This window comes from Pan paniscus, chromosome 23 (genome assembly GCF_029289425.2).
Source record: "Pan paniscus chromosome 23, NHGRI_mPanPan1-v2.0_pri, whole genome shotgun sequence".
Classification (NCBI taxonomy): domain Eukaryota; kingdom Metazoa; phylum Chordata; class Mammalia; order Primates; family Hominidae; genus Pan; species Pan paniscus.
The window spans coordinates 42118171-43004651 of NC_085927.1; the positions used below are offsets into that span (position 1 = coordinate 42118171).

Consider the following 886481-nt stretch of genomic DNA (forward strand, 5'->3'; position numbering starts at 1 on the left):
AAAAGTGAAAAGTGAGAATCAGGGCACCTGAGTGTTCATCAGCAATGGCTGATCTGGTGGGTCTCATCGGAATGGAGGTGGTGTCTGCTTCTCATTTCTGTAATGGCCTCACCTAGCACAGGGCCTGGTCAGTAGGTACTTTATACCTAATACCCCAATCAACAGAGCCATATTTTGCCAAGAAGGCAGAAAAGCCACAAATGCCATTGCCTGTGGCAACTCAGTGATTGGGGATGTGTGTGAGTAAGCTGAGCGTCAGCAGTGGGGGAAGAGTGAACTAGAGGTGAGAAAGTAAAGACATCAACTGAGGGCTTCTCCTCCTAAAAGTTTGGCTGAAAAGAGAGATGTGGGAATAGTTAAAGGGAGACATATGGTTAAGAAAGCTTTCATTCCCCCCCCATAAAGATGAGTATACTTTTATGTTAAATGGTAAGAACCAATAAAGGAAACACGTTTACAATTGGAAGAGAGGGAGAATGAATAACACATGATGCCCAAGAAGGCACAAGTTCATGCAATCCAGAGTGAGGACAGATTAGCTTCAGACTGATACAAAATCGAGAAGGGAGAAAGCACTGTGTGACTAGAGACATTTCTTCTAAAGGAGAGGTTTACTAAAAGCTCTTTTCATGACCAGCTCTCTGTTTGAATAGACTTGTCAGATAACTACTCTAGGAAAGAGGCCATTATGTATAGAGAAGTCTACACTTTAGAAAAGCTTGATACACCTTACAATCCCCAAATAATGGCTTTCCTCAACAGTGAGTAAATTGAAAAGCAATTTGAGCAAAAACCCAGAGGCTCAAATATGAATAGGTGCATCACAAAAGTTGAAGAGGGGGCTAATTAACTCCCTCAAAGAGTTAAAAGAAAAAGCAACAACTGCGAGAAGAGTGAAAAATAAGAATAAAAGTATATGTAGTTGCAAAAAGTCTGAATGTTTACAAACCCTGTGACCACAAAAGGGGCCACAAAAGGGGCCACAGGGAGTGTTATCACAGGAAGAAAAGGGTCGCTTCAAAAAGCAGAGGAGTGGGGGTAATAAAGATTCCATTTAGTTGAAAAGATTTAAGTAAAGTTTGAGGACAGTTAGGTGACATGTTGAAATGTGGAAAACCACAGTGGAAGGGGAAAAGACCCGATAAAGTTCAGTTTCAGAAACCAACATCCGATGAAATCCTCAGGACCCAGTGACTGCATTCTATGTCAATAATAATATTGGCTGAGGTCCCAGGAATGTCATTAGATACCATTTTGGATGATTCTTATGGACTTGAGGTGAGGTCCATTTTGTTACAAATCAGTGCGTGCATTTAACAACAGACATACACAAAAATACGTATCCATGACCATGAAAATCTTACTACTTTCCCTAGCTCACACTTTATCACATAATAATGAATTTCTTCTTTAAAAAAAAATAGAGACCTAATTTTGGTCAGCTTTAATATGATTCCTTGGTTGGGTGTGGTGGATCCTGCCTGTATTCCCAGCATTTTGGGAGGCTGAGACGGGCAGATCGCTTGAACCCAGGAGTTTGAGACTAGCCTGGGCAACATGGTGAAACCCTGCCTTTAAAAAAATACAAAAATTATGCTGGTGTGGTGGTGTAAACCTGTAGTCTCAGGTCTCAGCTCCTGTGGAGACCTGAGAGAGACCCTCTCTCAAAGTAAATAAATAAATATGGGTCCTTATGACATTAGATGACTCAGACGTGGGTCTTGTTTTTGGTTCATTTATTCTCTTTTCCTCATTACTGTAAGTTGACATGTAGTAACTATACATAGTTATGGCATACAAAGTGATATTTTGATATGTGTGTACAATGTAATAAATCAAGGAAATTAACATAACATCACCTCAAACATTTATTATTTCTTTGTGTTGGGAACATTCAGAATCCTCTCTTAGGTATTTGAAAATACACAATAGAGTTAACCCAATTTATTTTACAGTGCCATGGAACACCAGAAGGCATTTCTCCCATCTAGATATAATTGCTTATTAAGTAACCAACCTCTCTGCATGCTCTTCCAAGCCTCTGTACCCATAATTTTAGTCTCTGCTTCTCTGAGCTCAAAATGGTTGTTTTTTAGCTCCCACATATAAGTGAGAACATGTGGTATTTATCTTTCTGTACCTAATTTATTTTGCTAGACAGAGACTCAGGTCTTGGCCAAGAGAAATGAATAAATCTGCAGATACCAAAGGCTAAGTGATTGGTTTGTACTTAATTTATAGAATAATAGCTTTGTTTCAAATTTTAAATAACTTGAATATAATCTTACTATTTCCCCTTCCTACACATGTATCACATATTAAATATATATCTTATGTATATAGAAAGAAGAAATGTTATATTTTTAATTCATATATCTATACACACAGATATATATTTTTTAAGATCTAAATTTGGTCCTATTAAAATACGACGCATGCTGGGGTAGAATGACTCCTTGGGATTCAATGTCTGAGCAAGGAAACAAGGCTTGGGAGACAGAATATTGTATGCGATTGGAATAAGTTGCATTCTGATTATAAAGGAATCGTTTAGGGCTTACTTTTTGCTAGATTCAAGATGTAAAGACAGAGTCCAGTCCTGATGTATTCTCTAAGTGAGAAAATCTCTTCCATAAACAGAAACCATATCCTGATGCAAAGACAGAGTCCGTCATGGTGACTCTGAGACAAGTGAGAAAATCTCTGCCTTAAACAGAAACGTGTTTTACACTGGACACAATGTGAAACAGCAAGGATGGCTTATGAAAAGCCAGTTTCACAAGATGATTCTATGAGCTGTTCCAGGCAAGAGGGAGAGAGCAGACAGCAAGATAAATGTGTAGAAGAGGATGTGAGATCAATAAGACAGTGATGCAGGTCAGGATGAGGCACCCTGAGCACAGAGATGCAGGCAGAGCCACTCAGACAGACCTGGGAGGGACTTGGGGCAACAGCCCAGAGAGGGCCTGGCTTCTGTGCAGCCCTTACCGTGAGAGGGGGCGGATGGGGAGGGGCAGCCCTTACGGTGAGACGGGGTGGATGGGGAGGGGCAGGTTCTTGGGTTTCTGCTCTCAAGGTGCCCCCTATCAGATAGGGGGTGAGGAGCCATGATTAAGGGGTATCACATGGCAGTTATTTTGTGGTGATGAAACAGTTTTGTATCTTGATTGTGTTGATTGTTGCACAAATGTATACACGGAAGAAAGCTGCATAGCACCACAGATGCACACACACAGCGAACAAATGTGTGCCTGTAAAAACTGGTGAGAACCCAACAGGGTGTTTAGTGAACAGATTGCACCAATGTCAATTTCCTGACTCTGCTAATGCGCTATAGTTATACAAAGTGTCATATTGGGGAAGCCGGGGAGGGTTCTGGGGATTCTACTTACTATTGTTGCAACTTCCTCTGAGTCTATAATTGTTTCAAAATAAAAAGGTTTTTAAAAGGAGAAAAAAAAAGAAAACCTCTCCTGAGCTCTGCTTCTTCAGTGGGTAGCCTGTGTCTGGATGGAGGGGAGGGATGCGTGTGTGTGTGTGTGTGTGTGTGTGTTTCTGAACTGGACATCTTTTTTTTTTTTTTTTTTAAGACAAGGTCTCATTCTATTGCCCAGGCTGGAGTGCAGTGGTGCGATCACAGCTCACTGCAGCCTCAACTTCCGAGGCTCCAGTATCCTCCCACCTCAGCCTCCTGAGTAGCCAGGACCACAGGTGTGCCACCACACCTGGCTAAATTTTGTATTTTCTGTCGAGACAGGGTTTCACCATGTTTCCCAGGTTGGTCTTGGATTTCTGAGCTCAAGCAATCCACCCGACTTGGCCTCCCAAAGTGCCAGGATTACAGGCATGAGCCAGTGCCCCCGGCCAGAACTGGGCATCTTCCTCCGGAGGAGCTGAAGTCAGAAAAATGCCCCTAATCCAGTGCGATTCCAGCCCTGGCTCTGAGATGAAGGTCCCCACAGAGCTCTTTTACTGGGATGAGGGCGAGGCAGTCAGGTCTTCTCATTTTTTACGTGGTATCAAAGGTCTCTGACAGGGCGTCCAATCCAAATTCTGAGATGATGGAAATGTTCTCCGTGCTGTTCAAAAGGAGTGGAATCAGCTCCATGTCACTGTTGAGTACCTGAAATATGGGTAGTGCAGATGAAGAACTGAATTTGTCATCTTAAGTATATGAATAAGTTGTTTAAATTCAAGTAGCTGCATGCAGCTAGTTTTTACTAAACGGGGCAGCGCAGGTCTGGGGAACTAGGGATTGAAGGAAGCTGGAAAGACCTTTCCCTGGCTTTGGGGTCTGTGGTACAGCCAGAGATGGGAACAGGCCCTAAGAGGGCCTGGTGGGGCTGGAGTTTGGAAACAGGAAAGGTGTAGGTCAGGTTTGATGGGAAACAGCTGGGATCTCTTGTCATTCGTGAGCTCTTGGTGACACATGCAACTACAGTAATAAATAATGGAATTCACTTTCTCAAAAATGCATTTCCTCTGTATGTAACCTTTACTCTTTTACAGAGACACACCCTTTCTCCAACACAGGCACATACACACACCTTCTGTCACACACGCTCTGATGTACACTCTCCCACTCTCTGTTCCAGTCTTTCTGTCACACTCACACCTTGTCTCCATCTCTCATCCATAGTCTGTCCCACAGCTGAAACGCACATGCACACCTAACACACATGCGCCCACAGACACGCTTTCCCTGGCCCTTGTCCTCACCCACTGACAGACAAATGTCTGCAGGTCTCTCTGCTTGTGCTGTCTGTGTCTGGCTTTGGAATCAGGGTAAAGCTAATCTCATGGGGTGGACTACGAGATGTCCTCTACTCTTGGATTTTCCGGGCTCTTGCTGCTGCATGGCTGTCATTTGGATCTGTTGATGTGCTGAAGTCCTCCAGCCACTTCCTCCTCAGTGGCATATCTTCCCATTGCATGACCTGCACAAGAGCCCCTCTGAGTCACTGTCTCCTCTTCTTCAAAGTGCAGGTAATAAGGCTGGGCATGGTGGCTCACACCTGTAATCCCAGCATTTTGGGAGGCTGAGGTGGGAGGATCCCTTGAGCCCAGGAGTTCAAGACCACCCAGGGCAACATAGTGAGTCCTCTCCTTTACAAAAAGTCAAAATATTAGCTGGTCATGGTGGCACACACCTGTGGTCCCAGCTAACACCAGGGATCAAGAGGCTGATGTGACAGGATCCTTTGAGAGCCCAGGTGGTCAAGGCTGCAATGAACTGTGATTGCACCACTGCACTCCAGCCTGGGTGGCAGAACAATACCCTGCCTTTAAAAAAAAAAAAATGCAGATAATAGCAGAGTCTACCTCCAATGTTGTTCCGAGTAGTAAATGAGTTAACATTTATAAACATTTTAGAACAAAGTCAGGTGCATAAGATGCTGTACATAAATGTATATTAAATATTACTGGAGCAGCCACTTCACTGTTATCCCCATTGCCATTGTTTATAATACAGTCACGTGCCCCATAAGGATCTTTCAGTAGAGGATGGACCTCATATACAATGGTAGTTCATCCCATTATACATTATAATCTCATAAAGTTATAATGGATCTGTCCTATACAAGTGTACCTTTTTATATATTTTATACTGTATTTTTACTGTGCCTTTTTTGTCTAGATGTTTAGCTACACAAATACTGTTGTGTCACAGTTGCCTGCAGTATTCAGCACAGTCACATACTGCACAGGTCTGTAGCCCAGGAGCAATAAATAGGCTGCACCGTGTGGCCCAGGTGTGTAGTAGGCCGTCCCATCTAGGTTTGTGTAAGTGCACTCTGAGATGTTCCCACAATGATGCAGCTAGCAATGCATTTCTCATAATGCATCCCCATTGTTAAGTGACACACCACTGTACTTAGAACAATGTTCACTGACACAGCAAGGACCAGCATGTGTCGTGTCCGTTTAAAAACAGCTATTGGCTTCCTATTACTTTCATGGTGAGGTCTGTTCACAAACAAAATTTCAACCAATGTAAAGATTAAATTGGCTTTTATTAGTGATTCATAAATCAGGTAGCATTTCATCTAGAGATTTGGAAAAGGCACTCCACTGGGCATGGCGGCAGAGTCAATTTTTATAAGGTAGGTTGAACAGGAACAAGGGAACGACATAATAGAAAAAGCGGGGCTGGTTGGCTGGGTGCGGTGGCTCACGCCTGTAATCCCAGCACTTTGGGAGGCTGAGGCAGGTGGATCATGAAGTCAGGAGATTGAGACCATCCTGGCCAACACGGTGAAACCCCGTCTCTACTAAAAATACAAAAAATTAGCTGGGCATGGTGGCGGGCGCCTGTAGTCCCAGCTACTTGGGGGGCTGAGGCAGGAGAATGGCGTGAACCCGGGAGGCGGAGCTTGCAGTGAGCCGAGATGGCGCCACTGCACTCCAGCCTGGGTGACAGAGCGAGACTCCGTCTCAAAAAAAAAAAAAAAAGGTAAATTATGAATGATGGCTGTAAAAAAGACTAACTGAATGAATCTTAAGTTGGATATCCCTTTTCACAAGGCATGTTTTTAAACCATAAAATTAGGTTTCAGGCATCAAATGTGGTCCGATGGCACACCTTGAGTAATAACAATAGCTACCATTTATTAAACACCTACCTACTCTGTGCCAGACACCTTGGTATGCATCATCTTAATCTTCACATCTGCCTGAAAAATTGGTGTTAGGATCCCAGTTTTGCAATTAAGAGACTAAGGTCCAGCTTGATGAAACGGTGTGCCTGATGATACCTGGCAGAGGCAGTGAGGGGGCCCAATCCCAGTTCTGTCTGACCCCAAACTCCTGCATTTGTCTCTGCTCGACTTGCCTCTTCTTGATGATGCCTTTACAGAACTGAATAGGACAGCCTTAATGAGGCAAAGAACATTGCTGAAGGTCCACACCAGCAAGAAGTGAAATGAGCTGGCCAGGGTACTCCACTGAATTAAAGAGAATCTGGATCTTTTGGGTTATCAGCGGGGAGATTGTCTGGCCTGGAGAGTCTGTGACTAAATCCTTCAAGAGTCAACAGCAAGCCTAGGGCAGGCCAGCAGAGCCCGGAGCCTCCTCTACCCATACTCCTCATGTGGTTTGAGAACTGTGGAAGATTGATTCAGGTCAGTGGGACAGGTCCTGAATGAACACAGAGGGGACATTTAGCTTGTAATTGTGTGGTCTCCAGAAAAACACGGACTGGCAACAGAGATAAAATCCCCTCTCATTCAGAGGCTTCAAAAACAATCAGATTGGCTGGGCACGGTGGCTCACGCCTGTAATCCCAGCACTTTGGGAGGCTGAGGTGGGCAGATCACAAGATCAGGAGATCGAGACCATCCTGGCTAACATGGTGAAACGCCGTCTCTACTAAAAATACAAAAATTAGCCATGCGTGGTGGCGGGTGCCTGTAGTCCCAGCTACTCAGGAGGCTGAGGCAGGAGAATGGCATGAACCCGGGAGGCGGAGGTTGCAGTGAGCCGAGATTGCGCCACTGCACTCTAGCCTGGGTGACAGAGCGAGACTCCATCTCAAAAAAAAAAAAAATCTGATTATTAACAAAGGGGTCCCAGGATGGACAAGAGGCACAGTTTTAGAACAGAGGCTTAGGTGAAGAACAGGCTTAGGAAGCCTCTGTTCCTACCCCGCTCCAAACATATGAGTCCCTCTTTACCCTTTAGGGACAGTAGTGAGTTTTGGAGTCAGGCAGCCCTGGCCTCAAGTTCTGGCTTACTAAGTATTAGTGGTGCAACTTTGAATAAGTCACTTAACTTCCTGAGCTTCACTTTTTCCATCTGTAAAATGGGGACAATGATGGTTCCTCTTTCATAGCATTATTGTGAGGATTCGATGGTGACAACAGCTAACGATAGTGCGCATTCACCTGTGCCAGACACTGTTTTAAGCACTTTACATGTAATTATCTCCCTCATTGAGTAAGACAATGCATATAAAGTTCCTAACACAGTACTAGGTACTTATTAGGCATGTAATAAATAATTATATTACTGCTAAAGATGGCAAGATCAGTGCCTGCTGAGGTTCCCACTTCATTACTTGATTCATGAGGTTTTCACATTTTTTTTCCTTAGGCTCCACCAGTCAGCCTTCCTATAGCTTTTACCCGGTTTTAACCTGTGGCAGGAGTCCACAGTGCACCCTCTCACCCATGGCAGTTATTTCCCAGACACAGTTCCTAGGCACCCTCCTCACTCTCCACCTCTAGCCAAGTCTTCTTCTGCGGGACAAATGCCCCCATACCTCCCCTGGCCATGAGTCTAGAGTCTGCTCATGGCTCTCCTCAAAAACATTACCCAGAACCAACTACAAAACTCTCCACCTGGGCCAAGAAGGATGTAGAAGAGCAGGGCCGCCCCTCTGTGCTTAGATCTCTGGACTGCTGTCCCCACTGTCCTTGCAGTCCAGATTTACCCACATTTTGCTAGCAGCCGCATCACCCCTTTGGCTTATAGGAAGCTTGTGGTTCTCCAAGAGCCCTAGATTTGTTTTCTATGGGGATATTTTTGCTGATGCTTTAGGTGAACAGCAAGTCACATCTCTCTAATGTTACTTATAAGCTGTTTAATTTGGAGGCCTCTGAATAGGATTGAAACATTTCACCTTTGACCATGTCCTGATGTTGCAGCCTGTTGAAGGCATCCTGCATGGTGAGTCTGTTGTCACTCATATTCACCGTCTCTCTCAGTTAATGCCATTGTCCTTGCACAATCAGATTTTCTTTCTCGTCCTAAAGCATTAGTCAAAATGTTAAATAGGAGAAAGCCAAAGGCACAGCCCTGTGACTGGCCACACTGGGAGTCATCTGCCCCCTCTGGTCCTACAATTAAACCTACTGAAAATTGCTCCCAACTTCCACATTCTGTAGTCCTCATTTCTGTGTCTTGTACTCCCGAAAATCATGAAAAGTCTTCCTAAAGCCTGTGCTGAAACCTTGATATGTGCTATGTCCTAATTTCTCTGAGCTGTCAACGAATAATTCCATGAATAATGGTGGTTGTAACTGGGTCGGTTCTTGGTGAACACACCCACTTCTAGGGAGCTCTGCTCTCCTCTGTGTGATCACACATTGTTTGTACAATCAGCTCTTCTCAAACGCTGCTGACGATAAATACCCGAATCCCCTATTGCTGAAGTCACCGTTTTGGGCTCTCAGGAAACCTGAACCCTGCTGCGTCCCCTGCCACCTAACCCTTCCCTTCACTCATCTCCCAAAGATCCTTCAGGTGCTCTTTCTGGATCCCAGCTACAATGTCCTGCTGTCTTGACAGGTACTTACTCTGGCCCTGGAGACATAGGCTCATTGAAAGCATCTAGGTGCCCTCTAACAGTCTCCTCGTCTTTCATTTTATGCTTGCTCCACTATCTCCTGTTTCCTGGTCATTCTCTACCGGTACATCCTGTGTGTCTCTGTGACAGGCCTGGAGATGAGAAAGTTTTGCATTCTTTTCAACATCCATCCATGCTTTCTCCTAATGCACCGTACGAAGTCCCTTTTGTGGTCCATGGCATTATCCCAATGCTTCAGCTCATTCTACGATTGAGCACCTGCAGGGTCCAACAGCTTCCTGCTACCTCCGTTCCAGATCCTGACTTCCAGTTCTTTCCATGGCCCTAAGTATGTGTCATAAATTTTATTGAAATATAACAAACAGTTCAGTGAATTTTCCCAAAGTGAACACACTCATGTAACCAGCATCAAGAACCAGAACGTTACCAGCACCTGAAAGTCATGTTGTTGGCCAGTCACTAACCTTCCCCGGGATGACCACCATGCTGACCGCTAACACTGTAGATTGGGTTCTGCCTCTTCTCGGGCTTGATATAAATGGAATCCCTGTCTGTCCTCTTTGTGTCTGGCTTCTTTCACTCAACATTGTGAAATTCACCCATATTGTTGTATATGACTGTGGATATTTTATTCTCATTGCCATATGGTTGCCTTAACCTTTAAAAAATCTGACGTCATCACGAAGATCTGAATGTATGGTTTTCTTTCCACCTACCCCCAACCTGGCTGGTTGTGGTCTCACTTGTATCTATTCCTGCCTCTATTCTTAAACTTCTCCATGCTATTCTTCATTTACCCTGCCAAACTGACCTTTCCAAATCATGTCACCCCCCACCCCCCGCCAGCTCAATGCATTCAATGGCTCCCTGTTACCTCTGGGGTACAAACTCCCATGCCTGGTATTATAAGCCATTTACAATGTGGCTCCAATGTTTCCAGCTTTAGGACCAGCTCTCTCTCCTTGCACCCTTTATATTCTAACTACTTAGAATATATTAGCTGGCCCATAAACATGGACCACTGTTCTGCCTCTATACCTTTGCTCATGCTATTCCTTCAACTTGGAACACTCTTCCCACTCTTTCTCCCACTGACAAAATCCTTTGAAACTCAGGTCAAATGTCACCTCCTTTGTGATACCTCCTCCAGTCACTCCAGCAGAAATAATTGCTGCCTTTTCTCAGCATCCATAGTAAGGCTTGGTTCATGCTGAAAGATAGTACTAATCACTTCTTTAAAAGTTAGTTACCACATTTCACCATTCTAACACAGACATTCTTATTCATCTCTGGAATCAGGATGCACTTTGCCATTGATGGCATCTTGTAGTTGGAAGTATTTTTTTTTCTTTCTTGTTGATACATAAAATAATGGTGTTTAAGATTCAGTGAAATATGTTTAATGTTTATCTCAGCATATTCTAGGAAAGCTTGCCGCACTGCATTGTATAGTTAGTTGTCTACAATTCTGTGTTCCTTTTCATGTGTGAGACCATAGACACACACAAAGCCAGCAATCTGTTGAATGAAGAGATGTGCACCATGCACTAGTACCTGAACATTTACTAGGTCATGGGAGGCAGCGTGGCAGGGAAGACCTCTGAGTGTGGTTCTTCATGAGGTTCCTCACAAGGTTGAAAGAGTTACCCTTTTCTCCTGAGGTGCTGAGGCCCAGGAGACAGTGGTGGAGGGCTGGAGAGAGCCACAGAAATCTCTCTTCCTTGTGGCTGGCTGTCATGTCAGCTTGCATCGGGGCAGGGGAGGAGAAGTTACATAGGATTAGTTTGATGCCCAATCCTTGATCAGCAAAGCAAGCTTGATTCAATTATAACATCATTCCTATTGGGTAAATAGGATTTGCTTCTCAAGGATCTGATGTATGGCCTGGTTTTTAGGAGCACGCTATGATAGAACGCAGTAGCATCCTGTTGTGCCAATCTTATTCCAAGCCTCTCTTTTTGAATAACAACAGTGGGTCTTTTAATTTGCTTTTTCCTAATGAAATCAGTTATTTCTCCTGCCCCCACCACCACTCTATGTTATATTAAATAACAAAGGACACAGATAGGCTGGCATCTGACTTTAGTGGTATTTCAGTTACCTTTTGCTCGTTTCTTAATATTTCAGCCTTTCGAATTTCATAGGTGGTTTAGGTAAAGGCCAGTATGTTTGTCTTAGTCCATTTGGGCCGCTATAGCACAATACCTTAGACTGGTAATTTACAAACAGAAATTTATTGCTCACAGTTTTCTGGAGGCTAGGAAGTCCAAGAGCAAGGCACCAGCAGATTTAGTGTCTGGTGAGGACCTGCTCCTCATAGATGGCGCCTTCTGTGTCCTCACCTGGAGGGCAAGACTCCCTCAAGCCTCCTTCATAAGGGCACTAATCCCATTCAAGAGGGTGGAGCCCCCATGACCCAATCACTTCCTAAAGGGCCCACCTCTTAATACCACTGCAGTGAGGATTCGGTTTTAACACAATTTTTTACTTTTTTTATTTTTATTTATTTATTTTTTCTGAGACAGAGCCTTGCTCTGTCACCCAGGCTGCAGTATAGTGGCATGATCTCAGCTCGCTGCAACCTCTGCCTCCTGGGATCAAGTGATTCTCCTGCCTCAGCCTCCTGGATAGCTGGGATTATAGGCACGCACCACCACACCTGGCTAATTTTTCATATTTTTGGTAGAGACAGGGTTTCACCATGTTGGCCAGGCTGGTCTCAAACTCCTGACCTCAAGGGATCCGCCAGCCTTGGCCTCCCAAAGTGCTGGGATTACAGGCATGAACCACCACACCCAGCTGGTTTTAACACAAATTTTAGAGGGACACAAACATTGGGACCGTAGGAGTGTCCTATTGATTTTTCACATGCTTCTGAAATTTGGAATTATGACATAGTCAAATGGTTTGGGATGATCCACTTTGTATGATGAATGATACTCTCATATGTTGTGTGAGACACTGCACTATCCTGCCTGCAAAAGACCCCCTGAATTCAGATGGATCTGTGGCTGTGTTTAAAGGATTGGTTGAGGAGAAAGTTTGCTCCTGGGTTCATTAGGATTACTGAACGAGGTAACAGTTATACAAGATTTCCTCCAGTTTCGGGTTGGCTTTATAAAGAATCACTATATTTATCAGGTATTGCTTTCTGTTGGATGGTTTTCCTGGGTATTTCAAGGGCATTGGGGATTGCCAGACCTATGAGCATGATAAAGTTCAATGGCATGGCCATCTGGACTTCCTTTGGGGAGTTTCTTTGATCGATATCTTTATTTTGTCAGGATCCAGGAAAGCACTTAATTCTTTCATATGATGTTCATTATCTTTTAGCAAATTAGATGCTGCTGGGAATTTTCTAAATTCCATCTTCTCCTTCAGAAAATGGATACCATCGCTTGCAATGTGAAAAACACAATAAAAAGTTTCCTTCTGCCAAGAGTAGCAAACTCTGGCTAATAGGTCTAAGGATAAGGAATAACTGGCGGGGGGCAGGGCAGCGAGTAAAAACAGATTTATTTTTCACTTCGTACCCTTCTATATTTTGAATTATCTTTTACCGTAAGCATATATTCCTTTTTTTTTTTAAAAAAAAGGTTCTTGTATTACTTTGCCATTTTTTTATTGCTTTTGTTTCTATTTTTCTCCTTTTCTTCTTTTCCTTTTGTGAAGTTTGTGCAGAGGATGACAAATTCAGTTCATTTTAAAAAAAACTCCAACAACAAAACAGCAACCAACCCACCATATTTGGTTTCTGTATTTACTATTGTTTTTTCCTGTTTCAGTTTTCTTTTTATCTCTGCTCTGGTCTTTCTCAATATTAGATTTACTCTTATAATAGAAATAAAATAAAAAAAAAACAATGTCAGCATCTCTAAACTGTGGGAGGGGGAGCTGTTAGGAACCTTTTAGACAATCTGAGTGGAGGGGTGGGGGTGGTGGCTCACGCCTGTAATCCCAGCACTTTGGGAGGCTGAGGTGGGCAGATCACCTGAGGTTAGGAATTTGAGACCAGCTTGGCCAACATGGCGAAACCCCATCACTACTAAAAATACAAAAATTAGCTGGACATGGTGGCATGCACGTGTAGTCCCAGCTACTCGGGGGGCTGAGGCAGGAGAAACACTTGAACCCGGGAGGTGGAGGCTGCAGTGAGCCAAGATCACGCCACTGCACTCCAGCCTGGGTGACAGAGCAAGACTCCATCTCCAAAAAAATGAAAAGAAAAGAAAAAAAAAAAAGTATTTCCTTCAATGGATTCTGGGATTAAATGAGATTATAGTGTATGTGGATCACTTCACGCAGTGCCCTAACCCCCCTCTTTTTTTTTTTCTTTTTTCTTTCTTTCTTTCTTTCTTTTTTTTTTTTTTGAGACAGAGTCTTGCTCTGTCACCCAGGCTGGAGTGCAGTGGTGCGATCTCGGCTCACTGCAACCTCCGCTTCCCGGGTTCAAGTAATTCTCCTGCCTCAGCCTCCCAAGTAGCTGGGTTTACAGGTGCCCACCACCATGCCTGGCCAGTTTTTTGTATTTTTAGCAGAGACAGGATTTTGTCATGTTGGCCAGGCTGGTCTCGAACTCCTGGCCTCAGGTGATCCGCCCACCTCGGCCTCCCACAGTGCTAGGATTACAGGCGTGAGCCACCGCGCCCTGCCCCTTCTGGAGACTTGCTGCTTACTTCCTGCAAACCTGGCCTGAGGTGATTTGGAAATGGGGCCTCTTCTTTGGAGAAGAGAAGGGAGGCTCGTTGTGGGGTTTGGGCAGCTCTCTCGGCTCTCCAGCCGCCACGTGCTTGTCTGCATAGTGAGGCTGTTAAGTGGCATCTGATGCTTTCTCCTACGGCTGGTGCTCTCTTCGTCCATGAACCCTGGGATTGAATTAGGGGTGGGGATTGCCATTTTGCATTTTCTGTGGAGTCCTTTTTTGTTTTTTGAGACAGAGTTCCACTCTGTCACCCAGGCTGGAGTACAGTCATAGGATCACGGCTCACTGCAGCCTTGACCTCCTAGGCTCAAGTGATCCTCCCACCTTAGCCTCCTGCATAGCTGGGACTACAGGCACGCACCTGGCTAATTTTTAATTTTTTTTATAGAGATGGAGTTTCACCATGTTGCACAGGCTGGTCTCGAACTCCTGGGCTCAAGCAGTCCTCCTACCTTGGCCTCCCAAAGTGCTGGGATTACAGGCATGAGCCACCTCACCCGGCCATGTGGGGAGTGGGGAGTTTTGAATCATCAAAGGTCTAGAGTTGGTGCCCCAAATCTCTGAAATCCTCTTAAAGCATGTGCTGGGATGGGTTGTGACCCCAAGGTCAGCCCTGCCAGGTGCGAACAGGTGAGCAACACCTGCTCCTTCTCAAGCCACCCATTCACTCCACCTGTTGGAGTCTTTGTTCCTGAATCCAGTGCCCTCTTCCCTCCCCAACACTCTGCCAGGTCTGCTGGGCTCATGCCCTTTCTCCCTTCCACACTGGCCCCAGCACAGGCATGAGGGTCATCAGTGCCCTCATCTCCATGTCTGTCCCCTTGGGGCTTGGAATTGAGCCATGTGCATACACTCAGGGCCTGGTGGTTCCCACACTGTGGCGGGGCCTGCATGTCTCTGCCTCCCAGCTTAGCATCCACAGTATGAGGGGCAGCAAGTGCCCAGATCTGAACATGTCCCTGCCCCTGTCCACCTCTGCCTTCTGATCAGTTTTCTGCCTTGGCCCCTCCTCCTCCTTGTCCATTCTTCCAGTTGATTTGAGCCTTGGCAGCAACCATCACCCCCACAAGGTGACCAGCTATTGTGTTTTTGCCATGTACCGGGCACTGTGCTAAGTGCTTTCTGGGCGTTATTCTTAACAGCCCATGAGGTAGGTAGTAGTCACACCGTCTTACAGATGAGGAAGCTGACAGAGAAGTGAGATAACCTGACCACATAGCGAATCAGGAGTGGTGCTGGAGTATTGATTAGCAGGAGCATTGATTAGCAATTACATCTCATTCCCCTCTCCCTGCAGCCCCTCCCTGGCAACCACTAATTACCATTCTGTCTGTGGATTTGCCTGTTCTGTGCATTTCATGGAAATGGAATCACACAACACATGGCCTTTTGTGCCTGGCTCCTTTCTCTTGGCGTCGTGCTTTCTAGGTGCATCCGTGTTGTAGCACAAAAATTACATCAGTACTTCATTCCTTTTCTTTCTGTTGCCTTTATAGTCATATGCTATCATTGTTTATTCTGTTTATTTTTATTTTTGAAAACTAATTATTTTTATTTCTTTTTATGGGTGAACAATATTCCACAGTACGGAACAACAGAATTTTATTTATCTGTTTGTTGGCGGATGGACACTTAGATAGTTTGCCCCTTTTGGCCATTATGAATCATGTCATGTTTCTTGTTCCTTTTGGTTTGGTGTTCCCAAGAAACTCTTTGCAGTGCCCAGTTGTCTGTATTCCTCTAGCTTGGCTATTTGGAAAGCAAGAGAAAGCATAGCTGAGCGTGGGTGAGTGGCTGGGAGGGGTGTGGGGAGGGATGAAGAAAAGGGGAGTTGCAGGCTTTGGGAGAACCCTGCGTGGAGGGGGCCTTACATCTGGCCCCAGAGCCATCTGCTGCTAGGTGGGTGTTTTTCCTGTGGTTGATTATTAATTAGGGACCTGTCTTCATCTCAGGCAACTCTTCCTGAGCACGAACTCTGTCTTTCCACACAACTTGGAATAAAAGGATTGGAGAAAGAGAGTGAAGGGGTCCCTTTGATCAGTGGTCCAGGGCACTCTGTCTCTAGGGAACCAAATTCATTTCTCCCCCCAGATCCTTCACTCATTAGAATGGGATTCTGCAAATCACTCACCATCTCTAAGTGATACTCAGCCCCTCCTCTGCCCACCCTGCCGGGCTGATGTGGGGATTACCGGAGATAACAGGAGATGTCCTCCAGAAGTTGTAAGGCATCACACCCACGTAAAAGATGAACAGGGAACCGCCCTCCACTGGCCTGGAGCCACCCAAGCAGCCTCTCTGTGTTCAGCCACTACTAAGTCTCCGGCTTATTCCTTCTGGCATTTAGTAAACCCTTACATATCACTACTGAAGTTCTGATCCTCTTTCTTAATATTCTCCTGCATTTAGTGATTTTTCTAGCCCCATACTGTGATATTAATAAGTAGGCCCTATGAAAAGTTTAACATGACAGTGCAGAGATCTGAGGACCGAGGGATTACATGACCTTCCCAGGTCCATGTGGCTCTAGTGGGATTGGGGTCCAGGCCCCTACTACACCAGCCCTCTGCCTTTCTGTATCGTCTCATCTATGTGAAGCCATCGCCCATGCAGTCTTTCTTTTTCTTTTCTTTTCTTTTCTTTTTTTTTGAGACAGAGTCTCAGTCTGTCACCCAGACTGGAGTGCAGTGGCGCGATGTCCGCTCACTGCAAGCTCCGCCTCCCGGGTTCATGCCATTCTCCCGCTTCAGTCTCCCGAGTAGCTGGGACTACAGGCGCCCACCACTACACCTGGCTGCTTTTTTTTGTATTTTTAGTAGAGACGGGGTTTCACCGTGTTAGCCAGGATGGTCTCGATCTGACCTCATGATCCGCCCGCCTCGGCCTCCCAAAGTGCTGGGATTACAGGCGTGAGCCACCGCACCCGGCCTCGCCCACTTAGTCTTTCTAATCCACTTTATAAAGTGCTCACTGAACTCCATGATCTTCCTGAGACCCAACTTTGATTCAGATGGCTCTACTTGGAAGCCAGTAAACAATGGGATCAGAAGTTAGAACCAATTATCACAATTCTCCCTCTGGTCTTTCTGTCAGTAACGTATCAATGGCTGTCTGCATTGCAAAAAGATTAACCAGGATCTTCTCTGATAGAGACTTTCAGAAGATACAGTGTCTACACCAAGAGGCACATGACACAACCTGGACTCTGGGAAAACCACCAGGTGCACCCACATGAAGGTACCATGGAAATTTATTACGTTGATTTAAGAATAACAATTATGGATTATAGTCAGTGTCCCATGTGTAAGAGGAAGCTATGAATCAGTTAAGCCATATGTTCAAATGTGCCAGTTTTTATTCGCCTAGTCAAGAAGTATTGCTGAAATCACAAAATTAAATACACATTTAAAAGTCAATTCTGGTTCACATTTAATAGACAATCTTTCAAGCTAATGTCTAAACATGACTCAATTGTTGAACATTATTGTGAAGAGATCTCCCTGAAACAGTCGTGCTATATTACAATTTAAAAAATGAATATGTTTCTTTAAACAAGAGTTTTAGATTGACATAAAGATTGAGCATGTAATACACAAAGTTCCGACATCATTCTCTTCTCTCATCCTACCTTATAATTCCACCTAATATTCACATCTTACATTACTGTGTTATATTTGCTAAAATTAATGGGCAAATATTGATACATTAGTATCTAAAGTCTGTCATTCACATAGTGTTCTTTCTTCCTGTTACACATTTCTATGAATTTTGAAATATTTACTATGTTATGTTTACCATTTCGAACTCATAAGGAATATTCTCACTGCTCCAAAAATTCCCTCTTCTTTACTTATGAATCTCTGTCCTCTTCTCCAGAAATCATGCCAACTATGGATATTTTTACTGTTCCCTTGGTTTTGCCTTTTCCAGAATGTCGTATAGTTGGAGTCATATATTAGGTTGGTGCAAAAGTAATTGCGGTTTTCCCATTCTTTAAATGCCAAAAACCGCAATTACTTTTGCACCAACCAAATATTATGTAGCTTTTTCAGCTGAACTTACTTCACTCATCAATATACTTAAAGTCACCCTGCTTTGCTGCCTTTCTGTGTGTCTCATCCACATGAAGGCATGCCCTCACAGTCTTTCTGATACATGCCATTGTCTTTTCTATGCTTTGATGGAGAACTCCTTTAAATCACAGAATAATATTGTGTTTTATGGATGATGATTTTTTTCATTCACCTCTTGAACATCTTGCTTCTAGTTTGGGTGGTTATGGATAAAGCTGCTGTAAACATTCCTGTGCAGGCTTTGTGTGGACATAACTTTTCATCTCAACTGAGTATATACCTAAGAGTGCAATTTTTGGATTATATTGTGAAAATATGTTGGGATTCATAAGAATTTGGTAGATTTCATAAGAGAAATCACCTGGTTCTGGTGTTGTCTTTTTTGGAATGTTCTTAATGTTAATTCACTTAATAGGCTGTTTCTAGTGTGACCTTGGGAAGATTATGTCTCTCAAGGAATTGAAACATTTCACCTAGTAATCAAACTGTGGGAATAGAGTCATCCATAACAGTCCTTGATTATCCTTTTAATGACCAGCAGTTTGGTAGACATGGCCCCTCTTTTATTTCTGATATTAGTAATGTGTGTTATCTTTTTTTGCTTTGTTAGCCTGCATATTTATTAATTGTAACAATTACAATTAATAATTACAATAATTAATTGGGGGGAGTTATCATTGTTAATGTAGATGAACACACATCCAGGAAAATGTTACCTATACTGAGCAATGACGGCAACAACTTGTCTTTTCAGTTCTGGATAGGACATAGGCATTTATCCAGCTCTCTGTTCAAATACACACACACACACACACGCACACACGTATACACACACACTCACACTTTTACTATGAATAAAATATATTGCACTCCTATCATTTAGAAAATCATATAATCCAGCTGGGTGCAGTGGTTCATGCCTGTAATCCCAGCACTTTGGGAGGCCGACGCGGGTGAATCATGAGGTAAAGAGTTCGAGACCAGCCTGGCCAACATGGTGAAACCCTGTCTCTACTAAAAATACAAAAAATTAGCTGAGGTTGGTGGTGGGTGCCTGTAATCCCAGCTACTCAGGAGGCTGAGGAAAGAAAGTCACATAATCCATTAGGTGATATTCCAATGTTTATTTAACTCATAACTTCTATAATACATTAATTTGAACTTGCAGAAATAAAAAATAAAGCATTTGGAAATTGATCCCAGAATACAGGACATTTCTATAGGAAACAAGATGTGAACCATAGGACTCAATGAGTTTGATGGTGGCAATAATTAATACTTAGGACTCTATAATCTAATCAAATTAGATTAAGTACAATCAAGAAATGTCCCATATTTTTCTCCTATGACTTTGTATAATGCTTTTACCAAGTAGAGCGTTCCTAAGTCTACCCACCCAAGTAATTTTCTTACCCTGTTTTTTGTTTTTTTGCAGTGGGGGTTTGTTTGGCCTCCCCAGGATGGACTGGAGCATCAGTAGTGCCTGAGTTCATCAAAGGACAGATGCTCAAGACACCCTGATCACCGTTAGGTGGAATTGAAGGAGCCAAAAATGGGCGCAGTGGCTCCTCAGCAGAGACGCTCCTGAATGTATAGACATGGGAACCACCTTCAGCGTCAAAAAAGGAAACGTTCTGCATGCCCATATCCAGAAAAATCCCCACTCGCTGTAACTTGCGGTCTACGAAGAGGAAAGTCAGCGGCACCGTGCTGGCAGAGAGGCGGCTTCCATCCCTCAAACTCACAGTCCAGAATCCACGCTCTGTGGTCAGCTGGATCCTCCCTTTGCGGTGAACAGATTCTCTGCAGACTCCCAGGTCCCATTCTGTGCTTGTTCCCACGTCCACCTCCCAGTAGTGGCGGCCACAGGTAAAGTGAGGGGAGCCCAGGATGCAAACGGACACGTCAAATCTCCCGGCAAGGTCTTGCCGATTCTGTCTGATGCGCCCACTTCGGACGCTCCTGAGGTCGTCAGAAATGAGGAGGAAGTTGTTGGCTGTGTCGGTATCCAAGGTCATATCCACTGTGAAAAGGAAAAATAGTTGCTCAGCAAATGGACAGAGGCCAACCCTATGCCTCTCTTCTACTTCAAAGGCCCAAATATCTCTTGACTTTAGTTTCTTTAATTCTCTTCTTCCCCCAAAATCCAAACTTCATGAGGTAACTTCCCTGACTAGTTCAAATTCTCATAGGTATGCTTTGTGGCAATACCTGACCCTTATTCACAGTAGCAATTCTTATTTTACTTTATGTCATGTGTTTGCTTCATTGGCCTTTTCTTCATTTAGAGTGGAGGGTCTTTGAAGGCACACACCATGCCCCCCTTTCTACCACCTTGATGCATGAACAAATAAATGGTAAGACAATGCAAGTGGTCGATATTAAATGATGTTTGTTTCCACATTTTTTTTGCTTCAATTTAAATAGTATCTAGAGCATGATTCCAGGCCTTTGTTTTCCATGTTTGTAAACAAATTAATCGTGTACAGTTCTGACAGCAGATGGAATATCTCTGCAGCTGACAATGTGATGACAGAGGAAGGAGGCAGTGTGATCTGGCCTAGAGAAAATTAATTGTCCAGAACATTCTGAAAAAAAAAAAATCTACAGAACATATGATCCTTCAAGTCAAAAAACTGATATGATCACCAATATAGGTTTTATAGATCACAGTAAGACTTGAGGAGACTGATTGCTGTTTGATGGTGAATTAGGGAATGAAATGAATGGACATGGATAAGGAAGGAGGAAGAGGGTTCCAAACATGACTTGGGCAGGGTGAATCTGTCCTCCATATTTCGGCAGAGAGACAGTCAGGTATGGGTAGATGGAAGAGTAGAGATCGTGGGTGTCAGGGCAGAAGCTACCAGTGTCAGGGACATCATAGGGGCCCACCACCATTTATAGGTGTAATTCTGTGCCCAGGCTGACCATAATCTCTTCATGTAAATGTCCCTTTTCCCCAGAGTTATAGAGACGGATAGTATTTTCTGTAGCCAGGACCACTATTGAAGCCCATGGTGCATGGATGAGGAGACCACTGTCTGAAACTCTCCCCACACTCACAGAAACAAACACCATAGGTGCTCCATTCCCAACTCTTCCCAACCCTGGGGTAAGGTTGTTTGTACAATGGGTGCTAATATTCACCGTGCATTAGAATTACCAGGCCCATTTTAATGTTAGAGTCCTGGGAACCTTTGCTAGAGAGAAATTCAAATTCAGTTGCTCTATGTTTTTGCTACTCATCAAAGTCCCCAAGCCAGTGGGATCAATCCTGAGACTTCCCAGTTCAGCATCTGCATTTTAACAAGATCCCCAGGTAATCTGAGCACACTAAGTTTAGAGAATCCCTTGTCTAACCCATGACACAGACGTCGGGCTTTTGTTTGTTTTTGTTTTTGACATCACCAGGTGATTCTGTATGTTATCAGGGCTGAGAATCTGATGAAGAAGCATCTCAATTTTAGGTGCCAGACAGCAGCTAATCCCCATGTGGAATGAGGGGCCAACTGCACAAATGATTTTTCCTGGTCTGGTCTTGGGAAGGGGGCAGGGTATACAGATGCCTTACCTTGGAACTTCCGCATCCTTGGGTTCATCTGCAGAATCTTCTTCAGCTTGGGCTCCAGTTCCTTGATGTGGGAAGCCAGCCTCTCTAGCTGCCGATTGCGCCTGATTTTGTTCTTCCGAGAGACCATGGAACAGCAACAGCAAAGTAGATCCTCCCCATGGGGCTCCTTCTGCAGTGAATTGATGCACTTGAAGCAGACGGCGCATCCACACTCCAGGGACATTGGTTTTTCCAGATAGTCTGAGCAGACGGGACAGCTGCTTGCTTCTTGGAAGAGTGCAGCCATGTCCACTGCCAGGGGAAAAGTACACAAGGGAAGAAAATTTCCATGAGGTGAAAGCCTGTTAGTTGTGACAAGTGACAACCTTTTCATGCATAGAGGTATTGTGTTCCAGCTTTGTCACTCCGAGAATAAGACCATGAGTACAAACACTCAAGCACATCTCCCCACCCCCCGTCTTCAGAGATTTGAAGTTCTATTGGGAAAGTCACGAATCATCACTGTGCTCTGAGCTGAGGTGGAGGAAGGGTCCATTCTCCTGGTGACCCAGCAACTGAGCCTGAGCCAGTCACATGGCAGCACCCATGTGAGGAACAGCGAGCTGGGGTCATTTCACCTCCTCCTAGGGGAACCCCAGCAAGAGACTGATTGATGAACATAAGAATTAGGGGCTGGGAGGCCGGGCACGATGGCTCATGCCTGTCCAGCACTTTGGGAGGCCAAGGTGGGTGGATCATCTGAGGTCGTCAAAAGTTCGAGACCAGCCTGACCAACATGGGGAAACCCCATCTCTGCTGAAAATACAAAAGAATTAGCCAGGCGTGGTGGCACACTCCTGTAATCCCAGATACTTGGGAGGCTGAAGCAGGAGAATCACTTGAACCTGGGAGGCAGAGGTTGCAGTGAGCCGAGATCCTGCCATTGCACTCCGGCCTAGGCAACAGAGTGAGACACCATCTCAAAAAAAAAAAAAAAAAAAAAAAAAAAAAGAGGGGCTGGATGCAGTAGCTCACATCTGCAATCCCAGCATTTTGCGAGGCCAAGGCAGGAAGATCCCTTGAACCGAGGAGTTTGAGACCAGTCTGGGCAACACAGGAAGACCCCGTCTCTACAAATAATACAAAAATTAGCAGAGAACAGAGATCACGCCAGGTCACTCCAACCTGGACAACAGAGTTAAGACCCTGTCTCACCAAAAAAAAAAAAAAAAAAAAAAAAAAATCACATCCTTCTCCAGCCTTGGAAATGAATACCAAATTCACTGCCACCACTCTTACACTCCTAGACTGGGGATCCAGGGTGACTGGTTTCCAACTCTGAGGCAGCACTCAGACAGCCTTTGTTGAATTCATTAATTACGAATTTCTCTCATTCATCCCCCAAGGCATAACCCCCATTTCTAGGCATCTAAGGAGGAAAAGCACACACACAGGCATGGGCTCACCTCTTCTGCTGGAAGCTCCTCTGTCCTCCAGCTGCTTCCACTGGGCCCTCAGGTCTTGTGGGGAAGGGGCACACGAGGGCCTTTTATTGGTGAGATTCCCACCTCCCACTGGGTCACGCCCTTCCACACCCTCTAACCTGATGAGGCTTTGATTTAATTATAACAGGGAATTAGGTTTTTACTGGTGATATATCTCCAGTTAATTATAACTTCAGTAAATCCTTCATCCTGACAGTGTATTTTTCTTTCATATGAAAATAAGATTAAATTGCCTTTATATTAAATTAGGCTTAATGTACTAACTTCAAAAGCTTATTTTAGAGATGTTTCCATCAGTTGTCAGTAAAAATAATTCCTGTAATATGTTGTAGGCTTCAAGCTTTCCTTGGAATCCTAAAGTATTAAGTATGATTGGATTTGCAATTTTACAAAATGATTTAAATTCATATACATCAGACTCAAAGGTAATAAGGGCAGGCATTCCATTGAGGAAATTCTAGGTACTTTTTATTTGTCTCCATTGGTTTATTTCCGGTTTTGAAAAAATTTTGTAATTCATAGGAAAAAATTAGATAATTACTATTTTGACAAATGACCATTAAGCTTCTTGGACCTTGAGTACTTCACAGAGTGTTAAGATAAAAGTCACAATTTAAAAAAAAAAGATGATTTTCTTGTGAAACCTGTGTTTTCAAATAAAAATTGTTACCTGTGAAGTGAGTTGTGCTTTCTTCCATTTGAATCAACCCCGAATCTTTTCGTCTTCATGCCTTTCTGTGTAGTGGGATCTTTACTGCTTTGTTTTCAAATTTCAAATAATTTGAATATAATCTTATCATTTTCCCTATCCCTTTGGCACATATTAAAGGAATTTTCTCTTTTTGCGTAATTAAAAATAAAGACCTAATTTTGGTCAGCTTTAAATATGATTCCTCATGGGATTAGAGGACTCTGAGACACTCAGGTCTTGTTTTGGTTTACTTTTTTTTCCTCTTTACTTTCAGTTGACATGTAATAATTGTACATATTTCTGGCACACAGTAATATTTTGATACATGCATGTGTAATAATCAAGTCAGGATAATTAGCACACTCTAAACATTTCTTTCTTTTCTTTTTTTTGAGACAGTGTCTTGCTCTGTCAGCCAGGCTGGAGTGCAGTGGCACAAACTTGGCCTACTGCAACATCCGGCTCCTGGGCTCAAGCAATTCTCCTGCCTCAGCCTCCTGAGTAGCTGGGATTACAGGCATGTGCCACCATGCCTGGCTAATTTTTTTTTTTTTTTTTTTAGTAGAGACGGGGTTTCACCATTCTGGCCAGGCTGGACTTGAACTCCTGACTTTAGGTAACCCGCCCGCCTCGGCCTCCCAAAGTGCTGGGATTACAGGTGTGAGCCACTGTGCCTGACCAGTGTTCCCTTATTTCTATGAGAATATGTAAAGCATTTGGTCAAGGAGAGTTGGTTTTCTCAATGTTGAAGCCAGGCATGGTTTCACAACTAAAAGCGAGGACCTGTCTTAACCAAGGCCTCAATATTGATGGGATTTGGTCTCTGACACATGCACAGGTGACCTGTGTCTGTGAGTGCACCTACAGCTGCCTGGCAGCTCTAGGACATGGCGATTCTCTCAGGTACTTGGCACAGAAAGTCACTGGCCTTCTTTGGAGGACGCATCATTTATAGAAACACTTCTTTATTGGATCCTGGGTCTCGGGTGGAAAACCAGGTCCCACATCAGGACTTTCTCTGTGAGGCTCCCACGTTCTGGGGCTCCAGCTGCTCTCTGAGAGGAGGGTGTGGAGACAGAGAACAGAGCCCAGCCCCACCCAGCCCCTCTTGCATTGTCCCTGCTCTGTAGGGAGTTAGAAAACTGGGGGCACCAGCAGCAGCAGGCCTGTGTCACTGTGGGTGGGGCCAGGGAGGGGCCGAGGGGCATCCTGGGTGAGTCTCTCCCACGGCTCCTGTTTGACTTGCCTATGGCCACTGTCACAAATGACCCCTAATTTAGTGGCTTAAAATAACACACATTTATTCTCTCCCAGGTATGGAAGTCAGAAGTCCAAAATGAGGTCTGAGCTGCTAAGATCAGGGTGCCAGCAGGGCCGGGCTCCTTCCGGGGGCTCTGAGACAAATCCATTTCCAGAACTTTTCCAGCTTCTAGAGGACGCCCCCAGCTCCTGGCCCTTTCTTCTAACTACAAAGCCAGAGCTCAGCATCTTCAGATCTCTCTCCTGATCTTCTCTCCCCCCACTTTCTGTCTTCCTCTCCCTGGACTCCTCTCTCCTTCTCTCTCCCTCCATCCCCACATCTCCTCCTCTCACTGTGACCCTCCTCCTGCCTTCCTCTTTCCCTTATAAAGACCCCACCCTGGAGCCATGTGGAAAACCCAGAATTGTCTCTCACCTCAGGCTCCTTATCACCATCATGTCTGCAAAGTCCCAGTGGCCACACAATACAGCACATAGACAGATCCTGGATTGGGACACTGCAGTCTCTGGGAAGCCTAATTCAGCCACCTCCATCGGAGGCAAATCATGGTGCCACAGGCTCTAGCCTCCAGCATGTGGCATGTAGCTCCTTCTCAGGGCACTGGGCATCCGGGCAGACAAAGCCAGAAAAGCCTAGAACAGGATGCAGAGTGGTAACATTAGAGCGCACCTTGTCATGCTGGCCACTGGGTGGCAGGGGCCGGTTTCAGCGAAGGTACTCACACCCACACTTCAAAGTCCAGCCTCTCCTTTTAGCGCAAGCTGGCCAGGAACTGCGGCCTGGAGTGGGGACTGCAGACACCACAGTGCCCGGGCTTCCCACTCCACAGGAACCGCTGCACCCACCCTGGCTGCACTCCTCGGGAAGCAGGAGCAGCAGAAACTCAACCCCAGCCAGCCCTCCCCACCCAAGTGCCGGTTCCGGTTCCTGATGCCTCCTCCACCCACAGGGCCCTGTAGCCTCCTCGTGTCCACTACTGCGTGCCCGGGGGTCCCAGGCGGTCTCTGCAACACAGAGCAAGAGGAGGCGGGTCCAGGAAGCACCACGGGGCTGGGGCCCCTGCCGCGCTCAGGAAATGCTGTGCGCCCGCCGCACTTGAGCAAGAACAGGAGGAGGTGGCCGGGAAGAGGAGGACCGCTGCTCTCTTGGAGACCACCGCTGTCACTGACACCTCCACCGCCCGCCACCGGAAGTGCAGTCCCAGATGGCGCCCCTAACTCGTCCGTGCCTAGTACATGCAGCACCCAATGGCGCTGGCAGCCTGCCCCCTGCCACGGGCAGCGCAGCCCGGGATAACTCCCCAAACCCGCTCTGTGCTGTGGGCAGTGCAGCCACGGATACCACCCTCAACCAGCTCCTCGCCACAGGAAATGACTCCCGGGATAGCGCCCCAAATCAGCCCCCAGCCTCGGGCAGTGACGCCTGGAGTAGGTCACCCAACCCAACTCCTGCGCGGGCAGTGCAGCACCAGATAGCGCCCCTAAAACGCCTCCCGCCACCGGCGGTGTAGCCCAGGATAGCGCCGCCAACCCGGTACTCGCCGCGGCAGTGTAGCGATAGGGCACCCAATCTGCCACCCACCGCCGGCAGTGCAACCCCAGATAGCGCACCGAACTCACTCCCTGCCGGGCAGTGCAACCCCACATAGCATCCAACCCGCCTCCCCACCCAGCCACTGGCAGTCCGCCCCCGATAATGCCCCATACACGCTCCTGGCTGTGGGCAGTGCAGCCCATGGGTAGCGCCCCCAACCAGCCCCCAGCCATGGGGAGTGATGCCTCGGATAACACACCCAACAAGTTCCCCACCATGGGCACTGATGTCCCAGGTAGCGCCCCCAACCCTTGCCCCTCAGCGACCAGTGCAGCCATGGATAGCGCCCTCAACAAGCCCCTCCACTGCCCCCGCCGCTGCGGGAAATGACGCCCGGGATAACGCACCCAACCCTCCCCCGCCATGAGCAATGCAACACCCACTACTGCTCCTTACACGCCCCCCACTACAGGCGGTGTAGCCAACGATGGCGCCCCCATCTCCCCCTCGCCTCGGGCAGTGTAGCTCCCGATAGTGCATCCAACCCATTCCCTCTGCCCCTCACCTCCCACCGAGTCAACCACCGCCGGCAGTCTAACCCCAAATAGCGCACCCAACCCACTCCCTGCCAGGCAGTGAAGCCCCCCGATAGCACCCAACCCGCACCCCCACCCCCGCCACTGGCAGTCCGCCCCGATAACGCCCCAACACGCTCCTGGCTGTGGGCAGTGTAGCCCATAGATAGAGCCCCCAACCAGCCCCCAGCCAAGGGCAGTGACGCCTCGGATATCACAGCCAACAAGTTCCCTGCCATGCGCACTGATGTCCCAGATAGCGCCCCCAACCCGTACCCCAGCGCGACCAGTGCAGCCACGGATAGCGCCCCCAGCAAGCCACCCCGCGGCTGCGGGAAATGACGCCCGGTAAAGCACCCAACCTTCCCGTGCTGTGGGCAGTGCAACACCCAATACTGCCCCTAATACGCCTCCCACCACCGGGTGGTAGCCCACGATGGCGCCCTCAATCCGCCCCTCCTCCCACCTCGGGCAGTGCAGCTCCCGATCGTGCATCCAACCTGTCCCCCTCCCCGCCCCCTGCCGCAGGCAGTGAGCCCTGGATAGCTCATCCACCCCGCCACCTTTCTACACTCTGGCTGCGGTCTAGTCTCCCTCGCCGCCACCAACGGCAGCGAGCCGAGCCATGCTGCTGCAGGCTTTCAAGCCTCCAGCGTGGGACAGGTGACTCCTCCTCTAACCTGGGCATGGAGCAGATGGGCTGGCAGACGCAGAAGTGCCTGGAATGGCAAGAACCCCTCCCCCCACAGACCGAGGTTATGCAAGTAAGGTTTCTGGACTACATGTTCAGATTGGATGAGAGAAAAACCTCTAGGTCTACTCTGATTGTGCTTTATTTTCATGTTCTGACTGGATGAGAGCAAGTCTTAGGATAACCAATCAGAACAAGATAACAAAGCCCAATCAGAGTAGGCCTAGAGGTTTCTCTCATCCGATCAGACTATGTAGTCGAGAAACTTCATTTGCATTAAACTCAGTATATAAAGGATGCCAAGAGGGGTGGCTCGCCCTTCCAGGCTCATCTGCGTCGGCCTGCGGAGCTGCTCTGTGCCCGGCTTAGAGGAGAAGGAGGAGGAGCCACTTGCCGCGCATGCCAGAGGCTAGAGTCATCTACCGCGCATGCTGGAGGCTGGAGCCTACAGTGGCTCACCTCGCTGCTGCGGTTGGTGGCCGCGAGAGTGACTACAGCGCAGTCAGAATGGTGAAAAGGTGGCAGAATAGGTTCGTTATCCCAGGCCGTACTGCCTGTGGCGTGGGGGGCGGGTTGGGGGCCCTATCCAGGGCGTCACTGCCCGTGTTGGGGGGCTGGTTGATTGTGGTACCTCGGGCGTCACTGCCCGCTGAGGGGAGTGGGGTGGGGGCGCTATCCGGGGGCGCTATCCAGCCTATGGCTGGAGATGGGTTGGGGCGCTATCCCAAGCTGTAATTCCTGAGGCAGTGGGGAGTTTTGGGGGCACTATCTGGGGATGCACTGCCCGCGGCCGGGGGGCGGGGGTGAGTTAGTAGAACTATCAGGTGCTGCAATGCCCTAATGCCCTTGTTGGGGACAGGTTGTGGGGGGCTAGTGGGTGCAACACTGCTGGTGGCGAGGGTGGGTGCTGCTATCCGGTGCTACTCTGCCTGTGGTGGACGGGGGCGGGTGTGATATCCAGGGCATCATTGCCTGCATCTGGGAGCTGGCTGGGGACACTATCCATGGCTGCACTGCCCACAGTGGGGAGCGGGTTGGGGGCACTATTTGGGGCTGCAATGCTGGTGGTGGGGGACGGGTTAGGGTCACTATAGGGTGCTACACTGCTGGCAGTGGGGAGGGGGGTGTTGAGGGCGCCCTCTGGGGGCTACACTGAGACAGGTAGTGGGGGGTTGTTGGGATTGGTACCGGGGCTGGACTGCCCATGGAGAGGGGGTGGGGGGGTGGTTGGGGGCGCTACTGAGGGCCGGGTACACTGCCTGTGGTGGAGGGGTGGGTTGGGTGCTATCGGGGGTCTGTACTGCCTAGCAGGGAGCGGGTGGGTGTGCTATCTGGGGCTGCACTGGCTGCAGCAGGGGCAGGTTGGGTGCGCTATAGGGGGCTACACTGCCCTTGGCAGGGGGTGGTTTAGGTGAGCTGTCTGTGGCTGCACTGCCCGAGGTGGGGAGGAAGTTTGGGTGCTGTCTGTGGCTGCACTGCCCGAGGTGGGGAGGAAGTTTGGGTGCTGTCTGTGGCTGCACTGCCCGAGGTGGGGAGGAAGTTTGGGTGCTGTCTGTGGCTGCACTGCCCAAGGTGGGGAGGAAGTTTGGGTGCTGTCTGTGGCTGCACTGCCTGGAGGCAGGAAGTGGGTTGAGGGTGCTATCCTGGGCTGCTTCTCCTGGTGGGGAGCAGGTAGGGGCACTATCCAGGGTTGCACTGCCCGGGGTAGGGGGCGATTTGGGTGCCATATTGGGGCATCACTGCCCACGGCAGGGGTCTGGTTGGGGTCGCCACCCATGGCTACACTGTCTACAGCCACTGCCTACGGCAGGGAGCGGGTTGGGGGCGCTATCCCGGGCTGCGCTGCCCAAGGCAGGGGGTGGGTTGCGGGTGCCATTGGTGCTGCAGTGTCCGAGGCAGGGGCGGGTTGGGGTTGCCATCCGGTGCTACACTGCCAGCTGTGGGGGAGGGTCGGGGGCGCTATCGGGGGCTGCACCGTCCCCCTGGTAGTGGGCAGCCGAGGTGTCAGTGACAGCGGTGGTCAGAGGAGGTAAGAGGGACTCCAGTCTCTAGAGGGCCATCTCCTTCTGCTCCTGGCCAGCACACAGCATTTCTGCGGGGATCCTGAGCACGGCCCGGCCCCTAGACCCGCTGTGGTTCCCAGGCGCGCGCCCTCTCACCATGTGTTGCTGAGACCGTCTGGGACCCCTGGGCACACAGTAGCGGACATCACAGAGTGACAGGGCCCTGTGGGTGGAGGTGTCAGGAAGAGGTACCGGCACTTGGGTGGGGAGGGCTGGCTGGGGTTGAGTTTCTGCTGCTTCTGCTTCCTGAGGAGCGCAGCCAGGGGTGGGCCCAGCGGTTCGTGCCGAGTGGGAAGCCCGGACGCTGTACTGTGGTGTCTCCAGTCCCCACCCCAGGCCCCAGTTCCTGGTGAACTTGGGCCAAAAAGGGAGGCTGGACTTTGGAGGGTAGGTGTGAGTGCCTTTGCTGAAACTGGCCCCTGCCACCTAGTGGCCAGCATGACAAGGTGAGACTCTAATGCTACCACTCTCTGCATCCTGTTCTAGGCTTATCTGACTTTGCCTGCCCAGTTGCTCCGTGCCAGGAGGAGGAGCCACTTATTCCATGCTGGAGGCTGGAGCTGGGGGCACCACAGCTCACCTTGCTGTAGTTGGTGATGGCGATGGAGACTACAGAGCACCAGAGCGGTAGGAGAGCAGCAATGGAGACTGCAGAGTGCCAGAGCAGTAGGAGGGCGGCTGGCTGCTGCCTGGGCAAGGGCAGGGCTGCTGCGGTATCCAGGTGGTAGGAGCCTTGTAGGGTGGAGCAGTGGACCGAGGGCAACAGGAACAGTGGTTGTATTGGCATCAGCGCTAGTGGTGGCAGCAGCAGCAAGTCTGGAGGTTGGGAAGGCGGGTAGGAGCGCTGCAGGGCTGACCCGCCTGGCTGGGCCTGGCCTGGGGTGGGTTGGAAGCTGTGGGCCTCTGGGGCAGCGGTGGAGGCGCAGCCTGGGGAAGGAGGAGTCTCCTCCGCTTCTCCTGCAGAATCTGGAGGGCGCCCTCCTCCTGGTAGGTCCTGAGCCAGGCGTGAGTGGCAGCATTGTGTCATTATTAACAAAGTTTGGGTAGCGACTATTTGTGTATCTTTTTGCTTGTTTTTTGTTGGGATAGTCTTGGGCTTTTTTAAATTTCATGAATCAGGGAGGGGAGAAAAGCTGTAATAGGCCTCCTGATTCCCTTGCCTGTTCTTTTTCTTTTCTTCTCCTTATCATCATTTTCTTCTTCCTCTTCATTTTCTTATGTGGCTGCTTCTATTTCTTGTAGCATGTGGAGGAGGGAGTGGGAGATAGAGACCGGGCCCTCTCTAGAAACAGTCACATCCTGGAGGAATGGTGATGTATTTTCTGATGAGGATTTTCATTCATGAGATGTGTGCAGAGTGACCCTGCCTAGGTGCCCAAAAGCCTCCTTGTCTATGGTGTGACTCCAGGCCCAGGAGGCAACCCCGTTTTTGTAGAAGAGCCTGTCCTGGAAGCATCTGTCCTGAGAGCACCTGATAGCACAGTAGGGAGCTGAGAGCAACTGAGTCAGGAGGGACAATGGCCAGCCCCTCCCAGGATTCCTGCCTTGGGCAGATGCTGGCCCACTGACTTACAGCCCAGGGGCTGACAGGGGCATCTTGTCCAAGCCACTGTGGGCAGGTGTTGCCTAGGCAGTGTGGTGTTGGATGACACCGAAGCTGCTGCACAGCCTGGGGTATTCATCTCTGGCAGACTGAGGGCCAGGTACTGCACATCCTGAGGTGTTCATCCCTGCCAGACCGAAGGCCAGGCCCAGGCAGCTCCCCATCCCCTGCCACAACAAGGCCTCATTTTTCCCACAAACCAACTCCATGCACCCATCCTCCAGGCCCCTGAGTATGCCAAGCACCAGGCCCGGTGAGCACTGGTCTCTCTGTGCTGCAGCCACGCACCTGCCTAGGGACCTCCTCCTCACCTTCCTGCCCCTCATGCCAGTTATACCCCACATGCTGTGAGGCTGAAGTCAAGCAGGGAAGCAGCAGAGAAGGCATGGAGAGCGACAAGCCCCACAGCAGGGTGTGAAGGAAGGCCTTTCCAGGTCAGTGTCCTTGTCTAGCCCCCAGGCATGTGCTGCAGGCATTCGGGCCCTTTACTACTTCTTCCAAGGGAACCACAAACAGCCCTGGGGTCCAGGGGGTTATTGGCCAGATCTCCAGAGAGTGACTCCAGGGTCCTGGTCTCCAAGGGAGAAGAGGGTTTGGGGAGAGGCCTTTGGTCAGGCATGTGGCGCATGCTATTCCTGAGCAGGTCGGGCAGCTGGTGCGTGCCTGGCTAATGCAGTTTCTGCTGGGCCCCTCTTCCTGGAGGAGAGTGTGGCCTCTTTCCCAGCTGTCTTTTAGCCAAGATGCACAGAGAGCAGACCAGAGATGCAGGTCACAGCCAAAGCAAGTGGCAAGTGGTGCTGCTTCCCAAGGGACATTGCTGTGGCTGTTCTGTGGCTCTGAGATGCTTGGGGTGCCCACCTGGAGCTGTGAGCTGGCCTGGCAGGCCTGGGAGGGCCCTATGGGCTCTTTTGAAAGTTCACTTTTGTTGAATTTTACATAGAATCTTCCCATGTCCACTCCCCAGTACTCTTTTCTGCTGTCCCCAGACAGTGCCAACAGAGGCCATGTGCTGTCTAAATATGTCCGCAGGCACTCAGTGCAGGGTCCTGGCCTGAGGGGGCATGAGGCCAGCATCCCTCACTTTAGGGCCGGGAAATCAGTTCTCAGGCTTCCAAAACAGCTGAGACAGCTGCCACTTCCTGTCACTTAAGCCTGGTCTCCGTACCTCACTTTCCTTCTGGGACCACAGTGCCTTCTTCCTGTAAGATACTGGTGTTCATGTCACTAGCTCTGGGACTCGGGAGGAGACTGAGGCACACAGATGATCAGTTGTAATCACATGGGCTCAGGGTGAGGTCCAAAGTTAACCGGCACGTGGCTGAGATCTCAACCATAAAGTTTCTAATTCTGAAGTCAGGCTCTGGGGTGGAGTGAGTGTGTGCTTGGTACGTGGCTGAGTCTGTGATGGTCAGCCCGTGTGAGGGGAGGATCCGGTCAAATGAGCAAAGGCACCATTCCAGGCACAGAATGTGCATCCTGTGGTTGTCGGGGGGAGTCTGTCAGAGTCTTATTCTGGACTAGAGTCAGGACTGGGTCCCATAAGGACAGGGCAGGGTGAGTGTGACCTTGGGGCTACAGGCAAGGCCAGGCATCCAAGGGGTCTCAACTGCCCCAAACAACCCCATCCTGCCAGGCCCCACTCACCCTGTCCCTCCCTCCCATTGTTCAGTCCCCTCACCCCCTCACCATGGGCACCTGCAGTCTCATTCAGAGACACCCTCATCTTAGAGTCCCTGATAGTGGGGAGTTTAGCCCCTCAGAAGCCTTGGTTGCTTTGGTCAATCCATAATGCCTGAGCCTGGGACCCTCACCGTTTCTTGTTCATCAGGGACACAGCAGCTGTGAAGGCAGCTGCCTTCACCAGAGCAGCGATGTAGCCCAGCAAGGGCAGGGACAGAGACGCAAGGTCTGGGGGATTTTTCCACAATGCTGCAGAAAGAAAGTCCCTGTGGAGCTCAGTCTCAGCCATCCCTGCCCCAGCTGTGAGCTGAACTGAATTTCAGGCATCTCAGAGTCCCTTCACCTTTGCATGACCCATTTCCAGGACATGACAGCTCAAGCCCATGGGAGAGGGGATCACCCAGGTCTCCCTCATCTCCATGGGCCTCCTGGGCACATTGCCAGGGTCCACTCCACCCCTGGACGCTGTCCCCAAGCTTCACCCTCTTTTTATAAGTTGTACATGTTTATTATGAAGATCTTTGAACACAAAAATAGGGAGATGAAAGAATAATAATGTCCCCAAGGTTCCCATCACCGAGTCCCCATAATTTTTGATTTTCAAATGATGTTGACTCACCCACAACAGAGTAAACGATTCCCTCAGACAATAGTCTGAAGCAAATGCGAAAGCCATCACAAACTTAAATGGAGAGAATCAATGATTTCTTGACACGAAAAAACAGTTAACGAGGGTCTCACCAAATGTCTTGTGAATTTCATTGTGTATATTTTTAGTTGACTTCGTGGTGCGTTATGTATTTGTGGATTTAACTTTAGTTTCTATGTGGAGTAAATACTTGATGTTATCAGTGGTGAATGTGTTTTTAGGCCCATTCTATCTGCAGCTGTCTCCCAAATGGCTGTCAGGCTTTTCCTGGCAAGGCAGGAGTGGCAGGAGCGGAGAGCTGGTCCTGAGACCCTCCCACGGTCAGGATGCAGCCACTGCCTCCCTGAGCAGGAACCCAGTGCTTCCTTTAGCTTCTCTTTTCCTGAAAAATTGTTCTAGCATCAAGAGGCTCAGTGGGGTTCAGGCTGGACACTGGCATAACTGCTTCCTAGGACATGTGGTTACTTCCAGCAAAGCCACCCATGTTCATCATTCTTTTAGTGACGTTAGCTGTGTTTGATGATCGATAACTTTGTGCTTCAGATAAGAAGGAAGACAGAGGGTTGAGGCTTCCGTTCACCTCCTCGTGAGTGCTACAGTGTGTCGGTGAAGGGAGGGCCCAGCAGCTGTGCTATGAACCTAGGAGTGTGCTTCCTGCTTTGGAAAAAAGGAAGAAAAGTAGTTTCTTCCCTTTTATTCACCACTTTGATAATGGACGATCTGGTGCTCGGCCATACTCGAGGGTGAACAGAACAACATAGAGCCAGAGCGAGCTCCAGCATGTGAGGACATCTGACATGTGGGATCCACTGCAGTTATATTGAATTGGTGATCATGATGTGGCTACAAAACATAAACATTTGCCCACTGAGCACCTCCTCAGGGGGCACCTCATTTTCTTTCATTGCTCCGGAAGCTTCAGTGGCTCCTGATTTCTCAGAGGATGAGAGGTCCTGTCTTGTCATGTCCCTTTCCTGCCCCAGGCCTGGGATCCCCCACTGATCCCACTTCCCTTAGTAGGAGGAGGTATTTAAGGACCACACTCTGGAGACTCTCTCATGTCCCCCATTTGAATAAGGAAATGGTAGCCATCACCCCACCTGACCTACCCAATGTAAAACCAGATTGAGAGGTCCAGGGATCAAGGATGGAGCTTCCATTTTGTTGAGGGGGACCAGCCGGGCCTCACTGGCCAGGGCCGTCCCAACTGGGTCAAGACCTGGGAAGATGGGGCTGAAACTCCTGGAGTCAGGGCTAGGTTAATGGGAAGGTTCCCAGGACACTGCACTCTAGGGTAACCAGCTTCTCCCTGGAGGGAGAGGGTACTCTCTGCATCACCCCATGGTATCAACAAGCAATCAGTGTTGAGTCAACTCCCTTAGGGAGACCAGGTATCCCTGTCCATGAAAATTCCTCCTAGTGGCATAAATGCCCTCTGATAAACTCATCCCCATGACTGCATGATGGTTGGTGGGAAAACCAAACCCAAGACGCCGATGTCCTCCAGGGATCCTGCTGCTGGTCACAGGATGTCACTTGTCCCCTTATCTGTGGGGGTGAGGGTGAGGGGTGTGTGGACTCAATGAGCAGATGCCACCAGGGGGAGTGGCCAGAGCTTCCTTCCTCACAGCTGCAGTGGGGGCTGGGGGTAGGGGCATCCCAGGGAGGGGTTTTTGTATGAGCCTGTGTCACAAAGTGGCGCTGGGTCTGCTGGCGGGCCTCCTGATGGTTCATGCCTGTGCCCACGGCAGCAGGTGGGGCAGAACAATCCTCAGGCTCCCAGGTGCTTGCCTGGAAGTGCAGCAGCGGCGAGTGGGGCACGTCTTCCCTCAAGCCCTGGGACAGTATCTGGGTGGGCTGGTTCCCAGACACAATGAAGGTACGTGCAATTGTGTGTCAGCCCTGCTGCTGGGGGTGGGATGTGGGGTTGCTGTCAGTGGCAGCAGCCACAGGCAGATGGCTCTCAGGCTCATGCACTTGGGTTTCCTTTGTCATGGAGCTGGCCTCCTTGGTGCACTGCATCGCCCATTCCCTGGGGTGTAGGACTCTTGTGTGGGCTAGAGTGCTGGAGACCCGGTCACACCGCTGGTCTAGCCGGCATCATGCTGCTGTAGCCCTCTAAGTGGATAAGGGGAGATGTCAGGGGGGCTCTAGGGATGTGGAGATGCAGGGCTGTTGGGCCCCAGGGCAAGAGGCAATCCTCATGGGGGCTGGGCTCTCAAAATGGCATGTGCTGGAGCTGCTTGGATCTAAAGTGAGTGTGTGGTACCCAGCACGACTCCCTCTCTGGAACAATGCCATTGCGTGGACAAGTACAGGCAGCATCCTATGCTGTCTCAGGGCCCACAAGAGCTGAGGGGCTCTCCCATGGCCAGGGTTGCAGGAATCTGTGGTGGGAATGTGGACCCCTGGGAATCTCTCACTTACCTTTTCCCCTGCACTGGGGAGCTCATCTGGTCTTGCTTTTCTCTCCTTCTATATCTCGGATGGTTCTGTCACTTCCCCGCTGAATTCCAGCATTCTCTGTTAGATGCTCTATTTGACATGTGATTATCTGTTTTGCTCCTTCTTTGTGGAGGAGACAAATGTTGGGCACCTCTAGTCAGTCACCTTGAAGTTGGCCTGTTGGTCTTTTTATTCCAGATACAACTCCTTTGTCAGACGTGTGCGTACTCTAAGTATTTTCAGTTATTTTGTGGGTTGTTTGGTCATTTCCTTTAAGGTGACTTTTGTTGGCTAGAAGTTTTCAGTTTTGATGTAGTCCAATATATTGCTTTTTTCTCCTATGATTGGTAATTTTTGTGTCCTCTGTATGAAGACATTGTCTATTCCAAGGAGGTTTTATATATATATATATACACACACACACACACTATATATATATACACACACTATATATATACACACACTATATATACACACACACTATATATATACACACTATATGTATGTGTGTGTATATATATGTATACATATATATCTATATATATAGCAGGGAAGCCCAAGTCTGTTTCTTCCTATCCAAATGCAGTTCAACAGTTAGGCTTACTTGTCTCTTTCTCATTTATTTATGGGAGCTTTTTTTTCCTGTTTTGTAATATCTTTTGGACTCCGCATTTTCAATTTCATTTGCACTGTCTTTTGATATACAAAATGTGTTTATTATTTTTAGGTTTCCTGTTTTAAGAATGTTCCTCACCTTAAACCACTTGATAGAAAAATAGGAAAAGGTTATAAATAGGCAACTAATTGAAGTTAAAATAACTGATTAGTTAGCACTCCCGTGAGATTTTTCACCAAGGGAATTAGCAAGATATGTATATTTTTTGAAAAAGCAACAACTTTTGTTGCTACTGAGCCTGCAGGGGAAACAGTCCTCCTGCTTGTTCCCTGTTGATGGGAATATGAATTGCTTCAACTTTTTGGAAAGTAACTAATCAGTATCTATTAAAAGTGTAAGTAAACATAACTATGGCTAAGTTATACCACTACAAAGATTCTGTCCTGTAGAAATGAAACCATCCAGTGTAAAAGATGATTGCTACAACACTATTCGTGGTGGCAAAGAGTACTTAACTTGAATGTCCATCTGAAGGGGAATTGTTGGCTGGATGCAGTGGCTCATGCCTGTAATCCCAGCGCTTTGGGAGGCTGAGGTGAGTAACTTGAAGTCAGGAGTTCAAGACCAGCCTGGGCAACATGGCAAGATCCCATCTCTGAAAAAAAATAGGGTGTGGTGGCATGTGCCTGTAGTCCCAGATACTTGGAAGGCAGAGGCAGGAGGATTTCTTTGGCCCAGAAGTTGTTCTTTTAATTTCTGGCCTTACTGAATCATTGGGCCCAGGAATTGCAGGCTGCAGCAAACCATGATAGTGCCACTGCATTTCAGCTTGGGTGACAGAGCAAGAACTTGTCTTAAAAAAAAAAAAAAGAAATAAAAGAAAAAGCGGGAATTGCTAAGGAAATAACATACATTCAATATTATAAATTAGGCAGAAATTAAAATAAATACATTTGATCTAATTAGTTAGGCTTAGTAATGTCCACAATGCAGTATAAAGAGAAAAAAGTAAATTGCAATATAACGTAGGATTTCAGTATGTCATTTCAAACAAAACAGACAACAAAACCCTGAAAAGACAATTGAAAGTAAGTCACAAAACCCAGAAGTCATAAGAGAAAAAGAAACAATTTGACTAAATATAAATTAAAGCTTCTGTACAATGAAAGACAACATAAAGTTACAAGGCAAGACATAGACTTTAAGACAAAATACTTGCTATTCATATGCAAATAATAAATATATAGACTACGTAAAGAATATCTGTAAATGAATTAGAGAATTGGTAAAGGATATCAAGTAATTCACAGAAAAAATATGAATAGCTAATAAATACATGCAAATATATACAATCTCACTAGTAAGTGAAGAAATACCAATTTAAAAAATGAAATTATTTTTCAATCATCAAATTGACAAAAATTCACTATGATTGGTAATATACCCTGTAGTCAAGCATGTGAGTAAATAAAAACTCTCATATACTGATGAGAATATAAATTGGCAAATCCTTTTTGAAACATAATTTTTAATCAAAATATTAATGCTTGTACACTTTGCTCCAGTATTCCATTTCTAGGAAAATAAAGAAAATAAAACTAGCAAATATGTCAAAAGATGAATATACAGGTATGTCTATTTGAGTATTGTAGATAATAGCAAATAATTGAAACCAACATGAATGCTCCTTAGTAGAAAAGTGGCCAAATTATAGTGAACTATCCTATGGAACAATAGTGCAGCTGTAAGAAGAATGAGAGAGATCTATTTGTACAGATAGGCAAAGATCTCCAAGATATATTTTACATGTAAAAGCCAGTCACAAAATAACACATAAAGGAAGATTGCATTTTGTAAATGTATGTGTATGTTTACATATGTATATAAATTAATAGAAAAATTACTTACTAGAACATATGCTTTAACTTGTCAACACTTCTTTGGGAAGTTAGTGACAGTAGATGAGAGGATTAGGTTGTCAGTGAAGAGTATTATATTTAATTCTACAGACCCAAGGGCATTGTTCGAATTTTTATAACAATATGATGGATATGTTTCTTTAATTTTCATTATTTTTACCCAGGAAGAGACAGTCTCCAGCATGTGCTGAAAGTGCTCTCTCTTCCATGTTTCTTTTTTGAGATGGAGTCTCACTCTGTCACCCAGGCTGGAGTGCAGTGATGAGGTCTCGGCTCACTGCAACCTCCGCCTCCCAGGTTCAAACGATTCTCCTGCCTCAGCCTCCTGAGTAGCTGCGACTACAGGCGTGTGCCACCACACCCAGCTAATTTTTTGTATTTTTAGTAGAGACAGAGTTTCACTATGTTGGCCAGGCTGGTCTCGAACTCCTGACCTCGTCATCTGCCCGCCTCATCCTCCCAAAGTGCTGGGATTACAGGTGTGAGCCACCGCGCCCGGCCCTCTTCCATGTTTCTTACGTAATTTATTAAAACATATTTTAGTTTGTTGACTTGCTTACAAAAAGGTGTGTTTTAAACCTCTCTACAATTCTACATAGAGATAATTGTCATTCACTGTGTTAAAACAGAAATAAAGACAGAGAAATATGTATATTCAAGGATGCTAATAAATGTTAATATCTAAAATTGGATTGTGATAATTGTTGCAAAACTCTGTGAATATATTAAAATACACTGAATTATATGCTTTAAATAGATACATTTTATAGTATGTGAATTATATTTTAATGAAGCAGTTAAAAATCAATGGTTTGATGTTTTAGTATTCAGTGACAAATGGCTTTAAGATGTAAGCAATAATTTCCAGTATATTTAAAAGATATTTACAATGGATATTTCTAGTTCACCCCCCTGTCAACTATTAGAAAACATTTTTATATTTTAAATCCTTGAAATAACTGAGTGAAGGTCGCTTCATAGGAGAAGTCACTGTGGTGTAGATGAGAAGGTTACTAGGTGAGGCAGAGTTGGAAGAGGCATTCTTTTCAAATGGAAATCTCTGGAAACTTCAGAAAGCAAGTATGAGGTAGGGAAATTTGCCTGGTGTATTAGTCTGTTCTCACACTGCTAATAAAGACATACCCAAGACTGGGTGATTTATAAAGGAAAGAGGTTTAATGGATCCACAGTTCAGCATGACTGAGGAGGCCTCAGGAAACTTACAAGCATGGTGGAAGGGGAAGTAAACACGTCCTTCTTCGCAAGACGGCGAGAGAAAGAAGTGCAAAGCGAAGTAGGGGGAAGCCCCTTATAAAACCATCAGAAACCATCAGATCTCATGAGAACTCACGATCACAACAGCAGCAGCATGGGGATGACCGCCCTCACAATTCAATTACCTCCCACCAGGTCCTTCCCACAACGCGTGGAGATTATGGGAACTACAATCCATGATGAGAGTTGGGTGGGGATACAGCCAAACCATATCACCTGGTCATTTTCTTTTTAAGGCTTCACATATAAGTGAGATCCTATAGCATTTGTCTTTCTGTGTCTGGCTTATTTCACTTAGCATAATGTTCTGCAGGTTCATCCACATTGTTGCAAGTGGCAGGATTTCCTTCATTTTTATGTCTGAATCGTATTCCATTATGTATACATACAACATTCTCATCATTCATCCATCACAGCACACTTAAATTGTTTCTGTATCTTAGCTCTTGTGAACAGTGCTGCACTGAAAAGTTGAACTCATAGAAGCAGAGAGTAGATGATGGTTGCCTGGGGCGAAGGGGTAGGTAACTGGGGAGGTATTAGTCAGAGTACAAACATTCATAAGATGCATATATTCTGAGGGTGCAAAGGATAGCATGGTGACTGTAGCTAATAATACTGTATTGTGTGCTTGAAATTTACTAAGAGTCTATCAGTTGTTCTCACCACACACACAGAAAAGGTAAACATGTGAGGTGATAGATGTGTTAGTTAACTTGATTGTGGTTACTGTTTCAGAATGTATACATATATCAAATCATCACGTTGTACATCCTAAATATAAACCATTTTCATTTGTTTACTATACCTCAATACAGCTGGAACAATAGAATTTAGACCTGTGTGTCTTGTTTACACACGTAGAGGTCACTTCACAGTTTTATAAATTATCAACTCTTAGTGACACAAAGGAACAACAAAAGCAAAATATCAAGTCTGTAGTCATCTCATTAGATAAAATTACCAACTGCTCTTTTTTTTTTTTTTTTTTTGCCACACAACATACTATAAAATGAAAATGGCCGGGCACCGTGGCTCACGCTTGTAATCCCAGCACTTTGGGAGGCCGAGGCAGGTGGATCACGAGGTCAGGAGATCGAGACAATCCTGCCTAACACGGTGAAACCTCATCTCTATTAAAAATACAAAAAATTAGCCGGGCGTGGTGGCGGGCGCCTGTAGTCCCAGCTACTCGGGAGGCTGAGGCAGGAGAAAGGCGTGAACCCGGGAGGCGGAGCTTGCAGTGAGCCGAGATAGCGCCACGGCACTCCAGCCTGGGAGACAGAGCGAGACTCCCTCTCAAAAAAAAAAAAAAAAAAAAAAAAATTAAAATCACTAAAATTATCCTTTGGTTCATTATTAAGAATTATTCATTATTCTAATGGCTCAGATAGAGTTCAGGCATAGTAGCCGTGAATAAAGACCGTCACAGCCAGGAGGAGGATGGCGTTGATGTTCACTATTGTCCTCCACAAGGGCCTCTCAGACGTGTCTGTGAGCTTCTTGCTCAAGGCTTCCTCCTCCTCCTTGGTTAGCTTGGGTCCCTTCTGCAAACCGCAGAACAAGTCATAAGCTTTCTTGAGGCATCCACGTGATTTCTCAGGATAATCTGGAACAAAGATAAGCAAATGATTGCAGAAGATCTAGATCACAAAGGAACTAGAAATCCTTGTCAGTGTAGTACCTATGACTGTAAAAAATGATTACAATCAGCTGGGAGTGTTAAGAGGAATCCCTGAGAAAATGCAGATAAATTTAATCATATAAAAACAGGCAACTTTTGCATGGCACGAAGTTCAGTAAACAAAGTAAAAACAAATGACAAAATGGGGGAAACGTTCGCATATTCTATTACAAAGGGTTTAATATCTTTAATATATAATGGGTTTCTAAAAATAGGTAAGAAAAGGCTATCAACAGCCCCATGTCAGCATGTTAGAGAGATGAATAAACAGTTGAAAGAAAAAAGACACATGGTTCTCAAGCCCACTCAAAAAAGAGAAATGTAAACTAAACCTATACCACTTTCTCATCTATCAGTGGGAAAAATACAGGAGTTTCACAACATACTGTGTTAGTGAGTTTGCATGGAAACAGGCACTCTTCTATATTGTTGCTAGGGAAGCAAGTCCCCTCTGGAGAGGAATTAGTAGCGTATTGCAAAATCATATAGGCATGAACCCTTTGACCCAACAACGGAACTCCACAGAATCTATCCCCAGCTTACACTGGCAAAAATACAGAAAGACTCATGTATATGGCTATCTGTTGCAGCACTGGAAAATTTAATACTTCTAAACTCAAATGTTTATAAAAATCACAATTAAGGTAAGATTATATTTAAAAAGAAATGATAGTGAAAATTATACAAATTAAAAGCTGTGAGATTTAAAACAGTATTACTTTGAGGGAAATGTATATGGTCTTATTTATATAGAAAAGAAAAATCAAAAGAAAAGTCAAATTTCCAAATTTACCAGAAATGAATGAGTTAATATCCGACTTAGAAAAAAAAAAAAAAGAAGAATAAACCTAAATAATGTAAATGGAAGAGAATACAAATAAAAACAGAAAGGATGAAATAGAAAAGAAGGAAAATAATAGAAATGACAAAGCCAGAAGTTAGTTCTTTGAGAAAAGTAAACTAGACAAATCTTTAGTAAGATTAAGAAAAAAGATAAATCACAAAATATACTAGAGATTGAAAGGATAACACAACTATAGAGGCAGCACAGATGGATAAGTAGACACTATGAATAACTTTATGCCAATATATTTAAAATGTGCACTAAATGGGCACAATCCTAGAAATGTATAATTTTCCAAAAACAATTAATGAAAAAATAGAAACTCTAAATAGTTCTATAGCCATTATATAAATTTGATCAGTAATTAAGATGTGCAACACACACACACACACACACACACACAGCCCTTATGGTATTATTGGCAAAATACCAAAATTCAATGGCAACATTATTTCAATCTTATTGAAATATTTTCATAAAATGGAAAAATGGGCTAATTTCTGATTCATGCTATGATAACTCTATGATCTGAATACCAAAACCAAAGATTTAGTACAAAACCAGAAAATGATAGGCCAGTCATACTCAGGAATGCTGATATAAAAAATCAAAAGGAACAGAAAGCACTGACTCTTCACTTTGAAGAAACCAAACCAAAACAGACAATTATTGTCCAGTTTAAGACAACATATTGTGAAGTGCTAAACCTTATCTGAGGTTTAAAAAACATTAGGTAAACAAAGAGCCAGGGGGATGACTGATGGAGAAGTTTTCATGAAGGAAGTGAGATTAGAACTTAGTTTTAAAGAACAAGCATTTTTTTTCCCCTTGGACAGAAGGTAGAAATATTCTAGGGAGCTTGGCGCATGTGGAAAAGTGAGAAAACCTGTCTGCCTGGAATAGAGGGTATGTTAGAGAAAATACTGAGAAATAAAGTTGGAGAGAAGGTGGGGCTAGATGCTTATTTGCAGACAATCAAGATTGAACACTTACTATGTAACTAGGAACAGGCGAGTCTGTAACTGATTGTCATCTCAGTAACTATGGATGGATGATGGGAGGACAAACCAACCAATGGACAGGCAGATGAATAGATGGATTTAATATGTTGTCTTGGTTTTTGGAAAGGTAAAAATTTAAAGTTTCAGTTTGTCATAAATCTAACAGGCTTTTCGGAAGCTGGATTTAATGACATTAAAAGAAAACCATAAACAAGCCTGTGCACAGAGTTCCTACATGAAAACCAAATGTAAACCAAATATTACCTTCTTCAACGCCATCATCTGTTTCTTCCTGACTTTTCTCTTCTGCATCTATATCGATTCGCTCCTCTGTACTGTTCCGAAGAACCCAGCACAGGCGGTACAGCTGAACAGGGACCATACAAAAGTGCATTAGTAATAGGCAAATGTTTGCAATAATATAATGGAATGGTACCTTTGTTTATTGTCTGGTTTTTTAAAAAAATCAAACCGTACAGGAGAATATAGATCACAAAGAAAAGGCCTCCTACCACACTCACTCACCAAAACACACTAATCATTTTAAATTTTTTTCTGTTTTTAATTCTTTCTGGTTGCTATTTAGAACTTCAAATGATATACTTAAAAATACCTACTCCTGGATTTGTAATTTCAGCAAAGTTGAAGATTTAGCTAACCTACACTATACCCCAGCTTCACTCATTGTCCTTAACATCCAACAGTTATTAGCCACATCATGATTTCCTTCAGTTTATCTAGTGGTTGCTTTTATAACTTTCAAACTATCTTCTTAAATTCTATTTCTGGATCCATCACATTTGGCTGGTATCTATGTACTATTCTTGAATTCCAGTTGCAATTAGTACCCTTACACACTCCTTTTCCTAAACCATCTCCAAACTTCTGTCAGCTATACCATTATTTTAAACTATTATGCTTTATATAATTATTATTTTCTGTAAATATATTAAGATTTCCATGGTTAGTCTGTATGTTGATTTAAGCATTTGAAAATAAATAGAATTGATGCTGTATGTACTGATTGGACACAAGCAAATATCAGCCCTGGGTCATTCTAAGGAAATTGCTCCAAGTATCAATGTTTTTTTTGTTTGTTTGTTTTGTTTTCAATAAGAAGGAGTTTCTATCTTGTTGCCCAGCTGGAGTGCAATGGTGCGATCTCGGCTCACTGCAACCTCCGCCTCCTGGGCTCAAGCAATTCTCCTGCCTCAGCCTCACGAGTAGCTGGGATTACTAAAGGTGACTGCCACCACGCCCGGCTAATCTTTGTATTTTTAGTAGAGACAGGGTTTCACTATGTTTTTGGCCAGGCTGGTTTCAAACTCCTGACCTCAGATGATCCACCCACCTTGGCCTCCCAAAGTGCTGGGATGACAGGTGTGAGCCACTGCACCCAGCCTATCAATGGTTTTTAAACCTTTATAATCTATCATATTCTAAGTTATACCTCATTTTAATTTGGCTCATGACTTTCTTGTACAAATTTACTAGAATTTGTAATTGGTTTTATTTGTTCTTGATGTAACATATGCCTTTACCTTCTCACTAAGATTCCTAATCATGTCTTCATAAGCTCTTATTCACAGGATTTCTTGTATTAGATCCACTTTCTTTGTTAAAAACTCTCTTCTTGGGAGTCCTTCAATTTCTGTTTAATTACACATAGAGTAATTTCTAGTTTTGCTGAAAGACTATCATCCTGGGACATCTCATTTCTGCACTGTTAGGCTAGATTCACAACAGTTTTCATGACTTTCTCTGAAATAACCATGATATTTATCAGTCTATTTTGAAAGTTAAACCTTGCAGCATATTAATGAAACATTAACATAAATCAGAAAAATGGTCTCACTGGTCCTTCAGACAATATTTTTTTCCTAAAAATTAGTAATAAAATTGGTTACTTCTACTGGCAAATAAGAATTTAACATATATATATTTAAAAACTATGATATGTTTTCTAGTGTTCTTTCATCTAACTCAATATTCAGCGTAAATATTTAGTTAGGAATTTCAGTGACATGTCCTTCGTAAAACATTTTGAGCTGTGCTGTATTTCAGGTTTCCCATCCACACATAATCTACTGGCCACTTCTCAGGAAAATATATAGAGAAGCATTGCTTCAAAAATTGTGAGTGATAAATTCAAAATACATAAAAGCTATACAGGTTTAGTCATAAATTCAAACAATTCAAACAGTATTAGTATATAAGCAGTATTTATATTTTAAAAATAATTAATTAATATTTGCTGGGCCCCTAGAGTGTCTCCCCACTCCCTGAGATGCCTCTTGTTGAAAATCTTAGGTGGGTATGCTCTAAGATTTTTTTTGTATGCTTAGACAAACATCTATATGCCTACATTTGTTTTATTTCAGAAAGCGCTATTATACATTATTATATTATTCTGCACATATTTTTCCACTTAACCATATTATGAACATTTTTTTCCAAAGTGAATAATAGAGCTCCCTCATGTTTCTAAACAGCTGCATAATGTTCAGTGCCCTGTGTTTGTGTGCTCGTTCCTTTCATGATGAAATCTGGATTTTCTCCCAGCTATTTCCTATTTGAAAACTTTTGCAGAGAAAATCCTTATACACATATTTTTCCTACTTGAACAAGTATTTATACACAGTAAGCTCCTAAAACTGGGATTGTTGCTTCATAAGTATTCATAAGTATTTATCCATAAATACTACCCAATTGCTTTACTATAAATTATAAAATCTACGCACTCTCCAACGGTTTTGGACTGTGGGAATTTTCCCACAACACTAATATCAACCACTAACATTAAATATTATTCATATTAAACATTTTTGCCAAATTGAAAGGCAAAAATGCATCTCATTATTCTATTCTTTCTTTTCCTGCCCCCTGGTACCATGTACTTTCCCCCCATCTCTGTGCCAGTCAGTGTTCATGCTGTATATGAAATCCTATTGACCCAAACAGGCACAGCCCAGATGACAGCTTTGCTGTGAAGTCTTTCCCAGTGTCTTTGGAAACACCAATTATTCTCTTCCTGGTGTCCTATGACAATGCTGTAGATTGACTTCCCAACTACACTGTGAAGTTTACAAAATATAATGTCCATTTTCTAATCCCTTACTTTTTAATTCACTGGTGCTTTGCACATCCTAGGTGCAAATTGTTCTTTATTTCAGTGACTGAATGATAATCTCTTAGGGTTCTTCTAGCTCTAGAGGTACAATGAATACATTTCCTGGAACTCATACATTCATACAATAAAAGGCAAATAACTTTTTTTTTTTTTTGAGACAGTGTCTCGCTCTGTCACCCAGGTTGGAGTGCAGTGGCCCGATCTTGGCTCACTGCAACCTCCGCCTCCCAGGTTCACGCCATTCTCCTGCCTCAGCCTCCCGAGCAGCTGGGATTACAGGTGCCCACCACCACACCCAGCTAATTTTTTGTATTTTTAGTAGAGACAAGGTTTCACCGTGTTAACCAGGATGGTCTCGATCTCCTGACCTCGTGATCCGCCCGCCTTGGCCGCCCAAAGTGCTGGGATTACAGGCGTGAGCCACTGCGCCCGGCCAAGAACTCTTATTTAAAATTAGCATGTATTCATTACTCATCACTCACATGTACATCAGGAATGGGTTTTGTTAAGAGGGAAATTCCCAGGGTGACCAGCATGGAGCCAAAAAAGAGAACGATGGAAAAGTACAGATAGTGCACTCCACAGATAATCTTGGGACAGTTACTAGGAGCCAAGCAACTCCCTGTTCCATAAGCAAACTCTGTTATCATACGAATGAGGCCCATCGCAAGTCCAACCATTAGACCCCAGAATGCTCCCTGCAAAAGAAGCAAGAAGAAAATCAGAATGTTTAGAAAATATGAGAAGCTTATTCAAGTAAGTCATCATTATAATCCTGCCTGCTTTCTCAGTTAAGGACCAACAAATGGCTAACCTTGGGCACAAGGTTACCGACATAGAGAAAATTGCAAATACATGTGCTTCTTAGTTGGATGCTGCTTTCCATGATCCTGAACTGTACATACCACTGCACCATCGTTGATTCTCCAATACCAGGACACTACTGTCTACACTGACCCAAGCTGAAGTTTTCCTTGACTTTTGTTTCATAGTTAGATCAAAACACTTGTGATTTATTTGATAAAATAGCAGAAGTATCAATTATGTTACACAATTTCCAGAGCCGATATTAGGTAGTTTTGAGAGTTCTATGAAGCTCTTGATAATTTATTTCTGTGAGGAGTTGATGGGGGTGGAAACCTGTGTCTGTTCCTCTGCTCAAGATGTTATGTTTTAGAAAAACTGTATTGCATGGAGATTAATGGTATGAGCTTTGGATGGAAGAAGATCTAAGCCTGAATACCAAGATCCCACTTACTAATATTAAGTAACATGTGGAAAGCACATAGATACTAACCCCTCTGCACCTGTCCCTCATCTGAAAATCATAATAGTAAGGCTAGTACTAAGGAACGATTGAAAGATTAAGGGTACATGATCCACAATAATCAATTAATTACATATATCACAATAGTAATGAACACAATTTGAATTCTTACCAGTGTGGTAGGTTTTCTTCTAAGAATTTCACATATTTTATCTCACTTAATCCTCACAACAATCCCATAGAATAGGTGCTATCATTATCTTCATTTTACAGAGACTCAAGCAATTTGCTTAGGATCACAATATGAGTAGGTGGTATAGCCATGATTGGGCCCTGGCAGTCTGCCTCCCAAACATGTTCCTCAACTCTGCACCATGTATGTACGTAATATTTTGTAAGAAACATATAAAGACTGTACTATGAATGTGCGCTATGGATCAGGAATTGTGGCTGACCTCAACTAAAATTAAGATGGGCCATGATTTGCATAAATAGGGGAGAAAGAATGTATTTTGATACCCCAGTGAAATAAACGATTTTTTTTCTCACTCCAGCAGGGAAATTTTTTTTTCCAGTTTTCACTCACCTGTTCATTGACTCTTTTACAGAAGATGGCAAGCACAAAGACAGCTGCAATTGGAGGCCCAAGGTAGCTAGAAATTGATTCTGTGTAATGGATTAGTTGTCCATTTTGAGACACTTGTACCAATGGGACCCACACAATGCTCACAACAGTTAATAGAAGAACAAATATCCTGAGAAGAAAACAACATAATTTAAACATTAAACAAAAGCACTATAGTTACTTCCATTGTGCTTTAGTTCTAGCGTTCATTCTTGTTGTCACTCATTGATTTTCCAAACAAAATCAAGCTCCTTGATCATACATAAACCCATGCTGTGCTTAATGGTGATCTTTTAGTAAAATGCCAATAAAGCAATTGCTTGTCTATAATTAATCATAATAGCTTCATCTATGAGATTAAATATCTATTCATAAAAATAGTTAAAATATCAGTGATTAATAACTCCAATACACTACACGTAGTATATCAATTGGAAATAAATACCACACTACTTCTATTAACCAGCAATTATTTGTATGATAAAGAAAGCAGACTTCCATTTTTTGTTCTTTTGCTAGCTTGCAGGGAACAAAGTTGGTTTGCATAGGTTAGAATGGAAACAGCCTCTATCTCAGAATGCTGGGTAAATCAGCAAGAAATGCTAACTTGTGCATTTTACTACTTGAGTACTTCAGCAGGTAAAAAGCGTGTTAAAGGCTCCTGTTGTCCAGGGAGCATGACTTCTTCACCTTTCTAAACTGCAGCATTGTCTGTGCTTGTTCTGTGAGTAAGTGAACCAACGCAATTTACTGGAGTGTGCATAAAAGGCCATTCATCTCTCTCTGCTCACATGAAACAGAGAAGCAGTTGTGGGGTGGAGGAAGGAACAAGCATTTGGGCAGGAGACTGAAGCACAAATGTGTCATTTAAATGTTACAAAATCACTGCATCCTTGCAACAACTAAATGTGATAAACTATGGGAAGTCTTAGCATAATGCCTAAACCACAGTAAGGATTCAATAAATTACACTTACTGTTGGTATTTTTTTTTTAATCACCATTGGAAGGCAAATCATGTGCTTTCCAACTCATTCAGTTCCAGTTTCCTATCACATGTAGAATAAAATCCCGTCTTGTTATGACTTCAGTGGCCCTGGATGACCTCGCCTCCAGGCACCTTTCTGACCTTGCTCTTCACTCTCCCACTGGCTTCTCATGGATGAACCTCACTCCTGCTTGTTCTCAAACATACCACATATGTGACTGTGGGAGGAAAGCAACCCTCATTTTTCCTTCCCCCAGAGCACCATGGGGCTCACTCCCACACTTCCTGCATTGCAGGCTCTGCTCAGATGCCACCTCCTCAGAGAGGACTCCCTGAGCACCTGGATGAGGTTACTTCCATCCTTTCTTCCTGCTTTGTCTTTCTAGCACCTCTGGTCACCTGAGGTAGCATATCTTTATTAATTGTCTATCTTCCTGACAAAGGCATACATTCCACAAGGCAAGAATTTTAAAAACATACATGTTTTTTTCCTATTTGTGTTTTGTGAGATAGTAGACATTTGATAACAGAGAGAGGGGAAAAGAAAAAGTTATTACTTTATCATTGAGACTTAAGGAGGCTGTGTGTCCAAGATCATATACCTATCAGTGGGACGACTGCATCTTGGGCCTCCTGAACACCAACCAGTACCTTCTCTACTAAAGGTACACTCCTGCCCTCCTGTACTCCCTCTCCTGCAGCATTTGTCCAGAGTCAAGCTCTGGGCCAAGTGAGGCCTTTGGGTTTTGCCCCAACTGTTTAATTTACTAAAGCTATTGTTACTGTCACCAACAAAGTACAGTCTTTTAAATAGTTGGTCGGTTTCTCTTGATACCAATTTCTTTGAAAAGAGTAGACAAATTCTGATATCTTACTACAGTGGAACATCACAGAGAAAGAAATTACACTACAGCTACACATAGCAACACGGTTGAATGTTGCAAACATAACATGAGCAAAAGAAGCCATATTTCGGCAGGTGGGGATGGCTCACGCCTGTAATCCCAAGACTTTAGGAGGCTGAGGTGGGCGGATCACGAGGTCAAGAGATCGAGACCATCTGGCCAACATGGTGAAACCCCGTCTGTACTAAAAATACAAAAATTAGCTGGGCATGGTGGTGCACGCCTCTAGTCCCAGCTACTCGGGAGGCTGAGGCAGGAGAATCGCTTGAACTCGGGAGGCAGAGGTTGCAGTGAGCCAAGATCGAGCCACTGCACTCCAGCCTGGGTGACAGCAAGACTCTGTCTTGAAAAAAAAAAATGTATTTCAAGGGATACAAATTCAATTATTCTACTTATAATAGCCTGAAGTTGGAAAAGACTAAGCTATAGCATCACAAGTCACAGTGGTTAGCTTTGGAACGAGGTGGCCCAAGAGGAACGAACTTCTGGGTGCTGGTAATTTCCATGTCTTGACTTGATCGATGGTTACATGGGCCCTCACTTCGTGGAGCTGTGCATCCATGTTTTAACTGTTTTCTTTATGTGTGCTGTACTTTGATTTTTAAAACATTTTACAAAATGCTATGACAGGCCAGGCTGGCGGTGGCTCACACCTGTAGTCCCAGCACTTTGGGAGGCCGAGGAGAATGGATCACCCAAGGTCAGGAGTTTGAGACCAGCCCGGCCAGCGATGTGAATCCCTATCTCTACTAAAAATACAAAAAATTATCTGGGCATGGTGGCGGGCACCTGTAATCCCAGTTACTCAGGAGGCTGAGGCAGGAGAATCGCTTGAACCCGGGAGGCGGCGGTTGCAGTGAACTGGGAGCGTGCCATTGCACTCCAGCCTGGGCAAAAAGAGTGAAACTCCGTCTCAAAAAAAAAAAAAATGCTATGACAATATAGGGTCTTCTCGAAAATTGTGAAGGTGAAAAAGGACATTCTGGTATCGATTTTTTTCCTCTTGTTTCCCTCCATCTCACTTCCACTATCTTCAAGGCCCCCAGGCTGCTCAGGGTCCCCTGGGTTGACTTAACTCTCCAAGCATCCTCTTGGAATTAGTCCCTTCCCTGCTCCTTTGTAACACAGCCCAATCATTAATGAATATGACTGATAAACTCCTCTGTGTTCATGTGTGGAAGACTTAATCTGTTACCTCCATGTGATATACACGGAAACTGCTAGAGACAATGCATTCACCTATCAGAGTAGGTGGGAATTTTACACCCCATTAAAATACTGGTGGAGTTTTATGACGATGTGGATAGGGGGATGATGTGAGGAGGGGAAGAAATAAGAGCCATTCAGAAGCATTTGAAAGACTGAAAAAGTGATTATTTCATTTAAAGGTATGGTTCAAATTTTTGTATCTGGAAAGTGATCACTTGAATTTGATGACTCCAATGTCTCTTCCCCCTACTCAGATGCTATGATTACTTTCACCAAAGCCAAAGACAAGGGAACTCTAGTTCACTTCTACATCTGTACTTCTCCAGAGGATTCTAGGTGGGAACCAGGGGTCACTCACCGTCCAGCTATCAGGAGCTCTTTCTCCGACGCTTGCTTCCGCATCTTGGTGTAGAGGTCAATGGTGAAGAGGGTGCTGGTGCTGTTGAAGATGGAGGTCAGGGAGCTCATGAGAGAGGCCAGCATGACCGAAAGCATCAGGCCTCGCAGTCCTGGAGCCGGGAGAGGGTACAAGCACTGGTTAGTGGCTGGACACTGCCTTACTAAACCAGAGAGGGTTGAAAGGTAAAAGTATCATCTGGAACATAGGTTAACTGATGTCTTTATCAATACACATCAGCATGTGGAGTTTCCTGCATATTTTCCTGCTCACCTGAGAATAATCCAGTATAAATAAGTCAGGCACAGAAAGACAAAACATCACATGTTCTCACTTACTTGTGCCATCTAAAAATCAAAAACAATTGAACTCATGGCTATAGAGAGCAGAAGGATGGTTACCAGAGGCTGGGAAGGGTAGCGGGGGACTAGGGGTGGCAGCGGGGATGGTTAATGGGTACAAAAAAGAGAAAGAATGAATAAGACCTACTGTTTGATAGCACAGCAGGGTAACCATAATCAGTAATAACTTAATTGTACATTTTAAAATGACTTAAAGAGTGTAATTGAATTGTTTGTAACTCAAAAAATAAATGCTTGAGGGGACAGATTAAAGCAAAAAGAATTTTAGTCCTAAACATGAACTTAGAGATCATCTACTGGAACCTAGTTTTAGAAGAGAGGAAACAACATCACACCATCTTTCTTTGGGTAGGGACTGTTGGCTTCCTGAAGACTTAAGAGAACTGGAGGGGAAGAAGTCCAGCAGGCAGTCCTGCTAAGTAAGTCTTTGGAGGGGCAAAGCCAAGAGTTTTGAGCCATGATGGGAGCTTCATCCTCCAGTTCCCTCTGCCCATTAGTAACGGCCCTAAGCCTCCTAGGACAGTGTGTGTGGATGGGAAGCGTGTGGTGTCATGGTTGTGGGCCATGACATGGTTGTGGGCCAAAAGTTGAAAGATCATAAGGAAGGAAAGAGGGTCCGTTCCTCCCTCCTGTGTGTCAGGGTGGAGGAAGGTGGAAGAAATGTAGCCAACCCTTGATGGAGTAGGAGATCACCTGGTCAAGTCCTGAGCTCTGTACCCTACTCCATTTCTGTTCACCACAGCAATGATCACCTTCTGGCATCCTAATAATTTACGTATTTCCTACGTGGTTTATTTTCTATCTCATACTACTAGATTTTGAGTTCCAAGAGGTAGGGGACTTTATGCCTATTTCACTGATGTTTTGTTAGCACCAAAGCAGTGCCTGGCACTTAGTAGGCACTCAATAAATAGTTGCAGATTAAATAGATTGAGATCTATTATTTGGTTATCACTAGCCCCAAAAATGCCCCCCAAAAAGCATAATCAATAGTTTATTCTATTTGGTTTATTTGGTTATCACTAGCCCCCAAAAAGCAGAAAAAATAGTTTACCTCTAGGTCTTGTGTTTACAAGTCTATGACTATGCAACTCTTTTATTGACAAATGGATCATTTAATTTGTTTTTGGCTGCCTCAGAAAACAGTCTTGAATCTGAAGGAGTAAGAATTCTTCTAACAGTAATTGGGACCTGGTTCATCTCTGAAATTTTCAGGCCTAGCACAGAGCTGGTAACCTGTGGAAGGTGCTCAAGAAATGTCTGATGAGTTGGATTGAATTAATGGAAGGTGCAAGAATTGCACCATAACCCTTCCTTGAGGCCCATCTGTAGACAGGCCTCTGGGGCTGTCCCAGCAGGGACATTTTCCTACCTTGGGGCATCAGTTCCAGCACCATTGTTGGGTATGCGTAGTTAGTGCAGCCAACATCAACGCCACAGTGTTTCACGCATTCAGAAGGTACCACACATGCTACCATATCTGGGGAAGAATTTAGAAGTGAGTCCAATGAGGCCCAAATAGGCAAAACCAACAACCATTAAACAAGGAGAAAAGTTGAAAGATCATAAGGAAGGAAAGACATTTGCCTGGAAACTGGAGATTCAATTTTGAACTCCATACCATAGATCTGGCCCCTCTATGCCCAAAACACAACCCCAAGTATCTTATCCCCATAGCCCCTTGCACTGACCCATGGGACAGGGGCTCCCTTGGGACGTGGCTTAGCAAGAGCATTTGAGCAAAGAGAGGGAGTGGACCCCATCCTCTGGGAAAACAGCAAAAGAAGAAATTCTTCCAGGAACACAGAACTCCGGAGACTGACAACAGCAACAGGAAGTTAGGTCCTGTGTGCAGTCACATTTAGCCTAGTATCTTTCACCTGCATCTAAGAAGAGGTGTCGCTTGTGATGGTCAGTTGGGTGACTGTCCCATGTGTGATGACGCCTCACCTCTGTGGCAGCTGCACAATACCTTGTTGGTTTTTTGTTTTTGCTTAAACAACATTATGACAACAGACAGGGAGAATTGATAAAGAATCACGCAGAAAAATAACACTTCAGCACATTAGCTTCTTTTCATTCCTTCCTAATCCTTTTCTATAGAGAAATGTCTTTTTTGTAAAACTACGGTAGTTGTTGAGACATTATGTTGCAAGTTTCTTTTTACATTTAATATCATAACCTCAGTATTTTCCCAAGTTTTGAGATAGTCTTCAGTCTCCTGTTTTCATTTTTCCATAAAGGAGGTGCACAATAATTTCTCTGGCCATTCCCCACTAGTTAGATACCTATACTTTTTTTTTTTTTAAGAGACGGGGTCTCTGTCACCCAAGCTGTAGTGCAATGGTGCAATCATAGTTCACTGTAGCCTTGAACTCCTGGGTTCAAGCAATCCTCCCACCTCAGCCTCCCAAGCAGCTGGGACTACAGAACACATCACCATGCCTAGCTACTTTATCTTATTGTTTTAGAGATGGGATCTTGCTGTATTGCTCAGGCTGGTCTCAAAGTCCTGGGCCTCAAGCGATTCTCCTGCCTCAGCCTCCCAAGTGGGTGAGATTACAGGCGTGAGCATTCTTTACCCTTATAAACAACATTACAAAGCTGCAATAAGAAGTGATGTTGGTCCCTTGATGTTCACTTAACAAGATTTCAGTGAAATCAACTGATGCCCAGTTGAGAAAACATGAAGTGGATTCAGTGTTGTCTGAGGGATTACCCCAATAAAAATGAGTCCTCGATTAGCCAAGAAAGATTTGGTTATATTTCTTTCACTTTTCGTAATAAAGAAAGGAAGTTGAATTTTTTTAAGGAAGATTTTTAACACTAGCAGTTACTCTTAGCTGACTCAGAAATTTACATATCCTCAAACAACCTGATTCCAAAGCACTGAAAATTGATTCAGTTCTCCAGTTTTCTCAGAGGGACCGAGACCTTCTCAGTCAGAGATGTCACCAAACTCAGACAGTACGGCTCACTCAACTCAAATTAACCCAATTCTACCTCATCCTGCAGTGTCCTTTTGCCATATTCTCTGGACTTCCTTAAATCTAAGCAACTCATGAAGACAGAACTCACAGACTCAAATGTCTACGAGATAGGCAGATGGTATGAAGAAGATAAAGGAACAGAGCGTCCAATATGCCAAATTTTCCTGCCTTTGACCGCTGTGCAGGCTGCTCCCTCCACCTGGAAGTCTGCTTTTACTTCCTTCCATAATGGATTTTCTCAAGGTTTTATGACATTTTAAAAACACTTATCAGAATACAAGCATAAAAAAAGAGAGAACATATGGATTCAGGGCTTACCTGTGTACAGGATGCGGCTGATCATCCCCGGCATCACCATGAGGAACATGGGCAGCAGCTTCAGGTAAGCACACATAATGCAAGCGGCCTTCACATGAGACATGTCCTTGCCACACAGGCAGCGCTGCACAATGACCTGCCGGGAGAACGTGACACACTCATGAAACAAGCCAGGGGATGATTTCAAAGGCAGTCAGCGTCCCTTTCCAGAGTTTAATGTTGCAATAAGAAATAATGTGGACCAGTATACCAAAGAGCTATCTGCACTACTGTGTTCATTGCAGCACTATTCACAATTGCCAACATGTGGAATCAGCCTGAGTGTCCACCAGCAGATGAATGGATAAAGAAAATATGCATAATACACAATGCAAAACCATTCAGCCATACACAACAACGAAGCCCTGTCATTTGCAGCAACATGGATGGAACCGGAGGTCATTAAGTTAAGTGAAATAAGCCAGGCACAGAAAGACAAATGTCACACATTCACACTCATTCTCACTTCCTGAGGCCTAGCTTAGGAAGATACTGAAGGCTTTGATTTGCCCTGAAAGATGGAATAAACTAAGAAAGAAGACAATAGGCGATACTGGAAAAAGGAGAAATAACCGGAGTAGGGCAAAAATGAATTCCCAAAGATGATAGCGAAGGGGTCATTGGATAAGGTTGGGCACCAGAGGGAGTGCTGCCAGACTGTGAGAGGGCAAAGACTCCAGGAGAACCTTTCATTCAATGAGTAATAATTAGCAAGAAAATTCAAAATGAAAAATTAAGAATTGGCCAGGTGCGGTGGCTCACACCTGTAATTGCAGCACTTTGGGAGGCCGAGACAGAAGGATTGCTGGAGTCCAGGAGTTTGAGACCAGCCTAGGCAACATAGTGAGACCCTGTCTCTATTTAAAAAATAATGTTTTTAAAAAAGAAAGAAAACAAGAATTAAAATTATTAATTCCAGGAACAAAAAAAAAAAAGCTAAGGAAAAGTCAGGCAGTATACATCACATGGTTCAGCTGTGAATTACATTCAGGCAGTCACAAAAATGGTGGCACTGAATGCTGATCTCTCCAAAATTGTGATTGACAGCTATTGGGAGGATGGGGGAACAGGTGTGTTTGCATGGGGCTGAGAAGGGAAAGTTGAAAGACAGCTAAACTCTCATCCTTCATCATAGGGAAGCCAACAATAAAATCCTAAAACCAAGAGAGAGCAACACAAGCATTTATCTGAATCACTTGGGGATCAAGTTAATGAGCAGATTCCAATTCAAAGGGTCTAGAATAGGGTTATAGGGTCTGAGAGCATTTATTCCTAGTGAGCTCCAAGGTGATGTCCATGTTGATGGCTCACAGACTGCACACTGAGCACAAGGATTTAGGGAACAGAAATAAATGCCAAAACACTTACTTAAAAGAGCTGAAAGCATTTGCCTCTGAAGGACAAGAAATAGGGTGGAAAGCAGGGCACCATGCAGCTATTTTTAAATAGCAAGGTTTGTAGAAGTGTTTGACTCTTTAAGCTGGGTGCGGTGGCTCACCCCTGTAATCTCAGCACTTTGAGAGGCCGAGGCGGGCAGATCACCTAAGGTCAGGTGTTCGAGACCAGCCTGGCCAACATGGTGAAACCCCGTCTCTACTGAAAATACAAAAATTAGCTGGGCGTGGTGGTGCACATCTGTAATCCCAGCTACATGGGAGGCTGAGGCAGGAGAATCACCTGAACGCGGGAGGTGGAGGTTGCAGTGAGCTGAGATCATGCCACTGCACTCCAGCCTGAGTGACACAGTGAGCAAGACTCCATCTCAAAAAAACACAAAAAAACAAAAACAAAGAAGGGTTTGACTCTTTAAACGATGTGTGTGCAAAATAGAAACTAAATATTTTTCTATGAGACAAGAAAGAACAACAAACACATGCACACATACAGACACACAGACAGACAGACAGACACACACACATATACATATACTTCACCTGATTTGTGCACCAGTACCACAAAGCTGTAATGGGCATTCCAAATATAATTCCTGGCCATGGAATGTCCCCAGTGACAGCATCTCGGAAGATGTGGAAGGAGTCCGCCCGAGGTGTGTAGCAACTGGCACTGATTGTCAAGTTGTCCCCCTCGACTACGGATGGGGTGGCATTCATGTACTTCTCGGTAAAGCTCTCATAACCTCCAACTTCGTTAAATGCTAAAAAGGCATCAGAGTAAAATGAGATGTCTTACTGAAATCTAAGACGTCCAATGTTTATGATGACTACTTTTTGGTGGAGGTAAACAAGCACCTCCCATCAGCCCAGTCCAATCCTCAGTGACCCTCTCCCGGGTCCATGTCTTTCTGGTACCTCCACTGGCATTGGCCATACTACCAGATTTACTTTCACGAAGTACACAAAGCAAATAACTGACTTGTCTTCCTATATTGCTCTTTGAAATTTTAAGTTAGTGTTTCTTTTAAGGTAAAAATGAAGCTGTTATCCAACAGGCTGACACTGATGTCTCACAACCATTTAGAGCATAAGCAAACTGGAAGGTGAGCTAACAAAGTGAGCCTCATGAAACTATCCATCAGAAAGCCCCAGCTCCTCTGAAAAAGATCAGGAGGCAAAGGCCTCTCTTCTTGACCCAGAGCTTGGCTCTTTTGATCTTACTTGCAATCTGGTTTTCTGGTGCAACACTATATTTTGCCTGTTACAATAAAAAATTGGAAAGATAAGAAGCAGAAATTGGGAGTGGCAGGTTAGACGTGACAAGAGAAAATACTGAGACTCAGCCTGTTCGGGTCTGGAAAAGCTAGTCAGGTGCAGAAGAGAATTGTGATTGCCCTTAGAAAGCTGAGTCCAGGCATCTGGGGTCCCTTAGTATAGCTTTAAATGATGAAAAATTCATCAGGGTATTATACAATTGTAGGGCTGAGTTAACATTAATTTACTTCATTATTTAGCTGAAGGACTACTATGCGCCAAACACTGCTAGGATCATGTGCAAAATAAATGTGCAAGGCAGGAACTTAGCCGAGTGGAGGATACAGACAATACAAGGAAGTTGCTTTGATTAGATAAATATGGTTTGCAACAAAAATACATAGGAGACCCTAAGAGATGAGAGTCCCCCTCTTCATCCTAAAGATGGCAGAATTGAGGCTTAGAGACCCTAATGCCAGAGAGTGCATCACTGAGGCCAGAAACCAAGGCACCATGAACAAGAACAGCACAGAAGTTCTGGATAACTGAATAGAAAGTACACAAAGAATTGGTGCTAACAATAGCACTGTGCAATAGAAACATTCTGCAATGATAGAAATGTTCTGTATCCATGCCATCCAGTATGGCTAGTTTTCCTATGCAAAGATAAATACCATAATAAGAGAAAACAAATATTGGCAAGCAGTAAATCAGATCAATATTGCTTGACGGCAATGAACTGAATGATACTAATAAGTGAGCATTATTAAGAAAACTCCAACCTATATTTGTGTATTATTACAACGTATTGTTAATAGATTTCCATCCAAAATAGTCATAATGAGGTTATGGATGTTTTGGATGAAAATCCACTACAATACATTGTTAGAATACACAAACACAGGTTGTGTATTCTATGTGTATGATTCAGTTGAACTGACGAATATTCAGTTCTCAAATTTTTTCCTACTATTTAATCCTTCATTTCATAAAAATTCTATGTAAATGAAAGGTTTCTAGACAATACTTCTGTAAAATTATCAGCCCAATGCTACTGATTTTGTCTGTCCTTAACACAAAGAAATTAAGGTTAAATGAGATAACTTATCTAAGTAGTAATTTTTTTTTTTTTTTTGAGATGGAGTCTCGCTCTGTTGCCCAGGCTGGAGTGCAGTGGCGCCATCTCGGCTCGCTGCAACCTCTGATTTCCGGGTTCACACCATTCTCCTGCCTCAGCCTCTCGAGTAGCTGGGACTGCAAGCGCGCGCCACCACGCTGGGCTTATTTTTTATATTTTTAGTAGAGACGGGGTTTCACCATGTTAGCCAGGATGGCCTCGATCTCCTGACCTCGTGATCCACCCGCCTCGGCCTCCCAAAGTGCTGGGATTACAGGCATGAGCCACCGCGCCCGGCCTCTAAGCAGTAATTTTTAAAAGAAAGTGATGTTCTCTTCCCCACCATCCATTTCCTCATGCTGAGATAATAAAGCAAGAAAGAAGTCAGGCAGATATTTCAGTGATGGGGATTATGTAAATGACTGGAAAGTGTGACCAGATGGAACTGGAAGGCATCCCAATAAAGAGCAGACAGACCGAAGAGAAACAAGTCCCGTGATTTCCAGGCCCTGGGCACTGCACGCAGGATCATCACTTACCAAACCCCATGAGAATAAAAGAGCCAATCAGCATGATGATGGTCTGGAGGGTGTCTGTGTAAATCACCGAGGCCAAGCCCCCTAGTGAGAGAAAGAAAAGAACCAGGGCATTTTATCCATGTGTCCTCATGTATTTACCTTCATCACTGGGTTCTCCTCCACCCACAACCCTGGAAATGACCCAGTAGAAGACATCAAAAGCTCCTGGGTGAGCCACAAGCTTGTCCTGGCATCATGATCTCCTCAGCACTGGTTTTCCTACTTCCCTTGCCTTGCCCTGATTCAAAGTTTCTGTGAATTACAGTGAAGTTTCATCTTTGTGTGAGTTTTTGAATATTAAATAGGGGAAAAGGCAGCACTTTAATACCATGAAAGTTTCTCTTAACAATCCCTCAATTTACGCCCATTCAGCACAGTGCACCTGCTCTAAAATATCTAGTGAAACCACTTTTGCTCTAGTGCTGGAACGTATTATTGTTTCATTAATTCAGTACCAGATATAGTTACTGTGTTTTGTGTTTTGCTGTAGTGTTGAACAACAACAACAACAAAAACCCAAACCCAACTTCTTTTTCAGTTCTAGACTAACTAGGCTCTCAGTCTAGTTAGTCACCAGCACCTGCAACAAGATATTCCCTTTATGAGAGTGTCATGAGAAAATAAGATGAATCCTGAACACAGAAGACTCATGCCCTTATTGCTCCCTTATTCTGAAACACATGCTCTGTGAAAGTTGTCTGTACCAAAATAGAGACACTTATGCCAAACCGTAACAAAATGGGGCTGGGAGACCATGCAGGTAGGGCCCTCATACACCTATGCCGGTAACAGGAACTGTTGGAAGACATTATCATGAAGACTGTCTCCTAGCAACAGCCAGTACCACCAATGAACAAACACCAGCACCTGCAACAAGCAGGTGAAGCAATCATCTTTGTTTCAAAACAGCTTATGTGGACTCTCCCTCTCTGTCTTTAAAAGCCTCTCCTTGCCCCAACCCCCTTGGAAGTCCTGTGGTCTGCCATAGCACATGTATCCTGGTTTGCAATCCCTCACTATTCCCGAAGAAACTCCTCATTTTGGAGAGTTGGTCTCTCTGTCGCTTATTTTAGGTTGACAGCTCAAATGCACGAAAATGGCCCCAAAACTGTTTTGACTGTTCTAGCTGGTATTTTTCCTTACGTCTTCCAACTCAGCTGGTATACTTTAATTTTTATGTTAGTATGCATGAGAAGCATATCAACACACCTGGTTCATGAGAGCCTGCTTGGACTATTGTCACACATCGTCTCCCGCCAGCAACCCACTGCTCCAGTTCTCCTCTCCCAACTGCACCATTCATGGCCATGGCCATGCCCTGGCATCCTGTGTTCATTTGAACCTTGCCTTTCATTTGCTAGTCTCCTATCTGAGCTGCTACTTCCTCCCAACCGTCTGTGTGGATGATATGCTGAATTCGAAGTGCCAATCTGGGTACCAAACATAGCTGAACCAAATGACCTGTTTCCTACCCCATCCCCCACATAATTCCCTTCCATCAAGATGTTCACATCTAATATGGAGGATTCTGTGTTGTATGCTCCAGTTGTGTTTCTGGTGCTGTGCTTGACTCTCATAGTGGAAATGAAATGGTGCCTTTACCTCGGCAGTGACAAGGTTAACACTGAGAATGCTAATTGCAGGTTGGGGTGGGATCAGCAAAAGATAGCCTGAGTGAGCAAAATATGCAACATACTCACCAGTGATGGTGTAAACAGCAGTCATAGCCAAGAGGATGAAGATTGCCAGGTAAAGGTCCAATCCCAAGGCCAGCTTGATGAATATGGCTCCAGCAAATATGTCTGCCTAAAAAGGGAACAGTCAGGATGAGAAAGAAACATGCATTTGAGGCCACTGGCTTCTCTGCCCCAATGTCCACTCTTCTCAACCCTTCTTTTTCTGATAGACTCCTACTTACCCTTCAAGAATCCACTGAGATGGCCCCAGAGTAATACCTTCCATAAAGCCTCAAAAAACGATTTTCACTCTCTTCACTCTCTTCTGTAGTCGCATAGAAGTTAGTTCATTGCTCAGTTGAGGTGCTTATTAAATGAAGTGACATGTCCTGAGAACTTTTTCTGTATCATGAGGCTTAGACAGCCTGAGTAATTGCTTATAGGAAGCCCCTTGACTGTGATGGAGTATTTAGAAATATATCTTCTCCTTGAGCCCAGGAGTTTGAGGCTGCAGTGAGCGGTAATTGAGTCACTGCACTCCAGCCTGGAAGTGCATATTATATATATATATATAATATATAAAATATATGTATAATATATAAAATATATATAATATATTATATATATTATATTGTGTGTTTTATGTACTATAAAATTTATTAAGGGCAAAACCACAATTACTTTTGCACCAACCTAATATATTGGATAGAAAGTATGTACCAAACGGCCGGGTGTGGTGGCTCACACCTGTAATCCCAGCACTTTGGGAGGCTGAGGCGGGCAGATCACGAGGTCAGGAGATCAAGACCATCCTGGCTAACACAGTGAAACCCCGTCTCTACTAACAATACAAAAAATTAGCCAGGTGTGGTGGTGGGCGCCTGTAGTCCCAGGTACTCGGGAGGCTGAGGAAGGAAAATGGTGTGAACCTGGGAGGCGGAGCTTGCAGTGAGCAGAGATGGCGCCACTGCACTCCAGCCTGGGCAAGAGTGTGAGACTCCGTCTCAAAAAAAAAAAAAAAAAAAAAAGAAAGTATGTACCAAAGTAGAATGCAACCAAAGAACATTGTTTCATTTATATTCCAAATAGATATGTGCTACAGTGATGGAAAATTGGTTTGAATTGGGGGGTTAGTTATGATTATTTTTGAAATTGAGGGGAAAATGTACAATTAATTTAGATTATGCAGACTGTGCTGTAAAAGCATGATGTTGGCTGGAATTCAATCAATTACATGTGTCTCTGACCCTCCTAGGGCCCTTAGGTCTAACCATAAAAAAAGGAGACTATGATCAACTTAAAAATCTCTCTAAGGCAAACATATTTCAGTGGGAAGTACATTTTCTTATCTACACTGTTTGGCTCAGCATAATTAACATGAATAATTCAGGACAATTTCCTGCTAGTTATTATATATGTGTGTATATATATATGTGTGTGTGTATATATATATAAAACTAATAATGTATATGTTCTTAGAATTAGTATTCTTGTTTGCCAATGAGGATTTTTATAATCATCTGTTTGTTTTAATTTTCCTAAAATTATTAACAGAACTGAGTCCGTTTTAAGAGACAAATTGCGTAACATTTTTTTCTCTGTTCTGGAAAAACTTAAGCTGCCAACAGATCATCTCTTACTTGAAACCTTGAAAGAATTCACCCCTACCCTTCTCCATGTCCCCAAACTACCTGTCAGGTAGGTTATTATTATCATCATTTTGCATCTGAGAAAACTGAGGCTTAGGGAATTTGTCCTAGATCACCCAGATAGAAAGTGGTAAGCTCAGGATTTAAACCTGTGTGGTGTGACTCAGAAGCTTCCATGGTTAAACACTTTGTTATACTGCTATCATGGAATTTTACTTAGTGAAATATGTGGGGAACACTTAGAGAAGTATAGATAAATTATTCTAGGAAGATGGTGAATATGGCAGCATAGTTTGTGAACTTCCATGAATCTCTACATTAGACAGAGCAAGTTTATGGCAAAACCAACAAAATTAGATGACAGGGTATTTCCGTGGGGCCCAAAAGGCAAGACGGCAGGTGCAAATCAACCTCAGCCACAAGACCTGCATGGCAGCAAGATCTGGGAGGAGGCAGAGAGAAACAGCAGCTTATCTGAAGAAACTTAGAGTTAGATATCCCCACATAGCCACCAGGTGATACTGAGGAGCACAGTGGGACAATTTCAGAACTACAGCAGAGCATAGAAGAGGTTTTGCTTTAATAACCAGTGGGCAACTGTAAGGGCTCCTTGGTAAATTCCAAAAGGGTTCAGAGTAGTCTGGGTCAAACAAGCTCTCAAAACTAACAGCCAAAGCTGCCTTTCAGAACAGGGACCTACACCGAGGAGAAGCTTCTAGAAGCGGCAACAAAGTTTCGCAAAATGAGGAACACCATGTTTGATGATACACTAGTCTTATGGTGGGGATGGAGGAGAACTGCAAATAAGTTCTGAATTCATACTTAGTTTGTTTTTTTTGTAGCAGTATGGGCGAGGCAATTCGGAAATAATTTTCTTTTTAAAAATATTTACTTATTTTTGTTTCAGCCGGGCACAGTGGCTCATGCCTGTAATCCCAGCACTTTGGGAGGCCAAAGCGGGTGGATCACTTGAGGTCATTTGTCAATTTATGCTTTTGTTATCTGTGGTTTTGAGGTCTTATCTAAAAAAATCTTTGCCCAGACCAATGTCCTGAAGCATTTCTGAAACCATTTTTGATGCATTATAGGATTGAGCAAACAAATTTTACATATATATATATGTGTGTGTGTGTGCATATATATATATCTGTATGTGTGTGTGTATATATATATCTCTGTGTGTGTGTGTGTGTATATATATATATGTGTATATATATATGTATGTATGTTGATGACTTGGAGGGCCAGGATTCTCAGTTGTGGAAGAGGGAACATATAAATATAGAATTGCAGAAGGCAATAAAATACTCTATAGAGCTGGACTGGAATTGGAGATATTAGTGTGAACTCATGATTTCTAAACTGTATATGTACGTGTATAGCTGCCTAGAAAGTACATGTATGTGTGTGTGTGAATATATCTATGTGTGTGCATTTACATGTGTGTATGTGTGCATTTATTTCCTAATTATGTCAGCTAAAATAGTCAAGAAAAAAAGTCCACCCAATAAGCACACTTAGCACGCAGATTTTTGTTTCTAATACCCCTCCCCACTAAAGGAGCCAGGGCTCTCCTAGAAAAATAGGTGACTCCAGGACTGGAGCAGGGCTGGTACAAGATGAGTCTGAAACATTTTGTTAGGCCAGAATTTAAGAAATTGCCCAACAAAATGATGGCATCATGCCTCATCCTTTATACAGAATCCAGTTTGAGGAACTCTCACTGGCCAAATGTGGTGTAAGTATCAAAATAACTGGCTGGGCGCGGTGGCTCATGCCTGTAATCCCAGCACTTTGGGAGACCAAGGCGGGCAGATCACGAGATCAGGAGTTCGAGACCAGCCTGACAAGCATGGCGAAACCCTATCTCTACTAAAAATACAAAAAATTAGCCAGGTATGGTGGCGCGTGCCTGTAGTCCCAGCTACTTAGGAGGCTGAGGCAGGAGAATTGCTTGAACCTGGCAGGCAGAGGTTGCAGTGAACTGAGGTCAGGCCACTGCACTCCAGCCTGGGCGACAGAGTGAGACTCCGTCTCAAAAAAAAAAAGTATCAAAATAACTGCATATAATAATATTGGTAAACCAATGATAAATAGGAATGTATCAGTCCATATCAGTAATAGATAAATAGAGAAGGGAAGACTCCTGCCCTCAGTAGCCTGCTGAATGCTGGCTGGGAACTGTGGAAGGAGTGCTAGGAGTTTTGGAAAATTATTATTTGGCAACCATCATAGTAAAGATTGGATCTGATAAGAACCATTTATGAATGCTAAATCTAGTGGAAAAATTTGAAGAGGAACTGGATATTTCAGTGGTTTAAAGGATCTGTCACAGACTACTTATTGGTTACAGGGGAAAATAAAACAGTAATTCTATAGTGGAGAAACTGGGCAATACTTTGACCAGGTGATTAAAATTAACATCACCATTGAGGAACAGACGGGCATTGAATGCTTCTAGATAGGATACTTTTAGTAGGATACATCACTTATGCAGTATTCCAGCCAAGAAGAATGCATAACGTGAATCCAACCATGAAGAAATATCAGGCAAATCCAAAATAAAAATTGTCATATTAAGAAGGGTGGAGTAGGGACTCTATCCTTCAAATTGTCAGTATCATCAAAGACAGAAAAGGGGTATGAAAATGTTCCAGATGAAAGGAGGCTAAAGACATTTGGCAACTGAATGTAGTACCTGACCCTAGACCGCATCCTGTACTGGAGAAGAAAAGATGATTAAAAAAGGTATTACTGGGTCAATTTACAAAGTTGGAATTTAAATGGTAGATTAGTGTATCCATGTTATGTTTACTTGAGTTGATAATTCCAATTGGTTTTGCAAGAAATTATCCCTGCTCCTAGGAATAACAATATACAGGAAAGGCTCAGTTTAAAAAACCATCATTTTACACTGCCACAGTAAAGACTGGATCAGGTAAAAATCACTGGATCAGGTAGAATCATCAATGAGTGTTAAATCTGGGGGAAATTTTACATTGAAATTATTGGGGTTAAAGGGCAATGACATATGCAACAATTTCAAATAGTTAAAAACATATGAGAGACACTTTGGGAGGCCAGGCAGGGTGGATCATTTGAGGTCAGGAGTTTGAGCCCAGCCTAGCCAACATGGTGAAACCCCATCTCTACTAAAAATACAAAAAAATTAGCCGAGCGTGTTGGTGCATGCCTGTAATCCTGGCTACTGGGGAGGCTGAGGCAGGAGAATCACTTGAACCTGGGAGGCAGAGGTTGCAGTGAGCTGAGATTGTGCCACTGCACTCCAGCCTGGAAGACAGAGTGAGACTCTGTCTCTGTTTCTGTGTTGAAGTTGGGGCTAGAAACAGGTGTATCAGGAGATGGTTGTATTTTTCTCTAAGATTTGAAATAAAATCTGACATTTTATCATCCCACGCGATACTGATGTTGGCCAAAAACCTGTTCTTGATTTTCTGAGCCTAGATCCCAACTCGGTTGTACAAATACAAAGTACTTTCTGTAACTCTATTGCACATTGGGGTTTCCCAGGAATACCAACTAATATTGAGGGAAGATTTCACTTTTAAAAAAATGTTCACCATTTCAGAAAAAGAGTGTTACCTGTGGAGGTGCCACGTGTGATATCTGCCTCTGCCTGCATTTATAGCTGTCTTCACTCATACTGCTTTATCCTCATCCACAGAGGGGCGAGTATTACACCACAGCATTTTGACTTCATGTGTAGTTCTACTTAATCATTTTCATATTAAAACACACTATCTTATTATGGATTCTTTGACCTTTGTTTCTATTATATAGTACTATTAAGGAATTAAATCCATGGTTTTAAAATTGTATGTAAGTAGTTGACATATTATCAATGAATTTTTTCCTAAAGAAATAGGGACTACTCCAGGTCACTCACGCTGTGGTGCAATGGCATGATCTTAGCTCATTATAACTTAGCTCCTGGGTTCAAGTGATCCTTCTGCCTCAGCCAAAGTAGCTGGGACAATAAATGTGTGCCCCCATACCTGGCTAAATAATTTTTTTTTTTTGTAGAGATAAGGGTCTCACTATTTAGCCCAGGCAGGTCTGGAACTCCTGGCCTCCAGTGATCCTCCTGCCTCAGCCTCCCAAAGTGCTGGGATTACAGGCAGACGTCACTGGGCTCAGCCATCAATGACATTTTTCTTTTATTGTGATGAAACATATATGACATAAAATTTACCATTTTAACCATTTAAGTATATAATTCAGTGGCCTTAATTACACTAACAATGACTGTAAAATATTTCTCATAATAAAGAGGAATTGCAAGGATCAGAATTTTCTTGTGCTATAAAGGACTGTATTAAAACAATAGTCAATATCTGAATAAAGACTGTAGATTAGATAATAGTTTATATCAAATCTCAATACATATGTTATTGCAGGTTGAGAACCAGTGAACAAGATGATCTTTTTCCAACCTGGGCAGAGGAGAGTTATGAAAACTGTCCTGTCCTAACGTCTCATAACGATCTGTTTAATAAGTAACTAGGAGACAATCTGTGTATCAGAGTGTAAGAGTACACAAAAGGTCATGTCTAAGGTTAATCATTATTAATGTCACTTAAGACATAAACCTGCAGGCAAGAATGGACTCCTGCTAAGGTGTCTTTCCAGCCAGCCACGGACTCTGCACAGCCACAGACCTGCACATGGCTTCCCTGCACCCACACCTAGCTCACCAACATTCTGTCCCTCCCCATCCACCAGTGACCCTCCAGCCTGGGAGGTTGCATCCTTTGGGGGCCCCTTTTCACTGTGCATTGTCCTCTGTTCTCTGCCTTCATGCCTGCTCATGCTCTTTTTTAAATAAAAATTTTATTTATCTACTTTTTTGAGACGGAGTCTCGCTCTTGTCACTAGGCCGGAGTGCAGTCGCGCGATCTCGATTCACTGCAACCTCTGCCTCCCGGGTTCAAGCAATTCTCCTGCCTCAGCCTCCTGAGTAGCTGGGACTACAGGTGCATGCCACAATGCCCAGCTAACTTTTGTATGTTTAGTAGAGATGAGGTTTCACCATGTTGGTCAGGATGGTCTCCATCTCTTGACCTCATGATCTGCCTGCCTCGGCCTCCCAGAGTGTTGGGATTACAGGTGTGAGCCACTGCGCCCGGCCTGCTCATGCTCTTCAGAACTGTAAAGCTGTAGATGTCAGCACCAGAGGACAATTGGGAGATTAGCAAGTCCAACGATTTAAGAAACGTGTGAACTCTAAGCCCCTGACGCCTGTGAGCTTCTCTGCTTCCCTCTGCCTCGCCTAACCTTCCCATCCTGGGGAATACTTAAGTGCCCTCTCCAAGAGTATGACCCCCAATGCCATCCATCAGGGAGCATCCTCTTCTCTGGGTGTGCACAGCACATTTTCTGTACTTGTCCATGCACTCTAGTTCAGCATGTATTTTAGTACATTTACATGTATTGTCATATGAGACTAATTGTTTCATGTGCAGAATTCTTATTTCCTTAGCCAGATGGTGAACTCCCGTGGCTCAAGAATCTTTGCTACGCTCACCCAAAGCTCAATAATATGCAGTCAGTGCTGGGCAATGCTCACGTTGCATTGGGAAGGCTCATGCCATCTAACCTAAGCAGCTAGTTCACTTCCAACAACAACTCGGTTCAACAGAGGAGCAATAGGAAAGGTCAGCCTTTTCTCTCACGAACTCTGAGACACCTGCCTAGACTGTAAACTTGAGATTATTTCATTAGTCACCGATACATGAGGAGCAAATAAGTTACTCTTTGTTTTTCACATGTGCTGCTGAATCTTCAAATTCCTTCCTTCTTTCCTCACTGATTATCTCCCCAAAATGTAATGTTTGTTTGTTTATTTATTTATTTTTGAGATGGAGTCTCACTCTGTCTCCCAGACTGGAGTGCAGTGGTGTGATCTTGGCTCACTGCAACCTCTGCCTCCTGGGTTCAAGCTATTCTCCTGCCTCAGCCTCCCGAGTAGCTGGGATTACTGGTGTGCATCACCATGCCTGGCTAATTTTTGTATTTTTAATAGAGATGGGGTTTTACCATGTTGGCCAGGCTGGTCTCAAACTCCTGACCTCAAGTGATCCACCTGCCTCAGCCTCCCAAAGTGCTGGGATTACAAGTGTGCGCCACTGCACCAGGCCCAAAAAAATGTAACTTTATAAAAAAGTACTTAAAATGTACTTTAAAATTTTTTAACACTTATTTGTGACATATGTCTTACCATGGTGGTCTTAGATAGAGTGAACTTAAGAAAAATCAGTATAATAATACAAAGTACTTTCCTTGTGGTTCACGTGTCAGATAATCAAACTGAAAATGAAAATATAAATCTGGACATGGTCTGAGAAAGAATATAAAGGTTATCTTGCAATGGAAAAGGCAGGCGACCAAGTCCTTCTCTTTACTACTAAAGAGCTGTGTTACTTGAATGAGACGTTTTGTTCTTTCTTTACATCCATTTTTTCATATCCTTGATGAGAGGGGAGATTTATACCCAGAGTCTCTCATGACTTAAAAGTCTACCACTCTATGAACACAGGGTCTTTGAAGCTCCCTTTTTCCTCATGAAGACTTTGAAGAGACACCCCTGAGAATTTAAGACATCCATATCCTTGACCCCTTAAAGGCTGTTGACAGTCTACACATCCAGCTCTCTGATATTAGCACTCTGGCCCCATCTGACCAACCTCTTGAAGCTAAAATGCCAGGAGGCTCTGAACTCACAGAAATTAACAAAACCACACAGATGAAGAGGGAGAGGATGGAGAGGTAGACCTGGAGTCGCTCCCCACCAAACCGCTTCTTGAGATATTCCGGCATGGTCATCACCTGCAGAGACAGACATTGACAGGGACTTAACTTACCCTTAGGGCCCTGTGCGTTCAGATTATTCAGCATTTCCTAAGCACCTGTGAGTGAAAGTCCTGTGTGTGGCCCCTTCCTGGTGATGGAACCATGGCTTCTTACTCATAGAGGCATCCCTGATGCCATGCACAGTGACTGGCAGAGGGTGGGTGCTTAAACCATGCTTCTGAAGAGAAGGACCCCCCCATGGATAACTCCAGCCAAGGTCTCTCTCCTGACCAATCTGCAGATCTCACTTTCCCACTGCCGGTTGGGTGTCTCCACCTTAGTGCCTTGAATGCACCAAACATAAGTGAAATCATCATTCTCCTTGTCATCCATCATCTGCCTCTGATCTGGAATCCCTGGCTCCATTAATGGTGGCCTCGGGCACTCCGACCCTCGAGCTTCAAGTCTTAGAGCTGATCATAATGCTTCCCCCTCCATTGCCTTCACTTTTACTCTGCCATCAAACCTGTCATCTCTGCTCCAGGGTCATTATGCAGGGGCACCATTGATTTCCCCACTGGCTGCAGCCACATTCTATACTGGAAACCTCTCTAGGCAAGAAATTTGATTTTTTTTTGTCTTCTGTATATTTCTAGCAATAGGCCAGGTGAAGGGCAGGGACCCAGGTTTCATGATTGAAGAGAAAAAATAAGTGAATAAATGAATGCCTGACAGATTTACCCGAACACTGTGGATACGGAACTGGCCCAGTTGTCCCATAGAACTGATGTCTGTGGTTTATTTGAATAAGCATAGAAACTGATCCTCCCAGTGTTACAACTTGAGAAAGTTACCTTTGTCTTATCTGAGTTCCTCTCTCAGGAAATCAACCATCAGTTCTCCCAGATAGGGTCAAAGAGCTGAAACTCACTAGATCAACACACCTGGACAATGAGAAGCCAGACCCCTCGCCCATTATAATTGTCTAACCCACCACCTGCTTCCTGTTGACCGACTTCTCTTCCTTATCCCCACCCCTAATTCCTGTTTTCCCACACATGGTTACATATCTTCCCTGTTATATAAACCCCTAATTTTAGTCCATCAGGAAGATGGATTTGAGACTGAGCTCCCATCTCCTCTGCTGTAGCACCTAAATAAAGCCTTTTTTCCTGGCAATACTCATTGTCTCAGTGATTGATCTTCTGTGCAGTGAGCAGCAGTGCCTAGAACTGAACTCTGGCATTTTGGTAACAGATACTCACCCCCGACTTGATGTAGATAGGGACAAAGATCCACCCAAGAATCGGCAACATTACTGAGGACTACAAGGAACCAAAATAAGAGACAGTGAGACGTTAAAGAGGCTTGGCTTGTGGACCTTCTCCTTCTATGACCTCTGAGTCTGGAAATTGAAAAAAAAGTTGGCTCAATCCTGTCCCATTCAAACAACTATAATCCCGACACAATTGTGAGTTCCTTTTTTTCTGTTTCTATGACTCAGGGGCCACCATTTTCTGAGGATTAAATTGTGGTGAAAAAGGGAAAGAAGATAAGGGATCTGATCCCAGTGGAACCCCTGGAAGGTCATACAATCTTTGCCAAAGGGAATTTTTCTTGAATTGCATAAATGATACATGGAGTGACAAAGCAATGAGAAAGGAACCTGGAGATAGAAGAATATCACCAGTGCTCCCCAAGTCTTCCCACATACAATGACGATAATAATATAATCTAGCATTAACGTGCAGTTTTTACAGAGAGTCTTCACAGAGATCACTTACGCTGCTCTCAGCCTAAGTGAGGCAGATATGAGAAGCACAGTTATTCTTATCTTAGAGAGGGGGAACTTGAGCCTTACAGAGATTAAGGGGGCCCAAGGTCACAGTGACAGGGGGAGCAGCTCAGTTCTCTGCAGCCTGCTCATCACACCCACTTGGTCCATAGGTCATTCTGGCCATGCCTCTGGAGACTGGCTTCATTCTGGTGTCCATGGCACTATTAAAACAAAGCTCTAGCCATAGGGCATATCTGGAGGCTGGGTCCATCCTGGACTCCTGGATACTACTGAAGTAAATGTAGGGGCAAAATCTTCAACAGGGGAGGGGCACAGGCATGTGTGATCTCTCAAGGTCACTTTCTGAGTTCAACCAGGGAATGGTCTGTTTAAACTTTCACTATGATCCAACTTTCCTTTACACAGGCATCGTCTTCTGCCTAATATGCACATGCATGTACATGAAAACACCAGAAAGAGTAAGATAAAAGAACAGAAAAACTCAGGCAACTCAAAAGCTATTGGTGGCATATCCATCACATGTCCAGCCTTGTGCTAGAGCAAACTTGTCCAACCTGTGGCCCAAGCTGGCTTTGAATGCGGCCCAATACAAATTTGTAAACTTTCTTAAAAAATAGTAAGGTTTTTTGGTGATTTTTTTTTAGGTCATCAGCTATTCTTAGTGTATGTATTTTATGTGTGGTCCAAGATAATTCTTCTTCTTCTAGTGTGGTCCAGGGCAGTCAAAAGATTGGACACCCCTGTGCTAAAGGATGGGCTGGACACATAGTGGGGACTCAGGGAGGAGAGATGAAAGGGAGAGCTAAAATGCTCAAGTGAACATAGGGATTGAGGCATATAGAAATGACATTCCTGGTGGGAATAACTGCTTGAGAAAAATCTTAGAGGTGAGCAGTGATGTACATGGAATGGGTCAGGCAGAATGGGACCACAGAAGTGCTGAAGGTCAAACAAGAGGTGGAGGCTGGGTGCAGTGGCTCACACCTGTGATCCCAGCATTTTGGGAGGCTGAGGTGAGAGGCTCACAGACCTCAGGAGTTAAGAGACCAGCCTGGGCAACATAGGGAGAACCCCATATCTACAAAAAACTAAAAACCTAGCTGGGCATGGTGGTGCACACCTGTGGTCCCAGCTACATGGGAGGCTGTGGTGGGAGGATTGCTTGAGCCCAGGAGGTCAGTGAGCCATGATCCTGCTACTGCACTCCAGCCTGGGGAACAGAGCAAGGCTGTGGGAGTGCAAATTAGTTCAAACATTGTGGAAGGCAGTGTGGTGATTCCTCAAGGATCTAGAACCAGAAATACCATTTGACCCATCAATCCCATTACTGGGTATATACCCAAAGGATTATAAATCATTCTACTATAAACACACGTGCACATGTATGTTTTTGCAGCACTATTTACAATAGCAAATACTTGGAATCAACCCAAATGCTCAACAATGATAGACTGGATAAAGAAAATGTGGCACATATATACCATGGAATACTACGCAGCCATAAAAAAGGATGAGTTCATGTCCTTTGCAGGGACGTGGATGAAGCTGGAAAGCCCTCATTCTCAGCAAACTAACCCAGGAACAGGAAATCAAACACCACATGTTCTCATTCATAAGTAGGAGTTGAACAATGAGAACACATGGACACAGGGAGGGGAACATCACACACTGGGGCCTGTCAGGGGGTGAGGGGCAAGGAGAGGGAGAACATTAGAACAAATACCTGATGCATGCGTGGCTTAAAACCTAGATGATGGGTTCACAGGTGCAGCAAACCACCATGGCACATGTATACCTATGTAACAAACCTGCAGGTTCTGCACATGTATCCCAGAACTTAAAATTGACAAAGAAGACAACAACAACAAATAAGCAAAAAAAAAAAACAAAAAACAAAAAACAAACCAAAGAGGAGAACATTCTATACAGACACCCAGAAAAACCTGGGATATGACTTCCATTAATACACCTGGATGCTATGGTTTCAACGTGTACCACCAAGTTCATGTGTTGGAAACTTAATCCCCAGTGCAACAGTATTGAGAGGTTGGACCATTAAGGGGTGATTAGGTCATGAGGGCTCTTCCCTCATAAACAGATGGATCCCATTATTGAGATAGTGGGTTAGTTATAGTAGGAGTGGGTTCCTGATTTTAAAAAATGAGTTTCACCCTCTCCTCCCCTTTTCTCTTCTGTCTCTGTCTCTGTCTCTTTCTCTCTCTCTCTCATCCTCCATCCCTCTCTCTCTCTCTCTCGTGCCCTATTGCCCTTCCACCTTCCACCTTCCACCATGGGACGATGAAGCAAGAAGCCCTTGCCAGATGTGGGTCCCTCAGCCCTTGCACTTCCCAGCCTTCAGAGCTGTCAGAGATACATTTCTGTTCTTTGTAAATTACCCAGCCTGTGATATTCTGTCATAGCAGCATAAAACATATTAAGACACTGGATATGGTTTTGATTTGAAGGAAAAAGCCTATGATGTCACTTACAGTCCATTCAAATGTTACGGTGGCAACTCCTGAAGCTGCTCCTGTCCCAGCCAGCCCCACATAGTGGTTGCTGCCGATGTTACTGGCAAAGAGAGAGGCGCCCATCTGGAATGCAAGAGAACAGACTAGGGTTGGAGTTAAAAGATCCAAATCAGACTTCTTGAAAATAGACAGATGCAGCTGGGTGTGGTGGCTCACGCCTGTAATCCCAGCACTTTGGGAGGCTGAGGCGGGCAGATCACAAGGTCAGGAGATCGAGACCATCCTGGCTAACACGGTGAGACCCCGTCTTTACTCAAAATACAAAAAAATAAGCCGGGCGTGGTGGCGGGTGCCTATAGTCCCAGCTGCTCTGGAGGCTGAGGCAGGAGAATGGCTTGAACCCGGAAGGCAGAGCTTGCAGTGAGCGGAGATCGCGCCACTGCACTCCAGCCTGGGCGACAGAGCAAGACTCTGTCTCAAAAAAAGAAAAAAAAAGAAAATAGACAGATGCTGAGATGTTTCCGTCACTACTCCTCAGAGCAGGAGTCAAGCAAACAATGGCCCCTGGGCTAATCCAGCCCACAGTCAGTTTCTGAATGGCCCACGAGCCAAGAATGTTTTTTTACATTTTTGCATTGTTAAATAATGGTTAACAATGTAAATAAGCATAATATTTTGTGAAATGTGAAATTGTAAACATGTGAAATTGTATGACTCAAATTTCATTGTCTGGAACACAGCCATGCTCATTGGTTTTCCATAGGACTTGGGCTGCTTTTTGTCCTACAACAGCAGGGTTCTGTGGCTGCAATAGACTATATGTCTAGAAAACTCTAAAGTATTTACAATCTGGCCTTTTACAGAAAAGCTCGTTGGCCCCTGTCTTGGGGGAGCATTGGTCAATCTACTAAAATACTCTGAGTTGAGCCTGTCCTTGGCCAAGCACTGCCAGATCTCCCATCAGCTCTTGTCCCTTTAATTATACGCAAAGACCCCAAGCTGGCTAGGAGGGAGTTTCTCTCCATCCTCCCAGCCACAGGACACTCTTTTCATTCATCCCCTCGCCATTACAGTGTCTGCTGTTCTAAAGACCCAGAGATCAAGAGAGGTCTCTTGAGTGGACGTAGATGAGCACCAGTCCTAGCAGAAGAGAATTGGGGTGTGGCTCTTCCCACTTTTTAAGGCCTCTGTAAAATCACTTTTTCTGCTCAGCTACATGGGGCCAGAGGATGGGATTGAGCTGGTTTTTGGCTTCAAGATCACTTGAGCCTCCTTGCATGTTTCACTAAACAATCCTAGAAATGCAATGTCTGATTGGATGTCCCAAATAAAATTCATTTCAAACTTCCAGTTGTTCTGCTTCAGTCACCCCAGCCAGGACAGTTTCCCATTTCCACTTCCCCTCATACCATTTAGAAAATGAGTCAGATCTGTGAAGGAAGCATTTGCTAAGCACCCACTGTATAATGTGATGCTGGGCTGACACTCTCCAGGTGCAGAGGGGAAGACGCAGCCTCTGCTGCAGTGGGACCCTGGCTGAGGGCGCCACACATCAAAACCCCACGAGAACACCCACTGGGCAAGAATCAAGAGGCATCAGCATTAGCACCATCACAGGGAACACAACCAATAACTGCATGGGACATAGGGACCCATGGAGAGAGCCGGGAGGCTCCTCAGATGAGGAAGGGCTGAGGTGAGGCATTGAAAGAGGACAGCAGACAAGGGGAGGCCAATCCTAACAAGAGGGCCAGCATCAGCTCAGGACTGGCAACAAAGCAGGAATGCACAGAGCTTGTAAGAAGCCAGGAGAAGACTCTTGATAAGGAGCAGAAGAAAAGAATATGAGGTGGGGCTGAACTGGGGTCCTTCAGTGCCAGACTGAACTGGCTGTCATAATAGGTGACATATTGTAATGTCCTGGAATTACAGAGAGGAGCCATGAAGGGATTTAGGAAAGGAGCCCCAGCGAGTAGGCAACCAATGTACATCACAAATGATCAACATTCCCAATGTTGTCTACATTCACTTTTTTTTTTTGAGATGGAGTTTCATTCTTGTTGCCCAGGCTGGAGTGCAGTGGTGTGATCTAGGCTCACTGCAACCTCTGCCTCCCAGGTTCAAGTGATTCTCCTGCCTCAGCCTCCTGAGTAGCTGGGATTACAGGCATACACCACCACGTCCGGCTAATTTTTGTATTTTTAGTAGAGATGGTTTCACCATGTTAGTCAGGCTGGTCTCGAACTCCTGACCTCAGATGATCTGCCAGCCTTGGCCTCCCAAAGTGCTGGGATTACAGGCGTGAGCCACCGCACCCGGCCTACATTCAGTTTTAAGCACACACTCAGGAAATTTATCTCCAGAAAACTTCGGTCCACTTACCGGCCACCAGGCCATATCACGACCAGCGAGGAAGAAGCCTCCTATAGTACCTCGGTTGGTCTTCAGCATCGCCTGAGCAGAAGGGAAGACAGGTGAGGGTCAAGCCCCAGCAAGTGCACCCAGACACCCCAGAGGCTCTGGCCAGGGTGCTGAGAGGGGTGACTTCAGCACTCCTACAGAGAGAAACGTTTCACTGGAAAGTGTTCTATAGCATCAAATTTTAAAGGACTTCAAAAACAGTCGCTTTGTAAAAACCCAGGGCTGGAAGAACTTAAAAAAATCATAATCCTTAACTTCTGTCTTAACTGCTCTGATTATTCTCACTTATGAAAACCATGTGAGGTATCATTGAGCCATGCTTGCAATAAAATTTGCAGTCTCGGCCGGGCACCGTGGCTCACGCCTGTAATTCCAGCACTTTGGAGGGCCGAGGCGGGTGGATCACGAGGTCAAGAGATCGAGACCATCCTGGCCAACATGGTGAAACCCCGTCTCTACTAAAAATACAAAAAATTAGCCGGGCGTGGTAGCGCATGCCTGTAGTCCCAGCTACTTGGGAGGCTGAGGCAGGAGAGTGGCGTGAACCCGGGAGGCGGAGCTTGCAGTGAGCCGAGATTGTGCCAATGCACTCCAGCCTGGACGACAGAGCAAGACTCCGTCTCAAAAAAAAAAAAAAAATTGCAGTCTCAAATTTATTAAAAGAAAAAAATTCAACATAAATGAAGAGTCCAACTCACTAAATCAGAAAGTGAGCAAACAACAAAAGAAAGTGAAAGAAATGCGATAATAAAAATACCCTCTTTGTCCATTATGCCAGGTGTTGGGGATGCATAGTAAATCTGAAGGTCCCGGTGCTGGCTGTGTGCACACGATGGGGTTATTACGAGAATACATTAGTTCATTGTAAGCGTTATTTATGCAACACACAAGAAAATGATTCTGATAACACAATGACATTTGTGAAAAGCTTTGTCACAACCACACCCCTTCCCCCCTTAAGATACCCCCTCCTAAACCTTGTGCCCACCCTAAAAGCCACTGGGATTCCACCTACCCACAGCCCAACAGCCATCACCACCAGAAAATAGATGACAATGACTGAGATGTCAGCAGCATTTCGGATGCGGTCAGACAATGGAGGTGGCTCTGGGGTCTCAGCTATGGTGCTGGGGCTAACCGTACTGGCCATGGCTGCAGGCAGTGCTATACCCATTCCACGCATGAGCCATCTTTATATAAGTTCTGGGTTAATGATCAGCCTCAGGCAGGTGGGGTGAGATATCAGAGCCAGCTCCTGGATATGGAGACCTTTAAACCTCTTCTCCAAAGCTGTGGCACCCCAGCCCTCCACCAGTGAGGAGGTAGAGTGTGAGAATGAGGGATGCAGGGCCAGAAATGAGGAGAGAATTTGAGGTGGAGCATGGGGTGTCCTCTGAGTGCAAAGACAGGGTCTTTAAAGAGATTTGACCAGGTGGAGGGGGGATTTGAGAGAAATGAAGACAGACAAGGAGGGGAGAAGGACAGACTAGAAGGTACCAGAAACCAGCCAGGAGGGACCGAATGCAATGGTCCTTCAGAGAACAGACACAGTTTCTGACCAATGAGCTATATCCCTTGACAGTGAAGTGAATTATGCCTTTCGTGGATTCCAAAGTCCCACATTTCTCTGAAGTGGGTTTCATGTGCCACAAAAAGACATTGGTGGCCTGTATAAGAAAGGAAGTGGCTCTTCAAGCACCATATGCGGAGAGTTGAGGGCAGAGCTGTGGAGAGCGCTGGGTCAGAGGGTTGTACAAGGAGTGAATCAACCTGGAAGCATGTGATGGGGATCATGAGGACTCAGGAAACAAGACTCCTGGACCACAGCCAAGAAGTTAGAAGTAAAGCCTACGCGGTGGCTGACACCTGTAATCCCAGCACTTTGGGAGGCCAAGGAGAGAGCATCACTTGAGGCCAGGAGTTCAAGACCAGCTTGGGCAACATAGGGAGTCTTTGTCTCTATAAAAATTAGCTGAGTGTGGTGATGCACACGTGTGGTCCCAGCTACTTGGGAGGCTGAAGAGGGAGGATCACCTGTGACTGGGAGGTCAAAGCTATAGTGAGCTATGATCACGCCACTGCACTCTAGCCTGGGCAACTGAGCAAGATCCTGTCTCAAAAACAAACAAACAAACAAAAACAACAACAACAAAAAAACAAAACCAAGAACACACATGAAAAAATGGAAAGCCCAGAAATTCTTCTTTTATACTTAATTTTTTATTGTGGCAAAGTATACATAGCATAAAATTTACCATTTTAATCCCTTTTAAGTATACAATTCATTGGCATTAAGTACATTTACAGTGTTATGCAGCCATTACCACTATCCATTTCCAGAACTTTTTCATCATCTCCAAACAGAAGCATGTACCCACTAAAAACTAACTCCCCATCCCTCCCTCTCTCCAGGCCCTGGTAACCTCTGTTATTCTTTCTTACTATATAAATTTGCCTATTCTAGGTACCTCATACAAATGAAATCATACAATATTTTCCTCTTTGGTTTATTTCACTTAGTATGGCATTTTCAAGGTTCATCCATATTGTAGCATGTATCGGAATTTCCTTCCTTTTTAAGGCTGAATAATATTCCAGTACTCATATATACCACATTTTGTTTATCCATTCAACTGTTGATGGGCATTCAGGTTCTTTCTATACTTGGCTATTATAAATAATGCTGCTGAGAACACTGGTGTGCAAGGATCTGTTTGAATCCCTACTTTCAATTCTTTTGAGTCTATATGTAGAAGTGGAATTGCATGTGATAATTCTGTGTTTAACTTTTTGTAGAACTGCCAAACTGTTGTTCACAGCAGCTGCACTATTTTACATTCTTTCCACAGTGCATAGGAGAGTTAATTTCTCCATATCCTCTTCAATACTTGTCATTTATGTTTTAATTATAGACAGGCTAGTAGGTATCAAGTGGGTATCACAATATAGTTTTGATTTACACTTCTAACACAATCACTAGTAGTGTTGATTTTTTCATGTGCTTATAGCCATTTGTGCATCTTCTTGGAGAGAGATATATTCAACTTCTTCATCCATTTAAAAATTATGTTGTATTCTTTTTTATACTGCTCCTTGTGGAGCAGGACTACCTCATTGGCAGTGTACCCAGAATAGCCTTATGTTGTATTTTTGTTGCTGTTGAATTGTAGAATTTCCTTTTTATTTCTCAGAGACAGGGTCTCATTCTGTCACCCAGGCTGGAGTGCAGTGAGGTAAGCATGGCTCACTGCAGCCTCAACCTCCTGGGCTCAAGTGATCCTCCCATCTCAGCCTCCACCATAGCTGGGACCACAGGCACATGCCACCCATGCCTGGCTAACTTCATTTTTTTAGAGGCGGGGGTCTTACCATGTTGTCCAGGCTGGTCTTGAACACCTGGGCTCAAGTAATTCCCTGTCTCAGCCTCTCAAGGTGCTGAGATTACAGGCATGAGCCACTGAACCCAGCAAGATTTTCTTTTTTTTTTTTTTTTTTTTTTTGAGACAGAGTTTCACTCTTGTTGCCCAGGCTGGAGTGCAATGGCACAATCTTGGCTCACTGCAACCTCCATTTCCTGGGTTCAAGCGATTCTCCTGCCTCAGCCTCCCGATTAGCTGGGATTACAGAAACACACCACCATGCCCGGCTATTTTTTGTATTTTTAGCAGAGATGGGGTTTCACCATATTGACCAGGCTGGTCTCGAACTCCTGACCTCAGGTAATTCTCCCGCCTTGGCCTCCCAAAGTGCTGGGATTACAGGTGTGAGCCACCTCGCCCAGCTAAGTTTTTCTTTATGTATTCTTTATTTTATTTGTGAGACAGAGTCTTGCTCTGTTGCCCAGGCTGGAGGGTGGTGGTACAATCTCCACTCACTGCAGCCCCCACCTCGCAGGTTCAAGTGATTCTTCTCCTGCCTCAGCCTCCCGAGTTGCTGGGATTACAGGCATGCACCACCATTTCCGGCTAATTTTTGTATTTTTAGTGGAGATGGGGTTGTGTCATGCTGGCCAGGCTGGTCCTGAACTCCTGATCTCATGTCATCTGTGAATAGAGATGATCTTACTTCTTTTCCAATTAGAATGCCTTTTAATTATTTCTATTTCTTACCCACTTATTCTGGCTGGGACTTCCAATGCTATGTTGAATAGAGGAAGTATGGTTGATTCCAAAATATAAAATAACCCCCCACAACTCAATGGCTAAAACAAAAAAACTAATAAGCCAATTAAAATGGGCTAAAGACTTAGACATTTCTCAAAAAAACACATATCAATAGCCAGGAGGTATATGAAAAATTGTTCGACATCGCTAATCGTCGGGAAAATGCAAATCAAAACCAGTATGAAATATCACCTCACACCTGTCACGATAGCTATTATAAAAAAAAAGAAAAAGAAAAAAAAGACAAGTATCAAGGATGTGGAGAAATTGGAACCCTTGTACACTGTTGTTGAGGGTGCAAAATGGTGCAGCTCCTACGGAAAACGGTATGAAGCTTCTTCAAAAAGTTAAAAATTGCAAGTGATCTAGCAATTCCATTTCTGGGCATGTATCCAAAAAAATTGAAATTGGCATCGCAAAAAGATATATCTGCACACCCATGTTCATAAGTACTATTCACAAAAGATGCAGAAACAACCTAATGTCCATCAGTGGATGCATGGATAAAGACTATGTGGTATATGCATCCATGGAATATTATTCAGCCTTTGAAAGGCAGAATATTCTACAATATGCAACAATGTGCATGAACCTTGAGGACATTATGCTCAGTGAAATAACCTGTCACAGGAGGTCAAATATTGCATAATTCCACTTATATGAGGTACCCCAAATGGTCAAATACATAGAATTCGTGAGTGGAATGGTAGTTGCCACTGAGCATGCGGGGAGGTAAATGGAGAGTTGCTAATTAACAGGCAGAAAGTTCCAGTTAAACAAGATGAATCAGTGGCAGAGATCTGCTGTACAACATTGTACCTACAATTAAGTACTGTTTTGTACACTGAAAAATTTGTTAAGGGGTAAAGTTCATGTTAAGTGTTCTAATCACATAATTTTTTATTAAAGTCATGAAAGTAGACCACATGGTCTAGATCATAATCTCAGGGGAAAAGCTTTTAGTCTTTCAGCATTATTAGCTATTAATGACAAAATTAACCTATTAGCTATAGGGTTTTCATATGTGGCTTTATTATATTGAAGGATTTTTCTTATATTCCATGTTGATTGTTTTTTATCCAAAAAGGGCTGAATTTTGTCAATGCTTTTTCTGCACCAGGTGTTTTTTTTCCTTTGTTCTATTAACGTGGCATACTACATTGACTGATTTTCATATGTTGAACTATCCCTGCATTCTGAGAAAAAATTCCCCATGTTCTTGGTGTATAATTTAATATGCTGCTATATTAGGTTACCTATTTTGTAGATTATTTTTGCATTAGTATTGATAAAGGACACTGCTGTGTATTTTTTGTTCTTGCAGTGTCTTTGTCTCTTTTTGGTATCAGGGTCATGCAAGCCTCATGTAATGAGTTAAGAAGTGTTCCCTCCTCTTCAGTTTTTTTGGAAGAGATTAAGGTGGATTGGTGTTAATTCTTCCTTAATTGTTGGGTACGATTCACCAGTGAGTCATTTGGTGAAGGGCTTTTCAATTTTTTTGAGAATACACACCAAGTTTTATTGGGAGAAGGGAGTATTCACAGGAGTAGGTAAAAGAAAGGGAAGTCACACAGGGTGGAGCGGTGGGATGATTGTGGGTACAAGGCAGACAGGGGAACACAGGGCGATGCCTGCCCCCACCCCAACCCCAGGAAGGGCAGGGGAGCAGCGAAGGCCCAGGAAGATTGAGGCTGGTGAAAGAAAGCAACAGGGTCCCTGGGCTGGGGGACTCAGGGGCTTGTAAACATTGACCACTCTCAGAAGGGGATGAGGGTGGGAGAGGGGTCCCCCTATACTTCCTCACAGGGTTAAGGCCTCTCCAGGTCCCTGGGCCCCCTAATTCCAAAGTTTCTTAGCTGCAGGTAAAGAGCAGAAAGAGACAGTAAGAGTGCCCCACTTCCTCTACATTGGCTGCAGCAGAGGTGGGGGTGCTTACATTCAGTCACAACAGGAGTCTCCCCCACACCTGCCTAGGGGAAAGGGGGAGCTGGGGGCAGCAGCAGCAGTCACTCCCCCCAGCTGTCGCTTCTTACTACTTTAGAGAAAATATTGTATTTTCATGGACAAATGCTAACACTGTTGAAACCAGGGAGAAACGGTGGAGGAGCACTTCCACCCAAGGCCAGCTGTATTCCCCCAACACCAACCCAGTTGCCACTTTGGTGCCAAAAAAACCCCAAAAAAACAAAAAACAAAAAAACCCCACAAATCATCTTTCTAGGATAGATAGGGAAAGAAACAAGCCATTCTCCATATCCCCAGGGCAGGAGGGAGAAATCTATTCATGGAGGGTGGCAGTGGCAGAACCTTGCCCTAATAGTGCACTCTGAGCAATGAGGTCTACGAGAGGAGTTAGATGAAAAACCCAAAAGATAAAACAAACTATTAAAAATCGGAAAACGGATGGAGACAAATCCAGGTAGGGACCAGGAATAGGAAGTCATGAGGCTGGGCACGGTGGCTCATGCCTGTAATCCCAACACTTTGGGAGGCCAAGGTGGGTGGATAATCTGAAGTCAGGAGTTCGACACCAGCCTGGCCAACATGGTGAAACCCCGTCTCTGCTAAAAATACAAAAATTAGCTGGGTGTGATGGCGGGCTCCTGTAATCCCAGCTAGTCAGGAGGCTTAGGCAGGAGAATCGTTTGAACCCAGGAGGCGAAGGTTGCAGTGAGCTGAGATCGTGCCATTGCACTCCAGCTTGGGCGACAGGGCGAGACTCTATCTCAAAAAAAAAAAAAAAAAAAAGTCACGAGCACTAGAAAAGGCAGCCTCCCCTGACCCAGGAGACCCACACTTCTCTTCACCCCACCCTCAGTGAAGGCTAAACAATGCATCAATATGCACAGGGGAGAACGCTCACTCCTCTCCCGTTTGGTCAGTGGAGGGGTCAGCTGCAGAGCTGGGTGGTCCACACCCCAAGAGCTGGCTGCAGTTCAGGTCCTGGGTCAGAGCTCCCTCTGCCATTGCAACCTTAAGCTGCCCACTCCTTACCCTTTGAAAGTCTATCCTCCTGCCCCCTTCACAGGCCCCTACTCAGTCCACTTAGCTTTCTCTCTGCAGCCCCTAGAGCAATTGTCCACCTTCGTTGTTCCCAGGAGTGAGGCAGGAGCGAGGTGGGGGCTTGTGGCCCAAAGAACACATTCACATGGCAAGACAGAGAGCTGGAGCTTTCAGGCTCACACCCAGGGCGCCCCCTTCAATGGCACTGGTTGGGGAAGCCCCTTACCAGGGGCAGGGTCAGAGTCCTGCCACCCCGAACTTCCAGCCAGATAAGGTTGGCATACCCTGGCCAGCACAGGATGATCGCCCAGGGAGCTGGGCCACTAGTCCAATTTGTGCAACTCTCCCCCAAAGCAGCAAAGCCAAGGGGCAACTTTGTGTTTGTTTGTTTGTTTTTTAATGTACAATTAATATTGACTATAGTCACCCTGTTGTGCTATCAAATAGTATGTTTTATTCATTCTGTTTTTTTGTACCCATTAACCATCCTCACCTCCCTCCCAGCTCCACAATACCCTCCCCAGCCTCTCATAACCATCCTTCTGTTTCCTATGTCCATGAGTTCAACTGTTTTGATTTTCAGATCCCACAAATAAGTGAGAACATGTGATGTTTGTCTTTCTGTGACTAGCTTATTTCACTTGACATAATAATCTTCATTTCCATCCATGTTGTTGCAAATGACATGATCTCCTTTTTTATGCCTGAATAGTATTCCATTGTGCATATACATCACATTTGCTTTATCCATTCATTCGTTGATGGACACTTAGGTTGCTTCCACATCTTGGCTATTGTGAATAGTGCTGCAATAAATTCGAGAGTGCAAATATCTCTTCAATATAGTGATTTTCTTTCTTTTGGGTATATGCTCAACAGTGGGATTGCTGGATCACATGGTGGCCCCAACTGTAGTTTTTTGAGGAGTCTTCACACTGTTCTCCATAGTGGTTGTACTAATTTACATTCCCATCAATAGCGTGTGAGGGCTCCAAGGGACTACTTTGGCCCCACCCCAGACACCTCTGCCAGTCACAGCCACAGCCACAGCCACAGGTTGCTGCTCACAGCAGGTCTGATGGGAGGGGCTCGGAGGGGCCTCACTGTGCAAACTGATGGCTAGCAGCTTCTAGTTACCCTGATGGCCCACCTTCTAGGGGCAGGTGGGTAAATGCAGCCTCAGGGGCCAGGCAGGACAGGTCCATGTGGCCTGTGTCCCTGCTGAAGGGCTCTTCTTTATCGACAAGTTTTTGATTATTGATTCAGTCTTCTTACCAGTTCCAGGTCTGTTGTTTCCTTCCTCTTGACTCACAGTTGGTGGACTGCATGTTTCTTTTTTTTGTTTAGACTCTAAGTTCTGGGATACATGTACAGAACGTCCAAGTGCAAAAAAGAAAAGAAAGTTCAAATTCCTACAGTCAGAAATAAAAGTGCGTACATCACTACATTTTTATTTTTATTTTTTTTGAGACAGAGTCTCACTCTGTTGCCCAGGCTGGAGTGCAGTGGCGTGATCTTGGCTCACTGCAAGCTCTGACTCCCAGGTTCATGCCATTCTCCTGCCTCAGCCTCGCGAGTAGCTGGGACTACAGGTGGCCACCACCTCTCCCAGCTAATTTTTTGTATTTTTAGTAGAGATGGGGTTTCACTGTGTTAGCCAGGATGGTCTCGATCTCCTGACCTTGTGATCCACCCGCCTCGGCCTCCCAAAGTGCTGGGATTACAGGCATGAGCCACCATGCCCGGACCTACATTTTTTTTTTTGACAAGATATCACTGTCAACCAGGCTGGAGTGCATTCACTGCCTGCTGAGTAGCTACAAGCATACACCACCATGCCTGGCTAGTTTTTGTGTGTTTGTTGTTTTTTGTTAGAGACAGGGTTTTACCATGTTGCGCAGGCTGGTCTCAAACACTGGGTTCAAGTGATTCAGCCTCCCAAAGTGCTGCGATTACAGGCATGAGCCACTGAGCCTTGCCTCAATACTGGTTTTATAAAAATTAAAAAGATTTTAAGAGAATACTATAAACATTTGTATGCCAACAAGTTGGTTAGCCCAGATAAAATGAACCAATTCCTTAGAAACATGCAGTCTACCCATTTATGCGGCCAAGAAACATATGAAAAAAAGCTCATCATCACTGGTCATTAGAGAAATGCAAACCAAAACCACAATGAGATACCATTTCACGCCAGTTAGAATGGCGATCATTAAAAAGTCAGGAAACAACAGATGCTGGGGAGGATGTGGAGAAATAGGAACACTTTTATACTGTTGGTGGGAGTGTAAATAAGTTCAGTCATTGTGGAAGACAGTGTGGCGATTCCTCAAGGATCTAGAACCAGAAATACTATTTGACCCAGCCATCCCATTACTGGGTATATACCTGAAGGATTATAAATCATTCTACTATAAAGACACACGCACACGTATTTTTATTGCGGTACTATTCACAATAGCAAAGACTTGGAACCAACCCAAATGCCCATCAGTGGTAGACTGGATAAAGAAAATGTGGCACATACACACCATGGAATACTATGCAGTCATAAAAAAGGATGAGTTCATGTCCTTTGCAGGGACATGGATTAAGCTGGGAACCATCATTCTCAGTAAACTAACACAAGAACAGAAAACCAAACACTGCATGTTCTCGCTCATAAGGGGAGTTGAACAATAACACATGAACGTAGAACATCATACACCGGGGCCTGTCATGGGGTTGGGGGCTGGGAGAGGGGGAGCATTAGGAGAAATACCTAATGTAGATGATGGATTGATGGGTGCAGCAAACCACCATGGCACGCGTATACGTATGTAACAAACCTGCATGTTCTACATATGTACCCCAGAACTTAAAGTATAATAAAAAAAAAATTAAAAAAAAAGAAATTGTCCTGAGACCACTTAAAACTGGACGATGACCTTTCTTTTTTTATATTAGAGAATATAATAGAACTAAGAAATCTCAATCAGGTGTGGCAGCTCACACCTGTAATCTCAGCACTTTGGGAGGCCAAGGCAGGAGGATCACTTGAGCCAGGGGTTCTAGACCAGCCAGGGCAACATGGTGAGACCCCCATCTCTACAAAAAATAGAAAAAATTCGCTGGGCATGGTGGCATGTGCCTGTGGTCCCAGCTTCTTGGGAGGCTGAGGTGGATCACCTGAGCCCATGTAGTTAACGTTACAGTAAGCCATGATTATGCCACTGCATTCTAGCAGCAGTGGGCGACAGAGACCCAGTCTCAAAACAAAACAAAACAAAACAAGAAACCAGAAAAAAGAAGACATCTATTAATCAGACCAAAGTCCTAAAAAAGAAATAACATTTAATCAGACCGAAGTCCTAAAAGAGAAATAACATTTAAAAAGAAGACATCTAAAGTTGTAATCATACCCTGCATGTTTTATCCAAGCCTAGAATTCATATTAACACAAAATATATTACTGATAGCTGTTCCACACTTTTTTTGTAGCCCTTGTTAAGACTAAGAATGTATGTATTTTGAATCTGTTTTTGGCTGATAAATGTGTGAACCCCACACTTTTATAGTCTGTTGAAAGAATATACCTCAAATATAGTCACTGTCTCATATTTTCTTTCTTTTTTTCATCTCAAGTTTGGAAATGTTTGAAAATGCCCATGTATAATGATAATTGTAGTCTCTTTCTTAGAAAGGAAATCACAAATAATTTATATAGAATCTTAATATTTCCACTTATTGATGTACTACAACTCAGATATACTTCCTTTGTGTTACTCTTTGGATGATGTAAAATCAAATTTGCTTCCTTGCCAGGCATGGTGGCTCACACCTGTTATCCCAGCACTTTGGAAGGCCAAGGTGGGAAGATTGCTTAAGACCAGTTCTGGCAATATAGTGAGATCCTCATCTCTACAAAATAGTTAAAAAATTAGCCAGTCTTGGTAGCACACACTGGTAGTCCCAGCTACTGGGGAGGCTGAGGCAGGAGGATGGCTTCAGCCCAGGAGTTCGAGGCTACAGTGAGCCATAATTGTACCATTGCACTCCAGCCTGGGCAACAGAGCAAGACCCTGTCTCAAGAAGAAAAAATTTGCTTCCTTAAATTATATTATTGTTTTAGATGACCTCCGGAGAATCATGAAACTGCAAGGAGGATGAAAAGCAAGAGGAAATATGGAGGAAACCAGATTGATTAAATTATATGTGGATCCAACAGTGATTATTTGTTGTCTACTTTTTGGTAAATATTTTTCATATTTCATATCCAAAATGTAGGCCACACACTTTCGGAGGCTGAGGTGGGTGGATCACTTGAGGCCAGGTGTTTGAGACCAGCCCAGCCAACATGGTGAAACCCCCTCTCTACTAAAAATACAAAAATTAGCTGGGTGTGGTGGTGCATGCCTGTAATTCCAGCTTTGCGGGAGGGAGAGGAACGAGAAACGCTTGAACCGGGGAGGTGGAGGTTGCAGTGAGCCGAGATCATGCCACTGCACTCCAGCCTGGGTGATGGAGTGGGACTCTGTCTCAAAAAAAGGAAAAACAAAACAAAACAAACAGAACAAAATGTAGGCCACAGATACAGCTCTCAACTAAGTTTGACTCTTTTGAGACCACATCAATACAAATAAGAATAGTAACAGATTCTGTTACAAGTGTTTATAAATTGCCAGGGGAGGACAACAGAGAAAGGATTTGCCTTGGGGCAAAAGGAAAGGCCCCTACAGGAAGAAACACTTGATCAGGGCATTGGGTGCAGGGGAGCTTAGCCATTTAGCCATGTCATTCAGGGATAAAGGTTTCCAGGGAGCAGGAAGGGGGAAACTTTGCCTTTGAATTTAAACTAGTATAATTTATAATAATCTTGTGAAGAGCAGGTAGTCAGGATATGCTCAGCTATTAAAAAACAGAAATGATGACTAACTGAGTGGTTATGAGATGCCAGGGGTCCGTGTCTTTTGGTGGGCGTTTCAGAAAGTAGAATGGGGACAGAAAGCTTGGATCCGGACCAGGTCTCTTCATAAACTTCCACACAGCGCCACCTGGAGACAGGGAAGAGGGAGGCAGCTGAGAGAAAACCCTAGGTAGTTTCACTATTACTTCATTTATCAAACGTGGTTCAATATGTCTGCAAGAGTCATGCAAAAACTAAAACCTGTTCACACTTCACAGATTAAGCACAAACTATTTACAAATACAGAGAGTAATATTAATGAAATTAAATGTACAGGAATGATTTTGTCTAAAAGCAAAGAAAAAATTATAAATACTGGCCACGGGCAATGTTCTTGAGATTTTTAGATACAGCTGACCCTTAAAAAATGTGGGGTTTAGGGGCACTGAGTCCCCGGCAGTCCAATATCTGTGCATAACTTTTGACTTCCCAATAACTTAAGGATGAATGGCCCATTGTTGACTGGAAGCTTTACCCATAATATCAAGTCCGTTAACGCATATTTTGCATATGTGTTATGTACTGTGTTCTTACAGTAAAGTAAGCTAGACCAAAGAAAATGTTCTTAAGAAAATCATAATGCAGAAAAAATATATTTACAATTTATTATGTGGAAGTGAATTCAACCTCTTCTAAACGTGGATCTTCACAAGAATAAGTCCTTTTAAATAAATGACTGGTCTAATGAGTGTGGTTTTAGGAAAGACCTGTGAGTAAGTTTGACTAATTTTCTTCATCAAACTGTGAGTTTTTATTTTCATGATCAAAAACAATTTGAAATTAGCTCCATTCATAACAATTAATTTTGATGCCAAATGTTTTGTTTGAACAGTTTCTATCCTGATCCCAAATCTTACCAACGCCCACAATATACAAGACCTAATTTAGAATGATGTGGCAATATTTGTCCATATTAACTGTGAAAACCCTTTAGTGAGGACGATCTCCTTTGTGGCAATCTGCTTATGACGTCAGTAAAAATCTAATATATAGCATAATTAAATCAAAATCTGATTGGATTAAGAATGATAAGCAGGATGTGAATAAGGTGGGAGGAGGGACACTCTACACAAAAACCCTTGTAAGTGGAGCTCACTCCAACTGAGTTGTCAGTGGAAGCAATTGGAGGCCAGGGGAGAACCTAGTGGAGCAGAGGTGAGAATAAATTAAGAAAAAAATTAAAATTTTAATACAGAAAATGTTATCATTTCAGCATGAAATTAACTTTAAGATTGTTTTTAAGAGACAGGGTCTCCCTCCATCACCCAGGCTGGAGTGCAGTGGCACGATCATAGCTCACTGTAGCTTCAATTTCTTGGGCTCAGGCGATCCTCCCGACTCAGCCTCCCAGGGTGCTAGGACTACAGGCACATGCCACTGCACCCAGCCAACCTTTAAAAGTTCTTAACAACATCATTTACATTCTCTATTTCTCATTACATTTTCCAAATCCATTGTGCATTTTACACTGAAAGCACATCTCAATTCTGATATGCCCCATTTCAGGTGCTCAAGAGCCACATGTGGCAGGACAGCCCAGTATAGACACTTTTATGACATCAACTTCCCAAAGAAACAATCAAGTCCTGGCTGGGCGTGGTGGCTCACGCCTGTAATCCCAGCACTTTGGGAGGCTGAGGCAGGAGGATCACGAGATCAGGAGATTGAGACTATCCTGGCTAACACAGTGAAACCCCATCTCTACTAAAAATACAAAAAATTAGCCAGGCGTGGTGGTGGGTGCCTGTAGTCCCAGCTACTCGGGAAGCTGAGGCAGGAGAATGGCGTAAACCCAGGAGGTGGAGCTTGCAGTGAGCCGAGATGGCGCCACTGCATTCCAGCTAGCATTTAAAATATCAGAAGCTCAAGGCCCTGAGTCTTTTATATATGTATTTATATTGTGTTTCATTATGTTTCACTAGTAATTGTGCATAGTAGGCCCTGATATCTCTATGTATATAAGGAGGAAAGATTTCCAAGGCGTGTTGTCCTTCAACTCATGACACTCTAATAGCATGTACATTTTTCCATAGAGAGTGGTCACGGCTGAACAATTTCAAGAAGCGAGTCGATGTCTCATCTCCCTATCTTATCTTGAAAAACCTGTGTACCTAAGTCGTGGATGTGTCTGCTGCATCCGCTGCATCAGTTCACTTCTGAAGGAACCCAATGAGGAAGGTGTAATGTGCTCCTTTCGCTCTGTGGCTACTCAGAAGAATGACATCAGGCCCAATTTCCAGCTGGGAAAGATGGATTCTAAAATCAAGGAACTGGAGCCCCAGCTGACAATTCTATATCAGAACCCAAAGACGCTGAAGTTCCAAGGTAAGAAATCTGTAAAATTTGCTCTCAGCCCATCAATGGCCCTGAAAAAGTAGCCGTTCAAAATGTTCTCCATTAAATATGGGCATAGGCTGAATTCTGGCACCTGAAATATTTATGCCCCCCAAACCATAGTTGAATATAGACTAGAGATGACTGGAGATTTTGAAGGTAATGTAATAGTTAGGTCGTGCTCTAGGCCTGTGCTGTCTAATGTGGTAGTCGCCATTGGCTGCAGAGCCCTTAAATGTGGTTAGTGTCCTCTGTGAAAATGATAATAATTTGGGATATACAGGCTTATAATATACTATTTAAAGTATTTTTTGCATTTTTTCTCTTGAGACAGAGTTTCGCTCTTTCGCCCAGGCTGAGTGCAGTGGTGCGATCTCGGCTTACTGCATGCTCTGCCTTCTGGGTTCAAGCGATTCTGCCTCAGCCTCCTGAGTAGCTGGGACTGCAGGAGCATGCCACCACACTGGGCTAATTTTTATATTTTTAGTAAACACAGGGTTTTGCCATGTTGGCCATGGTGGTCTCGAACTCCTGACCTTGTGATCTGCCCACCCTGGCCTCCCAAAGTGCTGGGATTACAGGCGTGAGCTACCACACGCGGCTGCATGTTTTTTATTACTTTTTAGCATGTCTACAGGAAAATTTAAAATTATACATGTGGCTGTCATATTTCTTTGGGTGTAGCACTGATCTAAAACATAACTTCTCAAGCTTGTTTATATTAAATTACCTGGAGATCTTTTAAAAATCCGTATTTTGATTCCATAGGACTGGGCTGGCCTGTCCTGTAGAAGCTACCTCATCGATGTGCAGGCCCTGGATGAGAAGCTGCTCATCATCATCGACCTGCAGTTCCTGCACGGCTACTACGAGCCCATCCTGTTCGAGCCCAACCAGACCTGGCCCAGGCACGTGGCTGTGTGGCAGGACACGTGCTCCATCGTGGCCATCTTGCTAACATCACGCAGAAGGTGCACCCCGTCATCTGATCTCTCACCAGCTACCCTTTGACTGCACCCAGGCTCTGGCCGTGCCCAAGCCCATAGGTGGGGTGGTGGTCTTTGTCGTCAGCTCGCTGTTATACCTGAACCAGAGCATTCCCCCGTACGGTGTGGCTCTCAGCAGCCTCACCACAGGCACCACAGCTTTCCCGCTGTGCACCCAGGTGGGTGTGTGAATCACCCTGGACTGCGCCCAGGCCACCTTCATCTCCTATGACAAGACGGTCATCTCCCTCAAGGGCAGTGAGATCTACGTGCTGACCCTCATCACCGATGGCATGCATAGCATCCAAGTGTTCCACTTTTGACAAGGCGGCCACCAGCGTCCTCACCACCAGCATGGTCACCATGGAGCCTGGGTACCTGTTCCTGAGTTCTTGCCTGGGCAACTCTCTCCTCCTCAAGTACACGGAGAAGCTTCAGCAGCCCCCGGCCAGTGCTGTCTGTGAGGCTGCTGACAAGGAAGAGCCTCCCTCACAGAAGAAGCGAGTGGACACATGGCCAGCTGGTCAGCCAGGGACAAGTCCGTGTCACAGGACGACATGGAGGAGATTGAAGTGTACGGCAGCGACGCCCAGTCGGGCACACAGCTGGCCACCTACCTTTGAGGTGTGTGACAGCATCCTTAACATTGGGCCCTGCACCAATGCTGCCATGGGCGAGCCTGCCGTCCTCTCTGAAGAGTTTCAGAACAACCCTGAGCCGGACCTGGAGATTGTGGTTTGCTCCAGCCACAGGAAGAATGGGACTCTGTCGGTGCTGCAGAAGAGCATCCAGCCCCAGGTGGTGACAACCTTTGAGCTTCCCGGCTGCTACGACATGTGGACAGTCATCGCCCTGGTGCCTAAGGAGGAGAAAGAGAATCCCAAGGGGGAGGGCACGGAGCAGGAACCCAGCACCCCCGAAGCGGACAATGACCACCGCAGACAGTGATTCCTGATTCTGAGCCAGGAAGACTCAACCATATTCCTGCAGATGGGGCAGGAGATCATGGAGCTGGACACCAGTGGCTTTGCCACGCAGGGCCCCATGGTCTTTGCCGAAAACATCGGGGACAACCACTACATTGCCCAAGTGTCGCTGCTGGGCATCCACCTGCTGGAAGGAATGAATCAGCTGTACTTCATCCCTGTGGACCTGGTCACCCGCAACATGCCGTGCACTGTAGGCAACCCCTGCGTGGTCATCATGAGTGCCGACGGCCACATCACCATGTTCCTGCTGAAAAGCACACTCCTATAGTGGCTGCCACGACCACCTGGTGCTGCACAAGCCCCCACTGCACCATCAGCCCAACGTGATCACGCTGTGCCTGTACCGAGACCTCAGTGGCATGTTCACCACTGAGAGCTGCCTGAGCGGGGCTCACGATGAGCTAGGGGGCCACAGTGGCTTGGAGGCCGAGAGCCTGGGCTCGGAGACTAGCCCCACAGTCGGTGATGAGGAAATGCTGTGTGGGGATTTGGGATCCCTCTTCAGTCCCAGCAAGGAGGTGGCCCGAAGAAGCAGCCAGCCCCTGCCGACTGGGACTCTGTACCCTTCCAGACAGAGCCCATCCACTGGTGCCTGCTGTTGCAGGAGAATGGCACCATGGCGACCTGCCAGCTCCCCGACTGGCGGCTGGTGTTCTTGGTGAAGAACTTCCCTGTGGGGCAGCGGGTCCTCATGGACAGCTCCTTTGGAGAGCCCACCACACAGGGCGAGGCCCGCAGGGAGGAGGCCATGTGCCAGGAGGAGCTGCCTCTCTCGTCAAGGAGGTGCTGCTGGTTGTGCTGGGCAGCCGCCAGAGCACGCCTTACCTGCTGGTGCATGTGGACCAAAAGCTGCTTATCTACAAGGCCTTCCCCCACGACTCTCGGCTCGGCCAGGGCAATCTCAAAGTCCACTTTAAGAAGGTCCTTCACAACATCAGCTTCCGTGAGAAGAAGCCGAAGCCATCCAAGAAGAAAGCAGGTGGCCGCACAGAGGAGAGGGCCGGGCCCGGGGCCGCGTGGCACGTTTCCACTACTTCGAGGACATTTATGGCTACTCGGGAGTGTTCATCTGCGGCCCCTCACCTCACTGGCTCCTGGCGACAGACTGAGGGGTGCTGCGGCTGCACACCGTGGGCATCAATGGCCCTGTCGACTCTTTCTCTCTGTTCCACAATGTCAACTGTCCCCGCGGCTTCCTGTACTTCAACAGACAAGGCAAACTGAGGATCAGCGTCCTTCCTGCCTACCTGTCCTATGATTCCCCGTGGCCTGTCAGGAAGATCCCACTGTGCTGCACGGTCCACTGTGTGGCTTACCACGTGGAGTCCAAGATGTACGCTGTGGCCACCAGCACCAACACACTGTGCACCTGCATCCCACACATGACTGGCGAGGAGAAGGCATTTGAGACCATTGAGAGAGATGAACAGTGCATCCACCCCCAGGAGGCGGCCTTATCCATCCCGTTCATCTCCCTAGTCTGCTGGGAGGCTATTCCCAATGCCAGGATTGAGCTGCAGAAGTGGGAGCATGTGACCAGCACAAAGACAGTGTCGCTGCAGCGAGGAGACCAGGTCAGGCTTCAAAGGCTACGTGGCCGCCGGGACCTGCCTCATGCAGGAGGAGGAGGAGGTCATGTCCTGAGGGCGGATCTTGATCATGGATGTGATTGAGGTGGTGCCCGAGCCCAGCCAGCCCTTGACCAAGAACAAGTTCAAAGTCCTTTACGAGAAGGAGCAGAAGGGGCCTGTGACTGCCCTGTGCACTGCAAGGCCACCTGGTGTCGGCCATCAGCCAGAAGATTTTCCTGTGAAGCCTGCGGGCCAGCGAGCTGACGGGCATGGCCTTCATGGTCGACAGGCAGCTCTACATCCACCAGATGATCAGCGTCAAGAACTTCATCCTGGCAGCCGACCTCATGAAGAGCATCTGGCTGCTGTTACCAGGAGGAGAGCAAGACGCTGAGCCTCCTGTCATGGGATGCCAAGACCCTGGAGGTGTACAGCGTGGACTTCATGGTGGACAACACCCAGCTGGGTTTTCTGGTGTCTGACCATGACCGCAGCCTCATGGTGTACATGTACCTGCCTGAAGCCAAGGAGAGTTTTGGGGGCATGTGCCTGCTGCGCTGGGCAGACTTCCATGTGGGTGCCCACATGAACGCATTCTAAAGGACCCTGTGCCGGGGAGCCACCAAGGGGCTCAGCAAAAAGTCGGTCGTGGGAGAATAAGCATATCCCGTGGTTCGCCATCCTGGATGGTGGCATCGGGCTGCTGCTGCCCATGCAGGAGAAAACCTACTGGAGGCTGCTGATGCTGCTGAACGTACTGCCGCACCACGCAGGCCTCAACCTCCGCACCTTCCGGATGCTGCGTGTGGACCTCCGCACCCTCCAGAATGCTGTGCTGCAAGCTGCACGGGGAGCTGCTCAACCGCTACCTGTACCTGAGCACCATGGAGCAGCAAGCTGGCCAAGAAGATCAGCACCATGTCCGACATCATCCTGGATGACTTGCTAGAGACAGATGGCGTCACCGCCCACTTCTAGCTCCATGGATGTCGCTGCCACCACCACACCGCACTACCTCCCACCACCTTTTTTGTACAAAACACAAGGAATATATACTTTCTGGAAGACCATCTGATACTATGTATCAAGAATCTCAAAAATATTCATATACTATAATGCAATAAGGCCATTTCTAAAAATTTACCCTGAGAAGATAATCCAGACCTGTGCTACAATTTCCATTACAGAGACATCTGTTGTAATATTGTTTATGGAAGGGGGAAACAGAAAACAGCCTCCATGTCCACAGAGGAATGATTAAATATGTGGTACACCTACAGGCTGGAGTGTAAAATGGACACAAAAACAAGAAGAAATGCTCATGAGAAAACGCAGTGATAGACGCCTTTTCTAAACAGTTTCTGCTTTGTTTGGGGTAAGTGTTCCACCTTTACCATCCCTAAATGCTCTAGTATAGTATAGTCTTAATCACATGTTTATTTGTATGCATCTTATAAAATCTTTGAAAACCAAGTCTGTATCTGTCTCATCACCACTGCTGGCACAGCTCACAAGTATTTGCTGAGTGAGTTATTTAATCAGAAGTTACAAAACCAAACCAAACCTTATTTCCTTTTTGATTCTTTCAACTACCTAACTCTACAGCATACGGCACTATTTCCTAAACAAGAGAAAGCAAAACAAACAAACAAGCAAACAAAAACAAACAAACAAACTCCAAATACTTTAAATGCTATTACAGATTATAAAATTACAACACTGCAGACTTGGCAGAAGGAAAGATTTAGATTTCAGAAAACATACACAAGTCATTTGGTAGAAGGCCCAGGGATATGAACAGATACTACACACAAGAGAAAATATCATGAGTAAAACAAGTACAGAAAACTGTACAAAGCAGTGCCACTTTTGGCATGTTAACATTTGATATTCTTTTTTTTTTTTTTTTTTTTGAGACAGAGTCTCGCTCTGTCACCCAGGCTGGAGTGCAGTGGCATGATCTTGGCTCGCTGCAAGCTCCACCTCCCGGGTTCCCACCATTCTCCCGCTTCAGCCTCCCCAGTAGCTGGGACTACAGGCGCCCGCCAACAAGCCCGGCTAATTTTTTTTGTATTTTAGTGGAGACGGGGTTTCACTGTATTAGCCAGGATGGTCTCGATCTCCTGACCTCGTGCTCCTCCCACCTCAGCCTCCTAAAGTGCTGGGATTATAGGCGTGAGCCACTGCGCCCGGCCCAACATTTGATATTCTTATTTAAAAATGGAAATGCCAAATACTGTTACAGATATGATGAAATAGTACCCCTCATAGTTTGTTGTAGATATTATAAATTGGCACTGTTCTTAAGATAATTATAAGTTAAAAAAAGAAAGTTCATGGCCCACTTACACTCTACTGAGAAGTGAACAAAAGAAACAATCTCGAGTATGAAAAAGCTTATGCATAAAAACAGCTCAAAATATTATTTGTGATAATAAAAAGTTGAAAAAAAATCCATATCATGAAATATTAAATATTTTTTAAAACAGTAGCCAGGAAGCCTATGAGCCACCTAGGAAATGCTTCTGAAATAATTTTAATTAGAAAAAAAGCTCCAAAATAGAACATGTGCTGCGATTAAGTTTATGTTAAAAAGACAAATTCAGAGGTGACACCGGAAAGAAATATACCAGAACATTAACAAGAGTAGAGTTAATACATGATTTTATACCTTATCCCTACTTTCCATAATGTGGTGACACTATTTTTCCAATGATTTTCTTAAAACTGAAAAACAAAGATTTAGAATGCTTGTATCCTGGCCTTTCTTTAAAGTTCAGTTCAACTTCCACATGAGTCCCTGATAGCTCAGCTTCCCTATTCAAGCTCTTTCTCTAGTCAGTCTTCATGTCATACAATTCACATCTTCATTAACTCACTTGTTTGATTTTGTAATTGTCTAACACTGTAAAATACAGTTCTTATTTTATAGCAGCTTGTAACTCTATTGTACACCAGTAGTACACTAATGGCTCTCTCTGTGTCTGAAAAGTTCTGTGGACGCTGGAGATACAAAAGAAAAATCGACTCTTGATTAATTGAATCAAGGTGCATACTCTGAACAAAAGGGGACCACAATTTTTTTTAACTGTATTTTTTTATTATACTGTAAGTTTTAGGGTACATGTGCACAACGTGCAGGTTTGTTACATATGTATACATGTGCCATGTTGGTGTGCTGCACCCATGAACTCGTCATTTAGCATTAGGTATATCTCCTAATGCTATCCCTCCCCCCACCCCATGACAGGCCCCAGTGTGTGATGTTCCCCTTCCTGTGTCCATGTGTTCTCATTGTTTAATTCCCACCTATGAGTGAGAACATGCGGTGTTTGGTTTTTTGTCCTTGCGATAGTTTGCTGAGAATGATGGTTTCCAACTTCATCCATGTCCCTACAAAGGACATGAACTCATCATTTTTTATGGCTGCATAGTATTCCATGGTGTATATGTGCCACATTTTCTTAATCCAGTCTATCATTGATGGACATTTGGGTTGGTTCCAAGTCTTTGCTATTGTGAATAGTGCCACAATAAACATACGTGTGCATGTGTCTTTATAGCAGCATGATTTATAATCCTTTGGGCATATACCCAGTAATGGGATGGCTGGGTCAAATGGTTTTCCTAGTTCTAGATCCCTGAGGAATCGCCACACTGATTTCCACAATGGTTGAACTAGTTTACAGTCCCACCAACAGTGTGAAAGTGTTCCTATTTCTCCACATCCTCTCCAGCACCTGTTGTTTCTGGACTTTTTAATGATTGCCATTCTAACTGGTGTGAGATGGTATCTCATTGTGGTTTCGATTTGCATTTCTCTGATGGCCAGTGATGATGAGCATTTTTTCATGTGTCTTTTGGCTGCATAAATGTCTTCTTTTGAGAAGTGTCTGTTCATATCCTTCGCCACAATTTTTTTAAAGATTTGCAGTTATATATCAAGTTACTGTTTCCTAATATATAAAAGCATAAATGTTTTAGTTCTACAAATAGTGTTACAGATTTATTTCCTTTCAAAAGCCATACCTTATGATCACTTTCTTTTGTAAAATGTAGATGAATAAATCAGATAAAGATAATCTTCCTATGGGACTTTATCTCTTAAGACAATCAATATTTTGTATAAAGTCTGTATAGCTGCATTAAGAAACTGAACTATCAATGAATGTCATCACGGGCTCAGGGAGAACATAATGAAAACTTACTAAATTAGTATCTGCTGGTTTGGCCTCTGTGCAAATTGAATACGGCTGACAAGGCATTTAGCTTTGTATTATAGTTTGCTAAGCAAAGGGACAATGGACAGAAAATTTCAAAGGGAAATGTTTAACCAACTTTAACCAAGATAACAAACTATTTTCAAGTATTGCAATAGCTCCATTTGCATAAAAATAATTAGGTGCTGATTAAAAATGAATCTTCTTTATTCATTAAATCGAGGGTGCATTGTAAGAGTTTAGGATTACTATTGCTATATTTCTATATTATAATATAACTACATTTCTTTTAAATATTCCATAATTCTGAATATTCACTAATTTACACAGACAACCCTCCAGGTCATCCAAAATGGAAGCTGAATCATAACAGGTGGACTATGTTTTGCAAAACTGATTTGACACTGAGAAAACTTACTGATTGAAATGACTGAACTCTGCTCTTTCAAGATATTCCTTTTAATTTTTTTGGCAAAGCTAGATATACTTTTTGATGTGGAATAATATATCTCTTAATGAATTCATTAATAAGGTCATATAGTTCATTTGTATTCTGATTCTAGATATAAGTTTTCACTTTTTAGATTTTCTTAGGTTATAATTATGCTTATTATAATTTGTTTTGGCATCTCTTATGACTATCAAACTGATGATTTAAAATACTTATTCCCAATGTAAGTGACATGATTTACTCACACTACATTATGAAATAATTTTTTCATTCAAAATTAAACTTCAGTTGTCCTTCTCTTTCTCTCCTTTTCTAATCCAACAAATCAGATCTATTTTTATATTTGTTTATATTTTTTAATCAACTACACATCCCTTTAAATCTGTTTATTGCTTTAGAATTTGAAGGTTCAAAAAAGAGAAGGGCCTATTAAGAAACTGTACAGAAGTTAGTACATATTTCTGGACACTTTCAAACATGTATTTTCTTAAGTCAACCTCTGGGTGTGATCTTTTAATAAAACTCATGAGTCTCCCGGAAATAATAGGTTAGAATAGAAATTATTTTAACTTCTGCTTTCATATGTAGATTAAAAACTTGTGCATAATCGAATTCATAGATTCTAATATAACAAAATTATTTATCCTGAAATTTCACTAATAAAGGGGGAAAACTGTGAAGGATTTTAAGCTCTCATGATGTTCATCACTCTTGAATAACAGATGCTCATAGATTGCCAGTTTTATGTGTTTACTTATTTATTTATTTTTAGATGGAGTCTCTCTCTGTTGCCCAGGCTGCAGTGCAGTGGCGCCATCTCGGCCCACTACAATCTCCGCTTCCCGGGTTCATGCCATTCTCCTGCCTCAGCCTCCCGAGTAGCTGGGACTACAGGTGCCCGCCACCATGCCTGGCTAATTTTTTGTATTTTTTAGTAGAGATGGCGTTTCACCGTGTTAGCCAAGATCGAGGAGGTCTCGATCTCCTGACCTCATCATCTGCCCGCCTCGGCCTCCCAAAGTGCTGAGATTACAGGCGTGAGCCACCGCGCCCAGCCTGATTTCTGGTTTTATTTTAAAGTTCTATTTCAAAGGTCTAAATCTCAAAGAAAGTCTATCTTAAAATTGAATTAGGCAACTCATAAAAACTTCCATGACATTCATATCACATCTTCAGAGCTGTGGCCCACAGCTGGTTAGGCAGGGGGAAGGGAAATGAAAGCAGACAGACAGCTTTGGTGAAAAAAAGAGGTTTAGGGCCCCACTGGATCATCTCTTATATGGGACTACAAGAACTCCCTGGGTCTAGGTCACTTAGCGTGTTAGGGTCTACTGTGAAAAGACTTTGAGAACATCTCTCTAATTTTGAACTATGACAACTAAGTTTCCAAAAGGGAGAACCTGAACCTTAGACCCCAAATGGCTTTACAAAATCATTTGAACTGTGAATAATCTCATAGTATAATGGTGAATCCCTAGGTTTAGTCTAACTTCGATCAAGATTCTGTATTTGGGCCAAAATTCAAACTGTTTATGAGTGGTGTTTATTCACTTTGTTTTTCTAGTCATTGTTTGTTATAATATGCAGATTTCTTACCCTCATAAAGATGTAAGCAAGGACAAAATTCAAAAGCAAGAAAAGAATTCTTCAAAGTTAATAGAATATATCCCTGTCTACTGAGTTCCAGAAAATGCTTCAGGATTCACCCCAAGTCAAGCTGCTGATTTTTTTGTTTTGTTTTGGTGAGAAAATTTCAATCTTAAATAAAAATGGATCTTTAAGTTTTGGGAACATATTCTGAAGTTTCTCTAAATCAAACAAATATTTGAACTGTGACGTGTGTAAGATTTTAAAAAATACTATATTCAAAGGAGAATGGACCAAAGCATAATTTAAAATGAACTCAAGGAACCCAACAAAAAATAAAAGTCCTCGAGACTTAAAATTCCTCCATAATCAGTCAGAATTTTCTACATTGTAGTTAAATGATATTTTAGCAACTTCAGAAAAGAGAAAGACAGTAAGCAATACTATGAAATGGATAAAAAAAGAAGAAAACAAGATTACAGATCAAGTCAGATACAGTTCTTACAGAGAAGAAAATATTTATAATTTATCCCTCAAGATTTAGAAAACATTTTTCATTTCTAGAAGTTAAATACTAATAGAGAAAATATCAACATATCATTTAAAACTTGCTGCTATAGGCCGGGCGCGGTGGCTCACGCCTGTAATCCCAGCACTTTGGGAGGCCGAGGCGGACGGATCACGAGGTCAGGAGATGGAGACCATCCTGGCTAACACGGTGAAACCCCGTCTCCACTAAAAATACAAAAAATTCTCCGGGCGTGGTGGCGGGCGCCTGTAGTCCCAGCTACTCAGGAGGCTGAGGCAGGAGAATGGCGTGAACCCGGGAGGCGGAGCTTGCAGTGAGCGGAGATTGCGCCGCTGCACTCCAGCCTGGGCGACAGAGCCAGACTCCGTCTCAAAAAACAAAAACAAAAACAAACAACCAAAAGAACTTGCTGCTATAAAATTAAATTGTTAAAAAGTTTATGCCCTATGCTTAGCAGTAGGTAGGTTGACATCAATGAAAGAAGTATGCTGAATAATCGCTGAGAGCTGGAGAACTCGGTAGTGGCACAACCAAGGAAGAGGCTGCAATGAAACAAAGCAGGTCATCTGCCAGTACAAGAGACACAAAAAAAATGTTAGTGTAGGGCCGGATGTGGTGGCTCACGCCTGTAATCCCAGCACTTTGGGAGGCCGAGGTGGGCGGATCACCTGAGGTCAGGAGTACAAGACCAGCCTGGCCAACACGGTGAAACACTGTCTCTACTAAAAATACAAAAATTAGCCAGGTGTGAGGGCAGAACCCTCATGATCCAATCACCTCTAAAGGCTCCACCTCTCAACACTGCCAAATTGGCAATTAAGTTTTACATGAGTTTTGAAGGGGGTAAATATTCAAACCATAGCAGTGGGCCACTGTGACCTCAAGAGCCTCCTCAACATGTCTGCCCTCTGTGATCCCAAGCCCACCCAGACCCTCCTCCCAGCACCACTCAGAGCAGACAGGAAGGCCAGAAGACCTAGAGTCGGTGGGGGTGGGGAAGGTGGGGAGGTGACCTGGGGGAGGGGCTGCTCAAGGGTGATGCACACCTGGACAGGTGGCCCATGCCCTGCGACCAAGTGCCCAATTGCCTTACTCCAGTTTTTTTTTGTTGTTGTTTGTTTGTTTTGAGACATAGTCTCACTGTGTTGCCCAGGCTGGAGTGCAGTGGCACGATCTCTGCTCACTGCAACCTTCACCTCCCAGGTTCAAGTAATTCTCGTGCCTCAGCCTCCGGAGTAGCTGGGATTACAGGCATGCATCACCATGCCTGGCTAATTTTTGTGTTTTTAGTAGAGACAGGGTTTCCCCATATTGGCCAGGCTGGTCTTGAACTCCTGACCCCAAGTGATCCACCCCCCTCAACCTCCCAAAGTGCTGGGATTACAGGCGTGAGCCACCGTGCCCAGCCCTCCAGTTTTTGATCCTGGGACTGACTCTTCCCCAGTGAGAATGTCAAGCGTGCCTGCCCACCTCTGGGAATTCCCGTCCCTCTGTTCAGAATGCTGCCCTCACTTGGACCCACACATAGAGCTCCTTCCTGTCACCCAGCTCTCAACTTAGTCGACACTGCTCAATGTCAACTAATGCAAAAAGCCCCCTCACCCTCTCCTGTGGCCTTGTGTCCTCTGCACTGCTAAGCACGAGCTGGACTCTCCTCCCTCCCTCTCTTCCCTATGCTGCTGTGTATAGGTTCCTCTTTGTCTCTCCATTGAGGGCAGGGACTCTGAAGGACCAGTTCACGGCATCCCATGTCTAGAAAACTGCTCAACACATTACAGGAATTCAAGAAAGAAGTTTGTCAAATGAAGGAACTTTCTAACATTCTGAACCAACTAACGACGGGCATGGACCACTTGGTGGTAGTGAGCTCCCTGCCATTGGTGGTATTTAAGCAGTAGTTGGATGACACTCGGAGGGTGCATTAGAGAGACAAACTCAGGAGGTAGGGTTCAAGCTTAGGGCAAACACAGATCCTTCCCAGGGTCTCTGACCATTCGGGGTCCCCTTCCCTGCTACCATCTTGCCCTGAGACCCTGGGGGACGCCTTTCTTCTGAGCCCCAGTCTCTCAACAGTTCTAGAAAACAAAAGGTGGCAGCATCTATTTGGCTGAGCCACCCAGAAAGAAAAGGCTGTGGAAGGAAAGACCAATATTTATTCATTATCATATTCAGAAATTAGACTGGGGAGCCACAAATAGACATTTCTAACAAGAGCCCGTCTGTCCCTGCCTCTCGGGCTCATCCTGCACACTCCTCATTCATGTCACGTCTTGCTGCCTCCCGCACTGGGGGTTTGGCTTAAATATTTGCCAGCCACTCGGTTATTTTCTGGGGTGATTCATGGGAAGGTGGGACGTCCAGCTGCGGTTGGAATATTCTTTTAAAACAGCATGTGCTGCTCCCAACGGGGCCGCATCTGAGCAAGGCACAGGGCTGCTCTCCTCTGGGGATGGGCGTGCAGGGTGGGGAAGAGCCAAAGCATGTGCCACTGACTGGAAGGGGCCCCATCAAAGCCTGGGCTTCACCACGGAGCAGTCTGTCTGTTTTGTGCACTGCCACAGGTGCTCCACTCCTAGCACCAGCATTCATGCACCCATTGTTTCTCCATCTTTATTTTATTTTATTTTATTATTTTTTGAGATGGGGTCTCACTTTGTTGCCCAGGCTGGAGTGCAGTGGTCCAATCACAGCTCACTGCTGCCTGGAATTCCTGGGACTACAGGCATGTAACACCACACCAGGCTAATTTTTACAATTTTTGTAGAAACAGGGGTCTCATTATGTTGCCCAGACTTGTCTTAAACTCCTGGTCTCAAGCAATCCTTCCCGCCTCAGCCTCCCGAAGTTCTAGTATTACAGGTGAGAGCCACTGTACCCTGATTGTTCCTCCATCTTCAAAAGCAGTCTTGATCTCTACTCCTGCCCTCCGCTTTCATGTTTGTTTGTTTTTTTTTAATGGAGTCTCGCTCTGTAGCCCAGGCTGGAGCACAGTGGCACGATCTCGGCTCACTGCAACCTCAGCCTCCTGGGTTCAAGCGATTCTCCTGCCTCAGCCTCCCGAGTAGCTGGAATTACAGGCATGTGCCACCACGCCCGGCTATTTTTGTATTTTTAGTAGAGACGGGGTTTCACCATGTTGTCCAGGCTGGTCTCAAACTCCTGACCTCCGGTGATCTGCCCGCCTCAGCCTCCCAAAGTGCTGGGATTACAGGCGTGAGCCATGGCGCTCGGCCACTTCCGTGTTTCTTTCCCCCTCTGGATAGCAAAGCTCTTTGAAGGAACGAAACTCCTCTCCGTCTTTCTTGAACACCCCCCTCCAGCATACTCTTGACCTCATGGATTCCCTGAGGCTTAATGAAGTCAGCAGTGACCCCAAACCCAAAACCCAGGGTCGGCTGGCAGACATCGGCTGTCTGAGCCACCCGCTGAGTCTGACTCTGCTGGCTGCTCTCTCTCTCCTTGCTGGCCTCTCCTCACCTGGCTGCCAGGACTCTGCTGCTCTCAGCCTCGCTCCCACCTTCTGGTAGTTCCTCCTCACTCCCTTGCTGGCTCTTTTTTGTGAACTTGACTTTGAACGTGTTGGCGCGTTCTGGAGCTCAGTCCTTACTGTACCTTGTTTTATTACCTTCTCATTCCCTTACTGATCTCATCCTGCCTTGGGCTTTTAAATGCCCTCCAGATTCCAATGACTCCCATGTACGCCTCCAGCCTGGACCTCTGTCCTGACTCCTGACCTCCAACCAGGTCTTCAACGTGGATGTCAAAGATACCTCTGCTCACATCCAACACGTTTAACACTGAACTCCTCATCTCCTCCCACCTCCCTGTCTGGGTTGGTGGCTGCCCTGTCTTCCCCATGGCTTGGGCCAGGAGCCTGTGTTTGTTCATGGTTCCTTTTTCTCCTGCACCCTACAGCCAATCTGTCAGGAAATTGTCGTTCCGTTGCCCCAGCGCATCTGGGATCTGATGGCTTCTCTCCACCCGGCCCCGTTTCCATCCTAGTGCAAGCCACCTTCATCCTCGCCTCTGCAGTCTGCTCTCAGCACTGCAGTCAGAAGAAGCCTTTACACGGTTAGCCAGATTATGCTGCTCCTCTGCTCAAACCTTGCCGAGCCTCCTCCTTTTCACCTGAAATGCAAGCCAGTGTCCTTCCTGGATTCTGCAAAGCCCCAGATAATTTGACTGGCTCCCTGCACCTTCTCTAACATCCCCTCCTATTGCTCCTTCTGCTTTCTGCACCCCCTTCACTTTCTCCTGTTCACTGGGCTCTCAGCCACATTGCCCTCTTTCCCATTCCTCCAACCTGCCAGGCACACACCTGCCCCAGGGCCTTTGCACTTGCAGTTCCTTCTGCTCAGATGCTCTTGTCTCAGATATTCGCTGGGCTCACACCCTCACCTCCTTTACCTCTGTGCTTACCTTCTCCATGCAACCCCTCTCAACCAACTTATTTAATAATTCAAACTCCTCACCTGTCCCTGCTCCACAATGCAATAGCTACAGACGTGACACACTTTAAAGTTGAATTTGCACCATTAACATTTTCTCCATCACTTGCTTAAGTCTAGACAATCAACAAAACAATCAGTCAGGCCCTGATGTGCATTGTTTGCCAATTCCCATGGTATATATAGTTCCACCAAGGCCAATGTTAAACTACCTATTTGACACCCCTGAACACAGTCTTGGAGAGAGATGCACAGAAGTTCACCATTACATAGTATTTTGTAATAAATGTAAGTCACCCTAGGAGCATCAATAATAGTAAAATGAGGTAAGATAATTAGGACGTGATTACCCTGAGTATGCATTACCTTTGTTTTTAATAAAATGTACTTAATTGGAAGTTTGTGTAATTTAATTTTTTTTAGTGGCTGCATTTAACAGCTGACTCACAAAATTCCTAAAAATTAACAGTAGACTTTCACCAGCCAGTATATGCTGGCTCCAGCACACCCCTGAGAATGGTTGATTAATATGGAATGGCTATGCTGTGGAATTTTATGCAACTATTTAAAAGAATGAATTGGAGCTCTATAGGGGATTTGGAGGGATTTTTACAAAGAATTGTCAAATAAGAAAGCAAAATATAGAACCACAGAATCATTTTTATAACACAGTGATCCCCCCCTCAGTAAAACCCTCTCTATATGTGTCTGTACACATTAATAAATAATTGCATAAGTATCCAGAATCAACTTGATTTGGGGGCATAGGATGTGATGTGTGGGAGGGAGAAAAGGAAGCCAAGCAAAATAGGAAAACAGAACCAAAAAGACTGCCAGGAAAGCAAACTATACAGATGGTAACACGTTTTGGCATTTAAGCATAATATGTGTATGTATTTGTTCATATCATTAAAATAGATTTTTAAACCAAGTCCTCATTTGGACAGTTGTTCAGGTTATCTATTGCCATATAACAAACCACCCTAAAACGTAGTAGTTCCAATTGCCAATAACCATTTATTATGACCAGCCTGTGGGTTGCACATGTGGTGTATCTGCTTCACATGGTGTTGGGATACTGGGATGGCTGCAGGGTTCAACATTACCTCCCTCACATGGCTGGGGGTTGATGCTGGCTGCAAGCTGGGAGCTCAGCTGGGCCTATCAGGAGGGGACCTGAACTCTCCTTTATGTTGACCTCTCCACGTGGCTACTTGGCCTTCCTCACAGTATGGTGACTGAGTTCTAGGAAGAAGCACTCCAAGAAGCAAAGGCTGGAGCTGCGTCATTTCCACCATATTCTATTGATCACAATGATGACAGGGTCAGCTCAGATTCACGGGGAGGAGATACAACATTCACCTTTCGATGGAAGTGGCAAGATAATATCACAACAGTGCATGTGGTAAGGGAAATATTGTGGTAATTGTCTTTGGAAACACAAAAGACCACAATGATCCAAGCCCTTGATCATGTGGCCATGAAATCTTCACTTCCCTGGGGTGAGGATCCAGCGAAATCCTCAGTGACAACCCCCAGGAGGGTTTTCTTCCAGGTTGACTAAGTTGTCTGTGGGTAACATTTTGTTATATTTGTGTATTGGTTGCAACTATCAATTGGCTGCAGATACAAGACTTTGGCAAAAATCAAAAAAGCATTTTGTGAGAATCAGTTGAATATATACATTTTATAAAACAGTATCATATATTTATGATTATTTGTAAACTTTGTGCCACAAATCTTTTAGTGTTAATAAATTTTATAATAAAAGTAGATGTGTGTGTATATATGATATATATATGCGTATATACGATATATGTGTGTATATGCATTTTTCCCCTGTAGCACACCTCTAAGTCTCCCTCTACTGATAAGCATCATTTTGTTTCTATTCTACCATGGAATTCCATTTTACTCATGCTGAGTTCAAAGTGTATGTGCATTTTTAATTTTAATAGATATTTTCAGATTGCTTTCAACAGAAGGTATAGTTCTCATTTCTAGCAGCAGTGCATAAGAGTACCCTTTTCTCACACAGCTGCCAACAATAGATTTATAGATTTATTTTTTGCTGTCAATTTGTGCATGTTCTCTGTATCTTAAATTTCAGCCTTACAAGTGGCTATGCATTCCAAATCTCAATTATATATTGACTTTACATCATCTTTTGTCATACAAAAATTAATTTTTGCATTACCAAATGTTTATCATTTCTATAGTTTCCGGGTATCTGGTCTTGGTTAGGAACCTGTCCCTTTGTTGAGAGTGTTGATATAACCCTTCAGAATTTCTTGCTGAATTTTTATTGTTCTATTTAAGCCTTTAATATAAATCTTATTTTCTTTTTTTATTTTTATTTTATTTTATTTTATTTTTTATTTTTCTTTTTATTTTTTTTGAGATGGAGTCTCACTCTGTCGCCCAGGCGGGAGTGCAGCGGCGCGATCTCGGCTCACTGCAAGCTCCGCCTCCCGGGTTCACGCCATTCTCCTGCCTCAGCCTCCTGAGTAGCTGGGACTACAGGCGCCCGCTACCACGCCCAGCTTATTTTTTGTATTTTTAGTAGAGACGGGGTTTCACCGTGTTAGCCAGGATGGTCTCGATATCCTGACCTCATGATCTGCCTGCCTCGGCCACCCAAAGTGCTGTGATTACAGGCGTGAGCCACCACTCCCGGCCCTTATTTTCATATATGGCTAAAACAGGAGTCCAATTTTATTTTTTTTACTGGCTAGGTAGCCTGTTATGCCAGTTAAATATTTGTGGTTTAGTGAAAACCAAAATAATTATGTATTAAATAATAATTCCCCACTGTATTGAAATGCTACTTTTGTTATATTACATTATTATATATACTCACATATATTTTATATTCTAATCTGTCACTCTTATGCCAATGACATATTGATTTGGTCATAGTGTTTTTGTAGTATGTTTTAATTTGTGGGGTTTTAGGAAGGCAGTGTACAACACTATTTCTGGAATGAGGTCATGAGGAGTGCCTCCTTTATTCTGTTTCCCTTTCCATGACATTCACTGCAGGGAGGCTCTGTGTTGAAATTGTGGAGACACAAGATGAAAGTAGTTGGATCCCTGCATCACTTTATGGAGGAAAGTTTCTTGCCTGGAGCTTTGCCTGATTGCATCATCTTTGTATGAGCGATAAACAACCCTTTGTTTTTTACCTCAGCATAGCCTATCCTGTCCCGACTAATCATTGGTGCTGCTGTATCAAAAAGCCAAAATATACAGCATTAGCTTAGTGGCTGGTGGTGTATGCCAAGGATGCTGATACTGGAGGCTGGGGCATGGCAGTCTGTACTATTAATGGTAACACACTTGTTAAATGGCATACTTGCATTAAGAAGGCTAAGAAAGAAGGCTATTGTAAGCATATCTTGGCTGTTGTCTTCATTCAACAAAGCCTTACAAGAAATAAGTGGCTAGTTTGTGAGCAGCAATAAAGGAAATAGAGAAATTCCAGAAAGTTAGGGCTTAGCAAAATTAAAAAGCCGACTGCTTCCAGATGCCAACTAACTTGATACAGGATTGACAACACCATTGAGCAGCAAAGGCCCAAACTACCTCAGGGCAAAAGGCAGATTAAAAAGATCCAGATAGACTCAAGGTAAGTGCCATGATATTGTGTGTGAGAGAGATGGGGGAGCAAAGAAGGTAAATAAGTTGAGATCTACATCTGAAAAATAACTTTTGGGGGAGTTACGGTACAGGGAACTCTTTGGAAACAAATCAAAAGCAGACTAAGTTTTTAAGGACATTGTATTACAAAAGAAACCCACAGTTTGAACTAAAAAAGGCTCAGACTATTCATGACTTAAAACAAGCTATGGCTCGCTAATTTTCCATGGGCGAAAAGCAGCTGAGTTTCACAGTCCAAACACAGCATATTCTTCCACGTCCATTTCAGATGTGGCCAAGGAGAGTGATGGAATGACAAAAGGGCCAGGGAGAACAAGGAACAAGGGACTGCTTCCTAGAGAAGCTTAATGAAGAAACCTTCTCTAACGAGCGTAGGAGCTTTCCCAATGTCTACTCAGAAGGATTTCAGAATTGTTACCCCTACCTGTCTTCATTCTCTCCGTTTAAAAGTAAAAGTGTTTATTGCAGTTGCCCTAACCCTACTTCATCATTGAATATTGGGTCTATATAGGAGGCAAGTAATATGTCTCTTCTAGTTTATAACTCTCCAGACCAAGAAGAAGCAGGTATAGACCTGATGGAGAGCACTAGGCAGTTCACTTGAAGACCCTCAATTTCTTTCTTTCTTTCTTTCTTTCTTTCTTTTTTTTTTAGAGATGAGGTTTCACCATATTGGTCAGGCTGGTCTCAAATTCCTGACCTCAGGTGATCCACCTGCCTTGGTCTCCCAAAGTGTTGGGATTACAGACATGAGCCACTGTGCCTAGCCTAAGAAGACCCTCAATTTCAAGCTGGATTTGCTGACGATTTCAAGTGAGGTTTTCTCTCTTGAGAAAGTGAGAGTATGTTCTACATATGGGAAAAACAATGACCAGAGGGGCGCACAGGAAGATTGCACTTCCTACTACCTGGTAGTTAGGTGGGGCCATGTGACTAGTTCTAGCGAATGAAATGTGAGTGGAAATGCCATGTATCACTTCTGGGCCAAAGTTTAAAAGTTGATATGTTTCCCTAACACTCTGTCTTTCATCATGGTGACCTTGGAGGCCACCAGTGAGGTGATGGTGGACAGGATGAAGGATGCCTAGAACTAAAGGGGTTTTCACCAACCCACATTAGATTTTGCATGAATGAGATAACATATTGCTTTCTCTGTCTCTTTTGTTTTTTTCTTTTTTTTTTTTTTGTTTTTGAGTTGGAGCTTTGCTATTGTTCCCTAGGCTGAAGTGCAATGTGCCTCACCGCAACTTCTGCCTCCCGGGTTCAAGCGATTCCCCTGCCTCAGCCTCCCGAGTAGCTGGGATTACAGGCATGCACCACCACGCCTGGATAATTTTTTATTTTTAGTAGACACAGGGTTTCTCCGTGTTGGTCAGGTTGGTCTCGAACTCATGACCTCAGGTGATCCGACGGCCTCAGCCTCCCAAACTGCTGGGATTACATACTTCTTAATGTTTAGCTACTGGGAATAATTTATGTTAGATTATTTTAGGTTTTCTACCTATATGATCATATCATCTGTGAAAGGTGATGTTTGAAAATTTCTTCCTTTTTGATCCTTATACCTTTTATTTCTTGTCTGTGTCTTGCTGTACTGCCTGGGACTTCATAGTCAATGCTGGGTAGCAGTGATGATAGCTGGGACCATGGGCTTGCTTCTTACAGGAAAGGAAAGCTTTCCATATTTCAAGTATTGAGACAAATAAGATTTTTCTGTAATTTTTTGTGGCTATCTAGTGTCTCTTAAAAGAAAGTTCCCTTGGACTCCTAGCTTGCCTAGCTGTTTTTATCTTGAATGGCTGTTGAACTTTACATTTTTTTTGTATCTCTTGAAATGATCATATATTTTTCTATTAAAGAAAAAATGTTAATTCTCCTAATTATATTTATTGTTTTCTGATGTCAAAGCAACCTGATTGATATGGTTTGGCTCTGTGTCCTCACCGAAATCTCACCTTGAATTGTAATAATTCTCAGGTGTCAAGGGTGGGACCAGGTGGAGATAATTGAATCATGGGGGTGGTTTCTCCATGCTGTTCTCGTGAGAGTGAGTGAGTTCTCAGGAGATCTGATGGTTTTATAAGGGGCTGCCGCCATCACGCTTCTCTCCTTTCTGGTTTCATTTGCGACGGAGTTTCGCTCTTGTTGCTGGAGTGCAGTGCAGCTCACTGCAACCTCTGCCTCCCGGTTCAAGCGATTCTGCCTCGGCTTCCTGAGTAGCTGGGATTACAGGCGTGTGCCACCATGTGCCACCTTGTGAAGAGGTGCCTTCTGCCATGATTGTAAGTTTCCTGAGGCCTCCCCAGCCATGCGGAACTGTGAGTCATTAAACCTCTTTTCTTTATAAGTTACCCAGTCTTAAGTATGTCTTATAGTAGTGTGAGAATGGACTAATGCACTGACATTCCTGTTCATATACCTGATTAGGTCATGCTGATTCTGTCTTATTGTCTTTTAATTGGTATTTTTGCATCTAGGCTGATGAGTGAGACTTACTTTGTCAGGTTTTAGTATCAGGGTAATTCTAGTCTCAAAAATGAATTGAGGCCATTTTATGCTCTTTAATATTCATTTTCTATTGCTTTTCTATTCTCTGGAAGAGCTTGTGTATGATTGGCGTGGTTTCTAGAAGAGCTTATGATTGGCATGATCTCTTCCTTAAATGTTTGGTTGAATTTGTAGGGCCTGGGTTTTTCTTTTTTTTTTTTTTTAATTTTATTTTAACTTTAAGTTCTGGGATGCATGTACAGAATGTGCAGGTTTGTGACATAGGTACACATGTGCCGTGGTGGTTTGCTGCACCTATCAACCCGTCATCTAGGTTTTAAGCCCTGCATGCATTAGGTGTTTGTCCTGATGCTCTCCCTCCCCTTGCCCCCATCCCCTGACAGGCCCCGGTGTGTGATGTTCCTCTCCCTGTGTCCATGTGTTCTCATTGTTCAACTCCCATTTATGAGTGAGGACATGTGGTGTTTTCTCTTCCTGTGTTAGTTTGTTTGCTGAGAACGATGGTTTCCAGCTTCATCCTTGTCCCTGGGGTTTTCTTAGTGGGAAAGATTTGGTTATGGATTCAATTTATTTAATTACTATAGGACTCTTTAAATTTCTATTTTTCTAATATCAGCTTTGAAAATTTGTACTTTTTAAAGTATTTTATATTTTCAAATGCTTTGGATATGATTTTTTCATAACAATTTCCTTTTTAGTCCTTTTGGGTTGCTGTGACAAAATACCTCAGACTGGGTAACTTACAAACAATAGAAATTTATTTCTCACAGTTCTGAATACTGGGAAGTCCAAGATCAGGGAACTGGCAGATGTGGGGTGTGGGGAAGACTCACTCTCTGCCTCCAAGATGGCAGCTTGTTGCTGTGTCCTCTGGGGATGAATGCTGTGTCTTCACATGGTAGAAGAGATGGAAAGGCAAAAAGGCCCAGAAAGTCCCCTCCAGCCCTTTTATAATGTCACTAATCCCATTCATGAGGGTTCCATCCTCAGGACTTAATCACTTCCTAAGGGCCCCAACTCAATACTATCACATTGGGTCTTAGGTTTCAAAATATTAATTTTGGGGGAAAACATACATTTGAACCATTTCAGCCTCTTTTTTTTGCTTGCTGGATGTGTAGTGGTGTCTTATTTTTAATTTCTGATATTGGAATTTGTCTTCTTTCATTTTTATCATATGAATTTTGCCAGGGATTTATCAATTTTATTTTTTTAAAGCGCTAGCATTTGGCTTTGCTGATCCTCTCTGTGTTATGTTTATTTTCTTTTTCTTTAGTTGTGTATTTATCTTCATTGTTCTCTTCCTTTTTATATACTTTGTGTTTATTTGACTGTTCTTTTTTTTTTTTTTTTGAGATGGAGTCTTTCTCTGTTACCCAGGCTGCCACCCTCCGCCTCCTGGGTTCAAGTGATTCTCTTGCCTCAGCCTCCCGAGTAGCTGGGATTACAGGTGTGCGCCACCATGCCTGGCCAATTTTTTGTATTTTTATAGTAGAGACGGGGTTTCACCGTATTGGTCAGGCTGGTCTTGAACTCCTGACCTCGTGATCCGCCCACCTTGGCCTCCCAAAGTGCTGGGATTACAGGTGTGAGGCACTGCGCCGGGGTCAACTGTTCTATTTTTAATTTGTGAGAAGTATGGCTGACATTAGTTTTCAGTCAAACTTGTGTATCAACTTGGGGAAAACTGACACATTTACTGTGTTGTCTTCCAACTCATGAACATGCTAGGTCTCTTCATTAATTTAGATGTTCTTTGATTTCTTTACCACGATAGGCTCTTAAGCTTGAATTTTCTTTTAAGCACTTATCTGAATCACATAAGTTTTAATATGTAACAATTCCCTTATACTCAAATGTATTCTACTTTTCATTATGATTTATTCCTTGACCTTAGCATATTTATATTTCTTGTTTTCCAAATGTATGGAAATTTTTATATTTTATATATATGTGTGTGTGTATATATATGTATGTATATATATTTTTTTCTTTTCTTTTTTTTTTTTTGGAGACGGAGTCTCATTCTGTCACTCAGGCTGGAGTGCAATGGCACAATCTTGGCTCACTGCAACCTTTGCCTCCCAGGTTCAAGTGATTCTCGTGCCTCAGTCTCCTGAGAAGCTGAGATTACAGTTGTGCACCACTACGCCTGGCTATTTTTTTATATTTTTAGTAGAGACGGGGTTTTAGTATATATATATAACAAATATACTAGATATTATATATAATATATATAATACATATGCTAGATATTATATATAATATATATACTAGATATATTATATTCTAGATATTATATATAATATATACTAGATATTATATATAATAAATACTAGATATATGATATATATTTTTCTAATATATATGGAATATATATGGAACTATAGGAATTTTCTAATATGTACACACATATTTTCTAATATGTACATACTAGATATGTATTTTTTTCTAGTGTATATGTGTGTGTGTATATGCTAGAAAATCCCCATATGTTTGGAAAACAGCATTCATCCCCAGAGAACACAGCAACAGGGTGCTATCTTGGAGGCAGAGAGTGAGTCTTCCCCAGACCCCACATCTGCCAGTGCCTTGATCTTGGACTTCCCAGACTTCAGGACTGTGAGAAATATAGTAGAAAATTCCTATATATATATATTTTATAGAATTCTATCTTAATGGCATTGTGGTCAAATAAAGTCCTCTGAAGTTCACTGATACTTGCTTAATTATACAGTATAACATAACTTTTTGTAAAAGTTCTGTGTCTGTATGAGGAAAATGTGTATTGGTATGTGTTGAATGCATTGTTCTAGATATCTCCACTAGGTAGATTTCTTAATCACATTCAGTTCTTCATATTCTTACTTATTTTTCATCTGATTGACCTGTTGTAGAGAGAGGTAGGTTAAAATTTCCCAGTATAATTGTGATTTTTGTCTACTTCTTATAGTTCTATCAGTTTTGCTATATATATTTTGAGGTTATGTGTCAGTAGGTGCCTACCAATTTAAGATAGTGACATTTTCTTGTAGAATTGGCTTTTATCATTATGAAATGTTATTCTATATCTTTGCTAATACTTCTCATCTTTAAGTATACTTTAATATTATTACAGATACACGAGTTTTTCTGTTTATTGAGTTAGTGCTTGCACAGCATGTCTTTTCCCATCCTTTTACTTGCACTTATTTTCTGTGACCTAATGTTGTAAATGTCTTTTATAAGTAACATATAGTTGGTGTTTTTGGTTTTTTAAAAATCCTATCTGATAGTCTTTGTGTGTTTTTTTTTTTTTTTTTTTTTTTTTTTTTTGAGACGGAGTCTCGCTCTGTCGCCCAGGCTGGAGTGCAGTGGCGCGATCTCGGCTCACTGCAAGCTCCGCCTCCCGGGTTCACGCCATTCTCCTGCCTCAGCCTCCCGAGTAGCTGGGACTACAGGCGCCCGCTACCACGCCCGGCTAATTTTTTTTTTGTATTTTTAGTAGAGACGGGGTTTCACCGTGTTAGCCAGGATGGTCTCGATCTCCTGACCTCGTGATCCACCCGCCTCGGCCTCCCAAAGTGCTGGGATTACAGGCGTGAGCCACCGCGCCCGGCCAGTCTTTGTGTTTTAAACGGTGCATTTCATTCACCTATATTTGATGTAATTACTAAAATATTTGGTTTTAAATGTTTTAATGATGTGGGTTTTTTGGTCCCACCTGTTTTATATTCTTCTTTCTTCTCAATTTTTGTTTTCTTCTTTTGGATAAGTGCATTTTGTCATTCCATGTTTTCCTTAATATTAGCTTGGAAGTTATATTTTCTTTTACTGTTATTGCAACGGTTACCCTAGAGATTACAAAATGCATCCGTGACATAATATTGTAAATATTGTTTGGTATTCCTGGACAATCCAAGGACCTAACGATAGTTTAATTTATACCCCTCCTGTGTTCTCTGCAGTTGTTGTGTATTTTATTTTTGTATATTTTAAAACCCATGAGACATTACAGCCATCAAATCAGCCATTCTTTATTTAGATTTGCCCCAGATATAACCTTCCTGTTGCTCTTTATTCCTTTCTGTATCATCAACCTCTGCCTAGGATCATTTGTTTTACTGTCTAAAGAAGACACTTTGGTATATTTTTTAAAGTTGGGGCCTATTAGTTATTAGCTATATATTCTAAAAATTTTAATCTTTTCTAAGAAGTCTTAATTTACCTTCACTCTTGAAAGATATTTTTGCTAGGTTTAGAATTCAAACATATATACTGTTTGATATAGTAGTATAAAATAATATTATATTGTCTTCTAGTTTCCAGTACTTTTATTGTAGTTTGTAAGTCTAATTGTGCTTCTTTGAAGTTAATCTCCACCCCCACCCCACCACTTTTCTGACTGCTTTCAAGGTTTTCTCTTTGTCTTCTACTTCAGTTTAGTAGAGCTTCTTGATTTGTGGCTTGATGTCTTTCAGTAGTTGCAGAAAATTCTTAGCCTTTTATCTCTTCAAATAGTATTTCTCCTCCAATCCCTTTCACCTTGCCTACCGGAACAATTGTATTTGTTACATATCTCCTATGACTGCTAAGTACTTTTCTGTGTTTTTCATCCTTTTATCCCCTGCTCTTCATTCTGGATGTTTTCTTGTGACATATCTTCAGGTTGATTAATTATCTCTCCAGTTGTATCTAATCTGATTTTGTAAATTAAACCTTTTTATTCTGTGATAATTGCATATGCACATGCAATTGTGAGAAGTAGTACAGAGACATTCTTTTACTTGGTTTCCTTCAGCTGCAGCATCTTGCAAAACTACATTACAATATCACAACTAGGATACTGACATCAAAACACTTGAAGATACAGGGCATTTCCATCACAAGGATCCCTCCTGTGGCTCTTTGATAGCCACACCCACTTTCCTCCTGCCCCACCCCCTCCTTAATCCTTGACAATCATTAATATGGTATCCATTTTTATAATTGCATCATTTTAAGAGTGTTATATAAATACAATGGTGGTTGGCTTTTTCATTAAGCGTAATATCTGGAGCTTCATCCAGATTTTTGCATGTATCAATAGTTACTTTTTATTGTTGCATAGTATTCCATGTTATGAATGTACTACAATTTGTTTAACCATTCTCCAGTTGAAGTACATGTGGATTTTTCCCACGTGTTTTTCATCATTTTATCTCTGTCATAAACAAAGTTGCTATAAATGTTATTTACAGGTTTTTGTATGAACATTAGTTTTAATTTAAATGGAATAAATGTGCAGGAGTACTGTTGTTGGGTTAGATGGTAGTTGCATGTTCAGGTTTCTTTTTTTTGAGACGGAATCTTGCTCTGTCGCCCAGGCTGGAGTGCAGTGGCACGATCTCGGCTCACTGCGGCCTCCACCTCCCAGGTTCAAGCAGTTCTCCTGCCTCAGCCTCCCAAGTAGCTGGGCTTACAGGCGCCCACCACTGCGCCCAGCTAATTTTTGTATTTTTAGTAAAGACGGGGTTTCACCATCTTGACCAGTCTGGTCTCGAACTCCCGACCTCATGATCCAGCCACCTCGGCCTCCCAAAGTGCTGGGATTAAAGGAGTAAGCCGCCACGCCCAGCCACATATTCAGTTTCTAAAGAAACTATCAAACTGTTTTCCAGAGTAGCTGTAACATTTTACAGCCCCACCAGCAAGGTGTTTTATTTTTGCTATGCTGATAGGTGTGTAGTGATACTACATTGTGGTTTTAATATGCATCTGCCTAATGATTAATGATGTTAAATATTGTTTCATGTACTTATTTGCTGTCTGTGTTTAACAAAACAGTATAAAACTTATATCCTGAAAACTGCAAAACATTCTTGAAAGAAATTTTAAAAGGTCTAAATAAATAAAGAGACATCCTATGTTCATGGATTGGAATACTTAATATTGTTAATGTGACAATACTCACCAAATTGATCTATAAATTCAACAAAGTCCCTCTCAAAATCCTAGCTACCTTATTTGCAAAAATTGACAAGCTGATCCTGACATTCATATGGAAATGCAAGAGACCCATATTAGCCAAAATAGTCTTGAAAAAGAACAAAGTTTGAGGACTCAAACTTCCCAGTTTTAAAACTTACAACAAAGCTATGCTAATAAAGAGAATGGTACTGGCATAAGAATAGGTATACTAATCAAAGGAACATAATCTAAAGTACAAAAAAAAAAAGCCCTCACATTTATGGTCAGTTGGTTTTTGATAGTGGTGCCAGAACAATTACAAATTGTACTGACAATTGGATATCCACATGAAAAAGAATGAAGTTGGACCTCTACCTTCCCATATACAAAATTAACTCAAAGTGGATCAAAGACCTAAATGTAAGAGCTAAAACTATAAAGTTCTTAGAAGAGAACATATGGGTAATTCTTCATGACTTTGGATTAGGCAATGGTTTCTTAGATATGAAACCAAAGTCACAAGCAACAATATAAAAAATAGATAAATTGGACTTCCTCAAAATTATTTGCCCTTTGTATATCCTCTTTAAATGGATATCCTCAGTAAAATGTCTCTTCATGTCTACTTTGATGGTTTTTGTCTTTTACTGTTTACTTTTGAGTGTTTTTGTGTGTGTGTGTCTAGCTACTAGTCCTTTGTTGGGTATGTGGTTTGAAATTTTTTTTTACAGTCTGTAGCTTGTCTGTTCCTCTCTTTAACAGGGTCTCTCACAGAGCAAAACATTTTAATTGTGATTAAGTCCAATTAATCAATTTTTATTTTAAGGAATATTTTCCCAAAGTTTTATAGTTTTACATTTAACATTTAAATTTATATTCTACTTTAATATTATTTTTACTTAGTATGTAAGACTTAGGTAGTTATCTCAAGGGTCTATTTTATCTTTTCCTATGAATGTCCAATTGCTCCAGCACCATTTGTTGGAAAGCCTATCTTTCCCTTATCAAACTGCTTTTGCCCCTTAGCCAAAAACCAATTTGGCAAATATGTGTGGGTCTATTTAAGTTCTCTGTTCTGTTCCATTCATCTGTGTGTCTGTCCTTCTAACAAAACTATGTAGACTTGATTGTTATAGCTATGTAAGTAGTAAAATTGGGTTGAGTGATTACCCCCATTTCTCCCACTTTACTCTGTTTCAAAATTATCTTAAGCTATTCTTGTCCTTTGCTTTTCTGTATAAATTTTAGAATAATTTTGTCTGTCTTCAAAAAAATCTTCCTGGGATTTTGGCAGGAATTGGAGATAACTGACATCAATCTGATTTGGGGAGAATTGACATCTTTGTTGAGTATTTCAATCTGTGAATATGTCACATCTCTTCATTTATTTAGATTTCCTTCAGCAGTGTTTTCTTTTTTAAAAAAATAATTTGTTTACTTATTTATTGTTTTTTCTTTTTTTAAGCAGTGTTTTGTAGTTTTCAGGATATGGGTGTGAACCCAAAAGTCTCTGAGACAGATCTCAATCAATTTAGAAAGATTATTTTCCCAAGATTAAGGACACACCCATGACACAGCTTCAGAAGATCCTCACGACACGTGTCCAAGGTGGTTGGGGCACAGCTTGGTTTTATACATTTTAGGGAGACATGAAACATCATCAATATGTGTAAGGTATACATTGGTTCAGTCCAGAAAGGTGGGACAACTCAAAGTGGGGTAAAGGACTTCTGGGTCATAGGTAAGTAAGAGACAAATGTTTGCATTGAGTCTCTGATCAGCCAGCCTTTCACCAAAAACACAATCTACATGTGGGGTGGCGTAGAGGAGTAGCCACTTCTACCTTAGTTTGGCTTTAGTGAAACAATAGGTCAGAGGAAGCAAATCAGACATGCATTTGTCTCACGTGAGCAGAAGGAGGACTTTGAGTTCTGTCTGTCCTTTGTCCACATGGAATTTCCTTGTGGGAAAATCACAATTTCAGATTGGCTTCTTTCACTCAGTAATATGCATCTGTGTTTCCTCCATGTCTTTTCATGGCTTGATACCTCATTTCTTTTTAGCATTGAATAATCTTGTATTGTCTGGATGTACCACAGTTTATATCTGTCCACCTACAGATGGACATCTTGGTTTCTTCCAAGTTTCGGCAATTATGAATAAAGCTATAAACACCCATGTGCAGGTTTTGTGTGGACATAAGTTGTCAACTCCTTTGGGTAAATACCAAGAAGTGTGAATGCTGAGTCGGATGGTAAAAATATGTTTTGTTTTGTAAGAAAGTGCCAAACTGTCTTCCAAAGTGGGTACCATTTTGCATTCCCACAGCAGTGAATGAGAGCTCCTGTTTCTCCACATTCTCACCAGCATTTGGTGTTGCTGGTGTTCTGGATTTTGGCCATTCTAATAGGTGTGTCATGGTATCTCATTGTTTTAATTTGCATTTCTGATGACATATGAGATGGAGCATCTTTTCAGATGCTTATTTGCTGCCTGTGTATCTTCTTTGGTCTTTGGCTCATTTTTTAATCACATTGTTTCCTTTTCCTTTCTTTTTTTTGAGAGTCTTGCTCTGTCATCCGGGGTGGAGTGCAATGGTGCAATCTCAGCCTACTGCAACCTCTGTCTCCTGGGTTCAAGTGATTCTCCTGCCTCAGCCTCCCAAATAGCTGGGATTGCAGGCATGCACCACCATGCATGGCTATTTTTGTGGGTTTTTTTTCGTATTTTTAGCAGAGATGGGGGTTTCACCATGTTTGTCAGACTGGTCTCGAACTCCTGACCTCAGGTGATCCACCCGCCTCAGCCTCTCAAAAGTACTGGGATTACAGGCGTGAGCTACCATGCCCAGCTTGTTTTCTTTTTCTTTTTTGAGACAGGGTCTCACTGTAGCTACCAGGCTGATCTCGAACTTCTGGGCTGAAGTGACCTTCCCGCCTCAGCCTCCCAAATAGCTGGAATGACAGGTGCAAGCCACTGTGCCTGGCTCTGTTTTCTTATGGTTGAGTTTTAAGAATTCTTTGTATATTTTGGCTAATGATCCTTTATCAGATGTGTCTTTTTGCAAATATTTTCTCCCGTTCTTTGGCTTGTCTTTTCATTCTCGATAGTATTTCACAGAGCAGAAATGTTTAATTTTAATGAAGTCCAACTTATCAATTGTTTCTTTCATAGATCGTGTCTTTGGTGTTGTATTTAACAAGTCATTGCCAAACCAAGGTCATCTAGATTTTCTCCTGTATTATATTCTAGGAGTTCTACAGTTGTTTTTTTTCTTTGTTTTTTTCTTTTTCACTTAGGTCTATGATCCATTTTGAGTTAATTTTGTGGAGTGTAAAGTCTGTGTTCAGATTCGTATTTTTCCACGTGAATGTCCACTTGTTCCAGCACCATTTCTTGAAAAGACTATTTTTTCCTCCATTCTGTTGCTTTTGCTCCTCTGTCAAAGATCAGCTATTTTATGTAGGTCTATTTCTGGGCTATATATTCTGTTCATTGTCTGTTCTTTTGCCAATACCACACTGTCTTATGTAATCTGCTTTTCAACTCACGTACTGAGACCTTAATTTGGGTTATTATGTACTTTTAAAAAAATTTCTCCAGTTTCTAATCAGCTCTTTAAAAATTTTCCTGTATTTTTTTTTATGGGTTTCAGATGTGATTTTATGTATTTGGAGCACAGTAAGTAAGTGTGGCTGTGTGAAGACACGTGTCTGACTGCTCCCGGGCTTGTAGTCTCTCTGCCTGTCTCCTAATCCTTGTGCCTCTGTTGCTTCTTCACATTGCTGCCTTGTGTACCTGCTGATCTCTGATTGTGTGCCACGAAAGATATACTTAACAAATTGTTGGCAGAAATATTTTGAAGCATCAGATGACGAGACCTCTCTGGAGAAAAATAGCATTTGCCACTATCCATTGCCTGGGGGATGCCAGCGGTCTGGTATCCCCATCATCAGATTTCAGGTGGTGAGGGCCTCTGGGCCCCAGGTGAGGTGGGACTGGGCTGCAAGATCTGGTGCCGCTTTTCTCCACTGTGCAGCCTGTCCCTTCTCCTGCATCCTAACTCCTCCTGCTGGCAGGTGGGGCCAGAATCAACTGTGTTCAGCGTGAGGGACACACGGTCCCAGTGTGAGGGACAGTGGCTTTTCAGGAGCATGGTGCTCATTAAAGGAGGTTACTCTGTCCCCTTGCCTATGAGATGAGAAACAAGAGGCACATGGCATGTCACACCAGGGGCCACTGAAGGCATGCCATCTGCAGTGATTGGCCCTGTCCCCCCACCCCCCCATGTGCTTTCAGCTCTGTCTTGTCCGGTGCCAGTGCCAGATTCAGGGCACTGTCACTCCTCTCTGACCTTGCCCCTTTAGAGGTGGCGTCCACCTGCCATTGGCATTGAGTGTTCAGGATGGACTCACGTGCCCAGTTCCCCCTAACACCACCTTGGCTGGGACCCCAGTCCCAGATCCTCCACCCTCCCCTACAGAATGACAAATTATGTGGGCACAGGTTCCCTTGAGCTCATTTTGAAACATTGAAGCAAACGTCAATCTAGGGAACAGTTGACATGACACTCCTTTATTAAAACCTAAGGACATTGTTATAAAAACTACTGTATATAGGCCGGGCGCAGTGGCTCACGCCTGTAATCCCAGCACTTTGGGAGGCCGAGGCAGGTGGATCACGAGGTTAGGAGATCGAGACCATTCTGGCTAACATGGTGAAACCCCGTCTCTACTAAAAATACAAAAAATTCTCCGGGCGTGGTGGTGGGCGCCTGTAGTCCCAGCTACGCAGGAGGCTGAGGCAGAATGGCGTGAACCCGGGAGGTGGAGCTTGCAGTGACCCGAGATTGCGCCACTGCACTCCAGCCTGGGCAACAGAGCGAGACTCGGTCTCAAAAACAAAAACTACTGTATATAAAGACAAAAGAGCAACAGCGGTCAGTGAAAAAAACATTATTGTTACACTCCAGTATTATTAGGAATATTATTGGTTTTTGGTTTTCCTGGTTATCAGCTCTGAGAGAGACCCCATGCCTGCCCACAGGAAGTCAGAGTTTACAGGAGAGAAAATATTTCCATCCCCCAATCCCTGCCGCTGCGTGCCCTTGTCTGGCTGGCCCTGGGAAGGACACATCACCCTTTTGTGGGAGGTTTTCTGCCTTGTTAAGGTGACTGAGCCTCTCACCCTTGCAGCCCCCACCTCGTTACTGCACATTGTCCAGACACTGACTGCTTGGTTATTTGACTATGATGTATGCCACTAGCTTTAAAACGGGAAATGGGGAACAATAGGAAGAAACTGGGTATGAGAAACTGACGTGCAATTCCAAGAAAAGGCGCTCTCTCTCGGGCAACCAGCTTGGTTCCAGCTGTGGCCAGGGTGGCCATGTCATCTATAGTTTTTGATCCTGTGCTCAAGGATGGTGCTGACCAATGTGGGATCCTGCACATTTTGGAGACTGGTTTAGGGTCATTCAACAGGGTACCTCATTGTACAAACCCAAGGGTGACCATTCTCAGTGCAGTCTATGTACACGGTATCCCTGGGAGCCCATTACCATTTATGGGACAGTGTCGTGAATGGTGCCTCCTGGAGGTGAACCCTGTAGCAGCCCTGGATTTCAGTCTGTTAAGGGCAAATCTATCAGGGCTTTGATGTGAAGATAGGAGTTTTAGGTACAGAGTAACTAATAGTCTAATCTGCTCTTCATCAAGCATCTATCTAGCACCAGCTGTTGGCCAGGGGTTTGGACTAGAAACTGGGGTGGTGGGGGCAATGACATCTCCAAGGTCACTTTCCTGGGTGGGACTTCTGAATTCATTTTGTGAATCTGAGTGTGTCTGTTAGGCACAACTAGTCATTTCACCGGTGGTCCCAGCTATAGCAGGAATGGTTCCCAGAAGGGCCCTGGGTACAGGGCCAGGCAAGCGGCAGGCGTTCGGCAAGTGTCTGTTGAATAGGTGAGGGAAGTCCGTGTCACTGAATGGGTTTTCTAGGAGGATCCTGACCTCTTCTAGCTCGCCTGACTGCTTAACATTTGAGCTTTTCGGGCCACAACCCCCAAAGTTGTTTGCATGCACTTAAGCACCAGTGTGGGACGTGTTCGTGCTACAGCAAGGAACTAGGGCACTGTGCATAGCATCTGGCACATAGTAAGTGCACAGGCTTGTCTTCCGGAGGGCATAGGGCATGGTCCCAGCCCGGTGATGTAGTCCTGGACTGCAAAGGGCAGTGATTAGGGTGTCATCCAGTCATGGCCTCTCTGACTGTCCCGATGCTGTGGGGGCCGGGCAGCCACCCTCTGATGCCCACCATGTGAGCAGGATGATTAAGAATCCCTGCAGTTTGCTTCCATGTTTCCAACCCTAGATTTTCACAGCAGACAAAAACAACCCACGTGGATGTCTCCCTGCAGTGATGGGTGGCCCTTCAACATTGATAAGACATGTTCCCAATAACTCCATCCAGGTCTGTTATTCCTTCCTTCCTTCTTACCTACCTACCTAGACAGAGTCACTCTGTCACCCAGGCTGGAGTGCACTGGTACGATCTCAGCTCACTGCAAGCTCTGCCTCCTGGGTTCATGTTATGTTAATTTCAAACATGGGGGAAATCTGTAAATTCACTTCCGAAGGCTCTTCCTGTTGATGGGGGCCAGTACACCCAAGTTGAAAAATTAAAATAAGCCAATTAAAAAATTTTACAAGTCTGCACCTCCAGGAACCCCATGTCCTTGAATGGCACAGTCTCTGATAGACACGGTGATTGCGAAGGCAGCCAAGCCAGTGGAGGGGCCTGGGTGTGGACAGCAGCTAGAGGGATGTAAAGGGCCTGGCCCCACCAGGCTGGAATCCTGACCTGACCTGGACAGCAGCCTGTGGGGGAGTCAGTGTCAGGCTCAGCCACACCCACAGCCCTGGTCTGTTTGACATGACCTGAAGAGAGCTTTTGGGATGACGGTGAACTGGAAACCATCTCCTGGCCAAAGAAGCCTGTTAACCCCCCATTCCTGGCTGTGTTTCCCCTGACATTCCCAAGTCCTTCTCTTCAGCTCTGGGCCACATTTGAATCTTTCTGATGATGAGGGGAGATGCCACCCACCCTGGGAACACTGTCAGCTGCCTACTTGCTGCTTTCTAGAGCATTGGAGACAGCAAGAGGGATCAGATCTACCTATGAAATCACATGTATGTGTGTGAGGGCATGTGCTTGTGTGTCCATGCATGTGTGTGCATGCACAGCTGGTTGTGTGTGCACCCATGTATGCATATGTATGCATGTGTGCATGTATGTACTTGTGTTGTCAATTAAGGCCTGTTGCACATGTTCCCAATAACTTCATCCAGGTCTGTTATTCCTTCCTTCTTACCTACCTACCTAGACAGTCTCACTCTGTCGCCCAGGCTAGAGTGCAGTGGTACGATTTCAGCTCACTGCAAGCTCTGCCTCCTGGGTTCATGTTATGTTATGGTCAGCTGCTGGCCTGGTGGCTGGAGGGTCCAGGTGAGGTGGGTGAGCAGGCTGCTTCTCTAGGTGCAGGGCATGTTCAGAGGCTAACATGAGGGCAGCGAGCCAGCGGGTACTACCAGCTATTGGTTCTGAAAAGAGATTCCAAAACACACAATAATCACACCATACACAGATGAGAGGGAAAGCATAAAACTGCTCGTGAATCACACAGTTCCCAGTGAGAAACAGTCCTTACAAACGCGGTAGTTCTGCAAAGCAGCCTCGAATGCAGATTCCTCTGTGGACATCTTGTCCTCTTCTTTCTCTCGTGTTTTTCTTTTTGTATTATTATTACAAATTACATGGTGATGGACAGAAGCTCACAGCAAAAAGTAAGAGTAGGCAGCTTAAAAAATCAGGTTGAGTTGCTAAAAAATGATGACTCTAGAAATCTACGCTTAAACTTGTCACTACCCTGCATCCATCTTGTTCTCAGGGACACTCTACTCATTGAAGGACCTGCCAGCCACAACCACAGCAGGATGGGGACAGTGTTTATCACAATGACCTGGGGACCCACGGGGTTTTCAGGAGCCCTTGACACCACTGGGGGATTGAATACACACACACACCTGCTTTCCACACCAAGTGTTCACACCCACGTGCACACGGTTCTCACCCCTCGGCTCCTCCGTGAGACAGCAAGGGCCGTGACCCCCTGGCACCCCACCTCACACACTTGACAGATAAGAAGCAGAGGCTCTGAGAGGTTAAGTGGCTCGTGGGGGTGACCTGCGGGAAGGAGGGTGCTGTGGCTGGCTGCACTCTGCACCTGCCTTTGCTGCAAGCTATCTATACCATGTGTGCTGGGTCTTGATGATCTCTGCTGAGGCCTCTTGCTTGCCACAGAATGTTCCAGTCCTCAGCCCAGCTGCCCAAGAGGGACTTGGTAGAGCAGCAGGACCACAAACCCCATGAGTTTTTCAGTTATTCCTGAAAAGACCTCTGGGTGGTGGCAGGGTGGTGGGGTGGGTGGGGAGGGGGGACGGGGCAGTGGCAGAAGGAATGTCCTCCTAGAAGGTTGTAAATCTCAAGGGATGCTTACGTGGACTCCAGCTCTGTCTGGCAGTGACCTCTGACCTTAGGTGTCCAGGAGAGGGAGGCAAGGCCACCAGTTCCTTTTTGGCAGAGGAAGCACCTATAGAGCATCATCCAGGACAGCAGGACATGAGGGTTGCAAACTCCTTAAATATCCATCTGACTCCTTCCTCTTACTGATGGGGAAACTGAAGGAACAGACCTTGCCTGAGGTCCTGCTGCTCTCAGTGGCAGAGCTGATGTCAGAATCTGGGTCTTGGGCCCCCACCCCAAGGCTTCCTCTGCCTTCCAAGGCACTGCACGTGGGACACAGCTGTGGCTGCCCCAGCTGGGCTAGCAGACAGGCTGTGCACCCCCTTATGGCAACATGGGCCTGGGGGGTGCCCTGGGATTGCTCATGTCAGGGGAGAGGAAGCCATGCCTTTCTCTAATTGAGACCCCCCCCCCCAGCACAGGTTCTCCCACTTTGCCTCTGCCAAGCCGTATGCCTGGACACTGGCAACACTGCCTGGAGGAGACAGCTGGACCCAAAGACTGAGGCCAGGGGCCTGGGTCTTCCACAGCTGACCTGTGTGACCCTGGGCAAGCCACTTGACCCGGCTGAGTCTGTCTTCTCATCCATAAAATGGGGAGAGCCCCTTCTTCATGGGGCTGTTGAGAGGATGAAGAGCCAGGGAGAATGGAGGATGCTTTATGCCCTAGCAAGTTTGTTCTGCTTTTCCAAAGGCAGGGCATTGTGTTTGCACAGTGTGACTCACCGTGGAGCCCAGGGCTGGACACTCTTGCCCTCATCCCCTGCCTTCCCTCTGGGTCCCAGCCACCTGGCTTTCTTATGCTTCCTTGAAACCAACAAGCCTGTGGCTGCCACAGGGCCTTTGCACTAGCTGTTCCTTCTTCCTGGAATGCTCTTTTCCTATCTTTAACGCCTATTACTGGCTCCTGTGTGTCATTCAAATCTGGCCTTCAATCATCTGCTCAATAAGGCCTTCCCAGACCACCCCAGGTCCACGAGGGTCTCACTCACTTGTCCCTCGAACTGAGTTCCCGGCAGAACACTCGCTGCCCTTGCCACCTTCACTGTATTCCCACCCCAGCTAGAAAGCCAGCACAGTGAGCAGGGACCTGCCTTGCTCACTGTTGTGTCTGGTGAATGGATGGGCAGTCAGTGTGAGAACACTAGATCTGATGAATGAGGAAACTGGGTCAGAGGACACATATATTTATTAAGCAGGGCCTCCTGAGCACTGGGGGAGATTTGGTATCACTAACACCCATGGAATGAGTGTGTCTACACTGGCAGTGTGGCCTTTGGAGATGTTTGTGATCATTTAGGTGATGCCATCTCATAGGTGCCCCGGGGCAGGAGTGGAGGTGATTAGCTCTGTGGGTGGATGTTACGGGCATCTAGGCTTATGTGGAAGTCCCACTTGAAAGTGGGTGGATTTCTAGAACCCTCCTCTCTGGGTTTCCATAGCCTCGTTACCCTGCCCAGCAAAGATCCATGTGTCTGTCGCCCCTACCAGATGGGAGGCTCCCCAGGGGCAGAGATGAGGTCTGACTCATCTTTTGTCCCCATCACTGCCCAGCATGGGGCCTGGCACACAGCAGGTGCTTAGCCAGAATGTGCTGAGTGGATCAGCGCTCTGGGCGGTGATGGTGGAGAACTCAGGGCGACAGCCTGTGGAGGCATCAAGGAGATGCTCCTGGCATTGTGCAGGGTGTGTCCTGGCTGGGGAGCACGTCATGTCCAGGGAGTTGGAGCCTGGACTTTGGGTTCCTGCACCCCTGAGGTCAAACGAGGGGTTGGTCTCCTCCTGGCCATGTGGCCCTGGGCACCCCTTCCCCACTGTGAGCTTTTTCTGCAGCTTTTTCTGCAGGGGGTTAATCATACCTGCCTCCCATGTGGTGAGAGAGAGTGCATGAAAACACTTAACTTGGTACCTGCCCTGTGGTCAGCCTGAGATGCGTCCCTGAGTATTTTTGTTACAGGAACGAATTCTGTAAGAACCAACCCTGACTGGCATTTTCAAATCCCCAGTGCTCCCTGAGACACAGAGGGGCTGTACCCTGTGCTTAGCAAGAAGCTTGCAGCCTGGACATTGACACAGATGAGAACCCCCAGCCAGAAGGTAACCCGCGCCCATCAGAGAACTTGAGGGGTGAAGCCCCAGTAAAAACCAACCAACCAACCAAACAAGAAGAACACCCCAAATCACACGCGCGCACACACACACGCACATTCAATATTCTGACACAAATAGCCCCAAGGGGCCGCTATTGGAGGGAGCAGGGGCAAGGGAAGCTTTGGTTTTCAACCACGGGTATAACTCACAGGCCTCAATTCTCCTGGCTGGAATCAGCCAGAGTTGCTTTGTCTTGGTCATCCTGAGGCCACAATAAGTCACCTCTCAGAAGCCACCAGCCCAAAACAGGACTATCACTTGTGGACAGGTGGCTCAGAATCTCCTCCCCTGCACCCCCAGCCCCTACCCCTGAATTTGCTCGTAATCTTAGAAGTCCGCAGAAGGGGGCTTTGGGCACAGGCAGCATTTCCTTCTCTACCACCTCGGCTGTCCCTGGCATCTCTGTAGAAGTTGTTCTTCTCGGAGGCTGCACTGGGTATTTCAGATCTCATCTCCCCCATCCTGAGGCACAGCAAAAGGGTTTTCTGGAGGAAATACAAGGAAAAAAATAACACATGGTGTCTCCTCAATGGGGACATTTCTCTCTGGCCTCAGTGCCAGAAGAAGCCAGGTTTCCTCTGAACACATGGGTTTTGTCTTCTGAACATCGTGAACCATGTGACTTTAAGACTGGAAGCAAGACAAAAATGTCTGCTATCATTATAGCTCCATATAGTACTAGAGCTCTCGCTCATGCAATAAGGCAAGAAAAAAAAAGCATAGACTAGGACTGGAATAGAAGAACCAAAATTACAGTTAATAGAATCAACAGGTTAATTAGTAGAATGGAGAGTGCATACATAGAGGTATAATAGTCAACCTTTAAGACATCAGATCAATTTATAAAATGCAACAGTGTGCATTGACCTCAGCAGTTACTAGGGTAATTATATGTCATGGCTTGGGACAGTCTCAGTTGACACTTGTTGTTCTGACATAATTTTTAATGTTGTTCCCCTTTTACCCTCAAAAGTATTCTGATTTGGATGATAAATTATACTGTCACCCTTGCTATAACAAACTAAATATTAAACACAGATACAGATACCATTCATACTGACAAAAACGATCAAAAACGATCCTGTATTTTGGAATGACACTAAGATATGACCATGACCATGTCATACAAAGCTATAGAGAAGATACCAAGATGCTCCTGGAATAGGGAAGAGCCAGGAGAGCAGTGGAACAAGATCTACAGTGTGGAAACAGGTCTGCTGGGCACTTATAGCTTTGAATGGCAGAGTCAAGTTGCAAACAAGACAACGAGGAAAAGAAATACAAACTCCATCTGTGGCAGGCAGCATGAACCCCACTGCCCTGTGTCTATGACAAGAGCAATTGCCCAGCCACAAATACTTACCTTCCCAGACTCCCTTGCAAGCAGGGGTGGTCACATGACCCAGTCTGGCCAATGTCATGTAAGTGGGAGTCTATTGGGAAGGGGGCATGAATCCAGGGGAAGATGAACTATCTTGCATGCATGAGAATGAAGGATGCTCACTAACACAGGTGGAGTAGAAGGCAGGGAGAAACTGGGTCTGGTGGCAGCCCTGGACTACCCCCTCCACACCACTGCAGTCAAATTTCCTTTACTTGCATAAATTGCATCCGGTGACAGTTCTTAACTGATAAACCATCTTCAACCAAACTACATGTTTTTTGGGCAAACGGAGAAGTCAAGGGAGTGGCTCCGACAAAGCCAGCAAAGCCCACCTCCCCAGAGTGAGAGATACGCCAAGAAGTAGAACCTACTCTCCACTCTTTGCATCAGTGGGAGTGTGTACAGGGGCTAAGGGTGAGAGATTCCGTGGGGCCATCTCCTCTGCTTCACAGAACAAAGCCAGGTACTCTCCATCACCGACTTTTTTTTCTCCATAGCACACACCTCTATCCAGCATACCACCTATTGTACTTACTTGAACAGTTTATTGTTTGTCTTCCCCACATAGAAAGTTACCTACAAGAGGGTTAAGGTGATTGTGTGTTTTACATATTGCTGCATTGCCAGGGCCTAGGACAGTAACTGGCATACTGTAGGGGCTTAATAATATTTATCAAATAAATGAATGAACCAAGAATTTAAAGCCCAATGAACCATCTTTCAAATATAAAGTCAATGGAAAAACATGTTGAACATATTTTTTAATTGTATTTCCCATGACCCCTTCTTAAAAAAATTAAGGACACCCTTAGGCAAATCAAGAATGACTCAGAAACGTTTAATATAAAAGGATGGGCAGATGATTTTTTTAAAAGTTCTGTGGATGGATGGCAGTGATGGCTGCTGTATTAATCCATTTTCATGCTGCTGATAAAGACATACCCAAGACTGGGCAATTTACAAAAGAAAGAGGCTTAATTGGACTTACAGTTCCACATGGCAGGGGAGGCCTCACAATCATGGTGAAAGGCAAGGAGGAGCAAGTCACGTTTTATCTGGATGGTGGCAGGCAAAGGGACAGAGAGAGTGAGTGAGCTTGTGCAGGAAAATTCCCATCAGATCTCATGAGATTTATTCACTATCATGAAAACAGCATGGGAAAGACCTGCCCCCATGATTCAATTACCTCCCACTGGGTTCCTCCCATGACACATGGGAATTGTGGGAGTTACAATTCAAGATGAGATTTGGGTATGGCCACAGCCAAACCATATCAGTTGCCCTACAGTGAGAAGGTACTTAATGCCCCTGAACTGTATACTTAAAAATGGTTAAAATGGTAAATGTTATGTGCATTCTACCACAATTCATAAAAAGGATGAGCAGAAGCATAACAAATGCAAACGAAGAGAAATCAGGGGTCAAGTTGTAAACGGAGCACTGCCAAGAGTGCCATCAATGAGCATAGAATTTGTGTAACTGCAGGACTATTGCAGCCAATCTAAAGATTATGACCATCACAGAGAAGAATGAAACAAAACAGAGAACTGGCATAAATAAAAAGTAGGAGGAGTGGAGGTGAGAAGGAGGGAGGTAATACAAGTAAACTATGTCATATTCATATATAGTTGGGGGTCTAAGTAAAATTAGAGGCATCAAGGTAAACAAAAAATGTAATCAACTAAAATAACTTGATGGAAGGGAGACAAGAAGAGGGAAAGTGGAAATATTCTAATTTTGATATTGTTCACAGTAGGGAGAAAATAAACGCTGTCTAGAGAAATAAAAGGATTAAAGATATCATGTCATAATTATGAAGATAACCATGGGATCAAAAACGCAGCTTTCCAAATTATCAGAAGACATACACACAGAAAACAAAACAAAGACAACAGAGACCATATGGTGAAAATTGACAACCCCCACAAAACTATAAAAGCAGAAAGCCTATCAAACAATGATGACAGAACTAAGACCAAATGCATCTGCCATATCAGTAAATGTTAATGAGCCATACACACTTGCTTAAAAAAATAAAAAAAAAGTCTGGATCACAAACAAGGGCACTAAAGGTAGAATGATTCAGCAAGGTTTCATAGAAAAGGATGGGCAGGGCCGGGCATGGTGGCTCACACCTGTAATCTCAGCACTTTGGGAGGCCAAGGCAGGTAGATCACGAGGTCAGGAGTTCAAGACCAGCCTGGCCAACATGATGAAATCCCGTCTCTACTAAAAATACAAATAAATTAGCCAGGCGTGGTGGTGGGTACCTGCAGTTCCAGCTACTCGGGAGTCTGAAGCAGGAGAGTCACTTGAACCCAGGAGACTGTCTGGGAAAAAAAAAAAAAAGGGCAGATGATTTTTATAAAGTTCTGCAGGTAGATGATGGTGATGGTTGCACTATAGTGAGAAGTACTTAATACCCCTGAACTGTATACTTTAAAAATAGTTAAAATGGTAAATGTTATGTGCATTTTACCATAATTTTTAAAAAAGGATGAGCAGAAGCATAACAAATGCAAATGAAGCTAAATCAGGGGTCATAATCTTAATATCAGACAAAGCTGAAGTCAGGGCAAAACATATTGAATGAGAAAAAAGAAGGGCACTGTGTGAGGGTGAAGGATGAGAGTCACCATGAAGATCTAACAGTAATGAATGTTCATGTACCAAATAGCATAGCCTCAATATTCATAGAGCAAGACTGGAAATTTAGGGAGAAAAAGCAGAGTATGCTAGCATTAGTGCCTTTTTTTTTTTTTTTTTAAAGACAGAGTCTCACTCTGTTGCCAAGGCTGGAGTGCAATGGTATGATCTCAGCTCACTATAACCTCTGCCTCTTGGGTTCAAGCGATTCTCCTGCCTCAGCCTCCTGAGTAGCTGGGATAACAGGTGCTCGCCACCATGCTCGGCTATTTTTTTTTTTTTTTTTGACTTTTTAGTAGAAATGAGATTTCACCATGTTGGCCATTCTGGTCTCGAACTCCTGACCACAGGTGATCCGCCCACCTCGGCCTCCCAAAGTGCTGGGATTACAGGCATGAGCCACCACGCCCTGCCTAGTGCATTTTAATTCACCTTTCTCAACCCATTCCATATGCAGTTGGCAAAAACAAAAGTAAGGAGATAGGGAGCCAAATAATCTAACAACTCTGTGTGTGTGTGTGTGTGTGTGTGTGTGTGTAAAACACAGTCTACCTTCATTCTATTCAAATGCTCTTGAAAGTGCATCCACAAAAAGTGACTATCAGGCCACAAAGTAAATTCCAAAAAACAGAAAAAAGACAACATTCTCTGATCACAATATACTAGAATTTGAAAATACTAATAATGAAACCACAGACCAAACCAAACTTTGCCACCAAGAAGTCTATAAACACTTAAATAAACTTCAGTTAAAGACAGCAAAAAATAAAGACTGCAGAGTATCTAGACAATAACAAAATATATATTTAAGGACCTGTAGGATGCAGCCGAGCCAATGCTAAGAGGAACATACTTAGCCTTAAACACTGATCTTATTAATAAATGAGAAAGCATGAATTGCCCAACTCAAAAACAAAAGACAGACAAACCTAAGAAAGACATACACTAGCAATAAATAAAACAGAAATGGAGTTAACAGCAGGAGAAAGGAACTCATAAATAACTCCATGTTCTTTTTTTAATTTTTAAATTATTTTATTTTTTTAGAGACAGGCTCTTGCTCTGTCACCCTAGCTGGAGTGCAATGGTGCAATCATAGTTCTCTGCAACCTCAAATTCCTGGGCTCAAGTGATTCCCCTGCCCCCGCCTCCTGTGTAGCTAAGACTATAGGTGTGCACCACTACACCCAGCTAATTAAATAAAATTTTTTTGTAGGGATGGGCTCTTGCTGTTTTGCCCGGGCTGATCTTGATCTCCTGGCCTCAAGCAATCCCCCTGCCGTGGCCTCCCAAAATGCTGGAATTACAGGCATGAGCCACCATCCCTGGCCCCAACTATTTGTTGTTTGAAAAACAGTGAGACAAGTTCCTGCTGGGGAATCTAATGAAGCAGGAGATATAATACATAGAAGGTGGAGGTGACTGCTTGGAAGGATTCTCTGCACTTTTGCTCTCCAGTTTCACTTCTGACCATCCCTTAGCCCCTCCCAACAGGCTTTTCTTCCAACTTCTCTGCAGAATTTGCCCTTGTCAAGGTCACCAAAGACCTCCATGTTAATAAACCCAGTGGTCAATTCTCAGTCCCCCTTTCACTCATCCTCCCAGCAGCATTGACTCAAGTGATCACTCCACCTGCTTCCAGGACACTGCAGTCCCCTCTCCTGGTCCTCCTCCTCCTCCCACTGCTCCTGCTCCAGCCCCTTGCTGGTCCGTCCACATCTTCCCGACCTCCTCTTCACTCTTTCTACTCACTCATGGACCTCATCTCTTCCCAAGGATTTAAACACTATATGTTGATTTTTTTTTTTTTTTGAGATGGAGCTGGAATTTCACTCTGTCACCCAGGCTGGAGATACATTGATGACTTTTGAGCCTCAAACTCTCATCTAAACTCCATTCTGATGGCCAACGTGTCTACTCGATGTCACTAAATTGATATTTAATAGACACCTCAAACTTAATATATCCCAAACTAAAATCCCAACCTTCCTCCCCCATCTAGCTTTTCCCACAATTTTTCTGACCTCAGGAAATACAACTCCATCCTGCCAGTTGCTCTCCTCAGAGGCCTGAAGTCATCTTTGACCCCTCTTTTCCTCTCACACTCCATATCCAACCCAGGAGCAAATCCCATTGGCCCTTCCTTTGGAATCTCAACAAGCCTGACACTTCCTGATGCCTCCACCACTCCTACTGTGGTCCACGCTGGCAGGATTCTTGCAGTGGGTGTCTGCGCTGGTCAGCCCCTTCCGTCTGCTCTCAACACAGCAGCCAGAGGAGCCCTGTGAAAACCTAAGTCCAATTATGCCACCCCTTTCCTCAAAACCCTCAGTGGCTCCCAGATTCACTAAGAGTAGAAGCTAAAGCCCTTCCCACCCCATCACCTCCCTGTCCTATTTCTCACTCTTTTCCTTTTCATTCTCTCCACTCCAATGGTAATGGTTTGTTTAGTGTCAATTTGACTGGGCCACAGGGTGCCCTGATATTTGGTGAGACATTTTTCTGGGTGTGTTGTGAAGGTGTTTCATGATGAGAGGAACATGTGACCTGGCAGATGGAGGAAAACAGTGTCCTCCCCTGTGCAGGTGGCCTCATCCAACCCACTGGAGACCTAAACAGAACCAACAAGTAAGGGGGAATTCACACTCTCTGCCTTTCTTTAAGTGGGGACATCGTTCTTCTCCTCCCTTTAGACTCAGGGTGGGACTGAAATTCACACCATTGGCTCTCCTGGGTCTCAGGCCCTTGACTCATAGTGGAACTCACGCCATCAGCTCTCCTGGGTCTCAGGTCCTCGACTCACACTGGAACTCACACCATGGGTTCTCCTGGGTCTCAGGCCCTCGACCACACTGGAACTCACACCATCAGCTCTCTTGGGTCTCAGGCCATCGACTCACACTGGAACTCACACCATCGGCTCTTCTGGGTCTCAGGAACTCACAAACAGGAACTCACACCCTTGACTCAAACTGGAACTCACACCATCAGGTCTCCTGGGTCTCAGACCTTCAAATCAAACTGGAACTCTCACCATCGGCTCTCCTGGGTCTCAGGCCCTCGACTGACACTGGAACTCACATCATCGGCTCTTCTGGGTCCCCAGCTTGCTAACTGCAGACCTTTGGATTCCTCAACCTGCATAGCTGCAGGAGCCAATTCCCTACAGTGTGTGTCTTCATGTGTGTCTATATGCGATTGGTTCTGTTCCTCTGGAGCACACTGACTAATACACCATCTGTACCAGCATGCTCCTGTCTCTTCTCCCAGATAAACCCAAGGCTGAATCCCTGATCTCCTTTAAGTCACCTTTTTAGTGAGCCCTTGGCCACATGTTTAAAATTATCCTTTACCTCAAATGCATTATCGCTGTCTAAAAGTCCATATATTTCACATATACATTTTAAAAATTGTCTGCAGTCTCCATAAAAGCAGGCTTTTTGCTGCTTTTGGCCCATGACTATATCCCCAGGGCCAATAACGATGCCCAGCACAGGGTCAGCACTCAATTAAAATGAACTGAACAAACAGAAGAACAAAAGCGACTGCCTGCTCAACTCTACAGAAACCAGGAAGCCTCCAAGAAACGGATCAATTTCCAAGAAAAGAGAAATTACCCAAAGGATCCAGGAAGGGAGAATCTAAACAGACCAATTGCCAAGAAGAAAGAGAGAAACTGTCTAACAGCAAATCCAAACTCTAAAGTAAGAGAAATGCAAATTAAAGCCATAATGAGAGAGGATTTCAGAGCGCAGACAAAAGGGAGCATCCGCATTCCTTCACTTGCCACCCTGACACTGATCAAAAGGGCTGAGCACCCAATGCGTTTGCTGGTTTGGGTTTCTGCTTCACTGCTGGTGGGGGGGACGCTGGGGTCATTTCTTTGGAAGGCAATTTGACACATGCCTACGGTACAGAGGCCCATATCCTCTGACCCAGCAGTCTCACGTAACGATTATCCTATAGACATGCTCACAAGGGCAACATAGGTACAAGCACATTCATCACAGAAAGGTGGGTCACAGCAGAAGATTAGGATCAGTGAAGTCTCCATCAGCAGGATGCCAGGTCAAAAACAACAGCTCCCGCACAATGGAGAGCCATGCAGAGACCAGGCAGGCTTGGGCAGCTGTCCTCAGCCACCTCCCATGCTCTGCTTTCCTTTCCTGGGTGTTAGTCATTGAGATTCATGATTTGTGGCATTAATGCCACTTACACGCTGAGCCCTCTGCCCTGAACTTTAGTCTTGAATTCCCACCTTCCTCCCCTGGGCAATTTCTGTACTTTCCGCTCAATTTTTCTGTAAACCTAAAACTGCTTTAAAAAAACAAAATCTATTCATTACCTAGATAACAAAATTCGTAAGACAGTGAGATGTCACTTTAAATCCATCAAATCAGCCAAACTTAGGAGATCAGATGATTTGAAAGGTAAGTGAACACCCGCGAAGGGGACTCACCACCATGCTGTGTGGACGATCCGGCAACCTCTTTCTGTGTACTTCCCAAAGAAGCCCGGGAGCTGGTCTTCAGGGGCAACCCGTCACCTTCCTAGGGAACTGCATTAGCATGAGCTGCTTCTTTTTAAGAAACGTTTAAAGCCAGGCACGGTGGCTCACGCCTATAATCCCAGCATTTTGGGAGGCCGAGGCAGGCGGATCACCAGGTCAGGAGTTCGAAACCAGCCTGACCAACATGTTGAAACCCCATCTCTACTAAAAACACAAAAATAAGCTGGGCATGGTGGCGTGCACCTGTAATCGCAGCTACTCAGGAGGCTGAGGCAGAAGAACTGCTTGAACCCAGGAGGCGGAGGTTGCGGTGAGCTGAGATCGCGCCATTGCACTCCAGCCTGGGCAGTAAGAATGAAACTCCGTCTCTAAATAAATAAATACAAAACTTAGCCAGGCATGGTGATAGGCACCTGCAGTCCCAGCTACTTGGGAGGCTGAGGCAGGAAAATCACTCGAATCCAGGGGGTGGAGGTTGCAGTGAGCTGAGATCGCGCCACTGCACTCCAGCCTGGGTGGCAGAGCAAGACTCTGTCTCAAAAACGAACACAAATCTTTTAAGTTCAGGGGTACACGTGCAGGATGTGCAGGTTTGTGACACAGCTAGATGTGTGTCATGGGGTTTTGTTGTATAGATTATTTCATCACCCAGACATGAAACCTAGTACCCATTAGTTATTTTTTTCCTGGTCCTCCCCCTCCTCCCACCTTCCGCCCTTCAGTGGGCCCCAGTGTGCGTCCTTCCCCTCTATGTATCCATGTGTTCTCATCATTTAGCTCCCACTTATAAGTGAGAGCATGTGGTATTGGGTTTTCTGTTCCTGTGTTAGTTTGCTAAGAATAATGGCTTCCAGCTCCATGCATGTCCCTGCAAAGGACATGATCTTGTTCTTTTTTATGGCTGCATAGTATTCCATGGTGCCTACAGTCTTCCATACAGTTCTCAGAAGTGAGGGTGCAAGAGCCCCTCTGGCAGAATGCATAGGTCTTGCACATAAAACGTTGGGTCAAAGGTGAGAAATACTATACATGACAAATGAAAACACTTCCATGTTCCCAGCATTGTGCATAATTTGGGCATCACACTCAATTAAGATGAAAGAGTGGGGTGGACGGAGTAGGAGTGGAGGATGGGGGAATGGGCAGGTACAGTAAGGGACCCATCACGGCCACTGATGTTGGAGCTAGGGACCAGGAGGTGTGACCAGCTCAACATTCTAGACCTAAGGGTTGGAAACCAGAATGAAGCCTGGCTGACTCGACCATGAGGCTGAAAAGCTGAGAACATCACACAAGGCAAGTGAAAAAGGGAAGCGCGTCCTCACCTGCCCTGCTATGTTCTTAGGTGGAAACTTACAACAGGGTGGCCACACGGTAGAAACGGCCAGAAGCAGGCCAGGGGCAGTGGCTCACGCCTGTAATCCCAGCACTTTGGGAGGCTGAGGTGGGTGGATCAGGAGGTCAGGAGTTCGAGACCAGCTCAAACATGGTGAAACCCCATCTCTACTAAAAATACAAAAATTAGCCAGAGGCAGTGGTGCACACCTGTAATCCCAGCTACTCAGGAGGCTGAGGCAGGAGAATCACTTGAACCCGGGAGGCGGAGGTTGCAGTGGGCCAATATTGTGCCACTGCACTCCAGTCTGGGCAACAGAGCAAGACTCCGTCTCAAAAAAAAAATTATTGAAAAAAAAAAAAAAGAAACAGCCAGAGGCCCAGGGGAGCTGGGAAAGAGCAGGATGGGGGCTGCTTCCTGGGTGGAGCCCTCGGTTGCACAAATGGGTTCTGAGAATTGCTTCCTGCCCCTGGGCTTGTGCATGGCATGGCTGTGTGTGGGGACAGGCAGACATTCTCACATGCCAAGGGAAGCTGAGAAGGAAAAGGACTTTGGGTTGCATTAATAGAAATATATGTACCAAAATAGAGCAGATGACCCAAGGTTCTGCTGATCTTTGTGGTGGCTGGACCACAATGTCAGAATTTCAGCTTAAGGGGGCTTGCAACCAAGTGTCCAATTTTCCTAGAATTTATCTTTACCTTTCTTCTTTTTCCCTGTATGTTCACCTCTTAGCTCTTCAGGAATGCAATTGTAACGTTTACCTCCTCTCCACCAGGCGCTCCCTGCACTGCAAGCGTATCTAACTATAGTTCCATTTGCTTAGAAATTCTCAGGACAAAATGTTGAACCAAACCAGGCACCCTCCGGGATTCTCCCCCACCAGGAGATTGGCTCGAGACAACAGCTTACAGCTTAGCTCTGTCCACCATGGCGTCCTCCAGACTACCCAACTGAGAAGACACAGAAGCAAGTCAGGTGGACCCCGCACCTCCTCACCCCCTCCCCTGCATGCTTTTCACACCAAGTTCCCTTTTAAAGACTCCACTTTCCTCCCCAAAAGCTGAAGCAATTCCCTTAAGTCAGGAGCCTGTATGTTTCCCCTTAACCAAGCTCTGGAATAAAGTCCCTTTCTTTCTACCAGACCTCTCTCTGTTCACTGGATTCTGCAAGAGGCTGGACATGGGTTCAGTTATGGCCTGACCCAAGAGCCCATCTCCAACCTCCATGCTGCACAGGAAGGGAAGAATGTGACATGGACTCATTCTCAACCCAGGACCTGGTGACTATTCAGTCTATGGCCTTGGAGACCCTGTCTGCAGGCACGGACGGTGCCATTAGGCTGGAAAAGGTTGGAACAGAGGGAGCCCAAGGGCTGAGGGAAGAAGGACAAAGTCAGGAGGCTTGGAGAGGAGGTCCAGGTGATGGTCGAGGCCTCTGCTTGGTTTCCCCCAGGAATGGTAAGCTCACTCCTCTACAGGCCGTTTCCTTTTAAGCTGCTCAGTTCCCTGGAAAACTTTTACAACACAGAGCCAAACCCTTGCCTGTGGGCCACAGTCTGGCCTTCCTGGCCCATGGTGGCCCTTCTGGGATAAGGGTGGCAGCAGCCATGCCCCTCCGCACTCCTTTTTGCTGCTGCAGGCTGATATGTTAAAGAGGTTGTCCATTCTGGGGTGGGGGCAGCCTCACCCGACTTTGGCAGAGGCCTCCCGATGGTTGCCCCTGTGTGGCAGTCTTTGCATTCCCCAGAGCGGTGTCCCTGGAGGGCAAAGCAGCTTTGGTCACTCCCTGGGGATACACCTCCGTTTGGGGATGACAAGCACCAAATTCAGGCTGATGGACCCAGGAGGGGAGGTGTGCCACTGAGGCATACTGAGGGTCACTATGGCATTGACGTGGCTCTATTTCTCATGCCAGTGGTGAAAACGTGGTGTTTGCTTCATTACTTTTTATACCTCATATATATACATATATGTGTATACATATGTATGTGTGTATATATATATACATACGTATATATATACACACACACATATACGTATATATACTAGATTCTCTTGCAGAAAATGAAATATTTCAAAATCAATGACTTTTTTTTAAAAAACATTCTACTTACAGTTCCTTAGAGGGTAAAATTTTGATGTCTTAGCTGGGCCTCAGGGCCTCTTACCAACAGAACTCTTACCGCTTTCAGTTTTGTGGTCTCCACTCCAAAGTACTCTTTCCAGAAAGCCCCAGTGTGTTCTTCACATTACTGGGAACACCCTCCCCTATCTCCACCTAGAAAACTCCTACACATCCTTCAAGACCTCACTCACTGGGCGCCCCTTCAGCGCAGCTTGTCTGACTCCCACAGGCCTTTGTAACACCCTGTACCACACAGCACCGTAGAGTCCTATGGCAGAGATGTCCATGGCCTCAATGTCAGACAAGCCCAGGTTCAGGTCCCAGCTCTGCCCCTCACAAGCTGTGTGACCCTGGGCAAGTCATTAACCTCTCTGGGCCTTAGGCACCCACCTAATACCACTGTAGGCCATCCTCACCGCTGCCCAGCAGGGCTATCACTCCTGTGGACACAGCCCAGCCCACAGTAGCCCCGGGAACACTTCCACATTGCACAGCCTTCTGGAAGGAATCTTTGGCAAATGTCAACTCTTGTTCTGCTTTCATGGCAAGCACGCCTTGGTCACATGCGGGGCTGTAGCCTGTGAGTGCAGGAAGCTGTTCCTGTGTGGCCATCGACTCCTGCCACGGAGAGCACTCGCCTGCCCTGATGCGGGAGTCACATGTCCTCCTAGGCACTCTGCAGGTCGCCTTGCCCCTCATTGCCAGTCCCGTAGACCCCGAGGCCCAGGCCCACCAGTGCTCCCCTCACTCAGTGTCAACTCTTGTCCCCTCGCACTAGGCCTTCCAATAAGCCAAAACTGTGGCACCTTCGCCAGGCCTGGGCTGGGTGCTGGGGGCTCAGAACTGGGTCAGGTGTGGGCCCTGCCCTCGAGGGTTCCAAGCTGGTCGGGGAGCCACACCAGGACCCCAAAACAAGAGCAGCAGACCCATGCTGTGTCAGTGGTGAGTGTCTAGCAGTCTTGGGGCCCTGGCCGGGGTGGAGATTGGGGAAAAAGTTATTGGGAGCAGCCACAGAGCTGGGCCCTGGACAAGGTTTGTTGGGACGACAGGTCACTCTGGGCAGATGGAACAGCCTCAGCCAAGGCCATTCAGAGGATCACAAGGAGCATGGCTGTCGCGGCACAAGATGCTCCCGGGCAGGGGTGAGTATGGAGAGGCAGCAGCCACAAGGCCTTCATCTGCCAGAAGGTGTCTGGACCTGATCCCGAGGCTGTGGGGAGTCGACATAGATCATTCCTAATTCTCATAGCGGCAAGATTAGGGCTGCAGGATACTGATTATCTCTTCTGCGCCGGGCACTGTGCCAAGCACTTCCCATGCGTGTGTAGCCTCAGTTCTCTCAGCAGCCTCAGGGGTGGGGACCACTAGTCCCTGCAACTTGCTGATGAGGAAACTGAAGCTCAGAGAGACAATGTCACTAGCCCAAAACTGCGTATCTAGCTAGCAGTGGAGCTTGGCCTGTGCTGCTGACCACAGGGCCACACAGCCAGCCCTTCTCGTCCAGGGCAGTGGCCTGGGCAGGCTGGGGAGCAGCAGGCTGCCCTGCTGGCTCTAGTGGCCCTGGTGAGAGAGGAGCTGAGCCTGGAACCGGAAGCAGGGCCCACGGGGTGAGGAGGGTCTGCAGCTGGCAGGCCTGGTGGGCTGGTACCTGCAACCTAAGTGGGAAGGTAACAGAGCACCTGGCAATTTGAGTAACAATGAAAGCTTCCAGAATGCAGACCCTCTGTGACAATAACCCTTCCTGCAGACAAAAGCAGAGGAGTCATGAGGCACAACACGCCTCATCCCAGGTGAACTGGAGACAATATGTTCCCCAGCAGCGGCAGCGGCTTCTGTTAGTTGGCGCTGACTGTATGCACGTGGGGTATGGGGCTGGGAGCCTTCACGTATTTTTTTTTTTTTTTTTTTTTGAGATGGAGTCTCTGTCGCCCAGGCAATGGCACGATCTTGGCTCACTGCAATCTCTGCCACCCGAGTTCAAGCGATTCTCCTGCCTCAGCCTCCCAAGTAGTAGGGATTACAGGCACCCAACACCATGCCCAGCTAGTTTTTTTATTTTTAGTAGAGACAGGGTTTCACCATGTTGGTCAGGCTGGTCTCAAACTCCTGACCTCAGGTGACCCACCCGCCTCGGCCTCCCAAAGTGCTGGGATTACAGACATGAGCCACCGTGCCCGGCCGCCTTCATAAATTTTTCTAAGGGATTGTCACAGGGACCTGAAAGGAGGAGATGCTATTAATCCTACTTTATAAATGTGTCCCTGCAAACAATACAGGGACATCAAGGAACCTATTCGGGGCAAGATGGCCATCCCAAGGAACGCTACCTCAATATGGAGAAAGAGACTCTGCTGACATGATAGAGTTGAGGGTTTTGGGAGAAGGAGATGAGGCTGGATTAACTGGCTAGGCCTGATGCCATCACAGGGTCCTAAGTGAGAAAGGCAGGAGGCTCAGAGTCAGCAGAGGGGATGTGGCCACGGGAGCAGAGGTCGGAGAGATGTCCTTGCATCTGGAAGGGGCCAAAAGCCGAGGAATGTGGGTGCCTCTAGGAACTGGAGCAGGCAAGGAAATGCACTCACCCCCGCAGCCTCCAGCAGGGCCCCGTGCTGCTGATGCCTTGACGTGAGGTGTTCATGAGTCTCCTTTCCAACTGCTGATAACTATCACTGGGCACAGATCCAGGCTGGGGCCAAGATGGGAACCTTCATCTTTTGCTTCCTGGCCAGAGTGCTCTGCCCCAGCACCTGCCTTGTCAAAGCCCTGGTGGACCCGTGGAATCGCCCAGTTCTTGCACCTTCACTGGGAGGAAAGCAGAGACGATGACTCCATTTTACAGTTAGGTAAAGTGAGGCTCAGGGCCATGCTGCCCAGGGAGGAGCTGAAGAGAGACCCGAAGCCTGCTGGGGACCAGATCTTCTCAATGGTGGTTCCTTTTGGCATCCTCTCTCCAAGCCCAGTGCAGAGCCTGGCACGTGGGAGAGCTTTATGGGAGTTTGCTGAATAAATGACAGAGAGCAGGTGTGGTGTGAGCTCTGCTGGCTGGACTCACCTTCCCATCCCCTGCAGACCTGTCCTCCTGACAGGGTCCAATGTGCACGGGTTTGGGGCACAGTTGGAGTGTCCTGACGGATGTAGTCACTCTCAGGGGATGTCAGTCCATGGACACAGATGCAACAAGGTCCCTAGAGCCCTGCCGGCCTCCCTGCATACCCTCTGCGCTCTGAGGAATGCTCTCTGCCGGGATGGGGCACCTCGGGCATGGCATGGGAGGCCTCTAATGTGGCCCAAGATGTTTAACCAGAGTCCTACAGTCCCCAGCCTGAATTGGGCCCAGCAATTCACAAGCTGTGTGACCTTGGACGAGGTCCCCAACACACACACCAGAGCCCCAGCAATTCACAAGCCGTGTGACCTTGGACGACATCCCCACACACATACCCAACACACACACACCAGAGACCCCAACACACACACACACACCAGAGTGTTGACTTTTCCCTTCTGCCCTCAGTCCCCTCATCTGTAAAATGTGGCTGCTCACAGCCCCCTACTCTGATTCTACATTGAGGCCTGTGGTATGCAGCCCTAAGACGGCCTCCAAAGAATCCACCTGCAGCTACTCACACCCTCCTTTGGTACCCAAAGGAGAACAAAGGATGGGGACAGAGCCAAGTGGCTCGCTTGTAACAAATGGATAGAATAGAAGTGACAGGCATGGGATGTCCCTTCCAAGGTTAGGCTCCAAAAAAGTGGGTTCCACTGGGCTCTGCACCTTGAACTCTCTCTCCCAGAGCCCTCTTTTTGGGTGGTCAGCTGTCATGCCATGAGCTACCCTGCGGAGAGGCCCACCCAGTGAGCAACTGACACCGCCAGCCAACACGTGAACCTACTACCAGCCACCTGAGTGAGCTGGGAAGTGTATCGTCTCCAGCAGCGCCTTGAGAATGACCACAGTCTCAGCCAATGCTTTGACTGCAGCCTCCTGAGAGACCCCAAGCCAGGAGACCCAGCAAAGCCACACCCTGACTTACACCTTTCTGACTCACAGAAAGGGTTAAACGCTTGTTGTTTTAAGCTGCTGACTTGTGGGGTACCTTGTTACACAGCACCAGCTAGCTAATACAAAGCCTCAGGGCAGTGCTAGAGATTCTGGGAGAGGGAGGATCTTGGAGATTGTGCATCTGGACATCCCTCTACTCTACCCTCAGGGAACGAGCCTCTGACCTTGGCCTGCATACCCCAGTGATGGGGAGCTCCCTGCTTACTGAGGCCAGCAAATCTGCTGTGGAGCCAGGCTGCCTGGGAAGGTCTTCCCTCTGCCTCCTGCTTCCTCTTCCTACTGGTGCCAGCATGGCTCTGGGGGTTCCCTGGCACCAGCCCCATCCTTCAGGGATGTGTGGGTTCCCCCAGAGTGAGCTGGCGTCTGGATCAGGCTTCTCTGCATCACAGTTTCATCCCCTTTTCTGCTTTTTTCTGCTTCAGGGGAGAGTTGTTGGGAGGCAAGTGAGGGCTCGGGCCCAGCCCTGCCATTCAGTGTGCACCTGGCAGAGAGGACCCCAGGATGCACCAATCTTCACTCAGCCTTAGCTCAAAGTCACCATCTCCACCCGCCTCAGTTTACTCATCTGCTACATGGAGATTTCTGTGAGGACATGAAACACTGCATGTAACAACACTTGGCACACAGAAAGCACTCAAGAAATGTATGTCTATTGAGTCGGGAGAAAACATATTCAAAGCGGGGCCGCGGAGATGCTTGAGGGAATTTTTACTTTGTCTTTAGCAAAATATCTTGCTGGGCCATCTAGATGGATGCAGATGGGGAGGGGACGAGGCAGTGGGTGTGTGTGTGTGTTTCTTGGGGGGGCTCTGTCTGTTGGGGGGCTCTGGTGTGTGTGTTGGGGGCTCTGGTGTGTGTGTTGGAGGCTCTGGTTTGCGTGTTGGGGGCTCTGTGTTGGAGGCTCTGGTGTGTGTGTGTGTGTGTTGGGGGCTCTGGTTGTGTGTGTGTTGGGGGCTCTGGTGTGTGTCTTGGGAGGCTCTGGTGTGTGTGTGTGTGTGTGTTGGCGGCTCTGGTGTGTGTGAGTGCTGAGGGCTCTGATGTGTGTGTGTGTTGGGGGCCCTGGTATGTGTTGGGGGCTCTGGTGTGTATGTTGGGGACTCTGGTGTGTGTGTGTTGGGGGCCCTGGTGTGTGTTGGGGGCTCTGGTGTGTGTGTGGTGGGGGCTCTGTGTGTGTTGGAGGCTCTGGTGTGTGGGTTGGGGGCTCTGGTGTGTGTTGGGGGCTCTGGTGTGTGTGATGTGGGCTCTCATGTATATGTGTTGGAGGCTGTGGTGTGTGTGTTGGGGGCTCTGGTGTGTGTGTTGGGGGCTCTGGTGTGTGTGTGTGTTGGGGGCTCTGGTGTCTGTGTTGGAGGCTCTCGTATGTGTGTTCGGGGCTCTGGTGTGTGTATTGGGGGGCTCTGGTGTGTGTGTTGGGGGCTCTGGTGTGTATGTCTTGGAGGCTCTGGTTTGTGTGTTGGGGGGCCCTGGTGTGTGTGTGTGTGTTGGGCGCTCTGGTGTGTGTGTTGGGGGCTCTGGTGTGTGTGTATGTTGGGGACTCGTGTGTGTGTTGTTGGGAGGCTCTGGTGTGTATGTGTTGGGGGCTCTGGTGTGTGTGTGTGTTGGGGGCTCTGGTGTGTGTGTGTGTTGGGGGCTCTGGTGTGTGTGTTGGGAGGCTGTCGTGTGTGTGTGGGGGCTCTGGTGTGTGTGTGTATGTTGTGGGGCTCCGGTGTGTGTGTTGGGAGGCTCTGGTGTGTGTGTTGGAGGCTCTGGTGTATATCTTGGGGTCTCTGGTGTGTGTGTTGGGGGCTCTGGTGCATGTGTGTGTTGGGGGCTCTGGTGCGTGTGTGTGGGGGGGCTGTGTATTGGGGGCTCTGGTGTGTGTGTGGGGGGCTGTGGTATATGTGTTGGAGGCTCTGGTGTATGTGTCGGGGGGCTCTGTGCGTGTGTACTGGGGACTCTGTTGTGTGTGTGTTGGAGGGCTTTGGTATGTGTGTTGGGCCCTGTGTGTGTGTGTATTGCGGGCTCTGGTGTGTTGGGCTCTGGTGTATATGTTGGAGTCTCTGTGTTGGGGGGCTCTGGTGTATATGTTGGGGTCTCTGGAGGCTCTGGGGGGTGTGTGTTGGCTCTGGTGTGTATGTGTTGGGGGCTGTGTGTGTGTGTGTTGGGGGCTCTGGTGTGTATGTGTTTTGGGCTCTGTGTTGGCTCTGTTGTATGTGTTGGGGGCTCTGTGTGTGTTGGGGGCTGTGGTGTGTATGTGTGTTGGAAACTGTTGTGTCAGGGAGCTCTGGTGTGTGTGTATTGGGGGCTCTGGTGTGTTGGGGGCTCGTGTGTGTGTTGGAGGCTCTGGTGTGTGTGTGTTGGAGGCTCTGGTGTGTATGAGTGTTGGGGGCTCTAGTGTGTGTGTCAGGGGCTCTGTGTGTATTAGGGGCTCTGGTGTGTGTGTTAGGGGGCTCTGGTGTGGGAGGCTCTGGTGTGTGTGTTGGGGGCTCTGTTGTGTGTATTGGGGGCTCTGGTGTGTTGGGGGGCTCTGGTGTGTATGTTGGGGGCTCGTGTGTGTGTTGGAGGCTCTGGTGTATGTGTTGGCTCTGTGTGTGTTGAAGGGCTCTGGTGTATGTGTGTTGGCTCTGGTGTGTGTGTTGGGGGCTCTGGTGTGTGTGTGTGTGTGTGTGTTGGGGGCTCTGGTGTGTGTGTGTGTTGGGGGCTCTGGTGTGTATGTGTTGGAGGCTCTGGTGTGTATGAGTGTTGGGGGCTCTCGTGTGTGTATATGTGTTGGAGGCTCTGGTGTGTGTGTGTTGGCTGTGGTGTGTGTGTTGGGGGCTCTGGTGTGTGTGTTGGGGGCTCTGGTGTGTGTGTTGGGGGCTCTGGTGTGTATGTGTTGGAGGCTCTGGTGTGTGTGTTGGAGGCTCTGGTGTGTGTGTTGGAGGCTCTGGTGTGTGTGTTGGGGGCTCTGGTGTATGTGTTGGGGGCTCAGTGTGTGTGTATTGGGGGCTCTGGTGTGTGCGTGGAGGGCTGTGGTATGTGTTGGAGGCTCTGGTGTATGTGTTGGGGGGCTCTGTGCGTGTGTACTGGGGACTCTGGTGTGTGTGTGTTGGAGGAGTTTGGTATGTGTGTTGGGGGCTGTGTGTATTGCGGGCTCTGGTGTGTTGGGGGGCTCTGGTGTATATGTTGGGGTCTCTGGTGTATATGTTGGGGGCTCTGGTGTGTGTGTGTTGGAGACTCTGGTGTATGTGTTGGGGGCTCTGTGTGTGTTGGGAGCTCTGGTGTATTAGGGGCTCTGGTGTGTGTGTTGGGGGCTCTGGTGTGTGTATTAGGGGCTCTGGTGTGTGTGTTGGGGGCTCTGGTGTGTGTGTTGGGGGCTCTGGTGTGTGTGTTGGCTCTGGTGTGTTGGGGGCTCTGGTGTGTGTGTGTTGGCTCTGGTGTGTGTGTGTTGGCTCTGGTGTGTGTGTGTTGGCTCTGGTGTGTGTGTTGGGGGCTCTGGTGTGTGTGTTGGGGGCTCTGGGTGTGTTGGGGGCTCTGGTGTGTGTGTTGGGGGCTCTGGTGTGTGTGTTGGGGGCTCTGGGTGTGTTGGCTCTGGTGTGTGTGTTGGGGCTCTGGTGTGTGTGTTGGGGGGCTCTGGTGTATGTGTTGGGGGGCTCTGGTGTATTGGGGGCTCTGGTGTGTGTATTGGGGGCTCTGGTGTATTGGGGGCTGTGTGTGTGTTGGGGCACCAAGGCACATTGTAGGTGCTCTGGGAGAGCCTCTCCCTGGCTGTTTGACTTTGGACACGTGCTTTGGCCTCTCTGAGCCTGAGTTTCCGGCAAAATGGCAAGAAAAACGCCGCTGGCGAGATGGCGGCACGGGGGAAATGGCCGTGCTCTGCAAACTCCCTCGCACCCCAGTCAGCTCCGCGCCCCAGTCAGCTCCCCTGGTCTCCAGGAAATACCAAAATAAAGATCCTGCTTGAGGACAATGAGAATTATTTTGTGCTTTATAGGGCGCCGCATACTCTAAATAATGACACACGGAAACTTTGTTTCCTTCACGAAGAAGCTGGCGGGCAACCCAGCTATAGTAAAAGGCAAGCGGTGGGGTGGGGATGACAAAGCTATTTGGTGCCAGCTATGCCCAGCGGCTTCTGGCAGACAGGACAGTGCCTGCTGTGTTGTTGGAGCCCACGGATTGTATATGGGATGGGGACGTGGGCATGGGAAGCAAGGGACATCGCAGGAGCGACAGGCGAAGGGCAGGGCACGCAGCCCACATCCGAGGCCAGATCCCATGCCCCTCGGCTGCCCTGATCCTCTCGCGGCTTCCAGACCCCATTCGCCCTGGGGTTCCTCCTGCCACGGGTGGGGGCTGCTCCTCCCCAGGCCCATTGCAGTGGTCTCTCGGGGCATCTCAAACTGAAGACATTACATGCTGCTGAGCCCAAAGCCACATCTGCCCCAAGGTCCCCATCTTGGAAAATCTCCCAGGCTGCTCAGCCCAGGGTCCCAGACATCCTCCTTGGACCCCCACCTCCTTCTGAGCCCCCACCCCAGGCCCTGGCCAATCCCATGGACTCCACTCCCTGGTGCCGGCCCCTCCCCACCACCACCCTCGGCCAAGCCGCAGACATGGCTGCAGCTCGTGAGACAGTGGCAGCCTCTCTGGTGGACTCCCAGCTCCCTTCCCAAAGGCAAGTGCCTCCTGTCACTCTCCTCGAGGGCACCCTTGTCCCTGGACTAAGAAGCCCACATCTCACCATGGCCCTGCACAGTCAGACCTACTTGCATCTCCCACCCGTCCCCTCTTGCACTTCCTTCCTCCCCCACACTCATGCCACCTGACTGCCCTTCTGATGGATGGATGTGTGGCTGTCTCTGCCTCAGTGCCTCTGCACATGCTATTTCCAGTGCTTGAACCACTTACTTCCCACTTCCTCCCCTGGTCTCTTCCAACTCCGACAGGCTCATTCCTTTCCATCCTACAGATCCCAGCTGCCCAGAGAGGCAAGGCCAGGCCATGGAAAGCTGTGGATGCCCAGCTGAGGGCCTGTCCTTATCCTGCAGGCCTTCTGGGAGTCTCTGAGGGGCTGGGAGCCTCTGCAGAGACAGGGCCGGAGGCTGCCCTGGCTTTGGGAGTGGGGTCAACAGGGAGCTATGTCAGTTTTAGAGGCTTCCATTATTCACACCCCACTTGTAGCCTGCCTTCCTGTCGCTTTACCCTCTTGACGTTCGGACACTTCTCGGGGAACTTAGGGCCTTTATACATCCCCATGGTAAAGGTTAATTTTTAATACTGCTTTGGTAAATATTTGATGCCACTGCTTTAACGGGAGGATGCATTAGACATTAAATACCACAAAGTGCTCTGAGATGCTATCCTTTTCATCGGCAGCCTCTGTCGGTAACTCCTGCCTCCCACTCTGCGAAAATAAAGACTCTTTCTCCTTTGCCTCCTGCTATGAATTTTTCAAAGCGTTTTTCAAATCCATTCTTGCCCCTGATCAGCATCTCCGTTAGCCAGATAGAAAGTCAAAGAGGTTTTAAGCTGAGAGATGGCTTAGAAGCCTCAGTCCCTTCCCTCATCTTACACAAGGGGAAAGTGAGGCCGAGGAGGGACGTGGCCTGCCCGAAGTTAAACAGTGAGTCTGTGGGTGCAGGAGTGGAATGAGGTGCCGGGACTCCCAGCCCAGGACTCTGCTCTAGCACTGGCACCCCCCCAGAAGACTCAGACCAGTCCTGCCCTCACCCAGTCCAGTGGAAACAGGCCACGGGGCTCTCTGACTGTGCTGGAAGTGGGCAGCAGGGAGAGGGGTCTTTTAGAGGATGGGGAGAGGCCTCCGGAAGGAGCATGACCTCAGTGAGGTTTTGAGGAATGAGTAGGAGCTCGCCAAGGGGCCAGAGTGGGGAAACCTGTAAGGTGAATGGGTGTAGGTAAGCACCTCAGGGCAGGGATGGGGACTGATCCACTCTGTATCCCCAGTCCTGGCCTGGGGCCCAGACTTGGCCCATGCTTTTTAATCCTTATGAAATGAATGTGTCCTCTGCCTCCAAGGCTGTGTGCACTGTGGCCTTGATCATCGGCTCCTGGTCCCACAGGCCCTGGTGCCCTTGCATCTCCGTGCTTCCTTCAGCCCGGGCTCTGACCTGACCAGCTTCCATGCATTCTGCACTCCTGGCCCGTCCCTGATGCTGGGGCTGCTTCGCCGATGTCCTTCCTACTGTCCAGGACAGTAAACATCCACAATACACACACGCACACCATGCCACAGACACCCACAATACACATAAACACACACCATGCCACACAGATCCACACAATATCACACACCATGCCACACAGACCCTCACAATACACACACACACCACGCCACAGACACCCACAATACACACACGCACCCCATGCCACACACCATGCTGTACACCCACAACATACACATACACATCACACGCCATGCTGCAGACCCACACAATATACACACACCATGCCACAGAGACCCACACAATATACACACACTACGCCACAGACACAACACACACACGTCACACAGACCCACACAATATACATATACACACCATGCCACACAGACACAACACACACACCCCATGCCACACAGACATCACACAATGCACACACCATGCCACACAGACTCCTGCTCACCTGTGACCTGTCCTAGCCCCTCACCCACCTCTGCCCTCTCCGCCTCTCCCCTGGTGCTGGCGTCCCATGGTGGTAACAATGCACGACCCTGTGCCCAGCCCCGCCCCTCCAGCGCTGTCCTTCCTGGTCAGCAGCAACACCACGTGTCTCTTGGTTCAGACCCTCGAGGTGTCCTCGTCCTCAGTGTGCCCCTCCAACATCCAATTCCTCTGTGGCTCCTGCCTGCACTACCTCCAAAATACTGCCTTGTGTCCCCCCACTGCCTGGGGCACAGTGATGGCCTCCCCCCGGGCCTCCCTGCCTCCATTCCTGCTGGTTGGCTGCTGTCAGCTGTGTGGTAGTGGCCTCTCACCAAAACCCCCACCTGACCAAGTCCCCGTGCTTCGCTGGCTCCATGTTTCCCTTAAACGAACGGAACCACTCTCTCCCATCTCGACAACCCTGCAGAAGCTCCCTCCCTCTTGGATGCTGTCAACGGTGAGATATCCCAGGGATTGAATCATGGCTTTGGGGAGGAGGTAAGTGGCACTCCAGTAAGCGTACACATTGATCGGGGGACACATCTGGGCTTGAGGCCCTGAAGGGTGACAAGGACGTGTCCCTTACAAACAAGTGACAACAGTATTGGTCAGAGTCCAGGCAGGGAGACAGCAGCCATGGCTTCATGGAATAGGGCATTTATGATAGGGACTTGAGTTTCCACACTTGTGGGAGGAGCTGGGCAGTGAAGGTCCAGAAGGGACCGTGGAGGCTCAGAGAAGGGACGCTCAGCAGTGCTGGGCAGGGAGAAAGTGGGGCCAGCTCGCATGGAGGCTGAAGCCAGGCCCATCCTGCCTCCGAGAGATCACAGGGAGGGTCACAGGGTCTGCCAGCCTAGGGTCGGTGGTCGGGAAGGAGAGCCAGACACAGATGGAAAACCCAAGGACGCTGGGAGCCCTGGGGCACCCCTGCAGCTGCGCTTCTCTGGCTCTGCCCAGTGAGACCACCCGCACCAGTGACAGCCGCTTCCGCCTCCCACGTCTCAGACAGCTCAAGCCAGCTCACCGGGAAGCAGATCCCGGGATACAACGAGCCCAGGGCAGCCAGGCTGGCAACAGAACCACCCAGCACACTATCTCCTCCTTCTTGTCTGGCTAGAGAAGCTGTGAGCAAGCCCTGAGCAACCTCAAATGAGGGGTAAGTGAAGGAGGCACGCTTGGCAGGGACCTCTTTCCCCACACAGAGTGGACAGAGACAAGAAAAGAGGATAGACTTTGGGGGTTCTTCCTATGAGCGGGGTACGGAGCTAGGCCCTCCCCACATCCCCTCTGATTCATCCCCATGATCCCCTTGCCAGGTGGAGCTCATTTGCTCTCTGTGCCTACATCCACATGGCAGCCCAGAGAGGTGATGCAACTTGCCCAAGGACACACAGCTGGGCAGCACAGAGTCCGGTCCAAGCCCAGCCCAGGCGGCCCCAGAGCCCATTGTTCCTGCCTGCCCCCAGCTGCAGCACCCAGCGATTCCTGAAGCCGTAGGTCCCAGCACACAGGGTGTGACAGACTCAATCCCAGAGCTCACGGCTGAAGGGGTCAGGTGACAAGTCCCCCTCTCCCCCAGCACCCTCTGGGACCCCTTAGAAGCTACAGGAAGTCCGAGCTGGAGGGTGCTTAGGAGGAGCAGGGAGCGAGCATCCTCCAGCCCACGGGCAAGCCTCGGTTTCCATCATTGTGACGGGAGCCGAAATGCCCGTGTTGGGAGACGTCTGCAGTTCCAACAAGCATCTATTCTTGGAAGCAGGTATTTTAGCAGTTAAGACCAGGGTCTTAATAGTGGGTGAAATAAAGTAGAATCCATGGTCCTCCCTGACCCAGGACAAAGGAAATAAATTCCTTATCCACTTGCCCCACCCTGCAGTGCCTGATCTGGGAGCTGGGTCCATTAAGGGCCACTGAACTAAATTGGTTTTTTGGGAACATTACTGCCACCAGCCCAACCACACTCCTCTCTGTAGGATCTCGCGTCTTCCACATTACTCTTGCTGCAGCTCAGAGGGTGATTAAGTGGAATTCCTGTCAAATCAACATAAAGGAGCAGCCTCTGAGCTGGAGGCGTATTCACGAGCCCCCAGATTCACCTGGGCCTTTGTGGAAGCGTCTTTTTGTTAATTACTCATGCAAGCTGGCATCTTTGTTTGCACAGTAGTTGCTGCGTTAGGGCATTTTAATTAAGATTCCAAACTAAAGATTCCAAACTGGCTGGGTGGAGCCATGCGGGTCTCTTCCGGGGCAGGATTATAGGAGCCACCTCCGAGGAGGGGGCTTGTAAGATGCCCGCTGCAGGCAGCACGTCCCCAGAAACAGGTGTGCCATGTTGCCTGTTAGGAGCTTGGGCTCCTAAAGGGAGCTGTTTCCTTTCTCCTGACAGCTGCACCCTGGGCCCAGAGACACAAAATCTCCATCTGAACTCCAAATAGCTATGTTAGGTCTAGTTCATTCTAGAAGTGCCTCTTCAAAATGACTTTTCCAAAACCTTCCCTAAGGAATATTCACCCTTTGGCTGAAGACACTGATTTTTCCAAGCAAAGCCAGGGCAGGGTCAGAATGGATTTTCTACACATCACTGGACAGAGTTCCTTAAGGGCAGGGGCCTGGCCTTTTTTGTCTTTCTGTTCCCAGAACTTAACACGCGGCATGGCCTACGGCCAGCCTTCAATAAATGCTTGCTGAATAAATGAGTAAATTAATCTTGTCTGGGCTGCATCCATACAATGAACATGGATTGTTCCAGAGAAAGAAAAGCAGGACAGGGCTGGAGGCTTTGCAAAGAGGATGCCTAAGACGTTTCCTTGGGGGGACTAAAGACCCAGATGTGTGGCAGGGAGGTCAGATCAGTCTTTCGGCCTCCTCATCTGCTTTCTTTGCCTGGGGAAGGGCCAGGAGCTGCAAAGGGCTGATGAATTGGCCTCCCAGGACCACCTTGCCTCTTGTCCTGGCTATCATCGCCCTGGGTGCCTGTCTGTGGGTGTCCCTGGAAACATTAGGTTGCTGTTTTCCTGTGCACATAAGAAACACATTGGCTGTAATCCCAGAACTTTGGGAGGCCAAGGCAGGCGGATTGCCTGGGCTTAGGAGTTCAGGACCAGCCTGGGCAACGTGGCAAAACTCTGTCTCTACTAAAAATACAGAAAGTTAGCTGGGCGTGGTGACACAGGTCTGTAGTTCCAGCTCCTCAGGAGGCTAATTCAAGAGAATTGCTTGAACCCCGGAGGTGGAGGTTGCAGTGAGCTGAGATCGCACCACGGCACTCCAGCCTGAGCAACAGAACAAGACTCTGTCTCCAAAAAGAAAAAAAAGAAAAAAGAAACACATTGGCTTCCCACAGTAGTGTTCACAGACCACTGGAGCAAGTGAGATTATGTAAGGAGATAAATATACTAGCATTTGAAGGCAAGCTGGTAAACATTTAACAACCTGTTCTCCAGAGGGAGAAAACTCTGGTTTGTAGCACATGCTGTCAATTTCCCGAGTGTAAATACTGGTGCTGTCACTGAATCAAAGACAGGAAGAGATACAAGTAGTCACCACTTAAAAAATTTCCACCATACAGACACAACAGATGCAAATAACCTTGCCAGCACAGATGATAGGTAAATGTAGCAAAAGAACTAAGAAGTGATACATTTTGAGTATGTATTACCTCTGTGTTTAATACAATGTATTTAATTGCATGTTTATATAATTTGCAATAGTGGCTGTGTTTAACAACAGGCTCCCAAAATTCCTACAGCTTGAACTCTTTTGAGTCAGTGTGATGCAGCCCCATCTCATACTGGATATGTTTACTTGTTTTAATGCAAATTAGGAAAAATACAACTCTTAAATCAGCGATGATATTGCTTAGAGCAAATCTGAGTTTTCTACAAATTTGACTTGATTTCAAGTCAGTTAAAAATGTATTAAGTAAACAGAATGAGGGATGTACACAAACAAGAACACCAAGGAACTGAAACGTGGGGGATAAATGTTGCTTCATGAAAATGGCTTCAAACCTCAACTGTCCTGGGGGTGGAGTAAAATAAATGGGCAACTCGCGAGAGGAAATACAGTTAACAAATGAAAGTGCTTTATCTCAAAAACCATCAAAGAAATGCAAACAGGCTGGACGCGGTGCCTCACGCCTGAAGTTCTAGCACTTTGGGAGGCCGAGGCAGGTGGATTGCTTGAGGTCAGGAGTTCGGAGACCAGCCTGGCTGACACAGTGAACCTCCCCCTCCACCACCCACCCTGTCTCCACTAAAAATACAAAAATTAGCCAGGCGTGGTGGTGGGCGCCTGTAATGCCAGCTACTCGGGAAGCCAAGAAAGGAGAATCACTTGAACCTGGGAGGCAGAGGGAGGCTATAGTGAGCCAAGATCACACCACTGCACTCCAGCCTGGGCGACAGAATGAGACTCCATCTCAAGAAATGCAAACTGTATAGAAATGGGGGCACCCCATACTGGAGAGGGTGCCCCGAATCCAGTGCCCTCAAAAGCTGCCTCACTCCACCAGCCCTTTGGGAATGAGGCTGGTGCTGAAATCGAGACCCATAAAACTGTCACCCCCTTGGACTCAGGAATCTCCCTGCCTAGCATCTATCCGGAGGAAATCATTCCAGAAAGGGAAAGGCCACAAACTCACAAAGGTGTCTGCTGTTTTCTGGAGTATGTCTCCTCCTCCTGCCCCCAGGAGAGCTAGGATTGGTGTTGTCATCGTATTAATAAAAAGATTACATGCTGTATAAATGCCCCGCTGTAGGGAAATGACTGCATGAATCCCACACATGGAATCCGGACAACTCGGTGGCCGCTGAAATGGTATTTAGAAAGGTCAGGTAAAATCGCAGGGTCATCGCTGATTCAATAGGAGAATAAAATCAAGGCACATCATTAGAGACGCGCAAAAGCAGGTGTGCATTAGAAGGGAGAAAAACGCAAAGCAGTCGTAGCTGCGTGTGAGTGGGATCCGTAGCGGCTTTTCTTTTCCTATTTTTTACTCTTCAAATAATAGTCGCAACAATCATCACAGTTAGCATTTCCTGAGGCATCTGCCACAGGCCGGGCTCTGTTCCAGTCCTTACAGTCATCTCACAACCTAAAGGCCACTTGTGTCCATTGTACTGATGGGAACACTGAGGCTCAGGAGAGCTACTGGCTTACCTGCAGTTGCCCACTGGCCCGTAGACAGGATCCGAACTCAGCTCTGATTCGAAGACTACGCAGCTCACCCCTCTGCGGGTTTGCTAGAGTAGAGTACAGCTAGGAGGTGTTCGACGTAAACTCATGAAAACTAAGCGTGGGTGTTGTGTTTTTACCTTCTGTTCCGCCAGGCCCTCCTCTTGTGGGGAGTGGTTTGCAGAGGGAGGTGGGGAGCTGCCAGGTGGAAGAGATGAGTACACCTGCCGCCTCTGGAAAGATTCAAGGCTGCGAAAGACCTTCACAAATGGTGCAGGGGAAAAGACAAACCCCGAGAGCAAAACCAACCATGCACCCCAACAAAGGCTGGCACCCTCACCTCGTTTAAACCCCTGCCTGGTAGCCCACGAAGGGGCCAATAGCAGATCAGAAGCCAGGCTGAGTTTCAGGAGGCTCCTGGACCCAGACCAGGACTTGTTTCACTGACACCTGCAGGCCAGATCTCAGGTGCTTTGGGGGACCCCTGAGGTTCTGCCCTGGGGATGGGTGAGACCTGCCTTGCACAGAGAACCCACAACCATAGGGCAGCTATGCACCCAGCATAGAGTGGCATCATCTCAGGTTTAGCTCTCACAGGGAGAGAAGTAAAGGCAGAGAAGTTGCTCTTCCCAGTAGAAGGATGTCGGCTTTGGAGTTCACCAGACCTTAGTTCCAATTCCAGCTCAGCTGCTGTGCATTTCCCAGGAATCTCTCTCCGAGCCTCGGTGTCTCCTTCATAAAATGAGGCTCGGGATGGCCAAGCTGCAGTGCAGCTGGGGAGGCTAAATGGCACAATTTGTTACAGCTGCTTAGCTCAGTGAGCCCTCAACAAATGGGAGCTACTGTTACTAACAGTATTAATGCAGTTCATTGATCGGACACTGTCTAGGTGCCTTCTGTGCACAAGGCACTGGGCAGGAAGATTCATTCATGCAACATGGATGTACTGAGCATCTACTGTGTGCCAGGCACTGTTCTATATGCTGGGGTCACAGCTGAGCACAAGAAACACCAATCCCAACTCTCTTGGGGTTTCCATCCAGCAGAGGAGACAGGCACAAAGCCACAAAGCAAACGTTATGTCAGGCGGCGACGCACGTGACAAGGCAGCTGAAGGAGGACAAAGGGAGAGTGACGGGAGGAGGTGGCTGCTTCTATTTTGTAAACCTTGGCCAGAGAAGGCCCCTTTGATCGGGTGACCCTGAGCAGGGGCTGTGGAAGGGAGGCATGAGCCCTGCTGGTATCCCGGAGGGGAGAGGTCTGGCTGGAGGAACAGCAGCGGGGCTGGTGTGGCTGCAGCCAAGTGCCAGTGTCGGGAGATGAGGACAGAGGGACAGTGGGGTGGGGTGGGGTCAGATCATGTTGTTGGCCAAGGAAAGCATTTTGATTCCTAAGTGCAAAGGAGGCCATCGTCACACACGTCTTGACTTAATGTTTTTAAAAGATCACCCTGCCACTGTCGGGGACAAAGGCTGGCATCAGGGAGACATGCGGAGGCGGCTGCCTCCATCCTGGCCAAAGACGACGGACAAGGAGGGCTGGTCTCAGTGGAGGGGTGGATGCGGATGGATTCTGGCTTCATTTTCAAGGTATTGCTGATGGAACACGTGAAACAGGAAAGAAAGAGAGGAGCCAATGAGATGGCAGGAGGCAGCGGGGACGTGGATGTGCCAGTCTCCCACGTCTATGGGGTATCCAAGAGCTGCTCTTGAGGACTCAGGCTCTGCAATGAACAGCTAGTCTGGATTCAAGGGAGAGAGACCAGGGGAGAAAGACCGGGAGGTGGACAGGATTGGAGCTGTGGGTCTGGGTGGGGGTCCCCAGGGGTGGGTGGAGATGAGAGAGAAGTTAAAGGGAAGAGCCCTGGTCTCTAAGATCAGGGAGATGAGGATGGAGCCGCAAAGAGGAGCAAGAAGGGCGGCCATGAGGGGCCAGGAGCCAGGACCCTGCGGTGCAGAGGACCCAGGGCTCCCCAGTTCCCCCCAGCCCCTCCCTCCTCGAGGCTCTGCCTATGCTGCCCTCTCTGCCGGGATGACCTCTCCCCACTTTGGTGAACTCCTAGCTACTCATCCACTGGAACTCTTTGTGTTGGCTCCTCCTCCCCTGGCTGACCAGTGCTTAGTCCAGTGGACCGTGAATCCTGGGACAGCAGAGCACTGTCTTCAACAGAGCCGTGAACAGCGGGGAAGGCTCACAGACGTGACGCCGGGAGAGCATCCTTCAAAACCTACCAAATGCTTCTTGCCACAACTGAGTAATTCTGAAGTCCTATCCGTGGCCTAAATGGCCCCTTATGTTCTGCCCCTGCCAACCTCTTCATTTCCTACACTTCTTCTGCTGATGCACTCTGCCTGACGCTGCCTTTCTTGCTGTTCTCCAAATACACCCAGTGTGTTTTCAACTCATGCCCTTTTTACATTTCACTCCCTCCACCTGAGTGAACCATGAAACTATGTGAGTAAAGAGCATATTCAGGTCTCTGCTTACATTGCCTCTCGTTAGAGAGATCTCCCTGGATCACTTAATTTTTTCCCCGACATTTAACACTACTTGAAATTTTATTGTTATTACAAAAGCATTTTATTTTCTTTGTCTCCCCAGGCAGACAGTAAGCTCTGTTCACCAATGTATCACCATTGGCTAGTACAGTCCCTGGTATATGATACAAACTCAAACCCTATGTGCTAAATAAATGGTAGCAGGAATTAGCATAAAATAAAACTGAAAATGGCTAATGCTACACATTATATCTAAAACATGAAATTTGCTTTAGATATAAGAACTGACTTAAGAACCTTTTCCTTTTGATTTCAAAGAACACAAAAAAATTTGACCCAGGAAAAATTAGACCTGGTAGAAACAACACCAAGTAACATTGTACAAGCCTAAAACCACACAGAATAAAATCTGTAACTAATAATGATGGAAGAAGCAAATCTTGACAATAATCAAGATTTGTAATAACTAATCTACGTGAATGAGACCTGGTAAATATAACTATAGAGAGAAGAAAACCACTAGCAGGAGCTGAAATCCACAGACTTTAAGATAAACAAAAACAACCCAAAATTTCTTTGTGAAAGTTAATAAAAATAATCTTAATAAATTAAAAATCAAAATAGAAGTACTTAGAAGTAATTTACTTCTACTTCATATAAAAGTAATTTAAAAATTCAGCTTATTTAAGCAATACTTAGAAGTAATTTACTTCTACTTCATATGAAATTAATTTAAAATTAAGCTTATTTAATAGTGTCCACTGGAAAATATTTTCCCAATAAAAGTTATTCAATATTATAATAATTCTGATTCAAATCTGGATTCCCAAACATGCCAGCTAACATTCTGGAGAGGAAAACACCCATCAGAACAAAATGGCATATTCAAAATTAGAGTCAAAATATATTTACTTCAATTAATACAGAGCACGACAAAACTAGCTTTTTGGCTGCTAGATCACATTGTTGACAACTGCTATTTCCAAGTTTTGTTTGTCTTTTTTCCCCCAATCCCTGCCATGTAGCCATGGCTCTTGTACAGTTGAGTATTTAATCAAACACAGAACTGAAAAAATCATCCCTTTCAGATCTTACATGGTTGGTTGTTGAATACTTCTGTAATCCTAAAACTTGTTTGTCTTTCTCAGCGGCCTTCTACTATTCTCTCATGCTTTGCTGCATTCTGAAGGTGACAAAGGTCTTTATGACCATGTCATCTCAAACTGTGAAATAAACTGGTCACAACTGTGACACTTTTGGCAGGTGGTTTCACACCCCCACACCTTCCTTTTTCCTAACCATCTTCCAGTTTAGAATGAATGTGTGCCAGAGTGAGTTCTGGCCATAGAGACATAGTCAGAAATCTGCTAGATGGGGCCTTTGGGGAAGACACTGCCAACCTGACAGAAAAGGACAATCAGCTGACATATCTCCTTGCCTTTTTCCTCCTTAGTCCTTTTCCCTTGTTCCTATCTGGATGGCAGATGAGATATGATGGCAGATGGAGGCATGATGAGAAAAACAACACGGTAAAAGCAACACTCTAAGAATCTTCCATTTTAAGAAATGGAGAAAAGTAGGGTTGCTGATGGCATCACAGAGTTGTCGGCTGCCAACCTCCAGACTCTATGCTACATGAAAACATAAATCTCTATTTCTCTTAGCTACTGTTAGTTAGATTTTCATTGCTTACATCCATAAGCAGTCTTAACGGATAAACTAACAGCTAATCTTCATGCATAGCTACTACATTTTTGTGGTCTCTACCCAAACTTTTCAAGGCTCTGTTGATGAACCCAATTATCAAGTCTGAGGCAGCACTAGATAAATTATTAATAATTAGAAAAGCACGTTTTAAGTCATGCAAAATAAAACAATGCTAATACAACTTTTCTACTTCACCTTTGTTCAATACACATTTTAAGGAGTGAGTCAGAAGAGAAGCAGAATCATTCCACTGGTTTGTTATATTGAACTCATCCCTGGCATTATAGATCTAATAAGTAAAAGTCATTAGTATATATCTCCACCCACATCTTAACCTGTAGGCTTCGAACAGTTGTAAGAAAACGCTTAGCAACATAAATAATGAGACTGTAAAAATGTGAACAGAAAGGAGAGATGATATCAGTGATATTTGTAAGTGCTATGGCAGTGAGGGTGGACAGAATTCAGCTTGTGTGATAGATTAAAGAAAACAGGATGAGAAGGCTAGTTTTCAATAGGAAGAAAAGACATCGCTGGGTTCAATGTGTGACATTAGATGAGTCAGTGTGATATCCACAAAGAAATGTCAGGTTTAAAGGTCAAAAGAGACCTTTCTGAGCCACATTTGCCTCAGTTCACTCCTGCTGTGTTTTGTTTTTCATTGCACTAGTTTCCAGATAGCATTACTGTAGACACACACAAATATAAGAATACATACACACGTACACTTTGATGAGCCTTCTATTTCTCATTCCACATGTCCCCAGCTCTTATTTAAACCTTAATTAAAATCCCTTCAAAAATCTTATTCACTAACAAAGATGCAGGAAAGTACATGTTTTTATGTACATGTACATTAAGTTTTCATTGCATCTAAGTAACTGTCCTCTTATGCGATATTGACAAGACATAAATGCTTTCAATATTAAATCCATGTAAATATCCTGCAAAAATATATTAAAACTATAAATGAGATTTTCAGTATTCTTTTTATAGCGATTGGCAGATTTTAATATTCAAGAAAAATTAATTTCATCATACACATTAAAAATATAGGAAATTTCATGCAGACATGAAGCTTCCAATTCAGCTTTTATGGCAACTTTTAGAATGAGAGTTACATATAAATACAGTATATTTTACAGTTAACAAACTTCATAATTTTATACTGAGATTCATACAGCTTCTCCTTATATTGTACATATTCCCCACCTTGCTCACTGATTAGCGTACCCTATATCTGCACTGCTTCAGAATACGGAAATTAAAGAAAAAAACCCACAAGAACAATGGACTATCTCCTCCCATTTCACAAAGTATATGAAAATGTTTGTGTATACAGCTAATTTAAGAAAAACATTTTAAACTTTAAGGCTTACATACTTTGGTAGCTAGGACTAAAATTAATACAAAATTAAAGAAATCCTCCAGGGATACTTCTATTACTGACTGATAACCACATTTTCAAGTTTAGAATGTATTAACTGCAAAAGCTGTAAGAAAAAAAGTGAGGCAAATTTGTATAGAACATTTAAAAAACAATATTCATGATATGAGGGATAAATTAACAAATGAAGTAACCGATTTCAGAATTAACTAAAACGTGCTATAATTTAGAAATGTAACATTATTAAAGAAAACCTAATAGAAAAAAATTAATTAATAAAGCCAACCCACCAGTCTCAACGTGTTTTTGCCTGTGAGAAAAACAAAGATCATTTCTTTTGATACAAATTGTAAAAAAGTGAATGTTAGTCAGTGAATAAAAAGCACATCTAAGCCATTCAAAAAACATCATGCATTCCTGTTCAATTGATTTCTTAAAAATATGTAGTTTGCAAGTTTTTTTCTTTAAAAACAATAATTTGAGTCTTTCATTCCTTGCCACTAAATTCAAGCATTCATGTAAATAAGAATTCCCACCAAATGAACATCTGCTAAGTAATGAGGGACACGAAAAAGAGAAATCTTAAAAAAATAAAAACAAAAACAGGTTACAGACTTCCCAGTTTTGACATGTCAAATTAACTGCATCAAACTCTATTGCATAATGAGAGTAAAGGTCACAAAAGTCCCATCACTGTACACAGAAAAGGTCCCCCCAACTAGTAAGATGCCAAATAGGGTAGTGAGTCCCCAGCCTAAGTGACAACGAAGGTCTAAAGATTTACAAGTAAGTTTTCCTGTTAAAACATGACATTTATGCGACCAGCATGTTACTGAGATTAAATCCGTCTAATTTAAATTGCCACAGAGGTTATTTAAAGCAATCACAATCATCTGTGAAAATATTCAACAAGCGTTCTTCCTTTTCTCCAAGAAAAGGCTAAAACATTAGTCATCTCTACTTTCCAAGCTACTGGAAACAGAATAACATACATTAAAAAATACAAAGGAAAACTCCCTCCAATACAGATCTGCTAGAGGTAGAAATTTAAAGCAGGATATACTGTTTAAGCTCCATCTATCAGGGAACAAAATTGGTATTAATCTGAAATTACATGATGGCTGCAGCTTACAATACTGAAGACACAGACCATAGGCAGCAATTTATCCCTGAATTTCATAATCAATATTGCCAACATTAATACCATTATGACAGTTTTTCCTAGTACATAATTGTTTTAATGAAAAAAGTGCTTGCTTTCATAATCCAGATAATCTAAAGAAAAGACATTTTTGTCACTACCAATGACTTTCTTCACAGAATTGGAAAAAACTACTTTAAGTTCATATGCAACCAAAAAAGAGCCCACATCGCCAAGTCAATCCTAAGCCAAAAGAACAAAGCTGGAGGCATCACGCTACCTGACTTCAAACTATACTGCAAGGCTACAGTAACCAAAACAGCATGGTACTGGTACCAAAACAGAGATATAGACCAATGGAACAGAACAGAGCCCTCAGAAATAACGCCACATATCTACAACTATCTGATCTTTGACAAACCTGAGAAAAACAAGCAATGGGGAAAGGACTCCCTATTTAATAAATGGTGCTGGGAAAACTGGCTAGCCATATGTAGAAAGCTGAAATTGGATCCCTTCCTTACACCTTATACAAAAATTAATACAAGATGGATTAAAGACTTACACCTAAAACCATAAAAACCCTAGAAGAAAACCTAGGCATTACCATTCAGGACATAGGCATGGGCAAGGACTTCATGTCTAAAACACCAAAAGCAATGGCAACAAAAGACAAAATTGACAAATGGGATCTAATTAAACTAAAGAGTTTCTGCACAGCAAAATAAACTACCATCAGAGTGAACAGGCAACCTACAAAATGGGAGAAAATTTTCGCAACCTACTCATCTGACAAAGGGCTAATATCCAGAATCTACAATGAACTCAACCACATTAACAAGAAAAAAACAAACAAGCCCATCAAAAAGTGGGCAAAGGATATGAACAGACACTTCTCAAAAGAAGACGTTTATGCAGCCAAAAGACACATGAAAAAATGCTCATCATCACTGGCCATCAGATAAATGCAAATCAAAATCACAATGAGATACCATCTCACACCAGTTAGAATAGCAATCATTAAAAAGTCAGGAAACAACAGGTGCTGGAGAGGATGTGGAGAAATAGGAACACTTTCACACTGTTGGTGGGACTGTAAACTAGTTCAACCATTGTGGAAGTCAGTGTGGAGATTCCTCACGGATCTAGAACTAGAAATACCATTTGACCCAGCCATCCCATTACTGGGTATATACCCAAAGGATTATAAATCATGCTGCTATAAAGACACATGCACACGTATGTTTATTGTGGCACTATTAACAATAGCAAAGACTTGGAACCAACCCAAATGTCCAACAGTGATAGACTGGATTAAGAAAATGTGGCACATATACACCATGGAATACTATGCAGCCATAAAAAATGGTGAGTTCATGTCCTTTGTAGGGACATGGATGAAGCCGGAAACCATCATTCTCAGCAAACTATCACAAGGACAGAAAACCAAACACCACATGTTCTCACTCATAGATGGGAATTGAACAATGAGAACACATGGACACAGGAAGGGGAACATCACACACTGGGGACTGTTGTGGGGTGGGGGGGGTAGGGATAGTATTAGAAGATATGCCTAATGCTAAATGACGAGTTAATGGGTGCAGCACACCAACATGGTACATGTATACACATGTAACAAACCTGCATGTTGTGCACATGTACCCTAAAACTTAAAGTATAATAATAATAAAATTAAAAAAAGAAAATGAACTCATAACTATAAAATTACCCACAAAAAAAATCAATGCCTATTAAAAAACGGTTCAATTTAAAGAACAGAATTCCAGTTCTCAGCTCCAACACTGATCAGCTTGGACAAATCTGTTCCCCTCTCTGGACCTTGTTTTTTGGATACTTCACATGGGGATAATAACAGCATTGATGGCTGGGTTGTGGTGAGAATTAAGGGAGAGAGTCTGCATAGTAAATCCTCCATAAACATGGGCTTCTGTGACTTAATGGTGAGCTCCTGGAGGACAGGGAGATGTCCCGTTTTTTCCAGGACACCTCCAGGGCCCCACCCCAGGACTTCGCTCTGTGCCAGACACGCAGTAGAAACACAGATTGCTGAAGTAACTGAGTCTCCATTTCTGTGGCTACTGGCCAAAGACCCAGAGAGCCAAGGCAGGCTTCCAGAACGCCCTCCCCACCCAGGCCAACTCTCCTGTGTGTATCCATCTCATTTCCTGGGTAGGTGGGGGCAGAGCAGCAGCCCAGGCCTGGCCTTCTGTGCTGAGTCTGGTAGGGGCCAGCAGCAGCTGCTCCTCCAGGGGAGTGCCTCCCAGTGGAGGCCAGGAAGGAGGGGAGAGCTGGGGGTGGTGGTGTTACCAGAAAAGGGTCCCGATCCAGACCCCAGAGAGACTTCTTGAATTTCTCAAAAGAAAGAACTCGATATGAAACCAAATTTTATTTTTACGTTAGTACATCTTTAATGCTAAAGCTACTTTTTAATAATAAAATTTTACAAATCTATCCAGTTTTAATTAATGACTATAAGGTAAGATTTTCATAACTATTTATAACTCTTTATAATATTTTTTCTTGTTAAAGAACTGATCAATGTTCCAAAAAACCCTATTATTTTGACATATGGGCCCAGATTCTGGCTCTGTTTCAGTGCCTTCTGTTTTGATATTTAATTTATGGAAGAACTAAATAATACCCTTTTCATTTTGGTCAACACGCTCAGACACACAATTCTTTACAAAGTTGTTTCATAAATGTCCTATAACTTGCTTAAATTTTATTTTCTTTCAGCTAAAAATAATACTTAAAATTTCTAAGTTTAGACTAAACTCTTTTTTTTGTTTTGTTTTGTTTCTAAGACAGAGTCTTGCTCTGTTGCCAGGCTGGACTGCAGTGGTGCGATTCGGCTCACTGCAACCTCTGCCTCCCAGGTTCAAGCGATTTCCCTGCCTCAGCCTCCCGAGTAGCTGGGATTACAGGCGTGTGCTACCAGCCTGGCTAATTTTTTGTGTTTTTAGTAGAGACAGGGTTTCACCATTTTAGCCAGGATAGTCTCGATCTCCTGACCTCATGATCCACCCACCTCGGCCTCCCAAGGTGCTGGGATTACAGGCGTGAGCCACTGCGCCCGGCCTTCCCACGCCTTTTTAAAAAATCAAAAACAGGTAATTTTTCTTTTTAGTATAAGCAGTTTTAATTACGTACCAGGTGCAGAGTCTAGGATACAAGACAGAACTGCAGATAAAGTCAACTCTTTCTAGCATAGCTAGGAGGCATGGCTAACTCCACCTGTCCCAGGGCCTTACACAGAAATCTAACAGCTCCAAACCACATAATCTGAACAATTTTCTAAAGTCAAAGAAGTGGTTTATGACATTAAAGCACTTAGCAAATTTAACCTCTGACTTAATTTACACCAAATGTCTAAATTTTGAAGACATTTTCATTTTACCAATAACTTTTAAAAGCCTTTATTCCCCAAAGATTACTGAAATCACATGAACTAAAAGGCATTAGAGCTTCTATTTTTCTTAAGAAGTATTTGAGAGCTTTCATTCTCTTTAAAGCCAGTTAATTAGAACTCCTTTATACAAACATCACACATACAGCACTTCTAGACAAGATCGAGCAGTTCTAAGTTTTTCTTTCCCATATTATGACTTTCTGACTTGTCCTATATTTCCCTCTTTTTTTAAATAGTCATTCTACTTTAGGACAAGAATTTGTAATACAAGATCCTCCCTCCCATAAAATCTCTTTCCTTCATAACTTTCTTTACCATAAATACATCTTCTATCTGCAACTTTCTTTAGCTCTCTTTCCCCGACTAATTGCTGATGCCCACCCTCAACAAAAAGGTCAGCTAAAGCAAGGCAAAACAAAGCAGAGCCTTCCCCAGGTTTTGAGAGGGACCTGTCTGCTTACATTTCTTGGGGGTCCATGAGGAAAACAGAGGCTCCTCCTAAAATGGGGTCTCTGGCACCTTCTGGTTTTTCCCAAGGAGTCCCAGGCTGCCAGAAATTACCTTAGCTCCTCTCATGTGGCCATCAAGAGTGACAGCAAGACAAAGACTACCGAAATAATTCAGTCAACTGAGAAGAAAAACTTAATACTGCCCCCATTGTAAAGATGGATACACGGAGGTGCCACGCAGTTTAAAAATTCATGTACACATACAGTTAGGCTCCAAAGCTCACTCAACCATCCTGTAATTCTGCTAACACTACGCCCAGTCACTGATGCACTTGGTATGGTAGCTCAGGGCCCCCTTAGAGCTTAGAAACTGGGTTTCATGTCCTCATCTACAGCTATATAATTTAACAATTTTCCTCTGAATTTGTTGGATTCTACCCCTATATATCTCAAATTGTATTAATATTACTCAATCTTAAAGGAGACTGTGATGCCTTTAGTCTGTAGAAACATTAATCTGTAAACAAATGACTACATGAGGTTAACGGTATTCAAATTTTTTCTATATGCTTTAAAACACTAAGGCTATGTATTGAGAAACACACCTAAGAAACTGCAACCGATCTACTCTGGACAAAAATTTAGACACGTCTTCAAAATAAGCTATATAGTGGTACTTAGGTGTATTTTTACATATATCAACAGTATTTTACATATTCATGACCTTAAAAATAATTTTTTTTTTTTTTTTTTTTTGAGACGGAGTCTCGCTCTGTCACCCAGGCTAGAGTGCAGTGGCGCCATCTCGGCTCACTGCAAGCTCCGCCTCCCGGGTTCACGCCATTCTCCTGCCTCAGCCTCCCGAGTAGCTGGGACTACAGGCGCCCACCACCACGCCCGGCTAACTTTTTGTATTTTTAGTAGAGACGGGGTTTCACCTTGGTCTCGATCTCCTGACCTCGTGATCCGCCCGCCTCGGCCTCCCAAAGTGCTGGGATTACAGGCGTGAGCCACCGCGCTCGGCCAAAAATAATTTTAAAAGTGTAAAAATTATAGACCTTATATATTTGTTGGCTTGAAAAAAAGATACAATATAGATTGTTTCCTTAAAGCAGTCAATACAATGCATAAATTTCTAGAGTAATCAGTAAAAAAAAAAAAAGTTCTTAACAAAGGTATTAACATTAGGAATAAAAGAGGGCTCAACACTGCAGGTTCTTAAAGGCAAAAGTTAGTGAAGCATTGTTTTTGGTTGTGAATCTTGCCCTAAAAACATTATAATTCCACATGATCCTCCCCTTCCTTTTCCTGTTGCAAAGATGTGGTGATGAACCAAATTTGCTCATGCAGATGACAATACTCTTGAAAATGGTGGCAGAGAAATAAAATGAAGGGGATATGGTTCTCTTAATGATCTCATACACTGGAACTTATTACCTCCATGCCTCCTGCCTATCTCAGACTAATATGGGAGAGAGAGAAAATGGCTGTTTGCGACCAATATTTTATTCGACGCTTCATTTTTTGATTCCCCAAATAACTACTTACAACGAATTAACAGGATATGAAAGCACAGCTACTCAAGAATCTAAATAATTATCCAACTGATTTTTGCCTCATCTCTAAAACAATAACGGACTGATCATTTTTAAAATACAACACACTGGGCCGGCGAGGTGGCTCACGCCTGTAATCCAAGCACTCTGAGAGGCTGAGATGGGTAGATCACAAGGTCAGGAGTTCGATACCAGCCTGGCCAACATGGCAAAATCCCATCTCTACTAAAAATACAAAAATTAGCCGGGCACAGCAGTATTCGCTTGTAATCCCAGCTACTCAAGAGGCTGAGGCAAGAGAATTGCTTGAACCTGGGAGACAGAGGTTGCAATGAGCAGAGATCACCACTGCACTCCAGCCTGGGCAACAGAGCAAGATTCCGTCGGGGCGAGGGGTGGGGGGGGGGCGAATACAATGAGAAGTCGTCTATTTTTAACTCAGTTTTGGACTGTTGTTTGTTAAGGCCATCGCTTGGGATAAAGCAAACAAAGGGAGGAGGAGGAGAAACAAGAAAGGACACAAGGAATAGAAACAGCAGCATAAGAAAATGAACAGGAACAAGAAAATGATGATAAGCAGAAGAAAAACCAGGCTGGAAAAAAAGAAAAAGAACAGGTAAGAGAATCAAGGAGACCTATTATACATTTTGTCCCCTTCCTGATTCATGAAATTTAAAAAAGTCCAAGAAAATGTGGCACATATGCACCATGGAATACTACGCAGCCATAAAAAATGATGAGTTCATGTCCTTTGTAAGGACATGGATGAAGCTGGAAACCATCATTCTCAGCAAACTATCACAAGGACAGAAAACCAAACATCGTTATGTTCTCACTCATAGGTGGGAATTGAACAATGAGAACACTTGGACACAGGAAGGGGGACATCACACACCAGGGCCTGTTGTGGGATGGGGGGAGGGGGGAGGGATAGCATTAGGAGATATACCTAATGTAAATGACGAGTTAATGGGTGCAGCACACCAACATGGCACATGTATACATATGGAACAAACCTGCACGTTGTGCTCATGTACCCCAGAACTTAAATAAAAAAAAAAAAGTCCAAGACTACCCTGACAAAAAAACAAGCAAAACGATACACAAATAGTCACCCCCCAAACTTCTGTTAATAACACAATGGCGCCACTCACACCTGACTCAGGTGCCAGCAGGAGGAGGGCGCCCTCCAGATTCAGCAGGAGATGCGGGGAAGACTCCTCCTTCCCCTGGCTGCGCCTCCACCGCTGTCACAGAGGCCCACAACTTCCTACCCACCCCAGGCCAGGCAGGGCTGCCCCCCAATGCTCCTACCTGCCTTCCAGGCCCCCAAACTTGCTGCTGCTGCTGCCACCACTAGCACCGATGCTAATACAACTACTACTGCTGTCACCCTCAACGCACAGGCCCACCCTACAAGGCTCCTAACACCTGACCACTGCACTGCCTGTGCCCTGGCGGCAGCCAGCCGCCATCCTACCGCTCAGGTGCTCTTCAGTCTTCATTGCCGCCCTCCTACCACTCCAGCGCTGAGTCTTTAGTCTCCATGGCCGCCACCAACCACAGCGAGGCGAGCGGTGGTGCCACAAGCTCCAGCCTCCAGCAGGCAGCTCCTGCTCCTGGCATGAAACGACTGGGCAGGCAAAGCCAAGAAAGCCTAGAACAGGATGCAGAGAGTGGTAGCGTTAGAGCCTCACCTTGTCATGCTGGCCACTGGATGGCAGAGGCCGGTTTCAGCGAAGGCACTCACACCCACCCTCCAAAGTCCAGCCTCTCCTTTTGGCCCAAGTTGGCCAGGAACTAGGGCCTGGAGTGGGGACTGGAGACACCACAGTGCCTGGGCTTCTTACTCCACTAGAACCGCTGGGCCCACCCTGGCTGCGTTCCTCGGGAAGCAGGAGCAGCAAAAACTGAACCCCAGCCAGCCCTCCCAACCCTAGTGCTGGTTCCTGTTCCTGACGCCTCCACCCACGGGGCCCTATCACCCCGTAGTGGCAGCTACTGCGTGCCCGGGGGTCCCAGGCAGTCTCCGCAACACATAGAGGGCGCGGGCCTGGGAACCACGGCTGGTCTAGGTGACGGATTGTGCTCAGGATCCCCGCGGAAACGTTGTGCATCCGCCGCGCTCCAGCAGGAGGAGATGGCCCTCTAGAGTCTGGAGTCCGGGGAGACGAGGACCGCTCCTCTGACCACCCGTCACTAACACCTCCAGCACCAGGGGGGCAGCGCAGCCCCCAACAGCACCCCAACCCACCGCCGGCAGTGTAGCCCCCAGATAGCGCCCCCAACACCTCACCCCCAACCACCGGCAGTGTAGCATCCAATGGCGACCCCAACCTGCCCTTGCTTCGGACACTGCAGCACCCAATGGCGCCCACAACCCGCCCCCTGCCGCGGGCAGTGCAGCCCGGGATAGCGCCCCCAATCCGCTCCCTGCCGTACACAGTGTAGCCATGAATAGTGCCCCCAACCAGACCCCTGCTGGGGGCAGTAATGCCCTGATATGGCACCCAAACTGCCCCCCAACTGCGGGAAGTGCAACCCCGGATAGTGCCCCAACCTGCTCCCCACTGGAAGCAGCAACCCAGGGAGGCCCCCAACTCACTCCCTGCCTCCGGTAGTACAGCCACAGATAGCGCACCCAACCCACCCCCTGTGCGGGCAAGGTAGCCCCCGATAGCACACCCAACCCGCCCCGCCGGAACCAATGTGGCCCCAGGTAGCACACCCACCAGCTCCTTGGCACGCAGTACAGACCTCTGATAGCACCCAACCCGCCCCCTCCCAAAACGGGCAGTGGATCCGTCCCTCAATAGAGTCCCCAACCAGCCTCCCACCTCCTCTACACGGGCAGTCTGGCCCCCAGTAGCACTCCCAATAAACCCTGCTATCTCTGTCTCAGTGTAGGCCCCAGAAAGCGCCCTCAACACCCCCCTCCCTGCTGCCAACAGTGTAGCACCCTGTAATGAGCCTAACCCGTCCCCCACCACAGCACTGCAGCCCCAGATAGTGCTGCCAACCTGCTCCCTGCTGTGGGCAGTGCAGCTATGGATAATGCCCCCAGCCAGCTTCTAGACGCAGGCAATGATGCCCTGGATATAACACGTCCCACCCACCGCAGGCAGAGTAGCACCCGATAGCGCCCCCAACCCGTGCCTGACAAGGGCAATGCAACACCCGATAGTTCTTCCAACTCGCCCCCTGGCCACAGTCACTGCATCCCCAGATAGTGCCCCCAAAACTCCCCACTGCCGCTAGCAGTACAGCTTGGGATAGTGCTCCAACCCACCCCCAGCCAGGGGCAGCGCACACCCCATAGCGCCCCCAACCCACTCCCCTCCGTGGGCAGTGAGGCCCCAGATACCACATCCAACCAGCCTCCTAACACGGGCAGTAACACCCTGGATAGGGCCTCCAACCCGCCCCACCACGCCACAGGCAGTACGGCATGGGATGGCGAACTTTTCCCACCACCATTTTACCATTCTGGCTACGCTCTAGTCTCCCTGGCCCACACCAACCGCAGCAGCGAGGTGAGCCACGGCAGGCTCCAGCCTCCACTGTGCTAACGAAATTGCTCCTCCTCCTTTTCCTCTAAGCTTCCAGACTCCAGTGTGCTCAGGAAGTGACTCGTTTTCTTTTTCCTCTAAGCCGGTACTAACCAGCTACACAAGCTGACGCAAGAGAGCTTGGAATGACAAAACTCCCCGCTTGGCATCATTTATATATGAGAGTTTATGCAAATGAAGTTCCTGGGCTACATGTTCTGATTGGATGAGGAAAACCTCTAGGCCTACTCTGATTGGACTTTGTTATCATGTTCTGATTGGTTGTCCTAAGACTTGCTCTCATCCAATCAGAACATGCAAATAAAGCCCAATCAGAGTAGACTTAGAGGTTTTTCTTCTCATCCAATCAGAATATGTAGTCCAAGAACCTCATTTGCATAACCTCAGTAAGGGGATGTCTCAGTTCCAGGCTCTTCTAGGCTATGTTCTCTGTCTCCACACCTTCCTCTCAGAGAGCAGCTGGAGCCCCAGAACCTGGGAGCCTCACAGAGAAACTCCTGATGTGGGACCTGGTTTTCCACCTGAGACCCAGGATCCAATAAAGAAGTGTTTCCATAAATGATGCATCCTCCAAAGAAGGCCAGTGACTTTCTGTGCCAAGTACCTGACAGAATTGCCATTTCCTAGAGCTGCCAGGCAGCTGTAGGTGCACAGGTCACCTGTGCATGTGTCAGAGACCAAATCCCATCAATATTGAGGCCTTGGTTAAGACAGGTACTTGCTTTTAGTCGTGAAAAGATGCCTGGCTTTGGCAGGAGAATCGCTTGAACCTGGGAGGCAGAGGTTGCAGTGAGCCGAGATTGTGCCACTACACTCCAGCCTGGTGACACAGCGAGACTTTGTCTCAAAAAAAAAAAAAAAAAGAAAAGAAAAGATGGCTGGCTTCAACACCGAGAAAACCAACTCTCCTTGAGCAAATGCTTTGCATATTCTCATAGAAATAAGGGAACACCTATTACCCTCCTTGCACTGCTTCCTGCACAGCTCAGATACTACCTTTCACAAGCATCCTGAGCCACCTGCTGGCCTTTTGTGTGTGTTTCCTTCCTGGCTTCCTCCCATTTTTTTTTCATCTCTGAACCTGCTGTAAGGTGATGAATTGAGGCGGGCCCCAAATGTAAGACCTCATGAATTTGACGATGCAACAGTGTCCTGGACAGCCTGGCTCTCAGGGCTGGGGAGCTGGGCAGAGAGAAAAGAGGGCATTCCAGGGGCCAGGGAGCTCCAGGCCCAGAGTAGGATTTCAAGGCTAAAGAAACAGAGGCTGTGGGTGGGTAGAGGGTCTTGACTAGGGTAGGGACAGAGGGTGCGTCTTAAGGCTCAGCTAGGGACAGCTTCATCCAGGAAGTAGTCAGAAATTGGGGGCCAAGCTGCAAGGAGGAAGAGGTGGGGAGAGAGAATGGAGAGAGAGGTGTTCAGTGATCAAATGCCTGGCCTGGCCTGTTTCCTCAGGAGACACCCCTGGGATTCTGGGAGCCTCTCCCCCTGGGCTGCTATCCAACAGGGGGCAAGTAATCCCCCCTTACACACACTAAGAACCCAGGGTGAGTGTCAAATTATATGTTAGCTAAGAAATGAAGAGAGGGAGCAGGATTTCTGGTTGACAGTGAGGATATTTATTAAGGGTTTACTGGTACAGGGAGAGGGGCTGGATGATTTGGGGTGGGAGGGGATCCCTGTTCTGGGATCCTGCAGCTCCAGGCCCCCATGGGTGGGGTGAGGTTCAGGGGCCTAAGAACATTCTTCAGGGGCCTCTGAACATTCTTCAGAGGCCTCTGTCTTCTCCACAGTGCTCTCTTGTGTGTGACCTTACAGCTGTAACTGCTGCAGGACCTCCACTGGTCGGGTGTCAGGCTCAGGTTGCTTCTGGCTGTGTGCTTGTTGCTCTGTTTGGAGGTCTTGGTGACTTCCGTACCCTGGGTGACAGGGGTGCTGTTTGCCTTCCAGGCCACCGTCACAGCTCCCGGGTAGAAGCCACTCATGAGACACAGCAGTGTGGCCTTTTGGCTTGGAGCTCCTCAGAGGAGGACGGGAACGGTGACCAAGGGGGTGGCCTTGGGCTGGCCTGTGGGTGGGCAAGCAGCAGGAGGTCAGCATCCTGTTGTGTACCTGGGAGACCCCTGACCTCAGTGTATGAAGAGGGGTCAGGCCCCCTCAGTGCCAGTGTAGGACCCCTCAGATGTGGTCCACAGTGTCTCAGAAGGGTGTGACATGAGGTTCCTAAAACAACTCTCTTTCAGGGAACCTCCGAGCCTGTCCCCTGCCCACCAGTGGTGGCAGTTAATTTGGTATTCATTTCCAAGGCTGGAGAAGGATGTAATTTTTTTTCTTTTCTTTTCTTTTGGTGAGACAGGGTCTTACTGTGTTGTCCAGGTTGGAGTGACCTGGCGTGGTCTCTGCTCACTGCTAATTTTTGTATTGTTTGTAGAGATGAGGTCTTCCTGTGTTGTCCAGACTCGTCTCAAATTCCTGGGCTCAAGGGATCTTCCTGCCTTGGCCTCGCAAAGTGCTGGGATTACAGATGTGAGCTACTGCATCCAGCCCCCCCCCTTTTTTTTTTGAGATGGTGTCTCACTCTGTTGCCCAGGCCGGAGTGCAATGGCACAATCTTGGCTCAGTGCAACTTCTGCCTCCCAGGTTCAAGCGATTCTCCTGCCAAAGCCTCCCAAGTATCTGGGATTACAGGCATCTGCCACCACACCTGGCTAATTCTTTTGTATTTTCCGTAGAGATGGGGTTTCCCCATGTTGGTCAGGCTAGTCTCGAACTTTTGATGACCTCAGATGATCCACCCACCTTGGCCTCCCAAAGTGCTGGGATTACAGGCATGAGCCACCATGCCCAGCCTCTCAGCTCCTAAGTCTTATGTTCATCAATCAATCTCTTGCTGGGGTTCCCCTAGGAGGAGGTGAAATGACCCCAGCTCGCTGTTCCTCACATGGGTGCTGCCACGTCACTGGCTCAGGCTCAGCTGCTGGGTCACCAGGAGAATGGACCCTTCCTCCACCTCAGCTCAGAGCACAGTGATGATTCGTGACTTTCCCAATAGAACTTCAAATCTCTGAAGACGGGGGGTGGGGGGATGTGCTTGAGTGTTTGTACTCATGGTCTTGTTCTCGGAGTGACAAAGCTGGAACACAATACCTCTATGCATAAAAAGGTTGTCACTTGTCACAACTAACAGGCTTTCACCTCACGGAAATTTTCTTCCCTTGTGTACTTTTCCCCTGGCAGTGGACATGGCTGCACTCTTCCAAGAAGCAAGCAGCTGTCCCGTCTGCTCAGACTATCTGGAAAAACCAATGTCCCTGGAGTGTGGATGCACCGTCTGCTTCAAGTGCATCAATTCGCTGCAGAAGGAGCCCCATGGGGAGGATCTACTTTGCTGTTGCTGTTCCATGGTCTCTCAGAGGAACAAAATCAGGCCCAATCGGCAGCTAGAGAGGCTGGCTTCCCACATCAAGGAACTGGAGCCCAAGCTGAAGAAGATTCTACAGATGAACCCAAGGATGCGGAAGTTCCAAGGTAAGGAATCTGTATACCCTGCCCCCTTCCCAAGACCAGACCAGGAAAAATCATTTGTGCAGTTGGCCCCTCATTCCACATGGGGATTAGCTGCTGTCTGGCACCTAAAATTGAGATGCTTCATCGTCAGATTCTCAGCCCTGACAACACATAGAATCACCTGGTGATGTCAAAAACAAAAACCCGACGTCTATGTCATGGGTTAGACAAGGGATTCTCTAAACTTAGTGTGCTCAGATTACCTGGGGATCTTGTTAAAATGCAGATGCTGAACTGGGAAGTCTCAGGATTGATCCCACTGGCTTGGGGACTTGGCTGAGTAGCAAAAACATAGAGCAACTGAATTTGAATTTCTCTAGCAAAGGTTCCCATGAATCTGACATTAAGATGGGCCTGGTAATTCTAATGCACAGTGAATATTGGCACCCATTGTACAAACAACCTCACCCCAGGGTTGGGAAGAGTTGGGAATGGAGCACCTATGGTGTTTGTTTCTGTGAGTGGGGAGAGTTGCAGATATTGGTCTCCTCATCCATGCGCCATGGGCTTCAACAGTGGTCCTGCCTACAGAAAATACTATCACTCTCCATAACTCTGGAGAAAAGGGACATTTACATGAAGAGATTATGGTCAGCCTGGGCACAGAATTACACCTATAAATGGTGGTGGGCCCCTATGATGTCCCTGACACTGGTAGCTTCTGCCCTGACACCCACGATCTCTACTCTTCCATCTACCCATACCTGACTGTCTCTCTGCTGAACTATGGAGGACAGAGATTCACCCTGTCCAAGTCATGTTTGGAACCCTCTTCCTCCTTCCTTGTCCATGTCCATTCCCTAATTCACCATTAAATAGCAATCAATCCCTAGTCTTGACTAGGGTAGTCTTACTGTGATCTATAAAATCTATATTAGTGATCATATCAGTTTTTTGACTTGAAGGATAATATGTTTTGTAGATTTTTTTTTTCAGAATGTTCTGGAAAATTAATTTTCTCTAGGCCAGATCACACTGCCTCCTCCATGAGAACTGGCGGCTTCACCTGTCAACCACATACCCAATGCCTTAAATTATTGACCTTTGTATTTTCTGCCCTTATTCTCTACAATCAGTCAGTCATGACAAACGACTTTCAAATACCTTTCTCTTGGCTCCAAAATTTACCATTGTTTTGCTTAAGGTCTCACCTTCCAAGTAGGATAGAAAACATTCTTTCATCTAAAAGGTCCCCCTCCTCCACCTGGCCTTGGAGCCTCCTAATGTCCAGGACCGGCATCTCTGTCATCACATTGTCAGCTGCAGAGATACCCTATCTGCTGTCAGAACTGTGCACAATTAATTTGTTTACAAACATGGAAAACAAAAGCCTGGAATCATGCTCTATATACTGAATTGGAGCAATAAAATGTGGAAGCAGAAACATATTTAATATTGACCACTTGCATTGTCTTAATTATCATTTACTTGTTCACATATCAAGGTGGTAGAAAGGGGGGCATGGTGTCTGCCTTCAGAGACCCTCCACTCTAAATGAAGAAAAGTTCAATGAAGCAAACACGTGACGTAAAGTAAAATAAGAATTGCTACTGTGAATAAGAGTCACGTATTGCCACAAAGCATACCTATGAGAATTTGAAATAGGCAAGTTTCCTCATGAAAAGTTTTGGTTTTGGAGGAAGAAACAGAATTAAAGAAACTAAAGTCAGGAGATATTTGGGCCTTTGAAGTAGAAGAGAGGCATGGGGTTGGCTTCTGTCCACTTGCTGAGCAACTTGTTTTCCTTTTCACAGTGGATATGACCTTGGATGCCGACACAGCCAACAACTTCCTCCTCATTTCTGACGACCTCAGGAGCGTCCGAAGTGGGCTCATCACACAGAATCGGCAAGACCTTGCCGAGAGATTTGACATGTCCATTTGCGTCCTGGGCTCCCCTCACTTTACCTGTGGCCACCACTACTGGGAGGTGGACGTGGGAACAAGCACAGAATGGGACATGGGAGTCTGCAGAGAATCTGTTCACCGCAAAGGGAGGATCCAGCTGACCACAGAGCGTGGATTCTGGACTGTGAGTTTGAGGGATGGAAGCCGCCTCTCTGCCAGCACGGTGCCGCTGACTTTCCTCTTCGTAGACCGCAAGTTACAGCGAGTGGGGATTTTTCTGGATATGGGCATGCAGAACGTTTCCTTTTTTGATGCTAAAAGTGGTTCCCATGTCTATACATTCAGGAGCGTCTCTGCTGAGGAGCCACTGCGCCCATTTTTGGCTCCTTCAATTCCACCTAATGGTGATCAGGGTGTCTTGAGCATCTGTCCTTTGATGAACTCAGGCACTACTGATGCTCCAGTCCGTCCTGGGGAGGCCAAATACGCCCTCACTCCAAAAAAAAAACAGGGTCAGAAAATTACTTGGGTGGGTAGACTTAGGAATTTTCTACTTGGTAAAAGCATTATACAGTCATAGGAGAAAGATATGGGACATTTCTGTAATCTATATTCTAATTTGATTCGATTATTGAGTCGTAAGTATTAATTATTGCCACCATCCAACTCATTGAGTCTTACGGTTCACATCTTGTTTCCTATAGAAATGTTCTGTATTCTCGGATCAATTTCCAAATGCTTTACTTTTTCATTTCTGTAAGTTCAAATCAATGTTTAAATTATAGAAGTTATGAGGTAAATAAACATTTGGATATCACCTAATGCATCATGTGATTTTCTAAATGATAAGAGTGCAATAGATTTTATTCATAGTAAAAACATGAGTGTGTGTGTATGTGTGTGCGTGTGTGGGTGTGTGTGTATTTGAACAGAGAGCTGGATAAATGCCTATGTCCTATCCAGAACTGAAAAGTTATCGCCATCATTGCTCAGTGTGGGTAACATTTTCCTGGATGTGTGTTCATCTGCATTAATGAAAATTCCCCCCAATTAGTTATTGTAATTAATTGTAATTGCAATAAAATTAATTAATTAATTTTATTTATAAAATTAATAAATTAATAAATTAATTTTATTTATAAAAATAAATTAATTAATAATTAAATCTCTATGCAGAGATTAATAAATCTCTATGCAGGCTAACAAAGCAAAAATAATTAATCTCTATGCAGGCTAACAAAGCAAAAAAAGATAACACACATTACTAATATCAGAAATAAAAGAGGGGCCATATCTACCAAACTGTTGGTCATTAAAAGGATAATCAAGGACTATTATGAATGACTCTATTCCCACAGTTTGATAACTAGGTGAAATGTATCAATTCCTTGAGAGACATAATCTTCCCAAGGTCACACTAGGAACATAGACAATCTGAACAAGCCTCTGCCTATTAAGTGAATTAACATTAAGAACATTCCAAAAAAGACAACACCAGAACCAAATGATTTCTCTTACAAAATCCACCAAATTCTTACAAATCCCAACATATTTTCACAATATAATCCGAAAATTGCGCTCTTAGGTATGTACTCAGTTGAGATGAAAAGTTACGTCCACACAAAGCCTGCACAGGAATGTTTACAGCAGCTTTATCTATAACCACCCAAACTAGAAGCGAGCAAGATGTTTAAGAGGCGAATGAAAAAACAACCATCTATAAAACACAATATTATTCTGTGATTTAAAGGAGTTCTCCATCAAAGCATAGAAAAGACAATGGCATGTATCAGAAAGACTGTGAGGGCATGCCTTCATGTGGATGAGACACACAGAAAGGCAGCAGAGCAGCGTGACTTTAAGTATATTGATGAGTGAAGTAAGTTCAGCTGAAAAAGCTACATAATATTGGGTTGGTGCAAAAGTAATTGTGGTTTTTGCCAGTTGAAGAATGGAAAAACCGCAATTACTTTGCACCAATCTAATATATGACTCCAACTGTATGACATTCTGGAAAAGGCAAAACAAAGGGGATGGTAAAAATATCAATAGTTGGCAAGGTTTCTGGAGAAAGAGGACAGAGATTCATAAGTAAAGAAGAGGGAATTTTTGGAGCGGTGAGAGTATTCCTTACGAGATCGAAATGGTAAACATAACAGTAAATATTTCAAAATTCATAGAAATGTGTAACAGGAAAAAGAACACTATGAGAATGACAGACTTTAGGTACTAATGTATCAATATTTGCCCATTACTTTTAGCAAATATAACACAGTAATGTAAGATGTGAATATTAGGTGGAATTATAAGGTAGGGTGAGAGAATAGAATGATGTGGGAACTTTGTGTATTACATGCTAGATTTTTATGTCAATCTAAAACTCCCTTGGTTAAACATTCAGTTTTAAAATTATAGCTCCACTGTTTCAGGGAGATCACAATAATGTTCAACAATTGAGTAACGTCTAGAGATTAGCTTGAAAGATTGTCTTACTATTAAATGTGAATCAAAATTGACTTTTAAATGTGTATTTAATTTTGTGATTTCAGCAATACTTCTTGATTAGGCAAATAAAAATTTTGGCACATTTAAACATATGGCTTAACCTCCTCTATAGCTTCTTCTAACATATGGGACACTGAATACAATCCACAATTGTTATTCTTAAATCAACTTAATAAATTTCCACGGTACCTTCATGTGAGTGCGCCCGGTGGTTTGCCCAGAGTCCAGATTGTGTCATGTGCCTCTTGGTGTAGACGCTATATCTTCTTAAATTTTCTATCAGAGAAGAGCCTGGTTAATCTTTTTGCAATGCAGAGAACTAATGACATGTTACTGACAGAAGATCAGAGGGAGAATTGTGATAATTGGTTCTAACTTCTGATCCCATTGTTTACTGGCTTCCAAGCAGAGCCATCTGAATCAAAGTTAGGTCTCAGGAAGATCGTGGAGTTCAGTGAGCACTTTATACGTGGATTAGAAAGACTGTGTGGGCGATGCCTTCACATAGATGAGACGATACAGAAAGGCAGAGGGCTGGTGTAGTGGGGACCTGGACCCCAATCCCACTAGAGCCACATAGACCTGGGAAGGTCATGTAATCCCTCGGCCCTCAGATCTCTGCACTGTCATGTTAAACTTTTCATAGGGCCTACTTATTAATATCACAGTATGGGGCTAGAAAAATCACTAAACGCAGGAGAATATTAAGAAAGAGAATCAGAACTTCAGTAGTGATGTGTAAGGGTTTACTAAATGCCAGAAGGAATAAGCCGGAGACTTAGTAGTGGCTGAACACAGAGAGGCTGCTTGGGTGGCTCCAGGCCAGTGGAGGGCGGTTCCCTGTTCATCTTTTACGTGGGTGTGATGCCTTACAACTTCTGGAGGACATCTCCTATTATCTCCGGTAATCCCCACATCAGCCCGGCAGGGTGGGCAGAGGAGGGGCTGAGTAACACTTAGAGAGGGTGAGTGATTTGCAGAATCCCATTCTAATGAGTGAAGGATCTGGGGGGGTGGAATAAATTTGGTTCCCTAGAGACAGAGATTCCTGAACAACTGAGACCTCTATATCATGCCCTGGACCACTGATCAAAGGGACCCCCCCTTCACTCTCTTTCTCCAATACTTTTATTCCAAGGTGTGTGGAAAGACAGAGTTCGTGCTCGGGAAGAGTCGCCTGAGATGAAGACAGGTCCCTAATTATAAAGCATTCTTTTCCTCTGCCTTTCAAATCTTCCACCCCAAGTATGACACAGTTTCCTTTAAAGGATGTCACCTGTGGGACCTTGGGAGGCACAAATGCGTGGCCTTCCTCCCCCACTCCCTTCACCCTGTCAGCTGCCTCTCAGTAACTGTTTCCTCCAGTGACCACAGTGAGCGACCAGTGTCTGCCTGTCTCCAAGACTGCTCAGGCCTTAGAACAATGCAAAACATCTATCACAAGATGCTTCTGCAAGTAACAACTTCTCTCCCACTTATCAAACCTGAATAAGTAGCTGATGCGAATTAACTGAAAAAGAGGCCATCTGGGCTGGTGCTTTGGTGGTTTAATGAATTTAGTCTGCCACCCCCACTTTCTCCTTGACTGCTGATCTGAGCCACCTGGAACAAGGTGTGGCTAAGAATGGGCAGCAGGTGCACCAGCAGGGAGTGTACACCTTATCAGCTCATTCTTTCCCCATCAAAGATCACTTTCTATTTTACAAACTCCACATTCATTTCTTGACCTTGCCATGGCAGGGGACAGTCCTATCTCCTCTCAGAAAGACCCCTCCGGCCAGGCGCAGTGGCTCACGCCTGTAATTCCAGTACTTTGGGAGGCCGAGGTGGGCGGATCATGAGGTCAGGAGATCGAGACCATCCTGGCTAACATGGTGAAACCCCGTCTCTTCTAAAAATACAAAAATTTAGCCAGGCATGGTGGCGGGCGCCTGTAGTCCCAGCTACTCGGGAGGCTGAGGCAGGAGAATGGCGTGAACCCAGGGGGTGGAGCTTGCAGTGAGCCGAGATCGCGCCACTGCACTCCAGTCTGGGAGACAGAGCAAGACTCCGTCTCAAAAAAACAAAAACAAAAACAAAAACAAAAAACCCTCCATAGCCACAGCCTGGAAACCTCTGCCCCAGGACTCTCATTCAAGGTTCACTCTGATCCCCCTTTCCCTCTGACTCCAGATGTCCCTTCCATTAACCCAATGGCTCTGCCTCTTCTCCCAATCCTTCACTAGTGAAAATGCCACTGATTCTCTCTCGTGAGCCCTCTGAAAGTCCTCTCATAAAATTCCACTGTTCATCCTATTTTTTTTTAAGTCCACCTCTAGATCACTAACATTTGTTTTCAGATTTTGGGTTCTACATTCAGAGGAATGTTTCTGTCCTTCCACTTTCCAGTCAAGTCTATTATTGCAGGAGTGGAATCAAGATTCTCCTAAAATGATAAAGCACTATGGCTGTGTTTGCTGTGTATCCTCTGGAAGTGTGTGCCCAGGATTGCCAGTCTTTATTATTTGGTAGAAATAAAAGTAAGTCACATGGTCCTGATATTTACATTTTGAGTTTTAAAAATTTTTATATTGTTTTCATCAAAACTCACTTTAGATATTAATATGTTCATCTTGGCATTTTCTTCTAAATGCTATAAACCTGTGTTTCCCATTATTTGTTTCTCTTAGTGAGCTATATCCTTCTGTGAACCCCTGCTTGCTCTCAGAGGGATCCTAAATACAGAAATGGAGATTTGCATTCCTGTTTGGAAAGATCTCATTTTCCGTTCTCAGAGCCTCCTATGAGCCTTAGAGACCACTGTGTCCCTGCTTTAACCCTATGTAATAGAAACAAATAAGATCTTTATTCTCAGAAAATTCAACAGTCTTCAGAGGAACCCACATTCTTACACAACTCTGTCATCCAGGTCTCAGGCAAAGCCCTCATAACTTGGCAAAATTTAAGGTATCACAACTTTACAAGCTTCTATTTGTTATCACAAAGATGTGCCCACTTTTAGTAGAGATCTTAGCAACAGTTGCCTAGTTAATAAAAAATAGAAAGTACTAGAAGAAAGCACATAAAGAACATACTATGTAAAATTTGACCTAAAAATGACCAGTCTCACAGGGACACACAGAGCTGAACAACACACACGGGGCTATCGGATGGGGGACGGTGGGAGGAGGGAGATCAGGAAAAATAACTAATGGGCACTAGGCTTAAAACCCAGGTGACAAGATAATCTGCACAAGAAATCCCCATGACACAAGTTGACCTATGTAACAAACCTGCACATGCACCCCTGAACTTAACAGTTAAAAAAACTGGTGGGACAAAATGAGATACCATTTCACACCAGTCAGAACGGCTATTACTAAAAAGTCAAAAAACAGCAGATACAGGCAAAGTTGCAGATAAAAGGGAGCACTTATATACTCTTAGAGACTGTGTAAATTAGTTCAACCATTGTGGAAAGTAGTGTGGTGATTCCTCAAAGAGCTAAAAACAGAAATGTCATTCAACCCAGCCATCCCATTACTGGTTATACGCCCAAAGAAATATAAATCATTGTACCCTAAAGACATCCACACATATGTTCACAGCAGCACTATTCATAATAGCAAAGACCCAAATGCCCATCAATGACATATTGGATAAAGAAAATGTGGTACATATACACCATGGAATACTATGCAGCCATAAAAGAGAATGAGATGATGTCCTTTGCAGGAACATGGATGGAGCTGGGCGACAGAGTGAGCCTCCATCTCAAAAAAAAAAAAAAAAATTGGGCCGGGCGCAGTGGCTCATGCTTGTAATCCCAGCACTTTGGGAAGCCAAGGCAGGCGGATCATGAGGTCAGGAGATCGAGACCATCCTGGCTAACACGGTGAAACCCCATCTCTACTAAAAATACAAAAAATTAGCCGGGCATGGTGGTGGGCGCCTGTAGTCCCAGCTACTTGGGAAGCTGAGGCAGGAGAATGGTGTGAACCCAGGAGGCGGAGCTTGCAGTGAGCCGAGATCGTGCCAGTGCACCTCAGCTTGGGCAACAGAGCCAGACTCTGTCTCAAAAAATAAATAAATAAAAAATAAAATAAAAGTTAAAAAATAAATGACCCGTCTTATTGACTAACCTCACCACAGTCTTATGGATTCAGTTAACCTGTTCAATTCTTTGTTGTGTTTACTCCATCAACTTCCTGTGTAACTGCACTCCACAAGGCACATAACTGCACTCCACAAGGCACATAAAACCACTGAACAGAGGAGGCAAATGAGGTCTTTTATCCTCCCCTTCAATTGTCTTACAAAGCTCATGCCTGAGTTTAGAGCATAAGTCATCAGTTTAGTCATAAGTCTTATGACTTCCCAAATGAATGCTTTAACTGCAGCTACAGTATGTATCATGCATTGAGTAGCACTTCTCATGTGCTTTTAAGCAACTCTTTCAATATTGAGAGACAAGATTCAATACTAGGGAAATATTCTATGGTATTACATCATTAATTTTATGTTACAGAGACCATAGATTATTGAAAATGTATAAATAATGAAGTCCAGTCTTACTTTCAATACTGTGTGTAAGTTCATTGAGTGTGCAGACCCCTTAAGCTTGCACTCACCTGTGTGTTAGACACACATTCACAAACACATCACACAGACCTACACATAGACACCTTCTGCCTTAGTGCACACAAATCCACCCCACCTAAAGTGAATATGCCTGTTGCCAGGGATTGCACATAGGTGACAAGAGTTTGTCACCTGAAAAACCAGTTTTAGTTCACCCCAAATTCTCGTTCTTTCCAGGTGTCTTGGATCATGGAGATGGTCTAGACGAAAGTCAGCAATTAAGTTCCACATTTCTTATACATACACTTTTTTTTTTTACACCTGGTGAATGATTCCAGAATACATACCATTTATTGTGTTCCTTGGGGTCACCTGCAATTAGAAGAAAGAAAACACTCTGAGGATGAGATCATACTGTGGGCTGTTTGCACAGGTCTTTCGTTCTTTTAGGGGCTCTCGGTAACCAAGATGGGAAAGAATGTTTAAGTCTAAAGCCCCAACATCTAGAGTAGAGTTCATCTGTAGAAAGCACAATAGCTTTTGTTGAAAAGTATCTTTGTTGGCCGGGCTCAGTGGCTCACGCCTGTAATCCCAGCACTTTGGCAAGCCGAGGCAGGTAGATCACGAGGTCAGGAGATCGAGACCATCCTGGCTAACATGGTGAAACCCTGTCTCTACTAAAAATACACACACAAAAAAAATTAGCCAGATGTGGTGGCGGGCACCTGTAGTCCCAGCTACTCGGGAGGCTGAGACAGGAGAATGGCGTGAACCCGGGAGGCAGAGCTTGCAGTTAGCTGAGATCGTACCACTGCACTCCAGCCTGGGCTACTCAGCAAGACTCCGTCTCAAAAAAAAAAAAAAAATCTTTGTCAAGACAATTTTGAAGTAGCAGTTACAAAATATTTCATCTAAAGTAGAAAGCTTGTTGCAGAAGAAAGTGTCCCCTAACATGCTGTGTGTGACCCAGCCCTGCTAATTCCAGATGTCCTCTTGAATCAGGTGTCAGTGGGTGAGGTGCACCCCCTCCATCCCCAAGGAAACATTATCTAACACCTACAATGCACCTGATCATTTTTCTCTATCTGATATCAATTGAAAAATGAAATAACCAAGAAAATTACACACATTTTAGGCAAAGACAGGCTACTTTACCTTGGTAACAGAGAAGGGGTCCTCACTTGCCCACTCTTTGGAATCCACCTTCCATTGATCTTCTGGGGGAACTGAAAGGACACAACATGACTGTCAGTTCATTGGTGGTGACATGAACAAAGGGCTAGAACTCATGGATGTGGTTGGTTAACAAGCATGAATTGAACTTCTCCTGGGCCATCCTCTTCCATGGACCAAGGAAGGCAGAGAGACGGGCAGAAAGGAAATGAGAAATAGAGCCTTTGTCTTTCCAGGTAATAGCAGATGAAAGCAACATGAAATACTCAAACTTCAAATGAGCAACTACTAAAATGCATGCTAGAATTCAACCACAGAGTCCTGTCACTCCCTCAGCCCATTTTAAAGTCCCGCAGAACTGCCACTGACTCCTTGATATTGACCAACTCCCTTTCAACCTCCACAGACCTCCATCTGCTGCTATAACATTTAACATCTGGGGTATAGGATTCAGCCCCTGTTTATGTGTAAATTTTTATTGAGGAACTAAATTCAATATCAGGTACCAGGGCTAATTATATTTACTCAATTCTTTGTTATAAATCAATTATTAAAAACTGGAAAATACTGAAATACATGTTAAAATATCCACCGTAAATCAAAGATCTTCCTTTTAGTCTTCCCTTCCTATCCCTTGTGTTTGCAATCATTGCATGAGGGGGCCTAGTTTCAGCCAGGTCTAGTTCACCTAGCCAGATGAGGTCTAGTTTCAGCCCAAGCTACCCACAGCGAAGGAAGGCAGAGTGAGGAGATGACCCCATGTGAGCACCGAGGCTCTTTAACCCAGCTGTACAAGAGAGTTGCCACAAGGGTGACACCTGAGGCTAATTGTGAAGTGGTATCCTGTGTTCTGTGATTCTTGTGCCTTAGCCACCTGAGTAGCTGGAATTACAGGTGTGCACCACCACGCCCAGCTAATTTTGCATTTTTAGTAGAGACGGGGTTTCTCCATGTTGGTCAGGCTGGTCTTGAACTCCTGACCTCAGGTGATCTGCCTGCCTCGGCCTCCCAAAGTGCTGGGATTACAGGCATGAGCCACCGCGCCCAGCTGCCTTATTTATTCTTAACAAATGTAAGTGCCTCTAACTTTCGATCGTTTCCAAGTCATGGAACCAACAACCTCCTTGGAAAGAACTCTGAATGATAGGTCAGGAGAACTAAGTCACACAATCCATCAGAAACAGTATTAACAGTTTTTCAAAGTTACACTTTATATGCAAACTTGTACAATTATCATCTTATTATTTTTAAATGTATCTTTACATATATGTATGTGACCTACGTGTTTCCCGGTGTGAGTAAATCTGTATGTTCTTGGTTAATAGTGTTTACCGATTCATTTCACTTCTCTATCTTTGTATGTTGAAATATGAACTACTCTCTGGATGAGAAAAAATGATTATACTTGATTATATTTACCTTTGGAAAGGTAAGTGGTTTGGGTGATTGACTGTAATTGTTATCTCTATCATTTTGGATAAACCCCAATCATAAAAATAAGTGTGTTTTGTTTCACACACTGACACATAGACAATACACATTCTTACTTCTTTTCAAAAAGTTAATATGTGAATATAAATGACATATTCCAAATTTACTAAACTGAATACACATTTCATGAAAAAGGAGAGAGGAAAGACATACTAAAAACAGGCCAGGGCCTGGTGTGGTGGCTCACGCCTGTAACACCACCACTTTGGGAGGCCGAGGCAGGTGGATCACCTGAGGTCAGGAGTTCAAGACCAGCCTGGCCAACATGGTAAAACCTTGTCTCTACAAAAATACAAAAATTAGCCGGGCATGATGGTGGGTGCCTGAAATCCCAGCTATTCGGGAGGCTGAGGCGAGAGAATCATTTGAACCCGGGAGGCGGAGGTTGTAGTGAGCCGAGATTGCACCGTTGCACTCCAGCCTGGGCGACAGATTGAGACTCCATCTCAAAAACAAACAAACAAAAAAACAACAACAAAAGACAAAGATGGACACACTTCGTTGTGTTAAAAGCCTCAAAGACATCTGCATCATTCTAGCTTTGCTCCTAATTTTTAAAATTAATGATATTAATAGGTTCTTAATTAGGTAAAAACTGCATTAAAACATACTTTGCCATATTTTTCCCAGAAGGATACCTAATTGGGTGGTTTGAGGGGTGCCAGATATAACAGGAAATAAGACATGTCTTTGAAATAAAGGAAAAGCTCAAAGGCATCCTGCTTGATACTAGAACCAAATATATAAATTGAGGAATAAAACATAACCGGGAAACACATTTATAACTGCATATGAAAAATACAGAGGAGAATTTTTTAATAAAATATATTTTTAAATATTAACTAGTACATTTGAGAGGACAGCATTCAACAGGCCGATGTGAACATACCTTTAATGCAGGAACTCAGGTTCCCCATAAGAAAGACCAGAATCTGTGAAAATGACAGCAAGCATGTTCAACCTGCTATGAACTTTGAAAAACTCAGCACAGACAGTGGCAGTTAGGACCGAGGGCAAGATATACCCAATCACATAACCATGGTGATAGGAGCATCATCAACGTCTCAAGGTAAAGTCACAATGTGTATTGTGAGGTGCACTTTCCGCTGCACCAACAAGAGTGCTTTCACACGCACAGGAGGGTCATTAAAGATTTGGCCTTTTACGGCAGGGAGTGGTGGCTTACGCCTGTAATCCCAGCACTTTGGGAGGCCGAGGTGGGCGGATCACGAGGTCAGGAGATAGAGACCATCCTGGCTAACATGGTGAAACCCCGTCTGTACTAAAAACACAAAAAATTAGCCGGGCGTGGTGGCGGGCGCCCCCAGCTACTCGGGAGGCTGACGCAGGAGAATGGCGTGAACCCGGGAGGTGGAGCTTGCAGTGAGCCGAGATAGCGCCACTGCACTCCAGCCTGGGCGACAGAGCGAGACTCCTTCAAAATAAAATAAAATAAAATAAAATAAAAGATTAGGCGTTTTACTTCAAAAAAAAAAAAAAAAAACAAACCCAAGCTCATTAATTACTATTCTGTGCTTATTAAAATAAGTTTTAGGAGGAGAAATTGTGTACCCCAAAATATACTCAATGGCAAGAATTTCAAACTGAGCAGGGGCAAAACCGATATGTTAGTAACAACCAGAAGTTCCATTCTCGATTCGAAATTCCATTGCCAGATATTTCTACCATTCCTGAGTCATCTAATATTTCTAGAACCAATAAGCAAACTGTTCAGAATTAAATTAAAGACAGCATAAATGGATATTCAGTTATAAAAGTCTTGTTTCTTAAAAAGTGACATTTTTTAAAGTCACATTTTAAAAGTCATATTTCCCTAAAAAGTCATATTTCTACCATTCCTGAGTGATCTAATGTTTCTAGAAGCAATAAACTGTTCAGAATTAGAAAAAAGTGTTACTTGATATTATAAAAATCATATCTCACAATATAATTATCAAACTTATTTTTCCACTTATCTCTATATATTACTATGCACTTATTTATCTCCCAAACTTTGTGAATTCACACAGGAATTTGTCTACCATCGTGTATGTAAATGGCTGGCCATTCACTGAGTATTTAAAGGAAAAAAAATCACTATATTTTCACCAGTGCATCTTCTCGGTGGGGTGAACACTTTGGGTGAATACATATAATTTTTTATTTGAGACAGGGTCTCACTCTGTCACTCAGGCTGGAGTGCAGTGGCTTGATCACGGCTCACTGCAGCCTTGACCTCCCAGGCTCAGGTGATCCTCCCAACTCAGCCTCCCATGTAGCTGGGACTACAGGTTCTTGCCGCCACGCTCAGCTAATATTTTGTAGAGATGGGGTTTTTCCATGGTGCTCAGGCTGGTCTTCAACTCTTGGATTCAAGCAATCCACCCACCTCGACCTCCCAAAGTATTGGGATTAGAGGTGTGAACCACCATGCCCAGCCTAATACATATAATTAAAGTGTTTCTGAATGCAGAATTTTAGATAACTTTCAAAATGTATAACTACGTGTGTATTCTGGCTGATACATAACACCCAATTGCAAATATTTTTATGATATGCTCAAGAAAACAAGCTGTTGAAAGGAAAGTGACCTGCCCTAAAATAAATAGAACAAATGAAAATTTTAGGGTTAAGATGAGAGAGTTGCTATGTTTCAAAGAGAATAGGTACCCTTCATGATATAAATATTACAGTACAAATGTCTATCATTGCTAAGTACAAATTTCTAGAACAAATAAATAGGTCACAAATGATGTATACAATCTGCATTAATATAGATGATGCTATATTTTGTCCAGTGATTATAAAACAGAGGGTGTAATGGGGTAGGTGCTGAAAGAATAGGTCATTCTGTGTTGTTATAAACAGAAAATTTCAATGGCTTCCAGATTGAACAAATATATGTATATACACAAATTATATACACACACACACACACGATACTATAGTTGTATGTGTATGTGTTTGTATACTCAGAAATGCAGCAAACTAAAAAAAAAACTTTAAAAATCCCCAGAGATTCACGCTTCTGAATGCTCAAATGGAGGAGAAAATTTAAAAAGAAGTGGAAAATATAGTGAGAAAATCTACTTATCTTATTGGAGGAGCTGATATCTTTTTTAAGTTTAGAGAGGCAGGCTTAAATAAGTAAATGTTTAGGATTTGAAATTTAATTGTACAAGTATTTTTTTCCTTGAATTTCCTCCCAACTTTGTAAAATCATCAGATCAAAAACACATCATTTGATTAGGGTGCAGTTTTATAGTACCTAACAATCAAGATTTTGAAAAAAAAAAAAGTTGATGATGGTGAATTTTGATAAATTCTAACATTGTCCTAGTTGAAAGAGGTAAATATGTTTTTATATGTGCTAAGAATTGTCTAATTTAAGAGTACAATGATGTTGTTATGACTGTTGATAAATTTCAATCGTTTTTGAAATTATAACTAAAAGAATGTTTTTATTTGGCTATTATTCCAGTTGATTTCAACAATGCTGAGTGAAATACATATATCAGAACAAAATCATGATGATGTCACAAATGTTAACTATCTAATAGCTACTGTAGGTCAGACTTTTTTTTAATTTGAGTCTAATTTGTTTCTTCCATCTTAAAACTCTCTAACATGAATTAAAGGGCTAAAAAGATGTACTGATTAGACATTTTTGATTAAAGGCTTGGTAAACTAAACAGTACTTTCATCTAGCATTAGGAATATTGAAAGCAAGAAAATGGATTATTTAGTAACTATGTAAAATGCATTAGTATTAGAGTTGCATTACTTAGTATTGTGGTTGTCATCTAGCTTTTTTTTTTTTTTTTTTTTTTGAAACGGAGTCTTGCTCTGTCGCCCAGACTGGAGCGCAGTGACGCGATCTCAGCTCACTGCAACCTCTGCCTCCCGGGTTCACGCCATTCTTCTGCCTCAGCCTCCCGAGTAGCTGGGATTACAGGTGCCCGCCACCACGCCCGGCTAATTTTTTGTATTTTTAGTAGAGACGGGTTTTCACCGTGTTAGCCAGGAAGAAATGTTAGTGTAGAAAGGTAATATATTCCAAAAGAATCTGTTTTTCTTAATGAAGAGTATCCACATAGACACTCATAGCAAAAAAAATTATAAGATGCATCAGAGATAAATAAAATAAAGTGTAGTCTTCCTAGAGCTGGATTTAGTTTCTGGTTTGATTTATTTTAACGACAGACATAAGAGATCACTTCGTAATGAAGTACAATTTCACACTATAGAAACAGAGTAAAAATATCTTTTTGAAGAAAATGCCAAATCTACCTTTAATCTCAAGGAAATAGGATCGCTCAAATAGATCTGTTAGCATGTTACATATTAATAGGCAACCTGCTATGTAAATTACTTAAAAGCCATCTTTTGCAAAAATTTTCTCCCATTCTGAAGGTTGCCTGTTCACTCTGATTATCGTTTCCTTTGCTGTGCAGAAGCTCTTTAGTTTAATTAGATCCCATTTGTCAATTTTGGCTTTTGTTGCCATTGCTTTTGGTGTTTTAGTCATGAAGTCTTTGGCCATGCCTACGTCCTGAATGGTATTGAGTTCATGTCCTTTGCAGGGACATGGATGAAGCTGGAAACCATCATTCTTAGAAAACTAACACAGAAACAGAAAACCAAACACCACATGTTCTCACTCATAAGTGGGAGTTGAACAATGAGAACACATGGACACAGGGAGGGGAACATCACACACCGGGGCCTGACGGGGGTTGGGGGCTAGGGGAGGGATAACATTAAGAGAAATACCTAATGTAGATGATGGGTTGATGGGTGCAGCAAACCACCATGGCACGTGTATACCTATGTAACAAACCTGCACGTTCTGCACATGTATCCCAGAACTTAAAGTATAATAAAAAAATAAATAAAAATTTAAAAAATGGTTAAAAAGCCATATTTTAAAAGGTTTTTAAAATTCACAACATACTCCATTTTTGATATAACTTCTAATATTTCTTCTCTGTGGTAGAAATTTGTTCCTGAGAAATAAGAGGCCAAGGATATTACAATAGCACAAAAAGTTTACATAAATGTGTTAACATCTTAAAGGCAACTATATATGAATAACATTAAAACATTGTTAAAAATTTATTAGAATGAATAATAAAATCATCAAGTTTATACTTAATAAGATCAAATATATTGCTTATATAATTTTAAAAGTAGTGCAGAATGTTTATTATTCTAGTCTCACTAAAAATGATAAACTTCAAACATATCTATAGGAAAATAATTACAAAACTCAGCAAGTAATATGGGAGATAATTTGAAGAAATGTTGAAATAGTTTCTTACCTAAAGACACTAGGTATTTCTTTCATAAAGGACACTAGGTAAAAGTTCCAGCAATGAGTAGGGAGGTGATCTAGGTACATTTTATTATTGATTATTGATACAGGTTTTCTCTTGAGAAAGTGCACAGTTGGGTATCAGCAGAGGAGACAGCACAGGCTCCTCAGATGTCAAAGCAGGGATATGTCAATGCCCATCACTCATCAGCATAAAAGAGTGGCTGTGCCTTCCTGTGTCAGGCTCTGTGCCAGCAGCTGCGTGCCCCATCTTCCCTTCCAGGGTCCGGCCTGAAGTCTGTGCTCACTCAGCCAGCCCCACCATCTGGGAGTAATGGTCACCTCCTTCTGTACTGGAATCAGCAGCAGAGGTGGGTGGACAGTGTGGCCTGGTCCCACCAGCGCCCGGGAGAATCTCGTGTGGCCTGGCCCCACCAGCTCCTGGGAGAATCTCGTGTGGCCTGGCCCCACCAGCTCCCGGGAGAATCTCTCGTGCTCTCTCTCTCTTCTCTCTCTCTCTCTCTCTCCTCTCTGTCTCTCTCTGTGTCTCTCTCTCTCTCCTCTCTCTCTCTCTGTGTGTGTCTCTCTCTCTCCTCTCTCTCTCCTCTCTCTCTCTCTGCAAGACAGTTAACAACAATAAAACCCACCTGGTCAACCCATCTACAACACTCAGCTTTATCCCTATCCCTCTCTCACCGTTCCTCTAGGGACACAGTTACCCTGTGGTTTCTCCTGGGTTCTTTCTCCTCCCTCCTCCAGATCCCTGGGATCAGCCATCAACCCTCCTGATACCCCCTCTCCTGTTTGGCTGCCTTCAGGCTCTTTGTTGAACCTGACACCAAAGGATGTCTTTTTAAACTGTCAGTTTCATCTATTCTGCCTCCAGTTCACAACCCGAAACAATCCCAGATAATGAATCAAACCAAACCCCTCACTGACACACAAGGACCTCTACAGTCTGGATTCAAATGTCCTTACCTGACTTGACACTTACACTTCACTTGTTCAATCTTCTCATCAATGATGTATTCTGTCATCCCCTCAGCATGTCATTGCATTGAAAATGTCTCTTTTTTTTTCCAAAGCCCTATCTTTCCAAAGCTAGTGATGTTGTGTGAGTATCTGTTCCAGAGCAGGACCCCACAGCCCAGTGAGACCCAAGTCACAATCACCTCTTTCCCTGGCCTCTGTGGAAGGAGCTGCCCAGGACTTTGCTCCCAGAGCCCTCTGCAGCCTCCCCGCAGCCCCCTTTCATTGGGTGGGGGTGATATTTTGCCCATGTCCTTCTAGTAATGCAAGAAAAACGTATTGAAAAATGCTGTCTTTCTTTTAGTATCGCAACTTGGGGCATGACCCAGGGCGTGGCCATAGATACTTCTAGACTGACACTCACTAGGCTCTCAGGCCGACACCACTCACATGATTTCTACTGAGGGAATGCAGTCTGGCGAGAGAGCAGCAGGAGACACTGTGGATCTCAGGGTCTGTGCAGTGGGCAGCCACAACTGTGCCAACCCCCTCCTACCCTACAAATTCCGCAGGGCTGGGTGATGGAGTCTGCACTCACTGAGGCTGACCTGGAAGCTGTGCCCTCCCTGGGTGTGGTTCCAGCACCCACTTCTTCCCAGGTCTGGCCTGTCAGACTTCCCCTGTCCAGCAGCCCCTAGGACTTGAATAAATACATGGGGTAAAGTAGAGGCAGGCAATGTGGGGACACATTGGCATCTGTAACTCCTCCTCTGTGAGGTCAGTGGAAGGGATAAAAGAGGCCTGGAGCAGCCCACTCCAGCTCTGGACCTCAGAAGGGCTGTGTCCACCATGGCTCCTGTCCTCCTGCTGCTCCTCTCTCACTTCCCAGGTAGGGACAGGCCTCCCACGTCCAGGGCAGGTCCCCCAGGCTTCAGCAGTCCCCTCTGGCTCAGATCTTCCAGCAACTTCATGCTGGTAAGTGAGCCAGCAGCCATATCCACCTGTGTCTGCAGGTTCCCTCTCCCAGCCTGTGCTGACTCAGCCGCCCTCCCTCTCTGCATCTCTGGAAGCACCAGCCGCACTTCCCTGCACCCTGAGCACTGGCGTCCATGCTGATTTCTATTGGATATACTGGTACCAGCATAAGCCAGGGAGCCCTCCCTGGTATCTCCTGAGCCACTACCAAAATGTTCTTCATGACCAGGGCTCCAGGGTCCCGAGCTGCTCCTCTGGATTGATGGAAGGCTGGTCCAATAAAGGGCTTTTGCTCATATCTAAGCTCCAGTCTGAGGACGAGGCTGACTAATTACTGTGTGATTGAGCACAGCAGTCCTTCGCACACTGACACACAGGTGGGGAGGCGGGATAAAACCTCAGCCTGCTCAGAGTCTTGTTCTCTGACAATGTTTAGATATTAAAATAACTCACATATACAAACTTCACAGAGAAGCACTTTCTGGCTCAAAAAATACTCTCTTCTCAATTCTCCATAGAATGTTTCTGAAGTCTCAGGAATGCTGAAAACAAAAACAAAAACCTCGTGATACCACTGCGGTGTTGCCCGGTTATCTAGATGAGCAAAACTCAGAGCCTGTGGAGCTGACTTTTTTATTATTATTATTTTTTGGAAGAAGAGAAATGAGCCTTTCCTAGTTTTCTTTTCGGCCAGAGGCCGGACACCATTCAAGCAGGTAGACAGTCGCTACAGCATGGACTACTGTCTTTGAGGGATCAGAGCAGAAACCTCCTTTTCCCTCTCCAATCACCTCCCTCCAACCCCGATCATCTGTGCTTGGGGCTGCCTGAGGCTCCCCGTGACCCAGGGATGAGGCACTAAGGTGTGAAATGAGTGAGGACACAGGTCCCAGAGGAGTTCCAGCGAAGATGTGGCCAGAGTCACTCACAGGTAGGTACCTGCACCTTCAGTGTTCATGTCAGGAGGTTGGGGGTACGGATGGGGGGAAATGAGGGCCTGAGGCCAGCAAACCTCTCCGTGGAGCGTGAGAGGGTGAAGGCGAGGCTCCACCATTGCTGGAAAAACACCATGCCTGCTCTGGGGAAGTTGGGGGATGTTGATTTCATGGATGTGACTTTCCTATAGCTGATCCCACTCAGGACCACGGGGACCCCCATGGGTGATTTTCTCAGAGACCACAGAAACTATCTTGTGTTTTCTCCTCTCATACCTTACCATTGGAGCTTTTCAACAGTCCAGGTGGCGGGGAGGGTTGTGGGACATCAAAGAGTAGGAACTCTGCAACCTGTGCATGCAGAATTCCCCCTGTAAAGCTCTTGTTGTGCCCCAGACCCCGAGGTCACCTTCTCCTGCACAAGGGGCAGTAGAGACATTGGGAGTTACCATGGCAATTGGTGCCATGGACTCTGAGGCAGAGCCACTGTGTTTGTCACCTAGGACAGGGAGGATGGACCTTCAGAGATTTGAGCCTCATTATCCAGATGCAGGTTTGTCAATAGAAACCCTCTGTTCACCTCTGGACTCCAGGATTATGGGTAAGGCTGATTGTCTCTGTCACATAGCTGAACATAGCCTCATAAACAGAAAGAGCTCCTGATCCATGGAAAAATGGATAAAAATGTTGTCCCTCTCATCTTACCAGAATGTACGTTGGGCCAAATAGTGGCCATGGCACTAGATGTGTAGGTGGCAGCTGCAGAGCCAGGGGCAGTGGATGGGCCAGGGGGATACGGCAGGGTGGGTGCTTGTGGGGTCAAGGTAGAAGTGGTGAGTCATGGCCCCCCAAGGTTGAATGTGTTTTGGTGCCTGGGGCTGGCTGGCCTCCAGGAGGCTGGGGCTGGACTGGAGCTGGAGGTAGCAGGCCTCCAAACTGGAATCAGTGGTCAAAGGTGGGGATCTGTGCTGCTGCCCCACAGGGGCCCCAGATATGGGCTAAGCAGTGGCTCCAGGGTTAGTGGAAAGTTTCAAATTTGGGGTGGGGCCACAGAACCCCAGTGCAGGAAGGTGGTAGTGTCCTTGGCTGAGGCTGTGCTGCCACCTAGGGATGTGGGAAGGGTCTGGAAAGATGGAAAGTAGTTCCCACTGGAGCCAGCAGGAGGCCCTAGAATGAGAGGCTAGGAAAGGGGAGTGGTGTCCGTGGGGGTGACAATGGTGTCCACTGGGGAGCCAGTCCTGCAGATGTGCTGGCTGAGGGCCTGGAACTGGCTGCACATGCAGCGAATGGCTGACCAGGGAGAGAGGGGCATTAGGATCCATGAGGAGAGAGAGGCCCTGAGTGAAGAAGACAGGAGAATGCATACACATTTTTGTTGGGGTTGACTACTTCATTATGGGGGTGCTGGGAGACATGAGGAAGGCTGAACTGGCACCTGCTGCAGCTGTGGCTAAGGTCGTGGGGCAGGCCTCAGATGTCTTGAGCAGCCCCCAGCCTGGGTCAGTGCCCTCTGTTCCTCTCTTTGAAGAGCTAGACTTGTATCCTTGCTGCCTCACCCATGAGCATCTCTGTTCCTGGTTTCCTCTCCGAGTCTGCACTAACTCACTCACCTCCCTATCTTTATCTCTAAGAACTTCGAGACTTGCCTGTGCCCTGAGCAGTGGCTTTAATGTTGATGACTTTGTGACCATGTGGTATCAGCAGAAGCCAGGGAATCTTCTCTGGGTTCAACTGTACTCCTCAAGTCCACCGTGGGGATTAGAAATCCAGGGGCTGGGCTGGGCACCGTGGCTCACGCCTGTAATCCCAGCACTTTGGGAAGCCGAGGTGGGTGGATCACAAGCTCAGGAGATTGAGACCATCCTGGCTAACACGGTGAAACCCCATCTCTACTAAAAATACAAAAAATTAGCCGGGTGTGGTGGTGGGAGCCTATAGTCCCAGCTACTCGGGAAGCTGAGGCAGGAGAATGGTGTGAACCCGGGAGGCAGAGCTTGCAGTGAGCTGAGATCGCGCTACTGCACTCCAGCCTGGGCAACAGAGCGAGACTCCGTCTCAAAAAAAAAAAAAAAAAAAAAAAAATTACTGTGAAAAAGATTCCATTACATATTCCCAAGCAAATGAGCTGCATCTTCTTTACTGTATTTTACAATTTAGTACCACAATTTTAGGCCTCAATCTTCTCTTCACATCACTGGTATTTTAAATTTGGCAATAAATATGAAATTCCTTTTGACTTACAGACTCATTATATTATTACTTTGAAAACGCATTAATTTCTTAGGAAGGTTTTGAGCCTCTATCTTTTTTTGAGTTAATATTTAAATTCTCTGCTTATTTTAATAGCCTGTACTAAGTGAAAATAGTATTTATGCAAGTAAACAAATCACTATAGGTGTTCAAGACTTTAATTTTAAATTTTGTCATCATTGAGGTTTAAATTTTTTACCTGCTGTCCACTTAAAATGTATATTAACAGCTTGTGACGTAAAATAGTTTTAAGTATGATATACGATGCACCTGCGTATAAATGAAGATGGCGTGCACAAAGACACTTTGCTATGGGAACTGTACTGGAAGATTTATGAAAGCATGTGAAATTGCACCTAAAATTGTGCTATTAGTGACTATAAGCAGCAATGCTAAATTTATTGTACTTGATGAATGAATGTATTTAGTCTAGTGACAATTACTTTGGTTTAAATGTATAAATGTCTTGAGTTTTTTTTTTAAAGTGTAATTTGTACTATTGTGGGGGTGTACTTGGACTGCAGGGGTTATTGTCAATGTGTGATTTGTGTTTTTATTTTATGTATAATATATATTTATTTTATATAGTAGATGATTTTATAGAATCATCTAATGTGATATACCAATTTTTTTTTCTTTTGAGACAGAGTCTTGCACTGTCACCCAGGGTGGAGTGCAGTGGCGCGATCTCAGCTCACTGCAAGCTCCGCCTCCCGGGCTCATGCCATTCTCCTGCCTCAGCCTCCTGAGTAGCTGGGATTACAGGTGCCTGCCACCACACCCGGCTCTTTTTTTTATTTTTATTTTTAGTAGAGATGGGGTTTCACCATGTTGGTCAGGCTGGTCTTGAACTCCTGACCTCAGGTGATCCACCCGCCTGGTCCTCCCAAAGTGCTGGGATCACAGGCGTGAGCCACAGCTACTGGCCAGTGTGGATTTCTAGAGAGGGGGAATTCTTCTCCACACTTGTTGGGGAAGTAAACTAATACATACACTACGGAAACAATGTGAGGCTTCCTCAAAACATTAAAACTACAATGACCATTTCCGCTAGCAATTGTACTGCTAGGTATACATTCAACCCACATGAAATTGGTACATGGAAGGGAGAGGTGGTGGACTGCAGCACTATTCACAGGAGTCAGGGAAATGAATCAACCTACCGTCCTATGCAGATGAAAAAATAAACTCCCATGTGTGTACACAATGGACGACTCTTCAGCCAGGAAAATTCGATGACATCACCTCATGGGGAGCCCTGTGGTTGTACCTGGAGGATGTGATGGTAAATGAAATGAGCCAGGCAGAGAAAGACAAACCTTGTATTATCTCACTCATACGGAATCTAAAAAAAAACAACTTGATCTCAAAGACCTAGAGAGTGTAACAGCGGTTACTAGAGCTTGGGGGAAGAAGGGAGGATGATAAGGGATTGGAAATAGGTGCATAAAAAATTACCAGTAAAGTATGCAAATATAAATATGTGGGACTAGGTAAAACTTCAGGATTTCTACAGAGCAAAGGAAACAATGAACCAAGAGTCAAGGCACCCTAAAAACTGAGAGAGAATTTTGGCGAAAATTCTATCTCTGAAACGGATTCTCATCTAACACGTACAACAAACTGACACGACTAAGGTGAAATAAACAGTATCAACAACAAAATGAAAAACCCCTGCAACCTCAAATACCCAATCCTAAAGGACCTGAATAGACCCTGTCTGAAAAGGAGACATGAAATTGACACAAATGAAAAGTTTCTCACAATCACTAATTCTCACAAAAACATAAATCAAAATCACACTCAGTTACTATTTTATTTCACTAAAAATGCATATTACCAGGCCAGGTGTGGTGGCTTATGCCTGTAACCCCAGCATTTTGGGAGGCCAAGGCGGGTGGATCATGAGGTCAGGAGTTCAAGACCAGCCTGGCCAACGTGGTGAAACCTCATCTCTACTAAAGATACAAAAAATTAGCCAGATGTGGTGCCACGTGCCTGTAATCCCAGCTACTCAGGAGGCTGAGGCAGGAGAATCGCTTGAACCCGGGAGGTGGAGGTTGTGGTGAGCCGAGATCATGCCATTGCACTCCAGCCTGGGTGACAGTGTAAGACTCCATCTCAAAAAAAAAAAAAAAAAGCATATTACAAAAACAAAAACAATAATTTTTGAAGGGGATGGCCAGTGCAGACGTGCAGAAAGGAAAACTCTCATACACTATAGGTAGGAATTAAATCACTCTACACACTGTGAAAAACAGTTGGAAGTTCCTCAAAACACTAAATACAACTACCGTTTCAGCTAGCAGTCCTACCACTGGGTATACCTTTAAAGCAAGTGAAATCCTCATGTTCAAAAGAGGTATCTGCCTTCCCATGGTGACTGAAACACTAGTCACGACAGCCAAGGTACAGAATAAACCTATCTGTCCATCCTCAGGTGAAGGGATAAAGAAAATGCCGTGTGTGTGTGTGTGTGTGTGTGTGTGTGTAGATATATAGATATATATATATATAATGAAATACTCTTCAGCCATAACACTCCAGGAAATCCTATCATCTCTGCAGCCAGGTGGAGAAAGCTGGAGGATATTAGGTAAACTATGAAATGACCCTGGTTGAAGAGAGATCTACACTGCATGATCTCAGGCATGCAGGATCCAAAAAATTTATCTCCTAGCAGCAGAAAGTTCAATAGCGGTTATCAGAGGCTGGGAAGATGAGGAGGCCTAGGCAAGGAATGGTGAGCCGAACACTCCCCACTCCAAATGTATTTACTTGTTTAGAGACAGAGTCTTGCTTTGACATCCAGACTGGAATGCAGCGGTGCCATCATGGCTCACTGCAGCACCCACCTCCCAGGCTCAAGTGGTTCTTCTGTCCTAGCCTCCCAACTGGGACCACAGAAATATGCGAACATTTTCAGCTAATATATATTTTTTTAATTTGTAGGGACAGGGGCTCCCTATTTTGCCCATGTTGCTCTCAAACTCCTGGGCTCAGGCAATCCTCTCACCTTGACCTCCCAAAGTGCTGAGATTCTAGGCTTTAGCCACCATGCCTGATCGTATGTTTACATGTTTAAATTCTAACCCTCAATCTCATGGTATCAGGAGGTGGGAGGTAATGAGGTCCTGAGGGTGGAGCCCGCATGAATGGGATTGCTGGCTTATTAAAAGGAACCCCAGAGAGCTCTCTTCCCCCTCTCTCTGCCAGGCGAAGACACAACCTGAAGTCTGCAGTCTGCCACACAGAAGACAGTCCTCACCAGGGCCCAACCAGGCTGGCACCCTGATATCCGACTTCCAGCCTCCAGAACTGGGAGAAATACAATTCTGTCTGCCTGGGGATGAGCTCCCCAGGCTATGGCTCTTTGCTCTAACAGCCTGAACTAGCATAGAAGTGCTATCCCATCATCTGGGTTGTATTCTATTCAGAAAGGCGTCACTAACCCCTCAGTGCTGTGATCCTTGCGGACGCTGCCCACCATAGGCTGAGATGAGGCACAGGGTCTGGTTCTAAATAGAATCAGAAGGCACTGGAAAGTGCAATCTCAGAGGACGATGAGGGCTGAATTTCATTTAATCTCAACCTCTACTGGTGCAGCGTGGAAAACGAGGCCCAGAGAAAAAATGCCTTTCTCGATATCACACTGTGGACCCCAAGCCCATTGGAGTTGTATTCCATGCTACCTCTCACCCCTCACTTCTTCTTGAAATTCTTCCATCTCTAAGCGTGTGCAATATCTACAGGGGACACCAAACAATAAGTTTTATAAGATTTATCTCAAAGACACCTGATGAGTTCACCAGGAAGGAGATGCTAGCAAAACCCCATTGTGCATGTTGCAGGGCTGGGGAGGCCCCAAAACACCAGAAAACTTCTCTAGGGTCACAGAACTGGTAAGATCAAGGAGGTTTGGCCCAGCACTGTCTCCTCAAACCTGGGGCCTTAGTTGCCTCCAGGTCTTCCCAGGGTGATGAGGGGGCACTTTTTTTGCATAATTTGGAACCGGTAAGAAGTTGGTAGGAACAGGTAAGAATAGGGGGTTGGTGAGTGGTCAGAAGCCCAGTGGGGCCTTTGAGGTCTTATGGACGGAAGGAGCATAGGGGTTTGGACCTGGAAGAAGTGAGTCTCCTCTCAGATCCTGGGCCTTGTGATGGGCTTTCTCCCACCCTGGAGTCTTCCGGCATTTTCCCCCTGCCAAGGGCTGAAATGGCCTTAGCTGTTTCTCCAGACTCCCTTTGATGTTAAAGGATGAAATCCAATTATATTCCTTTAAGTTAAAGCATTCTTCTAAAGCATCTTGTCCTGTGCACTGTCTCTAAAATGAGGAGGGGACGAGGCCTCCCCAGGCCCTTTCCCTCCATATCAGAAGTGGAGCTTCAGGTGGCCTAGAGGGGATTTCATGTAGCCCTCCCTCTGGAAGGTGCTGAGTTCTTTTTTTTTTTTTTTGAGACAGAGTCTCGCTCTGTCATCCAGGCTGGAGTGCAGTGGCGTGACCTCGGCTCACTGCAAGCTCTGCCTCCTGGGTCCACACCATTCTCCTGCCTCAGCCTCCCAAGTAGCTGGGACTACAAGCGCCCGCCACCACGCCTGGCTAACTTTCTGTATTTTTAGTAGAGACACGGTTTCACCGTGTTAGCCAGGATGGTCTCGATCTCCTGACCTCGTGATCCGCCCACCTCAGCCTCCCAAAGTGCTGGGATTATAGGCATGAGCCACCACGCCCGGCCTGGAAGGTGCTCAGCTCTGACCCAGGTGCTGCTGCACGGCCATTTGACATCCAAAAGCCCGCGTCTCCTCATCTCTACCATGAGGATGATTTTTGAGGACTCACTGGGATGATGCTCTTGTAGGCTACTACTACAGCAGGTGCCACTGCTTCACAGCTGACAAACACCGTGAGGATGCCTTGAAGGCACTAATGTTTTCATTATTCTCCACTTTTTTTTTTTTTTGAGTCTTGTTTTTTCACCCAGGCTGGAGTCCAGTGGTGCAATCTTGGCTCACTGCAACCTCCAACTCCCGGGTTCATGTGATTCTTCTGCTTCAGCCTCTCGAGTAGCTGGGACTACAGGCGCATGCCACCAAGCCCAGCTAATTTTTTTTTTTAGTAGAGACAGGGTTTCACCATATTGGCCAGGCTGGTCTCAAACTCCTGATCTAGTGATCCACCCGCCTCAGCCTCTCAAAGTGCTTGGATTACAGGCGTGAGCCACCGCACCCAGCCCTATTCTCCACTCTTATGTCAAATTTTACTTTGAAAGTCTAGAACCTTTTCCACCATGGGAACCCATGTCCTCCACATCCACAAGTCTCTGAAGGGTTGGGGATTCCTTGTGTGAGCTCCAGATCCCAATCCTCTGGTGGTTCATGGTGTTGTCAATGACATGTCTCTCCTTGTCACCCCAGTATGAAAATGAGGAGACTTACAGGGTGCGAACATTCCAGATAGGTACAGGGGAGAAATTGGTGAAGGCCCTGGTTTCAGCCTTTCTGGGTAGAACCATCTCCTCCTATGCCACCTGTTTGGGCCCCTCCTGGGACTTTATCACTATGCCAGACTTCATGGAGGAACTGTTTACCAGGTGAATGTCCATCCCCTCCAACTCACAGTGGTGACTGTCTCCGACTAGCTGTGTCTCGAGGATGTCACCGAAGCCCTCTGAGCCTGTTTGCTCCTTTGTAAAGTAGTGAGATGAACCTCATAGGGTTCTTATGGGAACTAAATGGCCTAAGGCATGGCAAGCAGGTCCCAAGTGCCTGGCTCTGTGAAAAAGGCTGCTGGGCATGCTATAGTTCACATTTATTATCTTTCCCTTCAGTGGAGCTCTGGGCATCCTGTCTCAATGGCCCATATCCCTGTTTGGAAAAGCACACAGAAAGCAAATCTGTTTTTGCATTTGTAAAGGATGTTTGTGATTTCTTCTAACTGGTCTTTGTCCTTGACAGAGACAGAACAGGGGTCCCTTGAGTCCTGAAGGAGGGGCCCCAGGCTCACTCAGGTATCTGTAGAGGTTGAGGTTCATTCATTCAACAGATATATATGAAAAATGTAATTTATGCAGTCACTTTTCCAGTGGCTTGGCATAATTTAGTAAAGAAAGCAGATGACAATGCCTGGGCCTCAATTCTACTTGAAGTGTCAGATACTTCCAGTAGAGCGCATAAGCAGGTCATATCCACAGAATGTTAGATGTGACAGCCTCATGGCCTCCTCTAGGTACGGTGGCATCTTCTCAGGTTCTGGGACTAGGATGACATAGCCCAGGAACAAGTATAAACTGGGTGGATTTAGGGTTCTGAAGGGTCTTTTGACTTCCAAACATACGTGGAGGAAATATGTGGACTGTAGCTGGGAAGAGACTGAAAAAACCCTGGGTCTCATCTCTCTTATGATTCCCATGAGAAAGTTGAGATCTAGGGACTTTCCCTGCAAAAGGAAAGGAGAGTTGTAGATGGCACCTTAGGTCCCCAGTAAAATATAGGGGAGGCTATGGCCAGGGCCGACCCCCAAGAGAACCATTCCCAGCACAGGGGTTTCCTATCTCTGCCTGTCCTCCACGCCACATCTGCCTCTCCCAACCCAAGCACCAAGTGGCCCAGAGCTGGAGTTTTGATGGGCAACCTGCTCACACATCTGCCTGGAGCTGCAGTTTTGAGTGCCCAGGTGCTCAGCACTGTGTGCCAGGGCCTTTGGGAAGAGAATGTCAGTGGGAAGCCAGGGCCCACAAGGGTCGGTATAGCCCTGCTGCAAGGCCAGGTCTGCCCCTGTCAAGACAGCACAGATGGCTGGGGCTGGAGTGGGGCTGTCCTCTACACAGGCAGCAACAAGCCAGGGGCCCAGAACCACAATAAAAAGCCCTGCAAGGGCCAGGCGCGGTGGCTCACGCCTGTAATCCCAGCACTTTGGGAGGCTGAGGCGGGCGAATCACGAGGTCAGGAGATCAAGACCATCCTGGCTAACATGGTGAAACCCCATCTCTACTGAAAATACAAAAAATTAGCTGGGCATGGTAGCGGGTGCCTGTAGTCCCAGCTACTCGGGAGGCTGAGGCAGGAGAATAGCGTGAACCTGGGAGGTGGAGCTTGCAGTGAGCCGAGATTGCGCCACTGCACGTCAGCCTGGGTGACAGAGCGAGACTCAGTCTCAAAAAAAAAAAAAAAAAAAAAAAAAGCCCTGCAAGGCATGTGTAGGAGGGAGGCCAGGCCTCTGGTTCTGCTGTGCCCTCCATCACCAGCACCATCACCTACCTCCATTTTGTTCACCCGGCCCCATGGATACAAAAACTCTGCCGTGTATTTAGAATAAGAAAGGTAGCAAGGCTATGAAGACTTTGTCTTTTGGGCCGCTATTCCTTAAACCTCCCCATACTCCCTCTTCAATGTGTTCCACTATCCATTCACCTAACAGCCTTATTACAACTCCCTGGGTGCTCTCCAAGTAAGAGGGGTATTTAGGGTTTTGCTGAGTGCAGGGGTGATGCCTAAATGGGTGGATGAATGGACAAACTGACAAAGCAACAGACGAAAGGAAACATTCCAAAACCTTATTGAACAGAACTTTCTTCATGACACCTCTCAGAATGTAAACAGAGCTTGGTGTAAAGAAGATCAATCTGATGGCTAAAGATCTGTATGACTGCGTAAGGCAGTTTGACATCTACCCATCCCTAACAGATTTTCCTAAAACTCTGTGGAACAACCAAGGAGAAGGCATATTCCTCCCTTTCCAAAGGTGGGCAATGTGCCTCTTCCTGGAAGGTTATTTTACAAGCACGGGCCCCTGAAAGCAGCAGCCTCCCCATCAGCCATTTTGGCGTGAGCAGTTACAGCTGCACACTTTGCAACTTGTCCCGCCTTGAGTCTGATGTCAGAAGAGCATGTCAGTCCACTTCCACTTCAGAGAGGGTTGGTGGTGTCAGGCAGCCCTGCTGTCCAAGGTTCTATCCTTTGATCACAGCAATTGGTCTTAGTTTAATGGCTTTCTTGCTGATTCCAGCATCATGGCAGGTATTTACCACATCTGTCACATTCTTATAGGACTCAGGAGCCTGCAGGAGAGGAATTTAAACATCGTACAAGTTCACTGAAAACACAGTCTTTACAAGCACCAAACTTCACTTGTGATGAAATAAATGCACACTAAAATAATACAGAGAGTTTTTTTGCCTATGAAATTAGGAAAAATTTTAAAAAGGAGTAAGCCTGATGTTGGTCAGTGCTGATTTCCAAAACACTTTCATCTTGTTTTTTTTTTTTTTTTCTGTATTTTTTCAAAATGTCTTTAAAGAACATGTATTACTTGTATAACTAGGAAATGTAGTAAATGTAAGTAAATAAAACACACACCAGAACCTGATTGGAAGAAACGGCACCCAACCATCATATGTTAGTGATAATTATCTCTTGATGGTAGAAATTACTGGCAACTTTAATTTTCTTTCTTTATATATTTCTGCAGTTATCAAAATTTCTGGAATGAACATGTAGTACCTTCACAGTAAGTCATAAAATTCATATATGTATAAAACAAAGTAAAACTGTGTGCACATGTATATGTGGGTATCTATGTGTACCTACACTCACACACAATTTATTTCTGTGACTTTCCAGCAACATTCCCACCCTTCCATCCTACCCACACAGCCTTGCCACCATTAGCACTAATCTCATCACACACTCACTTTATCTTCATTCCTGTCAATACAAGCTTAGGCCATCCATGCTGATTCCCATACGGTTCTGTACATAATATCCTTTTCTATCCCATCTCCCATTCCCTTCCAGTTTCTGAAACTTTCCCACTGTGGCCTCTGGAACTCCTTCCAGAAGGAGCAAAATCCCCTCCCTCCCTTCTTCTTTGAATGTTCCCTTCACCTTCTTGTTTTACAGAAACACGGATCTTTCCCGAGAATATCACTTTCATCTCCGACTTTCTGAATGGTGACTGCTGTTTTCCCCAAATCAGGTCATGCCATTGGTCCCAGAAGTGGGACAGGTGTGCTCCTGGCTTTCATGGTTGTTTCTATTCTCCTGTTCTCCCTAGGCACTCCTAGTTTTGAATCTTGCAGTCATTACATCGTACCACAAACTACCTTTGGCTGTAGTTATCTGTGGGAGCCTAAATCACTCCCCAGTACTACTTGGCGATTTCTAGCTCCTGGCAATCAGATGAAATTCCACTGGGCCAATGACTATCTCTCCCCTAGATGAATATTTCATACCTTTTCTCAGATCCCACTCTCACTTGCTTACCTTACTATGTAATACACTGAAAAAAATAGAAGCAGCCAGAATATTCATAAACATGCTAACTTTATTTTCCCCACATAACTGTATCTATACCTTCTCTCCTTTTATTTTTTTACTCTGTCACCCAAGGTTGAGTCCAGTGGCACAATCATAGCTCACTGAGACTACAGGCATGTGCCACTGTGCCTAATTTTTTTTATTTTTGTAGAGATGGGGTCTTGCTTTGTAGCCCAGGCTGGTCTCAAACTCCTGGCTTTAAGCGATACCCTCACCTCAGCCTCCCAAAAGTGCTGCGATTACAGGTGTGAGCCACTGTGCTCAGCTTCTTCTCTCCTTTTATAAAGGATGAATTATCTATGCTCCTAGCAAAGACCAACCCCATCCACTTGTACATCAGACTCTATCTCCTCTCATCTATTCAAGGACACTTCTCCAGCAATTTCCTCCCTCTTTTCTGCACCATTAATTTCTCTTGTAGATTCTTCTCATCAACATGCAAACACATTTGTCAGATCACGTCACTATTCTGCTCAAAATCCTCCAAGGTTTTTTCATTTTAATCAGAGTAAAAGCAAAAGTCCAAATGCTCTGGCGCCCCCTACCTCTCTGACCTCATCTCCCTCTGGCTTGCTCTTGTCATGCCTGGCCTCCTTGCTGTTTCTTGAACACTCCTTCATAACCTCAGCTCACAGATTTTGCGCTTGCTGTTCTCTCTGCCTCGAAAGCTCACCTCCAGATGCCCAGGTAGCCTGTTTCCTCTCTCTCTTCAGGTCTTTGCTCTATTGTCACCTCACTGAAGTCTTCTCCGACCACCTGCTTAAAACTGTACCCCTTCCCACCTTTCCTTACCCCCTTTCCCTGCTTTTTATTTCATAGAACTTGCATGGTCATTAACACACTGTATGTTTTATTATTTGGAAAGCTCCACAACGAAGGGACTCATGTTTCTTTTGTTCACTGCAGTATCTCTAGCATATAGAACAGTACCTAACTATAGCGGATGGTTAGTAAGTGTTAGCTGAATAAGTGAATCAAATAATCACGTGTTGCAGGTGAAAAAACAAAACAAAACCAAAAAACCAAAAATCCAAATTTTAACTGTAATTATTTCTGGCTGATTGAATTCTAAATGTTTTGTTTTCTCCTTTGTATTTTCCAAATCCTTTTTTTTTTTTTTGAGATGGAGTGTTGCTCTGTCGCCCAGGCTGGAGTGCAGTGGCGCGATCTCGGCTCACTGCAAGCTCCGCCTCCCGCGTTCATGCCATTCTCCTGCCTCAGCCTCCCGAGTAGCTGGAGCTACAGGCGCCCGCCACCATGCCCGGCTAATTTTTTGTATTTTTAGTAGAGATGGGGTTTCACCGTGTTAGCCAGGATGGTCTTGATCTCCTGACCTCGTGATCCACCCGCCTCAGCCTCCCAAAATGCTGGGATTACAGGCCTGAGCCACTGCGCCTGGCCAGTATATTCCAAATCTTTTAAATTAAACATGTATTCTTAAGATCAGGGGAAAAATGAATTGTTATTAAAAAAAATAAGTCTTTGTCATACTCTGACTCAGTAATTCCACTTTTTTTCCTTATTTTTTTTTAGAGATAGGGTCTTGCTTTGCACCAAGTCTGGACAATCACATAGCTTACTGTAACCTCAAGGTCCTGGGCTCAAGCAATCCTCCAGCTTCAGTCTCCTGAGTTGCTAGGACTACACCTGGCTAATCTTTGCCCAAACTAATCTTGAACTCCTGGCCTCAAGAGATCTTCCTGCATTGGCCTCCCAAAGTACTGGGATTATAGGCATGAGCCACCATGTAACTCCACTTTTGAGACTTTGTTCTAATTACTATAACAACTGGAAAAAACCTTCATGCATGAAGACACTCATTACAATTTAATTTATAGTAGCAAAAATTTGGAAGCTACTTAAATGTCCACTACAGGCAGAAAGTAAGGTACTCAGCTGGTGGAATATTCAGCAATGATTTTAAAAAGTGACACAAACAATTTTATAATAATGTGCAAAATTTTAAAAATAACTACAAAATGTTTCTTAACTATAATTAAGACTAGCTTTAAAAAAAGCATTTAGGAAAAAACTAAGACAATAAGTAAATTTTTTTTTTTTTTTTGAGACAGAGTCTTACTTTGTCATCCAGGCTGGAGTGCAGTGGCGTGATCTTGGCTCACTGCAACCTCTGCCTCCCGGATTCAAGTGATTTTCCTGTCTTGGCCTCCTGAGTAGCTGCGATTATGGGTGTCCACCACCATGCCCAGCTAATTTTTGTATTTTTAGTAGGGGTTTCACCATGTTGATCAGGCTGGTCTCAAACTCCTGACCTCATGTGATCTGCCCACCTCGGCCTCCCAAAATGCTGTGATTACAGGCGTGAGCCACCACGCCCGGCCGACAATAATAAGTATTCTAAAAGATAAGGTAATAACTGTGTCAGGGAATTGAGTTTTTGGATGACTGTTTTTCTTTTCTCTTAAATCATTAAGGAATTATATTGCCTTTAATTTAAATATGTACATATATGTAAACATATATACAGAATTTAAACAAAATCTGTTCTCCTGTCAATCAAATAAAACTTTCTCCAAACATTTATGCCTTCCTTTTTCAAATTTGCTTTCAAATTGAAACCTAAGTATACAATTGTGCAAAAGCAAGAGTCAGCTCAAACTACTCTTGAAAAGCTTAATATGTAGATGGAGACTATAAATGAACAGTAAAAATCATTCTTAAGGACTTGGCTCGTAATTTTAACCAAAAGAAATGAAAACATAAAACTGAAATAAGGTAAACCAAGGAAGATAAGCCAAAATTGAGGTCATAAAAAAAAATAACCCAAACAATTTCTGTTAGTAACACCCTAAATTGCTGTCTCTGTAGACTGGAACAAATTACAAATGGGGAACAATAAATATTCATGTATTTATCAAAATTTCACTTACCTCTTCCATAACCAGTTTGGGTGAGGCAACACGGATCGCAATTCCCATATCTGCCAATTTGTCTAAGACATCCTGGAAATCTAAATTACGTCGAGATTTTGCTCGGGACAATGCACGGCCCTAGAATGGGAAAGGAATGAACTTTACTTTAAACCCTAAGATGATAAGCCCTTTCCCTGATTTTCTCTCACACTAAAAAGGAGCTTAAAAAAACATCTTTTTTACTTTATCAAATTGGTAACAGGCCTTTTAAACCTCATCATATCCTTTTAGATTTTGGACCGGAGAATTCTTTGTTGGGAGGCTGTTCTATGCAGGGTATTCAGCAGCATCCCTCGCCTCTAAGACCCACTAAATGCCAATAGCAACTCCCACTAAACCATGACAATCAAAAAAGCCTCCAGAAATTGTCAATGTCCCCATGGCGGTAGGGGGATCTCCTTTGTTGAAAACTACTGGGTTAAAATTAGGAGTTGGGAGGCAGCTAGAAATGAGAAACAATCAGAAAAAAAAGTAGGATTAAATACATTTGTGAAGGTCTGTCCTAGGAGAAGGTACTCTAGACAGTTTCTCTTTCCCATTTCAACACTGGCTCAACACTCTGGATGGCTTAGAAAAGGGGCCGGCAAACTACGGTGTATGGGCCAAATCTGGCCCACCACCTGCTTTTTAAAATAAACTATTTTGTTTTTTGAGAAAGGGTCTCCCTCTGTCACCCAGACTGGAGTGAAGTGACATAATCATAGCTCACTGCAGCCTTAATCTCCTGGGCTCAAGCAATCCTCCTGCCTTAGCCTCCTGAGTAGCTATGACTACAGGTGTGCCACCACACCCGGCTAATTAAAAAAGTTTTTGTGGAGACGGTGTCTTGCTAATGTTGCCCAGTCTAGTCTTGAATTCACGGCTTCAAGTGCTCCTCCTGCCCTGGCCTCCCAAAGTGCTGTAATTACAAGTGTGAGCAACCATGCCTGGCCTAAAATAGTTCTATTAGAACACAGCATTGCCCATTTACACAGTACTTAAGGTTGCTTCTGCACTGAAATGGCATAGCTGAAGAGCTGGTACACAGACCATCTGGTCCCAAAAGCCTAAAATATTTACGGTCTGGCCCTTTATGGGAAGAGTTTCCTGACCCCTGGGCTTAGAAGATGAGAGGCAGTGTTTTGAAATGGGTGTGTGTGTAGACTGTACATGGGCTCTAATTTGCAAACAGGGCCTATCCTTCCAATCCTGCGTGGACCTACACAATAGGAAGGGGCAAATTAAACAAATGAGCAGGTCCAGTCAATCCCTGAGATCAACTGTGATATTTGCATCAGTTAAAGTTCTATCACTTATAAACCAGACAGTAAGCTCAGCTAGTGTGACAATTTCCCAGTCTGGATTTTCTGGACTTGCAGAGATAAGAAATGGTCCCTAACCCTACCAGATCTCACTGAGGCAGAGATACTAGGTGACCCCAGTCAGTTCACTAAATAGTATACATTATGGGGAACAATTTGAAGTACAAGACATGATAGGCCCAAGTCTCAACTCTGTTAATGTTCAATCAGCTACATTTGCCAGTCAAAATGGAAAACCATAGCTAAACTGAAGAGAGCATTTCTAAGGAAGTTTCTGTTTTCCTTACCGCTCCATGACAGGTTGTTCCAAAGGTCTCAGTCATGCCCTGTTCAGTGCCAGTAAGAACATAACTACAGGTTCCCATGGTGCCACCAATGAGCACTGGCTGTCCAGTGAGCTGAGGATGCACATAAATCAAACATGTTAAAATTCAGAAAAACATAGGCTTTTTATGCATAAAATTTAAATTTTCTCTTGCACTGTAGGATTGTAGGAGAAACCCAGACTTCTTTTTTTTTTTTTTGAGATGGAGTCTTGCTCTGTCGCCCACGCTGGAGTGCAGTGGCGGGATCTCGGCTCACTGCAAGCTCCGCCTCCTGGGTTCACGCCATTCTCTTGCCTCAGCCTCCCGAGTTGCTGGGACTACAGGCGCCTGCTGCCATGCCCAGCTAATTTTTTGTATTTTTAGTAGAGGCGGAGTTTCACCATGTTAGCCAGGATGGTCTTGATCTCTCGAACTCGTGATTCGCCCGCCTTGGCCTCCGAAAGTGCTGGGATTACAGGCGTAAGCCACCACACCCGGCCGGAGAAACCCAGACTTCTAAACGCGCGGCTAGTAAACTATATTAAGATAGTACTTTGATCTTTGATAAATCGGAGGGGAAGGAAGAGGACGAGAGTGAAAATCTGAGGACCAGTAAAAATGCAGAAGAGTCAAAATAAGAGCAAAGCAAAATCCAAAAGTGTAGAGAAGTGTTGCTAGAACCACCATCCTGAGCAAGGTGCTTGTCTTCTCTGTTTTGGGTTTCTCATCTGTAAAAGGAGCAAGCAGACTATGGGGTCTTTCGAACTCCACCACAGCCAGACACCAAGAGGACAGGAGGAATGAAACAGACTGAGTTTACTCTGTCTTCTGTAACTGAGTTACTCCTGTCTTCCACTAATTCAAAGGCCTCAATTCACGGTAGTGGAGTAAAATACACTTCCTGCAGCACTTGCTAGTTAGCACACAGCACCACTGCAAGCACAAATGATGGGGAAAGGAGTTACTGCTTCAGAGAAGATTGGGAATCACTGTTCTCATGAGTGACAGAGTATTTTCTTTTCACAATTGCTGCTTTTCGTTTTAAATGTAATTCACATTTACAACAATCTAAATCGTGCCCCCACTGCTTAAAACTACAAACGTAGCGCTACGTACTTGGTAATCAACAGCAATGAGGGGATGGTGAGGAGGGAAAGCGCGGGTGGATCCCTTCCTGTGTACTAACAGTGTCCGTTCCTTTCCGTCCACCACATGCTGCTCCACTTTGGCAATGTTGTGAGAAACATCATAGATCACATGTAGGTCCAAGTCATCAGGGGTTGTGTTGAAGACCTTGGCGAAAGCCTAGGAGAAAACACAGAAGATAAAAGCAGCCAGAACTTCAGGACTTATGTTCAGCTCTTCGTGACTCATCTCACTGGTTTCAGGTAGTCTGTTCTGAAGGGAGTGAAAGATTTAAAAGTTCAAACGTAGCCGTAAGATTATCTTCACGTAAAGGACAAAAGCTGTCCTTTAGACCACACAGGAAATGCCACCACATCATTTTCATCTTTAGTTGAAAAGCTGCTGGGCAACTTTTGATCCCACCTTTCAAAATTGCTTCTTCTCAGCCTTCTGAATCTTAGTCAATGGCAATTCTATTCTCTATGCTGTTCAAGACAAATTCTAGGAATAATTTTGATTCTCTGCTCTCATTTCTCATGCCTGATACTCTGATGATTTAGTTTAAGACAACACCAAAACCTTGGACACTTCTCTGGTATTTTGAAAGTTAACTATGTGAATTTCCAAAACCAAACACCATAGGCTTTGACTGGACTGCACGATGTTTTTTTCTTTTGGAGACAGGAGTCTCACTCTGTCACCCAGGCTGGAGTGCAGTGGCACGATCTCGGCTCACTGCAAGCTCCACTTTCCAGGTTCACACCATTCTGCTGCCTCAGCCTCCCGAGTAGCTGGGACTACATGCACCCGCCACGACGACCAGCTAAGCTAATTTTTTGTATTTTTAGTAGAGACGGGGTTTCACCATGTTAGCCAGGATGGTCTGGATCTCCTAACCTCGTGATCCGCCCCCCTCGGCCTCCCAAAGTGTTGGGATTACAGGCATGAGCCACCACGTCCAGCCTGGACTGCACTATGTTTTAAAGCACTTAACATCATCATGAATGACTCGGAACAGAAGAGCAACTTCTACCGTACCTGACGGGTTAAGAAGGTCATGGAAGAGCGGTTGACCCAGGCATAGTTCCCAGCAGCTGCCATTCCCTTCAGATAGTCTTGACCCTCTGGGGAAGCGATTCGAGCACAAGCCAACTGCCGATCATTGACTATAATCTTGTCTCTCTTCATGGCCTTCTCCATAGCTACCAGCGCATCTGGAACAAGAGCCACAAAGTCCAAACCAGTTAGCTTTCCCTTAAATGAACAGTTCAGATTTACTGCAGAAAAGTAGGCTACATTCAAATTCATTCCACAAAAAAACCCAATGAAAGCCAACTTTCCCTTTAATGTGTTTCTGAGTTCATCTATTTGCTCAGTCAAGACGTACTGGAGAATCTTTCAGAGTGCAGTGACAGTTTGTGGGACACAAAGTCAACATTTGCCCTCTAGGAACTTGAAAGAGAATGGGATGTGTAAACAAATAGCCACAAGATGGTCTTCATTACTCCTTTCTCAATATGTGAATGCATGGGAATAGTAGTAGCAAAATACATTTTGTTGCCTTCATGATTAATCAAATCCATGACAAAATGCAGAGAAGTACTCAGGGGAATGTTCTGAAACACTAGTCGACACTTCGTACATCTGCTAGGTTAAATAGTCTAGAGGGTCAGGCTGGCACAAATTATTAAATTCTCACACAATAAAATGGACTAGAGGCTGATCTGTAACATGGAATTTTAAGCTTATAACAATTTCCAGGCATCTATATACCTTTTCATTGATTCGCTGTTGGAGGCCGAAAGAATGAGGGTCGTGAACAACTCAGTATACCACTGGAGGCTATGAGTAAACAGCAAACTGTTCTTATGAATGCAGGATGCTGGCAAGCTGACAACTGCGTCTGCTGCCCAGAAGGAATGCTGAGGGCAGCCACGCCCCAGGCACAAGTGTTTCTTGTGACAGGCACATGTGAAGCCTGTTAGCAATAATATGAACCTGTGATCAATCAAGCAGCTGACCAATCGTTACCACCTCTTCCCTGCTCTTTCTACCCAATAAATACAAAAGGCTGTGGAAGCTCAAGGCCCTTGCTCACTAGAAGCAAGAAGCCCCTGACTCCTTCTTTAAAAGTTTCTTTTGTTTTTTGTTTTCATTTCTGCGTTCATCCCGCTTCATTCAGTCCTGTAGTAACCGTCACAATTCATATATTATTTCACACACCCTCCAAGCTATCCAAAAGGACCTATCCAATATTTCGCTGCTTCCTGCTTTTGTTCATGCTGCCTTTGTCACCAATGTCTTTGTGTGTAATTGTCTAAACTGTGAGATCCAGCTCAACACTGGGTCCATGAAGCCATCTCCAAAATCTTTTTCCTAAATGTGTTTTGTTTGACTCTCCTATATAATTAATTGCTACCTTTTAATATTTATTTTTTCTTTTAAATGGACATGACCTTTACTTCATGAGACAATCTGAGTGCAAAGTATCTGCCTCTTTCATCAGCAAATCCACCATCACATCTAATGTTGCAGAGCAGGTATATGATACATAATCTGCCAAATGAATGCCTATTTCATAAATTCCACTCTTTACACATTTCTTGCTCTTTCTTGGCCAGATAGTAACTCATAAGAGTAAACATAACAATAACTGCAACTAACATTTATTGAGTGTTTATTAATGTCAAACATTAAGTGCTTTACATATATTATTAACTTTCCATGATAATTCTATATGAAATAACTATTATACTCATTTTTTTAGACAAGAAAGTTATGGCCCAGTGAATTTGTCCAAGTTATTTGATTGTTGAGGACTCAGGATAAAACCCATGCAGTGTATTTCAGAGTTTTCGCTCTTAAATTTCTATCTGGTTGCCCATAAAACATACATTTTAGCACAAAGTCTAGAATATACCTGTGGCTACTTGGTGGCCCAAGCCTCTGCTTCCACTGTGGATCATCACACACACCTGTCCCTTATGGTCGATGCCCATTTTTTTAGCAGCATACTCATTGAAAATCTCATCCACAACCTGGATTTCTGCATAATGGTTGCCTGCTCCCAGGGTCCCCAACTGCAAATGTAAAAATGTCTGGTAAGATAGTTTTTATTCCAGTTTTTTTAAAAAATCTATTTAAAAACCAAAAAGATAAAAACAAACTAACAACAAAATAAACATACAAATAGTGTTTCAGTAACAAAAAAATTCCTAAGCTATAGAAGTGTTTCATTTACAATAGTCTACACAACAAAATAACGTAGACTAGCTCCTGAATTTTGTTATATCATTATATGCTTGGTATACACATATAAAAAACTAACACAGGAACAGAAAACCAAACACCACGTGTTCTCACTCATAAGTGGGAGCTGAACAATGAGAACACATGGACACAGGGAGGGGAACATCACACACCAGAGCCTGTCGAGGAGTGGGAGGAAAGGGGAGGGAGAGCATTAGGACAAATACCTAATGCACAAGGGGCTTAAAACCTAGATGACGGGTTGACAGGTGCAGCAAACCACCATGGCAAATGTATACCTATGTCACAAACCAGCACATGTATCCCAAAACTTAAAGTAAATAAATTAATTTTTTAAAAAAAGCTTCATAAACAAAAAAAAATCAAGCTTTTAAATGGTTCATGGGATATTTTAAACATCACAAAGAGTCAAATTTTGGGATAAATGTTGGTAAATGTTGACTCTTAGACAAGGTCCAAGTTCAAATGATTTTGAAACATCTATGAGTTCATGGACATCCACCATTATTTATAACTGAAAGAACATATACCACAACTACAGCTAATATTAATAGATGATTTAGAGAACTAGAAAATGACGGCCGGGCGCGGTGGCTCACGCCTGTAATCCCAGCACTTTGGGAGGCCGAGGCGGGCGGATCACGAGGTCAGGAGATCGAGACCTTCCTGGCTAACATGGTGAAACCCCGTCTCTACTAAAAATACAAAAAAATAGCCGGGCGTGGTAGCGGGCGCCTGTAGTCCCAGCTACTCGGGAGGCTGAGGCAGGAGAATGGTGGGAATCCGGGAGGCGGAGCTTGCAGTGAGCCGAGATCGCGCCACTGCACTCCAGCCTGGGCGACAGAGCGAGACTCCGTCTCAAAAAAAAAAAAAAAAAAAAAAAAAAGAAAATGTCAGTGCTGGAAGAGTCTTTAGAGGTTGCCTAGTTTTAACCATCCCAGTTTTCCATAAGAAAATGAGATCCAGAGAAGACAGTCTTGCCCACGTGTCACACTGAATTAGTGGCAAAGCCTTCACAACTAGCTGTAATTTCAAACATCTAGTATATTCTTATCTCATGGATACCATCTGTAGACTGTCAAAATATGTATATATGTAATTTTGACGTATGAACCTGATAAACATATTCTATTTTTCTCCCATTCACTTCTAATTCATTATTTCTTATTTTATGAACATTTGCAAGCTCCTGATTGCTCTGTCACCCAGGCTGGAGTGCACTGGCGTGATCACAGCTCACTGCAGCCTCAAACTCCTAGGCTCAAGCAGTCCTCCTGTCTTAGCCTTCTGAGTAGCTGGGATTACTTGCATGTGCCACCATGCCTGGCTAATTTTTTTTTTTTTAATTTTTGTAGAGACTAAGTCTTCTTATGTTGCCCAGGCTGGTCTCGAACTCCTGGCCTCAAGCGAACCTTCCTCCTTGGCCTCTCAAAGCTGGTGTGAGCCACCGCATCCAGCCCTGATAGTTTTTTTAGAATAAAAATGAAGCATAAACAAATTTGGATTTTTTGATATACCATAAAAAAAAACCTGGGAATATGTTTGCTAAATGTAAGATATACATTTTCTTCCCCCAATAAAAACAAAATATGAAAAAAAATTTAACATGTTGCCCCTCCAAAGTGAGTTACCTGAGGAAGGCCTCTTTTCTTAGCCCTTGCAGAAACCTTATTGGGGTCAGCTTGCAGCATCCTTCCGTACTCCTCGCAGTGCTCCTTGTCTTCAGCCCAGGCATACCCTTCTCTTAAGGACCAGTCCACCCCCATCTCCAAGGCCTCCTCCAAGTCTCTGGATAAGTATAAAAGGTGCTAGTCATCTCACAGCAAAGGCAGATCAAAACCTAAGGATGACCACATCCTTAAAGGGCAGAGAAAAACTCGACATTTACTATCTCCTGTGTTCCAAGCCTTGAGTCAGATACACAGTTTAAGCTCTCAGTAACTGGTTTTTTGAGGAATGCAGTCATATAAATAATTGCAATATAAAATGATAAATGCCCTATTAGACATCATTATAGTTCTACTTGACATTTATACTGCTCCTTGTTAATTTTCAAATCTTTTTTATATTCAGTTTTGCCTCTCTGATCCTGAATTCCATGAGGTAGTGATTAAACAGACAAAAGCAAAACAAAACAAAAAACAACAACAACAACTCTGTAACCTTAATCAGCTATCACTCTCTAACGACTAATTCGACCAGGTACACACCTTAATCATTTATGAATTACGGTCAAATAAATGAAGGTATCTGGAATTCCTCAGGCAACACAGGTTAAATTTTAAGCTCTTTTCCCATCTTCACAGAAGTTCTGAGTGGCTTACTGCACCTCCATTTTGAAGCTGAGGTACACGTACATTAAACCCTTAGAGGGTACAAGCTTTAATCTTCATCCAAGGTCCAGCTCTCTTCTAAAACACTGCCAGGAAAAACTACACTTTTCAATGTTCTCTCCCCACTACCCCAGATGACAGCCCATTTCACTATAATTATTTCATTTTGTTATTATTTTTTACTGCTCCTTGCAGAGCAGGGTCACCCCATAGGCAGTGTGCCGAGTAGCCCCATTTCAGTATTAGTAGACAAAATTCCTATCTAAAATGTTTATAAAGATGTTTGGAATTTGTGTGTTCCACATATGCTTTTCAAATTGGGGCTGCATGTCAGGGATCATGTGAAATCACAGACCACACATCATCCAAGTATATTGATTTTACTTAGGTTTTTTTTTTGGTTAGGGGGAATTAAATAACATTACAAGTAACAGCTAAAAACCTTTTTTTCTATTAATTATAATGCAAAGTTCACATAAATTTGAAGGATAAAGCAAAATATTAAAGAAACATAGCTAGCACACTATTCTGCTACTGAAGTACTCTGCAAAGTTTAGGGTGCACTGCTTTGCATAAGCTATGACACGGTAAAATCTATGGCCATCTGAGAGATACACTGTAGCATTATATTTAATCCTCTACTTACCAAAGAACACATCCAGTGCTATCATTCAAAGAGGAAGGCTGGGGTTAAATAGGCTTAATGACAAAAGGCAGTAGGATTCAGAATACAGCTTCTGAAGTCAAAGGATCTTTGGTTTGAATCCTGATATCACCTACTAAGCTTTTTTTTTTTTTTTTTTTAAATTGAGACAGGGTCACTCTGTTGCCCACGCTGGGGTGCAGTACTGAGATCTCAGCACACTGCCGCCTTGAACTCCTGGTCTCTCAAGGGATCCTTCTGCTTCAGCCTCCTGAGTAGGTGGGACTACAGTCACAAGCCATCATGCCTAGTTAATTTTTTTTTTTTTAGAGACGAGATCTATGTTGCCTAGGTTCATCTTTTACTCCTGGACTCAAGTGATCCTCCTGCCTTGGCCTCCCAAAGTGTTGGGATTCTGTAAACCCAACCACACCTGGCACTAAGCTTATTACCTCTCTAAACCTCAGTTTTCTTTCTTGTAAGTTAGGGAAGATAATAGGGTTATTGTCTGGATGAAATGATATGATGCTCAGCGCCTTACACATAGAAAGTGCTCAATAAACGCTGGTGGATATGATGTTATTATAAATACTACTCTATGTCAAAGGCTGTTATAACACCGGTTGACTAATGTCTCCAATAAATGGGCTGTACCTCATGCTTAAAAAAACAATTCTTACTACTTCCTGAAAAGTAACTGAACAATCCTCATCTCTCAAGTGTACTGCACTGGAAAGGAAGCTGAAGGTCATGTGGTTATTATCCCTCCCATACCACGTACTGGAAACGTGTGCTCTTACTTGGCATTCATTGGGATGACACCTTTTGACCCCACCCCAACAGGAATGTGGTCAAACATAGCTTGGGCAAGTTGCTCCTTCACAGGCTGGACATCACTTTCATCTAAATTGGTTCTTAGCAAGCGGACACCACAGTTGATGTCAAACCCGACACCACCTACAAAATAGAGAAAAGTTAGCAAAACCAGCTGGGTAAGGCACTGTTACCTGCAGTTTCTCGCCATTAATATGGGACTATAAAGATACCCATTCTTTTAAAGATAACTATGTTTTAAAGTAGACAACAAAGTGGTTCTTTGCTGGGTAAAGCTTGATGACACCAAGATAATCTAAAGTAACATACACACTAAAGGCACTTTATGGACAAGGGAGGCAGCAATGAACATTGAGTAACATGTAAAACAGAGATCAAAATATGCCTCTCTTTTCTTCTTGACCACTGTTTTCACAGGTTCATGAATTTTTTCAGTCTTTTCAAATAACCAACTTTTGCGTTTCTTGGTCCTTTCTATAATATATCTTTCCATTTCACTAATTTTACTCCTAATTATTTCCATCTTTCTACCTTTTTAGGGTATAATTTGTTGTTCTTTCTTTAGCTTTCTAGGGTCACTGATATTCCAGCCTTTCTTCTTTCCCAATTTGTGCATTTAAGGCTGCATGTTTCCATTCAAAAAGGACATTAACAGTAACCTCAAAATTTTAGACATAAGTACTTTTATTTTTCATTTTTGAGACGGAGTCTCACTCTGTCGCCCAGGCTGGAGTACAGTGGGGTGATCTCGGCTCACTGCAACCTCCGCCTCCTGCATTCAAGTGATTCTCCTGCCTCAGCCTCCCGAGTAGCTGAGATTACAGGCGTGTGCCACCACACCCAGCTAATTTCTTTTATTTTTAGTAGAGACGGGGTTTCACCATGTTGGCCAGGATGGTCTTGAACTCCTGACCTCATGATCCACCCACCTCAGCCTCCTAAAGTGCTGGGATTACAGGCGTGAGCCACCACACCTGGCTGACTTTTGTTTTTTTGAGACAGGGTCTTGTTCTCTCACCCAGGCTGAAGTGCAGTGGAGTAATCATAGCTCACAGCAGCCTCGACTTCCCGGCTCGAGCAATCCTCTCACCTCAGTCTCCTGAGTAGCTGGGACTACAGGTGTGTGCCACCAGGCCTGACTAACTTTTGTATTATGCGTAGGGATGGGGTTTCACCATGTTTCCTAGGCCAGTCTCAAACTCCTGGGCTCAAGTGATCCTCCTGCCTCGGCCTCCCAAGATGCTGGAATTATAGGTATGAGCCACCGCATCCAGCCTATAAGTATTTTTAAAATCATTTTCCCCCCAGCTTGAGAGATGACCGGCAAATAAATGGCAAATAAAAACTGTATATATTGGCAGGGTGCAGGGGCTCATGCCTGTAATCCCAGCACTTTGGGAGGCCGAGGCGGGCGGATCATGAGGTCAGGAGATCGAGAACATCCTGGCTAACGCAGTGAAACCCCGTCTCTACTAAAAATACAAAAAAATTAGCCGGGTATGGTGGCGGGTGCCTGTAGTCCCAGCCACTCAGGAGGCTGAGGCAGGAGAATGGCGTGAACCCAGAAGGCGGAGCTTGCAGTGAGCCAAGATTGCACCAGTGCACTCCAGCCCGGGCAACAGAGCGAGACTCCGTCTCAAAAAAAAATGAAAAAAAAAAAACCTGTATATATTTAGGTGTACACAATGTACATTTACATTGTGAAATAATTATCACAATCAAGCTAATTAACCTATTTATGATCTCACAGTTACTTCCCCTTCTGTTTTTCTGGTGAGAACATTTAAGATTTATTTTCTTAGAAAATGTCAAGTACACAATATTTTATTTTAGAGACAGGGTCTTGCTCTGTTGCCCAGGCTAGGTCATAGCTCACTGAAGCCTCCAACTCCTGGGCTCAAGCTATCCTCCCACCTCAGCCTCTCAATTGCCTGGGACTATAGGTATTAGGCTGGCGCAAAAGTAATTGTGCTTTTTGCCATTAAAAGTAATACAATACAATACATTATTATTAACTACAGTCACTACGTTATACATTAGATTTCCAGAACTCATTCATCTTAAAACTGAAATTCTGTATACTCTAACATCCACCCCGTTAGCACCATTCTACTCTCTCTGTGAGTTTAACATTTTTAGATTGCACATATGGGCAAAATCATGTAGTATTTTCGTTTCTGTGTCTGGCCTATTTCTCAGCATATCCTCTAGTTTCATCCATGCTGTAGTAAATGGCAGGATTCCCTGTCTTTTCCCTTCAATTTTAAAAGATTGATTTCTTTCTTTATTAAGGTTGAATAATGCATTCAGGCTGTTTCCATATCTTGGCTACTGTGAACAATGCTACAATGAACATGGGAGGGCAGGTATCTCTTTGGATACTGATTTCATTTCCTTTGGATATACACCCAGTGATGCAATTGCTGGATCATATGGTAGTTCTATTTTCGATTTTTTGAGGAATCTCCATACTGTTTACCATAATGGCTGTGCCAATTTACACTCCCTCCAATAGCATAGAAGGGTGTCCTTTACTTAACTCAATGTCAATTTTTAGACACAAGTATTTTCTACTTACATTAGTTATTTTCTCATTTCCATAGTTTTGTTTTTGACTCATGGGTTACTTAAAAGCATACTACTTAATTTCCAAATATATGGATTTTCTTTTTTGAGATCATGCCAGACTAGAGTGCAGCGGTGTGATCATAGCTCACTGTAGCCTCAACTTTCTGGGCTCAGCTGGTTCTCTGGATTCAGCCTTCCCAGTAGCTAGAACTACAGATGTGCGCCACCATACCCAGCTATTCTAAAACTTTTTGTAGAGATGGGGGTCTCCCTATGTTGTGCAGGCTGGTTTCAAACTTTCTGGTCTCATGTGATCCTCCTGCTTTGGCCTCCCAAAGTTTTTCTAGTTTGTTTGTTTTTGAGACAGGGTCTCACTCTGTCGCCCATGCTGGACTGCAGTGGCGCAATCTCAGCTCACGGCAACCTCTGCCTCCTGGACCCAAGTGATCCTCCTACCTTGGCCCTCCCAAGTAACTGGCACTACAGGCGCATGCCCCCATGCCCGGCTAATTTTTTGTATTTTTTTTTTTTAGAGACGGGGTTTTGTCATGTTGTCCCTGGCTGTTCTCAAACTCCTGAGCTCAAGCCATCCGCCCGCCTTGGCCTCCCAAAGTGCTAGGTCTAGTTTTTATTTAAACCATTTCTAATTTAATTCCACTGTGGTCAGAAAATATCCTCTTATATGAGTGGGTTCTTTAGTATGGTCCAGAGACCCTGGGGTGGGGGTGAGGGGGAAGACCATTTCAGGTGTGTAAGATTCATTTTATAATACTCAGACATTATTTGTCTATTTTATTCATATTCTCCCATGACTGTACAGTGAGATTTCTCAAAAGCTATATGACATAACATCTTTGTTCTAATGGATGAGACATGTACTTATATATTCTTGTCTTTAAAAAATGTGTTTTAATTTCTAATAAGGTAAACATTGATAAGAGTCTGAGATTAATCCTCAATAATTATTACTAAAGTGGTCCCGAGTGCAAAAAGTTTGAGAACTGCTGGTCTATATGATTTCAATGCTTTGAAATTTGATGCCTGCTTTACCGCTCAGCATGTGGTCAGTTTTGGTAAACTGTGTGCATTTGAAAAAAAATGTATACTCTGCACTGCTTGGCTGTACTACAATGCAAGTGCACATACACACACACAACCACACATGTATATTAGAGGTCACGTGTCAAGTTTGTTATTGGATCATTCAAATCATGTATATTCTTACTGACTGAAATTTGCAGTCACCTCCAAACAGCCCTACATGTAGGGCTCACATATCTGGAACTTTTTTTTCTTTTCCTCTAGATCTTGACTTCGCAAATTCTTACTGCCTTAGCAGATTTTCTGTGCCTTCAAACAGATTTAAGAAAAAATTTTTTACCCAGCCTTTCTAATTATTTTCAGCAAGGGATTGGTCTGAAACAACCTAGTCCACCACTGCTAGAAACAGAACTCTCAAGATGTCATTTGAACTTCATTTCTAAATTCACACTCTTTAACAGCAAAGATATTACTTCTGATATAGAATGTTCATTGAAAGCACCCCATAACCACAGAAGGCATATGCAACCTTCTGTATATTCAATGTTATCATTGAATAACAATGATAATATTACTGAATATGTTCTACCTGCTTAGCACTGTTCTAAATATTTTACACAGCTGAACTCATCTAAGCTACTAATACTGTGTGGTCATTAACATTATTAGACGTGATCTGTCCACGAGGTAACTGAGTTACAAAGATAAAAAAAAATTGCCAGTTTGTTTTGTAGCCAAAGCCTGAATACCATGATGTTTGGTAGGAGCCTCCCAAAATTTTCAATAAAAATATGCTTTGCTTGAAGTTGTAATAGCCTCTCAGTATCCACAAGCAATACTTCCAGTAAATATCAAAGAAAAATGACAGAACATGATGAGACTGAGTCTTGCACATGGAGAGAAGTGCTCTGTTTCACAAAGGCTATGGTCCATAGAGAGAAGCTACACACATTTTTTTTTTGAGATGGGGTCTTGCTCTGTCACCAGGCTGGAGTACAGTGGCACGAACTCGGCTCACTGCAACCTCCGCCTCCCAGGTTCAAGTGATTCTCCTGCCTCAGCCTCCCAAGTAGCTGGGAGTACAGGTGCGAGTCACCACCCCCAGCTAATTTTTCTATTTTTAATAGAGACACGGTTTCACCATGTTGGCCAAGATGGTTTTGATCTCTTGACCTCATGATCCACCCGCCTCGGCCTCCCAAAGTGCTGGGATTACAGACGTGAGCCACCGTGCCCGGCCAATGCTACACACTTAACAGCAGATTTCCACAGTGATCTTACCTGGGGATACTACTGCTTCAGGGTCATTCATATCAAAGGCTGCCATGTTCCCAATAGCAAACCCATATCCTGAATGGACATCAGGAAGCCCAATAGATCGCTGAAAAAGAATTAGAAAATGAAATACAAGTGTCTTGACCTGCTACCCTGGATGCCCTGATGGACCTGACACTGATTCTCAAACAGGTTGCAGGCTGAAGCTTTCCCTAAATCAAGACTGTGTTTTCACAAAATCTTCTATATGCATGGAAATAGTAAGAACTCCTAATCACAAAGCTAAATACAGTGAGAAAAAAACTTTTTTATAAGATCTGAATGTTAATTAAGGAAATACAAAACAGAAAAGCCTCAAAATAACATGATATAGGAGTAACACATACTAAGTTTAATGTACTATTACATTTTAAAAATAATCTTAAGACACTGACAAACTTTGGTTTGTCAGGTTAAGAAGAGAAAAATAACTGATTTATATAGGTCATTAGTTTAAGTAATCACAGCCAAATGTAATCCATTTGATGGTATAAATACTGTAGACTTCCTACATGTGGAGCCTAGAAAAGGACCCTGACCCAGGAAGAATGCAGGTCAAACACAGGATATATGGAGACACCCAGACACTAACAACTTCCTTATATACACAAGCCATACCATTTCATTCCCTCTACCAAGTGCCCAACATCGTAACTGGCATAAAGAAGACCTCAAAAATGTCTGCCGAATAGATCCATTTTCAACATCTACCTCTAATGATAGAATATGAATGTTAGACTGTGGTGGGGGCTATGCTGTCCTCTCTTCCTCCCCCTCAGTGCTAACCCTTAAACTTCTTGCCATTTCTTCTTCAAAGATCCTCTGCATAGGAAGTGAAACTTACAACCAAGCGAAACTTACAATGAAACTTACATTGAAACAGCGAAGTGAAACTTACAATGAAACTTACAATGGTGGTGCACTGATCCAGGAATAATGTTACCATGATAAGAAACAAAACACAAAAGCTACTTCCAAGGTTCTTAACACTTACAGATTCTAGCCAAATGCATTCAGAAACTGAAATACCATCCAGATTCAATTATTTCTTTAGGTCCATGGTTATTTCCTTTTATTTTTTATTTTTAGGGACAGGGTCTCACTCTGTCATCCATGCTAAAAGTGCAGTGGCCTGATCATGGCTCAGTGCAGTGTGGAACTCTGGGCTCAAGCAATCCTCCCACTTAGCATTCTAAGTAGCTGGGACTACAAGCATGTGACATCACACCTGACTAATTTTTTTGGTATAGACAGGGTCTTGCCATGTTGCCCAGACTAGTCTTGAATTCCTGGGCTCATGCAATGCTTCCATCTTGGTCTCTCAAAGTGTTGCGGGTGGCATGAGCCACTGAGCCTGGCTTCATGGTTATGTCTGGCTGTCCAAAGGTCATTGTCTAAATGACACCACTATCAGGCATGGCCATTCATCCATTCAATGGACTTTAAGAAATATAAATGATTAAAGTTCTGAACTCTGACTCACATGAACAATTCCAGGCAGGGCTGCCACATTGCCAATCTGTTTCATGGCTGGCAGGAAGCCACCAACACCTGAAGACAAAAATTGGGTATTAGAAAAGACAACACACTTGATTTTTAGCATGAATTATATTCATGTTTTTAGACTGTATAACATGAAGAGGTAGTCATTAGGGCTACTAAGACAACAAAGCCTAGAAGGATGTTTGAGATGCAAGATGGAAGGGAGCTCCTTTTAGAGTCACTGTAAGTATTGCATGAGATAATCTCTGCAAAGCACCTAGTAACACGCCTGGAATATAGTAAGTGCAAAACAAATGGTAGGTCACTTGCTATTATTGTTCAAGGTTAGCTGAGAAACAAGTTCTACCCAGCTTCAAATTCCAGATGGAGCTTCAAATCCGTTCTATAACGCCAACTGGCTGACAATGTGATCACAAATAAGTAAGTGCTTTTGGTCTTACTTTTAAGTTGTAATCACTCCTTGACAATATTTCAAAATTATAATTATTTGAGTTGCCACTTTTTCAGGCCACAGGGAAGGCACTACCGTACTAACACAAGTGAAACTCTAATGTACTTACCACCACCTCGACAGGCATTCCTTAATTCCTCAAACATCAATTTCTCCAGAGCATCATTCACATAGAAAACACCTTCAACCTAGTACCAAGGAAAGTGAAAAGCAATGTCTGAGTACATGCGCGGCAAGTGTAGGCACTGGACAGAATGCACTGTATGCAATATTTACTGTGCTTTACTCTTTACCAAACACTTTCACGTTACCTTAAGCACACAGAAAACTTCCTATCAAAGACTACGAGCTGCTCCCATCGGAAAATATACCTTAAGAAAAATTTTGCAATGTTCACAAATTGTTTTGTATATTCTCATACCCTCAAAACCACATTTAAGAATTCAACAGATTCAGCATCTTTTTGTGATAAAGAAAATCTTCCAACTATACTCTCACAAAGCCCAAAGGTCTTAATCCTCAAGCTTCAAAAATATCAATGGTTTTTTGAAAATTAAAAAAAAAAAAAAACCAGATGAATCAAAAACTCCAATTCTAAACATAAAACGTAGTCATCTAACCTAGTATGTTTATTCTGTGTTTAAGCCAATAGCAAATTACATTTTATTGTGCTCTAGTGGTGAATCTCTAGTTAGGTAAATAGTGAGAAGAAAAATTTAACATGCAGCTACGTAGTTGTGTGCTCAGTTCTGAAAGCTATATAATTTTTTTAAAAATCTGTAATTTTAAAGCTTGACAATAGAGGCGGCACACAGAAGGCAATGGACGACATACTTATGTAACACTAAAGAGCAGAACATTTTTATCACAGGTCAAATATTGTGAAAGAGCTGTCCAGTAATGGAGAACCAAATATTTAACACTTAATCAACTGAATGTAGTTTTTATCAGAAAGATGACTTCATCACCATTGCATAAATAACAATTTAATACCCATTGATGGAAAATATTTCCAGTATAATTTCTTAAGGGTCACATTTATTAATTCATCAAACATTAACTGAGGATTTACTATGCATGAAGCACTGTCCTGGGCACTAGGGGAGATAGAAAGAATATAAGATCTTCCTTTCAAGGAGCTCCCAGTACACAATACAGCTCTTACATTCTTTTTTTTTTTTTTTTTTTGAGACTGAGTCTTGCTCTGTCACCCAGGCTGGAGTGCAGTGGCATGATCTCGGCTCACTGCAAGCTCTGCCTCCTGGGTTCACGCCATTCTCCTGCCTCAGCCTCCCGAGTAGCTGGGACTACAGGCGCCTGCCACCACGCCCAGCTAATTTTTTGTATTTTTAGTAGAGACGAAGTTTCACGTGTTAGCCAGGATGGTCTCGATCTCCTGACCTCATGATCGGCCCATCTCAGCCTCCCAAAGTGCTGGGATTGCAGGCGTGAGCCACCGCACCCAGCCAATACAGCCCTTATATTCTGATAAGAATATCAGAGTGCAATGAAGCAAGTGCCATAACATTAAGTACACAGTGCTATGGAAGAATCTGATGAGGAAGTGCCTCAACAGTCTAGGGAGCTGGGAGAGGTTTCACAGAGATCCTGTAGAGCTGGTTCTTTGAAGACAAGAGACATCACTGGCGCAGCAGAACATCTAGGAACTAAACGCAAAAATGACGTAAAGATGGGAGGGGAGTGTTTTAAGGGAATAAAGAGAAATTTTTAGTCCAACATGTGGGTCTTGGGGGAGAAATGGAGATTTAGTAACAGATGATTATCTGTGTGAAATTCACTGATCTCATAAGGATGGAAGCACAATTCATGCTTAGAAGTCAATAGCGTTTTAAGAGCAATGCATTAACATTCCAAGTCTCTATTCCCAAAGGAAAGGTGGTAGTAAAGTGCTGTATACAAACTTAAACCAGAACTGCCTAGCAAAATTAGACTTGCCCCTAGATAGAATGAGCAGCAGTGTGTGCATCAAAGGCTGAGTCAGAACACCTGCCAGACAATGACAGTCTGTGTTATTAGATCCTACAGATAATCATGTCATGTTGTTTTCTTTTTCTTTTCTTCTTCTTTTTTTTTTTTGAGACTCACTCTGTCACCCAGGCTGGAGTGCAGTTTAGAATGATCACGGGTCACTGCAGCCAAGATCTCCCAGGCTCAAGCGATCCCCCTGCCTCAGCCTCCTGAGTAGCTGTGGTGCACACCACCCCGCCTGGCTAATTAAATTTTTTTTGTAGAGACAGGGTCCCACTATATTGCCCAGGCAGGTCTCCAAAGTCCTAGGCACAAAGGATCTTCCCGCCTTGGCCTCCCAAAGCGTTGGGATTACAGGCCATGAACCACTGCGCTCCCCCTATGTTAGATTTTCTATTCCTTCCTTCAGGGTAACGGTTTCCACACAAAGAAAGTGGCCAAACAGCAAACAGAACACAGATTTATCCCCGTGCGCTTTTTCTTCCCTCAGTGTAAGTGACTTGCCAACAAGGGAAACTCAATAAGCTTTGATTCTGAATAAAAGAATGGAGTGACTATTGGGAGCTGTTTACCAAGACGTGAGACGAGATGGTAAACCTTTGAAGCATTTACTTGGCACCTTCAGGGATTTCAAAAACTATTTAAAAATACGTTGCAAAACTTCACAAACGTTTTCTTTTTTCACATTAATAAAAATATGAGCACAGATGGTGATGAAGGCCGAGAGATACAGAGCCCAGGCTTTCAAACTATCTGATGATCCTGAGCCCTCAAGTCTCCATCTGGGACGTCAAAGCAGTAAACCGGACATCAAGTCCTGGCTGAGCTTCTTCCTAGGTGGGTAGAGGAAGCTATGTCACCGACAGATCCTCGAGGTCCTTCTGTGAAGTGAATATTAAAATCAAACAGGCCCTGCCCTGCGCTACTGCAAGAAATGACATCGCTTTATTAAAAACCAACATGGGATACTGAATGCTGAAAACCTGGTTTAGTGAACAAAGGTTTGTAAACGTTATTTAAATAACCAGCATGACTCAGAGGAGGTGAATTCCAGTCCCAGCAAATGAACCTGGGGCTGGCTGTTCCACCCTGGAAAAGATCACTGAAGTTTCTGCGAACGTAAAACAGCTCACGATACGTTTATGAGACTGATCTGTGAAAACGCTTTGGAAACCCCAATTTCGTATTTATTTAGATTCCCATATCCACCGCACTTAGCTTGTCCTCGTGGTTCGGGGACCTCTCCTGGCGGGAGGTGGTGCCGGAACAGGTTGGGCAGCCCCAGAACCGTGAGGGGAGAAGGACGGGATGAGGGAAACTCTGCAAGGGGCCGGGGCGGACCCAGTGGTCAGGGGAGGTCCAGAGGGCGCAGTGGACGCCGGCCGGGCCGGGGACGGAGCACGGAAGGCCCCGCCATTTGCTCTCCTGCCTTACCTGCATGTTGGGCACGAAGCCCTTCTTGATCCTCCAGCAGTTTTTATTGATCTTCTCCAAGAACTGCAGCTCATCATTATAGCTGCGACTCATGGTGGCGACAACTGTAGCAAAAACTCCCGGCTCCGCTTTGAAGAGCGGCTGCCGCGTTGTCCGGCTTCTCAGAGCACCGCCTTCCAAGAACCAAAGCGCAGGCGCGACCAGCGCCGCAGCAGGATGAGCAACGGCAAGCGTCGAGGCTCGAAATTCTTCAGGCCAATGTCTTTCTTCCGGTTAAGTTGTACTGTCCTGTAGTGTATAACTTTGGGATCTTTATTAGTCGATTTCCTCTAAGCTACAGGTAAGCGAAATCCAGAAGTTTAAAGTATAATCTAGTTATCTTTTGTTTTGGAAATGCTTTTCAGCAGCTTATGAAAACACCTTGAGTCTGGGTCAGGTTCGGTGCATTGGCTTGGAGTTTACACCCTCAGCTGGGAGGGGAAAAAGATACGCCAGCAGCTGAGAAAGAAAAACCTGTTTGAGTAAATACCATAGCTGAACATTTATGTTTCAGAATGAATCTGGATATACACCAAATAACTTTTTTGGTCAGAAAGGAGCATCCCAAAGAATGAAGCATGGCAGCTTATCATTTATTCTAACAAACACTTGTGGGTGCATCTATTATGGCCAGACGTATACTACAAAATGATCGAATCACAGCCCTTATGGATCGCCAAAACTCCCCAGTCTAGCCGCCTTTGATGATCAAGACCTCTTTAATCATGCTTTTATACGCCGTGTCTCTTGTTCATAGTGGTAAGTGAGCTTTAAGTGATTTCAGTTTCGAGTTCGGCCTCATGTCAACAACTGCAACTTTGGGATTAGAAAGACGCAAGATTCAATTTCTATCTGTGCCATTTACTGACTTGGTGTGATTAACCCCTCTTATCTCTGTTTCGTCATCTCTAAAATGGGATCATAATTCTTTCTTGAGTAGAAGGCTAAATGAAGTGACACTGGAGGGGTAATCAGCACGGGGCTTGGCACACGGCAAGCACTCTATAAACAGCTCTCCTCTTTCCATTCCCCCACTAGACTGTAAGTGCTGCAAAAAACAGTATGTAGTTTCCATTCATTTGTTGCATTATCTACACTGGTTCCGCTTTTCTTCTCTTCTGCCCCAATTTCTCCCCATTGATTAGGTGCTCTGACACATTAATATCATTCTCAGTTATGAATTGTCTGAGTTTAGTACTCTGCACTGCCATTTCATTGAATCTGTGGTGGGTGAAAAATCCCAGAGCTTGAAGTGATGCAACTTTTAGAGTTTCCTGTGGTTACCCTGTTCCTTCTTGGAAAGATTTCAGAGGTAAAGAATTCTCTTTTAAAATCAAGCCTTGATGTCTGTGCAACCTTAGGTCTCTTCCCTTTTCTATGTCTTATTTTATTTTTTTGAGTTGGAGTCTTGCTCTGTCGCCAGGCTGGAGTGCAGTGGTGCCATCTCGGCTCACTGCAACCTCCGCCTCCCAGGTTCAAGTGATTCTCCTGCCTCAGCCTCCCAAGCAGCTGGGACTACAGGTGCGTGCCACCACTCCCAGTTAATTTTTGTATTTTTAGTAGAGACTGCGTTTCACCATGTTGGCCAGGATAGTCTCGACCTCTTGACCTCATGATCCGCCCACCTTGGCCTCCTAAAGTGCTGGGATTACAGGCATGGCCTACTGTGGCTGGCCTCCTATTTTATTTTTTAAAAATTCAGGGCAGGCCATTTCTCAAATAAAAAAACCAAGGTTGAAGTTGATAGAAAACAATTTTAATTAAACACAGAAGATAGTAACAGTGAATATAAAACATGAAAACCAATATGCAGGTAGGGGAAAACCACTAGAGGGCCTAAGGGATTTCCACTGAGAATGACCAATACAAATACAGACTTAGAGTTTCTTACCCACCTGGTCAGAAGTACATGCCGAGCTCTTGTCCTAGAATCTTTCTTGCCCCAAACAGACAAACAAACAAACATAAACACAGACACACGCAGCATGCATACACTCACATTCAGACACCTCTATTTAGCCCTTTAACACAGTCTGCCTTATTCTGGGTTCCTGAAGGCTTAAGAAAGAAAACTTTCTGCCTAAGCAATTCACAAGGGCTTTACAATTCCAGTGTGTACTGTCTTTCCCTTCTGGGTTTACAGTAGTTGTAGGATTAAGGACCATTTACTTCCTGGGGTGAATTGCAAACCGGCAATCAAGGGGCTGACTTCCCCCTCCACTGTCCACTTATCAGGTTCAGACCTTCCCATCCGTGGAAACTTGGCTGCTGCTTTGAGGATGTTTCATACTTCAGGTCGGTGGAAATCAAAAGGAAACCCTGGAAAGGATGTGACAATGAAGATAACGTCAAAACTTGGGCATGTCTGGGTTTGTCTGAGGGGTGAGGAAGAGATGGCTTCTTTTTTTTATTATTTTAATTTTGAGATGGAGTCTCAAAGGCTGTCGCCCAGGCTGGAGTGTGGTGGTGCGATCTTGGCTCACTGCAAGCTCCGTCCCTCGGGTTCAAGTGATTCTCGTGCCTCAGTCTCCCAAGCAGCTGGGACTACAGGTGTGTGCCACCACACCCGGCTAATTTTTGTATTTTTAGTAGAGACAGGGTTTCACCATTTTGGCCAGGCTGGTCTCAACTCCTAACCTTAAGTGATCCGCCCACCTCAGCCTCCCAAAGTGCTAGGATTACAAGCATGAGCCACCATGCCCAGCTGAGAGATGGTTTCTTTACCAGGTCCTACAGAGAGTCAGGCCCTCCTCTACCCTGGCCCTACTTTGTGAATGCCCCAGAGAAAGGAAAGGCCATTTTGGAGTACTGTCACCCGATGTGACTTAGCTATTGTAGAAGCAGTGGGGGAGAAGCAGGGAGGTGGGAGAGCATGCACGGTAGTGTAGGGCAGCAGTCCCCAGCCTTTTTGGCATTAGCGACTGGTTTCATGGAAGACAATTTTTCCACTGACTGGGACTGGGGGATGGTTTCGGGATGAAACTGTTCCACCTCAGATCATCAGGCATTAGTTAGATTCTCATAAGGAGCGTGCAACCTAAATCCCTTGCACAGGCAGTTCACAATAGAGTTTGTGCTCCTATGAGAATCTAATGTTGCTGCTGATCTGATAGGAGGTGGAGCTCAGGCAGTAATGTTCACTCCTCGGCCGCTCACCTCCAGCTGTGCAACCAGGTTCCTAACAGGCCACAGACCGGGACAGGTCCTGGGCCTGGGTGTTGGGGACCCCTGGACTGTACAGGATTGGAGAATTTCTTTAGAAACATATTTCCACCTCCCCAAACAAACAACAATGCCAAAAAGAAAGAAAAAAAGGTATTCTGAAGTGAATGCATAATGATGAGCCAGAAAACGATTCGATCCCTGAACTCAGAGGTGTGTGCCTTTGGTTCAGGGGAAAGTCTTCTGACTGGGAGAATCAGAAGAGCCAGTCCTGTCCCAGCCATGCTCCTTTCCAGCTGCCTGAGCCACTTCTCTCTGAGTCCTCCTTTCCTCATCTGTAAAATGGGACTAATAATTCCAGCCTTACAGATTGTCTTGTGGAATAAGTAAAATAAAGCGTGCTAAGGGGCATCTTCTTATACTGTGGATTTGGCTGCTAAGTGAAATTGATCTTGGTCTGATTTTTAGACTCAACTCTAAATATTTTCTGTTAATTGTGATTTAAGAACTAAACATGTTTATAAGATTCCCTGGTCTGGGAAAAAGCAAAGCAGGACAAAAACAAACAACAACAACAAAAACAAGCAAAACAGGAGGAAGCTTAGTCTACTATAAAAAGAAATGGGTCAGTTAAGAGGTGAGATTTGCATTCTTACCTCAAGAACTTCAATATCTGAATTGATGAATGAGATTTTGTGTGGATTGGGCAGAGGAAATCCTTGCTGCAATTTTGCTGAAATATAGAACAAGACGTAAAATAATTGGGCACAAGCACAGAGGTTTTAGCAAGCTTTTTAGTAAGAGACTGACTGACAGCTTGCTTTTTTTTTTTTTTTTTTTTTGAGATGGAGTTTTGCTCTTGTTGCCCAGGCTGGAATGTAATGGCGTGATCTTGGCTCACTGCAACCTCCGCCTCCCAGGTACAGGTGATTCTCCTGCCTCAGCCTCCCGAGTAGCTGAGATTACAGATGCCCACCACCATGCCTGGCTAAGTTTTTTTGTATTTTTAGTAGAGACAGGGTTTCACCATGTTGGCCAGGCGTGTCTCGAACTCCTGACCTCAGGTGATTCGCCTGCCTTGGCCTCCCAAAGTGCTGGGATTACAGGCGTGAGCCACTGCGCCCGGCATGGACAGCTTTTTAATAGTTGATCTTTTCATTCTCCCCGGTTCCATGTTTGCATTCTCTCTGATATGTCCCTAGAATTTTCCTGGAAGAATTGCTCATTAATCTGTGATTAATAAAAAATGCACCTACAATTATGTTCATTTGGACAGTAGAGAAATGCTGTCCATTTTTAGCCTACCCCATGTATATTTTGAAAATACATAATTAGTGGGTCTTGAGAACATTTTGGTGTCTAATATACTGGGCCAGACTCCAGATGCTGCAGTTTATGAACAACTGCTGTGCAAGGAGAAGTCCCAGGATTGTCATTCATGAAAACTTTGTCTATCCAGTTAGTGGTCCTGGCATAAGAACCACGGAGATATCCCGTAGGGAAAATAATCTCGTTTCCGGTTGACTGGAAGGAGATTCTTTACTGCCTAAGGAGCATGGTTTCAATCTCCTTAACTCAACCAGAGTTGGCTGATCTTGCTGAGTTTGCAAATAGAATTGCTAACAGGGCTTGGACCTAGAATAACTAAATATGCCACCACAGCATTGATGGTACAAACTTTGCAAATTCTGACGCTGGCCTGGATTCATGATAACATGATAGAAGTACAAGCTTCAGGGTGGAAAGTCCCAAACAATCCCCAGTGCAGCCGATGCAGATGTTAAATGTTAGCCGATGTTACAGTCACATTGTTTTCCAATAATCCCTTACCATTGGCCAGTGGGAGGACTCCAAAGTGAAGAATGGAGGATAGAATATTTTCGAACCTCAAGACCTAAAATAAAAGAGGAAATAGAATCAATTGGCAGATCGGGATTTTTTTTTTTTTTTTTTTTTGCTTTGTTACCCAGGCTGGAGTGCAGTAGTGTGATCATGGCTCTCTCCAGCCTCGAACTCCTGGGCTCAAGCAATCTTCCTGCCTCAGCCTCTCAAGCAGCTGGGACTACAAGTGTGCACCACTACACCTGGCTAAGTTAAAAAAATTTTTTTTAGGGACAGAGTCTCACTATGTTGCCCAGTCTCAAAGTCCTGGGCTCAAGCAAACTTCCAATCTTGACCTTCCAAAGTGCTAGGATTACAGGTGGGAGCCACCACACCTGGCCAATCATGGGTGCTTCGAAAGTACCATGCCTGGTTTGGATGTGTACTTTCCCAGAACTTCTTAGGCTAGAAAGCAATAACTAGGATCTTTTCAGAGGGATAATAGCTTTGTAGAAAATCATATTACAGGGTTTTCTAACTTTTTCCCTCTTGAGGACAGACACTTCTGCTTCCCTCTGCACTGGATTTTGGTGATAGCAAATTCAGAGGGACTACATGGTGCCAGCAAATGTGGCAGCTCAGGTATCTACCAAGACAGTCAAGAACAACTATTAGATTTCCTAATTAGCAATCTTCCCTTTACTTACTGGGAATCTCAGCCACAGGAATTCCCTTGTGTTACATCACGCTCCAAAGCTATTGCCATCCCCAGAACACCCAATTTATCTTTTTTATTTAAAAAAATTTTTTGAGATGGAGGCTCAATCTGTCGCCCAGGCTGGAGTGCAGTGGGTATGTCTTTATCACCAGTGTGAAAATGGACAATGGGAATTCACTTTTGCAGTTGGGACCTCAGAGTTTATGTATGAAACTATTATGCTACACTGCCTCTTGACGTAAAAGTGACAATAACTGAAATAATTATCGTAAATATGAAAACACAGAAGTGACAATAACTGAAACAGTTACTGCGAATATGAAAATAGTGGCCACTGTTCCTTTAATGCCTACTATGTGGTCAGTGTGCTAAGTGCATTTCATATATAATCTCAGCTAATCCTTTCAACAACCCCAAGGTTGTAATTTCAGCTCCACACCTACTTGCACTGCCTATCCTGATTTCTTTTTCTCTATAGTATTTCTTTTAGTAAACACTATATTTGTTTGTTTGTTGTATGCTACTCTCAGCCTGTCACACACACATAAGCACAATCGCACACACTCTGGAACAGGGTTTCCCAGGAGTGGCACTCTTGACGTTTTGGGATGGATCATTCTTTGGTGTTGGGAGCTGTCTTGTGCACTGTGAATGTTTAGCAGCATCCCTGGCCTCTACCCACCAAATGTCATTAGTATGTCTCCTTCCATCCCAGGCTGTGACAACCAAAAATGTCTTCAGACATTGCCAAATGTTCCTAGCTGAGAATCACTAGTTGAGAACCACTGCTTTACAGTGTAAGTGCCTTGAGGGTAGAGATTTTATCTGTTTTGTCTAGAACAGTTCCGGGCTCAATAAGTATTTATCAGTAAATGAATACCGTTAATACTAATAATTAACATTATGTAGTGCTGCCCATGAACTAGGCACTATTCTACCCGGGCATTCTGACACCAAAACCCACTTAACTTCTCTATGATAGTGCCATCCATGAATGTATGAGGTAGTGATTTAGCTGATCTTCCTGAAGCTTGAGGGAAGGGGGATTCCAAGTCACATGTTGGGGTATCATCTTCCAATCAGAAAGTCACAAGGCTGGGAACCCCCCTCCCACAAAGGTATCCATACAAGCAGCATTGACCTAATTTTAGGAGATGGGCAGAAAGTGTTCAAAGAGTAAACCTAATCATGGCTTAATAATTTACATATTCCTTTGGGATATGTAACTCTACATGTCTCGTCTATAACTCTAGAGGATTATTTTATTGAGAAAACAGGCATTCCCTGAGAATGCCTGTTTTTCTAGCATTATACAATGTCTCAACAGTCTATTGAGTTTTTAAAAAAGTATTTCTGCATAAATAAAAGTAAACTGTAGAGTTCCTCTCGTGAATGGTTAATGGGCTCAATTGATGAGTAGCTACATATAGAATTTCAAAGTTAAGTCCTACAATTATGGAGGAATCAAGGACTCCAAGTCACAGAAAACAATTAATTCGCTATTATATATAGTAGGAGAATCCTCGTTCTTCCAGTGCTTGGTAACCCCAAGAGCTCAGATTCCTACCTCAATGTTGCTGCGATTGGACTCTGGCAGAGCAAGGCGGAATCTAAAAGAAAACAAGAAAAGTTTAAAGGATTTGAAAACAACAGCCTTAGTAGAAAGAAACCAAAAACTAAAAGGATATTTTCAGTTCAAAAGTCACTATTTAAAAAAAAACACACAAGGCTGGGCATGGTGGCCCACGCCTGTAATCCCAGTATTTTGGGAGGCCAAGGCAGGCAGATAACTTGAGGTCAGGAATTTGAGACCAGCCTGGCCAACATGGTGAAACCCTGACTCTACTAAAAAAAATGCAAAAATTAGCCGGGCATGGTGGGATGTGCCTGTAGTCCCAGCTACTTGGAAGGCTGAAGCAGGAGAATTGCTTGAACCCGGGAGGTGGAGGTTACAGTGAGCCAAGGTCATGCCACTGCACTCCAGCCTGGGTATCAGAGTGAGACCCTGTCAAAAAAAAAAAAAAAAACAGATAAAAATAAAACACACACACACAAATAAAATTGGGAAGACATCGAGTTCTATTACATCTTCTACCCCTATATTTTGCTGCTTAAGAAGCAGAGCAGGAATAGTTTAGGGCTTGGATTTGTAACCAGGGTGGGTTCCCCAAGGGCGTTTGCTACACGGAACTTAATGTTGGCAACTTGGAATGTAGAACAATCTTAAGAAACAGTTTTGGCCGGGCACGGTGGCTCAAGCCTGTAATCCCAGCACTTTGGGAGGCCGAGGCGGGCGGATCATGAGGTCAGGAGATCGAGACCATCCCGGCTAACACGGTGAAACCCCATCTCTACTAAAAAATACAAAAAATTAGCGGGACATGGTGATGGGCACCTCTAGTCCCAGCTACTCAGGAGGCTGAGGCAGGAGAATGGTGTGAACCCGGGAGGCAGAGCTTGCAGTGAGCAGAGATCGCGCCACTGCACTCCAGCCTGGGTGACAGAGCAAGACTCCGTCTCAAAAAAAAAAAAAAAAAAAAGTTTTCAGGTTTCTGGCTCCGAACTCAGCCTTGTAACTTCCCTGAGCCCTTATAATCCCAGTCTACTTGACACTAAATTCTATGACCAGTCTAGGCCACACCCATCAGAAAGCCACATCACTCACACCATTTTTTTAGCTGTTCAATCGTTGCAGATAAGGGAAGCATTAGCTAAGAAAGCTATCTGATGTGAAAGGTACAGTATAATTGTTAGTAACCCCATTTCTGCCTCTTCTTAACTCTGTAGATTTACTTAATCTCTCTGGATCTTAATTTTCTCAACTATGAAATATGAATAAGAATATGTGAAATGACTATAGTTAACAATAATATATTGTATAGTTTCAAATAGCTAGAGGGAAGATAGAACAGCCTCAACACAAATAAATGACAAATGTTTGCGATAATAGACACGCTAATTGCCTTGATCTGATCACTATACATTGATACATATTGAAACATCACTAGGTACTCCATGAATATGTAAAATTACGATATGTCCATTAAACAATACAATTAAAAAAGAACAATACCTGCCTCGCAGGGCTGTAGTGAAAATTGAATGAAATGATGCACATAAAATGCTTAGAACTGTGCCTAGCATATCCTTATCACTCTGAATATGAGCCATTTTTATTAGGAAGAGAAATGCTAACAGTTATAACAGCACATAATGTCCTTGATGTTCTTTTTCAAATATCAACAGAGCACTTGCTGTAGGTCCAAGTAGAAGGGAGTCCTCCTCCCTGAACCCTCTCCCAGCTTGGTAAGGCTGAGTGACAGCGTGTCCTGTTGCTTGATATTTTATGGGAATTTTCATAAGAAAACTCAAGGTCAACGTTGTCTGTTTCCCAATTTTGCCAAGAGCTGATCCATAAGTAGTCCTCCCAATATACACAGTTGATTTTTCTATGCAATAATAATAATACTATGAAGAAATAGTAATGAATAGAGAAGACTCCTTCATTTTGCAGAGGGAGAAACTGAAGGTCAAAGATGAGAAATATTAACGGCAGATTTGTTACTGGGACTCAGATCTCCTGATGCCCATCCCACAGCTCTCTTTTTCGTATCTTGCTTTTCCTCTTAGCTTTCTATGGCTCACTTTTGCCCAGGTCTAGAGCCCTACTTCTGCATCAGCCTTCTAACAAATCTTCCTGTTTCCACTATTGACCCTTTCCAATCCATCTTCTACACCATCCCCAGGGGAAGCTACGTTACAGGCATGTCTGATGGAGACACTCTCCTGATCAAAATTCTTGTATTCCTAGGATTGAGTACAGAGGTACTTAATGTTCACTTATTCATTGATTGGGTCATCCAGGAAATATTTATTATGTGTCAGTACTGGGACAGGTGCTAGAGATAGCAGCCTTGTGAGCAAAACTAGACACAACCACTGTTCTCATGTAGCTTACCACCTAGTGGGGTGGCAGTCATTAATCAAATCATCCCACTAATTAAGGTTTAATTACAATTGAGATAAATGCTCTTAAGGAAAGAAACAATTTCGTGGAGTCAAAATACAAAGAGGAACTTGATTTCATTTGGTAGATGTAGGAAGGTTTCCAGGGGAGGGCTGCTTGAGCTGAAATATGAAGGATGAGTAAGATTCAAAAGGCAAAATGGGGAAGGGAGTGGGGAGGGTTCCAGGCAGGGGTTGCAAAAGCCCCACGGAGGGAACTGAGAGCTGGGAGAGCACAGCAGGGCGATGCGAGAGGCAGACAGGATTGACCAGGCTTAGTGCCTCTGGCTGTGTTACGATTTTCATTTTTTATCCTCAGAGCAAGAAATCCAATGAAGGTTTTTTAAGAAAGGAGATGATGTCTGTGTTTTATAAAGATCACTCTGGCTGCAGCATGGAGAAAAGATCAGCAGGCCAACAGGTTACCTAGGTGCTCATTCTGTGCTCAGGAATGTGCGAGGCAATGTGAAGAATTTAACCTCTATCTATAATTATGAGGGATGGCGAGAAGTCGTTTGTAGGAGGTAGAGAACAACACAAAGCAATGTATACTCAGGTGCTTCTTCATGGGTTTACACACCATACAGACTTGCTGCAGAGACTCTAAAAAGGGTGTGAAGCTGGGCGCGGTGGCTCACGCCTGTAATCCCAGCACTTTGGGAGGCTGAGACGGGTGGATCACCTGAAGTCAGGAGTTCGAGACCAGCCTGGCCAACATGGCAAAACCCCGTCCCTACTAAAATTACAAAAATTAGCCAGGCATGGTGGCATGTGCCAGTAAACCCCAGCTACTCGGGAGGCAGAGGCAGGAGAATTGCTTAAAACTGGAAGGCAGGGGTTGCAATGAGCCAAGATCATACCGCTGCATTTCAGTCTGGGCGACAGAGCAAGACTACGTTTCGAAAAAAAAAGAGAGTGCGAAAAGATGAAACCAGCGTAGGCTAGAGTTGTGTGTGTGTGTGTGTGAGCATGCATGTGTGTGTGATATGGAGCATATCATGGGGGGAAAACAAGTTTCCCTTTGAGAGAAGACTCTGTACACCTCTCTAGCATGTCCTTGGCACCCAGTACTGTTTCTCCCACCAGGCTGTGGACCTGGAAAATAGAAACCATTGTCCTTCTGTGTTAAAAACAGTGCAAAGCACATAATAGGTTCTCAGTAAATTCTTACTTAATGGATGTGTGGATAAATGAGCAGATGAAGGACATGGGTTGGGGAGTGTTTGTTGGAATTGGGGTCACTTTGAAGGTGAGCCAGTCTAAAGCAGAATGTTCATTTTAGTGAGCTGAGGAAGATAAGGTTGGCTGGCTTGAGAAGTAGGACCAGTGGATGAAGAGCTTGAAAACCTCAGACTGTGGATTTAATCCAATGATGAAAAGTTTTAAAGGGAAGAATGTGTTGAACCCATTCCACTATTAAAGGACCCTTTTGATGAGTAAGAGTTATCCAATGTTTGAATTTCATTGTTTCCTGCAGCCTGGAAATTCTGGAAGAAGCTTCCATTTGGGGTTTCCTCCTCTGGCAGGGGCTACCCCACTGTGGCATTCTTCTGCCATGGCTTCAAGAGTAGTTCAGAGGAAGGGTGGAGTTGGGGGGGTCAGCCCAGGTGCCAAGTCTGAGCTCCACTGATTTGTCCATCATTGGGAATTGTTTATATGCCCAAGCTTGAGGAGTAGAGTTAGGTAGTGATTCCATCTGCTTGTAGTCAGCTATATTTGCATTCTCTCGCTATGTTGCTTGGGAGGAGTTGTAGGGTGTGTGTGTGTGTGTGTGTGTGTGTGTGTGTGTTGTGGATGTGTGTTGATGGTGGAGTTCAATTTGGAGTGTCCAAAGTCTCAATCAATGCAATGTCAAAAAAAAAAAAAAAAAACCTCCTAAGTTATAGATGGCTCAACAGTAACATACATCTGATTGCCTTGAGCTTTGCATGGGATTAAGAAAAGAGGGTTAGAATTAAGTGATCTGGATGAAGACCAAAAAAGGGAAAGTGTCATTTAACTTGGCCTCTGAAGTAATCTAAAATATGTCTACTATGTGGGTCAAACTGTACTGAGGTTGCCTCCAAAGAGAAGTATGTTTGGAACAACTCTCAATTGTAAATAGAGCAGTGAGTCTGGTTTAAAACTCCACAGCTTTAAAAACCATCCTGACTTGTCATGTCTCTTGGGATCAGTTTCTCCCTGTTATTTGGTCAAAATTTGATCTCAGAATGGGGAAAAAGAATGAAATACTAGTACTACCAGGAACAAATATTTCTGGATCAATGACTATATGCTGACTGTTGTGCTAAGTGACTTACATACATTATCTCATCCACCCATACAACAACCCTATGGAGGGGTGTTCTGTTTTGCTAATGAGGAAACTGATACTTAACGAGGTTAAGTAACTTGCTTAAGGTCACGTAGGTAGCAAGTGGCAGAGGTAGAATTCAAATCCAGATATGCCTGACTCCAGAGACTGTGCTCTTAACTAGACATGCTCAAAGAGTTCAAGTGTATTATTAGAATTGCTAGTTTTTTACTTTCTTCACCATTTTCTCCCCTTGATTCCTTGATGCAGTGAGAAAAGTGCTGTGTGTTTTTTTCTATTTCAGCACAACCAGTTCCAGTGTTTTCTCTTTCTTTTATCAATGCTGAATATTGAAAAAGGGCATGCTGCCTGTTTCAACTTAGCGTGACTCCATGCTTATGGGTTTCCTCTTCCAGGCAAGGGTATAAAGGTATTTATTTCCTAAATCTTAAGTGTTATTTTCTTTCTTCTTCTTCTTCTTCTTTTTTTTTTTTTTGAGACGGAGTTTTGCTCTTGTCGCCCAGGCTAGAGTGCAGTGGTGTGATCTCGGCTCACTGCAACCTCCGCTTCCTGCATTCAAGCGATTCTCCTGCCTCAGCCTCCGGAGTAGCTGGGATTACAGGCATGCACCACCATGCCCAGCTAATTTTTGTATTATTAGTAGAGACGGAGTTTCACCATGTTGGCCAGGATGGTCTCGAACTCCTGACCTCAGATGATCCACCTGCCTCGGCCTCCCAAAGTGCTGAGATTATAGGCGTGAGCCACCACACCTGGCCTTGTCTTATTTTCTAAGTCAAAGCTCTTCACTACATCAAAGGCAGTATACTGTGGTAAGTAAATACTCATGGCTTTGAAAGCAGACTCACCCAGGTTCAAGTTCTGGCTCAGCCATTCAATAGCTCTGTGACCTTCAGTCAGTTATTTAATCTCTACAAACTGTAAAATGGGGATAATAGTACCTACCTCTAGGACCGTTCATTTAATCTACTGACATTTATTGAGCACTGTGCCAGGCCCTGGAGACGCAGAGTTGTAAGATTTAAAATGAAATAATAGAGGTGTTGGGCTTGGCACAGGACCTAGTAGATGACAAAGATCCAATAATAAAGAATAGCCATGAATTATACAAAAAAGGACTATTTCTTAGCTATCCATGGGCAGGATACAGGGGAGCGAAGTGTATTCTGAATCAGGGGACTCTGGAAATGATCTTGTACGATTGAGCACCTCCTTGTCCTGGCTGAGGCTATCTCTAAATTTGAAATCATAGTCAAAGCCAACAGCTAAGAAATAGTCTTTTTTTGGTACAGTTCATGACTATTCTTTATTATTGGGCCTTTACCGTCTACTAGGTCCTGTGCCAAGCCCGGTGCCTCTGTCTTTTCATTTAAACCTTACAACTCTGTGTCTCCAGGGCCTGGAACAGTGCTCAATAATGGTCAATAGATTAAATGAATGGTCCTGGAGGTAGGTACTATTATTCCCGTTTTATGCTTTATGGAGATTAAATAACTTACACCCAAGATCACAGAGCTATTGAATGGCAACCACACACTTTACCTGTATTAACTCTCATACTTCTCACAACCTTCTCCTGAAGTAGGCTTTATTACACCATTTTACAGAGGAGGAAATGGAGTCCAAGAGAGGTTAAGAAACTTGCCTGAGATGCCAGAGCTAATTAGTGGCAGCACTGGGATCAGAACCAGACCAGCTAGTCTGACTCCAAAGCCTGTGATCCTACAGTCTGTCTAGACTACCAACACGGGGTTTGTCTCTGATTTCTGTATTTGCTGTCTATGCAGCCAGCCCCGAGCAGCTCCAGGAAGAGGCACATTCAGGCAGGGGATAGTTAGAGAGGCCATGTTGTTCTAGGGAGAGTAATTTGGAGCCCCCGTGTTCCCTGGTTCTTCTCAGGGATGTTCCACTGATCCCCACCCACTTGATCCTTTTCCTGCTGCGTCTCTCTGATATCACCCAAGACCAAACCAGCTCATCCTGAAAAGCTTGGGGAGCCCAGGAGTGGAGGAGCCAGCTGGGGCAGCCTGCATGGGAGGCAGGGCTAGGGATCCTACTGCCAGAGCCCAGGGCTGTCATTTCAACACAGCCTTGGCTCCTCTGCAAAGTCTTGCCTCCTGGTTTGGCTGCTTTAAACCTGAGTGAGGCCCAGCCCACCTGCCTTGCCCCCAGCCTGCTCACTGCCTGAGGTTTGCTATAACACCCCATGAAGGAGACACCCTCACTTGTGCTTAGAAGGCCCCTGTGCTTGGCTTAATGCCCTGCCATCTCTATCTTAAAATTCTTGACCAGGCACGGTGGCTCACGCCTGTAATCCCAGCACTTTGGGAGGCCGAGGCAGGTGGATCACCTGAGGTCAGGAGTTCGAGACCAGCCTGGCCAACATGGCGAAACCCCGTCTCTACTAAAAATACAAAAATCAGCCGCGTGTGGTGGCACACGCCTGTAATCCCAGCTACCCAGGAGGCTGAGGCAGGAGAATCACTGGAACCCGGGGTGCAGAAGCTCCAGTGAACCAAGATCGTGCCACTGCACTCCAGCCCCGGCAACAGAGCAAGATGCCGTCTGAAAAAAAAAAAAAAAAAAAAAGAAAGAAAAAAGAAATTCTTAATCCTTTTGAAAAGAGGTTCTGCATTTTCATTTTGCAGTGGGCCCTGCAAATTATGTAGCCAGCCCTGCTCAGACCCAGCTAAGGCATCAGAGCACCAGAAACCTGCCCAGCGGAGAATTTCCAGGAGACTGCTGGGCAACAGACAACAAGCCAGGGGTCCTAATTTCAGGGTTCATGTTCATGAGGTCAAAGAACTCTGTGGACTGTAGGAAGCCAAGAGAATGAATTCACACATTTCCGGGATGATGTAAATTTATCAGCTTAAAACAGTTTTTTCTATTACTCCCATAAATAAACATAACAGCCATTGAACGTGCTGTTGCTTACTAGTATTATAGAAACATTAGAGATAAGGCTCAGTTTGATTTAAGCAGAAAAGTGAACCTGGTCTCCATGCTTCTTAAAGTCTTTTGCACCTTCTTGCCACAACCCTGAAGTTGAATCATGATTAAATTATTCCTTGAGATCCTGCCAGTAAACCAGACACCTGCTCAGATGCAAGTGTTGTTTCTACCTTCTCTAGGAACCTTCTGCCTCAGTTAGCAGCCCTGCCCCTGTGCCCCGCTCCACATCACTCCCCATTTCCAGCCTTTCCTTTCCTCCTGGTTCTTTCCTCTTTGTTTCCCAACAGACTGAGCATCACAGTCCCGATGCTCAGGCAATGCTATCCAGATTCTCTCCTTCCTTCCTCTCGTGGCCGATCTCAGATGCTGCCAATTTCTCACCTTTGGTTCCTTCCCCCCTCACCCTCATGCTCTCTGGCTTTCATCCTCTGTATTAGAACTGCCAAATATCACACCTGTAATCCCAGCACTTTGGGAGGCCAAGGTGGGTTGATCACGAGGTCAAAAGATCAAGACCATCCTGGCCAACATGGTGAAACCCCATCTCTACTAAAAATACAAAAATTAGCTGGGCGTGGTGGCATGCGCCTGTAGTCCCACCTGCTCAGGAGGCTGAGGCAGGAGAATCACTTGAACCTGGGAGGCAGAGGTTGCAGTAAGCCCAGATCGTGCCACTGCACTCCAGCCTGGGTGACAGAGCGAGATTCTGGCTCAAAACAAAACAGAACAAAACAAAACAAAAAAGAACTGCCAAATAAAGATACTCTTCATGGTTCAGAGTTTCATCAGCCTGATTCCCTGGAAATAGGGTCACCTCATGACTTCTGGAGGCCTGAGGCACTTTTGTCTTTGGGGACCTTTCTTCTGTTAAAAAAAATGAAAATTATATTTTATAACTATTTGATATAAAGATAAGTATGATCAAGTCTAAATTGTATTCATTTTAAAATATTATTTTAAAATACATTAAAACGTGTGTGTGTGTGTGCATGTGTGTGTGTGCGCGCATGCGCGTGTGTGTGTGTGTGCGTGTGTGTGTGTGTGCGTGTGTGTGTGTGTGTGTGTGTGCTTTTGGACAGGGTCTTGCTCTGTCGCCCAGATTGAGATCATAGCTCACTGCAGCCTCGACCTCTTGGGCTCAGGCAATCCATTCACCTTGGCCTCCCAAAGTGCTGGGATTACAGGCGTGTGCCACCCTGCCCGGCCTCTCATGGGCTTTTAAAGTATTGTGGCTCTAGGCACTGTGCCTATTGTGCCTAAAGGAAGCTAATGAAGAAGTCAGGACTGCTTTGAAGGGCTTGGTAAATGCGAGTAAACCTTCGTAAAACCTTTTCTCTCTGGGAAACCATACTACTTTAAACAAACAAACAAACAAACAAACAAAACATTGTATTTCTGGGCGTGGTGGCTCACGCCTGTAATCCCAGCACTTTGGGAGGCCGAGGCCAGCAGATCGCCCGAGGTCAGGAGTTTGAGACCAGCCTGGCCAACATGGTGAAACCCCGTCTCTACTAAAAAATACAAAAATTAGCCAGGTGTGGTGGCAGGCGCCTGTAATCCCAGCTACTTGGGGGGCTGAGGCAGGAGAATCACTTGAACCCGGGAGGCGGAGGTTGTAGTGAGCCGAGATCACACCCCTGCACTCCAGCCTGGGTGACAGAGTAACACTCCATCTCAAAAAAAAAAAAAAAAAATTATATTCCCTTTGTTGGAAAAACAATATACTTACAAAGAAAATTTTAATGAAAAAAGAACCCTCTCATAATCCCATATCCTAACACAACTCTTCATTTTCAGTTTTGTGATTCACTTCCTTGTCCAGATGCAAAGCTATTTTCCTCTTCCAGATGCAAAGCTATTTTCCTCTTCCAGATGCAAAGCTATTTTACACAATTAACGGCTGTTGTGTTTGTGAAGTTTTGTATTCTGTTTTTTCCATTTAACATAATTTTCTTGAAAACATTTTCCATGTTTCTTTTCTTTTTTTCTTTTTCTTTTTTTTTTTCTGAGATGGAGTCTCGATCTGTCCCCCAGGCTGGAGTGCAGTGGTGCGATCTCAGCTCACTGCAGGCTCCGCCTCCCGAGTTCATGCCATTCTCCTGCCTCAGCCTCTCGAGTAGCTGGGACTACAGGCGCCCGCCACCACGCCTGGCTAATTTTTTGTATTTTCAGTAGAGATGGGGTTTCACCATGTTAGCCAGGATGGTCTCGATTTCCTGACCTCATGATCCACCCGCCTCAGCCTCCCAAAGTGCTGGGATTACCGGCGTGAGCCATGGCACCCGGCCTTTTTTTTTTTTTTTTTTTTTTCATGAAGTCCCGCTCTGTTGCCCAGGCTGGAGTGCAGTGGCGCAATCTCCGCTCACCACAACCTCCACCTCCCGGGTTCAAGCAATTCTTCTGTCTCAGGCTCCCGAGTAGCTGGGATTACAGGCACATGCTACCATGCCCGGCTAATTTTTGTATTTTTAGTAGAGATGGGGTTTCACTATGTTGGCCAGGCTGGTCTCGAACTCCTGACCTCATCATCTACTTGCCTCGTCCTCCCAAAGTGCTAGGATTACAGGCGTGAGCGACCGCGCCTGGCCATTTTCCATATTTCCACAATAGACTTCATAACTACCACGTTGACTTGTGATTGATTTACTCCCCCTCTGCTGGTTTCTCAGATCTTTTCTGACTCTGCTTACGTCTGTTTCATTGCTTCCTTTTCTTCCTTCCATACATTTGGTCTGTGCCATCTAATCTTTCTGTAAATTCTCCCCCCAGGTAGTCTGATGGATGACTTCAACTACCAGCTTTATAGGGCTGAGGAAAATGGGCTTTGTAGACGGTTCTGCCGAATGGCACTTAGTGTTCAATGATCTGCGTCTGTGGCCTGCACATGGCCTTTCACAGTGCGTCACATGCATTTGACAGTCAGGCAGGCCATGGGGAAGATCTTGTTAACTTCCCTGTTCTAGTAATGGGATCAGATGGTCAGAGTCTGAAGGTACCTTAGGCATGATCCAGTTCAACTTCCTTATTTACAGATAAGGAAACTGAGGCTCAAGGAGGTTAACAGACTTGATCACAGTCATAGAGCCTGTGAGTAAGGACTGGAAACTTGGTTCCTTAACTCCCAAAGCTTTATGCTCTTTCCCCACTAGCATGCTCTATGAATTTGATAAAGAAGAACTGAAGTTTATATTGCTGTACCATTAGAATGTACACTTCTATTACAGAATTATATACATATTCTTTGTATGTTTATATAAAATAAATAAAAATAAAATATAGGAAATATATATTATATATAAAACTTATTTTATAAAATGTTTTATATAAATATAAAAATATATTTATTACATATATAATATTTTATGTATTTAATTTGAATATGTATATAAAATATATAATATAAAATATATGAGAGAGATATATAATTTTTTTGAGAGACAAGGTCTCATTCTATTGCTCAGGTTGGAGTGCAGTGGCACAATCATAGCTCACTGTAATCTCAAACTCCTGGGCTCAAGCAATTCTTCCCTCTCAGCTTCCTGAGTAGTTGGGATTACAGGGGTGCACACCATGCCTAGCTAATTTTTAAAAAAGCTTTTGTAGAGATGAGGTCTCACTTTGTTGCCCAGGCTGGGCTCAAACTCCTGGCCTCAAGCAATCCTCCCACTCCCAAATTGCTGGGATTACAGGTGAGAGCCTGTAAGATGGCACCTGACCATATTACAAAATTATATTTATAATTATTTTGTTCCCTATTTTATTTTTATGTTACTATAATGGAAAAAAGAAAAGCTTGACAGTACAATTTTTAGTAAAGTACATACTTTAAAGTTATCTGGCCCATTACAGGAGAGGTGCTTAACTGACTCATGTTCACACAATGGTTAACGTCCCTTTTTTTTTTTTTTTTTTTTTTTGAGACAGAGTCTCACTGTCACCCAGGCTGGAGTGCAGTGGTGTGATCTTGGCTTACTGTAACCTCTGTCTCCCGGGTTCAAGCGATTCTCCTGCCTCAGCCTCCTGAGTAGCTGAGATTACAGATCACTTGTTTTCTTAATGGTTACTTTGTCTCTGATCAGTTGACTCACTTATTACTAAGGTGTCCCAACAGTCAAATTGATTGATCTTACCTGTTCAGAGACAAGGAGCAGACCAGTCTTTGTCCCAAAATAACCAGGCCAACACTGGTACTAGCAACCTATAGACAATAAAAGCATTTATTTTTAAGACGAGTGAGTGTCAATTTTCGCCATCAGTATAATTTCCAATAGTTGAAACATTATAAGCCCAACTTTCCCCCTTAGTCTCAAGACATTGGAAGTCTAAAAGACATTGGAAATACAGACCTCTGAAAGTCCTGTCTTGTAGTTAGGGAAGCTACCTGCAAAGACTTTTTGTTTGATGATCTCCTTTGAATTTTTTTTTTCTCCTAATCGCTCTTCTTTATGTACGTGTGTGTATGTGCCTATGTGCGTATGACATTTTTGTTAGGTTTATTATGTCCTTCTATCAGATTGCATTTGGCCTTCATTTGCTCAAGTAAAAATGAATTCTACCTTGATTGACTTATTTAGATTTAAAAAAAAAGAGAATTCCAGCTCTCCATGTAACTGAGGTAGGTGGTGGGAAGAGCGTGCATGAAGTAGAGACTGGAGAGATTTTACAATGTATGAGAGTGTGAGTGCTTACCTCCCATCCTGCCACACATACCCTTCCCTCAACTCTGACCTCACTGAGACAGGGTCTTACCCTGTTGCCCAGACTGGAGTGCAGTGGTGCAATCATAGCTCACTGTAGCCTCAAACTCCTGGGTTCAGAGCAACACTTCCACCTCAGCCTCCTGAGTAGCTAGGATGACAGGTGCACAACACCACCACACCTGGCTAATTCAAACAATTTTTTTTTGTAGAGATGAGGTCTTGCTATGTTACCCAGGCTGGTCTCTAACTCCTGGCCTCAAGCAATCTTCCTGCTTCAGCCTCCCAAGACACTGGGATTATAGGCATGAGCCATCGCGTCCAGCCTCCATCCTCACTCTTAATCAATGTAGCATCCCCACCCTCTTCAAACGTTTAAAAGCTGCTGGCCAACAGTCCACAGCAGGAGCAGGATTGGCATCTACAGGCTGCTCCACTGTCTCCCCAGACTTACGAAGTCCATGGAAACGATGGTTTCAACTGTGGAGTTCTTGGGTTGGGTGAGCATCATGATGGAGGCAGGGATGTCCAGCGTGAAATTGCCTGGTTGTAGATTGATCATGGGAGGCTCTGTGGCCATGATCCTCACCATGAAGGGCTGGGACAAGATGTAGATCTCTGCAATCTGCCCACATTCCAAGAAAGAAATAAAGATTGTGAGGCGTGAGTTGGTGAAGGGAGATCACAAGGTTAGGATGGCCTGTGGTGACTAAATCTTACATTGTGCAGTTAGAATAGAAAAAAAGCTCTTTAATAATCATAATTACACACAAAAATCAAACGATGATAACAGTTGGCAGTTACTGAACATAATACTTGATACTACCCACTATGCCAGGGGCTTTATATATTATCACATTTAATCTTCAGAAAATCCCTGTGAGGCAGATTCTATCAGCATCCCTGTTTCGTAGTGGAGAATGTGAGTCTTACAGAGGTTAAATGATGTTCTCAAGGTTCTAGGGGAATAAGTGGTATAATTGGGATTCAAATCTAGGTCTGGGCTGGGCACAGTGGCTCATGCCTGTAATCCTAGCACGTTGGGAGGCTGAGATCGGTGGATCACTTGAAGCCAGGAGTTTGAAACCAGCCAGGGCAACATGGAGAAATCCTGCCTCTACAAAAAATAGAAAAATTAGCTGGGCATAGTGGCTTGTGCCTGTAGTCCCAGCTACTCGGGAGGCTGAGGTGGGAGGATCACTTGAGCAGGGGAGGCGGATATTGCAGTGAGCCAAGATCGTGCCACTGCACTCCAGCCTGGATGACAGAGCGAGACCCTGTCTCAAAAAACAAACAAACAAAAACAAATCTAGGTCTATCTGACTCAAGATCCTTGCTCTAAAACCAGGATGCTACATGAACATCTCTTTGTCCTCAAGGGCAATCCCTAGCCCGTAGGTTCATTATGTTCAATACTTAGTGTGCTATGAAGGCACAATATTAACAGTTGCTTTTTACTATAGTTACAAATGTGGGCACGAATCCTTCATTTAAGAATTGAATCCTTCATTTCCACTAATAAATCCTTTATTTAAACTAATTATTTCAAGTATGATGGAATATTGTGGAAGGCATGGTGATTTATTTTGTGAACTTACAATTATACTCTCACTTGTATGTTGATTGCACTTTAAACTGTACTGTTCAGTAAATATTTGTGGATATTCGATTACGGGAAAAAACTCCCAATAATAGACAGAGGGACTTATCCAAAAAGGAATACGTAGAACCCACAAGTCTTCCAGAAGTAATTGCAATGGAGCCAAATACACTATCAAGACTCAAACCCTGAGCACTTACCCGGGAGAGCACGTTGCCAAGGCCTTGAGAGTTTTGAACAAAATGGTTGGAAATCTGGAAAATAAAGCCCATTATGTCACTGTTAGGATTTTATGTGGATTGTCTTTTCAGGGAAAATATAGTGTTCCCTACAATTTGACGAATTGTGAAGCTGTTACACCATAAAATATTCAGTGTTTAAAGGTGACCTATAATTTTATAGCCCAATCATAGGGAATCTGAGGCTCAGAGAAGTAAAGTGACTTGCCCAAGGTCACACAGGAAGTTATATTTCTTCTAACTCTGGGAACAATACAGTCTATTGTTAATAACTGTAGAATGTTTACACATGAATTATACGTATATAGTACAACAGTTTTAGTTATATATATATAACAATCTATCTATATGTACATATTCTTTATTTTTATATATTACAACCTATCAATGTGTACATATTCTTTATATATATATTACAATCTATGTGTTCATATTCTTTATTTATGTATATTACAATCTATGTGTACGTATTCTTTATTTATATATATATTACAATCTATGTGTACATATTCTTCATTTATATATTACACTCTATATGTACATAGTCTTCATATATATATTACAATCTATGTGTACATATTCTTCATTTATATATATTACAATCTATGTGTACATATTATTTATTTATATATATTACAATCTATCTATGTGTACATATTCTTTATATATATTACAATCTATCTATGTATACATATTCTTTATGTATATTACATCTATGTGTACATATTCTTCATTTATATATATATTACAATCTATATGTACATAGTCTTTATATATATTACAATCTATGTGTACATATTCTTCACTTATATATATTACAATCTATGTATACATATTCTACAGTCATTAACGATAAGCCTTGTGTTACTGTCCTCACTTTTAGGGATTACTGAGATACTGGATGCTTAAGGAATTTACCTTCAGAGATGAATGATTTTCAAGTCTGCAGCTAGAAGTGTCTAATTCTCAGCATCGTAAGGTAGCCACTGCTGCCATACTTACCATTCTGAACATAAGCTTTATACCTACTTATATAATTAAAACATATAGAATGAGGAGATTCAAAAAGAGATGCTCAGTAAAAGTTTTTGGTTGACTGGCTAGAGACAGTGCTGTCATTATAAAAGGGAGGTGCATGACAGAGGATCAATGAATATCTGTATTATTACTGATCATTGTAGATAAACCAGCTGTAATTACAACCAGGATAACTTTACATCAGCATAATACAGGGAATAATGATGATGACAATGATGATAAGCAACAGTTATATCGCACTTATTCTGTGTTGGGGATTGGTCTGAATGCTTGATATGTATTTAAATCTTTTAATGCCCATATAAACTCTATGAGTATGGAACTATTATTATCTGCCTTTTCCAGATGAAGAAATTCTGGCCCATAGAAGTTATATAAATTGAAATTACCTCTAAGGTCACAGGCAATACATGATGGAAAGGGATCTTGCTATTATTGGAGATTAATCTAGAACAGCGGTGAGTGGTGAGGTATCATGAAAAAACAAATTTAGCAGAACTGGAAACTTGACAACTCCCCAACTAATACAGGTTGAACATTCCTAATCTGAATATCCAAAATTCAAAGTGCCCCAAAATCCAACTATTAAATGCTGACATGATACACAACGGAAATGCTTATTGGAGCATTTTAGATTTTGGATTTTCAGATTAGGGCTGCTCAACTGGTAAGTATATATAATGCAAATATCCCAAAATCTGACAAAATCCGAAATCCAGAACACTTCTGGTCCCAAGCATTTTGGATAAGGGATGCTCAACCCGTAACAATGTTCACTCCACAATTCCCTCATTCCTTCACTGTCTTGCTGGGAGTGATAGCCTAAAAAGGTCCCAGAATCGAAATTGTGGCATAAAAGTTCTACAATAGGATACTTATAAAAAGGCTGAATGATGGTGACCATTGACATCCTCAGTTAACTCTCCTCACCTCTTCGGTGGAGAGAGTGACATTGAAAGCCCCAGCTGTGAAATGAGCAAAGGACGCAGATTTAAAGAAATACTCGGCGATTCCAATGTAGAGCATGGAGTTGCTGCGTTCTGGGAGCACAAAAGGAACTGGTGAGAAGGGGGGGTCGGTGAGGTTTTCCAGTGGGTAGAATACACCCTGTGGGAAAAGAGAGAGAAAGACCAGTGTATCAGGTGAAAACTCAAATTCTAAGAAGACTACGAAGATGGACCCTCTGAAGTCAGAATAAGAATTCCAGAAGCTTGGGCCAGGTGTGGTGGCTCACGCCTATAATCCCAACACTTTGGGAGGCTGAGGCGGGTGAATCACTGGAGCACTGGAGTTTGAATTGATTGAATGATTGTTTTTCCATGATCAACCTGGTCAACATGGCAGGCCCCGTCTCTATAAAAAATACAAAAATTAGCCAGGTGTGGTGGCATGTACCTGCAGTTCCAGCTACTTGGGAGGCTGAGTGAGGTGAATCCCTTGAACCAGGGAGGTTGAAGCTGCAGTGAATTGTGACTGTGCCACTGCACTTCAGCCTCCAGCCTGGGTGACAGAGGGGGACCTTGTCCAAAAGAAGAAGAGGAAGAGGAAGAGGAAGAAGAAGAAGAAGAAAGAAGAGGAAGAGGAGGAGGAGGAGGAAGAGGAGGAGGAGGAGGAGGGAAAAGAAGGAGAAGGAGAAGGAGAAGGAGGAGGAGGAGAAGAAGAAGAAGAAGAAGAAGAAGAAGCAGAAGAAGAAGAAGAAGAAGAAGAAGAAGAAGAAGAAGAAGAAGAAGAAGAAGAAGAAGAATCCTAGAAACTCAGTAATGATGAAAAACTGTTAAGGCTTTCTGACTCCTTGACCAGTGACTATTTTTCAAAGCTCTTAGGATTCTTGAGCATATTTAGGTGTGTCTGTTTCACCCCAGGGTGTAACCCAATGAGAACCCTTGTTTGAACTTTTCTAAGACAAAGAAGGAGGTGTATTTAGCTGGAAGGACAACTCTGAGTAAAAGCACTTCCTGAGGTGCCATGTAGTGGTGTCAAACACTTGACCTTCAAAATCTGTGTCTGCTGAGTACCTGGGGAATCATAGAAAGAAGACCCAAGACTCCAAATGGTTTAAGGCATTTTTGTAGCATTTCTAGCACTGCTCTCATTAGCTATAGGGCGTTATTACAAAATATTGTCTTGTCCAACATTGAACTGAGTTGAAAGACTCTGGTGAGTGAAATATGAGCCTATACGCATTTTAAAAGACAATGATATTAGCTTTGGGGCAAAATGAAACATAAGCACAATGACTGTTTTTCCATGATCAGTGAACACTAATGCCACGTGCTTATGGCCCTGACAGAGGTCAGCAGCCCTCAGTTAAATCCACTAACCTGAACACTTAGGAATGGAAGTGCCAACGTGTACCAGCTACTGATGTGTTTAGTTCCAATAAATGCAGACTGCTCTACTTGCTGCCTGCTAGCCTCAAACCTACTCCTAGAGGCAAAGACATATGATCCTTCTCCTGAAGAGGGCAGACATATGTTGTACAATACAATCATTTGCTTATCAATAAAACGTTCAAGAGTCTTTTGAAAAGGTGTAAACATGAGGCAGTTGCTTGAAAGAAAATTAAATTATTCCAAGAGCATGTATATAGATTTCCTTCTGTACAGAATCATTGTTTTTTGTTTTTGTTTTCGTTTTGTTTTGTTTTTTTGAGACAGAGTCTTGCTCTGTCGCCCAGGCTGGAATGCAGTGGTACGATCTCGGCTCACTGCAACCTCTGCCTTCCAGGTTCAAGCAATTCTCCAGCCTCAGCTTCCCAAACAGCTGGGAATGCAGCCGTGTGCCACCACACTGGCTAATTTTTTGTGTTTTTAGTAGAGACGGGGTTTCACCATGTTGGCCAGCCTGGTCTCAAACTCCTGGCCTCAAGCGATCCACCTGCCTGGGCCTCCCAAAGTGCTGGGATTACAGGTGTGAGGCACCGTGCCCAGTCCATAATCATTGTTTTCTAAATATTGGCTGTTGACAGCCAGGCTGAGGATTCTGATGATGATAAAGTTACCTTCAAGTTCAGGTCAAGGTAGTTCTCAGTAATTTCTGGAGAACTGATTAGGGAGTAATCCAGCAGAGTGTAGTTGTCAATCTTGGTTAAAACTAAATAACCAACAAAGAAAAAAGAAAATCCATATTCATTAAAGGCATAGTATAATATATGAATGATGTCTATCTAGAACAATATAATTTTAAATTCTCTGTTTAAAAGATCAACCTTCCTGCTTTTCAGAAGTAATACATGTTATCTTTTGAAAACCCAGGAAAAGTAGATAAATCAAAAGAAGAAAGTGAACATTTTTTCCAAGCGTATTACTCTGAGAGAAGCATCACTAAAATTTTGGTGTGCAGTGGTCCCCCTTATCTGCAGGGCATATGTTCCAAGACCCCAGTGGATGCCTGAAAGTGTGGACAGTACCAACCTCTACATACACTGTAATAAAAGGAATGTGAATGTGAATGTGAATGTGGTCTCTCTCTCTCTCTCTCTCAAATTCACATTGAGATATTAAATATTTTTAAACCACGGTTGACCACGGATAACTGAAACTGCAGAAGGCAAAACTGCAGATAAGGGAGGACTACTGTATATCTTTTTAGGTATACACACATACAAACACACAAAATGCATGTATAGTTTTTTTTTGTTTTTTGTTTTTTTTGAGACAAAGTCTCACTCTATCACCCTGGCTGGAGTGCAGTGGTGCAATCTCGGCTCACTGCAACCTCTGCCTCCTGGGTTCAAGCAATTTTCATGCCTCAGCCTTCCTAGTAGCTGAGATTACAGGCATCCACCACCACACATGGCTAATTTTTGTATTTTCAGTAGAGACAGGGTTTCACCATGTTGGCCAGGCTGGCTTCGAACTCCTGACCTCAAGTGATCCACCCACCTTGGCCTCCCAAAGTACGGGGATTACAGGCGTGAGCCACCACACCCAGCCCTATATAGTTATTTTTTAAAAAGGAAATTAGTACAAACACAAAACTCATATCAATATTTAGAGATATGTATTGGGTTGGTATAATGAAAGACTCTTCAGTTTGATGTTATAAATTGCAGTTAGAACTTTTTTTTTTTTACAAGGAGTATGCTTTACTGTTGTCATTAGAAATATTTTTAGAAACAGATTGTGTGAGAGAAAATAAAGTCCACTAAATTGGAGAGGCCAAGGAGATTCTTAGGCACAGTGCTGCTAATCCAAATAATTTTATGTATTATCATTTTCAGAATAAAGCAGAAGTCAAGGGGACCAGGGTGCAGTGGTGGGTGAAGTTCCAGAAAGCACAGATTGGGCTGGGTGTGGTGGCTCACGCCTGTAATCCCAGCACTTTGGGAGGCCGAGGCGGGCGGATCACGAGGTCAGGAGATCGAGACCATCCTGGCTAACACGGTGAAACCCCGTCTCTACTAAAAATACAAAAAAATTAGCCGGGCGTGGTAGCGGGCGCCTGTAGTCCCAGCTACTCGGGAGGCTGAGGCAGGAGAATGGCGTGAACCCGGGAGGCGGAGCTTGCAGTGAGCCGAGATCGCGCCACTGCACTCCAGCCTGGGCGACAGAGCGAGACTCCGTCTCAAAAAAAAAAAAAAAAAAAAAATACAAAATTAGCAAGGTGTGGTGGCACGCGCCTGTAATCCCAGCTACTTGGGAGGCTGAGGCAGGAGAATCTCTTGAACCCAGGAGGCGCAGGTTGCGGTGAGCCAAGATTGTGCCATTGCACTCCAGCCTGGGCAACAAGAATGAAACTCCGTCTAAAAAAAAATAAATAAATGAAAGCATAGATTTTAGTCTCTGAAGCTAGTTGTATGTGCAGTGACTCAGGGCTCAGGTTTCCCACTCGGCTTTGGAGAGCTGCTTTCCTGACCACCATTATGTGTTCTACAATATGAAGACCTACTCCCTGTTCTAGAGAAAGTTACCTGAGCATCATGTCTTCTCTCTTCTTGCATGTCATAGATGGAGATGAAAAGCAAGAAGAGATGAAGTATCTTGCTAAGATAAAGGAATAATATTATCCTAAGCCACCATAGTTTTTATTTTTTATTTTTCACTTTTTTTTTGAGACAGAGTCTTGCTCTGTCACCCAGGCTGGAGTGCAGTGGCACAGTCTCGGCTCATTGCAACCTCTGTCTCTCGGGTTCAAGTGATTCTCCTGACTCAGCCACCCAAGTAGCTGGGATTACAGGCCTGCACCACCACCTCTGGCTAATTTTTGTATTTTTAGTAGAGACAGCGTTTCACCCTGTTGGCCAGGCTGGTCTTGAACTCCTGACCTCAAGCGAGTTGCTCGCCTCAGCTTCCCAAAGTGCTGGGATTACAGGTGTGGGCCACTGTGCCTGGCCATTGCCACAATTTTTAAAATACTTTCAAGTTGTTACTCTGAGGGACAGCAATCATTTCACAGATGTGGTGAGTGAGGCTCAGAGGTAAAGGAACTTGCTCAAGGAAAGCTAGAACATGGTGATCCTTGGCTACTTCTTTCCTCACTACATCTTGTTTTCCTTCCCTACATCTCCAATCCATTCATTTTCTTTCATCCATCTGTATCCATTTATCAGTCTAATATATATATTTTTTGAGACAAGATCTCACTTTGTCACCTAGACTGGATCTTGGCTCACTGCATGATCTTGGCTCACTGCAGCCTCAACCTCCTGGGCTCAAGTAATCCTCCTACCTCAGCCTCCCCGTAGCTGGGACTACAGGCGCACGCCACCATGCCTGGCTAATTAAAAAAAAATTTTTTTTTATATAGAAACAAGGTCTCACTATGTTGCCTAGGCAGGTCTTGAACTCCTGACCTCAAGCAATCCTCCCACCTTGGCCTCCCAAAGTGCTAGGATTACAGGAGTGAGCCACTGCGCCTGATATTTCTTAATCTAATGGGCTAGGTGCTGCGCCTGATGCTGGGGGCGCAGCAGTGAGTCAAAGTTCCTGCACCCAAGGAACTCATAGTCTTGGGGAGTAGACAGATATATCAATAGGAAATTATAATACAACACAGCAAAGGCTGATCTAAACTGAGCTCCTGATGATCCTGCTACAAACTTGTTCTTAGGTTCTTTCCCATCTCAATAAATGCTAAATCCCTTCTTCCAATTTTCCAATTGCTTAGGGTTTTACCCACCAAAGTCACCCTTCACTCTTCTCCTGACCTACATTTGATCTGTTGCACAAAAACCACTGTCTTGACCTTCAAGGTACATCCAGAATCCCAACATGCCTTACCATCTTCATCACCCCACCCTAGGCCAGCCACCATCGTTACTTGTATGGGTCACTGCACTCATCTCTTAAGTAGTCTCTTTGCTTTTGCCCTTGACCCCCCTCCTTCCTCTCTATTTTTTTTAGCACAGAAGCCAGACCGATCTCCTTAAACTGTAAGTTAGGTCATGCCGGCCTTACTCTTCAAAGGCATCCCATCTTAGATTAAGAGGTGGACTTTGCAGTCCCTACACATCCCTGAAGATCAAACCATCCCCTCTTCCCCATCTCTAGCCTCATTGCCTGCTCTCCCCCAACCGCCTGCTTCTAGTGTGTCCTTCTCACAGCCTCCCCAGCACACTTGAGATATTCAGCCTCAGGGTTTTTGTGCCTGCAGTTTCCTCGATCTGGAATCTTCATCTAGATTGAGCAGCAGCTCACTTTCTACTCCCTTTGGGTTTTTCTAGTAATACCACCTGCTCAGTGGTGGCTTTCCTGGTCACTATCTAGAATGGAAATTCCTCTCCACCTCCTCCACTGCTTTATTTTTCTTCTTACCACTTATCACTGCCATAACTTAGATTTTACTTGTTTATCTTGCTTGCTGTCTGTCTCCTCCCACTAGTCCCATGACGGCAGGTATGTCTGTTGCCTGGGAATACTGCTGCATCCCCAGCACCAAGAACAGTGCTCAGTCTATTTTAGGTGCTCAGCGCGCCATTGGTGAATGAATGGATGGAGTGCAAAGTGAGAGAGAGATGTCCAAAGTGTCATGTGAGCACAGAGGAGGCATAACTTTATGGAGTGGGGGCTGTCAGGTAAGGTTTCCTGGAAAAGGCTATGTCTGAGCTGGGTCTTAAATATAAAGAGGAGGGAACACAACATATAAAGAGAGGTAGAGAATGGAAAGGATTAAATCCTCCAGGGTTTAGCACAGTGCTGGCTAAACTCTGCAGGTTTAGAAATGGGCGCTCAATATGTATCTGTTAAAGCAGCGGTCCTCAACCTTTTTAGCACCAGGGACCAGTTTAATGGAAGATGATTTTTCTATGGCCTGGGGTTGGGGGGGATGGTTTCGGGATGAAACTGTTTCACCTCAGATCATCAGGCATTAGATTCCCATAAGGCACATGCAACCTAGATCCCTCGCATGCACGGTTCACAATAGGGTTCGCACTCCTATGAGAATCTAATGCTGCCACTGATCTGACAGGAGGCAGAGCTCAGGCAGTAATGCTCAGTCGCCTGCCCACTGTTCACCTCCTGCTGTGCAGTCCAGTTTCTAACCGGTCTGTGGCCCAGGGATTGGGGACTCCTGTGTTAAAGGAATGAAAGGATGGAGGAGAGAGGAAGCTCTTCCAGGCAGAGAAAACAGCAAAAGCAAAGGCAAGGGGTGAGGAGGGCAGTGGAAACAGTTTGATTGCTGGGGCAGAGAAAGGTAAAGAGAAAGATGAAGCAGAGAGAGGTAAGTAGGAGATGGGGTGTGGTGAGTCTTGTAGTCCATGCTAAGGTGCGAGGACTTGATGCTCAGGGCAGCCACTGCAGGCTGAGAACCCCAGAATAACCTGGTCAAGATCAGTGTTAATCCCTCTGAAGAGAAGGGATGTAATGCCACTGCTTGGGTTCGTGCTCGTGAGGGTTTAGTTCCTGAACCTACATCTCATCCCCCTGGAGCCACCCCTCTTGCGGCAGTGAAGTTAGTTATTAGCCAAAGAGTACATATACCCTACGCACAAGGCACATCCTCCCAAGCACCTTCCCGGGGCTCTAATTTGCAGAATATGAAGCAGGATGGATAGCTCAAGCTATACCGCTTTGAAAAGCAAACCCAGGCAGTAGCAGCTTTTGAAGGTAGGAAGACAACCATCTGGAAAAGACAGTTCTAAGACTCACCCTCCAGTGTGCTGAGGTTGGCATTTAGCGCTTTGACTTCACTTGCAATAATGGGACAGAGCTGGCCACAAAGGAATAAAAAGAAAAAAGCAAGTTACCATGTTGTACTGGAAAGCCTTATTGATGGGCCTAGACCCTGCAAACAAAGGCCTTCTGGTTAGCAGTCATTATCCCTTTGGTCATCGAGACATTCTCTTAAATTTGTTGATGTCTATGGGCCTCGCTTTACGTAGATACGGGTGGTATGTCACTGAATGCCAGCTGAACTTTGTAGCAACTAGCACTACATCCAATCAGCCCTGTAAAGAGTGAGTGAGCCCTTGTCGTTTCTTTCTGTGACATGATAGGGCATGCATCCCAGTCCATGCTGTTATACCCGAGGAACCTGCTGCTGGAGCTGCTGTATCTTTCCTGACTGCTGGGGGTGCCGCCAGCTTGCCATCTCCTCTAGGAGCGGTTGCATGCCCTACCTGGAATGGTTAGAGCTGGAGCTTTTTTTTTTTTTTTTTTTTTTTGAGACGAAGTCTCGCTCTGTCACCCAGGCTGGAGTGCAGTGGCGCGATCTCGGCTCACTGCAAGCTCCGCCTCCCTGGTTCATGCCATTCTCCTGCCTCAGCCTCCTGCGTAGCTGGGACTACAGGCGCTCGCCACTATGCCCAGCTAATTTTTTGTATTTTTAGTAGAGACGGGGTTTCATCGTGTTAGCCAGGATGGTCTCGATCTCCTGACCTCGTGATTCACCCGCCTCGGCCTCCCAAAGTGCTGGGATTACAGGCATGAGCCACCACGCCCAGCCCCAGAGCTAGAGCTTTTACTTTCCCCCGGGCTAGTTGGAGAGCACATTATATCAGAGATCTACTTAGAGATCTATTTTGTTGCTACCTTTTTGGAATTTGAAAATTAGTCTTGAGTCACATTAATATTTTTAGGAAGGGGCAGAGGTATCAGCATTGATGTGCCTCTTGTGTGCTCATTGATGTGCTTGGCATAGTGGTTACAGCACAGGCTTGGCTGCCTGGGGCCGAGGGTTGAATCCCTTGGCAAGTTACTTGTATTCTTTGATCTCAGTTTCCACATCTGCAACATTTGCATGGGGATGATAATTGTATCCACCTCATCACATTGTGAGTAGAAATGGAAGTAATCCATGTAAACTTGCCCAGCTTATAGTAAGCATTGAGTAAGTGTTAGCCGTTGTTAGTTTAACTCCATTTCACCTTCACTACAGCCTTGAGAGGGAGGCATGACGGTCCCCTAATTACAGATGGGAAAACCAAAGCTTAGAGAGGTTAAGTGAGTTGCCAGGTGTTGCATAGCCGGGATTTGAACTCAGTTTACACAGCTAGATAGCTGTGGTCTCAGCATTCTTTTCTATCTTCCAGTGGCACAGAGAGAATCACAGAAACATCTATTATCTTTAAGCCATAAATCAATTTCAGGCAAACTTAATTATTGGCTTCTGTGACATAACTCATTCTTCACTGGCCTCCTGTCAGAGGCAAAAGGACCGTGCCTCGTTTCAAACAGGGGAATGATCAAGTTTGGGGTCCTTGAGGATGACAGTGCACTTTGCCAGGGACTCTAATATGCACACTCATTGGCACTCAGCATCTGTCAGGTAAGGATGGAGAAGGACTATAAGGCTTCTGAGTCCTGGACAGCTGCGCCACCTCCTGGGATGAGGGGCTTGATGCTTCTGAGTGTTGATTTCCTTACGACTTTCATTAAGCACCTATAATGTCTGTCAAGCACCGAGCTGAGCACTAGAGAGATGGACGTGACCAGACCCTGTCTTTGTCCCTTCTTTTCCAGAAGAGTCTTCCTTCTTTTCTATTCCTCCTCATCCCTGTCCTTATCTCCCCCAAAATACAGGTAAACGGTTCAGGGAAGGTGTGGTCATTATTGGAAAGAGAGTGCATAGACAATTCCATCTTTCCCTTCTTCAGACACTGACTTCTGAGACTGGAAGCCTTATAGCTTTGGAAAGGATCTTAATATATTCTATTTTCTTAACTTATTCCTATTATATGTCCTGGAAATGCCTCTTCTTATCCTTCATTCCTTACATATACAAATCCTACCTATATGTTAAGATCCAGTTCAAGTTCTGCATCCTGTAAAAATTCTCTCCCAGGACACTTCCAGGCCCTATTTCTTCAAAATTTTCCATTTCTCTGAACCTCTCCTGTTCAATCTAATGATCGTGTAACTGTATACTAAATTCAAGTACTCAGTTAGTTATTGTTTCACAAGCCCGAGTTTGAGCTTTTGAATACACAAGTGTATCCCTCTGTCCTATTCCCAACAGATCCTAGTCCATGGCAGCTGAGCATGCAATAGGTACATAATAAGTAAATTCTTGTTGGTTGTTTGCCCACCCTATGGTAAGAAATTTGAGAGATGTGCTGTTGCTTTCTTTATCTCTGCATCCCAAGCACCTACCACAATATTTGGCACATAGTAGGGATTTGAGAAACTGTTATTAAGTTGCAAAGGATATTTAATGTGTGTGAAAGTGCCTTGGATAGTGCCTAGCACACAGTAGATGCTCAATAAAGGTTTCTTGATTAAGAATTAATTAAAGGATTGGCCAGGTGCGGTGGCTCATGCCTGTAATCCCAACACTTTGGGAGGCCAAGGTGCGCGGATCACGAGTTCAGGAGATCAAGACCATCCTGGCCAACACAGTGAAACCCCGTCTCTACTAAAAATACAAAAAATTAGCCGGGCATGGTGGCGGCCACCTGTAGTCCCAGCTACTTGGGAGGCTGAGGCAGGAGAATCCCTTGAACCCAGGAGGCAGAGCTTGCAGTGAGCGGAGATCATGCCACTGCACTCCAGCCTGGGCGACAGAGCGAGACTCTGTCTCAAAAAAACAAACAAACAAACAAAAAAGAATTAATTAAAGGATGATAGAACTTCTACTAATGGCATTTTACTGTGGTTGCCTAACCTCTAAAGACTCACCATTTCATTTAAGTTCTTTAAAATGGGTTTCTCCATGGGCTCAGCAAAGGAGTTATACAGAACACTGAGGAAAAAAATGAAAAAAAAAAAAAGAGGTTACTCAGAGACCATAATCAGCCATTTGTAAACCTTCCCTAGGCGATGCCTGAGTATCCAGCCCCTAACTAGCCACTGCCCAACCCAGGGCTCTCACTCACCTGAGTTCTCCGGAAAATGAGACGTGGGCATGGCTCAGTTGGGCGTAGCAATCTTGGAGCTTCAGGGTAGGATGACCAAAGTCATTTCGGGTTAGGATAATGATACCGGTAAAGTAGACTCCGGAGAGAAACAGATCAGCCCCTCCTGTGTCTTGGCTGTTTAGAGAAGAAGTGCAAGGTTATCCAAGCCTGAGTCAGGCACAGAGATGGATCTTGTTTCTCTGATTACCCAGAGACTCTAAGCTCCTGGACTGCAGTGACTTTGTCATGTTCACCTCTGACTTCCTTGCACCTACAACAGGTAGGAGCAGAGTGGGTGCTGATTGAATATTCCCAGAACAGACGAAGTACTGAATATGTGAAAGCTAACAGCTATTGGGATATTCTAATTATTTCACCCTGAGTGCTCTGGCCCTGGCAGTGAGTGAGCTTGTATTGAGCACCCTTCATATACAATGTTTGTTTGGGGAGAGAAAAGAAAGGGTAAGATTGGCAACACTTTATTCAGGAAGGGCATAGATGAGAAAGTGATGCTTAGATGTAGTCTGTGAACTCCTTGAGGGAGTGGATTGTGTGTTACTCATTTCCATGTCCCCAAGACTTAGCATGTGGCCTGACACAGAGTAAGTACTCAGCATATGGTTGATGAGTCATTGAATAAATGAATGAATACATGAATCTATGTTGCTGTGGGGAACGTGTCATTTCTCTACAATCTACAAGACTGGAGTTCTTTAGATGGGGATAAATGTTACACAGCAGGCACTCAATAAATGGTTGTTGACTGACTTAGTGGAAGAATGAATGTGTTATCCTGTGGCACCAACCAAGGCAGACCTAAACATTACACCCAGAACAGTGGTTTACACATTGCAACTGGCCTGTAAAAGTACCTTGAATCTGATTTCTTCCTTCTACACGAGGGTGCAAAGGCCTTCCAGTTGGGCTCGGGCTTAAGCTGACTACCATTCTTCAACCTCTGTGTGAGGGAGAAAGACTCCATTTCCCATCACTTACTCCTGCAGATGGGGAAGTGTGTTGAATGGCTGGCTCAAGATCATGCAGTGATTTGTGGGTGATCGAAAATGTTGAGCATGCATCTGTTTCTCTGATAGTCAGGGACTTCTAGTTCTTAAGAGAATCTTAAATGACATTTGATCATATGCTCTGCCTTTAAGAGAAGAATGTTTTTCATCAAAACCCCCCAGTAGGATTTCCTAATTTAAGCCTCACCTGGAAAAAAATGCTTTTGAGAAAGATTGTTAATAATGAGGGAAAGAAGCCTACTGCCAAAAACATTGGTGAATTTCTACATTTTCCGTTTTTGCTCACATTCTCCCAGAACAGCTGCAGACATTTCAGTGGAATACTCACAAAAGTGGAGACTCGAACCCCCAGTCTGTGCTGATGTTGGCAGTGCCATGGTTGGTTAGCGCTTTGATTCCCACTCCAGGCACAAAAGCCAATGAGGTATTTGGAAATGAAAAGGCACTGATTTTTATACTGTAAAACCAGAAACAAGAAGTTAGGGCAACTCTTCCAGCACATCTCTTCAGTCAAGCAAACTTGGAAACACAGTTGCAGAGCTCTTACCATTGAGGCCATTGTGAATTCCTACAGAGAAAAGAACCTCCTGTCTGCAGGGCTGTCTCTGGGGAACTGCCTCCTAATTCTCCTCAAACTCTTACCAGGAAGTCCCTTGAATCCAGTTGATGAGGGAAATGAGCAAGTTTAGAAATATATATGTAATTTTTCTTCTCTCTCGCTCTTTTTTTTTTTTTTTTTTTTTTTTTTGAGACAGGGTCTCATTTGTCTCCCAGGTTGGAGTGCAGTGGTGTGATCATAGCTCACTGCAGCTTCAAACTCCTGGGCTCAGGTAATCCTCCTGCCTCAGCCTTCCAAACAGCTGGGTCTACAGGCATGTGCCATCACACTTGGCTAATATATTTTATTTTTTTTTTGTAGAGGCAGGATCTCACTGTGTTGCCCACACTGGTCTTGAACTCCTGGCCTCTAGCAAGCCTCCTGTCTCAGCCTCCCAAAGTGTTGGGATTACAGGCATGAGACACCTCGCCTGGCCTAGAAATATATTTGTAAATAATCAAACAATCTACTTGTTTAGTTTATTTAAAGACAAAAAAAAGGCACAACATTGCCATCATTATTTTTCCTTCAGCAGTTCCAGTGTTTCACGAAAGGGGTGATATTTGTATTTTGCATGGCCCAGCTATTTTTTTTCTTTTTTCTTTTTTCTTTTTTTGAGACAAAGTCTCGCTCTGTCACCCAGGCTGGAGTGCAGTGGCACGATCTCAGCTCACTGCAATCTCCGCCTCCTGGGTTCAAGGGATTCTCCTGCCTCAGCCTACCAAGTAGCTGGGACTACAGGCGCATGCCACCACACCTGGCTAATTTTTTGTATTTTTAGTAGAGACGGGCTTTCACCATGTTAGCCAGGATGGTCTTGATCTCCTGACCTGACCTCGTGATCTGCCCGCCTCGGCCTCCCAAAGTGCTGGGATTATAGGCGTGAGCCACTGTGTCCAGCCCTTGGCACAGCTATTTTTGTAGAGGACTATCATACACATAACAGGACATTTGGTGCATATGCCGGTAGTGTCCCTCCCCACCTGTCATTGGGACAATCAGAAACGTGCCTTCCTCCTATTTCCAAATGTCCTCTATGTGGACAGTATCTTTGCTAGTGGAGAAACTTAGAGAGTTGACTTCCCCTAGGATTCTCTGGGCTGTCAAAAGGGTAACTAGGAGGCAGTGAGTTGCATGTAATCTGTAAAGGTAGATGGCCACATGCATTATAAGAAATTATTATGAACAGCTGGGCGCGGTGGCTCACGCCTGTAATCCCAGCACTTTGGGAGGCCGAGGCAGGCAGATCACAAGGTCAGGAGTTCGAGACCAGCCTGGCCAACATAGTGAAACCCCGTGTCTACTAAAAATATAAAAATTAACCGGGTGTGGTGGCATGTGCCTGTAGTCCCAGCTACTTGGTAGGCTGAGGCAGGAGAATCCCTTGAACCCAGGCGGCGGAGGCTGCAGTGAGCCGAGATCACCCCACTGCACACCAGCCCGGGTGACAGTGTGAGACTTCGTCTCAAAAAAAAAAAAGAAATTATTATGAATATCTATTGAGTGGTTGCTACCTGCCAGGCATTGTGGTAAGTGCATTACACGCATTAGCTCATTTTAACTCTCACAGTAATCCTATGAGGTGGTTGCTGTTTTTGCAATCCCCATTTCAAAGATAAGAAGATAAAAAAGGTGGCTGAAGTCATATATAAGTGGCAGAACCAGACCTGGAACCCTCCTCAGTCTGACTTCAGACTGTACTCTTCACCACGAGGCTATGCCACTTCACATATTGTGCAAAGAGTGCTTGACTTGGAGCCAAGTTTAGTACCAGCTGTAAAAACTTGGGCAAGGCGCTTAACCAGATTCAATCACTCAAAAGAAGTGCTACTCACAGGTAGGGGCGGGGAGACAAAATGACTTCATTTGTGTATAATTACTGCACCCAAGAAAGGGATTGTTGTGAATGAAGATGAAGAAAAATTTAAAACATAAATGTGATAGCTGATAAGAAACAATTATTTGCTAATAATATTTCCTCTTCTATGCATCCTTTCCTACCTAGTCTCTGCCACACATCCTGAGTCCCACTGTGGGAAGAGGATGGCAGAGATTCATTTACTATATCTTGGAAATATTTTCATTTTGATACATGCAGGTCTAACCAATTCTTTATAACTGCTGCAGAGTATTTCAAACTGTGGATGGATGTACCATTTCAAAAAAATCATTCCTATGTTGGTGGACATCTAGGTTCTTTCTAGCACTTCTGTATTATATACAATGTCACAGTGAACATCCTCATACATACTGCTTGTGTACATGTACTTCTCTTTTTTTTTTTTTTTTTTTTGAGATGGAGTTTCACTCTGTCGCCCGGGCTGGAGTGCAGTGGCATGATCTCGGCTCACTACAAGCTCCGCCTCCCGGGTTCACGCCATTCTCTTGCCTCAGCCTCTGGAGTAGCTGGGACTACAGGCGCCCACCACCATGCCTGGCTAATTTTTTGTACTTTTAGTAGAGATGGGGTTTCACCGTGTTAGCCAGGATGGTCTCGATCTCCTGACCTTGTGATCCACCCACCTTGGCCTCCCAAAGTGCTGGGATTACAAGCGTGAGCCATCACGGCCGGCCGTGTACATGTACTTCTCTAAGGAGGATGCTGAGCAGTGGATTGTTGGGTCAAAGAGCATACACACACACACACACACACACACACATATATATACACATATATATAAGATTATATACTGTATTTTTACTGTCCCTTTTCTATGACTAGATATGCTTAGATACAAAAGTACTTACCATTGTATTACAATTGCTTACAGTATTCAGTGCAGTCTCATGTTTTACAGGTTTGTAGCCTAGGAGCAACAGGCTATGTCATATAGCCTAGGTATGTAGTTAGCTATACCACCTAGGTTCGTGTAAATACACCCTATAATGTTTGCACAATAATGAAATCACTTAATAAGGCATTTCTCAGAACATATTCCTGTTGTTAAGCAATGCATGACAGTAATTTAAAATCTTGTAGTAATCACATTTTAAAAAGGGAAAAGAGAGGTGAAATTAATTTTCTTAATATATTTACTTAAGCAATATATGTAAAACATTGTCATATGAATATGTAACCAATATAAAAATTACTAATGAGATATTTTCTTTTTTTAAAAAAATAAGTTTTCAAAATCTCGTATGTATCTTATACTCATGATACATGTCAATTCAAACATTGGATTTTATGAGAGATACTGACCTATATATGTTTAGCATCCCAAATCCAAAATTTTTAAGTGCTGACATGATGCTCAAAGGAAATGCCCCTTGGAGCATTTTGGATTTTTGGATTAGGGATGATAAGTAAGTATAAAGCAAGTATTCCAAAATTCAAAACAATTAAAAATCTGAAATACGTCTTGTTCCAAGCATTTTGGATAAGGGATACTCAACCTGTATTTAGATTTGATAAGATTTTCAGTTGAAAAAGTAAACTTACAAAATTGTTCCAAACATACTTAAAAGCTTTTCAGTAGTCAAACTGAGCATCAGTTTTTATAATTAAAATTAATGAAAATCAAATAAATAAAAATGCATTTCCTCAGTTGTACTAGCTGCATTTAGTGTTTAATAGCCACCTGTGGCTAGTGGCTACTGTTTAGACAGCACAGGCCTAAAACGATTGTATTGGTTTATCCACCCTGTCTAGCAATGCATGAAAATACCTGTTTCCAGCTTCATCCACGTCCCTACAAAGGACATGAACTCATCATTTTTTATGGCTGCATAGTATTCCATGGTGTATATGTGCCACGTTTTCTTAATCCAGTCTATCATAGTTGGACATTTGGGCTGGTTCCAAGTCTTTGCTATTGTGAGTAGTGCCACGATAAACATATGTGTGCATGTGTCTTTACAGCAATATGATTTATACTCCTTTGGGTATATACCCAGTAATGGGATGGCTGGGTCAAATGGTATTTCTAGTTCTAGATCCCTGGCAAGGACAAAAAACCAAACACCACATGTTCTCACTCATAGGTGGGAATTGAACATTGAGAACACTTGGACACAGGAAGGGGAATATCACACACCGGGGCCTGTTGTGGGGCAGGTTGGGGTAGGGTGGAGGGATAGCATTAGGAAATATACCTAATGTAAACGACGAGTTAATGGGTGCAGCACACCAACATGGCACATGTATACATATGTAACAAACCTGCACGTCGTGCACATGTACCCTAGAACTTAAAGTATAATAAATATATATATAAATAAATTTAAAAAAAAAGAAAATACCTGTTTCTCCTCATCTCCACCTACACATGATATTGTACAATTCTTCCTGTACTTTCTGCTGTGGCATTATTACTGTAATTAAATAATTAGTTTTGTAAATATATATTTAATGTCCATCTCTCCCACTGGACTTTAAGGGCAGGTATGTTGTTCACTATAATATCCCCTATTGCTTTCTCTTTTTTTGAGACAGGGTCTCACTTTGTCCAGGCTGGAGTGCAGTGGCACAATCATGGATCACTGCAACCTTGACCTCCAGGGCTCCAGTGATCCTCCCACCTCAGCCTCCCATGTCACTGGGACTACAGGTGTGCGCCATCATGCCCAGCTAATTTTTTGTATTTTTGGTAGAGATGGGTTTTCGTCATGTTGCCCAGGCTGGTCTCAAACTCCTGAGCTCAAGTGATCCTCCCACCTCGGCCTCCCAAAGGGTTGGGATTACACGTGTGAGCCACTGAGCGCAGCCTAATATCCCCTGTTCCTAGGACAAGGCTTGATATGTAGCAGGTGCTCAATAAATACTTGTTGAATGGCTAACTTTATACAGATCAGAGCATTAGCCAGAAACTTTCCCTAAGTCACCATCTCTCTTCCTCCTTGTCAAAACGTCTTGGTTTTGGGTTGGGCGTGGTGGCTCACGCCTGTAATCCCAGCACTTTGGGAGGCCAAAGGCGGCCGATCACTAGGTCAGGAGATCGAGACCATCCTGGCTAACACGGTGAAACCCCGTCTCTACTAAAAATACAAAAAAAAATTAGCCGGGCGTGGTGGCGGGTGCCTGTAGTCCCAGCTACTTGGGAGGCTGAGGCAGGAGAATGGCATGAACCCGGAGGCAGAGCTTGCAGTGAGCCGAGATCGCGCCGCTGCACTCCAGCCTAGGCAACAGAGCAAGACTCTGTCTCAAAAAAAAAAAAACACAAAAAACAAAAAACCTCTTGGTTTTATAGAATATTATCATTGACAGCAGGGGAATGATCACTCCAAAGGGTCGAAGTAGCAGGGAATTATCACTGGATGGGTAAAATCTTTAACAATTGGGGCAAATTGTGAATCACAGTCACAGAGAACCCCTTAGAAAAGCTTGACTCTCCCTTGACCTTTAAGACTGAGCTCCAGATGGACAAAGCTATCCTCTCCTTATACTGCCTTTGGGGCTTTTGCTGGAGACTATGGCAGAGATTGTCAGTTGCTGTCTGAACTTCCAATTCACTTTCTTCCCTGAACATTCCTGATTTTATTGGGAATGACAAAGTTGTTTGGTTGGAAAACTAGTTTTCCAGTCTCCCTTGCTAATAAATGTGACCATATAATTAAGTTCTGTCCATTGTTGGTTAGGCAGGATCTTATTAGGGTATGGCTTCAGAAAAACTCATTAAAAAAGAAGACTGACTCAGCTTTTAAGAACCCCTTTACCCTCGTCTCTTCCTCCTTTTAGCTGCCTGAAACATGATGATTTGATGGCTGGAACCGCAGTGGCCATATTGAGCCATGAGGCAAACTTGAGAATAGAAACCAGAGCTAAGGACAGCAGAACAGAAAAAGATAAGAAGGGTGGATTCTGATGAAATCGTGGGGCTTCCATAGAATTCCTCCACTGTTTCCTTTGAGCTTCTTATAAGAGGCAAAATGCTCTTCTTTTTACTTACTTTGAAAAATTGTAGTTTACATAATCAACTTTTAGAAATTCAAGAGACTCAGAACCGCTTAAATCTGGGAGTTTCTGTTCTTTTAGCATTTGCTCAATCATCTTCATTCCAGCTTGAACACCTGTGAAGGAAATAAGACAGTATCTGTTGATAATGACAAAGATAATAATAGCATAATAACATTAACCACACAAATTCAATTTATTGAGTAAGACATGCGCTTAGATACTTAGAAAACGGCAACCCCACAAAGTGGGTATTATTGTCCCTGGTTTACAGATGAAAACTATGGTTCTCAGAGAGGCTAAGGAACTTGTCCAAGACCACAGAGCTAACATGAGAAATTTTCATTATGTCGGGAGGACTACAGAGTTTTATCACAGAACAGTGTGAGAAGAAAAGTATAACATTTTCTTCAGGCAAGGAGCAGTAGCTCATGCCTGTAATCCCAGCACTTTGGGAGGTTGAGGCGGGAGGATCACTTGAGCCCAGGAGTTTGAAACCAGTCTGGGAAACATTGAGATCCTGTCTCTACAAAAACAAACAACAACAACAACAAAAAAAATTTAAAAAATTAGCTGGGCATAATGGTGCATGTCTATAGTACCAGTGACTCAGGATGCTGAGTTGGAAGGATTGCTTAGGTCCTGGAGGTCGAGGCTGCAGTAAGCCATGATTGCACCATTGTACTCTAACCTGGGCAGTAGAGTAAGACCCTGAGCCTCAGAGAAGTTCACTGTTGCCCAAATCATACAGCTAAGAACTAGGGGAGCCAGTGGTCAAATTCAGACACTTCGGCTCCAGAATCTGTGTGCTATGGACAGTTCCAGGAGGTTATTCCACACTCTTTTTTCCTTTCAGATTCTTTAAGCTCAAGAATTTTTGGCCTGTGGTTCTTGGGCTGTAGGAAACTCCTGAACTACATGAAATTCTAATAAAAAACTGTGGGTGAGTCGTGTGTGCATATGTGTCTCATTTTTGAAGGGAGAGAATCTACATTTTGACCAGATTGTCAAAGGATCCTGATATTTTTAAAAACTTAATAACCACTGCTTTTGTTTCATCCTGGAATAACTCATCAGCTTCTTTATATGGAAGCATCACACAACACACTTCTCTGAGCTCATTGGGGAAAAGAGACCTCTCCCACATGAAAGAGCTTGAGAAAAGTAACCTCCATAGTTAATGAAGAACATTTACTTTCACCCTTTTCAAGGAGGAAATATTGCCTTTATCCCCTTATTTTGCAGTTTAAGTTCCTTTCCAGTTATCCTATCCTTGTTGGGGATGAAGAAGAGCAGGTTTTATCCTCTAAAATGCCAGAAAAAAATATTGCAATATGGTGATGCAAAGACAGATATAAAGGATGTGAAGATAGAGCCAGAGGCACTACCAGAGAGCTTAGGTTTGAATCCCAACTTTGCCACTGAATAGCTTGTGTGACTCTGCAAGTTACATAGCTTCTCTGTCTCTTACTTTCTTCATCTATGACAATAGTAACCTTGGAGGGGTCTGTTCACACATGTGAAAATGACAGTAGCTGATACTTGTTGGGCCATATTTGCTATGGCCAGACAGCATTCTAAGCGCTTTATGTATGTTAATTCATTTATTTTCCACAACAATCCTACGGGTATGTACTATAATTTTCATTTTCATCTCCATTTTTTTTTTTTTGAGACAGAGTCTCGCTCTGTCACCAGGCTGGAGTGTAGTGGTGCGATCTCAGCTCACTGCAACCTCTGCCTCCTGGGTTCAAGTGATTCTCCTGCCTCAGCCTCCCAAGTAGCTGGGACTACAGGCGCATGCCACGATGCCCAGTTAATTTTTGTATTTTTAGTAGAGATGGGGTTTCACCATGTTGACCTGGATGGTCTCGATCTCTTGACCTCGTGATCCTCCTGCCTCGGCCTCCCAAAGCGTTGGGATTACAGGTATGAGCCACCACGCCTGGCCTTCCATTTTAAAAAATATCTTGCAGATATTACTAGTAACAGACACATCAGATCTCTTACTAGAAAATGTGGAGGCATAAATCATTGATAAAATTTTAAAAATACCTAATTTGTATTGACTGCCTGTCTATGCTAGGACTCCACATACGTTCTCTCCTCTCTTCTTGGATCCTCACAGCAACCCAGTGACGAGGTGTTATTATCCTTGTTTCACAAAGGAGGCAGCTGAGGCTCAGGGAGGTTCAGTAACTTGCCCGAGAGCCCACAGCTAGTGAGCAGCATTATCCAGAGCTTGGAGGAACAGGGAGTAAATGATAGAGTGCAGGTTTCAAGCTCCGGCAGCACAGACCTGAATTCATATTTGCCTGAGTCCCTTACTGCTGTGAGACTTGGGAAATGTCATATTCCTCTATAAAATGACAACAGCTTATTTGTAGGGTTGTTGGTGGAATTAGATCAACACACAGCCCAGAAAGCACATTCAAAGAGGCTGGCCATGGTAGATGCTCAAGAAATGATTCTGAATTCAAAGGCTGCCCTTCTCCACTAGCCCATGCTATATTTCCTGTGGGTGGGATTATAGCCCATGGATGATCCCGTTTGATCCTCACCTCACACTAAGTGTAGGTAGGTAGGCACCATTTTTATCATCCCATTTTCCATATGAGAAAATCCACTGGCCCAAGGCCATGTATCAAGGAAAGCAACAGAACTGACATTTACAGCCATGTGGATAGACTTCAGATCTGTTCTTTTAATGACTCTGCTCCAGAAGGTGAAGAAAAGAACTGCACAACTTTAATACTGTTACAAGATATCTGTTTCTGATATGTATTTCTATGCACATCAGCACATCAGTATAGTAACAAGATACACACACATGCATATACACATACATATATTCCTGGTACGTATTTCTACACACACCATTGTCCACATAACATTTGTGCAAGATGGCTCAATTTTAGATCTCCTGCACTAGATGATGTACTAGCAGAAAAACAAGGAGTTGTCTCTAAATCCTTCTTTCTTCCCTCTCTCCCTCCCTCCCTCAATCCTTCTTTCTTTCTTCCTTCCCTCCCTCCCTCCCTCCCTTCCCTCATTTATTTATTTTATTTTTTCTGGTACAGTAGAAGCATTTCTTAGTTAGGCTTAGTTAGGTATTTCTTGGTTAGACTAGCAGTGCTTAGGTTGACTGCTTTAGTTAAAGAGGACTGAGAAAGCTCCATCATCAACCTACCTTTAGCTAATCTCAAGTAAAATTTCACAGGAGAAAACAGGTCCATATACTTTGATTTTTGCAGTCCATTCCCTCTCCACAATCTGCTCCCACCTCATCTTAGCCCAAGGAAAATCACATCCCAACGTTTGTCTCTCCCTAGTGTTTATAAATGTTCTCTAAAGGAGTGGCTTTTAACCTTTCAGTGTTTCAGACTCCTTCGCACATCCAATAAATATGAAGGAGCCTCTCCTCAGAAAAATGCACAGTCACCCATATTACATTTTAACCCAATTTTAGGGGATTCTAAGTCCCTTTTGAAACCAAGCCCTTTCTGAAGCCCCAAGGTGTTACTTTTACTTTCAAATTTCCTTTCCTGTATCCTACCAATGTGTCTTATTTGGAACCCTCAGATGTTCATTATGTGTATATGTGGGAAAGAGAGAGAGAGACAATGAGAATCTGTGCTGTGTTTGGACATGCCTCCCATCAAGTTGACTATTTTTTAGGCAACGCTTTCTTCGCAGCCATCTTAGCAGTTTCTGCATAAGGTACTGGATCACCCCACAGTACAGCGTGTCTCAGTCAGGAGACAGCCCATGTTATGAGCTGTTCAGTTTGGGTCACAGACCCCACCTAGTGGGCCTGAGGTCTGGCTTCTGAAAACATCCAACTCACCATAGTCAAGTGCCCTCTGAGTAATCCTTGCCTTGATTCCAGGGTAAATGGTCTGAGAGGATGAGACATAGAGATTCCACAGGAGGAAACATCCCCAGAGGACTGGGATTGTCTTTGTACACATCTGAAATTAACCAACAGTTAAGGTTCCTGTATTATTCTTGACTTTCTCTTTGGTCAATTAAATCCAACATTTCTAGATTTTCTCATTTTTACTGTTTACTTCCAGAACTCAATACATCCATCCAATCCATCCATTCATCCATCCATCCATCCAACCATCCATCTGTCCATCCATCCATCCATCCATCCATCCATCCATCCATCCATGCGCTCTCCCACCCATCCATCCATTCATTCAGCAATCATTTATTGAACACACCAGCATGTGTTCTAGGTGCTGAGGGTGTAGTGTTGACCTACACATGGCCCCTGACCTATGTTTTTCACAGACTAGTAGTGAATATGCATCCTTCAGGGCCAGCTCCATGTCCCTCTCTGTGAAAACTTCCCTCACCAAGTCATTTTACCCTGGGCTCATCACACTCTACTCTGGGATCCCACCACACTTTACACAGTGCATATGCGTCCATTAGAACATCTGATACACGATGTTGTCTGTTTGCAGGCAGGACTTCTCCTCTTACCCTGGTTCAAGCCAGTACCATTTCACATAGATTTTTGTGATAGCCTCCTTACTGGTCTCTCTGCTTCGGCCATTGCTCCTTTCTGGCCATTCTCCACACCACAGCCAGAGTGAGCCTCTTAAAATGAAAGTTAGATCATGTTACTCCCCACCCCCATTAAAGCCCTTCAGTGGTTCCCCATCTTACTCAGTGTAAACGCCAAAGTCATTTTATCAGCTACAAGGTGTAGAGGGCCTTGTAGCTGATGGAATGACCCTATGCCTCCACTTCCTCATTGACCTCTGTCCTTAACACACACACCTGGCTCTCAATCCCAGCATCACTGGCTAACTTGATCTTTCTTTAATGATCTAAGTAGCCTGTACACCAGGATCTTTGTATTTGCTGTTTCCTCTTCCTGGCATAGTCTTCCTCAAAGAACCCGGTCTTGCACTTCTTCAGATAACTCAAGTGTCGTCTCAGCAAAGTCTTTCCTAGCCACTCAATGCAGAACATGGACATCTTCCCTGTGGCCCTGTTATTATGACTCCACCGTTGCTTTATTTTCTCCAAAGCACTTATTATCATCTAGTGTAGTATCCAGTTACTGATATGTGTACTGTCTATCTCCTCTGCTGGAATTTTTAGGCTTCATGGGGAAGGACTTCATCACTTCAGCACCTTGAATAGTGACTGGCACACAGCAGGCATTAGGGAACTACTGAATGGCAGACGGAATGAATGAATGAATGAATGAATGAAGTCTCTTTCACAAGCTGTGAATTGGGCCATGTGTACCTTATGGGTTCTCCAGCACCTGGGGAAGCCCTTAATCTTAGTATACGCCATCTGGTATTGTGACTGTCTTTTTACTTGTCTATCCCTTTGTCATGGGGATTGTGTCTTACTTCTATAACTCTGGAGTCCAGTACAATACCTGGCACATAGTAGGCACACAACAGATTTTTGATGAAATAAACATTCTCTGCAAAGAGTGGGACCACGTCTTATTCACTGTTATATCACCCATACTTGGCATACATGAATGATTAACGTATGCTTGTTGAATTAATAGACCAAACAAATTAATGGCATCCCATTTTCTTGATAGATGAAGCACAGGTCCCAAAAGCAGCAGTAATTTGGGTTTCTTTTAATGAAAATAAAGTGAGTAATATATTCACAGGCCTTCTTTCTAGTTTGGAAGTTACGATCTGGGTGAGCTATCACTGCTGCACTTACACATGCAAAAGACTCACAGGTGGCAGGTACCACTGCGCTAACACACAAACATGAAACAAATCAAGGAAGGCCCAGGAAGGTGACCTTGTGGATGTGGTCAGAGAGGAAGAAGTAAGCCAGGTGTGGTGGCTCATACCTATAATACCAGCACTTTGGGAGGCCAAGGCAGGAGGACTGCTTGAGCCCAGGAGTTTGAGACCAGCCTGTGGAACATGGCAGGACCCCATCTCTACAAAAAGTAAAAAATAAGGCTGGGCACGGTGGCTCATGCCTGTAATCCCAGCACTTTGGGAGGCCGAGGTGGGTGGATCACGAGGTCAGGAGATCGAGACCATCCTGGCTAACATGGTGAAATCCCATCTCTACTAAAAATACAAAAAATTAGCTGGGTGTGGTGGTGGGTGCTTGTAGTCCCAGCTACTTGGGACGCTGAGGCAGGAAAATGGCATGAATCCGGGAGGCGGAGCTTGCAGTGAGCCGAGATCATGCCACTGCACTCCAGCCTGGGCGACAGAGTGAGAATCCATTTCAAAAAATAAAAAATCAAAATAAAAAAAAAAACTAAAAAATTAGCTGAGGATGGTGGTACACACCTGTAATCCCAGCAACTTGGGAGGCTGAGATGGGAGAATTGCTTGAGCCTGGGAGGTGGAGGCTGCAGTGAGCTGTGATCATGCCACTGCACTCCAGCTTGGGCAACGGAGCAAGATCCTGTCTCAAAATAAAATAAAATAAAATAAAATTAAAAAAAAAAAAAAAGACGAAACTGTGAGAGCCATGTGTTTAGATAGAGGGAGGGGTCAGGCCAGGTGGTCAGGTAAGGATTCAGAGATGAGTAGGATTCAGAAGCAGCCTGGGTGAAGGAAAAGAGGTCATTGTAAGAGGTGGAGCCCTTGGCCAAAGTAGGTGAGAGGTTTGATTAAGGGGGGTGAGTAGGCTTTAAGGCGAGGCCATGGAGGTGGGAATGGGGCAATGTATATAAAGGGACTTCTAGAGAATTTGCTTGAAAAGAACAGAGCAGTCTGATTAGGGATGGAAGTGTCCAGGCAAGGCCACTGCTAGCCTATCTTGGGCTTTTGTGTGAAATGGGAAAAGGCGCCCCTCTGGAGAGATGCCAGCCTCTTGGCACAAAGTGGAGCCAGTGGAAAGCATTTTAGGAAAACCCCACACCAGTGTATGCAGCTGGGTGTGAGGTGGAAGGGCTATCCTATGTATCCATTGGGCTGGAATTCTGTCTAGTGCACAAACTCCCCAACTTACACAGGGGGCCTGTGCTCAGATTAGTGAATGCTTATGTGGGTATTTTGCTGGAGGCCAAAGGTTTAGAAATAAGGTCTTCACCTGTCTGTGGGTAAGTTCATCTTCAGGTCTGAGAAGGCTGGCTGGGTCAACCTGCTTACATCTCTCACCTGATCTCCCAGGAGCCCCCTCTATACCCCATCATCCAGCCAAACTGAAATACTGGTCCCTAAACACACGCCACGTTTTCTGCCTAATGCTATTGCCTATGTTTTTCCCCTCTGCCTATGCCTGCAGAAACTGTGCATATCCCTAAGGCCCATTTAAAGCACCATCTTCTTTCTAAAGCCATTTATGACTTCCCTGAGTTAATTTCATTTCCTTTTAACCCTTGATCAAAATACATATTTATTCATGCGTGTATGTTTCTTTTCTGGCTTATGATTTGCCTTCCCTACCAGAATATAAGTGCCTGAAGGCAGAGACTGCAACTGGTTTGGAGGTCCTAGGTCTGGCTCAGTGCCTGGGATAGAGTGAGTGACTGTTAAGTGTTGGTAGAATGAATCAATGGTAGAATGAATAAATGAAGGAATATCCCTTACCTTACTCTATCATGTATTACACTTCTTTACAGAGATGGTTAACAAAGTATTTATGTACTAGTAAACTGCAGGCATCCATCGAAACAGATGTTGGCCACAGTCCTGGAGCAGGGGCCAGGAAGTTGAGTGCTAGATCATGGGGAGGACAGGGGATGTCTTACAGGAGGGGCCAGAGTAGTTGGGGGCACTGGGAATAGGAGGGGGACACTCAGAGTATTGGCTCCTTACCCTTAGCTATTAAGGCATTTTGGTATTTTACCACTGATATGGCCTTATGAATCCAGCGTGATATTTCAGCCCTAAAGAGCTGGTTTGGGTTCTACAGGACAAGTTACAGAAGGAAACTGGGCAGCAGTGTTGGGAGCAGAGCTAAGAAAGGATGACTTGAGGGTGGTCAGCGTGCAGACAGCACTAAGGGAAGCACAGGGAAATGGGAGGGTTGAGAGCTGAGGGGAAGGGATTTGGGTAGGAGAGGAGGATCTCTGGCCAAGCAATGAGTGATCTGAAGGTTGGAGGAAATGTGGTGAGTGGGATAAGGGGGTGTAAAGCCCTCCATGTCCTGGGAGGCAGAGTGACAGTAACAGCATCTTAACACTCTGAATGGATGCATGTACCTCCTGCAGGAGCTAGATCCAGCTGGTCTTCTGCTGTGCTGGGCCTTTCTTGATCCTTTAGTTGCCCTTGGAGGTTAGTCAAGGTGTCCTGGAAAGGGGGATAAGTAGAGATGAACTATGGGAGTGAGGAGAACACTTCTGGGACTCAGGTTAGTGGCTGCTGACCAACTGGTATAGGAGCATTTCCACATTTTAACATATGGCGAGGCCAAACTGAAAAGCAGTCTTGCTAATATCACTGCCGGCTAAAAATTGTAAATGGATGTGTTATGCCAAGACAGGCATTAGAGAGATTTTTGTTTTAAAAGAGCAAAAATAGGTCGGGCGTGGTGGCTCACGCCTATAATCCTGGCACCTTGGAAGGCCAAGGTGGGTGGATCATGAGGTCAAGAGATCAAGGCCATCCTGGCTAACATGGTGAAACTGTCTCTACTAAAAATACAAAAATTAACCAGGTGTGGTGGCGCACACCTGTAGTCCCAGCTATGCGGGAGGCTGAGGCAGGAGAATCACTTGAACTCGGGAGGCAGAGGTTGCAGTGAGCCGAGATTGTGCCACTGCACTCCAGTCTGGCGACAGAGCGAGACTCCATCTCAAAAAAAAAAAAAAAAAAAAAAAAAAAAAAAAAAGAAAAAAAAGAAAAAAAAAAAGAAAAATATTTTCATAGCAATGGAATGCAATGGGAAAGAATGTTAAGACCAAAATGTCTGTACCTATTAGATTGTGTGCAAATTAAGGCAGACATGATATCTCTCCCTGGCACATGGCAAGACCCAAATTAATATGTGCTAACTGATCAACTGACTGACTTAAAAGATTCCAGTCAACTAAGAAAGGTTCTACAAATGGTTAGAAAAAAAGGAAAAACCAAACCATCATATATAATATAGAGCTCTCCATTTCCATAGTGAAAAAAACATAATAAACCAAAGAAGAAATATTACTTGTGAATGGAATAACAACTAAAACAATACATTTTTATTTCTTTACCCTTTACAAAACTCACAGTTCTTTGAAGTGGATGTTCTTATTATCTTACTCCCATTTTAGACACGTGGACATGTAGGCTTAGAGAATCTGATGACTCGTCCAAGATCCCACAGTAAGTAAGGCACCTGGGAACCCAACCTTGTTCTTCTGGTTCCTAATTCTAGTGTTGATGAATTTATTTTTATTGAATGACTCGATACATGCTAGGGTTTTCATTTTCATCTGGGAATTTTAAATAGGAGTTGCTTGACACCATTTTCCTTTTTGTTGTTGTTGTTTAAAAGTTACTCAATTTTTTTTATTATACTTTAAGTTCTAGGGTACATGTGCACAGAAAACCAAACACCATTTTCAAGGTGGAAAAATTCAATAAGCATCTAGAAACGTTCAAGCATCACAGTGCAAATCCCTTCTTATTTTCTTGGACACAACTGGAGTTTTAAATTCCCTGCCAGCAGTAAAACCTGTTTTCCCTTCTTGGTTAAAAAAATTTTCTGAAGTGGTACACTTTGATGGAGATCCAGGAATCCAAAATTACAGGCAGGAAAACATATTTTTCCTCTAGAAATTTTATGAGTGAAAAAAATTACTGGGGTATGAAGGGGTGAATTGTACATAACTTTTCATTGAATTGTTCAGTTACGATGATAACTTATGGGCAGGGGAGGAAAGGAACCTTGTCAAGCAAGGTGATGACTACTAAAAGGTTAAGTAATTTGGCTGACAAGTGCAGGCAGGGCTAGTTGCCTGTTAAAAGGATCCAAGATCACTTAAAAACCCCACCAGCAAGTTATCTATTTTGTTGCTTCTGGGGAATTGCTTCTTTCCAAGATTCAAAATCTCAGTAGTCATTATTTTTCCATACAAATACACAGACAGAATAATACTCCTAAATTAAATGGTCCTTGTGTGAGTCATCCTGACAGCTAAGAAAATGCCAGTCCAATTTACAAAACACCTGAAACTCACAGATGGTCCTACTACTACTGCTCCTTGGCAAGAGCTTTGACTGACTCTGGAAAAACTGATTAAGGGAGTAATGAATGAGTAAAATGTAGCCTTCAAAGCAGAGGCGCAGGTTGAAAAAATAAGTTCAACAGGTTTAAAGAAGTCTAAACTAGAAGGGTATTCCGACATATTGGTTAAGACAAAATGACTGTACATAAGAAGTCTAAATCGACAGGTATGGAACGTGGGCAGAATATTTCAAGGGATCCACTCCTCACATCTAGTTTTATAGCAACATCTCTAATGACAAGGACCTTGAGAATTCATAGCATGTCTTTTCCCCAAAACTCTATGCCTAACACCAACAAGTTCAACAGTCCAGGCAAGTGGGTGGCTAGTTTTGCTCTGGCAGGATCTAGGTCACTGATGTGCTTTAAGACCTGCCTTGAAAGCACAGAGATTATAACAACTCCTTAGTCCTAACCATGCTGATTTTGAGAGACAAGATAGAATTTTCTGCCACTGTGCTGGGTTCCCGTCTGAAATGGAGGCAAAAATAAGTCCAGATCACTGAGCAACCCTCTTAACATTGTTCCATGATGCAAAACTAAGTACGTGGTTTAAACCAACTCTTTTCTCTTTCTTATGGCTGTTTAGCTGTCACTAAAGCTTTTGCCTAAGAAGCCTCCAGGTGCGCATATGTGACATCACACAAACAAACAAACAAAGATACAGAAAAATCTAGGCAGACAATAATAATAACCCAGGATATATGACAGCTGCCTGTTCGAAGTGTCCTACCAAATCTGGGACATCTCCAGTTTGGAGATCATGGCTGGCAGAGACCCGAAGTTTGTTCATGAGTCTTACCTCAAGCAGAGGAAGTGTCCAAAGCTGGAGAACACCTTCGATTCTCTCTGCCTTTGAAGCTGATGTGTTCTCCACCTTGTGCCTTAAACTCAGCTGCTGAAAAGCCAAGATAATTAAGTCTGACTCATCTCAGTGGTGAATTTTTTTAATGCCTCTTTCAAAATGTGATACATAATTGCTTCACTACAATTACCCAATGGCATGAATGAACACTACAGTATCTACCTAGATAAACAGACAGTGCCACCTATGCAATAATTATCTTCCTGCAAAACACACACACACACACACACACACACCACTTGTGAAACTGTGATGGCTACTTTACCAAAATGATTGAAAACGGTGTTAAACTGCATTGGAAGAGGAAGAATTTTCCTGTCTGGAATCATAAGCTGGTTCCTTCTGGTCAGGGTGCCTGCGGTGGATGGCTCTACTACTGCCCAGAATACCTTTGGGACTTGTGGTGGATCATCAGATTCAGTCTGAAAGCATGAGGCTTGACAATTGGGCTGACCTAGTTACCTTATCACTCAGGGTAGGACCTCAGTTGGCATCTCTCAGTGTCCGTCCGCTCCTTTTCAGAATGTTAATGACTTACTGTTCCAGCATTCCTTAAACCTAAGTTGGGTGGGTGGGTTCATCAACTATTATGCAACTTAACATTTTCAGATTCCAAACTCCGGCCCTACTCTCATCTCTGATAAATGCATTTTAGTTAATGTGTTTTATCTATTTTTATTTTTATTTATTTATTTTTTGAGATGGAGTCTCACTCTGTCACCCAGGCTGGAGTGCAGTGGAGCGATCTTGGCTCACTGCAACCTCCGCCCCCTGGGTTCAAACAATTCTCCTGCCTCAGCCTCCCGAGTAGCTGGGATTACAGGAGTGCACTACCACGCCCAGCTAATTTTTTGTATTTTTAGTACAGACGGGGTTTTGCCGCATTGGCCAGGCTGGTCTCGAACTCCTGACCTCAAGTGATTGATCCACCCATGTTGGCTTCATAAGTGCTGGGATTACAGATGTGAGCCATCATACCCGGCCATTAATGTATTTTAGATGGCCAGGGATTTGATTGTATGAAGTTTTTGTTTTTTTTTTGAGACAGTCTCACTGTCACCCAGGCTGGAGTGCAGTGGCATGATCTTGGCCCACTACAACCTCTGCCTCCAGGGTTTAAGCAATTCTTGTGCCTTAGCCCTCTGAGTAGCTGGAATTACAGGTGTGCACCACCAAACTTGGCTAATTTTTGTATTTTTAGTAGTGATGGGGTTTCACCATGTTGGCCAGGCTGGTCTTGAACTCCTGACCTCAAGTGATCCACCTGCCTTGGCCTCCCAAAGTCCTGGGATTACAGGCATGATCCACCGCACCCAACCTGATTGCATGAAGTTCTTATGGCTTGTCTACACTTTTCTGGGTAAGACCCGGTGACCAACTGTCCTGGTTTCCCAAGAATGCAGGATTTTCAGTACTAAAACCAGAACAGTCCTGGGAAAATCAGGATGATAAGTCAGTCTGAAAGGAACCACAGACGCTTTCACTTGGCATTGTCCATACTTCTCACAGCTTTTCAGGGGAGTTATACCTCGGGTTATACTTACTGATTTGAACTGAGTTTCCTTAGGGTAAAGTGGGGATAGAAATAGTAACTTCCTTGATAGGTTCTGGTGAAGAAAAACATAATAACACATGAGAATGTGCTATTAAAACTGTAAACTGCTGTGAAATTCTACTCATTAGCATGTGGCCGTATCAATAATGATACGGTGCAGAGACGCTCTTCATGGGATCATTTATTGTCGGTCATCATAGATGAATCCATTCATTCAATCAACGGATTTACTGAGCACCTACAATGTGCAAAGTCCTCTTCAGCAAAAAAGATGAAATTTTTGTCCACAAGGAGTTTATGTTCTAGTCGATGGAGACAAAATAAATAAGCAAACAATAAAATAAACAAAAATGTATAAATTGTGACATGTACTATGACGGAACTAAGGGAATGTTGTTGGTAAGGTGGTCTTGTTATTGGTAGAGCAATGCAACTGGGGGAGGTGGGCTTATTTTATCAGGATACCCAGGTGGGCGTCTCTGAGGAGGTGATATTTGGGCTGAGATGTGACCGTTGGAAGCCAGGCAGGCAAAGTGCTGAAAGGAAAAGGTGGAGGGAACTGCAAAGGTGAGCCAGTTTGTCTGAAATGGAGTTGGGGCAGAAGTTATGGTATTCGAGATGTAAATGGTGATGTCAGGTGGGTAGAGTTCAGGGAAGAGGTCAACTGGAAATATGAATGTCTAAGTCATCATCCAAAAGGTGGAGTTAAAGCCACAGAAATGAATGAGATCATCGCAGGCAGCTTCCCACGTGCATGTGCTACTGAAAGTGTGGAAGATGAGTTCAGGCGCTATGCAGAGAAACTCTTGAAATTGTACTGTGCATTAGAGAAAATACAGAGCTAGACATGGAAGACGAAGGACAACATGGAAGACGAAGGACAACATCAAAAGCACTATATGGAAAAAAAAAATCACAAAATACCTCTACATCTTTCTACCTTTTCCTCACTATTTTCCCCGGGTGGCAACATCAATTTCCTCCCCCGCCGCCTCTCTCCCTGCCCTTCTCCAGGGTCCGAGGTCTCCTCTTTCGTTTCTCTCCTCTCCAGAGCAGCTTCTTGGCTCCATCTTCTTCCCCTGCTCCCACCTTCACTGTCTGGCCCCTGCCCGGCCCATCCCCTGCTCATTCTCAATTCCTTTTCTCTGTTAGAAAGAAACCAACAATCGGCCGGGCGCGGTGGCTCACGCCTGTAATCCCAGCACTTTGGGAGGCCAAGGCGGGCAGATCACGAGGTCAAGAGATCAAGACCATCCTGGCTAACACGGTGAAACCCCATCTGTACTAAAAAAAAAAAATTATCCGGGCTTGGTGGTGGGCGCCTGTAGTCCCAGCTACTCAGGAGGCTGAGGCAGGAGAATGGCGTGAACCTGGGAGGCGGAGCTTGCAGTGAGCCAAGATCTCGCCACTGCACTTCAGCCTGGGCAACAGAGCGAGCCTCCCTCTCAAAAAAAAAAAAAAAAAAAAAAAAAAAAACCAACAACCGTAAAATAACAGTATCTTTCCATGTTTCCTGATGCAAATACTTTTTCTTCCTGTTACAAAAGACCTGAAAGTCTAACCACATCTTTGGTGAAAACCCCAGAATCATTGCTGTGTATTCCAGGAGTCTGCCACAAGGTAGAAGAAGGAGGATGGCTTGGATGCGAATGATGAGGAGAGACAGTGCAAGGTGTAGAGATTCGCCTTGCAGTCCTGAGGGCTCTCGCCTCCCCTGGACCTGGACCTGCGCTACCCATTCCAACGCTGGGTCCTTGAACAATTTACTTCACTTCCAGGTCTCAGAGCCATCACCTCTAAAAGTGGAGCTCACATTTACTTTGAAGAGTCATTTTGAGAATGAAATTAGACGAGGCATCACCTACGTTTTTCATACAGTATCAATAAATTAGATGCATTTCATCTATTTTTATTTAAAGTTAATAATTACAAAGATATCTTAAACAAGGTTTGTTTTTAAGAAGTATACAAAGTTCAGTTTTCATGGTATTTACTTTTTACAGTTACCCTCTATTTGGAAATTTAAAAAGTTTCCCCTTTATATAACTTTTCCCTTTTAAATAAGATTATATACATTTTAAGAAGTGGGTTGATTTATGGGAAAAAAAAGTAAATAACAGTACAGCTCACATGGGACATAGAATACTTTTTTTTTTTTTTTTTTTGAGACGGAGTCTCACTCTGTTGCCCAGGCTGGAGGGCAGTGGCACCATCTCGGCTCACTGCAACCTCCCGCTCCTGGGTTAAGCAATTCTCCTGCCTCAGCCTCCTGAGTAGCTGAGATTACAGGCGCCACCACCACGCCTGGCTAATTTTTGAATTTTTGGTACAGATGGGGTTTTGCCATGTTTGCCAGGCTGTTCTCGAATTCCTGACCTTGTGATCCACCCGACTCGGCCTCCCAAAGGGCTGGTATTACAGGCATGAGCCACCGTACCCAGTCTTAGGACATAGAATAATTTCTGAAAAAGGGACTCAAATAATTAGAGTCTAGGAAACAAAGATCTAAGAAGAGAGTGTAGCTAGTCTGTTGTCTTTTATTTGGAAGAGGCCTTAGAAATCAGCTAATTAGCCTTCCTAATTAGCTGTTTAGGGCACATTTGCCAAATTCATCTTCAGAAACATCAACAACAAAAGCCAGCAGCACCCTATCCAGTTTCACTGTTTATTTTAGCTTTCCATATTTAACAGAAGATTTGCTGGGAATGCCTGCTTCTTCAGCCTACTCACGACGGCAATCTAAAATGCAAGATTGATTATTACACTGTCAAATAGCTGACAGTGTGTTTGTCTTCGCAGATCAGGGAACACTCTTAATTAAGACTCCAAAAGAAAAATCATAAATAACTGGCTAGAAATACTTGTTCATTAAAACGAGATGTCAAGAGATAGTGTTAGGGAACTGAGCATCCCTGTTCTTGGTTTCTAGAATGTCTGGGCTATAACCATATAGAAAGAGCTAACTAGGCCGGGCGCAGTGGCTCACACCTGTAATTCTAGCACTTTGGGAGGCTGAGGAGGGCGGCTCACGAGGTCAGGAGATGGAGACCATCCTGGCAAACACGGTGAAACCCTGTCTCTACTAAAAAAAAAAAAAAAATACAAAAAATTAGCCGGGCATGGCGGCGTGTGCCTGTAGTCCCAGCTGCTGGGGAGGCTGAGGTAGGAGGATGGTGTGAACCCAGGAGGCAGAGCTTGCAGTAAGCCGAGATCACACCACTGCACTCTAGCCTGGGCGACAGAGCGAGACTCTGTCTCAAAAAAAAGAAAAAAGAAAAAAAGAAAGAGCTAACTGAAGATCAAACATTTTTGAGATTGGAGGACAAATTATATTATTCTTGCTAGGAGACAAAAGTGGGAGGGAAGAGGGATTATGTGGATATGGAGGGAGGCGCCACATAGGGCAGTCTTGGGGCAAAAGACACTGTGAGTTCCAATCGCTCATTGCCCCCAATGTTTGCGTTGGTGAAATCTGGTTAAAAGGAAACCCTAAAGAAGGATACATAGGGTAGAGAAAAATAAGAGCTAACATTTATTGTTTGTTATGTTCTGGGCACCATCCATATACGAATTCACTAAATACTCATCAAGACTGTATAAGGAACTAATATTATTTCCATTCGCTAGGTGGGACAACTTGCCTAAGCTTAGACATTACAGCTAGTAAGTTGTGGAGCCAGGATTCAGGACCCAGGTGTTCCGTTTTCAAGGATATGCCTTTTTACCACTATACTATGCTGACTTTTTAGGAAGGTCACTAAAGGGCAACACACAACCCAGGGTACGCAGAAGGTGGCAAGAGAGAAGGATGCTGTTGCTAGGCAACCCATCTGGTTTTCTGAGCTGCTAATTGAATCTGTGTAGCACAGATTTATGTGTTTGTTTGAAATAGCTAGTTTATTTCTAGCCAGAAGAAGCTGCCTGGAGTTCATGTGATTCTGAAGGTGATGAGTCATCTTACAGTTCATCCTGGGAGGGCTGGGGAGAAGTCTGGCAGAATCATCCTATCACCCAGCAGTAGCTCCTCCTCTTGTCCCTGCTCTGTCGCAGGCCACACTCCATTGATGTCTGTGTAATGATGTTTCTGGGTGGACATCAATGACTGACTCAGACTGTGACTTCTCACACCAGTCACGCTCTGGAACAGTTTAGAGCAGTGATGCTCTCTTGGTTTTGACAAATGAACCTACTCACGTCGGTTCCTTCCATTGTTACTAGTTATCTAGAAGGGAGTCACATTATCTTACTGCAGTTCAAAATGAACTTAAATTCATGCTAAAATTTAAATTCATATATGACTTTTTGAGATATGCAGGGTATTATGGAACCAAACAAACAAGATAGTGTGATATTGCTCTGAAACATCTGGGAATCAATGGTGTGAGCCCAATCCAAGTAGACCAGGATTTCCTTACTTTGGCCCTGCTGGCATTTTGAGCTACATAATTCTTGGTTGTAGGGGGCTGTCCTGTCTATTCTAGAATGTTTAGCAGGCCAGGTGCGGGGGCTCATGCCTGTAATCCTAGCACTTTGGGAGGCCAAGGCGGGCAGAACACTTGAGGTCAGGAGTTCGAGACCACCCTGGCCAATGAAGTAAAACCTTGTCTCTACCACAAATACAAAAATTAACTGGGCGTGGTGGCACACGCCTGTAATCTCAGCTACTTGGGAGGCTAAGGCAGGAGAATGGCTTGAACCCTGGAAGCGGAGGTTGCAGTGAGCTGAGATTGCGCCACCGCACTCCAGCCTGGCAACAGAGCAAGACTCCTTCTAAAAAATAAATAAATAAATAAATAACGTTTAGTAGCATCCCTACTATTAGATGCCAATAGCACCACAACCTCCTACCCTAGTTGTGACAAAATGTTTCTATACTATATCAAATATCTCCTGTCAGGCAAAGTCGCCACAGTTGAGAGCCACTGAAATACAGTATATTTAAGTATTCTGTTTAGCCCTTGCAGCAGAAAACAGCATTCCTCTCTATGATCAGATGCTAATATTCCTAATAACATTTTTCTTAACTATCCAATAAATATGTGAACACATTCTTGTGATAAAAGATTCAAATAATTACTGAAGTTTACAGATCAAATTGGGAAAATTACCGCACGCCCCGCCTCCAACTTTGTCCCTATCCCTCCCTCTTTTTATTTCTAATTTTTATTTTTTGAGATAGGGTCTCACTCTGTAACCCAAGCTGGAGTGCAGTGGTGTGATCACGGCTCACTGCAGCCTCAACCTCCCAGGCTCCAGCATTCTCCCACCTCAGCCTCCCTAGTTAGCTGGGACTATAAGTGCGCACCACCATGCTTGGCAGATTTAAAAAAAAAATCTTCTATAGAGACAGAGCTGGTCTCTAATCCAGTGGTTCTCAAGGTGGCATTTCCTCGCAGGGAATATTTGGCATCTTTGGTTCTTACAACTGGGGAGGGAGACGGTTCTACTAGCATTTTGTGGATAGAGACCATGGAAGCTGCTAAACATTCTACACACAGAACCGCCTCTTGCAACAACGACTTAAGTGGTCCAAAATGTCAATAGTGCTGAGGCTGAGAAACCCTAATCTATCCCCCACATCCTATCATAATCCCTAGTGATAGATTCACATTACAGATCTGAGCCTGCCCTATTAGTTAGTATACACCTGTCAGATTCAAGGCTTCCCACCATCTTTTGAATAGCCTTCCCTTTTTTGGGAGGAAATTCCAATATTCTACGTCTTGCCTCCCTGAGGAAGGAGTTGAGACCCCAATTCCCAGTGTCCTTTGTAGCCAGGACCCAGGTGTGGGGCCCAGACTTCCTCAATCAGACATCCCTATGAGCTTTTGATGTGGAAGTGAGCAAGGTGAAGAAACAGGTTCTTTTGGAAGTTTGGCATTATGTAGGAGGCTGCAAAAGCATGTGGGATTTGATGTTAACAGTGGCAGTGGCAGCCATTCCCCAGTGAATCCCAGCAGTTGTGATGGCAATTTCCTCCAGCAGCAATCCCAGTCTTAGTATTTTCCTCATCAGGCCAGTTTTCAGCTTGGTTCTGAGCTTCATTCTGGGAAGCTTAGCCTGGGGCCACTTCTCCATCCTCCCTAGAATTCCCTGAGCTGTACAGCATCCTTTTATTACACACCTTTTCTGCTTAGTCAGCCAGAGTCAGCTTCTACTGCTGAAAATTAAGAACCCTGATAGTAAAGACTCCCTGCTAAAAACTGTCTAGCGGCTTCCCATACATTCTAGAATATGTCCCAAACCCTGTGCTTAGCCCAAGGCTCTTCTTTATCTGGGATGTACCTATGCTGTCCATCACTCTGGTCACACAGAGTCATCTTGGTCCTGGCACCATTCCTCATTGCTCACTACTAAAGAATCCTACGGGCATGGCAAACCTCCTCTATGTACCCTCTTAAAACCAAAATGTATTCAAACACCCATGCTAACATTCTTAAATATCTGCTAGCCATAATAAAAAAATCAATGTACTTTACAATCTTAACTCCCACAATTTAGCCTAAATATTTGCCCTAACATACTTATACTAGTTCAAACAAACATTAAGTCATAGCCTGTTCCTCTTCCTTAAAGGGGTGTTGACCTTTCTCAACATTCCACAAGCTACTTCCTCCTTCCTTTGTTCTCCTCTGCCTTTGCCTCTTTTAAAAAGTTCTAAATTACTAGCCAATCAAGACAAATACAAAATATAAAGTCCCATTCCAGCCAATAAAAACCAGACACAGGCCAGGCGCGGTGGCTCACGCCTGTAATCCCAGCACTTTGGGAGGCCGAGGCGGGCGGATCAGGAGGTCAGGAGATCGAGACCATCCTGGCTAACACGGTGAAACCCCATCTCTACTAAAATAATAATAATAATAATAATAATAATAATAATAATAATACAAAAATTAGCCGGGTGTGGTGGTGGGTGCCTGTAGTCCCAGCTACTCGGGAAGCTGAGGCAGGAGAATGGCGTGAACCCGGGAGGCGGAGCTTGCAGTGAGCCGAGATCACGCCACTGCACTCCAGCCTGGGCGACAGAGCGCGACTCCATCTCAAACAACAACAACAACAACAAAAAACAAAAACAAACAAAAAACCAGACACAGCAGTAAAGTGGACACATCAGGTTATATATGACCCTGTCTCCTTTGTTCGGTGTACTCTCGTGACAAAACTGCTGGCGAGTATACCCTTTCTACAAAAAATAAAAATGGCCTTGCTAAAAAAATTAAATTTATATTCAAGTGCTATTTCTTTACAACATCAAAAAACAAACATTTCTAACAATCCCATTCCTCAGGTCTGTATTTATGTCTATCACAAAGCAGAGACTTTTTACACTCTACTGAAAGAGCTGATTCACTCAACTGTAAACTTTGCATGGGCAGAAACATGTCTTTTTGGTCTCTTGAGTCTCCAGCATGTGGGGTATCTGTCACAAAGTAGGCAATCAATACATATTTATTTGCAGAATCAAGGGCAGGATGTGGACAAGTGCTGCCACCTATTGGGAGAAACTTTATTTGACTCTAAGGATTTGGACTATGGTTATCGCATAAGGATGAAACTTGATACTCTCTCTCATCTAAGTTATCATTAGTTAGACCCTCTATGGTAGCCAGCCTCCTGGATGGCCCGCAGCGATCCCTGTCTGTTGGCATTCATACCTTTGGCTGGATCCTCTCATACATAGGGATGGTTTGTAAATATGACAAAAGCCGTATGTGACCTCTGGAGCTAGGTCATAAAAGACATTGTGGCTTATACCTTGGTCTCTCTGGGATCACCTGCTCTGAAGGAAGCCAGCTGCCATGTCATGGGGACACTCAAACAGCCCTATGGGGAGGTTCACGTGGTGAAAACAGGTCTCTGGCCAACAGTCATGACTGTGCCATCCTGGAGGCCGATCCTCTGGCCCTAGTCAATAACTGCTGCCCTGGCCTACACTTTGTAATCTCATGGGAGACCTGGAGACAGAACCACCCAGCCACGCATCCCCAAATCCCTTACCTCTAAAACCTCTGGGACAACAAATGTTTATTGCGTTAAACTTTGGGGTGACTGTTAGGCAGCCGTAGAGTTCTAATAAACTGTCGGACATAGATTACTGGCCACAAATAGTTCTACTTTTTTTTTTGAGACAGGATCTCTTTCTGTGGAACCAGGCTGAGGTGCAGTGGTGCGATCACAGCTCACTGAGGCCTCGACCTCCGGGCTCAATCGACCCTCCCGCCTCAGCCACCCAAGTAGCTGGGACTACAGGCAGGCGCCACCACACCTATTTTTTTGTATTTTTTGTAGAGATTGGGGGGGGGGGTGTCTCACCATGTTGCCCAGGCTGGTCTCGAACTCCTGGGCTCAAACGATCCACCCGCCTCGGCCTCCCAAAGCGCTGGGATTACAGGCGTGAGCCACCGCGCCCGGCCAACCTAAGGATTAACCTAAGGCTTCTCAGAGCAGATGCCGCTGGAACTGAGGGCCACGGAAGAAATGGGGTGACACTTGGTCCTGGGGAGTGGCGACTGTATTGTCTGTCTGCAGCATCCCTATCAGCGCTACCGTTGTTCCACGCACACAGGGAGTAAGTACTGGGAGTCCCAGCCACCGCCGCGGAAAATCTGGGATGCCAGCGAGCGGCCGCATCTCGGCGCCTGCGCAGTGTGCCGGCGCTCTCAGGCAGCGCCGTTGCGCGCGGAGTCATCGATCGGCCGACCCCGAGAGGCCCGGCTCCTTTAGGCCGCCTGCCCGCCTCCAGCTCTCGGGGTTGGCTCCAGGAGGCGCCCTCAGGAGAGGGGCGGGCGCTCTATTCCAGAGACCGAGTGGCAGGGCGGCCACTGTGGCGGGGCTCTTTCCCCGTTTCGCCTCAGCTACCCCTCAGCTCCGGTAGTCGCCGGTCCGGGGTCGTCGCCGTTTGGGGCGGGAGCTGCTCGGCCCCGCCGCCGTCCCCGTCGCCGCTTCCGGGTCCAGGCCCCTCGGGCCGCCTGCCGCCGTCATGAGGCTGCGGGTGCGGCTTCTGAAGCGGACCTGGCCGCTGGAGGTGCCCGAGACGGAGCCGACGCTGGGGCATTTGCGCTCGCGCCTGAGGCAGTCCCTGCTGTGCACCTGGGGGTACAGGTACGCGGGGGCCGGGGCTGGGCGGCCCGCGGGGAGTGGGGAGTGCTTGGGGTGGGTGCAGGGCGGGTTGGCGTCATCTGTGGGCTGCAGGCGCGGGCGTGGCCGGGCGATAGGCCAAGTGCGGGGACGCCGGGGGGGCCTTCACGGGAGGCCCGGGCTCTTCCGGGCGTCGCGGAGCCGGAGGGTGCAGGCGACGGGAAGCGCGGGTGGTCGGCTGGGGTCCGGCTCCTGGAGAACATGGCCCGGCCTCCCGGGGGCTCCGGTCCCCTCCTCGGTGAGTCATGGCTTCTGGTTTTGCAGTAAACGGAACCAGGGAGAGGAGGGAACGCAAAATTTCCACAACTGGTTAGATTTCAAGTTGGAAATGATGAGCTTGGCTTGGGTTAAACCTTTCTGGACTGTCAGGGGTCCGAGTTAATTTCTTCAGCTGTTGGAGTATTTCAATGAAAAAGTTTGGAAATTGCTAGAAGTTAAAAATCGGCCCTCAACCCGAGGCCACCGGTAGCTTGTATCGCTGCTGTGAAGCGGCTAGAATTTTAGATACTGTTGTGTTCCTGCGCCAGGCACCGCGGTGAGCGCTTGGACTTCGCCGCTGAAAAGTTTTAGAAAGGACAGCGTGTAGGCGTGTTTCAGACCATTTGATTTTCTTGGGTGAAATGTTGCTTTTTGGCTAAAACTGAGGCAAACGTTGATCTTGAGAGCTTGCAGTTTGGGGGCAGTAAAGTTGAGAAAGGATCATATTCTGTTAGTTTGTGGGACTGCAGGTGAAGCTGCTTTGTTTCCCTAAAAGATATTTTTTGGGGACAATAATTTGGGAGTAAAGCGGCAAGGTAAGAGTGGTCCTTTTCAAATACTGAGCTAGTGAATTTGAAACTTGAGTGTGCTAAGGAAAAATGAAAAAGATGTTCCCTGGGGATTTTTAGGTGAATTCTTCAAAACAAAAGCAAACCTTCCTACGTTTTCACCTTATTTTTAGGGAATTGGGTAAAATGAGGCCGTTATTCTGAACTTCTCCCCCTTTCATTTTCCTGGTTAAGACATTATTAGATTGAAAGTAAACCTGTTTTCTTCCTGATTAAAAAAAAAACCCTAAATAAGATACTGACATAACTCCTTTTAAACATTATAGTAAGTGACATGCCTACTGTTACTTCTTGTTGTTAAACCTGTGTGTTTTACATACTGGCATCGTTACCAGTAGGTTACGAGTAGAAGATTGAATAAATCTTCAAACTTATTTTTTAAAGGTGTTACCAAGTGTATATATATTTTATTATTTTTAAATTAGGCAGTCTTGAAAGGACGTGAAACTCAATATGACTGCCCAAAAGGGCACGTTGGTTTCTCTTTCAGATTTATTTTTACAGTTGAGGCTGGTTACCTGGACAGAATTTAAGCTTCAGCTTGTGAAAGTAAACTCATTTTTTCTGAAAGTATACTCATTTTCTAATAAAGGTGCAGTTTTAAAATATGTCCATATGATATTATTTTAAAAATATCTTTACTGAGCAAGCGGAGCTAGGATTGTCATGAAATGCTTTTATTTGTTTTGTTTTTGTTTTTTAAGAGAAAAGTGAAAACAAGTTTATTAAGAAAGTAAAGGAATAAAAGAATGGCTACTCCATAGGCAGAGCTGCCATGAAATACTTCTAAGAAGGCTGGAGTTTCTAGAATTTCATTTCCTGGAATTAAATACTCCTCTTAACGCCCCAATTTCAGAGGTAGAATCCTGGAAAACTATATATTACTTTAGAAATAGCTTTTCCCTTTTTCTAAAGTGGGAGGAAGAGCTGGTATATTTATTAAGCGGACCATGACCTTTTCTGCAAACAGATACTTGAACGTACCTTGTACTAGATACTGTTTTAAAAAGCAACCTTTTGCTGTGACAAATGACCCATAAACACATAGTTCATTTGAGGTGTTTTTGCTTTTTCTGCCAAAGTTGGGGTGGTGTTTTTGTGGCAAATGGCAGATTTTCAACATTTTGTTTATCAAAGCATTTTGAAAACAGAAGCAGGGCCACTTGTTTTCTAGCAAACAGGAATAGCTTCTATTTCAGTAATTTTAATTTCTCTACCAAGGACACTTCAATCAGTAAGAAAAAATATATTTACGAGTGAAATAAAAACATGAATTATTTGGAGCACTTTTCAAAATGCAGCATTGTAAGAATAAGTAAACAATATAATTTTTAAAGGACTTCATCTTTTGTTAACCTCAAAAAAGTAATGAAATTAGCATTGCTGAGTGTAAATGTTTTTAAAAATGTTTTATAATGTTTTGTTATTGTTCCTCACCACTGTGTGATGAAAAACATTTTATTCTTCTAATGTCAAATAATCTGTGATGCAGAAAGAATGGGAGTTTGTTGCTTCAGGGCTTATTTGAATTCTGAGCTTGTTTAACGTGGGCTTTTGGGTTTGCGCTATGTTCCACTACAAGGCATCATAACTGATGATCAGTAGAAGGGTGAATTTAGCTTGTCATCATCAGTAAGAGAGATGAATTTATACTCAGTCATATACATAATACTCCTCTAACTTTTTGTGATTATGAATATATGGATCTGGTTTTTCGGAACCATTATAAGTAAACTGTCCTGTAAGGATATTGAATAGACATCCTTGATTTCACGCTCATCTCTTGATCTTCCCAACTAGTGTTTGGTGGTTGCATTTATTTCACAAGTACTTTATTTGCCAGTGTTGAAGATATGGTTTGAACTGTTTAGACAAGATCGCTGATCTTATGAAACTTAAGTTGTAGTGGCAGAGGTAGGGTAGACAGATCATAGACAAGTAAATACGATGTTTTCAAGTAGAACATAACAGAATAGAGAGCGCTGGAGTCTGAATGAAAGGCATCTCTGAAGAGGTGACATTTGGGCTGAGACTGGAATGATGAAGAGGAGTCAGTCATTTGAAGATCTGGAAGAACAAACGGAGAGGCCCGAAGGCTGCAATGAAGTTGATCTGCTTTTTGGAACGGATGGAAAGCTCATGTGAATAGAGAACAGTGAGAGAGGATGGATGGCACAGGATGCAGTAGGAGAAATGGGAAGAGGTCAGACGTTGAGCTTTGGAAGTTATGTTAAGGATTCCAAATAGAAGCTATTGGAAGATTTTAAGTGAAGGAATGATGTGATCTAATTTGTATTTTAAAGGTATTTCACTGAATCTTAGTTGCTGTCACTTGTAAGACACATTGTTTTATGTAACAGCAGGGGAAAATGCTGTCAATTGATATGTCATTGATTTTAGGAAGTATCTTAATTTCAAAGATGTCAAAAAAAATTTGTGCATCTTAGAATTGAGGAAAGCATGGATTAATGATAGAGGATTACTGTATCCCATCCCCCAGGTGGAGAGTTTTAGCCATTAGAAATGTATAGATTAGGCATTCATTGATAAATACTTTTGATAGTTTTCTCGAAACTATAAGCTTGATAGGGTAATGCGTGCCTATAGTCCTAGCTCCTCTGGAGGCTGAGGTGAGAGGATTGCTTGAGCCCAGGAATTTGAGGCTGCCATGAGCTGTGATTGTGCCACTTCACTCCAGCCTGGGCAACAGAGTGAGACTCTGTCTCTAAAAACAAACAAAAACAAAAACAAAAATGTAGCTGGACATGGTGGCTTATGCCTGTAATCCCAGCAACCCAGGAGGCTGAGGCAGGAGGATTGCTTGAGGCCAGGAGCTTGAGACCAGCCTGGACAACATAGTGAGAACTTGTCTCTTCATCACTTAGTTCTTCTAGGGTCATACTGTGTACTTATGTATGCTTCAGATGTGCTATTGAAGGTATTAGAAGTAGGTAGTTCTTACTATGCTTATCTGTCTTTCTTGGCAGTTCTAATACCCGATTTACAATTACATTGAACTACAAGGATCCCCTCACTGGAGATGAAGAGACCTTGGCTTCATATGGGATTGTTTCTGGGGACTTGATATGTTTGATTCTTCAAGATGACATTCCAGCGCCTAATATACCTTCATCCACAGATTCAGAGCATTCTTCACTCCAGAATAATGAGCAACCCTCTTTGGCCACCAGCTCCAATCAGACTAGCATGCAGGATGAACAACCAAGTGATTCATTCCAAGGACAGGCAGCCCAGTCTGGTGTTTGGAATGACGACAGTATGGTGGGTATTAAACACCAATATATCAAATAGAGTAGGTGATAAGTCATATTGAACACCTCAGTTGAATTCTGTGCCAGTCAGGATAATTATCATCGATAGATTGCACATTTTATATATATATATTTTTTCTTTTTTTTTTTTTTGAGACAGAGTCTCGCTCTGTCACCAGGCTGAAGTGCAGTGGCGCAATCTCTGCTAACTGCAACCTCCGCCTCCCAGTTCAAGCGATTCTCCTGCCTCAGCCTCCCGAGTAGCTGGGACTAGAGGTTCACACCACCACGCCCAGCTAATTTTTGTATTTTTAGTGGAGACGGGGTTTCAGCATGTTGGTCAGGATGGTCTCGATCTCTTGACCTCGTGATCTGCCCTCCTTGGCCTCCCAAAGTGCTGGGATTACAGGCATGAGCCACTGCGCCTGGCTGCAGATTATATTTTTATAGAATATATTTTTTTTAACTGCCAAATGCCTGTACCAATATGGGGCTGGCATCCCAAAGTACCTAGTGTCTGTCTGTTTTGTTCACATACTCTCCTTCAGATCAATTATTCCTTGACTTCTATTATTGTTCCTAAGCTCATGATTCCTAGCCTTGCTTCTCTGATCTGGTCCGCTCATTAAGGCTATAGATGTGGTCTAATTATTTCCAGATGACTTGCAGGATATTTATACCTGGATTTTAAATTGTCATTGCAGACTTTATATGTTGAACATAAATTTGGAAATATGTGTGCTCAGTTCCCTTCTTTGTCAGTGGCACTGCTGGTTTTCTGTGATTTTTGACTCCTTAAATCTAGCCCATTAATAAGCTTTGTCAGTTCTTCTTTTCCATTTCGGGTTCCATGGCTTTATTCCTCAGTCTGTTTTCTGGATTTGCCTTCTTCCTACATGGTTCTGATGCTATTGTTCCCTTGCTGTCTTTCATAACTCTATCTCATAAACTTGTGCTCATAATTTTTGAGCTGAAAAAGACCATATATCTCTAGTTCAACCCTGTCATTTTACAGAAGAGGAAAATGGTGTCTGTCCTCCTGTACCTAGTGCTCAAGGCTTTCTGAAAAGTTACTCCACTCAACTTTTTTAGGGCTAGTTTCTGTTCTTCCTTCCTTTAAACTGTCATCTCCAATCAGAACAGACCCATCATTTTCCCCCGCCCCCACCAACCAGCACATTCACCTGCTTGCATGCATGTGCACACACACAACCTGGTGACTACTTTTGTGACTTTGCTCTTGCTGTTCACCCAGACTGGAACCTGTTACCTTTCCTCCCTCTCTAGTCTATATTTCTACCCATCTTCCTAAGCCCTTGCCAACCATAGCCCAATAGTTTTCTTTAATTTCTTTGTATTGATTATCTGATTATCTTTATTGCCTTGTAGATGCCTCATCATTTTTCCCACCTTTTTTTTTTTTTTTTTTGGTGACAGGATCCCACTCCCTCACCCAGGCTGGAGTGCAGTGGCACAATCTCAGCTCACTGCAACCTTACCCTTCCGGGGTCAAGCGATTCTCCCACCTCAGCCTCCCGAGTAGTTGGGACCACAGACACCACCACGCCTGGCTAATTTTTTATTTTTGGTAGAGATGGGGTTTCACCATGTTGCTCAGGCTGGTCTTGAACTCCTGACCTCAAGTGACCCGCCCACCTTGGCCACCCAAAGTAATGGGATTACAGATGTGAGCCACCGTACCTGGCCTTTATCCGACCTTTTAGTTTTTTGAATGGTGCAAATGATCACCTTTATTTTTTTAATGCCAATACACATGCCTTCTTGTTAATTGGTTTTTGCATGTATGCTTATCACCTCAATTTAATTGCTGGCCTTAAACATTTTTGAGTATAAGTATTCATGGTAACTTGTCATGGCATTAAGTATAGACATATTAAAAAATACTTTTTAATAGATTGGTAAATTGTGAAAATTATGTCCAGATATGTGGATTTTAATTTATTTTTAAAATTATTGTTTTATCTGTGTGTTTCTGCCTCATAGAGGTAAACTGGGGAATGAGTAAGAATATTTCGCTGTATATTTAAATTATATTTCTGAGTCTTTTTTGCTGATAGACTTGTTCTGGGATGACTTAGTAGGGGCCATTACTTTTACTTCTGTGTATTTTAAAGTTGTCTAGTAAGATGAAGCTTTTCACAGTATTTGTGATCGTTTGCTAGTTTCCTTTTGGAAAATTTTGAGAAATTAATGTTGCCTGAAGTTACTAATTTCAGTTCTAAGATTTTGCATATTGTTTTGTATTCCAAGACTTGTAAAGGGTGACAGGAAAATCTTTAGAGTATGGAAACTGAGCTCGAGATCTCATAAATAATGCTTTCAAGTACATCACACTCTGTAATGTAGAATGGAGCATTAGAAAAGGAAAATAGATGCGTAAAACTTGAAACCATAGGAGGTAAATTTACTCTTGTAATTAAATATCAGTTTTCTTATTTCATCATATTTGGGAATTCATCGAGTGCCTCTTGAGTCTTTAATGAGAAACGGGTAGCAGGTATCAGAACCTAATATTAGCTCTCATGCATCTTAGTCACTTGTTTTAGTCTTTTGTAAATGACATATGGCAAAATGATCTGTTCAGAGAGGTGTGGTGCTCACCTTTTTTTTTTTTCATTTTTACACATGTGAAGAATTTGATAAATATTCATATCAGAATAGCTCAGAGAATGTCAGTGGTTCTTACGGAGTAGGGGTAAGGCTTGACAAGCCCAGCAGGGGATTTTGATATCTCCCTCTCATGTACTCAGCCTAGGGTACCCTTTTTCATTTTTCCTCATATATTCTGTCCCACACAACTGCCAATAAGTAGTAAATGGCCAAAAGTTAGACATAGTGGTAAAGAAGCAAAACCTATGTTTCATAGTTTAGCTTGATGTTAAGTGGTTTTTAATGTAGTTGTTTCTGTTTTCTCAGGAAATATGGAAATATTTTTGTGCCATACCTCCTTTTTGGGTAATGTGACTTGTCATTGGCCTCTAGGTTTTAACAGGTGACTTTGGATCTTTTCCATAAGCCCTAGGGCTTAGGTCCTCAGAGATTTTGGAAGAACAGCTGTCACCTCCGGCTCCCCTCCATTTCTCCAACCTTTTACATATACTGTATAATTTTAATTTCCTTTGCCCCTTCTTTAAACAAACCCTAAAAAGAAGAAACATATGCTTTGCATTAAGAGTTGGGCATATGCCTAGGAAACAAGCTTTCTGAGCAAACTTAATATAGGTAACTTAGTTTTTTTTGAAGCCATGTATTACATCTCAAAGCCCTGAACTGCAAGTTTAGAGATCTGGGTTCGTTTCAAATTTTTATTAGCTGGTAACCTTGATTATGTTATTTAATCTTTCTGATATATAATTATAGGATCTATAAAAAGGCGATACCTGCCATGCCTATTTTATAGGATTGTTATAAAGTGCAAATAAGAAAACATTTTGAAAATAAAGACATTATGAAGTTGTAAGGTATTATCCTTCAGCATTTGTTCAGCAAACATTGAATACCTGCTATGTGCTAGGTACTTTACTGGGGTTACAAAAATGGGTGACATGTAGTCTGGTTTTTTATAAACTTGCAGTCATGGAAGGATGCAGATATGTAATCAGAAAATTGCAGTACAGTGCAGTGTGATAAGGTGCAGTAATCAAGCCCGTTGCAAGGCAGAGTTGTGGTGTTACCTCTTTTGAAGAAGTGGAAAATACTGGGATGAGTAAGAAGGCACTGGCAGAAAGTGAACTTGATAATGAGTCAGAGATCAGGTAATGAAGGACTTTGTATGCTAAGGGATTTAGAAGTTTGGTCTTCATTTGTAGACCTGCATTTCTCAATGTCCTCTGAAAATCTAGTTTCATGAGATGGTGTCACAGGGATGTTGACTGCTGAGGATGGAGGATAGTGTTTTTTGGTAAAGTGTTAGGCACACACTATTATTGTTATTAGACTCCTCAGTGCTTATATAATGCGAATAGTGTATTTTGTGAATATGGAGGGTGAAGTTAGGTGGCTGCAGCATGCAGTATTTTCCACACTTATTCCGTGTGGACCACCTTTTTTCCTAAGAACATCTAAGGCACAATTGAGGGAAATGCTGTTGTTTATGTTGGGGAGGTACTGGTGAATTTTAAGCTGCGACATAGTACATGATCAGATTTTTAATTGTCAAGAAAATTCTGGCAGCAGGGACTGGGGTGTATTGGAAGACAAGAAAGTTGAAGAAGGGATACTTGCAACGGAAGCTCTTGCTGGGTGTCAGGAAATAAATGATGAGAGTTTGAAGTGCCAATAGAGCAGGAAGGGGCAAATTTTAGACATATTTAGGAGTTAGTTTCAGGGAACTTTGAAGACTGATCAGATTTGGAACAAGGTTTAGTTAGGGAGGGAGGAGTCTAGGATGATTTCCAGGTTCTTGACATACCAGCTAGAATTAACAGAGGTAAGGAATTCAGGATGGAAGAGTAGGTCGCAGGCTTATTTATTTGTAAGGACTCACTTAAAATGTCTCCCATTTCTGAACCCAATGATGTACTTTGACTTTCAGCACTTAGTTCACTTTAGGATACAAAAATGTATAGTGTAAAAATAAGTCTTTTTAATTAATTCATTGTTTTGTTTTCCTTTTTCAGTTAGGGCCTAGTCAAAATTTTGAAGCTGAGTCAATTCAAGATAATGCGCATATGGCAGAGGGCACAGGTTTCTATCCCTCAGAACCCATGCTCTGTAGTGAATCGGTGGAAGGGCAAGTGCCACATTCATTAGAGACCTTGTATCAATCAGCTGACTGTTCTGATGCCAATGATGCCTTGATAGTGTTGATACATCTTCTCATGTTGGAGTCAGGTTACATACCTCAGGTAAGTACTGCAAGCAAAACACAGACATCTTATGATTGCTCATACATGTGGATGGTTCCTGCTCTCAAGTTGCCCGTAGTCTGAGAGTGGCAGAGAGAGACAAAAATATAAAGCACTGTGCTATATTGGTGAAGTTCTGAGAGAGACATACTCATATATAGGATGCCAGGAATTCTTGGAGGAGAACATTTAGAATATTGCTTCTCAAACTTTAATGCGCTTTGGAATACCTGGGGACCTTATTAAAATGCAGATTCTGATTTAGTAACTGTAGAATGGACCGTGAACTTCTTCATACTCCTGCATGATACCAATGTTGCTGGTCTGCGAGCCATGTTATAAGTTACAAAGATACAGAGTAGTTCGGTGATCAGTGCACATCTGCAGCATGCCATGCACTGACCTAGAAATTAGGATATAAAAATATTGGGATATTTCTTGTCTTCAGGGAGTCCATACATAGAGGAGAGAGACGAATAAAAAGATACTCAGAAATAACACAGGTAAACATAGATAATAATACAATTGAAGTGTAATGGAAATTGAATAGAATGCTAGGGGATGAAAGGAAATGGCAAACAATTTTTCTTTGAAAAAGGCTTTACGGAGGAAGTGATATTTGAGCTGGAGTTTTAAATAATCATATGGCTTTGCTAGAAGTGAGTCTTTGAAGAGAGAGATCAATCCCTGTTTCCATGATGCAGTTTTACCTATTTGAACAAAAATTTTGATTAAAAGTGTTCTATTATCTTATACAATATGGTTATCCTACAATATAAAATATATTGGCAATATTAATGATTTGATGCATTTTATTAAGAGGACTGTGTGGAGTGATTATTTCAAACAAGTTAGGAGTCTTTTGGATTTTTAATCTTTTTGAGAGTAACACCTTTCTTCATTATTTGTTTCCCTTTCATTTCGTTCCCCAGGGCACTGAAGCCAAAGCACTGTCCATGCCGGAGAAGTGGAAGTCGAGCGGGGTGTATAAGCTGCAGTACATGCATCCTCTCTGCGAGGGCAGCTCCGCTACTCTCACCTGTGTGCCTTTGGGAAACCTGATTGTTGTAAATGGTAATTGGATAGCATAGTCATGGTTGCTGGTTTATGGATTCTTAGACGTTTCTTTCCAAATGTTTTATAGCCACTTCAGTGATTGGCTATCATGATACAGTTGTGAGTCCTTCTCAACTGTATTTAATTCCTAGGCCACTGATAACATGTGTCTGGAAGATCATGGAATATGAGGTTGTTGGGTTGTTTAGGCCAGCACCCTTCATTCTTAGGGCATCCATTTTTTTGATGTCTTAATCTTTGTAATATTTTGCTCTGGGGGATAATATTTAATATTATCCAATATTATCAGTATTTGATAATAGGAGTGAAATGAGCCTATTACACATGAACTCTTTGGAGAATACTTTTTCTTTATGCCTGTGGATGGCTTTATTTTTTTAACGAAGGTCTTGAACTGAGACATGGGGAGCTAGACCTGGGGTCACCATTTATCCAAGTTGGCATCCCTGTGACCAGCAATGCACAACAACAATGCTAAGTTTACTGGGGCCTTAGTAAGTATGTGTTTTATTTGCTGGGCCTCCCCCAACAAATGTCACTCTGTATAAATAACTTTTCCTGTTTATTTTTCATATTAAGAAATTTCACTGGAATAGCAATGCATTCCATCTCTGTGTTTTAGTTCAGATACCACTTTGTTTCATATCAACTCCTAGTGTTCTGTCATAATCACACATACTGGAGATCCATTTGAATGACTAGGAGCTTTCATTTTTGTTCTGTTTTGTTTTTTGAGATTTATCCTTTTAGTTAGAAAGATAGCGTGGTAAGATTGGGAGGGCTGCGTTTGTTGTTTTTTTATTCAGTATAGCTCATCTTTTTCGTTTAGCAAAGGCAGTTGCTTTGGTAAGCCTTAGGTCAAAGGTTTAGGTCAGAGGTTTTCAGTATGTTCTGCAGCTACTCCTTTCTGCTGAGATGAAAGTTAGGTAGAAGCCCTATCACCACTTAAACCTTGAGCAGCAAAATGTTTATCTGTTTCATTTATTGAAGTTCTGTGTAAGATTCTGTTTGAAAAAATGTTGTTTTTTTTTTTTTTTCTGCTAAAATCTATTTTGAAAGCTACTGACTCATGCCATCTTGATCTTTGACATGTTGGATAGTTCTCATTCCCCTCTTACAAAGTTTCTTTTTTCTTTTTTTTGAGACAGGGTCTTGCTCTGTCGCCCAGGCTGGAGTGCAGTAGGCAGAGCATGGATCATTGCATCCTTGACCTCCTGGGCTCAAGCAGTCTTCCTCCTTGGCCTCCTGAGTAGCTAGGACCACAGGCGTGTACCACCACACCTGGCTATTTTTTATTTTATTTTTTGTAGAGATGAAGTCTCACTGTGTTGCCCAGGCTGGTCTCAAACTCCTGGGTTTGAAGCAATATTCCTGCCTTGACCTCCCAAAGTGCTGGGATTACAGGTGTGAACCATGCCTGGCCTCTTACGAAATTTCTATTTCTTTAGTCATAAGATTCTTTGAAATGTTATTTAAAAGTCTCAAAACTAGGTTTAATAGCTTTGGTGGTACTTCACATTTGTCAGGACATGACTGTCTGATGACACTAGGACCTAGCAATGTCTATTCAGCAGTTCATCATAATTAGCAAATGTAGCTTTTACTTTGGCATTCTTGTACACAGAGTGTCAACAATTTCTGCCTTCATCTAATCATTCTGCTACATCACATCATAACTTGCAAGGTTGGAGTTACCAAATAGTAAATGTGTAGTTGCAAATTTTGCCTTGATTTTTTATAAAAGCACTTAATGACGTGTATAATAACCTCTATTCACTAGATTCAGGATACTTAATATAAAAAGAATAACTGCTGAATGTCTTGATGATTTCTTAATTTCTGATGTTTTGTTTCTTTACTGTTCTTGGCAAATCAGCTCTTGGCAGACTTGCATGGCAGCCAGCCATTCCAGGATTGATTCTTTGAAAAGGAGCAGTGTGTCTTTAAATCTTTCCTTCACCCAAGGCATCCTGCTTGGTGCACATGTGCATAAGCACATCACTGGGCTCTTTCATGGAATGAGATGAAGTGCGCCTTTGTATACATGATTAAAATTGAACCCTCTGGTGATGTCAAGTATATTTGTCCTTTGGGTCTGGAAGAGAGATGATGCTGTGAAAACTAGCAAGATTATTTTAATGAACAAGGGAAGACTCATTGCCAAGGGTTAAATAAAAAATAAATGGAGTTTTTAGTGACTTCATTAGGAATAATGATTTTATTGTGTTTAGTTGCCTCTGATTAACCTTGTTGCATATCTTTCAGTTACTAATAAGCTGCTGCCTAGTGGATTTTATATAAAGATGCTTACTGTAGTTTTTAAAGGTGGTGTTGTAGAGTGATTTTACTTCATGTGATGCCAGGTTTACACTTTTGAACTTGCTATCAGAGAAAGAAATAGGCGAAGAACAGTTTGTTTTGTATAATGTGTCCTTAGTATATTAGGAGCTAGGAAATGCAAGCCCATACTAAAAAAGAAAGGCAGTTGATGAAGTGACAGAATTCTTTATCATCTTTCTTTTGTTTATTTACAGCTACACTAAAAATCAACAATGAGATTAGAAGTGTGAAAAGATTGCAGCTGCTACCAGAATCTTTTATTTGCAAAGAGAAACTAGGTAATACAAACATTATTTAACTTTTGGGGTGAAACTCTGTGAAATTCATATAAGAAAAAAATCTGAAAGATAATGTTCAAAAGACTGAAAATTTCTATATGAGATTAAAGCATATTGAAGACAATGTGGTTTGTTTAAGAATGCAAAGGTTTAAAAAATGTGAAAGTTTTGCTTATAATTTGAGGAGTTTGTTTCTTTCCTGTTTTTCTTAGGGTCATAGAGTGCTGAATTATATTGTTATGAGATAACACTAGTATGTAATTTATTACACTCTGATGATAGTTCATAGTTTCTGTACTAATCTTTGGAGATCTCCCTATTGAGATCTCCATATTGGTATTTAACCAATATGGAGGGGATCTGTGTTTCATGGAAGTAATTCAATGTCAAGTTGATTATTGAAGATTATTGGAGGAAAAACTACAATCAAAATGTTTAAACCTATATAAATTTGATGGCTATTTTATACAGATTGATACTTTACCAAAGGTTTGCATTCTAGGTAAGGTTTTGCTTAAACTCTATAAAATTATTAATAGATGCAAAGAAGACAGGTTTTCCTTTTTATCATTTTTCAGTTAAACCAAACTGTGAGAGGCAGTTATAGGTGGTTGGAGGAGAAGAGATAAGGTGGAGAGGGGAACTGACATTTTTTAAGTGCCTGTTTCATTCTGTACTTGTGCCTGTACATACGTTATTCCATTTAATCTTCTTAGTAAACTTAGGAGGGTTTTAAGAGCCTAGTGGGAATGTTGTGGTACAATGGGAAGATGGCATTTATAGCAGTCCTTTAGGAAAGGCTGGCTAGATTGACATTGTTGCTTTGAAGGCCTAAAGGCTTATTCTTGTTCATTCCTAGGGGAGATCAGCCCTGAGAGATTGACTTATACTAACTAAAACTGACAGGAAAAGGAGATAGCAGAATACATATATATAACGGTCTCTGATTGGATGTAGAGTCAGAAATTGGGAATTAGCTGAGTTGAATTTTTTTTTTTGAGACGGAGTCTTGCTCTTTCGCCAGGCTGGAGTGCCGTGGCGCTATCTCGGCTCACTTCAACTTCCACCTCCCGGGTTCAAGCAATTCTTCTGCCTCAGCCTCCTGAGTAGATGGACTACAGGCGCACACCACCACGCCCAGCCAATTTTTTTGTATTTTTAGTAGAGACAGGGTATCACCATATTGGCCAGGCTGGTCTCGAACTCCTGACCTTGTGATCTGCCTGCCTCAGCCTCCCAAAGTGCTGGGATTACAGGCATGAGCCACTGCGCCCGACCGAATTGAACATTTAATGTCAGACTAAGCCAGAGTTTCTCAATCTTTTTATTCTCACTTCCCAAAGGAGCCTTTGGAGATTTTCCCCTCAATCTCTCTCCTTCATGAAATTTCATACCACAAATATAGTATGTTTTATTTATGTACTGGGACCCTTTGAAGGATCACAAACCAATATAATAGTTTTTCTTTTTAACCCGTCAAGGACCAGTTTTTGCCCCTGTTGAAAATGCATAAACTGGACTGATGAATCGGTATAGATGGCTTTTATCATAAGAATCAGAAAAACTTGAAATTCCTTGGCTACGACACTCCATATTTATCATTGTATAGGGAGGACCTTGTTATGGGGAGTAGAAATACTCTACACTTTACAGCAGTAGAGGTTTTATGCCCATTTTATAGATCAGGAAACAGATCTAGAGGAGGCTCACTTAAGGGTCACAGAGCTAATAAATGGTGAAATACAGGATAGGAATAGATTTGGCTGACTCCCAGCCTTTTAAAACAACTTTTACAGGAATGTAGCTCAGATTGCTATTCTTTATCTGGTTTCTCTTAAATAAAGAAAAATGAAATGGAAGGGAGGAGGAACATTAAATACTGTTAAATTACAAGTTTATGGACTGTTATAATGAAGTATTTTTAATAAAGTCTTTTATGTTGAGTAGGAATATGCTGCTCATTTGGCAAGTCATTTTAATGAATTTTTACTGTGGTTCATAGCACCTAGTAACTACAACTAGACACTGTTATTTATCCTTTTATTTATAAGTTCCTAATTAAATAGTTATATACCAGGTTGCTGAAGGAAAACATTCATTTAAAGAAAATCAATTTTCACATTTGAAAAAAGCCCTTGAGCCAAATTGATTTTAAAGAATGATATCTTGACAGCAAATTTCAACTCAAGATTGCAAGTCACACAACAAAGATTTAGACATTAGCTGCATATCTCTTTCCTCCTTCTTATCGATCCTGTTACACTGAGTGTTTTATTTGTTATAGATAGTGAAATACATAAATATGAAATGGGGAAGGAGCAAGCATAAATTGCCTACTGATACCCTAGGCACTGCTCGTGGAGCTTTCAATTATAACAACGCTTATCTGGTGTAGTGGTGGTGTCTCCTTTAAACAGTTGAGCAAAAAGGTGAGGATCAGAGGGGCAGGTTATTTGTCCAAGGCTATACACTTGGTAAATAGCAAAACAAGTGGGAACCTCGGCTGCAGTTTGCTAGTGCGTCCGTACTTTACTATGAGTCACCTGGGGATCTTATTAAAATATAGGTTCTGATTTGGTAGGTCTGTGGGGGCCTGAGATTCAGTAGTTCTAAACAGTTCCAGGTATTGTCAGTTCTGGTGATCTGTCGCCCACATTTTGAGTAGCAGTGTGGTGACTAAAAATGAGTGCTTTTGAGCCACACGGACTTGGGTTTGTGCACTGTTCTGCCACTAACCATGGGGCCTTGGACAGGCTTTCTGTACCTTGACCTGTTTTTAAAATGGAGATGGTAATTAGGAAAGAACTTCTGATGTGAAAGCTTGAAAAACGCTTGACACAGGTGCTGATACATAGTCATCATGCGATAAATGCTATTAATTTACCAGGTTCTAAGCGTTACAGGAGCAGTTCTCCACTGTATCCTCAGTGCCCAGAACAGATTGATAGCTATCAGGAGATCTTTGTATGTATGAATCTCTCACAAGTGTTTTCTACAACTGCAGCCTATGAGCTAGAGAGGTTGGGCACAGCTCTACTAATTTGATATCATGGAATTTTTAGCTTTTATATCTAAGATTCAGTTTCATCAAGTCTTGCACTGTACTTCTTCCATGAGGGAATTTGGTTCATGCTTATCTTTGTGAATTATTTGTGAATATTTATTCACCATGTTGATTGGGTTTGGCAGAAATAGAGGACAGTTTTTTCACTTGATTTTGGGTTTTGATTTTACTTTAAAAAATATTCTAGGGGAAAATGTAGCCAACATATACAAAGATCTTCAGAAACTCTCTCGCCTCTTTAAAGACCAGCTGGTGTATCCTCTTCTGGCTTTTACCCGACAAGGTAAGAGATGAAATACTGTCACAGTTTAAATGGCTGTAAAGAATAGTAAGTATACTTAGTATTCTTGGTGAGTATGACATCTGACTGCCCTCTTTTCTGCTCCTGGCGAAATGTTCCTCTTTTAAGACTAAGCTTAATATTCCTTAAGTGCTATTTACTTTATCTTTGTATCTCCATGCCATTTTGTACATATTTTTATTGTAGTCTCTTTTCCATGGACTATAATTGTTGATATGATTTCTTTCCACCTAAGGTTGGGAATACCTTGAAGGTAGGGAATATATCTTACTTTTGTATTCTTGTGGTCTAGCATGAGGTCAGGTACATAATAGATGCTCTTTCTCTCTATGTAGATACATATATATATGTCTATATAGACATATATTTAGATATATATGTCTATATAGACATATATAAATAATACATGGTCTGTAATTGGATCTAAGTTTTTTTTTTTAAACCATTTATTGGAGGCTCTTTGCAGGCACTTAGTTGGATATTTCACATGCATTCTTATTTACTGCTAATGACTTTGAAGTAAATTATGTGGTACTTATAGATGATGAAATCATAATTCAGTAAGGTTTATAATTCACTCGAGGTCCTTATATTAGCTTCTCTTATTTTTTTGCAGTTAAAAAAATTAAAATCTCAGTGTCTTACAGTGAAATTTACTTCTCACTCGTGTACATGTTGTGTGTGGGTTTGCTTTGGCTGAAGGAGTTGTCTTTATCCAGGACATGCTCCTCTTGTAGTAGAAGGAAAGGAGTGCCAGTGGCCCAATTATGTGTTGGTTCAACGCTTTTGCCCAGAAATTATATATGTCACTTCCACTCACGTTTTGTCAGAAAAAATAAGACAAAAATGGCCAAGCCTGATGGTAGTGGGATGGGGAAGTATAATTATGTGTAGGAAGTGATTGAGAACCATAATACAATCTACCACAATTCTCCAACTAGTAGGTAGTTTCTGACTTGTATGAATCGATAGTGGCTTTTATTTGCTCTCTATATGTAGAGAAATAAGTAAAACGTTTTTGGTGTCAAGTTGAATGGTGGCATGTCTATTATTACAGTAGTCTTCTCTGTAGTTGGTGATAAGGGAAAGGGAGTAATGCCAATTGAAAAACACATGTAGATATGTCTGTTGGATTTTGATTATTTTTGCTAGTGGAGAATAGTATCACAAATATTTTGAAGGTGCTAATAACCAAAACATAATTTTCATTGAACTTGGGACATATTATTTTTCCTTTCCTTTCTTGGCTTTGTTTCTGAATTTATCTATCTCTTTTTAGCCTGCTAGACTTCAGATAATAGTAATTTGCTAACACTTGAGTGCTTATGCTTGGTGTGCCAAACATTGTTCTAAGCACTTAATATGTATTAATACATTTACTTCTCACAACTCATTGAAGTAGGTGGGATGTAATATTAATCCATTTTACAGATGAAATTAAGATAGAGTTTAAATAACTTGTCCAAAGGCACACAGTTAATAACTGGCAGGGAAACAGATATAAAAGCCAGTGAATTATTCATTTTCTGTAGTTGAAGAAATTTTGTTGTATTGAATAATGTTTGAGACAGAAGAGACCATTGGCTAGTATTTAGCAATTATCATAGTTATTTGATTTATATTAAAAAGCATTTGTCTTTCTACTAAAACATAAAGGGAATAAGGGCCTAGAGTTGTATGAGTTAGTAGTAATTATAGTCAAGCTGGGGTTAAAAATTTGTTGTAGATGATGCATACTTGGGGATAATTAAGAGTACCATCTAATTTTTTGCCACTTTAGAAAGGAACAAGTGGCAACTTTGTTGACTATGTGGAGAAAGCCAGATGTTATTTACTCTGTAATGCCTGTTACTTCTCTTTTTTTCCTTTTAGCACTGAACCTACCAGATGTATTTGGGTTGGTCGTCCTCCCATTGGAACTGAAACTACGGATCTTCCGACTTCTGGATGTTCGTTCCGTCTTGTCTTTGTCTGCGGTTTGTCGTGACCTCTTTACTGCTTCAAATGACCCACTCCTGTGGAGGTTTTTATATCTGCGTGATTTTCGAGGTGATTTCCATAATGACATATTCACAAGAAAGGGCTCTTTCTTATTGTCTTGATTACTCAGCTCACCAAAAGGTTTTAGTTGTAGGATTTTTCTGTTGCAAATGATTATAATAAATAGCCTTAAAGAGACTGACTCTAAGCTTCATATACCTGTGCCTGTGTCCCTAAAACTCTCTCATTTTTGTGTTTTGCACAACACAAATCACTCATTAGACTAAGAAGATTATTTCAGGATAGAGAAATGGAAGTAAGACAGGTTTATTTTCTCACTAGAGACCATAGTCAGTATCTGACGTAGAAACGAGCTGGCATTTCTGAACTGCTTTCATGGTTGAGACCAATGTGTAAGTTAGGAGAGTTTTGTTGACCTGTTCCAAGTTGCTAGGGTAGCTTTATTTCTGTATGGTCACATTATGGTGACCTGGTAATTATTGTGGCAGTGATGATGGTAGAACTTGTGCTTCAGGATTTCCTGCTACAAGGCCAAAAGCCTGATTGTGGAACTTTTTTTTCTGCTACCACCATTTTACTACATATTAGTGTTTTCAGATTGTTTGACCCTGGGGTGGGTCATGAAATCCATTTAATGGGTCATGTTACAAAAAAACAAAACCCACAATGGAAAAATCCATATTTATTTTATAAATAGTATTCCTATTTATAAAATAGGAGTAAACTTCTATTTCAATTATGTATAGGTAGGTGTATACTGTGTTGCAATGTAAAATTTTTATGTGGTTCACATAAATGTTTGAATGATACTGCCATATGTGATGTTAACACATACCACCTTAGTAACTGTAAAAATGTGGTGGGTAGATAGCTCCCTTAAAAAAAAAAAAAAAAAGAATATCATGTAGAGTCATTTGGATTGCTAAAATTTTTTTTTCTTTTAAAATTTCAAAATGTGAGAAGTGTAAATGACCTGGTTTGTTCTTTTTCTTCTTCTTTGATTCCTGAGGTCCTCTTTCTGCTTTATTTATGCCCCTGAATTTGACATTTAAAATGTTATTTTGTCACAATTGGCAGCAAGAAAGCATTATCTCAAAAAATAATTCAATTTTATTTATTTGTGTATTTTTGAGACAGGGTCTAGTTGTGTTGCCCTGGAGTGCAGTGGCGCAGTCATAGCTCACTGCCACCCCCAACTCTTGGGCTCAAGTGATCCTCCCTCCTCAGCCTCATAAGTAGCTGAGAACTGTAGGCATGCGCCCCCACACCTGGCCAATTTTTGTTTGTTTGTTTGTTTGTTTTTAGTGGACACAAAGTCTTGCAGTGTTGCTCAGGCTGGTCTCCAACTCAAAAAAGAATTGAAAATATAGTAAAAAAAGAAAAGACAGAATGACTGATGTATATGGAAGCACTGAGAAAAAGCAGAGTATGATATAAATACTCATAAAAGCAACAAATACCCTTCCACTTGTATATTCAAGTTTAGGATTAAAGCACAATTATTCTTTAATTTTTAGATTGTGGCCCACAAGCTCATTTGTAAGCTGTTCAGATTTTTCTGTAGATAAAATGTTACGGAGCTAGAGCTTTTATAAATCTTACTTCCATGCTAATGTAGTAACTTGTAGAGAAGATATCATCAACTTTTATTCAAACTCTTTTGTGTACTTAAAGTTGAATGGGTTTCTCTTTCCTCATTTCACATATTTCAAATAAATAAGTACATTAAAAAATACTTAGTTATGGTCATGCTTCTGATAGCCGAGTCATTCAGGACATTGTTGGGAGAAAGTAGTGTAACCAGAATATGGATGAAAGCCTAAGTCAGCTTGACCTCCAGTAATGAACGTGGGCTGTAACACAGAAGCTCAGAGGTTGTTGCCCAGTTTGGTGTAACGTGAGATGTTGGATTAGAAGCAGGTGACACACCTAAATGAGATTAGGGGGAGAAGATGTAGTGTAGGACCAGTTAATGCAGGAAGAGAGTAGCCACATGTTCCTCCATAGTCCCTGAGGAATCACACTGCATTGAATTACCATGTAGCACAGAGCAGCGATGATCACCCTTAACCATCAAGAAAGTGTTTGAATTAGATAAGAAAGTACAAATGTGATATAGTGTGTGTTATATAAATGGTTGTTTTTTTTTTTTTTCTTCTTCTTACGCTTAACGGGTAAGTTTCACTTTTCTTAGGAGAAAAACAAAACCCACTGTTTAATGCAGGACGAATGAAATGTTTTTAAATCCTTATTTTTCCCTTTTCCTTTGTAGACAATACTGTCAGAGTTCAAGACACAGATTGGAAAGAAGTAGGTATTTTTAAATATTAAGACTAATGTCCATAACACAGAAATGACTAGTGAATTAATATATTATGGGTATATTTTCACATTTATATGATGTAGTGAAATCTGTTTTAATTTATTGCTAAATTTCAGTAAATGAAAATGTTTTCTTTTCCTAATTATATGGAAAAAAATGTTATTGTGTTATTTTTCATCTTTATTTATTATAAAACATTCTTTTTTGCAACAAAATTTAAATGAGTTGTCTTTGTGCTGGAGTAGTCATCAGCTGTTCAGCTAGTTAAGATAGTACCTTATGAAAAGAATATATTGTATTGTTTCATAAGGTACTATTCTAATGTCTCTATAACAAAAACTGCAAGGTGGAGCCGCAAGTGCTGATGGAGAAGCTGCTGCAGGTTATCCAGAAGATGTAGCTAAAATCACTGATGAAGGTGGCTGCATTACACAACAGATTTTCAGTGTAGGTGAGACAGCTTTCTATTGGAAGAAGATGCCATCTATTTCATAGCTAGAGAGAAGAAGTCAGTGCCCAGCTTCAAAGGACAGGCTGACTCTTCTGTTAGGGGCTAATGCAGTTGGTGATTTTTGAAGCCAGTGCTTGTTGACCATTCTGAAAATCCTAGGGCCCTTAACAATTATGCTAAATCAGGCCGGGTGCGGTGGCTCACGCCTGTAATCCCAGCACTTTGGGAGGCCGAGGTGGGCGGATCACCTGAGGTCAGGAGTTGGAGACCATCTTGGCTAACACGGTGAAACCCTGTCTCTACTAAAAATACAAAAAATTAGCTGGATGTGGTGGTGTGGACCTGTAATCCCAGCTACTCAGGAGGCTGAGGCAGGAGAATCGCTTGAACCCAGGAGGTGGAGGTTGCAGTGAACCGAGATCGCTCCATTGCACTCCAGCCCAGGAGACAGTGTGAGACTCTGTCTCAAAAAACAAACAAAAAAACAACAAAAAAAGGAATTATGCTAAATCTGTGCCTTTGCTCTGTAAATGGAACAACAAAGCCTGGATGACAGTACATCATTTATGGCATGGTTTACTGAATATTTCAAGTCCACTATTGAGGCCTACTGCTTATAAAAAATACTCCTTTTAAAATCAATGCAGCCATTCATCCCAGAGCTCTGATGGAGATGTTCAAGGAGATTAACGTTTTCGTGTCAGCAAACACAACTGCATTCTGAAGCTCATGGATCAAGGAATAATTTTGACTTTGAATCTTATTATTTAAGAAATACATTTTGTCAGGCCATAGTTGCCAGAGATGGTGATTCCTCTGATGGATCTGGACAAAGGAAATTGAAAACCTTTTGGAAAGGATTTAGCCTTCTAGATGCCATTAAGCATACTGAGGATTCATGGGGGAGATAAAATATCAACAGGAGTTTGGAAGTTGATTCCAATCCTCGTGGATGACTTTGAGGGGTTCAAGACTTCAGTGGAGGAAGTGCAGATGTGATGGACCTAGCAAGAGAGCTAGAATTAGAAGTGGAGCCTGAAGATGGGACTGAATTGCTGCAGTCTCACAATCAAACTTGAATGGATGAGAACTTGCTTCTGACAGATAAAGAGAGAAAGTGGTTTCTTTTTTAAAAAAAAGGTCAATAGTTTTTGGGGTACAGGTGGTTTTTGGTTGCATAGATGAGTTCTTTAGTGGTGATTTCTGAGATTTTAGTGCACCTGTCACCCAAGCAGTGTACAACTGTACCCAATATGTAGTCTTTTAGCCGTCACCTCCCTCCCAGCCTTTCCCCAAAGTCCATTATGTCATTCTTATGCCTTTGCATCCTCATAGGTTAGGTCTCAGAAGATTTGGTTTTCCATTCTAGAGTTACTTCACTTAAAATAATGGCCTCCAGCTGCATCCAAGTTGCTGCAAAAGACATGATTTCATTCCTTTTTATGGCTGAGTAGTATTCCATGGTGTATATGTGCCACATTTTCTTTATCAGTGGTTTCTTGGAATGGAGTCTATTCCTGGACAACAAAGGATTTCGAATATTACATAAATTTAGTTGACAAAACAGAAGCAAGGTTTGAGAAGGTTGACTCTGATTTTGAAAGTTTTACTGTGGGTAAAACGCCATCAAACAGCATCGCATGTACAGAGAAATCTTTCATGAAAGGAAGAGTCAGTCAATGTGGCAAACTTCACTGTTGTATTATTTTAAGAAATTGCCACAGCCACTTCAGCCTTTAGCAACCAGCACCCTGATCTGTCAGCAGCAACGAACATGGAGGCAAGACCCTCTATTAGCAAAAAGATTGCAACTTGCTAAAGGCTCAGGTGATTGTTAGCATAATTTTAAATTAAGGTATGTACATTGTCTTTTTAGATATAATGCTATTGCGCACTTAGTATAGTGTAAACATAGCATAGCATTTATATACACTGGGAAACCAAAAAAATTTGTGTGACTTGGTTTATTGCATTGGTTTGGGACTAAATCCACAATATGTCTGAGGTGTGCCTATAGATCTTTACTATGAAAGCAAATTAGAACTAAAGGGAAACATCCAGATCACTTACCTTATCTTGTTCTTTTATTTTTCTTTTTTCTACAGCTGTACAGGAAGAGGCACATACAAAGAAAAGAATCTCCGAAAGGGCGGTTTGTGATGCTCCGGCCATCGTCAACTCACACCATTCCATTCTATCCCAACCCCTTGCACCCTAGGCCATTTCCTAGCTCCCGCCTTCCTCCAGGAATTATCGGGGGTGAATATGACCAAAGACCAACACTTCCCTATGTTGGAGACCCAATCAATTCACTCATTCCTGGTCCTGGGGAGACGCCCAGCCAGTTTGCTCCACTCAGACCACGCTTTGATCCAGTTGGCCCACTTCCAGGACCTAACCCCATCTTGCCAGGGCGAGGCGGCCCCAATGACAGATTTCCCTTTAGACCCAGCAGGGGTCGGCCAACTGATGGCCGGCTGTCATTCATGTGATTGATTTGTAATTTCATTTCTGGAGCTCCATTTGTTTTTGTTTCTAAACTACAGATGTCAACTCCTTGGGGTGCTGATCTCGAGTGTTATTTTCTGATTGTGGTGTTGAGAGTTGCACTCCCAGAAACCTTTTAAGAGATACATTTATAGCCCTAGGGGTGGTATGACCCAAAGGTTCCTCTGTGACGAGGTTGGCCTTGGGAATAGTTGGCTGCCAGTCTCCCTGCTCTTGGTTCTTCTCTAGATTGAAGTTTGTTCTCTGATGCTGTTCTTACCAGATTAAAAAAAAAGTGTAAATTACATGGTGGTCTTGACTTTTATTACAGAAAGATGTGTAATAAACATTCAGAACAGATACACAATGTTACTTGGACATTTCAGAATTATCAGAGAACACAGCATAGGCAGATGATTTTTGTAAGGGTTTTTTTTTTTTTTTTTTTTTTTTTTTTAGCAGTGCTCTGTCTTCTAATAAAGGCCTGATTTATGAAATGAATGAAAACAGAGCTAGTTTGGTTGAACTGGACTTGGGGTGGGTGCTTTGGCTACACACCTACTCAAATCCACCTCTTCTCTCGACTTCTCTCTCTCTGCAGCTCTTTCTTGGGTTCTGTGGTGGAACTCTCTAGGCTGTGAAGCAATGCTGTTGAAAGGCCATTTGGTATTAGGGACTCCTGTTTGTGGCTCCTGGGATGAGGTGGTTATGATTTTGTTTTCCTTGTGTTTTGAACACTTAGCCCCTAATTTGTAACTTAAGTAGAAGATACCTTTTTAAAAAGTTTACTGCTTTGAGTGCTAATCAGGTACTTGTTCTTCAAAGATAGCCTTTTATTTGAAGAACATTTTGCTTTTCAGACTTAAATACACAAAATTCATTTTTTCTACAAGAAAAAGGCCAAACACAAATGACTTACACAAACAACTATAGAAACATGCTATAATGACAAAATCTGATTCACAACATAGGAATAAAACACTACTAGCATCTACAGAAAATAGGAATATTGCCAATGTCTTCCTGCTTTTTTAAAAATTCTGTTTTGCATATAAGGAAATGGCTTGGAATGTTATGTGCTGCAAGAATATTTTGAGTCCTACATACAAGTGAATTTTTATTTTGCTACACATGTATATTGAGTTTTTTTAAATCACAGTGAAGAAAATTCAGTGAATAATATGATTTTCTTGAGGCCTGTTACTTTTAGTAGCTTAATGTGTAGTAAAGAATTGGAGTTGTTGACATTTCTTTCTGTGGTATTTTGTAATATCTGAGCTACAGGATAGCCTTTTAAAAATGTGTTCACTTGATGCCGTATGGCTTTAATTGGGTCTAACAAGGTCCTCCTGAAGCTTTGTTGGGTCCATATACTAGTTCTCTGATACATTTCTTTGTGGCTTTGCAATGTTATGTTGCACTATGCAGGGGATGTGTGTATGTGTGTAGTGGGCGTGGGAGGACATGGTGACGACCAGAAGCACCAAATACTATAAAACAAGTGTTCAGAATGCAGGCTTTTTTGAGTGGCCCTTGAGAACTCCATGGATGGTGCTGGTGTCCTGTGGATACTGGTGCTGCTTTCCATCCTCACCTCTGACTAACTTGCAGACATTACAGATCTCACTTAGTTTAGGACATCAGCAGTGGCCTAAACCTAAATTTGCAGATCCCTCACAATAGTTTTTTTATAATTCTTAATCCTCAAAGCATTTGCTCTTGAAAAGCTGAATTTATGGTTAGAAGCTTGTGAAATCCTACATTCTTGTCATTAAACTGAGACTGTTGAGCTGTATGTATTGCTGGTGTATAATGAGAGGAAAGTCGTAGTTTCACAGTAGCCTATTCACTGCACAATTTTCTGAGATCACCTGGATGTATTGTCATGGAAGCAAGCAAGAGAGTTTAGGGTGCCACAGCAATCAAAGCATCTTAGTAAGATGTGGTTCAACATCATTGATTTGTCCTATGCCTTTTTGTAGCCCCTTATTCCCCCCAACTTTTTTTTTTTTTTTTTTTTTTTTGAGATGGAGTCTTGCTCTGTCGCCAGGCTGGAGTGCCGTGGTGTGATCTCGACTCACTGCGACCTCTGCCTCCTGGGTTCCAGCGATTCTCCTGCTTCAGACTCCTGAGTAGCTGGGACTACAGGTGCCCGCCACCATGCCCAGCTAATTTTTGTATTTTTAGTAGAGATGAGGTTTCACCATGTTGGCCAGGATGGTCTTGATCTCTTGACCTCGTGATCTGCCCACCTCAGCCTCCCAAAGTGCTGAGATTACAGGCATGAGCCGCTGCGTGGCCTCCTCTTTTATTAACAGGAGCTTTCTCTGCCCCATTCCCCCCATTTATAAATGAAAGATACAGGTTTTATGTGGCTGGGAATCAAATCATGGAAGGTGTCCTTCCAACTTAAGATTTTGAGATTCCTTGTGTAAAAACTGTTGAAGTCTGACTCTTCCTTGGTAGCTGCCTGATTACAGAGCTTCAGAGAGGAGCTGGGCAGGTCCCGGTGCTCTGCTGTGCCATATGCATGAGCAGTGCTCCTTTGGGTAGTCTTCAGTTGACTGTAGAAGGTGTGGAGTGGATAAGATTATTGGGAAGTACTGGGTAAGTCACATAGAACAAAGATTTGATTTAAACTGACTAGCTTAAATGTCACTCCTGGCCGGGCGGGGTGGCTCACACCTGTAATCCCAGCACTTTGGGAGGCCGAGATGGGCGGATCATGAGGTCAGGAGATCAAGACCCTCCTGGCTAAGATGGTGAAACCCTGTCTCTACTAAAAATACAAAAAATTAGCCGGGCATGGTGGCAAGTGCCTGTGGTTCCAGCTACTCGGGAGGCTGAGGCAGGAGAATGGCGTGAACCCGGGAGGTGGAGCTTGTAGTGAGCCGAGGTTGCGCCACTGCACTCCAGCCTGGGCGACAGAGCGAGACTCCATCTCAAAAAAAACAAAAAAGTCCCTCCTGAGATTCCCAATAGGTTACAGCACTTAGTTTCTGCTAATCCATAGCAAAACATAGTATGTTAACTGAGTGCCAAAGAATGGTGACCTTGCTTCTGCTCTAGACTCAGTGAAAGACCGTGGAGAACAGACACTTAGAATATGAGAGTATGGAAACAAATTACAGTTGGGAAGACCAATCAGTATAAAAATAATGAAAGGGATTGAGGATTTTCAAGGATTAAAACACGTGTAGCCAGGTGCAGTGGCTCTCACCTGTAATCCCAGCACTTTGGGAGGCCTAGGTGGGAGGATTGCTTGAGGCCAGGGGTTTGAGACCAGCCTGGGCAATATAGCAAGACCGCATCTCTATAAAATAAAGTAAGTGTATTTTATACACACATTGTAGAAAGAATGTTTAGTTTTAGATTGATTTCCCTTGCAGGAATGCCTCACCAGTTCCAAAAAATATTTCCCAACCACTTTCTTCTTTTCCTCTTGGCCTGCCAATTCATCTCAATACAAGGTCTAAGTGTCCACAGCTCATCTCTTTCAGCTGCGTGTCTCGTCCATGGAAACGGGAGCCTCTGTGTCTCTTATGCATTGTGTTTGATAAATGGACGACTTTAACTTACTTGATGCCCAGCCTTCCAATTTGTCTCCTTCCAAACCAAAAGTGCTGCCTTCTATTAGAGTCCAGATATTAGACTGAAACAGTTAATCAGCAGCAACTTAGGAGTGAGTCTAGGACAGCTTTTGACAATATAGTTAGTAACCAGCCAGCTTGCCCTCTAGGATAAAGGAAAAGCTGAGACTCTTTTAAAGTGCTCTCAGGCAATGAGCTCTGCTCCAGGATAATTAAGCCGCCACTTGTATCTGCAAGGCTGACTTAATGAGCTTAACCCGTGACTAACCTGCATCCTTTCACCAATTCAAAACACATAAAATGAGCCACCAGTGTTTTACGAAGTTGAATAAAGCATAAGAGATTAGTCTGCCCTCAGGCGCTGGAAGGGGCAGAACCTGAAAGGACACCGTGTGCTCCTGGGCTGGTTCGAGCCCAGGCTGTGCTGTTTGGAACTCTGCTGTGTTTGTTGTGTGAAGCACAGTCTGTGTACTTCCTTTCCTTGGTCCCAGACCTTTGCTGCTTAAGCTGTGGAGTTGTCCTGGTCTGCTCACTCCAACCTCCCTGACCGATGCTGACAATGGCATCTCCCCTACAGCTCACAGCCCTGTAGTCACCTCACCTTCTTGGGGGCTGTCAGGCCTCTGAGCCCAAGCCAAGCCATCGCATCCCCTGTGACTTGCACGTATCTGCCCAGATGGCCTGAAGTAACTGAAGAATCACAAAAGAAGTGAAAAGACCCTGCCCTGCCTTAACTGATGACATTCCACCATTGTGATTTGTTCCTGCCCCACCTTAACTGAGTGATTAACCCTGTGAATTTCCTTCTTCTGGCTCAGAAGCTCCCCCACTGAGCACCTTGTGACCCCCGCCCCTGCCCACCAGAGAACAACCCCCTTTGACTGTCATTTTCCATTACCTTCCCAAATCCTATAAAACGGCCCCACCCCTATCTCCCTTTGCTGACTCTCTTTTCGGACTCATCCGGCCTGCACCCAGGTGAAATAAACAGCCATGTTGCTCACACAAAGCCTGTTTGGTGGTCTCTTCACACAGACGCGCATGAAATTTGGTGCCATGACTCAGATCGGGGGACCTCCCTTGGGAGATCAATCCCCCGTCCTCCTGCTCTTTGCTCCGTGAGAAAGATCCACCTACGACCTCAGGTCCTCAGACCGACCAGCCCAAGGAACATATCACCAATTTTAAATCAAGTAAGCGGTCTCTTACTCCCTTCTCCAACCTCTCTCACTGTTCCTCAACCACTTTCTCCTTTCCACTCTTCAATCTCTCCCTTCTCTTAATTTCAATTCCTTTCATTTTCTGGGAGAGACAAAGGAGACACGTTTTATCCGTGGACCCAAAACTCCGGCGCCGGTCACGGACTGAGAAGGCAGCCTTCCCTTGGTGTTTAATCATTGCAGGGACGCCTCTGATTATTCACCCACATTTCAAAGGTGTCAGACCACGCACGGACGCCTGCCTTGGTCCTTCACCCTTGGCGGCAAGTCCCGCTTTCCTGGGGCAGGGGCAAGTACCCCAACCCCTTCTCTCCTTGTCTCTACCCCTTCTCTGCTTTCCTGGGGCAGGGGCAAGTACCCCTCAACCTCTTCTTCACCCTTAGCGGCGAGTCCCGCTTTCCTGGGGCAGGGGCAAGTACCCCTCAACCCCTTCTCCTTCACCCTTAGCGGCAAGTCCCGCTTTCCTAGGGGGCAAGAACCCCCCAATCGCTTATTTCCACGCCCCAACCTCTTATCTCTGCTCCACAATCGCTTATTTCCACGCCCCAACCTCTTATCTCTGCGCCCCAACCGCTTATTTCTGCGCCCCAACCGCTTATTTCCGCGCCCCAACCGCTTATTTCCGCGCCCCAACCTCTTATCTCTGCGCCCCAATCCCTTATTTCCGCGCCCCAACCTCTTATCTCTGCGCCCCAATCCCTTATTTCCGCGCCCCAACCTCTTATCTCTGCGCCCCAATCCCTTATTTCCGTGCCCCAACACTTTCTCTGCTTTTCTGGAGGGCAAGAAACCCCCACCCCTTCTGCGTGTCTCTACTCTTTTCTCTGGGCTTGCCTCCTTCACTATGGGCAAGCTTCCACCTTCCATTCCTCCTTCTTCTCCCTTAGCCTGTATTCTTAAAAACTTAAAACCTCTTCAATTCTCACCTGACCTAAAATCTAAGCGTCTTATTTTCTTCTGCAATGCCGCTTGACCCCAATACAAACTCGACAGTAGTTCCAAATAGCCAGAAAACGGCACTTTCAGTTTTTCCATCCTACAAGATCTAAATAATCCTTGTCGTAAAATGGGCAAATGGTCTGAGGTGCCTGACGTCCAGGCATTCTTTTACACATCAGTCCCTTCCTAGTCTCTGTGCCCAGTGCAACTCGTCCCAAATCTTCTTTCCCTCCCCCCTGTCCCCTCAGTCCCAACCCCAAGCGTCGCTGAGTCTTTCTAATCTTCCTTTTCTACAGACCCATCTGACCTCTCCCCTCCTTGTCAGGCCAAGCTAGGTCCCAATTCTTCCTCAGCCTCCGCTCCTCCACCCTATAATCTTTTTATCGCCTCCCCTCCTCACACCTGGTCAGGCTTACAGTTTCGTTCCATGACTAGCCCTCCCCCACCTGCCCAGCAATTTACTCTTAAAAAGGTGGCTGGAGCCAAAGGCATAGTCAAGGTGAATGCTCCTTTTTCTTTATCCCAAATCAGATAGCGTTTAGGCTCTTTTTCATCAAATATAAAAATCCAGCCCAGTTCATGGCTCATTTGGCAGCAACCCTGAGATGCTTTACAGCCCTAGACCCTAAAAGGTCAAAAGGCCGTCTTATTCTCAATATACATTTTATTACCCAATACGCTCCCAACTTTAAATAAAGCTCCAAAAATTAAATTCGGCCCTCAAACCCCACAACAGGACTTAATTAACCTCGCCTTCAAGGTGTGCAATAATAGAAAAAAGTTGCAATTCCTTGCCTCCACTGTGAGACAAACCCCAGCCACATCTCCAGCACACAAGAACTTCCAAACGCCTGAACCGTAGCAACCAGGCGTTCCTCCGGAGCCTCCTCCCCCAGGAGCTTGCTACACGCGCCGGAAATCTGGCCACTGGGCCAAGGAATGCCCACAGCCCGGGATTCCTCCTAAGCCGCGTCCCATCTGTGTGGGACCCCACTGAAAATCGGACTGTCCAACTCACCTGGCAGCCACTCCCAGAGCCCCTGGAACTCTGGCCCAAGGCTCTCTGACTGACTCCTTCTTGACTTACCGGCTGAAGACTGATGCTGCCCGATCGCCTCAGAAGCCCCGTAGACCACCACGGATGCCGAGCTTTAGGTAACTCTCACGGTGGAGGGTAAGTCCGTCCCCTTCTTAATCAATACGGAGGCTACCCACTCCACATTACCTTCTTTTCAAGGGCCTGTTTCCCGTGCCTCCATAACTGTTGTGGGTATTGACGGCCAGGATTCTAAACCTCTTAAAACTCCCCAACTCTGGAGCCAACTTAGACAATACTCTTTTAAGCACTCCTTTTTAGTTATCCCCACCTGCCCAGTTCCCTTATTAGGCTGAGACACTTTAACTAAATTAGCTGCTTCCCTGACTATTCCTGGGCTACAGCTGCATCTCATTGCCGCCCTTCTTCCCAATCCAAAGCCTCCTTTGCGTCCTCCTCTTGTATCCCCCCACCTTAACCCACAAGTATAAGATACCTCTACTCCCTCCTTGGCGACCGATCATGCACCCCTTACCATCTCATTAAAACCTAATCACCCTAACCCCACTCAACGCCAATATCCCATCCCGCAGCACGCTTTAAAAGGATTAAAGCCTGTTATCACTCGCCTGCTACAGCATGGCCTTTTAAAGCCTATAAACTCTCCTTACAATTCCCCCATTTTACCTGTCCTAAAACCAGACAAGCCTTACAAGGATCTGCACCTTATCAACCAAATTGTTTTGCCTATCCCCCCTGTGGGGCCCAACCCGTACTCTCTTTTGTCCTCAATACCTTCCTCCACAACTCACTATTCCGTGCTTGATCTTAAAAATGCTTTTTTCACTATTCCCCTGCACCCCTCGTCCCAGCCTCTCTTTGCTTTCACTTAGACTGACCCTGACACGCATTAGGCTCAGCAAATTACCTAGGCTGTACTGCTGCAAGACTTCATAGACAGCCCCCATTACTTCAGTCAAGCCCAAATTTCATCCTCATCTGTTACCTATCTCGGCATAATTCTCATGAAAACACACGTGCTTTCCCTGCTGATCGTGTCTGATTAATCTCCCAAACCTCAATCCCTTACAAAATAACAACTCCTTTCCTTCCTAGGCATGGTTAGTGCGGTCAGAATTCTTACACAAGAGCCAGGACCACACCCTGTAGCCTTTCTGTCCAAACAACTTGACCTTACTGTTTTAGCCTAGCCCTCATGTCTCCGTGCAGCGGCTGCCGCTGCTTTAATACTTTTAGAGGCCCTAAAAATCACAAACTATGCTCAACTCACTCTCTACATTTCTCATAACTTCCAAAATCTATTTTCTTCCTCATACGTGACGCATATACTTTCTGCTCCCCGGCTCCTTCAGCTGTACTCACTCTTTGTTAAGTCCCACAATTACCATTGTTCCTGGCCGGGACTTCAATCTGGCCTCCCACATTATTCCTGATACCACACCTGACCCCCATGACGGTATCTCTCTGATCCACCTGATATTCACCCCATTTCCCCATATTTCCTTCTTTCCTGTTCCTCACCCTGATCACGCTTGATTTATTGACGGCAGTTCCACCAGGCCTAATCGCCACATACCAGCAAAGGCAGGCTATGCTACAGTACAAGCCACTAGCCCGCCTCTCAGAACCTCTCATTTCCTAGGCCGGGCGCGGTGGCTCACGCCTGTAATCCCAGCACTTTGGGAGGCCGAGGCGGGCGGATCATGAGGTCAGGAGATCGAGACCATCCTGGCTAACACAGTGAAACCCCGTCTCTACTAAAAATACAAAAAACTAGCCGGGCGTGGTGGAGGGCGCCTGTAGTCCCAGCTACTCGGGAGGCTGAGGCAGGAGAATGGCGTGAACCCGGGAGGCGGAGCTTGCAGTGAGCCGAGATCGCGCCACTGCACTCCAGCCTGGGCGACAGAGCGAGACTCCGTCTCAAAAAAAAAAAAAAAAAAAAAAGAACCTCTCATTTCCTTTCCATCGTGGAAATCTATCCTCAAGGAAATAACTTCTCAGTGTTCCATCTGCTATTGTACTACTCCTCAGGGATTATTCAGGCCCCCTCCCTTCCCTACACATCAAGCTCGAGGATTTGCCCCCACCCAGGACTGGCAAATTAGCTTTACTCAACATGCCCGAGTCAGGAAACTAAAATACCTCTTAGTCTAAATAGACACTTTCACCGCATAAGTAAAGGCCTTTCCTACAGGGTCTGAGAAGGCCACCACAGTCATTTCTTCCCTTCTGTCAGACATAATTCCTCAGTTTAGCCTTCCCACCTCTATACAGTCTGATAGCAGACCAGCCTTTATTAGTCAAATCAGCCAAGCAGTTTTTCAGGCTCTTAGTATTCAGTGAAACCTTTATATCCCTTACGGTCCTCCGTCTTCAAGAAAAGTAGAACGGCCTAAAGGTCTTTTAAAAACACACCTCACCAAGCTCAGCCACCAACTTAAAAAGGACTGGACAATACTTTTACCACTTTCGCTTCTCAGAATTCAGGCCTGTCCTCAGAATGCTACAAGGTACAGCCCATTTAAGCTCCTGTATAGATGCTCCTTTTTATTAGGCCCCAGTCTCATTCCAGACACTGGACCAACTTAGACTGTGCCCCCAAAAAAACTTGTCATCCCTACTATTTTCTGTCTAGTCATACTCCTATTCACCGTTCTCAACTACTCATACATGCCCTGCTCTTGTTTACACTGCCAGTTTACACTGTTTCTCCAAGCCATCACAGCTGATATCTCCTCGTGCTATCCCCAAACTGCCACTTTTAACTCTTGAAGTAAATAAATAATCTTTGCTGGCAGGACTATGCTGAATCTCCTTAGGCACTCTCTAATCAGATGTCCTAGGTCCTCCCAATTCTTAGACCTTTTATACCTGTTTTTCTCCTTCTTATTCCATTTAGTTTTTCAATTCATATAAAACCGTATCCAGGCCATCACCAGTCATTCTATACGACAAATGTTTCTTCTAACAACCCCACAATATCACCCCTTACCACAAGATCTCCCTTCAGCTTAATCTCTCCCACTCTAGGTTCTCACGCCGCCCCTAATCCCACTTGAAGCAGCCCTGAGAAACATCGCCCATTCTCTTTCCATACCACCCCCCAAAAATTTTCGCCGCCCCAACACTTCAACACTATTTTGTTTTATTTTTCTTATTAATATAAGAAGGCAGGGATGTCAGGCCTCTGAGCCCAAGCCAAGCCATCGCATCCCCTGTGACTTGCACGTATTCGCCCAGATGGCCTGAAGTAACTGAAGAATCACAAAAGAAGTGAAAAGGCCCTGCCCTGCCTTAACTGATGACATTCCACCATTGTGATTTGTTCCTGCCCCACCTTAACTGAGTGATTAACCCTGTGAATTTCCTTCTCCTGGCTCAGAAGCTCCCCCACTGAGCACCTTGTGACCCCCGCCCCTGCCCACCAGAGAACAACCCCCTTTGACTGTCATTTTCCATTACCTTCCCAAATCCTATAAAACGGCCCCATCCCTCCTCCCTTTGCTGACTCTCTTTTCGGACTCATCCGGCCTGCACCCAGGTGAAATAAACAGCCATGTTGCTCACACAAAGCCTGTTTGGTGGTCTCTTCACACGGACGCGCATGAAAGGGGCCCCAAGGAGCGGTCTCATGTTCTCATTCTGCCTCCTCTCATTCCTCTTCAGATTCAGTTTGGAAGAGGTCTTTTTGAGGTTGAAAACCTGCCATTGATCGTCTTCCGCTTCTTTTCTCTATCTCATTTTACTGGGTTTCGGTTTGATTCTATTCCTGGGCAAGTGACTTCCATATATTGATACTCTTAGAAAAACATCTTTTTACTTCAATCTTAATACTTTTGTTTGGATTTTATTTCATAGTTTTCTAGGAAGGCTGAGCTAAAACATGTCCTGAACACCTGCTGGGTGCCAAGCAATGTGCTCTGAGCTTCACTCTCTTGACCCATGCACAAGATACCTGCACTAGCTTGCCAGATGAGAACTTCCAGAAGGCAGTTGATGTTCAGTTTTATGGGGTTTGCTGCTGTGTTTGTTACCATGTGAGTGAAGACCTATCATCCCCTTAAATTTTGGAAAGATAGAACTGAGTGTTAGTTCTATCTTGAATGTATCTGAATATTAGTTAGTTAATTCAGCAGGGACGGAATGTTAGGCTAGAGAATGTAGTAATGAAGAGAATCTGGGGAACTGATGGAAGAGAAAGGATATGCCACTGTTCCTGGAAAGCTGATTTTACATTTAACCAAAGTACAGTACCATTTTATCGCGCTGACGGGAGGAAGATCTGGAAGAACTTTTCTGTGGCTGGTAGAGCTGTCCGCTAAGGCTGCGTTTTTAAATCCCTGTTCATTGTGAACAAATCAAATAGGTCTTTGTTGTGTTTCAGCTTCCCCGAGTCAGCTTGGAGGGAAAATGCTAGCCTCTCTCTGGCTCAAAGTTGTGAAACAAAGCAAAAAAAAACAACAAACATAACATTTTAGAGTCTATACAGCATGACTCCCCTCTCCCTCCTTTTTGCCCTTTCCCATTTCAAAATGTCACAATTATTAAAGGTTACATTTTTGGAAGGAACACGTACTAGCCTATGTGACAAAACAGACTGTTTTAGGGTCGCCATGAGACCTATGTGTCCTTGGTTCCTATGTTCATACACAGACCAATGGGGAAAGTATTATTATTATTATTATTATTATTATTATTATTATTATTTTGAGACAGAGTCTCGCTCTGTTGCCCAGGCTGGAGTGCAGTGGTGCGATCTCGGCTCACTGCAAGCTCCGCCTCCCCGGTTCACGCCATTCTCCTGCCTCAGCCTCCCTAGTAGCTGGGACTACAGGTGCCCACCATCACGCCCGGCTAATTTTTTATATTTTTAGTAGAGACGGGGTTTCACCGTGTTAGCCAGGATGGTCTCGATCTCCTGACCTAGTCATCCGCCCACCTCAGCCTCCCAAAGTGCTGGGATTACTGATGTGAGCCACTGCGCCTGGCCCCAGTGGGGAAATTATTTAAATGTGTTGGCTATAAACTAGTGTTATGTCATGGATCTGGATATATGAGTATGGTTATAAAAATCAGGATGCCTGGCCTGATTTGGAGCTTGGAAGGAGCTTCTGCTGCTGTTGTACACAGATACTGGAGTATCTGGGAGATATCCTTTGGATGCTGAGGTGTGTCTGAGGCCAAAGGACAGAATATAGGAATATGGGAGAATTTAGGCCCTGTGGTCATTGTTCACGGGGCCACTAGTTTCACTCACTAAAGGAGTGGGTTCCTAGCTACGTTGGAGACTGTAGCACACCCGTAGCAGTACTGTTTCTCATGCGGTGGCTTTCCCACACAGCCCAGCTCAGGGTTGCTGGCCTCACATCAAAGTGCATTCAAAGTGGGGAGATTGACAAAGATGCAGCTTCTGGGTCCTGTGACCAGAAATTTGGACTCCTTTAGTCCGACATGAAGCTTCATCTGCCTTTGTAACTAGCTCTGCCCATGGCCATGGCCCACAGGTTGAGAAACTTTGTCCAGCCTATGACCATTCAGTTGTATGTTTTGAGCTGTCTTTTATTACTAAGTGAAAACTGGGTGAGATTGTTGAAGAGGGACGATTGCCACAGGGGTTTCCTGTGTTCTTGATCTCCTGAAACTTGAGGACCTCATGGTTACACCCTGCCCTACAAGTTTTCTCTTACCCGTTTATTCAGGATGTCACACAGCATTATTTATTAATATTTGAAAGGTCTACCCCTGAGTAAGGAGGGTGGATATATATTTTTTTAAGTGGAAGAAACCAAACTTCAACTCCTATAGCTCTCTGTGCTTGAATCTTGTAACAGGCTGCTCTTATAAGCAGTGCCCCAGATCCTTCTAATGGGGGAACCTCACCTGCCCTTGTCAGGAAAGAAGGGGGAAGGGCCCAGGAACCTTCCAGTCTGAGAGGCTGGTATTCTGGTTCTTTCATCGTGTGACTTATACTAGTGATCCCTATCTTCTTGGGGGCAAGTGGGGAAGCCATTCTCCTCTTGAAGCCGGTTTTCAGAGAACTATGAACTCATAGCGAGGTGACAGGATTTTAGGATGTGCATTTGTCAATTCCAAGTTATTATCCAGGCATTTGTGTGTGTGTGTGTGTGTGTGTGTGTGTGTGTGTGTGTGTGTGTAAGTAATGGGACTCCTAGAATCACTGGCTAATCATCAAACCTTATGTTAATCAATATTTATACTCTCTTCTGTTAGATTTCTTTTAACAGAATAGCTTTAAAAGGTACCCGCATCTGATATTTTGAATTTCACCTCCTGTCTCTTTTCCCTATGCCCCACTTGGCTTTCTTCAGAAATTCCAAGGGAGTGGTGAAAGAATTAAGTGAGCAGCAGCAGGAGGATGAAGCAAAGTTCCACCGGATTATAAATGGTCTGATCTATTCCTTGCCATCACCTGACCTCCCCCAAGCATGACTGTGGGATATTGACCCCAGGACCCCCACCTCCCCCCACCTTGGGGGTCTAGAAGAATGTGTTGACAGTGATGCCTGCAAAGCAGCAGCTTCATGTGTCTGACTGCCCACTGCATCATCTCAGCTGCCTCTGGATAGGATTCTGCCAGCTCCTGGCCAGACTAGTTCTGTTGCATTGCACAGGCTGAGCAAAAAGAAGGGAGATGTGTTACTGGGCAGAGTGAGCTCCAGACATGCCAGACATGCAGGGACTGTCCTATAACATGGAACTCAGCCGAGCATGGAGACAGAGTAAGGGTGGTGGGCTTTTTGGGCACTAGAAAGAGTACCAGGCCTTCACCTCTTCACCTCTCACCTCACACAATGGCTATTTTATTTGTCACTGATCCTAGCCAGTGTTAATCAGGCCTGAGCCTACCAGTCTCCAGCTGCCAAATTATGGCTCCCAATAGTCACTGGCAATTGGACCTATCTGATCTTTCTTATGTCAGGTCTGCTACTTATTATTGAATCCCAGACCAAGAGTCTTGAACAGGAGGAGAGAGAGGACTTCTGAATTATCCTGGGGTCTCTTGCTCTTAAATCCAGACCTGATCATGAGTGAGGGAAGAGGGCAATGTGAAGAGGACCGTCCTAAAGGCCAAGTGGCTTTCTGGCAGCCAGGTGCACAGCTAGCACTTTCGATACTGACCCAGTCTCCAGCCAATAGCCTGTCAAAAGCCAGCTTGAAGGCAGGCTTTTCTGAGGTTGAGAGTTCTAAGTGATCCAATGCCCACAGAAGGAGAGGGTCTCTGGCCCTGACATCACCACTCCAGTTTGGTTTTGAAGGACCAAAAAGGAGATGATTGCTTTTATGCTCCTGGGAACCTGGATGGATCTCGGCTGATTACCAAACAATCTACATTGCTTGGGCATAACTAGAAGCTGCTCCAGGCCAAAGCCACTTCCATTTTTACCTCCCTCTCTCCCTTCCCTGTGGACAGCAAAAGGAAGACATATCTCAGGTTGCGAAGTGGGAGGCAAGGGGCTAACATGGCTATGTTCTAATATCTTGGGCTCTCTTTGGGACCAGGAGGCTGCTTCTGGCACCTACAACGTTTCTAGCACCAGGTGCTTGGTGATTTGGATCACCGCTGAACGCTATCTAAGCATGAGAGGCAGACTGGTATAGGGGAAAGAGCACTGGGAAGGGAGTTAGACTACTTTTTCCAGCTCTGCAACTAACTTATTGAGTCAAATCAGTTTGGATTTAACAAAGCTGATTTCTTTCCTGCAGGAATTCCGAAAGCCTTTGACATATATTATATACAATGCGTCTCCAAAAAAAGAAATACAAACAGCGGTTCCTAAACATATTTGGCCATGGGGCCCTTTTGAAATTGAGTAACCTACCAATTCCTTGCTGTACAGAGTTTGTGAAATGCCAAACTAGAAGTGAATATCATTGCACTTCGGATCCTATGTCATTGATCTGTTGATTCTCTCTGGTTCCCAACAGATCCATAAAAAGGAAACGGCATTCCTGGTGGGAGGCCAGAGAGATCAAACAGTGGTGGAACAGAATGGGTACAGGAGCCCTAACCTGACCCTTTCCTTGGGAAGTCCAGGGCCTCTTTCTCCTTTGTAAACTAGTCTTTATTCCTACAATAATCTGTGATCTGCCCTTGGCTGTCCAAATAAGAATAATGCTCTGAGTATGAGTGGCATTACAAGGGCCCCCCTGTTTCTGTCGTGTTCTGAAAGACCCCACTTGTCATACAGGGTCTGGTTTCTTTCTTGGCCTCAGGACCCCACTAGTGGCCGAGTGTGATGGGGGCCTTTGCCTGCCTGGTCTAAGGGCGGGTCTTGAGCGTGGATGGAACTAGTGTGGGCAGGTGGCGAGTTCCCCTGGCTGGGATTTTTCTCTTTTTGTTTGTTTGCAAAACACTGTTAAAAGATTATTGCCTCCTATATTGCTGAGGTCTGACTACAGTGTCTGCGTTTGATGGAGGTGGGGCAAGGCCTAGAGGGGGCCTTTGCCCAAAGGTGAGCCAAACACTAGTAAGAATGTGAAAACTAGCCACTCGCAGACATCTCACTTGGTTATCTGGCAGGTAAGCAGGCATGTGGGTAGGCAGAGGGTGTGATGCCCATCGCTCAGGCCTGTTTTGAGGAACCTGGAGGCTCTCAAAGGCCCACCTCACAGTCAGATAATGCTGGAATGTCACGGTAAAGGAAAATGGGAACAAATATAGATAATCGGTTCCTGGGTCAAAGGCATTTAGAAAGTATGTTCTCAGGCCCTCCATTCTGTTCCCATCAGGAACCAAGGCTGAGAAGGAAGATGAGGCAGGAGGGGGACGAGTGTAGCAGAGCACTCCTCCCCTCCCAGCCTGGATGGCGTTAGTCAGAGAACAGGCTGGCAAAAGACTTCCTCAGGTTGCGGATGGTTTCAGCCTTGGCCTCGTCTTCACTTGGGGTCCCACGCTGGGAGGTGTCGGATGTGCTGAGGCTGTTAGTCAGGGACTGAGATTTGCTGAAACAGAAAGGCAAGGGGGTTGAGGAAGACAAGGCGAAGACTATCAAAGAAATGAGTCTTGGGGGCTTGCCTGTAAGCCAGATGGGCTACCCCAGTCATCATAAGGTTATGAAGACCAGAAACCAGGCATTCCAATGCTTACATGATGTCAGGTACATTACACACATAATTTGCAAGGTGGTTATTTTCCCCATTTCTTAGGTTCAGAAATAGGGGTTCACAGAGTCAAGTAACTTGCTCCAGTCCTCACAGCAAGTAATGGGGGAGCACCCAGAGGCCACATTCTTTCCATTATACCAGACTGTTGAGGCAGCAGGCATTGCTGGAGAGTAGCTTGGCTGCTCTCCTGCCTATGGGTACAAACCCACTTTGTAAACTGCAATGTGCTGTATCAACATCAGGTTATAGTTATTTCCAGCACTCGTTTAGGTATCAGGAGGCCTGTATTCTAGAACCTTCTCTGCTCTTTGATGTGTGTAGCCTTGGGCAAGGAACTTACCTTCTCAGGGCTTCCTTTGCCTCATCTGTAGAGCGAAGGGTTTGCCCTGCTGACCCTCAGGCCTCTTCCAGCTCTGACATTCTGGACTTCAATTCCCATCTCTTCTCCAATGTCTTTATGGCCAATTCTGTCCCCCACCCGCTTTTGGAATTCTTTTAGTGCCAACTTTTTGAATGGCAGATGCCATTCTGAGTGCTTCCCAAATGCCAGCCTGTAGCAACTGCTTGCTGAGCACTTCCCCTGTGCTAGGGGACAGGGGTGTAAGACGAATATGATTCAGGCCCTGCCTCGGGAGGCTCAGTCATAGGAGGGGAGGCAACAGACATAGGAAGAGATTATGTACATGTGTCAAAAGGTGAAGAGCTCTGCATGTGATGCTGTCATCACATTAAAAACTGCACCACACTGTGCTGGGCGCAGTGGCTCACGCCTGTAATCCCAGCACTTTGGGAGGCCGAGGCAGGCGGACCACGAGGTCAGGAGATCGAGACCATCCTGGCTAACACGGTGAAACCCCGTCTCTACTAAAAATACAAAAAATTAGCCGGGTGAGGTGGCGTGCGCCTGTAGTCCCAGCTACTCGGGAGGCTGAGGCAGGAGAATGGCGTGAACCCGTGAGGCGGAGCTTGCAGTGAGCCGAGATGGCACCACTGCACTCTAGCCTGGGCGACAGCGAGACTCCATCTCAAAAAAAAAAACAAAACAAAAACTGGGGACTTCAACGCAGGGACTGTCTTTTACTCCTTGCTTATTACCCCTCAGAGAGTCTTATCTAGAACAAGGCACAGAGTAGGTAAATTCAGTAAATACCTGCTGACTTGAATTGAACCAAGTTCTTAAAGGAATTAGTCAGGAAATTTATGTGTTTTTAGCTAGAACACTGTAAGGTCAGTGACCAAACCTGGTTTAAGGCCCAGAGCCCCTGTCTGTCCTGTGATTAGTTGGCTGATCTCCTTACGTGGTGACAGGCTGTATGCAGATAAGCCTCTGTAGTGGCAGCAGCATTCTAAGCACCAACTGTGCATAAACTCATTGCAATCCTTATAATAACCCTGTGCGGTTATTGTCCCCATTCCGCCTGTGAGGAAATTGAAGCACAGCGAGGTTAGGCAACTTATCTGAGGTTGTGTAGTTTTTAAGTGGTGGAGCTAGGATTTGAACCCAGGCAGTCTGACTCTAGAGTCTGTGCTGTCAACTGCTATTCCATATTGCCAGGAGGGCCATTTGCTAGTGTCTGTCAAACTAAAAATACATTTATCCTTTGATCCAACAATATCATGTCAGGTTATTTTCTCTAGAGTGAGTCTTGAAACTATGAAAGTATATGCTCAGATTTATTAATTGAAGCATTATTTGTAAGATCAAACCAAGTTTCTATTTGTGGTGGATTAGTTAGATAAATTATAGTACAACGGTACAGCGGAATACTATACAGCCATAAAAAATAAAATTCAAAGAAACTCGGTGCTCCAGGATTTTTTTTTTTTCGAGATGGAGTCTTGCACTGTCACCCAGGCTGGAGTGCAGTGGCACGATCTCAGCTCACTGCAAGCTCCGCCTCCTGGGTTCACGCCATTCTCCTGCCTCAGCCTCCCCAGCAGCTGGGACTACAGGTGAACGCCGCCACGCCTGGCTAATTTTTTGTATTTTTAGGAGAGATGGGGTTTCACCGTGTTAGCCAGGATGGTCTCGATCTCCTGACCTTGTGATCCGCCCGCCTCCACCTCCCAAAGTGCTGGGATTACAGGCATGAGCCACCGCATCCAGCCCAGGATTTATTATTAAACATGAAAAGCAGTGAGCAGAATGGTGTTGATAGTGAATACTCCTGTGTGTGTAAGAAAATGAGGGCGAGGATCTGAACATTTTTATTATTTATTTATGCAAATATTTTTTATTTGCATAAGGAAGCACTGAAAGGACACATAGGAACTAACAAAAGTCATTTCTGGGGATGGGGGCAGCAAAGCGTTGGATGAGAATGGGGGCGGGAACGAGGCTTTTCAACATACATCTTTTATTTATTTATTTATTTATTTATTTATTTATTTATTTATTGAGATGGAGTCTCACTTTGTTGCCCAGGCTGGAGTGCAGTGGCGCGATCTCAGCTCACTGCAACCTCAGCCTCCCAGGTTCAAGTGATTCTCCTGCCTCAGCCTCCTGAGTAGCTGGGACTACAGGCGCGCACCAGCACACCCAGCTAATTTTTGTATTTTTAGTAGAGATGGGGTTTCACCATGTTGGCTAGGCTGGTCTCAAACCCCTGACCTCAGGTGGGATCCACCCACCTTGGCCTCCCAAAGTGTTGGGATTACAGGCATGAACCACCACACCTGGCCTGATACCTTTTAGATCTTTGAACTATGTGAATATATTACCTATTCAAAAAAATAGTTGTTAGCATGATCCCTGGACTGGATGTCGTGGGTCTAATCCCAGCTCTTCTAGTTATTAACTGGAAACTTTGGCAAGTTATTTAATCTTTCTTTGCTTACTCGTCTGTACAATGGGGATAAGAAATAGTTATTAACTCCTAAGCTTGTGAGAACTTAAAAAAAAACCCAAGTAAGTAAAGTGCTTGGCACATAGTAAGTGGACAATAGCTGTTAGCTGTGAACTGTGATGATCAACATTTGGCCTTGAAAGAAGGTAGAGCTTTCCAAAGATCAGTTACTTGGGACCTCTCTTTAGGACAAACAAAGAGATGGGCCTGAGAGGAAACAGGATGTATATGTGTATTGTGATGGATGGCTTACAAAAATGACTGCAATGATTCCTCTTGTCCCTGTAGCCTGCCCTTTTGAGATGTGACTTCATGGCTCCTCCTACCAAAAATTTATTTCCTACCTCTTGAATGTGGGTTTGGCCCTGTGACTTGCTTTGACTAAAAGCATGTGATAAAATAACATTTCATAACTCCCAAGGCTGGGCCTCAAGAGGCCTTGCAGCTTGTACTTTCTCCCTTTTTAAAAGCAGTTCTACCATGTGAGAAAGCTCGGCTTAGCCTTGGGGAGGATGAGACCCCATGGAGAGAAAGAGGCCCAGCTGACAGCTAGCACCAACAACCAGATGTGTGTGTGAGGCCTTCTTGGACCATCCAGCCTCAGTGAAGCTGCCAGATGACTGCAGTCGTATGAGTGATCCCAGGAAAGTAGGGTTGCCAGGTTTAGTGAATAAAAATGTGTAGATAAATGTGCATTTCAGATAAAAAGCTAAGACTTTTTTTTTAGTGTAAGTATATTCCATGCAATGTCTGGGGCATAATTATACTCACAATCATGTTTTTTATCTGAAATGTGAATCTAACTGGGTATCCTATGTTTTATTCTGTAACTCTATAGGAGACACCAGCAGAAGAACCTCCCAGCTGAGCTAAACTCAGAACAAACAGCTGAACCAAAAAATTATGAACAAAGAAAATGATTGTTTTCTTCAGCCACTAAGTTTTGGGGTGGTTTGTTACGCAGCAAACAATAGCTGGTAAATAGCTGGTATGTGTATACACGGAGGGTCACGGTGGTGTCTAATCTATACTCTCACCTTGTTGGGCCTCCCCAGCAAATTCTGTCCTCTAGTCCTGTTTTTACCTATTTGAAGTCTAGGCAAGGCCTCGTTGGGTCTTCCTTTGTCTCCAAGTCCCTAACCCTGAATCAGCCAAGCTCTGCCCACACCCCAGCTCTATCCTATACCTTTTCCAATTCCCAAAGCACTTACTTGAGATGCGGATGGGGTGGTGCTGGCTTCTTGGACTCTTCACCCTGCTGGGAGGTACTACGGCCCTGCACAGGGGGCCGGGGCTGTGAGGTGAGGGTGGCACCTGGCTTGGAGGCCTGGTTTGGGGAGCTGCCACTGGATGCCCGGGATAGCTGCGGAGAGCCTGGTGACCTTTGCTGCTGTGGAGATCCGGACTGGGGGCTCAGGGGCTGCTGGCCTTGTGGGGAGAGCCTCTGTTGGGAGGGGCTTCCAGATCTCTGGGGCTGAGGAGACTGAGCTTGGCGAGGGCCTCCTAAGGGGCCAGAAAAAAAAAGGTTCAGTTCAATTTTTTTTCTTAGGATAGCTATGGCTGTACACAAATAATGTTGCTTCAAGGATGTTCATTACAGTGTTTCTTATAACGGTGAAAAACTGAAAACCGTATAAATACCTAACCATAAGGAAGTAATTAGGAACATTAAGATACATCTGTGTAATGGAATATGCTGTGGTCATCACATAGGATGTGGCTGAGTAATACTAAATGACATAGGATACTGTTGATAACATATGCTAAATATTATACTGCTGAACAAAATAGCTTAGAATACAGTACTTACGGTTTTATTTTGGCACATATGTAAAAACATATATAAAAAAGCAAGACTGGAAGATTGTACACTAAAACCAGTGTGCCTCAGACTTTAATGTGCATATGAATCACTGGGGATCTGGTCAAAATAAAGATTCTGATAGAGTGAGTCTCGGGCTGCGTTACGGACTGAATTGTGTTCACCCTGTCCCAATTCATATGTTGAAACCTTAACCCTAACCCTCAATGCAATTCTATTCGGAGATAGGATCTTTAAAGAGGTAATTAAAGTTAAATGAGGTGATAGGGTGGGGCCCTAATCTGATAGGCCTGGTGTCCTTATAAGAGGAGAAAGAAATATCAGGAGTGTCATGTACCCGGGCACAGAGGAAAGGACACACGAGGATACCCAAAGAAGGCTGCCATCTGCAGGCCAAGGAGAGAAGCTGTACCAGAAACCAACCCTGCTAGCACCTTGATCTTGTACCTGCAGCCTCCAGAACTGTGAAAAAAATGTCTGTTGTTTAAGGCCCCCCCAGTCTATGGCATTTTGTTATCAAGGCAGCCTGAGAAAACTAATATAGGCAGGATCTGCGATTCTGCATTTCTAACGGGTTCCCAGCTTATCCTACGTTGAGTAATGAGACACTAAATAATCATTACAAAAGTGGTGAGATTATGAAGGATTTTAATTCTCTCTCTTTTTTTTTCTCACGGGTATTTTCCACACTGAAGATGTATTTCTTTGGAAACAACGACAAGAATTAACTCTTACTTCTTGAGTTGCTCTCTAAACTTTTCCAAGAACTTTCAAAAGCAACTTATCACTTGACCTAGAGAGGTCAGTAGGGAAGATACCATTCTTCTCACCACATAGAGGTGGAGACCGAGTCTTATTAAGGTTTCCCAGTTGGAAGAGGAGCCACAGAAAGCTCAAAGAGAATCTTGGTTTCTCCCTCTCACCGTACAGGGCACACAGGCTTCCACAAGCAAGCCAAGAGGCATCTTAGCTTGGGGATGTTGAAGCCACCCAGAAATGACTTTGAGTAGAATTCCAAAGCCCCAAACAATCAAGGTGCACTCTCCTAACCCTCAAATTCTGGGTGTCAGGGCTGTTGATGGTGAATTGCATTTTGCCAAAGCCGACTGGCTGCCCGTAGGTCTCTTCTCCCTACGACATGCTGCTGCTGGGAGAGTGGGGTTATTCTTGCCACGTTTTTTTGAGAGCACCGTAGGCACGTTAGGAGACTGAAAACTAAAAGGTGCTGGAACCCATCTCTGTGACTCTGTAACAATGGGGCTTCTACTGAGCACCTATTATGTCACCAGCTTTGGACTGGGCACAACAGCTCTGTGGGTTAGGCATTATTTTCATCCCCGCCCCCCAGCCAAGGGAGTGCTGTCCCTGGAACTCTAGAGACAGCCACATGTATAATTATACATTTTCTAGTAGGCACATTTTAAAAAGTAAAAAGAAATAGGTGAACATAATTTTAATAGTGTGTGTATACGTGTATATAGGTATGTATGTATGTATATAATTTTTAATAAAAGAGATGTGGTCTCTGTCACCCAGGGTAGAGTGCAGTGGCATGGTCACACCACAGCAGTGAACCCCTGGGCTGAAGCCACCCTCCTGCCTCAGTCTCTAGAGTAGCTGGGACTACAGGCCCAACACCACTTTTTCTTTCTGTCTTTTTTTTTTTTTTTGTAGCGATGGGGTGTCGCTGTGTTGCCCAGGCTGGTCTTGAACTCCTGGCCTCAAGCAATTCTCCCACCTTAGCCTCCCAAAGTGCTGGGATTACAGGTGTGAGCCACTGTGCTTGGCCCCATTTTTACAGAGAAACTGAGACCCAGATAGATTGTGACTTGCTTAAGATGTCACTACGAATAAGGGGACACGCTGAGATTCAAACCTAGATCTCTTTGACTCAAAAACCCTGTTTTATTACTTTTTCCTTTATGAAAACTACACCACGCAGGCTCGCCTGAGTCCTCATAACATCTTTATTGCTAATTAAGAAAAGGCGGCTTCCTTCAGCTGAAGCAGCTCTGAGCCAGATGCCAAAGGGGCAAGGACTAGATTTCAGCCAGCCTCCCTTACCAGATGTCACGTCAGCTGAGCATATTTTCAGAGGACATGCCACCTGTATAACCTCCATGACCTGTGGAGTCCGGTGGCCCTGACTCCACACTGGCACCAGGAGCCTCAGGTCCTGACTCAAGCCTTGCCATTAACTCGCTGTGTGACCGTGGGTAAGTCACTCCCCTTCTCTGGGCTTCTGGGCCCTCATTTGTAAAATAAGGTCATTGGACTGTACATCAAACATCCCTCCCGATCTGAACATTTTTGTGAGCTTGTGGAACACTAAATTGGATTAAATTGCAGCATCAGTTTAGCATCTGATTATATTACATGGCTTTGATTCATTACCTCTTTCATGATTGTATATGCGAGTAGATGGGAGGTCACATTTATCTCAAACACCTCTAGGGCCAACCAGGTATGTAAATAAATAAAGCAGGCAAATATAAGAAAAGTAATGAGGCTTTCAAAAATTTGCCCACTTGAGATAAAAACAGTCCAGAGAACTATTTCTCTGAAGAGGTGCAAGCATAAAGAACATAGCAATTGCCCCTCTCTGTCACTATGGAAGTGAGGAGTAGGGCTGGAGGCAAACGCAGGAGCCCCTAGGAGCCCTTGCTCTGATCAAGGAAGCCGCTGTTAGTAACGCCAGGGACAGTTGCTGTATAGAAACACAGGCCCATTGTTTCTAGAGCTTCTGTGCTATCAAGAGATGCTGGAAATCTAGATGTTTAAGCAACACCTCTTGATTTTTTTTTTTTTTTTTTTTTTTGAGACGGAGTCTTGCACTATTATCCGGGCTAGAGTGCAGTGGCGCGATCTCAGCTCACTGCAACCTCCTCTGTCTCCTGGGTTAAGAGATTCTCCTGCCTCAGCCTCTCAAATAGCTGGGATTACAGGCGTCCGCCACCACGCCCAGCTAATTTTTTGTATTTTTAGTAGAGACAGGGTTTCACCATGTTGGCCAGGCTGGTCTCGAACTCCTGACCTTGTGATTCGCCCACCCCAGCCTCCCAAAGTGCTGGGATTACAGGTGTGAGTCACCGCGCCCAGCTCACCTCCTGATTTTTAAATGTTGGTTACTTTTGGGTTTTCTAAACCCACCGCAGTTCAAATAAAACATTTGTTTTCTACTTTTATCTTCAGTTTCCCCTGACTCGCCTCCCTTCCCAGGTTGATATCTTAGAAAATCTGAATACCCATATATTAATTCAGTAACTCTTTGCTGAGTCCCTATCACACACCTGGGATTTATCAAGACAGACACCCTAGTTACTGGATTCAGAGACCAGAGTGCTAACCATTACCACTGCCCTAGTTATTTCTTTCGGCTTCTTGGCAAAGCAAACAATTTAGTATTTTTTATATGAGCACATACACAAAATATTAACATATATAGAAAGTATTTGCCTAAGCACAGACATGAAGCTTATTAAAAGAAAATTTCACTTTTACTGAGTTGAAATGAACAGCAAGTTCAAAATAATAATGTGATTTGTTAATTGGGGAACTCAATGAAAGCGTTGTTTTTCATTAGCCTTGTTATTTTTAATCTGAGCGTTAATTCACTGGGCATTTTCTTTAATTACCTTAATTGGTTTTAAATTGATTGTTTTTCAACTCACTAAAAGTGTGTTTAGCCTCATTTCCCTTAAAATAATATCTCTTTATCAAGCATGTTTTACTCTGGGCCAGAGAGGAAATCAGAATACAGTAGCTCTCTGTTTTAAAATGGCTCTGTTCAAATGTGCTTTTAAAAAGCAGGTCCCAGGGCAGAGGGGAAAGGAGGGTGTGGGGCAGAGGCACAGCCAGGAGCCTGGTAGAGTGAGGAATATGTAGTTTTGGAACACTTATTACTATAGAATTCTTGCTGGGTAACGGGGCACTGCATTAGTTATAAGGATTGTTAATAATAAACATGAAAAGCAATATGTATAAGACACACGTTATTAATAGTAAGCATTATGTCATAGTTATTCGTAGTAAATTATTAGTAGTAAGAACTGACACCTTCTAAGCACTATCTCTGTGTCTGATGCCTTGCTAATTGCTTCACCTGCATTTATTTCATGGACAAGCACCCCATCCTTAAACATGGAAGCTGTTATTTCCTCCTTTACACTGAGGAAACTGAGGCCCCGAGAAGTAATATGACTTGCCTAACACGGCAAAGGCAGTGAGATACGGAACTGGATTCAAACACACTAGATCTGCCTGAAGGAGAATACTAATGTGTATTTATACAGGCGTACCTTGTTTTATTGTGGTCCATTTTATTTCAGTTTGCAGATACCATGTTTTTTCTAAATTGGAGGGTTGTGACAACCTTGCATTGAGCAAGTCTGTCAATGCTGTCCTTCCAACAGCATGTACTCGTGTGGTGTCTGTGCCTCACATTTGACAATTGTCACAAATTCCAAACTTTTAAATTATTATTATATCTGTTATGGTGATCCGTAATCAGTGATCTTTGATACTACTATTGTATTAATAATTGTTTTTGGGTGCCATGAACCACACCCATATAAGACAGTGAACTGGCCGGGCGTGGTGGCTCATGCCTGTAATCCCAGCACTTTGGGAGGCCAAGGCAGGCGGATCACAAGGTCAGCAGATCGAGACCATCATGGCCAACATGGTGAAGTCCCTTCTCTACTGAAAATACAAAAAAATTAGCCGGGTGTGGTGGCATGCACCTGCAGTCCCAGCTACCCGGGAGGCTGAGGCAGGAGAATCGCTTGAGCCCAGGAGGCAGAGGTTGCAGTGAGCTGAGATTGTGCAATTGTACTCCAGCCTGGGCAAAAGAGCTAGACTCTATCTCAAAAAACAAACAAACAAACAAACAAGACAGTGAACTTACTTGATAAATGTGTGTGTTCTGGCTGCCCCATTTACCAGCCATTTCCCTATCTCTCTTCCTGTCCTTGGGCCTCCCTTTCCCCTAGACACAACAATATTGAAATTGGACCAGTTAAGAACCCAATAATGGCCTCTAAATATTCAAGTGAAAGGGAAAGTCACACATCTCTTACTTTTAAATAAAAAACTAGAAATGATTAAGCTTAGTGAGGAGGGCATGTTGAAAGCCAAGACAAGCTGAAAATTAAGCCTCTTGCACCAGAAAGTTAGCTAAGTTGTGAATGTGAAGGAAAAGTTCTTGAAAGAAATTAAATGTGCCACTCCAGTGAACACACAAATGATAAGAAATCAAAACAGCCTCATTGCTGATACGGAAAAATTTGAGTGGTCTGGAAAGAAGATCAAACCAGACGCAACATTGCCTTAAGCCAAAGCCTAATCCAGAGCAAGGCCCTAACTACTTTCAATCCTATGAAGGCTGAGAGAGGTGAGAAAGCTAAAGAAGAAAAGTTGGAAGCTAGCAGAGGTTGGTGGGTGAAGTCTCAGGAAAGAAGCTATCTCCATAACAAAACTGCAAGGTGAAGCTGCAAGTGCTGACGAAGAAGCTGCAGCAAGTTATCCAGAAGAACTAGCTTAGATTATTGATGAAAGTGGCTGTGCTAAACAACAGATTTTCAGTGTAGATGGAACAGCCTTCTATTGGAAGAAGATACTATCTAGGGCTTTCATAGCTAAAGAGGAGAAGTCAATGCCTGGCTTCAAAGCTTCAAAGGATAGGCTGACTCTCTTGTTGGGGCTAGTGCAGCCGGTGACTTAAAGTTGAAGCCAGTGCTCATTAACCATTCTGGAAATCCTAGGGCCCTTAAGAATGATGCTAAATCTACTCTGCCTGTGCTGTGTAAATGGAAAAACAAAGCCTGGATAACAGCATAGTATTTCCAATATGGTTCATTGAATATTTTAAGCCTACTGTTGAGACCTAGTGTTCAGAAAAAAGATTCTTTTCAAAATATTACTGCTCATTGACAATGCATCTATCCACACAATAGTTCTGATGGAGATGTACAAGATAATTTTGTTTTCATGTCTTTTAATACATATCATGTCTTTTAGTTCATGGATCAAGGAGTAATTTAAAATCTGAGGTCATATTATTTTAAAAATACATTTTGGCCAGGTGCAGTGGCTCATGCCTGTAATCCTAGCACTTTGGGAGGCCGAGGTGGGTGGATCACAAGGTAAGGAGTTCAAGACCAGCCTGGACAACATGGTGAACCTCCGTCTCTACTAAAAATACAAAAATTAGCTGGGCATGGTGGCGCGTACCTGTAATCCCAGCTACTTGAGAGGCTGAGGCAGGAGAACTGCTTGAACCAGGACCCGCGAGGTGGAGCTTGCGGTGAGCCGAGATTGCACCACTGAACTCCAGCTTGGGCTATAGAGCGAGACTCTGTCTCAAAAAAAATTTTTTTTCATAAAGCTATAGTTGCCATAGACAGTGATTCCTCTGATGGATCTTGGCAAAGGAAACTGAAAACCTTCTGGAAACGATTTACCTTTCTAGATGCCATTAATAATATTTGGGATTCATAGGAGGAGATCAAAATAGCAACATTAACAGGAGTTTGGAAGTTGATTCCCATCCTTATGGATGACTGTGAGGGGTTCAAAACTTCAGTGGGGGAAGTAAGTGAAGATGTGGTGGAAATAGCAAGAGAACTAAAATAAGAAGTGAAGCCTGAAGATGTGATGGAATTACTGCAGCCTCGTGATAAAACTTGAATTGATGAGGAGCTGCTTCTTATGGATAAGCTAATAAAGTGATTTCTTGAGATGTAATCTACTCCTGATAAAGATGCTATGAAGGGGCCGGGCGCAGTGGCTCATGCCTGTAATCCCAGCACTTTGGGAGGCTGAGGCGGGCGGATCACGAGGTCGGGTGATCGAGACCAGCCTGGCAAACACGGTGAAACCCCGTCTCTACTAAAAAATTAGCCGGGAGTGTTGGTGGGCACCTGTAGTCCCAGCTACTCGGGAGGCTGAGGCAGGAGAATGGCATGAACCCGGGAAAGCGGAGTTTGCAGTGAGCCGAGATCGCGCCATAGCACTCCAGCCTGGGCGACAGAGGAGACTCCGTCTCAAAAAAAAAAAAAAAAAAAAAATGCTATGAAGATTGATGAAAAGACAACAAAAGGATTTAGAATATTACGTAAACTTAGTTGATAAAGCAGCAGCAGGTTTTGCGAGGACTGACTCCAAGTTTGAAAGTTCTACTATGGGTAAAATGCTATCACACAGCATCACGCACTGCAGAGAAATCTTGTGTGAAAGGGTGAGTCAATGCATGCAGCTAACTTCACTGTTGCCTTATTTTTATAAATTGCCTCAGTCACCCCTTGCTTCAACAACCAGTACCCTGATCAGTAAGCAGCCATCAGTATTGAGGCAAGACCCTCCATCAGCAGAAAGGTTACTATTCACCCAGAGCTCAGATGATTGTTAGTAATAAAGTATTTTATCATTAAGGTATGTACTTTGTTTTTTTCAGACATAATGCTATTGTACTTAAGAGACTACAGTATAGTGTCAATATAGCTTTTATATGCACCAAAAAATTTGTGTGACTCCCTTTATTCTGATATTTACTATATACTGGGGTGGTCTTGAACCGAACCAGCAATATCTCTGAGGTATGTCTGTACACAGTTGTGTACAATTATACAATTTCCCTTTTCTTAAAAATATCTCCTGCTTTTCCAGAAAGAGAAACACAAACAAGAAAAATGAATGGGACATTTTATCTAAGACCTGTGGAAGAGGAAGCCATTTGGTGGCCAAGGTTAACTTTTTTTCAGGAAGTAATGAATCTGTTGCTTTTAATAATAGTGACTGGAAGACCACAACATGATAGTAATGCCTTCTTTCTGATATATATATATATATCAGAAAGAAGGCATTACTATTTTCTTAATATTTATTTATTAATAATAATATTAATATTAATAATATTAATAATAAAATATTTAATATTTTATTAATATTAAAATTTATTTATTTTATTTTGTTTTTTTGAGATGGAGTCTCCCTCTAGCGCCCAGGGTGGAGTGCAGTGGCGCAATCTCGGCTCACTGCAACCTCCGCCTCCTGGGTTCAAGCGATTCTCCTGTCTCAGCCTCCCGAGTAGCTGGGATTACAGGTGCACACCACCACCACATCTGGCTAGTTTTTTTGTATTTTTAGTACAGATGGGGTTTCACCATATTGGCTAGGCTGGTCTCGAACTCCTGACCTCGTGATTCGCCCGCCTCGGCCTCCCAAAGTGCTGGGATTACAGGCGTGAGCCACCGCGCCCGGCCTCTGATAGGTTTTTAAGAAGATCCTTAAAAGATTGCAGCGAGACTGCCTGCTTTGGTTTCTTGGTGCACAGGTGCTCTGAAGCTCCATGCTGCTGCCAGAGCAAGTGTGCCCAGGAGGTTTTGATTGCAAGAGAGGATACGGGGCGGATTTCTCTCAAGACCTGCACGCAAGAATATCCGAGCAGCTGATATTCTTTGAGAAAGTTGGTTAGCCATTGCCATGATTGCTTTTCATCTTTTTACAATAGTTTGTCCATTCTCTAGTAAGTGGTGGAAGGTAGTAATGCTGGAAATATTTGAGGAGGAATTTCAATGGCCAAGGTTTTATAGATGATCTTCCCTTTTTCTATCTTTCTTACTCTAGCTGGTTGACTCACAAAGCAATCATCAGGCACCACTCATTGAAATGAATAAACACTTCCTAGGTTTGAAAGGTCTGAAAGGCCTGAAAGGCCAGACTTGTAAATCTACCATTTTCTGCCTCCTTGGGCAAAGCCTCAACTTTTACCTCGCAGTAGAAAGGCTCATGCCTGTAATCCCAGCACTTTGGGAGGCTGAGGTGGGCGGATCACCTGAGGTCAGGAGTTTGAGACCAGCCTGGCCAACATGGTGAAACCCCATCTCTACTAATACTACAAAAATTAGCTGGGCGTGGTGGTGTGCACCTGTAATCCCAGCTACTCAGGAGGCTGAGGCAGGAGAATCACTTGAACCTGGGAGGTGGAGGATGCAGTGAGCCGAGATCGCACCACTGCACTCCAGCCTGGCGACAGAGCAAGACTCTGTCTCAAAAGAAGAAAAAAAAAGGAAATAATGACATTTTCACTGCAGGACGGCTGGGAAAATAAAAGTGAGAAAATAGGTGGGACATTCCCTGGCACAGTGCTTGGTGCATATTAGGTTCTTAATAAATTAACCTTCTATTTCCCTTCTCCTTTCTTGACTTTTTAAAGAGGTTGACCAACCCCATAGTCTCATTCATTCTGTGAATAAAGTATTCAGGTGCATTTTCCCAGAGCCCCTTGTGGGAATCACATGTGGAACCCTCGGTGCATTTCAGCACCCTCACTGCATGCTTTCACGCAGTGGCTCGTCCTGGGTCATACCTTGCGGAGGTGGGCGTGGCTGGGGCTGTCCTAGCTGAGGCCCCAGCTGGGCTTGCCCTGGGGATTTCGCTGATTTAATCTGTGGAGCCTAGAGCAGAAGAGAAAAGAAGCCTGTTGGTATCACCACAGCCCTTTATTTCCTGGGTGAGAGGGCAGCATTTATGAAGATCTTTTTATCATCGAGAAGAGACTCTTACACATAAAGTGTACAGTTCTGGAGTATACAGTGTAGTGAAGTTCTATATGTGTATACGTCGGTGTAACCACTGCCCAGATCAAAACAGAGGGCATTCTCTGCAATAAAGCCTGCCCCGTGCCCCTTCCCAGCCAGCAGCCCCGTCAGTATAATAACTACGATTCTGATGTTTGTTATCATAGATTACCTTCTGTGGGGAAATCTGGGCTGGGAGGTGGAAGTTTGGGGACTTGCTTTTACATAAAGCTGGGGAGCTGGCAAATTCTTTGGAGAGCAGTCTGGTACTCCATGGTGGGAACTGTGGAGGGGAGGAGCGACGTGGGATCTCATTGAGGTTGGGGAAAATGGGAGACACAATAGCGTCCATTGACTGGTTCCCTGGGAGCACACAGAGGGCTTGTGTGTCCATATGCTCTCGCACACGCACACACACACATCCTGCTCAGGCCCAGCACCGAGGGCACAGAAGGGACAGCAGTCAATCATCTCTGCCCACAGTGCCCAAAGGCCATTTGAGACAAGATTGTTCTCCCCAGGATGGTGAAGAAGGGAAGGGGCCTCTGAAAGCCTCCTCAATTCACTTACTGGGGCAGGCTGTGAAAGCTCTCCCCAATGTCTGGCCTTCGTCCACACCCCCATTCCTTCTCCCCAAGGTGGTTTCTTCCTGGGGGTATCCCCTTTGGATCCAGGGGCTCCCCATTTCCATACAGCCTGGCATTTCTCATGGCTATAAAGTCTCCTTTGATCGTGAGGGTCTTACCCAAGGTCTGAGGGGGGAGGGCGCTGTGCCTCCTGGCATCGGGAGCTGGCTCATTTTGGAGACAACAAGGTCGGCCATCAGCTGTCTGTCCTCTTCCACATGCTCTCCAATCAGCGGCATTGAGCTGTCCATTACCTGTGGGGAGGAAGAGAGAGCTGAGGGACCCCCATGCCAGGAGAGATGGCGGTTGGGCATCACATCCCAGAAGTGGGGGCTCAGGGCTCAGGACAGAAGTGACCACCAGATGGCGATGTCCTCCATGCAAATCACCTCCAGCTGGGACTGGCCGGCAGAGACATCAGTTCCCTTCCGTTCAGTCTAAACCACTCCCTGGAGGTAGTTCAATTCGGCCCACGTTTGCTGGATGACAGCAATGCGACAAGGGCCAGGGAGCCTCTGCCGACCTTTTCTGTGCTTTTCTTTGGGGAGCCGCTCTCCGCCCCCTCCTTTCTCACCCTGGCCCCCTCCCAGGGTCGGGGCTGGCCACCTCTCCTTTGGCCCCAGGTCAAGGCTGCTTTCCACAAAGCAGAAACAGTAAAGGTGGGGGCTTGATCATGACAAAAATATGACGCGGGCTGGAGTTGACCCAGGGTTCAGAGGAAAGAGGGAAGAGGAAAGGCCTGTTTTCCGCGGCCCTGGCAAAACACAGGCGGGAGGGAAAAGCATTCCACGGGGAGCTGGGCTGTTCTCAAAGTGCTTCTATCGGGAGGAGCCTGAGGGATCCGAGTTTCCCCTTCTGCTGTTTTTACAAATAGAGCAACTGAGGCCCAGAGATGGGAGGGGACTTGCCCAAGGTCACACAGGCCAATGCTCCACGTGATTCCCTAGGCATGGGAAGCTATGGGAGATCTGGAAGGGGTGTCTGTCAGGCCTTGGCGCATCTGCGAATCAGCTGGCCGCGTCACCCTCTCTGCTCCACTGCAGGAGTCGGCGGCCTGCATTCACCCACGCCACCCCATCAGACTCACCGTCTTGTCTCCCCTCTTCCCACGCTCTGGACATATTAGGTTTTCTCTCTCCTCCAGGTTCTTATGTAATCCCTCTACCCACTCCTTACCTGGCCAACTCCTTTCATCCAACAGGGAACAGCTAACTAGGTCTTCCTCCAGGAAGCCCTCTCTGATAGGGCAAGCTCTGACGAGCCACCTGACATCTGTATCCTGCCGTTCTCACCTGGTTTCACACGGGACAGCTTATCCACAGCACTGTCACCCCTTGCTTACTATGTCTCCACCACCAGACTGGGAGCCCCCAAGGTTAGGAATGGGCCCTGTGTCCTGCTAAGCAGGTGCGCCCTCCACAGACACCTGTTTAGTGGAGGAATAAGATGTCCTTGTGATAAGCCCGGCTCATAAGGATAAGGATACTAAGAAGCGCCGTATTTTATGGGGCATTTCCTACGTGCTACGCACTATTCTAAGCATTGGGTGTGGAGGATCTCTCATAAACCTCAGAATAGCTCTTTGAGGCAGTACTATTATCCTCATTGTAATCATGAGGAAGCAGAGGGTCAAAGAAGTGGCAAGGTCAAGGACACAGCACTGGCAACCCATGGTCCTCCCGCTGCATCAGGCTAATTCCCACCAAGCATTGGAACAGCACACCAGGGTAGGAATTGAGAAGAGGGAACCTGGGTTCCAGGCTTGGCTTCTGCTGTGGATTTGCTCTGTGATCTTGGGCAAGTTTCTTTTCCTCTACGGGCCTATTTTTTTTTTTTTTTTTCTCAACAGTGAACTGAGGGATCTGGGCAGCTGCTAAGACCCTTCCAGCTGGGACTTGTAGGGATCTGTGAGTTTAAGCACCCACTTTGATTAGGAAAATGAAAAGCTAGCTTAAGAATGTGAATACTGGCTGGGCGCGGTGGCTCACGCCTGTAATCCCAGCACTTTGGGAGGCCGGGGCGGGCGGATCACGAGGTCAGGAGATTGAGACCATCCTGGCCAACACGGTGAAACCCCGTCTCTACTAAAAATACAAAAAAAATTAGCTGGGCGTGGTGGCAGGTGCCTGTAATCCCAGCTACTCGGGAGGCTGAGGCAGGAGAATCGCTTGAACCTGGGAGTGTCGGAGGTTGCAGTGAGCCAAGTTGCTCTATTTGTAAGAAGAGCAGAAGGGGAAACTAGGATCCCTCAGGCTCCTCCCCATAGAAGCACTTTGAGAATAGCCCAGCTCCCTGTGGAACGCGTTTCCCTCCCGCCTGGGTTTTGCCAGGGCCCCGGAAAACAGGCCTTTCCTCTTCCCTCTTTCCCCTGGCGACAGAATGAGACCCCGTCTCAAAAAAAAAAAAAAAAAAAAAAAAAAGAATGTGAGTACTGCTTCTAGCAGGGTCCTGAGCTCTGCACAGGTTGTACCTGGGACTGAGGCCTCCTGGATCCCAGCGCCGCAGACAGGGACAGTCTCTCAGTCACCACTGGCTGAGCTCTGACTGTGGAGTCTGCCGCGAAGGTACACAGGCTTGCTGCACCCTGCCTGTCCTCTCTCCCCCTGCCCCTGCCCACCCCATTTTATTCTGGTCTCTGTTTCCTACATTCCCTGCAGTGGAAAACAGCCACCGCAAGGAACCTGAGGTTCATTTTGGAATCCCCACGGTAGACACAGCCAAAGGAAGTGGCCACCCTCATCTCCCCAGGGAAACATTTTTCCAGTGAGCAATGTCATTCCCCGGACAAGGTCAGAGAGGACAAGTTCAAGGGTCTTTTCCCCTGAGTATTTCACTGTGAGCCTCTTCACAAAACATTTCACACACATTTTCAGTTCTCACCACAGAGATGACTGAAGAAACCAGTGTTTTGGGATCTCTTCTGCCTTTTTTTTTCCCTTACTGGGGGAAAATACCTTTTATATTTCTGGTAACAAGCTTCCCATCTCCCCTGACCCCACTCCAAACTCAAAAGCAAAGGAAACAACTCTGCAATATTTCTGCGAGGAAAAAAAAATCTGAAAAGCTATCTTTCATTTTTCCTCTGGAACATTCTTGGGAGACATTGTTTTCTTATTTTTTGAAGTCCGAGCCCACTACTTTTACTTTTTTTTTTTTTTTTAATGTGAAAGGTCTTTCATCCCCAACCCTCTGAATGGCTAAAGGCAGGAAGCCTGGGCCCATGAACACAGATTTTTTTTTTTTTTCCCTAAGACTGAAAGCTGAGACCCGGAGAGGTAGGGGCTCACAGGGGACAGAGAGACTGCTGGTGCAAGGGAGGAGCTGGCCTTTGGGGGTCAGGGCAGTCCAGGAGCTCTAGGAGACAGGGTCCCTGCTCTTGTGTTTGCAGTTGTACTGTGTCCACCTGGCTTGGGGGCTGGCTCCCGGAGCAGCGGCTCAGTGAATAAACAAATGAGTGCGTGTGTGCCAAATCTGGGTTCATGTCTGGTGGTCCCCGTGAGGGGATGCAGAGGCAGGAGGACCTGGTGGGGTCTCAGGAGCTGCCGTGTTGGGGGTTCTTGCCCCACCTCTGGGCTGAAGCTCCCAGAAGGCGAGGGACCAGCTCCTCCAGGGAGCAACTGTACAGGTCAAGGAGTCTGTTCCCAGCCCCTTCCATGGCTCCTCCAAGTAGGGGCTACTTGGGGAATTGCAGGTGTGGTGGCAGCCAGAGGGAAGGCGTTTCCGGGCCTTGAGAGGAGAGCTGTTCTCCAGAGTGGGACTGGGCCTGCTAATACAGATGCAGCTCTTCCTGCAGGAGCTTCCTGGCCTCTCTGGGGAGGAGAGAGGGGCTGTGTTCATCCTGGACTCCCTCCTCCTACCTCCAAGGCCTGGGTGTGAACACCCTCCTGGCATGACTGGGCTCCCACCCACTGAGTCACCTGGTCCTGCTTGGCCGTGGGCCCCTGGGGAGCGAGGCAGACATGAGGGACGGGAGGACCGGCTGGCTCCTGTGGTCACCCCAGCCATGTGCTTCCCATTAGCCGCCCACACCCCGGGGAGGGGACGGCCGCAGGGCTCTCCCTCACGTGTCCTGGCCTTGTGTCAGCACCGCCCATGGAAGGAGGGGGCTGGACGCGGCACTGAAGCTGTGAGTGTGGAGATGGGAAGTTATGGCGGACTCTGAGGCCGGAGGGGCCTTTTCAGGGGAAAGCAGTGGAGAGCCATGGGACATGGAGTGGGCGGGGGGGCAGGGGAGAAGAGTTGGGGAGGGGACGGGAGGGCTGTGGGACCGTGAGAGACACTGGGAAGACATGGAGGAGAGGTGGGGGGTAGTGGGATACGGGGAAACATAGAGAGGAAGCGGCGGGGATGGCTATAGGATTGGGAGTGGCATGGGCTGCTGGAGGGTCTTGAGAGAGATTCCGGGACCCACAGCCCCTCTGTGAGCCCTCTGTTACCATTCTGTTTCCCTACATCTTTCCCTCTATTCATGCCCCTGTACCATTCCATCCCCCTTCCAAATCCTCAATGCTCTGCCACTGTTTCTCACCCTCTCCCCTGCCAGCCTGCACACCCCATGTCTATTATGTCCACGGCTGTATCCCCAGAGCCACACCCATGCTTAGCCCATGGGAGCCCCCTAAGGCCATGTTTCTTGAATGAACAAATGATGGACTGTCTGCATGGTGACCAAGGAAGGTGCCCATTTCACATGCTTGGACACTGGGGAAATGGAAGGGGCCCCATGGGGCAGTATCTTGTTGACCCTTGACCAGATGCCCTTTCCTTCCCTTAGGCCTGTGGGTTGGGGATGTTGTTCAACCTCGGGCCCTGAGGTCTCCCGACTCAGTTCCGAGTCCCCAGGCATGAAGCCTTTCGATGCCTCTGAGGGTGGGAAGGAGCCTCCAGAAGCAACTCACTGAGGCCTGGGTTGCGTGTGCCCTGGAGCCAGGACACAGCTGATGGTGCCAAAGACCATGCAGGGATTCCCTCCCCCTGGCACGCCTGCCAGGCTGGACCAGCCAGGAGGACTCCCTGCTTCATCCCTCACCTCGATGATGTAATCTCTGCCATCCTTGCTGTGGACGGCCTTGACGGCACAGATGTCCAGGCCGCCAAACATTTCCGAGCAGCTGTCCACCCACAGTCTGTACCTGCAGGGACAGATGGACAGACAGTGAAGTGGCCTGGGAAAGTGGGGAAGCGGGTAGAGGGAGAGAAGTGGATTCACATGGAAAAACAGGCAGGGAGGGACAGTGACTCACACATCCAGACGGCGATGGAGAGAGACAGAGAAGCAGCAAGAGAGACAGAAAGACAGAGAGAGTGTTGGAGTCCAACACGCAGAGACAGAGAGGCAGGGAGAGAGGCAGGGACACACATGACAGTGAGAGAGAGACCCAGAGAAAGAACACGACAGAGCCAGGAAGGAGGGGAGAGAGGCAGGGTGAGGGAGAGAAGGAACCTGAGTTGGGAGAGGTCTCCCCCGACCCCAGGACTTGCTGGCTCTGCAGTAATGGGGAGCTTGCCCTGTCCCCATCCGGAGTCATCCTGGACACCCAGCCACCCCTGTGTCCCTTTTCCCTTGGGAAAGCTGCTCCAAGGGCTCCAGAAGTCCCTCCAGGCTGCCCTTCCAGTCCCAGCCCTGGCCGGACGAGAGGCTGTGGAGGACAAAGCGTGCATTTTTCCCGGGGCCCGGGGCGGGTGGGCTGGGGAGACTGGCAGGCTGCTTCTGCCTTGCCCAGGGGGCCTGGCCCTCTAGACCCACTGCTTTTGTTCCCTTTCCAGCCACTTGATGTCTGCAAGGCCAGTTTGCTTTGCTGGGGACAGATCTCAGCACTGGACTTTGACCCTGCAACAAGGGGGTGGTTGTATGTGAAGAAACTGTTCCAGCTTTGCACTTAGCTTCCCCTGTGGGCTGGATTTGGGAGTCACAGGGGACTCTGTGTCAATGTTCTTGCTTCTCACTCTCCAGGGTCACACGGGGCACGCCTACTCTCACATCGCTTTGCGTCTCTGAGCCACAAGTGCTGGGATGAGGAGGGACTGTGACTGGAATGCTCTTAGAATGGAGTCTCATCTCATCCACCAAAGCCTACTGAGGCCCAGAGAGGGAGGGTGGCTGGTCCAGATCACACAGTAAGGCAGTAAGAACACCAAGATTCCCTCGATCTCCTTGACTCCCAGTCCAGTTTTCTCATTCAGCTGTAGCACGGAGCATGTGAGATCATCAAATAAAAAGAAGGATGGAAACTCACACCCATGGAGCTCCTGGTATGTTCCAGGCATTCTGGGCCCGGGGGCTGACTCCTCATTCCCTCGAATCCCAGCACAACTCTATGAGGAAGGTTTTACCCCATCTTACTGATGGAGGAACAGGCTCAGAGCGATGATTAAGTGACTGTACCGCTTCCAAATCCAGATCCTGTCTGATTCCAGATTCCAAGCAAGCCACCCTTCCTCTCATTCTGAAGGTGCCCCAGCCCATCCATTCTCACTCAGCATGGGAGACCAGGGACCTACATTCTTGCTATTAATTCCTTAATAATTTTGGAAAAGCCTCTCCCTCTTATCATAAAATGGGAAAGCCTAGATCTGATTCTGGTTGTACATCAGAATCACCAGGAGAGTTAAACGCACAAACAGCCAGACTTGGGGCTCCACCCTATGTTAGAGTAATTTCTATAATTTTTTAAAGCTTTTCATGTGATTCTGATACGTGGTCACGTTTGGGGACAACCTTGGGTCCTTGGAGCTCGAAGAATCCTCTGGGCTCTCTGATCAGGGTCCTCGTTTTTGGCCCCAGTGGCTGACTTGTGGGTGCCACACACAGGGTGAGCTCTGCCCTGAGACACACTCATAAATCAGGTTTCTTCTCAATGGAACGTGGAAATTTGAGCTGAGGTCCAGAGGCAGCTGTTTCCAGAGGCTATTTTGAAAGGATAAACCTTGGGGTCCCCTGCTGGCTACGCCCCATAGGGCACAGGCATCCCAGGGTCTAGGAAGGGGCTGCAGGTGTACAGCAGCGTGAGAGTGCTTGGAGAATCGGGAGGGGCCCTGCTCCCCTCCTGCCAGGTGGGACTAGCACTGACCAAGCGACATCATTGGTTTTGCCCAGGAGTCAGGCCACCTGGCAAGCAGGCGAGCCAGTGGAGGGCGGGGTCAGGCCCTGTGTATGAGTCCCTGTATGGATTTTGCTCCTGTGGGGATAGGACTGGGGATCTCTCCAGCCCAGACCCTGGAGTTCTGCCTGTGATTGGAAAAGGGAAAGTGGATTCCAGGCCTGGGCAGGCCCACTCCCACGTTAGGTTCCTCCAGGGATGGCCCATGCAGCCTGGGACTTGGCAGAGCCAGGGATAGATGGCCTGCTGGGGACATCTGTGAGTGGCTCAGGAGGCACTGGGGAAGGCTGGGCTCACATTCCGGAAGGGCCATAGAGAAGATGGCCACGACTGTCCTGTGAACACCTGTTGGGGGAAGGAGGTGACTGCCTCAGCCACATGATTCAGTCGTGCCAGGTCATGAGCGCAGCCTCCAGGAGACTCATTAGCACAGGTGGGTTCCCAGGTTGAAGGTGGCAGCTGCCCCCTGGGGTTGATGGGAAGGGCAGGTGTTCCTCCCTGCCAGGGGCTGGTTCTGGATTAGGTGCAGCCCTCTCTCATTCAGTCCTCACACCTGCACTCTGACTTGGGTATTACTGCTTTCGTTTTGCAGTTGAAGAAGCTCAGAAAGCATGAGCATGCCTAAGGTCACACTCAGTCTTTGTTGCTGTAGGGGATGCTCCCACTCCAGTCTCCAGGGGTGCAGACCTGACATAGGCCTCCAATCACAGCGTTGCAGTGTCTTGGGCCATAGTGATTGGTTCAGGGATGGTCATGTGACCTAAGCCAGGCTAACCAGTACATATGGCTCAGTTCTAGGCTTTGGTTGAAATGACTGGGAAACAGAAGTTTTCCTTCTTTTGAACCTGACACTGTGAGGATGAAAGCCTGGAGCCACTGTGTGCCACCATAAAATGAAAGAGCCTGCCTGGATGAAGCCAACACAGAAAGAAGCTGAACTTGGGTGGGCAGAGGAGGAGCCTTAAAGCCTTACCTGACACTGTATATCTGGAGTCGTCAGTGACATGAGCCAGTAAATCCCCCTTTCTGCGCAAACCAATTTGGTTTGTGTGGTAGCCCTTGCAACCGATACAGAGTTCTTAGAGGGAAGGATTGGATTTTTTCATCCTTTAGTGCTCAGCACAACATGGCCTGCAGTAGGTACTCAATAAGTGTTTACTGAACAGAGCTTTTTGAGCTCACAGCCCATGCTCTGTCCATTGCTATTGTGTGGCTGCTGGCAGAGGTCACAGGGCATGCAGGCAAGAAGGTATGTATGTGGCAGGCCCTGAGACCAGCTGACTTGGCCCTTCCACCCTTCCCCCGCCTTTTTTTTTTAAACAGAATTTTGCTCTTTTTGCCCAGGCTGGAGTTCAATGGCACGATCTCAGCTCACTGCAACCTCCGCCTCCTGGGTTCAAGTGATTCTCCTGCCTCAGCCTCCCGAGTAGCTGGGATTACGGGCACCCAACACCATGCTTGGCTAATTTTGTATCTGTAGTAGAGATGGGGTTTCACCATGTTGGCCAGGCTGGTCTTGAACTCCTGGCCTCAGGTGATCTGCCCGCCTCGGCCTCCCAAAATGCTGGGATTACAGGTGTGAGCCACCGCACCCGGCCGGCCCTTCCTTAAGTGGGGCTGGCACACAGTGTCTAAAGGGAGAAAGACCGAAAAACCCTTCAGCCAGAGAGCATCCCTAAAACATGCATGATTCATGGGACGTCAACCTCTCCCTATTCATATTGAGATGGAAGGACGCTTGAGACAGAAGTGGACTCTCCAATATGCCTGGTCTCCTAATAATGCTTCCTTGCAGCTGTCAGAGCACAGGAGGGACTGGCCAGGGCTTCCTGACCTCTTCCTATAGCAGCTGGTCAGGGCTGGAAAGACATCGGACTTGGAGTCATGACATCAGGGTTCTACTCTCAGCTCTGTCATCAATTAGCTCTGTGATCCTAGACAAATCACTTCCCCTCTCTGAGTTTTCTTCTCCCATCTGTAAAATGGGGTTATTTTAATACCTGCCCTGTAGGTTGCTGTGGGCAGTGAAGATGATCATGTCTAAAAAAGTGCTCTGTGGATGGTGAGGCACTGGACGGAGGGCGGAGTGGCCTTCTCTTCAGGGCCTTTTGTTGCATTCCCCCTTCAGCTCCTACTATGGCCAGTGCCTCTCCCTACACCTCCTTTGTCTCTTACCTCTCTGTCATGGCCACCTGCTCCAGCATGGCAGAGCCTGTGTTGGCCTTCCAGTTCCCAGAGATGGAGGTTCTCCTGTACCAGAACAAACAACACATTGAGGGAATTAGGGACCCTCGTCACTGATCTGCTTTCCTTCTTTGCTTTGGCTGTTAGGAGGCTCTGATTCAAATAACTGGCTCACGTAATGGCATGTATTCTTACGTACACACCTTGTCTTCAACTATATTTTCCTATGTTTATTTCCCTTCATGCTGTTTGCCTTTTTTATTTGTTGGATCCTAGGTATTGTTTTCTAAGTCATCTTTGAAATTGAAAGATTAAATTTAAAAATGCCTACATCATCTGATGAAATCCCCCAAACTTTGGCCTGTTTTTGAGGAGAATGAGGGCAGTGTGTATAGCCCCTGGTGATTCTGGAATCTTTTGAGGGCCCCAAAATGTTAGAAAAGTGATCCTTAGAGAGAAGTGACTACTTTTCTCTGGTGAAGATTAGGAAGGCCTTCTGGTCTCTGACTGTCTTGCCATCCTTCTCTGTTTCCTTGCCTTTTCTGCTCCAGTAACAACCGACCTCCCTTCCGGTGCTCCACTGCCCATGGCTCTTTCCCAATGTCATGGCCTCTGCAGGTCTTCTTCCCTTTACTCCGTACAGTCTTTGTCTCCATCTTTGCCTCCCTAAGTCCTGCTCATCCTTCAGGTTTCATCTGACATACGACTTCCTGACAGCCCACCTTTACACAGCAAAAACAGACTGCCCGGTACTACGCCCTACACTAATGCTCAGTAATGCTCATCTCCCTTCTGATGACTGCATTAGTGTCCTCTCTTCTCTGATGGAGGAGAATCCTGATGGTAGGGGACATGTTTAACTTCATCCCCTGTATACCCAGTATCCAGTGGGATCGGGCAGGTAGTAGGTGCCCAGTAGGCACCTACTGGGTGAGGAACTGTGTACACTGGGGGAGAATCCAGACAAGCTATCTATCACTAATGATGCATCTGGCCTCGGCAAAGACTGAACGAGTTTAAGCATAGTGGTGGAGGTAAAGCTATTTGTCTTACGGTCAAGGGAAGCTATGTCATTGAGATCAAAGGGTGAACTGGTGAGAGGAATTGACACAAAAATATATCATTGTAAGAGAAAATTGAAGTAAAAATGCTGAGAATAGATGACACCAGGAGCCATAAGGCACTGCATCGTAGTTGGCAAGGTTGTTTCCCATGGAGCTACAGGTGAACCATTCTGAGACTGGGCACATACACTGAGATGGAACCAAAAAAGTGGACAGATGGTGGATGGGGGAGCCCGATTTTTCTCTGTTGGAGCGGGAAGTTATAGATTAGCAATCAGGAAAGGCTAAAATGAACGAAGTGGTACTGGATGAAAGTCAGGGACATCCATAGGACTCTGTTTAGCTTCATAGGGATGTGGATGGGAACATATAGAAAAAATTATGGATATATGTGTATACACGGGTAAGGATACACACATGTACTTCCTTACTGTGTCTGCTAGGACTTAGAAAGAATGACAGCCCAGTAGCGACAAGCACAAAGGCCCGAGTGCAGGGCAAGGAGTGGGCCAGAGAGGGGGTTGAATGGCCGGGGAAATTCTACACTGAAGTCTGACATGAACCCCCTCCTTTGGAGATGGGCCAGCCCAAGGTCCAGGAAACTCGGTAAGTAATGACAAAGTGGAGCTGTCAGGCCAGGGAGGCTCAGCAGAAAAATGCTGCAATGAGGTAATCCTCAAGAAAAAAAAAAAAACTGGGACAAGGTGTCGTCAATGTCAAGTGGAAGCTCAAACAATGAAGAGAGGAGGGAAATGATATCATGGCTGAAGGCAGGGGCCTCAGGAACGCACTGGAATGGGCCATAACTCAGAGGGGGCAGGGAGGAGGTGATTTTATCACCCCGAGGCCATCTGAGAGCAGTGGCAGGTCTGGCTTGCCTCACAGGAGGAAGAGGTTGATTAGTGGAATAGGGCAGTTACTCCTCAAGAATGAGCTCCATCCCTTTCCTGGGAATACTTCCTTCTAGGGCAACTGCCTGCACCTCCTCCAGTTTCACAAGCAATGACAGGGCTCAGTAGTTGCAACAGAGACGATATAGCCCGTCAAGCCTAAAATTACCACCTGGCCCTCTACAGAAAAAGTTTGCTGAGCCTTGGTCTAGGCAATCCAGGTAGTGCTAAAGCAACCACAGGCAATCCATAAATGGGCGTGCATGGCTGTGATCAACAGAACTGTATTTAGAGACAGGTGGCAGCTGGATTCGGCCTGTGGTTGTGGTTTGCCAACCCTAGCTTAAAGCACAAGCTACCCACACAGAAGCCTGCGGATGGAGGGACTTTCCAGCTGTCCAGGGCTAACCCTTGCAGTCCTCAGATATGGAGCCCTGCACACAGTCAGTGCCCCATAAATGCTTGGCAACCACGCAACGATTGGCCCTCTGGGGTCTCATCATTTCAAGTGGAACTAACAATAACATTCCAGAGTGAAAGATAGAGAGGGCTTGGAGCAAAGACCTCTCCCAAGAACGAGACAGTCTGCCTATTCCAGAAGTCCCCATTCATCCTTATAACCATAGCCCCATGTAATCCGTGCTTTGTTGAACCACCTCTAGGGTGAAGGCGGGCTGCTTTTCTCTGCCTGGCATTCTTTCCTCTTCCTCTAGATTCAGCACCTCTATTTCCACTGGGCAATGGCTCTGCCCACACTGCCTGCCTTCTTATAAAGTTTTCTGCTTTTCTCTAATCAATAAAATGCGATCAAAGTTGGACTAATCAGTACTTTTTCCACGGAATCACCATCTTGAGTTAAGCCTTGAAAATGACTAGGGCAGATTCACTTACCAGTAGGGATGCCATGAAAATTGTTTATTATTATTTCTGGCTGCCCACCTTCCTGGGGCTACTCTGTATCTGAATGTTTCTGAAATTGATAATTGAGTTGGGAGATATTTTTGTTTGCTTTTTTAAAGTTTCTGATAACCCATGGTTTTCTAGTAAATTCCCTTTAAAAACCCATTAAGTTAATGAGATGTGGTTTCTGTTGCTTGCAGGCAGAGAAATCTGGTGTAACCTCCTAATTGGTCTTATTGGCTTCAGAGAAACCGTTCTGCACCTCCCAGCCTCATGGTCACCTTTTTATAAACACAGATCAGACCCTTTGCTCAGAAGAGAAGAGAAAAATACTCCAAAACCCTCAGCAAGGTATTCAAAGCCCTCCTTGATTTGTCCCCAAATTTTTCTCTCAAAGACATATATCCTGTGTGTATGTGCAGTTCCCTAGACATGCCAAGCACCTTTCTTGCTCTGGAGGAAACAGCCCTTGCTTGGGTAGACAGATCTCTGCCCAGGGATAAGCAGTGACTGGACATCAGCCCCTCAGCCACACTGGACAGAGAAGAAGGGCAGTAAGGAGACAGGAAGGAGGATAATGATGCACCCTTGGGTGCAGGAGACAGCAGCTGGACATGTACCTCTGGGCTGCCTTCCTCCCACACTCCCCCAGCCCCTGCCCCAGAGACTCACATGTAAGCCTTGTAGTTGGATCCAATTTTCTGGACGCGGATGTCGTACTTGGAGTCGATGAAGGCCTCGGTGGTGGCGTAGGTTTTGGCCATGGCGACCACGCTGGTGATGTCCTGGAAGTCAAGCTGGTTTTCCACTTTGATCTGTGTGGGAGGACGAGGGGGATGAGTGCCACCCACCCCACGTTCACTGAGCCCACCCTATGCCAGGAACAAGTGCTCTGTCTACAGACACGAATTCCCTTCAGAAGGTCACCTGCTGGCAGGGGAGACAGACACGGGAAGCAAATCATTCCACCACACACTGCGCGAGCTGCAGAGAGGAAGGGAGTGATTCTGCTTGGGTGGTTAAGAAAGCTTTACAGAGGAGGTGAGCTCTGAACTGGGTTTGGAAGGATGAACACGTTTCAGATGGATGAGGTAGGTAGTGGGGCCATCCTCCAGAGATGCACGAGGAACCCACAGCGGGGGAAAGGGCAGGTGGCACAGACTCGCTGATGGGGGATGCGGCACGGGCCATGGGGGAACAGACTGTAGAGGGCCACAGTCTCTGGGAAGGAGCTAGGATTTTTAGCCTGAATTTTCTGGAAAGCCACTGGAAGAGGGAGTGGAGTTTAAACAAGGAAATGGTGTAGTTTGCATTTTAGCAAAATCACTGAAGCAGTTGTGTAGAGGATGGAATGGAGGGGTGTGATATGAGACACAGAGGGGCCATTAGGAAGAAGGGAGCGTGCATGTGTGCATGGTGTGTATGTGTAGGGAGCGTGCATGCTGGTGAGTGTTGTGGAGTTTGTGGGAGATGTCTGTGTGTGGTGTGTTTGCATATTTGCTGTATGATATGTGTGGTATGTTCTTTGTGTGTTCATATGTGTGTGTGTATAGTGTGTGATATATGTGTGTGTGGTGAGTTTGCTGTGTGTGCTGTGAGTTGTACATGTGGTGTGTAGTATGCGGTGCTTCTGTGTGTGTGTGTAGTGTGTGATATGTGTGTGGTGTGTGTTGTACATGTGGTATATAGTATGCGGTGCTTCTGTTTGTGTGTATGTGTGTGTGTGTGCGCACACAGGCACACACTGGAGAGGCCAGCTTTGCTAGGCCAGAGGCTGGGAGAGAAACTCACACTGTTGACTAGACTGAGCCAGGAACACACAGAGGTGTCCTGGGCTTGGGGAGAGGTCCCAGGAGAGCTTCCAAGGCCAAGCACAGAGGACGAGGCCAAGGCTCTATGATAGTGATCTTAAGACAGAACAGAGGCTGACTCCCAGCGGCTGTGGACAGCTGGGCCAGCTGCTCCCTCCCACTGGCCACGGGAGCCCTGCTTGTCCAGAAGCGGCTCCCCACTTCCCTGTCACCCTCACCCCGACAGCAGAGGAGTTCTGATGCTGGGTCAGAGACGGGCAGAGCCCTGTGGAGTGGCCGGGCACTGGGCGGTCCACGTGGGGTTGGTCTCGGCCACACCCCATCTCACGTCCTTCCGATCTTCCTCTCAGCCCTTTTCTGCCTGCCCTTTGTGGCTCAGCTTTGCCTTGGCAACTCTGTCCCTCCCACAAGAATGCCCACTCACATTTCCACCAGCGTTGATGCTTATGCAGAGTCTTTACAGCTCTCCGTGGGGCCCAAACAGGATTGTAAGCAGGTAGGCAGGCTGGGCACTGTTGTGGTCACTTAACAGATAAGGAAACTGAGATTTCTTGACTTGCTCAAGGTTATAAAGCAGCTGAGCCCAGAGCTAGGCTTGAAACTCTGGACTCCGAAGGCACAGCTTTTCCTTGAACCATCTCAGGGGTCTGTAAGTAGGTGCCTGCCTGTTCTACCACAACGGACCTAAACAGCAACAGGAGAGAGGCTGGAAAAGCCATCTCTCTTCTTGGTTCTCTGAGTGATGACTCCAGGTCTCAATTTGCAGAGAAAATAAAGGTGACCAGGCAAGAGCTCCCTATTTTCCAGCCCTTTTCAAACTCAGCTCCCCACTTCTTCCTCCCAGCTGCAGTGGCGGTGGTGGGCCTCCCTCCTTTGTTCTGGGCCTTCTAAGCCCTTGGTTTTAGCTGGGTACCTGGCCTCCTCAGCCAGAGATTACTTTGCTCCAGTCTGTCGTGCGGGTAGATGTGCCTGAGTCTCCAAGCTCTGGCCAGTGAAACCTGGGTAGCCGTGATATTAGCAACCTCTGGGTGGTGCCCTGAAGATGAAAATAATCTTCCCCATCCTTTTTCCTTCTTTGCTCTGGCAGGGAATGTGAACATGATGGTATGAGCAGCAGCCCCCATCTTGGGCCATGAGATGGAAGCTGCATGTTGAGGATGGCTGAGTATAAAGATGGAAGGACCTGGGTCACTAGCACTGTGAAGCTCCCTTTCTGAGACAGGGTCTCAATATGTTACTCAAGCTGAGTGCTGTGGCATGATCATGGCTCACTGCAGCCTTGACTTCCTGAGCTCAAGCAATTCTCCTGCCTCAGCCGGCCGAGTAGCCGGGACTACAGGCGTGCACCACCATGCCCGGCTAATTTTTGATTATTTGTAGAGACAGGGCCTCACTATGTTGACCAGGCTGGTCTCAAACTCCTTGGTTCAAGCGATCTTTCCGCCTCGGCCTTCCAACGTGCTGGGATTACACACTTGAGCCACTGCACCTGGCCCCTATTATATGAGTCTTTGTTAAAGCAGCCAAATGACATTTCTGCTCATTATTTTTACTCTCTTGCTTTTCATTGATTCTTTATTCTTTGGATTAACGTGATCAAGGATCCACCATTCTCCTCAACATGTTCCTGCTTTTCAGAACCTCAGTTACGTACCACTGTCTATCTCTACATCTTCATTCCCCACTTGCCCCTCAACCCACTTTCTTTAGGTTTCACTCCCTACCATTCTCCTGAGACTGATTTGGCCAAGGTCCCTTTTGGTCCCCTCTTTGGCAAATCCCATAGAATGCCTCTGGTCCTTGCCCTGCGTTGACCCTCTGTAGCACCTGAAATTAGTGAACTTTGGGAAATATGATTTCTGTACCACTGTTTTCCCAGTTCTCACCCTTCTTTCTGGCAACTTCTTCACAGTCTATGTTGCCACCTCTTCCTCCAACGCCCCTTTGATGATCCTGGGGTTTCATCTCAGCCAGTATTCAGGGTCAGGTGGAGAGAATCGGAATTGCCAAAATGAAAGAATCGGGTGAGCGTTTGCAGGGACGGCTTGTTTAACTCACATTTCTGTCCTTGGTGGCCTTGGAAAGAACCAGAATTTCTTTGGCACCTTGGTTTCCTAGACAGCCCTGAGCACAGAGTGGGCTACCTCGGAGGTGTCTAGCTGTCCGCAGCATCATTTTCCTGCTTTACAGTCATGATGCACCCTGATATGGGGGGCATGTGTCCATCCAGGGTACACTTTACACTCTCTCCTCTCCCTGGCATCTTCATACCGCTGTGTGGCCACATTTTGGCCAACAAGATGTGAGCAGAAGAGGTGTATGAACTTCCAGGCTGTGCCGTTAAAGGGCAGGGGAGGGCTTTGTACTCCTTGCTTCTCTCCCCTTGCTGGCTGGAGTGTGGACCATCTTTGACAGTGTAGCTGAGGGCAACACACCAGGGATGGATGATCGGTAAGATGGAAGAAGTCCATGGTCATGAAACCATGGTAGTTCCAGGCCAGCCCTGGGCTGCTTTTGTGCAGAGCAGAGAAAGAAAGTCCTAGTTTGTTTATGCCTTTGTAAGTCTTTGTTATGGCAGCTGAAATTTATCCCAATTATTATACAAGCCCTAAGTAAATTTTTGTGGAATACATCATGCATTCTTTCACAGAGTAGACAAAGAGAGCAAAGGGAGAAAGCACAGACATAGTGGTTTAATGCAGGAGTGGGCAGCCGCCCTCTGGGAACCCTTCTCTTCTGTCTTCGTTTGAGTGGTTGTGCACTGGGGTCCCATTCTGTTGTCTCCAACAGTGAGCATGGAACCCAGGTCTCTCTCTCTCTCTTTTTTTTTGAGACAGTCTCACTTACTCTGTTGCCCAGGCTGGAGTGCAATGGTGCAATCTTGGCTCACTACAACCTCTGCCTCCTGGATTCAAGCGATTCTCTTGCTTCAGCCTCTCAAGTAGCTGGGACTACAGGTGTGCGCCACCATGCTTGGCTAATTTTTGTATTTTTAGTAGAGACGGGGTTTCACCATATTGGCCAGGCTGGTCTTGAGCTCCTGACCTCAAGTGATCCACCCACCTCAGCCTCCTAAAGTGTTGGGATTACAGGCGTGAGCCCGGGTCTCTTATACACAGGCATTTCAAAGCTTCAGGAGAGGCCCTGGCCAAATGTTCCTTTTTATTTTATTTTCCATTTCTATTTATTTATTTTTTTAAAGAGACGGGGTCTCACTCTGTCACCCAGGCTGGAGTGCAGTTGTGCAATCATGACTCACTGCAGCCTTGAACTTCTGGGCTCAAGCATTCCTCCCACCTCAGCCACTTGAGTAGTTGGGACTACAGGCATCACTACATCCAGCTGATTTTATGTTCTTTTTCGTTACAGAGGGTCTCCCACATTGTATGACACCTGGGCAATAAAAAACGGATTCTACCCCTGGAACCACCATTTCTGTCTCCCCATTAGACTGTGAGCTTCTTGAGGACAGAGTGTTGTCCCCAGCTGTTGCACTGGTGCCAAGCAGATTGTACATGCTCTACACAAGTTTGCTGGATTGAATTTAAGAAGGTTGGATCAAGACCTGCTTATAATTTGGGAGGGGGGCAAGAAACTAGAAGGAAAAACAAGAGAGTTCCAAAAAAAGGCAAAGAAACTGTTTCAAGGAAACTTGTCTTTTATAAGGTGGATATTTCCATGCATTCTTGGGTAGGTGCTACGCTCTCTGAGGGTTACTGCCTGCCTCACAAGTTCTTGAGAACCGGAAGAATTCCAGGATTCTGGCGAAGGGGGCAGGTGGTCTGGAGCCTCGGTGGGTGGGTGCTGGAGGGGACTCTGGGATGGTCCTCAGGCCAGAGAGGGTAGTTGGGGTGAGAGGGCACTGGGGACACAGCCCTGAGGATGGTGAAATGGCTGCTAGCCTGGGCAGGGAGTCTTGGCACTCCGCTTTATTTACTGGCTGGAAATCCCTCCAAGGGTTCACAAAGACAAGCTGAAAACAGGAAGCCCTCAATGAGCTGTGATTCAAGATTACCCATTTGCTGCCCCAGGGGCTATGATGGGGCCACTGTGAACGCTCCAAAACAGACCCACCCACACCCTTGCCTCCCTCGCCCCTCTTCTCCCTTCTCTTATCTCCTCTCTCCTTCTCTCTCTCCTTTCTCTTGCGTCCTTGCCTTCTCACTCTCTCCTCCCTCCCTTTTCTCCCCTTTCCTCTCTCTAACACTCCTTGCCTTCTCTCTTACTCTGTTTTGTTTTTTTGTTGTTGTTGAGACAGAGTCTCGCTCTGTCACCTAAGCTGGAGCGCAGTGGCACAATCAGGGCTCACTGCAACCTCTGCCTCCCAGGTTCAAGCAATCCTCCACCTTAGCCTCTTGAGTGGCTGGGACTACGGGCGCATGACATCACGCCTGGCTGTTTTTTCTTTGTCGTATTTTTTGTAGAAATGAAATTTCCCCATGTTGCCCAGGCTGGTCTTGAACTCCTAGGTTCAGGTGATCCTCCCACCTTGGCCTCCCAAAGTGCTGGGATTACAGGCATGGGTCACCATGCCCGGCCACTCTTCCTTTTGCTTTTAATGTCATCTGTTTCCCTCTTGCACCTCTTTCCTCCTTGATTTTTCCTTGTTGCTTACTTCTTCTCTTATCTTTCTCCAGCCTCTCCCTTCCACCTCCTTCTCTGTCTCCTTCAGTTTTCCTGACCTCTTTTCAATGTTGGCATTCTTCTTCTCCTTCTCATTTCTTCTTCATTCCTTCCTCTCTGTCTTTCCTGCCTCCTTCCCCTCATGGTCTCCCCATTCAGGTTCTCACACTCTTCTCCTCTCTTGCTTTCTGAATTGCTTTACCCTCTTGTGTGCACACATGTGTGTATGTGAGTGTGCATGCATGCATGTATGCTCTGTCCTGAGGCTGAGCAAGGAGGGAGAGTGGAAAGAGAGGCAGAGAAAGTGGAGAGAGGAGTCAGGATGCAATTCCAAATCTTCTGAATGGGTTTTGGCTCAGAGGTCTCCTGTTCCAAATTTCAAAATCCAACCCGGGATGGGAAAGTCATCTACATACTTAGTAGACTGTCTGCTATTTGCCTGAATATCTCCAATAGCAGGGAGCTTACTATCAGGCAGGGCAGCTCAATCCCTTTTAGGAAACCTCTAACCTGTTCTGGTGTATATCACACCAGGAATGAATGAATGGCCCTCGTTATTCTATGGAGTAAGTCTTAGCCCTCTGCCTTGTGTCTGCACTTCATCCACTTGAAGAGAGCCACCCAGGTGTGCACAAGTCATTCTTTCCTTAACCCATTCCTAATACGAGCTGCTTCCCGGCCCTTCACCATCATGAAATGCCCACATTTGACAACCTCTTAAACTACATAATACCCAGAATTACACAACAGACCCCAGGTGTGGTTTCACTAAACTACATAATACCCAGAATTACACAACAGACCCCAGGTGTGGTTTCACCAGCAGAGATCAGATAAGACTGTCCCCTCCCTCTATCCAGAATCCACCTGGCATATTCCTGCCTCAGGGCCTTTGCACTTGCTGTTCTGAGCCTGCATGGGGTTTCACCATGTTGGCCAGGATGGTCTTGAACTCCTGAGTTCAAGCCATCTGCCCACCTTGACCTGGCAAAGTGCTGGGATTACAGGCTGAGCCGTGATGCCTGACCTCAGGTTATTTTATTTTATTATTTATTATTATTTTTTTGAGACGGAATCTTGCTCTGTCGCCAGGCTGGAGTGCAGTGGCACGATCTCAGCTCACTGCAACCTCTGCCTCCTGGGTTCAAGCGATTCTCCTGCCTCAGCCTCCTGAGTAGCTAGGACTACAGGTGCCCACCACCATGCCCGGCTAATTTTTTGTATTTTTAGTAGAGACATGGTTTCACCATGTTAGCCAGGAGGGTCTCGATCTCCTGATCTTGTGATCCGCCCGCCTCGGCCTCCCAAAGTGCTGGGATTACAGGCGTGAGCCACCGTGCCTGGCCTAAAATATTTATATTTTTATGCCACCTGTTCTAGAAAGAATTTATGGCAAATTTCAAAGATATATAACATACAACATGAGACGTAATTAAAAGCCGGGTGATAGTAATTCCACTATTAAAAATCCATCCTAAAGATATAATGGAAGACGCATGAAATGGTATGCATGCAAGGCTGTTTATTGCAGCACTACGTGTAAAAGAAAGTTTTCTGTCAACAATTGGGCCATGTTCTATGATCTCAGAGGTTTATAGCTCCACCTTAAGCCTTGAGGACAGGATGAAGTTAGATGAGACCCTGAAGACAGGGGTGGGCGGCCTAGAGCTGTGGATGGAGCTGGAGGGATGTTGGGATGGTCCTCTGGCCAGAGGAGGCATTTGGGATAAGAAGGTATGTCGGGCGGACTGCCACCGGGATGGTGCATTGACTGCTGACCCACATGCTCCTCAGCAGGGGACAGCTGCATCCATGGTGCTCCATGCACACAATCAAATGCTTTGCAGTCAGGAGAAGGCAATGAGGAGGATCTACATAATGCTATGGCATGAAAAAAATAGGGTGCAGAATAATGAGGATAACATGCAAGCTTTTTTTTTTGTTTGAGACAGAGTCTCCCTCTGTCACCCAGGCTGGAATGCAGTGGCATGATCATGGCTTACTGTAACTTCAACCTCCTGGGCTCAAGCAATCCTCCTGCCGCAGCCTCCCCAGTAGCTGAGACTACAGGCATGTGCCACCACATCTGGCTAATTTTTAATTTTTTATAGAGACAGGATCTCACCATGTTGCCCAGGCTGGTCTTAAACTGCTGGGCTCAAGCAATTCTCCGGCCTTGGCTTCCCAAAGTGCTGGGATTACAGGCATTAGTCACCATGACCAGCCAACATGCAAACTTTTATCAAGAATTTTTTTGTGGACAATGCACATATTTGATTAAAAAATACAGGCTGGGTGCGCAGGCTCACGCCTGTAATCCCAGCATTTTGAGAGGCCAAAGTAGGTGGATCACTTGAGGGCAGGAGTTTGAGACCAGCCCGGCCAGCATAGTGAAACTCAGTCTCTAGTAAAAATACAAAAATTAGCCAGGCATGGTTGTGTGCACCTGTACTTGGAAGGCTGAGGGAAGAGAATTGCTTGAACCCAGGAGGCGGAGGTTGCAGTGAGCTGAGATTGCACCGTTGTACTCCAGCCTGGGCAACAGAGCGAGACTCTGTCTCAAAAAAAAAAAAAAAAATGCAATGAAGGAATGAACCAAAACCAAATGAGAATGTTATCTATAGAGGGAAGGGAAGCGGGAGGTGACGGGGATGGAGGCTAGTCCTCACTGTATATATCTTGTTTTTACAATTTTGGCTTTGGAATCAAGCAAAAATGGTTATTAATTATAAAACAAAATAAATCAACTGGAGAAAGAATTTCCTAAAAACAGAAAACAAAATAAAGTTAGTCTAACAATATATCAAGCTAGTGGCTTAAACTTACAGAGAAGAATTATTTCAAGTGACTTTGTAACAGAAGGCTGAGCACGTGGATCTCTGTGATATTCCATTTCTTAGATGAATAAATTCTTACTATTACTTATAACCCACAGTATTATAATATACTTATTTGACTGTCCTTCACACTACAATTTATTTCTTAACAGCCTGATCAGTAATTGGCACATGGTAGATGTTCTATAATTTGTTTAACCACATTAAAAAAAAAAAAAGCTCAACACAACAGTAACTATATATCCCTAGCAGAAAATATCCAAAAGATTTTTTAAAACTGCTAAGAAATACAAAATTTTATTCAACTTGTTAGTAATAATAATGGTATTGCTATTTTAAACCATTATAATAGTAATAATGCTATTAGGACCCAAGATTTTTAAATATAAGAGAAAAGAGATATAATTTTAAAATAAAATAAATAAGTGTTGTAATCTAAGATTTGAATTCAAAATATCAGGATGAATTTATGATGTATTTTTCTCTTAAAAACATATATGCATTTTTCCCTGTGTCTGCCAAAAAGGCCTAGAAATGGCAAAAAAAAAAAAAAAAGAATAAACATATTTAGCACCCAGATTGTGGTCTCTAAAACCCATTATGTTATTGAAAGGCTTCCATGGCTTCTTGGGGAAATGACTGATTCCAGGTTTGGGCAGAAAATGTACAAGATGAGTTCAAAACATCTTATCATGCTAGTAAAAGGAAAGCTACCATGTCAAGAAGACACATAAATCAACTCAAAAGGGCTCCCATTAGCCAAAGATGGGATAACTTGAGTATCAGAAAGAATAGTGACTTCAATAGATTGAAATACATCAAATTGTTAATAACCAATGACAAAAAGGTCATTGGTCATGTTTGGAGGGTGCTAAGACACTATCACACTATTCCAAAATAAATGGGTAAATAACAGTGATGAAGAAACGTTCTCTTTGATGATTTCTAGCTACTAAATGCAAAAGAAATAGAATTAGGACATCACCCTTCTGCAGCCCCTAATGCAATAACAGATTGAGGCAATGCTGATCAATGCCAAGGCCACTGGGGAAAGGCTGTTGGGAAACGTGATAATGTGTGGATCAGGCAGACGATACCTGAGCTCAAGGACCACTCTTGACATCTCGACAGAGAGACTTGTCAGTCAGATGTGATGCAAGATAATGGCCCCTACCCCCACCCTGCACCAGTGAAGTATTCTTGCCAGAATCCAGAACCTGATTCAGATAAAAATCTCTGCATTTAATTACTAGTTTACAGGAAATGCAGGTGATAGAGGAACAACATGGAGCTGCCATTGGCCAAATTAGCATGTAGGAAATTCTACAGGAAAAATGGCCTCCCCCCACCAACAAATAGATGACAAGGAATAAAAAAAAACAGAGGAGAGTGAACTGTTATAGATCATAAGAGGCTTATGTCATACTAACCATATGAAAATGAAGGACTTGTCTGCATACAATGGAACACATCAATTAACAGGAGGCTATTGAACACTGATGATATACTAGATGATATTAAAGAATTATTATTATGTTTTTAGGTCTTTGGCTACATTAGAGACAAAAAAAAGAAGCTTTTGTGTGTTAGAAATATTCACTGAAATATTTATGGGTGAAACGACTTGATATCTGACATTTGCTTTAAAATATTCCAGTGATCTACAGAGACAGGAAGCAGAGGAGCAATTGCCAAGGACTTGGGGGAGAGGAATGGGTAGTCACTGCTAATTGATGTGGGATAATGAAAATGTGCTACAATTATACGGCGGTGATGGTTCCACCTTGTAGATATTCCAAAAACACTGAAGGCCAGGTGCGGTGGCTCACGCCTGTAATCCCAGCACTTTGGGAGGCCGAGGTGGGTGGATCACGAGGTTAAGAGTTGAGACCAGCCTGGCCAACACGGTGAAACCCTGCCTCTACTAAAGACAAAAATTAGCTGAGCGTGGTGGCGGGCGCCTGTAATCCCAGCTACTTGGGAGGTTGAGGCGGAAGAATCGCTTGAACCCGGGAGGCGGAGGTTGCAGTGGAGCAAGATCGCGCCACTGCACTCCAGCCCGGGTGACAGAGTGAGACTCCATCTCAAAACAAAAACAAAAACAAAAACAAAAAAAAACTGAAAACACTTTAGAAGGGTGAATTTTATAGCATGAGAATTAGATCTGAAAAAAGTATCCAGAGGTGTTTGAGAGGAAGATTGGAGATGTAGATAAAATAAAATTGAGCATCAGTGGATAATGGTTGAAGTTGAGTCAAAGGTTTTCCTTTTTTTTTCTTTTTCTTTTTTTTTTAGTGTGAGGCTAAAGGTACATGGGGTTCCAGTTTACCATTTTCTCTTCTTTTGTATATATTTGAAACTTTTAGGTTAAAAACAAGCAGGACTAAAGGAGAAAAACAAAGATGAGGACATAAAATTGTACTTAGACTGGGGTTAACAGTGGTTATGTCTGGATATAGATGTGGCCCCTTTTTTGTGTGTCTGTTGAAGAAAAGAAACTTTGATCAGTAACATGACTCAGTCTCCCTAAGAGGAAAAAGCACTAGGTGCCTAAGAGATTTACAACCCATTCTTGCAATAAAATCATATGATTTTTCTCCTGAGCTCCTCCTATAGAGGACACTGTGATATGTAACAAATGTAAGCCTCAACAATGCTCTCTGATGATTGGCTGTTTCCCATAATGTCACTTAGTTAGGCTTCTGTCTTACTCTACTGGAGCTACTATCACAAAATACCAGAGACTAGGCGGCTTAAACAGCAGACATTTATTTCCCACAGTTCTGGAGACTGGGAAGTCCTAGATCAAGGTGCTGGCATGGTCAGGTTCTGGTGAGGGCTCTCTGCCTGGCTTGCAGATTGCTGCCTTCTGGCTGCGTCCTCATGTGCCGCAGAGAGAGAGTGAGCAAGCTCTCTGGTATCTCTTCTTATAAGGACCCTCATCCCATCATGAGGGCCCCACCATCGTGACCTCATCTAAACCTAATTACCTCCCATACATCCCATCTCCAAATCCCATCACTTTGGGGATTAAGCCTCCAACATATGGGCTTTACCGGGGACACAATTCAGTCCAGAGCATCTCATGTCCTCATGTCCTCTCCTTAAAGCATGATTCAAAGAAAGCAGTTTGCAGATGGCCAATAAATGCAATGCAGTGATCATTTTGATCCATTTTAAAATAAAGCTTATTAATTACTTGAAAAAATTATATACAGACATGGCAAAAAAGGTAAAAGATATAAAAAGGAAATCTGGAAAAAAAATAATTCTAAACCTCAAGCCTCCTGGTGATAAGATTTCTTTGTACTTGTCTGGAAATATTCTATAAATATAATAATGTAAGGTGATAGAAATGGGTCTCATTCTGTCTCAGTCTGAAATGAATCAAGAAGACAAAGTTGCTAGTTCCCAAAGTGTGCTATAAGAGACTGCTATAGTCAAGACCTAGCAGACTCACCCATGTTTATATAACAAGGTTAGGTTGCTGGAGATTAGGGAAGTTTTTTGAAGGGAAGTTTTTTGAAATGGTGGTTTCTTTGGAAAATGTTGTGTCAGCCTACTCTGGCCTTTTGGTAGATAGGTCTGGTAAGAGAGTCTATGGGACACCCAGTGAGGTGGGGCCTGGTGAACTGGTGCTGATCCCTAGGGCATCTGTAGGTGAGCATCCCAGCCTTTGGGGTTGGCCCACATCCCAGAGTTTATCCAGGCTCAGAATGCAAATGCTTCCTGTGGACTACAGTTGGGCTGTATGGGAGAAAGGCTGGCTTTGAGCCACTTAAAAATCTTACATGGGGGAGCAGCAGCTGAAGGAGAGACATTGCCACCTCCACTGCCACCACCACGGTCCACACCATCACCATCCCTCACTGGACCATCGCCATCATCTCCTTTGAAAATTCCCCTTGCCCAGGCCAAATGTCAGGCTGATTTCCTCAAAATCTCCAGAGGTACCAGTGTCTGTTGAAGCTCTGCAGGCAGATGTGTGCAGCCCAGGTTGGAGAGATGGTGTCTGGCCATCTCTTTTTTGCATTCAGCCAAACTTGGTCCTGCCTCAGTGACTTTGCACTTGCTGTTCCTGCTGCTTGGAACAATTTTCCTGAATATTGTCCGTGGCTGGTTGCTTCAGGTTTCAGCCCAGATGGTCCCTCAATACGGGCTTTTTCCAAGTACCTGATATAAAGTGGCCACTCTTCCCTGTCTGCTCTGGGAAGTCTCGACTGAAATCCCCTGGTTTATTATCATTTTTGTTACCACCTTCACCTCTCTGAAATTACTTGTCTGTTAATATATTTACTGCCTTTCTCCTCCACTAAAATGTAAGCTCATAAGACTAGGAACCTTCAGTGTCTTGCTAGGGAGGCAATTTACCAGCATGTTTAAAAATGCAAGCTCTCTGTCCTTAGGCATCCTTAGTCACCTGCTCTGTAACCGTCCTTCCCGCCAAACTATTCACCCCGCCACTCCGGCTCGTACCCCTGCTTTCTTTAAAATAGCCAATCGGAATTAGCTTAGACTGTGTGGGCCAACCCTAGCCAATAGGGGAAAGACACAGCAGTAAGAACTAGCTGCATTAGGAATAAGACCCCCTTCCCCTCCCTTGTCCGGTGTGCTCTCGCCATTGCTGCATCTGCGAGACACACCCTTCTATAGAAGTAAAATTGCCTTGCTGACAAAAAAAATGCAAGCTCAAATCCCAACTCCATCACTTATTCACTGCATGCCCTTGGGTAAGTTACTTAACCTCTCTGTGTCTCACTTTCCTCATCAACGAAATGTGGATAACTTGAACACTGGATTGCTGTTGAGCATTCAATGAGATACTACATGTAAGTGCACTAAAAGAGCACCTGGCTCATCACAAATGCTCAATAAATGTTATAACTATCATTATTATTCCTTTTTATACCCCTAGCACCCAGCATAAGGCCTGGCACATAGTAGGTCCTCCATAAATAATTGCTGAAAGAATGAATGAAGAGGCCAGTCATGAGAACTGTGGTGGGAAGAGAGTCTAGGCCGAGGAAAAAAGGAGGTGCAATAGCCCTGAGGTTGATGCTGAAACTCACAAGCTGTAACAGAAAACTGGGTCTTGACATCCTCTTACGAAAGCTGAAGGCTAATAGGGAATAATGCTTGAAGAGGGGGCATCCCATCTCCCCTGAGAGAGGAACACAAGGAGTGAGGCCAAGATCCTTCCCAGAAAGTGATTTGGAATCAATCCTGATACAGAAACACATGAGCAACTGAAGCTTATTGCCCTATTTCAATCACCCAGAAAACATTTAAGGCAACCATGACCAGTTGCTCACCCTGTTGAGTTTCTCTCCAGCAAGCCTCCATAGAAGTCCCAGCTTGGAGCATGCTCCCTCCTGGTGTGATGGCCGGGACATACTGGTTTTTTTAAAGTAAAGATAACTGCATGAGGTAATTTACTGAACCAGGTTATTTACAAATCAGTGAAAAGTCAGGAGGATGCGTACCAAAAATAATCACCATAGGTTCAGAACAGTCACTCTGTGGCCTTTCTTTCTGGCAAAAATTAGCTGGCAGGGCCAACTGGATGTTCAGGCCACTCCTAGTTGGAGATAATAAAACCATAACCCGGGCACACAAATGGATGCTTGTTTTCCTGTTTTTATAACAGGAAGGCATGCATCCAGCTCATTCCAAAGTGGTATCAGCTCATTAAGAAACTAGTCGGATGGGGTCAAGGGGGATAAACTAAATCTCTGTTTTACCTCCCAGGAAATTCTTCACCAGCCTGCATGTCCCAGACTCTCAAGACAGGATTAAGTACAAGTTCTGTGTGACTAATATTAATACCAGGTCATGCTCACAGAGTGTAGCTCAGAATCAATTCCCAAGCTCATCAAAGGCTTAGAAGAAGCAACGGGGACTTGCAAAAACCCTAAAGCAGAGGTTCCCAAGCCTTCTTGGTTTATGGTGCCCATCTCAAGAATTTTTTCATGGCATTCTTAAGGCCAAAGAAGTACTAAGCAGATTCATGTATTAAGTAGTTAGAGCGAAATAGCTTATTAAGTGTTTACATCCTAACAATTTAGTAACCATTTGAAAAAAAGTACGGAATGTTTTTATTTCATTCCTAAATAACTACAATTACTTACTAATGGGATGTATGTGCTTATTGGGCAGTGCACAAATTCCTGAACCTTAGAATCAGAGTGGACACCATTACCCTCATTTCCTCTCCCACGTGATTTTCACATGGTACTTAGTTTTTGGCACAACCACCACCAAAAACTCAGCTTCACAAAGATGCAACATCACTGAAGGAAACATATGATCCAATCTAGAAACGAAACTACTTCGGCCATTAATTTACATGGCGTCTGACAGACGCTGAGAATTGCAATGTTTCCTTTGAAAATTAAAAATATACTGTGCTACCCCCATGAGTCTGTGGCGCTCCAGGACTTCTCAGTGTCGAGTTTGGGAACTGGAGCCCTAATGTGATGACTTTTGGAGTTCTCCTCTAACAGTAAATAACAGAAGTCTCTGGTGTTATATCCCAGGGAAAAAAGCCTCACTGCTCCTCATGTAAAACATAGGTCTGAGAAACCTATGGGGTGGGCTGGGGGGAGGAGGTATATCCATATACCCAATGACCCAATGACCCAATCTATAGTTTTCTTGTTTTTTTTTTTGTTTTTTTGTAGAGATGGGGTCTTGCTGTGTTGCCCAGGCTGGTCTCGAATTCCTGGCCTCGAATGGTCCTCCTGCCTTGACCTCCTAAAGTATTGGGATTACAGGTGTGAGTCACTGCACCCAGCCTAGTCAATCTATACTTTAAAAAAGTCCACACTTTAGGAAAATTAAAAGGATATCACACTTTTTAAGATGGTATAGACTCTGTTCAAGACAGATGCATCAGGACAATGTTCTTAATGCATACAAAGGTGGGTTAGTTAGTGAGAGTAAGCTCGCTATTTAGAATAGTCCTTAAACATATCTGAAAAGAAAATGTTGCTCAAACGGTGTATTAAAAAGATTATTAAGGTACCATTCCTATCATGAAGGCATTCACAGTCCATGGGAGAGGCAGATACATGAACAGATAATTCTATAGAGGGTGACCAACACCACAAAGGGCATGCGGCTGAGGGGCCCTGATTCACAAGGGGAAGGGGGATGGGTGCAGAAGTCTTCCCCAGTGAGGGGATGGAGTCCACCTGAATTCTCTTTGTAATGATTATGGAGATTAACCTGCAAAATAACAATTCACAGTGGGTGTTGGCATGGGGCTTTATCTCATTTTCACACTCATTCTTTCAAGACATCTTTCCTGCTTTTTACTGGGCATTAACTATGTGCCAGCAACCGTACTGCACAGTTTACATGTATTATCTCAGTTAATCTTCAAAACAACTGGATGAGCCTCTGGCCATGACGTATCCAGACAAGCCCTGTCTCTGTAAACAACTATAAAACTGGAAATAATTTATGAGCCAACTGTTTCTAGGCAGCAGAAATAGGCAATGCAAGGCTGTGATCCTAAGAAGAGGGGAATTGGGAGGGGAGCCTCGTGTTCACCATGTGCCTTTCCCAGCCTCGTCACATGCCACTCTGCCCTTGCCCGTGACACTCCAACTTACTGGTCTGGCACTTCCTAAACAACCCAAACTCTTTCCTGCCTTTGGGCTTTTGCATCTGCTGTTCTCTGCCCCCAGAAAGTTCTTCTCCATTGTTCTGTGCCTGGCTGGCTTGTTGTCACTTTTCATATGTTTTGTGTAAGTGTCACCAGGTCAGAAGTTTTTTCTCTGATAGTTCTACTGTGTTTTTCTCTCTTTTAACAATCTCTTCTTCTCACCAAGAAGTACCAAGTTGAGTTTGTAACTGTGTATTTATTTGCTCGCTTTTGCATTGTCTGCCTATTCCACTAGACTATGACTTCTCTACCCAGGGCTTAGCACAGCACCTAGCACATAGTAGGTGCTTAATAAATAGCTGTTGAATGAAAAAAAGAAAGAAGGATTAGATTGGCCCCTCTCCTTCCTGGAGCAAGTGAGGGAATGAGGAGTTAGGAGGAAAATTAGGAGAAAGGTAATTCCTCCTTCCTCTTTACAATGTTACTGAAGCTCAGAAACCCTGTAGGATATAGCTGAGAAGGCTTTGTGAAGGATTAAGGACATGAAGACAGTGTATGTCCACTCAGTACAGCCTCTTGGCAATCTTGGGAGGGAGATGTTGTTCCTCCCATTTCAGGGATGAGGCTCAGAGATGCGAAGAACTTGCCTGAAAGCACCCAGCTAGTAAGTGGAGGAATGAGGATGTGAATCTGGGCCTGGAGAATTCAGAACCCCATGATCTGTCCATGATCTTGCCCTGGTTTGAATGCAGAGGATGGAGGCAACTTTTCCCTTTTCCTATCTTTTCTCTTTCCTATCTTTTCCCTTCCCCACTTCCCCTCATCTGGGTCTTCTGCAAGCTCCAGTGACAGATGGGCTTGAGCTGGCAAAGTGCAGGTTTTGAGAGTGCCATGGGGCAGGTGCCTAGTCTCTTCCTGGAAGGACCCAGGAGGGCAAGCTGTACCAGTCAAACTCTATTGCCAAGGTATCCCCCACTGGAATCATGGCCCCGATGACTCAACCCAAGGGCCCCTTAGCCAAGGCAGACTGTACCAGGGGACCCTAACATGGCCGGGGCTCTGGGCTGACTCACAGGGCAGGCTGCCACCACCTGAGTCACCCGCCCCACCTCTGACTGGAGAGAAGAGGCTGGGGAGGCTGGGGTGGGGCACTGGTCTGGGACCATGTGACTCAGCCTGTGAATAAATAATGATGACAGTGATTGTAATAACAAAAATGATGGACAGTGACAGCTGCCTCTAACGAGTGCTTTCTATGTGCTGGGTGCTATTCTATGCACTATATACAGTATTCATTTAGTCTTCATAACAATCCTATGAGGTAAGTACTACTATTCCCATTTCATACATGAACAACTGCGGCCCAGCAAGGTTATGTCATTGGCTGCAGGACTCACAGCTGGAACAGAAAAGCTGAGATTTCAACTACGTCCGTCTGACTCTAAAGCCCAGACATTCATTCAGTTAATATTTATTGAGCCCCTACTACAAGCCAGACACTGTTGTAGACACCAAGGAGACAATGGCAGGGTTGGGTGGGAAGATAAACAAATAGATATATGACATATTAGGTGGAGATGAGAGATGAGTGCTACTGTTAGAGTAGCTAGTCAGGCAGACATGAGGAGGGCCAAGAGGGCTCTTCCCCATCCACCAGAAATGTCAGGCGACTTTCAGGTGATGGTCAGGCAGTTTTTAATTGTCTCGCTAAAATAATAATTGGTTGCAGCTGGCACCAGAGAAAGGCAGTCTCCTAATGGATAGAAAAAACCTTGGCCGGGCGCGGTGGCTCACGCCTGTAATCCCAGAACTTTGGGAGGCCGAGACGGGTGGATCACGAGGTCAGATCGAGACCATCCTGGCTAACACGGTGAAACCCCATCTCTACTAAAAAAATACAAAAAAATTAGCCAGGCGTGGCGGCGGGTGGTGCCTGTAGTCCCAGCTACTCTGGAGGCTGAGGCAGGAGAATGGTGTGAACCTGGGAGGAGGAGCTTGCAGTGTGCCCAGATCGCGCCACTGCCCTCCAGCCTGGGAGACAGAACGAGATTCCGTCTCAAAAAAAAAAAAAAAAAAAAAGAAAAAAAAGAAAAGACCTTAAACTGGTGATCAGCAGCTTCCTGATTAGATCTCAGGAGTTGGGTGAGTGGGCTCAAGCCTGTGCACTAAGAGGCAAAATGGCGGAGTGTATGTAACTGGTATATGACCTTCTTCTAGGAACACGTGACTGGGAAGGGCAAAACGCCTCCAGTGAGCATGCGCACAACTTCAGTAAACACACTGTGCCTGCAGCCTCTCCCAAGTGCTGGCAGGCCACTGCACATGCAGACAGCCCACCCCAAGGGAAGAATCAGGGGAGAAAGAATGCAAGACCCCGGAAGCAACCCCAAGTCAAAGGTCAAACTGTGCACTTGATCTCTCAAGTTGCCCGACTGGCCCTCTTCCAAGTGTACTTTACTTCGTTTCATTCCTGCTCTAAAGCTTTTAAATACAGTTTCACTCCTGCTCTAAAGCCTGCCTCCTTCTTTCCCTCTGCCTTAGGCCTCTTGGTCGAATTTTAGGCAAGAATGGAGGTTGCTGAAGGTTCCACTGCTAACAGTATGGGGAAAATAAATTACATAAAGTGGGGTAGGGATGATTAGGGGGTCAGACTTGGGACACTATTTCTCATAGAGCAGCTGGAGTTCTCCCTAATAAGACGTCGTCGAGTAAAGACCCAAAGGAAGTGCAGAAACAAGTCACAGGCCTATCCTGTGGATTCCAGGCAGACAATAGCAAGAGCCAAGGCCTGAGGTGCGACATTGACGTGTGTGCTTGGAGAAGAGGCCGATGTGGATGCAGCGGAGTGGAGGGAGGGCTGAGAGGTGGGCTGCAGGTCAGAAAGATGGGGAAGGGTCATGTAGGGTGATTCTCAGAGCCACCGCAACGACTTTCGTTTTTACTGCAAATGGCATGAGGAGCCACGGAGGGTTTCAAGCAAGGGGGATCACATGATCTGACTTATGGCTTGAAAGGTTCGCTTTGTTGTGAGACTAAAGCAAGGACTGAAAAGCAAGGGACCTGTTGGAAGCCCACTTTCATCATAGAATCCCCATGAGAAGGGACAGTGGCTTGAACGAGGGTGGTACATTCTAGAAATATTTTAAAAGTAGAGCTGAAAGGATTTGCTGATGGGTAGGATGTGGGGTGTGAAAGAAATGCAGGAGTGGAGGATGATTCCAAAGGCTTTGGCTGGTGCATTTTGAAGGCAGATCCTGGCTTTCCCCCACTCAGCCCACCCACAAATGGGAAAGCCTGTGGAGGAGCAGTTGTGCTCACGATCAGAGTCCTTGTGGACTGCCCCAATCAGACGACAGAGAAAGTCTCCCTCCAGGTTTTTCCTGCTCCTAGTGGATGGGAACAGAGACCCCTGAAGCCCAGAATGTCACCTGTGGCCAGCGTAGGTCAGGGGAACTCGCTCAAGAAGGAAGTTGCCCCTGAGGCCAGCAGGCAGAGACAGACAGAGCCTAGGGCATCGGTGACTTCACTGAGACACTCATCACCAGGACTTCATGGTGTTTAGGCCAGTTTGAACTGGAATTTTCTAGTATTTACAGCCAAAATAATCGTGATACAGGGTAGGTGCCTTCACTGGCTTCTGGCTGCCCAAACCTGCTTGGCTTGCCTATGGGTGTGTCTGCAGAGAAGGTATTTTTGCTGAGGCTCTAGTCTCCAGAATTTGTCACTCTGGAGGGACTTGGGGGGTCCTGGCTGGTTTTCTTCAGCAGCAGAGGACCTTTCAGTTGGGAGAATGATACTGGGGGCATCTCTTATTTCCAAACTCTGGCAGTTTCCTTCCATGTGGAGGGAACAACATCCCTGGCCTGTCGGCTGCCTGCCACTCACCCGTCCCCGGAGCAGGTGACATTCTGATCAGAGAGTTTGAAGGAGGAACGGGGCAAGTGTGGACCAGTCCATTCTTCTCTTCTTTCCGTTTCCCACGAAGAGCATGGAATCTACTCTGCTTCTGACTGGAGAGTTTGCAGGCCAGGCTCCTACGTGCGGAAGCCTGTAGAGGCCCAACGCTGCCTCCAAGGCTTGGGGGAGGCAAATCTGTCTCATTCTGGGGTTCAGTCCTGAGGAGCCCATTTGCCTGCACAGCAAAGCCACATTCCTCCACATCTTGATTTCTACTAGGTGATATATTTGATTTTGCAAATTCCTTCCTCTTACGACACCCCAGCATAAACCTGCAACGTGGCTGACTAGTTGGAAGAGCATATTGAAGGAGTGAAGCCAAGCATGAGGTGGGTTGAATTCTTCTTCCAATCCGAGATCCAATGATTCTGTCATCTGACAAAAAGAAGCACCCCGGTTCTGTCGAAGAGATAACATCCCCCCCAATACTTAATTCTGAAAGGCACATATTCAATGGTTCGTCATGAGACTTTGCACAGTGGATAACAAATAGCACCATTGCTGGTGGTTTTATAAAAGTTGCCGAAACGTCTCCAGCCGACTGGAACCTTCCTCCCACCCTTTCCCACCTTCATTGCATGACCCCTTGGCTTTGTCAGGCTGAGGACAGGGCAGCGGGCTCCTCCAGAGCTCATTAAGGTTTGCTTTTCCCTTGCTCAAAGTGATCCTTGGTAAATTTCCTCTTCAGGGTCTGAGAACTCGACCTTTAGTCAATGAACCATCTGGGTTGGCTTGGAGGGACATTGCTCACCTGTGAAATGATTGCCCCACAGTGACCGGCCCTGACAGAGAGCTCCTCTCTCCCTGGTCTCTGCCTAATACTCCCCACAATCTGGTCTTTCACGGGGAGTGCCCGACAGTGGACTTGACCGGCTCTGCCCCCTGTCAGCACTTCCTCACTAAGCCGCTCCACCCTACTCCGTTTTCTGCCCAACAGGAGAATAAAGGAAGCATCAGTGCCTCCCAGGCGAGATTCCAGATTGTCTGTAATGAAAACAGACCAAGCCAAGCAAACAAAGCAGATGCTTGGCCTAAGCCCTGCTTATTATTTCAATCTTATATGGACATTTCATTGCTTCGGGCCATGTCTGCAGGTGATTGGCCCAGGGTCCTCCCTTTCTGTTGTTGGGGGGCATCAGCCCAGGCTTTCATGGGAAGGACACAGGACCAACCAGGACAAGGGAAAGAAGAGCCAGGGGGCCTGAACTCCAGTTCCAGCTGGGAAGAGACCTCACTGGGTGACCTTGGGCAAGTAACTTTCCCTCTCTCAACTCTCAGATTCAAATTTCCACCATGCAAGCATAGGGTATAAAAGTAAATCAAGGTTAAGAGAGTGGCCTCTGGAGTCAGAGCATGTGGCTTTCAGTTCTGACTCACCAATTGCCATAACCTCATTGCGTTCCCACTCCTTCAACTGTACACTGGTTATTAGTATCCAGCTTAGAGGCACTATAGGTAAGAGGTTTAAGTAAATTAACTCATGGGAAGTTCTCCAGGCAGGGCCTGGCATGTAGCATGTGCTCAATACATTCATCATGATTATTATGAATAATCCTATGAAGATCACAGCCTGTAAGGGCAATGAGACATGTCAAAGTTAAGTACACCAGCAGATTACAGATGGGGCCCCAGAATTCTGCATAAGCACAGTGTGGATGCAAAGCAGGGAGGGTCATGTCAACTGAAGGTGTTGGGGAGAAGTTCAGGAAACTCTTGAACTTGAGCTGAGTTTGGTCTTGATGAGGCTGACACAGGTGTAGGACACTCGTGGAAGATAAAATGGAGGGAAAAGCCAGAGAACATGGAACAGCCTGGCATGTTCCGGGATTGGAGAGTGGTTGGGTGTGGCTGGAGCAGTGGGTGTGAGAAGGCATGTGCCGAGAGGACCCTGGAAAAGTTGATGGATCAGGGTGGATCCTGTAGGCTTTCCCCTTGGACAACCTGGAGCCCTGCTAGTTTTTTTGTTTTGAGACAGAGTCTCACTCTGTCACCCAGGCTGGAGTACAATGGCTCGATCTCAGCTCACTGCAACCTCTGCCTCCCAGGTTCAAGCGATTCTCCTGCCTCAGCTTCCTGAGTAGCTGGGATTACAGGCATGCACCACCATGCCTGGCTAATTTTGTATTTTTAGTAGAGACGGGGTTTCTCCATGTTGGTCAGGATGGTCTCGAACTCCTGACCTCAGGCGATCTGCCTCCCTCGGCCTCCCAAAGTGCTGGGATTACAGGCATGAGCCACCGCGCCTGGCCGCTGTTGGGTTTCAAGCAGAGGAAGTGAGGTAGTCAGTTCTGGGTTTTAGGACCCTGGCAAATGGATGGGAGGGGCCAGCTAGGGGGCCACGCAATCCTTAGGCAGTGATTGTTGCAGTTTAGAGCAGAAGTGGTGCAGAGCTGACCTGAGACACCAAGAGCAGGGAGGCAGGAAAATGCAACGCATGCCTGAGCTGGGAACACAGGACTCAATCATGGAGTGGCTGTGAGGGCCCAAAGGGAAGCCAAATGATAGAACCATTTGCCGGCCATGACTACACGTCCATACTGGTAGTCCTGCCCTGCTACAGATGAAGAGGCCCTGGGAGGGTTGAGTCACTTCTTCCAGGTCACATAGCTGGTGAGCAAAGGAGAAGGATGCCTACCGGGAATCTGGCTTCGAAGCTCCCAGCCATAAACCAAGGCTGCTTCTCTGTAACCATGGCCAGCCTTTATTGAATGCTTTTCATATGCCAGGCATTGTTCTAAGTAACTTTCCCAAGGTCACACAGCTAGTAAATGACAGAGCTGTGATTCAAACACAAGCAGTACTCCCAGACTGCACCCAAACAATGCTCCCGGACTGTACACAAACAGTGCTCCCAGACTGCACCCAAACAGTGCTCCCGGACTACACCCAAGCAGTACTCCCAGACAGCACCCAAACAGTGCTCCCGGACTGCACCCAAACAGTGCTCCTGGGCTGCACCCAAACAGTGCTCCCGCATTGTACCCAAACAGTGCTCCTGGACTGCACCCAAATAGTGCTCCCGGACTGCACCCAAATAGTCCTCCCGGATTGTACCCAAACAGTGCTCCCGGACTACATCCAAACAGTGCTCCCGGATTACACCCAAACAGTGCTCCCGGACTACACCCAAATAGTGCTCCCGGATTACACCCAAACAGTGCTCCTGGATTGTACCCAAACAGTGATCCTGGACTGCACCCAAACAGTGATCCTGGACTGCACCCAAACAGTGCTCCTGGACTGCACCCAAACAGTGCTCCCGGACTGCACCCAGTGATCTCAGACTGCACCCAAACAGTGCTCCCAGACTGTACACAAACAGTGCTCCCGGACTGCACCCAAACAGTGCTCCCGGACTGCACCCAAACAGTGCTCCTGGGCTGCACCCAAACAGTGCTCTCGGACTGCACCCAAACAGTGCTCCTGGGCTGCACCCAAACAGTGCTCCCGGACTGCACCCAAACAGTGCTCCTGGGCTGCACCCAAACAGTGCTCTCGGACTGCACCCAAACAGTGCTCTCGGACTGCACCTAAACAGTGCTCCTGGACCACACTGCTTATCACTATGCTGAGTTGCTTTGGGTGACACAATGATGCAGGTGAAACCATGGGAGTGGATGGGATTGTCTAAAGCATTGTTGTCTCTGGAACTCTAGTGAGAGTCACATGTATAATTACAAGTTTTCTATCAGCCACATTAAAAAAAGTAAAAAGAAATAGGTGAACATAATTTTAATAGTGTATGTATGTATGTACATATATATACACACACATACATATAAAATAGTTTACATATATACATATATAAAAAATATAAATACATACATAAAAATATATATAAATATATAAGTATATATAGGAGACCGAGTCATGCCCTGTGCCCAGGCTGGAATTCAGTGGTGCGATCCTAGCTCACTGCAGCCTGGAACTCCTGGGCTCAAACAATCCCCCTGCTACAGCCTCCCGAGTAGCTAGGACTACAGGCATGCACCACCGTGCCTGGCTAATTTTTAATTTAATTTAATTTAATTATATATTTATTTATTTATTTAATTTTTTTTTACTTGCTCTGTCCCCCAGGCTGGAGTGCAGTGGCACAATCTCGGCTCACTGCAAGCTCTGCCTCCCAGGTTCACGCCATTCTCTTGCCTCAGCCCCCCCCGAGTAGCTGCGACTACAGGCACCCACCACCACGCCCAGCTAATTTTTTGTATTTCTAGTGGAGACAGGGTTTCATCATGTTAACCAGGATGGTCTCGAACTCCTGACCTGGTGATCTGCCCGCCACGGCCTCCCAAAGTGCTAGGATTACAGGCATAAGCCACCGCGCCCAGCCTATTTTATTTTTTTAGAGATGGGGTCTTGCTATGTTGCTGAGGCTGGTCTCAATCTCCTGACCTAAAGTGATCCTCCTGCTTGGGTCTCCCAAAGCATTGGGATTACAGGTGTAAGCCACTGCACCTGGCCAGGGTATATTGTTTAACCCGATATAAAAAAAGTTCTCATTTCAATGTGTAATCTATATAAAAATTATGATTGAGATATTTTATGTTCTCTTTTTTGTAACTCTAGTCTTGGAATTGGGTGTGTATTTTATACTCAGCCTATCTCAATGGAGGCACGTGTCAAGCACTCAGTAGGTGCACGTGGCTGATGGCTACCGAATTGGACAGTGCAAGATGGAGGGATCTGTGGACAGTGAGAAAGAGAGAGGGGGCAAGGTCAGAACCGTAGGGCACATGGACATTCAAGGGAAGGGTGGAAGAGGAGCTTGCAAAGGAGCCTGGGAAAGCCTGGCTGGAGACAAAGGAGGAAAGGCAGCCAGCATGGTGTCCCTGAAAGTGACGTAAAGTTTGTGTGTTAAGAGATGGGTACAACAGTGACACAACCCGGAGGAGAGCAAGCAAAACAAGGGGCTGAAGACTTTATCAGGATTTTCTATTTGGAGGTCATGAATTATCTTTGCCAGACCAAACTTTGTGGAGTGGTGGGAGCTGATTCAGGGAGCTGGAGAGAATGGAGACAACTACAGGCTCCTTTTTAAGAAACTTGGCTGAGAAGGTAGGTAAAGGGGTACAAGGGCTCAGCAAAGACTTATTTATTCTTTTCAAATCTAAATGAGACTTGAACATTCTTTAGTGTTGAAAGATGCCCTTCAGAAAGCAACACTGAGCGCCAGGAGTGAGAAGAAACGGACAGGTAGCCAAGTCCTAGAGGCTATGATGGAAATGAGAGCCAGAACTCAGAGGTAAAATGAAATCTACAAAGGAGAAAAGACTCCACTGAGATGGGAAAGAAGGTGTGGGGGCAGGCAGAGGTGCAGGAAGATGAACTTTGATACAGGGGAGTGGATTCTCTTCTTCGATGGGAAGGACGTGGGGCTTGAAGAGAGCAGCAAAGTTCTGGAAATGCCACAGTGAGACTGGGAAAGGTAACTGACTAGGGAGATGTAAAAGCTTCACCAGGACCCACTAGGGCCCTGCTGGGTTGGAGATGAGGCATTTGTAGTAGGAGCATGAGATCAGTGATGAGGTTTTCTCCAACTGTGCTCAGCAGTGTCAGTTTAGGAAAGGAGAAGGCCCATCGGTGGATTGATTCAAGGTTGAGTGTTCTAGGGCAGGTGCAATAGAACGATGACGGAGATCCTCCCTCTCTCCCTCCCTCCCTCCCTCCCTTCCTTCCTTCCTTCCTTCCTTCCTTCACCAAAAATGTATTAAGGGACTGCTGCATGCCAGGTACTCTGCTAGGTGGTGGAAATAGAACACAGAGCCAAAAGAGATTAAGATTCCCGCCTCCATGGAGCTTATGGCAATGGTTTTCTGCAAATTCTCAATTGGTCCTTAATATGGAAGGGGAAGAGAAGGGTTATGTATTGGGCCTCAGAACATTAGCTAAAAAATTGGGATGGACTGATACATTTCACATGTGGAGCTGGCATGGTCTACTGTGTGGTTGGGGAGAGGGTGGCTACTTTGGACAGTGGATACTAATCTTGAAGTCATGGAAGTAGGGATTATCATCCACATATCCCCAGATGGGGCTGACGAGCCTCAGAGGCAGCATGTGACCAGCCCGAGGTCACACAGCCAGGAAGTGGGAAGATTGTCTGGGCCCAGAGTCTGCTGTTTTTACTTTTCTATACTCCCAAGCTGATGAAACCCCAGGAAGAGGAGGTTTATTGAACTCCTTGCGGATATAGGTTCCCTGCCTCCCTCCTCCTTCTCTTGCCAACCCTGGTTTGGGCCAGAGCCATGGCCATTTTATGCATCAGTGTTGTTTGGAGGGGGAAGCTTGCTAATGAGGATGATCCCCAGTTCCAGAAGGGACCGGATGGTCACAGCTGCATAAAGTCCTCTGGATGATTAAAGCTCCTCACGGGACAGGCAAGGCTGTTAGAATCTTCCTGGAGTTGACAGGCAAAAGCACAGCCAGACCTTTGCTCCTAGCAAAGGCTGTGGAGAGCTGTGCCTCTGGGAGGTCCTGAATGACACCAGCCTGGGCTCCCTGTACCTTTGCTCTTGTTTCCTTCCTGGAATGCTCTCCTTGCTCCTCTACCTAATTCCTACTCATTCCTCAAAACCCTAAAACTCAGTTCCTCCTCCAGCTCCTAGGAATTTCTCTTTCCTCCTCTGGACTTCCACAGGGCTTTGTATTTAGTCTACAAATATTTATTGAGGGTACTGTGCTAGGCATTGGGAACACAGTCATAAACGAGACAGGTATATTCTAGTCAGGGAAATGGAAAACAAATAAGCAGATAGTGTCTTGGGTCCATTGGGGTTGCTCTAACAAAATACCATAAACTGGGTGGCTTATAAAGGACAGAAACGTATTTCTCACTGTTCTGGAGGCTGGGAAGTCCAAGGTCAAGGTGGGTTCAGTGTCTAGTGAGGCCCTGATTTATTCCTGTAACCTCACAGGATGGAAGGGACAAACAAGCTCCCAGGGCCTATTTTAGAAAGACACTAATCCCATTCCTCAGGGATCCGCCCTCATGACCTCCCGGAGGCTCCACCTCCTAATTCCATCACCTTGGGGGGTAGGATTTTAGCATATAACATATTTTAACATATCTATAGCAGACAGATAGGTGGATACCTAGCTAGCTAGGTTGGTAACAAATTGGTAGAAAATAGCTAGTTTGCAAAGACTGTGAAAGACACAACCAGAGAGTGTCCTAGGGGATGTATTACTTTGTATTGCCTGAATACTGAGGGGCCTCCTGAAGCTAATCAATCAGGCTGGGTTTGTAGAATTCCATTTGATGGGTGTTTAGGCTGCACTATGACACACATTCTTCCCATGCAAGTCACAAAGTTGTTAGAGAAATCAGAAGAAATTTTGCAGGCAGCACAATGCAAGTATATAGATGACGGGGTCAGTATGGTCTAGATTCACATCCTAGCTTAGGGACTTACAAATGCCATGATTTGGAATGAGTTCTTAAGTCTTTCTGGGGTTCAATTTCCTCATGTGTAAAATGGAGATGATAATATTTATACTCACCCTCAGAGAGTTGGGAGGATTAGAAATTCTATCTACCTAATTTCTTTCCTTCTTTCTTTCTTTCTTTCTATCTATCTATCTATCTATCTATCTATCTATCTATCTATCTATCTCTATCCATCCAAAATCTATCAATCTATCTATCTATCTATCTATCTATCATCTATCTATCTATCTACACCTATCTATCTAAAATCTATCCATCTATCTATCTCTATCCATCCAAAATCTATCTATCCATCTATACCTATCAATCTAAAATCAATCAATCAATCAATCAATCTATCTATCTATCATCTATCTATCTCCATCCAAAATCTATCTATCTATCTATCTATCTATCTATCTATCTATCTATCTATCTATCTTCTCTATCTAAAATCTATCAATTGATCTAAAATCTATCTGTATCTAAAATCTATCATCTATCTATATCTATCTAAAATCAATCAATCTCTCTCTCTCTCTATATATATATAATCTATCTATTTCTTCTAGGTGATGGTTATTATTGCATGCATAAGAGTTTTAAAAATACAAAATACTCCACAAATGGAAGGTATGGCTTTGAGCATGGTTTGGGAGTCAGGCTTTACTACTTCCTAACTATGTGACCTTGGCACATTTCTTAACTTCTCTAAACCTTAATTTTCTCATCCGTAAAATGGGGTTTGTAACAGTACCTGCTTCACAGAGTTACTGTGAAGATTTAGAAGTAAACTGGCCCAGTGATTTGAACAGTGCCAGGCACAAAGCAACGAATGTTAGCTGTTTGTTGTTAACCGTAAGCACCTTTATCAAAAAGGTATCTAGAGATTTTGTAAAGTCCAGGATACATTAATAGCATTAAAGCTATTGTCCTCATTTTTCTGGCCCCGATGGCTTACATTTTCTGGGCATGGACACCCCTCTCCCAGTCCTCTGAAAAGTGTTTTTAGTACGGGCCATGCTGAGGGTGTGTTAGGTGCCACAATGGCTGGACTTATCTTGCTCATGCATAGCTTCCGAGGTCGATTAAACATGGTATTTAACCAACCTCCCTCCACACACACTGCCTTTTAGGGAGGACTGGAAAGCCTGCTGACTGTCCTGCAGGACTTGGGAGGGGTTTGTCTATATCCAAAAGACAGACAGTGGAGGAGGATGCTGAGCGTGGGGTCCCGCCAGGGGATGGGTTAGACTCCTTGTCTGTCTGGCTCCCTTGTGAAATACTGGGATATTAAAGGTCATTGTAAACATTTCCCAAAAGCAGTAAAGATTTTTTTATGCAGATGGGGATGTGACTCACTTTACCAAAGTTAAAGGGTCTAGATCGTTGTGCTGAGGTTGGGAAGAATTGGAGGTTTTTGTTTTCTGATTAAAACATTGAATTTTAATTTTGGAGTTGAAGCTGTGCAGGTTTCTCTCCCAGGTAGATCTGGGAGTAGGGAAAGGGGGTGTAGTAGGGTGGGGGGAGGAGTCTCAGGAGGGAGGGAGAGGGTGGGGTGCTGAGAAGTGTGCTCTGAGTATGCCGCATTTAGCAACTCTACCCTTATAGAAAAAACAGCTTAGAATCTCAGTGTGAAGGGACGTGAGTTGGCATCTGGTCAACCCTCTCATTTTGCAGCTGAGGCACATAGGGAGGAGCAGGTGACTTGGATAGGGTTACTTACCCATGAGCCAAAGACCAAGACTGGCTTCAAGCCTGCTCAGCACTGGGATGCTGACTTCTCTCTACCAGTGACCCACAATGCGTGACACTGGTGGCCCACAGGATGATTTAGGGGGGACACAAATGAACATGGATAATTTTAACAGTTAGATATTTATTTCAAGGTGTATTAGGAAAAATTATCTGGCCCATAAAACTCATAATCTATGGTAGTGATACAAAACACCATTTAAAAATATATTTAAGCAGACCAAGAGGGAATTGTGTGTGTGTGTGTGTGTCTAAAATGTTGGCTAAATAACAGAATGGGTGACCTGTAGGGTGTCCTAAATCATGACTACAGTCCACTCCATCTTTAGGGCTTTTGGTGCTATAGGAGGCAGTCTGGGGAAGGCCTTTCAGGCTCTCCTAGAGTTTTAAGTCTGAGAAGGAGCAAACTTCCCCAGAGCATCCCCCCTCCCCTTCTCATCCTCCTTTCTTCTCCATTTCTCTCCTCCTTTGACTTTGTCTTCTTCCTTTCCATCCCCAGTGCCCAGAACAACCAGTGGGCAGCGGGAGTGGCTGGCCCTGGGTTGCTCTGGGAGGTCAGGATCTGCCTCACTCTACCCATTCCAGGAGCTTGGATTTATATGGCACCCTGGCCGCCAGGGAGCAAAGCCTCAGGCCTTTTGCTCATCCTATCTCCAGGCATGTTAAGCTCACTCCATCTATCATTTTGGCCAGGGCTTCCTAACCTGTGAAGCAACCCAGCCTAAGCTATTAATGGGTTATAGTGGATAAATATGTAACAAGCAACCTCCTCCCACAACCCTTGACCTATGGCGATGGTACCTTAATACACCTTCAAGTCCTTCTCCCAAAGTCATAATTAAAAAATAAAACCAACAGACTATGAAAGGTGGCACTGTTTATGTGTGGGTTCTAGCTAGGGTTAAAATAAAATGAATGAAAGTTCTTCTCTGCCAGCCTTCCTAAGAACAGCGACTGCAGGAGACTGACTCCGAGAGTCTTATCTATTGAGTGTCTTCTAGAATCAAACCCTTCATGAAGGCATCAGCTTTGTTTTGTTCACCACTGCATCCTCAGTGCCCAGAACACTGCCTGGCACTGGGTAGGGGTTTAACTGCTATTTGTTGAGTAAACTAATGAGAGTATCAGGCTGTGTGCTCGGTGTTGGCGCTCCAGTTGTGGTTTCTGCCCTTAAGGTCTAGCCCAGAAGAGGAGACTGCAGATGGTGAGATGGTGCAGTAAGATGGGGCTGTGCTAGGCCCAGAGCTCGCTCACAGGAGGGCATGAATTGCATCATGCTTGGGCAAGCAGAGGAGGCTTTAAGCGGGGAAGGTACTTCAGTTGGGTCTTGAAGTATGATTCTCAAGGTGAAGGTAGGCTATGGCGTGATCTGAGGTGTATAAAGTACAGGTAGGTTTGGGAGAGCTTGGCTTAAAGAGGAGTTACCATTTCTGCCCCTGGAGTCAGATTCTGGCTCCTTCCTTCCTTCCTTCCTTCCTTCCTTCCTTTCCTTCCTTCCTTTCCCCCTCCCTCCCTCCCTCCTTCCTTCCCTCCCTTACTCCCTTCCCTTCCTTCCATCCCTCCCTTCCTTCCTTCCTTCCCTTACTTCCCTTCCACCCTCCCTCCCATCTTTCCTTCCTTCCTTCCCTCCCTCCCTCCTGTCTTTCCTTCCTTCCTTCTTCCTTCCTTCCTTCCCTCCCTCCTTTCCTTCCTTCTTCCTTCCTCCCCTCCTTTCCTTCCTTCCTTCTCTCCTCCTTTCCTTCCTTCTCTCCCCCTTCCTTCCCTCCCTTCCTCCCTCCCTCCCTTCCTTCCTGCCTTCCTTCCTTCCTTTCCTTCCTTCCTTTCCCCCTCCCTCCCTCCCTCCTTCCTTCCTTCCCTCCCTTACTCCCTTCCCTTCCTTCCGTCCCTCCCTTCCTTCCTTCCTTCCCTTACTTCCCTTCCACCCTCCCTCCCATCTTTCCTTCCTTCCCTCTCTCCCTCCTGTCTTTTCTTCCTTCCTTCCTTCCCTCCCTCCTTTCCTTCCTTCCTTCCCTCCCTCCTTTCCTTCCTTCCTTCCTTCCCTCCTTTCCTTCCTTCCTTCCCTCCTCCTTTCCTTCCTTCCTTCTCTCCCCCTTCCTTCCCTCCCTTCCTCCCTCCCTCCCTTCCTTCTTTTCCTTCCCTTCCCTTCCTTCCTTCTCCCTTCCTTCCCTTCTTCCTTCCCCCCTTCCTTCCCTTCTTCCTTACCTCCTTCTCATTTCCTTCCTTCCTTCCCCTTTTCCTCCCTTCCTCCCTCCTTCCCTCCCTCCCTTCCTTCCTGCCTTTCCTTCCCTCCTTCCCTTCCTTCCCTCCCTCCTTCCTTTCCTCCCTTCCTTCCTTCTTTCTCCTTCCCTCCCTCCCTTCCTTCCTGCCTTTCCTTCCCTCCTTCCCTTCCCTCCCTCCCTCCTTCCTTTCCTCCCTTCCTTCCTTCTTTCTCCTTCCCTCCCTTCCTCCCTCCCTTTCTCTTTCCTCCCTTCCTTCTTTCTTTTTTCTCTCTCCTTCTCTTTCCTTCCTTCTCTTCTCTTCTCTCTCTTTTTTTCTTTCTGACACAGCATCTCACTTTGTCACCCAGGCTGGAGTACAATGGTGCAATGATAGCTCACTGCAGCCTTGACCCCCTGGGCTCAAGCGATCCTCCTGCCTCAGTCTCCCAAAGTGTCAGAATTATAGATGGGAGCCACTGTATCTGGCTCTCTGGCCATTTCTGACAACACACCAACCCCAGGACTTCAGCAACTCCAGCTCGTGTCTTCCACTCTTCTGTTCCCCATCTCACTCTCACTGGCCCTCCTTGGCTCCAGCCAAAGTTATCAGGGCCTTGCGTTGCCACTGCGGGTGTTTGTTTTCAGATGATAGCATTCGAGGGGGCTCGACTCAAGAACACCAACCATGGATAAGGGTTGGAAGCAATGGTGTCCCGGAGCTGGCTCAGACTTGCTTATAAGAGGTGATTGTTAAATATTTAGACATCTTGTCAGCCAGTTATTAGATCATTGTTAGTTTGAAATCATTTGTGGTGGAAATATTTATACCCCAGAAACTGGCAAACACAACATATTAGGGTTCCCCCCCGTTTTCCCCAGAGAGCCAGTTTGCCAGCACACCACTGGCTGGAAGACAGTTTATGACTGTTTTCAGTATTCCAGGTAAGGATATGACGTGTTGCACAAATGGCTTGATTGTCATTTTGTTAAAATAAAATATTTAAAAGCTTGACTTTAAAGCATCGAAAAAGGACACTCAAATGTTCCACATACATGAGCTGCCTGGGTGACCTTTTCTGGTGCAATCCTCAGAATAAGGCCTCTCCTTCCATCTTGGTTTATTTGGAGATTGCAGAGAAAGCCGGTAAAATACTGGTGATTTTGTCAACACTATGCTATTCAAGGACACAAAATAGAAAGGGAAGTTGGGTGCTGAGGCTAATATAGGACTGAGTTCATCAAAAGGGCCTTATTGTTCTCTTGATGGACTCTATCATACATGTTGTAAATGAAAAGTTATTGAATAAAATTACAGCTAATCTAATGCTACTTTTATCCATAATTTCAAGTTCCCTGTAGGATTTCATGCAAAAAGAGAGTTTTGAGTGGCCCAGTTCACTCATGTTTTGAAAGAGGACACAGAAGCCCCCGAGAGGAAGTCACTCTGTTTTGGTGGTACAACTGGAAAGGAAAAGGAAAGGAAAACTCACAGGGGAAGGAAGGGATTTTTTTTTTTTTTTGGGAGACAGAGTCTCGCTGTGTCGCCCAGGCTGGAGTGCAGTGGTGTGATCTCGGCTCACTGCATCCTCCGCCTCCCAGGTTCAAGCGATTCTCCTGCCTCAGCCTCCCGAGTAGCTGGGATTACGGGCGCCCGCTGCCACACCCGGCTAATTTTTTTAAATTTTATTTTAGTAGAGACGGGGTTTCACTATGTTGCCCAGACTGGTCTCCAACTCCTGAGCTCAGGCAATCCTCCTGCCTCGGCCCCTCAAAATGCTGGGATTACAGGCATGAGCCACTGCACTTGGCTGGGGTTTTTTTATTTTCAAGTTAGGACTCTCATCTCCCTCTCAGGGCCCTTTCCTTGATGAGGAAAGAAGTGAAAGTGTCCAAATTTCATTATTTTGGCAGGAAACAAAACCACCATCGTGAGCCGGGTACAGTGGCTCACGCCCACAATCCCAGCCACTCGGGAGGCTGAGCAGGAGGATCGCTTGAGGCCAGGAGTGTAAGATCACCCTGGACAACATAGTGAGACCCTGTCTCTAACAAAATAAAAAAAGTAGCCATGTTTGGTGGTGCACGCCAGTAGTCCCAGCTACTTGGGTGGCTGAGGTGGGAGGATGGCTTGAGCCTAGGAGTTTGAGGCTACAGTGAGCTATGATCACGTCGCTGTACTCCAGCCTGGGCACCAGAGACAGACTCCAACTCTTTAAAAAAAATCACCATCGCGTTTGATGCCAACAGCACCTGAACACAACCCGCGCTTGCTAGTGTTTCATAACGTGCACCTACAGGGGCTAATGTGGTTTAGCCTTGCTGGTTTCTCTGACCTCATCTCCTACCACTTGCCCCCTCCCTCTCTCTTTTACTTCCTAGAACTCACCAAGCTCAGTGTTGCCTCAGGGCCTTTGCCCTTGGTACTCCCTCTGCCTGCAAAGCTCTCGCTGCAGCCAGTCCCATAGCTAGGCAGCTCCTTCTCATGATCTGAATAGCTGATGGATCATCCCATCTAAAGCAGCCCATCTGTTACTCCCAGTCATATGCTATTGCATTACTCTGTTTTGTGTTTTTCCTCGCACTTAGCACTGTCTGAAATTATTTTGTATTAATAGTTTTCTATACCCTCCAAAATAATAAGCAAAATATAGGCTCTACGAGAGTAGGGACTTGGTCTTTTAAACTTGCAAATGTATTCCCTGCTCCTTGCACACTAGCAGGTGTTTAGGAACAATTTACTGAATGAATAAAGGGATGCTGACCCTGGTACCTGGGCCCTCTTTTGACCTAAGCGGGTGGTTTTCAAACTGAATTCTATGGAGGGAATGGCGCCATGCCGGGAGCCCGGCTAGGTGGGTCTCTAGATCTCTTTTCTTTTTTCATCCAGAACAGCTCCACTAGGATCTGTTTAATATACCAAGTGTTTTCATTGTTCATTGGACAAAGGGCTCAAAGTCAAAAGAGCAAAGCCAGGTCACTGTTGAGGAAGCATTGGGTGGAAGGTTGGACGCCACATCTTTGGAAGTCCTCTTTAACCCCAATACTTGTGATTCCATGAATGGGACACAAGTCGAGTCAGCTTTGATATTGAGATGCGGTGGCAAGAAGAGAAGGACCATGACAGACGTGTTCTGGCGAGGGAGTGGGTGGGGGTTCCCCAGGCATGGGGGTGGGGGTCTTCCGGAGGGCGGCAGCCTGGTTCTAAGTTCTTCCTGCAGCTGCCTCAGCTACCTGCCCCTGAGTCATGACCTGCGATGCACTGGCTGATGCTTTTAGCTGAGGCCACATTTGAGGATCCAGCATTTTCCGACCACAACTTTAAACATAATGTTTGCTCCTCCACTCACCAAGACAGCAACGGTCTTGCTCTCTGCGGTCTCATTAAATAGGATTCTATTTTCACAGCACTCACTTTTAGAACATTCTTATTTGCTGTTCCAGGCTCTCGGAGAGGCAGCCCAAGAGGCGCTGCTGCTAAAATGACTCTGGGCACGGTAGAGATGGGGAGATACGGAAATGAATAGCAGCTTTGTTTATTCGGCATGGGACCAGGCAAGAAGAGCTGTATTAAAAAATAAATAAAGTTCCCCTTCTTTCCTCAAGACAAAAAAACAAAAAACAAACAAACAAAAAAACCTATTCTGGCTGCGTGGCCAACAACACAATTTCCCTCACAGAACAGAACAGATGTGAGTACACTGAGATTAACTTTGTAGGAAGAAATTTAAAAAAATAAAATAATGATGAGCGGTCGTGGGATAGGGCTGGTGAGGGGGTAATATCAAGAGTATTTGAGATACCCTCATTAGGAAGCCGGAAATAAAATGAAGCAACGGCCTGAGTATGGGTCTATCGACATATAGACACTCTGAGGCACCCACATATCCACAGGGCTCCCAAGTATTCCTGATTCCCTCTCTCGCAGACCTGGCTTGAGGTCTTCCCACCGTGGGGAGGAGATAATAACTATTAATAGTATGGCCATTCTCTGGGCATTCACCATGTGCCAAGCTCTGTGCCGAGTATCCCGTGCACACCATAATGGATGTAATTCACCATTCTTCCCACTGGCTTCGCTTGTCTGAGCTTCAGTTTTCCCTTCTGTAAATGGGTTTAATGAGATTACCTACCCCAGAGAGCTGCTGTGACAACTGAGTAGGAAAACGCACATGAACTACGAAGCACAGGGCCTGGCACCTAGTATGCGGTCAATAAATACACGGTTTATGATGGTGACTATTTCAATAAATACACGGTTTATGATGGTGACTATTTTCCATAAGGTATTTCAAATTCAAAATGTTAAAACCTGAACCCATTCTCTTTCCCCTTCAAGCCATTTTTTCTTGATTGTACACTTCAGTAATGGAATCGTGATAATCTTGAGTTCTTTTCCCGCCTGGCACAGTCAGTTCCCAAATTCATTCAAGTCTGCCGTTTTTCATATCACTTGACTGCATCCTTATCTCATTCCTCACGGCCTTGCTTCCTGCCTGGGTACAAACCCTTATCATCTCTTCTCTGAACTGCCGCAGTTTCTTCCTAATGGGGCCCTAATCCCCCGCTTCCAACCCCCACCCCTCTCTTCTCTTCACACCACTGCCAGGACGCCTTTTTTCCCTTATGAATCTGACCGTGCCTATTCTTCGCTTGAAACCCACCAGTGGGTCTCTCTCACCAAGAAGATAAAGCCTGTATTCTAGAGTGTAGCATGAAACACTCTCATGATCTGGCCCCAGTCTCACTTTCTCTTCCTGGCCTCACTCCAGCCCAGGGCTTGTCCACACTGGCTTCACATTAGCATCACCAGGGGATAAAAACAATGCCAGCATCTGGGCTTTACTCCAGTCAATCACATTAGAGTCCCTGGGATTAGGCCCTGGGCAGAAGTGGAATTTACAAGCTTCCCGGGTGCTTCGAATGCACTGCCAGGGTTAAGCATCGCTGCTCCCCCCATTCTGAGCAGCTTGCTTGGGCCTTTATGCTTTTGTGTGTAGGTCCTGCTGTGTTGGACAGTTTGCTCTGCTTTTTCTACCTGCAATGTCTCCTTATCTTTGGAGACACAGCTGAAGTTTCCCACCTTTATGGAAGTCTTCCCTGGGACCCCCTCGAAGGGGCTCCTGTTGCCCATGACATTTCCTGCTATGACAATGTAATCATTTGCTTTCATGGCTAGATTCCTGCTAGAAAGGGACCCCCTTGGGAGGCCCAATGTCCATTCATCTTTGGATCCTCACACTGTTGTGGTTGTCTAAGTACAGCGTCTACACACACTTACATGTTTTTTTGATAAATGAAAGTATCATTGGAGATTTGTCCTCCATCATGACTCTAACTGGATTCTCAGCTCTTGGCTTATATTTCTGCTTTAGAGTTTACTCATTCTGCCTTGATCACAGTACATTGTCTACATGATCTTCCTCCACCACCTGTCCTCACTCTGGGAGCTTATTTCCTACCACTTTTTACCTCAAGCACTCACTCCTGCTCCATTGGCCTCCTCCCTGTTCCTTGACCACATAGAGTGGCTCCTGCCCCAGGGCCTTCGTCTGTGCTGTTCCTTCTGCTGTCATGCCCTTTCTCCACATGTCCACATGACTCACTCTCTCCTTCCTTTACATGGCACCTCACAGAAAGGCTTCTCTGATCACATTCGTCACACTCTGCCTCTTACTTGGTGTCTTTCTTTTTCAGAGCCCTTCTCATCTCCTGACATATGGAAGATTTATTTGTTTATTCTTTTCTTCATCTGCTTCCCTCCATAGCATGTAAGCTGCATGGGGCAGGGACTTGATTGTGTTTGATATTGCATCTCCAGTGCCTAGAATAGTGCCTGGCATGTACAAAGTGCCTGGATGCTATAAATACTTCTTCAATACACGAATGAATGAAGATGATTTGCTTTCTAGTAAGCCAGTATTTTCCTTCTTTCCTTTCTTTCTCTTTCTTTCTTTCTTTCTCTCTTTCTTTCTTTTTCTTTCTTTCTTTCTTTTTCTTTTCTTCTTTCTTTCTCGCTTTCTTTCTTGCTTTCTCTCTCTCTCTCTCTCTCTCTCCCCCCCCCCCTCTCTTTCTGACAGGGTCTCACTCTGGGGCCTAGGCTGGAGTGCAGTGGCATGATCATGGCTCCCTGCGGCCTCAATCTCCCACATTCAGGTGATCCTCCCACCTCAGCCTCCCAGGTATCCAGGACAACAGGTGTGCACCACCACACCTGGCATTTTTTTTATTTTTTTATTTTTAGTAAAGATGGGTTTTGCCATGTAGCCCAGGTTGGTCTTGAACTCCTGGACTCAAGCTATCCACCTGCCTCTGCCTCCCAAAGTGTTGGGATTACAGGCATGAGCCACTGATCCTAGTCCAGCCAATATTTTTCAAACTGTGAGTTTGAAATTGGTCATCAAATCAACTTAATGGATCACAACCAACATTTAAAAAAATAAAATACACTAGAACTGAAGATATCACAATTCCTTGAACATAGTAAGGGCAAGTATTATTCTGTAAAACTTATCTTGGTCAATATACAGTATCTAGCGATCAGGTGGCAAGACAAAATGTATTCCTCATTGGGGTTTGTTGTACACATTTTTGGAAAAGCATTGTGTTAGGCCAGAGATTGGCAAACGTTTTCTGTAAAGAGTCCAGTGGTAAATATTTTAGGCTTTGTAGGACATAAAAACTATTGAACTCTGATTTTGTAGTGTGAAAGTAGCCATAGACATTATGTGCACAAATAAGCAGGGCCATGTTATAATAAAACTTTATTAACAAAATCAGGTTGTGGGGCTAGATTTGGCCTGTGGGTGGTAGTTTGCCAAGCCCTGCGCTAGATTGTTGTCTAGACTGTGACTATGTTTTATATGTGTAAATTCCCTTTATACAGGAGCTATGTCTTTTTCATCTCTGAATCTTAACCATGAGTGTGTCATCCCAGCATCTAACCCATTGATTAAACATAACAAATGTTCATGAAATGTTTGCCAATATATTCAATGAACATTTATTGACTCCTTAACTCCAAACAGCTTGGCACCAAATCCATCAGTATTTGTTGAATGAATGTAAGAGCCATGTCTTAGTCTGTTTGGGCTGCCATAACAAAATATCTTAGACTGGATAATTCAGAAATTTATTACTGACAGCTCTGCAGGCTGGGAAGTCCAAGATCTAGGTGTCAGCAGATCAGTGTCTGATGAAGGCTTTATAGATGGTGACTTTTGCTGCATTCTCACACCGCGGAAGGGGCAAGGGAGCTCCCTCACACCTCCTACGTAAGGGCACTAATCCCATTCACGTGGGCAGAGTCCTCATGACTTAATCACTTCCCAGAGGAACCACCTGTTAATACTATCACATTGGGTATTAGGTTCCAACATATGAACCTAATAATATGTTTAGGAAGACACCAACATTCAGACCATGGCAAGCCATTAGTCTCAAATTCTCAAAAGCCTTTGCCCCTCCTTCAACCCTTCTGAAGACCAGGACTTAGAGCTCAAAGGTGTCCTTGCCCCAGCCGCTTGGGTCACTTGCTGCCAGGGGCCAGAAGGGGTGGTGGGAAGGTGATGGGAACAACAGGGTTTGATGGACTGTTTGGGGAACTGTCTAATTATCCTGCTTATCAGTGCTGATTCCTTTTCTTAGCTCTTTCCCTTAATAAATGAAAACTCCTTCTGTTGTTATTGAACTCCCGGGTCACTGATTCTTTTGAGTCATATAAACCACATGTTTATAGAGTTACAGTGTGACCGTGAAATTGAATGGAGGGGAAGGGAGGCACCAGGGAAGTGTCAGCCTTGAAAGGCAACACTTTCTCTTCCCAGGCTTCTGCTCATTGTGTAGGGCAAAGGACAGGGCTTTCCGCTGTCCAGGGCCCTGGCCTAGGCGGGGAGGGGAGCTGAGGTCACTGGGTACAGCTTGTGCGTCCACAGAGCTTACAGCCTGGTTGGGGAGGGAGACGGCCAGGCTCAGAGTTGAAGATGACCTAGATCATGCGTCAACAAACTATGGCCTGAGGGCCAAAGCCAGCGCACCACCCGTTTTTGTACAGCCCATGGGTTAAGAAGAGTTTTCAAAATTTTAAACAGCAGTCTCCCCTTATCCATGGTTTCACCTTCTGTGGTTTCAGTTACTTGCAGTCAACCATGGCCCCAAAATAGGTGAGTACTATACAACAGGACATATTGAGAGGGAGAGACCACATTCACATGACTTCTGTGACAGTAGATTGCTATAATTGTCTGATTTTATTATTATTTATTATTATTTCTCTCTTACTGTGCCTAAATTTATAAATTAAACTATATCACAGTTGTGTATGTATAGGAAAACCCAGTAAATGTAGGGTTTGGTACTGTTCATGGTTTCAGGCTTCCACCGGGAGTCTTGGAATGTATCCTTTGCCAATAAGGGGGAGCTACTGTAGTCGGGAAAAAAATCAAAGAACAATATTATTCGAAGTGGGAACATGATATGAAATTCAAATTTCAGTGTCCATGAATAGAGTTCCAGTGGAAGATAGCACTGCCCATTCATTTACGTATTGTCTGTGGTTGCTTTCCCACTACAAGAGCTGACTGAGTAGCTTCCGCAGAGACCATGTGCCCTGCAAAGCCTCAAATAGGTACCATCTGGCTCTGTGCAGAAAACTTTGATGACCCTTGCCTAGATCATGGTCTAGCAGCATTGATATCACCTGGGAGCTTGTTAGAAATTCAGAACCCCAGGCAGGCGGGACTGCAGATCTAGTGAATGAGAGCCTGCATTTTAACAAGATCCCCTGGGTGATCTGTGTGCACAGTCAGGCGCTAGAGGAAGCAAATCAACATATCTTAAGTATCTACAATTTTTTAAGAGTGCGTTACCTCAATTAGTCTTTAGGTTAATCCCTTTTCCACTAGGGACATTTACTGGCCCCGTTTTGTTTTTATTTTTTGAGACGGAGTCTCGCTCTGCCACTCAGGCTGGAGTGCAGTGGCGCAATCTTGGCTCACTGCAACTTCTGCCTCCCAGGTTCAAATAATTCTTGTGCTTCAGCTTCCTGAGCAGCTGAGACTACAGGCGCCCACCACCATGCCCAGCTAATTTTTATGTTTTTAGCAGAGACGGGTTTCGCCATGTTGGCCAGGCTGGTCTCGAACTCCTGACCTCAGGTGATCGGCCCGCCTTGGCATCCCAAAGTGCTGGGATTATAGTAGGCATGAGCCGTAGCTCCCGGCCAATTGGGGCTATTTTACAGGTGAGAAAAACAAAGATCGCATGTCAAGTGCTCGCCCAAGGTTATGTAATTAGGAATTGGCTGAGTAAGATTTAAACTCTTAGGTCCTTTGTACATCCTGTGGCCTTAACCATTAAGCTCAATGGTCCCCTGTACAGAGAGGGTAAGGCCAAATTCAGTGTCTTCTGTCTGAAGCTGGAGGCACTAAACTGGCTCCCTAAGATACCCTAAGTGGGTGGCTGTTTTATTTGACGTATACAGTGTTTCAAAAAATTTTTAAATTAGTTGCCAATATTTAAAAATAAGGAGTCTGGATATTGGAGACCCCAGATAATTGATTCTTTTTTTCTCTTTCTTTTTCTTTTTTTTTTTTTTTTTTGAGACAGAGTCTCGCTCTGTGGCCCAGGTTGGAGTGCAGTGGTGTGATGACAGCTCACTGCAACCTCCGCTTCCTGAAGAATTGAAGCAATTCTTCTGCCTTGGTCTCCCAAGTAGCTGGGACTGCAGGCGTGCACCACCAAACCCGGATAATTTTTATATTTTTAGTAGAGATGGGTTTTCACCATGTTGGCCAGGCTGGTCTTGAACTCCTGACCTTGTGATCCGCCCATCTCGGCCTCCCAAAATGCTGGGATTATAGGCGTGAGCTACCACACCCGGCCTGAGAATTGATTGTTATAAAAGAACCTGGAAATCAGGCTTCCCTGGCTGGGGCTAAGTTGAGACTTCTCTTGCAGGATGGCCTCGAACTCCCAGCCTGGGCTTCTGACTCATGGTAATGCCTGGTCCCTTGCGCATCTGAGTTTGCATCCCTTGGTCAAAACCAGTGGTTATGCAGAACAGCCTGCAAATCACCTGGGCATTTTGTTAAAATGTAGATTCAGGTCTGGAAACAGGTCTGCATTCTCCCTTTTTTTTTTTGAGACCGGGTCTCACTCTGTTGCCCAGGCTGGAGTGCAGTGGTGTGATCACAGCTCACTGCGGCCTCGACTTCCCAGGCTCTAGTGATCCCCCTACCTCAGCCTCCCAAGTAGCTGGGACCACAGGCACATGCTACCACAACCAGCTAATTTTTATTTATTTATTTATTTAATTTTTGTAGAGATGGGCTGGGGGTGGGGGTGGGTCTCACCATGCTGCTTAGGTTGGTCTTGAACTCCTAGACTCAAGTGATTCTCCCATCTCAGCCTCCTGAAAACTTCTGGGATTACAGGTGTGAGCCACTGTGCCCAGCTTATGTTCTGCATTTTTAAGGGGCTCCCAGGTGATACGGATGCTGCCAGTACTTCCATACGGCACACTGAGCAGCAAGGCTACCAAGGAGCTCAGGACCGTCTGACTTCAGGGCCCATTGCCCAGATCATCTGAATCGGTGCCCTTGGCTGCTGATCCATTATCTGTTAGAGTGGCCAGGGGCCTCTAGGTCCTTCTCTTCAGCTGTTAGCAGCCTCCTCCATCGACCTGCTGAGTTGTATAACTACCACTCTTTTCTAGGAGTGTCATGACGTGAACGAGGCTGAGCAGCATTCACTGGCCCATCACAGTGCCTCCTTTGTCTTCCAGCTTCACCCCTGGAGGATGGAGCTATTGGTATGGAGGTCTCCTGGGGGTGAAGACCAAGAGTCAAGCAAGAGATCAGGGTCTGCTTCTAGTGTCCTATCGATCTGGAGGCTTAATGGAGGCAGATGTTTGTATTTTAGAAAGCTGCTTCCCCTACCCCCAACACATGGACAGACACACACTCCAAAATGTAACAAACCCATTGTCTGCATCATCTCTGGTCTTCCTGGAAAACAAGCCTGCCATGGCCACCTGTCAGCAGTGAAGCCAGCTGCTCCCCAGTACAGCTATTTCCAAGATTCCAGAGATGTGGCTGGTTTCACTTCCAGGAAGCTTGCTGGAAGACTGCCCTGTGCCCCACGCCTCAGTAGGGCAGGGGGCCTCCCCTGGTTTTAGGATCATGCTTCTCCTGCCTGCTGATGGTAAGAATGGGCTGTGCCTGAGCATTTTGGCTAGAGAAGCCCTCAGTAGACATACAGGCTGTGCTCCAAAAGGCCTGGCAGAACTCTCTGGAGTCTTACCTCCCCTGGCATGGATGCCAGAATCAGTGGGAAGAAAGTGTGCGTGTGATATGCAGCCCTGTGCAAATCATTTCTCCTCTTTGATCTCTGCTTATCTCATCTGTAAAATGAGTATCATTGAAACGGTCCTCACAGGGTTAACACAAATTACATCCTGGGTCCTGTGCAGAAATATAGTTCCATTAAGCACTAATCAGGCCACACTTTGGCCCACTTCCTTGTAACTGAGAGTCAGGTAGCACTAGATACTGACCATCTGCATCCTCATTGTTCCTATAGCTAGGATTTCTAACCTTAGAATCATAGGTTTTTGTTTACGAATTGATTTATATCCCCATTGTTCCTATAGCTACGATCAGTGACCACGGACTCATAAGGCTTTTGTTTAAGAATTGCCTAAGATGTTCTTCAGATCCTGAATTCCAGCAGGAAAGCTAATGCCAACCAGTTTGAAAACAACCACAGAGGAATCGAATCGGCACGAGAATGCAGTTTCTTCATTTCCCTGTCCCAGGACTTTACTCTGCACTCTTTGACCAATCAATAATCCTGAACCTTGGCCCACTTCAAACCCCTTGAAATCTCTAGCTCCAACTCCCTGGAGGGGTGGATTTGAGGTTTCCTCCTGTTTTCTTGTTTGGCTGCCGTATGATTATTAAACTCTCTCTTTGCTGCAATCCCTGTTGCCTTGGTTTATTGACTTACTGTGCATCGGGCAAACAAACCCATTATGATGACATCATGATGCAATATCCACCTCAAAGGACTGCTGGGAGCCTCAAAAATTTACAAATTTGTGAATTGTATGTGACTGTCTGATGCCGGGGAGCAGCAAGGAGCTTTTGGTGATTGGAGTGCGGTAAATTATAATGTTCCCCACCCCACCGGGTGATGTGTGCCCCACTTCTGTCTGAGGGTCTCTTAAGGGGAAGAATTCTCTGGCCTTTGTTAGATGCAATGTCAGGACGGCTCAACAGACATCACCAGGAAAACAGAGAAAAGAAAAAAGGAAATCTTATTGCTTTTCAATGTCTGTCAGTTAAAAAAAAATGATATTCTTTGTTTTTCATGGAGGGGTCCTCTGCATCAGTGCTCATAAGAACAGACAATTTCTTTCTTCCAAATGAGTCTGTTCCTGGGCCTCTGTCCCTCTTGACAAAATGGGGCTTATAGATGGTGTACACTGTCTTTAAAACACAGTGCCAGAGGGTGGTATTCTTTCTTTCTTTTTGTTTAAATCATTCTTTTGAAATGAATGTTCTTGGTTTTGGCTTCAGGCCTGGTGTGAGATCAGTTGACCAAAACACAAGAGCAGTTCATATGCAAAAGGTCAGTGCTGGTCTCAAAGGTACTGACATGTTTCTTGGGTGGGGCCTTGTGAAATTCTTTATAAATAAACTCTCTAATTAAGTTGGCTCCTTGCCTTGTACTGGGAAGAGATGATTACACCAGGGTGTTCCTGAGGGTCCCTGGCAGCAAGCAGAACAGGGCTGTCAATCTCAGTCCAAATTCTGCTTCACCACTTACCTGTGACCTTGGGCAGAATGACTCTTGGCACCTCTATAAAACAGGGATCAGAAATACCTCTGAAATACCTCTGAAGGTTAGAGGAGATGCACAAGGCACTCATCGTGGTGTACGGGCACTTGGGAATTGTTGATAACCTCCTTCTCTTTCCTTATTCATCCATGTAATCTGCTCTGAGCTATCCCAGAGAAGCAGAGGCCCAGGGAAGTTAAGAAATTTGCTGAAGGTCACAATGCTGGCAAACAGTAGAGCCAAGCTCAGAACCCCAGCATCAGTTGGTTTTCCCCAGCGTCAGTCTAAGCCCAAAGCCCATACTCTCTTTTGCTTATCTCCCCATCTCCTATTTCTATGAAGCTTTAGACTTTCTAATGCACTTTTATTCACTAGCTCTCCCAAATGATTGGGTGAGGAAAATCATGAAATAAGGGAAAATTGCATTTACAGGTTTAAGTGACTGGCACTGGTGGTTACTGCTGGCCCCAGGGAGTGTGAGGCTAGCAGGATGACCCAGATTTCCCAAACCAGGCCAGGGCTCTTTCCAGTGAACCAAGGATGGTGTGAAGATGCAGGAGGTGGCAGAGGAAGATCTCAGGTAGAGGTCTTAGCTTTAAGTTCTTGTAAGAAAAATGACTTCATGATCTAGATGGTCCTGCCTTCAACAGGTGAACATTGGGTTACACAGAGGTGCAGGATGACTGTTTCAGTTAGCTCTGCTTACGCCTAGAATCACAGCATTTTAGCTTTCAAAGGCAGGAAGCAAATTTAAGGACTCTTTACAAGATGGGCATGTGTGTCTTTTATATGTATACACGTATATACACGTCACGTATATACACGTATATATATGTACATACGTATGCACACGTATATACGTACATACGTATGCACACGTATATATGTGTACATACGTATGCACACGTATATATGTGTACATACGTATGCACACGTATATATGTGTACATACGTATGCACACGTATATACGTACATACGTATGCACACGTATATATGTGTACATACGTATGCACACGTATATATGTGTACATACGTATGCACACGTATATATGTGTACATACGTATGCACACGTATATATGTATGTATATATGTATACGTATATATGTATGTATATATGTATACGTATATATGTATGTATATATGTATATGTGTATATGTATATATGTGTATATGTATATATGTATATATGTGTATATGTATACATGTATACGTGTATACGTATACATGTATACGTATATATGTATACGTGTATATGTATACACGTATACATGTATGTATATACATTCACACATATACACATACACACAAACACATGCACACACATGCAAATATACACATGCAGTTGATTCTCATTATTAATGCTAGTTATGCCTTATAAAGTTGCGGTGAACACTGAATAAGTGAATACTGACCCATTGCTCCTAGGAGAAATACAGAGTTAGGTTCCTTTAAGCTTCTGATCACAATATTTTCATCCAGTGATTAATATATAAACTTGTGTTATGCGTGTTTCTGCTGAAAGACATCTTAATATATATTGTTGATTCATTGACATTAAACTGAATGCCAATGGTACTATATAACTCATGCCTAAATGAAACTTATCTAACACATCTATTTTTTTCCATAAAGAATGTCACTTAGGAAGACTAGACAGCACTTCAGCACTACACTTCGAGGGCATTTTAAACAGTGAAATCATCAACAAAAAGCACAAAAATGCATAAGTGTGGCACCAAATAGACCGCAAGAAGGACACTTGTTTATGGTTTGAGAGCTGAAACCAGGAGACAGGGTGTTATCTTATTTGACTCAAATTTTTCACCACTCTGAGCAGGTCCGTGAATGGCCACAAAACTGCTGCGAGATTTGATTTTGGGGCTACAAAGGAATTTTCGCAAGTAGATGAATTGGCAAACATGGAGTCTGTGAATGATGAGGATGGACTGTGTATGTTGCACTTGTGGAGAGGACAACTTCATTGCAGAGGCTGTGTAAAGGGAGCACAGTGCCTAAAGTCTTCATTAAGGTGTAGGGGACTGATGTATCCCCTCCCGAGGTCCCACTGTGCTCAAGAGAAGCAGAGAATACGCCGGGCGTGGTGGCTCACGCCTGTAATCCCAGCACTTTGGGAGGCTGAGGCAGGTGGATCACAAGGTCAGGAGATTAAGACCATTCTGGCCAACATGGTGAAACCCCATCTCTACTAAAAATACAAAAATTAGCTGGGCATGGTGGCCTGCGTCTGTAGTCCCAGCTACTCAGGAGGCTGAGGCAGGAGAATCGCTTGAACCTGGGAGGCAGAGGTTGCAGTGAGCCGAGATCGCACCACTGCACTCCAGCCTGGGTGACAGAGCAAAGCTCTTATCTCAAAAAAAGAAAGAGAGAAGCAGAGAATAAAGGAGGCCAGTGGCCATCAAAAGGGAGTGGCGGGTGGGTGAGAGAGGACATAGGGAGGGAGGTGGGATTGAGAGGGAGGGCAGTGGGTGTTGGGGGGGAGGGTCCCTCACGGTTTAGCTGGGTCCCAGAACTCCCTCCCCCTGAACACCTCGTGGGTGGGTGCCTCTTCTCTGCTCACTTTTGGCTGGACTTCTGCTGATCTGTGAAACACAGAGAGACTCTCCTCTCTGGCTGTCTCCCAGTTGCGGGGAACCTTTTGATTTCTTAACTATTCCCCTGGGATCCATTCCTCTATTTGCTCATTTTCTAATACTCCCTCTTCATCACCGTGTTACTGGGCCACCGACTCCCACTCCAAAGGCCGACCATGCCCAGAAAGCTCATAAAGTGAGTCAGCCTAAGAGAAGGGATCCGAGTCCAGGTCACTTGGAGCTGATGACGGCAGCGAACCTGGCCAAGCCAGTGTGTGCAAGATGCTGGCGCTGCTGGAAACATCGCATGGAGGAGCGGCCCTCTCAACACCCGGAACAGACAGGGGTGTCTGCAGAGGTTTCCCAACCTGTCACTCCTTACTCTAGGGTCTTCTTAGAAGGACAACAAACCCTGTGCCTGCATGGCGGAGTGTTAGGATATCTGATACCATGTCACTCCCCTGAGCTCAGCCAGACTGCCTGAGGGTTGTGCCCCACTCCACCATTTACTGCTTGTGCCTCAGTTTCCTGATCTGTAAAACGGAAGTTCACTTGTGCCTCAGTTTCCTGATCTGTAAAACGGAAGTTCTAATAGTATCCACCTCATAGGGTTGTTATGAGGACTGCACTGCATATATACATATAGCACTGAGAACAGTGCCTGCACAGAGTAAGCTCTACAGAACACTGGCTTTTATTATTATGATTATTATTATTGCTCGTATTATTACTACTCTTCTCATCTCTAAAGAATGGAATGGGGCTGAACGATTTCAAAGGCCTTTCTTTCCCTTCCTGTTCTGTTACTGGAGATGCTCCCTTGCTGTGTGGCCTTGGGCAAGGCCCTTGTCCTCTCTGGGCCGCAAGTTCTTATCTTCTAAGTGAGGTGCTGGGAGTCAAGCCCTGAGAGCCTGAATCTATGAAATAAGGATAAGATGACTCCTAGAGTGGGGTTCATTTGTGACTGCAGCCTCTCCTGGGAATGCTGAATTTCCTTATTTTAAGAATTTACTCAGAATTTAATTCAATTCCTCTCCCCTTTTTGTCTATTGTAACTGCTTATTTCATCTTAGCTGAGATAAATGGTTAAGTAATCAACATAACAGGGTATATTTGTAGTGTGTTTTTAAAGCTCCCATTCACTGAACCAACCACCTTCCTAAGCCTGGATTAATTTATTCTATCATCATTACAACCCTGGGAGGGAGATTATTGTCCCTGTGTTAGAGATGAGGAAATTGAAGCACAGAGAAAAATTAAGCAACTTGCCCAAGGACACACAAACAGTAAATAGTAAATCCAGATTTAAACCAGGAACCTTGACTCCAGATTCTGTAAGCTTTACCCTGACACTATACCAGCGGTTGGCCTTGAACTTAATTTCTAATTCTACGATGGAAACGCTGAGGTGGGAGGCAGGTCTTTACTCCAGACCAGACTGATGACTGGCTGAACCAGGGAAGAGGCAAAAGCACCTCTCCATAAGACATGCTCACCAGTACATGCCAGTTTACCCTTGCCAGTAACTCAGAAGTTACTGCCTCTTTCCATGGCATTGACAGATCCACCCCTTTTCTAGAAATTTCTGAATAACCCGCCTCTTAATTTGCATGTAATTAAAATGGGTATAAATATGACTGAAACACTGCCCTGAGCTCCTATTCTCAACACACTGCCTGTGGGGTAGCCCTGCTCTGCAGGAGGAGTCACGGAGCTGTAACACTGCTGACTCAATAAAGCTGTTTTCTCCTACCACTGGTTTGCTCTCTTGCTCTTGAATTCTTTCCTGAACAAAGCCAAGAACCTTCCCAGGCTAAGTCCCAGTTGTGGGGCTTGCCTGCTCTGCATCAACATGATATTGAGCAATTCCTTCCAATGGACTGCTCATAACATTGGTTAATACCACAGAATCTCATCACTGGAGGATAATGTAAGGGTCACCTCCATGGTGTCTTAATTGGGCTGGTCAGGCGACTAGTGAGAAGCTGAAGGAAGTTATGGACCCCTTTCCCCCAAAATGCTCATGTGACATCCACACATAAACACACATGCAAGTTTGTCTCTATTTCAGGGGGTGCAAACATCTCAGGCTAAGAACCTCACATAATACTTAATCTCTTGAAACTCTCAATAAGTTTCCTAACTCTCTCATCTTTGCTCCAACTGTCCAGTGATGAGAACCTCTTACCTAAAGGGGCAGTCCAGTAAGATGTGCCTCTGATTGTTAGAAAGTTGCTCTTTCCACAGGACTGATAACACTGATTGGGTCCCAACTATGCCCACTAGATGTTATGTAGAATCGGTCTAATCTATCTTCCCATGATAATCCTCCATGTTTCTGAAGATGTTGTTGGTCACACTCTCTCTAGTTCTTCTGGGGTATATGCCTCATCCATCCACTACTTGGTTCATTCTTCCATACATTAATTTGTCACTATCCCTTTCAAACACCCAAAATTGGTGCAGCCCAGAACACCAGAATCTTCTGGCTGTGGACTGGCTAACTAGGTGCAGGGCTCTTGTTTTTGTTCTGGGTATCATCTTTCCATTCATATATCCTAAGAGTGAATTACATTTTTAAAATCTTATTTTGAAATATAGCACAACTATGAAGAAGGGCAAAAACAAAAAACAACAATTCAATGAACTATCACAAAGCAAATACCCACATAACCACCCCCTAAATCAAGAACTAGAACTTTGCCCACTTCTGCCTCATCTCCATGACTATCCCTTCCATCCTCTCTGAAGATAACTTCTATTCTGACTTTTATGGTGATAATCTCTTGCTTTTCTTAGAAGTTCTATCACCTAAATATGTATATGAGTTAATGCTATAGTTAAGTTTTCCTGGTTTTTAAATTTTATGTAAATGGAACTATAGAAATAGGCAATCTTTTGTTTCTGACTTATTTCACTAAATGGTGTGTTTGTGAGATTCATTCAAGTTGCTATATGTAGTTGTAGTTCATTAATTTTTATTGCTGAAAATATTCCATTTATATGAATATACTACAATTGATTTATCTATTCTATTAAATGGACATATGAATTTCCAGCAATTATAAACAAATCTAGCATAATCATGTGCTTTGGTCACACATGCATGTATTTAGGTCAGGTATACCTAAAATAACTCCTGTGTGATCAGCTTAGTAGACAATATCAAGCTATATTCTGAAGTGGTTGTACAAATTTATGCTTTTACAAAAAATATGTACTTTCTGTGTGTCTGTTCCAACTGTTCCATGTTCTCACCAACACTTAGCATTATTAATCTTTTTAATTTTGGCTATTCTCATGGCTATAAAGTAGCAACTCATTGTGGTTTCAATTTGCATTTCCCTGATGACTAATAAAGTTGAGCCTATTTTCATCTATTTATTTGGCATTTGTTGATTAGAGCTTTTGGCAACCCAGTCCTCATCTGAGTCATACTAAACTTGTAGCCAAGTGAAATAAATTATGTGACTTATGATGCTATTTAATCATATCTCCCCTACTGACTTAGGTTGGATTTTGGGTGCCCAGAGCAGGTCTGAACATTCTTAATAATGACGGGCCATATTTCTGGTGTGCCCACTTGTTTCAGGCACTGAGCTATGTGCTTGACATATATAATGTCTCTTAATCCTCACAACCAGCTTACGAAGCTCATACAATTATTACTATGTTCATTTTACATGAGAAGAAACTAAAGTGGAGGAGGCAACTTATCTAAGGTCTCACAACTATTAGGTGGTGTGACCTAGATTCAAATAAACACCCTTAGCCACCATAATAACAATCTGCTTCCAAAGACGAAGACATATGGCTGCATTTAAAAAAAAAAACCTGAAAAATTGCTAAAAACTGAATAATAAGGCAAACATGTCTTTGTCAAAAGGAGAAAATAGTTCCAAAGTATGACAAAGCATTAATGGTTTTCGAATGTGAGATGTTCTTACAAATTAATAAAAGGACAACCATCTCAATAGAAAATGGCAAAAGTTTTCTGGGGTTAGATAAATCTGGGAATTTCTACTTACTTTTCCATTCTTGTACCCCAACAATGTATATGACCAAATTTATGACTCTAAGAAGTTCTGCGCTAAAAGCTTACTTTAATGCAGAGTTTTCCAAACCTATACGACAAAAATAGATTTTGGCATCCTGAGTAATTACAATTCTTCAGAACATGCTTTGAAACATGTTGAACTCTATTATCACCACGGCTTCCTCTGGTTTCTAGTCTGGTAAAATCTCCAAAAAAGGAAATGAAGTTAGTTTTGTGCAACATTTCTCAACCTTGATACTCCAGTAGTCCCTTCTTATCTGTGGTTTCGGTTACCCACGGTCAACTGCGGTCCAAATACATTAAATGGAAAATTCCAGAAATAAACAATTCCTAGGTTTTAAAGTGCACACCATCCTGAGTAGTGTGATGAAATCTTGCACCACCCAGCTCCATTCTGCCCAGGACATGAATCATCACTGCGTCCAGCACGTCCATGCTGTATATGCCACCCACCCGTTAGCCACTTAGCAGCCATCTCAGTTACTGGATCCATTATCACGGAATGTTCAAGTAACTGTTATTCTACTTCATAGTGGCCCCCAAAGTTCAAGGGCACTGTGCCTAATTTATAAATTAAACTTTATCATAGGTATGTAGAGGAATAATGATTCAGAACTATCAGTGGTTTCAGGAATCCACTGGGGGTCTTGGAATGTATCCCCAGCAGATAAGTGGGATCGACTGTATTGACATTTTGGGGCAGTACAATTCTTTGTCGTGGGAAGCTGTCTTATGTGCTGTGGATGTTCAGCAGCATCCCTGGCTTCTACCTGGTAGATATCACTACTACCCCCTCACCGTCCCCAAGTTATAACAAATAAAATTGCCTCCAGACACATCCAAATGCCTCCTGCCCGGGGGCAGATCATTTTCCTCCCAACCACTTGTCTAACCTGACTGACTTCTAAGGAACTTATGGTATCCCCATGAATATGGACCACTGTCTAAGCACTCCCAAAATGGCACAGAGTTTCACCATATTTTGATTTCTGTTTCTCATGATGTCCACTATTTTTTTGTTTTAATACAAGGGGGTAATTGTTCCATCTCTTGTCTTTTAGTCTTTTTTATTTTTTAGGATTTCTTAAATCTCCAGGCACACCCAATCACATGCAGTTCCCCTGATGCCAGGTTTCCTCTTACTAGTTGAATTTTCTCCTTTCCTGGGCATGCTCTTAATCACCAGTGCCAACAAAGGCCATGCACTTGTCTTTCTAAATCAAGCCTCAATTCTCCTAGGATGACTTTTCCAACTAGGTAGAATTAAGTTCTTTTCTCTAAGCCTCATACCCTCTGCACAGCCTTCTACCAGGCCCCCAACAACACATTATGCATATTTACGCGACTATCTCTCCAATTCCTTGAGGACAGGGATTGGGTCCTACTGATTTTCCAATTCTCAGCATAGAGTAGGCACCACAAGTATAAAAGAACAAAGGAGTGAAGTATAATTTGGGATAGGCCAGCAATTGCATCCATGGGGGACTGGGTAGATTTCAAGCAACACTGAGCTCATTGACAGCCTCCTTACCAGCTTTCTTCTAGGAACGTTCTCTTTGCTTGTCTCCAGGAGGACAATCTTCACTCCCAAGAGAAGGTAAACGTACCACAGGTACCAGCTTTGTTTTTCTCTCTCTCAGCTATGAATATGACATCCTTTGCTTCATCAACTTGGTCCAGACTGTTACTGCAAGTTTTCTCATTCCAAACATAAGGAGAAAAGTCCTTTTCCCTTGGTCTCAGCATTTTCGCAAACCTCAGTTTATTCTGGTCTGTGTCATTTTTTTTTTTTTAATCCTTGGAGTGCACCCTCCTTTCCAAGTTTTGGGAGGCCCTTCTGGACCTGAGTTTCTCATCTCTTTATTTCCTTCTTTTTATGTCCTGTTGGGGATTATTTTAAGCTTTAAGCACAGAGTTTAATTCTTGGGAATGCTTTGACTTTACCAGAGCTGTCCAAGATAGTGGAAATGGGTGGAGAGAAAGATACAGGTCAGAGAAACATTAACAAGGGGCAATTGACAAGACTTGGAGACCATTTGGACATGGAGGAGCGGGAGATGACTCCCAGGTTTCTGTTTTGAGGCAACTGAATGACTGGTGGTTCCTGCTGCAGAGATGGAGGTCACAGGAGGAAGCGGAGGAGGAGGAGAAGGAGGGAGGTGAGGGTGTCTGGGAAGATGCTGAGCCTGGTCTGGGATGTTTAGGCTCTGAAGTTTCCATGGGAGACAAAGTAGAGATGTAGAGGACATAACTGGATATAAGAGCCTGATGCTCTGGGAAGGAAAAAGGTGACTCGGGAGTCTGTTGGCATGCAGATGGCAGCTGAAGCTGAGGTAGTTGACAAGAGTGCTCAGGGATCGTGTGCAGATGGAATAGCCACGGTTAGGGATGATGCAGGAAGAAAAGTTCTTGAAGGAGAACAAGAAGGAGTGGCAAGAGACAGAGAGGAGGAAAGCCAGGAGAGAAGCATGCACCAGAGGCCACTATAAGGAGAGTTTGGGACAGAAGGATGGCCAGCCACTGTAAATGATAGAGAGACGTGGATTCCAATAAGGACAGAAAAGTGCCTGCTGAATTAGCAACAGAGGATCATTGGAGACCACTGAGAGGACAGCTTTAGTGGAGTGGAGGGGGCTGGAGCCATATGCAGGGATGGAAGAGGCAGTGGGAGACAAGGGAATTGAGGGGCAGACATAGGATGATGGTTAAAGAGGGGTTCGTTCATTCATCCACCCAAGCAAGAAGTGGGGCAGGGGGCCTCCTGTGTACCGGGTGCCACTCAGGACTCTGGGATACAGCAGTGGAAAACCAGGCAGAACTTCCTGCCCTCAAGGTGTGTACTTTCTAGAGAGATATATTCTGAAGGGAGGACTCTTTTTAAAAGATAGTTATTAGAATTATCATTTGACTGATGAGGAAACCAAGAGAAGTTAGATGGTAACTCACCCAAGTTTATGAAGATGTCCAAGCTATGGGTCATGCCCTGATCTGCCTGACCCATTCCTTTTGTTTTGATTTTTCTTTTCTTTTTTTTTTGACTGAATTTCACTCTTGTTGCCCAGGCTGGAGTGCAATGGCATGATCTCGGCTAACCGCAACCTCCACTTCCCAGGTTCCAGCGATTCTCCTGCCGCAGCTTTCCAAGTAGCTGGAATTACAGGCATGCGCAACCATGCCTGGCTAATTTTTGTATTTTTAGTAGAGACGGGGTTTCTCCAGGTTGGTCAGGCTGGTCTCTAACTCCCAAACCCAGGTGATCCACCCTCTTTGGCCTCCCAAAGTTCTGGGATTATAGGCGTGAGCCACCACGCCCAGCTGACCCATTCCTTTTTAGGCTGCCTGAAGGGAATGGAGTTTAGCCATACAGAAGGTATAACAGGGTGGGGAAAACTATAGATGTGAGGTGAAGAATTGTTCACGTCTGGGTGGGCCTACTCAAAGAAAAGTGTTTGCTTGGCCTCACATTGTTTAACTCCAGCTGTACTTTATGTTGGGCATTGTGTCTGGGCTCAAGTCCCCTCCAATGTGAGTGGCAGGTACTGAGATCCACATGTTCCCACTTGTTTCTGAGCCAGAGGTTTGAGAGGCAAACTGTGGGAGACCCCCAGTGCCCCCTTTCCTGTGGGACTCTGATGCACATGGTTTGACTGGTGCTAAACTATCTCTACATCCCATTGCTGAGGCCAAGTACACTGATCCAAGCAAGGTTCCATGTGATTAGATACAGAGGTGCTGGACAAAAAGAGGGTCTTTATCCTTTGGGGATGGTGAGCTTAGGGACCAGGTTGGGTGGCTCACAGCCATTTTGACTGTCTGAAGAAAATGCCAAGTAGAGATGAACAGAGCCAAGAGATAAAGAGGGAGATCAAGCTCTATTTCATTTGAACTCCTGGATCCAGCTCTGCTGGAATCTATCAAGAACTATCTCAGACATCCTAATATCTTGAACATTTTGACACTTGCAACTGAAGGAGTCTGACCAATATAGTTTGTCAGGATGTTATTTGTGACTGTGTGAGATATATTATATTATTGACTTTTGCAGTTAACTGACTCCGGGGGCTTCTTCCATGAAGCCAGATGTGTTTGCCATTTTCTAGGTGTCAGCAGCCCTACAGTGATTGATATGGTTTGCATTTGGGTCCCCACCCAAATCTCATGTCAAACTGTAATCCCCCATGTTGGAAGAGGGGTCTGGTGGGAGGTGACTGGATCATGGGGGCAGATTTTCTCCTTGCTGTTCTTGTAATAGTGAGTGAGTTCTCACGAGATCTGGTTGTTTAAAAGTGTGTAGCACTTTGGCCAGGTGTGGTGGCTCACGCCTATAATCCCAACACTGTGGGAGGCCATGACGGGTGGATCACTTGAGGTCAGGAGTTTGAGACCAGCCTGGCCAACATGGTGAAACCCAGTCTTTATTAAAAATACAAAAATTAGCCAGGTATTGTGGCACACACCTGTAGTCCCACCTACTTGGGAGGCTGAGGCATGAGAATCACTTTAACCTGGGAGGTGGAGGTTGTAGTGAGCCGAGATCACGCTACTGCACTCCAGCCTGGGTGACAGAGCGAGGCTCTATCTCAAAAACAAAATAAAGTGTGTAGCACCTCCCCTTTCTCTCTCTTCCTCCTGCTCCAGGCATGTAAGACAGGCCTGCTTCCCTTTCGCCTTCTGACACAGTTGTAAGTTTCCTGAGGCCTCTCCAGCCATGCTTCCCATACAGCCTGTGGAGCCACAGCCATTAAACCTCTTTTCTTTAAAATTACCCAGTTTCAGGTATTTCTTTATAGCAGCGTGAGAATGGACTAATAAAGAGATGAGTAAGACATGGGCTTACAACATGGCTGTGGAGATGATGACAGCAACCCCTTACAAAATAATTACGCTCAATAAAATGCTCTACATCTCTTTCTCTTCAGTCGCAATCATAGAGAATGATTAGTTAGCAATTCCAGGTAGGATTTGGCAAGGATGGACTGAACTGGAGAGATGTTCTGTGCACCAGGAGCTCTGAGGAAGGTGGGCTGGGAGGGGAAGGAGATGTACTATGGATTCTTTCTAACACTCTGTTCTGGGTGCCTGTGCTAAGGGGTTGATGGGTGACAGAGGGAGAGAGGAACAGGTAGTCTGGGGAATCTCTGGGTGTGTCCACTGTGAGTGGAAGGGCTGTTTCTCATACCTTTCCCATTCCAGCGTGGGCATGTCCCAGCTTGACTACCACCGGGAAGTGTGGGGCTGTCACCTGAAAGAGACAAGAAGAAGTCACTCTTAACATCTCAGAGCATTGCCGCCAAGGCTCTGGGTGCTGCTTGTTCCATAGAAAGATCCATTCACTTGATATGGTCGGGAATCCCCACAAGAATGCTTTGACAGATGGTCACCCAGCCATGGCCCAAACACCCTCAATGTCAGTGCTTTTGGCTTCCAAAGGAAGCTCTGAGCTCTTAAGACCAGCTTGTCTGGGGCACCCATCAATCTGCAGAGACAATGGAGTGGGACAAACCAACTGGTTTCCAATCTTGGCTTTACCGCTGTGCAACTTCAGGCAGGTCATTGCATTGACCCACGCCTCAGTTTCTTCATTTGTCAAATGAAGATGATAATAATAGTATCCCATGGGGTTGCTGTGAGGATTGAGTTATTACATGTGTGGCACTCAGTGAATGGAAGCTTAATTATTCCTGGCACACTCCTGTCTTACATTATTCTCTCTCTCTTTTTTTTTTTTTTTGAGATGAGTCTTGCTCTCGTTGCCCAGGCTGGAGTGCAATGGCGCGATCTCAGCTCACTGCAACCTTTGCCTCCAGGGTTCGAGTGATTCTCCTGCCTCAGCCTCCCAAGTAGCTGGGATTACAGGTGCCTGCCACCATGCCTGGCTAATTTTTGTATTTCTAGTAGAGATGGGGTTTCACCATGTTGGCCAGGCTGGTCTTGAACTCCTGACCTCAGGGGATCCACCTGTCTCTGCCTCCTGAAGTGCTGGGGTTACAGGTGTGAGCCACCGCGCCCGGCCCATCATTCTTTCAAATAACACTTCAACCACCTGAAAACTTTCATTACTTCCCTTAAGCCTCCCCAGGCCACCATACGAGGCTGCTTAATAATAGTGGCCGTGTCTGCCTCTGGCACAAGCGTTTATCGACTGTACCACATAGGCTCCGTGCTGAGCGACTGCTCTGCATCACCTCCCTTAGGAAGCCACATTTGAGGACAGCAGCCTTGCTGGGTTGGTTCCCTGCTGCACCCCCAGCTCCTAGAACACGGCCTGATCCAGGCAAGGTGCTCAATACTGAATCTGTCCTTCAGTCAGACCTCTCAGCAAGACCTAGGAGGCATGCATGCTTCTCCCTCTGACACAAGTGAGACAGTTGGGCTGGAAAGATTGTATACTTCCCCACACACACCATCACTTAACCAGGGAGCTAGGAAGCCAGGACTCAGGCCTGAGCTTTGCTTTCCCCCTTTCATGCTGTTCATGCGTTTTTTGAGAGTGTTTTCTTGATTTCTAGAAGTACATTTTGCATTGCTTGAGGGCAAAGGTTATCCCTCCTAGTTATGTACTAATAACATAACTTCCTTCCATGTGGACCATTCCCAACTGGGGGCCATCCTGACCCCTTCTCCTCGGCTGTCCATGGACAGCACTGTCTGTCCTCTTACACTGTGGGCACCGAAGGAACCCAGCCTTGCCCTCTTGATGTCTCTTGCCTGGTCTGTCCTGTAGTAGCTGCTGAGCCTCTGCAGAAGGCCGCCTGCGCATCACAAAGCCATTCTGTGGCCCTCATCTCATTTTACCCCCACACTGGCCTTAGAAGGCAACCAGGGAAAGTATTTTAATCACCATTTTACAGATAAGAAAATCGAGACTCGAGTTGCTGGGAAGGGGTGGAGCTGGGACTTGAACTTGGGTCTGTCAGACTCCCAGCTTGAGTTGAACAGTTCCCTTTTAGTCTAGCACAAGAGTGGCCTGCAGTAGACTTTAAATAATTTTTTTTTGAGACAGAGTCTCACTCTGTCGCTCAGGCTGAAGTGCAGTGGCACGATCTTGGCCCACTGCAATCTCTGCCTCCTGGGTTCAAGCGATTCTCCTGCCTCAGCCTCCCAGACAGCAGGAATTACAGGCATGTGCCACCATGCCTGGCTAATTTTTGTATTTTTAGTAGAGACGGGGTTTTGCCATGTTGGTCAGGCTGATTTTGAACTCCTGACCTCAGGTGATCCGCCTGCCTCAGCCTCCCAAAGTGCTAGGATTCCAGCCCCGGAAACCACTGCACCCAGGCATAATTTTTTTTTCTTGATTTCAGGCTAAAATTTACCATATCCTGGTGTCTATGGTGAATACATACATGTTAAAAAAACAGCAACATTTGATTTTGATTCCAAAAGCAATAAGTACTCACTATAAAAACTTTGCGAAATATGATGAGATTAATTGAAAGAACCTCATCAATTACCTTATTGATTGATATATATATCAATTACCTTAAGTATAAAGAAGTCAATAAAAATCATCCTCAGACTGCTAACCGTTTTGGTTTATTATCTGCTGCTCTTTTAAAAAAATCTATATTGAGGTTTTCTCTTGATTTGTTCTGTTTTTACAAAATTGGGAGTATAGTGGATATCCAATCTTGGTTCTTGCTCTTTCCACTTAATATTATGTAATGAGAATACTCCTGGTGGTTATTACTTGTTAACTTAATAATAATTATGAAATAGTTCACATATGGAAAAAGCCTTAAAGAGCAATACTACAGACATCAGCTTGCTTAAGAAATAAAACATTGCTTAGACAGCTGAAGCCCCTGATGTACTTTTTTTTTTTTTTTTTTTTGAGGCAGAGTCTCGCTTTGTCGCTCAGGCTGGAGTGCAGTGGTGCGATCTCGGCTCACTGCAAGCTCCGCCTCCCGGGTTCACGCCATTCTCCTGCCTCAGCCTCCCGAGTAGCTGGGACTACAGATGCTTGCCACCACGCCCGGCTAATTTTTTGTATTTTTAGTACAGATGGGGTTTCACTGTATTAGCCAGGATGGTCTCGATCTCCTGACCTCGTGATCCGCCCGCCTCAGCCTCCCAAAATGCTGGGATTACAGGCGTGAGCCACTGCGCCGGAAGTCAAGTTTATGTGTCTTGACTCTCCATCAAGCACTCTCTCCATCAAGGCACACTTTTCTGGGAATCATATGCATATCTGGGGTGTAATAAATGCTTCCCCCCCATGATAGTGATCAATAAAATAATATCAAATCAATTCCGTGGGCACAACTGAATGAGAACTATGTGGCTAGTTCTGTGTCTTGTGCTGGTTGGGGCACACCGAAGGTTGAGACAAGATTTCTGCCCTCAGAGGATTTATTATCTGCTTGGACCCATGGGCTGTACAATGAAAGAGCAGAGTGAGGCAGCATGGCAGGAAGCTGTGGGGTACGTTGCAGTCATGTGCAAGTCTCCAGAGCACAGCCCAACATTTTTGGCACCAGGGACCAGTTTAGTGGAAGAGAATTTTTACACGAACTAGAGGGGGATGAGGGGATGGTTTTAGGATGATTCCAGAGCATTGCATTTATTGTGCATTTTATTTCTATTATTATTACCTTGTAATATATGATGAAATAATTACACAACTCACCATAATGTAGGATTAGTGGGAGCTCTGAGCTTGTTTTCTTGCAACTAGACAGTCCCATTTGGGGGTGATGGGAGACAGTGACAGATCATCAGGCATTAGATTTACATAAGGAGAGTGCAACCTACATCCCTCGAATGCGCAGTTCACGACAGGGTTAGTACTCCTATGAGAATTTAATGCTGCCTCTGATCTGACAGGAGACGGAGCTCAGGTGGTCGTGCGAGTGATGCGGAGTGGCTGTAAATACAGATGAAGCCTCACTAACTTACCCACAGCTCACCTTCTGCTGTGCAGCTCTGTTTCTAACAGGCCATGGACCTGTACCGGTCTGTGGCCCAGAGGTGGGGGACCCCTGCTCCAGAGGAAATGAGGCTCTGACCAGGGTTCTGAAGGATGAGTAGGTTGTGGGTGGGTGGATAGAAGGCACAGAGTTCCCCAAGGGTGAATGGTGCAGACCACCACGGTCTTCCCGTGGGGCATGTTTAGATTCTTCATGAGCTCTAATAAACAAAGACCCATAGGGAGGAAGGATTTATTTTATGCCACTTAATATGATTTTTTTTTTTTTTTTTTGAGACAGAGTCTTGCTCTGTCTGCCAGGCTGGAGTGCAGTGGCACAATCTCAGCTCACTGCAACCTCTGTCTCCTGGGCTCAAGCAATTCTCCTGCCTCAGACTTCCGAGTAGCTGGGATTACAGGCATGTGCCACCATGCCTGGCTAATTTTTGTATTTTCAGTAGAGACCGGGTTTCACTATGTTGGCCAGGCTGGTCTGGAACTCCTGACCTCAGGTAATCCACCCACCTCGGCCTGCCAAAGTTCTGGGATAACAGGCATGAGCCACCCCTCCCGGCCACTTAATATGATTTGATCTGCAATAAATCTATTTTGCAGGTGATTGCTGAACAGAATTGTATATTTGAACGGCATGTCCTTCTCCAGGATTCTTAAATGAAACTGGAGGAATGTGTTCGTTGTTAGAAATTGTGGAGTAGGTGCTGTATCTGTATTTAGAGAACACAGAAAGTCAATCTAGCAAAATTTGAGAATGTTTAAGTAAGATATTTCACAGAAAACATTTCAGAATTCATCAAAAGCAATGGATTTTCCTGATACTAGGGGAAAATTTCCTTTGCCTTTTTTTTTTTTTTTGAGATGGAGTCTTGCTCTGTCGCCCAGGCTGGAGTGCAGTGGCGCGATCTCGGCTTACTGCAAGCTCCGCCTCCCGGGTTCACGCCATTCTGCCTCAGCCTCCCGAGTAGCTGGGACTACAGGCGCCCGCCACCACACCCGGCTAATATTTTGTATTTTTAGTCGAGACGGGGTTTCACCGTGTTAGCCAGAATGGTCTGGATCTCCTGACCTCGTGATCCACCCGCCTTGGCCTCCCAAAGTGCTGGGATTACAGGCGTGAGCCACTGCGCCCGGCCTCCTTTGCCATTTTTTACTTTGACTTGTGGGAAACGGCATTCTTTTTAGAACCACGTATGGGCTGCCAAGACTCCGGGGTAGTGCTGGGGACACAAAGAGGTAATTTGGGGCCAGATTATTGGGGGCCTTTGAAACCAAAGAGGGGAGTTCAGGTTGCTTGGATGGACAGTGGGGAAGCAGGATCGTTCTGGAACTGGGGAGTGACCTGCCAGCTGTGGGCAGGATGGATTTGTGCTAGTGGTGACTGAAGGGCCAGGGGCCAGTTTGGAATTCATTCTAAAGACACTAAATGCCACTGGTTGGGCCTGGACTGGGAAGAGATGGTAGAGGGAGTGGGAGCACTCCCAGAGCTTTTCTTTTCTTTTTTCTTTTTTTTTTTGTGACACTTCTTTATTGAAATAATAGTATTAAAATGACCAGAGAAATTCAAGACAAAAATTGTCTACAATCTCATCGTCTAACCAAATCAGTGTTTGCATTGGTCCACATTACCTTATAATTTTTATATGTCCAATAAAACCCCCAGGATACTTTACAACAATATTAGAGGTAGAATTTTGCATCTATCTTCTCACTTAATATTATACCATAAGTGTTTTCTTATTTTTGCTACAGATGTTTTTATTTTCTTCTATCTTTCCCCACTCCCCTTCTCCAGACCAGGTAACTAATCTCACCTCCCCAGTGTGTCTGGGGTGTATTCCTCCCCATCCCTCACCACGTGCAATCTTTGCAAACATGTACGCACAGATATGGCTGAGGCTGATGTTTGTATTTTTGAAAATAGCTCTTATCTCTTAACGTCACAGCATATACACCCCTCCTCCCAGTCAATAAAGATAGTTCTATCCCGATAGTTTTTTTTGTTTTGTTTTGTTTTGTTTGTTTGTTTTTGGAGACAGAGTCTCGCTCCATTGCCAGGCTGGAGTGTAGTGACATGATCTCAGCTCACTGCAACCTCCAACTGCCTGGTTCAAGTGATTCTCCTGCCTCAGCCTCCTGAGTAGCTGGGATTACAGGCACGAGCCACCATGCCCAGCTAATTTTTGTATTTTTAGTAGAGACGTGGTTTCACCATGTTGGCCAGGACGGTCTTCATCTCCTGACCTTGTGATCCGCTTGCCTCGGCCTCCCAAAGTGCTGGGATTACAGGCATCAGCCACCGCACCCAGCCAATCCTGATAGTTTTAATAATAGCTGCACCATCTACACATGTACACATGCACTGGTTTCCTATTAATAGACATTTGTGTTATTCATTCTCTCTCTCTCTCTCTCCCTCTCTCTCTCTGCTACTATAAACGAGACTTCATTAAACATCTTTGTACACATGTCCTGATGAGCTAGTGTTTTAATTCCTCCAGGCCAGGCCAGGAGATTTTCAAAGGGAGAACCAGCAGAATTTGGAGACATTCTTTTTTTTTTTTTGAGATGGAGTCTCGCTCTGTCGCCCAGGCTTCTATTTCTAAAGTCAGTTGTTAGAGCTCAAGAAATGAAACCGGATGCCACGGCATTGCATACGGGGTGAATCAGCCACCATATTACCTCCAGGCTAAAAGTGACTGTATTTATTGTCATGTAAGAAGGGCCAGGAACGGGACCAGGCACTTTATGGATGGTAGCATCCTTTCCCTCCCCCATGTTATAGATAAGAAAACACAGCGCTGGCCGGGCGCGGTGGCTCACGCCTGTAATCCCAGCACTTTGGGAGGCCAAGGCGGGCGGATCACAAGGTCAGAAGATGGAGACCATCCTGGCTAACATGGTGAAATCCCGTCTCTACTAAAAATACAAAAAAAAAAAAAAAAAAAATAGCCAGGTGTGGTGGCGGGCACCTGTAGTCCCAGCTACTAGGGAGGCTGAGGCAGGGGAATGGCGTCAATCCAGGAGGTGGAGCTTTCAGTGAGCCGAGATCGTGCCACTGCACTCCAGCCTGGGTGACAGAGCGAGACTCCGAGACTCCGTCTCAAAAAAAAGAAAAAAAAAAAAAAAAGAAAGAAAGAAAACACAGCCCTTTGCCCGAAGCCAGACAGTGAAGACGGTGCTGCTGCCCTGTGGCCACCCCACTTCCAAAGCTGTTCAAGTGGGTGTCGAAGGCCATTCCCACTTCTACCCCTTTGCAACATGCCAGCCCCTCCCCAAACACAGACAGGTCACAGAGGACAAAAAACATCTTGCCGGCTATTTTCTCTCTTCCCTTCCCAACAATAGCTTTATTTAGTTCCCCTGGGGATGCTGAGGTCTGCATCAGCCCCTCACAGGCTCCCTGTCCTGCTCACATGCCCCGGGCACTCGAGGTCTGCATCAGCCCCTCACAGGCTCCCTGTCCTGCTCACATGCCCCGGGCACTCGAGGTCTGCATCAGCCCCTCACAGGCTCCCTGTCCCGCTCACATGCCCCGGGCACTCCAGAGTGCAGCACTGCCCAGTGGCGTAAGAGGCCTGACATCCTGTCAGAAGGGGCAGACCGATTTTGGAAAACAGAGATCCCCACCCAGATAAGGGCTTTATTCAAAAGAACCCAAAGAAACCAAAATACGCGGGGGTAGCCCAGTGCCTATGCTGGGTGTTCCCTTAGGAGGATTAGAGATGGGAGTGGAAGCCCAGGTCAGCCTAGTCACAGCCGCATCCTCAATCCACAGAGTCAGAGAAACAGGACTTTAGAGTGGCCCGGACAGCCTCCCACCAAAGGAGGCAACTCCTCCTATGTTCTTGACTCTGAAGATTTAAATAGGCAGAGTCTGGTCCTACGTAAGCGATGGGAAAATCAAGATCGAGAAGAATCTGGAGGAAGAAATCAAGGACTGAAGTCTGGGAAGACTTCCAGGAGGAGCTGGCCTCCATTTCCTGCCTCCAAGGCTCTGCCTGATCCAGCTCTCCCCCATGTCTTCTGTTTCATCTCATGTGTCTCCCTCCTCCTCCTCAGCCCAACCCCTAACTCCCAGTTACAGCCTACTGACCTTTCAGTTCTTTACTGAATGTGCCGCACTCCCTCCAGCCACGGTCTTTGCATAAGCTGTTCCCTGTTTCCCTGAGATACCCTCCCTCACACTCTTTTCTAGGCCAATCCCGTCTCATACTCATGTCTCCGCTGAAATTCTGTCCCTGAAAAGCCCTCCCTGGCCACTGGTCTCCAGTAGGCACTTCCTGTTATCTTCTCTATCTCACTCTGAGAGTTCTCCTTTCCTAGCTCTAGACACCATTTAGAATTATACATTCATGACTGGGTGCGGTGGCTCACGCCTGTAATCCCAGCACTTTGGGAGGCCGAGGCGGGCGGATCACGAGGTCAGGAGATCGAGACCATCCTGGCTAACACGGTGAAACCCCATCTCTACTAAAAATACAAAAAATTAGCCGGGCGTGGTGGCGGGCGCCTGTAGTCCCAGCTACTCAGGAGGCTGAGGTGGGAGAATGGTGTGAACCCGGGAGGTGGAGCTTGTAGTGAGCCGAGTTCGCGCCACTGCACTCCAGCCTGGGCGATAGAGCGAGACTCCATCTCAGAAAAAAAAAAAAATAATAATAATTACACATTCATCTTTTTTTTTAAACTGTCTGTTTCTCCACTCCCCGTAGGTGGTCTGAGGACAGGAACTTTGCTTATTTTGTTTACCACTGCGTCTCTAGACTCTCCACAAGGCCCGGCAGACAGTAAGCGCGTTTGTTGAATGCGTATTAGACGAAGTCTCCCACAACAAGCGGGAGAAGTCATATGCGAACAGGCAGAGTCAGGAGGAATGTGGTGATTCGAGTGGAAGGTTTGTTGGGGATGCAGCCAGAATTAGGGCGGACAGATCAGGAATGGCAAGCTTGGGAGGGGCCTGGCACCAGAGGTAGGAGTTTGAACTGTGTTTCATGGCTACCAGGCAGCCGTCGAGGGTTTGGATGCAGTGGGGTAGACACCTGTAGAGCAGGCTTTAGGAAGAGTTCTCTGGAGGCTGTGGAAACAACAGCTCATATCTCTTGAGCCCTTAGTGCGTACCAGGCATGGGGTTAAGCACTTTACGTATATCGCCCCACATAAGCCTCTTGATACTTCTTCTATGAGGTAGCTCCTATCTTTATTCCATTTTACATACATGGAAATAAAGGCAAAGAGAGGTGAAGTTTTTGGCCTAAGATCACTCAGCAAGAAAGTGGAAGAGCTAGGATTCAGCCAGAGCCACCCGCCCCTGCTCCGTCCTGCATGGTGCCGCCTCTGGACAACTATGATCATCCAGCGCTTCCCCTGCACCCAGAACTGGAGCACGTGGGTGGAGGCCAGCAGACCTGTTAGGACAAGACTGGCTGCAGTCATCACTGGGCAGGGCAGGGCAAGGAGGCAGCAGCATGAACATGGGTAGAAGGACGCCAGTTCACTTCTGGCTCCCACATTTACAGTTGTGAGCCCTTGGGTAAGTCACCGACCACTCTGTGACTCAGTTTCCTCATGCCCTAATAGGAAGATCACTTGAATCCCACCAGATTGATGGGAGGAATGGACATTATAATAGATTTTGGTCACTGAGGAGTTGGTCACTGGATGGTTGTTGCTAGTGGAGGGGTGCAAATGAACTTAGAGGATGCCCAGGGCCTGGCTGGCCTGGAGTAGAGGACGGCAGTCTGCCCTTGCTCTCATCTCCTCCACATCTATGATCTCAGGGGCACGGCAGCAAGTGGGGGCCGTGGGATGTCAAAGGCTGATCTGTTATTCCTTGGAAGCAGGAAGGGAAGGGAAGGGGAAGGAAGCCTGAGGCCCAGGTTGTGAGCAGGGAGCACGTTACGAAGCCTTTGACAGAAATGGGGCAGCCCGGAAATGGGGTTTGTGGTAGACATTTAAAACAGACTCATTCAACAGAAAGCACAGGAGCACTCCCACGGCTGCTTCATAAAGCTTAACCTTGCTGTGTAGCATCTGACAGACTCTCCTTGGAATTTTAAGCACGGCACATAGAGACACTCCCGTCAGGAGGAGGAGCACAGACAAGATGACCTTTGCAACTCTTCTGTAATTCTGCCATGTTGTGACAAATGTACAAAATGCCATTTAGAGGAGTGAAATGTGGAAACGCAAATATGTTAAGACAAAACTTCACAGCTTACGGGGCTCTGTGTGGTCTGACCCCTGCCTTCTGCTCCAAACCCATCTTACTCACACTCCCCCATCAGCCTCTCTGGCCCAGGCTCAGTGGCTTTCTCCCCAGCCTGGATACTAGTATACTAGTGCTGTCCCCTCTGGCCACAGGGGCTTTGCATATGCTGTTTTTATTGCCTGCAGCGAAGTCCCTCTCTGCTCCTCTTCATTCAGCCAACTCTTTATTTTTTATTTTTTAAAATTTTTAAATAATATTTATTTTAAAAATAATTATTTATTTTTATTATACTTTAAGTTTTAGGGTACATGTGCACAACGTGCAGGTTTGTTACATGTGTATACATGTGCCATGTTGGTGTGCTGCACCCATTAACTCGTCATTTAACATTAGGTGTATCTCCTAATGCTGTCCCTCCCCACCCCCCCACCCCACAACAGGCCCCGGTGTGTGATGTTCCCCTTCCTGTGTCCATGTCTGCATGCTTCAGAAGTCAGCTCCAACATCACCTCCCCAAGCAGCTGGCTTGCATCTCCCCGCCTATGTCACAGCCTGCTCATCTGTTCTTCCTTCTTAGCCATTTCAAATGGATCTGTGTGATTGTTGAGGAATGTCTGACTCCAAGAGAAGCGGTGGGGCAGTGTCTGTGGCTGCTCAACATTGAACCCCCAGGCCTCTCCTGAATGACAGACCTGCCTCCTGATCCCGGCCGCCAGGTGCTGCTGCAGAACTTGCAACTCAACATTTCCAAACAACTGCATGAATTCCCATCAAAAATGTTCTCTTCTCTTCTTGTACCCCAACCTCAGTCAACGCTGCCGCCACCCACCCAGGTGCCCAAGATAGAGATCCTGCCTGCCTTCTTCATCCTTATACCTGTCCTGACCCTGGTCAGGCACACAGGAGGGCCCAGGAGATGTTTGCAGAGTGAGGTCTGTGGTCTCCCTGCCCAGCCTCGAGCTCTCTGGCCTTCTAATCCCACCTCTGAACTCCCTGCATCACCTCCTTCCACCTTAAGTCTGTCTTGGAAAAATACCGGTAGCATATTCAAAAAAATGAAACGAAATCTGCCCTACCAAAAAACAAATATTCCATTCTCTTACATTTCCTGTTTCCCTGAGAAACGGAATAGTCAAAAATAAACAAACTGATAGGATGGCAATATTTGTCTGCTTTTCTTGTTCTTGCCTGTGTGATGTTTATAGCATAGAACAGGTTCAGTCTCCCATGAGGATCCTCCTGGGTGACACTCACCATGCAGACAACATCTCCAGCAAACTGTGGCTCTGGGGAGGGTCTGAATGATCCTGAATGACGGGGAAGTGAAGACCACCCTGAGCCACATGGATACACGCAGCTGCGGGATCACAGACCCTCTGGGCTTGTGCTATAATTTACTTTTTTTGACAGTCTTGTTCCAGCTGCATCTGTAGATGGGGAAAAGCACCCCTTTCCAAGTCAGATGACCCTTTTTAAAAAAGTATTTATTCTTGAGATGGAGTCTCGCTCTGTCACCCAGGCTGGAGTGCAGTGGTGTGATCTCGGCTCACTGCAACCTCCGCCTCCTGGGTTCAAGCGATTCCCCCACCTCCTGGGTTCAAGCGATTCCCCCACCTCAGCCTCCTGAGTAGCTGGGATTACAGGCACGTGCCACCACGCCCAGCTAATTTTTTTGTATTTTTAGTAGAGGTGGGGTTTCGCCATATTGGCCAGCATGGTCTCGAACTCCTGACCTCAAATGATCCGCCCGCTTCGGCTTCCCAAAGTGTTGGGATTACAGGTGTGAGCCACCGTGCCCAGCCCATGTCAGATGATCCTTAATATGGGAATTACTGTTCTTCTTAGTTACTTCAGAAAATAGTTGAATAACAATTACTTCAGTGTCCACATTTCTTTGCTTCAGTTGATGTTCACACATTTAATGTCTTAAGATTAAAGATAAATGTAAACTTTTGTTTAAAAGTACTGTTGTCTTGGTATTGCATAGAAGAAATATTGTTTGCTTGGGGCTGTAGGCAAAGGCATTTCATCTGGTTCAGAGAAACTATTTGTGCAGTGCCATGAAATTAGCTGGAAGAGAGAAGATAGGCTTTGAAGCCAGGCAGACTTGCGTTTAAATATCATTAGCATCAGTTCCTATGGGGATACCCTTGGCAAGTTTCTTAGCCTTTCCAGTCTCAGCTGCTTTATCTATACATGGGAATAAGCACACCCGAAACCGACGTTGTTGTGAAGATTTGAGTTTTCATGTAAAATACATGTTATAGGTATCTGGATCCTAGCCAGAAACTCTTTGGGGATAATTTAAACTGATACGCAGTTAAAATCAGTACAACTCCCCCTCCTTCAAATTAGTACTTGATACAGTGATGGCCATTGCTCTTTTTTTCTTCTTCTTTTTTTTAAAGTTTTCCTTTTTGTACTATTTATTGCAAAAATATCTGCTTTGAATTTATTTTTAAAGTTATTAAATTGGGCCAGGCCTGGTGGCTCACACCTGTAATCCCAGCGCTTTGGGAGGCCGAGGCGGGTGGATCACGAGGTCAGGAGATCGAGACCATCCTGGCTAACATGGTGAAACCCCATCTCTACTAAAAATACAAAAAATTAGCTGGACGTGGTTGCAGGTGCCTGTAGTCCCAGTTACTCGGGAGGCTGAGGGAGGAGAATGGCGTGAATCTGGGAAGCGGAGCTTTCAGTGAGCGGAGATGGAGCCACTACTCCAGCCTGGGCGACAGAGTGAGACTCTGTCTCAATAAATGAATAAATAAATAAATAAAATAAAATAAAGTTATCATTACATTGAATAATGAATTTGTCTGATATTCCTTATATAAATAATGATTCTATGTATTTATTTACCTGTGCAGAAATATACTTAAACTCTAGTGATGACATCCTGCCTGGTGTTTTTTTTTTTTTTAAGAGACAGGGTCTTTCTCTGTTGCCCAGGCTGGAGTACAGTGGCGTGGTCGTAGCTCACTGTAATCTCAAACTCCTGTACTCAAGTAATCCTTCTGCCTCAGCCTCTCCAGTAACTGGGACTACAAGCGTGTGCCACCATGCCCAGCTAATTAAAAAAAAAATAAATAAAAGTGTTTTTGGAGGAGACAGGGTCTCGCTTTGTTGCCCAGGCTGGACTCAAACTCCTAGCCTAAAGCAACCCTCCCACCTCAGCCTCTCAAAGTACTGGGATTACAGGTGTGAGCCACTGCACTTGACCTCTGCCTGGTTTTTATCCTGTAAATCTTGCATAACCTTTTAATGTAATTCAGTGAAATCTGACCCACTATAGCTGCGGAGATGGTGCCTGAATTTTTAAACTGTTTAAAGCTGTTATTTTACAACTTTATTGAGATACAATTCACATACCATAAAATTCACCCTTTTAGAAATGTGAAGGAAACTAGTCATAAAAGAATGTACAATTCAGACAAGGTGTGGTGGCTCACGCCTGTAATCCCAGCACTTTGGGAGGCTGAGGCAGGCAGATGACAAGGTCAGGAGCTTGAGACCAGCCTGGGCAATATGGTGAAACCCCGTCTCTACTAAAAATACAAAAATTAGCTGGGTGTGGTGGTGGGTGCCTGTAATCCCAGCTACTCGGGAGGCTGAGGCAGGAGAATCGCTTGAACCCGGGAGGCAGAGGTTGCAGTGAGCCAAGATTGCACCGCTGCACTCCAGCCTGGGCAACAGATCAAGATTCTGTCCCCCTGTCCCCCCAAAAAAGAAATGTACAGTTCAGTGCTTGTAGGTTATTCACAGAGTTGTGCAGCCATCAACACTACCTATTTTTAGAACGTTTTCATCACTCAAAAAGAAACTCGGTACATAGTACCAGTCCTTCCCCATTTCCCTGGAGCCCCTTCCAGTCTCTGATGACCAATGCTCTACTTTCTGTCTCTACAGATTCCCTATTCTGGACATTTCAGACACATGGACTCACACAATATGTGGCCTTTTGTGACTAGTTTCCTTCGCTTTGTATGTGTGTTTTTGTTTTGTTTTGTTTTGAGACAATGTTTCGCTCTTGTTGCCCAGGCTGAAGTGCAATCACGCGATCTTGGCTCACCGCAACCTCCCCCTCCAGAGTTCAAGCAATTCTCCTGCCTCAGCCTCCCGAGTAGGTGGGATTACAGGTGCATGCCACCGCGCCTGGCTAATTTTGTATTTTTAGTAGAGACGGGTTTTCTCCATGTTGGTCAGGCTGGTCTTGAACTCTCGATCTCAGGTGATACACCCACCTCAGCCTCCCAAAGTGCTGGGATTATAGGCATGAGCCACCGCGTCCAGCCACTTTGTTTTGAAGGTTCATCCATGTTGTAACATTTATCAGTGCTTCATTCTTTTTATTGCCACACAATATTCTGTTGTATGGATGGTGTCTGACGTTTAATTATATTTTGGAATGACCTGGATATGTATTTCCAGTGATTGCAGACCATGAAGACAAATGAATGTCTAGCAAATCTCAAGAATATGGGTAATACTTTGGCAACGCCCTGGATCAGAAGTGATTTCTATACCTAACTGGGCAGCTCATGAATTTTTAACATTTGGGAAGAAGGAGGGTTTTCACAAGTGAACCAACACTAGCTTGCAGGGTCTTGCATCCTGTGTGAAACCTTTTCCGTCTCATCCACTGTTGTATCTTTGGCCATTTGAGAGCAGAGGGCTTCAGCTAGAGTTTTTTTTTTTTTTTTTTTTTTTTTTTGGGGCGGGGGGGATGGAGTCTCGCCCTGTTGCCCAGGCTGGAGTGCAATGGCACGATCTTGGCTCACTGCAACCTCTGCCTCCCAGATTCAGATGATTCTCCTGCCTCAGTCCCCCGAGTAGCTGGGATTACAGTCACGCATCACCATGCCTGGCTAATTTTTATACTTTTAGTAGAGGTGGGGATTCACTATGTTGGCCAGGCTGGTCTCGAACTCCTGACCTCGTGATCTGCCCGCCTCGACCTCCCAAAGTGCTGCGATTACAGGCTTGAGCCACCGCACCCAGCTGAGCTAGATCTTTTGTACAATTATTGGGATGAGCAAGATCTCTGCTTCTGGCTTATTCTTACTTTGTCATCCCATGAGCAAGGTGATAAAGAGAAGGGCTAAGAAGGAAGAATGTTCAGGATGCTGTGACGGGATAAGAAACATGCATTTAGTCTGTGCTTCCAGTTCCTGAGACAGAGCTCCTAAGAGCCTTGTAATTTCCTGAGTGACAGGGGTGCTGGGAGCATCTTTTGTTCTAATGAGGCCACTCTTGGTGGGCTCCTGGATAGCTTCAGGATGGGGGCTGGTCACCAGATGGAGGCTTGAATCTTTCAGTCCCACCCTTCATCCTCTGGGAAGGAGAGACGGGATAGAGATTGAACTAATAATCCTTCATGCCTATGTGATGAGGCTTCCATAAAAATCCCTCAACTACAGAACTGGAGAGCTTCTGGGTTGCTGAAAACCTCCGTGCGCTAGGAGGGTGGTGTGCCCCAACTCCATGGTGATAGAAGCTCCTGTCCTTGGGACCCTTCTGGATTTTGCCCTATGTTCCTCTTCATCTGACTGTTCTTTATATCCTTTCTCACATCTCTTATAATAAACCAATAAATATAAGTAAAGTATGTCCTGAATTATGTGAGCAGTTACAGCAAATTATCAAATATGAGTAGGGACTTATGGGAACTCCAACTCCAACCAGTCAGATAGAAGTGTGGGTATCATGGGCACCCAAATTTGCAACTGGCTTCTGAAGTGGGGGACAGTCTTATGGGACTGAGCCCTTAACCGGTAGGATCTATGCTAACTCCAGATAGTTAGTGTCAGAATTGAATTCAATTGCAGGACACTCAGTTGGTATCCACAGAGAACTGGATAATCGCTTGGTATGGAAAACCCACATATTTAGTGTCAGAAGTGTTGCAAGTAGAAAAACAGTTTCGCTTTAGGGGCTAAAGAAAAAAGTATAGAGAAATACTGGAGGCCATGCATGGTGGCTCATGCCTGAAATCCCAACATTTTGGGAGGTCAAGGCAGGAGGATCGCTTAAGGCCAAAAGTTAAAGACCAGCCAAAGCAACATAGTAAGACCTTGTCTCTATAAAAGAAAAAAAATTAGCCAGGCATGGTGGCACATGCCTGTAGTCCCAGCCACTTGGGAGGCTGAGGTGGGATGATCACTTGAGCCCAGGAATTGGAGGCTGCAGTGAGCAGCTGCACCACTGAACTCCAGCCTGGGTGACAAAGTGAGACCCTGTGTCCTAAATAAATAAATAAATAAATAAATGAATGATATGGTTTGGCTCTGTGTCCTCACCCAAATCTCATGTTGAATTGTATTTCCCAATGTTGGGAGGAGGGACCTGGTGGCAGGTGATTGGATCGTGGGGGCAGATTTCTCCCTTGCTGTTCTGGCGATAGTAAGGGAGTTCTCACGAGAACTGATGGTTTAAAAGTGTGTGGCACTTCCTCTTCTCTCTCTCCTGCTGCCATATGCAAATGTGCCTGCTTCCCCTTCACCCTTCCACCATGATTTTAAGTTTCCTGAGGCCTCCCCAGCCATGCCTCCTGTACAGCCTGTGGAACTGTGACTCAATTAAGCCTCCTTTTTTAAAATAAATTAAAAAATTTTAATTAATTTTTAAAATAAATTACCCAGTCTCAGGTAGTTCTTTATAACGATGTAAGAATGAATTAATATAATACAATAAATAAATAACAAATAAATAAATATGAATAAATAAATATTGGTACAGGGTACCAGCAGCAGGGTAGGAGAGAGAATAATCTCTAGCCCTCCCTCCTCCTTGCAAGGCCATTGCCTCCTCCCTTCTGAAAATGACCTTCATTTTTTCAAGAGCTCTTATGCCATGGTTAACTTTGAAGCCATTCAGAGGGGAAGCTTTGAGACCTGGAGTTAATCCTGCCAACAAGGAAAGCTAAAGTTGGGTTTGCCCTGATATATTTATTTCCATGTTTATTTGAGTTCCGTGAAGGCAAGGATAGCATTCATTTTGTTCATTGGTTGCCCAACATGGAGCAGGTCCTCTGTAAGGATTCATTGATGGGATTCATTGAATGAATGTAGGCACACAGATTGCCGAGAGCTCTGTAAACGTCAGGTGCTGTTGTTGTTACCATTATCATTATTACGTATTGACTGAACTACTTTTAGAGTATCAAAAACTCCCCTGTATCAAACCCTCTGCCATTCCAGGTGACTGGTGCTCTCTTGGTGTCTTTGTTGTTTTTCAGCCCTGCCTAGGGTGCACCATGCTTTCTTTAGCCTCTCCTTCACCCTTCCTTCCATCTACAGAAGAGGCTGCAAAACACAGTGAGCACTTAAAACTACAGTCTTTGAAGCCAGACCACCTGGGCTTGAATCTCAGCCCTACCACTGCTGAGCTGTGTGTCCTTGGGCAAGTTGCTTCACTTCTCTGTGCTTCAAGTTCTGCATTTATGAATAGGGCTAAAAGTAGGATGCTCCACAGAGGTTGTCTCAGGGTTTAAATGAATTAACCGGCACAAAGCACTCAGCTGGGCATACAGGGAGTGCTGGCTGTTGGTATTACTGTTGTTAACCCAACTGCATTCCTGCAACTGCTGTTCTGTCTCACTCCATTGCTCTCAGCTTTCCAAAGTGACATCTGACAGGAGGAATCTGGGCTTCCATGGTAGAGGCTGGCAGGGGTTTAATGGGCTACCGGTGTGCCATGTGTCTGCAGCCGATGGATGTGTGTGGGTAACAGGGAAGGCTGCCCTGAGATATTGACTCTGAGCCCAAAGAGAGAGATGGACAAGGGTCACTCCAGCTCCTTCCTGGGCCTGGGGTCAGGCAGCTCTGTATGGACACAGTGGAGGGATTTGATGATCCCTTGAGGGTTATTGCAGCTGCCAAGACCCCCAGTTTTCTTCATTACACTATATTGGGGTCTCCCCTTGAGTGGACAGGGGGATGAACCCTGTCTGACCAGTGGTGGGGAGGTGGGGACTCACAGGTCACCCAGAGCAGCAGAGCTCCTTCATCACACAAAGGAGGAAACTGAGGCCTGGGAAGCAGAGACTGTGGGCAGGTCCCATTTCTAGTCATCATCCTTTAATCTCCACTTCATTCTGCATTAGTAGCTATTATTAATGATATATAAAAGGCAGAAGGCATTACCTCAACTTTATAAATAAGGAAACTGAGGTTCAAGTTTGTCAAATGAAGCTGTGAAACCCAAGCCTTAAAACTCAAGAGCGGGGCCCCCTCCTCGGAATCCAGAAGTAGTTTTGTTCCATCCCCGGTCTTCTGCACTGGAAAGAAAACTTTATGAAGCACATACTGTGCTGGCCCCATGGAAACAGCCCCTGACTCCAAGGGACCTTTTATTCTGCAAATTCCAGACAAATTTTCCAAAAAAAAAAAATACTGCCAATGGGGAAGAATAATTGGAAACTAAAAAATTACCCCCACCGTGGTTGGGAGCCGACAGTGGTGACACTCTGCTAAGTGCTGATGTGCGTTTAACTCCTTTGATCCTCGCAATGACTCTTTGAAAGCTAGAGATGGGAGGCCGGGTGCGAGTGGCTCATGCCTGTAATCCCAGCCATGGGAAGAATCCCAGACTTTGGGATCCACCGCTGAGGTGGGTGGATCACCTGAGGTCAGGAGTTCGAAACCAGCCTGGCCAACATGCTGAAAGCCGGTCTCTACTAAAAATACAAAAATTAGCTGGGCATGGTGGCAGATGCCTGTAATCCCAGCTACTTGGGAGACTGAGGCATGAGAATCCCTTAAACCAGGAGGCGGAGGTTGCAGTGAGCTGAGGTTGTGTCACTGCACTCCGGCCTGGGTGTCAGAGCAAGACTTCATCTCAAAAAAAAAAAAGAAAAAAAGAAAGAAAACTACAGATGGAGAAATGGAGTCAGGGAAGGGACAACAGGGGCACAGGGTCGCAGTAAGTGGCAGGGCTCGGCTCCATCCAGCTCTGCCACATTCTGGAGGAGGTGGGAAAAGTCACGAGGTGGGAACGCCACTGCTCTCAGTTTAGGGAGTGGGCTTTGAGGGATAGCACGCTCTGATAAGGGAATCATACTTGTTCTAAGAGGCTGGCCATGAAGCAGTTTTAAACCCACCCTAGTGTGTGAAACATCACAGCAGTGTTCGGAGAGAATAGCACAGGCCGCTTTTTCCCACCTGTCTGCAGGGAGTAGAGATTTGGGAAGAGGAGGGCTGTTTTGGGGCTCGTTCACAGCACGGCTGGGCCAGAGGAGATCTTCCTGGGAGAAAGGGCATCCAGGTACGACAGGGACAGCTTCTCAGCTGCAAAGTGGAGGGAACGCAATGGGGGCGGAGTCTCCCTAACTTCTGTGAGTGAACGTGTGGGAATGGATTGGCTGAAAGCCAAGCTGCAAGATCCTCCCTAGGTCACAACTGGCCTGGCAGATGGAGCCTTCCTAGACACCTGAAGTTCCCAGGGAATGCAGGATGCCAGGAGTTCCCTGCAAGCTGCGAGGAGAGAGGGGCATTCCCCTGGACCCAGCCAGGAGCCGGAGTGACAGCACTGAGTTTCCGTGTAGAAGCCCCCAGGGGAGGGCGCAGAGTTCGCAGGGCCTGCTCTCCTGCATGGGGGCAGGAGGTGGGGGGCAGGAGGTGAGGGGCAGCAGGAGCCTCGAGGTGGTGAGCTGGTCCATGGTCCTTTACTGCAGGCTCAGTGGCCCAGGACCAGCCAGGAAACTTCCAGCGTCTCTGACAGAGGGGAAAACGACCAGGGCCCAAACACGACTAGGGCCTTGTGCTAAGGACGGACATGTCTCTGGCTCAGGGGCCCCTTTGAGGGAGGAGTCATTGCTGACACCTGGTGATAAAGGTCACAATTGTTCAGTGTCTCCTTGTGGCAGTCGGGCCACAGTAGCTGCACAGACACAGGGCATTGAATCCACACGAGAGGCCTGTCATAGTGCTGAGTATAATAGCATCCCTAGTTCACAAACAAGACCACTGAGACTGAATTCAATAGCTTGTCCAGGCAAGGCTGAAGCCAGAATCCATGCTTGGGGACCAGATTGCCTCTCTGGGGGACACAGAAAGGACCCAGACCCTACCCTCGAAGGGTTCCCAGGCTGGTGGGGGCAGCAGATCTGTAAGCAAATGATTTCAACTCAGAAATATAAACATTCAGGAGAATTACGAAGAAAAAATGCTATAGAAGCAAAGAAGAGTGAGTGATGACCTGTGGAGGACAGGAGGTTGTTGGAAGAGGTATCATGGACAGTGCATAGGGGAAATTTGCACTGGGCTTTACTGGTCATGCAGGAGTTTGCCAAACAGAGGAAAGGACATTCCAGGCAGAAGTGGCCACAAGGGACACAAGGCACAAAGGTGTGAAAGTGGTTGGAGGATTCAGGAAACAGGGCCAACCACAGGGATGGAAGGTCAGTGGAAGGTGCTGCGGGAGGGAAGGGCTGGCCAAGGCTTCACGTTTAAGAAGGGCCTCAAATAGAGATTCCTCAATGGTCTCTCCAAATGAGAGTAGACATACAATCACTATGCCGTGTGTGTATGGATGTGGCTGTGTGTTAAAAACATTGGCTTGTTAAATGTGCACATTAAAACTGTACCACAAATTCAGTTATTCTGCCCCCAACAAACTTGGAGCCTCAACAAAAAAGAAGGACCCTCCTCATCTGTCAGAAATACATGCTGAAGTATTTTCAGATGAAAGGACATCGTGTCTTGGATTGGCTTTAAAATAATCCAGTGTGGGGTTTGGAGCGGGGATGGGTGGGGACGTGGAGGTGATGAGATTGGGCACGTCCTGGAACTGGGCAATGGGAATACGGAGGCGCCTCACATCACTGACTCTGCATTTGCTTACATTTGAACATTTCCATAACACATCTTTTTTTTTTTTTTTAAAGAGAGAGAGAGGCCCTTGTTCTGAGTCATCCCGTGGAGCTCAGGATATTCAGTATAGGGAGAGAGAAGGATGAATGATGGGGAAGCGGGGTGGGACCCAGGGCTGAAAGGTAGATTTGGAGCCAAATTGTAAAAAGCCTCGTAAACTATTCTGAGAAGTTTGGACTTAATCCTGCAAATAGTGGGAAGCCCAGTAAAGAATTTTTAGTAGGGGAATGACACCATTAGATTCTCATTTAAGAAAGAACCCTTCTCTGGCTGGTGCCTGGAAGATGGAAGGGGTGTGTGTGAGGGAGGCAGGGTTAGGGAGAGGAGGGGCTGGGGTCAGGGAGAGGACCCTGCCTGAGGCTTGAGGAGAGTCAGCTGCGAGTCTAGGTGGGCGACCTGCCTTCTCCTCTATGCTGTTTCTGGAGCAAGACCTCTTCTATCTGCCTTAGTAGTAGGGACTCTATTGTGATTACTTATCACAATAAGTAATTCCTTATTGCAATACATCAATAAGGATCACTTAGTGACTCTCTCTCTGGCTAGACTAGGTGTAGCCACATCACGCCTATCTCAGTCCCTTCTTATCCCCGGAGCCTGGCATGACGCCTGGTAATAAACCACTGTTAAGTGAATACGGAAATGTATAGCACAGGGCTCTCCCTAACCACTAAATCTTTGATGATCGAATGGACAGATCCAGCACAGTGCCTGACACAGAGTCGTAGAGTAGCCCCTCAATAAATGTTCAGGAGCCGAACTGAGCTCGTGTGAAATTGTAGGAAACTGATGCCTGAGTGGGGCGAGGAGGGTTCAGGTCTCCCCTTAGGAAAAAGCAATTTCCTCCCAGCACGAGAGCTTCCAAAAAGGCAGTGGTTTCCAAGCTGAAAGTGGATGGGAACAAACAAACCGGGCACAAGGTTTGTCTATGAATGTGTCAGCCCTCGAAACTTATGTCTCCACATCTCTCTTGGCTCCTTGATGAGGTGCTTCCTCCATTTCAGATGGATGGTGTTTCTTTCCCCCTTCTAAAAAAAGCTTCCAGATGCTTTTAAATTAGGCAAATGAGCAAGGGCAATGTTCATTTTCCCCCCTTTCATTCTGAAAATGTGTGGCGTGCCAAAAGGCCTTTGGACGGAATGTTCAGAGGCTGCATAATAGAACAAGAGAGGCTGCCAAGCTCCTAAATCACTAACCAGACAATCTCAGGCCCTGGGACTTAGAGACCCCTGGGACAACATCATGAGCTGAGTCCGCAACAAGTGAAAAGATGGCCCACAGCCCAAGGTCTCAGCAGGAAAGGAAGCCCCTACCTTGAACAGCTGAAAGTTCAAAGTGGGCCACAGCTCCTTAAGCTCAGCTCTCTAGGAGTTGCCTGGTGATGGAGGACCTTGGGCCCCCTTCTGTAAAACCTCAGGGAGTAGATCCAATGCCAACACTTTCTTTGTGAAGCTCAGTTTACCCACTGGTAAAATGGGTCCAAGCTGAAGGACTGCAAAATAATAGAGAGGACTCTAAATGCAGGTGTTTCTACCTGTGACCTCCTCTCTATAGAATCTGTGAGGTCCAGAGCCTTAATATTGAGCATTTGGTTGCAGGGCCAGCAGCATCAGCATCACCTGGGCTCTCGTTAGAAATGCAGACTCTCAGGCCCCACCCCAGACCGGCTGCTCAGATTCTGCATTTTCACAGCATGCTTAGGTGATTCATGAACACGTTGAGGTCCGACAGCACTGGCCTACCTAACCATATGATCGTGGCTAAGTCGCTTCACCACTGGATTTTAATTTATTCATTTGTAAAATAAAAGTGATTAATTTAAACGGCACATAGACCTGAAATCCTATAAAGTTCATAGCCTGCTAATAAATACCAGCCTTTGATCCCAAAATGTACATAGGAGTTCCACCCCTGTTCTGAAATACCAGGTTTTGAATTGGGTCAGATAATCAACAGTGGAGGTCACTGGGTCAGACTGTGCTAGAGTGATGTGGAGGAATAAATGTGAACATTCATTCTGGAGTGTCCAGGACAAACCCAGTTGAAATACTGTGTTACACTATGAGCCCTTAAATCTCAAATTTTGGTTTGGATAGTAGAGGCTCCCGTAGCATCAGACACAGTCCCAACTCATGTTAGGTTGATTGCACTGATAGTATCAATTACTGACTTTCCTGTGTCCATGACCTTTACAACATGACTATGCAGTTCCTTCCGCCAAGAGAAGGCATCTGTTTTCCCACCCTTTGAATCTGGGCTGGCCTTGAGACTTTCTTTGGCCAAGGCAGTGCAGCAGAAGTGTCCCAGTTCTGCCTAGGTCCCCAGAGACATTGCATGTTTCAGCTCTCTCTGGGACCCCGTAATCATTTTGTGAACTAGCCTGGGTTAGTTGGCTAGAAGATGAGAGAATACGTGGAAGAGTGCCTACTCATCTCAGATGAGAACAGCCAGGACTGGCTTACAGCCAGCTGACCTCCAAACACAGGAGAGAACCCAGCCAAGATCAGAGCTACCGACATGACCACAACTGACCACCAATGGATGAATAAGACCAGCTGAGACTAGAAGTGCCACTTAGCTGACTCATAGATTTGTGAGCAATAATACATTCTTATTATTTTAAGCCATTCAGTTTTTGGGTGGTTTGTTACACACCAATAGCTAACTGATACATAAACCTTAAAGATCTTAAATCTGGTTGGAAAAAATTTCAAACTTCTAAGATTGCCTCTAGCTTGAAAATGCCATGGTTCCTTACAAAAGAAAGGTTTAGAATATGGTGTCAAAAGTGAATGCCTTCACGGGCTTTGAGTGAAGAGAGCCAGTGTACTCCAAAAACTTTTTTTTTAAATACATATATGAATCACGAAAGGCATATTTCTCTACTTCCACAGGGAAATCTTGTGGCTTCCATTTTCCTTGAATCCTCTCAGTTTGCCTTTTGTTTCTCCACTTTTGGTGTAGACAAGGTAAATAAGACATATTTTCTTTTCTCCTAATGATAAGGCCAACCAACCAGCAGCCTCAGTATGGGGGAACAACCTGGAGTGGTGGGGACTGGGGCAAAATAAGGAGCATATACCTGGTTTCAGTGGGTCAATGGTTGTCTTAAAAGAAAGAGGGCCCCAAATTGCCAGATCTTCTCAATTTTCAAGAGAACCTGGAAGCCTGCATTTTTGGATATGAACTTACCTAATTTTCAAACTTGAGTTCAAATTGTTTTAAGAAGCTTCACAATCCAAATCACTCTTTTTTTTTTTTGAGACGGAATCTCACTCTGTTGCCCAGGATGGAGTGCAATGGCACTATCTCGGCTCACTGCAACCTCCGCCTCCCGGGTTCAAGGGATTCTTCTGCCTCAGCCTCCCGAGTAGCTGGGACTACAGGCACGCGCCACCAAGTCCAGCTAAGTTTTGTATTTTTAGTAGAGACAGGGTTTCACCATATTGGCCAGGCTGGTCTCAAACTCCTGACCTCATGATCCACCCACCTCGGTCTCCCAAAGTGTTGGGATTACAGGTGTGAGCCACCGCACCTGACCAACAAAACACTTTTGATGGCTGAAGTTGGTCAACAGCTAGAGACTCCTGGTGTGGACTGCTAATGCAGAAGGGCTCTGGAGCAAGAGCGCATGACCATGTACGACATTTACACCAGATCCCTCCATGCTCCCTTGGGCTCACCAGGAAAGCAGCTCCAGTCAGGGAAGTCTCCCTTTGCTGGGCCACTTGTGTTAAATGATGGTACTGCAGCTTTAGGACGGTCAAGCAGGCTAGAACCACGCTGAGGGCCAGGTAAAGCTGGTCCTGGTAACTTTTGCCTTTTTTTTTTTTTTTTTTTTTTTCCATTTTAGGGGCCTCTCTGACCTGTGACTTCATGATCTCATCACCCCAGTGACTTCAGGAATGAACCAGGAACGTATGCTCCAATTTTACCCCTTATTAGGCATTTTAGAGGGGATAAATGAAAGACTGGGGCTCTAATAGAAAAACCATCTCAGATGGAGGGTGGGCAGGACAGCTTGGATTTTGTGACTGCTGTTTACATGTGCTGTGTGGGTGCTGGTCTGCACAGGAGCCCTGGGCTTGGGGGTGAGAAAAGGCAGATCTTGCCAAGCAATGCACCTGGTGCTGGGAACTGCTTCTCGGCCTGAAGCGAGTGCTGCCTTTCCCAAATTTCCCTTACAGGGGGTGCCTTTTACCTACCTCACCCAAGGTCTCCCTATGTGCTAATCTCTATTTCAGAGAGAGGGAGAAAGACATTATGGAATCCCCTCTGTGAAGCGCTGCCTGCAGCATTTCGAAGTTAGGTAATATGGCCATTTCACAGAGGGGAAAACTGAGGCTCAGAGAAATTAAGAGACTCACTCACATTCACCCAGCTAAGAAGTGGAAGAGCAGGCCTCCCGACTCAGATCTACGTGTCCATCCCAATGCCCAGGTGAGCCTTGCTGGGTCCCTAAAGGTGGGGCTGAGGATGGTGACAGATTGGTATAACTCCTGATATAACTCTTCTGCTTGACCTGGGCACCTCATTTCCTCCCCTACAGGAAGGGTGGAGTGAGCTCTGTAAGTACAGGCTAGGGGTGGGGAATCTGAACCCCACAAAAGGCCCTGTTTGCTTACAGTCCGCACAGCTGGGCTGGATTAGTCCAGCTTCGTAAATAGCTTTCGAAAACCAGCCGACTGGAAAAGTCCACTTTGTCCTGGAGAATGCACAAAGGCCCCACCCACATTCATCACTGTCCGCTGCCCTGTCTCCCCAACCCTGACCTCTCTATCTTGTGGCCCATCTCCACCTCCTCCTCTGGGCCTCAGTTGAAAAAAAAATTCTCAAATCCCCGTTCCCACCTCTATCAAACTCTTGAAAGACAGAACTGGAAGGAGAGGCAAGGAAAAGGAAATTCCTTTGAGGTCGAGCTGCCTGGATTTCCTTCTGCATCCTGCCTCATTTCCATGGAGCCTACCTTTATTGATTTGGGACCTGGGTCTTGAGGAAACTGGGGGCTGAATTTGGGGCCATTAGTGAAGCCCAGGGCTGCTTCCTTCCTGAGGGGCAGCTGAGGGGAGGCCCAGCGCTGGCCTCAGAGGAGAGCAGCTGGAATGTGTTTTCTCACAGCCACACTTCGGTTAACATTCCAGAAAGTCAGAGCTGGGAGGGGCTTCCAGATTAGCAAGTCCAAAAGACTCTGACCCTGGGTTCCCTTGTTGAGCTGCAAAGGGGCTGTGGATCTCCAGAAATCGGATGCCAAAAAAAAAAAAAAAAAAAAAAGTTTCTCTGTACTAGTGAGGAATTGGATTTTTGCAGGGAGAGGCTTCAAGCTTCGTTTTCTTAAAGGGGGCTGAGACACTCTTCCTACAAGTTAAGGACACAGGATGTTTCTAGTTTAGCTTGTGTTTTATGTAGAAGGGGAAACTGAAGCCCAGGGAGGGGACATGACATGCTCAGGGACAGAGATGTGACTGAGCTCATTTGAGAGCACAGCAGAAGTGTAGTTTAGGGGAGGGAGGGGCAAGGGAGACTTGTTCCTGGGCCTTTTCAACAGTGTCTACCACAACAGATTAGCCAAACAGCTATTTAAAAAAGGGATCAGACTTTAATGGAAGGGGCATGAAAGTGAGATTGTGAACCCCAGGGAGAGAAAGTTGTCACAGATTGTCAAAGGATAGTTTTTGTTTCTTTTTTGTCGTAGTTTTTCTTTTCAACGGAGACAAGATCTCACTCTGTTGCTCAGGCTGGACAGCTGGGGCATGATCATCACTCACTTCAGTCTTAAACTCCTGGGCTCAAGTGATCCTCCTGCCTTGGTCTCCGTAGTAGGCCAAGGGACTACAGATGCATGCCATCACAGCTGGCTACTATTTTATGTTTTATTTTTTGTAGTGATGGGGTCTCATTATGTTGCTCAGGCTGGCCTTGAACCCCTGAGCTCAAGTGATCCTCCCATCTCGGCCTCCCAAAGCACTGGGATTACAGGTATGAGCCACTATGCCTGGCCAAGTTTTTGAAAATATGTATTGTGCACTTCCAGCAATCAATGGCGGTCTTCCCATAACCCCAACCTGCCTGCCCTGCCTGGCCTGCAGGCCTAGCTGGCAAACCTGGATATGCTCCTGGATCCCTGGAATCCAGACGTGCCACTTCCCACTCCATTCCTCTCCTTGCCATTCATTCAGCCAATATTTATTGATTTCTTTAACTCTGTATGAGATGTTGTGGATACAGTGGTGAACAAAACTCCATCTTCATAGGACTTATTCAAATTGAGGAAACTGATGGCATTTTTCTAATAATAAGAGGGGACTTGGGTCCAGGGTGGGGTGGCTGAACTCTGTCGGAAAAACGCTTCTCTGTGAGTGCCGAGGTGTCCCCTCCCACCATAAAAGAGGGTTCTGACGGGAATCGAGGACACCAATGCCCATTTGTTTCAGATTCGACATTCTCCATCTTGACAGGGTCCCCAAGGTTCTCCTGAGTCCAAGGACACTGCCGCCTCCCAGCTCATAACAAACGATGCTCACAAGCATGCCAGCCCTCTCCTTCTATGAGGCAATCCTCGGAGGCCCTTGCCAAGATCAACTGTTTGGACTTCTGCCTTGAAAACTGATCCTCTTCCGAGTCCGGTTATTGCTTTTCTGAAACATGGGGACAGTGACATCATCGCTCCCTCCCTGGCTTGGGGATTTGGTGGTCAGCATGAAGTCAGGGTTTGGAACGGTGCCTGTTCTCTGCCAATGCCCAGGGAGGCCTGGGTTGGGGGCTCTGGAGTGAATTGGGCTTGCTGGGGAAGTCCCCAGAGGCTGGGTGGGGGGTCACTTTCAAACCTGTTGCCAGCATCTGGGTCTGCCTTGCAGTCCCCAGGATGAGCAGCATTCTGAGGAGGGCTGAACTGATGGTCGGTGGATACACACCTGCCCGGTCATACCCATTGTCAGGCTATTGAAATACTTTCATCTCATTGGTAGTCATTTACCGGGAAGACTTCCTGCCACCTTAGCTGTACTGGCTTCTCCCCTGGGCCACCTCTCCATAACTCCTACCATCTAACACCTGTAGGGACCTGTCCAACAGTACTCTGATTGTTGGTGCCTGCACCACACCCATGGATAAAGATTTCGGCGATGACTCCAGGATCGGAGTGGAGCTGTGAGAACTTGGGCTGGGCCTTTGCTCGCTGGGCACCTGCTGGAAGGCACTGCCATGTGGAAAGAGGCAAGGTCCACGTCTAAAGTTCCCAGGTCTGGGCCCTGCCAACAGGAATTCTCTCCTGCCACAGTGGGACCCATTCCTTGCACAGTCACCGGTTAGCATTTCCTTGCCAGAGGCTGAAAGGCATATCAGGGGTATTCTAGTCCTGCCCGCTAATTGTACAAGGAGACTCTGCAGCTCAGAAAGCGGATGTCACTTGCTCAAGTCAAATAAGCTGGTGACTGACCTAAGCCTTCTGCCTACCCTCTAGGTCATGATTCTCAAGGCACACAAAGATCCTGGCTTCAGAGACCATGAAGACATTCTAAACCTTCTCCTATCACTTGCCCGCTGCCTTTCTATGCCCAGGGTTGGTTTATTGGCATACCCAGCATTTTCTCTAGTTGGGTGGATTTTAGAATTAGCTTCAGCAGGGAGCCCGTCACAGTCATGTCACTCCATAACCTGGCATGCACCTAGGTAGGAACCTCAGTCTGGCAGCCCACAGGCTGAATGTGGACGGATTTCATTGGGACCACCCAGTGTTGTTGATTTTTCTTTCTAATGGAATAGATTGCCCACACTTAGAAAGTGAGGGATTTCATACAAAACTGTGGATATGGGGCTTTTTGGAACAATGGTTAGGTCCAGCCATCCATGTGCCACGTTTCTGCAGGCAAGACCAGCTCCCTATAAATGGGACAGATGCTCTAGTTTGTCACCAACCACCCCTTTCTCCCAGCTGGCTTTGGTCCTTTGCTGGCCTGAAGGCACCCAAGTTTGCCATCCCCAGCCCAGAGTTATCTCAGTACATGACACGGCCTTGCTTTTTGTTTCTTGGAAAAGTTGTGGTCCAGACGGAATAAATAGACCACTTTAGCATCCTTCTTCTTTCTTCACACATTCAGGCCATTTTGGATAAGGGAGATGTTTGGGGTCTCAGGCTTATCACAGGGACAGTCATTGGTTGACCACCTGGCTGTGACTTCCAAGACTCCTTCCTTCTGCTCTTCCCACCTCTTCCCCTGACAGTGCCATGATCTCCAACCAGGCTACCCAACTCCTGACATTCCATGGCTGAGCTTTGGACTGAGTTGTGCAGATGCTTACTGAGCACCTGCAATGTTGACGCCATGTGAGGATTCAAGCAAGAGCAAGACACATTTTTGGATGCTTAGTCTTAAGGATCTAAGTCTTCTTGTGCACAACAGATAAAGATATCGATAACCGTAAGTCAAGGCCAAATATTCTGCATCACAGGAAAGGTTTCAAATCAGACAGAGCTCACGTCTACTGGGTGGGGAAGGAGGAATCAGGAAAGGCTTAAGCAAGGAGGAATCAGGAAAAGCTTAAGGAAGGAGGAGGTGTTTGAGATGGACCTTGAAATGACCGTGAAAGGAAATGGTTGGGGGTAGAGGGAGGAAAGGGTGTTCCCAGTAGGCAGAGGGAATGGCTTGAGAAGAGGCTGGGCTTGGGAGGAGACTGTGCTGAGGGTGCCTCTTGTGCAACACAGCTTGGCCAGCACTCACAGGCAGGACACACCGCACATCTTTCCTGGCACCCTCCTCTGCACCCAGGGACACACACGCATCTCTCTGGGCAGGGGCACACTCAGAAGCTGAGACTTCTGTACACCTCCCAAACCTGACAACAATGTGTGCTGAGATGTTAGGGATGATGTGGGACCTAAGGTGGCGAAGATGGGCTGCGGTCATTTCTGGGAGGGCTCTGATCGTCCTGGTAGAAAGTGGGGTTAGAGTAAGGCAGGGAACCTGTTCAAGTGTAGACAAAGAGAGAAGAGTTCATTAGGAATTTACAGCTTTGAGTAAACAAGGACCGAGAGTAGGTTTTTCAGAGGGGAGGAAGGAAGGCGGGAAAGGAATGGGCACTTGGGCAGAGCTGAGAAAGATGGGGACTCTGTTGACCTGCCCCAACCGGGGAATGGTGGAGCAGGGAGAAGTGTGGGAACACAGACTCATGAACTTGCCACAAAAGAATCACAGAATTTCTGATGTGGAAGAGGCTTTGGTGCTACCCAGTTTAACCCCCTTATGTTATGGAGGACACTGGGTGCCCCAAGTGGGGAGGTGCGGGCACCAATCCTAGGGTGGCAAAGCTGTCGTTTTATCTTCCACAGCGTCTATCATGTAGTAGGTATTTGGTGAATGTGTGTTGAAACGATGAAAATGTTGACTTCTACCTAGAACTGACCTCGTAAAATGGAAAATGAGGTCCCTGGACACCTGGTTAGTTGGCAATAATTTCCATGTAAAGGTGTTGTCTCCCTGCACCCCCAGCTTTGGAGGAAGCCCCCAGATGATGCTCTTATGCCCCCACACAGAGTCTCAGTTCCCATGGAGGGCCTGCCACTGGCTGGGGCGTCGAGGGGTAGCGAGCTGTGCGGTTCCTCCTTCCCTCGCACCCACCCTCCCGGGGTCGTTGTGTAAGTGGGGGGTGGCAGTGCGGCGGGCGGGTAACTTCCTGCAACAGCGGCAGGGCTGGGCATCCGAGCTGGCACGGTTCAAGTGCACCACAGCATTCTGAACATTTGGGAACACAGGAAGGGCTGCGTTTTTTAAGCTCCCTTTGTTTTCAAGGAGGGTCCAGAGTCCATGGGGAGGAAAGAAACAAAACCAGGAAAACAGATGACTTGCTTTGCAAAGATAGTGTGTACGTATGCTGCAGCTTCTGTGAGCCCTAATGCTCTGCTGTCCCTTTACACTTATGCACACCTACACACCCTGACGCACACTCATGGCAGGTCACACCACACATCTGTACTTCCATCTTTCTCTGGCACCCAGGGATGCAGACACACATCTACCTGGGCAGGGACACACCCAGAAGCTGAGACTTTGATACACAGAGACACCTCCCAAACCTAACCACAGAGGGATATCCACACACATGGATGGGCAAGTGCAATCATACACACATGTAGGAGTATGAAGCTTCCATGCATAGACATCCAGACACCCAGACACACACAGAGACATGCTCGGAAACTCCAAGACCCCCATACTTATAGAAAGATCCAGACTGAACACACACACACATATGCAGGCTTGTGTACACACCCATCCCTCCTTGAAGAAGCTCCACCTGTACAAACACAGAGGAGCATTTTTGTTTGTTTGTTTTTGTTTTTGTTTTGAGACAGAGTCTCACTCTGTCGCCCAGGTTGGAGTGCAGTGGCACCATCTGGGCTCACTGCAAGCTCCGCCTCCCGGGTTCAGGTGATTCTCCTGCCTCAGCCTCCCGAGTAGCTGGGACTACAGGCACATGCCACCACGCCCGGCTAATTTTTTGTATTTTTAGTAGAGACGGGGTTTCACCGTGTTAGCTAGGATGGTCTCGAGCTCCTGACCTCGTGATCCGCCCGCCAAATCCCAAAGTGTGGGGATTACAGGTGTGAGCCACCGCACCCGGCCAGAGGAATGTTTTTACCAGGGGTCCAGGGAGTCTGCACACCCTCAGCCCTGCTCTCGGCTACCAGAAGAGTGTGGGCAGGCAAGATACAGTTCCAAAAGGCTCCACAGAGAGGGGCCAATGAGTCCTTTTGCTTTTCCCCTTGCTCTTGATGTTAGTGTTTCTAGAAGCTTCCATGTAGTGCCCTCATTTAATTTACAAGTTTGAATTCTTCTTTCACAAGGTATATTGAAGACCATTACTGGAAGTGAGGGGAGATGAGGAGGAAGAGGCCCTGGAAGGACATCTGGGACTGGTGGGAACAGCAGCTGGGTTACCTGCTCCTGCCTGGGGATTTCTCTACATTCCCAAGCTGGTGCTGACAAAGTGCAGCCCCAAAGAGGCTGGGCCAGAGAGATTGGAAGAAGAGCTCTCAGGGGACTCCCACAATTCCTCTGACAATAAAACGAGACAGAGAGGTTAAAAGTCATTTAAATTTGGCCGGGCGCGGTGGCTCATGCCTATAATCCCAGCTACTCCGGAGGCTGAGGCAGGAGAACTGCCTGAACCTAGGAGGCAGAGGTTGCAGTGAGCTGAGATCATGCCATCGCACTCCAGCCTGGGGCACAAGAGCGAGACTTCGTCTAAAAAAAAAAAAAACCTCACTCAAATCTTTAGTTACAAGCTGGAAGATGCCAGGCTATTCCTCCTGTAAGCTGTGCTGGCCACTGGTCATGCTTCCTGTGGTGTGCTTTCAATTTCCCTCATTGTAACTGAAAAATGGGGGCCTTTTCTCTGAAGGAAGAGGCTGTGGTCTCCCAGGTGCCCTGTTGGGCTCTTTAGGGAGGGACTTAGACCCAGCAGGGCTCCTAGACCTGGGCAGGTAGAATTGCTCCGCCTGATAGAAAGAGAACCTGGAGCTCTCCAGGCAAGCTGGGCATGCTTATGAGCTAGGAGCCTGAGAGGTGAAAGGTGAAGCTCCTCCCCTTCTGCTCTGACCCTGTCGTGTGTGCTCCCCAAATATTTGGTGAAATCCATCCCACTCAGAAATCGCTTTGGATTTGAGCGTGGGATCTGGGTCAGTGATAGCAAAAGAGCAGCCCTCGAAGTAGGAACAGAGGCTTCCCCATCCTCTAGGAATTTGCATAAATATACTAGGAGATTGTGAAATGAATGAAAGTCCAAGAAAATCACATCTAGATCTGTGAGGCAGGGAGAGAGGCCCAGATGCCATCTGGGTAACATATGGGAAAGTGTTTGCAAACTTTAACCACTACGTAATGCAAAGAATCATTTGCTATCCTTGTTATATACAAAAATCTTCATCAAAATGTTTGCATTGAGCAGTTGAACCTAATGATGAAAGAGGCTTGCAAGAGCAGGCTGGCCGGGTCAGCCCCGGGACAGCCAGCCCAGGCTTTCTCAGGCAGGCGGCACGGTGTGGACGGGAGGTTGGTGGGCAGGGATTGGCTTCCTGGGTCCAAACACCTCCTTTTTCTCTTACTATCTGTCTTGTCTTTCACAGGTTTATTTAAACGCTTTATAAACTTTTTTCTTTGTATTTTGCCAGAGCCATCCCCTGGGAGCCTCTTTGCAATCTTCCTTCTCGTCCAGCTCCCAGTATAAGTCACCTCCTTCAAAGCTCTTTGAATCCTGATGGTGCCCTTGACTGGGAGAGGCCACATAGTGGGGTGGTTAAGAGCATGTACCCTGGAGGGGAACAGAGCTGGATGATCAGGGCCAGGACTAGGGTAAGGAGGGTGAGACCTGAAAATTAAATAAAAATGAAAATGAAATGAGATGAAAATTAAATAAAAATCTGAGAAGGTGCCTGCAAACTCATAAATCAAAATAAATATTTTAATGTTATTTTATATAGGTATGTATTTTTTTTTTGAGACGGAGTCTCGCTCTGTCGCCAGACTAGAGTACGGTGGCGCGATCTCGGCTCACTGCAACCTCGGCCTCCTGGGTTCAAGCAATTCTCCTGCCTCAGCCTCCCAAGTAGCTGGGACTACGGGCGCCCACCACCATGCCCAGCTAATTTTTGTATTTTTAGTAGAGACGGGGTTTCACCATGTTGGCCAAGATGATCTCCATCTCTTGACCTCATGATCTGCCCCCCTCGGCCTCCCAGAGTGCTGGGATTACAGGCCTAAGCCACCACACCCGGCCGTATGTATGTATTTTTAGAGATGGGGTCTTGCCATGTTACCCAGGTTGGGTTAAAGTGATCCTCCTGCCTCAGCCTTCCAAATAGCTGAGGCTACACGTATGTCCCACTGTTCCTGGCTTATTATTGTGATATTTAAGTAAATGAATATCAATGTAAATAAATTCATGATGAGCAAAATACTAATATTTTAATGAAGATAGGATCCAACCCTACATTTGCATAACCCTGTCTCACTTGCCTGCCCTGATCTGGTCCTTTCTGAATTTGTATCTCGGCTCTGCCACTTATTAGCTGGGGCACACTTTTAAAAAACTGATGTGCACATTACATACAGTAAAATGAATACTTTTTTAAAGAGTACAGATCAATAAATGTTTATATACGTGCACAGCTATGTGACCAACACTTAATCAAGACATAGGCCATTTCCATCTCTGTGGCAAGTTTCCCCTTAGGATTTCCTCTTGCTTAAAATGCTTCAGTGGGTGTTCACTGCTGTCAAGATAAACATCAAATCCTTTTGTTCTGGCCCCTTCACAGGCTGCAGGTGTGTTCCCTACTGTTCTATGAGAAGCCAAATACAGGTGTTTGACCTGAAAACACCAGTATATCTAGCATCCCACTGCTGAGCCTCTCAAAGCTGAACTTGGCTCTGAATTTAACAGCGACTCGGATTCCAACCCTAATGCTAACCTCAGCCAGAGGGATGTTTAAAAATACCTGCAGAGGGCCGGCTGTGGTGGCTCACGCCTGTAATCCCAGCACTTTGGGAGGCCGAGGCGGGCGGATCACCTGAGGTCAGGAGTTCGAGACCAGCTTGGCCAACATGGAGAAACCCTGTCTCTACTAAAAATACAAAAATTAACTGGGCGCGGTGGCATGCGCCTGTAATCCCAGCTACTTGGGAGGCTGAGGCAGGAGAATTGCTTGAACCTGGGAGGCAGAGATTGCAGTGAGCCAAGATCATGCCACTGCACTCCAGCCTGGGTGACAAGAGCGAAACTCCATCTCAAAACAAAACAAGAAGAAAAAAAAAAAAAACAGAAAAACCTGCAGAGGCCAGATGATGTTTGAGATGTTGGGTTTTTGTGCGTATTTTGAAACGCTTGTCTCTTTAGGCTCTTAAATCATTGAGCACATCCTCTGTATAGCTCTGCTTAAGGCTGAAGTCTGCAAATCCTAAAGTTCCTTCAGGGACAAGAAGGAAAGAAAAATAAATTCACCTGGAGTCAAGTAATTTCACAGATCTTTAAAGCAGGAAGGACCTTAGGAAACCACCTGATACAACTCTGGGCTTTTGAAAATGAGCAACCTTAGAATTGCTGTGTCTTTCCTAAGGTTGCAGTAGTATAATAATTACACCTTTTATTGAGAAACTACTATGTGCCAGGCATCAAAGTGCTTTACATTCAATATCTCATTTAATCCTCCCACCATCCTATGAGGTAGGTACTGTTAAGATTTTCCGCTTTACAGATGAAGACATTGAGGCCCAGAGAGGGTAAGTAACTTGCCCAAAGTAATACAGCAACAAGCGGTGATGTATTATTTGAACCCAGCATAATCAGACTCCAGCACCTCCACTCTAAAGCCTGCATTGCCCAAGCCAGAGCCCTTTTATGTCACCAAAGGCAGGGAACAAATAGTCTATGAGGTGAGGAATTTGCCTTTGGCTCTTAGATTGACTTCCTATAAAAACAAGACAGAGAGTGAAGAGCCAGGATCTGTGGGTTTACTAGGCGCCGGAGGGATGCTGAAGGGGAAGATAGTGGCTGCCCTAGACAGATAAAGGTCTTGTGGCTATTCCTGGACTGGGGGCCTCATTGCTCAATGCAGGGGTATTGGCGGTATGTGCGTGGGCCTGCGCCCATATCACCAGGCACGGTGTGGAGCCCTGGGTGTTCCAGCATACACTGCCAGGAGGGGTTGGTGAATCTCCCAGGACATTGCAGGCAGCAGCTTAGTGTTAGGAAAAAAGACTTGAACTGGCAACCTGGACCTGGGCTTCTGCTGTCCACTGGGCAGTGTGCTATGGCGGTGAGAGCTCTTGCCTGGGCGTTTAGAATCCCAGCTCTGATATTTACTTGTATGGGATCTTGGGCAAATTACTTCCTCTTCAGGGTCTCAGTGGCTGATCCACAAACAAGACCATGTTTGTGAGTGGTGCAGTGTTTGATAAATCCTAAACTAATGGGAAGTAGCCCTTGACCTTGGCCGAGACACCTTCCCTTTGGGGCCTTCGATCTTTCATCTGTGAACTAATGGGAGACGGGCCAGAGAATCTCCAAAGTTCCTTCCTGCCGTAAGGTTTGATGACTGAGAATCTGCAGCTTGGTGCTTAAAGGTTTGGGGCAGGAAGCTAGGGGCAGAGCAAAGGCCCTGTAGGCATTCAACAGCTGTTTGGCAATCATCCTCCTCAGCCTTTCCCTTCCTATTTACTTCTCAGCCTGGCTCAAGGTTTGATGGTATTACTGGTAGAAGAATTAACCCCAAACCCAGGGAAATCGCCGCTTCACCGTGTTTTCTTACTGTCATTTTCTGTTAACGTGACGCATACAGGGTTTGCAAGACCCAGGGACCGCCGTGGACGTCTTTGGCTTCTAATTCCATTAGTTCATTGGGTAGTTATGGATAATAACACAAAGCCTGTCATTTGGCCAGCACTTGAGAATTTATATAGTGGTCAAGCGTGTTCATTCCGAAGCCACAACCCATGGGTTCTCACCCGGCTCCTTCACATACAGGCTCATGACGTTAGGCAAATTACTTCTCCACTCTGAACCTTGGTTTCCTCATTTACCAAATGGGAGGAATAACCGCACATTGCCTCATAGGGCTGCTGTAAAGATGAAGGGATTTGACGTCATGTATGGCACTTAGCACCAGACTCATAGTCATAACTAAATCATCAGTTATTATTTTTACGAAATACTTCATATTCATTTTCTGACTTGTCACACCCATCACCTCCATCAGACTGCTTTGATTTTATTATCCTGATTTTTGAGCGGAGCAAACAGACTCCGAGGAGCAGTGACTTGTCCCGGGTCACATAGTTAAGTGGCAGAGCCCCTGGGGTTCTAACCTGGGGTTCCTGAAACCTAGGATAGGCCATGTTCCACTGTCTCCCCCTGCCCTTCCCCCAGGACCAAATTTCTCTGTGGAATAATAAGGTAATATTGGATGAAGTACCCCCAAAACATGGTTGGTCCTACGTGCGTAGGCATTAAGAAAAGAGGGGAATCCTAGTTGTTGGGAAGGCCTTTGGGCCTCAGGTGGTACGCCGAGGACAGCAGATTTTGACCTCCGAGGCGGAGGGAGCGAGGAAAGGAAAAGTAATCTTTTTTTAAATTTTGAGACAGAGTCTTGCTTTGTCACCTAGGCTGGAGTGCAGTGATGTGATCACAGCTCCCTGCAGCCTCAACCTCCCAGGCCCAAGCAAGCCTCCTACCTCAGCCTCCCAAAGTAGCTGGGACCACAGGTGCGTTTTTCTCAATCTCATTTTTTTTTCTTTTTTTTGTAGAGAAGGATTTTTGCCATATTGCCCAGGCTGGTCTTGAACTCCTGGGCTCAAGCAATCCATCTACCTCGGCCTCCCAAAGTGCTAGGATTACAGGTGTGAGCCACCCCACCTGGCACAAAAAAAGGCATCTTAGGAGGGAGCTGGCACTGGCAAAGACTTGGTTTTAGAAATGGACAGCCGACTTAGAGGACCGTCAAGGGACTGCCACTGGGAAAGAGGGCTCTTGGAGGGAAGTTGTAAGAGATAAAAATGGAAGCAATACTTGCTAACATTTACTGAATGCTTACAAGGTACTGCTCTGATCACTTTATATGTATACGTAATAACTTACTAAAGTCTCATAACTGTTTTTCCAGGTAGGAACCAATATTATCCCTGTTGTATAGATAAGGAAACTGGAGGCACAGAGAGGTTTAAGTAACTCATCTGTGGCTACAAAGCTGATAAACAGCCGAGCCACTATTCAAACTGAGCAGGCAGTCTGGCACCAGAATCTATGTTCCGAACCACTAGACTATAGCATCTGACTCAATAGAAGCATGATTACCCAAATCAGTTCAGGATTCTCGGCATCTTCTGCTACTTGCTGTGGCACTGAATTCAAATATATGTTCCTGTATTCACAGAGGCAACGTAGAGATAGTGCATATGGGAATGAGGGGTTGATGGCATCCGTGAAAAGGATTCTCATTTAAGATCTAAAATGCATATCTGACCAGGGCACTCTAACTTAAAATCACTAGACAGCTCGGCACCACCTCCAGAAATACAAGTGTCTGTGGTTCCCTCCCTGCGAGGGGTTTCATGGCTTCCTTGGTTTTTGTTCACGCTGTTCCCCTTTTGTCCTCTTCCTCATCTAACTATTACTTCTCTTTCAGGACTGCCCTCCAGCATCACCTCTGCCCCAGGAATCCCTTCTTGGTTTCCCCAGGCTGGCTTCCAGGCCCTTTCAGTGCTCCGGAATCCCTTGGCCACCTCTACCTTCCCACCCTGGGCAGAAATTATGTCTACTGCAAACTTGTCCAACTTGTGGCCCGCTGGCCATGTGTGGCCCAGGACAGCTTTGAATGTGGCCCAACACAAATCTGTAAACTGTCTTAAAACATTATGAGATTTTTTTTGCAACTTTTTTTTTTTTTTAGCTCATCAGCTATCATTAGTGTTAGTTTATGTGTGGCCCTAGACAATTCTCCTTCTTCTAATGTAGCCCAGGGAAGCCAAAAGATTAGACACCCCGGTCTACTGGGAGAACCCTCATGATGTTCTCAACTCTGTGCTTGTTGTATATCGGTCTACATCTCCCATCCAAATACTAACCAGGCCCGACCCTGCTTAGTTTCCAAGATCAGACAAGAGCGGTGTGTTAAGGGTGGTATGTCTGTAGACTAATCTTTCTATCTGTCTGTATATCTATCTGTCTGTCTGTCTCTGTCTATCCATCCATCCATTTATCTAGTCTATCAGTCATCTATCTTCTATTTTCTATATGTATCTATCTTCTCTCTTCTTTATTTTCCATCTTCAGAATCTGGGGCTATATTCGGCCTGTATTTGGGAAGCTCAGTAGATGTTGGTTGAACTAGGTGGATGAGCATTCCCAGTGACTATGATACAGGGAGATATTTACTCACAGCTGATGCTGAGTTAACCTACTACCTTCACTTATTTCAACCCAAATCAGAACATATCTGCAAACATTGGGGCCAGATATTTGAAATAGGGACATTCTAGGATATTAGAGCAAATATTTCACAGATGCTTTGAAGGTCCCTGGTGCAATGCTGGGTTTCTGTGGATGGTGAATTTCCTGGCATCTGGCTTAGTACTCGTTGTAGTGCAGGTGCTCAGCTGGTATGTGCTGGATGAATGACAAAGCCACGTTATACAGAAAACGCAGTTTGACGGTTGCTCTCTGGGACTCTGCTCTCCAGATCAGATGGAGGAGACAACTAAGTAGACTCCCAAATAAGCCATGCAAATTTCCCGAATCTCCCAAACTAAACCCAAACGTTATTTTTGTTTTAACTGAGTTAACTTTTTTCTTTAAAAAGACTTAAGAAAGAATGATAAAAGAAAGAAAAAATCCTCCTGATCCCTCCTTTGCTTGAAATCATTAGGCAGCTGCTCATTGGAACAAAACAAGATTTTTTGAACTTGAAACTCTACATACGTATTTTTTCCCTTAAAGTATCAATGTAGAAGGAATCTGACATTTTTGAATGTTGTCCCCAAAGAAATGAACCATATTTGTCATTCTGAGGAGCCTGCTAAGAACCCTGACAAGGACTGTTAGAAAATCAAAACCATGGCCGGGCTTGGTGGCTCATGCCTGTAATCCCAGCACTTTGGGAGGCCAAGGCAGGTGGATCACAAGGTCAGGAGATTGAGACCATCCTGGCCAACACAGTGAAACCCCGTCTCTACTAAAAATACAAAAAAATCAGCTGGGCGTGGTGGCCGGTGCCTGTAGTTCCATCTACTCTGGAGGCCGAGGCAGGAGAATGGCGTGAACCCGGGAGGTGGAGCTTGCAGTGAGCCGAGATTGTGCCACTGCACTCCAGCCGGGACAACAAAGCGAGACTCCATCTCAAAAAAAAAAAAAAAAAGAAAAGAAAATCAAAACCATTTTGCTGGAACTGCTGTTCCCACCTTCACCAGTCATTGGTAAAAGAGAAGATCCACCTTAAAAGTGGCTGTCCCCATGACGGGCCATTGCTAGATGGACCTGACACCTTGACCTCTCGCCATCTGCAATCAGTGAGGCTCAGTAATGGTGACCTTGATCCTGGGGGGATAATCATGGCTGAACACTCAGTATAGTTGGAACTGGGCAGAAAACTTGGCCTAAGATCTAGACACTCTGAATTCTTTCATTTTTCTTTGCCTTGGATATCTGAGAGCCCCAGAAAGAGAAATAGGCTCTTTAAAGCAGTGTCAGGAGATTTGGACACAGACTCAGTCCTGACATTCATTTGCTGTATGATCCTGCAATAGTCGCTCAACTCTTCTGGGTTTCAGCTCCTCTATCTATAAAATGAGATGGTCAGATTAGACAGGTGGCTTTCAGTTTTTTCTTTTAAAGCAATGAACCTCTTTTTGAAAAAATAAAATTATAGCCAGTGTCCTAGTATATAGAACAGATAAAAGTGAGGCCACTCCACCCTGTCCCGCCTCCACCATAAACTTGACTCATCCTGCAGAGGTGGAGGTGCACAGTCTGAGAACCACTGAACTAGAAATGACAACAACAACAACAAAAATGAATCTTTACTGAATGCTCTTCTGTTCTACACAGGGAGTCCCTGCAGGGAGGAAGACAGTTGTGCCTGCAATTCTAAATCTTACCAGAGGCAAAGTGAAGTGTCGTAATAGAGAACCAATATCTAGAGCCAGACTGCTTGGTTTCCATCCTGACACTCCTGCTTGCTAGCTGTGTGAGGCTGAGCAAGTTTTCTAACAGCTCTGTGCCTCAGTTTCCTTAACTTCAAAACGAGGATGATGACGGTCCCACCGTCATAGGGATGTTGTGAGGATGGAACAGAGTTATTATATCTAACGTGTTTAAAGTCTGCCGAATACACAGTCTGCGTGGTGGATACGTCAGGTATTATCATTAATTTCCACCTTCTCCCTGGGTTTTTGGTTTTGTTGTTTGCTTTTCTTTTTCAACTTGTCTTTTAGATTCAAGAGGCACATGTGCAGCTTTGTTACCTGGGCGTATTGCGTGATGCTGGGATGTTGGGATATGAATGATCCTGTCACCCAGGTACTGAGCATAGTACCCAACAGTTAGGTTTTCTCTTTTTCTTTCTTTCTTTTTTTTTTTTTTGAGACAGGGTCTCATTCTGTCGCCCAGACTGGAGTGCAGTGGCACGATGCCAGCTCACTGCAACTTCTGCTTCCAAGGCTTAAGCGATTCTCCTGCCTCAGCCTCTTGAGTAGCTGGGATTACAGGCATGTGCCACCATGCCCAGCTAATTTCTGTATTTTTAGTAGAGATGGGGTTTCACCATGTTGGCGAGGCTGGTCTCGAACTCCTAACCTCAAATGATCCACCCGCCTTGGCCTCCCCAAGTGCCGGGATTACAGGCATGAGCCACTGCGCCCAGCAACAGTTAGCTTTTCAACCCTTGGTTCCCTTCCTTCCCTCTTCCCTTTAGTAGTTCCGTGACTATTGTCATCTTTATGTCCATGAGTACTTCATGTTAGGTCCCATTCATAAGTGAGAACATGCATTGTTTGGTTTACTGTTCTGCATTAACTTCCTTGGGATAAAAGCCTCCAGCTGCATCTGTGTTGCTGCATAGGACATGATTTTGTTCTTTTTAATGGCTGCATAGTATTCCATGGTGTATGCGAACCACATTTCCTTTATCCAGGTCACTCTTGGTGGGTGTCTATGTGATTCCATAACTTTGTTACTGTGAATAGTGCTGCAATGAACATGTGAGTGCATGCATCTTTTTGGTAGAATGATTTGTTTCCTTTTGGATATATACCCAGTAATCGCTGGGCTGAATGGTAGTTCTGTTTTAAGTTCTTTGAGAAATTTTCAAACTACTTTCCAGAGTGGCTGAATTAATTTACATTCCCACAGACAGTGTATAAACATTCCCTTTTCTCTGCAGCCTCACCAACATCTGTTGTTTTTTGACTTTTTGATAACAGCCATTCTGACCGATGTGAGATGGTATCTCATGGCGGTTTTGATTTGCATTTCTCTGATGATTAGTGATGATGAACAGTTTTTCATACGTTTGTTGGCCTCTTGTATGTCTTCTTTTGAGAAGCGTCTGTTAATGTCTTTTGACAATTTTTTAAATGGGGCTATCGGTTTTTTGGTTGTTCAGTTGTTTAAATTCCGTATAGATTCCACATATTAGACCTTTGTCAGATGCATAGTTTGTGAATATTTTCTCCCATTCTGTAAGTTGTCTGTTTACTCTGCTGATTGTTTCTTTAGCTGTGCAGAAGTTCTTTAGTTTAATTAGGTCCCACTTGTCAATTTTTGTTTTGGTTGCAATTGCTTTTTAGGACTTACTCATAAACTCTTTCCCAAGGCCTGTGTTTAGAATGGTGTTTCCTAGGTTTTCTTCTAGGATTCATATAGTTTGAGGTCTTACATTGAAATCTTTTTTTTTTTTTTTTTTTTGAGACAGAGTCTCACTCTGTGGCCCAGGCTGGAGTGCAGTGGCGCGATCTCAGCTCACTACAAGCTCCGTCTCCCGGGTTCATGCCATTCTCCTGCCTCAGCCTCCCGAGTAGCTGGGACTACAGGCGCCCGCCTCCGCGGCCGGCTAATTTTTTATATTTTTAGTAGAGACGGGGTTTCACCGTGTTAGCCAGAACGGTCTCGATCTCCTGACCTCCTGATCCACCCGCCTCGGCCTCCCAAAGTGCTGGGATTACAGGCACGAGCCACCGTGCCTGGCCCATTTTGGTTAATTTTTTTACATGGTGAAAGGTAGGAGTCCAGTTTCATTCTTCTGTATATGACTAGCCAGCTATCACAGTACCATTCAGTGAATAAGGTAGTCCTTTCCCCATTGCTTATTTTTGGCAACTTTGTCAAAGATTAGATGGCTGTAGGTGTGCAGCTTTATTCCTGAGTTCTCTATTCTGTTCCATTGGTCTATGTGTCTGTTTTGTACCAGTACCATACTGTTTTGGTTACGGTAGCCTCTTTTGCTTCCTTCATGTTTGTGAATTAAGTTCCTTTTCTTTTTTTGAGACACGTTCTTACTCTGTTGCCCAGGATGGAATGTAGTAGTGTGATCATGGCTTAGTGGTGCTATCATAGCTCACTGCAGCCTCGATCTCCTGGCTCAAGTGATACTACCATCTCAGTCTCTCGAGTAGCTGGGACTATAGGTGCCACCACAGCTGGCTAACTTTTAAATATTTGTTTTGTAAAGGCAGGGTCTTGCTGTGTTTCCCAGGTTGGTCTCAAACTCCTGGCCTCAAGGGATCCTCCCACCTTGGCCTCCCAAAGTGCCTGGATTACAGGTGTGAGCCACCATGTCCCTTTTTCTTGGATGAGTGCTGTTGTCAGAATCTGTGGTTTAGCACTGAATTGGATGACACTTTGTGTGGCTATTGGATGTTATAAAGTCCTATCCTCTTCCCATTTGATCCTGATCCAATTCTTCAGTCTCATGTTCTTGCTGCCACTCCTTTCTTCAATCCATATGTTCTAGAACTGCAAAACTGTTCTCTCCACAAACACGCAGGCCACTCTTGCCTATTTACCTTTGCACCTGCTGTTCCTCCAACTGAAATGCTTTTTCTCTCCTCCCTCTGCCTGGTGAAGGACTATACTGTCTTCAAGTCTCCACTGAGGCCTCACCTCCTCCAGGAAGCCTTCCTTGGAACCCCACAAATCGCGCTGGCTGCCTCCTCTGCCCATACTCCCAGGAATGAACCTCTATTGTAGCATTTATCCCATGCCTCTCTGCTAGATTGTAAGCTCCTTGGAGGCAGGGACTGTGCCTTGTTTATTGTGTACTCAGAATCGACCAAAGTGCTGGCACAAGATAGCTGTTTAGAAAGGGTTGATGAATTAAGGAGACATTATTAATCTCATTTAGATCAAATTCTCCTTGAGAGATGACTTTAAGCTCCTAGGCCAGCGGTTTTTAAACTGTGTTCTTCAGAGAACTAGGGGTTCCACTAAGAAGCTGCAGGAGTACCACTGGGGTGGAGTAGGGGCTAAGCAGACAGGACTCCAGCCCCAGCTCCTCACAGTCTTCATAAATCTATTTGGCTGGGTGCGGTGGCTCACGCCTGTAATCCCAGCACTTTGGGTGGCCGAGGTGGGCAGGTCACAATGTCAGGAGATCGAGACCATCCTGGCTGACACAGTGAAACCCCGTCTCTACTAAAAATACAAAAAAATTAGCCGGGCGTGGTGGCGGGCGCCTGTAGTCCCAGCTATTCGGGAAGCTGAGGTGAGAGAATGGCGTGAACCTGGGAGGCAGAGATTGCAGTGAGCGGAGATCGTGTCACTGCACTCCAGCCTGGGCGACAGAGCAAGACTCTGTCTCGGAAAAAAAAAAAAATCTATTCATATTTGTCAGAGCACTTGGATTCATCTTTGATTTAGAAACAGAGTCACAGGGGTATTATAAATAAGCATCGGGCTTCAAGTCAGAAGGCTCTGGTTTGCTATGTAGCTTAAGCTGGGTGTGCCTGGGCATTCGCCCAGGTCTCTACCTCTGCAGCAAAACGGGGGTGACCAAACCAGCCCCACAGATTGATTATGAAGAGTAAATGTGGTCCCATGGCATCATCATATATGAGAAAAACCTCAATACATTGAGCACGAATGTCAACAATGGTGATTAAATTACAGGCAGTCAGGCAGGGCTGGCCTCTTTCTGACTTGTGAACTGAACCATGGAGCTCACGTGTTCAGAATGAACATCACCTCACTGGAGTTCAAGGCTCTGCAACTCGTATGTGCTTCAGAATCCCTGGGAAGCTAAACGTTAAGATGTGAGTTCTGGGGCCGGGCGCGGTGGTTCATGCCTGTAATCCCAGCACTTTGGGAGGCTGAGGCAGGCGGATCATGAGGTCAGGAGATCGAGACCATCCTGGCTAACACGGCGAAACCCTGTCTCTACTAAAAATACAAAAAATTAGCTGGGCGTGGTGGCGGGTGCCTGTAGTCCCAGCTACTCGGGAGGCTGAGGCAGTAGAATGGTGTGAACCTGGGAGGCAGAGTTTGCAGTGAGCCGAGATGGTGCCACTGCACTCCAGCCTGGGCGACAGAGCGAGACTCCATCTCAAAAAAAAAAAAAAAAAAAAAAAAAAAATTGCCTAGGGCTGTTGGGGTGTGGGAGGAGGGAAGGGGAATGACTGCTTAATGAGTATGATGTTTCTCGCTGGGGAGAGGAAAATGGTCTAAAATTGAAGGTGGTAATGGTTGCACATATCTGCGAATATACTAAAAGCCACTTAATACTACATTTAAAGTGGGTAAATTGTATTGTAAGTGACTTATATCTCAATAAAGCTGATATTAAGAAAACGAAAAAGTGCTTCCTGAGAAATTGGGGGACCTCATTGTTTGAGAAACCCTTTTCAGGGGTACAGACCCCCTCCCCAGCCTCCAAAGATGGAAACTCCCATATTCCTAGAGCATTTCCTCTGGCAATCCTCACACTGTGCTGGTTAAGTTTCCGGTTAAGGGCGGGGTGCGGTGGCTCACATCTGAAATCCCAGCACTTTGGGAGGCCGCGGCAGGTGGATCACCTGAGGTCAGGAGTTTGAGACCAGCCTGGTCAATGTGGGGAAACCCTGTCTCTACTAAAAATACAAAAATTAGCCAGGCGTGGTGCAAGCGCCTGTAATCCCAGCTCCTCGGGAGGCTGAGGCAGGAGAATCGCTTGAACCTGGGAGACGGAGGTTGCAGTGAGCCGAGATCACGCCACTGCACTCCAGCCTTGGGTGACAGAGCAGGGCTCCATTTAAAAAAAATAAAAATAAAAAAGAAGTTTCTGGTTAAGGATTCCAACCATTTTCTAGAAGGGCAATCCAAATCACAAGACTGTGAAAGGACTTAAGCCACACTCAGTGTCCTACCCCAAACTTTTTTTATTTTTATTTTGATTTTTTATCTTTTTATTTTTTATTTTTTATTGAGATGGAGTCTTGCTCTGTCGCCCAGGCTGGAGTGCAGTGGCACAATCGCGGCTCACTGCAAGCTCCGCCTCCTGGTTCACGCTATTCTCCTGCCTCAGCCTCTCCGAGTAGCTGGGACTACGGGCGCCCCAACCACGCCTGGCTAATTTTTTGTATTTTTAGTAGAGATTGGGTTTCACCGTGGTCTCGATCTCCTGACCTCGTGATCCGCCTGCCTCGGCCTCCCAAAGTGCTGGGATTACAAGCGTGAGCCACCGTACCCGGCCTTATTTTTATTTTTGAGATGGGGGTCTCACTATGTTGCCCAGGCTGTCTCGAACTCCTAAGCTCAAATGATCCTCCCACCTTGGCCTCTCAAATACTGGGATTACAGGCTTGAGCCACTGTGCTTGGCCCTATCCCAAACTTTTTGATCAGGCCCCCTATCAAAAAAAGGTGAGGATGCATCTCAATATATGATGAGTTATTTGTTTTTTAAATCTACCTAAAAGTTATACTTGTATTAATATGCTGATCCATATGGACATTATAAAATGTGCACACAATTTACACTTAAAAAGATGAGCTTATAAAAGTGATAAGGAAACCTTTTTTGAGGAAGTTATTTGTTTGTTTTTTGTTTTTGTTTTTTGAGATGGAATCTCACTCTGTCGCTCAGGCTGGAGTGCAATGATGTGATCTCAGCTCACTACAACCTCTGCCTCCCAGATTCAGCAATTCTCCTGCCTCAGCCCCTCCTGAGTAGGTGGGATTACAGGTGCATGCCACCATGCCCGGCTAATTTTTGTATTTTTAGTAGAGATGGGGTTTCACCATGTTGGCCAAGCTGGTCTTGAACTCCTGACCTTGTGACCCACCCACCTCGGCCTCCCAAAGTGCTGGGATTACAGACATAAGCCACTGTGCCCCACCAAGGGGGTGAGATTTGAGCAGGGATGTGAAGGATGTTTATCTTCACACTTTGCGCTGCCACCTAATCTCGCCCCACAGGGGTCAACTTAAGCCTTCTGCCAAAAGCCCAGAGAATCCTTGAAATCACTGTAAGAGATCTCTAAGAATAATGAGAGGGCAAATTAGAAATGTGTGTGGGGGGAGGCAGAACAGACCCATAAAGGAAAAGATAAATGAAGAACAGAGGAGGGAAAAAAGAGTTATAGTAGAAATAAATCAGAGGACCCCATGTTCAAATCTCAGTATTTCAAACCTCTAATATTTTATGATTGGTATGAATTTGACCTTGAGTTTAGCCTTCTCATTTGTAAAATGGAGGTAACAATACTTCTCCTATAGGACAGTTCAGAGCATTTACTGAGAGGACGTGCTTAAAGAAAGAGACAAGGGGCCGGGCGCGGTGGCTCACACCTGTAATCCCAACACTTTGGGAGGCCGAGGCGGGTGGATCACAAGGTCAGGAGTTCAAGACCAGCCTGGCCAACATGAAGGAACCATGTCTCTACTAAAAATACAAAAAATTAGCTGGGCACCTGTAATCCCAGCTACTTGGAGGCTGAGGCAGGAGAATCGCTTGAACCCAGGAGGTGGAGGTTGTAGTGAGCCGAGATCTCACCACTGTACTCCAGCCTGGGCAAGCGAGACTGTCTCAAAAAAAAAAAAAGAGAGCGACAAGACTGACTGATGATGGGAGAAAGGAACTATTCAGGGAGGGAGATGGGAGACAGAGTGCAGTTTCACAAACATATGCTGAATACCTACTGAGTGCCAGAAACTGTGCTAGGCAGGACATACAAAATGGAATTTGACCCCATTGCTACCCTTTGGGGAGCCTGAAGTTTAGTAGGGAGACGAGACATATAAGCAGATAGTCAACCGTACATTCAGGGTTGGAGGCTGGCAGTGGAGGGGAGGGGTATGAGGTGGGGAAGAGGAAAAGGGAGGTGCTCTCCACCAGTCCCTGAAGGCACACTGAGGATAAAGATCCTCCTTCTAGGTGGCAGGTGGCAGCTGTCCTGCCACGTGAGTGTCAGGGGCCCTGGGAATACCTTTTCAGCATGCCCTGGCTCCACGCAACCCTCCCAAATAAACGCCTTCCAGCCCAGACAAGCAGGAAGTGTGCTGGGCTGGCGGATGGACTGACGCTCGCACATGCAGGCACATGCACAGGAAACTGAACTGCTGGGCAGGTTATTTTCGTTTTTCCCTTTCCACCACCACTGGAGCAATCAGTGACATTCCTTTCCCTCCTAAACACACAGGTTTGTGTACCAGAGCCTGGCAGGAAGTGAAGAAATCCCCTTTGGAAGAGCAGCAGCGGCCTCTATCCCGTGGCCTCCTCCCTCATTCCTGGGGAGGCTGCCTGGGGCCTCCCAGTGCTGTGGCCTTGGTGGCTTTTCTCCTCTTTTTCTGACTGTTCCAGGAAAGGGGAGGGATGGGGGAGAACCTGGTTCAGACCTCTTTTTGGAATCACAGTGCCTTTGGCCCTCCACTGCCTAGCTCTCTCCAGCCTCAGCTCAGTTCTTAGAATGATGTCGTAGCAGGAAGCGGTTGGGGAAAGGGTGGTGAGAGGTGGCAGACACAGGAGGAGAGAAGAGGTTCCCAGTTCCGAGAGAAAACACCAGAGGAGAGAATCCAGAGAGGACTCAGAGGTGAAACTGTGCCTTTTGACAGTGACATTCCTTCCTTCCTTCAAAACACTTTTCCTAAGAAAATTAAGAAGGCAAGGACAAGGGACCCAGAATCCTCCCTAAAGCCAGACAATAATTAAATGAGAGCTAAGGGCCGAGGCAGGCAGATCACCTGAGGTCGGGAGTTCGAGACCAGCCTGACCAACATGGAGAAACCCTGTCTCTACTAAAAATACAAAATTAGCCGGGCATGGTGGCGCATGCCTGTAATCCCAGCTACTTGGGAGGCTGAGGCAGGAGAATCACTTGAACCCGGGAGGCAGAGGTGGCGGTGAGCCAAGATCGCACCACTGCACTCCAGCCTGGGCAACAAGAGCGAAACTCCGTCTGAAAAAAAAAAAAAAGCTAAGGGCCCAGGAATGGCAGAAAAATACCTCCTTGCATCTTAAACTTGTCTGCTTTAATAATTTACTCTACAAGTAATACGTGCTTTCGTGTGTGTTTAAAGCTTGTGAGGCTGGATGATATTTCTGAAACGTTAATTGGTAATTGTTTCCACCTGGTATGTCCTTTCTCTTGAGACCCTTCTCCATTTGAGCCAGTGGGCTGCTCTGTGGCTACTGCTTTGGGAAAGGGACGTAACTGCTCCCCGCCCTCTGCTTTTGTTTCCAAAACCCAAGTTCTTAGGAAAACCAAAACAACTCTTGGCATAGGAGACAATAGATTTGGGAGAAATACGGTATGTAAGAGCAGGGCTTCTCACCTCTGAGATGAGACAAGAATTCCCTGTCTGGGGGAAAGGGGAAAAGTGGAGGTAAATCCACAAAAGGGGATATTTTGGGGGTTGGGGTGGGGTGGGGAGCTGTACCCCACTTCTGGCACGTGAGTCTTGGAATAAGGAACAAGTCCCAAGGAGATTCAGGCAAGGAGGGGACCTGCACATTACTTCCTGGTAGAACTATGTCACTGGAGAAGCAGCAGGACCCTAGAGTGGAAGTGGCTGCTTGAAACGTCCAGGTGGATGGAGCCGCGGAAAGGGTGCCTACTGAGGTATGAGAATAGCAGGAAGATTCCCGTGCATCCAGGAAGAGCACAGAGCAGTGGAGATGCATGGAATGGATCCCTGGCTCAACAGCAACCTGTGTGGACCATCAGCTGAGCACCTAGTGATGGACGTCTCCATGAATGCCATTTGGATCAATAACATTGGTGTTTCCTCCCACTGTCTTGGAACTAACTCAAGCTCCAAAAGTCTGGCCCAACTCTAGGAGAAGGGGAGGGAACCCCAAACTGACTTTTGTCCATGCTGGTGCTTAAAATAGAAAATGAACCTTAGAAAAATCTACTTACATTTCTTGCATCTGAGTCCACCTGGGAAGGTGGATGGAGAACCTGACTCATAAGGTCGCTTACTTAGTGTTGGCAGTTTCCATAAATATTTACACCTGAGTTTTAAACATCCGTCTAGTGCTTCTTTGTGCTAGATCTTTTTTTTGGGTAATAGAGGGATAAAGAAGGAGCAGATGTGTTATAATAGGTGCTCCAAGAAGATTGCAAATACAGTGTTATGGGAGGAGGAGGGTGTTGAGAAAGTCTTTCCAGGCCCTGCAAACTATGAGTAAGGGTTTTCTCGGGTTTGAGTCAAGGATTGAGGCACTTCTGATTTGACTGGCTTTGTGAGCAGAGACTGAGAAACAATGAAACAGTGGAAAGAATGGAGGCAGATATTGCAGAAATACAAGAATAGCAAATGGCAAGGCCCCCTCTCCCTCTGTGGTTCTGTTTTGGATGAGACATTCCAGATGCAGCAGCTGAAGTGAGTGGAGACCTGTTTGGCTTGTGGAAGAGGTTTTGGTTCTGTATGGAGAGTAAAAAGCCATCAGGTTAAGAGACAAGGGCTGGCTCCCCTGAAGCCCCCTGCCTTCGCTGGTTGCTGGGAACCAAGTGAAACTCTCTTGAACTTGAGTCAGCTCGAATACAGGTCTGTGTGTCCCTGTAACTGCCAAAGGCTTGGGGGCTTGTCTGGTCACTTGTTTTATGTGTCTGGGTTTTACCTCTCCTACTTATGTTCTATGTCATGAGAAAACTGGCCTTTGGTCTTTGAAGACACCACCCAGAATGCCCCTCTGCATGTCTATGAGTTCCAAATCCAAGGGGGTCAGCAGAGGAGGGACCCAGGGATCTCCAGAAGGCCTCCTGGTGTTCTTTTCTCGGAGCCTACTGTGGGCTCCTCTTCCAAGGCTACAGGCATATGAGGTAGGGACAGAGATCCTGGTGGCATCTGAGATGATGTTTGGTGATGCTTGAAAATAGCATCAACAGACTGAATCATATGCTGAGAAAGTTATTTCCTTTTCAATGAATTTTCTAGCCTTGAGATTTTTCTTTCTTTCTTTCTTTTTTTTTTTTTTGAGACAGGGTCTCACTCTATAGCCCAGGCTGGAGTGCAGTGGTATGATCATGGCTCACTGCAGCCTCAGCCTCCTGAGTTCAAGTGACCCTCCTGCCTCAGACTCCTGAGTAGCTAGGACTACAGATGTGTGCCACTGTTCCCAGCTATTTATTTATTTATTGAGATGGAGTCTTGCTCTGTTGCCCAGGCTGGAGTGCAGTGGCGTGATCTCAGCTCACTGAAACCTCCGACTCCTGGGTTCAAGCAATTCTTCTGCCTCAGCCTCCGGAGTAGCTGGGATTGCAGGTGCGCACCACCATATCCGGCTAATTTTTGTATTCTTAGTAGAGACAGGGTTCCATCATATTGGCCAGGCTGGTCTCGAACTCCTGACCTTGCGATCCGCCCACCTCGGCCTCCCAAAGTGCTGGGATTACATATTTTTAATATTTTTTTACATTTTTTTTGTTTTTGGTAGAGATGGAGTCTCACTATCTTGTCCAGGCTTATCTTGAACTCCTAGGCACAAGTGATCCTCTCACTTCAGTCTCCCAAGTAGCTGAGACTACAGACACACTTTTAGAAAAGTTTTTGTAGGGATGTGGGGTTGGGGGGGGTCTCACTACATTGCCTAGACTGGTCTCAAACTCCTGGCCTCAAGCAGTCCTGCACACTTCAGCCTCCCAAATTGCTGGGATTACGGGAGCCGCTACACCTGGCTTAGCTTTTGAGACTCTATTAAGGAGAGTCTTAGTTTGGTTCCTGTGCTCTTTCAACACCTCCCCAATATTAGCAAACCTCTCACTTTCCTGGAGAGCTTGGAGCCCCATAGCAAGCAAGAGTATCCAGCACGAATTCAATAATACTGCTTTGTTCTTGTGTTTTTTATGGTTATTTTCTTTTGTCAGGAGATACTGGTTTTCCATTTATGGTAGTCATCAGTTTCTTTGAAAATAGGTTTATTGAAGATAAAACTTAAAAATATCAATAATTATATGAATTACAGTATACATAGTACATAAATATGGTAAAAATTGTAAAGGTTGTGACCAACGATTGAAATTTGGGAAACCCGGACTTAAAGTTTTGGCCCCAGTGAAAATCCTGCCCTAGTAGTTTAATGGAAAGAGCACAGCATTGGTTAGAAATATCTGCATTTGAGACTTGGCATTGTAAAGCCCTGTTTGGCACATATTAGCTATATGACCATGGGCAGGTTGATTAACCTCTCAAAGCCTCAGTTTCGTTAGCTGTAAAATGGGAACGTACTACCTCTTGAGGTTGCTGAAAGATTAAATGCCATCATACACACACAGTATATGCTGAGCTCAGAGCCTGGCTCACAGCAAACAACTAAGATGGACAATTATGATTTTTGTTATTGTCCAAGAAGCACCTCTTTTACTCTGAGGTGCCACACAACAGTCATTGGCCACTAATACCAATGAATGTGCATTTTACATTTTCTCCCTGCAGGGAGTTTGGATGGGCACAAAGTGAAACAAAGAGGCCCCTGGATGTGAAGGAGTGTATGAAATTAGGAAACAAGTATCTCCTGACCACCTATTATAGTTGATTGTATCATCATTCCTAATTCTTCACCCCTCTCTGTATCAATACCTGTTGTCAGGTGACTTGATAGTTTCTTCCACTAGAGGCGGAGTATACTTCCCCTATCCCTAATTCTGGGCTTGGTCATGTCGCTTATTTTGGCCAATGGGGTGGTAGCAAACGTGACACAAACAGTGGCTTAAAATGTGCTTGTGCATTTGGGTATGACCCTCTTGTACTGCTGCAGTTAGCCATGTCCTGGCTAGCTTGCTGGTCCACTCAGCGCCAGGCCTAGAGCAGCCAATTCCCATCTGACCCGTGAGAGCAAGAATAATTATTTTTTAAGCCGCCGAGCTTTGGGATGGTTTATTATGTTTCAAAATTGCGACAATAGATGTTAATGACCCCTAGTATGTACTGAGTACAGGCATTTCATCTTCAAACATCCCCATTTACTAATGAGGAAATTGAGACTTTGAGAAAGCCCTCCTGGTCCAAGATCACACAGAAAGGAAACAGCTGAGCTTGGAGGCAACCCTGTTCCAACTCCCAGAACATGCTCTTCTTACTACACCACGGAAGAATGGGGTGGTGGGAGGCGGAACACAACGAAACTAGCTTCGCGGCTGGGCCCAAGGCTGGTCCCATCTAGAGTCATCTTTGAGACCACAAGAGCCAACATCATAAATCTAGGATTGTGACAACACAGGATGACTCAGGCAGGGGGTGGCCGGACAGGGAAGCCCTGGTGAGGGGCTGGTTGGTTATAAAACCTCAGTCTAAATAGGGACAGGGCGGTAACATTAGTAGACAGGGCTGGGCCACAGAATCGGGTGGTTTAGGACAAATAATGACTTGAAATTTATTTTGGAAAATATTTTCCCAAGTGTCTCACTGGGCCTTGTGGGAATGAGAAAATCAGTGGGGAAAAAGCCAGGAGAAAAAGCTGATGAGGCTGAGAAGGGGCTCATGACTAGTAGGCTTTGATTTCATAAAATTCAGAGCATTAGATGTTCCTGGAGGTGGACTCTTACTCATGCTATAGAACTCTTCCCCCATTTCCCCCGCTCTGTGAGTTATCCCATCATAAGACAGACGCAATCTCAAATTTCTCTATTCATTCTCCAACAGTTATGACAACGGCCAGCATTCATTGAGCATGTACTAATTGCCAGACACTATTCTAAGCTCTTTACACTTTTCTGTCTTTCTTTCTTTCTTTTTTTTTGAGACAGAGTCTCGCTCTATCACCCAGGCTGGAGTGCAGTGGTGCGATCACAGTTCACTGCAACCTCTGCCTCCCAGACTCAAGCAATCCTTCCACCTCAGCCTCCCGAGTAGCTGGTACCACAGGTGTGTACCTCCATGCCTGGCTAATTTTTGCATTTTTGTGGAGACGGAGTTTCACCATGTTGCCCCGGCTGGTCTCAAACTCCTGGGCTCAAGCGATCCCCTCATTTCGGCCTCCCAAAGTGCTGGGATGGCAGGCCACTGTACCTGGCTGCACTTTACACTTTTATTGGTCCTTTCAATCTTCACAATAATCCTAAGCAGAATATGCTCCTACTCTTTCCCATTACACAAATGAAGGAGAAAAACAGAGGCCCAGAGATAGGAACTACAAAGCCCAGGCTCACACAGCTGGTCAGAGGCAGGGTTGGAACTCTAATTTGAGAGAGTATGCTCTGAGTCACTATGCCGCGTGTTTACTGTACAGCGCTGTGACAATCTGAGTCTCTTATTAAATGAGATAATGCATGCCAAGCACTTAGCTTCTTGCCCAGCATTAGAGACGGCCAAAAATATTACAATACCAAGTATTCTTATGCTGATATGAATTTTATTTTATTACCTTATAACAGCTGCTTCCCCAGTCCTCCTTAGAGAGGAAAGTCTTTGTGGGGAACATACTTAGCGACTGGAATAGAAGGTCAGTCACTTGAGGGTCTGGGGTCATCTGGAGCCAAGGCCTCATGGGTGGGAGGGACTGGGGAGAAGAAATTGGAGATCTTGGCCAACTGTGAGGGGTCTGAGGAGTAGAGATGGAAGAGCACAGAAGGCCAACAAGACAGACAAGGGCTCTGTATTGTGAGATAAGACTCCCTTCTTGGGACCTCACTAAGGAGGTCAGTGAGTCTACTAAACACACTGCTCTTGGTAGGAGACATTTTCGCTTGTGGCAGGAGAAAGAGAAGCCACTGAACTTGATGCCAGCATTGATGTGTGTGGGGTGATGGCCATGGGGGAGTCAGTGCCCCAGAGGAAGTTCAGAAGAAGATGAGCCCACCAGTGATTAGCAAGAATCTGAGAAAGGCCAGGGAATTTTCCTTGAGTTAGGAGGTCTCCAGCTGGCCTCTGGGTAGGGTTGTTATTTTCGATGTTGTGGCTAACATTCTTGCCCCTCTCCATGATATGCATGTTTCTGGAGCACACAGGTGGGGCATGATCGTTCCTCTGGCTCCCCCAGGGCCAGCTCAGTGAGAAGTCAGGAAGCCTTGGATGCATGCTTGAATGAATGAATGAATGAAAAGGCTTTAAACTGAGGATGGCCCATGCTTGCTCAGATATACATCAACTCAGCCACGCATGATACCCCATCATCAGAGGATGCTTTAGACATCTCAGTTCGCCATGTTCCTAACCTACACCCTGCTTCCCAAACTGCTACTGATGCTGCAACCAACTCCATCTCTGGGTTGATCCCTCAGATTTACATTAGGGGATGGTGACATATGGGCCTCGTGGCTGCCCTTTCCTCCTCCTCAGTTGGGCTGACATTAGAGCAGTGTGGTTCCACCATGAGCCAATGTGTGGAGACATTCTTGGTTTTCACAATGAGGGGAATTGCTGCTGGCATCTAGCGGGTAGAAGCCAGGGATGCATCTAATCCTAGAATGCACAGGCTAGCCTCCTGCAACAAAGAATTAGCCTATCCAAAACGTTAATAGTGCCAGAGTTGAGAGGCTCTGCATTAGAGTGTCATGGTTCAGAGCACACTCACTGGAATTTAAGAGGACTGGTTTGATTCCAGACTCTGCCACTTAGGTTGAGACAGAGATGATAATTGTATTTACCCGTAGGGTCATCAAAATAATTAAAATGGGTCTATCAATAACCAACTTCTACCATCTCCTCCCCGCTAGTCCCCACCAAAATGCACACACTCAATGTAGAACAGCCGGCCAGATTTCACCATGGCCCAGGAACAGAACTCGTATGGGTTCTCAGGCCCAGCAGGTTCTTTGTTCCACGAGCCATGACATGCTTCAGTCCTTCCACGCTAAGGGCAGCCTTCCCACACCTAAGTCGGCGATGCAAGTTTTTTTTTTTTTTTTGGAAAAAAAAAGTTTTCTTTTTTGGAAGAAAACAAAGAAACAAAGTTTCTTTGTTGGAAATGGCTAATTGTTTTGCTTTCATCGTCTCAACTGGGGAGTTGGGTTTGAGGTAACAAAGTTGTGAATGCAAATGGTTATATGCAACTAGGCAAATCAGATTTATATAAAAATCTAATTTTACTAAAGGGAACACTTTCTGGTAGGGGGTGGGGGACCAGCAGCTCAATTCTATGAAGCAGAAGGTCAGTTCCTCGGAATTTATGCTATAAAAACTTAATGCACATCCACAGAATGTCAGAGGAAGTGATGTCAGAGACCATTTTGTCAAACCCCCTTTGAGAAATTGACGCCCAAAGGGAGGGGAAACTTCCTCAGGGTCACTCCCTAGTTAGCGGCAGAGAGGAGATCAGAACCGAGAGGTCCTGACGCCCTGTCCAGGCTGGCTCCACCCCACAGAATTGCCTCTCCCTAAGGGAAATCCCTATGAGCTTAGGTGTCGAGGAAAAGATGACTTCTCTCTACGTTTTCAGTTCAAACCTCACAGTAAATAAGAATTTAATGTTCAGAATCATCTCTTGCAATGGGGCTTTCATTGCACGTGTTTTGTTCTTCTCTTGGCCTAGAGGCAATATTAAAGTAATTCCCTCTGTGGGTGCTTTGCTCCATATGTAAACACATGTCTACCATCTATACACAGGCACATGCATTTGTCATTTCTTCCCAGAATGACTTAATGATTTCCATGTAACGAATATGTTGCAGCTGTTGGTTTTCTTGAGGCTGAAGCACTCAGAAAATCATCAGTTATCAAATTGCTTTCCCATCACTGTTTTTCCCAAACTGGACAAATTTTCTCCCCCTTTCCTTAAAAGAAAAAAAAAAAAAAGGTATGATGGGCCAAGATGATGCCCCTTAGGCTTTAGAATTTTTTATCAATGGCAAAATCACGGCTAAAATATCCCTATCAGTTATTTTCTGAAGTTGATGTCTGCCTTACCTTTAAAAACAAAGGCTTGTGCTGCCAATCAAAAATGCAACAAACAAAAAAGGTTTACAAGAAAAGCATGAAAAGGAGGTTAGAAAACAAGGTAAGAAAAAAATGCTAGGGCTTCATTTCCAGCCAAACCCAGAGTCCTTTATGGGAGGGGCTGCAGGGACCAGGCTCATGGTGTATTTTTGGGGAAGCTTCTTTGGAGGAGAATTTTAGTTTGCTCACACATGGCAGCCAGCTTCCAGTCAGGAGATGCAGGAGGTGAAAGGTTGGGGGTCAGGAGGTAGGAAGTGGCTCTGGGAAGACAGTGTGTTGAGTTAACGGGATCAGGAAGACTCGGGTCCAAATTCTCACAGCCATTTAGTAGCTTTGTAACTTTGAGAAAATGGTTCAACTTCTCTGAATCTCAATTTTTAAACTCCACATACAGAGCCTTTTCTCATTGGGTACTGAGGATTAGAACGAATGCCCAATAAAGGTATCTCCTCTCTCTCCCTGCTTCCTTTCCAGCCTTTTGAAGTCTGAACTCTGGCTGACAGAACGTAAGAGGTAGGTGTGTTCTGTGAACACGTGCCACTGCACCATTAGTTCCTGCCTGGCCTTGACCCCAACACATTCTCTGCTTACCTGGACCAGGGACAGAAGAAGATCTTCCTGCTATAATGCCAGGGCCCAGTACCCACACTGGGGGCCTGTGGTGCCCAAGGTGTCTCCAGCCAGGCCTATGCCTGAGAGTTAAGAGAGGACACAGCAACAAGGTAAGTCAGCCCAGAGCAGCCTGGACCTGCCAGGTTGCCTAAAGCCCTTTTTGTCTGTTTCATTTCCTCCACCCCACCCTGACACCCACTCCCCTCCCTCCACTTTCTCAGTTCCTTGGTCCTGGCAGTTTTTCTTGTCTGGACTGTACTACTACTACTCTCAACTCCAGCCTGCTCACTCTGCCACATCTGTCTTCTCAAAGCCTGGCTCCAGTCATACCTGATTGTAAAACATAAATCTGTCAATGGCGACCTCCTCAAGTGATCCCCCAAATCAAGTTCCTTGGCTCTGCCTCCAAAGCCTCCTGTGGTCTGGCCCCAGCCTTATCTTCTGCTGGTCCTTTTCCTGTCCCCTACATGCCACCCAGACGGGACAGCTTGTCCCCTGCCTACGTGGCTCAGAGCCTTTGCCCTGGCTGGGTCACTCTTGGAGGTACTTCCGTCTCTCTCCACACCGAGATCTCATTCATGTCCATATCCAGCTCAGAGACTCTCACAGAAGTGTGAACCCTACTGTGAACTGCACATGCAAGGGATCTAGGTTGAACACTCCTTATGAGAATGTAATGTCTGATGATCTGTCATTGTCTCCCATGCATGCTTCCCAGCATGCCTGCCTAGCCCCATTCCACGTGTTCGGCAGCCATTTGCTGCTGCTACTCTGGGCTGGGGCCAGCCTCCACCCCTTGATATTCTAGGTGCTTGTCCCTTTCTCTCCTGACATTTACCATGTTCTATGTCCTTTTGTAGTTACTTGTGTATATGTCGCATTTCTTCTACTGTTGTCAGCTCTTCTAGAGCAGGAAAGGAAGCCTCATGCATTTTCCCCTAAGCTACAGGGCAAGCATAGAATAATGGAAGAAATTAAGACTTGAAATCACATGACCTGGGCTCAAAGCTGCTATGGTTTGAATGGATGTGTCCCTCCAAATTTATATGTTGTAGCTTAAACCCCAAGGTGATGGTATGAAGAGATGGGGCCTTTGGGAGGCTTCAGAGAGCTGCTTGGCTCTTCCATGTCTCATGCTATGTGAAGACACAGTGTTCGTTTCTTTTATGCCACTTCTGCTGCGTGGTGACAGAGCAAGAAGTACCCTCTTTGAGGCAGAGCGTCCTCACCAGACACTGAACCTGTTAGCACCTTGAACTTGGACTTCCCAGCCTCCAGAACTATGAAATACATTTCTATTCTTTATAAATGACCCAGTCTGGGGTATTTTGTCACAGCAGCAGGAATGGACTAAGACAGGGGTCTCCAACCCCTTGGCCACAGACTGTGGCCTTGGTACCAATCTGTGACCTGTTAGGAATTGGGCCGCACAGCAGGAGGTGAGCAGCAGGTGAGCCAGTGAAGCTTCATCTGTATTTATAGCCCATTTATACCCCATTGCTCGTATTACCGCCCGCACTCTGCCTCCTGTTAGATCAGTAGCGGCATTAGATTCTCATAGGAGTGTGGACCCTATTGTGAACCATGCATGCGAGGGATCTAGGTTGCATGCTTCTTATGAGAATCTAATGTCTGATGATCTGTCATTGTCTCCCATCACCCCCAGATGGGACCGTCTAGCTGCAGGAAAACAAGCTCAGGGCTCCCACTGATTCTACATTAGGGTGAGTTGTATAATTATTTCATTGCATATTGTGATGTAATAATAATAGAAATAAGGTGCACAATAAATGTAATGTGCTTGAGTCATCCTGAAACCATCCCTCCCCATCCCTGGTCAGTGGAAAAATTGTCTTCCACAAAACTAGTCCCTGGTGCCAAAAAGGTTGGGAATCGCTGGACTAACACAAAACCCCAGCTTCACCACTTCATGACCATTGGAGAACTAATCTCCCTAAGCCCAGTTACCCACTCTCCTTGTAAAACAGGGGTGCAGGATTATTGTGAAAATGAGAGGATATGGTCTCTGGGAATGCCTGCTGTGTGGTAGATGCACAAAAACCAGTAAGTGTCCTTCCTTTAGCAAGGGGTTTTGAATGGCTCATAACACTACCATCTACTGTTTCACAAGTATATCCTTCCATTCTGCAAATTTCTGCAGGGCAGGCCTCATGTCCCCTTTCAGCACAGTGGTTATGAGTCAAACATGTTGAGCTCCATTTCTCCATTTCTGACTCTCTCACTTACTTGCTGCTTGACCCTAGGCTAAAGAAGCCTCAGTTTGCTCATCCATAAATTGGGAAAAATAACATAATCTACCTTACAGACTGTTGAAAGGATTAAGCGACATGATGTATATCAAGTGCTTGGTTCATGGTAAATCTCAACAAATATGAGCTGCTGTATCAGGATAGTGCTTTTGAAACATGATGCGGAAAGAGCTCTCCTTTGCATCTCCTTGGATGGAAACTTACCCAGCATGTGCTTGTCTTGGGGAGGTTGAGGTTTGAGGTGTTAGCAAAGCAGAGTGGTAGCGGATCGATAGTCAATGTTTAACATTCAGAGTAGGAATTTTTGAGTCTGTAAAAGGAGTCTTGTCTTAAGCAAAATCAGAATTTCTAAATTATTTTAGCTGCTATTGACTTGGAGCAGGACATAGTTTTTTGTTGTTGTTGTTTTGTTTTTTTGTTTTTTTGTTTTTTCTTTTACTGGATAGAGCAGCTACCTCTTCTATTCAGGCTGAGCAAGGGGCTGAATGCCCGTAGGAGGAAGACGGGATGTAGGGACGTCCATACCAGAGACGACGAAGAAGAAAGCTTTTCACTGCAGGGCATTGTGGGAGGGAGACAGGGAGAGAGGGGAAGAGAAGTGAGAAGCCCCTGTGTCCATGAGGTCTCTGAGCTGAAGCATTAGCCAAGGGCACCTTGTTGGGTGGAGAAGAAAGCTGGCAAGGTGGGTGGGGAGCTTCTGCCCCATTCTGGCTTGGAATTCTGGGAAGAGATCCCCTCCCAGGCATCCCCCTCCCTACCTACTCGGCATCAGTCTCAGCCTGAGAGACTCTGCATTTGCCCTCCTGAGCCACCCTCACTTCTCTTTTTTTTTTTTCTTTTTGAGACGGAGTCTCGCTCTGTCACCCAGGCTGGAGTGCAGTGGCGCGATCTTGGCTCACTGCGAGCTCCACCTCCCGGGTTCACGCCATTCTCCTGTCTCAGCCTCCTGAGTAGCTGAGACTACAGGCACCCGCCACCTCACCCGGCTGATTTTTTGTATTTTTAGTAGAGACGGGGTTTCACCATGTTAGCCAGGATGGTCTCGATCTACTGACATTGTGATCCACCCTCCTTGGCCTCCCAAAGTGCTGGGATTACAGGCGTGAGCCACCGCGCCCGGCCCGAGCCACTCTCACTTCTTGTCTGACATGGAAGGGAACCAGAGGCTCCCATAAGCCACTGAGAGAGACACAGAAGTTAGCTGAGACTCAGACAGGGGTGCTGGCCAAGGAAGGTTGTTGCCCCAGGGCCAAATGGCCTTCGACCAGGGGCTACTCGCATTCAGGCTGCCCGGGCAGAGCAGAGTGGGGGTGGCATCATTCTGAGAACAAGGCAGGGCTTGGTAAGAAGGGCTGCAGACTGTGCTCTCCGGAGCCTTGCCTATACTCAAAGGACACAGCAGTCACGAACTGGGCTCCAATGTCACTCATCAGCTGAATGCTTGGGACAGGATCAGGCCAGCCCCTCCTCAATGCATGCCAGCCAGGCACAACCAAAGTGCAGACCTACAGCCCCCCAGTGGAGAATGGCCAAGGACCATGTCAGAAGACCTTCACCCTCTCTCCCCTTGCCACCCTAAGTCTCTGGCATTGTGCTGGCACCTTCAACAAACACTTCTCTTTCCCCTCCTGTCTTCCTAGGACAGTGTTTGTATCTTACTCATCCTGAATCTCCCTCAGCGCCCTGCAGAGAGTAAGTGCCTCACACAGTGCTTGATGAGTGGATGAAGGTAGCCTTGTTAAAGCCTCTGGGATGGATTTGAGGACGTTAAAGCATGCTGAGGGGGAGGAAAGAGAAAAAAGGAGGGTGGGCCGGGAGTCGGGAGGAGACCTCTCCATTCTTACTGTGAACAGGCCAAGTGAGGCAGAAGGAGAATAAAGGCAGAGCCTAGGGTGAGGGCAGGGGGGCTGCAGACACCCCTAGAGCCCAGGAGAAACCAAAGGAAGGTGGTCGGTGACGAGCAGGTGGGAGATCCCTGGGTAGGCTGTGCTGGCAGCACCCTGTGCTCATAGCTGGTATTTGACTTCCCCCAACCCCGCTTTCGGGTGGATGGGTGAGAGAAGCAAGTGTGGCCCAGCAGGCTGCAGAGTGAGCTGGTGTCTGTGAGAGGCAGGGGTCCTCCTGGAGACTGGGCCTTGGGTCAGCGAGGGACATGCTGACCCTGCCTTGGCAGGTTAGAAGCTGGACAGCCAACAGCCCTTCCATGATGGCAAAAATACACATCTCTCACGCTCATTGAAGGCTTTGCAATTTACACAGGCTACAGGATGACTGTGGAGTCGCCCATCCCATCCATAAGGCATTTCAGGCAGGTACCATGATCAACAGATGCTATTACACCCCCATTTGATGAGTAAGGATGTTCATGGTGACAATGGGATTTAGGGTGAACATGGGGTCAGGATGTGTACAAAGATGAGGGTGCACTTAACTTCCCCTACTGCTAAAAAAGGGACGTTGAGCTGGAGCTTGAAGAATGAGCTGTTGTCCATCTGAGGGAGAAGGCAGAGAAAGGACATTTCAGGCACAGTGAACATGTGTGAAAGGATGGGGGCGTGAGGAAGCATGTTATATGTAGCGATAATAACAGGAATGATTGCTAACATACATTGCGAGCATACCACATGACAGGCGCTATTCGGATTTCACATACTGAACTCAAATCCATTCTCACAACAGCCCAGTCTGGTAGATGCTAGCATGAACTCCATTTTATAGATGAGGAAATGAAGGCACAGGGAATTAAGTGATTTCCTTAAGGTCACAATGAGAGCAAGTGGTGAAGCCAGGACTGGAACCTACTTGAGGGACAGGCGTCCTAACAGTGTAACCAAGGTAAGTAAGGGCTAAGCAGGAAGGGATGAAGTATGTAGCTAAAGAGTTGGAGTGGGGTGATGATAAGGGAAGATATTTAGATTTTATCTAAGAGGCAATAGGGAGCCATTGACGGTCTAAGCAGAAGAGTGTTAGAAAGGTCCATGTGGCACAGGAAAGAGGGAAAATTGAGAGAGAGAATGAAGCCACGAAGAGTGTGCTGGGGAGACAGCCAGATCCTTTATTGTTACATGTAAGCCAGATTGCTTCTTCCATCTGGGTAACCATCACCCACTCTGGAGCTCAACTTCAGAACATGGGTTATACTATTTCACAAACTCTTCCTGGGAGACAAGAGCTCCACCTGGACCTGTGACATGACTGGTACCTCCCACATCACATTCTGTGCACCCAGTAACTGCATTTGGCTCTGTTTTCCTTGGATTGCTAGACATTCTTTACCTCTTTATTTAATGCACTAGGTGGTGTTCCTTTTCACCCTAGGAGCACAGGATAGTATTAGAGTCCTTGAAAAGGTGTTTCAGATATTCTTAGTGGGAAGCTCTTCCACTGGGTGTGACCCTGGACAAATGCCTCCTCCCTACTTTTTTTGCTGCCTGCCTTGTTTCTCATATATACATGGGCAGGCAACCTGGATTCTGCCAGGCAACCAGGTGGCAAGTTGACCCGCCCACCAGTCCCAGTTCTAAAGAGTGGCTGTGTGACTTTGGTGAAGTCACTGTGTCTCCCTGGGATGCATCTGAGAGGAAGGAGGCTGTACTAGACAATACAGGCAATACCTAAACTGTCCTCCAGCAAATCATGTTTGCTGTTTCCAGAATCTTTACTTCCGAGAGTCTAATTTTATTCAATGGTTCAATGTATATTTGTAGAGTCAGGCATGGTGCTAGGGATATGGTGGTGCAAGATAGAAAGAACCCTTGCTATCGTTCTCACTGATCATATTCAGTAACTGATCCCATTGAACATCCATGCATTGAGCACCCATTACCTCCTGGATCTGCTGCTAGAGGCTATGAGAGGCATAGACAAGATGAAGATATGGTGCCTGCTCTAAACTAGCTTTTCCTCCAAGTTCACCTCCTTAAAGGGAGACAGCCAGCTGAATGTGGTCAGGAGGACTCCTTAAAAGGCGCTCCTTTTGCTCATCACCTGTAACTTCAGTCAAATAAGTAGCCGTGCCAAACCTGGTTTCTTTGGGGCATGGCTTCCAGGTCTGCGCGTCTCTGACACTTGCCCCAGGTGCAGCAAAGTTGCGAAATGGACACGGCTCCGTATGCCCACCAGATGGCGGCATTCTAGCATATTCCCTAACAGCTGGGGTCATTGAGAAACAGCACCCTGTGTTGGTGGAGGGGAGAGACCACTTCATCTCTAATCCAGGGCCCATTCATACTGATCTTCTGGAAAGTTCTGGGGTTAAGGGGCTGGCGGGGAAGGAATGGTGGTCGGGCAAAGGAAAATGGCGCTAAATGCTCCATCCAACAAACATTTCTGGCTGCCTTCTGGAGCTCCCCTTGTCCCCAAGTCTGCATTTGGTGATAAATTTGCATCATTACTTATTTACCTGTCATTCTCTTTTGTCCAGTTGGCGCCATGTCTATTTCCTCTTGGGATCCATGGTGCCTATGCAGAGTCTGGCCCAGAGCAAGGATTAAGGCTCTTGGTCGAAAAAAAGTGAAGCTTATTTTAAGCAAGAACTTAAAACAGACTCTCACCTAAGGACCACCACCCAGGCGAGGGCTTCTTGGGCCATTAACATCCTTGACCTCAAAGATGGAAATTGCAAGATGGGAGACTGAGAGTGCCGTTCAAGGTTCCCTAATGTGAGCCATTGGAGACATGGCTGGGATCAACTTTAACCTATCTCTGCTCAAAAGGTGTCAACCTTGTCCACATCAGCCAGGATGTCAAGGTGGAGAGGATAGAAATTCCAGATCTGGCTGAGTCTAGTGTCCACCAGAGAAAACTTTGGCCTTTAATCTGGGATTTTTACATCGTTTTCTTCTCTAACAGAGGGAGAGAGAGGGGCATGACTTGGGTCCACCAATTGGGACAAGCAGGTCCAACCTGCTTCTCTGCTGTCTTCAATTCCATTCAGACCCCTACGCCCTGCTGCCTAGCACCTCCACCTTCCCCTCTGGGGCTCCAGCAAAGAGGAAGGCAGTCAGAACCACTCCAAAGGGTCCAATCTCCTTGCATTCCAGCCCTGGCCAAAGTCAGCCCGGGAACAAGTGGAGAGCCCCTCTTGAAGGAAGTGATTCAGAAACCATGATGGCCTGGCGGCCCGCCGTGACTCACAGCACATCAATGGGGGAATTGTCTGTAGAAGCCGAGAATTCCAAAGCTCTTTTCTTTCCTTTCTTACTTACTTTCTTTTTTTTCTTTCTTTCTTTCTTTTTTGCCCTCCCCTTGGCGGCATTGTGCAACAGCAGGGCTGCCCAGAAACATGTGGTTTTCATCATTGGCTCCACAGCTGCCCTAGAGCACTGTGGAGAAAATAAGATGGAGAGGGAACAGGATACAAGGGGACCTGTTGCGGTCAAGCAGGGTCCTTCTCTTTCCCCCCACCTTTCTTGTCAACACCAACATCCTCAAAGAGCATCTGGAACGGAAGGGAATAGAATTTTGGATCTGGGAGAAAACTTAGAGTATGTCTCATCCAATAACTCTATGTACAGATGAGGAAACTGAGGCCTCAAGAGGGGACGTAAGTGGCTTGGCAAATGTCCACAGCCAAGTTGCATCTTGCATCTTGCTGCAGTGACTGACTTTTCTTAGCCTCCAAGTCAGGAAATGTAGTTTGACAAAGGATACTTTTTTTCCATGGAATGTGACAGATGAAAAGTCATACCAAGTTTAGTTATAAATCTCTCCATTGTCCCTTTCCCCTTATCTACCAGTCTAGGGAGTCTGTTTTACCCAGAGTCATCTGTGGGGACACGTGCAAAATCTAAAGGTCTTTTTGCAGTTGTCATCTGATTGGTCATCTCTGTAGCATGTGAAATTAATGCCCACGGGTTTCCAGGTATTCCCCCTATGCATCCACTCCTACCTCTGCAACGTCTCCTTTTCGGCATTCTTTTCTCCTCCCTTGGCTCTCAGATGCCTTAGTTCTATAGGGCTGTCTTATCTTAACTCATATCCATGTTCACGGTTTCAGTGGCTATCATTCAGCTGAGGACTCCCAAATCTTATCTATAGTCTGTTCATCATTCCTGAGCTACAGACGTGTACATACAGCTGCCTTCTCAGTGCCTTTCTTGGATTCCCCAGACGGAACTCATCATTTCCCTCCATAGCTCTTTGACTACTTTGATTTTATTACCAAGTAACTATGGGACCAATATAGTTAGTGTTCCAAAGCACATGCTTTGGCATCTTATTGACCTGGGCCTGACTCCCAGATATGCCATGGGAGTGGGGCTATGGGGCTTTGGCCAAGTTACTGACCTTTCCAAGTTCCTCATCTGTAAAATGGGGATAATAAAAATACCTACTTCATAAGGCTGTCATTAAGAGGAAATGAGTTAATACAATAGCATTAACACAATGCCTGGCACATAATAAATACTCAATTACTGCTGAGCTGTTATTTTTATTATGTACCTCAGCATCCTCCCAACTTGAGCCACACTGAATTCTTAGCACTTAAAATATTTACTGACCACATATGTGTTCCAAGCACTGTGCTTGGTATAGAATTACATGAGTGGATAGATGAATTTTCTGTTTTAAAATTGCCTTACAAAGTATCCCCATTTTACAGATGAGGAAGACAATCACTTTCTAAGAAAAGCAAACAACCAACCAAGAGATTCCCTCATGTTCCTTCTTACTAGCCAATAATTTATACTGAATATGATGACACAGAAAAAAAGAAAAAGGTAGGCCAATTCATAGTTCACTTTTCTTTTAGTCCTTACTTACTCAACAGTAAGCCTCAAGTAGAGGGGGTTGGAAGAATGTGTGTGCATCCAGAAGTGAAATAAAAACAGTTGAGTTAGTTTTGTGTAGCATGATGGTTGTGTAAGAGGAAACCCCTTTCGCTTGGCTCTCATTTTCTCTTGCTGCCGCCATGTAAGACGTGCCTTTCGCCTTCTGCCATGATTGTGAGGCCTCCCCAGCCATGTGAAACTGTAAGCCCATTAAACTTGTTTTTCTTTTCTTTTCTTTTCTTTTTTTTTTTTTTTGAGTCTCACTCTGTTGCCCAGGCTGGAGTGCAGTGGCGCCATCTTGGCTCACTGCAAGCTCCGCCTCCCGGGTTCACGCCATTCTCCTGCCTCAGCCTCCCGAATAGCTGGGACTATAGGCACCCACCACCATGCCCGGCTAATTTTTTGTATTTTTAGTAGAGACGGGGTTTCACCGTGTTAGCCAGCATGGTCTCCATCTCCTGACCTCGTGATCCACCTGCCTCGGCCTCCCAAAGTGCTGGGATTACAGGCATGAGCCACCACGCCCAGCCTAAACCTCTTTTTCTTTATAAGTTACCCAGTCTCGGGTACGTCTTCATTAGCAGTGTGGGAACTGACTAATACAGCATGTAGGAACTATGAAATATGAATTGTGTAATTTTATTGATTCTGCTTATGAGTTCAATGTTTTCATATTTGCATTTAAAATTTTGCATTGCACAATGTAAAAGTAAATGGTAAAATCCACGTGAATAATGTAAAATTTCATTTATTTATTTTACCTAGAATGATATTAAATATCAATTAAAACAGCATTATGAGAAGTCAAGAGAGAGATAGTGGAAGGAAAGAAAAAGCTTTATATTTAGTATCTTTAACAGCATTCCCCCCGCTACACTGCACATTTTGAAAAAGGGATCCTGCAAATTATGTAGCCATCCCTGACTAAGATAGGGAAATGTCTTTGAATTTTAGACTTGAGGAGAGACTATGAAAAGTCTCTCAGAGAACCCTGCTCTGCTCACCACCCATCATATTGTATGTGAAGATGGTAAGAGCTACAGGGAGTCTTAAGGTCACACAGGGAGCAAGTAGATAAACCAAGACTGGTGCCCATGCCATCTGACTCCATTCCTTCCTAGTCTAGCATTCTTCACCTAATGTGTGCTCTCCCTTCTGTCAGAAATCCCACCTTATGACTTGGAGATAAGATTTCCCCTTTGCAATTGAAACCATCCAATCAGTACTTGGCTGATGATGTGCAATTGATATGCCTTCCATCCAAGGCCAGGGAGACTTGACCAGCACTTGGTTAAAAGTAATAAATAGTTTTCAGGGGAAAACCTAGTGGTCGGTGTTTTAGTCCTTGTCTTTCTTGACCTAACAGCAGCATTTATTTATTTATTTATTATTTTTTATTTCCATAGGTTTTTGGGGAACAGGAGGTGTCTGGTTACATGAATAAGTCCTTTAGTGGTGATATCTGAGATTTTGGTGCACCTGTCACTCGAGCAGCATACACTGTACTCAATTGGTCGCTTTTTTTTTTTTTTTTTTTGACGGAGTCTCGCTCTGTCGCCCAGGCTGGAGTGCAGTGGTGCGATCTCGGCTCACTGCAAGCTCCGCCTCCTGGGTTCGCGCCATTCTCCTGCCTCAGCCTCCCTTGTAGCTGGGACTACATGTGCCCGCCGCCAAGCCCGGCTAATTTTTTGTGTTTTTAGTAGAGACAGGGTTTCACTGTGTTAGCCAGGATGGTCTCGATCTCCTAACCTCATAATCTGCCCGCTCAGCCCCCCAATCTGCCTGCCTCCACCTCCCAAAGTGCTGGGATTACAGGCGTGAACCACTGCGCCCAGCCTAATTTGTAGTCTTTTATCCCTCAACCCCTCCCACCCTTTCCTCCCGAATCCCCAAAGTCCATTGTATAATGTATAATTCTTTTTTTTTTTTTTTTTTTTTTGAGACAGAGCCTGCTCTGTCACCCAGGTTAGAGTGCAGTGGTGCCATCTCGGCTCACCACAACTTCTGCCTCCTGGTTCAAGGGATTCTCATGTCTCAGCCTCCCACATACCTGGGACTACAGGCATGTCCCACCACGCCTAGCTAATTTTTGCATTTTTAATAGAGACAGGGTTTTGCCATGTTGGCCAGGCTGGTCTTGAACTCCTGGCCTCAGGTGATCCACCCACCTTGGCCTCCCAAAGTACTAGGATTACAGGTGTGAGCCACCACACCTGGCCCATTGTATCATTCTTATTATGCCTTTGCATCCTCATAGCCTAGCTCCTACTTATGAGTGAGAACATACGATGTTTGGTTTTCTATTCCTGAGTTACTTCATTTAGAATAATGGTTTCCAATTCCATCCAGGTTGGTGCAAATACCATTATTTTATTCCTTCTTATGGCTGAGTAGTATGCCACAGTGTGTGTGTGTGTGTGTGTGTATATATATATATATATATATATATATCTCACATATATCACAGATTTTTATCCATTAATTTCATTGATTAATAGGCATTTGGGCTGGTTCCATATTTTTGCAATCGCGAATTTTTAGCAGCAGAATTTAATCACGCGCTCTTCTATCAAACACTTGTGTGTTTTGGCCTTTAGGACCCAACCTCCTACCTTGCTGGCTGCCCTCCCTCAGTCGCCATCACAGATTCCCCTCTACCTTCCTGACTTTGTATCAGTGAAGTGTCTCAGGGGTCAGCTCTCAGACCTTTTCTCTTTTTCTGTCCATACTCATTCCTTTAGTAACCTCATGTAGCCTAATGACTCTTAACACTATCTATATGCTGATGACTCATCTGTTTATACTTCTAGCCCTGACCTCTCCCTCAATTTGTTCTAACATGTCCAACTGCTTTCTTGACATCTGCACTCTGACGTCCAACGAAATCACACACTATATCTGTAACTGAGCCCTTGAATCTCTCCCCCAGCTCCAAACTAAGTCCTACTTCAGTTAATGGCAGCATCAGGTCAAAACCCTGTGGCTCTCTTGATGCTTCCTCATCTTTCACACCTCACACCCAATCCATGAGCAAATCCTAAAGCCTCTACCTTCAAAATACATTCAGAATATGGTCATTTTCCTCCACCATCACTGCTTCACCTTGGCCCAAGTCACCTGCATTATGCCAGTAATCTTTGAATTGGTCTCATTTTGGTCCTCATCTCTCTTTTACCCAGAAGGGTCTCTTTGAACCACATGTCGGAGTGTGTCACTCCTCTATTCAAAACCTCTCAATAGTTTCTCATCTTACTCTAAAGAATAACCCAAACCAAACAATCCAAACAAGCCACAGAGCCTGACAGCCTTCAGGCATTCAGCCACCAGGGCCTTAGGACTTCAGCTCTCTTGTCCCCTTTGTCCCCTCTCTCACTCTGCTCTGGCCATGTGGCCTCCTTGCTCTTTCTCCAACTCACTGAGGACTCTCCCACCTCAGGCCCTTCGTCCTTGCTGGCCCTCTCCCTGGAATGCTCTTTCCCCAGGAATCTGGAAGGCTCCTTCCTTCACCTGCTATGGGTCATTATCAGATGTAACCCCTCTCATGAGGCCTTCTCTGGTCACCTTGTTTAACACGGTGGCCCCTTCTGCTCCCCATGCACATTCCCCATCTCCCATCCCTGATTTTTATTCCCCATAACACTTATCTCCATCTAACATGCCATCCAGTTGACTTTATTTTCTGTTCATTGTCTGTTTCCCCCTGATGGAATGTAATTGCTTATTTATCTGTCTTGATGTATTTTGTTCAAGTATCTAAGCCTGCCTTGCGGTGGGCTGTGGTCTAGGTAACATGATGGCCAAGGATTTACCAAGGAATAATGAACCACCTCCCCACCTCGACCAAGCTCCATGAATGTCTTTGACTCCATATTCCAGCCTCTACCTGGAAATGTCCTTTGTCTGTTTCTCTGAATACCATGCCATCCTTCAAGGTCTGGTTGAAAAGTGATCTCCTCACGGAACACAAGGTCAGGAGATCAAGACCATCCTGGCTAACACAGTGAAACCCGGCCAAATTATGCCCCTTTTTGTTTTATTCACAGACTTTAGAACCAAATCTCAGGGTAACATAGAATCTCTCTTCCTTCCTTCCTCCCTTCCTTCCTTCCTTCCTTCTTTCATTCCTTCTCCCTTACTCGCTCACTCCTTTCCTCCCTTTCTTTCTTCTCCATTCTTTCTTCCTCACTCACTCCCTTCCTCCCTTGCTTCCTTCTTTCATTCCTTCCTCCTTCCCTCCCTCCTTTTTCCCCTTTCTTTATTCTCTTTCCTTCCATCATGCTTTCTGTAAGACTGAAAGGATCATACTATGTATATCATTTGACACTTAGTTTTTTTCAAGATGACAAATATCTTGACATATTTTTCTATCAGCATGGAGTAGCCTATAGTACTAAAGTTTATTAAACCAGTCCCTGCTGATCACACAAAAGTATTGCAAAGTCTTGGCACACCGTCTTTGCGCACTTGCTCAGGTTCTTGGTTAGGACAAGTTCCTTAAAGTGGGTTGCGGGGTCAAAGGGGATGCACATTTTTATTTGCTAAATTGCTGGGTTGCCTTCCAAATCCATACCACTGTATACTTTAGTATGTGTTCATTTTTATCTCCATAAGGCATCATATAAGAGAGCTCTCCTTCTGCATTTTGCTTAGCTTTTTGGAAAAGTAAGTCAGTCAAGGTCGGGAAAGAAGAGGATCGGGGAAGGCTTCCAAGAGGAGATCACTTTTCTTTCTTTCTTTCTTTTTTTTTTTGAGATGGAGTGTCGCTCTGTCGCCCAGGCTGGAATGCAGTGGCGCCATCTCTGCCCACTGCAAGCTCCGCCCGGGTTCATGCGATTCTCTTGCCTCAGCCTCCCGAGTAGCTGGGACTACAGGTGCCTACCACCGTGCCCAGCTAATTTTTTTGTATTTTTAGTAGAGACGGGGTTTCACCCTGTTAGCCAGGATGGTCTCCATCTCCTGACCTGATCCGCCCGACTCAGCCTCCCAAAGTGCTGGGATTACAGGTGTGAGCCACCGTGCCCCGCTTGGTTGTTCTTTACTTTATGCTCCTTCACAGTGTTTGAATTGTATACAAGGACACTTTTACCACAAGGAATGATATAAATGTTTGAAAAATCACCTCATAGATGCAGAAGTAGAAAGTATACACGAAGAGTGTAAATTAGGTTTTACTTTAAAAGTAATCAATTGTTTAAAAGTGTTAAAAGAAACTGTGGATCAGAAATTGTTACATAGTTATTATCTTTTCAATGAAAATGACAATCGGTTTTGTTTCTCCTCACTTCCCTCATTTCCACCCCCCCTTCCTTCACTCCTTTCCCCTTCTCTTTCCCCTCTTCCTGTGGATGAGAAATTGTTACATTGTTATTAACTTTTCAGTGAAAATGACAATCAGTTTTGTTTCTCCTCACTTCCCTCATTTCCCCCTCCCTCCTCCCTTCACTCCTTTCCTTCCTTTCTCCTTCTCCTTCCCCTCTTCCTTCCTCCTCCTTCCTCCACTCCTGCCTTCCCTTCTTCCTTTGTTGTTGTTGTTGGAAGCTGCAGGTATTTCAAGGAGCCAGCAATCCCATTGCAGAACTGATCTAAAGGGACAAACAGCATGGAATTAGGGCTGCTCAAATGTAATGCATGCTACACAAAAATGCTTCCAGTGAGTCTATCTGGGGATGAGGGCAGGGAGAAGGAGGAGAGGTTGGCTTTTAGCTTCACATTGTCCCCGTGCACTCCTGGACCTGCCATCTGCCCCATGAAAGGCCCCAGTGTTCAGATGCTGCTGCTGAAACTCCCCTTAGGATCCAGAGTGGGCCCAGGCTCATGGTGCCCTGTGTTCTAGGAGCCACATGATTTCACAAACTCACCCTTGCATTTGCTACATTCTTAGCAGGGCCCTGGAACAAAGGAGACATTGAATAAAAACAGTTGACATTTATTAAGCTCTTACTATTATGTGCCTGACTTAGGTTACCTTTTATAATTTCTCAAAAATCCTGAGGCAGGTACGTAAATCTATATTTTGCAGATACAGAAACTGAGTCATAGGCTAAGCAATTTCCCTAGGCTTGTAGATCTGGGATTTGAAACCGGGTTCTTAGACACTAAGGCTAGTCCTTTAACTACACCCTTTACTGCCTCCAAAAATTATGCTGAATGCTCTGATATCCTGTCAGGAGATATTTTTCTATAATAAAATAGGGATGGGAGGTGTGTGTTGGGGGAGCTTTCTAGCTTGTCATTCCTTATGGGCCAGCAGGTTGGTGAGGATTAGAGCCAAAAATCTTTGGGGAAGAGAAGAATGGAACCACATGGTCTGTTCCTGAATTCTCCAACAGATCCCTTTGGTCCCAACCTCCAAGTGAGGCTCATTTCATTCTCTCTAGCTCTACACACTAGTTTCTCTAGTTTGGAGTCATAAACACTGGTGTATGCAAATTAGGCATCAGAGAAAAGAGAAGGGCTGTCATTTGCTACAGTTGGAGTAACCACTAGAAAGATGGCAGACTCTGTAAAAGAAGAGAGCGTAACAGTGACAGCAATGGTGGGCACGTTGCTCTCTAATGCCCATTCTCCCTTGTTCCAAGGTTAAAGAACTCCTAATTTGTAGTTTTATACATGGTTGTCCAGAGTCAAAGCTGTATTTTCCAGACTGTTTTCAAATTAGTTGTGACCATATGATTATGTTCTGGTAAGATTTAAGTGGAAGTGTCATCTGATAACTGCTGGGAGACTTCCTTAAAGGGGAGCTGACACATTCTCTCCCTTCTTCTTCATCCTTTTTTTCTTTCTGTTGCAATTGGATGCAATTGCAATTGGAAATGCAAATTGGATGGCAGGACAGGGCAGCCATCTTGGGCCATAAGGCAGGTATAGCAATACCTGTACTTTTCAGATAAGAAAACTGAGAATGCAATGAAAGCAACAAGCTAGAAGGAGCTTGACTCCCTGAGGTCTCCATGGAACAGTGTCATTATACTAGCCCCAGACTGCTTACTTCTGGACTTCACTGCATAAGAAAATTAAACTTGTATCATGTTTAAGGAATATTATTTTGGGCCTCTGTTACTTATACCAGTTAATATACATCATCACGGCTTCTTGGAAAGATTTCAGAATTGGTAATACGATTGGTTTTATTTCCATCTTTTCCCCTAACTTATATGCTTCTAAGTTCTCTTGTTCCCAATATAGAAATTAGAACTAGATATATCTCCCTCACATGCATTGATTTTTATATTATAGTAAAATACATTTCATAAAAAGGAGAATAGAGATTTGAGGAGTGGATGCAAAAAAGTCTGAGGGAATCTGATTACACTGGTATATTTTGGCTTTAGGCTATAGGGGGGAAGAGATCCTGCTTAATTAATTAATATAAGCACAAAACAGAGAGAGGATTAAACATTTCAAGTTACAGCAAGACCAGAGATGACGCTGGGTCTCTGAAAAGCTGGAAAGAGGGATCCTCTGTTGTCTTTTAACCCTACTTCTCTATCGTTTGGATTCAGTCTTTGTCATGGTGGCTTTGTGGCTTCTTCCACAAGGTGAGTTTTGTATCTTACAGCATTAGGCATTGAAGAGGGATGACTCCCTTTCTTCACTGTGTTGTGAGGACTCTCAGGGAAGAGCTCTAACTGGCCAATCTTGGTTCAGCTGCTCTTCCTAGAGACCTATCAGTCATTGCCAGGAAGCATGCTGTGCAAAAGAACTGTTCTTGCAGAATGTGGCTATGTGGATTGTATATAACGAGCATGTGTTACTTTTATCGTAAGTGATGAGATGAATGTCTGGAGTAATGAGGTAAGTGTGGGACGTGGTGAGTAGGAGGGCATGGGGGATTCCCCCCTTCCTAAAAAGGCAGCGCTGACAGCACACCCCTAGGTGACCACTACGGTGTTCAGGAATAGCAAGAGCAATTCTATTGACAACGGAGCAAAGTGTGGTGGACCGAGTGGAAGTCAAGAGACGCGGATTCTAGCCCTGGCACCATAAGGCTATTTGGCACATCTCTTTCTTCAGTGGGTTTCAGTTTACACATCTGTCAAGTGATGATGTTAAATCAGCTTGAACTAGCTCAGTTGTTTTCAAAGCTTTTTTTAGTTTACAGAGGTTTTCGGGGGGCACGGGTTAGGGTGCTAGGGATCCTCACTAGATCTTCTTTCCATTCTCTACAAAACCCGCCCATTTTCACACACACACATGCATTGACATGCACTCTTACACACTTACACTCCCACCCATGCTCACAGACACGCACACATTCACACACCTCCTGTCACATACACACACCCATCCACACCCACACTCACTCTTACTTCCTCACACTCACCTGCACACTCCACACTCGTCCGCATCCTCTCACACTCATCTCACATACACACTCACACATCCACCTATAAACACACCCTCCCTCACACTCGGACACACCCACACTTACACACACATGCTGTCGCACAGGTGCACACACACGCTGTCACACAGGTGCACACACGCTCTCACACAGCTACACATACACACGCTCTCACACAGGTGCACACACACACATGCTCTCAAACAAGTGCACACACACGCTCTCATACAGGTGCACACACACGCTCTCACACAGGTATACACAGACGCTCTCACACAGATGCACACACACGCTGTCACACACGCTCTCACACAGGTACACACACGCTGTCACACAGGTGCACACACATGCTCTCACAGGTACACACACATGCTCTCACACAGGTGCACACACTGTCACACAGGTGCACACACATGCTCTCACACAGGTACACACACACGCTGTGACACAGGTGCACACACATGCTCTCACAAAGGTGCACACACACGCTGTGACACAGGTGCACACACATGCTCTCACAAAGGTGCACACACACGCTCTCACACAGGTACACACACACACATTTAGTGTATGCGGAGTCACATTTGTTCTGCAGAGTTTGTTGGATTGGATGATCTCAAGTGTCCCTCAGAAGTTGTCAGCGTCCGTGGTTCCATTCCAATTGGGAACTGTCCAGGGCTTTGAGCCCTAAATTCTGGAGAGCAGCAGTTGTTACAGAGAAAAGTCATAATGAAGAGGGTCTAAACAACTTTGAGAGACTTTCTACCCTCCCTTGCTCTTCCTCCCCCATCCATCATGGCCAGCAGGCGGGCTGTGTCCTTTCACTAGTGATGGAAGATAAAGAACATCTGTAGACCCCCAGGGAGCTGCATTTATAAAAAAAGGTCTGCATAGCCCTATTAATACACAATGTCTTGCCCATCCTTGGGTCCATCTATACAGTACTGATCCATCTTTAAATACATGTAAAAATAAAATGCAAACATAGACTATCTGGCAAAAAATAAAATAAAATAAACATATGTAGATGAGGAATAAAATTAAGATGCATGGTATGTTTTGGTTTGGAGCTGTTTTCTCAGTGAGCAGTCATCAATGTAAAGAAACTGATGTGTGGGGCTGCAGAGAAATGGATTGTCTTGGAGAAGTCTCAGCGCTAAGTCTGGGGTCAGGCGTCTTCTCCCCTAGGGCAGGTGTGTGCTTCCAATGTTCCTGCTGCTTGGGGCAGGGAGGGCCCCGCCATCCTTTGCTATCTCTCTGATCTCTCCACAGGCTGCTATGTCCCTCCGCCTGGTGAGAAGACAGACTCTCCCAAGCACAAAGCCACGCTGTCTTGAGCTGGCACCTTCCTGCGTGGGAACCCAGAATCACTCTCAACAGCCCTTTCTTTCTCCCTGCAGCCTGTGAGCTGGGGAGGCGGCCAGCTGGGGTGGTTCCCACATTAGGAAACTGGGTGGGGCCTGGGGAGCCCCTTGGCCTTGGTCAAGAAGACAGACCCTGGCCCCTCCCTGGGAATTCTATATAATGCAGAAGTGGCGAGAGAAAGAGAGCTTTGTGGAGAGTCGTCTCCCATTGGGACATGGATTGGTTGGTCACTGACACTGATGTGGGCAGAAAGAAGTGGCTGTTGTTTTACCACGGCTGGCACCTGGTTAGGACGAAGCCCAATTCCCTTTGGAGGGCCCCAGATGGGGTTCAAGTGGGAAAAAATGGATCTCAGGGCAGAATCTGATGTGGATTCCTTTCTGGGTGTTGAGAAAAACACAAAACAATAACTCTTCCTTTCGCCTCCTAAGAAGTAGAGTAGGTTCAGCAGGATGAAGTAGGTTTCTTGGGATTAAGGGTACGTAGGATGTTATTTGGCAAAGGCGGTCATGCTTTGAAAAGGGGGATGCTCTATGGAGCTGTGGGGGAGAGGGAAGAGGGGAGGTTCCCACATATAGGGTGTTGTGTCAGAAATGAAGAGGGAGGCAGCTTCTCCTTCCTCACTATCTCCTCCCCCAGAGAGGGACCCAGCAACAGGAGTCAAGGGTTGCCCCCAACACAGCTGAGCAGGACCCTCCCCACTGTGGGTCTTGATGCAGAGCATGGGCCGTTCGGTGATTGCTCATGGATGAAACGACCAAGCCTGTCTTCCATGTTTCAGGCACAATAAACAAAAGATTTCAAGAAGCTCACTGTGTACTAGGGAAGGCAGGCAAGCCAACAGGCAGATCTGACATAGTGCCATGATAGTGGAAGGTTGGCAGCCATGGGAGTTCCCAGGAGGGGGACCCCATCAGGACTTGAAGAGCCAGGGATGGCTTTCTCGAAGAAGCAACATTTAAGCTGAGAGTTCAAAGATGAGTTGGGCTTAGTAGGATGAAGGAGGGGCAGAGGGCGTATTCTAGACAGAAGGATTTGTACGTGCAAAGGCTTAGGGATGAGAGAAAGATGGTGAGTTCCAAGATTTCAATACGGCTGAAGGTTTTACCATATGTAAGTTTCCCCAAATGAGGTGATGCCAGAGAAATGAGCCTGGCTCTGATGTGCAGGACAGTGCTGAGGAGTATAGGCTTTCTCCTGGGGGCAAAATCATCTCCTGGGAGCCCTGATGGGTATGGAGCTCCAGAGTGGCACGATTGCATATGAGCTACTCTGTGGAGGTGTGGCTACTCTGTGGGAGTTGGACTCAAAGGGGATAAAGGCAGGGAGGCTGTTGCTGAAACCCAGGCAAGAGATGGCAAGGGTGAGAGTGTGGATAGTGGCACAGGGGATGAGTGCTGGGCGGGAGGGGACCCAGATGGAGGGCAGCCTAGATATGGGTAGAGTAGGAGAGGGAGAAGGAGAGGTCAAAGGTGATGCCAGGTTTCTGGTTTAGCAGAGACTGAGGGTGTTTTCCAAGCTGTGAATTGCACCGTTCCAGCTTTGGGGAAGCCAATTCTGCAGCCAGTCTTGTCTGTCCCTGAGGGATGGTTCTGGAGTTGGAATTGGGGTGGGGAGGCACCTGGGAAAGCGATGTTCCAGTGAAGATAATGGTTCTGATAGAAAGACTGGACTCTGGCCTGCATATTTCTCATGCAAATCTGCCACCAGAATGTTCATGTCATGAGGGAAGGGGCTTTGCTTCTGTTGCTCTCTTTTGTTGCTACAGGTAATGCCTATCAGTGCTACCATTTGCTAGAATAATGCCCGACACACAGGAGATGCACAGAAAATGTTTGTTGAATGGGAAAATGATGGTGGCTACAGGTACAGGATTGGGGGGATTTACCATTCCAATCAGTGAAATGGGATAATTGGATCCCTTTGATATGTCACAGAAACGTCACTCTGGTTTCATCATTCCTTTTGATCAAAGGGTGTCTAAGATGGTGCAGATGACCAGAATGGAGAGAAGAGGGATAATGGCATATGTATGCACACATAGGTATGTAAAGTACACGCCCTAGATGATAAACAAGGAAATACACCATGATGGCTTAATAACTTTCATTGTCATCATCAGCATGGGTATCATCACTAGCTTAGATTGATACGTTAACGTGTACCAGACACCAAAACTTGCAGGCGCTTTATATCCATTATCTCATCTAATCATCACAGAAACCCTATGGAGGAGATCCTGATATGATTATAGTTGGACTCATGCAGAAACTGAGACTCAGAGAGGTAACAGAGGTACCCCTTGTCACACACCTCAGCTGTGCCGGGCCAAAGACTGAACAAAGTTCTGCCTGAATCTAAGGCCACTTTCCCTCTAGTCTGAGCTCTTGTTTCATGGAAGAAACAAATGTGGTTGAAACAGAAACTAAGGGTAGAGAGAAAACTCTGCAATGTCCCAGGAGGCCTCTAGGCTTGGTAAGAGTCCAAATGGGCTGGAGAACTTTCTTTGGCCCCTGACCTGGCTGGACAGTCAGCAGGAAGTATCATCTTGTGGGTTTGTTAATTTACCATCCACCTGCAAGCCTTGTCATATATCTTCCAGACCTGACAAAATACCCTCACCTAACACAACCCTGTCCCTGCTTAGTGTCTTTTCAAAACCACCCCCAACTCTGAGAAGGGAGAGCCAGGAGCAGGTGCTTGCCACATCCTCTCCTGGAATCAGAGTGCAGCAACCTAGGGCTATTGTCCAGCTGCCCGGGACATGGCATCTTAGGTTGGGGTGATTCTGGAGACACTGGGAGAACGGCTGGCATCTGGTGTGCTGGGCTGATGCTGGAGACGTTATTGAAAAGTGCTTCCTGCAACTCTGCACCCCACCCCAGCCCCAGAGTAACACGTTTCTTCTCTTTCACCCAAGGGTACCCTCTAGAGAGATGAGTCACTGCTCTGGGGGAAGGAAGTTACTATGGAATCTGAAATCAAAGGTGCCACTTTTCTGATTATTAAGCTAAAAGCCAGCTAAGCTGCATGAAGGCTGACAGATTCAGTTGCCTGCTTTTGTTGTTTTTCTTCTCACTGCAAACTTGATGAAAGTCTCCCTGAGCTAGCAAGTGGTGAGCGGGAGGCGAGATCACACACAGGGACCCAGTGAGGGGGAAGAATTTCCCCTTTGCCTTAGGAGCCCCATGATGGCCAGAAACCTAATCAAAGCCCAGGTGTACTGCTGGTTGTTGTTGCATGAGGACCACAGGTGAACTGGAGGAAATATCTGTCTTGAAGACATTGTTCAGCTCTCATCCAAACTGTCATTGTGTGGTCAATCCCCTATCCAGTGGTCCAGAGCACTCTTCCAGCCCCAGAATGAACTCTGAGGATGAAGACTACCTGAAAGGTATCTCAGATGATACCGGCCCAAGATCTCCCCTGAGGAGCCCTCCCAGCCCCTGCCCTTGAGCATGCATATTGAAAGAAATACTGTCTTTCATCAAGCCTCCTGCCTTCACAGCACAGTGTGTCCACTTGCAGAGAAGTTCTGGGTGATGTCCACAATGCTGGTTCAGTAAGGCGTATCCCAGGGACTGGAAGCCAGTCATCTCATCAGGGAAGGGCCTGGGTATTTGGAAGGAGCTGGGCAGAGGCAACAGGTCCCAGACAGCTTGGCACCAGCAAGATTTATCTGGGCATTTGTCAGAACTGCCAGCTTGTCCTAGGGAGTTTCCCTATCTGCAGAAGCCCGGAGGTGTGTGGATAGGGCCCTGTGCCAGTGCAAAGTCTCAGTGTAGCCTCCTTCTCCAGACACACACCAATCATAACAGCTTCCATTTTCTTTCTTTTCTTTTCTTTCTTTCTTTCTTTTTTTTTTTTTTTTGATAGAGTCTCGCTCCGTTGCCCAGGCTGGAATGCAGTGGCATGATCTTGGCTCATGCAAACTCCACCTCCTGGGTTCACGCCATTCTCCTGCCTCAGCCTCCCGAGTAGCTGGGACTACAGGCACCCACCACCACTCCCGGTTAATTTTTTGTTTTTTTTTTTTTTAGTAGAGATGGGGTTTCACCGTGTTAGCCAGGATGGTCTCAATCTCTTGACCTTGTGATCTGCCCACCTCGGCCTCCCAAAGTGCTGAGATTACAGGTGTGAGCCACTGTGCCCAGCCAACAGCTTCCATTTTCAAATGGCACCCACGTGACAGGCCTTGTGCGGCCAGCTCTACATGATCTCATCACATCCTTCTGAGAACCATGCACACTTGGGAATTATTCTTCCCCTTTACAGGTGAGAAAACTAAGCTCAGAGGCTGGTGACAGAACCACGACAATTTGAAGTCTAATCAGTATGGTTTCAAAGCTCAAATTCTTTGCAATTAAACTCAACACATACATATTGGACATACATGTTGTGGCAGACGCGATGCTAGACTCAGGGGCTTCAGAGATGGATAACGCTGTTCCTATCCTGGAGGAGCTTACCAGAAGTTTTGACATACCCCTGAAAATGCTCTAGCACCTGGGATTAAGGAGGCTTAGAGGAAGGAGGAATTCACTCTTTCTGGGTAATCGGTGATGAGTTTTTCAGAAGCAGTGATCCTCTATCCAGCTTTTGAGGAGTGTGCCAGGGGAAGAAGACCCTTCCAAATGCGCTAGTATGTAACACATCTGTACTAGGATGTTTACTGTACCATTGTTCATGGAAGAATGCAGGGCGGTGTGCATATCATAAATCCTCATTGGTAGGGGACTGGTGGAATAAATTGTGGCTCAATCACGTCAAAGAATATTTTGAAACCATTGAAAGAAACAAATTAGAGTCATATCAAAATGACACAAGATTGACTGGGCGCGGTGGCTCATGCCTGTAATCCCAGCCCTTTGGGAGGCCAAGGCGGGTGGAACATGAGGTCAGGAGATCGAGATCATCCTGGCTAACACGGTGAAACTCCATCTCTACTAAAAATACAAAAAAAATTAGCCGGGCATGGTGGTGGGTTCCTGTAGTCCCACCTACTCGGGAGGCTGAGGCAGGAGAATGGCATGAACCCGGGAGGTTGAGCTTGCAGTGAGCCGACATCGCACCACTGCACTCCAGCCTGGGTGACAGAGTGAGACTCCTTCTCAGAAAAAAAAATAATCATAATAAAATAAAAAAAGACACAAGATTGAGTGAAAAGCAAGCTGGAGAGAAGTGTGTGTGTGTGTACACAGATAGGCATGTATGTTGATAGGAATTCAGAGCAAGGGATTCCCTGCAGAAGACACAGCATAGTCAAAGGTAAGGAGATGTAAATAATGTCTGGGGAACTACAAAGAGCTCAGTTCTACTGGAGTGTCATGAGGAAGGTGAGGCCTCAGAGGGAGGCAGGAAGTTCCCAGGAGCTGAATAGTAGGTGTGGTTGGAATGAGAGTTTGATTTGGCAATTGGATAGGCATCTTTAGGAACTGGCCCAATCTGGGGAGATTCGTGGCTGAATTCAGGCTGGGATTGGGTGTTGTAATGGTCACAGCCCTACAGAAAAGGTGGAAATGAATTTGGCTCTAGAATGGAAGTCCAGTCAATGGAGTGAAGCAGAACATTGGACAGGAGAATCCAGGCACCTGCGGCCCAGTCCAGTCTAGCACAAACTCACTGTGGGCTCTCAGATGTCCCTTTTCCTTTCTGAATCTCTCCTTTATATTCCCACTTCTCTCCAAATGTGTGCCATCAGATCACACAGAACGCCCCAGCCACATCCAGGCCAGGTCCCTCAACAATTAGTCCAGGCAGGACAACAAACTCTAACCACGTATCTGTCCCCACTGCTTCACTGAAAGTACTCTTACTAAGATCATCCTTGTCGTTGAAAGACCCTCCTCCTCCTCCTCCTTCCTCCTCCTCTCCTCTTCCTTCTTCTTCTCCTTCTTCCTTCCTCTTCTTCCTCTTCCTCTTTTTCTCCTTCTCCTTCTCCATCTCCTCTTCTTCCTCCTCCTCCTCCTCTTTCTTCTTTCATCAGAAGCATTTGACTAAGGAGCCATCCTCTCCTTTGCAACACACTATTCATCTCAGCTTGTGTGACAGGACAACTCTTATGGTTTTTCTTCTCTTCCTTCATATTCTTTGCTGGCTCTTCTTTTTTAAACTCTGAAATTTAACTGCTGCTCTATTTCTTTGACTATTTTAGATGCCTCATATAAGGGGAATCATGTAGTGTTTGTCTTTCTGTAGCTGACTTATTTCACCTAGCATAATGTCTTCCAGATCCATCCATGTTGTAACAAATATCAGCATTTTTTCTTTTTTTAAGGCTAAATAATATTCCATTGTATGAGCAGAAGACATTTTCTTTTTTCTTTCTTTTTTTTTTTTTTTTTTTTTTGAGATGGAGTCTCGATCTGTCACCCAGGCTGGAGTGCAGTGGTGCGATCTTGGCTCACTGCAACCTCCGCCTCCCAAGTTCAAGCAATTCTCCTGCCTCAGCCTCCCGAGTAGCTGGGACTACAGGCGCCCACAACCACACCCAGCTAATTTTTGTATTTTTAGTAGAGACAGGGTTTCACCATGTTGGCCAGGATGGTCTCGATCTCTTAACCTCATGATCCACCCATCTCGGTCTCCCAAAGTGGTGAGATTACAGGCATGAGCCACCGCGCCTGGCAATACCACATTTTCTTTATCCATTCATCTGTCGATGGACTTTTGTATTGCTTCCATATTTTGGCTATTGTGAATAATGCTGCAATGAACATGAGAGTGAAGGTATCTCTTTGAGATCCTGATCTCAATTCTTTTGGGTATATATCCAGAAGAGGGATTGATGGATCATATGGTAGTTCTACTTTTATTTTTTTAAGGAACTTCCATACTGTCTTCTGTAGCAGCTGCACCATTTTACATTCCTACCAACAGTGTGTAAATATTTTAATTTTTCCATAGCTTCATCAACACTTTTGTTTTTAATAACAGCCATGCTAACATCCTAACAGGTGTGAGGTGATATCTCAGTGTGGTTTTGATTTTTGTTTCCTAATGATTAGCCATGTTCAGCATCTTTTCATATATCTGTTAGCCATTTGTATGTCTTCTTTGGAGAAATATCTATTCAAGGTTTTTGCCCACTTTAAAATTGGGTGAGGTTTGTTTTTTGGCTTTTTTTTTTTTCTATTGAGTTTTAGGAATTCCTTATATATTTTGGAAATTTATCCCTTACAGCTTCCACAGTAGTTTTCTTCATGCTTATTTTACTAAATTACCTTGATTATTTACCTTGTCTATATCTTTCTTCTCTGTTTCTCCCACTAGAATATAAACTCCATGAGGGCAGAGCCTAGTCTGCTTTATTTATGTCCTCAGCATCTCAATGCCTGATATGTTATAGAGGTTCAGGTAATATTCTGTAATCGAATGAATAAATAATTATTGATTTCTACTTCTAAAAGTCCTTCTTTATTTACTTCTAAACTACAGCTCGCCATGGTGCCTTGGATAAATCTCTCATTCTAGCCACATCCTCAGATATTCTCTTTCCTTTTCTGTGGCTCCAGCTCAAATTCAATTTTCTCCATGTGTTCTCCTTTGACTTTTTATGGCAGAATTATGCACTCCCTTCTCTGTGCTCCCATACCCTTTGCCTCTGCCTGAATTCATGCACTTGTTTAATTCTACTTGATAGTACTGTTTGTTTTTCCCTTGTTTGTCTTCCCCAGAAGACTGTCAACTCTTTGAGGACAGAGGTCATGCTCTAATTTTGTCTGTATTCCACAGCATCTAGTTCAGTGTATTTTTCAAATCAAGATACCTTGTTGAATGGGATGGGATCTGGCTGACAGCACTCTCACACCGTTGCTTGCACAGACTGGCCAACTGGTTTACCTGGTTTGCCCAACAAAGCCTCCTTAGATCTAGGTTGACTCCCTGTTCCAGAAGGCAATCCTGTGTACTCAACTTGCTAGTGGGTTTCATCCTTTGGATTCAGAATTTCCTATTTGTTCAGAGTTGTAAATATCAGTGCCAAGCTACAAGTCCAACTCCATTCATTATCCTCTCTTTTATGTTCATGGCATATTTCAAAGTCAACATCTAAAGTCAAAAATCAAAGGATTTCCAAACTTAGTTTTTCCTCTCTCTTGAGGTTCCTTCCATATATCTAGGCTATTGCTAACATCAAATGTCCCAGCTCCAGAAATGTAGGCTGGGCTGACTTTTTTCTATGCTCTAGAAGAAAGCTGTGAAACTCAGCAAGATGTGATTCCTCCCCTTCTCCACATATCTTCACTTGTTAAATTCTACTTCTTATTTAAAGCTCAGCACAATCAATCTTTTCTATGTTTCACATATCACTTGCCATGATAAGGGAGGTGGGAGCTTGCCTGGCAGGCTCAAGGAATGGCAAGAAGGCTGATGTAGCTTGGTGAAGTGAGGGAGGAGAGAGTATGGGAGATGAGGTGGCAGAGTCGACAGGGGTTGCAGAGGGTGTAGAGAAGTGGTTCTCAACCGGGGGGGCCATTAGACCTCCAGGGATATTTGGCAACATCTGGAGACATTTTTGGTTGTTACAACTTGGGAGTGGGGGGTGGGATGCTACTGGCATCGAGTTAGTAGACAAAGGTCAGGGATAGTGCCAAATGGCTTGCCTGGCAGGTTTGAGGGTATAGAGGAATGGTTCTCAACCAGGGGCCATTTTGACCCCAGGGGATATTTGGCAATGTCTGGATATTTACCTTGTGCCTGGATTTGTTCTAGATACACTTTCACCTACATGCCCTCTAATCTTCTCAACAGCCATGGAACACACATATGATCCCATTTACCATATGAGAAAACCACGACTCAGAGAGGCTAAGGTTCCTGGTCAGTATGTGACCAGGGCAAGACTGGACCTCAGCTCACCTGACCAGGAAGACAGTGCTTTCTCCACCCTATTTGGCTGTTGCAGCTGCTGACTCAATCCACCATTCGCAATAGTACCTCACTTTATTCAACAAATATTTTGCAAACACTTCCTATGCACCAGGCAGTGTTCTAAGCACTCAGAACACATTAGTGGATATAGCAAACAAAAGCCCATGAAGGCATGTAGATAGTTATATTCTAGTTGTGGGAGACATACTAAAAACGATCAATAGATAAAACAAGTTATGAAGTACTAGAAAGTAAAAAGAGGTATGAAATGAACTGCAGGGCAAGTGGGATAGAGAGTCCTGGAGGTATGGGATGGTGGACACAATTTCAAATACAGCTGTCACGAAGCCACATTATGATGGTGATGTTTGAGCCGAGACTTAGCAGAGGTAAGAGAGTTAGTCATGTGGGATTGGGGAAAGATGATGTAGCTTGGTGAAGTGAGGGAGGAGAGAGTATGGGAGATGAGGTGACAAAGTCGACAGTCTGTGGAAAGAGCATCCCAGGTAGACAGCTGGTATAAAGGCTCTGAAGTGGGAGCTTGCCTGGCAGGTTTGTGGAATGGCAAGAAGGCTGATGCAGCTGGGAAGAGTGAGGGAGGAGAGGGCATGGGAGATGAGGGGCAGCAGGGGTTGCAGAGGGTGGAGAGGAGTGGTTCTCAACCAGGGGCCATTCTGACCCCAGGGGATATGGGCAATGTCTGGAGACATTTTTGGTGTCACAACTTGGGAGTGGGGGTGGGATGCTACTGGCCTCTAGTAGGCAAAGGTGAGGGATTCTGCAAAACATCCTACAATGCACAAGTCCGCCCCCACAAAATAGAATTATCCAGCTCCAAATATCAATCGTGTAGAGACTGAGAGACTCTGGTTGAGAGCCAAGATCTTTTGAGGATCTTGAACAGAGGAGTGACATGATTTGACTTACATTTTGCAAGATGCCTCTGGCTGCTGTATTGAGAATAGACTATAAGGATAAGGGCAAGGGAGGAAGCAGGGACGCCAGTCCGGAGATTACTGCAGTCACCCAGGAATTAGATGTAGGACGACTCATCCCCTTCTAGGGTGGAAGGCCCTGGAAGCCAGGGAGGAAGGGCAGTAGCATTTACGGAGCACCCAGAGGGTGCTAGGCTTTCATATACATTATCTCTTTAGACCCCATCTGATCATTATTAGTCCCAGCACTTAGATTGGAGTTAAGTTGTTTAAGTAGTTTGACATCGCTGGATGTAAATGAGGCTTTGAGTAGAAAGAAGAGAAGGTTTTTATTGCACAGCGTTTGACGAATCAGTATTTATTCTGGGTGATGTTATTTTTCCACCAATAGGGTGGATGCCTGGACTGCAGGTAGGCACATGCCCTTGTAAAGGCACACGAAGAAACTCTTGGAGAAGCCCAGACAGAGCTCTCCTGTGGTACCCATGTGTTATCATTTAGCAAATATGCCTTTGGAAGGTGCCTTGGTGAGGCTAGCTGTGACACATTCCGTTAAGAATAAACATTTGCATAGGGCACCTGAAGCCAGGCACCTGTGGCCACTTTTCCTGGAAGAGCCAAGCTCTTGAAAATATCTACATTAGGGTCTTTCCTCCAAGAACTGGAAGGTCATCCATGCAAGAGTGGGCAAATAGGTGTGATGCGGGTTGCAGGGGAGCAAGAAGCTCAGCCAATAAAATGCCAGATGGTGACTCACAGCAAGTGATGATGGAGTGAGCTTGTTTGTGTCGTGCCAGTGAAATAATTCATGACCATATCAATGGTGTGGTCCTGCTCTTTCTTCTGCGGAGGGGAGCGGGGTGGGGGGCAGTGCAGGAGATGCTGTTGATGACATTTTCTGCATCTTAATTGCCTTCCCCATTCCCGGGGTAGGTAATCAGGCTGACCAAACCTCCCCTCCTTAGAACTCTCTCCTCTCTAGGCTTCCATGGCCATACTTTTTATGCCCTTAGCTCCTTCCTGGTGCCATTTCTTCTGCCTGGAATGCTTGTTTCTTAGGGCTCCTGTAGCTCTGCTTCACAGATCGGGTGGTTTAAAAACAGCAGAAATGTATTCTCGCAGTTCTGGAGGCTGGAAGTCTGAAATAAGTAGGGGCTTCCTCTTCCTAGCTTCTGGTGGTTGCTGGCAATCTTTGGCGTTCCTTGGCTTACAGCTGTGTCACTCCAGTCTCTGCCTCTGTCACTACATGGTGATCCCATGTGTTTCTATTTTCACATGGCTGTCTTCTATAAGGACAACAGTAATATTGTGGTGACATCTATAAGATGTCTTCATGCTGGTCCTAATGCTCAGTACTTCGGAAGGAAGTATTTACTTGGAAATAGTGTCCTTGCAGATGTCATTGTCCTTACCTTTTTTATGTGTGTTGGGGGGAATACAATTTAACCCGTAACAATACCCTTCTCTACTTTCCCCTCATAGTCTAGAAGTACACTAGCAAGCAAGCTAGCACTGCAGTTTCTGGGAGAATTCTTAGGTTCTCTTGCTATTGGGGCCCTCACTGAATGGATGGATGCAAGTCTCTTCAGATTGTTGTTTTGCTGCATTCGTGGACTTTTGGTCCACTAGTATTCATTCCTAAAAGGAACAATTCCTATCCCACCCATGTGATCCCAATTGAGCATCAAATATGATGCATAGATTCCCAAACAACAGTGGTTAATCAGAGTGCTGCATCCCTCCCAGGAACAATGATTGATCCAGTGGGGGAACATGACCCAAGAAGGGACGATCAGAGTTCTTCTGTGAAATACTGAAATATGGCGTTAGGAGAGTGGGTCTTCCTTTCTTTTGAACACAGTTGGAGCTTGCAGAAGCCTTCTTGTCTACCACATAAAGTGATCTAATCTAAATAATGAAGCAGGAACAAGCAGAGCAGAGAGAGGAGACAGAGATAGAGCCCTGATGACATCATTTCAGGTCCTAGATCCAGCTGTGCCTGAAGCCATTGGCCCTGGAATTCCAAGAAACAAAAACAACGACTTTCCTTTTTCTCTTAACTACTTGGAGTTGGGTTTTCTCTTATTTCATTTGAAGGAGTTTAGTAATTCAGGTGCCTTCCACCATCACCAAGCTCTTTTCTAAAACAGCAACCACATCATTGTCAAACATTGCATTAACACTAACTCTTTACAATGCAAGGCACTCTACAAAGCAATTTCTTGCACTTGAAAGCACTGAATTAGGATTCCCCTTGCTGAACTCTGAGCCCTCAAGCACACCATGCATTTGGCAAAATGCCTTGGATGTTTTTTACATTCATGGCTTTTTAACTGTCACTGCTACATGTTCATGAAAAGGGGCTCATAATGCAATAAAGAGAGCTCTAAAATGTCAGAAAATGTGGGTTCAAGTTCCGGCTCTTCCAATTACTAGCAGTGTGACCGTCAAAAAGTTACTTGGTTTCTCTGAGCCCCAATTTCTCTATCAGTGTAACAGGCACACTCATTTCCTGCCCTATCTACTTCTCAAGATTGTTGGGAGGACGAAATGAGATAAAGTAGGAATTGGCAAACTGTGGCTCATGGGCCAAATATGGTCCACTGCCTCTTTTTTTATAAACAAAGTTTTATTGGGACACAGCCATGTCCCACTGTTTATATATGGCTACATTCCTTTCACACTACAGCAGCGGAGCCAGGTGACAGACTTTATGGCCGGCAAGCAGAAAAGTAACATTATGTCAAGGGCATTTTCCCATTCTATTTACTGTCTGGACTTTACAGAAGAACTTTGACAATTCCTGCTCTACAAACACAAGGTAGGGTTTCTGTTGACAGCAGGGTTTCCTCAGGTGATTCCTATATCCCTACCTGGAAAACTTCTTCAAGGAGTTTTTCTAAAGCGATAACATCCAAAATTAGCAAGATGAATGATGAAAATGAGAACAAACTTTCTGGAGGGCAATTTGACAACACTTCGAAAGCCTCAGAAATATAGTCATGTGCCACATAACGACACTGTAGTCAGTGATGAACCGCATATACAACAGTGGTCCCACAAGACTGTAATGGAGCTGCCCTATACAGGTGTACCATTTCTTATCTTGTGGCCATATTTTTACTGTACCTTTTCTATGTTTAGATACACAAATACCACTGTGGTACCACTGCCTGCAGTATTCAGTAGTACATAGCATGCTGCACAGGTTTGTAGCCTGGGAGTAACAGGCTGTATCATCTAGCCTAGGTGTGTAGTAGGCTAGACTATCCAGGTTTGTGTAAGTGCGCTCTGTGATGTTCATATAATGATGAAATTGGCTAATGATGCGTTGCTCAGGACATAACCCAGTCATTAACTGATGCAATACTGTATAACATTCGCCTTGACCTCATCATCCCATTTCTAACAAGTTGTCTTAAGAAATAATCAGAGTTGAGATGTATCTACAAATTTAAGAAATGATGGTGGAATAATTGCTTAAATTATTCAGCAAATTATATAGTCTTTCCAAATTATGTTTCCAAAGAATTTTTAATAGGATGGGAAAATGTGCCTGTTATAGTATTAGTGAGAAAAATGTCATTAAAAAACACATTTAATATGATCCCAATTTTATCAAGCAAAACTAGCAGGAAACACACCCCAATTTCATGACGATTTTCTCTGGGTATTGGAATTACAAGAGGCTTTTATAATGTTAATTTTCATCTTTCTTGTTCTTTTTTATTTCTTTTTAATCTGAAAAGGAATAATTTAGCGAATATGGGTTGGATAAGCTTGAGAAATAACTGATGATTTGAGTTACTCTCTTATCATTATACAGAAAAAGGGTATTATCCTCAACAGGGGTCATGTGGGGCATGTGGGTGAGTGGAAGGGGATGAGGGTCCTGGAGCAGGAGAAGAGTCTGTATCCTGCAGTGACAGCTGTCACTCAACTCTGCCGACCATCGCCATGTGGGGATCTGACGTAGACTGAGTGTTGTACATCTTCTAGATCTCCTTTTTTTTTTTTTCTCAAGAAAAGTCAGAGATTTAGATTGCTATGGGGATTTACCACACTGATATGTGTGGGTCAAATAAACCACTCCATGCCTCCTGAATCCAGCTTCCCAAGTCACCCATTTGAAATGCCTGCTCTAGAGCCATTGAGTTTGGCGCTGAAAGGAGAGCTGCAGACTGTCCAGTCCAGCTGCTCCTCCATTTTTTTTTTTTTTTTGAGAGAGAGTCTCGCTCTGTTGCACCTGGGCTGGAGTGCAGTGGCATGATCTCGGCTCACTGCAACCTCCACCTCCCGGGTTCAAGTGATTCTCCTACCTCAGTCTCCAAAGTAGCTGGGATTACAGGCACCCACCACCACGTCCGTCTAATTTTTTGTATTTTTAGTACAGATGGTGTTTCACCATTGGCCAGGCTGGTCTTGAACTCCTGACCTCAGGTGATCCGCCTGCCTCAGGATCCCAAAGTGCTGGGATTACAGGCGTGAACCACTGCACCTGGCCCAGCCGCTCCATTTGATTTTGATGTTATGAAATGCCTTATCCACAGTCACACAACTAAATATCAGCAGAGCTGGAACTGGAGCAAAGAGGAGTTGTTGCTTCTTAGACCAGAACTGACCATTGCAGTGCCATCACCTCTCCCCTCCTATAGCTTTCTCCATCTCAGAAAACTGGTGCCAGAACCGCCCCAGGTGCCCAGGCTGAGTGTTCTCCTTGGTACTTATCAAACATGAATACCCAGTAGGTCTTGTTTTTATTTACTTATTTATTTTTATTTTTATTTTCTGAGATGGAATTCTCGCTCTGTCGCCCAGGCTGGAGTGCAATGGTGCAATCTTGGCTCACTGCAATCTCTGTCTCCTAGGTTCAAGCAATTCTCCTGCCTCAGCCTGCCGAGTAGCTGGGATTACAAGCGCTCGCCACCACGCTCGGCTAATTTTCTCTATTTTTAGTAGAGACAGGGTTTCACCATGTTCGCCAGGCTAGTCTTGAACTCCTGACCTCAAGTGATCTGCCCACCTTGATCTCCCAAAGTGCTGGGATTACCGGCATGAGCCACCATGCCCGGCCGGTCTCCCTTTTAAATATATCTTGCCTTCATCCTGTTTCCCTCTCTTTCCATTGCTGCCCGCTAAGTCTAAGCCCCCATTACCTCTTGCCAGGCCCATTGCAATAGCTTCCTAACTACTCTCTGGTCCTGTCATTCTTCTGCTTAAAACTTTGATTGGTTTCCAAAGAGTAGATAAGACCCTGCTCCACTCCCGCCTCCCTCTTGAGCTCCCCTTGTATCACTCTCCCCCTGACTATAGTCTTTCAAGTCCTCGAACCTGCTGTTTTCCTCCTCGCTTCAAGGACTTTGTCCATGCCTCCCAACCTGTCTGGCATTCTCTGTTCACATCTCTCCCTATTGTTAATTCCAAAGAATCCCCGTGGTCTCTGAATAGTGCTGGCCCAACCTAAGTGCCATGTAAGTGTCGGCTGTTGTGATTTTTACTGTTATCATCTCAGCCCAAATGTCACCATCCCAGGTCAGGTCATCCTGTGATTCCCCTTCACAGCAATCGGCACAGCCATAGTTCAGTCATCAACTACCCTTATTTGTTTCCCAGACACTGCTTCCTTGAGACTCCAGGGGGCCTCCAGGACAAAGACTGAGTCAGTCTTGTTCAACTCTGTATATCCCCAGTGGATGTCAGACTATATTTGAAAGCACTCAATACGTTGAATGCTGCTGAGTAAACGCTTACGTCTATATACATGTATCAACTCTAATGTCCAGTGGCACCTTCAACCCCACTTCCATGTTGGGCATGTTCAGATGAGGAAACTGAAGATCAGGGGGTCATAAGTGACTCCATGCATCTGTGGCTCATGAGAACATAAACTCCCAATTCTGAGGCCTTAGCGTGGTGCTCTGGCCTGTGCTTCTGGTTCTACTGGCTGGGTGAACAGTTACTTCTGCTACTTCCTGTTCAGAATTGGTCAACATATATATTTTTCAGTGGCAGGAAGTCTTGCCCGAGGTGGGAATGTTACTGGGTTAATATCTGGGGGAAAGAGAAATATTTTTCCCTTTGTTAGCTGGCTCTGGGCAGCCTGAAAACTCTTGATCCTCTCTGTCTGCTGCTTGGGACATAATGACCTGCTTTCAATCCCTTTCAATTACAGGATTTCTGATAGGAATTTGGAAAACAACCTAAATCCCAAAGCTTGGATGGTAGCCCATGTTTCATTCCACGTCTCTGTACCCGGTTTTTCAAAGAGATTTTTTTTTTTTCACCTGCTCCCCAGGCAGAGCCTTGTCCTCCACCACTCCCATTCCTCCCAAATTCCCTGCCTGGGGGCTGTCCAGCCACGCTTCTTGATTTTCTTGCTGGATGGAAGCCTCCTTTTGCCTCCCATGCTGGGCTGTGTTTTTCGGTGCTGGTGGTTGTCCTGAAGCAGTCCTCAGCGGGTAAAACACTTGGGCTGGTGTCTAGGGAGAGGCAGCCGTGGGCAGGGGGCTGGGAGTGAGCAAAGCCAGGTTTGAATGCTTGCTCTTCCTTGTGTTAGCACTGGGGCCTTGGGCAACTGACCTAAGATCCCAAGCCTCAATTTCTTTAATTGCAAAATGGGAATAATCATATGTATCTTTGGGATTTGTGGTGGAAACACACAGCACATAATAGGCAATTTAAAAAATCATTTCTTTTCTCATCTAACTTTTGATACAACTAGGGGTAGTGGGGGTAGCAGGTACATTGAAGACTACAGTGATGGGTTAGGGAAGGGAGCGTCTCTGCGGAGATTGGGCAGCTGAAAAGTCTAGTCTAGGGCAGAGACTACAGCAGTCTATGCCCCCGCTGCATGTCAGAATGAGTGGAAAGTGAGGAGTGGAAAATGAATGACTTCTGGACATTGGAGCCAGACAGACCTGGTTTGAATCCCAGTTTTGCCACCTAATGGCCGGGTGACTGTGGAGGATTCAACTGCTCTGAGCCTTCGTTGCTGCATCTGTAAAACAGGGACTCCCGTGTCACGGGGTACCATGAGAATTGGAGTAAGATACAGGAAGCCATTTATTCTGCCCAGTGACCTTTACTCTGTGATCTTCTCCTGCTCTAAAGGAATGGGGCTACTCTGGCTCTGAGTTTGCTCCAGGGCGTCTCCTGGGGAGGCACAAATAGGAACTGGAATTCTTACCTGCTTTCTTTGTTTCCTAAATGACAAAAGTTACAGCAGCTTCTCTTTATTGGGCACCGAGTGTTCTTAGTGTTTTTTAATAGTGAGGAGACTAGAGCCCAGAGACCGTGGCTTGTCCAAGGTCACCAAGAGGGTCGAGGAGAGAGCTGGATTGTCTGGTCCTCATTATGGACTGAATGTTTATGCCCTCTCAATAGTCATGTGTTTAAGTCCCAGATCCTAATGTGATGGTGCTAGGAGATGGGGCCTTTGGGAAGTGATTCGTCATCAGGGCAGAGTTTTTCATGAATGGGTTCTCAGTGCCCTTATAAAAGACGCCCAAGAGGCTGGGTGCGGTGGCTCAGCCTGTAATCCCAGCATTTTGGGAAGCCGAGGCAGGAGGATTACCTGAGGTCAGGAGTTTGAGACCAGCCTGGCCAACATGGTGAAACCCCGTCTCTACTAAAAATACAAAAATTAGCCGGGTGTGGTGGCGGGTGCCTGTAATCCCAGCTACTTGGGAGGCTGAGGCAGAAGAATCACTTAAACCCGGGAGGTGGAGGTTGCAGTGAGCTGAGATTGTGCCACTGCACTCCAGTCTGGCCAACAGAGCGAGACTGTCTCAAAAAAAGAAAAAAAGGCCCAAGAGAGATCCATCTCCCCTTCTACCCTGTGGAGATACAGCTAGAAGGTGCCATCTATGAACCAATAAACAAACCCTCACAAGACACTGGATCTGCTAGTGCCTTGACCTTGGACTTCCCAGCCTCCAGAATGATGAGAAATACATTTGTTGTTTCAGCCTCCCAGTCTATGGTATTTTTGTGATAGCAGCAGAAATGGATTAAGACACTCACAAAGCACATACTCTTTCTCCACACCAACCTCCTCTCTGACTCTCATCTCACCACTGTGAGCCTGGATTCCTGAGGCTCAGATGGACCTGAGCCAGCTGTTATGGCCTTATTTGGATGGGGTCACTCTCATGGGAGCAGCAGTTTCATCCCCTTTCCCTGCGCTCAGGAGCTCCTTCCACATCTCAATGCCCCCAGTTTACTAACTGCACTGTCCCCAGCATGTCAGGCAGGCGATATCAGGAGGTGGTAGTGGTGGGAATTCTCCACCTTCCCTGCATCCCTCCACCAGGCGGGAGCTGTGGCAGGAAGAAAGGCTGATCAGGTGCTCCCAGGAAGACAGGGAGGAAGAAGCTAAAGATGATCAAGGAAGGACACCGGGGGACAGTTCTGATTCTAGGGCAGAGACAAATTTACCTTCATTTCTTCTGCCCACATGGGAAGCGAGGGCTCATAAGCCTGCCCCCTGCAAATGGGAGAGAGAGGTCCATAAGCATCACACTCCAGAGGCAGAGGCTGGACTGGTAGGAAAGAGGAGGTGGCACTGAATTTGAGCCCCACAGGATGGGGAGGCTGTGGGCTCAGGCTGCTGGGAAAGCAAAAATGTGATGAAGAGAGAGCTTGGGGTGACACATTTGTGGAATAAGCCCCTCCTTTAAAGCTTGGTTTCTCAGTCCATGCTTGCCTCCCTTTTTTCTCTCCTACAGAACGTCACTCCTCTTCATTCCCCTCCCACTCCCGCAGTCTCACAGAAACTGACCAGTGGCCTTGCTGGGTGCCCCGGTTCCTTCACCCATACCCTGGGCTCTGTGGAACATCAACACAGCTTGATTCAAAATCAGGAAGAAGACTACTGCCAGGACAGCTCTGTGCTTGTCATATTGGCCAAGAGGATGCCACCCATGAAGACTGAGCAAGAGGCAGCTGGTCACCCTCTTGAGCTCCTGGTTAGTTGTAAGAGAGAACTTCCCTTAGCAGGTGGACCTGGGAAGGAGTAGCCAGGGACATGGGCTGCCTTTACTTTTCTGGGGAACTTTTAAAAACAAGCCATATATTTGTGTGTCTGGCAGGATTTAGGTAACGTCTTGCCTAACAGAAGAGAAATAGATGTTTGCCTTCCCGGAAAGTATGGTTACTTCTACATCCACCCGCCCATAATCTCAGGGCATTTCAGTGAATCAGATGAGGGTGAAGACTGGGATTGGGAGACTTTGCAGGGAGTACTCCAGATCAGAGGAGAATGAGAGCAAAGTAGTTGTGGGGGAGAAACGCTTGGCTAAGCTGCCTTCAGAATCTTGTGAGCCGGCTTAGTTCTGGGGGTGGTGGCGGGGAGAGAAAAGACCAAGTATAAGTGAGGCATGGGGCAGAGAGAGAGGGGCAAACAGGAAGAAATGCAGCCACCTGCTAAGATACCCACCAATAAGGGCAGAGTCTAGAAGACACCTGTAGGCCCTCACCACATTCTCTGAAAACTGTCTCTCACCTCCATCCATGGAATGAGCTCCTGGGGTGAAAGTTTATTTTCCCTGGTAGGAAATACACTGGTAGCAGGTGGGACCAGGGTTGGACCCTGGAGTCATGCAGGCCAATCAGATCACCTCTCTTGAAGATTTGGAACAAAAACAAGAAAACAGCTGGGATAATTGGTAGCCTTGCAGGAAAAAGTGATGTTACTCTAGAGCTGCTGTGGTCATTGCTTTTTTTTTTTTTTTTGCTTTTGTTTGTCATTGATACAAAAAAGAAAAAACAAAAAGCCAAAAAAAAAAAAAAAAAAAAGGATGGTCTGCAAAGAGAGAAGAGAGTGAAGCAGACACACAGCTCAAAGAATCTTAATGCAACACATGAGCTAGTAGGTCCTTCAGTTTTGAAATTGCTGCAAACAACCACTGCCTGGTCCTGAGGATCTGAGACTCAGAGCAGCCTGGGAGGTGGGGAAGCCCTGAGAAGCCACCTCTGCATCCCCATCAGCCTGCTGGAGCTCAGAGGATGGCCAGCCTTTGGTCCTCTACCCAGAAATGACCTTTGCTTTATTCTGCATCATTTCTGACTCCAGCACAGCGTGTTTATTAGCATACATTCAGGCTCTGGGACAAGCAGACCCAAGCCTCCGACGCAGGCCACCAACATGCTCACTGTGGGCTCCAACCACCCTGGAGGGCTTGTCATCTGTGAAAGACCCATGTGCTTTTCTGTCTCCGCTGCTTCTGCTTTGTCTGCTTGATCTGAACCTCAAAAAATGACAGCCATTCTTTAAAGTTCAGCTCATGTGTCACTCGCTCTTCTGAAGCCTTTTCTAGCTTCCTCAGGCATAATTAGTCATAATTAGTTCCTCTCTCCCATCACTTCCCAAAGCCCTGTCTTTGTAGAGTCTGCCATTATGGCATTTTTCATATTATATTATACACACTTGATATTTAAATTACATTTCAAAATACAGGTGTACTACATGTTTTCGGCATAAAGTGAAGAACAGAATCCCTCTCCTCCTCAAATCTTTCCAGCACCATTTCCCAAAGCTAATCACAATTAGAAATATATTTGGAGGGCTTCCAGAAATTTCTATGTATAAGTAAGCATACATAAGGACGGTTGGATGTGCAGTAGCCCCCTTATCTGAGGGGGATACATTTCAAGACCACCAGTGGACTCCTGAAACCTCAGATAGTACTGAACCCTATATATATATACTATGTTTTTCCAATTACATACATACATATGATGAAGTTTAATTTATAAATTAGACACAGTAAGAGATTAACAGCAAGAACTAATAATAAAATAGAACGATTATAATAATATGTCAGTATCACTACCCTTGTGCTGTGTGGCCATGATGAAGTAAAATCAGCGCCGTGACACCACCACTGTCGATCTGATAACAGATGGCTGCTAAGTGACTCACAGGCAGGTAGCGTAGAGAGCGTGGGTACAGTGGACAAAGCATGATGCATGTCTTTGGGAGAACAGAGCTGGACAGCACGAGATTTCGTCGTGCTACTCAGAACAATGTGCAACTGAAAATTTATGAATTGTTTATTTCTAGAATTTTTCATTTAATGTTTTTGAACTGAGATTGAGCTCTGGTAACTAAAAACTGGGAAAAGTAAAACCGTAGATAAGGGGAATTACCCTGTATAGGTAGTTGTTTGACCCAAATCGGGTAATATAACATTATTTTTCTGTAGCTTTTTTTTTTTTTTTTTGAGACTTGCTCTGTCACCCAGGCAGGAGTGCAGTGGCTCAATCTTGGCTCACTGCAATTCCAGCCTCCCGGGTTCTAATGATTCTCCTGCCTCAGCCTCCTGAGTAGCTGGAATTACAGGTGTGAGCCACCATGCCCAGCTAATTTTTGTATTTTTAGTAGAGACGGCATCTCACCGTGATGGCCAGGCTGGTCTCGAACTCCTGACCTCAAGTAATCCAGCCTCCCAAAGTGCTGGGATTACAGGCATGAACCACTGTGCCCGGCCTGTAACTTATACTTTTATTGAACATCTTTATTTTTGTAGAAATGTACATTCTGTTTCCATTAACGTTCTGTTGGATATATTTGGTTGAAATCTGTCATCTTATTTTATTCTCTTTTTTAAAATGAAATGTTTGTTTTCTACTTTTTGTTATATTTTTGAAGTTTCTGTTTTTTCCTTTTGTTTGTGAGCTATTTATTTATTTATTTATTTATTTTTAATGTTTTCTCTCTTTCTAATGATTTGGAAGGTTTATAGTCTGGTTTTCATTCTTGAACTGGTTACCATTATGCTTTAAATAGCATACTGAAACACCTATTTCTTGATTTACCAGTTTTATTCTATATCCACAGACTCTCGACTATGAAAGATGTAGAAACTCGGGCATGCATACCTTTCCCCATATCCCTTCCCCTGCCACATATAAGCCATTTCTTTTTATTCTCTAATGGTTTAGGATATTTACCTTCTGTTCTCTAACCAGGAGCCCCTCAGCTGTTTAGCCTTAGTTTGGTATTTAAATGGATACAATGTTTACCATCAATGAATGCTTACTTTCTACAGCTTTTCTATTCCTAAATTGATAATATTGATACAGTTGATCCTGGAACAACACAGGGTTGAACTGTGTTCGTCCACTCATATGTGGATTTTTTCCAATAAAGATAGTTGGCCCTCCATGGCCCTTAGTTCTGCCTCCACAGCTGAAGGCAGTTGAAAAATATGGTATTCTCAGGATATGAAATCGTCTACAGGCAGGACCAACTTTTTGTATCCACGGGTTTCAAGGGGCCAACTGTAGGTGCTAAAGTATGCATGGATTTTGGTATGTGTGGGGATCCTAGAACCAATCCTCCATGGATACTGAGAAATGACTATATATTTTTGGGGGGACTAGATTTCATTATCAAGTTGTCCACCTCCTCTATTGAACTTATGAGTTCCATGCGCTATTTTCTCTGAGTCTGTGCTGGTGAATGTCTTTCAGCTACTTTATACATGAAAGTCAACCAGACTGGCTTTTAAATTTGAAATGTGTTTGTTACAATAGCTTCAGAATTTTGTACCTGTTCCTTTTGGCACTAAAGGATAAAGAGAAGTTGGAGGCCAGCTTTATTTTTCCTTCAGAATTTTGACTGAACATTCTCTGTCAAAGTTCTATGGTATATTAAGACCACTTTTAATTCTGTAGAGGCATTTCTTTAGTTCAGAAAAGTTTTCTTTTATAATATCTTTGAATATGTTTCTGTCTTATTGCTCTGTTCCTTTCTTTAGGAATGTCCAGCATGCATATTCATATTTCATAAGTATTTTTCATTATTTTATTTCATTGTTTTTATTATTTCTCCTTTTCTTTCATTAAAAAATCTCTTACTATGTTACTGACTCTATTATCAACTGAATAAATCCCACATTCTGCTGATGCTAATTTTCTCCTCTGTAATGGCTTTCATTATCATTTTCATTTTTTCATCCCATATTAGATCTTGTCTGCTTGTTTGTAGTTTTACTTTGGAAACGTCTTGTTGTGTTCTGTTATTTTCTCAGGGATGGAGTCAAGCTGGGGCTACCAGCAGATTCCATTTGAGTTTGGTGTCTCAGAATTTATCAGATATGCTCTTCCCTGGGGAACATTTCCCCTAGGTTTTGAAGCATTCCCATGAGTATGAGGTCAGTGTGGGTCACCAGAAAGCCCCACAGATTCATGGGTCCTCCGACTGGTCATTTAATGTTTATGCATCTCTTCTGCTGACAAGCTGCAAGGCTGACTGCTGCTCCCTTTCTCTTCCACCTCACCTCTAAGACATTTAAGCAATGGAGGTCAGGGTTTGTACTACTGGCTATCCACATAGTGCCTTCCTATCCACAGCCCTGTCTCCCTTGCCCTTTGCCTTATAGAAATGAGTCACTACAGGGAACTTTACTCTTCTATGACTCACCTACCTCTCTTTTCCTTTTTTTTCTCCAATAAATGATTATTTATTCAGCCTTTAGGGATCTTTTACCTTACTTTCAAGAAAATCTGGTAACATATAGGACTCCTCTTTTTGTCTTCCTCTGATGAAACCCAAACTTCACTGAATGTGGCAGATATGGGTTTTAGCCTGTTTTCTTTAGAGTAATATCAGCTTCTGTAACAACTGAACACACCTCCAAATTGCAATGGTTTAACATGTTATATATTCATTTCTCACTAGTGTAAGGGTCCAGTGCTGATGTTCCTGGTCAGCAGGCAGATGCCATATGGTGAGTCAGAGGACTGGGCTCCTTCTCTTTTGAGGGGTCTTGGAGTACCCTGAATTCTACTAGGGGAAGGGCAAAGAGAGAGAGTAGAGAAGGTGTTCCCATCTCTTGACAATGCTGGCCCAGAAGTGACATAGATCACATCTGTTCACATTCCAGCTTTGAGAACTCATCACATGGCTCAACTAAATGCAAAGGAATGGCTGAGAAATGTGGTCCCTGCCTGGGCAATTGTTCCTTACCCACTCCTCTCTATTATGGAAAGACAGGAATGAACTGTGGTGAGCAGTTAATCATCTTAGCCCATAGCCATTTTCTAGTTGTACTGAAGATGGAATTTTCTGTTATATTTTCATTCTTTTTGTTGCTTTCAGTGGGTTTCAGAGAAGGGAGTACAGTAAACATCTTTTAACTTGTTTACAAGTATGTCTTTCCCACCCATCTGTGATCTCCTCTAAATGGGGACCATGACTTAACTTGTTTTCTATTTTCCAGCACCCAGCATGATGGCTGACACAGAGCAGATGCTTAATAAATGTTTCTTGGATGAAAAAATGAATGCATTCCTGTCCTGAGTGGGTGAAAACGGCTCTTCCCACCTTCCTTATTCTCAACTTACTCTTCCTATCCCCTCTCTCTCCTCTCTGTAGGAGAAAGGAAGAATTGTCAGGATGGCTCCATTCTTTTTTCTCTGTTTCCCCTTCTTATCATGGTTTGGCTTAAGGCTTGTGTCTCCTGTCTCCAGCACTGATTTACCTCTCCCCAGAATGAAATTTCATTCTAGCTTTGCCTGTGGTGCAGCCTGCTTCCTGCTGCCCAACTGTTTAACAATGTCCTCCTTGCAGCTTGGGGAAAGATACTGGGGAAAGAAAAATCTCTCTCTGCCCACAGAACCATAACTCACTGGTAAGGGAGCCAGCTGCCCTATCACTCCAGCTGGTGTTAAAAGTCATGGACATTAAGTGGGACTAGGATGTGGATCGAACATGTATGAAGGAGCCTGCCCAAGAAGAGACCCTCTCCTGCTTTAAATGCCCTGATCTAAGTGGGCCACTCTATTAAAATCCACCTACAGTGGCAAGTTACTTTTCTAAAATAGACAATCCTCAGGAGGAAACATCAACATAAATGGAGTAGAATGAAGGAGCTCAGAGCATGGTCACTGGAATCCAACAGACTTGTGTTTAAATCCTGCTCTGCCATTTACTGGCTGTATGACTTTGGACACATTATGTAAGCAATTTGAGCTTCAGTTTCTTCATTCATAACACTGAGATAATTATATCTATCCTGTTGAGTTGTTATGAGGATGAACTGAATTCAATTCTAGGCATGTAAGAGGCATTCCATATTTTTTGAATGAATAAATGCCAGATGTACATAAAGTTCCTAATGTAATGCCTGGCACGTTGATAAGCAATCCATATAAGATGGTTGTATCAGTAATGATAGGCTAGGTTGGCTAGGTTTACAAAAGTACCAAATTCCCCAAATCCCATGTCTTAAAACAAAGAAAGTCTATTCTTGATGATGCAATATGTTCACTGAGGGTCAGCTGGGGACTCTGCTTCAAGTCATCCTGAGGCTGATAGAACAGCCACCACCTGGAATGCTATCAGTCACTGTGCATTCACATTCACAGGCAACATATATTTTTCTAGTTCTTGATTCCGAGTCTGGTCACTTGACTGACTCTGGCCAGTGGGATTTGAAGCAAATACAGACTTGAACAAGCACTCACACATTTCTGCTTGAACTTTGATACTCTGCCATCAGCATGAGAACATGCCTGAGCTAGCCTGCTGGAGCAAGAGAGATGCACGGAGCAGAGCTGAGATGCCCAGTCCCCCGGGCCATTCTAAGTTAGTTGACATCTAGGTGACCCCCAGCTACGTGAACAAGACCAGGCAAGATCAGAAGAGTCAACCCTAGCTGACCCCAGATTCATGAGCAATAAACACTTATTGTTTGTTGTATGTAGAGGTTTGGGGGTTGTTGGTTAAACATTATTATTGTGGCAATAGATAACTGATACACCCTGCCTTGGCTTCAGGTTCTGAAGTATATAGAACTCTGCACCTCTTCACATTCCTCAGAAAAAATTCACACAGTAGATTCTACTGACAACTTCAAGGTGGGGTCTGAAGGGGTTTGACATCACATATCTGCATGAATCTCTATTGATCATGGTTTTTCTCCCCCGTTTCTTTGGCTGAGATGCTAACCAGAGCTTCTCTATCACTCTTACCTTATCAGAATTGTGTACAAAATTCTGCCAACTTATATCCACTCTATTCTCTACCTGTTCATCTCCCATAAAATCTCTTACTGTTTCTTTCACAGAACAATTCATCCTTGCCCCAGATGTGGAAGCCCCACATTCCCAACCCAAAAATGTGGCAAAGTTTTTTTTTTGCTGTTGTTGTTGTTTGAAGGACCTACCTCCTTAAAAGCTAGTGTTTTATAAATAATAACCCTTGTTTGTTTTTCTTCATCATTAGAAAGTCTGTAAAGGGCAATGATGGTGGATTATTAGTTCTGTTATCCTTAGTACCTAGCAAAGCTCCAGAATCATTTTAGGTAGTTGGTAAATGCAATTGGAAATACACATTGTTATTGAAAGAATTTTAGAGCATCTATATACCCTTAATATCACTCTTTGGTGATTAACTGAGAGCTAACTGTAGGAAGTAAATACTATTTATCTTCTCTGTACTTGAAGAAGATATGGGACATTAATTTCTGCAAGTACTCAGTGGCATGAGATGAAGGAGAGTAGATAATGTGTTCCAGGATGGGGGGGTGACACATCGTCTTCATTTTATCTACCCAAGGTTGTGAGGCCCCAATAGGTCATCCGTGTCGAAAGTTAGAAAGCCAATAAGAGATTGACCGGAGACAAACATCTGGACTTACTCTCCACTGAACCAGACATTCAGCCTTGGCGCTAGACGCTCTGAAACTTGGCCGGGCTTCCCACAGAGCTTGGCCCAGGGTCTCCAGTGGCTCCATTGAGCTTGGCGGAGCACATTGACAGTGTTGGCCCAGAAAGACTCCAGGACAACACCCAAACTCCACAGTGCCCCCACCATGGAGTACTTGTTTTGGGGGGCTTTACCTGATGGAGGGCAGGGTGTGGACAGCCCCTGGCATGTAGACTGAAGTTGGTTCTGACAACCCAGACCTCCACATGGGCCGTTGGGCTCCCCTGAACCCTGCTGGGCTCAGTTCAGAAGAAATGCTCTTGCCAATGGGCAGGGAGGCTTAGCATTCCACCCCTGCTCTTTTAATCCCCTCTGTGCAGGAATGTTCCACTGCAGAGACAGCAGAGCTTGCAGAGACAGGAGGTGGTGCCAAAAGGGAGAGAGTGGTGGAGAAACAGTTTTGATGAGATTTAGGGTGGTGTGTGTGTAGGGATGGGGGTAGGTGCTGAGTTAGGCTCTACCATGGACTCACTGTGTGACCTTGACCAAGTCACATTGCCTCTCGGGGCCCAATTTGTTTACCTTCAAAAGATGAGGATAGACAAAAAAGATACAAGATTCATTTCTGGATAAAGCTGTAAAATTCTAAAAGCTGTTTTACTTGTGAAGTCCAAAGTAAGATTCTGTTTTTCATCTACAGGGCCTCTCCTCTAGAGAGATATGTATACAAGTGCATTTGTAGGAAACAGGGTGTCTGTCTTAATGGGAATATCAGAGTCTACCTCTCATCTCAGTTCTAGAATTTTAAGCACCTTGAGGCAAGGTCTATGACTCATACTTCCCAGGACATATAATTCCTCTGAATGTAATAAATAGAAGAGCACTTTGAGGTCATCGAATCCAATCTTCTTAGTTTTAGATGGGGTAATGGGACCAGAGAAGGGAAGTTGTTCTCTCAATAGTATACAATGAATCTCAGGCCCAGAACTCAGGTTCTCTGCTCCTAGAACAAAGCTTCTTCCAACAATCGAAAATTTCTGCCTGAAATTTCGTATACGGTCTCTGAATTCCAAGGCTTTCAGATGCTTCCTCTTTTCAAAATAGGCTTGACTCCTCCCTCCTTTGGGCAACTTTCAGGTTAACTCAGGGATTGACTATGGAGACTATGAGAGTCTTAAGCTCATGTGAAGTCTGTGAAATTCCACAGGCTTAAAGTATCCCTTGGGAATCTGAGAGATTTTGCCCAAGTAGCCCAAGCCTTGGACAGCAGCCTCCCTGGAAGGGATGTGGCTCCTGCATTATCTGGTCCCAACTCCAGCTCCAGGATAGGATCTCTGAGCTGACATAATACGGCCCTATTGTAAACAAGGGAGGGTCATGACCCTCCACAAATGACTAACATGCTAATTTGAAAAGTCTGCCTGGACTAGAAAAACAAACAAGAACAATGAAATTTAAGGCAACATTTTAGACAACCAGGAGGCAAGGGGAAACTCAGAAACATGAAAAAAGGAGTCCCCAACAGCTATTGTCCCTTTCACAAACACTCACTAAGCACCGGTCACGTGCCAACCAATGCATCAGCCAACACAAGAGGAGAACACATCAAGCCAGCCCTCTAAGACCTCACAACTCTAGGGGATTAGACAAGCACTCATATGGCCAGTGCTTCTAGGCTGTAAATGAAAAATAGCTTTAAACACCATGTAATATGAAGCAGCCTCAGCCCAGATTTCTTTATTGAACTTCAGACCAGCAGCCTGCCTAATATCAACCACTTGGATGTCTCATAGGTAACGCATCTTCAAAACAGAACTCATGGTTTTTCACCCCAAATTTCCACTGTTCTGTTAGAGTAAGTGACACCATCATCTACTCAGTTGCTCATTCCAGAAATGGGAATCATCCTTGATAACTGCTTCTCCCTCGTCAACTCCTCATATTCATTCAATCAATCCCTAAGTCCTATAAATTCTAAACATATTTTAAATATGCCCCATCTTAACTGCTGCTTCCCTGAAAGCAAGTCAATATAATCACTTTTCTCAACAGACTCAGAATTAGCCTTCTAGAATCCACTGTTGTTTCTAATCTGTTCTCTGCAGAGTAATAATAAGACTGATTTTTAAAGAAACACACACAGTTGATTCAGTCACACTCTTGCTTAAAAAGCTTCAATGAGGACTTGTGATTCCATCCATGAATAATTAGCTGTTACAGAAACTGCCCTCCCACTGATGCAATTACTTAACTGCTCATCAGAACAAAATCTAGTATTCTTGAAATACACACAACAAAATCCACCACCTAAGAACATAAAAATCACAATACCCAGCATCCAGTAAAAAATTACCAGGTATGTAAGAAAGCAGAAAAATATAACCCATAACCAGGAGAAAAATGAATCAACAGAATCAGATCAAGAAATTATAAAGAAGGTTGAATTTGTAGACAAGGACCATTAAAAAGCTGCTATTAAGTCTTACAAATATGTCCAAGGATATAAAGAAAAACATGAAGCTGATGAAGAAAGAGGTTAAAGATGTAAAAGGATGCTCATAGAATTTATAGAGATAAAAAATATAATATCTGAAATGAAAAATACATTTAAGTGAAATTAAATGCAAATTATATACTACAGAAGACAACTGAAGTTGAACCTGTAGCAATAGAATCTACCCAATATAAAGCACAGAAAAACAAAACAAAACAAACAGTGCCGCAGTGAGCTGTGGAACAATAGCAAACAGTCTGACATTATGTGTTATTGGAATCCCAGAAGAAGAGAGGGGAGTACAGAAAAAATTATGAAAATATTAATGAAAAAATGTTTCCAAACAATGGAAATTTTAAACCCAAGAAGCTCAATGAACCTGAAATAAGAAGAAAAAACACAAAGAAAACCATACTGAGGAACTTATTTTTGTGTGTGTGATTTAAGCATTTTCTTGATTTTCTTTCAGGAATAAATTCATGTATTTATTTTCAATATTTTGGTAACACATAATAGATATGGACAATGTAGACAGTAAACAACAAATCTAATTATTTACATATTATCTTCTGAAGCGTAGAGAATTAGTGACAGGAATGTCTAATCCATTGTTGAGCTCATTGATTCCCAAGATAAAAATAAAGTAATAGAAGCATCGGCCAGGCGCTATGGCTCATGCCTGTAATCCCAGCACTTCGGGAGGCCGAGGCGGGTGGATCACGAGGTCAGGAGATCGAGACCATCCTGCCTAACATGGTAAAAACCTGTTTCTACTAAAAATACAAAAAAATTAGCCGGGCGTGGTGGCGGGTGCCTGTAGTCCCAGCTACTTGGGAGGCTGAGGCAGGAGAATGGTGTGAACCCGGGAGGCGGAGCTTGCAGTGAGCCGAGATCGCACTCCAGCCTGGGCCACAGAGTGAGACTCCATCTCAAATAAATAAATAAATAGAAGCATCTAAATTAAGGTAGTTATTTTTCACCTATCTTGTCTGCACTATTTATCAGTGATTCTGAAACTAAGAGCCCTCAGACCTGAATTCTTTTCATGTTACAAAAGATCTTCTGATATCCACTTAACATATGTTAACCTTTAGCATTTGACATTTATTAGTCATGGCTTTCAAATGAAGTACTTAATTAAAATCAAAGTGCCATTGTCTTTAGCAATCCTGAAAGAACTGGGTATGAATTAAAATTAGAAAAAAAAATGACGGTGGTTTTAAGAGTACCATAGTTCCTGTGTGAATACTGCAGTTCTTTGAAAAATTTTATAAAATATTCTTATTATCAAAATCGAATTTAAAGTTTAATGATGCAGTAAAGTTGAGACATTCACAAAGAAACTAGAATAATAACAGTAAAAATTTAGTCATAGCTAAGTGCAATCTAACCAAAATGTTCTGGTCAATTGGATTTCGTTGTGCTAAAGACTGACAAACTACAAAAGTAATTAGAAATCACATACTAGTGAGTGTCTAGATGCTGGGGCTAGTTAGAGTTATTTTATGCTGCCAGATATTTTTTTAAATCACTTCTTGGGTCTCCTTAAATCAGGGTAGATAAAATTATTGCAATTTTTATTTTCTTGAAAAAGTTATCACTAGACTATTTAATACATGTGATTTATACAGAATTTACTCTTTGCTCTTTTATTTTCCTTAAGAGGTAGACTTTGCTTTGGGTTCAAAATTAATAAATAAATTAGAGCAGTTAAATGGTCTAACAGTGACAATTCACTGGGAAAATTAAATCTGGTATTATACACACTCAGGATCTGTATATTTCTGACCCAATGGAGTTAAATAAAGAGTTTTGCCTGGCTGGGCGCGGTGGCTCATGCCTGTAATCCCAGCACTTTTAGAGGCCGAGGCGGGCGGATCATGAGGTCAGGAGATCGAGACCATCCTGGCCAACACGGTGAAACCCCGTCTCTACTAAGAATACAAAAATTAGCTTGGCGTGGTGGCGGATGCCTGTAGTCTCAGCTATTCGGGAGGCTGAGGCAGAAGAATGGCATGAACCTGGGAGGCAGAGCTTGCAGTGAGCCGAGATCATGCTACTGCACTGCAGCCTGGGTGACAGAGCGAGACTCCATCGCTGAAAAAAAAAAAAAAGAGAGAGAGAGAGTTTTGCCTATGTTCTAAGTCCCATCCAAAGGGGAAAAAGAGAAGAGAACTGATGGCAAAAGTCTTGAGGTGCTTTTCATAATGTCCTTAAATGCATCCCACCCAATGTAATTTCATCTAAACAAAATTTTCTAAAATCAATCTACTCATCATGAGATTGGCTTTATTAGGAAAACTCATAGTCTATTTATTTAAAATGCATTTTTGATAAAAATCATTGAAATATTTTTGGTTGGAGGTACATAATTACACTTAACTAATGTAAAAAGCATACAACTTATGTACCTAAAATAAATATTTAAATTTTATTGTATTATTTCAGGGTAGAAATGGTAATTTTTGTATTATTAGAACTTATCCTTGAAACTGAAATTATATTGTTACTTTTTTTCTTTTAAGATAATTTTAAAAGACTTTTAGGTTCAGGGGTACACATGCAGGTTTGTTATATAGGTAAACTCATGTCACAGGGGTTTATGTACAGATTATTTTGTCACCCCAGTACTAAGCCTAGTACCTTATGTTTATTCCTTCTGATTTTTTTTCCCTCCTCCCACTCTCCTGGCTCAAATAGGCTCCAGTGTCTGTTGTCCCCCTCTTTGTGTTCATGTGTTCGGATCATTTAGCTCCCACTTATAAGTCAGAACATGTAGTATTTGGTTTTCTGTTCCTGCATTAGTTTGCTAAAGATAATGGCCTCCAGCTCCATCCATGTTCCTGCAAAGGACAGGATCTCATTTTATTTTATGGTTACATAGTATTCCATGGTGTATATGTACATTTTCTTTATCCAGTCTACCACTGATGGGCATTTAGGTTGATTCCATCATATCTTTGCTATTATGAATAGTGCTGCAATGAACATATGCATGCACATGTCTTTATGGTAGAACAATTTATATTCATTTGGGTATATACCCAATAATGGGATTGTGGGGTCAAATAGTAGTTCTGGTTTTAGCTCTTTGAGGAATCATCACACTGCTTTCCACAGTGGTTGAACTAATTTATACACCCACCAACAGTGTATAAGTGTCCTGCACAACCTCACCAGCATCTGTTACTTTTTGACTTTTTAATAAAAGCCATTCTGACTGATGTCAGATGGTATCTCACTGTAGTCCTGATTTGCATGTCTCTAATGATCAGTGATGTTGAGCTTTTTTTACATGTTTGTTGGCTGTATGTATGTCTTCTTTTGAAAAGTATCTGCTCATGTCCTTTGCCCACTTTTTAATGGGGTTGTCTGTTTTTCTTGCACATTTAAGTTCCTTATAGATGCTGGACATTAGACCTTTGTCAGGTGCATAGTTTGCAAATATTTTCTCCCACTCTGGAGGTTTTCTGTTTACTAGGCTGATGGTTTCTTTTGCTGTGCAGAAGCTCTTACGTTGAATTAGATCTCATTTGTCAATTTTTGCTTTTGTTGCAACTGCTTTTGGTGTCTTCATCATGAAATTTTTGCCAGTTCCTATGTCCAGAATGGTATTGCCTCCATTGTCTTCCAGGATTTTTATAGTTTTGGGTTTTACATTTTAAGTCTTTTATCCATCTTGAGTTAATTTTTGTATATGGTGTAAGGAAGGGGTCCAGTTTCAATCTTCTACATATGGTTAGCCAGTTATCCCAGCACCATTTATTGAATAGGGAGTCCTTTCCCCATTGCTTGTTTTTGTTGACTTTATCAAAGATCAGATGGTTATAGGTGCATGACCTTATTTCTTGTCTCTCTATTTGATTACATTGGTCCACATGCCTATTTTCGTACCAGTACCATGCTGTTTTGGCTACTGTAGCCTTGTAGCATAGTTTGAAGTCAGGTAGTGTGATGCCTCCTGCTTTGTTCTTTTCGCTTAGGATTGCCTTGGCTATTCAGGCTCTTTTATGGTTCCATGTAAATTTTAAAATAGTTTTTTCTAGTTCTGTGAAGAATGTCATTGGTGGTTTGATAAAAATAGCATTGAATCTGTAAATTGCTTTGGGCAGTATGGCCACTTCAACAATATTGATTCTTCCAATCCATAAGCATGGAATATTTTTCTATTTGTTTGTGTCATCTCTGATGTCTTTGAGCAGTGTCTTGTAGTTCTCATTGTAGAGATCTGTCACCTCCCTGGTTAGCTGTATTCCTAGGTATTTTATTCACTTTGTGGCAATTGTGAATGGGACTGTGTTCCTGATTTGGCTCTCAGCTTGGCTGTTGTAGGTATATAAGAATGCTAGTGATTTTTGTACATTGATTTGTTTTCTATGCTGAAACTTTGCTGAAGTTGTTTATCAGCTTAAAGAGCTTTTGGGCTGAGACCATGGGGATTTTCTAGGTATAGAATCACATCAATGGCAAACAGGGATAGCTTGACTTCCTTTCTTCCGATTTGGATGTGCTTTATTTCTTTCTCTTGCCTGACTCTCTTGGCCAAGACTTCCAATACTATGTTAAATTGGAGTGGTGAGAGAGGACAACCTTGTCTTGTGCCGGTTTTCAAGGGGAACGTTTCCAGCTTTTGCCCATTCAGAATGATGTTGGCTGTGGATTTGTCATAGATGGCTCTTATTATTTTGAGGTATGTTCCTTCAATACCTACATACTGAGGAACTTTTAACTGAATTGCAGAAAACAGTGAAACAAAGAGGAATTTTTCAAAGCAGCCAGAAAAAAACGACACCGTAAGTACAGAGAAACAAAAACAAGAATGACAGCAGACTTCTCATCAGAAACTATGCAGGCCAGAAGATAATGGGATGGTGTATTTAAAGTGTTGATGCAGAAAATGCTAAAATTAGAATTCTGCACGCAACAAAAATATATTTGAACAATTAAGAAAAAATGAAGACTTTTACACATCTACAAAAGCCGAGATAATTCACTACCAGTAGATTTGCCCTAAAAGCAATATTAACAGGAATTCTTCAGGCAGAAGTGGGGAGACCAAGGTATAGAAAAAGGGAGACCATGGCAAAGAGACGGGGCAGCTGAGGGGCAGATGGGGGACCTGAGAAGGGAGACTCAGAAAGAATTAATTTGCAGCACACTGACTTTGATCTGACTGATTTAGAGCCTTTTGGTGCTGAGGCACCCTTTGCTCCCTGACCAGTCTCTTTCATATGTACCCCACTGTTTTCTTTTGCCTCTTTTCCAGTAGAGTCCTGAATCTTGTCCCAGGGCTGCTCCTTCTCCTTCTCTCTGTTCCCAAATTGCTCACCCCAACCCTACTCTCTCTTCACCTTCTTCCCTGGCCCCTGGAATTCCCTAGAGGGCTGGACATTTCTCTCTGCCTGCCCACCTCCCCTCCCCAAGAGACCATCTTCCTCCTATTGTCTCCTGTGTCAGCATACTCACATTTAAATGCTTGCTCACCCTTTAAGATGATGTCCTTCTATGACTTTTACTGTTTGCTGTCCTCCCTTCAGTATCTGTTGAATTTTTCTCATGTGCATATATTGCTTCAATCATATTAATGATAAAATAATGATGATATTGATAAAAACCCATGATGGGTAATGAATGAATGAGAGAACGCATAAAGACTCTCAGTCCCAGACTATCACAAATGATGCAAGCTTAGAGGATACATGAGCGGATGTGGACATGTTTCCTAGCCTCCTCTGGAGCCAAGGGCACTTGCCATACAAATAATAAGGGACTCATGTTAGTGTAAGTCAGAAAAACCCCAGGCCATATGGAGGAAACGTCAGTCATCTCTTTCACTCCTAGACCTCAACTTGTAGTCACTTGTGATTCTGAGAAGCATGGGCCTCAGCCTTTCTTTTCCCAAATGCTCTTTGCTTGGATACTCAGGGCCACTGTGAAAACACATTAGGTGCAGAGTGTCAGTCTCAAATGGACCAGGGTTTACTTTCAGCTCTGCCTCTTATTTGTCTGTGTACCTCCAGGTAAGTAAACTTTATCTTCCTGGGACTTGATTCCCTTTCCTGTGAACTGGGAATAATCCACCTCTTGAGGCATCTGGGAGGCCCAAATGAGATAATAAGTGGGAGTAACTGGCATGAAATGGAGATGTTTTTCCCTTTTCCTATCTGTGTCAATTACCTCCAGGTGGTAATGGTTTGGCCTGCTGCCTCCTGATAGTCTTGTAGACAACGCCTTAAGCCCTGGTGCCACAACAGACCCATGGGGAAGGGGCTTGGAGGCACTCTGTCTCCTTTCCATAAGGGCTCCTGGGCTGTTCACTTCACCTGCCTAAGCCTCTGTCTCCTCAACTGCAAAATGGGCATCACTGTGCCACTTTATAGGGCCAGTGTAAGAATTCAGAGAGAATTTTTGTGAAAACACTTTGTAATCTGCCAGTGCTCTGCAGCACAGATCAGAAACTAAGACTTAGAGCCCTTAGATGATCTGCTCAGGATCTCCCCATCTATGACATTACAGCTTAGCATTCACATCTGACAGTTGGATTATTAGTGCATATGAATAAGAGCCAATTACATATAATTGTTAATACTGTTTAGTAATAAGAAAAAGCACTGTGACTAATGGAGTGTGTGATCTGCAGCAGGCAGTGGTGTGGCCAGGTTGGGGGCTGTCACAGCAGTCTACACGGATGATGGAGAGTATTTATTACTGGCATTGTTTAGAAACGGTGGTGCGTGGGGATAATACAAAGCAGCTCGGATTTTAGTAAGCTTTATAATGGTTTTTAAATTATCTGCAGACAATGCAGCCCCTTCTTGCCTGCACTCCAGGCGGCCCATTCCCACCACGCTGTAGTAGGCAGTTTCAGAACTTTCTCTAAGGCTCTGACAACCCCGTGTGGGAGGTGTACTTCTCTGCTGGTTTAAAAAAAGGAAACTGAGGTGCAGTTGAAGACATTTTTCCAAGGAAGACACAGTTTTAAAACCATCGTCTCTCCCTGCTGAGGCTTAGATGGTCTCCAGAAAAGCCTCAAGGGCCAGGGTCTTCAATGAGCCCTTTGGGGACCCTACCCGGTGGTTTGGGGAGAGAGGGCTGCCCCATTCATTTCACAGAAGCAGCTTGCCTGAGGCAGGAACTCTGGGGTCCCCTCTGGTCTTTATCACGCTTGCCTCCCTCTCCTCACCTTCACACCTTCTTCCAAGAGGAAGGCACCCAGGCCTCGACACAGCCAGAGAGCACACCTTAAAAACCTTTAAAAAGGAGCAAGATGCATGTGCTGTTGGTGAGCAGCTCAGTTACCCCTCACGGGGCCCTTGAGCCAGCCATTTCCTGGCGTGGGATGTATGATGACTCCGTGAGGAAGGACTTTTGCCGCAGGCTGCACAGCCCAGATGGAGCTGTTTTGGGGGCTGTGCACGGGCCTGGCATGGAAGAGAGAATCACTCGAGCCCTGCGGGGCAGTGATGGGAAGTGGGGCCAGCTCCTGTCTTGCAGCAGCAAGCAGAGGCTAAGAGCACAGAGGAGCTGAGGTCCCAGGGCAGCGTGGCTCTGGCCACACTGCGGTTGGGGCCAACAGGCCTTCTGGAAATGTCCCAGCTGTGGCTTTGTTCTGTGCCCTGGGGAAAATGACCTCTTGCAGGACCTTCCAGGATGAGACAGACAACAATTTTCTAGATAATTCAGGCTCCAAAATCTCTCTCTGCCTTCATTCCAATGATTCAGGGTTGTTGTGGGAATTCTGAGGAACAACTTGAACGGCATCAAACCAAGAATAGGAACCAATGGCTCAAATGGCTGAATCCAGCACCAAATCCCAATATTAACTTTCTATAAACGTAATACAGATGGAATCAAAGTTGTTTTTGTTTTTAAACAAAACCAAACCCAAGTGGATCAGTTGGAACTTGCATCAAACCTCTGCGTGTCCTAAAATTAACCAACCAGAACAAAATTGGAAAATAGAAACTTTTTTGAGTGAAAACACCATTTCATCAGGTTTGTTGAACCAGGGATTTTTTTACGCCCCTTTAAAAGATAGAAAAAATTCCAAATGTGAAAGTAATAATCTCAGTAGAAAACATTCAGAAAAACCCAAACAGTTTAAAAAGGAATATCACCTCCAATCCCACCAGTGGGATATTTCCAAAGCTTTTTCCTTTTTCTTTTTTTTCCCCCACAACGCTTTTCAATGCATCTTTTTCTTTCCTTTTTACATAAATGGGATTGTTCTATAAAGGCTCTCTTATCTTCTGCTTTTGTTCATTAAGACTGTCTCATGGAGAAGTTCCCTATCAATATCTAGAAAGCCAAGTTATTATTCTTAATGTTTAAAAAGTATTCCATTGGACATATGCTGGTTTATTTCACTAATCGGATTACTGTACAGGTAGTTATTTAGGTTACTTCCATTATTTTACTTTTACAAATAATGTTTCAGTTTCAGTGAATGGCTTTGCATATAAATCTTCATACCCTGGACTGATTATTTTGGATACATTACCCCAAAAAAGTGTTTCTAAGTCAAAGAATATATATATATATATATATACACACACACACACACACACACACATATATGTGTGTGTGTGTGTGTGTGTGTATATACTTACTTTTCATACATATTTCCAGATATGCCCTGATATGGTTTGGATCTGTGTCCCTGCCCAAATCTCATGTGAAATGTAATCCCCAGTGTCTAGGTGGGGCCTGGTGGGAGGTGACTGGATCATGGAGGTGGTTCCTCATGGTTTAACACCATCCACCTTGGAGCTGTTGTCAAGATAGTGAGTTCTTATGGGACCTGGTTGTTTAAAAGTGTGGGCTGGGTGCGGTGGCTCATGCCTGTAACTCCAGCAGTTTGGGAGGCCAAGGAGGGCGGATCACCTGAGGTCAGGAGTTCGAGACCAGCCTGGCCAACATGGTGAAACCCTGACTCTACTAAAAATACAAAAAAAGTAGCCAGGCGTGGTGGCACATGCCTGTAATCCCAGCTACTTGGGAGGCTGAGGCGGGAGAACCGCTTGAGCCCGGGAGGCAGAGGTTACAATGAGTTAAGATTGTGCCACTGCACTGCAGCCTGGCTGACAGAGCGAGACTCTGTCTCAAAAAAAAAAAAAAAAGAAAGAAAGAAAAGAAAGAAAGAAAGAAAGAAAGAAAGAAAGAAAGAAAGAAAGAAAAGAAACAAAGAAAGAAGGAAAAAGAAAGAAAGTGTAGCACTTCCTCCTCTCTCTTCCTTCTGCTCTGGCCATGTGAGACATCTGGCTTCCACTTTGCCTTCTGCCATGATTGTAAGTTTCCTGAGGCCTTCCGAGAAACCAAGCAGATGCCAGCATCATGCTTCCTGTACTGCCTGCAGAACCATGAGCCAATTAAACCTCTTTTCTTTATAAATTACTCCATTTCAGGTATTTCTTTATAGCAATGCAAGAATGAACTAATACATGCCCCCCATGAAAGATCATAACAATTTTCACTCCCACCATCAGCAGATGAACATCGCCCTTTCTCTATACCCTGCCTAACAGTGACATGCCGGAGATGCTCTTCACTCTTCTTCTCCTTCCACATCTCCAAAGGGAGCCGTCCTACCCACAGCTGTAGAGTGACTAATTGTCCCTGTTTGCCCAAGACTGAGGTGGGTCTTTGGACATGGGAATTTCAGTTTTCAAACCAGGAAACTCCTGGGCAAACTGGAATGGGTTGGTCACCCTACACAGCCCATAACAGCTGGGTGGCCAGGATTTTTTGAGTGCACATGCTCCAGTGCTGAGTTTTGCCTCAACTGATCGAACCAGGAGTGGATACCTGGCCCTAGGATGTCTAATGACTTGGCATGGGGAGACGATCTGAACCAATTGGATTTATTCTCTTGGGAATTTGTTTTGGGAACAAGAAAATAATTCATCAGTTAGCAGTGAGAAATAGGTCTGAAAGGTCATTAACTAAAGGGTGACCAATAAAGTTTAAACAGCAGCCAAAGTGATGGGGGAGAAGAAGCTGAGGGTAAAGAAGAGGAGCTGTTTCTAAGCAAGAGACAGAGAGAGGGGCAAGCAGAGTAATTGTGTTGTGTTTATGGAGAAGAAAGATTCTTCAATGTTCCTGTCCATCCCAAGGCTCTCTTGCTGTCCTTCTCCAGATTCCTGTGCACCTGTACTCAAAATAACTGCCTATGCCTCTTCCTTCTTATCAACTTGCTACCACTGGAAGAAATCTCAATTCCTTGCAAGCCACTTTCACCCTTGCCAACCAATCTGATTGGCCAAAATGGACTTCTTACCTAATTTTGTTAGAATTTGCATTTCTTGAATAATACCAAGTTCGAACATCTTCTCGGAAATGCTTGCTTCCAGGAGTTGGTCTGTGGGCCAGGGGCAGGTGGAGAACGAGGTACAGGGCAAGACTCACTGGATGGTTTGATCAGGTGTCTGATGCCCTCTTTTCTTAACCTCAGTTTGACAACCTGCCTCAGCTTTCCAGCACTGACTCTGGCCTGGTGACCTGAGGGTGGTCCTATGGGCCACAGCCCTACTTCTTGGTCTTTCTGGCTTTTTAATCCCAGGCTAACAACCTCACCAAGATTAAACCCATCTCTGCTGCCGAGCAGGAAGAATTTCACCTTGACTCCTCAATCGAGGCTGCCTTTGTCCTTGGTCTTTCCCCTGCCAGTTGCGCTCTTTAGTTTTCTCATGGCCAGAGGCTCCTTATCATTTGGGTTTCAGCTCAAATATTAGCTCCTTTGAGAAGGCTACCCTGACTGTCTCAACTAATGTGGCTTCTGCTTCATGCACTCTTCCTAATATTGCTGTTTTATTTTCTGTATGGAACTTATCACTATTTCAAAGCATATGATTCATTTTCATTGTTTGCCTCCCCCACCAGATACAAGCTTCATGGGACGTGTCTAGGGTGTCCTGCTCACTGTATCCCCAGTGTGTAGGACAGTGCCTTGCAGGTGAGCTGCTACTGACTGCTTGACTGAGCTAATTAATTAATGACAGACAAAGAAAATTTGCTGCAGCAAAAGTGGCTTGGCCTCTTGTCATAATCAGCCCGAGCGGGGATAGCTCACAAGACCATGTGATTTGGGGTTCTGATGTATTTCCCAGAAACTCTGATGTGGCATTTCTGCTTGAAACTTTCAGTGGCTCTCCACTGCAATTGAAATACCAGGGCCAGCAGGGCTTGACCTCTGTTCATCTGCTCAGTGCCCTCTCCTCCCCTTTGCCCCTTTCTCACTCAGCTTCAGACCCACTGGCATTCTTTGAGATCCTTGAGTCAAGAAGCTCTGTCTGTCTCTGAGCCTTTGCATGCACTATTCCCTCTGCCTGGAATGTGCAAATCCCTGTTTTATCTGCAGTCCAGAGAAACTTTCTGTGACCTTCATACCAAAGCTTCTTCCACTGGGCTTGGCATCTATCACTTCCACTTGCTCACTTCCTTCATTGCACATGCTGTGATAGTTCCTTATTCATTTGCTTTTAGATTATGTGCCTCTCCCCATTCTCTTCCCCATGAATTTTAAGTGTCATGAGTGGAGACACTGTATTTTTTTCCCCTTTTTTGGTCTATCACTGTATCGTCAAACTCAGGACAGATGCTTGGTCATTATTTATTGAATGGATGGATGAATGAGTGAGCTATTCTAAAATCAAAGCCAGCCACTGTAATAGGCCACCTCTAACATTTAACTGACTCATGGTTGATCATTCTGTATATTAAATTAATTCAGTTGCCAGAAAATGTCTGCATTCAGTCATCCTCAGGGGTACACCAGAAAGTTATAGGCTTAAGAATAAACACTGTAGGCTTTGTAGAAACTGTTTTATGGGCTTTAAGCTTCGCCTACATTTTAAATTTTCTGCCCCTAGTTCCTCCGTGGTCAGGTACACTTTCAGAGCCTTGCTTTGCTTCTCATGCAAGCCTTCAGTGGGCTCCAGCTTATTGCTGAAGATCATGTGGGTTCTGTCTTTGGGTCATTTTAACTATCCTTGCCTTGGTGGCCTGTGCCTCCATTCAGACTTGACAATATGTCCTAGAAAACAGATATCCCGGCTGGGCGTGGTGGCTCACGCCTGTAATCCCAGCACTTTGGGCGGCCGAGGCGGGCGGATCACAAGGTCAGGAGATCGAGACCATCCTGGCTAACACAGTGAAACCCCGTCTCTACTAAAAATACAAAAAAATTAGCTGGGCATGGTGGTGGGTGCCTGTAGTCCCAGCTACTTGGGAGGCTGAGGCAGGAGAATGGCGTGAACCCGGGAGGCAACGCTTGCAGTGAGCCGAGATTGTGCCAGTGCACTCCAGCCTAGGTGACAGAGCAAGACCCCGTCTCAAAAAAAAAAAAAAAAAAGAAAACAGATATCCCAGGGAGCACCAAATCTGCATCAACACCAAAGGAAACCATGCCAAAGAAAATAAAATGCTACTGTACAAATCCCCTTGGAGTGACCTTCCCAGTAACCCAGTTACGTGTGACTACGAAGGAGGATTCTTTCTAGATGAGCTTGAGGAACACAGAAGGAACTATGTGGCTTGATTCTGTACACAGCTCAGGACAATGGTCTCCTTGCAAGGAGGAGCATCTTTTCCTGAATGCCTTTAGCTGATAAGGTTAGCTTTTCCATGGAAAAGTAGCCAAGCCTCAGTTGTCCAAAATGGGTTTGGATTTCAGCTGAAATCATATCTGTTTAGGCAGTGAGATCTGAAGGCCCCTCATGCTAAGTGGAAAGGGCATTGTACAGGAGCCAAGAGACCCAGACTCTAGTCTTATCCAGCAACTGACAGTTATGTGACTGTGGTCAGGTCACTTCCACTCTGTGGACCTCAGTTTCCCTATCTGTAAAATGGGAGTTTGTCTGGCTGGTCTCTAAGGACCCTTTCATAACAATTTCAGTGGTTCTCAACCCTGGCTGCAGATTAGAATTGCCTTGGGGAGTGGGTAGAGCCAAGCCACCAGCATTTTTAAAAAATGCCCAAGAGATTCAGAAGTCTGGCATATTCTGGAATGCCAGCCCATAGCAGATGACAAGACTGAAGACTGTGGACCAGCTGAGACTTTCAGTAACTTTTCTATTTTTTTTCTTGAAGTGTCTCTGGCAACTCTAGATGACTAGATTCTAAGTATAGCTCATGACCTGCATATGAGCTATTTAACAAACTCTTCTAAAATGATTACCTAAATCTTGTTGCAAATGCCACCCCACTAGACATTATAATCTCTGATTAAGATAGGCTTTGTGCTGCTACTTCCTGGCTGTATGAAATTGGAAAAATTCTTTGATCTTTTGTTTCCTCATTTACAAAATATGGGCACTATTTGTACCTCTTCTAGTGTTTCTGTGGGAATTACATGAGGCCAGGTATATAAAGCATCCAACATCATACTTAGCATATAGTAGATGCTCAATGAATGTAAGTTCTTCCCGCTCATCTCCCATGGTATTTAGTTTGGGTATCTTTGCATGGAACAACTTTCCCCGAAGTATGTTCTGTGGAGCGCTCCTTCCCCCAGGATGCTTCCCACAAGATAATAAAGGAATTTTATGGTGAAATACATTAGGAAAACCTACATGCCACAGTCTTTTCTTGAAGTGGTATTCAGTAATGTGCTGGTAAGCCAGCTCTCTGAAAAAAACAAAAACAAAGCCTCAGATATGTAGCGTTTGCTTATTTTCATGGAATAAATACTATCACCCTGGCCAAGTCCAAATTACCAAATTTGTGTCACCGAACGGTAAGAGCTGGTTCCAGCACACTACTAAAGTAATTGTTGGCATTTTGTAGTCTCTGGTATGTCCTGTAATAAATATAGCTGTTTATTTAGCTCAGTGTTTCCCAAATGTATGGAACCCTTTTGTCTCCTAATACCTCTTGACATCCTATGGCACTGGTGTTTCCTGAAACACACTTTGGGAATTGCTGATGTGAAATAACGTACATATTTGTTCATTTCTAAAAATTCATCAGCATGCTACCATTTTTAAAAAGTGAAAGATGGCTGGGCGCGGTGGCTCACACCTGTAATCCCAGCACTTTGGGAGGCCGAGGTGGGTGGATCACGAGGTCAGGAATTCAAGACTAGCCTGGCCAAGATGGTGAAACCCCGTCTCTACTAAAAATACAAAATATCAGCCAAGCGTGGTGGCGGGCGCCTGTAATCCCAGTTACTCGGGAGGCTGAGGCAGAGAATGGCTTGAACTCGGGAGGCAGAGGTTGCAGTGAGCCAAGATTGTGCCACTGCACTCCTGCCTGGGTGACAGAGCAAGACTCTGTCTCAAAAAAAAAAAAAAAAAAAAAAAAAAGTGAAAGCATAGTCTGCACAATTAGGAGCAGTGTGCAAGGAAAGAAGTACAGAGGAGACATGAGACAGCACACACAAAGTGACTGGTGAACAACAGCTGTGCTGGAACCAAGTACTCCACGGAGGCTTTGATTGTCAGTGCAGAGAATGAGCCCAGAAAGAACTAGGGAATCCTGGAGAGCCCTCTGGAGGAGGTGGCTGTCAGCTGAGCCTTAGAGCACTGGAGGGCTTGGGAGGTTTTGGAGAAGATCAAAGGAGAGAAAGGATGCTGCAAATGGGTAGAGCCCACACAAAGATCCGGATGGGACAATGAGGCTGTGTTTGGTGATCCTGCCCCAACCCCATCTGATTTCCTTCAGTGTTTTCCCTGAAGCAGTTGGTGTACCCATCTCCAAAGAGTAAAGTTCCCACTTGAGTACCTCATCCCTTCCTGTCTGCCTTCTTGGACATGTGTCTGTGTGTGTCTTTCTGAAACTGGGCACATATCTCTGTGTATGTGTGCCTGTGTGTCATTCAGAGGGCTCCCCAGGCAACTGGGTATGTGGGTAGAACCATTGAGAACTTCAGTTTAATGTTCTTGGGTGGGAGAAGCTTCTGGAGCTCACCATGGAGCCTAAACTCCATAATGAAGGAGGAGGCTATTCCTCTGTCCAGCTGGCAAGTTTTGATGTTTACCCTAGGGCCCCACGTGGAGCTGAAGGTGGCCCCATCAAATAATAACATAGCTGTTATTTTTGTTTGTTTTTTTGAGACAGATTCTCACTCTGTCACCCAAGCTGAAGTGCAGTGGCATGATCTCGGCTCATTGCAACCTCTGCCTCCCAAGTTCAAGTCATCCTCCCATCTCAGCCTCTGGAGTGGCTGGAACTACAGGTGCATGCCACCATACCCGGCTAATTTTTTGTAGAGATGGGGTTTTGCCATGTTGCCCAGGCTGGTCTCGAATTCCTGAGCTCAAGTAATCCACCCATCTCGGCCTTCCAAAGGGCTGGGATTACAGGTGTGAGCCAACACACCCTCTCTGACCTTTTTTTTAAAGTGTGGTAACATACATAACAAAATTTGCCATTTTAAGTATTTTTAAGTGTACAATTCAGTAGCATGAAATACAGGACACTCAGATTGCTGTACAACCATTACCACCATCCATCTCCAAAACTGTTTCATCTCCACAAACTGAAACTCTGTACCCAGTAAATGCTAACTCCCCATTCACCTCTCCTATTATTACTTTTGACCACTCCTTGGGTCCTAGGCAGTCTTCTAAGAAACTTTCATATATCAACTCATTTAGTCCTGTTATAACCCTGCAAGGTAACTATCTGCCTTTTACACATGAAGAAACTGAGGTTAAGCAGCTTGCTTGAGTCCACAGAGCTAGCAAGTAGCAGACCAGATTGAGAGCTCAGCTAGATCTGACCCCTGAGCCCATGATGCTATACTCCTGCCTGCTTCAGGGAAGTCTGAACTCACCTAAGATTCAGTAAGAAGAAAGACCCCTGTAAGGTCCCTTGAGTCTCCTGGGTAGATGAAGGCTGGAAGCCCTCAGTGTTTGGGGCCCAATATCTGACATCACCAATCTCTCCCATATCGGGCAAATGAGGCCCCAGCCATGGTGATCTGGGGTAGTCAGGTCACCCTGAGCAGTGAGGGCTGTGCATGTGGCTGGAATGGATGCTGCTTCTCTGAGTTGTCAGCCAGACATGTCCAGGAAGGAGTGGGGGACCAGGTCTGGCAGTCTCAGCCTCTGAGGTGGCTCTTTATTCTGGGGGTGGTGGTGGGGGTTATGGGTGACGTCAGACTTGGGCAAGCTGAGGGCTGGGGCCAGGAAGCGGCTGGCAAGACAAGCTCTTGGCAGAGATGGCTCACTCTGCACTTGAAAACAGCCATTGCTGAGCTGACTCCAGCTCTCAAGAGTAGTCAAGCTGAAGAGTGTGGAGAGAGGTGAAGGATTCTTGGCTGTGGAGACAGACTGCTGGAGTCTGACTGACAAGGCCTGTCAAACACCTTCCACTGGGGATCTGACTTGAAATGGGAGCTTTCGTCTCAGTTTCTGCATGGAGGCCTGGTATGGCCTCACTTCGTGGTGGCCTCATCTTAAACCTTTCTGTTTGTGCATGCAAGCATGCATGTATCCATGTGGGTTCAACAGGTTTAAGAATGAGGCTCTCTGTAGCTATTTCAGATCCAATCACGTCAAGCCCAGACAGAGATTTAAGGCGACTAGCTTGTGTTGTTTCCTGTCGAATTCCTTGGCCTTCTTGGAATAAGACTCACAAGGTTAGTTTACACAGCCAGGATGTCTTTCCCAGCTGGAGCAGGGTGGGGTGGAGATTGATTGGTGCTGTGCTACTCCCAGTCTGGCGGGTAGGCAGTTACTATGGAGGGGCCCAGGCTGGGGAGTTTACGGCCTTGCTTCCCATATTCTCCCACATCCCCTTCTAGGGCCCTCCCTGCTGCCTTGCCCTCTCCATCAGAATCACCCCAGATTCTGCTCCACCAAGTCCACCATGATCTCTGCTATGTCCACCGTGTGCTTTAAAGGAACACTTCTCTGACCTCAATGCTCTGCCAAGGGAAAGACTCCAAACTGCTTCTTAGAGCAAGGGGTGGTCACTGGTAGGACCTGAGGTGGACCCCTGACCTGGAAGCAGCCAAGCATGCTATGAGACAAGTACTGTCTCATAGTCCTTTTTTCAAGGACTGAAAAAAAAAAAAAAAAGAAAATGTAGAAAAGGCAATCCATATATTGGCATTCTTAGCCATAGACTGTAACAATTGATTTATATGTTCAAGGAAATAAATGAAAAAGATGGAAAATTTCCACATAGAAGTGAAACTGACCAAAAAAAAAAAAAAATCAACCAGAAATTCCAGAACTGAATGATAAAATAACTCATTTTAAGTGTCCAAGAGATAGGTTTAACATAACTTTAGACACAGATGAAGACAGGATCAATGAACAGGAAGACAGAAAGATAAAATACATGTGTGACTGATCACACCCTTACAGGTCTCCCACAACTCCACATGACTTACCTACCGGCACCCAGCGTTCCTTTTAATATTATACTCTCCTGTCCCATTTCTCCTCTACATCCAACTTATTCTTTACCCACATAAGAATGAGTACTCTCTGTTCCCAGACATGCTATGCATATTCTTGCTTTTATGTCCACTTCTTATTCCAGGAAGTCTTGACTTCCATTTTTATCTGGTCGACAGATCAGCCTCATCTTCCAAGGACCAGCTCAGACATCACCTTCTCTATGAAGCCTTCCTCAGCCTTCTCCTGGTTCTTCCCTCATCCCCTCTTTGAGGTCCTGGGGAGGAGAGGATCCTCTAGAACAGTTCTTAGCACCACATACTAAAATTACTCAATATGTCTATTTCTTTCCTAGAATAGGACTTCACCAACGGTAAGGTACATGTGTTATTCATCTTTTGCGTCTCAGTTCCTGGCATAATTCCTAGCATACAGTTAGTATTAAATATTATAAGGAAGAATGCAAGAACCAAACTCTTTTGGAGCCCACAGATAAGTATCTTACAACCTTTGATAAACGAATACTGGTGAAACTGTGATTTGGTGTTTAAAATCTCATTTGTCCATTTGTTCATTTTCCCCACCACTCCACCAGAATATAAGTTCCATGAAGATAGGGATTGTTTTGTGTGTGGCTGTTCTGTTCACCGTTGCATCCAAATGCCCAGCATATAGTAAATGTTCAAGAAATGAACACTCTAACACTTACTGAGGCCGGGCATGGTGGCTCACACTTGTAATCCCAGCACTTTGGGAGGCCAAGGTGGAAGGATCACTTGAGGCCAAGAGTTCAAGGCCAGTCTGAGCAACACAGTGAGACACCATCTCTCCAAAAAAAGAAAAAAGAAACAAAGCCAGGTGTGGTGGCATGTTCCTGTAGTCCCAGCTACTCGGGAGGCTGAGGTGGGAGGATGGCTTTAGCCTAGGAGTTTGAGGTTATAGTGAGCTATGACTGCAGCCACTGCACTGGGTGACAGAGCAAGACTGTCTCAGAAAAAACAAAAAAAAAAAAAGAGAGAGAGAAGAAAAGAAATATTTATTGAATGAGGGAAATAGTCTTTCTAACACCCTGGAGGGGAAGGGGGGACAAGAGGACAGCTGGCTACCCAATGTGGGCACTTTGAGTCTGCTGACAACTGGACCCCAGGAAGCAGGTAGATACCCAGAGCAGAGAGGAGAAGCTACAAACTTCGAAGAATAGCCTAGTAACTTAGCACACACTCTGGAATCCAGTCTTTTCAGTTTAAGCCCTGGTTTCAGCTATTTAAGGGCAATGGTAGTACCGGCCCCATGTGCTTTTTGTGAGGATACGCTAAGATCTACAGCACAGAGCATGGGATATTGTACCCACTGTACTATTGGTTACCTTTTACTGTATTGTTTGAGTGTGAGTCCAGCCTGGGTTTGTCTTCTGGTTTGGTCACAGATTGCTCTGTTGCGTCTAAGGCCTTTGGGCTCCAACCCTAACCTCAAACACCTACCAAGGGCTAGCAGTTTATGTGTCTCTTCTCATTTGACCCTCATTACATGCCATGAGGTTGATGTTATTGGTGCTGGTTACGGTGGAGGAAACAGATGCTCAGAAATGCTCAAGTGACTTGCCCATGTGAGAAGTATCAAAATTTTAAGGTAAGTCCTTTTTGCTATCCAAGGCCCATTGCCTCAGCCTGCCTTGCCCCGAATCACACTTGGCTGAACGAAGGCTAGAACCTAGGTCCTCAGGACCTCCAAATAGTGTTATTTTCACTGCCCAGAGAATAGCAGTGTTGGGATTCTCACTGATCTCCACCACTGTGCTAACTGGCTGGAGGAAACTGAGGACCAGAGTCCATAAACCAGGCCTTGTGGCCTCAAAGCCCGTGGCCTTCCCACCCCACAGGTGGCACCTTGGCAGCTCTCAGTACAAAGAAACTGTTGTTATTATTATTAGGCATTGCCTGACTTGGCTCCCAGGCCTAAAAAGAACTCAGCATGATTGGAAGACCCAGAGCTCAGAAGCCCTCTCCCAAGGGCTCCTCTTAACTGCCAGTGGGGACATTGCTCTTGCCTCTACCCCCACCTCCCTGCAACTCCTTCCCCTGCCGTTGAAATAGCTCTGTGGCCCCAGAGAAAGGGGAGGAAACAGTCCCTTAGTACACACGTTCACATCCAGGTTCTTGGGGGCTTTCCTTTGCCTCCTGGGCTCTCAGAGCTGCGGCTGGAGCCAGAGAATCTGTTTCTCATTAGCTGTACTTTTGCTGTGAAATGAAGTGCTCTTTGAACCTGTGGGAGCAGGAAACCCATTTACACCCTTGAGAAGACAGGGACGTCAGCTTTGCCAGCACATTCCTTCGGCTCCTTTTATCTCCTGGGTGGAGCTCCCGGTGGTGGGCAGGCAGCTGCTGCTGCCACCTTCCCTGGTGCAGCCATGGGTAAAGGTGGTCCATGGGGTGGGCACAGAGGAAAGAGGGGATCATGCCTCTCTCTCACTTGGGGTAAAAAAAGCACATTCTGACTGGAGTTATTTGCCCCCTTTCCCTGCCTCCATCTTGCTCCTGATAACTCCTCTGTCCCAGGTGTCTTCAATAAAACCCCCAGAAATCATCCATCCATCCATCCATCCAACCATCCATCCATCCATCCATCCCAAGGGCAACTTGTGGATCCAGAGATCCAGAAAATGTGAGAACAAAGAGAATCCTTTGATACAACCCATTTCATTCTCCTTTATTTTATCAATGGGCAAATTGAAGCCCAGAGAGTTAACTTGTTCCAGGACATAGCACACTTTTGAATTCATTTTACAACTATTTATTGAGTGCTTTTTATGTGCCAGATTCCCCCCAGCTCCCACTGGTGGTACAGTGTAAATATAGCTGTGAAAACATGCACTTTTCTCAGCCTTCATTATCATTCTAGTGAAGGGGGCAGATGGTAAACAACTGAACAATTAAATAAACATGACAATGTCAGATGATAAATCGTCCAAGAAAACAACAGAGGTGTTGAGAAGAGTGAGTGGGAGCAGGGAATGCTTTAGATGGGGTGGTCAGGGAAGGCTTACTGAGAAGGGGACATTTGAACTGGAAACTGACTGATGACAAAGTGCTGGCTCCAGGAACAACTGAGGGTAGAGCCTTGCAGGCAGGGAAGTGGCTGGTGCTACACAGTCCTGTGGTAGGAAGGAGCTTGTTTAACTTGCTTAAGAAGCAGAGAGACCAGCATGGCAGGAGCAAATGAGCGAGAGGAAGAGCGGTGGAAGATGGGGCCAGACGGTTCAATGCATCTCGAAGGGTCTGGAGACCATGTAAAGAGCTTAGTCTTTGTCCAGTTGGAAGCCATAGAGGGTTTTAAGCAGGGAGTTGATGAAGTATTTTCCCAAGCAGATGCCTCTGGTTGTGTCAAGGGGAGGCAGGGGACAACGTACCCACAGGGTGGTGAGTTGGGGTTGCCTAAGTAGACTAAATAAACAATGATGGTGGCTACCAGCACCTCTCCCTTGACCCTTGATGGTGTACCAAGGTGGAGAAAAGAGAGCAGAGTCAGGAAAAAATTTGGAGATTGAATCAAAGAGTCCACATAATTTGCACATGGCTCGGATACGGGCTGTGAAGGAAAAAAGGTGAATGGAGAGTTTTAGGTTGAGCAACCTGGGTCATGCCCCTCACTGAGATAGAGAAGACCAAGGGAAGAGTAGATTTCAAGGGGGAAATCAAGAGTTCTGTTTGGGTGGATTAAATTGGAGATGTCTCTTACTCGGACAGTGCCAAGGAGTCAGGCGGATAGAAGTCTGGAATTGGTGGCCGAGGCCAGTTTCCCACGGGGCTCCACCCGTACCCAGATGCCTCACAGGGGTGGGGAGGAAGTGTTGGCTCTCACAGGGCCATCCACTCTGGACAGCTGACTCAAGGCTGCTAAGAAGTCACGGCCAGTCCCCCAAACCCTATCTCTAGGCTAGGAAGGTGGCTTTGGAGCTGTCAGCATTCCAATTGGACCTTCCTTCTGGAGTCCCTCCCTAGTAAAAGCAGATCTAGCTAATAACCCCAGAACCGAGGGCGGGAGTAGGAGATGTGAAATATGGGAATAATAATAAAAGCCTATGTTACGAGACTGCTTGTCTTGGTCCCGAGCTTCTTCATAAATAATCTTCACCTCAAATTCCCTACACACTATGGCAGATCAGCAACATGGGTTCAACTAGCTCCATTTCATTGATGAGAAAATGGAGGTTCCAAAGAATTGAGTGACTTTCCCAAGGTCACGCAGATGATGAATCCAAGACTCAAACCTGAGCCCTCTGAGATCACACCTACTGCGCTCTGCTCAATAGTAAGCCATCTGCCGCCAGAAAGGTCTTATTTTGAGAGAGCCAGCAGCAAGGGCTCTGGAGCCAGATCACCAGGGTTCAACTCTTGACTTGACCACTTGAAGGTAACGTGAGCATGGGCAAATTAGTCAACATCACTTGCTTCTGTTTCCCATCTATAAAATGGGGACAGGAAGAGTGTTCACTTCAGAGGATCAACATTTATAAAGTGCTTAGAACAGTGCAGGAAGGGCTATACATGTGTTGGCTACTACTGTGCTCATTACTTTCATATACACTAAACAGAGACGTGGGGACTGCCTAGAATCTGGAGAGAAGATCCAGCCCTCTCATGTAAGATATGGAGAAACTGAGGCCCAGATAAGGGAATGGAGGCAGCCTCTTAGACAAGTTGGGCCCAAGAATCTGGCTGGTGGAGGAACTCTCCCTATTCTCTGAAAGTCACCCCAAGCCAGACTATTTTCAGGAGATGAACTTCCAAGCTCGATATACCCTTAATTCATGTGGAATTTCAGCTCTGGGCTCGGCTCCCAGGAGGAGCCCCTCCACCCCTTTATGAAAATAGAGCGGAGTCATTCGGCAAAACCTCAAGCTAATGCTTTTAAGGAACTGGCAGGTTGAAACAGGAAACTGTTCTAAGTAGAAACCACAGAAACAGCACATGCTTGCCGCTGCCGGCTGCCGCCTGGATCCTTGCCGGAGGCCCCAGGGATAGGGAAGCTGTAGGCCGTGCCACGTGAGGGGGCCTCAGGAACCTAGCCCTGGTGCTGCTGACCATACGTGGCCATGTGACAGCAAATGCCACGTCTTGTGGGCATATTTAAAGGTCAAAGCAAGGTGGGGTGGTAACCAACAGGCTACCAGCATTAGACACACAGAAAGCTAGTGTCGGAGCAAACCTGCTCCTTTCTATGCAAGCCTCTCGTGTTGTATCTGTTAAAACTGAGGCCCAGAGAGGGGAAGAAACCAGTCCAAGTCATCCAGCAAGGAGTGGTGAAGCAGGATAGGAAATCTAGACATTCTAGCACCTAAGCCAATGCTATTTAACAACAGTCAGTGCATTTCCTGCCTTCCGTCCATTCACCTCTTCCAATATAGGGTACTTTTTTGTTTTGTTTTGTTTTGTTTTGTTTTAGAGATAGGGTCTTGCTATGTTGCCCAGGGTGGCCTCAAACTCCTGGGCTCAAGTGAGCCTCCTACCTCAGCCTCCCATGTATCTGGGACTACAGAAGGGTAATTTTGTAAGAGCATAAATTCCAGGTCAGAAGACCAGAGTTCAACAAAGACTCTGCCTATTCCCAGCTGAGTGATCTTAGGCAAGTTACCTAACCTTTCTGTGCTTCAGTGTCTTCTTCTCCTTTTCCTGTTAATAAAATGAGGGACGGTAACATTACTCATCTAATAGGATTTCTGGAAGGATTCAGCGTGATAATCTATATGAACCTCTTCGTATAGTGTCTGACAAATAGTAAGAGCTCAATAAAGTTTTTATTTTTTTCATGTATTAAATGCCCAGTAAGTGACAGCCACGTTGTCACAAAGAGATCAGTCAAGTGTGGGGGACAGAGAGAGTAAATTTTGACATGTCTAGAAATGGCGCAAGAGAGGGAAGGATGCCATTAGAACTCTGGCATCCTGAAAAACCTGGCCCCAGGGAGGAGACGGCTGCTGAGAGGAGTGGGCCAAACACCTCTTCTGGGCCGAGCGCGGTGGCTCACGCCTGTAATCCCAGCACTTTGGGAGGCCGAAGTGGGCAGATCATGAGTTCAGGAGTTCGAGACCACCCTGGCCAACATGGTGAAATCCTGTCTCTACTAAAGATACAAAAAATTAGCCAAGTGTGGTGGTGCACACCTGTAATCCCAGCTACTTGGGAGACTGAGGCAGGATTGTTTGAATCTAGAAGGTGGAGGTTGCAGTGAGCCGAGATCGCGCCATTGCACTCCAGCCTGGGTGACAGGGCGAGACTTTGTCTCAAACAAAACAAAACAAACACAACACAACACAACACAACGCAACGCAACACACCTCTTCTGTGCAGAGATGAGAACCCATGCCCAAGGGTTTCTTTCCACCAGAGCAGGTTTTTTTTGCTACTTTGGAGGATGATCCCAGTAAAGCATGCCCTGGTTTCCTGGGAGTGGGGACACAATGCACAGGGTCATCCCCACTCCAGAGCTGGAATGCCAACTGAGGCCATAAAACAGGATTTAACTATTTCTTATGAAACTTGGCACAAACTTTTGCTTTCAGTCTTTAGAACAATTTCCCGTCCCTCCACTCCAAAGATGCCTATGTCCTAATTCCCAGAGCCAGTAAACAGATCACTGTGCATGCCAAAAGGGACTTTGCTGATGTGATGAAGTGAATGATCTTGAGATGGAGAGATTATCTTGCATTCTACGCATGGGCTGATGGGTCCGTGAAATTAGGAGGCAGAAGAGTCAGAGCGAGAGGAGGAGATGTGATGACTGAGGCGGAGGTCAGAGTGACCTGAGGCAGGGGCCATGAGCCAAGGCATGCAGGCGGCCTCCAGAGCTGGAAAAGATCAGGAAACAGATCCTCCCCTAGATCCTCCAGAAAGAACCAGCCCTGCTGACCCAGTTCAGACTTCTGACGTCCAAACAGGAAGATCATAAATTTGTGTTGTTTTAAGCCACTAAGTGTACGGTCATTTGTTATAGCAGCCTCAGGAAGCAAATATGCTTAGTCAATATTTAGTCTGACGTTGGTCACTGTAGCTCTATTCTCCGCTATGTGTAGTTTGAGTCTTAATTTTGCATAATCCCCAAAATATGTAAAAGCTCTCCTGAGCATGACATACAAGGCCCTGCTTGCTCTGGCTCCTTCCTGGTACATGCCTCCTTTTCATCTTTTTTATCCTAGGACAGGGTCTTGGAGAAAACAGGAATATGTAAGGTGTGCCATGTGAGGTCTAGTCTTCATATTTCCCATGAAATATTCAATAAAGTCTAGATAATAATAACTAGTAATCCAGTATAGATTTTTTTTTTTTTTTTTTGAGATGGAGTCTCACCCTGTCACCAGGCTGGAGTGCAGTGGCACGATCTTGGCTCACTGCAACCTCCGCCTCCCGGGTTCAAGAGATTCTCTTGCCTCAGCTTCCCAAGTAGCTGGGATTATAGGCGTACGCCACCATGCCCAGCTAATTTTTGTATTTTTGGTAGAGACAGGGTTTCACCATGTTGGCCAGGATGTTCTTGATCTCCTGACATCATGATCTGCCTGCCTTGGCCTCCCAAAGTGCTGGGATTACAGGTGTGAGCCACCACACTCGGCCCCAGTATAGATTCTTTTGGGGTACTCAGAGGGGATCCGAACTCTGTATCATATGGGCTTTACAGTGTCATGCCCACAAAATGTGGCATTGTGATCTGGCTGTTGATGACAACAGCTCTCACCTCCTATCTCTGCCACTCCCTAGTGCATCTGAATCAGCCTTCATTTTCATGTATGAGAGCTCATGTTTTGCAAGGGGGAGGGTGCTGGGATATGACATGGGTTGGAGAAAAGAAGCTTGAACGGGACAAAATGGATCTGGACTTCCCTGGTCTCTTTGTCTGCATTACATCCTCAAAGGCCAGGAGGGCATTAGAGGAAAAACCTGAAGAAACTATTTAAAGGCAATGGTGACACTCTTGTTTCAGCTGAACTGGCCTCTTAAGTGGTTCCTCAGCCTCCATTCTTACTATCCCACAACCCATTCTCAACAAAGCACCCAGAAGATCTTCTACAGATAGAAGATAGAATCAGTTGCAGTCCCTTCCCTGTCTAAAACCCTCCAATGCTTGCATTGAAACTGGAATGAAGTTTTTTTTTTTTTTTTCCCCAACTGTTACTTTAAGTTCAGGGATACATGTGCAGGATGTGCAGCTTCCTTACATACGTGGCCATGGTGGTTTGCTGCATGGATCATCCCATCACCTAGGTATAAGCCCAGCATCCATTAGTTATTGTTCCTGCAGCTCTCCCTCCTCCCACCTCCACCCTCCTGCAAGGCTCAGTGTGTGTTGTTTCCCCCATGTGTCCTTGTGTTCTCATCATTCTGCCCCCACTTATAAGTGAGAACATGCGTTATCTGGTTTTCTGTTCCTGCATTAGTTTGCTGAGGATAATGGCTTCCAGCCCCATTCATGTCCCTGCAAAGGACATGATCTCATTCCTTTTAATTGCTGCATATTATTCCATGGTGTATATGTACCACATTTTCCTTATCCAGTCTACCATTGATGGGCATTTAGGTTGATTCCATGCCTTTGACATTGTGAATAGTGCTGCTATTGTGAATAGTGCTTTGCTATTGTGAATAGTGCTGCATACACATATCTTTATAATAGAATGATTTATATTCCTTGGGGTATACACCCAGTAATGGGGTTGCTGGGTCAAATGGTATTTCTGCCTCCAGGTTTTTGAAGAATTGCCACACAATGGTTGAACTAATTTATGCTCCCAACAACGGTGTAAAAGTGTTCTTTTCTCCACAACCTCACCAGCATCTTTTGTTTTTTGACTTTTCAGTAATAGCCATTCTGAGTGGCGTGAGATGACATCTCATTGTAGTTTGGATTTGCATTTCTCTAATGATCAGTGATGTTGAGCTTTTTTATGTTTGTTGGCTGCATGTATGTCTTCTTTTAAGAAGTGTCTGTTCATGTCCTTTGCCCACTTTTTAATGGGGTTGTTCATTTTTCTTGTAAATTTGTTTAAGTATCTTATAAATACTAGATGTTAGACCTTTGTCAGATGGATAGATTGCAAGAACTTTCTCCCATTCTGCAGGGAGATACCTGTATACCTACAACCATCTGATCTTTGATAAACCTGACCAAACAAGCAATGGGGAAAGGATTCCCTATTTAATAAGTGGTGCTGGGAGAACTGGCTAGCCATATGCAGAAAACTGAAACTGGACCCCTTCCTTACACCATACACAAAAATCAACTCAAGATGGATTAAAGACTTAAATGTAAAACCCAAAACTATAAAAACCCTAGAAGAAAATCTAGGCAATACCATTCAGGACATAGGCACTGACAAAGGTTTCATGATGAAGACGCCAAAAGCAATTGCAACAGAGGCAAACATTGACAAGTGAGATCTAATTAAACCAAAGAGCTTCTGCACAGCAAAGGAAACTATCATCAGGGTGGAATGAAGTTTAATTGCCTATTTCTCCAGCTTCATCTCCCATCATGCTCCCCTGTGCTTCCTGTGCTCCGGCCATACCAGCTGCCTCTGGGCCCAGCCCACATCAGCTCCTTCCTGTCTTAGGGCTTGAGCTCTTGCTCCTCTTTTTAGCTGGAAAGCCCTCCTCTCCAGACCTCTGCATCTTGGTTACTTCATATGATTTGCATCTCGGCTCAAACATCAGTTTCTCAGAGAGGCTGACCTTGACCATGTATCTCAGTTTGGCTTCCTGCCAATCAGACACCGAAAGAGACTTGGTATAGGTGGATTATTTGCAAGGCAATCTCAGGGAGCACAAGAGGTTGGGGGAGTCATGAAAGTATGACACAGATGGGTGTGTTAACAGGATGTGTTACTGAGTTGGTTACCCTTGAGGGAAACTGAGACTCAGTCTTGTTGGAGACCCCTGAGGTGTGGTGTGAAACATGCCTCCAAATTGTCCCACTAAGAGATAGAGGAGTTGAAGTATTTATCCAACAGGCTCTTGCCCTCATGGGTTGAAGGTTGCCCTGGGGGTGCGGTGGGTAGTCAGTCCCTGTGTGTGGGCAGAGCACACTCCTGTGGCACCAGAGAAAGTCTTCAGAAGGAGAAGAGGAGATGCAGGAAGGCAATGTCTGTCTGCATGCCTGGGAACTGACCACATAAGGTGCCAGTGAGCTCAACGGTGGGCCCAGGATACGTGGGGTGGGGTTACCCCATCCTAACTAGTGCTTCTCCAGCCAGACAGTTTTATTTATTTTCTTTTTAGTTCTGAACTCTGTCTGAAGTTTTTTTACTCATTTATTCAGCTATCCATTTGTTAATTGTCTGTTCCCCCTACCCACAACTAGACGATCAGCTATACAAGAACAGGGACCTCTCATTCTAGGTCACCATCCTCTTTCCGGGCTTGAGAGCAGTGCATGGCACAAAGCAGATCCTCAATAAATATTAAACGAATGAGGGAGTGAATGAATGAATGTACTACTTCACGGTGTGGGGGCAAAAGCGTGATCCCGATTCAGTGGACAGTTGACTCCATGTGGATGATGGACATGGATAAGTTGCAGACAGAGCCAGTGGGAGAGGAAGAAGGGGGCTGATACCCACACATAATTACAGCTGGTCACCTGCTTTGTGGGCAGATGGGAGGCACCTTCAGGGGATCCTCCAAAGTAACTGGGAACTACAGTGATGGGGACTGAAGTCCCGCTACCACGCATTTAGAAACTTCCAAGCCAGCAGTCATTGTATTAGTAAGAGTACTGATGTTTGTACAAATACTTCCTCTTTTAATAAATTAGAGTGGGTTCAAGGTTACCCCCATAATGACATCACTCTCACTGACTTGCAATCTAATCTATTTTCTTGAGTGGGAGAGAAAAGGTTGAATTTACAGCATCCACTTGCTCAGCAGGCATGTGAAGTATGATCCATTTTCACTGTGCTTCACTAGGGCTTGTGTTGAAGGTCATTGGAATCCCTTCTCTTCCATTCACTTGCTGGGTGACCTTGGGCAAATGATGGTACCGCTTTGACCCTCAGTTTCTTTTCTTCATCTACAAAATGAGAGTGATAAAACTACCCTATAGGGGCTGTAGTAAACCTTAGTAGTACTTAATAGTGTGCCCTAAACACAGGCAGTCATTCATAGATAATGACTGCTTTCTATAATACTACTACTAATGCTCACGAGATGGATGACAATGATAAAGGCTTAGATTTTCATGAGGGCAATGTGCAGACTCTAGACTATTTCCCTAGATAAGTAATAATTGCCCTTGAGATCAGAGCACATCAGCACTATAGAAGTCACCTAGTCTACTGCCCTTAGACAAGGACATTGGCTAAGACAAAGAATAATCATTGTAAGGGTGGCTACCATTTACTAAATGCACACCTTGAATATATTTCATCCCATTGGCCTGACTAAACCTACTGTGAGGTGGCTGCATCAGACCATATAATGGTCGGGTACCATTAAGCATGTGCTTTAATTGGTTCCCATCACTTCGACACTCGGCTTACTGAGCAGCCACCTGGGTAAGCTGTGGCTTCCCATGTGCTTCTGCCTTTAGAATAGGCTAGACATTGCAGATTCCAGGATCTTCCCATTTCAGCTGATTTTCTCATCATGAATCAATAGACTGGTATTCTGATCTCCATTTGATTTCCTACATAACTTGATGGGAGAGGATGAGTTGACAATGTGTTCAAGAGGATTCTGGTCTAAGTGTTACTTAAAGTTCTCATCTCACTTTTACAGACAATAATATTGTGAGTTTGCTTATCAAGTATCCCCACCTGAATGGTGTACTTCCTCAGGATTTGCTGAAAAATTCAGGTTCTGGTATCTCTTGAGGCACAGAAACTGTGAGGTAATAAGTGGGTGTTGTCTTGCAATGCTAAATTTGTGATAATTTGTTATGAAGCATACAGAACTAATACAGATCTCAAAGCCTTCCATGTCTTACCTTTACCTACCCAACACATCACTTGCCACTCTCCCTTTTGCCATGTTTTGGTTTCTAGAGTGCCCTCTCTGGTTGCACATGCTGTATCTCTGCCTGGAGCACACCTGCCACCTCACCTGCAACATTCTGTCACCCTGTATGTGTCACCACAAACATCACTTTCCAGGATGGCCTTTCATGACCCCCTGGACAAGGCATGTCACCAGATTGCACGGTCCCAGAGTCCCTGTGCTTTTCTCTCCATGACACTCACCCCAGAGGTGATTGCTTGTCACCTGGCTATCTTCCCTGCTGGCCTATGAGCTCCACAACAGCAGGACATATCTGCCTCATCCACCCAGGCATCCCTAGTGCTCAGCCCAGCTCCTGGCATACAGTAAGTGATCAATAAATGTATTTTCAGTGAAACAATGACTCCAATGCCACGCAGGGGAAAGAGTCTTGGGTTGAGAGTCAAGAGCTGCCCTTTGGTGTGTGATTTCAGTTCTCTGGCCATTACGGCTTCAGATGCCATGCCAGGACTGGGATTCAGGACACTTGGGGGTTGGGGGCATCTTTGCACCCAACTTTACTGGGTGACCTAGAAAAAGTAACTTTTTTTCTGACACCTCCAGCTCCACAACCTATAAATCTGGGATGAAGCTGCCAGCCGCTGTTTCTAGGGAAGCTGATGGAGGACAAGTGAGGTCATATCCAGGAAGTTCTCTGAAAGATACAGCTTCATAAAAGCCTACGATCAGGCTTTTAGATGCAAGATACAACCCAGGCTCTTGGCTTGGCCAGCAGTGATGTCAAGGCCAGTGGTGAGGTAACTACCAAGGCTGTGGGGCCTTGCCAGCAAGTGTCATGGGGTGCTGCTCCCCAGCCTGTAGCCCAAAGTCTGTCTTTATGTCTAAAGTAGGTGCAGGATCAAGACCAGGTATAGAGACTTGTGGGCTAAATCCTCCATGGTTAATGACAAAGCCCTTTACAAGGCTTCCAAATGTTTCTAAATATATCGCCAAGAGGCAAGCAACCAGAGGCAGTAGCATGATGTAGTAGAGGCCATATGGTGTGATATTTAGAACTCGAGGCTCTGAAAGCAGGCCACCTACAATGGAAAACCAGCTTCACTGCTCAACTAGCTGTGAACCAACAATGTCTCTGGGCCTCAGGTTTCTCATGTGTAAAATAGGGATCAATTATAAGGCCTATGTGCAATGTTTTGAGGCAATTGAGAAAATGCATGCAAAGAGCTTAACATCGTGATCAGCACAGCAAAAAATGTTTAATGCATGCTCATTATTATTGCTTTTATTATTGTGTTGTTTTGTTTGTACTAAGTCCCTGTAGAGATGCAAGCAACTTCACTTGCTTAATACTAATGGTGAACCTCTGTTTGGGAAGTATTCCCAATGAGATCTTATTCTCTCATTTGATAGTAAGGCAGGGACCCATTTGTGGCCAGATCATGGTCTTTCTCAAAGCTTCATCCCCAGCACTTAGGACAGTGCCCGACACACAGCAAGCCTGCTGAACCAATGGATTTAATCAGATCTACTCAAGAACTCTGGAGGCAGTGGTTGTTATTGGTGTCATTTTCCAAACGAAGATGCAGAGTACCTTCACCATTATTGTGAAGTCAGATTCTCACCTGCTGAACTCCAAATCCAACCCTTTCCACTACCTTCAGCTTCCTGGTGACTCCCCACACTAACCTAGCTCAGCAAGATGGTGCAGGCAGCAGAGTGAAGTGGTAGGACCATGGGCTCTGGAGCCAGAAGGACAGGTTCAAATCCCAACTCCACTGCTTCCCAGCTCTGTGACCATGGATGAGTCATTCAATCTCCCTGGACATCGTAATTTCATCTATAAAGTGAGGATTAACAGTGTCTACATATCCTATGAGGTAAATCTTACTGCCTGCTTGACAGATGACGATGTTTCACACAGGTGAGCCCAATCACTAAAGATCTTAAGGTTCTTGAAGGTGGGAACCATGTTCATTTACTTCACCAGATGTACTTAGAACTTACAGATGGAAACCATATTTACTGACCATCCACTAAGTGCCAGGCAATGCACTGGGGGTTTTACATATGCTGTTTCATTGAATCCTGCAATCAACTTTATAAAGCTATTTCCATAAGTCTTATATTATCCTTTGGAAAAAATCAAAACAAGACAAAAACCTGAGGTTCAGAGAGGTTAAAAAAATTGTCCAGGTCTTCACAGCTGATAAGTGATTCAAACTCAGGATAGTTAAACTTTAAAGTCATGTCCTTCTCCCCATGCCATGGTATCTTTCAATAAAGTCTGCCCCTGGAGCACTTGGGGAATTGGCTGATCCCTTTACACAGTGGCTGAGTGTGGGGGGCAAAGGCAATGTAAGGAAGAGGCTCCCAGATTTTCAACTCTTGAGAAGTCTAAATCTAATGCCACAAAGCGAAATTTGATTGAAGGGGATCACAGCAGCATCAGCATCAACAGAACTTTATCTTACCCAACCAGGATTTGTCAAGGGGTGGGGTGGAAAGAGGACAGCCATATCACACAATTATGATGATGCATAGATATTTCTTGGGCCTAAAATGCTGCTCAAGTCCTGAGGGGAACAGCATGAATACCTCATTGTACCCATGGAGGAGGAACTAACAAAGACGTCTTATCTTCCAGCTTCCTATTCCAGGATCAGAATTATCTCTGACATTCTGGGCTGTTGTGAGTTCTCCTCTGGCTGTCTGGGCCCAGGAGAGTGGTTCCTAGTAGCTGGCTCTTGGTTTCTATCTGATGTCTAACATGGCTGGCGCCTGGCGGAGCTCAGTCTTTGCCATATCTGTGGCCTCCTTAAGGCAACAGCCTTATCTTATTCATCTCTGTGTTCCAGTGTCTGGCAGAGGGGTTGGTGTGGAGCCCAAACTCACAAAATGCTGAACCAAGGCCCAAGAGTTTGGCCAAGTACAAATGGCTGAAAGTTCACGTGATGCTCTTGAAGCCCTCAGTGTAGACATCTCAGATGGGCCCAGCCAGGATGCTGACTGATAAGAGCTGGGGGGTGGGTTTTGAGGTAATGGGCAGTGGCCTTCATGAGGACACTCTGGACAAGGAGGGGCATTATAGGATCACAGCGCCACACTTAGTCAAAGCCTGGTGGAAAGGACAGAGATTTACACCAGGGAAACCAAGGACTGACAATTATTCAAAAGGACCAAAAGCCAGGGCTGAGCCAAGCAAAGAGCCAAGACTCTAAAGGAGATGCAATCTGAGCAAGAAAAGGTCCAGAACTAAACAGACTGTCTAGGGCCACTGCTGTCATGGTCTGTGGGTGTATTAAGCAGCTGAGTCTGCTGCTTTAAAGGGCCTGGGGTGGGACAGAGGCAATCCCTCATCTGGTGTCTGAGTGTCAGCAGCTTGGAGGCCTCTTTGCATGTGGGAGCAATCGGAAAACTTCCTGAGCCCTGATTAGGCTGGTTAACAGTATGAGTGGATACATGCATGCAGGATATATCTTACAGGGTGTTCTTAGTCTATGGGGCCAACGACCTTATCCGCTCTATCATCTTAACCACCACCTTCATCTCCAGGTGCAGGGGAAGGTGGGGAGAGAGTATGGGCAGCTGCTGTTTTCTACACATCCCCGGCTGCCCCAGCCTTCACGCATGTGACCCGAGGGATGGGGGCAGAGACCCTGATCCAAGGTCAACCAGGTCTCTTCCCCGGGAACTTGGAATGGGTGATGGAGGAGCAGAGAAGAGGCAGGCAGACAGACAGGCAGACAGACAGACATCGCCCTGGGAGGATGGCCCTGTGATGGCTGCCATGCTTCCTGCTGCATGGATTTGGGAAGCAGCGGAACCCCATCTGCAGGGACAGAGAAGGATAAAGACAACACACAGAGTGGGGCTGAGATCTGAGATGAAGAGAAAGTCCTGACAGTGTTTGCTGATTCTAGGACATTCCTGGGTTTATTTGTGCCTCTGGATTCCACAAGACATTCCCCCTAGGTCTTGGGCTAAATCCTCATGGAACCATGCTTACACTGGTTTCTACTACCTGTTATCCAGGAGTCCTTCCTAATACCCTGTGTATCCCTCATGGCCTTTGACTCTCCCCAATTCAATGTTGCTTCTCAGGGTGGATACAGTCTTCGGCATCCATTGTATTCTCCTTCTAATGTGCCTACCTGTTTTGGAAGCATCACAAACAGCTAAATCCACATACCTAGACTTTTTGGGAGCTAAGGCTCCAGGGGTGATTTAGGCTTCCCAATGAGGGGCAATTGCGCAGGATTTGGGGGTGGAAGTGAGAGGCGGTTACACTCCATCTGCCTCCACTGCCACCAATGGGTTCTTCTGTGGAAGTGTTTACTGAGATCCTCGTTTCTGGTCCCTGGCTCTGTGTGTGTTGAGGGGCAGGATACAAGGCTTTTGGCAGGCTCCTGGATCAGATGGAGTGGGTTCAAGCCCCACATCTGCATTTCTAGCTGTGAGACTTTGGGTAAATAACTCATCTTCTCTGTGCCCTAATTTCCTCATCAGCAAGATGGGGATAGTGGTGGCACCTACATGACAGGGTAGCTGAGGTAATATATGTAAAGTGCTTAGGGAAGTATATGGCACGTAGTAAATTCTCAATCAATGCTAGCTATTATCATTACTATCACCACTATTAGCAGATCAAGCCCACAATGTTGCGGTGGGAAGCAAAATAATTTGTACAAATGACCTAGTGCAGGCTGGAACATCATTCCTGTATTTGTTTGTTTGTTTTGTTTTTTGTTTGTTTGTTTTTCCCCCCGGCTTCCCTGCAAATCCAGCCCTGGAATTTGACAGCTCTGGAAATTCTGATTATCTAGAAGGGGCTCTGTCTTAGTCCCAACATGACAGATCTTCAAGCATCACCATCAGCTGACTGCCCTGAGGCCTCCCATGCTGACTCCTGAATCACGGTCAGCAGGCCCTAGCAGCCAGAGAGGTCATTGGGTCCCCCAGCCCACAGGGAGGCTGGTGACATTTTCATCCTTTTATGAGCTAATATCTTGGGCTCCCACTCATGTCTGGGAACTTGAACCACTCCAGCCTGCACCCTTATGTTGGTTTTCTGACAAAGCAGAGAGCTTAAGCTGGCTGACCCGAGGGCAGAGAAAGGGACCAGGACTTGTGGAGGAAGAGGCCCAGAGGCAGGGGGATGGCAGCAAGGGGCTCCTGCCCAGGAAGCTCTATTTGGTGGGGAGAGGAGGGGGCCATGCCTGGCAGGATTTCCTAGAATCAGAGTTAGGCTCATGTAGTTCAACCCTCTCATTTTATTGTGTTTTTGTTTGTTAATTTTAAAATCGACTTTACTGGAGTATAATTTACATGCAATAAAGGCATCAGTTTTATGTGTTCAGATTTCACACATGAAATACTAATGGACTAATGGATACACATATGGGACCATGACCACAATCAAGAGACAGAACATTTCTAACATCCACGAAATTCCCTGATGCCCACTGTAGTCATCCCAGATCCCAGGCAATCTCTTATCTGTTTTTTGCCACTGTAGAGTAATTTTGTCTTTGCTAGAGTTTCATATAAAAGTGCAATTATGTGCAACTGGCTTGTTTTGCTCAGCATGAAGTTTTTGACATTCATCTATGTTGCTGCTTGTATCAACAGTTTGTCCTCTTTTGTTACTGCATAGTGTAGAGTACTTACCCCATTATTTTGATAATATTATCCAACATTGTGGATTCATGTCAGACAAACACAGTGTTAATGCTTTGTATAATTTTTTTTCTCTGGGTCCCCACAATGATCTTATGAGACCATAAATGGAAAAAACTGAGGCTCAAGAATGATAATATAATTGTCCCAAAACAGGCAATGGGCAAAAAAATTAAAACCTACATTTGAACCAAGACAATCTGAGTCCAGAATCTATGCCCTTAAGAATCATGCTCTACTGTCTCCTATTTTACAGACTGAGAAACAGAGACAGGAATGGAAACAATTTGACCAGCATTATATTGTATTGCAGCAGAATATTTTGAGAATCTAAGGGCTCAGATTCCTAGCATATCATGTGACTTCCTTTAAAACGGGCCTAAAGACCCCACCAACCCCTTCCTTACTTGCCTGAAGCCTGTGTATTCTTCAAATGCTCTCCTATTCTTTTTTCACTAAACATTTACCAGCTCAGGGCCAGGCATACCAGTAAGCAAGCAGACAGACCTCTCTGAACATAAATCAGTGGGTCCAAAACACCAGCCACAGAAAAACAGAAAGGGGAGAATTGCAAACAACAGTTCAGAATTTTTGTGTGTGCTAAGTTCAAAATGTTCAGTGATGGTGTAGACCCAAAGGGCCAATTGGAGCTGAGCTCCCAATCCAACTAATTTTTATAGAACAGTCTTAATAGGTCAGCTCAGTCTTATAGACTGTCATATTTATCACCCAAACCCCAAAACAACCCACGAGGTTAGGTACTTGTATTCTCCTCATTTTGCTAAAAAGGAAACTGAGGGTTGGTGAAGCTAAGTGACGTGACTGAGCCATTCTTCTGGATCTTTTCTTTTCTTTTTTTTTTTAATTATACTTTAAGTTTTAGGGTACATGTGCACAACGTGCAGGTTAGTTACATATGTATACATGTGCCATGTTGGTGTGCTGCACCCATTAACTCGTCATTTAACATGTTAATGCTATCCCTCCCCTCTCCCCCACCCCACAACAGGCCCCGGTGTGTGATGTTCCCCTTCCTGTGTCCATGTGTTCTCACTGTTCAATTCCCACCTATGAGTGAGAACATGCGGTGCTTGGTTTTTTGTCCTTGCGATAGTTTGCTGAGAATGATGGTTTCCAGCTTCATCCATGTCCATCTTTTCTATACATAGTCTCATTCTCAAATCCTTTTCAAAGGAGTTGAGGGAGCTATATCTATTCCTGTCCACCTAAATAATGGTTTCAGAGATGGTATTAACTACCATATCTCCCAATGCTCCTCTCCACTTCCCATCCTCCCTAGAGGTCAGGACCAGGCCCCTGACTCATTCTGAGAAATGGACTATGAGCAAAGGGGTTGAGATGTCACTTCTGGGCAGGTCAGAGCTGATGTGCCTCCTCCACATTGCTCTGCTTTTCTGCCATGATGATCATGGAGGCCATGCGCTCCAGAGGATGTGGTGGCCAGATGCAGGAGGACTGCCTGACCCTTATCAGATCTCACATTGTGACATCTTCTTGTGGTAAGCCACTGAGATTCCCAGGGTTTTTCTGTTGTAGCAACTAATTATCAATTATCCTGGTAGTAATACGGTCATCATAACCACAGCTACCACCACTTGTTTAACGTTGACCCCATACCAAGCACTGTGCTAAGCACTCCACATCTGCCAAGTCCTTAAATTTTAGTTGCTTACCTGCACTTATCAGATGTGTGGTTTCAAGGGGGCTCTGGGTTTGTTAATAACATATGAGGGAAAGACTCTCTCTGGGAGGCAGGATTCTCAGCCCTAAGCGACTCTACTACCAGAGATAACACCTGCAGAGGCACAAGCCTGACAAATGCCTGTTCCCATGAGTGTGAACATGATGTCACTAAGTAGAATGCAGACTTACTTCATCAATGAGCAAGAAACACAGCGTTCAAAGAGGAAAAAGAAATTGACAGGTGGGATCCTTCCCTGTCCCCACTGGCAAATGCAAAGCGCCAAGATGAAGCTCCTGCTGCATGACTCTGAATTTGAAGAAAGTGCTTCCTGATATATGATTTCCTGTAAAAATGAATCCCTTCCAGTTATTCCCTGTTGGCTTCCTGTTGTTCTTAGGAATGACATCCTGGGTTCACAGGCAGGGGTAGGCTTTGGTGGAGGGGATGTGTGAACCAAGTATTAATGCATGAGTAGGAATTTGCCAGCCAGAGAAGGGAAAACAGAACATTCCAGAATAAAAGAACAGCAGGCAAAGACATGGGATTATCAGAAGAGAGGAGTTAGCATTTTTAAAAATGATCATTAAAAGCTCAGTGTAGCTGAAACACAAAGTGTGTGACAGAGATCAGGCTGGAGACTTAGGTGGTGAGGGAGGCCCTCCTGGACCAGCAGAGTCTGGGACCTCCCAGGTGAGTGGGTCTAATCCTGCATTCAGGTAGGAGCCCACTCACCTGCAGATATAAGCTGAATATTCCAGCCTAACTTTTCTTATGTAATAAAGGTGATATTTTCTTTCCCATCTGCTCATTCTTTTTTCTTATTTAATTGGTTCGAAATTTTGGCAGGAAAGAGGGGATGTTACTTATTGTGTCTGATATGGGTTTGGCTGTGTCCCAATCCAAATGTCATCTTGAATTATAGATCCCATAATTCCCATGTGTTGTGGAAGAGACCTGGTGGGAGATAATTGAATCACAGGGGCGGTTTCCCCCATACTGTTCTCATGGTAGTAAATAAGTCTCATGAGATCTGATGATTTTAGAAGGGGTTTCCCCTTTCACTTGGCTCTCATTCTCTCTCTTGTCTGCCACCACGTAAGATGTGCCTTTTGCCTTCCGCCATGATTGTGAGGCCTCCCCAGCCACATGGAACTGTGAGTCCATTAAACCTCTTTTTTTTTTTTTTTTTTTTTTAATAAATTACCCAGTCTCGGGTATGTCTTTATCAGCAGTGTGAAAATGAAGTAATACAGTGTCCCTTCAAAGTCCCCGGCAGTGGCTACTACATTCAACTCCATTTCACAGATGAGGAAACTGAGGCTTAGAGCACTGAAGTTACTTTAATCTGGTTGTATCCATTACTGATATCCACCTGGTCCACACAGGTGTGGCTGTACCAGCTGTTAAAACGTTCAGATATTGTGTGTTGGTTGAGAATTAGCTGCTTCCCTGATCCCCCACCTCCACCTCTACCCCATGATCCAAAAACCAAAAGGATAACATCAGGCACAGCAGGTGCTTTTTTACTCTGTTCCAAAGCTGTAATTGGCTAGTTAGTTCCTGAACCATGTCAGCTGTTAAATATTTTGAGTATTACCCCTAGTTACATGGCTGATGGATGCCAACATCAGTTTGAGCCCATGTGTAGCTGGCTCTAATGCCAGTGCTCTTTTCATGCTATGAGCCACGTCAAGCCCAGAACAAGTGAAGAATAGTCCTGCTGCCCCCGCTACACATGTCAGACCACTATGAAGTCTCGGGTTCAACTTTGGAAGGCATACATTGAGAAAGATGCTAAATCCCTGGAATTGTCCAGAGGAGAGTGACAGAGGTAAAGAATGACTTGAAACCACATCATATAAGGAAATGCTGGCAGCATTAGGGATGTTAATCTGGTGAAGAGAAGATTCAGGGGACCTGAGAACTGTCTTCTAATATTTGAAGGGCAGGTGTGTGAAGAGGGTTAGACTCAAAATGGAACTTGCACCAACAGGTGTAATTAGCAGCCAATTTGGTGCTTGTTCATTCACTAGATAAATACTTTCTGGACAACTGTCCTGTGCAGGTGCTAAACTGGGCCCGAGAGGTGCAATGTGGAACATGAATAAGGAGCTGCCACTCACTGGGGAGATGGGCACATCAACAGATGATTACAGCACAAAAATGAGAGGTGCTGGAGAAGCTTGGGGAATGGAACCCTGAAACCCTTTGAGGGAACTGGTCACGCTCTTGGAGAATAAGAGTTTTGATCAGAATCTTAGAGAATGTGTAGGAGATTGCCAATCAGAGAAGGGAAGAGAGATGGAACAGCATATGCAAAATAGCAGAGTTGTAAAAGGATGCACAACATTTAAAAACAGGTGAGACGCAGAGTGTGGCTGGAATACCAGGCTTGGAGGCAGAAATGCAGCTTGAAATTGCAGATGTCTTAGGAGTTTGGACATAACCCTGGGGTCAATGAGGAAAGACTGAAAGTTAACTAACAGGGAAATGATCTGATTGGGATGCTTTTGCAGGCTCAGATTTGAGTTCAGTTCAAGAAGACCTTTTCTTGAATTACAGCCATTCAGAGATGAGGTGGGCTGCCCAGGAGGTGGTGAGCTCTCTGCCACTGGAGGCATTCGAGGAGAGATGGGAGGGCTATTTTGAAGGGATATTAGCCAGCAGATCCCAGTATCCAAAGAGGGATCAAATGAGGTGATCTTGATGGTCCATTCCAACCTTGGGCTTCTCTGAGAACTGAAAATCGCAGTCCTGTGGGGGCTGCAGGCAATGGAGACAAAAGAAGGTTTGGGGCACAGTAGGGTGGGCACTGTAGATAAATGTTACCATTTAGGCTTTGGCTTAATTTTATTTCCAGATGGCTGAGAAAAGGGAGACACTGGATCAGGGCATGAGGAACAGGTTCCAAATGTCTTCCCCCAAAACACTGGGAGATGCAGAGTTGACAATAATAGGCTGGTACTTACAGACATGAGCACTGTTCTTAGCATTTTACATTGGTCAACTCATTTAATCCACATGCAGTCACACACAGTAATATTATTATCTTTATTTTACAGACGAGGGAACTGAGGCACACAGAGGTAAGGAACTTGCCTAAGGTGCCAAAGCTGGGATTCAGACCCAAGCATTCTGGCTCTAGAGCCCAATTTTTTTTTTTTTTGAGACAGAGTCTTGCTCTGCCGCCCAGTCTGGAGTGCAGTGGCGCGATCTCGGCTCACTGCAAGCTCTGCCTCCCGGGTTCACACCATTCTCCTGCCTCAGCCTCCTGAGTAGCTGGGACTACAGGCGCCTGCCACCACACCCGGCTAATTTTTTGTATTTTTAGTAGAGACGGGGTTTCACCCTGTTAGTCAGGATGGTCTCGATCTCCTGACCTCGTGATCCGCCTGCCTCGGCCTCCCAAAGTGCTGGGATTACAGGCGTGAGCCACCGTGCTTGGCCTCTAGAGCCCAATTCTTAAACATGATACCATACCAATCTGTGCCTTTCCTCATAGGACAAGCTCTAAGAATTAGTAGAAATCTTTGTCAATAGCTAAATTAGTGGGAGACAGTGTTCACTTTATAGATCAGTTTCTCATAGGGTCTCTTAACTAGTATCTTCCCAAACATCTATTATTAATCAGATTATAGTCAAATGTCCCAAGCCAAAGGGTTCCAAACTCTTCCTCTTAACTAAGATAAGGCAAAGAGGAAATTAGTTATTTGATCCAAGTATTTACCTTTCTAGTTTAACACTTTCCATTTTTCCAGACAGGAAGTTAAAGCACCAAGCCCTGGCCGGGTGCGGTGGCTCACACCTGTAATCCCAGCACTTTGGGAGCCCGAGGCAGGCGGATCACGAGGTCAGGAGATCGAGACCATCCTGGCTAACACTGTGAAACCCCATCTCTACTAAAAAAATACAAAAAAATTAGCCGGGCATGGTGGCGGGCGCCTGTAGTCCCAGCTACTCAGGAGGCTGAGGCAGGAGAATGGCCTGAACCCGGGAAGTGGAGCTGGCAGCGAGCCAAGATCGCACCACTGCACTCCAGCCTGAGTGACAGAGTGAGAGTCCATCTCAAAATAAATAAATAAATAAATAAATAAATAAATAAAATAAATAAATACAAAATAAAGCACCAAGCCCTTAGTCACACAGCCCAGAATGACTCCTAGGTCTCAGCTTGGATTCTTATAGGATCTCATGGAAATCTCTGGAAAAGAAGAGAACAGGACAGAAGACCTGGCTCCACTCAGAGCTTCAATACTCGCTGGCTTGGCAGTGGAGTCAAGGAAGAGAATGGCTGGGAGAGGATGGGAAATGAAGGGAGGATCTTACACCAAGGACACTGCTGTTTGAATACCTAGTCTCTGCCAGGCACAGACATGTTCTTTCTCACTCTATAGACAAAGAAACAGAGGATCAGAGTAGAAAAGCAATTCAGCCAAGGTCACCCAGTGAGGAAGCACATGAGCTGGGATGTGAATTTAGCTCTGCCTGAGTCCAAAGCCCATGTTCTTTCCATTTTATCCTACAGCCTTCCCATTTCACCTCCTTGGGCTTGTTTTCTCCTCAGCAACCAGAAGTCCACGTTATTAACAACTTTCCCCATTGTGCATAGTATGCTTTAAAATATTCCGTCTTATCACGCCATTAATAGCAACACTAGCAACAAAAACAGCTCACACGAATAGCTATAAGGTCCCTGGAACTGTTCTAAGCCTTTTATAAGTATTAGCTCATTAAATCCTCACTAAGACCCTATCACGTATGATGCCCTCCGTTTATAGGGAAGAAATCAGAGAAAGTAAGTAACTTACCCAAAGTAACATGGCGAATTGTCCATTCAATAATAGTGAATAATAACAAATCAATGAAAACCTTGAAGTAATTGAAGACTGCTCCAATTACCAATCAAGTGATCAATATGAGATAATCAGCATTTTTTTAACACTAGCTATTTCAGTTACCCCCTGAGTGAGTATAAATGTATGATTCATATGTGGCTTTGGGAAATCTAGGAAGTTGCCAGTGGATGCCTAAGCCCTGGTGGGGAAGGGGGTGGCCTTGTGAGATGTCACAGTCATCTGATGTCTAGTATCCCAGCTCCAATTCTGAACATTCAGTGTCTCACCAGCAGAACAGAAATAAAGGAACAACCCTTGGCTGGCTTCTGCAGACAATTCTGGGCCATCCTGGTGCCCTGAGCCAGCTAGTGGCCTAGAATCCCTTCTAACCAGGGGCAGTGGACACAGAGGAAGGAAAGAAAGGTTGGAGACAGAGGCGAGGGAGGGAGCATTAGGGAGAGAGAGAGGTGGAGGAGACGCTGAAGGCTGAGACAACCGTCCATGCTGCCTGCTGCACACCTGCTTGGGAAGAGGTAAGTCTTGGGAAGAGGTAAGTTCTATCAATTTCACCAGCCACTTGCCCACCTGAGCTAGATAGGGTGGGTGGTCAGTATCCTTGGGGCTCAGGTGACAATTGTCTTTAGCTGCCTCTCCCCTTGGACTCTAATTTGCACAGATGAGCTTGAAGGCCCGCCTGGGCGGTCAACATCTCCTCCCTCTCCTGTTCCTTCCCTCCTGGAGACTGGGTGGCCTGAGGCAACTGCAGAAGGCAATGAGTTGGTCTTCCTGGGGTCCAAGCCTCCTTTTGGGGGCCTCTTTTTCATCTTGGTGGCAACTGTTTCCCTCCAGAGGCTACAGGTGTCATGGAAAACCCAGCTCTGGACTCAAACAGACCTAGGTTCGAATCCTGACTCATCATTACTACCTGCGTGATCTTGAGCAAATGAATTTTCAGAGAGAATAAGAGGTACCACACCAGCCGGGTGGAGGGATTACTCATGAGATGACCCCTTTCGTGCCCAGGCCACCCCTTGCTCTCACTCCCCCTTCTCAGTGCAAACCTACTGTAGAGAGTAGCTTGTACATCAGTGCCCTCAGGAGTTAAGAGCAGATGCTACCTTCTCTGCATTTTGATAGAGAACAAACAACTCTATGAACGTGTTTACCAGAAGTTTAAGCAAATCTCTTTCCCTCGTTGGGGACTCATTTTTCCCTTCAAAATGTGGAAATGGATGGCAGACCTAGATGATTCCAGAAATTATTCTGAGTCTGAGAGACTGGGCACTCCCAGGAGCCCAGTCCAAGCTAAATTGTAATAGACAAATCACCAACGGGAAGCGATCTATGAGAGCCGTTCCATGTTATTCCAGCTCTACTCATTAATGCCTGCTTCATACCTAACAGTATGCTGGGTATCGAGTGAGCTAACAGGCCGTGTAATAATAGCTAAATGTCACCATTCCTGAGGGCCTAGTGTGCTAAGAAATTCATCTATTTAATCTTCAGAACCCAATCCTCTCCTTATCTTCATTTCACAGGTTAATAAGTAAGAGACGGTCAAATGCAAATTTGGGTCTAGCGGACCCTCGAGTCCATGCTTTCACCCAACATGCTACTGTGAGTGTCTCTCTCTTAGTGCAGGACTCTGTCAACCCGGAGAAGCAGCTCACTGTGTCGGTAAGGAGACAGGATGTTGGGCAGAAACCCCGCTGAGAACTAACACCACCACCACCACCACCAAGGGCAAGCTCAGGAACAATGATGGTGTGGGCGATTGCCCACGCAGCAGGGTGGTCTGACAAGAGGGCAGACCCAGGCAGAAAAGACACACAGAGACCGGCAGGGAGCAGAGAGAGGAGAGTGGGAGAGCCGGGGAGTCCGGCTTGTCCAGGAAGACTTTCTGGAAGGTAAAGGAAGGAAAGCAATGTTTACGGGGCACCCAGCACTCTGTGCTAGGCATTTCAGAGAAGTGATTTCATTTATCAAAATGTTAGGATGGCTCTGTGAGGGAAGAAACGGCACTCTTCTGACGGGTTAGGAATTATGGGCTGGGAAAGGGAATCAGTGGTGCAGAAGTTCACTGCTAGGAACCAGGAGGAGCCAGGATTTGAATCCAGCCAGCAGGGATGAGGGTCTCTCTCTCTCTAAACTCTGCGCTCCCAGCACCCAGCTGCCCATCCAGAGCAGATGGAGAGCCTGGACTTTTGCTTTCACTGATATTGGCTCCTGTTCCCCATGCACACCCTCAGCTCCCCCAGCTTAAGTGGGTTGTGAAGTCACCGCCTGTCTTTCCTGCCAGCTGCTTCAGCCTCAGGCCGCACATCTGGAGGGTGGGACTCCACCCGTCTTCAAACCAGATGTTCGGGGGTGGAGGGGGTGGGTGGCGGACTGTCACTGACCAATGCCTCCTGTTTGTCTCTTCTCTGGTAATCCTCTTTCCTTTCTTGTCCAGGGAATGTGCAGCTTTGGGCAGGGGCCTTGTCAGATTCCCTCAGTGGCTTCCCCCTCCCACTGCTCCGGGAACTGGTGACTGGAAACTCGGAGAGGTCTGCAAGACGCAGCCACTGCACGGCCCTGGGTTAGTCACAGCAAAGGTATTTGGCACCTCCAAGTACCTGCAGAGCCTTCCTGGGAGGGGAAGGGGAAGAGAGGAGACAGAGGCAGAGAGAGAAACAGACACGTACACCCAGATAGAGAGCAGAGAAAAACACAGAGGTGGGGAGAGAATAAGGGGCAGAAGGGAGAAAAAGCAATATGGAGAAAGAAACGCAGACAGGAATAGAGGCAGAAAGCCAGGAAGAGAGCGAGGAGGACAGAGGCAGGATCAAAAGGCAGGAAAGAGACGACGCTCCAGCCAGCGTGGGGCCGACCAGTCATTCCTGCTGCTTAGAAGGCAATTTTATAAAAGAAAAGAGGAGAGGACGAGGAAACAGTTACCCCTAAGTAATGAAATTGACTTTCCAGTTTGAAGTTGGATGTTGACTCAGGGCTCTTTGACTTTTGAAATCAATTTTTCAGTTTCATAGTCACCTCTTAAGAATTGTTGTCTAAACTCAGTTTCCTTATCTGTAAAGCAAGTTAAGTAACAGTCAGTTCACAGAGTTGCTATGAGGACTGAGCGGGTTGCAGGAGCCCGCATAGACTGTGAGATGCTGCACAAGGATCAGGTCCATGGTTGCAGCCTAAGGGGCAGAAGAAAAGGAGCTCCAAGAATCTCCCTTTGGGTTGACTTTTATGACCAGCTGGTGCCCTTTCCCAGAGAGTTGGTCTGATTGGAAATGGATCCCCAAGAAGAAAACATTAATCTTCACATAAAAGATGCCCAGTATTTTCAGCAGATCCAGCTGGGTAACCATGAGAAAGTCACTTCAGCTCTCTGGGTCTCTTTGAAATGACAGCTGGACTAAATAATATTTTAAAGCTACATTTAGCTTAAAGCGTGGACAAACCCATGACCACAGGGATGAGGAGGTGTTAGTGCAGTGAAGGCTTCACCATGGGATGAAGGCTTTCATATTTGGATGTGACTGGGTGAGGGTTGGGCTCTTCTCAGATGTCCCTTCCTCCAGGAAGCCTTCTCTGATTCTTCCAGCACAGGTACAGTGTCTTCCTCTGGGCCCCCAGTCCAGTGCTACCCTAACATGTGTTATGGTTGTCTGTAAGATGACTGTTTCCTAACCGGACCATGAGCTCCTGAGGGCAGAGACTACCTTGTTCAGCCCCAGGTGCCCAGGGCCCAGGGCCTGGCATTTGCAGGTGGTCAGTGGATGCTTGTGGACTTGAATGGGACTGAATTGCCAGCCCACATTCTTTCCCATTAAGCCAGACATTTTCAAGGAGGAAGGGCTGGGGCCAGGCTTAGCCGCCGGAGGCTTTGGAAGCAACCTTTGGACAATTTGTGCTGTGCTCCAAATGCTTTCTGGGAGCCAACTGAGATTCCAGGGCAGCTGAGAGCCAAAAAGGGTGGGAGGTAGACTCCCTGGCTGGAGGGAGCCTGGGTGGGGTGGGGGACAAGAAAGGGGAACTATCTCAACACAATGGCTAGCATTTCTCCTGCATTTTCTACTTTACATAATATTTCCACAACACCATTTTTTTTGAGCCTCATGCGAATCCCAGGGCTAAGTAGAGCAGTTCAATAGCACGATTTTTCTTTTTCAGACAAGTCGGACAAGACTGAGAGAGGCGAAGTGACTTGCCAGAAGTCACACAGCCAGATTTGAAGTTGAATCTTGAATCCTCAGATTTCAGGTCCAGTATTCTTCCAAGACCAAAAACAAAACAAAACAAAACAAATCAAAACAAAAAAATTGGGAGGTGATGTCCATGGGTCTGTGTTATTTTCCCATTCATTGGTAGCTTAATGAATTGTTCTGTCTTTCTCATCCCATCAATATTTAAAAATTACCACAATTGGGGCTGCTATTGATGGGACACTGGTAAAGTGCTTTGTTGTAAGTCCTTTATCAACATTATTATATGTAATCTGATCAATGACCCTATAAGACAGGTTATATTACTAACCCTATTTTACAGATGAGAAAAGTGAGGCTCAGAAGGAATAAGGAACCAACTAAAAATCATAAAGCCAATGAGTAGCCTAGATTTGAACCCAAGATATCAGACTCCAGAGTCTGAGCTCTCAACCACCCACCATGCTGCTAAGATTTAATTCTTTACACCAAAGCAATAACCACGCAGTGAGTGGGTTCCAGCGCTCAGCGATGAGCTCATGCACCAGTGTCAGTGGAGAGGCATGTTGTTGGACTTGTGTCTCCAGACTTGGAGACTGACCTGTCCTGGGCCTGCCCTGTCCACTCATGCCTGATTCTTGCCTGGGCTTGGTCAGTACAGGTACACTGGCCACTATCTGCAAAGCTGGAGCAGCATAAAACTAATGATCCCAAGGGTGAAGCAAACAGAAGCCTTGCTCTTGGCAGCCTGAGCTCATCACCAAGAGTCCACCAGCCTGGACATGGCCTCGTGTCCTGGCATTGTGCAGCAGTGAAAAGAGCTTGGTGTTGGGGTCAAACAAAGCCAGGTTCCAATCCAGCTCCAAACCTTAGACGCTGGATGACCTTGGGAAAGGTAGATAATCTCACCAAACCTCAGTTTTCCCACTTGTAACAAGGGCCTAATATGAGTCTCATAATATGAGAATGAACTAGAACAACCTACCTGAGGTATCTTAATGCAGTGGCCAGCAGATAGTAGATACTTACAATTCTTCATTCAAGAGAGGGTGGCCCAGGAGAAAGAGCATGGGATTTGGGGTCAGACAGATCTGGTTTCAAATGCTGGTTCTGCCAGCTGTAAGTTGTATAACTTTGTACAGACAGCAACCTCTCTGAGCTTCAGGTTCCTCATCAATAAAACAAGGTTGACAACAACTGCCTTAGAGAAAATGGCAAAACCAAGAAAGGGTGTGGGGGGCAAGGGTGTGATCGGAGTTCAGTGAAGAGTATCTTACATCAACAGTAAAAAGTAAAAAGTTGATCTTCCCCTCTTCCTTTTCTTGGAGTGGAGCATGGGAGAATTCATTCATTATTTCATGCATCCAGCCAAAATTTAGAAACATTATCTGCCATGTAGATAAATAATGATGTAACTTGGAAGGTGGTTAGACTGAGCTGTTTGCTAAGTGCCCTTGCCAATCTGGGGACAGCACAGTTGTGGGGAGATGGACTCAGGTCTTATCCTCAACCAGAACGAAGGTAGCCCCTAGAAGGCATGGGGCCAACTACGATGGAACATTAGAAGCCCCAGGTCTCTGCCCCAGGTATCCCCAGTAATACCTGTGGCCTCTGTCTCCCTCGGCCTTCCTGAGCCAACCCATGGCACAGTTCTGGCTTAGTGAGTGATTAAAACTCCATTCTGGTGATACTCTTGGGTTCTGTTTCCTGGGTTTCCCTCTGGGGCTTATTGAAACTCTGGGACATTTTGCCCCCGCTCCCAATTCCCTCTCTGTTAATAGCTGACCCTGCTTGGCTGTGTTAATCCACTTGGGTAGCTGTAACACATTACCAAAGACTGAGGCACTCATAAACACAGTTTCTCACACTTTTAGAGGCTAGGAAGTCCAATATTAAGGTGTTGGCAAATTTGGTGTCCAGGGAGGGTCCACTTTTCGGTTCATAGACGACTGTCTGCTCACTGTGTCCTCGAATGCCAAAAGCATCAGGGGATCTTTCTGGGGTCTTTTTTACAAAGGCATTAATCCCATTCATGAGGGCTCTGCCTTCATGACCTAATCACCTCCCAAAGCCACCCCCCCATCCCAAAATACACACACAAATCCATTACCTCAAAGGTTAAGTTTCAACATATAGCCGTGCGCAGTGGCTCACACCTGTAATCCCAGCACTTTGGGAGGCCAAGGTGTGTGAATCGTGAGGTCAGGAGTTCAAGACCAGCCTGGCCAAGATGGTGAAACCCCGTCTCTACTAAAAACTACAAAAATTAGCCGGGCACAATGATGGGTGCCTGTAATACAAACTACTCGGGAGGCTGAGGCAGGAGAATTGCTTGAACCCGGGTGGCAGGGGTTGCAGTGAGCCAAGATCGCACCACCGCACTCCAGCCTGGGTGACAGAATGAGACTTCATCTCAACAACAACAACAACAACAACAACAACAACAAAAATTCAACATATACATTTTGTAGGGGGGACACAAACATTCAGTCTACAGCTTTAGTCTTCTCTGAAGATCCCTGCTTTGCAGTACTGTTGGTCCAAACTCTAACCCAGCCCTCTCTGGCAATGATAAACATTCATTTGGTAGAGACTGAACTGTGGTTGGAAGGAAGAGTGAGGAGAATAGTTCCAGGTCAAACTTAGCATGCCAAGCTCCTCTGGATGGTAATGAGTCAGGGCTAGATAGGGGTCTGTTTGAATGAGAGTCTGATGCCTTCCCTAAGTGCAGTAGGAGTCAGTGCCTACTAGTAGAGTTCAAGGCCATGAGCCAGGATTGAAGGAGGGTAGACGTAGGGTCAATATCAAGAGTGGTATCTTTTACAAATTCATTCTGTAAGCACCTACTAAGTGCCAGGTCCTGTTCTAGGTGCTAGAGACACGGTGGTGAATAAGATCGATGTGGTTGGAGACAGGCAACAGACACATAAATACATCACTATATTGTATGTTAGCTGGGAGATGAGCTATAGAGAAAAATAAATCAAGAGAAGGGGACAGAGAACGCCATGGGTTAGAATGGGTTCAAGTTTCAACAGTGCAGCCAGGGAAGCCCTCTATGAGAAAGCAGTATCTGAGTAGAAATCTGAACTAGGTGTGGGACGGAATCATATGAACATCTGGGAGAAGATTGTTTCAGGGCAAGGGCAAGGGCAATGGCCTCGAACTTGGAGCACACCTGTTGTGTTCAGACAACAGCCAGGGCTTCATATCTATTAGAGCTCTTATTGCCTAAACCCCTTCTGCATCATGGGGATGAGGTCTGAGAAATAACAGGATGGTGTACAGGTGGCAGCGGGTGTAGATCATGTAGCACCTTGTCAGACATGGCAATGACTTAGACTCTTTGTGGGATGGGGCCACTGGATGGGGTGGAGTGCTAGAAGGGTGACCTACACTTTGCAGTGTCATCCTGCTCTGCTGAGAATATACTGAAACCGGGCAAGGGCAGAAACCAGAAAGCCAGCTAGAAGGTGGCTGCATCGAAGGGTGAGAGATGGTTGGATTCTGGAGGGATCTGGACCTTGGGATTACAGGGTTTGTTAACGGATTTGATTGGGCGTGAGGGTGGGTGGTGAGAGAAGGGGCACGCAAGGAAGACTCCAAGGTTTGGGGTCTAAGGCACAGTTGCCTAAGCTAACTTGGATGGGAAAGGCTGAGGAAGGCACAGGTTTTAGGGTGGGGAGAAGATCAGGAGTTCAGTTCTGGAACTGTGAGGGTGAAGGCCTATCAGACATCCAGGGGAGACACCTCATAGCAGTCTCTGATATGTGAATCTGGAGCTGCGGGTTTTCAAACCATGACACCAGGTTAGAGCAACAAAGGAATGAAGGTGTGTGTGCAGGCAGGGAGAAAAAGAGGACCAGGAGCCCTGAGCCCAGCCCCCAGCCCCCGGCCCCCAGCCGGTGTTGAACCCAGTGACGCCAGGAGGGACGCTGGTGAGTGTGTCATCCTGGAGCCAAAGTGGAGGGGGTGTTTCAAGGAGGAGCAATGGACCAGCTGTAGGTCAAATTAGGTAAGATGGAGCAGTGACCTCTAGAGGTCACTGACCTTAGCAGGTGCAATTGCAGTGCAGTGGTAAATGGCGGCAGGGCCACTCAGAAGTGGCCTCTGCTCTGGCCCTGAGAAGTTAACTCAGAATTCCAGGGGTAAGGCGAAAGTGCTTTTTAAAGAAGAGGGGTGGGGTAGGGAAACAAGGCATGCTCCTCCAATGTTCCCCTGGGATCTGGGGAGTCCAGGTGCAGGTGGTCATGGGAGAGATCAGGGGACAGCTCTCTTGGGCAAGGTGTGTCTCTGACTCAGCCATTGTCAGTCGCATACAGGCCTCCGTGGGTGCCCGGCAGAACTGGCCTATAGGCAGTTTCTGGTGGTGACCTTGGCAGAGGGTGTTGACAGCAGTGGGATATCACCACCTTCAGTCAGAGTTGCAGAATCAGAACAGGAGGAATAATGCCACTTGTTTGCCAAGAGGACAAATTCTGGGAGACCTTGTGACAGGCCCTCTTAGAGCCATTGAGGAAAGGCTTGCAGGGGCTAAAATGCTTAAACAGTGGAAGCAGAGCCAAAGAAATCTTGTTCTATGATGGCCATAGTGATGGTTTACACTCAGACTGGTGAGGCCAGAGCTAAAATAATAGGAAGCATTTAGTGAGCACTTACTATGTGCCAGCTGGGCACTCTCTAAGTGCTTTATGCATGTTCTGATGTTTTAAAGCATAAATGATCCTTCTCTGAGGAAAAACACTGCATGCTACATATTCTCTAGGTTGTTCGTTTATTATCTGCCACTTCCTCATTAGATGATAACCTCTTGAGGGCAAGATTTTTTGATTGGTGCATCCCCAACTCCTAGAACAGTGCCTGATATATAGTAGATGCTTAATAAATACTTGTTGAGTGAGTACATGACTACGAGTCCTCTAGGCATTGAACTTGATGAGCCCTCACTGTGAATACTTACTGAGGGTAAAGCTGGGAACAGCAGCCATCCTTTATTAAGCACCAACTGTGTGCAAAGTGCTAAGCCTGTGCCCTCTAAATATAGGTCGATATCCTGCAACCACTGAGAGCTGTGTTTCTGGTCACTGACTCAGTTTAGAACACTCATCTCCGTCCTTCTCACCAAACATTTGCTCTCCTCACTACCAAAATCTTGCTCATTTATGAGCTATCCTCCTCCACAGAGCCACCTCTGATGGAGCTGGCTTGCCTCTGGCCCCAGCCTCCCTTCAGCCCCCTCAGCACAAGGTTGTGGGTCTGAGCTGCGATTAAATTAAAATGACTCATTAAATCACAAAAACTATAATACAATGACTGCTTCTGCTACTCCTTCTACGACTCACCGCATTTGTTCTGAGCACTTGCCACGTGCCGGGGCTCTGCTGTCCCTGTCCAGGCCTCATCTTGTTTCACCCTCCCACCACCCCAGAAGGGCATCCTATTTCTTTTATTTTGCAGACAAGCAAGCAGCCCCTGCTCTCGGCCAGTCACCTAACCTCCTTCTGGGGGTCCTGGCTCCTTGTCGATCTCTGATCGACAGGAGATCAGAGAGTTCCTGAAGCAGAGATGGTGGGGCAAGGCTGAAGTGCAGAGTGGTGAATGCCATGTTTTACCATGGGGAGCACGCATGGGGGGCCGGCTTCTCTGGCGGAAGTGTGTGGGAAGCAGAGAAATGGAGCGGGGGTGAGTGGAAGCCCCAGGATGCAGCAAGGGGAAAACCGAGCACACTGGGGAACAGCTCCAGCCTCCCCCAGAACCACTGAAACCACCAGAAGGGTCAGGGGTTGGTCCCAAACAACATGGACTTCCTCCTGGCAGTGAGCCAGCTGGAGAACCTCAGCAGAGGCCAAGAAGAGCCCCTCGGGGCCCCTGAGGAAGATGTATATATGGGGGTTCCATCAGCAGCACTGCCCCTCTCCATCTCTGCCTGAGCTCTCCTTTCCCCCCAGAAAACCAAACAGTAGAGCCTGCTGGGGTCAAAGGGTCAGGTTGTATGAAAGGTCAAAGGTCACGGGTCCTGTGGGCCTGCAGATACAGATCCCATGACTCCAAGTCAGGCCGGTGGGAGCTCCTTCCTAGTCCCAGGGAACAACCCCAGGGGCCCACACTTGGCCACCTCCAGAAATTCTCAACTCCTGACTCAGGCTGTCTCTAGAGGGGCTGCAGCTGCCTCCAGAAGACCCTGACTGCCCCATGACGATGACGCATAGGGAGCTTCCTGGGGAACGGCTGGCTCCACCTCAGGAAGGGCCCAGACCCAACAGACTCCCCAGCAGGGGCCTACACCCAGCCACCGCTGGGCTTCTTAGCCCACCAGAGACCTTCACTGGCTCCCCACGTTTCACAGGAAAAGTCCCTATTTCTGGCTTCCGAGGTTTCCACCACCCTTTCATTCTCATCTATAGAATCTTTAAGAAGCCCCACACTCCAAAGGAATCTTTATTCTTAGGTGTTGATTTATCCCAGACACTTAACGCCCATTGTGCCTTTCATCGATCCCTCCTTTGGCCAACACAGACCAAGGGGTCACCCCAGGCCAGGCCCTCCAGGCCTTGTCCTAACAGAAGCCAATGAGAGAGTCAGGGGCCTGCTCTCACGGAGCTCATGTGCTTGTGTGGAATTCTCATCCCCATTTTACATATGAGAAATTGAGGCTCTGAGAGTACGTAGGCAGCACAGCAGTGGTCTGCACACAGGCTTGTCTGACTCCAGAGCTCTTCTTTTAATCCCCATCCTTTCTCATAACCACTCGAAGTCCCCGGACCATGGTGGTGGTCCACACCTCTGGGCCTTTGGACAACTACTCCATTGACTTGGAATGTGCTCCTCATCTCTTCTCTAGCTGATTCCCTTTCCTCCCTCCCTCCCTCCCTTCCTTTTTTTCTTTTTGACAGAGTCTCACTCTGTCGCCCAGGCCAGAGTGCAGTGGCGCGATCTTGGTTCACTGCAACCTCTGCCTCCCGGGTTCAAGCGATTCTCCTGTCTCAGCCTCCCAAGTAGCTGGGATTACAGGCACCTGCAACCACGCCTGGCTACTTTTTGTATTTTTAGTAGAGACAGGGTTTTACCATGTTTGCCAGGCTGGTCTCAAACTCCTGACCTCAGGTGATCTGCCCGCCTTGGCCTCCCAAAGTGCTGAGATTACAGACATGAGCCATTGCACCCGGCCTCTTTCTTTAAAAAAAAAATATATATATTTTTTTCCCAACTTAACTGAGGTGTAATTGACAAATAAACACTGCAGATATTTGAAGGACACAATGTGATGTTTTGATAAACATATACAATGTGCAGTGACAGCCACCATTCAAGCAAATTAACAGATCCAGCACCTCACATGCTTATTTTTCTGTGCTGAGACATTTTAGAGCTGTTGTCTTAGTGAATGCCAAGTACACAATACAGTATTACTAACTGTAGTTACCATGCTGTGTGTGAGATCTCCAGAAATTGTTGATCCTGAGTAGCTATCCCTTTCTTCTTTAACACTCTTCTTCTGCTCACCTCCTCTAAGGAAGGCTTTCCTGCTTCCCCCTCCTCCCCGGGTTGGGAGAGATACCTCCTGTCCCTTCCCCTCTGATATGGTTTGGCTGTGTCTCCAACCAAATCTCATCTTGAACTGTAGTTCCCATAATTCCCATGAAACATGGGAGGGACCCAGTGGGAGGTAATGGAATCACAGGGATTCGTCTTTCCCCTGCTGTTCTTGTCACAGTGAATAAGTCTCGTGGGATCTGATGGTTTTATAAAGGGGATTTCTCCTGCACACACTCTCTTGCCTGTTGCCATGTAAGATGTGACTTTGCTCTTCCTTTGCCTTCCACCATGACTGTGAGGCCTCCCTAGCCATGTGGAACTGTGAGTCAATTAAACCTCTTTCCTTTATAAATTACCCCGTCTTGGGTATGTCTTTATTAGCAGCATGAGAGCAGACTAATACACCCTCCCAGACACCTCAGGTTCACAGCCATCCATAGGGTCACTCATGCCACCTTTGACCATCATCTTTGCTAGAACGTGGGTCTCTGTGGGCAGGACTTTGTCCCCTGAGGTTGGAGTCACCAGTGCCCAGCAGGGGTGCTGCTTGGGGAGCTCAAGGCCTGTCGGCTCAACCTCCCCTAATCCTGAGACACAGCCCTGGGACTCAGCTGGGCACTGTTGGCAAAGCACCCCCATGGAAGGAAGTTTTGATTCCTGTTGAAGTAAAATGGCCTTGGGAGGAGCCGGCCAAGTCCCTCGCACCTCAGTGGGAATGAGGGTCCCGGCGTTGGCTTCCGTAAGGAAGACCTCCCATCTGCAGGCTTTGCTGCTAAGGGTGCCCTATGGGGGCACTATGGGAGAGGGGCTCTCCTGTGGCAGATGCTTGGGTCTCCTCCCCTTCCCTGCACTTTGGTCATCCTCCCAGTCCTGGACTACTGAACACTGCCCAAGCAACCAGACCATCCTCTCCTGCCACCGCAGACCTGATATGTGAAGAGTTGGTCCTGAGCAAGGCAAACAAAGTTCTGCAGAATCTCGCCTTGTCTTAGCTCCTCCACCTGGCTCCCCCTTCCCCTCACTCTGATCTGCACTGTAAATTCCAGCAAGTCCTCAGACGTTCCCTGAGCATACCATACAGTCCTACACCTTGATGCCTTTGCTCCTTCGGCACTTGCTGAAAGGGAAGGTGAGCGTCTCCATGTAACATTGGCCAAACCCTTGTCCAAAGTCTCCAGATTGAGAAATCACTTTCCTGTGCTTTTCCTGGTGGGTGGAGCCTTGTTCAGGGCCAGAGAGGCCTCCAGAAATTCTCCCTATCTTAGTCACTCTTCTCCCCATGGGCCCCACAGCTGGCCCAGAGAAGGAGGTGGAAACTCCCTGGATAGGAAGGGACTTCTAACCTCTGCTCCCCCTGCAAGGACAATGTGAGACTCAGCACAACTCCAAGTCCTTCCTTCCCAAGTCTGGCACTGGGACTGAGGGACTAGAGAGCAGAGCAGAGGCGCAGAGGCTGGGAACTGGTCTGGGGAAGGTTGGAGGAAGGAAACTAACATCGAACATTTACTGAGAACTATGGAGTTCCAGCACTTTTTGCAAAGGTCATCTTGTTAAATCCCATCACCCCAATGAGGTAGGACTATGATAATTCCCATTTTATCTGGGCTAAAACGAAGGCTCACAGAAATGAAATTACTGGTTCAAGATGGCATCTCCAGGTTCAAACCAGTGAATGCTCTTGTCACTTTCACCCGCTGCCTTCAGACCCACCACACTGACTGTTCCAGAGGGGAAAGCAATCTTGAAAGCCCTTGAAAGCTAATCCTTGAAGCATTCAAACGTTACATGGCAAGATCACCTAATTCTGGTCCAAGGGGCTCCCATGATGATGGAGAAACAAAGACCAGAGAAGTTTTGCCTGGTTCCAACATCTGGAGGTGGCAGAACCATGATTCCAACTCAGATCTTTTGACTCCGAGCTCAGCGTTCTTTCCATTAGTTTATCTACTCTAAAGACAAAGAGCTTTCTTGCCCAGGAAATCATGCCCCAAGCCTACTGCAAATCCCATAAGCAGAGCTTCCACTCTTCTGTCCTCCAAGGATGGAGGAGGAAGAACACTTTGTCATTCTGTTGTGGGCAACCTTCATCTACCACGGTGGCCCCAGCCCCAACTTCTCACACGCCAATGCCCTTCTATGACAAATACCACTTAATGCCCCTTGTACTATGTTGAAATAAAATTCATAGTGAACCTACGTACACAATTTTTTTTAAAAAAAGTTAAAACGTGGCCCTTATGCACCACGGAATACTATACAGCCATAAAAAAGAATGAGTCCACGTCCTTTACAGAGACATGGATGAAGCTGGAAACCATCATTCTCAGCAAACTAACACAGGAACAGAAAACCAAACGCCGCATGTTTTTACTCGTAAGTGGGAGTTGAACAATGAGAATGCATGGATACAGGGAGAGGAACATCACACACCGGGGCCTGTGGGGGTTGGGGGGCTTGGGGAGGGATAGCATTAGGAGAAATACCTAATGTAGATGACAGGTTGATGGGTGCAGCAAACCACCATGGCACGTGTATACCTGTGTAACAAACCTGCACATTCTGCACATGTATCCCAGAACTTAAAGTTCAATTAAAAAAAAAAAAGTTAACTGGAGTCCCCTAACTGTAACATACAGGAAAAATCAAACAGAAATAATTTATAGAGGGATAGCATTAGGAGATATACCTAATGTTAAATGACGAGTTAATGGGTGCAGCACACCAACATGGCACATGTATACACATGTAACAAACCTGCACGTTGTGCACATGTACCCTAAAACTTAAAGTATAATAAAAAAATAATAATTTATAATGAAAATGGACAGTCTGATGCTTGCACCTATGCATAGAATTGCCATGCATTTTACAACTATACATGCCGACTGATATAGTTTGGATGTCCCCTCCAAATCTCACGTTGAGATGTAATCCCAGTGTTAGAGGTGAGGCCTGGTTGAAGGGGTTTGGGTCATGGGAGTGGATCCCTCATGGTTTGGTGCTGTCCTCAGTATAGTAAGTGAATTCTCTCTCATGAGATCTGGTTGTTCAAAAGTGTGTGGCACCTCCCCTGACCCCTTGCCACCTCTCTCACCATGTGACTTTGCCTTCCACCATGAGTAGAAGCTCTCTGAAGCCCTCACCAGAAACTGAGCAGGTGTCGGTGCCAGTCCTATACAACCTGCAGAACCATGAGCCAGTCAATCTCTTTTCTTGGTAAATTATCCAGTTTTGGGTATTTCTTTATAGCAATGCAAGAAAAGCCTAACACACCAACTGAAATGTTTCATTAACAACTCAAATGCCAGAAGTAGGATTGCCATTGTCATCAGTGACTTGATTTTTTGAAATGATTAACAACTCTTGGAAATGTTTCAAATAAAGCAAAGTATAATTGTCCCTTAATTGACATAGTGGTTGCACTTTTTTTTGGGGGGGGTGGTTTGGAGGAAAAGCAAATATTGAAAGTGCTTCCTGCCACTCATCATCACCCCTAGTGATCCACTAGCATGATTTTTGCTTTTGCTTCCTGTTCTCACACCATTACATTCTGCTGGCATATAGGTCTTAGTTCCAGAGGGAGGAACACTGCCACCAGGAGACACAACAATGATTCTATTAAACTGGAGTTAAGATTGCCACCTGGACACTTTGGGTTCCTCCTACCTTTTTTTTTTTTTTTTTTTTTTTCAGGTGGAGTTTTGCTCTTCTTGCCCAGGCTGGAGTGCAATGGCGCGATCTCGGCTCACCACAATTTCCGCCTCCTGGGTTCAAGCGATTCTCCTGCCTCAGCATCCTGAGTAGCTGCGATTACAGCGGTGCGCCACCACGCCCAGCTAATTTTGTATTTTTAGTAGAGACGGGGTTTTTCCATGTTGGTCAGGCTGGTCTCTAACTCCTGACCTCAGGTGATCCGCCAGCCTTGGCCTCCCAAAGTGCTGGGATTACAGGCGTGAACCACCGTGCCCGGCCTGGGCTCCTCCTACCTTTAAGTCCACAAGCTAAGAAGGGAGTTACAGTGGTGGCTGGGGTGATCGACCCCGACTATCAAGATGAAATCAGTCTACTACTCCATAAAGGAGGCAAGGAAGAGTATGCGTGGAATACAGGAGATCCATTAGGGCATCTCTTAGTATTACCATGCCCTGTGATTAAGGTCAATGGGAAACTACAACAGCCCAATCCAGGCAGGACTACAAATGACCCAGACCCCTCAGGAATGAAGGTTTGGGTCACTCCACCAGGAAAAAAACCACGACCTGCTGAGATGCTTGCTGAAGGCAAACGGAATACAAAATGGGTAGTAGAAGAAGGCATCATCAATACCAGCTATGACCATGTGACCAGCTGCAGAAACGAGGACTGTAACTGTCATGAGTATTTCCTCCTTCTTTGGTTAAAAAATATGTTTGTGCATTTATACACTTGTACTAAGAAAATATCTTCATTTTATTTCCTTTTCCTTTATCATGCCACATAAGATTTATTGACTTCATATCAGCATTTAAATATTGTTAACTTTATGTAATAGTATTTGGGTTGGGGATTGGTTTGTTTCCGGTTGTACCAAGGATAGTTGTATTATGTTAGGCATAATTATGACCTTATTATTGTCTTTATTTGAAGATTATGTATGATCTGAGGAGATGTGTATGGGTTCAAGTTAACAAGGGGTGGACTTCTGATGGTTAATACTAAGTGTCAACTTGATTGAAGGATGCAAAATATTGATCCTGCGTGTGTCTGTGAGGGTGTTGCCAAAGGAGATTAACATTTGAGTCACTGGGCTGGGGAAGACAGACCCACCCTTAATCTGGTGGGCACAATCTAATCATCTGCCATAAAGCAGGCAGAAAAATGTGAAAAGACAAGACTGGCCTAGCCTCCCAGCCTGCATCTTTCTCCCGTGCTGGATGCTTCCTGCCCTCAAACGTCGGACTCCAAGTTCTTCAGTTTTGAGACTCAGACTGGCTCTCCTTGCTCCTCAAGCTTGCAGACAGCCCCTATTGTGGGATCTTGTGATTGTGTAAGTTAATACTTACTAAACTCATATATATATATATATATATATATATATATATATGTCTTATTAGTTCTGTCCCTCTTGGGAACCCTGACTAACACACTGCCTAAATACTTTGTGTTTGAATTTAATATGGAATTAGGTTCTAGGCTCAGATAATTATAAATGACTTTTCACCTATATGGTGTCTGGTAGGACCAAATCCAACAGTCCTGTGGGTAGCAGGACAGCTCTTGGCTGTGCAGACTACCCTGTATGCATTCGCAGTCCCCCTGACTATCTGCCCATAGTGCCCATTGCTTGTGATGATAACCAAGAGTCTTCCCACAAGTTTCCAAACTGCATTCCAAGGGAGGGTCCTGTCCCCATGGAGGACCATTAACCACATCGTTAAGATTTACTCATAAGATTATATCCCAACCTCTCAATATCTCTCTAAGTTCTTTAAGCCCTGTATTCAGTTGTGGTAGCCAGACGGAAGAGACAGAAGCAAGAGGAGGTGGAAGGAGCCCCAGAATTACACAGGGAATCCAGCTTGCCTTTCCACTGCTGCATTCCCAGGCTTAGCCAGCACACATGAGGTGTTCAATAAATATTCATGACATGAAATTATTAGCCGTGTAGGCTTGGGGAAATTATTTAATCTTCCGGAACTGTTAATTCCCTCTTGGTAAATGGATGGTCACACCATGGGGCTCTTGAAAGGACCAAATATGAGAAAGCCCAGGATATGTACAAGGGGCTCAATGACTATTAGTTGACCATGAAAATCGTGGTCCTGCTACCATCAGGCTGGGATGAAATTCTCAATCATGGCACAACTAACAGAAGAGTGTTTTCAAATCAGCCTGTGACTAGACTACTTGATATTTTGGAATGTAATTTCTTCCAACCTTGAGATCTCGCAGTTCTGAGACCCTTGTCTTGACAGAGCTGGTGGTGAGGAGAAAGGTCCCCATCCACCCTCGACCTGCCTGCTTCCTACATTCCTACCACCCCCAGCACCCACCCACCCCCAGCCAGCACCCACGGCACCCCCAGCCAGCACCCACGCACCACCAGCCAGCACCCACCCACCATCAGCCAGCACCCACCCACCCCCAGCCAGCACCCACCCAGCCCCAGCCAGCACCCACCCACAAGGAGCCAGCACCCACCCACCCGCAGCCAGCACCCATGCACCCGCAGCCAGCACCCACCCACCAGCAGCCAGCACCCACCCACCCCCAGCCAGTACCCACCCACCCCCAGCCAGCACCCACCCACCAGCAGCCAGTACCCACCCACCCCCAGCCAGCACCCACGTGCCCCCAGCCAGCGCCCACCCACCAGCAGCCAGCACCCACGCATCTGCAGCCAGCACCCACTCACCCCCCAGCCAACACCCATGCACCCCCCAGCCAGCACCCATCCACCAGCAGCCAGCACCCACCCAGCCCCAGCCAGCACCCACCCACCCCCAGCCAGCACCCACCCAGCCCCAGCCAGCACCCACCCACCCCCAGCCAGCACCCACCCACCAGCAGCCAGCACCCACCCACCCCCAGCCAGTACCCACCCACCAGCAGCCAGTACCCACCCACCCCCAGCCAGCACCCACGTGCCCCCAGCCAGCACCCACCCACCAGCAGCCAGCACCCACGCATCCGCAGCCAGCACCCACTCACCCCCCAGCCAGCACCCACACACCCCCCAGCCAGCACCCATTCACCACCAGCCAGCACCCACCCACCCCTAGCCAGCACCCACGTACCCCTAGCCAGCACCCACGTACCACCAGCCAGCACCCACCCACCCCCAGCCAACAGCCACGCACCACCAGCCAGCACCCATGCAGGCCTGCGGCCCTTCCTTGATTGAGTCTAAAGGAAGGTCTCCCTCCATTCTGCTCCTGCCCTGCCCTTCGGGTGAAGGAGAGGAGAAGCAAACAATTACTGAGCACCTCCTGCATGCTTGGAGCTTTATTCTTTCCCAAGTTATGCTGCTAAATCTCGTTCTCGAAGTGGGATGAAGGGGAGCGACATCCCACACATGAGGAAACGGGGCTCAGAGATGGTAAGTAATGTCATGTGCCCAGGGTCTCAGAGTGGGCATGAGGTGGACATTCCTTCTGGAGTGGTCTTCCCTTCCACCACAGTCAGGGGAGGTTGACAGAAGGCACATGCAGGGCCCCCCATGGGCAGAGCTCACATCACACCAGCCTCCCACCGTCTACCCTAGCCCACACCCACAGTGCCCAGGCTTCTGAAATTCACCAGGCTCTGAGGGTGGGGCTCCTCTGTCCTTCCCCACTGGTTCAGAGGGGCAGTGTAAAGACAGACAGGGAGAGGAGATGAGGAAAATGTCAGCAGGCCTCAAATGCCAGGGGTACTGGGAGTGAGTTGGAACCAGAGCAATGGATGGATTTTTAGCAGGACCAAAGAGAAACTTTGAGAATATTTGAGAGTGAGATGCTTTAGAAGACTATGATGGGCCAGGACACTTCACACTGCCCAGGCAGCTGGTCCAGGGTCAAGGAAACACTGGCATCATAGATATTGTAAGGGGTTCCTTTCTTACAATGTTCCTCTCAACCTCCCATTTCCAGTCTGTTCCCTCTAGCAGGGGGAGCTCCCGGGGTACACGGTGTCCCAGCCAGCTCTTCAATCTAGAGGACAGCAGCTGCTGCCAGCCTCTGAGAGCTGGGAGGTGGAGAGTTGAAGCCCACTGGGTCATCTGCTGGTCAAATGCTGCAGGGGGCAATGCATCTTCAGTTCTAGTGTTAACCTTGCCGCAAAGGTGCTGTGTGACCCAGTGCCAGTTATTGTTGCTTTCCTGGCCTCAGTTTCCATATTGCCAAGTTGAGGGGATTGGACTAGTTGATTACCAAAAGCTCTCTTTCCTTTGGTTTTTATGATGAGCAGGAGCCCAGGGAAGAAATGGGACATGAGAGAGAGGCAAGGGGTGGCCGATAGAAGCCATGCGCGTGAGTCACGAGAAGGGGTGTGAGATCCCAAAAGGAAGCTGAGCAAATTTGCAGAATGTCAACAACCCCAGGGCAGGTCACTCCTAGCCCTTCACTGACCCTGGAAGGGAGTGGGGGGACAACAGCAAGGTCAGGCTTCCCAGAGGCCGTGGGATTTAGCCAGCTTGCTCCTGAGGGCTGGCAGCCCAGTTTTGAGCACCTCTTGGAGGCAGTGGGGCAGGTGCTTCTGGTGGGGGTGCCTCTGAAACCCCAGAATGCAGTATAGTCCCAGAGAGGCCAGGTCCTGCAGATTTCTTTGGTGATAACAGCTGCTTTGTTTTGCGGGGAGGCCACAAAATTCCTTTTAAAGCAAGATTTCCTTCCTCCATTTATTTATTTACTTTTCACCCAGTGATTCAGCGAAACAACCTCAAAACCAGTCTCCAATGGGAGGCAGGAAGAACCAAACCCTCAAACATTAGTGTCTCTGTGAGGTTTTGCCTGGTGGAATTTTCCTTAAAATAACTGCACCCGGAGATTGTCGGATACGGGATGGGGAAGGGGAAGACCTGAAAACGGGGTCCTGCGGGGCTTGTGAATGACTCAGATGCTGGAGTGAGGAGTCTCAGGAGTCTGCCCTGAGTGCCACCTGTCCTTAGCGAGGGCTTGGGTGGGTGATAGCATCGGTTTTCTCATTTCACAGACTCCAGAGGGTGCCATCTTCCTGAAGACAGAACGAGCCAGTAGTTTGAACCGTAAGTGCAAGAGAAGGGACTCAAGGCAGCATGGTTATAGCAGTGGGGTAGGATTTTAGCGCCATCTTGCTCCCTGTCCATACATCCTTCCTCAGGGTTAAAGCAGTGGGCTGGGACTGGCATCCTCATGCTCCTGTCCATGCGTCCTTCCCCAGAGTTATAGCAGTGGGCTGGGACTGGCACCCTCTTCTCCCCGTCCATACATCCTTCCTCAGGGTTATAGTGGTGGGCTGAGACTGGCACCCTCTTGCTCCCTGTCCATACGTCCTTCCCCTAATTCCTAATGCAATGGCTTTAGTTTCTTTAACTCAGTGGGAACAACAAACAAACAGAAAATGTCTTTCTCTTTGTTATAACACATCTGAATTGGAAAAGGACCAACAAGATAAAAGGTTGTGGTGGAAATGGTGCCAGATTAGAAATTAATTCAGGATACCTGGGATCTATTTCAGCTTTGGTGTATTAAGCCATGAGACCTTGGGGAGGTCACTTCCTAAAGGGCATAAAGATGGCCAGGGTCGCGGAAACCCAGTGTCTGCAACCAGGAAGTCAGGTGATACAGAAGAACAGGTCTGCTGATGGACAGAGCGAGGTGGGGTGGGCGCCCTTGCATGAAAGTCACATGGACTTGGGGGCACGCCCTGGTTCCCACTTATTGATAGGATGATCTGGGCCAAGTCAACTCCTTCTTTCTGAGCCTCAGCTTCCCCATTTGTAAGGTAAGGAAAATAGTAATCATCTCAAAGGGCTGTTGAGAGAATGCACAGGGAAGAGCTTGGTAAGCCAGAAAGCATGAGTCAAATAGGAGATACTTTCATTACTCTAGACACTTAGGAGCAAGGAATATTAATCACATAGTCCTCAAGGGGACCAAGGCTAAATAACAATAGCTACAATAACAACAATTAGTATCTTATTGAGTGCTTACTATGTGCCAGACACCGTTTTGAATGCTTTGAATGTATGAACTCATTTCATCTTTTTTTTAAAGTGTAACATAACATATACACAGTAAATTAGTAAAGTGATCTATTTTTTGTTGTTGTTGTTGTTGTTGTTTTGAGATGGAGTCTCACTCTGTCGCCCAGGCTGGAGTGCAGTGGCACTATCTCAGCTCACTGCAAGCTCCGCCTCCCGGGTTCACGCCATTCTCCTGCCTCAGCCTCCCGAGTAGCTGGGATTACAGGCGCCTGCCACCACGCCTGGCTAATTTTTTTTTTGCATTATTTAGTAGAGATGGGGTTTTACCATGTTAGCCAGGATGGTCTTGATCTCCTGACCTCATGATCCGCCTGCCTTGGCCTCCCAAAGTGCTGAGATTACAGGCGTGAGCCACCACGCCCGGCCAAGTGCTCTAATCTTAAGAGTACTTCTTGATGAAGTTTTACATTGGTACATATCATATGAGCTCATTTAGTCTTCAAGGCAACCCTACACTGTTTATTTCCATTTTACAGATGTGAAAACCGAGGCAGAGCCAGGACTCAAATCCAGACAGTCTGCATGCTGGTAGCCATGCAGTACTGCTCGGGCAATCCAGTATATCGAGATGGAGAGTGTCTGGAGTGACTGGGAGTCTGACAGGTGAAGCCAATGGAGGATTCTGCCTTAGTAGGAAACTTTTTTTCTGTTTGTTTTTGTTTTGTTTTGTCACTTCCCCAGGTGAGGAAAGGCCAGGATCCCAAGCTCAGGGAAGAAAGTAGATGAAGCTGAAAGGAAAGGGGAAGGAGATCAGGGTATGGAAAAGCAGGCTGAGATAGTAGGGGGAGGATTTGAGGGAAGCGGACAATTGCTGCTGATGACTGATGCCTCCAAAATTTGGTGTAGAAGCCCCCCCTTTTTTTTTTTGAGACTGAGTCTCACTCTGTCGCTCAGGCTGGAGTGCAATGGCGCAATCTCGGCTCACTGCAACCTCTGCCTCCCGGATTCAAGTGATTCTCTTGCCTCAGCCTCCTGACTAGCTGGGATTACAGGCATCCACCACCACACCCAGCTAATTTTTGTATATACTTTTTAGTAGAGACGGGGTTTCTCCAGGTTGGCCAGGCTGGTCTCAAACTCCAGACCTCAGGTGATCCACCCGCCTCGGCCTCCCAAAGTGCTGAGATTACAGGCGTGAGCCACTGTGACTGGCGAAGACCCCATTTTTAATCAGCTTTCTTGAGGAACTGGCAGACAGAGGATCAAGCACAGAAACAAAATGTCCCCGTTTTCTGTAACTGCTCACCACTCCCAGGCTGGGGCCCACTCATTTCCCCATGGATGTCACCCCCAACCCCCAACTTCACCCTTTGTAGAGAAGCCGGCAAAGACTGCATTGAGAAAGCAAGTTTGGAAGAGAATGACCCAACAGCCTCACTGCTGCGGGTGCTGGAGGAACCAGTGGGCTGCTTTCGGATCACGAGAAATGGATCAGAAACGCAGCAGAAGGCAGCCTCATGGCCTGGAAGAACACTGGGCTGGAAGGCAGGTTCTGGTCTTGGCTGGGGTTCCAGTGTTGGCTCTGGCTGTGGATTTACATAATCTCCCGCTAATATCCCAAACTGGGGGAAGTCACGTGATGTCTCTGACTCTTGGTGCCTCCCCACTATGGAATTAGGGGCATTTAAAACTCAGCGCAAATTCTATCTCCTGACTGGAGACCCCAAGGCGTGAATCTGAACTCAGCCCCTTCAGCAGGTTGAAGTTCACATGTGTGAATATTGCAGTGGGGGGGAGCAATGGCAAGCCTCCCCCATCTGTCCTCATTCTCATTCATGGACATTCTTCCTCCCTCATAGTCTCTCTCCTCAAAGCTCTTAAGTAGGTTGTGAAATCATGACTGAGCCGATTTACATCATCTCCTTATTTGGGAGGCAGGAAGTTGTTCCCCACCCCCACCCTCTTGTCCTTCCAGGGCCCCATCCTGCGCCCCCACCCCACCCCACTGTCCAGTTTCCGGCTTCCTGAGGGTCTTTGAGACCTCGCTGTTTGCTGGCCTGGATGACAACTATTTTTCCCTGGTTTGAGAGCGAGAGAGTGTGTGAGTGCGGACTGTGTGCACCAGAGGGCCAGAGAGGCAGTGGTGAGGGTCACTCAGAACAAGCCAGTCCCAAGAAGTTAAAATTAGCTCTGGGAACTGGAATGTCGGGGTCTTCAAGGAGCAGCAGCTGTGAAAAGAAAGTACAAGGCGAGGAAAGAAAATACACCCCATCCCACACCCGCCACAAACCTCGCTCGCCCACTTCATCTGCCCTGGGGTCTCTGCAGCTTCTCACTCACTCCTCCCGGGATATCTCTGGCCAAGTCCTTGAGGCCGATCAGTGGGAATTTCCCCCTGTATGCTGTCATTTTCCTCTCTGGTAACCACAGAACAAGGTGGCTGAGGATTCCTGATAGGACAAGGTTTAATTGAAAAACAGGAAAGTGGAGGACAACTTTGGGGCTGGGGTGGTGACGATAATGAGAAAATGACAGGCGAGAGGGTGACAGTGGAGGAGGGTCGCATAGCAAGGAGGGTTCACCACAAACGGAAACTACTCCTGGGAGAGCTGGACACGTGAGTGAAGAGTTTGGGCATGGCTGGCAGGAGCGGGAGGCCTGGGAAAGGCTAGAGATAGAGAAGGGGAGGAGGAAGGCTGGGGGACTGTGCACCCCTTTGCATAGAGACAAAGATTGGGTGTTCAAAAAAAGATCACACACCACTGAATGCAGGATCTTGTGTTTTTGAGTGGTTGGAGCTTATGTGTCAAACTCAGGCTGTGTGGAAGAACCTTAGAGAAGGGCCAGGAGCCAATCTGAGATGGAGAACTTATAGAGAGTAATGCCTTATAAGCTGGGTCTGAGATTCCAGTCCTGTAAACCCAGGGGCCCTCCAAGCACTAGGCTTCCTCTTCCAGCTCTTTGTCCAGATGAGAGAGGTTGGTTTTCAAGGTTTTTGTTGTTGTTGTTCGTTTGTTTGGTTTTTGTTTCTGCTGAAAAACCAGGTAGCTTGCACATCTGTGGTTTGGAGAACTGGAGGAGGTATTTGGAGCCATACAATTCTGCCCGACATGGGGAGAAAGACTGGGGCGCGGGTGAGATATAGAGCCTTTGGAAAAGGCACTTAGGGAAGGGATCAGGTGGAAGTTGGTATGTGCTGAGCACCTTTTGTGTTTTCCATGACCCCAGCTGTGTATCTGCAGGCTTTCTTCTTCTACTTCTCATGATCACCTAGAATAGAAGCTCCAGGAGGAAGAAACATGTACAGTTTTCTTTACTGAGAAATTCCCAGCACTGGAAACAATGCCTGGCACATAGTAGGCCCTCCACAACAACCTGTTCAATCAGCGTGATACAGCAGTTCTGCAAGGTCACTGCTGTTGCCTTCTTTTATAGAGGAGGGACCTGATGCTCAGAGAAGTGGAATCATTTTCTCAATGTCCCACAGTGAATGAAAGCCAAGATTTGAATCTCCGCACCCAGAAGGCCATACCTATTGCATCGCACAGCCAATCCTATTCTTATGCACTGCTGTTTCACATCATCACCTGATTTTGTCCTAGGCTCCTGTCCCCACCTCCGTGAGCCCTTCTACTTTCATCATGTCACTGAGAACCAAACATCTTGATGTTTTCCCCCAGGTACCCAGTCTAGGATTCCCAGATATGCTCCAATTCATCCTTCCTCTAAATAAATGAAGTATCAGTCCCTTGTACCCTTCAGAATAAACCTTTCCAGAGGTTTACTTTGGTTGAGTGGGAATGGGTATAGACAGATTCCAGCTGAATGCTGCACTGACTGGGCAACACTCCAGATTATAGAATTAAATACGCTGATACTAAAATACAGGACTTACGTGTGCAATTCTGATAGACAGTTGGGTATCCACAGTAGACCATTTGCAACCCCATGGTCTCAACTTCCTTCTTTCCCCTGACAGTTCTTACATCTCTCCCTCCCTTCCAAATCCAAATCAGTTATAGGCCTGTGCCTTCCGGAATAGAATGAGTCCTATTCTCCAATAATCGGAATTGACTCAATCCCTACTGTGCATCAGGGATGCTACACATGTTATTTGTGTACTTTGCACACCTGCCTACTAACAACTCCTCTTCCTCTGCCCACAAGCACACTTGGGGTTTTGCTTTCGTAAATAAAGTCAAGTGTTCTTCTGACCCTCAAGTAGCCTTCTCTTCTTATTTTTGTCTCCACGTTTCTTAAAGGAATATTATCTGGTTACTGCTTTCATGTCCCCTGCAATCCAGTTTCTGCTCCCACTACTTTCCTAGGATTGCTCCTTCAAATGATTGCTGGTGACTCCACACACACACACACACGTACATGCACACACACACTCTTATTTGCATGTATAAAATTTATCTTCCCTCATTTTGAGATCCATGTTTTGACTGAATTTTCATTTGATTGGAATATATCCTTAAGTAATTTCCTCAGAAAGGGCCTATGGATGGTATCCTAGGGTGTTAGAGCCCCTCTAATATGAATGGCGTCATGACTAGGTAAGGGAATTCTAGTTCATATTCATGTCTTTCATTAGTGTGAGAACATTATTCCGCTGTCTTTGAACTTACATTGTTGCAGATGAGTAATCTGGTGTCAGCTTTATTTTCTTTTATTTTCTTTGTAAGTAGACTGTAATCTTTCTTTCTCTAAAAACATTTAGGATTTTCTCTTTAGAGCTCAGAATTGTCACCAGATTTTGTCTTTGTATTGATTTTATCATTCATCTTTCTAGGACTTGGGGACTCTTCTCTACCAACACTTCCTTCTCTTGTTGATCTCACTCAGCCTCATGACTTTAAATATAATCTATGTGTTGACTACTCCCAAATTTACCTAGACTCAATTGCTTCTTCAACATCTTCCCCTGGATGTCTAACGCGCATTTCTAGTTTAACATGTCACCCCTTTGATCAGACAAATTAGGTATTTCTTTAGTTCAGAGACATTTTCTTCTATTATATCTTTAAAAGTATCATTTCTCTTCCAGTTACTCCTCTCTCTCCTTCCAAAGTTCCAATTATTTGCACATAGCTCTGTTGGGTCTGTTCCTTCATGCCCCCTATCTTTTTGCTCATGATTTCCTTTTCTTTGCATTTCTGCTAAGTGCCCTGAGATAACCCAGCTCTGGCTTCCTTCTGGGAAAATTCAGTGGTCTTTCTCCTTCTCCTTGGTCTCCCTGAATAACTTTATACTCCTTTTCTTTCAACTGTCTCATTTTTAGGCTGCTGGAAAGACATGCTTCATCTACATATTCGCCCCTTTCTCTGCCTTCTTTGATGGATGGCTTTCCTCTTTTTACCCCTAAAATTAGGATGTTTCCCAAGTTTATGCCCAACTCTCTTCTCTTTATATTTCTTTCCTGGGAGACCTCACCTACATTCTCAGGTTCAATCGCCACCTCTTTGCTGATGATTCTACCTTTATCCCAGACCTCCTTCTGAGCTCCAAGCCATATATGTATAATCAACTGCTTCCTGGATATCTAATGTGTGTATCCCACGGGCATTCCAAATATATGTTCAAAACAAATCTTGCCTTTCTATGTACTATAAACACTCTGTTTTATTTTTTCTCTCGGTTGCAAAAATATACCACATCTGAACATGGCTGGAGAAAACTGTGACCATGAACTGCAGGACTCATCCCATAGTACTTCCTGAGCCCATTCATTCTCCTACTCTTCCAGGCAACTATTTAACATTGCATCCTTTCATCTCACACTTCTCATATGTCCTTCTCCTCTAGATTCTCAGTGACGATGATTTTGTTTCAAATGTCATTGAAAACATTAGAAGCAATAAGAAGAGAACTGCCAAAGCTCTCAGCACCACATCTACCCACCTTCCAGTACCTATTCCATATACCCTGCTTTCCCTCTTGCTCCTTTGCATGAACCCTGTGCTCCTACTCCACGGAAACCCTTCACTTGTGCTCTAGGTATCACCCCTTTCACCGATTCTAGGACAATGCTCCACCCACATCTCCTCTTTCTCCTGCATCCACTTTTCTTTTTCTAATGGATCATTTCCATTCATTTCACCACGCCATTGTAATATCTTCCTTAAAAATAAAAACCCTTTCTTGACCCTATATTCCCCATCAATTACCACCCATTTCCCCCCTGTTCTACTTTACAGCAAAAAGTCTATACCTCTGGATTCTGCTCTCTCTCTTTCATTCTCTCTTGACCTCACTCCCATCTCTCCACCTGCTATGGTCATCAATGACCTCCATGTTGCCAAATATAATGGCAGAATTTCAGCTCTTGTTTTACTTCGCTATGAAGCTGCACTTGACATAGTTGATCATTCCACCTCCTTGAAACACTTTCCTCTCTTGGCTTCTGGGACACCACTCTCTCACTCTTGATTCTCATCAGCTGAGTTGAACTCAGTCACCTTTGCCGGTGGCTCCTTATCTCCCTGACTTCTGTGCTTTTTTTTTTTTTTGGAGACTGAGTTTTGCTCTTGTTGCCCAGGCTGGAGTACAGTGGCGCGATCTCGGCTCACCGCAACCTCCGCCTCCCGGGTTCAAGTGATTCTCCTGCCTCAGCCTTCCTGAGTAGCTGGGATTACAGGCATGCGCCACCATGTCCAGATAAATTTGTATTTTTAGTAGAGATGGGGTTTCTCCATGTTGGTCAGGCTGGTCTCGAACTCCCGACCTCAGATGATCCGCCTGTCTCGGCCTCCCAAAATGCTGGGATTACAGGCGTGAGCAACTGCACCTGGCCTCTCCCTGACTTCTAAACACTGTAGCACTCCTGGCTCTGCTCTTCTCTCCCCACACTCCCTCCCCTATTGATCTCATTCAGTCTCATGACTAAATATCATCCATGTGTTGACAACTCCCAAATTTACATAGATTCAACTGCTTCTTTAACATGTCCCATTGGAGGCCTAATAGGCATTTCTAGTCTAATATGTCAGCAGGCAAACCCTGACTTCCAGCCCCCCTGACTGTTCAATCTGCAGCTTTCCCCATCTCAGTTGATGGCAGCTCCTTTCATTTGCTCAGCCTCGAAACCTTGGAGTCACCCTTAACTTTTTCTCTTGCACTCCACATCCAATCCATCAGCAAATTCTCCTTCAAAATAAAATCAGAATTGACCTCGTTTTACCACATCTATCGCTAACTCCTGATCCAAGGCAAATTCACCTCCATATGCTCTCTCTATTTCTGTCCTTGCCCCACAACCAGTCTCTTCTCATAGCAGAGTGGTGATGCCTTCAGATGTAAGTCAAATGCCACTCTTCTGCTCAATGCTCTGCAATGACTTCCCATCTCCCACTGAATAAAATAAACTCCTTACCATGAGCCACAGGGCCTGTGTGATCTGCTCTTCCCTATCCCCATAACATCTCTACCCTCATCTCTGCCTCTCCTCATCACTCCCTCTGCTCCCCGTGCTGCTCCTAGAACACCCCGAGTTTGCTACCACCTCGGGGCCTTTGCACTTGATGTTCCCTTGTTCTAAAACCTCTTCTCCCAGAAACCCACATGGCTCTCTCTGTCTCTGTCCTTGTTCATGTCTCTGCTTCGTTGGAGAGACCCTCCTTACCCATCATATAATACAGCAACTACGTGGTTCCTGACATTCCATATTCCCCAATTAATAGTGTAAGGCCCTGAGTCAAGGCTCTTAACAGTTCTGTGTCTCTGTTTTCTCCTCTGTAAGGTAACTATAGCAAGAGCACCCATTCTATAAGGATGCTGGGAGGATTAAATGGATTACTCGATATGTAGCACATGGAAGAGTGCCTGGCACATATGTGTTCAATTAACACATATGTGTTGTTATTATTATTATTTATTTATTTTACTTTAAGTTCTGGGATACATGTGCAGAACGTGCAGGTTCGTTACACAGGTATACATGTGCCATGGTGGTTTGCTGCACCCATCAACCCATCATCTAGGTTTTAAGCCCCACATGCATTAGGTGTTTTTCCTAATGCTCTCCCTCCCCTTGCCCCTCACCCCCCAACAGGCCCTGGTGTGTGATGTTCCCCTCCTTGTGTCCATGTGTTCTCATTGTTCAACTCCCACTTGTGGGTGACAACATGCAGTGTTTGGTTTTCTGTTCCTGTGTTAGTGTGCTGAGAAGGATGGTTTCCAGCTTTATCCACGTCCCTGCAAAGGACATGAACTCATTCTTTTTTATGGCTGCATAGTATTCCATGGTATATAACCAGCCTTGCCCTCTGAAGTTGTCCACCATGGAGATGTTAAAATTCTGAAAGTTGAGTACCGGAGGAAAAAGGTTCAACCACAGAGTTGGTGACCAGAAGCCACCCCTAACCTCCCTGCCAGGCTCTTTGGGCCCCTGTGCACTGCATCTGTAACACAGCACAGTGGCCCCTGCCCAGGCTGGTGGAAACAATACTTGGTGAAGAATGGGCACCAGGACCAGGTCTGCATCTACTAGCTGTCTGACATTAGGCCAGTTACTTGATCTTTCTGAGCCTCAATTTTCCTTCTTTAAAATGGAGATAATATCTGCCTGCCTCCCTCACAGGGGAGGGTCACAGGACACACTGATGCCCAAATACATCTACATCATATTTAGTGTACATGACTGGCCATTTCAAATACCCTACAAAAGATGAACAATGCCCATTATTCATTTCCAAGCTTGGGGACTATATTAAACAATGCACACTGCACATGGAGATTACCCGTGAGTCTCTGTGGTATTCGTTCATTCCCAAAGCAAATGGTCATTCATCACATTTGTGCTACAGTTTTACTGGCCAAGGAAGACACTCAGAAACGAACCTAGATCTCTCTTCCAATGGTCAAAATTAGAAAGGGGAGAGGGAGTACATTTCTTAGGCAGCTGCTGCTTGGAAGCAGGTTTGTTTGAGGGTTGGGGAGCACAGCCGTTTAATGTGGGAAGGGTGGTTGTGTGCATGAGGCTGGACTAGGCTGTCTGGAGAGCAGTTTTAGCCCAGAGAGGATGGGGCAAAACCCTCCTAGGACATCTGAAAAAGCCATTAAGCCTGAAAGAAAGGATCCTACATTGGAAAATAGACCTTCTCTGCTAGAAACTTCCCTCATTCTTTCTGTCCCTGAGGATAGTGCTGGGCCACAGTGGGGGGGAAAAAGCAGGACCAGAAGGTCTAGAAATGCTGCTGATGTTGGTGTTGTTTTGTTCTTCTTCTTTCTTTTTCTTTTCTTTTCTTTTTTTTTTTCAAGAGGAAGGAGGCAGGTATGAGGGAGACCAAGGCAGCCCTAGGGAGTATCTAACAAAATGGAGAACCCTGGTGTGACCCCAGATACAGATGTGGAGTGAGCCTGGGGCTTCCAGAAGGGCAGAATCAGAGGTAGGAGCTGTCCCATCTCGGGCAAGCTTCCTTGTCCTTCCAGAACAAGGGTCAGCAAAGCTTTTTTGTATAGGGACATAAGATAGGCTGAAAAGTGATCCGCCTCCCTCCATCAATGATATTCTCACCCCTAAAGCCCATAAATGTTAACTTATTTGGAAAAAGGGCCTTTACAGATGTGATTATGTTAAGGATTTTGAGATGAGGAGATTATCCAGAATCATCTGGGTGAGCCCCAAATGCTCACATTTGGGCAGAAGAGGCAGAGGGAGACTTAAGACAAAAAATGATAAGGGTAGGAGACCATGAGGCCAGAGGTTGGAATGATGTGGCTGCAAGTCCGGGAATACTTGCAGCCAGGAGAAACTGGAAGAGGCAAGAGAGGGACTCTCTCCTCAGGCCACTGAAGGGAGGATGGCCCTGCCAACATCTTGATGTCAGCCCAGTAGAACTGACTTCGGACATCTGGCCTCCATAATTGTGAGAGAAAAAATCTAGCTGGTTTGGGGTTTCCAATTCTGTAGTAGTTTGTTACAGCAGCCACAAGAAACTAGTGCAAGCTAGATAGTAAATATCTGGGGCTGTATGATCTCCCTCGCAACTACTCAACTCTGATGTTGCCATGTAGAAGCAGCCATAGACAAGGAACAAATGAATAGGCATGGTTGTGTCCCAATACAACTGGGGAGCACAGGCCCTGTCCAAAGAATGGAACAGTGCCAGGCGTGGTGGCTCATGGGTAATCCTAGCACTTTGGGAGGCTGAGGTGGGCAGATTGCCTGAGCTTAGGAGTTCAAGACCAGCCTGGGCAACACAGTGAAACCCTGTCTCTACTAAAATACAACAATTAGCCGGCCATGGTGGCATGAGCCTGTAGTCCCAACTACTTGGGAGGCTGAGGCAGGAGAATTGCTTGAACCCTGGAAGCGGAGGTTGCAGTGAGCCGAGATTGTGCCACTGCAATCCAGTCTGGGCAACAGAGCCAGACTCTGTCTCAAAAAAAAAAAAAAAAAAAAAAAAAGAAAGCAACAGTGACAGTAGTGATTTAGCTTCAGTAGGTTCTTGCTGGCTGGGGACAAAGATCTGAGATGGCCAGATCCTCCTCTTTCTCAAAAGAGGTGGGAATTACAGATTTTTATGAGAAATTTTCTGGATGTCATTGTTGGTAGCTATCTTCAATTCTGGTTGATGTCATGCAGACTGAAGAAAAACACATCTGTTCAGCCATATCTAGCCCTTGAGCCTCCAATTTGCCCCCACTGGTCTATTGTATGCTGGGCTCTGGGCTGGGCCTTGAGGACAGTGTCTGTTCATAAGAGGATCATGGTCAAGTGAGGGAGACAGACACACTGACTGCAGTGAAGTATTACAGGGCCTGCAACCGAATTAGGTAGAGGGTACTATGGGGGAGGAAGGGTTGCTTCTATCTGAAGAGGAAGGAGGGAGAGTGAGGAAGGGCTGCAGGGAGAACTGATATCCAAAGTGAGTCTTGCAAGATGAGCTGGAGTCAGAAGTGGACAAGGTTTGGAATGGAACTGCCAGTAGGAGGGCTGGTAGAAGCAAAGGAAGGGAGACCCGGGGAAGCAGAATGTGTCTGAGGAGCAAGAAGTTCCAGTGTGTGCTGGTCCCAAGGACAGGAAAGAAAAGAGCGAGATGGGCTTAGAGGGAGAGGAAGGGAGGGTCTTGATGGGACAGCCATGAACGGATCTTGGATTGATCCTGGGGACAAGAAAAACCATGAGGGTTTGTTATGAATTGAAAAATGTAACCTCCAAAAAGATATGCTCAATCCCTCACCCTTGGTCCCTGTGAATGTGACCTTATTTGGAAATAGGGTCTTTGCAAATGTAATCAAGTTAGAATGAAGTCAGTGGATTAGGGTGGGCTTTAATCCAATGACTGGTGTCCTCATAAGAAGAGGAAATTTGGACACAGACACACAGAGAATGCTGTGTGATGATGGAGGTAGAGGTTAAAATTGGGAATGCCCAGGATTGCTAGCAACCACCAGAAACTGGAAGAGATAAGGAAGGACCCTCCTCCCCTCGAGTCTTCACAGAGATGAAGCCCTGTCGACACTCTGGAGGCAAGAAGACTGGGTAGGGTGCTGTTGGAACACCACAGGCAAGAGTTTTCAGGAGCCTCAAATAATGCTCACCCTCTCCTCTGTTTTAAGCATTGCACTTTTTTTTTTTTTTTTTTCCGATATGGAGTTTTGCTCTTCTTGCCCAGGCTGGAGTGCAATGGCGCACGATCTCAGCTCACCGCAAGCTCCGCCTCCGGGGTTCAAGCGATTCTCCCGCCTCAGCCCCCCGAGTAGCTGGGATTACAGGCATGTGCTACCACACCTGGCTAATTTTGTACTTTTAGTAGAGATGGGGTTTCTCCATGTTGGTCAGGCTGGTCTTGAACTCCTGACCTCAGGTGATCCATCCGCCTCGGTCTCCCAGCTTTGCACTTTTAAATGGGCAGGGTGTTTAGAAACTGAACAGGGGTCTTGTCTGGTTACCCATTCCACTCATTCAACAAATGCTGAGGGCCTCCGTGGAGCTGAGGCAGATAAGACAAATGCCAATCCTGAAGAAGGCCCCCAGCTTCCTCCTCTGACCCATCTGTCTCAGCCTGCTTGGACAGCCATAAACTTAGCAACAGATTTTATTTTCTCATAGTTCTGGAGGCTGGATGTCCAAGATCAAGGCTCTGGCTGGTGAGGGCTCTCTTGCTGGCTTGTAGACAGCCACCTTCTCACTGTGTCCTCATGTAGCCTTTCCTTGGTGTGCATGCAGGAGTGTGGAGAGGTGGACTAGGGAGCAAGTTCTCTAGAGTTTCTTCTTATAAGGACACTAATCCTATGAGATCAGGGTCCCACCCTTCTGACCTTGTCTAATCTAACTACCTCCTTACAGGCCCTATCACTAAATACAGCTGCACTGGAGGTTGAGACTTCAACATGAATTTTGGGGGGACATAATTCAGTCCTTAGCAGCATCTGAGCCACAAACACCTGTGGAATGCCAAGAGAGTGGTGACCTGGTCCTCCCTGTCCCCACTTCCCATAGCAGATAACTGTCGACGAGGAGGATGACAGAGGCAAAAGTACCCCTTCTCCTTTGCATTGCAGTAGAGGATACATGTATCCTTAGCCTAATGCATCCTCCAGTCTGCACAACCCAGAAGGGTGGCCCCAGTCATACAAACTTGGCAACACTCAAACAACCCACCAACCTCAAGGTATCATGGTAGTACAGCCATAAGTCCTTGAGATCAGGAGCTCTGCTGCCAAGGCTACATTCTGCCACTTCCTGGATGTGACCCTTTGAGATAATCCCTCTCCACCTCTCAGAGCCTCAGTTTCTCTTTATGTAAAACAGGATGATTAACAATCACAGCTACTGTTTCTAAGTACCTACCAAGGGCTTAGTATCTGTTGTCAGCTGAAAAATGGCCTTCCAAAAGATATTCATGCCTAATTCCTGAAACCTGTGAATGTTACCTCCTGTGGCCAAGAAAAAGGAAGTGGCAGGGGGCTGTGGGGGGTAGAGGTTTGCTTATGTGATTAAATGAAGGACCTAGAGATCAGGAGATTATCCTAGATCACCCAGGTGGGCCCTAAATACCATCACGTGTATCCTTATACGAGGCAGGCAGAGAGAGATCTGGTGCCCGCAGAGAGAGATCTGGTGCCCTCACAGAGGACGAGGCCAGGCAGATGGCAGCAGAGATAAGAGCTTTGTGTCCACAAGCCAAGGAACTTGGACAGTCATCAGAAACAGGAAAGGATCTCCCCTAGAGCCTCTAGAGGGAGCACAACCCTGGCGACACCTTTTTTTTTCAGCCCAGTGAGACCAGTTTGGGACCTCTGGCCTCCAGAAATGTGAGGGAATAAATTTCTGTCATTTTAAGTCACTTGGTGAATGGTACTTTGTTATGGCAGCCCAAGGAAAGAAACACACACCCATTATCTCGATAAATCCTCAGAGTCACCCATGAGGCAATAAGATAGTCATGCCTTACCAGGTGCCAGGTAGTGTTCATTCAATATTCACAACAGCACTAGGAGGCAGATACTGTCAACATCCCATTTTACAGATTAAGAATTGCCACCCAGAGAAGTGATGTAGCTTGCCTAAGGTCACACAGCAGGCAGCTGTGCCAGGCTTTGAATGAGGGGTCTGGCTCCAAGTCGCTGCCTTAGGCCACCTTGAGGCAAGCTCTTTGCACCAGAATGGATGCTCTGTTTCCTGAGCCAGTCATGCAGCCTTGAGCAATGGCTTACCATGCTCCCTCTGCACTACCCTAAGTGGCTTATTCTGGGATCCTATGAGGATCAGATGGGACAGAGGGCATGAAAAGCATTTTGTAAACTGTAAAGTGCAGTGCACGGAGAAGGCATAAGAATTCAAAGTGGAAGCAAACCTGCTTACCTGGCTGGCCATGGCAAGGCTACCCTGGTCATCACTGAGATAGGTGGGGACACCAGCAGCAGGAGCCGCCCCCTATCCCTTGAGCACACACAGGAAAGTTTCTAAGCCTCGAAGTGCCCGTGGGTGACCTCACAGATGTTACCACCCAGAACCATGATGCTGACCTCACAGCATGATCACTGGATGTCACGTGAGTTCTTCAAGCCTGAATCCAGCCTTGTACCAGCTCATCAGCACCTCCTCCCCACCTGCCCTTCTCCGTGGCTTTCAAATTCAGAACCAATTCCTCCCAGAATCACATAATTTCTTTAGCTGTAATGACTCCTTCATTCCACAGAGAAGGAGACAGGCAGGAACATTTAGTGACCCATCGAAGACCACACAGCTAGTATATTCTATCGAAAGCATCCTTCGTGTCCCAGCTGTGGGTCTCGGTATTCCCAGCTGCCCATTCATCTCAGGCAGCTAGAAATTCTTTCTGGTTGGGAGAATCCTAAAAAGGGGAAACTGGCATTTGGGCACATTAGATTTCATTTCATGGCCTGGAGCCAGCCTGCTCCTTCTTTTTTTTTATCCAATTATTATCACACAGAAACCTGTTTAGGAAGAAAAGTCCTTACTCGGTGCAATATTGTCCCCAGTATGTTGGTAGGGACTTTACTTCAGTGGATCTGTCAGAGCCCCAGACGCCAAGTCTATCTAAACATTCTGTCATCAGTTCATCATTTTTGCATCCATCCATCCCTCATTCACTGAACTTCCTGAGCTCCTGTGTGTCGGGTACCGTGCTAGACACTGGGATATAAAGAATATCCCCAAAGAACCCTCAGATTTACAGGGAGAGAGGCAAGAAAATAAATAATAGCAGCATTTCTGAAACTCACATATTAGCTTTTCTTGCTTATGATTTTTGTCATTTTCTTGTTATAGTTTACTCTTCATATTTACTTAGTATTTTCTTTGAATTAACTCTTTTTTTTGTCTTACTTAAATGCTAGCTTTGGGTTCACCCTAAGCAATAATATCCATGAATTCATGGATTTAATTGGCTAGTTTTTTCTGACTACATGTTGTACTAAAAAGTTTAACTATTAAAGAAAGAGTTCCTGGGATGCCACCTAAAACCATCCTGCGTTTCAGACGTATGTGAAGCTTCCAGTGAGAAACACTACATTATTGCTAAGGAGGCCCCTACGTGTCAGAATAGAGTCTGCCAGCTGCCACTCCAAGAGGACAATGCTTTTATCCTATCAAGTGCTGGCTGGTGAAGACACATTAGGATTAATGGTTTGATAAACAACATCTCAAGGCAGGACATTCTATGGCAGGAAGCAGATAAGTCTGTGCCTTTCACTCAAGGATCTCAGAAACATTAACTTCTCAGTTTTCATGCCCTCTAAGTGGAAGACAAGGCTATTCTCATGCCTCATTTCCTAGCTACAGGCAAAGGTGATCTGTGTTGTAAGACTGCATTTTTTTTTTTGAGACAGAATCTCACCCTGTCACCAGGCTGGAGTGCAGAGACACGATCTTGGCTCACCACAACCTCCAATTCCCGAGTTCAAGCAATTCTCCTGCCTAAGCCTCCCAAGTAGCTGGGATCACAGGCACACGCCACCATGTCCAGCTAATTTTTGTATTTTTTTAGTAGAGATGGAGTTTCACCATGTTAGCCAGGCTGGTCTCGAACTCCTGACCTTGTGATCCACACACCTTGGCCTCCCAAAGTGCTGGGATTACAGACGTGAGCCACCGCACCCGGCCAAGACTGCATTTTTTAAATCTCCTGTTTCCATCACAACACAATGACGGATGATATTCCCATGGGAGCCAGTATCAGGGTTTACGCTGAGTGAAGCGTAATCCCTAGGACTTGCATTTAACTGCAGCCCCACCGAAGAAAGTGCGTCAAAATGCAAGCAAAAGAGGATGACATTATTTTGAAGACAACCTTCAACATACCTTAATTTGTTTCTTAATAAGAAAGCAACACACAAACTCCAGGACTTTTACTATCAATAATAAAAACTGATTTGTAACACTTTGCTCCAAATAAATGAATATACCATTGTATTGGGTACTTCTCATTTCCTTTATTAATTTATTCCATAAATATTTATTGAGCACCTCTTACGTGCCCAGCGTGCCTTAGGCACTGGGGTTAGCATGATGGCTCAAGACAGACATAGTCCCTACCTTCATACTGCTAGTGAGGAAGGCTGACATTAATCAAATAATCATCCAAATGAATGTAAAATGTAATGTAAATCCAAATGAATGTAAAATGTGATGTGTGGCCACAGAGGATTGATAGGAATGGTGAATGATGGATTTAAAATATGAAGCAACCAGCCGGGCATGGTGGCTCACGCCTGTAATCTCAGCACTTTGGGAGGCTAAGGTGGGTGGATCACTTGAGGTCAGGAGTTTGAGACCAGCCTGGACAACATGGCACAAACCCATCTCTACTAAAAATACACAAATTAGCCGGGCATGATGGTACACGCCTGCAGTCCCAGCTACTCAGGAGGCTGAGGCAGGGGAATCACTTGAACCTGGGAGGTGGAGGTTGCAGTGAGCCGAGATGGCGCCACTGCACTCCAGCCTGGGCAACAGCGTGAGATTCTATCTCGAAAAACAAAAACAAACAAACAAATGTATGAAGCAACCATACAAGAGACATCACTAGTCACCCCTCATTAAGTTTCTTCCACAAACCAGATTGTCTCATTTAATCTTCGCTGCAACTCTCCGAAGTGGGCATTATTATTCCCACTTTACAAGAGAGGAAACCGTGGCTCTGAGCGGTGTAATGACTTACCCAAGGGCACTCAGCTGGCTAGTTGCAGAGCTGGGAATCAAACCCAAACTGTGCTTTTCTCCCAAATGCCCAGTCTCCCCAGGGGATGCATGAATGGGAAAAACAGGACCTTACATACTTTGCAGGTTACTACCGTGATGTCCTTGCTAGCAACTCCTCCACGCTTTAGTACCATCAAGGGTCCAGGTTGGGCAAGTACTCAAACCTCCATTCTGCCCTGGGATAACCTGGGCAGAAAAGCCAAACACGGCAGGGGAGCAGGAACAAAGCGCTCCCTTTTATGGCGAGGCGGTGCAAACCTCTGCATCTGCCTCCAGGCCTTGCCAAGGCCCACAGAGAAATGGCCTGCCCTAAAGGTTGCAGTGAGCTGAGATTGCGCCACTGCACTCCAGCCTGGGTGACAGAGTGAGATTCCGTCTCAAAAAAAAAAAAAAAAAAAAAGAGAGAAAAAAAGAAAGAAACAGAAATGGCCTGCCCTGACTGAGCCCGAAGCCTTCTGCCCTGATCTCTGTTTTTCTTTGTGTACCTGTCTGGTTACAAAGGAAGCAGCTGCCAGCTCACTGGTGTGGGACGCCATGTCTGGTCTGTGCTTTGCTGAACTGTGCTGGAATTTCATGGGCTGAAGCTGGCCCTGGGGGGAACCGGGAGGTGAATGAGAGAAGTGTCTCAGGAGTGTTGCTCTGGGGGGTAAAATTACAGGTGATCAGACAACTGCTGTAGGAGATGGAGACAGAGCAGCGCCTGAGTTGACTCTAAAACCAGAGGGCCTCTGTGCAGTGCACTGTTGGCCACTCTGGTTTCCTTTTCGCATCTCTGCAGCCCTTGGTATTTTCTACCTGTGTTATCAGAGAATCTCTGGCTGAGGACCCTGGAAATTTCTGTCCCCATCTCCACCCTTGGAAGCCTTTCCACAAAGAGCTTTGTAATTCACCAGGTGCCTTGCATATGGGAGGGATTACACCTTGACCTCAAATATTTGCTGTTTTCGTCACTGGCTCAGAGCTTGGGCACTGAAATAACACCGCATGGTTGGAATCCTGGCTCCCTGACTTACCAGCTGCATGACCTTGGACAATCTACTGAACTTCCTGTGCCTTAGTTTCTTTATCCTTAAAATGGAGGTAATAATAATATTAACCACAATGTAGGCTTGTTATTATAAGGATTAAATGATTTCATGTAGGTAAGGCACTTAGCAGTACCCAGCGTAATAAGCACTTAATGAGAGCAACTTGGTATTATTGCCTGCCTGCCTGCCTTCCTTGCTTCCTTCCTTCCTTCCCTTCCTTTCCTTCCTTCCTTCCCTCCTTCCTTCCTCTCTCTCACCCCCTTCTTTCTTTCTCTCTCTCTTTTTTCTTTCTTTCCCCTCCCTCCCTCCCTCCCTTCCTCCCTCCCTCCCTTCCATCCTCCCTTCCTCCCTTCTTCCTTCTCTGCATCCCTCCTTTCATTAAACAAATCCTTTTAAATTGTATAAAGCACTGGAACTACCAAGACCTGCAAGGCTCAATAGCTCGTAGTCTTGTCCAAGGTTCCACAGACAGAAAATGGACTCACTGGGAAGTGCCATCTTTTAGGAATTCACTCTTGTCTGACTCCTCCACCATCCTCCCTCTCACCCTCATGGTGCCTAGCATAGTACCTTATACAACAAGTACATCCTCAATAAATCCCTGAGAGCCTGAATAGATGATGGTGGTTAAGGACACAAAGCTTAGGGAGCAAGGCTATGTGGGTTTAAATCCTGACTCTATCACCAATAGGCTACATGGCCTTGGGCGAGTTACCTAACCTCTCTGGGTTTCAGTTTTCCCCACCTATAAATTGGCATTACGATAATGCACTTACCCCACAGGGCTGGGCTCAGGCTTAAAGGAATTAATAATAAAATGTTTATATCAGTGCTTGGCACATAGTAGGTGTTACTTAGGTGTTTGCTATTATTATTATATTAGCAAACACCTAAGGAGGTGTTACTTAGGTGTTTGCTAATATTATTATTATTATTAATATTATTATTGTTATTGTTGTTGTTGTTGATTGGCTGAGCTAGGGCTGAGACACAATTGCTATTTGAGAGTCTCCCAGTTCATTTTCTGATACTTTTCTCCTCCAGGACTGCCTTAGGATTCTTGGGCACAGAGAATTGGATTTCTGAGTAGATTTACAGCAGACTATGCTTCTCCTCCTCCTTTTTCATTCTCTTACAAAACAGTTTTCTTTTTTAAACAGAACAGACAAGCAATGTCAAAGATTTCTTATTTCGCAATGAAGTTTTCCTTCCATGTGTTCTCCTCTTTCTATCTTCGCAGAAGGTTGTTTTTTCCCCTTCAGAACTTTTTTTCTGAAGGAAAATTCCATAGTAAGAAGGAAACAAAATAAGTTTCAGGCTCTGTAATTTTTTTTTTTTTTTGACAAAGTTTCGCCTTGTCGCCCAGGCTGGAGTGCAATGGTATGATCTCGGCTCACTGCAAACTCTGCCTCCCGGTTTCAAGCGATTCTCTTGCCTCAGCCTCCCAAGTAGCTGGGATTACAGGCGGGCGCCACCACGCTCGGCTAATTTTGTATTTTTAATAGAGACGGGGTTTTACCGTGTTGGTCAGGCTGGTCTCAAACTCATGACCTCAGGTGATCCACCCATCTTGGCCTCCCAAAGTCCTGGGATTACAGGCGTGTGCCACCACGCCTAGCTAATTTTGTATTTTTAGTAGACATGGGGCTTCACCATGATGACCAGGCTGGTCTCAAACTCCTGATCTCAGGTAATCCACCCACCTTGGCCTCCCAAGGTGTTGGGATTACAGGTAAGATCTACCACGCCTGGCCAGGCCTTGTAATTCTTTTTTTTTTTTTTTTTTTGAGACAGAGTCTCGCACTGTCTCCTGGGCTGGAGTGCAATGGCATGATCTCAGCTCACTGCAACCTCCACTTCCTAGGTTCAAGCGATTCTTCCACCTCAGTTTCCCGAGTAGCTGGGACCACAGGCGCACACCACCACAGCCGGCTAATTTTTTGTATTTTTAGTAGAGATGGGGTTGCACCATGTTAGCCAGGATGGCCTCCATCTCCTGACCTCGTGATCCGCCCGCGTCAGCCTCCTAAAGTGCTGGGATTACAGGCGTGAGCCACCGTGCCCAGCCCAGGCCTTGTAATTGTAGCAGAGGATTTGGCTTCCCTCAGCCTATGGATCTGCGCCCTGAAGGATGAGCAGGAATTAGTGAAGCAATTCTCTATTGAGAAGGAGCAATTCTCTATTGAGAAGCAACTCTCTATTGAGAGGAGTTAGTTAAGCACTTCTCATTGAAGCTTCCCAGAGAGTAGTGAGACCAGAACCTGTTATTCCCATTAAACAGTATGGGAATTGAAGATCTGGGGAAGCCAGGTAGTTAATCTTAGTCCACAGCAGAGAACTAAGCTCAATGACCCCCTTCTTATCTTTACTTAGCTTCTCGGACAGTCACTAAGACCGGGTTTCTCCTGTGCTTCCTCTCTTGATGCAGGTTTATATTGCCTGGATGCCTGACTTGGAAGTTCATGGTACAGTTCAGGGCCTTGAAACAGGTGAGTATGACAAATAACAGACCTGTGGCCTCAGTTGGAGAGACAATACAGAAGGCTGTCCACTGGGGCGGGTTGGAGTACACTTGCTTCATCTAACCTGGACAGCATCTTCTAAGCCCCTGCTAAGTAATTCCTTGCAATGTGGACCTGGAGCTTCTGGTTTTTCAGGAGAAGCTGGAAACTGGAATTACTGAAAATCTGAATTTTTCTGAAAGTTTGTGAATTACATTTTAAAATGCGGCATGAACCAAACACAAGGCATCTGTGGGCCAAATCCAGCCTTGAGATTGCTAGTTTTTACATGGTTTTTAATCTTGGGATTTAAGGGGGCTTAGAGGATGTCTTGTCCACTGTTCTTTACCATGCTGGAATCCCCTCTGCACCGTCTCTGAAATACAGTTGTTCAGCCTCCAATTGAAATACCCCTGCTCTCTCCTGCTAGGAGTTTGAAATTCACCAGAACTCACAGTTTTACTTGCTCTTTATCATTATAAACCCCTAATCTACCACCTGGCAGCTTTTACCCTTTGGTCCTAGTGTCTTTTGGGGGAAACTAAACAAACCAATCTCATCTTTGGCACAAACCAATCTCATCTTTGGCATGAATTCTGCAGCCAAACTGCCTGGATTCGACTCCCAGCAATACTATAACTGTGTCGTGGTAGGCATGTGACTTGAACTATCAGTGCCTCAGTTTCCTTACCTGTAAAAAGGGGATGATAATGGTATTTACCTTACAAAGTTGGATGAGGTTTAAGTGAGCTAATATATTCAAAAGTCCTTGTAAAGGCAATATAAGTGTTTGTTATTTTTTCCTCTTTCACAGGTTAAACTTTGCAAGTGCTTCCAACTATCTCCAGACCCTGTGTTTTCTGGGGCTTTTGTCATTCTCTCTACTCTGTTTGGAGGGTGAGCCAACGTGGCTCCCTTGATCCCTGACTCTTGGTATTCACAGCCTTGCCTAATTCCTCCACCTTGAGTGAGGGTGGGGCTTGTGATATGCCTTTAACCAATAGAACACGGCGCAGGTGACAGGGCATATGCAATTATATGAATATGAACAATCATGTTACATGAGGCTGGAATGCCCATCTTGGGAGGAGGTACTTTTTCCTGCTGGCTTTGAAGAAGCAGGTTGCCGCATGGTGAGCTGCCTGTGGAGATAATCACATGGCAAGAAAATGAGGGTGAATTCCAGCTCACAGCCAGGTAGAAACTGAGGAACCAAATGTTGCCATCAATCAAGTGAGTGAGGAAGTAGGTGCTTCCTCAGTCAAGTTCCAGATGAAACTGCAGCCCTGGCTGACATCTTAGTTTCAGCCTTGCAGAGGAGCCAGCTAAGCCATGTCCAGGCTCTTGTCTCACAGAAATCATGAGATAATAAATATGTGTTATGGTAAGCTGCAGAGTGTATGGCAACATTGTCATGCAGCAATACATAGGTAACTAACAACAATGGTAACTCTCCCTCACCTACCTTACTTTGGAAGTTCTCTACTTATGTCAGTGTCCTATTTAAAACAGAAGTTCTGGAAGAGAACAGCATATCGCAGCAGGCATTATTTGCACACTGCATGAGCTGTGGCCATAAAATAATGTTGCTGATTTTCTAATGGGCACGAGAGAACAAATGCATGCAAATGCTCCTGTTTCTACCAGGGCAGGGCTTGAGCCCCAACTGTGCACAAAGCACTGGGCTGGATCTTCTGAGACAGAGGAGCCTTCTCTCCCCTTCCTGCCTCCAGGTATGATCACTTGGTACAAGTGATGGTGGCAGCTGATCTGTTTTCCTTCCTAATTCTCTTCCCTCTTTTTGTTACTTTTCTTTATTGAAGAGGAGGCAGAGGAAGAAAAAAAAAAAGGACAAAAAAAAAAACCAGGTGAATGCATATGGTCTGTTACAGCTGGAGGGGATGAGAGGGGTCAGTCGGTGCAGCTCTTGTTGTGGAGGGTTATACAGAGACTCCATGGCTCCTAAGTGACAGAGCAAGGGTTAGAACGTCTTTGACACTTGGCCCAGGGCTCTTTCCTTCAATTACAACCTGCCATTTTTTTCCTTGCGAGTACTAGGAAGTTGACACCATGCTTCCGGGTAGAGTCTTGGGTGCTACATGTTGTCAGAGGGTCCCTCGTACTTTCTTTTTGTTCTTGGCCAAAGGGATCCCCTTCTCTGAACCTCAGTCTCCTTCTCTGTAAGATGGAGTCCTGGGGGGCTGATGGAATAACACATCCTGGCTCCCAGCAAGTGGGAGAGAAGCACTTGGCTTGCTCCCATTAGTGGGTTCTTCTGCAAGGATTTCAAATGCTCGTGCATCCCACTGTGCATTCAAGTGTTGGGAAAACATTTATTGTGCCTGACATTTTCCCAGAGAGTGTTTTCTCAGATTAAAAGAAAGTAGTCAAACTTTCCCCTTCTCTGATTACCTTAACTGAAGGAGCCCCTATATGCTCCACATCCCACAAGTTACTCTGTCTTATCATCTTCATTGCACTCATGGCCCGCTGAGATGGTTTATCCATCTGTTTCTGTGTCCACCAGGCCAACGCAAGCTCTCTCAGCTCTCAGAACAGGACTGTGTCTGTCTTGCTTCCTGCTCTGTCTCTGTACCCAGAACAGGGTCAGGCCTGGTGTAGGGGCTCAGTAAATAAAGCCTGAATGAATGACAGAACCTGTCTTGCTTTTGCCTATGAGACTTGGCCTGAGAAGAAGGAGAAATCCAAGGAATTCAAACCACTTCAAAGAAGAAGAAGAAGAAGAAAAAAATACAGCATTCTAGCAAGATACAATCCCATTTACTTACTGCACACTTTCCACATCCCAAGCAGTGCTTGGCCCTTAGGGCTCCCATTTAATTGGGATATCTCATTTAATTCTCATATTTGCCGTATGACGTGGGTGCTGTTAGTGCCCTTGTTTGTAGCCGAGGAAGCTGAGTTCCAGAAAAGCAAAATCTTTAGCATAAGAGCACACAGTGAGGTACAGTTAGGGTTTGGAATGCAGGCCTGTGTGCCTCCAGGGCTGAACTGCTCCACACTACAAAAGTTGATGGTGTCTTTATTTCTAGGAAGTACATATTGAAATATTCAGGGGACCAGGAGCATCATGTCTGCAACTTATTCTTTTTTTTTTTTTGAGACGGAGTCTCACTCTGTCACCCAGGCTGGAGTGCTCACTGCAAGCTCCACCTCCCGGGTTCACGCCATTCTCCTGCCCCAGCCTCCCAAGTAGCTGGGACTACAGGTGCCCGCCACCACGCCCGGCAAATTTTTTGTATTTTTCATAGAGATGGGGTTTCACCATGTTAGCCAGGATGGTCTCGATCTCCTGACCTCATGATCCGCCCACCTCAGCCTCCCAAAGTGCTGGGATTACAGGCGTGAGCCACCACACCCGGCCCTGCAACTTATTCTTAAACAACCTAAAGGAGGGGGGATTTAATAATATGTTAACATTTGGGGAATCTGGGTAAAAGGTATCTGGTAATTCTCTGAACTATTCCTGCAACTTTTCTGTTAAGTGAATTATGTCAAAATAAAACATTTTCAAAAGCTCATGGTGGGAAGAAGATGAGACTCATGTCATGGGATGAAGGGCACAGGTCCTGCTTGGCTACAATAAAGAGGGGGAATGGGAGGCTGGGGCAGACTCTGGGAGCTGGAAGGACCAGGTTTCATCAGGGAGGCAGTGTTCAACACGGATAGGACCAGTGATGATACTCTGTCTTTAACCAAGTCTACCCATACTTCAGCATCCCAAATGTGCCAACTTCTTTTTTTTCCTTTCTTTTCTTTTCTTTTTTTTTTTTTTTTCCTCACTCTGTTACCCAGGCTAGAGCGCAGTGATGCAATCTCGGCTCACTGCAGCCTCCATCTCCTGGGCTCAAGTGATTGTCCTATATCAGCCTCCCAAGTAGCTGAGATTACAGGTGCATGCCACCACGCCTGGCTAATTTTTGTATTTTTAGTAGAGATAGGATTTCACCATGTTGGCCAGGCTGGTCTCAAACTCCTGACCTCAAGTGATCCTCTTGCTTCAACCTCCCAAAGTGCTGGGATTACAGGTGTGAGCCACGGCACCCAACCCTTTCTACTGTTTTCTAGAGTAGCTGTCTGTGGGGGAAGGTTATACATATCCATGCTAAAATATATGCTTTCAGATCAGACAGACCTCAGTGACATCACTTCCTATTGGTGCCCTTGAGCAAGTGATTTAACCTCCCTGAGCTTAAGTCTTCTCATCTGGAAAATGAGGATGATGATGTCTACCTCATTGGGTTGTTGTGAAGATTCACTATTTCAAAAAAATATTTACTGAGCCTTGATCTGGGATACTGGGGACAGAGCACTGAATAAGACAGGCATCTTGCACTGTTTTCTTTGTGCAATTAGAAACACTAATTGTTTAGAATTAAAGGACAATTAATAAACATTTTAATAAGTTTTTTTCAGATACTGATAAGCCCAGAAAAGAAAAATCCATGTGAAAAATGAGACCCTGGGAGGCTCCAGTGACTGGGGATGGCTGTGCTCCTCCGCTGCGGTACACCTCCCCGAGAAGGTAATATCTGCGCTGGAAGCTGCAGAATTAGAAGGATCTGACTGGCCATGGCAAGACCTGGGAGAGGCAGAGGGAGGGTCAGGGCAGTCCTGGAGCTGGGACTGAGTTTGGCTTGGTTAAAGGAGGAAAAGGAGGTCAGTGTAGTGTAAACACAAGTGAGAGTGGGAGAGACATGGACAGCCACAGCAGGGGCAATGCCACGCTGGGCCTAGAAGGCCAAGGCATTTAGACTTCAAGTGCATTAGGGATCCACCATAGAGTTTTGAGGAGAAGAGTAATATGATCTCGTTTTTTTTCTCTTGAAATCGGATAATCCAGTCAGCCCTCTGTATCTGTGGATTCCACATCGGGATTCAACCAACCGTGGATGGAAAATATTTGGAAAAAACAAACAATAAAAAATAACAATACGACTATATTAAAAAAAACATGAATTTGGCTGGGCGTGGTGGCTCACGCCTATAATCCCAGCACTTTTAGAGGCCAAGATGGACGAATCACGAGGTCAGGAGTTCGAGACCAGACTGGCCAACATGATGAAACCCCATCTCTACTAAAAATACAAAAAATTAGCTGGGCATGGTGGTGTACCCCTGTAATCCTAGCTACTCAGGAGGCTGAGGCAGGAGAATCGCTTGAACTCAGAAGGCGGAGGTTGCAGTGAGCAGAGATCGTGCCACTGCACTCCAGCCCAGGTGACAGTGCAAGACTCCATCTCAAAAAAAAAAAAAATAATAATAATATGAATTTAAAAATACAGTATAACAACTACGTAGTATTTACATTGTATTAGATATTATAAGTAATCTAGAGATGATTTAAAGTATGTGGGAGGATATGTTTAGATTATGTGCAAATACTATACCATTTTATATCAAGGATTTGAGCACCTGTGAAAGTCCTGGAATCAATGTTATTAATACAGGACCTGAAACATGATAGATATTTAATAAAGAATAGCTTTATTATTGTTTATCATGCCTTGGCATTGCCACTAGTCATTACGGACTTCTAGAAGGTGGGCGGCCTGTGCCTACCTTCATTCTAGAGGCATGCATCTTGGTGCACCCACCTGCCTGGGGAAAGGGGAGAGGAGTGGGAACAACTCGGGACACCTCTGACTTCCTTCCTCCTCCTTGCCACATGCTGCCCCCCCCACCCCCAACAAGCCAGATGCCAGTCACCTCTGCCAGGCCAAGGGGCGGCCAGGGTAGGATTGCTGGGCCCCCCTCCAGCTGGCTCCGGCTCCAGGCCTCTGAGCCGCCTTCACTTTGCCTTAAAAATGCAAAGCATTCCAGCCATTTTAATTACTGGGCGTTGCATAAGCCAGCAACCAGTTCATACAAAGGAGCAATAGACAAAAAAATGATTTTTCAACATGCCTTCAGCCTCTCCCCTTCTTTCCTCCTGAAATCAGCCCCCAATCACTGCCTCCCAGGCCTAGGAAAAGCACTCCAGGTATGCACAATCTCTTTTTGAGTTTGTTGATGTGACATCAAGGTCTTTTTTCTCTAAATACTTGAGGCAAAAAGCAGTTCCAGCCACCTTCAAGTGTTTTGGAAAGTTACTGATCATATTCCTACTTGACATGCTAAGACAATCAGAGGACTCCATATTATATACACTGAGAACTCTGATATAAAACAGAGTTCATTGTGCAGTGAGTCTGTCCAGGCACCAATTCAGGGCGCTTTCAGTTCTGGAATGACTTTACTATGGGGTACTCCTAAGAAATGAACCTCAAACACAATGTTCCAGCAATGCTTTTGTGTGGAGAATTATTAGTACTTAAATATTTATGTGATTGGGGAAGCTTCCATATTTCCTAATTCTGATTTTTCAGTAGCCTCTAAACTGTTTTAACTAAATTTAATCCAAAAATTTGTTGAGGACCTACTGGGTATCAGTATTGGTTACGTTCTCGGAAGAGGAAATTCAATTAGCCCTGTCAATTAGCTCACTTTCTAAAGAGGGAAAGTTACACAGAAACTGACAATCCCAGTACAGGGTGATGAACTTCAAGTTAGGTCATCTCTGATGGGTGCTCCCAGCTTGGGTGGGAGGAAAGGCTACTTGTAGATTGTCTTAATAATATTGACAGTGACGATTCACTGATTGGCTGGCTCTGTGCCAGGAATTCTGCTAAACGCTTTCCACATATATCATCTTATTTATTCCTTATAACTCTGTGAGGTAGGCGCTATTGTTGTCCCTGTATTACAGACGAGAATACGGAGGCACAAGAATGTTAAGTTACTTGTCAAAGGTCACACAGTTAAGAAAAGGCAGTAGTGAGCTGGTAAATATTTAACAAGTAGCTCTACAGTACAAAGAGCCCTCATTTGCAGTGTTTGCCAATTTCTGTGGTGTAAATACTTCCATCATAGCCAATTTTAAGTTACCAAGGTAATGTTCCTAAATGCAGTAGCACATCATTATATAATATTTCCACCATACAGAAACAACAGATGAAAGTTACCCTGAAAGCATAAATAAGAGTATACTGTAATAAATAATTAAGGAGTGAGGAGTTTCAAGTGTTCATTAATATAATTTATTAGTTATAACATTATATAATTAAATTAAACTTTATTTATTTATTTATTTATTTATTTATTTATTTATTTATTATTGAGACGGAGTCTCGCTTTGTTGCCCAGGATGGAGTGCAGTGGCATGATCTTGGCTCACTGCAACCTCCACCTCCTGGGTTCAAGCAATTCTTATGCCTCAGCCTCCCAAGTAGCTGGGACTACAGGCACGTGCTACCACGCTTGGCTAATTTTTTGTATTTTTAGTAGAGATGGGGTTTTGCCATGTTGGTCAGGCTGGTCTCAAACTCCTGGCATCAAGTGATTCGCCTGCCTCGGCCTCTCAAAGTGATGGGATTACAGGTGTGAGCTACTGTGCCCAGCCAAAATTTTAAATAACGCCTATGTTTAATGACTGACCTGCAAAATTCCCGAATGTATAACAATAGGCTCTGACAAGCTAGGGTGAGCCAGCTCCAGTGCAGCACTGGGGTCTCTAGAACCTTGCTCTTCACCATCGCAGACAAGTAATAGTAGCTACGAGAAAAGGTCAAGGGAACGGAATGAACAAAGACCTAAGATGTGACTACCGGAGAAAAGAAACACAATCACATTTAGTGTTCACAGAATCTTTTTAACTGATCACTAGAGTATTCAGAGATAGTGAGGAGTGCAGGATGGGACGCTGAACTTGGAAATCTCCACCACAGATTAACTGTGTAACCTTGGCTATATTACTAAACGTCTCTGTGCCCCAGTGTTCCTTTCCATAAAATGGGCATGATCATAACAGCCCCTACATCTTAGAGTTGTGTGAATTACATACTTTACACTTGTATATTACATAGAATAGGACCTGGCACATAGCAGCACTCAGTAAATGTTAGTTACTTATTGTTTGATCTTTGCAGCTGCCTCTGTGAATTAGATGTTTGCCTTCGCTTTATAGGGATTCAATTTACGCTTAGAGAGCAATGCAGGAGGCTAGAGGAGATAGGACTCAAATGTTCTGATTCTAACTTCGGTGCTTACCTCAAGGGCTGGAAGGCATATTGACCTGGCTGAGTACTGTTCTCCAAGAGGGGCTGCCGACAAACTCAATGCCCTACTAAGTGTCACTTCTGATAGGGGCCATATCTAATTAATGGCTCCTCACCCTTGATTGGCGGGTACAGGCATTCTGGGAAGAAAGACCCATCTGGTTTCAGGAACTGGGCATCTGACCTTTGCATCCCTTCTTATTTTCCAAACGCTTGCCTTCTGCTTGAAGAGGCAGAGTGGTGGGGTAGTTAAGAGGATGGGCTCTGGCTTCCGATTACAGCACCGCAGCATACTGGCGATGTAATCTTGAGTAAGTGACATAATCTCTGTGTACCTTAGTTTTCACTGCGGATGAAAAGGGATGGCAACGATGATCTCATCTACCTCATGGCTTTTGCTATAAGAACTGGTACAAATTAATATATGCAAACTGCCTAGAAGAATACCTGGTACCCAGTAGGCACTCTATAGGAATTAGTTATGACTATCAAATTTTTTTATTCTCTTTTGCCTCCTTTCTTCCATCCCTTCTTTGAGTATTAATTACAAGGTCAAAGGGGATATAAGCACATGCTCTTTCTTTATAAACACAGGTCACTAGACTATAGGCTACTTGAGGGCAGGGGCTGTTCTCATTCACCTTTATACCCCTGGGGCCACACCCTGGTATACACAGTCCTCAGTGAGAATTTACTATTTGCCAGGCACTGTGCCATGCATCTTATTCAGCTTACAGTGTTTGATCTTCATGAAAATCCTACGAGGTATGCATCTCTCCTCCCTTTTAGCACGAGACAGCTGAGGCTCAGAGAGAGGTTAAGGAACTTGTTCAAGGTCACAGTGAAAAAGCAAAGAAGGATTAAAACTCAGACTTACGACATCACAGGCCTTCGTTGGTTCCTAACCTCCCTATTGGGCTGCCTTCTAGAATATTCCATGGGAAATTTTGAGAGATCGTTAAATCCAACCCACTTGGTTTTACATTTAAAGAAAGGAGTCACTGATTTACTCAAGGTCACACAGCTATTTTATGTGGTAGGACTAGGATAATAACCTGGTATATTGCCTCAATCTCATGTTTGAAATTTCAGGAGGAAATGAAGCCAGGTTCATTAGCTGTTAAAATATACTGATGAGTATGCCACCAGCTTGCCTCTGGTTCTGGGCCCTATCTTTGTAATACGAATGTAAATTTCCTATGGCATCTATCAAAATTTTGAGTAAGGAAGGGCACACCCGCACCCCTAGAAATTGCCTGCCAAGTCACTTCTCCTGCCTTCTCTCCATTGCAAACCAAATGAAACAGAGATGCATCTCACTTGCCTGCAGATAAAGCTCTCTCCCTGGTCGTCAGAGGTAGGTACTATGCTTTTCTCTGCTTGGCTGCATCAAGAGCTCTGAGCCCTCAACGAGAACCCAAGAGACAAAGAGAAAATCACCAGTGCTGCAAATGCCCCAATGAACGTGTGGGCACATTGACTTTGAAGTCTTCAGGAAGAGTGCTGGTTTGGAAAGAGACCCCTGCATCCGAATCACAGCTCTGCCACTTCCTTGAGTGTAAGAAATTGAACACGCAATTTAACTTCTTTGAGCCTCAGTTTCCTTGACCATAAAATGGGCATAATACCATAGTACCTAGTACCTATTATTAAGGGTTGTGAGGATTAGTGGGACTACTGCATTGAAAGTGCCTTGTACATAGTAGGTATTCAACTAATGCCAAGTTCCCTTCTCTTTTACTCATCTTAGAAACATTTTTCAGCTTATCATTCCAAGGTTGATGAGTTGCAGAGCAGGGAGATAATTATTTACTGATTATCTCTTATGGGCCCAGCACTGAATTAGAGCAGCCTGGAGTGATGGGAAGATGATGAGGTACTAAGGGGTCTGATTCTTTGTTTGCTTCTGCCAATAATCCGGTGTCTACCTCTCTAGGCCTGTTTCTGTATCTGTAAAATGAGGGAGTTCAACTTGGTAACCCACAGCTCTCTCCTACTTCTGACCTTGTGTCTTACCATAATCTGAGTTCCTAAACAACTCCCTGCTGCCTGGTTGGATAGGTAGCTCTATGATCTCATGGCACACTTGACTATCCCACTGTAGTTCTTTCCACCAACTATTATTTTCTTGTATTTTTCTCCCAGAAGACTGGGAGCTCCTTGGGAACAGTTCTATGCCTTGTTCACTGTTGTATCTTCAGGGCCTAGCATGGAGTAACAGACATTCTGCCAATGTTTGGTGAATATTTGAAGGAAGGAGGGAAGGAAGGAGAGGACCCTGCCCCTATCCTCCAAAGACTTGATCATCACACTATGACACATAAGATGTGAGGCAAATGGAGAATGTCAGTGGAGAATTCATGATTAAGCGCACACCCAGAACTTGGAAACAAGGTCATCTGTCTTACTGAAGCCATATATTCATGCACCATGCTTGTGCTTAGCCATCTGTGGTAATAAATCAAGACACAGCAAGGGCAGAGTTGAAAATCTGGGAATACCAGAGCCCAAACTAGTTGACCTGGGGGTAATCTTTGAATGGTGACTTGTATACTAAAATGTAGAAGCCAAATGAATTCCAATATTCCAAGTGCAAAGAAAGTGTTGGGGAAGAGAAGGATGGAGTGGCCAGCCTGGTGCTGAGAACCAAGAAGATCCAAGAGCCTGCAGTTGGCATTTGTGTGTCCAGCATTGTCCCTGTTCAGGAAGAGAGGCTTTGGCCAGTGGTTGTGAGCACTGGCATTTCCTCAGCAAAGCTTTTGCTTCCATGAAAAGGAGAATTCCAGGGTATCTCAGCTGAAAGACCCTTCCTATGATGCCCTCAATCCCTGTATTCTGAATCTACACACACCACAGCAACCTTCTGAGGAGAAACTAGCTTCATATTGAAGCTCTCTGTGACTATCAGGAGGAAGATATGGGGGTGGTGTTGACATGAGTCCTCTAGCCTATGTGACAATGAAATACCTCACGGGAAACAAGCCCAGTGGGATTTTGGTTGGTTTGCTGAGCTCTTAGGATCAGTCCGTGAGAATGATCAACTGAGGGAGCCTCATCTAGTTGAGTTTCTGGATCCAAGGAGCTGGATTCCAGAACCTCTGTTGGGGTGAATGTGTGAAGGTGATACTCTGACTCCTCCTTTTCTCCACTCCATTCATTGGTTAGTTTATTCCTTTAATATTTGTTCAATGCCTACTATGTGCATATGATGTGTTAGGCAGTCACAGAAGCACCTGGCTTTGCTCGATATCTAGAAGAGAACCAGGGATATCAACCACTAGGGGCAACAGAGTGTGCGAGGTGCCAAGCTGGAAGCCCGGAGGACCCAGTGTGGGTGGGAGGTGAGTGAGAGAAGAGGAGAGGCCTGAGAGGGGGTGGTCCATTCTGCTGGGGCAGAGAGAGGACCGGAAAATATTCACTAAGTGGTGACTCTAGCTGAATCCTGAAAGATGAATACATGATTCCTGGCAGATGAGGTGGAGGAGGGTGGGGGAATATATTGGTGGCGGCTAGATTCCAGGCCAAGAGTGCATTGTGAACAAGGCTCAGAGAAACCGATAGCTGGAATATAAAGGGTTGGAAGAGGGCAGCATGGGTTTAGAGAGATAAGCAAGAACAGAGCCTGCTGTTGTATAACTGCAGGGGCAGCCATCTCATTGTATTCTGTGTGAAGAGGGCCTCCTCCAGCTGTGGACCGTGGGGCCCTGGGGAAGAGCCAGATCACAGAGGGCCTTGTTTGTCTTTGGAGCTTAAGACTTTGTTCAGAAAGCCACGGAGCACAAGTGAATCATTTCAAGCAAAGAATAGCATGTTTTCAGATTTATATTTTTAAAAATGTACAGAAGCAGCAATGCAAAGTTGAAGTTGATAGAGAAAGACTCTGGGGAGTGTAACCAATTATGTCACTATTGAAACTGTCAGGAAAGAATCCACGGGGGCCTGATCCAAGGTAGAAATGGTAAGAATGAGAGGAAGGGATGGTTAGAAGAGATGTGGATCATGAGAATCTATAGGACCTGGTGAGTGATGATGTCATCCTTCGGAATGGGTAACCCCGGAGGGGACTGAGGGGAAAAGACAATGAGTTTTGGACACCTGGAGTCCGAGGAGGCCATAGGATCTCCAGGTGAAATTGGGCAGGAGGAAGTTGGAGATAGAAGACAGGCAATCAGAGGGACACTGTTGCTTGCAGTGTGCACTCCGGTGCACATAGCATGGTAGCGACCATGGGGGTGCGTGGGGTAGGCCTGGGAGAGTGTGGAGGCTAAAAGGGAAGGGGAGAGAGCCAAGGACAGAAAATTGGGAAACAGCTACATTTTAATTTCAGGAAGAACCTGAGGAGTCTGCCAAGAAGACTGAGAAGGTATAGATGGAGAGGTAGAAAGCAGAATCCCAGAGAGAGTAGGGTCTCAGCAGCCAAGTTTAAAGAAGGATGCGATCAATGGTGTTAACTGCTCTTTGGACTGTCCCCACAGCACAGGACAAGACCATATCAGTTCCAGCAGGTTCCACTGAAGAAAGCTCATGTGCCTTGCAGAAACAAGACCTCCAGCCCAGTCTAACAGGAGACCAACCACATGTCCATCCCATTCCCTCCCAAGGCATGACAGTGCCTGGCTGAGATGCTTGTGTGTATTCTCTGTGTGAAGCTGAGCATGCAACCTTCAAAGAAACCACAAAGGAGCTACTCGTTTTTAAAGGAAAAACACATGAACTCCATGGGCATAAGGAAGACATTAAAACAGAGTTGGGGAGAAGTTCTTCTCCTTCCATTTCATCGTACCCTTCACAGAAATAATTGACTGCTTGAATATATGGTCATTGAAACACACATACACACACATACACGCACATGAAAACAAGAGCTGGAATATTTGACTCTGCTTTCCATTTCCCACCACCCTAGATAACATAGGATACAACATGGCTTCACTGCACACATGTGTTTTCTGGCTTTAAAAACACTGAGAGTAGATCCCTGTGGAAAGAAATATGAAAACCTGAGGATTCATGCGAATGTAGCCAGAGACTCTTACAGAGGGGTCTTCAATTTGCTGGGAGGGCTGGGGGAGAGCTGGGACAATTTTACTGCCATGAAATTGGCTCCAGATGGAGGCAAGGAAAGGTGTTTACCCCCTGCTGGTGCCAGACACAGAGAGAGCCTGCAGTACCTTGCATCTTAGGCTCAGAATTGCCCAGTGCTGGGCAGCAACCCCACTGAGGGTCTGGCCAGAGCTCACGGGGATGGGTGGACCAGGCTGTCTGTTGCTTGGAAAAGGCCATTTTGAATATAATGACTTTCACATGGACTGTGGGGCTTGGGGGAAGGCATCGTGGCTAGGGTCTGGAGGGGAAGAGGGAGGAAAGCAAAGAGGAGCTTCCCTATGAGGCAACAGAAATGACAGTACCTTCTCCAGGTTGAATTTCCAAAACCCAGCTCTGCCCTGGAAGACTGGGACTGTGGCATCCTCTGCAGTGTTCCCAGACCGCCCTAAGGCCCCCAAACCAATGATTCACAACTATGTTGCTTCCCCAGAGAGCATCTCCCCCTTTGGTTGACATGTGGCCAGCTCAGGGGTGGAGGAGCTCCGGCAGCCACGAACCCAGACGGGATGTTGACTGAGAGCTTTGTGGCCAAGGCAGATGGGAGGGGTGAGCTTCACCCACTCAAAGGCACCCGCACCCCACCGATGAGTGTGGAATTGTGCTCTCCCGCCCTCGCAGTGAGACGACCGACCAGGACTGCAGGCTGAGCAAATGGGTGTTCTCTGGCTTATAGCGCCCCCTAGCACCAGCCAGCGGGATAAAGCTCCGTGAACTCTCCAAGGAGCCACCACCTGCCTGTCTGAATGCTGGCAAGGGGTCGGTGGTGCTGATCATTGGACCCATTCAACCAATACTTATTAAACTCGTTGTTACCAACACTTAATCCCTGTGTTCTAGGGGCTTACGCTCCAGGAAGGGAAACAGATGGGTAAATAATCACATTAGAGTCAGCTAAGTATTGTCAAAGAAGTTAATACAGGGTGTTGTGGGGATACATGGGAGGGGAATCAGAGGAGGTTTCCCGGAGGAGGTGACATCTCAGCTGAGGTCCGAAGGATGTGGAAGAGTTCAGTAACTTCTGAAGACCAAAAAAATGGTGATAAAAAAGACACCTTCCTAACTTTTTAGTGCTACGATCCAAGAGACAAACAAGCAGGTGAACGCATAACTACACTGGGCTCCACCATAAGCCAGACCCTGTCTCTCCTAGGACTTTGGCATCACAATCTTCTCTGAAATTCTGTTTTCAGCATTGATTCTTGGGGGAGGTAGCAATATAGGAACTCAGTGTTCGTTGCGAAACTGATGGATGATCTTCAGTCTTGGGTACGTTCCCATGTGTCAAACCTGTTTAAATGGCAGGACCCATCTCCCCTTCAGAAGCATTCACTTGTCCTACAGGATTCCCCGTGGAATGTTGGAGTTTTTGAGGTGAGAGGGATCCTGGATACCACTGAGTTCTATCTTTCATCCAATAAACACAGAAGTCGACGCCTGGACAGGCAAAGTGACTTGACCAAGGCAGGTGCACAGCTATTCTGCAACATTGGGAACAAATCTCAGGTCTTTTGATTTTTTGTTTCCATTTTACTCCCTTTTCATTTCCCAGAAACAAAGTTTTCATGTGCTTTTTTTTATAGTGATATGTTTGGAATGCATTAGCTAGTAATTTAGGAAGGGAAAAAAATAAACACACAAGAGATAAACCTGTCAGGAGGACAAACCTGTATTTCTTCTGATTGGCTCAGAGGGTGATTATTATCATGGTAGAGAATTATTTAATCAGTGTAAGTAAAATTTCTCTGTGGGCTGGGCACTGTACAAAGACTCAAATGAATCTGTCTACAGATCTGAAAAGCAGATACGAGATCTGTGAATGGCTGGGGTTTCCAAGCCCACAGTACAAGCATGGGCCACACCTTACAGCTTGGAGGACTGAGCCCTGAAAATGGGCAAGTTCCTTCACTTGTCTGAACCTTATTTTTCCCACATTTAAAACAAGGATGAGTAGTTTCTGAGGTCCTTTTTATGACTTCTCTTCCTACAGACTCTAGCATCCTATAACTTGATACAAAGAGGGTGGATATGAACTCACCTTTCCTAGAAAAGTTCCAGGAAAGAGAATACCAGGTCATCCTAGTAGGTGTGTAGACAGGCCAGATAGATCTTGAAACTTACTCAGTTCTTCCCAGATGTATAACTCTATCATTGTTCTCAGCTGTCAAGAGAAAGCAGGAGAGCCTGCATCTTCATTCTTTTTTTTTTTTTTTTGGAGACGGAGTCTCACTCCGTCACCTAGGCTAGAGTGCAGTGGCATGATCTCAGCTCACTGCAAGCTCCGCCTCCCAGGTTCACGCCATTCTCCTGCCTCAGCCTCCCAAGTAACTGGGACTACAGGCGCCCACCACCACACCTGGCTAATTTTTTGTGTTGTTAGTACAGACGGGGTTTCACCATGTTAGCCAGGATGGTCTCGATCTCCTGACCTCGTGATCCGCCCACCTTGGCCTCTCAAAGTGCTGGGATTACAGGCGTGAGCCACCGCACCCAGCCTGCATCTTCATTCTTACTGTTAGCCTCAGGTTCACCCCACCTAGCTTATTAAGTGATGTTGAATAATCAATTCTTACATATTATTAGGCTCATGGACACCATGACATCCAGACTGATGGGTGCCTGCTGAATGGGGTGACCCTAGCAGGAGGACTCCCCTACACAAGGATTCATGGAGTTTGCTGTTTCTTTTCCTTAGGGTGAGAACCAAACTGCCTTCACACGGTGGGCAGAGGGGAACTGATTCAGGTTTGGAATAAGAGAGAACATCCCAGCTGAAAAGCTCTTGGAATTCGCTGAACTTCAAGACACTGTGTGGACCAGCTTAGGATAGGGAGTGAGAAGAAATTAACCAAAAGGTAATTTCGTTACTTTTCAGCTGGAAAAAAGATCAGATTACACTTGTGCTTTCATAATTAAGTAGCTGCTGGAAAAAAACGCTTCAGATGCTTTCTATGAGAAAACTGCTGCTTGAAGTTCAGCAGAAGTTATCTACTTGATACTTATATTCCAGGCAAGGCCTTCCATTGGAGAAAATATCGGCACTTTGGACAAAACTGAAATGTGAAAAGAAAGAGAAGAGAGGGCCTCTATCATGTAAGATGCTTATCCAAAGTGGATTTGGTCTGGAAGGTCTTCTAAAACCTTCCACATGACTGTGGAATAAGTCATGTGGGGCGCGGGGATAAGCGAATCTCTCAAATTCCACCACGTATGCCCTCATTCAACCTGGATCCTTAGAGTGGCCTCCAGGGCACTCTGCTCAGGACTCAGTCAGCTGTTGGCCACACCCATGCTCTCCAGTCTCCTGAGACCCTGTTTGGTTCTGAGAGGGGTAAAAAGCAGTGTGGCTAAATATCCCAGGCCTCAAAGTATTCCTACTGTGGTTGGGGAAGCAATAGAATCATACCCCATAAAACAATGAAAACAGTGCTAGAAAAACATCGAGAGACAGAAACATCTCTACGAGTTAGGCCACAGTTAGAGTGAAGGCAGGGAGGGTTTTTAAAGCTGGGTGGAGGGGACAAGTCAAAAAGATGTGGAAACTGGTTTCCCTTTCCTATGGCTAAAGTGCTCAAAGGGGAAAAAGGAGTTTCAAAAGTGTTCTTGGAAATACCATCTCTCACGAATTCTTCGGCCTCTGCTGTCCCAACGTCACTTGTCTGAGATGTAAACAGAGGAGTTCTGAGAAAGAAGCTGAACTTGCATTTCTCCCTGTTTCTATTTGTTCCAAACTTGTGGCATTTCTAACAGGATGAAGTGGAAGAGAAAGGGAAAGAGACAAAAGTGTAGAAAGATGGAAGATCCCAGCTGCTAATGGCCATTTGCAGTTAGATGGAACAGCTGCTGACGTTCAGGGAAATGCATGTCTCTCTTCAGATGGGAAGGAGCAGTGGAAAGGGGTGACGAGTTCCTGGCTGGCCACCAATCATCCCATCTTTCTGTGCCGGTTCCTCATCTGGAAAGTGGGAGTGATACTTGTGCTTGCTTTTCCTATCTACAAAGATTATTGTGAGAGCTATAATACGGTGAGATACAGAATCCTGCTTTTAAAAATACAAAGCAGAATCAAGATGTCAATCATAAGGATAGTAATTGTGTTAGTTATTTGCAATCATCTATTATAGCTAGTCGTCTAGGATCCTGGATCGTTCTCCTGGTTTTACTACAGTTTTGGATCAGCTCACCCCCAAATCCCTTGCTGAAGGGTGGAGCCCTGTCAGCCATGGGCAGGGAACCACTTCCTCTTGCCTTTCTACTTTCTGTCTTTCAAACATGCCCAGGGTCTTTGCACTTGCTGTTCCCCCTGCCTGGTACCTCTCTCCTGTGGCTTGCCCCAGAGCTGATCCTTGTCTTTGTCCACTTCTTAGCGAGGATGGCACTTCAGGGAGCCCTTCCCTTGCTATCGCAGAGAGAGCAGGCCCTCCCCAGTCATGTCCAACACAGAACTCTGTTTTGTTTTCTTCATAGCCCTAGCATCACAGAAAATCACCCTGTGCATTCATGGATGTCCACGGGGGCAAGGGCTTTGTGTTGCTTAACCCAGCATCCTGAACCGTGTTTGTTGAATGAATACAGAACCCCGTTTGCTCTGGGGGAGCACAAAAAACAGTCTTCTATCATATATCACAGCCAGCTGCAAACAGCAGATGGCTTCCCATATCCCAGAGAGTAAGAACTAGAGAGAGAGAGAGAGAGAGAGAGAGAGAGAGAGACAGAGAGAGAGTGAGTTTGGGTCTTTCTCCTCTGTGCCTGCTCTCTCCAGAGAAACTGGAGGGGTAGCAGTTAGCATTCCCTCGCTGGTTCCACCAAGCACAGTCAAGGTCTCTAGGATATGGCCACCCCTCACCTGTGGAAGGGGTTCTGCTGGGGTGGGTGGGTGTTAGTTGGTTCTGGTTTGGGTCAGAGGCACCCAGTGGCCCAGGTGGGCGTGGGGCCAGGGCGCAGACGAGAAGGGGCACGAGGGCGCCGCTCCGAGGACCCAGCGGCAAGCACCGGTCCCAGGCGCGCCCCAGCCCACCCACTCGCGTGCCCACGGCGGCATTATTCCCTATAAGGATCTGAACGATCCGGGGGCGGCCCCGCCCCGTTGCCCCGTGCCCCCGGCCCCACCCCCTTTTTGGAGGGCCGATGAGGTAATGCGGCTCTGCCATTGGTCTGAGGGGGCGGGCCCCAACAGCCCGAGGCGGGGTCCCCGGGGGCCCAGCGCTATATCACTCTGCCGCCCAGGCAGCGGCGCAGAGCGGGCAGCAGGCAGGCGGCGGGCGCTCAGACGGCTTCTCCTCCTCCTCTTGCTCCTCCAGCTCCTGCTCCTTCGCCGGGAGGCCGCCCGCGGAGTCCTGCGCCAGCGCCGAGGCAGCCTCGCTGCGCCCCATCCCGTCCCGCCGGGCACTCGGAGGGCAGCGCGCCGGAGGCCAAGGTTGCCCCGCACGGCCCGGCGGGCGAGCGAGCTCGGGCTGCAGCAGCCCCGCCGGCGGCGCGCACGGCAACTTTGGAGAGGCGAGCAGCAGCCCCGGCAGCGGCGGCAGCAGCGGCAATGACTCCTTGGCTCGGGCTCATCGTGCTCCTGGGCAGCTGGAGCCTGGGGGACTGGGGCGCCGAGGCGTGCACATGCTCGCCCAGCCACCCCCAGGACGCCTTCTGCAACTCCGACATCGGTAAGCGCTCCTGGTGCCCCGCCCGAGCCCCACGCTGCAGCCGGGACTGCAGCGGTGCTTAGGGAGGCAGGGCGAGACCCACTTCTTTCCTCTGCCCCAGGAGAGGGGCAGACGGGGTTGGGGCGGAGTGGAGAAACTCGATGTCCTTGGGCGGGGGCGCTGGCATAGCTGAGAGGGGAAGATGCCCTGCAGAGGAAACTCACAGTGGCTGAGGGAGCCCCTGGCCGCCTTTGCTTTCCTAACTTAGGTCGTGGGGTTCCTACCGGTCCTTTTGACATCTGGAAAATGTCCCATTCAGTACTAACGGAGGAAGGGCTAGAAGAGAAGGGTGGGGAAAGGGTTCCCAAAACTTGGAATGCTAACTAAAGTGCTGGGAAATTGAATAGTTAAAAAAAAAAAAAAGTTGCCCGCCATGTGCACGGAAAGTTGCAGGAGAAACTTGGAGTACTCCGAGTCTGCATCATCTCCTGCGCCTATGAAATTCATTCTTTTCACTGAGACCCAACCCAGCTGCAGGCTTCCCAGGCAAGCGCTAACCGAGCTTCTGGGACTGCCAAGTTTGGGTGGATTTAAGGGGGAAAATGAGGAGAAAGCTGTGGCATTGACCCACGCCCTGGAGGCACTGTGTTTGAGAGTGTTGATAGCCAGCAGAAGGTGCGAGGGGTCACTCACCACATAGCTGTGAAAATTCACAGGAAGGCTATATTTTTTCCCCTTGAATGTGTGTGGGGAGGGGGAGAATGGGTAGTGGAAAACAGATTTGTCACCAAAAGAGCAAACCTGCCAAGGGTCACATCACGGTGACAGTTCCAGACTGGACTTAGTGTCTTGAGTAGAGAGACCCTGTAAAGAGACCTCCTACTCCTTAGTGTGTATGGAGGGCCCCGAGAGCATCCTGGGAGGCTTGTCTGGGAGTGTTTGGGACACTTGTGTTTGGATGGCTAAAGGTGGAGTGGCATCTGGGAAACATCTCTCTCCTCCTTTCCAGCCCATAAAGCGTGCAAGTCCAGTGGCTCTGCTGGGAGAGTGTGTGTGTGCGCGCTGGGCTGGGCTGAGCTGGGCTGGGCGGTGGGGTGGGACAGCCTTGCCGCCCTCTGCCTGTGTCGATTCAGAGGTGAAGAATGGAGCGTGTGTGTTTTAAGTACAGTCATAAAGGAGAAGGAAATTTTCCACTGAGTCTTGGGTGAGGGACTCTACCAGCGTGTTGTGGTGAGGAGGGGGAGGAGGTAGGAGCTTGGCAGCGGAGGCAGTGAGGGCCGGGGGGGCACTGCTGGTGGGCTGGGCTGAGCCTAGAGGTCAGAGTGGGGGTGTGGTGACCAGAATGTCAGTGCAGTTGGCAGCTGAGGGTGTTTGTGTGACCTGAGGTCACCCTTGTAAGAGGCTCCCTGGGGCCCGCATGGTACATCCTCCCCTCTCCTGGGGGAACCCAGCTGGCCCAGGATTTGTGGATTGCTTAGAAAGATCCTTTTGGGCAGCCTGAAGACTGGGGAGGGTTTTCCTCCCTCATCCATCTCCACCCACATTCCACTTACCCTTTCCCTCCTCATCCCAGTTGGTAACATTCCCACCTGATTAGTGTGGGGAGTTGCTGCTGCAGCTGAGTTCTGGTTTTGCCCAGCAGGATCACACACATGCGGCCAGGAGGCTGGCAGGTGGAATCAGGGTGTGCAGGGGTGCAGCCCAAGTCCTTTTCTGCTGGAAAATGGGCTGGGTGACTTCACTTGCGTTTTTTTGGTATGTAGTGGGAGTAGGTCCCCATTCTTCCCCCTTGCCCTTTGCTTTGGGGTTTCTACCCTAAAAATTGACCACGGAAAGTGAAAACAAGCATGAGTAGATCCTGCTTCCAATGGGGGCCTTCCCGTCTGCTTACTGCTTAGGTTTCCTGCGGTGGGTCTGAGCAATGCAGAAAGTTTCTTACAATTTCTCTGGATAGATACAAGAAATAGCTCCCTCGCTCCTCTTCATAAATTTCTCAGAGAAAATCTAAGTTACCAGGAAGTACCCAAAGACCAGGAGATTGTGGAATCAAAAAGAAAAAAAGAAACAAAAAATCTTCGATGCTCTGGCATGGATCCCAAATTGTTCTGCCTGGGTTTGGTGAGCTGCACTAGTGGCAGGGATGAGCTAATGCTTTTAAAATGGGAGGTGTGGGTGTGAGCTGCTTGCCTGCCGACCTCCCTCGCCTTGCACAGCACCCTGCTGGCGTCCAGTACTTGGCTCCCAAGTTTCATTGCTCAGAGCCTTTCTGGTTTCCAGTCTGGGTTGAAACTGTCTATTCTCTCCCTCAAACAAATATGAAGGAGCTCCCCATTCCTTGGGACCCACACAACCCCACCAGTCAACTTTGTAGCCCCCTAAAGGTGTTCACGTCAGCCCATCAACTTCCTGTTTGAAAACCATCATGGTGGTTTTCTCTTCATGGCTTGGTGCCGTGTTGGCCTAGCAGAAGGCACAGGAGGCCTGGCCCGGTCCTCTCCAGGGGGGCTGCCCGATGGCCTTTCCTCCTGTCTCTGCTCATCCACAGGTGTCTCTTTTTGTCTTTTTCCCCCAAAGTCCTAGGGCCTGGCACGGCATTCTGGGGGAGGAGGAGTTAAAAGGTGTTTCTATGGCAACTCCAGGCCCTGCACCCTATGGAAGTGTTTAGGAGAAGAATAAACTACATGCCGGCTTATAAGACACACTGTGGGGGAAAGAAAGGGACTTGGCAGCAGGCAGGATGTCTGTGGTCCCCCTCCCTGGCCAGTCATTGCCCCTGAAACTCCTGACAAAACCTTGACTCTAGAAGAGGAATGGGAGGGGGCTGGAGATGAAGAAGGCGGCTTCGGCCCGGGCAAATCTGCCCTGGCAGCTCTGTCCAGCTCAGGAAGGGGTGGGCTGTGCCAAGGGCTTTCTGAAAATGTGCGTGTGTGCGTGTGTGTGTGTGTGTGCGTGTGTGGCTTCTGCAAAGGTGGCTGGCAGGGCTGAGGGGGGTGCAGCAGAGAGAGAGAATTTTGCTTGAGAATGCCAAGCCCTTCTCTCCTTCTCTCTTGCCACCTTTGCATGGGAGGAATGGGGCTGTAGGATGAAGCGTGTTCGGGGCCTGCCTCTGAGCCTGTTGGGAATTTGAGCATGAGGCTCAGCTGGGGGGCCGGGTGCCAGCCCCAGAGGATGGCCCCTGGATAGCTCCAAATTGTTCTGACAGGGGCCAGTGCCAGCAGATTCTTTCAGTATCAGATCTGAGGTTGTCGTTTTAGCAAAGAAGCCATTTTCAAAGAAACCAGATCCATCCCCTCTCCCTCTTACACACAATTACACCTCAACACTGGGCTTTGCAACTTAAGGAAAACAGAAAGAATCAGACTTTGGAGAGGCGCCAGCACTTGGTAGGGCAAGTCTGGGGGACCCAGGCTGTGGATGTCTTGGGAACCATGGAAGGAGGAGAGCTGCTATCCAGCTGGAGGAGGGAAGAGACATCTCTTAGGCCCCTCCTGGTTGCACGCACTTCCCAAATGCCATCTCTTTCACCCCCTCCCCCCACCCCCCACAGCAACCTTAAGAGTAGGTATTGCACCCATTTTTCAGATGGAAAACACTGAGGCTGAAGAGACTGTGCTTGTCCAAGGCCACCCAGTTGCTAAATGATAAAGCTAAAACGTATTATCAGTTATACCATGCTTCAAAAACCTTTCAACTTTCATTGACACATGACATTCTAAGGCGACCAGGAGATGGAATGGATGGTTAACATTTGAAGAATGCTTTTCTTCTACATTTGGGTTTTCTTTAAAAATATGAAGACAGCAAAAATGGCCAGAGGTTTTAATTAAACATCATCTTTAGGGAGGGAGAGCTTATTATTATTCTAGTGTATCATAGAGGAAAATTCTAATGTTCTTTGGCTATTAGATCTGGAAAAGACCCTTGAAACCATCAAGCCACAGTAATAAAAGGACTTGGTTTGTCTCACTGTGGCCCAAGGAGAAGTAAGGTTAATAGAGACAAGACATTTCAGGGCTTCAAGACTCTTCCCTTAAAGGTGGGATCAGTTAGGGCTCCCCAGCGGGAGGTACCCAGTCTGCCAGTGTGGTAGGAGGAAAGCCAGGGGGAGTCAGGAGACTGGGTCTCAGCTGGAGAAGGTGCCCCTCTGACAGTTCTGTGTCCCTTTCACAGTCCCTGGATAGATAAGGCTAGAAAAGTGGCCACAGAAGTAGCTTGGGTGGAGGGGTTTTTATTTGTTTTGCATGAACAGCAGGAACCATTCAGCTCCACTGCTGAATGGCACATTCCAACAGGTTCATTAATTAAAAACAAAAACAACAACACGATTCTCCATCGCACTTGGCTTTTACCATTCCAGCCAGTATGGACAAGGAGGCCCCTTCTTCTACCTTTTGTTGTAGTCAACTCCTGGGTGGCCTTGAGAGGCAGGGTGGAGTGGTGGAAAGGCAACGGGGAGGGCAGATCTGAGCTCCACTCCTTCCTCTGGGGCTTGTTGGCTGTGTGTGCCTAGGCACATATGGGCTATCTTTGAGCTTTAGTTTTCTTATTTATACAAGGGGAATAACAATTTGTACCATCTTGGCCTGTTTTATCTATATTTTAAAAGCTGCAAGTATATGAATGCATTCTATGTCCATGTATGTATCTCTCTGTATATCTATGATATATCCATTTCTATTTATCATCTATCTATCTATCTATCTATCTATCTATCTATCTATCTATCTATCTATCTCTCTATCTAAAATCGGAGAAGAGTAAAATCCTTTCTGATTACTTTTTCTAACTCTAGCCCCTTCTCCAAATCCTTTTCTTCCTATACATTTACATACATAGGTACCCATAGCAAATTTATAGTAGTTTTTCCCTTAGAAACATGAATAGTAGAACATTAAACATCATGGAATACCACATAATACCACATACAGTATTCTGCTTGTTTCCCATTCAACAATGCGTACTAGAGATCTTTCTACTTAATATATATGTCAGAGGAGCACCTTCTCCAGCTGGGACCCAGTCTCCTGACTGCCCCCCTGGCTTTCCTCCCACCACATTGGCAGACTGGGTAGCTCCCTCTGGGGACCCCTAACTCATCCCCACCTTTAAGGGAAGAGTCTTGGAACCCCGAAATGTCTTGTCTCTATTAACTTTACTTCTCCCTGGGCCACAGTGAGACAAACCAAGTCCTTTTATTACTGTGGATTGATGGTTTGGAGGATATATATATAAAAATATATAATTTATATATATAATACATAAATATATAATTTATATATAATATATTTATAAATATAATATATAAATATATAATTTATATATAATATATATTTATAAATATAATATATAAATATATAATTTATATATTACATATTACATATAATATATATATTATATATTACATATAATATATATTATATATTACATATAAATATATATATTATATTTATATATTATATATAATTATATATAATTTATATATTATATATTATATATTATGTATAATATATATATTTATATATTATATTTACATATATTTATATATAATATATATATTTCTTTTATGTATTTCATGAGGTTATAATTTTAAACAGCTAATAAGTATAGAGTGATTACTATGTGCCAGGCATTATTCTAAGTCATTAACTTACATTAACTCATTTAATTCTCTCAGTTTTATGAGGGAGGTGTGCTATTGTCATCTCCATTTTACAGCTGAGGAAACTGAGGCTTAGAAAAATGAGGTAACTCGTTTAAGGTTACACTGCTAGCAAGGAATACAGCCTGTATTTAAGCCCCTTCACCCTGGCTCTAAAATATATTTAACAAGTATACTATAGATCACATTATACCATATCATATTATATACACTACTACATACTCTTATATTATTATAATTATATAATATGCATTTTCAATTTTAATAGTTCCTGCCAATTTGGCCTCCACAGTGGCTGTGTTAACATAGTTCTTTTCATATATGCAACATGAGGGGATGGAGGAATGTTAGAGCCCTGTGCTTAAGAGACTCCCATGCTTCTCTCAAATAGAAAAACAATTTATAATTTTTATTGACTTACTGAGTGTTTTTTTCCCTTCTTTTTGTCTCTTTGAAAGGGAGCAAAATTAGGGCCACGAAGATCAAGTTAATGGGAGTATTTTCATAGGGAGAGGAAGGCTGCAATGCCAGGAAAGCTGTGACCCTTGACTTGTTGCATGCTGGAGTAATTCGGTTGAAGATAGTTTTATGTATTTATTTTGCTTTCATAATAAGCAATGGACCATTTATTACACCAAGTTGTTTGACTTTGAGGACTTACATGGACTCAGGTTCAAAGGTATATGTGGCTGTGTTTTGAACACACATACACAGGGTTTTGCTTTCTGACTCAAAGCTGTCTGCTGGCCAGGCTCATGGTGGCAGCAAGGGCACTCACTCATCTGTCTCCCTTCTTGTTGCCTATGGATGGCACTTGGGTGAGAGCAGTGGGATGGTCACAAGGAGGAGCATGGACTGCCGAGAGGGAGGCTGGGTGGACCCCAGCCAAGAAGGACACTGGGCTCTCATTATTATGGGAGCTAGAAGGCCTGGTTTAGGAAAGAATTCCTGTTCTGATGAAAGCTCTTCAGTGGACTCTTAGGATAAAGTATCATCAAATGGCTTTTACAAGGGCCAGTGTGGACCCTGCCTACCTCATCCTCATAGTCTCATCACTGGTCTGTCCTGCTCCAGCTGTTCATACTCTGTCTCTCTGGCTCTTGGCCCATGACACCCCCTCGGTTTTGAACAGTCCTCATTAACTTCTCATTCTCTAGGTCTCCTTTGGTTCCTTTCCCTGATCACTCCTTGGCATTGGTACAGACGAACAGTCATAAACCTTGCCCATATTTTAAGCATGCTGAAAAACGCCATCTCTAGTAAAACCCAAATTCTCCAAAGCTGCATGGGAAACTCCCAGAGGAACTTATTCCTGGGCTGGGAGAAAGAACTTAGGGCTGCATGCCACCCAGAGGGATGCACCTAACCCACTTTAGAGGGGAAGCACCCACTATGCTCTCTGCATTACTTGATAAGTCTAGTCCTGTCTTCTGGTGGACATGATACCCTAGCACCCTCCCAGAGAAGAAAGTGGAGATTTCTAAATGCCAACCCTGCAGGAGATCACACACATAATACTGTAATTTTCATAGTAAGTGTGGTGCCCTTACTATGTGCCAGGCACTGTACCAAGCTCCTTACTTGCCTATCAGTCATCCCAGCTGCCTGATGAGCTGTCTCAGGCTAGGGAAGCCAAATGGCTTGCCCAAGCTCACACCACTTGCAACCTATACTTGCTTAGCCTATCTCCAAAACCTGTGTTTCCAATCAGTCTCTCATATAGACCAAGGGCTACAACTTTTTAGACTTGGGAAGATTCTACCCATTTTGCGACCTCTCCACATGAGTCTCTGGCTCCCCACTGTTGGGGTCCCCCTCAGTCTGCTTATCTTTGGTTTTCTTCCTCTCCAGACATGCCTTCCCTGCTGCCCCCAAATTTTATTACTGTATAGTCAGTTCTGGGATCCTAACATAACCAAGCCTTATCTCCTAACCCAGTGCCCTTTCAACTCTCTCAGTGGTTCCCAGACTTTTCAACACTATGGAATTTTTTAAAATTAATTTTTCCCTTCAATAAGTTCTGTGTTTGGAACAGTTATCCGTCACAATTTCATGTGTTGAGTGTTGATTAACTTTCCATTAAAAAACAAATTAAAATATAACTAGAACTGCTGATACTAGCCAGTCATTATTCTGACACAATCAGCTAATATACTAATTAATTATAGCCCAAAGCAAGGACGGTTGGTGTTTTCATAAGCCTGGGAAGTTTTCTCATGGGTTCCTGGGTGATTGCATTGTCGGATTTGGGTTGGCTTACTGCTATGCCTAAAATAGCTCCTGGCTTCTTTGGTATATCGCTGTCCTTTGCCCCTCCTGAGAATCTTTAGTTTCATGCCAGCTTAGCATCTCTTCTCCCTGTGGGCAGGTCCCATGCATTTACTGCCATTGTCACTTCTCCCTGTTACCCACAGTGCTGCCACCATGCCTGGGATAGACAGCAGGTAACTGATGTGTCCTAGTTGAGGTCCCTATCCTTTCAGAGGAGGTGACATGGGTTCAGATATTTTCCTATGTTCATGTCTGGCATCCAGGGGTATACAAAGTATTGATTCTAGCTAAAGGGACTTACTAAATACTGTTTGACAGGAGGCCCACAGGTGTCTATCTGGGCTGCAGTGGAACTAAGAGGTCTTTTTGTTCAGCTGTTAAAAAATTAGTGTTTGTAGTTTCAGAGGGGCCCCAGAGAACCTTTCCTGACCCATTTAGAGGCCATCTGTGTGGCTAGGATGGCTTTGCTGTCACAGAAGGGACAGTCCACACTACCCAACACTCAAGTCTGATTTATGTTCATGTAAATCCGATCACCTAATGGTGGCATTCACGGCTTGGAGACAAGAAACTATAAGTGTTTCCAAGCCTGCAGCCACCTGGCTTTTTGTGGGGGTGGGGAAGGGAAGGAAAGCTGTACGATCTGGCCTCAGAGAGCCCAAGGTAAAGTTCAGTTAGTGGAAAAACAGAGCCCTAGATGATTGGGCGGGGGGTGGGTACTGGGGAGTGGAGAGGGGAAGTCCTGAGCTGACCAGGCCTCCAAGAGCCATTCCGGAACTAGAGATCTTAAATACTACATGGTAATTATCCCCTCTGCCTCTGCCCATGAGGGTGTCAGGCACAGGGCCGCCCGGCTGCCTGCAGAGAAGAGCTGTTTCATTCAGAAACTTCAGGGCTCCTGCAATGCCTGGATTAGGATGTGGGGACGGTGAGTTTCGCAACCAGGGTCAGATTTCATGAAGACTTGGTTTCGTGACTTGAGGTGTTTGACTAAGGTGTTTGCATCTCATGTATTTAGGAAGGGCTCCCTTTTGACTTGGACTTTATCACCATGAATAAGCTCCCTGCCTTTTCGATTTGGAAACATGATAGCTCTTGTGAGCTCTGCTACTCCCAAGCTTGGGCAGGTTCTTTGCCTCAGTTTCCTCATCTCTAAAATGGGGGAAAATATATTATGTACCACGTGGTAACTTCATTGGCAATTAAGTGAAATACTTCATGGAATGTTTAGCACTAAATATTCCTTAGTGTTGAAAAGGCTGGGAACCACTGAGACAGTTGAAAGGGCACTGGGTTAGGAGGTAAGGCTTGGTTATGTTAGGATCCCAGAACTGACTACACGGTAAGAAAATTTGGGGGCAGCAGGGAAGGCATATCTGGAGAGGAAGAAAATCAAAGATAAGCAGACTGAGGGGGGCCCCAAAAGTGGGGAGCCAAAGACTCATGTGGAGAGGTCGCAAAATGGGTAGAATCTTCCCAAGTCTAAAAAGTTGTAGCCCTTAGTCTATACAAGAGACTGATTCTTGGCACAGAATAGCTCAATAAGAATAAGCATGAGCTTTTAGTAGTAGTGTTGTTATAGAGCAGAGCTGATATTCTCACTTCACTTTTGGTGAGGAAAATGGCGCTCTGTGGTGTGATGTGATGCTTTCCAGGGTCATATGGAGAGAGCTGAGTTTCAATTCAAAATCATGGTTTGATCCCCCCGCCTCCAAATCTAATGTGTTCCATTTTGTCACAGTGCTTCCCACAGGGCAGAGAAAGAAACAACAAAGTTCCTACTCTATTTTCACAACTCTTCACATTTTAGAGTCTTAAGTCCATTTGATCTCATTTGATGACAACTTCGCAACGAGGAAAGCAGGATGGTATTGGGGGGTCGGTCATAGTTCCCAGTTAGTGGATGTCAGTATTGAGAATGGCGGGGTTCTGTGGCTTAGCCATATAGCCAATACACGGAATGGGATTGGAACCCATGTCTTCTGAGGGCAAGCCCAACACTTGTCAAGGATCTGGTGCTGCCCTTCCCTCTTTAGACAGCTCCCATTGATAAGCAGACGTAGAAGTCACTAGGGTAGCCAAAGAGAGGGCCCTAGAAATGGATTGGTGACAATGAACTTGGCTGAAGAGTCAGCAACCGCTCCCCTATCCACTGCCAGGGCTGGGAGGTGCAGTGCGGCATGGAGGAGGAGCACTGGCTGGAGTTAGGAGGCCTAAGGTCTAGTCCTAGTTCATCATCTGACTCTGGAGTCCCCTTGGTGATACTGACCTCCCTGGGTTTGGTCTCTTATCTGTAAAACAGCAGGATATTGGCTCTATGTGGTGTGTATTTCACTGAATGCCTACTATGGTCAAGTTTTTCTGGCTCTAAGTTCCCTTGGAAAGGGGTCTTTACTTTAGCTGAATAACTCAGCACCTAAATCTGTCAACCACACCCTTTAGTAGGTAACTTTTTTAGAAATATGGTCTATTAAGATAAGAGCCAGGATTTCTGTGGTTGCAAAAGTGGATGCGGGCTCTGAACAAAACCTCTAATGAGCTGAGATACTTTATCAGATGACATATTTGACCACCAAACTTCTGTTGGAGCAGGGCTGATTTGCCAAACAGACAGCAACCTTGCAGACTTAGTCAATGGCTAGAATTAAGACTCAAGGTCACTTCAGGGCCTGTCACTGATTGCGGGAGGGCTTGGTAAAAATTGAACCTCATTAACACCACTGAAGAAGCTGATAGACAAGAAATGGGATTAAGACTCAATACTCATCAAAATAAGGCTTTCCTTATCCACAGCCTACCTGAGCAGTGCCTCACTCTGGAAAATGTGGTTCATGGCTCAGCTCAAACATTTTCTGTTGCTGAGAGGACTTCTCTCGTGGAAGTCTGGCTCAGATGAACACATGTGTGATCTGATGGAACCTTTGTTTAAGTGAATGAGGAGGGTATTTGGAAGACTCAGATCAAACGTGTGCCCCATTGGGCAGTCACTATCTGCTCCCCTGACAGGGAGAAACCCCAGTGACAGGACAGAAAGCTCCAAAGATCCTGAGGAAGTTTGGAAGGTCAAACTTCACCACTGCAAGGACTGAGAGATCCAAGAATCTCAGAATCCAGGTTGGTCTCCAGGGCGCAGTTCTGAACAAATGAGTGCAGTGGATAAAAAGCTTATACTTGAGGTGGGAAGGTGGGTGTCGGTTCCAGTTCCTTCTTTGGCTGATTCTCTTTTGGCCTGGATTTCCTCACTTGTCATCCATGCCATGTCACAAACCCAGTGCCTACAGGGACCAGGCACAGAAGCTGGATATTTGAGTATCAGACATATTGGAATATTACTCACTCCTACCAAATATGTTTATGGTTCCCCATTCTCTTGGTTTCCATTTTGGAGAGCTAAACAGGTACTAAAAATGATTTCTTTATTATAAGACAAGCAATAAAACAGTGGGCAAGTGTGATGATAAACAGCATCTGAGCTTTGGCTTTGGAGTTGGGGAGACAATAGAGAGTGGCAGTAACTGTGGTGAACCGTACAGTCCAGGTCCCTTCTGGAGGGGACAGCTGCTGTCCAGCTCCAAACTATCAGGATGTGAGTCTAGTGATGCCAGATTTCCAGTCTCTTAGGACAAGCAAGAAATCCAAATTTTTAATGTAACATCTTCTGAAAAGACACACACACACACACACACACACACACACACACACACACACAGGTGGACCAAACAAAACACGTCCATGGGCCAGATTCAGCCTTGTGGGTCACCAGTTTTGTGATCTGGAATCCATTTTATTTCTAGAATCTCCTTTCAATTCTCAGATCTCTGAGTGAGTAACACCCGATGTTTTTTTTATGGCAAAATGTGTCCTGCATTTCCCACACTTTCTGAGCTGGAGCACAGGTTCTGGAGTTAGACCACTTGGCTCAAACCTTGGCCTCATTCATGGCTAGTTGCCTGTCCCTGGACAAGTTAATTCCCTGGTCTCATTTTTCCTATCTGTAAAATGGACTATGCAATAATAGTGCTCTTAACCTCATAGGTTGTGGGAGAATTCACAGACACAATGGAAATAAAAGGCCTGGCTCATTGCCTGGCATGTAGTAAGGACCTGATAAATGTCAGCCATCATATTATTACTACGTGGTATTACTGCCTCCCCTTAGATGGGAGCCAAGTCTTGCTCACCAGCTCATTGCCTGATGTTAGTAGGCATTCAATGAAAGTATCATGAATGAATGAGAACATTTGAGAAAGACAGCATTCCAGCCTTTCCAGGCAATACTCGTGTGTGTGTGTGTGTGTGTGAGAGAGAGAGAGAGAGAGAGAAAGAGAAAGAAAGAAAGAAAGAAAACAAAGAAAGGAAAGAAAGAAAGAAAAAAAGAAAGAAAGAAGGAAAGAAAGAAAGAGGGAGGGAGGGAGGGAGAGAGGGAGAGAGGGAAGGAAGGAAGGAGAGAGAGAGAGACAGAAAGAAAGAAAGAAAGAAAGAAAAAGAAAGAAAGAAAGAGAGAAAGACAGAAAGAAAGAAAGATTGGTTTGAAACATTGGGAGCTGAGCTTGATGAGAAAAAGCCATTCCTAACTGCTAAGCTACCGTATTAAACAGTGGCAAGTACCTTGGAAAATAAAACAGAAACCACTGCCCATCTTTTTCTAACGGAGAAAGACAAGAGATGGCTTGACCAGAGTGGAGATTTAGAACTTCAGGTGCTGATAAATATGGTAACATCATGGGGTGCTTTGGCAGCTGGATAGATTTTATTTATTCAGGGCTCCTTTAAGCCAGAGGAGATTCCTGGAGGCTGCTAAAATAGAATGCTCCACCTGGATAGTTAACATCTGGATTTTATTTTGTTTCAAAAAGTTAATTACAAATAGTTCGAATTCCTTCTGGTATCCCTCTGAGAAGAGTTTCTTACTGGGTGGCTCACAAGCGGGGAGACAGAAAGGGAAAAAAACTAGATTGATATTGCCCAGGAGAAACAGGATTGTGGCTACACGTGAGCCATGTATGCAATTTTGAATTTTCCCATAGTCATGTTTAAAAAAACGAGGAAAAAGTGAAATTAATTTTAATACTAAACCCAATATGTATAAAATATGACCATTTCAATATGTAATCAATTTTACACTTATTAATAAGATCTTAATATTTTTAAAATTAAGTTTTTGACATCCATTATGTATTTTACACTCATAGCATATCTCAGTTTGGACTAGTTGCGTTTCAGCTACCTGTGGTTAGTGGCCACCATGTTAATACTACAGCACAGGTCAAGATAACATTTGCAAAGGCAAGGCATCTTCCCCTCCCCATTTCTAGTTTCATGAACTGTGCACAGGGATATGGGGCTGTTGGAGGTACTTTTGGGCTGACCAAGGCTCAGAGGCTACTGACAGCTTTGCTGCAAGTAACTTCTAGGCCTTGTGGGTCCCAGTGCAGGGAACCCATGTGCGGTGACACTGGAGAAACCATCTGATCCAGGTCTCTCACTTGACAGATGGGGAAACTGAGGTCCAAAGAGGTACAGCAGCTTGGTTTAAGAGATAGAGATGGAACTGGAACAAAAATAATAACCATTTGATAATATTTTAACATTTATTGATTTGTTTTTATATGCCAAGACCTTTTCAAGCATTATCTCCTTTAAACTCTCATAACCACTCATTGAGGTAGGCACTCCTATTTCTACTTTGCAGATGAAAAAAATTGGGACTTAAGAGGAATTAAATATGAAAGCAGCTACTATTTATTGACAGCTATTTTAAGATCTTTATATACATATATACATGTAATAAATTCTATTCTTTACTATAAACATACATGTCAGAAATTATTAGTGTTATCATCCTTGTCCTCCTCATTCCACTTTGCAGATGAAAATACTGAAGCTGAGAGAGACTAGGTAACTTACCTAGTATGTACCTACATAGTGAAGCCAGATTTGAGCCGGACCTCCTGACTCCAGAGTCCGAGCAATCTCACCAATTCTGCCCACGGTCACCCCACTGCATGATGGCAGAGCTAGTATTTGAGCAGGTGTGTCTGTTCTGTGGTCTGTGGTCTTCACCGCCCCACTAGACAGCCTGGATTTTTCTGCTCTTGAGTCTCAACACTTTCTGCCTTACTGTGCCACTAGTAAGGAACAGAACAGGGAGGTTTTTGACCCCAGCACTGATTGAAGGGCCCAGGCAAAGCAGGCTCGTCTCCTCTGGCTTGGCTGGTTCCCAGGCTGCCCTAACCCATGAAGCCAGATTCTTGGCCAAGTTAAGCAGGGTGGGAAGAACACTTGTCCATTCCGCCTTCCCAGTTGGGCGAGGTCAGTGTACCAGGTTGGAAAGTGGTATGTGTCTAATTGCAGGGGCGGGGGTGGGGGGGAGGCCAGAGGATTAACACTCTTTAAATAGACATCAGAAAACTAAGAATAGCCTTGCTGCCTGGAAATTGATGGGCATTCCTGACTACGGGCCACACACTCAGTAGGTGCTCGATAAACATGGGTGAAATACAGGAATAAACAAATACTGAAAATGGGTCATTGGGTGAGCAGTTAGCCAGTAAAAATCTGTGCTTTGTATAAAAAGAACTTTGGACTGAGGTTATATGAGTCTTCCTGCAGGCTGGAGACCTCTGTTACCTTTACTTCTCTACTTTTGTTGTCTTGAGACCAGCTTTTTTATTTTTGGCGAGGAGAACAGCAGGCAGTTCAAATGTCAGGGAAAGACAAGTTCAGCTTGCTTTTTCCTTATTTCTGTCTTGTTACCTGCTATCCTGCCAGGTTAGAAAGATGGAATCACTCCCTTTTGCCCTATCATCAAGACTTCAGTGTTCCCTGGAGCACTCTAAATTTGCCATCAGACTTGGATCATCCTCTAGTACCAAGCTCCCGGGTCCTTCCTGAAGGCTGCCTCCTTGTCTTGCTGAGAAGAATTAAGGTCGCTTCCCTGGCAGGAATTCAGCAGCACCTCTTGTAAGTCATCAGGTGTGCTGTAAGGATGGGGCAGGCAACATTTCTTTGTACTGTGGGAAGGCCTAAATCAGTGTTTCTCAAGGTGTGATCCTTGCACCACCAGTCTTAAGAAATGTTCTTTGGAGCCGGGCACAGCGGCTCACGCATATAACCCCACCTTGGGAGGCTGAGGCGAGAGGATCGCTTGAGCCCAGGAATTGAAGACCAGCCTGGGTCACATAGTAAGATTCTCTGTCTCTACTAATTTAAAAAAAAAAAAAAAAAAAAGAAAAGGTGGTTGGGCCTGTAGTCCCAGTTACTCTTGAGGCTTAGGTGGGAGAATCACTTGAGTCCACGCGGTTGAGGCTGCAGTGAGCCATGATTGTACCACTGCACTCCAGCCAGGGTGACAGAGCAAGACTCTATCTCAAAAAAAAAAAAAATGTTATTTGGGAGAGCTGTTTATTGTATTCCCCTCTTGGAGAGACATGTGGCTATTAGCATAGTAAAAGCTCTGAGAAGTCCTGCTGCATGGTGACCTGTTTAGCTCTGTTTAATCCAGTGTTCTCTGAACATATCTAGACAAGGAACTAATTTTCCCAAGAAGCACCTACAAATGCAGTTGGTGAGACACTGCCCAGATGAGGATTCTGAAAACCCCTTTTGCCCACTTGCCTGCCATTGTGATTGCTGAGTAGGGGAGAAGAAATTAGGAAGTATCATCTGCATTACACAGGGAAGCTGCTCTCCTAGGGTTGCCAAACAGAAATGGCTGTAGTGGTGCCAGTGGGTGCTTTGTAGGGACCAGAAGAAAAAGGAGGAAGGGAAGGCTGACCTTCAAGGTCACACATTTGCCAGATTTAAAGTTCCTTCCTGTGCTCATGACTTGTTTTATAATCTTGCTTGGCTCAGTTCTGGGCACACATCAGATTTTTAAATCCTAGGATCTTGTTTATACCGTTAAGGACATGATTGAAGGACAGTGTGGTGAGTGTGAAGGTGAGATGTTTCTGATTGAAGGTCCATCAGGCAGGCACCCTGGGAGCAGGTAATGAACAGTAGGGGACATACCGGTGCAACCCCACCCTGGTCCCCTGGTCGTCTGGGCCAGATCTCTCCCCCCTCTGTTCTATACTTCTCTTACATCACCGTCCTACCTAATCATTTTACCGATAGGAGCACCTTTGGGATTCTGATTAAAGCTATGCATACAAATTTCAAGAGGTTCAGAAATTCTCCTAAAAGCTATCTTGGATCATGAGAACACGTGCCCTAGAGTATCACTGAGTCAATAATGGTGTTGAAACTAAACAGCAACAAAATCCCCCCAAAAAGGTAACCTAACTTAGTCTGAAATTGTCTGAAAATTAATGGCACTGCCAGTTCAGTGGCTGCTCAGAGCGTTTTGGTGAAGAAATTGGCTGATGGATATTTTGCAGCAGTCTACAGGATTTGACGTGGGATGCCATCTTTATGGACATGGCTCTGCTGGGCAAAGCAAGGACGGGCACATCCAGCCTATGCGGTCCATCAGGGGCACTCACATTTAGAATGGGGGAGTCTTAGTTAGCCCAGGGGCTGGGGGCAGCATGGTAGTGTAGAAAAAGGGGCCAGTGCCTCCAGAAAATGGGACCCCAGGCCTGGCTCTGCTCCTTCTGCTGTGTGATTCTGGTTGAGTGGCCTTCCCTTTGAGTCCTCTGGATGAAGTTAAGGAGAAGTCTTGGGTTCTCAAGTAGTCACCATTCAGACTCTCGCTTTCAGAGTATTTAAAGGAGGAAAGGAAACAGAAGGATAGGGCTGTTGGACTTAAAAGGCCGTGTGTTTGCCGCCACCCCATTTGCTCCAAGGGCTGGGTGTTTGTCTCCCCTCCAGCGCTGGGCCTCCTGCTTGGCCTCCAGCTCTTGCACCATTAACTGCAGTCAGAAAAGCTGATGTCACTGTGGCCGGCCTAGGGGGAAAGTCTCAGGATAAAACTGCTTCCACCTGGATCTGGAGAAGGGGAAGTGACTGGCAAGAGAGTCGCAGGTAGGGCTCAGAGACCAGGAGGAATCCAGTCTGGGTAAGAATTCCCTGTCATGGGGCTCTGAAGCCACGGGCCAGGCAGGTAGTGGATTTCAAGCCAGCCAGCGGGGTCACTTGGCCCCTGCAGCTACTCCTCGCCCCCTCCTGCATAATTTCCTATTTCCTGCCTCCTCCTCCTCTGACACAGTTATAAATAACCTCGAGGCTGGCCTCTGCGCTTAAGTATAGGTGAGCCAGAGGAAAGTGGAGGGGATCAAGGTGGAGCTGGATCTGCCACTTGGCCAGGGGGTCATAGGGTTTCAGATTGCTCAGGGGAATTTTGTTTTCTTGTTTTTTCCACTAGGGAGTGAGGTAGTGAAAGAGGAAATTAGCCGTGTTGGCATGGGGAGGCTTGGCCTTGCAGGCCGGTGCTGGGTTTCACCCGCAAGGAGCTGCCTCTCTGCTCACTGCAGATCCCCAGGACCAAAGGTCTGGAAAGAGGCTTAGTGAGAAGGCATCTCAGGACACAAAGAGGACAGGATGCCTTGCTGGTGAGGTCCTGCGGTCTCCTTCTCGAGGCCCAGCCCGGCCCCATATTGGAGGCCAAACATGTAGAAGGGTGTATCTCATTTTTTACCTTTTTTTCTCAACCACCAGCCAACGATGGGTATGTGATTTCTAAGGATGTCCATTGACTATAAAGGTCCCATTAATACATATGCTATGGACAGATTCTCTCCTTGAACACAGGTTTAGACAGATTCTCTCCTTGAACACAGGTTTACGGAGCACCTACTATATTCCAGGTGCTGGGCAGAGTGCTAAGGTCACAAAAATGAATCAGCTGTGGCCTCTACAGCCTGTTTCCCTCTTGGCATAGATCTGCCCTTCCCCCTCCACAGTCTGGACAATCAAGGACCTGCAGTAAGCACACTCTAGGGGCGGCGTCTCCCAGCATATCTTTTGTTTTCGAAAGTTCAAAAAACAGAAGAGGAGGATTCTGAAACAGCAAACTTGCTGGGTCGTCCATAGTGTATATTAACTGGCTATCTTGCTATCTGTCCATAACTTGCTACCTGTCCATAGTGTATATTAACTTCCTGGGAGCCCACTCACTGCCTGACTTCCTGTTCTGCGCATGGGCCCAAGGGAAGTTCTTGCAACCATAGTTTTCTGTGATATCCATCCTACCACATGGCTTCCTGGGAAACCCATTAGCTTTTTTGTTTGTTTTGGAGCCCAAGGGAATCAGGGCCTTGAGGGGATTTTTTGGTGTGGGGGGTGGTGCAAGCTTCTAACACTGAGAGTGGGTGCTTTTCTGATTCCTATGAAGGTGGAGTGTAGGTGTTGTTCCTGGCTCAGCAGAGTCAGCTCTCTCATCCTATTCAGGCTGTCTCTGAGGCTGGCTCCTGTGCCCAAGCCCTTCCTCACTCCCTCAGGGCATGATCACAGGGCATTTCCTTAGCATTCCTCCTTTCTCCCCCGTGTGTGTGTGTATGTGTGTGTGTGTGTGTATGTGTGTGTGTGTGTGGTGTGTGTTCTACTCTGTGTGTGTGTCATCCTCTGCTCATCCACCCATTCCACTGCGTGTGTGTGTGTGTGTGTGTGTGTGTGTGGTGTGTTCTACTCCGTGTGTGTATCATCCTCCTCTGCTCATCCACCCATTCCACTGCAGCACCTAGCATCACCTAGGGGCCTGGAAAACCTGCACCTGAAAGCCGTAACTCACCGGCACCTGGCTGGTTGACTTCTTCCCCCTTAACCCCATTTACTTTGAGGATGGAGGTAGTCTTTAGGGTCAGGCTGAGATTTTTCCTGACCCATGCTTAGTTGGCACATCTTGCTTCTGCAACATGCTTGCTTAGGGTTGGGCAGGGGCCCGGAGAAAACAAGTCGTGGCATCACCAGGACCTGATTACCCCCAGGCACCAAGGAGCACCTGGGACCAAGGGGAGGTTTGGGGCTTGGGATATGTTTTAGGGTGAAGGATCACAGAAGCTTACTCATACCTATTTGAAAGCCAAGTCAACAGACGTGGGTTCTTGGAAGGGGAAAAGGAGGTTAACTGCTTACTTATTAGATTAGAAGTGATGTATGAATGATAAAGAGCAGAGTTTGCCAGATATTGCTAATTAATTCTCTCACTGCTTATTTTATGGATGATAAAGGGTAGGGAGAGACACGTTAATTGGCTTCAAGGTCTCTGAGCCAAGCATGACCAATCCGAGAAACCCAGGTGGCTTCATGCTCTTTCAATATGATCTCATCCCTGCACTAGAGAATTTATATTTTTGAGCATAAAGAATACCCACTGGTGCAATCTCCCAGGCTCTTCTGAAGGGCTGGTTTGGAGAGACAGTGGAGGATGTCAAAAGAGATGAACTTAGAGTCAAAAAAAGTAGAGATGGAATCCCGTCTCTGCCTTTTACCACTGGAGTTAGTTGACTAAAATGTAAACTCTGAGCCTTGGTTTTCCCAATTGCAAAATGGGAAAGACCCCATTTATAATGCAGGTGGGTGAGAGATGCCAGCAGTGACAGGGACTTTCAGTAAAGGCTGAGCTGAAGCTGAATTTGAAAAGCACATTCTTTACGTTCCATTGAAGATCTGCACTTGCTCTTCTGCTAACCGCTAAGGTGTCATCAGTGCTGTGCTATTAAAATCAGAAGTCAAAGAAGGTGGGTGTGGCCCTCATAGCCAGAGTTGATAGAAATGGATTTATTAATATAATGGATGGTCTATAGAAAGGTGAATGACCTGGTTAACAGACAGGGATGGAGTGGAGACCTGTCTGCCCTGGTCTTCAGGCTGGTTCTGAAATCACAGAATTAAGATGATCTCAGCTGAGGGGCAAGGCAAATCGGATGGAAAAGCGGAGGCCCAGAGAAGCGAAGCCCTTTCCCAATATCTCACAGCAGGTGGGGAGTGGGGGAAAGCAGCTTCCAGGGGGTGGATTCCTGAACCAGGTATTTGTCACTGTCCCATGTAGCTCCTCTTGTCACCATATGTCCCACTCAGTGGAGGGATACTTCCTGGGAGACAAAGAGGGCCTCATGGTTCCCCCGTCACTCACTGCCTTCCACTCCCTGCTTCTGATTATTCTGTAAGAAGTTGAGGCCGAGCGCAGTGGCTCACGCCTGTAATCTCAGCACTTTGGGAGGCCGAGGCAGGCGGATCACCTGAGGTCGGGAGTTCGAGACCAGCCTGACCAACATGGAGAAACCCCATCTCTACTAAAAATACAAAATTAGCCGGGCGTGGTGGCGCATGCCTGTAATCCCAGCTACTCGGGAGGCTGAGGCAGGAGAATCGCTTGAACCTGGGAGGCAGAGGTTGCAATGAGCCGAGATCGCACCATTGCACTCCAGCCTGGGCAACAAGAGCAAAACTCCATCTCAAAAAAAAAGAAGTTGGAGCTCTGTCTGTCTGTCCTTTCCCCAACTCCCCATCTCTGAGGCTGGCTCCTGTGCCCAAAGTCTTCCTCGCTGTCTCTGGGTATGTTTACAGGGTATGATCACATTTCCCCTGCATGCCCTGCGTGGGATGTGCTCCATGTGCTGATGCCTCTGGGGATTTCCAGATGATGTCCCTGGACTTGGCAGAGCAGTGTGGGGAATCTGGGACTTGCACTTCCTATCCTCATGGAGTCTGGTCTCTCACCTTCACAGGCCACTAAGAGGAAAGGCAACTGGTGTGACGTCTGGGGAGGGAAGTATGTTCCTGTGCATCGAAAGCCTCAAACATGTGCATACACTTTAACTAGCAATCTTACTTCTAGAAATTTAGTCCTAAGAAATAACTAGGCAATGGAGTCCATTGCTACATTGTTTATCCCCAAATTAATCTAAATGTCTATTGCAAATAGACTGCTTAGATTATGGTGCGTTCATACAGTGAAGATCTGCACTTGCTCTTCTGCTAACCGCTAAGGTGTCATCAGTGCTGTGCTATTAAAATCAGAAGTCAAAGGAGGTGGGTGTGGCCCTCATAGCCAGAGTTGATAGAAATGGATTTATTAATATAATGGATGGTCCAAAGAAAGGTGAATGAAAGAGTCATAAAAGATGTTGAGGTAGTTCTCTATTGATGCCAGAATAGCCCTATGGTGCACTTTTGAGTAACAGAAGCCAATTTGTTAAAAAAACAAAAACAAAAACAGAGAGAGAGAGATGAATGTGCATCCAGATGCTTAGAGAAGAGTCTGAATGTCTGTATACTAAATATCAACACTAGTTATTCTGCGCTGTGGGATTTTGGATGATTTTAATTTGATCCAGTGTTTTCTGGAAAATAAAATTCACTACACTGACACATCATTTGATAATCAGATAAAAGAACAATGGTGGGAAAGCAAGGACTCAAGTGACCCTTGCTTTTGGGTCTAGAGCATCATGTAGGAAGCCAGCACAGCCCATCCCTTTCCTAGGCGCCACCTTCTGGCTCCTGGTGGGACTCGTAAGTCCCGTGGTCAGTTACCTGATTGCTCTTACGGACCTGAAGCTGGAATTCCTCTCTCTCCAAGGTCCCTGCAGGAGATGGGACCTGCCACAGAGAATGCCGCAAGGGATGTTTCCGTTGGGAGCTGTGGGTGGGGCGGATGTCCTCTCTTAAATAGATGAGCTAGATTTGCACCTGGGGCTGGCCAAAGGGAGTCTCCTCTCAGAAACCAGGATGCAGTGGGCCCTCTGTGTCCCAGCCCCAAAGCAGCCAGGGTCCAGTGGATTAGCACAGAGCCGACCAGGCCTGGAGGGTGATTGTCTGGGATTGGGTGAGCAGCCACCAGCAGGAATAGCAATTGGAGGGAAGGAGAAGCATTGCCAAGAGCAACTTAGGGGGCCGTGGGGGCAGGTCTCTGGACAGACAGCATGGTAACTGGCTGAGGCAGGAAGAAGCTTGGTGGGCTCCCATGGTGCTAATAATAGGCCGTGTAGGAGCAGGGGAGGCAGCTCCAGACTTGGAGTGAAAAGACGTGGGGTGCAGTCAGAATGAACTCCCTAGCCATCCATGTGGTCTCAGGCAAGTCACTCTGCCTCCAGAGCCCCATGTCCACTCCTATAAGATGGTACATCCCCACAGTGCCCTGCCACAGGTGATTATAGGTGAAGGTCTTTTGACACCTATACGTCTAAGGGTCATGGAGTGACATCTTATGAAGTCAGCACATAGAAAGTCAAAAAACCCTTACATTCCTGTAAAATACAGTGCAGGCCAGGCGCGGTGACTCACGCCTGTAATCCCAGCATTTTGGGAGGCCAAGGGTGGCGGATCATGAGGTCAGGAGATCGAGACCATCCTGGCTAACACGGTGAAACCCCATCTCTACTAAAAATACAAAAAATTAACCAGGTGTGGTGGCACACATCTGAAGTCCCAGCTACTTGGGAGGCTGAGGCAGGATAATCACTTAAACTTGGGAGGTGGAGGTTGCAGTGAGACGACACCTCGCCACTGCACTCCAGCCTGGGTGACAGAGCAAGACTCCATCTCAAAAAAAAAAAAAATACAGTGCCATCTCTCCATAACTCCACCTGAGCCAGCACTTCCATCAGTGTTGTGACAGATTACTATTTTTTTTTGTTGTCAAGTACCCTCAGGTTGAGCAGCTGAGATGCTTTTAGGGAGTGAGACAATCTCAGGATCTGTCTTTAAACCCTGTAGTCATATAGGGACTGGCACCACCAGAGACAACAGCAGAGCCCTGTCTGGAGCTCACTGAAGAATCAGGGGTGGGAGGAATTGTCCTTTTAAAATGGAGTGTATATATGTATATATTTTTTGCATAATTAAATAATATATATATGTCATTGAACTCAGGCTGGTTAGAGGCATGCATGTATGATATAAATTCTCTGTATACAAATAAAAGGAAGTTACTTGTATTCGTTGAATGGGTTGTTATGATGACTCCCTTCATAGGAAACATTTGGATCCATTTCCTCTGCTTTCGATGTTGTTCTTTCGCTTCTGAACCAGTGTTTGAGGCAGATGTCTTTGATACTGAGTAAAGACATGGCAGTTTGCATTCACTCTCTGACCAAAAGAGATGCTCCTTACTCTTGCAGAATACTGATTGCCCATGACAACCAGAGTACTTTTATAAGAAAAGGAGCACACAGAAGACAGAAAGGGACCTTGTTTGGGGAGGCGGCCTTGAGCAGTGACTTTATGACATAAACGATTAGGCTCTTCCTGGCCCCGCCTGTCTTGGGATGTCTACTCAGACCCTGGAACTTTGAAATCGCAGGCTGGGTCCAATGAGCGCAGAAAAGGGACAGGACTCAGGCAGATAGGATTTCTATCGGGTTTGGTAAACAGCTGGCCTCTAGGGTAGGGACAGGGGCAGTGGGTGGGAGGACTTGGGGGAGGGACGGGTGAGCTCGTGGGAACTGAGAAACTGTGTCTAGGGCTTCCTTAATTATACTGAATGCTGCATGTAGAGGTCTGCAGGGTGGCCAGCTGATGGCTGGCGGAAGGTCTGCTGACTTGGATTCAGTTACTACTAAAATGACAGGTTTAGAAAGAGGAGAGAACTTCTAGATCCAGAGGAAATAATCAGGTAAGTATGCTAAGATGTGTGTATGTGTTAGCCGGGCATGGTGGCTCACGCCTGTAATCCCAGCACTTTGTGAGGCTGAGGCAGGTGGATCACCAGGTCAGGAGTTCAGGACCAGTCTGGCCAACATGGTGAAACCCCGTCTTTACTAAAAATACAAAAATTAGCTGGGTGTGGTCGTGGGCGCCTGTAATCCCAGCTACTCGGGAAGCTGAGGCAGAGAATCACTTGAATCCGCGAGGCAGAGTTTGCAGTGAGCCGAGATCGTGACACTGCACTCCAGCCTGGGCGACAGAGCGAGTTTCCATCTCAAAAAAAAAAAAAAAAAAAGATGTGTGTATGTGTGTTTGCTTATATATATAATAAAGATTTATCTGTACATATGTGCATGTACAGATATAAACACACAAGGATGTTTATCATAGAGTGGTTTATAAAAGCATCCAACTAACATTTCTGTATCTATGCAATTGAAAACAACATAGCCATTCAAAGGGATGAGGCAGAGCTATATGAACTGATATATTGGGATTGAAATAAACCAGATCACCAAGCACATTTTGGATGATTCTATTAGCAGGGGACATATCATCCACAAGTTTATATTAGCATAGGGAAAAGTCTTGAAGGTAATATAAATATAAAGCATAGTTATAACTGGACAGTGGGAGTTTAGGTCATTTACACAATTATTTTATAGGTTTTTGTTTGTTTGTTGACTTCTTTTTTTCCCAACCTTTCTTTAGTGAAGTTGTATTACTTAAGTTAAAAAGGAAATAATGAGGCCGGTGTGGTGGCTCACGCCTGTAATTCCAGCACTTTGGGAAGCCGAGGCAGGAGCATCACTTGAGGTCAGGAGTTTGAGACCAGGCTGGTCAACATGGTGAAACTCCATCTCTACTAAAAATACAAAAAATTAGCTGGGTGTGGTGGTGACACCTATAATCCCAGCCATTCAGGAGGCTGAGGCAGGAGAATCGCTTGAACCCGGGAGGCGGAGGTTGCAGTGAGCTGAGATTGTGCCACTGCACTATAGCCTGGGAGACAGAGCAAACTCCATCTCAAAAATAAATAAATAAATAAATAAAATTTAAAAAGGTAACAATGTAAGAAAATAAAGAGCATGGAGAAAGTAGAAAACCAGATAACCTCGGTCCTATTTTGTTAAATTTTGGGAAATTTCAGTATCTGCATTGTACAGATGAGAGGCAGAATCTTGAGAAGTTAACACTTTAAAAGAAAGAAAGAAAAAAACTAGATATTCACTATGTGTCATCTTGTTGACTATTCTCTTCTCTGAACTTCCTGGCATCTTAGCTAGCATATTTGAGCTGGAATAAAATGTACTACGTGTCTTCAGATTCTGCAAACATTTACCAGGCACCAGGGCGTCCACTATCCAGTCCCAAGCCTGCCACTCAGGAGTTCATGGGGGAGTGAGTGCATGTGGCAGGCATTAGGCAGGGTTTTTGCATTCTGCTCTCCCACTTGATCCCCATGACAACCCTAGGAGCCTGCTGCCACTGATCTTCTTATTCCACTTGAGGGAACCTAGAGGCAGAGACAGGATTTGAATCCAAGCCTCCAGCTCCAAACCCCAGCTGAAGGAAGCAAGCTGGAACCCAAGATGCTTTCAATCCCTGCTGCTCTGAGCACTGAGATTTGTTCACTGGAATGCTGGAGTTTTGCTGATCATTGACCTCGCAGGGGCCCACTCTGAAGTTAAAAATCCCCGAGTGAATAAATCTCCAGCCTCTCCTGCTGTTTCCTTCCCAGTTCTGAAAGTGAGGGCAGGAGAGATGAGCTTTGGCCAGGAATTCAGCGAGTGACTTTGCGTGGAGTGTCAGCTTCTCCACATTGCTGGGTGTTAGCTTACCCCTGTCCGGCACCAGCAGCAAAAACAGAGCCAGGCGTGGCCTATAGCAAAGCTCCCAGTTTAAATATGTGAATTCATTTGGGCCTGGACAGCTGCATAGCTCAGGCTGGGCAGAATCTGCCACCCTACCCCGTTTCCTTGAAATCTATACAGGAACACAGTTCCAAATACCCTGGTGCCAGTCCCTGCAAGCTCCTACTTGTACAAATGGATTTTAAAACATGTGATGATATCTACCTCCTCCCGTACCTCTGGGCTTTTCTAGGTGTCAGCATGAATCTCATGTGAGCTTTACAATGACCCCAGAGTGGGTGGGCAAGGGAGAGGTGGTTATGACTGTCATGAACTCCCTTGCTTTTACAAGCCCACTCCCCTACAATCCCTTCTCCAACAAGTAGACAGTGAACTTTAAAAAATGTCAGGCACTTCTCTGCCAATGCCCTGCTCAAAGCCCTCCAGTGGCTTCTTAATTCCTCAACAAGCTCTAGAAGTTTCTACGGGATCTGGCCTCTGTCTCCCTTGGCCTTGCTGTTGCCACACACTTCTAGCTGTTCCTCAAATGCTCCAGGCTCCAAGTTTGTCACTGTGTCTTTTGAACTTGCTGTCCTCTCTTCCAGGAACATCTCATCCCTCAGATACTCACTGGCTGGCCCCTTCTCATCATGGAGGTCTCAACTCAAATGTCACCTTCGTAGAGAGGCCTTCCTTGCCTCCCTTCCCCTCCTACCAGCCTCCTTGTCTATTCCCCTTTGCCTCCTAGCACCTGCCATCATATTGGGTATTTGTTTTATTGTTTGGCCTGATTCCTCCTCCGTTACTTAGGCACCAGGAGAGTAGAGACCTTGTTTGTCTTGTTCCCCATCTAGAAGATACTTGAAACTCTAACATTTGTTAAATGCAGGAAAGAATGCCCTTTTGACAGCTAGGAAATTGAGGCTGAGACAAGTGAAGTGTCTTGCCCTGGTTTCCCAGCTAGTGAGTGTCTGTGCTGGATTCAAACTTAGCTCTTATGCTCCAGCCTTCAAGTGGGTGAAACTCAAGAGGGCAAGTTCTTACGGGGCCACTTAGGAGCAGACAGCTTCTCAGGACAACATTCTTTTATGTTGATGTGAAGTAGCAAATCTTTCAGAGATACAGGCCTCTAAAAAATTCTGCCATCTGCCGGCTGCTGTGTTAGAGCCAGCCTCAGAAAAAGGTCAGAGACCCAGTCCCTGGCTGGGTGCTGTGCACCCAGGAAAGAAGGAGCAGAATTGAAATAAGTCTTTTCCACTCTTCTAGATGAGCCTCCTAGGCCACAGGCAGGGCATACCCATGCATAGACTTTAAGGGCCTTTATTTGGTCTGTTTGCTTCCCAGTTGGGGAAACAGGCCCAGGGACAGGAAGTGACCTGCCTGATGCTACCTCATGAGTTAGTGGTCCAGGCAGTTAGAACCAAGGTTTCCCAATCCAGCGGGAGTTCTTACCTACCCACTATAGACTTCTTGGCCGGTTCTGGGAGACTGAGCTCTTTCCTTCCCTGTGTTTGCCTCATCAGCACGCTGGACTGAGCGTTCCCAGATTCAGTGCTGGAGCCAGCGGTGGGGAGGGGAGTAGGGGCTGAAGAGTATATCAGCCAAGCTTGGGGGAGACAGTCACATAAGGAAATTCACACTCTTCCTCTCTCATTAGGGGGCCCCACAATGAGGAGGGGAAAGACAAAAAACAAGGATCTTGGGTACATTGGTCCTTACCTCCCCACTGCCCCAGGAGCGGTCTTGAGGGTTGGAGGAGACTACCAGCCTCCTCCCTATAGCGGACTTGAACTTGGCACATGGAACCAGCTGAAACTGGCACCATTTCTACCCTCAGAGGGTACCGCTGAAGAAGACGGGCAGAGATGAAAGAGGAACCGCTTAATTCAGCTCGGCACTTCTCAGCAGCTCCCCCATCCCATTGCCGGCTTTAGTCCCAGGCCAGAGACCCAGGAGGTGCGTTGAACATTACTGATACCCTCTGATCTAAACTCTCCTTTCGTGATCACGCCTGGTGGCTCAAAGAATTGCTCCCCCAGCTTACTGTTCCTGTTGGTGCCGAAAGAATGCTCGTAATTGTTACCAAACAGTGGACGGAGCAAGGCAACATGTCCCCTTTGCCCAGCTGGCTCCCAATTGGCACTTCATTATGGCAAAGACAGAGGGGGCGGGGTCCCCGGGCCTTCGGCATTTCATTTGCACCCACATGTAGGCTCACTTCTTGGCCTGGGAATTGATCGGTGCCAGATGCTCCATCTAGCCAGCATCCCCACCGCAGCAGGGCCGCCCGCCTCCTGTTTCGTGAAAGACGGCCCGGATTTTCATCAGACCCTAATTGGCCTGGGTCTGGCCTTCATTCTACCCCAGCCTCTTCACAGACTGCTGGCCACTGGCTGTTCCCTCCTCCAGCCAGGACAATGCCGGTCCCCGGGCACTGACCCTGGCCCAGGCAGGCCTGCCAACTCCATAGCTCTCATTGCTCACTCTGCACATCAGTGCTGGCCTCCCACACCCACAGCTCCTCCAGAAGGAAGGCTTGTCGGCGGGCTTCACCATGCACTCTGACGGACCACTTTTGGCCCAACCAAACTACACCCCACCCTTGGGTAGAATGGGACCAAGATGCGACCCTGACAGACTTAAATGAGAAATGAGCATTTTCCAGTGACGCCTCCTCTTCCTGCCTCTTGCTGGGCCTCTCTCTGCACTGCTCTGGGGTGTTCACTGCACTTGGACTGATACCAGTCAATGTCCCTCGCTTCAACCTGACCTGAAACTGAAATGCTCCAAACAAGAGTAAGTGGGGCAGCCGACATTTCAGGAGGAGGAAGGTTGGCAGCCAGGCTGCTGTGAGCTTGCACGGCCCATATGGGTCCCAGCTAGTACTTTGCATTTTCTTTTCTCTCTTCTTGGAACCCCTTCGTCCTTTTTCCCACTACCCTCTAGCCTCTTCGCTGCCTTGGGAAAGGGGGCCTCTCACAAAACAGTAGTCACCGCTGCTGTTCACTGAGTGGTTACTTTGCACCAGGCACTGTGCTAAGTACCTCAAGGGGAGTATCTCCCTTAATGCCTGCAACATCCTATGAGCCTTGTATGATTGCATCTCCCTTTTCAAGCTGAAAAGAAGTTACATGCTTTGCCTGACAGTCTATAGCTAGGAGGAGCTGGAGCTGAGATTCAACCCCAGGTTCTCTGGTGCCCAAGTGCTCATGTCTTTGCCCTGTGTGCCCCTCTTTCACAGAAACAGAGCTTCAGCCAAATCCTGGAACGGAAGCTCTTGGGAAGCTGCCTGTGACCTTTCTTATTGTGTCCCCTCAGCACAGGTCATGCACAGGCAGCTGGGAATAGATATGCAAGTTAAAGGAATTCTCGTTGGAAAACACCAGAAGGATCCACAGGGCCACCCCCCCCCCGCCCCCCCCCCCCGCCCAACACCACTGTGTGTCTGTCCCCGCAGGGCCCTGGAATCCCACAGTTGTTTCCTGTACCCAGGCCTGGGGAGCCAGCCAGTCACATGGACCACGAGTGTATCCGCCTCACACTTCTCTGTGGCCCCTGGCTTCTCCCAGTGGATTCCGCAAGGTGTTTCCTGCAAATCCTGCTGATGGTCTTTGCTGGCACGTAGCAAAATCCACCCAGAACACCACGATCTGCTGGCCTCAGCCTGGATGGGGTTTTGTTTTTGTTTAGCCTTTAAAAAAATGTGTGTTTTTTTTTTTCCCCAACCAGGGGCACAGGGGTGGGGGAAGAGGAGAAAAATGAAGGTAAAAATATTGACAGAGTGAAAAGTATTGAATATTCCTTCTATTTCAAAAATAGCAGCTTCCATGGCTGGGATGCAGGCTGGCTAGGTTCAGGTTGGGCTGAGGTTGAAGTTGAGATCAAGGTGGCAGCGTGACCCTTATGCCTCAAGCATGTCCTTCAGGAGGGTGTGGGAGCCTGAGGAAGAAGAGAGCTCCTTCCTGTTTTAAAAACACCTTTTTCTGAGACTCTCAAAGAATGTTTGAAATCAGCCATCCAAGGTGCTCTGCCATTTTTAAGAGGGAGGACGGGGCTGGATGGTGTCCCTGGGAATTGAAGGGACTCAGAGAAGAGGTGAATTGTTTAAAGTTAACTCAGAGCATTAGAGTGGGCTGATATCCTCTGAAGAGTCTACTTGTCTGTGAGAGCTGTTTCAGCTACTTCAAAGCCAGACGATCAGGGCAGCGGGGCTGGATTTTCATCTTCATGGCTGTGCACATCTCCACTTGATATGTGGGGGTCGGAGTTGGGGGGCAGTAAAGCCTGGTCCCCATGGAGATGCTATCCTGGAAGCATTTTTATTACCAAGGACTAGCATATAATTGGAAGATTGAAGGCAGAAGCCCTTATCTTCTCGGCATTCTTTAGAATTCTTCTGTATGTAGATTTCAGAACACACAGAGCCAGAGCAAAAGACCTTACTTGGCATTAACACCAGGATCCACCTGCCCCTCCCTTCCTGGCATTAATGTCCAGTGCTCCCCTAATGCACTTTAAGCTGTGAAGTTATCCCAGGTTTATTTACATTGTAACTAATTTACTCTTGGCTGGACTGTCAGCCTGGAAAATAGGATGTCACTGCCCCCACCAACCTCCACCAAAAAAAGACAGTGGCTAATGAAGAAAACAGATTTTTGAAGGGCACTAAAATTGAGGCAAGGAGCTGAATAATGCGCCCTCCTCAGGGGCAGGCAGGGCAGGCGTGGCAGGCTGTCGGCATTGTTACAGATCAGCAATGTCCCACTAGTTAGCAAATGGGCCCCTCTCAGTTTGAATGTGCAGCTGATGGACCAGGTGGGGTGATTAGGGGCCAACTCTGTACTTGTTTCTGTCCCCAGTTTTGTTAAGTGCAGATCACCCAGACAGATCCCAGGCTGAGAAAGAGACTGAAGACAAAGCTAGAAGAGGCAGCTGAAGCATCCTAATGTCTTAACTCAAGTTTGACTTTTCAGAAATGTGATTTTAGAACATAGCAAACAGGAAGCACGTGACAACTTGGACCACTACAATGAAGAGAAAGTGGAACCCAGGGGAAATGCATGAGTTAGAAATATAAAGTGATGGGACTCTTAGATTCTAGGGTTAATTGGGACACTAGAATATGTCCAGTCCAACGTGTTCATTTTGTACAATAAAAAACAAGGGCTCCAGGAGGAAACGATTTGCCAAACTCACATAGAAAATGAATGGAAAAAAACAGAAAGAGTATCTAGCTTCCAATTCCTGGCCCAGGGCTCTTCTTGCTATTCAATACTTTCTACGTAATAAGCCTGGGTTTTTTTTTTCAAAAAAATTATTGTACTTGGCTACCCAGATGAGTACAGTTATTTAGTAGAGTATGTAGAGTTATTCACTAAATCACATCAAAGTTGGGAGACAGAGTCTGGTTTGAAAACCCTCGAGTATTTTATTTTAATTTTTATTTTATTTTATTTATTTTATTTTATTTTATTGTGATAATACTTAACATGAGACATACTCGCCCCCCTCTTTTTCTGAGACAGAGTCTCACTCTGTCGTTCAGCTGGAGTGCAGTGGCATGATACTGGCTTCCTGCAGCCTCAACTTCCTAGGCTCAAGTGATCCATTTCCCTCAGCCTCCCAAGTAGCTAGGACTACAGGTACGTACTACCATTCCCAGCTAATTTTTTTTTTTCGTAGTTTTCGTAGAGACAGGGTTTTACCTTGTTGCCCAGGCTGGTCTTGCACTCCTGAGCTCAAGGAATTCACCTGCCTCGACCTCCCCAAGTCCTGGGATTACAGGCATGAGCCACCGCGCCCAGCAAGATCTACCTTCTTAACACATTTTTTAACACTAGAAGTACTTAAATAGATGATGGTGAAGTCTCAAGCTGTCCTACCAGCAGTAAAAAGATTCCAAGTGGGGAAGGTGAACTCTCAACCTTGTATACTGATCAGTGGCTCCTGGGAAATTTGCATTTATCCCCTAACAAAGCCATTAAGAGAGTCATTGGCCCCCAGCAAGACTGAGATGGTCGAAGGACATGGGACCATGTCATAAGCAGGGAGAGACCATTCTAATCTATGAAAATATTTATCCTGGAGATGATTTGGGAAACATGACCCTTCTTTTCAAATATCTTGTTTTTTTGTAAGCCCAAGATGTCACCTAGGTGGGAGAAAGCCACAGGGAAGCAGTCCAAAGGAGAATATTTTTATAGTCAAAAAAAATGGCTTGACATGGAACAGGCTGACCTAGGTCAGAGATGGTTGCACACTGGGCAGTTTAACCTTGGGATGGGACTGTAGAAGAAACTCAAAGGAGCTTACACTGAGTGACCCTGAAGGTCCCACCCAACCTAAAGTCTGTGGCCTGTGAAATGTGCCCATGCCACTGTGCCGTAGTTTAACATGTCCTTCTGGAAGGCAGGTAGGACCCAGAGATGAGAAGTAGGGGCTCCCAATTCAGGCTGCCTGGACTGGCATGCTACGTCCACCACTTCCGCATTAGATGATCTGGGGAGAGTCACTTCTTCTTTACAGGCCTCAATTTCTAAAAGATGGGCTAATGACAACACTTACTTTATAGGGCCCTAGTGAGGCTCAAATGGGAAAATCCATGGAAAGCATTTAGCACTGATCATGCATGGAAAGTGCCTGATAGCTGATGGCACCTTTTGTAACTAATAATAGTATTAGAATTAGTATTGTAATCATTGACAATAGGATTTTTATAATTAGGGAAAGTGGGGAACTACCCACATGACCATCCTCCTGCTTTCTGTGTCAGTGTTCGACCAAATGTGTTCATCCCTGGTACTCTCATTGCTTATCCTCCGAGAGCACTGGCATATAATGGAAAATGTATTCCAATTTGTTCTGTTATTCCAGCCAGGAACATCTAGGAACAGGGGTTGGAGGTGTGCTTCAGGGACTACCTGAGCCCACCTTTTTTTTTGAGATGGAGTCTCATTCTTCTTGCCCAGGCTGGAGTGCAGTGGCACGATCTCGGCTCACTGCAGCCTCCGCCTCCAAGGTTCAAGCCATTCTCCTGCCTCAGCCTCCCAAGTAGTTGGGATTACAGGTGCCCTCCACCACATCTGGCTAATTTATTTTTTTTTTTTTTTTGTATTTTTAGTAAAAACGGGGTTCCACCATGTTGGCCAGGCTGGTCTCAAACTCCTGACCTCAGGTGATCAGCCTGCCTTGGCCTCCCAAAGTGCTGGGATTACAGGCATGAGCCACTGCACCTGGCCAAGCCCACCTTTTGATAGGAGCCTCCCATGGGCAGGCAGAGTAAGAAGTGTCACATGCAGCCACTGGTCACTTAGGCAAAACCCTGCCAGCTTTCAGATGTGCAGTGGAGGTGGCAGGGGGAGGTGGCTGGTGCTGTGTATGTTTTGCAGATACTCTGTAGTGTGGCGATTGCTCTAGAGGACTCTAGTGTCCAGAAGCAGGCATGTGCAGTTTATCATTACAGCCCTCCTTCAAAGAGGACAGCTGGCCCTGTGCTTTGCAGGGAGAGGTGCACTCCGGGTGGCCCATAAACCCAGAAAATATGATTCCTATCTGGTACAGGGTACCATCCTGGCACCTGGAGAGGGGTCTGCATGAGACCTAGAAATGACTGGATCCACAACAGACCTAGTTTGTGGAACAGTCCTAAAGAATCCTCCATTCAAGCTTATATCTGTCACCCAGGGAACTGGACATTCCCTTCAGTCAGAATGAACTAGTGGCCTCCCCTTCTTCTCTCCAGCCAGGGTCTTTGCAGTCCTCAGCCATGTGATCTCCGACCTGTCAGGCTTGGTCTGATTGCTGTGCCCTTGTTTGTGCTGTTTCCATTGCCTGGACCATCCTTCTTTTCTTTCCATGATCAAAACCCTATACATTCTTCTGAGTCAGCTCATGCAGCGGAATTGGCATTGGAATGCTGCAGCTAGTTGCACATACTGGGTGACAGAGTGCACAGTAGAGAAAGGTAGGGTGATAGACTCTTCTTAGGAAGCAATCAATAAGGGCCAAGATGGAAAAGATGTCTTATTTCACCCACTGAGCACCTACTATGTTCCAGACACTGTGAGATGTTGCGGTTAGATACAATTGTGAGCAAAGCAAGATGTAATTCCGGCAGAATTTAGTGAGTGTGTGGGGGCAGGGAAGAAAGAGGATGAGACATGATTCAAATGAATCTACAAACATATAGTTACATACACACTAGGGCCCCTGAGAATACAAAACAGGGGTTCTGTTCTAGTCTCATGCTTGCAGGAGGTGGTTGGGGATGGCTTTATGTGAGGAAGTGTCCTTTGATTTTAAATGTGAAGTATGAGTGGCAGTTGATGGGTAATGGGGAGCAGAAGAGGGTCTCATGCAGATAGAATGGCATGTGCAAAGGCCCCAAGGCTTTGCAACTGAGAGATTTAGACCAGGGCTGCCAATCAGATGTCTAGAAAAGTATACTTGTTCGCCCCTTGCCATACTCTTTGGTCCAAAGGCCTGAGCTCCCTGTCTTCAAACCAGGGGGCTTCAGGTCAGTTACTGGACTTCTCTCATCCTGCCCTTTGTCTGCAAGCCAAGGTACCCTCAATCTGGCACTGAGAGCCCTGGGGCCCACCCAGCTTGTAAGTGGAGATTTGAATCCAGACTTCACCGTTGGATGAGATTCTTAGACATTACAAGAGTTATGGAGAGTTAACTCCACCTCAAAGTTCTCACCATCTGTAACTTATACAAGCCCTTCTCTCATAATTCAGTCTTGGGAATTTTCCCTATCTCCGCATTTCCAATGCATTTGACTTGGTGGGGTGTTTCAGATTTGTTAAATATTTAGTAGTAGAAAGAAGATGAGCTTTGCTGCTGGGTGTATTTGGATTCCTAGCTGTGTGACTTCTGACAAGTTTCTTAACTATCCTGAGACTTGTTTTCTTCCTATACTCAGTGGAAATAAAGCTACACATTTTGGGAATTGGTTTTAAGAGTAAGATATACTGTTTGTAAAGTGTGTCTGTCTTACTCACTTTTCTGTTTCTGCCACCTGACACAATGCCTGGCACATAGTAAGCGCTCAGTGAATATTTACTGAATGAATAAGGGGTTTAGGCACCATGATTGCACAGACAAGATGTTCATAGAGTAGTTGGTCTTTTCCTTCTTTATCAATGACTCCATCTCCCTGTCACACTGCAAGGCCAGGGCAGGTGGTTCAGAAATACCAGAGGTTGGCTTTATAGTTCTGCCATTACCCACTTTGACCAAAGAGGGCAGCAGTTAGCATTCTTTACTTATTTATTTTATTTAAAATGAAGGTTTCCTTAAAAGGACTTGGATCTTCTCTCTAATCATTCCTCCGCACCCTCAGTGCTATTGATTCCTGATAATGGTCTTAGGGCTTGAAGACCTATGTATGGGCTCGTTTTTCTCATACCTGTTTCTACCTGAGTGCCCACTATGTGAGTGATGTGGTTGTGAGCTGGCAGGGAGGTGCTGAGTGAGTAGGGGACACCTGCTACAGCAGGTGGGCCTTCCAAACTATGGCCCTGGGTGTCCACAACCTTACAGAATGAAGCTTGTGGAACTTAAAGGTGAGGAAAGCCTACACTATTTTAAAAGCCACATGAAGGGTAAGTTATAGATGTACCAGGGTCTCCTTGGCATCTGTGCTGCATAAAATCCAGAGACAGAGCAGCCACTGACTCTTGTTCAAACCACAAGAAAGTCTCCTGCCCACTCCTGGTGCATTCTGGGAACAGATTTGCTGTCTGCAAAGGCTGCATCTGCAGGTCTGGCGTGCAAAGGAGGGTGGCTCTTTGGCTAATGGTGGACCTGCTCCTAGGCCTATCCCAGAGTCCCTCAGCTCTCCTAGCAAACAAAATCCCAATTAGGAGAAAAATAAAATGCTATAGATGGCTCCTGAGATGTTGCCAGCTGTTTGGGCTTCAAAAATGCCCCGACCTGAAAGCTGGAAGTTCTGAGAACCGTTTGAGGGCATGGTATTTTTCTGGGCACTGCTTCAAAGGGGCTGTGGTTGAAGACCATGCTGCTATTCTGGTGGCCACTTGTGTGGGATAAAGTTTCCCATGGGCCCCCGTGGAGAGGCTGGAGCACTCTCAGGGGATAGGGGGTGGTCTCAGCCCCCCTCACCGAGTGCACTTGCATGGCAGTAAGCAAGTCGGCGCCTCTGACCCCTGAGTGGGCTTGAGCTTTTGAGAGGTCAGCATGCCCCCTTAAACTTGGTGTCTCCTCAGAGCACAGCACAGACGCCCAGCCAAAACACCCAGGGCGAAACCACTCCAAGAGGTGAAAGGGCTTGAGGGGAGACAGGGTACGGAGGGAGACAGAGATGCATGAAATATTAACGTTGAAGATTAGAAATGGGATGTGCACTGGAATGAGATCATTTGTGGGTCTGATGCAAAGACCCAGGCTTGTTTCTAGGGGTTTCTTGGGGCTTTGGGGGCCTCCTGTCAATGGACTGTTTGGACACCCATTTGGATACATGCAATCCTAAAGTCTATGGGCAGTGACAGAGTGATAAGTCTTTATCACTAGCCTCAGGGAGTAGAAGCCCACCTAAGAAATGGCACTGTCCCATGTTGGAGCAAGACCCAACCTACCAAGCTGGGAGTTACCGCCCACTGCAAGGCACCCCTGTACTTTGTTGGACTCTCTGTTTTCTGTCTCTCCAATGGGCTGGACTCTCCAGCCTCCAGGCCTCTGCCCAACCACGACCAGAAGGTCCTTTCCTTTCTCTTTCTCTTAACTGTCTCTAGTGATTCTCTGATCCCAGCTCAGGCAGGATGTCGCCCTCCGGCACCTCCAGGCTGGCTGGGTGTGTCTGCTGCATGCTCCTGTGGCTCCCTGGACTATAACTCCCTGTCTTCTTGTCTCACAAGAGTAAAATAAGCTTCTTAAAGGTAGGAACCTTGTCTGCCTGCTTATTACTGAATCCCCAAGACATGGCACAGGATCTGAGATGCATAGTTCCTCAAATACTTCTGAATAAATAGCAGATGAGTGAATCAATGAATTTCAAGTAGACTTGAGGAGAAGGAGGGGTGGTGGCAAAATAAAACAAACAATAAACACTATGGCAGAGAGGGACACAGGACCTGGAGATGGGGCCTGGATAAACAGCCTGCCATGCTCTTCATATTTCCTGAGTGCTACCACAAGGAAGAGGGGCAGCTGGAGGCCAGAGGGCCTGCAGAGGAGTCAGCAGGTCTAGCAAGGAGTGCCTTGGGTGGAGACTCCCTGGGGCTAATTTTGGTGTCACCACTGACTTCCTTGAGGGTGCTGAGCCTTGGGATCTTCATGTGTTGGTAGCTTTTGGGTGCTGTCCTTCCACAGACACATCAACAAGTTCATGGGGGTCTCCTGTAATAGGGTCCTGTGACTTCCTCTTTTTGGAGGTCAGTCTTCAATATTTTGGAACAATGTCGGTATTCGGCCTCTCCAGATCACATTTTTACTTGTCCCTTCCTTTTCTGAGTAACTCTATGGAACAAGGACTCCTGACCCAGCACTCCAGGAAGCCAAACACAAAACCATCCCCGTCTTCGTTATTGTATTACCTTTGGTTCCCTCCCACAGCCTCATTCATTCATTCACTCAACATTTTTGGGAACCCTGGCCACAATCTAGGCTCTATGCCATGTGCTGGAGTCCCAGATGCAGTCCCTGCCATCCGGTAATTAGCGATGCTAGTGAGTGTCCAAGGAACCAGTCATTAAAGAAGAACACGTGCTGGAAGAAAGAGAGGAAAGCCAGGCAGAAGAGAGGTGGACTAGCTTGGCCTGGGGTGGACAGAAGGCTTCCTGGAGGAGGTAGCATTTCAGCTGGGTGGGTCTTGCAGGAAGCCAAAGGTGTGGGCAGATGCACAGGGAGGAAGTGATTCTCACCTAGGCAAGGGGCATCATAGGACAGGTTCATATAGTGATGGGGGCTGGAAGCTTTAGAGTGATAGGGTTTGAGGTATGGTCCCAGCTCTGAAGAGCCATATATATGCCACCGAGCTATGCAGAATAATCCTGTAGATACTGCAAACCCAAGGGAGGTGTAGGTGAGGATGTAAATGAGGGTTGTGGATCCCATTTGTTCCTGGGAGAATGTGGGGGACTTAGGGGAGAAGGACTGTGTTTCCCACTGTCTATCCTTTGGGGCTTTGACATTTCCCACCTGACAGCCATTTGCAGAGTAAAAGCCTCAGGGATTCTAATCATGCTTGGTGAACACTTTGGAGCAGTCGCCTCATTGGACCCTTAGAAACCCAGGTCACAGAAACACCATCACCCTTCTGAGATTCAAAGTCCTCCCTCCCCAGGTGAGTCGGCCCTGAATCCAGGAATCAGCCAGCCCTAGGACTTTTGCCCTGTCCCAGGCCAAGGTATCTGTACCTTTCTTCCAAATTGCTGGTGGCCCCAGGAAGAAATCAAGAGTGGCTGACTTTAAGCAGTTAGATTAAACATCAAATGCATTCATCCCAAGTCTAGGCATATACCTAGAAGGAGCGACTCTTAAATTTTGTCATTTCATTGTGTAAAATTGAGGTTGCCCCTTAACACAGGAACGCCAGCATGGGATGCTAATTTTGTGTTGTGTTCTTTTGGGTAATCTCAAAATTCCAGGAAGCCTGACCTTCCTAAGCCTGTGTTTCCTTCCCTCCCCTCCCCGGCCCCTTCATTTCATCTACAACAGACGTCAGCAGGGGCCCTGAGTTTTTCCCAGACCGCTCAAGCAGAAACCCATCCTGCTCACAAGGTGAGGAGAGCCAGGAGCTCACAAAGGCCCCTCCTCCCCTTCCCCGGGAGGTCCAGGACAGGGCATCCCCAGGACAGACCTGCCCTGGGGACCCCGGAACACAAGGCAGGTACTGAGAAACAGGAATCTCTGGGCAGGGAGGTTTTCATATCCTCCAGGTTTAATAGCTTTCCCTGAGATGGAAACTTGGGTTGAAATGATTTGCAGCTTTCCAGATTTTCTGAGTGTGTGTCTTTGGGTTTATTTTTAGCCACAGGCATTCATTTCTTGCCAAAAAAACCTGCTTAAATAAAACCAAGATTAATATTTTTACTTAACGGAAAGAGTTAGTCGGGACAGGCTTTGAACTGGGACTCCTTATCTTGATGGGGAGTGCATGTTAACGGTCTGGCCTTGGCTTTGACATCAACAAAAAGGGCCTTTGAAACGGACAAGAGAGAAGGGCCCTGGAGGACCAGGGTAGGATGCAGGAAAAGCCTATTTGTGGGACTTCTCTGAAGAGAGAGAGTTCCTCTTCGCTCAGGCTGCTCGCCGCTCCCCACCCCCAGCCCCCAGCCCCCATGCTCTTGCAGTGGGAGGGGGGTCATCATCTTCCTGGAAAGGCGGGAGATCGGCTCTGGCTTTGCTCAGAGCCCGGCTGTGATTCTGCCTCATTTCCAGCTGCTCTCCTTACCGCCGCCCCCACCCCCCGCCACCCACCCAGATCAGTTCCAGACTTCTTCCTCCTCTGGATTCAGACGCAGCAAACTGAGTCTCTTCTGCAGGATGGGCTGAGGCTCAGATCTGATGCCATCTCCAGGGCGATTCCCTGACACCCCTCCCCTGAGATGGACTTCATCTCTTCTTGGCTCTGTCCTGGCTTTCCGTCCTTGCTTATATTGCTGAGCCTGCCTTACTTGAGTGTCATTGCTGGTCTCTCTCACCTCTGGCCCTTGAGTTCCTAGGTGCCTTATGTATCTTTCTATCCCTGTATACGTCTAGCACAATACTGAAACACCTTCCTGGTTGCTGAAGAGTTGTGTATCTGACCCTGTGAACCGAGAATTGCTGTTACCCCCTTTTGATTGAATAAGACTTAGAAAGATTGGTCATTTGACAGAGTTTGCACAGGAATTATTTATCTGTTTTTAAATCACTCTGTGTATGGCACTTTATACATGAAATCACACTTAGCTTCCCATATTCAGCAAATACATATGAGGTGCCTGTTATGTGCCAGGCACTCTTCGGGCAGCTTTGGCTACAGCAATAGGTAAAGCAAAGAACCTGATGCCCAGGGGAGGCTTACATTTTAATGGGGAGAGACGATCAGTAAAGAAGCAAGTTAATGTATAATGTCAGATGGTGGCCAGTGTCTGATAGAGCACAGTGTCGGGGGCCAAGGGATTGCGAGGAGGGGGAGGAATGTGCATGGATCAGGATCAGGGAAAGTCCCCCGCCCACGTGAAGAAAGAGTGTTCCAGCAGAGGGAACTGCAAGGTCAGAGACCCTGAGAGCATGCTTGGGTGCTAGGGTGTGCAGTAGAGCGAGCTACAATTTCCTGAGATTAAGAAGGCCATGAGAGCCCCGGGTGCAGGGAAGGCCTGTTATCTGGAGCTCAGTGTTGGATGGGTCGAATTTGAGATGTTTTATTAGGCTTGCAGGTATAAATGTAGACTAAATGTAGACTCTGGGATATATAAGTAAAAAGATCATCAGGGAGGGGAACAACGTACACTGGGGCCTGTTGGTGGGTGGGGTAGGGGGAGGGGGAGCATTAGGAAAAATAGCTAATGCACGCTCGGCTTAATACTTCAGTGATGGGTTGATAGGTGCGGCAAATCACTATGGTACATGTTTACCTTTGTAACAAGCCTGCACATCCTGCACATGTACCCCAGAACTTAAAATAAAAATACAATTTGTTTAAAAAAAAAAGTTCATGAGAGTTCTAGGTTGGCGGTGGCAAAAGTGTGGGAGCTGTCAGTTGTGCAGATGGTGCTGAGACCCACAAGCTGGAAGAACATAGCAGAACCACGAGCCTGCACCTCGATGACTGGACTGAGCACCAAGAAGGTCATGGGTGACTTCGACAAGCACTGCTTTGGAGAGGTTAGGGGGGAGGCCACCTAGGTTACTGCAGGCACCTTTGGAGGCTGGTAATTATCACCCACAATTTATCTGCTGGGATGGGAAGTGACTTGCCCAAGGTCACAGAGAAACAGGGCAGCGACTTCACCCAGACCCCACGTGCTCCATGCCTGTTTTTCATTCCAGTACGCCGTGATCACTTCTCTAGTTTTCTTGATCTGTCCTTTCAGCTTCTGAGTCTTTCAGGAGGGTTTTTTTGGGAGTTGGGATTGTGGTGATCAATAGGCTGGGAATCAGAGGGACCCAGTCCAGGCAGGCCCCTCAGGCCTCTGCTTTTCACCCTTAGTTCCGAAGGCCCTTTCCCCTCACCTAGACATCATCAAAGCATCCCCAGAGAGGCAGCAGATATCTGAGAAGGACCTTGGGAAGGGTCACTGAGGAAGGTTCTCAAGATCCTGGGGGGATGAGGAAATGCTGAATCACAAGAATCTTTCGGGTTCCTCTTGCTGTTTTCCTCTGATTAGTAAATTTAAGAATCTACAAGTCATCACCATCAGCAATATAACAGTGTATCATTTGTCTAGCTTCAGGGTTACAAAGTATCTTTGTATGTATACATTGTCTCATTTAATTAATCAATCTAATTAACTTCAAACTTCCTGTGTTGGGAGAAACCTTAGGGAGCCTGTGGTTTTGTGGTTTCTAAGTTATTTGTTTTTATTCCATGAAAGCCTTGCTGGGGAGCACAAAGGTCTAAACAGATGATATGATATACTGTTATATTGCTGATGGCGATGACTTCTAGATTTTTATTACTAATCAGAGGACATGTGTTTGTGTGTCTGTGTAAGTGATTGGGAAGGGTGGTGGGTGATCAAAGGGATGTGGGGCTCACTGGGAGCTTATCAAGGGTCCTTCCTTTTAGGTATCAATCTTCTTCTCTGATCCTCTGCAGTGAAAGTGGGGAATGCAGTAAAATTATGAACTATTTTGCAACCAGTGTGAATCCCATGTAAAGGTTTTTAGGTGGTCTGCTGTCCTGGGGGACCTCCCATTTTTTTTTTCCCCACTAGGATGCAAAACTGCTTACAGGCTACCTGATCCTCATTGTCCACAGTTGGAAAGTAGGGACATTAACAGCCACAACAGTAGCCACCTTACCAGCTTGCCATGAGGACAGAGTTAAAGAACATGCACGCGTTGCTTGGCACCTAAGAGGCATTCGATAAATGGTAGTGGTTGTTATCAGTATGTTCTAGTTCCCTTCCTTCTCCTCTAGATTCACTAATATGATGCTAAGAAAAGCAAGCAGTTTGTAATTCTTGAATGGGTGAGCAGCTGGAAGAGTGAGAGAGCCTGGCTCTGCCCTCCTTGGGCAGGCTACATTGTAGAGTGTCCAAGGTGGGCAGGAAAAAGGCTTGCTTGGCGGGCTCCAGGCCGACCTCCCTGTGGGTCCCTGACCTATTGCCTTTGCCATGAGCACTCCGGCCTCAGCAAGGCCGCTCCCTTTGTCATCCTGTGGGAGATGATAAAATACACACGAAGGGGGCGTGAGACAAGCTGGGTGACAGGGATCCCTCTTTCCTCCTTTTTGGTGTGTTTTCATGGGTAGGGCATCATTCCAACACTTCCAGATCCCTCTTTTCCTCCAAGTCTAGGCTGAAGATGCGAGCCCATGGTCCAGGCTTTTCTTCCTACCTAGAGCCTGCCTGCTGGGGTCCCATCAGAAGAGCAGCCCCTTCCCTGGGACTGACACTAACAGTGACTACTGCATTTGAAGAAATGCAGTCTACCCACTAACCAGACGTCCCTTATCCTTGCTGTCCTTTTAAAAACCATGCCTTAAAGCAGCAAAATCATTCTATGGGGTCTTTGGAGAGACAGGAATGGGGGTGTTGTGTGTGTGTGTGGGGTGGCGGTGGTATCTCACCTGCTAGATAGCATGAATCAACTCCTAAGTCATGGAGAGGATTTGTACTGCTCTTCCGTTGATGCTACCATGGGTGGAACCCGGACTCCTAAGTTAGTATACATTAATTAGTTAAGGAGTCCTTGATCCCCAGACCAGCCAAATGGGTAGCATTGTTGCTCGGCCTTCTAGTCTGCCAGTAGGAAAGTCCAACCATTAGGTCGGGGAAGAAGGGTCTGGATTTGGTTGACAATGGTTGGATGGGGGATAGAAGCAGAGAGAGAGAGGAAGGGCAGCTCAAGGGTATCTTGCCCCACTCTGTTTATGCTGATGAACAGCACATGTGCAATTTCTGGAGACGCACCAGTAAGCTTTTCTGGAAACTCAGTCCCAATTGCCATTGGAAACTTGTTCTTTGTTCAAAACTTGTGCCACTGTGGTCCACACTGCTAGAGCTGGAGGTGGGGAGAGGCAGCATGAAGGTATATTTATGGAAGAGGTGTGCCTTGTTTGCCTTGCTTTTGTAAGCTCTTACTAGCACTCTCGCCCAAACAAATATTCAAAGGAAGCAAAGACAGTTCAATAGAGATATATGCCTCTATGCCTGGCTTCTCAGGCGCATGATATATTCAAGAGGGCCCCATATATATTTATAGATCAATGTGCCCATTATATAAGTACACACATCCTAGTTAGTTTCTTCTTAGATACTTTTACATTGAAATACTGCTTATTCCTTAATCAATCTCTTCCTTGTTTCTTCTTTTTTTTTTTTTTTTTTTTTTGCTGAGACAGAGTCTTGCTCTGTCACCCAGGCTGGAGTGGAATGGCATGAGATATAGCTCACTGTAGCGTCGAACTCCTGGGCTCAAGCAATCCTCCCACCTCAGCCTCCTGAGTAGCTGAGACTACAGATACATGGCACCATGCCTGGCTAATTGTTTTAAATTTTTACAATTTTTTATTTTTTATAGAGACAAGGTCTCACTGTGTTGCCCAGGCTGGTCTGGAACTCCTGAGCTCAAGGGATCCTCCTGCCTTGGCCTCCCAAAGTGGTGAGATTATAGGCATGTGCCACCACACCCAGCCTCTTCCTTGCTTCTTTTGACCACCAGATCCCTAGAAGCCCAGATTCTCTTCCTAAGAGCAAAAGAAATTCTAGAGAGACAAGAGAGGCTCAGAGGCTGAGATTCACACTGAGCCTCACCTCTCCCTTCTCTGATTGGTGCTTCTGTATCTTGGAGACTAGTCCTCTAGCCATAAACTTTTTTTTTTGAGACGGAATCTCGCTCTGTTCCCAGGCTGGGGTACGGTGATGCAATCTCGGCTCACTGCAACCTCCACCTCCTGGGTTCAAGCGATTCTCCTGCCTCAGCCTCCCAAGTAGCTGGGACTACAGGCGGCCCCATGCCCAGCTAATTTTTGTATTTTAGTAGAGATAGGGTTTCACCATGCTGGCCAGGATGGTCTCAATCTCTTGACCTCGTGATCTGCCCACCTCAGCCTCCCAAAGTGCTGGGATTACAGTGGTGAGCCTCCGCACCCGGCCAGCCATAAACTTTTAAACCTTATCTCCCCACTAGACTAGCCATCAGTGGAAGCGGGAAATAGGACTTCTATTTCTTGTTGTCACCCTCACCAGCACCCAACCCAATGTTCCAGACACCAACCTAGTTCATGCCTATGTTGGTTTGATTGTTGGGGGCACTGGGTAGACAGTGTAGGGGCCATACTCCAGCATGAATGGGAATAAAGACAACCTGTGTCCAGCCTGGCCCATCTGTAAAGCTGGCTTCTAGCCACCACAACAAGGTAGAAGGAATGGCTAGACATGCTGCCAGCTACCAGTTTGAAAAGTGTCTTCTGTTGTTGGAAAAGCACAACCTCCTCCCACCCCACTTCCCTTGTTCCCTGTGGCCCCTGGGCCGGCGAATGCCTCGGGAGAACCCTGATTGCCAAACAGGAGAGTACAAAATAGCACGCATTTGAATTACAGAGGAGAAACTGGAGCAAATACAGACAGATTAATGCACAAACCAAATAGGTGGATCTGGGGTTGGCCAGCAATTCTACTTTGGAAGGACTTTGAGAATCTATTTGGAGGGCAGAATGTAACTTAATTTTAGTTCAGTTTAGTGAAGTTTTGTTTTTGTAAGGAAAACACTGATGTGGCCTCTTCACTGGGCCATCTCTGCCTCAGACTTTTGGAACCATGACTGTGATCTTGTTTGGCTGGTCTTAGTAGGCAATTCTTGGGTTACACATGGGTGATAAGGTGGGATGGGTACATGTGATAGAGTAGGCACTCCTGATCCCAAAATACCTCCTATACTTGTTCTGACTACTTCATCTGTGCTTCTCCACCTCTCCCTGAAGTTCTGTAAGGCTAGAATATTTTTATGAGGTTGCCTTTCTTCTCATCCTAGGGAGAACTCCCAGGCCTTAGCTTACAGTGCATGTTAGAAGTCTGAAGATGGTATGCCCTACGATGGAATAAAAATAGACATCACCATAGTGGTGATAATGCTAATAACAGTGGTAGCAAACACATGAGGTTTGGGATGGACTACATACTGTTCTCAGTGCTTATATTAATACGACCCTCACAGCAACTTTATGAGGCATTGTTTCATCATTCCCATCTTACAGATTGGGAAACCAAGGCATAGAGAGGTTTAGCAACTTCCTGAAGGTCACCCAGCACCAGGGCTGGGATTTGAACCCTGGCTATCAGGCTCCAGAGACCAGGCTCTTTAATGCAATGCTATGTTGCTGCTCCAATAGTAATAAGCAAATCACTTGTTAGCCACATGAGAGGCACTGGGCTAAGAAAGCCAGAGAGATTCAGGAGGAAAGAGCCCCAGAGAGATCATACAGTAATGGTGGAACCCAAACTCCAATGCAGCTTCCTGACTACAAAAACATATTCTTTTCACTGAACTATCCTCAGAGGAAAAGGTTCCAAGCTCAGGCCATTCGGGCTAAGCAAGGAGTTGGCTGGTTGTATGTGCAGAAGCTTCCAGCAGTACTCAGCTTTATGGGGCAGGTCTGCTTGTGACATCTTCTGTCTAAATCAGGTCAAGCCATTTTTGAACCAGGATGTTGCTATTTAAAGGAATCCCTTTTGCCTTGCCCCTCCCACACCCCCCGGCCAAGACTCGCTCCCTTGTTTACCTTCTGTGTTAATGAAGCAGAGAAGATGGGTCCAAATCATTTCAGGAAGAATCAGTGGTAAAGGCTGGCAGACATGCCTCTGCACGGAGGTGAAGCTGTTATAACCTGCCTGTGAGAGTTAATATGGAGGAAACAGTCCCCGGGGCCTCCGGGAGGCTGGCTTGTCGCCGAGAATACTACCGCAATGTTAGAAACAGAGGTGGATGCAGGATCTTGACAGACATTGGCCTGGGATCTTGCCAACCTCTCGTTTTTACAGCAGACTTGGAAACAACCACTCGCCTCCTCCTAATCTGAGCTGCCTCCGCTAAATTGCTCACTTTGCCAATGACTGTGTGTTTTGCCATCCCTGGCAGGGAAGGTCTGAAGGGGCCATTGATTCATCTGAACCCTGACTTCATGTCTGACTGCAAGGGTAGGATCCAAGCTCATTTGGAAAGAAACAAGACAGAATCCAGTATGGATGAGGAATCAGTTCTTAGTAAAGATTTTTTAAAAACAGAGATTAGAGTCAAATAACTGGGATACATAGTGGGCATCCACAATGAGGAAGGATAATGGAGCTACCAAAATGTGTGTGTGTGTGTTTGTGTTTGTGTTTGTGTGTGTGAAGGGTATTTTACTTAACAAGCATTTATTGAGTATCTACTCCTTTTTGGGCTAAGTGCAACTTGAGATAAGAAAGAATGATAGGATCTCAGGGCTGAAAGAGTTCAATTTGTAATTCAAAGTGTGACTGCATAAGCAAGCCCCATTCCAATTCCTGTTGAGGTCTTAGCATGGAAGTATCCAGCACCCTCATCACACCCCCTGACAGAGGCACTCTCTGCCCTGATGGCAGCCCCCCTGCCTTTTGTTGCTGGTTCTTATTATTAGACGATTTTTTTCTTTGGTTGAGCCAATGAATGTTACTCTCTGCAATTTCCAGTTTTGGTATTCAAGACCTGTCCATTTGCTCCTCCATGTGCCAATTTTACAAATACCTGAAGACAGCTCTTGGGTGCTTCTTTTTCACACAACGTAGAAAGAGAAGCACAACCTTGTAGAATCTAAAAGTCAAGTCCTCTCCTCTTTGTGTTCCCAGTGCATGTGGTAAATGCCTCTCTTTCAGCCCTTGACCCACTGGGTGTAATTACTTTTGTATTCATAGTTAACTAGTATCTACTGGGTAAATCCTTTCTGCCAGACATTGTAGTCGGAAATTTCATAAGATCTTTTGTTCAATCCTGATTCCAATTCCCTGATGTAAAGAGAGTTATACCCTCTTTATAGATGAGAAAATTGAGGCTCAGAAAGAGGAAGTGGTTTCACTTCTTGGTCCGTTTCCTTATCTAGATCATGTGGATGCTAATACTGCCCTTGTAAGACAGTTAAGAGCAGTAAATAAGTGAAATGTACATGGCACATAGTAGGTGTGCAATAAATGGGAGCTGTTTTCATTGGAACAGCCCTTCCATGGTTAGCCCATTTCATTTTTGGTGATGATAATGATGATGATATTAATAACATTTGTCTAGTGCAAACTATGTCCAAGACAGTATCAAGAGTTTCACATTTGTCATCTTGACTAATCCCTTCAGTTCAAGAGATTAGTATCATTATGATTCCTGTTTTATAGAAGAGGAGGCCAGAAACAAAGTTACTTACTTGCATACAGTCGCAATAGCCATAAACAGCAGAGCTGAGATTGGAACAGTTCTGTCTGGCTCCTGAGCCCCCACTCCCAATTGCTCCTTCTTCTAACCACATCCCCATAGAGCTCAGACTCTATTGCATCCCTTGCTATCTAAGCACTGGATACCAAGGGCTCAATCAGAATGCTAACTGGGGGCACTGTGGGAAGCTAGGGTGCACCACAACCCTGTAGACATGTCAAGATGTGGTGAATTAATGCATGCAAAGGAAGAGCCCCAAATGAGGTGGTTAGAAAGGGGTCCTAGTGGAAAGAGAACAGATCTGGGAGACCATGGCATTGTCAGATGGACAAGGGAGGGGGGACAATGGCTCTAACAGGAGAAGTAGGTTTTGGATTATGGTAAAGTCACAAAGTCAAGAAAATCCCCAGGGTCGGCGGGGGTTGACTATAGCCTTGGAAGTTCTGGAGCTGGCAATTGTGAATATTTGGGGTAATTAACTTGAATGGTGGCTGTTTCTTTTTCCTCCAACCTCCCTCTCACCCCAGGGAATTCCCACTCTTGTAAACACAATCATCTATTCCAGTTGGCTCCAAGGTAAGAGTGCAATTCCAGGCTCCACAGAGGCTAGCATGCCCGCCCTGAGATGCTGTTCCTGATGTGGTTCAGGCCTTCCTAACCTCTTATTGTCTCCTTCTGTCTCTGCAGTGATCCGGGCCAAGGTGGTGGGGAAGAAGCTGGTAAAGGAGGGGCCCTTCGGCACGCTGGTCTACACCATCAAGCAGATGAAGGTAGGTAATGTCATCACCCTGGCTCCGGGAAGGTTTTTGGGTTTTTGCCAGAAGAGTCCTGGCTAAGGGAGGCAAAGTGGGTTGGAACTGGGGTGTGTGTCTAAGCACCAGCCAGACCCAGCCCTTCTGCCTGCTGGAGAGGGAGCTGCTAAGGCTGCATAAAGGGATGGGTAGGGAGGGGGCATGGGGCTGCCTTGTCCAAGAGCCCATGCAGGTGGAGTCACTCCAAGGCACTTGTTAGGAAGCTGAGCTCTGGAGCCAGATGGCAGATAGCCTTGTTAGCTCGTAACCATGAGACCTTGGTCAAGTCACTGCCCCTCTCTGGGCTTTAATCTTCCCAATTGTGAAATGAGGGGGTTGGACTAGATCATCTCTATGAACTCTTCTGAGCTCTGACTATCCGGGACTCAACAGTGCTTACAGGTTTCATGCAGCCACTGAGGCTACAGCTTAGGTTTACACCCCTCAAATCTTTACATGGAAACTGTGCTGATCACAGGAACCTCATCCCAAGGCAGGAACTTCACCTTCTTTCCCTATTTTCCCAGCTGATTGTCTTCTTGCATCCTAGATAGGTAGCAATGTTTGCTAAGCATATTCTTATCATTAAACATATTACTGAGGATATGAACATCATGAAGTACAGGAAGGAGGTATGCCCTTAAGAAAAAGAACACCAGATTTGAAATCTAGAGAACCTGCCTCCTAGTCTCACCTCTACTCCTAAATAGCCTGCTTACCCTGGGCTTGTCCCTTTTCCTGGGCTGCAGTTTTGCCACCTGTTAACAGTGTGGGGTTGGGCTTGGTGCTCCTAACATCCTCTCTAGCTCAGGCATTCTAAGCACCCTGGGATGCGGGCCATGTTACTTGTAAGGAGGAGTGGGTGGTATACAATGGAAGGGTGTACTGGTGATTGCCTTAGCACAGAAGATTGGGGCTTCACCTTGAATAACTCAGCAACTGGTTCATCACCCCATCTTTGTAAGCACCTCTCTACATGCAGAGCTCCCAGCTAGGAGCCAGGGAGGCCGTGAGGGAGATACAGTTTCCATCTTTAGGAACTAGTCAGGTTGGGAGAGAAGAGGCAGGTATGTGTGTGACTCATCAGAAGTTCAATGTGGGGTGTGCTGAGGTCCACAGGAACTGTCCAGCCCTTTAACTTATTGCTGATATTTGCATCCCTAGTAATTAGGGTAGGACCTGGCATGCAAAAGTGACTTGGTGAATGCTTATCCGTCTAATACGGGCATGAGGGTGAGACCCCACAGGCCTGGAAACTCCCCAGAGGAGACAAGCCGCAGTGTCCAGGTAGAAGGGAGTGGGGGAGTGACGCAGCCCACGGTGGTACCCAACCATCCCCAAGGCCAACCTCCAGGCTTTCTTATTCCTGTGTCCTGAGGCTGGATGTACTAATTTTGTGGAACCTGTTGCTTTGGATTCAATTTTGCAAACATCCACAGCCTTCTGGTTATGTAATGTCCAGAGTCAGCCCTGGCCAGTTGCCCTTGGCTGCCTAAGCTTGGTCATGAGACCAGCTTATGTCTTCAGACAGCCCTGGGGAGAGAAAAATGGGCGGGGGTGGGGAACCAGCAAGAGCAACAACAACGCAAAAAGCCCACTTTGCAACCTCTGGCAGACAGCGCGGGAATGCCAAAGCATATTAGACCAAAGCAGGGGTTCAGAAAACACATGAACCTGCCTGGTCTGGAACAATCCTCATTACGAGACACTCGGTGGTCAGCAGAGAGCTGAGAGGGAAATAGCTGGGAGGCAGCAGTTCCTAAGCCTGCCTGGTTTCCTTCCTACCATCAGGGCCTGGAGACCAGGGTGACCAGAGGCCCTTCCTGTGGACAGAATGTCCCATTCCCCCTTGCTGGTGTCAGACCAGCCACGGGTGGTTGTTTAGAGACCAAACAACACTTGCTAGCCTATCAGCATCAGACACTCCCACTCCCAGGCTGGTGGGCTTAGAAGACACACTCCCACTCCCAGGCTGGTGGGCTTAGGCTTTCGGTTCACCATCTTTCACCTGAGCTCATGAATCATGGTGCTGGGAATTAGATGTAAGATCCCTCGTCTTACTCTGACAGAGGCGCAAAGGGGAAATGACTTACTCAGAGTCAAGCATTTAACTAAGGGCAGATCTGATCCCCAAGCTGAGGCATCGGAATTTCTTCCCAATCCTGTGTTCTTTATATGACTCCCAAATCTCCCTGCCGTCTTAATCATCAGTCACCATCTCATGCCTTTCATTCACTCTGACCCTCCATAGAGGGTATCATGATCCATAGAACTGGCCAGTGCCCTTCTATCCAGAGACGCCACTGGAATCTGCTTGTCTCTAGGTACCAGCCTGCAAGTCAGACAAGATACAGGCTAGAAGTAGAAGTAATAGTCCGTCCATCCATCCTCTCGTGCTTCCTTCCCACCCTCTCTCTGTGCTTAGTACTGTACTATGAACTGGGGATACAAAGATAACACTGCTTATAATTATGATAAGACTTGGCATCAGTTAACATTTACTGAGCAATTGCTTTGTGCCAGGCATTCTGCTAGGTCTTTGCATAGATCAGTACTTATACTAACACTGTAAAATAGATAACACCTTGTCCTCTGTTTGACAGGTGAGGCAACTGAGACCTGGGAGGTCATATAACAGTTAAGATTATATGGCCACAAAGTGGCAAACCTGAGCAAAACTACAGGGTCTTTGCCTATAAGGAGATAAAACAGTATGGAGCAGCAGGCTGATTGATCATTCCTACCCACTTTGGGGTATATAAATGCCCACTCCATATGTTTTTAGTTCCCAGGGAACAAAAAGAGGTCAGTTTGGGTTTGTTGGTTTATCATCCAGCAGTGTAGGGCTGGACTTGTAATATCCTGCAAAGGGTGTATCAGAAAAATCTTTGTAGGAGGGAAGGGGGAGAGGCCAGAGAGGCAAGCCTGCATGAGTTTTGGCACTGGTCCCTGGGAGACTTTGTTCTAGCAGATTAGAGAGTCTACCCTAGAGAGTCAGAAGGGGTGAGCAAGGGCTTCCTTAGAGCAGGACTAAAGGAACTTGGAGAACCTGAGACTCCGAGCCACCCTGTCTGACCTCTCTCTTCTCTCACTGATGAAAGGCAGGCAGACCTTCTCCCGTCTGCTAACTCTGGAGCCTCTGACCCATCTCTCAGGAACACTTCAGTACACAGAGACCTGCGATATGTGTGTGTGTGTGAGGGAGCAGGTGTTAGAATGTTGAGAGAGCTTATTGCAATCCCAAACTTGGAAATTAGCTGGACTGTGGGGTGAAGGTGAAAGTTTCCAGAACTGGCTGCTCTAAGCTGTGGGGACCTTATCTCCCATCAGGACCATGAGAAACCGATCCACTGTGCCAGGAGTTATTGTTTATGTAGCGGAGACGTGCTCTCCAGCTGGCTGCAGGGGACAGAACGTGGGGGACATTATGTCCCAGCTGGTCCTGGGAGGGTCCCATGGGGAGACCTGCTGGTCATGTGCTTTGCATGTCCTGACTGTAGGCAGAGCAGACCTCCAGGGACTTCCTTCCTTTAGTGGTTTGTCTAACCAAATGAGCAATAGCAGGGTCTCGCCTTTGAAGCTCCAGCTGGAAGCATCTTTGACCCCCAGCCCACAGGGAACCATTCTTCTTGCAATGCCCGTGGTTCTTCCTGGCTTAGGACTCTCATCCAGCCCTCTGCAGAGACTGGCTCCATTTCTACATTCTCTGCCTGTCCTGCTAGACAAATTGCTGTATAGAGAAAGATCATGCCCGTGATAGCTCGGTCGGTCTGTAAATAAGAAGTTGTGGGTTTAAGTGAGTCCGTGATGTACACCAGCATCCAGAACAGTGTTGATCTTTGGTAGGCATGCAAGACATAGTTGGAATCATTGAGGCAACTCATGCTGTCAATGTAGAGTGAAGGCCAGACATTTCATAAGAAATATGCAAATGTTCCCAGACTCAGAAACTTCTTTTTTACCTTATTTGTCCCTTCACTCCAAGGGAAGCTAACATCTTGGAACTTTATGTAGATGCTACCAAGAAGAGGGGCCCAGAGGCATGCAGAACCCAGCTGAAAAAGAACAACCCACTTATGTCTGAAGTTCTAAACCAGCTTTAACTACTCTTGTTAAGAGCTGAGGAAGGGACTTAGGAGAAAGGGGACCAAACTCATTCCTCCTCTCCTTACAAATTTCATTATAACTTGTTCTAAGCTAACTTTTATTGAATGTTGTGGGCTGACTGCTATTCTAAGTCATTTGCTTCTCTCAAACACCCTAAGAAGTGCTTTGACCCATTTTACAGATGAAGAAACTGAGACCCAAAGAGGTTAAGTAACTTTCCAAGTGGCGAACAGGTGGCAGAGAAGATTGAAGATTCAAACTCTGGCTGTCAGCCTCCAAAACCTGAATTTACCACTGATCTCCATAGCATTGGTTTGGATTAGATTACCTTTAACATCTTTTCCAACTCTGAGATTCTAGGATTCTCTGATGTCAGGACATTATAAACCTATTATAACTCTCCTAAATTTGTCAAACCAGTTCTAGATCTCTATGATTACAGACATGATACTTTTAGAATCAATATTTAAATCAAGGTAGGATTATTACACAGAAAACACAACTGAGTAGAATCTACCTTTGCCATGTTGTTCTTTTCAGAATTGACCCTAAAACACAGCACTATGTTTGTCAGAGCCAGTCATTTGTAATGTGTCAGAATTTTGACTCTAGGCAAGTGCTAGGAGCTAAAATGCAGGTTCCTTCAAACTTCCAAGTAGCTGCGGTGCCAAGCTGATTTCGATGAGTTGAGTTCTTACTGAGCAGTTCAAATGACCAGACTGTAACCAGGGGCTTCATTCTCTCACCCACGAAGCACTAGGGCAGTCAAGGGGAAAGACTGACGCAGAAGGAATGAGGTTCCCATGGGCTGGGTCCAAAAGACCTAGAGCGAGTGCTTAGTTGAAACATTTGCCAAAACCTCAAGGAACACCCACACAAAAATAAGAAGTTGCTCGGCACAGAAGTCAGGGTAGGGGATGTTCTTCGAAGGCCACACTCCATGGCAGGCATACAGCAGCACGCTTAAACATGGTTCCTGTTAAGGCTAGAGAGGCACCATTCACATAGAAGAAGTCATCATCGTGACTCTACCCACCCCGCGCCCCCACCGCATAATTGAATGCTGAGTGTGGACGGCATTTCTTCCAGCACTTGGCTGCGTTACCGTGCTCAGTTGGCAAGCCTTGGGGGAGAAGAGGGGTTCAGAAGGAAGACCATCTGAGTCCATCAGAACAATGTGTGCTTTTAACAAGGCAGGGGCGCCCAAACTCAGTAGGTCCAACAGACCAAGTTATGCTGTGAAGGTCTTGTGGACCACCTACCCCCGCCAACCAGTCACCACTTAAAAGATGAGAAAACGCCAGCTCACAGGCCAAATGGGAGGCATTTAGAAGAGACACCAATGAAGAGATGTCTGGCTTTGTATTAATTACTGTAAGTAAATTAATACCAAATGCCAGGAAGTAAAGTAGAGGCATTTTCCTATTATAAACCCTTGGGACAAGCCCAGAGACCACCAGCAGTCCAGGGCTTGTGTACGCTGAGAACTGAGGGGATAACAGAATTGTGCAACACCTTGGTGCCCCACCGCCCCCGTTACCAAATCTCACAGTTCACAGTATCGCCTTGGCACACTGGGCTTGTGTAATACTCGTGGACTTGACCTGGAATCACAAAGCGGACTCAGCTTCTGTTACATTCATTCACCCCAGTGAGTCTGGGCACACACTGTGCCTCTGAAGGAGGCACAGTGGCCATAAATGGAAATAGCATTTGCCTGCTTCCGGGGACCTTGGTCATAGACTTCTGAGGCTTTCCTGGGAGCCAGTCTAAGATAATGGGTAAGAGTATGGACTCTGAAGGCAGAGTCCTCTGCTTGGAATCCTAGCCCTGCGATTTCCCAACTGTGTGGCCTTAACAAGCTACTTAGCCTGCCTGTGACTCAGGCTCCTCATCTATAAAATGGGCATAATAGTTCCTACCTCATAGGGTTGTCATGGTGATTCGTGGGCTAATATTAAAGGAGATTTCTCAACCTCAGTACCATTGACATTTGGGGCCGGATAATTCTTTGTTCTGGGGGCTGTCCTGAGTATTATGGGATGTTTAGCAACCTCCCTGCCCTCTACGAACTGTTGTGACAACCAAAAATGTCTCCAGACATTGCCACATGTCCCAAATATTTCCTAGGGGGGCAAAATTGCCTCCAGTTGAGAACCACTGTATTAGATTATGTCGTAGATACAAATAGCCACATATCAGCAATTTCACGTGGTTCAATCTAACAATTATAAAGTATTTAACAGTTAAAAATCTTTGAACTTTGTAGATACATTTATGTGCTTCATCTGGGATAAACGAACCCAATGCTTTCATCAGACGCTCAGAAGAATAAAAAACATGGAGAATTTCTAGCTTGAACTCAATGTTCACCAGCCAAATAGAATTTCTATAAAGTGGGGTTTGTAATACATCCCTCCCAGGGCTCTTTTAAGGATACTGCAAGGGGAATGTGAGTGAGAATGTTTTTGTGGGCTGGAAAGTGTCACAGAGATATCATGAGAATGCTGGCTGAGTTCACGGGACCCAGGTCCTAAGGTTGACAAAGAAAAAGGACCTTTGTCACAGCTACTTCTCTGGATTTCTGAAAAGGTGCTGGGATGTGAGACATGTGTAGCCGAAGGAGTGTTGTGGGGCAGTTGGAATGGGGGGTATGGCTGGCTGCACAGGAAGGTTTCTCTGGGAAGGCACCAACCTGGCTAGTCAAGAGGATCGGTGGCTTCATCTGGGGTGAAGGGGGCCCTGGGGTGGGTAGATCAGTGACCGGCCACTGGACAGCTGAATAGGGGAGTGAGATTCCCTCAGATCCAATGTCAGCAAGCCTTCTGGGTACTGAGACTCCTCTCCTGTGTTCCTCTTATTTTATTGATACATAATAAATGTACATATTTTGAGAGTCCATGTGGTATTTTGATATACTCAAAAATGTATAGTAATCAAATCAGGGTAATTGGGATATTCATAACCTTAAACATTTATCATTTCTTCATGCTGGGAACATCTGAATTATCCTCTACTAGCTACTTTGAGATATACAATAAGTTATTGTTTACTGTAGTCATTCTACTGATTCAATGAACACTGGGTCTTACTTGTTCTGCCTACTCGTATTTTTGTACCCATTAATTATATCTCTTTCCCCCAATCCTTATTACCTTTCTTGCCTCTGGTAACCACCAATCCACTGTCCATCTTTATGAGATTTACTTTCTTAGCTCCCACATGAGTGAGAACATGGTGTATTTGTCTTTCTGTGCCTGGCTTATTTCACTTAGCAAAACGACCTCCAGTTCCAGCTGCATTGCCACAAATGACAAGATTTCATTCTTTTTTCTGGATGAATCATATTCCATTGGGTATAGATACCAGGTTTTGTCTATCCATTCATCTGTTGATGAGCACTTAGGTTGATTTCGTATCTTGGCTATTGTGAATATTGCTGCAGTCAACATGAGAGTGCAGACCCCTCTTCCATATTCCGATTTCCTTTCCTTTGGATACATACCCAGCAGTGGGATTATGGATCATATGGGTGTCCAAATTGGGAAGGAAGAAGTCATGATGTTCCTTTTGCCCACAGATGTACCGAGGCTTCACCAAGATGCCCCATGTGCAGTACATCCACACGGAAGCTTCCGAGAGTCTCTGTGGCCTTAAGCTGGAGGTCAACAAGTACCAGTACCTGCTGACAGGTAATGGCCAACTCTAGCTTCTAGGCCAGGGTTTGGCCAAGGTCCACTGTTTCTTGACTTCAGAAGAACACATAAGGAGTAGTTGACTCACCAAATGTCCAGTAAATTGTAAGGAGTCTCTAATGTTGAATTCATCCCACTTACCCAGTGCTAGGAGCTTGAGGCTCCTACACTTAGGCTGGACTTTGGAATTAGCTCCACCACTCACCTGGGGGAGGAAATCTCCTAATTTGTAGCTTCTCAACTTTACTGTAAATAAAAGGGGAGTATCTGTTCCTCTCCACCTCACACTCGACCTGTTAGGCCCGTCTTTGAAAGTTATTCATCTTTAGGCAGTCAGTGTAGTAAAGGAGAAAACAAAAACAAAAATCATTATAAAGGGAGGGAAGAGTTGGCCTCTAGTCCTAGCTCCAGTATTTAATGGGCTTGGGACCTTTGGCAAATCACTTTACCTCTCCGAGCCTCATTATCCTCATCTGGAAAATGGGGCTACAGTCCATTTTAAAAGGTGTTGGGTAGGGTGAAATAAAATCATGGGTCTGAAAAGTACCCAGCCACAGTGCCTGGGCTAAGTGGGAACATAGTAGATGTGAATTCTTTCTGGGCTAGGCTCTGGACAAAACAACCCTCTCCTTGTTTTCTTCTTTCCTCCTGCAGGTCGCGTCTATGATGGCAAGATGTACACAGGGCTGTGCAACTTCGTGGAGAGGTGGGACCAGCTCACCCTCTCCCAGCGCAAGGGGCTGAACTATCGGTACCACCTGGGTTGTAACTGCAAGGTAAGCTCTGGGGTCACTGGGGGAAGGAGGGGAGGTGCTGACTTGCAGCCCTAGAAACATTAGCTCCCAATGCACTGGGTGCCAGGCCCTCGGCTGGGAAGGGTGTGCACGTGTTAGGCCAGGGCAGCGGGGCAGGTCTGAGCAGATATAGTAAGGAATGTTGCCCCAGGCGGGGCAGTGAGGAAGGCAGGGAAGGAAGAATGCCTTTCTGCTGTAATCGGCTGCCTCCATGATGACCACTTGGAAGCTGCTGGGGCATGAGGGCTCTTGAGTCCCTGGCCCCATCTGGCAGTTCAAGGCTGGAGGTATAGGATCCCGACACTGGCAGGTTCTCCCAAGTGGTTTCAAGTGGGCTCACCCTGGTAGCTGACTCATCGGTAACCCCACCCCAGGTAGGCAAATGGGCCCAGGACTGCAGAGACCAGATGCTACAGAAGGTCTCTCTTTACCAGGCCCATCCCCCTGACCCAAGTATAGGGCCAAGGTACAGCTTGCCTGCTGTGGGAGGAAGTTGGGCCATTCTCTCACTTCATCTTCAAAACAGTCCTGTGTGGTTTTAATTACTATGATCTCCATTCTGCAGATGAGAGCTCAGAGAACTTAAGTAACTAGGCCTAGGTCCCACAGTTCACTGAATCTGGTTTCCAACCTAGGGCAGCTAGACTCCAAAGTTTATGCTCTAACCTTTCTAATTCCTCGATTCCCTAAAACAACTGAGATCTCCCATCTGAGACGAAAAAGTCCTCTCAGTAGTCTAATTCTGCTACTTACTGGCTGTGTGACCTGCAGCAAGTTACTTAACCTCTCCGAGCCTCCTAAAACTGTGATAAGAATTAAAGAGAATAATATCAAAGCACTTATCAGAATGTCTGTTAGACAGCAGGTGCTCAAGCTAGTGCTATTTATATTATGATCACTGAGGGACTGATGTGGCTAGGCTTCCCGTGCAGTGGCCCCAGGGTCTGAATCCAGGCTCGGCAGCCTCAGGCCTGGGCATACCATGGCAGAGTCCATCAACTGCTGCCTGTTATCTAATTGCAGATCAAGTCCTGCTACTACCTGCCTTGCTTTGTGACTTCCAAGAACGAGTGTCTCTGGACCGACATGCTCTCCAATTTCGGTTACCCTGGCTACCAGTCCAAACACTACGCCTGCATCCGGCAGAAGGGCGGCTACTGCAGCTGGTACCGAGGATGGGCCCCCCCGGATAAAAGCATCATCAATGCCACAGACCCCTGAGCGCCAGACCCTGCCCCACCTCACTTCCCTCCCTTCCCGCTGAGCTTCCCTTGGACACTAACTCTTCCCAGATGATGACAATGAAATTAGTGCCTGTTTTCTTGCAAATTTAGCACTTGGAACATTTAAAGAAAGGTCTATGCTGTCATATGGGGTTTATTGGGAACTATCCTCCTGGCCCCGCCCTGCCCCTTCTTTTTGGTTTTGACATCATTCATTTCCACCTGGGAATTTCTGGTGCCATGCCAGAAAGAATGAGGAACCTGTATTCCTCTTCTTCGTGATAATATAATCTCTATTTTTTTAGGAGAACAAAAATGAAAAACTACTCCATTTAAGGATTGTAATTCCCACCCCTCTTGCTTCTTCCCCACCTCACCATCTCCCAGACCCTCTTCCCTTTGCCCTTCTCCTCCAATACATAAAGGACACAGACAAGGAACTTGCTGAAAGGCCAACCATTTCAGGATCAGTCAAAGGCAGCAAGCAGATAGACTCAAGGTGTGTGAAAGATCTTATACACCAGGAGCTGCCACTGCGTGTCCCAACCACACTGTGTCTGTCTGTGTCTGCATGTAAGAGTGAGGGAGGGAAGGAAGGAACTACAAGAGAGTCGGAGATGACGCAGCACACACACAATTCCCCAGCCCAGTGATGCTTGTGTTGACCAGATGTTCCTGAGTCTGGAGCAAGCACCCAGGCCAGAATAACAGAGCTTTCTTAGTTGGTGAAGACTTAAACATCTGCCTGAGGTCAGGAGGCAATTTGCCTGCCTTGTACAAAAGCTCAGGTGAAAGACTGAGATGAATGTCTTTCCTCTCCCTGCCTCCCACCAGACTTCCTCCTGGAAAACGCTTTGGTAGATTTGGCCAGGAGCTTTCTTTTATGTAAATTGGAGAAATACAGACACCATACACTATCCACAGATATAGCCAAGTAGATTTGGGTAGAGGATACTATTTCCAGAATAGTGTTTAGCTCACCTAGGGGGATATGTTTGTATACACATTTGCATATACCCACATGGGGACATAAGCTAATTTTTTTACAGGACACAGAATTCTGTTCAATGCTGTTAAATATGCCAATAGTTTAATCTCTTCTATTTTGTTGTCGTTGCTTGTTTGAAGAAAATCATGACATTCCAAGTTGACATTTTTTTTTCATTTTAATTAAAATTTGAAATTCTGAACACCGTCAGCACCCTCTCTTCCCTATCATGGGTCATCTGACCCCTGTCCGTCTCCTTGTCCCTGCTTCATGTTTGGGGGCCTTCCTTTAACTGCCTTCCTGGCTTAGCTCAGATGGCAGATGAGAGTGTAGTCAAGGGCCTGGGCACAGGAGGGAGAGCTGCAGAGTGTCCTGCCTGCCTTGGCTGGAGGGACACCTCTCCTGGGTGTGGAGACAGCTTGGTTCCCTTTCCCTAGCTCCCTGGTGGGTGAATGCCACCTCCTGAGATCCTCACCTCTTGGAATTAAAATTGTTGGTCACTGGGGAAAGCCTGAGTTTGCAACCAGTTGTAGGGTTTCTGTTGTGTTTTTTTTTTTTTTGAAATAAAACTATAATATAAATTCTCCTATTAAATAAAATTATTTTAAGTTTTAGTGTCAAAAGTGAGATGCTGAGAGTAGGTGATAATGTATATTTTACAGAGTGGGGGTTGGCAGGATGGTGACATTGAACATGATTGCTCTCTGTCTCTTTTTTCAGCTTATGGGTATTTATCTTCTATTAGTATTTGTATCTTCAGTTCATTCCACTTTAGGAAACAGAGCTGCCAATTGAAACAGGAGAAGAAAAAAAAAAAAGCAGCAGACAACACATTGTAGAGTCTTGCACACACACAAGTGCCCAGGCAAGGTGCTTGGCAGAACCCCAGAGTGGGAAGAGAGTACCGGCATCGGGTTTCCTTGGGATCAATTTCATTACCGTGTACCTTTCCCATTGTGGTCACGCCATTTGGCAGGGGGAGAATGGGAGGCTTGGCCTTCTTTGTGGGGCAGTGTGAGCAGAAGAAGCTGAGGCCAGCATGTCAGTGGTTTTGAAGGGATGAGCCCAGACTTGATGTTTTGGGATTGTCCTTATTTTAACCTCAAGGTCTTGCATGGTGGGGCCCCTGACCAACCTACACAAGTTCCCTCCCACAAGTGGACATCAGTGTCTTCTCTGTGAGGCATCTGGCCATTTGCACTCCCTGGTGTGGTCAGCCTCTCTCACACAAGGAGGAACTTGGGTGAAGGCTGAGTGTGAGGCACCTGAAGTTTCCCTGCGGAGTCGATAAATTAGCAGAACCACAGCCCCATCTGTTAGGCCTTGGTGAGGAGGCCCTGGGCAAAGAAGGGTCTTTCGCAAAGCGATGTCAGAGGGCGGTTTTGAGCTTTCTATAAGCTATAGCTTTGTTTATTTCACCCGTTCACTTACTGTATAATTTAAAGTCATTTATGTAGCTGAGACACTTCTGTATTTCAATCATATCATGAACATTTTATTTTGCTAAATCTTGTGTCATGTGTAGGCTGTAATATGTGTACATTGTGTTTAAGAGAAAAAAAATGAAACCCACATGCCGCCATTTTCCTGAATCAAATTCTACAGTGGAATGGAGAGGAAAATACTTCTAGGCAAGCAGCTAGACTGGTGAATTGGGGGAAATAGAAGGAACTAGTAACTGAGACTCCTCCAGCCTCCTCCCTATTGGAATCCCAATGGCTTCTGGAGTAGGAAAAAAGTTTAAAGTACATTCATGTTCTTGTTCTGTGTCACTCGGCCCTGGGTAGTCTACCATTTACTTCACCCCAAGTCCTGCTGCCCATCCAGTTGGGAAGCCATGATTTTCCTAAGAATCCAGGGCCATGGGAGATACAATTCCAAGTTCTCGCTTCCTCCTTTGGGCATCTCTTCTGCCTCCCAATCAAGGAAGCTCCACGCCCAGGCTCTCAGCTCTCGGGCCAGTGCTCTGCTCTGTCCAGGACAGGTAATACTGGGAGACTCCTGTCTTTTACCCTCCCCTCGTTCCAGACCTGCCTCATGGTGGCAACATGGTTCTTGAACAATTAAAGAAACAAATGATGTTTTGGAATAGCCCTGTCTAGGGCAAACTGTGGCCCCCAGGAGACACTACCCTTCCATGCCCCAGACCTCTGTCTTGCACATGACAATTGACAATCTGGACTACCCCAAGATGGCACCCAAGTGTTTGGCTTCTGGCTACCTAAGGTTAACATGTCACTAGAGTATTTTTATGAGAGACAAACATTATAAAAATCTGATGGCAAAAGCAAAACAAAATGGAAAGTAGGGGAGGTGGATGTGACAACAACTTCCAAATTGGCTCTTTGGAGGCGAGAGGAAGGGGAGAACTTGGAGAATAGTTTTTGCTTTGGGGGTAGAGGCTTCTTAGATTCTCCCAGCATCCGCCTTTCCCTTCAGCCAGTCTGCTGTCCTGAAACCCAGAAGTGATGGAGAGAAACCAACCAGAGATCTCGAACCCTGTCTAGAAGGAATGTATTTGTTGCTAAATTTCGTAGCACTGTTTACAGTTTTCCTCCATGTTATTTATGAATTTTATATTCCGTGAATGTATATTGTCTTGTAATGTTGCATAATGTTCACTTTTTATAGTGTGTCCTTTATTCTAAACAGTAAAGTGGTTTTATTTCTATCACACATCTGCTGTCTCTTGCCTTGTTGTGTTCTGACGCCACGGGGAGTTATGTATACACCAGCAGGCCTTGAAAGTCTGTCCCCAGCTCCAGGCCTGGACACATCCCTCCCTCCATGCACCGCTATGGCCTGGCCCCACCCTGCTCCAGTCCTTTTCCCTTGCAGAAGGAATCTTAGGAGAGGTGCCCTGCCTTGACTTTGCTCCCTGATTCTATTGCTAGAGTCCTCCCTAGTTCTGCTGAATCTGGATGTATTAATATATCTGTATCTAATCACCTATTGGTGGTACAAGTACTCCCAGACTGGAGTCCTTACTCAGCCCTCCTTGTTTTCTTCCTAAGAATCCCAACCTGGTGGAGGTGGGGAGGGGCGGCCTGCAAACAGCAGTCCTTGATGTCAACTGCCTGCTTGAAATTCCAAGTATGTCTTGGCCTAGTTGGGAACACCAGGAACTCATGAGGTCTCACGACAGCTGGTGACCTTTTCCCAGAGCTTATAACAACCTCCTTTCAGAGTATACAGCAGGGCCTCTCACTGTCAATGGGCTGGGCTGGCTGCAGACCCCTCGCCCGACTTTCATCCCACCATTGACAACGTTCCAGGTTTTCACCCTTGTTTTAAAGCTACTCCTACTATATGCCAGGTACAGCACTTTAAATACAGGATCTCATGAAATCCTGACTACTCGATGAGGTTGCTCCACAATCATCCACGGTTTTTACCTGAAGAAGTTGGGGCTCACAGAGATAAAGTCATTTTCCTGAGACCTAGTGTGTAGACAGAACTGGCATTCAAATTCAGGCTAGTTTGATAATGAACTCTGAATTTCCCCCACTGTAAGGATGCATACAGTAAGAAAAATCCAGGGTTTGGGGATATGCTGGGTTTCACATGTGCCCTTCTTATCTCAACCAGCATGTTCTGGATTCTGTGACTCTTGCCCGATCAGATACAGGGGAAAGATCATCAATAGAAATTCTGCTTGGTTAGAGTGATTACTCCTGGAACCTGCAGTCCTACCCATCGGTATCTCCAAACAGGACTGTCTAGCCCAGAAGCCTGAGCTTGGACTCTACAAACAGCCACAGTAAGTCCCCATCTGGGACTACAGTATACCCTATTCATTATTCTGCTCCCAAAGACGCATTCCCTGCAAGGCCAAGCGCAGGGTCACAGCCTTGAATTCCTTTGACCAGTTTACGAAGACCACCAACTATGCAAGCAGGCATGTTGCAGGCTCTTTCCTGCTGCTTAGAGCTCCTCCCCCCAACACTTTCTGGCTTCAGGTGGAGAACCCTTCACCTCATTCAGAAAGACATTCACCTCTTCCACCCAGGTATCCTCCAAATGGGAGGCTGTACCACATATCCTGAGCTAAGCCCTAACTGCTTCCCAGAGGAGATCTCAGGTGCATTCAGAAATTGGAAAGTGAAGAGGACATGTAAGGAAACTGCCCTTCAACAACCAATGCAAATCAAATATTAATATTACTGCTTTTTATTAAAATATGAGTTGAAATCAGGTTCCACAAAAGGCTCAAGTAAAACAACATCCCACCTTGAAAACATCTTTTACCTTTATAATCAGCCTCTGGTTCTAACATGCCCCCAGAACATGTCCCCTGATTTGCTGAAAATCTCCAAGTTCCAAGGAATGTGGTTCACCTTTGTTATTTGCCCTACTGCCTGAATTTCACCTGGAGAGACGACTTCCCTTAGGAAATCCAGGCACTCCCACAGGACACTGTGACTCCGCCTTAGAGTCTGCGTGGTCAGTGTACAACCCCTAGAGTCCACCTCCTCCATCCAAAGAGACCGAGGACAAGTCATCTGTATTCATTCCGCATCATGCAAAGAAACAGAGTAAAAAAGGGCACTCACCATTGGCTTATGGTTGGGGAAAAATGTTTGCTCCACAAGCGGGAACTTCTCAGGACCCAGGGAATGGAAGATCTTAATGAGCTGAGAGAACTAGGATAGAAGAGGAGAGAACATTGATCAACCATTGTTACCCAGTATAACAAAACCTCCCACTTGATCTGAGGCCTCAAGCATCTGACTGTTCTGAGCTGAGCTTCAGTAGGTGCTATCCTACCCTGCCTATAGGATAAAGACCAGATTCCTTGGCTGGACATTCATCCTCTCCATCATCTAGCCATATTAACCCCTCCATTTCTGCCCAAGACCTAGTAAGTAGGCAGAACACTGGGTTCAGCCCAACCATATTTAATGAGCACTTACTACAGCCTCAGCATTTCACACAACGTCCTTCTCCACCTGCTGATGTTCATGCCCTGCTCCTTGCCTGCAATACCTTCTTCCTAGAGAGGCAGCGCTGCATGGTAATTGATGGTGTTAGATGTGGATCCAGCCTTCCTGGGTTCAAATTCTTGCTTTGCCACTTACTAGCTGTATAACCTGGGAAGTCAATTCAGGTTTCTGAGCTTTGGTTTCTTCACTCGTAAACTGGAGACCCAACCTCATGGGATTGTTGTAAGGATACAGTGTGTCAGAGGCAGTGCTTTGTCCACAGCAGTGCTAAAATGCTAGGTATTATATTAATAAATATTTTCTCTGCTGTTGCAACCCCTCTCATTTCCAACAGCTCAAGCCACATCCCTTCCCACTGCTCTCCTCCTGCTTCAACACTTGCTTGTTTTGCCAGATACTAGCTATTGTCTCCGGAGCTCAAAGGTGAGCTCTGTCACTATGCTTTATTATTGGAGCAACAAGCTGAACATGGGGGCAAGGCCTGAAGGAAGACAGGCTGCAGGTGCATGGCTGTGATACTAATATCTTGCTGGAGGGAAGCATAGGGGGTGAAGGGATCTGGAAGGGGGACAGAGTAGGGAGTCACGATGATCCCCTGGAGCAGATGACATAAGAGAAGGAGAAAGGGCCCTCCGGGTGTGCATTGAGACTAATGTATGCTGGAGACCCTCTGCAGCTGCCATGCTGTGGCGTCAGTTGCAGGTGATGATGAGAGACGAGGTCGAAGCATGATCCATCACAGACCACCAGCCTTAAAGGCCTGACCAGAAAGCTTAGAATTCACCCAGAAGGTGAAGGAGAGCTGCTGGTGGATATAAGCAGAGAAGAGCAAATCAGATTCCGAACAAGATAAAGGAATCAACTGGAATTTGTGGTCCCATGTGGATGCCCAGTGGTTAAAGGAGTGGCCAACCTGACTTGGAGGTCACTCAATACTAAGAGCCTGGACACTGAAAACTGAGTAACTAGGAACTTTCTGCATCCACCCAGGATTGGTCTGCAAACTCTTGGGGTATAGCCTTCAGATGCAGCACAACAGGGAGTCAACTTTGAGGGTTTAAGAGAACTCAGAAATATGGAAAACGATGTATGTGTGTGTGGGGTCCCTCATTTTGCAGACAAGGAAATTGGAGTCCAGAAAGGGAGAGTGATTCCGCAGGTAAGCACATGAGTTTTGAAGAGGCCTAGCTCTACCACTTACTACTAGCTATGTGAGCCTCAGTTTCCTCATCTGTATGATGGAGATATTAGCAACTCCTACTCATAAGGGTGCTAAGAATTAAACACAATATGCATGTTAAGGGCTCAGGATAGCACATGGTTAGTGCTGATGAGTTGTGGTTGCTACTATCGTGATAACTGTGGTAAAAGGTGGGGAAGGGCTAACACCATCTAGGACCCTTTCCTAACAGTGGCACTGGAAAATCTTGGATGCCATTGGCCAAAAAGCCCAGTTAGGGCAGAATGAGAAGGAGACCAGGGCCATGACAGTAGTGGTAAATTCTATCCATACCTATTAAATTAATGCATGTAGCCATTCAGTAAGTACTGAGTGTTCCAACTCTACATGGAACTTGTTCCAGGTATCTAAGGCAGTGAAAATTTTTACCACTTATTGAGTGTGTACTTTGTGCCAGCCACATTCTAAGCATTTTCATCTATTAAATCATAACTCTACCAGGAAGGCGCTATTACTATCACCACTTTCCAAATAAGGAAGCTAAGTTCAGAGAGGTTAACGGGGTTGCTGCTCAAGTAACACAGCTCATAGGTGGAGAAGCCTGGACCTAGGAATCTGGCTTCAGAGCTCACACTCTCAACTACCACCCTACACCACCAGGTGATCACATAGATAGCAAAACACCACAGACCAGACAGCTATGAGCTTCATAGAGCACATTCTACATACCCCAAGCCTCCATATTACCTATCCTCTTTCTGTCCTTGATCTTCCCCCTTGCCACTGATCATAGGACATATTGCATATTTGGCATAAGTATTAAAGCACCGCACATGCCTCTGCTCACTAGAATGTAAGATCCACAGGGCAGGGATTTTGGTCTGATTCGTTCACTGCTATGTTTCTAGGACTTACAACAGCACCTGGAACACAGTAAGTGCCCAAGAAGTATTTGTTACATGAACGAATAACTTCTAATCAGGGAGACAGATAATGCACAAATGAATGGATAAATTTATCATTCTAGGTGGAGATAAGTATCTAGGAAAAAAATAAAGCAGGGTAAGGGATTTGAGAGTACTTGAGCAAGTGGAGGAGTGGTATTTTTTCTTTGAGTTGGAGTCTCGCTCTGTCACCAGGCTGGAGTGCAGTGGCGCAATCTCGGCTCTCTGCAACCTCCACCTCCTGGGTTCAAGCAATTCTCCTGCCTCAGACTCCCGAGTAGCTGGGACTACAGGTGCACGCCACCACGCCCAGCTAATTCTTGTGTTTTTAGTAGAGACGGGGTTTCACCATGTTGGCCAGCATGGTCTCGATCTCTTGATCTCGTGATACACCCGCCTCGGCCTCCCAAAGTGCTGGGATTACAGGCGTGAGCCACCGTGTCTGGCGAGGAGTGGTATTTTAAGAAGTCTTTCTTACAGGTAACATTTGGATGGAAACTCAAATAAATCAAATGAATGACTGAAACTAAGGAATAAAAGAAGAGAAATTAAACGTTGGGTGTTGGAGAGAAAGATGGCTTAAATTGTGGCTTCACCACTCACTGAGCAAGTTCCTTAACTGGCCTGAAGCTGAGCTTCCATCTCTGTAAAATGAAGGGTTGACACTCACTTCACATGAGAGCGACAGTTTGAGTGCCAGGTAGCATAATTTTCTGGGACATAGTAAGTGCTCAATAAATGGGGTCTGCTGTTAACAACAATAATGATAGAATGTTCATAAAACAATATGGTGCATCTTTATGACTAATAACATAATACCATACCATAATGTTATATAATGTTTTGTTATTATATATTAATAGTATATATTGTCACTGTATTATATATTATATATTACAAAGATCAATTATTACATATATGTAATATCATATATCATATATTACATGTAACATGTATAATATATAACATGTATATATTAACGTATATGTATTTATTTATTACAAATCTTTTTTTCGAGACAGAGTTTCGCTGTTGTTGCCCAGGCTGGAGTGCAACGGCACGATCTCGGCTCACCACAACCTCCGCCTCCCGGGTTCAAGCGATTCTCCTGCCTCAGCCTCCCGAGTAGCTGGGATTACAGCGGGATTACAGACATGCGCCACCATGCCTGGCTAATTTTGTATTTTTAGTAGAGATGGGGTTTCTCCATGTCGGTCAGGCTGGTCTCGAACTACCAACCTCAGGTGATCCGCCTGTCTTGGCCTCCCAAAGTGCTGGGATTACAGGCATAAGCCACCGTGCCCGGCCTATAAATATTTACCATAATAATATATAAAATATAAAATTAATATAATTGTTAGGCAACAATTCCAACAAGAGCCCTAGGATCCAAGTTCAGTTCAGTTGCTTAAATAAGAATTTTTACTACTGAGGCCTCCATGCTGGGGAGTGGGCTTGTCGCAGAGTGGGAGGCCACCCACTGCCTCCCAGATCCCTCCAGGTCAGCCTGCCCTGTCACCTACCACCCAGGGCTTGCTGCAGAAGTTGTAGACGGAGTAGAGAGAGTTGACAGCAGGCAGCCCTCCATACTGCAGGCCGATGACCAGGCTGCGGTAGTCCTCCCCCAGGGCCATGCTGTAGGCATGCTGGCGGACCAGGATGAAGTCTGGCTTGAAGGATCTGCTGAGAGAGCCAACAGCAGTGTTACCACACTGGGACATTGATGAAACATCAGGGCATCCGGCCACAGCTTGCTGGGGATGATAGCACTGACTTGCAGGGCGGCAGCTTAGTTCAGAAGTGGGAGCAGGTGGGGGCTGAGGGCAGTTAAATGCAAAGGCACAGCTACTCCACTATAAAGTCAAAGGGCTGGAAACACTATATATATTCTCTCTCTCTCTCTCTCTCAGGCTCTGTCCTAAATTCCCTGCATTGAACATCTATTTCATTTGCAACCAGAAAAAAATATATCAAAGTGAATCAACTGAGATTCTGCAAGGTACCACGCACTCTACTGAATGTATGTATTATCCATGGTGAGGACAACTGCCCTAGGAGGTGAGGGTTGTCATCAACTCCCATTTCACAAACGAGCACCCTGAGGCTCAGGAAGACTAAGTCACTTGTTCAAAAAGATACGCTGCAGAGAGGCAGCAGGGCCAGGTCTGTGTAGCCTCATGGCTCCGGCTCTTGTTCCTGCAGATCTCAAATCAACCAACACATCTTGGTTTTTTTTTTTTTTTTTTTCAAGTAGCAACCTCTGGAAAGCAGCAAGAGTATGGATTTGATGGCCGAGCCCATGCCAGGCTATTTGCTAGGTCCCTCTAGAGATAGGATCCTGATGAGTGCTCACAAACAGACCTGGGTAAAGATCTGGACCATCTCCCCATTTTATAGATGGGAACACTGCAGCCCAGGGAAATTATGAACTTTCCGAATCACAAAGCTCAGAAGCAGGAGAGCCGCATTTGAACTCAGGTCATCTGGCTCCAAGTCCACATGCTTTTGACTCCATCACAGGGCCCCAGGAGGAGTCACACATTGTTTGATTCATACCACCAAAGATCAAACTATTTTTGGATTCCTTACTTTTAAGTAACACAAAAAAATCAGCCCAGGCTGGGGCAATAGGGAGCACTTATAACCATTTGCTACTTTTATCTGATTTTAAAAGTAATACACATTCTTTGTGTATAAAAAAACAAAAATTCCTTGGCATGTACAAAGAAGTAAACAAAGTGCTCATAATTTTACAATGCAGAGGAAACTCCTAACAACCTTTGTATATACATTTTTGATCCAATGATCAATTTCAATGTATATAATATGCATTCACATTCATAATTGCTCCATACTTTCTTTCAATTGATTTTAATGTTTTCCACATAATAATATAGTGTAAATATTTTTCTCTACTACCAAAAATATCTTCCAAAATATAATTTTTAATTTCTACACAATAGTTCACTGAATGATATATCATAATTAAGTAAACCAATCATCTACTATTATCATATAGGCTATTTCCAATATTTTGTATACAAATCAGTGCCATTATTTTAAATTATTTTCATAAGATAGAGCCTAAGAAGTGGGACTAATGGATTAAAGGGTATAAGCTTTTTGTAAGATACCCAAAAAAAGTTCCCTTTTTAAGGTACATCTCACAAATTGTTTATGAGAATGTCCATCTCATTACAGCCTCACCAGCACTGCAGTTTTTGAAAAATATTTTTTTCAATTTGACAACAGAATTCCCCCCAAAAGACACCTTGTATCCTGCTATTCTTTTAGTTTGCATTTGTCTGATTCTAGTAAAATTAAACGCTTTTTATTAACCATCTGCATTTTCTTTCCTGTAAAAGTCTGTTCACATCCTTTTCCATTCAAAACAAAACAGGGTCTCCAGTTTCCTATTGAGATGAGTTCTGTGTATTAAGGATACTGCCCTTTATCCATCATGTGTGGCAATGTTTTTACTAGATGCTTGCTTGTCTGTTTCTTTTTAATGGATGTGCATCTTAAAAAACAACACATAAATATATTGTCCATGGCCCTGGTTCTGACAATGAGACATCCACTCCTCCCTGGCAGCGTGGGTTCCATCACAGACAACAGTGGCAGCAAACGTGGTGTCTTACTAAGAATAACCCCATCCTTCTTTATGAGGAAATAATAAAAGGTCTCCTGCTGGCCAGCCTCCTATTTTTTTTCCCCATTGCTGGGAATTCATAAGAGGGACATGGGAAAAACAAAAAACACCAAACCTGGCTATCTAGAAAAAGAGGATGCCCTTCCAAGACCACCTTCCAAGAGGAGAATCCCATGGCTTGTTTTGGGATCCCCGACTCTGGCTCCAGATATTATGGTGCTCTCTCTCCAGGGCTTCCAAAACTCACCTCTAAATCAGAACCTTTCTGATTCCTCAAAATAAAAGTAGCAGGAAGCTCCTCATTGTCTTTACGGATTTGGAAATCTGCCTCAAGATCCCACATGTGAAGTGCTCTTACAAAATTATACATCACTCCCCTGCTTCAAACCCTCAAAAGGCGTCTCTCTTTCTGACAAGAGATCCCTAGTGCCTTATCGTGGCTACAAGGTCCCAAATGGGTTGCCTGCCACTCCATCCTCATTTATTTTATTTTTTTAAATTATTATTTTTTTAGAGACAGGGTCTCCCTCTGTTGCTCAGGCTGGAGTGCAGTGGTGTCATCACACTCACTGCAGCCTCAAACTCCTGGGCTCAAGCGATCCTCCCACGTCAGCCTCCCAAGTAGCTGGGACTACAGGTGCGCACCACCACATCCAGCTAATTTTTAAATTTATTTTATTATTATTTTTTATTTTTTGTAGAGATGAGATTTTGCTGTTACCCAGGCTGGTCTTGAACTTCTGAACTTAAGTGATCCTCCTGCCTCAGGTTCCCAAAGTGTTGGAATTACAGGCATGAACCACCCTGCCCAGCCTTCCATCCTCATTTTCTATCTTTCTCGCCTCCCTCACTGCCACACAAGCCACACTGACCACCTTCCCTTCCTTCAATTCCCTAGATGCTCTTCTCCCACATTGCGTGTAGGTGCCTCGTCCTCAAAGCCACCGTTCTGTCTACTCTATCAAAATTTGCCCCAACCCTCGTTTTGCCCTATTTTCTTTATTCACGGCTCTGACAATTTTATTTCTCCTGTTTGTTTGATTAGCTGCTTAACTGTCTAGTTCTCTTCTCTAAAGATGTCAGCTCAATGGGAACAGAGGACTTGACTGTCTTGGACAAAATAGGCCTCAAAACTGTTTTTAAATAAATGATTGCATGAATGAATGCATATATGAACACATGAATAAATGAATGAACATGATGTGAAATGGCCACTGGAAAGGGGAGGGATCACTTTCCCTGCGATCCTAGAGAAGAAAACTAGACTGATAGACAAAGTAGCCAGGAGACAGCAAGTAGCCCCTTATAACTAAGGGGTTGCCTTACAAGCTAACAAGTAACACCATGAAGAAATTCATAACCCCAGGGAATTCAAGGTGGCCACCATGACCTCTTAAGAGTCTCAGATCTAATATGTGAAAAATAAGCACTTCCTATGCACAATATATCAGGCCAAACCAGGCATGTGTTATAGTGTGAATTCTGCCATTCACTGCTACAGAAGGCATAGAGTCCTTCTTGAAAGTCTAGGGTATGATGGATTTGCAATGACTATAGAGAAATTACTGACTTGAGCTGGGCAACCTGTGGCATTCAGTTCCTCCCTCTGTACCCAGCACCCCAGGTTTTCCATCTGGCCAGGGGGTGGCCAAGTCCTGCAGTCACCCCAACATTTAAGGTTGTGACCTCCAGTAGTTACCGAGCCTCGACAGTGGGCCAAGCACTCTGGCAAAGGTTGGAGATCCCAAGATGACAGGGATGATTCCTGCTTTTAAGAAACTCACAACCCAAGAGGAGTTGGGTGCAACGTGCCCTAAGCACTTTTTTTTTTTTTTTTTTTTTTTGACAGACAGAGTCTGGCTCTATTGTCCATATTGTCCAGGCTGGTGTGCAATGGTGTGATCTTGGCTCACTGCAATCTCCACCTCCCAGGTTCAGGCAATTCTCCTGTCTCAGCCTCCCAAGTAGCTGGGATTACAGGCATGTGCCCCTGCACCCGGCTAATTTTTGTATTTTTAGTAGAGGCAAGGTTTTGCCATTTTGGACAGGCTAGTTTCAAACTCCTGACCTCAGGTGATCTGCCCACCTTGGCCTCCCAAAGTGCCGGAATTACAGACGTGAGCCACCGTGCCTGGCCAGCATTTGTTAAATTAACAAAGGAGGGAGTGAGTGGGTGAGTGAGTGAGTGAAATAATTGAGGCGTGTAGGTGGTCCAAAGGATGGATTCAACTCTGTTAAGGGATGAGTGTGAGCAAGTGTGTGCTGGAAGCCTTGGTCTTAAAAGCTGAGGTTGTCAAGTGGGTTGGGTTTGGAGAGTATTCCAGGCAGGGGGAAGGCACCTGCGACTGAATGAATGTGCCCTCGTTGTTGGGGGTGTAGTGGACTGTGCTGGTTTTATCTGCTCTGTACCCAGAACTCCTCCTTTTTCTAGAAACAGAGCCCATGGGGAAATCCTCTCTGATCAGAGAACCACATTTTCCTGGGCTGTAACTGGTCTAAGGACGGAACACCTGATGTAAAATGGGCCTGTGAGAACATTCTCGGGTGTGTTGTATCTGAGCTCTGGAAGACAGGAGTGGCCAGCTACACTGAAGTAATGTAAGCTGGGCTGATGGGAGACCATTTTCCTGTTACATGAAGAAATCCCATTTGTAGTAGAAGTACCAGCTGGGAAAAGAGATAAGGAGGGAGGCAAGACACCTGTCAACATTAGATGAGTCGGCCAAATGCAGTGGCTCATGCTTGTAATCCCAGCATTTTGGGAGGCCAAGGTGGGCGGATCACTTGAGGCCAGGAGTTCAAGACCAGCCTGGCCAACATGGCAAAACCCCATCTCTACAAAAAATACAAAAAAAAAAAAAAATTAGCTGGGCATAGTGGCACACACCTGTAATCCCAGCTACTTGGAAGGCTAGGGCACAAGAATTGCTTGAACCAGGGAGGCAGAGGTTGCAGTGAGCCAAGATCGTGTCACTGCCCTACTGCCTGGATGACAGAACAAGAATCTGTCTCAAAAAAGAAAAATAAAGAAAGTAAAAAGAAAAATCCCCCAACCCTTTAAGCCCCTTCCTTCTCTTCCTGCCGTAGAGCCCCACTGAGCCCAAGACCTGGGTCTCTCGTGCCTGGGTAAGGTCTCCTTTAATCTCACACAAACTGGCACATCCTGGCCGCAGGTTGTAGCTGGGTTTTCTTGTTATTTCACCTTTAACCGTAATATGAGCTATAATATTTGGGCTCCTGATCCCAAGTCTTTCTCAGAAGTGGCTGTTGGCACTTGAGAGGAAATCAAGGACAAGAAATAATTAACGGTAAAGATGGGACAGGTGACGTGTCACAGGGGGATTACTGAATGCTTCCGGCAGCGTCAAAAAGCTGGAGGCCAGAGGTGAAGGGACTCTTAACCATTGGAGAAGTGTAATAATTCTCTCAAATATGCAGAGGTCTGTGGTGGCAAGAACAGCTCTTGGCTGGACTTTGCCTGGGACCTAAGTTAATGAGCAGAAGCCTCATTATTCTCAGTCACTTGACCACTATTTCATAACTGTCCCCTGGTCCCCAAGAGCCAAGTTGGCAAAGGGTGATGTTCATGCTGATTTTGTTCACATGCTGAGACCCATTACACCCAGAGCTGATTCCAGCCAGGCCTGGGAAGACTCCAGACTTTCTGACGTCCATGTCAACGGGCAAGGAGACTTCACGTTTTCTCTTAATTGTCTCCACACTCTTCATAACACTCCACCTTGGAAAATTCAACCTTGGGTATCAAATCTGGGGGAAGGGGACAAAGGGAACCGAGTAAACCAGCAAACGGGGAGGGGGAATTCAAAACATTGAAACAAGCTCCATGCTCCTGCAGACTTAGGGTACCACTATTCTGCAAGGATAAAGCCGAGGAAATGTGCACGCTTTGCAGATGGAGGGGTTTGAATCGCCCATATGGAAGGACTTTGGGAATTAGTGATGCTTCCCGCCAGCCCGAGGACTGCAAGAAATTAGCCCAGGCCAAAAAGAAATTAGGTGGCAGCCAACCAAGAATCTGGTGAGGAGCAGACAACAGGATGCAGGAGGGAGGCCTGTGGGGCCCCCACGGCAGCTGCCAGATGCACACCGGTGGGGAAGGGGCCCGGTGGGGTTTACAGACAGCCCGGCTCTCTGTTGAATCCGGGGGCCCTCTTTGTAAAGTGCTAGGAGGTTAATAAAACACAGACACGAGTTGCTGGAGGAAGGAAGCTTCCTTGTCTCTTGTTTCAGCCTCACAATCCTGGTATCTTTATTCCGGTCTCTTCCTTCCCTGCCATTTCAGAGACTAAATCCTTGAATCTCTGTCCTTGCTCTATCCTCTTCCTCCTGGTCACCCTGGGAACCCCACATGTTATGGGTTGAACTGTTGCCCCCAAGAAGATATGTCGAGGTCCTAAGCACTGGTACCTGTGACTGTGACCTTATTTGGAAAATAGGGCCTTTGCAAATATAATCAAGTTAAGATGAGGTCACACTGGAGGAGAGTGAACCCTAACCCAATGACTGATGTCTTTAGGAGAAGAGGGAAATTCGGAAACAGACACACACAGGGGAAGAGAATGCCATGTGACGAGGGAGTCAGAGATTGGAGTGATGTGTCTATAATACAGGGAATTTCAAGGATTGCTGGTGACCTTCAGGAACTAGAGAGTGGCAAGGAAGGATCCTCCCCTGGAGCCTTCAGAAGGAGCACGGCATAGGAGTCTTGATTTCAGACGTCTGGTCCCCAGAATGATGGGAGAATGAATTTCTGTTATTTAAGCCACCCAACCTGTGGTGCTTTGTTATAGCAGCCTCAGGAAACTAACACACTGCACGTGCCCACTATTCCCTTTTCCAGTATCTCTCAGGACTTGCTGGCTTCCTTTGTTCTGGTGTACACCCATGCATGGCCCCATTCCCCATTTCCTAAAACAACAACCCTGACTTAGTCTGTTTGGGCTGCTAGAACAAAATACTATAGACTGGGTGACTTATAAACAACAGAAATTCATTTCTCACATTCTGGAGGCTGGGAAGTCCAATATTGAGGCACCATCACATATGGTCTCTGCTGAGGCCCCCTTCCTGGCTCCTCACTGTGTCCTTACATGGCAGAAGGGGCAAGGCAGCTCTCTGGGGTCCCTTTTGAAGGCCACAAATCCCATTCATTAGGGCTGATGACTTCATGACTTAATCACCTCCTAATGGCCCCACCTCCTAATCACATTGGGGGTTAGGATTCAACATAAATTTTGGGGGGACACACATATTCAGACCATAGCAAACCCCAACAATAAAAAACCTTCACTTCAAGGTTCCAAATGGACTGGCAGTTAAATCATGTTCATATTTACATAAAAGAAGGAGTAAGTCAACAAATTGATAAACGCGTGGAGATTTGTTCGGATGGATGTTCACCAAAATGCTGGCCTTAAAGAGTGAGATGGGAAATGGGAACTATTACATTCTTCTTCATACTTTTTGGTACTGCCTGCATTGTTTAAAAAAAAAAAAAAAGAGCACAGCATTTTTACAATCAGGAAAAAAAAACAATGAGGTTATCTTCATTCTGGAAAAAAATGGAAAATGAAACAGTGAAGTCACATCATGGAAAATGCTTATGGTACAATTTCATGTGACATAAAACAATAGAATAGAGGACCTGTTTTATGACTAAAGCACTGTAAAAATGACAGGCCTGGAAGGAGAGATGAAAACCACTCATTTGTTAAGGTAGTCAGGTGGCAGGTGATTTCTCTTCTTTTGAAAATTTCCATTTTCATTATATCGCAGTTTGTGCATTTACTAAAACTTTCGGTTGGTACACATGCATAAACAGATAAATAAGTAGATAGATGATAGATAAATAGACGGTAGGTAGATAGATAGATAGATAGATAGATAGAAAGATAGATAGATATGAGAAATAAGTCCCCTGCACTTGGCCTTGCAGCCATAACTAGTCATTCCCCTTCCTCTGTCCATTGCTATGCCTGATGGACAAGGCAGTCTGTGCCTTCTGGCCCCAATTCCAATGTGCCCTCTGCACCTGGCTGTTAGCCCCTTTCCACCCCAATACAATTGCTCCGAGGTCACTTCTAAGTGTGAAGCCCCCAGATCAGATGGCTGCTTCTGTGTCCTTACCTTACCCGATTTCTAATTATAACTAAAACACAATGAGGCTCTAGTAAAATACCATAAGACTTCAGGCCCTCTGTATAACTTCACTCATTTAAACCTAACAAGGAAAACCTACCATGAATCCGAGGCACAGAGCAGCTAAGGAACTCACCAAGGTCATGCAGCTATTGGTGATGGAACCATGAGTCAAACTTCACAGCCTGTTGGCTCTAGAATAGGGTTTCCCAACCTCAGCACTGTGGACATTTTCAGGCTGGATAATTCTTTGTTGTGGGGGGCTGTTCTGTGCCTTGTAGGATATTAGGAGCATCTCTGGCCTCTACCCACTAGATGCAGCCACACTCCCATGCCCAGTTGTGACAACAAGCAATGTCTCCCACCACTGCCAAGTGTCCCCTGGGTGGAAATGCACCCTGCTAGAGAAGCCCTGCTGCAGAGCTCCTCTTGTCCTCTGTGGCTTCTGTGGCATGATCACTGTCCCCTTCCTCCGCAAACCCTTTCCACCTTGCCTCGAAGACACCCTCCACCCTTGCTTCCCAACTCCCAGCTCCTTCACTGTTTTCTCCCTTACTACAGCTCTTCTCCAAGAGAAGAGCTCCTCCAAGGCTCAATCTTTGGTTCTCTGCTTCATGGAATCATCTCCATTCGGGGACTTCCCTTACCTTGTCCTCACAGGCAATAATGAAAGTGATTCAGATTTATAGAGCACTTCCTTGGTGCCAGGAATAATTTTTAGGATTTTACTTATGTTATCTTTATCCTCATGATAACTCTACAAGGTAGATACGATAATAATAGCTTCATTTTTCAAGAAACAAAGGCATAGAGAGATGAAGCACAGCCAAGAAGGTGTCCACCTGAGACTCGAGTGCAGGTCTTTGGGCTTCGAAGTCCGTGTGCACAATCACCGGGCAACCAGAACCTTCCACCACCCTGAACCTCTCATCATCACCTCCAACTCAATGTGACTGGACCCCAAGTCATCAGCTTCCCCCAAAGTGGATCTGAGGACTTCTGTTAAAGGTCTGTCATGCTCCCAGGAACTGGGCATATGTCACCCTGAAGTCATGTGCAGTTCTTCTCCCTGACATTCCTTAAGTATGGAGCCACCAGAGCTGCTAAGTCTTCCCTCCAGAAGTGTCTAGGATTGGTCCCTACACTCCCCACTCCTCATTTCCACTCTGGTTTTCTCCTCCAATGCCTCATACTTGAGACACCTTAACAGACCTTCAGCTTCTAAATCCTCAACACAAGTCCTTCATCTTATTCCTCTCTGTAGCCCCGGCCTAGTCCAGGGTCCATACTTCTGAGTGTTGAGTGTTATGTGACTTCCCTGCCACTACCCCAGGGGGCCAAGCAGGTACCACCATGGTTGAGTGAGGTGGGCCTCTTCGGTTTTCTCTTCTCACACACACTCTCTGTTTCCATATAAAGCACAGAAGAATATCCTTCATTTCCACAATGCTCTCTTCAACCTTTTTTGGAAGCAGGCATGTCCTTTCACATATCTTTCATTTTGTCACTCAATAGTATGAAGTATATTTCACTTTTCTGTAGGAGGGCACAACCACTAAGACAAAGGGCAGCTAATGGAAGCCTCTGTGGAGGATGAGAAGGGAGAAACCAGGAGTGATGAATAAGCAAATGGGGCCCAGTCTAAGGTCTAAGCCATTATGGCCATGTGGGAATGAGGGTCCTGCATGGCCCTTGTGACTTTTCAAAAGATACCTAAATCTGGATATTTATGTGAAATTCTCAATTACTTAAATGTTGACAATGCACTTAAAAATTTTTTGAAAATCACTATACTGACTGGTTAAAAAAAAAAAAGGTAACCAACACACACACAGACACACACACACACACACACACACACTTTGAAAACAGTCTTTGAAAACAGTAAAGTGTTCTGCAATCACTAAGTGTCTAGAAACTCAGCTGCAGTCTCTTTAAGATCTGCCTGAGCATCACATACCCTTAAACAGATTTTCTACCCAGGGAGGTAAAGTTTCATGGATCTGCCAAGACACGGACTGATTAATTAATTATTCCATTTATTTAACAAAAATATATTGAGCACTAATATGTGCCAGGCACATTTATAGATCCTGGAGAGACAGACTTGGAGTTGCTACAGCAAAATGCCATAAACTGAGTGGCTTATAAACAACAAAAATTTATTTCTCACATTTCTGGAGGCTGAGAAGTCCAGGACCAAGGCATCAGCTGATGTGATGCTGGGGAGGTGGGGGGCCTGCTTTCTGGTTCATAGATGGCACATTCTCATTGCGTCCTCACATAGTCGAAGGGGGAAGGGAGCTCTCTTGGGGCTTCTTACTTATAAGGGCATTAATCCCATCCGTGAAAACTGCCCTCATCGCTAATCACTTCCCAAAGGCTTCATCTCCTAATACCATCACATTGAAGGTTAGGATTTCAAGATTTGAACTCTGAGGAACACAGGCATTCAGACCACAGGAATATACTTTTGTGACCCCTTCCCTGAGTACCTAGCCGGTGTTAAGCACATAGTAGGTACTCAAGGGATCCACATGGAAATGGCTTCTCTTCTCAGAGTCCTGGTCCATAAAAACTCAACAACCCTTTTAAAAAAAATAACTGAAAACAGAGGATCAGAAAGTGGTTAAAATAACGAGGAGTGGTGGGAAAAATCAAGACATCTTCTAGTCCCAGCTCTGCTCTTGTGTCTTTGAGATTGTTGCTTCTCCTCTCTCAGCTTCAGGTTCCCGATTGGTCAAAGGAGAGTTGGGCTATGTGACCCCTGGGGGACCTTCCTGGGATGATTGTCTCCCATGCCAGAACTTGGAGCCAAGGTTTTTGACTCCCACCTCCCACTGTAGCTGTGCATCTGAGCTCCCCTGTTACATTCTGTCAGTTGTTACTGGTTTGTAAGAATCACGATTACTCATTATTGGGTACTTGCTGAGTGCCGGATGCTTGCAAAAGGCATTTCAACATGATCTCATAGCATCCTCACCCCAAACCCCTGTAAAGTAGCTACTTCTCTTGGGCTGGGTTCCCTAGAAGTGGAGGCTAAAGTAGGGATTTGCAAGCCAGTGACTCATGGAGGGAGTGCTCTTCAGGAAAACTGTGAGGGGTGAGGGTGGTAGCCCAAGGAAGGGGAAGAAGCCAAGGAGGGATATTGTCTTAGAGAAGCTCTGGCCTTGGCCTGGTCTACAGGGGGGCTCTGGGGCAAAAACAGTGCCATGGAGTTGTCCCACTTTGAGGAAAGAGCGCTGGGCTTCTGTATCCCCAAGAGCAATCAGTCACTGACCCCCTGGTGGGTAGTGGTGGAGAGGGTTTACCCTCTCAGCTGTCTCAGGGATGCAGTTACCATCAGCCCAAGAAATGGAGAAGGCCACGGGTACAGCATTACCATGACACCTGGAGCCACTGGGGGCACTGGCTGGCAAAGAGGATGTGAGCAGAGAACTGACCAGCATTTACACTCCACTATTACTAGCCCATTTTGCAGATGAGGATAACTGAAACCTGGAGTAGTTAATATGTTCCTAAGAACTACTAAATACAGAGGTCTGAACTGTTAGGTACAAGTTGCACGTCTCGTAAACAGCCCTCGCCACTGAAGGACAGGGCCCATGTCTGAAATGCCTGTTTGCCCAGCACCCAGCATGGCAACTGCACCCAGGGGCTGCTGAGATGTGCTTGGAAAGGCTGAGTTTGTGAGCTGCAGCTCGCCAGGGCAATGGGGCCTCAGGTGGCATGTCGCTGGGAGGCAGAGGGGTTAGCCCTCACCCACGTGGGGGCCTGGGGCAGCCCTGCTCTCCGACAGCTGCCTGAGCTCCAGCGCTGTCAGCAGCCTGCTCAGCGCTGGGGCGGGCCTCCTGCCAGGCTGCTGCTCGGGGAAGGGGAACATTATTCATCGGAGAGATAAGGCAGCTGATGAGAGATGGGCCTCAGAGCAGCTGTTCCTCGGCAGCGGCTGGAACGGATGCTGGGGGAGTGGAGGGGAGAAGAGAGGAGTGGGGGAAGGGGAAAGCCCATTTTGAGATGAAAAATGATGGTACTGCCGAGGGGTGATGGGAGAGCACATTTCAAACCCAGGCCAGGCGCTAATATGTACTTATACCCAAGGCCTTCCCCACACATATCTCTGTCTGACAGGCCACATCTGTGCTCTGTCGGGTTAACTATTGAACTAGTCAGAGGGCTCACTTATCAGCTCGCTCAGCAGGAAATATCTGCCTGGTAGGGCACCCCCTCCCAAGCTGCTTCCTCAGTGCAAGACTGAGAAGCTGGGCCCAAAAGATGCTAAACGCTCCTGCCTGGGCCACAGCCCTAAATCACCCATCTCCGCCCCCAGAGCACCCAGGTGGCGCTGATCTCAGGTGGCCCAGCCACTTCTCGCTGGTTCCCTAGGTTCTCCATCTTCCCTCAAAGCTAGCTGACACAGGATGGAATTTTCCAGGTTGAGGGGCAAGAGTGGGTAAGCTTTCTTTATTTTATCCATTGTTTGATAGTTTTTTTTTTTTAAAGGAAAGATGTGAAAAAGGAAACTTGAGGCCGGGCACAGTGGCTCACGCCTGTAATCCCAGCATTTTGGGAGGCCGAGTAGGGCAGATCACCTGAGGTCAGGAGTTTGAGACCAGCCTGGCCAATATGGTGAAACCCCGTCTCTACTAAAAATACAAAAATTAGCTGGGCATGGTGGCATGTGCCTGTAGTCCCAGCTACTCGGAGACTGAGGCAGGGGAATCACTTGAACCTAACAGGCAGCGGTTGCAGTGAGCCGAGATCATGCCACTGCACTCCAGCCTGGCGACAGAGCGAGACTCTGTCTCAAAAAAAAAAAAAAAGGAACCTCGAGGGTTTCCTGGGAGACAGGGGAGGGCAGGATGTGACGTCTGTCTGTGACGGGACCTGGGCTGTCAGGTGAAACGCCTGATGGTCTTCCCTGACAAGCTGCGGCTGCCTCTCCAGCCTCCTCCCCTGCCCATCGGTCGGGCCATCTTCCTTTCTGACCACATCAGAGGGTTTCCTCAGAAGCCAGGGCCTTCCCTGTCCCTATGTTCTAACATGGACTTTCCCACCCTGACCGCCTGGCTAACATTTTGTCTGTCATCAGTGCAGGGAAGGGTGTAGACAGGAGTCCTTAAAAGTACCTATGGTATTATATTTCTTTTCATTAAAAAAAATCTAAAACAAATTCGGCTAAATGTTAAGATTTGACAAACTCAGTTGTGAACATAAGGGAAACAACAGTTAGCATTTAAGAGCGCTGGGAACTTGTATTTTTCAGAGTATTACCTTAATTGATCCTGACAGTTGCCCTTTGAAGTGTGTGTTTAAACGAGACAGAGGCACAGAGAGGACAAGCAGCCTCTCCAATGTCACACGGCAGATGCAAGTAGCCTGGCTCCAGAGCGGGTGTCTTAACCACCTTAGTTTATGAGTGTTTGCTAAATTATTCTCTGCACTTTTTCTAGCCTTAAAATAGTTCAGAATTTTTTTTTTTTTTAGGATCTGAAGCAAACATGGCAAAATGTTAATATTTGTCAAAGTAGTGTGTTCAACTATCTATGTGTAAGATTATTCCGAACTTTGCAATATGTATATGAATATTTAAAAAGAAAACAATAAAAAAGCCTCAGCGCTATTACCACTTCTCCTCAGAAGCCTTCTGAAGTCCCCCCGCCCCCCAACCTGCTCCTCTAAGCCCTTGCTTCTCTGAACTATTCTCCACCAGGCCCTGACTGTGTCACATCCTAGCAGTTGATTTCCTTCCCATTTCCCCCTCCAGGCTGTGAACTCCACCAGCGAGTGGTGATGTTGAATTTATATCTGAATTTCCAGGGTCTGGCCAATTGCAAGGAATCTAGAAGCTCAATAAAATTATGAAACTAAAGGGAGCTATTTAGGGGGCCCCCATGGGTGAGTATTGAGCAGCTACGTAAAGAGGCTGCAGAGGGTGCAGGGAACAAATGTGGACCCTGCCCTCCCTGCTGGAGACATATGGCAGTAATTTTTAGGACCATAACCCAGTAAGGGCTTCCAGCATAAATGCTTCCAGCTGCACCCTCCACTGTGGACAGGAACCTGGGAACCTCTTAAGACAGGATCTTGATGGCTTCCCGCTCAGTCGCATGCCCATCAAAAGAAGCAGAGGGTAGGAGCAGCTTTCTAGAAAGCCCTCTGGGTTTTACCCACTGTGTCCGGGGCTGTGTGTGTTTACTGGTTTGGCAGCTGTCAGATCAACCCTCTTCATTCTAGTTTAGTGGCTCGCCAATCTTGGCTGTACATTGGAATCACCCAAGGAGCTCTCAAAACTAGTTCTTCCTCCTCTTCTCTGCCCCTAGATATTCTGATAGAATTGACCTGAAGTGCCCACCTGGGTTTGGAGATTTTTAGAAGCTTTCTAAGTAATTGGAATGTGCAGCCAAGGCTGAGAACTCCTTTTAGGTTCTCTTTTTTAAAAAAAGATAGCTGCTACCAGGTGAACTGTGATGATATCTCCATTCAGTGCACATTTACTGAGCATCTATTATGTGAAATGCACCAAGGAAGGAAAGGGTTTGAGATTCCTGTCCTATGGCGTAGCTAAGTTTGATGAGGGGAATAAGTTGGCAAGTTTTGGTGTGTACAGATCCAACAGCCGGCCTCAGAGTGGTAGTAGAATCTTGGTATCTCCTAAGTCCACATCAGACATCACTGATTACAGGATAATTTCCTGCTGAGTCCATAGTGGTGGCCAATCAATGGCTGCTGGACAAGAAAGCAAGGTGGTAACAACACTTAGGTATGTTTCCTCAAGTTCTAGCTGGGACTTATTCTTTCCCCTGCTAGGTGGGACTTCATATACTCATACCAGCCAAGAAACACGTCAGCATGCAGCTACCATGTAAAACAAAGTCTGGCCGAACCTGGGAAACGTTTCTAAGCTAACACATTTCCCAACAAATACACGCCTAACAAATTTCTAACACTGCTGGAGCAGGAACTACCCTTTGAGAACTACTGGTTAAGGCCAACACTGGCTAAGCACACAAGAGCTCATTTAATTCTTCCAATAGCCCCAGGGGTCAATTGATTGCATGTTTAGAGCACAGACTTTGGGTTCAAGCCCCATTTCTACCACTAAACAACTGTGGGATCCCAGGAACACTAGTTAACAGTTCCATGCCTCAGTTTACCCATCTTTCAAAAAGAGAATGGTAACAATAACATGTACTTCAGAGTGTTGCTAAGAGGATCACATAAGCCAATCCACATAAAGAACTGAGGCAATAAACTTCAGATGTTTTTCTATGACCTTGGATTCCAAAGTCTCCTGTATACTGTTCTAACCTGTTTTTCTTCAAAGTAGCATATCTTCAAAATCATTTCGTGGCCGGGTGTGGTGGCTCACTCCTGTAACCCCCAGAACTTTGGTAGGCCAAGGCGGGCGGATCACGAGGTCAGGAGACAGACCATCCTGGCCAACATGGTGAAATCCTGCCTTTACTAAAAATACAAAAATTAGCTGGGTGTGGTGGCACGTGCCTGTAATTTCAGCTACTCAAGAGGCTGAGGCAGGAGAATAGCTTGAACCAGGGAGTCGGAAGTTGCAGTGAGCCAAGATCACGCCACTGCACTCCAGCCTGGCGACAGAGCGAGACTGTCTCAAAAAAAAGAAAAGAAAAGAAAATCATTTCATATCAGTACAAATGGAGATGCTTCTTTATTTATAATTGTATCTCATTATGTGGCTCGACCTTAATTTATTTAACCAGTTCCCTACAGATGGACAGTTAGGTTGTTTCTAAGCTTTAGCTATTAACAAACACTTCCGAGAATGAAACTAATCTTAACACTTACATAGTGTATAATTTCAATTGCCTGCCACTAATTTTGAATGGAATGTCATGTATAAAAGCATTCATAAGAATTTTATGCACCATGGAGTTGGGTGCAAAAAAAAAAGACTTTTGACAGTATCTGCTTATATCTTCTGAATATGAAGATGATTTTGGCTGCAAATAACAGTGATGACTACATCAATAAAGAAAATGCATGAGCTCATATCACTGAGCTAGGGCAATCACAGGGCCGAGTAAATCAGAGGCTCAATGTCAGACTCAAGGATCTAAATGTTTTGTGTCCTTCTGACTCTTGTTCTCAAGGATGGACTTTTGTTCTCATACTGTTCCTTCATGTTATCAGTGAGCCACCCTGGCGCCCCGGGCCATACCCTCACGCCTATGAAAAAGAGTCTCTTTCTTGTGTCGCTTTTAAGAAGCATGGTGGATGTTCCAGAATCCTCCCGGCAGGTACCTCTCAGGCCTCCCTAGTCAGAACTGCATCATCTTCCCTTTCTTTTTCTTTTTTTTTTTTTTGAGATAGAGTCTCACTCTGTTGCCCAGGCTGGAATGCAGTGGCACGATCTCAGCTCACCACAATCTCCACCTCCTGAGTTCAATCGATTCTCCTGCCTCAGCCTCCCGAGTAGCTGGGACTACAGGCGCCCACCACCATGCCCAGCTAATTTTTGTATTCTTAGTGGTTTCACCATGTTGGCTGGGCTGGTCTGGAACTCCTGACTTAAGGTGATCCGCCCACCTCTGCCTCCCAAAGTGCTGGGATTACAGGCATGAGCCACTGCACCAGGCCCATATTCCCTTTTCTAAACACCTTTCCCAGTGGGAACAGAATGACCACAGCTGGCTGAAACGAACCAGGATTCACCTCGTGGCACCAGAAAGGGGCCTATGTTTCCTTGAAGCACATGGCCACCAAACAGCTGAATAAACTCAGGATTTGGCAAGCATGAAAGAAGGCGGGCAACCAACAGTAGACAGCACACCTTCCGAAACCTTTATTTTCATGGACAGCCATATGTTGTTCTTGTAAAGAACTGGCTCATAAGCTTGTGTGTTTTAAAGAACAATATTGCTAAGCGTGTTTACAATGACACACATGGGTAAATTTTAAAAATGCAATAGTAACTCTTAAAATCTGCTACAAGACTTTAATGAGGTCTGGCAACCCCTTGACCTGGAATCAGAACACATAAGCTTGAGAACTCAGTCACTTCTGCGAGGTCGTGAGAATGTTTCTCTAGCTCTCCAAGCCTTGCGTTTCTCCCTGTGAAAATGGCAGCTTCGAGGAGAATTAGGGGTCATGCATAAAGGAAAAGAGAAGGGGCTTTGCAGTTAGACCTGGCTTAGGATCCTGGCTCCCCCAGCTGTGCGACTCTGGACACATTTTGAGCTTCAGTTTCCTCATCGGTAAAAAGGGGATAAAAATGTGCAATTCATAGAGCCATTTAAAAATATATACTTTATAAAGGCATGATTTGCATAAAATAAAATGCACCCATTTGAAACGTACAGTTTGATTTGCTTTGACATATGTAACACTAATATAATCATCATGCCAAATAAAAGATATACTTTCATCACCTTCACAGGTGACTTGTGTCCCTCTACTGTCAATCCCCTGCCCCTTATTCCCTTGGCCCTGGGCAAACACTGATGTTTCAGTGACTATGGATTAGTTTTGCCTGTTCTAGAATTTCATGTCAGTGGAATCATGAAATGTGTACTCTTTTTTTCCTAGTCTTTTTTTCCTCAACATAATGGCTTTGAGATTTGTCTGCATAGTTACGTGCTGCCAAGTATGGACTGGAAGGCAGCCCGCAGGACCCTGCCTCTCATGTTCAAGCCCTTACGTGCTTCTCCCCCGGAGGGGGTGGGATCTGTGACTGGCTTGCTGAATACGGCAAAGGAGATGGGTCGGCACCCCATGATAATGCTACGTCAGATAAGTCTCAGTCTTGCTCCCAGATGTATTCTTGTTCTCCCTTGCTTTGAAGTAACAAGCTGCCGTGTTATAGAAAGACCCATGGAAAGGCCCACATGACTCATGCTTGTAATCCCAGTACTTTGGGAGGTCAAGGTGGGAGGATCGCTTGAGTTCAGGAGTTCAAGACCAGCCTGGGCAACATAGTGAGACCTCATCTCTACCAAAAATAAACAATATTATCCGGGCATGGTGATGCACATCTGTAGTCCCAGCTACTCGGGAGGCTGAGGTGGGAGGATCACTTGAGCCCAAGCGTTTGAGGCTGCTGCGAGCTATGATCACTCCACTGCACTTCAGCCTAGGCAACAGCGAGACCGTGTCTCAGAAAAGAAAAAAAAAAAAGAACTGTGTGCAACTTCCCGCTGACAACCAGCAAGAAGCCAAGGCCCTTAATCTCACAGTCACAAGAAAAATGACTTGTGCCAACAACCCAAGCGAGCTTGGAAGTGGTTCCATTGCCAGTTGAGCCTCCAGATAAGAACTGAGCCCCAGATGACAATCTTGATGTCAGTCTTACAGAAGACTCAGCTAAGCCATGCCCAGCCCCTGGCCCCCACAAACTGTGAGATAATAAATACGTATTGTTTGAAGCTGATAAGTTTGTAGACAACTAATATACATCTCTTAGTAGTCTGTTCCCTTTTATCCCCAAGAAGCATTCCCTTATGTGCACGTACCACATTTTGTTTATTGTTCACGAGTTGACAGGCATTTGGGTTGTCTCCAGATTGGGGCTATGATGAATAAAGTTGCTATGAAGATTCTTATAAAAGTCATTTAGATAACATATTTCATTTTTCTTGGGGAAAGGTCTAGAGGAGAATGGTTGGCTCATACGGTGCCTATATATTTAACTTTATAAGGAACTGCCAAACTATTTTCCAAAGAGGCTGCACCACGTCACATCCCCACCAGCAATGTAGGAAAGTTAGTTATTCCACAGCCTCAACGACAGTTTGTACTGTCAGTCTTTTTAATTCAATACCTCATTATAGTTTTTATTTTCATTTCCCTGATGATTAATGATGTTTAATATCATTTCACATGCTTGTTGGCTATTTTTGGATATCTGCTTCTGTCGAGTGGCTATTTGAGTCTCAAGATATTACCATCCCTAGGGATGTTTTAGGAAAGCATATGTATGTAACATGACTGGCATTTAGTAGACACTAAATAAGATAGAACTATTATTCTTGATGTTATTATTTTTAAGGTCACTTAGAGATAAAGTTATATGATTCCATAAAGGGCCCACACAGTATGCTTTAAGAATCTGTTCTAACTCATGTTCTCTTGGGGAAAAGTCTAGCAGGGGAATGATTGGATCATATAGTGCCTATATATGTAACTTTATAAGAAACTGCCAAACTATTTTCCAAAGGGGCTGTACCACGTTACATCCCCAACAGCAATGTAGGAGGGTTACAGTTACTCTACAGCCTCGCTGACAGATTCGACTGTCAGTCTTTTTAATTTGACATCTCATTATAATTTGTATTTTCATTTTCCTGATGATCAGTGATGTTTAACAGAGGAGAAGGAGAAGGAAGAAAAAGGTTAAATAACAGAGGAGGTGAAGCAGGAATGCAAGACGCCCCCAGGATTTGAGATGGAAGACTTCATGGGCAGGAGGTACAGGTCATGCATCTCAAATCTGAAAACCTGAAATCTGAAATGCTCCAAAATTCAAAACTTTTGGAGCACTGACATGACACTCAATGGAAATGGTCACTGGAGCATTCTGGATTTTTTTCATTAGGGTTGCTCAACTGCTAAGGATAATGCAAATATTCCAAAATCTGAAATCGAAAACCCTTCTGGTCTCAAGCATTTCAGATGAGGGATACTTGATCTCTATTGCCCAGTTTAAGGGATGATGAGTTCTGCCTTAGCCACATTGAGGTTGAAGGGAAAGCTGGCCCTCTAATTGGTCTCATCACTGGGCCTCAAAGTAGGGTGAGTGCTGAGGAGCCCAACTTTGCCAGACATGGCATCCCAAAGGGTGCCAAACACCTCTATTTAAAGCAGCAGAGATCTCAAGCATTTTGTTACAATCTGAAGTCTATTAGTGCCTGTGTCAGCCCTGCAGTCACTGGGGTGGAGGCCACAGGACAGAGCTAAACATGTGCAAAAGGAGTGTAGGGATCTTGGAATAACTCTCTATCAGGAAGGCTAAAATTAGCTCATCTCCCTCCTCACCACTCCTCTTGCCCCAACTATAATTACTCACCTTTGCCCCCAGCTCCATTCCTGGGTTCTAAACACTCTTGCTTCAGGGGGGCTTTGGAAGGGTTTGCTTTCTAAAGCTTCCGGAATGGGGTAAGGGTAGAATGAGCTTCTCAGGGCCCAAGTTTTCCTCCATAAGGAAAAAAAAAAAAAAAAAACCTTTTATAGGAATTTTTCTGTTAATAAATGTGACATGTGCTTATTTAAAGAAAATAAAATCAAATAGCACAGCAAGGTATAAAGAAGAGGATAAAAGCAGTAGTCCCAGGATGTAAAGATAATGTTTACACGTCAATGTGTTCCCTCTCATATTTTCAGTATGTAAACAAATCAACGCATATATTTGTAAATAAAATAGAATTATACATATATGCCATTCTGTAATCTTTTTAAAACTGACTGTATCCAGGGATCTTTGCATGCCAAAATATAAACTTTTAGACCTTTTTATTGAGTATCTAGTATTTCACAGTTGTTGGGCATTTAGATTTTAAAAAATATATTACAAAGACTTCTGGGGAAAATGCCTTTATAACTTTTTGGATTTTCCTAACTTTTTATCAAAAGTCATTAGTAGGGAATTTACTTACTGAATCAAAGGCTTTGAATGTATAAAGGTATGTTGTTCTCTCAGAATATTTGTATTAATTTCCATGTTTATCAATACTTTACTAGATGGCCAGTTTCACCTACTCTGAGCAACATTAAATTGATCTTTAATTTTTTTTTAACCTAAAAAAAAATTTCGTGGTTTCCTCCATTTGTTCTTGGGTAATTATTGAGATTTAGCTGCTTTTTTTTTTTTTTTTTTTTTTGAGACAGGGTTATTACTCTGTTGCCAAAGCTGGAGTACAGTGGAAAAAATATAGCTCACTACAGACTCAACCTTCCAGGCTCAAGCAATCCTCTCACCTCGGCCTCCCAAGCAGCTGGGACTACAGGTGTGTGCTACCTTTCCTGGCTAATTTTTGTATCTTTTATAGAGCATTTTCCCATGCTGCCCAGGCTGGTCTCAAACTCCTGGGCTCAAGCAGTCCTCCCACCATAGCCTCCCCAAATGCTGGGGTTACAGGTTTGAGCCACTGTGCCTGGCCTGATTTAGCACCTTTTTTTTTTTTTGAGACAGAGTCTCACTCTGTCACCAAGGCTGGAGTGCAGTGGCATGATCTTGGCTCATTGCAAGCTCCGCCTCCTGGGTTCACACCATTCTCCTGCCTCAGCCTCCCAAGTAGCTGGGACTACAGGCGCATGCCACCACGCCTGGCTAAGTTTTTGTATTTTTAGTAGAGACAGGGTTTCACCGTGTTAGCCAGGATGGTCTTGATCTCCTGACCTCGTGATCCGCCCGCCTCGGCCTCCCAAAGTGCTGGGATTACAGGTGTGAGCCACCGCGCCCGGCCGATTTAGCACCTTTTTAACCTGTTTTTTCACACGCCACTTCTTCTTTTGGGCAAGTTGCCTGTTTATATCTACTGCTTATTTTTAGATTAGAATATCCATCTTCATTGATTTATAATAACTATATATATATAGAGAGAGAGAGCTTCCCTTGTGTCTCCTGGGATGGATGCTCATTTGGCTGGCACTGCACCTCCCTACTAGCGTGTCCTCTTGGACTGCAAAGGATGCAATGGTAAAAACTTCATTTCCTAGACCCCCTTGCAGCTGGGAGCATAACAATACCAGATTCAGCCAACTGGAAGCACTTGCTGGACTCTGGGAGGCAGAACTGAGACCACAATCACCTCCCACCTCTTTGGCTGTTCCCTGCATGCAGACAAGTTCCTGAAGACCTAACTGCATGGGATTGTGGTTTCTGTCCAGGGCCCTGCTCCAGTTTCTTAGGTACCAACGAGGAGCTGAGGTGGCAGCAGCTTCCAGACTTTGCTTTCTGAATCCCAGCTATGGCAGAGGGCTCTTGAATTGACACGTTGGCCATCTGGGGGGGTCAATTTTGCAGGGCTCAGAAGCTTCCTGGAGGCCACTTCTCCAGTCCTTTTGATGACATTCTCGAAACCTAAAGCCACGTCTTAAGCACCTTTCTGCATAAAATCCCTACAACACTTTCTGTTGCTTGTGCTGAGCCCTGATGGATTTTTCTGATACTTCTCATGGCTTCTGAATCCTGTCACTTCTTTGTACTTTCCCAGGTCTTCCCACATCCCACTCCAGCCACTGAGTGATTCCCTCTTCTCTGTAAGGAGGTCTGAAGAGCGCTCAGCATTCTCTGAGGATTTATAGAATTCTTCACATCCAGATTTCTTTGCAAATGATAATAGTGGAAACCAATGAGCTTGCCATCTGACTTCGGTTCATATCCTGGACCAGCCATTCCTGCTTAAGCAAGGTGCTTAAACTGTGCCTCAGTTTGCTTATCTGTAAAAATTACACCATAGCGATGGCAATGCCTAATATACGGACCTGTTTTCAGGGCCACGCACACCAAGGCAGGCAGCAGGTGCTCAATACATACTTCCGTATAACTCATTCAGCCCCCTTTTCCTGTCTTAATGTGACTCTGAGAAAGCTACTAAGCACTCTGAGCCTCAGCTTCCTTCCTTAATACTAGGAACCTTAATACCTTCCTCACAGAACTGCTGTGAGGACCAGAGGAAATCAGACAATTGGAAGTAAATTCCAGGTCTATATAAAAGGTATTATTTGGAGACCAGGTATTGTTTCAAGATTCCTTTTTAGCTAATAATAATAATAATAATAATAATAATAATAATAATAAAAAGCCGGCTGGGCGCATAGCTCATACCTGTAATCCTAGCACTTTCGGAGACCGAGGTGGGCGGATCATGAGGTCAGGAGTTCAAAACCAGCCTGGCCAGAATGGTGAAACCCCATCTCTAATAAAATAATACAAAAAATTAGCCAGGCATGGTGGCACGCGCCTGTAATCCCAGCTACTCAGGTGGCTGAGGCAGGAGAAGTGCTTGAACCCGGGAGGCTGAGGTTGCAGTGAGCTGAGATCACGCCACTGCACTCCAGCCTGAGCAACAGAGTGAGACTCCATCTCAAAAAATAAAAATAAAAAATAAAAAAGCCACCCTGTGCACAGTCATTGTCTTATTCAACAAATACACGCTCTGCACCTATTCTAGGCAGTGTGCTGGGAGCTGAGGGTACAGAGGTTAATGGGATAGATGTGATCCTTGGTTTTGTAGGATAGTGTGGGAACAGACAAAACCCAAAACCTATGTAAACACATACATGCTATTACAAATTGTGATGAGTGCTGTGAAGGAAACAGGAGACTCTAAGTAGTAAAAACCAGACACTGGTACCAGCATGGGAGAGAGAGATGTATTTCTGATCCATGAAAGTATAGTATTGGAGAGATGTATTTTAAAGAGGTGATCTGGGAATTCATTTCTGCTAGGTGGACATATAAACTGGATACCACAGCCACCCACAGCCCCAGAATCACCTCCCACCCATCTCCCATCTCCAGTCTTCTGCTGTAGGTCTTAGCCAGGGAGAGGATGCAGAGTTCTTTGTCCCTGGGTTATCAGGGAGGCTGCATGAATGCCAGTTTGCTGAAGCCTGGAGATTATCTGGGGGAAGCTGCCTATTTCTGGGGTAGGCTAGGTGAATGAGTGAATTATAAAAACTTAGAGAAGTGAATTTAAGGGAAAAGGAGAGGAGAAGCTTAGAGAATATGAGAATCAGGACCATAAAGAGAAGCTTGGGAGAAGAAGAAACCAGGAAATGCCCAAGAATTCTGATAGTCTGGAATCTATTTCTGGACCCTATAAAATTAAAAAGATGGGCCCTACTTCCTCTGGAGGCAACATGGTAGAATAGAAAGAATCTGAATCAGGGTCAGCTTGCCTGGGTTCTAGTCTCACTCTCACTTGTATGACCAGGGGCCCAACACTCTGACCCTTCTTCATCTGCACTTCCTCCATTTGCGTATGAGAATAATCAGTGTTTGCTCTGCCCCCCTCCCAGGACTTATCCATTCACTCCATTCCTCAACTATACATTGGGATTAATTGGATACCTGGCACTGCCATAGGCACTGGGCTGTGGAGATGCATGAGACACATTCTTTGCTGTCACGGAGCTCATGGAGCCCTGGAAGAGACTCACATAGACAGAGACATTGCCAACATGGTAAGGAAAATGGTGAGGACACCACAGGAACAGAGAAAGGAGCCTGTGTCAGTTGACACAGTAACAGGGGCCCAGGATATTGTCTCCTGCAGGAGTCAACCCTTCAGTAGAGTCTTAAAAATCAGTAGAGTTTGGCAGTAAGTGGAGATTAGGAATTAAGGAACTCCAATAAGAGAATACTTGCATAAGCACTTTGTAGCTGAGTGACTGTCCACGTGTGGGGAAGGAGCATTTTCACTCCAGAGTCTGGTGAGACCTGAGCAAACCCAACTGGTCCACACCTCCACATGCTGTATATGCTATTCCTTTGGAATAGAATGCCCTCCTCTATTTTGTCTGCTTGGAAAATACCCACTCATCCTTCCAGTTGGCTTCAATATTCCCTTCTTCGCAAAGAAAGCCTTCTTTGAACATGGCAGTGAGCTGGCCTGTCCCTTGCTGGGCTTCACTGTATTGCATACATTCCTCTCTCATGGCCCTCAGTCCTTCAACAGTGCACATTTGTTTCACAACTTGGTTTTCCACCAAGCTGTGAGCTCATCAAGAGCACAGATGATGGTACCTTCTTTCTTGCAACGTTATCACAGCCTATACTATGACAATCAGACAGTGGACACTCAATAAGCATTGGTCCAACTGGATCGAGTCTTGTTCTAGGGTAGACAAGATCCTGGGACCCTGTTACTGGCCTACTTGTGTGTCATTTATCCTCTGAAAGTCTTCACCTTGTAATACTTATGTCTTCTATGCAATAAACTAAGAGCAAGGGCCTGGTGAATCACAGGCCTTTCACAGAAACAGAAATTGGAGAACTGTGGAGTAAAGGCTTCAGTCACCAAATTGTAGCCTAGAGAATAAAATGTCCTTCTCTTTTACATATTATAGAAGAAGAAAACAGTCAAGGGTCCTAATTCTGTTCCTACTACTGATTCTGTGACTTTGCACAGGCTGCTCTGATAAATGCTTTGGGTTGGCTAACCCAACAACTACAACCTTCCTCTCTTTTGTCTCTTTCTATTGCAGAGGGTGGAAATCCAGATATTCAATCTTGCCAGGCTCCCTTGTAGCTAGTGCTAGTGACACGTGACCCAATTCTGGTCAATGAGGCCAACACAGAAATCTGCTAAGGACTTCTGGCAAAGTGTCTTAAAGGAGGAGGCCTGAGAGGAGAAGAGCCACCAGGCACGACCCTTTCATCCTGACCTGACATTGACATGATGCCTCCACCTGTGGCAGTCAAGTTGGGACAGCAAGATGGTTCATCTTATGTGTCAACTTGACTGGGCTACAGGTGTTTAAACATCTGATTAAACGTTATTCTGGGTATGACTGTAAGGGTGTTTCTGGATGAAATTTGCATTTGGATCTATAGACTGAGTAACACAGGTTGCCTGAGCCATTGTGGGTGGGCTTCATCAGATCTGCTGGAGGCCTGCATAGAATAAAAAGCTGAGTAAGGGAGAATTCACTCTCCCTGCCTGCCTGTTGAAGTAGGAGTTGTGAGTAGGAGGATAATGCCAATATTTCAGGTTTCTAGAAATGTAAATGATCCATAGTATAAACCTCCGCCAACATGTAAGAAGAGGCAGATGAAAAATATTGAAGCAACGTTAGCATGAAAATAGCGGACCATTCAGCCGTAGTTTACATCTCAGCTGATATGAGTGACTGAAGAGAAGGCAGTTGAAGTGTCTGATGTGTAGTGCATGGCTAAGAATAATCCTGTAATGATCTGAAGGATTAGGCAGGCACCAAGGAGTGAGCCGAAGTTTCATCATATGGAAATGTTAGATAGTGTGGGAAATCAGTGAATGAGTAATTAATAATTTTTATTAGCAGGCGTGTTGAAAACTAGGACATCAGTCTCCTCCTGACTCTGGACTTAGACTGGGACTCACACCATTGGCTCTCCTGGGTCACCAGCTTGCCAACAGCAGATCCTGGAATTCTCAGATTCCATAATCCAGTGAGCCAATTCCTTATAGTAAATCTGTAGCTATACCTGCATGTACATCTATCTATCTATTTATCTATCATCTACTATTGGTTCTGTTTCTCTGGAGAACTCAGACTAATACAGACAGTATAGTATTGAGCATGATAACAAAATGCCAATAATCTAAGAATGACAGGAAAGAATGGCAAAGAGTGACCTGATCCTTGACAGCAAACCTCTCATTGCACCAAATCTGGAAACACCTAGACTCTTGCTATGTGAGAAAAAGAAATGTCTTTATTGCCTATGCCTCTACATGTCAGGTTTTCTGTTACTTGCAGCTAAAAGCATTCCTGATGCATGCAATTATCTCCCATCTCTAAGCCTTATTTCTCGGGTTACACAATGGCCTTAAATGAAACCGACAAACATTTCCAAGCGTCTCTTAGATGCACGGCTCTGAGTGAGGGGTTCAAAGGGAGCCAGCAGAGTAGAGCTTAAGAGTAGGAACTCTGGGGCTAGGCTGCTCGGCTTAGAAGCCCAGGTTCACCAACCCAGCCCGTTATTTAACCTCTCTGTGTATAAGAAGGGTCATACTAGTACTACTAATATTAATAGGGTTGTTGGGAAGATTAAATTAGTTAATCCATGTAAGGCCCTTAGAATAGTGCTCAGCACATAGAAAAATGCTCAATAAATGCTAATTATAGCTAAGAACTAGACATAGGTCAAGCCTTCTGGGAGTTTAGAGTCTAGCTTTCAAGTCAAGAAATATACACACACATATAAATATGATATTGAAACTATAAAGATATACATGTATAATTGAAAACAGAATCATTTAACTTCTTAAATTCTAAAGTAAACTTAGCCTGTAATCCCAGCACTTTGGGATGCTGGGTGGGAGGATCACATGAGGTCAGCAGTTCGAGAGCAGCCTGGCCAACATGGTGAAACCCCGACTCTACTGAAAAAATACAAAAATTAGCTGGGCATGGTGGCATGCGCTGTAGTCCCAGCTACTCGGGAGGCTGAGGCAGGAGAATCACTTGAACCCAGGCGGCAGAGGCTGCAGTGAGTTGAGTTCGCGCCACCGCACTCCAGCCTGGGCAACAGAGTAAGACTCTGTCTCAAAAAATAAAAATAAATAAGGTAAACTTAGCAGCTCATTATCATAAGACATAAAGGCTAAAAACTTAACTGCCTCCAGAGAAGACTTAGATAAATAGGCAGATGATAAAACTATAATAATATGTTAGTCAAAGAAAGTAGGCATTTTGAGGCTAGCCTCAGAATTTGAAATTAATTAGAACCAAATAAAATAGGAAAAGATAACATTTCATAGTATTTTATAGCTTTTAAAGCATTTTCATGAATTCTAACAACTTTGTGAAGAAAGGGTAAACGTGAAATTTTTTCCATATGTGATCTCATTTTGGCTGTCACCTTGTTCGAAGATGTGTGTAATTCTCCTTTTACAGTTGAAAGGCCATGGGCTTATGGTGAGGCTTACCTGAGATGATACAAGTGAACACAGTCTCTAACTTTTCTTAAACAACTTCAAAAAATGCGAGACATTCACCAAGTCGTGGCTTAGAAGTCACGTATTCCCCAATGATGTTTGGTAACCTATGCCCCTGTCCCCACCCTGGTCTCCAGAAAAGGACTTTAACCTACGTCTCTCTCTCTGAGGCCTTGAGCTGCAGGAACTCTTACATAGAGGACTCTTTCTGGCTCCCTTTGAGTCTCTAAACTTACCGTCCCCTGGGGCCAAGTAGGTTGTGAAGGACCTGCTCCTGACTCCACCCCAGCCACCTGCCCTACCGCTGAGCACCTGAGGCCTCTCTAGAATGTGAGTACCTGGACCCGGCGCCCATGGGTGTAAGATAAGAGTGCCGGCAGACCTGTTGTTTTCTTCTCGGAAGTCTCAGATTCCGGAAGCATGACTCTCTCTCTAATCTCCTGAGATCTAAGGCCCACACTTAGGGAGCCCCACACATCCAAGGAGGTGCTTTAAGAGCTGGGCTGCTCTCTTGGATGCTGCGTGCAGCTCATCCCTGCCTGGGAACTGGGTCTTTGCCTTCCTGAAGCAGATTCTCAGTCATGACAATCACTGTTACACACAGAGGGGGTTCCCAGGATGCCCAGTGGGCAGGCACTGTAAATCTGCTTCCCAGCCGGCCTCCCATCCTGCAGAGAAGGCAGCCGTGGAGTCAGACCTGGATTCAGAGGGTTAAGAACACAGGGTCTATAGCTAGATGATCTAGGTTCAGATCCTGACTCAGCCACTTCTTAGCTTTATCCCCTCAGGCAAGTTACTTTCATGGTCTGAGACTCAGATTCCTTGTGGAAAATGAAGATCATAATAGCGCTTACCTCACAGAGTTGTTAAGAGGATTTAAGTGAGTTAAAGAAAAAAATGCCTGGCATGTAGTGAGCGCATGATGAATTTTAGCTATTTTATTTGTTTTATGATTTTTGAGCAAGTCTTTTTATATATATATTTTTTATTTTAGGGACAGGGTCTTGCTGTGTTACCCAGGCTGGAGTGCAGTGGTGCGATCACAGCTTGCTGCAGCCTTGAACTCCTGGGCTCAAGCGATCCTCCCACCTCAGCCTCCCAAGTAGCTAGGACTACAGGCATGGGCCACCACACCCAGCTATTGTTTTTTGTTTGTTTGTTTGTTTGTTTTTGAGACAGAGTTTCGCTCTTGTTGCCCAGGCTGGAGTGCAATGGTGCAATCTTGGCTCACTGCAACCTCCACCTCCCAGCTTCAAGCGATTCTCCTGCCTCAGCTTCCAGAGTAGCTGAGATTACAGGTGTGCGTCACCACATCCGGCTAATTTTTGTATTTTTAGTAGAGACGGAGTTTCACCATGTTGGTCAGGCGGGTCTCGAACTCCTGACCTCATGATCTGCCAGCCTTGGCCTCCCAAAGTGCTGGGATTATAGGCTGAGCCACTGTGCCCGGCCCCAGCTATTGTTTTATTTTTTGTAGAGATAGGGTTTCACTATGTTGCCCAGGCTTAAGCAAGTCTTTAACGTATCTGAACCCCAGTTTCCTTGTCTATGTAAGGGGGATAATTACATGTGCCCAGAGTTCACTCTCCTTTCTCCCTCTGGTAATCACATCACACTTGTAGCTACTCATCTGTTGTCCACCTATCTGCATACATCTGCAGCAAGGCACTGTGCCCATTTACTTCCAGCTCCCAAGGCTTAGTAGAGGGCTTGACACATAGGTGCTCCTAAATATTCATCAAAGGAAGAAATGGCACTGTTGTCAGGATTGAATGAAACAAAGATAGCCAGTCTGATAGAAAAAACAGTGGAATCCCTATACACGTATATGCAAGTGTGCGCATGTCTTGGGGAGGGAGGAATTTGGACCATTGAGAAATGGGCTGGTGTCCTAACTTAGTCCTTATGACCTGTGTGACTGTAGGCAAGTAGCTGACCTCTCTGAGTTTCCATGTCCTCAGCTATAAAATGAGATGGTGGGCTGGGCGCGGTGGCTCACGCCTGTAATCCCAACACTTTGGGAGGCCGAGGCGGGCGGATCTTGAGGTCAGGAGACCGAGATCATCCTAGCCAACATGGTGAAACCCCATCTCTACTAAAAATACAAAAAATTAGCTGGGTGTGGTGGCGTGTGCCTGTAATCCCAGCTACTCAGGAGGCTGAGGCAGGAGAATCGCTTGAACCAGGAAGTCTGAGGTTGCTGTGAGCTGAGATTGTGCCACTGCACTCCAGCTTGGCGACAGAGTGAGACTCTGTCTCAAAAACAAAACAAAACAAAACAACAAAAAAAAATGAGATGGTGGATTGACCTGATTAGGAAGATTAACCAAGGTAAGTTATGGTCAGCATCAATTACTGTGCCTGAATCCTAGCGGGTGGTTCACAAATGGCAGCTCCCTTCCCCACTTTTCTGATGCCTATGGACTGAGCCAGTGCACAATGAAAATGGCAATAATGAACACATATTGAGCACTTACTATACACAGGGCACTGCGCTAAGAACTTAGCTTATATTATCTACAGTGCAGTGGTTTTGAAATGGGGTTTAGGAGAAGAAATCCTTTTGTAAGCAGGAGTGGGACTGGGGAACGGAGGCGTTAATCAAGTGAGACTTTCATACAACTGAGAAAAGGTTAACTTCCCCCTAAAGAAGGAGCGTGTGTGCAGGGAATGAGGGGTTGGTCCATGATGGAGGTTATGGGCCCACCAGTGGCCTCTATATGGCTTTATCTAGAGCATTTCTGAATTCATCCACTTAAAATTTAATTAGGAAAAAGGGTTATTCTGCTTAAAATTAAATTAGCTTGGAAACACCACATATAATAAGGCCTGGAGTTAAAATGCTGGGTTCTTGTCCTGGCCCTGAAACTCACTAGCCAGAAACCCTGAACAAGTCAATTTCCCTCTTTTGAGCCTTCATTCTTTTACAGTTAAAATGAGGAAGTCAGATGGTATACTTCTGAGGCCTTTATTAGCTAAAATATTCTGAGAGAGTGTGACCTTCTAGTACTGTCTCCCATGGAACTGTCCTGGTGAAACCCAGAGATCAGCTCATGAAGATGGACTTGAGGCAAGAGAGAGCTGAAATGAAACTGGGCTTGAGTTGCCACTCAGCCCAGCACCATCTTTTCAGATCCTTGTTCTGAAGCGGCAGATCCTCTTCATCTTTTCAGCCCTGAAGGAATCCCTTACATCCGGGTCACTGCAAAGTTCTGGGCAAATTTCCTGACAAACTTCTGTTCATTTTTTAAAACCCATTGTAAATGTTATGGTCATTTGTTCATTCAATAAACATTTATTGAATAAATACTCTGTGCCAGGTGTTCTTCTAAGGGATTTGGCAGTGAACAACAAAAACAACAAAAATCCATGCCTTCTATATTTTAAGAGACATCCTTTTTTGACCAACTAGCCTTTTGCACAGACTTTGATAGTTTTACTGTTCTAAGTGACATGTCGGCTTCCCTATTAGACTGTAAGCTCTATGAGGCCAAGAGCTGTATATACTCCTCACTTCATCCCCAGTTCCCCAATGGAATACCTGGCAGACTGCCTGTATTTTTCTTTTCCTGAGGATTTAAAGACCTGGACTTTAATTAAAGACCATAATACTATGGTCATTATCTCGCCATCCTAGCCAGGAAATTGTCATTTATTTAGCATTTTTTTCTGGGAAGACTTAGTGCCTAGTACTTTCCTACTTATATTCTAAGATGGCACATTTAATTATTTGATCAATATCTGCCCCTTGTCCATTAGACTATCAGCTACATGACGGCAGAGGAAATATTTGGTTTACTGATGCAGCAACAGCATCCAATAGATGTATCTAGCATACAGGTAGCACTCATAAATGTTTGCTGAATGAATGAGTGTTAGGATATGGAGAGGAAAATGTGGTGATGCAAAATTATGCAATTTGCAGTCTTTAATGCTGATCAGTCTAGCTGGGTACTGGGAGCACACAGATGGTGTATGCTTAAAAGCTTATGAATAGGAGTTGGCATTTTAATACAGTAACAAGTACTTGAACATTGAGTAATACACAGTTGCGTGTGACAAAGTGTCACATTTCTGGTATAGATAAGTGCTGGAAAACAGGCTTTGGAGCCAGTGAGATCTGAGTTCACATCTTAATTGTGCTTCTTAGAGGCTGGGTTGTTGGGTGATACTTAATCCACCTGAACATCAGTTTCCTCACTGGGACATGAGCACTGAATTAGCAAGTATATAGTACAGTGTCTGGCTTTTAGTTGATGCTACATAAATGTTAGTGCTTCTTACTTCTTGCCACTAAAGAGAATCTTGTCCCTCCTTTCAGGCCCAAGTCCAATTCCTTATCTTGGTGAACCCTTCCCTCACCGCACAGCTCACAGTCATCCTGCTTGTCTTGGAGCTCCTCTCATAATGATCAGCCAAGCATCCTGCTTCACATATTTAGCTTTCTATTTATCAAATACTTTCAATGTGCCTAATATGCACCATAGCCTCGTGTAGATGTTTTACAGGTTTTAGTTTCTTAATCCCCAGGACAACACTCCGAAGTCAGTTCCCATTTTACAGATGAGGAAAATGGCACCAGTGAGATGTCACTAACTTGCCCGAGGGCACACAACTGGGAAGCAGTCCTGCTAGTATTTAAACCCAGGCAGTCTAGCTGCAGAAGCTGCATTTGGAAACCCAAGGGCCACATGGCCTTTCTGCCTTACAACGTCAACCAATCATGGTTTGAGCTGGGCCAGCCTTGCTGACTGGAGCTGAAGCTACTGAAGGGGAGGACAGCCCAGCTCCTGCCTCCCAGCATCTCTGTTCTTCTGAGGAGAGCAGAGCCCCCTCTTGGAAAGGGCCCTTTCCAAGGTCTCAAAGATTTCTCTATGAGACCTGGGAGGCTGCACAGCTTTGTTGGGCACATGAGAATGGAACCAGAAGACCCCCAACTCTACACCCAATTCCTCACCATGGAAAGGAAGTGGAGGCACCTTCCAGGCAGCCCCCTAGGTGGTGGCTGTTCCCAACACACATTTATTTAGCATGAGCCTAGGGCTTGGTTCTGGGGATAAATTCTTAAGCAAGACAATATGAAACAACTGAAACAATTTGAAACAATATGATGAACTTAAAATCCATGCAGTCCCCAAATTCCAGGCTGGTCTGGGTCAAGGGAGAATGTAGTCAGTGAGGGTTTCTAAGCACAAGTGAGCAGTAACAAGGAATCAGGAAGATGGGTGTGAGTTGGCCATGCCAAAGATATTTTCTGGAGCTGGGATGGCAACATGGGTATTCCAGGCAAGACTGGCCAATACCTCCAAGGTCTGAAGATAGAGGAAGCCATTTGAAATACCTTCACCATTCAATCTCTGCAATCTTGTGAAAAATTCATTGGTTTTTTATTAGCCTATTTTTCAGATGGGAAAATTGAGGCCCAGGTTGTACCTTGCTTATGATCACCTTGCTAATAAATGGTAGAGCCGTTCACTCCAAAGCATTCACACCAGCTTCTGAGAATAGAGGCTTTTATAAAACAAGCAAATGCAAGGAGGATGGGACTCGTGGGCAGGTTCATGGGCCTAGGTTCTAACTGAAGATGTGGTACCGTCAATGACCATGGGAAAATTACTGGAACTTTCTGAGCTCCATTTTCCACATCTGTTGGCAAATAGAGAAGATCTGAATATGTCTCAAGTCAGAGTTCGCAAAACAGTATGCTGCATTAAGCATAACCCCTGGAGACAAAAAAAAAAAAAAAAAAAAAGTTGGTGGTCCTGGATGTATTTTACTGAGGAGGACACTGAGGTTTAGAGCAGTTAATAACTTTCCCAGTTTACATGGCTAAAATGTGACAGTGCCAGAATTTAAACTACGGTGGTCTGGATTCAGTATCACAGTCTTAAAAAACACGCTCTCTACTGTTTTTCGAGTACAGAGAAATGATAATTGATGCTCAGCCCCTATGTCTGGGATACATTAGGGAGTGGTGGGGACTCTGGTGAGCTATAGAGTCCATGCTCTGACTAAAGGTACACTCCTGTGACTGACCTTGAGTAAGACCAGTGAATGTTTGGTGCCCCAATTTTCTCTACCCTAAAATTGCTATAATTATCTCTTCATCTCATAGGGTTGTTTTGAAGACTAAATTAATTAACATGCCTGGCACATAGTAAACATTATGTAAGTGCAAGCTGTTATGACCTGTGAGGTGATCTTTGTTTTACACATTCGTTTTTTTTAAAAATACCCATCTAACAAGTTCTATGTCTTAAACATTCAAAACACCTACTTATATATAGTACAGGGAACTGTGCACACCACTGACGATCAAGTTTTGACAACTGCTCTGGGGCCTTTTCCTCCTCCTTCTGAGCAACACTAGAGCTTGTGGGTAGGGGTAGGGGGCTTGGGAAAAGAACTGAGGTCTCTAGGCCGCAAGCCATGCACTTCGCACATCAGCAGCAGCCTCCATAGCTGGCTGCTGTAGCCCCTCACAGAGCTCATGGTTACCATCGGCCTCCAGGCTGTAAAGAATGTGAGGTGCAATGGGCAGCCTTCCAGGTACCCAAGAAGGGAGGCTTCATCCTTTCAGGATGTCTCAGGCTTCAGATAAAACCCTTCCTGTGTTCCAGCTCATAGCTGGCAGGGGCAATCGGCAATGACTGATGACAATGGGTGACTTGTCAAAAAGATGTGTGTGTGAACCAAATGCCAGCTAGCTGGAGCAAAGCATGCATTCAGGAGGCTGGTGGGAAGACCATCAACTGCACAATGGTTTGTTTTGCACCTACTATGTATTGGGCCCCCGGCCAGGCCCAGTACATAGTAGTACATACATTTCAGGAGGTGGTGAAATTAATAATAATAGTAGTTCACCTGTATTTACTGCCTCAGAGCACCACAACAGACATTATTTCTCTTAATCCTTGGCACAAGTCTATGATGTAAGCAGGCCTCATTTCCTTGCTTTAAAGATGGGTAATAAATGAGACTTGTTTAAAGTTATAAATTATGGCAGAGATATTTGGCCAAGCTTGTTTCCTTTTCCACCTGGGTATCCCCGTCTGGACTACATTTCCCAGCAGGCCTTGTGGTTGAGTGTGGGCATGTGACAGAGTTCTGGCCAATGGGATGAATGGAATGCTAGTGATACTGCTGTATTGCTCTGCGAGGCCTGGCCCATAAAAATCTTTCCAAGCAGTCTATCCTCTACTCCTCCCTTGGCTAGCAGATGCAGATAGTCTGCAGAGGGCTCTGAGTATCTAGTGATGGTGGAGTCACAAGATGGAAGGCGCCTGGTTGGATTCCTGAGGAACTCTGCAGAAGGTCATCTGCTGAATGCCACACTCTACTCTTGAGTGAGTGAGACCTAGGCTTCTTTTGTGTTAGACTACCAAGTTTTTTTTTTTTTCATAACAGATAGCCTGCCCTAATATACACAGTAAAAGCAGAATTGGGGTTTTAGAGGCATTTTGCTTGTACATGTGACAGTTTTTTCTACCATCTTCCAAACAGGCAGAAAAATCTCCTTATGCATATAGAGTCTTGGGATTTTATAAAGCATTTGAACAAGTAATGGGACAGTTTCTTCCTTCCACTCCACGCAACACTTGGACTGTGGACTCTTGTCCACTGTGGGAAGCTTTCAGGTGGGGTAAGATGTCTGGGCTAGCCACAGCTCTGGTATCATTTGCTCAGCCCTTCTCAATTGTCCTGGTAGAAAATAAAGTGTCAGTGTTGTAAGGCATTCTTTGCATGCAATGAATTAACTTCTCTCCTGTCCATGGATAATGGTACAAATTATATACCGTCCCTCAGAGAACTGTGAAAATAGTCATCATTATGTGCTTTTGTGTTCTGTGGTTCAGATGAGAACCCCCAATTGCAAGCCCCTTCCCCTCTCTGAGCTTCAGTTTTCTCATCTATAAAACCACAGGGTGGAATTCAGTGAACTAAAGAGTCTCTTGCGAGCTCGAATTTGCTATACTCTCACAAAAAAGCAATATTTTGTATGAGTCAGACACTTTCCCACATTATTTCACTTAGTCATTGAAATGAAGGAGGATACAAATAAGGTATTTTGGGGAAAATAATAGAGAAACTGGAATTGCCCACCTTCAGTTGTTTCCTCCAAAGTTTGTATTCAATAAACTTTAGGGGAGTGGCAAAGTGGTACACAGTATTACTCTAGCTTGCAACTTCACTGAGCCTGCAATCTAGGTGGGAGGACAAAAACCACACTTAGGGAACCAATAAATGTCCCAGAGCATAAGGCAAAGAGTCTGCATGGTCAGGAAGACAAAGGGGGACAGAGGGAAAGAGACCTACCTTGGTTGCCACCCTCCACCCCGCCTCAAATTCCTGACTGCAGACACAGTTACGCTCTGAGCACTTGCTGTGCGCCAGATGCTGGCTGGGTGTTTTGCTTTCACACTGCATTTGATTCTCACAGGCGCATTGCCAGGAGGGCATGATTCTATCTGGTTAAAGAAGTGGAGCTTAGGAGGCACATGGTCAGTAAGTCACTTATCCAAGGCTCCCACATAGCTGATAAGTACCAGAGCCACAGGGTTTGAAGCAGGTCTGTGTGGCTGCAAGAGCCTGTATTCTCTGCACTCTGCCTCTGCCCTCCTATATGGGCAGCTCTGGTCTGAGATTCAAGCTGCACTCACTTCCCCGGGTCTTGAAGAAGAGATACTGGCACCCCCTCTAAGGGTTCGTGCCCTTTCATTCATGAATCAGAGTCAGGTATCCTGAGGAAACCTCAGCTTGCAGGGCATCCCATGGCAGAGAGGTCGGACATTCACAGAGAGGTGCAGCAGGTTTGGTATCATTGGCAGAGCCCTGGATATTCTAACTGGGAAACTCTGGTACAAAAATTCCAAGGTTTGCACAGCTGGAGGCCCATGGGAAAGACCTAGGAGCAGCTGAAACTAACTGACCCCACCTGGAAGCAGATCCCCTCCAAGGACACAGAGGGAAGAAAAGCGGCAGGAAGTAGCTGGTCTGGTTGTTCTCAGGAAGGCGCACGACCTGGAAGAGAGAAACGTCTTTCCCTGCAAACAACGATCTGGCATTTCTCAGTGTGTGCTCCTGGGACCCTCTGCAACACAGCTCACTTAGCATGTTGAAAAAGGGGATTCTTGGGCCTCAAACACAATGAATCAAGATCCCCTGGAGTGGGGAACAGGAACCTGCATTTAGCCAAGCTCATCAGATAGTTCTAATGCTCACCAGGATTTAAAAATGGAAAATTCCACTTATTTGAAATGATTCTACTTAGTTCTTCCTTAGATGCCCTATTCATTCCTGCCATTTTGCCCATCAGTGATGCTTAACCCCAGGGGAAAAATAGTAAATATATTAATATCTTTTTTTTAACTTTAAGTTCTGGGATACATGTGCAGAATGTGCAGGTTTGTTACATAGGTACACACGTGCCATAGTGGTTTGCTGCACCTATCAACCCGTCACCTAGGTTTTAAGTCCTGCATGCATTAGGCATTTGTCCTAATGCTCACCCTCCCCTTGCCCCCCACCCCCCGACAGGCCTGGGTGTGTGATGTTCCCCTCCCTGTGTCCATGTGTTCCCATTGTTCAACTCCCACTTATGAGTGAGAACATGAGGTGTTTGGTTTTCTCTTCCTGTGTTAGTTTGCTGAGAATGATGGCTTCCAGCTTCATCCCTGTCCCTACAAAGGACATGAACTCATCCTCTTTTATGGCTGCATAGTATTCCATGGTGTATATATGCCACATTTTCTTTATCCAGTCTATCATTGATGGGCATGTGGGTTGGTTCAAAGTCTTTGCTATTATGAATAGTGCTGCAATAAACATACATGTGCATGTGTCTTTATAATAGAATGATTTATAATCCTTTGGGTATATACTCAATAATGGGAATGCTGGGTCAAATGGTATTTCTGGTTCTAGATCATTGAGGAATCACCACACTGTCTTCTACAATGGTTGAACTAATTTACATTCCCACCATTAATTAATAGATATATTTATATCTATTGTGTGCTCATCATGTGTCCCAGATTCCTGTAAGCATTTTAAGTGAATTAAGTCATTTAATATCCTCACAACATCCTTCTAAGGAAGGTACTTTCACTAGCCTAGGATTACATATAAGGGAACTGAGGCACAGAGAAGCTAAGAAGCTGTGAAAAGCCACACAGTAAGTGGCTGGGCCAGAACATGGACCCAGGCTGTCTGATTCCCAAGCTTGACCTCTAAACCCCTACAGCATGCAAACACTGTGGGAAGATCCATTTATTGAAGACTCACTCTGTGCTAGGCCCCATTTCCAGGTACTTTCATGCATTCAACAGACATTCAGCAAATGCCTACTATGTGCCAGGAACTGCTCTAAGCTCTGGCCAGGCGGGGAGGTGAGTGAAGCACTCACCTTGGGAACTGAATCTAAGGTGGGAGTAGGAAGCCAAAAAATTCACTAATCGAGGGAAACAATATTTTAGTGTAATATTTTTTTTAAAATATCAAATTAACAAGCTATGGCCCATGGGCTGGCTCACCTGTTTTTGTAAATAGTTTTATTAGAGGGAAATAAAAAACAATAAAGAACAAAATACTAAAAACCTTGCTCTAATGGAGCTTACGTAAATGACCTCATCCAATTCTTACCATACACAGCCCCAAAAGGCTGCTATTGATATCATTACAGGGTAACATACACCACTCTGTCTATGGGTAACTAACGATTATAGAGGCTGACAATTATGGAGTGCCAGACACTATTTTTAAGTGCCTTATAGTATTATTGTATTCCTTGCAACCTCCCTATAAGGGAAGATCATTATCATCCACATTTTACAAATGGTGAAACTAATGCACACAGAAGTTTTATAATTTGTCCAATGTCAATGCAGCCAGTAAGGGCTGGAGCTGGGATTTTAACCCAGACAGGCACACTCCAAGAGGCCATACCTTTTTTCTTTTTTTTTTTTGAGACAGAGTCTCACTCTGTCCTCCAGGCTGGAGTGCAGTGGCGTGATCCTGGCTCACTGCAACCTCCGCCTCCCAGGTTCAAGTGATTGTCCTGACTCAGCCTCCTGAGTAGCTGGGATTATAAGCGCCCGCTACCACGCCTGGCTAATTTTTGTATTTTTAGTAGAGATGGGGTTTTGCCATGTTGGCCAAGCTGGTCTCGAATTCCTGACCTCAAGTGATCCTCCCACCTTGGCCTCCCAAAGTGCTGAGATTACAGGGGTGAGCCACCACGCCTAGCCTTTTTTTTTTTTTTTTTTTTTTTAAGAGATGAGGTCTCTCTGTGTCACCCAGGCTGGGGTGCGGTGGTATGGTCATAGCTCACTGCAACCTTTTAACTCCCGGGCTCAAGTGATCCTCCCACCTCAGCCTCCCAAGTAGTTGGAACTACAGATACACTCCACATCTGACCCAAGGCCATACCTTTAACCAGAGATTGGCAAATTATAGCCCAGAGGTCCTATCTGGCTTATCACCTGTTTTTGTAAATAAAGTTTTATTAGGACACAGCTATACTTAATCATATGTGTACCGTGTGTGTCATGCCATAATGATAGAGTTAAGTAGCGGTGACAGACCACGTGGGCTGCAAAGCTGAAAACAGATTAGGACCCTGACCTCTAGGGTCAAGGGCTAAGCAGTTTAAGCTGGTTAATACTATGGATTTAGATGGAGACCACTGAGACACTCTAACTAACTTGGGATAAGCAGAAAGAACACTAGGTAAACAGAGAATGAAGACATCCTAAAAAACCCTAAACCTATCAATTAATTTAGGCTGGTAGGGCAGATTGTCATAGCAATGAGATCCCAAGAAAAAGACTGGACATTCCCAAGTAAGGACCATCTAATTCTTTCTTTAGGCTTGATAGGCCTCACCACAATATGATACGCTGAGGTTCGCTCATTCATTCATTCATTCAGTCAACATTTATGAAGCCCCTTCCCTGGACTAGGCGGCATGCTAAACCCTGGGAAAGAAGGACGCATGGGCACCCATGAGGGAGGTACACAGCAAGATACAGTTGACAAGTCATGGTCTTTAGAGATACACCTGGGTTCATACTCCACCTCTGTTCTCTTCTGGCTGTGGACATAACTCCACTCTCTGAGCTTTGGTGTTGAACAATGGATATACCACAGTGGTTAAAGGCAGGTTAAATCCCGGTTCCTTCACAACCATTAGCTGTGTGACCCTGAGCAAGTGACTTTGCCTCTCTGAACCTCAGCTTCCTAATCTGTGCACTAGTTTACTTCAGGGACAGGATCTAGGCAAAGCTGCCCAGCACACCGTAGGCCTCAGTGGATGGCTGCAATTCTTTATTACGATGATGGAGACAGTTTAGGAGAGCTGTCTGCGGAAAGACCCCAAATCTATTATGCATGTTTTATCTTTGCTCTCCCAGGGTCTTGAATAAACAATGTCTTCATCCAGTTTTTAAAAGACACTCTAATTCTGTCTCAGAATATACCGCCACCCCCGCCCCCCACCCCTTACCTCACCCCCAGCTGAAATTTGGCCGGCTCAGTGCCTGGCTGCTGGCCTGAATTTCCAAACACTGTTGGTTTAGCATTTCTCAAATGTATCCCATTAACACTATGAACCTGTCAGCCTTCTCTCCTCTTTGAGCTCAAGTCCGACCATCACGGCGAGAGACAGAGCCAGTAGCATGAGCCCAGCCTCCTAGACTCGCCTTTGTGAAGCAGTGCAGTTCCCGGGTCGGTCGGCCTGGGACTGGGGGCACCTGTCAGCATTTGCATGAAGAGTGTACCCTAGTCAGACGCACATACAGGCGGTGTGCTCGGAGACTGCGAGAAGGCGCGTTGGAATGAGGGGCTCTGGGAAATGCAAGCAAAATACATTCTCTGGGTTGGCACTGGAGGGAAAAAACAAGACCTTGAAGGAGGCTTAGCAAAAAGCCACTGCTCTGGGAAATCAGGAAATAGCTCTGCCCTGGCACAGTCTCCAACTCACTCTGTGTGTCACTGAGCACGCTACTTGCCCTCTCTGTGGCATGTTTATTTTAAAATGAATGGGTTAGGCTAGCCCATGTGTTTTTAAACTCTTGTCTGGCAGTGGAACTCTTTTCCGGAAACATTTTTACTTGGAATTTTAAGATATAAACAGATGAAAGTGTTTATAACTAATTCTCTGGGTTAAAGAGATGGGGGTGGGGAGAGGGGAGCTGCAATTCTGCCCACTCAGCACCCCATACCCCCAAAAAGCTCAAAGAAACTAGGAGGCGCCTCTGTGGAACAGGGTTCGAGAACCACATGACATGATGGATGATCTGTAGAATTCCCCCCTGCCCTGGCAGCCTTGGATCCTGGTAGCCTGCTGATAACAGCAATGGCTATTATTTATTGAGTACGTTCTTTGTGCAAGGGACTGGACTTTACTTCTGTGTCTTTTACTTCAAGAGTTAGTAGACAGCTCTGATTCAGACCCCAGCTTCACCAACTGAGCAGCTGTCTGACCTTGGACGAGTTATTCGGTTGGTGCAAACGTAATTGCGCTTTTGCCATTGAAAGTAATGGCAAAAATCACAATTATGTTTGCACCAACTGAATAGCTAACCTCTCAGTGCCTCAGATTCTTCATCTGGAAAATAGGTCGTTCAGAGGATTCAAGGAATTAATCTCTCTAAATGTGCTTAGAACAGTGGCAGGTACATAGTAAACAATTGATGCTAGCCATTTTTATCATGGCCGCCTAGATTTTATCTAACCTTTATAAACACCATTCTATTTCACAGGTGAGGAAGCTGAGGCTCAGAGGTGAAGTGAGTGACCTTAGATCACACAGCTAGTAAGTGATGGAGGGAGAACTTGAATCCAGGTCAGCTTAACTGCATGGCTTGTGGTCTTAACACCCTGCCTAAACTGCTTTGCTCTTGACCCAAGAAGTCACACACAGACATAGGGTCACAGCAATTTGCACGAGGAGTTCCAAGTCTAGATAGAAGAGTTGCTAATGATGACTATAGTGATTTATGCTTATAGGAGCTCCGGTGTCAGCAGTCTGGGGTCTGGGCATCTTTGCAAATTCAGATCCCACACAGAAAGGAGGTATTTGGTTAACAGAGCCCAGGGATATCCAATGTTCTTTCCTGCAAGCCACGTTCTCCAGCCTTTCCTACTGACCTATAAGACATCTGTGCAAATTAGAAAAAGGGCAGAGGCAGCCCCAAGCTAGAGCACAGGTAAGCAGACATCAGGCTGATTTTCAATCCCCACTTGGAGGACACCGTATGCCTTTGCGTGGTGCACAAGCTGTGCAACCTTATCCAGCCATCTTGACTCTTCTCCTGCCTCAGTGTTTGGTGGAGAGAGAATAAACATGGCCAGATGGGAGACAAAGAATGGTCTCAACCTTGCCCTGATGCCTGTGGGGGCCTGGGATGGGAGGGGGGCAGCAGGAGCATGGAGGCGGCGCAGGCAGGAAGCAAATGCAAGCCACACAGTCACTTTATCTCTTTATGTTTCTTTCTCTCAGCTCCGAGGGTGGTAATAAAAGATGGCTGCACGGCTCTCCCCGGGAAACTGAACAGGAGCCAAACCATCATGTGGTGAACAAATGCTGTGATCGCTCAACTGCAGAGCTGCTGCTGCACCGTATTAAAAAGGTGACAGCCTCTCCTCTGACCCCTGAACCATGGAAATGGGCAGCCACCAGCCCACCCACTCAGAAGGCCCCAATGCTCTGTCACCAGCAGAGGCCCAACACCCACTCCGACATCGGAAAAAGAAGGTGGCATGGTGTAGTTGTCAGAACATGGACTTTAAATTCAGACAGAGCTGGACTCAAATATCAACTCCACCCTCATAAGCTGTCGAACTTTGGGCAAGACACTGAACCTCTCTGAGCCTTGATCTCACATTTATAAGATGTAGCTTATCATACGCATCAAGAAGGGAGAATGTAAGAATTTAGAAATAATACATGCAAAGTGCCCAGCACAGTTCCCCGACACAAAGCAAGTGCTTAATACATGGGAGCTATACATATAGTTCCTCCACTGACTCAGTAAAGACTGACAGTTGCCCGCAGAGCTTTGGGCACGATGGAGGTCAATATGAGAGGGCATCAGTGGTTTCTCTGAGGAGTGACATTTGAGCTGAGGAAAGGATGAGCAGAAGGTTTTTTTGGTGAAATAAGAAGGGAAGAGCTTCTCAGGCAGAGGAAACAGAATACGTGGGGCCTGGGATAGGAAAGAAGAGAGGAAGATTGAAGAGCTGAGAAAAATGTGGCTGAAACTGAGACAACAATTAAAGTTTTAAAGCACTCACTCTTGGCTGGGCACGGTGGCTCACACCTGTAATCCCAGCACTCTGAGAGGCCGAGGTGGGAGGGTAAGTTGAAGCCAGGAGTTTGAGACAAGCCTGCGCAACATAGTGAGACCCCCCATCTCTACTAAAAATAATAATAAATTAGCCAGGGGTGGTGGCATGCACCTGTAGGCCTAGCTACTCGGGAGGCTGAGGCATGAGGATCACTTTAGCTCAGGAGATTGAGGCTGCAGTGAGCTATGATTGTACCACTACATTCTAGACTGGGCAACACAGCAAGACCTTTTCTCTAAAAAAAAAAAGTCTCACTCTAACAAGGCTACATACTGAATAATTCCAACAACATGACATCTAGCAAAGGCAAAACTAGACGAAGTTTGTGAAAAGATCAGTGGTTGCCAAGGTTTGGGTGGAAGGAGTGATAAACAGGTGGAATGCGGGATGTTTAGGGGAGAGAAAATATTCTGTACGATACCGCAATGGTAGATACATGTCACACATTTGCCAAAGCCCATAGACTAAATAACACTAAGAATGAGCCCCAGTGTCAACTAGGGACTTTGGACGACGATGGTGTGTAGATGAGGTTCGATTATAAAAACTATACCCCTCTGGTACAGGATAGTGAGGGAGGGAAGCTTTGCACGTGTAGGGGCAGAGGCCTATGCAAACTGTACTTTCTGTACAATTTTGCCATGAACTGAAAACTGCTCTAAGATGTAAACTCTATTAATTTTTCTTTTTTTGAGATGGAGTCTCGCTCTGTCGCCCAGGCTGGACTGCAGTGGCACAATCTCAGCTCACTGCAAGCTCCAGCTCCCAGGTTCACACCATTCATTCCCACTCCTCCAGAGTAGCTGGGACTACAGGCACCCACCACCATACCCAGCTAATTTTTTGTATTTTTAGTAGAGATGGGGTTTCACCATGTTAGCTAGGATGGTCTCGATCTCCTGACCTCGTGATCCGCCCACCTCGGCCTCCCAAAGTGCTGGGATTACAGGCATGAGCCACCCCGCACAGCCAAGTCTATTAATTTTTTTTTTTAAAAGAAAAAAACAGAAAAACTCTCTGGCTCCTGTGTAGAGAAGAGATTGGGGGCAGGCAGAGGAGAATGTGGGCCAGTTAGGTTTTTCTATTTTCTTGCTGGGCTCTTAGGGGCAAGTTATAGAAGCTCTGAGAGCTTCAGTTTCTTCATCTGTGATATGGGGACAAGAATATAAAGTGACACAGTGTGTGGGGAAATGCCTCACAGAAAGCCTGGCACAGGGCAGGCGTTCAATTCATGCTGCCAGAGTGGGGAAGAATGACAATGCGAAGAGCAGCAAAAGGTGTCAGGACACAAGAGCTCTTTGTGCAGGCACAGTGGGCATCCTGTGGTGCCGTTTTGTGGCAGGTCTCACTGTTTATTGGCAGGAACAAATAAAAATAGCAAAAGTCTCACTCTTTAACGGGAGAGGCAAAACAAGCGTATGTTCCAAGCATAAAGTTGTGTTTTGTGCTTTGATGAAAATCGACAATAATCGTAGCTAAGATTTATTGGGTGCTGACTATACGGCATTGTTGCAAGGCATGTTTGTAAGCGTTTAATGTGAATTAGCTCATTTCACTCTCCCAACCATAACTTAGGTTAGTTTCTATTATTATCTCCATTTTGTGTTTGGGGAAACTGGGGCACAGCAAGATTCGTTAACTTGTCCAATGTAAGTGACAGCGCTGGCTTAAGAGAGAATCAAAAGATACAAACCCGAGCTAACAGAGGAAATGGGATGAGCATGCTTAGAACAGTTTTGAAATAGACAAAAAAGACGAGTCATAGTCATACTCAATCATGTAGAAAGCAGCATGGTGTAGAAGTTAAGAGCATGGATTTAGAATAAGCCAGCCTGGATTTAAATTCTGGCTTCTCCACTTTTTGGGTAACCTCAGGCAAGTTATTTGGCTACTCTGTGACTCAGTTTCCCCATCTGTAATATGGGGATAGTAACAGGCCCTATCATGTGGAGTTTTTTTTTTTTTTTTTTGAGACGGAGTCTCGCTCTGTTGCCCAGGCTGGAGTGCAGTGGCGCAATCTCGGCTCACTGCCAGCTCTGCCTCCCAGGTTCGTGCCATTCTCCCGCCTCAGCCTCCCGAGTAGCTGGGACTACAGGTGCCCGCCACCACGCCCAGCTAATTTTTTTTTTTGTATTTTTAGTAGAGACAGGGTTTCACCGTGTTAGCCATGAGGGTCTCGATCTCCTGACCTTGTGATCCGCCCGCCTCGGCCTCCCAAAGTGCTGGAATTACAGACGTGAACCACCGTGCCTGGCCCATGTGGAGTTGTTTTGAGGATTAAGTTGGAAAATGCATGGAAGCTCACTAGCTTATCACATTATATGGCAAATAGTAAGAACTTGATACATGTTTGAAAACAAAGGAAGGCTATAGAGATTCCTAAAAGAGTAAATTTGGAGCTTCAAGCAAGGAGTGGGGCTCAAACTAAGGCTCAACAGTTCTCATATAACCAGGTGCTGCAGCTGGTGGCTGCAAATATGAAAGCAACTTGACCTCTGCCTTCAGGGACCGGACAGTCTGGTGGGGAAGGCAGGCTCAAGTGCAAGTTATTTTTTAAAAAGCAGGCTATAAGAATTATTCATTCAATGAGAACACATGGACACAGGGAGAGGAACATCACACGCTGGGGCCTGCTGCAGGGTGGAGGTCTGGGAGAAGGATAGCATTAGGAGAAATACCTAATGTAGATGATGGGTTGATGGGTGCAGCAAACCACCATGGCACATGTATACCTATGTAACAAACCTGCACCTTCTGTACATGTACCCCAGAACTTAAAGTATAATAATAATAATAAAAAAAGAATTATTCATTCAACCAAAATAGTGCCATTCATTCTAAGTACTAGGGATAGAGTGAATTATTTACAAAACAGATAAAATTCCTGCCCTCAAGGGGCTTATATTCCGGTGCCAGAGGTTGGGTAAGGAACATATAAGCAAGCATAGCAGTAGCAATGAGGGCTGTTAAAAAATAAAGCAGGATGAGGGTATAGAGATCCACCTGTGTTATTCTGGGTAGGATGGTCAGAGAAGGAAGTGGTAATATTTGAGCAAGGCCGAAATGTAGTGAAGGGGAGAGCCATGTTAATATCTAGGGGAAAAGTTTTCCAGTTGAGGGAATACCAAGTGCAAAGGCCCTGAGGAGAGAATATGCTTGACCTACACAGAACAGCAAAGGATGGAAGTACCATTGTGGGTAAGGGGCAGGAGGGTGGAGAGGCAGCAGAAGCCTAGATCATATGAGGTTTTGCAAACCATAGTCAGGATTGTGAATTTCATTCTAACAGGGATGGGAAGCCCTTATAGGGTTTTAAACATGCATTTGGCATCTGATTTAGTTTCAGAAGAATCACTCTGGCTGCTGTGTAGAGAACAGATTGAAGGGGGAAATGGTGGATTAGCATGTCTTCAAATTCTCTGGCCCTCCTTCCACTGAGAGGTGGGGTGTCCTTAAACCTAGGTTTCCTCTGTGCCTGTCTTTGACCACTAGAATGAGGGAGAAGTTGTGCTGTGTAACTTCTGATGCCAGTCCTTAAGATACCTGCAGCTTCTGCCCCTCTTGTAATGTGCCCTCTTGAAAACCAGCTACCACATGAGAAATCTGACTATGCTGAGACCACATGGCTGTGAGGAAGCTCAATAGCCACGTGAAGCAGCACCAAGGCAACAGACTGAATGTGAAGTTTACTTGGACCTTCCAGCCCAGCCAAGCCACAAGCTGAATGCAGTCAAGTGAGTCATCCCAGGCAACACTGCATGGAGCAGAAGAACCACCCAGCTAAGCCCTGCCCAAATTCCTGGCCCACAGATTGAAAGCAAATAAAATGGTTGTGGGTTTACACCACAAAGATTTGGGGTAGTTTGTTCCACAAAAAAACTTTATACAAATCTCCACTTTATAAATGAGGATACAGATCCAGAAAGGAAATAATTACTGTCAGTAAGTGGTTGAGCTAGACTTTGAACTTATAACTTCTCTAGGCAAGTTCAATTTTTTTTTCTTGGTTTATGACTTGCTAAAATTTCCACATTTATTTTAAAACCACATAGAACAAAATAAAATCATACAACATGTTATTCTGTGTTTTAGTTGCCTGCATGCTGCTATTTTTCTCAGGCTAGCTGTGCAATGGCTTTTAAAGTGGGGTCTGTAGACCCCTGGTGCTAGAGTCACTTAGGCGAAGCTTGAAAACATGCAAACTCCTGGGTCTCACCCAGGAATCTGACTTTCTGGTACCAGGGCACAAGCATTTGCATTTTAATAAGTAGGGTAGAGGTTTCCTAAATTATTCACATCACGAAAGGTTTGAATGTCAATAAACTAGTGGATCAACAAGCCCTCAGGAAGCAGATGGACATTTTAAATGAAGATAGAGAGTTTGCAAACAGTAAATGCAAACTGTAAATGGAGCACTCCATCCCTGTTGTGGGGCTCTCCTCACTACACTGTGTTGCCTGGGTGAGGAGGGGGCCCTAACATGGTCTCCCCCCAACTCTTCTCCCCATGAGGCTCATCTCAGGGAGCAGGGAAGGGTGTACAAGACTAGTTGTGGGGTATGAGATGAAGCAGGGGTAGAGGGAACATTCAGAGAGCATTCACTATATTTCAGGCACTAACAATTGAAAGACTTCCTCATTTAGTCCTCAAAAAGAGGCATTCTTTCCATTTTACAGTTAAGGAACCTGGGAGTCAGAGGTAAGATTACTTGTACAAAGCCACACAAACAGCAAACGGGAAGTCAAGATTTGAACCCAGGACTGCCAGACACCAATGCTAGTGTTTTTTTCCAATATTAAGCTGTGTCAACCAGGTGGAAGGATCGTGTGATATGAAATCATATCAGAACTGGAGACCTACTCCTCCACTTGTCGGCTATGTGGCCTCGGAAAAACGTCATTTCACTTCTTTCAAAGGGAGGATGAAATGTCCTACCACTGAGAAGTACTGGGTACCCAACAGCCTTTTATTAAAAGGTGATTGCTTCTGAATGAGAAGACGCCAGGATGCCAAGGCCAAAAGTCTGAAGTGGCCACCGGGCAATTTCTCCCACAGTGGCATATGTCAGGGCAGGACAGGTTCTTGGGGGGTGGTGGAGTGGGACCCAGAGCTGGAGTCATTCCGGGTGTGGCTCCAGCACATGGGAAAGTGCACAGGGTCGGCGGGGCGCAGCCAGCGGCCTCACAGTCTTTCCCATCCCCAGTTTCTGTGCTTCTGGGAATCAGGAGCCACACTGTTTTTCTCTGTCGGACTCGAGCTCTCTCTCCCAGGGGAGTTGGCAGATCTGCCGCTGGCCTGTTGGCTGGAGGTGCACAGCAGCGGAGCCTGGCATCGCTTTACAGGCTCACACTGCCTCTTTCTTGTGCTGCTTTCTTCCCGTTCCCACGCCCCACCTCTGCAAGTCCCCAGGGATCCTGCTTTCTCCGGCAGTGGCAAGGGCAGAGGCCCTGGGTGAAGAGATTAGATGGGGGCTTCCCCCTCCAAGGCTGCTCTGCTGGGCCCCTGGACGACCCTAAGTGCCTGACCTTGCAGACCACATCCCCGCCTGGGGACACAAGGCTGTGGGTGGTGTGCTGTCAGGAAGTCTGTGCCTGGTGCAAGCCAAGGCCTGACTCCCCTCAGCCGTGAGCTTTTCACTTTGCAGAGTTGTAGGATTCTTATTCATGCAAAGAGTCGGCTGGTCATGAATGCCTTCAGCAAAGATTGAGGCATTGTGCCAGGTGCTGGGGCCACAATTCGGAAAAACAGCTTAACTTGATCCTCAAGGAAGGTTCAGTCCAGGGGGAGACGGGGGAAGTAAATAATAATTACCCTCCTGAATCAGTTATAGTACAGGAAGAGCAGTAAGACCAGAACACATAGCTGTTGGTGAAGGGCTGGTGCATTCCTTCATTCAATGAACAAATAGTTATTGAGAACCTGATATGTGATATGGGAATATAGTGGGAACAAAGCAATCTTTCTGGCTATCTAGACCTTCTGTTCTAGAAAAGAAACAACAAAATAAATTATACAATAGCATATCTTATATCTCTATATTATTTAATATTATATGTCTCTGTAATAGCGATCTAGCTAGAATCACTTCAGGCAGTGATAAATGTTTGAAGGAAAAAAAATGCATAGTTGGGCCTAGAGAGTGCGGACAGCATGGTCTGGCAGGGTCTCCCTGAGGAGGCGACATGAGATCAGAAACTCAGTAGGAGGTGCATGGGTGAGAGTGGTCACATCTGCAGAAATGTTTCAGGAAGAAGGAGAACTAGCAAGCGCCAAGCTAGTAACACAGACACCATGGACATGCTTTACACATACCACATCTATGAAGTGAGGACTCTGTCCCCACTTCAGGTGGGGAGGCCAAGAGCTAGAAATAGGGAGTGACTGATCGAAGGCCTTGCAGCTTGGAGAAGGCAGAGCCGGGATCCAGCCCAGGCGGTCTGCTTTGCCTACACAGGTGGCCTCTGTGCCATGAAGCCAGGCCGCCTACCTGGGCTAGTCCTAGATGCTTTGTGAGCTCGGAGGTGGGCACCAAATTCAACTTCAGGGAGGGAGAGAAGCGGGCACGGAAGCACAATCTTGATGGATGAGAGCAAGGTATGCGCCAAGCCAAGGAAGGCTCTGCCTTTCTCCTTCCCCTCATTTGGCCCCCAAGCTGCCACTTATCTGTGTGCATGTCCACCCAAAGTTGAGAGAGAGGGAAGCTCCACCCTCCATACACACGGGGCTCGCTCTGCTCACTCTGTTTTCCTCTCCACTCAAGTCACCTCCTCAGGAGGCCTTCCCTGCTTCCCACACCTCAAATACCAACTTCTCTGTTGCTTTTGCTTCACCTGTTTCTCATGACCTGCCCTTAGCCCACATATCTGCTTACTTATTGATTGTTTTCTGCAACTCTAGTATCAGCTCCACAGGAGCTACTGTCTATTTCATTCACCACTGTACCCTCTGTGTGTGGCACATAATGAATGAAAGGAAGGAAAGGAGGAAGCAGCTTAATGCATACAGAGACATTTAGAAGAGGTGAAGGGAACACTTTTCCAAACACACGCACAGGTACTTGGGAGTGAGTGCAGGAACTGTGTTCTATGTAATGTTTGCTGGAGCCTGGCACTCGAAATTTGCCTCTAATAAATTCTGTTGAATGAATGGATATCTGGAATTTGAAATTAAAAGTTCAGGAAGCCCAGAAGAATCTGGGCAATTATGTATGAAATAAGGAGTAAAGAAATGTTATTATAAAAATTAAGTTTCTTGATGGGATGTTAGAGAAGTCCCAGGATAGAGATTCAGGAGTCAAGGGCTCATTGTGGCTCAGGAGCTGATATGCTGGGAGGATTTGGAAAAGCCACCCTTCTCTCTTCCCTAAGTCACAGTTTGCCCATCTGTAAAATGGGGACACATAGAAGAGTCTAAGGGGCTCTTCTGACTCTGGAACTCTAAGATTTTATAGACCATCCCCTCCTCTGGAACAAGCCCATGCATCTCCCTCTTGCCCCAAACATCCTCCCTACAAACAGTAAGCCTGGGTGGGAGCTGGGGAGGGGGAGGATCTGAGAGTCTCTGATGCCTTTCGTCAAGGTCTTGCGTTACCGATGCTTCCTGGCTCCTGCTCTTCAGCCCTCTCTGAGGTCTGACCTTCTAATGAGCGGATGCACATTATCAGCCGCTGCGGTTTGAACGGGTGCCTATAATTTAGTGTTGCCTAATGCTGGAAACTGAGAGCAGAACTTGCGTAATTAGATTGGGGTCTCATTAACGTCTGCCTCCTCGGGTGTTTTTCATTCTTGGTTTCTCCTGCCCTGTATTTGCAGTCCCTTCTGTCTGTATAAACATGGCTGTCCCTTTTTATCTCTCCCTTGCGGAGCCAGGCTAGAATTTGGGTCCAGAACAGTGAAGGCACTCACAAAGCATGAATTTTAACATGCCCCGGGATGGCCCCTGCTCTGCTTTCTAAATAGAGAACCTGGATGTCTGGGTTGCGCTTAAGCACCTCGAGCTGGCTGGCTGGCCACCCTGGGTTTGGGTTTGGACAAAAACCAGAGGAAGGAGGGCTATCAAGACAGCTGCTGCAAATACTGGTGATTTAACCAACTTGTGTACAATGCTTGGCCATTTACAAAGCACTCCTAGAATCTGACCTTGTAAGCAGGGACTTGGTCTGTTTTGTTCACTGGTCCCCTAAGAGTTATTCTCTTTTTGTGCCCTCCTGACCCCATTCTATGCTTTTTCCACTCTTCTCTGCCCTGCTCTGAGCTACAGGAGATGGGTCCCTGTTGGCAGCATCAACTCAGCTCCCTTGCTGAAAGGTTTCTGCTTGCCTTTGGCCAAAGTGAGGCCCCAGCAGGAGACTGGAAGGCAGAGGGAGAGAAGGGGGTGGTACTTCTCTCTAGCGCCCACCGTGCTTTAGTGCCATGACTTTGAAGGTAGCTGAGTTCCTCCCCAGTTATAGCTTCAATGGACCAGCTCTCCTGCTCAAGTCTAGATTAAACCTACTAGATTTAGTCTAGAAATTCTATTTTCTCCTTTTGTCCCTTCACCCCTAGGGATAATGGTTTCCTTCTGTTGTCAGATTCTAAATACCTCACGTTCCCTTAGCCCCTCACACTCCTCTATAAGTTGCCTCTTCCTTAAAGTCTCTTTATTTAGACCATTTAGGGGTGAATTCTGTCTTTTGCCTGGTCCCTGTCTGATACAATACCCAATGTCTGAAGTGGTCCCTGGAACATAGTAGGTCCTTAATAAATGTTTGTGGAATGAATGCACAAATTTTCATAGATGACATCTCATGTCATCCTTACAAAAACTATGCAAAATAATATTATTACCTTTTACAGATTAAAAAACACTGAGGCTCAGAGAGGTAAATTCTCATACCTGAGCAATAGATTTTTAAGGGAGGGCAACACTCCCATACTGTACCCTGAATGAGCTGTAGCTTCACTCTGCACCCTGGAGAAATCTCTACATACTGCTGCTTTCTGTACGCCAGCCTGGTGTGGGCTCAACAGGACCAGAGGCTGGTGGAGTGGACAAAGATTCGAAGACACTTGGAAATTCACTCGGTATAGAATCAGAGACCTGGGTTCAAATCCAAGTGGTGCTACTTTCTAAAAGTGTGATCTGGGGCAATGAAATCAATGACAATGATTTAACTGTCCCAGTTGTGACTCAGTTTCTTCCTCTCTAAATGGGGCTATAATAATTATTATTACACACTTAATTTAGTGATTATCCTGATCCAGGCATTGTGTTTAGCATTTCACATTATACTAACTCATGTAATCCTCACTGCAACCTTATGAGGAGGTATTGTTATTATTATTAGGAGGAGGAGGAGGAGTAGTATTACAGATAAGTTACTGCCCACGGTCACACAGCTGCTGTCACCGTGACAAATCTGGGATGTCCACCAAGGCAGCCTGCAGCCTGCTCCAGAACTGTGTTCTTAACCTTCAGGCTATACTGGCTGTCTACATTATTATTAGGCCATCTCATGGGTTCGTAACAACTAGGTAAGAAGACCATCTATGATGGGCACTTAGTACAGCCCTGGTGCACAAGGTGCCATCAATAGTGGTGACTGACTTTTCCTTGTTCCCCACCTAAAAGTCAGATGCATGGATCCTCTCCATATTTTTCTTCCATGTCGTTGTTCGACTGTACTCTTGCATGGCATTCATAGTAGGAGACATATGGCTTCTTTAAGCAGCTCTGCCCCTTGCCACACACAGGCCTTGGAGCCAGACTGCCTTGGGCTTGAATCCTAGCTTTGCCACTTATTGGCTGGAGAACTGGATGTCATTACCCCATCCATTGGTGTTTCAGCCTTTTTATCTATAAAATGGTGATTTTAATAGCACACACCCTATAGAGTTGTCGAAAGGATGAAATGAGTTAATTCATGTTAAGTGCTTGGAGCAGTGCCTAGCACGTAGGAAATGCTATAAAAGTGTTTGCTAAATAAATAAAAGTTCATGAATTTTGTATGTGCAATTCAAGCTGGCTTAAACAAAAAGGGATTTTTTTTGGCTCAAGTCTGGGGATAAGTCCGGATCCAGAGCCTTGAACAACATCATCAGGGCATCGTCTCTCTGCTTGGCTGTGTGTTCCTTTACCTTGGCTTCATTCTTGGCAGATTGTTCACTCAAGGAGAGAGATGGCCACCAGCAGCTCCAGACATACATCCCATCCGCTCTGTGGTCCCAGCAGAAAACATGTGCCTTTCATCCAAGAGTTCTGGCACTGGCCTGGCTTGGGTCCCAATGAGATATTCCAATTGACTGGGGCCAGTCATGCGCCATCAGCTGCACACACCACACAGACTGCAAGTTGGGGAGGGGGTCACCTCAATGGAGTCCTAGGTGCTGTTTGTCAAAGCAGAAGGAATGGAAGCTGGAGAAAGCCAGCAATGATCTTCTCTGCCATCCATCCTGGTCACCTATATTAGTCAGGGTTCTCCAGAGAAACAGAACTAACAGGATATATCAAAGAGGAGATTTATTATGGGGATTGGCTCACATGATTACAGAGGCTGACAAGTTCCACAAGATGCTGGCTGTGAGCTGGAGAACCAGGAAAGCTCATAATGTGATTTGGTCTGAGTTTGAAGGCTTGAGAACCAGGAGTGTCAACCGTATAATTTCCCAGTCTATGGCTGGAGTCTTGAGAATTGGGTGGCTGCTGGCATCAGTCTTGAAGTTTGAAGGCCTAAGAACCAGGAGCTTTGATGTCCAAGGGCAGGAGAAGACAGGTGTCCCAGGTCAAGAGAGAGAGATTTAGCTCTTCCTCTGTCTTTTTGTTGTAGTGGGACCCCCAGCGGATTGGATGCTGCCTGACCACACAGTGAGGGAAGATCTTCCTTGATGAGTCTACTGATTCCAACGCTCTTCCAGAAATACCCTCACAGACGCACCAAGAAATAAAGTTTTACCAGCCCTCTGGGTAAATTAACCATCACATCACCATTCCTGAAGTTGCTCCTTGTGAGCAAGACTTCGGGAGATCTAGACCTTGGTCACAATGCATACTGGAAGTGTTTACAGGCAATTTCAATACAACGTCTACGTGTCTTTGAAAGAACACACAGCAAGTCAAGAGCACTGTTCAATATTCCTATTTTGGGAGACCATAGCTAGGACTTGTTATGGCCCTATATGCCTGTGGAAGATTCCACTGTTTTTATTTATTTGTTTATCAAACTTTTATTTTAGGTTCAGGGTTACATGTGCAGGTTTGTTATACCAGTAAACTTGTGTCATAGGGGTTTGCTGTACAGATTATTTTGTCACCCAGATACAAAGCCTAGTACTCAATAGTTATTTTTTCTGATCCTCTCCCTCCTCCCACCCTTCACCGTCAAGTAGGTCTCAGTATCTGTTGTTCTCTCTGTGTCCATGAGTTCTCATCATTTAGCTCCCACTTATAAATGAGAACATGTGGTATTTGGTTTTCTGTTCCTGTGTTAGTTTGCTAAGGGTAATGGCCTCCAGGTCCATCCATGTTCCCACAAAAGACATGATCTCCTTCTTTTTTATGGCTGCATAGTATTCCATGTATATGTACCACATTTTCTTCATCCAGTCTACCACTGATGGGAATTTAGGTTGATTTCATGTCTTTGCTATTGTGACTAGTGCTGCAATGAACATTTGCATGTATGTGTCTTTATGGTAGAATGATTTATATTTCTTTGGGTATATACTCAGTAATGGGATTGCTGGATCAAATGGTACTTTGGAAGATTCTACTGATTCCCCCCACTGAAGGACACACTGAGTCACAGGCTACTTAGTGTGTGTGCACATTCTCATGGGTCTGACATCCTGTAACAAATCTTGCTAAAGTGAGCTACCTGGCTGAGATTGTAAGCACCATCCTGGCCATGAGACAGAATAAATCTCAACAGCCATATGGGTCCCTGAACCCAGGCCTTTAGCTATACTGGCACTGTCTTCACAGCCCTGGCTACTCAAAATGTGATCTTCCAACAGCAGCATCAGCAGCATCCAGGAGCTTGTTCACATCCTTGCTGCTCAAACTGAGCCTGCAAGACCAGATGCACTGGCTTCACCTGGGAGCTCAAAGAAAACTCAAAATCTCAGGCCGTACCTGAAGACATAATGGATGAAGATCTGCATTTTAACATGAGATCTCCCAGAGGTGTGTACACACATTAAATTTCAAGAGGCACTGCTATATTCATTTTCTAGGGCTGCTGTAGCAAGGGACCACAAACTTAATGACTTTAAACAAGAGAAATTTATTCTCTCATGGTTCTAGAGGCTAGAAGTCCAAAATCAAGGTGTTGGCAGGCTGGGCTCGGTGGCTTATGCCTGTAATCCCAGCATGTTAGGAGGCCAAGGTGGGAGGATCGCTTGAGCTCAGGAGTTCGATACCAGCTTGGGCAACAGAGCAAGACCCCATCTCTACCAAAAATTTAAAACTTAGGCAGGCATGGTGGCATGTGCCTGTAGTCCCAGCTATTCAGGAGGCTGAGGTGGGTGGACCTCTTGAGCCCAGGAGGTTGAGGCTGCAGTGAGCAGTGATCGCATCACTGTACCCCAGCCTGGGTGACAGAGAGAGACCCTGTCTCAAGGAAAAAAAAAAAAGGTGTTGGCAGAGTTGGTTTTCTTTCTGAGGGTTTGGCAGGAGATGCCTGTCTCCTAGCTTCTGATGATTGTCAGCAATTCTTGGTTTGTCAATGTATCTCCCCAATCTCTGCTTCCAACATCACAGGGTGTTTTCCCCGTGTCTAAATTTCCCTCTTCTTATAAGGACACCAGTCATATTGGATTAAGGGCTCACACTACTCCAGTATAACTGCACCTTAATCATCACATCTGCAACAATGCTATTTCTAAGTAAGGTCACGTTCTGAGGTACTACGAGTTGAGACTTCATCTTTTTCCAGGGGAGCACAATTCATCCTACAACAACTGCCTTCAAAGTCTGCCATTCCTGAATGCTGGAAGAACTGCCAATTAGCAAATACCTGGAACATTTCTGTAACTTTATTTTTGTAAACAATGTTGTAAATTTAGGAAGAATATGGCAGGTCTAGAATAAGACTTGAAGATGTCTATTTTTGCAAAGTGATTCTTGTGTTCAGGCAACATACCTAGGAGTGTCCTCAGCTTTTCAGCCCGTCCTGCCTCAGTGCAGGGCCATGTTGAGAACAATCTGGGGATGTTTCCTACTTTGGCTGCCACTAGAATCACGAGGGGAGCTTTAAAAATACGAATACCTAAATCCCACCCTCAGAGATTCCAGTGCAATACGTCTGGGACACTGCTTGGGTATCAGGATTTTAAAATAATTCCTAGGTGATTCTAATCCGTAGCTAAATTTGAGGACAAATGGGACAGTTGTTCTTTTTTTTTTTTTGTGGCAGGGTCTCAATCTGTCATCCAGGCTCACGGCAGTGGCTCACTGCAGCATCCGCTCCCAGGTTCAAGTGATTCTCACGCCTCAGCCACTCAAATAGCTGAGATTACAGGCGCACATCACCACACCTGGATAATTTTTGCATTGTTATTAGAGACAGGGTTTTGCCATATTGCCCAGGCTTGTCTCAAACTCCTGATCTCAAGCAATCTGCCTACTTTGGCCTCCCAAAGTGCTGGGATTACAGGCGTAAGCCATTGTGCCCAGCCGGGATAGATGTTCTTGTTTTTACCTGTTACAAATGAAGGAGATCCAGCCACCCTTCCAAATAAGGAAGCAGGACACGAGTACAAAAAATATCAAATATGAGCACAGATTCCTAAACAATAGCATTTTAGGCTTTTTACAGTTCTTGTGTGCAAAATGAGGGTGCTATGGAGAAGTACATGAATGTATATATTTAGCATTATTCTCCTAATCTCCAATAATCAGGAACTTCTTTATGTCTCCTTATAGTTTTGTCCATTTTTGAAGTATATCTTGAGTTATTTTTATATAGTGCTTATACATTTAAAATTATTTCTTCTAAGTAAATGAATCTTTATCATAATTACTTCCTTTTCCCTAGTAATGCTTTTCACCTGCAAGTCTATTTTTTCCCCCAGACATTAATGCAGCTGCATCAGTGAGCTTTCTTTTGCTGCACAGTTGCATGGTATATTTTTCCCCTTTCTTTAACTTTCAAATTTTCTATATGCTTATATTTTAGATGAATGTCTTGAATGGAAAACATTTGGATTTTTAAAAAGTTACACTGATAACTCTTCTCTTTAATTAGTGCATTTAGTCCATTTACATTTAATGTAATTATTGGTATACATACACTAGTGACACAAATATTTAACAACTCCCAGAGTACTTTGTGGGGTTTGCAGTTCTCACAAATGACCATGAGAGGGCGAATCCAGAAGATGCACAGGCATTTATAGCCTTGAAGAGACAGGAGAAACCAGGCATTCACTCTCTGGGGTTCCACTATTACTTCTGAGGTTCTTCCCTACAATGTCTGGGCATCCTCTGGCCAGGGGAGAACAAGAATATGGGCTTGGGGACAGGAGTGTGGTGGACTGGGGGACACAGGAACAGTCTCATGGGGTTAGGGTGGCTGAAGTCACTCAGTAGGCTCAAGGCAATGGCTATTTACCTACCGGTATAGAAAAGTTTCAATATTTTAATAACCAGCACTGCTGTATAAGCAATTCAGAATGATATCAGATCAGACCTGCTGTTATATTGGGTGTAAATCAACCATTTACTTTGTGTTATTTACAACACCTGTTCTGTGTTGGTTTTTAAAGCCTGCTATTAATATATTTACTTTTTTTTTTTTTTTTTGAGACAAGGTCTTTCTCTGTCACCCAGGCTGAAGTGCAGTGGCGTGATCACAGCTCACTGCAGCTTTGACCTCCCCGGGCTCAATCAATTCTCCCAATTCAGCCTCCCTGAGTAGCTGGGAGGATTTCCGCTATTTTTTTGTATTTTTCGCAGAGATGGAGTTTCACTGTGTTGCCCAGGCTGGTCTCAAACTCCTGAGCACAGGCAATCCACCCACCTGGCCTCCCAAAGTGCTGGGATTTACAGGCGTGAGCCACCACACCTGGCCATGTTTACTTTCTTCCCTGACAATACAAGGGCCTCAGAATATCTTAATTCCATTTACCCTCAATCTCTACTAACTTAATGTTGTATATTTTAATCCTTCATATATTTTTAAATCCATAAAATTATTTTATTGTCTTTTGAAGACAATACCTATTAACACCACTTTCTTTGCCCTTCATATAATCTTGCAGCTCTATGTTAATCTGAGATCATTTTATTTTTGCCTAAAGTACATACATACTTTACAGTTTCCCTTTGTGAAGGTCTGTAAATGTTTTTATTTTGCCATCATTCATAAAAGATGTTTCTCTGAGGATAGAATTATAGGTTGGCAATTAATTTCTCTCAGCACACTGAAGACATTTTTCCACCACTGTTCTCAGGAAGCTGCCACTCTGTTACTTTAACAAAAGTACAGATGTTCCTTAACTTACAAAGGGGCTGCATCCCAATAAACCCATTGTAAACTGAAAATATCCTAAGTTGAAAATGCATTTATTGGCCGGGCACAGTGGCTCACACCTGTAACCTCAGTACTTTGGAAGGCCAAAGTGGGAGGATCATGAGGTCAGGAGATGGAGAACATCCTGGCTAACACGGTGAAACCCCGTCTGTACTAAAAATACAAAAAATTAGCTGGGCATGGTGGTGGGCGCCTGTAGTCCCAGCTACTTGGGAGGCTGGGGCAGGTGAATGGTGTGAACCTGGAAGGCAGAGCTTGCAGTGAACCGAGATCACGCCACTGCACTCCAGCCTGGACGACAGCGAGACTCTGTCTCAAAAAAAAAAGAAAAAAAGAAAATGCATTTATTACCCCTAACCTACCAAACATCATCGCTTAGCCTAGCCTACCTTAAACATTATCAGAGCACTTACATTAGCCTACAGTTGGGCAAAATCTTTGAACAAAAAGTCTATTTTATAATAAAGTGTTGAAGAGCTCATGCGATTTATTAATGTTCTGCTGAATGAGTGTCACTTTGTATCATCACAAAGTCAAAAAATTATAAGTCAAACCATTGTAAATTGGGGACCATCTGTAATCTGCCTTTTTCCCTCTGGCTTTTTCTTTCTAAATATCACTATTGAGTCTTGGTGTGGAATTATTTTTATTTATCCTGCTTGAAATTTGCCAAGCTTCTGCTTTCGGTGGTTTGGTATCTTTCCAAAACAATCATTTCTTCAAATACTGTCTCTGCTCTATTCTCTTTTACCTCTCTCTTTTGAGATTCTGATTAAATGAATATTAGGCCCTCTCCTAGAATCTAACAGTCTTTCCTGCACCTCCAATCTTTTTCTCTCTGTGCTTCCTTCAGGATAATCTCTTCAGCTGTACCTTTCATTTCATAAACGCTTTTTCAGCCATGTCTAATGTGATGTTAAACACAATAATTTTGATTACTCTAGTTTTCATTTCCAGAAGTTGTGTTTAAAAAAAAAAAAAATGGTTGTATCGGCTGGTCGTGGTGGCTCACACCTGTAATTCCAACACTTTGGGAGGCCAAGGCCGGGGGATCTCCTCAGGTCAGGAGTTTGAGACCAGCCTGACCGACATGGCAAAACCCCGTTTCTACTAAAAATACAAAATTAGCCTGGTGTGGTGGTGCATGTCTGTAATCCCAGCTACTCGGGAGGCTGAGGCAGAAGAATTGCTTGAACCTGGGAGGCGAAGGTTGCAGTGAGCCAAGATCATGCCATTGCACTCCAGCCTGGGCAACAAGAGTGAAACTCCATCTCAAAACAAACAAACACAAAAACCTGGTTATATAACTTTTTTTAGTGTCCTTTTCTCTGCAGATATCTCCATACCTGATTTTTTTCAATTTGATATGTATAGTTTTTAAAAATAACCTGTGTGATAATTCTAATGTCTTCTGTCTTTGAGGTTCTGTCTCCATTGTCTATTGTTCCTGTTTCACCTGGTTATCTTTGATTACGTGCTAGCTATTATACAAAAAAATTATTTGAAGGATCATTTGAAGCCTAGCTTGAAAGTGCCTTCCTTTACATAGGATTTGCTTTTATTTCTGGCATGTCTGGGATCACCATAAACCAAGTTCAATGCTTGAGGTTTCCTGGAGGGCCGGGGTATTCAAACTGCAATTCAAGCTGCGAGTACTTGTGAGGGCTCACCTACTTGTAATTCATGTTCACCTAGAAGCTGTAGTCCTTTGGGGAATCTCAGCTTATTGTGGAGAGGGTCTACTGTTACACTCCCTATTGTGAGTGGCCCTGAGTGTTGATTTCTGTCTCCCTTGCCTCCACTAAGCTCTCAAAACCAGTTGCAAATTTGGCTGACCTAGTGAATACTCTCAGGATACAGGTGGCTTTGTACTCATTTACCTGTCTGGGTTTTCATTTTCCCATCAGTCTCTTCCTGGTAATTCCTTACTGTCACACCAACTCTTAGAAGGCCTTTAAAGACTGTAATTATTTAGTATCAGTTTTTACGTTGTTTTCAGGGGAAAAGCTGGTCCAAATGACCTAGCCCACCGTTACTGGAAATAGGAAGCCAAATGTCTTTCGTGGCATACAGTAGGCACTCAATAAAGAATGGCTGAATTAGTTGAATTATCATAGTTTCCCAAATGATATGGTTTGGCTGTGTCCCCACCCAAATCTTATCTTGAATTGTAGCTCCCACAATTCCCATGTGTCGTGGGAGGGACCTGGTGGGAGGTAATTGAATCATGGGGGCGGGTCTTTCTCATGCTGTTCTCGTGATAGTGAGTAAGTCTCAAGAGATCTAACGGTTTTATAGAGGGGAGTTTCCCTGCACAGGCTCTCATTCTCTCTTGTCGGCCATCAGGTAAGATATGCCTTTCACCTTCCACCGTGATTGTGAGGCCTCCTCAGCCACGTGGAACTGTGAGTCCAGTAAGCCTCTTTTTCTTTATGAATTACCCGGTCTCGAGTATATGTCTTTATCAGCAGCATGAAAAAGGACTAATATGCCAAACATGCACCTTTTTTTTTGGATCTGTCTTTATTTGCAGAGGCTGTTTCCTACTCTTAGGATATACTTCTCTTTCACTACACCCAGTCTGAGGATGTCCACATTCAACCATTGGACCAGGCTCAGAACAAATGTTACCTTTTCCTCAAAGCTTTTCCTGTTTTCCCTCCTTCCCCAAATCTGAATCCTGGCTCTTCCTTCTCTAAACCCTCATGAGACCTAGTGTGTATCGTTCTCTGGGTACTTAACTAGATAGCAATGTATTCATACATGTGTTTATCTCGCCTACGGATTTATACATTCTTGTCATTTTTGGCTTCTGAAGAAACCCCTCACTTGCTCTCCAATTTGGCATAAATTACAAACAGATTTTCTGAACATATTATATATCTAGTGCTTTTAGTTTTGGTCTACTTGGAGAAGATTCTATGAACACTTAGTCTGCCATATTGCAGGAAGTTGAATTTCATTTATTCTAATAAACCTTCCATTCGTACCGCACTTCAGAGTTAACAGGGTGCTGTCATACATGTGAGTTTCTGTAAACTTTAGCAGCCTCTAACTTCAGTGCATATCATCATGCTGCAGATGAGAAGTAGAGGACACAAGAGACTAAATAATATGCCAGAGCAGAGCCTCAAAGCCAGAAATGGAACCCAAGTCTTTTCTCTCCAAGCCCATGGCTCACTTGGGGACACCACAGGTGCTGCCCGTACGATATGTGCCGCTGGTCATTACTACTGCAGCCACACCTGGGAAGCAGACATTCTGTACAGGAAAGTACATGTGGCAAAGGAGTTAGGTTGCAGGCAGTGGACGGAGGGGTGGGCTACCTGAGGTTCCACGTATGCAATTCTCAGAAGGTTCTGCATATTTTAGTCCTACTTACCTCACCACTTTGGTCCCATTTCTCACGACCTGCATGTCTACCATGCAGCCCCCAGTCACATAGGCAGCTAGGTTCAACTCTGAGAATTCAGCCTGAAGAATAAAGCAAAGCAAAAAAGGATTCATCAAATACCAATGGTGGTAACAACGGTTAACACATATTGGGTACTTAGAGGTACAAAGTACACCTTTAAAGCTCCCCTCAAACTTAGGAAGTTGCCGATATTATTTTCATCTTTCTTTTTGAAAGATGAGGAAGCTGAGGCTCTAAGAGGCCTGGTGGCATGTCCAAGGCAGCACAATTAATACAAGGCCAAATTGGATTGAAGCCCATGTGTCTCTGATTCAAGGACTTATGCTTTTAATCCTTGCTAATTTCTGCCTCTTTGAAGGTGGAAGAAGCAATTCCAGCTCCAAGACCAGAACATGCCAGATGCTGTTTGATGGGACATTTTCTCTAGATTTTCTTACCTTCATGCTCTACAGTAGTATGGCATCGTGACTCTGTGATTATTTATCTCTATTAATGGACCCACCCCCACCCTGGTCATATGCCCAGTTTTCTTCTCTTGGTAATGGCCCCTCCTCTTGCTCCATCCATCTGGTTACAGCAGCAGCACCATGTTTGTTCACTGACATACTGCCCTTTTGGTCACAGCTGATGGGGTAAGCATCTGACTCGGGGTGGAAGAATGAGATACTCTTCCCTGAGAGTTTGAAACTGATGAGTGAGTCATGCAGTTTCTTTCTAGGTGGTTGTATCTTTAATGCACAAACCATGTTTTCTGTCATCTGCACTGGCAAAGCACAGAAAACCAGGGTGGAGAGAGACAGAGAGAGGGAGGAATGTCACAGTCACCAAGAGAGGGGCAGGGGCAAGAGACAGAGATGTTTATGTGCCAGCTACAGACCTACCTTTGGATTTTGTGAGTTCATCTTTTGGGTTGCCTATTTGTTTAAGTGAGCTTTCGTGGATCTCTGTTGCTTACAACCAGAGTCCCATGGAATACATCCCTCTTACCAGATGACATGCTCCCTGGGATTTCTCACTATAACCACCTGTCTTAGTCCCAAGGCTGCTGTAATAGGTGGCTTAAACAGCATAAATTCATTCTCCACAGTTTTGGAGGCTAGAAGTCCAAAATCAAGGTGCTGGTAGGGATGGTTCCTGCTGAGGGCTATAAGGGAAGGATGTGTTCCAGACCTCTCTCCTTGGCTTGTAGATGGCCATCTGCTCCCTGTGTCTTCTTACATTGTCCTCCTTCTATATCCAAAGCTCCTCTTCTTATAAGGACACCAGTCATATACACTACCCTCACTTTAATGGCCTCACTTTAACTTGATTACCTCTTTAAAGACCCTATCTCCAAATAAGGTCACATTCTACTGTGGGTTAGGACTTCAACATATGAATTTTGGGGGTGACAAGTCAACCTATAATGCTATCGGCTAAAATGCATAGCACCAAACTGTGCCTTATACACAGTAGATGCCAAAAGCAATTTCTTTGGGTTTAATGGATAAACATAACCACTCACATGTATGAGGCACTCACTATGTGCCAGGTACCAGCCTAAGCATTTTACATATATGAATTCATTTAATCCTCGTGCTTGTCCAGATGAGGAAATGGAGGCAGAAAAAGATCAAATAACATGCACAGCATCATATAGTAGGTAGCAGAGCTGGTATTCAAACCCAGGCGGTGTGGCTCCAGGGCCTGTGTTTTTGTTGTTGTTGTTGTTGTTTCAAAGTTTCACTCTTTCACCCAGGCTGGAGTGCAGTGGCTCAATCTCGGCTCACTGCAACCTCTGCCTTCCAGTTTCAAGCAATTCTCCTGCCTCAGCCCCCCGAGTAGCTGGGATTACAGGTATCTGCCACCACACCCAGCTAATTTTTGTTTGGTTGTTTGTTTTTTAGTAGAAAGGGAGTTTCACCATGTTGGCCAGGCTGGTCTTGAACTCCTGACCTCGTGATCCGCCCGCCTCGGCCTCCCAAAGTGCTGGGATTAGAGGTGTGAGCCACCACGCTCAGCTGGCCCTGTGCTTTTAACTGCCACACTCCATGACCCCACTGTTAAGCTGAATGAGGCATTAGGTGGCTTATAACTGGGAATTTTAGGGACCTAAAAACAACCCATTTAAAGAAAAAAGTTTACATTGAAGGGAAATATCATTTCAAGGCAACTTAACTGTATCTCCTTGGAGTCATTTAACAGGAATTATGACCAAAGACCCAGCCATCTCCCCAGATAGCATTAGAGCAAACCGGGAGTACTTACACCTCTTGCTGTACTTAATAACCTCATTATGCTGTGGCAAGGCGAAAAGAAAAGATCACTGTGAATGAGTCCAGGTTAGTAAATAGTGGTAATGACCTAGTTATTAAGTTTAATGCCTTAAACATTCAGTCCCATCATGTTCAAGATTCTTAGTTGGCAAGGTCACAAAGAAGAATTAAGAAGAAAAGTTGTTGTTTATGTGCACAGATAAAAAGACATTAGAAGAAAGTTGCAAAACAGGATACCTGGTCACCAAATATATGCAGAGAGGGAGTGAAACAGAAGCTTGGAAGATAGAATCTCTGACTCAAAAGTGGCGAGGACCCAAGGGCTGTCTCGCTGCCCAAATGGAAAGAGAGATACCTGGAGAGAAGTCACACTCAGGCTTGGATGTACAAGTTAGAGGTTCATCTTGTTCAGATGTGGGTGTCTAGAGTTATTTCTCAGTTGTGGTTTATGAATAATTACAGGAGATAACTGCCTGGGTTGCAAGGTAGCCAGCTTCCGTGGGATCAAGCAGAAAGGTGGCCTAGCAAAGTAAAAGGGCATTCTTCTGTTATTTAACTGTCTAAAACCTTCAGCACCATGGAAATGAACACAGAGGTGTCCAAACCACCTTCCCTTCAAGATAGCTTGATAGCCTTTCTGGCAGAATATGAAAGAGCAGCCATTTGGAAGACTCTCACAAAAATTGTAGTGAATTGAACTGTATTCCTCAAAAAGCTATGTCCAAGTCCTAACCTCTGACACCTGTGAACGTGACCTCTTTGGGAACTAGGGTCTTTTCAGATGTAATCCAGTTAAGGATATCAGATGAAATCATCTTAGACTGGTGGGAGTTGCGGGGGAGGCACACTAAATCCACTAACAAGTCCTTAGAAGAGAAGAGACGAGGAAAAGACAGAAAGACACAGGAAAGAAGACCACGGGAAGATGGCAGCAGAGATGGAGTGATGCTGCCACAAGCCAAGAAATGCTGAGAGTGACTAGAAGCTGGAAGAGCCAAGGAAGGTCTCCCCTGGAGCCTTCAGAGGGTGTGCAGCTCTGCTGAAACCTTGATTTGGGAATTTTGGCCTCCAGAACTGGAAGAAAATAAATTTCTGTTGTTTTAAGCCACTAAGTGTATGGTAATTGTGGAACCTAGGAAATTAAAATAATAACTTTGGGAATTGAATGCAATTTCAGTATCATATTCAAAGTCACCAGGGCTCGAAGAAGGTCAATGTGGCCAGGTAAAGCTCCTTTATTCACTTCACCAAAAACATGCGCATAGAAATCTGCACCTAGACTCATTCTCTCTCTTTCTCTCTCTCTCTCTCTCTCTCTCTCTCACACACACACAGACACACACACACAATAACAAATTAGTTATTCACCTATATCGCAAAAAACGCTATTATCAGAATTACTTAAATATTCTGCATGAGCTAACCTTTTCACCACAAATTATTTTGACCTCTAAGGCTTTTGGTATGGTATTTTTTTTTTTTTTTTTTGAGATGGAGTTTCACTCTTGTTGCTCAGGCTGGAGTGCAACGGCGTGATCTCGGCTCACTGCAACCTCCACCTCCCAGGTTCAAGCAATTCTCCTGCCTCAGCCTCCTAAGCAGCTGAGATCACAGGCACCCGCCACCGTGCCCAGCTAATTTTTGTATTTTTAGTAGAGATAGGGTTTCACCATGTTGGCCAGGCTGGTCTCACAAACTCCTGACCTCAGGGCGATCCACCCGCCTCAGCTTCCCAAAGTGCTGGGATTACAGGCATGAGCCACTGTGCCCAGCTGGTGTGATAACATTTTCATACTACACATTAGGCACTGTGGTATGGACAAATGAGTACTCAGAGAGACTACATTCACATGTAAGCTGTTCAATATACTAGCTGATGAGTTTAGTGAAGTTACTGATTTGAATATCAATTTTGACATCTTTAAAACAGAGGTAATGATATCAACAATATCTATCTTTAAATGTTTTTGTGATGATTCAAGACAATGTACATGAAACATCCAGCACAGGGCTGAGACTCAGTAAATAGTTGCTATTATTATTTTCAAATATTCCATTGTCTTAGTAAGCTTAAACTGAAAGCATCCAAACTGGTGTACCCTGAAAAAGAACAACTCCTTCAAGTATTTATAACATATACATTTAAAAAATGTATGGAGGTGTGAAATGTAAAGACTTCTGCATATGGCAACAATGAAGTACCAGAGATTACATATACACTCCCATCTTAAACAACAATAAAGCCAGACAAACTGCATTACATATCAGTTTTCAGGAACTAGACAACAGGCATTTCAGGACTATGATTCCTGTAAGAAGGAACAAAATTATCCCTATGTTTATCCTAGCTTACTGCCTAGAGGCAGTTTCCAGGCAGCAGAACAGCATGGGAGAAGGCAGAGTTCATCAGTTTCACTGAGTTAAGGATACAAAGATTGAAGTTCAGGGTAGCCATGGCAGCTAAAATTTGCAGGACAGAGTATAGGAAAAGATGAATCTGCACAGAAAAAATAAAACAAACAAACAAACAAACAAACAAAAAACCTCACAAACTCCAGGGAGATCTATGTCTTTCACTGAGTAACTAATTTGAGCATACATGAAAGGAAAGTAATCGAGGCCAGGAAAAAGCCATTAGGAAACAATCTCCAGAATCCACAGAGCTGGGACGAACCCATGTGCTCACCAGCTAGAGGGTAAAGACCTTGTCAAATGGGTAGGTTACTCAAAATTTCATAGTGGGACTGAATTATCCCTGGCCAACAGCATGCTCTGGATCTAGGACGACCAGCTTGTCCTGGTTTGCCTTGGGCTTTCTCAGCTTTAAAACTAAAAGTCCCATTTCTCAGAAACTCTTCAATCCCAGTTTTATAGTGAAAGTCCCATGTCTTGGAAAACTCCTTAATCCCAGGCAAACTAGAATAATCAATCACTCCATGTAGATCTGTCCCAAGAAAAGCTTAAAAGCAAGTCTTGAATGGATCAAGTTTATTACAAGTAACTTAACTGCATCTCAGAAAAAACTAAACCACTGTTTAAAGGAATCTAACAAAACCCAGCACCCAACACATCACATTCACAATGTAAAAGTAGTGACATTCAATCATAAATTACAAGGAATGCAAAGAAGCAGAAGAATATGACCCACAACAAGGAGAAATCAACGAATAGAAACAGACGTGGAAATGGAGAGATGATGGGAAGAGCAGAAATGGAAGTTAAAACAACTGTTATAAAGAGGTTCTCAAGAATGTAGATGGAAACAATACAATGGGAGAGAAAGAAACATATTTTAAAAATTAAAAATGAAACTTGTAGAGATAAAAATTATAGTATCTGAAATAGAAAATGCACTGCTAGGCTTAACAACAGATTAGACACTTGTATCAGTCTGTTCTACACTGCTATCAACTACCTGAGGCTAGGTAGCCTATAAAGAAAAGAGATTTAATCAGCTCACAGTTGTGCGGGCTGAACAGACTTCTGCTTCTGAGGAGGTGTCAAGAAACTTACAATCATGGTGGAAGGCCAAGGGGGAAGCAAGCACTATCCTCATATGGCAGAGAAGCAGGAGAGAGAGAGAGAGAGCAAAGAGGGAAGTGCTACACACTTTTAATCAACCAGATTTTGTGAGAACTCTATCATGAGGACAGCAAGGGGGATGGTGCTAAATCATTTGAAACCACCCCCATGATCCAGTCACCTTTTGCCAGGCCCCACCTCCAACAGTGGGGATTACAATTCAACATGAGATTTAGGTGGGGCACAGAGCCAAACCATATCATGCTGCTGAAAAAAATGCTAGTGAACTTGAAGAGAAAACAATAAAAACAACCCAAAATGAAGCACAGAGACAAAAATACACACAAAAAAAAGCAAAGAAAGAAAAAGAGAGCAGAACCTCAGTGAGTTATGGCATAATATTAAATAGTCTAATATATGAGTAATTAAAGTCTCAGTAAGAGAAGAGGTAGGGACAGAAAATTTTAAAAAATATGGCCAAAGTTTTTCTACATTTAATGAAAACTGGACCTAACAAGTTCAATGAATCATAAGCAGAAGAAACAAATAAAATAAACAGCAGGACATATAATAATCAACTTATTAAAAACCAGTGGTGAAGAGAAAATCTTCAAAGCAGCCAAAGGGGGGAAAATACATTTTATATAAAGAAAAACAAAGATAAGAATGATAAACAGCTTCTTGTGAGAAAATAGAAAACCAGAAGATAGTAGTAAATCTTCCTTAAAGAGCTAAAAGAAAAAGAAAACCAGGCTGGGCGCGGTGGCTCACGCCTGTAATCCCAGCACTTTGGGAGGCCGAGGCAGGTGGATCACAAGGTCAGGAGATCAAGACCATCCTGGCAAACATGGTGAAACCCTGTCTCTACTAAAAAATACAAAAAAATTAGCCAGGCGTGGTGGCGGGTGTCTGTAGTTCCAGCTACTTGGTAGGCTGAGACAGGAGAATGGCATGAACCCGGGAGGCACAGCTTGCAGTGAGCAGCGATCGCGCCACTGCACTCCAGCCTGGGCAACAGAGTGAGACTCTGTCTCAGAAAAAAAAAAAAAAAGAAAAAGAAAAAGAAAACCAACCAAAAAACAACTGTCGGTATAGAATATTATACCCAGTAAAATTATCTTTTAAAAGTGAAGGCATAGGCCAGGCACAGTGGCTCATGCTTGTAATCCCAGCACTTTGGGAGGCCAAGGCAGGTGGATCACCTGAGGTCAGGAGTTCAAGACGAGCCTGGCCAACATGGCAAAACCTCGTCTCTACTAAAAAGACAAAAAATCAACAAGGTATGGTGGCACGCACCTGTAATCCCAGCCACTTGGGATGCTGAGGCACAAGAATCACTTGAACATGGGATGCGGAGGTTGCAATGAGCAGAGACTGCACCACTGCACTTCGGCCTGGACAACAGGGCAAGACTTTGTCTCAAAAAAAAAAAAAAGTGAAGGCACAATAAAGACTTTTCCAGACAAAGAAAAGTTGAATTTATTATAAGTCCAAAACGTGTTAAAGGAAGCTCTTCAGACAGAAGGACAATGATACCAGATGGAAATTTGTACCAATACAAAATAAAGAGTTCTAGATATGGTAAATATGTGGATAAATACAAAACCCTTATTTTTCAGTTTAAAAATATCCTATAAAAGATTATTAACTGTTTAAAGCAAAACATTGCAGGCATCATGGGAGTTTATAACCTGTAGAAGTAAAATGAACAACAACAAGGACACAAAGAAAGGGAATGAGAAATGGAAATATACCGCTGAAAGGTTCTCACAGTATATGTGAAGTGGAATAACACTATTTGAAGGTAAATGTTGATGAGGTAAAGATGTACATTTTAAACCATAGAACAGTGCCTTGAAAAGGAAATATAGATAAAATAAATAAAGCATACAAATTTTAAGTTTATAGCTTGATGAATTTTCATTTATTTATGCTGTGTAATCAATCCTCAGATCAAGATATAGATCATTTCTAGAACCCCTGAATCCTCCCTCATCCTCATTCCAGCTGATCTCACCCCCATACCATCATGCTACCATTTTAATGTCTTCTATCTCATAGATTAGTTTTACATGTTCGTGAACTTGCTATAAATGAAATCTCACAGTACATGCACTTTGGTATTTGCCTTCTTTCATATCTGTGATTCATCCATGCTGCTGTGGTTAGCAGCAGTCATTCTTTTTTAATTTCTGTGTAGTATTTCATTGTCTGAATATTCAATAATGTGTTTATCCATTCTGCTGATGCTAGACACCTTAACTATTTCTATTCATCAGCTACTAAGAAAAGAGCTACTATGCACCTTCTTATACATCTCTTTTGGTGGACATATACATTCATTTTCCTGGGGTATATACCTAGAAGTGGAATTGCTGGGTCAGAGGATAGGCATAGAGGATTTAGAAGATACAGATGGAGAATTTTCCTAAGTGGTTTTGCCAATTTACGTACCGTTAGCAATATGAGAATTACAGTTGCCCTTCTTCAACACTTTTTCAACACTTAGTATTGTCAGTGTTTTTAATTTTAGCCATTCTTCAGATGGGTTGTGTAGTAATAGTACATTGTAGTTTTAGTTTACATTTCTCTGATGATTAATGATACTGACCACTTTTTCATGTGCTAATTAACAATTTAGGTAATTTCATTTGGTGACGTGCCCGTTCAAGTTTTTTGTTCATATTTGTATTCTTGTTTGCATTTATCTTATTAATTTATAAAGGTATCTCAAAATATATTGTAGATATGAGTTCTTTGCTGGATATATTCATTTGGAAATTTCTTCTTCCATTCTGTGGCTTGTCTCTTAACTTTCTTAGTTTTTTAATGAAGAATATATTTATACACACACATATGTATATATGAAGTACAATTTAGTATTTTTTTTACAGTTAGTGTATCTATTGTCTTTAGCTTAAAAAATGTTTGCCTATCCCAAGGTCATGTAGGCACTCTCAATGTTTCCTGCTAGAAGCTTCTCTGTTGAGTATTTCACATTTAGGTCTGTAATCCATCTAGAATTTTTAAATATATACTATGTGAGGTAGGACCGAAGGTTCAATTTTTTTCATATGGTTATTCATATACCTTGGTACCATTTATTGAAATGAGCACTCTTTCTCAATAGAATTGCATTGGTACCTTTGCCAACCACCAAGTCACTTCATAGGTGGCAGTCTATTTCTAAATTCTCTATTTTATTCTATTTATCAATTTATCTATCCTGTTTCAAGTTGTCACAATTAATGTAGCTTTACAGTGAGTCGTGACATCAGATAGTATAATATTCTAAGACAGAAGTGACCCAAACAAGCCCCAGTGATGACAGGAGCAAAGGCAAGATAGGATGACCATCCTCTGTCTCCTTAACCTACTGATCAGAAAAAAAGTTGTCTTATTTGCTCACTGCAAAATACACATAGACACTGGTCAATGAGACGACCTCAAAGGCTCTGTCCTGAATAAACTGATTAGATGTTTCCCTAGCAATATGATTGACTAGACAGAATGTGTTCTACTACTCCTTGCTTTGCAACCAACCCACCATTGCAGCCAGACTTCTCAAAGACCTCCTCAAGGAAACCCTCACTTATCTTAAAGGTTGAAAAAAAGGTTTTATTAATTAAAAACAAAAAAATCCACAATTCTCAACAGCTTGTTAGCATGGTCAGCTGGTTGAGAGGGTAATAAATGGAGGAGAAAGCACATCTATTCTTTTAGATCATCACCTATACTGAGGACCGGCACTTATGGCAACTCACTATTGACATGCTCACACACCTCTAAAGGTTTCTCTTTGCTTTATAACGAACTTTCACATTTCAGCATATTTCTAAACATTCTTTAACATTTTAACTTCTTTTCCACCTTGATGAAAGCTTGAGCCCACTCTCTCATTTGTATTATTTTTTGCACATTTGTTGCTAGCCAGTGCATTTTTAAAAATTTCTTTCCCGGGCCGGTTCCAAGATGGCTGAATAGGAACAGCTCCAGTCTACAGCTCCCAGCATGAACAACGCAGAAGATGGGTGATTTCTGCATTTCCAACTGAGGTACCGGGTTCATCTCACTGGGGCGTGTCGGACAGTCGGGGCAGGACAGTCGGTGCAGCCCACCGAGCGAGAGCCAAAGCAGGGCGAGGCATCGCCTCACCCGGGAAGCGCAAGGGGTAAGGGAATTCCCTTTCCTAGCCAAGGGAAGCCGTGACAGATACCACCTGGAAAATTGGGTAACTCCCACCCTAATACTGTGCTTTTCCAAGGGTCTTAGCAAACAGTACACCAGGAGATTATATCCCGCGCCTGGCTCAGAGGGTCCCACGCCCACGGAGCCTCGCTCATTGCTAGCTCGGCAGTCTGAGATCTAACTGCAAGGCGGCAGTGAGGCTGGGGGAGGGGCATCCGCCATTGATGAGGCTTGAGTAGGTAAACAAAGCAGCCAGGAAGCTCGAACTGGGGAGCCCACCGCAGCTCAAGGAGGCCTGCCTACCTCTGTAGACTCCACCTCTGGGGGCAGGGCATAGCCGAACAAAAGGCGGCAGAAACCTCTGCAGATTTAAATGTCCCTGTCTGACAGCTTTGAAGAGAGTAGTGGTTCTCCCAGCATGGAGTTTGAGATCTGAGAACAGACAGACTGCCTCCTCAAGTGGGTCCCTGACCCCCGAGTAGCTTAACTGGGAGGCACCCCCAAGTAGGGGCAGACTGACACCTCACACGGCCAGATACCCCTCTGAGATGAAGCTTCCAGAGGAACAATCAGGCAGCAACCTTTGCTGTTCAGCAATATTCGCTGTTCTGCAGCCTCTGCTGCTGATACCCAGGCAAACAAGGTCTGGAGCGGACCTCCAGCAAACTCCAACAGACCTGCAGCTGAGGGTTCTGACTGTTAGAAGGAAAACTAACAAACAGAAAGGACATCCACAACAAAACCCCATTTGTACGTCACCATCATCAAAGACCAAAGGTAGATAAAACCACAAAGATGGGGAAAAAACAGAGCAGAAAAGCTGAAAATTCTAAAAATCAGAGTGCCTCTTCTCCTCCAAAGGAACGCAGCTTCTCACCAGCAACGGAACAAAGCTGGACGGAGAATGACTTTGACGAATTGAGTGAAGAAGGCTTCAGACGATCAAACTTCTCTGACCTAAAGGAGGAAGTTCAAACCCATCGCAAAGAAGCTAAAACCTTGAAAAAAGATTAGACAAATGGCTAACTAGAATAACCAGTGTAGAGAAGTCCTTAAATGACCTGATGGAGCTGAAAACCATGGCACGAGAACTACGTGACGAATGCACTAGCTTCAGTAACCAATTCGATCAACTGGAAGAAAGGGTATCATTGATTGAAGATCAAATGAATGAAATGAAGTGAGAAGAGAAGTTTAGAGAAAAAAAGAGTAAAAAGAAACGAACAAAGCCTCCAAGAAATATGGGACTATGTGAAAAAACCAAATCTACATCTGATTGGTGTACCTGAAAGTGACGGAGAGAATGGAACCAAGGTGGAAAACACTCTGCAGGATATTATCCAGGAGAACTTCCCAAACTTGGCAAGGCAGGCCAACATTCAAATTCAGGAAATACAGAGAACACCACAAAGATACTCCTCGAGAAGAGCAACTCCAAGACACATAATTGTCAGATTCACCAAAGTTGAAATGAAGGAAAAAATATTAAGGGCAGCCAGAGAGAAAGGTCGGGTTACCCACAAAGGGAAGCCCATCAGACTAACAGTGGATCTCTTGGCAGAAACTCTACAAGCCAGAAGAGAGTGAGGGCCAATATTCAACATTCTTAAAGAAAAGAATTTTCAACCCAGAATTTCATATCCAGCCAAACTAAGCTTCATAAGTGAAGGAGAAATAAAATACTTTACAGACAAGCAAATGCTGAGAGATTTTGTCACCACCAGGCCTGCCCTACAAGAGCTCCTGAAGGAAGCACTAAACATGGAAAGGAACAACTGGTACATCTGGCATGAAAAAACATGCCAAAATGTAAAGACCATCGATGCTAGGAAGAAACTGGATCAACTAACGAGCAAAATAACCAGCTAACATCATAATGACAGGACCAAATTCACACATAACAGTATTAACCTTAAATGTAAATGGACTAAATGCTCCAATTAAAAGACACAGACTGGCAAATTGGATAAAGAGTCAAGACCCATCAGTGTGCTGTATTCAGTAGACCCATCTCACGTGCAGAGACACACATAGGCTCAAAATAAAGGGATGGAGGAAGACCTACCAAGCAAATGGAAAACAAAAAAAGTCAGGGGTTGCAATCCTAGTCTCTGATAAAACAGACTTTAAACCGGCAAAGATCAAAAGAGACAAAGAAGACCATTACATAATGGTAAAGGGATCAATTCAACAAGAAGAGCTAACTATCCTAAATATATATGTGCCCAATACAGGAGCACCCAGATTCATACAGCAAGTCCTTAGAGACTTAACAAAGAGACTTAGACTCCCACACAATAATAATGGGAGACTTTAACACCCCACTGTCAACATCAGACAGATCAACGAGACAAAGTTAACAAGGATATCCAGGAATTGAACTCAGCTCTGCACCAAGTGGACGTAATAGACATCTACAGAACACTCCACCCCAAATCAACAGAATATACAGTCTTCTCAGCATCACATCACACTTATTCCAAAATTGACCACATAGTTGGAAGTAAAGCACTCCTCAGCAAACGTAAAAGAACAGAAATTATAACAAACTGTCTCTCAGACCACAGTGCAATCAAACTAGAACTCAGGATTAAGAAACTCACTCAAAACCGCTCAACTACATGGAAACTGAACAATCTGCTCGTGAATGACATGATCAAATGGGCTTCATCCCTGGTTGCAAGGCTGGTTCAACATATGCAAATCAATAAACGTAATCCAGCATATAAACAGAACCAAAGACAAAAACCACATGATTATCTCAATAGATGCAGAAAAGGCCTTTGACAAAATTCAACAGCCCTTCATGCTAAAAACTCTCAATAAATTAGGTATTGATGGGATGTATCTCAAAATAATAAGAGCTATTTATGACAAACCCACAGCCAATATCATACTGAATGGGCAAAAACTGGAAGCATTCCCCTTGAAAACTGGCATAAGCCAGGGATGCCCTCTCTCACCACTCCTATTCAACACAGTGTTGGAAGTTCTGGCCAGGGCAATCAGGCAGGAGAAAGAAATAAAGGGTATTCAATTAGGAAAAGAGGAAGTCAAATTGTCCCTGTTTGCAGATGACATGATTGTATATTTAGAAAACCCCATCATCTCAGCCCAAAATCTCCTTAAGCTGATAAGCAACTTCAGCAAAGTCTCAGGATACAAAATCAATATGCAAAAATCACAAGCATTCTTATACACCAATAACAGACAAACAGAGGGCCAAATCATGAGTGAACTCCCATTCACAATTGCTTCAAAGAGAATAAAATACCTAGGAATCCAACTTACAAGGGATGTGAAGGATCTCTTCAAGGAGAACTACAAACCACTGCTCAACGAAATAAAGGAGGACACAAACAAATGGAAGAACATTCCATGCTCATGGATAGGAAGAATCAATATTGCGAAAATGGCCATACTGCCCAAGGTAATTTATGGATTCAATGCCATCCCCATTAAGCTACCAATGACTTTCTTTGCAGAACTGGAAATAACTACTTTAAAGTTCATATGGAACCAAAAAAGAGCCCACACTGCCAAGTCAATCCTAAGCGAAACAACAAAGCTGGAGGCATCACACTACCTGACTTTAAACTATATTACAAGGCTACAGTAACCAAAACAGCATGGTACTGGTACCAAAACAGAGATATAGACCAATGGAACAGAACAGAGCCCCCAGAAATAATACCACACGTCTACAACCATCTGATCTTTGACAAACCTGACAAAAACAAGAAATGGGGAAAGGATTCCCTATTTAATAAATGGTGCTGGGAAAACTGGCTAGCCATATGTAGGAAGCTGAAACTGGATCCCTTCCTTACACCTCATACAAAAATTAATTCAAGATGGATTAAAGACTTAAATGTTAGACCTAAAACCATAAAAACCCTAGAAGAAAACCTAGGCAATACCATTCAGGACATAGGCATGGGCAAGGACTTCATGTCTAAAACACCAAAAGCAATGGCAACAAAAGCCAAAATTGACAAATGGGATCTAATTAAACTAAAGAGCTTCTGCACAGCAAAAGAAACTACCACCAGAGTGAATAGGCAACCTACAGAATGGGAGAAAATTTTTGCAATCTACTTATCTGACAAAGGGCTAATATCCAGAATCTACAAAGTACTCAAACAAATTTACAAGAAAAAACCAAACAAGCCCATCAAAAAGTGGGCGAAGGATATGAACACACACTTCTCAAAAGACGACATTTATGCAGCCAACAGACACATGAAAAAATGCTCACCATCACTGGATGTCAGAGAAATGCAAATCAAAACCACAATGAGATACCATCTCATACCAGTTAGAATGGCGATCATTAAAAAGTCAGGAAACAACAGGTGCTGGAGAGGATGTGGAGAAATAGGAACACTTTTACATTGTTGGTGGGACTGTAAACTAGTTCAACCATTGTGGAAGACAGTGTGGCGATTCCTCAAGGATCTAGAATTAGAAATACCATTTGACCCAGCCATCCCATTACTGGGTATATACCCAAAGGATTATAAATCATGCTGCTATAAAGACACATGCACACGTATGTTTATTGTGGCACTATTCACAATAGCAAAGACTTGGAACCAACCCAAATGTCCATCAATGATAGACTGGATTAAGAAAATGTGGCACACATACACCATGGAATACTATGCAGCCATAAAAAAGGATGAGTTCGTGTCCTTTGTAGGGACATGGATGAAGCTGGAAACCATCATTCTCAGCAAACTATCGCAAGGACAGAAAACCAAACACCGCATGTTCTCACTCATAGGCGGGAGTTGAACAATGAGAACACTTGGACACAGGAAGGGGAACATCACACATGGGGGCCTGTCGTGGGGTCGGGGGAGGGGGAGGGATAGCATTAAGAGATATACCTAATGTAAATGACGAGTTAATAGGTGCAGCACACCAACATGGCACATGTATACATAGGTAACAAACCTGCACGTTTTGCACATGTACCCTAGAACTTAAAGTATAATAAAAAAAACTTTTTTTCCCCTTATTTTTAACAGAAAAAAAGACCCCATGCCATAATATATTGCTTTAGTAAATGAAGATGGCTGCATGTAATTCTGATTGTTTTAGGGGGGAAAATAGCCATGTTATACATTTGTAGGAGATTATGTCTAGACATCATTAAGGACAAATAGGTTTTAATTCTTTGGTCTCTAGATGAGGGCTATATATAGGCACAGACAGAGCTCTTGGTATTTTGCTACTCTTGTTAAACTAGCTGTGAGAGGTTTTCAACACTGATCTCAATGATAACTGAACGTACTGGACTATCTGAGCTTTTCCGTTTGTGTATAACTCTTTAAACATGTACTTGGAGGAACGAATAAATGGTGGAAAAGGGACTGGCCTTGAAGTCTGGAGATCAGAGATCTAAATCTTGAATTTGACACTGACCCAGTGTACGGCCTTGAGCAAACCCCTCACTTTCTCTCTGCTCTTAACTCTCTTCATCTTTCAATTAAAGAGCTATAATTAATTGAATCAATTATGTCCATGGTCTATTTAACTGTTATATGTTCGTCTTTTTCTCAACCAATGTCCCCTAACTGTCATCAAAGAAATCATCTATTATCACGGCATACTTTATAAGAAAGAAATGCCAGCCAAGTAGGAATATTTTTTATAAGAAAGCTGTTCATTGTTTTATACCCAGCTCCTGGCACACAGTAGGTATTCAAAAATACTTATCACCAAATTTTTTTATATTTTACAGATGAATGGATACCCTCACACATTAAGCAACTTGCCTTCTGAAACTGCATTGCCAGGGCCTCCAGACTGTGACAAGGAGGATGTTTTCAGGCAGAGAGCAGGGGAAAGGCTCAACCTAAGTTTCCAGGAACAAAAGCACAGGTGAGAACACAGGGCTATGGGGCCAATGGAATGGTGAGGTGTCGTTTGTAGCTGGGACATGGAGTATATGGAAGCACATAATAGAAGGCAAAGGTTGCTGGGAGACCAGTTCATGAAGATTTTGAGTGCCCTGTGAAGGAACGTGAATATCATTCTACAGCATATTAGTCTTCTATTGCTGCCATAAAAGTTATCACAAATTTAATGCCTTCAAACAACACAAACTTATTATCTCACTGCTATATAGGTCAGAAGTCCAGGTTAGCTTGGTTGGTTTCTCTGTTCTGTGTTGCACATGGCCCAAATCAAGGTGTTGGCCAGCTGGGCTCTTATTGCAAGGCTCTGGGAGGAAGCCACTTCCAGATTCCTCCAGGTTACTGGCAGAAGTCAGTTATCTGCAATTATAGGACTGAGGTCCTCGTTTCCTGGGAGAGACTCTCAGCTGCTTAGGGCTGTATGTTTTACTTATGACGTTGTACTCCCATCTTCAAACGAGTAATGGCACACTGAGTACTTTTCACTTTTCAAATTTTTATTGACTTCTTGTCTGCCACATCTCCATCTCCAGTATGAGAAAGTTCTCTGCTTTTAAGGACTTGTGTGGTTTGATGGGGTCTAGTTGGATACTGTAGAATCCTCTCCTGTCTTAAGGTCCATAACTGTAATCACATCTGCTAAGTTCCTTTTGAATAACATTTTCATAGGTTCCAGGGACTAGGGCATAGACACTGTAGGGGGCTACTAGGAAACACTAAGGGTTGCAGAGGAGGGGAGTAACTCAATTCCTAACAACAAATATTTATGCAGCACATTCGAAGTTCCAGGCTCTGTTACAGGTGCTAGATATAATTGGAATCATCCATTAAGAAAATCTCTTTGGGCCGGGTGCGGTGGCTCATGCCTGTAATCACAGCACTTTGGGAGGCCGAGGCGGGCAGATCACAAGGTCAGGAGTTCGAGACTATACTGGCTAACATGGTGAAACCTCGTCTCTACTAAAAATACAAAAAAATTAGCCTGGCGTGGTGGCGGGTGCCTGTAGTCTCAGCTACTCGGGAGGCTGAGGCAGGAGAATGGCGTGAACCTGCGAGGCGGAGCTTGCAGTGAGCCGAGATCACATCACTGCACTCCAGCCTGGGTGACAGAGTGAGACTCCGTCTCAATAAATAAATAAATAAATAAATAAATAAATAAATAAATAAATAAGTTCCTCGGTATGGTTTTGTGTTTTTTCTTCTTATCTCATGTTCGTTGAGCTTCTTGGGTTTAAAATTTCCATTAAGTTTGGAAACATTTTTTCATTAAATGTTTTTCATTAAATGTCTCAAAAAAAAAAAAAGAAAGAAAATCTCTTTGACATTCTCCTAGGTCAGAAGGAGATACAGGTTGAACATTCCTTATCTGAAATGCTTGGGACCAGAAGTGTTTCACATTTTGGATTTGTTTTCAGATTTTGAAATATTTGCAGTATATATACTTACCAGTTGAGCATCTCTAATCCCAAAATCCAAAATCTGAAATGCTCCAGTGAGCATTTCGTTTGAGCATCATATCACTAAAAATGTTGGATTTTGGCCGGGCACAGTGGCTCACACTGATTTAATCCCAGTATCTTGGGAGGCCAAGGTGGGAGAATCACTTGAAGCCAGGAGTTTAAGACGAGCCTGTGTAACAAGGTAAGACCCTTATATCTTTTTTAAAAATTAGCCAGGCATGGTGGTGTGCACCTGTAGACCCAGTTACCAGCGGGGGGTGGGGGTGCTCAGGCAGAAGGATGCTTGAGCTTTGAGTTCAAGGCTGCAGTGAGCTATAACTGCACCACTGCACTCCGGCCTGGGAGACAGAGTGAGACTCTATGTCAAAAAATAAAAAAATAATAAAGTTTTGGGTTTTGGAGCATTCTGGATTTTGGATTTTCGGACTTGGGATGCTTAACCTGTAAGCACCTGTTTGTAATTAAACTCGTGTCCAGTTTCAGGAACACACCCACACACCCACACACACGCATGCATGCGTGCACGCACACAGGAATAGAGATGGAATGCATTCAATTTCCTGTAGGGTCTTTGGCTGCATTTTCACTGGCACTGACACCTGACAAGAATGTAATGCCAAGCAGATAATATTACTGAAAGCATGGGGTATTCATGTCTAGTTACTAATAATTGCATTTGCGATGATAATCATGTTGATGACAGAATGGAAAATGGTGATTGTAATCATCATCATAATACTAAGCTGAAGCATGTTATTAGGCCAACAGGTCAATAGGAAAGAAGCAGAAATCGAGACATGAACGTGGATGACTGACTGGAATGTACACAAGAAACCAAGAATGTGTGGGAATGTGAAGGTAGCAGCTGTCAGCTTTGACCTTGAAGCCTGACTGAGGGAGGATTGTGACACAATGAGATGTTGTCCAGAGTTCCTGAGAAAGGCAAGATGCTGGCAGATAGATTTGTCTGGAATCCCAGGGTGACTGATAAGATACTGGGAATTCCTGTCAGTTGGTGAAGAAGTATCTGGTCCAGACTGTACCCTTAAACCCAACCCTTAGGCATGTTCCCCTGCCCATGGCCTTGGGCACTTGCATATTTTGCAGGAGAAACAGAGAGAGAAAAAGAGACAGAGAGGAGACAGAGACAGACAGGTACTATGTTCACAGGAAAAAGTCAGCACTCTCAGCACCTCTCCTAATGCCAGAACAACTTCAGACCCTGTGCTCTATTCCATAAGCTTTTTCTTACTGCATCTCATAAAGAGAAGCAGTTAGTCTACTGGTCAGGAATCACAATGCCACATTTGCTAGTGGGCAGGGTCATGGCCGGGGGTGATTCTGGCCTCCACATTCTGCCTCTCTGTAGCTACGTGTCTGTTGATCTGGGTGGTCATTGTGTTAACTTCCTCTTTCCTGCTTTTTAAGTCCTGAAAGATACTATCTTTAAGCATTCATCTTTCTCTCTGCAACTCTGACTTCCAATCTATGAGTTGGCAGCCATAAACTCTAATTCCCGGGAGCTTCTTCTGATTCCCAGGAGGCCCGGATGTCCTGCTATTTTTTCACAGTTGTCATTGTGAGGCCATGTGACTTTTGAGTAAGAATAGCCACATATCTAGTTAGTAACATCCACAGATGAGGTTTGGCTTCAAGGGAGGGTAAGAGGTTGCGCTGCTTAGTTCTAAAGCCTAAACTGAGGGATTCAGCCCAGATTTAGCAGAGGAACTAAGGGTAGCGAACCTAGGGCAGCTAACGCTGGACTGTAATTTCAATGGTGATTTGCCGTTCCTCCTTTGGTTGTCAGCCATCTTAGGAACCTGGAATGAGGGGTGTAGCGGGGGTGGTGCTGGTGATTGTCAAGGAAGGATTAGGGCATTCCTGAGCCCTCTTGCAAATTATCATCAAAATTCTACCCTAATTCCTAGCAGACTGATATGTTTACTCTTGGGAATGAAACTGTATCATTAAATTCCTTTAAAAAACATCAGCAGTCTGCATGTATTATAATCTTCCTCACTTCCTAAATTCTTTCATAGCCAAAGACACTCATTCAAAAAGGATAAACAATAGCAGTGATAATAAAAAGGAAACCCAAACCCTACATGACTTACAAGGTCTCACATGATTTACTCTGATGCCTCCCCCTACCCCCGCAGTTCCGACTTGCTCAGCCATTGCCACACTGTCACACACACCAAGCAAGCTCCAGCCTCCTGTCCCCACCACCAAAGGGCTTCCCTGAGCCAGCAGCATGGCTGCCTTCCTCAGGCCATTCAGAGTCCCTCTCAGTGGCGCCCCCAGCTGCACCCTCCCTGCAAAGCACCCTGCTGGGCTCCACAGCCAATTTCCTTGCTTATTCTTCCCTAAAGCACTCATCCCTACGTGACATAAAGATTTATGTCCATCTCAATTAACTATTCAATGGTCTACCTCTCTCACTCGAGTAGAAGCTCTGCAGGGCAGAGATTTTGTCTGCTTTGTTCACCACTCTATCTCAGCTCCTAAAACAGTGCCTGGTATACAGCAGCCAGTGCTCCGTCAATATCACTCAATGAACCAATGCCCATTTTGCAGATGTCAAAGATAAGACTTAAGGAAGCACAGAGACTGTTCCCCAAGTTCCACCCTGGAAATTATGTCAGCTGGGACCCATACCCAGGCCAACATGCTTCACAAGTGTGATTTTCTGGTGGGCAGGAGGTGACATCAAGTGCATGCCAGTTATTTGAGGTGACTCCCGTTGGAGTGTGCAGAGTTGGGCCAGCTCGGACTCGGTTTGTGGCCTACAGTCGCCCTTGCCTTTCACCTTCCCGGTCTTGTGCACACCAGTTTGCAGCATCTGTCAGCGAAGCCCATGGGCCCCCTCCCCTCCTCCACTCGGCCTCTTCTGACTGCTCCACCGATGGCAGACACTTGGCAGGTGGCCCGAGGCCTGCAGTCGGCAAGAACTGCTTCCTGTCCACTTCCCGGCACAGGCTGTATTTTTAGCTTGCTGGGCTTGGGGGGGATCAGTGACTTCCTTGGCTGGCATCTCAGGGCTGAGCTCTTTCCCACCAGTTCAGACTCACCTTGCAGACAAAAGAGGCTTTGAGAGTCTGCCCACTCACCTAGCAGCCCATTCCAGATGAGGAAATCTTGCTCAGTAGAAGCACTCGGCATCTCAGTGAAGGCCTGGCCCACCAGAAAAATCATAGCATGCCTGTGTGTATGTGAATATTGAATGAGTGTGTGAATAATGTGTGGGGGGTGTGTGTGTGGACAGGCAGGGTGGGGAGGGATAAACACATTAAAAATGTCCAAATAAATACAAAAACACAGAAAAAATAAAATAATAAAAACCTACATTCCTAAATGTTCATGTATTAGAATATTCAAAATTAGGATGGGTTTGCCACATTGTATTTGAAAAATCAGACTGGTCTCAGTGGCTCACACGTGTAACTTCAGCACTTTGGGAGGCTGAGGCAGGAGGATTGCTTGAGCACAGGAGTTGAAGACCAGCCTGGGAAAACATAGTGAGACCCTGTCTCTACAAAAAATTTAAAAATCAGCCAGGTGAGGTGGTGCATGCCTATCGTCCTAGTTACTTAGGACTCGAAGCGGAAGGCTCACTCGAGCCCACGAGTTCAAGGCTGCAGTGAGCTATGATTGCACCATCTCCCTGCAGCCCAAGGAACAGAGCAAAACCCTATCTCAAATAAATAAATAAATAAATAGAATTTAAAAATAAAAAGCAGTGTTTTGCAGTTTACAACATGTTTGGTGTAACATAATGTTTTCTGGAATCAGAACAAATGAGTTTGAATCTGATCTCCACCCCTGCCTTGCTGTACAACTTTGGGCAAGTTAGCCTTCTTATGCCTTAGTCTCTCATCTGTAAAAAGAGGCTATGGTGCCTTCATAGGGCAGTTGTGAGCATTAAATGAATTAATCCACTTGAAAGCTCTTAGCAAGGTGCCTAGGCGAAAATAAATGTGTAATGAATGTTAGCTATCAAGGTTATATTAATTAATTTGATTATCACAACAACATTGATAGAAGCATAAGTATTAGCCTCCTCATAGTTGATAAGAAAACTGGAGAGCAGAGAGTGTGCAAATGACTTGGCTAAGATCACAAAGCTATTGCGCCAGAGAGCAAGGACTTGAACTCAGGTCAGTCTGATTCTGTTTGCATCCATTTATTCATTTAGCACATTCTTATTGAGCAGCTGCTCTGCCAGGGCTAGGGGCTGGTGACACAGCAGTGAAAGTAACAGAAAAAATTCCCTGTCCTCACCTTATATTCTAGGGCAGACCATTAACAATAAATATAAATAATACATTGGGAGAGGAAAGAGAAACACTGGCAAGAAGACAGAGTGCCAGAAGTTGAGTTTTGTGTTAAATAAAGGGGTCAGGAGAAGAATAAATTTGATCAGTGATATGAGCAAAGTGAGGTAGCAAAACCTATTAATAAGGGGCGGGGGAGGGGGCTTTCCAGGCAGAGAGACCAGCAGGTGCAAAGACCCTGAGGCTGGAGTATATATACAGAATTCAAGGAACAGCAAGAAAATTGGCGTGCCTGGAACAGGGCTAGTAAGGTGGTCAGGAAAGAAGATGAGATCAGAGAGGGGATGACGGACCGGATCACAGCAAGGGTTTAGGATTTTATTCTGCATGAGATGGGAAGATGTTGGCATCTTTACCATCCTTATCACCAACATCATCATCTCCACTATTGTCAATGAAGATAATGATGGAGATGATTCTCCTCCTCATCCCCCTCCTCTTTCTTCATCAACATCATCACACTTGGCAATATAAGATGTTAGGGAGTCAAGTTTGAGAAAAATCATCAGTTAGATGTATTGTTCTGATTTTTAAGGAATTTCTTAATGGCAAAGTTTTGTTCCCAAAAGCCTAGATGTACATTTGCTAGGATCGAGGTGGGGTTCTGGTGACTGGAGGCCAGAGGACCAGGCATGCCCTAATTCTGTCCTGATAGTCGCCCCTTCCTGCTCAGGGTTCCTGAGAGAGTTGTACCCACACCCAACAAAACAAAACAAAACAAAAACCGTACCTGAGAATCAAAGTAAAACATCCATTGCCCTTTGCCCTATGCCAGGGGAGACTTCAAGGTTGGGGAGAGCCTTTAATAATGTCCCTAGGACAGGAAGGATGTTCATCGAAGGGGAGAAAAAAGGGCCTTTAAGGGGAACAGGATGGTGAGACCACCATAGCTTCATCTCTCCCCACCTCCAGAGCTTTTAGAAGGTCGAGAGACCTAGAAACAAATTTTGCTAACTGCAATGAATTTTTGCTACCTGCAGTGGATAGGGCAAATGTTCAGAGATTTTAAGACCACAGCTTAGCTACAAAGAAAAGAACAGTGGTTAACGTTTCCTTGACATTTACGTCCCATTGCTATGAGCTGGGCTCCACATGCTTAGACACCATTCTGCCAAATGCTCTGCAAAGTGTGTGAAAAAGTGTCCTCGCGGCCCTCTGGCTCTCCTGATGGATGGGTTCTGGGTGCATTAAGATCAAGATGTGGAAGCACAGTCCGTTGTTGGGGGCTAACACTCAGTAGTACCACAGATGAACAAGAAACTGCAAGAGGAAAGCAGTCCTGGGAAGAGAGGCTGTTTGGGGTAAGAAGATGCTGCTGGAGCTGGGCACTGTGGATTCTAATTCTGCAGACCATAGTGAGGGGACATATTGAAGGAGCTGAAGCGGGGCTGGTACAGTTATATTTCTGTAAATTTTTTTTTTTCCAAATGGAAAACTCAAAGTTATAATGTGATGAGAGGAACATCTTGTTCATCAAAGCTCTAAGAAATTCAAATGCTTTTTCCTTTTCTTTTCTTTTCTTTTTTTTTTTTTTTCATTTTAAAGGTCCAAAATCTTTCTCAGGATTGTAGGAAGGAAAAAAGGCACTCAGACTTCCTTTTCTATTCTCATTGCTACCCATAGTGCAGACCTCGCCTTCTTGTTCTAGAACTGCTGTCTCCCTGTATCTCATTTACCCTCCATATGATCCAGTCTGCACATCCAGGGAACAGCCCTGCACCCCCAGGTGAGGACCTACTACTTCCTACTACTGGGATCTCCAAGAATACGGCCACCTTTGAACCCCAAATGCATAGACCCTGCTGTTCCTATCACAGCTCCAGCTAAGCACCAGACACTTTGAAAGGCCAGTGGATTCAGCACTCAGGATGCTAAATGCTGCGAAGAAAAATGAGGCAGATAAAGTGATGGAGAAGTGTGCATGGAAGTGCCATTTCAGACAGGGGGTGGGGGGGCAAGCATTTCTGAGGAGGTGACATTTGGGCAAAGCACCTGAATACAGTGAGGGCATGAGCCATGCAGACACCTGGGGGATGAGGGGGCCAGGCAAAGGCCTTGATGCACTTGCTTGATATTTTAAAGGTTTTTATTTTTTTCATTGTGGTAAATTATATACAACATAAAATTTACCATTTTAATCCTTTTTTAAGTGTACATTTTAGTGGCATTAAGTACATTAATGGTGTTGTGCAACCACCACCACTAACCATCTCCAGAGCTTTTTCATTACCACTTGTGATGGTTAATACTGAGTGTCAACTTGATGGGATTGAAGAATGCAAATTATTGATCCTGGGTGTGTCTGTGAGGGTGTTGCCAAAGGAGATTAACATTTGAGTCACTGGGCTGGGGAAGGCAGACTCACCCTCAATCTGGGTGGGCACCATCTAATCAGCTGCCAGTGAATATAAAGCAGGCAGAAGAACGTGACAAGGCTAGACTGGCCTAGCCTCTCAGCCTACATCTTTTTCTCCATGCTGGATGCTTCCTGCCCTCTAACAATGGACTGCGAGTTCTTCAGCTTTGGGACTCAGACTGGCTTACTTGCTCTTCAGATTGCAGATGGCCTATTGTGTGAACTTGTGATTGTGTGAGTTAATACTACTTAATAAACTCACATATATATATATATATGTGTATATATATATAATCTCCTATTAGTTCTGTCCCTGTAGAGAACCCTAATACCGCCCCCCCGAAAAAAAATGTTTTACAGAACCTGTCCCCCTCCCAGCCCCTACTTTTTTTTTTTTTTTTTTTTGAGACAGAGTCTTGTTCTGTCGCCCAGGCCGGAATGCAGTGGCACGATCTTGGCTCACTGCAACCTCCACCTCCCGGGTTCAAGTGATTCTCCTGCCTCAGCCTCCCAAGTAGCTAGGATTACAGGTGCCCACCATCACGCCCAGCTAATTTTTGTATTTTTAGTAGAGACAGTGTTTCATTATGTTGGTCAGGCTGGTCTCGAACTCTGACCTCAAATAATCCACCTGCCTCAGCCTCCCAAAGTGCTGGGATTACAGGTGTGAGCCACCTCACCCAGCCACCCCTACTAATTTCTATCCTACTGTGTCTCAATAGATTTGACTACTCTAGGTACTTCAGATTACTGGAATCATATAACATTTGTCCTTTTGTGTCTGACTTCTATCACATAATATCATGTTTTCAAGGCTCATCTATATTGTAGCATATGCCAGAATTCCTTTTTTGAGGCTGAATAATATTCTATTGTTTGGACATAGCACATTTTGTTCACCCATTCATCTGCTGATGGACATCTGGGTTGTTTCCACCTTTTGGCTATTGCGAACCATGCTGCTGTGAACGTGGGTGTACAAATATCTGTTCAAGTCCCTGCTTTCAATTCTTCTGGGTAAATTCCCAGAAGTAGAGTTGCTGGATCGTACAGTAATTCTATGTTTAATTTTTGAAGGAACTGCCACACTGTTCTCCACAGTGGCTGCCTCATTCTACATTCCCACATCAGTGCACAAAGGTTCCAATCTCTCCACCTTCTCACCAACACTTGTTATTTTCTGTTGTTTGATTTTAAGGAAGAGCAAGACAGCCCGTGTGGATGGATCAGAGTAAGCCAGGAAAATAGGGTCAGGAACAAGGTCAGGGCAGGCTAATCAGGAAGGGCCCTTAGGTATTGGGAAAGACTTTGGCTATGGCTTGGAGTGAGACTGGCACCTCTGGAGAGATGGTTTTCTACCCACAGAGGGGCATAATCTGATTTACAATAAGGAAGTTAAGCCCAGTGCTTCTAACTCCAGAAGCACGAGGGCTCCAAGACTAGCACAATCCTCTTTTCTCCCAAGCTGCCCAAGGGTTAAGTAAAGGCAAACATGGGTAAATGCAGTGAAAGGAGATATTTCCTTCCCCTGGCTGACACACCTGATGCAGGAAGCAGACTCGTGCTCTCTGGGAATGAGAGGCCTGGCCGGACTTGTGCTTCCACAAGAAAATGAACATCGCCGGGATGCAGGATGGCTTAGCACTTCTCCTGTGAGTTTCTGAAAGCTACTGAACAGCCTAAGGCCCCATCTGTTTTCAATCTTGTTAAAAGGGCCTCATGTGCTGGCGCCTATTTAAAATAATGCACACATGGAGTTTTTAAAATGAAGAAGAAAAAAGCCCCGCGCTCTCCCCGCCGGCACAGCTTATGTGTTTATTTTGGAGCAAGCTTTGGAGCAAGACACAGCTAATTTCTCTTCCCGAGGTTGATTTGCAAATCCCCATAGGCTTTTGCTGCAAGCATTTAAGGCAGCTTGGTATGAACTGGTCACCCTTTCAAAAGTCTGCTGTGAAATATCTCCAAGTTAAGCCTGGGCTCAGGAAAGGAGGGAGCCCAAAGGCCACTTTGCTCCTTGCAAATAGGTTGTTTCCCTGATCCCTTTTCCCTCAATAGAGACTCATGTTTCTAAAGACTGAATTCCTGTTCTTCTCAGATGCTCATTTTCTTCCTCAGGGGCTACCGTGGTTCCACCCCAGCATGACTCAGATAGAGCTTCGTGCTAACCCAAACCTAATCCCCAAAATGGGGACTGCAAGGGACAGTGTCAGGGAAAAGAACCCACCTGTGGCGAATGCATTCCGCATCAAGAAGCAAAGGCAATGAGGGCTGTCTGTCCATATTCTGAGGAGCACAGAGGCCCTCTGCACTTCTGAGACAACAACATGCTCAACTCACAATGACATTCACATGTCCAGTGTCCACAAATAGCTGTAATGGATCATTTCCAACACTGTAGGCTCAGAGAAAACATCTCGTAAACGTAGCATCACTTCCACAACCACATCAACAGCAGCTCCACGCATCTCAGGGACTTCATAAATGACTCCCCCTAGACTCAGAGCAAGGGAAGTGCAAACAGGATACAAGCAAAACAGGATAAGTGTGTCCGGAATGGCCTCCCAGTGATTGCTCACGTCGCTTTCTGCATCTTCACACTTGAGTGGTAGCAATGCCCAAGGGTGGTGATGACAATAATTATCCCAGCCAGTACATTAGTAGGAGAAGTAGTAGTTGGAGTCTTTGGAGAGGTAGAAACAAAAATGGTGATACTAGTAGTAATAGCACTAGATGTGGTAGCTGTATGAATACTATTCGTAGTTCCAGTGACAATATAATAATTATTACATACTATATTTATATTAGAATTAAAATCTATCATAGTTTTGTTTTTTGTTTTTGTTTTAGCACTTACTATGTGCCAGGCACTAGTCTAAGGGCTTTGCATGTAGTAATGAATCCTGACAGTAACCTGGTGAGACAGGCCTTATTATCCCCACTTTAGAAAGGGGTACTGAGGCATGATGAGATTAGTGTGTTTTATGAGATCACATAGCAGGGAGGTGACAGACCAAGTATGCAAACACGAGTCTGAATCCAAGGTCCCTGCTTTTGACTGTTTCACTAGGCTCCTTCCAACACGCGGCAAAGTCCGAGGCAATGGGAGCAGCAGGACGATAGAACCCCAGTGAGGGAATTACTTCTCGGAGGGGCACAGTGGCTCACCCCTATAATCCCAGCACTTTGAGAGGCTGAGGCGGGTGGATGACTTGAGGTCAAGAGTTCAAGACCAGCCTGGCCAACATGGTGAAACCCCATCTCTACTAAAAATACAAAAAATAGTAGGGTGTTGATATGGGTTGGCTGTGTCCCCACCCAAATCTCATCTAGAATTGTACTCCCATAATTCCCAGTGGAGATAATTGAATCATGGGGTTGGTTCCCCCATACTATTCTCATGGTAGTCGATAAGTTTCACAAGATCTGATTGTTTTATCAGGGGTTTCCGCTTTTGCATCTTCTGCATTCTGTCTTTGCTTGCTGTCATCCATGTGAGATGGGACTTGCTCCTCCTTGCCTTCCATCATGATCGTGAGGCTTCCCCAGCTACATGGAACTGTAAGTCCAATTAAACTTCTTTGTTCTGTAAATTGCCCAGTCTCGGGTACGTCTTTATCAGCAGTGTGAAAACGGACTAATACAGGTGTGGTGGTGCACGCCTGTAATCTCAGCTACTTGGGAGGCTGAGGCAGGAGAATCACTTGAACCCAGGAGGCAGAGGTTGCAGCGAGCCAAGATTGCGCCACTGTACTCCAGCCTGGGTGACAGAGTGAGACACTGTCTCAGAAAAAAAAAAGAATTACTTTTCAAGAGGCAGCCTAAGGAGAGGCCTCAGACACTTTTTTTTTTTCCTTGAGACTCAGTTGCTCAGGCTGGAGTGCAATGATGCGATCACGGCTCACTGCTGCCTCGACCTACTCTGCTCAAGCAATCCTCCCACCTCAGCCTCCCCAATAGCTGGGACTACAGGCGTGTGCCACAATGCCTGGCTAATTTTTTAAATTTTTTTGTAAAGATCTCACTATGTTGTTGCCCAAGCTGGTCTCAGACTCCTGGGCTCAACTGATCCTTTTGCCTCGGCCTTCCAAAGTGCTGGGATTATAGGCGTGAGCCACCATGCCCAACTTCAGATACTTTTTTTTGAGGCTCAAAGGGTTCAGGACCTTCCAGCTACGCATCAAACAGAGCAGTAATTTTAATTTTTTAATCTGCTTAAATATTGGGTTTTACATAAAATTTAATTGGAAACAAAAGTGTTCTATTTTGAAAAACTGTTAGAAAGCAACAGTGTGCTGAGGCTTTGGAGTTAGACAGGTATCACAACTATGTCTTTCATTGTCTGTATTCTGATGCTTTGACCCCTGGGCCTTGCTGGCCCTGGAGGGAATGCCCTTCCTAGGTTAGCCAAGACTTGGAGATACCAAAGAGCTTGCCTGGAGCACACCCTCTGAATGCAAACCAACCAACGCAGGCTCAACCTCCTCTATCTATGGGGCTCTCACACTGCAGGGCACTGCCCATCTGCCCTGATCACCCCAGGGATAGGCACCAGGCAATGAGGGACAGCCCCTACTCTCCAAGGCCGGTTGAAATAATTCAAACTCACCAATCCTAAACCTGTTTCCCCTGCCTTGCTCACTCCTCCCCACAAATTCACAATAAAAGCTCTCGCCCACATCTCCCTATCCTTCCCACTGTCTATGAACAACCATGGTGCTCCCCTGTGCCCCCCACCTGCATGTGGCATGGGGTGCTGTGCCTCCTCCTTCTAGGGGACTGTGAGTGTAAGAGCTCCTTCCTTCTTGACAGTCATGCATGTGACTGCGCGTCTTGCATGCTCAACTAAAACAAATCCTGGGTATGTTTAAGACAACAGGCTCTGACCAGCTTCCCCCATGCCCCTCAGGACTTTCGACAGGTGTCAGGCCTCTGCTGGGTTGCCAGGTACAAAGCCTGGGACACACTGACCAGTGTGGATCATGTCACAACCAGTGCTGAGCGTGGGGTCAGACGGACCTGGGTTTCAATTGCATTTCTAGAACTTCCTAGCTCTGGGATCTTGGGGAAATCACAGGCCCTTTTCCCTCAGTGGCTCTACCTGTAAAAATAGGGCATAAGGTCCCGACCCTGTCCCTATCCTGAGGCTGCTAACAGGAACTGCAGGAGAGAGTGAAGGTGAAGTTTCTCCAGAGTGAAGCCCACACCACCATAAACTGTCTTTAGGGTACCCAAGGGCTCCTTGCACAAAGGTGTGTTTTTGAGTTGTTCAGTCTAGAAGAGGGTTTCTCAACCTTGGCACTATTGACATTTTGAGCTACGTAATTCTTTGTTGCGGAAGACTGTTTTGTGTATTGTAGGATGTTTAGCAGCATCCCTGGCCTCTACTCACAGGTGTCAGGAGATCTCCCCTGTTGTGACAACCAAAAATGTCTCTACGCATTGCCAAATGTCTCCTGTTGGGGGGATTGGGGCAAAAATCACCCCTGGTTGTTAGCTACTAATACAGAAGAGGAGACAGGTTAGGCTAAGCGTATCTTCCTCTTTCTAGCATCTCTCTCTCTCTCTCTCTTTCTCTCTTTCTCTCTACCCTTCCAAGGATGCCCAACAGTTCACAGAGTACCCAGGTATCTCTGTGGTAAAGTAGGGCTCTAAGGAGTATGGTTGGAAAATACTTGTTTCAGTAGACACTCTAGGCTAGAAAAAGTAGAGTTGTGTTGTCAGTGGGTTTTGGTTTCACCCCCATCATATATTTACCAACTGAGCTCATCTCATGATCCAACCACTTTATCCATAATTTACCATCCTGTTTAAGTAGCCTCATAGCAACCCCACAGAATGTGAGAACTGCAAGTTCTTTTCAGGTCATCCAGTGGGTTTGGTCTTGCTGCCAGCTCTGGCTGCTGTGCAGAGAAAGATAATGAGGCCGCCCCTCAGCTGGGCTGGAAGGCATTGCCTTCATTGAACAGCGGAGGGCCGGGGGTTGCACATGCTCTGTATATTTCCCAGTTCCTCCTTTTACAAATGAGTCAACTTACATCCAAAGTTCCCTTAGTGTTAACTAAAACAGACCAAATTCTCAACGTGTGCTGGACATAGTAGCATTGCGGTTACTAGCTCCATTCTGTGAATAGAGAAACATTAGCTTGGAACCTTGAACCACTCCCTTGAAGTCCCCCAGGTAACAGGAGGCAAAGCCACGATTCAAGCCCTTGTCCATCTGATCCCGGGCACAGCTCTGTCCATCAAACCAAAGTGTCTCAAAATATGGCTTCTTCTTACTGAGGCAGCAAAAAAATGTTCCTCCACACAAATAAAATACTATAGAGGAGTCAGTGAGAAGGAGCCTGTTTACTTTTAGAATCATTTTTTTTTCTTTTTTTTTTTTGAGACAGAGTCTCACTCTGTCGCCAGGCTGGAGTGCAGTGGCGTGATCTTGGCTCACTGCAACCTTTACCTCCTGGGTTCAAGCAATTCTCCTGCCTCAGCCTCCTGAGTAGCTGGGTCTACAGGCGCCTGCCACCTCACCCGGCTAATTTTTGTATTTTTAATAGAGACGGGGTTTCACTATGTTGGCCAGGATGGTCTCGATCTCTTGACCTTGTGATCCGCCCACCTCGGCCTCCCAGAGTGCTGGGATTACAGGCGTGAGCCACTATGCCCGGTCTACTTTTAGAATCTTAATGTAATTTCCCATTAAATACATGCAGAGAACAGTTAAGGTAAGACTGAAAAGAAACCCAAAGCCACGCGGAAGCAGTATGATGGGGAGAGCGGATGATATCCCAGGAATGAGGCGGTGAGTTAGCTGTGGGAGTGAGGAGGACACAGTGTTTTATACAGCACAGGCAGCTTGGGAGCCAGACGGAAGCCAGACAGACAGGAGTTCAAATCCTGGCTCTGCCAATTCTAAGCTGCGTTGCTGGGCCTCTCTGAACCTTAGTTTCTTTGTCTGTAATAGTAACAGGTAACTCACAAGGTCACTGTAAGCAGAAAATTGGGTTATAGATAGTAAAATCTTGGCAGAGTATCGGCATCTATCTATCTATCTATCTATCTATCTATCTATTTATCTGTCTTACCTACCTACTTATCTACCTATCTCTCTCTCTATATATATAAATATTTATCTATCAATATAGATAATGACTCAAACAATTTCTCTCTATATGGGTATAAATGTATATATATAGATTTGTGTATGTATGTATATGTATATATACATTTATATAGAGAGAGGGATAAATGGCTTAAGATATTATTATTGTCTCTATTATTGACATTACAAAATACTTTTTTTTTTTTTGAGACACAGTCTCACTCCATCACCCAGGCTGGACAGCAGTGATGCAATGTCGGCTCACTGCAATCTCTGCCTCTCGGGTTCAAGCCATTCTCGTGCCTCAGCCTCCGAGCAGCTGGGATTACAGGCATGTGCCACAATGCCTGGCTAATTTTTTTTTTTTTTTTTTTTTTGTATTTTCAGTAGAGACAGGGTTTCACCATGTTGACCAGGCTGGTCTCAAACTCCTGGCCTCATATGATCTGCCTACCTCAGCATCCCAAAGTGCTGGGATTATAGGCATGAGCCACTGTGCCTGGCCCAAAATACTAAATTTAATGAAGGTGTTTAGGGGAAGGAAAACCTAGTTCTGAACTGATTAGAGACCACAAAACAGAAGCCTGGAGAGAGAGTTAGGTTCTAGAGAGATGGAGAAAGCATAAGTATATGGATGGATGGATGGATGGATGACTGAACAAATGGTCAGATGCATAGATATTCATTATATAGAAATAACATTTTTGGACACCAACATGCAGAACTTGAGGGAAAGCCACCATAAACAAGAAACCTTATAAATTAATTATTTGCCTCCTCCAATGTCTCTCATGGGGACCACTAAGCAGAGAGAGGAAAAGAGAGGTGGTGAGAAAACGAGGCTGGTGCCAGGTTAGGAAGGGCCCTGGTGCTGCCTAAAGACTTTGGCCTTCATCCCATAGACATTGAGGAGCCTGCACCGTGGAGAGCTAAGGGAGCCAGTGAGAGACCAAAGCAATTGTACAAGAATAAGCAAATTAAGACGAGTAATCAAAATCTGGTTCTGTCCAATGAATGCAAAGTTTGGGGTTTCTGGCACTTGGCAGGCCCAGCAAGGGCAGGTTCAGGCCCCTCTGCTTTCCCTTGCTTTTCCTGGCAGCACTAGAGGGGGTGAGCCTTCCCGTCTCCTCCCTGTCTGGACAGAAGGAAGGCCCTGAGGTGGGCTGGGTGGGGAGGGCACCAGTTCAGTTCCATTTTAAACAGGCCAAGAACTCACCCATTAGCTCACGAGATGAACCTCAGGGCTGTTGCTTAGGGAAGAAAGGAAGGTTCCAGCAACATGGCTTAAAACTATCGCAAGGACAAAAAACCAAACACCGCATGTTCTCACTCATAGGTGGGAATTGAACAATGAGAACACATGGACACAGGAAGAGGAACATCACACACCGGGGCCTGTTGTGGGGTGGGGGAGAGGGGAGGGATAGCATTAACATGTTAAATGACGAGTTAATGGGTGCAGCACACCAACATGGCACATGTATACATATGTAACTAACCTGCACATTGTGCACATGTACTCTAAAACTTAAAGTATAATAAAAAAAAAAAAAAAAAAAAGAAAGGTCAGAAAACCCAGAGAGGCTGTCTGTGGTCCCTGAGAACATGGATCTGAAAAATTGCTTTAGGCTGTAAGAAGCAGGTCATTTTTCAAGTCTGGCTGGGCAACAGGTGAGTCAGGGGAAAACAGGTAGACACAGGTTATGATCACAATTCTGCCACTAACTAAGCAATGACCTATTCAACCTTGCCAAGCCTCAATTTCCTCATCTGAATAATAATGAACCTTACACCTCAGGAGTTGCTGAAGGACAAAATATGTTGAAAAGTTAAACACATGAGGGCAATGAAAAGCACATCACTGAACTAATAGTTTATTTTCCTTCTTGACCATACTCAGAACTCCACAAGTACAACCCTTGATACCCCATGACAGAACTTAGCTCCATTTCCTGTCTGGTGCTGACCTTTTATCATTGCCAAGTTCTTCCCCTTAGGATGTCTAAAGTCAGACTTGGCAAGGAGGAGACAAAGGCAGATGGCAGTTTGACTCTACAGTAACCAGCAGCATGACCCAAGTAAGAAACTGCACCTCGATCAGTCCCCATTCAACAGATGAGATAGAAAGGTGGCCAATGCAGGGGTCAGTGGTATGGGCTCTGGAGCATCTGGGTCCACATCTCAGCTCTGCCATCTCCTAGCTGTGTCGCCTCGGGCAGGACACTTAACCTCTCTGAGTCTCAGTTCCATCAGTACTCTGTGGGGTGGTGATGAAAATTAAGTGTATACAGATAAACTGCTTAGAGGATGGCTTGCACATTGTGTAAATGTTAATGTCAAATCTTGCTTTACCTGCACTGTACTATAATATATCAATGATTTATCTGCATGATTCCTGCAGGGCTAATGCTTTGTTTGTGCTGTTTACCATGCCAAAGGCTCTTTGGGTTCTTGCAGTAGCCTAAAGCTTTTCTCTTTAGCTTCTTTCATCTTTCCCTACTCTGGATAAGTTTGAGAAATACATATTGAACACAGATTAGGTATCTGGGTCCTTGGAGCACCTATTATGTACCGAATAAGTGTCCTGCCAGCCTCCCCACCACAGTCTACCATAGCACTGTGTACCCTACTTTCACGGCTCCTAACAGTTTGTAATTATGGTGCGCACGTGTGTGTGTGTGTGTGTGTGTGTGTGGGCATGCTTGTGTGTGTACGTAAGAGAGAGAGAGACAGATAGATAATATGATTAATTTCTGGCCCCTGCCGTTAGATGTTAAGTTCCATCAGGTAGAGGTTCCATCTGGCTTTTTTGTTGTTGTTGTTGTTGTTTTATGATGGAGTCTCGCTCTTTCGCCCAGGCTGAAGTGAGTGGCACGATCTCGGCTCACTGCAAGCTCCGCCTCCCGGGTTCGCGCCATTCTCCTGCCTCAGCCTCCCGAGTAGCTGGGACTACAGGCGCCCACCACCACAACCCGGCTAATTTTTTGTATTTTTAGTAGAGATGGGGTTTCACTGTGTTAGCCAGGGTGGTCTCGATCTCCTGACCTTGTGATCTGCCCGCCTCGGCCTCCCAAAGTGCTGGGATTACAGGCGTGAGCCACCGCATCCGGCCAGATTCCATCTGTTTTTAATCACCATTGTAACCTGAGCACGCAGCACACAGGCAGTCAATGAATATTTGTGGAATGAATAAAGATACTGTCCCTGTTCCCAATGAGCCCAGAGTCTACAGGGAGCGAGGGGCAGGTGAATCAGTAATCTCAAAGTCATCTGGGAAGTGTGATGTAGCCACAGGTATGAGGTGCTGGGGGAGTACAGGGAAGAGGCACCTCACCCTGCCTGGATGGAGGGGAAGGGCAGAGGAAGCAGCACAGACATCATGTTGGAGCTAATGTTGAAGAATCTATGGCAAAATCTAAGAAAGGATGTCCCAGGAGGAGAGACTTGCATAAGCAAAGGCATGGAGATGTGACTCCAAGATGGTATTACCATGGGTGGGCATTGGGGAACCACAGCAGTTTGGTGAGACCGAAGTCTAAGGTAGAGCACGGGAGGAGATGAGCAGGGAAAGGCAGGTAGGGGCGAGCTCATGGAGGGCCTTGTGTGCAGAGCTTGAGACCCCCAAAACAAGTCTAATGCACAGGTCAGCCCTTTATGCATGACAGGAAAGTCACCAAGCCTTCCCTGGATTTTACTTCTTCAGGATACACCTTCCCAGATGAGCCAGCATAAAGATTAAGAACCATAAACAGGCAGGGCACGGTGGCTCACACCTGTAATGTCAGCACTTTGGGAGGCCAAGCTGTGGGGATCGCTTGAGCACAGGAGTTTGAGACCAGTCTGGGCAATACAGTGAGACCCTGTCTCTACAAAATATTTAAAAAATTAGCCAGGTGTTGTGGCGCGTACCTGTCATCGCGGCTACCCAGGAGGCTGAGGTGAGAGGATGGCTTGAGCCCAGGAGGTTGAGGCTGCAGTGAGCCATGACTACACCACTGCACTCCAGCCTGGGTGACAGAGTGAAACCTGTCTCAAAAAATAATAAAATAAAATAAAAAGAACCATAAACACAGATTCTTCAGTTAAACTGACTCTGAATTCCAGTTCTGCCACTTGTATGCTGTGTGGCCCTGGGTAAGCCTCAGGTTCCTCATCTGGAGAATGGGGGAACTCATAGTACCTGTTCATCATAGAGTCATGATAAGGATTAAACACACTAATCCATATGAAATGCTTAGCCTGTGCCTGACACTTAGTAAGCATGTGATTAGACACTGCCTAGGATCATTAATTCCTTCAGAGCCCAGGCTGTACAGCTGCCATCTGCCTCAGGCACCGCCAGTGGAAACTCTCTCAGGTCACCCTCTAAAACTCCCTGAGATGAGGGGGCCAAGACTGGACCAAGACGGGTCCAGTTTAGGTTGAATTCTATTGTAAAGTAAATAGTGCCTTAGAACTACTAAAGTCCTATGTGATACTAAAGATAGACATTGTAGGGCACATAAACTCGTTCTCTGATATCAGCCTCCCAGCTCCTTCCTGAGGGACTAGAAAATGCGCCCAGACTGTGTATGATCCAAAGGAAGTCATTTCAATGCCTAAGTCCTGTTGATATGTCAGCTCACTCCCCTCCTCAGGAGACTCTGCTTAGAGTGGGCTGGGAGATTCCTTAGACAATCTAATAGATTAGTTTCCAGTTGAGCATAACAGCCAGACAGATTTTTGCAGTGAAGTCATCCAAGTGAATTAAAAGGCATTTTCCCCGCTGCGAGTTCAGAAGTCCCTTTGGTTCATTCCAGTTTTCTGGGATGTTTCGTAATAGGTTCCACCCTAGGTTAATTAATAACCCTTGATTCCCACTGAAATGCAAAGGCTCAAATCCACTGTGTAAGCACATCCGGGCAGAGGCTGCTGGCAGGGCTGGGGTGAGCCCAGTGGGGGCTCCTCTCATCAGGGAGTGGGCCAGACCCCAAATGGTACAGACAACAGCAGAGCTGGCAGAAAATGTAGAGTAGCCACACAAAAGCTGAAGGCCACGCTGGAGAAGTGGTGTAACCAGGGGCAGTAGCGCATGGGGAGGGAGATCATCAACAGACGAAGGAATCACAAGGCTGGGGATTAGGCAGATTGGGAGCAAGTTGACATGTGCAGTGTGAAATGGCTTAGTCCAAGTGGCTGGACTAAGGCGGTGAACAAGAGGAGGTTGGCAATGGCTCGCTTTCAAGAAATGCCAGCTGAAACACATCATGTGGGTCTGACTCCATCCTCTCACTCTTAAGAAAAATAGGTCATCTCTTCTCTTCCAGTTTCAAATACGAATTACAGGTATGAGAATGGCTCAAGTGGTTAAGGAACACAGTGGCGAGGATGTACATGCATTCACTTAACACTTATGAAGTCCCTTCCATGTGCCTCCTACCCAAGCATCATATTCAAGGATAAGATGACTTTTGCACCAAATCCAGAGCTGAGTTTTTCTGCCTCCAGTCTCAAGCCACCATTCCTATCCAGCGAATCTTCTAAGACCACTGTCAGCCTGTGCATTCTAAAATGAAATCACGGTCACAGCACTCCATGGCTTAAAAAGTTCAGTACATACATCCTGCCTCTAGGACACAATTCTTAGTTGCATGCCTTGCACTAATAGCCCACCCTGAATAGATTGCCCTCCACCTTCTTTGTCAGCTTCGTCTCCCACCACCCCTTCTCATGCACGGCATACCCTGGTCATTTGCCCTGTATGTGACAAGCTGAGACTTGAATCATGCTCTTTAGCTAGAAGGCCCAATGTGCACATCTGCCCACTCACCCTCACCTAATTCTTGTCCCCAAACCCAGCTGCACATCAGGTTCTCTGTGAGGTCTTTCTTGAGAACATCCCAAGGTTAGACAAATCTCTACGATAGAGAGATCCTCGTCGCAACACATTTTGGCCACTGCCTTCAATGTCTATCTTCCCACCAGATAAAGAACCCTTTGAGTGTGGAGGGCTCTGTCATTAGGACAAAGTACAGAGCAGGTGCTCGGTGAGTGCTTCTTGAATGAAGGAACAGGTTCAGATACGACAAGCTCTGTTTGTTTTGTTACACATCCTTCAAGAAGTGAAAGTGCTTACTAAGTTCTCCTTCAGAATGTCCACTTAATTTCCACTGGAGTCTCATTTATCAATGGTACTAACAGGGGGCCGTGCTGATGCTGATGAAGTGGTGTGGCAGTAAGGAAAGGTGAATTTCCAAACACAGCAGCTAAAGGCTAAGGAACTGAGCTGGGTTTCCCAGTGCAAGAGGATGGACTCCCTTTGACTCCCATGCCTCCTTCCTTCTCATCTCCAGTGCAGGTGCTGAATGGTGCCACCAAACCAGGATGCTGTACTCTCCTCCAGCAGAAAAGAAGAGGAGAGTCTAAAGGGTCACGCAACGGGCAACACAGTCCATGTTGTGTTCAGAATCAGCGGGGCTCATTCAACCTTGGTTTCGGCATTCCCCAGCCCTCACTGCTTGGAGCTCTCCTTTGGCTATCAGCTATGGTTCAGCACTCTATCCTAGGCTCCTCCCAAGAAGAAGGCTTCTCACAGGTAAACGTGAAAAACATAAACTTCATTTGTTTTTTGCTATTTCTTTGCTTGCTATTAAAACCATCAGAAGGGACTAATGGCTTCTTAAAAGGGAAAAACAAAAGATGGCATGGGCAGGGGGAGAAATGCAGTATGAAAAGCAGGGACCCAGGAGATGAAAGCTAGTGCTCTCCACACTTTGGACTCCAACAATAATTTCACGTGTGTGCTAAGTCACTTCCCCTCTCTGAACCTTTCAGCTGTTAAACAAGGGAGCAGGATTAGATAATCTCCTAGGACACTCCCTGGCTCTATCCTTCTATGACTATGTCACACCTTCAACTCACTCACGCATTCACTCAACGAACATTCATTGCATTTTTTCTTCAGAGTCTGTGCTATCTACTATCAAAGAGATGTTAGAAATGGATGACAGGTGCCAACTGAATGTTGTATATCAATGGGAACTATGATTGAACATATGTGTAAATAATCAAAACACACACATAAACATGAGCTTTTTATATTTTTTATCCCACAAACTGCACTGCAAACTTCTTCAGTGCATGGATTATATCCTTTCTATTTCTGAATGCTTCGAGAGACTGAAGCCTAGAAATTACTCAGGCAAATGTGTTCAGTGACGTGAAGCTGATCATAAAAATAGTTCTAATATTTATTAAGCACTTTCTATACGCTAGGCTCTGCTTCAAGTGCTTCATGCAGTCTTAGAGTAACTTATTTCAGTCTCACAACTATATGCGCACTATTATTTTATATGAGGAAACTGAGGCATGGGGCAGTTAAATTACCACCTCAAGGTTACTCAGGAAGTGGTGGGGCCGGGATTCAAACCTAGTTGATCTGGCTTGAGAGTCCGAGCTATTATACTATCCAGATAGTCTAAAGACATAGAGCTTAGCTGGGCGTGTTGGCTCACACCTGTAATCCCAACACTTTGTGAGGCCAAGGTGGGAGGATCTCTTGAGCCCAGGAATTCAAGACCAGCCTGGGCAACATAGCAAGACCCCATCTCTATTTGGAAAAAAAAAAAAAAGATATCACGCCACTGCACTCCAGCCTGGGCAACAGAGTGAGACTCCATCTCAAAAAGAAAAAGAAAAAAAAAGGTAAAGATGGAGAGCTACGTTTAAAGACAATAATGGACATCAACCCTTGGGGGAAAACAATGAAAAAATATAGAATTGTTAACAGAGAAACTATGCAGGAATAAGCCAGAAACATGAAATGATGAATAATAACCATTGGGGTTAGTCAGGAAAAGAGGACTGTTTTGCTGGGAAAACACCTCATATGAATTTGTAGTTTACCCAGTAGATCAAAAGAGTAGGGTGAGATAGGAAGATACTGTGGGATACGTACTCAAGCTGGGAGGGGAAAGGCAAAAAGCTTTGTAAAGACAAATTCATGACCAGCATATATTCTGATAAATGTACTTTGATTAAGAACTAAGACTTTGGAGTTAGCCAGACCTGGGTTCAAATCCCATCTTCACTGCATTCTTACTAGCTGTGTCACATGCCTGGGCAATTTATTTAAGCTCTCTGGGTCCCAGTTTCCTCAGCAACAGGCATACTGTGTGGATTGAATGAGTTACTGCATGGAAAACACTTAATGCGGCACCTAGCAAATAGTAAATGTTCAATAAACTTTGCTTCCATCATCAATGTTATTGTTTCTCCATTTTCTGTAGAGTTCTTAAGTTGATGAGCCTAAAGGTAGACCCAGGAAGCTGATAAACCTACATTAATCAATGCCATGGTTAGGAAGGGAAACACTCGCTTCTCTAATGAGTTATGTTTCAGCTAATGGGCCCTAGTATTCCACCTGCTTTTTTTATCCCCCCAGCTGGCTCTTAGATTTGAAAAGAAAAAGGCCTCCATGGAGACCTGCACGCTTTTAAAAATAATACAAAACAGAACGTCTGAGGTCAGGGTAAGCCAAGCCAAACAAATAAATCTTGCAGGATTGTGTTAACAAAACAAGGCTTAGTGGATCAGAGCGGGTAGAGTTCTGTCCAACTCAGTCCTGCAGAGAAACACCAAGCTCTGGTGAATTTCAAACACAAGGAGGTCAAATAGGAAGATCAAATTATGGAGCACTTCAGAGTTCAGCATCCATGCCTGGGCTGTAACCAGGAAAGCATTCTGTGCAGGATGGACTCCAAAACTCACGGGTCACGTACAGTCCTAGAAATCGAGACCAGAAGAGTCTTACGGATGAATTCTATGTGACCTCTATGGAAAGTAATTTTGCAATATCTATCAAAATTATAAATGTGTTCTCTTAGGTTGGGTTCTCTGGAAAGCAGACCCTGGGATGGATATTAGCCTGGGGGGAGGTTTATTAGTGAATTCCCTGGGAGCTCCATCACTGGAAGGGGGAAGAAAAGAAAGGAAGCAGGACTGTGAGAATTTGGGCCACACAGCCATCTCAGCAGAGGTCTCCGGCAACTCTGCAAGAAGCTCTGAAGCCGGACAGCCCTTCAGAGTTATCCCAAACTGGGGTGATGGGGACAGGGATTTATTATAGCCTCTGACGGCCAGTCATTGGATGTAACTGCCACCAGGAAGGAGATGTGACCTTGGAAGAGGCAGCTCTCCTCATCTGAGGCACTTTCAAGGAGGAATGACAGAGGAATGAAGAAAAGTCCTTCATTCCTCAATGTGCATTACAGCATCCACCACCTGCAATGCTTTTGGAACAAGTTATCCTATTTCTAGAAGTGAATCCTACAGATCGATTAATAAATGTTTGAAATGACATAAGTTTAGCATTGTCTATAACAGTAAAATTATGGAAAACAAATTATGGTGTATCCACATGACAGACCCCAGGCCATCATTAACAAGAATGAGGCAGGTCTGCATATACTCTCATGGAATAAACTCCAAGAAATATTAAGTGAAAAATGAGGGTGCAGAGGAGTATGGATAAGGAGAAAGGCATGTGTAGATGCCAAGTAGCCAAAGGGGTGGACTGTGCCAGTCACTGTCTATTGCCACTCATCCTTCTATAGTCTCTCCTGCACTATGGGAGCTGAAAGCCTAAAATCTGCATTCCCCAGATCCTTTTGCCACATAATTTCAGCTCATTTCTACCAATGGGAGGCATTCATGCAGGAATTGAAGGTAGAAAGAAGGCAGCAACAATTCTGCTTCTGGTGGTCGTTACAGAAGCTTCACCAACAACTATAGCAGTTTGAACAAGTGGGGGCAATTCCTGCAGCCTCAGTGGAAGCACAAGTCTGGCTAAGTGCAGTAGCCCACACCTGTAATCCCAGCACTTTGGGAGTCCCAGGCAGGAGGATTGCTTGAGCCCGGGAGTTCATGACCAGCCTAGGCAACATCGCGATGCCTTATCACTACAAAAACTAAACAAAGAAAAAAAAAAGCTGGGCATGGATGGTGGTGCAGACCTGTGGTCCAAGCTACTTGGGAGGCTGGAGTGGGAGGATCACTTGAGCCCAGGAGTTCGAGGCTACAGTGAACCATGATTACACCATTGCACTACAGCCTGGGTGAAAGAGGGGGACCCTGTCTCAAAAACTAAACAAAACAAAACAACAACAACAACAAAAAAGAGCCCAGGCTCCTGATTCCTCAGTGACAATAGTGACAGTGACAAACAGTGAATGCAGGACTGTTGTGCCTCTGGGTAAAATGATTTCCCCTTTTGATCCATTTGTAATCAATCCTCCTTGTTAAATTCCCTCTGAAATACATAGCATGGTTGATGTTTTTCTAACCAACCACCCTCTGTGAAAAGCATATATATGTATTTGCTCGTTGCATTTAAAACTTCTCTGGAAAGCTGCCCAAGAAACTAGTGATAATATATAGTTAAGTACATGGAAGGGAACTAGATTGGTGCGGGCAGAGTGGGAGGCAGACTTTTCACCACATACCACTGTGTAGCTTTTCAATTTGTAACTATTTGAATATACTACTTTTACCCCCCCCAAAAAAGAAAAAGATTAATAAAGGTTATCTCCTATAAGCACATTAATTTCCTGTGAAATATTCCCCAAGGTAGCCACCCAGTTTCTGCTACAGCATTTCCAGCACAGGAGGCGCCCTACCTACAAAAAAGGCATGGCCCATTCCTTATTAGTCAGCACTACTTAACAGTTTCTGTGTAGACCAAGTTGAAATCCATCTTCCTGTAGGATTGCACCAATAGACTGAACTCGAACCCCAGTGAAACAACAGAGGGTGGTACTTAGCACAGAAACCTGGGTTCAGATTCCTCCTCTATCACCCATTTCTGCTGCTTGTTTAACATCTCTGAGCCCCAGCTTCTTCATCTGCTAAAAGGGACAAAGTACCCATCTTTTGTTTGTTTGTTTCAGATAGAGTTTTGCTCTTGTCGCACCCAGGCTGGAGTGCGATGGTACGATCTTCGCCCACTGCAACCTCTGCCTCCTGGGTTCAAGCGATTCTCCTGCCTCAGCCTCCCAAATAGCTGGGATTACAGGCATGCATCACCACGCCTGGCTGATTTTTGTATTTTTAGTAGAAACAGGGTTTCGCCATGTTGGCTAGGCTGGTCTTGAATTTCTGACCTCAGGTGATTTGCCTGCCTCAGCCTCCCAAAGTGCTGGGATTACAGGCATGAGCCACTGCACCCAACTCAAAGTACCCACCTTAAAGAGGCATTGTGAGTTTGAAATAAGATTATGCATGTCAAGTGCTTTAATCAATACTTTTGGTTATTGTTCTTGATATTTACAACACTGGAAGAAAAAAATAAACAGTGGATAAGAAGAGGACCCTGAAGTCAGACTGGCTAGGTTCAAAAACAGACCCATGCCACTTATTAGCTGGGCAACCTTGGGCAAGACACTTACTCTCTATGAGTCTCAGCTTCTGAAAGATGGAGGTGATAACAGTGCCTACTTCACCCATAAAATGCATTTAGCTTTATCTCATAAGGACTCAACAAATGGTAACTTACTTTATCAACCATACTTGTTCAAGAGGTAGATATTTGTAAAGAGTAGACTGGGACCTATCAGAGACCTTTCTTCCTCCAGACTAAACATCTCCAGTTCCTTAAACGAATCCTCTTTCCTTATTGGCCTTAGTTTCCCTTACTCCAATCCCTTTTCGGAAGGCATTCCAGGTTGCTGCAACCCCCTTCCAGAGCAACACACAACTGGATCTCTTATTAGAGTGTCTCACTAGCATTGTGTGTGTGTGTGTGTGTGTGTGTGTGTGCATGTAAGAGGGAGTGTATGAACTATCACCTTCCTGCATTCTAACTGCTGTGGTTTGATAGTGCAGCCTGAAGTGACATCAGGTTTTAGGGGAGTAGCAATCTCAACTGTAGTTTATTGAGCACCTAATACATGTGCCGGAAACAAATGTTCAGCATATTACATTAACTCATTTTGTCACACAATAACTCTAGGGAATAAAATTTATTATCATCATTTTCAGGTGAGGAAATTGACTTAGAGATGTTTTAGGTAAAAAGCAAACACAGCTAAAATATGACTGAGCTGAGATTTCATCTTCAGTCTATCTTACTCTGGAACCACGATCTTAACCCCTACACCGCATTTCCTCCCACACATATTAAGCTGTGCTCAACTCAAATGTTAGGTCTTTTTCGTTTTTCTCATGTGATGTTAACAAGATAGGTCTCCCCGGCTGGGTGCGGTGGCTCATGCCTGTAATCCCATCACTTTGGGAGGCTGAGGCGGGTGGATCATGAGGTCAGGAGATTGAGACCATCCTGGCCAACATGGTGAAACCCTGTCTCTACTAAAAGTACAAAAATTAGCTGGGCCTGGTGGCAGGTGCCTGTAATCTCAGCCACTCAGGAGGCTGAGGCACGAGAATCACTTGAACCCAGGATGCAGAGGTGGCAGTGAGTGGAGATCTCACCATTGCACTCCAGCCTGGCGACAGAGTGAGACTCCGTCTCAAAAAAAAAAAAAAAAAAAGTCTCCTTAATCCTGCTCCTTCACAGCTGAGTTTTTGAACTCAGCCCATCAGCTTAAGGTCGTCAGTCATCATTTTTTAGTTTTTGTAGAGACAGAGTTTCGCAATGTTGCCCAGGCTGGTCATGAACTCCTGGGCTCAAGCAGTCCTGCCTGGGCCTCCCAAAGTGCCGGGATTACAGGCGTGAGCTACTGCAACCAGCCGAACCTACACTCTCCCTCTCACTGAGGCTACAGGAATTGCCACCACCAACTCGACTTTATATTGTATTCCTATTCAATTTGATCACATCAAATTTAATCTGGCGTATTCTCTCTCCCATCTAGTTTAAAGTCATTAGCAAATGTAATTTCATAAGTCACTAGTAAGAAGGAAAACAAAGCCAAGGACAAGCCTTTTGGCAAGCCATTAGATTTCTCCCAAGGTGTATTTATTTCTACCAAGTAATCATTTCCTAATGAGGATGATGTTCAACCTGTTACCAAACCACCAAACTGAATTAACATCCAACTTCCACTTCTCTATCTTGTTGACAACTGTTTCTTGAAATATCACCTGGTCTTTATGGTCAATATCTACAGCTAAGGTCCATTCTAAGAAATGTCCCAGAAAGAATTGTGGGTTGAAGGCTGAAGTGCATATGAGAAAATATAAATACGGGGTCTGAAGTGTTTAAAATATTTTAAGGGGAATATCTCATCTTTCCATTCAGAAGACATTGATGTTAAATACATAAAGGGCAGAAGATGAACAGGTCTCCCAACAGCAGCCTCCCCTGGACAGTTTCCTAACCCCATCCCAACCCAATATTACACAAGGACAGTACTCAAAGGAGCAACTAGTATTCATATGTAAATCCATGGGTCGTCTGGCTTCCTTCATTGGATTGGGAGTTGCTCAAGGGCAGGGTTTATACCTTCTCTTGCCTTTTTCTCCACCTGCTGGAGCAAGGCATTAGTGTTCTTTCTGCCTTGGTACCTCTGTCAACACGGAGGAAAGACTGGCCGTGGTGATTTCAGTCTTCTCTTTTAAAAATTAGAGACTGAGGCTCTACCCTAGCAAGTCCTAGTCCACTGATGTCCCAGAACTGTGAGTCTACTTAATATTAATCCATTCATTAACCTCATTGCTTGGTCCCACAGAGGGGTAACCTGTGCCTGTGGAGAAAAAGACCCTTTGCCTCAAATATAAACAGAGGAGAGTTTGACATGCCAACCATCCTGGCCTGATCCTCTCAGACCCTACTAGGATACTGCTGTGAGGGCCCCGCAGAGCCAGTAGGGCATTCTGGGTAATAGAATGCAAAATGTGCTGTCTCCCCCACGGGCCTCCCCAGGGTTTCTTGATTCCTGGCTCTGTAAAAGTTGAGGCAAGCAGTTTTTAGACTGGGGGGAAGAGGATGGAGAGAAGGGGCGGAGGCTTCCTCTAGGCCAACCACAACTAACTCATTCGCTCTGTCCAGCAAAACCCAGACAGTGCAATTATCTGGTTAATTTGGCCCTTGGTTGGGAGACAGGATCCCAAAATGTGAGGCCAGCTCAGACTAAACAGTGGCTTCCGTCCTGAGACTTTTCCCAAGTGCTAAAGGATGCATGTGAGATTCCTGGGGGGGTTGCTTGTGTGTTCCACCCATTGATACAGATGGGCAAAGACAAGTGATTCTGATTCCAAGATGGATTTGGAAAGGTATGTCTACTGGGGAAAAACGCCCAAATGACCTGCTAATTGGTTTCCTGGCTAATTCACCTTCTGGCTTTCATAGAGGGGCAGGTTGGAAATCAGAATGACTCTAAATTAGCCAAGGTTTCTCAGTGTGATTGTAGACTTCATAGACTGGCCGACGGGCCCCAGAGCCCCTGGGTGAGTTATTCTTAGGGCAATTCCCTGATGGTCCTGCTCATAGATTTTGTACTGACAAGTTGGGCCAATGGCATTGCTAAGATAAAAGGGGAAAATTAAAACATGCCCCTGGGATTTCCACACATGGGATGAGGCAGGGTGAGCTCAGCTGGCAACCAAGTATTTACCAGATGGTTTATGGAAAACCCAGATTTTTGAGGGGAGATTAAGAAGTGGTAGCCGTGCGTGGTGGCCTGTAATCCCAGCACTTTGGGAGGCCGAGGCGGGCAGATCATGAGGTCAAGAGATCAAGACCATCCTGGACAACATGGTGAAACCCCATCTCTACTAAAAATACAAAAATTATCTGGGTGTGGTGGCAGGTGCTTGTAGTCCCAGCTACTCAGGAGGCTGAGGCAGGAGAATTGCTTGAACCCGGGAGGCAGAGGTTGCAGTGAGCCGAGATTGCGCCACTGCACTCCAGCCTGGCGACAGGGTAAGACTGTCTCAAAAAAAAAAAGAAAAAAAGCGGTGACTTATCGCCCCTGGAAACTGACAAGCAGCCTGGAATCTGTAGAATCTACCAGTTATTCATCCTGCAAATATTTCCTTCAATTCTCTTTTGTGCCAGACCCAGTGCTACTTAGGGTAAGATCCAGACAGTCATAGTCTCTACCCTCATGCAAATCATCCCACTCAAAATGTATGGCTAGAAACTCAGATAAGGGCCAGGAAGAAAAAGTTGAGGAGCTATGAAAGGGAATAACCAGGTTACCTGATTTAAATCTGGAAAGACTCAGAGAAGGAGTCTTTGAGGAAAGGATTGTAAAGCTAACACTTCAAAGAACCTAATTTTCTTTTTGAGGAAGACCACTCTAGCGTTGGGATGAAGAATACATTGGAGATGGGTGGAAAACATGAAGTTGTGAGGCTGTTGATGAGGAAGACTGGACGAGAGTTGAGGGTGGTCCAGCCAAGGATCTAGGTGATGGGGATGAAGGGAGAAGTGGAGGGACTAGGAAATATGAGATGCAGAGTCAGCAGGGTCCAGTCATTGAATGGGTGCAGTGGTACAGGGAGAGGGGCACATCCGGGAGCCAGAGCAGGTTTCTGGCTAAGGTGGAAGGTAGATGGCCACACTCTTCACTGAGAGAGAGAATTAGGGAGGAGTAGGGTGGGCACAGGGGAAGATGATGTGTCCTATTTTGGAGAACCACACCGCACTCCCTGTCACTCCATACCCTGTACTTCTGGTCTCCTTATCTTTGCTCACACTGCCTCCTCCATTCACACGCTCTTCACGCCACCATCTCCACTTGTTGACATCCTATCCATCCTTTGATCTATTTCAAACACCACTCCCTCCTCGAGGCCACACCTGAGTCTTTCAGTTGACTGTGACCTCTGCTGCCAGGAGTGCTAAGTTTGGACCTCTCATCCCTGGCTTCTACCTGTAAGTTCAAATCCCAGCTTCACTGCATTCTTACTAGCTGTGTGACCTGCCTGGGCAATTTATTAAGCTCTCTGAGCCCAAGTTTCCTCAGCAACAGGCATACTGTGTGGATTGAATGAGTGACTGCATGGAAAACACTTAATATGGCATCTAGCAAATAGTAAATGTTCAATAAAAGTGTGCTACCATCATCAATGTTATTGTTCTGTAGGCCAGGTGTGGTGGCTCACGCCTGTAATCCCAGAACTTTGGGAGGCCAAGGCAGGTAGATCATTTGAGGTCAAGAGTTTGAGACTAGCCTGACCAACATGGTGAAATTCCATCTGTACTAAAAATAGAAAAAAAAATAAAAAATAAAAAAATTAGCCAGGCATGGTGGCACATGCCTGTAGTCCCAGCTACTTAGGAGGCTGAGGCAGAAGAATCACTTGAACTCGGGAGGCAGAGGTTGCAGTTCACTCCATTGCACTCCAGCCTGGGCAAGAGAGTGAGACTCCATCTCAAAAAAAAAAAAAAAAAAAAAAAAAAGAAAGAAAAAGAAAAGAAAAGACTTAGCTCACCTCTCCTCCTAGACCACAGGCATTTGGAGACTGGGCCTCTTCTTCTATATACTCGTTCTCCACATATTAGCTAGCTAGCATAGTAGACTCTTGACAAATATTTGCAAAATGAACAAAAATAACCTGTTCTCTGCCATGGAAGGAAAACCAGTAGACATTGGGTTGACTTGAAAGCCACAGAATCAAACTGAAATTCAAAGTGTAGGTGTTTTAATATGAAGCCAACTTAGTTTGCTTAGAAGACCTTTCTGTTTCTCTGACACGGTAAGCTCAAAACGTGCAGGGAGAAGAACAGTCATGCCCCCCATTTTAAAAACTGTATTTTGAAATCATTTTCACAGCAAGGACCGTGTCTATGTTACTTACTGTTTGCCTTTGATGATGAGGAGGAGGAGGGGTAGGAAGAGGATAAAGAATAATGATGCTGATGATAAATGGGTAACATTTACTAAGTGCCCAGTATGTGCCAGGTACGGTTCTGAGCACTTTTCATGGACTAACTCGTTTGATCCTCACAGCACCCTATGAACACAGGCTGATGCTATTATTGCCCCAGTTGGACAGATGAAGAAATTGAACTGGAGAGAGTGTAAATATTGCTCAACCAAGGTCACAAGGTTAGTAAGGGGCGGTGTTAGGATTCAAACCTGGAGTATGGCTCCAGAACCTATGCTCAAATGTGCTCTCCTAAGGCTGAGCACAGTGTTTGGCAGAGAGGAGGTCCTCGCTGAATGAATAGGAGAAAGCTTTGATCTGGAGCCAGGAGACCACACCTTCCACTCCTGATTCTGCCACTGCCTCCCTACACAGCCCTAAAAAAATCTGTGTTTCTTTCCACATAAAATCAGGGACCTGGATATTGATATTAATAGCAATAGCAAGAGATAGTATTTGCAATTCTGGTCCCTTCTGAGGTTTTAAATAATTTAATCCCCACAATGATATAAGGAAATCAAGGCAGAGAGAGATTAAGTCACCTACCCAAAACCTAGAAAATGAGAGAGGCAGGATTCAAGGCCCTTCATTATGTTCCTAAACTATGCTCTCTAGCCCAGGTGGCTGCAAGGAGATGCCCCAGGGGCCAAAAGGAACGGTATAGAACAGACAGAAGTTGGGCTCCACCTGCCCATTTCCATCAGAGCAGCTCTATGTGTCTCTGTTTTGTAGAATGAGTTCCTATTTGACATTTCCCTTGAAGAAAGGGTCTCTGCTAAAACATAAAAGGTTGGAAACCACTGGCCCAAACAATTCTGAAATTTATTGAGACTCCCAACTATAAGCTTGGACTTTTCTGGTAATCTTGGCTCATTATGACCACATAAGATGGGGACCAAGATTGCATGTAAGAACAGCCCCAGCGGCGGAAAAGGTCAGATGACAAGTGCTAAAGACACAGCTCCCACCTACCTGCTCCACTCGGATCTCAATCTCTCCATTCACCTTCTTCCCATGGAAATACTTCGACCTGTAAAGGGGAAGAAATCAGCTGAGTAAGGATGCAGGCTGTTTTACTCTTTTCTCCCTTCTCCCAAAGGCCTTACCCCAGAGGTGCATATTGAGACACATCCTCAGCCATCCTACTCTCTCCTCCCACCTTCACTGCTGATTTTCTCAGTCTTTTTTTTTTACTTTCGAGACGGAGTTTCACTCTTGTTGCCTAGGCTAGAGTGCAATGGCCTAGTCTCGGCTCACTACAACCTCTGCCTCCCAGGTTCAAGCGATTCTCCTGCCTCAGCCTCCCGAGTAGCTGGGATTACAGGCGCCTGCCATCACATCCGGCTAGTTTTTGTATTTTTAGTAGAGATGAGGTTACACCATGTCGGTCAGGCTGGTATCAAACTCCTGACCTCAGGCAATCCACCCACCTCGCCCTCCCAAAGTGCTGGGATTACAGGCGTGAGCCACCGCGCCTGGTCGATTTTCTCATTCTTTATAGGTGGTGTGTGGTAGAGGGGAGATGGTGGATAAGAAGATTGGAGGCTCAAGTTCTAGTCCTGTCATGTCACTTGACCTCTCTGCATCTCAGTTTTAGCATCTGTAAAATAATGATATTAATAATTTTGTTACAGGGCGGGCGCTGTGGCTCACGCCTGTAATCCCAGCACTTTGGGAGGCCGAGGCAGGTGGATTGCCTGAGGTGAGGAGTTCGAGACCAGTCTGACCAACATGGAGAAACCCCATCTCTACTAAAAATACAAAATTAGCCAGGCATGGTGGCGCATGCATGTAATCGCAGCTACCCGGGAGGCTGAGGCAGGAGAATCGCTTGAACCCGGGAGGCGGAAGTTGTGGTGAGCCGAGATCACGCCACTGCACTCCAGCTGGGCAACAAGAGCGAAACTCAGTCTCAAACAATAATAATAATAATAATTGTGCTACATATTTCTAAGGGTTACTTTGAGGATTAAATAAGAAAAAGGATCCCACATAAAAAGCTTTGAAATGATGGCTATGCTGACTATCCTAATCTAATCATTATACATTACATGTATCACAACACCAATACGTACTCCATAAATATGTAAATTATTATGTATCAATTTTAAAAGAATTAAAGGATGTTTATAGTGTTTTATCCATATTTTTCTTAAATTCATGATTTTCATCATGTTTTCTTCACATATATGTTAATCCTGTCTCCCCTACCCTTTGAAGGCAAAACCACACATGGTTTATCTTGGTATCCTCCAACCCTCCAATTTAGTCTTCAGAAATATGTTGAATGTATAAAAGAATGATGAGTGCTAGAAAGTGTGTAATTTAAAGACTTTAGAAAATACAGTTTTGTTTGATCCAGTTTCATTCTCAAGTATATATGTTTGTGTTCTTTTAACATTAAAAATGTTATGGCATTTTAAGTCTTAACAAAAATCAATGTTTTAGTGACGCCCATTATCCAAATCTTCTAACTATTCAAAAAAGAGAATCCTACAAAAATAAATAATGCAGTATTGTTTTATTGAGTTATACCTATATGCCCCACATACTCCACCAAAGACTTATTATTGATCTATCCAGTCTCACCCATTTCTCTATTTTTCTATTTGTCTAATAAAGCAGTCCTCATTTGTTCCTTTGTCTATTTGCCATCCGTCCGTCCTTCCTTCCTTCCTTCCTTCCACAGACTTCCTTCTACATCCCTGCCTCTGTCTTCCCCATCATCAGTACATGACATCCCTATCTACCCATTGTTTAGACATCATCCCTACACTCACTGATTCTACATTTTAATTATTTCTCAAATTCATTTACCTGGTGATTTTTCTCCATAAGCACCCTAATCCTGACCTATGATTCATCTCTATACTGAGAGTCTCTTCATATTGTTTTCATACTATTTATTACAACAATAATTATAATTAGTAACTGTGTTTAATGTCTGTGTACCACTAAACTATACCACAGCTCCTTGAGGTCAGAAATAACCTATTGTATTCATCACTTTCTTCCTAACACCTACTAGAGTGCTTAACACATAGTAGGAAATCGATTAATATTTGTTGAATGAATACATGAGTGAATGGACTGATGAAAAAACACTTGTTGAGTATCAACTCTTGTGCTAGAAACTCTGCTATAGAGTTTAACCTACAGCCTTTCTCATTAACGCTCACAACCACCACCACAAAGTAGATATCATTATTTCCAACTTACAGATGAAGAAACTGAAACCCAGAGAGACTAAATATTTTGCCTAAGGGATTTGAACCCAGGACTTCTAATTCCATATCTGTGCTTTTGCTCAACTCTGAAAAATAGCAGTGAAAATTGGGGTCTTTATAGGTTTGGATATCGTCTCACAAAAAGTAACAAAGTTTCCATTTTCTCTTTTTGATTATTGGTATGATGACACTAATAGTTCTTGGTGATTTGCTGTGAACTGAGCATTGTGTTAAGCATTTCCATAAACCTTCTCTGGGACGGAGACAGCTCTTTGCTTCCTAATACTCATTCTCCCCTTTTCCCACAGTAAGAGAGTTGACAGATTGGTACATAAAAATGTGTACCCCAACTCTCCCATCAGCTGGATGCAGCCACATGATTTATTTCTAATGGATAATTTTTTAAGCATTAAACAACCTTCTTAGTCTCCTATTCTTTTCCTTGGAAGATGGATGTCATCACCCATTATCTTTCAGCCTTCCATTTGTGAAAGAATCCTTTCTACAAATTCACTAACTGCTTCAGCCTGTCTGCTTCCAAAGTCTCTCTACCTACTCTTAGCTGATGCTGGTGGAGTTAATCTCTTCCCAAAACTGACTGACAGCTCTGATATTAGCACCACTTTTTCTTACGTCCTGATGGGCTTAGATGTCAACTAGGCAGTAGTTTAGTAGGAAAGGAACTATTAGTATGACTCGAAAGCAAGATTTTGATTTTTTTTCTTTCAGCAATGGTCTTCAAATAAATACCCGTGTGGACAGCCTCATGCAAAGAGAATCTTTTCATACAGTTTGTGAATTTTATCGTAATCCTTAAAGGTAGTATCAGCAAATTCCAGACACCAGGACAAGCCCATGTCTAGTATTTGCAGCGCCTGGGGCAAAGCAACAAATGGAAACCTATGTGTCATATGTCTAATATTTAAAATTGACAAAATCAAGCCAGCAAACATTTAAATAAAAGACATCTGTCCACTGGGCATGGTGGCTCATGCCTGTAATCCCAGCACTTTGGGAGGCTGAGGCAGGCGGATCATGAGGTCAGGAGTTGGAGTCCAGACTGGCCAACATAGTGAAACCCCATCTCTACTAAAAATACAAACAATTAGCCAGGAGTGGTGGTGGGCGCCTGTAATTCCAGCTGAGGCAGGAGAGGCTGAGGCAGGAGAATCGCTTGAACCTGGGAGGCAGAAGTTGCAGTGAGCCAAGATTGCGCCATTGTACTCCAACCTGGGCGACAAGAATGAAACTCCATCCAAAAAAAAAAAAAAAAAGAAAAAGAAAAAGAAAAGAAAAAAGAAAAAAAGAGTCTGTCTCCCTTCCTTGGCAGATACAATTTCATAATGACCTTAAAGACTCAGAATGTAAACTTCTCAGAATTCTTTGCACTCTACCCAGCACATGGCAGCACAAGGATTGCCAGCTCTTGGTTCTCAGACCTCACCCAAGATCTTCCTTAATTCCCCACCCACTCTCCTCTGTCCTGCACCACTGAGGCTCCTGGTGCGGGTATGTGGATTGCCCAGACCACGTGGCCAAGCTTCATCTACTCCCTTCCCCTCCCCAAATGGTTGTCCTTTGGCCACCCCTTGGAAAATGGACCAAGGAATTGGCCTATATAGGCGCTGAAGTTGGGTTAAGGTCCCTTTGAGGAGGGAATTCTAGAGTTTGGGTACCCAGGGCATGGCCTAAGAGTGCAATTTGTAGGGTCTTGGTGGGAACATCCCCTCACTCCTAACTCCTCTGCCTGTCAAGAGAGGTGTGGCTAATAAGGACCAGAGCAAGATCCAAGGTAGGCATCCTTCGTGGATTTAAAAATCACTTGCTTTTAAATCCAAGCTCCAAATTTAAAAGAAGTACTGGGTGGGCCTGGGACCAGGAATGGTAACCTATCATTACAATCACCAGCATACTGGGAAAAAAAACATGGATTTGCAATCACACAGGCTTGGGCAAAATCTTAGCTCTACTACTCACTGACCATGTGTTCTAAGACAAGACACTTAGCCCTCTGGGGCTCAGTTTCCTCATTTGTCAAGTGGTGACAGTAACTACCAAGGGAAGGGTGTGGTGAAAAAGTCACATAATCCTCTATGCAACAAGGCAGTAAAGTGCAATGGCTTCAGGGCATACAGCCTGGATAGGACCCCAACTCCTCCACTCACTTGTGCAAGCTTGGGTAAGCCAACCTCTGAATGCCTTAGTTTCCACACCTAGGAAATGAGGCTAATAGTAGTAGCCACCTCACAGGGTTGTTATGAGGATTAAATGAAACAAGGCATACAAAGCACTGAGAATAGTTCCTGGCACACAGTAAGCTGCAAAGTATGTAGCCCACGGCCTGAAACAGAATCCACAAGAGCAAAGAGCTATCGAGTGTTTACCCTGTGCCTAGTGGGTGCTGCGTGCTGGGGACCCACAAATAAACAAAACAATCTTACCCTCTTGGGGGTTACAAAGCAGAATTATGACTCACCTTGCTTTGATCTGTCTCACAGGTGCAAGGAGTGATGGCTGGTGATGGGGACAAAGAGGTGGCCTTGGCCTATAAGGACAGCCAGACCCTTCACATCCTTCCTCCTATTTGATCTTCATGCCAACCCTGAGGGGTGGTAGGGCAGGGATTGCTCCCAACGTGTTCCAGATGGAGAAGTCTCTGCTCAAAGTCACACGAGTGATCTGGGTACCCAAACTCTAGAGGGAAGAATTTGGGTACCTTTCCTGGAGACACTAAGTGGTCTTTCAGACTTTTTGGATCCAGTCCAGAGCCCTGGCATCCTTCATGATCTGGACCCTGCTGACTGGGGGTCTGCTTCCCCTCCAGTTTGCTGTCTATTTCATGGTTGCATCCAAATTCCTGCGCTTCTCTAAATACTCCCTGTGCTGTCCTGCCTCTGAACCTCTGCACAGGCCTTCACCTCTGCTTGGCGCTTCCTTGATTGTCTCTTTCTCATGTTTCAAGATCCTATGAGTGATATCTACTCTGTTGAGTTTTCCTTGACAGCACCCCCTTCCCTAGCTGGGCTGAGCGTCCTCCCTTGGGTCCTACAGCACGCTGCACTTACAACCATTCCAGCCCTTACCACTTCACGTTGTCATTACACATCACTTAGCTGCCCTCTGCCCCCAAACATATAGTCTGTGAGCTCCTGGAAACCAGAAACTGAGTCTCCATGCTCACTGTGTCTCCAGTATCCAGCACGATGAGCTAGGGCACAGGACAACAGGCTTAACAAATGTTCGCTGACCGGGTAAGGAAATACTGTCTGTAGGCCGGCCTTTCCTGGAGACACTTGACTGCCATCTACTGGCACACCATTGTAATACATTCACAGGTCTACAGCCACTGCGATGTGGGGGTGTGTACGAGGCCAACCTGCGCAACTGGCATTCCTCGACTTGATTCTAACCTGGAACCTGAAGCACTTTGCACTACACCAATACCACCCAAGCAGCTGTGCTCTTGATGAGACCTCACCTTCCCAGGAGAAACATTTGTTTTGCCCATCTCTGGAATGTTTACTGCAGGGCCTGGCAGACGGACTGGGGCTGAAGCTGAGGGTCAGGGAGTCCATCCCCCCGCCTGGCTGCAAGTCAGAAGTCTGTCTCCTGATGGGCCACACAGACTGCTGCCTCCTTGCTGGGGGCTCATTCAGGCTTGAGCCGCCTCTGAACGGTTCTGTCTGGCAGAGGGAAGGGTAGGGATGGTCTGGAATTCTAGATGCCTTTGGGGGCTGGGGTTGCTGCCTCTGTAATTGACTGGCTGTTTGACCTCAGGCAAAATGGATGGACCCGCTGTGCCTAAGGGCTCTGTCTCTCATGGCTGCCTCCTCTTTACGCCCTAATATGTTCAATCTCATAACGAGCTCCCTGAATACCTCAGCCAATCAAGCAAGTCCTTGGCCTGGGGAAGAAGGTGGGGGGAGCTCTGGATTCCACGAAGATTCTCTCTCTGTGGGTGGTCTCATATTTTACTGCCACATCTGAGGCCCCAGGAAGAAGAATATTATAAAACTGGTGCTGCCTGGGGTGGGAAATCCCTAGTTGAGGGAGGTGGGAAGTGTGTATGAGAGAGATTGATGAGGAATGGGTACGGGGCTCTTTTGTGGCTGCAGCAAGGGCAGAAGAAGGGGAATTCATACAAACAGGATCTGTGTTCAAACAGGACTGTTTTCCAATAAATCGATCCTGTATGTAGAGTTAACGCAGCCAGGGCTTGGTGATGTCCTTCCAAGGAAGGAGAGGTCAGGAATGTCCTGTCCCAGGGACAGCTGTCTCTCCGCAGGCCACCCCCACTGGGGGTGGGGTGGAAATAGAGAAAGAGATTTTCATGTTTCTGATGCAACATGTCAGTTGCTGATTTGTGGCCCAGGCAGAAGCAGGGAAGACAACCAATGGGCTGTGCAGAAAATGAAGGCAAAACACTCAGAGACTTTGCCAGTTAGCAAGAGAGTCACATGGCAGGCTGGATGGGCAGAGGTGTGGCAGAAGAAAGACCTTGGAATGCAAAGGGACCCAAGATCTGATTCTAGCTCCATTATTTTCTCCTGAGAACAGCTCACCCTCCTGGCACCTTCCCATTGCCAGATGGAGGAACCCCCCCCTCAACCCCAAACAATGGTGCAGCCTCTCAGTCCTCCATGCAATTAGCAAGGTCCAATGAACTAGGAAGGGAAGGAATGCGCTAAGAGTGATGAGACTCCCTATGCCTGTATGGGGATCTGCGGAGGCAAAAAACTGAGACATAACAGGGCCCCGAGCCACAGGATGTGACAAATGATCCCCACCTTTTGCCTCTGAGAACAATAGAGAAGGAGATTTTTGTGGGCAGGATCTGATCACAATTCACATCACTTATTCACTCCCTCATTCAATCACTATTTATTGAGCCTTATGTGGACTAGGCACCACACCAGGCATAGGAGTAGATATAGCAGATACAGTGGCAGATGTAGTCCTTGTTCTTGGAGAGCTTACATGCTTATTGAAAAGACAAAAAATAAATAAATAAACAGATAAAAACAATGAGTACTACGAATAAAATGCACGACCAATGGAATTGAGGATAAGATGTGGGGTGCAGGGGAGATTGGACTTCAGTTGGTAGAAAAGGCTTCTTTGAAAGACACTGAGGCCGGGAACAGTGGCTCATGCCTGTAATCCCAACACTTTGGGAGGCCGAGGTGGGCGGTTCACAAGGTCAAGAGATCAAGACCATCCCGGCCAACATGGTGAAACGCCATCTCTACTAAAAATACAAAAATTAGCCAGGCATGGTGGTGCATGCCTGTAATCCCAGCTACTTGGGAGGCTGAGGCAGGAGAATTGCTTGAAACCGGGTGGTGGAGGTTGCAGTGAGCCAAGATCTCGCCACTGCACTCCAGTCTGGCAACAGAGCAAGACTCTGTCTCATAATAATAATAATAATAATAATAATAATAATATAAATAGATAAAAAGAAGAGTACTATGAATAAAATGCACAACCAATGTGATTGAGGATAAGATGTGGGGTGCAGGGGAAATTGGACTTCAGTTGGTAGAAAAGGCTTCTTTCAAAGACACTGAACATACACAGATAGACCACCTACTATGTGCCAGAGTCTGCAGGCTGTAAGGAAACAAGCGCAAAGACAACATAGCTAGCTCTTGGTCTCAGGGGGCTTACTACCTAATGGGAGGGACAGACACAAAAATAGAAAATGACCACACAGAGCATTCACACAAATATCCCCCTCAGCCCACAGAAAAAGCAGCCAACTCAGTCTGAAGGTCAGGGATCACCTTCCTGAGGTCACCGTCCACCCATCCATCCAATGTTTGGTACCTAGTCTTTGCCAGGGCTGCAAAGATGAGTGCAGCAGGATCTGGATGTGTGTGTCTGCCAGAAGGACACGGGCAAGGGCAAAGGAAGTAGGTACGTCCTGGGGGCACCCAGGAGAGAGATGAATGTTCCTGGGTGTGTCCTTTAATGTACAACAGGCACAGAGCAGAAGACCTGGGTTTGAGTTGGTAGCTCTGGCACCTGCCGCCTGATTTTGGACCAGCCTCTGCTTCCTCTTCCGTAGATGGGGATAAGAAGATCTACTCACATGGTTGTCAACAGAATTATATGAAGACACAGATTTAAGGGCCTCTGTAACCTGCCAAGAATGTGCTAGCAAATGAGCTGCTCCCCGATGGGCTGCAGGGGTAGAACTTGATCTCCCCAGGTAAGGAAGTGCGTGAGCACCACTAGCCTTGGAGACAAGCCCAGGTCCCTTTCAGCTATTTATTTCCAGTGCTGCCTCAGGCCAGTGTCAACCTTCCTGAACCCTGGTTTCCTTAACTGTAAAAATAAGGACATTACTACATCTGCTGTAAGGACCCCATGAATGATACCCCTGACACATGGCAGGTGTTTAACTAATGTTCATCTCTTTCCCTCCTGTGCATCAACATGATGGGTGGAGGGTCGAGGGCAGCTGGGTATGTCCCTAAGAACATGACAGGTCATTTTCTCTCTCCAAGAGGAGGTAGATGGCAGCATCTGCCTTGCTCTAAATGAAACCCTGCTTGGTGTCGAGCATGATGGAGACCTGCCCTGTCTTAATCCCTGGGAACTCCCTTCCTCTCCAGCATAGGCCTTTAGGGTAAATAAAGTCATCAGGGCCGGGCGCAGTGGCTTACGCCTGTAATCCCAGCACTTTGGGAGGCCGAGGCAGGTGGATCACCTGAGGTCAGGAGTTCAAGACCAGCCTGGCCAACATGGTGAAACCCCGTGTCTACTAAAAATACAAAAATTAGCCGGGCATGGTGGCATGCACCTGTAATCCCAGCTACTCGGGAGGCTGAGGCAGGAAAAATGCATGAACCCAGGAGGCGGAGGTTGCAGTGAGCCAAGATCAAGCCACTGCACTCCAGCCTGGGTGACAGAGTGAGACTCCATCTTCAAAAAAAAAAAAAAAAAAAAGTCATCAAACACCCACTCCCTCTACCCCTCTCCTCTCTAAAGACACAGCACTATGTCACCCTCATTCCTACAGATGTCTGCAAGTTCACACTCTTCATACCACAGAACGGGTTAACGTTTGGAAGGCTACATCATGCCTTCAGCAAACACTTATTGAGCATCTACTAAGGGCCCAACTGGGGAAATCCCCACAGGAAAGGTAATATACTAAAAAGTAATTCATGCCAAGGTGCAAGTGACTAACATCTGATCATCCCAGAAAAGGGTTTTTGATGGCATAAGGAGGATAAGGGGATCACGGGGATATTGTGTGTCTTGTTTGGCAAGGGAAAGTGGAGCCTGTCAAGGTGAAAAGTGCAGAGCACCGAAAGAGAGGCTAAGACCATTTATTATCCATTCATCCACCCAACTACCCATCCATGAATCCATCCATGAATCCATCCATGAATCCATCCATCCATCCATCCATCCACCCATCCATCCACATATTCATCCATCCATGCATCCATCCATCCATCCATCCATCCATCCATCCATCCATCCGCCCACCTACCCACCCATCTACCCATCCATCCACACATTCGCCCATCCATCCACATATCCATCCATCTAGGACATACTATATTCTCAGCACTGTGCTACATAGGCCTTTGAAATTGCACTGAACAAAACAGCCCCCTTGCCATCCTGGTTTTTACTGTCTAGCCAGGAGATAGTCCCAGAAGAGGAACTAGACCAAATAGTTACTCTGATTCCTGTCTTCTTTATCAGAAGTTGCCAACTAGTAGACCTCATAGAATCCACAGTCTTGTTTTGTTGCACTTAAATTGTACACTTTTAAAATAGAATATTCGCTGGCAAGGTGACTCACGCCTGTAATCCCAGTACTTTGGGAGGCTGAGGTGGGCGGATCACTGGAGGTGGGGAGTTCGAAACCAACCTGGCCAACATAGCGAAAACCCATCTCTACTAAAAATGCAAAAAAAATTGGCTGGGCGCAGTGGCTCACGCCTGTAATCCCAGCACTTTGGGAGACCAAGGCGGGCAGATCACAAGGTCAAGAGATCAAGTCCATCCTGGCCAACACAGTGAAACCTTGTCTCTACTAAAAAAACACAAAAAATATTAGCTGGACGTGGTGCCTATAGTCCCAGCTACTCAGGAGGCTGAGGCAGGAGAATTGCTTGAACCCAGGAGGCAGAGGTTGCAGTGAGCCGAGATAGTGCCACTGCACTCCAGCCTGGGCAAGAGAGTGAGACTCCGTCTCACAAAAAGAAAAAAAAAAATTAGCCGGGCATGGTGGTGCATGCTACCGGGGAAGCTGAGGCAGGAGAATAGCTTGAACTCGGGAGGCGGAGGTTGCAGTGAGCCAAGCTTGCACCACTGCACTCCAGCCTGGGTAACAGAGTGAGACTCCATCTCAAATAATAATAATAATAATAATAATAATAATAATAATAATAATAATAGAACATTCATATAAAAATTCAGATTTCTGACTTTTCTTGAAAATCAATAACTCGACAACACCAGGCCCTTATTCCCAAATGGTAAAAACTGGCTGCAGGGCCTGCAGCTGCTGCCTCAGAGGAGGCATCGGTTCTCACGCCCAACACAGTTCCCAGTGCTCCCTGTCATCTCTCTGCAGCCGAAGCCAAGTGGCAGATATCATCTGTCATAGAGCCTATGCTGCTGTTTTTCTTATAGCAGGGAAATATTTCTCTATGCCTGTGCTTTTTCCTACCACCTGCCCCTTCACTCACGGACTGATTGTCCCCTCTGAGCAGCTGCACAGACAACCCCTAATTTCGCTAAGCCTATTCTGAAGATGGCAATTAGCTTAGTGCAAATCTTCAGGAAACCCACACTCCTGTCCCTTCTGCAAACCCAGGGCAGGAAGTCAGGAAAATGGAAATGAAGCACCATCCCTTCTCCTGCCACCACAGATGGCCTCTCTCCTGTCGAAGATGCACGTCCCAGGCAGGCCTCCACAGGCCCCAAGGGCTTCCTAGACGTTCTGTAATGAGGCTGGCATCTGCCCAGAGCCCTGCCTCCCCCAGGGCAAGGCTGTAACTCAGGCAGAAATCTACTCCACCCCAGGAGTAGCTATTGCTCAAGAAGACCCGTGCATCCGAGGGACTCTTTGGAAAAAAGGTCACTTGGAGGGCCTGGGCCAGAAAACCAGGTTGTGGAGGAGAAAACACGACTCACAAGTGAAACACTGAAACTCCTCAGACTTTGCCCAAGGCAAGGGCATGAGAAGTGATAGAGAAGACATCAGAGAGAAAACAAAAGGCTTCAGGGCTGAGCCTCCTTTTTAAAGGCTTGCAGCCTGACCCTTTCATGGTCTAAGCCCCATTATTTTTCCCAAATGGGTAGCCCAGCTGTGTCTGAACACCTGCACTTGAGGGGAGCTGATTCCCTCACCAGGCAGCCCACTCAGTCTCCGGATGACTTTGCCAATTAGATGAATTTTCTGTATACTGAGCTTAAATATGTCTCCCTCTTTGTTTTCCCCCACTGGTTCCAGTTCTACCAGGTGGGAGCGTCATGAAACAAGTCCTCTAGCTTGGGGGGTTTCTAAATTTGGCTTTACACCACTTAAAAAATTCATCTCGGCCAGGCGTGGTGGCTCATGCCTGTAATCCCAGCACTTTGGGAGGCCAAGGCAGTTGGATCACCTGAGGTCAGGAGTTCAAGACCAGCCTGACCAATACAGTGGAACCCCGTCTCTACCAAAAATACAAAAATTAGCTGTGCGTGGTGGTATGTACCTGTAGTCCCAGCTACTGGGGAGGCTGAGACAGGAGAATTGTTTGAACCTGGGAGGCAGACGTTGCAGTGAGGCAACATCACTCCACTGCACTCCAGCCTGGGTGACATAGCGAGACTCCATCTCAAAAAAAAATAAAAATAAAAAAAAATTCATCTCCTGAGCTCCAGTCTAGATATTCTGATTCCATTATTGCAGGGGGACGTCTCCGTGTGGCCTGTCCTGTATCCGTTATGCCTTCTTCTGGTAACAGCAGTTCTATTTGCATTCGCATTGATGGAAGCAAGCCTTCTTTTTGTGCAGTCCTGGTGGGACTGTCCCAAAGTGCCCGCAGAGCAAGGAGTAGAACAAGCCAGGCTTGTTCTTCCCCAGGAATTTGATTTTTGAACAGAGAGAAACAAGGATGAAAGCAAGCAGGAGCTGATTTATCCCGAGACTGTTCCTGCCACCTAGATCTATAGAGGGGCCCAGGGATCCAGGGACCCAATGGCCCCATCTTTCTGACACTCAAGCTGATGTATCCTGAGACTGTTCCTGCCACCTAGATCTGTGGAGGGGCCCGGGGATCCAGGGACCCAACAGCCCCATCTTTCTGACACTCAGGTCTCCCTATTTTCCTTTGCTTCTGCAAGCTTCCCCATACATTTTCAATAAATCTCTTTTGTTTGTTTGTTTTGTTTTGAGACGGAGTCTTGCTCTGTCGCCCAGGCTGGATTGCAGTGGCGCGATCTCGGCTCACTGCAAACTCCACCTCCTGGGTTCAAGTGATTCTCCTCCCGAGTAGCTGGGACTACAGCATCCCGCCACCACGCCCTGCTAATTTTTGTATTTTTAGTAGAGATGGGGTTTCACCATATTGGCCAGGCTGGTCTCGAACTCCTAACTTTGTGATTCACCCGCCTTGGCCTCCCAAAGTGTTGGGATTACAGGCGTGAGCCACCATGCCCGGCCCAAAGTCTATTTCTTTTTCATGCAAAGAACTGTATCCAACACAGAGGGTGTAGATGGTGCCTGGGAATCTGAATGTCATTGTGATAGAAAGTCTTTTGGGGGCCATGCTCCTAGTCCAACCTCACTGTTTCACATAGGAGAAACAGAGGCCAGAGAAGGTGATCCCTCAGCACCAGCCTCAAGACCCCACAGCATCTGCAGAGTTCTTTAGAAAGGCAGCCAAGAAGAGAGAAATTTAGGAAGAAATAGCACCCATCAGATTTCTCCCCACACTCTCTTCTGCTCAAAGCCATTTCCCCCAGATTTTCTAGCTCCTGTTTCTGAGGGTAAAGCTCTCCCCTAAGACTCCACTAGGGCGGGGGTAACAACTCTTCACTGTTCCCCCCTCCTCCCCGAAAGAGCTGGGTAGGAAGCAGCAGGGGCACCGGGCCGCTGGATTGGACAGCGTGTAGACCTCACGGAGAGGGGTCAGCACTTGAAAAATTCCTCAAGTCAAAGGGCTCGGGGCTTGGGTGCCGCACAAGGCCCTCACTGTGTGCACATTGTCTCCCTGATAAAAGGGGCCGGGCCTGGGAAAACGGAGCTGTCTCCAGGCGACGGGGTAGGCTGCTGAGGAATGCCCAGGACCCCTCCCTCCCCCAGACACCAGGGCCAGGACGGCGAGGGGGTAGGGAGGGGCAGGGGGTGCGGCGTGGGTGCCCAGAGGGAGAGGAATGAAGTCCAGAGCCCCTCCAGGTGGTGTTGGGTGGTGTGTTTGAGTCATGGAATGAAGCAAGCAGAAAGTGACAAAACTCCCTTCATTAGGCCCTTCCTATCTCCACCCCTAGCCCCTCCAGCCATCCCAGAAACCCCTCCATTTCCCCACACAAACAGGCAGGGCCTGCCCTTGTTCAAGGAGAGCCTTAGGGGTAGGGGAAGCGGTGGAGAGAGGCACAAGGATTTTGTTCCTCAGAGCCAAGTGTCTTCAACAGAGAGTTGTGTGTCTCCACTCTAAGCCTCTCAACCAACTGTAGGAGGAGGGGACTGACTTGGAGTCGGCACCTCATCCTCACAGCGGAGGGACTGCCAGCCCGCCAGGATCTCGACACCCTCCTCTAGGGCTTCTGGAAGACAGCCCTCCAGCACATCCAGCTGAGCTGAGAGGCAGGCCAAGTGGCTTCCTTCCCCCTGGCTTCCACAACGATTATATTCACCAGCAATTAGTAATTGCAATTAATTGTTAATAACAGTTACCATTTCAGGGCCTCTTAGGACAGCCTAAGCCGTGTAACAGCTCCACCCATGTCATTATCTCTAATCTTTCCAGTTACCCTTCCAGGAAGATATTCCATGACCCTGCCTTCCTGCTGAGGAATGTGAGGTTCGGAGGTTGGATTTGCCCAAGGTCACATAACTGAGAAGGAAAACACGGACCAGAGCCCACAGTACCCAGGCCGTCTGGCTCTGGACTGTCCCCTCAGCTTTGCTCCCTCCCTCCCTGCTGGTGGCGGACAGCCCTCCTCACAGGCAAGGAAAGCTGCTCTCTGAGAATGGGGTCAATAGGGGGATCTGGTTTGGCTCTTCCCAGCCAGAAAACAAGGAAGCTCTAAGGCCAACCTCTCACTGGCCCCGTGGTAGCAGAGCCAGCTACCACTCTTGTTGCTGCCCTCCATAAGCAGAGAGGCCAGATAAAATCCAGGACATCCAAATTTTCCATCCAATCCAAATTTCCAGTGAACAATACATCATTTTGTAGTATAAGTCTCTCCCAAATATGGCATGGGATATACTTAGACTCATTCATTGTCTATCTAAGTATTAACTGGGTGTCTTGTATTTTTATTTGCTAAATCTGACAACCCTACCCCAAGCCACTGCTGGTTGTGCCAGCTCTGAGTTCACCCCCCATCCTTCCTCCACGTGGCTCAGGTGGACGCAGCATGTCCTGATCACCACAAGGCTGATCAAACCCAATGCAGTCCTTACAAGGACAGGCCAAGATGCCCTGCAGTCCTCATGCCTTCAGTCAAAGCAGCCTGAAGCTGCTTTTTTTTTTCTGAGATGGAGTCTCCCTCTGCCACCAGGCTGGAGTGTTGTGGCACTATCTCGGCTCACTGCAACCTCCGACTCCCTGGTTCAAGTGATTCTCCTGCCTCAGCATCCCAAGTAGCTGGGATTACAGGCATGCGCCACCACGCTCAGTTAATTTTTGTATTTTTAGTAGAGATGGGGTTTCACCATGTTGGCCAGGATGGTCTCGATCTCCTGACCTTGTGATCTGCCTTCCAAAGTGCTGAAATTACAGGTGTGAGCCACCGCATCCGGCCTTTTTTTTTCCCCCTGAAGGAAACACTGGCCTCTGAGTTACCAGCTGCACCAGAAGGAGGAGGGGAAGCCTTGGAAATAACACGCAAGTATCAGGTACTCTCCCTGAATTCCAGGGCAACTGAATATTTTCTAAGACTCTCTTCCAGGGCATCCTCAATCCTGAATTTACCCTTAATAATGGTAACAGACTTTGGCAAGAGTATCCATTCATTCCTTAAGTCATCCATCTATCCCAGCCTCCCGTCCATCTATCCTAGCCAGGCACTGTGCTAGGCTCTGAGGGTCAGTGGTTGCATAGGAAAGGAATAAACTCTGACCTTGAGTCAGAGTTGGTCCCATATGGGTAGGACCAAACAAAGTCACTCACATCTACATTGAAAAACTAAGCACCTACACTGAAAAACAGCTGTGGAGGAGAGGAACTCGGCACTCTCACTGGACACTCATAACATCCCTGTGGAGTTAGTGGTATAGGGAAGGTGGTGGCATTGTGATCCCACTTTACAGACAAAGAAACTGAGGGGCCGAAAGGTACAGTATCTTGGCCAAGACCACAGAGATAGTGAGTGGCTGGGACTTCAAGCCCATGCTACCACCTGTCAGCCTAGAGTTCTCTTGAGTATTATCTTCTTTCCCATTTAACTCTCGGGAATCATGTCTGACATGTGTTAGGAAATCACATCTTTAATATCTAAACATACAGGAAAGAATAGAAAAGATCTTGCCTGAGATCCCTTGGTGCTTTAAAAAGAGGAAAATATTCTCTGCACATCCAAGGACAATTTCTGTAGAAGGTCCAATTTGCAAACCTGAACTTGTAAGTATGTGTATGGCTAAAGGAATTCCCTTTTCCCTGGGCACCCTTTAAGCTCTGGCTGCCCGGAGGGCTCCAGCAGGGCGGGGCTGCCAGGCTCGAGGTGGGGCGCCTTCCTCTGAGGGTGAGGTCACCGGAATCCTGTGCTTGGCTGTGCACTGTAACATGGAGTGCTGCCACCCGTTGCCTCACACTGCTCTCAGACGCTGGGTGTGTGCCGGGGTGTGAGGCCCCAGGGTCCTGCTCCCCGAGGTCAACACCCTCAGGAGCAGTAGAGGAGGGGCTGAGCTTCAGGTGGGAGAGGTCGGGGAGTGGCATAAGAACTGCGGTGCCCAGGCTTGCCCTTTGGATGGGCCTGAGCCAGGTCCCAGATGTCAGTAGCATTTGCTTTGATTTTGGACTCAGAGCCTCAGTCTTCCCTATGTATACAATGAGAATAGTACTGGTGCCCCATACAGTTATTGGGAGAGCTAAATTAGAGAATCTATGAAAGCCATTGAACCCCTGGTCAGGGGACGTGCACAGATGCTTGCCAAAAGATGATGATGCAGACACGACCCCATCCTCAAAGAGCTCTGTCATTCATGTGCTTGTTCAGTCATTTGACCAACACTCTTCAGCATCTATCTCGTGCCACACACTGAAGCAGTAGCAGTGGTCAGCAGGAGGGTGGCACCATCAGAAATTCCTTTTACGACATGAGTCCAGTTCAAGTCCCAGCCCAGCCCCACTTCTGTCTCCTTGAGCAGGTGCATGGTTTCTCCATGCTCTGCCCCCCTCACCTTTAAATGAGCTGACAGTCAACTCCTGCTCATCGGCAAATGCTTAACAACCAGTTCTCTGGATGGGGGAACAAAAAGCCCTGCTTTCTAGTATTTGCCAGTTTCCACAGTGTAAATGCTCCCACAACAGCCAATGTGATTTTCAGCTGGATTGAGTCAAGGTGAGAGGGAAAAAGAGAATTTTAAGAATGCCACCGGCCGGGCGCGGTGGCTCACGTCTGTAATCCCAGCACGTTGGGAGGCCGAGGCGGGCAGATCACGAGGTCAGGAGATCGAGACCATCCTGGCTAACACGGTGAAACCTCGTCTCTACTAAAAAATACAAAAGTTAGCTGGGCATGGTGGTGGGCGCCTGTAGTCCCAGCTACTCAGGAGGCTGAGGCAGGAGAAGGGCGTGAACCCGGGAGACCGGAGCTTGCAGTGAGCTGAGATTGAACCACTGCACTCCAGCCTGGGTGACAGAGCGAGACCCCATCTCAAAAAAAAAAAAAAAAGAATGCCACCAATGTCATTCCTCAGTTTGATTGTCACACCCCCAACCTTGTCATTGCCAATAACGCACCACCCCCAAATTCCTCATTTAGTCAACAGGCATTTCCTACGTACCTATTATCTGCCCTGTTCTAGGCATGGGCCAATACAGACACCATGTAGAAGTGGGTGGGCAGATAGTGGTAGAGGGCACACAGGTGATGATCATACAGCGTAATAACTCTTGGAAAATCTAGAAATGCACAAGGTGCTTACCAATGGGTGTCATTAATCCTTGTTTGGTAGGAAGGTGTAGTCTGATATTCTCTCCACCAGATGGATGGTAGCTGAGGAGGGTTTCAGAGGGTTTCAAACCAAGGACACCCTTTTAATTTCTCACCCAACAAATAAAAGAAAAAAGAAACCATTGGGAAGGGTGGGCAATAACAGCGAAGATAGCAATAGATCATTGTGGAAATGGAAGAGCAGATTTTCTGAGAAAAAGGCTACCAGCAGAGTAAGAGGACAGGAGAGCCAGGGCTCCAGAGGCCACCCAGGGAGGTCCGCAGTGACCTGGGGAGGAACAGCTTCTATTCACTACTCCCCCAACAGCCCTCCTCCCCATTCTATCCAGGCTCCAGAGACCTTGTAGGATAAACTGAGGGCAGGGAGGTACACCAACTCCACTTGTATTTTTTATTTTTTGGGTCATGTTAAAGGTTTTGATTTTGAAAATCAAACCTGGGATTCTGGTACATTCTATAGAAATAGTTAAAAAAAAAAAAAAAAAAAAGTCCCTCCATCCCCCTTTTTAAAAACAATTTCAAATAGCAGCCTTACAGTGACTCTGGCATCCTGGTAAGTAAAGAGCCAAGATTTTATACAGAAGTGGATAAAAATAGAAACTCCTCCACCGTGTGTTCTGTGTTCCTGATCCCTAAGGTGAGGTGAGCTTCAGACTCCATTATGCCCAGTACAAGTTACCCTGCTTGGACTAAGGTAGGGCAATGACATATGCTAACTGAACAGTTACTGTGTGTTGAGCTCCAGGGACATTAGGAAGAGTAAGAGACAGGCCTTGTTCTTGCAGAAGAGACGATTATAATACAGAAACAGTGTGGTATGTGTGCCTGCATGATGCGCCAGCATGATGAAGTGTGTTTTAAGTTACAAGAGGGAGGTCGATATTAACACTGCAGGGTGGGGTGTGTCAGGGAAGAATTCTCAGAAGAGGGGACACCTGAGCAGGATTTCAAACATGAATGGAAACTTGCCAGGTGTATAAGATAGGGAAGGGTATTCCAGGTAACAGGGAACAGAATGTACTAAGGCGGAAAGGTGTGTTTGAGAACTACAAGCTGCTTACTCTTCCTGCAGAATAAACAGGACAGGGCCAGTCACGGTGGCTCACGCCTATAATCCCAGCACTCCGGGAGGCCGAGGCAGGCAGATCACTTGAGGTCAGGAGTTCGAGATCAACCTGGCCAACAAGATGAAACCGTCTCTACTAAAAATACAAAAATTAGCTGGGCGTGGTGGCCTGTGCCTGCAATCCCAGACCCCCAGGAGGCTGGGGCATGAAAATCACTTAAACCTCAGAGGCGGAGGTTGCAGTGAGCTGAGATTGCGCCATTGCACTCCAGCCTAGGCAACACAATGAGACTCTGTCTCTAAAAAACAAAAACAAAACAAAACAAAAACAAACAATAAAAGCACAGGAAGCAGAGCTGGAGGCAGAACTAGAGGGAGGGCAGGGCAGGCATGCTTATGACTTTGAGGGCAACGATTCCCCCACCACAGGATTATATTAATAAAACGAGATGCATAGGGAGGGGGCAGGCAGGAGCAAAGTGAAACTGGTCAGATTTGTGTTTCAGAAAGATGACCCTTGGGTAGTCCCATGGAAGGTAACGAGGAGGTGAACTCAAGATGGGAGGTTTCAGACCAGTGAAGCTGCTGGAAAATTCTAGGCAAGATAAGCAGTGGAGTGGCAGTGGGGCTGAAGAGAACTGAGTTTGATATCAATTAATTATAATTCTCCTTTCCCTTGTGGTTCTCAAACCTACAGATGAGGCTGGGCACGATGGCTCACACCTGTAATCTCAGCACTTTGGGAAGCCGAAGTGGGAGGATCGCTTCAGCCCAGGAGTTCAAGACAAGCCTAGGCAACACAGTGAAACCCCACCTCGTTTAAAAACAAACAAACTGCTGATTGTCCCCCACCATCCCAGAGGACAGCATCACCTTTAGTTCAGACCTACCTGGAGCCAGGCCTTACATCCTTGCCTAGCCAGGCTGGTCTCCTCAGGCACCCCCAACAGGAGAGAGTATCTTTAAATGCCTCGCCATGAGTTCTCCCAGCAAAGACGGCTTTGAGACCCTCTATTTCTCCTGAAGATGAAAGGTCTCTCTCCAGGTCACTGGCCAGGTTTTGGATCGTCCTCAAGGGACCCAGGCTGACTCAGAGTCTACAAGCTGGACACATCAGGCAGGGAAGAGTGGTATCCTGCAATTCCCCCACCTGTCCACAACAAAACCTGATTCTACTGGAAGGCCCTGGACCAGGAATGGGAAGACAGAGAAATGTCTGTCTTCCTGAGAAGGGTAGAAAAGGGGGCAGCATCATCGTCCCTGTTGGGGTTGGGGGTGGGTTCACTGTCTGTCCAGACTGCAGCTCCTCTCCCCTTCATTATCATCTGAAAGGGGAAAGAAGGGGGCCCTGTGAGCTGGCTTCTTCCCTTTAACCACTTCCTCCCCTGGGAGACAGCTCACACAGTGCAGGAGGGGCTGGGGAGGGGGCTGGCCCAGAGGCACAAGACTGCAGAACCGCCCAGGCATTGTGGGGCTGCCCTGCCACCTGCTGGCCGCTCCTGGTGGCAGGGGACAGGCATTTTTCCGGGATTCTTCAGGACAGGACCGAGACTCTAAGGCAGTCAGCATCAATTTGGAGAAAGCCGGGAAAGTGTTGAGATTCAGAGAGGTTAGGAAGTTCGTGAAGAATCTAGGATGGAGTTCTGTGGGAGAAGCTGTATGTTGGCGGTAGGAAGTCTCTGTCACAAACATCTAATAATTGCAGGGCCAACTGCCAGATGAGTTAATGAGTCTTAGTTTCTTACTTCTCCCCTTTTTCACCCACTGAGGGGCAAGAACACCATAAACAAAGACTGTCGAGTCCTAATTAAAGTGTGGCCATAGGACGAATGATTGAAATATATTGGGAAAAACTCTGGCCAAAGCTGTGTCCCTACCCTTGCACACAGCCTAAAATTCACACACTGGTCCTTCCTGTGGAATAGAGAGACTGAACATCAAATTCAAAATTTAAATGTTATGTCTGAGGCCACTCATTGCATTTCAACCTCATTCACTGTTCCCCTACCCTACTGTATACCACATGGACACTGGAGGGACAGAGATTAATAAGACCCAACTTTATCACCCAGGACCTACAGGGAAGACTGACCAACGGACCAATGGGTTAAATAAAGAGCACAATGGGATAAATCCTAATCCAGACTGCCCTGTATATTTGGCATGAAGAAATTAAACAGGCATGCCTACAAGGGGCTACTGTTAAGATGATTAATGTTACACAGGAAGGATCACAATAGTCAGCAATAATAATATATACTTATGCAGTACTTACTGTCTACCAGGCACATCCCATGCACTGTTATACTAACTCAGATCTTAACCCTACTTACATACATTAACTCTATGACATAGGTACTATCATTATTCCCATTTAGGTGCAGTAATTTACAAAGGTCATTAGTCACTTCAGGGTAGAGATGGAATTTCAACCCAGATAGCCTAGCTCTGATGTCTGTATTCTTAACATTGCACCATACTGCCATTTATTAAGCTCAACCTCCATGCAAAGACGTAACTTCCTTGACAAACAGCTGAGCCAGGGATAACACAGCCAGCAGAGAACACTCAAAATCAAGGTCAAATGTTGGGTTGAAGAGAGAGAGAAAACTTCAAGGGCCATGCAGGCATTTTGACTACCAGGCAGATGGGCATTGTTCAGGGCAGAGGGCCTAAAAGAAACACCCCGGCAGACATCAACCCCTAAGCTCAGAGCCTAATAGTGATGCTTTACATAAACACATAAGCAGAGACAAACAAAGTTTCATGATAAATACCCTTAAGCAAGCAGCAACACCTAAGATGATTCACACTGGATCGGAAGACAGGTGATTCACATGACCACTCTTGTTAAGAAGAGGCAATTTCTGAGCAGGAAGCAGTAAAGTCAGACTGATGGTCTGAATCTGCTGAACATACTTTAATGTTGACTTTATATAGAGTATGTATTAAAAACTATAAATAGCACCGGGTGCGGTGGCTCACACCTGTAATCTCAGCATTTTGGGAGGCCGAGGTGGGCAGATCATGAGGTCAGGAGATCGAGACCCTCCTGGCTAACATGGTGAAACCCTGTCTCTAATAAAAATACAAAAAAATTACCCGGGCATGGTGGCGCCTGCCTGTAGTCCCAGCTACTTGGGAGGCTAAGGCAAAAGAATCACTTGAACCTGGGAGGTGGAGGTTGCAGTAAGCTGAGATCGTGCCACTGCACTCCAGCCTGGGCAAGAGAGCAAGACTCCATCTCAAAAAAACAAAACAAAACAAAAAAAACTATAAATAGCAAAGCATAGATTTAATCATTCCCAAACTAAGTTAATGTCTCAAGGAGTGAATGAGCATATATACATGCACATTGGACTAACAGAGCATCTGGCACATTTAATGAATGGGATGCATTCATTTATTCAGTTAATACATAGTTACTTGGTGCCTACTGATACGGTTTGACTGTGTACCCACCCAAATCTTATCTTAAACTGCAGTTCCCATAATCTCTATGTGTTGTGGGAGGGATTCAGTGGGAAGTAATTGAACCATGGGGGCAGTTACCCCCATGCTGCTGCTCTTGTGGTAGCGAGTTCTCACAAGAGCTGATGGTTTTATAACGCGCTTCCCCCTTCACTTGGCACTCATTCATTCTCTCTCCTGCCACCCTGTGAAGAGGTGGCTTCTGCCATGATTGTAAGTTTCCTGAGGCCTCCCCAGCCATGTGGAACTGTGAGTCAATTAAACCCGTTTTCCTTTATAAATTACCCAGTCTCAGGTAGTTCTTTATAGCAGTGTGAGAATGGACTAGTATAGTAAATTGGTACCCCAGAGAGTGGGATGCTTCTGTAAAGATACCCAAAAATGTGTAAGTGACTTCGGAACTGGATGACAGGCAGAAGTTGGAACAGTTTGGAGGGCTCAGAAGAAGACAGGAAAATATGGGAAAGTTTGGAACTTCCTAGAGGCTTGGAGGGCTCAGAAGACAAGAAGACGTGGGAAAGTTTGAAACTTCCCAGAGACTTGTTGAATGGTTTTGACCAAAATTCTGATAGTGATATGGATAATGAAGTCCAGGTTGAGGTAGTCTCATATGGAGATGAAAAACTTTTTGGGAACTGGAGTAAAGGTCACTCTTGCTATGCAAAGAGACTGGCAGCATTTTGCCCCTGCCCTAGAGATCTGTGGAACTTTGAACTTGAGAGAGATGATTTAGGGTATCTGGCAGAAGAAATTTCTAAGCAGCAAAGCATTCAAGAGGAAGCAGAGCATAAAAGTTTGAAAAATTTGCAGCCTGACAATGTGATAGAAAAGAAAAATCCATTTGCTGGGGAGAAATTCAAGCCCACTGCAGAAATTTGCATAAGTAACAAGGAGCCGAATGTTTATTACCAAGACAATGGGGAAAATGTCTCTAGGGCATGTCAGAGACCTTGGGGGCAGCCCCTCCAATCACATGCCAGGACGCCTAGGAGGGAAGAATGGTTTCGTAGGCTTGGTCCAGGGCCCTCCCTCCTGTGTGCAGTATCAGGACTTGGTGCCTGTGTCGCAGCCACTTCAGCTGTGGCTAAAAGAGACCAAGGTACAGCTGAGGCTGTTGCTTCAGAGGGTGCAAGCCCCAAGCCTTGGCACCTTCCACATGGTGCTGGCCCTGCAGATGCACAGAAATATTCAGGTTTGGGAACCTCTGCCTAGATTTCAGAGGATGTATGGAAACACTTGGGTGTCCAGGCAGAAGTTTGCTGCAGGGGTGGGGCCCTCATGGAGAACCTCTGCTAGGGCAGTGGGGATGGGAAAGGTGGGGTTGGAGCCCCCACACAGAGTCCCTACTGTGGCACTGCCTAGTGGAGCTGTGAGAAGAGGGCTACTGTCTTCCAGACCCCAGAATGGTAGATCCACTGATACTTCACACTGTGAGCCTGGAAAAGACACAACGCCAGCCTGTGAAATCAGCTGGGAGGGGAAGCTGTACCCTGCAAAACTATAGGGATGGAGCTATCCAAGGTCATGGGAGCCCACCTCTTGCATCAGCATTACCTGGATGTGAGACATGGAGTCAAAGGAGACTACTTCAGAGCTTTAGGATTTAATTACTGCCTCATTGGATCAGAGTTACCTGGATGTGAGACATGGAGTCAAAGGAGATTATTTCAGAGCTTTAAGATTTAATTACTGCCTCACTAGATTTCAGATTTGCATGGGGCCTGTAGCCCCTTTGATTTGGCCAATTTCTCCTATTTAGAATGCGTGTATTTACCCAATGCCAATACCTCCATTGGATCTAGGAAGTAACTAACTTGCTTTTGATTTTACAGGCTTCTAAGAGGAAGGGATTTGCCTTGTCTCAGGTGAGACTTTGGACTTGGACTTTTGGGTTAATGCTGGAATAAGACTTTGGGGAACTGTTGGGAAGGCATGATTGTGTTTTGAAATGTGAGATTTGGGAGGGGCCAGGGGTGGAATGATATGGTTTGGCTGTGTACCCACCCAAATTTCATCTTGAATTGTAGTTCCCATAATCCTCATGTGTCATGGGAGGGACCCAGAGGGAGGTAATTTGAATCCTGGGGTTGTTACCCCCACGTTGGTGTTCTCATTGTAGTGAGTGAGTTCTCACAAGAGCTGATGGTTTTATAAGAGGCTTCCCCCTTCACTTGGCACTCATTCATTCTCTCTCCTGCCACCCTATGAAGAGGTGCCTTCCGCCATAATTGTAAGTTTCCTGAAGCCTCCCCAGCCACGTGGAACTGTGAGTCGATTAAACCTCTCTCCTTTATAAACTACCCAGTCTCGGGCAGTTCTTCAGGCAGTGTGAGAACAGACTGATACACCTACTATGTGGCCGCCTTTGGAGACATGCACATGAAACCCTGTTCTCCATCCCCAAAAGCCATGTATGAGTCCACTGTCAGACTTTTCTGGTTCCCATCCATGTATTCCTCTGCTCTGGATGCAATGCTTCCATCTCCATAGTTGGGCTCACTCCCTGAACTCCAATTTCTATGTCTCCAGCTAGACTGATAACATTTATCACCTCTGAGTACCAAACAGCTGGGATAGATTTATTCTCCAAATGCAGCTCCACATAAGCAGGAACCTGTTCCCTACTATACCCGTGCATCTCAGCTATGCCTGGCACCGAATCAGTGCTCAGTAAACTACCTGGTGAATGACTGCTACAGTGATCTTGACACAGGTATCAGGTCTCTGCCACTGTGGAACTTACCAGCTAGGGAGCACTGTCTGAGAAGAGGCTGGCAGTGGTCATTTCTGCCCACCTTTGGTGTTCAGAAGACAGGCTCTGGAGCCAGACTGCCAGTACCTGGAAGAGCTGAGATGCACACTCAGGCACTCTGATCCCAAGGTTTGGGATAAGGACTGTGGACTTGTATTGCTTTCTTTTATCCTCATAATAAGCTCATTTTATGGAAGGAGGGTGGCTGAGGCTGACAGGTTAATCTGCCAAGTACTGCCAGACGTATTTCAGATATTAAAAGTTTTCCATTTTTAGGAAGGTAATATGGTGAATATACCATATTTTATATAACACTTCCAGCAGGCTCTGAACTATACTCCATATCAAACACATTCAGATGCTTGCAGCAAATCATATGAACAAACACACTTAGTATAATTATAGCCTCACTTTCCTGCAGATTAGGCTTTGCTACCAAAAGAATTGCAAAACATTTTCTAGTTTCCAGAGTGTGCTGGATTTGGGATTTGCAGGTGAGGGACTGTGGACCTGTAAATATAAAGCCCTTAGAAGAGAATGTGGCACTAAGTAGGTGCTGTGGGCCTAGCATGCAGCAGCCACTTGGTACATGTTAGTTTCCTTCTCTCCAGCCAGGCTCTGATAGCACCCGAGCCTCTCATAGCTCTCCCCTTCTATTTCCCCAGGAGATGAGATAATCCCCACTCCTCTCTTGCCCCAGAAGGTGGTAGCACTTGCAAATTCCTACTTACCAGTCTGTATGGGCATCATCAATCACCAACAGGATCCTGGGTCTTTGAACAATGGGCGTGGAGGGACCTGGAGGCTCCATCAGTCCTGAGGTGGCCTGAGGGGCCTGCTTCATGGCACTGGAGAGGGAGCTAAAAAGGCTGGATCCTGGAGAGGAGAAGGAGGCAGCCAGGGGCTGGGGGTGCCTCCTCTCCATGGCCGGGGAAGCAGGTGAGCTGGTGGAGCTATCTGGGCGTTGCAGGTCCGTCATATAGCCATTAGGCAGGTTGGCCACGAAGCTGCTGTCAGAGAGACGTCGCCGGAGGAAATTCATGGCTGTGGATGGATGGAGATGACTGGCTCCTACCCAGACGTGTGTAGGTGAGGCCCAGAAGACAGGCTGCTGCCAGGTACAGGGAGTGGAAGGACTTTAGCCAGAAGAGCCAGGGGGATTTTGCGCAACCAGCAGTCAGCTTTAGCTGCCTTTATTTACCTGCTGGAAATAAGCCAACAAATACATAAGTGGAAACGACCTCCACCCCCTTAAGAGCAAACAGATACAGTGCTTTCCTGTCCCACTGCAGGTGGTAATGTAAATTAGGACATCCTTCTGGAAAGGAATTTGGCAACATGTATTAAGAGGATAGCTTTTTAACCTACAATTTCCATTTTCTGGAATTATATCGCAAAGAAAGATTCTAAGTTACAGAAAAAGCTTCATGCACAAATATGTTAATCACAGGTTATTTACACTAGCAAAATACTGGGAAGTATCTCAACATCCAACCACAGTTTAACAAATAAGTCAACTACAGCACAGTTACTCAATGAACCTTTTGTGGCTATTTTTAAAGGTGCCCTGAAGAACGGATTTTGGTAACAGAAACAATTTCATGTTCTAATGATAAATTTAAAAGATAATGATTCAAAATTATAAGAACCAAATGACTACAAAGATGTACAAGTTGAAAGAACAAAACTTTGGAAATAAAAGAAATCAAAGTGTTAACAGTGATTATATTTTGGTAATGCAACTACATGCCTTTTTTTCTTTTTCTTTCCTCTTACTTATATTTTTCTAATTTTCTAGAGTGCTTATTACTATGGACCGGCATGTCCTCCACCTCACCAAATTTATATGTTGAAGATAATGCTGAATATGATGCTTCGGAAATGAGCCCTTTGGGAGGTAATTATGGTTAGTGGGGTCATTAGGGTGTGGCCCACGCGATGGAAGTACAGCCCTTATAAGAAAGGATGCCAGAGAGCTTGCTTTCCCTGCACTGTGTGAAAGCAAAGGTAAAAGGCAGCCATCTGCAAACCAGGAGAGAGCCCTCACCAGAACCAGGCAAAGCTGACACCCTGACCTTGGACTTCCCAGCCTCCATAACTGTGAGAAATAAGTATCTGTTGTTTAACTCACCCAGCCTATGGTATTTTGTTATGTCAGCACAAGCAGATAATATACGCATCTATTGCTTTTCTAAAGAGAGTAACATAAGTTTTAAAAACCCACACTGTTCATTTGAGATCAAAACATCCCATTGAGAACAATGACTATTTAAAGCATGGAATTAGATTTTATATTTTTTGTTAAGATTATTATATACAATTTTTTTTTTTGAAACAGGGTCTGACTTCATCACCCAGGCTGGAGTGCAGTGGCACGATCTTGGCTCATTGCAACCTCTACCTCCCAGATTCAAGTGATTCTCCTGCCTCAGCCTCCCAAGTAGCTGGGATTACAGGCACCCACCACCACGCCCACCTAATTATTGTATTTTTAGTAGAGATGAGGTTTCACCATGTTGGCCATGCTGGTCTCAAACTCCTGGCCTCAAGTGATCTGCCTGCTTTGGCCTCCCAAAGTGCTGGGATCACAGGCATGAGCCACTGTGCCCAGCCAGTATTTTTATTGCAGTAAAAGTTACTTAAGATTGAAATGCACAGTTCTTAGGTATACACTTCTTTGAGTTTTGATAAATGTATATACTGGTATAATGTTTATTATATTTCTACACCTCAGAAAGTTCTTTTGTACCCCTTCTGGTCCCTCCACATCTCCTAACAGGCAAATACTCTTCTGATGCATGTCACCATTTATTAATTTTACCTGTTCTTGAACTTCATATAAATGTAATCAAATATATTATGCTTTTGTTAATAACTGCTTCCCTCAATGGTTCTGAGATGTAATACGTTGTATAGCAGTCATTCTATTTTTAAAATCACTGAATACCATTCTACTGGATGGATAAACCACAAATTGCTACTCCATTCTCCTGTTGATAAAAATTTGAGGTCAGGCATGGTGGCTAACACCTGTAATCCCAGAACTTTGGGAAGCTGAAGTGGGCAGATCACTTGAAGCCAGGAGTTTGAGACCAGCCTGGCCAACAAGGCAAAACTCTCTCTCTACTAAAAGTAAAAATAACTTTTTTTTAAAAAAAGCTGGGTGTGGTGTTGTGGGACTGTACGCCCAGCTACTGGGGAGGCTGAGGCACGAGAATCGCTTGAACCCAGGAGGTGGAGGTTGCAGTGAGCCAAGATCACGTCACTGCACTCCAGCCTGGGTGACAGAGTAAGACTTTATCTCAAAAAAAAAAAAAAAGAGAGAGAGAAAAGAAAAAGAAAGAAAAAAGAAAAATAAAATCGGAAATGTTTGCAGTTTTCAGAAATTATGCATAAATTGCTGCAAGAAATTTTTATTTAAGTCTTTTTGTGGGGCTAGATAGATGATGAATGGATGGATGGATAAATTGAGAAGTAGATCTTTTCTTTGGGAAAACACCTAGGAGTTAATTTGTTGGGTCATGGGGTAAGTGTATGTCTAACTTAGTAAGAAACTGTCAAAAAGTTTCCCATAGTGATTGTTTGATTTTGCACAGTCCATTTGAGAGTTCCCGTTCCTCCATATCCTTTCTCACATTTGGTTGTCATCTTTTTCATCTTACCCATTCTAGTGGGTGTAGCATAGTATCTTATTGTGTTTTAAATTTATTTTGTCTGATATTTAATGAGATTGAACAAGTTTCATGGGTTTACTGGCCAGTGACATATCTTCTTTTGTGGATATCTATTCAAATCTTTGGCCCATTTCTAAAAGGTGGGTTGTTTATCTTTTTATTTTTGATTTGTAGGAGTTCTTTATACATTCTAGATACAAGTCCTTTCTCAGATATGTACATTGTAAATATTTTCTACCATTCTGTGGCTTGCTGCTTCATTTCCTTCATGAGCAGAAGTATGGCAGAATAAAACAACTCTTAAAAAAGTGAATTGTTTATTTGAGATAAAAGCATCCCAATAAGAAAAAAAAATTATACTATAGGATGAGATCACACTTCTATATTTTGGGTACTGGGAATACTTTACATATCCTTTCATATATACGTATCTAAACACACACACACACACATATATGCATATAATATAAATATAATACATATATAAAGTCTATTATATATATCTGCAGATGTTTTGATAAACAGAAACTTTTATTTTTATGAAACCTAATTTATCAAATTTTTCATTTATGGTTAGTGTTTCTGTGTCTGTTCTTAAAAATCTCTGCCAGGCTGGGCGTGGTGGCTCACGCCTGTAATCCCAGCATTTTGGGAGGTCAAGGTGGGTGGATCACCTGAGGTCTGCAGTTCGAGACCAGCCTGACCAACATGGAGAAACCCCGTCTCTACTAAAAATACAAAATTAGCTGGGCATGGTGGTGTATGCCTGTAATCCCAGCTACTCGGGAGGCTGAGGCAGGAGAATCACTTGAACCTGGGAGGCGGAGGTTGTGGTGAGCCAGGATCGCATCATTGCACTTCAGCCTGGGCAAAAGGAGCAAAACTCTGTCCCCCCCCCAAAAAAAAAAAATCTGCCAACCCCAAGATCACAATCATACCATCCTACAGTGTCTTGTAGAAGCTTTATAGTTCTAGCTTTTCTGTTGAGGTCGGGGATCCATCTAAACTTGATTTTTGAGTGGTATGAAGTAGGGTATGAAGTTCATTTTCAGCCCCGTTCATTTATCCAGGTTGCCAGCACCATTTATGAAAGTATTTTTCTCCCACTAAATTGCTTTGGTGGCCTTGTTGGCACCAATTGGCTGTACATGTGTGGGCCTACTTCTGGACTATGTTTAATATGCTCCATTGATCTCTCTGTCTATTCTTACATTTATTGATTGCTATGGCTTTCCAGAAAGTTTTAAAATCAGGTAAAGTGAGTCCTCCAACTTAAATTTTCTGTCTCAAGATTGTCTTAGATATCCTAGGTCCTATTTTCATATGCATTTTAAAATCAACTTTTATGAAAAAGTCTGTTGGAATATTGTTCGAGATTGCATAGACTGAGTAGAATTGTCACTGAACAATATTGGGTTCTCTATGAACACAGTAGACCCCTCTACTCAGAAATTTTTTTGTGATTTTCAATATAGAGATCTCGCATACATTTTGCTAAATTTATTCCTATTTTGTTTGGGGTTTTTTGCATGTTTTTAAAATGACACTGTTTTCTAAATTTCACTTTCCATTTGTTTGCGCTAGTATAATATTATTTTCAATATACTGACATGCTCAATTCAAGTATTGTTGCTACTAGTTGTTTACAGATTCCTTAATACTTTCTTTTTAAATAATGTCATCTATAAATAGAGATCTTTACTTCCTTCTTTCTAATCTGAATGCCTTTTACTAATTTCCCTTATCTGACTGTCCTAGCTAGGACCTCCAATATTGAACAGAAATCATGAAAACACACACCTTACCTTGTTCCGAATCTTAGGGGGGAAACACTCAGTATCTCACCATTAATGTGGTGTTAACTAGAGGTTTTTGGTAAATCCACTTTATTAGATTCAGGCAGTTCTCTTCTATTATTATTTGGATGAGAGTTCTTATCATTTGGGAGTTGAATTTGCCAAGTGATTTACTAAATCTATTGAGAGGATTATATGTTTTTGAAACCATTTATTTGCTTAACAATGTGGTAAATTACACTGATTGATTTTTAAATGTTAAACCAAACTTGCATTCCTGGGATAAACCCCACTTGATCATAGCGTATTACCATTTTTATATATTGGTGGATTCAATCTGATAATATTTTGCTATTTTTGTGTCTATGTTCATGACAAAAAAACATTGGTCTGTGGTTTTATTTTTTGGCAATGTTTTTGCTAGGTTTTGGTATCAGGGTAATGTTAACCTCACAAAATAGGTTGGGAAGCATTCCCTCCTTTTCTATTTTCTGAAAGAGTCTGTGTAATATTGTGTTTTTTTTCTTAAATTATTGGCAGAATTCAACAGTGAAACCATCTGGGGTTGGTTTTTCTTTGTTGGAAAGTTTTTAATAATGAATTCAATCTCTTTTATAAAGCTATTCATATTTTGTTTTTCTTTTTATCTCAATTTTGACAATATGTGATTTCGAGCATTTTGTCCATTTCATCTTGGTTGTGAAACTTACTGATAAAGTTGTTCATAACATATCCTTTCTGTAGGATCTTATGATTCCTCCTGATATTCCTGATATTGGTAATTTGCTTTTTCTCTCTTTTTGACTGATCCATGTTGCTAAGAATTTATAAATTGTATTACTCTTGCAGGGCACCAACTTGCATGCAGCCTTTTCAATTTCTCCATTGTTTGTTTTCTATTTCACTTATTTCTGTTTTTTATTACTTCCTTTCTTCTCCTTACTTTTGGTTTAAGTTTAATTTGCTGTTCTGTTTTCTAGAGCCTTGAACTGGAAACACAGATCATTAAATTTAAACTTTTTTTCCCCAATATAAGTATTTAAAGCAATGTGCTTCCCTCCCAGAAATTCTGACGTATTTTCATTATCATTCATTTTAAATTATTCTGTTTATCCCTTATAATTTTTTGACCCATGTATTACTAAAACATGCATTTAATTTTCAAATTTCAGTGCTTTTTAATTATTGTCTTGTTAATGCTTTTAATATAATTCATTTGTGATTCTTGAACACAGTCTATAAGGTTTTAAACCTTTGCCGTTCATTAAGATTAATTTTATGGTTCAATACAGTCTACCTTGATGAATGTTCCAGATGCACTTGGAAAGAATGCATATTTTGTGGTTGCTGGGTGTTAATGCTCTACAAATATTACTTAGACTGCTTTCAAGTCCAATTCCCCAGGTAGCTGACACTCCCATGGTGACTTGCAAGCAGGAAGTTTATTAGGCAGTGCTTCCATCTATGCTCAACAACTGTGGGCAGGAATGAAAAGCAGATTTGGGCTGAGAGACAGACAGATCCATCACAGGTTCAACAGAGGTGCCAGTTGATTTTAGTGGGCACATGGACCTGGGGCATCTCTTTAGATGTCCTCATTTTCCAGCCACTCTGTGAGCTTATACTCTGCCCCCTGATTTGTCAAACCAGCAAAGCTGCAGCTCTCCACTTGAGTTCCAGCTGCTCCATGCCAGGTGGCATGGGAAGAGCCACCTAAATGTATATTTCACTAAGTGGGTGTGGTTTTCCTTCCTTCAAGGGTCAAATCCTGTCCACCTCCTGTCTATTTTTTGTTTTTCTCCAGCAACCTCAAATCGTTTTAAATATTTTTTCCAAAGTTTATCATTATCATCTGTGAGAGGGTGAGAGGTTTAGTTCAACTTAGGCTACGCCGTCATTACTGGAACTAAGCCTCTTCCATTTTTCAAATACCAGATGGAAAAGTTAAAATGTTAGGGTTGAAGGGATCTTAGAGTTTATTTAACAATTCCTTCTTCAGGAACTCTGGTCAACCTTCCATTGATATGAATTCCCTGGCTTTGAAAAAAATCACCTCTTACAATCTTTTGACCTACTCCAATGTTAGTCAAAGGCTTCTCAGGTAACTTCTGCCCACTACAGGCCCCAGTGGAACTTACAGGCTGGCAAAGGGAGGCCAATCATGAACATGCAAACAAACATTTATGGTTTAGGGTAAGTGCAAGTAAACAATACACAGAGTGTGGTCATCGAAATTCACTTGGGGCAGGACTTTTGCAGAGAGGATGGTTAGAGAAGGCCTCTCTGAGAAAGTTACTTTTAAAAATTTCATTTTCAATTGACAAGCAATAATTATATGTATTTCTGTGATGTTTTGCTATGTTTACATTATGGAATGATTAAGTCAAGCTAATTAACAAATCTAACATCTCACACACATCATTTTCTGTGGAAAAAAACATTTAAAATCTACTCTTTTAGCAATTTTGAAATATACAATGCATTATTTATAATGCATTATAGTGACTGCAAAGTCATTATTCTGTGCAAAAGATCACAAGGGCTTATCTCTCATAACTGAAACTTTGTACTCTCTGACTGACATGTCCGCTTTCCCCATTCAGCCCTCTCTCCAGCCTTAGGCAACCACATTCTACTCTCAACTTCTATGAGTTCAATGGTTTTAGATGCCACTTACAAGTGAGATCATGTGGTATTTGTCTTTCTGTCCCTGGCTTATCTCACTTAGCATAATGTTCTTCAAGTTCATCCATGTTGTAGCAAATAGCAGAATTTTCCCCTCCTTTTTTTTTGGTCTGAGATGGGGTCTCACTCTGTTGCCCAGGCTGGAGTGCAGTGGTGTGATCATAGCTCACTGCAGCCTCAACCTCCCAGGCTTAAGTGACTCTCCCACCTCGGCCTCCAGAGTAGCTGGGACTACAGACGTGTACTAAGATGACCAGCTAGTTAAAAAAAAAAAAAAAAAAATTAGGGGGCGGGGCTCTCACTAAGTTGCCTAGGCTGGTCTCGAGCTTCTGGCCTCAAGCAATTCTCCTGCTTCGAATCCCAAAGTGCTGCGATTACATGCATAAGCCAGTGGGTCCTAGCTTCCCCCTCCTTTTAAGGCTGAATGGTATTCCATCGTGTATATATATACCACATTTACTTTATCCATTCCTCTGATGATGGGCACCTAGGTTAGTTCCATATCTTAGCTACTGGGTATAATGCTGCAATGAACCTGGGAGTGCAGATAGCTCTGATAAATTGATTTCAATATATTTGGATACATACCCAGAAGTGAGCCTGCTGGATCATATGGTAGTTCTATTTTTAGTTTTCTGAGGAACCTCCATGCCGTTTTCCATAATGGCCGTATTAATTTACATTCCCGCCGGACAGGGTGGCTCACGCCTGTAATCCCAGCACTTCAGGAGGCCGAGGTGGTCGGATCACCTGAGGTCCAGAGTTGGAGACCAGCCTGACCAACATGGAGAAACCCCGTCTCTACTAAAAATATAATATTAGCCAGGCGTGGTGGCAGGTGCCTGTAGCACCAGCTACTCGGGGGGCTGAGGCAGGAGAACCGCTTGAACCCAGGAGGCGGGAGTTGCGGTGAGCCGAAATCGCGCCATTGCACTCAAGCCTGGGCAACAACAGCAAAACTCCGTCTCAAAAAAGCCAGCTTCGCAGTCGAAGGACAGAGTCGTAGAAGCGGTCGAGGCTTTTACGGCTCCGGCGTGCCGGAAAGTGCGTGAGTGGAAGGTGCTTGAGTGCCGCCACCCGGGAGTTTTGTTCCGTTTCCGGGATCCTGGGGTCTGGAGGCGAAGTATGTTATGCATAAAAGTGGATAATTTACATGATAAATGAAAATGGCCAATTCTTTAAGAGGATAAGTATTAAATCTTTATAAAAATCTGCTGTATCTTGATGAAACCCCGTCTCTACTAAAAGTACAAAAAAATTAGCCGGGCGTGGTGGCGGGCGCCTGTAGTCCCAGTTACTGGGGAGGCTGAGGCAGGAGAATGGCGTGAACCCGGGGGGCGGAGGTTGCAGTGAGCCGAGATGGCGCCACAGCACTCCAGCCTGGGCGACAGAGTGAGGCTCCGTCTCAAAAAAAAAAAAAAAAATCTACTGTATCTTGGACGAGACTATCCAAAAGGAGCAGACTATTTTAAAAGGCGTTTGAACAACATTTTCCTTAAAAACAAAGACGTGAAGAATCCAGAGAAGATCAAAGAACTTACTGTACAGGGCGAATTTGTAATGAAAGAGCTAGAAGCCTTATATTTCTTTAGGAAATACAAAGCTATGAAACAACGCTGTTATTCAGATACCAACAAAAACTAATTGATCCTTACTACTTTAATTTAGCTGACAACCAGTGCCAGCTGTTTATGTACACCAGCTATTGTAAAATAATTCTAACTTAAAATGGGAAGATATACATGTTGTGTAAAAAAATCCCTGAGCTGCCCTACTGAACTAAATAGGTTTCAACTTCTGTTCATACTGAGAGATTTATCAGCAACTTTATGCTCACTTTTTATACAAAGATAGCAATTTAGCTATACTACCGATTATAAATTAATGAGCACCGAATTTTGAATGAAAATATAATACACTTAATCTTGTAACTTAATAGGACTTAGCCAATTATTTTTAGCTTATTTTTCCATTTTACTGACAAGAGAATGCCATATACTGAACATTTAATAGGCAAAATAATTTCTTTTTTTTTTTTTTTTTAAGACAGTTACACTCTTGTTGCCCAGGCTGGAGCGCAATGGCACCATCTCGGCTCACTGCAACCACCACCTCCTAGGTTGAAGTGATTCTCCTGCCTCAGCCTCCCAAAGTAGCTGGGATTACAGGCGCCCGCCACCACGCCCAGCTAATTTTTTTTGTATTTTTAGTTGAGACGGGGTTTCACCATTTTGGCCAGACTGGTCTTGAACTCCTGACCTCAGGTGATCCACTCGCCTCGGCCTCCCAAAGTGCTGGGATTACAGGCGTGAGCCACCGCGCCCAGCCGCAAAATAATTTCTTACACACTTGTTTCTCTTAACTTTTGAAAGGAATCCCTTATTTTTTTCCCCAGTTTGGTACATTAACAGCACATATTCAAGGTTCACTACAAAACAAAGCAGTTCCTGGTAATGATTTAAATGTAGTTATAGAAATAATAATATGTATGGAGTCATTCCTGCTGAACTTGAAATAGCCTTCTGGTGACAGGCATTACATACATAACTATTCAATTATTTCCATTATTAATGTTGCTGCTGCTACCTTTGGGCCTGAAACCAAGTCACCTGTTGTGTATCAATTAGCTTCTTTGATAAAAGGAAATAAATAATGACATTCTATTATTTTATCATAAAGACAAAAAATTTACATTCCCACTCATGGTGCACAAGTTTTCCCTTTTCTTTACACTCGCTCCAACACTTGTATCTGACATCTTTCTGATAATAGCCATTCTAACAGGTGTGAGGTGAGATCTCATTATGGTTTTAATTTGCATTTCCCTGATGATTAGTAATAATGAGCATTTTTTTCATGTATCTGTTAGCCACTTGTATGTCTTCTTTTGAGAAATGTCTATTTGGTTTCCTTGCCCATTTTTTGATTGGATTATTTATTTTCTTGTTATAGAGTTGTTTGAATTCCTTATATATTTTGGATATTAGCCCCTTATCAGATGTATGGTTTGCAAATATTTTCTCCCAGTCTCTGGGCTGCATCTTTATTCATTGCTTCTTTGCTGTGCAGAAGCTTTTTAGTTTGATGCAATTCCATTTGTTTATTTTTGCTTTTGCTGCCTGTGCTTTTGGAGACACTTGGACAATGTCCAAGAAATAATTGCCCAGACCAATGTCATGGAATTTTCCCCCTTTCTTTTCTTTTAGTAGTTTTATAGTTTCAGGTCTTATATTTAAGTCTTTAATCCATTTTGAGGTGTTTTTTTGTATGATGTGAGATAGGGGTCCAACTTCACTCCTCTGCCTACGGATATCCAATTTTCCCAACATCACTTATGAAGAGACTGTCTTGTCTCCATTGTGTGTTCTTGTCACCTTTGTCAAATTTCAATTGATTGTAAGTGTGTGGGTTTATTTCTGGGATCTCTTTGCTGTTCTGTTGGTCATTGTGTATTTGTCAGTACCATGTTGTTTTGATTACTATAGCTTTGTAATCGATTTCAAGTGCCTCCAGCTTTCTTCTTTTGTCTCAAAATTGCTTTGACTATTCAGATTCTTTTGTGGTTCTATACAAATTTTAGGATTTTTTTATTTCCATGAAAAATGACATTGGAATTTTGATAGGGATTGCATTGAATCTGCAGATCATTTTGGTTAGTACGGACATATAATTCTTCCAATCCATGAACACGGGATACATTTCCATTTATTTGTGTCACTTACAATTTCTTTCACCAATGTTTTATAGTTTCCAGTAAGAAGGTCTTTCACCTCCTTGGTTAAATTTACTCCTAAGCATTTCATTTTTTGGTGCTATTGTGAATGAAATTGATTTCTTAAGTTCCTTAGCAGTTAGTTTGTTGTTAGTGTAAAAAAATGCTACTGATTTTTGCGTGTTGATTTCGCACCCTGCAACTTCACTGAATTTGTTTATCGATTCTAACAGGTTTTTTTTTTTTTTGTAGAATCTTTAGGATTTTCTATATTTAAGATCATGTCATCAGCAAACAGAGACAATTTCACTTCTTTCAGGAGTGATCTTTAGGCTGAAACATAAAGGATGGGGAGAGAGAAGTGTATAAGCAAAGGCACTAAGGTAGGAAAAAGCAAGGCACATTTGAAGAACAGAAGGATGGCCAGCTCCATCAGGAAGTTAGAACAAGATTCTTATAAGAGAAGGTTTAGAAAAGCAGAGAGCGGTCAGATCATGAAGGGCCATGTTGAAATCAATTTTGATTTGAAGCCAATTGTGAAAGTAAGCCATTGGAGGGTTAGAGACAAGAGGGATATCTGGTCTACCTGGCCACTGTGTACAAATAGACCTACAGGATGTGTCTATGAAAGGAGCCAGACAGGTTAGAAGGCCGTTGTAGTCATTTTGGTCCACAGATGTGAAAGTGGGGAGCTGGATTATGTAATATTCAAGGTCTTTTCCTCTTGAATCATTAGGACAGGACACAGGATATCGCTCCAATGCCAAACTTAATCTGATGGCAAGACAAGGTGCGGATGAGAGGGATTCTGGTGAAAGCCTAGGAAAAGACAGGAAGGCAGGGAAGACAGGCTGGGATAGAACCCAGTAGGCCCCGTGGGTACCCAGCCCCATGCTGCCCTAGCACTAACCACTAGAGGGCAGGAGTGACCAGACCAGACAGAAAAAGAGACTTTATAAGGCAAGTTTGCAAGCTTACTTCTTGGAGGCTGTGGCATGAAGGAAAACTTCACTGGGAAAGGTTAAATAAAGGATGAAAGACTTTCCATACTTGATGGTGAAGCCAGAGCCAGAAGTAAGGTGAAAATCATAAGGATACGTTTTGCATCAAAGCAGGAGGAATGAGAGCCGCCCCACAGCGGCAACAGCTACTTTGAGAAGAGATGAGCCACTGATCAGCCTGGACAGGAGAGTGGACATGTCTGCTTGGGTGACTCATTGACACCCCAAACTTCTTTCCTTGCTCACCCTCAGATGAGTTTATGCACCTGGGTTCCCCACTTCCGGAACCCTGTGACCCATCCACTCACTGAGACCTGAACCTAAGTCTCACACTTTGCTCCTCCTTAACCCTGGTGAGTTTCAGCCGCTCAATCTCCAAGTCCTGTCAACTCTGTCTCCACTAACATCGTCAGCATCTTCCCCTCCTCTCCATCATTCCTACCATAGACTTGGTTCACGTGCTGCTAAAGCTCTCTCCCCTTGCCTATTACAACAGCCTCCTAATCAGCTCCCTCCCTCTAAGCTCAGTCATTCAGTCAACTTTCCACAGAGCAGAGAGAAGAGAGCTTTCCAAACTACAACCCTAACCAGAGGAAGCCCCCTCGTGACTTTCCACATATCCCTAGGATAAAGGACACACTGTAACCCAGAAATACCTTAATCATTGCCATCTTCTTCAAGGTTTTCCTTGCTACTTTGGCCATGCAGGATGAAACTCTTCTAATGAGTCATGCTCTTCCAAAAGTCCATATCCTTTGTATATACTTTTCCCTCTGCCCGGAATACTGCACTTATTCTCCTTTTCCTTCACTGCCTGGATACCTAGAGAGGCCATGAAACCTGGAACTGGGAGCACAGGTTTCAAAGGCAGACAGACTCTGGTTCCAATCCCAGCTCTGCCACTTACTCATGTAATATCTATGAGAGTTGGGGTGGCTTATTCAACCTCCGTGCCTCAGTTTCCTCATCTGTAAAACAGGAATAAAAAAATAATGGCTACTTTACAAATTGATATGAACACTGAATGAGATACCTGATGTGACACAGTGCAAGGCCTGACATGTCAGGCACTACATGTACTAGCTCCTGCTGTTATTTATGTATTACAATTGATTTTCTTGTTGTTGTTTGTTTTTGGTTTTGCTTTTGTTTTTGAGACTGGGTCTAGGCTGGAGTGCAGTCGCACGATCTTGGCTCACTGCATCCTTCCGCCTCAGCCCCCCAGGTAGCTGGGACTACAGGCACGTGCCACCACCCCCAGCTAATGTTTGTATTTTTTGTAGAGGAGGGGTTTCACCATGTTTCTCAGGCTGGTCTTCAACTCCTGAGTTCAAGTGCTTGGATTGTAGGCATGAGCCACCACGCCCAGCCCCATTGCTTATTCTTAGCAATCCACATGAAGCTACTGGGAAGATCAAATGAAAGAATGCACAGACTTGCTTTTGAAATAATGAATGATTATACAAATAATAGTAATGAAACATCGTTTTTAGTAGTGGTATCTTTACAATATCATCAGGATGCAGAATTGTTATTCCTGACTTCAACCATCCCTGAGAGTCATTAATGCTTAGAGACTCTGAACACAGAGGCCCCACAGTCACATAGACGCCCCAAAGCATTTAACCAAACACCTTCAGATTTAATTCCTCCAGAGGAGAAGTATTCAGTTGAATAGTTAACCATGGAAACGTGTTTGTTCCCATAGACCCAATCCTAGGAAAATGGAGAAAGTGGTGAGGTTTATTTCTGGATCCTGTACCTCTTTCAAAACCCATCTTCCTCACTTCTTCTTCTTCTCAATACCTCACCCCTAAGATCAGATCTCTTGGCAGGACCTTGTCATTGGAGCCTCTAATTCAGAGAAGCCTCAGGACATAGGAGATGGGGTATTTAAGAATAAGAGAGGGTGTCTGAAGAGGAGGACAGGCCAGATGCCCAGCCCAGAGTACCAGCACCTCAATACAATCACACTATTAAAATGATTCTTCCAATGGTATAAGGTATAAGGCCTGAAAGCAATCTTTTTGCTCAGTCTTTAAGATTCAATGAGGTGACTCTAATGATGATACTTTGGGCACCATGAGAAGCAAAAGGGGAGAAATTTCTTTTGCAAGATTGGGTCATACAAAAGGCCAACCTATACCACTTTGAAAACAAATCCTATATAAAAGGGACTCTTCAAGTGCAAGCCCCCTCCCAAACCCAGGCTAAGGACTACAATGGCCTCAGCACTCTGGTGCTGGACACAGGTAGACAGAGGCAGTAAGCTTGAAGGTTAAGTTCATGGATCCGGGGACCAGGTTGCTTGGGTTCCAATCCCAATTTTGCTATCTACCACCTACAAAGCCTCGAGAAAATTACTTAGCCTCTCTGTGCCTCAGTTTTCTTATCTGCAAAATGGGTATAATAGTACCTACCTCATAGAGTTCCTGCAACTTAATATATGCCAAGTATCTAAAACAGTGCTTGGCACATGGTAAACCATCTGTGTCAGCTGCTATTATTATTCCGATTTTTTTTTAGACAATGTGTTTCCCTTTGCCAGAAAGTCTGACAGTGTGGTTAGTTTGGAAGGCAACACGGCAGGTGCAGTATTTATATGAGAATGAGCTTTGGCATGGATCTGACTTTGAGCCCCACCTCTGCCTCTTGCAGCTCAGTGACATCTAAGTCACGGGTTCTTCATCTGCAAAGTGGGGATACCAATACCCTGCCCTTCCTACTTCACAGGTCTTTGAGCAGACCAAAATCAAGTGCACTAAAGTGCTTTTCCAAATGTTTATTTTTTAAGTTAACATAGAATAAAATAGACTTTGGGGTTGTATAGTTCTATGAGTTTTAGCACATTCAGGGAACCACCACTACCAAGATATGGAAGAGTTCCATCACCCCCCCATACGATTGCTTTTTAATCTTGATGACATAGTGTTTCACAGCCTAACACCTGGCTCTCCTACAATGGTACATTAGGTAAGAAATATTCAAGGCCTGGCACATTTCTTAGATAACAAAGAAAGAAGATGAATTCCAGTGATTGAACTTCCTGTGCCTTAGTTGCCTTTGCACTGTCTGTTCCTTCATCTGGAACTCTCTGTCTACAGACACATGCGTGGCCCACCTACCTCTCCCTCAGGTCCTGCTGAAATGTCACCTTCTCAGTGAGGCCTCCCCTCTGACTGCCACTGTCTGGCACTTTGGATCCTACTTGTTCTTTTTTTCCATAGCATGCACCATCTTCTATAAACTATATACTGTAACTTATTTTTTTTTTTTGCTTATTCTTCATTTTCTGTTCCCTTTCATAGAATGTAAGCTCCCCAGGGAGAGAGACCATTGTCTGACTTGTCCACTGATGTACTCTAAGCACCTAGAACAGTGCCTAGCACATAGTAGAGGTTCAATATATATTTGTTAAGTAAACCTGTTTAAAACAACAAGGATGAAGTTAAACTATCTTCACTTGTTGTTTGGGAAGATTAAATCTGTGATTATACAAAAGAAAGCAGCTGTCACAGTGCCTGACACATAAACCTAAGTTGAACGAAAATTGGAATAATGCAAAGGACTGACTGATTCTCCCTGTCCCCCATGTAAACACAACACGGCTTATAAATTCTCCACTCGATGAGGGCTAAAACAATTTTTTTCCTTCCCTATTAGGAATCAGTATTTAGGTAATTAATCCTGAAATGCTAAAATCCCCTCTGCACAAGCAGAAAATTTTAAAATTCATGGAGACAACATAACCTGGGCTTTAGCAATGTATTAATGAGCATAAGCAGTGAAGTCTAGGGACAGGCTGAGAACTCCGTAGACTGTGTCACTCCAGCTGCAAAGCTAAAAGATGCTTAACTTCCTGAAGAGCAGGTCCAACATGCACCTGCTGAGGAAGCAGCTCCATCCTGCTCCTTTCTCACACACAGACCTGCCGGCCCTTTTGACCCCAAAGCTCTTTTCCAGCCACATCAACAGGAAAACATGCACTGTCTTTGATGAGTTCAAATCCACCCACACAGGCCTTGATCTCCTGTGGGTAGCATCATTGTTCTCATGAGTGGGACACCATGGGTCCCCAGTCAAGGAGAATTTGGGCTTTGGAAACAGGATTTGTAGGTGAGTGAGCACAAACAACTCCCTCCTCTGGTTGGAGAACACCCCAGGGTGTCAGGAAATTTTGTGGGAGAGGGTCTCCTCGAAGTCATGAGAGGAGACGAGATTCTTCCATTTATTTGCAACCACTCCCACAAACTGAAATATATTCAAATACAGAAATGCCAAAACAAGGTCCCAAAAAATTTTCATGTAAATGAACACTTACCTTTAGCAAATTAAAGCATTTAACCTCCTGAGATTATAAGGTAACAATAACTGAATTTTCCAAAAAATATTCACAGGATTTATTTACAAACAGAATTTATAGAGCCCTACAGGCAGCACTAGCCAGGACTTGGGCCCAAGCTTTGAATTATCTAATAATCATGCTGGATTGCCTCTAGCTTATCAGGACCCTCATCTGAAGGTCATGTCAAAAATCTAAGTGGCCAGGCATGGTGGCTCATGCCTGTAATCCCACCACTTTGAGAGGCCAAGGCAGGAGGATTGCTTGAGTCCACGAGTTTGAGACCAGCTTGGGAAACAGAGGGAGACCCTGCCTGATGTGGTTTGGCTCCGTGTCCCCACCCAAATCTTACTTGAACTGTGAAAATCCCCACGTGTCATGGGAGGGACCCAGTGGGAGGTAACTGAATCATGGGGGCAGGTCTTTCCCACGCTGTTCTTGTGGTAGTGAATAAGTCTCATGAGATATGATGGTTTTATAAAAGGGGAGTTCCCTTGCACACACTTTCTTGCCTGCTGCTATGAAAGACATGCCTTTGCTCTCCCTTGACCTTCCACCACGATTGTGAGGCCTCCCCAGCCATGTGGAACTGGAAGTTCATTAAACCCCTTTCCTTTATAAATTACACAGTTTCAAGTAATCTTTATTGGCAGCAGGAGAATGGACTAATACACAGTCTCCACAAAAAAATCAAAAAGTTTGCCATGGGTGGTGACACATGCCTGTGGTCTCAGCAACTCAGGAGGCTGAGGTGGGAGGATTGCTTGAGCCTGGGAGGTTGAGGCTGCAGTGAGTCATGATTGTGTCTCTGCACAATCTGCATGATTCTGAACACTCTGGGTCACAGTGAGACGCTGTCTCAAACAAACAGAATCCAAATGGAAGCCCTTGATAAGCTGAGGTCTGGAGCTCAAGTGTCACCTGGGCCCCTCTGTGATTGTTGCTCCAGATGAACCCTTCAAAATAAATTTCAATGATTTTTAGCAATGCTCACCTACTCTAAAATCAATCATATATGTATTCTAGTCTATCTCACAATATTATTTCTGGACTTTTTGGTTCCAAACTGAAGCTGGAGAGGTGTCCACCTTGGTGATCATCTAGAACGCTGGCCTCTCTGGGCTAGATCCTCTCCTGAGTGTGGACACATACCATACGTTCCCTGAGCAAGGAAGGCGCTCTCTCAATGACAGCTCTTCCCATGGGCAGCAATGTCTGCCGGGCACAGCCTCCTTCTCTTTTGTGGCATGACTAGGTCTTGTTGTTTCTCAGAACTCAACTCTGTATCAATCATTCAGAATGGCTTTCCTGACCACCCACCAGCACCCTCCAGACTGGGTATGGTGGAGTGGATTTCCAGTGTTCTTAGAGGCCACTCTTGAGCTTCTTTCCATCACAGACCTATGGCTTTTTTAATGTAAGTATCAAACTCTAATATGCGCCCATATCATCTGGGGAACTTTCTAACCAATACAAATTCCCAGGCTTCCTCTCCAGAGGCTCTGATTCCACAAGCTGGAAAAGTAGTAGCCTGGAATCTGCATGTGATCAAGCTCTCTAAATGACCCAAATGATTCACTGCAGCTGGTCTTGATCTCCAAAATGGGACACTTGTCCCCTAGGGATTTCCAAGATGGTACATTGGAGTACAGGGAAAAATGGTTAGCACTTTCATTCCAATCTTTGATCTCACCCTTAAATTTCTTTTTGGCATGTACATTTTATGGACACAATATATTAGTAAAGTATTGTCAATCTTAAAAGACACTAGAGAAAAGTCTCTCTAGCTATGTTGGGTTTGTCCTGGAATACAATAAAGATTACAATCCGGAATGCATGAAATGACAAGCCACCAGTGCACTCAATGAGGGAAGGATAAAGGGGAGCTTTTATAGCAATGAGAGATTTACATAAGCTGCTTAGAAAGACAGTTCATTGGTTCCAGAGGCTGTTGTTAGTTCGTTGGGGGAGATGCCGTTACTGGGCAAGTGTTCTTCCGAGAACATCTTATCTGAATTACTGCAGTCCGAAAGAATGTCGAGTGATTTGTCAAAGCAGGAGATGTGTGAAGGACGTGAAAGTGATTTTAGAAAGTCCTTGAAAACAGTTCTCATCTCAGACAGGTAAGTATGAGTCTCCTCTCCTTTCTGGCCCCATTTTGTCTGAGTCTGACAAAAATTATTTTGGTGGGTGCAGTGGCTCATGCCTGTAATCCCAACACTTTGGGAGGCCGAGGTGGGTGGATCACTAGGTCAGGAGTTCAAGACCAGCCTGGCCAGCATGGTGAAACCTGGTCTCTACTGCCAGGCGTGGTGGCTCACGCCTGTAATCCCAGCACTTTGGAAGGCCGAGACGGGTGGTCATGAGGTCAGGAGTTCGAGACCAGCCTGGCCAATATGGGAAAACCCCGTCTCTACTAAAAATACAAAAATTAGCCAGGCGTGGTGGTGCATGCCTGTAGTCCCAGCTACTTGGGAGGCTGAGGCAGGAGAATCGCTTGAACCCGGGAGGTGGAGGTTGCGCCACTGCACTCCAGGGTGACAGTGGAAGACTCTGTATCAAAAAAAAAAAAAGAAAGCTGGTCTCTACTAAAAATACAAAAATTAGCTGGGCATGGTGGCAGGTGCCTGTAATCCCAGCTACTCGGGAGGCTGAGGCAGGAGAATCGCTTGAACCCGGGATGCCGAGGCTGCAGTGAGCTGAGATCGCACCACTGGGTGACAACCTGGGTGACAGAGCAAGACTCTGTCTGAAAAAAAAAAAAAAAAAAAAGATTTCATCCTGGTATCTGCAACTTTCTCAGTATTCATGATTTATAAATAAATATGCTTATGTTGGGGAGGGCAATTTACAGTTTGAATTATTAGCCACAATTCTTCATCAGCCCCCAAGGTCTACAGTTTGCCAAGTGAGTTTTCAGTTCTCCCAGTAGAAGCTGAGTGACTCTCCTGCCCACTGACTTTGGGTAGTCATGTGACTGCACCAGGCCCCATCATGTGACCAGTTTTGATTGATCAGGGGAGCCTTGATAGTGACCAGTTTTGAACCATGAGCCAAAGAGACGTCCCATGTTTCTACTTGCCCTCTTGCACCTCTGTCACTGCCATGAGAAAAGCATGTCCTGGCTGTCCCACGAATCCAAGGAGCAAGTGAGAGGAGACCTGGACTCAAGCTGCACCTTAGAGCCAACTAGATGGCTGCATCTTAGAGCCCAGCCAAGAAGAGTCAACTCCCAGCCAACCTGAAGGCACATGAGCAAAACAAATGCCTTTCATTCATGCCATCGGGGGTCTGTGTTGTTTATTACAGTAACTCCTGATAGTGAACATTGGTTCAGATCTCAGGCTTGCTGACGGTGTATCTGTATTTCAGCTTTGAACCCATAGCCCCTTGTAGGCCCTTAGTTAATAACAGAATAAATGGAGGTTTTCTCCATTTTCTGGGAAAATTCTGATTGATACTCTCTGTGGCCCTGTCTGAAAGGGTTGATGATCAACTCACTTTTCCAAAACCAGCCACCAGGACTAAGGCTCCTGGAGTGCTCCAGATCACCTTTTTTGCCAGTCAGACTCAGAGCTTGACGTCCAATTGTACCCTGGGCTGTTGCATTATCTTCAAGTCAAAATACTACACCCTATTACCCAAAAAATACAGTATCTGAGTGAACCAAGGGCTGACCTTAGCCTGGGTTCCTCATTTTCCTTTGACCAGTTGGGCTCTCTATGAAGCCAGTTCCCAGTAATCCGGTGAGTCCCAGTGTCTAGGCTCTGCCTTGAATCTCACTCCTTGACTGGGGTCCTGTTGCCCCTGGGAGGACCAACTCCCCAACTCCTAGTTCCCAGAGCTATGGCTGCCATGCCCATCGACCTGGTTGGGAACCCACACCCTAGCCATTTCCAGAATCAGGGCTGAAAATGCTCCCTCAATCCCTGACAAAGAAAACCCAGAAAGCATTGGTATCCTGATGTTGTTGAGAAAACGTTGGCAACTGTGTACTGCACAAACTCCATCTTTTCTGTTTTTATCCCATTAGAAAAGGGCACTTCACCAGAGGCTCGTTCTTGGGAACTCCATCTTTCTTTCCTTCTTCCCTTCTTTATTTTCTTTCCTTCTTCCCTTCTGCCTCCCTTCTTTATTTTCCTCCTTCTTGGTTCTGTATCTTCCATTTCTCCATTAAATCAGAGCTGCTTTTTCAGGAACTAAATTTGAATCTGAAACAGACTTGAGAGTTGATGTGATTTCTTACTCAATATAGAACTTCCCTCTATAGTGTTTCCAATGTCAAATTCATTGCTGTCATTTACTGAGGACCTATAAAGTGCAAAACACTCTGATATATATCTATCTACATATATATATATATATATGACGTATATATTCTAATTCAGGTATTAACTAGAATCTGTCATGTAGGTATTATCATTTCCTTTAAACAAACAAAATGAAAACTTCAGGCCGGGCACGGTGACTCACGCCTGTAATCCCAGCACTTTGGGAGTCAGAAGCAGGCAGATCGCCTGAGGTCAAGAGTTTGAGACCAGCCTGGCCAACATGGTGAAACCCCATCTCTGCTAAAAATACAAAAATTAGCCGGGCATGGTGGCTCACGCCTGTAATTGCAGCTACTCCAGAGGCTGAGGCATGAGAATCACTTGAACCCAGGAGGTAGAGTTTGCAGTGAGCCGAGATTGCACCACTGCACTCCAGCCTGGGTGACAGAGTGAGACTCTGAAAAAAGAAAGAAAGAGAGAAAGAAGGAAAGACAGACAGACAAAGAGAGAGAGAGAGAGAAAGAAAAGAAAGAAAAAGAAAGAAAAGAAAGAAAGAGAAAGAAAGAGAGAGAGAGAAAGAAAACTTCACAGGGGTTAAGTTCCTCATCCAAGATCAAATAGTAGGTCAGTGGCAAAAGCAGAGCTCACTTCACACATTGTTGTGCTGAAAATTCTCAACTAGAATCTTCAGAGGATCCAGTTCAACAACTTCATTTCATCAGTGAAGAGACAAAGAGCTGAGCAAAGAGAGATGAGTTTTATTGAACGTTGGTTCATTTCATCCTCATAACAACCTTATGAGATGTACAAATACAAACGCTTATCAACACTCTTTGCATCTAACAGACGTGAAGGCTGAGGCACAGGGAGATGAAGTGCCTTCCCCAAGGCTGTGTGTCTAGTTCAGTGGTGGAGCTGGGATTCAAACCCAAGCAGTCTAGGTCCTGGGTCCAGTTTTAATCACGGAATGTTGCCTTCCCGGGACACATACCAGATCAGAAGCAGACAAGGACAGAGCAGAGAGGAATCCCAGCCTGTGGTTTCCACAGCCTGCCCTTTCCCCTCCAGCACACTGGCTCCAGTCTCATCATCAGTGAGGAGCACAAGTGGAAATCCAATTCCACATAAGTGGAGGGAGCAGAGAGTGGGACAGCCTCAGGATTTCCCTGGATTTATCATAGCTCCTTCCTCCTCAGCACCTAGCCCCGAAGCCATCTGTGGGGAATGCTAATGCGCACCAGCTTCAGAGAAGGCCGTGCTGCTGGCCTTTCATGTGACTTAGGGGAAGGCTGAGGATGCAGCTGCCCGCACAGCCAGCAAAGCATTTGAATTGCTGCTGCCCAGCAAAAGGCAGATCATCTTTCCAGGGCAACCCCGGCCCAGATTTATAGCCTGTAATTTCCAGTCTCCAGGCTGGATGATCCATGACGCTTGCTGGGCAGAGGAAGGGATTAAGCAGCAAGGAGGGGCTGGTACAGCCCACTAGGAAGTATAATAAGAACCATAATGGTGGTGGTGGTGGTGGTGGTGGTGGTGGTGGTGGTGGTGGTGGTGGTGGTGTTGCTACCATTAACTGAGCCTCTTTTAAGAATCAGGCACTGTGGCCGGCACGGTGGCTCACGCCTGTAATCCCAGCACTTTGGGAGGCCAAGGCGGGTGGATCACGAGGTCAGGAGATTGAGACCATCCTGGCTAAGACAGTGAAACCCCGTCTCTACTAAAAATACAAAAAACTAGCCGGGCGTGGTGGCGGGCGCCTGTAGTCCCAGCTACTCGGGAGGCTGAGGCAAGAGAATGGTGTAAACCCGGGAGGCAGAGCTTGCAGTGAGCCAAGATCCCGCCACAGCACTCCAGCCTGGGTGACAGAGCGAGACTCTGTCTCAAAAAAAAAAAAAAAAAAAAGAATCAGGCACTGCTCAGACAGTCCCTAGATGATCCCCAACTCTCACGACAACCCTGGCCAGGAAGTCAGGAAGTGCTATCACCTCATTTTACTGATGAGGACACTGAGGTCCAAAGATGACTTTTTTTTTTTTTTTTTTAAGAGACAGGGTCTCACTTTGTTGCCCCGGCTGGAGTGCAGTGGTACAATCTTAGCTCACTCTAACCTCAAACTCCTTGGCTTAAGCAATCCTCCTGCCTTAGCCTACCAAGTAGTCAAGACTACAAGTACAGGCCACCACCTCCAACTTTTTTAATGTTTATTTTTATTTTTGTAGAGACAAGGCCTTGCTATGTTGCCCAGGCTGGTCTGGAACTCCTGGCCTCAAGAAATCCTCCCACCTCAACCTCCCAAAGCGCTGGGATTACAGGTGTGAGCCACCATGCCCAACCCTAAAAATGATAAATAACTTACTTATGGTCACTCAACTTGTATACAATAATTACAGCTCTGTCAGGCACTGCTCTGACCCTGAACTCATGCCATCCTCCCTCCAGCCTTAGGAGGTAGGTGTGCTGGTATTACTCTCCCTTACAGATGTGGACATTGAAGCCCAAAATGACACAACTAGTAAGTGTCAGAGCTGTCATTCAAACCCAGGCTCTCTGGCTCTGGTGGTCACAGTCCTAACCACTAAGCAGCACTTTCCCTCCATGGTATTAGGATTACAACCCAGCTCTGACTGAGTCCAGGCCCTACGGATTTTCCATTACATCATCGAGCCTTGGGTCCCCAGGAGCCTGGAATCTGTCTTCTTGGGCTTCAAACTTAGCTCAGTTATACAGAGGCACTTATAGCTCCATTCCCCACGCCCTGACCCTCACACAGCAGGTTCACGTCTCTGTTCCCTCTCTTGGCATGCCCTTCCCTACGTTTTCCTACTTTCTTCGGTTGGCTGTTTTTGACTCATCCTCACTCGGCTCATCACCTCCTCTAGGAAGGCTTCCCTGACGTGAGGTGGTCTGTGTTCCTGAAGTTCCCTGTGCAAACCCATCACTGTGGGTTTGGGGGAAAGGTACCAAGTCTGGCTTTGGACTCTGAGTTGGAGGCAGTTGGAGGCAGCAGCAGGCAGGGCCAGGCACCCCGTCAATGAGAGATGCCTGCGCTGCCAAGATCTGGGAACCAGACCTGACTCCACAAGCCGCTCCTTTCTGCTGGAGAAGAAAACACATGGTGCCAAATAAATGCCCTCCTTCCTAGAGACAAAGGGGACCTTCTGGATGCCTTGCTTAGGCCTGTGATATGCGTGAAGTGCAAAGGAAGGCACCGAAATGAGGGGAAAACACCAGTCATCTGAAACACCTGGAGGAAGCTATTGACAGGGGAGGGAGAGCCAGATACATAGAGACAGAGAAGAGAGAGAGGCTGAGACAGACACAGAGAGACAGATATAGAGAGACTGTGACAGAGACACAGAGAGATAAGGCAGAGAGATACAAAGAGACCCACAGAGAAACGGAAAAAATATATAGAGACTGAGAGATAGAGACAGAGAGAGAGAGAGACAGAGAGAGATAGATAAAAATAGACACCGAGAGACAGAGAAACTTATATAGAGACTGATAGAGACAGAGAGAGAGAGAGATACAGAGAGAGACAGAGAGATCAACACAAAGAGACCCACAGAGAAACAGATACACAGAGACTGAGATAGAGACAGAGACAGAGACACAGAGAGAGAGGTAGAGACAGATAGACAGAAACAGACCCCCAGAGAGAGAGAAACAGATACAGAGAGACAGAGAGATAGTGACGGAGATAGAGAGACAGAGATACATAGAGACAAATAGAGAGTGATAGAGACAGACAAAGATATATAGAGATACAGAGACAGAGAGACAGATATACATAGACAGACACAGAGAGATAGAGACAAACAGAGACATAGAGAAACAGATAGAGACAGAGAGACCCAGGCACAGAGAACAGGCCCTGCTGAGCACCAGCTGTGGAAGTGGCAGCACTCAGTCTTACCACCTTCAGTTGCCCACGGCCCCCTGCCTAAGGCAGGGCAGATGGCCAGCTGGGCAGTGCTTCTGGTGGCTGAGTGCTGCCCTATTGAGTAATTGGGTGAGTTCCCTCTGGAAAGCAGAGAAAGCAAAGTGAATAGGTGTCTGAAACTCATCACATCCAAGACAGAACTCCTGGGGTCCTGCCACCTCCACTGCAAACTGCTCCTCTCCCACCCTCCTCATCTCAGGAAATGACCCCACTAGGTGTTCAAACTAGAAATGTAGGAGTCTTCTAGGATTCCTCCCTTCCTCTCACCTCCCAGACCCCGACCACCACCAACCCTTATCTTTAAAACAGCCCCGGAATCCATCTCCTTTCAACTCCCTGGTTATCACTGGGAGCCAAGCCACCGACATCTCCCCACTGGACAAAGGCAGCTCTCCTTTGGTTTCCTGCCTCCCCACGGGTTCTCCCTGTTTACTCTTCACAGGCAGCTGCCCCTTTCTAATCCTTCTGTGTCCCCCTGTCCTTTGGGTAATTCAAGCTTCCTTCACAGCCTGAGGGCCCTCTTCCCCTTCTCATTTTCCACATCCGAGCTGTCCTTTCTCTTCTCAAATAAGCCAACCCCATTCCCCCAGCACCCCTGTCCCCCACGCCCTTCTCAGGTCTGTAAACCAAAATTAAAATCCTAAGCCCCCAAGCAACTGGCTGGATCCTTTCTTGGCCAAGAGGACCCCAGAGAAACCTGAAAAACTGAATTCCTGGCTGTGATGGGAAGGGAGGCCAGAAGTGTCCCATTCCAGGCCCTCCCTTTTGGAGTTTAGGCACAATGGACCAACATTAATGTTGAAAAAGAGATCATTGGCCAGGCATGGAGGATCACGCCTGTCATCCCGGCACTTTAAGAGGCTCGAGGCAGATGGATCACCTGAGGTCAGGAGTTCGAGACCAGCCTGGCCAACATAGTGAAACCCCATCTCTACTAAAAATACAAAAATTAGCAGGGTGTGGTGGCGGGCGCCTGTAGTCCCAGCTACTCAGAAGGCTAAGGCACGAGAACTGCTTGAACTTGAGAGGCAGTGGTTGCAGTGACCTGAGTCTGTGCCACTGTACTCTAACCTGGGTGATAGAGCAAGGCTCTGTCTTTAAAAAAAAAAATGCTGGGCATGGTGGCTCACACCTGTAATCCCAGCACTTAGGGAGGCTGAAGCAGGTGGATCACATGAGGTCAGGTGTTCGAGACCAGCCTGGCCAACATGGCGAAACTCTGTCTCTACTAAAAATACAAAAATTAGCTGGGCCTGGTGGTGGGCACCTGTAATAGCTACTTGGGAGGCTGAGGCAGGAGAATTGCTTGAACCTGAGAGACGAAGGTTGCAATAAGCTGAGATCGCGCCACTGCACTCCAGCCTGGGTGACAGAGCAAGACTCCATCTCAAAAAAAAAAAAAAAAAAAATTAAAAAGATCATTAGACTAACAAAATTTTAGTCTTTGTGACAATAAGGTACCAAATTATAAACAAGACCTGAGGCCACACAAGGCAAACATTAAGTCATGCCCTGCAAACCATAAAATCCTGTTAAATTTTTTTTAAAATTCATCCCATATAAGGTAGCTTACTTTCCAACCTGACTCTGGTGTCTTTACTGAAGCATTCCTTTAAGCCTTTAGACAAAGCTGGACTCTTTCAACCAATTGCCAACTAAAGAATCTCTAAAACCCATCTATGATTTGTAAGCACCCCAACACCACCCGCCCCAGCTTCAAGATGTACTGCTTTTTTGTGCCGAATCAATGTATACCTTCCATGTGTTGATTTATGATTTTACTTATATTTCCTGTTTCCATGAAATGTATGAAACCAAACTGTAACCTGATGGCCTCAGGCACACGTTCTCAGGGCCTCTCGACTGCTCTCTAGGCCTAGGTCACCCATGTGTGCTCAGAATAAACTTTTTTTTTTTTTGAGATGGAGTTTCGCTCTTGTTGCTGAGGCCGGAGAGCAATGGTGTGACCTCAGCTCACTGCAACCTCGGCCTCCCACGTAGCTAGGACTACAGGCACCCACCACCACGCCCAGCTAATTTTTTGTATTTTTAGTAGAGACGGGGTTTCACCATGTTGGCCGGCTTTCACCATGTTGGCCAGGCTGATCTCGAACTCCTGACTTCAGGTGATCCACCCACCTCCGCCTCCCAAAGTGCTGGGATTACAGGCATGAGCCACCAGGCCCAGCCCAGAATAAACTTCTTTAAAATATGTTGTAGAGCTTGGTTTTCTTGCTCACAGGCCTTTGCACCGGCTGTTCCCCTGCCTGGAATGTTCTTTCCTTGCTCCCTCCTTGTCATTTTGGTCCCACCCCAATGTCACCTCATCAGAGTTCTGTTGTAACCCCCAGCACCTCTCACCCTTAACTACGCACTTCTTCCATTATCCCACGGTATTTTCTGTTTAGCCAGAAGGGCTTTATTTCCTGTCAGACTCCCCCATGGAATGGCCTGGGACCCTTCTCACTCAGCCCCCTAGTCTCAGTGCCTCACCCAGGGCCTGCACACAGAACTCACAAGGGGCCAATGTCTTGGGGGACTCTGTGTGTCCAGGAGGTCATGGGCTCTGGGCTGGTAGAAACAGTTTCTGGGAGAGAGATTCCTGTGGAATAATAGCACTGCGCACTGTGGCACTCCTGCTCCAGCCTCTGCAACTCTGATTAGCCAACGGGGAGACTAGGTGCAGACGAGGGAACAGACTTGTCCAGGGTCACTCAGCCAAGCAGATGCAAGGCCAAAGCCACAACACAGGTCTCCAAGGTACAATGATCACAATTAAAAACCATCACAATTAGCCAGGCACGGTGGTTCACGCCTATAATCCCAGCACTTTGGGAGGCTGAGGCGGGTGGATCACCTGAGGTTGGGAGTTCAACATCAGCCTGGCCAACACAATGAAACCCCCATCTCTACTAAAAGTACAAAAATTAGCCCGGTGTGATGGTGCACACCTGTAATCCCAGCTACTCGGGAGGCTGAGGCAAGAGAATCACTTGAACCCAGGAGGCGGAGGTTGCAGTGAGTCGAGATTGTGCCACTGCTCTCCAACCTAGGTGACAGAGCAAGACTCTGTGTTAAAAAAAAACACACACACAATTAAAAGACAAGTTCTCAGGATATCTGTGTGTACTTCTTTCTTTCTTTCTTTCTTTCTTTCTTTCTTTCTTTCTTTCTTTCTTTCTTTCTTTCTTTCTTTCTTTCTTTCTTTCTTTCTTTCTTTCTTTCGAGACAGAGTCTTGCTCTGTTGTCTAGGCTGGAGTGCAGTGGCACGATCTTGACTCACTGCAACCTCCGCCTCCTGGGTTCAAGCAATTCTCCTACCTCAGCCTCCCGAGTAGCTGGGATTACAGGTGCCCATCGCCACACCCCCAGCTAATTTTTATATTTTAGTAGAGACGGGGTTTCACCATGTTGGCCAGGTTGGTCTTAAACTCCTGACCTTGTGATCTGCCCACCTCGGCCTCCCAAAGTGCTGGGATTACAGGGGTGAGCCACCACGCCCGGCCAGTATGTACTACTTTCTAGCGACTCACTTCACCCTCTCTCCAGACGGGGAGCATTTTTCTCCTAAATAACTAAATAATAAGAACAACCATCATGTGGCTGTTTACTCAAGCACTGAGCAAATTACAAGCACCATATCATCATTCCTCACACAACCCCGTAAAGCAAAAACTATTTTTAACCCCATTTTACGCATGAGGAAACCGAAGCTCAGGGGGCTTCAGCAACTTGCAGAACATCATGCACCAGGGAAGAGGCAAATCTTGCCTTTGGATCTGTCTAGTCTATCTCGAGATGCAGCCCTTCAACCACTATGATATCCTGGTCTGCTGCCCGGCCCTTGTGTCTCCTCTCCTGGTGCCAAGATCAATAGGGTTCTCTTTGATACCTGATGCCTTCTGGGCAGGACTCTGTGGCAGCCACTGCAGTGCCCTTCACCTTGGAGAGCCCAATCTGGTCACTGGCTCAGAAAATTCCATAAATAGCAGGCTCAGTGGCAAGTATGGGGACACGTTCCCCATTTGTAGGCTAGCAACAGGCAGCTTTACTGCTGGAGGAAAGGAGTGGGGTGGGCATATTGTCACTAAAGGAAGCTGGGCGGTCACCAGCACTGGCTTGCTATGCGACAGTAACAATAATAATGATGACGATGATAGTAATAATAATAATAATAGCAGCTATTCATTTAATGTTTCCTAAGTGCTAGGTACTATTTTAAACTTTGTTCATATATTAAACCAATTAATCCTAAGAGTTGTAGGTGGAAAGAAAAATTAAAAATCTCGGGACCCCCCCCCCCCACCAAACTTCTTATGCAAAAGGGACAGTTAAGCCCAGAAGCTGAGTCATTGCAACACCCTCTTCCAAATGAATAGCTGTTACATTATGCATCAGCCAGGTCCCCGTGGAAAGGTGGAAGGCCTCAGGCATCTGCAAAGGACTGCCCCCAAAGATCATTCAAAAGTGACCTTGGCTGCCCTCCCATAAACAAGGACGTGCCAAATGTAACTTTAGGTCCATGATCTAAATCAAGGTCTTTATTTTTATTTGAGACACGGTCTTGCCCTGTCACCCAGGCTGGAGTGCAGTAGCACGATCACAGCTGACTGCAGACTCATAGTCCTGGAGTCAAGTGATCCTCCGACATCAGCATCCTGAGTAGCTAGAACTATAGGCACGTACCACAAGGCCCAGATAATTTTTTATTTTTTATTGTAGAGACAGGGGTCTTGATATGTTGCCTAAGCTGGTCTCAAACTCCTGGCCTCAAGTGATCCTCCTGCCTTCTGTCTCCCAAAGTGTTGGGATTACAGGCATGAGCCACAGCACCAGCCTAAGTCTAGCTCTGATTCTGCATTATAATAAGCTAATAACATTGACTATAAGCTTATCTTCCCAGGTCCAGGACAAAGTCAAGACTCATTCTCCAACCACCCAGAGACATCCATAACTGACTCTTCCTTTACTCCTTTTTTCTCTTCATCATTCACCTTATCTTATGTAAAATGGAGATTTACCGGGCACTAAGGAAAGTCTCACAAGAGTATAAGCATTTGCCTTACCGCCTACCTGCCCCTCTTCCTACATGCCTTCCTCCTCTTTAAGAAAATGTATAAAGACTAAATTTCCTGAAAACCTCCTCAGAAAAGCAGCCTCAGATGTGTCTGTGGCTTATGTTTTTCCCAGACGTGCCCTGAAGCTGCCTTCATAAACCTCGATGATTGAGACTTATGCTTCAGTCACTCATTTCAGTTGTCATAGGGGACCAGAATACGCTATCCCAAAATATACCACTTTGGCATAAGGATTATTTTGAGCTGAAGGCAGTTGAGAAGAAGCAGATATAAGAAAAGCTCTCTGCCCTCCCTGTGTTTGCCTAAAAGCAGGACAGAAATTTGCAAAGCTGATCCTCTAAACCTCCAGCAGAAAGGACAGAAATTAATCACTGATAACTTTAAACCCTCATCAGCCCAAGGCACCACAGGCATCTATATAACGAACTTTACTGGCTTCTATCAGCTTTCCCATATATTTACTTTCCACAATTTGCTGCCCTGGAAATTCAAAATCCTTTTCTTTGTCTTGTCCCTTGTCTAAAAAAATTTTTTTAAATGCTGTAAAGCCCAAGTTCTTTTTTTTTTTTTTTTTTTGAGACAGAGTTGTGCTCTTGTTGCCCAGGCTGGAGGGCAATGCCGCGATCTCGGCCCACCACAACCTCCGCCTCCCAGGTTCAATTGATTCTCCTGCCTCAGCCTCCTGAGTAGCTGGGATTACAAGTATGCACCACCACACCAGGCTAATTTTGTATTTTTAGTAGAGACGGGGTTTCTCCATGTCGGTCAGGCTGGTCTTGAACTCCTGACCTCAGGTGATCCGCCCACCTCGGCCTCCCAAAGTGCTGGGATTATAGGCGTGAGCCATAATGCCCGGCCAAGCCCAAGTTCCAATCACCCCTTTGAGTTACTGAACTCCCAGCGCGTCCACGTGTATGCACAGCTGCACTTAATAAATTAAGTATATGCACCTCATAAACTTCTGTTTGTTTTTCTCTTGTTAATCTTTCATTAGTTTATTTACAGGGCCTCAGCCAATGCACCTAAGACAAATAGCAGAAAAAGTGGGTTTTTTCCTCCCATGTATGGCAATCCCTTGTTATTATCTCTGCTTCACATATGGAGAAAACTAAGGCTCAGAAAGGTGGCGTCACTTGCCCACTTGCTGCCCAGATTTTTTGGGCCCAGACGTTCTGGCTCCAAAGTCTGAGCTCCTTTCTCCCCATACAACCTACCACTGGGCTTCTTTCCTCATTTGAAATTGAGGGGCTCAGTCCTGAAGAACTCAGGTGCCTATCTTGATTCTCACTTTCAAGAGCAAGAACCAGACCCAGAAAAGTATTTTATTTCTCTGCTTTCCTTTATCCTGATTTCTAATAGTGTTTGTCAAACTATATTAATCATAGTCTGTTGCATTCTTGTACATGCCAGGCACTTGGCTAGGCAGTTTCCCTGCACTCTCTCTAGTGTTTCCAGCAATCCAATGAAGAAGCTTCTGTTATCCTGATTTTACGCTGAAGCATCCGAGACTCCGAAAGGTTCAGTAACTTGCCTAAGGTAACCCAGTGAAGAAGCCACTGGTGGGACTCCAGAGTCTAGAACTAACAGGCTCTTAACTACCAGTCCTGCCTGCTTGCCTGTGTCTTCTCCCCACATTCCCACAGCGTCTGAGCTCCTCCAGAGGGAATGGAAGGTGTTACCTGCACCTCCAGCTCTAGCAGGAGGCTGAGAAAATGCTAAATGGATTAATACTGAATTAACAAATAAGTAGATGAAAGGCAGGAAAGAAAAGGAGAAGAAAGACAAAAAGAAAGAAAGGTAAAAATTAGGATGTTAGAAAGTAAAGAAGAAAAATGCAGTGAATGAATAAAATAAGAATGCATGAAGTTAAAAAAAAAAAGGAATAAAAACAAAAGGTCGAGAAAATGAAACCAGAAAAAAGAACTAGATTAAAAGAATACCCAGGCAATCCGGTGCCCTGCTGGCTCTCTTTCTCATCAGGGGCTGCTGCCTCCCAGGCTCTCCACCAAAAGCTGCTTCCTGAACCCTGGGAAGTGGCTGGGATTTTGCCAAACAGCAGTAATGCCCCCTTAGGCCAGGCACCAGGATCCCTAAGGTTGATGGCACGCCATAGGCAGAGGGAAGCAGAGCCTTCACATCCTGGCATCAGATTCCACCAAAAGATCCCTAGCTGCTGTCACTTGCAGGCAAGGAAGGGATTTTTCACAGCCAGGATGGGGATTACTGCTGCAGCGCTGCCTCCTCCAGCTCTGCAGAAAACAGTCATTCCTGCTGCACTGTCTGGTTGAGCAGCTGAAGAAAAGCCAACTTGCCTTCCAGCCCACCCACGCTCTCTTAACCTCCACTGTGAGCTCCGATTGAGCAATTCTCACATCCTTTCCCCCAGGGTCCAGACCTGCTTAGGGACACAATCCTTCTCAGAATGGCAGAAAAGCAAGCTCTGGGGGCCTTCAAGAAAGCCTCTAGGGCCACAGAACTGGGCATGACATCAGGACCCAAGACTGCCCCATCCCCAGTGTGCTGCTGCACCCTACTTTATTAAAGAGGCAGCCAGGAGTGGAAGGAGAAATCCAACGTTCCTGGAGCCCCGGCCACCCAACCCAAGGCAGCCAGTCATCCTATTTTACAGAAGAGTCAAGTTGGAAATCTTGAGTAAGAGTCAGATTAGAACTGAGCAGCTCTCGCACCCCTAAACTGTGCCATGATTAGCTGAGGTAGTGCACTACCAAACCCTGGCCGAAGGATCCCTGAGCTGCAGGCGGAAGCCCCGGGGCTGTTCTGGGGCTTCTGCCTCTCTGCTCCAAGTCCCTGGCACTCTGTTCTGCAAAACCTGCAACAGCAGAGCGGAGAGTTCTGGGCAGGAATTCCTGCTTCAAGTCCTCCAGGGCTCATCTCCCAGGGCCCCTTCTCCATAAAGCCTTTGAGATGCCTCCATCTGACTCATCCTCAACATTCTGAAGATGAGCTATTCAGCAAGGACTCTGTGCACCAGGCTCCTGGCAATCCTGGGAGACGGGTGTCACCAATCCTATCGTATAGATAATGACATCAACACTTAACAGGGTGAGAAAGCATGTCTAAGGTCACCCGGGCAGTACGGTGTGGAGCCAGCATTCAAATTTAGGTCTACTTAACCCTAAAGGCCATGCTCAAAGCTACTATGCCATGATGCCTCCAGGAGGTGTTTTAGCCTGTATATTTTTATATTTATAACATTCTCTTACTTCCTTAAGCTCTTTATTCAAATGTGACTTTTTTTTTTTTTTTTGAGACAGAGTCTCACTCTGTCACCCAGGCTGGAGTGCAGTGGCACGATCTTGGCTCACTGCAACCTCCGCCTCCTGGGTTCAAGCGATTCTCCTGCGTTCAAGCGATTCTCCTGCCTCAGCCTCCTGAGTAGCTGTGATTACAGGTGCCTGCCACCACATCCGGCTAATTTTTTGTATTTTTAGTAGAAACGGAGTTTCATCATGTTGGCCAGGCTGGTCTCGAACTCCTGACCTCATGTGACCTCATGTGATCCGCCCGCCTTGACCTCCCAAAATGCTGGGATTACGGGCGTGAGCCACCGCGCCTGGCCTCAAATGTCACCTTTTTAAAGATGGTAGCCCTCCCCTCAACACCCCTCTCTCTTTCCCTGTATTTTCTCTGTCATACCCATTATCTAACATATTATATATTTACTTTTGTAGTGTATTACTTCTGTGCCCTTTCAACTTGTATGTGACCTGAACAAAGACAGGGATTTTTGCTTATTTTTTTCACTGTCATACATCCAGCACCTACCAGAAAGTGTTAGCTCATAGTAGATGGTCAAAAGATATTTGTGAATCAAAAAACCTGAGTGACTCCATCTCTTGTATTATCACTGGTTTCTTAGATGTCTCTAGATTATACACTTTTTTTTCTTTTTTTTTTTGAGATGGAGTCTCCCGCTCTGTCGCCCAGGCTGGAGTGCAGTGGTGCGATCTTGGCTCACTGTCCGCCACCACACCCAGCTAATTTTTTTTGTATTTTTAATAGAGATTTTTTGTATTTTTAATAGAGATTTTTGTATTTTAATAGAGATCCATGTTAGCCAGGATGGTCTCAATCTCCTGACCCCGTGATCTCCCGCCTCAGCCTGATTATACACTTTTTAAGGACAGGGATCCTACCAAATTCACCTCCATCCAGCCCCATAACAGAGAAAATTAGTTTATACTGAGAGTGTGGACGAATGAAAGGGATGCTTTGACCCTCCCTTAATCTCTTTCAATCCCTAGCTCAAACATGCATCATGCCTTTCATGGACCACAGCAAAACTATGCATCCACTGCTCTCCATGCATCCAATTAGATCTCCTTCAAATCCACTTCCATATCACTGACTGTCACATTTTTTTCAAACATAAGTTTAACCACATCATTCCCTACTGAAACACTACAGTTGCTCCTCGATATATGTCTGATATGGTTAGGCTTTGTGTCCCCACCCAAATCTCATCTTGAATTGTAACTCCCATATCCCCCATAATCCCCATGTGTCAAGGGAGAGACCAGGTGGACGTAATTGAATCATGGGGGTGGTTTCCCCCATGCTGTTCTTGTGATAATGAGTGAGTCTGACAAGGTCTCATGGTTTTATAAGCGTCTGTCATTTCCCTGCTTGCACTTCTCCTTCCTGCTGCCTTGTGAAGAAGGTGCTTTGCTTGCCCTTCCACCATGATTGTAAATTTCCTGAGGCCTCCCCAGCCACGCTGAACTGTGAGTCAATTAAACCTCTTTCCTTTATAAATTACCCAGTCTTGGGTATGTCTTTTTTTTTGAGACAGAGTCTTGCTCTGTTGCCAGGCTGGAGTGCAGTGGCACGATCTCGGCTCACTGCAACCTCCAACTCCCTGGTTCAAGTGATTCTCCTGCCTCAGCCTCCCGAGTAGCTGGGATTACAGGCATGTGCCACCATCCCCAGCTAATTTTCTTTTGTATTTTTAGTAGAGATGGGTTTTCACCATGTTGGCCAGGATGGTCTCGATCTCCTGACCTCATGATCTGCCTGCCTCGGCCTCCCAAAGGGCTGGGATTACAGGCGTGAGTCACTGGGCCCAGTCTGGGTACTCCTTTATTAGCAGCATGACAGTGAACTAATACAATGTCCAAAGCTCCCATGTAGCACTAGGAACTCTTTCTTTTTTTTTTTTTTTTTTAGACGGAGTCTTGCTCTGTTGCCAGGCTGGAGTGCAGTGGCGCGATCTCGGCTCACTGCAAGCTCCACCTCCCGGGTTCACGCCATTCTGCTGCCTCAGCCTCCCGAGCAGCTGGGACTACAGGTGCCCGCCACCACACCCAGCTAATATTTTTTTGTATTTTTAGTAGAGATGGGGTTTCACCGTGTTAGCCAGGATGAGTCTCGATCTCCTCACCTTGTGATCCGCCCGTCTCGGCCTCCCAAAGTGCTGGAATTACAGGCATGAGCCACCATGCCCGGCCTGCTCTAGGAACTCTTTCTAACCTGTGCCAGCTTCATCTCCCACTAGGGCATCCTTGCACAGTAGCTCACTGACACTTATCCTCTTACCCGCCATGCATGTCATGCCTCTGCACATGCTGTGTCTGCTTCCTGGAATGCCATCCTTTTTCATTCACTCCAAAATCCCTCCCCACCCCATTGGATTAATGAGCTCCATGCATCTTTCAAAACCCAGCTCAGATATTAGCTTGCTCAGGAAGCCTCCCAAGTACTCCCTCTCTCCCCCTGCCAAAGGAAAGCTCAAACCTCTCTCCCAGATCATGCTGTACTCCTGCATTACCTGGAGGACTGCTGTGCAGCAAACTAAACCACTCAGCTGCTAAGGACTGAATGTGTGTGTCCCCCAAATTCATATGTTAAAACCGCAATCCCTAACGTGATGGTATTTAGAGATGAGGCCTTTGGAAGCTGATTAGGTCACAAGGATAGAGCCCTCATGATGGGGTTAATGCATTTACAAGAAAAGACACAGAGCTCGTTTCCTCTCTCATCTGCAAACCAGGAGAAAGGGCCCTCAAGCAGAACCTGACCAGTCTGGTACCCTGATCTCAGACTTCCCAGCCTCCTGAACTGTCTGTTGTTTAAGCTACCCAGTCTGTGGTAGTTTATTATAACAGCCCAAACTGACTAAGAGCCAACACAGTTGAGAACTTGGAAATAAAAGTGTGGGGGTCAGGGGCAGGAAAGGCCTCCAGACCCACCTGTCTACAGCACCTCTCTCTAAACCTTACAAAAAGAAGCAAAGCCCTTTAGTCAGATGATTCTTCCTTAGTAAACAATACACGTATATTTCATCATTTGTTTTCCCAGACTTTAGCCAAACGGACGTGGTAAATCAGAAAGAATCTTGCTGGAAGAAAGTACACTGGCTGCTTGAAGAGAAAGTGGAGAGAAAGATTTTGCAGAGCTCTAAAAACATAGTAATCCAGGGCCCTTTCTCATAACAGCAAACAGTCTCACATAGAACAACCACTCTAAAGGGCAGTTGACACTGGGTCCCACCTGCTCCTGTCCCCAGCATGCTGCTGCACCCTACTTTATTAAAGAGGCAGCCAGGAGTGGAAGGAGAAATCCGACGATCCTGGAGCCCCCGCCACCCAATCCAAGGCAGCCAGTCATCCTATGTAACAGAAGAGTCAGGTTAGGAATCTTGAGTAGGAGTCAGGTTAGAACTGAGCAGCTCTCCCACCCCTAAACTGTGCCGTGATTAGCTAAAGTAGTGCTCCATGAAGCCCCGGCCAAAGGATCCCTGAGCTGCAGGTGGAAGCCCTGGGGATGTTCCGGAGCTTCTGCCTCCCTGCTCCCATGATATTCTCACACTTCCTACTGCTCTTTCAAGTCTCACAGGCCATATACCCTTTTGTTATTAACCAGACAAGAAGGAAGAAAAATAGAAAGTTTCAACCCAAGGACTAACATCAAAAAGAAAAATCTTTAGAACATAAAAGTGTATTATTGAAATAGTCCTTACTGGGACTAACTCTAAGAATACCACATAAGCCAGTGACTGGTCTATAGTAAGTACCTTATGTATGTTGTTGCTGCTGCTACTGCTTCTCCTCCTTCTCATACTCTAAAGATGCCCCTACAAGGTTAGTGCGGCATACTGTTTAAAAGCACAAGCAAGAGCTGGGTGCAGCGGCTCACGCCTGTAATCCCAGCAGTTTGGGAGGCCGAGGTGGGCGGATCACCTGAGGTCAGTAGTTCGAGACCAGCCTGGCCAACATGGCGAAACCCTGTCTCTACTAAAAATACAAAAATTAGCTGGGTGTGGTCACAGACACCTGTAATCCCAGCTACTGAGGAAGCTGAGGCAGGAGAATGGCTTGAACCCGGGAGATGGAGGTTGGAGTGAGCTGAGATCACGCCATTGCACTCCAGCTTGGGCAACAAGAGTGAAACTCCATCTCAAAAAATAATAATAATATAATAAATAAAAGCACAAGCCATGAAGTCAAAACTACCTGGGTTAATATCCCAGCAATTCTGTTTCTTAGCTCTGTGACATTGGGCCAGTCATTCATCCTTCTGTGTCTTTGTTTGCTCATCGTAAAACAGGGATAATAATTCTAACTCATCCATAAGCTTGTGGTGAGAATTAAGTGAATTAAGCCACATAAAGTGCATTGAACTGGGTCAGGCGCAGTGGCTCACGCCTGTAATCCCAGCACTTTGGGAGGCCGAGGCAGGCAGATCATGAGGTCAAGAGATCGAGACCATCCTGGCCAACATGGTGAAACACCGTTTCTACTAAAAATAGAAAAATTAGCTGGGCGTGGTGGTATGCGCCTGTAGTCCCAGCTACTCGGGTGGCTGAGGCAGGAGAATCGCTTCAACCTGGGGGGCAGAGGTTGCAGTGAGCCGAGATTGTGCCACTGCACACCATCTTGATGACAGAGTGAGATTCTGTCTCAAAAAAAAAAAAAAGTGCATTGAACTATGCTTTGCACACAGTGAGGGTGCAACAACCTAGCAGTTAGGCCACAGGAAGATGTGGCTGCAGCATGCTTGGAAAGTGGGCAGGATGATGTACAAAAAGAAGATGTGGAGTCTGTGAGCTTCAACGCAGGCCCAAAGCGGTACTAGGTACAGTGCGTTCTTCCACCAGCCTTCTGCCAACACACCACCTCCAGCCAGCTGGTTCACCGTAGCAGTAGCTTTCCTCAAACATGCCTAGTCACGTGAGACTTTGACAGCGCAACAGACATTCTGTCCACGTGGCTCTTGGACTGCCTGGTGTATTTCACCATGGCAGGCCCCCTGTTAATAACTGAGGAGCTGATGAATTGCTTCAATCACTTTAGACTCACAGACTCATTGAGCACAGGAGGTCAAGTGACTCCCATCCCATCCCTAAACAGACACGTGCTCTTTGATCAATCCTCATCACCTCACCCAACATAAGCTTATTCTAGCCTCTAGCCATTCTCTAACCTTATTCCAGAACTTCGCTTCTGCTTGTGCCTCTGCCTGGTTGTCATTTCTCCAACTTTCTCCAAGTCGGAATTCCTACTAAACGCTGAAATCCCATTTCAAACATCACCTTTTCTGTGAACTCTCCCCAGCTCCCCCTAGGGTTTCTCATAGTGGTTTCAACCAATCACCTACACAGAATTATTTCTGGTGCTTGCTAACTACAGGTCTCCTTCTTGAGGGATCAGGGCCTAGCCACCTGCATTTTTAACAACCTTCCCAGATGATTCTTTTTTTTTTTTTTTTTGAGATGGAGTTTCGCTCTTGTTGCCCAGGCTGGAGTGCAATGGCACGATCTCGGCTCACCACAACCTCTGCCTCCCGGGTTCAAGCGACTCTCCTGCCTCCGCCTCCCAAGTAGCTGGAATCACAGGCATGTGCCACCACACCCGGCTAATTTTTGTACTTTTAGTAGAGACAGGCTTTCTCCATGCTGGTCAGGCTGTTCTCGAACTCCCAACCTCAGGTGATCTGCCCGCCTTGGCCTCCCAAAGTGCTGGGATTACAGGCATGAGCCACCGCGCCCAGCCCCAGATGATTCTTAAATACATTACAGTTTGAGAGCAGCTGTCCAGACAGCTAGCCTTGCAAACCTGACACTTAGTAATTTGGCCCTCACCTCTGCTCCCCTGATACTTTGCACATGACCTCTGACAGCACACCTGGCTGTGTTCCAGGTGAACTGCTTAGAGTAAATCTCTCTCCAGACTGGGAGCCACTTGAGGATAGAAACCTTGCCTGATTTATATTTAAATTCTCAACATCTCCAGGTATGTTACTACTCTCGCCTTCTCTTTTCCCTTATATTCCACATCTCATTCATCAACCAGGTGGCTCTACTTTTTTTTTTTTTTTTTTTGAGATGGAGTCTCGCTCTGTCGCCCAGGCTGGAGTGCAGTGGCACGATGTCAGCTCACTGCAAGCTCCGCCTCCCGGGTTCATGCCATTCTCCTGCCTCAGCCTCTCCTGGGACTACAGGCGCCCGCCACCACGCCCAGCTAATTTGTTTGTATTTTTAGTAGAGACGGAGTTTCACCGTGTTAGCCAGGATGGTCTCGATCTCCTGACCTCGTGATCCGCACACCTCGGCCTCCCAAAGTGCTGGGCCTACTTTCAAAAAAGAAATTTTTTTTTAACCACTTCTCACTTCTCTCACCCCAAGGACCTTAGTCTAGCCCATCATCATCTCTTTAACCACTTCTCACTTCTTTCACCCCAAGGACCTTAGTCTAGCCCATCATCATCTCTTTAACCACTTCTCACTTCTCTCACCCCAAGGACCTTAGTCTAGCCCATCATCATCTCTTTAACCACTTCTCACTTCTCTCACCCCAAGGACCTTAGTCTAGCCCATCATCATCTCTTTAACCACTTCTCACTTCTCTCACCCCAAGGACCTTAGTCTAGCCCATCATCATCTCTTTAACCACTTCTCACTTCTTTCACCCCAAGGACCTTAGTCTAGCCCATCATCATCTCTTTAACCACTTCTCACTTCTTTCACCCCAAGGACCTTAGTCTAGCCCATCATCATCTCTTTAACCACTTCTCACTTCTTTCACCCCAAGGACCTTAGTCTAGCCCATCATCATCTCTTTAACCACTTCTCACTTCTTTCACCCCAAGGACCTTAGTCTAGCCCATCATCATCTCTTTAACCACTTCTCACTTCTTTCACCCCAAGGACCTTAGTCTAGCCCATCATCATCTCTTTAACCACTTCTCACTTCTTTCACCCCAAGGACCTTAGTCTAGCCCATCATCATCTCTTTAACCACTTCTCACTTCTTTCACCCCAAGGACCTTAGTCTAGCCCATCATCATCTCTTTAACCACTTCTCACTTCTTTCACCCCAAGGACCTTAGTCTAGCCCATCATCATCTCTTTAACCACTTCTCACTTCTTTCACCCCAAGGACCTTAGTCTAGCCCATCATCATCTCTTTAACCACTTCTCACTTCTTTCACCCCAAGGACCTTAGTCTAGCCCATCATCATCTCTTTAACCACTTCTCACTTCTCTCACCCCAAGGACCTTAGTCTAGCCCATCATCATCTCTTTAACCACTTCTCACTTCTCTCACCCCAAGGACCTTAGTCTAGCCCATCATCATCTCTTTAACCACTTCTCACTTCTCTCACCCCAAGGACCTTAGTCTAGCCCATCATCATCTCTTTAACCACTTCTCACTTCTTTCACCCCAAGGACCTTAGTCTAGCCCATCATCATCTCTTTAACCACTTCTCACTTCTTTCACCCCAAGGACCTTAGTCTAGCCCATCATCATCTCTTTAACCACTTCTCACTTCTTTCACCCCAAGGACCTTAGTCTAGCCCATCATCATCTCTTTAACCACTTCTCACTTCTTTCACCCCAAGGACCTTAGTCTAGCCCATCATCATCTCTTTAACCACTTCTCACTTCTCTCACCCCAAGGACCTTAGTCTAGCCCATCATCATCTCTTTAACCACTTCTCACTTCTCTCACCCCAAGGACCTTAGTCTACCCCATCAACATCTCTTTAACCACTTCTCACTTCTTTCACCCCAAGGACCTTAGTCTAGCCCATCATCATCTCTTTAACCACTTCTCACTTCTTTCACCCCAAGGACCTTAGTCTAGCCCATCATCATCTCTTTAACCACTTCTCACTTCTTTCACCCCAAGGACCTTAGTCTAGCCCATCATCATCTCTTTAACCACTTCTCACTTCTTTCACCCCAAGGACCTTAGTCTAGCCCATCATCATCTCTTTAACCACTTCTCACTTCTTTCACCCCAAGGACCTTAGTCTAGCCCATCATCATCTCTTTAACCACTTCTCACTTCTTTCACCCCAAGGACCTTAGTCTAGCCCATCATCATCTCTTTAACCACTTCTCACTTCTTTCACCCCAAGGACCTTAGTCTAGCCCATCATCATCTCTTTAACCACTTCTCACTTCTTTCACCCCAAGGACCTTAGTCTAGCCCATCATCATCTCTTTAACCACTTCTCACTTCTTTCACCCCAAGGACCTTAGTCTAGCCCATCATCATCTCTTTAACCACTTCTCACTTCTTTCACCCCAAGGACCTTAGTCTAGCCCATCATCATCTCTTTAACCACTTCTCACTTCTTTCACCCCAAGGACCTTAGTCTAGCCCATCATCATCTCTTTAACCACTTCTCACTTCTCTCACCCCAAGGACCTTAGTCTAGCCCATCATCATCTCTTTAACCACTTCTCACTTCTCTCACCCCAAGGACCTTAGTCTAGCCCATCATCATCTCTTTAACCACTTCTCACTTCTCTCACCCCAAGGACCTTAGTCTAGCCCATCATCATCTCTTTAACCACTTCTCACTTCTTTCACCCCAAGGACCTTAGTCTAGCCCATCATCATCTCTTTAACCACTTCTCACTTCTCTCACCCCAAGGACCTTAGTCTAGCCCATCATCATCTCTTTAACCACTTCTCACTTCTCTCACCCCAAGGACCTTAGTCTAGCCCATCATCATCTCTTTAACCACTTCTCACTTCTCTCACCACAAGGACCTTAGTCTAGCCCATCATCATCTCTTTAACCACTTCTCACTTCTCTCACCCCAAGGACCTTAGTCTAGCCCATCATCATCTCTTTAACCACTTCTCACTTCTTTCACCCCAAGGACCTTAGTCTAGCCCATCATCATCTCTTTAACCACTTCTCACTTCTTTCACCCCAAGGACCTTAGTCTAGCCCATCATCATCTCTTTAACCACTTCTCACTTCTTTCACCCCAAGGACCTTAGTCTAGCCCATCATCATCTCTTTAACCACTTCTCACTTCTTTCACCCCAAGGACCTTAGTCTAGCCCATCATCATCTCTTTAACCACTTCTCACTTCTCTCACCCCAAGGACCTTAGTCTAGCCCATCATCATCTCTTTAACCACTTCTCACTTCTCTCACCCCAAGGACCTTAGTCTACCCCATCAACATCTCTTTAACCACTTCTCACTTCTTTCACCCCAAGGACCTTAGTCTAGCCCATCATCATCTCTTTAACCACTTCTCACTTCTTTCACCCCAAGGACCTTAGTCTAGCCCATCATCATCTCTTTAACCACTTCTCACTTCTTTCACCCCAAGGACCTTAGTCTAGCCCATCATCATCTCTTTAACCACTTCTCACTTCTTTCACCCCAAGGACCTTAGTCTAGCCCATCATCATCTCTTTAACCACTTCTCACTTCTTTCACCACAAGGACCTTAGTCTAGCCCATCATCATCTCTTTAACCACTTCTCACTTCTTTCACCCCAAGGACCTTAGTCTAGCCCATCATCATCTCTTTAACCACTTCTCACTTCTTTCACCCCAAGGACCTTAGTCTAGCCCATCATCATCTCTTTAACCACTTCTCGCTTCTTTCACCCCAAGGACCTTAGTCTAGCCCATCATCATCTCTTTAACCACTTCTCGCTTCTTTCACCCCAAGGACCTTAGTCTAGCCCATCATCATCTCTTTAACCACTTCTCGCTTCTTTCACCCCAAGGACCTTAGTCTAGCCCATCATCATCTCTTTAACCACTTCTCGCTTCTTTCACCCCAAGGACCTTAGTCTAGCCCATCATCATCTCTTTAACCACTTCTCGCTTCTTTCACCCCAAGGACCTTAGTCTAGCCCATCATCATCTCTTTAACCACTTCTCGCTTCTTTCACCCCAAGGACCTTAGTCTAGCCCATCATCATCTCTTTAACCACTTCTCACTTCTTTCACCACAAGGACCTTAGTCTAGCCCATCATCATCTCTTTAACCACTTCTCACTTCTTTCACCCCAAGGACCTTAGTCTAGCCCATCATCATCTCTTTAACCACTTCTCGCTTCTTTCACCCCAAGGACCTTAGTCTAGCCCATCATCATCTCTTTAACCACTTCTCGCTTCTTTCACCCCAAGGACCTTAGTCTAGCCCATCATCATCTCTTTAACCACTTCTCGCTTCTTTCACCCCAAGGACCTTAGTCTAGCCCATCATCATCTCTTTAACCACTTCTCGCTTCTTTCACCCCAAGGACCTTAGTCTAGCCCATCATCATCTCTTTAACCACTTCTCACTTCTTTCACCCCAAGGACCTTAGTCTAGCCCATCATCATCTCTTTAACCACTTCTCACTTCTTTCACCCCAAGGACCTTAGTCTAGCCCATCATCATCTCTTTAACCACTTCTCACTTCTTTCACCCCAAGGACCTTAGTCTAGCCCATCATCATCTCTTTAACCACTTCTCACTTCTTTCACCCCAAGGACCTTAGTCTAGCCCATCATCATCTCTCCCCCATGAACTACCACAATGACCCACTCACTGATCCTATAGCTCCCACCTTTCCCCCACTATGCCTCTCTTAACACAGAGCATTCAGAATGATTCTCTAAAAACATGTCAAATATTTGCAAGTCACATATCCAAGAAAGTACTGGTATATAAAGAAGGCTAAAAGCTCAACAATAAAAAAAGCAATTAAAAAAAAACAAAAAACATGTAATAGACCTGAAGACACTTCGCCAAAGAGAATATAGGAATGGTAAATATACACTTGAAAAGATATTCAACGTAATTAGCAAATTAGGGAAATGCAAATTAAACCATTGAGATACCACTAAACTATAAAGATGGCTAAAATAAAAAATACCAACCATGCCAACTACTGATTCCAATGCAGAGCAAATGGAACTTTCATACGTTGTTGATGGAAATGCAAAATGACATGGCCACTCTAGAAATTAGTTTGGAAGTTTCTTATAAAGTTAAATGTAAACTTAGCACATATCCTAGCAATCCAACTCTTGGGTATTTACCTTAGAGAAGCAAAAACTCACATCCACACAAAAACCTAAATACAAATGTTTATAGCAGCTTTATTCATAATCCTTAAAAACTAGAAACAACCTGGCTGTGTGCAGTGGCTCACACCTGTAATCCCAGCACTTTGGGAGGCCGAGGCAGGCGGATCACAAGGTCAGGAGTTCGAGACCAGCCTGTCCAACATGATAAAACCTCGTCTCTACCCAAAATACAAAAAATTAGCTGGGCGAGGTGGAATCCCAGCACTTTGGGAGGCCGAGGCAGGTGGATCACGAGGTCAGGAGCTCGAGACCAGCCTGGCCAACATGGTAAAACCCTGTCTCTACTAAAAATACAAACAAATTAGCTGGGTGTGGTGGCAGGCACCTGTAATCCCAGCTACTCGGGAAGCTGAGGCAGGAGACTAGCTTGAAGCTGGGAGGCGGAAGTTGCAGTGAGGTGAGACCACACCACTGCACTCCAGCCTGGGCAACAGAGCAAGTCTCTGTTTAAAAAAAAAAAAAAAAAATCCAAACTCCTTTCCACAGCCCATGAGTTCCCACCAGGCCTGGCTTTGGGAACCTCTCTAAAGACATCTTCTCCAACTCTCCCTTCCCCCACCTCTTACCTGTCCTGAGGTCCATCTGCTGTTCTCTCTGCCAGGTACTCTTTTCTACAGGTATTTCCAAAACTCACTCCCAAACATCATGGCTCTACTAAAATATTTACTCCTTACACAGGTCTTCTTTAACTGACTTTTCTATAATAGTATCTATAATACTATTTCCCTCATACTGTTTCGTTTTTCTTCATGGCACTCATTACTAAGTGGCATCATATAATATATTTGTTTTCTGGTTATTTTCTACCTTTCCTCTGAGAATATAAGATGCATGAGGGTAACCTTATCTGTACTAGTCACCAATACATCCCCAGCACTTAGAATCTGCCTATCACAGGATTAAAACTCCATAATATTTATTGAATGAATGAATGAGCACACCCAAGAGACGAACACTCAATAATGAAATTCCCAATGATTTCAACGTGGAGCCATACTTTGACTCAAAAATTTCTTTGTATCACCCCTCAAATCACCTGCCTACGTGGCCCCTGAGTAAAGCAGTCCTAGCCCCCAACATTTAATTCAGCTGTTGGTGCTTTCAAAAAATGTGTTAAGTTCGACGTCTCCCTTCTAAGTGCAGCTTTCTGGTGCTTGGTTAGAAAACTGGCAGGAGGTGCCAGGCTATAAGGACAGCATTCTTAGAGTAATGTCATGTGGGGTTTCCTGAGGGCTTGCAGAAAGCTATCCAGAAGTGCCACTAATGTGAACAAAGAAGTTTGAGGTAAGATTGAAGAAAGAAAAAAAAAATAATAAAAACACCTCTCTGTAACACCTTTCCAAGGAGAATGAATACATGAGCATTTACAGAACACCTGCTCTACAGGTTCCTGGCACTCTGAAGGTTCTCTCTTAATCCTCTTATCCTTCAAGGTTAGACCTATTAGTCCCATTTTCACGTGCAGAAAAAAAAAAAAAGGAACCAACACAGAGAGGTTAGGTAACATGACCGATGTCACACAGCGATGTCTGGCATTTTGAACTCAGGTCTGTGTTGCCTTCAACTCCATTCTTTTTCCACTTTGGACTTTAGAAGCAATATTCAGGGGCATGAGAATGAATACTGTCTGGAGGAGGCAGGCAGAACATGCCAACCTCAAGTAGAAAACACCGACCAACACCTGGACACTAGTGGCCAGTTTCTTCTCTAAAATGTTTCAAAGACCAGCATGGACCAGTCTGCTGAAGCAATATGCTGATTACCTTCCAGCAAATATTACTGAACACCTACCATACTGCAACATTTCCTGGGCTGGAGGTTTCCACATATATTATCTCATTTAATTTTCATTATTGTTAAAAAAAAACTATTAACGTGATATAGTTTGGATGTTTGCCTTCTCCAAATAGCATGAGGGTATGGCAACACTGCATCTTATTCATTCTTTAGGTTCTAAACCCACAGTATGGTGTGAAAATCATGTGTAGCTAAAAATACCCTCAAAAATATTTTTGAAATGTGATCCCCAGTATTGAAGGTGGGGCCTGCTGGGAGGTGTTTTGGTGATGGGGGTGGATCCCTCATGAATGGCTTGGTGTCCTCCCCTTGGTGATGAGTGAGTTCTTGCCCTATTAGTTCACACAAGAGTTGGTTGTTAATAGGAGCCTGGCACGTACTCCTCTCTCTGTTGCTCTCTCTCTCACTATGTGATATGCCTGTTACCCCTTCGCCTTCTGCCATGAGTTAAAGCTTCCTGAGGCCTCACCAGAAGCTGAGCAGATGCTGGTGCCATGCTTGTACAGCCTGCAGAACCTTGAGCCAAATAAACCTCTTTTCTTTATAAATTACCCAGTCTCAGGTATTCCTTAATGGCAATGCAAAATGGACTGAAACAACATGTATGAAGGTATTAGAGGCTGTTTATCCAAACTGAATGACAGAAACCTTGCAAGCAAATACATACTCCTAAGAATTCCCTCTCCTTCACCCCATGCCCTAGAGATTTGACAGTTACCTTAAAAACAGAGCAGCATGAAGATGCAGACAACTTCTTTTTTGACCTTCTTTTTCTACTTCTTTTGCTGTAGGCCAGAGTTTTGCACACTGGATAGCACAGGGAATTACTATTCAGGGTTTCATACACAAAAACCATGTATAATGCAACTTTCTGACCATTAAAATATATTTAGGGTATTTTTGGCTACACATGATTTTCACAGCATACAATGGGTTTAGAGCCTAAAAAATGAGTAAGACACAGTGTTGCTGTACCCTTAGCTTCCTCTAATTTACTCCCGCTTGATAGATAATCAAGAAATGTTAGCTCTAGAAAGGAAGTTACAGATTGCCAAGTTCCACTCCTTGCCAGGGCTTCAATGATGACAGGGCCTTGGAAGGTGGGCTCCCCCTGCTGGACAGCTCCACTACCAGCACGTTCTTCCTCTATCTGCTATCGGCTTTTCTTCAAATTCCACTGCTGCAGCTAGCTTTGCCCTCCAGCCCTGCAGAATAATTATAACTCCTCTTTCCTATGATAATAATTTGAATTTCTGAAGGCTGTTATTTGGGTGAGACTTTCTTAATGCTATAGTGATCATGAAAAGGGTCAAGTATCTGCACTGTGCTTTTTAATAACCACCGGATGGTTTTTATTCTGGGTGCTCGTCCAAGCTATTGATACCCGCCTCCCCATTAGGCAGCTCCGCCAATTAATTAAATTCAATATTTTGGGAGCTGCGCTCTGGAAGCATGCCTCTTAGTCGGGAAGACAAAGAACAAAAACCACACGGCATGTGGCAACTACTCTTACAGTGGCACAGATTCGGTGCCAGCCGCACGCAGGAGGAAAGGGTCGGGGTCTCGGCCCATCCATTGGGAAGGACTGCTAACCTGTGAGCCAGAAGACCCCAGGAAACACAGCCTGAGCCTGCTCAAGGAAAGTGACCAGGTCTCATACTCAGCTTGCCTGTTGCCCTCTGTGTCTCAGACACCAGCCGCAAAGCTAAGCAGAGGAGGTTTTCCATAAGCCTACTCCAATCTCTTGGCACTGGAAAGGGGCCTGGAGGTGAGAATAACTAAATGCAACTCACTCACCCCATGTGTCTCAAATGAATGAGTGTTGTTGTTTTATTTTTTCTTAAAAAACAACAAGTTATAAAAATACAACTCCAAACACCTAAGACAGGGAGTCTTTGTGTCCATTTCTTCCCATCTGTCAACTCATCAAGTGACATGAAACAAATCCCCTAACTTCTGTGGACCTCCATTTTTTCAGCTACAAATTCAGGGGCTTGGCCAGGCACAGTGGCTCACGCCTGTAACCCCAGCATTTTGGGAGGCTGAGGCAGGTGGATCACTTGAGGTCAGGAGTTCAAGACCAGCCTGGCCAACATATTGAAACCCCATCTCTACTAAAAATACAAAAAATTAGCCGGGCGTGGTGGTGCACGTCAGTAGTCCCAGCTATTCGGGAGGCTGAGACATGAGAATCTGAGCCTGGGAGGTGGAGGTTGCAGTGGGCTGAGATCACGCCACCGCACTCCAGCCTGGGTGACAGAGCGAGACTGTTTCAAAAAACAAAAACAAAACAAAGCAAAACAAATTGAGGAGCTTGATCCAAAGAACTGTAAGGTCCCTTTCAGAACCAGGGTCCTCCAATCTTTTGTGGTCCCAGACAGTGAGTGGATAAGCTACAGTGACCTGGCTGAGCTAGTTTATCTCAAAACCAGCACATGACTTCTAGTACAGAGAACAGCATGCAAGGAAACAAAGGCAGACAAAAGATTCCTGCTCCAGCCCCACCATTATCCTGCCATGGATCCCTCCCTCAGTACATCTGCCTGCACAGCTCTAAATACCAGCCCTGCCACTGAGCAAGTGGATCATCTTGGACAAGTCACTCAACCTCCTTTAGCCTTGATTTTCACATCTGCAGAGTGGGGTTAATTTTACCCACTCTCAGCACAGCTCGGATGGTGAAATAAATTAAAACCCGTATAAAGCACCCAGTACCTAGAGGACATATGCCATGTATCCCTTTATTCAAACATTCTTTACCCACTGAGCCCACTTCATCAACATATTCAAATTCCAAAGGCTTATAGTAATCTGAAGCCCAGGTGGCCAGACCTAGAAGGGCTGCAAAAATCAGCAAGTCCAACTCCTTTCTACCTCTGCGATTTACAAGGGAGAGAACTGAGGCTCAGAAACGTTCGGTGACTTGCTCAAGGACCTACATCAGCAAGCCTGGCCTAGAACACAGGGTGGCAAACACCAAGGACCACACAAGACACAAAGATAACCCTTTGTAGGCCCTATTCTCCAAAATTGAGAACCCATCACTTATAACCCAATTCTGAAAAATTAAAAATAGAAAAATTTTCTATTTCTGTATATTTTTGGAGGACCGCAAGAGATAGCCAGCATCGCAGTGTGTCTATGAAAGGCAAGGATTTCTTGAATTACTTATGAAATGAAGGTCAGTGGTTCTTGCTAGCAGTTTTCCTCAGCTGCTCTGCTCCCCTCTCCCTTCCCCACATCTACTCATTTCAATTTACATCTTGAGGCACACATGCCTACATTGGGACCCTTTCTGGACAAGGTGAGAAGTTTTAGGTAGAGGCAATAATCCATTTCCCATTAAACACAAACAAAAAAAAATCACAGTTACGCTATCCATAATACAAAAAGAATTCCTCTCCTCACCCCTAAGAGCCCCAGCCCGGGACACCTAGAAAAGTGCCCAAATACATTAAGGCACACAAACAACTCAAGGGTCAGGGACCCAAAGGTCCCCCCAAATGACATGATCAAAATCCATGAGACCACTCAAGAGTCTCTGGAGAAACCTCAGCCCAGATTCTACAAGGGCCGCTGGACTGAGCTGGAGTGCTCTAGAGGGAGCTCAGACAATATAAGGAGGAACCAGATTAGAAGTGGTTTCAGAGATACAGGGATAACCTGATGAGCTCCCCTCCTGCCCAGATTCCCAAAAGAAAGCGTGTATTTTCAGGGAGTATCTGACAGAAAGCTACACCAAGAACATGCTTCCTTGTAGCTCCTGGTGAGCACACTCCCTAGACAGTGTCTGCTAAAACTTGGATTAGGAAGGCCCTAATCCAAGCCTCACATCGTGCACTTTGGCAAACAGACCCAGAGAGGGAGACCATCCTGCCCAAGCTCATATCACAAGCCAGTGGCAGCCACTGGCTTGAGCTTGCACCTGACCTTCAGTCTAGAGCTAGTCCTCCCCGCACCCCACGGCTCCTTCCCACCAGGCCCACTCCCTCTTCCAAAACCTTGGGCTCACCTCCTCGTTCTAAGGATTCTGCCAGGTTGAACAATGCTCAGAAGCAGGTGGCAGTTTAGCAATTCATTCAGAGGGACCTGGGGCTGTGCCCGTCCCCGGTGGCAAGGAGAGACTGCAGTAAGAGACTGCAGTGTGGAACTTTGAAAGGGCTCTCTTCTCTAAAGAATCCTCCTCCTCCTCCTCCTTCTCCTCCTCCTCCTCCTTCTCCTCCTCCTCCTCCTTCTCCTCCTCCGTAGTACTACGGACACATGTGCTCTGTTTGGGAGGAGGAAAGGAGGAGAGTATGGATGTGTAAGGAGAGTGTGGATGTTTGTTGGAAGGAGAAGGGCAACAATCTGCAGGGCCCTGCTGTATACTCACACCTAGCAGAAGAGGAACGAAAAAAAAAAAAAAAGAGAGAGAGAGAGAGAGCTCTAACTGCTTCCACAAAATTATTAACCCTTGCGCTCCAGCTCTGCTCCTCAAACAGCTGAAGCAAGAGAAACAATACACTTAACCAATGGAGCACCAGCCAAAGACATTACATCATCGGTCAGCACCGTCATTGGCTAATAATTCCTAGAAGGCAAAATTCTGCTTCTAGGTGCTTAACCCTTTCATGCTCATCAGAGCAAAGAGGATTTGGTCTAAACCAATGGTTCCTGAACTTGCTTTTATCAGAATCATCCAGGATGCTTTCTAAACATACAGATCATCATTTTTCATTTCAACCCATCTAAATCAGAACCTACAAAGGGAGCATGGATAGCTGTATTATAAATAGTGTACAGAGTGTGGCAACCACTGATCAACTCAGAAAGTCTTCCTCTCCAAACAAGATAACATTTTTCTGAGCATTTTTCATGTGTCCAACACTTTGCTACATCATCTCATTTATTTCCTGCACTGAACAATGGCTCCATATCCCAAGTATTAAAAAGTCAGGTTAAGAGAGGCTGAGTTGGCCGGGCGCAGTGGCTCACGCCTGTAATCCCAGCACTTTGGGAGGCCGAGGTGGGTGTATCACCTGAGATCAGGAGTTCGAGATCAGCCTGACCAACATGGTGAAACCCCGTTTCCACTAAAAATACAAAAATTAGCCGGGTGTGGTGGCGGGTGCCTATAATTCCAGCTACTCTGGAGGCTGAGGCAGGAGAATCACTTGAACCCAGGAGGCGGAGGTTGCAGTGAGCCGAGATCACGCCATTGCACTCCAGCCTGGGCATAACAGAGCGAGACTCCGTTTCAAAAAAAAGAGAGGATAAGTCAGTTGAGCAAGAGATGGAGGCTTGCTTTGAAAGAGAGGCTTTTGGGACCCGACCTTGCTACCCTTTTGAAGCTCCCGCTTGAAGTCAAACCAAGCCGTTTATTTACTTATTGCCTCTAGAGTTACAGAAAACATAGACTCTCTTGATGAGTTGGAGAATGCCAGGAACCTGGGAGGAATGGGGAAATGAAGACAATGGTGGATTATTCTCTTTCTTGGGCTCATTCCCTCTGCTTCTGTTGCAAATTCAGCTTAAACATCACTGTCTCTTGGAAGCCTTCCCCAACCACCCGCCAACCCCCAAACCAGGGATAGATGCCCCTGCTCTGTGATCTTAAGGTCTCCTGGAGTTGTGGGCTGCCGTTTCCTGTTTACTGGATAAACTCCAGGAGATTAGAGCCATGTCTACTTTCTCCAGTAACATAAACCTGGACAGTGCCTGCCACGTGTGAATACTCAATCATGACCAAAAGAAGGGAGAGAATGTGTTTGCCGAAGTTCTAAATGGCATCACACTGAGATGGGAAAGACAAAGGATTGGAAGTCTGGAGACTCACAGGAACAAACTGATTTTGGGCAAGTTCCTTTGGACACGGGAGAGGGGGTTGGTGTCCTTATCTGAAAATGAGGACAATCGCATCTCCTATGAATAGTTATAAAGATCAAATTAAAGAATGATCCAAAGCTCTGATTTTCTCCTGCTCTCTCTCTCACACTCGAACTCATCCATTTTATTGGCTGACATCTAAGTGCTGACAACTGCCATATTTATATCTCCAGCCCAGACTCCCCTCTTCGACTCCAGACTCACAGCCAATTCCTGTCTCTATGTGGATGTTTTACGGGCATCTCCAAGAGAGTATTTGAATTGTATCCTCTAAGCACAACCTGCTCCTCGCCTAGTCTCTGTTATGTGAATAATGCTCCCATCCACCCAACTTTTGTTTGTTTTTTTAATTAGGTGAAATTTACATAACTAAAAGCTAGCCATTTTAAACTAACAATGCGTGGCATTTACTATCCTCATGATGATGTACAAACTGTCGCCTCTATCTAGTTCCAAAACATTTTCATCACCTCAAAAGGAAACCACTTAGCCATTAAGCAGTCAAGCCCCAGTCCCACTTCCCCCTCAGATCAGCACAAACACCAATCTGTTTTCTGTCTCTATGGATTGACCTATTCTGGATGCTTCACATAAAGGGAATCATACACTATGTAACCTTTTGTGTCTGGCTTTTAAAACACGTTTTCACATAGTATTTTTAAGGTTCATCCACATTGCAGCATGTATTAGTACTTCACTCCTTGTTATGGCTGAGTAACAATCTATTGTATGCTATACTACATTTTGTTTATTCAGTCACTTACTGATGGAGCTGCCAGACTTTCAGTAGCCAACCAATCTGAAACCATAAGGCTGGCCACCATCCTTCATCCCCACCCTTTTCCCATATTCCCTGCATTTAAAGTATCAGCAAGTCCTGTCCATTTTGCTTCCTAAATAGAGCTCAAACCCTTTTACTTTTCTCCAACACTATTGCTGTCCTCTAGCCCAGACACCAATATATATCTCACTGAGCTTCCAACTGTGACAAGTTCTTTCTTCTCTCTATTCCACTTCTCACCTGGAAGCTGAGATTGACTCCTTTTAAAACATAAACCAGATCATCCATTCATTTAAGCGCTATTTACTAAGCACCTTTCTTCAAGGAGTTTTCCTCCCAGAGGCATAACAGACAACACACAAATATACACTATCACATTAGGCTTAAAATCCTTCAATGATTCGTTTGTTGCACTTTAGATAAAAATCTAAGCTCAGTGTGGCCTCCAAGACTCCACTGCCTTCAAACTCATCTCGGGCCACTCCACACAATTTGCCCACTATGCGCTCCAACCACAATAGCCTCCATTCCTCCACCTCGTGGTCTTTGAATAAGCTGTTCTCTCTGCCTCTTGATCTTGGCGTTGCTGGATCTTTCTCATTCCCCAGATCTCAGTGTAAATATCACGACTTTGGGAGACCTTCCCTGACTATGCTGTTAAGCACATCCACCCTTCATTCATTTCACTCATTTAAGAAATATGTGCTAAACCCTGTGGTAGGCTCTTGGGATGAAGCAATGTATGATCCCCTGGAGTCTGCAGTCTAAAGGGGAGGACCAACAATAGGAAAGTAAATAAAATAGATAAATGACTGTTACGAAGGGAGAATAAAAGGGAGGGAGTACAGAAGGCCTTTCCAAGAAGGTTATATTGAAACTGAAGGCAAGGAGTCAATTGGACAAAGAGCCTGTTATTCTCTATCACATCCTGGCTATGCAATGCAATGTTCCATCCCTCAACACTTGCTTTTGATGAATCCAAGTATTTAATGTCTATCTCCTCTAATAGACTGAGCTTTCTCCCCATCACCTAGGACAGCGCCTACTCCTCAAGAGACACTCAATACACATTGATTGATTAATTAGTGGATGAATGAATGATTAATCAATCAATCCACCAATGAAAGCACTTTGGAAAGTGTAACAAATCATAGAGTTGTGAGTGATTGTTATTATTATAATTATTATTTTGTGGCAAAAGAACATCAACTTGGTTGGGTTTTGGAAGAGACTGGGTTTACTATAAAATGAGAATAAAAGTACCTAAGTTGGAGTATTATTGGATAACTAGAAGAGAATGTATATACATAATAGACACTCAAAAAAGGGAAGCAGTAGTCTTTGTGGCTGTTATTATTAAAAGCTCCTCACAAAAGCTGACTCAACTCGAATTCCAAAACTCATTTTCAGGTGCAGTCATGAAACTTAAAGGTGAGAGAAATGAATACTTTTAAGATATCTACTACGCACCAGGCACAGTACAAAGCACTACTTCATTTGTGAGGTAGTGTAGTGGATACCGTGGGGAAATACTCAACCCCCCTCCAAGACCAAGACACTCATGACTTCCCCATGTCCAGCTGCCAGAGTGTTGGTTATCCCAGCTCCCAGGTGAGTCCCTAGTCAGGAACTGTCCTGCTGAAGGGACATCCTAGCTCCCTCCCTAGGACCAGCCTGCACCCACTGGCTGATCAACATTAAGCTTCAAAGGCCTCGTCTCTTTGTCTCATGGGAGGGATTGAGACCTCTCTTGCACTGCACCATAGATCAACATCTCCCTCTGCCCAGTTCTGCTTCCCTTATCTGCACAAAAATCTCAGAAGCGCCAAGTCTTTTTCCAGGGAACCCGAACCATGACAGGTGAGTACAATGATTTCTTTTTAAATCAGAAAAAGAAGGTTCATGAAGGTTGCTAATGTCCCCAAAGCCTATGGGTAAAGTGACTTTCTGGTCTGATTTCCCAGCGAGCCCTTGTTCTTTCTACTACACCAATCTACACACAGCCTTGCCTCCAATGGCTGAGACTGGATCTCTGTGAAACAGAAAGGGGAGCCCAGGCAGAGGGGAAGGGCACACAGAGGGCTTGAAGATGAGAAAAGAAGAGCAGAGGCACCCTTCAGAGGCCTGATGACAAGACTGAGGTCACAGGCTCCAGAAACAATATCAAAACGATGTGCAGGCTGCAGAAGCAAGCATTACACGGGCAGCATCTCTTTGCCTGAATCCATGTCCAGAAGCCAGGGAGCAGGGCTCCCGGGCAGAGGGGGCTCCCTTAAGCAGGGAAGAGTATTTGCAGCCAAGGACCAGAAAACAACTACAACTTACCAGCTTTCTGATGCTCCGGCCTCCATCCATTGTCCCCAGAGCTGCCAGAGGGACCTGATCACTGATCAGAATTCTTCCACGGCCCTCCTTCATTCCAGGATAAAATTCTAAATATTCTAAGGCTGCACTTTAAGGTCTGTGCAGGTTTTAGCTCCCTGCCATGTCGAGAGCTCATTTCCTATCTACAGCAAGACCCGGTCCTACTCCATTATCTGCTGTAGAATTATCTGATGTTCTAGGTCAGGACACCGGACATTTTCAGTTTCTTTACCTTTACACAAGAAAACCCACCTGGAATTCCTGCTCCCTATCAACTCACAGTCCCAACACACTTTTCAGCCTGGCAAAACCTCCGACTTCCAGTCAATGGTCACCTCCTCTCTGAAGCCTTCCTGGCTTCCTCACCGTCCTCTTCTCCATCTCGAGTCTTCCGCACTACCCTGCACTGCAATTGCTCCTCCTACTGTCCCTCTTAGCCCCAGAAGCTCCCCAAAGGCCATTCTTCATGCTGCTAGGGCTTGGCACAGTTCCTGGCACTCAGAAAGAGCCAAGTAAGTGCTGGATAGATACACGAGGTGCTGTATCCAGAGCTATTCTCTGCTTCTAGCTTGGCCAGGAAACCACTCTGAAATTTCATCCTGCCCCCAGGATGACTGGAAATCGGAAATGGCATGACAAACCTGACCTCCCAAACCCAAGGCAACAGGTCATGAGGGGTCTGGGGACCTAAGGCAGGTCCTAGGAGCCGGCGCAGAGCAGAGGTCCGGCCGCTGCGGTTCCTGGTTTCCCGCAAGCTCTTCCCCGGGCCGGGCGCTGGGTGGAGGCAGTCTTAGGATCCACAGTCTTGCGCGCCCCCGGCTCCCGGGCCCGGCAGACGGCCCCCGCACGCCGATCTGTCTGTCCCAGGGACCGGCCCAGGGCGCCGGCAGCGGCAGCCTGGGGAGACACCGTGGTGCGCGGCTCCTTGCCTCCCTCCCTGCCCCTCCGTGCGCCCGCATCCCGCGGACACAGAGCCGGAGCTCCAGGGGACGCAGCCCGACGCGAGAACGCACCAGCAGCCCCCGCTCGAGGTGGGGTCTCCCGGCTGTCAGAAACCCCACAAAGTCTACTTTGCGGCGCCGCGCCGCTTACCGTGCGAGCCGCCAGGAACTCGGCGCCCGGTGGTGCCTCGGCGCGGCGCCCGCCAGTCGATCCGCTCCGGGTCCCGGGAGCTCAGCCTCTGCCCCTCAACGCGCGCGAGCGCCCCCGCCCGGCGGCCCGGCCTCCCCGCGCCGCGGCGCCCCATTGGCTCGGGCAACGAGGCCCCCGGACGGCCCCGCCCACCCGCGCCCACTCCCTCGCCCACGCCTCTCCCCTCCTCCCTGCTGGGTTCACCTCTCCAGGCAGGGAAAGTTGCTTCTAGACTCTGAGCTCTCACCGGACTCAGAAGCCCAGTTAGCTAATAATTCTGGGTCCCAGGAGTGTCTAGACGCCCCTCGGGGAGTGCGAAGTGTGCAGTGTCCTTGGAATCCACCTTTGGGAAAGTCAGCTGACCTCCCGGACCTCAGGTGGCACCTCAGAGAAACCAGGGCCCCTTGTCAGGAAATGTCCCAGGCTGTGGGCTAGGCCCTAGGGCCAGGATGCAACAGGGAACAAGACAAAGTCTATCGTCCTCGTGGACTTTGCATGGGGTGGGGGTGGGGGTAGGTTATATACAACAAACGAAAAAAACAAGAGAATGTCGGCTGGGTGCCTGTGGCTCACGCCTGTAATCCCAGCACTTTGGGAGGCCGAGGAGGGTGAATCACGAGGTCGGGAGTTCAAGACCAGCCTGGCCAAGATGATAAAACCCCGTCTCTACTAAAAATACAAAAATTAGCTGGGCATGGTGGCCCTCACCTGTAGTCCTAGCTACTTGGGAGGCTGAGGCAGAATTGCTTGGACTCGGGAGGTGGAGGTTACAGTGAGCCGAGATAGAGCCACTGCACTCCAGCCTGGGCAACAGAGCTAGACGCCGTCTCCAAAAAAAAAAGAAAAGAAAAGAAAAAGAAAGGGGTCTAGGACTGCTATACCTAGGGTGGTCTCCGGGCCATTTGTGATATTGGATACTCGGAGGACAAAAACGATTCCAGGGCTGAAGCAAGAGCATTGCTGACAGAGGGGTCGGCAGATGCGTGGTTCTGAAGCTGGAACTGGCCCCCAGGGTGGTTGAGTGAGGTGAGCAAGGGGAGAGTGGGTTATGGCCAGAGAGGTAGACTAGTGTGGAATCACCATCACCCAGAACCTTGTAGGCCACCATGAGGGTCAGGGCTTTGTCATATCAATGTGGAGGGAACAATTCAGGCAAGAGATTATGGTGATGAAGACCAGGGTGGTGACAGCAAGATAGGGAAAAGGTGGACCCCCCCTGCAATGTGTGTCAAAAGTAGCACAGGAAGCCTTGATGATGGATTAGGCTGGATTTAGGGGATGCTATGGTTTAAATATGTTCCCCAAAGTTCATATCTTGGAAACTTAATCCCCAATGCCACAGTGTTGAGAGGTGGGACCTTTAAGAGGTGATTCCATTAATGCCAGGAGTGGCCCTCTCCCCACCCCTCTGCTGCTCTCTTCTTCTGCTTTGTGCCATGGGGTGACTCAGCATGAAGGCCCTTACCAGATGCAGCCCCTCAATCTGGGACTTCCCAGCCTCCAGAGCCATGAGCTAAATAAATTGTTGTTCCTTATAAATTACCCAGTCTGTGATATTCTGTTATATTGGCACAAAATAGACTATGACAGGGGTTGACATAAAGGGATGAAAGAAGAAAATCTCCTAGGTGTTTAGCTTGAGCCACTGTGGAGTAATGGTACTATTTCCAAGATCGGGAAGGTTCTTACCCAGCATCTTCCACTTACTGCATGAGCATTAGTACATGATCTCAGTAACTAAGAGGGAGTGACTCTAACCTCAGTAACTAAGAGGGCATAAGACTAGCTGAAGGATCACAAACTTTAATACCGACGTGGCCGGGTAGTCATGTACTAAGTGAGGTTGGCAGGGTATAATAGAAAGGAGGGATGGGGCTTGTGACAGACTGAGGTATGCACACCTGCCTAAGGTGACAGTCACTGCTCAGCTCCAACTGATTTTTGCCATATGTGAATGGAGACCCACCCAGAGTTACCAGATGTTCTGTTTTTTGTTTGTTTGTTTTTTATCGAGACTGAGTCCTGCTCTGTCACTCAGGCTAGAGTGCAGTGTTGTGATCTCGGCTCACCACAACCTCCGCCTCCCTGGTTCAAGCAATTCTCCTGCCTCAGCCTCCCAAGCAGCTGGAATTACAGGCACCCACCACCACGTCTGGCTAATTTGTGTATTTTTAGTAGAGACAGGGTTTCACCATGTTGGCCAGACTGGTCTTGAACTTCTAACCTTGTGATCCGCCCACCTTGGCCTCCCAAAGTGCTGGGATTATAGGCGTGAGCCACCACGCCAGACCCTGATTTTTATTAAGAGGCCAGAAACTCAGATTATGTTAAATCTCTAGTTTTTTTAAATGCTGGTAATTAACTAAAACTTTTTTTTTTTTTTTTCTGTGACAGAGTCTCACTCTGTCACCCAGGCTGGATTGCAGTGGATTGTCGAGATTGCAGTGGTGCAATCTCGGCTCACTGCAAGCTCTGCCTCCTGGGTTCACTCCATTCTCCTTCCTCAGCCTCCCAAGTAGCTGGGACTACAGGCGCCCACCACCACGTCCAGCTAATTTTTTGTATTTTTAGTAGAGACGGGGTTTCACCGCGTTAGCCAAGATGGTCTCGATCTCCTGACCTCATGATCCGCCTGCCTTGGCCTCCCAAAGTGCTGGGATTGCAGGCGTGAGCCACTGCTCCCAGCCAATTAACTAAAACTTTGTAAAAGACTGTATTGGCCAAGACTGTTGGACAAGATCAAACCCATGTATGGGCTGGATTTATCCCCTTAGGGACTATTTCCACCTCTGGATTAGACAATAC

General features: G+C 45.3%; 9 protein-coding genes, 3 long non-coding RNA genes and 1 pseudogene across 33 annotated transcripts; 6 read left to right on the plus strand and 7 right to left on the minus strand.

Annotated features, from left to right (window-relative positions):
• Positions 1-19191: 19191 nt before the first annotated feature.
• RFPL2 (ret finger protein like 2) lies at positions 19192-26769 on the minus strand. 2 transcript variants are annotated; one of them, XM_034948608.3, is made up of 5 exons: positions 25815-26769; positions 25507-25724; positions 23102-23247; positions 21657-21947; positions 19192-20105 (listed from the first exon to the last, which is right to left on the minus strand). In XM_034948608.3, exons 2-5 carry the CDS (start codon positions 25623-25625, stop codon positions 19492-19494), a joined length of 1170 nt encoding a protein of 389 aa, XP_034804499.1. In that variant the 5' UTR covers positions 25626-25724; positions 25815-26769; the 3' UTR covers positions 19192-19491. The 2 variants fall into 2 exon arrangements, with proteins under 2 accessions (XP_034804499.1, XP_034804495.1); XM_034948604.2 differs by lacking the exons at positions 23102-23247; positions 25815-26769 and having other exon boundaries at positions 25507-25648.
• Positions 26770-27885: 1116 nt separating this feature from the next.
• Positions 27886-88338, plus strand: LOC129395156 (uncharacterized). Its single transcript, XR_008622650.2, has 3 exons — positions 27886-28421; positions 30441-30581; positions 85581-88338. It is a non-coding gene; the product is annotated as an uncharacterized LOC129395156 (long non-coding RNA).
• SLC5A4 (solute carrier family 5 member 4) lies at positions 31804-85584 on the minus strand. Its single transcript, XM_003821490.4, has 15 exons — positions 78083-85584; positions 77029-77100; positions 74665-74769; positions 71643-71702; positions 70309-70413; positions 61943-62048; positions 60204-60284; positions 57834-58054; positions 55861-55996; positions 53925-54032; positions 52152-52302; positions 48654-48822; positions 47283-47498; positions 43935-44037; positions 31804-41750 (listed from the first exon to the last, which is right to left on the minus strand). Exons 1-15 carry the CDS (start codon positions 78248-78250, stop codon positions 41539-41541), a joined length of 2013 nt encoding a protein of 670 aa, XP_003821538.2. The 5' UTR covers positions 78251-85584; the 3' UTR covers positions 31804-41538.
• Positions 88339-91361: 3023 nt separating the features above from the next.
• LOC100993263 (cleavage and polyadenylation specificity factor subunit 1-like) lies at positions 91362-140138 on the plus strand (annotated as a pseudogene).
• On the minus strand, positions 122113-172474 carry LOC134730109 (uncharacterized). The gene is made up of 3 exons (XM_063603207.1): positions 172447-172474; positions 170638-172050; positions 122113-129607 (listed from the first exon to the last, which is right to left on the minus strand). Exons 1-2 carry the CDS (start codon positions 172472-172474, stop codon positions 170891-170893), a joined length of 1188 nt encoding a protein of 395 aa, XP_063459277.1. The 3' UTR covers positions 122113-129607; positions 170638-170890.
• Positions 172475-174842: 2368 nt separating this feature from the next.
• LOC130541150 (ret finger protein-like 3) lies at positions 174843-178955 on the plus strand. The gene is made up of 2 exons (XM_057301027.2): positions 174843-176251; positions 178045-178955. Exons 1-2 carry the CDS (start codon positions 175966-175968, stop codon positions 178716-178718), a joined length of 960 nt encoding a protein of 319 aa, XP_057157010.2. The 5' UTR covers positions 174843-175965; the 3' UTR covers positions 178719-178955.
• Positions 177699-190193, minus strand: LOC129395155 (uncharacterized). Its single transcript, XR_008955195.2, has 4 exons — positions 188757-190193; positions 186359-186429; positions 185551-185575; positions 177699-178632 (listed from the first exon to the last, which is right to left on the minus strand). It is a non-coding gene; the product is annotated as an uncharacterized LOC129395155 (long non-coding RNA).
• A 15654-nt stretch (positions 190194-205847) lies between these two features.
• On the minus strand, positions 205848-232950 carry RTCB (RNA 2',3'-cyclic phosphate and 5'-OH ligase). Its single transcript, XM_003821491.5, has 12 exons — positions 230670-232950; positions 227356-227434; positions 226776-226843; positions 225260-225359; positions 220336-220492; positions 218191-218347; positions 216210-216369; positions 214328-214503; positions 213281-213469; positions 212147-212257; positions 210517-210636; positions 205848-206367 (listed from the first exon to the last, which is right to left on the minus strand). Exons 1-12 carry the CDS (start codon positions 230760-230762, stop codon positions 206260-206262), a joined length of 1518 nt encoding a protein of 505 aa, XP_003821539.1. The 5' UTR covers positions 230763-232950; the 3' UTR covers positions 205848-206259.
• Positions 230898-234494, plus strand: LOC103786602 (uncharacterized). The gene is made up of 3 exons (XR_612338.6): positions 230898-231009; positions 231223-231467; positions 232944-234494. It is a non-coding gene; the product is annotated as an uncharacterized LOC103786602 (long non-coding RNA).
• On the minus strand, positions 232443-293292 carry BPIFC (BPI fold containing family C). Of its 10 annotated transcripts, none has more exons than XM_055105960.2 (19): positions 292958-293292; positions 283027-283119; positions 280219-280306; positions 278357-278474; positions 275896-276019; positions 272044-272164; positions 265886-266014; positions 264512-264667; positions 264315-264378; positions 261348-261408; positions 256259-256350; positions 254188-254364; positions 252181-252234; positions 250835-251005; positions 249814-249881; positions 237977-238019; positions 235701-235764; positions 234527-234603; positions 232443-233027 (listed from the first exon to the last, which is right to left on the minus strand). In XM_055105960.2, exons 5-19 carry the CDS (start codon positions 276017-276019, stop codon positions 232905-232907), a joined length of 1524 nt encoding a protein of 507 aa, XP_054961935.1. In that variant the 5' UTR covers positions 278357-278474; positions 280219-280306; positions 283027-283119; positions 292958-293292; the 3' UTR covers positions 232443-232904. The 10 variants fall into 10 exon arrangements, with proteins under 10 accessions (XP_054961935.1, XP_054961932.1, XP_063459495.1 ...); XM_055105957.2 differs by having other exon boundaries at positions 283027-283122; positions 292958-293267; XM_063603425.1 differs by lacking the exon at positions 278357-278474 and adding an exon at positions 284634-284696 and having other exon boundaries at positions 283027-283122; positions 292958-293199.
• Positions 293027-317376, plus strand: FBXO7 (F-box protein 7). 3 transcript variants are annotated; one of them, XM_034948854.3, is made up of 9 exons: positions 293027-293746; positions 297597-297891; positions 302522-302749; positions 303682-303823; positions 306361-306444; positions 309696-309791; positions 311682-311858; positions 314083-314120; positions 316690-317376. In XM_034948854.3, exons 1-9 carry the CDS (start codon positions 293625-293627, stop codon positions 317074-317076), a joined length of 1569 nt encoding a protein of 522 aa, XP_034804745.1. In that variant the 5' UTR covers positions 293027-293624; the 3' UTR covers positions 317077-317376. The 3 variants fall into 3 exon arrangements, with proteins under 3 accessions (XP_034804745.1, XP_034804746.3, XP_008973224.1); XM_034948855.3 differs by lacking the exon at positions 293027-293746 and adding an exon at positions 293840-294020 and having other exon boundaries at positions 297749-297891; XM_008974976.4 differs by lacking the exon at positions 293027-293746 and adding an exon at positions 293864-294020.
• A 121-nt stretch (positions 317377-317497) lies between these two features.
• Positions 317498-883769, minus strand: SYN3 (synapsin III). 10 transcript variants are annotated; one of them, XM_057301025.2, is made up of 14 exons: positions 883638-883769; positions 827607-828079; positions 801978-802035; positions 753029-753120; positions 690887-691043; positions 686850-686939; positions 416902-416964; positions 360686-360828; positions 357151-357225; positions 352905-353007; positions 347995-348129; positions 347039-347126; positions 337061-337352; positions 317498-332841 (listed from the first exon to the last, which is right to left on the minus strand). In XM_057301025.2, exons 2-14 carry the CDS (start codon positions 827915-827917, stop codon positions 332709-332711), a joined length of 1740 nt encoding a protein of 579 aa, XP_057157008.1. In that variant the 5' UTR covers positions 827918-828079; positions 883638-883769; the 3' UTR covers positions 317498-332708. The 10 variants fall into 10 exon arrangements, with proteins under 10 accessions (XP_057157008.1, XP_034804871.1, XP_057157009.1 ...); XM_034948980.3 differs by having other exon boundaries at positions 690887-691046; XM_057301026.2 differs by having other exon boundaries at positions 827607-828076; positions 883638-883757.
• TIMP3 (TIMP metallopeptidase inhibitor 3) lies at positions 623364-684972 on the plus strand. The gene is made up of 5 exons (XM_024927116.4): positions 623364-623856; positions 671386-671468; positions 679177-679288; positions 679946-680067; positions 681109-684972. Exons 1-5 carry the CDS (start codon positions 623736-623738, stop codon positions 681304-681306), a joined length of 636 nt encoding a protein of 211 aa, XP_024782884.1. The 5' UTR covers positions 623364-623735; the 3' UTR covers positions 681307-684972.
• Positions 883770-886481: the final 2712 nt, after the last annotated feature.

Coding starts and splice junctions, on each gene's coding strand:
- RFPL2 (XM_034948608.3), bottom strand. CDS start 25,625: ATGGAGGTGGCTGAATTAGGCTTCCCAGAGACTGCAGTGTCCCAATCC. Junction 23,248..25,506: donor ATGGTGATAAGGAGCCTGAG/GTGAGAGACAAT, acceptor ATTAAATCAAAG/CCTCATCAGGTTAGAGGGTG. Junction 21,948..23,101: donor AGGAGCTTCCAGCAGAAGAG/GTGAGCCCATGC, acceptor TTCCCCTGGCAG/TGGACATGGCTGCACTCTTC.
- SLC5A4 (XM_003821490.4), bottom strand. CDS start 78,250: ATGCGTGGAATGGGTATAGCACTGCCTGCAGCCATGGCCAGTACGGTT. Junction 74,770..77,028: donor GTGATATGGCCTGGTGGCCG/GTAAGTGGACCG, acceptor CTTGCATTCCAG/ATGGGCGCCTCTCTCTTTGC. Junction 48,823..52,151: donor GAGCTCCTGATAGCTGGACG/GTGAGTGACCCC, acceptor TTTTCTTCTCAG/GATATTTGTTCTTCTATTAA.
- LOC134730109 (XM_063603207.1), bottom strand. CDS start 172,474: ATGGGGTGTGCGCTGCCCCTGGCTGGGG. Junction 172,051..172,446: donor TGCGCTGCCCCTGGCTGGGG/GTGGGTTGGAGC, acceptor ACACTGAGACAG/AGATAGCAGGGTTTATTGGG.
- LOC130541150 (XM_057301027.2), top strand. CDS start 175,966: ATGGCTGCACTCTTCCAAGAAGCAAGCAGCTGTCCCGTCTGCTCAGAC. Junction 176,252..178,044: donor AAGGATGCGGAAGTTCCAAG/GTAAGGAATCTG, acceptor TCCTTTTCACAG/TGGATATGACCTTGGATGCC.
- RTCB (XM_003821491.5), bottom strand. CDS start 230,762: ATGAGTCGCAGCTATAATGATGAGCTGCAGTTCTTGGAGAAGATCAAT. Junction 225,360..226,775: donor CCCTGCCTGGAATTGTTCAT/GTGAGTCAGAGT, acceptor ATTCTTTTTCAG/CGATCTATTGGGCTTCCTGA. Junction 220,493..225,259: donor TGAAGCAGTAGTATCCCCAG/GTAAGATCACTG, acceptor TCTATTTTGTAG/GTGGTGTCGGGTTTGACATC.
- BPIFC (XM_055105958.2), bottom strand. CDS start 276,019: ATGTGTACAAAGACAATCCCAGTCCTCTGGGGATGTTTCCTCCTGTGG. Junction 256,351..261,347: donor CAACCTCAGCACACTGGAGG/GTGAGTCTTAGA, acceptor TTGGTTATTTAG/TTTTAACCAAGATTGACAAC. Junction 249,882..250,834: donor CCATCGTTTCCATGGACTTC/GTAAGTCTGGGG, acceptor TATTGTCTATAG/GTTGCTAGTACCAGTGTTGG.
- FBXO7 (XM_034948854.3), top strand. CDS start 293,625: ATGAGGCTGCGGGTGCGGCTTCTGAAGCGGACCTGGCCGCTGGAGGTG. Junction 303,824..306,360: donor AAACCTGATTGTTGTAAATG/GTAATTGGATAG, acceptor GTTTATTTACAG/CTACACTAAAAATCAACAAT. Junction 309,792..311,681: donor TCTGGCTTTTACCCGACAAG/GTAAGAGATGAA, acceptor TTTTCCTTTTAG/CACTGAACCTACCAGATGTA.
- TIMP3 (XM_024927116.4), top strand. CDS start 623,736: ATGACTCCTTGGCTCGGGCTCATCGTGCTCCTGGGCAGCTGGAGCCTG. Junction 623,857..671,385: donor CTTCTGCAACTCCGACATCG/GTAAGCGCTCCT, acceptor CTGTCTCTGCAG/TGATCCGGGCCAAGGTGGTG. Junction 680,068..681,108: donor ACCTGGGTTGTAACTGCAAG/GTAAGCTCTGGG, acceptor ATCTAATTGCAG/ATCAAGTCCTGCTACTACCT.
- SYN3 (XM_034948980.3), bottom strand. CDS start 827,917: ATGAATTTCCTCCGGCGACGTCTCTCTGACAGCAGCTTCGTGGCCAAC. Junction 357,226..360,685: donor TCCAACTACAAGGCTTACAT/GTGAGTCTCTGG, acceptor GTTCTGGTACAG/GAGAACCTCCATCTCTGGGA. Junction 353,008..357,150: donor CAGGTGGCCATGACAGAGAG/GTAAGAGACAAA, acceptor CTGTCCCTGCAG/GTACAGACTGTGGGTGGACA.